The sequence below is a fragment of the Pseudophryne corroboree genome, chromosome 2 (genome assembly GCF_028390025.1).
Source record: "Pseudophryne corroboree isolate aPseCor3 chromosome 2, aPseCor3.hap2, whole genome shotgun sequence".
In the NCBI taxonomy this organism is placed as follows: Eukaryota; Metazoa; Chordata; class Amphibia; order Anura; family Myobatrachidae; genus Pseudophryne; species Pseudophryne corroboree.
In genome coordinates, this window is record NC_086445.1 from 515,084,951 (window position 1) to 516,238,383 (window position 1,153,433).

Sequence of the window (1,153,433 nt, forward strand, 5' to 3'; positions counted from 1 at the left end):
GTTGTCCACTCCCGGGATGAACACTGCTGACAGTGCTATCACATGATTCTCTGCCCAGCGAAGAATCCTTGCAGCTTCTGCCATTGCACTCCTGCTTCTTGTGCCGCCCTGTCTGTTCACATGGGCGACTGCCGTGATGTTGTCCGACTGGATCAACACCGGTTTTCCTTGAAGCAGAGGTTCTGCCTGGCTTAGAGCATTGTAGATTGCTCTTAGTTCCAGAATGTTTATGTGAAGAGACGTTTCCAGGCTCGTCCACACTCCCTGGAAGTTTCTTCCTTGTGTGACTGCTCCCCAGCCTCTCAGGCTGGCGTCCGTGGTCACCAGGATCCAATCCTGTATGCCGAATCTGCGGCCCTCCAATAGATGAGCACTCTGCAACCACCACAGAAGAGATACCCTTGTCCTTGGAGACAGTGTTATCCGCTGGTGCATCTGAAGATGCGACCCTGACCATTTGTCTAACAGATCCCTCTGGAAAATTCGTGCATGGAATCTGCCGAATGGAATTGCTTCGTAAGAAGCCACCATTTTTCCCAGGACTCTTGTGCATTGATGTACAGACACCTTTCCTGGTTTTAGGAGGTTCCTGACAAGCTCGGACAACTCCTTGGCTTTCTCCTCCGGGAGAAAAACCTTTTTCTGAACCGTGTCCAGAATCATCCCTAGGAACAGCAGACGAGTTGTCGGCATTAACTGGGATTTTGGAATATTCAGAATCCAGCCGTGCTGTTTTAGCACTTCTTGAGACAGTGCTAATCCCCTCTCTAGCTGTTCTCTGGACCTTGCCCTTATTAGGAGATCGTCCAAGTATGGGATAATTAATACGCCTTTTCTTCGAAGAAGAATCATCATCTCGGCCATTACCTTTGTAAAGACCCGAGGTGCCGTGGACAATCCGAACGGCAGCGTCTGAAACTGATAGTGACAGTTTTGTACAACGAACCTGAGGTATCCCTGGTGTGAGGGGTAAATTGGAACGTGGAGGTACGCATCCTTGATGTCCAAGGACACGATAAAGTCCCCTTCTTCCAGGTTCGCTATCACTGCTCTGAGTGACTCCATTTTGAACTTGAACTTCTTTATGTACAGGTTCAAGGACTTCAGATTTAGAATAGGTCTTACCGAGCCGTCCGGCTTCGGTACCACAAATAGAGTGGAATAATACCCCTTTCCCTGTTGTAGAAGAGGTACCTTGACTATCACCTGCTGAGAGTACAGCTTGTGAATGGCTTCCAAAACCGTCTCCCTTTCGGAGGGGGACGTTGGTAAAGCAGACTTCAGGAAACGGCGAGGCGGATCTGTCTCTAGTTCCAACCTGTACCCCTGAGATATTATCTGCAGGATCCAGGGATCTACCTGCGAGTGAGCCCACTGCGCGCTGAAATGCTTGAGACGACCGCCCACCGCCCCCGAGTCCGCTTGAGAAGCCCCAGCGTCATGCTGAGGCTTTTGTAGAAGCGGGGGAGGGCTTCTGTTCCTGGGAAGGAGCTGCCTGTTGGTGTCTCTTCCCCCTTCCTCTGCCTCGTGGCAGATATGAATATCCCTTTGCTCTCTTGTTTTTAAAGGAACGAAAGGACTGCGGTTGAAAAGTCGGTGTCTTTTTCTGTTGGGGAGTAGCTTGAGGTAAAAAGGTGGATTTCCCGGCTGTAGCCGTGGCCACCAAATCTGATAGACCGACTCCAAATAACTCCTCCCCTTTATACGGCAAAACTTCCATATGCCGTTTTGAGTCCGCATCGCCTGACCACTGTCGCGTCCATAAACTTCTTCTGGCCGAAATGGACATAGCACTTACCCGTGATGCCAGTGTGCAGATATCCCTCTGTGCATCACGCATATAAAGAAATGCATCCTTTATTTGCTCTAAAGACAGTAAAACATTGTCCCTATCCAGGGTATCAATATTTTCAATCAGGGACTCTGACCAAACTACTCCAGCACTGCACATCCAGGCTGACGCTATAGCTGGTCGTAGTATAACACCTGTATGTGTGTATATACTTTTTTGGATATTTTCCATCCTCCTATCTGTTGGATCTTTAAGTGCGGCCGTCTCAGGAGAGGGTAACGCCACTTGTTTAGATAAGCGTGTGAGCGCCTTATCCACCCTAGGAGGTGTTTCCCAGCGCGCCCTAACCTCTGACGGGAAAGGGTATAAAGCTAATAACTTCTTTGAAATTAGCATCTTTTTATCGGGGGCAACCCACGCTTCATCACATACATCATTTAGTTCTTCTGATTCAGGAAAAACTATAGGTAGTTTTTTCACACCCCACATAATACCCTGTTTAGTGGTACCAGTAGTATCAGCTAAATGTAACGCCTCCTTCATTGCCAAAATCATATAACGTGTGGCCCTACTGGAAAATACGGTTGATTCGTCACCGTCGCCACTGGAATCAGTGCCTGTGTCTGGGTCTGTGTCGACCGACTGAGGCAAAGGGCGTTTTACAGCCCCTGACGGTGTTTGAGGCGCCTGGACAGGCACTAACTGATTGTCCGGCCGTCTCATGTCGACAAACGACTGCTTTAGCGTGTTGACACTATCCCGTAATTCCATAAATAAAGGCATCCATTCTGGTGTCGACCCCCTAGGAGGTGACATCCCCATATTTGGCAATTGCTCCGCCTCCACACCAATATCGTCCTCATACATGTCGACACACACGTACCGACACACAGCAGACACACAGGGAATGCTCTTAACGAAGACAGGACCCCACTAGCCCTTTGGGGAGACAGAGGGAGAGTTTGCCAGCACACACCAAAAGCGCTATATATGACAGGGATAGCATTATAATAAGTGCTCCCTGTATAGCTGCTTTTATAATATAATTTTTGCCACTATTTTGCCCCCCCTCTCTTGTTTTACCCTGTTTCTGTAGTGCAGTGCAGGGGAGAGACCTGGGAGCCGTCCTGACCAGCGGAGCTGTGTAAGGAAAATGGCGCTGTGTGCTGAGGAGATAGGCCCCGCCCCTTTTCCGGCGGGCTCGTCTCCCGCTCTTTAGTGTATTCTGGCAGGGGTTAAATATCTCCATATAGCCCCGGAGGCTATATGTGAGGTATTTTTTTAGCCAAATAGGTTTTCATTTGCCTCCCAGGGCGCTCCCCTCCCAGCGCCCTGCACCCTCAGTGACTGCCGTGTGAAGTGTGCTGAGAGGAAAATGGCGCACAGCTGCAGTGCTGTGCGCTACCTTTAGAAGACTGAGGAGTCTTCTGCCGCCGATTCTGGACCTCTTCATGTTTCAGCATCTGCAAGGGGGCCGGCGGCGAGGCTCCGGTGACCATCCAGGCTGTACCTGTGATCGTCCCTCTGGAGCTGATGTCCAGTAGCCAAGAAGCCAATCCATCCTGCACGCAGGTGAGTTCACTTCTTCTCCCCTAAGTCCCTCGTTGCAGTGATCCTGTTGCCAGCAGGACTCACTGTAAAATAAAAAACCTAAGCTAAACTTTCTCTAAGCAGCTCTTTAGGAGAGCCACCTAGATTGCACCCTTCTCGGCCGGGCACAAAAATCTAACTGGCTTGGAGGAGGGTCATAGGGGGAGGAGCCAGTGCACACCACCTGATCGGAAAGCTTTACTTTTGTGCCCTGTCTCCTGCGGAGCCGCTATTCCCCATGGTCCTTTCAGGAACCCCAGCATCCACTAGGACGATAGAGAAATATATATAGGCTCAACAGCCTATTACACTTGTAGCATCTGGCAGCTGCAGCCACGCAGTAATCTGCCAGGTGGCCCACTCCCTCCCCCTTCCCTGTACTCCCTGTAGCGCTGTGTCTCAGCGGGGAGCTGGGAAGCTTATTGCAGGGAGGCGAAGGACCATAACCCCGAGCAGCAGAGATCGGCTGGCCGGAGTGCGGCGCTGCTAGGCAAGCTGCCCGAGTTTAATATTAATTCATTGTGAGAGCACCGCTGTTCTCTGTGCGGCGGGTCTCCGTCCCTCCTCCTCTCTGTACTCCCTGTGTTAGCGGTGAGCCGGGCCGCTCACTGCAGGGAGCGAAATACATGCAAAGTAGCGGAGGACGGTTGCCGGGCCGCTGTCGCTAGCCAAGCTGCGGCGGGTCTCCCCTCTGGGCGCTGCATCCTATACAGCTCTGACGGCGCCCTGGTCGTTTTAGACGGAGCGCCTCGGTTGGGAGAACAAAGCGGCAGACGGAGCGCTGGACGGAGCGGCTGGTGAACGGGCACATCTAACGGACCCCACACAGCGGGGCGGCCGCCTGCGCTGACCGCCCCGTTTTCCCCAGCATACCTTATGTAGGAGGTCTGCGACGGGCTTCTACGCTCAGAGCTCTCTGGTCGTAGCTGCGACGGGGCTTCTATGTGTAAGCTCCGTACAGCGGCTTGATCCTTTCTTCATGGCTGTGACGGGGCTTCTTTCTGTAAGCTCCGTCCAGCTCTTTGATCACTTTTTTATGGCTGTGACGGGGCTTCTTTATGTAAGTTCCGTCCAGCTGTTGCAGGCCAGTGGGCCTGTGGCTGTGAGGGTGCTCTTTGTGAGGACCGACACGCCATGCGCTGTGCTGCAGCGGCACTATCCCGGACCCATGTTTTTCAATAAACTGGGAAGGGATGTGCTATAATAAAAAGTAAAAAGGAAAAATTAATAAAAATCTTCCACAAAGTGTGGGAACTCCCACAAGCCGTTGTTAGTGCTTTGAGCACGGAAAAAACACTGAGGTCGTACACTGAGGTACTCTGGGATATGGAGGGGTGGAGAGTTCTAAATTTAAATATTCAGTGCCTTTGTTTCTGCTAAGCCGCCTATATCCATAAAAAACATTGAAGAGTACTCCAGTGACCCCTAGTGGATGAAAAAGAAAGTTACATTATATATATATATATATATATATATATATATATATATATATATATATATATATATATATATATAAAATAAAAAATAAGATTTTACTTACCGATAAATCTATTTCTCGGAGTCCGTAGTGGATGCTGGGGTTCCTGAAAGGACCATGGGGAATAGCGGCTCCGCAGGAGACAGGGCACAAAAAGTAAAGCTTTTCCAGATCAGGTGGTGTGCACTGGCTCCTCCCCCTATGACCCTCCTCCAGACTCCAGTTAGGTACTGTGCCCGGACGAGCGTACACAATAAGGGAGGATTTTGAATCCCGGGTAAGACTCATACCAGCCACACCAATCACACCGTACAACTTGTGATCTAAACCCAGTTAACAGTATGATAACAGCGGAGCCTCTGAAAGATGGCTTCCTTCAACAATAACCCGAATTAGTTAACAATAACTATGTACAATTATTGCAGATAATCCGCACTTGGGATGGGCGCCCAGCATCCACTACGGACTCCGAGAAATAGATTTATCGGTAAGTAAAATCTTATTTTCTCTATCGACCTAGTGGATGCTGGGGTTCCTGAAAAGGACCATGGGGATTATACCAAAGCTCCCAAACGGGCGGGAGAGTGCGGATGACTCTGCAGCACCGAATGAGAGAACTCCAGGTCCTCCTTAGCCAGAGTATCAAATTTGTAAAATTTTACAAACGTGTTCTCCCCTGACCACGTAGCTGCTCGGCAAAGTTGTAATGCCGAGACCCCTCGGGCAGCCGCCCAAGATGAGCCCACCTTCCTTGTGGAGTGGGCCTTTACAGATTTAGGCTGTGGCAGGCCTGCCACAGAATGTGCAAGTTGGATTGTGCTACAGATCCAACGAGCAATCGTCTGCTTAGACGCAGGAGCACCCATCTTGTTGGGTGCATACAATATAAACAACGAGTCAGATTTTCTGACTCCAGCTGTCCTTGCAATATATATTTTTAATGCTCTGACAACGTCCAGTAACTTGGAGTCCTCCAAGTCACTTGTAGCCGCAGGCACTACAATAGGCTGGTTCAGATGAAATGCTGACACCACCTTAGGGAGAAAATGCGGACGAGTCCGCAGTTCTGCCCTGTCCGAATGGAAAATCAGATATGGGCTTTTGTAAGATAAAGCTGCCAGTTCTGACACTCTCCTGGCCGAAGCCAGGGCTAGAAGCATGGTCACTTTCCATGTGAGATATTTCAAATCCACCTTCTTTAGTGGTTCAAACCAATGAGATTTTAGAAAGTTCAAAACCACATTGAGATCCCACGGTGCCACTGGAGGCACCACAGGAGGCTGTATATGTAGCACTCCCTTAACAAAGGTCTGGACTTCAGGGACTGAAGCCAATTCTTTTTGAAAGAAAATCGACAGGGCCGAAATTTGAACCTTAATAGATCCCAATTTGAGACCCATAGACAATCCTGATTGCAGGAAATGTAGGAATCGACCCAGTTGAAATTCCTCCGTCGGAGCACTCCGATCTTCGCACCACGCAACATATTTTCGCCAAATTCGGTGATAATGTTGCACGGTTACTTCCTTCCTTGCTTTAATCAAAGTAGGAATGACTTCTTCCGGCATGCCTTTTTCCTTTAGGATCCGGCGTTCAACCGCCATGCCGTCAAACGCAGCCGCGGTAAGTCTTGAAACAGACAGGGACCCTGCTGAAGCAAGTCCCTCCTTAGAGGTAGAGGCCACGGATCTTCCGTGATCATCTCTTGAAGTTCCGGGTACCAAGTCCTTCTTGGCCAATCCGGAACCACTAGTATCGTCCTTACGCCTCTTTGCCGTATAATTCTCAATACTTTTGGTATGAGAGGCAGAGGAGGAAACACATACACCGACTGGTACACCCAAGGCGTTACCAGCGCGTCCACAGCTATTGCCTGCGGATCTCTTGACCTGGCGCAATACCTGTCCAGTTTTTTGTTGAGGCGAGACGCCATCATGTCCACCATTGGTCTTTCCCAACGGGTTACCAGCAAGTGGAAGACTTCTGGATGAAGTCCCCACTCTCCCGGGTGAAGATCGTGTCTGCTGAGGAAGTCTGCTTCCCAGTTGTCCACTCCCGGGATGAACACTGCTGACAGTGCTATCACATGATTCTCTGCCCAGCGAAGAATCCTTGCAGCTTCTGCCATTGCACTCCTGCTTCTTGTGCCGCCCTGTCTGTTCACATGGGCGACTGCCGTGATGTTGTCCGACTGGATCAACACCGGTTTTCCCTGAAGCAGAGGTTCTGCCTGGCTTAGAGCATTGTATATTGCTCTTAGTTCCAGAATGTTTATGTGAAGAGACGTTTCCAGGCTCGTCCATACTCCCTGGAAGTTTCTTCCTTGTGTGACTGCTCCCCAGCCTCTCAGGCTGGCGTCCGTGGTCACCAGGATCCAATCCTGTATGCCGAATCTGCGGCCCTCCAATAGATGAGCACTCTGCAACCACCACAGAAGAGACACCCTTGTCCTTGGAGACAGGGTTATCCGCAGGTGCATCTGAAGATGCGACCCTGACCATTTGTCCAACAGATCCCTTTGGAAAATTCTTGCGTGGAATCTGCCGAATGGAATTGCTTCGTAAGAAGCCACCATTTTTCCCAGGACTCTTGTGCATTGATGTACAGACACCTTTCCTGGTTTTAGGAGGTTCCTGATAAGCTCGGATAACTCCTTGGCTTTTTTTCCTCCGGGAGAAAAACCTTTTTCTGAACCGTGTCCAGAATCATCCCTAGGAACAGCAGACGAGTTGTCGGCATTAACTGGGATTTTGGAATATTCAGAATCCACCCGTGCTGTTTTAGCACTTCTTGCGACAGTGCTAATCCCATCTCTAGCTGTTCTCTGGACCTTGCCCTTATTAGGAGATCGTCCAAGTATGGGATAATTAATATGCCTTTTCTTCGAAGAAGAATCATCATCTCGGCCATTACCTTTGTAAAGACCCGAGGTGCCGTGGACAATCCGAACGGCAGCGTCTGAAACTGATAGTGACAGTTTTGTACAACGAACCTGAGGTACCCCTGGTGTGAGGGGTAAATTGGAACGTGGAGATACGCATCCTTGATGTCCAAGGATACCATAAAGTCCCCCTCTTCCAGGTTCGCTATCACTGCTCTGAGTGACTTTAGAATAGGCCTTACCGAGCCATCCGGCTTCGGTACCACAAAAAGAGTGGAATAATACCCCTTCCCTTGTTGTAGAAGAGGTACCTTGACTATCACCTGCTGAGAGTACAGCTTGTGAATGGCTTCCAAAACCGTCTCCCTTTCGGAGGGGGACGTTGGTAAAGCAGACTTCAGGAAACGGCGAGGTGGATCTGTCTCTAATTCCAACCTGTACCCCTGAGATATTATCTGCAGGATCCAGGGATCTACCTGCGAGTGAGCCCACTGCGCGCTGTAATTTTTGAGACGACCACCCACCGTCCCCGAGTCCGCTTGAGAAGCCCCAGCGTCATGCTGAGGCTTTTGTAGAAGCCGGGGAAGGCTTCTGTTCCTGGGAAGGAGCTGCCTGTTGCTGTCTCTTCCCTCGACCTCTGCCTCGTGGCAGATATGAATAGCCCTTTGCTCTCTTATTTTTAAAGGAACGAAAGGGCTGCGGTTGAAAAGTCGGTGCCTTTTTCTGTTGGGGAGTGACTTGAGGTAGAAAGGTGGATTTCCCGGCTGTAGCCGTGGCCACCAAATCTGATAGACCGACTCCAAATAACTCCTCCCCTTTATACGGCAAAACTTCCATATGTCGTTTTGAATCCGCATCGCCTGTCCACTGTCGCGTCCATAAAGCTCTTCTGGCCGAAATGGACATAGCACTTACCCGTGATGCCAGTGTGCAGATATCTCTCTGTGCATCACGCATATAAAGAAATGCATCCTTTATTTGTTCTAACGACAGTAAAATATTGTCCCTGTCCAGGGTATCAATATTTTCAATCAGGGACTCTGACCAAACTACCCCAGCACTGCACATCCAGGCAGTCGCTATAGCTGGTCGTAGTATAACACCTGCATGTGTGTATATACTTTTTTGGATATTTTCCATCCTCCTATCTGATGGATCTTTAAGTGCGGCCGTCTCAGGAGAGGGTAACGCCACTTGTTTAGATAAGCGCGTTAGCGCCTTGTCCACCCTAGGAGGTGTTTCCCAGCGCTCCCTAACCTCTGGCGGGAAAGGGTATAATGCCAATAATTTCTTTGAAATTATCAGCTTTTTATCAGGGGCAACCCACGCTTCATTACACACGTCATTTAATTCTTCTGATTCAGGAAAAACTATAGGTAGTTTTTTCACACCCCACATAATACCCTGTTTAGTGGTACCTGTAGTATCAGCTAAATGTAACGCCTCCTTCATTGCCAAAATCATATAACGTGTGGCCCTACTGGAAAATACGGTTGATTCGTCACCGTCACCACTGGAGTCAGTGCCTGTGTCTGGGTCGACCGACTGAGGCAAAGGGCGTTTCACAGCCCCTGACGGTGTTTGAGTCGCCTGGACAGGCACTAATTGATTGTCCGGCCGTCTCATGTCGTCAAACGACTGCTTTAGCGTGTTGACACTATCCCGTAGTTCCATAAATAAAGGCATCCATTCTGGTGTCGACTCCCTAGGGGGTGACATCCTCATATTTGGCAATTGCTCCGCCTCCACACCAATATCGTCCTCATACATGTCGACACACACGTACCGACACACAGCAGACACACAGGGAATGCTCCTAACGAAGACAGGACCCACTAGCCCTTTGGGGAGACAGAGGGAGAGTTTGCCAGCACACACCAAAAGCGCTATATATAACAGGGATAGCCTTATAATAAGTGCTCCCTTATAGCTGCTTTATATATATCAAAATATCGCCATAAATTTGCCCCCCCTCTCTGTTTTACCCTGTTTCTGTAGTGCAGTGCAGGGGAGAGACCTGGGAGCCGTCCTGACCAGCGGAGCTGTGAGAGGAAATGGCGCCGTGTGCTGAGGAGATAGGCCCCGCCCCTTTTCCGGCGGGCTCGTCTCCCGCTATTTAGTGAATCCAGGCAGGGGTTAAATATCTCCATATAGCCTCTGGGGGCTATATGTGAGGTATTTTTAGCCTTTATATAGGTTACATTTGCCTCCCAGGGCGCCCCCCCCCAGCGCCCTGCACCCTCAGTGACTGCGTGTGAAGTGTGCTGAGAGGAAAATGGCGCACAGCTGCAGTGCTGTGCGCTACCTTTAGAAGACTGCAGGAGTCTTCAGCCGCCGATTCTGGACCTCTTCTGACTTCAGCATCTGCAAGGGGGCCGGCGGCGCGGCTCCGGTGACCATCCAGGCTGTACCTGTGATCGTCCCTCTGGAGCTGATGTCCAGTAGCCAAGAAGCCAATCCATCCTGCACGCAGGTGAGTTCACTTCTTCTCCCCTCAGTCCCTCGTTGCAGTGATCCTGTTGCCAGCAGGACTCACTGTAAAATAAAAAACCTAAGCTAAACATTTTCTAAGCAGCTCTTTAGGAGAGCCACCTAGATTGTATTCTCGGCGGCCAATCTAACTGGAGTCTGGAGGAGGGTCATAGGGGGAGGAGCCAGTGCACACCACCTGATCTGGAAAAGCTTTACTTTTTGTGCCCTGTCTCCTGCGGAGCCGCTATTCCCCATGGTCCTTTCAGGAACCCCAGCATCCACTAGGACGATAGAGAAATAATTGATCAAATGCTGCTAAGGAATCACATCTGGGTCTTAGAATAGGAATTTTTTCTTAACAAGCACTCCTTGTTTATCTATTGCAGGAGTGGGGAACCTGTGGACCTCCAGCTGTTGTTGAACTACACATACCAGCATGTCTCACTAAAGTTTTGCTATTTGGCCATGCTAAAACTGTTGCAGGGCATGCTGGTATGTGTAGTTCAACAACAGCTGGAGGGCCAAAGGTTCCCCATCCCTGATCTTTTGTATTGCCTTGGAGGTAGACTACCCCTGTAAATAAACTGCTGCTAAGAGAGTGTAGCGCCTGTCTAGGAAGACTTGTTAATTCCCAACTTTGTGTTCTTTGTAGAAGTTTCACGAAGGATTAATGCATTTGGTCATTTTAAATACATTCAGAAATATTTTGCCCGAGTCGATATCAGAGACAAATGGACTGATCTTCCTCCAATTTGATTTGAGCTAATAATTTATTGGGTTTTATTAGGTGCTAGAAGATACATATACCACATGGAATGGGCACCTTTTAAGGACGGGAAGGACAATTTGGATAGTACAGAGGGAGGAGAGCAGGTCAGGTTTAAGAAACCTGCTGGCAGTGACTGAAGTCATGGAGGTATTTGTTGAAATAACGGCTAGGAATACTGTACTGGGTTTGCAAGAGCAGATGACCCAATGCCGGTATTTACCAAAAAGTCAAGGCACATAGCCCCAAATCTGACCAGGATGACAGAGCTAGGTCCAGGAGTAATTTAGGTAAAGCCATCAGATTGCTGGGCGGAGGGCAAAACAATATCTCCCATGAGTTTGACTATCATATCCCAAGCACACAAGGAGTCAAGAGAGCTTTTCAGAATAGTATGTGACAGGGGTTTACATCCAGGATCCAACCAAAGGAGATCTCCAATGGTAAGGAGACAGAATGTGTTCAATGTCCACCCAAGGTTTAGTAGAGGTACACTTAAACCAATGTGAAACTTGCGCTAACAGACTAGCGAATTGATAATATTCTTAATTGGGTGCAGCTACACCACCCTGAACCTCAGCGCGAAACATATAGGCACGGGAAGTTCTAGCAGGTTTCCCCACCAAATAAAAGGAGGAGGAAAAATTTTTTTGAAAATCAGCCTTTAATAATTAAAACATACAAAAAGCAATAGGTCATAAATTAAGGAATGTTACAGCACTTCATCAGCATTGGATGTCAGCGACTATTGGTCTTGGAGCTTATGGTCTCTAACTTCTTAATACTGCAATATTTTGCAGCAAGTAAAAAAAAAAAAAACCCTGGCCAAGTTTCTATGTCTGTGTACACACTTAAGTAAATTACTTGCATGTGAGGTAGGAGCGATATTTCCCAACATGGGTCCAGGTATTGCAGTTAGTCCTGAGATTTACTTTGATTTATATACAGTCCACTATTTCTTAGTTCTGAGGGGGAGGGGGGGTGGAAGGATGATGAATATAAATGAGAGGGGAATAGATGACCAGAGAGACTTCATGGCTCTGTACTAAATCCTGTTGGATTTAAGGATTGCCATCGCCACAGATCCTCACCTGTGGAGAGATGCACACATTAATTACTAAAACTATGCACTTAGAGTGGTGTTGTGGTTTATAATTATTAAATACCCTGTTAGATGGCACCTCATAAATATGTACATTTTCTATGAGGTACTGTAGCTGTGAATGTAATGTAATTATTGAATTTTATTTCTTACTTTTGGAATGTTCTGGATAATAGCGTTAGAAAATACAGGTATGGAATCTTTCCAGTGAACACAGTTTTTAGATGGTTGGTGAAATCATGGGCCTTAATTCCCTTATTACCAAAATCCCATTTGTATGTAGGTTTAGTATTCAGCTTTCTAAAGGATAAAATATGAACAAGTGGGGTGAAATACCGTACTTACGGAAAGCTGATCAGGTAGATATAGGGCAGATTTAGCACTTTTAATGATGCCTCTAATCAGAACTGGGTTATTTCTTTTCAGACTCCACTTGTGTCACATAAATGTTAGTGCCTATGCAATAATCTCAGTTTAACCAAATTTACGACTACATGTGGCAACTCTAGGTCAGCGTAATTCAGTCATCAGAGACTTAGGGGTATCCGAATCCTGATTCGACCTATACAGTATTTTCCTAAATCTTTCGACAAGTCGATGAATTCGAAAAGCACGTGGATCGGCGGAATAGCTGCCGATCCACGTGCTTGTATCGAAAGCGGGGCCAAAACCGACAGGTTTTTGCCCCCTTTCCGACCATCTCAGTCAGACATCACAATTATGTCGGACTGAGATGCGGACCCGGGGGGGGGGGGGGAAGCCGCAGGGAGACGGGGGGACAGCCGGCGGGCATACAGAGAGATCAGCGCTGCAGCTGGATGTCACTCAGCCGCTACAGTAGCTCTGCAGCAGGACGTCACTCAGCCGCCCGACCTCACGGCAGCTTCCACCCGGCTCCAGCATGCTGGAGCCGGGTGGAAGCTGCCGTGAGGTCGGGCGGCAGAGTGACGTCCTGCTGCAGAGCTACTGTAGCGCTGATCTTCCCTGTATGCCTGCTGGCTGTCCCCCCGCGGCTCGCCCCCCTTTTCCTCCTCTGCGTCCCATCTAAATTTGACTTGAAAAAGTCGAATTAAGATGGGATTGAATAGGGGTTGTTAGATCCATTCCGACAAATACATGTCTGAATGGATCCGACTTTAATTGAATATACCCCTATATAGCAGAAGGCAACTGTATGGCACCATTACCAATACCAGGCTATCAGTGACGGAGTGAGAAGCTACTGTTCTAGTTTGCATCCTCTTAAATTTTGTCAAAATACAAGTCCCAAAGCACTTTCAGATAAAGTGCAGAGGTTGCTAGGAAATGCTGTCCCAATTCTCTCCACACCACCACTTACCCTATAAAATGGGCACATAATTGAACTGTCGGGTCGGGTCATGAAAGATGGTAACCCAACCAATACGTGATAGTGTCTACCCCCAATCTTAAACGGGATACGGTCGTTAGGTCGACACAACTTAGGTCGACCGTCATTAGGATGACCACTCAAGGTCGACAGGTCAAAAGGTCGACATGAGTTTTTCACTTTTTTTACTTTTTCATACTTTACGATCCACGTGGACTACAACTGGAAACGGTAACCTGTGCCGAGTGCAGCGAGGCACCTTGCCCGAAGCATGTCGAGCGAACACGGTGCACTAATTGGGGTTCCCCGTCACTTTACGAAGAAAACGACCCCAAAAAAGTCCAAAACTCATATCTACCTTTTCACCTGTCGCCCCAACGACCCATACCCTCTTAAACTGCCTTTTTAAACTTGCATGTTCGATCAATGAGATTCTGAAAACCTGATTTCTGATGAGACACCACTCTTAGATTGCAGTATGTAGCAGAGACTTCTCACTTACACATCCTCTCCAGGCTATATTCTGCCTTCCAGCCAAGTTCTGCTGCAGCCAGAGTGGGATCTGCATAGCATGTTGCAATGTCCCCCTCTCTCCGTGGTGCTATTTTATATGGAATCTTAAAATAGAAGGGGGAAAAGAAAAAAAAATATTAGCACAAAAAAAAAAAAAGTATTAGAACATTTTTTATTTATAAAAGTACTAGCTTTAATTTGATACTCTTACATTTTTGTCATTGGCTAATGGTACAAAATTAGTATAAAAGGAACAAAAAGAGGTTGGAGGAGCATTTCTTGCTAAAAAAGGTGCACTAGGCTGCAAAAACATAAAAAATTTAACACTGGTACCATCAGCTATAGAAGCTCCTTCCAGCATTTTAAAATCCTCCTCTCCACCCTAAACCTGCAGGGACTCCGTGGGTCAATCTAATTACCAGCAATGGGGGAGAGTTGCCGTTGCAGCCGCATGTAAATGCTGGCAACTCAGTTTGCCCCCCTCGTGTCTCACCCCAGACTTGTAGATTGGTTGCAGCCCCGTAGGGCTGCGTACATAGAAAAATCTGCTAGTCTGATGGTAACGTGACTACGGCATACGGCCACAATTTACTTGCAGGTCGAGCCATACAGGATAGCATAAACAACTAGAGAAGGTGGTACCTTGAGGATATCCAAAAATATATGATCACAACAAAACTGGCATCACCGGCTACCAAAATATTACACTTTTAAAATCTTAAAACTTTGTACACGTAGGACCAATTGACTGCCCAACCCAAAGACACCTGTCATTCTACCAGGTCAGTAAGCTTTGTGGGAAGTATATAACTTGCCATTGTAAGGAACCGTTTTCCCTTCCCCAAGGTAAGCAGCACCAATTGATCCATCTAGCACACTTGTCTGTTTAGAAGCAGGACATCCTCTTCTGTGGGCCTCATAGGAGGACCAGGAGATCATCTTTTTGTATAAACTCACTTTTAGATTGTAAGCTCGCAAGAGCAGGGACTTCTTTCCTTTTCTTACACTATCTTATACTCCATACTCCCTTTGATGGCACCTAACCCCGGGTTTTCTATACCTGTCCTATATTGTCTTGTACTGTAAGTGCTGTTTTCTTGTTTGCTCATCTGATTATGTACTGTATAATGGGCGCTGCGGATCCCTTGTGGTGCCATGTAAATAAAGGATAATAATGTCCTACTAACTGTAAATTGTGTTGATAATAAAGCAATGGCAGAAGATGGATAGGTGGTAAAACAAACTGGTCAAATCAAAACGGGCAGCATGAGCAGTTAGATGAAAACCCAAGGAAATGTTCTGCCAACAGATCAATGAATGCATCTTCAGTTTATACAAATGAACATAGGCGTTTAGGGACTTCGGATTCAAATGGGTGAAAATTAAAAAGAACCCCATCCTAGTACCAGAAAAACGCCAAACCAGCATCCAAAGCCACAAATACAGGCCAAGTTTTATCAATCAAGGTCACCATCTCAAATTTATGGCTCACGGATTCAAACCCTCCACAGGTTTTACAAGTTACTTTTCAGTAGCTTAAAGCAGCCACACCATGCCATACCATAAACGGGGCTAGGAAAGCCACCACTCAAATAAAATAGATATCAGGATAGTCTCATTTTTTCTATTCATACTAATCCTGAAGAGTTACAGCATTTGGGATAGTCAAGGCGGTGGCCTTACATAAGAGATGGAAGAACCCACCTTAGATGGATTTTTCCAAATTTTTCAGTGTTCCTTTTTAAAATGTAACTAGTCTGAAAAATCTGGCTTCCTGTGGAGTTTGAGTCACATTTCACAGAACAGAATTAAACTGTGAAGAGGGAAAAACAAAAGCAGTAACTTTTCTTCCTCCAACAAGCATGGTCAGGGTTTGGCGATACCTCACTAAATAAGGGATGTAACCCAGATTGGTTCTGCCAAATCAGCAAAGCCATCTAGCATTTGTGACAGTCAACTCAAGTGCGCAGGCTGTGCATAAAACAAAATTGTGTGTGATCGTTTAGAAAGGTATAAAAATGTATGTATTGTACAGATTAACTTTCTTATACATCAGATTTGCTTTTCCTTAATGCGATGTAAAACTAACCTTTTTACTAGAAGCTTTTTCCATTGCTGCCACCATCTGGAGTACAGAATATCCTACTCCAGTTCCCAGGTTATACACCTGCATGTTGAGGGCAATGTTAGTTTATAAAGAACGCTAAAATAAGGAGGAGATTTATGGTAGACTTACCGTTGTTAAATCTCTTTCTGCGAGGTACACTGGATTCCACAGGGAATAACATTGGGGGTGTAGAGTTGGATCTTGATCAGAGGCACCAACAGACTAAAGCTTTCACTGTTCCCAGGATGCACTGCACCGCCTCCTCTATAGCCCCACCTCCAGGCACTGGAGCTCAGTTTCGTTAAGCAGTCCAATGCAGTAGCAGGTAAATAGATGGTAGATGTTCGTCACATAGACCCACATTCTCACGACAGGAGAAGGGACCGGCAGCTAATGCCATACAAACCCAAAGAAGCTAAGTGCGTCAGGGTGGGCGCCCTGTGGAATCCAGTGTACCTCACAGAAAGAGATTTAACAATGGTAAGTCTACCATAAATCTCCTTTTCTGCAGCGGGGTACCCTGGTATTCCTTAGGGAATAACATTTGGGATGTCCTATAGCAGTTCCGGTTGCAGGCGCAAGAACCCGGCGTCCAAAGGAAGCATCCTGGGAAGCGGCAGTATCAAAGGCATAGAACATGATGAACGTGTTCACTGAGTACCACGTAGCCACCTTGCACAATTGTTCTGCGGACGCGCCACGGCGGGCCGCCCAAGAAGGTCCAACAGACCGAGTAGAATGGGTTTTAATAGCAGCAGGAGCTGGGAGCCCAGCCTGCACATAGGCTTGTGCAATCACCATTATAATCCATCTGGCCAAGGTCTGCTTATTAACAGGCCAGCCACGTTTGTAAAAAAAAAAAAAAAAAGAAGAAGAAGAAGGGAATCTGACCTCCTGATAGAGGCAGTCCTTTCCACATAAACACGGAGAGCCCGTACCACATCCAAAGATCTTTCTTTGGAGGACAAACCATAAGAGATGAAGGCCAGAACCACAATCTCCTGGTTAAGGTGAAAAGATGATACCACCTTAGGCAAATAACCTGGGCAAGTTCAAAGAACTGCTTGGTCACGGTGAAAAATCAGAAAGGGTGGACAACAGGACAAAGCGCCTAAGTCAGACACCCTCCTAGCAGAGGCAATAGAAATACGACCTTAAGCATAAGGCATTTAAGGTCCACAGACTCAAGAGGTTCAAATGGAGACTCTTGTAGGGCATTCAGAACAACCGACAGATCCCATGGAGCCACAGGAGGGACATAGGGAGATTGAATCCATAGAACACCATGAGGGAAAGTGTGAACGTCAGGAAGAGACGCAATTTTTCTCTGAAACCACACTGACATGGCAGATATATAAACCTTGAGAGAGGCCAGACGAAGGCCCAAATCTAGGCCTTGTTGTAGAAAAGCCAGAAGCCTGGAAGTTCTGAAAGTATATGCATTATAATTCTTAGCAGCACACCAGGTGAAGTAAGAATTCCAGACCCTATAATAAATCCGAGCCGAAGCTGGTTTACAGGCCTTCAGTTTGAATGACCGCCTCAGAGGATCCTTTTGCTCTTAGGAGTGAAGCTTCAAAGAGCCACGCAGTCAAAGCCAGTCTGGCCAGGTCCGGGTAGACACAAGGGCCCTGAACGAGGAGGTCTGGGCATTGAGGAAGTAGAAGAGGACGCTCTATCGAGAGACCCTGCAGGTCTGAGAACCAGGGCCATCTGGGCCACACTGGAGCAACTAGAAGTAGTATTCCTCCTTCTTGCTTGAACTTCCGTATTACCCTGGGCAGGAGTGACACTGGAGGGAACACGCATGGCAGTCGAAAGTTCCATGAAATTGCCAGTGCATCCACGAACGCTGCTTGAGGATCCCTTGTCCTTGCTCCGAAGACCAGAACCTTGCGATTGTGTGGAGACGCCATCAGGTCTACATCTGGTAGGCCCCACTTGTCCACTAGGAGTTGAAAGACTTCTGGATAAAAAGACTCCACTCTCCGGCGTGAACATCCTGACGACTGAGGAAGTCCGCTTCCCAGTTGAGGACTCCCAGAATGAACACTGCCGATATGGCTGGTAGATGGCATTCCACCCATTGGAGGATTTTTGACACTTTCATCATTGCCATGCGGCTTTGAGTGCCGCCTTGATGATTTACGGATGCTACCGTGGTGGCATTGTCTGACTGTACTTGAACAGGCCTGTTCTGTACCAGTGGTAGGGCCAGTGTCAACGCATTGAACACTGCCCGTAATTCCAGAATGTCTATCGGGAGGAGAGATTCCTCCCTGGTCCACCGACCCTGGAGAGAGTGTTGCTCCAACACCGCGCCCCAACCTCGCAGACTGGCATCCGTTGTTAGGAGGACCCAGAAGGGACGGCCCCTGCTCCACAGTTGGTCCTGTAGCCACCAGCTCAGTGACAGACAAACCTCCGGAGTCAAGGAGATCATGCAAGACCTGATCTAATGAGGCAGGCCGTCCCACTTGGAAAGTATTAACCTCTGCAGAGGGCGGGAATGAAATGGAGCGTACCCTTATGTCGAAAGCAGACACCATGAGGCCTAGTACTTGCATCGCCAAGTGTATCGACACTCTTGGGCGAGAGAGGAAGTATCCAATCCTGTCCTGAAGATTCAGGACCTTCTCTGGAGACAGAAACAGTCTTTGGTTGTGTGTGTCCAACTGCGCTCCCAGGTGCACCATGCTCCGAGCAGGGACCAGAGAGCACTTTTTCCAGTTAATGAGCCACCCGTGGGCTTGTAGGAATTGGACAGTCAGTTCCAGATGACTGAGGAGAACATCTTGGGAGTTCGCCAGGATCAGCAAGTTGTCCAGATATGGCAGGATCCTGGATTCCCCGACGACGCAGATGAGTCGTCATCATGGCCATTTCCTTGGAGAAGATCTGAGAGGCCGTGGTCAATCCAAATGGCAGGGCCTGGAATTGATAATGTAGGTTGCCAATAGCAAACCGCAGATATTGCTAATGCAACATGGCAATAGGAATATGCAGGTAAGCATCCTGTATGTCCAGGGATACCATATAGTCCATGGGTTCAATTGCCAGTACAATAGAGCGCAGAGTTTCCATATGGAATTTGGACACGCTCACAAACTTGTTCAATGATTTGAGGTTGAGGATAGGCCGGCAAGACCCATTTGGTTTTGGGACTAGAAACAGGGATGAATAGTAACCCCTGCCTCTCTGAGATAGGGGTACCGGCACTACCACTCCTGTTTCCAGGAGGGATGTACAACCAGGTGTAGAGCTTGCGCTTTCAATGGATCCGAAGGGATAACTGTTGAACAGAACTGGCGAGGGGAAGGGGGGGGGGGGGTGACTCTTGAAAGAGATCGCATACCCGTGAGAGACAACTTCCTGCACCCAGGCATCTGAAGTGGTCTTTAACAAGGCTTGGGCGAACTGCAGAAGGGGGGGGGGGGGGGGAGGCCCCGCCCCGTCATGCAGCAGGTTTGTCTTGTTTGAAAGCACGCCGACGGGCGGCCCAGGATTGTTTAGATTTAGGCTTAGTGGTTTTGGGAGCACGAACCTGTCACGGATACACTTGACCCTTTGCTTTCCCTGGAGGTCGAAAGGAACGAAAGGCGTCGATTTTAGCCTTCGGAGCAGAAGGATTAGTATTCGGGAGACAAGCAGTCTTGGCCGTAGCCAAGTCAGTTACGATCTTATTCAGATCCTCCCCAAATAGGATGTCTCACTTAAAAGGGAGCACCTCCAAGGTCTTTTTGGAGTCCAGGTCCACCTTCCAGGACCTCAACCACAAGTCGACGAGCCAGGATAGACGTAGTAGAAGCCTTGGCAGCCATTACTCCTGCGCAGAGGCCGCCTCCTGAATATAAATTGCAGACTGTGGTAATATAAGACCGATATTGTCTGGCAGTGACAGAAAAATCCTGAGGCAGCTCATCTTCAATTGCCTGAACCCAAGCTTCAATTCCTTTTGCAGCTCAAGAGGCTGCCATTGTGGGTCCATGTACAGCACTGGTAAGAGTGTAAATAGACTTCAGACAACCCTCCACATGCTTATCCATCGGTTCCTTCAGCAAGGTGACAGGCAGAGTCGAGGACACCACAAGACGGGCTACATGCGAGTCCACCGGCGGTGGAGTCTCCCATTTGCTACTCAACTCCGCAGGGATTGGGTAACGAGCTAGCATCTTTTTAGACAGGGAGACGCCCAGGATTCCTGACGTATGTCAATTAAATGGTCAAAGTGTGGTAAGACTACCTTAGCGACCGTCTGACGTTTGAATTTATCAGGTTTCTTAGACGTAGAAGCGGGTTCCGCGTCATCCTCCATTTGGAGAATCAGCTTAATAGCCTCCACTGGGTCTGGAACGTCAACCTGCGTTATAGAATCCTCATCAGAAGCAACTCTATCAGTGTCTGACGGATCAGTATATTCCCCATCTTCATCGGAAGAATTGTCCGAAATATTAGTGGATTGGGAGGAAGAAATGGCCTGCTTAGAGGACCCCTTAGCCCCTTTCGAGGGGTAGGTTGAGCAAGCAAAGATTGATATAATTTTTGCACCTGAGTAGATAGTGAATCCGCCCATGGCGGGTTCACCACAGGGACAATATGTGGCTGTAATGGCACAGGAGGGCCTACAGGGGGCGTGAGACGCATCACAAGTGTAGATAGCATATTTGAAAATGCTTCCCAGGGTGGTTCCTGAGCGGCCACAGGTGCTGCGGGCTGGTTGGGAGATGTACGACACAGAGGGCCTGAACCAGTGGCTAAAACTTCCCACTCAGGTAAATCCGTGGTGCAAGCACTGCATGATGCAGGAGCGTCCGTAGATTTCCCGCCCTGTGTAGCAGACATTATAAGGAATGTAGCCTTAGAGACTGACAGTACAATATAGCCAGACAAATATAATACCTGCAAATAACCCCCTGTGTTATGTGACAGTAAATACCGAGCACAGAGAGGATTTAAGCGGTGTGAGGTGACTGAAACACACAGTGAACAATACAACACAGTATATCCTGTGGAACAGTATATGGAATATGAGACCCTGACGCACTTAGCCCCCCCAGGGTACAGAATATAGTGATAGCAACATGTGTGATACACAGAATAGAAACCACACAACAGCTATAGGCACACACAGTCAAGTACAATGCAGAAATTATTACATATAACCAATAAAACTGCACTGGACTAGTAATACTACATAAAAAAATGTATGTATACAGATATAACAATGCACAGTAGATACTGGATGTATATCACAGAATACTTGTACTAAATATTCATATAGTAGTGCATTTGTTCTTAACCAACACTGTCTAAACGACATGTAGAATACTTAAGTGTCCTGTAAATGCACAGCGCTGATGAGGCAGGCGGCCTTACAGAGGAGACAGTGCCCAGCAGTCCCAGGATCAGCGCAGCTATGTGAAAATGGCACCCAAATGCTGACAGGGAGAGAGAGAAATGCAGCTGCAGGGCGGGAACACCTGCTGTAGAACCCTGGAGCTGGGGGAGGGGCCACAGGTCAGCACCTTATCCCCTCTGTTGGACATCACCACCGGGTACTATGGAGCCTATAACAAACGATTTTTGTAAATCTGACCTGTGCTCCCTGCCCTGGTGGATATAGTGGGGTCACAGCATGGCCACATTGTCTACGCCAGCGGCGCAGTCTGTCACCTAGGACCGCCACTAGATCGCGATTTACCGGCGGGTCCCACCTGGGGACCCTCTTACCGCCTCCCTGAAGTGCGACCACGCGATCCAGAAGAGCAGCAGCGGTGATAGGTGACTGATGACCGAAGCGCCTACGCTGTAAGTACCCGGCAACCAGGCCACGGGAGTATACAGTGCCGCTGAGGGATGTGATGGAGCCGCAGCACAGAATGTCAACATGACATACACTGCAACTAGCGTTTGTGCTGCGGCCCTAGAAGTCTTCTAGATAAGCTCTTTTCAGGGCTGCCTAGTGCAGCCTCCCCTGTTGGTGACCTGCACTGCAGGCACCAACTTACAAACGGAGCTCCAGTGCCTGGAGGCGGGGCTATAGAGGAGGCGGTGCAGTGCATCCTGGGAACAGTCAAAGCTTTAGCCTGTTGGTGCCTCGGATCAAGATCCAACTCTACATCCCCGATGTTATTCCCTGTGGAATACCAGTGTACCCTGCTGCAGAAATAAGAGGTTGATTAGCAGTTTATGAGAGGTCACAATGACTAAGACAAGGGAAATGATATGCAAAATGGCAGTTGCCATACTTACTTTACATCCATTGCTGGTCTGCAGTTTCTTGAGAGCGGCAATGTGACCTTTAGCAAGATCCACAATGTGAATGTAATCTCGAACACCTATAAAGCATATGTATACACAAGGATAATCCAGAAATCATTTGCGCCTTCCCGCTGTGCAGCCCATTCACCCTCCCCAGGTCATGGTTGGGTGCTCTCCCTAACCTGTTTTCCAAGTGCTCTGTGAGCGGCATGCTGTTATGGTTGTATTTGGCAATGTTATGCATCGTTAAAATGATCCCTGCGATACAACATCACTCTGTGACTATAGTGCAGGCCTGGCCAACCTGTGGCTCTCCAGATGTTGTGAAACTACACATCCCAGCATGCCTTGCCACAGTTTTAGCATTCTCTAATAGCAAAACTGTTGCAAAGCATGATGGGACTTGTAGTTTTACAACAGCTGGAGAGCCACAGGTTGGCCAGGCCTGGTGTAGAGAGTAGTAGTTTTTGATTCTTGAATGCGAATAAAGGAGAAACCTAATTAAAGTTATCGTCAATTAAAGCAAGTGTATGGTGACGTGAGAAAGTGGTGTGACATGTTGGAGAAAAACCTGCATGATGCAAATTGATTGGTACACCCATCGCTTGACACAGTTTTTATTAGGAGGTTTTCAATCATCCACCCTATAATCTGTCTCTTGCTCCAAGTGATTTTCACCAAGCTCAGAGTTCCTGGACAGGCAAGAAAATGTTTTTGGAATGGATGAGGAGTTGCAGTTAACAACTGGTTCATTGGAGGCAGCAGAGCACAAGGGCCCTCATTCCGAGTTGTTCGCTCGCTAGATGCTTTTAGCAGCATTGCACACGCTAACCCGCCGCCCTCATGGAGTGTATTTTAGCTTAGCAGAATTGCGAATGAAAGATTAGCAGATTTGCGAATAGAAATTTCTTAGCAGTTTCTGAGTAGCTCCAGACTTACTCAACCATTGCGATCAGTTCAGTCAGTTTCGTTCCTGGTTTGACGTCACAAACACACCCAGCGTTCGCCCAGACACACCCCCGTTTCTCCAGACACTCCTGCGTTTTTCTCAGAAACGCCAGCGTTTTTCGCACACGCCCAGAAAACGTCCAGTTTCCGCCCAGAAACACCAACTTCCTGTCAATCACAGTACGATCACCAGAACGATGAAAAATCCTCGTTATGCCGTGAGTAAAATACCTAACTTTTGAGTAAAATAACTAAGCGCATGCGCTCTGCGAACCTTGCGCATGCGCTGTAAGTGACTAATCGCAATATAGCGAAAATCGGCAAACGAGCGAACAACTCTGAATGACCACCAATAAGGGGCTTCTAGCTTGTGGTCAGATACGAAATGCTTAGATGACGGAGATGATTATGTGAAGAAATAAAGATACTCTGTTTAAAAAAACCATTAGGATGGTGGTAGTTCTATAGTACAGATTAGGCCCTATGGAAATATCAATGCCAGGAATAGTTAAAGAAATCTAGGGTCATACTGGAAAACACAGCTAACAATTAGTTCAGGAAGGGAAACTTTGTGGGTGGAGAAATATTACACACTGCAAGAAAATTAGATGCACGGGAGTGGATTAGTCTACACAGAGACAGCCCTTTTATGAATCAATCACTTTTCAATGTTCTGTTTAAGCTACATTTAGCAGAATTCCATGCTAGCTGAACAGAACGTAGATCAGGTGAAGGAGTAACATACCCATAGGCCATGCTATTTTTTCAGCAGGAACCAAGTTCCTGAACTTCTCATTAGATTAGAAATAATCAGGATCTCTGTTCTTAACCCTGTCCTGGGCAAAAATGTTTTTTTTCCATAATATAAGTTTTATTTTAAACTCCATTTTGAGTGCCTTCTTTACTAAAAACTATCCATCTATCACTTTAATAGCTCCACCCCCAGACCTGTAGTTCCTGAACCTATTTTCCAGAAAAATTAGTACTGCCCATAGGCAGATATACAGTCAAACAAAGATTACTATAGTGATGTAAATCCTGGAGGAAATAGGAAGTAATCACCACACCACGCCCTGCCAGACTGGGGGGAGGGAGGGAGGGGTTGTGAGGGTCACCCACAGCATGCCAGAACAGATCTTAGAGAGTGCCCAGGCTTAAATCCTAGGCTACGTGCTGCCTGTAGTATTGGCTAGGCAGAGCAAGTCCATTTACACCGAGTGTTCTCTGCCCCTTTGTGCACTTCAACTGCAGGCTCAACAGTCATCTGGGCTAGAACACAACTGATGGGTATGCCTGGAGATCTCATCATGAAACGCCAGTGATAAAGTTCCACCACTAAACAACTGCCCCATAGTTTGCACCCCATGTCTCACAGTGCTGTAAAACACATACTGTACTTTTATAGACTTTCCCATTTTGGATGCGAAGAAACAGTTGAAGCTCAGATGTGGGACATTGTGACCTAATCTTTAGTGATTAATGTCATACATATTCTGCTTACCATGTACTGTCCCAGTGTTACTACGATATACAATGTTAATGACCCTTTTTACAAAGTATTCTTTAATATTCTGTATAGCAGATGTGTGCGACTACAATATCAGATGTATCATTTGTATTAGAAAATGTCATAATTAAATGCATCAATAGCATTTTTTGCATGGAGTCAGACTACCAGGCCACGTCAAACCATTGTACTGTATTGTGTAAACAGCTACTGTAGATCTTGGTTACAAAAACAGAAGGTCCTGCTAGTCTGAATAGAAATTCCAGTCCGTGAGGTAGCCATCTGTCCCATGCCAGCTAAATACAGGTTATCTAAATTTAGCAACTTAATGTACTCACATAGCCAGGACATTATGTGTTTAGTGTATGCCATTTTAGATGCTCTGTTGATCTGTTCCCTCACGCTATGCACAGCTACATACGTGGATACTTACCAGTCCCATCCGGTGTATTATAGTCATTTCCAAATACATTTAAGTATTCCCGTCTTCCAACAGCTACCTGAAAACGGCATGCAAGAAAGTGTGTAGCATTATGCCAACATGCTTAGAGGAGAATAGAAAATGGGTGTTCTTAAACTTAGAATATTATTTTGTACAGTCCTTACATATAAAAGACAGTTAATGTATTCATTTGCGGTATACAACTAGTGCTAAGATCATGGTGAAACTCCCCAAATGGGTGTAGTAATTATATATTGGGTCCTAGTTTAAGATATACAGATAAAAACAACCAACAGACCTGAGACACATAGGGCATCAGGTTGTTTGGGGGTCCCTGGGGATCTTCTCCAATCCTCCCAGACACGTGAGATCCAACAGGGTTAAAGTACCTCAAAAGAATGGCATTCCACTCCTAGGAGAGAAAAAAAAATAATTTTTATATATTATATATACACACACACACGAACTGGTCCCAATAAAAAAAATAGTGGCCAGATTTTCTATTTCCCACCCCCTGACTACACAAATGTGATTGCCTACTAGGCAGCAGTCTACTCTGTGTGTGGTAATTAGACCTTCTCTTTATTGCACTCACCCCTTCAGCTTTGCATAGATCTTCAATCATCTCTTCAATGAAATACTTTGTTTTTCCATAGGGGTTTGTGCAGCCTCCAACTGGGTGCTTCTCATCTATAGGCAGGTACTTGGGGTCACCATACACTGTGGCAGAGCTGCTGAAAACTATCTTGTTTACCCCATGAGTTTTCATTATCTGCAGTTAGGACACAGAAATGTAAGAAGTTTGTTTTTGTCTGTAGAAAAGGTCCCCTCAAACCTGTCATTTAAAGGGGACTCATTATAGCAACACATAACATGGGAATTCACCATCACACCCTTGACTGCCATAGAAGCAAAGACTAATTGTCCTGACAAAACAGTTTTACTTCGATAGCTTTCAAATAACAGGTTATCCCAGCAAAACCAGTGTGTTCACAAACCTGGAAGAGCACCTTGGAACAGCATGGGACTAGCTGGGAGGTTGTGACTTATGGGGGTAATTTAGAACTGATCGCAGCAGCAAATTTGTTAGATAATAGGCAAATCCATGTGCACTGCAGGAAGGGGGGCAGAAATAACATGTGCAGAGACAGATAGATTTGGGTGGGTTATATTGTTTCTGTGCAGGGTAAATACTGTCCGCTTTATTTTTACAATGCAATTTAGATTTCAGTTTGAACACACCCCACCCAAATCTAACTGTCTCTGCACATGTTATATCTGTACCCCCCCCCCCCTGCAGTGCAACATGATTTTGCTTATTAGCTAACAAATTTGCTGCTGCGATCAGATCTGAATTAGGCCCTATGTCCAGTAGCACAGATGCTCAGTGTTGAAATCCCTGCAGCCTGAAGCATACGACTTATGTTCAGACATACAAACAGGATCATTCAGGTGTGGATACAAAACAGCTGTTGTACGCAGATCGGTCAATGTTCTTACTGCGCATGCATCTGACCTGCAGTGCACATGCAAAGCGAGTGAACTGTGATTGCGGTCACACCAAGGAATTCGCTTCAAAGTGAGTGACAGGAAGACCGCTATTGGGGGTTTTAACAGAGTGGTCGGGTAAACACAGATGTGTCATGTCCGCTCAGACGCATGCAAAAATGATCAGTTGTGATCTTACTTGCTACTGGAGAGCCCTCAGCATGCCAGGAGAGCAGCTCAGCCAGAGAGTTTTCAGAGGCACGCCAGACTCTCAGACATGACCAATTTGCAACGATGGTACAGAAGTACTAGCAATTATATGCCATCAGACGGAAATTATGCGATTGCAGTGGCGTGCCTATGCTCAGGTAAGCTTCTGCCCAAATTAACATAACTTCAACTGCATACGACAAAAGATAGCAACAGCAAGGACAACTGCACCTGAATGAGCCTCAGCGTGAGTACAAGTCCCCACAGTCTATGATCACTGGTCGATTAATTAAGAGACACATGCTGTACAGCAGTCCCATCTGAAAACAGCTCGACAATCAAAGGTCTCCGAGAAGCATTTTATAAAACTTCAATTTAATAAAAACAAAACAAAAACAAAAAAAACCACGCCACACACACACACACACACACACACACACACACCTCTTTACAAAAGAGTGCTTAAAAATGGTGCAAATTAGGGCGAGAGGAAACATACAGTTTTCCAATGAGATGCAAATGTCTGTTTAAATTACTTGCTTGCAAATTATTCTCTTCCACCAGACCCATCACCCTCATTAATTCAGTGCACTCACCTCCAGCAGCTGAATAGTACCAGTGAGGTTCACTTTGTAATACAGGAGTGGCTTCTGTACAGACTCTCCAACAGCTTTCAAGCCAGCAAAGTGCAGAACAGCCGAGAACTTGTGCTAGGTACAGGATGAAGGACACATCACAGAAAGTCAGGATTTCTATTATACAATAAATCCCCATATAAACACCAGGAGCCATAAATAACACAAGATAAGTTTCTTCAAATTAGTGATTGGATAAAACGCGATTTATGGTAAGAACTTACCATTGTTAAATCTTTCTACAAGGTACACTGGGCTCCACAGGGAATGACATTGGGGTGTAGAGTAGGATCTTGACCCGAGGCACCAACAGGCTAAAAGCTTTGACTGTTCCCAGAATGCATAGCGCCGCCTCCTCTATAAACCCCGCCTCCGTGCACAGGAGCTCAGTTTTTAGTTAACCAGTCCAATGCAGTAGCAGGTAAGAGACGACAACCGTTAGTAGCCACATACACAACATTCTCACGACAGGAGAAAGTGTCAGCGGCTAAATGCCATACCAACCCAAAGAAGCTAAGTGCGTCAGGGTGGGCGCCCTGTGGAGCCCAGTGTACCTCGCAGAAAGAGATTTAACAACGGTAAGTTCTTACCATAAATCTTGTTTTCTGCTGCGGGGTACACTGGGCTCCACAGGGAATGACATTGGGGATGTCCTAAAGCAGTTCCTCATGGGAGGGGACGCACTGTAGCGGGCACAAGAACCCGGCGTCCTGGGAGGCGGAAGTATCGAAAGCATAGAACCTTATGAACGTGTTCACCGAGGACCACGTAGCCGCCTTGCACAATTGTTCAAGGGTCGCACCACGGTGGGTCGCCCAAGAAGGTCCAACAGACCGAGTAGAATGGGCCTTGATGGTAGCAGGAGCTGAATGGCCAGCCTGTACATAAGCATGTGCAATCACCATTCTAATCCATCTGGCCAGGGTCTGCTTGTGAGCAGGCCAGCCATGTTTGTGAAAACCAAACAGTACAAAGAGAATCAGACTTCCGAAGGGATGCAGTTCTCTTCACATAGATACGGAGAGCCCGTACCACATCCAAAGACCGCTCTTTGGAAGACAAGCCAGGAGAGGCAAAGGCCGGAACCACGATCTTCTTAAGGTGGAAAGAAGACACCACCTTAGGTAAGTACCCGGGACGTGTTCCAAGAACCGCCCGGTCACAGTGAAAAATCAGATATGGGGACCTACAAGACAAGGCACCCAGATCAGACACCCATCTAGCAGAGGCAATAGCCAGCAGAAACAATACCTTAAGAGAAAGCCACTTAAGGTGTGCAGATTCAAGAGGCTAAAATGGAGACCCTTGCAACATCTCCAGAACCACCGACAAGTCCCAAGGAGCTCCAGGCGGGACATAAGGAGGTTGAATCCGCAATACACCCTGAGTGAACGTATGAACATCAGGTAAAGTCGCAATTTTTCTCTGAAACCAAACAGACAAGGCAGAAATATGAACCTTGATTGAGACCAGACGAAGGCCCAAGTCCAGGCCTTGTTGTAGAAAGGCCAAAAGTTGGCTGTACTAAACTTGTAAGCATCATGATTATTAGTGGCGCACCAAGCAAAGTAAGAAATCCAAACCCTATGATAATCAGAGCAGAAGCCGGTTTCCGGGCCTTCAACATGGTTTGAATGACCACCTCAGAAAATCCTCTGGCCCTCAGGACGGAAGCTTCAAGAGCCACACCGTCAAAGCCAACCGGGCTAAATCCTGATACACAAAGGGGCCCTGAACGAGGAGATCTGGGCGCTGTGGAAGTAGAAGGGAACGCTCTATCGAGAGACCCTGAAGGTCTGAGAACCAATGCTGTCTGGGCCACGTGAGAGCTATCAGAAGTAGGATTCCTCCTTCTTGCTTGAACTTCCTTATAACTTTGGGCAGGAGTGACACCGGAGGGAACACGTATGGCAGCTGAAAGTTCCATGGAATTGCCAGTGCGTCCACGAACGCTGCTTGAGGATCCCTTGTCCTTGCTCCGAAGACTGGAACCTTGTGATTGTGTCGACACGCCATCAGGTCCACATCTGGAAGGCCCCACCTGTCCACGAGTAGTTGAAACACTTCTGGATGGAGGCTCCACTCTCCGGCATTTACGTCCTGATGACTGAGGAAGTCCGCTTCACAGTTTAGGACCCCCGGAATGAATACTGCCGATATGGCTGGCAGATGGCGTTCCGCCCACTGAAGAATCCTTGATACTTCCCTCATTGCCATGCGGCTTCGAGTGCCGCCTTGATTATTGATGTACGCCACCGTGGTGGCGTTGTCCGACTGTACTTGAACAGGTCTGTTCTGTATTAAATGCTGGGCCAAGTTCAGCGAGTTGTACACCGCCCGCAGTTCCAGAATGTTTATTGGGAGGAGAGACTCCTCCCTGGTCCACCGACCCTGAAGGGAGTGTTGCTCCAACACAGCGCCCCAACCCCTCAGACTTGCATCAGTCATCAGAAGGACCCAGTTGGAGATCCAGAAGGGACGACCCCTGCTCAATCGATGGTCCTGCAGCCACCAACTTAGTGACAGACGGACCTCCGGAGACAAGGAGATCATTTGCGACCTGATCCGGTGAGGCAGACTGTCCCACCTGGCAAGAATCAGCTTCTGCAGAGGGCGGGAATGGAATTGAGCATACTCCACCATATCGAAAGCAGACACCATGAGACCTAGCACTTACATTCGGCAATGCATCAACACTTGCGGACGAGATAGGAAGCATCGAATCCTGTCCTGAAGCTTCAGGACTTTCTCCTGAGACAAGAACAACCGCTGGTTGTGAGTGTCCAACAACGCCCCCAGGTGCACCATGCTCTGAGCAGGGACCAGGGAAGATTTCTTCCAGTTGATGGCATGCAGAAACTGGATAGTCAGATCCAGATGGCGTAGGAGAATTTCTGGGGAATTCGCCAGGATCAACAAGTTGTCCAGATACGGCAGGATCCTGACCCCTTGATGGCGGAGCACAGCCGTCATTACCGCCATGACCTTGGTGAAGACCCGCGGAGCCGTGGTCAAACCAAAAGGTAACGCCCAAAATTGGTAATGGAGGTTGACAACCGCAAACATGAGGTACTGCTGATGCAACATAGCAATGGGAATATGCAGGTAAGCATCCTGTATATCCAGGGAGACCATAATATCCCCAGGTTCCAAGGCCAGAACAATAGAGCGAAGAGTTTCCATACGAAACTTGGAGACCCTCACAAATTTGTTCAAGGACTTTAGGTTGAGAATGGGCCGAGAGGACCCATTCGGTTTCGGGACTAGGAACAGCGGTGAATAGTACCCCTTGCCTCTCTGAGTCAAAGGCACCTGTACTACCACTCCTGTGTCCAGGAGGGACTGTACGACGGAATGAAGAGGGTTTGCCTTCACCTGATCCAAAGGGACGTCTGTCAGGCAAAATCGATGAGGGGGGGATACGCCGTACCCTCGAGTGACGACTTCCCATACCCAGGCATCTGAAGTGGTCAGACCAGGCCCGCAACCAGAGAATCCAGCGAGCCAAAATGGACGTAGTAGAAGCCTTGGCCGCCAGGATACCGGCATCAGAAGCCGCCTCCTTAATGTAATGAGAAGCTGTGACAATATACGACAGACATTGTCTAGCATGATCAGAAACGTTGGAAGGCAGCTCAGCTTCCAACTCCTGAGCTCATGCTTCAATAGCCTCTGCAGCCCAAGTCGCTGCAATGGTGGGCCGATGCACAGCACCAGCTAGGGTGTAAATCACCTTTAAACAACCCTCCACACGCTTATCAGTCGGTTATTTCAGAGACGTGACGGCCGTTACAGGCAGAGCTGAGGATACCACCAGCCGCGCCACCTGCGAATCCACTGGCGGGGGTGTCTCCCAATTTTTACTTAGCTCCGCCGTGAGGGGATAGCGAGCCAGCATCTTCTTGTGAGGCGTGAATTTCTTTCCTGGATTTTCCCAGGATTCCTGATGTATGTCATCTAAATGGTCAGAATGAGGTAAAACTTGTTTAACCACTTTCTGACGTTTAAATCTGTCCGGTTTCTTAGGGGCAGTATCAGGCTCTGGGTCATCAGTAATTTGAAGGATTAACCTGATAGCCTCCAACAAGTCAGGAACATCCACCTGTAAAACAGAATCCCCATCAGAATCAGTGTCTGTGGGGTCAGTATATACGCCATCCTCATCAGACGAGATGTCTGGGACGTTAGTGGATAGTGATGAAGTAATGGCCCGCTTAGAGGACCTCTTGGTCTTAGGCGGACGAGGGTGAGATTTCTGTTTAATCAATGATTGGTTCAATTGCTGTAACTGAGTGGACACAGTTGATCTGCCCATGGCGGATTACCCGCAGGGTCCATAAGCAGTTGTACCGGCACAGGAGGTCCCACAGGGGGAATAAGTCTAGTTACCAGCATATTCAATAACGTGGAGAAAGTAGCCCAAGGTGGATCTTCTTGAACCCCCGTTGCTACAGTCCCATTGGGGGTAAGGAACTCCCAGAACCTGAACCCTCTGCTGCTATATTTTCCTCAAATGTGTCTGCAGCATCACCACCATGCACTGTGGGATCAGCCCCAGCTCCATCGCCCCTTGTAGCTGACATATCTGAAAGCTCAATTCAAGGCAACACAGTACAATATCAGCAGCCAAACACCTGACAAGAACCCCCCATGTAGTGTATTAGCACAAACAGAGAGTTCCAGAGGTATATGGCGACTAAAAATCACAAAGAAAAATACACAATAAGTATATCTTGTGAAACACCTATATTAAATATAACCCTGACGCACTTAGCACCCTCAGGTTACAGAATATAGGGATAGCAATCTGAGTGAGATACACGAAATGGAGGTCACACAGCAGCTATATGCACACACACAGTCACATTGTACAATGCAGAAATTATAACATGCTATAAAAAAACTGGACTAGCAATACAGAGTAATAATAAGATTTTACTTACCGGTAAATCTATTTCTCGTAGTCTGTAGTGGATGCTGGGGACTCCGTAAGGACCATGGGGAATAGACGGGCTCCGCAGGAGACAGGGCACTTTTAAAAAGAATTAGGACTACTGGTGTGCACTGGCTCCTCCCTCTATGCCCCTCCTCCAGACCTCAGTTAAGGAAACTGTGCCCGGAAGAGCTGACAGTACAAGGAAAGGATTTTGGAATCCAGGGTAAGACTCATACCAGCCATACCAATCACACCGTATAACTCGTGATAAACTTACCCAGTTAACAGTATGAACAACAACAGAGCATCAGACAAACCTGATGCAACTATAACATAACCCTTATTTAAGCAATAACTATACACAAGTATTGCAGAAGAAGTCCGCACTTGGGACGGGCGCCCAGCATCCACTACGGACTACAAGAAATAGATTTACCGGTAAGTAAAATCTTATTTTCTCTAACGTCCTAGTGGATGCTGTGGACTCCGTAAGGACCATTGGGATTATACCAAAGCACCCAAATGGGCGGGAGAGTGCGGATGACTCTGCAGCACCGAATGAGCAAACTCAAGGTCCTCCTCAGCCAGGGTATCAAACTTGTAGAACTTTGCAAAGGTGTTTGAACCCGACCAAGTAGCTGCTCGGCAAAGCTGTAATGCAGAGACCCCTCGGGCAGCCGCCCAAGAAGAGCCCACCTTCCTTGTGGAATGGGCTTTTACCGATTTTGGATGCGGCAATCCAGCCGCAGAATGAGCCTGCTGAATCGTGTTACAGATCCAGCGAGCAATAGTTTGCTTTGAAGCAGGAGCACCCAGCTTGTTGGATGCATACAGGGTAAACAGCGAGTCAGTTTTCCTGACTCCAGCCGTTCTGGCTACATAAATCTTCAAAGCCCTGACTACATCTAGTAACTTGGAATCCTCCAAGTCACGAGTAGCCGCAGGCATCACAATAGGTTGGTTCAAATGAAAGGATGACACCACCTTCGGCAGAAATTGTGGACGAGTCCGTAACTCTGCCCTGTCCATATGGAAAACCAGATAGGGGCTTTTACATGACAAAGCCGCCAATTCTGACACACGCCTAGCCGAAGCTAAGGCCAATAGCATGACCACTTTCCACGTGAGATATTTTAACTCCACGGTCTTGAGTGGCTCAAACCAGTGAGATTTCAGGAAACTCAACACCACGTAAAGATCCCAAGGTGCCACTGGTGGCACAAAAGAGGGCTGAATATGCAGAACTCCCTTTACAAACGTCTGAACTTCAGGAAGAGAAGCCAGTTCCTTTTGAAAGAAAATGGATAGGGCCGAAATCTGGACCTTAATGAACCCTAATTTTAAGCCCATAGTCACTCCCGCCTGTAGGAAGTGAAGGAGACGGACCAGTTGGAATTCCTCTGTAGGGGCCTTCCTGGCCTCACACCAAGCAACATATTTTCGCCATATACGGTGATAATGTTTTGCTGTCACGTCCTTCCTAGCCTTTATCAGCGTAGGAATAACCTCATCCGGAATGCCTTTTTCCGCTAGGATCCGGCGTTCAACCGCCATGCCATCAAACGCAGCCGCGGTAAGTCTTGGAACAGACAGGGCCCCTGTTGCAACAGATCCTGTCTGAGAGGCAGAGGCCATGGGTCCTCTGTGAGCATTTCAAGCAGTTCCGGATACCAAGCCCTTCTTGGCCAATCCGGAACAATGAGTATTGTTCTCACTCCTCTTTTTCTTACGATTCTCAGCACCTTGTGTATGAGAGGAAGAGGAGGAAACACATAAACCGACTGGAACACCCACGGTGTCACTAGTGCGTCCACAGCTATCGCCTGAGTGTCTTTTGACCAGGCGCAATACCTTTGTAGCTTTTTGTTGAGGCGGGATGCCATCATGTCCACCTGTGGCAGTTCCCATCGATTTGTAATCTGTGTGAAGACTTCTTGATTAAGTCCCCACTCTCCCGGGTGGAGGTCGTGCCTGCTGAGGAGGAGATCTGCTTCCCAGTTGTCCACTCCCGGAATGAACACTGCTGACAGTGCTTGCACGTGATTCTCCGCCCAGCGAAGAATTCTGGTGGCTTCTGCCATTGCCACCCTGCTTCTTGTGCCGCCCTGGCGGTTTACATGAGCCACTGCGGTGATGTTGTCTTACTGAATCAGCACCGGTTGGTTGCGAAGCAGAGGCTCCGCTTGACTCAGGGCGTTGTATATGGCCCTTAGTTCCAGGATATTGATGTGCAGACAATTCTCTTGACTTGACCACAGCCCCTGGAAGTTTCTTCCCTGAGTGACTGCCCCCCACCCTCGGAGGCTTGCATCCATGGTCACCAGGACCCAGTCCTGTATGCCGAACCTGCGGCCCTCGAGAAGGTGAGCACTCTGCAGCCACCACAGAAGAGACACCCTGGCCCTGGGGGATAGGGTGATCAGCCGATGCATCTGAAGATGCGATCCGGACCACTTGTCCAACAGATCCCACTGAAAGGTCCTCGCATGGAACCTGCCGAAGGGAATGGCTTCGTATGATGCCACCATCTTTCCCAGGACTCGCGTGCATAGATGCACCGACACCTGTTTTGGTTTTAAGAGGTCTCTGACCAGAGTCACGAGCTCCTGGGCCTTTTCCTCCGGGAGAAACACCTTCTTCTGGTCTGTGTCCAGAATCATGCCCCGGAAGGGCAGACTCGTCGTAGGAATCAGCTGCGACTTTGGAATATTCAGAATCCAGCCGTGCTGTTGTAACACCTCCCGAGAGTGTGCTACGCTGATCAGCAACTGCTCTCTGGACCTCGCCTTTATGAGGAGATCGTCCAAGTATGGGATAATTGTAACTCCTTGCTTTCGCAGAAGCACCATCATTTCTGCCATTACCTTGGTAAATATTCTCGGTGCCGTGGACAGACCAAACGGCAACGTCTGGAATTGGTAATGACAGTCCTGTACCACAAATCTGAGGTACTCCTGATGAGGTAGATAAATGGGGACATGCAGGTAAGCATCCTTTATGTCCAGAGACACCATAAAATCCCCCTCTTCCAGGCTTGCAATGACCGCCCTGAGCGATTCCATCTTGAACTTGAACCTTTTCAGGTAAATGTTCAGGGATTTTAAATTCAATATGGGTCTGACCGAACCGTCCGGTTTCGGAACCACAAACATTGTGGAATAGTAACCCCTTCCCTGTTGAGGGAGGGGAACCTTTACCACCACCTGCTGGAGATATAATTTGTGAATTGCCGCTAACACTACTTCCCTTTCTATGGGGGAAGCTGGCAGGGCCGATTTGAGGTAACAGTGAGGGGGCATCACTTCGAATTCCAGCTTGTATCCCTGAGACACAATCTGTATAGCCCAGGGATCCACCCGTGAGCGAACCCACTGATGGCTGAAATTTCGGAGACGCGCCCCCACCGCTCCTGGCTCCACCCGTGGAGCCCCAGCGTCATGCGGTGGATTTAGTGGAAGCCGGGGAGGACTTCTGTTCCTGGGAACTAGCTGTATTGTGCAGCTTCTTTCCTCTACCCCTGCCTCTGGCAAGAAAGGACGCACCTCTGACTTTCTTGCCTCTTTGTGATCGAAAGGACTGCATTTGGTAATACGGTGCTTTCATAGGTTGTGAGGGAATATATGGCAAAAAATTTGACTTCCCAGCCGTAGCTGTGGAAACTAGGTCAGAGAGACCGTCCCCAAACAATTCCTCACCCTTATAAGGTAAAACCTCCATGTGCTTTTTGGAGTCGGCATCACCTGTCCATTGCAGAGTCCACAGGACCCTTCTGGCAGAAATTGACATTGCATTTATTCTAGAGCCCAGTAGGCAAATGTCTCTCTGGGCATCCCTCATGTATAGGAGAGCGTCTTTTATATGCCCCAGGGTCAGCAATATAGTATCCTTGTCCAAGGTATCAAGCTCCTCAGACAGAGTATCTGTCCACGCTGCTACAGCACTACACATCCAGGCCGACGCAATTGCCGGCCTTAGTAGCGTACCTGAATGTGTATAAACGGACTTCAGGATACCTTCCTGCTTTCTATCCGCAGGATCTTTTAGGGCGGCCGTATCCTGTGACGGCAGGGCTACCTTCTTAGATAAGCGTGTGAAAGCTTTGTCTACCCTAGGGGAGGATTCCCAGCGTAACCTGTCCGTTGGCTGGAAAGGATACGCCATAAGTAACCGTTTGGAAATCTGCATTTTCCTATCAGGAGAATCCCGAGCTTTTTCACATAACTCATTTAACTCATGTGAAGGGGGAAAAGTCACTTCTTGCCTTTTCTCCATAAACATATAACCCCTCTTGGGAGGGACAGGGTTTTCCTCTGAGATGTGCAATACATCCTTCATTGCTATAATCATGTAGCGGATGGCTTTAGCCATTTTAGGCTGCAACTTTGCATCATCGCCATCGACACTGGAGTCAGAATCCGTGTCGATATCTGTGTCAACAATTTGGGATAGTGGGCGCTTCTGAGACCCTGACGGCCTCTGCGCTATAGGATCAGGCATGGGTTGGGACCCCGACTGTCCCAAGGCATCAGCTTTAGCCAACCTTTTATGCAAGGAGTTTACATTATCATTTAACACCTTCCACATATCCATCCAATTAGGTGTCGGCGCCGTCGGCGGAGACACCACATTCATCTGCACCTGCTCTGCTTCCACATAGCCTTCCTCGTCAAACATGTCGACACAAGCGTACCGGCACACCACACACACAGGGGATGCTCTATTTGAAGATAGAACCCCCACAAGGCCTTTTGGAGAGACAGAGAGAGAGTATGCCAGCACACACCCCAGCGCTATATGACCCAGGAATTACATAGTAACTTAGTGTTTACCCAGTAGCTGCTGTATATACTGATATTGCGCTAAATTTATGTGCCCCCCCTCTCTTTTTACCCTCTTTCTACTGTGAGTCTGCAGGGGAGAGCCTGGGGAGCTTCCTCTCAGCGGAGCTGTGGAGAGAAAATGGCGCTGGTAAGTGCTGAGGAAGAAGCCCCGCCCCCTCAGTGGCGGGCTTCTGTCCCGCGATTTTGTGTAAAATAATGGCGGGGCTCATGCATATATACAGTGCCCAACTGTATATATGCCCTTTTATGCCAAGAGGTACTTAATTGCTGCCCAGGGCACCCCCCCCCTGCGCCCTGCAGTGACCAGAGTGTGTGGGTTGGATGTGGAAGCAATGGCGCACAGCTGCAGTGCTGTGCGCTACCTCATATGAAGACTGGAGTCTTCTGCCGCCGCTTTTGAAGTCTTCTTGCTTCACACGCCGGCTTCTGGCTCTGCGAGGGGGACGGCGGCGCGGCTCCGGGATCGGACGACCAAGGGTGCGTTCCTGTGTTCAATCCCTCTGGAGCTAACGGTGTCCAGTAGCCTAAGAAGCATGACCTATCCGCAGTTAGTAGGTCTGCTTCTCTCCCCTCATTCCCACGTAGCAGAGAGCCTGTTGCCAGCAGATCTCTCTGAAAATAAAAAATCCTAACAAAATACTTTCTTATTAGCAAGCTCAGGAGAGCTCACTAAAGTGCACCCAGCTCGGCCGGGCACAGATTCTAACTGAGGTCTGGAGGAGGGGCATAGAGGGAGGAGCCAGTGCACACCAGTAGTCCTAATTCTTTCTTAAAGTGCCCCGTCTCCTGCGGAGCCCGTCTATTCCCCATGGTCCTTACGGAGTCCCTAGCATCCACTAGGACGTTAGAGAAACTAAGTATAGCTATATACTCAATGGATATATCAATGCACAGTAAAGACTGGATGTATATCACAGGGTACTTGTACTAAATAACCCTGACTAAATGCACTGTTTCTTAACCAACACTGTCAGCAGACACGTAGAATACATAAGTGTCCTGTAAAATGCACAGCGCTGACATGCAGGCGGCTTTACAGAGGAGGATTTGCCCAAACAGTCCCAGGATCAGCTCAGCTTGTCCCAATGGTGCCCAAACGCTGACAGGGAATGAGGGAGAGAGAGATATGCAGCTCCAGGGCGGAAACATTTACTCTAAATGGCGCCCTGGGGGAGGGGCTACAGGTCAAAGCCTTATCCCCTAGCTGGACTTCAAAACCGGGTACTGTGGGCTTTATCATAAACGTTTTTTTTAGTAAAACCGACCTGCGCCCTTGCCCTGGTGGTCTAGTGGGGTCCCTGTACTACCACAGTGCCCACGCCAGCGCGCGCTGCCCGCCTCCAACCGGCCGCGCCGGATCGCGATTTCCAGCAGGTCCCGCCTGGGGGACCCACTTACCTCCTCCCTGAGCATGGCCACGCGATCCCGGAGAGCTGGGGTGGGGTGTGTGACTGACAGATGAAAACCGGAGCCTCCGCTGTAAGTACCCGGCAACCAGGGCGCGGGAGTATACAGCACCGCTGGGGGAGGTGATGGAGCTGCAGCAGGAGATGTCTGACTGACATCTAACACTCATAGTGTCTCTGCTGCAGCCCTTGAAGTCTTAATTTTTCAGTTAAAAAAGCTCTTCAGAGGGCTGCTGGAGCAGCCCACCTGTTTTATGCCTGCACTGCATGGCACCAACTACAAAACTGAGCTCCTGTGCATGGAGGCGGGGTTATAGAGGAAGCGGCGCTATGCATTCTGGGAACAGTCAAAGCTTTTAGCCTGTTGGTGCCTTGGATCAAGATCCTACACTACATCACAATGTCATTCCCTGTGGAGCCCAGTGTACCACGCAGCAGAAATTGCTTTAACTAAACATAAAAATAGCAGTACGTTATGGGTTGAGAACCACATATTAAAAACATAAAAAAATTTCATTTTTTTGTACTGAAGATTAACTTTGATTTGGTAATTTGTACCTTATCAAACAAGTTGTTCATTGCAGCTCGGTCCAGTAGATCCACCTCTTCAAACTCAATCTTCTTCCCTGCAACTTCCTGCACTCTGAGCAGGCTTTCTGGGAGACCGTTGGCCCCTTAAAACAACAAATGAGACGGATTACTAGAAAGGGAGAGGGGAGAGAGGGGGGGGGGGGGGGGAGAGAGAGGAGGATCACACTTTTTAAAGGGTAACAAAAAAGGCTAACTGCTATTTAAAAATGTAGTACATAATCTAACAGTGCATGGAATACAGTTTAATTTTCAATTGGCTTGGAATAGGATATTGTAATTTTTCAGCGTATAGCAGCCTTCAGTTCATGGATGGTTCTTAGTAGATGTTTGTAGACCTCAGCTATCAGATTGCCCTGTTGGCGGTGTAGAGGCCACTCAAAGCAGAGGAGGATTCTTTTCTGCCCAGTAACGAAAATTATGCTGGTTAATGTAGCCAGACAAATGAAAGTGAGCCTCGTCAAGACATTGCAGCGATAACACTAGAAAAGACCCACCAAGTGATGTGAAACTTCAGAAGTCAGCTACAAATGTGTATCACGAATGAAGGCTGCCATCCGGATGATACCAGATTCAAAACCAATTACAAAAAACTGTATTCCATTCACTTATATTATATACAAACATTCTGAATAGCATTTACCATGCCTTTTTTGTTACCCTTTAGAATCTGGGAGGTTTTTTTTTTTTTGCCTCACCCTGTATTATTTGGTTGCACGCAAGGCCCGACTCAGGTGACTGTTTACGCACAACTCTGATTCAGATTGGCACATGCGCAGGATCTGTACAGAGCATGTGCTGATCTCTGCCTGCGAGATAGCTTGCAGTCCCCCTTAAGCAGCAGCATGACTAACATGCTGCAGCGGAGCATGGGCAGAGACGGTCTTCGGACGCAGCACTCTGGTCTGTGATACCAGACGGCATCTTTTCTTCTTCAGACACCTCCTGCAGGATTAACATTTTCCCAAAGACGCAGCAGTGATACAAATGACATCTACCTCTGAAACAGGCCCATAGACCTCTCATTTTCTATGCTTGTTATCGGATTAGCACTAAATGTATTTTAGTCACACAGGTAGTAACTTTGTTGCCAATCTGACCACGTGGTTCTCCAGTGAATATTAAATTAGATTCAATTAAATTAAATTAGATCACTACTGAGCCAAATTTTGACTTGTTTTAAGGACATTACATCAAAGTTGGATCAGCCTGTAGTGTGTTTTTCCACTTTAGTTTTGAGGGTGACTCCAAATCCAGACCTCCATGGGTTAATAAATTTGATTTCCATTGATAATTTTTGTGTGATTTTGTGGTCAGCACATTCAACTATGTAAATGATTTTGTTGTCAGCACATTCAACTATGTAAAGAACAAAGTGTTTAATAAGAATATTTCATTCATTCAGATCTAAGATGTGTTATTTTAGTGTTCCCTTTATTTTTTTGAGCCGTGTATATTGACATAGTTGTAACATTAATTATAGGACAATGCACTCAATTTAAAAACTACAGAAATACTTGATTTGTTGTATTATATTGTGTGATATCCAGAAACATACGTATATAAAAAATGGCTATTCAACTGAAATGGTTATATTACTTTATGAACAAACATTCTTACCTCTTATGGCATTGTGAAAATTATCAATGACTACAGGCTGATATCCAGCTTCCAGCATTTCCAGCACACAATGGCTACCTATATAACCAGCGCCTCCTGTCACTAACACCTTCTCAGCCATTGTTCAACAGACCTGCAGGCAGGGAGGGAAAGCATTTTTTTCTTTTAACGATAGCTGAGCTGCACAGTCACTTCCTCAAGATGGTTGCAGTGTAACTTTAATTAGAAACATGAATCTACCCCTCAGCTTGATGATACAGAGCCATAAAGTGTACAATGGAAGCAGTGTTCCTGGGGTTAGTTGGCAAGAGGGAGGGGAAAAAAATAAGAATTTACTTACCGATAATTCTATTTCTCATAGTCCGTAGTGGATGCTGGGGACTCCGTAAGGACCATGGGGAATAGCGGCTCCGCAGGAGACTGGGCACATCTAAAGAAAGCTTTAGGACTATCTGGTGTGCACTGGCTCCTCCCCCTATGACCCTCCTCCAAGCCTCAGTTAGGATACTGTGCCCGGACGAGCGTACACAATAAGGAAGGATTTTGAATCCCGGGTAAGACTCATACCAGCCACACCAATCACACTGTACAACTTGTGATCTGAACCCAGTTAACAGCATGATAACAGAGGAGCCTCTAGAAAAGATGGCTCACTACAGCAATAACCCGATTTTTTTGGTAACAATAACTATGTACCAGTATTGCAGACAATCCGCACTTGGGATGGGCGCCCAGCATCCACTACGGACTACGAGAAATAGAATTATCGGTAAGTAAATTCTTATTTTCTCTAACGTCCTAAGTGGATGCTGGGGACTCCGTAAGGACCATGGGGATTATACCAAAGCTCCCAAACGGGCGGGAGAGTGCGGATGACTCTGCAGCACCAATTGAGAGAACTCCAGGTCCTCCTCAGCCAGGGTATCAATTTTGTAGAATTTTACAAACGTATTTGCTCCTGACCAAGTAGCTGCTCGGCAAAGTTGTAAAGCCGAGACCCCTCGGGCAGCCGCCCAAGATGAGCCCACCTTCCTTGTGGAGTGGGCATTTACAGATTTTTGGCTGTGGCAGGCCTGCCACAGAATGTGCAAGCTGAATTGTACTACAAATCCAACGAGCAATAGACTGCTTAGAAGCAGGAGCACCCAGCTTGTTGGGTGCATACAGGATAAACAGCGAGTCAGATTTTCTGACTCCAGCCGTCCTGGAAACATATATTTTCAGGGCCCTGACAACGTCTAGCAACTTGGAGTCCTCCAAGTCCCTAGTAGCCGCAGGCACCACAATAGGTTGGTTCAGGTGAAACGCTGAAACCACCTTAGGGAGAAACTGAGGACGAGTCCTCAATTCCGCCCTGTCCGAATGGAAAATCAGATAAGGGCTTTTACAGGATAAAGCCGCCAATTCTGACACGCGCCTGGCCCAGGCCAGGGCCAACAGCATGACCACTTTCCATGTGAGATATTTTAACTCCACAGATTTAAGTGGTTCAAACCAATGTGACTTTTGGAACCCAAAAAACTACATTGAGATCCCAAAGTGCCACTGGAGGCACAAAAGGAGGCTGTATATGCAGTACCCCTTTTACAAACGTCTGAACTTCAAGGACTGAAGCTAGTTCTTTTTGGAAGAAAATTGACAGGGCCGAAATTTGAACCTTAATGGACCCCAATTTCAGGCCCATAGACACTCCTGTTTGCAGGAAATGTAGGAATCGACCCAGTTGAATTTCCTCCGTCGGGCCTTACTGGCCTCGCACCACGCAACATATTTTCGCCAAATGCGGTGATAATGTTTTGCGGTTACATCCTTCCTGGCTTTGATCAGGATAGGGATGACTTCATCCGGAATGCCTTTTTTCCTTCAGGATCCGGCGTTCAACCGCCATGCCGTCAAACGCAGCCGCGGTAAGTCTTGGAACAGACAGGGTCCTTGTTGGAGCAGGTCCCTTCTTAGAGGTAGAGGCCAAGGATCCTCCGTGAGCATCTCTTGAAGTTCCGGTTACCAAGTCCTTCTTGGCCAATCCGGAGCCACGAATATAGTGCTTACTCCTCTCCATCTTATCAATCTCAGTACCTTGGGTATGAGAGGCAGAGGAGGGAACACATACACTGACTGGTACACCCACGGTGTTACCAGAGCGTCTACAGCTATTGCCTGAGGGTCCCTTGACCTGGCGCAATACCTGTCAAGTTTTTCCCAACGGTTTATAATCATGTGGAAGACTTCTGGGTGAAGTCCCCACTCTCCCGGGTGGAGGTCGTGCTGAGGAAGTCTGCTTCCCAGTTGTCCACTCCCGGAATGAATACTGCTGACAGTGCTATCACATGATTTTCCGCCCAGCGAAGAATCCTTGCAGCTTCTGCCATTTCCCTCCTGCTTCTTGTGCCACCCTGTCTGTTTACGTGGGTGACTGCCGTGATGTTGTCCGACTGGATCAACACCGGCTGACCTTGAAGCAGAGGTCTTGCTAAGCTTAGAGCATTGTAAATGTCCCTTAGCTTCAGGATATTTATGTGAAGTGATGTCTCCAGGCTTGACCATAAGCCCTGGATATTCCTTCCCTGTGTGACTGCTCCCCAGCCTCGCAGGCTGGCATCCGTGGTCACCAGGACCCAGTCCTGAATGCCGAATCTGCGGCCCTCTAGAAGATGAGCACTCTGCAACCACCACAGGAGGGACACCCTTGTCCTTGGTGACAGGGTTATCCGCTGATGCATCTGAAGATGCGACCCGGACCATTTGTCCAGCAGGTCCCACTGGAAAGTTCTTGCGTGGAATCTGCCGAATGGGATTGCTTCGTAGGAAGCCACCATTTTACCCAGAACCCTTGTGCATTGATGCACTGAGACTTGGCTCGGTTTTAGGAGGTTCCTGACTAGCTCGGATAACTCCCTGTCTTTCCCCTCCGGGAGAAACACCTTTTTCTGGACTGTGTCTGTCACGATCCGGGTATCTGGACGCCATTTCTTACCCATCAGATGCCTCCTAAGGCTGGCTCAGCGCTCCAGGACCGGATCCCATCTGTTATCCTAATGTTCACATTCCTGCATCCTCTCCTGTCTCTCTGAGACGCTGTCACAGTAACGCCTTATTACATCTGGCATGGCGTCTCCCGCGGCCTCCGCCGCCGTCCCTGAGCTTCTGCATGCAGAGTGTCAGAGTGGCGATTACGTCAGCCGCGGCCTCCGCTGTGTCCGCGTGGTTGGATGTGCACTTGTCAGCCTGGCGTCTCCTGTCTCCAGTGGCCGGCGCCGCCATTACTGTTTTCATTACCACATGGATTACAAACCAAACTTCCCTCCAAGTGTCTGCATGGGCGCAGCCATCTTGGATTCTGTCAGCTGATCATTTCCTCCAATCTGTTGTCAGTATTGTTAATCTGCATAATTGCCTAGCCAATCCCTTCCTTGCTGCAGGTATAAATACACTGTGCCTGAGCAAGGAAGGCGTCAGTGCTTTGGTTGTCAAACCTAGTTCCTGTTTGTCTCTCTCCTGTGATTGTCTTCCAGGTTCCAGCTCCTGTCTCAAGACTTCCACCATAGAGACCCGCACCAGCATTCCACCTGCGGTGTAGCCCGACTCTCCAATCCATTGTGGATTCATCTGTTTCCAGCTACAACATTACCTGCTTCCAGCTCAGCTTCCAGCAGAGTACAGCTTCCCTTAAAGGGCCGGTGTCCTTTCTACACTTTACCACTCTCCACCGGTATTATTATTTCTCCGCTCTCAAGTTCTACATTTCAGTTCATATTTCATCGCTCCCAAGTTCATTTATTATTTAACTGGTTCCAGCCAGTATCCACTCCGTGCTAACAACAGTCTGGTTCCAGCCAGTATCCACAGCAGCTGTTTTACCTTCAGCAACCCAGCTTTTCCTGGAACACCAGCTGGCACAATCCTGGGTTATCTCCATTGCTACAGTCGGGCCTGGTAAGGACTTTCCATCTAGAAGATCATAAGAACTATCTCACACTACCAGTGCCCTGTGGCTCCTGCCATCCTGTAGTACCCAGGAACTGTATTTATTATTTGCTGACTTTTACGTTTTCTTTTACTGCTGCTGTGTTGCGGAGTTGTCATAATAAACATCATTGACTTTTATCCAAGTTGTCGTGGTCACGCCTTCGGGCAGTTATTATTCATGTTACTTACATGTCCAGGGGTCTGATACAACCTCCCAGGTTCCGGTACATCTCAGCCCCTACAACTGAGGCTGCCTCCCCGTCAGCTCAGGCCCTCAGTTGTGACAGTGTCCAGGATCATCCCTAGGAACAGAAGACAAGTCGTCGGAACCAGCTGCGATTTTGGAATATTGAGAATCCAATCGTGCTGCCGCAACACTACCTGAGATAGTGCTACACCGACCTCCAACTGTTCCCTGGATCTTACCCTTCTCAGGGAATCGTCCAAGTAAGGGATAACTAAAATTCCCTTCCTTCGAAGGAATATCATCATTTCGGCCATTACCTTGGTAAAGACCCGGGGTGCCGTCCATACGGCAGCGTCTGAACTGATAGTGACAGTTCTGTACCATAAACCTGAGGTACCCTTGGTGAGAAGGGTACATTTTGACATGAAGGTAAGCATCCTTGATGTCCCGAGACATCATGTAGTCCCCTTCTTCCAGGTTCGCAATCACTGCTCTGAGTGACTCAATCTTGAATTTGAACCTCTGTATGTAAGTGTTCAAAGATTTTAGATTTAGAATCGGTCTCACCGAGCCATCCGGCTTCGGTACCACAACAGTGTGGAATAATACCCCGTTCCCTGTTGCAGGAGGGGTACCTTGATTATCACCTGCTGGGAATACAGCTTGTGAATGGCTTCCAAAACTGTCTCCCTGTCAGAAGGAGACATCGGTAAAGCCGACTTTAGGAAACGGCGAGGGGGAGACGTCTCGAATTCTAATTTGTACCCCTGAGATATCACCTGAAGGATCCAGGGGTCTACTTGCGAGTGAGCCCACTGCGCGCTGAAATTCATTGAGACGGGCCCCCCACCGTGCCTGATTCTGCTTGTAAAGCCCCAGCGTCATACTGAGGGCTTGGCAGAGGCGGGAGAGGGTTTCTGTTCCTGGGAACTGGCTGATTTCTGCAGCCTTTTTCCTCTCCCTCTGTCACGGGGCAGAAATGAGGAACATTTTGCCCGCTTGTCCACGAAAAGACTGCGCCTGATAATACGGCGTCTTCTCATGTTGAGAGGCGACCTGGGGTACAAACGTGGATTTCCCAGCTGTTGCCGTGGCCACCAGGTCTGAAAGACCGACCCCAAATAACTCCTCCCCTTATTAAGGCAATACTTCCAAATGCCGTTTGGAATACGCATCACCTGACCACTGTCGTGTCCATAACCCTCTACTGGTAGAAATGGACAACACACTTAGACTTGATGCCAGTCGGCAAATATTCCGCTGTGCATCACGCATATATAGAAATGCATCTTTTAAATGCTCTATAGGCAAAAATATACTGTCCCTATCTAGGGTATCAATATTTTCAGTCAGGGAATCCGACCACGCCAACCCAGCACTGCACATCCAGGCTGAGGCGATTGCTGGTCGCAGTATAACACCAGTATGTGTGTAAATACATTTTAGGATACCCTCCTGCTTTCTATCAGCAGGATCCTTAAGGGCGGCCATCTCAGGAGAGGGTAGAGCCCTTACAAGCGTGTTAGCGCTTTATCCACCCTAGGGGGTGTTTCCCAACGCACCCTAACCTCTGGCGGGAAAGGATATAATGCCAATAACATTTTAGAAATGATCAGTTGTTATCGGGGGAAAACCACGCATCATCACACACCTCATTTAATTTCTCAGATTCAGGAAAACTACAGGTAGTTTTTCCTCACCGAACATAATACCCCTTTTTGGTGGTACTCGTATTATCAGAAATGTGTAAAACATTTTTCATTGCCTCAATCATGTAACGTGTGGCCCTACTGGAAGTCACATTTGTCTCTTCACCGTCGACACTGGAGTCAGTATCCGTGTCGGCGTCTATATCTGCCATCTGAGGTAACGGGCGCTTTAGAGCCCCTGACGGCCTTTGAGACGTCTGGACAGGCACAAGCTGAGTAGCCGGCTGTCTCATGTCAACCACTGTCTTTTATACAGAGCTGACACTGTCACGTAATTCCTTCCAACAGTTCATCCACTCAGGTGTCGACCCCCTAGGGGGTGACATCACTATTACAGGCAATCTGCTCCGTCTCCACATCATTTTTCTCCTCATACATGTCGACACAAACGTACCGACATACAGCACACACACAGGGAATGCTCTGATAGAGGACAGGACCCCACTAGCCCTTTGGGGAGACAGAGGGAGAGTTTGCCAGCACACACCAGAGCGCTATATATATATATATATATATATATATATATACAGGGATAACCTTATATAAGTGTTTTCCCCCTTATAGCTGCTGTATTGTTTATACTGCGCCTAATTAGTGCCCCCCTCTCTTTTTTAACCCTTTCTGTAGTGTAGTGACTGCAGGGGAGAGCCAGGGAGCTTCCCTCCAACGGAGCTGTGAGGGAAAATGGCGCCAGTGTGCTGAGGAGATAAGGCCGCCGATAAGGGGGCGGAGCCTATCTCCCGTTTTTCTATGTATCCTGGCAGGGGTTAAATGCATCCATATAGCCCAGGAGCTATATGTGATGTATTTTTTTTGCCATATAAGGTATTTTTATTGCGTCTCAGGGCGCCCCCCCCCCAGCGCCCTGCACCCTCAGTGACCGGAGTGTGAAGTGTGCTGAGAGCAATGGCGCACAGCTGCGGTGCTGTGCGCTACCTTATTGAAGACAGGACGTCTTCTGCCGCCGATTTTCCGGACCTCTTCTGCTCTTCTGGCTCTGTAAGGGGGACGGCGGCGCGGCTCTGGGACCCATCCATGGCTGGGCCTGTGATCGTCCCTCTGGAGCTAATGTCCAGTAGCCTAAGAAGCCCAATCCACTCTGCACGCAGGTGAGTTCGCTTCTTCTCCCCTTAGTCCCTCGATGCAGTGAGCCTGTTGCCAGCAGGACTCACTGAAAATAAAAAACCTAATTTAAACTTTTACTCTAAGCAGCTCAGGAGAGCCACCTAGATTGCACCCTTCTCGTTCGGGCACAAAAATCTAACTGAGGCTTGGAGGAGGGTCATAGGGGGAGGAGCCAGTGCACACCAGCTAGTCTTAAAGCTTTTACTTTTGTGCCCAGTCTCCTGCGGAGCCGCTATTCCCCATGGTCCTTTCGGAGTTCCCAGCATCCACTAGGACGTCAGAGAAATAAGAATTTACTTACCGATAATTCTATTTCTCATAGTCCGTAGTGGATGCTGGGAACTCCGTAAGGACCATGGGGAATAGCGGCTCCGCAGGAGACTGGGCACAAAAGTAAAAGCTTTAGGACTACCTGGTGTGCACTGGCTCCTCCCCCTATGACCCTCCTCCAAGCCTCAGTTAGGATACTGTGCCCGGACGAGCGTACACAATAAGGAAGGATTTTGAATCCCGGGTAAGACTCATACCAGCCACACCAATCACACCGTACAACCTGTGATCTGAACCTAGTTAACAGCATGATAACAGAGGAGCCTCTGAAAGATGGCTCACAACAATAATAACCCGATTTTTGTAACAATAACTATGTACAAGTATTGCAGACAATCCGCACTTGGGATGGGCGCCCAGCATCCACTACGGACTATGAGAAATAGAATTATCGGTAAGTAAATTCTTATTTTCTCTGACGTCCTAGTGGATGCTGGGAACTCCGTAAGGACCATGGGGATTATACCAAAGCTCCCAAACGGGCGGGAGAGTGCGGATGACTCTGCAGCACCGAATGAGAGAACTCAAGGTCCTCCTCAGCCAGGGTATCAAATTTGTAGAATTTAGCAAACGTGTTTGCCCCTGACCAAGTAGCTGCTCGGCAAAGTTGTAAAGCCGAGACCCCTCGGGCAGCCGCCCAAGATGAGCCCACCTTCCTTGTGGAATGGGCTTTTACAGATTTTGGCTGTGGCAGGCCTGCCACAGAATGTGCAAGCTGAATTGTACTACAAATCCAACGAGCAATAGTCTGCTTAGAAGCAGGAGCACCCAGCTTGTTGGGTGCATACAGGATAAACAGCGAGTCAGATTTCCTGACTCCAGCCGTCCTGGAAACATATATTTTCAGTGCCCTGACTACGTCCAGCAACTTGGAGTCCTCCAAGTCCCTAGTAGCCGCAGGCACCACAATAGACTGGTTCAAGTGAAATGCTGAAACCACCTTAGGGAGAAATTGAGGACGAGTCCTCAATTCTGCCCTGTCCGTATGAAAAATTAGGTAAGGGCTTTTATAGGATAAAGCCGCCAATTCTGAGACACGCCTGGCTGAAGCCAGGGCTAACAACATTACCACTTTCCAAGTGAGATATTTTAAGTCCACAGTGGAGAGTGGTTCAAACCAATGTGATTTTAGGAACCCCAAAACTACATTGAGATCCCAAGGTGCCACTGGAGGCACAAAAGGAGGCTGTATATGCAGTACCCCCTTGACAAACGTCTGAACTTCAGGAACTGAAGCCAGTTCTTTCTGGAAGAAAATCGACAGGGCCAAAATTTGAACCTTAACGGACCCTAATTTTAGGCCCATAGACCGTCCTGTTTGCAGGAAATGTAGGAAACGACCCAGTTGAAATTCCTCTGTAGGGGCCTTCCTGGCCTCGCACCACGCAACACATTTACGCCAAATACGGTGATAATGCTGCACGGTTACATCCTTCCTGGCTTTGATCAGGGTAGGGATGACTTCATCCGGAATGCCTTTTTCCTTCAGGATCCGGCGTATAACCGCCATGCCGTCAAACGCAGCCGCGGTAAGTCTTGGAACAGACAGGGTCCCTGCTGAAGCAGGTCCTTTCTTAGAGGTAGAGGCCACGGGTCCTCTGTGAGCATCTCTTGAAGTTCCGGGTACCAAGTCCTTCTTGGCCAATCCGGAGCCACGAGTATAGTCCTTACTCCTCTCCTTCTTATGATCCTCAGTACCTTGGATATGAGAGGCAGAGGAGGGAACACATACACTGACTGGTACACCCACGGTGTTACCAGAGCGTCCACAGCTATTGCCTGAGGGTCCCTTGACCTGGCGCAATACCTGTCCAGTTTTTTGTTGAGGCGGGACGCCATCATGTCCACCTTTGGTTTTTCCCAACGGTTCACAATCATGTGGAAGACTTCTGGGTGAAGTCCCCACTCCCCCGGATGGAGGTCGTGTCTGCTGAGGAAGTCTGCTTCCCAGTTGTCCACTCCCGGAATGAACACTGCTGACAGTGCTATCACATGATTTTCCGCCCAGCGAAGAATCCTTGCAACTTCTGTCATTGCCCTCCTGCTTCTTGTGCCGCCCTGTCTGTTTACGTGGGCGACTGCCGTGATGTTGTCTGACTGGATCAGCACCGGCTGACCTTGAAGCAGAGGTCTTGCTAGGCTTAGAGCATTGTAGATGGCCCTTAGCTCCAGGATATTTATGTGAAGTGATGTCTCCAGGCTTGACCACAAGCCCTGGAAATTTCGTCCCTGTGTGACTGCTCCCCAGCCTCTCAGGCTGGCATCCGTGGTCACCAGGACCCAGTCCTGAATGCCGAATCTGCGGCCCTCTAGAAGATGAGCACTCTGCAACCACCACAGGAGAGACACCCTTGTCCTTGGTGACAAGATTATCCGCTGATGCATCTGAAGATGCGACCCGGACCATTTGTCTAGCAGATCCCACTGGAAGGTTCTTGCGTGGAATCTGCCGAATGGGATCGCTTCGTAAGAAGCCACCATCTTTCCCAGGACCCTTGTGCATTGATGCACTGAGACTTGGCCTGGTTTTAGGAGATTTCTGACTAGTTCGGATAACTCCCTGGCTTTCTCCTCCGGGAGAAACACCTTTTTCTGGACTGTGTCCAGGATCATCCCTAGGAATAGGAGTCGGGTAGTCGGGATCAGCTGAGATTTTGGAATATTGAGAATCCAACCGTGCTGGCGCAGCACTATCTGAGATAGTGCTACCCCGACTTCCAACTGTTCCCTGGATCTTGCCCTTATCAGGAGATCGTCCAAGTAAGGGATAACTAAAACTCCCTTCCTTCGAAGGAGTATCATCATTTCGGCCATTACCTTGGTAAAGACCCGGGGTGCCGTGGACAATCCAAACGGCAGCGTCTGAAACGGATAGTGACAGTTCTGTACCACAAACCTGAGGTACCCTTGGTGAGAAGGGTAAATTGGGACATGTAGGTAAGCATCTTTGATGTCCAGAGACACCATATAGTCCCCGTCTTCTAGGTTTGCAATCACTGCTCTGAGTGACTCCATCTTGAATTTGAACCTTTGTATGTAAGTGTTCAAGGATTTTAGGTTTAAAATTGGTCTCACCGAGCCGTCCGGCTTCGGTACCACAAATAGTGTGGAATAGTACCCCTTTCCCTGTTGTAGGAGGGGTACCTTGATTATCACCTGCTGGGAATACAGCTTGTGAATGGCTTCCAATACTGCCTCCCTGTCTGAGGGAGACGTCGGTAAAGCAGACTTTAGAAAACGGCGAGGGGGAGACGTCTCAAATTCCAATTTGTACCCCTGAGATACCACTTGAAGGATCCAGGGGTCCACTTGCGAGTGGGCCCACTGCGCACTGAACTTCTTGAGACGGGCCCCCACCGTGTCTGCTTGTAAAGCCCCAGCGTCATGCTGAGGACTTTGCGGAGGCAGGAGAGGGCTTTTGTTCCTGGGAACTGGCTGTTTGTTGCAGCCTTTTTCCTCTCCCTCTGCCACGGGGCAGAAATGAGGCGCCTTTTGCCCGCTTGCCCTTATGGGGCCGAAAGGACTGCGCCTGATAATACGGCGTCTTCTTAGGTTGAGAAGCTACCTGGGGTAAAAATGTGGATTTTCCAGCAGTTGCCGTGGCTACCAGGTCTGATAGACCTACCCCAAATAACTCCTCCCCCTTATAAGGCAATACTTCCATGTGCCTTTTAGAATCCGCATCACCTGACCACTGCCGCGTCCATAAACCTCTTCTAGCAGAAATGGACAGCGCGCTAACTCTTGATGCCAGTCGGCAAATATCCCTCTGTGCATCACGCATATATAGAAATGCATCCTTCAAATGCTCTATAGTCAGTAATATACTGTCCCTATCTAGGGTATCAATATTTTCAGTCAGGGAATCCGACCACGCCAGGCCCGCACTGCACATCCAGGCTGAGGCGATTGCTGGTCGCAGTATAACACCCGTGTGAGAGTATATACATTTTAGGATATTCTCCAGCTTTCTATCGGCAGGTTCCTTTAGGGCGGCCGTATCAGGAGAGGGTAGTGCTACCTGTTTTGACAAACGTGTGAGCGCTTTATCCACCCTAGGGGGTGTTTCCCAACGTGCCCTATCCTCTGGCGGGAAAGGGTACGATGCCAATAACCTTTTAGGAATTATCAGTTTTTTATCGGGGGAAACCCACGCCTCATCACACACTTCATTTAATTCCTCGGATACAGGAAAAACTACAGGCAGTTTTTTCTCACCAAACATAATACCCTTTTTAGTGGTACTTGTATTATCAGAGATATGCAATACATTTTTAATTGCTTCAATCATGTAACGTGTGGCCCTAGTGGAAGTCACGTTTGTCTCATCATCGTCGACACTGGAGTCAGTATCCGTGTCTGCCATTTGAGGTAACGGCCGTTTTAAAGCCCCTGATGGCGTTTGAGACCCTTGGACAGGCACAAGCTGAGTAGCCGGCTGTCTCATGTCGTCAACTGTCTGTCGCAACGAGCTGACACTGTCACGCAATTCCTTCCATAAGCTCATCCACTCAGGTGTCGACTCCCCAGGGGATGACAACTGTATAATAGGCAATTGCTCCGCCTCCATCTCATTTTCCTCCTCAAACATGTCGACACAATCGTACCGACACACCGCACACACACAGGGAATGCTCTGATAGAGGACAGGACCCCACTAGCCCTTTGGGGAGACAGAGGGAGACTATGCCAGCACACACCAGAGCGCTATATATAAACAGGAATACCACTATAAAATGTGCTTTTCCCTTTATAGCTGCTGTTAGTATCAAAACTGCGCCAAATTAGTGCCCCCCCTCTCTTTTTTACCCTTTTCTGTAGTGCAGGACTGCAGGGGAGAGTCAGGGAGACGTCCTTCCAGCGGAGCTGTGATGGAAAATGGCGCCTGTGTGCTGAGGAGATAGGCTCCGCCCCCTTCTCGGCGGCCTTTTCTCCCGCTTTTTTGTAAGTTCTGGCAGGGGTTAAAATACATCCATATAGCCCTGGGGGTTATATGTGGTGTATTTATGCCAGCCAAGGTGTTTTACATTGCTGCTCAGGGCGCCCCCCCCTAGCGCCCTGCATTCTCAGTGACCGGAGTGTGAAGTGTGCCTGAGTAACAATGGCGCACAGCTGCAGTGCTGTGCGCTACCTTGTTGAAGACTGATGTCTTCTGCCGCCGATTTTTCCGGACCTCTTCTTGTTTCTGGCTCTGTAAGGGGGCCGGCGGCGCGGCTCTGGGACCGAGCTCCGAGGCTGGGCCTGTGTTCGGTCCCTCTGGAGCTAATGGTGTCCAGTAGCCTAAGAAGCCCAATCCACTCTGCACGCAGGTGAGTTCGCTTCTTCTCCCCTTAGTCCCTCGATGCAGTGAGCCTGTTGCCAGCAGGTCTCACTGAAAATAAAAAACCTAAAACTAAAACTTTCACTAAGAAGCTCAGGAGAGCCCCTAGTGTGCACCCTTCTCGGCCGGGCACAAAAATCTAACTGAGGCTTGGAGGAGGGTCATAGGGGGAGGAGCCAGTGCACACCAGGTAGTCCTAAAGCTTTTACTTTTGTGCCCAGTCTCCTGCGGAGCCGCTATTCCCCATGGTCCTTACGGAGTTCCCAGCATCCACTAGGACGTCAGAGAAATTCTTATTTTCTCCGACGTCCTAGTGGATGCTGGGTACTCCGTAAGGACCATGGGGATTATACCAAAGCTCCCAAACGGGCGGGAGAGTGCGGATGACTCTGCAGCACCGCATGAGCAAACTCAAGGTCCTCCTCAGCCAGGGTATCAAACTTGTAGAATTTTGCAAACGTGTTTGACCCCGACCAGGTAGCAGCTCGGCAAAGTTGTAATGCCGAGACCCCTTGGGCAGCCGCCCAAGAAGAGCCCCCTTCCTCGTGGAATGGGCTTTTACTGATTTAGGATGCGGCAGTCCAGCCGCAGAATGTGCAAGGTGAATCGTGCTACAGATCCAGCGAGCAATAGTCTGCTTAGAAGCAGGAGCACCCAGCTTGTTGGGTGCATGCAGGATAAACAGCGAGTCAGTATTTCTGACTCTAGCCGTCCTGGAAACATAGATTTTCAGGGCCCGGACTACATCCAGCAACTTGGAGGCCTCCAAGTCCCGAGTAGCCGCAGGCACCACAATAGGTTGGTTCAATTAAACGCTGAAACCACCTTAGGGAGAAATTGGGGACGAATCCTCAATTCTGCCCTGTCCCTATAGAAGATCAGATAAGGGCTTTCACATGACAAAGCCGCCAATTCTGACACACGCCTAGCCGAAGCCAAATATATATATATATAACCACTTTCCACGTGAGATACTTCAACTCCACGTTCTGAAGTGGCTCAAAACAATGTGATTTTAGGAAATCCAACACTACGTTGAGATCCCAAGGTGCCACTGGAGGCACAAAAGGGGGCTGAATATGCAGCACTCCCTTAACAACGTCTGAACTTCAGGCAGCGTCTTTCCTAGCCTTTAACAGCTTAGGAATCACTTCATCTGGAACGCCCTTTTCCGTTAGGATCCGGCGTTCAACCGCCAAGCCTTCAAAACGCAGCCGCGGAGAAGTCTTGGAACAGACAGGGCCCCTGCAGTAACAGGTCCTGTCTGAGAGACAGAGGCCATGGGTCCTCCGAGATCATTTCTTGTAGTTCTGGGTACCAAGTTCTTCTTGGCCAATCCGGAACTACGAGTATAGTTCTTACTCCTCTCTTACTTACTATCCTCAGTACCTTGGGTATGAGAGGAAGAGGAGGGAACACATAAACCGACTGGTACACCCACGGTGTCACTAGTGCGTCCACAGCTATCGCCTGAGGGTCTCTTGACCTGGCGCAATACTTTTTTAGCTTTTTGTTGAGGTGGGACGCCATCATGTCCACCTGTGGCCGTTCCCAATGGTTCACAATCTGCGTGAAGACTTCTGGATGAAGTCCCCACTCTCCCGGGTGGAGGTCGTGCCTGCTGAGGAAGTCTGCTTCCTAGTTTTCCACACCCGGAATGAACACTGCTGACAGTGTTAGCACGTGATACTCCGCCCATCGGAGAATCCTTGTGGCTTCTGCCAACGCCATCCTGCTTCTTGTGCCGCCTTGTCGGTTTACATGGGCGACAGCCGTGATGTTGTCTGACTGAATCAGCACCGGCTGGCTTTGAAGCAGGGGTTCTGCTTGCCTTAGGGCCTTGTAAATGGCCCTTAGGTCCAGAATATTTATGGGGGTAATTCCAAGTTGATCGCAGCAGGATTTTTGATAGCAATTGGGCAAAACCATGTGCACTGCAGGGGGGGCAGATATAACATGTGCAGAGAGAGTTAGATTTGGGTGGGGTGTGTTCAATCTGCAATCTAATTTGCAGTGTAAAAATAAAGCAGCCAGTATTTACCCTGCACAGAAATAAAATAACCCACCCAAATATAACTCTCTCTGCAAATGTTATATCTGCCTCCCCTGCAGTGCACATGGTTTTGCCCAACTGCTAACAAAAATCCTGCTGCGATCAACTTGGAATTACCCCCTATGTGTAGGGAAGTCTCCTGACTCGACCATTGTCCTTGGTAGTTTCTTCCCTGAGTGACTGCTCCCCAACCTCGGAGGCTTGCATCCGTGGTCACCAGGACCCAGTCCTGAATGCCGAATCTGCGGCCCTCGAGAAGATGAGCACTCTGCAGCCACCACAGCAGAGACACCCTGGCCCTCGGGGACAGGGTGATCAACCGATGCATCTGAAGATGCGATCCTCACTTGTCTAACAGGTCCCACTGAAAGTTCCTTGCATGGAACCTGCCGAAGGGAATTGCTTCGAAAGAAGCTACCATCTTTTCCCAGGATTCGCGTGCAATGATGCACCGACACCTGTTTTGGTTGCAGGAGGTCTCTGACCAGAGATGACAACTCCTTGGCCTTCTCCTCCGGGAGAAACACCTTCTACTGTTCTGTGTCCAGAAACATGCCCAATATCAGCAGACGCGTCGTAGGAACCAGCTGCGACTTTGGGATATTCAGAATCCAGCCGTGCTGTTGTAGCACTTCCTGAGATAGTGCTACTCCGATCAACGACTGCTCCTTGGACCTCGCCTTTATAAGGAGATCGTCCAAGTACGGGATAATTATAACTCCCTTCTTTCGAAGGAGTATCATCATTTTGGCCATTACCTTGGAACACACCCTCGGTGCCGTAGACAAACCAAACGGCAACGTCTGGAATTGGTAATGGCAGTTCTGTACCACAACCTTGAGGTACTCCTGGTGAGGTGGCTAAATGGGGACATGTAGGTAAGCATCCATGATGTCCAGTGACACCATAATATCCCCCTCTTCCAGGCTTGCAATAACCGCCCTGAGCGATTCTATTTTGAACTTGAACTTTCTTATATAAGTGTTCAAGGATTTCAAATTTAGAATGGGTCTCACCGAACCGTCTGGTTTCGGTATCACAAACATTGTGGAATAGTAACCTCGTCCCTGTTGAAGGAGAGGAACTTTGATTATCACCTGCTGGAGGTACAGCTTGTGAATTGCCGCCAGTACTACCTCCCTTTCCTTGGGAGTAGCAGGCAAGGCTGATTTGAGGTAACGGCGAGGGGGAGACGTCTCGAACTCCAGCTTGTATCCCTGAGATACCTGTAGAACCCAGAGATCCACCTGTGAGCGAACCCACTGGTCGCTGAAGTTCCGGAGACGGGCCCCCACCGCACCTGGCTCCACCTGTGGAGCCCCAGCGTCATGCGGTGGACTTAGTGGAAGCAGGGGAGGATATTTGTTCCTGGGAACTGGCTGTCTGGTGCAGCTTTTTCCCTCTACCCCTGCCTCTGGGCAGAAAGGACGCGCCTCTGACCCGCTTGCCTTTCTGAGGCCGAAAGGACTGTACTTGATAATACGGTGCTTTCTTAGGCTGTGAGGGGACCTGAGGTAAAAAAGTCGACTTCCCAGCTGTTGCTGTGGACACGAGGTCCGAGAGACCGTCCCCAAACAATTCCTCACCCTTATAAGGCAAAACTTCCATGTGCCTTTTAGAATCAGCATCACCTGTCCACTGCCGAGTCCATAATACTCTCCTGGCAGAAATGGACATTGCATTAATTCTAGATGCCAGCCGGCAAATGTCCCTCTGTGCATCTCTCATATATAAGACTACGTCTTTAATATGCTCTATAGTTAGCAAAATAGTATCCCGTCAAGGGAATCAATGTTATCTGACAGGGAATCAGACCATGCTGCTGCAGCACTACACATCCATGCTGAAGCAATAGCAGGTCTCAATATAGTACCTGAGTGTGTATACACAGACTTCAGGATAGCCTCCTGCTTTCTATCTGCAGGCTCCTTTAAGGCGGCCGTATCCTGAGACGGCAGTGCCACCTTTTTTGATAAGCATGTGAGCGCTTTGTCCACCTTAGGGGATGTCTCCCAGCGTAACCTATCCGTTGGCGGGAAAGGGTACGCCATTAGTAACCGCTTAGAAATTACTAGTTTCTTATCTGGGGAACCCCACGCATCTTCACACAATTCGTTTAACTCATCAGATGGGGGAAAAGTCACTGGCTGCTTTTTCTCCCCAAACATAATACCCTTTTTTGTGGTAACCGGGTTAATGTCAGAAATGTGCAACACATTTTTCATTGCCGTAATCATACATCGGATGGCCCTAGTGGATTGTATATTTGTCTCATCGTCGTCGACACTGGAGTCAGACTCCGTGTCGACATCTGTGTCAGCCATCTGAGGTAGCAGGCGTTTTTGAGCCCCTGACGGCCTCTGAGATGCCTGGGCAGGCGCGGGCTGAGATGCCGGCTGTCCCAAAGCTGCGTCATCGAACCTTTTATGCAAGGAGTTGACACGGTCGGTTAATACCTTCCACATATCCATCCACTCAGGTGTCGGCCCCTCAGGGGGCGACATCACACTTATCGGCACCTGCTCCGCCTCCACGTAAGCGTCCTCATCAAACATGTCGACACAGCCGTACCGACACACCGCACACACACACAGGGAATGCTCTGACTGAGGACAGGACCCCACAAAGTCCTTTGGGGAGACAGAGAGAGAGTATGCCAGCACACACCACAGCGCTATATAATCAGGGATGTACACTAACACAAAGTGATTTTTCCCTATAGCTGCTTTACATATACAATTTGCGCCTAAATTTAGTGCCCCCCCTCTCTTTTTTACCCTTTGAGCCTGGAAACTGCAGGGGAGAGCCTGGGGAGCTGTCTTCCAGCGGAGCTGTGAAGAGGAAATGGCGCCAGTGTGCTGAGGGAGATAGCCCCGCCCCCTTCTCGGCGACTTCTCCCGCTTATTTATTTATATTATATATATATATATATATATATATATATATATATATATATTTTATTATGGCGGGGGATTTTGCAAATATATAGTTTATTGGACTATATTATGTGCTTTTTGCCATAGAAGGTACTCTAATTGCAGCCCAGGGCGCCCCCCCCCCCCCCCAGCGCCCTGCACCCATCAGTGACCGGAGTGTGTGGTGTGCATAGGGAGCAATGGCGCACAGCTGCAGTGCTGTGCGCTACCTTAATGAAGACCGAAGTCTTCAGCCGCCGATTTTCAGGATGTTCTTCTTGCTTCTGGCTCTGCAAGGGGGACGGCGGCTCGGCTCCGGGACCGGACGATCGTGGACGGGCCCAGTGTTCGATCCCTCTGGAGCTAATGGTGTCCAGTAGCCTTAGAAGCCCAAGCTAGCTGCAAGCAGGTAGGTTTGCTTCTCTCCCCTCAGTCCCTCGTAGCAGTGAGTCTGTTGCCAGCAGATCTCACTGAAAATAAAAAACCTAACAAATACTTTCTTTACTAGAAGCTCAGGAGAGCCCCTAGTGTGCAACCAGCTCGAGCCGGGCACAGATTCTAACTGAGGTCTGGAGGAGGGGCATAGAGGGAGGAGCCAGTGCACACCAGATAGTACCTAATCTTTCTTTTAGAGTGCCCAGTCTCCTGCAGAGCCCGTCTATTCCCCATGGTCCTTACGGAGTACCCAGCATCCACTAGGACGTCAGAGAAAGAAACACAAAATCTATACTGGGCGGTGCATGCTCCTTTCAAACAGGCAATTGTTATTCTCACGTACCTAAGATGGAGAAACTGGTCACATTGGCACATTTTTGGACTTCTGGGGCCCAACTCTTAGCCGCATGCACCTGCCTATGTTCACATAGTTGAGCGATTATTTGCAACAGGGCAAATGTGAAAAATCTTGAAATCTACTACCCATGCGTTACCCTGCATATACACACACACACACAGGTGCTGGGCGATCAGGACAAATAATAACAGAAAGGTGTTGGAAAAGTGATGGGTCATTCCTGGGCAGCAAGTGGGAAGTGGCTATAGTGCAGGCAAAAGTGGTCCCTGCAGTGGGTGTACTATGGGAGTGTGGCAGGCATATCAATGCAGGTGGCTGTGCCCACAGACATACAGCCGTAAGCATAAGAGGCCATGGTCCGATGGAGAAACAGCACCTGCAATAGAGCGGATGCAATTTCCGAAGGTGGCGTATAAGGGCGCACTACTCTGTATTACAGAGTGTGGGGCATCTAAGTCCTTGCATATTGGGCATAAACTCACAGATGGGATACCACTAATACATGCTGCAGCATTCGCTTTTGCATGCAACTCAGAATCAGAACCCTGGTGAAATTGTCCAAACTAGATTTTGGAACAGTACTTTATCTTTAATTGCACAAATAACCAACATCCAATTACCCTTTCACCTGCTGATGGGTAAATATGACAATGCTCCCACTACTGTGTCAAAGCTGGAAGAATTCCACATAATCTGCCATTAACCGGTCAATAGAATATAGTATATTACTATCTTACTCAGCAACATGATTACCAGCTTTCATAAAAACTTTGGTACACCTTTAACAGGTTACTTGGGAGATAAACTGAAAACCAACTAGATCTATGTGAGTGGTTAGAATTCCATGCCCGATTCAGACCTGATCACTGCAGTGCGTTTTCGCACAGCAGGCAATCATCAATAGACTGCGTATGCACCGCAACGAGCGCCAAACAACAACAACAGGCATCACCGAACTACGACAAGCTGGTGCGAAAATTCCAGCCTGGACTCATCGCACTGTAGGAGTAAGTCCTGGGCTGCGCACAGCCTGCACACACTGCTAAAAACCATTTGATGGCGAGTGAGGTGTGAACAGATTTGCAGCTGTCCACTGACTGAGGGATATTTGTAGCACGGCGTACACATGCGATCGCACACTTGCACCGGGCGAATTTACACTCCCCTTGTGCGGCGACTATCTGACTGCAGGATAGCAAAATTAGCAGCCCAGCGATCAGGTCGGAATTAGGCCCTTGGATACTTCTTCAGTGTATTACCTGCTTCTTCAACTTTACCAAGGTTATGCATGCTTTTCTTGTGCCAGACAAGTCTAATTTTACATGATACCAATAACATTTTTATTTATTTTTTGTGTATTATTAACAAATGGTAATATAATTGTGGAAAATTACACAACAACGATCTGGAACCCTGTTTACGTGGCCATTACACGAAGATCCTTACTAGCAATTATGCACAGACACGCAATACCTGTACAAATACAGTGATCTGGGTGTAGTCACACAAGTGGAAGAATTTACATAATGCTCTCACACAGGTATAATCTGCCCCACCTCAGACTTTCACAGTCTGAAGTAAAGTGTATTTTGCCTTTTGATTCTGAAAAAGGACTATAGAGAATTTATCGCTAGAGAAAGTTAAATATATGGGGTGGTCCTAGCATGAGTAAATGAGCACACAAGCCAACTCTCTCACTGTGAGAAGTGTGCTTTTTATGCAGCAGCTAAGAACATTAACCTGGGCTGAAGTTGACTGGTACTAACATTTCCCTTAAAAGGAACACTAATTATTATCATCAACACTAATTATTATTTATATTACAATTTACCATAGTTCAATCAAAATACTATGAACCCACAAATTACCTTGTTTATTGAGAAATGAAACTCTGTTTTTGCAGCCTGGACCTGTTAGAAAACTCCATCTGGGGCAGGGGCAGATTAGGAACAAAAAGCGTCCCTGGAAAAATTTGTACTAGTGGCCCCACATGGGCAGCACCAGAGGTGTAAGGTCTAGCCATGACAGCAGCACCCTCCCCCCAAGACTTTCCAGATAGTGGGCATGTCCAGCATCAAGGGGAAGTTAAAAGGAAATAAAATTAAATATTATGAACACATTATATGATACACCTTCACAATTTAGGAAACTATATCATTCTTTAGAAATATATATTTTCTTGTTTATTACACCAACCGTATCCCAATCACTATTCATTCAATCTTATATACAGAGGCGTCACCGGGTGTGGTGACACCCGGTGCGCGCCCCTGATCTCCTGCCGCGATCGCGGTAAAAAGGGGCGTGACCTTGTACTTAGGGGGCGTGGCTTCGTGGGGATCCCGGAATCGTCACTCTGGGGGCGTGTCCAGCATCTCCGGGGATGCTGGGCTTCCCCCAGAGCCAGTCTCCGTCCGCTGTCGGCTCCTCTTCTGTGACAGGAGCCGGGTGCTGTAGGAGACTTTCTCACTGCAGCACCCGGTTCCTGTCACTGCGGAGGAGCTGACATTTGGTGTCACCCTCCTCCAGGCGTCACACCCGGGTGCGGGCCGCACCCGCCTTGTGACGCCACTGCTTATATGTCCGCCAAGCAGACAGAGCATACACTAGATCATCTGCAATCACAGGCTAAGTGGCAAAGTCATTTTCATATATGCAAATTATTTTGCAACTTATTCATTAGGTCTATAGATAGGACCACATGTCCTCAAACAAAACAGGCCCCCCGCGGGTGCGTCGGCCCACCGGGAATCTTCCCTGTAGACCCTATGCCCAATCCGCATCTGCTAGTATCCACTGCAAACATCATGCCAGAAGTTCCCTCCAAAACCAACCATGGACAGAGCCATGACAGTTCCGATAGGCTGACCATCCAAAGACCAATCTGTTACATGGCATTAACAGCGGCTTTAGTCTAAAGGCCATAGTATTGCCAGAGACGGCTCCTTCACTAAGCAAGTGATAAAGGAGCGTCCATAGAATAAAGTCTTCACCAGGAAAGCCTCCCATCCATGTCACTACTCCAACAGGACTTCAATGGTAAATTGAACTGTTAAAATGATGCGATGTAGCCACAACAGATGTTAATTAACAGAACAAAAAAGACGTTATTAATAAACAGGTCCCTGAATTTATAGATCCCACTTACTCGATTCAGACTATGAGTGAAAAATATCTAGAGAAAGCAGATTTACCACTCTGAAACACTAAAGCTAGATTAATATAAATTAGTCCCATTGATTTAAATTATCACAAGTGTGTGTTTGCCATATTATATTGCAAGACTCCATCAGTCAATATGAAGTGATCATGACTGTCACTGGGAAATATCGAGTTCCTATAGGATTTGAACAGTCTTCCGTTCCACAAGTACTATACATACTGCCATTCCGGGAATACAATATAATCCCAGGACAGGGAAATGCTGTCCCTCCAGCCATTATAGCGCCGTCACCTTAAATACATCATCACTAGTTTATAGTATTAACAAACGCTAAGCGCTGCTGTATCTCTGCAATGCTGAACGCCCTGCTGCTCACCTATGTGCTGCTCTCCAGTATAATTAGACTGTCAGCTCCCAAACTCAGACCTGTGGTTGCCTCACAGCACTTCCTTCCCCAGTTTAAGTCAAGTGGGAAGGGAAGGATCCGATTGGTGGGTTATGCGGAGCTGGGCGTGGGGATAATGAATTATGAATGAGATAGGAGAGGCCAGCCAGCCAGAGCGAGTCCCGGACACGATGCGCCCCGCCCTCTGAGCGGCCGCCCCGCCTCCCATTCATTCTGCTGGCGCCGCTGCTACGTGGAGGTGACACGTTCCCTGACTGAGCGTCACGTGACAGGTGCCTGACAGAAGCATGTGACAGGTCCCGTGACAGGAGAGCTAGTTAGTGCAGTTTTGTTGTTGTCATGGCCGCTGCCGGCTCCCTCCTGCTGCTGCTGTGCCTGGCTGCCCCCCTGCCCGCCGGGGCCTCTACGAAATATGCCCCCAACTGGGAGTCCCTGGACGCGCGGCCCCTGCCGCCCTGGTTCGATGAAGCCAAGTTCGGCATCTTCCTGCACTGGGGCGTCTTCTCCGTGCCCTCGTTCGGCAGCGAGTGGTTCTGGTGGAACTGGCGGCATGAGCGCAACCCGCAGTACTTGCAGTTCATGAACAAGAGCTACCCGCCCGGCTTCACCTACGCCGACTTCGCCCCGCACTTCACCGCCGAATTCTTCGATCCGGACTCCTGGGCAGAGCTGTTTGAGGCAGCCGGGGCTCGGTGAGTTACAGGGACCGCTCCGGGAAGGGACCGAGGAGGCTGCGGGTGTGAGCCGGGGCTGTAGGATGGGTGTGCGGGGCAGAGGGGCACGCTGGGAAGGCCGGGTACGGTGCAGCGGGTATATGGCACACAGGCCCCGGCGGCCGTGCTGCGGTATGGCAGTGTATACGGGGCACGGCAGCGGCCAGTTCTGCTTCACTGCTGCTGTGTGTGACAGCCAGCGCCGTCCCGTGTCTCCAGCATCACATGAGCAGGTGCAGCCTGATGTGGTCTGAGCGGTTCTTCCCTTTGTCTCTCTCCCTCACACACCCCAAGCAGTTATGTAGTTACTGTATGAGGAAGTGATGGCAGCGAGACAGGAGAGCCCCTTACCTGCTTGTATCTCCCTGACTGCACTGCTAGACACTGGTGTGAAGGGTGGCAGAAATCCAGAGAGTGGTGGATTTTATATTTGTAAAGAATGCAATTTCTCTATCGTCCTTGTGGATGCTGGGGTTCCTGAAAGGACCATGGGGAATAGCGGCTCCGCAGGAGACAGGGCACAAAAAGTAAAGCTTTCCGATCAGGTGGTGTGCACTGGCTCCTCCCCCCATGACCCTCCTCCAGACTCCAGTTAGATTTTTGTGCCCGGCCGAGAAGGGTGCAATCTAGGTGGCTCTCCTAAAGAGCTGCTTAGAGAAAGTTTAGCTTAGGTTTTTTATTTTACAGTGAGTCCTGCTGGCAACAGGATCACTGCAACGAGGGACTTAGGGGAGAAGGAGTGAACTCACCTGCGTGCAGGATGGATTGGCTTCTTGGCTACTGGACATCAGCTCCAGAGGGACGATCACAGGTACAGCCTGGATGGTCACCGGAGCCGCGCCGCCGGCCCCCTTGCAGATGCTGAAGTAAGAAGAGGTCCAGAATCGGCGGCTGAAGACTCCTGCAGTCTTCTAAAGGTAGCGCACAGCACTGCAGCTGTGCGCCATTTTCCTCTCAGCACACTTCACACGGCAGTCACTGAGGGTGCAGGGCGCTGGGAGGGGGGCGCCCTGGGAGGCAAATGAAAACCTTTTTTGGCGAAAAATACCTCACATATAGCCCCCAGAGGCTATATGGAGATATTTAACCCCTGCCAAGATTCACTAAATAGCGGGAGACGAGCCCGCCGAAAAAGGGGCGGGGCCTATCTCCTCAGCACACAGCGCCATTTTCTCTCACAGAAAGCCTGGAGAGAAGGCTCCCAGGCTCTCCCCTGCACTGCACTACAGAAACAGGGTTAAAACAGAGAGGGGGGGCACTGATTTTGGCGATATTGAGATATATATAAAGATGCTATAAGGGAAAACACTTATATAAGGTTGTCCCTATATAATTATAGCGTTTTGGTGTGTGCTGGCAAACTCTCCCTCTGTCTCCCCAAAGGGCTAGTGTGGGTCCTGTCCTCTGTCAGAGCATTCCCGGTGTGTGTGCTGTGTGTCGGTACGTGTGTGTCGACATGTATGAGGACGATGTTGGTGAGGAGGCGGATAAATTGCCTGTAATGGTGATGTCACTCTCTAGGGAGTCGACACCGGAATGGATGGCTTATTTAGGGAATTACGTGAGAATGTCAACACGCTGCAAGGTCGGTTGACGACGTGAGACGGCCGACAAACTATTAGTACCGGTCCAGGCGTCTCAGAAACACCGTCAGGGGCGTTAAAAACGCCCATTTACCTCAGTCGGTCGACACAGACACGGACACTGAATCCAGTGTCGACGGTGAATAAACAAACGTATTTCTCATTAGGGCCACACGTTAAGGGCAATGAAGGAGGTGTTGCATATTTCTGATACTACAAGTACCACAAAAAAGGGTATTATGTGGGAGTGAAAAAACTACCTGTAGTTTTTCCTGAATCAGATAAAATAAAATGAAGTGTGTGATGATGCGTGGGGTTACCCCGATAGCAAATATTGGCGTTATACCCTTTCCCGCCAGAAATTAGGGCGCGTTGGGAAACACCCCTTAGGGTGATAAGGCGCTCACACGCTTATCAAGTGGCGTTACCGTCTCCAGATACGGCCGCCCTCAAGGAGCCAGCTGATAGGAAGCTGGAAAGATATCCTAAAAAGTATATACACACATACGGTGGTTATACTGCGACCAGCGATCGCCATCAGCCTGGAGATGCAGTGCTGGGTTGGCTTGGTCGGATTCCCTGACTGAAAATATTTTATTCATATAGAGCATTTAATAGGATGCATTCTATATATATGTACGTGAGATGCACAGAGGGATATTTGCTCTCTGGCATCAAGATAAGTACGTTGTCCATATCACCCAGAAGATGTCATGGACACGACAGTGGTCAGGTGATACAGATCCCATACGGCACATGGAAGTATTGCCGTATAAAGGGAAGGAGTTAGTTGGGGTCGGTCCATCGGACCTGGGGACCACGGCAACAGCTGGGAAATCCAACCTTTTTACCCCAAGTTACATCTCAGCTGAAAAAGACACCGTCTTTTCAGCCTCAATCCTTCCTTTCCCATGAGGGCATGCAGGCAAAAGGCCAGTCATATCTGCCCAGACATAGAGGTAAGGGAAGTAGACTGCAGCAGGCAGCCCCTTCCCAGGAAAAGAAGCCCTCCACCGCGTCTGCCAAGTCCTCAGCATGACGCTGGGGCCATGCAAGCGGACTCAAGGTGGGGGGGTAGTCTCAAGAGTCTCAGCGCGCAGTGGGATCACTCGCAGGTTGACCCCTAGATAGTACAAGTATTATCCCAGGGGTACAGATTGGAGAGTCGAGACATCTTCTCCTCGCAGGTTTCTGAAGTCTGCTTTACCAACGGCTCCCTCCGACAGGGAGGCAGCATTGGAAACAATTCACAAGCTGTATATCCAGCAGGTGATAAATCAAAGTACCCCTCCTACAACAAGGAAAAGGGTATTATTTTTCCACACTATATTGTGGTACTGACGCCAGACGGCTTGGTGAGACATAGTCTAAACTGAAATCTTTGAACACTTACATAAAAGGTTCAAATCGAGATGGAGTCACTCAGAGCAGTGATAGCGAACCGGAAAAAAGGGGACTATATGGTGTCCCTGGACATCAAGGATTACCTCCATGTCCAAATTTGCCCTTCTCAACAAGGGTACCTCTGGTTCGTGGTACAGAACTGTCAATATCAGTTTCAGACGATGCCGTTTGAATTATCCACGGCACCCCGGGCCTTTTACCAAGGTAATGGCCGAAAAGATGTTTCTTCAAAGAAAAAAGGCATCTAAATTATCCCTTACTTGGACGATATCCTGAAAAGGGCAAGTTCCAGAGAACAGTTGGAGGTCGGAAGAGCACTATCTAAAGTAGTTCTACGACAGCACGACTGGATTCTAAATATTCCAAGAATCGCAGCTGTTTTCCGACGATACGTCTGCTGTTCCTAGAAATGATTCTGGGCATAGTCCAGAAAAAGGTGTTCCTCCGGGAGGAAAAAGCCAAGGAGTTATTCGACCTAGTCAGAAACCTCCTAAAACCAGGCCAAGTATCAGTGCATCAATGCACAGGAGTCCTGGGAAAAATGGTGGCTTCTTACGAAGCGATTCCATTCGGCAGATCTCAGGGGATTTGCTGGACGAATGGTCCGGATCGCATTTTCAGATGCATCAGCGGATAATCCTGTCTCCAAGGACAAGGGTGTCTCTTCTGTGGGGGCTGCAGAGTGCTCATCTTTTAGAGGGCAGCACACTCAGCATTCAGGACTGTGTTCTGGGGACCACGGATACCAGCCTGAGAGGCTGGGGAGTAGTCACACAGGGAAAAAATTTCCAAGGAAGTGTGGTCAAGTCTGGAGACTTCTCTCCACATGAATATACTGGAGCTAAGGGCAATTTACAATGCTCTGAGCCTAGGAAGACTCCTGCTTCAAAGTCAACCGGTGCTGATCCAGTAGGACATCATCATGGCGGTCGCCCACGTTATCAGACGGGGCGACACAAGAAGCAGGAGGGCAATGACAGCAAGGATTCTTCGCTGGGCGGAAAATCATGTGATAACACTGTCAGCAGTGTTCATTCCGGGAGTGGGCAACTGGGAAGATTTCCTCAGCATAAATGAATTCCACCCGGAAAAGTGGAAACTTAATCTGGAAGTTTCCACATGATTGTAAACCGTTGGGAAAGACCAAAGGTGGTTATGATGGCGTCCCACCTGAAGCGCCAGGTCAAGAGACACTCAGGCAATAGCTGGGACGCTCTGGTAACACCGTCGGTGTACCAGTCGGTGTATGTGTTCCATCCTCTGCTTTTCATACCCAATGTATTGAAAATGATAGGAAGGAGAGGAGTAAGAACTATACTCGTGGCTCCGGTTTGGCCAAGAAGGACTTGGTTCCCGGAACTTCAAGAGATACTAAGAAGGGTCTTGATTCGGCAAGAACCGTGTCTGTTCCGGGACTTACCGCAGCTGCGTTGACGCCAAGGCGGGTGAACGCCGGATCCTAAGGGAAAGAGGCATTCCGGAAGAGGTCATCCCTACCCTGGTCAGAGCCAGGAAGGAGGTGACCGCACAACATTATCACCACTTAGGTGAAAATATGTGCCAGGGTGTGAGTCCAGGAAGGCTCCACGGAAGAATTTCAACTAGGTTAATTTCTACATTTCCTGCAAACAGGAGTGTCTATGGGTCTCAAATTGGGTCCATTAAGGTTCAAATTTCGGCCTGTTGATTTTCTTCCAGAAAGAAATTGGCTTCAGTTCCTGAAGTCCAGAAGTTGTTAAGGGAGTACTGCATATACAGCCCCTTTGATGTCTCCAGTGGCACTGGGCGATCTCAACGTAGTTTTGGGATTCCTAAAAAATCACATTGGTTTAAACAACTCAAATCTGTGGATTTGATATATCTCACATGGAAAATGACCATGCTGTTGGGCCTGGCCTCGGCCAGGCGAGTGTCAGAATTGGCGGCTTTATCTCACAAAGCCATATCTGATTGTCCATTCGGACAGAGCAAAGCTGCGGACTCGTCCCCAGTTTCTCCTTAAGGTGGTGTCAGCGTTTCACCTGAACCAGCTTATTGTGGTACCTGCGGCTACTAGGGACTTGGAGGACTCCAAGTTGCTGGATGTTATCAGGGCCCTGAAAATATAGTTTCCAGGTTGGCTGGAGTCAGGAAATCTGACTTGCTGTTTATCCTGTATGCACCCAACAATGCTGGGTGCTTCTGCTTCTAAGCAGTCGATTGCTCGTGGGATTGGTAGCACAATTCAACTTGCACATTCTGTGGCAGGCCTGCCACAGTCTAAATCTGTTAAGGCCCATTCCACAAGGAAGGTGGGCTCATCTTGGGCGGCTGCCCGAGGGGTCTCGGCATTACAACTTTGCCGAGCAGCTACGTGGTCGGGGGAGAACACGTTTGTAAAATTCTACAAATTTGATACCCTGGCAAAAGAGGACCTGGAGTTCTCTCATTCGGTGCTGCAGAGTCATCCGCACTCTCCCGCCCGTTTGGGAGCTTTGGTATAATCCCCATGGTCCTTTCAGGAACCCCAGCATCCACAAGGACGATAGAGAAAATAAGAATTTACTTACCGATAATTCTATTTCTCGGAGTCCGTAGTGGATGCTGGGCGCCCATCCCAAGTGCGGATTATCTGCAATACTTGTACATAGTTATTGCTAACTAAATCGGGTTATTGTTGTTGTGAGCCATCTTTTCAGAGGCTCCGCTGTTATCATACTGTTAACTGGGTTCAGATCACAGGTTGTACAGTGTGATTGGTGTGGCTGGTATGAGTCTTACCCGGGATTCAAAATTCCTCCCTTATTGTGTACGCTCGTCCGGGCACAGTACCTAACTGGAGTCTGGAGGAGGGTCATGGGGGGAGGAGCCAGTGCACACCACCTGATCGGAAAGCTTTACTTTTTGTGCCCTGTCTCCTGCGGAGCCGCTATTCCCCATGGTCCTTTCAGGAACCCCAGCATCCACTACGGACTCCGAGAAATAGAATTATCGGTAAGTAAATTCTTATTTTAAATACTTTCTATTCTTTTTCTTTAAAGTGCTATTTTAATTTTAAGGGTTTTTTTTTGTAGCCTGAGGCTTGATTATAATGACAATATGACTAATCCATCAATACGCTTACAAATATATTAATCTAAATATAAACCAAATACTTCTGAGTATGAATTATAAAGGCTTACCATACTATTCCTTTAAACCGAGACACTCTTGAATTACACAGGTTCTCTGGCTGCTTAAAACTAGGTGAAATGCAGGACTGAAATCAGCAAGCAACAGAACCTGCATAATTCATGAGTGTCCCGGTTTAAAGGGATAATATGGTAAATTTATAATATATTATAGTGTTCATTTTAGCACCCTGCCCCTGTCACAACTTGTGCAGTTCCTCTTTCCTGCCTGGGGTGTCACTCTCTGCTCTGGTGCTTCTATCACACGCTGCTCTGTAGCTCAATGCTGAGTGTGATAGAAGCACCAGAGCAGAGAGCGACACCCCAGGCAGGAGAGAGGAACTGCACAAGTTGTGACAAGTGCATGGTGCTACAATGAACACTACATAGATAGATATAGTACTGTGGAAAAAATGCTGCAAAGTAAGAATGCGTTCAAAAATAGAAATGTTTAAGCAAATCAATATTTGGTGTGATAGCCCTTTGCCTTCAAAACAGCATCAATTCTTCTAGGTACACTTGCACACAGTTTTTGAAGGAACCCAGTAGGGAGGTTGTTCCAAACATCTTGGCGAACTAACCACATATCTATGGATGTAGGCTTGCTCAAATCCTTCTGTCTCTTCATGTAATCCCAGACAGACTCAATGATGTTGAGATCAGGGCTCTGTGGTGCCATATGATCACTTCCAGAACTCATTGGCCCTCATTCCTAGTTGTTCGCTCGCTAGCTGCTTTTAGCAGCATTGCACATGCTAGGCCGCCGCCCTCTGGGAGTGTATCTTAGCTTAGCAGAATTGCGAACGAAAGATTAGCAGAACTGCTACTAAATAATTCTTTGCAGTTTCTGAGTAGCTCCGGACCTACTCACAGATTGCGGTCAGCTCAGTCCGTTTAGTTCCTGGTTTGACGTCACAAACACGCCCAGCCACTCCCCCGTTTCTCCAGACACTCCCGCGTTTTTCCCTGACACGCCTGCGTTTTTTAGCACACTCCCGGAAAACGCTCAGTTACCACCCAGAAACGCCCCTTTCCTGTCAATCAATCACCGATCAGCAGTGCGACTGAAATGCATCGCTCGAACACCAGCAAATCTACTAAGTTTTGTGTTAATTAACTTAGCGCATGCGCGCTGCGTACCATGCACATGCGCAGTTAGCAACAAATCGCAGCATAGCGAAAATCGGCAACGAGCTAACAACTCGGAATGACCCCCATTGTTCTTCTTTACACTGAAGATGGTTCTTAATGACATTGGCTGTATGTTTGGGGTTGTTCTGCTGCAGATTAAATTTGGAGCCAATCAGTTGCCTCCTTCATGGTATTGCATGATGTATAAGTACCTGCATGTGTGTGTGTGTGTTTTAATAGACTTATCAAGCAGTTCTCTAGTTTGCTTTTTAATCTAATAACATATTTGTGAGCGATACTTATTGCACTGTAACATGATGCAAACTGATAATGGCTTCAGCCGCAGCCAATTGCTTTACCACTTCCTTCTCTGAGTTTCCCAATCATTGTTTAGTTCCACCTTTCTAAAAACAGAACAAAGTCTTCTTGTTTATCTTACAGTGGACATTTTGTTTTCAAATGACTGTACACAACTTATTATTTTTTTGACCAGGTATGTAGTCTTAACCACAAAGCACCATGAAGGTTTCACTAACTGGGGTTCTCCTGTGTCCTGGAACTGGAATTCTGTGGACACTGGGCCGCATCGTGATCTGGTGGGAGATTTGGGAGAGGCGCTGAAAAAAAGGTTTGTTCAATTAACCTATTTCTTTCACTCCAGCATGATGATGTCCCAGTTGTTGGGATCAATATAAATATGTAGCTGGAGAACCCAACATAACCATATTCCAAACTAATGCTCTTAATGTTTTCTAGAAATCTGCGCTATGGATTATATCATTCATTGCTGGAGTGGTTTCATCCTCTTTATTTACTTGACAAACAAAATGAATTCAAAACACAATATTTTGTGTTCACAAAGACCATGCCGGAACTGTATGACCTAGTAACAAGGTAAATTTTGACCCAATGCTTCCTATTTGCTAATAAGACATCCTCTGTTATTGCTCATACTGACCAATCTACAGCTATTTATGTTAATATGACTGGCCACCCAAAATTGAAAAAGAACGGTGTACGGCCTTTGGACAGTACAGAGGAATACCTAAGTACTCAACATCACTATCCATTGTGGTATGTCCAAACATTGCTGCTTCTCTTCCCTACTGGCTTTTTATTGTGCAGAAACCAGCTGAAGTATGAAGTCCCTCTCTCTGCTCACTACTTAAACCCTTCTCCAAGCTGTTTATAAGTCATGGTAATTATGCTTTATGATTTGGACAATTGCAGATGGGAGTAACTTTTTTTTTATTTTTTGGGCAACTTTTTTTTTTTTTAAATGGTTTAAAATGACCTAAACATACAGTATACTTATACCCATTTTTTTAAATCTACCCCCAATTTAAGTTAAGAAATTAGTTTGCTGGAAAACACTTGCTTCATATCATTTTTTCTTTAAAAAAAATGCATATAACAGCCATTTGACCCAGTTTTAAGTACCCCAAATACTTTTGACCACAAATAAACTTCTATACTGTTATTCTATATTAGTTTACATTTTTTTTGAGGGGGAACAGGCAATTTTCCCCATTTTCGCCAATGCTTTGCACTGGTTTTGCCAGCAAAAGATATTGGGGGTAATTCAGACCTGATCGCTCGCTAGCAGTTTTTTGCAGCGCTGCGATCAGATAGTCGCCGCCTACAGGTGAGTGTATTTTAGCTGTACCAGTGTGCGAACGCCTATGCAGCTGAGCAGTACAAAAAGATCTTGTGCAGTCTCTGCACAGCCCAGGACTTAGCCGCTGCGATCACTTCAGCCTGTCTGGGACCGGAATTGACGTCGGACACCGGCCCTGCAAACGCTTGGACATGCCTGCATTTTTCCAACCACTCCCAGAAAACGGTCAGTTGACACCCACAAACACCTTCTTTCTGTCAATCTTTTTGCGATCTGCTGTGCAAATGGATTCTTCGTAAAACCCATCACACAGCAATGATCCGCTTTGTACCCGAGCGACGCGCCTGCACATTGCGGTGCATACGCATGCGCAGTTCTCACCTGATCGCAGCAAAAAAAGCTAGCGTGCGATCAGGTCTGAATTACCCCCATTGTGCAAATCCATTTTTCGCACATTTGCAATTGGATAGGTTTAAAAATAGAAGCACACATACTGGCAAAAAGCCACTTCGCAGCACCTTTCGCATAATATGTGTGAAAAGTTGATCCACTATAAATAACAGCGGTTTCATGGACAGTTGAATTCCCCCATACATGTGCATTCATACATTACTTTTTACGTGTCTGTATCCTAAAATATCAATTCAATTAACAGTATCACTTTGAATCCCAGGTCTTCTCTGTCTGTCTGTTGCACTGCCCAGTTGAGTGGCATTTATAAGGTCATACTTCTATTTTTAGGTACCAACCAGATTTAATTTGGTCTGATGGAGATTGGGAATCACCAGATACATACTGGAACTCTACAGAGTTCCTGGCCTGGCTCTACAATTCTAGCCCCATCAAGGTACAATGATTCTAATTTACATTTTGCTCATCTTTTTGTATGATAGGTTATAGTTTGTCAACCATCTGTGTTCCAAGAAAAAAATAAATATATATATATATATATAATATATATATATATAGAGAGAGAGAGATCACAGGGGCTCTGCGCTCACTATATTAACTAACAATAATAAATAGTGAAGTTTTAGTTCATGTATTGATCAATGCATTTAAGCCTGCAGCCCCTGACAAGGAACCCCACTATACTGCTGGTCCTACTCTATTGCTCAGAATAATTACTATAAAAATAGCTATCACATTAGTGTTAATATTTGGGAATGCTATCTGGTCTAAAGCTCACAGCAACTTTTCTTTTAAAGGTGAGACCGTTACCAACACATCTGTTGTAAAGCACCTTGAGAAACCGCTGACACAAGCTATAATAAATAAGTTGAAACAGGGTCCATGAGAAAATGTGATCACAAAAAGAGTAATTAAAAAATGAATCTATTAAACCAAAAGCAGGCTTAAGTGCATTGATCAATATATGAACTAAAACTCCACTATTATTATTATTAATATTATTATTCGTTAAAAAAGCTAGTGCAGAGCCCCTGTGATTTCTAACAATGTGGTCACAAACCATGTTGCACCCCCAATCTAGGAATGGTGAGTGCCGTGGATTGATTGATTGATTGATTGATTAGATAGATAGATGGATACAGAATATATAAAGCATAAGAGGGGTGCACGCAACAGATTTTCGAAAAGGTTTTAGTGTTTTCCTCAGCAAAAAGTCACGTACATACAATTCCATTGACTGACATTTCTGTCCTTATTTAGGAACAAAAACGTCTGTGGCATTGTATGTGACTTTTTGCTGGGAAAAAAAAAAACTTTGGGTACTGGACTGATGTGTTTGTATGTATGTATATATGTGTATATATTATTTATATATATATATATATATATATATATTGCATAAAAGAAGACCCCTCCTCCGCGCTAACGTACAATTTAAGATGCACCTCACCGATAGTCCCCTGCTGGTGGGGGCTGAAAATAGAAATACAGAAAATATTACCTCAGGTGCGCTAAAGACGCTTTGGATATATTATAAGGGGATGATCCATATGTGATTTGTATACCCTTTTACCAATAAGGTCACTCCAGATTACAAAGGGATTAAAAGCATTAATCCAATATCTGAATATTTATTCTCTGTATAAAAACAGAGGTAAAACATTTTTAAAGCAAATACAGAGAGTTTACATAGATTTCAATGTATAATAACATATAAATTCAGGTATTGGATTAATGCTTTTAATCATTTTATAATCTGGAGTGACCTTTTTGGTAAAAGGGTATACAAGTCACATAGGGATCATCCCCTTATAATATATCCAAAGCATCCTAACCCTTACCCTCCCCTGGTGGTTTCTAAACCTAACCCTAACCCCCCCTTCCCTCCCCGGCAGCCTAATCCTAACTCCCCCAGTTTGTGCATATACCGAACACCCCCCTTAGCTGGGTCAGTTGCTAATACTAAAATAACAACACTGATGAGCCTTAACTCTACAGAGACCAAAGAGCAAATTACCTATTTAAAATCCTTCTATATTGGCATAGATCCAGCAAACCATACATGATTCCCAATGGAAGGGGATGCAGTGCAGTTATGTGAAGAATGGTGGGACCACATAAGGCCCCAGAACAGAAACTGTTCAGAGTGAGATCGCTAACATGCTTGTCTGTTTTAGGACAAAGTTGTGGTGAATGACCGGTGGGGAAAAAATTGTTCTTGCTACCATGGAGGTTATTATAACTGTGCTGATAAATTTACCCCATCTACACTGCCAAACCACAAATGGGAGAAGTGTACTTCTGTAGACCATTATTCCTGGGGTTACAGACGCAACATGCAAGTCAACCAGATGATGGATGAAGGAAGCATAATTTCGGTCAGTGAAACTCCTTTCTAATGCTTTATTATGGTCTATGACCATATCCATATGATACCACTTTCAGACATACAACCCTGGAATTTTCCTGCCTGAGACCCATTTTCACACTACACCTGAAACCTGGGAAATTCCCGGGTCGAACCCTCACTGATATAAACCTGTTCTGCCCTGGCATTCTACAAGCCAGGACTGCCATGCTGCTCTCGTGTCACATTCACACACGTCACACTCAAACACACACATGCATTTCATATAAATACACGTCACATTCATACATGTCACACAACAGACAGCATCTCTGTTGCTAGGCTGCGCTCGCTGCTTCTACACATTGCAGCATGGACTGCCCAACTCAAGGCATCCCCAAACACCAATTGGAGACTTCTAGGTGCAACCTGGGAATTGATACTTTAGCCGAGTTGTCTACCCAGGACGAAAAATCCTGGTCAATAGCATGGGCACGTGTTCCCAGATTGGTGCCTTTCAGACATACACAAGACCCGGATAGTTTGTCTGACCCCCGGCAAAAACCAGAGAATCTTATTATGTCTTATAGGGATACAATTGGCTTCTATTATCTAGAAAGGGGAATGGTGTTCAAATATTAATTTGGGGTGGAATGTATTGAATTTGTGCTTGCGGCAGTACTGAATTTATCTCTACTTACAAGACACAGACTAAGACCAGTATCCAATTAGCTGCAGTAATTTACTGCAGCTAATGGATTAGGACGGGGCAATCTATTTATCCCTGATGCGCAGCATTTATCAGGGATTATGCAGCATCCCAAGCATAATCTGCGATATGCAGCCATCTGAGCCGCAAAAACACATGGGATCAGGAATTTATCCCAGATCTCATGTGTTATTGCCTGATCGCGTGTCCTTTTTCGGCCGATAAAAACGGCCTGTAATTGGATAGTGCTATGGTGGCCATCGGTCAAAAATTGGGCCACCTTTATTCACAGAAAAAGGATTGCACCCAGTAGGATACCGGCCGATGTGGGACATTTTCTAGGCAGTGTTTTTTTTGTTTAGTATTTTTGTTTTTTGTCCAAGCCGCTGATTCTCAGCTGGTTTTACCCCAAATTTTAAACTTGTACGGATATTAAAAGCAAAACACTGCTGGTTGGTTGTTGTGCTCTGTCCCATACAGGACACGGTGATAGATTGTACAGTGCCAGCACTGTTTAACCATTTGCCTGGCATGGTCGCATAAGATGCGACCATGCCTGCAAGTGCTTTATCTGACATGGTCGCACAGGATGCGACCAGTCAGATAGAGAGTGTTAGCAGCGGCAGGGAAGGGAAACTTCCCTCCGCTGCTGCCTCCCTGCACTCACCCCTATTGATTGCTCTGCTGCCGATCACTGCCAGAGTGTAAATTAACACACCCCCCCCCCCCCAGACCACCCCCTGTATACATGGAGGCTGTCCTGGCTTTCAAAATGAAATCCGTGATGTTTCCGATGGTCACGATGTTCTCGATTGATGTTTGGGGGGGTAGATATTTAGGGGGGGGGGACTTTTTCTTTCTTTTTTTTTCTTACTAAAATCATTTTGGATAGGGTTAAATTAATCTTCTTCACCTAATTCACTCATTTAAAAAAACAGACAATTTTGGAGCGGTTTTTGAGGAAAAAATCATCAGTTAAGTGGTTAATGTATTTATTCCTTCCCACTTAGTCTGCCATTAGATATTTCTACAATAATTTGTTTTGTAGAAGCTGGATGTGGTTTTAAGAATCATGTTCTAGTGGATTCTTGGGGCACACTTTCTGTGCGTTACTATTACAAATATCCTTTCATGTGGCCTTGTTTTCACCTGGTCGCTTATCTGGTAATAAATGATGATCTAACTTTCAGGCAGTTGAAATTAATTTTCAATTTCTATTGCATGCTTTATCTAGAGCAGGGGTCTCATCCTCAACCCAGAAGATTTCCCAACTTCTGTCTATGGAAACAGGTGAACCAGCAAAATAGAATAGAACTTACCTGTGCATTATTATACAAGTCCACAATCCATGACCTGGTTGTGGTACTTTAGGACTTGAGTTGAGAACCACTGATCTGTAATATTTGTTTATCGCTAGTGATAGGTCCAAACCTTTGCTGCTGTTTTTAATTCAGTATTTGTCTATGTCTTTGCTTGATGTGTAATGCAATATCCCTCAGGAACTGGTGCAGACTGTGAGTTATGGAGGAAACTATCTCTTGAATGTGGGACCCAGCAAGGATGGCTTGATCATGCCCATTTTTCAAGAAAGGCTTCGAAATGTTGGGAAGTGGATGAATATTAATGGAGAAGCAATTTATGCGACTAAACCTTGGAGGGTTCAAACAGAAAAAACTACAGTGGACATCTGGTAAGACGGCTTCAGATTAGATTATTATTAAAACAGGAGTCAGATGGAGGAACGTGCACCTAAACCAGAGATGTTGGCGCCAAGCCAGAGTTGTGCTCAAATCTATTTTGTGTAGTTGAGTGTGCGCATTTACAAGCGATTCAGAGGTATATGCATCTCTACTCATGGCTGCATGGGTGTAAGTGGGTGGCAATGGCGTTTGCATGTTAGTGAGGGCATATAGACTGAATCATGGGCTATGCAGGTTGTGTGTATGCCAAATTTAATCAGATTTCAGATGGTTCTTTTGCACCAAGGATAGGGCTGGTGCAAGTACAGACTGATAATAATGATGGCTGAGAAACCAAGCATACAGGTATATGGATGAATTCAACTTGGCATATGGGAGACTGCCCGTATTTCACTGGTTCCCAAACGTGGGCACTCACAGACCAGGTTTTAAAGCTATCCATGCTAAAGCACAGGTGACTTAATTAGTACCTCAATCAGTTTGATTATACCATCTGTGCTTAAGCAAGGATATCCTTAAAACCGTGACCGTTAGGGTGTCTTGAGGACTGCGTTTGTGAACTACTGCCGCATTTACTTCCATTCCTGCATTGAGTAAGAGTAAGTGCAGTCAGCTTGATTGATTGGCCTCGTAATTTAAAAAAAAAACAAACAAAAAAACCTCTGCTTTCTGGCTTGTTGCTGTAATTTTTTTATAGTTTACCAGCATTCCTTTCTTCTAACTAAAGTATCTAATTTTTCAGGTACACTGCCAAAGATCCCATTGTATATGGTATCTTCTTAAAATGGCCTGAAGGGAATATCCTTGGGATGGGTTCCCCAAAACCCTCCGCCTCTGCTAATGTGAGTATTCAATCTTTTACAAAGTGTATGCTGTGTGCTTTCTGGTATATGCAGCTGGACGCATCTACGCTTGCACAATTCATCAAGTAGTTACAGCTCTGTCCAGCTGGTTGCTTTTTTAGACCTCTATACCTGCAGTCCCTGTGGGGCATTTCAGTGCAACATGAAGATCCTTCAGCATGGTCTAGCACACAGGTTCTCAAACTCTGTCCTCAGGACCCCACACAGTGCATGTTTTGCAGGTCTCCTCACAAAATCACAAGTGAAATAATTAGCTCCACCTGCGGACCTTTTAAAATGTGTCAGTGAGTAATTAATACACCTGTGCACCTGCTGGGTTACCTGCAAAACATGCACTGTGTGGGGTCCTGAGGACCGAGTTTGAGAACCTATGGTCTAGCATATGCACTCACAAACTAATTTCTTTACTTGCGCCTCTACTAGCTGTGTAACTCACTGAGTAAAGCTACCGTAATTAACGGTAATGTCCGGCAGCACGTCATGCTGAATTACATTCTCTAGTGTGACTGCTTTTGGCTTCACTCTTTCATCATAAGTGTTTTCATTAGTTAAAACCATACTGTAGTTCCTACGGGTTCACTACGGCTGGCCGGCGGTCGGGCTCCCGGCGACCAGCATCCCGGCGCCGGGAGCCCGACCGCCGGCTTACCGACAGCTTGGCGAGCGCAAATGAGCCCCTTGCGGGCTCGCTGCGCTCGCCACGCTACGGGCACGGTGGCGCGCTACGCGCGCCACACTATTTTATTCTCCCTCTATGGGGGTCGTGGACCCCCACGAGGGAAAATAAGTGTCGGTATGCCGGCTGTCGGGCTCCCGGCGCCGGTATACTGAGCGCCGGGAGCCCGACCGCCGGCAAACAGAAGACCACCCGTTCCTACAAACATTGCCTGCTTAATTCTGAAACCTCCATCTGCTTTAAAACTTGATATCCCACCAGTTTAATATTCTGAAAACCACTAGTGATTTTAGTGGGCAAAAGTCCTTGTGTTTGTGCTGGTTTCTCTACATTGTTTTTTTTTTTCTCACACAAATGTGGACAGAGACCTCCCTCACACCACACTGAAAGGGACAGATAGGTAAGAAATGGAAAAGGAGGTTGGCACAGAGCGGAGTTTTGTGGGAATGGAACTGTACAAATTGCAGTAACTGTGACAGACATAAAAACATAGAATTTGTTGGCAGATCAGAATCACTTGGCCCATCTGGTATATCCATGTACATACACACACTTGGATCAAATTTGTTTTCAGATGTGTCAGTGCTAAGTGTGCTTAGGGGAGGAGTCTGCAATCCTGGCACAGAGCTACGTTTGGTGGACATGAGGGTATGAATCTTGATAGAAAAAAATAATAATATATATATATATATATATATATATGTTTCTCCTACGTCCTAGAGGATGCTGGGGACACTTCAAGAACCATGGGGTATAGACGGGATCCGCAGGAGACATGGGCACTTTAAGACTTTTAAAGGGGTGTGAACTGGCTCCTCCCTCTATGCCCCTCCTCCAGACTCCAGTTAGATTCTGTGCCCAGAGAGACTGGATGCACTCTGAGGAGCTCTCCTGAGTTTCTCTGAAAAAATACTTTTATTAGGTTTATTATTTTCAGGGAGAACTGCTGGCAACAGTCTCCCTGCTTCGTGGGACTGAGGGGAGAGAAGCAGACCTACTTCTGTGAGTTTCAAGGCTCTGCTTCTTTGGCTACAGGACACCATTAGCTCCTGAGGGTCTGAACGCAGGGTACGCCTAGATGCTCGTTTCCGGAACCCGCCGTCACCCCCCTTACAGAGCCAGAAGTCAGAAGACGGGTGAGTAGAAGAAGATCTGAAGACTTCAATGACGGCTTTGAGGTACCGCACAGCGGCCGCGCTGCGCGCCATGCTCCCACACATAGACGGCACTACAGGGTGCAGGGCGCGGGGGAGGGGGACGCCCTGGGCAGCATAAAAATCCTCACTATGGGCTGGCAATGTGGTTTTTAAGTGCCTAGGCACTAAATCCAAACCCCCGCCAGTATAAATATTTAAAAAAAAATAGCAGGGCTGAAGCGTGCCATTAAGGGGGCGGGGCTTAGCCCTCAACTCTCATCAGCGCCATTTTCTCTTCACAGAGCTGCAGAGACGCTGGTCCTTCCTCTACACTGCTGTACAAGTAACAGGGTGCAAAACAGTGGGGGGGCACAGTTATTTTGGTGCTGTATATGTAATTATAAAAGCGCTAACGGGTCAGGCTTTATATAATGGATTTCAGAACCGGGATAAGCGCTGGGTTGTGAGCTGGCAAACTCCCTCTGTGTTTCTCTGACAGGCTTTACTGTGGGTCTGTCACCTATATGCCCAGTGTGTTTGTGGGTGTCGGCACATGTGTGTCGGCATGTCTGAGGCTGGGTGCTCTTCCCAGGAGGAGACTGGATTAGGAAAAGAAACGGCTGTGGGAGTGACCCTGTCAGCACCGCCAGCTCCTGATTGGGTAAATGTTTTGAGTGCTTTGAATGCGAATGTGGCTTTGTTAAATAAGAGATTAGATAAATCTGAGTCTCAGAGCCAGGCATGGAAAAAATCCATGGAGGACGTGTTTTCACAAGTTCAGACCCCCTCGGGGTCACAAAAGCGTGCATTTACCCAGTTAGCAGATACGGATACCGACACGGACTCTGTCGACTATAGTGATGCCAGATTAAATCCAAAACTGGCTAAAAGCATTCAGTACATGATTGTGGCGATAAAAGACGTGTTACATATCACGGAGGACCCTGCTGTTCCTGATACAAGGGTCTGTATGTTTAAAGGAAAGAAACCCGAGGTAACGTTTCCTCCCTCTCATGAACTGAACGCTCTTTTTGAAAAGGTTTGGGAAAATCCTGACAAGAAGTTTCAGATTCCCAAGAGAATTCCGGTGGCATATCCGTTCCCCTCTGGGGATAGGGAAAAGTGGGAGTCACCACCCACTGTGGACAAAGCCCTATCACGGCTGTCCAAAAAGGTAGCGCTTCCGTTCCCTGACACGGCAGCCCTAAAGGAACCTGCGGATCGGAAGCAGGAAAATACATTGAAATCCATTTATGTCACTACGGGTACGCTGCTCAGACCCTGCCGTTGCATCGGCGTGGGTGAGTAGCGCTATTGAAAAATGGGCAGATAACTTGTCATCTGAGATAGATACCCTGGATAGGGATAGCATTCTTTTGACGCTGGGTTATATCGGGGACGCTACAGCCTACCTAAAGGAAGCTGCGAGGGATTTTGGCCTTTTGGGATCAAGGGCCAATGCCATGGCAGTCTCAGCTAGGAGAGCATTGTGGATTCATCAATGGAATGCTGATGCTGACTCTTAAGAAGGCGATGGAGTCTCTGCCATATAAAGGTGGTGTCTTGTTTGGTGACGGCCTCGCTGACCTGGTATCTACGGCTACCGCGGGTAAGTCATCCTTTTTACCTTATGTTCCTGCACAACAAAAGAAAACACACCACTCTCAGATGCAGTCCTTTCGGTCCAATAAATTTTAAAAAAAGGGCGAGGGTCTTCCTTCCTTGCTTCTAGAGGAAGAGGAAAGGGAGAGAGGTCACCGGCTGTGGCAGGTTCCCAAGAGCAGAAGTCCTCTCCGGCTTCTGCTAAATCCACCACATGGCGCTGGGGCTCCTCTACGGGAGTCCGCTCCGGTGGGGGCACGTCTCAAACTCTTCAGTCAGTTCTGGGCTCGTTCGGCCCTAGACCCATTGGTTTTGGAAATAGTGTCCCAGGGGTACAAGCTAGAGTTTCAAGACGTTCCCCCTCACCGATTTTTCAAATCGGCCTTACCAGCTTCTCCGGAGGACAGGGAGGTGGTATGCGAAGCAATACGGAAATTGTGTCAAAATCAAGTCATTGTCAGGGTTCCTTTGTCGCAACAGGGAGAAGGCTTCTATTCGAGCCTGTTCGTGGTCCCAAAGCCAGACGGCTCAGTCAGACCGATCCTGAACCTCAAATCCCTCAATTTCTACCTATGGAAATTCAAATTCAAGATGGAATCTCTCCGGGCAGTGATATCCAGTCTGGAGGAGGGGGATTTTATGGTGTCGGTATACATAAAGGATGCCTATTTGCATGTTCCCATTTCTCTGACGTCCTAGTGGATGCTGGGAACTCCGTAAGGACCATGGGGAAAAGACGGGCTCCGCAGGAGACTGGGCACTCTAAAAGAAAGATTAGGTACTATCTGGTGTGCACTGGCTCCTCCCTCTATGCCCCTCCTCCAGACCTCAGTTAGAATCTGTGCCCGGCCAGAGCTGGATGCACCTAGTGGGCTCTCCTGAGCTTGCTAGAAAGAAAGTATTTGTTAGGTTTTTTATTTTCAGTGAGATCTGCTGGCAACAGACTCACTGCTACGTGGGACTGAGGGGAGAGAAGCAAACCTACCTGCGTGCAGCTAGCTTGTGCTTCTTAGGCTACTGGACACCATTAGCTCCAGAGGGTTCGAACACAGGGCCTGACCTCGATCGTCCGTTCCCGGAGCCGCGCCGCCGTCCCCCTTGCAGAGCCAGAAGACAGAAGAAGGAGATAAAATCGGCGGCAGAAGACTCCGGTCTTCATTAAGGTAGCGCACAGCACTGCAGCTGTGCGCCATTGCTCCCACTGCACACCACACACTCCGGTCACTGTAGGGTGCAGGGCGCTGGGGGGGGCGCCCTGGGCAGCAATAAGTATACCTTTTGGCAATATATACACATAATACAGTCTGGAAAACTGTATATGTGTAAAACCCCCGCCATTTTTAGTCAGAAACAGGACAGAAGCCCGTCGCTGAGGGGGCAGGTCTTCTTCCTCAGCACACCAGCGCCATTTTCTCTTCACAGCTCCGCTGGAAGGAAGCTCCCCAGGCTCTCCCCGGCAGTATCCTGGTACACAAAGGGTTAAAAGAGAGGGGGGGGGGGACGACATAAATTTAGGCGCAAAATTTGTATATACAGCAGCTACTGGGTAAACACTGAGTTGTAGTGTAATCCTTGGGTTATATAGCGCTGGGGTGTGTGCTGGCATACTCTCTCTCTGTCTCTCCAAAGGGCCTTGTGGGGGAACTGTCCTCAAATAGAGCATCCCCTGTGTGTGTGGTGTGTCGGTACGCGTGTGTCGACATGTCTGAGGTAAAAGGCTCCTCTAAGGAGGTGATAGAGCGGATATGTGTGTGAGAGGGTGTCTCCGTCGACAACGCCGACACGTGTTTGGATATGTGTAAGTGCTAAGATTAATTTATTGCACAAAAGGTTAGGGAACAGACAGGAAATCTACCCATGTCTGTCCCTATGTCACAGAGACCTTCAGAGTCTCTCAATGCTCACTATCCATAATAACAAACACTGGTATCGACATGGAGTTTAACTCCACTGTCGACTACGATAATGCAAAGTTACAGCCAAGATGGCTATAAGGTATTCAATATATGATTATTGAAATAATAGATGATTTGCATATCACTGATGACTCATCTGTCCCTGACACGAGAGTACACATGTTTAAGGGGAAGAATGCTGAGGTAAATTTCCCTCCTCTCATGAGGAAAAAGAGCGGGAATCTCCAGACAAGAGACGGCAGCTTCCCACAAGAGAATTCTCAGGCTGTATCCTTTCCCCACTAGGGCCAGGATATGTTGAGAATCTTCCCCTGGGGTGTCCTGTTTGCACAGACTGTAGCACTTGCTATTCTCAGGGATCCTGCAGATAGCGTGCACATTCTAGTATACTACCCAGACCGGCGATTGTGTCGGCATGGGTTTATAGCGCTGTGGCAGCGTAGACAGGTACCTTATCAGCAGAGATGAGACCCTAGTATGCAATATAAATATATTAAAGATGCTGTCTTAAGTGATAGATATATAGTTATAAAGCATGCCCAAAGAGACATGAGTATACTGGGTCCTAGAGTCAAAGCTATGTCGATCTCTGCTTGACGTGTCCTGTAGAATATGCATTGGACAGATGATGCCGACTTAAGAGGCATATGGAAGGCTGAGGATTGTGCGGAGAAGGGTTCTCGGGCCTGGTCTCCACAGCTATAGCTGGTAATTCTGCTAGTTTGCCTTATATTCCTGCACAGCCTAAGAAAGCACGACATTATTAAATGCAGCCGGCGTCCTTTCTTGTCAGAGCCGGGCAGCTAGTTCCCAGGAACAGAAGTCCTCCCCGGCCCCTACAAAAATCCACCAATGTCGCTGCGGCTCCACAGGCGGAGCTAGGCCCAGTGGGGACACGCCTTCGTAAGTTCAGCCACAAGTGGGTTCACTCCCTGTTCGATCCCTGGGCATTAGATATTGTGTCTCAGGGATACAAGCTGGACTGTGAGAAGATGCCCCCTCACCGACGGCCCTGCGGGCTTCCCCCCAAGAGAGGGAGCCAGTGTTATCTGCAATTCACAAATTGTATCTTTAACAGGTGGTGGTCAAGGGTCCCCTCCTTCAACAAGATGGTGTTATTATTAGACCATGTTGTAATCCCGAAACCAGACGGTTCGGTCAGACCCATATTGAATTAAAAATCCCTGAACATATACCTGAGAAGGTTCAAGTTCAAGATGGAATCGCTAAGAGCGGTCAGTGCAAGCCTAAAAAGGGGGAGACTTTATTGTGAATCGGGACATAAGGGATGCATACCTTCAGGTCCCCATTTATCCACCTCATTAGGCGTACCTCAGAATTGCGGTACGGGATTGTCATTACCAATTTCAGATGTTGCCGTTTGGTCTCTCCACGGCCCCAGAGAATATTCACCGTGGTAATGGCGGATATGATTGTGCTCCTGCGGAAGCAAGGTGTCACTATTATCACGTACTTGGACGATCTCCTCATAAAAGCGAGATCAAGAGAGCAGTTGCTGAACAGCGTATCACTTTCTCTGGAAGTGTAACGGCAACACGGCTGGATTCTATATATTCCAAAGTCTCAGTTGGTTCCTACAGCTCATCTGCCTCTCCTAGGCACGATCCTAGACACAGACCAGAAAAGGGTCATCTCCCGATAGAGAGAGCTCAGGAGCTCATGACACTGGTCAGGAATCTATTAAAACCAAAACAGGTGTCAGTGCATCACTGCACTCGAGTCCTGGGAAGGATGCTGGCATCATACGAGGCCATCCCCTTAGGCAGGTTCCATGCGTGGACCTTCCAATGGGACTTACTGGACAAGTGGTCCGGATCACCTCTTCAGATGCATCGGTTAATCACCCTATCCCCCAGGGCCAGGGTGTCTCTCCTGTGGTGGCTGCAGAGTGCTCACCTTCTCGAGGGCCGCAGATTCGGCATTCAGGGCTGGATCCTGGTAACCACGGATGCAAGCCTCCGAGGGTGGGGGGCAGTTACACAGGGAAGAAATTTCCAAGGGCTGTGGTCAAGGCAGGAGACTTGCCTTCACATCAATATCCTGGAACTAAGGGCCATATACAACGCCCTAAGTCAAGCGGAGATCCTGCTTCGCGACCAACCGGTTCTGATCCAGTCAGACCGCAGGGGTTCATGTAAACCGCCAAGGCGGCACAAGGAGCAGGGTGGCGAGGGTAGAAGCCACCAGAATTCTTCGCTGGGCGGAGAATCAAGTAAGCGCACTGTCAGCAGTGTTCGTTCCGGGAGTGGACATCTGGGAAGCAGACTTCCTCAGCAGGCACAACCTCCACCCGGGAAAGTGGGGACTTCATCAGGAAGTCTTCACGTAGTTTGCAAATTGATGGGAACTGCTTAAGGTGGACTAGATGGCGTCCCACCTCATTAAAAAAATGATAAAAAAGGTTTTACGCCGGGTCAAGGGACCCTCAGGTGATAGCTGTGGTCGCACTAGTAACACCGTGGGTGTTCCAGTCGGTCTCTGTATTCCCTCCTCTTCCTCTCATACCCAAGGGCTGAGAATTGTAATAAAAGGAGGAGTGAAAACAATATTCTTTGCTCCGAATTGGCCAAGAAGGACTCGGTACCCGGAGCTGCAGGAAATGCTCTCAGAGGACTCAGGGCTTCTGCCTCTCAGACAGGACATGTTGCAACAGGGGACCTGTCTGTTCCAAAATTTACCGCGGCTGCATTTGACGGCATGGCGGTTGAACGCCGGATCCTAGCGGAAAAGGGCATTCCGGATGCAGTTATTCCTACGCTGATAAAGGCTAGGAAAGACGTGACGGCAAGACTTTTTCACTGTATATGGCGAAAATAGGTTGCTTGGTGTGAGGCCGGGAAGGCCTTACAGAGGAATTCCAGCGGGGTCGATTCCTGCACTTCCTACAGTCAGGAGTGACTATGGGCCTAAAATTAGGATCCATAAAGGTCAAGATTTCGGCCCTATACATTTTCTCTAAAAATGAACTGGCTTCACTGCCTGAAGTTCAGACGTTGTTCCGGGGGTGCTGCATATTCAGCCTCCTTTTGTGGCACCTTGGGATCTTAACGTTGTGTTGGATTTCCTGAAATCCCACTGGTTTGAGCCACTTAAGACCATGGAGCTAAAATATCTCACGTGGAAAGTGGTCATGCTATTGGCCTTAGCTTCGGCTAGGCGTGTGTCAGTATTGGCGGTTTTGTCATGTAAAAACCCTTATCTGATCTTCCATATGGACAGGGCAGAATTGAGGACTCGTCCCCAATTTCTTCCTAGGGTGGTATCATCGTTTCATTTGAACCAGCCTATTGTGGTGCCTGCGGCTACTAGGGACTTGGAGGATTCCAAGTTGCTGGACGTAGTCCGGGCTTTGAAAATTTATGTTTCCAGAAAGGCGGGAGTCAGAAAGTCTGACTCGCTGTTTATTCTGTATGCAGCCAACAAGGTTGGCGCTCCTGCTTCGAAGCAGACTATTGTTCGCTGGATCTATAGCACAATTCAGCTGGTTCACTCTGCGGCTGGATTGCCACATCCAAAATGGTGAAAGCCCATTCCACAAGGAAGGTGGGCTCTTCTTGGGCGGCTGCCCGAGGGGTCTCTGCTTTACAGCTTTGCCGAGCTGCTACTTGGTCGGGGTCAAACAAGTTTGCTAAGTTCTACAAGTTTGATACCCTGGCTGAGGAGGACCTTGAGTTTGCTCATGCGATGCTGCAGAGTCATCCGCACTCTCCCGCCCGTTTGGGAGCTTTGGTATAATCCCCATGGTCCTTACGGAGTTCCCAGCATCCACTAGGACGTCAGAGAAAATAAGAATTTACTCACCGGTAATTCTATTTCTCGTAGTCCGTAGTGGATGCTGGGCACCCGTCCCAAGTGCGGACTCTCTGCAATACATGTATATAGTTATTGCTTAACTAAAGGGTTATTGTTATGAGCCATCTGTTACTGAGGCTCAGTTGTTGTTCATACTGTTAACTGGGTATGGTTATCACAAGTTGTACGGTGTGATTGGTGTGGCTGGTATGAGTCTTACCCTGGATTCCAAATCCTTTCCTTGTTGTGTCAGCTCTTCCGGGCACAGTTTCCTTAACTGAGGTCTGGAGGAGGGGCATAGAGGGAGGAGCCAGTGCACACCAGATAGTACCTAATCTTTCTTTTAGAGTGCCCAGTCTCCTGCGGAGCCCGTCTTTTCCCCATGGTCCTTACGGAGTTCCCAGCATCCACTACGGACTACGAGAAATAGAATTACCGGTGAGTAAATTCTTATTTTTTCCTCCACATCAGGCTTACCTGAGATTTGCAGTGCAGGATTGCCATTATCAGTTTCAGACGTTGCCGTTTGGAAATGATGATTCTCCTGCGCAAGCAAGGAGTCACAATTATCCCGTACTTGGACGATCTCCTGATAAAAGCGAGGTCCAAGGAATAATTACTGCAGAACATTACGCTCTCCCTGACAATTCTGCAACAACATGGTTGGCTCCTAAACTTGCCAAAATTGCAGTTGGTTCCGACGACACGTCTGTCGTTCTTGGGTATGATTCTGGACACGGAATTACAGAGAGTTTTTCTTCCAGTGGAAAAGGCTCTAGAAATTCAGAACCTAGTCAAACAGATTCTGAAACCAACAAGAGTGTCTATTCATCAATGCACTCGGTTGCTGGGGAAGATTGTGGCGGCCTACGAGGCCATTAAGTTTGGCAGATTCCATGCCAGAGTGTTTCAGTGGGACCTGTTAGACAAGTGGTCCGGGTCCCATCTGCACATGCACCGACAGATAATCCTGTCTTCCAAGACCAGAATCTCACTCCTGTGGTGGCTGCACAGCTCTCACCTCCTAGAGGGACGCAGGTTCGGGATCCAGGACTGGATCCTGGTGACCACGGATGCGAGTCTCCGAGGCTGGGGTGCAGTCACACAGGGGGAAAATTTTCAGGGAAAATGGTCAAGCCAGGAAGTTTGTCTACACATAAATATTCTGGAATTAAGGGCCATTTACAAAGGCCTACAAGCGGAACATCTTCTTTGCGATCTGCCCATCCTGATTCAGTCGGACAACATAACAGCAGTGGCGTACATAAACCGCCAGGGTGGAACGAAGAGCAGAGCGGCAATGTCATAGGCCACAAAAGTTATCCGCTGGGCGGAAAGGCATGTAAGCGCTCTGTCAGTGGTCTTCATTCCAGGTGTGGACAACTGGGAAGCAGACTTCCTCAGCAGACACGATCTCCATCCAGGAGAGTGGGGTCTTCATCAAGAGGTCTTTGCAGAAGTGACAAGTCGTTGGGGAATTCCTCAAATAGACATGATGGCGTCTCGCCTCAACAAGAAACTTCAGAGATATTGTTCCAGGTCGAGGGACCCTCAAGCAATCGCAGTGGACGCCCCAGTGACACCGTGGGTATTTCAGTCGGTATATGTGTTCCCTCCGATTCCACTCATTCCAAAAGTGATAAAGATCATAAGAAGAACAAGGGTTCAGGCAATCCTCATTGTTCCAGACTGGCCAAGGTGGGCCTGGTATTCAGATCTTCAGGAATTGCTCGTAGGAGATCCCTGGCCTCTTCCTCTACGAGAGGATCTGTTACAGCAGGGGCCGTGCGTGTACCAAGATTTACCGCAGCTTCGTTTGACGGCTTGGAGGTTGAACGCCGGATCCTAGCCCGAAAGGGTATTCCCAGTGAAGTCATTCCCACACTTCTTCAGGCTAGAAAAGAAGTAACGGCGAAACATTATCACCGTATTTGGAGAAAATATGTGTCTTGGTGTGAATCCAAGAAGGCTCCTACGGAAGAATTTCAGCTGGGCCGTTTTCTCCATTTTCTGCAAGCAGGTGTGGATGCGGGCTTAAAATTAGGCTCAATTAAAGTACAAATTTCGGCCTTGTCAATTTTCTTTCAAAAAGAATTGGCCTCCCTTCCGGAAGTTCAGACTTTCGTGAAAGGTGTGCTGCACATCCAACCTCCCTTTGTGCCCCCGGTGGCACCATGGGATCTTAACGTGGTGTTGCAGTTCCTGCAATCTCATTGGTTTGAACCTCTACGTAAGGTAGAGTTGAAATTTGTCACTTGGAAAGTGATCATGCTGTTGGCCTCTGCAAGGTGGGTGTCTGAATTAGCGGCTTTGTCTCACAAGAGCCCCTATTTGATCTTCCATGAAGATAGAGCAGAGTTGAGAACTCGTCAGCAATTTCTGCCGAAAGTGGTGTCATCGTTTCACATGAACCAACCTATTGTGGTGCCAGTGGCTACTGACGCCTTAGCAGAATCAAAGTCTCTAGATGTGGTCAGAGCTTTGAAAGTTTATGTAGCCAGAACGGCTCAGATTAGGAAAACGGAGGCTCTGTTTGTCCTGTATGATCCCAACAAGATTGGGGCTCCTGCTTCCAAGCAGACTATTGCACGCTGGATCTGTAATACGATTCAGCAAGCTCATTCTACGGCTGGATTGCCATTACCGAAAGCAGTGAAGGCCCATTCTACCAGAAAGGTGGCCTCATCTTGGGCGGCTGCCAGGGGGGTCTCTGCATTACAGCTTTGCCGAGAAGCTACTTGGTCGGGTTCAAACACCTTTGCAAAGTTTTACAAGTTTGATACCCTGGCTAATGAGGACCTCTTGTTTGGTCAATCAGTGCTGCAGAGTCATCCACACTCTCCCGCTCGTTCTTGAGCTTTGGTATAAATCCCATGGTTCTTGAAGTGTCCCCAGCATCCTCTAGGACGTAGAAGAAAATAGGATTTTAATACCTACCGGTAAATCCTTTTCTCTTAGTCCGTAGAGGATGCTGGGCGCCCGTCCCGGTGCGTACTGTATCTGCAGTTATTGGTTATGGTTACACATGTGTTGTGTTGCATGTGTAGTCAGCCTGTTGCTGTTGTTATTCATGCCGTTGCATGCGTTGGGTTAAATGCCATGTTGTACGGCATGCTTGAGGTGTGAGCTCATATGTATCTCACCTTAGTTTAAATCAAAATAAATCCTTTTTCCTCGAAATGTCCATCTCCCTGGGCACAGTTCCTATAACTGGAGTCTGGAGGAGGGGCATAGAGGGAGGAGCCAGTTCGCACAAGTCTTAAAGTGCCCATGTCTCTTGCGGATCCCGTCTATACCCCATGGTTCTTGAAGTGTCCCCAGCATCCTCTACGGACTAAGAGAAAAGGATTTACCGGTAGGTATAAAAATCCTTATTTATATATATATATATATATATATATATATATATTTAAAAAATGAAGTATAAAAAGCGCCTAATAGTGTCGGTGAATCACTCTTCGTGAATATAAACGTGATGATAAAACAGACAAAGTATAACAACTTAGCTGCGGATATTTCTGGTAGATGACTCTTAGAAGCCGGACATGTAAAGGAGAGATAAATTTGACATAGTGTGTACTGTTTTAAAATTCCACATGTGTTTAAAAAACAGTTTAGGAACTGTGCTAATTCCAATTTTTGGTAAAAAACTAGATTAATTAAAACCAATAACAATTTAATAAACACACTCCTGCCATACATGCAGGTTACATATATAGACCATAAACAGTAAAAAAAGGCTTTAAGGACGTATATAGCAGCTCATTCAGTTATAAATGTAGGTATTAATCGTACAAGATTATGAAGTATAACAGGCTTATCTGTCCGCATATATAAATTTTGGGATAGAATTCATCCGTAAATGCAAGTATCAAACGTACAAGATAAAATATAAAAGCATGGCTTATCTGTTCACGGATGGGAAGTCAAAATGGGTGAGCATCCAGTCCCTGTCCCAACGCGTTTCGTCCTGAAGTGAGGACTTCTTCTATGTCAAATTTATCTCTCCTTTACATGTCCGGCTTCTAAGAGTCATCTACCAGAAATATCCGCAGCTAAGTTGTTATACTTTGTCTGTTTTATCATCACGTTTATATTCACGAAGAGTGATTCACCGACACTATTAGGCGCTTTTTATACTTCATTTTTTAAATATTTATCTTCATATTGTTTAAGAGCTGCCACTTACTTGTGAGGAGTGTTAGGTCTAACCAAAGAGTCAGTATTTTTCCTCTATCTTAAGGGGTCTTATTGAATTTACCTAGGCGCTATTCTCCATTGTTTTTTATATATATATATATATATATATATATATATATATATATATATATATATATATATATATATATATATATATATATAAGGCAGGAAAAAACGGCTGGCACTCAGAGACTTGCAAAAACGACTCAGACTAAGTGGTTAAATGCCAACGTTTCAGGGGATAACCCTTTTATCAAGGTCTTGATAAAAGGGTTATCCCCTGAAACGTTGGCATTTAACCACTTAGTCTGAGTCGTTTTTGCAAGTCTCTGAGTGCCAGCCGTTTTTTCCTGCCTTATACTGACTTCAGCTGGCAGGGCACCGGAGCAGCTTTCAGCCTTCAAGTACAGAGTGCCGAACACCACCTCTATTTATATATATATATATATATATATGTTGAAATTCAGCCCGGCACTCTGTTTGTAATGTAAGATCTGCCCCGGTGCCTCCAGTAACGGAATCAATAGTAAATTAAAGAAGGCTGCGGCACTCGAGGTCTTGTCAAAAAGTTAGTTATAATTGAAACCTCAAAATCAATACATCGTATTGATTTTGATGTTTCAATTATAACTAACTTTTTGACAAGACCTCGAGTGCCGCAGCCTTCTTTAATTTACTATATATATATATATATATATATATATATCTCTATCTATATATATATATATATATATATATATATATATATATCTATATATATATATATATATATATATATATATATATATCTATATATATCTATATATATCAGCTCTGTGTGGTGGCCTTGAGACTGATGTGGCTACTGTACTAGGGTTTTAAAGGTGGGCATAGGACATTGGTTTGTGTTAGGCTGTTGTGCACACAGGGTAGCATGAGGTGTGCATTGTATGTCATTAGGCATGAGGCTGTTATGTATGGCTCTAGTGGTATGGTTCTGTGTATCTTGGTCTCTGTAGTATACATAAGGCTGTTTTGCTGAATGTAGTGCTGCGTGTAGCATGCAGTGACTGGGAGATATGAAGTTGCTGTGCTGGACGTAGGTCTGCTTTTAGTGCTTTGTGTAGATATGGAGTTAGGAACAACTGCTAATGCACGCCGCCTCTCCTGCCTACTGATTACCTCCTCCCACTCCTACCTCCAAGATTTTGCACGTGCTGCTCCCTGTCTCTGGAATTCTCTACCTCTCCCCCCTCAGACTCTCCACCTCTATACAAAACTTCAAACGGCCTTTCAAGACACACTTCTTCATCAAACCCAGCCATCTCCTATCCTAAGCCCTCTGTGGCCCACGCTCACGTTCTACCCCATCTGTGTCACCCCTGTCTGTGTGCCCCTCCCTTTTAGAATGTAAGCTCTCACGAGCAGGACCCTCTTCCCTCATGTGCTTATCCTTCTCTTAATTACCTTATCTTCTTTTCTCTAACGTCCTAAGTGGATGCTGGGGACTCCGTAAGGACCATGGGGATAGCGGCTCCGCAGGAGACTGGGCACATCTAAAGAAAGCTTTAGGACTATCTGGTGTGCACTGGCTCCTCCCCCTATGACCCTCCTCCAAGCCTCAGTTAGATCTCTGTGCCCGAACGAGAAGGGTGCACACTAGGGGCTCTCCTGAGCTTCTTAGTGAAAGTTTTAGTTTAGGTTTTTTATTTTCAGTGAGACCTGCTGGCAACAGGCTCACTGCATCGAGGGACTAAGGGGAGAAGAAGCGAACTCACCTGCGTGCAGAGTGGATTGGGCTTCTTAGGCTACTGGACATTAGCTCCAGAGGGACGATCACAGGCCCAGCTTGGATGGGTCCCAGAGCCGCGCCGCCGGCCCCCTTACAGAGCCAGAAGGCAGAAGAGGTCCGGAAAATCGGCGGCAGAAGACGTTCTGTCTTCAACAAGGTAGCGCACAGCACTGCAGCTGTGCGCCATTGCTCTCAGCACACTTCACACTCCGGTCAGGGCGCTGGGGGGGGGGCGCCCTGAGACGCAATAAAAACACCTTGGATGGCAAAAAAAATGCATCACATATAGCTCCTGGGCTATATGGATGCATTTAACCCCTGCCAGAATACATAGAAAAACGGGAGATAAGGCCGCCGATAAGGGGGCGGAGCCTATCTCCTCAGCACACTGGCGCCATTTTCCCTCACAGCTCCGTTGGAGGGAAGCTCCCTGGCTCTCCCTTGCAGTCACTACACTACAGAAAGGGTTAAAAAAGAGAGGGGGGCACTAATTAGGCGCAGTATTAACTATACAGCAGCTATAAGGGGAAAAACACTTATATAAGGTTATCCCTGTATATATATAGCGCTCTGGTGAGTGCTGGCAAACTCTCCCTCTGTCTCCCCAAAGGGCTAGTGGGGTCCTGTCCTCTATCAGAGCATTCCCTGTGTGTGTGCTGTATGTCGGTACTTTTGTGTCGACATGTATGAGGAGAAAAGTAATGTGGAGACGGAGCAGATTGCCTGTAATAGTGATGTCACCCCCTAGGGGGTCGACACCTGAGTGGATGAACTGTTGGAAGAAATTACGTGACAGTGTCAGCTCTGTATAAAAGACAGTGGTTGACATGAGACAGCCGGCTACTCAGCTTGTGCCTGTCCAGACGTCTCATAGGCCGTCAGGGGCTCTAAAGCGCCCGTTACCTCAGATGGCAGATATAGACGCCGACACGGATACTGACTCCAGTGTCGACGGTGAAGAGACAAATGTGACTTCCAGTAGGGCCACACGTTACATGATTGAGGCAATGAAAAATGTTTTACACATTTCTGATAATACGAGTACCACCAAAAAGGGGTATTATGTTCGGTGAGGAAAAACTACCTGTAGTTTTCCTGAATCTGAGAAATTAAATGAGGTGTGTGATGATGCGTGGGTTTCCCCCGATAACAACTGATAATTTCTAAAATGTTATTGGCATTATATCCTTTCCCGCCAGAGGTTAGGGTGCGTTGGGAAACATCCCCTAGGGTGGATAAAGCGCTCACACGCTTGTAAGAACAAGGGCTCTACCCTCTCCTGAGATGGCCGCCCTTAAGGATCCTGCTGATAGAAAGCAGGAGGGTATCCTAAAAGGTATTTACACACATACTAGTGTTATACTGCGACCAGCAATCGCCTCAGCCTGGATGTGCAGTGCTGGGTTGGCGTGGTCGGATTCCCTGACTGAAAATATTGATACCCTAGATAGGGACAGTATATTTTTGCCTATAGAGCATTTAAAAGATGCATTTCTATATATGCGTGATGCACAGCGGAATATTTGCCGACTGGCATCAAGTCTAAGTGCGTTGTCCATTTCTACCAGTAGAGGGTTATGGACACGTCAGTGGTCAGGTGATGCGTATTCCAAACGGCATTTGGAAGTATTGCTTTATTAAGGGGAGGAGTTATTTGGGGTCGGTCTTTCAGACCTGGTGGCCACGGCAACAGCTGGGAAATCCACGTTTGTACCCCAGGTCGCCTCTCAACATGAGAAGACGCCGTATTATCAGGCGCAGTCTTTTCGTGGACAAGCGGGCAAAAGGTTCCTCATTTCTGCCCCGTGACAGAGGGAGAGGAAAAAGGCTGCAGAAATCAGCCAGTTCCCAGGAACAGAAACCCTCTCCCGCCTCTGCCAAGCCCTCAGTATACGCTGGGGCTTTACAAGCAGAATCAGGCACGGTGGGGGGCCCGTCTCAATGAATTTCAGCGCGCAGTGGGCTCACTCGCAAGTAGACCCCTGGATCCTTCAGGTGATATCTCAGGGGTACAAATTAGAATTCGAGACGTCTCCCCCTCGCCGTTTCCTAAAGTCGGCTTTACCGATGTCTCCTTCTGACAGGGAGACAGTTTTGGAAGCCATTCACAAGCTGTATTCCCAGCAGGTGATAATCAAGATACCCCTCCTGCAACAGGGAACGGGGTATTATTCCACACTGTTGTGGTACCGAAGCCGGACGGCTCGGTGAGACCGATTCTAAATCTAAAATCTTTGAACACTTACATACAGAGGTTCAAATTCAAGATTGAGTCACTCAGAGCAGTGATTGCGAACCTGGAAGAAGGGGACTACATGATGTCTCGGGACATCAAGGATGCTTACCTTCATGTCAAATTTTACCCTTCTCACCAAGGGTACCTCAGGTTTATGGTACAGAACTGTCACTATCAGTTTCAGACGCTGCCGTATGGATGGTCCACGGCACCCCGGGTCTTTACCAAGGTAATGGCCGAAATGATGATATTCCTTCGAAGGAAGGGAATTTTAGTTATCCCTTACTTGGACAATTCCCTGATAAGGGTAAGATCCAGGGAACAGTTGGAGGTCAGTGTAGCACTATCTCAGGTAGTGTTGCGGCAGCACGATTGGATTCTCAATATTCCAAAATCGCAGCTGGTTCCGACGACGTGTCTTCTGTTCCTAGGGATGATCCTGGACACAGTCCAGAAAAAGGTGTTTCTCCTGGAGGAGAAAGCCAGGGAGTTATCCGAGCTAGTCAGGAACCTCCTAAAACCGAGCCAAGTCTCAGTGCATCAATGCACAAGGGTTCTGGGTAAAATGGTGGCTTCCTACGAAGCAATCCCATTCGGCAGATTCCACGCAAGAACTTTCCAGTGGGACCTGCTGGACAAATGGTCCGGGTCGCATCTTCAGATGCATCAGCGGATAACCCTGTCACCAAGGACAAGGGTGTCCCTCCTGTGGTGGTTGCAGAGTGCTCATCTTCTAGAGGGCCGCAGATTAGGCATTCAGGACTGGGTCCTGGTGACCACGGATGCCAGCCTGCGAGGCTGGGGAGCAGTCACACAGGGAAGGAATATCCAGGGCTTATGGTCAAGCCTGGAGACATCACTTCACATAAATATCCTGAAGCTAAGGGACATTTACAATGCTCTAAGCTTAGCAAGACCTCTGCTTCAAGGTCAGCCGGTGTTGATCCAGTCGGACAACATCACGGCAGTCACCCACGTAAACAGACAGGGTGGCACAAGAAGCAGGAGGGCAATGGCAGAAGCTGCAAGGATTCTTCGCTGGGCGGAAAATCATGTGATAGCACTGTCAGCAGTATTCATTCCGGGAGTGGACAACTGGGAAGCAGACTTCCTCAGCACGACCTCCACCCGGGAGAGTGGGGACTTCACCCAGAAGTCTTCCACATGATTAAAAACTCGACAGGTATTGCGCCAGGTCCAGGGACCCTCAGGCAATAAGCTGTAGACGCTCTGGTAACACCGTGGGTGTACCAGTCAGGGTATGTGTTCCCTCCTCTGCCTCTCATACCCAAGGTACTGAGATTGATAAGATGGAGAGGAGTAAGCACTATATTCGTGGTTCCGGATTGGCCAAGAAGGACTTGGTAACCGGAACTTCAAGAGATGCTCACGGAGGATCCGTGGCCTCTACCTCTAAGAAGGGACCTGCTCCAGCAAGGACCCTGTCTGTTCCAAGACTTACCGCGGCTGCGTTTGACGGCAGGGCGGTTGAACGCCGGATTCTGAAGGAAAAAAGGCATTCCGGATGAAGTCATCCCTATCCTGATCAAAGCCAGGAAGGATGTAACCGCAAAAACATTATCACCGCAATTGGCGAAAATATGTTGCGTGGTGCGAGGCCAGTAAGGCCCGACGGAGGAAATTCAACTGGGTCGATTCCTACATTTCCTGCAAACAGGAGTGTCTATGGGCCTGAAATTGGGGTCCATTAAGGTTCAAATTTCGGCCCTGTCAATTTTCTTCCAAAAAGAACTAGCTTCAGTCCCTGAAGTTCAGACGTTTGTAAAAGGGGTACTGCATATACAGCCTCCTTTTGTGCCTCCAGTGGCACTTTGGGATCTCAATGTAGTTTTGGGTTCCAAAAGTCACATTGGTTTGAACCACTTAAATCTGTGGAGTTAAAATATCTCACAAGGAAAGTGGTCATGCTGTTGGCCCTGGCCTGGGCCAGGCGCGTGTCAGAATTGGCGGCTTTATCCTGAAAAAGCCCTTATCTGATTTTCCATTCGGACAGGGCGGAATTGAGGACTCGTCCTCAGTTTCTCCCTAAGGTGGTTTCAGCGTTTCACCTGAACCAACCTATTTGTGGTGCCTGCGGCTACTAGGGACTTGGAGGACTCCAAGTTGCTAGACGTTGTCAGGGCCCTGAAAATATATGTTTCCAGGACGGCTGGAGTCAGGAAATCTGACTCGCTGTTTATCCTGTATGCACCCAACAAGCTGGGTGCTCCTGCTTCTAAGCAGACTATTGCTCGTTGGATTTGTAGTACAATTCAGCTTGCACATTCTGTGGCAGGCCTGCCACAGCCAAAAATCTGTAAATGCCCACTCCACAAGGAAGGTGGGCTCATCTTGGGCGGCTGCCCGAGGGGTCTCGGCTTTACAACTTTGCCAAGCAGCTACTTGGTCAGGAGCAAATACGTTTGTAAAATTCTACAAAATTGATATCCTGGCTGAGGAGGACCTGGAGTTCTCTCATTTGGTGCTGCAGAGTCATCCGCACTCTCCCGCCCGTTTGGGAGCTTTGGTATAATCCCCATGGTCCTTACGGAGTCCCCAGCATCCACTTAGGACGTTAGAGAAAATAAGAATTTACTTACCGATAATTCTATTTCTCATAGTCCGTAGTGGATGCTGGGCGCCCATCCCAAGTGCGGATTGTCTGCAATACTTGTACATAGTTATTGTTACAAAAATCGGGTTATTATTGTTGTGAGCCATCTTTCAGAGGCTCCTCTGTTATCATGCTGTTAACTGGGTTCAGATCACAGGTTATACGGTGTGATTGGTGTGGCTGGTATGAGTCTTACCCGGGATTCAAAATCCTTCCTTATTGTGTACGCTCGTCCGGGCACAGTATCCTAACTGAGGCTTGGAGGAGGGTCATAGGGGAAGGAGCCAGTGCACACCAGATAGTCCTAAAGCTTTCTTTAGATGTGCCCAGTCTCCTGCGGAGCCGCTATCCCCATGGTCCTTACGGAGTCCCCAGCATCCACTACGGACTATGAGAAATAGAATTATCGGTAAGTAAATTCTTATTTTTTTAATACTTTCTTTGATGGCACCAAATCCCTCCGTTTTCTGCCACCCTGATAATTATTTTAGTGTCATCAGCTGACCCAGCTATGTTTATATACTCTGTATTGAATTGTAGGTCACTGTATTCTTGTATTGCTTATTTGTTTACATACTCTGTAATTGGGCGCTGCGGATCCCTTGTGGCGCCTTATAAATAAAGGATGATGATAATAATAGTAGTAGTAACTACAGGTTGCAGAAGCTAATGTCCTAATGCACTATTGTGTAGTGTTTGTATGTGATGGATGTTCCTCTAGGTATGAGGTGTATGTGATAGGTATGGATCAGCAATGAACACTACTTACTTTGTGCTCTGGCGCCTTCCTCCGTAAGGGGAACCCCTCAAAGATGAGCAGCATTGGAGATTAAGGCGGAACCCTAAGACTTGCAAACTGATAAATTGCTTTATTCCATATTGATGTTTCGGGGGCATGCTCCCCTTCTTCAGGTCGTGTGAGAATCTGACAGTGTCGGTCGTCTTTTCTGATGAAAATGCGTCTTAGTCGCAACACAGTGCAATTAGGGCGAACAAGGAGACTGTCTATATAGATATATATAAAATACACGTATGTGTTTGTTTATGGTTATGATAATATGTGTGTGCTACCACTGTGTCATATTTCCTCTGCTGTGGAGAGAGCTATATTGTGCCAAAACACTGCAAGTGGGAAATAATACAATTAAATCTTTCCGAACATTCTGCGTATGTTATTTAACCATTGTAACCTCCATCTGACCATCTCTGGCCATTATTACAATGACTAAATTTCTTCCTGCAGGTGACACTGTTGGGGCTCTCTGGGAAGTTGGCCTGGAAACTTGACCCAAAGGTAGGGCTCGTTGTTCAGCTGCCACCCATCCCTCCTGGAGGTTTCCCTGTGGAGTATGGCTGGACTCTGAAACTGGAAGGAGTAAATTAGCCATTCTAAAGAAGTCGAATGTGTTGAGCAGTAAACTGCTATCGGAATCCCACAATGATCAGCCTGTACAGCTTGATGTTGGACCTTTCATGCAATCAAGAACATTTTAAAGACACTATTAAAAAGTAAATCATTTGACTACATGTTTCTGTTGAGTAGGATGTTACTGTATGAGCTGACCTTCGACTGTTTCTACATGGAACAGAATCTGTGGTTTTGCACTATTAATATAAAATTCAGGGATTCTCAGATGATGGGGTTTTATAACCTGCTAGATGATTAAGGGAATTATGTTCTATGTATTTGTGCCTTCTGTCCCACATATGTTTGACAGTAACAATGTATCCACTTAGTATACATAGTCATAGTCCTTATAGCGGTGATTTTCAACCTTTTTTTAAATTGCGGCATGCTGAAAAAGTTGTAACAAATTTCTAAGGTGTACCAGCCGGCTGTGTGACCTATGCTGTTACGCCGCCTTGTCTCTGCACTGCCTGATCCACTCAGAAGAGCCCAGCGCTGTCCGGGCCTGAAGTTAACTGGCACTGCAGCCCTCGAGCTGGCGCTGTGTGCACTGGTGGGCATGGCTGTTTTTTCCAGCATACGTGAATATTGCTGTAAAGTGAGGTTATACTTCAGATACATTATTCTTCAAACCATTGCCTTGTTTAAGCACTTTGCCCATGACTGCATTGTTTAACCTTAAACTGTTATGCCTTTTATTATAGCTATAGTTTTTTGCAGTGAAAAGATTTGTTCACTGTGATTAAGCTTGTTGTGCCTGGATGGTTTGAGGGAGGTGGAGGGTGAGGTGTAATTATCAAAGACTTTGATTTATTTTATTAGCTGACCACTGAACAAATTCTTTAGTTGGTCACTATGTATTGTACTAAAAAGGGGTTCAAATATCTATTTTTTTAAAATTCAACGAATTCCTAATAAATGATTGTTTAAACACCCTTGGTATTGATTATTTCTATTGTAATAGAAAAAGGTGTTCATCGGTTTCTAATTTATTTATTTACTAACAACATACTGTGGGGTTTTTTTGGGGTTTTTTTTTTATACATGATGCATGTTAACAGAATTGTGAGGTAGCACATCCATATTCACCTTTCACTGACAATCATGCTGTTTTTCCTTGTGTTTATCCTTACCTGAAGATGGCATATGTTTTCCTTTCTTTGCCATACAAAGCGTACCCAGGTAGGGAACTGGTGTGAGGACTGGCCAGCGTCACCAGCACTTCCTATTTTTGCTGTACAGTATGTAGAGCAAGTTATCTGCCAGTGCTTCACCTACAATGGGGACTGCCTTTGGTAACAGAAAATCAAGAGTCCAAATGCATGAGGCCACCGTTAAATGTCAGGATGCACAGTGGCAGCTTGAGAAAAGTGGACATCTGAGAAGACAGTCATGTTTGTCCTTCGGGAGGGTAGCAAGCCTTCTGATTACTGCTGAATGTAGGGTGAAAATACATTTTCATTCACCTACCATAGTTACAGGGAAGCTGCACATGTGCACAAGAGCAGGTCTCCTGGTCACACGCGACCAACTGCACATACTGTACATCCCTGAGGCAGATTTTGGGGTAGATGCAATTTAAAGCGAGCTGCAGTCGTGATTTTTTTTCTGCCTAGGTAACCTGAGTCTGCTTGCACCTCCATAGGCTACCAGCAAAATCGTCCTCTAATCCAGATGGTTTGCGCTTTCATTAAATCTTTTTAATGAAAGGCTGGTAGTGGTGACATCTATGAAACCAAGTGTAAAGGGCCCCATACACTAGAGCGATAATGCCCGATTTCGGACCGATATATCGGATGAAATCGGGCATTTTTGAGGTGTTTCCGATCCGATGCGCGTTCCCGTGAGCATCGGATCGGATCCTCCAGATTGACCGTGCTGCACTAGCGATCAGGTCCGACCCCGCAGGCATGGCTGGGAACGCCCAAGATATATCATATGCAAAAGGACAGCATACGATGTATCTTGGGCGATCCTGCCGCCCGGGAGGCTAACGGGGTGATCGCCTGCGACATGACTGTCGGACATGTCGCATAAGTGTATGGGGCCCTTTAGAATGGAAGCGATCGGCAGCAGAGATTTTTACAGGCAAACATACACAATTAGTTTCATGTATGGAATTATGGACAACTTGCGCTCAGCTCTGCATCGGCCCCAAAGTGTACATAGGATTTTCATTATGCCACATCAGTTATATATTGCCCACAGCAATATACTATAGATAATGTGCTACTGTCTGTGAGCACCTTTTGGAGTAGTCAAAAAGTTAATGGTACAAATCCTACTTTGTGTATCTGCTGTCAAATATCCTGTATATGGGTATGGAACCTATGAGGGTGGCCAAAGATTTCCAAGATTGCACATGGATTGTGTTAAGGAGGACTCCCTAAGGTGTTTATTTAATTCTGAAAAATGGAAACTAAGTTTCAGGAGTGTGGCCCCATCAGTGGGTTCTGTCAATTAACTGTGATAAGTGCATGTTTGAATGGAATTCTAATGACCTACAGTATATAAGGAATTAATATAAATATTTTAATAAAGAAACCATGGGGTCGATTCTATTCGGCAACTTAAGAATAGCGCCGGGAATTAGCTCCCGACGCTATTCAATTCAGCTGCTAGTGACCAGCAATTGTCGGGAATTCTTCTCTCATCCCCGGGGGATGAGAGAAGAAACCCGACAAAAGTGCTGCCGCGCTGCCGGCGCGAGGCTGATTCTGTCGGGAATCAGCATCGCCGCGGGTAGTTAAGTCGGAGATTGCCCGTTCTCCCGACAAAACTACCTGTTAAGTCGGCGAGAACGGGACATCGCCGACTTAACTGGAGCTGAATTGAATAGCGTCCGGAGCTAATTCCCGGCGCTATTCTTAAGTTGCCGAATAGAATCGACCCCCATTTTGCATAGCATAGGGGGTCATTCTGACCCGCTCGCTGCTTTTTTTCGCAGCCGAGCAAACGGGTCCCCACTGCGCATGTGCCGGCGCCGGCCAGACGGCCGATAGCAGGGCTGCGATCGGCTCTGCCTGATTGACGGGGGGGGGGGGGGGGGGGGCGGAACGGTGGCGTTTGTCCGCCGTTTTGTGGGCGCGGTCCGGCCAACGCAGGCGTCGCACACAGCCGCTGCGGGCCGGGGAGCAACGAGTAGCTCCCGGCCAGCACGCTAAAGCTGCACTGGTCGGGAGCTACTCTTGAATTGCAAAGGCATTGCCGCTGTGTGATGCCTTTGCACCTCTGCAGGGGGGGGGGGGCGGCACTGACATGCGGGGCGGACTAGCCCTGTGCTGGGCGTCCCCCCGCATGTCAGTGTGAATGATCGTAGCTGTGCTACATGTAGCACAGCTACGATCATCTCAGAATGACCCCCATAGTTTCTGAGGTTGAAAAAAGACAATTCAACCTATATGTGGTCTCCTACGCTGTATTATATTTAGGACAAACTTTGTCTGTTGCTATTGTCGGCCTTTGTGTTAATCCTTATTCCTCTTTATTTTAAAAACTATAGTGCGTGACTACGCACCATAACCCTGTATATCCTTATCCATTAGGAATGTATCTAGCCCATTCTTAAAAGTGTTGACTGAATCCGCCATTACTACTCTCTCAGGCAGGGAATTCCAAACACGTATTGTCCTTTCTGTGAAAAAAACTTTTCACCTCTGTGTGTGAAATCTCTCCTCTAACTTAAGCTGGTGTCCACGTGTCCTCTGTGTTGATCTTACCAAAAACAGATACCCTGCAAGCTCTGTGTATTGTCCCCTTATATATTTGTAGATGTTGATCATGTCCCCTCTTAGTCTCCTCTATCCAGTGTAAACATGCCTAGTCTTGCAAGCCTTTCCTTGTATTCCAGCGTCTCCATCCCATTTAAGTAGTTTGGTCACCCGCCTCTGAACCTTTTCTAGTTCCAGGATATCCTTTTTGTAGTACAGGTTGAGTATCCCTTATCCAAAATGCTTGGGCCCAGAGGTATTTTGGATATCGGATTTTTCCGTATTTTGGAATAATTGCATACCATAATGAGATATCATGATAATGGGACCTAAATCTAAGCACAGAATGCATTTGTTACCTATACACCTTATACACACAGCCTGAAGGTAATTTTAGCCAATATTTTTTATAACTTTGTGCATTAAACAAAGTGTGTCTACATTGAGCCATCAAAAAACAAAGGTTTCACTCTCACTCAAAAAAGTCCGTATTTCGGAATATTTGGATATGGGATACTCAACCTGTATGGTACCCAAATTTGTGCACAGTATTCAAGATGTTGCCTCACTAGTGATTTATATAATGGGAGTATAACACTCTCATCCCTTGCATCAATTACCCTCTTTATACATGTTAATACCTTGTTAGCCTTTTTTGCTGCACTCCTACTTTGGGTACTGCTGCTTAGTTTGCTATCTATGTGAACACCAAAGTATTTTCCCAGTACAGAATCCCCTAATTTTATCCCATTTAGTATTTGGTGTTTTTTTTTGTTCTTGCTACCACAGTGCATTACCTTAAACTTGTCTGTATTGAAGCGCATTCTCCATTTTGCTGCCCATGCTTCCGGTTTAACTAAGTCGTTCTGGAGAGACTCAGCATCTCCCTCTGTATTTATAACCTTACACAATTTGGTATCGTCTGTGAAAATTGACACCATGCTCTCTAGACCTACTGCTAGATTGTTAATGAAAATGTTGAACAATAGTGATCCAAGTACAGACCCTTGTGGCACACCACTAAGTACTTCAGTCCAATTTGAAAAAGTTCCATTTACCACAACGCGCTGCTCCCTATTATCTAACCAATTACTGACCCAAGCGCATATTGTGCTCCCTAGCCCTATTTCTTGTAGCTTAAAAGTGAGTGTATGATCTCACTGTGACCAAAAACTGGACATTAAGGGGTCTATTTACTAAGCCTTGGGTGGAGATAAAGTCGCTGGAGATCAAGTACAAGCCAATCAGCTCCTCACTGACATGTCACAGGCTGTGTTTGAAAAATGACAGTTAAAGCACCAACCAATCGGCTTTTATCTCCAGCGACTTTACTTCCAGCTAAGGCTTAGTAAGTAGATCCCTAAAACACAGGGCCTAATTCAGACCTGATCGCAGCAGCAAATTTATCTCTTATGGGCAAAACCACCGTTATACCGTGCAGGGGGGGGGCAGATATAACATGTGCAGAGAGAGTTAGGTTTGGGTGGGGTGTGTTCAAACTGAAATCTAAATTGCAGTATAAAAATAAAGCAACTAGTATTTACCCTGCACAGAAACAATATAACCCACCCAAATCTAACTCTCTCTGTACATGTTATATCTGCCACCCCTGCAGTGCACATGGTTTTGCCCATTAGAGAAAGATTTTGCTGCGATCAGGTCTGAATTAAGGGCCCTACACATTGTCCGATCCACCGCCGAGCTGCCCTACGGCGGATACGCCCAACCCGGCGGGGTGGGAGTGAAGTTTCTTCACTCCCCCCCGTCACACGGCTCCATACAAGTGCAGGCAAATATGGACGAGATCGTCCATATTGGCCTGCATGCACAGCCGACGGGACACCAGCAATGAACGAGCGTGGGGCCGCGCATCGTTCATCGCAGGTGACTCCACACTCAAAGATATGAACAGCATCTCGTTCAATATTGAACGAGATCGTTCATATCTTTGACTCATATCGCCCATGGTGTAGGGCCTATTAGACCCACAGTTCTGTGCACACAATGTGAAATCAACTGTGGCCACCGCTGCATCAGCCCCTAACTATGTATAGATCAATGTTACTCACAATATACAACATTTCTAACAAACTTTGTTGCATAGTCAACTTTTCTTTTTTATGGTAATGTACATTTATTTCTCTGACGTCCTAGTGGATGCTGGGAACTCCGTAAGGACCATGGGGAATAGCGGCTCCGCAGGAGACTGGGCACAAAAGTAAAGCTTTAGGACTACCTGGTGTGCACTGGCTCCTCCCCCTATGACCCTCCTCCAAGCCTCAGTTAGATTTTTGTGCACACTAGGGGCTCTCCTGAGCTTCTTAGTGAAAGTTTAGTTTTAGGTTTTTTATTTTCAGTGAGACCTGCTGGCAACAGGCTCACTGCATCGAGGGACTAAGGGGAGAAGAAGCGAACCTGCCTGCTTGCAGCCAGCTTGGGCTTCTTGGCTACTGGACACCATTAGCTCCAGAGGGACCGAACACAGGCCCAGCCTCGGAGTCCGGTCCCAGAGCCGCGCCGCCGGCCCCCTTACAGAGCCAGAAGCAAGAAGAGGTCCAGAAAATCGGCGGCAGAAGACATCAGTCTTCACCAAGGTAGCGCACAGCACTGCAGCTGTGCGCCATTGCTCCTCATACACACCTCACACTGCAGTCACTGAGGGTGCAGGGCGCTGGGGGGGGGCGCCCTGAGCAGCAATAAAAACACCTTGGCTGGCAAACATACATCACATATAACCCCCAGGGCTATATGGATGTATTTTAACCCCTGCCAGAATTCATAAAAATGCGGGAGAAAAGTCCGCGAAAAAGGGGCGGAGCCTATCTCCTCAGCACACTGGCGCCATTTTCTCTCACAGCTCCGTTGGAGGGAAGCTCCCTGGCTCTCCCCTGCAGTTACTACACTACAGAAAGGGGTTAAAAAAGAGAGGGGAGCACTAATTAGGCGCAGTATTAATAAAACAGCAGCTATAAGGGGAAAAACACTTCTATAAGGCTATCCCTGTATATATATATATATATATATAGCGCTCTGGTGTGTGCTGGCATACTCGCCCTCTGTCTCCCCAAAGGGCTAGTGGGGTCCTGTCCTCTATCAGAGCATTCCCTGTGTGTGTGCTGTGTGTCGGTACGATTGTGTCGACATGTATGAGGAGGAAAATGGTGTGGAGGCAGAGCAATTGCCTGTAATGGAGATGTCACCCCCTAGGGAGTCGACACCTGAGTGGCTGAGCTTATGGAAGGAATTACGTGACAGTGTCAGCTCTTTACAAAAGTTTGATGACATGAGACAGCCGGCTACTCAGCCTGTGCCTGTCCAGGTGTCTCAAAAGCCATCAGGGGCTCTAAAACGCCCGTTACCTCAGATGGCAGATACAGACGCCGACACGGATACTGACTCCAGTGTCGACGATTAAGAGACGAATGTGACTTCCAGTAGGGCCACACGTTACATGATTGAGGCTATGGAAAATGTTTTACATATTTCTGATAATACCAGTACCACTAAAAAGGGTATTATGTTGGGTGAGAAAAAACTGCCTGTAGTTTTTCCTGCATCTGAGGAATTAAATGAAGTGTGTGATGATGCGTGGGTTTCCCCCGATAAAAACTGTTAATTCCTAAAAAGTTATTAGCATCATACCCCTTCCCGCCAGAGGATAGGGCACATTGGGAAACACCCCCTAGGGTGGATAAAGCGCTCAACTACCGTCCCCGGATACGGCCGCCCTTAAGGAACCTGCTGACAGAAAGCAGGAAAATATCCTAAAAATGTATATACACTCACACGGGTGTGATACTGCGACCAGCAATCGCCTCAGCCTGGATGTGCAGTGCTGGGGTGGCTTGGTCGGATTCCCTGACTGACAATATTGATACCCTAGATAGGGACAGTATATTACTGACTATAGAGCATTTAAAAGATGCATTTCTATATATGCGTGATGCACAGAGGGATATTTGCCGACTGGCATCAAGAGTAAGTGCGCTGTCCATTTCTGCCAGAAGAGGGTTATGGACAAGACAGTGGTCAGGTGATGCTGATTCCAAAAGGCATATGGAAGTATCGCCTTATAAAAGGGAGGAGTTATTTGGGGTAGGTCTAACAGACCTGGTGGCCACGGCAACGGCTGGGAAATCCACATTTTTACCCCAGGTAGCCTCTCAACATAAGAAGACGCCGTATTATCAGGCGCAGTCCTTTAGGCCCCATAAGGGCAAGCGGGCAAAAGACTCCTCATTTCTGCCCCGTGGCAGAGGGAGAGGAAAAAGGCTGCAGCAGAAGCCATTCACAAGCTGTATTCCCAGCAGGTGATAATCAAGGTACCCCTCCTACAACAGGGAAAGGGGTATTATTCCACGCTGTTTGTGATACCGAAGCCGGACGGCTCGGTGAGACTTATTTTAAATCTGAAATCCTTGAACACTTACATACAAAGGTTCAAATTCAAGATGGAGTCACTCAGAGCGGTGATTGCGAACCTGGAAGAAGGGGATTATATGGTGTCTCTGGACATCAAGGATGCTTATCTCCATGTCCCAATTTACCCTTCTCACCAAGGGTACCTCAGGTTTGTGGTACAGAACTGTCACTATCAGTTTCAGACGCTGCCGTTTGGTTTGTCCACGGCACCCCGGGTCTTTACCAAAGTAATGGCCGAAATGATGATACTCCTTCGAAGGAAGGGAGTTTTAGTTATCCCTTACTTGGACGATCTCCTGATAAGGGCAAGATCCAGGGAACAGTTGGTAGTCGGGGTAGCACTATCTCAAGTAGTGTAGCGGCAGCACGGTTGGATTCTCAATATTCCAAAATCGCAGCTGATCCCGACGACACGTCTTCTATTCCTAGGGATGATCCTGGACACAGTCCAGAAAAAGGTGTTTCTCCCGGAGGAGAAAGCCAGGGAGTTATCCGAACTAGTCAGAAACCTCCTAAAACCAGGCCAAGTGTCAGTGCATCAGTGCACAAGGGTCCTGGGAAAAATGGTGAATTCCATTCGGCAGATTCCACGCAAGAACTTTCCAGTGGGACCTGCTGGACAAATGGTCCGGATCGCATCTTCAGATGCATCAGCGGATAACCCTGTCACCAAAGACAAGGGTGTCTCTCCTGTGGTGGTTGCAGAGTGCTCATCTTCTAGAGGGCCGCAGATTCGGCATTCAGGACTGGGTCCTGGTGACCACGGATGCCAGCCTGCGAGGCTGGGGAGCAGTCACACAGGGAAGAAATTTCCAGGGCTTGTGGTCAAGCCTGGAGACATCACTTCACATAAATATGTTGGAGCTAAGGGCCATTTACAATGCCCTAAGCCAAGCAAGACCTCTGCTTCAAGGTCAGCCGGTGCTGATCCAGTCGGACAACATCACGGCAGTCGCCCACGTAAACAGACAGGGCGGCACAAGAAGCAGGAGGGCAATGGCAGAAGCTGCAAGGATTTTTCGCTGGGCGGAAAATCATGTGATAGCATTGTCAGCAGTGTTCATTCCGGGAGTGGACAACTGGGAAGCAGACTTCCTCAGCAGGCACGACCTCCACCCGGGAGAGTGGGGACTTCACCCAGAAGTCTTCCACATGATTGTAAACCGTTGGGAAAAACCAAAGGTGGACATGATGGCGTCCCGCCTAAACAAAAAATTGGACAGGTATTGCGCCAGGTCAAGGGACCCTCAGACAATAGCTGTGGACGCTCTGGTAACACCGTGGGTGTACCAGTCAGTGTATGTGTTCCCTCCTCTTTCTCTCATACCAAAAGTACTGAGAATAATAAGACGGAGGGCAGTAAGAACTATACTCGTGGCTCCGGATTGGCCAAGAAGGACTTGGTACCCGGAACTTCAAGAGATGCTCATGGAGGACCCGTGGCCTCTACCTCTAAGAAGGGACCTGCTCCAGCAAGGACCCTGTCTATTCCAAGACTTACCGCGGCTGCGTTTGACGGCAGGGCGGTTGAACGCCGGATCCTGAAGGAAAAAGGCATTCCGGATGAAGTCATCCCTACCCTGATCAAGCCAGGAAGGATGTAACCGCAAAGCATTATCACCGCATTTGGCGAAAATATGTTGCGTGGTGCGAGGCCAGTAAGGCCCCGATGGAGGAATTTCAACTAGGTCGATTCCTGCATTTCCTGTAAACAGGAGTGTCTATGGGCCTAAAATTAGGGTCCATTAAGGTTCAAATTTCGGCCCTGTCAATTTTCTTCCAGAAAGAACTAGCTTCAGTTCCTGAAGTTCAGACGTTTGTAAAAGGGGTACTGCATATACAGCCTCCTTTTGTGCCTCCAGTGGCACCTTGGGATCTCAATGTAGTTTTGGGGTTCCTAAAGTCACATTGGTTTGAACCACTTGAATCTGTGGAGTTAAAATATCTCACATGGAAAGTGGTCATGTTGTTGGCCCTGGCCTCGGCCAGGCGCGTGTCAGAATTGGCGGGCTTTATCCTGTAAAAGCCCTTATCTGATCTTCCATTCAGACACGGCGGAATTGAGGACTCGTCCTCATTTTCTCCCTAAGGTGGTTTCAGTGTTTCATCTGAACCAACCTATTGTGGTACCTGCGGCTACTAGTGACTTGGAGGACTCCAAGTTGTTGGACGTAGTCAGGGCCTTGAAAATATATGTTTCCAGGACGGCTGGAGTCAGAAAATCTGACTCGCTGTTTATCCTGTATGCACCCAACAAGCTGGGTGCTCCTGCTTCTATGCAGACTATTGCTCGTTGGATTTGTAGTACAATTCAGCTTGCACATTCTGTGGCAGGCCTGCCACAGCCAAAATCTGTAAAAGCCCATTCCACAAGGAAGGTGGGCTCATCTTGGGCGGCTGCCCGAGGGGTCTCGGCTTTACAACTTTGCCGAGCAGCTACTTGGTCAGGGGAAAACACGTTTGCTAAATTCTACAAATTTGATACCCTGGCTGAGGAGGACCTGGAGTTCTCTCATTCGGTGCTGCAGAGTCATCCGCACTCTCCCGCCCGTTTGGGAGCTTTGATATAATCCCCATGGTCCTTACGGAGTTCCCAGCATCCACTAGGACGTCAGAGAAAATAAGAATTTACTTACCGATAATTCTATTTCTCGTAGTCCGTAGTGGATGCTGGGCGCCCATCCCAAGTGCGGATTGTCTGCAATACTTGTACATAGTTATTGTTAACTAAATCGGGTTATTGTTGTGAGCCATCTGTTGAGAGGCTCCTCTGTTATCATGCTGTTAACTGGGTTCAGATCACAAGTTGTACGGTGTGATTGGTGTGGCTGGTATGAGTCTTACCCGGGATTCATAAATCCTTCCTTATTGTGTACGCTCGTCCGGGCACAGTATCCTAACTGAGGCTTGGAGGAGGGTCATAGGGGGAGGAGCCAGTGCACACCAGGTAGTCCTAAAGCTTTACTTTTGTGCCCAGTCTCCTGCGGAGCCGCTATTCCCCATGGTCCTTACGGAGTTCCCAGCATCCACTACGGACTACGAGAAATAGAATTATCGGTAAGTAAATTCTTATTTTAGGAGATTAAATTTTCCGATACTGAAAGTGATATGCAAACATAACTATAATTCACTAATCTATACAGACTATATCGGGGTTTTCCAACTTTGATCCTCAAGGCACACTAAGGCTAGGTACACATCAGACGATCCAGTATCATGGCTGAAGGGATGACCAATATAAGGGTACATTGGTTGCCCGTATGCACAGAAGGATATTGTACACAATTTATTGTTCAGTGGCCACATCCAGGAGCATGCCGTCGGCCACCAGATCATCATGCCTGATGTGCAGAACATCAGATGTAACGACCCCGATGTCTGAGGGCGGGAGTGGGCAATCAAAGGGTACACATCAGACAATGGGGGTCATTCTGACCTGATCGCTTGCTGCAGTTTATCGCCGCGGTCGGGTCGCAACTGGCACACACGTAGTTACGGCCCTGCTGGGGGGCGCCCATTGCATGGCAAGGCCACCCCTCATGCTGACCGCCGCTCACCCCTCCCCCCTTCAACAAGCAGAAATTGCGAACGCTTCGCAATTTCTGCTTGTTACCAGAAATAGAGGATGCACCCTCAGGAGCCCGCCGACATATTCCCGATTGTGTCGGCTGTGTGTGACGTTACGCAGCCATTGTGATCACGCCCCCGACACGCCTCTGTTCGTGCCACCCCCCGTTTGGCCGTGTCCGCCCCGCAACGCTCCGTCTCTGCACTGAAATCCGAGCGTCCCCCACCGCCACGCGACCGCCTCTGTCTGATTGACAGGCAGAGGCGATCACATTTCCTGCGCCCCCCCCCCCCCTCCCGCCCCCGAAAATGCAGGTGCATGCGCCAGCATCGTTTTCTCATCTTTTGGGGTCGGATCGCACACTGCAATCCAACCTGAATTAGGCCCATAGAGTGTAGAATATATACGTATGCCATCTCACTTATTTGAGACTAATACTAAAATCTACTATTCACATGACTATCTGAAATGCATATACATTAGCGATAAAAATTACCAATGAACAGCCAGAAATATATATAACCTATTGTAGTGTGAAAAATAATTTATATATTGTGGAACCATTCCATTAGATCAAACACAAGAATTTATATGTATGCTTCTTAGAGTGCCCTAGCCATTCATTGACCATTGCCCTGGATACTATAGACAGCCACATAAGGCTTCATACAGCTACAGGGAGGAGCAGTGGTGCAAGTATGCGGGTACGCTTGGGTATGGAGTACCCTTAAGAACTTGGCAGCAGGTACGCAGTACCACCTGCCACAAACTTTGCCATTACCACAATTATAATGTGTCACAAAGCAACAAGACCATGGTGCTTGGCAGCATGACGGCTCCTCCCACTGTGTCAGGGTTACTGGGAGTGCGACTGCGGCTGTATTTTCATGTTATAATGGAGGCATTACTATATATTTCTATTATACTGGAGGCATTACTATATATTTCTATTATACTGGAGGTATCACTATATATTTATATTATACTGGAGGCATTACTATATATTTCTATTATACTGGAGGCATAACTATATATTTCTATTATACTGGAGGCATTACTATATATTTCTATTATACTGGAGGTATCACTATATATTTATATTATACTGGGGGCATTACTATATATTTCTATTATACTGGAGGCATTACTATATATTTCTATTATACTGGAGGTATCACTATATATTTATATTATACTGGAGGTATCACTATATATTTCTATTATACTGGAGGCATTACTATATATTTATATTATACTGGGGGCATTACTATATATTTCTATTATACTGGAGGCATTACTATATATTTCTATTATACTGGAGGCATTACTATATATTTCTATTATACTGGAGGTATCACTATATATTTATATTATACTGGAGGCATTACTATATATTTCTATTATACTGGAGGCATTACTATATATTTCTATTATACTGGAGGTATCACTATATATTTCTATTATACTGGGGGCATTACTATATATTTCTATTATACTGGAGGCATTACTATATATTTCTATTATACTGGAGGTATCACTATATATTTATATTATACTGGAGGCATTACTATATATTTCTATTATACTGGAGGCATTACTATATATTTCTATTATACTGGAGGTATCACTATATATTTATATTATACTGGAGGTATCACTATATATTTCTATTATACTGGAGGCATTACTATATATTTCTATTATACTGGAGGCATTACTATATATTTCTATTATACTGGAGGCATTACTATATATTTCTATTATACTGGAGGTATCACTATATATTTCTATTATACTGGGGGCATTACTATATATTTCTATTATACTGGGGGCATTACTATATATTTCTATTATACTGGAGGTATCACTATATATTTATATTATACTGGAGGTATCACTATATATTTATATTATACTGGGGGCATTACTATATATTTCTATTATACTGGGGGCATTACTATATATTTCTATTATACTGGAGGCATTACTATATATTTCTATTATACTGGAGGTATCACTATATATTTATATTATACTGGAGGTATCACTATATATTTCTATTATACTGGAGGCATTACTATATATTTCTATTATACTGGAGGCATTACTATATATTTCTATTATACTGGAGGCATTACTATATATTTATATTATACTGGGGGCATTACTATATATTTCTATTATACTGGGGGCATTACTATATATTTCTATTATACTGGAGGTATCACTATATATTTATATTATACTGGGGGCATTACTATATATTTCTATTATACTGGGGGCATTACTATATATTTCTATTATACTGGGGGCATTACTATATATTTCTATTATACTGGAGGCATTACTATATATTTCTATTATACTGGAGGCATTACTATATATTTATATTATACTGGAGGCATTACTATATATTTCTATTATACTGGAGGTATCACTATATATTTATATTATACTGGGGGCATTACTATATATTTCTATTACACTGGAGGCATTACTATATATTTATATTATACTGGAGGTATCACTATATATTTATATTATACTGGGGGCATTACTATATATTTCTATTATACTGGAGGCATTACTATATATTTCTATTATACTGGAGGCATTACTATATATTTATATTATACTGGAGGCATTACTATATATTTATATTATACTGGAGGCATTACTATATATTTTTAGCCTTGCCTCCAGATTCCAAAAAAAAGGGGCTGCCGTGTGGTCACGCCGCTAGTGTCATGTAGCCACTCCCACTAGCAGCATGTGGCCACGCCCCCTCACAACACATGCCCATTTTTCGGCACTCAGAACCACTAAGAAAATATTTCTACTTGCACCACAGGGGAGGATTCTACATGCGCAGTTTCATAATCAGAGAACAATACCAAAAATGACCCACCAGGCATTCATGCAACTCCATAAAGTGTGATTTGCATAACAAATGGACTTAATGCCACACTGTATGTTTGTCATTCAAAACCATGCATACAGTATAAAGAAAGACAACTGATAATTTACTGATAACAGTGAGCTCTCCTCTGAATATACACATGTACTGTTACCTTTTGGAGCAACTATAGATGCTCCACTTATACTTATCAGCTGCAGTGCATTTGGAAATGTATGAAATCGATAGCTATTCCAATTACAGCCATAAGAGACTGGCTGATGATCTGCAATAATAACAGCTAATTAATAAAGGTTTCTACATGACCTTTAGTGACACAGGACCTTATTCAGGTTGGATCGCATAAGGGATCCAAAAAGCAGTTTCTCGATAGTCGGGAAACTGCGCATGCGTCTGGGGTTATGCAAAATGAGACACCAGTTACCTCAGCACAAAATCACTCAGTACATGCCCAGAAACCTGGTCACACCTACAGTATATGCACCATTGCCTGTTTCCTTCACACCCACTTGTGTCTGGGAAGACGAGTCTGTGTAGAGACATTGTAATAGGATGAGTATAGTACAGATGTGCTTGAGTACCTGCAAACACATGCAAACCGGCACACACTGTATATGTCTATAAAAGCCATATTGTTTGTGTTTGGTCGAGGGCAGATGAGGAAGATGATGTTGTTCTCCAGCACTAGCAAACTCATCTTTGGCTGATTGCAAACACTACTGAAATGAATAGGATAGGCGCTTTTCTTCTTGGTCATACATGGCTAACGTTTTGTGGGATGCAATCAAAAGGTCGACATTCACAATTTGAAAATAATGTCGAAACCACAATGTTGACAGTTATGATGTCAAGAATGTAGAAATGTCGAGAGGCACCATGTTGACATCCACAGAATGTCAACGTGTTCAAATGTGAAATCGCTACATTCTCAGAATGTCAACATTAGTGTTAGGCACTAGGAAGGGTTACAGTTAGAGAAAACTTGCTTGTCAGAGGTCCACGCCAGAACTGCTCCAAACATGACAGCCAAGATCCAGAAGCCACCCCCTTAAGAAGCAGCTGCCGATGGGACCAGGTAAGACCCCATCGGACCAACATTATGAATGTCGTCCTAGTATACCACACCTGTTTTGTGTACGTGTTTATGCAAAATACTTAAAGATTTTTTTTTTCCATTCTAGACCCCCACCCCCCTCTTTCCCCATCACCTTCGCATTGGCTGCTAGTGCACGCACAGCATGGGACCTGTGCATGCGCATTAACGCTGCAGCCGGGGTTATTGCTGTCGCATCGATTAGCGATGTAACCTCAATAACCTCCTTAGTTCACTTTAACTCTGAGCATTCCAGTTATCTCTTTAATGAATGGACATTAATATAAGAATGAAAAGTGCTCATGCAGCTACGTTATTTGATTAGGTATATTTTTAGTATATTGTTTTTAAACATGAACAAATTGCTTAAATGGGAATAATCAAATTTCATACCAGTTCAAGTTTGGAATAATGGTTACATTTAACTAAATATGTGCTCATTAAATAAAGTGGTTTGATTTTTTTCTTAGCAAAGTAATTGTTTTATATGTCGATTAATACACCCTTAACCATTTTATTGTGTTCATCCTGCCATTGCTTACTATCTATATAGTCATCAGTGTACTGTATATGTGTTTATATGGATGTCTGCATAATAACTGTTCTAAAGCAATTTATAAGTAATTGTACCATTGCCTTGTTTCACTCTGCAATTTCCAAGGTCACACTGAATTCACACAATTTTATTTTTGTAACAAAATTTATTATGCCAATTAATGAATTATAAAACACAATACCATTTACCAGTTATCACCATTAATTGTCAGCACCTGAGGAAGATGTTGCACCCTAAAAACGTACTGTAACCAAATTTTTCTGAATAAACCATGCTCATTGGGGAATTCTTCTTAACACAATATGTATGCAGGCTGTGAAATCTTAATGTGATAATACAGTGTATGTCAGAGGTTCCCAAACTGTGTGCCGTGGCTCCCTGGGGTGCCTCGGGACACTTGCAGGGGTGCCCTGGGTTGGTGGTCCAGGACCAATTCAAAATATTCATAGTCAATATAATAGGCAAAACCAGTGCTGGTGGCTGCCAGTCATTAAATATGTGGCCAAACAGAAGCAAATCCTGTCCCTCACCACACAACTGACCCATATAAACGCGATCTACTTAATGTAATATTTCTTTCTAAATTTCTCAATAAGAAATTTTTGGCCTAGGGGTGCCGTGAAAAAAATTCTGATACTCTAGGGCGCCGTGATTCAAAAAAATGTGGAAACCACTGGTCTATGTGAACCCAGGAGGCTTTCAGTCCCACACTATGAAATGGCAGTTTACTTGATGTCTGTCTATGCAGTTATAAGGTGTGTACAGGAGTTGGGTATGCGTGACCACTGGTCACGTAACTACCTCCCATGCACAGTGTTTGAATGACATATACCTATGAGGATGTACCGTATGAACTCAAAAACAATGGTCAGTATATTACTAAAGGAAATGTAAATATTTTAGCAGGAAAAGGCACTGATGTGAAACCTGTTATATATAAGAGGTGCCAGGACGTCTATCCAAAAGATGTAGCTTAGGGACGACAATTGTTTTTATTACCACTCAATGCAGAAGTTTTCTCTTTTTGTATGTAGCGGTACAGTGAGTCCTTAAATTCAGTAATCCATGCTTCGTTCTGGGTCTTAGCACTCTTATCCTATAGATTCATTATGGGGCAATGGATTCACTCACTCAGCAGTACTCAGAAAAGTCATCTTCAACATAATTTGATGGAAACCAACCAATCTGTAAAGATAAGGACAACATATAAACAACTTCACTATAAATGGAATAAAACAATAAACGATATTCAAGTTAGCAAGATAGCTAGGGGCAGAACCACCACTGAGGGCGTACGGTGGTAAAGGTACCCAAAATGGTTAGGGTACCTACTGTGACATTTATACTCCTCTCATTGAATTGTACTTTATTTTACTTGCTTTTGTAAATAGCAACACCCAGTCACGATTGGAAGGTCAGTGCAGTGTAGAGACAACATCACCATATGGCATGCCCCCTGTCATGAAGGCAGGAAGCCATGAAGAAGATCATAGGCAGAGACATCAGGAGGGGGGAGGGGTTTGCAACACCCCGCTGTATATTCCTATTGTGCAAACCACTGAAGTGGGGGCATGATCACGGCATAATGGAGAGGCATGGTCTCACCTTCTCCACACTCCCAGGCCCCTACAAAACCCTGGTCCCAGGTAATTTATACCTACTCCCATCTCACTGGGCTTTGCTGATGGGCCCCACAATTTCACATGGCAGCCCATGTGAAGCTACAGTGTAGTATTTGGTGGTTATTTTAATATAGACATATCGCCTACTTACTTATCGCCTACATACAGTACTAAGTGCATATGTACTTACAAATGCGATTAGTAACGCAAAAGGACAGCTCTCCTGATGGGTTTAGGAGCTGGAAGCCTTTCTGCGCATTTACACAGTAACGTGACATGTCAAAGGTGGCATTACCCACTGACTCCAAGCTCCGGAATACACTGCATTCTGAAGCTTGGTACATAGGGAAATGTGGTATAAAACCCCCGAAAACTTCAGTTTGTGAGACAGCCATTACATAGGATGACCACCCTTGTCTGATGGAGCATTGCCACTCTACACTGGAACACACAATTCAGTACTCATGGAAGCTGAGAAGCATGGCTTATCTACAAAGAGGTTCCTCTTTCCTATCAAGAAATGTGTACATACACTACTATATAAAATGAATACATTTAGGAGTCATCTTATGAGTAGTTACGGAGTCCCAGTTACACTTTTGATCTTTGACCCTTGAACAAACCACTTTTTAATGTCTCATTTATTCTTCTCCAGAGCCACTTTCCATCCTGTTGGTTACTCACTTCATCCCCTTTGCGTATCTCCCCCTTACCTTGCCATATACTTCTCCTTTCCACCAGCCCTGGTGTCCTTTCTTGCTCAGGATTCTGATGATGTCTCCTTCCTTCAAACTCAGTTCAGTTCTGTCTCTTGCACAGAAATCATAACGTGCTCGGGCTGAACCAAAATACTTCACCCTGTTGTCTGTCAGAGTACAATATAGAAAATGTATTTAATATTTAAATCAGCACATATAAGGTGCAGCTACTCTATAATCTTATTCTAACTTCAGTAACATACCCATAATGTTGATCATAATGGTGGCTTGGACATTTGAAGGAGAAATATCACATAACAGTAGGAACTATGGGGCCTTTTATCCTTATAGAAACTAGGGTAAAATTATAGCTGATGCCAATGCTCTAAATGGCAAGAATTTACTTTTAGGAAACTGTATGAATAATATTCATTATAACGTAATATTGGTAAATTACTTCCTCCTATCGACACCCAACCAGACATAAATAGGCTGTATTACATACAACACAACAAAAATGTTTTTTTTTTGTACAATTTTATATTAGATTGGAAACTAAATCCTGACCCAGGGCCATCTTAACGTATAGGCACACTGGGCAGCTGCCTAGAACCCAAGGATTGTAGGGGCCTTCGAGCAGGGTCAGGCTGGGCAGTGGATCCTGTACTCCCCCAGGCTGGTCCTCCAGGGCTTCTTGGGAGGCAAGTAGAGAATGTTGCCCAACCACTCTAATTGTGAATTACACACAATACAGCCAGGCAGCATTCTCTACCTGCCTCCTAGCCTGCAGCCAATCAGTGAAAGCATGTCAGCATGCTGATTGATAAATGCCTTGAGCTACCTTCCAAGCAGAGTGGTGACAGCCATTCACTGTATGAAAGCATGTGGAGAGACAGTGCGGGATCACAGGAGGGGTAAGTTATAATTTTTTATTTTATTTATTCCCGTGAATGGGTGTGTAGGGGCCCAGAACATTTCTGTGCCCATGGCCTACAATGCTGTTAAGACGTCCTTGCCCTGACCTATTAGTATTAGGAAACTTTACCAGGACCTGGGCAGCACCCCTCCCCCGAGGACTAATTAAACAATCGGTAGTTTCCAATAAGCTTAATTAGTCTGCAATTACCTTCTAAAATGGGGTCTTGTCATCCAGCGTCAGAAGCCAGTTCTTCTCCAGCAGGATGAGTATGTGAGGTGTGTATGAGTGTTTACAAGTGTGTATTAGTGTCTATGAGTGTGTGATTGACTGTGTGATTGACTGTGTGTGTGTGTGTGTGTGTGTGTGTGTGTGTGTGTGTGTGTGTGTGTGTGTGTGTGTGTGTGTGACAACCCCCTCCCCACGTGTAGTGTATTCCCCATCAAAGCCGGCCACTGGAAGAACTACATCTCCTAAGAGCCCTTGCAACCCCGAAGCCTCCCAACAATCCCCCTCTGAGTGGGAAGATGGAGGTGAGACCGCCAGGAGCAGTAGAAACCACCGGGGAGCTGAGAATCATTTTTTCTCTTACGTCCTAGAGGATGCTGGGGACTCCGTAAGGACCATGGGGTATAGACGGGCTCCGCAGGAGACATGGGCACTCTAAAGATTTTAGATGGGTGTGCACTGGTTCCTCCCTCTATGCCCCTCCTCCAGACCTCAGTTAGATCCTGTGCCCAGAGGTCACTGGGTACACTGCAGGGGAGCACTACTGAGTTTCTCTGAAAAAATACTTTTTGTTAGGTTTATATTTTCAGGGAGCACTGCTGGCAACAGGCTCCCTGCATCGTGGGACTGAGTGGAGAGAAGCAGACCTACTTAAATGATAGGCTCTGCTTCTTAGGCTACTGGACACCATTAGCTCCAGAGGGTCGGAACGCAGGTCTCACCCTCGCCGTTCGTCCCCGAGCCGCGCCGCCGTCCTCCTCACAGAGCCGGAAGATAGAAGCCGGGTGAGTATGAGAAGATAGAAGACTTCAAAGGCGGCAGAAGACTTCTGATCTTCTATGAGGTATTGCTCCCAACACACACACACACACACACACACACTGGCGGCACTGTATAGGTGCAGGGCGCAGGGGGGGGGGGGGGGGGGGAGGGGGCGCCCTGGGCAGCAATTATTAACCCTCTAGGGACACTGGCATAGATATATACTGCGGAGGCAGTATATTGCAAAAAACCCACGCCAGTATAAAGATTTGAGCGGGATCGAAGGCCACCGGTAAGGGGGCGGAGCTTGATTCCTCAGCACTAACCAGCTCCATTTTCTCCACAGCACGCTGCAGAGAAGCTGGCTCCCCGGACTCTCCCCTGCTGAACACAAGTACAGAGGGCAAAAAAGAGGGGGGGGGGGGCACATTTAATTGGCGCAGTGAGTATATTTATAAAGGCGCTGTACTGACTGGGATTTTATTCCAGTGTCCGGTGGCCAGAGGCGTAGCTAGGGTTTTCTGAGCCGAAAAATGGGCATGGCCACGCTCCAGAAGAGGTGTGACCACACTCCAGAAGGGGTGTGGCCACTGAAAATGGCCCACGGTGCCAGTTACATTGCCCCACAGTGCCACATACAATGCCCCACAGTGCCAGTTACATTGCCCCACAGTGCCGTATACATGCCCCACAGTGCCAGATACATTGCCCCACAGTGCCAGATACATTGCCCCACAGTGCCAGATACATGCCACACTCAGTGCCAGATACATGCCCCACAGTGCCAGTTACATTGCCCCACAGTGCCGGATACATGCCCCACAGTGCCGTATACATGCCCCACAGTGCAAGATACATTGCCCCACAGTGCCAGATACATTGCCCCACAGTGCCAGATACATTGCCCCACAGTGCCAGATACATGCACCACAGTGCCAGTAACATTGCCCCACAGTGCCAGATACATTGCCCCACAGTGCCAGATACATTGCCCCACAGTGCCAGATACATGCCCCACTCAGTGCCAGATACATGCCCCACTCAGTGCCAGATACATGCCCCACTCAGTGCCAGTTACATTGCCCCACAGTGCCAGTTACATTGCCCCACAGTGCCAATTACATTGCCCCACTGTGCCAGTTACATTGCCCCACTGTACCAGTTACATTGCCCCACAGTGCCAGATACATGCCCCACAGTGCCAGATACATGCCCCACAGTGCCAGTTACATGCCCCACAGTGCCAGGCCCCACTCAGTGCCAGTTACATGCCCCATTTGGTGCCAGATACATGCCCCACTGTGCCGCCGCCGACGACCCCCTCTCCCCCCCCCACTCACCGGCCGCCTTGTTGTTATGTGAGGGGAGGAGAGCGCAGCGCCTCTCCGTCCCCTCACCGCTCCAGGTCTCCGGCAGCTGTCTGGCGCCGGTTCGCTAGCCAATCAGAGCTCACGGACCGGCAGCCAATCAGGAGCCGGTCCGCAAGCTCTGATTCGCTAACGCCGGAGACCGGACACAGCAGCGCTGCTAGTGCTGGCAGCGGCGGTGAGGAAAGGGAGAGACGCTGCGCTCTCCTCCCCTCACATTTAGGGTTGACGGGGGCGAGTGGGGCATGATGCCCTGGCCGCCGCCGGCGCCCCCCTCTCCTGGGCCTGCCAAGGCGCCCAGGGCACGTGCCCCACTCGCCCTACCCTAGATACGCCTCTGCCGGTGGCGCTGGGTGTGTGCTGGCATACTCTCTCTCTCTGTCTCTCCAAAGGGCCTTATTGGGGGACTGTCTCTCTCTATATATATATATATATATATATATATCCCTGAGTGTGTGGGGGTGTCGGCACGTGTGTGTCAGCATGTCTGAAGCGGAAGGCTCATCTAAGGAGGAGGTGGAGCAGTTGATTGTGGTGTCTCCGTCGGCGACGCCGACACCTGATTGGCTGGATATGTGGAATGCTTTAAATGCAAATGTGTCTTTATTACATAAGAGAATGGACAAAGCAGAGTCCAGAGAAAAGGCAGGGAGTCAATCCATGGCTTTGGCTGTATCACAGTGCCCTCCAGGGTCTCAGAAACGTCCCCTGTCCCAAGTAGCAGACACTGATACCGACACGGATTCTGACTCCAGTGTCGACTACGATGATGCGAGGTTACACCCAAGGGTGGCCAAAAGTATTCAGTATATGATTATTGCAATAAAAGATGTTTTGCATATCACAAATGACCCCCTCTGTCCCTGACACGAGGGTATGCATGTTTAAGGAAAAGAAACCTGAGGTAACCTTTCCCCCATCTCATGAGCTGAACGCGTTATTTGAAAAGGCTTGGGAAACTCCAGACAAGAAACTGCAGATTCCCAAGAGAATTCTTATGGCGTATCCTTTCCCTGCACAGGACAGGTTATGGTGGGAATCCTCGCCCAGGGTGGACAAGGCTTTAACGCGCTTGTCCAAAAAAGTGGCGCTACCGTCTCCAGACACAGCAGCCCTCAAGGATCCTGCTGATCGCAGACAGGAAACTACCTTAAAATCAATTTATGCACATACGGGTGCCTTGCTCAGACCGGCTATAGCGTCGGCTTGGGTTTGTAGCGCTTTAGCAGCTTGGGCAGATACCTTGTCATCTGACATTGATACCCTAGATAGGGATAGCATTTTATTGACCTTAGGTCACATTAAAGACGCAGTCTTATATATGAGAGACGCTGGGCTGTTAGGTTCGAGAGCCAACGTCATGGCGATTTCTGCTAGGCGAGCCCTGTGGACCCGCCAATGGACGGGTGATGCTGACTCAAAGAGACATATGGAAGTTTTGACTAGGGTGAGGTTTTGTTTGGGGAAGGTCTCGCGGACCTGGTTTCCACAGCTACCGCGGGTAAATCTACTTTTTTACCTTATGTTCCCCCACAGCAAAAGAAAACTCCACAATATCAGATGCAGTCCTTTCGGTCGCATAAGTCCAGAAGAGGTCGGGGCTCTTCCTTCCTCGCCAGAGGTAAGGGTAGAGGGAAAAGAATGCCTGCTACGGCTAGTTCCCAGGAGCAGAAGTCCTCCCCGACTTCTACTAAATCCACTGCATGACGCTGGGGCTCCACTGAGGGAGTCCGCGCCGGTGGGGGCACGTCTTCGACTCTTCAGCCACGTCTGGGTTCAGTCAGACGTGGATCCTTGGGCGATGGAAATTGTATCCCAAGGCTACAAGCTGGAATTCGAAGACGTGCCTCCTCGCAGATTTTTCAAATCGGCTTTACCAGCTTCTCCCCCAGAATGGGAGATAGTTTTAAAGGCAATTCAAAAACTGTGTCAACAACAAGTGATTGTCAAGGTTCCCCTAGTTCAACAGGGGAAGGGGGACTATTCAACCCTGTTTGTGGTCCCGAAACCGGATGGCTCGGTCAGACTCATTCTAAATCTAAAATCCCTAAATCTGTACTTGAAAAAGTTCAAATACAAGATGGAATCGCTCCGGGCAGTTATCTCCAGCCTGGAAGGGGGGGATTTTATGGTGTCACTAGACATAAAGGATGCATACCTTCATGTCCCCATATATCCCCCTCATCAGGCATACCTGAGATTCGCTGTATAGGATTGTCATTACCAGTTTCAGACTTTACCGTTTGGGCTTTCCGCAGCCCCGAGGATTTTCACCAAGGTAATGGCGGAAATGATGGTGCTCCTGCGCAGGCAGGGAGTCACAATTATCCCGTACTTGGACGATCTCCTGATAAGAGCGAGATCGAGAGATCAATTGCAGAAAAGCGTGTCGCTCTCCCTGAGAGTGCTGCAGCAGCATGGCTGGATTCTAAATCTACCAAAGTCACAGTTGATTCCAACGACTCGGCTATCTTTCTTAGGCATGATTCTGGACATGGAACAAAAGAGAGTTTTTCTCCCGATGGAAAAAGCCCAGGAACTCCAGAACATGGTCAGAGACCTGTTAAAACAGAAAAAAGTGTCAGTCCATCAATGCACTCGAGTACTAGGAAAAATGGTGGCGACCTACGAGGCCATCCCCTTCGGCAGGTTCCATGCGAGGATGTTTCAGTGGGACCTTCTGGACAAGTGGTCGGGGTCCCATCTACAAATACATCAGAAAATAAGCCTGTTCCCCAGGGCCAGGGTGTCTCTCCTGTGGTGGCTGCAGAGTGCTCACCTTCTCGAGGGTCGCAGGTTCGGTATTCAAGACTGGGTTCTGGTGACCACGGACGCGAGCCTCTGAGGATGGGGAGCAGTCACACAAGGAAAAAAATTTCAGGGACTATGGTCAAGCCAGGAGGCTTGTCTACACATCAACGTACTGGAATTGAGGGCCATATACAACGGCCTACGACAAGCGGAGAATCTTCTTCGCGACCTACCGGTTCTGATTCAATCAGACAACGTCACAGTCGTGGCTCATGTAAACCGCCAAGGCGGGACAAGGAGCAGGGTGGCAATGGCGGAAGCCACCAGGATTCTTCGCTGGGCGGAAAATCACATAAGCGCTCTGTCAACAGTCTTCATTCCTGGAGTGGACAGCTGGGAAGCAGACTTCCTCAGCAGACACGATCTCCATCCAGGAGAGTGGGGACTTCATCAAGAAGTTTTTGCAGAGATAACAAGTCAGTGGGGACTTCCACAAATAGATATGATGGCGTCACGCCTCAACAAGAAGCTTCGGAGGTATTGTGCCAGGTCAAGGGCCCTCAGGCAGTAGCGGTGGATGCCCTGGTGACACCATGGGTGTTTCAGTCGGTCTATGTGTTCCCTCCTCTTCCACTCATCTCAAAAATACTGAGAATCATAAGACGAAAAAGAGTGCAGACAATACTCATTGTTCCGGATTGGCCTCGAAGGGCCTGGTATCCAGATCTTCAGGAAATGCTCACAGAAGATCCGTGGCCTCTTCTCCTCTCAGGGAAGACCTATTGCAGCAGGGGCCCTGCGTGTTCCAAGACTTACTGCGGTTACGTTTGACGGCATGGCGGTTGAACATCAAATCCTAGCGGGGAAAGGTATTCCGGAGGATGTCATCCCTACTCTGATTAAGGCTAGGAAGGAGGTGACGGCGAAAAATTATCACCGCATCTGTAGGAAGTATGTATCTTGGTGTGAAGCCAAGAAGGCTCCTACTGAAAATTTCCATCTGGGCCGTTTTCTCCACTTTCTTCAGACAGGAGTGGATATGGGCCTAAAGTTAGGCTCCATTAAGGTACAGATTTCGGCCCTATCAATTTTCTTTCAGAAGGAATTGGCTTCTCTCCCAGAAGTCCAGATTTTTGTAAAGGGAGTGCTGCACATCCAGCCTCCTTTTGTGCCCCCAGTGGCACCATGGGACCTTAACGTTGTGTTACAGTTCCTAAAATCTCACTGGTTTGAGCCTCTTCAAACGGTGGATTTAAAATTTCTCACTTGGAAGGTGGTCATGTTGTTGGCCTTGGCATCTGCACGGCGGGTTTCCGAATTGGCGGCTTTGATTCACAAGAGCCCCTATCTGATTTTCCATGTGGATAGAGCAGAATTAAGGACTCGTCCTCAATTTTTGCCTAAGGTGGTTTCATCTTTTCATATGAACCAACCTATCGTGGTGCCTGTGGCTACGGGTGACTTGGAGGATTCCAAGTCCCTTGATGTAGTCAGGGCCTTAAAAATGTATGTAGCCAGGACGGCTCGGGTTAGGAAAACAGAGGCACTGTTTGTCCTGTATGCAGCCAACAAGCTTGGCGCTCCTGCTTCTAAACAGACTATTGCTCGCTGGATCTGTAACACGATTCAGCAGGCTCATTCTACGGCTGATTGCCGTTACCAAACTCGGTAAAGGCCCATTCCACTAGGAAGGTGGGCTCTTCTTGGGCGGCTGCCCGAGGCGTCTCGGCATTACAGCTTTGCCAAACGGCGACTTGGTCGGGTTCAAACACTTTTGCTAAATTCTACAAGTTTGATACCTTGGCTGAGGAGGACCTCATGTTTGCTCAATCGGTGCTGTAGAGTCATCCGCACTCTCCCGCCCGGTCTGGAGCTTTGGTATAATCCCCATGGTCCTTACGGAGTCCCCAGCATCCTCTAGGACGTAAGAGAAAATAAGATTTTAAACCTACCGGTAAATCTTTTTCTCCTAGTCCGTAGAGGATGCTGGGCGCCCGTCCCAGTGCGGACAAAGTTCTGCAAGACTTGTATATAGTTATTGCTTACATAAGGTTTATATTACAGTTTTGATCAGTCTCGGGCTGATGCTGTTTTGTTTCCTACTGTTAACTGGTTCGTATGTTCCAAGTTGTACGGTGTGGATGGTGTGGGCTGGTATGTATCTTGCCCTTAGATTAACAAAAATCCTTTCCTCGTACTGTCCGTCTCCTCCGGGCACAGTTCTCTAACTGAGGTCTGGAGGATGGGCATAGAGGGAGGAGCCAGTACACACCCATCTAAAGTCTTTAGAGTGCCCATGTCTCCTGCGGAGACTGTCTATACCCCATGGTCCTTACGGAGTCCCCAGCATCCTCTACAGACTAGGAGACAAAGATTTACTGGTAGGTTTAAAATCTTATTTTTTCACATGCCAATGCATTTTTGCCACTGAAAACCCTGCGACTATTGCATCGTACACATTGCACCATGCAGTGCATACGCACGATACGATGTGTCGGCCAGCATATCGGCCAGGAACACATTTTTCTGATGTGTACCCGGCCTAACAGTCCAGGTTTTAAGGATATCCATACAGCTGACTCAGTTATTTTGATTTAACCATCTGTGCTCAAGCCTGGATATCACTAAAACCTGGACTGTTAGTGTGCCTTAAGGACTGAGGTTGGGAAACGCTGCTGTGGATGTTAGAAATTAGGTGATTTGTTCAAAATGCTCTGAATCGAGGAGGCAGAACAAGTCTTTGTAAAATAGATGATTGGTAGCGTCTAGTTTCCCTTTGTGGAGAGGACCTTTCCCATAAGCCCATGGGTCCATGTCACAAACTATTTGGAATAGTAACCTGTGGTGAGCGAAGCAGAGCGAGACACCGAGCTTGAAGCGTGGCGAGTGAAGTGAGGGTCCAATGGTGCATAGAAAAAAACAAAATAACCTCAAGCGAACGGAGAACAGAGAAAACATTTAGGTGCTATAAGGGCGGAAGTTATCTATTGCCCTCTCGCTATGTCACTTCCAGGTCCTGATCACGAAGGGAACATAGTACAACCTAGGTGATTGCAGATATCCTTGTCCTCAATTACAGAAGTCATCTGGCTAAGTACAAAATGGAGCATATATCTAGCATTATTTCCAACAAAGCAGCTCAATTTCTATCTCTTTGGCCCACCATGATGTATCCCACCCATGACCTCTGGGCTAGCAGACTACTTAATAACTGGAATTAGAAAGAACATGGGGTCTCCTTGTGTTTAGATTCAGCATATGGATTTTGTTACTATTAAAATGTAATCACATCCTCTCCCTATCTGTCTCTGCTGACTCTTAGCTAAGCTATTTCCTAATTTCTCTGTCATTTGCTGGTGCTACATAGAGATGAGCGGGTTCGGTTCCTCGGAATCCGAACCCCCCCGAACTTCAGCCTTTTTACACGGGTCCGAGGCAGACTCGGATCTTCCCGCCTTGCTCGGTTAACCCGAGCGCGCCCGAACGTCATCATCCCGCTGTCGGATTCTCGCGAGGCTCGGATTCTATCGCGAGACTCGGATTCTATATAAGGAGCCGCGCGTCGCCGCCATTTTCACACGTGCATTGAGATTGATAGGGAGAGGACGTGGCTAGCCTCCTCTCCGTTAGAATAGATAGAGACACTTGAGTTGATTTACTACTAACTTAGTAATTTTGGGGAGCATTAGGAGTACTCAGAGTGCAGAGTTTTGCTGATAGTTACTAGTGACCACCACCAGTTTTATTTATTATTTAATATAATCCGTTCTCTGCCTGAAAAAAAACGATACACAGTCACATACCATATCTGTGCTCAGCCTCAGTGTGCTGCATGATAATATCATCTATGTATATCTGACTGTGCTGAGTGCTCACTGCTCACACAGCTGAATTGTGGGGGAGACTGGGGTGCAGTTATAGCAGGAGTACAGTGCACACTTTTGCTGCCAGTGTGACTGACCAGTGACCACCAGTATATTGTCTGCCTGAAAAAGTTAAACACTCCTGTGGTGTTTTTTTTTTTAATTCTATAAACGCATTCTGCTGACAGTGTCCAGCAGGTCCGTCATTTATTATATTATATAAATATTTACCTGCAGTAGTGTTATATTTTTTTTGTTCATCTCTATCATCTTTATCATCTCTATATTAGCAGACGCAGTACGGTAGTCCACGGCTGTGACTACCTCTGTGTCGTCAGTGCTCGTCCATAATTGTATACCTACCTGTGGTGGGGGTTTTTTTTCTATCTTCTTCATACTAGTAGTTTAGGAGTCTGCTGACAGTGTCCAGCAGGTCCGTCATTATATTATATATACCTGCAGTAGTGATATATATATATTTTTTATATCATTATCATCTCTATACTAGCAGACGCAGTACGGTAGTCCACGGCTGTAGCTACCTCTGTGTCGTCAGTGCTCGTCCATAATTGTATACCTACCTGTGGTGGTTTTTTTTTTTCTATCTTCTTCATACTAGTAGTAGGAGTCTGCTGACAGTGTCCAGCAGGTCCGTCATTATATTATATATACCTGCAGTAGTGATATATATATATTTTTTATATAATTATCATCTCTATACTAGCAGACGCAGTACGGTAGTCCACGGCTGTAGCTACCTCTGTGTCGTCAGTCACTCGTCATCCATAAGTATACTAGTATCCATCCATCTCCATTGTTTACCTGAGGTGCCTTTTAGTTGTGCCTATTAAAATATGGAGAACAAAAATGTTGAGGTTCCAAAAATAGGGAAAGATCAAGATCCACTTCCACCTCGTGCTGAAGCTGCTGCCACTAGTCATGGCCGAGACAATGAAATTCCATCAACGTCGTCTGCCAAGGCCGATGCCCAATGTCATAGTACAGAGCATGTAAAATCCAAAACACAAAATATCAGTAAAAAAAGGACTCAAAAATCTAAAATAAAATCGTCGGAGGAGAAGCGTAAATTTGCCAATATGCCATTTACCACACGGAGTGGCAAGGAACGGCTGAGGCCCTGGCCTATGTTCATGGCTAGTGGTTCAGCTTCACATGAGGATGGAAGCACTCAGCCTCTCGCTAGAAAAATGAAAAGACTTAAGCTGGCAAAAGCACAGCAAAGAACTGTGCGTTCTTCGAAATCCCAAATCCACAAGGAGAGTCCAATTGTGTCGGTTGCGATGCCTGACCTTCCCAACACTGGACGTGAAGAGCATGCGCCTTCCACCATTTGCACGGCCCCTGCAAGTGCTGGAAGGAGCACCCGCAGTCCAGTTCCTGATAGTCAGATTGAAGATGTCAGTGTTGAAGTACACCAGGATGAGGAGGATATGGGTGTTGCTGGCGCTGGGGAGGAAATTGACCAGGAGGATTCTGATGGTGAGGTGGTTTGTTTAAGTCAGGCACCCGGGGAGACACCTGTTGTCCGTGGGAGGAATATGGCCGTTGACATGCCTGGTGAAAATACCAAAAAAATCAGCTCTTCGGTGTGGAAGTATTTCACCAGAAATGCGGACAACATTTGTCAAGCCGTGTGTTCCCTTTGTCAAGCTGTAATAAGTAGGGGTAAGGACGTTAACCACCTCGGAACATCCTCCCTTATACGTCACCTGCAGCGCATTCATAATAAGTCAGTGACAAGTTCAAAAACTTTGGCCGACAGCGGAAGCAGTCCACTGACCAGTAAATCCCTTCCTCTTGTAACCAAGCTCACGCAAACCACCCCACCAACTCCCTCAGTGTCAATTTCCTCCTTCCCCAGGAATGCCAATAGTCCTGCAGGCCATGTCACTGGCAATTCTGATGATTCCTCTCCTGCCTGGGATTCCTCCGATGCATCCTTGCGTGTAACGCCTACTGCTGCTGGCGCTGCTGTTGTTGCTGCTGGGAGTCGATGGTCATCCCAGAGGGGAAGTCGTAAGACCACTTTTACTACTTCCACCAAGCAATTGACTGTCCAACAGTCCTTTGCGAGGAAGATGAAATATCACAGCAGTCATCCTACTGCAAAGCGGATAACTGAGGCCTTGGCATCCTGGGTGGTGAGAAACGTGGTTCCGGTATCCATCATTACTGCAGAGCCAACTAGAGACTTGTTGGAGGTACTGTGTCCCCGGTACCAAATACCATCTAGGTTCCATTTCTCTAGGCAGGCGATACCGAAAATGTACACAGACCTCAGAAAAAGAGTCACCAGTGTCCTAAAAAATGCAGCTGTACCCAATGTCCACTTAACCACGGACATGTGGACAAGTGGAGCAGGGCAGGGTCAGGACTATATGACTGTGACAGCCCACTGGGTAGATGTATGGACTCCCGCCGCAAGAACAGCAGCGGCGGCACCAGTAGCAGCATCTCGCAAACGCCAACTCTTTCCTAGGCAGGCTACGCTTTGTATCACCGCTTTCCAGAATACGCACACAGCTGAAAACCTCTTACGGCAACTGAGGAAGATCATCGCGGAATGGCTTACCCCAATTGGACTCTCCTGTGGATTTGTGGCATCGGACAACGCCAGCAATATTGTGTGTGCATTAAATATGGGCAAATTCCAGCACGTCCCATGTTTTGCACATACCTTGAATTTGGTGGTGCAGAATTTTTTAAAAAACGACAGGGGCGTGCAAGAGATGCTGTCGGTGGCCAGAAGAATTGCGGGACACTTTCGGCGTACAGGCACCACGTACAGAAGACTGGAGCACCACCAAAAACTACTGAACCTGCCCTGCCATCATCTGAAGCAAGAAGTGGTAACGAGGTGGAATTCAACCCTCTATATGCTTCAGAGGTTGGAGGAGCAGCAAAAGGCCATTCAAGCCTATACAATTGAGCACGATATAGGAGGTGGAATGCACCTGTCTCAAGCGCAGTGGAGAATGATTTCAACGTTGTGCAAGGTTCTGATGCCCTTTGAACTTGCCACACGTGAAGTCAGTTCAGACACTGCCAGCCTGAGTCAGGTCATTCCCCTCATCAGGCTTTTGCAGAAGAAGCTGGAGACATTGAAGGAGGAGCTAACACGGAGCGATTCCGCTAGGCATGTGGGACTTGTGGATGGAGCCCTTAATTCGCTTAACAAGGATTCACGGGTGGTCAATCTGTTGAAATCAGAGCACTACATTTTGGCCACCATGCTCGATCCTAGATTTAAAGCCTACCTTGGATCTCTCTTTCCGGCAGACACAAGTCTGCTGGGGTTGAAAGACCTGCTGGTGAGAAAATTGTCAAGTCAAGCGGAACGCGACCTGTCAACATCTCCTCCTTCACATTCTCCCGCAACTGGGGGTGCGAGGAAAAGGCTCAGAATTCCGAGCCCACCCGCTGGCGGTGATGCAGGGCAGTCTGGAGCGACTGCTGATGCTGACATCTGGTCCGGACTGAAGGACCTGACAACGATTACGGACATGTCGTCTACTGTCACTGCATATGATTCTCTCAACATTGAAAGAATGGTGGAGGATTATATGAGTGACCGCATCCAAGTAGGCACGTCACACAGTCCGTACTTATACTGGCAGGAAAAAGAGGCAATTTGGAGGCCCTTGCACAAACTGGCTTTATTCTACCTAAGTTGCCCTCCCACAAGTGTGTACTCCGAAAGAGTGTTTAGTGCCGCCGCTCACCTTGTCAGCAATCGGCGTACGAGGTTACATCCAGAAAATGTGGAGAAGATGATGTTCATTAAAATTAATTATAATCAATTCCTCCGCGGAGACATTGACCAGCAGCAATTGCCTCCACAAAGTACACAGGGAGCTGAGATGGTGGATTCCAGTGGGGACGAATTGATAATCTGTGAGGAGGGGGATGTACACGGTGATATATCGGAGGATGATGATGAGGTGGACATCTTGCCTCTGTAGAGCCAGTTTGTGCAAGGAGAGATTAATTGCTTCTTTTTTGGGGGGGGTCCAAACCAACCCGTCATATCAGTCACAGTCGTGTGGCAGACCCTGTCACTGAAATGATGGGTTGGTTAAAGTGTGCATGTCCTGTTTATACAACATAAGGGTGGGTGGGAGGGCCCAAGGACAATTCCATCTTGCACCTCTTTTTTCTTTCATTTTTCTTTGCGTCATGTGCTGTTTGGGGAGTGTTTTTTGGAAGGGCCATCCTGCGTGACACTGCAGTGCCACTCCTAGATGGGCCAGGTGTTTGTGTCGGCCACTAGGGTCACTTATCTTAGTCACACAGCTACCTCATTGCGCCTCTTTTTTTTCTTCTTTGCGTCATGTGCTGTTTGGGGAGTATTTTTTGGAAGGGCCATCCGGCCTGACACTGCAGTGCCACTCCTAGATGGGCCAGGTGTTTGTGTCGGCCACTAGGGTCGCTTAGCTTACTCACACAGCTACCTCATTGCGCCTCTTTTTTTCTTTGCGTCATGTGCTGTTTGGGGGGTGTTTTTTGGAAGGGCCATCCTGCGTGACACTGCAGTGCCACTCCTAGATGGGCCAGGTGTTTGTGTCGGCCACTTGGGTCGCTGAGCTTAGTCATCCAGCGACCTCGGTGCAAATTTTAGGACTAAAAATAATATTGTGAGGTGTGAGGTGTTCAGAATAGACTGAAAATGATTGGAAATTATGGTTATTGAGGTTAATAATACTTTGGGATCAAAATGACCCCCAAATTCTATGATTTAAGCAGTTTTTTAGGGTTTTTTGAAAAAAAAACACCCAAATCCAAAACACACCCGAATCCGACAAAAAAAATTCGGTGAGGTTTTGCCAAAACGCGTTCGAACCCAAAACACGGCCACGGAACCGAACCCAAAACCAAAACACAAAACCCGAAAAATTTCCGGTGCACATCTCTAGTGCTACATGCAGAGGTGTAGCTAGGCTCCATGGTGCCCAAAGCAAGTGTATGTTTTGGCGCCCCTCTCCCCTGTACTGAATTGGGGGCTTAGTCAACATGTGGTGGCATGTTACATTTGAAAAGAAACAATATTTAAAAATCCAAAATTTGTGACAGTGCCGGTTCTAGACCTTGTGGAGCTCAGGGTGAAAGTTTCCTTTGGGTGCCCCCCAACAATACAGGGGAATGGCAGTATGGACGATGTAATGGTTATCATTACTGCCTCACAGCAATGAGGTCATGGGTTCGATTCCCACCATGGCCCAACTGTGTGGAGTTTGTATATTCTTCCCGTGCTTGCGTGGGTTTCCTCCGGGTACTCCTGTTTCCTCCCACAATACAAAAATATACTGATAGGTTAATTGGCTCCCAGCAAAATTAACCCTGTAACTTTCTGGATATTTCTGGCTGCACACGCTAATGAAATATGCTGCACACGCCAATGGTGGAAACATAAGTTATTAAATACTTTACCCCTATGAGGCTTTATAAATGTGGCTGCAACAATTTAAATACTGCACAGAAATTGCTCTGAGATTGGGGATGTTTTTGATGTCAGCATCTTGATATTGAACATCTTTTCGACATATATTGAGCTTTCCTCATATGTTGCACACATTCCTCTCTATCAATGTGATTTCCCTATACACCATAGACATGTTTTAGGTCACATCTTGATCACTACTAAAGTGTCTATTGCTCAATTTTTCAAAAACCTCTCTTTTCTCCCTTTCATAAGATTGTAGCCAAAAACCAATTTACTCATACTATTGAAATGGAGATGACAGGCATGTCATATTCCACTATTGCCTCTTCCCATATGATTAAGTGGTTAACTTGGCATGAGAATGTGACAGATGGTGCAAGAACATCCCACCTTCGGTTCTGCAGTACCAATATCTACAATTTTAATCTTCTTGAGCCTCCTGACACTACGGTTACCCATCCTTAGTTTTCCTGGTTAGGATCAAGTGGGTCCTTTTTCTGCTATGTTTCTATGACTACTATTCCTGTTTATGTGACTGTAATGTTTGTGTATTTGTATTTTTCTGATCCCCTAGTTCCAACCACCCCTTCCTCTTCATTGTTTCTGTATTTCTTCCTCCCTTTAGCTGTACACATTTCTTTAATAACAACTATTGCTGGAGAATTTAACTGATTACTTATTTTAATGCAGAATATCTTGCTCAATGCCTCCTTCGGTAGCAGACAAAAATCCAATAAAAATGATAAAAGAAAAGTGAGTGGTTGATAAGACAGCTCACCTGCAGATAATTTAATGCAAATTTCAAGATGTGGCTTTACAAGACATTTTCATAAAAATTAGCCCGACAAGAATGCCACGGAGCAGGATACCATAGTTGGGTTGCAACGCATAAACCAATCATCACACTTCGTAATTCACATTTGCAAGTCTCTGTGTTCAGTGATGCAAAGAGTACAGACAACAGAATAGCGAGCAGAGGATAGCGAACATGTTCTAGAAAAACGAGACGTGACGGATGCCAACCTAAAAAACTCAACAGCTCAAAATACTTGCTTACAACAGTCAAGGGTTCGTTTGGGGCGTTTTCCAGGTATGGTTTGGGTGCATTTATACCATTAGAAGCATTAGAAGACATGGTTGTGCTAATTGCTACTTAATGGCATTGAGTGATACTCTTCAATGCATTTTGCAGGATTCCTTTCCTGAAGTAAAGGATATCCTCCATAATGATAATGCCCCCATTCTTAGAACGCATGTGGTTGCCTTATTGTTTGATCAACTTGATATCAGGCATCCACTGGAAGAGATAAACAGTAATGAGCGAGAGGAGATGCAGGTATATACATTCGCTACATTAGAGAGAGTTGTAATTGAAGTGTGAGAGAAGAGGGTTGTGAGAACAGGAGGGTAGAGGGCTCTGCTCCAAGCAGCTCACAATCTAGGGGGTGGGGGGAGGCAGGTGACATGAGGTCTGAGCAAGTGAAAGGCAGCCTCATGGTAGGAAGTAAGCGAGGCAAAGACAACCAAGGTATGAGGTAGTGGGTTGGGAGAGTGGCCTTGAAACTAGGTTATGTGAAAGGGTACGCTTTGATGAATAGGTGAGTTTTCAGTGCCAGTTTGAAGCTTTGCAAAGTCGGAGAGAGTCTAATAGAGTGAGGAAGCTCATTCCAGTGAAGGAGGCAGCATCTTGTATAGGTACACGCCTATACAATCGTCAGGCTAATCACCTGATATTGGCTTATTGGCCCAATGACTGAATAGCAGTGACGTGCAGTCAGGGTATGCAGGGGAGGTCATACTACAGTCTACTCTGGAGTGTTGACTATAAAAATTAAAAGAATAATACAGAGAATATATTTTTAACTTATAAATATCATCTTTACATTATTCATAGTGTGTGTGTGTGTGTGTGTGTGTGTGTGTGTGTGTGTGTGTGTGTGTGTGTGTGTGTGTACTTGCCTACTCTACTGGAACCTGCGTGAGGTTCATGATTTTTTTGAGTAGTCCCCTGCACCCCCGGGAAGAGTGGGCACCCCTCCCACATCCCACCCACTTCCTACTGAAGAAGGCACAATAATATAGGTAATCCGCAGACATCGAGGAGGGGACAGAGCCTCGTTTCTATAGCAATCGTGTCATTTTGGCCCCATCCCTATGCAAATATGCGCTTACTGTGTCATTTTACTGCAAGGAGGCATGCTAATGATAAGATTAGCCTCACCCCACCCTCTCCCGCAGTTAAAACAAGGTAGGCATGTATGGCGTAAGCCAATAAATGGCTTAACATGCTCCTGCAAACGTTAAGATCAGGAGGTCGCATCTTATAAGCAGTTTAATATATAAACTGACTAACCTCCCAATCTCATAGAACAACATACACAAAGATCTATTTCTAGCTCAGTGTGTATGGAGGTCACACTGCTGAAGAAACGCTCTGAGGAACTGAGCAGTTATCTGATCTGCCAAGTGATTGGCATAGTACTGGGGTACCAACCAGTCAGATTCAAAGAGCCCCAAAATATCTGTAGTCAAGATAAAGAGCCGATATTATGCGCGCTGTAGGTGCGTGTGCAAAAATGGGGCACAGCCTAACTGGCACAAGGCCACACTACATTTTTGTGCACCTGCCTTCGGTATGACTTTTGTAGGAGCATGAACATGTGTCACACCAGTGGCGCACGCAGGGGGGGTTTCTGAGTACCCAGAAACCCCCCCTGTTAGGGCAAATTCTTGTTTTCAGAGACAGCTTTGTCTCTGTCTCAATACAAACCGAGATCGCGACCGCTACCGCGATCACAGCTACAGCGCGCCGTTAGTGTTGCCTGAACTCCCGGAAGCAGCCGCACGTGCAGCGCACAGGAGGATTAGGCATCGTCATGCACGGTGCGGCTGCTTCCGGAAGATGGAAGGAGGCCCGCATCAGAGACCCCACCAGCGGAGAGAACGGACCAGCAGCCACACAGAGAGCCCTCTCCAGCCGGCACACTCACCCCTCGGCGGCTGGCGTAGAGCGCGGACTGCAGTCAGTGACAGTGAGTCACTGTCACTCCTGCTGCAGAAATCCGCGCTGTGGATATTACAGGCTCCTCTGATGGGAGCCTTCACGGACGGTAGATGCTAGAATCAAGTGGGCTAAGGGACCTTTTCCGTAAGGGGGAGGAGTTACGACGCAAGGGGGGAGGAGCTAGGCCAGCGGGATAGTTCCTCTACTATCCACGCCACCAACTATTACCTTTAGTAATTAGGTGGTGAGCGAAGCGGAGCGGAGCGAGCCACCGTGCCCGAAGCGCAACCCTTCACGGACACTGCCTGTCAGACTCCGGCAGCTCTGAACACACACAGCAGCCCTCCCCCATGCTGGGAACAGGGGGAGGGACACAAGGCACAGTGCAGTAGCGTCTGAAGGAGGGTGAGCTGGCCTGTGATGATTGAGAAGGTATGCTCCCCCTGTACAATGCGTGTGTGTGTGTGTGTGTGTGTGTGTGTGTGTGTGTGTGTGTGTGTGTGTGTGTCAGTGTGCATCTGGTCCCTATACAGTGTATGTGTGTGTGTCAGTGTGCATCTGGTTCCTATACAGTGTGTGTGTGGGTGTCAGTGTGCATTTGGTCCCTATAGTGTGTGTGTGTGTGTGTGTGTGTGTGTGTGTGTGTGTGTGTGTCAGTGTGCATCTGGTCCCTATACAATGTGTGTGTGTGTCAGTCAGTGTGCATCTGGTCCCTATACAGTGTATGTGTGTGTGTGTGTGTCAGTGTGCATATGGTTCCTATACAGTGTGTGTGTGCGCATCTGGTCCCTATACAGTGTATGTGTGTGTGTCATACTGTACATTGATTTTTTTACACACACACACTGTATGTGTGTGTGTGTATATATCCAATCCATTTACTGGGCACACCTTATTTTAAAGACGCCATGTGCATGCTATACATGTGTGTGTGTGTGTGTGTGTGTGTGTGTGTGTGTGTGTGTGTGTGTGTGTGTGTGTGTGTGTGTATATATATATATATAAATATATATATGTGTGTATGTATGTATGTATGTATGTATGTATGTATGTATGTGTATATATATATATATATATATATATATATATATATATATACAGGTTGAGTATCCCTTATCCAAAATGCTTGGGACCAGAGGTATTTTGGATATGGGATTTTTCCATATTTTGGAATAATTGCATACCATAATGAGATATCATGGTGATGGGACCCAAGTCTAAGCACAGAATGCATTTATGTTTCATATGCACCTTATACACACAGCCTGAAGGTCATTTTAGCCAATATTTTTTATAACTTTGTGCATTATACAAAGTGTGTGTACATTCACACAATTCATTTATGTTTCATTTATACCTTATACAAACAGCCTGAAGGTCATTTAATACAATATTTTTAATAACTTTGAGTATTAAACAAAGTTTGTGTACATTGAGCCATCAAAAAACAAAGGTTTCACTATCTCACTCTCACTCCAAAAAGTCCGTATTTCGGAATATTCCGTATTTCGGAATATTTGGATATGGGATACTCAACCTGTATATATATGGTAAACAAATGGAGAGCTCACTTGTAAGTGGTTAAGAGCACAATCTTTACATAAAACATATGCTCACGTACATTCAGATTTAAAATGAGCAGCATGAATGGATCGCTGCAACTTAGCTGCTCCGGTTGTAAGGCAGACTTGTCTAAGTGTCTGCTCTGGTCTCGGCAGATGACGTCACAGCGTCCACGTCTAGGCCACGCCTAACGCATTTCGTCCAATGGGGGACTTCGTCAGGGGGAATGTACGTGAGCATATGTTTTAAGTAAAGATTGTGCTTTTTAACCACTTACAAGTGCGCTCCCCATTTGTTTACCAGTTGCGATACTCTGAGGGCTTGAAGGGATCAGAGCGACATTCTAAACTCTGGAGCCTGAAGGACTTTGTGCGCAAATACTTATTTGTGTGTGTATATATAGTCCATGCAAACAGCCCGGCACTCCGTGGTCCCCATGGGGGTATCGCTCTGGTGCCCTCCGCGGGGTATGGCGGCCCCAGTATACAGAGTGATGGAGGTCGGCGGCACTCAGAGACTTTCACATCCAGTTTTTAGTCAAACATAAAGTGCATTTATTCGGTCAACGTTTCGGGGGACGGACCCCCTTCCTCAGGACACTGCAAACTAGTGACAAAAACAGAAAATACAACTTAAATACCTTACCTATCCAGGATACCTCCGACTGTCCCCACGCCCACGCCGCCGAGAGAACGGGACCCGTGCTTCCGGCAACGCGTCTCCTGCACCAACCGGAAGTCGCGTCATCCAGCCACTCAGGCTCACTGGTGACGCGGGTGGCAGTCGGAGGCCCCGGTTACCATGGAGACGCGGCGCAGCGTGACGACGCTGCGTCGGTCCAAGTGACACATCTATAGAAACAACAATATCAAAGTGACAAGACTGACAATTAAGAGCATAAATGCAAAACACACATATGTGCAAAAAATATAATAAATGCATATTTAAAAATAAGTGTTAAAGTGCCTGTCAGTGCATTGTATATAGAAGCACACCTTGATAGTACGTGACAATTGTACCTGAACCTTATGCAAATCAATGCTATAAACAATATCAGTGTATAGGTGTGCATCTTAACAATAAAACCATCCCCGTACCCCTGGAGCTTTCCATCGGAGCTGGGACACTGCCCACCAGATCTCTACCTGCCCACAGTCATGCTAAAGGAGCTTCTTAATAATTTAACTATAAATCTAAAGTGCATTATAGTAGAACCATTAAGAAAAATTATTATTTACATCCAACCATCGGTTGGGAATATCGTGTATTTAAGGAATCTAAAGAAAGCATTGTAGGTGAAGCTGTTCATTAAGACCTCTCGGATGGATGGTATCTAATTTAAAAATCCACCGAGCTTCCAATCGGAGTAGTTGGGCTGCTCTATCACCACCACGGTGGGAAACCGGGATATGGTCCACAATTTTATATCTGATGGCTGCCACATTGTGACGCATCTGGGCGAAGTGGCGAGCCACCGGTTGCTCACTTTTGCCAGAGTTCAAGGCCGCCCTAATGGCCGACCTATGTTGGGCCATGCGCTCCTTGAACTGGCATTGGGTCTTGCCTACATAATATAGGCTGCAAGGACATATAAGTACATAAACTACATGGGATGAACTGCACGTTAAGGGCCACATGATGCTGATTTTTTTGCCAGTGTGAGGGTGTAAAATAAAATCACCGGTCAGCATATAGCTGCATGTAGTGCAGCCTAGACATTTAAAACAGCCAGCCTTGCGACTTAAAAAATGTGGGGCTGATGTGGCAGATTTAAAACGAGTTACGTCATTTTTGACCACCAGGTCCTTGATATTAGCACTGCGAGTATAGCAGGGCATTATGCTAGTGTGTTTAAGGGATGGTAAACTGGGGTCAGAACTGATCATGGGCCACATTTGCTTAACGCGTTTACTGGTCCTGGTGCTGTTCGTATTGTACTCGTTGACCCAGGTGATCTTATCACCTCTTGCTTTGGAACTAGCACCACCCAGGGCCTCACTTCTACTAAGGGCCATCACTTTATTGTGAGCTTGTTTCAGGATGTCTGGCGGATAGCCTCTCTGACGGAACTTGTCTGACATAAGCGCTATCTGGGTTTCAAAATCGTCAGGTTCACTGACTATTCTACGTACCCTGAGGAATTGAGAGTAAGGCAGTCCCCTCACCAGGGATCTAGGGTGAAAACTATCATACCGCAACAACGTGTTGCGGTCTGTAGGCTTGCTGTAAAGGGTGGTCTGAATCCTGCCTTCATGTATACTGATTTTAATATCAAGAAAGCAGATTTCGCTGACATGAGAGTTGAGGGTGAATTTAACAGGACTGTCTGACCTATTATGGTCCGCAATTACAGTGCCGAGTGCTTCAGGTTCACCTGTCCAGAACAGGAGTAAATCATCTATGTATCGCACATACAGTGGGATATGTTTTGAGATGAACGTGTGTTCAAAGAACAACTTACGCTCAATCTCCCACATATATGTGTTGGCCAGTGACGGGGCTACTGCTGACCCCATAGCACATCCTATCATCTGGATAAAAAAGCGACCTTTAAACAGAAAATAATTATGGGTTAACGTAAACTCCAACAGTGTGATAAATAAATCTATGTCTGGGCCTATGTATAGTGGGTTGCCAGTGATCAGAAACCTTACTGCAGCTAAGCCTGCTTGATGCGGAATGCAGGTATATAAGCTGGTTACGTCAAGAGTATTTAATGTAGTGCCACAGTCAACAGGGCCATAGTTGACCAATTTCTTCAGCAATGCATTAGAGTCCTTTAAGTGGGTGAAGGTACCCTGTATGCATGGCTGAAGATATCCATCTAAGTAAATGGCCAATGCCTCACACAATGAACCCCTGGCGGATATGATCGGCCGACCAGGGGGATGCTGTGCATCTTTATGCATTTTGGGAATGGCATAGAATATGGGAGTGACTGGGAACCTGCAGCATAGCTTTCTATATATTTCATTTGAAATAAGCCCTTCAGACATGGCTGAGCTTAAGATCCCATCAAGCTCAGATTTAAATTCACCAGTGGGGTCTGTTGGCAGTTCACCATAAGTCTCACTGTCGGCCAATAGGCGATCGCATTCCGCAATGTAGAATTCTGTGTCCAAGACGACAATGCCTCCGCCCTTATCTGCACCTCGCACAATTATGTCCTCTCTCTCATGTAGAGACTTCAAGGCCTGTCGTTCCTCTCTGGTGAGATTTTGGTGAAACCCCGGGACCGGCCCATCCTGTAGACTGTCCATCAAACGTGAGAAAGTCTTGATGGATGGGTTAGTGGATACTGGTTCAAATTTAGAGGTAGAGCCGAACTTCCTACTGTGCGTTTGTGTACTGGGCTTAGCTAACGGAGTAGTGGATTTATCAAAATGTTCACGAAGTTTAAGAGATCTATTAAACTTAAAGGTCTCGATCTTCCACTTGAATCTATCCGGGGGTTTGGTGGGGACATATGCCAAACCTTTGGCTAGAACCGCAGTTTCTGCCACAGATAGAGTTCTTGTAGATAGATTAAAAATTACGTCCGAGTCGTTCTCGGGGGGCGGCCGCCCCTTTTGCCGCCTCGACTGCCCGCCCCTGCGGGTGGGTGTTTTCTTCTGCCGGACGCCACTGCCCTGGTGATGGCCCCTAAAGGGGCCCCCTGGCTGGAGGAAGATGGTTGATCTGAGGCCATTGGGTCGTCTGTTTCACTTGCTGAAGTACTGCGCTGTGAATGGTAAGTCCGCTGTCTGCGAGGTCCTCTGCCCCTGTGGAGGGCAGGGGGCGCTGCCGTATTGGAAAGCCAAGTGTATACCCGGTGTGCTTCATAATCAGCTTGCACCTTTTTTAACTTATCCTTCTTAAATTTAATCAACTCCGTACGGTAGGTTTCAACCTGTGTTTTTAGCTTCTCCAGCCAATTGGTGGTCTTGTCTCCTGAGAGGGTATCTAGATGTTGTCCCTCAAATACTTTTAATTTGTCCCGTGTACTGGTGACTTCTCTGGTGGACTCCTCAATCACCAGGAGCATCAAGTCCATCGCACATTTATTAAGCACAGCAATCCATCTTTTGCAAAAAGCGGGGTTGTGTCGTCCAATGGTAGGAGCATTTTGTACCCGAAACCCCCTCGGAATCTGTTTATTTCTATAATAGTCAGATAGCGTGCGGCCATGGAACATGAAATCAATTTCCCGTTTCCTTAATTTATATAATTCGCGGAAAAGTTCCTCATTTGAAGTGCTGATGCTATCATCAAACGCCGATTCCTTCAGTAAAATGTGGTCAGCCTCTACATCCGAGAAGCTCAGAGTGTCGTACGTATCACACTGGAGAATATATGACATAGCATCTCCAGTGTCTGTGTCAGCGGCCGACATCTTTGTAGGGTGTAAACACACCGGCGGCAGGTAGTGTCAACGTGGCAGTGTAAACGCTTAGGGCTGGTGCATTAAAGTGCAAGTGCAGAAAAGTGCAAAACGTGCTTGTGTTTTAAAAAAACACAATTGGTGCCAATGAAAATCCCCACTGTGCAAGGAGAAAGCTGTAATCCTGCGTGACTGAAGTCAGTGAAATCGTTACAGGTGCCTTGACTGAGTGGAATCTCTGGTTTCACCCAGCTTTTTAAGAAGCTCCTTTAGCATGACTGTGGGCAGGTAGAGATCTGGTGGGCAGTGTCCCAGCTCCGATGGAAAGCTCCAGGGGTACGGGGATGGTTTTATTGTTAAGATGCACACCTATACACTGATATTGTTTATAGCATTGATTTGCATAAGGTTCAGGTACAATTGTCACGTACTATCAAGGTGTGCTTCTATATACAATGCACTGACAGGCACTTTAACACTTATTTTTAAATATGCATTTATTATATTTTTTGCACATATGTGTGTTTTGCATTTATGCTCTTAATTGTCAGTCTTGTCACTTTGATATTGTTGTTTCTATAGATGTGTCACTTGGACCGACGCAGCGTCGTCACGCTGCGCCGCGTCTCCATGGTAACCGGGGCCTCCGACTGCCACCCGCGTCACCAGTGAGCCTGAGTGGCTGGATGACGCGACTTCCGGTTGGTGCAGGAGACGCGTTGCCGGAAGCACGGGTCCCGTTCTCTCGGCGGCGTGGGCGTGGGGACAGTCGGAGGTATCCTGGATAGGTAAGGTATTTAAGTTGTATTTTCTGTTTTTGTCACTAGTTTGCAGTGTCCTGAGGAAGGGGGTCCGTCCCCCGAAACGTTGACCGAATAAATGCACTTTATGTTTGACTAAAAACTGGATGTGAAAGTCTCTGAGTGCCGCCGACCTCCATCACTCTGTATACTGGGGCCGCCATACCCCGCGGAGGGCACCAGAGCGATACCCCCATGGGGACCACGGAGTGCCGGGCTGTTTGCATGGACCATGTTTAGTGGAAAGCTGGGTGAAACCAGAGATTCCACTCAGTCAAGGCACCTGTAACGATTTCACTGACTTCAGTCACGCAGGATTACAGCTTTCTCCTTGCACAGTGGGGATTTTCATTGGCACCAATTGTGTTTTTTTAAAACACAAGCACGTTTTGCACTTTTCTGCACTTGCACTTTAATGCACCAGCCCTAAGCGTTTACACTGCCACGTTGACACTACCTGCCGCCGGTGTGTTTACACCCTACAAAGATGTCGGCCGCTGACACAGACACTGGAGATGCTATGTCATATATTCTCCAGTGTGATACGTACGACACTCTGAGCTTCTCGGATGTAGAGGCTGACCACATTTTACTGAAGGAATCGGCGTTTGATGATAGCATCAGCACTTCAAATGAGGAACTTTTCCGCGAATTATATAAATTAAGGAAACGGGAAATTGATTTCATGTTCCATGGCCGCACGCTATCTGACTATTATAGAAATAAACAGATTCCGAGGGGGTTTCGGGTACAAAATGCTCCTACCATTGGACGACACAACCCCGCTTTTTGCAAAAGATGGATTGCTGTGCTTAATAAATGTGCGATGGACTTGATGCTCCTGGTGATTGAGGAGTCCACCAGAGAAGTCACCAGTACACGGGACAAATTAAAAGTATTTGAGGGACAACATCTAGATACCCTCTCAGGAGACAAGACCACCAATTGGCTGGAGAAGCTAAAAACACAGGTTGAAACCTACCGTACGGAGTTGATTAAATTTAAGAAGGATAAGTTAAAAAAGGTGCAAGCTGATTATGAAGCACACCGGGTATACACTTGGCTTTCCAATACGGCAGCGCCCCCTGCCCTCCACAGGGGCAGAGGACCTCGCAGACAGCGGACTTACCATTCACAGCGCAGTACTTCAGCAAGTGAAACAGACGACCCAATGGCCTCAGATCAACCATCTTCCTCCAGCCAGGGGGCCCCTTTAGGGGCCATCACCAGGGCAGTGGCGTCCGGCAGAAGAAAACACCCACCCGCAGGGGCGGGCAGTCGAGGCGGCAAAAGGGGCGGCCGCCCCCCGAGAACGACTCGGACGTAATTTTTAATCTATCTACAAGAACTCTATCTGTGGCAGAAACTGCGGTTCTAGCCAAAGGTTTGGCATATGTCCCCACCAAACCCCCGGATAGATTCAAGTGGAAGATCGAGACCTTTAAGTTTAATAGATCTCTTAAACTTCGTGAACATTTTGATAAATCCACTACTCCGTTAGCTAAGCCCAGTACACAAACGCACAGTAGGAAGTTCGGCTCTACCTCTAAATTTGAACCAGTATCCACTAACCCATCCATCAAGACTTTCTCACGTTTGATGGACAGTCTACAGGATGGGCCGGTCCCGGGGTTTCACCAAAATCTCACCAGAGAGGAACGACAGGCCTTGAAGTCTCTACATGAGAGAGAGGACATAATTGTGCGAGGTGCAGATAAGGGCGGAGGCATTGTCGTCTTGGACACAGAATTCTACATTGCGGAATGCGATCGCCTATTGGCCGACAGTGAGACTTATGGTGAACTGCCAACAGACCCCACTGGTGAATTTAAATCTGAGCTTGATGGGATCTTAAGCTCAGCCATGTCTGAAGGGCTTATTTCAAATGAAATATATAGAAAGCTATGCTGCAGGTTCCCAGTCACTCCCATATTCTATGCCATTCCCAAAATGCATAAAGATGCACAGCATCCCCCTGGTCGGCCGATCATATCCGCCAGGGGTTCATTGTGTGAGGCATTGGCCATTTACTTAGATGGATATCTTCAGCCATGCATACAGGGTACCTTCACCCACTTAAAGGACTCTAATGCATTGCTGAAGAAATTGGTCAACTATGGCCCTGTTGACTGTGGCACTACATTAAATACTCTTGACGTAACCAGCTTATATACCTGCATTCCGCATCAAGCAGGCTTAGCTGCAGTAAGGTTTCTGATCACTGGCAACCCACTATACATAGGCCCAGACATAGATTTATTTATCACACTGTTGGAGTTTACGTTAACCCATAATTATTTTCTGTTTAAAGGTCGCTTTTTTATCCAGATGATAGGATGTGCTATGGGGTCAGCAGTAGCCCCGTCACTGGCCAACACATATATGTGGGAGATTGAGCGTAAGTTGTTCTTTGAACACACGTTCATCTCAAAACATATCCCACTGTATGTGCGATACATAGATGATTTACTCCTGTTCTGGACAGGTGAACCTGAAGCACTCGGCACTGTAATTGCGGACCATAATAGGTCAGACAGTCCTGTTAAATTCACCCTCAACTCTCATGTCAGCGAAATCTGCTTTCTTGATATTAAAATCAGTATACATGAAGGCAGGATTCAGACCACCCTTTACAGCAAGCCTACAGACCGCAACACGTTGTTGCGGTATGATAGTTTTCACCCTAGATCCCTGGTGAGGGGACTGCCTTACTCTCAATTCCTCAGGGTACGTAGAATAGTCAGTGAACCTGACGATTTTGAAACCCAGATAGCGCTTATGTCAGACAAGTTCCGTCAGAGAGGCTATCCGCCAGACATCCTGAAACAAGCTCACAATAAAGTGATGGCCCTTAGTAGAAGTGAGGCCCTGGGTGGTGCTAGTTCCAAAGCAAGAGGTGATAAGATCACCTGGGTCAACGAGTACAATACGAACAGCACCAGGACCAATAAACGCGTTAAGCAAATGTGGCCCATGATCAGTTCTGACCCCAGTTTACCATCCCTTAAACACACTAGCATAATGCCCTGCTATACTCGCAGTGCTAATATCAAGGACCTGGTGGTCAAAAATGACGTAACTCGTTTTAAATCTGCCACATCAGCCCCACATTTTTTAAGTCGCAAGGCTGGCTGTTTTAAATGTCTAGGCTGCACTACATGCAGCTATATGCTGACCGGTGATTTTATTTTACACCCTCACACTGGCAAAAAAATCAGCATCATGTGGCCCTTAACGTGCAGTTCATCCCATGTAGTTTATGTACTTATATGTCCTTGCAGCCTATATTATGTAGGCAAGACCCAATGCCAGTTCAAGGAGCGCATGGCCCAACATAGGTCGGCCATTAGGGCGGCCTTGAACTCTGGCAAAAGTGAGCAACCGGTGGCTCGCCACTTCGCCCAGATGCGTCACAATGTGGCAGCCATCAGATATAAAATTGTGGACCATATCCCGGTTTCCCACCGTGGTGGTGATAGAGCAGCCCAACTACTCCGATTGGAAGCTCGGTGGATTTTTAAATTAGATACCATCCATCCGAGAGGTCTTAATGAACAGCTTCACCTACAATGCTTTCTTTAGATTCCTTAAATACACGATATTCCCAACCGATGGTTGGATGTAAATAATAATTTTTCTTAATGGTTCTACTATAATGCACTTTAGATTTATAGTTAAATTATTAAGAAGCTCCTTTAGCATGACTGTGGGCAGGTAGAGATCTGGTGGGCAGTGTCCCAGCTCCGATGGAAAGCTCCAGGGGTACGGGGATGGTTTTATTGTTAAGATGCACACCTATACACTGATATTGTTTATAGCATTGATTTGCATAAGGTTCAGGTACAATTGTCACGTACTATCAAGGTGTGCTTCTATATACAATGCACTGACAGGCACTTTAACACTTATTTTTAAATATGCATTTATTATATTTTTTGCACATATGTGTGTTTTGCATTTATGCTCTTAATTGTCAGTCTTGTCACTTTGATATTGTTGTTTCTATAGATGTGTCACTTGGACCGACGCAGCGTCGTCACGCTGCGCCGCGTCTCCATGGTAACCGGGGCCTCCGACTGCCACCCGCGTCACCAGTGAGCCTGAGTGGCTGGATGACGCGACTTCCGGTTGGTGCAGGAGACGCGTTGCCGGAAGCACGGGTCCCGTTCTCTCGGCGGCGTGGGCGTGGGGACAGTCGGAGGTATCCTGGATAGGTAAGGTATTTAAGTTGTATTTTCTGTTTTTGTCACTAGTTTGCAGTGTCCTGAGGAAGGGGGTCCGTCCCCCGAAACGTTGACCGAATAAATGCACTTTATGTTTGACTAAAAACTGGATGTGAAAGTCTCTGAGTGCCGCCGACCTCCATCACTCTGTGTGTATATATATATATATATATATATATATATATATATATTGTCCATGAGGCAGCACTCCCATATGTAAATAAAAGCGCCGATGCCTTCCGATGGTGCCCGCCGGCCAGGAGCCCATATATAGCAAGTGGTGTCGTCGGCACTCAGGTAATGAAAAGTCTTTTCACTACCTGAGTGCCAACACTGCTTCCTATATATGTATATTTTAAATATATATTTAAAATACGGAAACCCCCCAAGTAAATCCTGCGTTTGCCACTGTGTCACACTCCCGGTTTTAGTCATACTGGGGGTGATGCAGTCGCCATGGCTTATTGTCATGCCAAGTTCCATTGTACTTCACCTGTGACTTTGTACATGTTTAGAACTATTTCCTGTGCAGTTAAAGTCATGGCCCAGCACCTGTATTACACTCTGAGTGGTGTTTTGATGCATTTGTGATGCAAATAGGAAGCCAGACAGATTTGTGGATTTTGATGGAAAGCTGATGGTGCACACAAACCAGCATCCTATTAAGGGGGTAATTCCGAGTTGATCGCAGCCAGCAACTTTTTGCTGGTGCTGCGATCAATAGTCCACGCCTATGGAGGAGTGTATTTTAGCTTAGCAGGACTGCGATCGCTTGTGCAGCCCTGCTATGCAAAAAAAAAAAATCAAGCAAAATTAGACTAGGCCTGGACATACTTACCCTGTGCGATGGATCCAGCGATGATGGGCCCGGCTTCGAAGTCACTCCTCCGCCCTCCGTTCTGCTGGACACGCCTGCGTTATACTCACCACTCCCCGAAATCGGCTCCAAACGCTCCGGATCCGCCCAGCCACGCCTCTGTCCTGTCAATCTTCTTTGCGGTCCGTCCTGCAACCGCTTTCTTCTTTAGACGCGACATAACCCGGCGACCTCTGTCGCCGGACAACATCGCGCACGCGCACAGCGGCCGTCGCGCATGCGCATTCCGCACCCGTTCGCGCCGCAGCGAAAAACTGCTGTGTGCGAACGAGTCGGAATGACCCCCTAAGTGACAAAAGGCCTATTTATCAAACCAAAATGCCCCATTACTCATATGGGGCTTATCAGTAAATACAGTTAAAAGGCTTTATCTTCTGCATTACTTTCAGTATCAGAGCACAACGCCATCCAGATACACTGCAAACAATGTAGTGGTGGTGTTATTTACCAAGATGGACTGATAGCTAATAGCTTTTTGATAAAGTTAGCTCAATCTTTCCTTTTGAAAGAACTCCTGAAGTGTGATGATGAATCCGTTTACATTGAATTAAAAAGTGTAAAGCTGGGGGAACATGGGTGAGCTAAGTAACACTGCCGGGACAGAATCTGCAGCAAATACTGATTTTAATCTGCTGGTGCTGTATGACACCTATAATTATAATTATAATTGACTTCTTAGGAATCTGATATTTCATGAGAACTCATACACCTGAACAGTCAGGTGAGACCGGCATGGGAGCTAAGTGGGTCACAGTAGACACTACTCTTTGTGATTATACATGCAAACCAGCTATTCAATTATATATATTTTTTCAGCCTCAGCAAAATGGTGCAACCAGTGTCTAGTGCAAGCAATAAGGAACAAAATAGTGAAACATATATTTCTCTAACGTCCTAGAGGATGCTGGGGTCCATTTAGTACCATGGGGTATAGACGGGTCCGCAGGAGCCTTCGGCACTTTAAGACTTTTTTACAGTGTGAACTGGCTCCTCCCTCTATGCCCCTCCTCCAGACCTCAGTTTAGAAAATGTGCCCGGTGAGACTGGACGCACACTAGTGGAGCTCTACAGAGTTCTACTGGAAAATACTTTATTAGGTTTTTTATTTTACAGGGAAGCTGCTGGCAACAGCTTCCCTGCTTCGTGGGACTTAGGGGAGGAAGTAGGAACCAACTTCTCATTAAGTTTCATGGCTCTGCTTCCGCTGACAGGACACCATTAGCTCCTGAGGGGTACTGAACATAGCCCAAGCATGGCTAGCGCTCACTCCCAAGGCACTGCCGCCACCCCCTAACACAGCCAGAAGTCAGAAGAGTGGCGAGTATGTCACCGGAGACCTACAAGAGAGGGGCCCTCTGGTCATCGTTGGCGGCAAAAAGGTACAGCGCAGCGGCGGGACACTGCGCGAGCATGCATCTCAAAACACAGCCCTTCACAACACAGGGTGCAGGGCGCGGAGGGGGGCGCCCTGAGCTGCATGGAGAATCCTTACTCTCACTGGCAAAATGGTAAATACTAGTGATGAGCAGGTTCGGTTCCTCGGAATCCGAACCCCCCCGAACTTCACCCATTTTACACGGTTCCGAGGCGGATTCGAATCTCCCCGCCTTGCTCGGTTAACCCGAGCGCGCCCGAACGTCATCATCCCGCTGTCGGATTCTCGCGAGATTCGTATTCTATATAAGGAGCCGCGCGTCGCCGCCATTTTCACTCGTGCTTTGGAGATGATAGGGAGAGGACGTGTGCAGCGTTCTCTCAGTTGTGTTCAGTGTGCTGCAAATATCTGTGCTCAGTGTGCTGCAAATATCTGTGCTCAGTGTGCTTGCAAATATCTGTGCTCAGTGTGCTGAAAATATCTACGTTCTCTGCCTGAAAAACGCTCCATATCTGTGCTGCATTGTAGTATATAGTAGGAGGACAGTGCAGAATTCTGCTGACCAGTGACCACCAGTATTATATCAGTACGGTACAGTAGTCCACTGCTCTACCTACCTCTGTGTCGTCAAGTATACTATCCATCCATACCTGTGGTGCATTTAAGTTTTGCGCAGTATATATAGTAGGAGGACAGTGCATCATTTTGCTGACCACCAGTATATAATATATAGCAGTATGGTACAGTAGGCCACTGCTCTACCTACCTCTGTGTCGTCAAGTATACTATCCATCCATACCTGTGGTGCATTTTAGTTGTTGTGCACAGTAGTAGGAGGACAGTGCATAATTTTGCTGACCACCAGTATATAATATATAGCAGTACGGTACAGTAGTCCACTGCTCTACCTACCTCTGTGTCGTCAAGTATACTATCCATCCATACCTGTGGTGCATTTTAGTTGTTGTGCGCAGTATATATAGTAGAAGGACAGTGCATAATTTTGCTGACCACCAGTATATAATATATAGCAGTACGGTACAGTAGTCCACTGCTCTACCTACCTCTGTGTCGTCAAGTATACTATCCATCCATACCTGTGGTGCATTTAAGTTTTGCGCAGTATATATAGTAGGAGGACAGTGCATAATTTTGCTGACCACCAGTATCTAATATATAGCAGTACGGTACAGTAGGCCATTGCTATTGATATATTACTGGCATATAATTCCACACATTAAAAAATGGAGAACAAAAATGTGAAGGGTAAAATAGGGAAAGATCAAGATCCACTTCCACCTCATGCTGAAGCTGCTGCCACTAGTCATAGCCGAGATGACGAAATGCCATCAACGTTGTCTGCCAAGGCCGATGCCCAATGTCATAGTAGAGAGCATGTAAAATCCAAAAAACCAAAGTTCAGTAAAATGACCCAAAAATCTAAATTAAAAGCGTCTGAGGAGAAGCGTAAACTTGCCAATATGCCATTTACAACACGGAGTGGCAAGGAACGGCTGAGACCCTGGCCTATGTTCATGGCTAGTGGTTCAGATTCACATGAGGATGGAAGCACTCATCCTCTCGCTAGAAAACTGCAGTGCCACTCCTAGATGGGCCAGGTGTTTGTGTCGGCCACTTGGGTCGCTTAGCTTAGTCACACAGCTACCTCATTGCACCTCTTTTTTTCTTTGCATCATGTGCTGTTTGGGGACTATTTTTTAAATCTGCCATCCTGTCTGACACTGCAGTGCCACTCCTAGATGGTCCAGGTGTTTGTGTCGGCCACTTGGGTCGCTTAGCTTAGTCACACAGAGACCTTGGTGCACCTCTTTTTTTCTTTGCATCATGTGCTGTTTGGGGACTATTTTTTGAAGTGCCATCCTGTCTGACACTGCAGTGCCACTCCTAGATGGGCCAGGTGTTTGTGTCGGCCACTTGGGTCGCTTAGCTTAGTCATCCAGTGACCTCGGTGCAAATTTTAGGACTAAAAATAATATTGTGAGGTGTTCAGAATAGACTGGAAATGAGTGGAAATTATGGTTATTGAGGTTAATAATACTATGGGATCAAAATGACCCCCAAATTCTATGATTTATGCTGTTTTTGAGGGTTTTTTGTAAAAAAAACACCCGAATCCAAAACACACCCGAATCCGACAAAAAATTTTCAGGGAGGTTTTGCCAAAACGCGTCCGAATCCAAAACCAAAACACAAAACCCGGAAAATGTCCGGTGCACATCACTAGTAAATACATGTATAGCCTCTGATTTACAAATCCCAGCCAGTAAAAAAATCATTGTTGCTGAGGCAGGATCGTGCCATTACAGGGGGTGGGGCTTCTCCTCAGACTTGCCAGACACTCACTCAGTGCCATTTTCTCCTGCAGATCACAGAGAGAAGCTGACAGACAGTGTTTCCTCCTCATAACAACTCTGAAACAAGTACCAGGGTGTTATAGAGGGGGGAGTGTTTATTACATAAGGTGAGCGTGCCTAGTATTGAAATAAAGCGCTAAAGGTTTTGTATAATAAATATACATATACAATTCTCTTCATATAGGGCGCAGTGTGTGAACGTGAACTGGCAAATCTCTCTGCGTTTCTCTGACAGATTTTAGTGTGGGTCTGTCACCGATAGCTCCCCTGTATGATTGTGGTGTGAAAGTGCACGTTTGTGACATGTCAGACAATGGAGAGAGTAATATGTCAAAGCTTTCTAGAAAATTCTCTGAGTCTGAACAACAGACAAAATACTGGAGAAAGTCAGTGGAGAATATACTATTTGCTGATCTCCAAGTCATCCACACGGGACCCCTCAAGTTCCCAAAAAAGGTCACTTGCGCAGATTATTTAAGGTGACACAGACACAGATTCCGACACAGGTGTCGACACTGGGGACTTGAGAGCGGTGGACCCCAAGTTAGCAAAAAGCATTCAATGTTTGATAATCGCTATTATGAAGGTATTAGAGATTACAGAAACAACACCTGAACCTGAGGAAAAGGCTTATTTTAATTTAAATAAGAAACCGGTGATAACTTTTCCTCCTTCAAAGGAATTGAATACATTCTTTGAAAAATCCTGGCCTAACCCAGAAAAGAAATTTCATAATCCTAGAAGAATACGTTTAGCGTACCCCTTTCCTGAAGAAGACAGGAAAAGATGGGAGTCACCCCCCATGGTAGACACCTCAGTTTCTAGTTTGTCTAAGAAAATCATTTTACCTGCCCCAGGGTCGGCTTCATTAAAGGAGCCTGCTGACCGTAAGTTAAAGACGACCTTAAAATCCCTTTATATGGCTACCGGAACGTTACTCAGGCCCACCATTGCTTGTGCATGGGTAGGTAACGCTATTGAAAAATGGTCAGACAACTTACTAGTCATAGGCGTGCGCAGCTAATTTTATTAGGGGGTGCACCCCCGGAGGGGCATGTCTAGCACCACCTTTTGGGCATATCAAGGACCGCCTTTCTAGCACTACCCATAGACATGTCTAGAACTATTTTACATTCTTGCAGTATAATCATATGGCTTGGTATAATTTCTCTCTAATAATAAAGTAGATATAATACACCCCAGAGAAAAATAATGAAATATAATGGTGCAACCACCAGGCAGTACTGACGGTCTGCTACGGCATAACCCTGAGTGCTAGCTGACGCTGTACCCTATTCACTGCTTGCACTTCCCCAATCTATCCCTGACCCAGTGGCGGAACTAGAGAGTGATGGGCCTAGGTCCAAAATTCACATTATGCCACACAGTATGAGCTGAAATTCCCATTACGCCACACAGTATGAGCAAAACTTCACATTACACCACACGGTATGAGCTGAAATTCATATTAAGCCACACAGTATGTGCTGAAAATCACATTACCCCACACAGTATGAGCCGAAATTCACATTACCCCACACAGTATGAGCCAAAATTCACATTACGCCACACAGTATGAGCCAAAATTCACATTACGCCACACAGTATGAGCCAAATTCACATTACACCACACGGTATGAGCCAAAATTCACATTACGCCACACAGTATGAGCCAAAATTCACATTACGCCACACAGTATGAGCCAAATTCACATTACACCACACGGTATGAGCCAAATTCACATTACCCCACACAGTATGAGCCAAATTCACATTACACCACACGGTATGAGCCAAATTCACATTACCCCACACAGTATGAGCCAAATTCACATTACGCCACACAGTATGAGCCAAATTCACATTACACCACACGGTATGAGCCAAATTCACATTACACCACACGGTATGAGCCAAATTCACATTACCCCACACAGTATGAGCCAAAATTCACATTACGCCACACAGTATGAGCCAAATTCACATTACACCACACGGTATGAGCCAAAATTCACATTACGCCACACAGTATGAGCCAAAATTCACATTACACCACACAGTATGAGCCAAATTCACATTACACCACACGGTATGAGCCAAAATTCACATTACCCCACACAGTATGAGCCAAATTCACATTACCCCACACAGTATGAGCCAAATTCACATTACCCCACACAGTATGAGCCAAATTCACATTACCCCACACAGTATGAGCCAAATTCACATTACACCACACGGTATGAGCCAAATTCACATTACACCACACAGTATGAGCCAAAATTCAGATTACCCCACACAGTATGAGCCAAAATTCACATTACACCACACAGTATGAGCCAAATTCACATTACCCCACACAGTATGAGCCAAATTCACATTACCCCACACAGTATGAGCCAAAATTCAGATTACCCCACACAGTATGAGCCAAAATTCAGATTACCCCACACAGTATGAGCCAAAATTCAGATTACCCCACACAGTATGAGCCAAAATTCAGATTACCCCACACAGTATGAGACGAAACTCACATTACGCCACACAGTATGAGCCAAAACTCACGTTATGTCACACAGTATGAGCCGGAATTCACATTATGCAAACACTATGCCACCAGCAGTGCCAGATACTGTACACATAATACCCCCGTAGTGCTCACTATTATTACAATAGTATAACACATCATTAATAATAAATATTTTGAGGGATACAAATAATCAATAGTAATAAAAAAAATCCAAATTTAACATATTAAACAGAGCTGTCTCAGTGACACACTGACAGATAGCGTGTCTTAAGGCCCATACACACTGGGCGATTTTGAGCTGAGAGTTGGACGGCTTTTCATAGCGTCCTGTTATTGATAGCCGTTCACCCCCGCTGACATCGCTGGGTGATTTTCAGCCCAGTGATCATCGCTGTGCATACACGCTGGGCAAAAATGCCCAGTGTGTGTATGCACCTTTACACTCTCTGCTGAGTGCTGAACTGTCTCAGGCTTGCTCAGCTTAGTTCTCCGCTCCGGTGGTGGATCCCTGACGACGGGGTATAGCCCCGAAACGCCGTAGGATGGATTAAACGGAGTCCTTTTGCATTACTACCTGTATAATATATATATATATATATATATATATATCTTCAGAAAAAAACAATGGCCGGCACCCCTAGGAGATGTTAATAATTAAACCACATCACAGCATGTCACCAATCACGTAGTACACATACACACACAGCATACATTGACACAGTAAACTCAATTAATAGTGTACATACACATAGATGACATACATACATCACACATAGCCACAGGCGTGCGCAGAGACTGACTGGCGGGTGCCGCTCCGGACTTCCCCCCACTCCACGGCATTATAGTGTTCTCTCACCTCCTCTGTCCTGGATATAGCCTGCTCACCTGGTCCGCTCACCTGGTCCGCCCAGGTGAGCAGTTTATATCCAGGACAGGGGAGGTGAGAGAACATTATAATGCCGTGGAGGGGGGGAAGTCCGGAGCGGCACCCGCCAGTCAGTCTCTGCGCACGCCTGTGCACATAGCAGTAGTACACAACATGCATACATACAGTAGACACACATAGTAGCATAGATATACACAGCATACACATCTGACACCATAGTATACATACTGTAGTGTACACACACATCTCTTTCACAAAAAAATAAAAGAGCCACTATAATTGCGAGAGCCTACCCGGCCAGCATCTTTAATCAGACGGCCACGTACCCATCCCCCACCGGACTCGCTGCTACCGCCGTCACCCACTGACAAGCATCTCATACCTACAGACAGGAGACGCTGCATCCGTCTAGGCCAGTCCAGCCCTATGAGAAGGAAAATGACTGAGGAGCAGCTCTCACTCACCCCCCTGCGTGCGCGTAGCCGCTGGAGGAGACTGGAGAGCGCGGGCGGGAGGCGGAGCTTAACATCAGTCACGCCATGTGCGGCTGGGCAGCCGTTCGAGACACCGCAATGATCCTCTATAAATATATTGTCAGCGGCGGCGGGCGGCGGGTGCAGCAACACAGTTTGACAGTGACAGACTGCAATGAGCAGCGCTGGCACTGCAGTGGCTCATCGCGATCATCGCAGGCGTGGAGTGTGGGGGGTGCCGGACATTAGGGGGTGCCTGTGCGCACCAGGCACCCCCCGTGCGCACGCCTATGTTACTAGCAAATATAGACACAGTTGATAACGATGATATGGTCTTAACTCTCGGTCACATAAAGGATTCTGCAGGATACTTGGTGGAAGCTATGAAGGATATTGGTTTATTAGTATCAAAATCCTCAGCTATGGCGATTTCAGCTCGCAGAGCACTGTGGATTCGCCAATGGAATGCAGATGCAAAATCAAAAATGAATATTGAAGCGCTCCCCTACAAGGGTGAGGTGCTATTTGGGGACCAGATGGATGCCATGATTTCAATGACTACCTCAGGTAAATCAGCATTTCTTCCTTATGCAGCGACACCTGCAAAGAAAGCATATAATTCGCATCTGATGCAGTCCTTTTGGCCCAACAAACACAAAAAAGCCAAAGGTACCCCCTTCTTCGCAGGAAGAGGGTGGGGAAGAGGTAGGAAACCTACAACAGCATCAGGATCGCAGGAGCAGAAGTCAGCCGCTGCTTCTGTTAAAACCACAGAATGACGCTGGGGCTCCCCTACGGGGGCAGGGCCGGTTCTTGCCCTTGTGGCGCCCCGGGCAAAAGTTAGGGGCGTGGCTTAATATGGGGTTGTGGTCAGTCACGCCCCCATTTGTAGCGCCGCTGAAAGGAAAAAAAAAAAGTATACTTACTATCCCCGCTCCTGATTCCAGACCCTGCAGACCGGCGCCGCTCTTCTCCTCGGATCTATGGGAGAGACGTCAGTCATGACGTCTCTCCCATAGCACAGCATAGGCACTAGAGGTCAATTATGACCCCTAGCGTCTGTGCCACAATGCTGTGCGGTGCGCGATGACGTCATCGCGCACCGCACACCAAAGGTCCTCTCCATGAAGGGAAACTAGACGCTTGGCGTCTGATTCCTTTCATAGCGGGGGAGGACCAGCGCCACGAAGGGAAACCAGACGCGTAGCGTCTGGTTCCCTTCTCACAGCGGGAGGGGGGGCACAGCTGGGGGACACTGCTGGGGCGCACACTGCACAGTGGCGGATCTTGCCATGGTGCGGCACCCTCCGGATGGCGCCGGCGCCCTCCGGAAGGCGGCGCCCCGGGCAAAAGTCCTGCTTGCCCGTGGCAAGATCCGCCACTGTACGGGGGTCTGCTCAGGTGGGGGGCGCGTCTAAAACTCTTCAGCCAGATGTGGGTACAATCAGATCTGGATCCTTGGATACTACAAATAGTATCCCAAGGTTACAAGTTAGAGTTTCAAGATCTCCCCCTATGCCGATTTTTCAAATCAGCCTTACCAGTTTCTGTTCAAGACAGAAGAAATATAACGGAAGCAATACAGAAATTATGTCAGGACGAGGTAATAACCTTAGTCCCTTGGCTACAACAGGAAAAAGGATTTTATTTAAGCCTGTTTGTGGTACCGAAGCCGGTAAACCTAAAATCGTTGTATCTTTACCTAAAAAGGTTCAAATTCAAGATAGAGTCCCTGAGGGGCGTGGCCTAGCTGGAGCTGTGGCAGGACGTGGGCTTGAGGAGCTCCTGCTTCTTAACTTCTCCTTCAGCCATAAATACCTGGGGTAGCTGGGAAATTCCCCCCTTACTGACAGCCTGCACCGATCTGGGACCCCAAGGCGTGGACTGCGGAGCCGGGAGGTCCTTAACTGGGCCTCTGCGGGTTGCGGCCCACGCCGGTTCCTGAATCCCCGGGCTCGATTTTCAAATCATCCCCGCCGCGGGCCCGCGACCAGCGGAGAAAACCCCTGGCCTTCCCCACGTTTATGCCGCTGACTACCGGGTCCTCTGGGCCCCGTGGACCGGTGCCTGCGGTCCGGACGTGTTCCCCCCAGCAACTTTGACGGGGAATCCGGGGGCCGGAGGCGGCAGCGGGAACCTGGAGGCGGGTGCGCGGCTGGCAGCTTCTCGGCTGCACCCGGCGCAGTGATCTCCGGAGCGGGAGCCGAAACATCAGCTGACTCCCTGTGCCCGGGCAACGGCGGAGAGGGACTAATTGGAGGACGGGGTGAGTTAGGCCCCTCATATATAAGAGGAGCCGGACCCCCCCTGAATTCCCCCCCCCCCCCTGCTCTTGGGTGGACGAGGAGAGAGAGGCCCCACAGACTATACGGTGGCCTTGTTGATAAACCTCAGGGCTAATTCCCCCGTACAGCAGCTCACAACGCTGAACCCCTCTCCTCTTTTCTTCTCCAGTGCAGCCCCCCCTGCGGAATACTCCTGTCTCCCACTATATTGCATTACTTACCACACTATAGCTGGTTGCTGGCCTGGAGGCTCCATCTAGTGTCCGCTTTGATATACTACGCTCTCCCTTGGAAGGAGGCTCTGCTCGCACATGATGGCTATGATTTGATCTGATTACTACTTCTCCCTCCACCGCCCCGGCCCGGGATATGCACTGATTGGTAACCCATTGTGTGGAACCCTCGCTCTCAACACTTGCAATTTTGACAGTTTCCCCAGCTCATCCTGACCTCTGTTATGCCTCCCAAGCGTCAGAAAGCCTCCAAATCTGTGTCGCCAATAACATTCTTTAAATCTTCCCCTCAACCTCCTAAAAAAATGGGAGATAAACCTCAGGTGAAGAAGGCTGACCCCCCGCCTCCCCCTCCTGCCTCTGACATATCTCCCCCGAGACAGCCCTCCCCATCCATGGAAGCTGTCAACGACTCTGATGCGTTAACAGTGGGTACAATGAAATTGCTCATGTCGCAATTTAAATCAGACATCGCGGCAGAGTTTCGCTCCACTCTCCAGGCATGTCAGTAATCCATCTACGAGATTGGAGATCGTACCAACCATCTGGAAACGAACATGGAGGAGGTGGTGGGGTCCCACAACCATCTATTGGACTCCCACATTAACCTAGAGGGTGAGGTGCACAGGCTTAGAGATAGGATCGTAGATCTCGAGGACAGATCTAGACGAAGCAATATTAAAATGCACGGGGTTCCTGAGGAGATATCTAACAGTAGCCTCCATGATTTCGCTGTTAACTTATTCGGAAAACTCCTACCGCAGGCCGCATCAGCTGATCTCCTTATTGATAGGATCCACAGACTTCCTAAGGCCAGAGCAGCCCCGGACCACGCTACAAGGGATGTTTTGATGAAAATGCACTATTTTCATATTAAAGAAGCAATCCTTAAAGCATCAAGACCATCATCAGATACTGCAAAGGCCCTTGGGGACCTGCAACTGTTTGGAGACCTGTCTCAAACTACCCTCCTCAAACGTCGCTCCTTTCAACCCATTACACTGGCCCTGAGGAAGGCCAATATTTCTTACCGCTGGGGATTTCCTGTCAAGCTTCTCATTGCACGCGAGGGTTCCATGATCGTGATTGACAACGTCGAAGAAGGAATGAAACTCCTGAGCTCCTGGAACATTACGAGTCCATCCGGGGGGGGGTCCCTCCCCTCAGCGTAAACTCCAGCAGGACTGGTCCACAGTGAAGTAGGAGTCAAGTCTAGGCGATGGCTGTCTCTTTATTTGTTGCATTTAAAGTATATATTGCTTTGATACATGCATTCCCTCCTTCTACCTTCGCTTGTCAATGTTTCCTCCATATTCCTATGTGTTCTGTTATATATGTTCTTAGAGAGGTTTAAATTCTAGAGGAGGGTGAGTGCGGCCAGGAACTACCTTTACGATAGACCGGTCAATTCAAAGTGTTATTTTTTTCTTCTTCTCCTTCTTGTTATTGTTACCTATTTAGGTGTATTACAACATGTAGATTTAGCGTTGCTGGGCTGTTGGCTTGGCTTCCCCCATGGGGCCCCCCTCCCTCCTCCGTAGTGCCATGGGTAATCCCCGGATGGTGTATTGGGGTTGGGGGGGGGGAGCTGAGTCGGGGGTTCACGCCTGTCCTTGGGCGGGGGTGGTGGATGGTTATCATGCCACTAACCCCCAACGGTTCTACACAGATGCCTGGACAAGGCGTCTGGTTTTGGTCTCAAAGGAGACTAGTTATGTTCTTTGCTGTTTTTTATTTCTTGCGTTTTGTTTTTGTTTTTTCTTCTGCTCCCCGTTTTGTAAGCCATTCTATGATACCTCTATTGTCGAGTATGTTTTGTTTACATCCTTTGATTCGCTTATGCTACGCAGTTCCTTTTCTTGACCCATGGTGAATGTTATCTCAATTAACGCTAAGGGGCTGAACTCTCCCCACAAGAGGAAACTAGCCCTTACTTACTTCGCTAAACAAAAGACGCATATTGCAGCCGTGCAGGAGACACACTTCCCAATTACTAATCCCCCGCGTTTATCTAACCCTAAATACCCCCAATGGTTTATGGTCAATGGCCCTGTTAAGAAGGCTGGGGTAGCTATTCTTATAGCCCATAATTGCCCGTTTGTGCTCTCGACCCAATACTCAGACCCAGACGGTAGATATCTAATACTGGTTGGCCATCTGGAAAAAGTTGAGGTAACCATTGCCTGCTGCTACGCGCCCAACGCCAAACAGATTCCTTTTTGTAGAAAGCTCTTTCAAGCCCTCCAGGAGAAGTCCAGGGGAGCTGTTTTGCTTCTGGGCGATTTTAATATAGCTCCGGATCCTAACATAGATAGATCCAACCCGCCTATACTTCCTCGTCCGCTAAAACCCTGCATGTCAGCCGGGGGCCCTTCAAAACCTTATTAGCTGAATACAACTGGTATGATGCCTGGCGAGTCAAACACCCCACGACACGAGATTACACCTTCTATTCGCATGTACATAGTTCATACTCCCGAATTGATCTGGCCATTGTAGATAGACCAACGTTAGCCTCTATACGCAAGATCACCATCTTACCAATGACTTGGTCGGATCACTCCCCTCTACTTCTGTGCTGGGATGTCTTCTCTTATAATGCTCCCCCGGGACCCTGGAGACTAGGTTCCCACCTCTTAAATAGACCTGAGGGTCTACAGGCTGTACAGACAGCTCTGGAGCTGTACTTATGCACTAATCAACCATCGGATACTTCCACGTTCACCCATTGGTGCGCGCTGAAAGCCGTGGTCCGAGGCTCAGCGATACAAATCGCGGCTAAATTGAAACGTGACTCACGCCAGCAACTCGCCTCGGCGGAGCAGGAGGTCGCCTCCCTGGAGAAGGCCCATAAGAAAGACCCCTCAAATAAAACCATTTTCTCTCAGCTCTTATCAGCCAGGGACAAAGTTAATTCCTTTGCGCTTGCTGAGGTCCACCGCAACATCCAGCGGCTTAATCAAACATATTACTCCCTAGGCAATAGAGCGGGTAGACTTCTTGCTCGCAAACTTCGTGGACGCAGAGCTCGGGAACGGATACAGGCAGTATATAATTCCAAAGGCACCAAGGTTATGGACCCCTCAGATATAGCCAACACGTTCGTGGACTACTATTGCCAACTATAAAATTTAAAAGATGACCCTGATACTCCTCAACCTGAGCCTCTGGAAATTTCTGAGTTCCTCCAGACTCTTCCTCTGCCATCTTTGTCGAAACAAGACACCGAACTCATTAACTCCCCATGGACCCTTGAGGAAGTAGAAACTGCCATTACCTCCCTTCCTCTTAATAAAGCCCCTGGCCCCGACGGTTATCCGTCTAACTTTTATAAGCAATTTAATAAACTGCTCGCCCCTACCTTATTAAATGTGTTTCATGAAGCCTCCACCAATTCTTATTTCCCGAAAGAAAAATGCTAGAATCCCAAATTGTAACAATTCAGAAACCCGGTAAATCACCCACTTCCGTCCAAAATTATCGCCCCATAGCTTTGCTTAACGTCGATGTTAAACTGTTTGCGAAACTAATAGCAAATAGACTTGATCCCCTTTTACCCGCCCTGATCGACCCAGATCAGGTTGGATTTGTAGTAGGTAGACAGGCTTCTGATAACACTAGGAGAGTGATCAATATCATCGAACACTGCCGACAGGCCGATCAACCTTTATTGCTCCTGTCACTTGATGCCGAAAAGGCATTCGACAGGCTCCATTGGAAATATATGCAGCACACGCTCCGTAGGTTTGGCATTAGAGGTCGCTTTCTCAGTTCTATACTAGCCTTATATTCCTGTCCATCGGCTAGAGTGTTCACAAATGGGTGCCACTCTGCGGGATTTGAAATTACTAATGGTACCCGTCAGGGATGTCCCTTATCCCCGTTAATATTCGCTCTTGCGATTGAACCATTAGCGGAATGTATTAGAAGAGATAATCTAATTTTGGGACCCCCTATAGGTGGGAAACAGCACAAGATAAGTCTCTTTGCGGATGACATTTTGCTATGTCTCTTGCAACCGAGATCTTCCTTACCCCGCCTACATGCTGTCCTTGACCGATATGCTAAAATGTCGTATTACAAGCTTAATACCGCTAAAACCGAAGCCCTCCCATTGAACATAAATACAGATGAGGTCCTCTCCTTGAAAACAAAGTATAAATACTCCTGGCAATCACTATCTCTTCGATACCTGGGAGTTCACCTCTCTAGGGAGGCAGATCTCCTGACATGTAGCTTCGGCCCACTTCTCGCAGCATTTAGAACACTTACCAAAGATTGGATGTTGCAGGATGTCTCCTGGCTTGGGCGCGTGGCGGCGGCAAAAATGCAGCTTCTACCGAAGCTAATGTACCTTTTTAGAACTATCCCTCGCCCCTTCCCGAAGAAAACTTGTAACGATTTCAATAAGATCCTCTCCAACTACATCTGGGGGGGGGGGGGGGGGGGGGGAACAAAAATAGCTAGATCCACCCTTTCAGCCCCAAAGGTCAAGGGAGGAGCAGCTTACCCTGATATACAAAACTACCACAAAGCGTGCATTTTGAGCCACATCAGAGATTGGGTCGACGCGGATATAGTGAAGCCATGGGTACTTGTCGAACAGACAACAGTGTCTCCATACTGCCTTGCAGATCTGTTGTGGCTCCCAATGTCTGCTATCCCTACGTCGGTTAATAAAAGTAAAGCGATCCAATGCACATTAAATGCCTGGCATACTCTCCTCTTACCCGAGGCTAAGCAATCTCTCCCCTTCCTCCAGCTTTCATTAAAAACGATAACTCTAATGATCCCTAACCTGTCCCTACTATCCTGGTCAGACCGGGGCCTACAGACCCTTCAGGATATTCATTGACAGGGTATGTTGGTCTCATTTACCCATCTACAAACGCATTTCCATATTCAGAAACAGGACTTCTATAAGTATCTCCAAATACGAAACTGGCTTTCCAGGCATCGCCCCAATCCCTCAGCTTCTGAATGTCTCCCCAAGATGCTCCCTCTCCTTGTCCGCACTAAACAGAGTCGGGGCAATGTCTCCAGATGGTATAATTACTTGATTTCGGAAATGACGACCCATACGTTTGGGTCCCAAGGTAGATGGGAGGCTGATCTGCCCAATGTTTTCACTGAAGAGATATGGTCGAGAATTTATCACTCATGTTTTAAAATTTCACGCTGTATAGGTCATTCAGAAATGTTTTTTAAACTAATCCACAGAGCATACCTCACCCCAGATCGGCTGCATAGGATATGGCCGGATGTCTCCCCCTACTGCTGGAGGGGCTGTGGACAAATTGGGAACATTATGCATGTGTTTTGGTCCTGCCCAATGTTACAACCTTTGTGGAAAGAAGTTTTTGTCTTGATCTCAGATGTGCTTGGATATACTGTCCCCTTAGATCCCCTCATAGCCCTATTTCACTACCCCCATCCGCACGTGGCTGTCTCAGATACGTACTTGCTGGGACACATTCTTATAGCTTCGAAAGCCTCCATAGCCCAATTCTGGAAATCAGCAAGGATACCTGACATTATAGCCATTAAAACTAAAATTCATAATCATCATGTTTTTGAAACGTCAGGTAAACTATACTCCCAGTCTGGCTTTCGTATCTTTGATAGCTGGTTGAAATGGGATGACTATGTCAGACGGAGTAACTCCCCCTGGGCTGGCATCCCACACCTTACTATTGATAATCTTACATCACCCCCCTTATACACATACATTTTAGCAGGAAATTAGTTTGACCACATAGACCTCATGTCAGGAGATCTCCTAATTCCCTATGTGTTCATGTGTTTCAATGAATATGATATACTTGACTATAATGTTTGCCATACAGATAGACATGTTGGCTTCCCCCCTCCCCCCCCCCCCCCCCCTCTTCTTTCTGCTCTATCTTTTTTTCTTTTTTTTTCTCTGCTTACATGTTTAACCAACTTCTTCACAGAAATTATGGCTAATGCTCCGTTGTTTGGTATTTGCGTGTTCTTTCATTGCAACTGTTATTCATAAACTTCAATAAAAACTATTGGGGAAAAAAAAAAAAAAAGATAGAGTCCCTGAAAGCAGTAATCTCCAGCTTGAAGGAGAAGGAATTTATGGTGTCGGTGGATATCAAGGATGCTTACTTGCATGTTCCCATTTACCCTCCACATCAAGCATACCTGAGATTTGCGTTTCAGGACTGCCACTACCAGTTCCAGACATTGCCATTCGGGCTCTCCACAGCACCAAGAGTATTCACCAAGGTGATGGCAGAGATGATGGTTCTCCTTCGCAAGAAAGGAGTCAACATAGATCCTTACCTGGACGATCTCCTGATAAAAGCGAGATCCAGGGAGAAGTTAGTGCAGAACATTGCACTATCCCTGATGTTGCTTCAACAGCATGGTTGGATCATAAACTTTCCAAAATCACAGTTGGAACCGACGATGAGATTATCATTTCTGGGAATGATACTGGACACCGAGGTACAGAAAGTATTTCTATCGGTGGAAAAGGCTCTGGAAATCCAGAAGATGGTCAAAAAAAATTGAAACCAGCACATGTGTCGATTCATCAGTGCATCCGCCTGCTGGGGAAGATGGTAGCAGCCTACGAGGCTCTACAGTATGGCCGATTCCATGCCAGGGTGTTCCAGTGGGATCTACTGGACAAGTGGTCCAGATCGCATCTACACATGCACCAGAGGATACTCCTGTTGACAAAATCCAGAATCTCGCTCCTGTGGTGGCTACGCAGTTCTCACCTCCTAGAGGGACGCAGGTTCGGGATTCAAGCCTGGATCCCAGTGACCACGGCTGCAAGTCTCCGAGGTTGGGGAGCAGTCACGCAAGGGTAAACCTTCCAAGGAAGATGGTCAAGTCAAGAAACACTACTTCACATAAACATTCTGGAGTTGAGAGCCGTTTACAACAGCCTTCTACAAGTGGCGCATCTTCTTCAAGATCGTCCCATACAGATCAAATCAGACAATGTAACAGCAGTGGCTTACATAAACCATCAGGGCGGAACGAAAAGCAGAGCGGCAATGGCAGAGGTGACAAAAATATTCCTCTGGGCAGAAAGACATGCAAGAGCTCTGTCAGCAGTCTTCATTTCGGGAGTGAACAACTGGGAAGCGGACTTCCTCAGCAGACACGATCTCCATCCAGGAGAATGGGGCCTCCACCAAAAAGTCTTTGCAGAGGTAGCAAGTCGTTGGGGCGTTCCTCAAGGAGACATGATGGCATCTCGTCTCAACAAGAAGCTTCAGAAATATTGTTCCAGGTTGAAAGACCCACAAGCAATAGCAATCGATGCACTGGTGATCCAGTGGGAGTTCCAGTCGATGTATGTGTTCCCTCCACTTCCACTAATACCAAAAATTCTCAAGATCATAAGAAGAGCAAAAGTTCGGGCGATCCTCATTGTCCCAGACTGGCCAAGGAGGGCTTGGTATCCAGATCTTCAGGAGTTACTGATAGAAGATCCTCGGCCTCTTCCTCTTCGCGAGGACCTGCTTCAGCAGGGGCCGTTTGTTTATCAATACTTACCGCGGCTATGTTTGACGGCATGGCTGTTGAGCGCCAGATCCTAGCCCAAAAGGGTATTCCCAACAAAGTCATTCCTACACTTATTCAGGAAAGGAGTAACATCTAGACATTACCATCGTATTTGGAGAAAATATGTATCTTGGTGTGAATCCAAGAATTCTCCAACGGTGGAGTTTCAATTAGGACGTCTTCTCCTATTTCTACAGGCTGGTGTGGATGCAGGCTTAAGATTGGGATCTATCAAGGTCCAAATTTCGGCCTTGTCCATTTTCTTTCAGAAACAGTTGGCTTCCCTTCCTGAGGTTCAAACGTTCGTGAAGGGGGTTCTGCACATCCAACCACCATTTGTGCCTCCTACGGCACCATGGGATCTTAACGTGATGTTGCAGTTCCTTCAATCAGATTGGTTTGAACCTCTGCAAGAGGTTGAGTTAAAGTTTCTTACTTGGAAAGTGGTCATGCTGATGGCCTTGGCATCGGCAAGGCGGGTGTCTGAGTTAGGGGCCTTGTCTCACAAGAGCCCTTATTTGATCTTTCATGAAGATAGGGCTGAACTAAGAACGCGTCAGCAATTTCTTCCAAAGGTTGTGTCTCCTTTCCATATGAACCAACCTATTGTGGTGCCAGTGGCTACTGACACCTCAGCTGTTTCAAAGTCCTTGGATGTGGTAAAAGCTTTGAAGACTTATGTCACGAGAACAGCTCGTATAAGGAAAACAGAAGCATTGTTTATCCTGTATGATCCCAACAAGATTGGGTGTCCTGCTTCTAAGCAGACGATTGCACGCTGGATCAGATGTACGATTCAGCATGCTCATTCCACGACAGGATTGCCGATACCAAGTTCGGTAAAGGCCCACTCTACGAGGAAAGTGGGTTCTTCCTGGGTGGCTGCCCGGGGTGTCTCGGCTTTACAGCTTTGCCAAACAGCTGCTACTTGGTCAGGGGCAAACACGTTTGCTAAGTTTCACAAGTTTAACACCTTGGCTGCTGACGACCTTAAATTTGGTCAGTCAGTTCTGCAGGAACATCCGCACTCTCCCGCCCGTACTGGGAGCTTTGGTACATCCCCATGGTACTAAATGGACCCCAGCATCCTCTAGGACATTAGAGAAAATAGGATTTAACATACCTACCGGTAAATCCTTTTCTCGTAGTCCGTAGAGGATGCTGGGCGCCTGCCCAGTGCTCCTTTTTTCCTGCATTATATTGGTTGAATGGTGTGAGCTGGTGTGAATCTCGCCACTAGCTTAAAGTAAATCCTTTTCTCAAAGTTTGTCCGTCTCCTTGGGCACAGTTCCTATACTGAGGTCTGGAGGAGGGGCACAGAGGGAGGAGCCAGTTCACACTGTAAAAAAAGTCTTAAAGTGCCAAAGGCTCCTGCGGACCCGTCTATACCCCATGGTATTAAATGGACCCCAGCATCCTCTACATACTACGAGAAAAGGATTTACCGTAGGTATATTAAAATCCTATTTTTCAAATGATGCTTGATTGCTCAACCACATCCTTGTGAATAAAAAGGGTCATGCACACTTCAGAAATCATTTATGTGTGTAGAAGGGGACTGGATCATGACGTTCATCTTTATTCAGAAGTCTGTTTCTATAACGCACTTTCTATAACAACACACCACAAAGGGTCTGATTTGTAAGGAATCACAGGGAAACGACTAATAAAATGCAAGCAGGAGCAGGAGTCTGTATCTGCGAGACCCCTGTGTTGCATCCAAGGACACAGTATTGAATCACCATTGCGACCAATGGTCGCAACGAAGCCGAAGCTTAATCAGAATGGCCATCAATCTGGTCAGCCAAGTACAGACTGTCCGCATCTGACAACGCATGCCCCTGGTCTTGGCACACCTACCAAACTGACCCGGTCACCGAACCCGAAATGCTGCATTGTGTCAATCATGCTGTGGCTAAGGGAGGGTCTGCAAGTGATACAGGGCCCGTTCTGCACATGCGCAGATCCCAAACCATCAGGTTTGCATACAAATCCGAATTAGGCCCATGTTCAATTAACTTTTCCAAGTAACCAAATATCGGATACTACAGAACGCCTTCTAGTGTTTGGTCCAGGAATGCACTCTATGGGAGGTATTCAATTGTTTGAAAAGTCAGTTGGGTGTCTGTTTTTTCCTATCTAATACACAGGAAAAAAGCAGACACCCAACCAACTTTTCAAACATTTTAATTCCCCCCTATGACTCTCTAAGCATGCCCTGGGATGCCTCTTGTATCTTGTCTGCTTCAGATTCCTTCCTCTGATCCAGCATGTGAAAGAAACTAAGGAGCTCATTCAGGTTGCATCGAAAACGCGATGGTACATTGGGGTAGATGTATTAACCTGGAAAAGGCATAAGGAAGTGATAAACCAGTGATAAATGCAAGGTGATAATCCACCATCCAATCAGCTCCTAACTGTTAATTTACATATGGAAGCTGATTGGCTGGTGTGTTTATCACCTTGCATTTATCACTGGTTTATCACTTCCTTATGCCTTCTCCAGATTAATACATCTGCCCCAGTATCTGCTATGAATGGTTGAGGGCAGGGTTGGACTGGCCCACCGGGGAACAGGGGAAACCACCGGTGGGCCCCACTGCCTGGCGGCCCCACCTCCTCTAGGGAATCAGGTTCCAGACTATGCACTTGATTTATACATTATACATATATTACCTTATATTGCACAGGACAATGGTGTATTCTCTACAGTGCATTTCTGTTATTAATCTGGTACATAATAATGTATGCACTAGCAGTCCATGCACTTTCAATGGCTAGCCAAGATTCTGATGTTTGGCCACATCCCTAAACATGGGCCCCTAAAAACGCATTCCCCCGGTGGGCCTTTAATGCCCCAGTCCGACACTGGTTGAGGGTGATCATCCAGTTTCAGTGTGACCTTAGCACAAAGCTGCTAAACCCTTGTAAAGATCTTGATTGGGCGTCTAAAGTCCTGGTATGTGCGCTTTGGGCGCCCAAACAACGGACTTTTACACATTTTTACTTGCACCTCTGGGGGCTGCAAGAAAAAAAATGTGATTGCTAATGGGCATCTGATTTGACCAACAATTGAATTGCTCTGATAGATGCCCATTCTTATAGACGCCCAGCAGGGGGCGCACAGAACATCTGAATCACCCTCAGCCTGTAAAAACACAAATAATTAACATAAAACCTGCCGTTACACTCTGAAACATGCTGACATGTTCCTCTCCCTTACTGTAACTATTTCCCAACAATGCTTGATGGTATTATAACGTAATAACTCAGTTATTATTACCTGTCTTTGTGTTTTCTTTCTTCTCTGGCTCTTTGAAAGGCAACTGTAGCGTTGTGTCCAAAAGTTTGAAGCAATCTTTTAATGGGTTAGATTGGTAAAATCCAACTAATTCCTGAAGAAACATGTTAAAGATTAGTCAAGTAACCATGCTGTAAACATCTGCCTCTTTATCACATCTGTGATGATCTGTATCACTATCTAATGTGTTCACGCCCATCTCCCATTTATACACTGTGCAGACGTTGTAGTTTCTGTATTGGAGCAGCATTCTCAGCACTTTGTATATGGAAACCTCACGGATGCCATGATGTGATGTAACATGGATTTCTAGGTCAGTTCTAGAGGTTATGTTAAATGCATGGGAGACTTGATTCAGGCCTTACAAGTAATACTAGTACTGTAAAGCCATGCAATATTCATCTGTATAATCATTGCTATATCATTGCTAATAAATATCATTTGCATTGGATTTGTTAATTTTTTAAACAGTAGAGACTAACGGAAATCTCAAGTGGACCCTTAAGGTTTCCAATTACAAATATAAATAAAAAAATACAGCATTACTGAAATGTATTCCTATGGGGGGGAAAATATGATAATTAGAAAAAAAAAAAAGTGCAGCTGTATATCTAGTATCTCCAAATACAAGAGAATTAAGGTCCATACACACGCTCTATGGAGGTAATTTCAAGTTGATCGCAGCAGGAAATTTTTTAGCAGTTGGGCAAAACCATGGGGGTCATTCCGAGTTGTTCGCTCGCAAGCTGCCTTTAGCAGCTTTGCACACGCTAAGCCGCCACCTACTGGGAGTGAATCTTAGCTTATCAAAATTGCGAACAAAAGATTAGCAAAATAGCGAATAGACACCTCTTAGCAGTTTCTGAGTAGCTCCACACTTACTCGGCATCTGCGATCAGTTCAGTCAGTGTCGTTCCTGGTTTGACGTCACAAACACACCCAGCGTTCGCCCAGACACTCCTCCGTTTCTCCAGCCACTCCCGCGTTTTTCCCAGAAACGGTAGCGTTTTTTCGCACACACCCATAAAACGGCCTGTTTCCGCCCAGAAACACCCACGTCCTGTCAATCACATTACGATCACCAGAACGAAGAAAAAAACTCGTAATGCCGTGAGTAAAATACCTAACTGCGTAACAAATTTACTTGGCGCAGTCGCACTGCGGACATTGCGCATGCGCATTAGCGACTAATCGCTCCATTGCGAGAAAAAAATACAGAGCGAACAACTCGGAATGACCCCCCCCCCCATGTGCACTGCAGGAAGGGCAGATATAACATGTGCAGAGAGAGTTAGATTTGGGTGTGGTGTGTTCAATCTGCAATCTAATTTGCAGTGTAAAAATAAAGCAGCCAGTATTTACCCTGCACAGAAACAAAATAACCCACCCAAATCTAACTCTTTCTGCACATGTTATATCTGCTCCACCTGCAGTGCACATGGTTTTGCCCAACTGCTAAAAAATTGCCTGCTGCGATCAACTTGGAATTACCCCCTATGAGCGACGTCGTCTAGTGGTTCCCCTCCCGGCCCGGGCGGTCGGGGGCCGCCCGTACACACTGAGCGATATGACAGTTCATAACGCTCAGTGACGTCACGCAGCCGCCGGCCGTGCATGCATCTCCTGGGCGAGAGTCCAGATAGAGCATCGACAGCAATGATCATTGCTGACCCGTGGGGCCGTGCATCGAACGTCGCTGGTGGCATACACACCTGCCGCGGTAATGAGCAACGTCGCTCAGGAAGAGGGAAAATGAGCGACATGGCTCATTTTCTCGACAAGTGTGTAAGGGCCTTTAGGCTGTGCCATTTTGGGGTAATTTTGTAAAAGTAATTCAGGAATATTTTTTGTGATTTGGACCTTTTTCATATTTAACAGTCTAATGCAATAAAATATATTTAATACAGTATTCCATTAAAAAAATCCCCTTTTTTTATTAGACTCCAATAGAAACAAGTTATTCCCAGCAAGCCGACAAAGCGTAACAATGAAAGCATTCTTCTGGTTAATAAAGGTATAGGGGATGATTCAAAGATGGAGACAGTCGCGCGGGCGTGTCCATCTGGTCTGCGCATGCAGTGCACGTGTGCGACCCTTCTCCTTACGCACCCTTCTGCAAGATGATTGATAGCGGCAGGGCGTTCGCGGGGCAGCATTGGGGGGAGGGGTTGCTGACCGGGGGCTTGCCATGACTGTTTTTAGAGGAGGCTGCATGATGTCACAGCTGCCAGGGGTCAACCTTAGTTTGATGTGTCCGTAATCTACAGACACATCAGGAGGCGGCCCATCACACATGCAGCGATCTGCATCCATCTCTGAATCAGGTCCATAGTCACTTATTAAAAAGATAATTAAGCCATTATTGGTGTTTTTTTCCATTCTGGAGATAATAGCATTATTTTATGTGGATTTTATAGGAGAAAAGAAGCATGCATTTGAAATAATGTACTTTGTTGTCATTCTGTTACTCTTGGCTCACGGAAGCGTTAAATGATGGCCTTTAAGGAAAGACTATCAAGATATGCAATTGTAATCTATGCCCCCATGGAAGCAGAGCTGCCCTGAATCGTTCTGCCTCCTATAGTGATGCAAGGGTTAAAGTTACCCCAAATGGGCCTTAGTAGCAAGCGGAATACAAGAAAACCAAAAGGAAATGTATATAGATTTCTAAAATGAGTCTTTCATATATATGAGCTATAAATATATTTCAACACTGACGGCCAGTGACTGTATTGACTGGTTGATCATGCATAACTAGTCCTATACCGACACTAGCTGTTAAACAGGCGTTCCAGACGTTTACTTACAGTAAGCCCTTTGAAGCCTTTCTTCTCTGTGAGTCTCCAGAGTCCATCCTGAGCAGTCACCTTCATATGTTTTATTTCCTGGTTAAACCTAAGCACATAAACTTCAATTTAATTACAGCATATTTCAAAACAACACCAAATAGTTACATGAGCACTGGGTTCTTTTAGACAACCCACTTTGAGGCCTCCTCCAATGTAAAAATGCAATGACCTCTGTATTTCATACCTTTAATCCCTAACCTCACAGCTCCTTCCCTCCACACCATCAAAATTGTTAATATGCACCGTGGAGATCCGGTCAGAATCCTGGCTGAAGGAATACTGGCAGTTGAAATACTGACGCCGGAATCCCGACACTACTCTGAATGCCGACACCGGCATCCTGAATAGGGTCCCAAACCTGGCACCGGTATCCTGACCTCGGGCAACCTGAATGAGCGTGTGTTGACCCATCTGAGAGGTAACTTTCGGGAGGTAAGGTTTAGGCTGTGGGGAGGAGAGATTAGGTGTAGTCTGCTGGGAGGAGAGATTAGGTTTAGGATGCTGGGAGGTGGGGGTTAGGTTTAGGCACCAATGGGCAGGGTTATAGTTAGGCTTCTGGTAGGTTTAGGCTGCTGGAAAGGAGGGTTAGCGTGTTAGAGGGCCATTGGGGGAAGGTAAGTATACTTACCTTCCTCTGTCAGCATTGTCAACATCGGGATGCCGTGGTCAGTATTCTGAGTGATGGCATCCCGAACGCCAGCTTATCGATGCCAACCCCTGTGATGTGTTTTCTTTTTTTGTTGTCTTTTCGTGTTTGTGTTACATCAAGGGTCACTGTGCCCTCTTTTCGAGGTACACACAGTCTGACAGCACCACAGACCGACATACCCAGCGACCACGTCACGAATTTTGGAAAGCATACACACTTACCAATTGGCCACACGATTATTTCTGGCTAGACATTACAAATGAGTGAAGGGTGGGCCCGGATGGGACCCATCCCGATCAGTTGTGATGTCAATGTTGCTAGTTCGTGTAGTTCAGCATATGGATCATCATTTATTCGTATGTACACACAAGCAGATGTGAGCAATATATCAGCACAGCAGATCTGATATACCTGTGAAATACATCGTTCACAGATAAATCGCGTGTACACACGAGCAGATGCACTAAAAGATATACTGTTTGTCGTATGCACGATTTATCACCTAGTGTGAACCCAGCACTACACTTGTATCACTATGACAATATTATTCAGTTACCCTCCTTTCCCACACCTACCCTGCCCTTTCCTTTCTTCTGTGACCCTTACGTTTCCCTATCATTAAGGGTGCGGTAAGAAAATCGAATAAAATGAAGAAATTAAGAGATAAAAGTCCAGTTAAGAGACGGCTCACACTATGTGCTGCAGAAACATTAAGTCTAAAGTCTTGGCAAGTGGCGACTAACAACAGTGTGAATCAATTGAAAGTGCAATTATGGTGAAGAAAGAGAATTGAAATATCACTTGAGGCTAATTGCAAATTCTCCAGAATCTTTCACTCTCTGTCTGACCAAGAAAGTCCCATCAGACCGATTGGATAATGACATCTCTGCTTCTTTTCTTTCCATTGGACCAGCATACCTGAAGAGAAAAGGAAGAGAGTGTTATGCTGGAAATCAGATAGAGCAATACAGCATTACCCTAAGGGGCATATCTACCATTAATTGTGAATTGGTCCCGATAATTATAATTTCTTATTGTTGCTCTTCACTGCAATAAGAAAGTAAGTAACGCCTGTATGTACCAATAATAACATTGATGGACAGGGGGAATCCCTCTCTTGAAAAATGTGGCGTAATGCTGCCCAGAGGCTACAATACCTAGCACCATCCAAAGATAGTGTTAGCTAATGTGCCAAGGTCCGGAAAAGCTCCACTTTCTGGGTCATGGTAAATTCAATAAATAAAAGGGGGTAAGGAGACCATGCAAGCGATTAAAAATGTGGGGGATATCTCTGATGGGATGTAAATGCCATTCTGACGGCTAGGGATGCCAGTGGTCAGAAGACTGGCGCCAGAATCCCAACACCACTCAGAATCCCGATACCGGAATCCCGGCAGTCAGCATCCCGATTGTAAGTATGCTGGGGAGGAGGTTAGGGTTAGGCACTAGGGGGTGGGTTAGGCTGCGGGAGGGAAGGGTTAGGGTTAGGCTGTGGGTGAGGAAGGTTAGGGGGAGGGTCAGCATACTTACTAAAAAGTGCCGGGATGCCGCTGTCGGTATTCTGACCGTCAGCATCCTGACTGTCAGGATCCCCTACCAAACCCTCTCCGATATCTTTTTTTCCCACAACAGTCTTTTAATACAAAGTGTTTTGTAAATATAAACTTCATTATCACTACATAAATACCATCTTGTTTGGTGACAATGTATGAACAGAACCAGACTGATAAATGAACCTGGTATCTCTGGAACAGACAACATTGCAGATATAGGGGCCAGTGACAGGGACTCCTAAGTTCCTACACTTAACTACTGGCAGCACGGTGGAGGAACAGAGCAGTATAGAAAAGGCTGCCCTGTACCAACCCTCTACAGGTGATTAAAGTGGCTACCAATCATGTTACCAAGGGAGTGCCAATGGCTATTAAATTTAAAACTGTACAGGTGACCTTGGCAATTAGTTAATAGCTAGTGCTGCTGTACAGATTCTGTATGATATCCCAGCTGTCGGGATCCTGGCGGTCAGGAGACCGATGCCGAGATCCCGACAGCTGGGATTCCGACAGCAAGCACAGCGTTGCCCCTCGTGGGCTCGCTGCGCTCTCCATGCTTTAAGCTCTGTGTTATATTGACCCTTGGGTGCTGGCGTGGACCACCACCTAAGTGGGGATTCCAGCTGGCAGTCTGTATCCTGACAGCGGGATCCCGACAGCCGGCAAAATTAATGCCTCCCACTTGTACAATGGACTTAGGAGGACAACTAGAGAAGAGTGTGCAAACAAAAGACAGTATTATTTACCCATTACAGCAGTTCAGGGCACCCTGACAGTGCAAGTTTTCCAGGTTTTTATCACAGAGGACATAGCAGCGTTTAGTAATGCTGTATGCTTGAAAAAAAAAATAGCAACAGACAGCTTCTGTTAAGTGCTGCCATTTGTGATTGGTTATGACCCAGAAGTCCTTCTGCACATGCATTAGATGACACCGAAGGGGACGCTAAGAGGTATCTGACTAGATCCTTCTCATTTGTTACAAGAAACCCATAGGCTTCTATTCGGCAACATCATCTATAGATAGTGCTGCCTGCCGGGTCCAGGCTCCAGAATGTATAGCATTCTGGAGCTTGGTGCATATGAAAAATGCAGCCAAACCTTTCGAAACCCAGGGCCATCTTTTCGTATGCGCTCAGTGGGAAGTTGCCCAAGGGTCCCAGAAGTATAAGGGCCCTAGGCTGATAGCTGAGGGTCCCCTCTTTCCAGGGGTACCAGATTTTTGAAAATCGTCCCTGGGAACCGGAGATATCTGACTTCAAACTAGTCATCCCCATCCGAGCCTATTAATTGCTTTTCCCCATCCAGATATCTTGGGTTCTGTCTGACAGTGTTTCTGAGGGTATACTCCAAAAGCTGGCACTCTCCCCTTTTGGTGGACACTGGCAGCTTGTATCTACTCTGCCCAGAACCAGAAATATAATATCAGCCGCCCAGTAGCCGATCCTGGCTTCAGCTCACATGACAGGTATGCAGTTTTATATTTTTGCCTGTGGATTGCTCTGGCTCCTGATCTCTGATCCCCAAGTCCCCAGTACCTCCATTGAAAGCTAAGAAATATATTTCCAGGAACTGGAGATATTTGCAGTCAAGCAAGTTGCCCTCCTACCAGAAAGTATGAATATAAAGCCTACTCCACTATCCACCCCTCCCCTGTGTATTCAACTCCCCCTACCACCCTGGAAGTCATGTACCGGGGCCCCTTCATTCAGCCCAATGCCCCCTTCTACAGTTTAGTGTTTTCTATCCCGCCCCATCTGTTCAGTAAAGGAGTAATTGGCAGAAATTACTGCTCCAGGTCCTACATGCTGAGCGGACGATAGAACACCCCCTACCGCCCGTGGGACATCAAAGCTGCCGCTGATAGCACCCCCCACCCCTACCACTGGAGGATAGGTAGGGGCCCCAGTGCATTTCTATGCCCAGGAGCCTACAAGGCATCCCGCCCACAATCACAAATTAAATCATTCAAACTACCTGTAGATCTTTAAAATGTGTCAGTCAGTAGTGAGTACATCTGTGCTTCAGCAAGGAGATTTGGAAAACATTAATTGTTAGGGTGCCTGAAGGTCTGGATTTGGGAAACACTGAGTTAGAGCATGGGGGCTGTATATACATTCCACATTTGGAGAAAGTCAATAAGGGGTTTTAGTGGTCTGCAGTTCATAAAAGCCAGTGCCACCAGAAATTAGGGTCTGCAAGTGGTTTCCATTGTACAGTAGTGGCTAGAACTCGTTATCTTTCATATATCAGTCACATTACAATCAGCTTTTCTATAGCCCCAGATTAATGAATGACATACATATATATTTCAACTGGGAACCTAAGAAAATGATTATAATATTCCCCTTAAACATTGTTGTTACTCACCAGGCAAATGTTGACAGGTCAGGCAATGATGTCTGTGTACAAAAACCTTTAATTAGGTAATATGATGGTACAGATGCCATTAGAATATATACAAGCTAACAAAAACAAAGAGAGATAGAAAAGGTATTCTGGTGCTCCTGGAAATTATTACTAATAGGTTTAGGGAGGAATTCACTCAGCGGTAATGTATTGCAGTTACTGCAGTTAACAGGGACTTATCCCGGATTCTATGGGGTATATGCAACTGCGGTCGAATTGTCGCAAATGTCGAAAAACGAGGCATTTTCGACACACAAAAAAAAATCAACAATGCAATACAGTACTTTTCGACAAAAAAACGTCCGTTTCAGATTCGACTTTTTGAAATTCGACAGTTGTCAAATTCGACATGTCTGCAATGGTAAAAATGCGGCTTTTCGACAAAAGTATATTCAATTGAAGAATGTCGATTCGACAACAGTGCTTTTCGACAGCCATTTCGTCAATTTCAGTCCGCCTCATTTTGGTGGCAGAATCTAATAAAAAAAATTAAAAACGTGTTTTTTGTTGTTGCTAATAGCATATCTATTTATATTAGAAGGGATTATCTACTTGGTTTGTCTATTAGGAGCCACAAGTATTATTTATATATTTTTTAAAAGAATATTTTTTTTTTACTGACTAAAATAATATGAAGAGATCAGAGCATGTTTTTCAGTGGGAAGGGGCGGGAATGGGTTAAAAAATCAAGAAAAAAAATGCGTGGGGTCCCCCCTCCTTAGCAAAAACAGTACACGCACGACGTGGCGCTCCCTGATTGGCTGAAGGGACCCTCTGTGACAGGAGTCTCGGGGGGTCTCGGCAGTCGGGGCAAGGGGTCCCATGTGTAAGCATGGGGCCCCTTTCAGTGCGTGTTCCGGCTTTTGCGGTTTGTTTTTTTGCCAAGTACGTGGATTACAAAAAAGAAGAGGACAGATCTACACTGGATTGTGTGAGTATAATTTTATTTTCAGGTACCCCATGGATTCTACATGGAGAAGTGGACAGAGTCGGCGTGTGAACATAGGTAAGTATGTGTGTGTCGGCGTGCATGTATGTTATAAAGTTTTACTTTCACGGTGTGTGTGTACTGTTTTTATTTGGGTATTTTTTTTGCAGTAGAACTACAGGTACCAGTGGGCCTGTTTTTCCCCCGCATGCTGGTACTTGTGTTTCTCCAAGTACTAGCTTGCGGGGGAGGCTAGCTGGGACTTGTAGTTCTGCTACGAAAAACAATATTCTTTTATTTGACACAAGGCTATCAGTCCCCCATCCACAGCCCTTGGATGGGGGGGGGGGGGGGCGGGACAGCATCGGGCTTCACCCCTGGCCCTTGGGTGGCTGGAGGGGGGGACCCCTTGATTTAAGGGGTCCCCACTCCTCCAGGGTACCCCGGCCAGGGGTGACTAGTTGGGGATTTAATGCCACGGCCGCAGGTACCAGTATAAAAGTGTCCCCCGGCTGTGGCATTATCTCTCCAGCTAGTGGAGCCCGGTGCTGGTGTTAAAAATACGGGGGACCCCTACGCTTTTTGTCCCCCGTATTTTTTGCACCAGGACCGGACGCAAAGCCCGGTGCTGATTGTAAAAATACGGGGGATCCCCTGTCAATTTTTTCCCCGTATTTTTACAACCAGGACCGGCTCAAAGAGCCCGAGGCAGGTTATGCTTAGGAGGGGGGACCCCACGCAATTTTTTTCTGGGTTTTTTAAACACTTTTGTGCCGTCCAAAAAGTCGAATCCAGGACGCACACTATCCATCAATTGGTCCGTTTTTCGACAGCGGGACTGTCAAATCGTTTTTTATTGAATATGTCGGATTCGGGTCCCGGCGGCAGGGTGTCTGACTGTCGAATTTTGTCGAATTAAAAAACGGTCGAATTCTAGCCGGAATTCGACCGCAATTGTATATACCCCTATGTGTTAACATCTGATATGAGGCTAAGTTATCGGGCAAGAAAAAAGGGCTGTAAATGAACAGCCCTGGGTGTTAAAGTCAGAGACTACCACCTTCTTTCACTCCAAGTAAATTCCCGGGTCTAATTGAATTCCCCCCTTAGTAATCTTATTCTGTTTACTAAGCTTTTCAGCTTTTCTGAGCTGGCACCTTCTCGCTAAGGTGACCTTCAGATGGCATTAGCTCACTCTGTCTATGGGAAAGTCCCGGACAGAGAGGGATTTTCAGATTCCTCTCTAGTAGTCTGGGGATATAAACATAAATGAATACATTTAAATCTTGGCCTGCTGTTCCACAAAGTAAAAAAATACAATGGAAAGATGACAATACTGAATGCTCACAGGTCCTCGCAATGCAGCAAAGTATGGTCTATAGCAGTGGTTCTCAAACTCGGTCCTCAGGACCCCACACGGTTCATGTTTTCCATGTCACCCAGAGGGTGCACTGTGTATGACCAACTGTCACATTTTAAAAATCTGCAGGTGACCTGCAAAACATGAACCGTGTGGGGTCCTGAGGACCAAGTTTGAGAACCTGTGGTCTACAGCTTGATCATGTGCCTTGCCCTGATGGATACTCTACTGTCCATCCAGTGTTGCAGCTTCCCTTTTGTAGCAGACTTCTCTCTCAGTAAATACACATAGGGGCCTATTTATCAAATAATATTTGTGGGATACCCGCAAATATTAAGGATCCCCCGAATGTACTTCGGGGGTTTACCCAGTTGACATCTACTGGAGAATGTTCGCAACAGTATAACACTATGTCTAGACCAGTGGTTCTCAAACTCGGCCCTCTGGACCCCACACGGTTCACGTTTTCCATGTCACCCAGCAGGTGCACTGTATATCACCAACTGTCACATTTTAAAAATCTACAGGTGACCTGCAAAACATGAACCTGAGGACCGAGTTTGAGAACTTTAAGGTCTAGACCAATGGTTCACACACTTGGTCCTCTGGACCCCACACAGGTCAGGTTTTCCAGGTGACCTGTAGATCTTTAAAATATGACAGTTGGTAACACACCTGTGCCCTGCTGGGTGACCTGGAACATGTGAACTGAGGACTGAGTCTGAGAACCACTGGTCAAGAGTGTCCCCCTACATAGTACTGAGAAACAGCTTCTGAGCCATTATGAGTTAGAATACATCACTTCTAACTAAGATGACAGTAATATGTAGAATGCCTTCCAACATAAGCTTCTAAAGTATATAGTCACTCAGGTCTAATACTCAGAAACCCATCAGCAACCATACAGTTACAACATGAGTCACACACAGTTTATTAATCAGCAGTATCTCCTTCCTGATCAACTAGTCCAAAAAATGTCAGGGGAACACTATGGAATGCTAGTTATTATAGCACCCTTCTGCTTCCACTTGTGATAATAACCCTTTACGATACTTATCAACAATTTAAATAATATTTCGCTAAATGTCTATATTTTATGTGTGGGATTATGCCATACTTTTAAACAAATATTGCTAAAAAAAATTGTAATACAAGGTATCGCCAGTAACGGATTTGAATTAATAACTAACTCCAGCTACTCCATTATATTCAGCCACTACTGTGGACCTCTCCTTGTTCTTTCAGATGTTTCAGATTTGATGGCATATAGTGGGTCATTCCGAGTTGATCGCACACTGCAACTTTTTGCAGCCCGTGTGATCAACTAGATGCGGCCTATGGGGGAGTGTATTTTTGCATAGCAAGGATGTGATCGCCCTGCTATGCTAAAAAAGTTTTGTGTAGAACAAGACCAGGGTAAGAGTTACTTACCCTGTGCGATGAATCCAGCATTGCAGGTCCCGGAATTGACGTCAGACATCCGCCCTCCAAACACCTGGATACGCCTGCATTCACCGCACCACTCCCACAAAATGGTCAGTTGACACCCACAAACGCCCTCTTCCTGTCAATCTCCTTGCGATCGGCTGTGCGAATGGATTCTTTGTTAAATCCATCGCTCAGCAACGATCTGATTTGTAGCCGTACGATGCGCGTGTGCATTGCGGTGCATACGCATGCACAGAAGTAACCTGTTCGCTGCGCTGCGACAAACGGCAGTGAGCAATCAACTCGGAATGACCCCCCTAGATGTATCTGCTTGTTTTTCTTTACTATACTTGTATTTGTCATAGTGGTGAGCACTTTTTGTCATAGTGGTGAGCACTCTTTGTCATAGTGGTGAGCACTTTTTGTCATAGTGGTGAGCACTCTTTGTCATAGTGGTGAGCACTTTTTGTCATAGTGGTGAGCACTCTTTGTCATAGTGGTGAGCACTCTTTGTCATAGTGGTTAGCACTGCTGCCACTGGAATTTAAACAAAAGAAAATGTAACTGGACTGTTCCCCTGGAGTAGGGCAGCATTCGCTGGGGCTACTGTATGAGCTCAGTGTCTGAGTTTTAACCCTCACTAATAAAAATCCTTTGCAAAAGAAAAAAAAAATCAAACAACGGGAAACGGCTCAGGGAGAATGATCACAGGGCTGCGGTACTGCATTCAAAACTGGGACTTTCCTGCTAAAAGTAGAACAGTTGGGATGTATGACATATGAATTACACATCCATACACATATATGCCTATTTGTCTAGTATACTTTCTGTTATAGCCCATTCTTTTTCCTGGAGAGTACAGACGAAACGGGTGGTATTCATGTGACCGCCGGTCTGCTGACCGACATTCACATGACCTACTCCACCATCCCGCCGGCTCAGTATCCCGATGGTCGGCATGCAACAGGGACTATTTCCACTCGTGGGTGTCCACGACACCCATAAAGTGGGAATAGAACCCGTGGCGACCGCAGGTTGCCACCGAGCCCGCAAGGGGCTTGCTGCACTCGCCCCTCCCCGCCGGGATCCCGGCGTCGGTAAGCTGACCGGCGGTCAGGAGACCGCCGGTCAGCCATACTACACCCGACGAAACACGTGGAAGAGCGGAATAAGTGTAATCCACACAGTGTTACAGTGACAGGAACATACTAATTATACACATGGTGCATAATGAAGTAGCATTATACATTTCACAGCCATGCAATGCAGAGTTCTCTTCACTTACATATATATAAGGCTTTACATGACTGCAAGGGAAGAATCCAATCTCATTTGTAGATGTGTTTCTTCCCTAAGAGAAAGAAAGATTTTGTCAATATTCACAAAGTTAGAACAGGTACAGGGAGAACTATAAGTGCCTTACCAATGTTACCATATATATATTTTTGTTTTAAACAAAACTTGAACTTGCTGCAGGGGATGTAGTTATGTGGCTGGCAGTTATACTGTGTGTGCATACAGTACATACAACCATTTATAGACTTTTGCATGTTGTAGATGCATGGAGAGGTGGAAGAGGGCAAGAAGGAGCAAAATAAAAGACACACAGGTCATGCCTCTTTTCATGTGCACAAGGATTCCTGCTATGGGACTTTGAAATGTTGGGAGGTATACAGATATGCCTTTGAGGAGGTGTACCCCTTGTGGGTGCTGGAGGGTTGGTGCAATGAGGTGTAATGATAAATGACTATCAGCAGAGCTATACTGTATAAATTATCTGCTTCTGATTTGCTGACTGATCCCTCCAACTGAAATAACTAGTGTCACGGCTGTAAGATATGAAGTCACTACATCTATTTGTATTACTTTGTATGTATTTACTTTCCAATTGTATTTGAATTTATGCTCGTATTTAATTTTTATATGGAATATGTAATTTTCCTTTTTTTTCTTTATTACAGTTTCATATTATGTACAAATAGGTTAATGTATTTACTACTAACACGGTCATTCCATATCCCTATACTATCTCTACGCTATTGTGGGGTGTAAGCGAGCACATCCGTTACTACTGGTGATGTACATCTGGCACAAATATTACTGATAGATTCTGACTCATCATATACAGGACATCCGGAAAGTATTCACAGCACTTCACTTTTTCCACATTTTGTTATGGTACAGCCTTATTCCAAAATGGAATTAATTAATTTTTTCCCTCAAATTATACACACAACACCCCATAATGACAACGTGAAAAAAAAGTTTTTTTGAGATTTTTGCAAATTTATTAAAAATAAAAGACGAAGAATTCACATGTACATAAGTATTAACAGCCTTTGCCATGAAGCTCAAAATTGAGCTCAGGTGCATCCTGTTTCCACTGATCATCCTTGAGACGCTCCTGTAGCATAACTGGAGTCCACCTGTGGTAAATCCAGTTGATTGGACATGATTTGGAAAGGCACACACCTGTCTATATAAGGTCCCACACTTGACAGTGCATGTTTGAGCACAAACCAAGCATGAAGTCAAAGGATTTGTCTGTAGACCTCAATCTGGGGAAGGGTACAGAAAAATATCTGCTGCTTTTAAGGTCCCAATGAGCACAGTGGTTATGCTGTAATGCCATGTAACTTTCCATATTGGCACTCAGCAAGTAGCAGCAGTAACCTGGAAACAGATGCAAGAACCACCAGGAGTGGAGGTACCAGGGACACGTGTGGCCACGTACTGGCAGGGAAGAGATGGTGAAGCAGTCCGGCAGGAAGGGGTGATACCATGTATGGGTTAAGCAGTGTAGTGACCTGGAGGAACAGGTGTCGGTGCTGGGGCTGCAGATGACGTGGGTGAGGAGTAGACAGATAACTGACTGGTGTTCTCTACCCCCAGACTAACGGTCAGCTGTGAGGGGACTGGTGAGCTCACATGTGCCAGTACTATAGTGTATAGTGCAGCATCATTATATCCTGCCCATTACAGATACACAGCATCTATAATGCTAGCTACACAAACACACACACACAGCTGCTCAGCATGACATAGCTCTGGCTCCCAGCAGCAGAACTTCCAGAAACCCGTCAGCTACTGTGTGAGCAGCGTCCGCCCCTCCCCTATAATTCGGCCCTGGTGTCCGTCATTTTGATTGGTTTTTAACTAGCACTGTATAAAATAATACAACACTTAGGGGTAAATTTACTAAGATGGTAGTTGTATTTAAAATGGGATGTTGCCCATAGCAACCAATCAGATTCAAGGTATTATCTTATAGAAGGTGCTAGATTAAGGAGAAGTAGAATCTGATTGGTTGCTATGGGCAACATCCTATCTTAAATAAAACTCTCATCTTAGTAAAGTTATCCCTTAGGGGTATATTCAATAACTGTCGGTAGCTGCCGTCTTGTCGGAAAGACGGCAACTTCTGACAGTTTTAGGTCGGAAGGGGTCCTGACCTATTCATTAGGGCCCCGTTTATTCAGACAAGTCGGAATGCTGTCGGAATGCACGCTGATCGGCGGCTTCACCCGCCGATCAGCGTGCATTGTCGAAAGCGGGGCCAAACCCGACTGGTTTTAGCCCCGTTTCCGACAATCTCAATCCGACTTTAAAAAAAGTCGGATTGAGATGAGGGATCTGACAGCAGGAGACGGTGGGAGCAGTGCTGCAGTGGGGAGAGCAGGAACCCAGCGGCAGCGTCCACCCAGCTCCAGCAAGCGAGGTCCCGCTTGCTGAAGCCAGGTGGATGCTGCCATGAGCCTCCACTGATGCAGCCGCTGCTCGCCCCGTCTCCTCCTCTCTGCCTCCCCTCCTTGTTGCTCTCCCGCTGCTGCCCCCACCGCCGCAGACATCTCTATCACAGCAGCCGCTGACCGCTCTACTCCCCCCCCCCAACCCACCCACCCAACCCGGCGCCACACCGCGGCCGCTGACAGCAGCGGCAGGACAAGACACCGGGAGCGTCCAAATCCAACAGTCGGATTTGGCCGCTCTTTGAACAGGGGTTGTCGGGTCCATTCCGACAACTGCATGTTGGAATGGACCCGACTCTTATTGAATATACCCCTTAATCTTGAGACCCTTAAGATAAAAATGTACAATGCATGTGAGAAGAATTGGATCAGACTTACCTCCCACCAGTTCTGTTCAGCTTCTGCTTTAGTCAGCTCTATGATTTCACCCTTTTGCATCTTTAGTGGTGGACCAAAGGCTATAGGTGGTGGAGGAATTCCTATGTAATCATGACAAGTCTCCATCTTTGTAAAACCTGAAAGAAATAAACTGACATAGTGATCATTGAAGCACACAGCCACACAGGCCAAGGTGGCAGCATCTGTGGGACGCAGACTTTTCTGATGGGAGGAGCTTGGCAGATCTGGGATACATGAAGTCATGAAACTCATGAAACAATGCATTCCTTGTTGCATTCCCTGTTGCTATTGGGGACATGGACAAGAAAAATTAAATATCCTCTGATAATGCAAAAACTAGGTGTTGGCCTATACATAATGGGAATATAATTGCTGTAATTAGATGCAGACTTGCACCTGGTCTGCCCTGCATTGCAACCCCTTTTAAACATGGCTGCTGCTTCTTACTTATGTAGCAGTTCTTAACACTTAAACCTCTTGCTAGCACCTACCCTGATGTTTAGAGTTAGGGAGTGCAGTTCAAGCTCCCCCCCCCCCCCCCCCTTCCCCACACACACACACACACACACACACACACACACACACACACACACACACACAAACACAAAACTCAGTGAAAGGGGTCTGAGCTAAGCAGTGCAACATATGGTGTGGGGGGGGGGGGGGGGGGGGGCTAAGCACTATGCACCAAAAGAAAAACCAATGTCACAGTTCTGCCATCAAAATGATCAATCATTGGTGGCAAACCATTGATGAACGATAGCCAATTATAAGCGCCAACTTTACAGGTCGTTCTATGCTACATAATACACATTAGCAGCCCTCCTATATGAAGTAAGACAGTGGTGGCAAATATGGACTATCATACAGAAGTCACAAAGCCTAAAAGATTGACTGGAAGACAACCCTAGACTTGGATATTGAATCTGAAGACCAAAGACTGAGAATCTCATTGAATAGTGAAATATTTATTCCAAATTGTTGCTCTTCTTAGTCACAAGATCGTGGTCTCAATTCTAAATAAAGTTTACAACTGTCTCTGAACTCATTCAAAGTTTGGAGGTCTCCAGGAAGTTGGAATTCTGGTAGATCCCGGACAATCTGGAACAGGGCATTGAGAGCCAGTTCCCAATAAGACTATATAGCACGTTACATAGTAATGGTTACCAGTGACTCCAATAAGTCATCCACTGTAGGATGCCTTTCATTCCTTACTTTTAACAGATACTTTACAATATAACTTCAGGGGCGGTTTGTAATGCCGCCAGAGTTCGGCGGCCGTGCCAGATGATGGCCGAAATCGTAAGTTTTTTTAAAGGCGCAATCACTTACAAGGCAAAACCATTTTGGCCAGCATCCCGCACAGGCGGCATTACATCTGGCCCAATGTGTTCACCAGCATGCATAACTAATAAATAACAGAAGGGTTAGAAAAGTCGGGTAGGAAATCAATAGGTGAAATAAAGATCAAGATAGGTGAAAAGAACAATGCATAGCATAGCCATTATCTGCAGAGGAGCTAGTTGACCTGGATGGGGGACTGCCATGTTTGCAGTACATACAATACTTCTAAGTGCATAGATAAACTAACAATGAAATAATGCTCATTAACAATGAAAAGGTCAGTAGTAGTAAATACAAGACAATAATCATTCAGGTTAGGAAGCACAGCCAATAATGGGCTTCTAAGTGATGCCCGACTTGGACATGTATAGGCACCCACCACCCACCACTTTAGGACTTTTAGGATAACCTTAATGCCACAAACAGTAAATGTGCAAGCTTGGAGCAGCATAAAATAATGTCCATGAGCACTACTGAGAAGAACACTGTCCATGAGAGAGTACTGTCCATGAGCACTGCTGAGAAGAACACTGTCCATGAGAGAGTACTGTCCATGAGCACTACTGAGAAGAACACTGTCCATGAGAGAGTACTGTCCATGAGCACTGCTGAGAAGAACACTGTCCATGAGAGAGTACATTCCATGCCACTGCTGAGAAGAACACTGTCCATGAGAGAGTATTGTCCATGAGCACTGCAAGACAGGTAAGCAGGGTTGGACTGGCCCATAGGGGTAAAGAGGAAAACACCAGTGGGCTCCACTACCTGAAGACCCACACACTCCTCTAGGGATCAGGTTTTAGACTGTACATTTAAATTATACAGTATACATATGTTACATAATACTGCACAGGACTATGGCGTATTCACTACAGTGCATTGCTGTTATTAATCTCATACATTATCATGCATGCATATATGTTTATAAGGGGGCTCAGATTATGTACTCTCTAGTTAGCCAACCCTCTATGCTTGATGGCCGCACCATTAAGCATGGACCTCTACTGCTGCACTCAACCGGTGGGCCCTTAATGCCCCAGTCTGACACTGCAGGTAAGTATCTTCCAATAAGTGGGGTAGTATTTCAACAGTGCATTGTTGAAAGTAATAAGTTAAACATGACTTTTTCTTTTGTTTTTTTACTTATTAACTACTTGCAGTAACTATTGAAAAAAACCTGTAGATGACTATATTATGGACATTCCACACCCTGTGAGCAGGATAACACAGGATCAGCTATTTACTTTTATTTTAAGCCACAAACAGAACCAAACAACATCTATCATATACCTGACTCAGGCCTTTTACTCTGCGGTCCACGACCTGGTTTCTGCAGAAAATAAAATATAATCAGCAAGGGCGTAGCTACCATAGGTGCAGGCAGTTCAGCTGCTATGGGGCCCAGAGCTGAGAGGGCCCACCTTCCCTGTCTAAGTTACATGTGTTATATAAATTTTTTGCCATTGGGTGGTACGTAGGGGTCCTTTCAAACTTTTTCCTTGGGGCCTGCAATATATCTAAGTATGCCCCTGGAGCTGCTCATTGTAGTGTGGTATAAAATGAATTGGAGGGCAATTTAATGTTATATAATATGAACCAGGGCTCTGTAATAAGGCACAATATGAACAGGGAGCACTATATATCATAATGTGAATTGGGGGTACTGTGCGGCATAATGTGTACTGGCAGCTCTGAAATGTGACATAGGGTGAACTTAAGCACTACTGCGATTCATAAAAGAAACTAGGGCACAACTATGGGGCATAACATTAAATTAGGCTCTAATATTGTTCAGAAAATGAACTAGGGCACTACTATAGGGCATAAAATGAACAACTGCTGCAGAGAAGTGTTTCTCTAGAAGCATTGGGATGGGGCCCCTTCAAAATGTTGCTATGGGGACCACAAAGTTCTGGCTACACCCCTGATAATCAGTCATTATTGCTGGTCTTCTTTAGGCATATTATCAGCACACTGTCTCTCTCCGCTAACCCTCTTCCCCTGCCCCGCTATCTGCTTCACTTTCATCACCCCAAACGCTCAATGGGGGTCATTCCGAGTTGATCGCTAGCTGCCGTTGTTCGCAGCGCAGCGATCAGGCTAAAAATCGTCACTTGTGCGCATGCGTATGGTGCGCAGTGCGCATGCATGACGTACTTTCACACAAAACTATGCAGTTTCACACAAGGTCTAGCGACGCTTTTCAGTCGCACTGCTGTTCGTTCAGTGATTGGCAGGAAGTGGGTGTTTCTGGGTGGTAACTAACCGTTTTCGGTGAGTGTGTGTAAAAACACAGGCGTGCCCGATAAAAACACAGGAGTGGCTGGGGAAACGGGGGAGTGGCTGGCCGAACGCAGGGCGTGTTTGTGACGTCAAAACAGGAACTAAACTGACTGAGGTGATCGCTACGGTAGCTAGGAGTAAGTCTTGAGCTACTCTGAAACTGCACAATCTTTTTTTGTAGCAATGCTGCGATCCTTTCGTTCGCACTTCTGCCAAGCTAAGATACACTCCCAGAGGGCGGCGGCCTAGCGTTTGCACTGCTGCTAAAAGCAGCTAGCGAGCGATCAACTCGGAATTACCCCCAATGTTCTATATCTTGTCAATTTGTACATTCTGGACATTACCAACATTTTCACCCAATCCCAATTCTTTTACCATCTTTTCTATTGTTATTTCCTCTACCCTGCTCATAACACTGCAATACTCCTTTATTTCCCATCTTACTCTTCTTATATTCCATATGTTGCCTTTTTTAACTCTTCACTTTTATGTACCTTTTTCATAGCAGTGGAGCCACTATCTGCAAATAGAATAAATAACAGATGAATTTACAAGTTCTGTCCAGTTACAGTATGTCATAACTATTCACTTCAAATCTTTCATTACTGTACCTGTATGTCAAAATGGACAAATAGTTTCAGAGCAAATTAAAATATAGGCAAAATATAGCAAACCTTTTAAAGACTGAGGAAGCATACAGGTTGCCCATAGCATCCAATCAGCATCTAGCTAGCGTTTATCAGGTACCCCTTTAGAAAATGATTGTTGGACATACAGTAGTTTCTATGGGTAATTTCTCCACTTGTCCACTCTTTAGTAGTTTTGATACTTCTCCCCCACATTATACTATCATCCCATAACTTGGTAAATCAATGGTAAGCTATAATAAAACATCATGGCTAATGCTGTGAAAGCTAACTGCCTGGAAAATGTGGAATGACAGACAATGGCCCTCATTCAGCATGAATCCCATTTGCAAAGATGCTCACAGCAGTACTTAGCAATGCGATCCTTAGCAATGCAAATGCAGTAGTAAATGCTATACACCTCCTTGCTTTATTTGCGATCGCAGCACTGGGACAGGAGTCGCAATCTGGGATCAAACATCGTGACCATCGGTCTTAATGGTTATCTGTGATGGCAAGCTAAGTTAGCTTACTCAGGGTTGCCGTTGCAGGGCAGCTTGCGAGGCCAAGGAAACTGTGTCTTGCCACGCAGTCCTTGGACTTGCCACTCCTGGAAAAAACGGGGACGACGCGCCCCCTTTTCTGGCAATGCCGGCTGCCCTTGCCACTAGCCCTCCACCAAACGCCCCTGCCTGTCAATCAGACAGAGGCCTTCTCAAATCTCAATACTGCGATGCGATCACAGGACCCGTACTGCACATTACATACCATCTACTACTTTACTACCTAATGGGACTGAAACACCTGCCAGACTCCTCACAGTGCCTTGCCCATTTTGTGTGTGTCTGATCTGTCTTCCAGAATTTGCTTCTCACCTTGCCTCCCACAGCACGGCACTCTCCCCAAGCATTCCTTGTGAGCAGGCACTCTGCAATTGCTACATCTGTAGCCCTGGAAGAATGTGCCCCTAAGATGCCAGACAAGAATGAGTCAGATTGGAACATGGACACAATGACCAAAAAGGAGCAGTCTGTCTGTGGCCAAATGTGCCAGAACTTTATACCTTAGCAGCATCTGACAGGCTTTGCATGTGGACGTATCTTCAAATGAATACATTTCAAAATTATGGCCATTTGCATAAGCATCTTCTGGGTAAATGTTTGAACTGCAAAGAAAACATAAGTGCTGTAATAAACAATACATTTTCCTACAAACATGACCATGATATTCTATATGTATAACATGCTGCGCTACATAATTTATATGTGACAGGTTGGAGTGTTGGCTAATACCGTGTGTATAATCCTTTATACTGTTCTGTCCTGTGGGATGAGGATGCCTGTATTCTATCTGTCACTTACATAGCCATTTCAAACTGTTCCATCCATTTCTTTTTCAGATCTCTTGTCTTGAAGAAAAGTTCATATCCCTGAAATCCAGACGTATCAATCAGAAAGAACATGTGTGACCACTAAAAGACAAAAGAATAAGCAGTAATTAAGTTTGGGTATAGGAGGGCATCTGCCACGGGGCACTATTGCAATTACAGGTGTATGCATGCACTTAGAGAAGGTCTGGGTTCCCACTGGTGTTGCATTATTGCACTAGGTAATATCTAATGGCATTATACAGTAAATAGCAAATACTGTATATTGAAATTTGGATTAGACGTCTTCTTGGCCTTTATCAGTACTTTCCCTCAAGGCTTACAGTAGTAGAGAAATAGGCACGGCTACCCTGTGATGTGAGCTCTACGTTTCTATAGTGACCTATTAATATACAGTAAATGTGTGGAGTCCATTTAGCTGAAACAAGCCGAGATTGTCAGTCCTCTAATATAGGGTTTAATGAAAAAAAAAAAAACAGGGCTGCAACAGTATAATGCTTTCTTTGTATGAAGGCTGAATAATGCTTTTACAAGTATAATTAGTGTAAAAGAGAGGATTTTTATTCATTTAGGAAAGTTTGGTTTATGGGCCCGATTCAGTAAAGATTGTAAATTCTGCTAAGTAGCAGAATCTGCAATCCTTTAGTTCGCATGCTGGGGGATGCCCATTTCAGGGCAAGGCCGCCCAGCATGCTGACCGCCACCCCCTCCTTCCCCTTGATCAAGCAGAAATTGCGATCGCACTGCAGTGCACTGACGTCACTTGGTGTATATTGAATGGTGGTCACTGATGTTTTCTGTATTATATTATGGTCAGTGGTCACTGTAATGTTCTCTGCTTTCTTTTGAGATTACTGGTGCTCTTTGTATTATATGGTGGCCCCTGTGATGTTCCCTGCATTATAATGAGGTTACTGATGCTCTCTATATTATATGGTGGTCCCTGTGATGTTCTCTGCATTATATGGTGGTCATATAGGTAGAGGGGATCTACTGGGAAGGGGGAGGGGCACTAAGCTGTATCTTTGTCCCAGGTGCCAGATAGCTTAGCTTCACCCCTGCCACTCTCTAGTCACTGCTCTGCCCCCTTGGCCCCCTACCCTGTGCCCTGTTTTGTCCCCATTCTGTCCCTCCCCCATATTTACTGTGCTCCTGTCGGCCCTGATCCTAGTCCTCCTCCTCCTCTCCTGCTAGGCTAGGGTCTCTGCCATCTCCCTAGCAGTAGGAGTAGCTCTCCTTGGAGAATTCTTATATAAATCTATAAAATGTGTATGTGTGTATATATCTGTGTATGGGTATCATTATTTAACTGCCACTCTTTGCTACATCCTTGTTTTTCTGATTTTCACATATGACAGGCAGTTGTAGGCATCTTGGGTATAGCAACAACAGCACGGCGCCGCTCCATACATCATCAAAGAGGGCCATATGGCACAGCACAATTTGTTTCCAGTGTTTCACATGCAGTATTTAATTTCTAGACTGTATACTCATACATGTATGTGTATGTAATGCACTATGGGGGCCATTTATTGGGGTTTTTAGACCAGATAATTATAACTTCTTATTGCTGTGGCAATAAGAAATTATGTACCATCAGTATGTATCAAGAATCACATGCAGAGTCAGGGGTACTCATAGGAGCCCGTCAACGCAAAGTGTAAAAGTAAAGTGATTGCATTAGTGATCTCTTCACTTTTAGTTTCTGGGGCTGACCATGCTACTGCACATGTGTGATCCACTGATCTTGTATGCATGAGTGATCCAACTGATCCCTCTCCTGGTACTTCTGTGGACTGTAGCCTATAGGCTAAAATGGTTTCCACAGTCTTCAGATGGTATTAACTTCTGGCATCTACTGCAAACCTGTATAGATACATTAGATTAGAGGGATACTTAATATTTGTGGGTACCCTCTCCTGCACTTTTGTTGTTGATATATATATATATATAGAGAGAGAGAGAGAGAGAGAGAGAGAGAGAGAGGAGAAGGTGACTAATAGTGTCTACGAATTTACATAACATTTCAGGGTCATTCCATATCAAGTGGACCAATTTTGAAGATTGTCCCCCCCACCCCACTTTGAGGGGTATAGGGTTTGTGAAGTAACATTTTCCCAAAGTTAGTATCACATAATCACATATATGCCAACCTTCATGTAAAATGTTATTCAAATTGGAGACGGTCAGGTGGGGATCCCTCAATGAACTTTCGGTTAAACTAAAGTTTATGGTCCCAATGGTGCTAGCCAACCCCATGGCAAAGGCAACCACATTGTAGTCACGCAACCACATGACACCCCCACAGCATTGGACACACCTCTTGAGGCAGCACACAATAGGCTACAATGTGTTAGTCCCTGAAGAAAAAATAACAATTTACTTACCGATAATTCTATTTCTCATAGTCCGTAGTGGATGCTGGGGACTCCGAAAGGACCATGGGGAATAGCGGCTCCGCAGGAGACTGGGCACAAAAGTAAAAAGCTTTAGGACTACCTGGTGTGCACTGGCTCCTCCCCCTATGACCCTCCTCCAAGCCTCAGTTAGGATACTGTGCCCGGACGAGCGTACACAATAAGGAAGGATTTTGAATCCCGGGTAAGACTCATACCAGCCACACCAATCACACCGTACAACTTGTGATCTGAACCCAGTTAACAGCATGATAACAGAAGGAGCCTCTGAAAAGATGGCTCACAACAACAATAACCCGATTTTTGTAACAATAACTATGTACAAGTAATGCAGACAATCCGCACTTGGGATGGGCGCCCAGCATCCACTACGGACTATGAGAAATAGAATTATCGGTAAGTAAATTCTTATTTTCTCTAACGTCCTAGTGGATGCTGGGGACTCCGAAAGGACCATGGGGATTATACCAAAGCTCCCAAACGGGCGGGAGAGTGCGGATGACTCTGCAGCACCGAATGAGAGAACTCCAGGTCCTCCTCAGCCAGGGTATCAAATTTGTAGAATTTAGCAAACGTGTTTGCCCCTGACCAAGTAGCTGCTCTGCAAAGTTGTAAAGCCGAGACCCCTCGGGCAGCCGCCCAAGATGAGCCCACTTTCCGTGTGGAATGGGCTTTTACAGATTTTGGCTGTGGCAGGCCCGCCACAGAATGTGCAAGCTGAATTGTACTACAAATCCAACGAGCAATCGTCTGCATAGAAGCAGGAGCACCCAGCTTGTTGGGTGCATACAGGATAAACAGCGAATCAGATTTTCTGACTCCAGCCGTCCTGGAAACATATATTTTCAGGGCCCTGACTACGTCCAGCAACTTGGAATCCTCCAAGTCCCTAGTAGCCGCAGGCACCACAATAGGCTGGTTTAAGTGAAAAGCTGAAATCACCTTAGGGAGAAACTGAGGACGAGTCCTCAATTCTGCCCTGTCCGTATGAAAAATTAGGTAAGGGCTTTTATAGGATAAAGCCGCCAATTCTGAGACACGCCTGGCTGAAGCCAGGGCTAACAGCATTACCACTTTCCATGTGAGATATTTTAAGTCCACAGTGGTGAGTGGTTCAAACCAATGTGATTTTAGGAATCCCAAAACTACATTGAGATCCCAAGGTGCCACTGGAGGCACAAAAGGAGGCTGTATATGCAGTACTCCCTTGACAAACGTCTGAACTTCAGGAACAGAAGCCAGTTCTTTTTGGAAGAATATTGACAGGGCCGAAATTTGAACCTTAATGGACCCTAATTTGAGGCCCATAGACAGTCCTGTTTGCAGGAAATGCAGGAAACGACCCAGTTGAAATTCCTCTGTAGGGGCCTTCCTGGCCTCGCACCACGCAACATATTTACGCCAAATACGGTGATAATGTTGTACGGTTACATCCTTCCTGGCTTTGATCAGGGTAGGGATGACTTCATCCGGAATGCCTTTTTCCTTCAGGATCCGGCGTTCAACCGCCATGCCGTCAAACGCAGCCGCGGTAAGTCTTGGAACAGACATGGTCCCTGCTGGAGCAGGTCCTTACTTAGAGGTAGAGGCCACGGGTCTTCCGTGAGCATCTCTTGAATTTCCGGGTACCAAGTCCTTCTTGGCCAATCCGGAGCCACGAGTATAGTCTTTACTCATCTCCTTCTTATGATTCTCAGTACTTTTGGTATGAGAGGAAGAGGAGGGAACACATACACTGACTGGTACACTCACGGTGTTACCAGAGCGTCCACAGCTATTGCCTGAGGGTCCCTTGACCTGGCGCAATATCTGTCCAGTTTTTTGTTGAGGCGGGACGCCATTATGTCCACCTTTGGTTTTTCCCAACGGTTCACAATCTTGTGGAAGACTTCTGGGTGAAGTCCCCACTCCCCCGGGTGAAGATCGTGTCTGCTGAGGAAGTCTGCTTCCCAGTTGTCCACTCCCGGAATGAACACTGCTGACAGTGCTATCACATGATTCTCCGCCCAGCGAAGAATCCTTGCCACTTCCATCATTGCCCTCCTGCTTCTTGTGCCGCCCTGTCTGTTTACGTGGGCGACTGCCGTGATGTTGTCCGACTGGATCAACACCGGCTGACCCTGAAGCAGAGGTCTTGCCTGACTTAGGGCATTGTAAATGGCCCTTAGTTCCAGGATATTTATGTGAAGTGACGTTTCCATGCTTGACCACAAGCCCTGGAAATATTTTCCCTGTGTGACTGCTCCCCAGCCTCTCAGGCTGGCATCCGTGGTCACCAGGACCCAATCCTGAATGCCGAATCTGCGGCCCTCTAGGAGATGAGCACTCTGTAACCACCACAGGAGAGACACCCTTGTCCTTGGAGACAGGGTTATCCGCTGATGCATTTGAAGATGCGATCCGGACCATTTGTCCAGCAGATCCCACTTAAAAGTTCTTGCATGGAATCTGCCGAATGGAATCGCTTCGTAAGAAGCCACCATCTTTCCCAGGACCCTTGTGCATTGATGTACTGACACTTGGCCTGGTCTTAGGAGGTTCCTGACTAGGTCGGATAACTCCTTGGCTTTCTCCTCCGGGAGAAACACCTTTTTCTGTACTGTGTCCAGAATCATCCCTAGGAACAGCAGACGTGTCGTCGGAATCAGCTGCGATTTTGGAATATTTAGAATCCATCCGTGCTGTCGTAGTACTACTTGAGATAGTGCTACTCCGACCTCTAACTGTTCTCTGGACCTTGCCCTTATCAGGAGATCGTCCAAGTAAGGGATAATTAAGACGCCTTTTCTTCGAAGAAGAATCATCATTTCGGCCATTACCTTGGTAAAGACCCGGGGTGCCGTGGACAATCCAAATGGCAGCATCTGAAACTGATAGTGACAGTTCTGTACCACAAACCTGAGGTACCCTTGGTGAGAAGGGCAATTTGGGACATGGAGGTAAGCATCCTTGATGTCCAGAGACACCATATAGTCCCCTTCTTCCAGGTTCGCTATCACTGCTCTGAGTGACTCCATCTTGAACTTGAACCTTTTTATGTAAGTGTTCAAGGATTTCAGATTTAAAATGGGTCTCACCGAGCTGTCCGGCTTCGGTACCACAAACAGCGTGGAATAATACCCCTTTCCCTGTTGTAGGAGGGGTACCTTGATTATCACCTGCTGGGAATACAGCTTGTGAATGGCTTCCAATACCGCCTCCCTGTCGGGGGGAGACGTTGGTAAAGCAGACTTCAGGAACCGGCGAGGGGGAGACGTCTCGAATTCCAGTTTGTACCCCTGAGATACTACCTGCAGGATCCAGGGGTCCACTTGCGAGTGAGCCCACTGCGCGCTGAAATTCTTGAGACGGGCCCCCACCGTGCCTGAGTCCGCTTGTAAGGCCCCAGCGTCATGCTGAGGACTTGGCAGAAGCGGGGGAGGGCTTCTGTTCGTGGGAAGAGGCTGTCTGCTGCAGTCTTTTTCCCCTTCCTCTGCCCCGGGGCAGATATGAGTGGCCTTTTGCCCGCTTGCCCTTATGGGGACGAAAGGACTGAGCCTGAAAAGACGGTATCTTTTTCTGCTGTGAGGTGACTTGGGGTAAAAAGGTGGATTTTCCAGCCGTTGCCGTGGCCACCAGGTCAGATAGACCGACCCCAAATAACTCCTCCCCTTTATACGGCAATACTTCCATATGCCGTTTGGAATCCGCATCCCCTGACCACTGTCGCGTCCATAATCCTCTTCTGGCAGAAATGGACATCGCACTTACTCTTGTTGCCAGAGTGCAAATATCCCTCTGTGCATCACGCATATATAGAAATGCATCCTTTAAATGCTCTATAGTCAATAATATATTGTCCCTGTCCAGGGTATCAATATTTTCAGTCAGGGAATCCGACCAAGCCACCCCAGCACTGCACATCCAGGCTGAGGCGATTGCTGGTCGCAGTATAATACCAGTATGTGTGTATATACTTTTAAGGATATTTTCCAGCTTCCTATCAGCTGGTTCCTTGAGGGCGGCCGTATCAGGGGACGGTAACGCCACTTGTTTTGATAAGCGTGTGAGCGCCTTATCTACGCTAGGGGGTGTTTCCCAACGCGCCCTAACCTCTGGCGGGAAAGGGTATAATGCCCATAACTTTTTAGAAATTAGCAGTTTTTTATCGGGGGAAACCCACGCTTCATCACACACCTCATTTAATTCATCTGATTCGGGAAAAACTACGGGTAGTTTTTTCACACCCCACATAATACCCTTTTTTGTGGTACTTGTAGTATCAGAAATGTTCAAAACCTCCTTCATTGCCGTGATCATGTAACGTGTGGCCCTACTGGAAAATACGTTTGTTTCCTCACCGTCGACACTGGAGTCAGTGTCCGTGTCTGTGTCTGTATCGACCTGAGGTAACGGGCGCTTTAGAGCCCCTGACGGTGTTTGAGACGCCTGTACAGGTATTAACTGATTTGCCGGCTGTCTCATGTCGTCAACAGTCTTTTGTAAAGTGCTGACACTATCACGTAATTCTTTCCATAAGACCATCCAGTCAGGTGTCGACTCCCTAGGAGGTGACATCACTAACACAGGCAATTGCTCCGCCTCCACACCATTTTCCTCCTCATACATGTCGACACAACGTACCGACACACAGCACACACACAGGGAATGCTCTGATAGAGGACAGGACCCCACTAGCCCTTTGGGGAGACAGAGGGAGAGTTTGCCAGCACACACCAGAGCGCTATATATATACAGGGATAACCTTATATAAGTGTTTTTCCCTAATATAGCTGCTGTATATATTTATATGCCAATTTAGTGCCCCCCCTCTCTTGTTTTACCCTGTTTCTGTAGTGCAGGACTGCAGGGGAGAGTCAGGGAGCCTTCCTCCAACGGAGCTGTGAGGAAAAAATGGCGCCAGTGTGCTGAGGAGATAGGCTCCGCCCCTTTTTCGGCGGCCTTTCTCCCGCTTTTTTATGTAAAAATTGGCAGGGGTTAAATACATCCATATAGCCCAGGAGCTATATGTGATGTATTTTTTTGCCAAAAAAGGTGTTTTTATTGCGTCTCAGGGCGCCCCCCCCCAGCGCCCTGCACCCTCAGTGACCGGAGTGTGAAGTGTGCTGAGAGCAATGGCGCACAGCTGCAGTGCTGTGCGCTACCTTATTGAAGACAGGACGTCTTCTGCCGCCGATTTTCCGGACCTCTTCCGTCTTCTGGCTCTGTAAGGGGGACGGCGGCGCGGCTCTGGGACCCATCCATGGCTGGGCCTGTGATCGTCCCTCTGGAGCTAATGTCCAGTAGCCTAAGAAGCCCAATCCACTCTGCACGCAGGTGAGTTCGCTTCTTCTCCCCTTAGTCCCTCGGTGCAGTGAGCCTGTTGCCAGCAGGTCTCACTGAAAATAAAAAACCCACTTTAAACTTTTACACTAAGCAGCTCAGGAGAGCCCCTTAGCCTGCACCCGTCTCGTTCGGGCACAAAAATCTAACTGAGGCTTGGAGGAGGGTCATAGGGGGAGGAGCCAGTGCACACCAGGTAGTCCTAAAGCTTTTTACTTTTGTGCCCAGTCTCCTGCGGAGCCGCTATTCCCCATGGTCCTTTCGGAGTCCCCAGCATCCACTAGGACGTTAGAGAAACTGAAAATATTGTTTACAAATAAATTTTGTGATCAATGGGACTAATTATGACCTTGGGGATAGAATAGTATTGGATAAAAACAAAATCTCACACCTGCTGGGACAGTACCATTACCTAACAACCACAAGCGGCTGCAAATGGGCCATTGGAGATATTTGAAGAGCGCTGTCTAGATGGGTCTATAATGTTCCTAATTAAATCCTTGATGTGCAGCTGCACCTATGACATCTACTTGGAGTTATTTGGTGAGCCAATAACGTTCCAAATAAAATCCTTTACTCTCTCCCTGCCTGCTTAAATCCCAGTGTGCCAGTATTGCCGGCTGATCCTTTTATTATTGATGTGCAGAGATGTAAAAGAATTATATTGTGCTTTAATCATTACTTTTGTTTTTATCCAATACTATATACAGATGTAGCCATGCTGATCATGGCTACATCTGAGGGAAACGTGCACTCTCGACACAGCTATGCGCACTTGTGCTTAGCGGTGCCGAGCTGCGGCATTTGCCGCTCCCATCCATGCAAATGGGGCACACACGTCTTAGACGTCCAGACATACGCGGTGCGGTCACGCCTAACAAGGCGTAATCGCAGTAAGATGTAGCCACGACGAGAATGGGTACATTTGTACAGTTGTAATCCCTGTTAGTGTCAGAAATGAATGCTATGGTGGTTATGACTGTCCCCCTCCCCACCTCCCCCTCCCTCCCATTCATCTCTTGCTCTCTTTTTTCACTCTCTCACCATTGACGTGTAGGTGCGTTTTCTCCGGCTGGGTAAATAGGTAAAAATTGCAGATTTGAGGCGACAGAAGGGATGACTGGGTTAGGCAAGGTTAGTGGGTGGGCGGGTGGTCTGGGCAAACTCTGCATAGTCTCTTAATGCCTAGAGGGACGGGCAGTCCTTCAGCCATGGGTCCCCGGAGGTTTCCTCCACAATGGGGTTTTTCCTCTCCTGAATGCTGTAGGATGACTCTTCATGAGTCATGAGGCTTCCGCCATCTTGTTCCTCTTATAGGACAAGTTTGTAAGATTACTGGACCAGTCTTAGGGGGTCATTCTGAGTTGTTCGCTCATTGCCGGTTTTCGCTATACTGCGATTAGTCGCTTACTGCGCATGCGCAAGGTTCACAGAGCGCATGCGCTTAGTTATTTTACACAAAAGTTAGATATTTCACTCACGGCCTAACGAGGATTTTTCATCGTTCTGGTGATCGTAGTGTGATTGACAGGAAGTGGGTGTTTCTGGGCGGAAACTGGCCGTTTTATGGGAGTGTGCGAAAAAACGCAGGCGTGTCAGGGAAAAACGCGGGAGTGTCTGAAAAAACGGGGGAGTGTCTGGGTGAACGCTGGGTGTGTTTGTGACGTCAAACCAGGAACGAAACTGACTGAACTGATCTCGAGCTACTCAGAAACTGCTAAGAAATTTCTATTCGCAATTCTGCTAATCTTTCGTTCGCAATTCTGCTAAGCTAAGATACACTCCCAGAGGGCGGCGGCTTAGCATGTGCAATGCTGCTAAAAGCAGCTAGCGAGCAAACAACTCGGAATGAGGGCCTTAGTCCGAAATATCCTATTTTATAATGCAGAGTAAATAATAATATTAATAATTACAAAATAATAATAATAATAATAATAATAATAATAATCATCATAAGAACAACAACAAAAACATGCTAAATTATACTTAAAATAAAAACAGACATTTCTTTTTTAAATATATTTTGTTTGAAGTTGTCTTTATTAATAAAATCTCTCAAAAGGTGAAGAAATTACACATATTTGGGGAGACAAATATATTAGGAGAGTTCAGAACCATGCATTGTAGGTGAGGTAGCCATGTTGAGTGCACTACATAGGTTACACTGTGTGATAAACAAAACATGGCAGTAAGACATACAAGGGTAAAATGAAAAGCAACTAACAGGATACCTAGTTCTGCAGCTTACACAGTAAGGAAAATGGTCGTACTCTGTAATTGCTTTTAGAAACTTTTTTCCTTAATAACAATTTTAAAGTTAGCTGAGGCAGTGGCGTAAGTTCGCCCCAGTCACCCGGAGGCATGATAAATGTTGGTGCCCCCCTACATACTGTATACACACACACCCTTCATATGTAGCTATCCGGCACTCGTGTTGAACAGTAGTAGCGTGCTCAGGTGCCTTTCCCAATAGTAATATAGATACACATATAAAGTGGACGGCACTCCAAGTGAGTCATCACAATAAAATAGACACCAGCATACCTTTATAGCACACCTACAGTACTCCCTCACCCAACAACGTGTCGCAATGTAGATGCTTTGGCACAGTGGTGTGCTGATATACAGTATATATATAAAAAAACACACAAATGCCTCTTTCACTTAAACACACACACAAACACCTCTTTCACTTAAACACACACACGCCTCTCACTTACACTCACACCTCTTACTTGTACACGCCTCCTTAGCTAAAAACACACACATGCCTTCTTCACTTAAACACACACACCTCCTTCGCTTAAACACACACAATCCTCACTTACACACACGCCTCTCACTTACACACACACCTCTCCCACACACGCCTCTCACTTACACAAACGCCTCTCACTTACACATGCTTCCTTCACTTAAACTCACACACACACCTCCTTCATTTAAACTCTCACACACACGCTTCCTTCACTTATACACATACACATACACCTACACACACACACATCTCCCTTACACGCACACACGCCTCTTTCATTAAAAAACACACACACACAAACAAAAACAAACACATGCTTTCTTCACTTACACACACGCCTCCTTCATTTAAACTCACACACAAACGCGTCCTTCACTTAAACACACAAACATTCCTCTTTCACTTACACACACAAACACACACACACACACACACGTATGTCTCTCACACACATACACACACACACACGCGTCTCCTTTACACGCATACACGCCTCTTTCACTTAAAAACACACACAAACAAAAACAAACACATGCTGCCTTCACTTACACACACACACACACACACACACACACACACACACACACACACACACACACACACACACACACACACACACACACAACTCACTTAAACATGTACACATAAAACACCCCTCCCCTTTCCAACTACACACACCCCCACAGTGAAGCTTGAGGCAAGTGCTGCCAGTGCCTACCTGCTGCTATCAGCCCAACGGAAGAACAGAGAGCATCACTTGGCCACCTCATCTGGAAGGGCCTGGCAGGAGCTGCGTTCTGGAGCTCCCCCTAGCTGTAGCCACAGCCAGCTCTCTGTATATACTAGGACAGGGGTGGCCAACCAGTCAGAGGCAAAGAGCCAGAAAAGATCTGTAGTCAAGGGCAAGAGTCAGTATCATGCGCGCACCCGTGCAAAAATGGTGTCGTGGCCTAGTTTTCACAAAGCCACACCCCATTTTGGGCACACACCTTTCGTTATGACGTTTGTAGGAGTATGACCTTGTGTCATAACTCCGTTTTTAGTCATGTTGTACAGTGCCAAATACATATAATGCCTCAGTACAGTGCCACATACATATAAAATTGTCAAAAAATGGGTGCCTCCACACTGCCAGAAACATATGTCCCCACAGTGCCACACACATATGTCCCCACAGTGCCAAATACATATATGCCCAAAAGTGCCAGATACATCCACGACCCCCCTGGAGGAAGAATAAAATAGCGTGGCGCGCGTAGCGAGCCCGCAAGGGGCTCATTTGCGCTCGCCACACTGTCGGTAAGCCGGCGGTCGGCCTCCCTGCGCCGGTATGCTGGTCGCCAGGAGCCCGACCGCCGGCATACCATAGTGAACCCCTTTCAACACCTTTTACATACAAATAGCATAATAATGATAAAAGTCCCACATATTCATCTAAATGGGATGTAGTTACCATCCCGGCGGTCAGCATATCGCCGCCGGGATCCCGGCCACTAGAATGCCGGCAGGGGGCCGAGGACTATTCCCACTTGTGGGTGATCACGACACCCATAGAGTGGGAATATAACCTGTGGTGAGCGCAGGAAGCCACTGAGCCAACAGCGTGGCGAACGCTGCGAGCCCGCAAGGGCTTCATTTCGCTCGCCCCCCCTGCCGACATTCTGGCGGCCGGGATGCCGACATCAGTAAGCTGACCGCCAATATCCCATCCGCCGGTCAACCATATCCAACACACATGAATGACTACTAGTGCCTTGTGTAGGATTTTCAAATATGTGTAGTTTATGTATACAAGGATTTAAAACCTTATAGGAACTGAGATCTAAGGTGTATTTCATGTAGTTAAAAAAAAATATTATTTTATGTCAGTAGTTTCCAAAACTGGGGTCAGTGACACCCTGGGGTGCTTTGGTAAAAGGAAGGGGGGGGGGGGGGGTGCCGTAGTTTGGTGGTCCAAGACCAATTCAGATTATTTATACTTAATTTAATTGACAAAACCAGTCCCTCACCACATAACTGAACCTAAGGATGAAATATTATAAACACAATTTACTTAATTTTATATTTTTTTCTGAATTTCTCAATAAGAAACTTTGGCCTAGGGGTGTCGTGACACAAAATCTGATACTCTAAGGCAGAGGTTCTCAAACTTGGTCCTCGTGGGCCCACACAGTGCATGTTTTGCAGGTCTCCTCACAGAATCGCAAGTGAAATAATTAGCTCTACCTGTGGACCTTTTAAAATGTGTCAGTGAGTAATTAATACACCTGTGCACCTGCTGCGTTACCTGCAAAACATGCACTGTGTGGGCCCACGAGGATCGAGTTTGAGAACCTCTGCTCTAGGGAGTCATGATTCAAAAAGTTTAGGAACCACTGGGCAGGACATTCAGCATGCGAAAGAAAGGATTGCAGCTTTTTACCAGAATCTGCAACCCAACCTGAATACCCCCCCAAGTCCCACCCAGCATTGTGATCGCAATCTATTTGCAGTTGCATCGCTGATTAGGGAATATCAGATGCCCCCTCCTGCATACGCAGCCGCACTGCCACCATTTCTTGATCTGAACAGCTGTGTGTGACATCACGTAGCCACCCCAAAAATGGTCTGGCCACCATTGAGGAGGACAAATGTTCAACGCTGCCCCCTGAGTGACTCCCAGCGCCGAGAAAGCTATTCTTTCAGAGAGGGGGTCTTTAGGAGGCACTGCCATTTTGCCACAACCCCTTCACCCGCTCTTGGCTGCCCTGGTTACAATCTGTTACACAAGCTCACAGTAATAGCAGGTTCTTCTGTCGCAAAAGGAAGTGTACATGCCAAAAGTGTTTTTTTTAGGTTTTTTTATTAAAGCAGGCAAACAGTAACACAAGAAGCAGATTCCCTTGTCCAAGAGCAGACAAATGTCTTATTTATACATTGTACCAGGCAGTGCTTAAAGCGGTCTTGGAGCAGTGGTGGAACTCATCTCTCCCCCCCCCCCCCCCCCCCCCATTTCCTCATTAAGCAGAGCCAGGACCAGTGCAAGGGATTAGGCACCCCACCAGTTGCAAAACAAAAAGGAGTGTGGTATCACAAGGATGGATGTGGTAACACAATAGTACCCCCAATTCTGATTACGCCTCACTGTAGAACAATCTTGGGAGGCAGGTCCCTCCTCTCCGGCCAGTGCCATCATTGATATTTGGGAAGATGACGCTGACCACTAGAGAACAAAGACTCTGGCACAGTGCCAGAGTCTTTGCTTTGTATGTGCGGTGCCATCTTCCCAAAGAGATCACGAGGAAGATGGCGCCACCGCCACTGGCTACAGCACAGGCATACTGGGGAGGGGTAGCAAACTGGGGCCCCTCCACCAATGTATGTCTTTCTGCATTTTTGGGGCGTTTTTATAACAACATGGCAACGAAACTGTAGTACAGAGATTTACAACCTTTTACAACTTGCAGCACACCCAACAAGATTTAAAGATTGCCAAGGCACACTCAAATATAATGGTGATGCATGGTGCAGTTACGTGTCCTAGGATGTCATGTCGCAGCTTCTCCATAGGTAACGCCTGAGCCACATCTGAGAAAGCCAGAAGAGCCCAACACTGCCCGGGCCCAAAATTAGAACTGGCTCTGCAACCACTAAACACACCAGTATTGATCATTTCAGGGCCTCAGTAGCGACAACACACTGACGGCCTGGCTCTGCTTCTATGGCGGCACACCTGAAGACTGCTCAGGGCACACTAGTGCTTGAAAAACACTGCACAAGGCTATGGGACAGTGGCTTTCAAACTTTCTTGAATCACGGCCCTGGACCATCAATCCAAGCCACCCCTGCAAGTGTCCCGAGGCATCCCAGGGTGCCTAGGCACACAGTTTGAGAACCTCTGCTATAGGAGTCACTAAGGCTTCTTTACAAAAGTGACATTTTGAAATGTCACATACCAACGTTTTCAAAAAATGCATCCAGTTTCTTGTGTAGGTGCATGGATTTGTGGGTCTAGGTAACTGTAATTGGATGTGAGAAGTTGGGCATTATGATAGGATAATTATTTTAAGGAGCTGCTGAGGCAGATTTAGGGAAACATTGGTCAAATCTATAACAGGTGCAGTGGGTGTGGTACAGGGACCCCTGGGCAAACATCCCCCTTCCCCCTTATAACTTGGCATACATGCAGAGCAACTCATACAGCTAAAACTTGCTATTGGTAGCATATACACTATACAACCAGCAGGTGTATGTACACTTTAGCTTAACCTGTACCCAAATACATCTATACCATCAAGTACTGTATGTATGCTAATTATTCTGTAAAACACCACTGAGTCTTTCTAGTTGTTCCTTTACCCTCGTCTTAACTGAAGTTCTGTGTTGCCAACTGCCATTATTCTTGTCTGCCATGTTATTTGTATGTTTTGTTGTTCTTTAGTGGTGCAAACCTTTAAATTCTTTAATAAAAATGACAAAAAAAATCACTGCGTTTTACCAATTTGTGTAACATTAAATTCACCCCTTAACATGAATCCTGGTATGTATGGTGTACTCACACATTCCCATTACTGTCTTATGTACAGCCATTTAACAATTGCTCAATTAAAAAAAATATACTCTTATTAAAGTTTTAAAAGAAAGTGGAAACAGCATTAGAAAAATACTTTCTTAAATAGTTATTGTATATTGTATGGCTTGATATATAAACATATATTTAAATAAACATATTCAACATACAATCAACTTACCTCAAATAATACATATTCTATCAATTAATAAATTAATACGTTATTAAAAATATATAAAATAATTAAGCTGAGGTACAGTATAATTAGAAAACAGCAACCTGATGGCAATGTAAATACCGGCAGTCATAGTGCATTGAAAGTAAAAGCTTAGAAATCTCAGGGGTCTATTTACTAATCCTTGGGTGGAGATAAAGTCGAGAGAGATTAATAGTACCAGCCAATCAGCTCACAACTGCCATGTCCCAGCCTGTGTTTGAAAAATGACAGGAGGCTACTCATACTGGGGCTGGTACTTTATCTCCATCCACGGCTTAGTAAATAGACACCTCAGTCTCTTAGCTCCTGCATGAAATACATACATTACTATTCACCCCATGGCCCAGGCAAGCCTCTTTTTCACTGCAGCAAACAGCTGGACGTTCTTACCCATTACTTGTTCCTGAAAAGGTCTTTTTATATCATCCTCACATTGGCTTTATTTTTTAGTTTGTGCTAAACTTGTTTTTGTTTAACCTCTAGCAGTTTACCACTTACCTTTGTACCATTTCAGATTATTATTCACTGGACTTGAATTGCTAACATTTTCTAAGTATATATTACTAAAGACCATACAGTTATACTATGTATGTTAATAAGCAACGCTTTTGGACTAAAACGTATTATTTTGTTGCAAAAAGTTTTTATTATAACACCATTTGAATATGACATTTACAATATTTATGAACATCTTGTGGTCCAGTATGAAAGCAACTGTGAAGTTACATCGTTACATATAATAGTTATGAATGTACAATCACTTACGAGTTTGTCAAAATGTTCTCAGCTGAGAATTAGATTGTTCTTACAATACAGTATGAAACCAACCTTGGCGGTAATTCAGAGTTGATCGCAGCAGCAAGTTTGTTAGCAGTCGGGCAATACCATGTGCACTGCAAGGGGGGGGGGCAGATATAACATGTGCAGAGAGAGTTAGATTTGGGTGGGTTATTTTGTTTCTGTGTAGGGTAAATAATGGCTGCTTCATTTTTACACTGCAATTTAGATTTCAGTTTGAACACACCCCACCTAAATCTATCTCTCTCTGCACATGTTATATCTGCCTCCCCTGCAGTGCACATGGTTTTGCCCAACTGCTAACAAAATTCCTGCTGCGATCAACTCAGAATTAGGCCCCATGAGTCCACACATTTATGTATGACAACTTACGAATGCAAGAATTGTTACAGGTTGTTCACAATTTAAAATTATACTGTCATTTATTCCATTGAGTCAAAATGGTGGACATTTTGTCATATGCCAGAATAACACCAATAAAACTCTTGTCAACAACCCCACATCCAATTTTAAAATAGTGAAGTGTGAGCGATGCGACAAGACCGAGGAACCAACCATGACCCAATAATGTAACAGTTCAGGATGCAATATTTATCGGAGGGTTCCCCAAAATTTCCCGAATATTGTACCATTACGTTTGTTTGACAGGATCATCAATTTTACATCGGATATCAAGATTCAAAGTCACGATGTAGCTCTACCAAATTTCGAAAACCTTGACTACACATTTTTCCATCTCCAATATGGCTTCAATCCAATCCATGTTGAAAACATGTAAAAGTTTATCTTGAAATAATTGTAACGTGGGAGGCGCTGCATCAATCCATGTCTGTACTATAGCCTTGTGTGCCACAGCGCTTATAATCAGCAAGAGCCTCTTACAGCCTCTCCCCACTCGCTGACCCTCAGGCAATATTCCAAATATCGCCCATATATCGGTGAATGGAACATAATTCACCAAATGTTCAAGGATGCCAGAATACCCTTAAAAGGGGGCAACTCCAAAAATAATGATATCAATCCGCCACAGGGCAGGGACAGCAAGGACAAAGTTATTGTTTAACAAGTTTTACATAACTTTTAAAAGTTTAGTGTGACTAATCTTGCAAGGCAGTATGTTACGATTTTTATTAACAGAGTAACCACTAAGATTATCTATTACACGCTTCAAAATAAGATCTTCCGGGGATGCGTGGCTTGGAAGCCGAACGGAGCATAAGCAACTTGCTGGGGCTCCTGCTGGGGATGCTGTTTTTAAGAACTTTGCGGCACCCTTCAAGTTTCATCCCACCTATCCTGCCTGACTTATCATAGGGGCACCCCTTGGAAGCGCGCAAGCACATCAAGAGTGGCATTCTGCTCTGCCTGGAGTGCTCCATCTACAGCGACCTCCCCACCCGCGTCTTCCCACCTGAGTCAGACGCTCCGACTAAAAGGCTTAGAGTTCTCACATGGATTGACCTCCAGCCAATCCATGTGGCAAATGAAATTCAATTTATCTTTAAACATGTCTAATGTAGGTATTGAACTTTGTATCCACATATGTAAAATTGATTTTCGGGCGGCCGAGAAGATAGCCAGAAGCAATCTCTTAACCTTTCTGGAGGCTTGAGTATTAGTTGTCAATAGGCCAAAAATTGAGCATTCAGGCGTGAGGGGGGCATAATTAAATAGATGATGAGAAGCAAAATTTCTATAGATTGTAAGCTTGCGAGCAGGGCCTTCCTACCTCTATGTCTGTCTGCTTTTACCCAGTTTTGTTCTATTACTGTTGCTCTAATTGTAAAGCGCAACGGAATATGCTGCACTATATAAGAAACTGTTAATAAATAATAAATAAATAAAATGCCAAACCGCTAACCAAAACCGTCTGATGGGCAAGCCCAAAAACAATGATAGAGGTTAGCAGTTTGCTGTCCACACTTAGGGCAAGAAGCACTGGCATTTCTATAATGGGTGCAGTGTGTGCGGTGCACACGGGCCCCTGAGTCCAGAGGGGGCCCCCACCACACACGCTGCACCCCTCCGGAGTCCAGTGCCGGTATCCGCATCGCTGTGAAAACATAGTGAAAATGGCTCAGCGGCCATTTTCACTGAGTTTTGCGCATGCGCAGTAGACAAATTTCAGGGAAAATGGCCGCCCTCTAGTGCTCAGACTCTACAGCGCTTCGGGCAGAGAGGAGAGGGCCCGAACGGAGGAGGCTGAACATGGGCCTCCTCCTCTCTTAAAGCGCCCCTGGCAAGAAAGGTCATCTAAGAGGCCCATTCAAAACCCCTGCGAGGGGAAATGTAAGAACGGTGAAAAATATTGAGGTACATCTCTGTGTATTTAGCAGCAGGGAATGTGGTGATAGAAATTTGCAGCATTTTTAACAGATCTTCTACAGTTATAGATGGAAAGTGCTTCAACCATTTAGCTATTCCAGTCTTTTTTTTTTTTCAAAAGTTTTTTATTGACCGGTGAGGTAACAATAGAACAAAATGAACAAAATGATACAGCATGCATTACATAACCATTGTAGCATAGACATTTAATAACAATAATTATAATTATACTCCATGTAAGCCCTAGGTAATACTAGTGTCGGAACAGTGGAGGAAATGAATCAATATCAAAAATTGGAAGAGATCTGGCTGGTATGTGGAAGCGGTATAGAGCCTTAAGCTCAAAAGGGGGCTACGGAGTCCAGGGTCTCTAGCAAGTACCACTTAGTGTCTTTGAAACATTTCCGTAGGGCTTCCTTTGTAACCTGGGGGAGGGTCTGGACATAAGGTAGCCAAATATGGAAGTATTTCTCGGTCAGTTTGTCTTTCTGTAAAGCGGTATTGGTCCAGTCTAGATGGAATAGATGAGAGATCCTAGGGTGTAATAGTGAGATGGGGATATGATCAGTGGAGATCCATTGTGAAAGGATCGTCTTTTTGGTAGCGGCCGCTAGTTTAATTAATAAAATACGTTGTCCCTTGGAGAGATCGGTGTTAGGTGGTTTCGGGAATATGCCCCAGAATGCCCACTTCTTAGTGATGGTAAACTGTAACTGTAAGTCGGTCGTGATATATGATTGGAGTGCCTGCCAAAGTGTACGTACCTTGGGGCATGACCACAGACAGTGTACAAGGTCTGCTTCTGGAGTAGTGCACTTGAAACAGTGAGATGAGGGGGCTGCTCCGATGAGGTATCGTAGCTTGGGAGTGACATATGCTCTATGTAGAATTTTCTGGTGCATTTCTGAGTATGAAACTGTTTTATCTAAGTAGGTGTTGGCCTCTAGAATCAGTTTCATGGTCAGATCTGGGAATTCCAGTTTCCATTTTAGGAGGCCCACTGAGCCGGATTCCACGTTTAATAGAGTGCGGGAGTGTGTATATATGAGCGCTGTGGGAAAATTGCCATTTGGGGTGAGTCGTAGTGTTTTGTCCAGGGTATGGGAGGTGTCTTGCCTAGATAGCAAAGATGTAACCTTTTGTACATAGCTACATGCTTGAAGAAAGGGAAAGAATGGGATTCGTAAGGATGGAAAAGTGCCATAATTTGGGAGTGTGTAAGTAGGGTCAGAGTTTCGGTATGCAGAAAATGATGAATATATTTTAGACCTCCTTCATACCAAGTCTGAAAAATGGGGGATGTAGTGTGAGGTTTGAAGTCTGGGTTACCCCAGAGAGGTAGGAACAGCGATATATATCGTGATATCTTTAGTCGTGAGCGAATCTGTCGCCAGGCAGCACAGGTAGAGGAGACAAGTATATTGTCTGCCACACAGTGTAGTATGGAAGTAGGGGTGGTGTGTAACAGAGACACTAAGGTCTGAGAGGGAGTAAAAGATTGTTCCAGGTGTGTGTTGGCATATATGTCTCGACCGCCAATCCAGTCTAAAGCGATCCTGTAGTTGGCTGCCAAGGCATAGGAGTGAAGGCACGGTAAATTTAAGCCTCCAAGAGAGCGAGGTTGGCGTAATTTGAATCATGAGAATCAAGGGTGCTTGTCCGCCCAAATAAATTTGGACAGTGCTTTGTCCAATTGAGCTAGCATGTGTTTGGGCGGTATCAGCGGGAGCATCTGTAATACGTAAAGGAAGCGGGGAAAGCTTATCATTTTATACAAGTGACTCCTGCCAGTATATGTGAGAGGAAGGTGGGTCCATCTGGCAAAATCTGTATATGTCCTAGCAAATAGTGGGGGGAAATTAAGTGAGTATAGCTTGGATGGGTGATCAGGGAATAAAATCCCTAAGTAAGTAATACAATTGTTTGTGGCCCAGTGAAATGGGAACGTGTCTCCCCAACCTGTTTTTATTGAGGGAAAGAAAGCCAAGGCTTCCGTTTTGGAGTGATTAATTTTAAATCCAGAGACTAGTTCAAATGAGTCTAGAATGTCAAGTAAGTGTGGTATGGCTTTTCGGGGGTTGCTAAAGTAAAGTAAAATGTCATCTGCAAATGCTGAGAATTTAATTTCATGATCAGCCAGTTTTATACCTTGCCATCTGTGTTCTCTATAGAAATGGCGAATGAGGGGGTCCAAGGCCAAGTTAAATAAGAGGGGGGATAAGGGGCATCCCTGTCTGGTACCTCGATGTAAGGAGAATAGTCTCGAGTTGTGACCATTTACCGTCAAAAAGGCCTGGGGTGTTTGGTAGATGATGTGAAATACCTTAATAAAAGCAGGACCAAAATTTTGAAGTCCAAGTAATCTGTCTATGTGGGCCCAAGATACTCGGTCAAAGGCTTTATCTGCGTCACAGCTCAATACCATATTGTCTTGCTCTAATGAATCATGTGTTTTATACATAGTTGCCAGCAGTGAGCGAACATTATGTACTGAGTGTCTATTATGCATGAATCCAGTCTGGGCAGGATGTAGCAGTTTGGGTAAAATCACTTGGAGACGGGTGGCAAGGATCTTTGTGAATATTTTAAAGTCCTGGTTTAGTAGTGAGATTGGCCGGTAGGATGAAACTAAAGTATGGTCTATATTAGGTTTAGGGAGGACTATGACTCGGGCCGTGTTAAAGCCTGTCGGGGCAGGGTGTCCCGTCAAGAGCGCATTATACAGTTGCCTAAGGTGTTCACTTAAATGTGGGAGAAGTAGCTTGTAATAGGCCGCCGACATACCGTCGGGACCTGGGGATTTCTCATTTGCTAGGGATTTGATAATCGATTCCAATTCCGCTGCAGTAACGGGGTTGGTAAGAAATTCTCTATCGCTCTCAGAAAGCGTGGGGAGATTAGCCTGTGTCAAAAAGTCCATGCCAGCCGTAGGGTGGTCGGGTGGTGCGGTGTATAATTTCTCAAAGAAAGTCAGAAAAGTGTCGCTAATCTGTTCCTGTGTTACTGAGGGGGGTCCACCTGTGTCTCTAATTGAGGAGATATGTTTTGGTGCTGTATGGGTTTTTACCATGTTTGCCAATAACTTCCCTAGGCGATTGCCCCAGCGAAAATATTTGTAAGATTGGAAGGAGAGGAATAGTTTGGCCTGTTCAGCACAGAGGGTATCGTGAATCAGTTTGGTATCCTTATATAATTTCCTGTGAGTCTCAGATGGGTCAGCCAACAGTTGGGAGTAGGCCGAAGCGACCTGGAGGGATGCCTCTGCCATCCTTTCTCGAAGTTGCCTCTTTCTGGTGGCAACATATGAAATAATCTGCCCTCTAAGAACGGGTTTAGAGGCCTGCCAGAAGAGATTTATGTCATTGATATGTGCTGCGTTATCATGTGTGCAATTGAGATATGATTGTGACATAAAGAGTTTTAAGTCCTCAGAATGGGCGATGTATTCAGGGAATCGCCAGACGTAGGAGTATTGTCGGGGTGTGGTTAACGTTATTGTCAGGGTGATGGGGGCATGGTCAGATATGAGAATACTAGCTATGGTGGAGTCTATTATTCTATGTATTGAAGAGGCAAAAAATTAGCCAGTAATCCAATCTGGAGAATATTTTGTGGGGGTGTGAGAAGAAGGAATATTCCCTAGAGTCAGGGTGGAGAAATCTCCATGGGTCCAAAAGTTGTAAAGAGTCCTGCATTAGGGACAGGGAGGGTGGCATGGATCTATTGCAGTTCAGCTGTCTGGGGCCACCGGATACATCTAGTAGCAGGTCCATTGCAATATTAAAGTCTCCCCCTACAATCAGAACTCCCTCCATCCAGTCCTGTAATTTAACAAAGATATCTGAGAAAAAGGAATCATTTGGTCCTGTAGGGGCATAAATACATGCTAGAGTGAAAAGCTCTCCTTCGACTTCCATCTTTAGAAACAAAAACCTGCCCTCAGGGTCCACCCAATCATCCTTAATCTTATAGTTCAAAGATCTACGAAATAGAAGAAGTACTCCCCTTGTTTTGGTAGTATAGGAAGCGCTTCTGAAGTCTTTAACCCAGGTATCTCTAAGTGTAGTGGGGTCATTGAGACGCCAGTGCGTCTCCTGCAGAAATACTATATCAGGATGGAATTTTTTGAGGTGTGTCAAAATCTTTTTCCTCTTGATTGGTGTGTTCAGACCCTCTACGTTCCACGAGACCAATTTAAGAGACGTCTTTGAGCCATCCGTGGAGGCCCCAGCGTCCCTAGGGGCTGGCATCATCCAATGCCCAGTCTAGTGGAACGCAGAAGGAGAAGCCACAAGCGAAAGTCCAATCCCCCATCCCAGCATGCAAGGGGAGGACAAGAATAACATGTCGGGCAAACTAACGGAGTTAGAGTGTACATACAGTAACTAAACAATGTAATGCAAAAGGAAAACGGTAGCCGGTGAAGCATAGGCCACCAGTCATAACATTTTTTAAATTTTTGAACCCAAGAAGACAGTAATAATAACCGTCCAACTGTAACAGAAACTCTAGTTTGATTAGAGAAAGGGGAGGGGAGAAAGGGTAATAGGAGAAATTGAATAAATTGAATAAATTGAATAAAGGAACCCCACCATGCCTGCATCTGCGGCAGGTGTGGAGAATTCCCATTTAACCCTGTGTGTAATAACCATATAGCAACAATCAACCATGTGTTATCCATTAGAAAAGAGGAAAAGATAAATAACATAGAAAGATACTTAAGTCTAGGAGAGTCAATCAGCATCGTCCATTCTAGAGTTAGACTGTGATGATGACAGAGACTTGAGAAAGTTCCGAGCAAAATCTGGTGTGTCGAAGAAATGAGGTTTGCCTGCGTGGAAGATTCTCAGTTTTGCCGGGTATAGGAGAGCAAATCTGATGTTTTTAGCATAGAGTTCCTTGCATACAGGGGAGAATTCCCGTCGCTGCGTCGAAACTTGAAAGGAAAAGTCCTGGAAAAGAAGAAGCTTGGATTCCTCATATCGTAGGTCAGAACGTTTGCGGTAGGCTTCCATGATCTTCACTTTGTCAAGGTAATTTAGTAGCTTAAAAATTACTGGTCTAGGACGTGACTGAGAGGATTGTGAAGACTGCCTGTCGGGGCCAATGCGGTGGGCTCGTTCTACCAGGTAGGAGGTGGGGGAGGGGGGCAGGTCAAGGGTTGTGGGGAGCCAGCGAGTAACCAAGTCCAGTAGATCTGCCTGTCTGACAGATTCTGGAAGACCAATCAGGCGTAAGTTGTTCCGGAGATTCCGGTTTTCTAAATCTTCGATCTTATCGGTCATGGCTACTACTGTGTTGTCGTGTGTTTGTTGTTGGGATTGAATCGTTTGATAATCATCTTCCAAGGTAGATATTCGGTCTTCGGCCTCAGCCAGGCGTTGAGTGTGTTGGGTCAGTTGAGCTGCTGCTGACGTAATTGCCTCCATTAGAGGTGCTAATTTTGCATCCAGTAAAGGTGATATGATGTCTGATATTTCTCTGGCCCGCTGTATTGAGGATGGACTAGCATGGATGTCAGCAGGTATCATGTCGTCAGTGACTCACCTGCCCGGAGAGGATGGAGACCCCAGTAGAATAGGGCTGAGTTCCCTCTCTTTGGCCGTTGATTTATTTTTGTTTTGAGAGTTCTTGTTCGCACGGAGCGTTTTGGCCACGTATTTTTCCATGGTGGGAGATCTGGTCCAATCGTGGTGTCACGCAAGGGGTACAATGAACACAGATGTATCGCTGGAGATTCTTGGGAGTATGTCAGGTAGGGTCTGGAGGAGTGGGCACGGGACCAGGGGAAAAAGCACTATGAGGATTATGTGTTGGTTTGTCCAAGCAGGATGCAGTTCAGGGAGGCACATGTACAGCAGGGGGTGGAGGAAAATAGGGGAGGAAGATCTGCTTGTGATAACAGCAAGGTGTGGGCCCAGGCAGCGACCAGCGCGGTACCCGGAAGACTCCCTGTTTTGTTTTTGTTTTGATTTTTGAATTTGGTCTGTTGGTGTGAATTGTTGCCTATGGAGTCACAACTGGAGGGTGACAGGTTGTCATTATCGCTGCCGGCATTAGCTTAGTGATGGTCCCGATCAGTGGAGTAGTGGGGATCGGGTCTGAGTCCTGTATGTCCTCTAGATTCAGGGATGGTTACAGGTAATTTTCAGTGTGCGGAAGGGAATTTGGGGGTGGGGATTTGCACCCCCCTTCCTCTTTGTTTGTTTGTCTGTGACCCCTCCCCCTTCCAGCACCTGATATATAATTATCTCCAGGTATGATTGAGCAGCTTCCAAATTGTTTGTCTGCTTGTGTGCATGAGGCATTGAATGGGAGCAGCATTTGGAAGGCATGCTGTTCCTTGTAGTGTCAATGGGAGATCCTGGGGGTGGCTCCCTGGTAAGTTAGCTCTCAGTCTGGAACTGTTTTAGTAATGGCCTTTATTATGAGGCGTACTGTGACAAATTACATGGCCCAATGTGGGCACTGCTATCAAGTAGTTAGGACTGCTGTATCAGAGAAGCCGTGAAGTGGCCAGCAGCTAAACATGTGTTTGCAAACATTTGTGACGAATTCTCTGAATTTTATTACCAGATAGATTCAGGGATGGTTACAGGTAATTTTCAGTGTGCGGAAGGGAATTTGGGGGTGGGGATTTGCACCCCCCTTCCTCTTTGTTTGTCTGTGACCCCTCCCCCTTCCAGCACCTGATATATAATTATCTCCAGGTATGATTGAGCAGCTTCCAAATTGTTTGTCTGCTTGTGTGCATGAGGCATTGAATGGGAGCAGCATTTGGAAGGCATGCTGTTCCTTGTAGTGCCAATGGGAGATCCTGGGGGTGGCTCCCTGGTAAGTTAGCTCTCAGTCTGGAACTGTTTTAGTAATGGCCTTTATTATGAGGCGTACTGTGACAAATTACATGGCCCAATGTGGGCACTGCTATCAAGTAGTTAGGACTGCTGTATCAGAGAAGCCGTGAAGTGGCCAGCAGCTAAACATGTGTTTGCAAACATTTGTGATGAATTCTCTGAATTTTATTACCAGATAGATTCAAGGATGGTTACAGGTAATTTTCAGTGTGCGGAAGGGAATTTGGGGGTGGGGATTTGCACCCCCCTTCCTCTTTGTTTGTTTGTCTGTGACCCCTCCCCCTTCCAGCACCTGATATATAATTATCTCCAGGTATGATTGAGCAGCTTCCAAATTGTTTGTCTGCTTGTGTGCATGAGGCATTGAATGGGAGCAGCATTTGGAAGGCATGCTGTTCCTTGCAGTGCCAATGGGAGATCCTGGGGGTGGCTCCCTGGTAAGTTAGCTCTCAGTCTGGAACTGTTTTAGTAATGGCCTTTATTATGAGGCGTACTGTGACAAATTACATGGCCCAATGTGGGCACTGCTATCAAGTAGTTAGGACTGCTGTATCAGAGAAGCCGTGAAGTGGCCAGCAGCTAAACATGTGTTTGCAAACATTTGTGACGAATTCTCTGAATTTTATTACCAGATAGATTCAGGGATAATTACAGGTAATTTTCAGTGTGCGGAAGGGAATTTGGGGGTGGGGATTTGCACCCCCCTTCCTCTTTGTTTGTTTGTCTGTGACCCCTCCCCCTTCCAGCACCTGATATATAATTATCTCCAGGTATGATTGAGCAGCTTCCAAATTGTTTGTCTGCTTGTGTGCATGAGGCATTGAATGGGAGCAGCATTTGGAAGGCATGCTGTTCCTTGTAGTGCCAATGGGAGATCCTGGGGGTGGCTCCCTGGTAAGTTAGCTCTCAGTCTGGAACTGTTTTAGTAATGGCCTTTATTATGAGGCGTACTGTGACAAATTACATGGCCCAATGTGGGCACTGATATCAAGTAGTTAGGACTGCTGTATCAGAGAAGCCGTGAAGTGGCCAGCAGCTAAACATGTGTTTGCAAACATTTGTGATGAATTCTCTGAATTTTATTACCAGATAGATTCAGGGATGGTTACAGGTAATTTTCAGTGTGCGGAAGGGAATTTGGGGGTGGGGATTTGCACCCCCCTTCCTCTTTGTTTGTTTGTCTGTGACCCCTCCCCCTTCCAGCACCTGATATATAATTATCTCCAGGTATGATTTAGCAGCTTCCAAATTGTTTGTCTGCTTGTGTGCATGAGGCATTGAATGGGAGCAGCATTTGGAAGGCATGCTGTTCCTTGTAGTGCCAATGGGAGATCCTGGGGGTGGCTCCCTGGTAAGTTAGCTCTCAGTCTGGAACTGTTTTAGTAATGGCCTTTATTATGAGGCGTACTGTGACAAATTACATGGCCCAATGTGGGCACTGCTATCAAGTAGTTAGGACTGCTGTATCAGAGAAGCCGTGAAGTGGCCAGCAGCTAAACATGTGTTTGCAAACATTTGTGACGAATTCTCTGAATTTTATTACCAGATAGATTCAGGGATGGTTACAGGTAATTTTCAGTGTGCGGAAGGGAATTTGGGGGTGGGGATTTGCACCCCCCTTCCTCTTTGTTTGTTTGTCTGTGACCCCTCCCCCTTCCAGCACCTGATATATAATTATCTCCAGGTATGATTTAGCAGCTTCCAAATTGTTTGTCTGCTTGTGTGCATGAGGCATTGAATGGGAGCAGCATTTGGAAGGCATGCTGTTCCTTGTAGTGCCAATGGGAGATCCTGGGGGTGGCTCCCTGGTAAGTTAGCTCTCAGTCTGGAACTGTTTTAGTAATGGCCTTTATTATGAGGCGTACTGTGACAAATTACATGGCCCAATGTGGGCACTGCTATCAAGTAGTTAGGACTGCTGTATCAGAGAAGCCGTGAAGTGGCCAGCAGCTAAACATGTGTTTGCAAACATTTGTGATGAATTCTCTGAATTTTATTACCAGATAGATTCAGGGATGGTTACAGGTAATTTTCAGTGTGCGGAAGGGAATTTGGGGGTGGGGATTTGCACCCCCCTTCCTCTTTGTTTGTTTGTCTGTGACCCCTCCCCCTTCCAGCACCTGATATATAATTATCTCCAGGTATGATTGAGCAGCTTCCAAATTGTTTGTCTGCTTGTGTGCATGAGGCATTGAATGGGAGCAGCATTTGGAAGGCATGCTGTTCCTTGTAGTGCCAATGGGAGATCCTGGGGGTGGCTCCCTGGTAAGTTAGCTCTCAGTCTGGAACTGTTTTAGTAATGGCCTTTATTATGAGGCATACTGTGACAAATTACATGGCCCAATGTGGGCACTGCTATCAAGTAGTTAGGACTGCTGTATCAGAGAAGCCGTGAAGTGGCCAGCAGCTAAACATGTGTTTGCAAACATTTGTGACGAATTCTCTGAATTTTATTACCAGATAGATTCAGGGATGGTTACAGGTAATTTTCAGTTTGCGGAAGGGAATTTGGGGGTGGGGATTTGCACCCCCCTTCCTCTTTGTTTGTTTGTCTGTGACCCCTCCCCCTTCCAGCACCTGATATATAATTATCTCCAGGTATGATTGAGCAGCTTCCAAATTGTTTGTCTGCTTGTGTGCATGAGGCATTGAATGGGAGCAGCATTTGGTAGGCATGCTGTTCCTTGTAGTGCCAATGGGAGATCCTGGGGGTGGCTCCCTGGTAAGTTAGCTCTCAGTCTGGAACTGTTTTAGTAATGGCCTTTATTATGAGGCGTACTGTGACAAATTACATGGCCCAATGTGGGCACTGATATCAAGTAGTTAGGACTGCTGTATCAGAGAAGCCGTGAAGTGGCCAGCAGCTAAACATGTGTTTGCAAACATTTGTGATGAATTCTCTGAATTTTATTACCAGATAGATTCAGGGATGGTTACAGGTAATTTTCAGTGTGCGGAAGGGAATTTGGGGGTGGGGATTTGCACCCCCCTTCCTCTTTGTTTGTTTGTCTGTGACCCCTCCCCCTTCCAGCACCTGATATATAATTATCTCCAGGTATGATTTAGCAGCTTCCAAATTGTTTGTCTGCTTGTGTGCATGAGGCATTGAATGGGAGCAGCATTTGGAAGGCATGCTGTTCCTTGTAGTGCCAATGGGAGATCCTGGGGGTGGCTCCCTGGTAAGTTAGCTCTCAGTCTGGAACTGTTTTAGTAATGGCCTTTATTATGAGGCGTACTGTGACAAATTACATGGCCCAATGTGGGCACTGCTATCAAGTAGTTAGGACTGCTGTATCAGAGAAGCCGTGAAGTGGCCAGCAGCTAAACATGTGTTTGCAAACATTTGTGACGAATTCTCTGAATTTTATTACCAGATAGATTCAGGGATGGTTACAGGTAATTTTCAGTGTGCGGAAGGGAATTTGGGGGTGGGGATTTGCACCCCCCTTCCTCTTTGTTTGTTTGTCTGTGACCCCTCCCCCTTCCAGCACCTGATATATAATTATCTCCAGGTATGATTTAGCAGCTTCCAAATTGTTTGTCTGCTTGTGTGCATGAGGCATTGAATGGGAGCAGCATTTGGAAGGCATGCTGTTCCTTGTAGTGCCAATGGGAGATCCTGGGGGTGGCTCCCTGGTAAGTTAGCTCTCAGTCTGGAACTGTTTTAGTAATGGCCTTTATTATGAGGCGTACTGTGACAAATTACATGGCCCAATGTGGGCACTGCTATCAAGTAGTTAGGACTGCTGTATCAGAGAAGCCGTGAAGTGGCCAGCAGCTAAACATGTGTTTGCAAACATTTGTGATGAATTCTCTGAATTTTATTACCAGATAGATTCAGGGATGGTTACAGGTAATTTTCAGTGTGCGGAAGGGAATTTGGGGGTGGGGATTTGCACCCCCCTTCCTCTTTGTTTGTTTGTCTGTGACCCCTCCCCCTTCCAGCACCTGATATATAATTATCTCCAGGTATGATTGAGCAGCTTCCAAATTGTTTGTCTGCTTGTGTGCATGAGGCATTGAATGGGAGCAGCATTTGGAAGGCATGCTGTTCCTTGTAGTGCCAATGGGAGATCCTGGGGGTGGCTCCCTGGTAAGTTAGCTCTCAGTCTGGAACTGTTTTAGTAATGGCCTTTATTATGAGGCATACTGTGACAAATTACATGGCCCAATGTGGGCACTGCTATCAAGTAGTTAGGACTGCTGTATCAGAGAAGCCGTGAAGTGGCCAGCAGCTAAACATGTGTTTGCAAACATTTGTGACGAATTCTCTGAATTTTATTACCAGATAGATTCAGGGATGGTTACAGGTAATTTTCAGTTTGCGGAAGGGAATTTGGGGGTGGGGATTTGCACCCCCCTTCCTCTTTGTTTGTTTGTCTGTGACCCCTCCCCCTTCCAGCACCTGATATATAATTATCTCCAGGTATGATTGAGCAGCTTCCAAATTGTTTGTCTGCTTGTGTGCATGAGGCATTGAATGGGAGCAGCATTTGGTAGGCATGCTGTTCCTTGTAGTGCCAATGGGAGATCCTGGGGGTGGCTCCCTGGTAAGTTAGCTCTCAGTCTGGAACTGTTTTAGTAATGGCCTTTATTATGAGGCGTACTGTGACAAATTACATGGCCCAATGTGGGCACTGATATCAAGTAGTTAGGACTGCTGTATCAGAGAAGCCGTGAAGTGGCCAGCAGCTAAACATGTGTTTGCAAACATTTGTGACGAATTCTCTGAATTTTATTACCAGATAGATTCAGGGATGGTTACAGGTAATTTTCAGTGTGCGGAAGGGAATTTGGGGGTGGGGATTTGCACCCCCCTTCCTCTTTGTTTGTTTGTCCTCTAAAGGGGCAAGAGGGTCCAGGCAGTGTATGCTTCCAGCCAGGGGAGTAGGGAATCGCGTCCTCTACGGTGGTGATGTGGGGTTCCGTTTCACGTATCTGTGTTGCGTTGAGGGGGGCTGTCTGCCCGTGGTAGGGGATCCAAGGGGCTGGCAAGTGAGCACAGTGGGGTGCTGTGAACGGCCAGGGATCCCTCAGGCAGCCGGGTCAGCGTTTTCCACGAGACCCAAAATGGCTGCCGTCATCTATTGCACACTGCTTGTGTGCATTCCGGTGGGTGCGGTGGGAGGGGGGGCAGCGAACCGGGGCCTATGCCACTTTGCTCCGGGGTATCTCCGGGACCCACTGGTGTGGTGGTAGGGTCACTGGTCCAGGCAGAGCTGTTGGTCTGGGCTATTCGGTATGCCCGGAGGGATAACTCTCAGAGGGAACGGCCGGATCGTTCCGTGTGCCCACCGGAAATAAGGGCCTAGTACTGAAAGCCGGTGGTGGGGATAGTGGGGCTTTCAGGCCAGGGCGGGTGGTCCGTAACTTATAATGTGGGTATTTTCAGGTCCCTGCAGTAGCAAGATATATGTAGTGAGGGATTTCCGGATAATAGTAGCTGTGGAGCTGGGTGTCAAATACTAGGTGTCCGTAGCCTTCCTGTGTCAGGCCCAGTGATTGGGGTATTGTGTATTAAGGGAGGAGATGACCTACCGGACTGTCAGAAGGCTGTATGGTGTCTAGCGCTGACACTTTCTCTCCAGGGCTCAGTATCTCACATCGGAGCCCCTGCAGGAAACCAAGGATGGCCACCGGATCGCACAGCTCCCCAACAGCCTCCAGACCCCTCCAGCTTGTCTCCCCTCACCATCCGGCCGCCCGCAGGTCGTGCAAGGCCGAGGTCTAGCTGTGTGGGTGAGGGCGCTCCAGTCCGGGCAGGAGAGGCGCAGCCGCTATGCGGTCGGAGGTCCGGTGAGGTCCCGGTCTCTGCAGGGAGGAGCAGGCCGCAGGCCGCAATCCGCGGGAGTCTCCCCGTCGCTCCCCGACCTCGCGATCCAACTCCGGTGGCAGCAAGGGGAGGCCGGGGGAGCAGGCACGGGCAGGCGGCCGCCGGAGGGATCGTCAGGAGGGCGCCAGGCGCCGCGCTAGCCGGCTGCGCGTGACTTCCGGTCCGGGCTCCGTCAGGGCTCGAGGTTTCGGCTTTGCTCCTCGCCTAGGCCGCAACCCGCACGGGCACACAGGGTGTCCGCCGGCTCCGCAGCTCCAGTCAGGGGTCAGCGCAGGCCTCTAGAGGTGGTAATGTACCCCCAAAGTCTCCAGGTAAGGACAGGAAAGAGGGGTTAAATCAGTGTTGGCCGGGAGCCACAGAGAGACACGTCCACCCTGGATAGTAGCTAGGCCACGCCCCCTAGCTATTCCAGTCTTAAGGGAAGAGTTCCACTGAGGTTCTAAGACATTTATAAGAAGAGGAAATGGCTCCTGATAACATATTATCTAGAGGCTTCTCCCAATCCCCCATCGGTATTAATTTGGAAACCTTGCTCACGTAGTGCTGAGCCTGAAGGAAGGCAAAGCCTTGCGGACCAATAAATGTGTACTTAGTCGCAGCAACCATATAGAAGAGTGGTTTGTGGGAATCAGGATTAATCAATTGGACTATATTACAAAGCCCCTCTGATTTCCACATAGAGAACGGATAGGTAGCCTAAAAGAAAGATTTAAAGACGCGCCACCCGTCAAGCACAGGTGCAATTTTAAAAATATTTAATAAATAAATAAATAAGAAAACATAAATAATATTACACAATTAAAACATTCACAATATCCACAAGACAACCCCCAGCTGGAAACATATACAGTATGATTAATAATCATAGAGATCAAGAAAGTCAGTTTGTTGATGAATGACTTAAATTATAAATAAAAAAATAAAAAACACAAGATTTTTCAACAGCTGTTGGTGAAAAAGCGCTTTTGATTTAAAAAAATTAAAAAATAAAATAAAAATGTATATATGATTTCAAATTTCCAATATCAGACAACACTGCACCTGTATTTGTAGAGGTATAGGTGGCTTCATACAGCGAACTCCTTTAGATAAGATATATTAAGCTAATTAGTCCAACCAGGGCACTGCTTGACGCGTTTCTCAGCATTATTGACGAGGCTGTTTCATCAGAAGTCAAGTTAAGCAGTGCCCTGGTTTAATGTATCCTGGACCCTGCACCGAAGGTTTACATCAGGCTTCCAGCGCAGCACACTGACAAGCCGGCTTCAGTGATTGTTGTCTTCAGCGGACACGAACGGCTACAAGCTCTAAGCGGCAGAAGCGGCAAGCTCAGTCACTTCAGCTCCACACAGCTGTCTGACAGCACGGCTCCATTCACAAAGAGGTATACAGAGATTTTTAACCCCAATACTGCCACATACCTAGATCCTCCATAAACGACAGGTGAGGGATAATATAATATATGGAACTTTTGAAGCATTACCTCATTTAACAGGACTTTTCTGCAAGTGCTTGTTGCACTTGGACTAATTAGCTTACTATATCTTATCTAAAGGAGTGCGCTGTATGAAGCCACCTATACCTCTACAAATACAGGTGCAATGTCGTCTGATATTGGAAATTTTTAATTATATATATATATACACAGAGAGAGAGAGAGAGAAAAGAACTAGTCGCACACATATTTGGTAAGGATCGGAGTACCAGCACATAATAGAATAAATGTAGTAGATAACGAGGAGCCCGCACATCCAGAAATACTGCTTCAAACAACTTTTTATAAAAATATCAGCAAAGAGAAGTTCACATAGCTCCACATAAAGTGCATAAATCCGGAATAAGGACAATCATCTCAGTATACAAGCCTGCCAGGGTGGTCAGAAATCAAGCCAAGTCCCGCAAATTCCAGTGAGCATCAGCATGGTGTCAGCAGCTGTTTCGGTGCCCTATGAGCACCTGGATGAAGGTCAAAAGGTCGACACGAGTTTTTTTTCAAAAATATATTTTTTAAAACTTTTTCATACTTAACGATCCACGTGGACTACGATTGGAACGGTAATCTGTGCCGAGCAAAGCAGTAGCGGAGCAAGGCACCTTGCCCGAAGCGAGGGGACACGGTGCACTAATTGGGATTCCCGGTCACTCTACGAAGAAAACGACACCAAAACAAACAAACCTCATGTCGACCTTTTGACCTGTCGACCTAGCACATGTCGACCTAGACACCCTGTCGACCTTCCAACCCTGTCGACCTAGTGACTGTCGACCTATAGTGGTCGACCTAAACATTGTCGACCTAGACACTGTCGATCTAATGATCCACATCCGTTATTTCAGATATGTTCAGGCCGCTAGCTAGTGCGTGCATATACACACCTGTGATTATTAGCATATCAATGGATTTTAGGCCTAATTCAGACCTGATCGCAAAAGGAAAATCTTTCTTTAATGGGCAAAACCTTGCTGCACAGCAGGTGTGGCAGATATAACATTTGCAGAGAGAGTTAGATTTGGGTGAGTTATATTGTTTCTGTGCAGGGTAAATACTGGCTGCTTTATTTTTACACTGAAATTTAGATTACAGTTTGAACACACCCCACTCAAATCTAATTCTCTCTGTACATGTTATATCTGCCCCACCTGCAGTGCACATGGTTTTGCCCATTAGAGGAAAAATTTGCTGTTGCGATCAGGTCTGAATTAGGCACTTTGTTAGCTGTGCGATGCGGCAGCACCAGGATAATCTGTCTCCCGCAGCAAGAGTGTTACAGGACACATCTGTAAGTGTGAGTCTGCAAATGCATTTTTTTGTAATGAAACAGACTTCCGCATGAATTATGCGCATACCTGAAGGTGGCCAAACATCAGAAAGATGAATCGCATGTGATCATCGCATAAGATTTCACTTGAACACCCCAGAAGCTCCCCGGCAGTCCTGGACTCACAATATCGTATACAAGTGCTCTAAAACTAGTACAAAACATTACTAAGAGTTCCGTGTGGTGTGATACGGAAGGCGGTCCATGGGGGTGACACCATGAGTTACCATACCAGGTGACACCAACCCTAGTGACGCCTCTGGGGGAAGCCACACAGATATCTGTAGTTATTTACTTTCTATCATTGAATAAGTGTGTATGTTTGTATACCTATATCTTTTTTGGCAAGTCACAGGCTGAATAACATGCTCTTATTGATGACTTTCTACCTTTTTACTGTCTTTGTCTCCAGAAGAATCATCGCGGATTTGATAATGTTGAAGTTTTACAAATTCTTTCAGGTCATATGTATCTCCTTTCCGCTTACATAGTACCAGTGCCCGGTCCAGAAGGAAGGCGTACCTGGGAGCACACAATATACATAAGTGAGACGCTTTCAGTGCTTTGTAATTGGGAAACAAAAGAGGGGAAAGGTGGGAGCTGGAATGAAGGCAAGAATGAGAAGTTGGTCTATGTGATAAATACAGATGTGTCCTCATGCACTTAGCACCTGAGCCACTCTGAGATGTAGCATGCCATGGCCAATATTTACTAAGAATTCGAGTTTGTCCGATTTGTGTTTTTTTTTCTAAGTCTCAATCTCGGCAGTGTCTGGTCTATTCGTAATGGTTTGAATGACAGCCTTCCGAAATACGAATGAATAGACCATCGGTCAAACGCGGCTGTTATTTCATAGAATACGGGCATTCACTATTCATTCGTATTTGGGTGTTAGTTTCTGAGTGCTCAAGTGCGGGTCTGGTTTTTTTTTTGAATCGTTAAAAAAAGCAGCAAAAAAATAGACCTGCTTTTTCCAGTCGAGTTTGGATAACCATGCACGGATCAGTGAGATCTGTGCATGGTTATCTATGAGAAAGGGTCTGTTTAGTGTAAAATCTGAAAAAAAAATTGCGTGGGGTCCCCCCCTCCTAATCATAACTTTGCGGTCAGCGGTGAGGTTACTTTCGGTCAACCGCTGACCGCCAAGTTCCCACCATTGGTTACAATGGAGCGCATAGGCGCTACATTGTATCACTGCTGTGTGCTGCCTCACAGACACTAGAGGAGCACACAGCCAATCAGGAGGGTGCCACGACGTGGCGCTCCCTGATTGGCTGAAGGAACCCACTTAGACAGGAGTCGGGGGGGGTCCTGGCATTCGGGGAAAGGGGTCCCATGTGAAAACATGGGATCCCTCTCAGTGAGTGGTCGGGTGTCCGTTTTTTTATTTTGCAAAGTACGTGGATTTTACAAAGAACAGAAGAGGACCGATCTACACTGGATTATGTGAGTATATTTTTTTCCACAGGTACCCTATGGATTCTACATGGAGAAGAGGACCGACCCTCGTGTGAACATAGGTAAGTATGTATGTATGTAGGTGTGCATGTATGTAATAAACTTATACTTTCAAGGTGTGTGTGTCCTGTTTTTATTGGGGTATTTTTTTAGTAGTAGTACTACAGGTACCAGCGGGCCCCTTTTTCCACTGCATGCTGGTACTTGTGGTTCTCCAAGTACCAGCTTGCGGGGGAGGCTTGCTGGGACTTGTAGTACTGCTACAAAAAACAATATTCACACTTTCACACTTGGCTATCAGCCCCCCATCCGCCGCCCTTGGATGGGGGGGACAGCCTCGGGCTTCACCCCAGGCCCTTGGGTGGCTGGAGGGGGGGACCCCTTGATTAAAGGGGTCCCCACTCCTCCAGGGTACCCCGGCCAGGGGTGACTAGTTGGGGTTTTAATGGCACGGCCGCAGGGACCGATATCAAAGTGTCCCCCGGCTGTGGCATTATCTCCCCAGCTAGTGAAGCCTGGTGCTGGTTTCAGAAATACGGGGGACCCCTACGCTTTTTGTCCCCCGTATTTTTGGAGCCAGGACCAGGCGCAGAGCCCGGTGCTGGTTGATTAAATATGGGGGAACCCCTGTCATTTTTTCCCCCATATTTTTTCAACCAGGACCGGCTCAAAGAGCCCGAGGCTGGTTATGATTAGGAGGGGGGACCCCACACAATTTTCTTCAGAATTTTAAATACTTTCATGAACTTTTTAAGGTACACAATGAAGCCCTGCACGGATCTCACAGATCCGGCCGGGTTTCCTTGTGTTTTTTCAGGCAGTGTTTTACTCATCACTCCCGTAAAACACTGCCTGATATTACGAATCACATCGACATCGGAAAAAAACGATTGTGCAAAACTCGGCAGCTTAGTGAATGACCGTATCAGGATTCAAAAAGTTGCAGTAAAATGCACCCGATACCATTCGAGTTCAAACACCCTTCAAAACGGTCAAAACACGAATATTAGTAAATAAACCCCCATGTTTCTCTTTAAATACTGCATCTTAATTGCATCGCAGACGTAGTGAAACACAAGTCAAAGTGTGCTAGAGATGCTGGGCTGCAACTTTATCTGCACAGTCACAGATGAAGCACAACAGAACTAGGTGTGAGATAAAGCTGCAGCCGCTGCATCGCAACACTTCTTATACAGATTCAGACTCAGGGGCATACAGATGTAGAAATGTCGCACATCAAATTGCTCTAGCTACTGTAGTTTTGCAACCTCAGTTTGTGTTATTTGTGTGAATATTATAATACACACATTTAGAGTGAAATAGACACTCAGTGGAGCAGAGTCACCTAGATCGGGCGCACTGAGAGCGACTGTTTGGTGTGACTGAAACCGCAGTGTATGAGGACACCAAAGAGATCAGCAGCCAATCCTTATTTTGGCAGATGTGTATATAAAGGATATTTTGTAAGATCTACAGATGTGTAATAATTCTAATTGATTTTCTATCTAGAAATTAAACATCAAGAACAGACTGACTGCACTTAGGTTCATTTCATGTAAATAACGTAACAAATCAATATCATTTCAATAACCTGATCGGTGTTGGTGTTGTAGGCTATATATATTTTTTATAATTATTATGGATAATACATAGGTAATCACATTTCAGAAACTGTACAACTGCAGTAATCTTGGCAGACAGGCCAAGATGAACTAGATGTGTGTGTTGTGGACTAGTTGCTCATTATATGACATTGTGGGTATCTTGTATAACGACTAATGTTAACATGCAGATCTTTATTTACCTGTCCAGCTTGGACTTCTTCTCAGCAACAACCAACTTCAGCTCACCATCAGTTTTTGGTCTGCCATACTGAGCAAGAGATTCAGACTAAGGGAAGAGACACAGACAGTATCAGGCCAATGAGAGTACCACGTAAGCAAAGACTGGAGACAGCACAGTACCAGTGAGATCACCTGGCACCCAGCCTGATGCAGCGTTAGACACACTATAAAACAAATGTTACTAATATAACAAGACACAAGAACTTGTTTATGTAGAGCCAGTGGCGGAACAAGCAAGCGGTGGGCCCAGGTGCGACAAAATGCTTTGGGCCCCCCCCCCCATCCAAGTCCACCCCGGGGGCAGTGCGCGCCGTAGACGCGCGCAAAAATACATAGTGGCGTGGCTTCGTGGGGAAGGGGTGTGGCCACAAAATAATACCAACACAGTAGTCTCCATTATTCAAATTACGCCGCACAGTAGCACCACTACACCAGGTAGAGACCCTTTTACACCTTACAGCGAACAGATTCCTCTTTTCACACATTACAGCAGACAGCGTGCCCTTTTTACACATAACGGCAGACAGCGTGCCCTTTTTACACATAACGGCAGACCGCGTGCCCTTGTTACACATTACGGCAGACAGCGTGCCCTTTTTACACATTACGGTAGACAGCGTGCCCTTGTTACACATTACGGCAGACAGCGTGCCCTTGTTACACATTACGGCAGACAGCGTGCCCTTTTTACACATTACGGTAGACAGCGTGCCCTTGTTACACATTACGGCAGACAGCGTGCCCTTGTTACACATTACGGCAGACAGCGTCCCCATTTTTACACATTACGGCAGGCAGATTCCTCCTTTTTACACATAGCAGCAGGCAGATTCCCCATTTTTACACATAGCGTCAGGCAGCCCCCCTTTTTTACACATTACGGCAGGCAGATTCCCCATTTTTACACATAGCGTCGGGCAGATTACCCCTTTTTACACATAACGGCAGACCGCGTGCCCTTGTTACACATTACGGCAGACAGCGTGCCCTTTTTACACATTACGGCAGACAGCGTGCCCTTGTTACACATTACGGCAGACAGCGTCCCCATTTTTACACATTACGGCAGGCAGATTCTCCTTTTTACACATAGTGGCAGGCAGTCCCCCATTTTTACACATTGCGTCGGGCAGATTACCCCTTTTTACACATAGCGGCAGGCAGTCCCCCATTTTTACACATTGCGGCAGGTAGTCCCCCCTTTTTACACATTGCGGCAGGCAGTCCCCCCTTTTTACACATTGCGGCAGGTAGTCCCCCCTTTTTACACAGTGCGGCAGGCAGTCCCCCCTTTTTACACATTGTGGCAGGTAGTCCCCCCTTTTTACACATTGCGGCAGGCAGTCCCCCCTTTTTACACAGTGCGGCAGGCAGTCCCCCCTTTTTACACAGTGCGGCAGGCAGTCCCCCCTTTTTACACATTGCGGCAGGCAGTCCCCCCTTTTTACACATTGCGGCAGGCAGTCCCCCCTTTTTACACATTGCGGCAGGTAGTCCCCCCTTTTTACACATTGCGGCAGGCAGTCCCCCCTTTTTACACAGTGCGGCAGGCAGTCCCCCCTTTTTACACATTGCGGCAGGTAGTCCCCCCTTTTTACACATTGCGGCAGGCAGGCACAAGAAAGAAAGAAGGAAAGAAAAAGAAAGAAAGAAAGAAAGAAAGAAAGAAAGAAAGAAAGAAAGAAAGAAAGAAAGAAAGAAGAATTATACTTACCCTCAGGCTCCTCGGTGCAGCTGCGTCAGACGACGATTCCCGGGCAGTAGAGAATGAGGAGGAGGGAGCCGGAGGACGGAGCCGCAGCAGCGCTTTGTTACTGGTGGAGGCGCTGCTGCTGCTGCCCCTCTGCTTCCCTATAGGCTGTTCTCGGAAGACAGCCTATAGGGAAGCAGAGGAGCAGCAGCAGCAGCGCCTCCACCAGTAACAAAGCGCTGCTACGGCTCCGTCCTCCGGCTCCCTCCTCCTTCCCCCGTCTGTACCGCTGCTCAGCTCCTATCTCCGGGCGGCTGTGCGCTGCGGGCAGCGGTTGCCTGCAGCGCACAGCGGCATGTAATGAGTCAGTTTGACTCATTACATGCTTGGGCCCCTGGACAGAGGCGGGCCCCAGTGCAGTGCACTGCCTGCACTGCCGGTAGTTCCGCCTCTGTGTAGAGCTGCATATATCGTGAGATATGTGTGATTCAACTTACTATGGCCCTCATTCCGAGTTGTTCGCTCGCAAGCTGCTTTTAGCAGCTTTGCACACGCTAAGCCGCCGCCTACTGGGAGTGAATCTTAGCTTATCAAAATTGCGAACGAAAGATTAGCAAAATTGCGAATACACACTTCTTAGCAGTTTCTGAGTAGCTCCACACTTACTCGGCATCTGCGATCAGTTCAGTCAGTTTCGTTCCTGGTTTGACGTCACAAACACACCCAGCGTTCGGCCAGACACTCCTCCGTTTCTCCAGCCACTCCCGCGTTTTTCCCAGAAACGGTAGCGTTTTTTCGCACACACCCATAAAACGGCCAGTTTCCGCCCAAAAACACCCACTTCCTGTCAATCACATTACGATCACCAGAACGAAGAAAAAACCTTGTAATGCCGTGAGTAAAATACCTAACTGCATAGCAAATTTACTTGGCGCAGTCGCACTGCGGACATTGCGACAAAAAAATAACGAGCGAACAACTCGGAATGACCCCCTATGATACATGCATCCACTTCATGAAGATACGTTTAAAACACACTAATTATTATTTATTCATTGTAAACACTAGCAAGACCCATGCGGATGATATTTAGCTCACACCTATGCATTATTCGGAAACATGCGCAGTACGGAAATATATATTTTCTACTGCAAATCACATATACAAATCTACAGGAGCCCCATATATGCAGCTAGTAGGTAAAAAGTAATAACATTCACATGAACATTTTTATCTTATACTGTTCTCAGATATCCTTACAGAAAACACAATTTTGTATTAATGACCATACGCACTGGTCGATCTGACTGAAAGATATGAACGATCTCGTTCATTAATGAATGAGATACCGTTCATATCTTTGAGTGTGGAGGCTCCAGCGATGAACGATGCGCGGCCCCGCGCTCGTTCATCGCTGGTGCCCCGTCGGCTGTGCATGCAGGCCAATATGGACGATCTCGTCCATTGCCTGCACTTCTATGGAGCCGGGTGATGGGGGAGTGAAGGAACTTCACTCCCACTGTCACTGCCCCCCTGCCGCCGGGTCGCCCTTTGGCCGTATCCGCCGTCGGGCAGCTCGGTGGCGGATCGTCAAATTTGTAGGGCCCTATACATGATGATGTCTATGTGGCACCCCTGGCTATCTTTTATGTCTTGTACAGCTCAAGAATTACCTTCCGTTTCCACACACTTAGGAGGCATATGTATCAATTATCTGATTTTAGACCCAATGATTGTCATCTTTATTGCAGCTATTTACAAGAAATTATGTACGGCCTAAATGTATAAAAAATCATATCAGGGACAAGGACTCTGAAAAGGAGCCCATACCCTGCAATGTGTTATGCCACCTACACATTTGCCGAGGTGCCCGATGGCCAATACAGCGGACGGACGACCCGGTGGTGGGGAAGGGGGAGAGGGGGGTTGTTGACAGGTGGAGTAACGTTTCTTCACCGCCTGACGTTACCCGGACCCATATCCCTGCATGCTAATATGGACGATATTGTCCATATTGGCTTGCAGGTATATATGAGCCGGAATCAACGATGAACGACCGCGGAGCCGCGCATAATTCATCATTGGTGCCTGCACACTGAAAGATATTAACAATTTCTCGTTCAATACTGAATGAGATTGTTCATATCGGCCACACACATCGGCAAGTGTGTAGGGCCCTTCAGAAGTGATCGCATGGCTACAGCAGATATGGAGATATCTGCTGGGTGTCTCCTTGTTACATTTAGGTGATACTAAACATATGCCGCAAATATTGAATGATAAAATAGGTCCCTTACTCTTTTCATCACCATAAAGTCGTACACATTTTACTCATAGCCCAAAAAGCAGTACTCATATCACAGACATACCAGATTTTCAATAGAAAGCTGAAAGCTGGTGATTTGCTTCAGTGTCTCATTATCCCTCTTCACTTCATTAACACACTGGGCCAGATCCTGTAAAGAAATAACATAGTATTTCATCAATAATGTGTTCAGAACTCTCACCCCTCACTCCTCTATTTGTTTACAAACTCATGCTGTATACAAAAACTTTTATGTGCCCACCTTCTTTATGTCTACACCCATCAGCCATAACATTAAAATCACTTGCCTAATATTGTGTAACTCCCCTTTGTGCTCCCATAACAGCTCTGACCCATCTAGGCATGAACTCCACAAGACCTCTGAAGGTGTCCTGGGCAGGGGCGTAGAGAGCCACGTGGGGTCCTGGTAATGAACTGGGGAGGTGGGTGTCCACACCCCCTTACAATAATACAACGTAAACATTTTATAATTGTGGGTGTCATCTTCCTGAAGATATCACTGGGATTATGGCGATTGCTTCAAGTATAGGTATACGGGCAGCAGACCGGGCCCCTCCAGCAGCCTGGGCCCGGGTAATTAGTACCCGCTCCTTCCCCCTCCTCGTGCCACTGATCCTGGGATATCTGGCACCAAGACATTAGCAGCAGATCATTTAAGTCCTGTAAGTGGCAAGGTGGAGCCTCCATGACATGAACTTGTTTTTCCAGCACATCCCAAAGCTGCTTGCTCAGATCAAGATTTGGGGAATTTGGAAACCAAGTCAAAACCTTAAACTTTTTTTTGTCATGTTCCTCAAACAATTCCTGAACAATTTTTACAATGTGGCAGCAGTGGCGGGCTGGGTCTGGGGGCAGAGAGCCATCTGCCCCCTGGGCCAGTACAATTCTAGTACTGCAGGCAAGCCACTGTAACTACTTCCAAACTGACTGTCCTTTCCGACAGCTAGAATGCTCCATGAAAGAAACTGTTAGCCTTGGGGCTCACCTTTTCCTCTAGGGATCTGGTTCCAGACTGTGTTCTTGAATTACATATTGTACATATGTTACCTTATACCGCACAGGACTATGGTGTATTTCCTACACTGCATTGCTGTTATTAATCTGGTACATTATCATTATGCACTAGTAGTATTTACTATATTCATTTTTTTATCAAGGGGCCCGGACCATGCACTCTCTAATGGTTAACCACGCCTCTGTGGCAGCTGGCCACAACCCTAAATCTGGGCCTCCCTGACACTGCATTCCCACGGTGGGCCCTTCATGCCCCTCTCTGACACTGCCAGCAGCCCCCACAAAACTATAGGTAATGTCTTGCGAGCCATTGCGAGACTATTATCTTGTGAGACTTTGTCCCTAGTAGAGTTAAGGCTGGGTCTGGCCTGGGACATGTGAAAAGAACTCGCCACGGCATTCTCTGAGTGCAGCGGAGATAGAGATATCGCTGATTCCTACAGTGAATACAGCTTTCTGGGGTTTTTAACATATTAATGTAAAAGTGCATGATAATGTTTTATATATATATATATATATATATATATATATTCAATTTAGTATAGAAGGCACTCACCAGACTTGTAATGAATATGCAAAAAATTGTTTATCAAATCTCACATCAGCAGCTTATTCATGGTTGGTCGACGTTTCGGTCCCAAACCGGACCTTTTTCCAGACCAGTGTATACAATCGTCAGAATCACAAACCAAATGACCCTCAGTGTGGAACTACAAGTACCCCCCCAGGGCCCGCCCGTTAATCCATCTACCAATTACTATCCAAGATGCTATATCAGACAGATTATATACTTGGTAAACACATATAGCTCATCTCACCTCTCATTGATGCAAATTAGCCTTTCTATATGCAACACATAAAAGTAGTATAGTTGCGCTCACCTCATTCACTGTTTGGAATCGATCAACAGGTGGAACGCACGCCGCCGGTGACCCGCATGAGACTTCCGCCATCTCTAATTACCATATTATCACTTCCGACTAAGTCGTTCAGCACTGGGTAACCAGTGGAACGCACGCCGCAGGTGACCCGCAAAGCGCTTCCGCATCTCATAGTAAATGTTGTCACTTCCGGATGTTCATGTGAATACCGTGGTGCAGCGTAAACACGCCACATATTACCAAATATAGCTTCAAGTATTAGTATAATTTACATAACGCTAAAAGTGAGTGGCTATAACTGTGTTTACAATAATGTATCACCCAATCAGATCTTTATAAATAAGGCCGCCCAAGCGGGTATCAGTAATTCCACACTGGTTTAGAACAGCATAATGGAAACTTGGTATCCAATACATATATAGACATACAAATAATATATTACTAAATAACATATTATTATTAAAAAATCCCTATTGTTGGACTGAATCACTGGATAGCCATGGTGGACAACCCTGTCATGAAAATAGTCCCTGAATAATCAGAGATCACAAGTTTAAAATTATTAGAACACAATGTCCAATATATTCAAAGAAAAATACTTAGATGATTCTGTTCATTCAGCCCTCTTGGTGACACAGTTCCCAGATAGTGTATCCAGTAGGCTTCTCTTTTTAGGAGTAGTAAACCTCTGTCTCCCCCCCGTGGGGGTGGCGGAATCCAGTCAATGATCATATGACGTAATGTGACAACTTGATGTTTCATCTGCATAAAATGAAGTGCCACTGGTTTATCTGTTTTGCCGCTGGTGAGTGCCAATTGTATTGAGGACCTGTGTTGGTTGATCCGTTCGCGGTATGTTCTCACAGTTTTCCCCACGTACATCTTCCCACATGGGCAGGTGAGATAATAGACTACATGGTCCATAAAGCATGTCAGGTGATGTCGTAACTGAACCTTTATCCCATATAATGGGTGGTTGAAGAATCGCCCAGTTATCATAGCTCTGCAGGTCATGCATTTCAAGCATTTCAAGCATCCTGGGTTTACATTCAACCAGGTCGTTCCAGTCGTCATCGTTGGTCGCATGGTCGGTCTCATCAGCATATCCTTCAGATTAGACCCTCTTTGTACACTCAGTAAAGGTGGTTTGCTGCCAACTTTCTTGAATTTGGGGTCAGTGCTGATCATGGACCAATTTTTCTTTATTGTTCTTTCCACAGTATGCAAACTGGTGTTACAACTAGTCTTAAATATTATGCGGTCACAATTCTTATTTCTGCTGCTGGTATTTTTCATATGTAATTGACGTGCTTTGACCAAACACTTTTCCACCACGGAGGCTGTATATCCACGTTCAATAAAACGTTGTCTGCACTCAAGCAGTTGTGTGTCAGCGTTGGTATCATTGGAGTTATTTCTTAATACCCGAAGAAATTGTGAAACAGGTAGATTGGATTTTAGCTTATCTGGGTGATGGCTGGAAGCCCATAAAAGAGTATTTCGGTCTGTGGGCTTGCGGTATAAAGTATAATCAAGTATTGATGGTGAGGACGGATCTTTATATATAGTGATGTCCAAAAAATTAATGGTAAACTCGCTAATTGTAGCAGTCAATCTAATTGGACTATTAAGAGCATTAAGGGTGTCCACCATGGTGTGAAAGGATTCGGCGGATCCCTGCCAAATGATAAAGAGATCATCGATGTATCTCTTATAGCATACAATATGCTCAGCATAATTCACCAAAATGTTTTCTTGTTCATATTTTGCCATGTACAGATTGGCGAACACCGGGGCCAAATTAGAACCCATAGCGGTGCCCGCCAACTGCACATAGTACTCATCCTGGTATTGAAAGTGATTACATGTAAGTACCAATCTAATCAGACTCAGAACAAACTCAATAGGGGGACCCTCATATGGCCCCTTGATAAGTGCTTCTCTTACAGCGGTTATCCCTTCTTCATGAGGGATGACGGTGTATAGTGATGTTACATCTAGAGTTGCTAAAAAGCAAGTGGATACATCATTAGTGATCCGAGTCAAAACCCCCAGGAGATCACCGGTGTCACAGATATAACTATCCATCATCTTCACACATGGTTGCAGAAAATGATCGACAAACCGTGCCAGCGGTTGTAGCAGCGATCCTTGTGCAGATATTATCGGTCTCCCTGGGGGTTTTACCAAGGATTTGTGCACCTTAGGGAGGGTGTAGATGATAGGACATATAGGGTGAGTCACCGATAGGTAGTCAAAAACATCATCATTAATCCATGCACATTGTAATGCCTGTGCCAGTAGGTTATCAACCTCCTTTTTGAATCTGGGAATGGGGTTGTAGGGAACTTGGATATAGGTGTTATTGTCAGACAGTTGTGTTTTAATTTCAAAGTCATAGTCAGCGAAGTCCTGAAGGACTACAGCTCCTCCCTTATCAGCATTCCTGGGTCTGGCCTGGGACATGTGAAAAGAACTCGCCACGGCATTCTCTGAGTGTAGCAGAGATAGAGATATCGCTGATTCCTACAGTGAATACAGCTTTCTGGGGTTTTTAACATATTAATGTAAAAGTGCATGATAATGTTTTTTATGTATATATATATATATATATATATAGTAATATATAACATGTATATTTATGTATGTATATACAAATGGTATACTATAGGCCCTCAGTTGAGCATCAGTTGCACATGACAATAACTGTGCAATGAGCGAGTATTGGACCACTGTGTCTGCATACACAATAAAACCAAAGACAGAGCGCACGCGCCGAGTCTGATTTTTTGTGATTGTACCTAAGTATAGTAGTGCTTGCATTTAGCAACGATAAAAAGGATTGGTGGAGGCGTGTCAGTGGGATAGGTCCGCAATTTCTGCGATGAGGGGCGTGTAGTAGGTGTGTCATGGGCGTTGCATTCGCAATATATGTGAAACAGATTGCAGAAATTGCAAGCGCTTCATTAGAATATAAAAAAAATAAGGTTACTAGCGCTGTCGCTAATACTTCAAACTTAATATAAAATGGACGGATAAGATATTATAATAAAGAGAACAAATTTATTCACACATAAAAATATATATAAAATCAATCCAATCAATATTAACTCATCTATACATGTCACCACACCGGATTTAAATTAGGACCTTATTAAATGGACCCTAACTCCACAAGTTTCAGTATTATGCAGTGGGATATTACCATACATGTAGGGGCAGTCCTTTACAGACTCTTTAATGCTGGTTACACACACACACAATTGTACACATGATGTAAAAGAAAACGTGATTCATCAGACCAGGCCACCTTCTTCCATTGCTTCATGTCCACTTCTGATGCTCACATGCCCATTGCAGGTGCTTTTGGTGGTGGAAAGGGGTCAGCATGGGCTCTCTGACTGGTCTGTGGCTATGCAGTCCCATACGTGTTCTGACACCTCTCTATCATAGCCAGTGGGAACTTTTCCAGCAAATTGTGCTACAGTAGCTCTTCTGTAGCCGGGTATGGGTAGTTGGGTCGACAGTCATTAGGTTGACCACTATTGGTTGCATGCATTAGGTCGGCAGGATCATTAGGTCCACATGTACTAGGTCGACAGGTCAAAACGTTGACATGAGTTTTTTTACTTTTTTGGGTGTCGTTTTCTTCGTAAAGTGACGGGGAACCCCAATTAGTGCACCCTTCGGGCAGGTTACCGTTCCCAGTCAGTGCCAGATTAAGGTCCAAATGGGCCTGGAGCTGAAATTAAGAAAGGCCTATTGTGTACCTTGGCAGGAGGCGTGACAAGCGCTACGGTGGGGGTGGTCTAAATAGGGGGTGTAGCCTGTACCATGGTTGTGGCTATCTCCATGGAGGTCATAGCTAGTGCCTACCTTCAACCACTTAACAGAGAAGCAGAGCAACAGACCCATACACACACATACATTCAGTTGGCGATTCTCCATGATTGACAGGACAGCTACACAAATTCAAATGACATACTTCTCCAACAGAGCCGGCCTTAGGTATAGGCAAACTAGGCAAATGCCTAGGGCATTTGGTATGCTTAGGGGCACCAGCAGCTTCTGCTGATTAAAATGATATGCAACATGCCTATATTCTGTGAGTGACTGAGGCTGTATCTGCATACGAAATGCTACGTTGCAGTGTATTCCTGGAAATCACTGTAATGTAGCATTTTGTATGCAGATACAGCCACAGTCGCAGAAAGAATATAGGCATGCTGCATATCATTTTAATCAGCTGAAGCTGCTTGTGCATCCTAGCCAAATAGTAATGCAAATAAGATGCATTTTCATAAACAAAAGGCGCCCGACGTTAGCAGAGCTGCCAGCTGAATCATGCCAGGCATCTCCTGCAGAACTAGAGGCGGTGCTAGGGGGCACCAGCCAAAATCTTGCCTAGGGCATCATATTGGTTAGGGCCGGCTCTGTTCTCCAAAATACCAAGATTTAAGTAACATAGAAACATAAAATTTGACGGCAGATATGAACCACTTGGTCCATCTAGTCTGACCCTTTTTTTTATCCTTTAGGCAATCTCAACCCTTTTTGAACCTTAATTCTTTGTAAGGATATTCATATGCCTATCCCAAGCATGTTTAAATTGCTCTACAGTCTTAGACTCTACCACCTCTGATGGGAGACTATTCCACTTATTCACTACCCTTTCTGTGAAATAATTTTTCCTTAAATTTCCCCTGAACCTCCCCCCCCTCCAGTCTCAGTGTATGTCCTTGAGTTCTAATACTTCTCTTCCTTTGAAGAATGTTTCCCTCCTGAACTTTAAGACCCTTGATATATTTGAAAGTTTCTATCATGTCCCCCCTTTCCCTTCTCTCCTCCAAACCATACATGTTAAGATCTTTTAGCCTTTCCGGGTAAGTTTTGTGATGTAGGCCATGCACCATTTTAGTTGCCCTTCTTTGTACACTCTCTAATGTATTTATATCCTTCTGGAGATATGGTCTCCAGAACTGGACACAGTATTCCAGATGGGGCCGTACCAATGACCTATACAGTGGCATTATCACTTCAAGTAGGTCTTAAGATATAGGGTAAGGCATTGGTACAAAGCAATTAAGTATTCATATAACAATTTCTTAACAGAGCAGTTTAAAAGGAAAACATTTTTAAACCGTGTAATCCGCGTGACTTTATGCTCACTTTGTGGAGAATCACCCCACTGGTTGTCAAAGTGAGAATTTTGAAGTGGGGGTATGTGAAATTAAATGGGAGTGCTGTGCGTGCGCCAAAAAAGGGGGCATGGCCACTGAAAAGGAGTGTGTCCTTAACAGTATATGCATTAGTGTGCCCCCTCCCCTCCTAGTCTGTATATGTACATCATTGTGTCCCCTCCTCGCCTAGCCTGTAGATGCATTAGTGTGGGAAGAATCTATATCCCCACCGCCTTAAGGATCCGGATGTGACATCAGGTAAGGGCGGAGGTTGTCTTATGCCGTTACAGCATTTTTATTTTTTCTCCAATCTAGGTTTGTTCTAAGTTATTTTCTGTTTTTTGTTGTTGTTTTTTTTTGGCTCAATTGTACCCAGTGTCGGACTGGGGCATAAAGGGCCCACCGGGGGTATGCTGTTGTACGGGCCTATGCTTAAGGGTGTGGCCAGGCTCCACTGGGGCGTGGCCTGCCACAGAAGAGGTTTGGATAACCATTACAGAGTAAAGGTTCTGTTACCCTTGGTAAATATATAATAAACCATATTCTTGTGAAGTATAATGTATAATTCAAGAGCACTAGGATAGAGTCTGGATCCTGATCCCTAGAGGAGGAGAAGGGCACACAGGCAGTGGGGCCCACCGGTGGTTTCCCCTGTTCCCCTATGGGCCAGTCCGACCCTGATTGTACCCTCACCACACTTTGGGCCTAGAGTCGTACTTTTACAGATTACTATTCCCAATAGATGGTGACGTTAATCCAGTGCAATATAGGAGGTGTCCTCTCGGCAAAGGGGATCAAGGGGAGACCGCCGGGATCCCACACACACACAATAGCCCGCCGGTATTTTTTTTTTTTAAACAGACTTATCTCCATCTCCAGATGGTGATAAATAGGTTTCTCCCTTCTGTATTTGAAGTGTCAGCACTACATTCCCATAGGAATGTATGTTGACATACAAACATAATGGGCTTGGTTCAGAGCTGAATCCAATATGTGTGTGTCTGTCTATGTATATCCTGTATAGGTGTATATATAGATCTCTCTCTCTCTCTCTCTCTCTCTCTCTATATATATATATATATATATATATATATACAGTGGTCAAAGTGGACATTTTTAAGTGGCGGTATTGAAAAGTGAAGGATGTAATTATGTGTGCGCCCCGCTCTGGAAAAGAGGGTGTGGCCACTCAAAAGAGGGCATGTCCATAAGTGTAGTTTACCATACCATATACCCCTTATATACATTACACACCACAATAGTAGGCCCCCTTATACTATCTAGTACTGGTGCCCCTTACACGTTATGTCACACAGAATGAGCCTAAATTCACATTATGCCACTCAGTATGAGCCAAAATTCCCACGGAATGAGCCAAAATTCACATTATGCCACACAGAATGAGCCAAAATTCACAATATGCCACAAAGTATGATCCAAAATTCACATTATGTCACACAGTATGAACCGACATTTACATTATGCCACACAGTATGATCCAAAATTCAGGGACAGAGAGAGTGACAGAGAGAGGGACAGGGAGAGTGACAGCAGGGGACAGGGAGAGGAGAGTGACAGTGGGCACTGGGAGAGTGACAGCAGTGACAGAGAGAGGGACAGAGAGTGGAACAGAGGGGCAGGGGGAGTGACAGCAGTGACAGAGCGACAGAGAGAGTGACAGCAGTGACAGAGAGAGTGACAGATGGACAGGGAGAGTGACAGCAGTGACAGAGTGACTGAGAGAGTGACAGAGGGACAGAGAGAGCGACAGCAGTGACAGGAAGAATGACAGAGGAACAGGGAGAGAGACAGGAGGGACGGGGAGAGAGACAGGAGGGACAGGGAGAGTGACAGAAGTGACAGGGAGAGTGACAGAGGGACAGAGAGCCGTGACAGCCGTGACAGAGAAAGTGACAGCAGTGAAAGGGAGATGGACAGAGACAGTCACAGGAGGGACAGAGTGACAGCAGTGACAGAGAAAATGACAGCAGTGACAGAGAGACCGCAGTGACGGGGAGAGTGACAGAGGGACAGAGAGAATGACAGCAGTGACAGGGTGAGTGACAGAGGGACAGAGAGAGTGACAGTAGTGACAGAGAAAGTGACAGCAGTGAGAGGGAGAGTGACAGAAGGACAAAGAGAGTGATAGCAGTGTCAGAGAATGACAGGGAGAGTGACAGAGGGACAGAGAGAGTGACAGCAGTGACAGTAGTGACAGAGAAAGTGACAGCATTGACAGGGAGAGTGACAGAAGGACAAAGAGAGTGATAGCAGTATCAGAGAGTAACAGGGAGAGTGACAGAAGGACAGAGAGAGTGACAGTAGTGACAGAGGGACAGAGAGAGTGACAGTAGTGACAGAGAAAGTGACAGCAGTGACAGGGAGAGTGACAGAAGGACAAAGAGAGTGATAGCAGTGTCAGAGAGTGACAGGGAGAGTGACAGAAGGACAGAGGGAGTGACAGCAGTGACAGAGAAAGTGACAGCAGTGACAGAGAGAATGATAGAGGGACAGAAAGCATGACAGAGGGACATAGGGAAGCAGGGTAACATTACCTAATGAGCAGCGGAGGTAGGGATGGGGCTGTTGTCGGCGGCAGTGCTGAGGCTGTAGTTGGCGGCGGTGAGGAGGCCATGGGTGGCGGCGGTGCGCAGAAGGCCGTGGGCGGCGGCATTGCAGGGGAAACCATGTGTGGCGGCAGTGTGAAGAGGAGGCCTTCGATGTAGCTCTGGTGAGGTCCCTTTGATTGCCATCATTTTATGGGAGGGCACAGTATTATTGGCTACTCCTCACCCCCATCACAGTGGCATGCGGCATCTCTCCCCCCTCCCCATATCAGAAACAATGGCATTTCTCTATTCTCTGCCCTCCCCCCACCTGTGCTACACTGAACACAGCAACCCCCCCCCCCTACGTGCACAAACAGTAACACCCTCGTATACTCTGCAGCCAGCTTCTCCCCACCTACAGAGCACCCACCGCCACTCCCTCCCTCTCTTCATCCCACCCTGTTGTGGCCAGTAATACACATGAACAGCAGACGAGCGTCCTGCTCCGGTGCCCATCACCCCGCTCAGCTGACAGACAGGGATTGCAGGAAGCCGGCCGAGAATGGAAAGCAGCAGCACACATACCCGTAGCCAGCCGTCAGGACTCCGCCCCCCGCAGCTGCCAGCCTGCCAGCCCAGTACTCTCTCCCTCTCCATCTCAGTTGCACCCTGCTACCACCCACACATGTTTGTAAATATCCCTCTAAATCTGGGGGGAGGAGCTGAGAGTAGCGGGTAGGACGGCTTCTTCACCCCTCACGTCACTCATCACAGCAGCAGCATCACTACGCTAATAGGCTGGGGGGAGGAAGCGCTTGAGAGGAGAAGGAAGAGTGGGTCCTCCTCACGATCCGGCCGCGAGTCCGGGACTTGAATGTACAGACTGGGGCACTGTGTGGCGATGGAGGCAGTGCTGGTGACGGCATACAATGAGTCAGTTTTGACTCAATGTAATGCCGGCGTTTATGGGCCCCTTCACTACAGCGGTCTGTGGACCTATTTTCAGTGGGGGGCCTGGAGCTGCAGCTCCATCCGCCCCATTGTTAATCCGGCCCTGTTCCCAGTTGTAGTCCACGTGGATCGTAAAGTATGAAAAAGTCCAAAAATTGAAGAAAAACACATGTCGACCTTTTGAACTGTTGACCTAGTACATGTCGACCTAATGACCATGTTGATCTAATGACCCTGTTGACCTAATGCATGTCGCCCAATAGTGGTCGACCTAATGACTGTCGACCTAAGTGGTGTCTACCTAATGACCGTATCCCGGCTAGCCTGCACATCCATGAGCCCTGGGTGCCCATGACTCTGTCCCCAATTGACTGATTGTCCTTCCTTGGACCACTTTTGGTAGGTGTCAACCACTGCATACCGGGAACACCCCACTAGACCTGCCGTTTTGGAGATTCTCTGCCCAGTCGTCTAACCATCATAGTGCCTGATTCAGAGATGTATGCAAATGCCGTTGCAGCTGTGATTTAGTATATAGTGGCTATGTCAAAATATGCAAATGTCACATCCCAATTTAATGGGCACAGTGACACCCCACCCCACTAATCTGTCATTCTACAGCAGGAGCCCGCAGCATGAGCACTGCATACTGTGCAGTAGAGCAGAGGGGGTAGTGGGAGAGCATTCTCCACTCCCTTCTCTTCCTCTGCTGATTTGATGAGCAATAAAGGAGGTCATTCCGAGTTGATCGCTAGCTGCCGTTGTTCGCAGTGCAGCGATCAAGCAAAAAAAAATCAGCACTTCTGCGCATGCGTATGGTACGCAGTGCGCACGAGCATCGTACTTTCACAAAAGCCATTGCAGTTTTACACAAGGTCTAGCGACGCTTTTCAGTCGCACTGCTGACCGCAGAGTAATTGACAGGAAGTGGGTGTTTCTGGGTGGTAACAGACCGTTTTCGGAGAGTGTAAGAAAAAACGCAGGCGTGCCAGATAAAAACGCAGGAGTGGCTGGGGAAACGGAGGCGTGGCTGGCCGAACGCAGGCATGTTTGTGACGTCAAAACAGGAACTAAACAGTCTGAAGTGATCGCAAGCTAGGAGTAAGTCTCGAGCTACTCTGAAACTGCACAGATTTCTTTTGTAGCAGCGCTGCGATCCTTTCGGTCGCAATTCTGCTAAGCTAAGATACACTCCCAGAGGGTGGCGGCTTAGCGTTTGCACTGCTGCTAAAAGCAGCTAGCAAGTGAACAACTCAGAATGAGGGCCAAAGCTAGATCTTTTTAGTAGCATCAGATTTGTAGCTACACACAGTGGAGCTGTTGATTGGCCAGAACATGAGTGGGTTAAATAGACACTATAGCAGTGTTCCAGACTGCGGCCCGTAGGGTCAGCTAGATACTATAGGCGCCATTCCTTGACTTTTTCAACAGGGGCAATGGTCACTTCTACAGCATTTCCTATGCCTGATCCACTGTCATAAAGAAAGCATAATGATGCACTAGAGAATCTAGCTAGTCACTGTATCTTGTGGAAGTGTTTCCAACTCTATGCAGGGCCGTTTCTAGACAATTTGGCTCCCAGTGCGAGATTTCAAAATGCGCCCCCCTTCCCCACCCCCCATTGCTATAAAAAAAAATTGCGTGCCCCCCCACATAGCGATAAAAAGAAAAAGCATGAGCGCACGCTCCCGACAAGGGTGTGTGGCCTGATTAAAATGGGCGTGGTCTCATTAAAGTGGGCGTGGCCTCATCTGATATCATCACGCCCACCACAGGGGGGGGAAATAAATATAAAAAAGTCCCCATTTTACACATTACAGCAGGCAAGTGTCCCCATTTTACAAAGAGTGGCAGGCAGGTATCCCCATTTTACACAGTGCGCAGGCAGGTATCCCCATTTTACACAGTACGGCAGGCAGATATCCCCATTTTACACAGTACGCAGGCAGGTGCCCCCATTTTACACAGTGCGGCAGGCAGATATCCCCATTTTACACAGTACGCAGGCAGGTGCCCCCATTTTACACAGTGCGGCAGGCAGATATCCCCATTTTCCACAGTACGCAGGCAGGTGCCCCCATTGTACACAGTGCGGCATGCAGATATCCCCATTTTACACAGTACGCAGGCAGGTGCCCCCATTTTACACAGTGCGGCAGGCAGATATCCCCATTTTACACAGTACGCAGGCAGGTGCCCCCATTTTACACAGTGCGGCAGGCAGATATCCCCATTTTACACAGTACGCAGGCAGGTGCCCCCATGTTACACAGTGCGGCAGGCAGGTGCCCCCATTTTACACAGTGCGGCAGGCAGGTGTCAAGTGGGGGGGAGGAAGGGGGAGAGCAGTGCTGTTTCTAGCGGCGGGCGAGCCGTGCAACCGCACGGGGCGCCCGCCGCGGCACTTTGTGTGTCCTTATCTCCTCTCCTCCCTCTTCCCGAGCGCTCCTGCTCGGGGGGCGGAGTTTTTCGTAATGACGCGTTTGCGCCGTGACGTCACAACGCAAACGCGTCATTCCGCAAAGCCCCGCCCCCCCAACAGGAGCGCTCGGGAAGAGGGAGGAGAGGAGATAAGCCTGGAAGGAGGAGGCGGCCGGCGCGAGGGACGTGAGGCGGCCGGACCCGAAGAGCGGGAACATGTAAGTAGTATCTCTATCTCTCTCTCTCCCCCTTCCCCCCCCCCACTTGACACCTGCCTGCCGCACTGTGTAAAATGGGGGCACCTGCCTGCCGCACTGTGTAAAATGGGGGCACCTGCCTGCGTACTGTGTAAAATGGGGATATCTGCCTGCCGCACTGTGTAAAATGGGGGCACCTGCCTGCGTACTGTGTAAAATGGGGATATCTGCCTGCCGCACTGTGTAAAATGGGGGCACCTGCCTGCGTACTGTGTAAAATGGGGATTTCTGCCTGCCGCACTGTGTAAAATGGGGGCACCTGCCTGCGTACTGTGTAAAATGGGGATATCTGCCTGCCGCACTGTGTAAATGGGGGCACCTGCATGCGTACTGTGTAAAATGGGGATATCTGCCTGGCGCACTGTGTAAAATGGGGGCACCTGCCTGCGTACTGTGTAAAATGGGGATATCTGCCTGCCGCACTGTGTAAAATGGGGGCACCTGCCTGCGTACTGTGTAAAATGGGGATATCTACCTGCCGCACTGTGTAAAATGGGGGCACCTGCCTGCGTACTGTGTAAAATGGGGATATCTGCCTGCCGTACTGTGTAAAATGGGGATACCTGCCTGCCGCACTGTGTAAAATGGGGATACCTGCCTGCCGCACTTTGTAAAATGGGGACACCTGCCTGCCGCGCTGTGTAAAATGGGGGCACGTGCCTGCCGCGCTGTGTAAAATGGGGACACCTGCCTGCCGCGCTGTGCAAAATGGGGACACCTGCCTGCCGCGCTGTGTAAAATGGGGACACCTGCCTGCCGCGCTGTGTAAAATGGGGACACCTGCCTGCCGCGCTGTGTAAAATGGGGACACCTGCCTGCCGCGCTGTGTAAAATGGGGGCATGTGTCTGCCGCGCTGTGTAAAATGGGGACACCTGCCTGCCGCGCTGTGTAAAATGGGGACACCTGCTGGGGACACCTGCCTGCCGCGCTGTGTAAAATGGGGACACCTGCCTGCCGCGCTGTGTAAAATGGGGACACTTGCCTGCTGTAATGTGTAAAATGGGGATATCTGCCTGGCGCACTGTGTAAAATGGGGGCACCTGCCTGCGTACTGTGTAAAATGGGGATATCTGCCTGCCGCACTGTGTAAAATGGGGGCACCTGCCTGCGTACTGTGTAAAATGGGGATATCTACCTGCCGCACTGTGTAAAATGGGGGCACCTGCCTGCGTACTGTGTAAAATGGGGATATCTGCCTGCCGTACTGTGTAAAATGGGGATACCTGCCTGCCGCACTGTGTAAAATGGGGATACCTGCCTGCCGCACTTTGTAAAATGGGGACACCTGCCTGCCGCGCTGTGTAAAATGGGGGCACGTGCCTGCCGCGCTGTGTAAAATGGGGACACCTGCCTGCCGCGCTGTGCAAAATGGGGACACCTGCCTGCCGCGCTGTGTAAAATGGGGACACCTGCCTGCCGCGCTGTGTAAAATGGGGACACCTGCCTGCCGCGCTGTGTAAAATGGGGACACCTGCCTGCCGCGCTGTGTAAAATGGGGACACCTGCCTGCCGCGCTGTGTAAAATGGGGGCATGTGTCTGCCGCGCTGTGTAAAATGGGGACACCTGCCTGCCGCGCTGTGTAAAATGGGGACACCTGCTGGGGACACCTGCCTGCCGCGCTGTGTAAAATGGGGACACCTGCCTGCCGCGCTGTGTAAAATGGGGACACTTGCCTGCTGTAATGTGTAAAATGGGGACTTTTTTATTTTTATTTTCCCCCCCCTGTGGTGGGCGTGATGATATCAGACGAGGCCACGCCCACTTTAATGAGACCACACCCATTTTAATCAGGCCACACACCCTTGTCGGGAGCGCGCATGCTTTTTCTTTTTATCGCTATGAGGGGGGGGGGGGGATGCAATTTTTTTATAGCAATGGGGGGGGGGGGGGCGCATTTTGAAATCTCGCACTGGGAGCCAAATTGTCTAGAAACGGCCCTGGGGGAGAGAGAGAGATAGAGATACTACTTACATCTTCCCGCTCTTCGGGTCCGGCCGCCTCACGTCGCTTGCGCCGGCCGCCTCCTCCTTCCAGGCTTATCTCCTCTCCTCCCTCTTCCCAAGCGCTCCTGCTCGGGGGGCGGGGCTTTGCGGAATGACGCGTTTGCATTGTGACATCACGGCGCAAACGCGTCATTCCGCGAAACTCCGCCCCCCGAGCAGGAGCGCTCGGGAAGAGGGAGGAGAGGAGATAAGGATACACAAAGTGCCACGGCGGGCGCCCCGTGCGGTTGCACGGCTCGCCCGCCGCTAGAAACGGCACTGACTCTATGGTAACATAAATCCAAATAATCCAGTCTCATTTTGGCTGCCTGGGGATTAGGAGATGATCTTGAACCACACATATAGGGGGAAAGTTGTTATTTTTTGGTTTAAATCTATTGTTAACTCATTTTGTATTACTGATTTTTAAGCCATTTTCAGGTTGGATATTTAACAGTATAAAAGCAATGGCACTGAATATTGGTTTATTGGCCTTATATTGTTGTTACCAAGGAACAGGACAATAAGGATGATGAAATATATGTTGATAATGGAGTATTGTTTACAGTTGTTGAATGTAGCTTATACCAAAATGCTGTAGATCTGGTGCTGCTATAATAATACATCCTTATGTGATCTCATATGGGTGCCATCATACAGCAGTGTAAATGTACACAGTATGCATCCTTTATATGCCATATACTTATATAGGTTCTATGTAGAAAGCATGCAAGCATGTCAGAGCCGGCCCTAATCAATATGATGCCCTAGGCAAGATTTTGGCTGGTGCCCCCTAGCACCACTGCTAGTGCCGCCTCTGACACTGCACCCCTTTCCCTTCACCCCCCCACACCCCAGTCATAGCAGTCCTCATTTTGGTGCTCCTACCACCTATTTTTTAAATAGGAACAGTGCGCACATTTGTCGCGCAGCTCAAAAAGGGGAGTGTTCTTTTGGGAAGAGGCATGGCCACACAATAGTACCCCAAATTTAAATTACGCCACACAGTAGTGCAACTTCATTCACATTATATCATGCAATAGTGTCCCTTCACGTTACATCAAACAGTGGCCCTCATTCCGAGTCGTTCGCTCGGTATTTTTCATCGCATCGCAGTGAAATTCCGCTTAGTGCGCATGCGCAATATTCGCACTGCGACTGCGCCAAGTATCTTTGCTATGAAGATAGTATTTTTACTCACGGCTTTTTCATCGCTCCGGCGATCGTAATGTGATTGACAGGAAATGGGTGTTACTGGGCGGAAACAGGCCGTTTTATGGGAGTGTGGCTGAAAACGCTACCGTTTCCGGAAAAAACGCAGGAGTGGCCGGAGAAACGGGGGAGTGGTTGGGCGAACGCTGGGTGTGTTTGTGACGTCAAACCAGGAACGACAAGCACTGAACTGATCGCACAGGCAGAGTAAGTCTGGAGCTACTCTAAAACTGCTAAGTAGTTTGTGAGCGCAATATTGCGAATACATCGGTCGCAATTTTAAGATGCTAAGATACACTCCCAGTAGGCGTAGGCTTAGCGTGTGTAACTCTGCTAAATTCGCCTTGCGACCGATCAACTCGGAATGAGGGCCCGTAGTACCACTTTAACATATATAAATTACTAATCACAGTAGTGCCCCTGATTCACATTACATCACACTGAATTGCTTCATATTCAGATTACACCACACCATATTGCGCTTTATTCACATTAGACCACACAGTAGTACATTTTTTATACATTACACCACACAGTAGAGCACCTTATACACATAATGCCACACATTAGTAATACCTTTATACACATATCACACAGTAATGCACCTCACACATATGACACACATTATTAAATGTCTTTATATACATAATGCACCTTACGCCAACCTTTATTAATGCCCTTATACACATAATGACACACATAATGCCCCTTACACATCTGTCGCACATTATTAATGCATTTATGCACATGACACACATAATGCCCCTTACACATATGCCGAACACTATTGCTCTACAAACCTACCCACACACGGCACTCACACAGCTGCTAACATTGTGACCTCTGTTTGGATACAGATGTGTCCTCATACAGCTTGCCTCAATATACCAATGCAGCTCCCATCCAGCTCTGCTAACGGCAGGCGTCTTTTTTGCAGAAAATGCATCTTATTTTCATTGCTATGTGACTAGAACACACAAGCAGCTACTGCTGATTAAAATGATATGCAGCATGCCTATATTCTGTGTGCGACTGTGACTGTATCTGCATATGGAATACTACGTTAGTGATTTTCAGGAATACACTATAACATAGCATTTCGTATGCAGATACAGCCGCAGTCACACACAGAATATAGGCATGCCGCATATCATTTTAATCAGCAGAATCTGCCTGTGCCCCTAGGCATTTGCCTATGCCTAGGGCTGGCTCTGAAGCTTGTCCTCAGATTTGCAGCAGGAGCAGTTTTAGGCCGCATATCATTTTAATCAGCAGAATCTGCCTGTGCCCCTAGGCATTTGCCTATGCCTAGGGCTGGCTCTGAAGCTTGTCCTCAGATTTGCAGCAGGAGCAGTTTTAGGCATGGGCAAGCCGGGCGGGTTCCTGGGGCGCTGCGGCCTGCGGGTGCGGCCACAATCTCCCCGCAGGTGCCTTGCCCACCCGCACCCCACATCCCACACACCGGCTGCAGCAGGTGCTGTGGGCTGTGTGGGCGCCCACTGCAGCAGACACCAATCAGACGCTAGAGGTCCTAATTGACCTCTAGTGTCAGTGCGGCGCTATGGAAGAGACGTCATGACGTCTCTCCCATAGATCCGAGGAGCGGGCGGCCAGAGACGGAGCAGCAGCAGCGGACGGGAAGCAGGAGCGGGGCTGCAAAGTATTATGTATTGGGGTTTTGTGTGTGTGTGTGTGTGTGTGTGTGTGTAAGCGGCGCTACTAGGGGGCATTACTGCAGGGGTCACATCTACTGGGGGCAAAAATACAGGGGGCACATCTACTGGGTGCACATCTACAGGGGGGACATCTTCTGGGATCATAACTACAGGGGGCATTACTACAGGGGGCAATGTTACGTGGAGGCATTACCACTGGGGGCACTACTAATAAGGGCATTGCATAGGGGGCACTTAATAAGTGCAATGTGTACAAGGTCTACCTGTCAGTGTGTATAAGGGGTTACCTGGTGCAATGTGTGTAAGGGGCTACCTGGCATAACGTGTTTAAGGGTCTCTGCTCTACTGTGGTGTAATGTGTGTAAGGGGTTCTAACATGGTATAAGGGGTACTACTGTGTGGTGTAATGTGACTGATGGGCACTACTGTGTGGTGTAATGTGACTGACGGACACTACTGTCGGTGTAATGTGAATCGGTACTATTCTGTAGCCATGCCCCTTCCCTATGAAGCCACGCCCCTATTTTTGACTTGCGCCTTTGGTGCGCACTAACCCTATTTTGCCTGGGCGTCTATTTTGGGGGCACTAAAATAAAACTTTCAGCCTGGGAGCCAAAAGGTCTAGACCCGCCCCGATTTGCATTGTGACCCTTACAGAAGAGTGCCTACTGGACAGCATATATAATGAAACATTCCCCATCTTACCCTCATTGCATCTAATGCCAGCTTCAGGTTCTCCTTCTCTGTTGGCTCCGCTGTGTGCTTAACCAGCTCCTAACAGGGAAAAGACAAAAATATTGATATAAGCGCTAATACTGTATATGCGCATAAAAATGTTGATCTGTTGCGAAGAGACTATGGGGGAAATTTACTAAGCTCCCGATTTTGACCGAGATGCCGTTTTTTCATCAAAGTGTCATCTCGGTAATTTACTAAACACTAATCACGGCAGAGATGAGGGCATTCGTAATTTTTTGCAAGTCCAAGTAAAAAATTACGAATGAATACACCATCGGTCAAAACGCGGCTGTTTAAGTATGAATCTCGGTCATTTACTAAGAAGTGCAAAGCAAAAAAAAAAAAAACACTGCCGTGAAAAATTACAACTCGTAAAAAAGTGCTAAAAAAAACAGACCTTTTTTTTTTATTCGTGATTGGATAGGCATGCACGGATCCATGAGATCCGTGCATGTATATCAGTGGGAAGGGGTGGGAAATTGCTTATTTTTTCAAAAAAAATTGCGTGGGGTCCCCCCTCCTAAGCATAACCAGCCTCGGGCTCTTTGAGCCGATCCTGGTTGCCGAAATATGGAAAAAAAATGACAGGGGTTCCCCCATATTTAAGCAACCAGCATCGGGCTCTGCGCCTGGTCCTGGTCCCAAAAATACGGGGGACAAAAAGAGTAGGGGTCCCCCGTATTTTTAAAACCAGCACCGGGCTCCAATAGCTGGACAGATAATGCCACAGCCGGGGGTCACTTTTATATAGTGCCCTGCGGCCGTGGCATCAAAAATCCAACTAGTCACTCCTGGCCGGGGTACCCTGGGGGAGTGGGGACCCCTTCAATCAAGGGGTCCCCCCCCCCCAGCCACCCAAGGGCCAGGGGTGAAGCCCGAGGCTGTCCCCCCCCATCCAATGGGCTGCGGATGGGGAGGCTGATAGCCTTTGTTGTAAAAGAAAATATATTGTTTTTAGTAGCAGTACTACAAGGCCCAGCAAGCCTCCCCCGCATGCTGGTACTTGGAGAACCACAAGTACCAGCATGCGACGGAAAAACGGGCCCGCTGGTACCTGTAGTACTACTACTAAAAAAATACCCAAAAAAAGACAAGACACACACACCGTGAAAGTATAATTTTATTACATACATACATACACACATACATACATACTTACCTTAAGTTCCCACGCAGGTCGGTCCTCTTCTCCAGTAGAATCCAAGGGGTACCTGTTGAAGAAATTATACTCACGAGATCCAGGGGTCCAGGCTCCTCGGGAAATCCAGGGGTAATCCACGTACTTGAAAAAAATAACAAAACGGTGTCCCGACCACGAACTGAAAGGGGACCCATGTTTGCACATGGGTCACCTTTCCACGAATGCCAGAAACCCACTTTGACTTCTGTCTAAGTGGGTTTCTTCAGCCAATCAGGGAGCGCCACGTTGTAGCACTCTCCTGATCAGCTGTGTGCTCCTGTCCTCACTGACAGGCAGCACACGGCAGTGTTACAATGTAGCGCCTATGCGCTCCATTGTAACCAATGCTGGGAACTTTCTGCTCAGCGGTGACGTCACTTTAGGTCAACCGCAGGGCAGAAAGTTCCCATCATTGGTTACAATGTAGCGCATAGGCGCTACATTGTAACACTGCCGTGTGCTGCCTGTCAGTGAGGACAGGAGCACACAGCTGATCAGGAGAGTGCTACAACGTGGCGCTCCCTGATTGGCTGAAGAAACCCACTTAGACAGAAGTCAAAGTGGGTTTCTGGCATTCGTGGAAAGGTGACCCATGTGCAAACATGGGTCCCCTTTCAGTTCGTGGTCGGGACACCGTTTTGTTATTTTTTTCAAGTACGTGGATTACCCCTGGATTTCCCGAGGAGCCTGGACCCCTGGATCTCGTGAGTATAATTTCTTCAACAGGTACCCCTTGGATTCTACTGGAGAAGAGGACCGACCTGCGTGGGAACTTAAGGTAAGTATGTATGTATGTATGTGTGTATGTATGTATGTAATAAAATTATACTTTCACGGTGTGTGTGTCTTGTCTTTTTTTGGGTATTTTTTTAGTAGTAGTACTACAGGTACCAGCGGGCCCGTTTTTCCGTCGCATGCTGGTACTTGTGGTTCTCCAAGTACCAGCATGCGGGGGAGGCTTGCTGGGCCTTGTAGTACTGCTACTAAAAACAATATATTTTCTTTTACAACAAAGGCTATCAGCCTCCCCATCCGCAGCCCATTGGATGGGGGGGGACAGCCTCGGGCTTCACCCCTGGCCCTTGGGTGGCTGGGGGGGGGGACCCCTTGATTGAAGGGGTCCCCACTCCCCCAGGGTACCCCGGCCAGGAGTGACTAGTTGGATTTTTGATGCCACGGCCGCAGGGCACTATATAAAAGTGACCCCCGGCTGTGGCATTATCTGTCCAGCTAGTGGAGCCCGGTGCTGGTTTTAAAAATACGGGGGACCCCTACTCTTTTTGTCCCCCGTATTTTTGGGACCAGGACCAGGCGCAGAGCCCGATGCTGGTTGCTTAAATATGGGGGTACTCCTGTCATTTTTCCCCCCATATTTCGGCAACCAGGATCGGCTCAAAGAGCCCGAGGCTGGTTATGCTTAGGAGGGGGGACCCCACGCAATTTTTTTTTTAAATTTTACAGTGTTTAATTAAAAAAAATAAAAAATAGAACCCCAGCACGGATCACACAGATCCGGCCGAGATTAATTGTAAAAAAGTCGGCAGTGTTTTGCTAATCACTGCCGTAAAAAACACAAAAAAAACACGAATGACATCGACATCGGAAGAAAAGAAAAACCCGAATACGACAGCTTAGTAAATCCATCGTAACAAATTCAAAAAGTTGCAGTTTTACACTTTCGATGTCATTCGTGATTGAACTTTGACCTGAAACGGGAAAATACGAATCTTAGTAAATTTACCCCTTTGTATCAGATCAACATTGTAACATTATGTGCATATATTAACTATTGTTCTATTTATTGAGACTTTAGGAGGGTACACACGGAGAGATCATTGCTTAAATTCTAAGCAATCTGACTAGATTGCTTAGAATTTAAGCATGGATCCTCTGTGTGTATGCCCCCCAGAGATAGTGATGCGCGGCGCTATCGCTGGTGCTAGATTGGCCTGCATGCAGGCCAATCTAGCAGGTGGCTCATTTCACCGCTGAGTGAAATGAGCGCCCCCCCTCGCTCAGCACACATCGCGCTGTGCTGAGCGGGGTGAGAGATGTGTGCTGAGCGGTCACTGATAGATCTCTCAGCACACATCTCTCCCCGTGTGTACGGGGCTTTAAAATGTCCCAATCTTGATACATTGTATTTCTTTCTAGAATTAAGGGCAGTATTCACAGCCAGATTTGGGGAGAGATATATACTGAGCGTGTGGGGGGAGACAGGATGGGGGGGGAAGGGGGGGCGCTCATTTCAATGAGCGACCTGCTAGATCGAGTCCAATCTAGCACCAGCGATAGAGATGCGTGTGGCTGCGCATCGAAATCGCTGTGGGGGTACACACGGAGGGATCACTGCTTAAAATCTAAGCAATCTAGTCAGATTGCTTAGATTTTAAGCAGCGATCACTCCGTGAGTACCCCCCTTTAGTTGTTTTATAATTTTATATTTCATTGCATAATCACCATGGGACTGTCTTTTTATTGACTGTTTGCAGCAAATAAAGTTTTATAGTTAGAGCAGATAATCTTACCTGCAACAACAGATGATATTTCAAAACCCGTTGCATTGGCACCATCAGCAGATCTCGCAGGGTGAAGCGTCCATTATTGGCTCTCTGGGAGCATTCCTGCAAAGCAATGTTATAGGATTTGTTCAAATTACAAATACTGTATTACTAACCAGGTGAGTATTAGTATACTGCAGTGTTCACACACAATTCTATAAAACTGCCCATATAATGTTAGTATTTTATCTCATATAGGGGGTAATTCAGACTGCATCACTGCAGCGGAAGCGATCGCAGTCTGAATTGCTTTGCGCAGGGTGCACTGCGCATGTGCAGCCAGTGAGATGCGAAAGCACCTCACTGGTGCGATCGCCTCTGCCTGATTGACAGGCAGAGGCGGTCACGGCGCGGGAGGGTGCGTGCCAATGGCGTTAGAACGCCGTTTGCAGGGCGCGTTCCGGACAATGGGGGCATGTCTGGACTGTTGGGGGCGGGGGGGTCACGGCGGCTGCGTGACATCACACGCAGCCGCTGCGTCCCGGGACAATGCGGTTGGCTTGCTGACAGCGCGCAGAAGCTGCGCTGACAGGGACTACTTGTCAGATACAAAAGCATCACCGCTGTGCGATGCTTTTGTACCTGTGCAGGGTTGGGGGGGTAGGGACTGACATGCGGGGCGGACTAGCCCTGTGCTTGGGCGTTCCCCCGCATGTCAGAAAAACTGATCGTAGATGTGCTAAGTTTAGCACATCTACGATCAGATCTGAATTACTCCCATAGATGTGCACATTGTAGGGATTGTTATTTCCTACCATCATTGGACTACCACTGTATTGGAGATTCCACATGCTGCATATAGCTACTACATTGAGAGCCCTACAATACACCAGGATAAGCTTTTTAGCAAAATAAACATTTCTGGATTTCCTGAAATTGGTGAATGCAGGTGTCACTGCTGGGATCCTCACTAATGCTGGTTATCTCTAGCTGGTTCTACATTTTTCAGATTTTTATATTACTTGTGTGAGTGTGGGGAATATTCATAATCACTTGATTTCTACAAAATGAATGTTTTCACCTACTTTTGAAGAAATTAGGTTTTGGGGCTATTCCTCATGAAGGTAACGCAGATGATATCACAGATATGTCCTGCTTACCTTTTACTCCTGATGTAGCCTGGTATCCCCATACACTAGTATGGGTACCTGATTCATCAAGTTCCAAAAATACATTATTTTCGGAGCATCACTGTGGGAGCATTTGCCATCTTCAGAAGGTATTTGCTCTCGCACCCCCATTGCTTGCCTATGGGAAGCAGTCCAGGCTTGCTTCTGGATCCCTTCTCCCCTGTCTAGCTCCTTCCGCCAGATGCTGGGGATTTGTGCGCCTGCATGAACCCTAGTTCACACTGGCACACTACCACTGCCGGGTCAGATTTGGCAGTGCTAACTTTCTCTGCTACGATAGTGGCAGTGAAAAGATTTGTGGAGACAGATGATATTTGGATCAATTGTTTCCGCACCGGGGCAATGTTGAATTGCACATGTGCGCGCTGCAAGTTAGAATGTTAATTATTGGGGAGTGATAAGGCAGAAAATAACCAATTGGCTCATTTAGTCTGCCCTAAACACATGCACACACTTACACACTATGGTTACATTTGTCTGGAGCCAATTAACCTACCAATATATTTTTGGATTGTGGGAGGAAATCCACACAAGCACAGGGAGACAGAGCCGTAACTAGGTGTGTGTCAGTGGTGCCTTGCCCACAGACTATATGCCTTGTGGGAGCACCATCTGGCAGCACTACCCACATGGCCGCCCGCCTCCAAACTCCTGCCACTGCAGCACAATGTGTAAACTGGGCTCTACCTGACATAATTTGTAAAAGGGGCTCTACCTGGCGTAATTTGTAGAAGGGGGCTCTACCTGGAATAATGTGTAATGGGCTCTACCTGAAGTAATGTTTAAAAGGGAGCTGTACCTGGTGTAATGTGTAAAAGGGGGCTCTACCTCGCGTAATGTGAAAAAGGGGCTCTACCTGGCGTAATGTATATAAGAGTCTCTGCTCTACTGTGGTGTAATGTGTGAAAGGAGGTTCTACCTGGTGTAATGTGTATAAGTGGCACTACTGTGTGGCATAATTTGAATAATGGAGATTACTGTGCAGCATAATATAAATTGGTATTATTTTGTGACCATGCCCCTTTCCCATGAGCTAATGCCTTTATATTTTTGAATTGCGTCTTCAGCGCACACTGTCCCTGTTTTACCTATAGTGGAAATGAGGGTACCAATTCTATTTCTGGCACAGGGCACCAAAATGTCTAGTGGCGGGGAGATTATACATACTCCACACAATTAGGGCCATAGTGGGAATCAAACCCACAACCTCAGTGCTGTGAGACAATAATGCTAACCATTATATCATCCATACTCCCCAACAGTGATGGGGATGTCAGAGGTCCATCAGATTGGAACTACAACACAATGTTAGCAATCTGCAGGAGAAACAAGAGGATTGAGAAAACAGGGGAAGGCACAATACTCTGATAATTAAAAACATCCCAGAGTAATTTTGATATGACACAACTGGAAAATGACATATAAAGATTCTCTGGCCCAGATATGCCAGCAAGGAATTATTGATAGTGCATATCCTCTGTCACTGGGCCAGGCAGCACAAGAGACGTTACAAAGCACATGCACTTCTACAGAACTAAGAACAAATTCCGAGACTCTAACCTGTTCCCTATTTGAAAATGTGCCAGGAAATCTTGCATAGATTACTCTCTCAAGTAGGTAGATAAAAAATTAATGATATTACCAAATTCTAATAGAGAATACTGTCAAATAAAGGTGCTACTTTGCCTTTTGTCTGTTAAATGGGTAGATACTATAGTTATCAACCGGCAACAGCCACTCCAGATAAGTCCCTATGCATTCCTTGATAATAAAACCTTCCCTTGTAAGCCCAGGAGCACCAAGTGGTCAACTGTGAACATAACATCACAATAGGACACTTGCCCCAATCAGCTCCAAAAGGACAGGATGACAATACCTCATCATTTCTGAGCTTTCCCTCTATTCTTGAATCAATCCCAGGACCTTGAACACTGGATCATAATTATGTTAATAATTATAACCACAAGTTTATCACCAGATATGTCTTCCTACAATCCTCCTAGTCCTAGTGAGTTCTAGTAATGCTCCTAACCTCTCTCTACCTCTCCAGTTTGGAGGGACTTCTTATTCAAATAACAGAAAGAAAAATCAACTGTTCCTTTTTTGCTTCCACAGTAAGATCTGGAGCAATTTTTGTATTTCTTATGTATCAGAGACTGCCATTACATTTGGAGAATGTACTGTATGGGAGTGTCATATTTTGTTTCCCAGTTAATACTGTTTTGTTATCTCTGGGTCAGTAAACCTATGTTTACTTGGTTAGCTATAATGTTTACTCTGTACTGGGGTGTGTAACCTCTAACAGGCTCTTTGTTAGTACATGTTGATCTGGAGGATACCTGTGGAGAACCACAACCATTGGTACTTTACTGTACACGCCTCTGTTAATAGGATCTTGGCTGTACCTGTATACAGTATGACCTGTTCATACCCCCCCAATAAAACAGTGCTATGGGCTAACACTTTTCATGCATATAGCATACCTATCCTCACAAACACCCCACATCCTCTGTTCCATACTGGGATCCATGGAGTCTCAGATGTGTTTCCAATTACCATATTTGCTCTTAGTGGTATTCCTCAATGGCTCTCCCATCCTCACATTTCAGAATTTCTGTAACGCTAAGGATTTAAATACTCTAGTAGCCAAAGTAAACTGCACTGATCAATGAAGCAGCTAAAATATCCTTATTCATTTTGTTAGTATTAATCCAAGAAACCCACTTCTTTCATATATATCCCTGAAATGGAATCTAAGAAATCCTCAGTTGCCTATCATCTGACTGAATAAAATCCTACATATGAGCGTGGTGTCTATCCTGATTGCCAACCACTTTACATTGATGTAGTACATCAGTACCCATTAGGCAGCTGCATAGGGTGCTGGGATCTGGGGAGCATCACTGAGGCTTCCTAGGATGTCTCTGATGTCTACATAATGCTGGCAGACTTAGCATTGTCTCCGGATCTTACAAGCCACCGCCCCTTGCCACTTGTTGATTTTCACCATGTGAAATACTGGTGCAGAAAGCTAGGGATGAGCAGATAATCCTGGGGATGAATATATTTTGTAAAGATTGATCTGCAAAGATTGATTTGCTAAAAAGTTGTGATTTTTGGATTAATCCTAGAGGCATGGTGTATCCATAGGATCAAGGATATTACGATGCTGATGACAATCTTCTTACTGTTCCCCAGCGTCTTTTCCACCACTGCGCATGTACAACTTTTTTTTAACAGCGCAAGCGCAAACTTTCCATAGCTCCCTAAATGCACATGCATGCAAATAAAATTGATTTAGGGGAAGGTCGATACTATTTTCATAATTATTTTCTGTAACATTGGGGCAGATGTATTAACCTGGAGAAGGCATAAGGAAGTGATAAACCAGTGATATGTGCAAAGTGATAAATGCACCAGCCAATCAGCTCCTAACTGTTAATTTAAATATTGGAGGTGATTGGCTGGTGCATTTATCACCTTGCACATATCATTGGTTTATCACTTCCTTATGCCTTCTCCAGGTTAATACATCTGCCGCACAGTGTTTTCTGGACTGACTTTTAAGAAGTGTGTCTTCCTGTGCATGTATGGGTTGAAAGGGGGTACAGATAGCAGGGCCGTAACTAGTTGTGTGCGGGTGGGGCACCGCACATAGCGCTGCAGGCTAGGGGGCGCTGTTGGCGGCACTTGTCAATTATCTGTTTTAATTACTTTCACTTGCAGCTTCCCCCCTTTTTGAAGCCCAGCAACTCCTGACTGCCCCTGTCTCCTACCCTGACCCCTTCTGTCGCTAATAACTATACAACATTCATGGACTCAAACTGAGATTTCTTTCTTATTCAGTCACACTGGGGCAGATGTATTAACCTGGAGAATTTCACTTCCTCTGATGAAACGACCAGTGCCTACGGTCGAGAAACGCGTTAGGTGAACGGCTTTGGAGTGACCTTTATATCCAAACCATCTCTTTATTGTCTCTACTGCCTGGAGACGATTGGACATCACCGTTAGCCTCAACCCGCCACGATTTATTCCATCCTACTTCATCATAAGCCTAAGGATCATCCAGCTGCGCTGTTGGAGAAGCACCCAGGCAGCGCAGCACAGAACGGCTTGTGGATTGGAGACGGCGGAGGTCCGGTGAACATCCGGCTGGACGGCTACTATATTAACTGCTACGGGATCATCCAGCTGTACTGTTGGAGAAGCACCCAGGCAGCGCAACACTAGACGGCTTGTGGATTGGAGACAGCGGAGGTCCGGCGAACATCCGGCTGGACGGCTACTACACTAACTGTTACGGGTGAGACAGGGCTTTATTCATCATTACGGTATCCCGTTAGATTAGCCACCCATACCAGCAGCCTCATGAGGCTAGGAGCTTTTTGAGCCATTTGGGATTTTATTTATATTAATTACTGTACTGCTACGGGACTTAATTCATTACTACGGTATACTGTTCATTAGCCGCCCACACCAGCGGCCTCACGAGGCTATGAGCCTTTTTCGGGACTTCATAATCAATACCAGTTAATGGGACGGGACTGATCTCTACCCACTGTCCCGACATTTAGCTTTCACACCAGCGGCCATATGAGGATAAGAGCCGCTGAGCCGTACAAGACTTTTTGATACATACCTAACGGTTAATTATTACCAGTTTGGATCGCTATTTATTGTTTTCTTTATCGTTGATTTAATTTCATGAAATCCAAATTGATAGGCAAAACATATATATATATTCTTTATGCAATCATTATACTGATCTTGGATGACCATTGTTTATGCATATTATATTAATTAGTAAACCAGGCTGGCCAGCCACTGTGGATTTTTTAGTTTATTTATTATTGTTATTTTAGAAACATTGTGATCTATTTGTGCATCCTAAGTGGTTACAGCATTACCTATTTCAGGAACGGCTTCATTTTATAGGTTGTTGATACATTTGTATCCATTATTGGCCTTCTGAAATAATAGCTGTATGTAAGAATGTTATCAGATGGTTGTGGATTTTAATATTATGTTATTTTAAATTTAATATATTATTTTTTCATATCCTATTGTGGTCACTTTAAGGATTATATTTTAGCCAATTCATTTAATTACTTGGCTATTAACCTGATTGAAATAAATATTTATTAAATTAATTTAGTATTGACTTTTCCTTCTGCGCACATTTTGGTTCGTTTTTCTTGTTAAAGGCATAAGGAAGTGATAAACCAATGATATGTGCAAGGTGATAAAGGCATCAGCCAATCAGATTCTAACTGTTAATTTACATATTGGAGCTGATTGGCTGGTGCCTTTATCGCCTTGCACATATCACTGGTTTATCACTTCCTTATGCCTTCTCCAGGTTAATACATCTGCCCCATTGTCCTTTATTACAATTCAAGATGATCACGTGCACGGGATTTGAACCCCTTGCCTGTGGCATTGCAGTCAGACACTCTTTTCATTGAGTCCAAATCCATTTTCTTGCAGTGTTCTATAAATGTGTGTGTATTATGTAAATATAATGTGGGAAGGGGCATCATAGCATGGCCTTTCACTGGGATCTTGTCATGCATCTTCCCCACAAGGCATGTGCCTTATGTCCCTATTGAAAAACCAGGGGGGGGGGGGGGGGGGGGAGGGTTGACACCAATTCTCTTTCTGCCACAGGGCACCACAAAGTCTAGTTACGGCTCTGACAGATATACACTACTTTACCAGTGTGACGCATCCTGGTAGTCTTCAAAATCTGCAAATAATATTAGTTTTACTGGCATACTGTCAGAGGGCCCTGCTAACAAGCTTACAGTATAGAGGGAGACAGAGGTTTGACATATTTGCATAAGGCAGAGTTTCCCAAACTTTTTTGAACCACGGCGCCCTAGAGAATCAGAATTTATTTCACAACACCCCTAGGCCAAAAGTTACTTATTGAGAAATTTTGAAAAAAATATTAAATGAAGTAAATTGTGTTTATGTGTCATCCTTAGGTTCAGTTACAGGGTGAGGGACAGCATTCACTTCTGTTTGTCCACATATTTTATGATTGGCAGCCACCAGCACTGGTTTTACCTATTATATTCACTATGCGTGATTTGAATTGGTCCTGGACCACCAATCCAAGGCACCCCTGCAAGTATCTCGAGGCACCCCAGGGTGCCCAGGCACACAGTTTGGAAACCACATGGCTAAGGGGACATTTTTTCATTGTTTTACTTGGTGTAACCTCTGAATTGTCATTTTTAAAGCTCAATCTAGACAAGGTTTTTTTCTGCCAAATATTTTCAATGACTCTGACTGAAGTTAGAATTCTGTTTCCATTGTTACCTCTAGCTTCATCCTGACACCTTCATGTTCCTGAGATGTCCTCTCCAATGTTTTACAGGCAGATTCCACCTGGCTACAATATGTGCCATAGATAATAAACCTGTTAAAAGGAATATCATGATACACATGATTTTGTCTCATTTTAAAGTATATTTGTCTTTATCAAGAAATTGTTTAAAAAATAAACAAAAAAGTTATGTCATTTACTACAGGTAGAGCATTGGTTACACAAAGGGATTAATTCAGACCTGATCGTAGCAGCAAATTTGTTAGTAGACGGGCAAAACCATGTTCACTGCAGGAAGGGGGGGGGGGGGGGGGGGGGTATATAACATTTGCAGAGAGAGTTAGATTTGGGTGGGTAATATTGTTTCTGTGCAGGGTAAATACTGGCTGCTTTATTTTTACTCTGCTATTTAGATTTCAGTTTTAACACACCCCTCCCAAATCTAACTCTCTCTGCACATGTTTTTTCTGCCCCCCCCCCCCCCTGCAGTGCATATGGTTTTGCCCATCTGCTAACAACTTTGCTGCTACGATCAGGTCTGAATTAGGCCCAATGTCCTGTCTTCCATATGGCTACAAAAAAGACTGTTAGATGCTATAAAAATATTCCTCATACAGTAGATAGTTGTATCCAATGAATACAGCAGGTGGTGTTATGTCATATCCAGGTACAATAAAACAGAAGGAAGACATAATTAAAAAGCAATGTATGGCAGGCATAATGTGCGGGGGATCTTACAAAGGTGTAATCTACATACCCTATGTGTTAAGGTAGAAAACATCTTAAGAAAATGTATTTAATTATAGGTATATTCCCTCACATTCACAATGGATTTATTTTTAGCAAACGCGTTAGATATCATCTAAATTGTATCTACGTGCTTCCTGTGATCTCATTACTGGTAGAAGCAGTAAGATTTGCCTTGATTTGGAAGGCAGGATGTCTAATTGGCAGAGATATGATGTGTAGGAAGCCTAGCAAGAAGGAAATAGGGGTTAGTGAAAGGGGGGTACTCAGAGATTGTTGAGTGAGTGTGGGTGCGTGCGTGCGTACGTACGAGTGTATGTGTGAGTATAAGTGTGATCTTACTTCTCCTTGTATTGGAGGAACACTTGATACAGGTTGTGGTTGTTCTTAGGTAAGCTGCAATTCTTCATTTCTGCCACAAAGGTTTCATGAAGAGCTCTCAGGTCCTGAAACAAAGAGTACTTACTGCTAAGTCAAACATCTAAATGAACATAGGTAGCAGCATTATTCTGTATGTGTATAGCACACAATACACAAGTAGTTCATATAAACATTCATGCCGACACCTCAATACACATATCAGAGGAGTATGTACACCCAAATCTAACTCTCTCTGCAAATGTTATATCTGCCACACCTGCAGTGCACATGGTTTTGCCCGACTGCTAAAAAATTCCTGCTGCGATCAACTCAGAATTACCCCCTAAATGTATATATCTCTGATTTTTTTTTTACCAGCTATATAATGGGGGTAATGTGCAGTCAGGGAGATTGCTGGACTATTCAGGGAGTCAGGGAGATTGCTACTGTTTCAGGGAGTCTCCTGCAGAATGAGGGAGGGTAGGCAACTATGAATCACATCCTTCCGGGGTGCGATGGCATAGTGAAAGTCCGCACTGCACATGTACAGACAGCCAAAACACGGTCATTTGTGATTACAGCAAATTTGCCACCACCTCTGAATACCCTCATTCCTGAGAACACAGTGCAGCCACAGTTGTGGTTGACTTGTGTGCGAGCCTATGAGTGTTATTCTAGATGCATTAGGAGTCAGACTCCTAGGATAATAGGAGATATGGCCAGGTTACACAGTACACACAGGTGATTATTGCACCAGGTGCATTCTGCAAACAACACTATCGCATGGAGTAAACTCAGCGGATGGAAAACTCTTCTAGATGCAGATGCCTGTACAAATAAGTATCCTGAGGACAAGTTGTAGCTGTAACCAAGCTATTATTTTCTTTTGGACAAAACATGGTTGCAGATGAGAAGAAGTTCTGCTCTGTGGAGAATCAATACATTTACATATAAAATTATACATGCAGGGACTTTTGCATGAACTGGGCAGAGTAACATGAACAATTATATTGCAGATTGCAGTTGATACAAAAATGACACTGCCTGGAAGCATGCATCCCAACATACCAGCCTAACTGAAGACAAACATTAACCTCTCTCCATATGACCAGCCACACTAGAATTTTACTGAGAGTATGCCGCCAATCGGTCCAGGAAATCAGGACTGTTGTAATAGATTTCACGTGTGAATAATGCACTTTTCTGGTCCTACAACAACACAATCTATTTGGTGCAATACTCCCTTTTTCTCTGCAGTGTTCAGACCAGGCAGCAGAAGCATCCCGGCGCTGAGTCCTAGCAACAGCGTGGCGCTCATAATGTAATGCAGACATGCTACACCTAAGGGTGTGTACACACGGTGAGATAAATCTGTGAGATTTTGACTATATAGTCAAAATCTTATGAAAAGTTAGTGCATATCTCATGGTGTTAGGCAGCTTGCGATACAGATTCAATCCCGATGCGCGCTCCCGTGGAGTCGGTATTGTAAGGCTAGATAGACTGTGCAGGCAAGTCAATCTAGACTATCTAGTGTACAATCTAGTACAAAGTATAGTCAAAATTGGCACTTAGTCAAAATCGTACATAGACAAAATCTCAAGCACAGATAGTCAAAATCTGTACAATCTGTGCTATCTGGGCTCTGGGGGAGTTCAAGGGAAATCGCATAGTCAAAATCGAACATAGCAGGGATCTCACCGTGTGTACACACCCTAAAGGCCCGTACACACTGGTCGATGTATCGGCCGTTCTCTTGAACGGCCGATACATCGCGGGACCGTCGGCCAGTGTGTACGGGCGATACGTCTGTGAACTCCGTCATTCACAGACGTATCGCGTCGGCCGCGCAGCACAGCCGACAGCCAATATATCTAACGATATATTGGCCCGTCGCTGATTGACAGGTGAACTGCGCGAGCGCCCGCCCGCCCAGTTAATGACGTCAGTCCCCCGACGGATCGGGCTGTGTGTATGCACAGCACACTGCCCGATCCGTACATAGATATATCTGCAGATCAATTGATCTGCAGATATATCTAATAGTGTGTACCCACCTTGAGAATAGAGCCAGGAGAAGACACAAGGAAGAATACCACCTTTCTTGGTAAATACATTATTTGGGGAGCATGAGTGTGGAAAGGACAGCAAATCACTATGAGGAACATACAGATGTAGGGGAAGTACACACTATAGCAGGCAAATACAGATGTGAGTGTCTGTGTGGGGAGAAGGGGGTCAGGAGCATAAAGTACACATAAATGAAATAAAACATACAGGGGGTGGGTAGGTTGAAGAGCTATGTAAAGCACTTTAAGAAAAATACAGACGAGGAGCACCACTTTGAAAAAAAGAAAAGAAAAACATAGGGCACTATAAAAATAAAACAGACAGGGGGCACTATAAACAGACAGGGGGCACTATAAAAATAAAACAGACAGGGGGCACTATAAACAAACAGGGGGCACTATAAAAATAAAACAGTGCCAGACAGGGGCACGCACAGTAAGAAAATACAGACAAGGCCACTACACTACTCTACACTATATTACACTATACTATACTATACTATACTATACATTACAGTACACTACACCCTTAGGGTAGGGGGGATGTAAAGTGCTCTACCTGGCGTACTGTGTAAAAGGGAACTCTACGTGGTGTACTGTGTAAAAGGGGACTCTACCTGGTGTACTGTGTAAAAGGGAGCTCTGCCTGCCGTAATGTGTAAAAGGGTACTCTACCTGCCATAATATGTAAAAGGGGGCACTACCTACCATACTGTGTAAAAAAGTGCTCTACCTATCGTACTGTGTAAAAGAGGACTCTACCTACCGTAATGTGTAAAAGGGGACTCTATCTGCTGTAATGTATAAAAGGGAGCTCTACTTGCCTTAATGTGTAACAGGGAGCTCTACCTGCAATACTGTGTAAAAGGGGACTCTACCTGCCGTAATGTGTAAAAGGGAGCTCTGCCTGACGTAATATGTAAAAGGGAGCTCTACCTTCCATAATGTGTAAAAGGGAGCTCTGCCTGCCATAATGTGTAAAAGGGGACTCTACCTGGCATAATGTGTCATAGGGGCTCTACCTGGAGTAATGTGTAAAATGGGGCTCTACCTGGCGGAATGTGTGACATGGGCTCTTCCTGGCGTAATGTGTGACAGTGGCTCTACTTCGCATAATGTGTGATGGGTTCTACCTGGTGTAATGCATGTAAGTGGTGCTACTGTGCAGCATAATTTGAATAATGGAGACTACAGCGTAATATGAATTGGTATTATTTTGTGGTCACGCCCCTTCCCCATGAAGCCATGCCCCTATATTTTTGGCATGCGCGCACTGGCCCTATTTTAAATAGTGTGTGTGTGTGGGGGGGGGGGAGGCAGCGATGCTGTATCTTGCACATAGCGCTAAAATGTCTAGTTATGGCACTGAATAAACTAGTGTAGTTCACGCAGAGACAACTGGTTTTTCCTAAGTCTAGTGAGCAGATATCACCATGCAGGATTAGTGCTTCAATTACAGCAGAACACAATGTTGTGTCCCCTCCTGCAAAAGTAAATCTTATTACGTGCAACTCAAAGTTCTGTGTAAGTACGCTGGTACATCAATATACATTCTATGCGTATCTTTATGCCGCCACAGTAAAGACATGGTGGTCATCATCATCATCTACAACATGAAGGGGGCTTCCATTGTATGCTTAACCTACACAGGGATGAATGACAACAGATCCACAGAGGGTAAGGTTCTGAGTAAATAGGAACACTACTGCAGGGCCTGTTTGACAATGAAGTTGTTGGTCACACTCCCCCTGAGGCAACTGGTTAGAGTCATGCATACAATTCATTACACTGGTTTGGAGGATAGACAGGGTATTTCAAGGCATTGAAGACACCTGTAGATTCATTAACAGGGATGTAGTCCATTTCCCGACAGTCGGGATCCTGACGGTCGAAATCACAACACCGGAATCCCGACAACAGTCAAAATGCAGGCAGTCGAAATCCCGACCACTGCCCAGTATTCCCACTAGGGTGGTGGTCCACACTACCACCCGAGGGGGAATATAATAGTGTGGGGAGCAAAGCTCGCCACCAAGCCCAAAGCGTAGCGAGCTCAGAGAGCCCGTGAGGGGACACGCTGCACTCAATGTCGGGATTTTGACTGTCGGGATTCCGGCATCGGTATTTCGACCGCCATGATTCTGATTGTCGGGAAATCCTACTGAACCCATTAACATGATCCATGGTTTTAATTGAAATCCAGAAATCAAGTTATAACACAATAAAAGTAAATATGTAATCACCAATATGTTCATGAAGATATCACTCATTTCTTTTTTACGAAGGAACATCTGAAGGGGCTTCATAAAGTACTGAAAGAGAGAACATGTCTATGTCAGTTTCATAACATATTTCAGCAATATAAAAGCACAATAAAATACCACACATCAAATTTATGCCACTTCCTCCACTGCTGTATATGTTACCTGGCAGATAGATCCCAGTGTATCAGTGTATTTCTCTTCTGTCTGGTACAGTTCCTGGAGGCAGCACCTCTTCATATCATCCATAGTCATTTTCTGTGGGTTCAGTGAAACGAAAGAGTAGATACTCTAGATCATATACACAATGAGCCGTGTAGTCCTTTCCCCCCAGGAATTTTGTCAACTGAAACTGTTAGCCATAGGGACTTGCATGACCCCACTATTGAACATCCTATGTACATCGAGCAGTCCTATGTAGCTGGTCTCTTATTTACCCCATCTTTTGTTGCAGGTTGCTCTTCACCCTTCATGAGTACTTCATAAATTTCATTGCCTTCCTCTTCATCCATATCAACACAATCATAGAGATCTTCATCTTCCTCTGCAGTGTCACTATCATAGATGAAAATAGTATATTCATCAAAAAAGTATATGGTGCCAATGTTTGTGACCATAATATTGTATATAACGGGTACAATCATTTCTGTAAATGGGCAAAGAGGTTTTGTAGGAACAGATCTCCTCTTCACTCCATATATAGAGTGCAGGCAATAGAGATCCAGTTTGAAGGCTATGGGGGAGATGTACTAAGCAGTGAAAAGAGTGGAGAAGTGATCCAGTGGAGAAGTTGCCAGTGGCAACCAATCAGCATTAAAGTAACATTTCTAATTTGCAATGCACACTATAAAATTATACAGAGCAGCTGATTGGTTGCCATGGGTAACTTCTCCACTGGCTCACTTCTCCACTCTTCACTGTTTAGTACATCTCCCCCTGTGCCTGCTTATATGCAGACTGGGATTTGTGAAAAAGTCACATAGGACCAGGGGTGGGGCACAGAGAAGCAAGTCCAGCACTCTACTTACTGTACACATAACTGTTTCAATGTTCTTACCCAATACAGTTCATTAACATTACTAATTAAGTAGGTACATGTTATAAACCTTAAACACATTTACAATGGGCTCAGTTTGAGCTGATTTCTTTCCAATACAATAAAATAATGGGCAAGGGAGTTACAAATATGGTGAACTTAGGCACTTGGGAAGCCAGGTAAGTGGTATCACAATAAAAGTATCCCACAGTGGAAAAAAATGTAACTCCAGACTTTAAAGCTTTGCTCGGTGTATGCATTCAGTACACAGTCAGGAGCTATCCATTTGACCAGTACAAGTGACATTCTGCACACTCCAGACTGTGTCCATATTCCTCAAACATTAATTTGGTACTCCGCCATCCATTCAATCCTGCCCCAAGCAAAGCCGGACTAAGGGGGGACCCAGTGCCACGGGCCATCCTAGCTGGAGCAGCACACTGCTGCACTGCGCAGTGTTAGAGAAACGCTCTGCGCTGCCTCTGTTATTGCACAGCAGACCCAGGCAACTACGACTTCTATACACCTGCCACAAGTTACAAGATCAGCTGCATGTTGCAACTGCTGGTCTCTCACTGCAGCACAGCAACGGTGCACCTACTGTTGCTGCAGTGATAGTGTCACCAGCAATATCCTAAGGGACCCACCAACACCTGTGACTGAAGCTCAGGCGATCCTCACACAGGTGACTGCTGTCCATTGCTGCAGTGAGTGATGGTACCCCTGCTGTATTATAGGCAGCTGAGTCTCTGGTCGTGCTGACAAGACTGGTGGGCCAGGAGGATTGAATGTGGCCCCCCATGTTTTACATGCCCCAGGCCCCCTGATGGCTTAATCTGGCCTTGGCCCCCAGCTCTCTGCACATTGTTCACAATTAGAGGGACATGTGTGGCATACTGGAATGTTAGCAGATATTGGAAAGTTCCAAAAGCCATTTAATTCTTATCAGTGAGTGGGGGAGTTTATGGCCCCAAAACCAGTTCTGGCAGACAATGCCACATGTAGGAGGTTACGACAGGAAGTGTAGGGGGTTTTTAGGACAAGGAAAAGACACAGGCTACAGTTCAGTGTGAGCTGAGGACTGATATGGAGGGCACAGGCTAGTGTCCAGGAGAAACACAGTCTGGGGACTGTGGAACAAGCATGGTACTCCACAGTCCCTGGCATTATGGAACAGCATGTAGGTGCTGCTAGGAAGAGCAAGAGATATCCAGATTTGCAGTGTGAGAGCAGCTACAGCATGAACAATCAGTGGAAGAAATAAATGGGATCTTCACCTTCAGGGGTACCCAAGAAGCAGGACAGGAGGTGTGAGTCTTCGGGAGAGGACTATCTGGGTGAGTGGTAGGAAACCACATTTGGTGAAAGGCCCCCAGTAACGTGTCCATGAGAGATCCCGTTTAGATAGAGCCCCTAGCGAATGGGGGAGAGCACACTGAAATGAATCTCAGTTTGCGGAAGCCGCACTACTGATTCCTAGAGACTGCGCTGGTATGTACTGTACTGTAATGCTGTCACATCATTGTTAATGCTGTTATTGCCAGTGAAGCAAATGAAAGGAGATGTAACCTGATATTACCGATATGAATATTGTGCTGGAGAGGAGAACAAGGAGTTAAATGTTATTGTCGTGATAACCCTGTCTGAACTGTGAATAAACTGCTTGCTTATGTGATGAGATGGCCTGGCATGCAATGCTTTTAAAATCATTGATGGATCTGTCCCTGCCCGGATATCACACATGTGTGGCATGAAGAATTATCTGTAGAGTGTAAGCTTTAACCAGCAGATATCTATCTACCCCCTGTCTCATTTCTGCAGCTTCTCTGTTAATCTCATATTTACCTTTTCTGCTTCTGTGTATGAATTGTTTCTTGTACTTGCTGTGCTGACTGTATAGGTGGGTACACACTAGGCAATGTGCTGTATAAGCAAAGACGTCTAGTGTTTCCCCTCCCGGGCCAATCGGCGGCCAAGCGTACACACTGACCGATATGATGTTCATATCGCTCAGTGATGTCACACAGAGACTGGGCCATGCAGGCAGCTCTTGGATGACAGTCCAAATTGAGCTTCCTGCACGGCCGACAGCGGGGGTTGTTAATGACCTGTGGGGCCACGCATCACTGGTCGGTGGCAGCATGCACACTTGCTGACAAAGGGAGCAACGTCGCTCAGGAAGGGTGAAAATTAGCGGCGTCGCTCAGGAAGGGTGAAAATTAGGGCCGTAGCTCAGGAAGGGTGAAAATTAGCGACGTCGCTCAGAAAGGGTGAAAATTAGCGACGTCGCTCAGAAAGGGTGAAAATTAGCGACGTCGCTCAGGAAGGGTGAAAATTAGTGACGTTGCTCATTTTCACGTCAAATGTGTATGAACCTTAAGAACTGTAGCACTTTATAAATAAACAATGATATAAATGTTGATGTGCACAAGTTGAGGATAACTGTTCAAGAGAACAGGACATGTATGTAACTGGCATGGACGGATTAAGGTGTTTGTGGGGGACCCAGGACAACTAACTTGTGGGGACCACCACCAGTATAATTATCAATAATATTATAATATATCCCAGCGATATTATAAAAAAATATCATGTGTAAATACTCCCAACACCATAAATGTGTTAAAATACTGTAGTGCTCCCCATTATGCCAGACAGCATCCCCAATTCACACACAACATTTTCACCTACTTATGTAGAAATCAAGTATCAGGGACATTTCTTACAAAGGTAATGCAGGAGATATTACGGATATGGGGACCATATATAATCAAGCTTTGAAGATACTACATTTTTGTAGCTTGATAGTGGGAACCTTCACCATCTTCATATGGTGTTTGTACCAGAATCCCTACTCCTTTCTCTGAGGAAGAGGTCCAGGTCTGTGAAGAGGGATCCTATAACATCCCTCCGCCCCTGTTTGTCTCCTTCTGTGGACACAGGGGGCCTAATTCAGATCTGATCGCAGCAGCAAATTTGTTAGCTAATGGGAAAAACCATGGTGGTCATTCCGAGTTGTTCGCTCATTGCCGATTTTCTCTATATTGCGATTAGTCGCTTACTGCGCATGCGCAAGGTTCGCAGAGCGCATGCGCTTAGTTATTTTACTCAAAAGTTAGGTATTTTACTCACGGCATAACGAGGATTTTTCACCGTTCTGGTGATCGGAGTGTGATTGACAGGAAGTGGGTGTTTCTGGGCGGAAACTGGCCGTTTTATGGGAGTATGCGAAAAAACTAGTGATGAGCGGGTTCGGTTCCTCGGAAACCGAACCCCCCCCGAACTTCACCCATTTTACACGGGTCCGAGGCATACTCGGATTCTCCCGTATGGCTCGGTTAACCCGAGCGCGCCCGAACGTCATCATCCCGCTGTCGGATTCTCGCGAGATTCGGATTCTATATAAGGAGCCGCGCTGCATTGGAAATGTTAGGGAGAGGACGTGGCTGGCATCCTCTCCGTTTATTAATGTTGCTGCAAATATTTGTGCTTATTGCTTAATTGTGGGGACTAGGGAGCAGCTGTATTATATAGGAGGAGTACAGTGCAGAGTTTTGCTGATCAGTGACCACCAGTTTTATCCGTTCTCTGCCTGAAAAACGCTCCATATCTGTGCTCAGTGTGCTGCATATATCTGTGCTCACACTGCTTTATTGTGGGGACTGGGGACCAGCAGTATTATATAGGAGGAGTACAGTGCAGAGTTTTGCTGACCAGTGACCACCAGTATTATACGTTGTCTGCCTGAAAAACGCTCCATATCTGTGCTCAGTGTGCTGCATATATCTGTGCTCACACTGCTTTATTGTGGGGACTGGGGACCAGCAGTATTATATAGGAGGAGTACAGTGCAGAGTTTTGCTGATCAGTGACCACCAGTATTATATGTTGTCTGCCATAAAAACGCTCCATATCTGTGCTCAGTGTGCTGCATATATCTGTGCTCACACTGCTTTATTGTGGGGACTGGGGACCAGCAGTATTATATAGGAGGAGTACAGTGCAGAGTTTTGCTGACAGTGTCCACCAGTATATATAGCAGTACGGTACGGAAGGCCACTGCTCTACCTACCTTTGTGTCGTCAAGTATACTATCCATCTAGATTCTATACCTGTGGTGCATTTTAGTTTTGCAGTTTGCTGACAGTGACCACCAGTATATATAGCAGTACGGTACGGAAGGCCACTGCTCTACCTACCTCTGTGTCATCAAGTATACTATCCATCTAGATTCTATACCTGTGGTGCATTTTAGTTTTGCAGTTTGCTGACAGTGACCACCAGTATATATAGCAGTACGGTACGGAAGGCCATTGCTCTACCTACCTCTGTGTCGTCAAGTATACTATCCATCTAGATTCTATACCTGTGGTGCATTTTAGTTTTGCAGTTTGCTGACAGTGACCACCAGTATATATAGCAGTACGGTACGGAAGGCCACTGCTCTACCTACCTCTGTGTCGTCAAGTATACTATCCATCTAGATTCTATACCTGTGGTGCATTTTAGTTTTGCAGTTTGCTGACAGTGACCACCAGTATATATAGCAGTACGTTATGGAAGGCCACTGCTCTACCTACCTCTGTGTCGTCAAGTATACTATCCATCTAGATTCTATACCTGTGGTGCATTTTAGTTTTGCAGTTTGCTGACAGTGACCACCAGTATATATAGCAGTACGGTACGGAAGGCCACTGCTCTACCTACCTCTGTGTCGTCAAGTATACTATCCATCTAGATTCTATACCTTTGGTGCATTTTAGTTTTGCAGTTTGCTGACAGTGACCACCAGTATATATAGCAGTACGGTACGGAAGGCCACTGCTCTACCTACCTCTGTGTCGTCAAGTATACTATCCATCTAGATTCTATACCTGTGGTGCATTTTAGTTTTGCAGTTTGCTGACAGTGACCACCAGTATATATAGCAGTACGGTACGGAAGGCCACTGCTCTACCTACCTCTGTGTCGTCAAGTATACTATCCATCTAGATTCTATACCTGTGGTGCATTTTAGTTTTGCAGTTTGCTGACAGTGACCACCAGTATATATAGCAGTATGGTACGGAAGGCCACTGCTCTACCTACCTCTGTGTCGTCAAGTATACTATCCATCCATACCTGTGGTGCATTTCAGTTGTGCGCAGTATATATAGTAGTAGGCCATTGCTATTGATACTGGCATATAATTCCACACATTAAAAAATGGAGAACAAAAATGTGGAGGTTAAAATAAGGAAAGATCAAGATCCACTTCCACCTCGTGCTGAAGCTGCTGCCACTAGTCATGGGCGAGACGATGAAATGCCATCAACGTCGTCTGCCAAGGCCGATGCCCAATGTCATAGTAGAGAGCATGTAAAATCCAAAAAACAAAAGTTCAGTTAAATGACCCAAAAATTAAAATGAAAAGCGTCTGATGAGAAGCGTAAACTTGCCAATATGCCATTTACGACACGGAGTGGCAAGGAACGGCTGAGGCCTTGGCCTATGCTCATGGCTAGTGGTTCAGATTCACATGAGGATGGAAGCACTCATCCTCTCGCTAGAAAACTGCAGTGCCACTCCTAGATGGGCCAGGTGTTTGTGTCGGCCACTTGGGTCGCTTAGCTTAGTCACACAGCTACCTCATTGCACCTCTTTTTTTTCTTTGCATCATGTGCTGTTTGGGGACTATTTTTTAAATCTGCCATCCTGTCTGACACTGCAGTGCCACTCCTAGATGGGCCAGGTGTTTGTGTCGGCCACTTGTGTCGCTTAGCTTAGTCACACAGCGACCTTGGTGCGTCTCTTTTTTTCTTTGCATCATGTGCTGTTTGGGGACTATTTTTCTGAAGTGCCATCCTGTCTGACACTGCAGTGCCACTCCTAGATGGGCCAGGTGTTTGTGTCGGCCACTTGTGTCGCTTAGCTTAGTCACATAGCGACCTTGGTGCGCCTCTTTTTTTCTTTGCATCATGTGCTGTTTGGGGACTATTTTTTTGAAGTGCCATCCTGTCTGACACTGCAGTGCCACTCCTAGATGGGCCAGGTGTTTGTGTCGCTTAGCTTAGCCATCCAGCGACCTTGGTGCAAATTTTAGGACTAAAAATAATATTGTGAGGTGTGAGGTGTTCAGAATAGACTGAAAATGAGTGGAAATTATGGTTATTGAGGTTAATAATACTATGGGATCAAAATGACCCCCAAATTCTATGATTTAAGCTGTTTTTGAGGGTTTTTTGTAAAAAAAAACACCCGAATCCAAAACACACCTGAATCCGACAAAAAAATTCAGGGAGGTTTTGGCAAAACGCGTCTGAATCCAAAACACGGCCGCGGAACCGAATCCAAAACCAAAACACAAAACCCGAAAAATTTCCGGTGCACATCTCTAGAAAAAAACGCTGGCGTTTCTGGGAAAAACGCGGGAGTGTCTGAAAAAATGGGGGAGTGTCTGGGCGAATGCTGGGTGTGTTTGTGACGTCAAACCAGGAACGAAACTGACTGAACTGATCGCAATGGCTGAGTAAGTCTGGAGCTACTCAGAAACTACTAAGAAATTTCTATTTGCAAATCTGCTAATCTTTCGTTTGCAATTCTGCTATGCTAAGATACACTCCCAGAGGGCGGCGGCCTAGCGTGTGCAATGCTGCTAAAAGCAGCTAGCGAGCGAACAACTCGGAATGAGGGCCCATGTGCTCTGCAGGTGTGGCAGATATAACGTGCAGAGAGAGTTAGATTTGGGTGGGTTATTTTGTTTCTGTGCAGGGTAAATACTGGCTGCATTATTTTTACACTGCAATTTAGATTTCAGTTTGAACACACCCCACCCAAATCTAACTCTCTCTGCACATGTTACATCTGGCCCCCCTGCAGTGCACATGGTTTTGTCCATTAGCTAACAAATTTTCTGAAGGCAATCAGATCCGAATTACGCCCAGGGCTTGTGCTGAGAAAGGAGAGGGTGGGGGGAGGGGGGTAAAGCAAGGTAAGATGCCTCCTCCTTCCCTGGTCAAACCCCCCCCCCCATCCACCGATCTGAACAGCTCCCCCTGTTGAGTGGACAGGCACTCTACGTGGACCCGCAATTATTAGCTGTTTTTAACATGTCTTTTTTTTCCTAGGGGATGTGAACACACCTCTTATTTGGGCCAGTAATGGGGTTCGGTGCTGCTCTCTACAACCCTGCGCATGCATACAAACCACAGTCAATGTAGGGGAAGAAGAAAAAACCCACAGACTTGCGCTTCTATGGACCCCATTGGCTGCAGCCCACAGAAGCACATTACGACTGGCAGGGGAACTTTTTGTGCAGCATGTGATTTGCAGATAGGGCTTCCATTGGCAAGCCACTGCAATCACTGGGGGCTCACTGGTGGTGGCAGATTTTTGCTTGGAAGGGTGGGTGGGTGAGGGGGGTTGTAGCCCTGCTGCCCCTAGGTAAGATCAGCCATTGTGTGGATCCCAGTTCACACAAGCGCACTAGCACTGCCGAGTCAGACTGTGCTAAGTTTCCCTGTTACAAAAGTAGCAGTGATAGGGAATGTGGGGACATCTCATCTTCAGAGCAATGCTGAATTACTAAAGTGTTTTAGTATACTTGCTGCATACTGTGGTGGGGGTGGCGGAGGAACACTTGCATCATTAAGCTCCCTCACGCTAAAGTGTCACGATTCATGCATATTTGAATAGGGGCGGGGCCTACATGATGCGCTTAACATAGAATAGAATCACTAAGCCCCACCCCCTACACATGTCATTGTTCTCTGCATTCTGACCACTTCACTAGGGGTATGTGGGGGACTACCCGAAAATCAGAGTCTCCCGCAGGATTTGGGAGAGTAGGCAAGTATGACTTGCAGTGCTTGATGAATAGACACCTAAGTAACCACAAACAGGCAGAAAATATTTAGTGGTTATGAGAGAACTAAAACTTTAACACAACTTCATTAACGTAACAACCTATCCCTTAATATACAGCCAGGTTTATCTCAGCAGCTGCACAACATGCTCCATTCTATGCTCTGCACTTCTCAAGACATTCATAACTTAGGGATCTGTTTATTACAATTAGAAAGCCCTTTCTCCAGTGCTTCAGTCAATTTCTAAAAGGTTGACTACAGTAGGTGTTCACCTAGTTAGTGCTGGCAGGGGATTACCGCAATTCATGGCATTATCCAAACTACTTTTATAGATGATAACGTATGGCTGCTGGCAGCACGAGACGACTGGCGAGAGAGAGAAAACCTTGCAGTGGTGTTGGGTTTTTGCCGGGGCTCATAAAGGATCCCCAGATTGGTAAATTATGGCGCAACTGAACTTGCACAAAAACCTGTGGCATAGATTTTAAGTTAGTGCCACATTTACATATATAGAAAATCCTTAATGTTTAAGACTTAATAGTGTCATTATCAGGATACACTGTAGGGTCAGATTTATCACAGGGCAAAAATCTCTTTTGTTGGGAGTTTCTACTGACGTATGACTTTTCTTCTTTTCGCCATATACATCTAAGGGTTACTGTCAGCGATAGCCCTGCCAGCAAGGGCGTAGCTACCATAGGTGCAGGGAGTGCAGCTGCTATGGGGCCCAGAGCTCAGAGGGGCCCGCCTTCCCTGTCACAGTTACATGTGTTATATTCATTTTCACCATTGGGTAGTACATTGGGACCCTTACAACTTTTGACTTTGGGCTTACAATCTATGTAGGTATTCCCCTGGGCCTGCTCATTGTATGTGGTATAAAATAAACTGGAGGGCATTATAATGTTACATAATATGAACTGGGGCACAGTAAGAAGTGGAGGCACTATAGTGTGGCATAATATGAACTGTGGACACTGTGTTGCTTAATGTGTACTGTCAACCCTTTCATTGTGACATATTGTAAACTAGGGTACTGCTGTGGGGCATAACATTAACTAAAGAACTGCTATGGTTCAGAAAATGAACTAGGGCACTATTATGAGGCACATTAACAACTGCTGCAAAGAAGCATCTTTCTAGAAGAATTGGGTTAGGGGCCCTTTCAAAATGTTGCTATGGGGCCCACAAAGTTCTGGCTACGCCCCTGTCTGCCAGCGTATGATTATCCAACTTTGTATGATGGAGCTTACTGAACAAATAATGCGGCAGTACTTGTACTGCCCCAATGCCTGCTCTGTTATCACTATTCCCACGAGCGGATTGGCTATAGGGCATATGTCTCTGGATCCTGTTTTGTGTGTTCTCGTGTGGCCCCACATCCACATGACAGGCAGTCCACCACACTCACTACAAGCACTGTCCCCATTCATTATGTTACTCCATCTCTGCAGTACAGCAACTCTGCCATCCAGTGATGCTGCCATGGCTACACGGTATGTTATACCTTTTGTGCTGCCCACAGGGCCGGTGCTAGGGTGTTCGGCACCCCCCTGCAAACTATAAATTTGCACCCTCCCATATTCAACAAAGGGTCAGCTCGCGCCTGTGGTGTGCGCCGGGAAAAGAGATGTGGTCTCACAAGTACGGGGCATGGCCACACAATAGTACCCCCATTTAAAATTACGCCACACAGTAGCACAATCTTATTCATCTTTTACGTAATGTCCCACCCGTAGTAGTAGCGTCCTTATATGTAATGCACCCCAGTAGTAGTAGCATCCTTATACATAATGCACACACAGTAGCTGAATGCCACTCAAATTACCTAGAAATAGGTTTTCGTTAAACTACAGCAAATACAGGTAGGTCCAGTTGTCTGCCTATCTGGATTGCTCATATCACCGTACTTGGATTCCACCAGTTTGGGCAGTCAAACCTGATGCACTTTCAGCCTGAACATTTCTTGCCTGTTGCTTACGTCTACATTTGTTTTTGTTACGCTAGTGGCAGGTTTATGTTATAGTAGCTACTTTAGCAAAACTACTGTTACAATACAATTAGAGGCTTTCTAACTTACTCAATCTGATCCGAGAGACCACTGTAGATGTCATCGTCTGTTTCTAAATCCTCTGTCGGGAATGGTCTGACAATAAAGTAAAGTCATAATGTTACATACCACATCATTACCACTATTAACATGCACCACCTCCAATGAAAACAAAGGGCGTGTCAAACCTTGTAAAAGGTAGAGAAGTGAACCAGTTTCACAAAGCAACTAATAAGCTTTTACCAATCATTTTCTAAAATGTAGTTTATAATATATATGATAGCTAGAAGCTGATTAGTTGCTACGGGTAACTTCTCCACTTGCCCACGCTTTAGATAACTTGATACATTTCCCCAAAAATCTTGATACTTACAAGAGGCCTTTATTTAGAGCTATAGGAGTCCAGGACAACATGGACAGGGTGTTGATAACCTGAAATGGAAGTAACAGACTGATGAATGCAGTGCAAATATCAAGTTGTAAATATGATTGCCAGTCAGTCCATGTGACAGACAGGAGACATGTTATCAGTCAGTCAGTGTAGCGGACAGGATATATGTTATTATCAGTCAGTGTGATAGACAGGAGACATTTATTATCAGTCAGTGTGACAGACAGGGTTTATGTTATTATCAATCAGTGTGACAGGCAGGAGACATATTATTATCAGTCAGTCAGTGTGATAGACAGGATATATGTTATTATCATTCCGTCAGTGTGACAGATAGGAGACATGTTTTTATCACTCACTCAGTCAGTGTGACAGACAGGAGACATGTTATTATCACTCAGTCAGTGTGATGGACAGCAGACATGTTATTATCATTCAATCAGTGTGACAGACAGGATATATGTTATTATCATTCCATCAGTGTGACAGACAGGAGACATGTTATTATCACTCAGTCAGTGTGACAGACAGGAGACATGTTATTATCACTCAGTCAGTATGACAGACAGGATATATGTTATTATCAGTTAGTATGACAGGCAGGAGACATGTCATTATCAGTCAGTCAGTGTGATAGACAGGATTGATGTTATTATCAATACGTCAGTATGACAGACACAGGACATATTATTATCAGTCAGTTTGACAGACAGGATGAATGTTATTATCACTCAGTTAGTGTGATGGTCAGGATATATGTTATTATCACTCAGTCATGGACAGGAGACATGTTGTTATCATCAGTCAGCATAAGCGGAAGGAGACATAAAGGGTTATATAATAAGGTTTGAGTTTTCTGAAGGGGTCGTGGCTGGGTGACCGGTGGTGGGGATCCTGGTGGTCAGCACACCAGCCCCGAGATCCCGGCCACAGAATGCCGGCAGGTAGGGGGGGGGGGCTTGGGGGGAGGGGGGCGAGCACAATAAAACCCCTCTATGGGTGTCGTGGAATAGTCCCTATTAGTAGGCATGCTGACTGTAGGATCCCGGCGTCCACATGGTGACCGCCAGTATCCCGAGTGCCGGTCACAAGAGCACAGTTCTTGCAGTCTCGGATGAAACAAGTCTGGTTTTGTTATTTAAATTATTTCTGATTTAAATTCGCAAACACATTAGTTGGAAAGTTGCTGCTTCTGACACTTGGACCATATTGCATAATCACAAAATTATCAGTCAGTAAGTATGATAGGCACTTAGGCAGGAGATATATTTTTAGCAGTCAGACTGTATGACAAGCAAGACACATACACTAGGGCCTGATTGTGAGGTAGGAAAGGAATAAGGCAAAAAAGAGAAAGTAACTGTGCACCTGGCAACCCATGTTGCAATGCAAGAGGTGCAAATACTGTTTATAAATACAAATGTTTCACAGCTTCATTTTCACAAAATTTTTTTGATGTGAGTTTGGACACACCTAACAAATCCAAATCTCTCTGTACATTTTACATCTGCCCCTCCTGCAGTACAGTATGGTTTTCCTCAGGTGCACATTTACTTGCTTTTTTTGCTTTACTCCCGGAGTCTCACCTCAGATTCAGGCTAATAAGCACAAATTTTCTATTGTTGCTCATTTGGGATCAGCACGAGATTCCGGCGGTTGGGATCCCGGTGGTCAGGAGACACCAAACGCCGGGAGCCCGACAGCTGGGATCCTGGAGACGAGTGCAGCGTGTCCCCTCGCGGGTTCGCTGCGCTCGCCACGCTTCAGGCCCGGTGGCGACCTTTGATCGTCACAGATTTCTATTCCCCTCTGGGTGGTGGCATGTACCACCACCCAAGAGGAGTAACCAGCCGGCGGTCAGGACTCCGACCGCCGGTATTTCAGCTGGTGTCGGGATTCTGGTGTCGGTATCCTGACCGCTGGGATCTTTACAGGCGTTCAGTTGACTGCCTCCCGCTCATTTGAATTAAGTATCTTGATTCAAAAACCAAGGTCTGATACTCACAAATCTGTTTTGTTAAGAGCACTTTTCATTACCCCATTTAATAGTCTACTATCCACAAAAAATGCATACACAAACGCAGGGGGTTTCCAGTTGCATGGAAACCTCTCTCTTAGCCAGCGGCTAAAATTACACAGTAGCAATAGTATATTATTTAGTTATCATTTATTAACAGTTTCTTACAGCACATTCCTTTGGGCTTTACAATTGGAAAGAGTGATAACATAAAACAAAACAATTGGAAAAAACTGTGAAAAAACAAAACTGGTTAATAACAGACAGTCATAGAGGTAGGAGCAGAGCCGGCCTTAGGCATAGGCAAACTAGGCAAATGCCTAGGGCATTTGGTATGCTTATGGGCACCAGCAGCTTCTGCTGATTAAAATTATATGTGGCATGCCTATATTCTGTGTGTGACTGTGGCTGTATCTGCATACGAAATGCTACAGTGCAGTGTATTTCTGGAAATCACTGTAATGTAGCATTTAGTATGCAGATACAGCCGCAGTCGCACACAGAATATAGGCATGCTGCATATCATTTTAATCAACAGAAGCTGCTTGTGCACCCTAGCCACATAGTAATGCAAATAAGATGCATTTTCATAAACAAAAGGTGCCCGACGTTAGCAGAGCAGCCAGCTGACTCATGCCAGGCATCTCCTGCAGAACTAGTGGCGGTAATAGGGGGCAAAAGCCAAAATCTTGCCTAGGGCATCATATTGGTTAGGGCCGGCTCTGGGTAGGAGGGCCCTGCTTGCAAGCTTACACTCTTTAGTGAAGTAGGCACAGATACGCAAGGATAAGTGCTATCTATTGCATAAAGGTCCACCAGATTGCAAAGGTTCTTGGTGGGCTGTATGATATTGTCACACAGCAATGTTGCCCTGGGGACATGACCACTTGTGTTTATTTTAGTTACATATGTTTGATACAACCTATACCAAGGGTTCCAAGCCACAGTTCTCAAGGCACACTAACAGTCCAGGTTTTAATTAAGTAGAGATGTGCACCGGAAATTTTTCGGGTTTTGTGTTTTGGTTTTGGATTCGGTTCCGCGGCCGTGTTTTGGATTTGGACGCGTTTTGGCAAAACCTCCCTGAAAATTTTTTGGCGGATTCGGGTGTGTTTTGGATTCGGGTGTTTTTTTCCAAAAACCCCTCAAAAACAGCTTAAATAATAGAATTTGGGGGTCATTTTGATCCTATAGTATTATTAACCTCAATAACCACAATTTCCACTCATTTCCAGTCTATTCTGAACACCTCACAATACTATTTTTAGTCCTAAAATTTGCACCGAGGTCGCTGGATGACTAAGCTAAGCGATCCAAGAGGGCGGCACAAACACCTGGCCCATCTAGGAGTGGCACTGCAGTGTCAGACAGGATGGCACTTAAAAAATTTGGCCCCAAACAGCACATGATGCAAAGAAAAGAGAAAAAGAGGTGCACTGTGGTCGCTGGACGGCTAAGCTAAGCGACACAAACACCTCAATATCACAGGAATTATTCGTTCTAATCAATGGTATTATTGGTCCAAATCACTGGAAGAAAATGACAAAATCACTGGAATTATTCGTTCTAATCAATGGTATTATTGGTCCAAATCACTGGAAGAAAATGACAAAATCACTGGAATTATTCGTTCTAATCAATGGTATTATTGGTCCAAATCACTGGAAGGAAATGACAAAATCACTGGAATTATTTGGCAAGATCACTGTAATTAATAATTATAAATCACTGATATTAATTGGTAAAATCTCGCTATCGCCTGCCTAGTGAAGTGGAACCTAGATGGGATTTTGTACCGGGGACACAATAACTTCATCAATTGTCTAAATCCCACTGCACTAATGGCGGAAAACGGGCACACGTCTAACAGCACACTGATTATACTGAGAACTGATTATACTGATCACTGATGATACTATGGAGAACTGACACTGAGCAGCGAGAACAACACTGGACTATTGTACTGTAGTATACTGGTCACCACAATGCAGCACTGACACTGAGCACAGATATTAAGCATTGATCAGGATACTAGAAGTGACACAGAGCTGCAAGATACAGCAATGGTCTACTGTACTGTACTATATGTATACTGCTGGTCACCAAAATGCTGCACTGTCCTACTATATACTGCTCACAATAATGCAGCACAGAGATAGTATACTTGACACAGCTGCAAGATACAGCAATGGTCTACTGTACTGTACTATATGTATACTGCTGGTCACCAAAATGCTGCACTGTCCTACTATATACTGCTCACAATAATGCAGCACAGAGATAGTATACTTGACACAGAGCTACAAGATAGAGCAATGGCCTACTGTACTGTACTATATGTATACTGCTGGTCACCAAAATGCTGCACTGTCCTACTATATACTGCTCACAATAATGCAGCACAGAGATAGTATACTTGACACAGAGCTGCAAGATAGAGCAATGGCCTACTGTACTGTACTATATGTATACTGCTGGTCACCCAAATGCTGCACTGTCCTACTATATACTGCTCACAATAATGCAGCACAGAGATAGTATACTTGACACAGAGCTGCAAGATACAGCAATGGCCTACTGTACTATATATGTATACTGCTGGTCACCAAAATGCCGCACTGTCCTACTATATACTGCTCACAATAATGCAGCACAGAGATAGTATACTTGACACAGAGCTGCAAGATACAGCAATGGCCTACTGTACTGTACTATATATGTATACTACTGGTCACCAAAAAGCTGCACTGTCCTACTATATACTGCTCACAATAATGCAGCACAGAGATAGTATACTTGACACAGAGCTGCAAGATACAGCAATGGCCTACTGTACTGTACTACTATAATTATATACTGGTGGTCCCCAGTCCCCACAATGCAGCACACTGAGCACAGATATTTGCAGCACACTGACCACAGATATGGAGCGTTTTCAGGCAGGGAACGTAGATATTTTCAGCACACTGAGCACAGATATTTGCAGCACACTGAGCACAGATATTTGCAGCACACTGAGCACAGATTACAGAGCTTATCAGGGAGAGAACGCAGCCACGTCCTCTCCGTTCAATCTCCAATGCACGAGTGAAAATGGCGGCGACGCGCAGCTCTTTATATAGAATACGATTCTCGCGAGAATCCGACAGCGGGATGATGACGTTCGGGCGCGTTCGGGTTAACCGAGCAAGGCGGGAAGATCCGAGGCTGCCTTGGAACCTTGTAAAATAGGTGAAGTTCGGGGGGGGTTCGGATCTCGGAGAACCGAACCCGCTCATCTCTAGTTTTAAGTATAGCCATACTTGAGCACAGGTGACTTAGGGGGTCATTCCGAGTTGATCGCTCGCTAGCTAGTTTTAGCAGCCGTGCAAACGCTATGCCGCCGCCCACTGGGGAGTGTATTTTAGCTTAGCAGGAGTGCGAACGCATGTGCAGCCGAGCTCTGCAAAAACAGTTTGTGCAGTTTCAGAGTAGCTCTGAACCTACTCAGCGCTTGCGAATACTTCAGCTTATTTGTGTCCGGATTTGACGTCATACACCCGCTCAGCCACACATGCATTTTTTTAGACACGCCTGCGTTTTTGCAAACACTCCCTGAAAACGGTCAGTTAACACCCTGAAACACCCCCTTCCTGTCAATCTTCTTGCGGCCGTCAGTGCGAAGAAAAACGTAGCTAGAACCTGAGCACAACCACAAAGGGCTTTGTACCCGTACGTCACGTGTGTGCATTGCGGGGCATACGCATGCGCATAAATGCTGGTTTTTCACCTAAGCGCTGCGAAAATCGTCAGCGAGAGATCAACTCGGAATGACCCCCTTAATTAGTATCTCCGTTATGTTAACTATCTGTGTTCAAGCATGCATATCACTAAGACTGTGGGGTCAATTTACTAAGATGGGAGTTCTATTTAAGATTGGATGTTGCCCATAGCAACCAATCAGATTCCAGGTATTAGCTTCTAGAAGGTGCTAGATAAATGAAAAGTAGAATCTGATTGGTTGCTATGGGCAACATCCCATTTTAAATAGAACTCCCATCTTAGTAAATTTACCCCCTAGACAGTAATGGTGCGTACACACTAGGTGATATCCACAGGCGTATCTATAATGGGTGCAGTGTGTGCAGTGAACACGGGCCCCTGAGTCCAGAGGGGGCCCCCACCACACAAGCTGTACCCATTTTTTGAATACTTACCCCTCTGGAGTCCCGCACCGACGTCAGCAGTGCTGTGGAATCACTGTGAAAATGGTGCAGCAGCCATTTTCGCAGTGTTCTGTGCAAGCACAGTAGAGAAATCACTGGGAAAATGCTCTGTGCCCAATTTTCCCGGTGATCTGCGCGGGCGTAGTAGAGTCTCAGCCCTCTAGGGTTCAGACTCTCCAGTGCTGCTGGCAGAGAGGTGGGAGCCCGAATGGAGGAGGCAGCACATGGGCCTCCTCTCTTAAGGTGCCAATAACGATATCGTGTACGATCCGGCCGATATTGGCTGGTTCAGAACTATATCTTCTAATGTGTACAGACGATATATCGCACCATGCGCACTCCAGCAGGTCGTCCGTGACATCACCCGTTGGACCTGCATGCAGGTCCAATGGGTAATATTGCAGACGAAGGCCATGCTGTTGTATGCAGCATGGCCGCCCTGTCGCATCGTTGCTCCACACATCGGAAAGTGTGTATGCTCTTGCGAATGTTGGGTCTCATCGCGGACGACATTGCATCGTCTGCGATTTCGTCCTAGTGTATACATACCCTTAGTGCGCCTTGAGTACTGAGGTTGGAAAACACTGGCCTATATACCATCTACGCCATTTATAGTAACAACTAGCTGTTCTACCCATTCTTTACATAGACGTTTCTGATTTTCACGGTTGGAAATGTAAATGAGTGTTAAAATTTGGTAAATCTATAGAGCTGTGAATTTGAGATGTCTTAATGTAAGTAAATATTAATCCATGGTTTTTGGCGTTACTCCAGGCTACCTATGTTAAATTTAATCTTCTTAACATATTGGGAAGTAAGAGAATTAGTGATGAGTCAGTGACAGAGTGAGTGAGGGCTTTCGGATTTTTGCAGTTTATTAAATTTTACACACTGGAGGTGCAATCCAAATTTTGATCCGATTGTCTGTTTGGGAGTTATCGTTCACGCAACGCAAGCCATGCAATGGTAATTATGTCACTATGTCAACCCCCTTTTCATCCCCTTAGGGGAGGTTTATCAGAATTCTAATTACGTAGTTTTCCTGTTTCCCACCTGAAGAATACCTATGTTAAATTTCAGCTTCCTAACATATCGGGAAATAAGACAATTAGTGATGAGTGAGTGAGGACTTTCGCACTTATAACCTGTATATAGATTAATATTGTATTTCATACACTAATATGTCCAGGGTCGGTATTAGGTTCTTTTACTGCTCCCCTGGAATCCTGCACTTGCTCCAGTGTTCTGTGGAGCTAGAGATTGTTGATCAAATTTGGAAACTCCATCTAGAAATCCTGCATTTGCCCCTGATACTGGTAATAGTATGGTAAGCCTAGGTCTCACGGTACCTGTACTAAGGGGTTTATGTACTAAGCCGTGGAGATAAAGTACCAGCCAATCAGTCCCTAACTGCCATTTTACAGGATGTGTTTGAAAAATGACAGGAGCTGATTGGCTGATACTTTATTTCTCTCCACTCTATCTCTCTCTCTCTAAGGCTTAGTTCACCCTAGTTATCTGTAGTTTAATAGTAGAAATGGTTCCAATTAGAGATGAGCGGGTTCGGTTTCTCTGAATCCGAACCCGCCAGAACTTCATGTTTTTTTTCACGGGTCCGAGCGACTCGGATCTTCCCGCCTTGCTCGGTTAACCCGAGCGCGCCCGAACGTCATCATGACGCTGTCGGATTCTCGCGAGGCTCGGATTCTATCGCGAGACTCGGATTCTATATAAGGAGCCGCGCGTCGCCGCCATTTTCACACGTGCATTGAGATTGATAGGGAGAGGACGTGGCTGGCGTCCTCTCCGTTTAGACACTTGATTTACTAATTTTGGGGAGCATTAGGAGTACTCAGTAGTGTACAGTGCAGAGTTTTGCTGATAGTGACCAGTGACCACCACTTTTATTTATAATCCGTTCTCTGCCTGAAAAAAGCGATACACAGCACACAGTGACTCAGTCACATACCATATCTGTGTGCACTGCTCAGGCTCAGGCCAGTGTGCTGCATCATCTATTATCTATATATAATATTATATATCTGTCTGACTGCTCAGCTCACACAGCTTATAATTGTGGGGGAGACTGGGGAGCACTACTGCAGTGCCAGTTATAGGTTATAGCAGGAGCCAGGAGTACATAATATATTATATAGTGAGTGACCACCAGACACACAGTGCAGTTTATTTAATATATCCGTTCTCTGCCTGAAAAAAGCGATACACACAGTGACTCAGTCAGTCACATACCATATCTGTGTGCACTGCTCAGGCTCAGGCCAGTGTGCTGCATCATCTATATATATTATATATCTGTCTGACTGCTCAGCTCACACAGCTTATAATTGTGGGGGAGACTGGGGAGCACTACTGCAGTGCCAGTTATAGGTTATAGCAGGAGCCAGGAGTACATAATATTATATTAAAATTAAACAGTGCACACTTTTGCTGCAGGAGTGCCACTGCCAGTGTGACTAGTGACCAGTGACCTGACCACCAGTATATAATATTAGTAGTATACTATCTCTTTATCAACCAGTCTATATTAGCAGCAGACACAGTACAGTGCGGTAGTTCACGGCTGTGGCTACCTCTGTGTCGGCACTCGGCAGCCCGTCCATAATTGTATATACCACCTAACCGTGGTTTTTTTTTCTTTCTTTATACATACATACTAGTTACGAGTATACTATCTCTTTATCAACCAGTCTATATATTAGCAGCAGACACAGTACAGTGCGGTAGTTCACGGCTGTGGCTACCTCTGTGTCGGCACTCGGCAGCCCGTCCATAATTGTATATACCACCTAACCGTGGTTTTTTTTTCTTTCTTTATACATACATACTAGTTACGAGTATACTATCTCTTTATCAACCAGTCTATATATTAGCAGCAGACACAGTACAGTGCGGTAGTTCACGGCTGTGGCTACCTCTGTGTCGGCACTCGGCAGCCCGTCCATAATTGTATATACCACCTAACCGTGGTTTTTTTTTCTTTCTTTATACATACATACTAGTTACGAGTATACTATCTCTTTATCAACCAGTCTATATTAGCAGCAGACACAGTACAGTGCGGTAGTTCACGGCTGTGGCTACCTCTGTGTCGGCACTCGGCAGCCCGTCCATAATTGTATATACCACCTAACCGTGGTTTTTTTTTCTTTCTTTATACATACATACTAGTTACGAGTATACTATCTCTTTATCAACCAGTCTATATATTAGCAGCAGACACAGTACAGTGCGGTAGTTCACGGCTGTGGCTACCTCTGTGTCGGCACTCGGCAGCCCGTCCATAATTGTATATACCACCTAACCGTGGTTTTTTTTTTTTCTTTATACATACATACTAGTTACGAGTATACTATCTCTTTATCAACCAGTCTATATATTAGCAGCAGACACAGTACAGTGCGGTAGTTCACGGCTGTGGCTACCTCTGTGTCGGCACTCGGCAGCCCGTCCATAATTGTATATACCACCTAACCGTGGTTTTTTTTTCTTTCTTTATACATACATACTAGTTACGAGTATACTATCTCTTTATCAACCAGTCTATATATTAGCAGCAGACACAGTACAGTGCGGTAGTTCACGGCTGTGGCTACCTCTGTGTCGGCACTCGGCAGCCCGTCCATAATTGTATATACCACCTAACCGTGGTTTTTTTTTCTTTCTTTATACATACATACTAGTTACGAGTATACTATCTCTTTATCAACCAGTCTATATTAGCAGCAGACACAGTACAGTGCGGTAGTTCACGGCTGTGGCTACCTCTGTGTCGGCACTCGGCAGCCCGTCCATAATTGTATATACCACCTAACCGTGGTTTTTTTTTCTTTCTTTATACATACATACTAGTTACGAGTATACTATCTCTTTATCAACCAGTCTATATATTAGCAGCAGACACAGTACAGTGCGGTAGTTCACGGCTGTGGCTACCTCTGTGTCGGCACTCGGCAGCCCGTCCATAATTGTATATACCACCTAACCGTGGTTTTTTTTTCTTTCTTTATACATACATACTAGTTACGAGTATACTATCTCTTTATCAACCAGTCTATATATTAGCAGCAGACACAGTACAGTGCGGTAGTTCACGGCTGTGGCTACCTCTGTGTCGGCACTCGGCAGCCCGTCCATAATTGTATATACCACCTAACCGTGGTTTTTTTTTCTTTCTTTATACATACATACTAGTTACGAGTATACTATCTCTTTATCAACCAGTCTATATATTAGCAGCAGACACAGTACAGTGCGGTAGTTCACGGCTGTGGCTACCTCTGTGTCGGCACTCGGCAGCCCGTCCATAATTGTATACTAGTATCCAATACATCCATCTCCATTGTTTACCTGAGGTGCCTTTTAGTTGTGCCTATTAAAATATGGAGAACAAAAATGTTGAGGTTCCAAAATTAGGGAAAGATCAAGATCCACTTCCACCTCGTGCTGAAGCTGCTGCCACTAGTCATGGCCGAGACGATGAAATGCCAGCAACGTCGTCTGCCAAGGCCGATGCCCAATGGCATAGTACAGAGCATGTCAAAACCAAAACACCAAATATCAGTAAAAAAAGGACTCCAAAACCTAAAAAAAAATTGTCGGAGGAGAAGCGTAAACTTGCCAATATGCCATTTACCACACGGAGTGGCAAGGAACGGCTGAGGCCCTGGCCTATGTTCATGGCTAGTGGTTCAGCTTCACATGAGGATGGAAGCACTCAGCCTCTCGCTAGAAAACTGAAAAGACTCAAGCTGGCAAAAGGCAAAGCACCGCAAAGAACTGTGCGTTCTTTGAAATCCCAAATCCACAAGGAGAGTCCAATTGTGTCGGTTGCGATGCCTGACCTTCCCAACACTGGACGTGAAGAGCATGCGCCTTCCACCATTTGCACGCCCCCTGCAAGTGCTGGAAGGAGCACCCGCAGTCCAGTTCCTGATAGTCAGATTGAAGATGTCAGTGTTGAAGTACACCAGGATGAGGAGGATATGGGTGTTGCTGGCGCTGGGGAGGAAATTGACCAGGAGGATTCTGATGGTGAGGTGGTTTGTTTAAGTCAGGCACCCGGGGAGACACCTGTTGTCCGTGGGAGGAATATGGCCGTTGACATGCCAGGTGAAAATACCAAAAAAATCAGCTCTTCGGTGTGGAGGTATTTCACCAGAAATGCGGACAACAGGTGTCAAGCCGTGTGTTCCCTTTGTCAAGCTGTAATAAGTAGGGGTAAGGACGTTAACCACCTCGGAACATCCTCCCTTATACGTCACCTGCAGCGCATTCATAATAAGTCAGTGACAAGTTCAAAAACTTTGGGTGACAGCGGAAGCAGTCCACTGACCAGTAAATCCCTTCCTCTTGTAACCAAGCTCACGCAAACCACCCCACCAACTCCCTCAGTGTCAATTTCCTCCTTCCCCAGGAATGCCAATAGTCCTGCAGGCCATGTCACTGGCAATTCTGACGAGTCCTCTCCTGCCTGGGATTCCTCCGATGCATCCTTGCGTGTAACGCCTACTGCTGCTGGCGCTGCTGTTGTTGCCGCTGGGAGTCGATGGTCATCCCAGAGGGGAAGTCGTAAGCCCACTTGTACTACTTCCAGTAAGCAACTGACTGTTCAACAGTCCTTTGCGAGGAAGATGAAATATCACAGCAGTCATCCTACTGCAAAGCGGATAACTGAGGCCTTGGCATCCTGGGTGGTGAGAAACGTGGTTCCGGTATCCATCATTACTGCAGAGCCAACTAGAGACTTGTTGGAGGTACTGTGTCCCCGGTACCAAATACCATCTAGGTTCCATTTCTCTAGGCAGGCGATACCGAAAATGTACACAGACCTCAGAAAAAGAGTCACCAGTGTCCTAAAAAATGCAGCTGTACCCAATGTCCACTTAACCACGGACATGTGGACAAGAGGAGCAGGGCAGGGTCAGGACTATATGACTGTGACAGCCCACTGGGTAGATGTATGGACTCCCGCCGCAAGAACAGCAGCGGCGGCACCAGTAGCAGCATCTCGCAAACGCCAACTCTTTCCTAGGCAGGCTACGCTTTGTATCACCGCTTTCCAGAATACGCACACAGCTGAAAACCTCTTACGGCAACTGAGGAAGATCATCGCGGAATGGCTTACCCCAATTGGACTCTCCTGTGGATTTGTGGCATCGGACAACGCCAGCAATATTGTGTGTGCATTAAATCTGGGCCAATTCCAGCACGTCCCATGTTTTGCACATACCTTGAATTTGGTGGTGCAGAATTTTTTAAAAAACGACAGGGGCGTGCAAGAGATGCTGTCGGTGGCCAGAAGAATTGCGGGACACTTTCGGCGTACAGGCACCACGTACAGAAAACTGGAGCACCACCAAAAACTACTGAACCTGCCCTGCCATCATCTGAAGCAAGAAGTGGTAACGAGGTGGAATTCAACCCTCTATATGCTTCAGAGGTTGGAGGAGCAGCAAAAGGCCATTCAAGCCTATACAATTGAGCACGATATAGTAGGTGGAATGCACCTGTCTCAAGTGCAGTGGAGAATGATTTCAACGTTGTGCAAGGTTCTGATGCCCTTTGAACTTGCCACACGTGAAGTCAGTTCAGACACTGCCAGCCTGAGTCAGGTCATTCCCCTCATCAGGCTTTTGCAGAAGAAGCTGGAGGCATTGAAGAAGGAGCTAAAAGGGAGCGATTCCGCTAGGCATGTGGGACTTGTGGATGCAGCCCTTAATTCGCTTAACAAGGATTCACGGGTGGTCAATCTGTTGAAATCAGAGCACTACATTTTGGCCACCGTGCTCGATCCTAGATTTAAAGCCTACCTTGGATCTCTCTTTCCGGCAGACACAGGTCTGCTGGGGTTGAAAGACCTGCTGGTGACAAAATTGTCAAGTCAAGCGGAACGCGACCTGTCAACATCTCCTCCTTCACATTCTCCCGCAACTGGGGGTGCGAGGAAAAGGCTCAGAATTCCGAGCCCACCCACTGGCGGTGATGCAGGGCAGTCTGGAGCGACTGCTGATGCTGACATCTGGTCCGGACTGAAGGACCTGACAACGATTACGGACATGTCGTCTACTGTCACTGCATATGATTCTCTCAACATTGATAGAATGGTGGAGGATTATATGAGTGACCGCATCCAAGTAGGCACGTCACACAGTCCGTACTTATACTGGCAGGAAAAAGAGGCAATTTGGAGGCCCTTGCACAAACTGGCTTTATTCTACCTAAGTTGCCCTCCCACAAGTGTGTACTCCGAAAGAGTGTTTAGTGCCGCCGCTCACCTTGTCAGCAATCGGCGTACGAGGTTACATCCAGAAAATGTGGAGAAGATGATGTTCATTAAAATGAATTATAATCAATTCCTCCGCGGAGACATTGACCAGCAGCAATTGCCTCCACAAAGTACACAGGGAGCTGAGATGGTGGATTCCAGTGGGGACGAATTGATAATCTGTGAGGAGGGGGATGTACACGGTGATATATCGGAGGGTGAAGATGAGGTGGACATCTTGCCTCTGTAGAGCCAGTTTGTGCAAGGAGAGATTAATTGCTTCTTTTTTGGGGGGGGGTCCAAACCAACCCGTCATATCAGTCACAGTCGTGTGGCAGACCCTGTCACTGAAATGATGGGTTGGTTAAAGTGTGCATGTCCTGTTTTGTTTATACAACATAAGGGTGGGTGGGAGGGCCCAAGGACAATTCCATCTTGCACCTCTTTTTTCTTTTCTTTTTCTTTGCATCATGTGCTGATTGGGGAGGGTTTTTTTGGAAGGGACATCCTGCGTGACACTGCAGTGCCACTCCTAGATGGGCCCGGTGTTTGTGTCGGCCACTAGGGTCGCTAATCTTACTCACACAGCTACCTCATTGCGCCTCTTTTTTTCTTTGCGTCATGTGCTGTTTGGGGAGGGTTTTTTGGAAGGGACATCCTGCGTGACACTGCAGTGCCACTCCTAGATGGGCCCGGTGTTTGTGTCGGCCACTAGGGTCGCTAATCTTACTCACACAGCTACCTCATTGCGCCTCTTTTTTTCTTTGCGTCATGTGCTGTTTGGGGAGGGTTTTTTGGAAGGGACATCCTGCGTGACACTGCAGTGCCACTCCTAGATGGGCCCGGTGTTTGTGTCGGCCACTAGGGTCGCTAATCTTACTCACACAGCTACCTCATTGCGCCTCTTTTTTTCTTTGCGTCATGTGCTGTTTGGGGAGGGTTTTTTGGAAGGGCCATCCTGCGTGACACTGCAGTGCCACTCCTAGATGGGCCCGGTGTTTGTGTCGGCCACTAGGGTCGCTAATCTTACTCACACAGCTACCTCATTGCGCCTCTTTTTTTCTTTGCGTCATGTGCTGTTTGGGGAGGGTTTTTTGGAAGGGACATCCTGCGTGACACTGCAGTGCCACTCCTAGATGGGCCCGGTGTTTGTGTCGGCCACTAGGGTCGCTAATCTTACTCACACAGTCAGCTACCTCATTGCGCCTCTTTTTTTCTTTGCGTCATGTGCTGTTTGGGGAGGGTTTTTTGGAAGGGACATCCTGCGTGACACTGCAGTGCCACTCCTAGATGGGCCCGGTGTTTGTGTCGGCCACTAGGGTCGCTAATCTTACTCACACAGCTACCTCATTGCGCCTCTTTTTTTCTTTGCGTCATGTGCTGTTTGGGGAGGGTTTTTTGGAAGGGACATCCTGCGTGACACTGCAGTGCCACTCCTAGATGGGCCCGGTGTTTGTGTCGGCCACTAGGGTCGCTAATCTTACTCACACAGTCAGCTACCTCATTGCGCCTCTTTTTTTCTTTGCGTCATGTGCTGTTTGGGGAGGGTTTTTTGGAAGGGACATCCTGCGTGACACTGCAGTGCCACTCCTAGATGGGCCCGGTGTTTGTGTCGGCCACTAGGGTCGCTAATCTTACTCACACAGCTATATCATTGCGCCTCTTTTTTTCTTTGCGTCATGTGCTGTTTGGGGAGGGTTTTTTGGAAGGGACATCCTGCGTGACACTGCAGTGCCACTCCTAGATGGGCCCGGTGTTTGTGTCGGCCACTAGGGTCGCTAATCTTACTCACACAGCTACCTCATTGCGCCTCTTTTTTTCTTTGCGTCATGTGCTGTTTGGGGAGGGTTTTTTGGAAGGGACATCCTGCGTGACACTGCAGTGCCACTCCTAGATGGGCCCGGTGTTTGTGTCGGCCACTAGGGTCGCTTATCTTACTCACACAGCGACCTCGGTGCAAATTTTAGGACTAAAAATAATATTGTGAGGTGTGAGGTATTCAGAATAGACTGAAAATGAGTGTAAATTATGGTTTTTGAGGTTAATAATACTTTGGGATCAAAATGACCCCCAAATTCTATGATTTAAGCTGTTTTTTAGTGTTTTTTGAAAAAAACACCCGAATCCAAAACACACCCGAATCCGACAAAAAAAAATCGGTGAGGTTTTGCCAAAACGCGTTCGAACCCAAAACACGGCCGCGGAACCGAACCCAAAACCAAAACACAAAACCCGAAAAATTTCAGGCGCTCATCTCTAGTTCCAATCAGAAGGCAGACAGGGGGATACTAGGCGTGAATGCTGGTGAGCTGCTTTCAGGCACAACAGAAGGGGGGAGTACTTACATGTACTAGCTGATGTCCCCGGTTTCAACCAGGTAGACCTTCGATATTTACGGTTTTCATTTCCTTCATCCCATCTTACCTTACCTTATATGCACACATTTTCCCAGTCTGCTGTCACTTCCCCTCCAAGCACCCTTGTTTGCAGTATGCTGTCACTCCCCTCCAAGTCCCAGCACCCCTGCTTCCAGTCTACTGTTCCCCCTCTTTCCAGGTGCAACACCCCATCTCCCAGTCTGCTATTCTTATCCCTCCTAGTCCCATCAACCGTTTCCAGTACCTGCACCTCAGCTCCCAATCTGTTGTCTCTTCCCCTCCCGTTTCCGGCACTCCTCTTTTCAGTCTGCCGTTACTTCCCTTACCAGTCTCAGCACCCCCTATTTGCAGTGTACTGTCACTACCCCTCCCAGTCCCAGCACCCCTGCTCCCAGTAGCAGCATCACTTCTCACCATCTGCTGTCCCATCTCCTCCCATTCCCGTTCCCCATCTCTCAGTCTGCCGTTCTTTTCTCCCCTAGTCCCAGCACCCCTGCTCCCAGTCTGCTGTTCCTCCCATTTCAAGTCCCAGCACACCTTCTCCCGGTCCAAGCACACATTCTCTCGGTCCCAGCACAACTTCTCCCGGTCCAAGCACACATTTTCCCGGTCCCAGCACACATTGTCCCAGTCTGTTGGAACATCCCCTCCCAATCTCAGCAGCCCTGTCCCCAATCCTTGCACTTCTGCTCCCAGTCTTCTGTTCCTCTCCTTATTGTGATGAAGATGATGCTATGGGTAGCCGCCACTTACTGCGTCTATACCCCGCCAGGACTTAGACTGCGTTCTGAAGAGAACACAGTTTAAGATCTTGAGCATGCACGCACCGGCGTACACGCGTGCGCACATGTGCAGAAATCACCAAATAGCGATTTCTGCACAATAGCAATCCATGCTGAATCAGGGTCAAAGTCCGAAAACGGCCATTTTTAGGGTTTCAGCTACATTTTTCCTTTAGCACATCCTACCCATCGTCCCTTAAAACACTTTGTTAGATTTAAAATGCACCTATATGGCAAAAAAATAATAATTCTTTTAACGCAACAAACACGGAAGATATAAAGAGTTCTATAATTCACCCTGAATCCATATTTGCCCCTTTTTTCAGGTATTTGTGTGGGAATCCTTTTTAAGCCAAAACCAATTCGATATCTTATTGGGCCTAAGAGATATTGAGGAATCAGTGGAAACACATTTTAGCCCTTTTCACTGCCTTAAGCAGGGCTGGATTAAGCCTACGGGGGCCCCGATGCACTTAAGATGGGGGGCCCTTCTGCTCTTATCAGTACTGGCCCCCTGACCTTGATGGAGTGGGCAAAAGATAAAAAAAAATATTTTGTGCAAAAGAGGAGGAACAAAAAACCCTGAGATGAAAATCTACTTAGGGTTAGGCTGCAGGGAGGGGTGGGTTAGGGTTAGTCACCACCGGGGAGGGGTAGGCTGTGGGGGAGGGAGGGTTAGGTTTATGCAGCGGACCGGTAAGGTCAGGCACCGCCAGGGAGGAATGGCTTGCGTGGAGGGTTATTGGGGCTCAGGGTAATCTATATAAGTATCTATACTAGAGATGTGCACTTGAAATTTTTCGGGTTTTGGTTTTGGGTTCGGTTCCGCGGCCGTGTTTTGGGTTCGACCGCGTTTTGGCAAAACCTCACCGAATTTTTTTTGTCGGATTCGGGTGTGTTTTGGATTCGGGTGTTTTTTTCAAAAAACACTAAAAAACAGCTTAAATCATAGAATTTGGGGGTCATTTTGATCCCAAAGTATTATTTTTCATATCAGTCTATTCTGAATACCTCACACCTCACAATATTATTTTTAGTCCTAAAATTTGCACCGAGGTCGCTGGATGACTAAGCTAAGCGACCCTAGTGGCCGACACAAACACCTGGCCCATCTAGGAGTGGCACTGCAGTGTCACGCAGGATGGCCCTTCCAAAAAACACTCCCCAAACAGCACATGACGCAAAGAAGAAAAAAAGAGGCGCAATGAGGTAGCTGTGTGAGTAAGATAAGCGACCCTAGTGGCCGACACAAACACCTGGCCCATCTAGGAGTGGCACTGCAGTGTCACGCAGGATGGCCCTTCCAAAAAACACTCCCCAAACAGCATATGACGCAAAGAAGAAAAAAAGAGGCGCAATGAGGTAGCTGTGTGAGTAAGATAAGCGACCCTAGTGGCCGACACAAACACCTGGCCCATCTAGGAGTGGCACTGCAGTGTCACGCAGGATGGCCCTTCCAAAAAACACTCCCCAAACAGCACATGACGCAAAGAAGAAAAAAAGAGGCGCAATGAGGTAGCTGTGTGAGTAAGATAAGCGACCCTAGTGGCCGACACAAACACCTGGCCCATCTAGGAGTGGCACTGCAGTGTCACGCAGGATGGCCCTTCCAAAAAACACTCCCCAAACAGCACATGACGCAAAGAAGAAAAAAAGAGGCGCAATGAGGTAGCTGTGTGAGTAAGATAAGCGACCCTAGTGGCCGACACAAACACCTGGCCCATCTAGGAGTGGCACTGCAGTGTCACGCAGGATGGCCCTTCCAAAAAACACTCCCCAAACAGCACATGACGCAAAGAAGAAAAAAAGAGGCGCAATGAGGTAGCTGTGTGAGTAAGATAAGCGACCCTAGTGGCCGACACAAACAGCTGGCCCATCTAGGAGTGGCACTGCAGTGTCACGCAGGATGGCCCTTCCAAAAAACACTCCCCAAACAGCACATGACGCAAAGAAGAAAAAAAGAGGCGCAATGAGGTAGCTGTGTGAGTAAGATAAGCGACCCTAGTGGCCGACACAAACACCTGGCACATCTAGGAGTGGCACTGCAGTGGCACGCAGGATGGCCCTTCCAAAAAACACTCCCCAAACAGCACATGACGCAAAGAAAAAAAGAGGCGCAATGAGGTAGCTGTGTGAGTAAGATAAGCGACCCTAGTGGCCGACACAAACACCTGGCCCATCTAGGAGTGGCACTGCAGTGTCACGCAGGATGGCCCTTCCAAAAAACACTCCCCAAACAGCACATGACGCAAAGAAGAAAAAAAGAGGCGCAATGAGGTAGCTGTGTGAGTAAGATAAGCGACCCTAGTGGCCGACACAAACACCTGGCCCATCTAGGAGTGGCACTGCACTGTCACGCAGGATGGCCCTTCCAAGAAACACTCCCCAAACAGCACATGACGCAAAGAAGAAAAAAAGAGGCGCAATGAGGTAGCTGTGTGAGTAAGATAAGCGACCCTAGTGGCCGACACAAACACCTGGCCCATCTAGGAGTGGCACTGCAGTGTCACGCAGGATGGCCCTTCCAAAAAACACTCCCCAAACAGCACATGACGCAAAGAAGAAAAAAAGAGGCGCAATGAGGTAGCTGTGTGAGTAAGATAAGCGACCCTAGTGGCCGACACAAACAGCTGGCCCATCTAGGAGTGGCACTGCAGTGTCACGCAGGATGGCCCTTCCAAAAAACACTCCCCAAACAGCACATGACGCAAAGAAGAAAAAAAGAGGCGCAATGAGGTAGCTGTGTGAGTAAGATAAGCGACCCTAGTGGCCGACACAAACACCTGGCCCATCTAGGAGTGGCACTGCAGTGGCATGCAGGATGGCCCTTCCAAAAAACACTCCCCAAACAGCACATGACGCAAAGAAAAAAAGAGGCGCAATGAGGTAGCTGTGTGAGTAAGATAAGCGACCCTAGTGGCCGACACAAACACCTGGCCCATCTAGGAGTGGCACTGCAGTGTCACGCAGGATGGCCCTTCCAAAAAACACTCCCCAAACAGCACATGACGCAAAGAAGAAAAAAAGAGGCGCAATGAGGTAGCTGTGTGAGTAAGATAAGCGACCCTAGTGGCCGACACAAACACCTGGCCCATCTAGGAGTGGCACTGCAGTGTCACGCAGGATGGCCCTTCCAAAAAACACTCCCCAAACAGCACATGACGCAAAGAAGAAAAAAAGAGGCGCAATGAGGTAGCTGTGTGAGTAAGATAAGCGACCCTAGTGGCCGACACAAACACCTGGCCCATCTAGGAGTGGCACTGCAGTGTCACGCAGGATGGCCCTTCCAAAAAACACTCCCCAAACAGCACATGACGCAAAGAAGAAAAAAAGAGGCGCAATGAGGTAGCTGTGTGAGTAAGATAAGCGACCCTAGTGGCCGACACAAACACCTGGCCCATCTAGGAGTGGCACTGCAGTGTCACGCAGGATGGCCCTTCCAAAAAACACTCCCCAAACAGCACATGACGCAAATAAAAATGAAAGAAAAAAGAGGTGCAAGATGGAATTGTCCTTGGGCCCTCCCACCCACCCTTATGTTGTATAAACAGGACATGCACACTTTAACCAACCCATCATTTCAGTGACAGGGTCTGCCACACGACTGTGACTGAAATGACGGGTTGGTTTGGACCCCCACCGAAAAAGAAGCAATTAATCTCTCCTTGCACAAACTGGCTCTACAGAGGCAAGATGTCCACCTCATCATCATCCTCCGATATATCACCGTGTACATCCCGCTCCTCACAGATTATCAATTCGTCCCCACTGGAATCCACCATCTCAGCTCCCTGTGTACTACTTTGTGGAGGCAATTGCTGCTGGTCAATGTCTCCACGGAGGAATTGATTATAATTCATTTTAATGAACATCATCTTCTCCACATTTTCTGGAAGTAACCTCGTACGCCGATTGCTGACAAGGTGAGCGGCGGCACTAAACACTCTTTCGGAGTACACACTTGTGGGAGGGCAACTTAGGTAGAATAAAGCCAGTTTGTGCAAGGGCCTCCAAATTGCCTCTTTTTCCTGCCAGTATAAGTACGGACTGTCTGACGTGCCTACTTGGATGCGGTCACTCATATAATCCTCCACCATTCTTTCAATGGGGAGAGAATCATATGCAGTGACAGTAGACGACATGTCCGTAATCGTTGTCAGGTCCTTCAGTCCGGACCAGATGTCAGCATCAGCAGTCGCTCCAGACTGCCCTGCATCACCGCCAGCGGGTGGGCTCGGAATTCTGAGCCTTTTCCTCGCACCCCCAGTTGCGGGAGAATGTGAAGGAGGAGATGTTGACAGGTCGCGTTCCGCTTGACTTGACAATTTTGTCACCAGCGGGTCTTTGAACCCCAGCAGACTTGTGTCTGCCGGAAAGAGAGATCCAAGGTAGGTTTTAAATCTAGGATCGAGCACGGTGGCCAAAATGTAGTGCTCTGATTTCAACAGATTGACCACCCGTGAATCCTTGTTAAGCGAATTAAGGGCTCCATCCACAAATCCCACATGCCTAGCGGAATCGCTCCCTTTTAGCTCCTCCTTCAATGTCTCCAGCTTCTTCTGCAAAAGCCTGATGAGGGGAATGACCTGACTCAGGCTGGCAGTGTCTGAACTGACTTCACGTGTGGCAAGTTCAAAGGGCATCAGAACCTTGCACAACGTTGAAATCATTCTCCACTGCGCTTGAGACAGGTACATTCCACCTCCTATATCGTGCTCAATTGTATAGGCTTGAATGGCCTTTTGCTGCTCCTCCAACCTCTGAAGCATATATAGGGTTGAATTCCACCTCGTTACCACTTCTTGCTTCAGATGATGGCAGGGCAGGTTCAGGCGTTTTTGGTGGTGCTCCAGTCTTCTGTACGTGGTGCCTGTCCTCCGAAAGTGTCCCGCAATTCTTCTGGCCACCGACAGCATCTCTTGCACGCCCTGTCGTTTTTTAAAAAATTCTGCACCACCAAATTCAAGGTATGTGCAAAACATGGGACGTGCTGGAATTTGCCCATATTTAATGCACACACAATATTGCTGGCGTTGTCCGATGCCACAAATCCACAGGAGAGTCCAATTGGGGTAAGCCATTCCGCGATGATCTTCCTCAGTTGCCGTAAGAGGTTTTCAGCTGTGTGCGTATTCTGGAAACCGGTGATACAAAGCGTAGCCTGCCTAGGAAAGAGTTGGCGTTTGCGAGATGCTGCTACTGGTGCCGCCGCTGCTGTTCTTGCGGCAGGCGTCCATACATCTACCCAGTGGGCTGTCACAGTCATATAGTCCTGACCCTGCCCTGCTCCACTTGTCCACATGTCCGTGGTTAAGTGGACATTGGGTACAACTGCATTTTTTAGGACACTGGTGAGTCTTTTTCTGACGTCCGTGTACATTCTCGGTATCGCCTGCCTAGAGAAGTGGAACCTAGATGGTATTTGGTAACGGGGGCACACTACCTCAAGAAATCGTCTAGTTCCCTGTGAACTAACGGCGGATACCGGACGCACGTCTAACACCAACATAGTTGTCAAGGCCTCAGTTATCCGCTTTGCAACAGGATGACTGCTCTGATATTTCATCTTCTTCGCAAAGGACTGTTGGACAGTCAATTGCTTGGTGGAACTAGTAAAAGTGGGCTTACGACTTCCCCTCTGGGATGACCATCGACTCCCAGCAGCAACAACAGCAGCGCCAGCAGCAGTAGGCGTTACACGCAAGGATGCATCGGAGGAATCCCAGGCAGGAGAGGACTCGTCAGAATTGCCAGTGACATGGCCTGCAGGACTATTGGCATTCCTGGGGAAGGAGGAAATTGACACTGAGGGAGTTGGTGGGGTGGTTTGCGTGAGCTTGGTTACAAGAGGAAGGGATTTACTGGTCAGTGGACTGCTTCCGCTGTCGCCCAAAGTTTTTGAACTTGTCACTGACTTATTATGAATGCGCTGCAGGTGACGTATAAGGGAGGATGTTCCGAGGTGGTTAACGTCCTTACCCCTACTTATTACAGCTTGACAAAGGCAACACACGGCTTGACAAATGTTGTCCGCATTTCTGTTGAAATACTTCCACACCGAAGAGCTGATTTTTTTGGTATTTTCACCAGGCATGTCAACGGCCCTATTCCTCCCACGGACAACAGGTGTCTCCCCGGGTGCCTGACTTAAACAAACCACCTCACCATCAGAATCCTCCTGGTCAATTTCCTCCCCAGCGCCAGCAACACCCATATCCTCCTCATCCTGGTGTACTTCAACACTGACATCTTCAATCTGACTATCAGGAACTGGACTGCGGGTGCTCCTTCCAGCACTTGCAGGGGGCGTGCAAATGGTGGAAGGCGCATGCTCTTCACGTCCAGTGTTGGGAAGGTCAGGCATCGCAAACGACACAATTGGACTCTCCTTGTGGATTTGGGATTTCGAAGAACGCACAGTTCTTTGCGGTGCTTTTGCCAGCTTGAGTCTTTTCATTTTTCTAGCGAGAGGCTGAGTGCTTCCATCCTCATGTGAAGCTGAACCACTAGCCATGAACATAGGCCAGGGCCTCAGCCGTTCCTTGCCACTCCGTGTGGTAAATGGCATATTGGCAAGTTTACGCTTCTCCTCCGACAATTTTATTTTAGATTTTGGAGTCCTTTTTTTACTGATATTTGGTGTTTTGGATTTTACATGCTCTGTACTATGACATTGGGCATCGGCCTTGGCAGACGACGTTGCTGGCATTTCATCGTCTCGGCCATGACTAGTGGCAGCAGCTTCAGCACGAGGTGGAAGTGGATCTTGATCTTTCCCTAATTTTGGAACCTCAACATTTTTGTTCTCCATATTTTAATAGGCACAACTAAAAGGCACCTCAGGTAAACAATGGAGATGGATGGATACTAGTATACTTATGGATGGACCAGCGACTGCCGACACAGAGGTAGCTACAGCCGTGGACTACCGTACTGTGTCTGCTGCTAATATAGACTGGATGATAATGAGATGAAATTAATATATATATATATATAATATCACTAGTACTGCAGCCGGACAGGTATATATATTTATTATGTAATGACTGATGACGGACCTGCTGGACACTGTCAGCTCAGCAGCACCGCAGACTGCTACAGTAAGCTACTATAGTAGTATGTATCAAGAAGAAAGAAAAAAAAAAAACACGGGTAGGTGGTATACAATTATGGATGGACCAGCGACTGCCGACACAGAGGTAGCTACAGCCGTGGACTACCGTACTGTGTCTGCTGCTAATACAGACTGGATGATAATGAGATGAAATTAATATATATATATATAATATCACTAGTACTGCAGCCGGACAGGTATATATATTTATTATGTAATGACTGATGACGGACCTGCTGGACACTGTCAGCTCAGCAGCACCGCAGACTGCTACAGTAAGCTACTATAGTAGTATGTATCAAGAAGAAAGAAAAAAAAAAAACACGGGTAGGTGGTATACAATTATGGATGGACCAGCGACTGCCGACACAGAGGTAGCTACAGCCGTGGACTACCGTACTGTGTCTGCTGCTAATATAGACTGGATGATAATGAGATGAAATTAATATATATATATATATATATATATAATATTCACTAGTACTGCAGCCGGACAGGTATATATATTTATTATGTAATGACTGATGACGGACCTGCTGGACACTGTCAGCTCAGCAGCACCGCAGACTGCTACAGTAAGCTACTATAGTAGTATGTATCAAGAAAAAAAAAAAAAAAACACGGGTAGGTGGTATACAATTATGGATGGACCAGCGACTGCCGACACAGAGGTAGCTACAGCCGTGGACTACCGTACTGTGTCTGCTGCTAATATAGACTGGATGATAATGAGATGAAATTAATATATATATATATATATAATATCACTAGTACTGCAGCCGGACAGGTATATATATTTATTATGTAATGACTGATGACGGACCTGCTGGACACTGTCAGCTCAGCAGCACCGCAGACTGCTACAGTAAGCTACTATAGTAGTATGTATCAAGAAGAAAAAAAAAAAAAAAACACAGGTAGGTGGTATACAATTATGGATGGACCAGCGACTGCCGACACAGAGGTAGCTACAGCCGTGGACTACCGTACTGTGTCTGCTGCTAATATAGACTGGATGATAATGAGATGAAATTTATATATATATATATATATATATATATATATATATATATATATAATATCACTAGTACTGCAGCCGGACAGGTATATATATTTATTATGTAATGACTGATGACGGACCTGCTGGACACTGTCAGCTCAGCAGCACCGCAGACTGCTACAGTAAGCTACTATAGTAGTATGTATCAAGAAGAAAGAAAAAAAAAAAACACGGGTAGGTGGTATACAATTATGGATGGACCAGCGACTGCCGACACAGAGGTAGCTACAGCCGTGGACTACCGTACTGTGTCTGCTGCTAATATAGACTGGATGATAATGAGATGAAATTAATATATATATATATATATATATATATATATATAATATCACTAGTACTGCAGCCGGACAGGTATATATATTTATTATGTAATGACTGATGACGGACCTGCTGGACACTGTCAGCTCAGCAGCACCGCAGACTGCTACAGTAAGCTACTATAGTAGTATGTATCAAGAAGAAAGAAAAAAAACACGGGTAGGTGGTATACAATTATGGATGGACCAGCGACTGCCGACACAGAGGTAGCTGCAGCCGTGGACTACCGTACTGTGTCTGCTGCTAATATAGACTGGATGATAATGAGATGAAATTAATATATATATATATATATATATATATATATATAATATCACTAGTACTGCAGCCGGACAGGTATATATATTTATTATGTAATGACTGATGACGGACCTGCTGGACACTGTCAGCTCAGCAGCACCGCAGACTGCTACAGTAAGCTACTATAGTAGTATGTATCAAGAAGAAAGAAAAGAAAAAAACACGGGTAGGTGGTATACAATTATGGATGGACCAGCGACTGCCGACACAGAGGTAGCTACAGCCGTGGACTACCGTACTGTGTCTGCTGCTAATATAGACTGGATGATAATGAGATGAAATTAATATATATATATATATATAATATCACTAGTACTGCAGCCGGACAGGTATATATATTTATTATGTAATGACTGATGACGAACCTGCTGGACACTGTCAGCTCAGCAGCACCGCAGACTGCTACAGTAAGCTACTATAGTAGTATGTATCAAGAAGAAAGAAAAAAAAAAAAACACGGGTAGGTGGTATACAATTATGGATGGACCAGCGACTGCCGACACAGAGGTAGCTACAGCCGTGGACTACCGTACTGTGTCTGCTGCTAATATAGACTGAATGATAATGAGATGAAATTAATATATATATATATATATAATATCACTAGTACTGCAGCCGGACAGGTATATATATTTATTATGTAATGACTGATGACGGACCTGCTGGACACTGTCAGCTCAGCAGCACCGCAGACTGCTACAGTAAGCTACTATAGTAGTATGTATCAAGAAGAAAGAAAAAAAAAAAACACGGGTAGGTGGTATACAATTATGGATGGACCAGCGACTGCCGACACAGAGGTAGCTACAGCCGTGGACTACCGTACTGTGTCTGCTGCTAATATAGACTGGATGATAATGAGATGAAATTAATATATATATATATATATAATATCACTAGTACTGCAGCCGGACAGGTATATATATTTATTATGTAATGACTGATGACGGACCTGCTGGACACTGTCAGCTCAGCAGCACCGCAGACTGCTACAGTAAGCTACTATAGTAGTATGTATAAAGAAGAAGAAAGAAAAAAAAAAAAACGGGTAGGTGGTATACAATATTATATATATATTATATACAATTATATATATATATATATATATATATATATATTAAACTGGTGGTGATTATTAAACTGGTGGTCAGGTCACTGGTCACACTATCAGCAACTTGCAAGTAGTACTCCTAAGCAGACAATCACATTATATATTATACTGGTGGTCAGTGTGGTCACAATGGCAGTGTGGCACTCTGGCAGCAAAAGTGTGCACTGTACGTTATATGTACTCCTGAGTCCTGCTCTCAGACTGTAACTGCTCCCCACTGTCAGTGTCTCCCCCACAAGTCAGATATACATTATACAGTCACACTATCTATCTATCTATCACTTCAGCAAGTAGTAGTACTCCTCCTAATGCTCCCCAAAATTACTACTGTGTCTCTCTCTACTCTAGTCTCACTCTCTTCTCTATAAACGGAGAGGACGCCAGCCACGTCCTCTCCCTATGAATCTCAATGCACGTGTGAAAATGGCGGCGATGCGCGGCTCCTTATATAGAATCCGAGTCTCGCGATAGAATCCGAGCCTCGCGAGAATCCGACAGCGGGATGATGACGTTCGGGCGCGCTCGGGTTAACCGAGCAAGGCGGGAAGATCCGAGTCGCTCGGACCCGTGTAAAAAAACATGAAGTTCGGGCGGGTTCGGTTTCCGAGGAACCGAACCCGCTCATCTCTAATCTATACCCTGCGGAGCGATAAGGTTAGGCCCAACCGGTGAGGGTTAGCATATTAGCATATATATATATGCTATATATACACATGTATAAATGTATCTAATATAATGTAATATATATTTGTTGTCGAAGTCGAAAATATTACACACACGTCAAGTGCAAACACCACACAGAGTGGCCTCTGTGCGGGCGCGTTCTCGCCATGCGTATGCATACACGCACGCTACGTACATTGGTTCACGAGCCTTGCGTATTGGTGCGTGGTATGAGTATATACGGTAGCATACGCATTCGCACAGAAAAGCTACAAAGACATATTCAATATTCAATTCATATAGTGCACAGTTTACACATAGTCTCCACACACATTGCCAGCAAGTTACATTTACTCAAAGGGTAGAACAATGGAGTTATTCAGCTTTACAGGATGTGAGGGGACAGAACAAGGTTAGGACTTAGTGTTTGGTATCCAGATGTGCAGTATTTTGAGATCTACATTCCGGTTTTTAAGTGCAGTTAATCGCATGTTTCTGCGCATAGATATGCGCAGAATTGTAATATTCACAAATACTGAAAATACTGTACTTAGGATATTCGGCGGGAACCCAGTGGTGAACACCTGCAAGCACACCTGGACCAAGCATCGCCCACTCATTCAAACCAACCTATGACCCCTCATGTACTGTAAATGACCTGCCCCTTGACCTATGGAAGAAGAGCTTACATGTATTGTATTTGGACCCATTTTATAAAAGAAAGGCTTCCTACCAGGCACCAGTCTATATCTGAAGGTCATCTTGCTAAGACTGACTGAGGCCTGGATCCGGGAGCGCTTGCGAACAAACGTATGTACTTTTGGTTGTAGCTCTTCTCTGTAATACTTTTGTATGTTTACTTGTATCTTTTGAATAAATATTGTTGATGCGTTGGACCACAACATAACATTTAACTACTGGTGTCGCATTCCATTCTTGTTTGGGGAATAAGGTGTACTCAGCCACACGTGTCGCTGCATTGTGCGCACAGTGTGTCGGCAAGTATACACAACGTGCATACACATCTTAGGGGTTATTGTTTATGTTTAGCGGCCTTAGCGGCCCGAACCACAGTGTGATTAGGTATTGCTTTTCCTTGTAAGTAAATCGAACTTTACAGTTGGGGGCTCATCCGTTTCACCTCATACTCGCGGACTTGCAGGGCCTAACAGACTTTGGTCTAACAACAAAGGGTGGAGGATGCGTCTAAAGTAATTTTGTTTTGTGTTAAACCACGTCTGTCCTGTATAGTCACAGAGGTGCTGGTGCGAACCACGGGACAGTAAGGAAAAGCTATTTTTTTTTGTGTTACTTTTGGTGCGAAAACGCGCACAAGCGTACTGATATTTTGCATATATTCTCACATATTGGGGGTCATTCCGAGTTGTTCGCTCGCAAGCTGCTTTTAGCAGCTTTGCACACGCTAAGCCGCCGCCTACTGGGAGTGAATCTTTGCTTCTTAAAATTGCGAACGAAAGATTCGCAATGTTGCGATAAGACATCTCTGTGCAGTTTCTGAGTAACTCGAGACTTACTCGGCATCTGCGATCAGTTCAGTGCTTGTCGTTCCTGGTTTGACGTCACAAACACACCCAGCGTTCGCCCAGACACTCCTCCGTTTCTCCAGCCACTCCCGCGTTTTTCCCAGAAACGGTAGCGTTTTTTCCCACACACCCATAAAACGGCCAGTTTCCGCCCAGAAACACCCACTTCCTGTCAATCACATTACGATCACCAGAACGAAGAAAAAACCGTGAGTAAAATTCCTAACTGCATAGCAAATTTACTTGGCGCAGTCGCAGTGCGGACATTGCGCATGCGCACTAAGCGGAAAATCTCTGCGATGCAAAGAAATTTACCGAGCGAACAACTCGGAATGACCCCCATTGTTGCCATAGGTTGTAATAGTCATTTTAGATCTGCATAGAATTGGATAAGTTATTTGTTAAACATCGGGTATATTTGTTTAAGTGGGTACTTGTAAAACACATACAAGTCTCTGTTCCGGCCTAAAGGTTTAGGCAGCACCCAACGGAAGTTATCCTCGTGGGTGACTTCCAGCGTGTGTGAGGGAACAAAGGTGTATCGTATAATAAGCAAAAGCAGTAGAAACACAAATTTGCTCCATTGCTTACATTGATTGATAGAAGTGTGGAATATTTAGTTGCGAACGCACGGTGTACACGTGGCACGGTAGAAAAGTACGTGAAGCGTGCGTACGAGAACGTGCACGTGTGCACGAATACGTGCATGGTTGCGTACTTACGCAAGGTGGGATAAAAGACTTATAGTTATGCATTAACAAGTAACTATCCGATTTTAGCCAGATTATTCGAGATCTTGTTATAAGTGTACTACCTCTGGGGCAAGCTATCAATCAAAGGGAGTGATTTTTTTTCTGTACAGAAAATCTAAAAGTGTGGGTTGTTGAAAAAGAAAGTGTGAGTGCATTGAACCCCAGGACAAAACCGGGATCCTGTCGAGGAGACACTGAGTAAGCAGAGGTTTAGTGGCGTGGAGGCTAGCGACCTTACTTATTGGTATATAGGCACGTAGTGTGTGTGTTTTGTAAAACATGCGGAGGAGCGTGATTTGATGTTACACTCCGACTGTGAAGCGCAGCTTGTGAATTCGACTCCCGTGATCGTAGGGCGTATAGATAACAAGTATCTATAAGCTGTACGATTGGACCGCACGGCTGTGTACGTGATCTGCGTAATTTTGCGCAATTGTGTCATCATATGCGCTGTGTTAGCATACGCAGACGTGATTTGTGTAAAGAGAAGGAATTTTCGCTGACTCTCTCAGGAAATATTCCTAGGTGGACATTCATTGGATAGGGTGATCGATAAGTTGTTTCTCACCCAACAAAATTCCAGTGGATAGAAACCAAACAAGAGCAGGCCTGTAACCTCCACTGAAAAAGGTGGGGTGTTGATTTCTTGCTGTTAATACTTCATACTTCCAGTACTGAGGGGTCTGGTAGGGATCCTCACTGGGTACGCGGCAGTCACTACAGAAGTAGACCGTGGTATTTCCAGCGGAGAAAGAGTTGGTGAAAGAACTCGGAGAACTTTCATAGTTTGCTTGGAATTGTCCATTTGGTGTTGTGAAAAAAGCCCAGAATGAGAGCCAAATGCACAACCGAGAGGCGTTCAGGAGCCAGGGTTCAGGCTGAGTAGCAGAGGCCAAGAGGGACCACTCGGTATATTATGTGTAGGAAATATGGTCCATACACAGAGGCTTTTTGTGATGAATGGGTACGAATGACTGTTGATGATGGGGCATCATTTCCTAGGGTTGGTAGTTTTGAACCAGAGGTGCTGCAGAATGTTAGAAATACGATATGTCTGATCAAATCCAAGAAACAAAGGATCAGACATAACAACTGTTTAAACATATGGCAACAAGAGGGAGAAATGCAAAGGGAACTTGATCGTATGGCAAAGTCCAAACCAGACAGGAATGTGAATGCGAGTGCACCACCACCGCCATATGTCGATGGAGAGAAGGCTGCTACAACCAATAGCATACCAGGAAATGATAAGAATGCACTTAGTAATTGTATTAACCCTAACTAGTGATGTGCACCGGAAATTTTTCGGGTTTTGTGTTTTGGTTTTGGATTCGGTTCCGCGGCCGTGTTTTGGATTCGGACGCGTTTTGGCAAAACCTCCCTGAAATTTTTTTGTCGGATTCGGGAGTGTTTTGGATTCGTTTTTTTTTTTAACAAAAAACCCTCAAAAACAGCTTAAATCATAGAATTTGGGGGTCATTTTGATCCCATAGTATTATTAACCTCAATAACCATAACTTCCACTCATTTCCAGTCTATTCTGAACACCTCACACCTCACAATATTATTTTTAGTCCTAAAATTTGCACCGAGGTCGCTGGATGACTAAGCTAAGCGACCCAAGTGGCCGACACAAACACCTGGCCCATCTAGGAGTGGCACTGCAGTGTCAGACAGGATGGCACTTTAAAAAATAGTCCCCAAACAGCACATGATGCAAAGAAAAAAAGAGGTGCACCAAGGTCGCTGGATGACTAAGCTAAGCGACCCAAGTGGCCGACACAAACACCTGGCCCATCTAGGAGTGGCACTGCAGTGTCAGACAGGATGGCCGATTTAAAAAATAGTCCCCAAACAGCACATGATGCAAAGAAAAAAAGAGGTGCACCAAGGTCGCTGGATGGCTAAGCTAAGCGACCCAAGTGGCCGACACAAACACCTGGCCCACCTAGGAGTGGCACTGCAGTTTTCTAGCGAGAAGATGAGTGCTTCCATCCTCATGTGAATCTGAACCACTAGCCATGAACATAGGCCAGGGCCTCAGCCGTTCCTTGCCACTCCGTGTCGTAAATGGCATATTGGCAAGTTTACGCTTCTCATCAGATGCTTTTAATTTTAATTTTTGGGTCATTTTACTGAACTTTTGTAGTATACTTGATGACACAGAGGTAGAGCAATGGACAACTGTACCGTACTGCTATATATATACTACAAACAGAAAAAAGTAACTTGTGGCCTTGCTGCAACTCAGTACCACCCCCAAGAGCACAACTCCTATTTTGTTCTATATATATACTGGTGGTCAGCAAAATTCTGCACTGTACTCCTACTATATAATACTGCGCACAACTAAAATGCAGCACAGGTATGGATGGATAGTATACTTGACGACACAGAGGTAGGTAGAGCAGTGGACTACTGTACCGTACTGCTATATATTATATACTGGTGGTCAGCAAAATTCTGCACTGTCCTCCTACTATATATACTGCGCACAACTAAAATGCACCACAGGTATGGATGGATAGTATACTTGATGACACAGAGGTAGGTAGAGAAGTGGCATACTGTACCGTACTGCTATATATTATATACTGGTGGTCAGCAAAATTCTGCACTGTCCTCCAATATATACTGCGCACAACTAAAATGCACCACAGGTATGGATGGATAGTATACTTGATGACACAGAGGTAGGTAGAGCAGTGGACTACTGTACCGTACTGCTATCTAATACTGGTGGTCACTGGTCAGCAAAATTATGCACTGTCCTGCTACTATATACTACAATGCAGCACAGATATGGAGCGTTTTTCAGGCAGAGAACGTAGATATTTTCAGCACACTGAGCACAGATATTTGCAGCACACTGAACACAGAAACTGAGAGAACGCTGCACGTCCTCTCCCTATCATCTCCAATGCACGAGTGAAAATGGTGGCAACCCGCGGCTCCTTATATAGAATACGAATCTCGCGAGAATCCGACATCGGGATGATGACGTTCGGGCGCGCTTGGGTTAACCGAGCAAGGCGGGAGGATCCGAGTCTGCCTCGGAACTGTGTAAAATGGGTGAAGTTCGGGGGGGTTCGGATTCCGAGGAACCGAACCCGCTCATCACTAACCCTAACCCATGCAAATTGCACCCTGTCCTAAATTCTCCCAAGGATTATGGTTCAGAGGAGGACGATGAGCCCTGCATGATCTCAGCCCTCTCTCGGGCAACCACAATACAGGAAACTCAGGTGGACACAGCCCAACCGGTAAGAACAGTGGCTGTGTCTTCCACTGGAGGGATGGGTGAGATCATAGCCACTGATAAGTATGGGACTGTTCATTATGCAGAGACAGTAGCTCCCCGCACTGAGACAAACAAGAGTGAAGTGGTTGGGCTAAACCCTGTCCGGGTAATAGCAGTTCCCAATGGGAGAACTGATAACCAGGGAGTAACCCCCATCAGGAATATTGCCATGTATTACCCATGGTCCAGGTCTAAACTGCGATCAATCATGTCAGAATTCCCCGATCCCAGGAAAGATTTAGCCAGATGGCAGAAGCTTATCAAAGACCTGGTCCCAGAACCCACAAATAAAGATTGGCGGACAGTGTTAATAGCGTGCCTACCCCCTAATATTGACCCCAAAAAATGTATAACAGACTGTAAGATAAAGACAGACAGTTCTCTGACTGATGAATACAATCTGGAGAATGTAAAACAGATTAACATACAACTAGGATTGTATTTTCCCACAGTTGTAAAGTGGAATAAGATTTTCACAATCAAACAGAAAGAAAATGAACTGGCATCCGAATATTTCCATAGAGCATTACAAGATTTGGCTAAATACACTGGGATAGAGGATATAAAGAATTATGCGAACCACAGGGAGGTGGCTGTCTTTTAATGGACGGGCTCAAAGAGGGATTGAAAGTCAGAGTACAGATTTCTTTGCCTAATTGGAGGGGGAATACGGTAGATGCCCTGAGAGAATCTACTATGGAACATGACCGGAATATCAGCAAGCACAAGGAATCGCAAGGGGAAAGGTTGATGGTGGTAAGTAAACAGGCACTTGAAGGGATGACCAACCAACCGAAACCACAGATCATTGAAAAACACTTTAGAGAAGGTCAATAAGATGTTATGTTTACTGCAAGGAGGGACACATTGCCAAAGAATGTAGGAACGCAGAGACACATAGTAAATATAGACCCCCTAGACAAGAACACGAGACACCAAACACATAGACGGGATCAGGAAACATATAGGAGAGAGTATGAGCAACACAGAGGGGAAACACGGAGGTACCCACCAAGGAAGGACTGGCAGGCCTCCGAAACCTCACAGATATCTCCCTCACACATAGTAGCTGCCAATGCCCTATGGGAAGGCCAACACCCACAATAGAGGTCAGGTCACACCTGTATTCTGCAGCCAGTGAAACTGACTGCTGACCTTGGAGATGAACCTGAAGTCATGGTCAATGTAGCTGGCACACCACAACCTTTCCTTCTGGATACAGGGGCGGCCAGATCCGTATTAAACTCTTCAACAGGTATAATGACCACAGGCAAAACGATTTTGGCAATGGGAGTAACAGGAAAAGTGCAGCAATACCCTTTGATTAAACCTGCAGAGATTACGATAGGGCCCTTGCATACCATACATTCTTTCTTGTTGGCTGCATCGGCTCTGACTAATCTACTTGGCAGAGATTTATTATGTAAAATGTGGTGTGTCATATATTGTACCCCTGAGGGTGTCTTTTTAGATATCCCTGAGAACCATGCTCAGGAAGTACAGGATATGTTGGACACCCCTCAAAGGCTAATGTTGCACTCTACCATTCTAGACACATGTCCATCGCAGGTAGAGGAAATGATCTCACAAATACCGGGTTCCTTATGGACAAAAGATGGACAGGACACTGGATTGATAGCAAATGTAGCCCCAGTAGTAGTGCAAATAAAAGATGGCAGGATAGCACCAAAAATCCCTCAGTACCCTCTAAAACAAGAGGTGGAATTAGGAGTATACCCTGTCATAGAACGGCTGCTACAGCAGGGCATCCTAGTCAGGACGTCCAGCACAGCCAATAGTCCCATCTTCCCTGTGAAAAAGAGTGGGGGAGGGGTTACAGGCTAGTGCAGGATTTAAGGGGAATAAACAAGATAGTCAACAGCCAATTCCCTGTAGTGCCCAATCCAGCTGTCATCCTCATGCAGATTCCCTCTACCTCTAAGTACTTCACTGTGATTGACCTCTGCTCTGCTTTCTTTTCTATTCCTCTTTACCCCGACAGTCAGTACCTTTTTGCTTTCACCTACAGGGAAGTACAGTACACCTGGACCCGTCTCCTCCAAGGTTTCATTGACAGCCCAAGTATTTTCTCCCAAGCCCTACATGACTGTTTGCAATCCTTTCAACCTGAGAATGGTCTAGGTTTCTAAGGATAAATTACAGTTGTGCCGGACTAGGGTTAAATACTTGGGACACTGCTTGATGCAAGGACAAAGACACCTGACCACAGACAGGATACAGGCCATCCGTGACATGACTGCCGCAGACTCAGCAACAAATTCGCACATTCCTAGGAATGTGTGGGTATTGTCGGAATTGGATTCCAGGGTTCTCTATTCTGGCACTGCCACTGCAAGAAATGGTCTCTTCAAGCAAACCAGAACGGGTCTCTCATACAGAGGAGTCTGAACTGGCATTTGAGAGACTAAAAGAGTGCTTGTCACAAGCACCAGCATTTTGGGATGCCAGATTATGAGAAACCTTTTGATCTATATGGTACCGAAAGTGCTGGGTGCGTGGCAGGAGTCCTAACAAAGAAACATGGTGATGCCAGCAGACCGGTAGCCTACTACAGTGCACAACTGGACACTGTAGCACTGTCTCTCCCCACTTACCTACGAAGTGCTGCAGCCATAGATTTGTTGGTAAGTAAGAGTGAAGACGTAGTGCTAGGCCACGACCTGACAATCCATACGCCTCATGCAGTATCAGCCTTGCTAAACTCCGCCCAAACCAGACATGTCTCATCCGCTCGGTTTACAAAATGGGAACTATCACTGATGGCCCCTGTAAACATCACCATAAAAAGGTATAGCACACTAAATCCTGCAACTTATTTGCTGAGTGTGCCTTGTCATGCACAAAGGGTGGAGGATGAGAACAATGGTGAAGGAGGATCTAGTACAGACACTGATACGCATGACTGCATGGAATACCTGAACCAGACCTTCACTGCGAGACCTGACATCAGTGACAACCCACTAGAAGATGTAGACTTTACCTTTTACACGGACGGTAGTTATCACAGACAGATGGACTCAGGAGACCTGTGCACCGGATACGCAGTTGTAGACGATGAAGGTATTATAGAAGCTGAACCCCTTGGTCCACCTCACTCAGCACAAGTCGCTGAGCTGGTAGCATTGATCAGAGCATGTGAGTTGGCAAAGGGTAAGTCAGCTAATATATACACGGACTCTAGATATGCTTTCGGAGCAGTGCATGATTTTGGGGCCCTGTGGCTCCTCAGAAATTTCATGACGGCGGCTGGCACACCTGTGGCGCATGCGTCACACATCAAAAGACTGCTGACGGCCATACAGGAACCTGACAGAGTGGCTGTTATCAAGTGTAAAGCACACACCTACAACCAAGACCCAATTTCACTTGGTAACAGCCGGGCGGATGAAGCTGCTAAATCAGCAGCAAGCACCACCATACAAAGTACCACCACACAACTGATGACATTCAACATGGTAAATACGCAACAGTTAATCGAAATGCAAAATTTGTGTTCCCTACAGGAAAAGGCGGTCTGGAAGGCGAAGGGATATGGTCAGGAGTCCTCAGGACTCTGGAGAGATTAACAAGGTAAGCAAGTGGCCCCCAGGGCATATCTCCCAAGCATAGCTGAGGTGGCACATGGTCTGACTCATCTGGGCAAGGAAGGTATGTGCAAATTGGTAAGAGCTTACTGAAGTGCACCAGGGTTCTCTTCTCAGGCAAGCAAGAAAGCAATGACATGTCTTACTTGCTTGAGGAAGAATATTGGAAAAACAATACCGATAAAGCCATCCCATATCCCTACTACAGACGGACCTTTCCAGGTAATACAAATCGACTTCATACAGCTACCACCCTGTAGAAATTTGAAGAATGTACTGGTATGCACTGATGTCTTCTTAAACTGGGTAGAGGCATTTCCTGCCACCACAAATACTGCTGTGTTTACTGCTAAGAAAATTGTACAGGAATTTGTTTGTAGATATGGTATCCCTAAGATTATTGAGAGTGATAGGGGTACCCATTTTACAGGTGAGGTCTTTCAGGTCATGTGCAAACTTATGGGTATTAATAGTAAGCTACATACTCCCTACCAGCCACAGGCCAGTGCGAAGGTGGAGAGAATGAATAGCACTGTTAAGAACAAGCTGAACAAAGTGATGGCTGAAACTGGACTGTTGTGGCCGGCGGCACTGCCACTAGTGTTGTACAGCATCAGAACCACTCCCAGGTCACCGCTTAACCTATCACCCTTTGAAATTCTTTTTGGACGACAGCCCCATGTAATGATAGATCCCCAGGATGATCTGAAATGCAATAATGAAATGACTGTGCAATATTTGGTTAAGATGAGCCAGCAACTGAGAAACCAGCAAAGGAATTTGAAACTGGTGATTCCTGACCTACCAAACAGTAATTGTCATGAAATTGAACCTGGGGACTATGTGATGATTCAAAATTTTCTACGCTCAGGTTGCTGAATAGACAGGTGGGAAGAACAGTATCAAGTTTTGTTGACCAGCACGACAGCACTGAAAGTTGCCGAGAGAGAGACTTGGGTCCACTCGTCCCACTGCAAGAAGGTTGCTAACCCGGAGAAAGCTTGTGAGAAAGAGAAAGGTGAAGAAAACCTGATATCACTGGAGAACCTGTTCTGGGAAAGCTGAAAGGCAAGACTGTTGAACTGCACCTGAGCGTGGTGAAAAGCAAATTCAAGGACTGTTATCTTAATTTTTTTCTCTCCAAACAACCCCCCCCCCCCCCTCTTCATTTTTTCTCCTCCCCTTTTTCCCTGCCGAAATGGATCCACATCAAGAGACTGTATTCCGGATTTTTCTTGTGATTCTATTTTTGATCAGGACAATTTGTTTTTGTGAGGGCCCCCGAGAAGTTGAGCAAGGATCTGGAATGGGTTCTGATGGAGAGGATGAATTTGTATGACCCCAGGATCAGTCCATCACTTTGGTCAAAGCTGGTAAGAGATCTGGTAGTCACAGAGCTCGGAGGCAATGTGAAGGGTTATTGTCTGATGAATACTGCATATGTAAGTACTGCGATAACAGAGTCGAAGATGGGTGCATCCAGAGATGTCAGTCAAACAATAATATCAATATTGGCAGACATCCTTTGAGTGACTATCACTCATTAGTGGGTACGGTCTTAAACCAAACAGAATGCTGGGTGTGCTCACAAGTACCTCAAGGACAGAGTAAATTGGGATTAGTGCCATACCCATTAACAGTAAATGAGGTACTTGAATTGCATAGGGGGAGACCGGTGGACAGAAAATACAATATATCTAGGCCCCCTAGCCTAAAGCTCCACCAGTACCGCGTAGATAGATCTCTACTGTGTTTCAACGTAACCAATTTCCGGAAACCAGGAAATTGGGAAGTGACTTGGAACAATCAGACAATGACCTTCTCACACAGAGCTGATAAAGAACCCATCAACTCTGAACTAGTACGTGGGATAGCCGCAAGTGGGAAGTACTTCCGATACAAGTATACACGTGGGATCAAAACCATTTGGGCTGGAAGAGTGTCACAGGGATATTGTGCGCACATCATCCAGCCAGATACTTGTGTCAAGCAGATGGAAAATCTGGGGACAGGTTTCTTTGTAAGGATTATTTGTGATATGATATTGATGCATTTTGTCCCCTATGTTCTCCCAGATGATGCTTATTTCATATGTGGAAGGAAGGCGTACAAGTGGCTTACTCCGAGCTCTGAAGGATTGTGTTACATAGGCAGAGTACTACCAGAAGTCATGACCATTGCACATGACAAAATGAAAGACATTCACCGCAGCGCTCCACCTCCTTATACTCACACCCACTACGAACACATTTTCAAGAGACACCTCATAGACAGGAGAGAGCTCGCAGCCTCTAATTTGATTCATGAATCCACCGGCAATCAGATTCTTCTTGCATTAGATATCACCCATACTGCCAAAGGAATTCTAAATTATAGGTACATCCATGCGCTAGCGAACTTGATAGATAATATCACTGAGATGTATGACAACACCTTCAGGTATACGGGTATGGAACTACAGGCCTACAAGAAGGAACTGGTCCAACACAGGATGGTCTTAAATTACATCACGGCTGTGACAGGTGGGTATTGTGTTACCTTAGCAACTCAATATGGTGTGAAGTGCTGCACGTATATTACGAACAGTACTGAGGACCCAACGTAGATCATTGATCAAAATATGGATGAGATCTTGCAGTTGAAATGGGAGTTTAGAAGGAGACACAATCTCACTATAGCGGCTGTGGGTAATGAATTGACTGGATGGGCCTCATAGTTGAACCCACTCAAATGGTTCTCTGGGTTAGGAAAGTGGGCACAAGGAATGGTTGCAAATGTGGGGAAGTTTCTCCTCTGTATCCTGGGTGTTGTCATAATTATCGGCCTGATATTTAGATGTGTTCGAATTCTGACGCAGCGAAAAAGGCATAATACAAATTTGATGAGTCTAAGGAGCGGGTGCGTTGTAAACGCGGCAGATCTGGTATACGATCCGACGATAGAGACAGTGCTGTGATAGGAATGTAAATGAATTTCATGGCCTGTTTCTTTCACCATCTCTTTGTGTTCTCTCCCTCTACCCAGCGAAAATCCACCAAAGCCGGACATCAGTGTGCAAAGACAAAGGTACATGTATGTATGCAACGTTCATTCAAATCAGACATCTTAGGCTATAGCACTGTCCCAGCATACTCTATAGGTTGAATGTCGTCCCACACCCAACCAGTGGTCCCTTGACCACCGAGTGCATATAGAGGATGTCTCGTCCTCCTCCCTGTCTTCCCCAACCATAGTCAATGTCTGATTTGCAAAATAAGTACATACGTGTGTATAGGTCACCTATTATGTGTTTTGAAATATTTTCTTTTGTTAGTAATTTATGACAGTTATTGTTTACTGTCAAAGGGTGGACTGTCGAAGTCGAAAATATTACACACACATCAAGTGCAAACACGACACAGAGTGGCCTCTGTGTGGGCACGTTCTCGCCGTGCGTACGCATGCACGCACGCTACGTACATTGGTTCATGAGCCTTGCGCATTGGCGCGTGGTATGAGTATATACGTAGCATACGCATTCACACAGAAAAGTTACAAAGACATATTTAATATTCAATTCATATAGTGCACAATTTACACATAGTCTCCACACACATTGCCAGCAAGTTGCATTTACTTACAGGATGTGAGGGGACAGGACAAGGTTAGGACTTAGTGTTTGGTATCCAGATGTGCAGTATTTTGAGATCTACTGTAAATACTGTACTCAGGATATTCGGTGGGAAACCAGTGGTGAACACCTGCAAGCACACCTGGACCAAGCATCGCCCACTCATTCAAACCAACCTATGACCCCCTCATGTACTGTAAATGACCTGCCCCTTGACCTATGGAAGTAGAGCTTACATTTCCTATTGTATTGTATTTGGACCCATTGTATAAAAGAAAGGCTTCCTGACCAGGCACCAGTCTATTCTCTGAAGGTCATCTTGCTAAGACTGACTGAGGCCTGGATCCGGGAGCGCTCGCGAACAAACGTATGTACTATTGGTTGTAGCTCTTCTCTGTAATACTTTTGTATCTTTACTTGTATCTTTTGAGTAAATATTGTTGATGCGTTGGACCACAACATATCATTTAACTACTGGTGTCGCATTCCATTCTTGTTTGGGGAATAAGGTATATTCAGCCACACATGTCGCTGCATTGTGCGCAAAGCGTGTCGGCGAGTATACACAACGTGCATACACATCTTAGGGGTTATTGTTTACGTTTAGCGGCCGCAGCGGCCCGAACCACAGTGTGATTAGATATTGCTTTTCCTTGTAAGTAAATCGAACTTTACAATGTGTATATTCATATACATGCATATATATTTATATATACATATATATATAATATACACATATAAATATATGTATATATATATGCATATATATGTACATACATATATACACACATATATGTACATACATATATACACACACACATATATATATATATGATCCAGTACCTACAGTAAAAATTAAATATAGCCAGCCTTACTTTTTTATTCTGCTGGCTCCATACACTCAGAGGGCTCCCTCCTCATCTTTCCTGCGCACCGAGCACCAGCCTGCATACAGCCAATGATGATGGCTGCTGCTTCTATACAGTGGCGTAAGTTCGTCACAGTTGCCCGGAGGCAAGTTCGTACCAGTTGCCCCCCCCCCCCCCCCCCCCCCTTATATTTAGGCTCTGGCCTTAAGGGTCGACTTTAGAAAAAAACCTGCTTAGTGGGTGATTACATCATGGAAGGAATATACTCCCCGAATTTAATGTTTCTAGGTCCAGGGGTTTGGACTGGGCATTGCTGGATCAGTGAGTCAGGACAATTGTTGTTAAATATCTATAGATATACACATGTAAATAATATTTCATGTATAAAACAAGCAGAGCCTCCATCACCTAAGCAGAACAGATTACATATGTTGCCTTTGGATAGTATCCAAAATTTTGTGGTAAATGTAATTATACCAAATACACAAGAGCAGATCTGAGATGAGCTATGTTGCGGGCAACATAAATAGACAAATCAAAAGCAAGACAGGTGAAGCAATATATTTAATTAAAGTTTCATGTACAAACCAATAAATTACCTGCGTCAAAAGGAAGACAATATCTTCAATGAAGGTATGGGTTCTGATCATGTACCTATATTAGACACAGTGACTACCTCTTTATGGGGTATAGGGTGAATTATTATCCCATAGGACCTATGCAACAGAGTGCAACTATTCTTTGGGCCTGATTCAGAGTTGCACGTAATTCCGTCTACATACGGATCTCATGATATTTAGCAGGCTGTGCATGCGTTGGAGCCTTCAGGTGCAGCTTAGAGCAATTCCAGACAACTGTATGCATCTCAATGGCATCTTCACTTGTGATTGAGTTGGTGTTACTTTGGCAGCAACCCGGAGTTCGTAGTTCATATGTAGGATAAGTGTTCCATTGGGATGTCATGGACATATTGATGGAATTACAGGCTACTCAAGGGTGAGCGTATGCAGAGACTTGTAACATTTCCTTCACCAAGGACAGGGCTGATGCAAATGCATGCTGAGGATGATGCCTATTGCAGCTGACTCAAGCAGAAATATATATTTATTTCACTTTGTGGTGGGCGGACAGTGATACATCATCACTGTGTTGCACACAACCAACCTAGCCTCAGGGAGATTGCAAAACTCTTCAGAGAGTCAGGGAGATCACCATTATTTCAGGGAGTCTACCGATGTTCAGGTAGAGTTGGTAAGGATTGGATACTGTATGGCAGTCACTGAGATGCAATGAGCCTGAATCAGAGCCGCAGCAATGTCACATCGTGGAGCAAAGTTCTGTTACTGCGCAAGCGAAAAAAACCTACATACTCCTATAGTGCACGCGTTACACAGAGTGTAAGCACAAAGGTTCTGTTGCACCATATCAGAAATGCTTTGGAAAGTGATGGGTATTCCTGGGCGGTGACAGAGAGATGGCACATCTTAGGGGTGTGTTACACAAGTGTCTTGGGTGTGTTGGTGTAAGCAGTTGCATTCACATACTCTCAACTCCTCATAAGAGATCATACTCGGATGGAGAAATATCACTTGTCACAGGGCTGGTGTTAGTTTTGATGGTGCGACTGATGGTGAGTCTAAACACACACCAACGGGTTCTTCAGCATCAACCAGCACTCACACAGCCCATAGAAACCGGATCGGATTGGGCTGCGCCAAAGGCAGGGAGTGGCTTCCTACAGGAAGCCAGCCCTCTAACAATCATAGCCTGGCCTGGCAGTCCCAGAGGGAGGAAACACCTCTCAGTGGGACTGCCTTGTGTGTCTGTGACTGACAATTATGATTTCAGTAGGAATTCACTGCCAGCCACAGTTAAGCCAGTGCAATGGTTTTACTGTCACTGATTGGGGTGGCAGATTTTACCTGGGAGGGAGGGAAGGGGATGGGGGGGGGGGGGTAAAATCAATCACTGATCCACTGTAATTAACCTAACAGGTTGGAGTCGTGGTGTGTTATTTTAAAATAGTGCTTTTAGTCACTGTGTTTTTAAGGTGTTTATGTCCTTTGATCATGCCTTCCAACTGTCCAGATTTTTGCAGGACAGTCCCGTTTTTTTGGGACTGTCCCTCGGAGGTGGTGGGGCAGTTGGGAAGACTCCTGTCACTCTGCCCTTAGCAGAGCAGCAGTGAATAGATGCTGTCCGCATGCGCACAACGTCTCTTCACAGGAGACCGAGGGACTGGGGCCATGCCAGCAGCTCACAGAGCGCTGGCCATGCCCCCACTGTGACGATAATGGGATGCGTGGCAGGTGGTCACGGCATTGCCATGAAGCCATGCCCCCTTTTACTGAGGTCATGCCTTCTTTTCGGGCGGTGAGGCTTCTCCGTGCATAACTGTCCCGCGTCTCAAGAATTCAAAGTTGGGAGGTATAGTATGCTATGATTATGATCCTTTGATTACTTTCTCTGATTCCAACTGTAGCTATTCCTATTTTTGTTAGTGTGGGACCAATCACCTCACTTAACATAAATGTTCATTTGCACTACATACTTATACAGTAGGTTTGTATGGTTTTATATCATACAACCTTAGAATTGTAATGTATATCTAATAAAAGTTGAATTTTAAACGTTCTTCCTTACGTGACATGACTTCTCTGCAAGATCAACGATTGACTACTACTGTCAATACTGTATAACTAATGTACAAACTCTTTATTATTTGTTCTGTCTTGTTTCAATAAAAACATACCTTGGCCTAACCTTAACCCTCCCACCTCGCAGCCTAACCCAAACCATCCCCCAAGTCGGACCCTAACACACCCCTACATACTTACAATCGGGATGCTGGCACTTGTAATGCCGGCAGTCGGCACTAAGGCGCAGGCATTGTGATCCATTTCGGGATCCCAGCATCAGTCTTCTGACCAGTGTGGGGATTCCGGGGTCCAGACACCCATTATAGTTTGCTACTGATTCACCCAACAACAAGTTCACTAACCAGAGCGCTCTTATCGAATGTGCTCCGCTCGCCTTCTAGTCCAGAGACTTAAACAGGCAATTGGAGTTCCCTGAGCTCTTATAGCCTGTCAGAATGAATTGCAGTGAAAGCATCAGAATACAGTGCTCCTGTTAAATATTCTGAAGAGGTTGAAATCCCCCCCCCCCCCCCCCCAGAGCAGTTGCATAGCAGAGCAGAGTTTATGGCAGGGTATCAGTCAATGTAATGGACAGCATTTGTTCAAATTGCTGTGTCCTAAAACTGCTGCAAAATACACTAAATGCAGCAGTGCTGCACTTGTCTTGTGAATGAAAGAGTGGCCTGGGGGCTCTCGTCCCACTACCTCTTTGAGGTAAATTTACGGAGGAGGTTTACGTAAAATTCATGGTTGTCAGGTTATATTAGGGCCTACTACTGGTGAATGTTCTCTGTGCAGAAGTGATGCTGCAAGACGGAGTTTCCCAGCAGCTGCTAAAATTATACGACTATAACAGGAAGTGAGTGAAACCCACATGGGAACTGAAACAACAGCATATTAAATAAAAGTGGGGCCAATGTAGTGTTTAACACAAGTCTGTTTTATGAACAGATCGTGCGCATGCTCTGGATAATAAGCATCTCTACAGGTGATAGCTATACACAGCTCAGTCGCATCTCTCCTTGAGGCTAACGGGTGTAACTGGGTGGTGAAAGGGGCATTCACATATATGTTATGTTTAGCAACAATGTGTCCACAGAATTGTTGGCTGTGTAAACTTGCATATTTTTAGGTGGAAGTGCACTTTGAAAATGATGATGGCTATCATGGGCGCCACAACCTTTCTGGTTGGGGGGGAGGGGGTGGGGGCAAGATATAATTTTATTGTGGTGCCCATAAATTGCTGAATGTCGGCCTCTCAAGGCAGCTAGACTTACCCGCCACACTATCTACCTGATGCCACTGTATAGGTCATTGGTACGGAATCATCTGGAATACTGTGTCCAGTTCTGGAGGCCATATCTCCAGAAGGCTATAAATAAATTAGAGACTGTGCAAAGAAGGGCAACTAGCATGGTGCATGGCCTACATCACAAAACTTACCCAGAAAGACTAAAACATCTCAATATGTATAGTTTGGAGCAGAGAAGATTAAGGGGGGGAATGATAAACTTTTTCAAATACACCAAGGGTTTTAATAAAGTACAGGAGGGAAACATTCTTCAAAGTAAGAGACATATTAGAACTTGAGGACATACACCGAAACTGGAAGGAGGTAGGTTCAGGGGAATTTTTAAGTAAAAATGACTTAACAGTAAGGGTAGTGGATAAGTGGAATAGCCTCCCATCAGAGCCTGAGGTGGTGGAGGCTAAGACTGTAGAGCAGGCATGTCCAAACTGTGGCCCTCCAGCTGTTGAGAAACTACACATCCCAGCATGCCCTGACACAGCTTTAGCATTCTCTGACAGCAAAACTGTGTCAGGGCATGCTGGGATATGTAGTTTCACAACAGCTGGAGGGCCGCAGTTTGGACATGCCTGCTGTAGAGCAATTGAAACATGCTTGGAATAGGTATATGAATAGCCTTTCAAAGACCTAAGGATTAAAAAGGGTTAAGATTACCTAAAGGATAAAAAAAAAGGTGCAGACTAGATGAGCCAAGTGGTTCTTATCTGCTGTCAAATTCTATGTTTCTATTACAGAGAAGGGAAACAGGGAAAGCGCAGCATATATCTTTGATATCTCCTGCCGAACGATTGTAATACTTTCAGGGGATATCACGGTTTTTCAGATGATTTCCCACAAAATGTGTATAATAAATATGCCCCCAAAACATAACTGTTACATATCAGTGACTTTGTGTAGAAGACAAAGGGGCTGATTGATCACCGGTTCTGCCCACTGTGGATGTGTGCTCTGTGGAGCGCACCAGTCGCACCACCCTAATTACGACTGTGGTTATGGCTGCACCGCTGCAGGGCTAGTAAAATCATATTCTATACTACTCTATTGTCATAATATGAGCTGCTGGCCAGGCCAGGGGAAATTGGGGTTTCTAGGCAACTGGAAACCCCCTAAGATTGCCTATGAATGGGATGGAGAGTGGCAATCGGAATATTTAAAAAGTTGCAGAATCATTTTTCCATGATCTACAATAACAACTACTCGGAATGCAGAACATTAATATCAGTCCAAATCAAGAGTAACAGAAAATACATGGAATAGCAATTTAGACCAAGGTGGGGAACAACAGTTATATACTCCTAGATGGTCTCTTCAGCATAAATAGTGTGTTAGTTTTCAATTTTGCATGTACGTGATCTTCCCAAGTCCTTGTACCGACCCACAGATGTTATTTTATGTTTTACAACCTCTGAAAGGGTGTGGTTCATAGGGTCGACAGTGTCTAGGTCGACCATGTTTGGGTCGCCCACTATTGATCGACAGTAACTAGGTCGACAGGGTCTCTAGGTCAACATGGTCTAGGTCGACAAGTCAAAAGGTCGGCATGAGTTTTTAATGTGTTTTTGGTGTTCTTTTCTCCGTACAGTGACCGGGAACCCCAATTAGTGCACCGCTTCACTCGTCATGCTAGGTTACTATTCCAATCGTAGTCCGCTTGGATCGTTAAGTATGAAAAGTTCAAAAAAAGAAAAAAAATGTGAAAACCTCATGTTGACCTTTTGACCTGTCAACCTAGAACTTGTCGACCTAGAGACCCTGTTGACCTTGACACCCTGTTGACCTACTTACTGTCGACCAATAGTGGTCGACCTAAACATTGTCGACCTAGAGACCGGATCCCCTCTGAAATATGTGTTGATGCTGCTAGCACTAAAGTAATGCAAATAATAAACTGACTTGCAAACATATACACAAATGTCTATCAAGTCTGGAGCATTCTGAAGTTCAGGAAAATAGAATGGAGTTATATAGGAGTTATATAGGAATGCTTATTAAGTACAAAACTGCAAGGAACCTTTGAGACATGTTAATGAATATGCTTCTAATAGTGCCTATGGGATTGAGCTCTAAAACATAAGGAGACCAATCATGTTTTGGAATACTTTGTTTCTCACCCTTAGGGCTCTATTTATTAACATTATTTTTACTAAAATAATGTGGAAAAAGGGTGCTTTCACACCCTTTTCACATTATTTTAGTATCACCTGACTGTATTAAAGGGCATTTGGAGCAGTTTTCATGAAAAACTGCTCCAAACCCTTTAATTCACTTTTTTTTTAGTAACCCACATCGCATTCCCCATACTTATAATGGGAAATGTGATGTGGCCAAATTTACGAGAGAAAAAAAAAGTGAAAAAATACCGCAGTGTGCCCTGTGATATTATCGCCAGCTCAGGCTGGCGAGTTCACAGGGCAGCACTGCGATGTGCACTCTTTTTCCCAGCTTTCTCTGCCCCTGGCAGAGAAAGCTGAGCGGGGACCCGGCAGAGTGATTAGCTATGTGTGTTCGATGGACACACATGCTGATCACAGTGTAAAAAACAAACAATAAAAAAAAACATACTCACCTGTCCTGGGCCGTTGCTCCGATGAGCGCTGCCGGGCGTCGGGTCCCCCATATGCTGCACTGGGACCCCGGTGCAGTAAAGTGATGCTGCAAAACGGCAGCACACTTTACAGCACTGGGGGTCACAATGCAGGAGAAGGACCCGGCGCCCGGTAGCCTCCTGAAGCAGTGTGGATCGGCTCCCTGGACAGGTGAGTATATTGATCTTCTGGGATGGGGTCCGTGGCATGCGGGGGTAGTCGCAACAGGGGGGTAACTGGGTGGCGGTGGTAGAGGCGGTGTCGGCTGGGGTGGCGCATGCGCAGCAGGACATCGGGGTATTTTTTATGAAAAATACCCAGATGATGCTGCGAAGAGGCATTGCAGGGACAGAACTTGACCGCAAGCTCTGTTATTGCATGCGATAATTGATACATCCCTGCGATGTAATCAATTATCGCAGTGCGAGTTTGGGCGATTTTATTACCTGTCATCCGCATCCTGGATGCGGATGGTGATAAATAGGCCCCTTAGGGTCTTGGCAAATTAGGTTGAATCAATTTAAGAGATAGCAAAGGCATATTCTACATTATGAAAATTGATGCAGATAATTTTCAGTGCAGCAATTTATCAAGCTTGGGAGCTTAGTTTTTAAAAGCTTAATAACAATAACTAACTCATCTGGAGATGTTGTTCGACCAGTGTTTCCCAAACCTGGGCCTCATGGGCCACTCACAGTCCAGTTACTAATGTCCATCCACAAGCATGGGTGGCTTAATGATTACCTCAGTCAGCTTGATTTACCCACCTGTGCTGAAGCAGAGATATCTCTAATGTCTGGACTAAGTGGGCCACGGGGACTGGGTTTGGTAAATCCTGGTATTCCCAACCTTACTCCTCAAGGCACACTAACAGTGCAGGTTTAGTGATATCCAGACTTCAGCTCAGATTACATCTTAATAACTGAGGTACTAATTGTCACCTGTGCTTAAGCATGGATATCACTAAAATCTGGACTGTTAATGTGTCTTGAGGGAGGTTGGGAATGCCTGCTCGAACCTATGGGCATAGTATGGCTGTAGAGGAGGGATATTCAACATATGGTCTACCAACTGTTGTAGAACTACACATCCCAGCATTCCCTGCCTCAGTTTTGCTATTAGGGCATGCTAAAATCATACCTCCCATCATGACCCTCTCCAGGAGGGACACAATGCCCTGCTGCTGGACTTCTCTCTTAATTTATGATTGCCATCACCTGTGCTGAACAGGTAATGGATAAGAAAGGTGTTTCACCACAGGTGATGGCAATCATAAATTAAGAGAGAAGTCCAGCAGTAGAGCATTCTGTCCCTCCTGGAGAGGGTCATGTTGGGAGGTATGGGTATGTAATATATTCCTATAAGTAGGCTTACCATAATATCCCTTTAAACCGGGACAATCATGCATTACAGGTTCCGTGGCTGATTAAAACCAGGAGAAATGCAGGCTAGAAGTCAGCCAACCACAGAACCTGTGTTATTCATCAGTGTCCCTGTTTAAAGGGGATCAGTATGATATCCCCGCTGTCAGGATCCCGACAGCTGGAATACCGGCGGTGAGCACAGTGTGTCTGCTCGCCACGCATCGGGCCCGGTGGTGACCTTTGGTCGCCCCACTAATCTAGTGTATTCCCCCAAGAGGGGATTCTGGGCGGCAGTCAGGATTTTGACCACTGGCATTTCACTGGGTGTTGGGATTCCGGCGTCGGTATCCTTACTGCTGGGATCCCGACAGCCGGCAAATTGACCGCATACTGTTTAAAGGGTTAGTATGGTAAGCTCATTGGAGAAGGACCCTCTTCCCTCCTGTTCTCAGGGGCCCTACACACTCGGCGATGCGCCGCCGAGGTGCCCGACGGCCGATACGGCCGACGAGCAACCCGGCGGCGGGGGGGCAGTGACGGGGGAAGTGAAGTTTCTTCACTCCCCCCGTCACCCGGCTGCATTGAAGTGCAGGCAAATATGGACGAGATCGTCCATATTGGCCTGCATGCACAGCCGACGGGAGATCAGCGATGAACGAGCGCGGGGCCGCGCATCGTTCATCGCTGGAGTCTCCACACTGAAAGATATGAACGAGTTCTCGTTCATTTATGAACGAGATCGTTCATATCTTTCAGAATATCGGCATGTGTGTAGGGCCTATCACAGTCCTCTTCTCTTGCACTTCAATTACAGCTCTCTACTACTCAGCGACCATCTATACCTGCATCTCTACATATCAGCTGTAGTGTGTACTGAGAACTGTGTTGCTGTTACCTGTGCTCTGTTTTAGTTTTTCAGTTACTGTAATGTAAAGTCCTGTGTACCCTGTATTGTTCTACTGTATACTGTATGTACGGCGCTGTGAACCACTTGTGGCGCCTTCAAAATAAAACGTAGCAATAAGCCTACCTACAAGAAATTATATGAAGGGTCTTTAAAGATCCCCTTAACTCTTAAATAACTCAGCTCTTGTTATTTCAACAAATTGGGGTAAGGAACAGCACACTGCGCACACTGAAAGTCTACATGGTGGCATTTATGGGTAATGTAATAATACATGTACAGTAACATTCATACCTTTCCGAAATCTCTGACATCAAATAGATCAAAAGCCTCAAACAGATCAGCTCTGCGCATCCCAAACTTTTCAGTGCATGTGGAAAGAAATGTTCGAATATTCTTCAAGCAAAGAAACTGAAAGAGGAGAGCAGAGTCAATAAAAGTAATGTCTCATAGTAGAAAGTGGAGAAGCAATCTATGCAAGCATACAAAGTATATTTTATAGGACCAGCTCTAGGGGAAATTACATAAGGCACTGGGTAATGTACACCTTTTACACCTGTTGACAGGGTTGATACACATATAGATGTACAGGGCAGGATGTATCATGCTTTACGTTTTGCATGCAATACATCCTGTAACCTATTACATGCATAGTGGTGTTTATTAACTCAGTCAGTATGCATGAATAATTGCGAGTATAAACGCAAATGACAGTTCTTCCGATGAGAGCTGGCTTTGCAATGTGAGGACTTCCTGGTTTATGACCCGGAAGTCCTACTGTGCATGTGCAGCCGTCGGCCATCTCGAATTTAAAAAATTACACTGAGGCGCCATTTTGGAAATTGGAACTGCTGCCAAACTCTGCAGAATGGCAGGCAGGGATTGGATCTTCTCGGATCCAGGCCTGCTGCTAACACGCGCACCTCCGCTCGGCGCTAATGGCCACATCTCTGCCATGTCCCTGCCGCTTATGCCCACTACCCATCCAGTGATGACAGCGAATCACGTTTGCCTCACTCATATGGGTTGAAAGCACGTCAAAGAGATAATACTATAGGTGCCACTTACAGTTCTTTTTTTAATGGTCTTTTACTGCCTACGGCTTGGCTCCTCTCTCACTTCCTCGCCTTTACCATTGGCAGTGTGAGGCACCACTCTTGGTGCTTACGAAATCAATGTTACATTGTAATGATTAAAATAGTATAAAGCATATGCTTCTGGCACAGAATATATGTCATAAGTGTCTTCTTTGTATTATTTTAATAATTGATGTTCTGCCTCTCCGGACTGCATGTCCCTGCGCCACCCACCTGTGCAATTCAAAACATTTAGGGTTTGATTCTGATTCACAAGTGAAGATGCAAAGCAGCAGCCAGATGTAATACCATATTTATTTATTTATTTATTTACAGTTTCTTATATAGCGCTTCAAATTCCGTTGCGCTTTACAATTAGAAACAACAGTGATAAAACAAAACTGGGTAATAACAAACAGTCATAGAGGTAATACGGCCCTGCTTGCAATCCTACAATCTATGTCATACCTCCTAACTGTCTTGATTTTCGTGAGACAGTCCAGTTTTTGTGTGACTGTCCCAGTGTCCCACCCACGGGGATGCAGTGTCCCTCGGTGGGGGGAGGCAGTTGGGAGGCTCCCTGTCACTTGCAGCTCTGTAGTGAATAGACGCTGCTTTGCAGCGAAGCCACACCCCTTTCACAGAGGCCACGTTCCCTATTTGGGGGCATTGTTTTTCGAGACAGCAGCTAGACGGACTGGGAGTGACTCAATAAGGTGCTGGTAGGTTGGCACAGGTACATTTTGACGGAGCCTATTTACCCCAGTCAGGAGCACAGGAACGGAGGACGAACCATCCCCTGGCCAATGTTCATCACTGACCTAATCTGGAGGATACAACATCTATACAATTGCTCTAGGAGGACTGTACAAACTGTAATGCATGAGGAGCTCGTCTTAAAGACTATGGAGCCTAATGTCCTCTAACGGCGATTCATCAACCTCCATTTGGACACACACTCCTACTCTGATTTGGGCATTTGGACTAACATCTCTGCCACAGGGGAATAATATTGGAACGGACTCCACAATTATTTACAGCTAGTTAATCATCCCTTTTTTAATATAGTTATATAGTAATATATAGCATGTATATGTATGTAAGTATATACAGTTGTGCTCATAAGTTTACATACCCTAGCAGAATTTGTGATTTTCTGCCCATTTGTCAGAGAATATGAATGATAACTCACAAACTTTTCTTTCACTCACGGTTAGTGGTTGGGTGAAGCCATTTATTGTCAAACAACTGTGTTTACTCTTTTTAAATCATAATGACAACAGAAACTACCCAAATGACCCTGATCAAAAGTTTACATAGCCCAGTTCTTTTTTCTTTTTCAACATTAAGTTTTTATTTATGGTATAGAAGCAAAACAAGAATACAGAAAAGACAAAAGAGACTAGAATAACAATGGGGCAAAAACAATATTATAGGGGGAGAGACAGGACATCCAAAAACAGTACATAGAACACAAAAATATACATAAATCATGAATTTTCTGCAGATAGAGGTCTGTCCGAGTCACAGAAGGCTCTGTATGGCGTGGGACGAAGGAGAGACCACCTTATTCTTGGAAATATATGTATGCCATGGGAGCCACTTCATAGTAGGGGAGGAGGGGGATGTAGAGTATGCAGCATCCCTGGTTTCCATCTCAAAATGCAAGTGGGTCTTAGAGATAACTTTTGCAAGGGGGGGGGGGGAGAAGGGGGATTTCCAGTTTTGAGCAATTGTAGCTCTGGCTGCAGTTAGAACGTGACCAAGGACATAGCGAGTTAACTTGGGGACAGTGTCTGGGTACCAGTGCAGCAATGCTAATGAAGGGTCTTGAGTCGGGCTAAGGTCAGTGATCGAGTGAATAAGGTTGTATACTTTATTCCAAAAGGAGCGCAGGGCAGGGCAATCCCAGAAAACATGTAAGAGTGTACCTTTATGGTGGCAGAGGCGCCAACAGAATTTAGAGGTGGTCGGACAGATCTTGTGTAGTTTAGAAAGGGTGAAATACAGTCTATGTAATAATTTAATGTGCATTTTGGTGTGATTAGTACATTTAGAAAGAGAGAAAGAATAAAGATGAATAGATTCCCACTGCTTAAGAGTGAAAGTACGATGGAGATCAGTTTCCCACTTAATTTGAGCAGCAGATTTAGTTGTGGCAATCGAAGGTGACAGCAAATTATACCAGTCAGAAATGGCTCCACCTGATGAAAGTTTAGTCAATCTATTCAGGACACTGTCAGTGGGGAGTTGGAAGACGTTAGGGCTAATGGTCATATCGTCTATCCAATGTTTAGATTGGTGATAATAGAGCCAGGCTGAAGGGTCGAGGTTATATTTAGCTTGTAGATCTGAAAACGACAGAAGGGAGGCTGGGGAGAAGATGTCAGTGAGAGATTCCATATCTAAACGTCTCCAGTAGGAGAAGTGGAGCTAAGGCAATACTTTATCCAATGCAGAGAAATGTTTCTAGTGGGCACCATAATGTTAAATGAAGGTGAAAGTCTAGAGTCCCAAATCGTCAGGACGTCGGATATGGAAGAGGGTGACAATGGATAGTGGGGGCGGAGTTGTCGGGGTAGCCACAGGAGATCGGTGAGGGGGAAGTCCCGGAATAAGGCACGTTCTAGATCCACCCATGGTTTAGAGTGGGAGGGGAGAGACAGGTCGGACAGTTGGGAAAGCATAGACGCCTCATGGTACCTGAGTAAATCAGGGAACATACCCCAGTTCTTAATACCGTGTTTTGCCCCCTTTAACATCAATTGATACACAGGAAAATGGAAAGTGATAGGCGCAAAACACATATAAAAGAGTCCTTACATCTGATATAGATGAATGTAAGAAAGTCCCCTTGTAATCCCTTTCTAGAGTGTTTGTAGGTGTCCTCTGTAACGTCCTCCAAAATGTAGTCTCTTATCTCAAGACAAAAAAGCAAATCATAGGGCAGACCAATTTGGAAAAGGACGGGACAACAAAATTTATTTCACAGAACACTCACAATAGGTAAAAGAATACAAGGCATATAACCACACACGTAGGTGGGTAAACATGGTGCTGGCAGCTGGAAAACGAATTACCCTCCCAAGAGGAAACACTGAAGAGTCCGGACTTCTACAGCGGATCAGAAGGGAAGAAGGTCATCCAAAGAAGACAGCTCCACTGCTCCACACCTGGTACCACTAGCTTGACGCGTTTCGGACGCTAAGGTCCTTCATCAGAAGCATAGTGGTAGTCTCTTAGAGGGGCATATTTATACCCCTAAATATCATGTACAATTAGCCACACAAATGTCTTATTTTGCCCGCCAAAAAACGCGGCGTTTCCAGCCGCGACCGGAAGTCGTCACCCCCGGAAGCGGAAGTGCGTGTGCGTTCCAGCGGTGAAGACAGGAAGTAGTTTTTGCATTCCATCTCCGGGAAATTAGGCGGAACTTGATGTAATCAAACAGAAGCTCTGTTATCTTGTCCTCCAATCATATCAAAGCAAAAAACGTCCATATGTTCATCATAAAAGAAAATAAAAGCAAACAAAAAAGGGATCAGGAGAATGTAGTTCCGAATAAAAACAATAGAACAATAGCAGCAAGAGACTTCATATTTTACAGCAGTAGTGGATTATAAACACATTTTTAAAAAAATATTTATAAAAAACACATTTATAAAAATTAATAAAAAACATTATAAAAAACATTATAAAAACCACTTCAACTCAAATTCACCATTGAGTCCTCCTGGAGTCAATGTTTTTAAAGTGTGGATCCACTTCATTTCTGCCTTTGCCAATCTTATATCATCATCTTTGTTTTTCCAAGATGGCAGAATAGCTTGTATTCCCCAGAAGGACTTAATTGCCCCTGGGTTAGAGTTATGGGCTTTCTTGAAGTGGGCTGATACCGTGTGAGTTTCAAGTCCCTTTTTAATGTTATAAGTGTGTTCAGCTAAACGAACTTTCAGGTTTCTACTGGTTTTACCAATATAAACCAGCCCACACTTACATTCTAACCCATACACGACATTTTTCGAACCAGTAGAAACCTGAAAGTTCACCATTGACTCCAGGAGGACTCAATGGTGAATTTGAGTTGAAGTGGTTTTTATAATGTTTTTTACAATGTTTTTTATTAATTTTTATAAATGTGTTTTTTATAAATATTTTTAAAAAAATGTGTTTATAATCCACTATTGCTGTAAAATATGAAGTCTCTTGCTGCTATTGTTCTATTGTTTTTATTCGGAACTACATTCTCCTGATCCCTTTTTTGTTTGCTTTTATTTTCTTTTATGATGAACATATGGACGTTTTTTGCTTTGATATGATTGGAGGACAAGATAACAGAGCTTCTGTTTGATTACATCAAGTTCCGCCTAATTTCCCGGAGATGGAACGCAAAAACTACTTCCTGTCTTCACCGCTGGAACACACACGCACTTCCGCTTCCGGGGGTGACGACTTCCGGTCGCGGCTGGAAAGTACGCCGCGTTTTTTGGCGGGCAAAATAAGACATTTGTGTGGCTAATTGTACATGATATTTAGGGGTATAAATATGCCCCTCTAAGAGACTACCACTATGCTTCTGATGAAGGACCTTAGCGTCCGAAACGCGTCAAGCTAGTGGTACCAGGTGTGGAGCAGTGGAGCTGTCTTCTTTGGATGACCTTCTTCCCTTCTGATCCGCTGTAGAAGTCCGGACTCTTCAGTGTTTCCTCTTGGGAGGGTAATTCGTTTTCCAGCTGCCAGCACTCTGTTTACCCACCTACGTGTGTGGTTATATGCCTTGTATTCTTTTACCTATTGTGAGTGTTCTGTGAAATAAATTTTGTTGTCCCGTCCTTTTCCAAATTGGTCTGCCCTATGATTTGCTTTTTTGTCTTAAGATAAGAGACTACATTTTGGAGGACGTTACAGAGGACACCTACAAACACTCTAGAAAGGGATTACAAGGGGACTTTCTTACATTCATCTATATCAGATGTAAGGACTCTTTTATATGTGTTTTGCGCCTATCACTTTCCATTTTCCTGTGTATCAATTATCTGTGGAATTTTTTGTGAAAGGTTCCAGTGTTAGTGGTTGGCTGCACACACAATATTGGCAGCGCATGGTGTTTAATTTATTTCCGCATTCCCTTTAACATCAATGACAGCTTGAAGTCTTTTGTGGTAGTTGTGGATGAGGCTCTTTATTTTCTCAGATGGTAAAGCTGCCCATTCTTCTTGGCAAAAAGCCTCCAGTTCCTGTAAATTCTTGGGCTGTCTTGCATGAACTGCACTTTTGAGATCTCCCCAGCGTGGCTCAATGATATTGAGATCAGGAGACTGAGATGGCCACTCCAGAACCTTCACTTTATTCTGCTATAGCCAATGACAGGTCGACTTGGCCTTGTGTTTTGGATCATTGTCATGTTGGAACGTCCAAGTACGTCCCATGCGCAGCTTCCGGGCTGATGAGTGCAAATTTTCATCCAGTATTTTCTGATAACATGCTGCATTCATCTTGCCATCAATTTTAACCAAGTTTCCAGTGCCTTTGTAGCTCACACATCCCCACAACATCAGCGATCCACCTTTGTGTTTCACAGTAGGAATGGTGTACCTTTCATCATAGGCCTTGTTGACTCCTCTCCAAATGTAACGTTTATGGTTGTGGCCAAAAAGTTACATTTTGGTCTCATCACTCCAAATGACTTTGTTCCAGAAGTTTTGAGGCTTGTCTCTGTGCTGTTTGGAGTATTGTAAGCGGGATGCTTTGTGGCATTTGTGTAGTAATGGCTTTCTTCTGGCGACCCGACCATGCATCCCATTTTTCTTCAAATGCCTCCTTATTGTGCATCTTGAAACAACCACACCACTTTTTTTTCAGAGTCCTGTATTTCAGCTAAAGTTATTTGTGGATTTTTCTTTGCATCCCGCACAATTTTCCTGGCAGTTGTGGCTGAAATTTTTGTTGGTCTACCTGACAGTGATTTGGTTTCCACAGAATCCCTCATTTTCCACTTCTTAATTAGAGTTTGAACACTGCTGATTGGCATTTTCAGTTGCTTAGGTATCTTTTTATATCCCTTTCCTGTTTTATACAGTTCAATTACCTTTTCCCGCAGATCCTTTGACAATTCTTTTGCTTTCCCCATGACTCAGAATCCAGACACGTCAGTGCAGCACTGGATAAAAGATGCAAGGGTCTTTCAGGAGTCCAGAAACTCACTGACCTTTTATACACAGACACTGATTACAAGCAAACAGATCACAGGTGAGGATGGTTACCCTTAGTAGCCATTCAAACCGTTTGTGTCAACTTGTGTGCACGTTATCAGGCCAAAATCTCCAGGGTATGTAAACTTTTGATCAGGGTCATTTGGGTAGTTTCTGTTGTCATTATGATTTAAAAAGAGTAAACACAGTTGTTTGACAATAAATGGCTTCACCCAACCACTAACCGTGAGTGAAAGAAAAGTTTGTGAGTTATCATTCATATTCTCTGACAAATGGGCAGAAAATCACAAATTCTGCTAGGGTATGTAAACTTATGAGCACAACTGTATATATATATATATATATATATATATATATATATATACAGTATATATATATATATATATATATATAGAGAGAGAGAGAGAGAGATCTATCTATCTATCTATCTATCTATCTATCTATCTATCTATCTATCTATCTATCTATCTATCTATCTATCTATCTATCTGAAATGTCCCTATATAAGTATGCGAGTATGCATATGGCTTCATGCATATAGTCATACCGCACATGAAGGGTAATTCTGAGTTGATCGCAGGGGGAATTTTGTTAGCAGTTGGGCAAAACCATGTGCACTGCAGGGGAGGCAGATATAACATGTGCAGAGAGAGTTAGATTTGGGTGGGTTATTTTGTTTCTGTGCAGGGTAAATACTTACTGCTTTATTTTTACACTGCAATTTAGATTGCAGATTGAACACACCACACCCAAATCTAACTCTCTCTGCACATGTTAAATTTGCCTCCCCTGCAGTGCACATGGTTTTGCCCAACTGCTAACAAAATTCTTGCTGCGATCAACTCGGAATTACCCCCATGGGGGGTAATTCCGAGTTGATCGCAGCAGCAAATTTGTTAGCAGATGGGCAAAACCATGTGCACTGCAGGGGACAGATATAACATTTACAGAGAAAGTTAGATTTGGGTGGGTTATATTGTTTCTGTGCAGAGTAAATACTGTCTGCTTTATTTTTACACTGCAATTTAGATTTCAGTTTGAACACACCCCACCCAAATATAACTCTCTGCACATGTTACATCTGTCCCCTCCTGCAGTGCACATGGGCCCTCATTCCGAGTTGATCGCTCGCAAGACGAATTTAGCAGAGTTGCTCACGCTAAGCCTACGCCTACTGGGAGTGTATCTTAGCTTCTTAAAATTGCGACCGATGTATTCGCAATATTGCGATTACAAACTACTTAGCAGTTTCAGAGTAGCTTCAGACTTACTCGGCATCTGCGATCAGTTCAGTGCTTGTCGTTCCTGGTTTGACGTCACAAACACACCCAGCGTTCGCCCAGACACTCCCCCGTTTCCCCGGCCACTCCTGCGTTTTTTCCGGAAACGGTAGCGTTTTTTCCCGCACGCCCATAAAACGGCCTGTTTCCGCCCAGTAACACCCATTTCCTGTCAATCACATTACGATCGCCGGAGCGATGAAAAAGCCGTGAGTAAAAATACTATCTCCATTGTAAAATTACTTGGCGCAGTCGCAGTGCGAATATTGCGCATGCGTACTAAGCGGAATTTCACTGCGATGCGATGAAAAATACCGAGCGAACGACTCGGAATGAGGGCCATGGTTTTGCCCATCTGCTAACAAATTTCTAAATTACCCCCATGGTTTTCTGAATTACCCCCAACTCTGAATTACCCCCAGGGTTTTCCATCCGCAGAGGTCCTCATTAGCCTCTCCACTTACACCAGCTGCATGCTAGATTTAAAAGATCTGTCAGCTACAAGCGGCAATCCGCTGTACTGTACGCGCACACCTCAAACTAGCATGACAATCCGGATACAGGCCCATGCCACTCCCACCAGATGGGTTATGTGCAGCCGTTACCGCTTAGAAACACCATTTCACAAACACAGAGATCATGTCACACATGGTAATCAGGCTGTTCTCAGACAAGGTGAGGCACGTGTGAACTCTGCAGTTGCTTTTTGCATGTGCAGTCTGCTGCTGCTGAGATGTTACCACAAGTAAACAACATGCATATCACAGGCTATTTTCAGCATGTGCACTGCCACAACCCATGCTATTCATTCAGAAAATGCTTATCGTGCCACTTGCGTTATAATTCTACAGTTCCCGACCTGGCGGAAAGTGCATAAAAAAGTAGGGAAAGCACCCTGTACCCAGTGGTGCAAGTAGAAATATTTTCTTAGTGGTACTGAGTGCCGAAAAATGGGCGTGGCCATGTGTTGTGAGGGGGCATGGCCACATGCTGCTAGTGGGAGTGGCTACTTGGCCACACAACAGCCCCACCCTTTTTTTATCTGGAGGCAAGGCTAAAAATATATAGAAATGCCTCCAGTATAATAGAAATATATAGTGATACCTCCAGTATAATAGAAATATATAGTAATGCCTCCAGTATAATATAAATATATAGTAATGCCTCCAGTATAATATAAATATATAGTGATACCTCCAGTATAATAGAAATATATAGAAATGCCTCCAGTATAATAGAAATATATAGTGATACCTCCAGTATAATAGAAATATATAGTAATGCCTCCAGTATAATAGAAATATATAGTAATGCCACCAGTATAATATAAATATATAGTGATACATCCAGTATAATAGAAATATATAGTAATGCCTCCAGTATAATAGAAATATATAGTAATGCCACCAGTATAATATAAATATATAGTGATACATCCAGTATAATAGAAATATATAGTAATGCCCCCAATTTAATAACAATATATAGTAATGCCTCCATTATACAGGAAAATACAGCCACTGTCGCACTCCCAGTAACCCTGACAAAGTGGGAGGAGCCGTCATGCTGCCAAGCACCATGGTCTTGTTGCTTTGTGGCACATTATAATTGTGGTAATGGCAAAGTGTGTGGCAGGTGGTACTGGGTACCCGCTGCTAAATTCTTATGGGTACTCCATACCCGAGCGTACCCGCATACTTGCACCGCTGCCTGTACCATAGAAAAGTGGCAAATAACACGGAATAACAATATAAAGGCAATTACCAGTCATAAGCATAGTATTACATGTCAAAGTGGGTAATTTTACTTTTATTTCTATTATCAGTGGAAATTTTTTAGTAAATAATTGTTAGTAATAATTTCACCAAATGATTGCCTTGTGAACAGGGGTGGGCAATAAGCAACGATCCAGCTGCGGGGGGACTACACATCCCAGAAAGCCCTGTCACAATTTTAGCATGCTCTAATGGCAAAATTGTGGCAGGACATGCTGGGGCGAGCAGTCCCACAATAGCTGCATCACCGCTTAATGCCTAACCCTACGCTACAGTATTTGGGGTACATAACATTTGTAAGCAATCTCCAAAAATATCTACAAGTTCAAAAACCACTTTCACATCAATACAACACCACAAAATACATGTCTCCCAAAATTAAACCCATTTGTGAGAATTTTACAGACAATTACCTGAAATACAACGGCATTCTTGGCCAAATTATGCTATTTATATGCATCCAAATACATTCTTACAATAAAATAAATATTTAATGCTAATTTTCACCAGCTCAAGGGCTGTGACCTAAAACCTGTGTTAATTTAACACAGATTTCCTAATTGAATAGCAAAAAGTAATTTTTTACCTGTGACGACCTGTGTTAACGGAACCCGTTGCTAACTAATCAACTTTTAAAAATGTTTTGACAAGTGTGTCTTCATATAGTATGCAAACTTACAGTACGATTAGACCATACATATTCCATGATGTATGTATGTTGTGATAATAGTTCACCTCCCACACACAGCTTTCCAATAGTGTTGATCCATATTTAATGCTAATTTAAATATGTAAATATGTAAATGTTATCATTATAAAAAAGGGTTTAAAGTAAAACATCAAATATTTGCTCAAAAAAGCATTTTTTTTTTGGTGTTTGTTTTTTTATACTTTGGACTTAAACACACTGGGAAGTTGTGGCTTGTTTAGTAAATAAACCCCTGTGTCACTAACTGTCATACATGGAGGAAGCAATGTTATGGTCTGAGGCTCCTTTGCTGGATCCCGAATCGGTGACTTGCACAAAGTCAACAAAATCCCGGCGCCTTTATTGCCCAGAAAAAAATCTAGCAGCTTTCCCAGGGGTAATTGGTTTATCTGAATAAATCTGCACACAATTTAAAATACTCTTTATCTACAAACAATAAAGGCACACACACTGAGGAAGCCGCCGAGGTTGGAAGGCGGGGAAACGCGTCTGTGTTCTTTCTCCCACTGACGGGATCGAGTGCTGCATACCTACTAGCCGGCCGGCTGATAATTGACCCATTGCTAACAGTGATCAGAGGAGGAGAAGTGTACGTATACTCCGGATAAGGCTGAGGCTACACAAACAGCCGGGAGGGACATCATCCGAAGTGAGTTGTTCCATGAACTCCAGACAAGGCTGAAAGTGAGAGCAATAGCCGGGAGGACGAATATTTGACCCTGCTGGGAGTCGTGACAGGTTTGCTCACTAAGTACCATCACGCTGTGACTTGGATTTGTGCATAAGAGCTCGGAATTATCCACAAACATATTGCATGGCCATGCAGGAATACATGTAACTATTGCATGTGACATTTAAATTGTTTGATAATGTTAGGGTCTCCTGCCCTGTGCTGCTACGTCGTCATGGCAACCGGGAGACAAGTGCTAGTGGAGTAACCTGAGCGCAGCTGATACTCCGGTTCGGGTCTTTTGCTGTGCAGTGGTTATAGGCTCTGTGCACGGCAGGGGATCCGGTGCTGGTTTTTGTGCTCACAGTCTGTGAGGTCTGAGTGGGGCGTGGACAGCACCTGCTTTATAAGGCCTCTTTTCAGGGTAAGCAGATGCTGCTGAATCTTTGTTGGTTAGTCAGTTCATGAAAGTTAGCCAGTACTGTGTAGCTTTGTATTTGTTTGTTGCTTACTGCAAATAGGCCTGGGGATTTGGTATTACACTCTGCCAATCCAGACCTAGCAGTAAGACTGGAGTCAGTCGTTTAGCTTGCTGGGGTTCTGTTACTACTCTGTGAACTTAGCAAGTTTGCGGCTGTATTCTAAGACTTGCCTGTCTAATCCTGTCTCACTGTGCTAGGTGTCAGGGGTCAGTTTAGTGGCAGTAAGCTAAAACCTGTGCACTGCAAGTGAGAATCAGGATTGTGGAGACTCTCCTTGTGTCTATCATTCCATCTCTGACCAAGGAGTTTACTGCCACACCCGTTGGTAACCCTTTAGGGTTTTGCTGTTGCCCTTAACAACAGCATTTCGGGTTCTCTACGTATTAAAACACAACATCTTGCTTTTTCCATCTGAGCAGTTGTAATACAAGGGAGATACCCAGTTCCTTAGCCTCTGGGCTTCTCTGTTCACTTTGTGTGTATTTTGTTACCCTATCACCTTCTGTGTACGTTATGTCATATTCCCCAGTTTGTCTGTGAGTCCATTTGTTTTGCATAACATATTCAGCAGCCTAATACTCCTGTTGAAATTTTGTGGGAATATGGAGCATACCCCTCAAAATACGTTGCAACAGGTGGTCGATCAGGTGCAGGTCCTGACTCGACAATTTAATGATTTGTCCATTAAAATGCACACCTCCCAGGCTGCTGGCGGAGCTCCCGCAGCAGCAGCACCTGCAGGGGTTAAGGAGCCGAAAGTAAATCTCCCGGATCGTTTTTCTGGAGATCGCTCGCAGTTCTTTTGTTTCAAGGAGAGCTGCAAGCTATACTTCCGGCTTAGGCCTCAGTCTTCTGGGTCGGAGATTCAGCGGGTGGGCATAGTGATTTCCTTGCTACAAGGAGACCCACAGGTCTGGGCATATGGGTTGCAGCCTGACTGTCCGTCGCTTAAAAGTGTTGATGCTTTTTTTACGGCACTGGGCATGTTGTATGATGACCCTGACAAGACGGCCTCAGCCGAGGCTCAGATTTCGATCCTTAAGCAAGGGCGAAGGCCAGTTGAGGTTTACTGTACGGAGTTTCGGAGGTTGGCCCATGATACCCAGTGGAATGACCCAGCCCTGAGACACCAGTACCGAAGAGGTCTTTCTAACCAGATAAAGGACCAACTGGTACAATATCCCTTGCCTGATAGCTTGGATCAGCTCATGCAGTTATCCATCCGGGTGGATAGACGACTGAGAGAGCGTAGGCTTGAAAGGGAGACTGAGATTTCCTTCCTTCCCAAGGGAACCTCAGACTCTGAGGAATTTTCTGAGGAGCCTATGCAGATTGGGGCTACCCGCCTCTCCTCGCGTGAGAAGACGCGGAGGAGACAGCAGGGGTTGTGTTTGTACTGTGGGAATAAAGGTCATGTGGTAGTATCATGCCCAGAAAAGCCGGAAAACTTCAGGGCCTGAGGGTGATGGGAAATATCCTGTCAGGCCAGAAGTCAGAATTTCCCAAGAAGACTTTTATCATTCCGGTGACCTTGAAGATCCTCGGTCAAACTGTCAAGACTGAGGTCTTTGTGGACAGTGGGGCCGACGGGGTTTTTATGGACCGCCAATTCGTCCTGAAACACTCTGTTCCCTTAGTACCCTTGGCATCGGAAATTGAGATTTGTGGGTTAAACGGGGAACCATTATCCCAAGGTAAAATTACCTCTTGCACTAGCCAGATTTCTTTGTTTATTGGAGCCACACACTCTGAAAAATTGTCCTTTTATGTGACTGTCTGTACTTTTGCCCCATTGGTGTTGGGGTTACCCTGGTTAAGGGCCCACAATCCTCAATTTGACTGGGTCTCTGGGGAGATTCTTAGTTGGGGTACTGATTGTTTCAGGAGTTGCTTGAGCCTTCCAGTCAGGCTCTCGCAGCTAAGTTTGCCAGGATTGCCAGGGTGTTATGCAGATTTTGCGGACGTGTTCTCCAAAAAAGTTGCAGAGGTACTACCTCCCCATCGCCCCTATGACTGTGCCATTGATTTGTTGCCAAATGCTAAGCTTCCCAAGAGCAGGTTGTACTCCCTGTCACGTCCTGAGACTCAGGCTATGGCAGAGTACATTCAGGAGAACTTGGCTAAGGGATTTATCAGACCTTCACAGTCTCCAGTTGGGTCGGGGTTCTTCTTCGTGGGTAAAAAGGACGGTTCGTTGCGACCCTGCATCGACTTCAGGGAATTGAACCGTATCACGATTAAAAACTCATACCCACTGCCTCTCATTTCGGTCTTGTTTGACCAGCTTCGTACTGCCACCATTTTTTCTAAGATTGACCTACGCGGTGCGTACAATCTAATCCGAATAAGAGAGGGGGATGAATGGAAGACTGCCTTTAATACCCACTCAGGGCATTATGAATATTTGGTGATGCCTTTTGGGCTCTGTAATGCCCCGGCAGTCTTCCAGGATTTCATGAATGATGTGCTCAGGGAATATTTGGATAGATTCTTAGTTGTATACTTAGATGACATCCTAATCTTCTCCCATTCCCTGGAGGAACATCGGAAGCATGTACGCTTAGTCCTCCAGAAACTCAGAGACCACCGGCTTGGGGCGAAGCTGGAGAAGTGCGAATTTGAAGTTCAGCAAATCGCATTTCTAGGATATATTATCTCCCCAGAAGGTTTCCAAATGGAGGGTTCCAAGGTACAGGCAGTCCTGGATTGGGTGCAGCCCACTAGTTTGAAGGCGCTTCAGCGTTTCCTGGGCTTTGCGAATTTTTATAGACGATTTATCGCTGGATTTTCGTCTATAGTGGCGCCCTTGGTGGCACTCACTAAGAAAGGGGCGGATGTTGCTCACTGGTCTTGTGAGGCTAAAGCGGCTTTTGCCCGTCTCAAAAGGGCATTTGTTTCGGCCAAGGTGCTGCGACACCCAGATCCAGAGCGTCCTTTTGTGGTGGAGGTGGATGCCTCTGAGATGGGTATTGGGGCAGTGCTTTCTCAGATGGGAGTGTCTGATAATCGCCTTCATCCCTGTGCTTACTTTTCCCGTAAATTTTCACCTGCCGAGATGAATTATGACGTGGGTAACCGGGAATTGTTGGCTATTAAGGATGCACTCGAGGAGTGGAGACACTGGCTTGAGGGGGCTAAGTTTGTGGTCTCAATTCTCACTGACCATAAGAATCTGGCATATTTAGAGTCAGCGAAGCGTCTCAATGCCAGGCAGGCACGATGGGCTTTGTTTTTTGCTCGCTTTAACTTTTTGATAACATATCGCCCTGGGTCAAAAAACATCAAGGCTGATGCGCTCTCGCGGAGTTTTGCTCCAATCCAGGAGACCACCGAGGAGCCGTTGCCCATTGTTTCCCCATCATGTATTAAAGTGGGCATTACCCAGGACCTCTTATCATTAGTCCTTAGAGCACAGGAGCAGGCTCCTCCAGACCTTCCGGTAGGTCTTTTGTTTGTGCCTCCTACGTTAAGACAGCGAGTGTTCCTGGAATTCCATGCCAAGAAGTCGGCAGGTCACCCGGGTATTGCCAGAACTCGGGAGTTGCTATCTAGGGCGGTGTGGTGGCCCTCGGTGGCTAAGGATGTGGATCAGTGGGTTCGGGCATGTGACATCTGTGCCCGAAATAAGACTCCTAGAGGGGTTCCTGTTGGCCCATTACATCCACTCTCTATCCCATCTAAGCCATGGACCCACATTTCAATGGATTTTGTGGTGGACTTGCCCAAATCCTCGGGGATGACAGCCATCTGGATTGTCGTTGACAGGTTTTCGAAGATGGCGCACTTCGTTCCACTGGTTGGGCTGCCATCAGCCAGACGCCTGTCTGAATTATTTATGCTGCATGTTGTGCGTCTCCACGGGTTGCCACTTGATGTGGTCTCTGACCGCGGATCCCAGTTTGTGGCCAAATTCTGGAGGGCATTTTGTTCCGATCTCCAGATTTCTGTCAGCTTGTCGTCAGGCTACCATCCGCAGTCTAATGGGCAGACTGAAAGGGTGAACCAGTCCTTGGAGCAGTTCCTCAGGTGTTATGTCTCCAAGTGTCAGACTGACTGGGTTGCTCATCTGTCCATGGCGGAGTTTGCCTATAACAACGCCGCTCACTCTGCTACAGGGATCTCTCCCTTCCTTTGTGTGTATGGGCATCATCCTAAGGCCAATTCTTTTGACCCCCTGGACTCCACGCCTTGTGGTTCCTCTGTGGTTTCGGTCCTTAGAGGTATTTGGCGGAAAGTGAAGAAAGCCCTTGTGTCTGTGTCATTAGTGACCAAAAGGGTTTTTGATAAGCGGAAAAGACCCTGCAGCTTCAAATTAGGAGACTTCGTCTGGTTGTCTACCAAGAATTTGAAGTTGAGACAGCCATCTCATAAGTTAGGGCCCCGGTTCATCGGCCCTTATAAGATCACCAGGGTTATCAATCCGGTGGCATTTCAGTTAGATCTGCCCCGTTCTTTGGGTATCAATAAAACATTTCATTGTTCCCTTTTAAAATGGGCGATTAGTAATCCTTCTTCCAGTGGAAGACCTTCCCCTCTTCTGATACGTGGCCAGAGGGAGTTTGTTGTTGAAAGGATTCTTGACTCCAAGGTGGTTCGGGGTCGGCTGTCATTTTTGGTGCACTGGAAGGGGTATGGCCCGGAGGAGCGGTCGTGGGTGCGCAGTTGTGATCTTCATGCCCCCAGACTGATACGCTCTTTCTTCTCGCAGTTCCCCGATAAACCCGGTGGTAGGGGTTCTTTGACCCCTCGTCAGAGAAAGGTACTGTTAGGGTCTCCTGCCCTGTGCTGCTACGTCGTCATGGCAACCGGGAGACAAGTGCTAGTGGAGTAACCTGAGCGCAGCTGATACTCCGGTTCGGGTCTTTTGCTGTGCAGTGGTTATAGGCTCTGTGCACGGCAGGGGATCCGGTGCTGGTTTTTGTGCTCACAGTCTGTGAGGTCTGAGTGGGGCGTGGACAGCACCTGCTTTATAAGGCCTCTTTTCAGGGTAAGCAGATGCTGCTGAATCTTTGTTGGTTAGTCAGTTCATGAAAGTTAGCCAGTACTGTGTAGCTTTGTATTTGTTTGTTGCTTACTGCAAATAGGCCTGGGGATTTGGTATTACACTCTGCCAATCCAGACCTAGCAGTAAGACTGGAGTCAGTCGTTTAGCTTGCTGGGGTTCTGTTACTACTCTGTGAACTTAGCAAGTTTGCGGCTGTATTCTAAGACTTGCCTGTCTAATCCTGTCTCACTGTGCTAGGTGTCAGGGGTCAGTTTAGTGGCAGTAAGCTAAAACCTGTGCACTGCAAGTGAGAATCAGGATTGTGGAGACTCTCCTTGTGTCTATCATTCCATCTCTGACCAAGGAGTTTACTGCCACACCCGTTGGTAACCCTTTAGGGTTTTGCTGTTGCCCTTAGCAACAGCATTTCGGGTTCTCTACGTATTAAAACACAACATCTTGCTTTTTCCATCTGAGCAGTTGTAATACAAGGGAGATACCCAGTTCCTTAGCCTCTGGGCTTCTCTGTTCACTTTGTGTGTATTTTGTTACCCTATCACCTTCTGTGTACGTTATGTCATATTCCCCAGTTTGTCTGTGAGTCCATTTGTTTTGCATAACAGATAACAAGACATTCAACTGCAGTATATAAATCACAGACAAATACCAAATATATAGGAAAGGGTCGCAGAAGTGCACTTCTAATTGGTTACATGGTATAAGTTCACTAGACAGCAAGTGTGTTACCAGTGGAGGTAATACAAAGTATCACCTGAAGTACATTTAATATAGATTTGATGGGAATATACATTGTGGTTTTTTAAGGTTATTTTTATAGTGATTCTTAAATATATGTAATTTATGCATACTGGCCGGTATGAATTTGTGTTTTAATATATAATCATCATATAATAAAATCTACGAACAGATTAAATTTGCGCTTCCTATTGTCTTTTTCTACTTGCACAAAGTGACTGGCACCCTGACACAAAAGGGCTACATGCAATACCATCTGGTCCAATCTCAGTGGTGCAAGTAGAAATATTTTCTTAGGGGTACGGAGTGTGCTGAAAAATAGGTGTGGTCATGTGTCATGAGGGGGCATGGCCACATAACACTAGGGGGAGTGGCTACATTACACTAGGCCACACAGCATAGTCCTTTTTCTTTGCACTTTGGAGGCAAAATCTAAGTGCCAGTGTGCAGTGGGTGGTACTGCTGCGTACCTGCTGCCAAATTCTTAAGGGTACTCTGTACCCGAGTATACCTGCATAAATGCACCACTGTCCAAGCCTATCCTGATGTTGGATAACCCTGTTTTTTAGTACTGGCCAACTGGACTATATAATTCTTCTAGATGGCAAATGCACATAATAACTTCTGTTCTTATTTTAATTCTCTATAAATTAATATTGAAAAGGTTAATTTAAAATACTTCAAGTATGATATAATTAAATGTGTTACATTTGTCATATATCTGTGCACCAAGATTTGCTGGGGACAGGCTTAGCTGCAATCACTGGCGTTTCTACAATGGGTGCGGTGCACACGGGCCCCTGAGTCCAGAGGGGGCCCCTAAGTCCAGAGGGGGCCCCCACTGCACACGCTGCACCCATTTTGTGAATACTCACCCCTTTGGAGTCCCGCGGCGACGTCCACGGCGGTGTTAAAACTCCGTAAAAATGGCACAGCGCCCATTTTCACGGAGTTCTGCGCATGCGCAGTAGAGAAATCTCAGGGAAAATGGCCGCCGCACCATTTCCCCAGGGATCTGCGCATGCGCAGTAGAGTCTGAGCGCTTTAGTGCTCAGACTCTCCCCACTGCCGGCAGAGAGGAGGGGGCCCGAACGGAGGAGGCTGCACCCGGGCCTCATCCTCTCTTAAAGCGCTGCTGGCTGCAATGAGTTCTTCATAAAAGTCATCCAGCTCTCATACTAACCCACTGCCCGATGCTCACTGTCTATGCCATCTGTGTCACTCATGTCTGTCTGTCCCTCCCCTTTAGACTGTAAGCTCTTAAGAGCAGGGCCCTCTTCCCTTATGTGCTTTGGCTTCTTTTACTTATACTATCATCCAGTGGCGTAACTAGAAATTTTTCTCCCCCAAGCCAAAAAATTCTTCAGCGCCCCCCCCCCCCCCTCCATGCCTCATAATTGGTAGCAAGAAAGGGCTAAATATGCGCGCGCCTTCGGCACGCGCCGCAAAAAGGGGCGTGGTTTCGTTGGAATGGGCGTGGTTTCTCATAAAGGGGCGTGGCATTGCAGGAAAAGACTACCTTATACCCCAGTTTTGCAACCTGCACGCCCAGACGTTAGCCACCACAGGAAAGAAAAATAATCCTGATTCATGCCCCTTACATTATTTGTCCTTTTTCCTCCTTATAGTAATGCCCAGTATACATTTTTCCACATACTGCAATGGCCCTTAGACATTATGCCACACACAATAATGCACATGACACAATATGCACACACCGTAATGCCCCAGACATATTATGCCACACACTGTAATGCCTGTGACACATTATGACAGGAATCGCAATGCCCGTTATACATTATGCTACACACTGCAATGCCCCTGATACATTATAGCACATACAATGCCTGTGACACATTATGACACACACCGCAATGTCCGTGATACATTATGCCACACACTGCAATGCCCGATACATTATAGCACATACAATGCCTGTGACACATTATGCCACACACTGCAATGACCTTGAGATATTATACCACAATGCCCGTGATATAGTATACCATACACCGTAATACCTGTGACACATACCGCAATGCCCTGCCCGTTATACCCTATGCCACACACCGCAATGCCCGTTATGTATTATGCCACACTGCAATGACCCTGAGACATTATACCACATATCACAATGCCCGCGATATAGTATACCATACACCGTAATGCCTGTGACACATTATGACACACACCGCAATGTCCGTGATACATTATGCCACACACCGTAATGCCCATTACACATTAAGTCCTACAGTAAGGCTTCTAATTACTTTTCAATCACCTGCTCGTTGTCAGGGGTTTCATGCACTGGGTGTCATGCTCGTTGCCAGGGGTTTCATGCTCTTGGTTCCATGCACGGTGCCAGGGGTTTTCATGCTCAGGGTGTCATGCTCGTTGCCAGGGGTTTCATGCACTGGGTGTCATGCTCGTTGCCAGGTGTTTCATGCACTGGGTGTCATGCTCGTTGTCAGGTGTTTCATGCACTGGGTGTCATGCTCGTTGCTAGGAGGTAGTCCTTGTTGCTAGGGCTGTGCTCCCAGTGCCACATATGTCCCCAGTGCCAGATATTCCCCCCCAGTGCCACATATGCCCCCAGTGCCAGATATGCCCCCAGTGCCATATATTCCCCCCCAGTGCCACATATGCCCCCAGTGCCGGATATTCCCCCCCAGTGCCACATATGCCCCCAGTGCTAGATATTCCCCCCCAGTGCCAGATATTCCCCCCCGTGCCATATATGCCCCCAGTGCCATATATTCCCCCCCAGTGCCAGATATGCCCCCAGTGCCAGATATCCCCCCCCAGTGCCATATATGCCCCCAGTGCCAGATATCCCCCCCCCAGTGCCAGATATTCCCCCAGTGCCAGATATTCCCCCCCAGTGCCATATATGCCCCCAGTGCCAGATATCCCCCCCCCAGTGCCAGATATTCCCCCAGTGCCAGATATTCCCCCCCAGTGCCATATATGCCCCCAGTGCCAGATATCCCCCCCCCAGTGCCAGATATTCCCCCCCAGTGCCAGATATCCCCCCCCCCTGCCATATATGCCCCAGTGCCAGATATTTCCCCCCCCCCAGTGCCAGATATTCCCTCAGTGCCAGATATTCCCCCCCAGTGCCATATATGCCCCCAGTGCCAGATATCCCCCCCCCAGTGCCAGATATTCCCCCAGTGCCAGATATTCCCCCCCAGTGCCATATATGCCCGCAGTGCCAGATATCCCCCCCCCCTGTGCCAGATATACCCCAGTGCCAGATAATTCCCCCCCCCAGTGCCATATATGCCCGCAGTGCCAGATATCCCCCCCCCCAGTGCCAGATATTCCCCCAGTGCCAGATATTCCCCCCCCCAGTGCCATATATGCCCCCAGTGCCAGATTCCCCCCCCCCCAGTGCCAGATATTCCCCCCCAGTGCCAGATAATGCCCGCCGCCGCTGCTGCCGCTTGTTGGAGGGACACGGAGGGCACAGCGTCTCCTGTGTCCCTCTTGCATCATCTCCGGCGGCCGCGGGTCTAATAGGGGGAAGTGCCGGTTCGTGAGCCAATTAGAGCTCACGGACGGCACTTCCCCCTATTAGACCCGCGGCCGCCGGAGATGATGCAGGAGGGACACAGGAGACGCACACGCTGTGCCCTCCGTGTCCCTCCAACAAGTGGCGGAGGGAAGGAGAAAGCAGACTGACATGCGGACGCTCGTCCGCATGTCAGTCTGCTGTAAATCAGTGGCGCCCCCTCGCCCCTCGCCCCCAAGCCACCGCGAGGACTGCGGGGGCAGTAGTTACGCCACTGCTATCATCTACTCCATACTTGGTTTCTGCCACCCTGCTGCTTATTTGAGTGCTATGACCACTGATGCAGCAATGTTTATATACCATATCCTGTACTTTACGTCAGTTTTCTTGTTTTGCTCATATGTTTATGTACTTTGTTGGGTGCTGTGTTGCTCCATATAAATAAAGGATAATAATAATAATAATCATCATCATCATCATCATCATCATCATCATCATCATTTGGTGGTAACATTTTCTCTGAAGATTTCTCTCTTTGACAAAATCACCCTCCTATTACTTAACGGCCCATACATTATACAGTACATTAATTAGCCCATTACCACACTACTCAGACATGAAGTCAGCAGTAACTAAGCAGGGGTGATGTTTTGCAAGGGTTGGGATCGCATGACCGGCGGCTGGGATCCCGGCGGTCAGCATCCTGCTAGAATGCCAGCAGGGAGCGTGCACAACAAAGACCCTTGCGGGCTCACTGCGCCCGCCACGCCATGGTTGTCGGGGACACCCACAAGTGGTAATAGTCCCTGTGTGTCGGCATTCCGAAGGTCAGCATTTCAAGCGGTCGGGATCCTGGCCACCATTTTGCACAAATCACTTTGGCATACTGTAGATCAAAGTTAAGTGACAGCGCAGAGCATAGTGACACTACAGAGTACATGAATGCCTGATGTGATGAAATAGGAGGCTAACTAAATAGGTGTGGTATGACTTGTCGACAGTCATCATGTCTACCTGGATGATATGTCAACATGATGAACTGTTGACAAACTGTCCCTGGTGGTCTACTGGCTTCTTACCTTCTCCCAGCGCCCTTGTGAGACATTTCTGCTGCAGCGTTCTAGGTTCATCCCCCACCCCGCAGCCTACATTGTGAACCTGTCGACAGTTTGAACCATATTGATGTACTAATGTTGTAATTGCATTGTTGACCTAATGAGGGTCGGCATGATTACTGTCGACCATTCAACCAGATATGACGTCCCACCATGGGTGTGCCTAGTTTCTCTCAAAACTTTGGTCAAGAGTAATTCTTATTACTTGTGTTCCCCAGAGCCCCAGACTCAAGTGACAGTATTGTACCACCAGTTCAATTACATTCCCTGATTAAATGTAAGAGCCCCCGGTAATGGACACACCTTTAGTATAACCCTGATTAAATGTAAGAGCCCCCGGTAATGGACACACCTTTAGTATAACCCTGATTAAATGTAAGAGCCCTCGGTAATGGATACACCTTTAAGTATAACCCTGACCAGTTCATTTTTTTTCATTCCTTCAGAACAATCACAAATACTAATAAGGGATAGTGGCAGAGTGATTAGCATTGCTGCTTTATAGCATTGGGTCATAGTTATTTCCCATCCAGGACACTAATTGCATGGCGTTTGCATGCTTGTGTCAGATTTTTCTCGGTGCTCCAATTTCCTTCCAGTCAACAACATACAGATAGGTTAATTCACTGCTGGCTAAAAGGGACCCCCATGAGTGTACGTTATTTAGATTGTAAGCTCCAACATACAGTAGAGAGGTGACATAAATAAGTTGTAGTAATCTTACACACCTTTCACACCAAACTTATAACCCGGGTCAATGCCAGGGCTACCCTGGTCCAGGCTTGGTGTGAAAGGGTATACCAGGTGGTGTTGTCCCCCGGGAGTCCAATCCTGGTAGCTACCAGGGCCGAGGCGGCACCAATTTGGGTATACTGCAGTGTGAATGGTGAGAGACAGATCTCTGGCGCTTGGAGATGATATCTCCAAGCACCAGTAAAGGGAAACCTGGCAATAACTCGAGTCCAGTCTGAGGGAGAGAGGAGGCAAGAGGAGAATTGAGCAGAGAACACAAAAAGGAAAAATATAAAGTAAGCATGTAACAATTTATGAGTAATAAATAGATTGTAGAACATGAACTAGCACCACAACACAAAGTTGAGAAACAACTGTATCTCTATCTATCTATCTATCTATCTATCTATCTATCTATCTATCTATCTATCTATCTATCTATCTATCTAGGAGGTGGCAAAAAGTAGGATAATGCAAGTAGACAAGGTATATTTGGCAAGCATTAGGAGGTCAGGTTGTAATTTCCACAAGTTCCAGAGACTCTTCTTTCAAGAAGGCTTTGTCATCTTCAGCCAAGGTAAAAGGCCTGATTCTGAAGTGGGTGTAAAGCAAAAAAGAACTAGTAACTATGGGGGTCATTCCGAGTTGATCGCACGGTAGTTGTTTTTTGCAGCCATGCGATCAGATAGTCGCTGCCTATGGGGGAGTGTATTTTAGCATAGCAAGTGTGCGATCACTTGTGCAGGGGAGCTGTGTAAAAAGTTTTGTGCAGTTTCTGAGTAGCTCTGAACTTACTCAGCCCTTGGGATCACTTCAGCCTGTCAGGTTCCAGAATTGACGTCAGACACCCGCACTGCAGATGCCTGGACACGCCTGCGTTTTCCACGGCACTCCCAGAAAACGGTCAGTTGCCACCCAGAAACGCCTTCTTGCTGTCAATCACCTTGCGATCGCCGCTGCGTTCGCTTTCCTTGTAAGGCCCCATGCTGCTCAGTGTTTCCCATCGCGCATGCACAGTTCAGACCCGATCGCACCGCTGCGAAAAACTACAGCGTACGATCGGGTTGGAATGACCCCCCTATGCACCTTAGAAAAAACATATTGCACTGCAGATGAGACAGATGTAACGTGCAGAGATATTAAATGTGAAAGGAGTGCATGCAAACTCAAATCTAAATTGCAGTGTAAAAATAAAGCTGTCCAGCATTTGTGGGCTACATGCAAAAGTAGCCAGTAGTTACCCTGAATGCAAAAATAAATAAATAAATAAAATGAAACATGACAGGAGCTGATTGGCTGGAGCAGTGGCGGAACTAGAGAGTGGTGCAACAATATGCATTGGGCCCCAACCACCATTCCAAATAGGAACAGCACACGCCACAGGGACATGGTCTGTTTGAGAAGGGACGTGGTCACACAATTGCACCCCCAATTCAAATTACGCAACACAGTAGTGCAACCTTATTCACATTACATCGAACTGTAGTACTCCTTATATACACAGTAGTGCTCCTTATATATGTTACACCACACGGTAGTGCTCCTTATGCACCTTACGTCACATGGTAGGGCTCCTTATGTACGTTATGCCACACACTAGTGCTCCTTATACACATTGTGCCACATGACAATGCTCCATATATATGTTACGCCACACAGTAGTACTCCTTATGCACTTTACGCCACATGGTAGTGTTGCTTATGCAAGTTACGCCAAACAATAAAGCCACGTATACACCTTACGCCATAGTAGTGCTCTGTTTAAGATGTGCAGACTCCCCATTATAAGATGTCTAGGTACTGCCTTCATCGCCGCTAGTTCCTCCTCTGTTGACAGCAGGTTTCTATGGTGGCCGCAGAGTTGTCAGATTTACCAAGCTCTAGAATGCGAAGCATTCTGGAGCTTAGCCACGATAAGTTACATCATCTCCAGATAGTGTAAGCCTATTGGCTACTTCTTCACAAATGTTTCTGGAGAGGGATCCAAAGGATGCCTCTCTGTCAGCCCCACACAACTCATGCTTCAGTTGATGGCCGCACCTGGGTATTAGCTGTGGGGAACCGAACCAGGAAGCAAAGTGATTGCGTTATGCCAAGATGGGTGTCACAACTGAGGGCCTGAGCTGACGGGAGGCAGCCTCAGTTGTAGGGGCTGAGATGTACCGGAACCTGGGAGGTTGTATCAGACCCCTGGACATGTAAGTAACATGAATAATAACTGCCCGAAGGCGTGACCACGACAACTTGGATAAAAGTCAATGATGTTTATTATGACAACTCCGCAACACAGCAGCAGTAAAAGAAAACGAAAAAGTCAGCAAAGAATAAAATAAGAATTTACTTACCGATAATTCTATTTCTCGGAGTCCGTAGTGGATGCTGGGGTTCCTGAAAGGACCATGGGGAATAGCGGCTCCGCAGGAGACAGGGCACAAAAAGTAAAGCTTTAGGATCAGGTGGTGTGCACTGGCTCCTCCCCCTATGACCCTCCTCCAAGCCTCAGTTAGGTACTGTGCCCGGACGAGCGTACACAATAAGGAAGGATTTATGAATCCCGGGTAAGACTCATACCAGCCACACCAATCACACCGTACAACCTGTGATCTGAACCCAGTTAACAGTATGATAACAGCGGAGCCTCTGAAAAGATGGCTCACAACAATAATAACCCGATTTTTGTAACTATGTACAAGTAATGCAGATAATCCACACTTGGGATGGGCGCCCAGCATCCACTACGGACTCCGAGAAATAGAATTATCGGTAAGTAAATTCTTATTTTCTCTATCGTCCTAGTGGATGCTGGGGTTCCTGAAAGGACCATGGGGAATATACCAAAGCTCCCAAACGGGCGGGAGAGTGCGGATGACTCTGCAGCACCGAATGAGAGAACTCCAGGTCCTCCTTAGCCAGGGTATAAAATTTGTAGGATTTTACAAACGTGTTTGCCCCTGACTAAATAGCCGCTCGGCAAAGTTGTAAAGCCGAGACCCCTCGGGCAGCCGCCCAAGATGAGCCCACCTTCCTTGTGGAATGGGCATTTACATATTTTGGCTGTGGCAGGCCTGCCACAGAATGTGCAAGCTGAATTGTATTACACATCCAACTAGCAAAAGTCTGCTTAAAAGCAAGAGCACCCAGTTTGTTGGGTGCATACAGGATAACAGCAAGTCAGTTTTCCTGACTCCAGCCGTCCTGGAACCTATATTTTCAGGGCCCTGACCACATCTAGCAACTTGGAGTCCTCCAAGTCCCTAGTAGGCGCAAGACACCACAATAAGCTGGTTCAGGTGAAACACTGACACCACCTTAGGGAGAGAACTGGGGACGAGTCCGCAGCTCTGCCCTGTCCGAATGGACAAACCGATATGGGCTTTTTTGAGAAAAAAAAACCACCAATTTGACACTCGCCTGGTCCAGGCCAGGTCCAAGAGCATGTTCACTTTTCATGTGAGATGCTTCAAATCCACAGATTTGACTGGTTTTAAACCAATGTGTTTTGAGGAATCCCAGAACTACGTTGAGATCCCACAGTGCCACTGGAGGCACAAAAGGGGGTTGTATATGCAATACTCCCTTGACAAACTTCTGGACTTCAGGAACTGAAGCCAATTCTTTCTGGAAGAAAAATCGACAGGGCCGAAATTTGAACCTTAATGGACCCCAATTTGAGGCCCATAGACACTCCTGTTTGCAGGAAATGCAGGAATCGACCGAGTTGAAATTTCTTCGTGGGGCCTTCCTGGCCTCACACCACGCAACATATTTTCGCCACATGTGGTGATAATGTTGTGCGGTCACCTCCTTTCTGGCTTTGACCAGGGTAGGAATGACCTCTTCCTGAATGCCTTTTCCCTTAGGATCCGGCGTTCCACCGCCATGCCGTCAAACGCAGCTGCGGTAAGTCTTGGAACAGACATGGTACTTGCTGAAACAAGTCCCTTCTTAGCGGCAGAGGCCATAAGTCCTCTGTGAGCATCTCTTGAAGTTCCGGGTACCAAGTCCTTCTTGGCCAATCCGGAGCCATGAGTATAGTTCTTACTCCTCTACGTCTTATAATTCTCAGTACCTTAGGTATGAAAAGCAGAGGATGGAACACATACACCGACTGGTACACCCACGGTGTTACCAGAACGTCCACAGCTATTGCCTGAGGGTCTCTTAACCTGGCGCAATACCTGTCCCGTTGTTTGTTCAGACAGGACGCCATCATGTCCACCTTTGGTAATTCCCAACGGTTTACAATCATGTGGAAAACTTCCCCATGAAGTTCCCACTCTGCCGGGTGGAGGTCGTGCCTACTGAGGAAGTCTGCTTCCCAGTTTCCATTCCCGGAATGAAACACTGCTGACAGTGCTATCACATGATTTTCCGCCCAGCGAAAAGTCCTTGCAGTTTTTGCCACTGCCCTCCTGCTTCTTGTGCCGCCCTGTCTATTTACGTGGGCGACTGCCGTGATGTTTTATCCCACTGGATCAATACCGGCTGACCTTGAAGCAGAGGTCTTGCTAAGCTTAGAGCATTATAAATTTACCCTTAGCTATATTTATGTGGAGAAAAGTCTCCAGACTTGATCACACTCCCTGGAAATTTTTTCCTTGTGTGACTGCTCCCCAGCCTCTCGGGCTGGCCTCCGTGGTCACCAAAATCCAAAACTGAATGTCGAATCTGCGGCCCTCTAGAAGATGAGCACTCTGTAACCACCACAGGAGAGACACCCTTGTCCTTGGATATAGGGTTATCCGCTGATGCATCTGAAGATGCGATCCGGACCATTTGTCCAGCAGATCCCACTGAAAAGTTCTTGCATGAAATCTGCCGACTGGAATTGCTTCGAAGGAAGTCACCATTTTTTTACCATGGCCCTTGTGCAATGATGCACTGATTTTAGGAGGTTCCTGACTAGCTCGGATAACTCCCTGGCTTTCTCTTCCGGGAGAAACACCTTTTTCTGGACTGTGTCCAGAATCATCCCTAAGCACAGGAGACTTGTTGTCGGGATCAGCTGCGATTTTGGAATATTTAGAATCCACCCCTGCTGTTGTAACAGTATCCGAGATAGTGCTACTCCGACCTCCAACTGTTCCCTGGACTTTGCCCTTCTCAGGAGATCGTCCAAGTAAGGGATAATTAAGACGCCTTTTCTTCGAAGAAGAACCATCCTTTCGGCCATTACCTTGGTAAAGACCCGGGGTGCCGTGGACAATCCAAACGGCAGCGTCTGAAACTGATAGTGACAGTTCTGTACCACGAACCTGAGGTACCCTTAGTGATAAGGGCAAATTTGGGACATGGAGGTAAGCATCCCTGATGTCTCGGGACACCATATAGTCCCCTTCTTCCCGGTTCGTTATCACTGCTCTGAGTGACTCCATCTTGATTTGAACCTTTGTAAGTGTTCAAATTTTTTTAGATTTAGAATAGGTCTCACCTAGCCTTCTGGCTTCAGTACCACAATATAGTGTGGAATAATACCCCTTTTCTTGTTGTAGGAGGGGTAATTTAATTATCACCTGCTGGGAATACAGCTCGTGAATTTTTTCCCATACTGCCTCCTTGTCGGAGGGAGACCTTGGTAAAGCAGACTTCAGGAGCCTGCGCAGGGGAAACGTCTCGACATTCCAATCTGTACCCCTGGGATACTACTTGTAGGATCCAGGGGTCCTGTACGGTCTCAGCGTCATGCTGAGAGCTTGTCTGAAGCGGTGGAACGCTTCTGTTCCTGGGAATGGGCTGCCTGCTGCAGTCTTCTTCCCTTTCCTCTATCCCTGGGCAGATATGACTCTTATAGGGACGAAAGGACTGAAGCTGAAAAGACGGTGTCTTTTTCTGCAGAGATGTGACTTAGGGTAAAAAACGGTGGATTTTCCAGCAGTTGCCGTGGCCACCAGGTCCGATGGACCGACCCCAAATAACTCCTCTTCCTTTATACGGCAATACACCTTTGTGCCGTTTGGAATCTGCATCACCTGACCACTGTCGTGTCCATAAACATCTTCTGGCAGATATGGACATCGCACTTACTCTTGATGCCAGAGTGCAAATATCCCTCTGTGCATCTCGCATATATAGAAATGCATCCTTTAAATGCTCTATAGTCAATAAAATACTGTCCCTGTCAAGGGTATCAATATTTTTAGTCAGGGAATCCGACCAAGCCACCCCAGCTCTGCACATCCAGGCTGAGGCGATCGCTGGTCGCAGTATAACACCAGTATGTGTGTATATACTTTTTATGATATTTTCCAGCCTCCTGTCAGCTGGCTCCTTGAGGACGGCCCTATCTATAGACGGTACCGCCACTTGTTCTGATAAGCGTGTGAGCGCCTTATCCACCCTAAGGGGTGTTTCCCAACGCGCCCTAACTTCTGGCGGGAAAGGGTATACCGCCCATATTTTCTATCGGGGGGAACCCACGCATCATCACACACTTCATTTAATTTATCTGATTCAGGAAAAACTACGGTAGTTTTTTCACATCCCACATAATACCCTCTTTTGTGGTACTTGTAGTATCAGAAATATGTAACACCTCCTTCATTGCCCTTAACGTGTGGCCCTAATAAGGAATACGTTTGTTTATTCACCGTCGACACTGGATTTAGTGTCCCTGTCTGTGTCTGTGTCGACCGACTAAAGTAAACGGGCGTTTTAAAAACCCCTGACGGTGTTTTTGAGACGTCTGGACCGGTACTAATTGTTTGTCGGCCGTCTCATGTCGTCAACCGACTTTGCCGCGTGTTGACATTATCACGTAATTCCCTAAATAAGCCATCCATTCCGGTGTCGACTCCCTAGAGAGTGACATCACCATTACAGGCAATTGCTCCGCCTCCTCACCAACATCGTCCTCATACATGTCGACACACACGTACCGACACACAGCACACACACAGGGAATGCTCTGATAGAGGACAGGACCCACTAGCCCTTTGGAGAGACAGAGGGAGAGTTTGCCAGCACACACCAAAACGCTATAATTATATAGGGACAACCTTATATAAGTGTTTTCCCTTATAGCATCTTTTTTATATATTTCTAACGCCAAATTAGTGCCCCCCCCCCTCTCTGTTTTAACCCTGTTTCTGTAGTGCAGTGCAGGGGAGAGCCTGGGAGCCTTCCCTCCAGCCTTTCTGTGAGGGAAAATGGCGCTGTGTGCTGAGGAGATAGGCCCCGCCCCATTTTCGGCGGCGTCGTCTCCCGCTCTTAACGGATTCTGGCAGGGGTTAAATATCTCCATATAGCCTCCGGAGGCTATATGTGAGGTATTTTTAGCCAAATTAGGTTTTCATTTGCCTCCCAGGGCGCCCCCCTCCCAGCGCCCTGCACCCTCAGTGACTGCCGTGTGAAGTGTGCTGAGAGGAAAATGGCGCACAGCTGCAGTGCTGTGCGCTACCTTTAGAAGACTGAGGAGTCTTCTGCCGCCGATTCTGGACCTCTTCTCGTTTCAGCATCTGCAAGGGGGCCGGCGGCGAGGCTCCGGTGACCATCCAGGCTGTACCTGTGATCGTCCCTCTGGAGCTAATGTCCAGTAGCCAAGAAGCCAATCCATCCTGCACGCAGGTGAGTTCACTTCTTCTCCCCTAAGTCCCTCGTTGCAGTGATCCTGTTGCCAGTAGGACTCACTGTAAAATAAAAAACCTAAGCTAAACTTTTCTAAGCAGCTCTTTAGGAGAGCCACCTAGATTGCACCCTTCTCGGCCGGGCACAAAAATCTAACTGAGGCTTGGAGGAGGGTCATAGGGGGAGGAGCCAGTGCACACCACCTGATCCTAAAGCTTTACTTTTCGTGCCCTGTCTCCTGCGGAGCCGCTATTCCCCATGGTCCTTTCAGGAACCCCAGCATCCACTAGGACGATAGAGAAATACAGTTCCTGGGTACTACAGGATGGCAGGAGCCACAGGGCACTGGTAGTGTGAGATAGTTCTTATGATCTTCTAGATGGAAAGTCCTTACCAGGCCCGACTGTAGCAATGGAGATAACCCAGGATTGTGCCAGCTGGTGTTCCAGGAAAAGCTGGGTTGCTGAAGATAAAACAGCTGCTGTGGATACTGGCTGGAACCAGACTGTTGTTAGCACGGAGTGGATACTGGCTGGAACCAGTTAAATAATAAATGAACTTGGGAGCGATGAAATATGAACTGAAATGTAGAACTTGAGAGCGGAGAAATAATAATACCGGTGGAGAGTGGTAAAGTGTAGAAAGGACACCGGCCCTTTAAGGGAAGCTGTACTCTGCTGGAAGCTGAGCTGGAAGCAGGTAATGTTGTAGCTGGAAACAGATGAATCCACAATGGATTGGAGAGTCAGGCTACACCGCAGGTGGAATGCTGGTGCGGGTCTCTATGGTGGAAGTCTTGAGACAGGAGCTGGAACCTGGAAGACAATCACAGGAGAGAGACAAACAGGAACTAGGTTTGACAACCAAAGCACTGACGCCTTCCTTGCTCAGGCACAGTGTATTTATACCTGCAGCAAGGAAGGGATTGGCTAGGCAATTATGCAGATTAACAATACTGACAACAGATTGGAGGAAATGATCAGCTGACAGAATCCAAGATGGCTGCGCCCATGCAGACACTTGGAGGGAAGTTTGGTTTGTAATCCATGTGGTAATGAAAACAGTAATGGCGGCGCCGGCCACTGGAGACAGGAGACGCCAGGCTGACAAGTGCACATCCAACCACGCGGACACAGCGGAGGCCGCGGCTGACGTAATCGCCACTCTGACACTCTGCATGCAGAAGCTCAGGGACGGCGGCGGAGGCCGCGGGAGACGCCATGCCAGATGTAATAAGGCGTTACTGTGACAGCGTCTCAGAGAGACAGGAGAGGATGCAGGAATGTGAACATTAGGATAACAGATGGGATCCGGTCCTGGAGCGCTGAGCCAGCCTTAGGAGGCATCTGATGGGTAAGAAATGGCGTCCAGATACCCGGATCGTGACAGCACCCCCCCCTTTAGGAGTGGCCCCAGGACACTTCTTTGGCTTTTGAGGAAACTTGGAATGGAATCTCCGGACCAAGGCAGGAGCATGGACATCAGAAGCATTGGTCCATGAACGTTCCTCAGGGCCATAACCCTTCCAGTCAATAAGATACTGTAGTTGACCGTAACGGTGACGTGAGTCCAGGATCTTGGCCACTTCATACTCAACGCCTCGTTGAGTTTGGACTTTCGGAGTTGGAGGAAGTGAGGAATGAAACCGATTCAAGATCAGCGGTTTCAACAGGGAAACATGGAATGTCCTGGGTATTTTTAAGAAGGGAGGCAACTGGAGTCTGTAAGCAACAGGATTGATGACTTGTTTAATCTTGAAAGGACCGATATAGCGAGGTGCAAACTTCATACTGGGAACTCTTAACCTCAAATTCTTCGTGGATAACCATACCCGATCACCCACCTTGAGAGCAGGAACTGCTCGACACTTCTTATCCGCAAACTTCTTGTACCTGAACGATGCCTTGAGCAGAGCTGATCGTACGCTCTTCCAGATATTGGCAAACTGATGCAAGGTGATATCCACTGCGGGAACAGAAGTTGCTGGAAGCGGTTGGAACTCAGGGACTTTAGGGTGGAATCCAAAGTTAGTGAAGAATGGTGTTGAAGCAGATGAAGAATGATACTGGTTGTTATGACAGAACTCGGCCCAGGGAAGTAATTGAACCCAGTCATCTTGAGAGGAGGACACATAGATGCGGAGGAAGGCCTCCAAGTCCTGATTCACCCTCTCGGTTTGACCATTGGTCTGAGGATGGTAAGCCGTGGAAAACTTTAGCTTGACTTGGAGGACTTGACATAAACTTCGCCAGAATTTGGCTGTGAATTGAACTCCTCGATCTGAGATAATTTCTTCAGGAAGACCGTGGAGTCGGAAGATCTCTTGTATGAATACTTGAGCCAACTTGGAAGCTGACGGAAGACCGGTGAGAGGAATGAAGTGTGCCATCTTGGTGAACCGGTCAACTACCACCCAGATGGTATTGAACTTGTTGCACATGGGTAAGTCTGTAATGAAATCCATCGACAAGTGGGTCCATGGTCGACGGGGAACGGATAGTGGAACCAGTTGCCCCGCAGGCGACTGGCGGGATACTTTATGTTGGGCACACTTTGGGCAAGACGCAATAAACTCCAAGACGTCCTGTTTCAGAGTTGGCCACCAATAGGACCTAGAGATAAACTCCAGGGTTTTTTGGATACCTGTATGTCCGGCAAAACGGGAAGCATGGGCCCAATGCATGAGCTTCTTCCTTAGCATCGGCTTCACAAAACTTTTCCCTGATGGGGGCGTAGAGTCCATCCCTACCGTGGAGAATGCCAACGGATTTATAATAGGATGCTTGTCTGAAGACTCTGACTCATTTTCTTGCTCCCATGAGCGGGAAAGGGCATCGGCCTTGCGATTCTGAGAGCCCGGACAGAACTGGAGTTTAAAGTCGAACCTGGAAAAGAAAAGTGCCCATCTGGCCTGACGAGGGTTGAGACATTGTGCGCCCTTCAGGTATAAAAGGTTCTTGTGGTCTGTAAGTATGGTGATTGAATGAGAAGCTCCCTCCAACAGATATCTCCACTCTTCTAGAGCGAGCTTGATGGCTAGCAACTCCTGGTCGCCAATGGCATAGTTGCGCTCAGCTGGGGAGAACTTCCGGGAGAAGAAACTGCAAGGGTGTAAATGGCCATCTTTAGCCCTCTGAGATAACACCGCTCCTACTCCAACGGAGGAGGCATCCACCTCTAAGATGAAAGGAGAGTCGATGTCAGGCTGTTTCAGAACAGGCGCAGAGATGAACCTTTGTTTTAAAAGATGAAATGCTTGCATGGCTTCTTCAGACCACTTGGACGAGTTAGCACCCTTCTTAGTGAAAGCAGTAATAGGCGCCACAATGGTGGAAAAGTCTCGTATAAACTTTCGGTAATAGTTGGCGAACCCTAAGAACCTCTGGACCCCTTTGAGGGTTAAGGGTACCGGCCAATTTTGGATTGCTTGTAGTTTCTCAGGATCCATCTCTAGTCCGGAACCGGACACAATGTACCCTAGAAACGGAATGGACTTGACTTCAAAGACGCATTTTTCTAATTTGCAATAGAGATGATTGACACGGAGACGGGACAGAACCTCTTTAACCCAAAAACGATGTTCCTCTAAATCGTTGGCAAAAAATGAGGATATCGTCTAGATAGACCACGACATGACGGTATAGAATGTCTCTGAAGATCTCATTGACAAAATGCTGGAAGACAGCTGGGGCATTGCTCAATCCGAAGGGCATGACGAGGTACTCATAATGTCCGTCACGGGTGTTAAAGGCGGTCTTCCACTCGTCACCCTCACGGATCCGGATGAGATTGTATGCACCTCGCAAGTCCAGCTTTGTAAAGATGGTAGCTCCGCTAACTCTGTCAAAGAGCTCAGTAATCAGGGGTAAAGGATAACGGTTCTTGATGGTAATGTCGTTCAAACCTCTGTAGTCGATGCACGGCCGCAGACCACCATCTTTCTTTTTTACAAAAAAGAAGCCTGCGCCGGCTGGAGAAGAAGAAGGTCGAATGAACCCCTTTGCTAGGTTCTCTTTAATATATTCCTCCATAGAATGCGTCTCAGGCAGAGACAACGGATAAGTTCGGCCTCGAGGTGGAACCTTCCCTGGAACGAGATCAATCGGACAGTCCCATTCTCTATGAGGAGGAAGGATATCAGCAGAAGCTTTACTGAACACATCCGTGAAATCTTGATATGGAGGAGGTGGAACATCAGACGACCTGGGGGAGGAAGAACAGACAGGCAATACTTTAAACAAACATGTCTCAGCACAGGAGGAACCCCATGCCAGGATTTGCGTAGTCGTCCAATCAATTGTAGGATTGTGAAGACGGAGCCATGGAAGGCCCAGGACCACAGGATGTGTGGCTCTTGGAATCACTAAAAAAGAAATAAGTTCGGAATGAAGAACTCCCACTCTCAGACGAACTGGTAGAGTCCTTAAAGAAATAACTGCATCAAAAATTTTGCTGCCATCCACGGCAGTTAAAGAAATGGACGAAGGAAGTCTCTCGGTGGGTAGGGACCACCGTTTAACATAGGCTTCGGTAATAAAGTTCCCAGCTGCTCCGGAATCAAGGAGGGCAATGACGTTCCGATAACGTTGAGCAACTTGAAGCGAGACTGGGAGATTACAATCTTGAGGAGATGGAGAGGAGATCATTACTCCTAGCCGGCCCTCTCCTTGGCGAGCTAGGATTTGGAGTTTCCCGGACGTTTGGGACAGGCATTAATGGTGTGAGACGGAGCTGCACAATAGAGACAGAGAAACTCGGAGAGACGTCTTCGGCGCTCAGCAGGAGTTAAACGGGAACGGCCAAGTTGCATGGGCTCATCTTTAGATGGTGACAGTTGACGAGGAGGAGGAGCAGAAGATTTTGGAGCAGATGATCTTCCACGCTCAGTTGCTCTCTCTCTGAAACGTAAATCAACTTTCGTGCAGAGTGAGATTAGCTCATCTAACTTAGAAGGTAAGTCTCTGGTAGCTAACTCATCTTTAATACGCTCAGATAAGCCATGCCAGAATGCAGCATACAGGGCCTCGTCGTTCCATGCCAGTTCGGATGCCAGGATCTGGAACTGTATCAGATATTGTCCTACAGTACGTGACCCCTGGCGTAAACGGAGAATCTCGGATGAAGCTGAGGTTACCCGGCCTGGCTCGTCGAAGATGCGCCTGAATGTTGACACGAAGGCAGTGTAGGAAGATAGCAGGGTGTCGGACCTCTCCCATAACGGTGATGCCCAATCAAGGGCTGAGCCACTGAGAAGAGAAATAATGTAGGCAATTTTTGTACGGTCACTGGGAAAATTGCCAGGTTGTAGCTCAAACTGAATCTCACACTGGTTGAGAAATCCCCTGCAGAATCTTGGAGATCCGTCAAATTTTGCTGGCGTTGGAAGATGAAGACGTGGAGCAGAAATGGGTAAGGTGGGTGGGGTTATAGCTGGAGTCACTGTGGTTGACGCACCAGACGCGCCTGATCCACGGAGAGTTGTCTGAATCCCATCCAGCCGAGTAGAGAGATCCTGGAGACAGCGGATGATGTGGCCCTGTGCAGCCTCCTGATGTTCTAGTCGGGCTGCCAGTTCTTGCATCGGCCTGGCCGCTTGATCCTGGTCTCCGGCTGGATTCATTAGGTCAGTGCTTATTGTCATAACTGAGGGCCTGAGCTGACGGGAGGCAGCCTCAGTTGTAGGGGCTGAGATGTACCGGAACCTGGGAGGTTGTATCAGACCCCTGGACATGTAAGTAACATGAATAATAACTGCCCGAAGGCGTGACCACGACAACTTGGATAAAAGTCAATGATGTTTATTATGACAACTCCGCAACACAGCAGCAGTAAAAGAAAACGAAAAAGTCAGCAAAGAATAAATACAGTTCCTGGGTACTACAGGATGGCAGGAGCCACAGGGCACTGGTAGTGTGAGATAGTTCTTATGATCTTCTAGATGGAAAGTCCTTACCAGGCCCGACTGTAGCAATGGAGATAACCCAGGATTGTGCCAGCTGGTGTTCCAGGAAAAGCTGGGTTGCTGAAGATAAAACAGCTGCTGTGGATACTGGCTGGAACCAGACTGTTGTTAGCACGGAGTGGATACTGGCTGGAACCAGTTAAATAATAAATGAACTTGGGAGCGATGAAATATGAACTGAAATGTAGAACTTGAGAGCGGAGAAATAATAATACCGGTGGAGAGTGGTAAAGTGTAGAAAGGACACCGGCCCTTTAAGGGAAGCTGTACTCTGCTGGAAGCTGAGCTGGAAGCAGGTAATGTTGTAGCTGGAAACAGATGAATCCACAATGGATTGGAGAGTCAGGCTACACCGCAGGTGGAATGCTGGTGCGGGTCTCTATGGTGGAAGTCTTGAGACAGGAGCTGGAACCTGGAAGACAATCACAGGAGAGAGACAAACAGGAACTAGGTTTGACAACCAAAGCACTGACGCCTTCCTTGCTCAGGCACAGTGTATTTATACCTGCAGCAAGGAAGGGATTGGCTAGGCAATTATGCAGATTAACAATACTGACAACAGATTGGAGGAAATGATCAGCTGACAGAATCCAAGATGGCTGCGCCCATGCAGACACTTGGAGGGAAGTTTGGTTTGTAATCCATGTGGTAATGAAAACAGTAATGGCGGCGCCGGCCACTGGAGACAGGAGACGCCAGGCTGACAAGTGCACATCCAACCACGCGGACACAGCGGAGGTCGCGGCTGACGTAATCGCCACTCTGACACTCTGCATGCAGAAGCTCAGGGACGGCGGCGGAGGCCGCGGGAGACGCCATGCCAGATGTAATAAGGCGTTACTGTGACAGCGTCTCAGAGAGACAGGAGAGGATGCAGGAATGTGAACATTAGGATAACAGATGGGATCCGGTCCTGGAGCGCTGAGCCAGCCTTAGGAGGCATCTGATGGGTAAGAAATGGCGTCCAGATACCCGGATCGTGACAGCGGGCTCTTATTGGAACCCATCTCGTGACAAAAGACAAATAGTAAATTTGTGTGAGTAGGTGGTATTGCTCTCAGTTTGTGTGGGCACTGCGCCTTTCCCTTTGGGCAACTAGGTGATGTCACTCGTGGAGGAGGCGCCAAGACCCTATGAGCAGCGCAGGGAGGGTTTAATAAGCTTTCTGCTCTGCGTCATCCTCCCCCTCTGGCTGGACCACAGCAGCAGCTGAGATCAGCTCGTGAGCTCATTCTGCTATCGGGACTGGCGGATCGCAGCGTGCCGGCGGGCGGCATGTAATGAGTCAATGTGACTCACTGTAATGCCTCTGGCTGTGGGCCCGTTAAGCGCGGCAGGAGGCCCCAGTGCATTGCATCGGCACTAGTTCCGCCACTGGACTGGAACATCATTTTTCATATGCAACGAGTTTTAAATAGCTAAAACTCATTGATAAAATGAGCACTTTGATTTTTTTTGGTTTTGCTCCCACCTCAGAATCAGGCTCAAAGTCCCAGTATTCTTGAAAAATTCTCAGTCTTGCCAGATATAGTTGGGAGAATTTCTGTTGAATTAATGATTTTTATGCATTGTATTTAACTTTTTTCATTTTGAAACAAATGGTAAGTGCCCTCCTCTTATTGGATTTATACACATGCACATTAGATGGGTTGAGATTTGCTCATGCGTAGTAGAGAAGTCTCTGGAAATAGTGCACGAATGGCTGAAACTAGTGGTGTGCGAGCGCAAGGCTCTGTAAATGCTGCAGACGTGCAGACTGTATCATGTAACAGCCCTCTGGAGCATCCGGGCAGTTCTGTTCTTACTGGCGCTGGTGGTCCTGCCCCTTTCTCATGACATCATGTGCTCAGAGGTCGTGGCCGGCACAGAGAGTTATTAAGCCCTCTGATAGAGCTGAGCGCAAGTGCCATATTCCTGGAGACCCATACATGTGCAGTAGACTCTGGCACAAAGCCAGGCTCTGCTGCGCTGCAAGAAAGGAGGGGACCTACACAGAGCATGCACACCAGCCTTCTCCTCTCTTAAATCACCCATGGTAGAGAGGTAGAGGAAGAAAGATGGGAAAGGGAGGGAACAGATGAGATGGTGAGAAGGGGGAATAGGGAGACAGAGCTTAGAGACGGAGGGGTGAAATACAGGGAGGGAAGTTGCACCCAAAAATGAGAGACGGGGTGGGTGGGGGGGACAGACAGAGATGTAGGTCAGGTAAAAAAATACTAGTATACACACACACACACACACACACACACACACACACACACACACACACACACACACACACACACACACACACACACACACACACACACACACACACACACACGTGATAGATATAGATAGATATGATTTCACAACAGTCTAAGGAGTCTATTTACTAAGCCTTGGTTGGAGATAAAGTGGACAGAGATAAAGTCCCAGACAATCAGCTCCTAACTGCCATGTCACAGGCTGTGTTTGAAAAATGACAGGAGCTGATTGGCTGGTACTTTATCTCTACCCACTTTATTTCCATCCAAGGCTTAGTAAATAGACCCTAAGTCTGAGTCATAACGCTTTTTGTTGGTGAGTGCAGTAAGTAGCCTCCCTGCAGTGCAATTCCAAATCCATCCCTTCCCTCCCACTCATGGAAAGTAAAGTTGGGTACACACTAGGCCAGTGTGCCGTGGCACACTAGTGTGCCCTGAGCAGTCTCCAGGTGTGCCGCCATAGAAGCACAGCCAGGCCCGTCAGTGTTTTGCCGCTACTGAGGCCCTGGAATGATCAATACTGGTGGGTTTAGCGGTTGCAGAGCTAGTACTATGGACCCGGGCAGTGTTGGGCTCTTCTGGCGTTCTCAGATGTGGCTCAGGTGTTACCTATGGAGAAGCTGCGACATGACATCCTAGGACATGCATCACCATTATATTTGAGTGTGCCTTGGCAATATTTAAATCTTCTTCAGTGTGCTGCGTGTTATAAAAGGTTGAAAATCTCTGTGCTACAGTGTCGTCACCATGTTGTTATAAAATGCCCCAAAACCGCCAAAAGACGTACATTGGTGGAGGGGCTTCTGGAGGGGCCCGGCATGGGCCCCAGTTTGCTACCCCTCCCCAGTATGCCTGTGCTGTAGCCAGTGGCAGTGGCACCATCATTTTGGTGATGTCTTCGGGAAGATGGTACTGCTTATAGAAAGCAAAGACTCTGGCACTGTGCCAGAGTCTTTGCTCTCTAGTGGCCAGCGTCATCTTCCCAAATATCACTGGAATGATGGCACTGGCCGGGGAGGAGGGAACCTGCCTCCTAAGATTGTTCTACCGTGAGGCGTAATCTAAATTGGGGGTACTATTGTGTGACCACACCCATCCTTATGACACCACACCTTTTTGTTTTGCACCTACGGGGGTGCTTATTGCCTTGCACTGATCCTGGCTCTGCTTAATGAGGAGGGGGGGGGGGGGGGGATGAGTCCCACCGCCACAGCAGGACCACTTTAAGCACTGCCAGGTACAATGTATAAATACAGACATTTTTCTGCACTTGAACAAGGGAAACTTTTAGTCTGAAACGTCTGCTTCTTCTGTTACTGTTAGCCTGCTTTAATAAAAAATAAATTAAAAAAACCCTATTGAGCAAGTTTTGGTGCAACAATTCACTGGCATGTAGACTTACTTTTGCGACAGAAGAACCTGCCATTGCTGTGAGCTTGTGTAACAGATTGTAACCAGGGCAGCCAAGAACGGGTGAAAGGGCGTGGCAAAATGGCAGGAGGAATGGCAGTGCCTCCTAAACACCCCCTCTCCGGAAGAATAGCTTTCTCTGCGCTGGGAGTTACTCAGGGGGCAGCATTGAACATTTGTCCTCCTCAAGGGTGGCCAGATCGTTTTTGGGGCGGCTGCGTGATGCCACACACAGCTGTTCCGATAAAGAAAATGGTGGCGGTGCAGCTGCATATGCAGGGGGCATCTGCTATTCCTGTTCAGCTATGCTGAAAATAGATTGCGATCACAATGCTGGGCGGGACTTGGGGGGGTATTCAGGTTGGGTTGCAGATTCTGGTAAAAAGCTGCAATCCTTTCTTTCGCATGCTGAATGTCCTGCCCAGTGGTTCCTAAACTTTTTTGAATCATGACTCCCTAGAGTATCAGAATTTGTGTCACGGCACCCCTAGGCCAAAGTTTCTTATTGAGAAATTCAGAAAAAATAAATAAAATTAAGTAAATTGTGTTTATAATACTTCATCCTTAGGTTCAGTTATGTGGTGAGGGTACAGCATTCGCCACGCTGCGGGCTTGCTGCGCTCGCCACAGGTTCTATTCCCACTCTATGGGTGTCATGGACACCCACGACTGGGAATAGTCCTCGACCCCCTGCCTGCATTCTGGTGGCCGGGATCCCAGCGGCGGTAAGCTGACCGCCGGCATGGTGACTACATTCCATTTAGATGACTATGTGGGAGTTTTCATTATTATCCTATTTGTATGTAAAAAGTGTTGAAAGGGGAGAGCGCTACTGTGCAGGTTCCATACTGTTCCTCCAGGGAGGTTTTGCTCCCTATACCAAGATGGCTGCTGACCTAAATACTGCACATAAGTGCAGCGCCATCTTGTCAATATCTTAGAGCATCACAGTGGGAGACAGTAGTTTTTCACTTAACTGCTCAGAGCAGAGCCGGCCCTAGGTATAGGCAAACTAGACAATTGCCTAGGGCATCTGGTATGCCTAGGGGCACAAGCAGCTTCTGCTGATTAAAATGATATGCAGCATGCCTATATTCTGTGTGTAGCATTTCGTATGCAAATACAGCCACAGTCGCACACAGTATATAGGCATGCTGCATATCATTTTAATCAGCAGAAGCTGCTTGTGCATCCTAGCCACATAGCAATGCAAATAGGATGCATTTTCATAAAAAATAGGCACCCGACGTTAGCAGAGCTGCCAGTTGACTCACGCCAGGAACTATACGTGTCATTATTTGTATAAGGGCATTAATAATGTGTAACATATGTGTAAGGGGCACTATGTATGTCATTATGTGTTTAAGGGCACTAATAATATGCGGCATATGTGTAAGGGACATTATGTGTGTAATGTGTATAAGGGCATTAACAATGTGCGGCATATGTGTAAGGGAAATTATATGTGTAATGTGTATAAGGGCATTAACAATGTGCGGCATATGTGTAAGGGAAATTATGTGTATAAGGGCATTAATAAGGGTTGGCATAATGTGTAAGGCGCATTATGTTTATAAGGACATTAATAATGTGTGTCATATGTTTAAGGGGCATTACTGTGTGGTATGTGTATAAATGCATTACCAATGTGTGGCATTATGTGTATAAGGTGCTCTACTGTGTGGCGTAACATAGAAAGGACACTACTGTGTGGTCTAATGTGAATAAAGAGCAATGTGGTGTGGTGTAATGTGAATAAGGAGCAATATGGTGTGGTGTAATGAGAATAAAGAGCAATATGGTGTGGTGTAATGTGAATAAGGAGCAATTCAGTATGATGTTATGTGAATGAGGGGCACTACTGTGAGGAGTAATGTATATAAGGTAAATTGGTACTACTGTGTGATGTTATGTGAATAAGGGACACTATCGTATGATAAATTGTGAATAAAGTTGCACTACTGTGAGGCATAATTAAAATTGGGGGTACTATTGTGTGGCCATGCCCCTTGCCAGCAAAAACACATACCTTTTTGGGCTGTGCGCCGAATGTCCACACTGTTCTTATTTAAATTACAGGGGGTAGGAAAAAAAAAAAGGACTGCTATGGGTGGGGGGTGATAGTGCTGGGAAAGGGGTGCAGGGTCAGAGGCGGAACTAGCGGTGGTGCTAGGGGGCACCAGCCAAAATCTTGCCTAGGGCATCATATTGGTTAGGGCCGGCTCTGGCTCAGAGACCTGAGTTATCAGAGATCCACAACACTTCCAGTGATCCTGCACTGCTATCTGTTGCATACATTCATCAGCTGGGGAGCCTAATGACACCCCTCTCGTCTCAACCTCGCTCAGTGAAAACCAGTGTGTAACAGTGATTATGTGGGATTCATATAAATATTTTATGCAATTCACAATATGAGCTTACCATCTTCGGAGTGTTGGAGAATTATTATACTTTTTTACTTGTTATTTTTTGATCAGATAATTATTATTTTTTTGTAAATTATTTCAAAATGCAACTGGACCCTCTTTTGTTATTTTCCCCTCAGCTCACTTTAAAATTGTTATAAAGGAAAAAAGTGTCTAAAAGCTATTACAGAGTACGACCATTTTCCTTACTGTGTAAGCTGCAGAACTAGGGGCAGTGGCGTCATGAGGCGGGTGCGGGGGGTGCGGCCCGCACCCTGGTGTCACCCTTCAAAGGGGTGATACCAAAAAGAGCTGCACACCCGCACCCTCATCCACTTCTACATCTGCAGCGGCACTCACACGCACCAAGCCCCCGCACGCCCGCCGACTTCACAAGCCTGCCTGTGCAGGACGACGAGGCCGGGTCCGTACTGCGGTCTGCGGCTGCCGCAAGCTCTGTACAGATGAAGGGTGCTGTACGTCACTACCCGTGACATCATCGCGCACACCGGCACCGCAGCCATTCTGGAAGGGAGAAAGGGAGGAGAGGCAGTGTGCAACATTACCGGAGGGGGAGGACCTGGCTGTACTGCTGTGAAGAGACTGCGGACCTCAGTGACTGCTACTTCCTTGGCTGGCTGTGAGCTATTTCAGCTGCCAGTGGGTGTGTTTTTGGTCTAATGTTACAATTTACAGTATACTGTTACAGTATAATCCAGTGTTATTTTTGTTTAAAAAATGTTTTTTGATTAAATTAACAAAATATGTATTTTATATATATATATATATATATATATATATATATATATATATATATATATTACATATTTTATTAAATTAGTCAAAAAAATGTTTTAAACAAAAATAACACTGGATTATACTGTAACAGTATACTGTAAATTGTAACATTAGACCAAAAACACACCCTCTGGCAGCTGGAACAGCTCATATATATATACATATATATATATATATATATATATATATATACACACACAAACAGTGTTTAAAGTGGGTCGGTACACACCGGTGTGGCATACCGCCACTTCAAGCACTGACTGAGACCATCGCCGCTGCAGTATTTCAAATTCAGCGCTACTGACCCGGTAGCCAATCAGGGGCGGCTGATTGGCTGCCGGTCTGTGGCAGATTTTATATAATGGCGGTAAATAGGCGGACAAGAACCGCGCCAAAGGACACCATCATTGCCCGCTGTCTCCTTCGCACCCACGCCCACAGCCTCCTGCTCAGCACCGCCGCCTCCCACAGCACAGCCTCCTCCGCACCGCTGCCTACAGCCTCCTCATCCGCCACCACCGCCGACCTCAGCCAACTCTGCACCGCTGCTGACCACAACCTCCTCCTCCACGACGCCAATCACAGCCTCCTCCACACCTCCACTGCTGATTAGGTAATTTTATACTGTTGCCTTTCTCTCTCCCTTCTGTATGTCGTTGCTGTCTCTCTCTCTGTCACTATCCCTGTCCCTATGTCCCTGCTGTCACTCTCCCTGTCCCTCTGTCACTCTCCCTGTCCCTCTGTCACTCGCCCTGTCCCTCTGTCACTCTCTCTGTCCCTGAACTGCGGCTCATACTGTGTGGCATAATGTGAATTTTGGCTCATTCCATGTGGCATAATGTAAATTTGGCTCATTCCATGTGAATTTTGGTTCATAATGTGTGGAAAAATGTGAATTTCGTCTCATTCCTTGTGAATTTTGGCTTATTCCATGTGGCATAATGTGAATTTTGGCTCATACTTCGCCTCAGGCAGGCGAAGCAAAATCCCACTAACCTTGCCTAACTCAGTCATCCCTTCTGTCGCCTCAAATCTGCTATTTTTACCTATTTATCTGGCCAGAGAAAAACGCACCTACACGTCAATGTGAGAGAGTGAAAAAATAGAGCAAGAGATGAATGGGAGTGAGGAGGGGTGGGGGTCGGGGGGACAACAGTCATAACCACCATAGCATTAATTTCTGACGCTAACAGGGATTACAACTGTACAAATGTAGCCATTCTCGTCATGGCTACATCTTACAGCGATTGCACCTTGTTAGGCACGACCGCAACGCATACGCCTGGACGTCTAAGACATGTGTGTGCCCCATTTGCATGGATGGGAGCTGCAAATGCAGCAGCTCGGCACGGCTAGGCACAGGCGCACATCGCTGCGCCGAGAGCAGAGCCGTAACTAGGTGTGTGTGGAGGGGGCACCGCACATAGCGCTGCAGGGCAGGGGGTGCTGTTGGCTGCACTTGTCAATTATCTGTTTTAATTGCTTTCACTTGCAGCTTCCTCCCTTTTTGAAGCCCAGCATCTCCTGATCGCCCCTGTCTCCTACCCTGACCCCTTCTGTCGCTTACAGCATTCATGAACTCAACTTGGGATTTCTTAGTTATTCAGTCACACTGTCCTTTATTACATTCCTTTATTACATTTCAAGATGCTGACATACTCGGGATTCTAACCCACTGCCTGTGGCACTGCAGTCAGACAATCTATTAATTGAGCTATCTGCCCTTGAATGTTGAATGCCCAGAAATGTTGAAAATTCTAAGGTATATTGAAATGTTTTATTTAATAAAGGCTATTCTAAAAATTCTAAGGTATATTGAAATGTTTTATTTAATAAAGGCTATTGTAGGGGGGCGTGGCCACGGCGGCAAGGGACTAGGCAGCAGGATCGAGGAGCTCCCTGGATATTGATCCTGTAACAATCCTGGGGCTCTTTTTGTGGTCTCCTCTGGACTCCTCTCCTGTCTGGCGGCACTGGGGAAGCGGCAGGCACCGTTGTTGATCCGTGCGAGTGCTCCCGGCTCGCGCCAGCTGCCGCCCGGACTCCGGGCCTAGGCCGCAATTCAGTCCCCGGCCTCAATTTTGGAGCTCCGCCGGGCGCGTGCCACAGCGGCCAGCGGCACCCCACTCCTGCACCCCCAAGGCTCCACACATAAATAATCCTGCTCCCCTGAAGGCTGGTGCAGGGAGGGAAGAAGGGGAAATCTGTGTGCTGGGCGGCCATTTTACTTGCAGCTCCCTGTGTCTCTCCTCACAGCAGGGTGCAGTGTGGGTGAAGATTGTACTGGGCTGGAGGATTAGAACTGGTCCCAGCTGCCCTGCCTTTTGCTTATGCTGTTGGAATACCATACACTGGATATATTTATTTATACCACTGGACTCCCCTGGTCCCCCTTCTCCCTTCAATATAACAGCTGGCTATCCCAGTGCCTGGCGTGCTGCTGATACTGTATTCACCACCCACTGCTATATTTCTTGACACTGAATATCGGGACTCTGAGTATTGCTGGGCCTTGATACGATGGTGAGGGGCGGCCAGAGTGCGGCCGCGGCTAAATTGAAGAAGTTTGCTCGACAGCCTGCAAACTTCTCTATGGGCCTACATTCCGCAAGTATAAGTCCAGGGAGCTTCCTCTCGTTTAGTGGTTCTGGACTTTGCTGAGAAGTGTTATAAACGTATAAACGCATAAAGGTTTTGGTATTGGGGTTGTTTTGATCTGTACGCCTAGTACAGTGTTGCCGTAGGCTTTGGGATCTCCAGGGCTAAAGTTTGGTTAGGGATATGGGTATGCCACAGTTCGGGGAGGTATATGGGGTGGGGGGATGTTTGGGGGCCGCTGTTGGCCTCTCAGCAGTTTTTCTGTTATATGTTTTGAATTTACAAAGCCTATATACTTGTTATTCAGAGGGTGTGGTGGGGTTGCACTGTTTTCTGGGGTTCGGCTCGGGGTCCGGGGCCTGCGGACGACATGATTACGTGAGCGGAGCGCCGGGTGGACGGGCGGTTGCTAGGAGTGTTGTGCCCCTGTTGATAACTTGGCCGACATGCCTCCCTTAAAAATCTTGGCGTGGAATGTCCGGGGCATCAACAACAAAGTTAAGCGATCCTTAGTATTTAAAATGATCAAGAAATATGGCCCGGATATCATTTGTCTAAGCGAAACCCACTTGGAGGGAAATAGGCTGTTGTCGCTCCGCAGGCCTTGGGTGGGGTGGGCGTATCATTCCTCGCACTCCTCTTATTCCCGAGGGGTGTCGGTAATGATAAAGAGGACTGTACAGTTTGAGATGATCAGGGTAAATACAGATCCACACGGTAGATACGTGTTCATAGAATGTAAACTGTTTTCACCTAATTTTTTCCTATTGTCTGTGTATGTTCCCCCCCCCGTTTTCATATGATGTCCTGCAAAAGGCCGCCTCATTTGTTGCCTCCTCCCCCCACACCCCTGTCATCTGCCTGGGGGACTTCAACACTGTGTTGGACGCCTCTTTGGACAGATGGAGGGTTCCTCGAGATCAAGGGGCGGGGGGCGGCTTAATTTCATCTAGATCTAAATTCGCAGATTTTCTAGATAGTATGCAGTGGGTAGGCCCCTGGAGGATTCGGAATCCTAATCTTCGGCAATACTCCTGTTATTCGGCTACACATGGCTCCTTTTCCAGAATCGACCTGGCCCTGGTCTCGCCTGAGCTTCTGCCTGGCGTGACGGATGTCCGTTACGAGGCACGGGGGGGTGTCCGATCATTCACCCCTGGTGCTGTCAATGGATGGGGACTGTCAGAGGGGACAGTCATATTGGCGGCTGCATCCATCTTGGCTGGCCCAGCTGGGCGATTGCCCGGATTTAGCGCCCACATGGGAGGGATTTTTTGCGGATAATGCGGGCGCGGCCCCGGTTGTTTGGGATGCATTCAAAGCGTATTTGCGAGGTACATTGATTGGCAAAATTGCTGCCTGCAAGGTGGCTCGCAGGGCGACGGAAAGACAGCTTGAGACTGAGTGTAGGGACCTGGAGACGCGATACCTGACTGAGGGTACCCCTGCGCTGAAGGCCCGCTGGCTGGTGGCTCAGGAGGCCTGGCTGGCTCACCTTTCAGGCAAAAATGCACGTTCCCTCTTGTTTAGGGCCACTAACATCTATATGCAGGCGGACAGACCAGGTAGTTTGCTGGCCCACTTAGTGCATTATGACCGACCTGGGACCACGATAGCTCAGCTGCTTGACTCCGACGGCTCCACGGTAGATAACACCCCTGACATCGCACAGATGTTCCTCCGTTACTTTAGGGAGGTATATGATAGTCGACTGACATGTTCCATGGAGGACTTAGACCTGTACCTGACAAATATACCCCTTTCTAAACTCTCCCCTGAGGCTAGGGACGCCTTGGACGCGCCTCTGACCCTGGAGGAGGTGACGTCGGCGGTGGAGGTGTCTCCTAGTGGTAAATCCCCGGGTAGTGACGGTATTCCCACGGAACTATATAAACAGTACATTGAGTTCTTTGGTCCTCAGCTGCTTGATACGTATGTTGATATGTTTGCCGCTAACAGCCTTCCTCCCTCAACGTCCGAGGCGATTCTCATAATGCTTCCAAAACCTGGTAAGGACCCCAAACTTTTGGAGTCCTACAGGCCGATCTCCCTTATTCCCACCGATGCCAAGATCCTGGCGAAAATTCTTGCGGTCCGGCTCAACCTAGTAATTGAATCTATAATTCATCCGGATCAAACCGGCTTCATGCCTGGGAAATCCACATCCATTAATCTGCGCAGGCTGTACACTATTTTGCAGGCTCCTCATGACTTCCCCTCGGACGCGGCTGTGGTCTCACTGGATTCGGCCAAGGCATTTGACAGCGTTGAGTGGTGGCCTTACCTGTGGGGAGTCATGAGGAACATGGGCTTTGGCCCAAACTTTATACAATGGATCAAATTGCTATACCAGAATCCACGCGCCAGGGTCCTGGTGAACGGCTACATTTCCTCCTCCTTCCCTTTGACACGGGGCACCAGACAGGGATGCCCCCTCTCTCCTGCCCTGTTTGCCATAGCCATAGAGCCCCTGGCTTGCTTGATCAGGTCGCACCCGGACATTGGGGGAATAGAACCGGGTCCCTGCACTGATAAAATAGCCCTTTATGCGGATGATTTGCTGTTATTCCTCCGAGACTACGCGGTGGATATGCCCACTGTGTTGCGGGTCATTGAGACCTTTGGTGGGTATTCGGGTCTCCGCATAAACTGGTCCAAATCATTTATTATGCCCATTATAGGCTCCCTCCCCCAGGTTCCGAAAATATCCATACCGCTGTGTTGGACAGTCCAGTTTAAGTACCTCGGGATCCTAATTACCAATGACCCATCAGACTTTGTGCCCTTAAACCTTGACCCTCTTGTACAGACAGTAGTGCGCAAATCGAGAGCTTGGTGTAAGCTTCCACTGACAATGACGGGCAGGGTCGGCCTCATTAAAATGGTAGTTTTGCCTAAACTATTGTATGTTCTCTTGCAGTCCCCTGTATACATCTTTCCAGCCTTCTTCAGGAAATTAAATAGTGTCCTGACGTCCTTGATATGGGCCAATAAAAGATCTAGAATAAAATTATCCACCCTTACCAGACAAAAAAGGGACGGTGGCTTGGCCTTGCCCCACTTCCAACTGTATTACTATGCTGCTCAGCTATCACATATCGGTATGAGGCTTCGAGGAGGGGAGGGGACTGGACTGGGTTGGGCGTTCCTTCGGTGCTATTACCCGGATCTTTCCCCGGCACAGGTCCTGGTGTGGGGAAACCCTTCTAGATTCTCACCTCCTATTGTCTTTCAGGCTATGAAGATATGGCTAGCATTGAAGGGCCTGCTTGGGTACGAGGGTATGGACCCGAATACTCCCCTATGGCACTCCACATTGCTTAGTGAACTGGGGTCTCTAGAGGGCATGGCTACATCTGTATTTAGTATTGGATAAAAACAAAAGTAATGATTAAAGCACAATATAATTCTCTTACATCTATGCACATTAATAAACATGGATCAGCCGGCAATACCGACACACTGGGATTTAGGCAGGCAGAGAGAGAAAGAGAAAGAGAGAGAGAGTAAAGGATTTAATTTGGTACATTATAGGTTCACCAAACAACTCCAAGGAGATGTCATGGGTGCAGCCGCACATGAAGGATTTAATTAGGAACATTATAGGCCCATCTAGACGGCTGTAGTATGTGATGCCGGCAGTCAGGCTCCCGGCGGCCAGCATACCGGCGCCGGAATCCCGACCGCCGGCATACTGACAGCTGGGTGAGCGCAAATGAGCCCCTTGCGGGTTTGCTGCGCTCGCCACACTGCGGACACGGTGGCACGCTACACTATCTATTCTCCCTCCAGGAGGGTCGTGGACCCCCAAGAGGGAGAAAAGCTGTCGGTATGCCGGCGGCCGGGATTCCGGTGCCGGTATGGTGGTCGTCGGGAGCCCGGCCGCTGACAACCTGAAGACCACCCCATCTAGACAGCACTCTTCAAATATCTCCAATAGCCCATTTGCAGCCGCTTGTAGTTGTTAGGTAATGGTACTGTCCCAGTAGGTGTGAGATTTTGTTTTTATCCAATACTATGCTATCCCCAAGGTCATAAGCCATATATTATAATAGTCATGCTAAAAGTTTGCCGACGTTTCGAACTAAGCTGCCCTAATATTTGTCCAGTCACTAACCTACCTACCACATGGGCGATCGCAAGGAGATTGACAGGAAGAAGGCATTTGTGGGTGTCAACTGACCGTTTTCAAGGAGTGTCTGGAAAAACGCTGGCGTGTCCATGCGTTTGCAGGGAGGGTTCCTGACGTCAATTTTTGGAACACTTTTTTGATGTGATCGCAGCGGCTGAGTAAGTCCTGGGCTGCACAGAGACTGCACAAAATCTGTTTGTACAGCTCTGCTACACATGCGTTCGCACACTTGCACAGCTAAAATACACTCCCCTGTAGGCGGTGACTATCTGATCGCAGCAGTGTAAAAATCGCTTGCTACCGATCAGGTCTGAATTAGGCCCCAAGACTGGTTGTTTCTGGTTTGAGGCCCTTGTTGTCTTTTACATGACTGACCTAAGGGAAATGTGATTTCACTTATTATTTAAAACTATTACATTCTGATAGAATATTTTTATTACTAGCATTTGCCCGCAGTTTTGCTCGCTTAGTGGCATCTAATATTGTGATGTATATTTTATATTGTACACATAGGGCCTGATTCAGGTTGGATGCGATAAAGGATCCAACAGCAAAAATTGCTAAGAGGATGCGGGCGCATCTACAGGGCCTGTTAATCAGGCAGAGATGATCACGGGGCAGGGGGCATCAACTCTCCGTTTCCATGGCGGAGATGGAGCATTGTAGGGGCATGGCTTAAAAACGGGGGCGTCGTCTGAAAAACGAGGGGCATGATCGGGGCGGCTGCAATCAGAAAAATGTCGGCGGGCCTCCTGCAGATGCAGTCAGGTGGTCCCATCTGTCAGATGGCCGACAGGGGGGTGGCGAGCGCAACAACAAAGCCCCTTGTGGGCTCGCTGCGCTTGCCACGCAGTGGGTTCGCCACAGGTTCTATTCCCACGCTATGGTTATCGTGGACACCCACGAGTGGGAATAGTCCCTTTTGGCCAGCATGCCAACTGGTAGGCTAGTCAGTGTTCGGGATGCTGGCGCTGGTATTGTGACTGGCGGTCGTCACATAACCACATCCCTTTTGGACTTGAGGAGCCTGCACACTGCACGCGCTGAGTGTCAAGCGTCTGGTTTTCCTTTATTGTTCCTCTCCCTGATGTCAGATTGAGATCATACATACCTCAGTCCTTTTCTAGGTCACTAAGCTATACAATAGTGAAAACCTGATATAAATTCATACAGTAGTTTTTGTGTGATGCCAGAACGTACAGACAAATAGACAGACTAAATTTCACTTTTTTTTTTTTTTTTTTGTCTCGATGGTCCATAAACAGCATAGATTTTTATTGTAGGGTTTCCCTAGTTATCTTTGGCTATGTAAGGCTTTGTATGAACCCAAGTGTCACTGTTGTTATGTTGTTTATTACTGGTACAGTGTATCAGTAATAACCTCAATTAAGGACAAAACGATTAAAGAATCGGAGTAAATCTGTGAAAATCACAAACACATTGTGATTGGTCTGATTCTGCATATGCTAAAGCGATATATCGGCCATGTGAACGGCTGATAGATCGCAAGCAGGTAATGGGGTGTGTATACCCGATATGTCTGTGAATGACGTCATTCACAGACACATTGCATCTGACTGTGTGTACGGGTGGTCTGCTGACCACCCGTACACTTGCTGTGAGGGACGACGTCACAACTGGGCGACAAGTTCAAATGCCCGCCCAGCTGGGTGACCTGACTGACACAGTAGGGGTAAATTTACTAAGATGGGAGTTCTATTTAAGATGGGATGTTGCCCATAGCAACCAATCAGATTCTACTTCTCATTTATCTAGCACCTTCTAGAAGATAATACTTGGAATCTGAGTCGTTGCTATGGGCAACATCCCATCTTAAATAGAACTCCCATCTTAGTAGATTTATCCCATTGAGTGGCCGATCGGTAAGTGTGTATACTTACCTGAATTGGCCACTCTGTCAGCATGATGGTCGGCTCCGCCGTCAAGTGTACCCAGCCTTGAAGTGCTGCCCCCACCAAACAAGGAGTGGATCTCACTAAAGCTTAGAATTGTCTGGAAACAGGAAATCTTTCAATAAAGAGGACTGCATGCAGCTGTACTTCTGCAGCTGCTAAGGTTTTCTCATTTCAAGTTTCATATCTTTATATAAGAAGTAAAGGATTCCCCAGGGTTGGACTAGTGGGGCCATTAAATTCCCGATAGGTCCCACTGCCTGCTAGGCCATCCATTACCTCAGGAGGGACGGGTCACTGTCAGGGGGTCCAAAAACTGAATCCTCATCTAGACTGCCCTGTGCAGCATTAGCCATTTATCCCAGAAGTCTGTGCCATGGCTGCACTGAAATGACGGCACTTCTGTACTATGCGTACTGTACATGGTTCTCACTGCTAGCTGGCGCCTGATAGGAGAAGTGAGAGCGCAGTCTGCAGAGACAGAAAACAGGACTCAGGAGTGGGCAAGTGGAAGCGTGCAGAGACTAAGTAACGTACCTAAGTGGTTTGGGATGGGAGAGGGGAATCACTACATTATAGAAAATATGTGGGGACCCAGATTATTGCTATTTAGACGTAAGGCAGCACTGATTATTGATATTACAATAATAATAATAATAATATTATTATTATTAATAATAATAATTAATAAAAATAATGTGGAATAGTCACACTCATCCAATTTTGGCCACATATAGCCAATTGCTACTCACGTGACTTCAACAGGCCCCTGTCATTGCATTCCCCTGTGGACCCTTCGCACCCCAGTCTGACACTGCTACTCACCATCTTGAAATATATACTGTATTTACAGAGGTAGCCATACTTATCTTTGCTGTGATGCAACATACTACAACACTGCTTGCCAGGCTGCGACTATTTGCATCCAACGATCGCTCCATGCCACATCGCAGTAAGATGAGCATGGCTACATCTGTCTATATATATTTCATTGTCCTAACAAAAAACTGTGTAAATGTTATACCTATTCAAAGAGTAACAGCAGGAAGTATGATGTATAAACTATCCGTAGTTTTTAAGGCAGTGTTTCTCAACTTTGGTTCTCAAGGCACACTAACAGTCCAGATTTTAGGACTATCCATGCTTATGCACAGATGGTTAAATAAAAATAACTGAGGTACTATGAGTAATTAAGTCACCTATGCTCAAGTTTGGCTATCCTTAAAACATGGACTGTAAAACTTGGGTATACACAAGACCATAGGTTCTCAAACTCGGTCCTCAGGACCCCACACAGTGCATGTTTTGCAGGTAACCCAGCAGGTGCACAGGTGTATTAAATGCTCACTGACACATTTTAAAAGGTCCACAGGTGGAGCTAATTATTTCACCTGTGATTCTGTGAGGAGACCTGCAAAACATGCACTGTGTGGGGTCCTGAGGACCGAGTTTGAGAACCTATGCACTAGACCACAGGTTCTCAAACTCGGTCCTCAGGACCCCACACAGTGCATGTTTTGCAGGTCCCCTCACAGAATCACAAGTGAAATAATTAGCTCCACCTGTGGACCTTTTAAAATGTGTCAGTGAGTAATTAATACACCTGTGCACCTGCTGGGTTATCTGCAAAACATGCACTGTGTGGGGTCCTGAGGACCGAGTTTGAGAACCTATGCACTAGACGATATAGTTTATAATGTGCCCAATTCCGATTTATCGTTCACGATATCGTCTAGTGTGCATGCACTATGTCGCTGACGATGCGTGCACCCGCACGTCCTCAGAGACATTGCCGTCAGACGTGCACGCATGGCCAAAGGCCGATATTGCCTGCGAGAGCCATGCTGGCCCCCGCATACGCTCCCCGCTGTCATTCATCGTTGCCGGCATCGGCAAGTCTGTATGCACTTGCCCATGGCAGCCCCGATGCCGCCGATATCGCTGGATACACACAACTTCTAGTGGAGGCATTCCCAACCACGGTCCTCAAGGCACACCAACAGTGCAGGTTTTAGTGATATCCAGGCTTCAGCACAGATGGTTAAATCAAAATAACTGAGCTACTAATTAAGTCACCTGTGCTGAAGCCTGGATATCACTAAAACCTGCACTGTTAGTGTGCCTTGACGACCGTGATTGGGGTTCACTACGATATGCCGGTGGTCGGGCTCCCGGCGACCAGCATACCGGCGCCGGGAGCCCGACCGCCGGCTTACCGACAGTGTGGCGAGCGCAAATGAGCCCCTTGCGGGCTCGCTGCGCTCGCCACGCTACGGGCATGGTGGCGCATTTTATTTTCCCTCCAGGGGGGTCGTGGACCCCTACGAGGGAGAATAAGTGTTGGTATGCCGCTGTCGGTATCCCGGCGCCGGTATCCCGTCAGTCGGCATACTGAAGACCACCCCCGTGATTGGGAATGCCTGTTCTAGTGTATACCCAGCTTTAGTGTGCCTTGAGAACCAAGGTTGAGAAACACAGGGCCTAATTCATATTTGTACGTAAATTATATGGTTAATGATTAAATACTGTATGATGGTTGCGGGTCTATGCAATAAAAAGACCTGTTGTGTGCATGTTCAGAACGAGACTTGTGATATTGCTTGCAGACCCGTCAGACACGCTGGGCCATTTGGGTGACGAAGAATGGGTGGCACCCGGCAACTTTTTTCAAAACAGGGGCATGTCGCCCCAGTTTTGAAGGCATGATAGGTCCAGGGTCTGCATTGTCGGACACAGACTTCCTGGATCCACGTGTCCAGATTCAACAGGCCAGCCTGAGTAAGCTTCAGCTGTGCATGCTCATTACTGCCTAAAAACATTGCAAATCTCGACCGTTGGCCACGATGGTGATCCGAGGCTGCTTCCTCAGACCCCTCCTGCTGCATTTGAATTCTAATTGGACAGAAATACACAGCTACGTCCCTGTGGCTGTGCAATTCCATCCAAACATGAATTAGGCGCGCTGTGTTAAGGGATGGAGCTGTACCATTGGCCAGCAGTGAAAGAATATGTCTGTCAGCAGATATGAAATAATGTAGCTCCCTAACATACCTTACAACATTACCATGTTTCGAATGACACAACGGGGGCCTGCTAAGTATTTCTGGATCCCCTTCCAATTACATAATCTGCCAGTTTCTTTTTATTTTCCATCTAGTATTTCAACAATAATACATGGTCTGAGTATATGCCTATATTTTAATGAAAACTTGCCTCAAAATTATGGCTACCATCACTGATGTTACCAAGTTTTTTCTTTAGTGAAGTGGTTCCCAAACGTGGTCCTCAAGGCACCCGGACAGTCCAGGTTTTAAGGTCACAGAGTATTTAATTAGTATCTGTCAGTTTGATTATACCATCTGTACACAAGCATGCATATGCCTAAAACTTGGACTGTTGGGGTGCCTTGAGGACAGAGTTTGGGAACCATTGCTCTGGTGCAGGGATGGGGAACCTTTGGTCCTCCAGCTGTTGTTGAACTACACATCCCAGCATGCCTTGTAATAGTTTTAGCATGGCCAAATAGGAAAACTGTAGCTGGGCATGCTGGGATGTGTAGTTCAACAACAGCTGGAGGGCCACAGGTTTCCCACCCCCGCTCTAGTACATTACTTTCATGTGTTTTGGATATAGTTTTTGTTATATAATGTATATATAAATGAAATCCTGTTTGCTCATTTGCAGTTTTTTGAAGCAGTCAATGAGTAACTATAGCCCTAATTTCAATATTTTGTTTTAATTTGAACTGGGTGCGAGAATATTTTATTTGTAGAGGAGTATTCATTTCACAAGAGTTATGCCAAGGAGGTTAATATCATATCCCTTTCAGACCGCCAGCTTGTAACCCGGCTTGCAGTCTGAAAGGTGCCAGGCTTCAACCCAGGTTGCTGTGAAGTGTGAACGGGTTGCCCGGTTGATGCGACCCATTTCCCATTTACACTGTATGGACGGGCGCTTCTTGGAGATTATCTGATCCCCAAGCGCCCCCTCCGCATGCATCACCGCTGCCATCACCAACCCGGCAATATGCCATGCTAGTCTGAAAGGAGTATCAATGTGCAGATTATTGCTTGTTTCATGCTCTGATAGTGATCCTCACATCATCCAAGCTTTCACACTGCAATGGCTGGCAGTACTCAATCTCCCAGCTCGCTTGGAACTGGAGGAGAACCATGTGACACACTTATCTATCGCACATCTTCCCTTTTGCAGGTAAATTAAGTCTTGGTGTGGCTGATGCAAATCATCCTTGTTAGCGATGTCTGTATGTATAAGTACTACTCCCTGGATAAGTCGTCACCAATAGTAATTACCAGTTGTTGTTGTAGAACATTTTGCAATGTGAAAACCACAACACTTTGAGCCTAAACCAAAACAAAGTAAAAATCTGATTACCATGAAGAGCTTGTTGTAGACTTTGTCAAAGTCGAAAAATATTGTTATACATATCCCTTGTACTAACCCCTCGTGCACCCAGTCCCCCGTGCGTGCACATATCCGCAAGTTGCGTAAGAGACGCTCCGGCGACTCGTGCGCATGATATGTGTATTTACGGCAGAGTTTGTGAGCGTGTAGCGTGCTATTAAAACATAGCATATTTAACCCAAATAGTGCATTTTGTAGATGTAGTTCCCCTAGACCATGACAGCGAGTAATATTAGTTTAAACAGTTCCTGGACAGAGAGATTCGTCTTTGCATGATAGGAAGGGTCAGATAAAGGTTGTAAGGTGATGTCTAGTATCCAGCTGTAGGGTATTTTTAGGGTAACATTCCGGTGTTAGTTAGGAAAAGATCGCTTGCTCCTGCGTATAGTTATGTACAGAAGTAGATTATGAACATTAACTGTATTTGATGTAAATTACACATGCGGCGGGAATCCAGAGGATACCTCCCACCAGAGCAGTTGGGGAAGGACATCGCCTACCTATTCAAATCCACCTATGACCTTTGCTGTAATGTAAAAGTGCATTCCTGTGTCCAATGGATAAAGGGATTACAGTATCCATTGTATTACTTTTGGAAGAATTGTATAAATAAAGCCTGCTGCAGCCTGGCCAGACACAAGACTCACAAAGTTATCTATCAGATGACCGGGGACCGGCCGGGTTGCGCAAGCTTATCCACTCACGTATGTACATTGACTGTAGCCATTTACTCTGTTATATTGTAGTGTATTATTTGTATTGTAAACCCCCTTTCAGCAATAATCCACTGTGGTGTCGGAACCCAGCAGTAAAATCACAATTGGTCTCTGTGTCCAATGAGATTACAGTGACCATTGTATTGTGTATGCATGTTGTGTATATAAGGATCATTGTTGCCTGGCCGGTCAGAAGACTCTTACGCTTTCTACCTGATAGCGGAGGACTGGGTCCAGGACGCGCTTGCGAACGATTCCCCACGTATGTATATTCTCTGTAGCCATTATTCTGTTTAGATTTCCTTGTTAGCCTGTAGTGTATAACTTGTATCTGTTTACCCCTTTTCTCTGAATAATCCACTGCGGTGTTAGAGCCCAGTGGTTTACCACAAACCGGTGTTGTGTTTTCACTTTCCTGCAAAGGGCTTTCATAGCGTATTAATCGGTATAAGGTGTATAAGCATTGTTAAGGTGTAAGCACTGCGGGTACTTCATACCGCCAGCGCTACTTAAGGTTTTAAAGGTATTACATTGTTGCAGTACTAGGCTGCTAAGGTTTAAAGTATAAGCATATCCTTACATTGTTTCATTACTTAAGGTTTACTGTATATCACTCTGTGTGCGTCCGTGCCGCGTGTACGTTGTACCCACGGCACGGCATCTGATACGCTAATAGCATATCAATACGGTACTCAGTACGCAAATAGCGTACTTAGTACGTAGCGTGAATCCGTGTGCGTACGTGCCGCGTGTGCGTCGCGCCCACGGCACAGCGTCTGATACGCTAAGTGCGTATCCATACGGTACTCAGTAAGCAAATAGCGTACTTAGTACGTAGTGTGTGTAATAGTGAGTCTAGCTGTATAGCTTTATGTTTTAAGATAATATTTGACATTATCAACTTAAGTTTTTTTTTTTTATATTATATTTGGCCAGCACGGATGGTGTAATGGTTAGTATTACTGTCTCACAGCGATGAGTTCATCAGTTTAATTTCCACCATGGCCCTAACTGTGAGCAGGTTGTATAATCTCCTCCCTTGCTTGCGTGGGTTTCCTCCCACATTCCAGAATACATACTTGTTGATTAATTGTTTCCCAAAAAAGTAACTCTAGTGTGAATGTGTGTGTACATGTGGTAGAGCAGGGGTGGGGAACCTTTTTTCTACCGAGGGCCATTTGGATATTTATAAAATCCTTCGGGGGCCATACAAAAATTCTCAACTTAAAAAATTACCCTGCCCCCCAGTAGGTCTGCACCTTAGAGGTACTGTGTGTGCACGCCGGAGGCGCGCGCGCCCAAAAAATGGGTGTGGCCAGTTAAAATGGGACGTGATACACATATGCCCCCAATAGTGCAGTGCCAGATCCACAATTGCCCCCACAGTGCCAGGTATACAGATGCCCCCACAGTGCCAGGTATACAGATGTCCCCACAGTGCCAGGTATACAAATGCCCCTCACAGTGCCAGGTATACAAATGCCCCTCACAGTGCCAGGTATACAGATGTCCCCACAGTGCCAGGTATACAGATGTCCCCACAGTGCCAGGTATACAGATGTCCCCACAGTGCCAGGTATACAGATGCCCCCCACAGTGCCAGGTATACAGATGTCCCCACAGTGCCAGGTATACAGATGTCCCCACAGTGCCAGGTATACAGATGCCCCCCACAGTGCCAGGTATATAGATGCGCCCCCCCCCCCCCCCCCTGTGCTGCTTATCGCTCCTTTCGGCAGAACACGGAGGAGAGCACGGCTATGTTGGGCGGCGGCGTGTAGGACTTGAAACCAGCCGCCGGTTCGAGAGCCAATCAGAGCTCGTGGACCGGCAGCCGCGGCTCCTGATTGGCTGCCGGTCCGCAAGCTCTGATTGGCTCACGAACCAGCAGCTGGTTTCAAGTCCTACACGCCGCCGCTCCCACCCGACAGCCGCACTTTCCTCTCTGTTCTGACAGCTGAGACACGCTGCCGCCGGACTGAGCGGCGGCGTGTCTCACTGAGAGAAGCGGGTGGGCCGGAGCAAACGGCTTTGCGGGCCTTATACGGCCCGCGGGCCGGAGGTTCCCCACCCCTGTGGTAGAGAATATAGACTGTAAGCTCCACTGGGGCAGGGGCTGATGTGAATGGCCGAATATTCTCTGTAAAGAGCTGTGGAATATGTGTGCGCTATATAAATAATTGGTAATAATAAAATTTCCTTTCATTCAAAATCAAGCATTTAGAAACCTGTGTGAGGCCAGGTGCGGTGGTGGAAGCAGCTATTCAGCAATGGTGCTGGTGCTACAGGGCTCTAAGCAGATCGGTGTGCAACTTTCACTATTAGGACAGATTGTACACCTCATCATACATATATCAGCAGGTGGCTTCTTGTTTTCTTGTTCAAGTGCAGAACATGTCCTGGGTTAGCATAACTAAATTGCTTCAGAACATCATGGCTAGCCACTGGTAACAATTCCCATTAGATGCATACCCTCCAACATGACCCGCCCCACTACGTACAAAATGCTCTGATTCTGGACTTCCCTCTTAATTTATTATTGCCATCACCTGTGAAGAAACAGCTTTCTTATCATTTAACTAGTTCAACACAGGTGATGGAAATCATAAATTAAGAGGGAAGTCCAGAAACAGAGCATTTTGTACGTAGGCGGGTCATGTTGGAGGGTCTGTAGATGTCCACGTGGATAGAGAAACGGATAGCACAGGGGTCCCATGTTCTGAACTTGAGCTAGTGTTCTTTACTTAAAATGAAAGCCAATTATTGTAATTGATGGGCAAACGTATTGTATTATAATGCACTTTTCCATCATGGAGCCTTGTGTGTGTTTATAATGTATTGTGAATACCTCCAATATTTCAAAAAGCACAATCGGGATACAAATAATGTCTTCCCATGATCTGGCAAAAAAACCCTTCTGGGGCCCACAGGTGTACAGTATTAGTCAGAGGCACAGAGAGATCAGAGCAGTCTCATTCAAACTGTATTCAGGATCCAGTTAGCAAACAAGAACAAAACAGACGTGACTTCCAGTTATTTGTGCTCATATTTCCTTATATTGCCACATACTGTTTGTAAACTAGTAATACACCATATACAGTTCAGCTAAAATAGGTAGTATTGGGAGTGATTCCTCTCCCCAGTCTAAGAATTTCAGCTCACTTTCTCTGTCAGGCTCTGTCTGTTAGTGACCTAATTTGCATGATAAGTAAGGTTTTAATAAGTGGCAGAAGTTCACACGGGAGTTCGGAGACAGGCACAGTGTAAATGACTGCGTGTGGTTCTAGGCACAAATATCATTGCCCTAGGCCAGAGATTTTCAACCCTTTACAACTCGCGGCACACTGAACAAGATCTAAATATTGCGAAGGCACACTCAAATATAATGGTGATGCATGGTACAGTTGCGTGTCCTAGGATGTCATGTCGCAGCTTCTCCATAGGTAATGCCTGAACCACATCTGAGAAAGCCAGAAGAGCCCAACACTGCCCATGCACAAAATTAGAACTGGTTATGCAACCACTAAACCCACCAGTATTGATCGTCCCAGGGCCTCAGTAGTGGCAAAACACTGACGTCCTGGCTCTGCTTCTATGGCGGCACACCTGGAGACTGCTCAGGGCACACTAGTGTGCCACAGCACAATGGTTGGAAAAACACTGCCCTAGGCTGTGGGCTCCTGTATTATGAAAGTACTTCCCATTCAACCCTCTCAGTGCTCCTCTGGCACGTGGCACCCTTCCACTGTCTCTAGGAGTTACGCAACTCGTAACTTGACAATTGTGAGCCCCATACAAAAGTTTTCCATGTGCCTCCATGTAGCACTAAAGGCTGAACAAATAAGACAAATGGGACAATGAACTATAGATTTTTGATCCATGTGTTTTGTCGGATTTGCGGACAAATTAGACAGGTTTTTGGTCCGTTTTCGACAACGTCAATCTGACTTTAAAAAAAGTCGGATTGACATTGTCGAAAACGGCTAAAACCTGTCGAATTTGGCCTCAAATGGAATACTGAATGTCGGATCCTTTCTGTTGGAAAAGATCCGACATCAATTGAATAGACCCCTAAAGAAGGGAAAATCACGGTGAGAAAGGGAACAGGGGGTAATTCAGAGTTGATCGCAGCATCAAATTTGTTAGCAGTTGGGTATAACCATGTGCACTGCAGGGGGGGGGGGCAGATATAACATTTGCAGAGAGTTAGATTTGGGTGGGTTATTTTGTTTCTGTGCAGGGTAAATACAGGCTGCTTTATTTTTACACTGCAATTTAGATTTCAGTTTGAACACACCCCAACCCAAATCTAACTCTCTCTGCAAATGTTATATCTGCCACACCTGCAGTGCAAATGGCTTTGCCCAACTGCTAACAAATTTGATGCTGCGATCAACTCGGAATTACCCCCAGAGTTTGTACATTTGGAAACTGCAGGAGGACAAAAGGTTACAAGATTTGCCAAGCTTTTATTACAATGAGTAGGACTGCAAAACATGTATTTCAGGAGTGTTTTAGTGCTCAAAACCTTTTTGAACTTAGGCTCTTGTGTTTTATATAAGAATCTTCTTCAGTTTAGTAAAGATCCCCTTTACTGACTTCTAGAAGGTGATCCAGACCTTTGCGTACGTCTGTGATCAAAAATAAGAATTTACTCACCGGTAATTCTATTTCTCGTAGTCCGTAGTGGATGCTGGGAACTCCGTAAGGACCATGGGGAATAGCGGGCTCCGAAGGAGACTGGGCACATCTAAGAAAGAATTAGGACTACCTGGTGTGCACTGGCTCCTCCCTCTATGCCCCTCCTCCAGACCTCAGTTAGGAAACTGTGCCCGGAAGAGCTGACACAATAAGGAAAGGATTTGGAATCCCGGGTAAGACTCATACCAGCCACACCAATCACACCGTACAACTCGTGATACTATACCCAGTTAACAGTATGAATAACAACTGAGCCTCTCAACAGATGGCTCCAAACAATAACCCTTTAGTTAAGCAATAACTATATACAGGTATTGCAGACAATCCGCACTTGGGATGGGCGCCCAGCATCCACTACGGACTACGAGAAATAGAATTACCGGTGAGTAAATTCTTATTTTCTCTGACGTCCTAGTGGATGCTGGGAACTCCGTAAGGACCATGGGGATTATACCAAAGCTCCCAAACGGGCGGGAGAGTGCGGATGAGTCTGCAGCACCGAATGAGCAAACTCAAGGTCCTCCTCAGCCAGGGTATCAAACTTGTAAAATTTTGCAAATGTGTTTGAACCCGACCAAGTAGCAGCTCGGCAAAGTTGTAAAGCCGAGACCCATCGGGCAGCCGCCCAAGAAGAGCCCACTTTTCTCGTGGAATGGGCTTTTACAGATTTAGGATGCGGCAGTCCAGCCGCAGAATGTGCAAGTTGAATCGTGCTACAGATCCAGCGAGCAATAGTCTGCTTTGAAGCAGGAGCACCCAGCTTGTTGGGTGCATACAGGATAAATAGCGAGTCAGTCTTCCTGACTCTAGCCATCCTGGAAACATAGATTTTCAGGGCCCGGACTACGTCCAGCAACTTGGAATCCTCCAAGTCCCTAGTAGCCGCAGGCACCACAATAGGTTGGTTCAAATGAAACGCTGATACCACCGTAGGCAGAAATTGGGGACGAGTCCTCAATTCCGCCCTATCCATATGGAAAATCAGATAAGGGCTTTTACAAGACAAAGCCGCCAATTCTGACACACGCCTGGCCGAAGCCAAGGCCAACAGCATGACCACTTTCCACGTGAGATATTTTAGCTCCACGGTTTTAAGTGGCTCAAACCAATGCTACTTTAGGAAATCCAACACCACGTTGAGATCCCAAGGTGCCACTCGAGGCACAAAAGGGGGCTGAATATGCTGCACTCCCTTAACAAAAGTCTGAACTTCAGGCAGTGAAGCCAGTTCTTTTTGGAAGAAAATCGACAGAGCCGAAATCTGGACCTTAATGGAACCCAATTCGAGGCCCATAGTCACCCCTGACTGTAGGAAGTGCAGAAAACGACCCAGCTGAAATTCCTCCGTTGGGGCCTTCCTGGCCTCACACCACGCAACATATTTTCGCCATATGCGGTGATAATGTATTGCGGTCACATCCTTCCTAGCTTTAATCAGCATAGGGATGACTTCCTCCGGAATGCCCTTTTCCTTCAGGATCCGGTATTCAACCGCCATGCCGTCAAACGCAGTCGCGGTAAGTCTTGGAACAGACAGGGCCCCTGCTGCCGCAGGTCCTGTCTGAGCGGCAGAGGCCATGGGTCCTCTGAGATAATTTCTTGAAGTTCTGGGTACCAAGCTCTTCTTGGCCAATCCGGAACAATGATTATAGTTCCTACTCTTCTCCTTCTTACTCTCCTCAGTACCTTGGGTATGAGAGGAAGAGGAGGGAACACATAAACCGACTGGTACACCCACGGTGTCACTAGAGCGTCCACAGCTATCGCCTGAGGGTCCCTTAACCTGGCGCAATATCTTTTTAGCATTTTATTGAGGCGGGAAGCCATCATGTCCACCTGTGGTCGTTCCCACCGGTGTACAACCAGCTTGAAGACTTCTGGATGAAGTCCCCACTCTCCCGGGTGGAGGTTGTGTCTGCTGAGGAAGTCTGCTTCCCAGTTTTCCACTCCCGGAATGAACACTGCTGACAGTGCTATCACGTGATTCTCCGCCCATCGAAGAATCCTTGTGGCTTCTGCCATTGCCATCCTGCTTCTTGTGCCGCCCTGTCGATTTACATGGGCGACAGCTGTGATGTTGTCTGACTGAATCAGCACCGGTTGTTTTTGAAGCAGGGATTCTGTTTTACTCAGGGCATTGTAAATGACCCGTAGTTCCAGAATATTTATATGCAAGGAAGTTTTTGTCCTTGGACGTTTTCTTCCCTGAGTGACTGCCCCCCACCCTTGGAGGCTTGCATTCGTGGTCACCAGGACCCAGTCCTGTATGCCGAATCTGCGGCCTTCACGAAGATGAGCACTCTGCAGCCACCACAGCAGAGACACCCTGGCCCTTGGTGACAGGGTGATCCACCGATGCATCTGAAGATGCGATTCGGACCACTTGTCCAATAGATCCCACTGGAAGATCCTCGCATGGAACCTGCCAAAGGGAAACGCTTCGTAAGAGCTACCATCTTTCCCAGGATTCGCGTGCAGTGATGCACCGACACCTGTTTTGGTTGCAGGAGGTCCCTGACCAGAGATGATAATTCCTGGGCCTTCTCCTCCGGGAGAAAAACCTTCTTCTGTTGTCCAGAATCATATCCAGGAACAGCAGACGCGTCGCGGGAATCAGCTGCGACTTTGGGATATTCAGGATCCAGCCGTGCTGATGCAGCACTTCAGGAGATAGTGCTACGCTGACTAGCAACTGCTCCTTGGACCTCGCCTTTATCAGGAGATCGTCCAAGTACGGGATAATTATAACTCCCTTCTTTCTAAGGAGTATCATCATTTTGGCCATTACCTTGGTAAATACCCTCGGTGCCGTGGACAGACCAAACGGCAACGTCTGGCATTGGTAATGATTATCACCTGCTGTAAGTACAGCTTGTGAATAGCGTCCAGTACTACCTCCCATTCTTTGGGAGCAGCCGGCAAGGCAGATTTGAGGTAACGGCGAGGGGGAGTGGCCTCTAACTCCAGCTTGTATCCCTGAGATACCACTTGTAGAACCCAGGGATCTACCTGTGAGCGAACCCACTGGTCGCTGAAGTTCCGGAGACGCGCCCCCACCGCACCTGGCTCCGCCTGTGGAGCCCCAGCGTCATGCGGTGGACTTTAGAGGAAGCGGGGGAGAATTTTGGTTCCAGGGAACTGGCTGTCTGGTGCAGCTTTTTCCCCCTTCCCCTGCCTCTGGGCAGAAAGGAAGCGCCTCTGACCCGCTTGCCTTTTTGTGGCCGAAAGGACTGTACTTTTGGGGAGACAGAGAGAGAGTATGCCAGCACACACCAGAGCGCTATATAATGCAGGGATTCACACTACACACAGTGATTTTCCCCCTATAGCTGCTATAAATATACAGTTTTCGCCTATATTTAGTGCCCCCCCTCTCTTTTTCACCCTATTGAGCCTGGAAACTGCAGGGGAGAGCCTGGGGAGCGTACCTCCAGCGGAGCTGTGAGAGGAAATGGCGCCAGTGTGCTTAGGGAGATAGCCCCGCCCCCTTCTCAACGGACTTCTCACGCTTTTTTAAAGATATTTTTGGCAGGGGATTTTACACATATAATGTCTTACTGACTATATTATGTGTTTTATGCCAATATAAGGTACTCTTATTGCAGGCCAGGGCGCCCCCCCCCCCCCCCCCCCCAGCGCCCTGCACCCATCAGTGACCGGAGTGTGTGGTGTGCATGGGGGGCAATGGCGCACAGCTGCAGTGCTGTGAGCTACATTAATGAAGACCGGAGTCTTCAGCCGCCGATTTCCTTGACGCAGCTCTGGGACCGGACGACCGAGGACTGGGCCTGTGTTCGATCCCTCTGGAGCTAATGGTGTCCAGTAGCCTAAGAAGCCCAAGCTAGCTGCAAGCAGGTAGGTTCGCTTCTCTCCCCTCAGTCCCACGTAGCAGTGAGTCTGTTGCCAGCAGATCTCACTGAAAATAAAAAACCTAAATATGTACTTTCTTTTCTAGGAGCTCAGGAGAGCCCCTAGTGTGCAACCAGCTCGGCCGGGCACAGAATTCTAACTGAGGTCTGGAGGAGGGGCATAGAGGGAGGAGCCAGTGCACACCAGGTAGTCCTAATTCTTTCTTAGATGTGCCCAGTCTCCTTCGGAGCCCGCTATTCCCCATGGTCCTTACGGAGTTTCCAGCATCCACTAGGACGTCAGAGAAATTTATTTAAGAGTATAAATAAGCCCATTGCAGTGAGAAATACAATGAGAACTAGTGAGAAGCCACTGAGCAGGAATTTTTAGCATGTGTACTTATAAATGTGATGTTAAAATAATACCAAGGCACTCAAAATGATTGCTTCTCATCTTAAATAAACTCCATGTATACTTAGAGTAAGGGGAATTTGCCAGCATTATTTCCTCATTGTTTCAGGAAATACTACATAAACTTCTGGCAACCTGTCACATCACAAACTACAGGCAAAGGTCACAATCTTAATCTAGGTGAACACTGCAATAATTGATCTGAAAAGACCATTTTCTGATCTGATAATTGCAGTGTTTGTACGCAATGCACAGGTCTGATTACTGTTTAGAACCCCGTCAGATCTGCCTGTTGCACATTTAAAAACATCACCTTTGATGATGTTTAAGATAGAAATTGATGAGATAGGAACAGATGATTCAGTAGTTGTCTACACTGGACATCAGATGTTATCTAGACTGTTTCAATGATCAGAAAATGGTGGATTGCGACTAAAACCTCTCTCTTTCATCCACTAGGGGACACTGGAGTTCCACTTAGACATTAGGGGTGTGAAGTCTGCGAACCGGAGGTGTGGCACAATCTTAAAAATTTGCATTGTCTGCACAGCCGGCTCCTCCCCCTTCACACCCCTCATGCCTCAGTTTTGAAAATTGTGCTAGAGGTGAAGCACGTAGGAGCAGATAGCTCCTGACTAAATTCAAATTTTCTTCAAAGACGGGCTGCGTCAACCTATGAAAAGGGGGACAAAGCTTGTATATATGTGAGAGACAATGATCCCTACTGAAGGGATCGGCATCTCTCCTCTGGAGATCCTCTTTTGCTTCAAACCGTGAGTACTGGTTGTAACAGGGCCAGTAATATACTCTCCCGGCAGTATATTGTACACTTAAGTACAGGCCGTTTATTCTGACCCCTAATAACTTAACAGAGGGCAGAGAGCAGAAGCGCCAGCTATACGGGTGGCTTAGATAGCGCCGCTGTCAGAAGGCATGCAGGGGAGAGTCGGGTCGCGCTGCTGGAGCATAACTCTTGTACAGCGCACCCGGGTTTCGTGTGAGCACTGCGGGTCGCACTGCTAAGTCGGACACTTTTACAGCGCGCCCGGGTCCCGCGGGAGATCGAGACACAGAGAGCCGGAGGATCGGCGGGTCGCGCTGCGGAGTCAGACAGTACCCAGGTCCCGCGTGACAACACGGCTCAGCCGAGGGGGCATACAAACGGCTCGGTTGTAGTACAGAGAGCCGGACGATAGAAGCAGGTCAATGTTTAATAGGAAAGGGGACACAGGAGGTACAAAATCTCAGTGTAGTGTATGCAGACAGGGCGCAGGCATTCTAATGAAGTCCATTAAATTTTTTTACAGCGGCCATTTTAAGATAACAGTATAGGTGCCAAAGCTGAGGGGCAGGGAGAGCCCTCCCCTCTTAGACCTTATCATATGAGGGAAGTTTAGTTAGGCTCCCCCTGCTGGTAAAAAAGATAGCATAAATAATTGAGGATCTCCTGAAGGAATAACTTATTACTTATATTTTCAAGGGACTTCTATTCAAAGATCCTGAGGAAAATTCTGGGAGTACGTGGACAACCCTATCATCGTAGCTGATTGACAGCTGGGCTTGTGAGGGCTGCTAACCGGCTGATGTTTGATATTTTATTTATTAATTAATTCATTTTTTTATTTTTTATTTACCTCTCGGAATCAGAAGAGTTATTACAGCCGGTTCCAAACACTTCACTCCCGTCATATACTACAAACTTTCTTTTCCTGAATAAAGGGTGAAAGTTGTGTTTAAATTGTCAATAAAAGGGCTAATCATGTCTAAGGCAGCAACCAAGACATCAAAAGCCTATTACGTGTGTACGAAATGTAATAAGAAAAGCACGAGGATGGGCAGTTCGGGGGTGTGCGACTCCTGCGTAGACAAGGGCGCACAACCAGGGAACAGTGCTCCATCACGGTCACAGAATATCCAAAGAGTTGGCGGAATCACGCAAGCAACAATCAGAGTGGGCTGCGGGATTCTCAAAGACAATGGAGGAATTTCTCATCAGATTAACGCCACCCGCACAACCAGACAAAATTGTGCGCAAGGCAGTTAAAAGACCCCTTCCTGTTGTTCAGGTAACGGAGGAAGAGGAGGGTCTCCTTATGGATACGGAGGAAGGTGAATTAATTGAACCTAACCTGGATGCTGATTCCACAGAAGAGGATTCAGCGATCTCAGGTATTGATTCTTTAATTAAGGCAGTTAAGGAGATACTGGATTTTAACAATGTTTCCCATTCCTAAGTCTCTCCAAAATCAAATGGAGGAGGCATGGAAACAACCTGATAAACGCTTCCAATTCCCAAAGAGGTTTCAGGTAACGTATCCTTTACCTAAGGGGGTAATAGATAAATGGGAAAATCCACCGGTAGTGGAGGCTTCCCTAGGTAGGTTGTCAAAAAAGACTATTTTACCAATACCTAATGTAACGACTTTAAAGGAGGTTTCAGATCGTAAAGTTGACACAGCTTTAAAGTCGATTTTTGTAGCAGCAGGTGCAGCACAGAGACCTACACTCTCTGTGCTTGGGTGAACAAGGCCATGGGAGCATGGGCCAGTCGTATTATACAAGCTATTGAAGAGGAAAATAGCTTGGAAGAGATTACTTATCTGGCGGAACACATTCGAGAATCAGCTTCATATTTATGTCAGGCATCTAAGGATGCCAGTAGAATTGCATCGCGCATCTCCGCATCGGCCATATCAGCAAAGAGAATTTTATGGCTTGGAGAATGGCAAGGAGATTCTGACACTAAAAAGGCAATGGAAGCTATTCCCTTTACGGGTGACACGCTTTTCGGTCCAGAATTGGACAAGTGGATTTCCCAAGCTACAGCTGGAAAGTCCACATTCCTGCCTACTCCTTATACACACTCCACAGGTTAAGAGAGGTTATTCGGGACCATCGTTTAATTCTTTCAGATCTCAGTCCTTTCGAGGCCGAGAAAGAGGTTTTGGTGGACCGGCACGTGGGGGCAGAGGTAGAGGCCGCTCACAAGCAACGACCAGAAAGCAGGATAAACCTGCTGAAAAAACCGGGGCATGACGGTCTCCCAGCTCACCTAGGGTCTCCCCTGGTGGGCTCAACGACTGGAGAGGTTTAAGGACACATGGGCCAACACCTCTCCAGAGAATTGGATAAACAATATAATCTCCCAAGGGTACAGGATGGATTTTCAAGAGAGACCTCACAGTCAATTTTTTACAACAGGGTTACCTCGGTGCCCTATCAATGCAAAAGCTTTACTTTCAGCAATTCAAAAATTGCTACAGTCAGAGGTCATTGTTCCAGTTCCTACCCCTCAGAGAGGAACGGGATTTTATTCCAGTTTTTTTTTTTTGTCGTGCCACAGCCAGACGGGAACAGTCAGACCGATTCTACATTTAAAAGTTTAAACCAATTTCTAAGAATTTATAGATTCAAGATGGAATCAATACAGTCGGTCATTGCAGGTCTAGAACACAAGGAGTTCATGATATCCATGGACATAAAAGATGCGTACCTGCATATCCCAATTTGGTCCCCACACCAAGCTTACCTACGGTTTGCATTGGTGTAAGATCATTATCAATTCAGAGCTCTACCGTTCGGTCTATCTTCAGCCCCACGGATCTTCACAAAGATCATGGCGGTAATGGTGGCAGATTTGAAATTAAGGGGAGTCACTATATTACCTTACCTAGACGATCTCCTCATCAAAGCCTCTTTTCAGGAGAAGCTGATAAAGCATGCTCACACATCTCACCAATGTCTGATCCAACACGGATGGTTAGTGAACTTCAAGAAATCCAACCTCATTCCAACGCAAAGGATTCAGTTCCTAGGTCTTATATTGGACACGGTGAAATTGAGAATTTTACTACCAGAGTCCAAGATTCAGGACATACGGAAGTTGGTGACTCAGGTACTAGGGACACCGACGGTGTCTCTCCATCTCTGTGTACAACTTTTAGGAAAGATGGTAGCGTCGTTCGAGGCTCTCCAGTACGGAAGACTTCATTCCCGACCATTTCAGATGAACCTCATTGCTCAAGGAGCAGGTTCGCATTGGCTACTTCATCGGAGAATCAGACTTCAACCACAAGTACATATCTCCCTCACATGGTGGTTGATGCACAAGAATCTCGCAGCAGGAAAGAGATTCGGTATTTGGGACTGGAGGATTCTGACAACGGACGCCAGTTTCAGAGGATGGGGTGCCGTCCTGGAAGACCATCAATTCCAGGGAAGGTGGACGCCTCAAGAGAGCAGATTACCCATAAACATTCTGTAACGAAGAGCTGTTTACAACGCACTTCTCTTGGCCGAAGACCTGGTCATAGGTCAGTATGTACGGATACAGTCAGACAATGTCACGACGACGGCTTACAAAAACCGTCAAGGGGGAACGAAGAGCAAGATGGCGTTGAAAGAATCAACAAAGATCCTGTTGTGGGCGGACAGGCGAAACATCATACTCTCGGCAATATTCATTCCAGGAGTAGAAAACTGGAAGGCAGATTGTCTCAGTCGATAAGACATGCATCCGGGAGAGTGGTGTCTTCATCCGCGGATTTTCAAGATGGTAGTGAGGAGATGGGGCCTTCCTCAAATCGACCTCATGGCGTCGAGGCAGAACCACCAGCTGTCCAGATATGTATCCAGGACAAGAGATGCTGCAGCAGAAGGAGTACATGCTTTGACACTTCCTTGGGATTACGAAAGGGTATACATCTTTCCACCCTTCCCTCTCATACCAAGGATACTGAAACGGTTAAAACGAGAACGAGTGTGGGCGATTCTAATCGCACCCGATTGGACACGCAGGAGTTGGTACTCGGACCTGCAGGGATTACTGTCAGAAGACCCATGGAGGTTACCTCAGAGAGAGGACCTACTATCTCAAGGACCGTTTCTTCACCCAGATCTGAACAGACTGCGTTTGACGGCGTGGCTGTTGAAACCTGGATCTTGAGAAACAGAGGAATACCAAGATTGGCTATTCCTACAATGATTGCGGCTAGAAAGCCGGTTACAGCGGGACATTACTACTGAATTTGGAAGAAATATATAGACTGGTGTCAGGAACAGGGATGGGACTCGAAATCCTTCCACTTATCCAGACTTTTACTGTTCCTTCAAGCAAGGCCTGACAATAAGCTTGCGATTGGGATCTCTGAAGGTTCAGGTGTCGGCTCATTCCATTCTTTTTCAACAACGGTTGGCACCCTTGTCAGAGGTTCAAACTTTTTTGCAAGGGGTGTTAAGAATACAACCCCCCTTTTCGTACCCCCACGGAACCTTGGGACCTGCATTTGGTGTTAGATTTTTTAAAACTCACCTTTGTTTGAACCGTTACTATGGACAAAACTAAAATATCTTTCTTGGAAGGTAACGTTGTTGCTAACCTTAGCTTTGGCTAGACGGGTCTCTGAGTTGGGAGCCTTGTCGTGTAAAAGTCCCTTTTTGATTTCTCATGAGGATCGGGCGGAACTCCGTACAAGAGCAGATTTCCTTCCTAAGGTTGTTTCGGGTTTTCATGTAAACCAACCAATTGTGGTCCCATCTTTCCAGAGTCTAGCAGATGGGAATATGTCATTGGAAGTGGTACGAGCTTTAAGGGTGTACCTACAAGTTACATCGTCCTTTCGGAAGTCAGATCATTTGTTCGTACTTTATGATGTGCCAAAGAAGGGTTGGCCGGCTTCTAAGCAGTCCCTGTCTAGATGGATTAGTCTTGCCATTAGACAAACGTATATTTCCAGTGGTAAACAGGTTCCATTGCGGACAAGTGCGCATACCACTAGATCAGTGGGTGCGTCCTGGGCGGCTGCCAGAGGGGTTTCCGCTACTCAACTTTGCAGAGCGGCGACGTGGTCCTCAGCCCACACGTTCGCAAAATTTTATAAGTTCGATACCTTTGCGTCTGAAGATTTTCACTTCGGACGTTTGGTTTTGCAGGCAACAGACAGCACTCCCTCCCTGGGGGATAACTTTGGGACGTCCCCTAATGTCTAAGTGGAACTCCAGTGTCCCCTAGTGGATGAAAGAGAAAAGAGGATTTTGGTACTTACCGACAAATCCATTTCTCTGAATCCTCTAGGGGACACTGGACGCCCGCCTCGGTGCGGTCAATCATGCTGTGTTTATAGTTCTTGTTCATACAGTTCGTACAAACAGCGTTGGTTTTCGTTTAAAACTGTTCTTGGATGCTGTTTAGCAGGTTGCACGGTTCGGTTCCTCGCCATAGGCTCTCATACGTGTCCTCGTCTCTCAGTCAAATTTTCAAAACTGAGGCATGAGGGGCGTGAAGGGGGAGGAGCCGGCTGTGCAGACAATGCAATTTTTTAAGATTGTGCCACACCTCCGGTTCGCAGACTTCACACCCCTAATGTCTAAGTGGAACTCCAGTGTCCCCTAGAGGATTCAGAGAAATGGATTTATCGGTAAGTACCAAAATCCTCTTTTCAGGAGTGTATCTAGCTTAAGACTGGTGTGTGCATCCAGCTCTCATTAGCTGTGACTCCTGCTCACCAGCTACTCTGTACTGTACACCTCCTCCTTGGGCTCTTTGGCCTTTGACTGCACTCCATCTTTCAGTAGTTCTAAACCTATTAGTTGCGGCCACTCTAATGGACCTCTTGCACCCCATTACCCATACAGGCTGTGTTATTTATGTACTGTATTGTACGGTTATACCACGCACTGTCATGTTGTTTCCCCTCTGTATGACACTATGGGCCACGTGTGATGCCCTATAAAGGCTAATAATACTGACTGAAATGTACCTGACAGTGCCAGGCCAGCTGCTGCCCTCTCAGTGTCCACAAGTATACATGTAGCCCAGGGAAGAGGAAGGCCGGCTGAGTGATCAGTCTCCAAATAAAGTGCTTGCAGTGTTACATTATGCTGTTTAATATTTACGTCTAAAATAAATACACTCATCTGCAAGGTTAAGATTTACTTTGTAAAGTGACCCAGAACAGTGTAGGATTAATAACCACTGGTAATACAGTGAGAAGAGTTAGATTTGGTACATAGCAAATCATTGCCTGCGGAGCATTTTTATATGAACACAACTTCTACACAGGTGCAACACCTGAGACCGTTACATAGATCATTTAACCTTAACTGAGCCCATGATTAAAGGTGGCTGGCCTAACTACACCCCTCCAATAGACCTCTCATATGTAAAACAATAATTGCATTTTTTGCTGAATATGACATTTTAGTGTTTTGTCTGAGTCGGATATAAAAATAAGATTTTACTCACCGGTAAATCTATTTCTCGTAGTCCGTAGTGGATGCTGGGAACTCCGTAAGGACCATGGGGAATAGCGGCTCCGCAGGAGACTGGGCACAACTAAAGAAAGCTTTAGGACTACCTGGTGTGCACTGGCTCCTCCCACTATGACCCTCCTCCAGACCTCAGTTAGGATACTGTGCCCGGAAGAGCTGACACAATAAGGAAGGATTTTGAATCCCGGGTAAGACTCATACCAGCCACACCAATCACACCATATAACTCGTGATATTATACCCAGTTAACAGTATGAAATATAACTGAGCCTCACTAACAGATGGCTCATAACAATAACCCTTTAGTTAGGCAATAACTATATACAAGTATTGCAGACAATCCGCACTTGGGATGGGCGCCCAGCATCCACTACGGACTACGAGAAATAGATTTACCGGTGAGTAAAATCTTATTTTCTCTGACGTCCTAGTGGATGCTGGGAACTCCGTAAGGACCATGGGGATTATACCAAAGCTCCCAAACGGGCGGGAGAGTGCGGATGACTCTGCAGCACCGAATGAGCAAACTCAAGGTCCTCCTCAGCCAGGGTATCAAACTTGTAGATTTTTGCAAAAATGTTTGAACCCGACCAAGTAACAGCTCGGCAAAGTTGTAAAGCCGAGACCCCTCGGGCAGCCGCCCAAGAAGAGCCCACTTTCCTCGTGGAATGGGCTTTTACAGATTTAGGGAGCGGCAGTCCAGCCGCAGAATGTGCAAGTTGAATCGTGCTACAGATCCAGCGAGCAATAGTCTGCTTAGAAGCAGGAGCACCCAGCTTGTTGGGTGCATACAGGATAAATAGCGAGTCAGTTTTCCTGACTCCAGCCGTCCTGGAAACATATATTTTCAGGGCCCTGACTACGTCCAGTAACTTGGAGTCCTCCAAGACCCACGTAGCCGCAGGCACCACAATAGGTTGGTTCACATGAAAAGCTGATACCACCTTAGGAAGGAATTGGGAACGAGTCCTCAATTTCGCCCTATCCATATGAAAATCAGATAAGGGCTTTTGCATGACAAAACCGCCAATTCTGATACGCGCCTGGCCGACGCCAAGGCCAACCGCATGACCACTTTCCATGTGAGGTATTTTAACTCTACGGATTTAAGTGGCTCAACCCAATGCGACTTCAGGAAATCCAACACCACGTTGAGATCCCACGGTGCCACTAGAGGCACAAACGGGGGCTGAATATGCAGCACTCCCTTAACAAAAGTCTGAACTTCAGGCAGTGAAGCCAGTTCTTTTTGGAAGAAAATGTACAGAGCCGAAATCTGGACCTTAACGTAACCCAATTTTAGGCCCGTAGTCACTCCTGACTGTAGGAAGTGCAGAAATCGACCCAGTTGAAATTCCTCCGTTGGGGCCTTCCTGGCCTCACACCAAGCAACATATTTTTGCCATATGCGGTGATAATATTTTGCGATCACATCTTTCCTAGCCTTAATCAGCGTAGGAATGACTTCCTCCGGAATGCCTTTTTCCTTTAGGATCCGGTGTTCAACCGCCATGCCGTCAAACACAGTCGTGGTAAGTCTTGGAACAGGCAGGGCCCCTGCTGTAGCAGGTCCTGTCTGAGCGGCAGAGGCCATAGGTCCTCTGAGATCATTTCTTGAAGTTCTGGGTACCAAGCTCTTCTTGGCCAATCCAGAACCACGAGTATAGTTCTTACTCCTCTCCTTCTTAGTATTCGCCATATCTTGGGTATGAGAGGCAAAGGAAGGAACACATACACCAACTGGTACACCCACGGTGTTACCAGAGCATCCACAGCTATCGCCTGAGGGTCCCTTGACCTGGCGCAATATCTTTTTAGCTTTATGTTGAGGCGGGACGCCATCACGTCCACCTGTGGCCTTTCCCAATGGTGTACAATAATTTTGAAGACTTCTGGATGAAGTCCCCACTCTCCCGGGTGGAGGTCGTGCCTGCTGAGAAAGTCTGCTTCCCAGTTGTCCACTCCGGGGATGAACACTGCTGACAGTGCTAACACATGATTTTCCGCCCATCAGAAAATCCTTGTGGCTTCTGCCATCACCATCCTGCTTCTTGTGCCGCCCTGCTGGTTTACATGGGCAACCGCCGTGATGTTGTCTGACTGGATCAGCACCGGCTGGTGTTGAAGCAGGGGTCTAGCCTGACTTAGGGCATTGTGAATGGCCCTTAGTCCCAGAATATTTATGTGTAGGGAAGTCTCCTGACTTGACCATAGTCCTTGGAAGTTTCTTCCCTGTGTGACTGCCCCCCAGCCTCGAAGGCTGGCATCTGTGGTCACCAGGACCCAGTCCTGTATGCCGAATCTGCGGCCCTCTAGAAGATGAGCACTCTGCAGCCACCACAACAGCGACACCCTGGCCCTTGGAGACAGGGTTATCAGCCGATGCATCTGAAGATGCAACCCGGACCACTTGTCCAACAGATCCCACTGGGAGATCCTTGCATGGAACCTACCGAATGGAATTTTTTCGTAAGAAGCTACCATCTTTCCCAGGACTCGCGTGCATTGATGCACCGACACCTGTATTTGTATTAGGAGGTCTCTGACTAGAGATGACAACTCCTTGGCCTTCTCCTCCGGGAGAAACCCTTTTTCCTGTTCTGTGTCCAGAACCATACCCAGGAACAGTAGACACGTCGTAGGAACCAGCTGCGACTTTGGACTATTCAGAATCCAGCCGTGCTGTTGTAGCACTTCCCGAGATAGTGCTACTCCGACGAACAACTGCTCCCTGGACCTCACCTTTATAAGGAGATCGTCCAAGTACGGGATAATTATAACTCCCTTTTTTTCCGAAGGAGTATCATCATTTCGGCCATTACCTTGGTAAATACCCTCGGTGCCGGGGACAGACCAACGGCAACGTCTGGAATTGGTAATGACAGTCCTGTACCACAATTTTGAGGTACTCTTGGTGAGGAGGGTAAATGGGGACATGCAGGTAAGCATCCTTGATGTCCAGTGATACCATGTAATCCCCTTCGTCCAGGCTTGCAATAACCGCCCTGAGCGATTCCATTTTGAACTTGAACCTTCGTATATAAGTGTTCAAGGATTTCAATTTTAGAATGGGTCTCACCGAACCGTCTGGTTTCGGTACCACAAACATTGTGGAATAGTAACCCCGGCCTTGTTGAAGGAGGGGTACCGTGATTATCACCTGCTGGAAGTACAGCTTGTGAATTGCCGCCAGTACTACCTCTCCTCGAGGGCAGTAGGCAAGGCTGATTTGAGTTAACGGCGAGGGGGAGTCACCCTGAAACTCCAGCTTGTATCCCTGTGATACTACTTGCAGAACCCAGGGAACCACCTGTGAGCGAGCCCACTGGTCGCTGAAGTTCCCGAGACGCGCCCCCACCGCACCTGGCTCCACCTGTGGAGCCCCAGCGTCATGCGGTGGACTCAGAGGAAGCGGGGGAAGATTTTTGATCCTGGGAACTGGCTGTCTGGTACAGCTTTTCCCCTCTTCCCTTGTCTCTGTGCAGAGAGGAAGCGCCTTTAACCCGCTTGCTTTTCTGAAGCCGAAAGGACTGTACCTTATAATACGGTGCTTTCTTAGGCTGTGAGGAAACTTGAGGTAAATTTTTTCCTTCCCAGCTGTTGCTGTGGATACGAGGTCCCAGATACCATCCCCAAACAATTCCTCATCCTTATAAGGCAGAATCTCATGTGCCTTTTAAAGTCAGCATCTCCTGTCCACTGCCGGGTCCCTAATACCCTCCTGGCAGAATGGACATTGCATTAATTCTGGAGGCCTGCCGGCAAATATCCCTCTGTGCATCCCTCATATATAAGACGACATCTTTAATATGCTCTATGTCTATGGTTAGCAAATAGTATCCCTGTCCTGACAGGGTAATAGACCACGCTGCAGCAGCACTATCCATGCTGAGGCAATTGCAGGTCTCAGTATAGTACCTGAGTGTGTATATACAGACTTCAGGATAGCCTCCTGCTTTTTATCAGCAGGCTCCTTCAAAGTGGCCGTATCCTAAGACGGCAGTGCCACCTTTTTTGACAAACGTGTGAGCGCCTTATCCACCCTAGGGGATATCTCCCAACGTGACCTGTCCTCTGGCGGGAAAGGGTACGCCATCAGAAACTTTATAGAAATTACCAGTTTCTTATCGGGGGAACCCACGCTTCTTCACACACTTCATTCACTCATCTGATGGGGGAACAAAACACTGTCTGCTTTTTCTCCCCAAACATAAAACCCCTTTTTTTGTGGTACCTGGGTTAATGTCAGAAATGTGTAACACATTTTTCATTGCCGAGATCATGCAACGGATGTTCCTAGTGGATTGTGTATATGTCTCAACCTCGTCGACACTGGAGTCAGACTCCGTGTCGACATCTGTGTCTGCCATCTGAGGTAGCGGGCGTTTTTGAGCCCCTGATGGCCTTTGAGACGCCTGGGCAGGCGCGGGCTGAGAAGCCGGCTGTCCCACAGCTGTTACGTCATCCAGCCTTTTATGTAAGGAGTTGACACTGTCGGTTAATACCTTCCACCTATCCATCCACTCTGGTGTCGGGCCCACAGGGGGCGACATCACATTTATCGGCATCTGCTCCGCCTCCACATAAGCCTCCTCATCAACCATGTCGACACAGCCGTACCGACACACCGCACACATACAGGGAATGCTCTGACTGAGGACAGGACCCCACAAAGTCTTTTGGGGAGACAGAGAGAGAGAGTATGCTAGCACACACCAGAGCGCTATATAATGCAGGGATTCACACTACCCACAGTGATTTTTCCCTTATAGCTGCTATAATACACATATTTGCGCCTAAATTTAGTGCCCCCCCCTCTCTTTTTTAACCCTTTGAGCCTAAAAACTACAGGGGAGAGCCTGGGGAGCTGTCTTCCAGCTGCACTGTGAAGAGAAAATGGCGCCATTGTGCTGAGGGAGATAGCCCCGCCCCTTTTTCTGCGGACTTTCTCCCGCTTTTTTATGGATCCTGGCAGGGGTATTTTACACATATATAGCCTCTAGGACTATATATTGTGTTATTTTGCCAGACAAGGTGTTAATATTGCTGCTCAGGGCGCCCCCCCCCCAGCGCCCTGCACCCATCAGTGACCGGAGTGTGAGGTGTGCATGAGGAGCAATGGCGCACAGCTGCAGTGCTGTGCGCTACCTTGTTGAAGACCGAAGTCTTCTGCCGCCGATTTTCCGGACCATCTTCATGCTTCTGGCTCTGTAAGGGGGACGGCGGCGCGGCTCCGGGACCGAACGATCGAGGTCGGGTCCTGTGTTCGATCCCTCTGGAGCTAATGGTGTCCAGTAGCCTAAGAAGCCCAAACTATCTCCAGTCAGGTAGGTTCGCTTCTTCTCCCCTTAGTCCCTCGTAGCAGTGAGTCTGTTGCCAGCAGATCTCACTGAAAATAAAAAACCTAAAATAAACTTTCTTTTTCTAGGAGCTCAGGAGAGCCCCTAGTGTGCATCCAGCTCAGCCGGGCACAAGATTCTAACTGAGGTCTGGAGGAGGGTCATAGTGGGAGGAGCCAGTGCACACCAGGTAGTCCTAAAGCTTTCTTTAGTTGTGCCCAGTCTCCTGCGGAGCCGCTAATCCCCCTGGTCCTTACGGAGTTCCCAGCATCCACTAGGACGTCAGAGAAAAGTATTGTTTTTAGCCCTTTTTACACCATAATGTAAACTTTAGTGAATTTACCTGTAGAAAATGGAACACTCACACGCTACAGACTGTACCTGTCCTCGCTTCACAAGGACACACAAAAGAGGATGTTTCTCCACTGACAGAAACAAAGAACTTACACTGTCATAAATAGGAACTGACTTGTGAATCACTCATTCAGTAGTCAAAAAGCCTCAGATAAGTTTGATCATCATGAATAGTCATTGATAGGCACCAGCCCTTGCTGCTCATTAGAAGGCAGGCAGATATTCCAGTGTGTGAATAAGCCACAGGGGATATTACACGGACACAAGTCTTTGCTCTCTCTGGCAGGTCAGTGCTGCTGGAATTTCAACATTCACCGTTTACACAGAGACTGGTGTTGTGTACATGGGGTCATCTATGTACATTACTATTTGTGCACTGACTACATAGAAATAAAGTATGGAACATAGATGTTGGTGCAGTAAAATATATGTGCACTCACTATATACAAATATAATATGGAAACAGATGTTGTGGCAGTAAAATGCATTGTATATGCACTGACTACTGTATATAGATAGATTGTAAGCTTGCGAGCAGGGCCTTCCTACCTCTATGACTGTTATCACCCAGTTTGTTATTGTTATTTCAAATTGTAAAGCGCAACGGAATTTGCTGCGCTATATAAGAAACTGTTAATAAATAAATAAATAAATAAATATATACAAATGTAACATGGAAGCATAGATGTTGTGGCAGTAATATATATTGTACTTACAAATTTACCCGCACATTGTAAAAATCATAAACTTATAGCTAGATAAATATGGAATTAGTGCGTGTGGCACCAAGCACTCTTCGGCTGTACCTGCGACATCTGCGGGCGGACATTGATTTCACTCAAGTTGACTATATGAGGCATCAGGTTATTGAGCAGCTGGCAGAGCAGGACTCCATCCCGTAGTGCTTGAGCCAGGTCACACACCTGTGCTGTGTCCCATGTCACACGATGATTAGGAGGAAGCACGCGACAGTCAATCAGCCACCGGGCACAGTGCCTCCACAACTCCATCTCTACCTCTATGCCCAAAAAGGTGGGGTGGGGCAGAAAAACACAAAAAGTACCCAGTGCCCTTAACAGAGATGAGAAAGATGGTGAGAGGAGACAGAAATGGGAACCTTGCGATTGCTGAGACGTGTTCTTACAGACAGACTCGTACTGTATGTCACTGAAGAGTTACTTCCGGAGTCTAATGAGGAAGAAACCTGCTTTACTTCCTCTTCTGCAACCGTCACACTGAAAGAGTGTGTGTTTGTGTAGCATGCTTATGTATAATAAAGTATGTAGACTGGTATGTGAAGAATTCTGGATGTACATGCATTTTTGTGACCAGGAACACTAATATCTATCGGGTATAATAAAAGCAAGATATTCATTTACTGCAACAGCCACAGTAGTTATAAATTTTGAAGATATAAGAATCAGGGGTTTGGCTGTGGCTTAACTAGTCATTAACTTAGTATCACTATGCAAAAGTGCAACCACAAACATAAAAGGCACCCTTTAATCTCTGTGACTGTATGCAAATGTATTTGGTGTATCAAAGTGCAGACATAACTTAGCAAAATGCTTCAAATGCTAAACTTGCTCATTATACCATAAGGCATGGGTCTTCAACCTGCGGCCCTCCAGCTGCTGTGGAACTGCACATCCCAGCATGCCCTGCCACAGTTTTGCCATTAAGGCATGCTAAAACGGAGGCAGGGCATATTGGGATGTGTAGTTCCACAGCAGCTGGAGGGCCACAGGTTTAAGACCCATGCCATAAGGCCTTCATATGGAGTATGGAGAAAGAAACCACTGACGTGAGGTCAATCTCGGCAGCATATACACAATCATTAACCACATACTGACCTTCAGAATGGAGGTTTGGATAAGAAGACAAAATGAAAAAGCCAAATGATATGGAGGAAAGAAAGCTGAGTTTTCTAGGAGAGGCAACACACTGTTCAATGAGGATGAATCTTTATTCTCAACGATATCAGGAGTAAAAAGCTTATATAACAAATGAGAATATTTGTTATGCTACTAGATTGTAAAACAAGAAATACGTGACCAAAGTTTAGGATTCAGTGTAGAACGTTGAGAAGTTTTCACATAAACTTCCATATTTTGCCTTTGTCATTCCTAGAACAGAAGACAAATGACACAAAGTATACCTCATTTTGTTACTGCAAGCAATTTTAATACAAAATGTGTTGTTGTTTGTTTTAACAGTTCATTGGTACAGCATCAACTTCTGTTGCAAACTAACTGAGAAAATCACACAGCAGCCTGGTTAGAACCGGACGTAATGACAGGTAACAGGAGAGATCCATCCGAGTCCTAACACCTCCGCCCCACAAGTTCAGTCTGTCGGGGGGAGAACCAGCATACAAATGTAAGGAAGGAATTGTGCTCCCATTTTATTGATGCACAACTGTGTCTACAATGAATATGTCACATAATTCCTAAGTGGAATGATCATTAAATAATAAATAAGAAAATCCTATGCAGATAAATAAAACATATGTAGTTTACAATTAGAAAATCAGATGAATCTGGGATGTGTGCAAAATGGTTGTGGCGAAGCATAGGCTGCACCAAGATTTGGAATTTAATGTCACGCATGTTGCTGCTCTCAAACATCACACAATTATTTGTCCATTTTTAATGGCAGTTGCTAAAAGAGACTTGATATAGTTATTGTATGGTCTAAGCAGAATGTGCAAGTGCTGTCAATTTAGAAAGACTAAATCTTGTGTCAGTATCTGATCCCTCTGCAATTTAATAAAGTATTGTCATATACAAAACAGGGGATTTCCCTATTAAAGTGTAGTAGTGTTTCCCTAGGATATGAACCCTAAAAAAAAGGGTCCCATACCCTGCAGTCAGAATATTAGCGGTTTACTCTCCTGTTTTACACTCCAACTTTCTACCAGTGTCCCTGAATCTTCCCAGGAATTCACACAAGGCTTTGTATCTACAGAAATATTCACATGGAAGTAGTAACGTACAAAACCAAAAGAAACAGATAAGGCAGGTATAAACATTTTTGTCGTTTACATGTATAGACTATAGAAATTTCTCCACCTAGAGAATTAGTGTACATCCAGATGTACAGTACATGATAGAAAATGTCATGGTCTGCCCAGATTGTGGGCTATTTGCTCTTGTGCCGGACATTTGCGTAGTTTAGGACTATCTCTTTGTGCCTGGCGTTTTAGGAGTGCTGGCAGTTTTCTTGGACATGGTAGGGATTTTGGAAGGTTTTGACAGTCCTCTGCGGGATGGTCCCCCAGCAGCGCTACTCTCTGAGGTGTCTGAACAAGCTGACTGTGTCTCTAGAAGGTCAAAGTCAGAGGCGTCACTTCCCCGGCGGCTGCTGGCACGGCTTCCGGTGCGGCTCCCGGCACGACTGCCACTTTTTTTGGGATCTGGAATAGAAAACCGAGGGGGGTCAGATATCAAAGATGCTAAACAGTAATTCTTTATGGCTTTTGACTAGTGCACCATAGAGGCCTAAATGTCAAGTGTTTACAAAATATTCTCTACTTCACTCAATTACTGATATAACTATAAAACTTCCAATGTCTATAAGACTGCATAGGAGACCACAAATAGGTTGAACTCGATGGACAATTGTCTTTTTTCAACCTTAGTTACTATGTTACTATGTATATTATTGTGCCTGCACTTTACTTCAAATCCACTGGAGATCATTTACTAAACACTAACTACGATATTCAATTTCCCGCACCGATTGCGGGTGTTAAAGTTTTGCCGGGGGGGCTATCTAATTAGCCCTGATAAGCCGGCGCGTGCCATGGCTTATCAGGGATTTTGTTTCACCTGCCTCTGGCAGGCGAAGCAAAATCCCCTATAACAGCCCCGTTTTCATCCGAAAACTGAGCTATTTCACCCGAAAACACATAGGTTTCACTGAACCTGTGTGTTTACGGGTGTAACTGCAACTTTTACCAGCCGAGCTAATCAAATAGCCTGACCGCAGCACCTGAAGACACATCAAGGGTTTTTACTCCCGATGTCTCTTCGGGCAAAATTGAATATCCCTCTTAATCAGATTTGGTTCCTCTGTGGCTCTCAATTCACACAAGACCACATAGATTCATGCCAAAGTAGTGAGAAGTTGGGCAGAGTGATGGTTTGCTTAGAGAGTCTTCAGCACCTAGTTTTGTAGAGCAGTGTAAAAATTTAATCTATATTGTAATAGGAAGATATATATTTACATCAAGACTGGTTATATTGCAGGAAAATCAGGATTTTGGTACTTACCGATAAATCCCTTTCTCCGATTCCACAGGGGCCACTGGAGCATAGTTACAATGGGGAAATAGTAGGCAGTAATTGGGAGCTGGCACTTTAAAATTCTCACACTGTGGCTAGCTCCTCCCCTACTATCTCCCCTCCAAGCCAGTCTACGTAAAACTGTGCCCGATGAGAGATGGAATAAACAAACCTTAAGGTAGAGGAGGTTAATGACGCCCTGTAAACCAGGATAACCCAAACTAAACCTGGAACAGAACCTGACAAAAACCAGGCTAGCCTGAACTCAACAAGCAGTCATATGGTGATCTGCAAACCGTTAAGCAAAAAACAAGGAGGAACAGCGCTGGGCGGGCGTCCAGTGGCCCCTGTGGAATCGGAGAAAGGGATTTATCGGTAAGTACCAAAATCCTGATTTCTCCTTCATCCACTAGGGGCCACTGGAGCGTAGTTACAATGGGTACGTCCCAGAGCTCCCAAAAACGGGTGGGAGAGCGCTGAGAGTCCTGTAAAAACTGCTCGGCCAAACTGTGATGCAGAGGCCGCAAAAGTGTCAAACTTGTAGAATTTGACAAAACGAATGTCGGTTCGACCAAGTAGCCGCCCGACAAAGTATTCATGGATACCCCACGGGCAGCCGCCCACGAAGGTCTTACAACGCGCGTAAAGTGCGCTGAAATGGAAAACGGAGGCTCCCTAGCAACCGCCAAGAAGACTGTCTGATGGTCAGATGTATCCAACGGCCCAGCGTATGTTGGGACCCCGGCTATTTAGCACGGGAGCATCGTACAGAACAAAGAAGAAAAACACTTAATCGAATAGCCTAAGACCTCTGTAGAGAGAGTCGGCGAGCCCTGACAACATTCAAAGAGGACCGAAAAACACTAGTGTCAGATTTATATGAAAAATGGACATCCCCTCTGGAAGAAACGACCGCTGAGGCCGAAGCTCAGCCAGGGGAGTTGCCAATAGAGTACTCCCTGAAAAAGAGGCCGAACTTACGGCCGCTAGGCTAATCTCTTTTGGAAGAAAACCGAAAAAGGCAGAGACCTAAAATTCCGGTCAGTGTGGTTTGAAGCGCAGCGGAGCAAAACCTCCCAGAGAAACCAAAGATGACGGCTGAATGGTAACTGAAAGAAGGGGAAAAAAACCCTTTTATCCTTATGTCCCATAAAGTTTTCCAAAAGTGGCAAAAGCGAGAAAGAGGTAACAGACTTCTGAACTCGGGGCCCAGTAGGCCTAACCGAACTAGGGAACTCCTCCCTTCTGAGGTCTCGTGAATAGTCACACGGTTAAACGAAACCAGTGTAAGATTGAACAAAGAAAAAGGAGCCTGTTGAAGTAGACAGTCCAGTCTAGGTAGGAGCCAAGGCTCCTCTACTGACAACAGGTGTATCTGTATCTTCAAGTCATGCGTGGCCCAACCAGCGCCACCGAGAGGACTAGCACGCATAATCCCCTCCTGTGTTACTGAACATGAGGTAGAAATAGAAAAGGAGGCAGGATAGAATAACCAGAAACTCCCAGGAGCCCTGAGGGCATCCTCGGCTACTGCCGCCAGAGCTCACGTCCGAGAGTAATAAAGGGTTAAAGAGTCAGGCAGAACGCCCTGAGGTCGATCCGAAATCTCCGCCCACAGCGGACCAGCTGACAAAACTCCGGGGAATGTTCCCTCACCCGGGAGTCTGACCTGGTGGCTTGACCTGGAAAGAAGATTGTTGTCCCCCGCTCAGAGAGGAATGGAGGCGACCACTGATTGCGTCGCAACTTGACTGAAGGAATAGAGTACATGGTGCCGAGGAAGGAAAAATCCTCTGACGGACCGTGTTGAGAAACGTCTACGAGAAGCCGAAATTGGATCTGTGTCGAACCAGAAGCTCCTGGATCCTCCGGATATTCAGTAGCCACCTAATGTACAGAGTGGGATAGTAGCAGTAGATTGTCCCATTAGGGAACCAACGTCACCCACTGCCCTTGAAAAAGAGTTGTGATCTTCCTGAACCCTGTGGGAGCGGAAGAGAGACCGAAAGGAAAGGACTGACAGTGAAAATGAGAATCCTGTAATGCGAATCTGAGAAAATCCCGTCCAACGGAAATCAGTAAACAGGCATCTCTGAAGACAAGGGACACGTAAAACTCCCTTTCTTGTTCAAACTAGCAATCACAGACTAAAAGGATTCTAAGGCCAGAATACGCCTGTCCGAGCCAACTGGCTTCGGAACGTGAAAAGAAAACAAAGGCCTGAGAACTGTCCCGCTTCAAATGATATGTGAAAAACAGGGATCAACACCCTTTGCGGTTAGAAGCCTATGGAGCGCAGCCTGCAGTATGACTCTCTTGTCATCGTAAATCGGCCGACCCATGCCGAGGGACTCCTGAGACGGTTGTACTCCAAAATCTAGTTTGTAACCGCCCAAGCCTTCTCCCACCGACCTGCGCCTACCCTGGGACCCCTCCAGGTGGTAGGAAAGTCTGACCTGTAGTGGGTGTATAGGATGACCTAAAATCAGACTGGACCGAGGATGTTGAACCTCTGCTTCAGCTTTTTACCCTGAGAACCCCTGGCGACGGAGATATCGCCCGTGTGGAGTCGAAAGCTTGAAAGGGCACGGAAAAATCTAAAGGAAAGACCAGTAAAGGTCTGTCTTGGAGCTGGGGCAGTAGTAGGAGAAAGCAAAGAGGACTTACCTCCAATGGTTCAAGAAATCCTGCAGAAAGTTCCTTCCCCAGAACCATCTGCCCCGTAGGATTTCATGTTCACCTGTCACTGTCGCAGCCCCAGAGGCCGTCGGGTTAAGACAGCCCAAGCGAAGATGCAGGGTCCGAGTCTGCAGATGTGGAGACCTCCAAAGAACATAAAGCAGAATCGTGATTCTGACCTGTACCAAAGTATCAATTGATCCTGATGCGAAGCATCCTGTAACCTAGAGGGCAATTGTTCTCCAACCTACTTGCTCCGGACACGGTAGAACCGCGCTGCCGTATATGTCGATGGATCCCTGAGCAAGGTTGCTTCAGGAAAACGGCAGCTTGATGGACCGGCGATACATCGAGGGGTATACCCTAGAGAGGTTCTGATACCATCTCCTGCCGTCTGCGGGGAAAGGATAGGAAAACAAACATTGTTTGATACCTGATATTGTGTATTCGGGTGTCTGTCGGCCGCCTACCGGAGCCTGCCCAGCTCATCCGAAACTGGACCAGTCGCTGTCATTTCGTCATTGGCGTGGAACCCCGATGGACTTGACGTGTCCGCCTCCTTTACCTGCAGTATCAGACGAACTGCTGTATAATGCATCTGGATATTCTGAGACACTGGTTCAGATCCACAGAAAACAGACATCATCAGTAATGTAACCTGGAATGTTAGCAAGGTTCCTTTAGAAACCTGGAGAGGTGAAATGACGTATAAGGTCTCTGGTTAACAGTGACATTACCTGCATAATCTGAGCTGTTCAAACAGGAGTGTCCTGCAGGTGTGTGGAGGGCTAAGCAGATGGCTCCACCCCATACTTCACACCTAAGAGGGAATTCTTTGACTATCCCAGGTGAGACAAACGAAAGGAGAAAAGGTGGGTTAAATAAACACAGCCCTATGTAAGGTCTGCACTATAATGTGTAGTGACCGACACGACTCAAATAAACTTTCTGGAGCAGCGGAGACCTGAACCAGTAGCGCTGCGCTGTGGGACAGGAGTCTTAGCCCTAGGCTATAGGAGCTCCCCTTAAAGTTTCAGATACCCGCTATTAGCGTACTGAGCCGCTGCGCTATTTGTCTGATGCCACACACATTCCCCAAATTACAAATAGCATTAGTAACTAGTGACACCAAGGAATAATAAAGGGAAGGCAACACCCCGCCCTGTATGTAGTGTACCGCTAATTTAGGTGCACCAGATGTTTTCGGAGGTTCCGCTGGCTTTTCAAAATGGTGACCAGCCTGTGAGAAAAGATGGGGGAAAATGTTATGTGGCAAGGTGGGGTATTCTGTTATTAGAAAAACATTGCGGAAATGTTTGTTTTATCCCCTATATATGGTATTGTATGGATATATCTTTATACACACCCACTTAAATATATATATATATATATATATATATATATATACACAAACATAACTATATATGTATATATACACACACACCACAGTGAACCCAACCGTGTAGATAAACACTGTCTATGTGAGCCTAATAGGGTAGATAAATACTGTGTATATGTAGGGTAAAGAAATACTGCACAGTAGATTTTTAATTATTAATGAGCTGAGCCCCAGCTCCTGTAATAGAGCAGGTTCCCTGATCTACATGTAGGAAATGCCTGGCAGAGGACTCTACTGCAGGGAGGAATGTAGCTATATTTGAGCAGCACAAAGCATGGAGAAGCTAAAAACCCCAGAGACAGGGTCTGTTGCCTAGAGACACTGAGCTTGGGAGCCCGCTGAGTAAAGCGGGTTATAAGCCTTTACTCCCCCCTCCTACCTGCAAAGAAATCCTCCCTGCACAGCCAGGAGAGGAAATGAGCCTTCAGCGGGAGACTGTGGAGCGGCATGCTGCAGCGGCGCGGGGAGCGGAGAGAGCCCGCCGTACAGAGTGGGAGTTAGCTCTGCCCCCCCAGCTTCGGCGCCCAATTTTAATCCGCTGCCAATGTATCCCCCGGCTGCCTTGCTGCGGCCGGGGAGCGGGTAAATGTAACCCCCGGCCGCCTGTATGCTGCGGCCGGGGAGTGGGTAAATGTAACCCCCGGCCGCCTGTATGCTGCGGCCGGGGAGCGGATCCATTGTAAATGTAACCCCCCGGCCGCCTGTATGCTGCGGCCGGGGAGCGGTGTGTAACCTGTAACCCCCCGTCCGCCTGTATGCTGCGGCCGGGGAGCGGAGAGTCTGAGCCCGCCGGACGGAGCGGGAGTTAGCTCCGCCCCCCTGTTCCGGCGCCACTTTTAAATGTAAAAACCCGCTATGTATTACCCGGCTACTTGTATGCTGCGGCCGGGTAGTGTAAATGTATCACCCGGCTGCCTGTCTGCTGCAGCCGGGGATTGAAGAGCGCTGAGCCCGCTTACAGAGCGGGCTGAAGCTCCGTCCCCACATAATGGCGCCAAATTCGAATTAGTAAGTGCGCCCTCTCCTCTCCTGATGCACTGCAACCTTATAAGGGGGTTGGAGGTTAGGCTGGCTCAGGACACAACGCAGTAAAGACCACATCTAAAGAGTCTCACTCTGCACATGTAAAATTACACATCAGTCTGGAGGGGGGGGGGGAGATTGTACTCACCACTGTCCTGATGTAGACCGATCGGCCCCGACACGCGCCGCACGCAGCGGTGTCCGGCCCCTTTTGGTACTCACCGCTGCCGTGATCTTCTGCTGGTGGAGCGGCCCCGACACGCGCCGCAAGCAGCGGTGTCCGGCCAACTCAGGAGAGCTCAGTGTCTCCCTCAGCCGGGGCCCATCCCGAGCCGCACGCAGCTGCGATGGGACCCCGCCGGCAGCCTCCCGCGGTGCAGACTGGCAGTGGCAGAGCTGCCAGTCTGTGTGTGAAAGAAAAAATAAAATAATAAAGAAAAAAGAAAAATTTCTTCAGCTAAACCCAAGTGAACCAGCTCACATCGGGCACTAACTAAGACTGGCTTGGAGGGGAGATAGTAGGGGAGGAGCTAGCCACAGTGTGAGAATTTTAAAGTGCCAGCTCCCAATTACTGCCTACTATTTCCCCATTGTAACTACGCTCCAGTGGCCCCTAGTGAATGAAGGAGAAAATATGGTTGTATCAATGGAAAAATGTTTTCCAGTATTTAGAACTTACGTATGAGCCAACCAAAAATGTAGATTGGTATTAGATGCCCTACAACGATTTTAAAATAACAGATTTTTATATTTTTTGTTTGCATTATTCTGTGGATGAATACCTTTATTGCCGTCTCCCAGCTATATCTGTCAACACTTATGGCTATTTTCGACCATATCTGATAAAATAAACGACTTGGCATGCCTCCACGTTATAGGATAACTCCTGCTGGATTCCTTAACTGAAATACAGATTTCTCCAGCAGCGTCCACAGGTTATCCACAGGATAACAATGGGACATGATGAAGCGACAGCGGATTTGCACCAATCGGTCAAAGCTTTTCGGCCTCCCAGCATGCAACAGGCCCGTCCATATATCCCCGCCTCCTTGCTCAGGAAAATCCGTTTGTTTGGTGCAGCAGGAGCCGGACCATGGTCAGAGGGCTTCTGGTTTTTAGCAGCCCTAAGCTATTTTATTTTTATAGTCTTACTATTTTTTCTTGAGTGATCTTTCTAAACAGCGTCTGCCGGGTCGCGACAACACTTACCCGCGAGTACAGTGCTGTTTAGGTAGGCGTCTGTGTTGGATATACTAGCAGGTCCAGCAGACGTTACCAGGTTGTGGCCGGAGCACGGGGAGAAGGTAAGGCATCGGTTCCGCTTAGCAGGGGAATACGGACACAGCCGCACTGTTTTGGGAGGAGACTACCAATAAGTCGCTGACGTGGCTGCCACCTCGGGTGCACCAGCACTAGGCCTTAGGGATCAGAGGCTCCAGGAATAGTATGAGGCCGCGATCCCTAGGGTTGATGTCAGCAGTGGGGAATCAGACACTCTCCTGGTTGCCTCTCCACCCGGTTCATGACCAGTTTCCTCCGAGTCTCCCCCCATGAACTGTTTCCCGCTTCAGTCTCAGACGCTGTACACAAAGGGGACCCAGTCGCAGCATAGGCGGCTGTGTGATGCGTGCGTCGGTGTTCACTGTGCGTCTGTGTTCACTATAGGTTCATGGAGCGGCATTGTACACTAGTAGCGTTTTGATCCACTCAGCGTTCTCTAACGTATTGATCGGTCCTGGAAGCGAGGAGAATCTCCCTGTATCCCACTCTACTGAGTACGGGTAATACAGCAATAAGTCTCTATCTACCCTTTTGAGTACGAACAGTAAGATAAGTGCCTATTGCATATGAGTCTGTACATATTTACTGTTGTTTCTTTCGCAATGCATCTGAATACGTTAGATCTGTTTAAACATGATGCAGTAATATGTTCTCCTACATACTTAAAATTGAGTTGTAGCTGATGATATGCTCATATTGCTTATTATACTAATGTAAAACATGTGACTGACTGCTAGTGTGATTGCTGACTTTACTATATTTCTCTCAGTTTGTTTTATTTCGATCCTCATTGCTGGTGTATGGGTAGGGTCGGATTGTACGTCACTTTAAGAAATTTAAAGTGATTACAGTCACAAATTGTGTAGTATACTGTGGAAGTGTTGATTATTTATCATGTCTAAGAGAAGAAAAGGTGAGGAAGGTACACTCACGGCAACACCAACACTCATATCATGTTTTACTTGCAGAGCTGTGTTATCCTCTCAGGATCTGGTTCAGGATGGTTTGTGTGCAAATTGTTTTAGCTTTCCCCAGGGGTTATTGAAAAATACAAGGCAGATTCAGGTGCAGATGGATCCACCTTGGGCTATGTTTGCACAGACTTAATCCAGTATAGCTGAATGGATAATTCCTCCAATCCTGTACCAGGGATAGGTTATACTATTACCCTTACATGCAGCTCCCCACCTATGGTGTATCACTTCCAGCAGGAGCCTCTCAAAAGAAACACGCTGATAAGATGGTGGTAAGTAAATCTTCACCCTCACAGGCTACACATGATTCAGAAGGGGATTCATCTGAAGATGAAAGCTCAATAAATTCTACTTCGGCATACGAAGAGGAGGAGGAAGGTCTCAGCTCAGTGGATATAGCCGAGTTCATTAAAGCAATGAAAGCCATTCTATCCTTAGAGGTTTCAGCAGAGCCTGTGTTAAAAACCAAGGCACCTGTGTTTAAACGCCCCAAAACAGTTAAGACTGAGTTTCCAGGGTCAGATCAGCTGACGGAAATTATGGAAGAGGCTTGGGCTACGCCCAATAAGAAATTTAGAATTCCTAAGAAATGGAATTCCAATTATCCTCTTCCAGCTGGGGATTGTTTAAAAAGGGAGGTGGCTCCTAAAGTAGATACGCATGTAATTCGATTAGTGCAAAAATTTACATTACCTTTCCCTTCAACATCATTAAATGATGTCACGGATAGGAAAGTGGATGATTTTCTAAAAAAACATTTTTTTCCCTGTCTGGGGCAGTCATTGGTGCAGTGAATGTAAAATGGACTGTAAGTCTTTCAGAGTTTCAGGGTCTTGGCACTCCTTCAGGCAGGAATGGATAAAGGTTTGAAGGTGGCTTGAGAGTGCAAGTGTCGGCATTGACTATATGGTTCCAAAAGAAAATTGCCAATTTACAGGATGTGCGTACTTTTTTTCCAGGGAATGCTGCGCATTCAACCTCCTTTTGTTCCTCCTACAGTGCCTTGGGACTTAAGTCTAGTCCTGAAAGCCCTTCATGTTGCCCCGTTTGAACCACTTAATAAAGTGGATCTTAAATGGTTGACAGCTAAAGTTCTCTTTCTACTGGCTATGGCGTCAGCTAGAAGAATATCAGATTTAGGGGCATTATTAGGTCATTCCCCATTTCTGATTTTTTATCCAGATAAAGCAGTTCTCAGAACTAGATCTGGGTATCTTCCGAAGGTTGTGTCTAAATTCCACCTTAATTAAGAAATTGTAGTCCCAGCTTTCCAGGTACCGAGTCTTTCTGCGGGAGATTCATCGCTGGACGTGGTCCGTGCATTAAGGATCTACGTGGATCATACCAGTGCCATCAGAAAGACAGATTCTCTCTTCATTCTCTACGGATTTCACAAGAGAGGATGGCCTGCTAATAAGCAGACAGTGGAAAGATGGCTTCAGATGACGATTTCAGAAGCATATTCTCAGGCTGATCTCCCTGTTCCGGCTAATGTCTCTGCTCACTCTACTCGTAAGGTAGGTCCATCATGGGCAGCACAACGTGGTGCTTCAGCAGAACAGATATTTAAGGTGGCCACATGGTCTTCCATTAACACATTCATTAGACATTATGCCTTGGATAACTTTGCCTCTCATGACGTTGAATTCGGGCGAAGGATTCTCCTGTCCAACCAGGAGCGTCCCCACCACTAAATTGCTTTGGGAAATCCCATTGTTATCCTGTGGACCCTGCTGGAGAAATATACGTTATGGTAAGAACTTACCATTGATAACGGTATTTCTCCTAAGTCCACAGGATTCACAGGGATCCCACCCTGACGCACCTGATTTGAGGATCCTTTTACTCACTAACCTCTTCCTTCTTGTACGGAAGGGTGTGCATGTGTGTTCTTATCGCCTGATTAGGGCTATCTATGATGCTCCTGTCTTGAGCTTTGGAATACAACGGATTTGCCTGAGCCAGGAGGCGTTGCATGCTGGAAGGCCGGAAAAGCTTTGACCGTTTGGTGCAAATCCGCTGTCGCTTCATCATATCCCATTGTTATCCTGTGGACTTAGGAGAAATACCGTTAGATACGGTAAGTTCTTACCATAACATATATTTTTCTTGTGCTGTCCTATTAAATAATGGGTGGGGATATGTAAGAGGGAAGAGTATGAACTTTATATTTCAAAATACCAACATCTTGACATATACCCAAGAGTCCAGTTTCCCCCATAGGATGATAAAGAAATCTATAAGGGAGCGGAGAGGACGCATTTTTAATAGATGTGTAAATGGAAAGTGTGGCCACTTCTAATCTGGTTCTCGGAGCAGATGCAAGCTGGGGGAGCTCCTCAATCCCACCCAGGGGAGCCCAGCTTTTTCCATCAGGCTGGCCTTGGGACAGTCCGCAACCAGTGCTTGGTCCTCAGGACGATGGAGCCTGTCCGCCTCACCTCAGATGTTGTGGTTGGTTGCACCCTCGCTGCCATGCCGGGTTTTCCCAAGCATCACATGCCTGGGGCCCTCATTTACTGCTGCTGATGGGGCCCAGCGGAAACAGAGGATCTTCAGGATGGGGACCGTGCCGGGACCAGCGCCAGTCTGTGCACTGCCGGTCTCTCCGATGAAGCGGAGCAATCAGGGAAGCACTGAAACCTGGCTGCAGCTGCCATTTTGTGTCCACGTGGGGACTGCTCGTGTCAGCTGAAGGTAGTCCATGTAGTTCACCATCCAGCTGCCTGCTGCTTCCCCAGGGACCCTCTGCCTCTTCGCAACCACGCTGCAGTTCTGCTGCTAAGAGCGGAGACCACCAGTGCAGTTGAGCTGCCGACTAGCCATCTTGGGCAGGGAGGTGACCACCTTGATAAAGATTATATTTAAGTTGAAACGCGTTGGTGTGGCATCTGAGAACTCAAGGAAAAAAATAAGATTTTACTTACCGATAAATCTATTTCTCGTAGTCCGTAGTGGATGCTGGGACTCCGTAAGGACCATGGGGAACAGCGGCTCCGAAGGAGACAGGGCACAAGAATAAAAGCTTTAGGATCAGGTGGTGTGCACTGGCTCCTCCCCCCATGACCCTCCTCCAAGCCTCAGTTAGGATACTGTGCCCGGACGAGCGTACATAATAAGGAAGGATATTGAATCCCGGGTAAGACTCATACCAGCCACACCAATCACACCGTACAACTTGTGATCTGAACCCAGTTAACAGTATGATAACAACGAAGGAGCCTCTGAAAAGATGGCTCACAACAACAATAACCCAATTTAGTTAACAATAACTATGTACAAGTATTGCAGACAATCCGCACTTGGGATGGGCGCCCAGCATCCACTACGGACTACGAGAAATAGATTTATCGGTAAGTAAAATCTTATTTTCTCTGACGTCCTAGTGGATGCTGGGACTCCGTAAGGACCATGGGGATTATACCAAAGCTCCCAAACGGGCGGGAGAGTGCGGATGACTCTGCAGCACCGAATGAGAGAACTCCAGGTCCTCCTCAGCCAGGGTATCAAATTTGTAGAATGTAGCAAACGTGTTTGCCCCTGACCAAGTAGCTGCTCGGCAAAGTTGTAAAGCCGAGACCCCTCGGGCAGCCGCCCAAGATGAGCCCACTTTCCTTGTGGAATGGGCTTTCACAGATTTTGGCTGTGGCAGGCCTGCCACAGAATGTGCAAGCTGAATTGTACTACAAATCCAACGAGCAATAGTCTGCTTAGAAGCAGGAGCACCCAGTAGACTTTGGTAGAGCAGACTTCAGGAACCGGCGAGGGGGAAACGCCTCGAATTCCAGTTTGTACCCCTGCGATACCACCTGTAGAATCCAGGGGTCCACTTGCGAGTGAGCCCACTGCGCGTTGAAATTCTTGAGACGGGCCCCCACCATGTTGTAAATGTCATGCTGAAGACTTGGCAGAAGCAGGGGAGGGCTTCTGCTCCTGGGAAGCGGCTGCATGGTGCAGTCTTTTTTTCCCTTCCTCTGCCCCGGGGCAGGAAGGAATGGCCTTTAGCTCGCTTGTACTTATGGGAACGAAAGGACTGAGTTTGAAAAGACGGTGTCTTTTTCTGCTGATGTGAAGTGACCTGGGGTAAAAAGGTGGATTTTCCAGCCGTTGCCGTGGCCACCAGGTCCGATAGACCAGCCCCAAATAACTCCTCCCCTTTATACGGCAATACTTCCATATGTCGTTTGGAATCCGCATCGCCTGACCACTGTCGCGTCCATAACGCTCTTCTGGCAGAAATGGACATAGCACTTACTCTTGATGCCAGGGTGCAAATATCCCTCTGTGCATCACGCATATATAGTAATGCATCCTTCAAATGCTCTATAGTTAACAGTATATTGTCCCTATCCAGGGTATCAATATTTTCAGTCAGGGAATCCGACCACGCGACGCCAGCACTGCACATCCAGGCTGAAGCGATTGCTGGTCGCAGTATAACACCAGTATGTGTGTATATACTTTTAAGAATATTTTCCAGCCTTCTATCTGCTGGTTCTTTGAGGGTGGCCGTATCAGGAGACGGTAACGCTACTTGTTTAGATAAACGTGTGAGCGCCTTATCTACCCTAGGGGGTGTTTCCCAACGTGTCCTAACCTCTAACGGGAAAGGATATAGTGCCAATAATTTTTTAGAAATTAGCAGTTTTTTGTCGGGGGAAACCCACGCTTTATCACACACCTCATTTAACTCATCTGACTCAGGGAAAACTATTGGTAGTTTTTTTTACACCCCACATAATACCCTTCTTTGTGGTACTTGTAGTGTCAGAAATGTTCAATGCTTCCTTCATTGCCGTGATCATGTAACGTGTGGCCCTACTGGACATTACGTTTGTCTCCTCACCGTCGACACTAGACTCAGTATCTGTGTCTGGATCTGTGTCGGCCCACTGAGGTAACGGGCGTTTTAGGGCCCCTGACGGTGTCTGAGACGCCTGGACAGGCACTAATTGATTTGCCGGCTGTCTCATGTCATCAACCGTTCTTTGCAAAGTGCTGACATTATCACTTAATTCTTTAAATACGATCATCCAGTCAGGTGTCGACTCCCTAGGGGGTGACATCACTAACCCAGGCAATTGCTCCGCCTCCACATCATTTTCCTCCTCATACATGTCGACACACACGTACCGACACACAGCACACACACCGGGAATGCTCTGATAGAGGACAGGACCCCAAGAGCCCTTTGGAGAGACAGAGGGAGAGTCTGCCAGCACACACCAAGCGCTATATATATATATATATATATACAGGGATAACCTTATATAAGTGTTATTCCCTTATATAGTTTTTAGCTGCCAATAGTGCCCCCCCTTCTCTTTTTTACCCTGATTCAGTAGCAAGTCTGCAGGGGAGAGTCAGGGAGCCGTCCTTCCAGCGGAGCTGTGAGGGAAAATGGCGCTTGTGTGCTGAGGAGATAGGCTCCGCCCCTTCACGACGTCCTTATCTCCCGCTTTTTCTGTAAAAAATGGCAGGGGATAAAATACATCCATATAGCCCCAGAGCTATATGTGATGTATTCTTTAGCCAATCTAAGGTATATCATGTTATATTGCGTCTCAGGGCGCTCCCCCCCAGCGCCCTGCACCCTCAGTGACCGAAGTGTGAAGTGTGCGGAGAGCAATGGCGCACAGCTGCGGTGCTGTGCGCTACCTTAGTCTGAAGACAGGATCGTCTTCTGCCGCCGATTTCACCGGACCTCTTCGCTCTTCTGGCTCTGTAAGGGGGCCGGCGGCGCGGCTCCGGGACCCATCCAGGCTGAACCTGTAATCGTCCCTCTGGAGCTAATGTCCAGTAGCCTAAGAAACCCGATCCACTCTGCACGCAGGTGAGTCCGTTTCTTCTCCCCTTAGTCCCACGATGCAGTGAGCCTGTTGCCAGCAGGACTCACTGAAAATAAAAAACCTAAAATATACTTTTATTCTAAGCAGCTCAGGAGAGCCATCTAGCCTGCACCCTTCTCGTTCGGGCACAAAAATCTAACTGAGGCTTGGAGGAGGGTCATGGGGGGAGGGAGCCAGTGCACACCACCTGATCCTAAAGCTTTTATTCTTGTGCCCTGTCTCCTGCGGAGCCGCTGTTCCCCATGGTCCTTACGGAGTCCCAGCATCCACTAGGACGTCAGAGAAATAAGAATTTACTCACCGGTAATTCTATTTCTCGTAGTCCGTAGTGGATGCTGGGTACTCCGTAAGGACCATGGGGAATAGACGGGCTCCGCAGGAGACTGGGCACTCTAAAAGAAAGATTAGGTCCTATCTGGTGTGCACTGGCTCCTCCTTCTATGCCCCTCCTCCAGACCTCAGTTAGGGAAACTGTGCCCGGAAGAGCTGACACTACAAGGAAAGGATTTGGAATCCAGGGCAAGACTCATACCAGCCACACCAATCACACCGTACAACTCGTGATAACTATACCCAGTTAACAGTATGAATAACAACTGAGCCTCACTGAACAGATGGCTCATAACAATAACCCTTTAGTTAAGCAATAACTATATACAAGTATTGCAGACAATCCGCACTTGGGACGGGCTCCCAGCATCCACTACGGACTACGAGAAATAGAATTACCGGTGAGTAAATTCTTATTTTCTCTGACGTCCTAGTGGATGCTGGGTACTCCGTAAGGACCATGGGGATTTATACCAAAGCTCCCAAACGGGCGGGAGAGTGCGGATGACTCTGCAGCAACGAATGAGCAAACTCAAGGTCCTCCTCAGCCAGGGTATCAAACTTGTAGAATTTTGCAAACGTGTTTGATCCCGACCAGGTAGCAGCTCGGCAAAGTTGTAAAGCCGAGACCCCTCGGGCAGCCGCCCAAGAAAAGCCCACCTTCCTTGTGGAATGGGCTTTGACTGATTTAGGATGCGGCAGTCCAGCCGCAGAATGTGCAAGTTGAATCGTGCAACAGATCCAGCGAGCAATAGTCTGCTTAGAAGCAGGAGCACCCAGCTTGTTGGGTGCATGCAGGATAAACAACAAGTCAGTTTTTCTGACTCTAGCCGTCCTGGAAACATAGATTCTCAGGGCCCGGACTACGTCCAGCAACTTGGAAGCCTCCAAGTCCCGAGTAGCCGAAGGCACCACAATAGGTTGGTTCAAATGAAACGCTGATACCACCTTAGGGAGAAATTGGCGACGAGTCCTCAATTCTGCCCTGTCCATATGGAAGATCAGATAGGGGCTTTTACATGACAAAGCCGCCAATTCTGACACATGCCTAGCCGAAGCCAAGGCCAAAAGCATGACCACTTTCCACGTGAGATATTTCAACTCCACGGTCTGAAGCGGCTCAAACCAATGTGATTTTAGGAAATCCAACACAACGTTGAGATCCCAAGGTGCCACTGGGAGCACAAAAGGGGGCTGAATATGCAGCACACCCTTAACAAACGTCTGAACTTCAGGCAGTGAAGCCAGTTCTTTCTGAAAGAAAATAGACAAGGCCGAAATCTGGACTTTAATGGATCCCAATTTTAGGCCCATAGTCACTCCTGACTGTAGGAAGTGCAGAAATCGACCCAGCTGAAATTCTTCTGTTGGGGCCTTCATAGCCTCACACCAAGCAACATATTTTCGCCATATGCGGTGATAATGTTTTGCTGTCACATCCTTCCTAGCTTTTATCAGCGTAGGAATGACTTCAACCGGAATGCCCTTTTCCATCAGGATCCGGGGTTCAACCGCCATGCCGTCAAACGCAGCCGCGGTAAGTCTTGGAACAGACAGGGCCCCTGCTGTAGCAGGTCCTGTCTGAGAGGCAGAGGTCCTCTGAGATCATTTCTTGCAGTTCCGGGTACCAAGTCCTTCTTGGCCAATCCGGAACGACGAGAATAGTTCTTACTCCTCTCTTTCTTATTATCCTCAGTACCTTTGGTATGAGAGGAAGAGGAGGGAACACATAAACCGACTGGTACACTCATGGTGTCACTAGAGCGTCCACAGCTATCGCCTGAGGGTCCCTTGACCTGGCGCAATATCTTTTTAGCTTTTTGTTGAGGCGGGACGCCATCATGTCCACCTGTGGCCTTTCCCAACGATTTACAATCAGCTGGAAGACTTCTGGATGAAGTCCCCACTCTCCCGGGTGGAGGTCGTGCCTGCTGAGGAAGTCTGCTTCCCAGTTGTCCACTCCCGGAATAAACACTGCTGACAGTGCTATCACGTGATTTTCCGCCCATCGGAGAATCCTTGTGGCTTCTGCCATCGCCATCCTGCTTCTTGTGCCGCCCTGTCGGTTTACATGGGCGACCGCCGTGATGTTGTCTGACTGAATCAGCACCGGCTGGTTTTGAAGCAGGGGGTCTTGCCTGACTTAGGGCATTGTAAATGGCCCTTAGTTCCAGAATATTTATGTGTAGGGAAGCTTCCTGACTCGACCATTGTCCTTGGAAGTTTCTTCCCTGAGTGACTGCCCCCCAACCTCGGAGGCTTGCATCCGTGGTCACCAGGACCCAGTCCTGTATGCCGAATCTGCGGCCCTCGAGTAGATGAGCACTCTGCAGCCACCACAGCAGAGACACCCTGGCCCTCGGGGCAAGGGTGATCAGCCGATGCATCTGAAGATGCGATCCGGACCACTTGTCTAACAGATCCCACTGAAAGATCCGTGCATGGAATCTGCCGAATGGAATTGCCTCGTAAGAAGCTACCATCTTTCCCAGGACTCGCGTGCAGTGATGCACCGACACCTGTTTTGGTTTTAGGAGGTCTCTGACCAGAGATGACAACTCCTTGGCCTTCTCCTCCGGGAGAAACACCTTCTTCTGTTCTGTGTCCAGAATCATACCCAGGAACAGCAGACGCGTCGTAGGAACCAGCTGCGACTTCGGGATATTCAGAATCCAGCCGTGCTGTTGTAGCACTTCCTGAGATAGTGCTACTCCGACCAACAACTGCTCCCTGGACCTCGCCTTTATAAGGAGATCGTCCAAGTACGGGATAATTATAACTCCCTTCTTTCGAAGGAGTATCATCATTTCGGCCATTACTTTGGTAAATACCCTCGGTGCCGTGGACAGACCAAACGGCAACGTCTGGAATTGGTAATGGCAGTCCTGTACCACAAAACGGAGGTACACCTGGTGAGGTGGGTAAATGGGGACATGTAGGTAAGCATCCTTGATGTCCAGTGATACCATGTAATCCCCCTCTTCCAGGCTTGCAATAACCGCCCTGAGCGATTCCATTTTGAACTTGAACTTCCTTATATAAGTGTTCAAGGATTTCAAATTTAGAATGGGTCTCACCGAACCGTCTGGTTTCGGTACCACAAACATTGTGGAATAGTTACCCCGTCCCTGTTGAAGGAGGGGAACTTTTATTATCACCTGCTGGAGGTACAGCTTGTGAATTGCCGCCAGTACTACCTCCCTGTCCTGGGGAGTAGCTGGCAAGGCTGATTTGAGGTAATGGCGAGGGGGAGACGTCTCGAATTCCAGCTTGTATCCCTGAGATACCACTTGTAGAACCCAGAGATCCACCCGTGAGCGAACCCACTGGTCGCTGAAATTCCGGAGACGGGCCCCCACCGCACCTGGCTCCACCAGTGGAGCCCCAGCGTCATGCGGTGGACTTAGTGGAAGCAGGGGAGGATTTTTGTTCTTGGGAACTGGCTGTATGGTGCAGCTTTTTCCCTCTACCCCTGCCTCTGGGCAGAAAGGACGCGCCTTTAACCCGCTTGCCTTTCTGGGGCCGAAAGGACTGTACCTGATAATACGGTGCTTTCTTAGGGAACCTGAGGTAAAAATGTAGACTTCCCAGCTGTTGCTGTGGAAACGAGGTCCGAGAGACCATCCCCAAACAATTCCTCACCCTTGTAAGGCAAAACCTCCACGTGCCTTTTAGAATCCGCATCACCTGTCCACTGCCGAGTCCATAATACTCTCCTGGCAGAAATGGACATTGCATTAATTCTAGATGCCAGCCGGCAAATATCCCTCTGTGCATCTCTCATATATAAGATGACGTCTTTAATATGCTCTATGGTTAGCAAAATCGTATCCCTGTCGAGGGTATCAATATTTTCCGACAGGGTATCGGACCAAGCTGCTGCAGCACTACACATCCAAGCTGAAGCAATTGCAGGTCTCAGTATAGTACCTGAGTGTGTATATACAGACTTCAGGATAGCCTCCTGCTTTCTATCCGCAGGCTCCTTTAAGGCGGCCGTATCCTGAGACGGCAGTGCCACCTTTTTTGACAAGCGTGTGAGCGCCTTATCCACCCTCGGGGATGTCTCCCAACGTAACCTGTCCTCTGGCGGGAAAGGGTACGCCATCAGTAACTTTTTAGAAATCACTAGTTTCTTATCGGGGGAAGCCCACGCTTCTTCACACACTTCATTCAACTCATCTGATGGGGGAAAAACCACTGGTTGCTTTTTCTCCCCAAACATAATACCCTTTTTAGTGGTACCTGGGTTAATGTCAGAAATGTGCAACACATTTTTCATTGCCGTAATCATGCAACGGATGGCCCTAGTGGAATGTACATTAGTCTCGTCCTCGTCGACACTGGAGTCAGACTCTGTGTCGACATCTGTGTCTGCCATCTGAGGTAGCGGGCGTTTTTGAGCCCCTGATGGCCTTTGAGACGCCTGGGCAGGCACTGGCTGAGAAGCCGGCTGTCCCACAGCTGTTATGTCATCGAACCTTTTATGCAAAGAGTTGACACTGTCGTGTAAAACCTTCCACATATCCATCCACTCTGGTGTCGACCCCGCAGGGGGTGACATCACATTTATCGGCACCTGCTCCGCCTCCACATAAGCCTCCTCATCAAACATGTCGACACAGCCGTACAGACACACTGCACACACAAAGGGAATGCTGTGACTGAGGACAGGACCCCACAAAGTCCTTTGGGGAGACAGAGAGAGAGTATGCCAGCACACACCACAGCGCTATATAATCAGGGATTTACACTAACACAAAGTGATTTTTCCCTATAGCTGCTTTACATACACAGTTTGCGCCTAAATTTAGTGCCCCCCCTCTCTTTTTTACCCTTTGAGCCTGGAAACTGCAGGGGAGAGCCTGGGGAGCTGTCTTCCAGCGGAGCTGTGAAGAGGAAATGGCGCCAGTATGCTGAGGGAGATAGCCCCGCCCCCTTATCGTCGGACTTCTCCCGCTCTTATAGTAATATTATGGCAGGGGATTTTTGCACATATATAGTTTTTTAGACTATATTATGTGCTGTTTGCCAATGTAAGGTACTCTAATTGCAGCCCAGGGCGCGCCCCCGCCCCCCCCCCCAGCGCCCTGCACCCATCAGTGACCGGAGTATGTGGTGTGCATAGGGAGCAATGGCGCACAGCTGCAGTGCTGTGCGCTACCTTAATGAAGACCGGAGTCTTCAGCCGCCGATTTCCAGGATGTTCTTCTTGCTTCTGGCTCTGCAATGGGGACGGCGGCGTGGCTCCGGGACCGGACGACTGAGGCTGGGCCTGTGTTCGATCCCTCTGGAGCTAATGGTGTCCAGTAGCCTAGAAGCCCAAGCTAGCTGCAAGCAGGTAGGTTCGCTTCTCTCCCCTAAGTCCCTCGTAGCAATGAGTCTGTTGCCAGCAGATCTCACTGAAAATAAAAAACCTAACAAATACTTTCTTTACTAGAAGCTTAGGAGAGCCCCTAGTGTGCAACCAGCTCGAGCCGGGCACAGATTCTAACTGAGGTCTGGAGGAGGGGCATAGAGGGAGGAGCCAGTGCACACCAGATAGGTCCTAATCTTTCTTTTAGAGTGCCCAGTCTCCTGCGGAGCCCGTCTATTCCCCATGGTCCTTACGGAGTACCCAGCATCCACTAGGACGTCAGAGAAATTTGTACCAGTTATCCACAACCTAATTGTGAGATACCCTGGGACTTTTTTCTTTCTCCCATGTGGTTTGCTATTTACACCTGCTTAATTGATATGGATGTGTGTTAGACAAAGGAAATTGTTATTATTTTTTTTAAATTCTTCTTACGTTTTTATAGAATACATTTTTATTTATAACCTTTACCAACCCCCTCATTTGCGCTTAATACCAAGCACCAGAAAGATTACGTAGAGGACAAACGAGGTGACAAAGAAACCTTTACACAAACAGAATGCTCATATACAAGTAAGTGAGCACTCATTTATGTGGAATAATCTGTGACTGGATGGGTGACTCATGGTTTATAGAATCACCAAAAAAATATACCTTGACAGGTGTTTATTGCTTGTATGAATGTGAGCAGCATTCATCATATGAACACAAGGGTGACCCTATATGAATTAGAGATCCACAACCCATTTGTTGGAGGAACTTTTTTTTACCTTCTAGTGGATTGGACCTTATTGGAAAAGGATACTGACATATAAACTGTCACCTACCTTCTTTGTTTTTCTCTTTCATGAGCACAACAAGGAACAATATCAACACAGTCAATGCTTTCAAGATTGTTGGACTCTGTTTTTGATGAAAATATCTGTAGACTGAACTGTATGAGCCCAACTAAGGGTTTTGTCCAAATTATTACCATATGTTGTAATCTTTAGGTGTGTGTGGTGATGCATCTTGGGTGTTACCCATTGTAGCAGCTCTCGAGTGCGCAGAGGTTTACCCTTACTACTATTGGAGCATATGTGCCTGGTTTACTACAACTCATTATTAGTCTGTGTTTGCACCTGTCCTATAATAGGTGCAAAAGGAAATGCCTGCTAACAGATGTCTATTGACTCAAGTGCTGGCATATGCGTATGTTGGCTTTCTGAGAATGCGTGGAAGATACACCACATAAACAGGCATTTGCTCAGCTCTACATTAGCCCTTGGTTTTTAGCTGTCGCATGTGGTGCTCCAAATCATAATTGCCCATAAAAGGGCTGTCATGCAGCACCCACCACTGTACGTGTATGCATATACTCACCGGGTCGGCCTGATTTGGCACCAGATGGTGTGGCTGAAGACACATCTCCTGTGAGGGATGACCGGCTTGTGTGGATAGCGGCCTTCTTCATTTTGCTGCTTTGTGCTGGTGTTACCTTAAAAATGCCCGTCAATAATGATTTACACCAAGCTTAACCAACATAATATTAAATAGGAATGTGACCCATTTTTTTCTACATTTTTATTTATTTTACTCTGCTGCCGTTTGGGGGAATTAAAGCATCTTTATTTCTGACTTTAAACAAATGTGCAGGGGAATATAGCTGACATTCTCTACAACAGACATTAAGGCCCATATTTATTAAACTTTGGAGAGTGATAAAGTACCAACCAATCAGCTCCTGTAATTTTTCAAACACAGACTGTAACAAGGCAGTTAGGAGCTGATTGGCTGGTACTTTATCACCGCGCAATTTATCATTCTCCAAGGCTTGATAAATCTGGGCCTAAAAGACAAGATTACCTGCATAGGCTGAACACAGTTAAGGAATCGCTAAATCTAAAATGAAAGCTGGACACACAAGCAGTGATAATAGCAACATGATCATTGTTTGTATTGTGCTCAGCCAAAGCTCCAGATCTCTTTCAGTATCATTCTTTTTGCCCTATTTGTTCCGTCTGGTCACCAGGCATGTTTGAATATGGATGCCCTCGTCCTCTGAATACATTTTCTAACATTGCCCGGAAATCCTACTGGTTTTGATTGGGTCATTATAGAAAGCAACCCTACTGGGCCACATGCCCAATAACAAATGCACAATTGCAGTGCATGTGACCAGCCTTAATGCTCTAGAAAAGCTGCTACATTTAAACATTGTATTTCACCCAGAAGGCAGCAGAAAAATAAATAAAATAAAATGGGTGTAGGTCTTTTAAATTAATACGCTTGTAACAAAAAATGGGTAACTCTCATCTTGAGGTCTAATTAATAAAGGCTTTGCGCTTATTATCTGACCTCCTAATGAACTCCCCAAAAGCATTAATTATAGGTAAATCTTAATTCTATAGTGGTGTGTTCATAATCCAAAATGATATCAAACAGAAAATGTACGTATTTGATTTTGCAGTTTAGCAGATGGAGAATTGTGCTCTATCAATATTTACAACATAAAAGCCAAAAGTTCTGTTAGATGAATATACTGCATACAGGTTACAGTACACGGGCCCAAAGAGCATGCATGGAGTCTGAGGATTTAGAGAATACGCTTTGTATTTTGATAAACACCAAACTGTGAGAATTAAGATTCAAGAAGTGTAGAAACAGTGTAATTAAACCTCATGCATCCATGTCCAGAAGAAACCATGATCATTTTAGTAAAGATAAACATGTATTTTAGTTTTCTAACCAGTATCAGCATGCCTTCAAACCTCACATATTAAAAGAGAAGCAATCATAAAAAGGGAAAAATCAAGCTATTTGCAGCATGATACACAGGGAGAGCTTTTTATCCAATTACAGGGCAATCATTAGGTTAGATTTTGGGAAAGCTGATGATGAAGCAAAGTGTTAGCAGGAAAATGGCTAATGGAAGGGAAAGGAGTTGAGTCTCCATGTCTGGAGGGACCATACTCTACCTCAAACGATGGGATCTCGATGTCTGAGAATTCAAGACCCCTAGAGGGCGTGCCAGCCTTGCTGTTTACAAGCCAGGGCTTCTCGTAACAGCGATAGGGCTGCTGTGGAGTCTGCGAGAGGGGCAAGGGCACACAGGGAAGGTTTGGGGAAATGAGTGAAGATGAAGAAGGGAGATGGTTGGCACAAGGAAATAAAATACAGAAAAAACAATGTCCAAACAAAGAAAGCAATCTGAATAACAGTGGACTGGAGCAGAGACCCATCTCACATACATGGAAAGGGAGCTAGGATATTTGGCCATACGTGGAATTAGGTTACATAAAAGGCCTACTACTGCAGTCTCAGAAGGAGATGCTGATTTAGGAACATACATTTATTCTAGGAATCTCACAATGCTTGTGTCCTGTATTCGATAAGAAGCCTGTACCATATGTGACTTTCACCCTCCAGACCCATCTACCGTGTAATCATGTACACAAGGCATATTACTTCAGTTATCTAGTCTACTACCAATCAGTCTCTGCATTTACTTCTTTCCTCAATGCAGTTATTGCTGGAGGCTCATATATCTCTCTTATGTTTCATTCATGATTTCAGCAACTGATATTTTAAAAGACATGTTTAAGGGTGATGTAGTTGGCATTCTGACGGTCAAGACGCCTGCGGTCTGAAGACTGGTGCTGGAATCCGGACACCGCTCAGAATCCCAACATCTGACAAAACTGACAATCAAACGTAAGTATGGGGGGAAGGGTTAGGATGCGGGAAGGTTATGGTTAGGCACTACTGGGAGGGTTAGGGTCAGGCTGCAGGAGGGGAGAGTTAGGGTTAGTCTGAGGGACGGGAAGGTTAGGCTGTGGTTACGGTGGGATGGGGGAGGGTAAGGAGAAGGGTTAACAGACTTACTAAAATGTGTGATGATTCTGACCATCGGTATTCTGACTGCTGGCATCCTGACTGTCGGGATCCCGTACCCAACTTGTTTAAAGCGCAGTACTGTATTTACATTATATATCTGTAACTTATGTACATCTGTCCTCACTTCTCTAGTATCCTTCAATAATTCTTTCAAATTTCTGAATGACGCAGTGATGGTTCACACATCATCTTTAGAAGTCCTTCTCTCATTTTCTAGAGTTAATTCCTCTGCAACCACCGAGATACCAGCAACTTCATACAAATTAATTCAACTCCAGGATACCCCAATATTACACCTGAACCTGTGCTCATCTCTTAGCCTGTACTAGGTATTTATATTTTTCACTCCCATACTCCAAGCGCATCTAAGGGATATTACTTCTGAGACATAGTATAAAGTATTTGCCAGTCCTTTATAAGGCAAAGCACATATAGTTAGTGCCACGGTACGAGATGAATTATATACACATATGAAATTCCAGCACTGTGCAAAGTATCAGCTGCAGAAGGAAGTAAGTATGCTGCTCTTCACATCTCATCTTACACCCCGTCACACACATGCTATTTTCCATACCCAATGCACACACAGGTCTTACCTTGGAACCGCTGGCAGGAGTGGCGGGTGAGGATGGGACGGATGTACAGCTATGGTTACTCTGGCTGGCACTAGAACTGGACCTTGTGGGAGAGGCAGTCCTGGAAGACGGTTTTGACCTTCGCCCTCGTGACCTGAAAGGGGTCATTCCCTGGGAAACCCCCTCTGGCAGTATAAATTTCTCTCGCAGCTCTAGATTTGTCCTTCCCCTTGCTGTTTAAAATATAAATGTGCACAGTCAATATTTCCTGTATCGCTGTTTCCTACACATGACACACAAGGTTTATTGTAAGCAGCACACAAAGTAAGTTTAGCTCAGCAGAACACCAAGTTAATAGATTGTAGCCAGCAAACAAGTTAATGAGAATTGTAACAGAAGTCACAAACATATTTATGTGAGAAAAACAAAAGCGTTGCAGCGGTTCAACAAAAACCCAAATAATCATCAGCAAATGTAGATATATTAGGGATTAAAATCTAGGGATAAGGTGGCTTTCCCATGCTTCTGTCACTTATCTCCTGAATGGCAACATCCATGCCCACAAATATAGTAACTACAACATATGGGCAGGTGAAGCTTAAGAATAGGTTGCTGTAGATCAAGAATGTGAATAAGTACAGAAAAAACCCGTACATCTGATGATGTCTACCCCCTAACGTGCAGACCAAACAGTCTATGTGGTGGCAACCCCTAAGTGCTGTTATAGATTTGCCTGCACTTACAGCAAAGTATACACTACCTGTGTGTATGGTACTATATAGCAGTGCGCTCACAAATTACAGGTGAAAAAGGTGAAATTGCATTCTCATACAAATGGATATGTTATTACTGGGAAACGTATTTTAGTATGGGAAAATAAAATAAAAACCATTTACTTTTGATTAGGTAAAGTATGTTTCTCTCAAGACACAAATATATGTGTACGATATATACAAAGTGCAGGGCAGTGTTACAGGAAAGGATTCTAGGCAAGATGTCACAGTGCCATCTGTTCATATTGGAAAGGTTTTGCTGGTTATAAGGATAAGCACTTCTACAAAGCAAGAGCCATTACCGAAACCTATGGAAGAGACGGAATCGATTCTCTTTAATTTACTCCCTGGATGGTGAACTAAGGAGAATAAAAGAGGTGCATAGGGAAGAAAGGGATAAAATGTAAGGCATGCAAAACGTACAGCTAAGTCCAGCCAATGACAATACTTATTGTACACCAAGATATGCATGTGAATTGGGTGAATTACATGGAACACAAGCCCCACCAAGCTGTATCATGCAGGATTCATGTTATGAAGGTAATAGCCGAAAACCACCAGACCCCTGCATCAACCAATGACAGCATGCACTACCACATGTAAGGAAGTAAGATACAGACACAATGAACACAACATTTACTCAACCCAGCACTGGGCTAATGTCCATACAGAAGACTGGAGCGTCTGTATTTCACCATTGGGAGTCAGGACATGTGCTTACCTATTTACAGGGAGGTGCATCTATAGGTCGTAAAGGACCAAAAGCGCTGCTACATGCTGCTGTTGTCTTTGGTTTGTTGCCTTGTGAAGCAATGTGCTATACTGTTTATTACTTATGCCTACCTTTCATCTCCAGCAACGCTCCCCTTTGAAAAAGCTGCTATCTGACTGCAGCGAAACGAGTCAGGTGTACAGGGACCCACGCCAGGATTCTAATTGGGGACCGAACCATCCCCTACGGCAGGGGTGGGGAACCTCCGGCCCGCGGGCCGCATAAGGCCAGCGAAGCCGTTTGCTCTGGCCCACCCGCTTCTCTGTGAGACACGCCGCCCTCAGTCAGGCGGCAGCGTGTCTCAGCTGTCTGAACAGGGACTCAGGAGGAGAGCGCGGCTGTCGGGTGGGAGCGGCGGCGTGTAGAACTTGAAACCAGCCGCCGGCTCGTGAGCCAATCAGAGCTCGCGGACCGGCAGCCAATCAGGAGCCGCGGCTGCCGGTCCGCAAGCTCTGATTGGCTCTCGAACCGGTGGCTGGTTTCAAGTCCTACACGCCGCCGCCCAACATAGTCGCGCTCTCCTCCGTGTCCCGCCGAAAGAAGCAGCGGTAAGCAGCACAGGTGGGGGGGGGGCGCATCTGTATACCTGGCACTGTGAGGGGCTTTTGTATACCTGGCACTGTGGGGGGCATCTGTATACCTGGCACTGTGGGGGGCATCTGTATACCTGGCACTGTGAGGGGCATTTGTATACCTGGCACTGTGAGGGGCATTTGTATACCTGGCACTGTGGGGGGCATTTGTATACCTGGCACTGTGGGGGGCATCTGTATACCTGGCACTGTGGGGGGCATCTGTATACCTGGCACTGTGGGGGGCATCTGTATACCTGGCACTGTGGGGGGCATCTGTATACCTGGCACTGTGGGGACATCTGTATACCTGGCACTGTGGGGACATCTTTATACCTGGCACTGTGGGGGCATCTGTATACCTGGCACTGTGGGGGCATTTGTATACCTGGCACTTTGGGGGGCATTTGTATACCTGGCACTATGGGGGCATCTGTATACCTGGCACTGTGAGGGGCATTTGTATACCTGGCACTGTGAGGGGCATTTGTATACCTGGCACTGTGGGGGCATTTGTATACCTGGCACTGTGGGGGCATCTGTATACCTGGCACTGTGAGGGGCCTTTGTATACCTGGCACTGTGGGGGCATTTGTATACCTGGCACTGTGGGGGCAATTGTGGATCTGGCACTGCACTATTGGGGGCATATGTGTATCACGTCCCATTTTAACTGGCCACACCCATTTTTTGAAACGGACTTCCTGTATTGAAAGCTTTCTCAATATTCCTGGCGGTTTGGGTAACCCTTGTTTTATTTATTGTACTAACTGTACTTTTTAACCTATTGGTGCACGCATTAGGGTATATTTACCCCTATATTTTAGTGTATTAATTCATATTATTAAATTATGAATCACCAAATACATCAATATTATTGTTACATATTAATTTTAGCGCAGCCTCCATTTTGTTTTATATTTGTTTATCTTTATGGGAGTGACTTCCTGTATTTACCTAAGGCCGCTGCTCGACATAGCATCTCATACCTTAGCGCCTGAGTACCTTTGGTTAACCATTCTTTTTACACAACGCTCCCCTGTCAGCCTACTGATTTGTCATATACAATTTACTTGCATCTCCATTCAGTTTATGATTTCATCTGCTACTGGCCGTGATTACATTTTTGTCTTTTGTTGGTGACTATTTAAAATACCAGAATAAGGGAGTCCTACCATAGTGATCCATCTCTTGTAGCTGCAAAGCATGCATTGCCAGCTTCTGTGATTTTATCATGTGGTCTCTGCAGTTTTAATCTTATATCAGACAGACCAACTCTTCCACCCCCAACGTCTTCTCAGACACCACCTCATGCTGAATTACAGTACATCAGAAGAGAATAGGCCAGGTTCCCGCTGCTGTAGCTAAGGTGGCCTTTTCAAGTCTCTAGTACAATGTTAACCACTAAATTGACAATTTTTTCTCTCCAAAAAATAGTCAGAAAATGTAATTTCTTTTTAATGATTGCATTAGGGTGAGAATAAACAAAAAAAAAAAAAATATTTGTAAGGTAGCATTTTTTTTGGAACATCACCATCGGGACAATGGCAACCTTGATTTCCTCAGCGGCTGAGCAGTCACCGGGTACACACTAGGGGCTAAGGAGGGGAGAGTAATTAAGATTTGCCAGGCAGCTGCTCCTCTCTACAGCCACAGGTCCTGGTGTGCTGACTGATCAGTGATTGACAGCAAGGCAGACACTGGGGGAGGGTACAGGGATGCAAAGGGACCGGGAGGTCCCTCTGTAATTAACTACTGCTAGAAGAATATCTTCCAGCAGCCGGCCACTCTGTGTTTCTGACTGGTCGCATTGTTGTGACCAGGTCAGATAACACACAGCCTGGTGTGTTTGCAAATGATCCATCCACGCCAGGCAAGTGGTTAACACATCCACCAAAGGTTGGTCAGTCATGTCACAAGGGCCAGTCACTGAACATGCTAAGCAAACTCCTCTTTGGTTGCGGAGCATGATTGTGACTTCTACAACTCATGGTGAACCTGTAGTCAGATCTCTTGAATAAACTTCAGCTGTTGGGCTTTAATTTCCTTGTAAAGCTCGTTACACATATGTTCATTAGCTCTTCCAAGCGGCCCATGATATTTATCCTTATTCCATTGCCCAATACCGCCACAGGATACCAAATAGGTTCTTAACACATTGTAAAATTCTCCATCTGATCCCTTTGTCCTAATGTCAGCTCACCTTGGAAGTGTGTCTCTATTAGTCATCTGTTCAGTGTGTCAAGTACAGTATGCAAAATCAATGCATGTTACTTCAACTGGAAGAGGCTGTTTAGCACTTTGTGCCCACTATTGTACAGAAATTGGTTAATTCCTTTCACATTAAGCAGAAGCACTGGCGTATTAATAATGGTTACAAAGTGTGCGATGCACATGGGCCCCTGGGTACAAGCGACCCGCACACCCTGCTCCCATTTAATTATACTTACTCCTCTATTAGCCTGATTCTGGCTACAGAGCTGCAGAAATCACTGGGCAAATGGACATTTTCCGGTGATTTGCATATGTGTTACAGACATGTCCCTGGGAACGCGGCTGCAACGGTGGAGAAGAGGGGACCTGATCGGAGCATGCACATGGGCCCCCCCTTCTCTATTAAAGCGCCTCTGAGTAGACGATTGTACAATTCTGTCATCTAAATGTGTTTTGGTTTCCCACTGTTACCATTTATTTTCCAGCTACCCACTTGGTATATTGACCCAGATTTATCAAGCCTCGGAAAGTGATAAATTGCATGGTGATAAAATACCAACCAATCATTTCCTAACTTCCATGTTACAGGCTGTTTTTGAAAAATGACCGTTAGGAGCCGATTGGTTGGTAGTTTATCACTGTGCAATTATCATTCTCCAAGGCTTGATAAATTTGGGCCTTGTACATTTTGGAGGTGTCTTTAGGGTGTGACCCATACTTCAAATGTACAATTTCTCATTGGCTGGGCCTTACCATTAAAACCGCCTCACTTTTCAGTTATAAAGTAAGATACAGGAGCCAGAGATTTAAATCTAGGAATTAGCAGGATCTTTTAACAAACCAGGCAAAAAGCTTCTATATTGAAATCAATAGAGAAATGAATCCCAAATGTTAGACGTCAGTAGCTCTTTTTTTTGTTGTAATGTTTACTGCCCATTGTCTCCTAAGATTTGTTGTGCCCTGGCCTTGGTGGAAAAAGTTTACCAAGTAGTCATGCATTATTTGCATACATGAAATAAATAAATAAATAAATAAATAAATAGGAGATATTGCTCATCAAGTTTGATTTGGAATGTTTTCCCAAGTGCTTTTGGTGATTTTCGTCTTGTACAGACACAAGATCACTCCAAGGAAAGTCTGGATTTTTTTTTCCTTGGAAAACTTGAAAGGCTAAAAATATTGTTGCAATTAGTCTCACCGAGGGTTTTTGAATTGCACTTTTTTTTTTTTTTTAAATAACATCTAGTTTTGGGATGCAGTTAAAATGCTATCTGTCACGATCCCAGTGTTCAGGATACAGGCGCCGAAGTCCCGACAGCTGACATCCCGGTGCACCATGGCTATTCCCACTCGTGGGTGCCCACGACACTCATAAAGTGGGACTCTTAGCGCTCGCCCTGCTGCTGCCATTCTGGTGGGCAGGATATTGACAGCCGGCATCCCGCCTGCCGGGATAACGTATGTAACCCCTATTTCTTATTATTTCAGTTTTTGCACTATTAGCTTTTGCTTGCAGGATCATTAGTTAAAGAAAACCATTAAGTTCCATCAAGATCCAATTCCTACACTCATCCTGCCTCCCAGTGGTGACAAAAAGGCACTTCAACCAGCTGCACTGTCATTAAGAACTTTCCATGTAACGGGATACGGTCTTTAAGTCGACACTCATTAGGTTGACACTCATTAGGTCGACATTGCCATTAGGTCGACATGAGTTTTTCACAATGTTTTTAAAATTTTTGGTGTTTTCATACTTAACGATCCACGTGGACTACGATTGGAACGGTAACCTGTGCCGAGCGCAGCGGTAGCAGAGTGAGGTTCCCTGCCACTTTACGCAGAAAACGACACCAAAAACAGAAAAAGAGGATTTTGGTACTTACCGATAAATCCATTTCTCTCAATCCTCTAGAGGACACTGGAGCATTCTTAGACAGTAGGGGTGTGAAGCTTGCAACCGGAGGTGTGGCACAATCTAAAATTAGCATTGTCTCTCCCTCAGTTTGGAAAATTTGACTGAGAGAATAGGACATGACACTATAGCACATGGTGAGGAACCGAACCGTAGAACCTACCAAACAGCATCCAAGAAACTCCTAACAGAATAACTAATGCTGTTTGCCCGAATAGTTTGAACAAGAACAATGAACACAGCAGGTTTGACAGCACCGAGGCGGGCGTCCAGTGTCCCCTAGAGGATTCAGAGAAATGGATTTATCGGTAAGTACCAAAATCCTCTTTTCTCTTTCATCCACTAGGGGACACTGGAGCATTCTTAGACAGTAGGGGACGTCCCAAAGTTATCCCCCAGGGAGGGAGTGCCGTCAGTGGCCTGCAAAACTCAACGTCCGAACTTAGAGTATCCGGACGCAAAGGTATCAAACTTGTAATATTTTGCGAACGCGTGGGCTGAGGACCACGTTGCCGCTCTGCAAAGATGAGTAACGGAAGTACCTCTGGCAGCCCATGAGGCACCCACTGATCGGGTGGTAAGAGCCCCCGTCTGAACTGGAACCTGTTTGCCACAGGAAACATAAGCTTGCCGAATGGCATGTCTAATCCATCTAGCCAAAGACTGCTTAGAGGCTGGCCAACCCTTCTTAGGCCCATCATAAAGAACAAACAAATAATCCTACCTTCTGAATGACGACGTAACTTGTACGTATACCTGTATCTGCGAGAGCCTGGAAAGACGGGACCCCAATCGTCTGGTTTACATGAAACCCGGAAACAACCTTAGGAAGGAAATCTGCTCTTGTCCAGAGTTCTGCCCTATCCTCATGAAAAAAAAATTAAAAAGGACTTTTACATGATAAGGCACCCAACTCAGAAACCCGCCTGTCCAAAGCCAAGGCAATCAATAACGTGACCTTCTAAGAGATATTTCAGGTCTGTTTCTGCTAACGGCTCAAAAGTTGGTGATCTCAAAACTTCCCACACCAAATTTAAGTCCCATGGTGCAGTAGGAGGACGAAAAGGGGTTTGTATCCTCAAAACCCCCTGTAAAAGGGTTTGAACCTCTGGCAAGGATGCTAACCCCTGTTGAAATAGGATGGAGACAGCCGAAATTTGAATCTTCAGAGATCCCAGCCTCAGTCCTACCTAGACCGCCTGAAGGAAGAGTAGAATCCTGGATAAGTGGAAGTTCGTCGAATTTCACCCACGTTCTTGACGCTAGTCCATATACCTCTTCCAAATCCTGTAGTAGTGCATGGCTGTGACCGGCCTCCTAGCGGCAATCATCGTAGAAATGGCCGTACTTGGTATCCCTCTGATTCTTAAGATCCGGGATTCAATAGCCACGCCGTTAAACGCAGCCTGTTCAGGTCTGGGTGATGGAATGGTCCCTGAGATAGCAGGTCCTCTCGCTGAGGTAACCGCCAAGGATCTTCCGCTAGTAACCCTCGCAGGTCTGAGTACCAACTTCTGCGGGGCCTTGGTGCGATTAGAATCGCCCACACGCGTTCTCGTTTCAACCTCTTCAGAACCCTGGGTATGAGTGCGACAGGTGGGAAGATGTAAACCTTCGTGTAATACCAAGGAAGTGTTAATGTGTCCACTCCTTCCGCAGCTGGATCTCGTGTCCTGGACACATCTGGGCAGCTGATGGTTTGGCCGAGACGCCATGTTGAAAATCCGTGGATGTAGGCTCCACTCTCCTGGATGCATGTCCTGGCGACTGAGATAATCTGCTTCTCAGTTCTCCACACCTGGAATGAACACTGCCGAGAGTATGATGTTTCGCCTTTCTGCCCACAAGATCTTTGTGGCTTCTTGCAACGGCATCCTGCTCTTTGTTCCTCCTTGACGGTTTATGTAAGCTGTCGTTGTAACATTGTACAACTGTATGTTTAAGTGCTGACCCATGACTAGGTCTACGGCTACGAGAAGCGCGTTGTAAACCGCTCTTAGCCCGAAAATGTCTATGGGTAGTCTTGCTCTCCTGTAACGTCCACCTGTCCTGAAACTGACGTTCCTCCAGGACAGCACCCCAGCCTCTGAAACTGGCATCCGTTGTTAGGATTCTCCAATCCCAAATGCCGAATCTCTTGCCTGCTGCGAGATTCCTGTGCAACGACCACCAAATTAAGGAGGTTCGTATGCGCGGTGGAAGTCGGATTCTTCGATATAGAAGCCAATGCGAACCTGCTCCCTGAGCGATGAGGTTCAATTGGAATGGTCGGGAATGAAGTCTACCGTACTGAAAAGCTTCGAACGAAGCCCCCCTCTTTCCGAGAAGTTGCACCCAGAGGTGTAGAGTAACCATTTGTGTCCTCAGTACCTGAGCCACTAATCTCTGTAGGTCATGGACCTTGTTTTCTGGTAGGAATACTCTCAATTGTACCGTGTGCAAGATGAGACCGAGGAATGGAATCCGTTGAGTCAGCATGAGGTTGGATTTCTGGAAACACACAATCTACCCATGTCGAATGAGGAATTGATAGGATGTCCGAACATCCTTAATCAACTGTTCCTGAGATGATGCCTTGATCAGTAGACAGTTTAGATAAGGTATAATCGTAATCCTCAAAAGTCTCAAACCTGCAACCATGATTGCCCTGAACTTTGTAAGGATTCTCGGGGCTGATGGCAGGCCGAACAGCAAGGCCCTGAACTGGTAGTGATCCGTCACCAGTGCGAACCTTAAGTAAGCCTGGTGAGGAGTCCAGATAGGGATAAGCAGATATAAATGGTAATGTGTGGGTTTTGAACCCAGGGTGGGGAACTGCAAGTCAGTAGCCCTATTCATTAGGCTATGCCTGCTGTAACTATATCCTTTATGGCCATGGATACCATGAACTCGCCTTGTTCTAAGCCTGCAATGACCAACTGGATTGATTACATCTTGAATTTGTAGACCCTTAGAAACTGGTTTAAAACTTTTAAATTGAGTATCAGTCTGACCGTCCCGTCTGGCTTTGGCACGACAAAAAGATTGTAATAGAAAACCCGTTCCTCTCTAAGAGGTGGGAACTGGAATAATGACCTCTGACTTTAGCAATTTTTGAATTGTTGTCAGTAGTGCTCTCGCTTTCTGAGGGCACCGAAGCATCGGTTATCCAAAGTTCTGGTGAGGCTTTGGCCCAGATGTCCAGACGTGCGCCCACCAAGGGGGACCCTAGGTGAGCTGGTGACCCGTCATGTCACGGTTTTGTCAGCAGGTTTATCCTGCTTTCTGGCTGCTGCCTGTGAGCGGCCTCTACCTCTTCCTCGGGCTCGAAAAGACTGCGATCTAAATGATTTGAACGCTGGTCCCGAATAACCTCTCCCAACCTGTGGAGCGGTTCTTGTATAAGGAGTAGGTAGAAAGGTGGATTTTCCTGCTGTAGCCTGCAAAATCCACTTGTCCAGCTCTGAACCGAAAAGTATCTCCCCTCCAAAGGGGATGGATACTACCTCTTGGTGTCAGAGTCTCCTTGCCATCCTTTGAACCATAAAAGCCGTCTAGTGCTAATATATTTTGAGTCTTGACCTAAGTATGAAGCAGATTCTCAAATCTGTTCCGCTAGTTGGGTAATCTCTTCTAAGCTATTTTCCTTTTCAATAGCCTGTACAATACATCCAGACCATGCTCCCATGGCCTTGTTGACCCAAGCACAGACGATCGCCAGTCTCTGTGCTGCACCTTTTACATTAGATATTGGTAAGATTGTCTTCTTCGACAACCTTCCTAGGGAAGCATATACTTAACCACTGCTGAACGCGGCTTTTAGAATTCGAATAATTCGAAATCTTCTGGCTCCTCTACTTCTTCTACCTTAAAGTTTAGGAACTCTTTGACTGCGTCAATTAAAGAATCCAAACCCGAGATTGCCGTGTCCTCTTCCGGAAACTCGGCGTCCAGGTTAGATTCAATTAACTCACCTTCTGTAGCAATGAGAAGACCCTCTTCCTCCTTTCCGGTATAATAGGAAGAGGTCTTTTAACTGCCTTGCGCACAGTCGTCTCTGTTTGTGCAGGCGGCATTAACTTGATGATAAATTCCTCCATCGTCTTGGAGAATCCCGCAGCCCATTCTGATTGCTGCTTGCGTGATTCTGCCATCACCTTGAAAATTGTATTTGCAAGTTTGTCTTTGACCTAGCCAGATCACTGCTCCCAGGTGGAGCGTCCTTGTTTAAGCAGGAGACGCACACCCGAGAGCTGCCAACCCAAGTGCTCTTACAAACATAACAGGTGTTGGTGGTCTTACTCCATCGTCCTGCTTTAGACATGCTGTGTAAACCCCCTATCAGGGTACTTCACGGCGCTTTCACCCTTTAAACTAGGAAGAGAAAGGCTGTGAGAGATGACGGAAGCAAAGGTATCAGATTCGGCTGGAATTACTGTTCCCCTCCTTATATAGAAAAAGGAGCAGGATAAAAATATATAAAGTTAAAAAATAAAAATAAAATAAAAAACCACCAGCTGACAAGCAACCCTCACACCACAACTTTAACTCAGCTACGATGGTAGAGTTTTGGTCCGCTTGCTTCCTTGTATTTTCAGCAGGATCTTTAGAATAGAAGTCCCTTGAAAATATAAACAATAAGGCAGAATTATTTTGTTCAGGAGATCCTCACATTTCTAATTATATAATTTTACCAGCAGAGGGAGCTATTTCCCTAAACATCCCTCTCTGTTTTATATGAGGGGGAGGGTTTATCCCTTCCCCTTTGATGGTGCCAGTTAGGGATTAATAAAATGGCCGACATGGACACATTTTTACTATGTGTTCCCACTTAACCATTACAGATTCTTCTCTAAAGCAGCGTTTGTTATTCATCTGCCCTCACTATGAATTAAAAACACTATGGGGGGCGCACTGATCCTACTCGCAGGCTGCTGAAGGATCCCCCCCCAGCCGCGCGGAAATAACTTGTGTGGGGTCGGCTGGCGCGCGCGCTCCGGGACCGCTTCTATGTCCCGCAGCGGCGCTATGAATGTCTCCCCACACGCGGCTGCAGGATCCCCCCAGCCGCGCGGAAACAACAGTAGTGTGGCTGGCTGGCGCGCGCCCTCCGGGATCGCTTCTCCTTACGTCCCACAGCGGCGTTATGAGTGTCTCCCCGCACGCGGCTGAAGGATCCCCCCAGCCGCGCGGAAACAACAGCAGTGTGGCTGGCTGGCGCGCGCTTCGGGACCGCTTCCCGCAGCGGCGCCATTAAGGTCTTCCCTCACGAGGTTTAATGCTCTGCTGTGGGCGGACTGCGCTCTTCCCCCCCCCCGGCGCGCTGTACACCCTGGTGACCGCTTTGTAGCTGACAGGGGCTATCTGACAGGGGAATTAGAATGTTTTCCCTCACGTGGCTGAATGCTCTGCTGTGGGTGGACTGCTCTCTCTGCCCCCCGGCGCACTGTACACCCCGGTGACCGCTTTTCTAGCCGACAGGGAATATCTGACAGGGGAAAAAGAATAAAAATAAGAAACCTAGCATGACCCCTATTGTAAAAACCAGTACTCACTGTGAGTTGAACTGAGCAGAGGATCTCCTGTGGAGAGATGCAGGTCCCTTCAAAAGGGATCTTTGTCTCTCCAATATAAGTATGCCTTGTCTCCCTTTTATTAGGTGGACGCAGCACACTGTATTAGATTTTTAGTCAGGAGCCACGTTCTGTACCTCCAGCACAATTTTTCAAACTGAGGGAGGAGGGATGTGAAGGGGGAGGAGCCGGCTGTGCAGACAATGCTAATTTTAGATTGTGCCACACCTCCGGTTGCAAGCTTCACACCCCTGCTGTCTAAGAATGCTCCAGTGTCCCCTAGTGGATGAAAGAGAAAAAAAAAAAACACAAAAACTCATGTCGACATTTTGACCTGTCGGACTAAAGCCCATGTCGACCTTCAGTGGTCGACTTAACGAGTGTCGACCAAAGTTGGGTCGACCCAACGACCCATACCCCCAAGTAACTGTGAATTATACTTTGAAGGATACTGTGAATCTGAATAAAACAAAGGTTTCAACATTTTGCAGTTTTCTTTAATACTATTTTAGGCTGGGTGAGTATCAAAGCTTACAAAATATTTATTTTCTTATTCACAATGTAAGTAAATTATACACTAGAACATTATTTAGTATCCCTAATATACTCACATCAAAATAATGAAATTACTTTAGCAAATCTTTATACATATATTTGTAAGACTTGTATTTTACCTCTTCTCATTTCGTTGTGATTCATGTAACAAAGGTCATTGGAAACATTTATGTTTTAAACTGCAGAATCGCTAATAAAAATATCTTGAAAACAAATGAATAAAACCTATATAATAATAGGATATAGGAGTCTGAAAAAACCACAACTATGTAGTTGTCAATGCAGAACTCTAATCTGTTTTGTCAATCAGGAAAGTCTTACCTCGGCAAGGATCGTTCTTCACCAAAAATTCATCAAGAGCCATCCAGCCTCCACCAACACGGACCATTACTGTGCTTCGTAGGATGCGTACCAAACGCAACTGCTGAGAGTCACCAAACTGTGAAAGCCATACCACTGGTTACTGAAAGCAGAGCCTGATGAACCGAAGCACATTAAGCCACCCATATACCATAATAATTATCAGATCAGAAGAGCAAGCCTCAAACCCTGAGTCACCAATTATAGCATCGAACATAAGGTTTCAGTCACAAGAAGCTTGTTAAACTCGATTAATCTGGCAGGACGAACAAGATGCATCCACAATTCCCAAAACCTGATTATATGGTTAGTTATGGTAATGAATATTAGTATTCCCACATTGACACTACATTGGAAAAATAAATCAGACCCTAGATTATGGCAAAGTGACATCTGGTTGCATGCTCATGCAGCGGTCAGGTTGCTGGGATCCTGTAGAGTCACAGCGGAATATAATTTGCTATAGCTGACTCATGCACAGAGGAAGTGATATGAATGAGCCATCAATCAATTAAATACTTGACTCAGTTTAAGACTGACCACAAACAAACCAGTCAATTTTATTAGTTATTAAAGGGACAATTCACAAGAAGATCCCAATCAGCCCTCCGCTGCACTGACTACCATGAATGGAATGTTCTCATCCGAAACACCTTTACAGAATTAAGACAACTGTTCAGTCTGACATGCAGATTCTTTCATTCCGAATGGAGCATGAAAGTGTAGCTTTGTGGGTTTGATCTTTAAGTAAGAGAATGGTCTGTACACAGCACATACACAGCATAGTGACTGTATGCGTTTCAGCTTATCACAGCAATAAGAAAAGAGTAATTTAGTATGCAAGCATGTGATTATCTCAGAAGCAATAGGTAGCGTCAGAAGGCACTGTACCTGGTTCCCTAGGAAGAACTACACGAAAGCACAAGGAAAAAGAGAGAACACACTTTAGTTGAACAAAAACAGCAATTGCACAAAACACAGGATACTATATTAGTGTCACAGACATAAAAGAATTGCACCAGCTGAATTGGTAAAAGGTCAAAATTTACTTGAATCTCTATTCACTTTCGCTTTCTGTGTCACAACAACAGATTCAAATAAATTGTATTCTCCTGAATTGTGAACGTTTCATTGCTGTTCTTACCAAAAAGACTACTGAAGAACTATTTTCAGAGACATTTAAGATTTTACTCACCCTGTATTTATTCTCTCCAATCTGCTCCACCTGGAACCTTTTTGCACACTTGCACTGTGCCACTTGCCTGGTGACCTTCAAAGGGAAAAGTCACAGATATCAACCTTGGATCCCAAAGTCTACAGGATTGTGATGGTGTCATTGTAAAAGGGAGATACTGCATTACCTCATCCTCAATCTTATCTGCATCAGTGGTTGGCCGATAGGCATCTTTGTTGGGATGAAGGGCAGCTACGAACTCATAATAATCTATGTACCCATCACCATCCTGGTCAAAGATATCAGCTACAGCTGTCATTTCAAGTTTCGTAGTTGGAAATTCTATGGATGACATGTTATAGTGTTAATAATCGAATGGCGAAGGAGTTTGTGATGACAATTTTGATAAGCTTTAAAAAAATATTTATCATGTAAGACTTACTGGATGCTAATATCCCATCAATGAACTCTTGTCTGGTAATTTTCCCATCTTGGTCTTTATCTATCCTTCGGAAGAAATCCATAACCCGAGACTTCTTGTGATTCATCCAACGCATGTACTTCTTCCTCCAGATGTCAAAGTCAAAGTTGGCGAACTCTTTTAGCTGCAAAACAAACCCATATATAATCTACTAATATTATCACATCATGGCAAGAATCTTTATGTATGCTAGTGGGGTAAAGGAAAAGGGACAGTCACAGCTCTACATCCTTTAACCCATACCTCCTCCAACCTATCTAGAGCATCATTGAGCTTCCGTTGTCTCTCCAGAGCTAGCAGCCAGACTTGCTGCCAACGTGCAGACAGCTGATTGATCCTTGGATTCTTGGTCTCTGACTGAGAAGGAAGCTGAAAAACAGGTGGAGTGGTCTGCACCATTGGTTTCCCTGCAAGGACAGTGATCCGCATTATTAGTTGATCTCTGTATTCAACAGAAACCTATATAAAAACATAGTCATTTTTATAGACTAGAATAGCATTAGTACTATTAACATACAGAAAAACAAAGACGTTCACAGAAAAATTTCAAAACAGAAACATTTTTTTTTTTTTTTTTTTTTAAATACCTGGCTAACTTAGTGCTGACCATACCTTTCAGAACTTGAATTAAAACAGAGGAATGGGTTGCAGGGAAGGAGCTTTTTTTTTTTTTTAAAGTTTATCTAATAAGTGCTGGCTCCTCAAACCTCACTAACCACCATGGTCTAGAACAGTGATGGCTAACCTTGACACTCCAGCTGTCGTTTAACTACACATCCCAGCATGCCCTGCATCAGTTTTAGCAACAGCTGGAGTGTCAAGGTTAGCCATCATTGGTCTAGAAGAGTCCTCCAGATGGATGAAGGAGGAAATAGGATTTTAATACCTACCGTTAAATCCTTTTCTCGTAGTCCATAAGGGATATTGGGGACACATCAGTACAATGGGTATAGACAAGGTCCTACGGAGCCAGTGCACTTTAAATTTCTTCAACTGGGTGACCCCTTCCCCCCACAGGCAGTTATAGGTAAAACAGTGCCGAAAGAGAAAGGACATACTCGAGAGAAGGATCATTAGCAACAAAAAACAGTGGTGAGATTTATACACCAGCACACCAACAACACGAACAAGACCAGCAACGGCTGGCAACAAAAACAGCAACAGCTGAACAGGGAACCACTAATAGACAACCTGAAGAAAAGTCATCGCACAGAGGCAGGCGTCCAATATTCCTTATGGACTACGAGAAAGGGATTTACCGATAGGTATTAAAATTAAGGGATATTGGGGACCCATTAGTACAATGGGGATGTCCCAAAGCTTCCAGAACGGGCGGGAACCTGCAGAGACTGCTGTAGTACCGCTTGCCCAAACTGGGTATCCTATTAGGCCGGGGTATCAAACCCGTAGAACTTCACAACAGTGTTCTTCCCCAACCAGGAAGACTCCACTGATCTTGTAGAGTGGGCCTTCAGAGATTGTGTAACAGGCAAGGCTGTCGACATATAGGCTTGTCGGATAGTGAGCCGAAGCAAACAAGCAATGGACTGCTTGGAAGCAGGGCAACCTTTTTTCTGCGCATCATACAGCACGAACAAGGAATCCGACTTTCTGATTCAAGCCGTTCTCTTGACATAGATCTTTAAGGCTCTCACAGCATCCATTGCTTCTGAAGGAGCAGAAACACCAGAACTGGAAGGAATTACAATAGGTTGATTCAAATGGAATGCGGAGATGACCTTCGGCAGGAACTGACCAAGGGGGTAATTCCAAGTTGATCGCAGCAGGACTTTTGTTAGCAGTTGGGCAAAACCATGTGCACTTCAGGGGAGGCAGATATAACATGTGCAGAAAGAGTTAGATTTGGGTGGGTTATTTTGTTTCTGTGCAGGGTAAATACTGGCTGCTTTATTTTTACACTGCAATTTAGATTGCAGATTGAACACACCCCACCCAAATCTAACTCTCTCTACACATGTTAAATCTGCCTCCCCTGCAGTGCACATGGTTTTGCCTAACTGCTAAAAAAATATCCTGTTGCGATCAACTTGGAATTACCCCCCAAATACTGACTTTTACATGATAAAGCACCCAATTCTGAGACACGTCTAGCAGAAGCCAGGGCCAGTGACATCACCGCCTTCCACGTGAGGTACTTGTCTTCTACCGTCATCAGCAGTTCAAACCAGGAAGACTGTAGAAAATTCAACACCACATTCAAATCCCAAGGTGTCGTGGGTGGCACAAACGGAGGTTGTATGTGAAGCATCCCTTGCAAGAAGGTTTGAACTTCTGGCAACACTGCCAATTTCTTCTGGAAGAAAATTGAGAGGACTGAAATCTGGACTTTAATGGAACCCAGACGTAAGCCCTTATCCACACCAGCCTGCAGGAAATGAATGAAACGTCCCAAGTGGAACTCCGCAGGCAGATACGAGCGTTCCTCGCACCAAGAGACATATCTTCTCCAGATATGATGATAGTGTTTTGACATCACATGTTTCCTGGCCTGAAGCATGGTAGCAATGACCTTCTTGGAAGGGCCCTAGTTAGCAAGGATGTTCCGCTCAACCTCCATGCAGTCAAACGAAGCCGCCGTAAGTCCAGGTAGACGAACGGTCCCTGCTGAAGAAGATCCCTTCTTAGTGGCAAAGGCCAAGGGTCTTCTACGGACATGCCCAGAAGATCCGCGTACCAAGTTCTCCGGGGCCAATTCCGGGAGGGATGAACGGGATTGGAGGAAACAGGTAGACCAGCCAAGGCGACGTTAGTGCATCCACTGCGCTCCCTGGTTCGTGAGCAATAGTAGTGTCGATTTGAGGGCAACCCCACCTGTCGATGAGGCGTTGGAACACCTGAAGGTGTAGTCCCCACCCCCTGGGTGGAAATCGTGACGACTCAGGAAGTCTGCTTCCCAGTTGTCCACTCCCGGAATGAAGATTGCGGACAGTGCTCTTGCATTTCTTTCTGCCCACCTCTCGCCTCCAGGCCCTGCGTTTTGTCCCTCCTTGTCGACTGATGTACGCCAATGCCGTGGCGTTGTCAGACTGAACCTGGATTGCCTGATCCCTGAGTAGAGGAGAGGCCTGAATCAGAGCATTGTAGATAGCCCGAAGTTCCAGATTGTTGATCGGAAGTAGGGCTTCTTGGGCAGACCACTTGCCCTGGAACTGAGGCCCCTTGGGAGACAGCACCCCATCCTCTCAGACTCGCATCCGTTGTGAGGAAGATCCAACCCTGAATCCCAAAGCTTCGGCCTTCCAGTAGACTGGATGACTGCAGCCACCACAGGAGTAAACTCATGGCCCGAGGCGACAGTTGAATCATCCGGTGCATCTAAAGATGTGAACCAGACCACTTGCTCAGGACATCCAACTGAAATGTTCTGGCGTGGAATCTTCCATACTGGACTGCTTCGTAGAGGCCACCATCTTCCCCAACAATTGTATGCAAAGATGGATGGATATTCGAGCAGGTCGGAGAACCATGCGGACCATTTCCTGGAGTGTTCTCGCTTTTTCCTCTGGGAGGAACACTTTTTGCGCCACAGTATCCAAGAGCAATCCCAGGAACAGGAGCCGCTGAGATGGCTCCAGGTGGGACTTCTGTAAATTGAGGATCCACCCATGGTGTGACAGAAACTGGATAGTGCGATCTATATGGAGCAATAGAAGCTCCCTGGATTCTGCCTTTATCAGGAGATTGTCCAGATAAGGGACAATTTTGACCCCCTGGACTCGGAGCTGGAACATCATCTCTGCCATCAATTTTGTGAACACCCGCAGGGCCGTAGAGAGGCCGAAGGGTAACGCCTGGAACGGATATTGATTGTTCAGCAGGGCAAACCTCAGATAAGCCTGATGAGGAGGCCGAATTGGGATATGAAGATAGGCGTCATTGATATCCAGGGAAAACAGGAATTCCCGTTCCTCCAGGCCTGCAATCACTGCTCGTAAAGATTCCATCTTGAACTTGAAAACCTTCAGGTAAGGGTTCAAGGACTTCAGATTCCCCCCCCTTAACTCCCACGGTGCAGGTATGCGGTTGCCCAAACTCTCTGGAGCTGCAGAGACGTGCATTCCCTCCAGTGGCCACTTTTTTCTACACTGCCTGTTGGGGGGGTCATAGAGGGGAGGAGCCACCAAACCCGGTTGAAGAAATTTAAAGTGCACTGGCTTCTTTGGACCCCGTCTATACCCATCGTACTAATGTGTCCCCAATATCCCTTATGGATGCTAGAGAAACGTGCATAAATATTTTTAAATGAAACAAAAGACACTTCACTTGGCATCTTCTAATACACTCGTCAAGACACTAGAGAGTTTGGTGTAACCCTTCCAGAGAATGTTTTCCGAATGTCCTGAGAACTTCCCCTGACATGTGAATATGTGTTATGCACTGTGCAGTGGTCTTCAGCATGCCCTGGCTCCTGCACTCCGCTACAATATTAAGTACAACATTATTTCACACTGTGCTGGTCAAGTAGGGGACAGCAAAGACCACAATTCAGCAATATCTGAGGAGCATATACCCTGCAGAGCCACTCACTGTTACGAGTCTTGTCATGGAATGAGGCATGGTTGGGATCTGTTGTCTTCCTCTTGTATGTCTTCGTCACTCTATCAACATCTGGTTGCTTTTGAGTCATTTCCTCCATGAACATCTGCAATTAGAGTATTAGGCATGTGAGCAAGTCAGTAATCAGCCCTTCGCATTTCAGTGACACTTATTCTTTCATCATAAAGATTTGTATCTACGCGCTGTGCTCTCCTAAAGGTATGCATGTTCATTATCAACACAATTGTTTGCACAGTTTTCGGTAATGTTATGCTATAAGATGAGGTTAGATCATTTGCTCCCTGGCTGATATGTAGTTGACAGTGTGAATAAACACACTCAAGTGAATACACTTTCATACAATACAATTCACCTACAAAGCTCAGAGGTGTACAAGTGTGTACTAAGACCAGCCCGCCAAATCTCACCTGATGCTCAGAGATCAGAGCCTTAACCTGGTCAATGTTTTGCGGCATTGGCTCCTGATCCCTTTGGATTAATGTGGTCTCTGCCCATTGGATCCAAGATAGCAATTCATCCAGCAGGTCAGAATTGGCCAAAAGTTCAGAAAGGGCAGCCTGCAACCTTTGTTGATGTTGGTTCCCCCAAGTCAGTACCTTAACACAAAGCAAGAGTTAGTAAACACAAAGTATTTGTCATCTGCACACTGCATTTTGTATGACTTATGAACAGTAACATTTCTGATACCTCCTCAAACCGAGCTCGTATGATAGTGATCCAGTGCTTGACAGTGGTGATACAGTCTGGATGGCACACAGTCAGAATCCCTTCTCCCATGCTGACTGCAGTGTTAACATCTACTAGTTTCTCTTCCACCTTCTTCATAAACTCCTAGAGAAGTAAACCATATAATTTGTTTAAAGCGTAGCCAGAAGCGTTATGCTTTTTCAAACAGCAGATATGCAATAGACCAAATGCTGGATTAATCTCATATAGCTTGGAAGCACTATTCTCCCACCTTATGAACATCTATGAGTGACTGCAAAGCCTCTGCATCATCAGGAAGTGCCCCTCGAAAGCGCAGGGTCTGTTCTGCCTCAGAGAGCCACTCCAGCAGCATATGGACAGTGCTACGGAACTCCTCAGCCTAAAACGTAATGGATGGATAGAAATGGTATATATAAATATGTTACAATTGCCATACAAATGTACAATCTATGTAATGCATATCTGTAAAATTTCTCAGTGAATTCCAGCATAAGATTTATTCTTCTCTTCTAAACTGTTACAATGATCACCTGTTTCAGAGCTTGCTCTAAGCGGGTCTGTTTGGACACAGATAGTTTGCAAACAGTGTCCCATCTTGTGCCAAGTTCTTGAAGTTGAACCTTCACCCATGTGGTATCCTCCCTACTACTTTCCAGGAGCTCCCGGGCAGAACGTTTTAGAGCTTGAACGCTACTGGTCCTCTTTCCAAGCTCCTTCTGGAAGACCTAGGTAAAGCAAATGAGAGTCTTTAGACTTCAAAAGGTATCTACTATGAAACACTACAGATATTTCCAGAAGTGACGACATACCGTATATAATAAATTTAAAAAAATCTAAGGATATTAAAATCATCACTGAATCACATGTACTGTCTTGGGAATAATCACATACTTACTTTATGAGCATCCATAAGGTTCATCACAAGATCTAAGTCTCCATGCACAGGTTGATCCTCTGCCAACTGAGGTTCCACCTTGTACAGCCAATCAACCAGCGCCTGCAGAGCATCCATAAACTGACCAGAGAAAAGCAAAGCCTCCTCCAGCTTGTGCTGCCTACAAAGAAAACACAGTACAAGCTTTAAACTCTAGCTTCTTCCTATAACTTCATATATATCTATTGCCGCAGACATGTACTACACATGCTATATAACATAACAATAACATACTTTTTTTTAGTAAAAAATGGATTTTTGTTTACTTACCGTAAAATCTCTTTCTCCGATTCCATCTGGGGGATGCTGCGTACTTACTGATGGGTTAGAGTGTGTGGGATGAGAGTTTGGCACAGAACCTATGGAAACTAACTCCTCCCCCCTCTAACCCCTCCCATCTCCAGCCTACCAGCAGATTACCTCAGTTAACGTTTAGCAAAGCCGGAAGAGGCAGAACAGAACATACCCAGTAAACCATACAAAAATATGGGAGGGATCGCAGCGTCCCCCAGATGTAATCAGAGAAAGAGATTTTACGGTAAGTAAACAAAAATCCCTTTTTCTCTTTCATCCATCTGGGGGACGCTGCGTACTTACTGATGGGATTTCCCAAAGCAAGCTAATTAGAGGAGGGAGACACAGACGGCATGGCAGTCTGCAAAAATTTGACGACCAACAGAGGAAGTCTCCAATCCAAAAGCATAAAAACGGTAGAAACTTCGAGAAGGTAGACACGGAAGACCAGGTCGCCGCTCGACAGATACACCACCGTGAACAGCCCAAGAGGCTCCAACAACTCTAGTCGAGTGAGCCCTCAAGGAATCAGTAAGAGGCAACGCCCAAGAAACATCAGCCTGCCTAATAGCAGAAGTAACACAGCGCGCCACCGCGTTCTTAGAGGCCGGCCAGCCACTCCTGGGTGCAGCAAACAAAAACCAACAAGGTAATGTGGAAGGCACGAATGATAACCAATAAGGCCTAGAGCTGACCCGCCCCGCACGAAACCGTGACGGCACAGGAAGCACAATGGCCTAAAGAGGAAAAACAGATACAATTTGTGGTTGGTAGGTAAAGCCACCCTAACTGCATAAACCAAAGACACCGTAAGAGACAAGAAACCGCAACTCACGAATCCAGAGACCGGAAAGGTAAAACAGGAGCCCTTCCGGAAAATAAATTCTAGAGCAGAATCCAGGCTCTTAAGATAATAAGACAAAGCAGTTCTGACAACTATGTTGTAGAAAAGACAAGAGTCGGAAAAGACTAAGAACTCCAGGTGAGTGACCGTTACAAAATGACAACAAATGTTCTGAGCGCTGTGATTGGTTAGTGAGTCGGAAACATAGTAGGTCTTGATGACACTGTTCTCCACAATCACGCCGTCACAGTCAGACGAGATAAAATCCTGGTGATGACGCAAAGGTTGAAAGTGGAGAGCCGACCGAATAGGTACCCTATAAGGAGCCCTGGCCACCCCGGCCTGAAGCATTGCAGAGTAGAGTCAACGGGCAAATCCGGACCGGATTAGGATGAGCGAAAAAAACAGTGGTCAAATGCAGTGAAGTACTCACTAGATTTTGCCAGAGGCAGCAAAAATATGCCAGATGAAAGTGACAAGGAGCTGACACGGCGTCCACGATTGCCACAAGGGGATCCCCGGAGCGATCACAGTACCAAGTATACCTTGAGGTCTACGTCTGCTAGTCACAGAGTTACACTAAATCCAGAAATACTCATTGATTTCACATACTTCAAAGAAACAGCCTGACAACTAGCAAGTCCACTTCCCAGTTGCCCAGTCTGGAAACCGGAGATGATCAATATTGCAGAAACCCAAAATTCCGCCCTCTGCATATGTTAGATACTGTTCCGATGGCTCTCCAGCTACACGTGCCACAGCACAAGGTGATATAGGCCACAGTGGAAAGACCCTGTAGAAAACATTGATCTGGAGTCAATGCGTTGTGAATTGCCCGTAGATCGGAAGTGACATTTCCAATTTGGACTTCAGTGTCATAGAAAACGCTAGAGTTTAAACCAAAAACCGTAACGACAGACGTCTGACCGTGGTTATGACCCACCACGACGAGACAGAATGAAGTCCCATGGGTCAGACTTGGAATGTGTAGTCCAATGAAAATATACATATAGACCAATGAAAATATTTTCGTATGTGAAAGGAAAGACTGAACTGATTAAGTAAACTCAATCCTGCCCAGGATTAAAACCCTAGAATCCGAGAATGAAGAAAACCGGCAGGAGACCGGGAGAATGGAGCAACCTGTAAAGTCCCCACTGTCCTGCAGAAGCAGTGTATGCCATGGAGTACTGACCCCTGTGGAAACTGCAGGAAAAAATAAGATTTTACTCACCGGTAAATCTATTTCTCGTAGTCCGTAGTGGATGCTGGGAACTCCGTAAGGACCATGGGGAATAGCGGCTCCGCAGGAGACTGGGCACAACTAAAGAAAGCTTTAGGACTACCTGGTGTGCACTGGCTCCTCCCACTATGACCCTCCTCCAGACCTCAGTTAGGATACTGAGCCCGGAAGAGCTGACACAATAAGGAAAGGATTTTGAATCCCGGGTAGGACTCATACCAGCCACACCAATCACACCGTATAACTCGTGATACTATACCCAGTTAACAGTATGAATATGTAACTGAGCCTCTCAACAGATGGCTCAACAATAACCCTTTAGATAGGCAATAACTATATACAAGTATTGCAGACAATCCGCACTTGGGATGGGCGCCCAGCATCCACTACGGACTACGAGAAATAGATTTACCGGTGAGTAAAATCTTATTTTCTCTGACGTCCTAGTGGATGCTGGGAACTCCGTAAGGACCATGGGGATTATACCAAAGCTCCCAAACGGGCGGGAGAGTGCGGATGACTCTGCAGCACCGAATAAGAGAACTCAAGGTCCTCCTCAGCCAGGGTATCAATTTTGTAGAATTTTGCAAACGTGTTTGACCCTGACCAAGTAGCAGCTCGGCAAAGTTGTAAAGCCGAGACCCCTCGGGCAGCCGCCCAAGAAGAGCCCCCTTCCTTGTGGAATGGGCTTTTACATATTTAGGATGCGGCAGTTCAGCCGCAGAATGCACAAGCTGAATTGTGCTACAAATCCAGCAAGCAATAGTCTGCTTAGAAGCAGGAGCACCCAGCTTGTTGGGTGCATACAGGATAAATAGCGAGTCAGTTTTCCTGACTCCAGCCGTCCTGGAAACATAAATTTTCAAGGCCCTGACTACGTCAAGTAACTTGGAATCCTCCAAGTCCCTAGTAGCCACAGGCACCACAATAGGTTGGTTCAAGTGAAAAGCTGATAACACCTTAGGGAGAAACTGGGGACGAGTCCTCAATTCTGCCCTATCCATATGGAAAATCAGATAAGGGCTTTTACATGACAAAGCCGCCAATTTTGACACACGCCTGGCCGAAGCCAAGGCCAAAAGCATGACCACTTTCCTCGTGAGATATTTTAGATCCGCGGTTTTAAGTGGCTCGAACCAATGTGACTTTAGGAAACTCAACACCACGTTGATATCCCAAGGTGCCACTGGAGACACAAAAAGAGGCTGAATATGCAGCACTCCCTTAACAAAAGTCTGACTTCAGGCAGTGAAGCCAGTTCTTTTTGGAAGAAAATGTACAGAGCCGAAATCTGGACCTTAATGGAAGCCAATTTTAGGCCCATAGTCACTCCTGACTGTAGGAAGTGCAGAAATCGACCCAGTTGAAATTCTTCTGTTGGGGCCTTCCTGGCCTCACACCAAGCAACATATTTTCGCCATATGCGGTGATAATGTTTTGCGGTCACATCTTTCCTAGCCTTAATCAGCGTAGGAATGACTTCCTCCGGAATGCCTTTTTCCTATAGGATCTGGTGTTCAACCGCCATGCCGTCAGCCGCGGTAAGTCTTGGAACAGACAGGGCCCCTGCTGCAGCAGGTCCTGTCTGAGCGGCAGAGGCCATGGGTCCTCTGAGATCATTTCTTGAAGTTCTGGGTACCAAGCTCTTCTTGGCCAATCCGGAACCACGAGTATAGTTCTTACTCCTCTCCTTCTTATTATTTTCAGTACCTTGGGTATGAGAGGCAGAGGAGGGAACATATACACCGACTGGTACACCCACGGTGTTTCCAGAGCGTCCACAGCTATCGCCTGAAGGTCCCTTGACCTGGCGCAATATCTTTTTAGCTTTTTGTTGAGGCGGGACGCCATCATGTCCACCTGTGGCCTTTCCCAATGGTGTACAATCCTTTGGAAGACTTCTGGATGAAGTCCCCACTCTCCCGGGTGGAGGTCGTGTCTGCTGAGAAAATCTGCTTCCCAGTTGTCCACTCCGGGAATGAACACTGCTGACAGTGCTAACACATGATTTTCCGTCCATCGGAGAATCCTTGTGGCTTCTGCCATCGCCTTCCTGCTTCTTGTGCCGCCCTGTTGGTTTACATGGGCGACAGCCGTGATGTTGTCTGACTGAATCAGTACCGGCTGGTTTCGAAGCAGGGGACTTGCTTGACTTAGGGCATTGTAAATGGCCCTCAGTTCCAGAATGTTTATGTGTAGGGAAATCTCCTGATTTGACCATAGTCCCTGGAAGTTTTTTCCCTGTGTGACTGTCCCCCAGCCTCGAAGGCTGGCATCCGTGGTCACCAGAACCCAGTCCTGTATGCCGAATCTGCGGCCCTCTCGAAGATGAGCACCCTGCAGTCACCACGGCAGAGATACCCTGGTCCTTGGAGACAGGGTTATCAGCCGATGCATCTGAAGATGCGATCCGGACCACTTGTCCAACAGGTCCCACTGAAAAGCTCTTGCATGGAACCTGCCGAATGGCATTGCTTCGTAGGAAGCTACCATTTTTCCCAGGACTCGCGTGCAGTGATGCACCGACACCTGTTTTGGTTTCAGGAGGCCTCTGACTAGAGATGACAGCTCCTCGGCTTTCTCCTCCGGGAGAAACACTGTTTTCTGGTCTGTGCCCAGAACCATCCCCAGGAACAGTAGACGTGTCGTAGGAACCAGCTGTGCTGTTGTAGCACTTCCCGAGATAGTGCTACCCCGACCAATAACTGCTCCTTGGACCTCGCCTTTATCAGGAGATCGTTCAAGTACGGGATAATTAAATACTCCCTTTTTTCGAAGGAGTATCATCATTTCGGCCATTACCTTGGTAAATACTCTCGGTGCCGTGGACAGACCGAACGGCAACGTCTGGAATTGGTAATGATAAACCTGTACCACAAAACTGAGGTACTCCTGGTGAGGATGGTAAATGGGGACATGCAGGTAAGCATCCTTGATGCTCAGACATACCATGTAATCTCCCTCGTCCAGGCTTGCAATAACCGCCCTGAGCGATTTCATTTTTAACTTGAACCTTCGTATATAAGTGTTCAAGGATTTCAATGTTAGAATGGGTTACACCGAACCGTCTGGTTTCGGTACCACAACATTGTGGAATAGTAACCCCGGCCTTGTTGAAGGAGGGGTACCTTGATTTTCACCTGCTGGAAGTACAGCTTGCTGATTTGAGGTAACGGCGAGAGGGAGTCACCTCGAACTCCAGCTTGTATCCCTGTTATACTACATGCAGAACCCAGGGATCCACCTGTGAGCGAGCCCACTGGACGTTGAAGTTCTCGAGACGCGCCCCCACCGCACCTGGCTACACCTGTGGAGCCCCCGCGTCATGCGGTGGACTCAGAGGAAGCGGGGGAAGAATTTTGATCCTGGGAACTGGCTGACTGGTGCAGCTTTTTCCCTCTTCCCTTGTCTCTGTGCAGAAAGGAAGCGCCTTTGACCCGCTTGCTTTTCTGAAGCCGAAAGGACTGTACCTGATAATACAGTGCTTTCTTAGGCTGTGAGGAAACCTGAGGTAAAATTTTTTCTTCCCAGCTGTTGCTGTGGATACGAGGTCCCAGAGACCATCCCCAAACAATTCCTCACCCCTATAAGGGAGAATCTATGTGCCTTTTAAAGTCAGCATCACCTGTCCAGTGCCGGGTCTCTAATACCCTCCTGGCAGAATGGACATTGCATTAATTCTGGATGCCAGCCGGCAAAATATCCCTCTGTGCATCCCTCATATATAAGACGACGTCTTTAATATACTCTTATGTTAGCAAAATAGTATCCCTGTCTGACAGGGTCACAGACCACGCTGCAGCAGCACTATCCATGCTGAGGCAATTGCAGGTCTCAGTCTAGTACCTGAGTGTGTAAATACAGACTTCAGGATAGCCTCCTGCTTTTTATCAACAGGTACCTTCAAAGTGGCCGTATCCTAAGACGGCAGTGCCACCTTTTTTGACAAACGTGTGAGCGCCTTATCCACCCTAGGGGATATCTCCCAGCGTAACCTATCCTCTGGCGGGAAAGGGTACGCCATCCGTAACTTTTTAGAAATTACCAGTTTCTTATCGGGGGATCCCACGCTTTTTCACACACTTCATTCACTCATCTGATGGGGGAACAAAACACTGCCTGCTTTTTCTCCCCAAACATAAAACCCTTTTTTAGTGGTACTTGGGTTAATGTCAGAAATGTGTAACACATTTTTTATTGCCGGGATCATGCAACGGATGTTCCTAGTGGATTGTGTATATGTCTCAACCTCGTCGACACTGGAGTCAGACTCCGTGCCGACATCTGTGTCTGCCATCTGAGGGAGCGGGCGTATTTGAGCCCCTGATGGCCTTTGAGACGCCTGGGCAGGCGCGGGCTGAGAAGCCGGCTGTCCCACAGCTGTTACGTCATCCAGCCTTTTATGTAAGGAGTTGACACTGTCGGTTAATACCTTCCACCTATCCATCCACTCTGGTGTCGGCCCCACAGGGGGCGACATCACATTTATCGGCATCTGCTCCGCCTCCACATAAGCCTCCTTATCAAACATGTCGACACAGCCGTACCGACACACCGCACACACACAGGGAATGCTCTGACTGAGGACAGGACCCCACAAAGCCCTTTGGGGAGACAGAGAGAGAGTATGCCAGCACACACCAGGATAGGAATAATAAATATTTTACTGAATTTCTTGGTTTCCACCTCTTCCTTCACGTTGAGAGAATGTTGATTAGAAGTTTGACTCCACACTTGATGCAAAGGTCTATATTTCCAGGGACATGTGCCTGTCTCTAGTACACACTGTAGTCGGTTCAGTTTCAGTGTCTCATAAATAGACACAGCATCTCTTTATCATTTCGCTAAAGAAGTCACTGACCTGATGAAGGTTCCACTAATAATCAGTGGATGCATCCATTATGGGAGAGCCTACGATGACTGCCCTTACTATCGTACAGTATGTGACCTTAACAGTCACCGCAGATTGATAACGGTGAGGCGGTTATTATATTTAGTATTCATTCTCACAAGAATATTCCTACGCCCTACCCTGGCTAATGCATTAATCTTTTAACTGGTTGCAGATTGCAGAATGCATGTTGTCCATTCGGGTGTCACCTGATCCTTTTCAAATTGTCCATTGACCGTTTTGGTCTCTGAAGCTCTAGTCCCTGTCTACTTAAGGTTGCATCTTTTCCCTGGCTATGACACCCTTATATTTGTTTTGGTTGCGAATCGTGAAATTCTGCTTCCAGATTAAAGCATTTAATTTGCAGATTTGCAGGCAGGAGCAAATAACTCTATCAGTAAAATGTCTACCTGCGATATACCAGGTTGTGGGTTCTCATCCGGAGTATAATAGCTAAAACGTGTATTTTTAAAGTATGTCAGGAAAATATGTATTCTTTTGTTTGGCATTTGTCCGTCTAGAACACGGACTTCCGATGTGTCCTCGGCAGGGATCACGGAGTCGGACAGTCTGGTTCCCAGTAGGTGGGACCAACTTTCTCAGAATCCTCGGGTCCGTTAGAGGTACTGAATTGTATCACAAACATATATTCGGAATCTTGGGAACACGTACAAAGCGGGATTCTTTAGTATTCCCCTTATTTACATTTTATCCAAAAGACAGACTCTAATCATTGCGATTTCTTCACTATCCACCACACCATTGCTGCCACCGTGGGTCAGTTGTTGTAAAAAAATAAAAAATAAAGGGGGGCTCTGTCTCATGCACTTACGCATCTACAGCAGACCTTGGCCCTGGATTTCTTCCTTCGCAGAGGTTGGTATTCAGGGATTTTCTTTTTCGATCCCAGATATCTCGAACGATGACGGAGTGCAGGATTTACTGACCAAAAATAAGAATTTACTTACCGATAATTCTATTTCTCGTAGTCCGTAGTGGATGCTGGGGACTCCGTAAGGACCATGGGGGATAGTGGCTCCGCAGGAGACAGGGCACAAAAGTAAAAGCTTTAGGATCAGGTGGTGTGCACTGGCTCCTCCCCCTATGACCCTCCTCCAAGCCTCAGTTAGGATACTGTGCCCGGACGAGCGTACACAATAAGGAAGGATTTTGAATCCCGGGTAAGACTCATACCAGCCACACCAATCACACTGTACAACCTGTGATCTGAACCCAGTTAACAGCATGATAACAGCGGAGCCTCTGAAAAGATGGCTCACAACAATAATAACCCGATTTTTGTAACAATAACTATGTACAAGTATTGCAGACAATCCGCACTTGGGATGGGCGCCCAGCATCCACTACGGACTACGAGAAATAAAATTATCGGTAAGTAAATTCTTATTTTCTCTGACGTCCTAAGTGGATGCTGGGGACTCCGTAAGGACCATGGGGATTATACCAAAGCTCCCAAACGGGCAGGAGAGTGCGGATGACTCTGCAGCACCGAATGAGAGAACTCCAGGTCCTCCTCAGCCAGGGTATCAAATTTGTAGAATTTTGCAAACGTGTTTGCCCCTGACAAAGTAGCAGCTCGGCAAAGTTGTAAAGCCGAGACCCCTCGGGCAGCCGCCCAAGATGAGCCCACCTTCCTTGTGGAATGGGCATTTACATATTTTGGCTGTGGCAGGCCTGCCACAGAATGTGCAAGCTGAATTGTACTACACATCCAACTAGCAATCGTCTGCTTAGAAGCAAGAGCACCCAGTTTGTTGGGTGCATACAGGATAACAGCAAGTCAGTTTTCCTGACTCCAGTCGTCCTGGAAACCTATATTTTCAGGGCCCTGACAACATCTAGCAACTTGGAGTCCTCCAAGTCCCTAGTAGCCGCAGGTACCACAATAAGCTGGTTCAGGTGAAACGCTGACACCACCTTAGGGAGAAACTGGGGACGAGTCCGCAGCTCTGCCCTGTCCGAATGGACAATCAGATATGGGCTTTTGTGAGACAAAGCCGCCAATTCTGACACTCACCTGGCCGAGGCCAGGGCCAACAGCATGGTCACTTTCCATGTGAGATATTTCAAATCCACAGATTTGAGCGGTTTAAACCAATGTGATTTGAGGAATCCCAGAACTACGTTGAGATCCCACAGTGCCACTGGAGGCACAAAAGGGGGTTGTATATGCAGTACTCCCTTGACAAACTTCTGGACTTCAGGAACTGAAGCCAATTCTTTCTGGAAGAAAATCGACAGGGCCGAAATTTGAACCTTAATGGACCCCAATTTGAGGCCCATAGACACTCCTGTTTGCAGGAAATGCAGGAATCGACCGAGTTGAAATTCCTCCGTGGGGGCCTTCCTGGCCTCACACCATGCAACATATTTTCGCCAAATGCGGTGATAATGTTGTGCGGTCACCTCCTTCCTGGCTCTGACCAGGGTAGGGATGACCTCTTCCGGAATGCCTTTTCCCTTAGGATCCGGCGTTCAACCGCCATGCCGTCAAACGCAGCCGCGGTAAGTCTTGGAACAGACATGATCCTTGCTGAAGCAAGTCCCTTCTTAGTATCTCTTGAAGTTCCGGGTACCAAGTCCTTCTTGGCCAATCCGGAGCCACGAGTATAGTTCTTACTCCTCTCCGTCTTATAATTCTCAGTACCTTGGGTATGAGAGGCAGAGGAGGGAACACATACACCGACTGGTACACCCACGGTGTTACCAGAGCGTCCCAGCTATTGCCTGAGGGTCTCTTGACCTGGCGCAATACCTGTCCAGTTTTTTGTTCAGACGGGACGCCATCATGTCCACCTTTGGTCTTTCCCAACGGTTCACAATCATGTGGAAGACTTCCAGATGAAGTCCCCACTCTCCCGGGTGGAGGTCGTGCCTGCTGAGGAAGTCTGCTTCCCAGTTGTCCACTCCCGGAATGAACACCGCTGACAGTGTTATCACATGATTTTTCGCCCAGCGAAGAATCCTTGCTGCCATTGCCCTCCTGCTTCTTGTGCCGCCCTGTCTGTTTACATGGGCGACTGCCGTGATGTTGTCCGACTGGATCAGCACCGGTTGACTTTGAAGCAGAGGTCTTCCTAGGCTCAGAGCATTGTAAATTGCCCTTAGCTCCAGTATATTTATGTGGAGAGAAGTCTCCAGACTTGACCACACTCCTAGGAAATTTCTTCCCTGTGTGACTGCTCCCCAGCCTCTCAGGCTGGCATCCGTGGTCACCAGGACCCAGTCCTGAATGCCGAATCTGCTGCCCTCTAGTAGATGAGCACTCTGCAGCCACCACAGAAGAGACACCCTTGTCCTTGGAGACAGGATTATCCGCTGATGCATCTGAAGATGCGATCCGGACCATTCGTCCAGCAGATCCCACTGAAAAATTCTTGCGTGAAATCTGCCGAATGGAATCGCTTCGTAAGAAGCCACCATTTTTCCCAGGACTCTTGTGCATTGATGCACTGACACTTGGCCTGGTTTTAGGAGGTTTCTGACTAGCTCGGATAACTCCCTGGCTTTCTCCTCCGGGAGAAACACCTTTTTCTGGACTGTGTCCAGAATCATCCCTAGGAACAGCAGACGTGTCGTCGGAATCAGCTGCGATTTTGGAATATTTAGAATCCACCCGTGCTGTCGTAGAACTACTTGAGATAGTGCTACTCCAACCTCCAACTGTTCTCTGGACCTTGCCCTTATCAGATCGTCCAAGTAAGGGATAATTAAGACGCCTTTTCTTTGAAGAAGAATCATCATTTCGGCCATTACCTTGGTAAAGACCCGGGGTGCCGTGGACAATCCAAACGGCAGCGTCTGAAACTGATAGTGACAGTTCTGTACCACGAACCTGAGGTACCCTTGGTGAGAAGGGCAAATTGGGACATGGAGGTAAGCATCCTTGATGTCCAGGGACACCATATAGTCCCCTTCTTCCTGGTTCGCTATCACTGCTCTGAGTGACTCCATCTTGATTTGAACCTTTGTATGTAAGCGTTCAAAGATTTCAGATTTAGAATAGGTCTCACCGAGCCGTCTGGCTTCAGTACCACAAATAGTGTGGAATAATACCCCTTTCCTTGTTGTAGGAGGGGTACTTTGATTATCACCTGCTGGGAATACAGCTTGTGAATTGTTTCCAATACTGCCTCCCTGTCGGAGGGAGACGTTGGTAAAGCAGACTTCAGGAACCTGCGAGGGGGAGACGTCTCGAATTTCCAATCTGTACCCCTGGGATACTACTTGTAGGATCCAGGGGTCCACTTGCGAGTGAGCCCACTGCGCGCTGAAACTCTTGAGACGACCCCCCACCGCACCTGAGTCCGCTTGTACGGCCCCAGCGTCATGCTGAGGACTTGGCAGAAGCGGTAGAGGGCTTCTGTTCCTGGGAAGGGGCTGCCTGCTGCAGTCTTCTTCCCTTTCCTCTACCCCTGGGCAGATATGACTGGCCTTTTGCCCGCTTGCCCTTATGGGGACGAAAGGACTGAGGCTGAAAAGACGGTGTCTTTTTCTGCTGAGATGTGACTTGGGGTAAAAAAGGTGGATTTCCAGCTGTTGCCGTGGCCACCAGGTCCGATGGACCGACCCCAAATAACTCCTCCCCTTTATACGGCAATACTTCCATGTGCCGTTTGGAATCTGCATCACCTGACCACTGTCGTGTCCATAAACATCTTCTGGCAGACATGGACATCGCACTTACTCTTGATGCCAGAGTGCAAATATCCCTCTGTGCATCTCGCATATATAGAAATGCATCCTTTAAATGCTCTATAGTCAATAAAATACTGTCCCTGTCACGGGTATCAATATTTTCAGTCAGGGAATCCGACCAAGCCACCCCAGCGCTGCACATCCAGGCTGAGGCGATCGCTGGTCGCAGTATAACACCAGTATGTGTGTATATACTTTTTAGGATATTTTCCAGCCTCCTATCAGCTGGCTCCTTGAGGGCGGCCGTATCTGGAGACGGTAACGCCACTTGTTTTGATAAGCGTGAGCGCCTTATCCACCCTAGGGGGTGTTTCCCAACGCGCCCTAACTTCTGGCGGGAAAGGGTATAACGCCAATAATTTTCTATCGGGGGAAACCCACGCATCATCACACACTTCATTTAATTTATCTGATTCAGGAAAAACTACAGGTAGTTTTTTCACACCCCACATAATACCCTTTTTTGTGGTACTTGTAGTATCAGAAATATGTAACACCTCCTTCATTGCCCTTAACATGTAACGTGTGGCCCTAATGGAAAATACGTTTGTTTCTTCACCGTCGACACTGGAGTCAGTGTCCGTGTCTGTGTCGACCGACTGAGGTAATGGGCGTTTTAAAGCCCCTGACGGTGTTTGAGACGCCTGGACAGGTACTAATTGGTTTGCCGGCCGTCTCATGTCGTCAACCGACCTTGCAGCGTGTTGACATTATCACGTAATTCCCTAAATAAGCCATCCATTCCGGTGTCGACTCCCTAGAGAGTGACATCACCATTACAGGCAATTTCTCCGCCTCCTCACCAACATCGTCCTCATACATGTCGACACACACGTACCGACACACAGCACACACACAGGGAATGCTCTGATAGAGGACAGGACCCCACTAGCCCTTTGGGGAGACAGAGGGAGAGTTTGCCAGCACACACCAAAACGCTATAATTATACAGGGACAACCTTATATAAGTGTTTTCACTTATAGCATCTTAATATATTATAATATCGCCACATAAAATGCCCCCCCTCTCTGTTTTAACCCTGTTTCTGTAGTGCAGTGCAGGGGAGAGCCTGGGAGCCTTCCTAGCAGCGGAGCTGTGTAGGAAAATGGCGCTGTGTGCTGAGGAGAATAGGCCCCGCCCCCTTTTCGGCGGGCTTCTCCCGTTTTTCTGACAACCTGGCAGGGGTTAAATACATCCATATAGCCCCAGAGGCTATATGTGATGTATTTTTAGCCAGCATAGGTACTTTCATTGCTGCCCAGGGCGCCCCCCCCAGCGCCCTGCACCTTCAGTGACCGTTGGTGTGAAGTGTGCTGAGAGCAATGGCGCACAGCTGCCGTGCTGTGCGCTACCTTAAGAAGACTGGGAAGTCTTCAGCCGCCGATTTCTGGACCTCTTCTCTCTTCAGCATCTGCAAGGGGGTCGGCGGCGCGGCTCCGGTGACCCATCCAGGCTGTACCTGTGATAGTCCCCCTGGAGCTAGTGTCCAGTAGCCTAAGAAGCCAATCCATCCTGCACGCAGGTGAGTTCACTTCTTCTCCCCTAAGTCCCTCGTTGCAGTGAGCCTGTTGCCAGCAGGACTCACTGAAAATAAAAAACCTAACAAAACGTTTACTCTAAGCAGCTCTTTAGGAGAGCCACCTAGATTGCACCCTTCTCGGCCGGGCACAAAAACCTAACTGAGGCTTGGAGGAGGGTCATAGGGGGAGGAGCCAGTGCACACCACCTGATCCTAAAGCTTTTACTTTTGTGCCCTGTCTCCTGCGGAGCCGCTATCCCCCATGGTCCTTACGGAGTCCCCAGCATCCACTTAGGACGTCAGAGAAATAGACTTTTCTCTGACGTCCTAGTGGATGCTGGGAACTCCGTAAGGACCATGGGGAATAGCGGCTCCGCAGGAGACTGGGCACAACTAAAGAAAGCTTTAGGACTACCTGGTGTGCACTGGCTCCTCCCACTATGACCCTCCTCCAGACCTCAGTTAGAATCTTGTGCCCGGCTGAGCTGGATGCACACTAGGGGCTCTCCTGAGCTCCTAGAGAGAAAGTATATTTTAGGTTTTTTATTTTACAGTGAGATCTGCTGGCAACAGACTCACTGCAGCGAGGGACTAAGGGGAGAAGAAGCGAACCTACCTAACTGGTGGTAGCTTGGGCTTCTTAGGCTACTGGACACCATTAGCTCCAGAGGGATCGACCGCATGGAACCGGCCATTGATGTTCGGTCCCGGAGCCGCGCCGCCGGCCCCCTTACAGAGCCAGAAGCAAGAAGTGTTCCGGAAAATCGGCGGCAGAAGACTTCTGTCTTCACCAAGGTAGCGCACAGCACTGCAGCTGTGCGCCATTGCTCCTCATGCACACCTCACACTCCGGTCACTGATGGGTGCAGGGCGCTGGGGGGGGGGGGCGCCCTGAGCAGCAATATAAACACCTTGCCTGGCAAAATCATCACAATATATAGCCCCAGGGGTTATATATGTGATAAATACCCCTGCCAGAATCCATAAAAAAGTGGGAGAAAAGTCTGCGAAAAAGGGGCGGAGCCATCTCCCTCAGCACACTGGCGCCATTTTCTCTTCACAGTGCAGCTGGAAGACAGCTCCCCAGGCTCTCCCCTGTAGTTTTCAGGCTCAAAGGGTTAAAAAGAGAGGGGGGGCACTAAATTTAGGCGCAATATTGTTTATACAAGCAGCTATTGGGGAAAATTCACTAGATGAGCGGATTCGGTTTTACTCGGTTCTCAAAACCGAATCTTATTGGCTATCCAAAACACGTGACATCCGTGAGCCAATAAGATGTCGTTTTGAGAACCGAGTAAAACAGAGTAAAACCGAATCCGCTCATCTCTAGTTATAGTGTTAATCCCTACATTATATAGCGCTCTGCATCAAGTGTGGAGTCAGAATTCTAATCAACATTCTCTCAACGTGAAGGAAGAGGTGGAAACCAAGAAATTCAGTAAAATATTTCTTATTCCTATCCTGAAGGAACCTCCCTGACAGGATCTATCTCACCATTGTTTTTAGGTGAAGCCTCAAATGTGGACAGAATCAAGAACAAAAGAGAGGGAGATGCAGGACTCCGCCAATTGGCGCTATAGTCCGAGTACGCAATGATCCTACCTAAGGAAGTCATGTTAGACAGACACCAGGCAGTGTAAAACTAAAACCTGCCTCAGAAGCGACCATAACCATTGAGATTATAACCACTTGGACATAAGGATTGGCCTCTGAAGTAACTGAGCTATAGTGTCTGTCAAGGACCTGGCTCACTGCACAGTATGAGCTGATTAAGGAGCTGCGAGCGGTGTCCAGCCATTTTGCAAGTCATAAGTACGTTGAGTACAAGAAATAGAAATAGTCCCACATATTATTAAAATTTTTAACCCAGACTAATGGCTAAGTAGTAAACAGAGTACCAGACCCATTACACTAACATAGTGTAAGGAAAGGTAGATTCTGACAATACCGGTATTCGTAGACCAGTCCTGGAACCCCAATAAAATCCATGCAAGTACAGGGAATAAATACAACTTCACACAGTCCGGGCATACACTGAACTGGAGGGGGGCAGGTTCAGGGGGAATTGAAGGAATTTTTTTTTTCTTTTACATAAAGAGTAGTGAATAAGTGGAATAGCTTCCCAACAGAGGTGGTAGAGGCTAAGACTGTAGAGCAATCTAAACCTGCTTGGTATATGCATACGTTTCTATGTAAACAAACTCATGGCCTCAGAGCTGTGAGGCAGCAATGCTAACCACTACACCCTCCGTATTATTCTGGATTGGGGTGTCTCTGGGCCACGGAGACATAGACTGATTCCTGTAACCCCCCGGCAGCTCCGCAACAGGTGTCCTGGAGCATTGGGTACCTGGGTCCATGCTACCTTTAGGAAGTCTGGAGCCACATTGGGAACATGTAATTAAATGTATATGGGAATCAAAGCTGTGTACTCTATCTTACCAATACACCGCATTATCCCCAAAGCTATTGGAGCTTCTGTGTAGTAAACTACTGAGCCTGTCTTTCCTTTAGACGATTTGCTGGTTTACTGACCATGGAATAAATAATGCCAAAGTACACTATGCCTTACTACTCCTCTTCTGTAAACAGGTAAAAAACTGTTGTCTCTGTTAGAATAACACAACACTAGTTAAGAAATGATCTCCACCTGTGTAATAAACAGGGTGAGATAAATAACAACCTTATGACAGTGAAATTACTGATACACAGGTAGACAAGAAATTAAATTGGGTGATGCAAATTTCTGATTTAACCCAAAACACTTGTATTTTCTGATCTCCGCCTGTATAATAACAGGGTGAGTTAGGTCACTGTCAGATATTTTCCTCAGCCTGTTGTGCAATGTTCCCTGGTCAGATAGCGCTGATAAAAAGGGAGTGAGTTGTAAAATGGCACCCGCTGGTCGAGTCCGCCCCCACAGACAGTGATGGGTGGAACAGTAAATGCTATGCGGGAATATGGCATCTGCAAATCAGAGCCGTCCCCACAGAATGAGGTGAGCGGACATCAATAACCAGCTGAGAGGGAGCGCAAGGCGGGAAAGTGCTTATTTCCCCCTCTGGCTCCCTCGGGAAGCGGGAAGGACTCACATCCCCTTTAGACCCGCTCCGCCTGAATAAGAGCCCGCTGCCTCACCTTCCTGTCTAAACAGGTTGTGGCTGTCCTACCTGAGAAGTGCCTCCTCGGAGCTCTGCCCGGCAAGAAGAAAGCCCCAGTGACCTCAGTATGGTGGCTTCCCAGAGGCTATGCAGAGTGGGAAAAATTCTTTATCTAGCTAACCCCACTCTAACTATACTTGTCACCTGTACACAGGGACTAAGTATGGAACAAAACTGAAAAGAAATCAAAAGAAACCTAGCTAAAACCTATAGGCAAAAAAACTGTGCCTGTACTCCTCAGGCACAAAACTTGTCAAAGACGAAAAATATTGCAGTACACACATCACGTACAAACAACACACAGATGGCCTCCGCGCGTGTACTTGTTCTGCTGTGCGTGCACATATTCGCAATTTGCGTATGGTCACTCCCGCGGTCGTGCGTATCAGCGCGTGGTATGGGTATTTACGGTAGAGTTTGTGAACGCATGGAGAGCTATCAAAACATATTACATATTTAATCCAAATAGTGCACAATGTACACATAGTCCCCCTGCACCACACCAGAAAGTAACAACAGTTTAAATGATTCCAGAACAAAGGGATTCACCTTAACAGGATAAGAGGGGACAGACTAAGGTTATAAGGTGGTGTTTGGTATCCAGCTGTAGGGTATTTTAAGGGTAACATTCCGGTGTTGGTCTGCGGAAGATCGCATGTTCCTGCGGATAGTTATGTGCAGAAGCAGAATATAGATATAAACTGTATTTACTGTATATTATGTATGCGGCGGGAATCCAGAGGAGACCACCCACAAGAGCAGTTGGGAAAGACATTGCCAACCTTTTCAAATCGACCTATGACCTCTCCTGTACTGTAAAAGTGCATTCCTGTGTCCAATGGACAAAGGGATTACAGTATCCATTGTATTGCTTTTGGAAGAATTGTATAAATAAAGCCTGCTGCAGCCTGACCAGACACAAGACTCACAAAGTTATCTATCAGATGACCGGGGACCGGCCTGGTTGCACAAGCTTGTCCACTCACGTATGTACATTGACTGTAGCCATTTACTCTGTTATATTGTAGTGTATTATTTGTATTGTAAACCCCCTTTCAGCAATAATCCACTGTGGTGTCGGAACCCAGCGGTAAAATCACAATTGGTGTCTTGTCCTCATTGCCCTGCTAAGGTTTAAAGTGTTTTATCATTGCATTACATTACTGCTAAGGTTTAAAGTGTTTTATCATTGCATTGCATTACTGTAAAGGGTTAAAGTGTATCTCTGGGTGTGTGCGCGCTGTGTGTACTTTGTACCCCCAGCGCAGCATTTGTACGCAAAGTCCGTACAGTGATACGGGACTCCGTACGCAAACAGTGTATAAAGTACGTAGCGTGTGTACTAAGTTTAGCGGCCGCAGCGGCTCCATGGTAAAGTGTATTCTAAGTGTGTATAAGGTATAGCTTTCTTTCCTGTAAGATAATCGACATTATCAATTGGGGGCTCTCCGGTTTTCCACATACTTACTACCTAACAGGTCACAGCAGACGTAATCTATCAGCAAAGGGTGGGAAGTTATCCTACGTATCCTTTTCTTGGTCGATGGATGCACTGAAAACCCTACTTAATTGCTAATTAGATGGCATCTGCTCTGTATGGTTTGTAGAGATGCTGGTAGAACTCGTAAGGTACACAGGAAAAAAGCTATTTAAAATCTGTGAATTTTTTTTTGGCGCAAAAAAAGCGTACACAGCACCCATACTCTTTGCATACTCTCTCACATTGTTGCAAAACAAGGTTCAAATAAGTCATATTGTGTTTGATTCAGACTGGATTGCTTATCTGTTAAGTAGGGTTAAAAGTACATTTAAAAGTTGCTGCATAGCATTGATATAGTTTTTATGTTTAACTCAGGCCTAACATAACTTCAGGGGCTTGTATGATGTGTGATTTCTTTGTGACAAAGAAAGCCGCATGGTCTGTCCTCCATTTTGGACTAACCACATTGCCTGTCCACCATTTTGTGTAACCCTCATGGATGTGGAAGGGGGAGGAGTAGCGGCCATTTTGGGAAGTCATTTTTCTGAATGGCTGATTTTCACTGCCCACAATAATCATCTCTCCTTGGTCACATCAATCACCATTTATGAGTTACCAATGCATTTATTTAACCCATGCCATAGTCAATTACAAATAGTTTCAGATGGGCCTAGTGAAAGTTAATAGTAAGATGAATACTTGATGTAAGAATTACACACAGATATAAACAAAGTTTTTTTTTCTTTACCTCTAGGATTTAGTTAGAATCTGCATGCTATAAGATAGCCATTGAAATGCAAATTAACCTGTGTAACTGCTTTTCTTAGCAGTGAAACCCCCCCCCCACTTTTACAGGCAGACAAAAGCACATAGCTTTGATATGCAAATTAGAAGCACTGAATGGGTTAATGAGTCTCATAGGAGAGCAGGGAATGGTACATATATAATATTATTATAATTATGTGTATATTTATATCAGTGTATGTTCTGCAAGATAGCTATCCAATCTGTATCATACCATTTGAATTATTGATTATTGCTAGAATCATTTAAACTTATGTGAAAACCGGAGATATTTGGTGCTATATAGTTAAAATAAGATTTTACTTACCGGTAAATCTATTTCTCGTAGTCCGTAGTGGATGCTGGGGACTCCGTAAGGACCATGGGAAAGACGGGCTCCGCAGGAGACATGGGCACTTTAAGAAAGAATTTAGGTTCTGGTGTGCACTGGCTCCTCCCTCTATGCCCCTCCTCCAGACCTCAGCTAGAGAAACTGTGCCCAGAAGAGCTGACAGTACAAGGAAAGGATTTTGGTAATCCAGGGCAAGATTCATACCAGCCACACCAATCACACCGTATAACATGTGAAAACAACCAGTTAACAGCATGACAAACAACAGAACATCAGGTCAAACCCTGATGCAACCATAACATAACCCTTATTGAAGCAATAACTATATACAAGCATTGCAGAAGAAGTCCGCACTTGGGACGGGCGCCCAGCATCCACTACGGACTACGAGAAATAGATTTACCGGTAAGTAAAATCTTATTTTCTCTAACGTCCTAGTGGAAGCTGGGGACTCCGTAAGGACCATGGGGATTATACCAAAGCTCCCAAACGGGTGGGAGAGTGCGGATGACTCTGCAGCACCGATTGAGCAAACACAAGGTCCTCCTCAGCCAGGGTATCAAACTTGTAGAACTCTGCAAAAGTGTTTGAACCTGACCAAGTAGCCGCTCGGCAAAGTTGTAATGCCGAGACCCCTCGGGCAGCCGCCCAAGAAGAGCCCACCTTCCTAGTGGAATGGGCCTTAACTGATTTTGGCAGCGGCAATCCAGCCGCAGAATGAGCCTGCTGAATCGTGTTACAGATCCAGCGAGCAATAGTTTGCTTTGAAGCAGGAGCACCAAGCTTGTTGGATGCATACAGGATAAACAACGACTCTGTTTTCCTGACCCTAGCCGTTCTGGCTACATAAAAAGCCCTGACCACATCCAGCAACTCGGAATCCTCCAAGTCAGTAGTAGCCACAGGCACCACAATAGGTTGGTTTATATGAAAAGATGAAACCACTTTCGGCAGAAATTGTGGCAATTCTGCTCTATCCACATGGAAAACAAGATAGGGGCTTTTATGTGACAAAGCCGCCAACTCTGACACACGCCTAGCCGAAGCCAAGGCTAATAGCATGACCACCTTCCACGTGAGATATTTCAACTCCACCGTTTTGAGTGGTTCAAACCAGTGGGATTTCAGGAAACTCAACACCACGTTAAGATCCCAAGGTGCCACTGGAGGCACAAAAGGGGGCTGGATATGCAGCACTCCCTTTACAAACGTCTGAACTTCAGGTAGAGAAGTCAACTCCTTTTGAAAGAAAATGGATAGGGCCGAAATCTGGACCTTAATGGACCCCAATTTTAGGCCCAAAGTCACTCCTGACTGTAGGAAGTGAAGGAAACGGCCCAGCTGGAATTCCTCCGTAGGGGCATTCCTGGCCTCACACCAAGCAACATATTTTCGCCATATACGGTGATAATGTTGAGCTGTCACGTCTTTCCTAGCCTTGACCTCCTCCGGAATGCCTTTCTCCGCTAGGATCCGGCGTTCAACCGCCATGCCGTCAAACGCAGCCGCGGTAAGTCTTGGAACAGACAGGGCCCCTGTTGCAACAAGTCCTGTCTTAGAGGAAGAGGCCACGGGTCCTCTGTGAGCATTTCTTGCAGATCTGGATACCAAGTCCTTCGTGGCCAATCTGGAACAATGAGTATCGTTCTCACTCCTCTTTTTCTTATTATTCTCAGCACCTTGGGTATGAGAGGAAGAGGAGGAAATACATAGACCGACTGGGACACCCACGGTGTCGCCAGGGCGTCTACAGCTATCGCCTGAGGGTCTCTTGACCTGGCGCAATACCTCTGTAGTTTTTTGTTGAGGCGGGATGCCATCATGTCAGAGAGAAGGGGTCACCAATACCCAATTGCCCACAAGAATCAGATCGTGTCCTCACAGCAGCCGATTACAGCATTTGCCAGCAACTGCTTATCTCCAACGAGACTGCACCATCATTTTCCTGTATCATACTGGGAACACCAGACATCCTGCCCTGTTGAGCACTATTCCATCTGTGCTGGGGGTAGAGAACGGTGTATTGGTGCATCCACACTGTGCTGGAGGGTGGAGAGCGGTTCCCTTCTTGCGCCGCAGACGGATTGCGCCATTGACGAATCCCGCCGCTGACGGATGTCTCACCCGTGCACAGGGTGATATAGAGCGGCCTCACACAAACATCTGCAGTGCAGCGAGGAAAAGTCGACGTAGACTGTGAGTAACAGTTAATATACAACTCCTATTTCTGCACCGTTCATACATCTAGTGGATTTGGAAGTTGATGAACTTTTTCCAGCTGGAATTGAACTTACAAAATTTGAGGACACTCATATGCACGGCCGTGTTAGAATCTTTGTGCTTCTATTGTGGGCGAGTATTCAAACAAAGATAAAATCAAATAGAGAATTATCTCATATTCAAGGTTATTGTGACTGCCTTCTAAGTGCTTATAATTAGCCTATACCATTGCTTATTCTAGAGGTTTCAGAAACCTCAGCTTCATATGATTGTTATGCTGTGGTCTTATATATTTGAAAGTGTTATATGTTTTTAGTTTGTTCAATAAATTGTTTTATTTATTTATTTTTGTGTTCATCATTGGCATTGAGCGCCTACCTGGTAATTCTTTACATTTGCTTTGTTGTTTGAGGAGGCTGGCTACCTCCTCACCAGGTGGCAGCTAATCCCAGGGTGCACACATACACAGTTCTGCTCAGCGCCATCATAACCTTTTTTTCCTTTGGCGGGATGCCATCATGTCCACCTGTGGCAGCACCCACCGACTTGCAGTCTGTGCGAAGACTTCCTGATGAAGTCCCCACTCTCCCGGGTGGAGGTCGTGTCTGCTGAGGAAGTCTGCTTCCAGTTGTCCACTCCCGGGATGAACACTGCTGACAGTGCGCTTACGTGATTTTCCGCCCAGAGAATAATTCTGGTGGCTTCCGCCATCGCTACCCTGCTCCTTGTGCCGCCTTGTCGGTTTATATGAGCCACTGCGGTGATGGTGTCTGACTGAGAACCGGTTGGTCGCGAAGCAGGGTCTCCGCTTGACGTAGGGCGTTGTATACGGCCCTTAGTTCCAGAATGTTGATGTGAAGGCAAGTCTCCTGACTTGACCACAGACCTTGGAAATTTCTTCCCTGTGTGACTGCTCCCCACCCTCGGAGGCTTGCATCCGTGGTCACCAGGACCCAGTCCTGAATGCCGAATCTGCGGCCCTCGAGAAGGTGAGCACTCTGCAGCCACCACAGGAGAGACACCCTGGCCCTGGGGGATAGGGTGATTAACCGATGCATCTGTAGATGTGATCCGGACCACTTGTCCAGTAAGTCCCATTGAAAGGTCCTCGCATGGAACCTGCCGAAGGGAATGGCCTCGTATGATGCCACCATCCTACCCAGGACTGGAGTGCAGTGATGCACTGACACCTGTTTTGGTTTTAATAGGTTCCTGACCAGTGTCATGAGCTCCTGAGCTCTCTCTATCGGGAGATAAACCCTTTACTGGTCTGTGTCTAGAATCATGCCTAGGAAAGGCAGACGAGCCGTAGGAACCAACTGCGACTTTGGAATATTTAGAATCCAGCCTTGTTGCCGTTACACTTCCAGAGAAAGTGCTACGCTGAACAGCAACTGCTCTCTTGATCCCGCTTTTATGAGGAGATCGTCCAAGTATGGGATAATTGCGACCCCTTGCTTCCGCAGGAGTACCATCATTTCCGCCATTACCTTGGTAAATATTCTCGGTGCCGTTGAGAGACCAAACGGCAACGTCTGAAATTGGTAATGACAATCCTGTACCACAAATATGAGGTACGCCTGATGAGGTGGATAAATGGGGACATGAAGGTATGCATCCTTTATGTCCAGAGACACCATAAAATCCCCCCCTTCCAGGCTTACGACGACCGCTCTCAGCGATTCCATCTTGAACTTGAACCTTTTCAGGTATATGTTCAGGGATTTTAAATTCAATATCGGTCTGACCGAACCGTCCGGTTTCGGGACTACAACATGGTCGAATAATAACCCCCTCCTTGTTGAAGGAGGGGAACCTTGACCACCACCTGTTGAAGATACAATTTGTGAATTGCTGTTAACACTATTTCCCTCTCGTGGGGGGAAGCCGGCAGGGCCGTCGGTGTGGGGGCATCTCCTCGAAGTCCAGCTTGTACCCCTGAGACATAATATCTATTGCCCAGGGATCCAACAGGGAGTGAACCCACTTGTGGCTGAAATTTCGAAGACGTGCCCCCACCGGGCCTAGCTCCGCCTGTGGAGCCCCAGCGACATGCAGTGGATTTTGTAGAGGCCGGGGAGGACTTCTGTTCCTGGGAACTAGCTGTGTGGTGCAGCTTCTTTCCTCTGCCCCTGCCTCTGGCAAGAAAGGACGCACCTCGGACTTTCTTGTTTCTTTGTGATCGAAAGGACTGCATTTGATAATGTCGTGCTTTCCTAGTCTGTGCTGGAATATAAGGCAAAAGATCCGAATTACCAGCTATAGCTGTGGAGACCAGGTCCGAGATCCCTTCTCCACACAATCCTCAGCCTTGTAAGGTAAACCTTCCATATGCCTCTTAACTCGGCATCACCTGTCCATTGCATGTTCCACAGGACACGTCAAGCAGAAATCGACATAGCGTTGACTCTAGAACCCAGTAGACTAATGTCTCTTTGGGCATGTTTTATATATATATCTAAGACAGCATCTTTTATATATATATATATATATATATATATATATATATCTATCTGCATACCCTCCAACTGTACCTTTTTAATAGGTACAGTACCTTTTTTTCATGGTCTGTACCGATTTTTGGCTCTCCAAACTTCCATTGAAAGTATAGGAAAAGGGGCGTGGCCACGTCCCCTTTACCAGCGACCACGCCCCTTTTTCAGATTTGTACCGATTTTTCTGTGTAAAATGGGGGTCATTCCGAGTTGTTCGCTCGCAAGCTGCTTTTAGCAGCTTTGCACACGCTAAGCCGCCGCCTTCTGGGAGTGAATCTTAGCTTATCAGAATTGCGAACGAAAGATTAGCAGAATTGCGAATAGACACTTCTTAGCAGTTTCTGAGTAGCTCCAGACTTACTCGGCATCTGCGATCAGTTCAGTCAGTTTCGTTCCTGGTTTGACGTCACAAACACACCCAGCGTTCGCCCAGACACTCCTCCGTTTCTCCAGCCACTCCCGCGTTTTTCCCAGAAACGGTAGCGTTTTTTCGCACACACCCATAAAACAGCCAGTTTCCGCCCAGAAACACCCACTTCCTGTCAATCACATTACGATCACCAGAACGAAGAAAAAACCTTGTAATGCCGTGAGTAAAATACCTAACTGCATAGCAAATTTACTTGGCGCAGTCGCACTGCGGACATTGCGCATGCGCATTAGCGACTAATCGCTCCGTTGCGAGAAAAAAATAACGAGCGAACAACTCGGAATGACCCCCAATGTTGGAGGGTATGCATACATATACATATATATATACTAGGGTCTCAATCTCTGCTGATAAGGTATCTGTCCACGCTGCTACAGCGCTATAAACCCATGCCGACACAATCGCCGGTCTGAGTAGTGTACCAGAATGTGTGTAAATGGACTTCAAAGTACTTTTACTGCATGCTATCTGCAGGATCCCTGAGGATAGCTGTTAAGTCAGCGCTACCTTTTGGGCAAACGTGACACCCTAGGGGAAGATTCCCATCGTATCCTGGCCCTAGTAGGGAAAGGATACTCCCTGAGAATTCTTTGTGGGAAACTGCAGTCTCTTGTCTGGAGATTCTCGCTCTTTTTCTTCATGAGGGAAATTTACCTCAGCTTTCTTCCCCTTAAACATGTGTACCCTTGTGTCAGGGACAGATGAGTCATCAGTGATATGCAAAACATTTTTTATTACAATAATCATATATTGAATACTTTCCTGCCATTTTGGCTGTAACTTTGCATTATCGTAGTCGACACTGGAGTCAGACTCCGTGTCGATATCAGTGTCTATTATTTTGGATAGTGAGCATTGAGAGACTCTGAAGGTCTCTGCGACATAGGGACAGACATGGGTAGATTCCCTGTATGTTCTCTAATCTTTTGTGCAATAAACTTACCTTAGCACTTAATTTCACATATCCAAACAGGTGTCGGCGTTGTCGACGGAGACACCACTCACACACACATTTGCTCCATCTCCTCCTTAGGGGAGCCTTTTACCTCAGACATGTCGACACACACGTACCGACACACCACACACTCAGGGAATGCTCATCTGAAGACAATTCCCCCACAAGGCCCTTTGGAGAGACAGAGAGAGAGTATGCCAGCACACACCCCAGCGCTATAAACCCAGGAATAACACAGTAACTTAATGTTAACCCAGTAGCTGCTGTTTATATAGATTTATGCGCCTAATTATGTGCCCCCCCTCTCTTTTTACCCTCTTCTACCGTGTATCTGCAGGGGAGAGCCTGGGGAGCTTCCTCTCAGTGGAGCTGTGGAGAAAAAATGGCGCAGGTGAGTGCTGAGGAAGAAGCCCCGCCCCCTCGACGGCGGGCTTCTGTCCCGCTTAAATATAAATTTTCTTGGCGGGGGCTCATACATATATACAGTGCCCAACTGTATATATGTGTACTTTTGCCAAACGAGGTCCATATGCTGCCCAGGGCGCCCCCCCCTGCGCCCTGCACCCTTACAGTGACTGGAGTATGTGAGGTGTGTGGGAGCAATGGCACACAGCTGTGCGTTACCTCAGTGAAGAACGGAGTCTTCTGCCGCCGATTTCGAAGTCTTCTTGCTTCTCATACTCACCCGGCTTCTGTCTTCCGGCTCTGCGAGGGGGACGGCGGCGCGGCTTTGGGATCGGACGACGAGGGTGAGATCCTGTGTACGATCCCTCTGGAGCTAATGGTGTCCAGTAGCCTAAGAAGCAGGACCTAGCTTCAGAGAGTAGGGCTGCTTCTCTCCCCTCTGTCCCACGATGCAGAGAGTCTGTTGCCAGCAGAGCTCCCTGAAAATAAAAAACCTAACAAAATACTTTCTCACAGCAAGCTCAGGAGAGCTCACTGAACAGCACCCAGCTCGTCCGGGCACAGTCTCAAACTGAGGTCTGGAGGAGGGACATAGAGGGAGGAGCCAGAGCACACCAGAATCTAAATTCTTTTTTAAAGTGCCCATGTCTCCTGCGGAGCCCGTCTATCCCCTTGGTCCTTACGGAGTCCCCAGCATCCACTAGGACGTTAGAGAAAGTGCATTCCTGTGTCCAATGGACAAAGGGATTACAGTATCCATTGTATTGCTTTTGGAAGAATTGTATAAATAAAGCCTGCTGCAGCCTGGCCAGACACAAGACTCACAAAGTTATCTATCAGATGACCGGGGACCGGCCGGGTTGCGCAAGCTTGTCCACTCACGTATGTACATTGACTGTAGCCATTTACTCTGTTATATTGTAGAGTATTATTTGTATTGTAAACCCCCTTTCAGCAATAATCCACTGTGGTGTTGGAACCCAGCGGTAAAATCACAATTGGTGTCGTGTCCTCATTGCCCTGCTAAGGTTTAAAGTGTTTTATCATTGCATTGCATTACTGTGAAGGTTTAAAGTGTTTTATCATTGCATTACATTACTGCTAAGGTTTAAAGTGTTTTATCATTGCATTGCATTACTGTAAAGGGTTAAAGTGTATCTCTGGGTGTGCGCGCGCTGTGTACTTTGTACACCCAGCGCGGCGTTTGTACGCAAAGTCCGTACAGTGATACGGGACTCCGTACGCAAACAGTGTATAAAGTACGTAGCGTGTGTACTAAGTTTAGCGGCCGCAGCGGCTCCATGGTAAAGTGTATTCTAAGTGTGTATAAGGTATAGCTTTCTTTCCTGTAAGATAATCGACATTATCAAACTAAAACTGAGGTAATCTGCTGGTAGGCTGGAGATGGGAGGGGTTAGAGGGGGGAGGAGTTAGTTTTTATAGGTTCTGTGCCAAACTCCAATCCCACACACTCTAACTCATCAGTAAGTACGCAGCGTCCCCCAGATGGATGAAAGAGAAATTAAACTTATTGGTGCATATGTTTTGTAGAGAGATATTCAGGCATGCTAGAGTGCATAGATATCCCAATCACATACATTTCCAAAGGTTACAAATACAACTACTACATGGAAGTAACTAAAGAGGCGTGCAGCAAATCTTAGCAGAGCTGATATAAACAAAGAATGAAAATAACCTTTCCACTGATTTTCCACACACTGTGTCCCATTTATCCCTCACTTCTCCAAGAAGGTGATCGAGTTTCTGTACATCATCACTCAACAAGGCCTTTTCTTTTAATGCACGCCCTGTCCTGACAGTTGTGTCATAAACAGGCTGTTTACTTCCTAATGTTTTCTGGAATTCCTGTGGTGTGAGAGAAAAAATAAGAATTTACTTACCGATAATTCTATTTCTCATAGTCCGTAGTGGATGCTGGGAACTCCGTAAGGACCATGGGGAATAGCGGCTCCGCAGGAGACTGGGCACAAATAGAAAGCTTTAGTACTACCTGGTGTGCACTGGCTCCTCCCCCTATGACCCTCCTCCAAGCCTCAGTTAGGATACTGTGCCCGGACGAGCGTACACAATAAGGAAGGATTTTGAATCCCGGGTAAGACTCATACCAGCCACACCAATCACACCGTATAACTTGTGATCTGAACCCAGTTAACAGTATGATAAACAGAGGAGCCTCTAGAAAAGATGGCTCACTACAACAATAACCCGATTTAGTTAACAATAACTATGTACAAGTATTGCAGACAATCCGCACTTGGGATGGGCGCCCAGCATCCACTACGGACTATGAGAAATAGAATTATCGGTAAGTAAATTCTTATTTTCTCTGACGTCCTAGTGGATGCTGGGAACTCCGTAAGGACCATGGGGATTATACCAAAGCTCCCAAACGGGCGGGAGAGTGCGGATGACTCTGCAGCACCGAATGAGAGAACTCCAGGTCCTCCTCAGCCAGGGTATCAAATTTGTAGAATTTAGCAAACGTGTTTGCCCCTGACCAAGTAGCTGCTCGGCAAAGTTGTAACGCCGAGACCCCTCGGGCGGCCGCCCAAGATGAGCCCACTTTCCGTGTGGAATGGGCTTTTACAGATTTTGGATGTGGCAGGCCTGCCACAGAATGTGCAAGCTGAATTGTACTACAAATCCAACGAGCAATAGTCTGCTTAGAAGCAGGAGCACCCAGCTTGTTGGGTGCATACAGGATAAACAGCGAGTCAGATTTTCTGACTCCAGCCGTCCTGGAAACGTATATTTTCAGGGCCCTGACTACGTCCAGCAACTTGGAGTCCTCCAAGTCCCTAGTAGCCGCAGGTACCACAATAGGCTGGTTCAGGTGAAACGCTGAAACCACCTTAGGGAGAAATTGAGGGCGAGTCCTCAATTCTGCCCTATCCGTATGAAAAATTAGGTAAGGGCTTTTATATGATAAAGCAGCCAATTCTGACACGCGCCTGGCTGAAGCCAGGGCCAATAGCATTACCACTTTCCATGTGAGATATTTTAAGTCCACAGTGGTGAGTGGTTCAAACCAATGTGATTTTAGGAACCCCAAAACCACATTGAGATCCCAAGGTGCCACTGGAGGCACAAAAGGAGGCTGTATATGCAGCACCCCTTTGACAAACGTCTGAACTTCAGGAACTGAAGCCAGTTCTTTTTGGAAGAAGATCGACAGGGCCGAAATTTGAACCTTAATGGACCCTAATTTTAGGCTCATAGACAGTCCTGTTTGCAGGAAATGCAGGAAACGACCCAGTTGAAATTCCTCTGTAGGGGCCTTCCTGGCCTCGCACCACGCAACATATTTACGCCAAATACGGTGATAATGCTGCACGGTTACATCCTTCCTGGCTTTGATCAGGGTAGGGATGACTTCATCCGGAATGCCTTTTTCCTTCAGGATCCGGCGTTCAACCGCCATGCCGTCAAACGCAGCCGCGGTAAGTCTTAGAACAGACAGGGTCCCTGCTGGAGCAGGTCCCTTCGTAGAGGTAGAGGCCACGGGTCCTCCGTGAGCATCTCTTGAAGTTCCGGGTACCAAGTCCTTCTTGGCCAATCCGGAGCCACGAATATAGTCCTTACTCCTCTCCTTCTTATGATTCTCAGTACCTTGGGTATGAGAGGCAGAGGAGGGAACACATACACTGACTGGTACACCCACGGTGTTACCAGAGCGTCCACAGCTATTGCCTGAGGGTCCCGTGACCTGGCGCTATACCTGTCTAGTTTTTTGTTGAGGCGTGACGCCATCATGTCCACCTTTGGTTTTTCCCAACGGTTCACAATCATGTGGAAGACTTCTGGGTGAAGTCCCCACTCTCCCGGGTGGAGGTCGTGCCTGCTGAGGAAGTCTGCTTCCCAGTTGTCCACTCCCGGAATGAACACTGCTGACAGTGCTATCACATGATTTTCCGCCCAGCGAAGAATCCTTGCAACTTCTGCCATTGCCCTCCTGCTTCTTGTGCCGCCCTGTCTGTTTACGTGGGCGACTGCCGTGATGTTGTCTGACTGAATCAGCACCGGCTGACCTTGAAGCAGAGGTCGTGCTAGGCTTAGAGCATTGTAGATGGCCCTTAGCTCCAGGATATTTATGTGAAGTGATGTCTCCAGGCTTGACCACAAGCCCTGGAAATTTCTTCCTTGTGTGACTGCTCCCCAGCCTCTCAGGCTGGCATCCGTGGTCACCAGGACCCAGTCCTGAATGCCGAATCTGCGGCCCTCTAGAAGATGAGCACTCTGCAACCACCACAGAAGAGACACCCTTGTCCTTGGGGACAGGGTTATCCGCTGATGCATCTGAAGATGCGATCCGGACCATTTGTCCAGCAGATCCCACTGGAACGTTCTTGCGTGGAATCTGCCGAATGGAATCGCTTCGTAGGAAGCTACCATCTTTCCCAAGACTCTTGTGCATTGATGCACTGAGACTTGCCCTGGTTTCAGGAGGTTTCTGACCAGTTCGGATAACTCCCTGGCTTTCTCCTCCGGAAGGAACACCTTTTTCTGGACTGTGTCCAGAATCATCCCTAGGAACAGAAGACGTGTTGTCGGAATCAGCTGCGATTTTGGGATATTTAGAATCCAGCCGTGCTGCCGTAGCACTACTTGAGATAGGGCTAATCCGACTACTAACTGTTCTCTGGATCTTGCTCTTATCAGGAGATCGTCCAAGTAAGGGATAATTAAAACGCCTTTTCTTCGAAGAAGAATCATCATTTCGGCCATTACCTTGGTAAAGACCCGAGGTGCCGTGGATAATCCAAACGGCAGCGTCTGAAACTGATAGTGACAGTTTTGTACCACAAACCTGAGGTACCCTTGATGAGAAGGGTAAATGGGGACATGGAGGTAGGCATCTTTGATGTCCAGAGACACCATATAGTCCCCCTCTTCCAGGTTCGCGATCACTGCCCTGAGTGACTCCATCTTGAATTTGAACCTCTGTATGTAAGTGTTCAAAGACTTCAGATTTAAAATTGGTCTCACCGAGCCGTCCGGCTTCGGTACCACAAACAGCGTGGAATAATACCCCTTTCCCTTGTTGCAGGAGGGGTACCTTGATTATCACCTGCTGGGAATACAGCTTGTGAACTGCCTCCAATACTGACTCCCTGTCGGAGGGAGACGTTGGTAAAGCAGACTTCAGGAACCGGCGAGGGGGAGACGTCTCGAACTCCAATTTGTACCCCTGAGATACTACTTGCAGGATCCAGGGGTCCACTTGCGAGTGAGCCCACTGCGCGCTGAAATTCTTGAGACGGGCCCCCACCGTGCCCGAGTCCGCTTGTAAGGCCCCAGCGTCATGCTGAGGACTTGGCAGAAGCGGGGGAGGGCTTTTGTTCCTGGGAAGTGGCTGTCTGTTGCAGTCTTTTTCCCCTTCCTCTGCCCCGGGGCAGAAAAGAGGAACCTTTTGCCCGCTTGCCCTTATGGGGACGAAAGGACTGAGCCGGATAAGACGGCGTCTTTTTATGTTGAGAGGCTACCTGGGGTAAAAATGTGGATTTCCCAGCAGTTGCCGTGGCCACCAGGTCCGATAGACCGACCCCAAATAACTCCTCCCCTTTATAAGGCAATATTTCCATATGCCGTTTAGAGTCCGCATCACCTGACCACTGTCGCGTCCATAATCTTCTTCTGGCAGAAATGGACAGCGCACTCACTCTCGAAGCCAGAGTGGAAATATCCCTCTGTGCATCTCGCATATATAGAAATGCATCTTTTAAATGCTCTATAGTCAACAATATACTGTCCCTATCCAGGGTATCAATATTTTCAGTCAGGGAATCCGACCAAGCCACCCCAGCGCTGCACATCCAGGCTGAGGCGATTGCTGGTCGCAGTATAACACCAGTATGTGTGTATATACTTTTAAGGATATTCTCCAGTTTTCTGTCACCTGGTTCCTTGAGGGCGGCCGTATCAGGAGACGGTAACGCCACTTGTTTTGATAAGCGTGTGAGCGCTTTATCCACTCTAGGGGGTGTTTCCCAACGCGCCCTAACCTCTGGCTGGAAAGGGTATAATGCCAATAACTTTTTAGAAATTATCAGTTTTTTATCGGGGGAAACCCACGCTTCATCACACACCTCATTTAATTCGTCTGATTCAGGAAAAACTACAGGTAGTTTTTTCACACCCCACATAATACCCTTTTTAGTGGTACTTGCAGTATCAGAAATGTTTAACACCTCTCTCATTGCCGTGATCATGTAACGTGTGGCCCTACTGGAAGTCACGTTTGTCTCCTCACCGTCGACACTGGAGTCAGTATCCGTGTCGACGTCAGTATCCACCACCTGAGGTAACGGCCTTTTTAGAGACCCTGATGGTTTTTGAGACGCCTGGACAGGGACTAGCTGATTAGTCGGCTGTCTCATGTCATCAACCGTCTTTTGTAAGGAGCTGACACTGTCACGTAAATCCTTCCATAAAGCCATCCACTCAGGTGTCGACTCCTTAGGGGGTGACATCTCTATTATAGGCAATTGCCCCGCCTCCACATAATTTTCCTCCTCATACATGTCGACACAAACGTACCGACACACAGCACACGCACAGGGAATGCTCTGATAGAGGACAGGACCCCACTAGCCCTTTGGGGAGACAGAGGGAGAGTATGCCAGCACACACCAGAGCGCTATATATAGATATAGGGACAACCTTATATAAGTGTTTCTCCCTTATAGCTGCTGTATTGTTAATAACCCGCCAATTAGTGCCCCCCTCTCTTTTTTTACCCTGTTTCTGTAGTGCAGGACTGCAGGGGAGAGTCAGGGAGACGTCCTTCCAGCGGAGCTGTGAGGGAAAATGGCGCCTGTGTGCTGAGGAGATAGGCTCCGCCCCCTTCTCGGCGGCCTTTCTCCCGCTTTTTGTGAAAATCTGGCAGGGGTTAAAATTCATCCATATAGCCCAGGAGCTATATGTGATGTATTTTTATCCAGCCAAGGTGTTTCTATTGCTGCTCAGGGCGCCCCCCCTAGCGCCCTGCGCCCTCAGTGACCGGAGTGTGAAGTGTGCTGAGAAGCAATGGCGCACAGCTGCAGTGCTGTGCGCTACCTTGTGGAAGACAGGATGTCTTCTGCCGCCGATTTGCCGGACTCTTCTTGCTTCTGGCTCTGTAAGGGGGCCGGCGGCGCGGCTCCGGGACCGAGCTCCAAAGCTGGGCCTGTGAGCGGTCCCTCTGGAGCTAATGGTGTCCAGTAGCCAAGAAGCCCAATCCACTCTGCACGCAGGTGAGTTCGCTTCTTCTCCCCTTAGTCCCTCGATGCAGTAAGCCTGTTGCCAGCAGGTCTCACTGAAAATAAAAAACCTAAACTAAAACTTTCACTAAGAAGCTCAGGAGAGCCCCTAGTGTGCACCCTTCTCGTTCGGGCACAAAAATCTAACTGAGGCTTGGAGGAGGGTCATAGGGGGAGGAGCCAGTGCACACCAGGTAGTACTAAAGCTTTCTATTTGTGCCCAGTCTCCTGCGGAGCCGCTATTCCCCATGGTCCTTACGGAGTTCCCAGCATCCACTAGGACGTCGTGTAAGCGGGTTGCAGGCGTAAACCCCTAAACTTGACTTAAGAGAACCAAAAAGACAAAAATGAGGTGAAAACATACTCTTAAAGCCTCCGATGCTACATTCTCCCATGTCCATGTAGACACGAAAGGAAACAGGTGACTGCAAAATTCACATGAAGCTTGAGACAGAAATGTATAAACCATACAGGGTAACTAACCTTGTGCTTAGTAAGCTGTAATTTGATCTTGTCTGGATCATTAGAGATTTCCAGTTCTGAATCCAGATGATTCTCTGCCTCTTCCAGCCAATCAACCAACTTCTTCCAGGCTTCATGAAACTAAAACATAAAGAGAAAGCTTACATGTAAAATATAAAGGAAAACAGATGTATTATAAATTATGTATCTGCTGAAATACAGAATGTGTGAAATTAGCTGTACCCTCGTGCTGACAGTTCAGCGTAATACTACAAACACAAACAGCAATGTAACTCGTCCTTATTTGTACTCAGCATGTACCTGTTTTGCTCTTTTTCTGGCATCATCCAAGAAGCGCCCCCTCTCCACTGATCGTTGAACCACCTTTTCCCAACGGGACTGGACGCTAAGCAGAAGATTCTTTATTAGGACAACGTCCTGCTTCTGGCTGAGAAACTTCAGCTGGTTCCCGGTTTTATCCAACTCAATAATTTGCTCACGATGAACATTAACCTCATTCACAAAAACCTAAGACAACATGAACAAATTGAAATAAATTTAGTACAGCCATGAACTGTAAATAAAACCAGTTTATTAAAGACACCATCGAGGACACAACCTTGTGCTCGTCAATCTGGAAGAGAACCGTGTCCAGAATAAGACTGGGTGGAGATGCAATGTTCAGGCTTTGCTCAGCCTGGGTCAGCCAGTTGATGAAGTCTTGCAATGAATTCTGGAAGTCTGTGGCTAAATTGAGAGCTTCTTCCAATTTCCCCTGTTGAGAAAATTATTCACAAAATCAAAACTACAGACTTACCAGATGATTTAACTCATAGGACTTGAGCTAGGGCAATTTAACTGTAATTACACCACTATTTATCATGCAACAAATGTAAACTCATTAATATAAGTATGATCTAACATGAACTTAGTTATGAGAAAGGGTTAAAAAACAAAAACAAAAGTAAAATAGACTGTCCAGTCTACCAGAAATTGTCAGGCCACAGCTCATGTCACATATTTACCTTCCTCTCTTCCACTTTGTTGCAAATGTTTTGCCACTTCCTCTTCAGAAGAGCTACATTCTGCTCAGTTACAGAGCCAGTAGCATCATCTCGGCTCAAAAGCATTAGGTTTCCCTTGTCCAGAAGCTGTTTATAAAGCTCCTCATTTGCTTTGACCTCAGCATACAATTCCTTTACAATATAAGCAATCATGTTAGAAACAGGGATGCACAAAGCTCAAAGTTAAATTAAATCATTTTCTCTCATCAGCATAAACTGGAGAAGAACAGAAAATAATTCCAATGGCTTCACATTAACATGACATACATATTATTATAAAATGCATTAAAACACTAAAAACAGTTTTGTTTTTTTTCTATGATTCCATCTGGAAAACACTGTAACATGGGTTGCTTAAGGGAACCATAGGAGCTGTTATTGGGCTAATACACCATTTAAAGGAGGTAGCTTCTCCCCTCTGCAACCTGTGGTCAGCAGTGCAACTTTAAAAGTAGCCCTAAACCAAGGGTAAACAACCTAGGGGATATTAAATTCTGAAAATCTTTTGTGAGGGAAAAAAAGGTATTTTGCTGTGATTTTAAGTTTTTTTTCTCCAATCAATTTAATTATAGCCCATTTTTTTCTCTCCTGAAAAATTACCAGTTTTTGGGCAAAAAAAACATAGGATCTGGGATAAGTTCCTGGACCTGTGTGTTTTCACGGCTGTGATTGCAAAAATGGGGCATTTTAGGGATTTGTTTACTCCTGCCTTAAGCAGATAAAAAATATCCCTGATTAATGCCGGCATCATGGAAAACTGAATATCCCTGGTGTGCGTGCATGCGAATAAGCCATAGTAAATTACCACGGCTAATTGATATCCCCCTTGGGGTTACTTACAAACCAGCAAGGAACAAAAAACTTAAGGGTAAGAGTGGGAACACAGTGTCCCCCAATATGGGATGAGAGGAAAGAATACTGGACCACAGGACAATCTAAAGCCAAATTAGAGCCACTATAATCTCTGTTTACGTTGAGACTGGATTTATTTGACAATGCGAAGCAACGCAGGCAACAGGGGAAAAAACCCAAAAACATACCCCATGCTGAACGTCCAGGTAACAGTCATGGTGTCCACCACAAAAGCACTTGGATAACTGGCTCGGGAACAAAATCGAGGAACCATGCAGTTGTGGCGAGAGACCATAAAGTCCACCTCTGGCAGACCCCACCAGTGGCGGATTTAGCAGGGGGCGATTATGGCGAACACCCCCCTACACATACCGGCACCGGGATGGAGGCCGGGTCCCGCCGCGGTGTTGGGAACGGGGTGGAGAGCGGTGCAGCGCGGCGGGGGAAGGGGAGAGAGAGAGAGCGTCCTGACGCGCATACAGCGGCCTCTGTTCTGACCACGCCCCTCCTTCCTGTACGCGCGTCAGGACGCTCTCTCTCCCCGTCCCCCGCCGCGCTGCACCGCTCTCCACCCCGTTCCCAATACCGCGGCGGGACCCGGCCTCCATCCGACTCCTCATGCTGCTGGCTGCTGCCAAAATATGAGTAGGTGTCACTGTCAGTGTATGCCATGTCTTCTCCCCTCCAAGCTAAAGTAAGTGTGTGTGTGTGTGCGTCCTCCTGTGTGTGTGCCCTCTGTGTTCCATGTCTCCCCCCTCCGCTCCAAGCTAAAGTGCCTGTGTTCCATGTAGCGTATATGTCCCTGCATTATTTTGGCTCATTCAGTGTGCTGTAATGTGAATTTCGGCTCATACGTTGTGCTATGATGTGAATTTCGGCTCATTCAGTGTGCTATAATGTGAATTTTGGCTCATTCTGCGTGCTATAATGTGAATTTCGGCTCATTCAGTGTGCTATAATGTGAATTTCGGCTCATTCAGTGTGCTATAACGTGAATTTTGGCTCATTCTGCGTGCTATAACGTGAATTTTGGCTCATTCTGCGTGCTATAACATGAATTTCGGCTCATTCTGCGTGCTATAATGTGAATTTCGGCTCATTCTGCGTGCTATAATGTGCATTTCGGCTCATTCTGCGTGCTATAATGTGCATTTCGGCTCATTCTGCGTGCTATGATGTGCATTTCGACTCATTCTGCGTGCTATGATGTGAATTTCGGCTCATTCTGCGCGCTATAACGTGAATTTTGGCTCATTCAGTGTGCTATAATGTGAATTTCGGCTCATTCTGCGTGCTATAATGTGAATTTCGGCTCATTCAGTGTGCTATAATGTGAATTTCGGCTCATTCAGTGTGCTATAATGTGAATTTCAGCTCATACAGTGTGCTATAATGTGAATTTCAGCTCATTCAGTGTGCTACAATGTGAATTTCGGCTCATTCAGTGTGCTATAATGTGCACTTCGGCTCATTCTGCGTGCTATAATGTGCATTTCGGCTCATTCTGCGTGCTATGATGTGAATTTCGGCTCATTCTGCGTGCTATGATGTGAATTTCGGCTCATTCTGCGTGCTAGAACGAGAATTTTGCCTCATTCTGCGTGCTATAACGTGAATTTTGGCTCATTCAGTGTGCTATAATGTGAATTTCGGCTCATTCAGTGTGCTATAATGTGAATTTCAGCTCATACAGTGTGCTATAATGTGAATTTCAGCTCATAGTGTGCTATAATGTGAATTTCAGCTCATTCAGAGTGCTACAATGTGAATTTCGGCTCATTCAGTGTGCTATAATGTGCACTTCGGCTCATTCTGCGTGCTATAATGTGCATTTCGGCTCATTCTGCGTGCTATGATGTGAATTTCGGCTCATTCTGCGTGCTATAACGTGAATTTTGGCTCATTCTGCGTGCTATAACGTGAATTTTGGCTCATTCAGTGTGCTATAATGTGAATTTCGGCTCATTCAGTGTGCTATAATGTGAATTTCAGCTCATACAGTGTGCTATAATGTGAATTTCAGCTCATACAGTGTGCTATAATGTGAATTTCAGCTCATTCAGTGTGCTACAATGTGAATTTCGGCTCATTCAGTGTGCTATAATGTGCACTTCGGCTCATTCTGCGTGCTATAATGTGCATTTCGGCTCATTCTGCGTGCTATGATGTGAATTTCGGCTCATTCTGCGTGCTATAACGTGAATTTTGGCTCATTCTGCGTGCTATAACGTGAATTTTGGCTCATTCAGTGTGCTATAATGTGAATTTCGGCTCATTCTGCGTGCTATAATGTGCATTTCGGCTCATTCTGCGTGCTATGATGTGAATTTCGGCTCATTCTGCGTGCTATAACGTGAATTTTGGCTCATTCTGCGTGCTATAACGTGAATTTTGGCTCATTCAGTGTGCTATAATGTGAATTTCGGCTCATTCTGCGTGCTATAATGTGAATTTCGGCTCATTCAGTGTGCTATAATGTGAATTTCGGCTCATTCAGTGTGCTATAATGTGAATTTCAGCTCATTCAGTGTGCTATAATGTGAATTTTAGCTCATACAGTGTGCTATAATGTGAATTTCAGCTCATTCAGTGTGCTACAATGTGAATTTCGGCTCATTCAGTGTGCTATAATGTGAATTTCGGATCATACTGTGTGCTACAATGTGAATTTCAGCTCATACAGTGTGCTATAATGTGAATTTCGGCTCATTCTGTGTGCTGTAGAAACAGAATTTGTCGGCAGATAAGAACCACTTGGCCCATCTAGTCTGCCCCTTTTTTTTTTTACATTATTTTTTATCTCTAACCTTATCTGATCCTTATTTCTTTGTAAGAATATCCTTATGTCTATCCCATGCATGTTTAAATTGCCCTACTGTCTTAGCCTCTACCACCCCTGATGGAAGGAATGGCGATTTGCCAGTCTGTATCACCAGTGCGCAGGGTTCTCTCCACTAACTGGCAACATTTTATTAGTAATGGCAACAATAGGAAATTTAGAAGCGAACGGGAAGGGCATTACTAAGTGGGAGGGGCTATGATTAGGTGGAGGAGTCATAATTCTTAAACCGCCCCCCCCCCCTAAAAGTTAAGTCTACATCCGCCACTGAACCCCACTGCCAACTGGGTTAAGACCTCTGGATGAAAAGACCACTCCCCTGTGTCACGATCCGGGTATCTGGACGCCATTTCTTACCTATCAGATGCCTCCTAAGGCTGGCTCAGCGCTCCAGGACCGGATCCCATCTGTTATCCTGATGTGCACATTCCCGCATCCTCTCCTGCCTCTCTGGACGCAGTCACAGTAACGCCTTATACATCTGGCATGGCGTCTCCCGCGGCCTCCGCCGCCGTCCCTGAGCTTCTGCATTCAGAGTGGCGATTACGTCAGCCGCGGCCTCCGCTGTGTCCGCGTGGTCGGATGTGCATCTGTCAGCCTGGCGTCTCCTGTCTCCGGCGCCGCCATTACTGTTTTCCAGACCACATGGATTACAATCCAAACTTCCCTCCAAGTGTCTGCATGGGCGCAGCCATCTTGGATTCTGTCAGCTGATCATTCCTACCAATCCGTTGTCAGTATTATTAATTTGCATAATTGCCTAGCCAATGCCTTCCTTGCTGCAGGTATAAATAGGTTGTGCCTGAGCAAGGAAGGCGTCAGTGCTTTGGTTGTCAAACCTAGTTCCAGTTTGTCTCTCTTCTGTGAATGTCTTCCAGGTTCCAGCTCCTGTCTCCAGACTTCTGCTATAGAGACCCGCACCAGCATTCCATCTGCGGTGTAGCCTGACTCTCCGATCCTTTCTGGACTCACCTGTTCCCAGCTACAACATCACCTGCTTCCAGCTCAGCTTCCAGCAGTGTACAGCTTCTCTTAAAGGGCCGGTGTCCTTTCTGCAGTTTACCACTCTCCACCGGTATTATTATTTCTCCGCTCTCAAATTCTACATTTCATCTACATTGCATCGCTCTCAAGCTTTATTTATTATTTAACTGGTTCCAGCCAGTATCCACTCCGTGCCAACACCTGTCTGGTTCTAACCAGTACCCACAGCAGCATTTTATCTACAGCAGTCCAGCTTTCCCTGGAACACCAGCTGGTACGACCCTGGGCTTTCCTCATTGCTACAGTTGAGCCTGGTAAGGACTTTCCAACTTGCAGATAATAAGAACTGTCTCATACCACCAGAGCTCTGTGGCCCCTGCCATCCTGTAGTACCCAGGAACTGTATTAATATTTCTCTGCTGATTTTTATGTTACTTTTTACTGCTACTGTGATGCATGGAGTTGGTCATAAATAAATATCATTGACTTTTACTCAAGTTGTCGTGGTCACGCCTTCGGGCGGTTTCTCTTCATGTTACTTACATGTCCAGGGGTCTGATACAACCTCCCAGGTTCCGGTACATCTCAGCCCCTACAACTGAGGCTGCCTTCCGTCAGCTCAGGCCCTCAGTTGTGACACCCAGGCAGGAATGCATTCCTGCTGAAAAAGTCTGCCTTCCAAGTGTCCACTGCTGGTATGAACATGGCTAATATTGCTGGCATAAACAGCTACACCCAACTGAGCTGCTTCAATCCACTGTGGGTGCTCCTCTGATGGTTGACATAGGGCACTGCCGTGGTACTGTGACTGGTACAGACTATGTAACCCACGAGAAATGACTGGGATACTGTCAGTGCAAGGTAAATGGCTTGGAGCTCCAAAATGTTAATGGGAGACCAAAGGCACTGCAGGCAAAAGTGCATGGTCACCACCTCCTAACTAGAAGGCCGGCATTAGTGGTCATAATGACCCAGGACAGAGTGGCCAAAGACCTGCCCCTGCTGAGATTCTCTGGAATCAATCACCACGTGTGCACAAACAAAGGCTGAACAGCTGAGACTCCAGGAGATCGTTGAAACTTGACCAACCCTGCAGAATCTCCCACTGGCATACAGGATGACCTCGAAGGTTGAGACCATCTTCCTCAAAAATTGCGTGCATAACAGGACCGTTGAATGCTCCAAGGCCAGAACTCTGAACCAATGCCTGAAAGGAATAGATCTTGTCTGGTGGAAGGAACACTCACTGAAGGCTGGTATCAAAGTTCAAGCTCAGAAACAGCAATGTACAAGATAGGACTTCCTGAAGTTCAGGTCCCACCCACACTCCTGCAATTACTGAACCTTTCGGTTTAAAAAAAAAGCATAGTCCATCTTCATAAGGAGGTAGTCCAAGTAGGGTGCAATCGTTATAAAATGGATGCCATCAATGCCATAATCTTCGTAAAAACTCAAGCTGTGGTCAGACTGAATGGCTGAGCCTGAAAGTGAAAGTGGGGTTCCCCCATAGCGAATCTGAAGAGCACATACAAGATGGGGACGTGGTAGAATTCATTCTTGATTTCTATGGAGGCCACCAACCTCAAGGATTCTAACCAAAACTGATAGGCCTACAGACTGGTGACGAAGGCCTTGAGGTTGAAAATGGGTCGAAACAACAAAAAATAAATTTGAGTAAAACCCTCAAATACGTTGATCTGCTGGAGCTGGAACAATCACACCGCATGACAGAAAAAAAAATGCATCTTATATCATCCTTTTTTTTCCCCCTTCTCTCTTCCACCCCACTGTGTGCTTTTCCTGTAATGTTTACCTCCACTGATTGCACACCTTGCCATTGTGACCTACATACAGGGTACATCATAATAATATTAATACTACTACTACTACTACACAAGTGTGAGTTTTCCCATATATGCACTGGGCCCTTGTATGGCTCACCTCCCACAGTGTACCATCGTAGTGCGCCCAACATGGCTGCCTCATCTAGTACACTTGTGGATGGGATGAGAAACACACGTACTTGGTGGTTTTGTTGGGACCCTACTCTGAACTTTAGGACTCTGCAATCTCCCTATTTTGTGTGATCTCCTCTAGGGGTAGACTATTCCACCCAGGGTAATCCTACGCAGTGCGCCGAAGATGGCGACAGCACCTGTTACCTTGTGAGGATGGAATACAAAACCATTGGAAGTTATTACCCAAAATGCAGACACCAATCCTGCATTATGCTGTTTGTGTGCTCAAGGTTTTCTTTTATGTCTATGTGGCTTGTCTATTGCTGCTTTGCTTAAATATTCTGTATTATGTGCATTGTTTTTGATGTCTGTAAAGCACCTTGAGTCCTGCTGGAGAAAGAGCGCTATATAAATAAAATTATTATTATCATTATTATTATCCCTTGGACAAGCAGATGAGAAAAATCTTGTCGATGGGGAATTTTGAGTTTGAAGACATAGGGGTATATGCAATTGCGGTCAAATTCCCGAAAATGTCGAAAAACGGGACATTTTCGCCCAATAAAAAATTTCGACAATGCAATTCAGTACTTTTCGCCAAAAAAACGGACTTTCCAAATTCGACTTTTTGAAATTCGACATTTGTCAAATTCGACATTTCTGCAATGGTACAAATGCGGCAAGTCGACAAAAGTATATTCAATTGAAGATTGTAAATTCGACAACAGTGCTTTTAGACAGTAAATTCGTCATTTTCAATCCGCCACACTTTGCTGGCGGAATCTAATAAAAAATTTAAAAAACATGTTTTTTTTTGTGTTTTTTTAATTGGTAATAGCATATCTATTTATATTAGAAGGGATTAGGTACTTGGTTTGTCTATTTTGGAGGCACAAGTATTATTTACATATTTTTAAAAATATTTTTTTTTTTTTTTAATGGAATGGTAAAAATCTGAAGAAAAAAAAATGCGTGGGGTCACCCCTCCCTAAGCATAACCAGCCTCGGGCTCTACGAGCCGGTCCTGGTTCTAAAAATCCGGGGGAAAAACTGACATGGGATCCCCCGTATTTTTAAAACCAGCACCGGGCTCTGCGCCTGGTGCAAAAAATACTGGGGACAAAAAGCGTAGGGGTCCCCCGTATTTTTTACACTAGCATCGGGCTCCACTAGCTGGGTAGATAATGCCACAGCCGGGGGTCACTTTTATACAGCGCCCTGCGGCCGTGGCATTAAATACGCAACTAGTCACCCCTGGCCGGGGTACCCTGGAGGAGTGGGGACCCCTTCAATCAAGGGGTCCCCCCCTCCAGCCACCCAAGGGCCAGGGGTGAAGCCCGAGGCTGTCCCCCCCATCCAAGGGCTGCGGATGGGGGGCTGATAGCCTTTGGAAAAATGAAAGAATATTGTTTTTTCCAGTAGTACTACAAGTCCCAGCAAGCCTCCCCCGCAAGCTGGTACTTGGAGAACCACATGTACCAGCATGCGGGAGAAAAATGGGCCCGCTGGTACCTGTAGTTCTACTGGAAAAAAAATACCCAAATAAAAACAGGACACGCACACCGTGAGAGTAAAACTTTATTTCACACATGTCGACACACACATACTTACCTATGTTCACACGCCGACCTCTGTCCACTTGTCCAAGTAGAATCCACGGTGTACCTGAAAATAAAATTATACTCACCTGATCCAGTGTCCTGTGGTCTTTTATTATAATCCACGTACTTGGAAGAAAAAAAAAACGAACACCCGGACCAGGCGGACTGAAAGGGGTCCCATGTTTACACATGGGACCCCTTTCCCCGAATGCAGAGACCCCACGTGACTCCTGTCACAGAAAGGTCCCTTCAGCCAATCAGGAAGCGCCACTTCGTGGCACTCTCCTGATTGGCTGTATGCGCGTCTGAGCTGGCAGACAGCGCAGCGCACAGCTACCTCCATTAGTTTCAATGGTGGGAACTGTGCGGTCAGCGGTGGGGTTACCCGCAGTCAGTCGCTGACCGCGGGTGACCTCACCGCTGACCGCAAAGTTCCCACCATTGAAAGTAATGGAGGGGGCTGTGCAATGCGCGTCTGAGCTTAGACGCGCAGAGCCAATCAGGTGAGTGCCACGAAGTGGCGCTTCCTGATTGGCTGAAGGGACCTTTCTGTGACAGGAGTCACGGGGGGTCTCTGCATTCGGGGAAAGGGGTCCCATGTGTAAACATGGGACCGCTTTCAGTCCGCCTGGTCCGGGTGTTAATTTTTTTGTGTGTGCCAAGAACGTGGATTATAATAAAAGACCACAGGACACTGGATCAGGTGAGTATAATTTTATTCACAGGTACCCCGGATCGTCGGCGACATTGGAGACGTGGCAGTTGGCGGGTCAACATAGGTAAGTATGTGTGTGTCGGCATGTATGAAATAAACTTTTACTTTCACGGTGTCTGTGTCCTGTTTTTATTTGGGTATTTTTTCCCCAGTAGAACTACAGGTACCAGCGGGCCCGTTTTTCTCCCGCATGCTGGTACTTGTGGTTCTCCAAGTACCAGCTTGCGGGGGAGGCTTGCTGGGACTTGTAGTACTACTGGAAAAAACAATATTCTTTCATTTTTCCAAAGGCTATCAGCCCCCCATCCGCAGCCCTTGGATGGGGGGGGACAGCCTCGGGCTTCACCCCTGGCCCTTGGGTGGCTGGAGGGGGGGACCCCTTGATTGAAGGGGTCCCCACTCCTCCAGGGTACCCCGGCCAGGGGTGACTAGTTGCGTATTTAATGCCACGGCCGCAGGGCGCTGTATAAAAGTGACCCCCGGCTGTGGCATTATCTACCCAGCTAGTGGAGCCCGATGCTGGTGTAAAAAATACGGGGGACCCCTACTCTTTTTGTCCCCCGTATTTTTTGCACCAGCACCAGGCGCAGAGCCCAGTGCTGGTTTTAAAAATACGGGGGATCCCCTGTCAGTTTTTCCCCGGGATTTTTAGAACCAGGACCGGCTCGAAGAGCCCGAGGCTGGTTATTCTTAGGAGGGGGGACCCACGCAATTTTTTTCCGGTTTTTTTTACAGTTTTTAAAAAAAATTTTAAAATCTAATCAAAATCAGTCAAATCGGCCATTTTTCGACAGCGGGACTGTCGAATCCGTTTTTTATTGAATATGTTGAATTCCGGCACCCACCTGCCGGAATTCGACGGTCGAATTGTGTCGAATTAAAAAATGGGCGAAAAATTGCCGCGATTCGCCGGCAATTGCATATAGCCCATAACCTTGTTTGGGTGGAGTGATGACATTTCTGCAAGTCCTGGTAACGCAGTAGACCTACTCGAAGGGCTCTATTTCAGCAATAGTATTGATGTTGTCCTGAATATTTTTGGAATTAAATGTCCTGGGTGGAGAGTGGGCGGAGTATTAGCCAGTTGCAGGACTGACTGGACGAGATCCCGCTTTCCCTGCAGTTTTTGGCAAAAAGGATTTTTCTTCATATAATGCCATTCTAAAATGGCGTTATATAAATAAGGCTTTTCCACATTTTCTAACATTTTTTCATGCTTGCTGAAAAGCATAAACCAGTGGTTCTCAAACTTTGTGCCCTGGCACCCTGGGGTGCCTTGGGACACTTGCAGAGGTGCCTTGGATTAGTGGTCCATGACCAATTCAAATTATTTATAGTCAATGTAATAGGCAAAACCAGTGCTGGTGGCTGCCAATCATACAATATGTGGACAAACAGAAGCAAATCTTGTCCCTCACCACACATTGGAACCTAAGGATGACATATAAACACTATTTACTTAATGTAATTTTTCATTCTACATTTCTCAATAAGAAACTTTTGGCCTAGGGGTGCCGTAAAAAAATAAATAAAAAAAATCTGATACTCTAGGGCGCTGGGATTCAAAAAGGTTTGGGAACCTCTGGCGGCATAAACAATAAAGTGCTGTAGAGCACAATGGCTTGTGATACTGTGGGAGCTAGGTTTACCGGAGAATATAATCGCTTTATATTCTCTGTTAACCGCCCGCAGAATAGAGTAAATACTTGAATAATTTGGAAACTCTTGTTTCCGCATTATTTAAGTAGAAATGTTAATGCTGAATATAGCCACAAGTACAAAGAAACCTTAGCCAATAATCTCCATGGAATGAACCTAAGCAAGCTCCCCAACAGGGGCAGTCAGAGACCTCACTACCCTCTGGAGGACTTCTACATGTGCAAGGACAATAATAGATGCAGTAGTGGACCACCAACTTAACCAATTGAGCCATAGACCTGCCCAAAGCCTGAGCCCACACAGACTCCACCATGACAGGTATTGCCCTTCCAAGAATTGAGGCGTTACCGGACCTCATGTTATAGTCTGCGCATAGGGCCCCTGAGTCTAACTGTCCAAAAGGCAATCTGACATTACATTGGGCGCAAGTTCAAAACACAGCCACTCCACCCCCTTAAAACAAAGTTCACTTTCCTGGCGATATCGTTGCAGTGTCGGGGCAGCACTGACTTTAGAGCCACCACATCTCCACATGTGTGCTCAGTTACCATGGGGTAAGAGGTAATCCTTTTAACAAGTGCCCTGACTACTAAAAAATGTATAATTAGTTTGACACATGATTTATCAACTTGTAAAAAGTGCAGACCTTCAGGAGTACAGAAGATTATCACAAATGTAATGTCCCTACCATGTGTGCCTGCAGCTGCTCTCTGGCGGTCTCTGGAAGTCCACCTGTGGGTTTAGCAGCTGATAGTTGGCTTTCTATTCTGCTCTGCCACTGGATAAAATCTTCCATTTCCCCCGTGAAGCCTTGAGCCTATACAGAGAATCAGGACAACAGAAGGAAAGTATTCTATTATGGTGCAATCACAATTAGTGATATGATTTTATAAAACATTACTTTTATTATTGTACTATTAAAAAATAGGAATTTAATACCTACCGGTAATTCCTTTTCTCGTAGTAGATAGTGGATACTGGGGAATAGTAGATTACCATGGGTTATAGATCGGGTCCACTGGAGCCTGGCACTTTAAGAAATCAATAGTGTGTGCTGGCTCCTCCCCTCTATGCCCCTCCTAGCAGACTCAGTTTAGGAAACTGTGCCCGAGGAGACAGACATACTTTGAGAGAAGGATATAAACACATAAAGCGGTGAGGTAACAAACCAACACAAAAAGCAGAGCTAACCACAACAGAGGAAAGCAACGCTAACTATAGAAGGATAGCAACGATAACCAAACATGGAACAGGGAAAGCAACAGCAAACCCAACCAAGAACACTTACAACCAGGTTAGCAGGAAACGAAGCACTGAGGCGGGCGCCCAGTATCCACTACGGACTACGAGAAAAGGAATTACCGGTAGGTATTAAATTCCTATTTTCTCTAACATCCTAGTGGATACTGGGGAATAGTAGATTACCATGGGGACGTCCCAAAGTTCCCAGAATGGGTGGGAGAGTGCTTAGACCCCTGCAGAACCGCCTGGCCAAACTGAAGGTCATCTTTGGCCAAGGTGTCGAACCCATAGAACTTAACGAACGTGTTCGAACCAGACCACGTAGCTGCCCGGCACAACTGTAAGGCCGAGACACGCCGGGCAGCCGCCCGGGAATAACCCACCGACCTTGTGGAGTGGGCCTGAATAGAACTCGGCAGCTGCACAGCTTCCGAAGTATAGGCTTGTTGGATAGTCAATTTGAGCAATGGACTGCTTGGCGGCAGGACGACCAATTTTTGTAGCATCATAAAAGGACGAAAAGCGAGTCAGACTTCCTGTGGCAAGCAGTCCTTTTGATGTAAATCCTCAAAGCCCTCACTACGTCCAGGGACTTTGGAGCAACGGAATTGTCGGATAATACTGGAACCACAATTGGTTGATTTAACATGAAAGGCCGAAACCACCTTCAGCAAAAACTGTGGGTGAGTTCTGAGCTCCGCCCTATCGTCATGAAATATCAAGTATGGGCTCTTACATGATAAAGCCCCCAATTCAGACACATGTCGAGCAGAAGCCAAGGCCAGTAACATAACAGTCTTCCACGGTAGGTATTTTAAGTTCACCCTATGTAAGTGTTCAAACCAATACGACTGGAGAAAGGTCAAGACCAGACTGAGGTCCCACGGAACCGTGGGAGGAACAAAGGGTGGTTGAGTGTGCAAAACCCCCTTAAGAAAGGCCTGTACTTCAGGAAGTACCGCCAGTTGTTTCTGGAAGAAGATAGAGAGAGACGAAATCTGAACTGTGATGGAGCCTAAACGTAGGCCCTTATCCACTCCTGCTTGCAGGAACAGTAGAAAACGACCCAGACGAAATTCCACAGGGGAACATTTTCTACCCTCACACCAAGAAACATATTTCTTCCAAATACGGTGGTAATGTTTGGAAGTGAACACCTTACGGGCCTGGATCGTAGTGGAAACCACCTTGGATGGAAGACCCTTCCAGGTTAAAATCTCCCTCTCAACTTCTAGGCCGACAAACGTAGCCGCTGAAAGTCTGGATAGACAAATGGTCCTTGTTGAAGAAGGTCCTTGAGAAGCGGCAGAGGCCAGGGTTCCTCCAGCGACAGGAGGTCCGCATACCAGGCCCATCGAGGCCAATCCGGGGCAATGAGAATTGCCTGAACTCTTTCCTTTTTTAGTCTTGTTGAGACAAGAAGCCATCAGGTCTATCTGTGGACAACCCCACCGGTGAACAAGTTGTTGAAACACCTGAGGATGGAGGCCCCATTCCCCTGGATGGATGTCGTGCCTGCTTAGGAAGTCCGCTTCCCAATTGTCCACTCCTGGAATGTAAACGGCTGAGATGGCCTTTGCGTTGGCTTCCGCCCAGAGGAGTATTCTTGACACCTCTCGCATTGCAGCCCTGCTTCTTGTTACTCCCTGTCGGTTGATATACGCTACTGCCGTGGCGTTGTCCGACTGCACCTGAATGGCCTGATTCCGAAGGAGGTATGAGGCCTGTATTAGAGCATTGTAAAGTGCTCTGAGTTCCAGGATAGACAAACAACACAATGCATAGAATACCACTGAACCAGCGCTGTATGTGGGTCGGTTTAATTGATTTTCTCCTGCTGTCTCTTTCTCTCACGGAGTATTAGTTCAAGTTTGAACCGAAAAAGAGAAATGAAGGGACAGAAAATAGTGTAAAACCTTCTTTTTAAAAACACTTATTTAATAACAACAAAAACATCCAGTGCCTATCTAATCGGAACAGTATCAAAGCATTCACAATTGGGATAGAATCCTGGCAAGGAATGGACAATGGCTAATTACCAGATTCAGGCAAGGGATTTCCTCTGGTTCTAGTCTGCCTCTCTGGATCGGCGATGTTATTCACCACGTCCTTCTCCTCACAGGGTCATCCACTTAGGGCACCGATGTGTTCAGACCCTGCCTGGGTCTTTCTCAAGGTAAGCTCCGTTAGTGAATGCCTTCACAGTCTCACAATCCAGTTTAAAAAACCCTTCCCTATTGGCCCCGGCACAGCTGGTCTCTATACATACATTGTCCTAATTGTCCATGACGCTCGCATGCCAGGTCCGATCATATAAATATCACCATGGAGACTCCAATCGCCTTGTTCCCCTTAATATCCACGTATATCGCCGCCATCCAATTGCCTCATACTAGCGCTGTGCGGCAGCCCGGTCACATGATCCATGTGTTTGCGTCATAGACATTCCTCTAGTTACCCCGGCAAAGTCTCTCTTGTACAGGTCCGATCAAATCACATAACGGTTGCATAGGACGTAATGCACTTCCTTAGTTAACGGACTCCATGACTTCCGGTTATACGGGATCGTTTATTTAGATACACATATCTTCAGTTTCTCAACCTCCAATTATTTCATTAAGGTGCTGGTGCTCTGTGTATATATATATATATATATATATATATATATATATAGGAACCAGTACTCCCTCCAAGATCAAATAATGGATGATTTTTTATTTTCGGCGTATAAAGGTGCATTATTCTAAAATAGAAACAATATATATTAAAAACAAGAATATGAAAAAAAGACAAGTCAGACATAAAGGCAATCTAATCAATTCTATAAGAACCATTTAACCTCAAAAGTCCACGTTTAACCCTCCAGGTTGGAGGGTCCCCATATCGTATATGGTCCCCATTTCAGCCTTGGCTAATTGGGCAGATAAATCTCTCCTGCGCCAATGGCCTCGTATCCATTGTAGACCTACGAACCGTCTGATAGCCATGGTGGAGCAACCATGTACCTTCCCGAAATGGTCGGGAAGTGCATGGGTTTCTAAACCCTTTCTGAAGTTCCTGAGGTTCTCCCCAAGCCTCACTTTCAACAGCCTCGAAGCACGTCCTATATAGACCAGATTACATTCACACTCTACCGCATAAACCACGCTTTTTGTGGCACATGTGATGAAGTCCCTTATTGCAAAGGTCTTGCCATTTATTATTATTTCACTAGTTTTGTTCTGGTCTTTCATTTTGACTTCTCTACATGCAATGCAGGACATACATCAGTAGAAACCCTTGTATTTAATTCCTGAGGGGTCCTTTATCAGTGTGCAGGCACTCTTGACTAGGCGACTGCCTAGGTTAGGTGCCTTCCTATAGATACACACAGGTCTGGTGGGCAGTTCTGATCCTTTTATTGGGTCTTTCTTTAATACATCCCAACGTCGAGTCGTAACTTTTTCAATGGACTTGTATTGGTTATTAAATGTGGTCACAAATGCCCACCCGAAATCTGCTTGTCTCCCATCATTTATTTTGGAATTATTATCTTTAGTTTCCAATAGGGTTCTTCTCTCTATACTTTCAGTTTTTCAGCTGCCTTTTTAATCACTGCATTATCATATCCACATTCTGCAAACTTTGCCTGCATCTCTTTTGCCTGTCTGGTATATTTCATTCTTGGAGCAATTTCTTTTTACTCTCTTTAATTATCCTGCAGGGATTAATTGAAGCCAGTTGGGATGATGGCAGCTAGAGGCATCGATATAGCTTAAGGAATCAGTGTTCTTCGTATAGGTTTTAGTCTTTAGTTGATTATTTTCTACATATATTGTAATGTCCAGAAAATTAAGTTTCCCAACTACTTGTAAAAGTAAACTCAATATATAATTTATTGTCATTCAGATATAGAAAAAAATTGTTGAGGGATTCCTCATCCCCCCGCCAAAAATAACAAGACATTGTCTATATACAGGGACCAGGACACCAGGCTCGCCCCGAATTGATGGTCACTCCAAAACGTACTCATCCTCCCACCTTCCAATGAATACACTGGCATAACTTGGGGCGAATCTGGTGCCCATCGCAGTCCTGTTTTTTTGTATATAGAAATCGCCCTTGAATGCAAAATAATTATTTTGTAATATGAACATGACCGCTTCTACGATGAACCTTTGAAGCCCTTTCTCCAATCCACCAGTTCTCAAGGTTCTGCCCCAGTTCCATCTCGATGATCTATAATGGTGTAAAGCGACCGAACGTCAGCTGTCACCATAATTAGATCATTATCCCATTTAATATTACTTATCAATCTTAAAGCATCTGTTGTATCTTTGAAATGTGATTTGTTAAGCAATACCAGAGGCTGCAGGTGGTGATCGATGAATTGGGACAGATTGGCTGTCACTGAATCAATTCCTGATACTATAGGTCTCCTCGGTGGATCACCAAACTTTTGTGGATCTTGGGGAGGACATACAGTACCAGGACGAGAGGTTCTGGATTAATTAAGAACTTTCGTTCATTTTCATCTAGTACATCACACACCTCATATTTTGCTATGAAATTTTGTAATTTCTTCAAAGTATCTATTGTCGGAAATAACCGTAATTTTCAATATGTGGTACGAGCTCCCAATTGGCGCAAAATCTCAGCCTCGTAGGATGTCGAATCCATCAAACCCCCCCCCCCCCTTTATCGGCGGGTTTGATGGTGATCTCCATATTATCTTGTAACTCTTTATAGCTCCAGGATGTTGATTGGAAGAGCAGATTCCTGAAACGACCATGTCCCCTGGGACTGCACCCCTTGAGTCACAGCCCCCCAACCCCAGAGGCTGGCATCCGTTGTAAACGGCGTCCACGACTGAGTGTTGAAACTCCGACCCTCCACCAGATGGGAGACTTGTAGCCACCATTGCAGGGATATCCGTGCTTTCGGTGACAGGGTTATATGCTGATGCATGTGTAGGTGAGATCCCGACCATTTGTCCAACAAATCCAGTTGAAATGGTTGCGCATGGAACCTGCTGTACTGGATCGCCTTGTAGGAGGCCACCATCTTGCCTAGCAAGCGAATCCAAAGATGAATTGAGACCACGCGAGGTTTCAGCACCAACCGGACCATAGATTGAATAGTCAAAGCCTTGTCCATTGGAAGGTAAATCTTCTGAGACACCGTGATCCAGGATCATCCCCAGGAACTGAATTCTCTGAGATGGTTCCAAGTGAGATTTCTGGAAGTTGAGTACCCAGCCGTGATCCGTAAGCAAACGAGTAGTCAGGTCGATACTGTCCAGCAGCTGTTCCCTGGACAGCTGTTCCCTGGACACTGCCTTTATCAAGAGATCGTCCAGATACGGGATTATATTGACACCCATCAAGCGCAATTGTAGCATCATTTCCGCCATGACCTTTGGGAATACCCTTGAGAGACCAAAGTGTAAGGCCTGAAACTGGAAATGCTGGTCCAGTATCGTGAACCTGAGGAACGCTTGGTGAGGGGGCCAAATTGGAATATGCAGGCATGCGTCTGTGATATCCAGGGACACCAGAAACTCCCCATCCTCCAGATTCGCTAACACTGCTCTTAGAGATTCGGTCGTACAGAGCCGTCCGGCTTCGGAACAACAAAGAGACTGGAGTAAAAACCCTTTGTGTGCAGCTGAGGAGGTACTGGAACAATAACTCCCGTAGAAAGCAGCTTTTGCACTGTCTCCTGTAAGGAAACCCGTGCTACAGGTGGGGCTGGTAAGCATGACCTGAAGAATCTGAGAGGAGGGAGTTCCTGGAATTCCAGCTGGTATTCTTGGGATATGAGGTCCCTCACCCAAGGATCCCAGCAGGACTCTGCCCATATGTGGCCGAAGTGTTGAAGGCGAGCACCAACCTGAGAGTCGCCTTGCTGCTGGGGCCAACTGTCACGCGGAGGGCTTCGTGGAAGAGGATCCGGAGGTCTGGTCCACAGGTCCAGCAGCCGCTGGTTTACAGGACTTACTGCGAGTTCCTCTAACAGCATTGGAGGCACCTCTGGCTTTGCCTCTGAAGGACTGCAGGGAGGGCCCAGGATAGGGGCGTCTAGCAGGTAGCGGTGCAGATGGCAGATCCGTAGATTTACCTGCAGTTGCATGAGATATCTACTTGTTCAGTTCTTCTCCAAACAAGACATCACCTGTAAAAGGAAGGTTCTCAACCCCTTTTTTAGAATCAGCATCTGCTGACCATTGTCGCAGCCACTGGGCTCTACGATACTAAATTCCTTAACAGCCTCGCTCATAAAGTTTGCAGGATCTTGGATGTGTTGTAGTAATGTAACTATCTCTTCCTGAGGTAGTGTAAGCATCCCCTTCAGAACCTCATCAGACAATTTTACCATGGCTCTAGAAATCCAGCCGCATACTATGGTAGGGTGTTGAGTTACACCTGCTGCAGTGTAAACTGATTTAAGAGTGGTTTCAATCTTGCGATCAGCTGGGTCTTTAAGGGAAACAGCCCCAGGTACAGGTAAAAATAAGATTTTACTCACCGGTAAATCTATTTCTCGTAGTCCGTAGTGGATGCTGGGGACTCCGTAAGGACCATGGGGAATAGACGGGCTCCGCAGGAGACTGGGCACTCTAAGAAAGATTTAGTACTACTGGTGTGCACTGGCTCCTCCCTCTATGCCCCTCCTCCAGACCTCAGTTAAGGAAACTGTGCCCGGAAGAGTTGACATTACAAGGAAAGGATTTTGGAATCCAGGGTAAGACTCATACCAGTCACACCAATCACACCGTACAACTTGTGATAACATACCCAGTTAACAGTATGAACAACAATCAAGCATCACTCAACGGATGCCACATAACATAACCCTTTATTAAGCAATAACTATATACACGTATTGCAGAAAGTCCGCACTTGGGACGGGCGCCCAGCATCCACTACGGACTACGAGAAATAGATTTACCGGTGAGTAAAATCTTATTTTCTCTAACGTCCTAGTGGATGCTGGGGACTCCGTAAGGACCATGGGGATTATACCAAAGCTCCCAAACGGGCGGGAGAGTGCGGATGACTCTGCAGCACCGAATGGGCAAACACAAGGTCCTCCTCAGCCAGGGTATCAAACTTGTAGAATTTTGCAAAGGTGTTTGAACCTGACCAAGTGGCTGCTCGGCAAAGCTGTAATGCCGAGACCCCTCGGGCAGCCGCCCAAGAGCCCACTTTCCTTGTGGAATGGGCTTTTACTGATTTTGGATGCGGCAATCCCGCCGCAGAATGAGCCTGCTGAATCGTGTTACAGATCCAGCGAGCAATGGTTTGCTTTGAAGCAGGAGCACCCAGCTTGTTGGATGCATACAGGATAAACAGCAAGTCAGTTTTCCTGACTCCAGCCGTTCTGTTCACATAAATCTTCAAAGCCCTGACTACATCAAGCAACTTGGAATCCTCCAAGTCACGAGTAGCCGCAGGCACCACAATAGGTTGGTTCAAATGAAAAGATGACACCACCTTCGGCAGAAATTGTGGACGAGTCCGTAATTCTGCCCTGTCCATATGAAAAACCAGATAGGGGCTTTTACATGACAAAGCTGCCAATTCTGACACACGCCTAGCCGAAGCCAAGGCCAATAGCATTACCACTTTCCACGTGAGATACTTTAGCTCCACGGTTTTAAGTGGCTGAAACCAGTGGGATTTCAGGAAACCCAACACCACGTTGAGATCCCAAGGTGCCACTGGTGGCACAAAAGGGGGCTGAATATGCAGCACTCCCTTAACAAATGTCTGAACCTCAGGAAGAGAAGCCAGTTCTTTCTGAAAGAAAATGGATAGGGCTGAAATCTGGACCTTTATGGACCCCAATTTCAAGCCCATAGTCACTCCTGACTGTAGGAAGTGCAGGAACCGGCCCAGCTGGAATTCCTCTGTTGGGGCCTTCCTGGCCTCACACCAAGCAACATATTTTCGCCATATACGGTGATAATGTTTTGCTGTCACGATCTTCCTAGCCTTTATCAGCGTAGGAATGACTTCATCCGGAATGACTTTTTCCGCTAGGATCCGGCGTTCAACCGCCATGCCGTCAAACGCAACCGCGGTAAGTCTTGGAACAGACAGGGCCCCTGTTGCAACAGGTCCTGTCTGAGAGGCAGAGGCCATGGGTCCTCTGTGAGCATTTCTTTCAGTTCCGGGTACCAAGTCCTTCTTGGCCAATCTGGAACAATGAGTATTGTTCTCACTCCTCTTTTTCTTACGATTCTCAGTACCTTGGGTATGAGAGGAAGAGGAGGAAATACATAGACCGACTGGAACACCCACGGTGTCACTAGTGCGTCCACAGCTATCGCCTGAGGGTCCCTTGACCTGGCGCAATACCTTTTTAGCTTTTTGTTGAGGCGGGATGCCATCATGTCCACCTGTGGCAGTTCCCATCGATCTGTAATCTGCGTGAAGACTTCTTGATGAAGTCCCCACTCTCCCGGGTGGAGGTCGTGTCTGCTGAGGAAGTCTGCTTCCCAGTTGTCCACTCCCGGAATGAACACTGCTGACAGTGCTTGTACGTGATTCTCCGCCCAACGAAGAATCCTGGTGGCTTCCGCCATCGCCACCCTGCTTCTTGTGCCGTCCTGGCGGTTTACATGAGCCACTGCGGTGATGTTGTCTGACTGAATCAGCACCGGTTGGTTGCGAAGCAGAGGCTCCGCTTGACTCAGGGCGTTGTATATGGCCCTTAGTTCCAGTATATTGATGTGCAGACAAGCCTCCTGACTTGACCACAACCCTTGGAAGTTTCTTCCCTGAGTGACTGCCCCCCATCCTCGGAGGCTTGTATCCGTGGTCACCAGGACCCAGTCCTGTATGCCGAACCTGCGGCCCTCGAGAAGGTGAGCACTCTGCAGCCACCACAGAAGAGACACCCTGGTCCTGGGGGATAGGGTGATCAGCCAATGCATCTGAAGATGCGATCCGGACCACTTGTCCAACAGATCCCACTGAAAGATCCTCGCATGGAACCTGCCGAAGGGAATGGCCTCGTATGACGCCACCATCTTTCCCAGGACTCGCGTGCAGTGATGCACCGACACCTGTTTTGGTTTTAAGAGGTTTCTGACTAGATTCACAAGCTCCTGAGCCTTCTCCGCCGGGAGAAACACCCTTTTCTGATCTGTGTCTAGAATCATGCCCAGAAAGGGCTGACGCGTCGTAGGAATCAGCTGCGACTTTGGGATATTCAGAATCCAGCCGTGCTGCTGCAACACTACCTGAGAGTGTGCTACGCTGATCAGCAACTGCTCTCTGGACCTCGCCTTTATGAGGAGATCGTCCAAGTATGGGATAATTGTGACTCCTTGCTTTCGAAGGAGCACCATCATTTCCGCCATTACCTTGGTAAATATTCTCGGTGCCGTGGATAGGCCAAACGGCAACGTCTGGAATTGGTAATGACAGTCCTGTACCACAAACCTGAGGTACTCCTGATGAGGTGGATAAATGGGGACATGCAAGTAAGCGTCCTTGATGTCCAGAGACACCATAAAATCCCCCTCTTCCAGGCTTGCAATGACCGCTCTGAGCGATTCCATTTTGAACTTGAATGTCTTCAGATAAATGTTCAGGGATTTTTAATTCAAAATGGGTCTGACCGAACCGTCCGGTTTCGGTACCACAAACATTGTGGAATAGTAACCCCTTCCCTGTTGAAGGAGGGGAACCTTTACCACCACCTGCTGGAGATATAACTTGTGAATTGCCGCTAACACTACCTCCCTTTCCATGGGGGAAGCTGGCAGGGCCGATTTTAGGTAACGGTGAGGGGGCATCATTTTGAATTCCAGCTTGTATCCCTGAGACACAATCTGTAAGGCCCAGGGATCCACCTGTGAGCGAACCCACTGGTGGCTGAAATTTCGGAGACGCGCCCCCACCGCTCCCGGCTCCACCTGTGGAGCCCCAGCGTCATGCGGTGGATTTAGTGGAAGCCGGGGTGACTTCTGTTCCTGGGAACTAGCTGTATGGTGCAGCTTCTTTCCTCTACCCCTGCCTCTGGCAAGAAAGGATGCACCTCTGACTTTCTTGCTTTTTTGTGATCGAAAGGACTGCATTTGGTAATACGGTGCTTTCTTTGGTTGTGAGGGAATATATGGCAAAAAATTTGACTTCCCAGCCGTAGCTGTGGAAACTAGGTCCGAGAGACCGTCCCCAAACAATTCCTCACCCTTATAAGGTAAAACCTCCATGTGCTTTTTTGAATCGGCATCACCTGTCCACTGCCGAGTCCACAGGACCCTTCTGGCAGAAATCGACATTGCATTTATTCTTGAGCCCAGTAGGCAAATGTCCCTCTGGGCATCCCTCATATATAGGACAGCGTCTTTTATATGCCCCAGGGTCAGTAAAATAGGGATTTTTGTTTACTTACCGTAAAATCTCTTTCTCTGATTCCATCTGGGGGACGCTGCGCACTTACTGATGGGTTAGAGGTGTGTGGTTGTGGAGTTTGGCACAGAACTATTAAAACCTGACTCCTCCCCCTCTAACCCCTCCCATCTCCTTCCTGTCTAGCCAGCACCTCAGTTAACGTTTAGCCAAGCCCAAGGAGATGGACCGAAAAAAATTAACTGGTTAAACCAGATAAACATATGGGAGGGATCGCAGCGTCCCCCAGATGGAATCAGAGAAAGAGATTTTACGGTAAGTAAACAAAAATCCCTATTTCTCTTTCATCCATCTGGGGGACGCTGCGCACTTACTGATGGGACTTCCCAAAGCAAGCTAAGTAGAGGAGGGAGACTCAGACGGCATAGCAGTCTGCAAAATCTGACGCCTAACAGAGGCAGTCTCCAAGGTAAAAGCATGAAAACGGTAGAACTTCGTGAAGGTATGTACGGACGACCCGGTTGCAGCTCTACACATCTGCTGACAGATAAATCACCGCGAACAGCCCAAGAGGCTCCAACAGCTCGAGACAATGAGCGCTCAATGAATCAGGAACAGGCAATGTCGAAGAAACATAAGCCTGCCGAATAGCGCCATTAACCCTGCGCGCCACCGTGTCCTTAGAAGCCGGTCAGCCATGCTTGGCGCATCAATCAAAAACCAACAAGGTATCCGTACTACAAATAGACTCTGTACAGGACAAATAAATGCAGAAGGCTCTAACAACATCCAATAGCGCTAAGTGACAATCTCTTCCCGAAGACTCTGGGAAAAACGCTGGAAGTACTTTGTCCTGATTCATATGGAAAGCCGACCCAACATTTGTCAAGAAGGAAGGCTTCTTACGGAAGACCACTCGATTGTCGTGAAAAACCAACAATGGTGGTCTGCAAGAAAATGCCTGGCCGAAGCAATGGCCGAGAGAAAAAAAAAAACAAACAAAAATCACTTTCAGAGTAAGAAAGGGTAACCCAACAGATCCTAGTGGTTCAAACGAAGGCTTCTGGAGAGCCTGAAGAACCAGATTTAAATCCCAGGGTGGAACCGGAGGAACAAAATGACGTTGATTCCTGATAACACCTTAAAGGAGTGCTTGGACCTCCGGAATAAGAGCCAATATTATTTTTTATTTAATTTAATTTATTTTATTTATTCTTTTTTTTTTTTTTTTTTTTTAAAGTATCGATAATGCCAAAACTTGTCCCGTAAGGTTAGACAACTAAGTCCTTTAGTCAGACCATCCTGATAGAAAAACAACAGACGAGGCAAACGAAAGAGGTGCGGTGACAGCCCACGTCTTTCACACCAAGCAATGCAGATACACCATACTCTGTTATCAATACGAGAGGTGACTGTGTTGGATTCAAGAACCAAGCCATCAAAGCCAGATGGTTTAAATTGTGGTGTGACAAAGACCATGTAAACGTAGATCGTACATCAGAGGTAGACAGAACGGGTCCTCGGTCACTCTGCTGCGGAGAAGAGTACCACTGATGACGAGGCCAGTATTGTGTTACAAGAAGGACCGAGAGACCTTCTCTCCGGAGGTGTTGAAGTAAACGCAGTATCAAGGGAAATGGCAGAAACAGATATCCCAGTCGAAATTGCCATGGAGCTGTCAAGGCATCTATTAGCGTTGCTTGAGGATCCAGAGTTTGGGAGCCGTACCAAAGAAGCTTTCGGTTGAGACGAAATGCCATGAGGTCGACGTCGGGAGTTCCCCACAGAGATACTAGGGCCAGAAAGACTTCTTGATGAAGGTCCCATGCTCCCAAATGTATCGTGCGACGGCTTAAGAACTCTGTTTCCCAGTTGTCCAATCCTGGAATGTGAAGTGCGGAGATGGTTAAAATCCACCTTTTCGCCCACTGGAGAATATGGGCGACCTTCTTCATGTCGTTCCACCCTGTTTGTTTATGTAAGCCATCGGCCTGGCGTGGTCTGAGCGTATGCGTATCTGGATGACCCTGGACGCTGGTTTGTACCTGAATTAGAGCATACCGAAGTGTTCTCAACTCGAGAATGTTGATCAGTAAGTTCGATTCTTGACCTTTTTAGAGTCTCTGGAAGTGCTGAGATTGAAGTCACGCCCCACCCAACCTATGAGGCTGGCGTCCTTGGCGATCGTCATCCGAGACCAAACAGTGAACGGTGCCCACCTTGATTAGAGTGCGACTGTGAAGCCACCAATGGAGAGACTGTCAAGTCTGAACAAACAGCCGGCATAATTGCAAGTCCAGATGTGGACCCGTTTGATTCCAAGAACCCAGAATCTGAGTCTGAAGGGGCCCCAGCATGGAATCTGGCATATAGTACTGCTTCGAAGGTCGCCACTATCCTGCCCAACCATGCATACATCTGAGAACCGAGAACCTCGGTAACAGCAACAGGGAGCGGACTGTGGTGCAGATCCTTGAGTTGTCCTGAGGTAGAAAAACTCTGACTTTTTGTGTCGAACAGGAAACCTAGAAAAACTATCTCCTGAGAGGGGATGAAGGAAGATTTCCAGAAATTCACAATCCCTCCGAAAGATTGTAGAGTGTCCATGTTGTGTTGGAGGTGTTGTTGAAGAAGTTCCTGTGACGGAACTTTTGGGAACTAATCATCCAGGTAAGGAATAATGTTGACCCCCTGACATCCGAGGATCGTCACTACGTGACCCAATATTTTGTAAATACTTGAGGGGCGGTGGAAGGACCGAAAGGAACAACTTGACACTGGAAATGTCAAGGCTCTAGTGCGAACCTCAACAGATGTTGAGGACCCGACCAATTGGAACATGGAGGTACGCGTCGATAGATCAGAAATACTCCTCCAGGTCCAGGCGGCGAAGATTGGACGCATCGATTCCGTCTTGAATTTCTGGATGGAGAGATTCAGGCATTTTAGATTTCAAATGGGTCGAAACTAACCACACGGTTGTTTATGAGAAAAAGACTAGGGTAAAAAAACCCTGACCGCGTTGAAGTTTGGGAACTGAAAGAATTACTCCATGCCTTAAATTTTATTTTATTTTTTAAATAAATAAATAAATAAATAAGTGGATGAAAAAGCGGGCTGGTACAGGTTCCTCGAGATCTAAAATGTAAGCCCCGGGTTATGACCCCCATCACCCACCGATCCGGTTGTGACAGGAGCCACATTTGTTTGTACTGTAGTCCACCACCAAGGATCCCTCCGGAGACCTCCCCGCATCATGCTGCAGGCTTGTTGGTAAGCTTGACTGCCCGCCTGCGGGGTGCATGTAAATACAATAGTATACTAAATAAACCCTGGGGGCACATTGGATTCGAACCTACGACCTGCTGTATGCAGTGCAGAGTGAATTTCCTCTGGGCTATGAGAGCCACTGCTGAACGGCTACCATGTTCATAAGTTCCGGATCAAAAAGGAATTCTCCTTCAACTGAACGGCACTCAATCTCTGTTTTGACTCAGAGTCAGCGTCACAAATATGAAGCCAGAGTGAACGCCTCGTTGTATCCGCTAGAGCAGATACACGCGGCCATAGCAAGGCCGAGTTCAACAAGGCCTCATCAGCATAAGTGAGAGCCTCAGAAATTTGTTCAGCTAGCCGAATAGCCTCCAATGAGTCGTCAAACTGCATGCCAAATACCACTTAAGCTAGCCCTTAATGGCCCAGGCGCCAGCGAGGACTCGATGCAGAGAAGTACCTGTTAAGGTAAAAATAGATTTAAGAAACGCCTCAGTCGTCCTATCCATTGGATCTTTCAATGTCATTGATTGTACCACAGGGATTACTGTAGCCTTCACCAAATGAGAATTAGGAGCATCCGCCTACGGAGCAGTTTCCCAGAATTTTGAATCCTCTTTTGCAAAAGGATATAGAAATCTTAATTTCAATGTTTTTTGAAAGAACCTGAAAGCGTGAACTTGGCTTAAGCCAAGAGTCTTTTAAAGGTTTGCAAAATGTGTATACGAGTCTGAGAAATATAAATCAGCTATAGTAGCGGCCATGTTCCTGGCCCACATAGAGAAAGACTGATCTGTAGATCCATTAGACTGCACTACACGGTATCACGGAGACTGTGCCATTTGTCTTAAGGTACCCTGACAATCAATATAAATAAAAGGGTTATGCAGAGTACCGAAATCAGAAAGACACCTAACCATAGATCTGGCTCAAGGGGGGTCTGGCTGACTCCCCTGGAGCTGTGTCCAACCCAGAGTGACACAAGTCAGCCATGGCATCTGCCCTGTGTCTTGCCCACATTGGCAAATAGTGATCTGTGGAGCTACCCGTTTGCTCCGCAACTGGCGTCCCTGAACTACAGATGGTACCTGGGTCCGTGCTACCTTTTGAGAGTATGGAACCCCATAGGTAACATATAAAGGGAACTACTGAACCTGTCTTCTCTTTGCAGGTTTGACAGGTTTACTGGCTATGGTGTAAATCCACAGTAAATACACAAATGAACAACTATAACTGCAGCCCATAGTGGAATTGAACCTAGGACCTCTGGGTTGGCAGTGTAACATATACTATTTAATTCCCGCCTGTAAACCTCTCAGATAGGCTGTGCGAAAATTCTGACAGTTTGTGTGAAAAGGTTGATGCAGAGTACTGATCTAACCCAGAACATATAAATATATCTATATCGTCTAATCCCCGCCTGTATACTTAACAGGGTGAGATGGGCCGTGTTGAAAATTCCCTATCCCTGCTTAGGATGCTGTGCAGCTTCATTAAGAAAGTGTGTGTGTGTGTGGGTGTTAAAACGGCAGCTGCTGTTAGAGTCTGCCACCTTGTTGCTAGCGGAGCAGTACGGCAGCCAGAGCGGTAACAGCAGTGGCGGGAAGCAAGAGACCGCCAATTGTTGTAGATCCCCTTCAGTTAAAGGACCCGTTGCGCTCTTCAATAATGGGACAGCCGCGGCTAGCGGCTCACCCGCTCCCCTACCACTATGGTCCCGCTGCTGTTTGTGTAACACAGACAGCAAGCGGCATAAAGCAGTGGTGAGAGCTCTGACCTTCCGCTCGAGGACTATGAACCTCCGCTCAGTGGCGCTTGGAAGCCGCTAGCAAACACCCAGGCTGTACTGTGAGGGGGAGGGTAATAGCGGGGACAATAGAAAACGCTGCCAGAGCAGGTTACTTGTCCTACCTGAATTAGAAGCCTCCTCAGAGTTGATCTGGTAAAGGAAAGTCCCAGAGGCCGCTGGCATGGTGACTGTTCCAGAGGCAGGGTGAGTGAGGACTGTATCTATCTATCTAACCTCACTCACAACATGCTTGTCACCTGTGAACAGGGACTAAGCATATTAGAAAAACAAAAACAAACAAGAGCAAATAAAACCTAACTAAAAACTAAGACCAAGAAAAACTGTGCCTGTCCTCCAAGGCACAAAACTAAAACTGAGGTGCTGGCTAGACAGGAAGGAGATGGGAGGGGTTAGAGGGGGGAGGAGTCAGGTTTTAATAGTTCTGTGCCAAACTCCACAACCACACACCTCTAACCCATCAGTAAGTGCGCAGCGTCCCCCAGATGGATGAAAGAGAAATAGTATCCTTGTCCAAGGTATCCAGTTCCTCAGACAGAGTATCTGTCCATGCTGCTACAGCACTACACATCCAGGCCGACGCAATTGCCGGCCTCAGTATGGTACCGGAATGTGTATAAACAGACTTCAGAATACCTTCCTGCTTCCTATCCGCAGGATCCTTTAGGGAGGCCGTATCCTGTGACGGTAGGGCCACCTTCTTAGATAAGCGCGTCAGAGCCTCGTCTACCCTAGGGGAGGACTCCCAGCGCAACCTGTCCGTTGGCGGGAAAGGGTACGCCATAAGTAACCTTTTGGAAATCAGCACTTTCTTATCAGGAGAATCCCACGCTTTTTCACATAACTCATTTAACTCATGTGAAGGGGGAAAAGTCACCTCTTGCTTTTTCTCCCCAAACATATAAACCCTCGTGTCAGGGACAGGGTTTACCTCTGATATGTGCAATACATCCTTCATTGCTATAATCATGTAGCGGATGGCTTTAGCCATTTTAGGCTGCAATTTTGCATCATCGCCATCGATACTGGAGTCAGAATCCGTGTCGATATCTGTGTCAACAATTTGGGATAGTGGGCGCTTCTGAGACCCTGACGGCCTCTGCGCTGTAGGATCAGGCATGGGCTGATACCCCGACTGTCCCAAGGCTTCAGCTTTATCCAACCTTTTATGCAAGGAGTTTAGATTATCATTTAACCCCTTCCACATATCCATCCAATCAGGTGTCGGCGCCGTCGTCGGAGACACCTCATCCATCTGCACCTGCTCTGCCTCCACATAGCCCTCCTCGTCAAACATGTCGACACACACGTACCGACACACCACACACACAGGGGATGCTCTATATGAAGACAGGACCCCCACCAGGCCTTTTGGAGAGACAGAGAGAGAGTATGCCAGCACACCCCAGCGCTATATAACCCAGGAATTACACAGTAACTTAGTGTTTACCCAGTAGCTGATGTATATATGATTAATGCGCCTAAATTTATGTGCCCCCCCCTCTCTTTTTACCCTCTTTCTACCTTGAGACTGCAGGGGAGAGCCTGAGGAGCTTCCTCTCAGCGGAGCTGTGGAGAGAAAATGGCGCTGGTGAGTGCTGAGGAAGAAGCCCCGCCCCCTCAGCGGCGGGCTTCTGTCCCGCTTTCTGTGTAAAAATAATGGCGGGGGCTCATACATATATACAGTGCCCAGCTGTATATATGTTACTTTTGCCAAGAGGTATCATAATTGCTGCCCAGGGCGCCCTCCACCTGCGCCCTCACCCTACAGTGACCGGAGTGTGTGGGTAGTGTGGGAGCAATGGCGCACAGCTGCAGTGCTGTGCGCTACCTCATATGAAGACAGGAGTCTTCTGCCGCCGATTTTGATGTCTTCTTGCTTCACCCGCCGGCTTCTGTCTTCTGGCTCTGCGAGGGGGACGGCGGTGCGGCTCCGGGAACGGACGACCAAGGTTAAGATCCTGTGTTCGAACCCTCTGGAGCTAATGGTGTCCAGTAGCCTAAGAAGCGCAACCTAGCCGCAGTTAGTAGGTTTGCTTCTCTCCCCTCAGTCCCACGTAGCAGAGAGTCTGTTGCCAGCAGAAGCTCTCTGAAAATAAAAAAAACCTAACTAAAATACTTTCTTATTAGCAAGCTCAGGAGAGCTCACTAAAATGCACCCAGCTCTGTCCGGGCACAGATTCTAACTGAGGTCTGGAGGAGGGGCATAGAGGGAGGAGCCAGTGCACACCAGTAGTACTAAATCTTTCTTAGAGTGCCCAGTCTCCTGCGGAGCCCGTCTATTCCCCATGGTCCTTACGGAGTCCCCAGCATCCACTAGGACGTTAGAGAAACAATCTTACATGACAGCCTGGACACAGAGGTATCCACTGTTGGTGGGATTTCCCAGATTTTTCTATCCTCTGCAGGGAAAGGAAATTAATTTAGCACCCGTTTAGGGGTAATAAATTTCTTGTCAGGATTTATCCATGCTGCCTTAGCCAGGGAATCTAATTCTTTAGAAACCGAGTAGGTTGCAGAGGACTTTGGTTTCACTTTAAAAAACAAATCCTCTGTCTGTTCTTCCTCCTTATCTGGGATATTGAGCACCTCCCTAAATAGCATAAATGAGGGCCTCAACACCTTGGGACAGGGAATTATCCTCACCCACCTCAGCACCTCCTTCATCAAACTTTGCTAGTTCAGAATCAGAGTCAGATTGCAATAATTGTGGGAGAGTGCGTTTATGAGAGAACAACAGGGGGGGTTGAGGAGCCTGCCTGTGGTCGGCAGCAACTAACATAAACGTGTACATAGTTTGTTTCAGGGTCTGTCTTTCTTATTTAGCCGTGGCTAACTCTGAATACTGGTAATCATAGTTTTATATGATTCAACCCACTCAGGTTCCTGCAAATTACTACCCTGTGAAGGTAGTGAGCATAGGGTACACATTAGGGACCCCTGTGAGGTAGGTGTAACTCTAGCCTTGCATAAAGTACACACAGACTTATTTGCAGACATGCTTGAGAAGAAAACACCCAGATTAGTATGAAACACAGTGCAGTATTAGTGAAATAGCACACTTATGCCAGACCCCCTGAATGGAGTGACACAGAGAGGATTGGGACCAGCACACCACACCACAGACCGAGTAGCGCCCCGCTGGGCGTCAATTATGTGTAAATTTCCACACAGCGGTTTAACCACTGACTATGTGCTCCCCCCTTCACTATAACCCTCTGGTACCAGTTACAATGGTGATTCAGTGGGTCCTGTGGAGGAGCAGTCTCCGCAGGCAGCCTGTCAAATCAGCAGCAGCAGCAGCAGGAAATGGCGCCGTTTAGCCTCTGGTCCCGATCTCCGGGAAGCGCCGCCCCCATAATGGCGCGCGGTCCCTGCAGTTTATTTATACTGGCTTACTCCATTATTTGTGTAAAAATAGGATTTTAAATACCTACCGGTAAATCCTTTTCTCGTAGTCCTTAAGGGATATTGGGAACAGACTTAGTACGATGGGGTATAGATGGGTCCAAAGGAGCCAGTGCACTTTAAATTTCTTCAACTGGGTGTGCTGGCTCCTCCCCTCTATGCCCCCTCCCACAGGCAGTTATAGGTAAAACAGTGCCCGAAGGAGAAAGGACATACTTGAGAGAAGGAAACATGACTGTGTGGTGAAATTTTCATACCAACACACCATAACATAACCTGACCAGCAATGGTTGGCAACAGGAAAACAGCAACAGCTAAACAGGAAACACAGAACAGATAACCTGCAAGAAGTCACCGCACAGAGGCGGGCTACGAGAAAAGGATTTACCAGTAGGTATTTAAAATCCAATTTTCTCTAGCATCCATAAGGGATATTGGGGACAGAATTAGTATGATGGGGATGTCCCAAAGCTTCCAGAATGGGCGGGAACGTGCGGAGACTGTAGCACCGCCTGTCCAAACTGGGTATCCTCTTTGGCCAGGGTATCAAATTTGTAGAAATTCACAAAAGTGTTCTTCCCCGACCAGGTATCCGCTCGGCATAGTTGCAAGGCCGAGGCTCCCCGGGTAGCCAACCAGGAAGAGCCCACTGACCTTGTAGAGTGGGCCTTCAGAGACTGAGGAACAGGTAAGGCTGCAAACACATAGGCCTGTTGGATAGTAAGCTTAATCCAACGAGCAATGATCTGCTTTGAAGCAGGACAACCCTTTTTCTGCGCATCATAAAGCACGAATAAGGAATCCGTCTTTCTGACCCGAGCTGTGTGCCTGACATAGATCTTCAAAGCACGCACAACATACAAAGGCTCCGGAGGAGCCAAAGCGTCAGAACAGGACGGAACCACAATAGGTTGATTCAGGTGGAATGCGGAGTCAACCTTCGGCAGGAACTGCTGTCTATTCCGGAGCTCCGCTCTGTCCTCGTAAAAGACCAAGTAGGGACTTTTACACGATAAGGCCCCCAATTCTGAGATGCGTCTAACAGAAGGGCCAATAGCATCACTGTCTTCCATGTGAGATACTTCTCTTCTACCGTCATCAAAGGCTCCAACCAGGAGGACTGTAGAAATGTCAACACTACATCCAAAGCCCAGGGTGCTGTAGGCGGCACAAAGGGGGGTTGTATGTGGAGTACCCCTTGCAAGAAGATCTGAACTTCTGGCAACAGTCAATTTTTTTCTGAAAGAAAACTGAGAGAGCTGAAATCTGGACCTTAACGGAACCCAGACGTAAGCCCTTATCCACACCAGCCTGCAGGAAACGTCCCAAGTGAAACTCCGCAGGCGGATACGTGCGTCCCTCGCACCAAGAGACATATCTCCTCCAGATATAATGGTAATGTTTAGACGTCACAGGTTTTCTGGCTTGCATCATAGTGGCAATGACCTTTTTGGAAAGCCCTTTGTGAGCTAGGATATTTCGCTCAACTTCCATGCCATAAAACGAAGCCGCTGTAAGTCCGGGTAGACGAACGGTTCCTGCTGGAGAAGATCCTTTCTTAGCGGCAGAAGCCAAGGGTCTTCTATGGACATGTCCAGAAGAGTTGCGTAACAATCAGGCGTGATCAGGATTGCTTGGTCCGATCCATTGGAGCACCCTTGGGATCAACGGAATCGGAGGGAATAGGTAGACCTTAAGGCCAAGGAGACGTCAGTGCATCCACTGCACTCGCCTGAGGGTTCCTGGTTCGCGAACAGTAGCAGCGAAGCTTCTTGTTGAGGCGAGACGCCATCATGCCGATCTGCGGGTATCCCCACCTGTCGACAATCTGTTGAAACACCTGAGGATGTAATCCCCACTCCCCGGGGTGGAGGTCGTGGCGACTCAGGAAGTCCGCTTCACAGTTTTTCACTCCTGGAATGAAAACTGCGTACAGCGCTCTTGCATTTCTTTCTGCCCAGAGAAAAAAGTACTTTTGACACTTCTCGCATGCAGGCCCTGCTTTTTGTCCCTCCCTGTCGATTGATGTATGGCACTGCCGTGGTGTGGTCCGACTGAACCTGGAATGCCTTATCCCTGAGTAGAGGGGAGGCCTGAATCAGAGCATTGTAGACAGCCCGAAGTTCCAGAATATTGAGTGGAAGTAGGGCCTCTTGGGCAGACAACCTGCCCTGGAACTGCGCCCCCTGGGAGACAGCTCCCCATCCATCGTGAGGAAGATCCAATCCTGAATCCCGAAACGTCGACCTTCCAGCAGGTTGGAAGACTGTAACCACCACAGGAGGGAAATCCTGGCCTGGGGTGGCAGCTGAATCATCCGGTGCATCTGAAGATGTGAACCGGACCACTTGTTCAGGATGTCCAATTGGCATGGAACCTGCCGAACTGTATCGCCTCGTACGAGGCTACCATTTTTCCCAACACTTTTATGCAAAGATTAATGGAAACTCGAGCAGGTCAGAGAACTATGCGAACCATCTCTTGAAGTGTTCTCACCTTGTCCTCTGGGAGGAACACTCGCTGAGCTACAGTATCCAGTATCATACCCAGAAACAGGAGCCTTTGAGATGGTTCCAGTTGAGACTTCTGTAGATTGAGGATCCACCCATGGTGAGACAGAAGTTCGACAGTGCGATCTATATGGAGCAGTAGAAGCTCCCTGGAACTTGCTTTTATCAGGAGATCGTCCAGGTAAGGGACAATGTTGACCCCCTGGACTGTGAGCTGGAACGTCATTTCTGCCATCACCTTCGTGAACACTCTCGGAGATGTAGACAGGTTGAAGGGCAACGCTTGAAACTGGTAGTGATCGTTCAGTAGGGCGAATCACAGATATTCCCGATGAGGCCAAATCGGGATAGGTAGGCTTCCTTGATATCCAGGGACACGAGGAATTCTTGTTGTTCCAGGCCTGCGATCACAGCTCTCAAAGATTCCATCTTGAATTTGAAAACCTTCAGATAAGGATTCAAGGACTTCAGATTCAAAATGGGTCTCACAGACCCGTCTGGTTTTGGCACTACAAACAGACTAGAGTAGTAACCTTGTCCATGCTGTAGCAGGTACTGGAACAATGACCTGGGACTGGACCAACTTGTCGATGGCCAGTAGTAGCGTAACACGCATATTTTCCAAAACTGGCAAGCCTGATTTGAAAAAAACTGTTGGGGAGGAGCACCGTCAAACTCCAACTTGTAACCCTGAGGAATCAAGGTCCCTTAGCCAGGCATCTTGGCAGGAACCGTCTCAGATGTGGCTGTAGTGACGTAACCGAGCTCCCACCACGAGGTCCCCTCAGGGTGGGTGGGCACCGTCATGCCGAAGTCTTTGTGGAAGCTGAACTGGTGCTCTGTTCCTGAGAGCCGGCAACGTCTGTTTTTTTAGGCTTACCTCTGGAGCCTCTAGCTTTATTGGAGGCACCCCGGGCCCTAGATCGAAATCTGGAGGACTGAAAGGACTGAGTAGACGGTCCCGGGTAGGTACGCCTAGCAGGCGGAGCACCTGAAGGGAGAAACGTGGATTTACCAGCAGTAGCTTTAGAGATCGATGCGTCCAATTCACCTCCAAAGAGCCATTCACCTGTGAAGGGAGGAGATTCCACATTATGTTTGGAATCAGCGTCTGCAATCCATTGACGCAACCATATGGCCCTGCGTGCAGACACAGCCATAGCAGTGGTTCTGGCATTTATATTGCCAATCTCTTTAAGGGAGTCACAGAGGACTCTCGCCGTGTCCTGAATGTGTTTCAGGAAAGTTACAGTAGTAACCAAGGTCATATCACCCGAAAGACCCTCCTAAATCTGAGTAGCCCACGTATGAATGGCATGTGTCATCCAGCAACCAGCAATGAGCGGCCTTTGAGCTACACCTGCAGCAGTGTAAATAGATTTTAGCGTGGTCTCTATTTTCCTATCCCCCGGGTCCTTTACCGTAAAAGAGCCCGGAGCAGGAAGCACCACCTTGTTAGAAAGGAGAGAGACAGAGACGTCTACTGCTGGAAATTCTTCCCAGAATTTCCTGCCTTCAGGGGCAAATGGGAAGGCATTTAAAAAACCTTTTGGACACCTGATATTTTTCCAGGCTAATCTAAATAAATCATCCAACTCTCTGGAATCAGGAAAGGTGACAGTCAGTTTGTCTTGTGGAAGGAAAAATGACTGGTGATTAGTAGCGTCCTCCAGGGAGCTTTAACACATCCCGTATAGCCAATATGAGGGGTTCTATACCCTGTGTAGGGGTGCAATCCCCACTAAGTGGATCCCCATCATCCCCATCCACCTGTACATCATCATCAGAATCTGATAGGATTGCAGGTAAAGCATGTTTTTGTGCACCTGTAGACAGCGGGGAATGGGAAGCATCAGCCTTAGCAGTCAGGTTAGCCACTGCTTGTTCCAGTTCTTGTGTTTTATTGGCATTGGCAGTGAGCTGAGATGACCTATTTGACATCATAGTTTTTATAGCTGCCAGCCAAGAAGGCTCTGGACTCTGTTGCCCAAACAGCATACCGAAACAAACAAAAGTTTTAAATGAAAATGAAGAAAAAAAAAAAATTTTTTAAACCTACCGGTAAATTTTTTTCTCGTAGTCCGTAGAGGATGCTGGGGACTCCGTAAGGACCATGGGGATAGACGGACTCCGCAGGAGACATGGGCACTTTAAGAAAGTCTTTGACTCTGGGTGTGCACTGGCTCCTCCCTCTATGCCCCTCCTCCAGACCTCAGTTAGAGAAACTGTGCACAGAGGAGACGGACAGTACGAGGAAAGGATTTTTGTTAATCCAAGGGCAAGATTCATACCAGCCACACCAATCACACCGTATAACTTGTGATAAACTAACCAGTTAACAGTATGAAAAAACAACATAGCATCAGTCGGAGACCGATGAAAACTATAACATAACCCTTATGTAAGCAAAACTATATACAAGTCTTGCAGAAGTAGTCCGCACTTGGGACGGGCGCGCAGCATCCTCTACGAACTACGAGAAAAAGATTTACCGGTAGGTTTAAAATCTTATTTTCTCTAACGTCCTAGAGGATGCTGGGGACTCCGTAAGGACCATGGGGATTATACCAAAGCTCCCAAACGGACGGGAGAGTGCGGATGACTCTGCAGCACCGATTGAGCAAACAGGAGGTCCTCCTCAGCCAGGGTATCAAACTTATAGAACTTTGCAAAGGTGTTTGACCCCGACCAAGTAGCAGCTCGGCACAGCTGTAGTGCCGAGACCCCTCGGGCAGTCGCCCAAGACGAACCCACCTTCCTAGTGGAATGGGCCTTAACCGATTTCGGTAACGGCAATCCTGCCATAGAGTGCGCCTGCTGAATCGTGTTACAGATCCAGCGAGCAATAGTCTGCTTTGAAGCAGGGCCGCCAACCTTGTTGGCTGCATACAGGACAAACAGTGCTTCTGTTTTTCTGATCCTAGCCGTTCTGGCCACGTAAATTTTCAAGCCCTGACCACAACAAGGGACTCGAAATCCTCCAAGTCACGTGTAGCCACAGGCACGACAATAGGTTGGTTCATATGAAAGGATGAGACCACCTTAGGTAGGAATTGAGGACGGGTCCGCAATTCCGCTCTATCCATATGGAAAACCAGATAGGGGCTTTCATGTGATAAAGCCGCCAATTCCGAAACTCGCCTAGCCGAAGCCAAGGCTAACAACATGACCACCTTCCAAGTGAGATATTTCAACTCCACTGTTTTAAGTGGTTCAAACCAATGTGACTTAAGGAAACTTAACACCACGTTAAGGTCCCAAGGCGCCACCGGAGGCACAAATGGAGGCTGAATATGTAGTACTCCCTTCACAAAAGTCTGTACTTCAGGTAAAGAGGCCAATTCCTTTTGAAAGAAAATGGATAAAGCCGAAATCTGAACTTTAATGGAGCCTAATTTTAGGCCCAAATCCACTCCAGTTTGTAGGAAGTGAAAAAAACGGCCTAGATGGAATTCTTCCGTAGGAGCATTCCTGGCCTCACACCAAGAAACATATTTTCACCATATACAGTGATAATGTTTAGCTGTCACATCCGTCCTAGCCTTTATTAGCGTAGGAATAACCTCATCCGGAATACCTTTTTCCGCTAGGATCCGGCATTCAACCGCCATGCCGTCAAACGCAGCCGCGGTAAGTCTTGGAACAGACAGGGACCTTGTTTTAACAGGTCCTGCCTTAGAGGAAGAGGCCACGGATCTTCTGTGAGCATTTCCTGCAGATCCGGATACCAGGTCCTTCGTGGCCAATCCAGAACAATGAGTATTGTTCTCACTCCTCTTTTTCTTATTATCCTCAACACCTTGGGTATGAGAGGAAGAGGAGGAAAAACATAGACCGACTGGAACACCCACGGTGTCACTAGGGCGTCCACAGCTACCGCCTGAGGGTCTCTTGACCTGGCCCAATACCTCTGTAGCTTTTTGTTGAGATGGGACGCCATCATGTGTATTTGGGGCAGTCCCCACCGACTTGCAATCTGCTCGTAGACTTCCTGATGAAGTCCCCACTCTCCCGGATGCAGGTCGTGTCTGCTGAGGAAGTCTGCTTCCCAGTTGTCTACTCCCGGAATGAACACTGCTGACAGAGCGCTTACATGATTTTCCGCCCAGCGAAGAATTCTGGTGGCTTCCGCCATTGCCACTTTGCTCCTTGTGCCGCCTTGGCGGTTTACATGAGCTACTGCGGTGACGTTGTCTGACTGGATCAGAACTGGTCGATCGCGAAGTAAGATCTCCGCTTGACATAGGGCGTTGTATGTGGCCCTTAGTTCCAGGATGTTGATGTGAAGACAAGTCTCTTGACTTGACCAAAGGCCTTGGAAATTTCTTCCCTGTGTGACTGCTCCCCAACCTCGGAGGCTCGCGTCCGTGGTCACCAGGATCCAGTCCTGAATGCCGAACCTGCGGTCCTCTAGAAGGTGAGCACTTTTCAGCCACCACAGGAGAGATACTCTGGCCCTGGGGGACAGGGTGATCCGCTGATGCATTTGCAGATGTGACCCGGACCATTTGTCCAATAGGTCCCATTGGAAGGTCCTTGCATGGAATCTGCCGTAGGGAATGGCTTCGTATGTCGCCACCATTTTTCCCAGGACTTGAGTGCAATGACGTATTGACACTTGTTTTGGCTTCAACAGGTTCATGACTAGAGTCATGAGTTCCTGCGCTTTTTCTGTCGGAAGAAAAACCCTCTTCTGGTCTGTGTCCAGAATCATGCCCAAGAAGGGCAGACGAGTTGTAGGATTCAGCTGGGACTTTGGAATATTGATAATCCAGCCGTGTCGCTGTAACACATTCAGTGAAAGTGATACGCTGTTCAGCAACTTCTCCCGTGAACTCGCTTTTATGAGGAGATCGTCCAAGTACGGGATGATTGTGACACCCTGCTTGCGCAGGAGCACCATCATTTCCGCCATTACCTTGGTGAAAATTCTCGGGGCCGTGGAAAGCCCAAACGGCAACGTCTGAAATTGGTAATGACAATCCTGTACCGCAAATCTCAGGTACGCCTGATGAGGAGGATATATGGGAACATGCAGGTATGCATCCTTTATGTACAGAGATACCATAAAATCTCCCCCTTCCAGGCTGGCGATGACCGCTCTGAGCGATTCCATCTTGAACTTGAACCGTTTTAAGTAAAGGTTCAGGGATTTTAAATTCAAAATGGGTCTGACCGAACTGTCCGGTTTCGGGACCACAAACAGAGTTGAGTAGTACCCCTTCCCTCTTTGAAGCAGGGGAACCTCTACCACCACTTGTTGAAGACACAATTTGCGAATCGCATGTAACACTATCTCCCTTTCCAGGGGGAAAGTCGGTAGGGCCGATTTGAAAAACCGGCGAGGAGGCACCTCTTCGAATTCCAGCTTGTAGCCCTGGGAAACAATTTCTATTGCCCAGGGATCCACCTGTGAGTGAACCCAGATGTGGCTGAACAGTCGAAGACGTGCCCCCACTGGAGCGGACTCCCTCAGGGGAGCCCCAGCGTCATGTGTGGATTTTGCAGAGGCCGGGGAGGACTTCTGTTCCTGGGAACTAGCTGTGTTGTGCAGCTTTTTCCCTCTGCCCTTACCTCTGGCAAGAAAGGACGATCCACGTACTCTCTTGCTTTTATTGGAACGAAAGGACTGCATTTGATAATGAGGCGCTTTCTTAGATTGTGAGGGAATATATGGCAAAAAATTTGATTTACCTGCCGTAGCCGTGGAGACGAGGTCCGAGAGGCCCTCTCCAAACAATTTCTCACCCTTGTAAGGCAACAACTCCATATGTCTCTTGGAGTCGGCATCACCTGACCACTGCCGGGTCCATAAGACACGCCTAGCAGAAATAGACATAGCGTTTATCCTGGAACCCAGTAAACTAATGTCTCTTTGAGCATCCCTCATATATAAGACAGCATCTTTTATATGCCCCAGGGTCATTAAAATGGTATCCTTATCAAGGGTCTCAATATCCGCTGATACGGAATCTGTCCATGCTGCTACAGCACTACAAACCCAGGCCGACGCAATAGCCGGTCTGAGTAACGTACCAGAATGTGAGTAAATGGACTTCAAGGTAACCTCCTGCTTGCGGTCAGCAGGATCCTTGAGGGTAGCCGTATCTTGGGATGGCAGCGCTATCTTTTTTGATAAGCGCGTCAAAGCTTTGTCTACCCTAGGGGAGGATTCCCACCGTATTCTGTCCTGCGACGGGAAAGGATACGCTATTAGAATCCTTTTGGGAATCTGCAGTTTTTTGTCTGGAGTTTCCCACGCTTTTTCGCATAATTCGTTCAGCTCATGTGAGGAGGGAAAGGTGACCTCAGGTTTCTTCCCCTTATACAGGTGTACCCTCGTGTCAGGGACAGGGGGTTCCTCAGTGATATGCAAAACATCTTTTATTGCGATAATCATATATCGAATACATTTAGCCACCTTTGGCTGTAATTTTGCATCATCGTACTGGAGTCTGAATCCGTGTCGGTATCTGTGTCAACTATTTGGGATAGTGGGCGCTTCTGAGACCCCGAAGGTCCAGGCGACATTGGGACAGGCATGGGTTGACTCCCTGACTGTACCTCAGCTTCAGCTTTGTCTAATCTTTTGTGCAATAAATTAACATTAGCACTTAAAACATTCCACATATCCATCCAGTCAGGTGTCGGCACTGCCGACGGAGACCTAACATTCATACACTCCCCCTCCTCCTTAGGTGAGCCTTCAATCTCAGACATGTCGACACACGCGTACCGACACACCACACACACACACACACACACACACACACACACACACACAGGGAAGGTCTTTTCTGAAGACAGGTTCCCCACCAGGCCCTTTGGAGAGACAGAGAGTATGCCAGCACACACCCCAGCGCTATATGACCCAGGAAAAAACACAGTATGTTTACCCAGTAGCGCTTTTGTTATGTATATGCACCAATTATGTGCCCCCCCTCTACTTTAAAACCCTTCTTTCACCGTGTGTTAAGCAGGGGAGAGTCCGGGGAGCTTCCTCTCAGCGGTGCTGTGGAGAAAAAATAAGAATTTACTTACCGATAATTCTATTTCTCGGAGTCCGTAGTGGATGCTGGGGTTCCTGAAAGGACCATGGGGAATAGCGGCTCCGCAGGAGACAGGGCACAAAAGTAAAGCTTTTACAGGTCAGGTGGTGTGTACTGGCTCCTCCCCCTATGACCCTCCTCCAGACTCCAGTTAGGTACTGTGCCCGGACGAGCGTACACAATAAGGGAGGATTTTGAATCCCGGGTAAGACTCATACCAGCCACACCAATCACACCGTACAACTTGTGATCTAAACCCAGTTAACAGTATGATAACAGAGGAGCCTCTGAAAGATGGCTTCCTAAACAATAACCCGAATTAGTTAACAATAACTATGTACAAGTATTGCAGATAATCCGCACTTGGGATGGGCGCCCAGCATCCACTACGGACTCCGAGAAATAGAATTATCGGTAAGTAAATTCTTATTTTCTCTATCGTCCTAAGTGGATGCTGGGGTTCCTGAAAGGACCATGGGGATTATACCAAAGCTCCCAAACGGGCGGGAGAGTGCGGATGACTCTGCAGCACCGAATGAGAGAACTCCAGGTCCTCCTTTGCCAGGGTATCAAATTTGTAAAAATTTACAAACGTGTTCTCCCCTGACCACGTAGCTGCTCGGCAGAGTAGTAATGCCGAGACCCCTCGGGCAGCCGCCCAAGATGAGCCCACCTTCCTTGCGGAATGGGCCTTAACAGATTTAGGCTGTGGCAGGCCTGCCACAGAATGTACAAGTTGAATTTTGTTACAAATCCAACGAGCAATCGACTGCTTAGAAGCAGGTGCACCCAACTTGTTGGGTGCATACAGTATAAACAGCGAGTCAGATTTTCTGACTCCAGCCGTCCTTTAAATGTATATTTTTAAGGCTCTGACAACGTCCAACAACTTGGAGTCCTTCAAGTCGTCTGTAGCCGCAGGCACTACAATAGGCTGGTTCAGGTGAAACGCTGATACCACCTTAGGGAGAAAATGCGGACGCGTCCGCAGCTCTGCCCTATGTCGAATGGAAAATTAAATAAGGGCTTTTATAAAACAAAGCCGCCAGTTCAGATACTCTCCCGGCCGAAGCCAGGGCCAGTAACATAGTCACTTTCCATGTGAGATATTTCAAATCCACCTTCTTTAGTGGTTCAAACCAATTTGATTTGAGGAAATCTAAAACTACATTTAGATCCCACGGTGCCACCTTAGGCACCACAGGAGGCTGTATATGCAGTACTCCTGTGATAAAAATCTGGACCTCAGGGACTGAGGCCAATTCTTTTTGGAAGAATATTGATAGGGCCGAAATTTGAACCTTAATAGATCCCAATTTGAGACCCATAGACAATCCTGATTGCAGGAAATGTAGGAAAACGACCCAGTTGAAATTCCTCCATCGGAGCACTCCGCTGCTCGCACCACGCAACATATTTTCGCCAAATACGGCGATAAAGCTTCGCGGTGACTTCCTTCCTTGCCTTTATCAAGGTAGGAATGACTTCTTCTGGAATGCCTTTTCCTTTTAGGATCTGGCATTCAAACGCCATGCCGTCAAACGCAGCCGCGGTAAGTCTTGAAAAAGACAAGTACCCTGCTGAAGCAGGTCCCTTCTCAGAAGTAGAGGCCACGGATCGTCCGTGACCATCTCTTGAAGTTCCGGGTACCAAGTCCTTCTTGGCCAATCCGGAGCCACTAGTCTTACTCCACTTTGCCGTATAATCCTCAATACCTTTGGTATGAGAGGCAGAGGAGGAAACACATATACCGACTGGTACACCCAAGGTGTTACCAGCGCGTCCACAGCTATTGCCTGCGGATCTCTTGACCTGGCGCAATACCTGTCCAGTGTTTTGTTGAGGCGAGACGCCATCATGTCCACCATTGGTTTTACCCAACGGTTTAATAGCATGTGGAAAACTTCTGGATGAAGTCTCCACTCTCCCGGGTGAAGGTCGTGTCTGCTGATGAAGTCTGCTTCCCAGTTGTCCACGCCCGGGATGAATACTGCTGACAGTGCTATCACGTGATTCTCCGCCCAGCGAAGGATCCTGGCAGCTTCTGCCATTGCCCTCCTGCTTCTTGTGCCGCCCTGTCTGTTTACATGGGCGACTGCCGTGATGTTGTCCGACTGGATCAACACCGGTCTTCCTTGAAGCAGAGGTTCCGCCTGGCTTAGAGCATTGTAGATTGCTCTTAGTTCCAGAATGCTTATGTGAAGAGACTTTTTCAGGCTCGACCACACTCCCTGGAAATTTCTTCCCTGTGTGACTGCTCCCCAGCCTCTCTGGCTGGCACCCGTGGTCACCAGGATCCAATCCTGCATGCCGAATCTGCGGCCCTCCAATAGATGAGCCTCCTGCAACCACCACAGAAAGGATACCCTTGTCCTCGGCGACAGGGTTATCCGCAGGTGCATCTGAAGATGCGACCCTGACCATTTGTCCAACAGATCCCTTTGCATGGAATCTGCCGAAAGGGATTGCTTCGTAAGAAGCTACCATTTTTTCCCAGGACTCTTGTGCATTGATGTACAGACACCTTTCCTGGTTTTAGGAGGTTCCTGACCAGGTCAGATAACTCCTTGGCTTTTTCTTCGGGAAGAAAAACCTTTTCTGAACTGTGTCCAGAATCATCCCCAGGAACAGCAGACGAGTTGTCGGCATTAATTGGGATTTTGGAATATTCAGAATCCATCCGTGCTGCTTTAGCACCTCTTGAGATAGTGCTAAACCCATCTCTAGCTGTTCTCTGGACCTTGCCCTTATTAGGAGATCGTCCAAGTATGGGATAATTAATACGCCTTTTCTTCGAAGAAGAAATATTATCTCGGCCATTACCTTTGTAAAGACCCGAGGTGCCGTGGACAAACCAAACGGCAGCGTCTGAAACTGATAGTGACAGTTTTGTACAACGAACCTGAGGTACCCCTGGTGTGAGGGGTAATTGGAACGTGGAGATACGCATCCTTGATGTCCAAGGATACCATAAAGTCCCCTTCTTCCAGGTTCGCTTATCACTGCTCTGAGTGACTCCATCTTGAACTTGAACTTCTTTATGTACAGGTTCAAGGACTTCAGATTTAGAATAGGCCTTACCGAGCCATCCGGCTTCGGTACCACAAAAAGAGTGGAATAATACCCCTTCCCTTGTTGTAGAAGAGGTACCTTGACTATCACCTGCTGAGAATACAGCTTGTGAATGGCTTCCAAAACCGTCTCCCTTTCTGAGGGGGACGTTGGTAAAGCAGACTTCAGGAAACGGCGAGGTGGCTCTGTCTCTAATTTCAACCTGTACCCCTGAGATATTATCTGCAGGATCCAGGGATTTACCTGCGAGTGAGCCCACTGCGCGCTGTAATTCTTGAGACGACCGCCTACCTCCCCCGAGTCCGCTTGCGAAGCCCCAGCGTCATGCTGAGGCTTTTGTAGAAGCCGGGGAGGGCTTCTGTTCCTGGGAAGGAGCTGCCTGTTGCTGTCTCTTCCCTCGTCCTCTGCCTCGTGGCAGATATGAATAGCCCTTTGCTCTCTTATTTTTAAAGGAACGAAAAGGCTGCGGTTGAAAGGTCGGTGCCTTTTTCTGTTGGGGAGTGACTTGAGGTAGAAAGGTGGATTTCCCGGCCGTAGCCGTGGCCACCAAATCCGATAGACCGACCCCAAATAACTCCTCTACGCATCGCCTGTCCACTGTCGTGTCCATAAAGCTCTTCTGGCCGAAATGGACATAGCACTTACCCGTGATGCCAGTGTGCAGATATCTCTCTGTGCATCACGCATATAAAGAAATGCATCCTTTATTTGTTCTAACGACAGTAAAATATTGTCCCTGTCCAGGGTATCAATATTTTCGATCAGGGACTCTGACCAAACTACCCCAGCACTGCACATCCAGGCAGTCGCAATAGCTGGTCGTAGTATAACACCTGCATGTGTGTATATACCTTTTTGGATATTTTCCATCCTCCTATCTGATGGATCTTTAAGTGCGGCCGTCTCAGGAGAGGGTAACGCCACTTGTTTTGATAAGCGTGTTAGCGCTTTGTCCACCCTAGGAGGTGTTTCCCAGCGCTCCCTAACCTCTGGCGGGAAAGGGTATAAAGCCAATAACTTCTTTGAAATTAGCAGTTTTTTATCGGGGCACCCCACGCTTCATCACACACGTCATTTAATTCTTCTGATTCGGTAAAAACTACTGGTAGTTTTTTCACACCCCACATAATACCCTGTTTAGTGGTACCTGTAGTATCAGCTAAATGTAACATCTCCTTTATTGCCAAAATCATATAACGTGTGGCCCTTTTGGAAAATACGGTTGATTCGTCACCTTCACTACCGGAATCAGTGCCTGTGTCTGGGTCTGTGTCGACCGACTGAGGCAAGGGGCGTTTTACAGCCCCTGACGGTGTTTGAGGCGCCTGGACAGGCACTAAGTGAGTGTCCGGCCGCCTCATGTCGGCAAACGACTGCTTAAGCGAGTTGACGCTATCCCGTAATTCCACAAATAAGGCATCCATTCTGGTGTCGACCCCCTAGAAGGTGACATCCTCATATTTGGCAATTGCTCCGCCTCCACACCAATAACGTCCTCATACATGTCGACACACACGTACCGACACACAGCAGACACACAGGGAATGCTCTATACGAAGACAGGACCCACTAGCCCTTTGGGGAGACAGAGGGAGAGTCTGCCAGCACACACCAAAAAGCGCTATATATGACAGGGATAGCCTTATGATTAAGTGCTCCCTTATAGCTGCTTTTATATTAATATATTGCCATTTATTTTGCCCCCCCTCTCTGTTATACCCTGTTTCTGTAGTGCAGTGCAGGGGAGAGACCTGGGAGCCTTCCTGACCAGCGGAGCTGTGACAGAAAATGGCGCCGTGTGCTGAGGAGATAGGCCCCGCCCCTTTTCCGGCGGGCTCGTCTCCCGCTATTTAGTACATTTAGGCAGGGGTAAATATCTCCATATAGCCTCTGGGGCTATATGTGAGGTATTTTTAGCCTTTTTAAAGGTTTACATTTGCCTCCCAGGGCGCCCCCCCCCAGCGCCCTGCACCCTCAGTGACTGCCGTGTGAAGTGTGCTGAGAGGAAAATGGCGCACAGCTGCAGTGCTGTGCGCTACCTTAAGAAGACTGCAGGAGTCTTCAGCCGCCGATTCTGGACCTCTTCTTGCTTCAGCATCTGTGAGGGGGCCGGCGGCGTGGCTCCGGTGACCATCCAGGCTGTACCTGTGATCGTCCCTCTGGAGCTTCATGTCCAGTAGCCAAGAAGCCAATCCATCCTGCACGCAGGTGAGTTCACTTCTTCTCCCCTCTGTCCCTCGTTGCAGTGATCCTGTTGCCAGCAGGAATCACTGTAAAATAAAAAACCTAAGCTAAACTCTCTAAGCAGCTCTTTATGAGAGCCACCTAGAATTGCACCCTTCTCGGCCGGGCACAAAAATCTAACTGAAGTCTGGAGGAGGGTCATAGGGGGAGGAGCCAGTACACACCACCTGACCTGTAAAAGCTTTACTTTTGTGCCCTGTCTCCTGCGGAGCCGCTATTCCCCATGGTCCTTTCAGGAACCCCAGCATCCACTTAGGACGATAGAGAAATGGCGCTGGTGAGTGCTGAGGGAGAAGCCCCGCCCCCTCGGCGGCGGGCTTCTGTCCCGCTCAAATTTCTTAAAAACATGGCAGGGGCTCTTTATATACATGTACAGTGCCCAGCTGTACATGTATATATATACATATGCCACAGGAGAGGTTTATATTGCAGCCCAGGGCGCCCCCCCCCTGCGTCCTGCACCCTTACAGTGACCGAGGTGTGTGAGGTGAATGGGAGCAATGGCGCGCAGCTGCAGTGCTGTGCGTTACCTCTATGAAGATCAAGGTGTCTTCTGCCGCCTCTGATGTCTTTTCCTCAATACTCACCCGGCTTCTATCTTCTGGCTCTGCGAGGAGGACGGCGGCGCGGCTCTGGGACGGACGGCTAGGGTGAGACCTGCGTACCGATCCCTTTGGAGCTAATGGTGTCCAGTAGCCTAAGAAACAGAGCCCTGAAACTCAGAGAAGTGGGTCTGTTTCTCTCTCCTCAGTCCCTCGATGAGTCTGTTGCCAGCAGGCTCCCTGAACATAAAAAACCTAACTAAAATGCTTTCTTTACAGGACACTCAAGAGAGCTCCTGAAATGCACCCAGTCTCCACTGGGCACAGTATCAAACTGAGGTCTGGAGGAGGGGCATAGAGGGAGGAGCCAGTGCACACCCAGAGTCAAAGTCTTTTTTAAAGTGCCCATGTCTCCTGCGGAGCCCGTCTATCCCCATGGTCCTTACGGAGTCCCCAGCATCCTCTAGGACGTTAGAGAAACTCTGGAGCTGCAGAGTGTGCATCCTCTCCTGAAGGCACTTTTTTCTAAACTGCCTGTGGGAGGGGGCATAGAGGGGAGGAGCCAGCACACCCAGTTGAAGAAATGTAAAGTGCACTGGCTCCTTTGGACCTGTCTATACCCAATCGTACTAAATCTGTCCCCAATATCCCTTATGGATGCTAGAGAAAAGAGAGTGCGCAACCCCCTTTTACCATGCTGCCAGTGTGGATACTCAGTGGGCACTGCGGCCCGTAGATGGGTGATCACTGTCCCTTCATGCCGCCATTTGCACCGGGGACCCGCTAACCGGGACCCCGGTGTAACACTCACCGCACCTTTCTGCCATCTGTTAGGGGTGGCGGCATGCTGCCGGCGTGGGCTCATACCTGAGGGGTATGAGAAACATCACCTTAGGAGCTCAGCGTTCTGTCAGCGGGGATGCGAACCTATTAACTCTAAGGAAGGTTTTTCAGTCCGCCCACTAAGTCCCACGACGCAGGCAGACTGGTTGCCAGCCAGTGCTGCCTGAAAATAATAAACTAAAAGAAATTTCTGAAGAAAACTATCTGGAGAGCAACAGAATGAAACCGGCTCCTTGGGCACATTTTCTAAACGGAGTCTGCTAGGAGGGGCATAGAGGGGAGGAGCTAGCACACATTATTGATTTCTTAAAGTGCCAGGCTCTAGTGGACCCGATCTATACCCCATGGTAATCTACTATTCCCCAGTATCCACTAGGACGTTAGAGAAAATCATTAATAACAACATTTTGTGATGTACAGTAATTGTCTCTATAGATACAAGTGTCTGTTGAAAAATCCTTGAGCAGAACGCAAATGTCTCTTGGATCACATCATTCTATAGTGTGTAATATGAATGCACAGAAAACAGAACCACACATTTTTACTGTCTAAATTCTTTTTACTACAAACCTGCTGAAGAGCCATATCCAACTGCTGCTCTCTCTCCTCTGTTTTCTGTAGTATAGACTGCCACAACTTGTTCATGGTTTCCAGTCGTGTTCTCAGGCTGTTGGCGTCATCTCCAGCACTCGACTCCAGCAGCTCATTCCCAGCCTTCTTCACGGTTTGGACAGTGCTCTCATGGGCAAGAACATCATTCTTTAAAACCTGAAATTAGGGGTGAAGAAGTAACAATGGAAAAAGATCTGCCAATGAAAGGAATGCGCAAAACACGGTATGAATACTCAGGCACATGAAAACATGAGTATAAGGTCAAGGAAATAACAAACTGTCTAGGGTGTACAAAACAACTACAAAAACACCACTTTGTCCTATATAATAAAACAACAGTATGTAATTAAAGAACTATAAACACTATGTTGCTCATTAATACAGTAACATACATGCTTTAAGAAACATTGTAAACCTTACACAGACAGACTTACATGGTGCTTAGCAAGTTCCACCTCAATGAACTTAGGATCTCCACTGATGGGTTTCTGAGCATCCAGCATATCCTCTGTGTGTGTCAGCCAGGACATCACTTCTGCTAGTGCATGCTGGAACTGGCCAAGAGCTAGAAGAGCAGCTTCTAATTTGTGCTGTTGAGCAAAGAGAAACACACTGTTATGATATTCAGATACAAAGAGGCTACGTGTAGGATTCCCATAATTTTCAAACGAAAAAACTTGTGATAAAAAAACATTCCAGTAACTGCTCTCTTTATAGGGCTCTATAAAGTAAAAAAAAAAATCTACTAGAAACCATTCCAATTTGTCATGTTGAAGTTGTGGGAAAACAGGCACTATGATTTGCTTGAAACATTAGGAGACTAATTTGAGAAAAATAGGACACAAGAAAGTCCCAATGAAGTGTGTAGTTTGCTCACCTGTCTGCGTGTAATCTTCTCTCCAAGATTCTCCCACAAATGTTTCAACTCGGTGATTGGTCCCTGAATGATGTCCCGATCTGTGTCATCGATGGCTTTCTTCAACATCAGTTCTCCTTGGTGGCTTAACTTCTCCATTTCAATTTGCTGTTGGTAAACCTCCACCTTAAACTCCTATTGATAACAGAACATAATATTGAAGTAATATGACCAGGAAACATTCTGTTTCTATTGCAGTACAAGTTATTCCCAAAAATGTTACCTTCATCTCATTGAGCTGGTCTTTCACTGTATTGAGATCGGTTCCAACCGGAGGCATATCGCACAGTTTAATAACAGCATTATCCAGCCAGTCAAACATTGCCTAGAAGAGAGAGCAAGAAAGTCTAGTGCCACTGGTTTATTGGCAAGGCAACCTTCATTACACATTATACAAATTCATCCATAGCTGTGTTGGATGGGATGTAGTAATGTGACCGGCGGTCAGGAGACCAACGGTCACATAACCTCCCCCTACATCCCGCCCCCTCACAATCCCGACGGTCGGCACGCCGACCAACCAGGTCTATTCCCACTTGTGGGTGTCCACGACACCCATAGAGTAGGAATATAAAGGGCTTAATGCACTCGCCACCCCCGCCGGGTTTCCGCTGCCGGGATCCCGGCGTCACGCATACCACACCCGTGTTAGATAACAGATTAGATGGGGGTGATACACGATACCAGCAATAGCTAACAAGTCTCCTGAGCTAGATCCCTCTTCAGCCACCTGCATCATGCTTCTGATTATTGTCATATGTATAACTGAATAGTGATATAATGCAGCAGCAATACATTTAGCTATGCCTCTAAGCTAAGTATTGACAATCATCGGCTTATGAGGAAATATTTTACCGTGTTACTTTAAGTATCAATTATTAAACTAAAGATAATGGGCCTAATTTAGACCTGATCGCTCACTAGCAGTTTTTTGCAGCGCAGCAATTAGATAGTCGTCACCTACAGGGGAGTGTATTTTAGCTGTGCAGGTGTGCGAAGGCATGTGCAGACGAGCGGTACAAAAAGATCATTTGCAGTTTCTGAGTAGCTCAGGACTTACTCAGCAGCTGCGATCACTTCAGCCTGTCCGGGACCGGAACGGACGTTAGACACCCGCCCTGCAAACACCTGGACATGCCAGCGTTTTTCCAACCACTTCCAGAAAACGGTCAGTTGCCACCCACAAACGCCCTCTTCCTGTCAATCTCCTTGCGATCGGCTATGTGAATGGATTCTTCGTAAAACCCATCGCACAGCAGCAATCCGCTTTGAACCCGAGCGACACGCCTGCGCATTGTGGTCCATACGCATGCGCAGTTCTGACCTATTTGCAGCGCAGCGAAAAAAGCTAGAGTGTGATCAGGTCTGAATTACCCCCAATGTGACTGCAACAGTCTTATGTCTCTGATGTCCAATACAAAGAAACGCACCCTGAGTGTTGCATTGTTTTTTGCACGTTATTTGCGCCTAAGTTCGGGAACCAATGAGCTGTAATCTGGACATTTCCAGATAAAGCATCCAGTAGGGACTGTTGTAGTGATCTACCTGCAAGGTGTCCTGATACTGCACCGCATTGGACATCGCATCTCTCAATTTCTCCAAACGTTCTGTCCAGGTTTTTTTCAGGTTTTCCCAAGTGGCATTCATCTATGGAAACGAAGAGTTCAATATACAGCTAAATAAACAGACACTGCATATTAAGTGAAACATGATGGAAAAGTCCTAAAGGTACAGCAAATGTGAAACAATGTGATAAATGGTGTAATGTAACAAATCAGATGCTTACCTACATTTGTTAAACTGCATTGAAAGCCCTAATTTCATAGACTAATATGAACAATACTAAATTTTTCTTTGCAACTGGCATATTCCACCTCCTTCCAAAGAACATATTACCCAGAGTAAGTCATCTTCTTGTACAGCATTAGTTGGAATGCCTTTCCTGGGATCCTTACTTGGCTGTACACTTGACATTTATTCTAACTCAGCTGTACATCTAAGAGCTGTTAGCAGTTTACATGTGAGTAAGCTCAATGAGCCTAAATCAAACTCGTACAGCGGCGATGCTTTTGTACCTGAGGAGTAGCTCCCTACCAGTGCAGCTCCTGCGTGCTGGCAGGGAGCTACTCATCGCTCTCCGGGTCGCAGCGGCTGCGTGCCGCGGCCCGCGCCCTGCATGGTCTAGGCACGCCTGCGCTGCCCGGACCGCGCCTCCAAAACGCCGGCCACCCGTCCCCTCCCGCTCAGCGAACGCCTCTGCCTGTCATTCAGGCAGAGGCGATCGCAGGGCTGAGATGGCCATCGGCTGTCTGGCTTGTGCAGTTCAGACCTGATCGGTTGCTGTGCGCACAGCAGCGATCAGGTCTGAATTAGGCCCAATGTGTCAGCAACTGCTATAAAGTTGATGACTTTTGTATGAAAATTTACATAAAAGCATCAGTCTTCACTCTTTATGAAATAAATGTATTTTCACAGTGCTGCAAGACAACAGCTAACTTTTATTATCAGCATTTAGTAATTCTCTATAACCTACGTAGCTTGAGCCAGGCTAATTGGGAGCAGTAAAAGATGTCACCAAGTGTGAAGCTGTGAAAGTCTTATGTAAGAGACCCAGTGGACATCTGCACAGATTGATTTCAGGCCAATATTACAGCACAAGAAAAACATTGAAGCAGGAGTCCAGCTGTATAGTAAAACATCAAGAGTTTCACTAAAGGGACCACAATACTTCAGAGGGTCATTACTGTAGAGCCTTGACGAACATGTATTCTAATAAAAGACTCTGCAAAATCCACAAATTAACTGAAGTGGTCATAAGACTAAAAGCCTAATGTTCCCATAGAATAGAGCATCTGGAGTAGAGAAAGGGATGCGCCACAGATATTGGAGCATATCTATCAATTCATATTTGTGGGATATTCCCAGAAAACGGGGTTCCCGCAAATATTAAGTAGCCCCGAATGTATCCATGGGAGGCCGCAGCAGCTATAGTAGATATCTGCTGCAGTCTCCCATTTTCACTTGCAAATGCAGGTTTCCATCAGGGTTTGTGTATTGCAGGATTTACCAAGCTCTGGAATGCGAAGCCCAGATAGCTAGCGCTATCTTTAGATGGCAGTAGCGGAATGTAGTTGGCATTCCAACAGTGAAGATACTGGGACCGGAATCCTGACAGTCAGCATCCCAAATGCAAGTATAAGGGGGAGGGTTGGGGTTAGGCTGCGGAGGGAGAGGGGGGGGGGGGGGGGGGGGGTTGTTTAGGGATAGGCACTAGGGGAATGTTATGGTTAGGCTGCGGGAGGGGATGATAAGAGTTATGCTGCAAGAAGGGGAGGGTTAAGCTGTGGTAGGGGAGGATTAGGGTTAAACTGTGCTGTAGAGGAGGATTAGGGTTAGGCTGCGGGAGGGGAGGGCAAGGGTTAGGTAAGGGTTACCATTCTTACTAAAATGTGCCGGGATGCAGACTGACGGGACTCTGGCATCAGTATTCTGACTGCCGGCATCTTCACTGTTGGGATTCCATACCCCACCCAGCATTAGCCATTGTAGCCTATAGGCTACTCTTCACAGAATTACTGGGAGAGTGATATCCCCAGAAATGGCCACCTTTGCATGCATGCTCAGCAGACAACACATGCGCAGTTGTGCCGAGGGGTACCAAAGAAGGGATGCGACCGCATTAGCAATCACATTCCTTGTTACAAACTGCAGGGAAGGACGCCTTTCGGAGCACCTGCAAGCAACTTTTAATACATTCATATATAAATCTATCTATATCTATCTCTATCCATCCACACAGAAGTACGTACGTAACACTCTCTACATATACAAAGACATGCATCAAGCGCTACTTACAATAAGATCCTCCTGTGGCCTCAATGTATTAACTGTGCAGGTGTTATAACTGTTTTACCTTTCAAAAATGTTGCACATAGCAACATTCACAAAGCCCCATATCTTATTAAAATAGCATTTCCTGCATAGGCTATGTTCTATTTCATTCAGTTTCAAATCGTTGTCAAAATGACACCTCCATTTTGTCAAAAACATTTCCACAAAGTCACATAATAATAATAATAATCATAATAATAATAATAGGAGCGATATATGGGAATGGAAGATTAGGACACGCTACAATAGAGAATAGAAGGTGACTGTCATTGAGGAACGAAAAACAGTAGACTGGAGCCTAAACAACAATATACAGAAACAAGAAAGTAGAGGATGCCAAATGACCATGAAAAAATACCTCATCGATGCTTTTCTTCACTTCTGGTTTTTCAGTTTCTCCACATGCAAATATGAGGTCTGCGCCGAGGATCCGGATGAACTCCAGTTCTTCATGGAGCCCATCTGTCTCCTCTTTAATAGTCTAAAAAAACAAAAACATAATAAAAGTATATTAAAACAATGTTTTGCAACTTTTTTACACGATGGAGAACAGAAAGAAGCATGCTGGAAGTTGCTTACATCTGCAGCCTCAATCTGCTGTTTAATCATGGATGGATCAATTCCAGGACTTTCCAGATCATGAACAATCTCATGTGTGTCTTTAATGGTTGTCAATAATGAACCCATATCCAACCAAAACTTCTCTGCCAGTTCAAGAACATCCAGGTACTTCATTTCACGTTCATCTGCCCTGGCTTTGATATCCTCCCAGAAGAACAATAGTTTGTCCAGTATATCCTGAATGGCTGAAACAGGTGTAAAGATAAAAAAGTTACTGGTACAAACAGCATATCTTTCAGAATACACAAATTAACTCAGTAAGTTATATCCTAACGCAATAAGATGCCCTGATGATTTGTATGAAGTGTTAATTATTGGTAGGAAAATAGGTGTTTTACATGAGATACAATAAATACGTCCTGGTGCAATAGAACTTTCCACTACCTCCAATCATTACGTCTAGACTACTGCAATGCCCTCTACCTGGGTCTCCTAGCAAAATAATTGCATCACTTGCAGCTTGTACAAAATGCAGCTGCCAGACTATTAACCATCCAGCCCTGTGCCAGCCACATAACACTCACTTTCTACTTCCTTCACTGGCTGTCTGTAAAATGGCAAATCTATTGCAAGAATGGTTTACGGACTTTCAAAGCCCTAACATGACCAGGGACCAAGGTAATTGAAGCAGCTTCTAATTCCTTACTGCCCTGCTCGCTTACTGCGATCTGTAGATGAAGGGCTATTAGCAGTTTACTCATGCATATCACTGTTGTCCCCTTTAGTTCCTAAAAAATGCAACCCAACTGCTAACGTCTCTTTCTGTTTAGCTTATTTTGTATTTTGTGCTGTAAACGCAAATGTCTTGTGAAATTGAAGACCCAAACATATGACCTCTACTGGCAGCTGAAGATACATTAGAGGTAGAGCCAGAGTGATAGAACTGTATATTTTGGTGGACTTCAGTCAGTGACCCAGAGCCTGTCAAGGAGGTATTGTCATACTGCCTAGGGCTGCACCACACTCAGAGTCCAGCAGAGGCTCAATCACTGTAATGCAACCAAACATTCCCGTGTCTGAATTGTGCCTAGTGTGAGTTCCCAAAAACACAGCTACCTGTACCTAACCCATGCCTTTGCTCTGCACCCGATGTAGGCTCCAGTCCCCACTGTGACTACAAATACCATCCCGTCAGTGGGAGAAGGTAGACACTTACATAGGTGCCTCTAGATTCCCCCACCCCCTTCCCTAGGCACACCCAACCAGGTTTGTAGACAGCAAGGAGACTGCAGGAGTGGTAATAATAACCGCTTTGGGAAACTCTTAATATATAACTACCGAAACACCTGTCCTGTTGGGTACTTAATAAAAATGTAAAAAAACGGAGTTCCCTGCAGGTGGGGATATAGAAGAGGGAGTGGTTTAAGCAGTTTACACTTATTTCGAGTTCCAAACTCCTGATGTTCGCTTTATTTCCCCATGGCACCAATGTCATGAAAAAGGATGAATGAGAATTGAGATTTAGCATATGTATTTCAAAATATTCTTAGGTATCCAAAGAACTCTGATACCGAAGGCAAGATATATAGATAAATACTATATATATATATATCTATATATATCTATATATAAGGACAGAATACTTTTTGTTTCTATAAACCAGACTAATGTTTCTACCATAGCAACCAACCTACATGAAACAACCCCAAACCTTAGTCACCATGGCTACTGTTTTTTTTATATGGCCAACTGTAATACACACAAATGACAACAGGTGCTTATTTGACGATAGAAATAGTTTGCCAACCTTTGGCTGCAGGATCCATGTCTATTCCCTGTGAGCGACTGATTAGCTCCTCTCCACGATGTTTAAGAGCTTCAAAGGAGGGCTGCAATTTCTCAAGTTCCATAAGTGTGTTCTTGTTCTCACTGATGCAATCACGAATCTTCTCCACTTCTGCAGGTATCAGAGGAGGCATGTGTAGGCGGGATGCCATGCTTTCTAGAGTCTCCAACATGGGGACTACCTTGTCATGGAACTGGGAGAGAGGAAGTATGGGAATGAGGTTACAGATATGCATGACATACAAGACACAGAAAAAACAGGGCATAAACAGTCAGAGACAAAGTGGCGGTTAAAAACTAATCAAGCATTATGACACTTACCTCCGCAATCTGTAATGCAGAATAGTCAAGCCGACAGGGACATGTTACCATGGCAGCACAACAGAAAGTTAACACATTCCACAAGGAAAGGGAGGTGACGTGACGTGAGATGAGAGGAGAGATGGGGGGTTAGTGCAGCATGAACCACAACAACTCAACAATGCAAACACAATAACACATATGCAAACACAACAACACATGAGCAAACCATGGAACAAGCAAATGTCTTGATATAAAACAAGAGGGGTATGTAGTCTATAGATGCAGATTTCTGCATAAGGTACATGGCATAGGTACATGGCAAGAGGGAAAATGGAAATTTAGGGGGTCAGTCATTAAGTTTCAACCTAACCATGACTTGCAAGACAAACTTGGTTTTATGAAATATAAGTATCAGCACTTTGTATACATAAGACTACAGTTCAATAATATTGAGGAAGCCTTAATTTGAACTCATGTTTGGCTAGTGTAAAGATGTTAAAACAAGGTAATTATATGCAGTACAACTTGTTACCCCAGCTTCCTCATTGCTTGGCAGAAGGACACAGACAGTGAGTAATATTTCACCACTAGGAGGCAGGGCACTGAAAAAAGCACATACTGTACTTCATCCTAGCCACTATATTCCTTTGCTTCTCCTCACAATTATCCCAGCATGTGGACAGGAAATGGATCAGAGAAAATCAGCAAACATGGAAAAGTATCTAATGGTAAAAATCACTTTTTGCCTTCATGGGTAGAAGAACACAATCGATGGGAAGTGCCAAGGTCACACTCAACTAGGAATGTCAGAGACTGTACAGCCACCTCATAAAGGTTTATGCCAAAAGCAACCATAACAAAGGCACTTCCAGTCCTTCATAAGACCTTTGTAAAGGAGTCAGTACAACAAAACTCCCGAGACAGACACACCCACAGACCACACACCAAAGAGTGCTGCTGGTTGATATGAATGCCAGAGACAGCCTTAGGTTGGAATGAGGGAACTGCACAAAGATGTTTGTTAAAATATTCAAAGCTCCGAGAGATAAAATTGTGAGAGATTAAGTAGTAACCAATCAGCTCCTGTCATTTTTCAAACACAGCCTGTAAATTGTAAGGTAGAAGTTGATTGCCTAGTACTTTCTCTCGGAGCTTTGATAAATACCCCCCTTAAAATTGAACACAGGTGGAAGGAAAACAGGATTTTAATGACGTACCAGTAAATCCTTTTCTCATAATCCACAAGGGATATGGGGGAGACTTAGTACGATGGGGTATAGACGGGGTCCAAAGGAGCCGGTGCACTTTAAATTTCTTCATTGGATGTGCTGGCTCCTCCCCGCTATGCCCCCTCCTACAGTCAGTTATAGGTAAAACAGTGCCCGAAGGAGAAAGGACATATACATGAGAGAAGGAACATGACAACAAAGAGTGGTGAGATTTAACACCAGCACACCACAAACATATAACAACCAGCAACGGCTGGTAACAATAACAGCAACAGCTGAACAGGTAACCACATAACAGAGAACCTGCAGCAAAGTCAACGCACTGAGGCGGGCTCCCAGTATACCTTATGGACTACGAGAAAAGGATTTACCGGTAGGTAATTAAAATCCTATTTCTAGCATCCATAAGGGATATTGGGGAGACTTAGTGGGTCATTCCGACCCGTTCGCACGTAGCGGTTCTTCGCTGCGGTGAGAACAGGTCTGGAATGCGCGTGCGACGTTGCACGGCGACTTACAACGACGCTTACAGAGAAGAAAGCAGTCGCAGCAGTGCCCGCAAAGAAGATGGACAGCAAGAGGGCACTCCAGGGCGTCAACCTACCATTTGCTGCCGTTTTCGGGGAGTGGTAAGCAAAACGCAGGCATGTCCAGGCAAACGGAAGGCGGAGGAGTGACATCAAAGCCGGGCCCATCATCGCTGGATCCATCGCACAGGGTAAGTAGGTCTAGGGCTGCTCTTGTTTTGAGTGAAACTTTTTTAGCATAGTAGGGCTGCACAAGCGATCGCAGCCCTGCTATGCTAAAATACACTCCCCCATAGGTGGAGATTAGTTGATCGCACCAGCAGCAAAAAGTTGCTTGGTGCGATCAACTCGGGATGACCCCCTTAGTACGATGGGGACATCCCGAAGCTTCCAGAACGGGCGGGAATGTGCAGAGACTTCTGCAGCACTGCCTGCCCAAACTGGGTATCCTCTTTGGCCAGGGTATCAAACTTGTAGAACTTCACAAAGGTGTTCTTCCCCAACCAGGTAGCAGCTCGGCATAGTTGCAATGCCGAGACTCCTCGGGAAGCCGCCCAGGAAGAGACCACAGATCTTGTATAGTAAGCCTAAGCCAACAAGCAATAGACTGCTTCGAAGCAGGACAACCCTTTTTCTGCGCATAGAGCGCAAACAAGGAATCGGTCTTTCTGATCCGAGCCGTCCGCTTGACATACAGTAGATCTTTAAGGTTCGCACCGCATCTAATGCCTTTGGAGGAGCAGAAGAGTCAAAACTGGACGGAACCACAATAGATTGATTCAGGTGAAACGCAGAGACAACCTTCGGCAGGAACTGCTGCCTAGTCCTGAGCTCCGCTCTGTCCTCGTAAAAGACCAAGTATGACCTTGTACACGATAAGGCCCCCAATTCTGAGACACGCCTAGCAGAAGCCAAGGCCAGTAACATCACGGTCTTCCACGTGAGGTACTTGTCTTCTACCGTCATCATAGGCTCAAACCAGGAGGACTGTAGAAATTCCAACTCCACAATCAAATCTCAGGGCGCCGTAGGCGGCACAAAAGGAGGTTTTATGTGGAGTATCACTTTCAAGAAGTTTGAACTTCTGTCAACACTGCCAATTTCTTTTGGAAGAAAATGGAGAGAGCTAAAATCTGGACCTTAATGGAACCCAGACACAAGCCCATATCCACACCAGACTGCAGGAAACGTAAGAAATGTCCCAAGTGGAACTCTGCAGGTGGATACTTGCGTTCCTCGCACCCAGAGACATATCTTCTCCAAATATGATAGTGTTTTGACGTCACAGGTTTCCTGGCCTGAACCATGGTAGCAATAACCTTTTTGGAAAGGCCTATATGAGTTAGGATGTTTCGCTCAACCTCCATGCCATCAAACGAAGTCGCCGTAAGTCCGGGTAGACGAAAAGGTCCTTGTTGAAGATGATCTCTTCTAAGTGGTAGAGGGCAAGGGTCTTCGACGGACATGTCCAGAAGATCCGCGTACCATGCCCTCCTAAGCCAATCGAGGGCAATCAGAATTGCCTGGACTCCTTGATTTCTGATTCGCTTGAGCACCTTTGGGAGCAACGGAATCGGAGGAAACAGGTAGACCAGCCGGTAAGGCCAAGGCGATGTCAGTGCATCCACTGCCCTCGCCTGAGGGTCCCTGGTTCGTGAGCAATACCAGTGAAGCTTCTTGTTGAGATGATAAGACATCATGTCTATCAGTGGCAGCTCCACCGTGGATGATCTGTTGGAACACCTGTTGATGGAGACCCCACTCCCCCGGGTGTAGATCGTGACGACTCAGGAAGTCTGCTTCCCAGTTGTCTACTCCCGGAATGAAGATTGCGGACATTGCTCTTGCATTTCTTTTTGTCCAGAGGAGTATCCTTGACACTTCTCGCATGCAGGCTCTGCTTTTCGTACCCCCTTGCCGATAGATGTACGCCACTGCTGTGGCATTGTCCGACTGTACTTGGATCGCATGATCCTTGAGCAGAAAAGAGTCCTGAAGCAGAGCATTGTAGATCGCCCAAAGTTCAAGAATGTTGATCGGAAGGAGGCTGTCGCGGGCTGATCACCTTCCCTGGAATTGCGCCCCTTGGATGAAAGCTCCCCATCCTCGTAGACTCGCATCCGTCGTGTGGAGGGTCCACTCCTGAATCCCGAAACTCCGGCCCTCCAGTAGATTGGAGGACTGCAGCCACCACAGGAGGGAAATCCTGGCCTGAAGTGACAGCCGAATCATCCGGTGCATCTGTAGATGTGATTTGGACCACTTGCTCAGGAGATCCAACTGAAATGTTCTGGCATGGAACCTCCCATATTGGATCGCCTCGTGTGAGGCGACCATCTTTCCCAACAATCTTATGCAAAGATGGATAGACACTCGAGTAGATCGGAGCACCATGTGGACCATCTCCTGAAGTGTTCTCGCCTTGTCCTCCGGTTGGAACACCTTCTGGGCCACAGTATCCAGCAACATCCCTAGGAACAGGAGCCGCTGAGTTGGCTCCAGGTGGGACTTCTGTAAGTTGAGGATCCACCCATGGTGTGACAGAAGGTGGATAGTGCGGTCGATATGGAGCAATAAAAGCTCCCTGGATCTTGCTTTTATCAGAAGATCGCCCAGGTAAGGGACAACATTGACCTCCTGGATCCGGAGCTGGAACATCATCTCCGCCATCACCTTCGTGAATACCCTCGGAGCTGTGGACATGCCGAAGGGCAGTGCCTGGAATCGGTAGTGATCGTCCAGCAGGGCAAACCTCAGGTGCGCCTGATGAGGTGGCCAAATCAGAATATGGAGGTAGGCGTCCTTGATTTCCAAGGAAACCATGAATTCCTGGTCTTCCAGGCCCGCAATCACTGCTCGCAAGGATTCCATTTTGAACTTGAACACCTTTAAGTAAGGATTCAAGGACTTCAGATTCAAAATGGGTCTTACCGAACTGTCTGGCTTCGGTACCACAAACAGGTTTGAGTAGTAACCCTCATTGTGGTATTGGTACTGGAACAATGACATGGGACTGGACCAACTTTTGGATGGCCCGTCGTAACGTAACCTGCGTATCCTCCAAAGCTGGTAAGCTTGATTTGAAAAATCGTTGGGGAGGAGCACCATCGAACTCCAGCTTGTAGCCCTGAGAAATGAGATCCTTGACCCAGGTATCCTGACAGGAAACCTCCCAGATGCGGCTGAAGTGACGCCGTCAGGCTCCCACCTCGAGATCCACTCGGGGTGGGTGGTCACCGTCATGCTGAGGCCTCAGTAGAAGCAGATCTGGTGGACTGTTCCTGAGAATCGGAGTTTGCAGGCATTCTTGTCTTACCTCTGGTGCCTCTAGCCGCATTGGAGGCACCTCTGGCCCTAGATTTAAATCTGTTAGACCGAAAGGACTGAATAGACGGCCCCGGGTAGGAGCGTCTCGCCGGCGGGGCCCCAGAGGAAATCCATGTATCCAACTCAATCCCAAAGAGCCATTCCCCAGAGAAGGGGAGGGATTCTACACTGCGCTTGGATTCTGCGTCCGCTATCCACTGATGCAACCACAAGGCCATGAGCGCCGACACTGCAATGGCAGAAGTCCTAGCATTAATATTCCCCATTTCCTTCAGCGAATCACACAGAACGCTTGTAGTGTCCTGAATGTGCCTTTAGGAGGGTCACCGTAGTGACCAGAGGCATATCCCCGGAGAGACCCTCCTGAATTTAAGTGGCCCACGAATGAATAGCATGGGTCATCCAGCAGCCCGCTATGACTGGCCTTTTCGATACACCTGCTGCCAAGTAAATAGATTTAGTGTAGCCTCTATTTTTCTGTTCCCAGGATCCTTTATAGCAAAGGAGCCCGGGGCAGGCAGCACCGCCTTTTTGGACAGTCGAGAGACTGATACATCAAACCCCCGGGGGTTCTTCCCAAAATTTCCTACCTTCAGGAGCAAATGGGAAAGTGCGCAAAAACTTTTTTGACACTTGGAATTTTTTGTCTGGATGTTTCCAGGCCAACTTGAAAAGGTCATCTAACTCTGCAGAATCAGGGAAAGTGACATTAGGCTTGTTTTGTGTAAAGAAAAATGACTGCTGTGACGCAGTGTCCTCTAGAGGGAGCTTTAACACGTCCCATATAGCCAAAATGAGGGGTTCAATACCCTGAGCAGACTTAGAATCCCACTAACGGGATCCAAGTCCTCTCCATCCTCCTGTATTTCCTCATCTGAATCAGAGAGTAGAGCAGGCAAACCACGCTTCTGTGGTGCTGCATGAGAGAGGGGGGTGGGGGCTGTGTAACATCTGCCCTAGCAGCTAAGTCTGCAACAGCCTGTTGTAGTAGCTGAGTTTTCTGTACATTAGCAGTGAGCTGGGATGACATATCAGGCATCATTGTTTTAAGAGACCCTAGCCAGGAGGGCTCTGGACCCTCTCCCCCTGACCCTTCACTGATTTCTGAAGATTGGCTGCATTGTTCACAAGAAACAGAATCAGATGATACTGGAAAGAATCTAGTGTGACATACAACTTGTGATTACCCATGTTTCACAGTAAGCACAAGAACATATACCCACACACAGACAGTAATACTTTTCAAGCCTGCCCATACTGTATATGAGAGTAGACACAGAGAGAGAGAGAGAGAAAGAGAGAAAAAGAGAGAGAGAGAGAGAGAGAGAGACCAGCACACCCCTAGCTACACAGTCCCAGTGAGGCTGACAGCTAGTTATATCACAGTAACAATAATAATTTCTGTCCTGTAGAGGACCCAGATAATGTACAAAAGTGTCTCTCCCCCTTTGCTACACCCTGTACCAGTTTTCCAGCGTGTCTTGTGAGGCAGGAAGCGCTGTGTGCAGTCTGTGGCTGCATTAAGCAGAGGAAGGTGCCAAAATGCCTCTGGTCCCGCTCTGAGGTAGCTCCGCCCCCTCCAATGGCGCCAGAGCTACAGTGATTTTTTTATACTGGCAAAGTCTCCTGTCTGCTTAAAAACATCACACAAGTGCTAGTTCAAGCTATCTGATGCCAGTCTACATGGGGGGCTCTATCGGGTCCCCCCCAGGAAAGTCCTGTATGCCGCGCCCGCGTTCAGCCGCACCTTGAACTGGGGGACCCCCTAGCGGGGCCACCAGTTTGTACTCACCACAGTCGTCACCTTCAGGCATATGTTAGGGGTGTGCGGCTGAAAAACAACCCCTCAGGACGGTGGTTCTGCAGCGGGTAAGCAGCTCTGCACCTCGCAAGGCCAGTGACCGTCATCCCCCCTAACTCCCACGGTGCAGGTATGCTGTTGCCCAAACAGCATACAGAAAATAACAAACGTTTAAAAGAAATTGAAGAAAACTCTCTGGAGCTCAGAGATGTGCATACTTTCCTGAGGGCTCTTTTTTCTAAACTGCCTGTGGGAGAGGGCATAGAGGGGAGGAGCCAGCACACCCAGTGAAGAAATTTAAAGTGCACTGGCTCCTTTGGACCCAGTCTATACCCATCGTACTAAGTCTTCCCCAATATCCCTTATGGATGCTAGAGAAAATAAGAATTTACTTACCGATAATTCTATTTCTCATAGTCCGTAGTGGATGCTGGGGACTCCGTAAGGACCATGGGGAATAGCGGCTCCGCAGGAGACTGGGCACATCTAAAGAAAGCTTTAGGACTAACTGGTGTGCACTGGCTCCTCCCCCTATGACCCTCCTCCAAGCCTCAGTTAGGATACTGTGCCCGGACGAGCGTACACAATAAGGAAGGATTTTGAATCCCGGGTAAGACTCATACCAGCCACACCAATCACACCGTATAACCTGTGATCTGAACCCAGTTAACAGCATGATAACAGAGGAGCCTCTGAAAGATGGCTCACAACAATAATAACCCGATTTTTGTAACAATAACTATGTACAAGTATTGCAGACAATCCGCACTTGGGATGGGCGCCCAGCATCCACTACGGACTATGGGGTATATGCAATAGCGGGCGAATTCGCGGCAATTATCGCCGTTTTTTCAATTCGACCAAATTCGCCAGGTGAATTCCGGAAGGTGGCTTCCGGAATTCACCATATGCAATGAAAAACGGATTCGCCAGAGTCGCGGGCGAAAATCGGCCGATTTGGCGGATTTTGCCGCGATTTTAAAAAACGGGAAAAAACGGGGAAAACCCCGAAAAAAAAATGGCGTGGGGTCCCCCCTCCAAAGCATAACCAGCCTCGGGCTCATCGAGCTGGTCCTGGTTCTAAAAATGCAGGGGAAAAATCGGCCAGGGATCCCCCGTATTTTTAAAACCAGCACCGGGCTCTGCGCCTGATGCTGGTGCCAAAAATACGGGGGACAAAAAGAGTAGGGGTCCCCCGTATTTTTAACACCAGCATCGGGCTCCACTAGCTGGACAGATAATGCCACAGCCGGGGGTCACTTTTATGCCGTGCCCTGCGGCCGTGGCATCAAATATCCAACTAGTCACCCCTGGCCGGGGTACCCTGGGGGAGTGGGGACCCCTTCAATCAAGGGGTCCCCCCCCCCCAGCCACCCAAGGGCCAGGGGTGAAGCCCGAGGCTGTCCCCCCCCATCCAATGGGCTGCGGATGGGGGGGCTGATAGCCTTTGTGATAAAAAAAAAGATATTGTTTTTTCCATTAGTACTACAAGTCCCAGCAAGCCTCCCCCGCAAGCTGGTACTTGGAGAACCACAAGTACCAGCATGCGGAAGAAGAACGGGCCCGCTGGTACCTGTAGTACTACTGGAAAAAAAATACCCAAATAAAAACAGGACACACACACCGTCGACAGTAAAACTTTATTTCACACTACCGACACACACATACTTACCTATGTTCACACGCCGACATCGGTCCTCTTCTCCCTGTAGAATCCACGGATACCTGAAAAGCAAAGTTCAATATACTCACCTTAACCAGGGTCCAGAGATAAATCCACGTACTTGGCAAAAAAATAAAACGCATTTACCCGCACCAAAAACGGACTGAAAGGGGTCCCATGCTGACACATGGGACACCTTTCCACGAATAAGACCTGTCAGTGACAGCTGTCACTGACAGGTCTCTAAGCCAATCAGGAAGCGCAACTTCGTTGCGCTCACCTGATTGGCTGATCGCTGTGACAGCGCATCGCACAGCTCCCTCCATTATATTCAATGGTGGGAACTTAGCGGCTAGCGGTGAGGTCACCCGCCGGTCAGCCGCTGACCGGCGGGTGACCTCACCGCTAGCCGCTAAGTTCCCACCATTGAAAGTAATGGAGCGGCTTTGCGAGGCGCTGTCAGAGTACAGACGGCGTCCAACCAATCAGGTGAGCGCCACGGCAGTAGCGCTTCCTGATTGGCTGAAGGGACATCAGTGACAGGAGTCACGTGATGTCCCGGCATTTGGGAGAAAGGAGTGTAATGTGAAAACATTGGACCCCTTTCTAGTCCGGTATGGCTCGGTGATCGTTTTTTTTTTTTACAAAGTACGTGGATTTACCTCTGGACCTGGACCTCTGGACGCTGGAAGGTGAGTATAATTTTTTGACAGGTACCCTCGGATCGTCGGTGATCGTTGCAGTCGGCGTGTCAACACAGGTAAGTATGTGTGTGTCGGTGTATGAAATAAAGTTTTACTGTCGACGGTGTGTGTGTCCTGTTTTTATTTGGGTATTTTTTTTCCAGTAGTACTACAGGTACCAGCGGGCCCGTTCTTCTCCCGCATGCTGGTACTTGTGGTTCTCCAAGTACCAGCTTGCGGGGGAGGCTTGCTGGGACTTGTAGTACTAATGGAAAAAACAATATCTTTTTTTTATCACAAAGGCTATCAGCCCCCCCATCCGCAGCCCATTGGATGGGGGGGGACAGCCTCGGGCTTCACCCCTGGCCCTTGGGTGGCTGGGGGGGGGGGGGGGCCCTTGATTGAAGGGGTCCCCACTCCCCCAGGGTACCCCGGCCAGGGGTGACTAGTTGGATATTTAATGCCACGGCCGCAGGGCACGGCATAAAAGTGACCCCCGGCTGTGGCATTATCTGTCCAGCTAGTGGAGCCCGATGCTGGTGTTAAAAATACGGGGGACCCCTACTCGTTTTGTCCCCCGTATTTTTGGCACCAGCATCAGGCGCAGAGCCCGGTGCTGGTTTTAAAAATACGGGGGATCCCCTGTCAATTTTTCCCCCGCATTTTTAGAACCAGGACCAGCTCAATGAGCCCGAGGCTGGTTATGCTTTGGAGGGGGGACCCCACGCCATTTTTTTTCCTGATTTTACCGTTCCAGCAATAAAAAAAAAAAAAAAAAAAAAAAAAATATTTTAAAAAATATATAAATAATATTTGTGCCTCCCCCCCCCAAAAAAAAGTACCTAATCCCTTCTAATATAAATAGATCTGCTATTCCAAAAAAAAAAAAACACAAAAAAAAACATGTTTAAATTTTTTTTATTTGTTTTCACCCTCCAAAGTGTGGCGGATTGAAAATCGCGAATTTGCTGTCTAAAAGCACTGCAGGCGAATTTCCAAACTTGAATTGAATATGCTGGAGGCGAATTGCAGCATCTGTACCATTGCAGAAAAGGCGAATGCGGAAAAAGGCGAATTGAGAAAAGGCGAATTTTGACGGTCCGTTTTTTTGCGAAAAAGTACTGCACTGCATAGGCGAATTGATTTTTTGAGGCGAAAACGTTCCGGAATTCGCCTTTTTTTGAAATTCGCCCGCTATTGCATATACCCCTATGAGAAATAGAATTATCGGTAAGTAAATTCTTATTTTCTCTAACGTCCTAAGTGGATGCTGGGGACTCCGTAAGGACCATGGGGATTATACCAAAGCTCCCAAACGGGCGGGAGAGTGCGGATGACTCTGCAGCACCAAATGAGAGAACTCCAGGTCCTCCTCAGCCAGGATATCAATTTTGTAGAATTTTACAAACGTATTTGCTCCTGACCAAGTAGCTGCTCGGCAAAGTTGTAAAGCCGAGACCCCTCGGGCAGCCGCCCAAGATGAGCCCACCTTCCTTGTGGAGTGGGCATTTACAGATTTTTGGCTGTGGCAGGCCTGCCACAGAATGTGCAAGCTGAATTGTACTACAAATCCAACGAGCAATAGTCTGCTTAGAAGCAGGAGCACCCAGCTTGTTGGGTGCACACAGGATAAACAGCGAGTCAGATTTCCTGACTCCAGCCGTCCTGGAAACATATATTTTCAGGGCACTGACAACGTCTAGCAACTTGGAGGCCTCCAAGTCCCTAGTAGCCGCAGGCACCACCAATAGGTTGGTTCAGGTGAGACGCTGAAACCACCTTGGGGAGAAACTGAGGACGAGTCCTCAATTCCGCCCTGTCCGAATGGAAAATCAGATAAGGGCTTTTTCAGGATAAAGCCGCCAATTCTGACACGCGCCTGGCCCAGGCCAGGGCCAACAGCATGACCACTTTTCATGTGAGATATTTTAACTCCACAGATTTAAGTGGTTCAAACCAATGTGACTTTTGGAACCCAAAACTACATTGAGATCCCAAAGTGCCACTGGAGGCACAAAAGGAGGCTGTATATGCAGTACCCCTTTTACAAACGTCTGAACTTCAGGGACTGAAGCTAGTTCTTTTTGGAAGAAAATTGACAGGGCCGAAATTTGAACCTTAATGGACCCCAATTTCAGGCCCATAGATACTCCTGTTTGCAGGAAATGTAGGAATCGACCCAGTTGAATTTCCTCCGTCGGGCCTTACTGGCCTCGCACCACGCAACATATTTTCGCCAATTGCGGTGATAATGTTTTTGCGGTTACATCCTTCCTGGCTTTGATCAGGATAGGGATGACTTCATCCGGAATGCCTTTTTTCCTTCAGGATCCGGCGTTCAACCGCCATGCCGTCAAACGCAGCCGCGGTAAGTCTTGGAACAGACAGGGTCCTTGCTGGAGCAGGTCCCTTCTTAGAGGTAGAGGCCACGGATCCTCCGTGAGCATCTCTTGAAGTTCCGGTTACCAAGTCCTTCTTGGCCAATCCGGAGCCACGAATATAGTGCTTTCTCCTCTCCATCTTATCAATCTCAGTACCTTGGGTATGAGAGGCAGAGGAGGGAACACATACACTGACTGGTACACCCACGGTGTTACCAGAGCGTCTACAACTATTGCCTGAGGGTCTCTTGACCTGGCGCAATACCTGTCGAGTTTTTTAATCATGTGGACGACTTCTGGGTGAAGTCCCCACTCTCCCGGGTGGTCTCCCGGGTGGAGGTCGTGCTGAGGAAGTCTGCTTCCCAGTTGTCCACTCCCGGAATGAATACTGTTGACAGTGCTATCACATGATTTTCCGCCCAGCGAAGAATCCCTGCAGCTTCTGCCATTGCCCTCCTGTTTCTTGTGCCACCCTGTCTGTTTACGTGGGTGACTGCCATGATGTTGTCCGATTGGATCAACACCGGCTGACCTTGAAGCAGAGGTCTTGCTAAGCTTAGAGCATTGTAAATGGCCCTTAGCTTCAGGATATTTATGTGAAGTGATGTATCCAGGCTTGACCCTAAGCCCTGGATATTCCTTCCCTGTGTGACTGCTCCCCAGCCTCGCAGGCTGGCATCCGTGGTCACCAGGACCCAGTCCTGAATGCCGAATCTGCGGCCCTCTAGAAGATGAGCACTCTGCAACCACCACAGGATGGATACCCTTGTCCTTGGTGACAGGGTTATCCGCTGATGCATCTGAAAATGCGACCCGGACCATTTGTCCAGTAGGTTCCACTGGAAAGTTCTTGCGTGGAATCTAACGAATGGGATTGCTTCGTAGGAAGCCACCATTTTTACCCAGAACCCTTGTGTATTGATGCACTGAGACTTGGTTCGGTTTTAGGAGGTTCCTGACTAGCTCGGATAACTCCCTGGCTTTCTCTTCCGGGAGAAACACCTTTTTTCTGGACTGTGTCCAGGAACATCCCTAGGAAACAGAAGACAAGTCGTCGGAACCAGCTGCGATTTTGGAATATTGAGAATCCAATCGTGCTGCCGCAACACTACCTGAGATAGTGCTACACCGACTTCCAACTGTTCCCTGGATCTTACCCTTATCAGGGAATCGTCCAAGTAAGGGATAACTAAAATTTCCTTCCTTCGAAGGGATATCATTTCGGCCATTACCTTGGTAAAGACCCGGGGTGCCGTGGACCATCCCTACGGCAGCGTCTGAACTGATAGTGACAGTTCTGTACCATAACCTGAGGTACCCTTGGTGAGAAGGGTAAATTTTGACATGAAGGTAAGCATCCTTGATGTCCCGAGACATCATGTAGTCCCCTTCTTCCAGGTTCGCAATCACTGCTCTGAGTGACTCAATCTTGAATTTGAACCTCTGTATGTAAGTGTTCAAAGATTTTAGATTTAGAATCGGTCTCACCGAGCCGTCTGGCTTCGGTACCACAATAGTGTGGAATAATACCCCGTTCCCTGTTGCAGGAGGGGTACCTTGATTATCACCTGCTGGGAATACAGCTTGTGAATGGCTTCCAAAACTGCCTCCCTGTCAGAGGGAGACGTCGGTAAAGCCGACTTTTGGAAACGGCGAGGGGGAGACGTCTCGAATTTCAATATGTACCCTTGAGATATTACCTGAAGGATCCAGGGGTCTACTTGTGAGTGAGCCCACTGAAATTCATTGAGAACGGGCCCCCACCGTGCCTGAGCTTGTAAGGCCCTAGCGTCATACTGAGGGCTTTGCAGAGGCGGGAAAGGATTTTTGTTCCTGGGAACTGGGTAATCTCTTCAGCCTTTTTCCTCTCCCTCTGTCACGAGCAGAAAAGAGGAACCTTTTGTCCGCTTGCCAACAAAGGACTGCGCCTGATAATACGGCGTCTTATTTTGAGAGGCGACCTGGGGTACAAACGTGGATTTCCCAGTTGTTGCCGTGGCCACCAGGTCTAAAAGACCGACCCCAAATGTCCCCTTTCAAAGGCAATACTTCCAAATGCCGTTTGGAATCCGCATCACCTGACCATTTTACTGGTAGAATTGGACAACGCACTTATACTTGATGCCAGTCGGCAAATATTCCGCTGTGCATCACGCATATATAGAAATGCATCTTTTAAATGCTCTATAGGCAATAATATACTATCCTTATCTAGGATATCAATATTTCCAGTCAGGGAATCCGACCATGCCAACCCAGCACTGCACCTCCAGGCTGAGGCGATTGCTGGTCGCAGTATAACACCAGTATGTGTGTGAATACATTTTTGGATACCCTCCTGCTTTCTATCAGCAGGATCCTTAAGGGCGGCCATCTCATGAGAGGGTAGAGCCCTTGTTCTTACAAGCGTGTGAGCGCCTTATCCCCCCTAGGGGGTGTTTCCCAACGCACCCTAACCTCTGGCGGGAAAGGGTATACAGCCAATACTTTTTAAGAAATTATCAATTGTTATCGGGGGGAAACCCACGCATCATCACACACCTCATTTTATTTCTCAGATTCAGGAAAACTACAGGTAGTTTTTCCCTCACCGAACATAATACCCCTTTTTGGTGGTACTCGTATTATCAGAAATGTATAAAACATTTTCCATTGTCTCAATCATGTAACGTGTGGCCCTACTGGAAATCACGGTTGTCTCTTCACCGTCGACACAGTAGTCAGTATCCGTGTCGGCGTCTGTATCTGCCATCTGAGGTAACGGGCGCTTTAGAGCCCCTGACGGCCTATGAGACGTCTGGACAGGCACAAGCTGAGTAGCCGGCTGTCTCATGTCAACCACTGTTTTTTTTTTTGTTTTTTTATACAGAGCTGACACTGTCACGTAATTTTCAACAGTACATCCACTCAGGTGTCGACCCCCTAGGTGGTGACATCACTGTTACAGACACTCTGCTCCGTCTCCACATAATTTTTCTCCTCATACATGTCGACACAAACGTACCGACACACAGCACACACACAGGGAATGCTCTGATAGAGGACAGGACCCCACTAGCCCTTTGGGGAGACAGAGGGAGAGTATGCCAGCACACACCAGAGCGCTATATATATATATACAGGGATAACCTTATATAAGTGTTTTTCCCCTTATAGCTGCTGTATGTTTTAATACTGCGCCTAATTAGTGCCCCCCTCTCTTTTTTTTTACCCTTTCTGTAGTGTAGTGACTGCAGGGAAGAGCCAGGGAGCTTCCCTCCAACTGAGCTGTGAGGGAAAATGGCGCCAGTGTGCTGAGGAGATAGGCTCCGCCCCCTTTTCGGCGGCCTTATCACCCGTTTTTCTGTATATTCTGGCAGGGGTTAAATGCATCCATATAGCCCAGGAGCTATATGTGATGTATTTTTTGCCATGTAAGGTATTTTTATCATGTTTTATTGCGTCTCAGGGCGCCCCCCCCAGCGCCCTGCACCCTCAGTGACCGGAGTATGAAGTGTGCTGAGAGCAATGGCGCACAGCTGCAGTGCTGTGCGCTACCTTATTGAAGACAGGAACGTCTTCTGCCGCCGATTTTTCCGGACCTCTTCGCTCTTCTGGCTCTGTAAGGGGGCCGGCGGCGCGGCTCCGGGACCCATCCAGGCTGGGCCTGTGATCGTCCCTCTGGAGCTAATGTCCAGTAGCCAAGAAGCCCAATCCACTCTGCACGCAGGTGAGTTCGCTTCTTCTCCCCTTAGTCCCTCGATGCAGTGAGCCTGTTGCCAGCAGGTCTCACTGAAAATAACAAACCTAAACTAAAACTTTCACTAAGAAGCTCAGGAGAGCCCCTAGTGTGCACCCTTCTCGTCGGGCACAGAAATCTAACTGAGGCTTGGAGGAGGGTCATAGGGGGAGGAGCCAGTGCACACCAGTTAGTCCTAAAGCTTTCTTTAGATGTGCCCAGTCTCCTGCGGAGCCGCTATTCCCCATGGTCCTTACGGAGTCCCCAGCATCCACTTAGGACGTTAGAGAAATCATGGATGATAAGAGATTGGAGTTAAAACTCTGATCTGATGACCCGCAGTAGGGCAGATGACAGCATGCCCACCAGCCCTTATGTGATGTAATGGAAAGCATTTCTGTACTCTGGCATATCTGGGAGTGCAAAAGAGGAAGAAACTATTCAGAAGGAGCTCGATATAAAAAGAAAAAGTCATCCAATATACCTGAATGACTATGGTGAATAGCAGGGGTCAGACATGGTGTGCAACCAGGAGTCAGCAAAGAGGAAACGGGCACCAACCGCTTCCATGTCCCTAGGTTCTATCCAATGGTTGGGAGAATGTATCACTTCTCAACAAGCTTTATAGCTCTCCAGTCTAGGAGCCCAGGGGCTGGAGTACTACTTCTTTAGGTGATGGCCATGGAGAAAAAGGAGCTCTTTGGACAACCAAATAACTTTTTGGGTTTATTCTGCGTAAGGAAGGAACTCTTCTGACCTATGAAACATTGAGAAGCACGAGTACGGGCTTGTGATCTTTGGGAAGGCTGGGTAGATCACCCTGGTAGCTTAGGATTCTCCTGATTTGGTTAGGGACAAAAGATGGAGTGTGGAACTCTGCTATAAGACTGGGCTGATGGTGTCCCTCTAATAGCATAAACCTAAATAAGTGCAAATAAATGAGAAGGGAAATTGGTGTGCTTTAGGGAGGAGGGGCCCTCTTGCTACTGGTATAACATAACCCACTGGCTGTAAGTTTACTGCTACAGGATAAATCAGTGTTTCCCAACTACGGTCCTCAAGGCACACTAACAGTCCTGGTTTTAGTGATATCCAGGCTTGAACACAGGTGACTTCCTTAGTATCCTCATTTATTTTGATTTAACCATCTGTGCTGAAGCCTGGATATCACTAAAACTTGCACTGTAGATGTGCCTTGAGGACCGTGGTTGGGAATGCCTGGGATAAATGGTTGATCTGTATACTAGAAAACAACAACCACCATATAAATCTGCATACAATAGGTCCTGCTAAGGCTGTAAGCAAAATGTTTTCCACAAGCCATGCAGAGCCTGTGCTACGGACATGTGGACTGCTCTTCTATGCCAAAGGAGAACAAATAAAGTAGCAGCAGAAACTGAGGGCATATACCTGAGATGCCTGTGCTAGTGCATCATCCAGTGCCATTGCCATCTTTCGCACATCCTCTTTAATTCTCAGATACAACTCTTCTGCTTTTTTGTACTTCTCCTGCACAGCTGCCCCTTCTTCAGGATTCAGATCACACAGGTGTGGCCCAATCTTCAGCAGTTTGTCAATGTGAGGTTTGTGCTCAGACACGGATTCCCTTATTTCCTGCAATTTTAGCAAAGCAGTTAGCGTGAAATATTTGGTTCACTCTGGTAAGAGAACAAACTTCATATGTGGAAAGTTACAGTGGGTCAGCACTGAATGGGACCTGCAATGTAGGAGATATGACTGGCGTAATTGCTGCCCTGTGCCTTGGGAAATCAAACAAAACTATTAAATGTCTTATAAATAGCTTGTACAGCATGAAGACTGATGGGTAGAAAATGAGTCTGCAAGGTGTATAACTTACCCTTATTTCTTCTTGTTGCTGTCGGAGCATCTCATGATCAACAGCAGGAGGTGGCAGCTGGGAAATCATGGTCTGCATTTCATCAATCCAAGGATTTAATTCTTCATAAGTTTCCCAGAACTGCCCCACAAGCACATGGGCACGCTCCAGGCGTGCAGACCGCTCGGAGTTTAGGTGGCTCACATCATCATACTGCTGCAGCAGAAGCTTTGTTTTCTCCTGCAAGAAAACGCAGACACTTGCCTCAATAAATCCAGCAATCACAGTTATTAAGCAGAAGGTCACTTTGTAATATCACACTTACTTGTAAAGTGGCTTTCTGTTCATCCCCACATGTACCTAGGATCTCTTCATGGGTGCCAACCAGTTCATCAATAGAATCCTTGTGGCGGATAATATCTACAGAGAATGCCTGCGCAGTAACAATACTGGATTAATCATCTGAGGTACTAGAACATGTTGTGTACATTGGAAAGTGCAGCTATGCATCATCGTACGAAAGGAAAGTCACTGAGCTCTGGTTACATTATAGCACATTTTATCTACAGCACAAGTTTACAGGTTAATAAGAAGTACAAGAGCATAAATTACCAGCTCAGACAAAAAGCAGACTTGTTATTTAAGCTGCATTGTCATTAAATTTGTCGACTGGACTTAAAAAAAACCCCTCAAAATGCCTTATACTGACAATATAAAACATTTTCATTTATATCACGACTGAAGAGAATAGATCAGCAGAACTGTACATTTTACCGTAAACGTTTCACATGCACATCGATAGTTAAGCAGTAGTAATACCTTTTGCACCTGGAGCTGGGCTGTGGTCTGATCCTGCTCCAAACAGATCGGCCCCAGTGCCAAAAGTTTTCTCCTGGTCTCAGTCACCCAGGCTAACTCTGCGTCAGCAGCTTGCTCATACTGCCAGGAAAGGAGCAAAGACGAAGTAGGACAATGAAGCACACACATTGCGGACACGTTGAACAGTGACAGCTTGTAGCTGGATTAAACAGTGGCAAACACACAAATCACGGTTTCCATATGCTTTTAAAAAGGGTTGTTCACCTTCAGATGACTCCATGGATGTGTTAATTTGTGCATCAGCCTGCTGAATTTAGTAAATACCATGTTCTATCTTTATACCAGCTATACAGAGTTGTACATTGCTGTTGCCCTTTGAAGTGATAAAATATTGGTCCACATACTAGATAAAATTATATGCAGAAAGCAGACTTGGATGGTATCCAAGCACAAAGCAAATGAAACAACCCTAGATTATGAAAAGACATGGGATGGAATTGCAGAGGAAGAAGTCAAAGCAAAACACAATAATTTGAAACAACATGCAGGTGGCTAAACTAAGGAAATATCCTACAACTTTCTGAAGGTGAACAATCATGTTATATGTTTAATCTATACACAGCCAAGTAAGCCATTTTGTTGGCTGAACCAATAATTTTAACTGTTTAGGAACGAGCACATTATACCTTCAAAATGGTAGACAACACAGACATTAAGCATGCAAAAGCTGCACATACAATACTGAAAAAACTAGGCGAGCTGTGGCCAAACATGACCACAGGCCAGTGCCCATCAGACACATAAGGGATTCTTAAGCACTTAATAGATACATAATAAAGATATAGCAAATAGAACTTGAACACATACAGTGACATACACTGAAACTTAGCCTGCAGAAATGTAAAATAAAAAGCAATTAAATATGAAGCAGAAAACTGCAAAGCCATGTATATCACCCCTGGGCTAAGCTGGATTTAACTGACCAGTAGTGCTGGATACTTTATTACATGACTAGCTACCTGCGCGTTAAAATGATGGAACAACATAACAGTAATGTCAGCACCGGTAGCTTTAAAGTGGCCGAACAGCGCAACACTTGAATTGCTCTGTCGGCACCATCTAGTAGCCGTAGGCATGCAAAACACTTGAATTTCCCCCATAGAGGTGAGGAGCAGTGTTTGCCTTTTATTTTATAGGACTGACTCACTTGTGTTTGATACCGAAGTTTTATTATCCAAACACATTGCAAGGTTTACATTCTACATAAAGTCTATATCATAAACTGTAAAAGATATGAAGCTAGTCTCGTGTTCACATTATTACTACATTATTATCAGACTTAACTGTATGATATATTTTTTTGCTCTTTTTCTGTGTCTTAAAAAGACACAGTTATTTTTGAAGATTGAAACTTTAATCATTAATGCTGTCAAGGGTAGGATTATTTTTAAAACATACAATTGCTAAATGGATAGCACGGGGGGATCGTCAATAAAAAAAAAAATATCACGAAAACCCCCAATTTTTTGTGGCTAATTGGTTACCCCCCCTAAGTATTGTAACAGTAATGTGCATATACATCCTTGAAAAGAAAATGGAGGAAGTCAAAGCTATGGCATAGTTTAAGACAAGCGAGGTGACATCACCCATACACACCAGAAGACTTGAAACATGTGAAAGATGAACCAACTAAAAAATTAGGAATATGAACGATTTCCCTTGAACTCCCTGACAAACGAGATTGAGTGTACACACTGAGCGATTTTACAATCGATCTGCTCTGCTGGGATTGAGGGGACTGAGCTGCATGCATGGACGACTGACGACCCGCTTCAAATGACCACGGGATGACCACGGGTGCGCACATCGTTCGCTGTGTACATACTAGACCATTTGAACAATAGATTGTTCAAAACCGTTGTTATAGCTCAAACTGATGTAAAAAAATATTCTAGTGTGTATGGGCCTCAATACGTATCATAGGAATTGAGACCTTGTATCTAGAATCCCTTCATCCTGACAGTTTTGAAAACCAGAAAGAAACAAATGAATTACTGTTTTGTGATTGGGCCATATACACACAGATATTATCATTGAGCACCTCTACTACAGTCACCATAAGGAGATCATCTACACAATTTCGTGAGCATTGTGTGATAAAACAGAGGCCATTTTTCAATATACATAAGTATATTTTATGAATGGCTTTCCAAACAACAAGTCAAGAGCTGGATAATAGACCTCACACCTCCTCTACATTGTTATGATGGGGAGACAAAGTTATACAGACGCTAAATGCAGTTGTACCAGAATAAATGTTAAATCAGGCCAAGAAAACTTCAAGAAGATATTTGAAATTACGATTTTAAATCTATTTTACCTACTTGCTAAAATGAACAAGAACAGGCTTATCACAAATGGTAAACTTATCTAAGGGGGTGTATACATTTTCAGGGCACATGACAGGGTGGGCTAAGTAGCCATCCAATCAAATGCTACCAACACCCGAGGCCACGCCCTGTTCAAATTTCTTCTGCAAAAGTAAATTGTTCTGTGGATCTTATTAGCACTGGGAGGACACTACAGATATGGAAAGAAGGAAGTTGGAAATGACAGGACAGTTTGCAGTATAAAAAAACCCCACAACATAAACCTCCCCAAATTTCTTTATACATACTGTTCTCAGGTAAAAGTAAATCATTTACAGAGAGCAGGGAGTTAGATGATGTACTGTAAGTCTCCTAATGTTTCATTACCTGTTGTGATCTTTGAATGGCAGCATCTATCTGATCCACCCTGTGTCCGATGGTGGCACTGACTGATCTATACTGCTCATTTGCTTCTGAGACAAGTTTATCTAGACCCTCTCGAGCCCTCCAGGGTACCAGCTCCAGCAGGGCACTGCCCACCTCGTTTATAGTGTCGAGAACAATACGATATTCCATGGCCTCCTTTTTTAGTTCCTGGAATAAAATAAATAAAAGTTTGTCAAACAATTGTTGTTAGGTATGTATTACATGGGTTATCAACTAGCCACATTGGGGCAGATGTATTAACCTGGAGAAGGCATAAGGAAGTGATAAACCAGTGATCTGTGCAAGGTGATAAACACACCAGCCAATCAGCTCCAATATGTAAATTAACAGTTAGGAGATGATTGGCTGCTGCCTTTATCACCTTGCATTTATCACTGGTTTATCACTTTCTTATGCCTCCTCCAGGTTAATACATCTGCCCCATTATTTCAAGTATATAGTTATAATTTTAATTAATGGTTTCTCACCTTTTGCCGCTGCTGGAATTGCGGAATTTGATCTCCAGCACGAGACTGCTTGCTTGACTGAGCCAGTTCCTCCTCTACCCGTCCCAGCCAACTAGTCAGCTCATCGTGAGTAGTCTGGAACTTGCTGGCCAGCTGCAGGGCTTGCTCCAGGGTTCGCAGAGCTTTCCCACTGGATGCTGTAATTTCAGAGTAACGGGTCTTGATGCCATCCAACTTCTCCTGGATCAGCAGCACCTCCTCTCCTATAGTTTGAAAGCAATAGATTGTAATTTTGCAAGCAGGGCCTTCCTACCTCTATGCCTGTCTGTTTTTACCCAGTTTTGTTCTATTACTGTTTTTCTAATTGTAAAGCGCAACAGAATATGCTGCGCTATATAAGAAACTGTTAATAAATAAATAAATATAAATCACAACAGCACTAATATTAACACATCAATGCACAGTTTTATTGTCAGACGAATGTATGTTAAATCGCAAAGTGAGAATGTACATTACCTGTCGTCTGCTTTAGCAGAGCCTGACCATTTTTAACAGCCTGATCCACATGTCTCTTTCTGTTGATAATTTCTTCACTTAGGGTCTGCGTGATATAAAAAAGTTCATTAGACCAGGACATCAAGGTAGAAAGACAACAGGTCTTTACTTTCCTGGTAAACATAGGAACTTGGCACAGACAGCTAAGTGACAAGGGGAGATGTACTTAGCAGTGAAGAGTGGAGAAGAGAGCCAACGGAGAAGTTGCCCATGGCAACCAATCAGCACGGAAGTAACTTTTATAATTTGCATATTATAAAGTGACACAGGGCAGCTGATTGGTTGCCATGGGCAACTTCTCCACTCTTTTCACTGCTTAGTACATCTCCGCCTAAACCAATATAAGAAGTTAGTCTGTATAAAGATTTTACTCAAGTTTTCATATACTAGTGTCACTTGTTTTTATGTTATGATGTTGATTAGAGGTGATTAGGTAATGATAAGACAAGGACTAGCAGCTGGCGCAGTGTGATGGTAGGGGCCAGATGCTGGTGCAGTGTGACACCAGGGGCCCGCAGCTGACGCAGTGTGACACCAGCGGCCTGTAGCTAGTGCTGTGTGACGGTAGGGTCCAACAGCTGGCGTGGTGTGAAGGCAGTTGTAAGCAGTTCAGCAGCAAATACTCATCAATACCTTCACATGAAAGTAGCATAAGTGGATAGGAAGTTAATGGAAATTAGCATGTGCAGTGAAGGTAATGTTGAACAGTTGGCACTATGTGAATGTAGTGACTATTTGATGGTATGTTAAGCTGCTGGCACAGTGTGAAGGTTGAGGGCAGTAGCCAAACAGTAGAAGCTGATATTTTCCTTCAAAAACAAAATTTATACACATTTCCATGGTGAAATCACGCTCCAAGTCCAGCATACACAGTGGAATGAACTGACCAGTCTCCGATCTATTCTTAGAGTATAAATTCCACCGCAAAATGGAATATTCAACTTCAGACCTTGCACCTCTTGTCAAATGGTCTGTTCCTCTGTCAAACTTGAAGCAGATAAAACTATGCAGTGATTTAGCTCATCTACAGTATGAAGGTAGTGGTGAGCAGCTGGCATTGTGTGGAAGTAGTGGAGAGTAGCAGGCAATGTGTAAAGGTAACTACGCAGATGGTAACTGTGTAAAAGTAGTAGCAATTATGATTAAAATTAGTTGAATCTAAAATATAAATAATAGGCTAACAGTGCTTTTATAAAGAGGGATGGAGTCACTATACCGGCTGTCGGGAACCCGGCGATCAGGAGATCGAAGCCAGAATCCTGACAGCCGGTGAAATACCAGCACACGGATTCCCACCAATCGCTTGATATTCGTGGAAATAGGAACTGTGGCGAGCGAAGTGAGCCACCGGGCCCGATGTGTGGTGAGCGCAGCGAGCCCACAAGGCAGACAGGATGCCGCTGTCGGTATAGTGACGGCCGGCATCCCGTCTGCCAGGATATCATATGTATCCCTCTAAAGATATAGGGGGCATTGTATGGTAAATATTTATTTGGATCTTTCTGCAGAAAAGAGTCATGAGTAATTAACAAAGGTGTAAGAAGTTTCAGGGAATTATGAAATAAACAGGGCAGAGTATTTATTGAAACTGAAAGGTTAGCATACAAAGTAGAAATAAAGACAGCCATTGCCATATATCCTGGATGTTAAAAAAAGAGAAAATAGTTGGTTTTCTTTTTACCACAATGAGAATCATGGTACAATGCAGCCATAGATTAATAATGTCACATGCACTGTAAAAATCTATAACCCCCCCCCCGCCATTTAGGTCACTGGAAAAGCATGCCCTTTCTTATATTCTAAGTGGAGCTTACAGTAATTGGCAGAACCACAACTACCCATGGTTCTCTTATCTGCTTTCCTGAGACTAAATGGTGGACCATAGAAATGTGCACAAGTGCTGTAACCCACAGCAGCCAATCTTCCAATCTTTACTAACAAGGATTTAAATGGTTCCTACCAGTTGCAGCACTTTTGTACATACAGTATTTACCTTTTTGTGCAATAATTTCCCTACATATCCCCCCACCCACTATTGGCAACGAGGAGGACATGTCAAAAACACCACATTGAAAAACTTGCTTAAATAAATGTAGGAAATACAGAATGTTCTATAGAAAAATAAAAACCTCAAAACATAAGCCTATATATCAGTGTAAAAAGCCTGTGTTAGTTGTCAACATAGAATTTCTGTGTGATCTTCTATCATATGTTAAGCGCTTGCCAGTGACTATTCCATTAGTAACAGACTCGAGAGTGCCAGTTTACTAGCAGCATACGAGATTGTCAATATGGTTATACACTAATGGATTACTGTGTAGCTGATGGCACTGATTACTGCTGGTATCTTCTAGGTGACTGTGCAGCTGCATTAGGACTAATTATCCTAACAAGTGGGTCAGCACTGGCACCAAAAAGATTTTTACAGTGCAACTGGTAAGAGCAAAGCCTCCTAGAACGATGTAATCGTATAGTTCCAAAAAATCTCAGGTCAGAAGGCTCTCCTCCAGACCAGTTACAGCTTGTAAGAACCATGAAATGGGCACACTCACACTCCGTACTAGTGTAGGCAAGTGAACCAACTTATGATAATAATTAACCTAAAAGATATTTAAGAATGTGCAATAATTGAAATGATATGGAAAATGATATAAAACAAGATAAATGACAACAAAATAAAGAATGAATGTAAATGTGGGTACCATTTGGTTTGAGTGCTGCATCTGCAGGATGTCCAACTTGTAATCCTTCACAGAGACAGAGCTTAGTTTATCCTCTACTTCCGCCAGCCAGTTCAGGACTTCCACTTCGTCCTCCCCGAACAGCCTGGCATTGCTCAAAGCTTGCCCCAGCAAAGCACCTTTTCTGCTGCACAGATCCTGCACCTCACTGTACCGAGCATGCAAGAAATCTAGTCTCTGTGACAGCCTATCACGCTCGGCTCTACAGCAGAGGGCAGAAAGACAGTCTACTAGCCTGCTGACTTCATGCACATCAGTCCCATGGACTGTAACGTCATCCTCTAGACTCTGGAAATAACCCAGAAGAAACACACCAAAAGGACAGGAAAATAAAAACAAAACACAAGTAAACAAAATTAATAAAAATGAAACAAAAAATGAAATGACATAAATAAACAAATGATATAAAATGTAAAATTGTAAATGAAAAAGAACAGGTGTAAAACAAATGCTGTTACAGGTAACATACAAATAAAAACACACATAAAATAAAGATCTGCATAATGTCACCAACATTACTGCCTAGAATCCTACTGCATATCCAAATGCTGACCTCCCCACTAGTCGTACCTTGTGGCGTAAGATCTGCTGCTGAATTTTTACTGTTTGAGTTCCAATTGGCTCTGAATTTGACAATTTTTTCTCTGTGGCTGACAGCCAGTCAAATATGGGATCAGTTGTCTCATGAAACTGTTTTGCTAATACCAATATGTCATCAAGTTGTTTCTGCCTGTGCAAAGGAGACCACAGAATCATAATTTCATGTAAGAAAGAAGTAAGCTATATACCATCTCATATCCATATTTACCTAAAAGCATCGAAATCATAAGTGTACAGCATAATAAACTCTTTTGCCATCTCTAGGGCCTCTTTGTACTGTCATGGAGAGGCCAACACAGTCTGAATTAAAGTGCCAAGAGACTGCACATGGAAGGCAGACAGGAGGACGTATGTCAGTATACCGACATCGGCATCACGCCATCCGTAATCCCGGCAGAGCGCGCATTGAGTCCGCTTGCCACACTTAGGGCCCAAAACGCTAAGTGAATGAAAAGAAGAAAAATCTAAACTAGCTATTCACAAGTACTGCTCATACGGCATGCAATTTCTCTAGCCATCTTTTCTATGTCCGGAAATGTAGCGCGTCATTCAAAATATAAGTTCGCTAACAGGTCTCACTTCAGTGAGAGGAAGGATGGAATGTCCATTTCGGTTGAACCACCTTCTGAACAATCGTCTAAATCAGGCCTGGCCAACCTGTGGCTCTCCAGTTGTTGTGAAACTACAAGTCCCAGCATGCTCTGCCACAGTTTTGCTACTAGGGAATGCTAAAACTGTGGCAGAGCATGCTGGGATGTGTAGTTTGACAACAGCTGGAGAGCCACAGGAGGGCCAGACCTGACCTAAATAAATGTCAAAAGGGGAAATAGTTAAAGGCTAGGATGCGTGAGGAAATAGGAATCCAACTATTAAAGTTACAATATAACATGAAGATTGGGTTGCTCAGGAGATTCTACCCGATGACCATATTTACATATGCTAAGACTGTCTTCCAAAAATTGTTACTCTTTCTACATTCCCAAAAATAGTGGTGGAGATTAGCATTGTCTCATTTACAACTCAAGCAAGAACCTGACTCGGGTACAAAATGTTTCTCGAGAGGGAAATATATAGGCCCTATTAAGTTATTTGACATGTACCATCTCTAGAAGTTTGTAGATATTTCAAGGTTTTATCATGACACTTCAGAGTGGAATCTACATCTCCAAAATATTATCATTACAATGAATAATTCTGCAGTGGAATTTCACTTATTAATAGGACATATGATGAACAATGTTCTGCATTACAAAAATTGAGACATCCCTCAGACAAAGAGCAATCGCCATATTATTGCCCAGTATTTTTTTTTTCAAGATATATTTTGTTTAATTCATTTGAAATAATTAGCACTATATGCTGGCTTCACCTTCCGCCTAGAAGTAGAGCCCACAGTAGCACAAATGCAGCCAACACATAACACAGAGAAATGGATATGAAAATACACTTATATTGCAAATTACTTCTGTCTATATGTTTTATTAAACATTACAGAGTCTACATAAACTGAGTACATCTTCCCCTGAATCAATCATTGCATCATTCACAGTCTTCACATGATGTGATGTGTTGTCCCAACACAAAAAATATAAGATTCTAAGCTCACCTTAACTGTGCCTTCTGCAACAAAGATGACCAATTCCCCTTAAGGGTCTCTAGTTGGCGGCTTATTTTTTCTCCATCTGCCGGATCAGCTCCCTCTGCTATTCTTGCCCCTTCTACCTGAATCATGTCCACAGTAGCTCTACGATCATCCAGGAGAAGCTGCAGGAGCTAGAAGTGGCAGTGTGAAATGAGATGTTTCTGTACCAGTGAATAATAAGATGGCCGTCCAATCCTAAATAAAAGGCTAAACGCTGCTCCTCACCTCTACGGGTGGGAATTCAAGTGTTTCGCGTATCGGCGGCCACTAAATGATGCCCCACAGAGCTTCAAGTGTTGCCCTATTTGGGCATGCACAGCCGCCGGCACTGATATTACTGCTGTTATGTCATTTTGACGTAAATTGCAGATTATAAGTACTAAAGAACAAGACATATGATGTTGAAGTTAGCTACCACACCAAATACACATGCATACTATACTGGCAAACATGGATATTTGTTAGACACAAATGAACCTCTTACAACCCGCCACAATATGGTAATGTCAGACCTCATATATTAAGTATGCACCCCACTGTAGTGTTAGCTGGGGTGGGGGATGGTGTTTAAGTGCAGGCACCCCTGGGGACGGTTGGGGTCAAGCTGCAGGAAGAAGGGGGGGGGGGGGGAAATTAGGCACCACCGGGGTGGGTTAGGATTAGGTTGCGGGTAGGGGGTTTCAGGCTGCGGGAAGGGAGGACCTACAGTTGGGGGGTATTGGGGGAGGGTAAGTATACTTACCCTACCCCCGTCGGGATTCTCTCCATCAGGATGCCCCAGTCGGTATTCTGACTGCCGGCATCCTGAATGAAGATCACACATATCACACCCCAGCAGCTGTAAGTTTCTTAGTGTGCCACTAACATTGAATCTGACCTGACACTTTCAGCTGTAAGGTATCTGTAGTGACAGGATCCAAATAATCTGGCTGCTGATCCTTTGAACACCAGCAATAACTGTGAATGCAGTCTGCTGAATGGAAAAGTGCAAAGCATTTAGCATTCACAGTCAGAGTGGAGAAAGTCAGGAATCCTATCGACATCACAAGTAATGTGAGAAAAGAAAATTAGAAAAGAAAAGCACCTCTTCCTTGCCTCCTATTCCCAAGTATAACAGCCACATCGATAAATTACACACCAGTCACAACATAAACTGAATCAGACCCTGTAGTTGGTGTACAATGTAGAGAGGATATGCACCAATACACTGTACAATTATATATATCACATCGGTACTCTTACTAGCATAGTTGGAGAAACAGAGGTAATCAGTAGAAATAAGCTATTTTTGGTGCACATATTTGAGGTTGCATTAGCTGGATGAAAGTTGCTATGGGACAAAAAATCTTTTTTATTCTGCCCATTTCTTTATAGCAGTTTTTGCTGTATGAACTCAAACGCCATATTTGGCTATGTACCTTTTGCTCCTGGATTTGAGCCTTCACCACCTTGTACTCTGCGGATGGTGGTTTTTGGTTGGCAATCAGGTCTTCTGTGTCGGTAAGCCAGCTGAGCAATGGTTCCAAAGCATCCTGGAATTTCCCACAATGCAGCAGAGCTTCCTGTAGCTGCGTAACCCGCTCTGCCACCTGTGTAGCAAACATTGTCTTATTACGCACTGTAAGAAAGCACTCTCAGGTGACAAGGCACTGGGGGGAAGGGACTAGCAGCATTCAAACATAAATGTGATTTAACAGCCGGCTTAGAGAAACAGTTCCAAGCTGTACAAGTCAGATGGTCTCATCTCTAACACCCACACACTGTCTATCTCACTGGAAATTAAATCTAAATCCTCCCACCACATCTCTGTGCAATATAAGGTGTAAATTCTACTTCTCCAAAGATAAGCTAACAAAATTCAGAAATACTGCATGCTGATTGCGCTTTTCTGTCCTTCTCCTGCTCACGCATATACAGGGGTTCAAAAACACACCATACACCCTCACCTTCTTGTTTAGTGTGTTCCATTTGGTGTTTAATTCCTCGGTGTCATGTTCTAGACCATGCACATCACAATTTTTGTCTGCACTCTGTATCAGCCCCTGACCAAGACCATTTACTTGCTGCAACTTCACCTGTAAAGAGTCTACCTGCTCTTTTTGGAAAACCTGGAGAGGAAGACAAAAGAACAAGTCATGTGACCACAACAGGAAATGTATTTTTTAATTTTTACCAAAGCTCCCACAATTTTGCACATTTTTATTTTCCTCACAGGTAAACATAAATGCCAGTTCTAACCATATATAAAGGATTTCAAGTAACACTTTACATACATTACTAAACCTATTGTGTCTCTCACTTTACTAGAACATGTCACACTGGCCATCATGTTATAAGAAACCAACTCTGCTTGCTCTTCACACCTGGCAGGTAATAGCAGTGTTCTCCCCAGGCTTTGCTTTTTGTGCAGTACGTCCAGCAAAAATCCCCTCCCACCCAGCACCAGCACTCATCCAGCGCTGTCACCTCCAGGCTGAATGGAGCTGCTCCATTGTGTCCCTGTTTCCCAAATGGATGGTCAGCTATTGCCGGCACATAATGTATGCAACTGGTGCCTCTGCAGTGCATAGTGTGTATGGATGGAGAGGATGGAAGATGGCGCTGTGACATCAGCACTGTGCGACTTATTGGCTGTGCAACAGTGCAACTCACAGCTTGGACCCACCCCGCCAGAACGAGAGCACTGGCCATCTTGACCCACACTGTTGGGTGGCCCCTGTTGGAAGAATTCCAGCTGTCACCTCCACCTAGACATCCCTTGAGACACTCCCGTACCGGCTTGTTGCTCAGCAAAAAAAACTTTCTTGGGAGAACACTGTAAAAAAAACACTAACTCCTCCTGTACTTGTCACTACTGCCAAGCAGAAAACACACATATTCTGTCAAAGGGAATTAAATTATCCTATCCAAATTTATATTTTAGGGAAGTTCTTGCAGTAAACTTGAGCTCTGATTGAATTATGGCTGATCAGTGCCTTGCATGTACAGTCCACAGCTGTATATAAGACACTAGAAAAGGAAATCAAATCTTATCGCGGGGATGAAGCTCTTGAGTTAAGTACCCAGAGTAATTCAATTGCTCACATGTTGAAACTGTGACTAGTGGATTTCTGCTTGCACCCTCCCAAGATACGAGCAGAAATCTTCTTTTAACTATTGTCTAGATCACAGCATGGGATGTAGTTAAAATGCAGCCGATCGGGATCCCGGCGGTCAAAATACAGACGCCAGAATCTTGATGGTTGGCATAATGCCGGCATTAAAATACAGACGCCTGGAATCCTGAACGTTCTTTTAGTACAGGGATGGGGAACCTTCAGTCCTCCTGCTGTTGTTGAACTACACATCCCAGCATGACCTGCAACAGTTTTAGCATGGCCAAATAGCTAAATTGTAGCAAGACATGCTGGTATGTGTAGTTCAACAACATCTGGAGGGCCGAGGGTTCCCCATCCCTGTTTTAGCAGGATGCGCTCGCGTCCTGCCGTGGTGAGTGGAAGGTTAGGTTTAGGCAGTAGAAGGGGGTTTATTGTGCAGGGAAGGGGGTTAGGGACCAAGTGGGTAGGGTTAGGTTTAGGTAGCGGGGAAGGGAGGGTTAGGGTTACTCACCAGCAGGGGGGGGAGTTAGGTTTAGGTAGCGGGGAAGGGAGGGTTAGGGTTACTCACCAGCGGGGAGGTTGAGATAGCGGGGAAGGGAGGGTTAGGCACCCAGAAGGGAGGATTAGGGTACTTTCTGGGGAGCTGTCGGGATTCTGATAGATGGGATGCTGTTGTTGGTATTCTAACCGCTGGCATCCCGTCCATCGGTATATCATACTGATTCCCACAGCATCACTCCCGGCACTTAATCCAGGAGATGTAGGCTATTCAACTAACCCTGGTCATTAGTCGTGGTATGGTTCATCTACCAGGTTAAGTGCCAGGCGTGATACAGTCAACTGAATAGCTCCAGGCACTTAACCTGGGAGCAACATCCCCGCAATGAGAAATGACTTACACCCGCCTAGGACTCAAATGTAACTGGATCAGGTATGAAAGGGGTGACATTAAAAACTCAGCCAGCATAACAAATTAGCAGCCTATTGGGGCTGAAGCATAGATAATACAACAGTTATTATTTATTTACCAGTTATTTATATAGCGCACACATATTCCACAGCACTTTACATAGAGAATATTTGGCCATTCACATCACTCCCTGCCCCAGTGGAGCTTACAATCTATATTCCCTACCACATGTACACACAGATACATTCGTACTAGAGTTCATTTTGTTTGAAGACAATTAACCTACCAGTATATTTTTGGATTGTGGGAGGAAACCGGGGTGCCCGGAGGAAACCCATGCAAGTACGGGGAGACTATACAAACTCCGCACAGTTAGGGCCATAGTGGGAAATGAACCCATGACCGCAGCGCTGTGAGGCAGTAATGCCAACCATTACACCAACATCTGAAGAAATTGCTAAAGAAATGTGGCATCATGGGACAGAAGTAAAACAATGTCCACCCACCAAAAACAGAATGCTAGAGGTTTTAAATGAACCCCACTGACAAAACTACACAAACCGTAATAGCATGGAATTAATGTAAATACTATATGTGTATAGTGTACAAGCACCTCTCTAGCTTTCCCTTTCAATACATACTAGCATGCATGCACTGAAAATGCAGCATCATATGTAAATTCTGTAGATGCACTACATTTGAAAAGGATTTTATTTCCCAAAAAATTATTTTAATCTCTGTTTTTTGACTAGAGCTATAACCCGTTAACTGCAACTGCAATCTTTCACTGAAGGATGGATGACATCATTTCAGGGGATTGTTTTGAGTCATAAAAACAGGGTCAGGTCACATACGACAGCCAAACTGACATCAGAGAGGGAAAGAACAGGAAACACGTTTCCAAAACAGAAATGATGAACAGCAAGACCAGTGACCTGTGCGCTCAGGGAGACAGGCATTGTGCTTCTGGGAGAAAATCATTTGGAACTTGATTTTTTTTTGCAGGTTATCTTACTCATAGACAACACCATTTTTCTATTGCACAATTATTTAAAACTAAGCAACCATTAATATTCTTGCTATGCATGCTTATTGTAAACCTAATCATATGACTTGTGCATAGCATGCATTACTTATTGGGCATCATTTTCATGAGAGCAAAAACAAATAATAAAGAGATTGCTTTGAGGTAGCAAAATAATGAGCAATAATATTTTAGATCAGTCGATTAAATTGCTGTTCTGAAAGTATGCGGACCTGTTCACTGCCTGAAAATCGGTCTACATCCTTTGGACTGTAACCTGTCCAAACCTCACTACCACCACTGTTCAGCAGGCAGTGAATGGAGATTATCTCCATACATCTTGCTGTATTGGGCCACTGATCCTCCCAGCACCCATCTCCGCTACCCTACCCTGCAGTCTATGGCCAACTTAAGGCTGCACTTGTACATTCCTAGCCAACAATGATTCATACTTGCCTACCTGACCCTCTCCATGAGGGAGAAAATGCTCTGTTCCTGGACTTTCCTGGTAATGTATGATTGCCATCACCTGTGGTGAGCTAGTTAATTGATAAGAAAGGTGTTTCACCACAGGTGATGGCAATCATACATTACCAGGAAGGTCCAGGAACAGAGCATTTTCTCCCTCATGGAGAGGGTCAGGTAGGCAAGTATGCAATGATTCACATTACTTTGACTAATCATTTTAGACTATGGTCTAGGCCAGGTGTAGCCAACCCTGGTCCTCGAGAGCTACCAACAGTTAACGTTTTGCAGGTCTCCTCACAGAATCACAAGTGAAGTGATTAGCTCCACCTGTGGATCTTTTAAAATATGTCAGTGAGTAATGACTGCACCTGTGCACCTGCCAGGTGACCTGGAAAACGTGAACTGTTAGTAGCTCTGGAAGACCAGGGTTGGCTACCACTGGTCTAGGCAATACTCCTATAATTTAAAGTAAGTTTTGTAATACCAAATAAGTCTGAAAACTAATACTTTTTGTGTCTGAACTACAGCAAGGGTGATCTTAATCTGTTTTTAATACTATACTACACAAACATAGATAAAAGATACACAATATAATCCTATCGCAGTTGCCTTATATGGTACAGGTTGAGTATCCCTTATCCAAAGCGCTTGGGACCAGAGGTATTTTGGATATGGGATTTTTCCGTATTTTGGAATAATTGCATCCCATAATGAGATATCATGGTGATGGGGCCTAAATCTAAGCACAGAATGCATTTATGTTTTATATGCACCTTATACACACAGCCTGAAGGTAATTTTAGCCAATATTTTTTATAACTTTGTGCATTAAACAAAGTGTGCGTACATTCACACAATTCATTTATGTTTCATATACACCTTATATGCACAGTCTGAAGGTCATTTAATACAATATTTTTAATAACTGTGTGTATTAAACAGAGTTTGTGTACATTGAGCCATCAGAAAACAAAAGTTTCACTATCTCACTCTCGCTCAAAAAAGTCCGTATTTCGGAATATTCCGTATTTAGGATATTTGGATATGGGATACTCAACCTGTAATATTATACACAATATGGGAGACTGGCACTTAACGTCAAAGTCAGGATACGTTTTTCCATTCATACAAGTGTTGTACCCTGCAGAATACTTGAGAGTGCCCTAGTGGGTGCAATGAATAACTCTAAGCAGTCTGTTAGTGCAGGAAATTAAACATGTACCAAGCAAGTGGGAGCGCAGGGCTCAGTGTAGGGCCGGCAGAAAAACACACTGATCAATGACATACTGAATAAGCCAATGTATATTACAATGTATTATAGTGATACTGAAAAAAAAAAAAAAGGCCAAACAATTGAGTCAGGAAAGACTACATGTTTTTTCTCTTCCAAGTTAAAACTTCATTGAGCTTGGGCTATTTACATAAAATCTTATTTCATATCTGAAAACTTTGTTCCATGTCACTAAAAAATATTTACAAAGACAAAAACAAAACTGACATACTGTATACTGTACTTTGAGAGAAAAAAATTGAACATGTATTAAAGCTAAAAGTCAGAATACTTTGCCAATTAAATGTCTAAATAATATTTAATCCCCTTTCTGCAATGAGCTCCTTGCTTCTCTGGAAGCAACGGGCTTAAAGTCCTCCCGTAAAGCAGACTAATTAAACATGAATTGATTTAATCCGAACACAAATACATATTAATATGTGAGCGGGCCCTGCACATTAGTAGTCTAGCATTTGATACAAATGTGTTTCACTGGGGGGGAAATAAGCAGCAGGACTCAAATGACCATTTTAGGTCTAGGAAATCACAGCTATGCAATGAAACACTGAGCAGGAGCAGCAGTGAAATAACTTACTTAGACATCACTGTACATATGAAGCCCTGACTCTAGCTGGATTGCCAGGCATATATAGGGGTATATGCAATTCACGGTGAATCGCGGCAATTTTTCGCCGTTTTTTAATTCGACTTAATTCGACAGGTGAATTCCGGAAGGTGGCTGCCGGAATTCACCATATTCAATGAAAAACGGATTCGCCAGAACCGCGGGCGAAAATCGTCCGATTTGGCGGATTTTGCCGCGATTTTAAAAAACGGGAAAAACCCGAAAAAAAAAATGGCGTGGGGTCCCCCCTCCAAAGCATAACCAGCCTCGGGCTCTTCGAGCTGGTCCTGGTTCTAAAAATGCGGGGAAAAATTGGGCAGGGATCCCCCGTATTTTTAAAACCAGCACCGGGCTCTGCGCCTGGTGCTGGTCCCAAAAATACGGGGGACAAAAAGAGTAGGGGTCCCCCGTATTTTTAACACCAGCATCGGGCTCCACTAGCTGGACAGATAATGCCACAGCCGGGGGTCACTTTTATGCCGTGCCCTGCGGCCGTGGCATTAACTACCCAACTAGTCACCCCTGGCCGGGGTACCCTGGGGGAGTGGGGACCCCTACAATCAAGGGGTCCCCCCCCCCCAGCCACCCAAGGGCCAGGGGTGAAGCCCGAGGCTGTCCCCCCCATCCAATGGGCTGCGGATGGGGGGGCTGATAGCCTTTTGTGATAATAAAAAGATATTGTTTTTTCCAGTAGTACTACAAGTCCCAGCAAGCCTCCCCCGCAAGCTGGTACTTGGAGAACCACAAGTACCAGCATGCGGGAGAAAAACGGGCCCGCTGGTACCTGTAGTACTACTGGAAAAAAAATACCCAAATAAAAACAGGACACACACACCGTGATAGTAAAACTTTATTACACACTACCGACACACACATACTTACCTATGTTGACACGCCGACTGCCACGGTCCCGACGATCCGAGGGTACCTGTGAAAAAATTATACTCACCTTCCAGCGTCCAGAGGTACATCCACGTCCAGAGATAATCCACGAACTTGTTAAAAAAACAAACCGAACACCCGCTCCATAGCGGACTGAAAGGGGTCCCATGCTGACACATCAGACCCCTTTCTCCCGAATGCCGGGACATCACGTGACTCCTGTCACTGAAGTCCCTTCAGCCAATCAGGAAGCGCTACTTCCGTGGCGCTCACCTGATTGGCTGTGCGCTGTCTGTGCTGTGACAGCGCATCGCAAAGCCGCTCCATTCGTTTCAATGGTGGAAACTTAGCGGCTAGCGGGGGGGGTTACCTGCGGTCAGCCGCTGACCGGCGGGTGACCTCACCGCTAGCCGCTAAGTTCCCACCATTGAATATAATGGAGCGGCTTTGCGATGCGCTGTCACAGCACAGACAGCGCACAGCCAATCAGGTGAGCGCAACGAAGTTGCGCTTCCTGATTGGCTTTAGAGACCTTTCTGTGACAGCTGTCACTGACAGGTCTCATTCGTGGAAAGGGGTCTCATGTGTCAGCATGGGACCCCTTTCAGTCCGGTGGTCGGGTATTTGCGATTTGTTATTTTGCCAAGTACGTGGATGTATCTCTGGACCATGGCTGAGGTGAGTATATTGAACTTTTCTTTTCAGGTATCCGTGGATTCTACTTGGAGAAGAGGACCGATGTCGGCGTGTGAACATAGGTAAGTATGTGTGTGTCGGCAGTGTGTAATAAAGTTTTACTGTCACGGTGTGTGTGTCCTGTTTTTATTTGGGTATTTTTTCCCCAGTAGTACTACAGATACCAGCGGGCCCGTTTTTCTCCCGCATGCTGGTACTTGTGGTTCTCCAAGTACCAGCTTGCGGGGGAGGCTTGCTGGGACTTGTAGTACTGCTGAAAAAAACAATATATTTTCATGATCACAAAAGGCTATCAGCCCCCCCATCCGCAGCCCATTGGATGGGGGGGGACAGCCTCGGGCTTCACCCCTGGCCCTTGGGTGGCTGGGGGGGGGGGGGGACCCCTTGATTGAAGGGGTCCCCACTCCCCCAGGGTACCCCGGCCAGGGGTGACTAGTTGGATATTTAATGCCACGGCCGCAGGGCACGGCATAAAAGTGACCCCCGGCTGTGGCATTATCTGTCCAGCTAGTGGAGCCCGATGCTGGTGTTAAAAATACGGGGGACCCCTACTCTTTTTGTCCCCCGTATTTTTGGCACCAGCACCAGGCGCAGAGCCCGGTGCTGGTTTTAAAAATACGGGGGATCCCCTGTCAATTTTCCCCCCGCATTTTTAGAACCAGGACCAGCTCGAAGAGCCCGAGGCTGGTTATGCTTTGGAGGGGGGACCCCACGCCATTTTTTTTTAGGATTTTACCGTTCCAGCAATAAAAAAAAAAAAAAAAAATTTAAAAAATATATAAATAATATTTGTGCCTCCAAAAAAAAAAAAAAAAAAGTACCTAATCCCTTCTAATATAAATAGATATGCTATTCCTAAAAAAAAAAACACCAAAAAAAACATGTTTAAAATTTTTTTTATTGTTTTCACCCTCCAAAGTGTGGCGGATTGAAAATGACGAATTTGCTGTCTAAAAGCACTGCTGTCGAATTTCCAAACTTGAATTGAATATGCTTTGGTCGAATTGCAGCACTTGTATCATTGCAGAAAAGTCGAATTTGCAAAAATTCGAATTTCAAAAAGTCGAATTTTGAAAGTCCGTTTTTTGGTCGGAAAGCACTGAATTGCATAGGCGAATTTTTTTTTTGGGCGAAAATGACCCGAAATTCGACAATTTCGGGAATTCGACCGCAATTGCATATACCCCATAGATTGCTTATGATGCACAGGAAAGAATTAGATTATGTTTTTCTGTGACAGGTAGTCTTCTTTATGTAGCACCAAAAAATGATAACCGATTCTCACCATAGCTTGTGTAATAACTGTTTAAAGGACACATATTTAGTGACCATAGAACTAGCCAACCACATACACTACATAATTGTTTAAAGCTATAATACCGTAGAGAGAGAAGAAAAAAAACAAAAAAACCCAACTAAAATGGCCCCTCTCCATAACCGAAGCTCTTAGCTGCTTTACGCTGCCTCTGTTTCTTTCACAGCCATGGCTGAAATCCATGAGGTTTATGGGTCAATTAAAGTGTATCCAGAGTAGGCGTAACCGAGATCTAATAGTAACAAGCATACCAATTACTGCTAGATGACCCTCACCTTGGATCTACTAGTGCTGCCTTCCAGGGGAGCTCAACTTCAAGTATCCCCTGCACACATACAGACAGGAAACTTACCATAATAAGTCAAATCTAGTTTATTGATCAATTGGCTGTACACTTTTGTATGTATGTAACTAGTGCTGCAGTGAGTTTTGCTTAGTGCTTCTTGCCCCATTTGACTATACCCGGCAAGTGTCAGCACAGTTGAATACGTCTCAATGGGAAATGCAATTGTAAATGCAATCAGATAAAAGGTATAGGCGAGAACTTCCTTTTTGTAAAACAAAAGCACAGATTACACGCATTTGTTAATGCATGCAACCTGTAATGTTGTTTATGACTGTTTTTATTTTCACTTTCACAATTAGAATAACGAAACACATAATAAACAGCAGTGTGTATGTACCCTAACATATTTACTGGATGCAACCTTATGATCAAATCTTACTTTTACATGATTCTTGCAGCTTATTTCTTTCTACCGGTAAATATTCAAATGGTAATTATACAAGTGTAATCATAAATGTAAAAAGATTGCTGTTATTTGCATCTTATTTCCACTAATGATAGGATTCTGCGGGGCAATATATATTTGAAGCAGATATACTTTATAAAGTAAGGCAGGATGCATAGAAGGGAGGTCAGTGTATGAATAGGAACATACACAGTCGACTAGTGCCATTGGGGGTCATTCCGAGTTCGCTCGCTAGCAGTTTTTAGCAGTCGTGCAAACGCTAAGCCGCCGCCCTCTGGGAGTGTATTTTAGCTTAGCAGAAGTGCGACCGAAAGGATCGCAGAGCGGCTACAAAAAAAATTGTGCAGTTTTAGAGTACCTCCAGATCTACTCAGCGCTTGCGATCACTTCAGACCATTCAGTTCCGGATTTGACGTCACAAACACGCCCAGCGTTCGGTCAGCCACGCCTGCGTTTTTTTAAGCATTCCCTGAAAACGGTCAGTTGACACCCAGAAACGCCTCCTTCCTGTCAATCACTCTGCGGCGGCCATTGTGACTGAAAAGCTTTGCTAGACCTTGTGTAAAAATACATCGCCCATTGTGAAAGTACGTCGCGCATGCGCAGAAGTGCTGGTTTTTTACTTAATTCGCAGCGAACATTTTCAGCTAGCGTTCAACTCGGAATGACCTCCATAGTTAGTGGCAAGGTGTGGCTATGCATGTCACAGCAGTCACTCCGTATCACAATTCTAATGCTTGCAAGGATAAATCTGCCATGTTGGTGGTCGCAATGTGCTGGTGAAATAGTCAGAACCTCACAGCCATCAGCCCAAATTGAAAACTACCCAACAGCATATATTTTAGCTGTATTCTTACTGTTTATTAATTGGGTCTCAATGTGAGGGAAGAACTTAGTTATGAGAAATTAGTTCATATTACAGTCTCTGAGCACTACACGGTAAGGAACTAGAACTTTGAGGGAAAATAACTATCATTTTAGACTTCAATATAACTGTGTATTAAGGGCCTAATTCAGATCTGATCTGATCAATTTAGATTTCAGTTTGAACACACCCCACCCAAATCTCATGCACATGGTACAGAGACAATTAGCCAAGGTATCTTACCGCAGCTATTTGGATTCCTGCCTATGTGTTTTCTCGTGCAAAAGGGTCATTTTTTACACTAAAATAAAACAAACTATACTTGTATAACCAGATAATGAACATGGCGGGGGCAAGGCGGGGCGGGGCGGGAGGGGGGGGGGGGGGGGCGGCGGGGGAATAATCACCAAAAAACAACCACCTTTTTTTGGCTAGAAAAATTACTTTGTCTTATAGGATACCCCCCTAATTTAATAACCCAAAGAAAATTTGCTTTGTTATTGTATTTAATTATTAAGATCCCTATGTGGAGAGATTTCTACACCATTCTGCTCCTACAGATTCTCCCAGCAGCAGCTTTTTCCATACTTGATGTGCTGGAGCTCACCGCCTACATCAAGCTATGAAAAGCACTGTGCACTAGTGATCTATAATTAACCATTGGGTGAACAGGCGATGTGCTAATCAGGAATGCAGTCATCTCTAAAGTTATGCAAGCACAGGGTCTCATCCTAATCTCACCCATACACTTGATCCAAAGTGTTTTGTTTCATAATAATAATAATAATATAATAACAACAACAACAACAACAACAACAACAACGGGCTTATATGAACACTGTGCATTAGGCATTGCATACATTATATCAAGTATAAACTTGTTTGAGGACTGAAATGCAATTAGCCCTACAATAATTTCAATAAAGTTATAGGAATTTGTGAAAATTATATAGATGTACATGCGATTTTTAAAGACAGATTTGGTACCTCTTGATCTTGCACAGGTTCCTCACTAGTACCAGAGGACAATATGCAGTGGGCATCCACAATGTGTGTTGTACAGGTGGTATCCTCAGAAATGTCACTAGCAGTCTGTAAAGCCAAACAAGCCTCTACTTGCTTCTCTGATAGCAGACTATTGTCAGTTGTGTTTACAGACAGAGAGCAGCTGTCACTCACAGCTGAAAACTGAACACGTGCACTGAGCTCTTCTGATGCATGCTCAAATTCAGTGTCGTCCTGAGAAGCGTGTAATAAAACTTGTGGTCCTATCACTGCAGGAAACTCTGACTGTCCTTCCTTAATATGCCTTAAAGATATGACGTCTTTACAGTGGTTTTCAGCTGACTGTAGTATATTGTGAGCATTTAATTCCAATTCAACGGTCAGGGAGACAGGAACGTTTTCAAATAATGAGATATCTTCTGAATCAGTTTCGAGGGGCACCTGAAAGTCACTGCAGGAAAAACTAAATTGCTGCACAGTTACTGGGGAAACTACTTCCCTAGCCACTAGAACAGGATGTTCTCCTACATTTTCACCTGGACTGAGACAATGTTGTTCACAAGCCAAGTTGTAAGTAGTTAACGACCAAGGAATGCCAACTTGCAACAATGGCTGCTCTGAGTCATTAGATTCAAAGCTCAGATTATTAACTTCAATCAGTGTATCAGAGTTTTCTTCTACTGTACTTTCTGCAACTGCCTCATGGGATTCCAGGGATGATGAGTGATCTACAATATTGTCCACCTCGGATATATTTGCGTCATGAGGTGTACAACACATGCCTTCTTCACGTGACGATTTATCCTGTTTAAGAGATGCCAGTATAAGGTCTATGGGCCCACTGGGCAAATCCTCCAAGATAGGCTCCAAGGGGAAAACAGCTGCCTCTGCAACCAGGATTTCAGAATTACCTTGTGAACAGGTGGATACGTCATCTTCAACAATGGACTGGCATACAGCATCACTGATTGTAACTGTTCCTGTATGGTCAGCATTTTGTACTACATGAGGCGGTGATGCATTTATATCTAACATCTGAAGCATGTTAGACTTGATGTTTCTCTCTGTAATACCACTGTCAACAACTGAGGTTAAGTCAAATAGGCTGTGCTTCATACAGTTTTCGCTAATCATTTCATCATTATTTTTTCCATTTATTTCATAAGCATCATCCTGTAATTCTTGCAGTTCACCTGCTGATGTGGAATTCTGCAGACTGTGCATAAAAGTTTCATCTGGAAGGTTATTGGACCCCTCAGTGCTGAAGACTGCCAACTCTCCCCCATCAGAAACCTCATCACAGGAGTCTGCTGAAATAATATCAAGGCTCTGAAAAGATGCTTCACAAGTCCAAGATTCATCTGGCTGCTCTGAACTTCCCAAACATGAGTCCCTCTCTATGTCACATACAGGCGAGTGAGACTCTGAGTGCTGAACACAGATGCTTTCTTTTGCTTCCTCCATCTCTCCTTGAACAAATTCAGGTGTGTCATATTCGCCTATTACATTTGGTTGATTTAAAGGTTCTGTTTTTAGCACACCTTCATGGTGACTTATAGCATTATTATTACTATATAACAAACAAACAGGAGTTGATTCTTCCACCTGAGGTACAGGAAGTTCTGGTAAATTCAAACAAGTATCTGTCTCATGAACAAGTGCATCTGCAGAGGTTGCCGCTTTGTCTGAATTGCTTACAGAACATAGATATGTTTCCGTTACTGAGCATGTATTTATGACACTCTGTTCACTGGGTGCGCTTGTGATTGGCATTACTTTATCAGTTACAGTGGAAGTCACATCATTAGGATATTCTACATTTGATTGGTCATCCATAGCTCTCACTGCTGGGCTCAGTATCTGATCGGTTGACAGGTCTGTACAGTTACCTTCAACAGACTGACAAATGTGGTCTTGTACTTTGTCTAGTTCTGAAGTTTTACTGTTCTCATTTAGAGTTTTACATAAAACAGCAGGGACACCTTGTGATACAGTCTCATAGTCCATTTTGTGTTCCTCCAGCTCTTGGACAGTCTCCTGAAGCTCAGTAGACTGATCTGCTTCTACACCCAGACATTGTTCCTCCAGTTCCAGGAACAACTGGTCAGAGTCTGTGTCTGAATCACTATAGCTGCCCAGTTTATCACAGTACCTTCTTGTGATTCTTCCTGCACTAACAGCTGAGTAGCAGCTGTATTCCTGATTTGACTCATCTTTAGATATAAACCAGTGGCTAGTTTCTGAAATCATATTATCACCAGGAAAGGAAATGAATGAGCTTAAATTGCTAGTAGAATCTGCTTTATCTGGAGACCCTTTATCAGTAATAATGCAGTTTATTTCCTTTATTTTACATGACAGCATGTGTTCATCACGCTCTGTCACCACAGCAGGGCAAGCGCTACCAGATTCCAGGTCTTCCCACTCCTCTTCTGCTTCCATTAGTATCTTCCGCTCGTCCTCCTCAAACTTTAGCTCTGATTCAGTCTTCTGTTTTAAATTTGGCACAATAAGGACATTTAACGATTCATCTAACACTTCATCACTTAAACACGGAGATAAGGGCAAAGTCTCAATCACACATTCCTCATAAACCATTTCAGCAGCTTTATGGTGTGCATCACTTAGACTTCCCTTGATAAAACTCTTGAGTGCCCTTGGCCATGTGGCACTAGGAAAATTGTGCCCAGGTTTTGAATAAGCGCACAGACTGGATGTATTTTCTTGCACTAGCAAAGGATCTTGCTCATACTCACTGTCATTGTAATAATCAAAACTCTGAACGTGCTGGCATTGAGAGTCTACTTTATGCTCCAAGCTCGGATTCCCTGAAACCACAGAGGAGAGTGCAGGGGTCCTACTATGTCCTGAGATGGAAGATATGGACCCACTTTGATCACATGAAGAGTGCTTTGAGCTGTCAGGTAAGAGCTGACTGAACTCTGTATTGTCATGCAGGGAATGATTTGAGGTACCTGTCTCTGAAACCTCACTTAGAGACGCCTCTATACGGTCTGCAAAGTCTGGGAAGTTTGGTGGCATAAAAGCCTTCCAGGACCTTCGGTTGACATTTTCTTTGCGGTCAGGATTTGGTCTGCGGCGAGGTGGCACTGGAGCGGATTTTAGTGTGTCATTGCTTAACTTGAGGGCATCAAATATAACACGTTCATCTAGCTTTTTTGTTTCCGGAGCCTTGGCATCAAAGGGATTAGAGGTGCCAAGGGTGCCATTGCTTGATAAAGTGCTTATTTCCACTCGGTCAATGGTACTTTTTGAGGGCTGATTAAGTTTACATCCCTGGTCAATCTGCTCATTAATCCTCATAGTGTCATAGATAGACCTCTGGGGGACATAACAATCTTCAATGTAACCATCCTCCTCGTCACCTTTCCCCAGGCATGCTGGATTCTGGCGCAAACAGTCTGGGCGGCTGAGCGGCTTCCCCATCTTTTGCACCCAGTCTTTACAAAAGCACTGCAGTTGAATTTGTATCCATAAAAGTATCCAGAAACAGGCTTTTGTAATCCTTCACGTTTAGCATTTTCATTTGTTATCAGATACTACTGGTACAAGGTCATGTTCAGCAGACCATATGAAATTGCTGATGATCCCAAGAAGAAACAGAGGCGTGGGGAGGAGCAGCTGATGAATTATATCCAGACAGTTCTTATCAGAAGTGAATAAAAGAAGTGCAGATTATGTGGCTCTCCAATGCTAATCCTTGTCAATAGATGTGATGAAGGAGCAGTTCATCAGTCTCCCGTGTGGGTGCTGCATCCTGCCTCTCTCTCCCAGGACTGGTCCAGCTGCAGAGAGCCCACTGACGGGGGTGTTATTATTTGAAATGAGCCTGTGAGCGGATATTCCTGGAAGTTCACAGACAGGAAGTTCTTTAATGGGGCAGCAGAGTCCGCAGCTTCCTGTGAGAGGCACATCATGGCATTGTGTATGTCCAGCAGGCACAGCAGCAGTACTCTCACACAGCAGCCCGCAGCACAAGTGCACAGCAGCACACCTCTAGCACACACATCACTGGTGGGAATATTACACGTGTTCTCTCAGACTCTTTGTGCATAGCACAGTGATGATGGTGATGAGATGTCTGTACCCCGAGTCTGTGCACAGAGGCAGAGCGCAGCTCCCCAGCCCCGGCTCTCGCCGCTGTAGCAGCGCTTTGTCTGTGCTGTTCCTGCGGACCAGGCGCCCCCCTTTCTCCCTGTTACACAGCTACAGCCGCTGGGAAGAGAGAGAGAAAAAAAACTTCTGCGAACAAAGAGGCTGATCCGCGGCTGCGCCTAAACCGGCACCGGCGGCCACCGAGATGCTGCTGGATCGTGCGGGGTCGGGATCCTGCTCTTCTCATGTCACTCAGATCCCGGTAACGGCGACTCTCCGATTCTTCCCCCAGCATCCACGCACCAAGCTGCGAGAAGAAAGTCTGCTGGAGTCGTGCTGGAGAGAACCACCTCCCGGGCTGGGCGCCGCCTCCACCACCGGGTACCGCCTACGGGACTGGCACCGCCTCAGCTAACGGGTATATCGCCGCCTCTGGCTGGCACGACCGTAGTAGTATTTGTTCTCTCATCGATACGTCCAGCAGGCAGGCGCAGCACAGGCGGCAGCAGGTGCCAGATGTGTGTGTGCCCGGGGGCAGTGCCAGCTCCTGTATGTGCAGCCTAGCACCGGCTGCCTAATACTCCGCGGGTCACAGTTTATCTCATGGAGATAGAAGTTGCTCCTGACACTTTCCAAAAAAGGATCCACAGTGCGGTGTGCGGGAGGGGCACGGGGAGCAGGCACACATGTATGGGAAGATGCCACTAGAATAAAACACGTGTCCCGTGGCAGAGCCTAGCACTGGCAGGGAGTGAGGGGAGAGCACGGGGCAGCAGATCTGCTACATGCGCCTGGAATGTATGGAATTCTAAAGGAGCCCACACACCGACACTGCACACAGGGAGACTTTTCAAATGAGAGGTGTGCTGCAGAGCATATGAAAGGGCCTGCAGCACAGAGAGGCGCTACAGAAGGGCAAACCTGGCAACACTCACATAACACACATGATTAACCTCTCCTGTCCAGAAGCTACAGGCTACTCAGTCACAAGTGGAAGGAAGACCAAAACGTGTACACTCTGCACGTAGTTGCGTACACTTCACTTTGCAGCATGCACAGTGCAAAAATATGCACGATACGCTCTGCAAACGGACTTGTGTTCATCTGTGCATCACCCCGCCTCACCATGCTGACAAATCACCTGCCATGCCAAGAATGTGAAAATTGTAAACTTAACAGGCAAAGGATCCCTCACGACTACACCCATGCGGCATGCACATCTTCCCTTATAACGTAGTGGGTTAATGATCATATCATCTCCTTAAGCCAGACATGTCCAAACGGCGGCCCTCCAGCTGTTGTGAAACTACATATCCCAGCATGCCCTGACACAGTTTTGCTGTCAGAGAATGCTAAAGCTGTGTCAGGGCATGCTGGGATGTGTAGTTTCTCAACAGTAGGAGGGCTGAAGTTTGGACATGCCTGCCTTAAGCGAACATATGGACTAGGATGCTGAAAATACAATGCAAAGCTACTTCTGATGCCTTTATGCTTCCAACACCTATTTATGTAACACTGTTACTTTCTATTGTAGGCTAGGTGTCAACAGGCTGAACTCAATTTATCACAGATATAATTTAATACCATATAACTTCCACTTATATGAATGCTACATACAGTATAAACTTCCATATTTTCCACATAAAACCACAAAAAAAAGATGTCACTGGAGCAGCCTCACACAACACCACAAATTCACCATATTTTAAATTCTAACATTTCATCCAAATAGACCAGATTTGTTGATATGGCATATACCTTTCCATCAGATATGGGCATGAATGTGACCAGATAACAGAAGTGTATGCATTTAGTAACTCACCCACATAGTTCTTACCAGACAATGCATGTTTAGCAGCAAAGGTTCTAGTTCCTACCATATAAACTCATCTGGAAAATTATAGTCTATTTTCCATTACGGGAGAGATGGCATTTGTATACTTATATTCTTTCCGTTTCGCTGAGTCTATTGGGGGCCACTAGAATCACTGTGTATAGAGTACCATGTAGGAGCCTGGGCACTTTCAAAGAAACCGTCAGAAGTACAAGTTCTGAAAGTGCCCAGCTCCTAAACCACACATTGCACCCAGTGTTTTCAGTGTCCCACAATTGGTTGAAAGATAGTTAAAATAAATATATAAATTAAATAGAGAAAATAAATACAAATTAAATATAAAATATATAACTACACAGCACCAAAATAGAAAATATTCAGTACAGAAGCAGTAGTTCTACCAAAATATTGCTGCAACCTGACAATAACTTATCCACTCGCCACCCTACCTGAGCTAGCTAATAATTAATCAGCCATCTTGTCGTATGGACTGTGGGTTCTCTATGGACTATCTGGTGAAGTGGAAATCTAGGGAATATTAATGCAAACACTATAGATGACAAGTAGCCTTGGCCAGTCTTGGTTAAATAAAGTATAGTTTATATATATAATAGATCTTGCGGGGAGTTCCTCAATATAACAAACATCACGTCTATGATCAACGCAATGGAATGCACCTGACCCCATTGGCACTCCTAAGCACACACAGAGGAGTACTGCAAATGAAAACGAGGTTTGCAAATATACAATGTGTGTTATACTAAAATATTCAACGCTATAACTAACCCAACATGTTCAGAGTAATTGTGAGTGTGGCGTGGCCACATGTAATGATTCATATTTTATTGTCAGTGTTCTTTACTTCTCCCTAAATTCCTGGGATAACTTGGCTAGGTCTCACCATCAGTATTTCTGTGCAGTGTCTGTCATGGACCACATGGCAAGTTATAAACAGCTCTTGCACAGCTGCCCTGCTCTTCATAACGTCTAACTCCCTGCCAGCTGTATGGAGCTGGGTGGGTCAGGAATCCACATTGATACAAAAGCACAAACACACACCCAGACACACAACCTTCTTCCTCTATACACTGACACCAAGCCAGCTATTTATATTTATCATCTACAAGCTTCATGTAACAATTTTGACTCTTAAACAAGGGAGTATATTGTTAACCCTGCTTTAAAATAAGAATTTAGTAGACATCACACTTTGTATCTTTAACAATGCACATGTTGTTTGTTAGTTACATAGCACACAATGAAAAAAACAAGAAAAACTGGTGTCTGCCATATTAATTGTTCATTCAATGTGTAATGGCGCATTATATAAACACTTTAGAGTAGTGCCACCCAGTGGCCAAACCATACACTACCTTTTGAAAAACAGTGGAGGACTGTGTTTCTAATGAACATATAGAGAATTACAATTTCTCTAACGTCCTAAGTGGATGCTGGGGACTCCGTAAGGACCATGGGGAATAGCGGCTCCGCAGGAGACTGGGCACAAAAGTAAAAGCTTTAGAACTACCTGGTGTGCACTGGCTCCTCCCCCTATGACCCTCCTCCAAGCCTCAGTTAGATTTTTGTGCCCGAACGAGAAGGGTGCACACTAGGTGGCTCTCCTGAGCTGCTTAGTGAAAAGTTTAGTTTTAGGTTTTTTATTTTCAGTGAGACCTGCTGGCAACAGGCTCACTGCATCGAGGGACTAAGGGGAGAAGAAGCGAACTCACCTGCGTGCAGAGTGGATTGGGCTTCTTAGGCTACTGGACATTAGCTCCAGAGGGACGATTACAGGCCCAGCCATGGATGGGTCCCAGAGCCGCGCCGCCGGCCCCCTTACAGAGCCAGAAGAGGTCCGGAAAATCGGCGGCAGAAGACGTCCTGTCTTCAACAAGGTAGCGCACAGCACTGCAGCTGTGCGCCATTGCTCTCAGCACACTTCACACTCCGGTCACTGAGGGTGCAGGGCGCTGGGGGGGGGCGCCCTGAGACGCAATAAAAACACCTTGGATGGCAAAAAATGCATCACATATAGCTCCTGGGCTATATGGATGAATTTAACCCCTGCCAGAATACATAGAAAAACGGGAGATAAGGCCGCCGAGAAGGGGGCGGAGCATATCTCCTCAGCACACTGGCGCCATTTTCCCTCACAGCTCCGTTGGAGGGAAGCTCCCTGGCTCTCCCCTGCAGTCACTACACTACAGAAAGGGTTAAAAAAGAGAAGGGGGGCACTAATTACGCGCAGTATTAAAGATACAGCAGCTATAAGGGGAAAAACACTTATATAAGGTTATCCCTGTATATATATAGCGCTCTGGTGTGTGCTGGCAAACTCTCCCTCTGTCTCCCCAAAGGGCTAGTGGGGTCCTGTCCTCTATCAGAGCATTCCCTGTGTGTGTGCTGTATGTCGGTACGTTTGTGTCGACATGTATGAGGAGAAAAATGATGTGGAGACGGAGCAGATTGCCTGTAATAGTGATGTCACCCCCTAGGGGGTCGACACCTGAGTGGATGAACTGTTGGAAGGAATTACGTAACAGTGTCAGCTCTGTATAAAAGACAGTGGTTGACATGAGACAGCCGGCTACTCAGCTTGTGCCTGTCCAGACGTCTCATAGGCCGTCAGGGGCTCTAAAGCGCCCGTTACCTCAGATGGCAGATATAGACGCCGACACGGATACTGACTCCAGTGTCGACGGTGAAGAGACAAATGTGACTTCCAGTAGGGCCACACGTTACATGATTGAGGCAATGAAAAATGTTTTACACATTTCTGATAATACGAGTACCACCAAAAAGGTGTATTATGTTCGGTGAGGAAAAACTACCTGTAGTTTTCCTGAATCTGAGAAATTAAATGAGGTGTGTGATGATGCGTGGTTTTCCCCTGATAACAACTGATAATTTCTAAAATGTTATTGGCATTATATCCTTTCCCGCCAGAGGTTAGGGTGCGTTGGGAAACACCCCCTAGGGTGGATAAAGCGCTCACACGCTTGTAAGAACAAGGGCTCTACCCTCTCCTGAGATGGCCGCCCTTAAGGATCCTGCTGATAGAAAGCAGGAGGGCATCCTAAAAAGTATTTACACACATACTGGTGTTATACTGCGACCAGCAATCGCCTCAGCCTGGATGTGCAGTGCTGGGTTGGCGTGGTCGGATTCCCTGACTGAAAATATTGATACTCTAGATAGGGACAGTATATTATTGCCTATAGAGCATTTAAAAGATGCATTCCTATATATGCGTGATGCACAGCGGAATATTTGCCGACTGGCATCAAGTCTAAGTGCGTTGTCCATTTCTACCAGTAGAGGGTTATGGACACGACAGTGGTCAGGTGATGCGGATTCCAAACGGCATTTGGAAGTATTGCCTTATTAAGGGGAGGAGTTATTTGGGGTCGGTCTTTCAGACCTGGTGGCCACGGCAACAGCTGGAAAATCCACGTTTGTACCCCAGGTCGCCTCTCAACATGAGAAGACGCCGTATTATCAGGCGCAGTCTTTTCGTGGGCAAGCGGGCAAAAGGTTCCTCATTTCTGCCCCGTGACAGAGGGAGAGGAAAAAGGCTGCAGAAATCAGCCAGATCCCAGGAACAGAAACCCTCTCCCGCCTCTGCCAAGCCCTCAGTATGACGCTGGGGCTTTACAAGCAGAATCAGGCACGGTGGGGGCCCGTCTCAATGAATTTCAGCGCGCAGTGGGCTCACTCGCAAGTAGACCCCTGGATCCTTCAGGTGATATCTCAGGGGTACAAATTGGAATTCGAGACGTCTCCCCCTCGCCGTTTCCTAAAGTCGGCTTTACAGATGTCTCCTTCTGACAGGGAGACAGTTTTGGAAGCCATTCACAAGCTGTATTCCCAGCAGGTGATAATCAAGGTACCCCTCCTGCAACAGGGAACGGGGTATTATTCCACACTGTTGTGGTACCGAAGCCGGACGGCTCGGTGAGACCGATTCTAAATCTAAAATCTTTGAACACTTACATACAGAGGTTCAAATTCAAGATTGAGTCACTCAGAGCAGTGATTGCGAACCTGGAAGAAGAGGACTACATGATGTCTCGGTACATCAAGGATACTTACCTTCATGTCCCAATTTACCCTTCTCACCAAGGGTACCTCAGGTTTATGGTACAGAACTGTCACTATCAGTTTCAGACGCTGCCGTAGGGATGGTCCACGGCACCCCGGGTCTTTACCAAGGTAATGGCCGAAATGATGATACTCCTTCGAAGGAAGGGAATTTTAGTTATCCCTTACTTGGACGATTCCCTGATAAGGGTAAGATCCAGGGAACAGTTGGAGGTCGGTGTAGCACTATCTCAGGTAGTGTTGCGGCAGCACGATTGGATTCTCAATATTCCAAAATCGCAGCTGATTCCGACGACTCGTCTTCTGTTCTTAGCGATGATCCTGGACACAGTTCAGAAAAAGGTGTTTCTCCCGGAGGAGAAAGTCAGGGAGTTATCCGAGCTAGTCGGGAAACTCCTATAACCGAGCCAAGTCTCAGTACATCAATGAGATGGTTCTGGAAAAAATGGTGGCTTCCTATGAAGCAATCCCATGCGGCAGATTCCACGCAAGAACTTTCCAGTGGGACCTGCTGGACAAATGGTCTGGGTCGCATCTTCAGATGCATCAGCGGATAACCCTGTCACCAAGCACAAGGGTGTCTCTCCTGTGGTGGTTGCAGAGTGCTCATCTTCTAGAGGGTCGCACATTCAGGACTGGGTCCTGGTGACCACGGATGCCAGCCTACGAGGCTGGGGAGCAGTCACACAGGGAAGGAATTTCCAGAGCTTATGGTCAAGCCTGGAGACATCACTTCACATAAATATCCTGAAGCTAAGGGCCATTTACAATGCTCTAAGCTCAGCAAGACCTCTGCTTCAAGGTCACCCGGAGTTGATCCATTCGGACAACATCACGGCAGTCACCCACGTAAACAGACAGGGTGACACAAGAAGCAGAAGGGCAATGGCAGAAGCTGCAAGGATTCTTCGCTGGGCGGAAAATCATGTGATAGCACTGTCAGCAGTATTCATTCCGGGAGTGGACAACTGGGAAGCAGACTTCCTCAGCAGACACGACCTCCAACCGGGAGAGTGGGGACTTCACTCAGAAGTCTTCCACATGTTTATAAAACTCGACAAGTATTGCGCCAGGTCAAGGGACCCTCAGGCAATAGCTGTAGACGCTCTGGTAACACAGTGGGTGTACCAGTCAGTGTATGTGTTCCCTCCTCTGCCTCTCATAACCAAGGTACTGAGAATTATAAGATGGAGAGGAGTAAGCACTATATTCGTGGCTCCGGATTGGCCAAGAAGGACTTGGTAACCGGAACTTCAAGAGATGCTGACGGAGGATCCGTGGCCCCTACCTCTAAGAAGGGACCTGCTCCAGCAAGGACCCTGTCTGTTCCAAGACTTACCGCGGCTGCGTTTAACGGCAGGGCGGTTGAACGCCGGATCCTGAAGGAAAAAGGCATTCCGGATGAAGTCATCCCTATCCTGATCAAAGCCAGGAAAGATATAACCGCAAAACATTATCACCGCATTTGGCGAAAATATGTTGCGTGGTGCGAGGCCAGTAAGGCCCCGACGGAGGAATTTTCAACTAGGTCGATTCCTACATTTCCTGCAAACAGGAGTGTCTATGGGCCTGAAATGGGGGTCCATTAAGGTTCAAATTTCGGCCCTGTCAATTTTCTTCCAAAAAGAACTAGCTTCAGTCCCTGAAGTTCAGACGTTTGTGAAAGGGGTACTGTATATACAGCCTCCTTTTGTGCCTCCAGTGGCACCTTGGGATCTAAATGTAGTTTTTGGGTTCCAAAAGTCACATTGGTTTGAACCACTTAAATATGTGGAGTTAAAATATCTCACATGGAAAGTGGTCAAGCTGTTGGCCCTGGCCTGGGCCAGGTGCGTGTCAGAATTGGCGGCTTTATCCTGTAAAAGCCCTCATCTGATTTTCCATTCGGACAGGGCGGAATTGAGGACTTGTCCTCAGTTTCTCCCTAAGGTGATTTTCAGCGTTTCACCTGAATCAACCTATTGTGGTGCCTGCGGCTACTAGGGACTTGGAGGACTCCAAGTTGCTAGACGTTGTCAGAGCCCTGGAAATGTAGGTTTCCAGGACGGCTGGAGTCAGAAAATCTGACTCGTTGTTTATTCTGTATGCACCCAACAAGCTGGGTGCTCCTACTGCTAAGCAGACTATTGCTCGTTGGATTTGTAGTACAATTCAGTTTGCACATTCTGTGGCAGGCCTGCCACAGCCAAAATCTGTAAAAGCCCATTCCACAAGGAAGGTGGGCTCATCTTGGGCGGCTGCCCGAGGGGTCTCGGCTTTACAACTTTGCCGAGCAGCTACTTGGTCAGGAGCAAATACGTTTGTAAAATTCTACAAATTTGATACCCTGGCTGAGGAGGACCGGGAGTTCTCTCATTTGGTGCTGCAGAGTCATCCGCACTCTCCCGCCCGTTTGGGAGCTTTGGTATAATCCCCATGGTCCTTACGGAGTCCCCAGCATCCACTTAGGACGTTAGAGAAAATAAGAATTTACTTACCGATAATTCTATTTCTCGTAGTCCGTAGTGGATGCTGGGCGCCCATCCCAAGTGCGGATTGTCTGCAATACTGGTACATAGTTATTGTTACCAAAAAATCGGGTTATTGCTGTAGTGAGCCATCTTTTCTAGAGGCTCCTCTGTTATCATGCTGTTAACTGGGTTTAGATCACAAGTTATATGGTGTGATTGGTGTGGCTGGTATGAGTCTTACCCGGGATTCAAAATCCTTCCTTATTGTGTACGCTCGTCCGGGCACAGTATCCTAACTGAGGCTTGGAGGAGGGTCATAGGGGGAGGAGCCAGTGCACACCAGGTAGTTCTAAAGCTTTACTTTTGTGCCCAGTCTCCTGCGGAGCCGCTATTCCCCATGGTCCTTACGGAGTCCCCAGCATCCACTACGGACTACGAGAAATAGAATTATCGGTAAGTAAATTCTTATTTAAATTGTGTTCCCGTATATTCCGAATAGTCATGTACAGTCAAAGAGATATATGTCAAATGTAGGCACTATTGTGAGATTTCTGTGCATGGCAACCATAACTATAAATGTTCCAGTAAAGGACTGAGTCACTCAGTGAGTCAGAAATACAAGCTTAGAACCATAAAGCTCTAGATAAGAAAATAAAACGGGAAAAGCTGAACACCACCATATGGCGATCTATCATTCTAAGATTTTATCCCATGTACACAATATTTTGGATGGAAAACGGTTTACAAAAGAGACAACTGTGCTGAAAACTCAGCAATGATTTAAAAGCATCTTTCATTCACATTCACTTGAGTCTTCTCATTTGTATTAGGTCTCCCAACCTAGAATTATTGACCATGTGCAGAAAGAAAGAGGCTGGGTCAAATTCAATTTCATTCACTAATTGAACAACTTCCTCTGTGTCTCTGAGAAACTGGAGCTGAATCCAAGCTGGATCCAGAGTGCGCTAGGAGACAGCCCGTGTATCTAGGAGACCCATTGGCATTGCATGAATCAGAAGGCACTGTTTTCCCTAAATAAACAGCTAAGAGTGCACCCTCAAAGGATGCATGTCTCTTTCTAATATACAGTATTACACTTAAACCAGACTGGAAAAATAAATCTAACATATGACCATAAAGAACAACACTGTTTTGAAAAAGAAGCTAATGAAAATTGTATAGTAGATCAGCAGTGGACAAAATAAAGTAAGGAGGGGTGGTGGGTGTGATCTTAGCTGCAACATGACATACTGCTTGAAAGGGGAATAACTGAATTATATGCAGGAACAGCTCATATAGGCTCTGGGGTACATTCATCGCTTGGGTACACCCTGCTGCTGCCAACTTCCTCCTGCCAATCTCAAGTATATTGCGATGCAACCGTGGGTTTCAATCCTTGTTAAAGATAAAGGAAAGATGGGCATCCACTGACATCATTATGCATTATTCAATTATTCACAAAATTACGATTGAACAAATAATTTTTTCTTTAGTTGGTTACAAGGCTGCTGAGATTTATCCAGCGTTGTGATAAATATGAGAGAAGGCTGTCATACTGTTTAGTCTACCCAGGTAATTAAATTCAGCCTATTACAATTAAAACAGATACCAGCATAAAATGGAAGATTGCTTATTTATTCTTCAGCAGCCATATACCGATCAGCCCTTACATTAAAACCATACCTCCCAACTGTACTAATTTTGTCAGGACAGTTCCATTTGTCGGACACTGTGCCTTCTGCGGGCTGCACCTTCCCGCAGTGGCGGGGGGAGTTGGGAGGTCCCCTCACTCGCAGCTCTACTTAGCAGAGCTGCAGTTAACAGATGCTGTGCGCAATTTCCATGGTGCCACGTGCCTGAGCTGGATCACAATGCCCCCTAATTTCAGGAGCGCGCCCTCTGCATACCGATTTCCCTCTCTTTGCTGAAAGATAGTTAGGAGGTATGTTAAAACCACTGACAGGTGAATAACATTGATTATCTCGTTACAATGGCACATGTCAAGGATATATTAGGCTATATTAGGCAGCAAGTGAACAGTCGGATCTTGAAGTTGATGTGTTAGAGACAGGAAAAATATGCAAGCGTAAGGATCTGAGCGGCTTTGACAAAGGCCAAATTATGATGGCTAGATGACTGGTTCAGGGCAATTCCAAAACGGCAAGTCGTGTGGGGTGTTCCTGGTACGCAGTATTAGTACCCACCAAAAGTGGTCCAAAGAGGAAATGGTGAATCAGTGATAGGGTCATGGGTGCTCAAGGCTCACTAATGTGCGTGAGGAGCGAAGGCTGGTCCGATGATGCCACATAAGAGCTACTGTACCACAAATTGCTGAAAAAGTTAATGCTGGCTGTGATAGGTGTCAGAGCACACCAAGCACAACTGCAATTTGGTCAGAGTGTCTTTGCTGACCCCTGTCCACTGCCAACAGCAACTACAATGTGTCAGAAGTTGACGTGGAGTACCGGAAGATGGTGACCTGGTCTTATGAATTACGTTTTCTTTTATATCATCTGCACAACCAGATGCATGTGCGGCATTTATGCACTAGAATGCACTTTGGGAAGAAGGCAAGCTGGTGGTGGCAGTGTGATGCTCTGGGCAATATTGTGCTGGGAATCTAGGGTCCTGACATTCATGTGAATTTTACTTTGACACATGCCACCTACATAAACATTGCTGCAGGCCAAGTACGCCACTTCATGGCAATGGTAATCCCTGATGCTCTTTAATCAGGATAATGCGCCCTGCGACACTACAAACACTGTTCAGGAATGGTTTGAGAGACATGACAGAGTACAAGGTGTTGACTAGTCCTCCAAATTCCTCAGATCCCAATCTGGTTGAGCTTCTGTGGGATGTGCTGGAAAAAGAAGTCCGAGCCATGGAGGCACTGCCTTACAACTTATAGAGCATAAAGCATCTGCTGCTAACGTCTTGGTGCCAGATACACCAGGACACCTTTACAGATTTTGTGGAGTCCATGCCTCGATGGGTCAGAGCTGTTTTGGTGGCACAAGGGGGACCTACACAATATCAGGCAAGTGGTTTTAATGTTATGGCTGATGGGGGTATATGCAGTCTCTAACATGATGACATAATTAAGTAAAACAGATCAATGTATTAAGACTCCCAAGACATAAAGTGTATGATAATGCTCCGCCGTAATATTACTTCTTTACAAACACTGCTCATGGCTGCTTTCCAAAAGATGTTAGGGAGTACAAGCGATCTCTCTCTATATGTTTGTTTATTGTGTGTGTGTGTGTGGGGGGGGGGGGGGGGTGTTTGTGGGGGGGGGGGGGGCGGTCTGTCAGGGGAAGGGACACTATAACTTCCTCCAACAAAGTAGTCACAACTTCCCATCACCATGTAAACACGTATAGCCATGGAAATTCATCCAAACAGCTCTGGTCTCCAGGCCTAGTCTCTGGCACAGCTTGACTTGTGTGCTGTTCATGAGAAATCACATTCTCTTCCTGCTATTGTCTCCACTTCCCATGAGCTCAGACACCACCCTCCCTAACTTCCAAAACCCAAGCACCAGGCCCTGAACTGGTAAGCACTACTTAACCCTGCGCTACAAAGCACACAAAGCGTGACCTCAGCGTTTCTACGGACTGAACTTTAAAGGGCTTAAATAAAAATGTTCATACATCATTAGCAAACACATGTTTTTAATGGCAAAAGTTTTATTCATGACATCAAAACTCAAAATATGATTTTAAGTAGTCACCACCACTTCCACTCCTAGCATGTACAATGCACAAGTCCTCACTAAATATATAAAATAAATATATTGAAGTACAAAATGCAGAATGGAGTGGGGGTGCATAAATTTCCCTTAGCAGTATTAGCTGTATGCCTTCGGGCACCTCAGAAGTAAAGCTGAATGGATTATATATGCATGATTAGTATGCTGCTGGTATATTATAAGACCCTAAAACTGTATTGTATGCATTATTAGTTCGTATAACCGATCACACTAAGCAACAAAAGGTAAGAGAAAGAAGCAAACATTTGTCCGCTGGGCTAATCACTAGGTCTAGATATACTATACAGTGAGACAAGCTTTTGATAAAAGCAATGTTATTTTTGCAGACAGTAGCGAGACCGCTTTATCTGCTAGCTGGCAATCTACATATGCTCCTTAGATCACTTGAATCCCTTCAGGACCAGTAGCACTTTCTATGTCCAAGAACACATTACAGCAGGGGTGGGCAATTATATCAGCTGGGGGGCCGCTTAACACTTCCAGCGAATATTCGAGGGCCACACACAAAATACTCAAAAAGAGATCCCTTTTTACACATTACGGCAGACAGCGTGCCCTTTTTACACATTACGGCAGACAGCGTCCCCCTTTTTACACATTACGACAGACAGCGTCCCCTTTTTACACATTACGACAGACAGCACCCCCATTTTTATAATTACGGCAGACAGCATCCCCTTTTTACACATTACGGCAGACAGCGCCCCCGTTTTTATACATTACGGCAGACAGCGTCCCCGTTTTTATACATTACGGCAGACAGTGCCCCCGTTTTTACACATTACGGCAGACAGCGCCCCCGTTTTTACACATTACGGCAGACAGCATCCCCTTTTTACACATTACGGCAGACAGCGCCCCCGTTTTTATACATTACGGCAGACAGCGCCCCCGTTTTTACACATTACGGCAGACAGCGCCCCCGTTTTTATACATTACGGCAGACAGCGCCCCCGTTTTTATAATTACGGCAGACAGCGCCCCCGTTTTTACACATTACGGCAGACAGCGCCCCCGTTTTTACACATTACGACAGACAGCGCCCCCGTTTTTATAATTACGGCAGACAGCGCCCCCGTTTTTATACATTACGGCAGACAGCGCCCCCGTTTTTATAATTACGGCAGACAGCGCCCCCGTTTTTACACATTACGGCAGACAGGGCCCCCGTTTTTACACATTACGGCAGACAGTCCCTACCCCCCTTTCCCCACCCTCCCCTAAACCTATATAGCAGTCCTTACCCTCCCCCTCCCCTAAACCCATATAACCGTTTTTAACTCCCCTCCCCTGAACTTATATGGCAGCTTTAGCTTTATCCAGGACAGGGGGTTTACCTATTTGTCAGTGGCAGACGATCCCCGCTGTCTGATGGTCCGCGCTGCTGCTGCCGCCGCCGCTTCTCCTCACTGGCCGCCGCTTCTTCTCCCCGCTGGCCGCCGTTTCTTCTCCCCACTGGCCTCCGCAGTGCTCCCCACTGGCCGCTTCTGCTCCGAGTCCCACTCTGCAGTGCCCGCCCAGCGCCGCCCCCCGTGACGCCCAGCGCCGCCCAGCGCATGATAGAGGAAATCCCGGTCAGCTGACCCTGTGACGTGACCGGGATTTCCTCAGCGGCGCCGCGTCTGAGAGCAGTGCAATGACAAGCGGCCTGTCGGGCCTCTTGTCATTGCACTCTGGTGGGGCACAGCGGGCCAGGCAGGATCGGTCCGCGGGCCGCATCCGGCCCGCCTGTTGCCCACCCCTACATTACAGCATAGTTGCCTACCCTCCCTCATTCTGCAGGAGACTCCCTGAAATAGTAGCAATCTCCCTGACTCCCTGAATAGTCCAGCAACTCCCTGATTGCACCTTAGCCCCATTATGTAGCTATTACATTCTTGGGGGGAAAAATAAATCAGAGATAAAAACATTAAAATGGGATCATCGGTGCCATTTCCCTGCAATGGTTATAAGGCAGAAAGATCCCTATCGCTACATGCATTTTAAACAAGGTTTCTTGTGGCCACTTACAGTATATGGAACCTCTTGTAAAGCACAATACACAAACAAATCCTGCATATCAGAGTCTTTTCTTCAACAAATAGATATTACTAAGTTTGGGGCTCATGTACATTTGGATGTAAGTCATTCTCATGACACGACTCTCCGATGTAGCAGTACGCGTCCGCGCTTTTAGTTGTTACTTTCACAATCTCCCTGAAATCCTTTTTTCAAAAGTAGGCAAGTATGCATTACACTTAATAGTTTTTCTTTGTCTCTGTAACTGAGAATTTTTGTGTACATTACTGGGGAGTTGATGTATCAAGAAGTGAAAATAGTGGGGAACTGGACCAGTGGAGAAGTTGTCCATGGCAACCCATCAGCGTTGAGGTAGCATTTATTAAATACATTTTCTAAAATGATAGGTCGATGCGGATTTGTTGCTACTTCTCCAGTGGTCTATGTCTCCATTAATTTCTCTAATTGACACATCAATCCCCAAATGTCTAATTTTATTTTCCCAGGAAAGCTGGGGCTATTTCTTGCCGGTATAATAAAATATTTTATATATATATATATATATATATATATATGTTTTTTTTTGTTTGGAATACAGCAGTTATGATACACTGCGACAGCACTGTTTTGTCCTGATGATGGGACCATAATAGGTCAGGAGATAAGCCGTTGACTTATGACAAGCTGCGCATTGTAATATTTCTTTATGGATTACAACTTTGTCAACCAATAAAAGTCTTTTAAAAAGCTTTCCTGGAGTGACGTGCACATTGCAAGTATTGCAATAGGGAAGTATCTGGATTTAGCATGAGCACACAGATATTTGCAACTCCTTTGCATGAGAGTGCCGGATTTTATGGATACACACATTTTATATATATATATATATATATATATATATATATATATATATATTTCTGCTGCGGGGTACACTGGGCTCCACAAGTCTGGACAATAGGGGTGTAGAGTAGGATCTTGATCCGAGGCACCAACAGACTCAGAGCTTTGACTGTTCCCAGAATGCACAGCGCCGCCTCCTATATCACCCCGCCTCCCAGCACAGGTGCTGCAGTAAGCAGGCACTTAACAGAGGGGCTGCTCCAAGCAGCCCTGAGAAAAGCTTTTTATGAGGTAAAAAGTGAAGACATCAAGGGCAGCACCGGTGGTAAATGTCTTGTGACATTCTCTGCTGCAGCTCCAGCTCTCCCCAGCGGCGCTGTACACTCCCGAGCCCTGGTTGCCGGGTACCTACAGCGGAGGCTCCGGTTTTCTTCATGTTAGGCACACATGGCTGGGGCTCTCCAGGATCGCGTGGCCGTGCTTCGGGAGGTGGTAAGTGGGTCCCGCTCGCGGGACCCGGTCTTTATCGCGATCCGGCGCGGTCAGTGGGAGGCGGGCCGCGCGCGCTGGCGGTGGACACAGGCGATCCCACTAGATCACCAGGGCATGGGCGCAGGTCGGGTTTTCTCTCTAAACCACTTCTTATATCGCCCACAGCACCCGGTGGTTTTGCCAGCAAGGGGGATAAGGCTTAGACCTGAAACCCCTCCCCCAGCCCCAGGGCGCCATTTCCCGCAAATGTTCCCGCTCTGGAGCTGCATATCTGTCTTTTCCGCACTCCCAGTCAGTGTCTGCGGCACCATTATTCCTCAGCTCACTGTTTCTGGGACTGCTTGGGCAAATCCTCCTATGTAAAGCCGCCTGGTTGTCAGCGCTGTGCCTTTACATGACACTTAAGTATTCTACCTGCCTTTTTAGTCAGTGATCGTTAAGAAAGAGTGCACTTAGTCAGGGTTTCCTAGTACAATTACCCTGTGATATACATCCAGTTCTTACTGTGTACTGTTATATCTACTGTTACATAGCTGTGTAAGCTAGTCCAGTGCAGTATTATTGTCAGTAAAATAACCTCTGCATTGTACAAACTGTGACCTTCTGTGTGTGCATTTGATAGCTGAGTGTTGTCCATTTTGTGTCTTTCACTCAGCTTGCTATCCCTATATTCTATAACCTGAGGGGGCTTGGTGCGTCAGGTGTTATCTAATATAGGATTTTCACAAAGATATACTGTATTACGTATTTTTCTCTGTGATTTGGTCACCATATCTCTCCTTTATCTCTGCTAGTGCTGACTACAATACGCAGGCGTTTGGGATATTGTGCTGCTGTTAATTGTACTGTGTTACCTCATACTGCAAGTTATATCATGTCTGCTTCTGAGGGTAACGGTTCTGGGGCGGAACACACTGCTGGTGTTGCTGAAGCCACAGGCACATATGAGGAGATTATAGCAGCTGTGGGCTCTGGTTCTGGGGGCTCCTTGCCCCCCAGTGGGACTGTGGCAACGGGGGCACATACTGACCCAACGTGGGCCGCTTTTTCCACGCTTCTGCATACGCTAGTTCATAAACTAACACCCCCTATGGGACCCCCAATGCCGGTACAACCGTATGTGGTCCCTGCAGCTAACCCGCCGTGGGCGAATGATTTATCTGCTCAATTGAAGAAGTTGAACCAGTCCTTGACTACTAAAAAGTCTGACCAACGCTCGCCTAAATCCAAGAGGTCCTCTAAGCGAGCGCTCGTCTCCTCACAATCCACTGCTGTCACTGACACCTCGTCTGATGAGGACGGCACTTACACTGACCCCACAGGTTCTGACTCAGATACGGCTGATGGGGAGGGTAGTTCACATGTGGATGTTCCTGACCTTGTGGAGGCTATTAAGTTAATTCTGCAGATTACGGATGATCCGGAGCCATCCGTGCCTCCTAAGAAACCAGATAGGTTCAAGCATCAGAAGGTGGTTAAACAGGTTTTACCTCACTCTGATCACCTAGTGGATATACGTCAGGAACCCTGGGAAAATCCGGGTACGAAGTTTGTGCCTCAAAAGAAGATGCTGGCTCGCTATCCCCTCGCGCCAGAGCTGTCTAAGAATTGGGAAACACCTCCTCCAGTGGACTCACATGTGGCTAGGATGGTGGTTTCCTCAGCTCTACCTGTCACTACCGTCACGTCTCTGAAAGGGCCTACGGATAAATGTGTGGAGGGTTCAATAATAAAAATTAATTTACTGCGCTTATTGGATAAAGAAGCTGCTTTCTTAAAGAATAGTATTTGTAATATTAAATGGAAAGCGCTATGTAAGCTATATGATTGTATGTGGGCATATGGGTTAATGCAATGTTATTTAAAAAATGAGGTACCTGTAAAAAAGATTTTTGGTTAATAAGAAATGTTTTCACTCCTTTGAGTGAGTATGTTAAGGAGTAGCCAGCAACACTACGTTTTAATAGTCCTGGCTTGCAGGTAATTGCCCTATCTTTCCCTGTGCTTTGATGTTCCTGAGCCGCTGCGGCTCTGATGTTTCTTGCTGTGCGGCAGCCGGCAGGGCTGGCGGCGCTTCGAGTCCCGCTGCGTCCAGCGGGGCTGTGCGCTGCTGTAGTCTCTCTCCTGGCTCCAGGTGCAGCCGTTGTTAGCTGCTCGTGTTACGGACGATGATAAGGCCGTGCTGTGGGCTTCCTCCTTGTTTAAAAACGACTCTCCAACGCGTTTCATGCAATTAAATGCACTTTTTCGAGGAGTGGAAATGAACGCCCTTATGCCCACATACAATCATATAGCTTACATAGCGCTTTCCATTTAATATTACAAATGTGTGGAGGGTTGTCTAAAAGCGATTTACACCCTCACGGGTGCTGCACAAAGGCCTACTATTGCAGCTTCATGGGCTGCTGAGGCTACTGAAGCATGGGACTTGGAGTTAGAAGCTGAAATCTCCTCTGACCATGCTAGACAATGCTTGACATATATTGTCACAGCTTCTCGATATATTAAAGAGGCGGCTTCTGATGCTGGTATCCTGGCAGCCAAGGTTTCTACTACGTCAGTCCTGGCTCGCCGGATATTGTGGCTGAGATCCTGGTCTGTGGATCTGGACTCTAGAAAAACCCTGGAAGTACTCCCTTTCAAGGGAGATATTCTGTTTGGGGAGGACTTAAATAAGATAGTGGCTGACTTGGCTACTGCCAAAACTGCCTGTCTACCCAATACCGCTCCTTCTGTGTCGAAGGCTAAAGGTACGTTCTTTTGCCCCTTTCGTCCTTCAGGTAAAGCAAAAGGTCAGGCGTACCTTAAGCAGGCCTGCACTTCCAAACCTGGTAAGCCGAAGCCCAAAAGAGCATGGGCTGCCGATCAGCCAGCAGCCAATACCGATAAGTCTGCCGCATGACGGGGCGGGCCTCCCCCTGGGGGATCCCAGGGTGGGGGGCCGGCTTCTAGGGTATACCCAGGAATGGTTGAAGACCACTTCAGATGCTTGGGTACGGGAAGTCGTCACTCGAGGTTACGCCACTGCCTTCAAAAAAAACGGACAAAGGCAAAAACTATACACTCGGTGGTACAGACCCTACTGGATACAGGAGTCGTAGTACAGGTGCCTCTTGCTCAGAGGGGCCGGGGGTACTATTCTCCGCTGTTTCTAGTCCCGAAACCGAATGGGTCCTCTCGGTCCATTCTCAACCTCAAGGCATTGAACAGGTTTGTGAAGATTTCCAAGTTCCGTATGGAAACCCTTCGCTCTATAGTTCTGGCCTTGGAACCTGGGGACTACATGGTCTCCCTGGACATGCACGATGCTTACCTGAATATTCCTATAGCAGTGTCACATCAACAATACCCGAGGTTTGCTATTGGCAACATCCATTACCAGTTTCGGGCGTTACCTTTTGGTTTAACAACGGCTCCGCGAGTCTTTACCAAAGTTATGGCGGTGATGACGGTGGTACTCCGCCGTCAAGGGGTCAGGATACTGCCGTATATGGACGACTTGTTAATCCTGGTAAATTCCCCAGATCTTCTCCTGTGTCATCTGGATATGACGGTCCGGTTTCTACAAGCCCATGGGTGGCTCATCAACTGGAAGAAATCCTCCCTGGTCCCTGCTCAGAGCATGGTGCACCTGGGAGCGCTGTTCGACACTCACAACCAGAGGTTGTTCTTGTCTCAGGAGAAAGTCCTGAAGCTTCAGGACAGGATTCGTTGCTTCCTTTCTCGTCCGCAAGTGTCGATACATTCGGCAATGCAGGTGCTGGGCCTCATGGTGTCAGCATTCGACATGGTGGAGTATGCTCAATTCCATTCTCGCCCCCTCAAGAAGTTGATTCTAGCCAAGTGGGACGGCCTGCCTCACTGGATCAGGTCTCAAATGATCTCATTGACTCCGGAGGTCTGTCTGTTGCTGCTCAGGTGGCTCCAGGACCAACAATAGTGCAGGGGCCGTCCCTTCTGGATATCCAACTGTTCGGAAGTTCAAGCAAGAAAAAGGAAATTTGCTTCTCATAGCTCCGGCGTGGCCCAGACGGCACTGGATCTCAGACCTGCAAGGCCTGTCGTCAGAGCGTCCACTTCTACTTCCACAACGCCCAGACCTCCTCGTTCAGGGCCCTTGTGTCTACCAGGACCTAGCCCGGCTATCTTTGACGGCGTGGCTCTTGAAGCTTCCGTCTTGAGGGCTAAGGGTTTTTCTGAAGAGGTCATTAAAACTATGTTGCGGGCCTGGAAACCGGCTTCTGCTCGGATTTACCATAGGGTCTGGCATTCATACTTTGTTTGGTGCGCATCTAACAATTATGATGCTTCCAAGTTTAGTGCAGCCAAACCTTTGGCTTTTCTGCAGCAGGGCCTAGATTTAGGCCTGCGTCTGGCCTCCCTCAAGGTTCATATTTCTGCCTTGTCGGTGTGGTTTCAGATAAAAATTGCGACCTTACCTGATGTGCATACCTTTACTCAGGGTGTGTTGCGTATCCAACCTCCCTATGTCCCGCCTGTGGCTCCTTGGGACTTGTCGGTGGTTTTGGAGGTGTTGCAGGAGCCTCCATTCAAACCTCTTGGCTCAGCTGACCTTAAGTGGCTTTCCCTTAAGGTGGTGTTCTTGCTGGCTATTGCCTCTGCTAGAAGAGTGTCGGATCTGGGTGCCTTGTCTTCTAGTTCCCCATATCTGATTTTTCACCGTGACCGGGCAGTTCTTAGGACTCAGAAAAAATGTTTGAGTCTCACAATGGCGCATATCACTATGAATAAAGTACTTTCCTCATATATTTCTTTTGATAGTATTTTCACGTATCAGCGGATGTTGAGATTCTCAGTCATAGACCATAGGGATATCCACTTGAAATTTCCAGCTTAGGTCTTAATAATATTATATGATTATACCAGCATATCACCACAATATAGTGGTACAGGATCACAGATTCAGGATTTCACTTCATCCACTTGACATTTCCCATTTGTGTTTCAATCTGATGACGGAGTGTGAATAAAGTTCTCCGAAACGTTGTAATCTTCTGCCCAACGCGTTTCGTCTATATCGACTTCTTCAGGGGTGTTTTCTAAATAACAGCTCTCTGTTTATATTGGAATAACTGTAGTATTCAAAAGGTATGAAGTTTTAATTGAACCGAAGTTGTACCAAGTTGAAAAAACTTGAAGAAAATTATTCCCAGAATATGATAGCGTTTATTGGGATTCCTTATTATAGGCCACCTAATGAATTATATTCTTCTCCAGCATGTAGATATATATTTCATTCATTTTTCTTGGCTCATTGGGTTGGCATTTCCTCAGTTTTTCAAAGTATCAGTGAAGTCCAACAAAAGGGATCCACTTGTAAACTTAGGATAAAAATATCCCTTTAATTTTCCAGCAGTTGTCCTATAGGTCTGCCTGCATAGGTATCCAATATTGAAGAAGTCGATATAGACGAAACGCGTTGGGCAGAAGATTACAACGTTTCGGAGAACTTTATTCACACTCCGTCATCAGATTGAAACACAAATGGGAAATGTCAAGTGGATGAAGTGAAATCCTGAATCTGTGATCCTGTACCACTATATTGTGGTGATATGCTGGTATAATCATATAATATTATTAAGACCTAAGCTGGAAATTTCAAGTGGATATCCCTATGGTCTATGACTGAGAATCTCAACATCCGCTGATACGTGAAAATACTATCAAAAGAAATATATGAGGAAAGTACTTTATTCATAGTGATATGCGCCATTGTGAGACTCAAACATTTTTTCTGAACTGATTGTTGTGGTTTAATTGTGAAGTACCATTTGTTTTCTCCTGGGCTGCAATTCACGGTATAGCGCATTTAAGATCAATATATTCTTTTTTTTTAGTTCTTAGGACTCGTCCCGGATATTTACCTAAGGTGGTTTCTTCGTTCCACCTTAATCAGGAGATTGTGGTTCCAGCCTTTGTCTCTCCTGATTTGTCTCACAAAGAGAGGTCTTTGGATGTGGTACGGGCTCTCCGTATCGATGTGAAGAGAACTGCTTCTATTCGAAAATCTGATTCTCTCTTTGTTTTTAATAACTTTGTGCATTAAACAAAGTTTGTGTACATTCACACAATTCATTTATGTTTCATATATACCTTATACACACAGCCTGAAGGTCATTTAATACAATATTTTTAATAAATTTGTGTATTGAACAAAGTTTGTGTACATTGAGCCATCAGGAATCAAAGGTTTCACTATCTCACTATCACTCAAAAATTTCCGTATTTTGGAATATTTGGATATGGGATACTCAACCTGTATATATATATTACACACACACACACACACACACACACACACACACACACATATTATATATATATATATATATAAATGTCTTAAAATTGCGCACAGACCACCAGCAGCAGTTTGGAAAGAGACCCTTTTAGTGGGCCCCCAAAAGATAATTTATGCAGACATCGTATGCGAAAATCCACACCTTGGAGAGTCGTTTTATTTAAACATATATGAAAATTAAAAAGAAATAATTGAAGGCAGTACACTGAGCGCTTTTGGTGATCTGTTTGTGTGTGTATATATATATATATATATATATATCCACACACACACACACACATATATATATATATATATATATATATATATATACACATACATACATACATACATACATACATATACATTTGGCTCTAATATTTGCATCACATTTTATATAACCTAAATACATATTGTGTACCCCGCACCCAGGATGGCTAGCCTGGTCATTTTTTGACAGTAGTTTCTGCAGTCTTACTAATTCACTGAGTAATATACCTGTGTAATGCACATAAAAAATAAAAATATATGTATTTTACATAATTCTATTTTTCTTTTCTATAACATACTGAACCTGTTTCTGGATGCACAGTGCTGTCTAACAGGCTGCTATTTCCTGCCTCAGACATAAATGTGCAGTACAGACAGCAGCATGTAAAGGGTTAATGATTGCCAAATTGAGAGCAAAAATGTGTTTTATTGTGCTAAAAAATAATTGTTATGGTAGACTTACCATTGATAACTCTATTTCTCCTAAGTCCACAGGATAACATTGGGATATGAGGTAGCGACAGCGGATTGGCACCAAACGATCAAAGCTTTCAGCCTCCCAGAATGCACCGGGCCTGTCCCTATATCCCCGCCTCCTGGCTCAGGCAATTCAGTTGCTTTCCAAAGCTCAAGGTAGGAGCATCATAGAGAGCCCTAATCAGGCGAGAAGAACACACATGAACACCCTTCTGTACAAGAAGGAAGAGGTTAATGAGTGAAAGGATACTCAAATCAGGTGCATCAGGGTGGGATCCCTGTGGACTTAGGAGAAATACAGTTATCAACGGTAAGTCTACCATAACGATTATTTCTCCTGCAGGGTCCACAGGTTATCCACAGGATAACATTGGGATGTCCCAAAGCAATTTAGTGGTGGGGACACTCCTGATTGGACAGGAGAATCCTTCTCTCGAATTTAGCGTCCTGAGAGGCAAAGGTATCAAAGGCATAATGGCTAATAAATGTGTTAATGGAAGACCATGTGGCTGCCTTACATATCTGTTATGCTGAAGCACCATGTTGTGCTGCCAATGACAGACCGACCTTAAGAGTAGAGTGAGCAGAGATATTAGCTGGAACAGGGAGATAAGCTTGAGAATATGCTTCTGAAATAGTCATTCAAAGCTACCTCGCTAGTGTCTGCTGGTCAGCAGGCCATCCTCTCTTGTGAAATCCGTAGAGAACGAAGAGAGTGTCTGTTTTTCTGATGGCACTGGTACGAACCACATAGATCCTTAAAGCACAGACTACGTCCAAGGATGCATCGCCCGCAGAAAGGTCCGGCCCTTGGAAGGCCGGGACTACAATTTCTTTGTTAAGGTGGAATTTAGGAAGATACCCAGATTTGGTTCTGAGAACCATTCTTTCTGGATAAAAAAAAATCAGAAAAGGAGGGCGACATAACAATGCCCCTAAATCTGAAACTCTTCTAGCTGAAGCAATAGCCAGTAGAAAAAGAACTTTAGCTGTCAACCATTTAAAATCCACTTGTTTTAGTGGTTCAAATGGGGCAACTTGAAGGGCCTTTAGGACAAAAGTTAAGTCCTAAGGCACTGTAGGAGGAACAAAAGGAGGTTGAATGTGCAGCATTCCCTGGAAAAAAGTGCGCACATCCTGTAGGTTAGCAATTTTCTTTTGGAACCATACAGTCAATGCTGGCACTTGCACTGTGAAGGAAGCCACCATTAGACCTTTGTCAATTCCTAACTGAAGGAATGCTAGGACTCTGGAAACTCTGAAAGACCTAGGATTAAATTTCCGGTCACTGCACCACTGAATATAGGCTTGCCATATTCGGTGATAAATGCGAGCTGAGGAAGGTATCCTTGCTCTGAGCATTGTTTGAATTACCTGTTGTGAGAATCCTCTTGCTTTCAGGATGGAAGTCTCAAGAGCCACGCCTTCAAAGACAGTCGATCCAGGTGCTTGTGATAGCAAGGCCCTAAGACAGTAGATTTGGACATTGAGGGAGTAGGAATGGAGCATCCATCAACAACCTCTGCAGATCTGTGTACCAATGTCTACTGGGCCAAGCTGGAGCTATTAGTATCACGGCGCTCCTTCCTTGTTTTGCCTTTCCCATCACCCTGAGTAACAGGGCGATTGGTGGAAACACATAGGCCAGATGAAAGTCCCATCTCTCTGACAGGGCATCCACAAAGATCGCTTTGGGATCCTTTGTTCTTGAACTGTATGCAGGAACTTTGTTGTTCTGATGGGACGCCATGAGATCTGTCTCCGGTAACCCCCATTTGTCTACCAGAATCTAGAAGACCTCGGGGTGTAAAGCCCATTCCTTTGCATGAATGGCGTGTCGACTGAGAAAATCCGCTTCCCAGTTTAGGACTCCCGGAATGAACACTGCGGACAAGGCTGGATGATGAAGTTCTGCCCACTTTAACGTGTGACTTACCTCCTTCATTGCATTTTGGCTGCGAGTTCCTCCCTCATGGTTGAGGTACGCTACTGCCATTGCACTGTCCCAGTGGATTTGGACTGGTTTCCCCTGAAGGATGTCCTCTGCCTGGATAAGTGCCATATATATGGCCCAAAGATCCAATATATTTATTGGCAGGTAACTCTCTTCCTTGATCCACTGCTCCTGGAAGCAACTCCTTCCTGACACCGCTCCCCAGCCCTGAAGGCTGGCAGGCGTTGTCAGAATTTCCCAAACTGATATTCAAAATGGTCTCCCTTTGTCCTGATGGGATGTCTGCAACCACCAGGCTAATGACCTCCTAACTTCCAGAGGAAGGACCATAGTCTGTGTTTTTATTGTCTGATGAAAACCATTCCACTTGGAAAGGATCTGACGTTGCAAAGGCCTCAAGTGGAAATGAGTATACTCCTCCATGTTGAATGTCGACACCATCAACCCAATCACACGCATTGCTGCATTAATGGATACCCTTTGACTGTGTAGCAGCTCCTGAATCCTTGACTGAATTTTGGATATTTTGTTCAGAGGTAAAATTACTTTTTGAAGACTCGAATCCAACACAGCCCCAAAGTGAGTCATCCATTGTGACGGAACCAGGGATGACTTTGCCCAATTTATGAGCCAACCGTGTCTCTGCAAACAAGCTATTGTCTGCCGCAGATGAAACTGAAGCAATTCCTGAGATTGTGCCAGGATTAATAAATCGTTGAGGTATGGAAAAATCCTTATCCCCTGCTGGCGGAGATAAGATCTGGATTTTGGTACTTACCGATAAATCCCTTTCTCCGATTCCACAGGGGCCACTGGAGCGCAGTTACAATGGGGAAATAGTAGGCAGTAATTGGAAGCTGGCACTTTAAAATTCTAACACTGTGGCTAGCTCCTCCCCTACTATGTCCCCCCCCCTCCAAGCCAGTCTATGTAAAACTGTGCCCGAGGAGAGCTGGAATAAACAAACTTTAAGGTAGAGGAGGTTAACGCCGTCATGTAAACCAGGATAACACAAACCAAACCTGGAACATAACCTAACAAAAAAGGTTAACCTGAACCAAACAAGCAGTCACAGTGATCTGCAAACCGTTAAGCAAAAAAGGAGGAAACAGCGCTGGGTGGGCGTCCAGTGGCCCCTGTGGAATCGGAGAAAGGGATTTATCGGTGAAAAACCAAAATCCTGATTTCTCCTTCATCCACTAGGGGCCACTGGAGCACAGTTACAATGGGGACGTCCCAGAGCTCCCAAAACGGGTGGGAGAGCGCTGAGAGTCCTGTAAAACCGCTCGGCCAAACTGCGATGCAGAGGCCGCAAAAGTATCAAACTTGTAGAATTTGACAAACGTATGTCGGCCCGACCAAGTAGCCGCCCGACATAAAGTAGTCATGGAGACCCCACGGGCAGCCGCCCACGAAGGTCCCACAGAGCGCGTAGAGTGCGCTGAAATTGAAGATGGAGGTTCCCGAGAAGCTGCCAAATAAGCTTGTCTGATGGTCAGTCGAATCCATCGAGACAAAGTCTGCTTAGAAGCCGGCCAACCACGGCGAGCAGCATCGTAGAGAACAAATAAGGAATCTGACTTCCGAATAGCTGAAGTCCTATCCACATAGATCTTGAGCGTTCTGACAACGTCCAATGATCTCGAATCTGGAGAGTCCACCGAGAGTGCCGGAACCACAAGCGGCTGATTGATGTGAAAATCAGACACCACCTTAGGTAGAAAAGACATACGAGTACGAAGCTGAGCCCTATCCGCATGAAACACCAGGTAAGGAGACCTACAAGAGAGAGCCCCAAGCTCCGACACCCGTCTAGCTGAAGCCAGCGCCAGGAGAATAACCACCTTCCAGGTGAGATATTTTATCTCCACTGATTCCAGGGGCTCAAACAATGAAGACTGCAGAAAAGAGAGGACCAGACTGAGGTCCCATGGCGCTATCGGAGGGCGGAAGGGAGGCTGTATTCAAAGAACCCCCTGAAAGAAAGTCTGAACTTCCGGCAGCAAGGCTAACTTTTTCTGGAAGAAAACCGAAAGAGCAGAGACCTGCACCTTTAGTGAACCCAGTCTTAGGCCTGCCGAAAAACCTGCCTGCAAAAAACGGAGAAGGTGGGCTAAGCGAAACACGGAAGGAGAAAATTCTCAACGTTCACACCAGGCTACATAAGCCTTCCAAATGCGGTAGTAGTGAGAAGATGTGACTGACTTTCTAGCCCGAAGCATAGTAGGTATAACCGTACGAGGAATCCCCTTCCTTTCAAGATGGCTTTCTCAACAGCCACGCCGTCAAACGTAGCCTGCGTAAGTCTGGATAAAGAAAAGGACCCTGTTGCAGAAGATCCTCTCGTAGTGGCAGGGGCCAAGGCTCGGCTACTGACAACAGGTGTAGGGTGGAGTACCAAACCCTGCGTGGCCAATCCGGAGCCACCAGGAGGACCAGAGCGTTTTCTCTCTTGATGCGCTGCAGAACCCGCGGCAACAGCGGGAAAGGAGGAAAGAGGTAAACGAAACGGAAATTCCATGGAGCCGTGAGGGCATCTACGCCCGCCGCCGCCCGAGAGTAATAAAGAGGTAACTGATGGTTCAGGCGGGACGCCATGAGGACGATCTGTGATTTTCCCCACCGGCGGACCAGTTGCCAAAACACCTGGGGATGTAGTGACCACTCTCCCAGGTGCATGTCCTGTCGGCTTAGATAATCGGCTTCCCAATTGTCCACTCCTGGAATGAATATCGCCGTGAAGGACAGAGCATACTTCTCCGCCCAGAGAAGGACGTTGGTGACCTCCCTCATCGCTGCACGGCTGCGAGTGCCACCCTGACGGTTGATGTACGCCACCGTCGTGGCATTGTCGGACTGAACTCTGACCGCTCGACCGCGTAGTAGGTGATGTGCCTGAAGCAGAGCATTGTACACCGCCCTTAGTTCGAGAATGTTTATGGGGAGAGCGGATTCGTGGATTGACCAGCGCCCCTGAAACCGATGTTCCAGGGTCACTGCCCCCCAGCCTCGCAGACTGGCATCCGTGGTGAGGAGAGTCTAATCCCATACACCGAACCGCCTCCCTTCCAACAGATGTGTCGACTGGAGCCACCAGAGAAGCGACGACCGTGCCTTTGGAGATAGCGTCACCCTTTGATGAAGGAATCGATGAGATCCTGACCACTGATGTAGAAGACACAGCTGAAACGTTTGAGAGTGGAAGCGACCGTACGGAAGAGCTTCGAACGCTGCTACCATCTTTTCCAGAAGGCGAATGCACAGATACAGACACCCGACGGTGTCGAAGAACCGACCTTACCAGTGTCTGCAGAGACAGGATCTTGTCCTGAGGGAGGAAAACCTTCTGATGGACCGTGTCGAGAATCATCCCCGAAAACAACAGCCGTTGTGAGGGGCATAAGTGAGACTTCGGGAAATTCAGGATCCACCCGTGTCGAATCAGAAGGTCCTGCGTCATCCGGATATTCTGAAGCAACAGTTCTGCCGAGCTTGCCTTTATTAGCAGATCGTCCAGATAGAAACAATCGTCACACCCTGCTTCCGGAGTAGGGCCATCATGACCGCCATGACCTTTGTGAACACTCTGGGAGCAGAAGAGAGACCGAAAGGAAGGGCCTGGGCCTGGAACTGGAAATGAGCGTCCCGTATCGCGAACCAAAGAAAAGCCTGATGAGGAGGCCAAATGGGAACATGTAAGTATGCATCCTTGATGTCTAAGAACGCCAGAAACTCGTTTTTTTCCAACCCTGCAATAACAGACTGGAGGGACTCCATCTTGAACTTGAATACTCTCAAATACGGATTGAGATCCTTCAAGTTCAGGATTGGCCTAACCGAGCCGTCCGGCTTCGGTACGAGAAACAGGCTTGAGTAATAGCCCTGTTTCCGATGATGAGAGGGAACAGGAATCACCACCCTTGCGGATAGAAGCTTCTGGACCGCTGCCTGTAAGGCAACTCCTCGGTTGTCGGAAACTGGCAAACCCGTGGTAAAAAAAATAAGAATTTACTCACCGGTAATTCTATTTCTCATAGTCCGTAGTGGATGCTGGGGACTCCGTAAGGACCATGGGGATTAGCGGCTCCGCAGGAGACTGGGCACAACTATAAAGAAAGCTTTTAGACTACTGGTGTACACTGGCTCCTCCCACTAAGACCCTCCTCCAGACTTCAGTTAGGATACTGTGCCCGGAAGAGCTGACACAATAAGGAAGGATTTTGAATCCCGGGTAAGACTCATACCAGCCACACCAATCACACCGTATAACTCGTGGTACAATACCCAGTTAACAGTATGATAACAACTGAGCCTCTCAACAGATGGCTCAACAATAACCCTTTAGTTAAGCAATAACTATATACAAGTATTGCAGACAATCCGCACTTGGGATGGGCGCCCAGCATCCACTACGGACTATGAGAAATAGAATTACCGGTGAGTAAATTCTTATTTTCTCTAACGTCCTAAGTGGATGCTGGGGACTCCGTAAGGACCATGGGGATTATACCAAAGCTCCCAAACGGGCGGGAGAGTGCGGATGACTCTGCAGCACCGAATGAGCAAACTCAAGGTCCTCCTCAGCCAGGGTGTCAAACTTGTAGAATTTAGCAAACGTGTTTGACCCCAACCAAGTAGCTGCTCGGCAAAGTTGAAGAGCCGAGACCCCTCGGGCAGCCGCCCAAGAAGAGCCCACCTTCCTCGTGGAATGGGCTTTTACTGATTTAGGATGCGGCAGTCCAGCCGCAGAATGTGCAAGCTGAATCGTACTACAGATCCAGCGAGCAATAGTCTGCTTTGAAGCAGGTGCACCCAACTTGTTGGGCGCATACAGGATAAAGAGCGAGTCAGTCTTTCTGACTCCAGCTGTCCTGGAAACATAGATTTTTAGGGCCCTGACTACATCCAACAACTTGGAAGCCTCCAAGTCATTTGTAGCCGCAGGCACCACGATAGGTTGGTTCAGATGAAAAGCTGATACCACTTTGGGGAGAAACTGGGGACGAGTCCTCAATTCTGCCCTATCCATATGGAAAATCAGATAAGGGCTTTTACATGACAAAGCCGCCAATTCTGATACACGCCTGGCCGAAGCCAAGGCCAACAACATGACCACTTTCCACGTGAGATATTTCAAATCCACGGTTTTCAGTGGCTCAAACCAATGTGACTTTAGGAAATCCAACACCACGTTGAGATCCCAAGGTGCCACTGGAGGCACAAAAGGGGGCTGAATATGCAGCACTCCCATAACAAAAGTCTGAACTTCAGGTAGTGAAGCCAGTTCTCTCTGGAAGAAAATTGATAGAGCCGAAATCTGGACCTTAATGGAACCCAATTTAAGGCCCATAGTCACCCCTGACTGTAGGAAGTGCAGGAAACGGCCCAGCTGAAATTCCTACGTTGGGGCCTTCCTGGCCTCACACCACGCAACATATTTTCGCCATATGCGGTGATAATGGTTTGCGGTTACTTCTTTCCTAGCTTTAATCAGCGTAGGAATTACTTCCTCCGGAATGCCCTTTTCCTTCAGGATCCGGTGTTCAACCGCCATGCCGTCAAACGCAGCCGCGGTAAGTCTTGGAACAGACAGGGCCCCTGCTACAGCAGGTCTTGTCTGAGCGGTAGAGGCCATGGGTCCTCTGACATCATTTCTTGAAGTTCCGGGTACCAAGCTCTTCTTGGCCAATCCGGAACAATGAGTATAGTTCTTACTCCTCTTCTCCTTATTATCCTCAGTACCTTTGGTATGAGAGGAAGAGGAGGGAACACATAAACCGATCGGTACACCCACGGTGTTACTAGAGCGTCCACAGCTATCGCCTGCGGGTCTCTCGACCTGGCGCAATATTTTTCTAGCTTTTTGTTTAGGCGGGACGCCATCATGTCCACCTGTGGCTTTTTCCACCGGTTTACAATCATTTGAAAGACTTCTGGATGAAGTCCCCACTCTCCCGGGTGGAGGTCGTGCCTGCTGAGGAAGTCTGCTTCCTAGTTATCCACTCCCGGAATGAACACTTCTGACAGTGCTAACACGTGATTTTCCGCCCATCGGAGAATCCTTGTGGCTTCTGCCATTGCCGTCCTGCTTCTCGTGCCGCCCTGTCGATTTACATGGGCGACCGCCGTGATGTTGTCTGACTGGATCAGTACCGGCTGGTTTTGAAGCAGGGGTTTTGCCTGACTTAGGGGGCATTGTAAATGGCCCTCAGTTCCAGAATATTTATGCGCAGGGAAGTCTCCTGACTTGACCATAGTCCTTGGAAGTTTCTTCCCTGTGTGACTGCTCCCCAGCCTCGAAGGCTGGCATCCGTGGTCACCAGGACCCAGTCCTGTATGCCGAATCTGCGGCCCTCTTGAAGATGAGCACTCTGCAGCCACCACAGCAGAGACACCCTTGTCCTCGGAGACAGGGTTATCAGACGATGCATCTGAAGATGCGATCCGGACCACTTGTCCAACAGGTCCCACTGAAAGGTTCTTGCATGAAACCTGACGAATGGAATCGCTGCGTAGGAAGCTACCATTTTTCCCAGGATCCGCATGCAGTGATGCACCGACACCTGTTTTGGCTTTAGGAGGCCTCTGACTAGAGATGACAGCTCCTTGGCCTTCTCCTCCGGGAGAAACACTTTTCTCTGTTCTGTGTCCAGAACCATCCCTAGGAACAGCAGACGTGTCGTAGGGACCAGCTGTGACTTTGGAATGTTTAGAATCCAGCCGTGCTGTTGTAGCACTTCCCGAGATAGTGCTACCCCTACCAACAACTGCTCTCTGGACCTCGCCTTTATCAGGAGATCGTCCAAGTACGGGATAATTAAAACTCCCTTCTTTCGAAGGAGTATCATCATTTCGGCCATTACCTTGGTAAAGACCCTCAGAGCCGTGGATAGACCGAACGGCAATGTCTGGAATTGGTAATGACAATCTTGTACCACAAATCTGAGGTACTCCTGGTGAGGATGGTAAATGGGGACATGTAGGTAAGCATCCTTGATGTCCAGTGATACCATGTAATCCCCCTCGTCCAGGCTTGCAATAACCGCCCTGAGCGATTCCATCTTGAACTTGAAATTTTTTATATATGTGTTCAAGGATTTCAAATTTAAAATGGGTCTCACCGAACCGTCCGGTTTCGGTACCACAAACATTGTGGAATAGTAACCCCTTCCTTGTTGAAGTAGGGGCACCTTTACTATCACTTGTTGTGAATACAGCTTGTGAATTGCCTGTAACACTGCCTCCCTGCCTGAGGGAGTGGTTGGCAAGGCAGATTTGAGGAAACGGCGGGGGGGAGACGTCTCGAATTCCAGCTTGTACCCCTGAGATACTACTTGAAGGATCCAGGGATCCACCCGTGAGCGAGCCCACTGATTGCTGAAGTTTTTGAGACGGGCCCCCACCGTACCTGGCTCCGCCTGTGAAGCCCCAGCGTCATGCTGTGGACTTAGAAGAAGCGGGGGAGGACTTTTGCTCCTGGGAACTGGCTGTATGCTGCAGCTTCTTTCCCCTACCTCTGCCTCTGGGCAGAAAGGACGCGCCTTTAACCCGCTTGCCCCTATTGGGCCGAAAGGACTGTACCTGATAATACGGAGCTTTCTTTGGTTGTGAGGGAACATGGGGTAAAAATGCTGACTTCCCAGCTGTTGCTGTGGAAACGAGGTCCGAGAGACCATCCCCGAATAACTCCTCACCCTTGTAAGGCAGAACTTCCATGTGTCGTTTGGAATCTGCATCTTCTGTCCACTGCCGAGTCCATAACCCTTCTCCTGGCAGAAATGGACATTGCACTAATTTTGGATGCCAGCCGGCAAATATCCCTCTGTGCATCCCTCATGTATAAAAGTGCGTCTTTTATATGCTCTACGTTTAGCAATATAGTGTCCCTGTCTAGGGTATCTATATTTTCTGACAGGGAATCTGACCACGCAGCAGCAGCACTGCACATCCAGGCTGAAGCAATAGCCGGTCTCAGTATAACACCTGTGTGTGTATATATAGATTTCAGGATAGCCTCCAGCTTTCTATCAGCAGATTCCTTCAGGGCGGCCGTGTCCGGAGACGGTAGTGCCACCTTCTTTGACAAGCGTGTGAGCGCTTTATCCACCCTAGGGGATGTTTCCCAGCGTGACCTATCCTCTGGCGGGAAAGGGTACGCCATTAGTAACCTCTTAGAAATTACCAGCTTTTTATCAGGGGAAGCCCACGCTTCTTCACACACTTCATTTAACTCTTCAGATAGAGGAAAAGCTACTGGTAGTTTTTTCTCTCCAAACATTATACCCTTTTTTGTGGTACCGGGGGTAACATCAGAAATGTGCAACACATTTTTCATTGCCTCAATCATGTAACGTGTGGCCCTACTGGAAGTTACATTAGTCTCATCGTCGTCGACACTGGAGTCAGTATCCGTGTCGACATCTGTGTCAGCCATCTGAGGTAGCGGGCGTTTTAGAGCCCCTGATGGCTTTTGAGACGCCTGGGCAGGCACAGGCTGAGAAGCCGGCTGTCCCACAATAGGTATGTCGTCAAACCTTTTATGCAAGGAGTCGACACTGTTGCGTAAGTCCTTCCACAGCACCATCCACTCAGGTGTCGACCCCGCAGGGGGTGACATCACGTTTACAGGCATTTGCTCCGCCTCCACATAAGCCTCCTCTTCAAACATGTCGACACAGCCGTACCGACACACCGCAAACACACAGGGAATGCTCTGACAGAGGACAGGACCCCACAAAGCCCTTTGGGGAGACAGAGAGAGAGTATGCCAGCACACACCAGAGCGCTATATAACACAGGGATCTCACTATCAATGAGTGTTTTCCCTTATAGCTGCTTTTTTATATATATCATATATATATATATATATTATCTATACTGCGCCTAAATTTTGTGCCCCCCCCTCTCTTTTTTACCCTTCTGTAGTGTTCAGACTGCAGGGGAGAGCCAGGGAGCTTCCTTCCAGCGGAACTGTGAGGGAAAAATGGCGCCAGTGTGCTGAGGGAGAAGCCCCGCCCCCTTTTCGGCAGACTTTCTCCCGCTTTTTCTGGAATACTGGCAGGGGTAATTTTACATCTATATAGCCTCTAGGACTATATATGATGTATATTTGCCAGCCAAGGTGTCATATATTGCCCTCAGGGCGCCCCCCCCCAGCGCCCTGCACCCATCAGTGACCGGAGTGTGAGGTGTACATGAGGAGCAATGGCGCACAGCTGCAGTGCTGTGCGCTACCTTGGTGAAGACCGAAGTCTTCTGCCGCCGATTTTCCGGACCTCTTCGTTGCTTCTGGCTCTGTAAGGGGGACGGCGGTGCGGCTCCGGGAACGAACACCAAGGTCGGGTCCTGCGGTCGATCCCTCTGGAGCTAATGGTGTCCAGTAGCCTAAGAAGCCCAAACTACCACCTGTTAGGTAGGTTCGCTTCTTCTCCCCTTAGTCCCTCGCTGCAGTGAGTCTGTTGCCAGCAGATCTCACTGTAAAATAAAAAACCTAAATATACTTTCTTTCTAGGTGCTCAGGAGAGCCCCTAGTGTGCATCCAGCTCAGCCGGGCACAAGAATCTAACTGAAGTCTGGAGGAGGGTCTTAGTGGGAGGAACCAGTGCACACCAGTAGTCTAAAAGCTTTCTTTATAGTTGTGCCCAGTCTCCTGCGGAGCCGCTAATCCCCATGGTCCTTACGGAGTCCCCAGCATCCACTTAGGACGTTAGAGAAACGCTGGGGAGGTTGTTCCTGAAAATCGAGCTTGTAACCGCAAGTGATTAGATCCCGGACCCAAGCGTCTGGACAGGACTGTACCCAGACCTCCTTGAAATCCCACAGACGAGCTCCCAGCCTGTGATCTCCCAGGTGGGAGGGAAGCCCGTCATGCGGTGGTAGTGGTAGAGTACTTAACCTCTGACTGGGCTGAGGCTGCGGATCCTCTACCTCTGCCGCTGCCTCTACCTCTATGGCCACGGAAGGTAGAAGCTCCTCCCCTGGCCTGGCCTCGAAACCTGGAAGGGGCACGAAAGGATCGAAAAGAGGGACCCCTATATGGCCTGCGAGTGGCTGGAGCAGCAGAAGGAAGATAAGTCGACTTACCACCGGTGGCCTGAGAGATCCAGGCATCCAGATCCTTACCAAACAGAACCTCACCCGTAAAGGGCAATGCTTCTGCTGCCCTTTTGGATTCCGTATCCGCTTGCCACTGCCGCAGCCAGAGAGCTCTGCGGGCCGCAATTGCTAAAGCGGAAATTCTAGCTCCGAGAATACATATGTCTTTGGACGCTTCGCAAAGATAAAGGGCTGATTCACGGATGTGTTCCGCCAACTGTATCAATTGATCCGCCGGCAATTCGTCACGAATTCCAGAGGACAAGTGCTCCGCCCAAGCTTCGATCGCTTTATTGACCCAACAACCTACCTGCGCCGGGCGATGTAATACCCCCGCCGCCGAGTAAATAGTCTTCAAGGTAGATTCCAGCTTCCTATCCGACGCCTCCTTAAGCGAAGTCGCTCCCGGAACCGGTAGGACAGTCTTTTTGGACAGATGAGACACCGAAGGATCCACAATCGGAGAGGTCTCATAACGTTTCGTGCTATCTGCGGGAAAAGGATAGGAAGACAACAGTTTTCTTGATACCTGATATTTTGCGTCTGGATGTTTCCAGGCTGCCGTTATGAGCGCATCCAGCTCCTCCGAAACTGGAAAGGTCACCGGCAAGCATTGGTTGGTGCCAAACCTTGAAGGACGTAAGGTGTCCTGCTCCGTCTCTTCCACCTGTAATACTGAGCGAATAGCAGTAATAGAAGCCTCTATACCCTGAGCTACTGGTTCAGAGTCCCCGTACACCTGATCGTCATCAGTATCCTGTATATCTATATCCTCCTGTACATCTAACCCCGCCTCATCTAATTGAGGCATATCATCGTCAAAGTCCTGCACCACAGAGGCTAGCAATCTCTTTTTAGAAGCCTGTTGAGGAGGGCTAAAGGACGGGGTCTGGGAAGGGATTATAGCCCTAGAGAGCCCTTCTACTGACTTTGCCAATGAGACAGCCCATGCAGGTTCTGGCTCCGGTACCGGGACAAGCTGTCGGAACCGGGCCGCCTCTCTATCTTCCCGAGAGGCCTTCAGTTCCCCAGTCAGCAGAGACATAACCTCTGTGAGTTGTGTCGTCCATGCAGGGGCGCTCTGGGGTTCTGAGGAGGGCTGAGCAGATGGCTCTGACTCCTCACATAAAACATGACCACTGCCCCCCTGTCTTTGTGTTGCCTTGGAGCCTTTACTGGCCATGGCAGCACCTAACACCTGTGACCCTTCCCCACAGGAAAACAGCAATAGGCAGAAGGGGAGGGAGGGGGGAGAGTAGGGAAAAATGCAGCCACAGCAGCCCGAGCTCTCCTGCACGATACTGTGCAGTGACAGGCTGTAAGGATGATATAGGTGCCCCCCAGTCCCACTGTAATAGGCTCACTGTGATCCGTGGCTTCCTCCGTCCCGCGCTGCAGCAAAGGAAATGGTCGCTGATTCCGGCGGCGCAGAGCGGGACTAAGCTCCGCCCCCTCCGCAAAGGCGCCAAATTTGAAACTGCTTTGCGCCTTTTTGCAGGATCCCTGTAGTGGCTCTGTGAGCCGCGCTGAGCGGGGATCCGAGAGGGGAGGGGGGCGGGCGACAAGCCAGAGATCTCTGTACTGTTTTAAATAAATAAATAAATGTTTAAAGAAAAAAAACGTGGAGAGCCGGGGGGAAGAGCGGGGGGAGGAGGGCAGAGAAGCACTCACTCACTGCTATTGATTAGTTGGGGATTGAGTGGAACTCAAACCCAGGGAGACTTCAGAGACTCTCTCCATTAGGTGCAGTGTGTGGTGGAGTGGCCCCTACACGCAGCGGTGTCCGGCCACGTATACTTAAGAAAAAAAAAAATCTTCAGAGAAGACCCAAGTGAACCAGCTCCCTTGGGCACAAATTAAAGACTGGCTTGGAGGGGGGACATAGTAGGGGAGGAGCTAGCCACAGTGTTAGAATTTTAAAGTGCCAGCTCCCAATTACTGCCTACTATTTCCCCATTGTAACTGTGCTCCAGTGGCCCCTAGTGGATGAAGGAGAAATGCCATTACTACCATAATTATGGTGAACACTCTGGGAGCTGTGGCCAGTCCAAATGGTAGTGCCTGAAAGTGAAAATGTTGCTGGAGGATAGCAAATCTGAGATAGCGCTGATGGGACAGTGATATAGGAACATGAAGGTAAGCATCCTGGATATCCAGGGATACCATAAAATCCTCCGGCTCCATGGCTAAAATAATGGAACGTAAAGTCTCCATATGAAATCAAGGCACCCAAATGTACTTGTTCAGCACTTTGAAATTCAATATTGGCCGGAACGACCCATTTGGCTTCTGGACTAGAAGCAGGTTGGAATAAAAACCTTGTCCTCGTTGTGCAGGAGGAACTGGAATTATCACTCCTGACAGCACCAACTTCTGAACTGCCTCTTGCAAAGCCCTGGCCTTCGTTTCCACTGAAGACGGCTGGTACAAAAAAAACTTTGAGGAGGGTGATTCTTGAAAGCAAACACATAACCGTGAGATACCGCTTCTTGCACCCAGGCATCTATTGTAGACTGCTGCCAGATCTGTGCAAACTGCCTGCCACCCTGGGGTCCCCCAGGTGGAGGCCCGCACCATCAGGCTAATGGTTTATCTTCTGATTTGGAAACCGACCCTCTGGTAGCCCAATGCTTTTTAGTCTTACCAGACTTGTCAGATTGAGACTGCTTGCCATTTCCTGTTGCTTTTCCTTGAGTCCGAAAGGGCCGAAAAGCTGGAAATCTAGGTTTGGATTTATGTATGGAAGGAAACTTCACTTTCTTGGAGTCTGCTTCTGACTCCAAAATACTGTTTAAATCTTTACCAAAAAGAATATCTCCAATAAAAGGCAAAGACTCCAGAACCTTCTTAGATTCTGAGTCAGCTTTCCACGTATGTAGTCAAACCGCTCTGCAAGCTGCTACTGCTGAAGCCTGTGAGGCAATTGTACCATATCCATAGCTACTTCTTCCATAAAAATCGCTGCCTGTTTGAGATGTGCAATATGGGATTTTTGCTCTCTAGATGCCATTGAAAGGTCATCCTCCAATGCATCAGCCCAGGCTGCCACTGCTTTTGCCTTCCAAGCCGAAGCCATGGCTGGTCTTATGATTGCCCAAGACAAGGAGAAAATTATTTTAAGAAAACTATCTATTTTACTATCTGTGACATCATTTAATGATGTTGAAGGCAGAGGTAATACAGATTTTCGCACCAATCGGATGACATGCGTATCTACTTTGGGAGCCACCTCCCTTTTTAAACAGTCCCCAGCCGGAAGAGGATAATGTGAATTCCATTTCCTTGGAATTCTAAACTTCTTACTGGGTGTAACCCAAGACTCTTACATAATTTCTGTCAGCTGTTCTGACCCAAAAAACTCAGTCCTAACTATTCTGGGACATTTAAACACAGGTGCCTTATATTTTAACAAAGGTTCTGCTGCCTCCTCTAAGGATAGAATGGCTTTCATGGCAAAAAAAAGAAGAAAATAAATATTACAGCGCACAGGAATTTATACTTTTTATAGTTTATTTAAAACATGTATATATATCACACAGTTAATAAGCAACCACCAGCCGGTATTACGGTTGTACATTAAAACAATTAAATCAATTGAATCTCACTGGCTATAAACTTGAAAATATATAATTCTTGTTTATATAAAAGTGTTCCCAATGTCCTATTTAGTGAGCCCGTTAACACTGTATCCAATTAATATTCAATTAATCCAATTAATATCCGTTCTTCTCTCACAGATCAAAAGGATGGCAGCATCCATTCTTAGTTGTAAATATAGGAGTATCAATGAATTTAGCAGTTTATTAGTAACAATGTATTCAAGTCTTGTAAACAAGTCTTCCCAGCTTAGGACCAAAAGACACATTGTCCAGTTGTTAAAAGTTCAGTTGACACAAGTTATTTAGAAGGAAGAAATTGGCAACATCAGTTCTTAACTGTGAGTGTATAGACACCAAAAAGGTCTGGCAACTTGTTAGTCTTGATTTATCCAATTAGTGTCAATTACATCCACACCAGCTGCTTTAAAAGTTTATGCTGTGGATACAAGACACAATTTGCAGCACATATTTTTATGGCTGTGATTATATGGTCTCAGCAAACAATAAATAGTCCATTCAGTGAATAGTTAAATCTGGCCAGATATTTTTAGAAGTAGGTGTATGTAGTCTCACCATTATCTTTGCCTGGTTCTGCTGTATATGATCCCCTCGGCCGCTGGCGCATTAGCCTTGTATTGCAGTCATCTCTGGAGGACCCCCAGGTTAAACCGTTTCAGCACACATACACAGAACAGTATTAAATGGATTCCGGTCTGGTGGTGCAAAAGTATGAGATGTTGGTTTGACGCGTTTCCCCGCCTCCTTTTGGAATCAGTGGCTTCCTCTTTCATAGCACTAATTAGCTCAGGAATGTTCACTAAGCTGAGGCCTTTCTACTCGTCTCTGTATGCAGACCTGGAGTGCGATGAGTCCTCATCCTCCGACGTGTCCGGATCTGAAACGTGTAGACTGTGAAGATGTTGTTTCATGTCTATGTGATTTACTTAAGACCGGCCTTTCAGCCTGTTTCTGTTGAGAGGCTGCTGATTCCTGTACTGGATGCGATAACCCCCAGGTGGAATGTTGCATGTAAGGGTTAATAGGGTAACCTATCCCTGGTATAGGTGCTGGCATTATCCGCTCAGCTATATTGGATAATGTCTGTGCAAAAGTAGCCCATGGGGGTTCAACCTGAACCTGTGCCTGCCTCGGATTATTCAAGAGGCTTAGGCGAATGCTAAAACAATTTGCACATAATCCATATTGAACCAGATCCTGAGAGGTTAACCCAGCTTTGCAAGACAAACATGACATGAGTGTTGGTACTGCTATGGAGAGTGTATCCTCCTCACCCTTGCCTCTCTTAGACATGATAAATAAATCACACACCTTTACAGTGTTAACTACACAAATTGTGACTGCAATCACTTTAAAATTTATTAAAGTGACAAACAATCCGATCCCTCCCTGCTTTGCACCAGCATTGAGGATCGGAATACACAGAAACTGACAGAAAATAGTAAAGTCAGCAATCACACTAGCAATCAGTCACAGGTTTTACATTAGTATAATAAGCAATATGAGCACATAATAATCTACAGATACATTTCAAGTATGTAGGAGAAACATATTACCGCATTACCTTACATAGGAGTTTAAATGTATTCAGTCGCACAGCAAAAGAAAACAGCAGCAATAGTTTACAGACTCATATGCATCAGGCACTTATCCAACTATTTGTACCAAAGGTAGATAGAGACTTAGTGCTATGTCACCCGGCTCAGGAGAGTGGGATACACGGAGACTTCACGCCGCTTCCAGGATCAATCAATACGTTAGTGAAAGCTGAGTGGATCCAGATGCTATTAGTGTACACAATTGCCCTGTGAACCTACAGTGAACACCGACGCACCAGTCATACAGCTGCCTATGCTTCGCCTGGGTCCTTTTAGATACACAGCGTCTCAGACGGGAGCGGGAACTCAGTTCATGGCGGGAAACTGGTCATGAACTGGGGGGAGAGGCGACCAAGGGAGCGTCTTACTCCCCACTGCTGACATCAACCCTAGGGATCGCAGCCTCATACTACTCCCGGAGCCTATGATCACAGAGGCCTAGCGCTGGTGCAGCCGAGGTGGCAGCTGCATCAGCAACTGTTCGGTAGTCTCCATCCTGAAACAGAGCGGCTGTGTCTCGCGTTTCCCCTACTAAGCGAAACCGATGACTTACCTTCTCCCCGTGCTCTGGCCACAGCCTGGTAACGTCTCCTGGACTTGCTAGTACATCCTACACAGACGCCCACGGAAATAGCACTGTACACGTGGGTAAGCGTTGTCGCAACCCGGCGGGGAGTTGTTGGAGCGACTCTTTTTAAGTTAGGTTTAAGGCGCTTTTTAGAGAGATCGCTCAAAAAATATAGTAAGACTATAAAAATAAAATAAAAAAGCTTATGGCTGCTAAAAACCAGCAGCACATTGACCATGGTCCGGCTCCTGCCGCACCAAACAAAAAACTGAATTGCTTGAGCTAGGAGGCAGGGATATAGGGACGGGCCCGTTGCATTCTGGGAGGCCGGATGCTTTGATCGTTTGGTGCCAATCCGCTGTCGCTACCTCATATCCCAATGTTATCCTGTGGATAACTTGTGATCCCTGCAGGAGAAATAATTATAATTAGCATTAAGAAAATAATGTTGAGGTTAAACTACATAAATTGGATTAATATTAGAAAACACCTGATGGCAAGAATTTGTTTTTGTCATTGGATAAGAGTCTGCAAGTCAGTGTGGAGGTTTACAAATATGCTTATTTGCAAATTATGTACGCCTCACTCTAACCTCCTCTACATGCCTCTGCGAATGCTAGAATATCGGGCTCCAAAATTATTATTTTTTTCCTCAACTAACATTCAGCCCTGACACCAAAACCTCAACTTTGCTTGGAGACTGGAAGGTTTATGTACTTCACATTATATGCAGAACATTTTCCCAGATTATTAATTGAATAAAGTTGAATTTGCATGGGTTGCAGAAATGAATCATCTTGTGTTAGAGTAGCATAGTGGTCTTTAGGAATGAACCTTATTGCCTGCCTACACTACCTCTTGCAGGCTCTCACAGCCAGGTTGCCTGGGTATGGGTCGTTGGATAGACACAACTTAGGTCGACAGTCATTAGGTCGACCATGGAAGGTCGACATGCATTAGGTCGACAGGGACAATAGGTTGACATGGTCATTAGGTCAACATGTACTAGGTCGACAGGTCAAAAGGTCGACATGAGGTTTTTTGGTGTCGTTTTCTCCGTAAAGTGAAGGGGAACCCAAATTAGTGTACCGTGTCCCCTCGCATGGCGAGCGAACTTCGGGCAAGGTGCCTCACTTCGCTGGCACAGATTTCAGTTCCAATCGTAGTCCACGTGGATCATTAAGGATCAAAAATGAAGATTTAAAAAAAAAAAACACCTCACGTCGACCTTTCGACCTAGTACATGTCGACCTAATGAGTGTCGACCTAACGACCGTAAGCCAGGGTGCCCTATGTTCCTGTAAATTGTGTGGGGAAAAAAAAAAAAATTAAGCCCAGTTATAGCTTGGTTTGCTAAATAGCCAGCTTCAGAATTAGAGGCCGCCTACTGCAATATTTTATACCTGACACCAACTGTTGATGTCTTGCTAGTGTGAACTAAAAGGCATGGTTATTACTTTTAATGTATATCAATAAAATTTACAAAATTTTTAAAAACAAAGAGTGCCCCAGCAAATACAGTTTGCTCCTCTGTTCTTATTATTCATATAATATTCTAACTCTTAGGAGCACCGCCAACTTTGTTATTATCCACGGAAAATTTGCTTTTCTGGTATATACATGTTATGTTGGTTAAACACATTTGTTCAATATATGATTTGAGTAATATCTGAAGAAAAATTCTGTGCGGACTCCACACAGCATCTACTAGGTATGTGCTATTGTATCCAGCCACAATAAAGCAGTACTCAGAGTTTCAATTTCTAAATCATCTGGGTCATTTCTGCTTGGCTACCTGTTGGAGGGGTTGGATAAGCATTCTGATTAAGTTTCTCTAAACTGCCAGATGATTGGTGGCCAGCCACTGCCAGCGCTAGAGCCCCCTTCTTATCAACAGCTTAATAACATTTGGTATTTCATAATTATGGATAAAATCTCAGCATATTTAAGTAACAAGTCTCACAAATATAGCCAGATCTGGCGCAACTGGCTCATTTCTATTAAATCATTACTGGGTTTCTCAGTATGTGTTATCCTATCTTAGCACACTCCAGTGTTTTTCTACCCTCCACCAAGTAGTGTCACATAGTCCCAGTTTCAGCCTCAATTCTCCTTCATCCCCCAACAGTATTACTTACATACTTTATTTTCAGTTTATATTTCCTTGCCTTCAGTTCTAATGAACTGTCTTGTTGTAGACCTGTTAACAAGTTTATTAATTTGCTAGCTTTATAGCCTATGGCAACAATTATGTTGTATTATTATATTGTTTATGAAAAGGCATTTAAAAAAAAAAAAAAACAGTTTACTGACCACAGGACAGCAAATATGTTGAGAAATTAGGATAAGATTACAAAATATACAAGCAAAAATTATTTTATGTAAAGTCTGAGAACTAACACAAGTTTGTACCTTAAAATCTTCCAACTGCTGCTTTATAACATCAACTTCAGTTCCAACGACCTCTTGCAAAGCGCTACTGCCCTCTGCTGCCATAAACTTGTACTTCAGCTCCTTTAGCTTCATATTGAAATCCTCCACTCTTCCCAGTGTGGCCTCCAATTGCTCTTGTCGATTCTTTCCTCGTTCAGTAAGCTTAACACACTGCTTATTTAATGTCCCAAGTTCCCGCATTAATCCTATGAGGTCAGGGCCTCCCTCATTCTCTAACATATCTCTGCATTTCTTTTCAGAACACTCCACATCTGATTTTAAACCTTGGAGAGTCTCCAGAAACTTTTGGACAACTTCACTTTGGGATTTGAGACTGTCTACATCCCGCCCCACTGGACCCATGTTATCAAGTTCATCATCCAGATCAGCCAAACTAGAAAATATCTCTTTAACATCAGAATGAAACTGACCAATTCCTTGAAGTTTTTGTTCCATATTCAAACAGCATTCATTAACTTCCTGTTTAACAGTCTCAAAGTTATGTTGTACATCTTCTGCCTGCTGTAGGAGACTTGAGACATTAGAGCCTTCAGGGGCATCTTCTGTTAAGCCTTGAATCAGGTTTTTCAAGTATTGTACTTGTGTGTCCAAGTTTTGGAGCATGCTCTGCTGGGACCTCAAGTTTTCTAAATTCTTACTGCTGCACGCTTGAGGACCAAGGGCCGTGTAGATCTCCAGGTGGTGTTTTGCGCCTTCCAGTTTCTTATCAATGTTTCTAAAACTATCATTGAGATCCTTTAGCCTCAAAGACATCTCTTCAATGGACTCAGTTTTGGCATGGAGTTGTTCTGTTATGCTGTCCATCCTCTGATTGAGTTGGGCTTTCTTTTCTAGAATCTCTTGATCATCAACTTCAGCTGCTGCAACCAGAAGGTCTGCAGTGCTGTTCATCATCTCCAATAGAGAACGTTTCTTATCTATTTCGCTCTGCAAGACCTTTCCTCTGAGAAGCTGAGCCTCAAGCTGCTCTGAGTCGAGAGTAACCTCCATTTCCTTCAGTTGGGTCTCACAATCTTCCAAGCAAGGAAGCAGACCTTCCACATGTCTTGTGAACTTCTGAGCTTTATTCAAACAGTCTTTCATTTTGCCATGTCTTTCTGATGTCTTCTTCCCAAGCTCCTCCCAGTTTGATTTTAGATTCACTAGTTGACCCTGTAGTGCCGTTTTCTCTTCCCCAGGCTGTAAAGACATGAGCAGAGACTCGCCCTCAGAAACAATCATTTCGTAAGACCCACTGTTTTGGTTCACTTTCTTCTGGAATTCCTCCTGCTCCTGAAGTAGAGATTGTAATTTCTCCAATTTGCATGATATTGGGGGACTTTTTGACTGTTGCATTTGTTTTTCATCCAACCAGTTTCTTAACTCATCAAACATCTGCTGAAATTGCTGGGAACTGGCAAGTGCTGTCTGCAGCCGATTCACACGATCCGCTGCAAAATTACATATTCAAGGTTAACTTATAGATTTGTTCACAAATAATGATTTACACCTGCTTCTCTCTCCATCCCTATTATTTCAGGGGCCGAATGTACTGCCGCCAGAGTTTGCTGGAGGTGCGGGGTGCTGACAGAACTACAGACGGTTTTTTATTATAGGGCAAAACCATGCCTTGTAAATGATTGCAGCTATAAAAAAAAATTAGAATTTACTCACCGGTAATTCTATTTCTCGTAGTCCGTAGTGGATGCTGGGAACTCCGTAAGGACCATGGGGAATAGGCGGGCTCCGCAGGAGACTGGGCACTCTTTAAAGAAAGATTAGGTACTATATCTGGTGTGCACTGGCTTCTCCCTCTATGCCCCTCCTCCAGACCTCAGTTAGGGAAACTGTGCCCGGAAGAGCTGACATTACTAGGAAAGGATTTGGAATCCAGGGTAAGACTCATACCAGCCACACCAATCACACTGTACAACTCGTGATAACCATACCCAGTTAACAGTATGAACAACAACTGAGCCTCAGTAACATATGGCTCATAACAATAACCCTTTAGTTAAGCAATAACTATATACAAGTATTGCAGAGAGTCCGCACTTGGGACGGGCGCCCAGCATCCACTACGGACTACGAGAAATAGAATTACCGGTGAGTAAATTCTTATTTTCTCTGACGTCCTAGTGGATGCTGGGAACTCCGTAAGGACCATGGGGATTATACCAAAGCTCCCAAACGGGCGGGAGAGTGCGGATGACTCTGCAGCACCGAATGAGCAAAGGCAAGGTCCTCCTCAGCCAGGGTATCAAACTTGTAGAACTTAGCAAATGTGTTTGAACCCGACCAAGTAGCAGCTCGGCAAAGCTGTAAAGCCGAGACCCCTCGGGCAGCCGCCCAAGAAGAGCCCACCTTCCTTGTGGAATGGGCTTTTACTGATTTAGGATGCGGCAATCCTGCCGCAGAATGAGCTTGCTGAATCGTGTTACAGATCCAGCACGCAATAGTTTGCTTTGAAGCAGGAGCACCCAGCTTATTGGGCGCATGCAGGATAAACAGCGAGTCAGTCTTCCTGACTCCAGCCGTCCTGGCTACATAGATTTTCAAAGCCCTGACTGCATCTAGTAACTTGGAGTCCTCCAAGTCCCTAGTAGCCGCAGGCACCACAATAGGTTGGTTCAAATGAAACGCTGATACCACCTTAGGGAGAAATTGGGGACGAGTCCTCAATTCTGCCCTGTCCATATGGAAGATCAGATAAGGGCTTTTACACGACAAAGCCGCCAATTCTGACACACGCCTAGCCGAAGCTAAGGCCAATAGCTTGACCACTTTCCACGTGAGATATTTTAGCTCCACGGTCTTAAGTGGCTCAAACCAGTGGGATTTCAGGAAATCCAACACAATGTTAAGATCCCAAGGTGCCACTGGAGGCACAAAAGGGGGCTGAATATGCAGCACTCCCTTAACAAACGTCTGAACTTCAGGCAGTGAAGCCAGTTCTTTTTGAAAGAAAATAGATAGGGCCGAAATCTGGACCTTTATGGATCCTAATTTTAGGCCCATAGTCACTCCTGACTGTAGGAAGTGCAGGAATCGACCAAGCTGGAATTCCTCTGTAGGGGCCTTCCTGGCCTCACACAAAGCAACATATTTTCGCCATATACGGTGATAATGTTGTGCTGTCACGTCTTTCCTAGCCTTTATCAGCGCAGGAATCACTTCATCTGGAATGCCCTTTTCCGTTAGGATCCGGCGTTCAACCGCCATGCCGTCAAACGCAGCCGCGGTAAGTCTTGGAACAGACAGGGCCCCTGCTGTAACAGGTCCTGTCTGAGAGGCAGAGGCCATGGGTCCTCTGAGATCATCTCTTGTAGTTCTGGGTACCAAGTTCTTCTTGGCCAATCCGGAACGATGAGTATAGTTCTTACTCCTCTCTTTCTTACAATCCTCAGTACCTTGGGTATGAGAGGAAGAGGAGGGAACACATAAACCGACTGGTACACCCACGGTGTCACTAGTGCGTCCACAGCTATCGCCTGAGGGTCTCTTGACCTGGCGCAATATTTTTTTAGCTTTTTGTTGAGGCGGGACGCCATCATGTCTACCTGTGGCCGTTCCCAACGATTTACAATCAGCGTGAAGACTTCTGGATGAAGTCCCCACTCTCCCGGGTGGAGGTCGTGCCTGCTGAGGAAGTCTGCTTCCCAGTTGTCCACTCCCGGAATGAACACTGCTGACAGTGCTAGCACGTGATTCTCCGCCCATCGAAGAATCCTTGTGGCTTCTGCCATCGCCATCCTGCTTCTTGTGCCGCCCTGTCGGTTTACATGGGCAACCGCCGTGATGTTGTCTGACTGAATCAGCACCGGTTGGTTTTGAAGCAGGGGTTCTGCTTGACTCAGGGCGTTGTAAATGGCCCTTAGTTCCAGAATATTTCTGTGAAGGGAAGTCTCCTGACTTGACCACTGTCCTTGGAAGTTCCTTCCCTGAGTGACTGCCCCCCAACCTCGGAGGCTTGCATCCGTGGTCACCAGGACCCAGTCCTGTATGCCGAATCTGCGGCCCTCGAGAAGATGAGCACTCTGCAGCCACCACAGCAGAGACACCCTGGCCCTCGGGGACAGGGTGATCAGACGATGCATCTGAAGATGCGATCCGGACCACTTGTCTAACAGATCCCACTGAAAGATCCTTGCATGGAACCTGCCGAAGGGAATTTCTTCGTAAGAAGCTACCATCTTTCCCAGGACTCGCGTGCATTGATGCACCGACACCTGTTTTGGTTTCAGGAGGCCCCTGACCAGAGATGACAATTCCTGGGCCTTCTCCACCGGGAGAACACCTTCTTCTGTTCTGTGTCCAGAATCATGCCCAAGAACAGCAGACGCGTCGCAGGAATCAGCTGCGACTTTGGGATATTCAGAATCCAGCCGTGCTGTTGCAGCACTTCCCGAGATAGTGCTACGTTGACTAACAACTGCTCCTTGGACCTCGCCTTTATAAGGAGATCGTCCAAGTACGGGATAATTATAACTCCCTTCTTCCGAAGGAGTATCATCATTTCGGCCATTACTTTGGTAAATACCCTCGGTGCCGTGGACAGACCAAACGGCAACGTCTGGAATTGGTAATGACAGTCCTGTACCACAAACCTGAGGTACTCCTGGTGAGGTGGGTAAATGGGGACATGCAGATAAGCGTCCTTGATGTCCAGCGACACCATAAAATCCCCCTCTTCCAGGCTTGCAATAACCGCCCTGAGCGATTCCATTTTGAACTTGAACTTCCTTACATAAGTGTTCAAGGATTTTAAATTTAGAATGGGTCTCACCGAACCGTCTGGTTTCGGTACCACAAACATTGTGGAATAGTAACCCCGTCCCTGTTGAAGGAGGGGAACCTTGATATCACCTGCTGAAGGTACAGCTTGTGAATAGCCGCCAGCACTACCTCCCTTTCCTGGGAGCCGCTGGCAAGGCTGATTTGAGGTAACGGCGAGGGGGAGTCGCCTCGAACTCCAGCATGTATCCCTGAGATACCACTTGTAGAACCCAGAGATCCACCTGTGAGCGAACCCACTGGTCGCTGAAGTTCCGGAGACGCGCCCCCACCGCACCTGGCTCCACCTGTGGAGCCCCAGCGTCATGCGGTGGACTTAGTGGAAGCAGGGGAGGATTTTTGTTCCTGGGAACTGGCTGTCTGGTGCAGCTTTTTTCCTCTACCCCTGCCTCTGGGCAGAAAGGATGGGCCTCTGACCCGCTTGCCTTTCTGAGGCCGAAAGGACTGTACTTGATAATACGGTGCTTTCTTAGGCTGTGAGGGAACCTGAGGTAAAAAAGTCGACTTCCCAGCTGTTGCTGTGGATACGAGGTCCGAGAGACCGTCCCCAAACAATTCCTCACCCTTATAAGGCAAAACCTCCATGTGCCTTTTAGAATCAGCATCACCTGTCCACTGCCGAGTCCATAATACTCTCCTGGCAGAAATGGACATTGCATTAATTCTAGATGCCAGCCGGCAAATGTCCCTCTGTGCATCCCTCATATACAAGACGACGTCCTTTATATGCTCTATGGTTAGCAAAATAGCATCCCTGTCGAGGGTATCATCCATGCTGAAGCAATAGCAGGTCTCAGTATAGTACCCGAGTGTGTATATACAGACTTCAGGATAGCCTCCTGCTTTCTATCTGCAGGCTCCTTTAGGGCGGCCGTATCCTGAGACGGCAGTGCCACCCTTTTAGATAATCGTGTGAGCGCCTTGACCACCCTAGGGGATGTCTCCCAGCGTAACCTATCCGTCGTTGGCGGGAAAGGGTACGCCATCAGTAACCTCTTAGAAATCACTAGTTTCTTATCAGGGGAACACCACGCTTCTTCACACAATTCATTTAATTCATCAGATGGGGGAAAAGTCACTGGCTGCTTTTTCTCCCCAAACATAATACCCTTTTTAGTGGTAACCGGGTTAATGTCAGAAATGTGCAACACATTTTTCATTGCCGTAATCATGCATCGGATGGCCCTTGTGGACTGTACATTTGTCTCATCCTCGTCTACACTGGAGTCAGACTCCATGTCGACATCTGTGTCTGCCATCTGAGCTAGCGGGCGTTTTTGAGCCCCTGATGGCCTCTGAGAAGCCTGGGCAGGCGCGGGCTGAGATGCCGGCTGTCCCAAGGCTGTTACGTCATCGAACCTTTTATGTAAAGAGTTGACACTGTCGGTTAATACCTTCCACATATCCATCCACTCCGGTGTCGGCCCCGTAGGGGGCGACATCACACTTATCGGCTCCTGCTCCGCCTCCACGTAGCCCTCCTCATCAAACATGTCGACACACCGCACACACACAGGGAATGCTCTGACTGAGGACAGGACCCCACAAAGGGAGACAGAGAGAGAGTATGCCAGCACACACCACAGCGCTATATAACACAGGGATTTTCACTATACTGAGTGATTTTTCCCGAATAGCTGCTTATTAACACAAATTGCGCCTAAATTTATGTCCCCCCCCCCTCTCTTTTTTACCCTTGTTGTACTGGATACTGCAGGGGAGAGCCTGGGGAGCGTCCTTTCAGCGGAGCTGTGAAGAGAAAATGGCGCTGGCTGTGCTGAGGAAGATAGCCCCGCCCCCTCAGCGGCGGGCTTCTCCCGCTTTTTATAAGGTTAATGGCGGGGGTTTTTGCACATATACAGTGTTATACACTGTATTATGTGCTATTTGTGCCAAAAAGGTAAACTAATTGCTGCCCAGGGCGCCCCCCCCCCCCCAGCGCCCTGCACCCAACAGTGACCGGAGTGTGTGGTGTGCTATGGGAGCAATGGCGCACAGCTGCAGTGCTGTATGCTACCTTAATGAAGACAGGAGTCTTCAGCCGCCGTTTTTCATCTTTATCTTCCGTCTTCTGGCTCTGCAAGGGGGACGGCGGTGCGGCTCCGGGAACGGACGATCGAGGTCGGGCCCTGTGTTCGATCCCTGTGGAGCTAATGGTGTCCAGTAGCCTTAGAAGCACAAGCTAGCTGCAAGCAGGTAGGTTTGCTTCTCTCCCCTCAGTCCCTCGTAGCAGTGAGTCTGTTGTCAGCAGATCTCACTGAAAATAAAAAACCTAACAAATACTTTCTTTTCTAGTGAGCTCAGGAGAGCCCACTAGGTGCATCGAGCTCTGGCCGGGCACAGATTCTAACTGAGGTCTGGAGGAGGGGCATAGAGGGAGGAGCCAGTGCACACCAGATATAGTACCTAATCTTTCTTTTAAGAGTGCCCAGTCTCCTGCGGAGCCCGTCTATTCCCCATGGTCCTTACGGAGTTCCCAGCATCCACTAGGACGTCAGAGAAAACAAAAAAACAAAACCCTCCAAGTTCGCCAGCAACCCCCACCTCCCGCCCTATATATGTGACTTCCAAGTTAAAGATAAAGAAAGCTTAACCAGACATACTTATAATTTGAAAAATAATATTTACCAGCCAAATCTTCCATCCCTTTAAGAGGAAGAGCCACAGTGTCAAGTCGTTTTTGAAGCTCATCCTTGAGGTATGGTTCTGCCACAATTGCGGACAATTCATTGCATAGAATCTGTGCTTCTGTAACCTCATGAGCAAGACTCTCCAGGTCTGAGCGAATCCCGCTAGTTTCTTGCAGCTGCTGCTTTACAGCATCGGGTTGAGTGCTAACTGCTGGCTGTGCACCTAGCTTCTTGCCTGTCTGCTTTATCTTCTCTGTTAGTGCTTGTAAGACCTCTTGGTAATGAATGCTCTTTACAGCAGCCTGGTCGATGTAGTCCGCTCTGGAATTGAGACGGTTGGTCAACTCTGTCCATTTTTGGCTTATTTCGTGGAACTCCTCCTCCACCTGGCTGGTAGATGGAGACTCATCCCCAGGTCCTGTTAGGATACCATAGGCTGCATGCTTCAGCTCTTCATACTGGACTTTACGCGCTTCAAATTCCTTTAGCATGAACTGGAACAGAAATAACAGCAGTATTTGTACAAAGTGACAGATTAGAATACACAAAATCAAGACACAACAGAGCAGAGAACATTAATCAAAACACCTATCCACAAGAGGATAATAGGAGTGTGCTTACAACTAAGCCATTCTATTACCAAAGCAGATGACAAACAGCTCATTGTCACAATTATTCATTTCTATTTTTATTTACCAATTCTATACAATTCTGAATTACCAATAAAATATGCATTTTATGAACCCTAACACTATATACTGCTTTACAGAAAGATAAGCAGCACTGGAATCTATTTCTCTAATGCAACAGTCATTTTATCACGCACAGATGGGCCTTTTATGATAAATGAACTCTAACTTCGATATCTGTGTTATTACTGTTACACAGAAAGCAAGTCACAATATTGCACTTTAATAAATTACATTAGTGCCCTTGACTGAGGGCCTGATACAGATTTGTATGTAAATGCATTCGCTGTAGTGATTTTTCAGCCTACAGACCTGTAAAGTAATGCAGGTGAAGCAGCAATCCACAAAAGAATAGACATGCCCACCGAAGCCATGGCAAAGTCCATAGCAACTGCTTACATATACACAGCATTGACACAAAAACTAGGAATATAGGGGCAGATTTATTAAGCCTTGAAAAGTGATAAATTGCATGGTGATAAAGAACCAACCAATCAGCTTCTGTCATTTTTCAAACCCAGCCTGGAACATGGCAGTTAGGAGCTGATTGGCTGGTACTTTATCACCGTGCAATATATCACTTTTCAAGACTAGGGATGGGGTCTATTTACTAAGCCTTGGATGGAGATAAAGTGGACAGAGATAAAGTACCAGCAAATCAGCTCCTAACTGCCATGTTACAGGCTATGTTTGAAAAATGACAGTTAGGAACTGATTGGCTGATACTTTATCTCCATCCACTTTATCTCTCTCAAAGGCTTAGTAAATGTACTAATGGGTCTACTGCCCTCATAGAGTGAGTCAAAGGTCACGCAGACTGATACCATGTTTCTCTACGTACATGATAGTAACTGTAGACAGAAACACTCAGAAAATGGTTGCGACTAGTTAGTGTTTTCTCCTTCATCCACTAGGGGCCACTGGAGTGCAGTAACAATGGGAGAAATAGTAGGCAGTAACTGGGAGCTGGCACTTTAAATTTATAACCATGTGACTAGCTCCTCCCCTACTATGTCCCCCCTCCAAGCCAGTCTTATTTTAGTGCCCAAGGGAGCTGGTTCACTTGGGTCTTCTCTGAAGAATTTTTATTTATTTATTTTTATTCTTTCTTGCACTCACAGACTGGCAGCTCTGCCACTGCCAGTCTGTACCGCGGGAGGCTGCCGGCGGGGTCCCATCGCAGCTGCGTGCGGCTCGGGATGGGCCCCGGCTGAAGGAGACACTGAGCTCTCCGAAGCTGGCCGGACACCGCTGCGTGCGGCGCGTGTCGGGGCCGCTCCGTCGGCAGAAGATTCCGGCAGCATGGCAGAGGTGAGTATCAGTGGCCGGACACCGCTGCGTGCGGCGCGTGTCGGGGTTACTCCATCAGAACGGTGACTACAAACATCCCCCCTGCTCCACGCTCCCTCCGTACCCGGCTCACATTGCTAGCACGGGTATACCAGTACTGCCCTAGTGATCAGGGCTCTGGAGTGCCATGCTCGGGGTCCTTGGTTCAAACCCCCCTCCACTCAGACACAGAGAGGCGCCTTTTTAGTTTCCAACTCGGTGCCATTACGAGGGGGGCGGAGCTTAATACCGCTCTGCTCAGCGAGCTCAGCACCCCCTGCTCCCCGGCCGCGGCCCGCATGGCCGGCGGGGGATGCGGGGCACTCCCCGCTACGTTTGCGCTGGAGCTTGAAGAGTTTACACAGGACAGGGGGCGGAGCTTAGTCCCGCTCTACTCTGCTCCCTGGCCCCTGCTCACATTGCCGGCGGGGGATGAAGGGCTCCCCCCTGCTGCGGTACACAAGCGCCTGTGCAGGTTTGAATTTAATCCCGCTGTGGGATCTCAGCGCCCAGCAGCCGCGGCAGCCAGCGCTAATGCAATTTTTGAATTGGGCGCCACAACGGGGGGGGGAGGGGCGGAGCTTACACCTAGCGGCTCTCTATTCTGGAGTCTCGGCGCGCGCGCGGCGGCCGGAAGCAGGAGTTTGTAGTGCGGTGCCCATTTCCTAATGGTAGCGGAGATGGTCTCCCGCAGACCCGCGTTCAGGTCCCATCAGATGCAGTGCCCTGCTCCGTATTGCGGCCACTAGGGGTCCTAGGTTCAGCCCCCAGCCTGCCAGACTGCATGTGTGCTCTCAGAGTGGGGGAGAAAAATGAAGCTTCCCACTCGGTTATATAAATACTGTGCTGCATATGGCCTAGTGTGCTAACTCAAATCACCCAGCACACAGAGCACACATCCCGGGTTCAGGTCCCTCAGATGTCCTATATGTATAATATTTTCTCTGCTAGCGCTCTTAGTTTAGAAACAGGCGCCATAGCGGGGAGAGGCGGGGCTTAAACCCGGCGTCAGCTCTGTTTTCAAGTGCTAAATTGATTTTAGCTAGTGCTGTTACTCCCAACACTAGAGGCTCCTCCTTGCCACATAGTACAGCGGGGTGTACAAGGGACATGTTTTACTATTTTAGTAGTGCACATTCAGGACAGGTGCTGCCCTACCTTTTCCTTCTTGTGAGCTGCGGCCAGTATGTAGGGACAACACCTGGATTCATGTCCAGTTCTGGACCACAGGCGATACTTATTTTGTAATTTGGGGACTGTGTGGGACATTAGACAGTAAAACGTGCCTGACACTGCACGATATAGGGCAGGGATTACAGGTGGCTATGCTCTTTTACCCCCCCCCCCCATTCTGTCTGTTTTTCTACCTCAAAGCAGCACGAAAGTTTTTCACAGATCAGACAGGTTATAAGACATTCACCCAGTACAGTCAGAGAATTCCTGTTAGGTGAGGATGGTGAGGCAGCGCCATCTGCTCAGACCTCATCGCACCTGCGGAACACTCCTGTTTGCACAGTTCAGTTTACACAGGTATTGTCGTTGTTAACCAGAGACACTCTCCGTATTTTCTCCTCCCCAGGTTTCGGGAAAAGAGGTTGCTAACCTCAATGTTTCATGACTCTGCTGATGAGATGCCTCTATTGGTGCACGTGTACTGCCAGTGCATGAGGCAAGACTGGACGCTTCACGTCCCCCGGAGGTTTAGCACCGATCGAAATCTGACAGCGACTTTTCCAGTTTCTGATGAGCTGGATGTGCTCCTGATGGCCTGGAAACAACCATATGCAAGATTCAGGTATCAAAAAAATGTTGGTCTTCCTATCATTTCCACGCAGATAGCAGGAAGCAATGTGAGACCCCTCTCGGTGTCTCGCCTGTCCAAGAAGCTGCCGGTTCTTGGCGTAACCTCGCTGAAGGAGCCATCTCATTGAAATATGCGGTCGCAAGGTCTCTACTTTACCCTGCACAGGTAGTTTGTTGGGGTACAGTCGTCCTCAGGGCTACAGTACGGTTTGCATTAAGGATCAACTGATACCTTTGGCAGATCGTATTGGCGAATCGGCTTTATATCTTTGTGAGGTCTCCAAGGACGTCTGTGTCCTCGGAGCCGGAATTTCCGCTTTGGCTTTCTTGGCCAGCGGAGCTCTCTGGCTGCGACGACGGCAGGTGGAGACTGAATCCTAGGGGGCAGCAGAGGCGTTGCCCTTTACTGGCCTCTTTGGAAAAGATCTTAACGCCGGGATTTCTCCAGCCACTGGGGTCAAGTCCGCTTATCTTCCCACTGCTGCTCCAGCACCTCGACGGTCCTATTCTTTCCTTTCGGCTTTTTGTGCTCCTTCCAGGTTTCGAGGCCGTGCAAGGGTAGCTGCCTCTGTGACACTTGGACTAATGGTAGAGGCCGAGGCAGTGGTTCAACAACCTCACCCAACCTGATGGTAAGTCCTCCACCACACCCACCACATGATGGGCCTTCCTCCCACCTGGGGGATCCCAGGGTGGGAATCTTGTCTGTGGGGGTTCAGGGGGGTCTAGGTCCAATCCTGCCCAGATGCTTGGGTCGGGGATCTCATCACTTGCGGTTGCATGCTAGATTTTCGAATCCAACCGCCTCAGTGTTTATTCACCTTCAGACGTCAGAAGGGTCGTCCTGCAGGCGGCGTTCCAGAGGCTTCTATCTGCAGGGGTGCTGATCCCTGTTGCCTCACATCCTCGCAAAGGGGGCTATTACTCAGGCCTTTTTCGCGTACCAAAGCCGGAAGGCTCGGCCAGGCTTGTTTAGTCCTTACAGGTTCTCATTTCATTTTTGAGGAGTCCTTTCAGGCTGTTATTGCCAGTTTGGAGCAAACTGAGTTTATGGCGTCTTTAGACGTCAAAGATGTCTACTTACATGTTCCTATTTGACGTCCTCATCATGTTTTTCTCCGGTTCGTGTTACCGGATGCTCATTTCCACTTTTAAGCCCTTCCGTTCGGTCTCTCTCTTCTGCTCCCACAGTGTTCACAGCGGGCAGGATGGCCCTGCTTCAAAGGCAGGGGGGGACGATAGTCCCTTATCTGGAAAATCTACTGCTGCAGACCTGTTGCTTCGGAATATCCGGATAACCCATGATCTTCTGATTCGGCTTGAGTGGATCCTGAGCTTCCCGAAGTCTCACTTATGCCCCTCGCACAGATATCTGTTCTTGGGGATGGTTCTTGTCACGGTTTGTCAGGGTTTTTTCCTCCTCAGAACAAGATCCTCTCTCTTCGGACAAGTGTGGCGATGACAGAGGTCTCCAACGTCCCCATCTGGGCAGTGGTAAACGCTCTGACTTTGTCTGCAATCTTCATTCCAGGGTTGGACGATTGGAAATCCGATTCTCTCTTACACCCAGGGGAGTGGACACTCAATCCCGAGGTGTTTCGTCAGATGGTCCGCTGATGGGGGTGACCTCAGGTCGACCCGCCTGATCCTTCACCTGCCTCTTTACTACTCTCGTACGAGAGTCCTGGCGGCAGTGGCCGTGGATGCCCTCACGGCTCCTTGGACCTTTTGGTTCGTTTCTATTTCCTACCTTCGTGTTGCTACCTCGGGTTCTAAAGCCGCATACAGGGAAGCTATGCTCTAGTCCTCCTGGTGGCTCCGGTCTGGCCGCACAGGACTTGGTACTCCGCCCTGTGCCTGTTGTCAGTAGAGGAACCTTAGCTCCTGCCTCTATGGGACGATCTGCTTCAGATGGGTCCTTTTCTTTATTCAGCCTTGCGCAGGCTTCGGTTGACGACGTGGCTGTTAAGTAGGCCATCTGAGAAGAAAAGGGTTTCCTTGTACAGTTATACCTACTATGATCCGAACTCGGATGTCAGTCAGATCGTCTCACCTTTTTCCACATTTGGAAATTTTAGGTGGCCTGGTGTCACCAATGAGGGTTTTCTCCTTCAGTTTTTCATTTAGCCACCTTTCTTCGTTTTCTCCGGTGGTCTTCTCGGCAGGGCTTCGACTAGGTTCAGTTGAGGTTCAGGTCACTGATCTTTCAGTTTTTCTTACAAGGGAAATTAGTCTGGCTGCCAGGAGTTCAGACCTTCTTGCAGGGAGTTCTCTGAAGGCAGCCTTCCTTTCGTCTGCCCAACACCACCAGGGGACCTCAACCTGGTCCTCTCCTTTCTGCAGTCTCCGTTATTTGAGCCTCTGGGGTCGGTGGAGATTAAATATCTCACCTGGATGGGGGTCTTTCTCCTGGCTCTGGCTTCGGCCAGACGGGTGTCGGAGCTTGGGATTTTCTCTCTCTCTCTCTTGTCGGCCTCCTTACCTGAGATTCCATGAGGTTTCGGCTGAGCTTCATACTCCAATGTCGTTTCTCCCGCAGGTGGTATCCGCTATTCACATAAATCTGCCACTTGTGGTTCCAGCCCTCTCGGCGGATTCACCGTTTTCGAGATCTTGGGATGATGTAGCGCTCCGACTCTAGGTCGATAAGAAATCAGGCCTCCGAATAGCCTAATTCCTATTTGTTCTGTACGGTGCTCCCGTCCTGGATGGCCGGTTTCCAAGCAGACGTTGGCCCGGTGGCTACGTCTGGCTATCAGACCAGCTGCTCTGACAGTTTCTCGAGAGCCTCCGTCTTTCATTTTGGCGCACTCTAAGCGCTCTGTGGGAACCTTCGTGGGCGGCCGCCCACGGGGTTTCTATGGCTACTTTATGTTGCGTTGCCACTTGGTCGGGCCGACATGCGTTTGTCAAGTGGTTTGACTGGTTTGCGGCCTCTGCGTCACAGTTTGGCCAGGCGGTTTTGCAGGACTCTCAGCGCTTCCCTCCCGTCTTGGGAGCTCTGGGACGTCCCCATTGTTACTGCACTCCAGTGGCCCCTAGTGGATGAAGGAGAAATCAGGATTTTGGTACTTACCGATAAATCCCTTTCTCCGATTCCACAGGGGCCACTGGACGCCCACTCTGCGCTGTTTTCCTCCTGCTTTACTTATCGGTTTGCATATCACTGTGTGACTGCGCGTTTTGTTCAGGTTACCTTTTTCACTATGTTTATGGGTTTCCTAGATCTTATCCTGTTTTACATGGCTTAGCGAACCTCCTCTACTTTTTCGTTGGTCTTTTCCAGCTCTCCTCGGGCACAGTTTTGACTAGACTGGCTTGGAGGGGGGACATAGTAGGGGAGGAGCTAGTCACATGGTTATAAATTTAAAGTGCCAGCTCCCAGTTACTGCCTACTATTTCCCCCATTGTTACTGCACTCCAGTGGCCCCTGTGGAATCGGAGAAAGGGATTTATCGGTAAGTACCAAAATCCTGATTTTTGCCGCCACTCCCCATTACCTCCCCTTAGCGGTCTCGGACTGTCAATCCCTCCGAGAATAAATCCTCACTGCCAGTTGCATCGCAATAGTCTTCAAATAATCGCTTAGTTGTGTGAACATCAGCAATGCATACAAATCGGAATAAGGCCCCGAGTTACTAGGTGCATTTAGCTACTCCCTGTGAATGAGCAATGCCTTCCACAGTGGTCTTTTCTCTCAAGAATGGTCTTTTCAAAACCAGGTTGGTTTTGCCTTGTAAATGATTGTGCTTTAAAAATACAGGCAAACTCGCACAAAATTCCTGCACCTCCGGCAATTCGGGGGCTATTACATTTAGCCCATATCACTAAATGATTCTCATTCAAAAAGAAATGACTATGCATCATGACTGTTTTAAGGCACATACAGATAATTTACATCTACCTCATCCCTCCTTACCTCTTCCTTCTATATTACCTCACGTGCCCCAGAATCCAATTTAATTTGCTTGCCATTATACAAAAATTCCTCAAAAAGCCACTACTTCATAAATCTCAACTCAAAATAATCTCTATGACCCTCTTAGATCTCTCTTACTTCTGGCAACTACCCCTCATTCTTTCAGAGAAGACTTCTCCTGTCCCTCTAGTCACAGAATTCAGTACCATGCCCGATCAGACCGTTCCAAAGACTACAAATTTTTAAGCACTCTCTGAAAACCCATGTATTTAGTTAGAGTTAACCCTACTCCCACCTATACTACCCATACTGATGTACCCCTGCATCTTTCTCAATTTTCTCTCTGACCCACACTCTCTTCACATGTTTCAGCTGTCTTCTTCCAGTTATGGAAGCTCTCTCAGGAGCAGAGTACCATTTGTCTGCATACCAGCATTTATTTTGTCTACGTAATATTCCAGTTTAATGTATGTCCACTGTGCTGTGGAGCACTGCGGCACCTTACAAACCAACAATGATATCATACGAATAGTTTTCTTACCTGAACCTGCTGCTTCTGTGCATTCAGCATGTTAGGATCAATTGAGAGAGGCCCCAGAACACTCATCATCAGCTCTTTCTCGGTCAGCCATGGACGTAGCTGTGAGCAAGCGACTTGGAAAGTAGATAATTGATTAGCAGACTCCTCAAGCTTTTGCTGGCGTTCTGAGGTCATTTGATTGGCTCGGTCCCATTGTTGGTCTGAATGACAATGTAGAGACACAGTTACTTGTGCACAACTGGCAGAAATTAATCACATTGTCCAAGAAATCTCATTCTTTTCTAAGTGTTAAGAACAGACTACAAATTTCTTTTAATAACAATAACCATAGGCTGTATAAAAAATTATCAATAACTTAGTGTGAACCTGGCTTTACTCTACAGTATATTGTGTGTTTTATTGTTCTAGCCATGCATCACTAATTTCCTTCATCCGAGACCAGTGAATATTGGCAGCACACATTAGAAGGATGGAATGACATATCGTTCAGCCCTTTATTTACACTCTATTGGGTCCCTAGTGATATCTTCTGTCGGCTGATCGAATGATGTTGCTAATAACCCGCGGGAGTGCACACTGCCGCGGGTGGGGGTTGGGGGGGGTAAGTGTGGGTGTGCCTCTGGTGGGGGAGGGGTGGGTGCGGAAATGCCGGAGGGGCGGATGCGCGGGTCAGGACGGAAATGGATACAGCAGCACGTGGTCAGGCAGGGAGCGCGACCTCTGCGTCTTAGGTGCGTCTGTTTGTCATCAACGATATTTAGTGCTCACCACTCACCCGAAAGTTAAGGGATCATGCCCTGCATCCAGCCACCCAGATCTGTGACTCTATGACTCTGACTCCGCCCAGAATTGTGACTCCGCCCTGGGTTAGGAAATGAGTCACAGATCTGGGCAAATATATAGGAGACAGTTTGCTGCAACCAACATCGGCAATATTAAATATACTCAATGCCAGAAATGTTCAACTATGAGACCCATACACAGCTGAGTATCAGCAGTCATAAGCAACATGGCAGCAACTGTCTTCTTACACAATTCTTCTTCACTCGTTATACTGTACCGCTGGAAGCAATTATACACGCAGGCAAATATGTTCCAACTACTACAATGTTACACAGTTTAGATTTCCACATTGCAGTTTCACATTAGTACTTACTAAGATTTTCCAGCATTTGCTTCCAGTTCTCAGCCTCAGGAGAGTTAGGATGCTTCTCCAGCAAATCTTTCAATGCAGCCTTCAACTTTTCCACTTTTTCAGAACTCTGCTCTAGTTCAGATATGAACTCCTGAAAGACAAACAACAGGGACATCAAAAGTGTGTCAGCCAACTGACAGTATGCCAGCAAAGCTGACTGCCTACAACTGTACATCAGACATGATACAACTCCCAACTAGTAGATTCTGGCAGACTTTTCCTTACCATACAAAGCATTTAAGCATTGTAAAATAAACATAGTTTATTCTATGTTACAAAAGTTTAGAATTTATCCTTCTGAACTTCTATATTTTGTGTCAAAATCTGTTATCTTTCTCTCCCTTTCCAGACAAAAACTTGATTAACTTCTTTGCAGCATTATTTTATCAGAAGTTTGGGTTCGCATTGTATGTCGAGGTGACCTATTTGTGGGCTGGTAGGAAGCGGTTTTCCGACTGCCCTCCCATACCAAAGAAGATCTGATCCTGCGCTAAGTAGGCATTGGCTGATTTCCACTATAGCAGAGGAGTCTCTTTTTTTAGTGTGATCCAGACAAAACTGTCTAGAACTGGTGCTGGCTCAGGAATTTTTGGAGCAAAGTATTGCTTATAAGGGAATGTGCCAAGTGGATATGATATGCCTAAAAAATGCTTATTGGATAAATGTGCAAACATATAGAGTTTATACGCTGAAGTCATGGGATAGCAATATGTAATAGTAATGGTAGGTGGTGCCACAGTACTGCGATGTCTCGGAAATGGCCAGACCTGCATCAGTTGTAATCTGAAATCTTGTGAACTCCAAGTAGGCTGCTCATGACAAGGCAACGTGAATTATCAGAGTTGGAATGGGTGCCCGACGGAAGGGGCATTCCATTTCTGAAGTTGTGCGGACATTCAACATTCCTCAATAAACATGTGTACCAGGAATATCTCATGGAAAGCATTACCACCCACAGTGGACAGCGTAGTAGCCGACTACAGGTGCTTAATGATCATGACCAGCGGTGTCTGGCCAGAATTATCTGTGTTAACAGACAAGCAACACTAGCTCAAATCACATCCACATTCAATGCAGAAGGTACCAGGTGCATATCCAGCAGGTGAGTGCAGTGGGTTTTTTTTTTAGCTTTCATGAGATATGGGAGCAGAAGACACACTACGACACCTCACTTGTGCTCATGTCACCTCACTTGTGCTCGTGTCATATGGCGGGGTCCAATGAGTCACAGTTCCAGTTGTTTTGGGCTGATGGTAGGGTTTGGGTGTGGCTCAGATCCCATGAGGCCATAGACCCTAGTTGTCAACATGGCACCGTGTAGGTTGGTGGTGGTTCCATAATGGTGTGGAGTGTGCTCAAGTGGCATGGATTGGGTCAGTTGGACCGTCTGAACACGTCATTGACCAATAACTGCTATGTTGCAGTGCTTGGTGACTATTTGCAGCCCTTCACGGACTTCATGCAACCCCTCAATGATGGAATATTACAGCAGGATAACGCACTACGTCATTGGTACCAAGTTGTCCAGAATTGGTTCAAGGAGCATTCTGGAGTGTTCCGACTAATAGAATGGCCACCATGTTCGCTCAACATGAACCATTTTGAGCAATTATGGGACATGGTGGAAATAGGGATTTTTGTTTACTTACCGTAAAATCTCTTTCTCTGACTCCATCTGGGGAAGACGCTGTGCCGTTACTTGTGAGTTAGAGTGTGTGGGTAGTGGAGTTTGGCACAGAATCTATAGAAAAAAACAATTCCTCCCCCCTCTAAACCCTCCCATCTCCAGCTTGACTAGCCAGTAACTCAGTTAACGTTTAGCCAAGCCAAGAGAGACAGAACATAACCACTAAACCAGACAAATATACGGGAGGGATCGCAGCGTCCCCCAGATGGAATCAGAGAAAGAGATTTTATGGTAAATAAACAAAAATACCTATTACTCTTTCATCCATCTGGAGGACGCTGTGCCGTTACTTGTGGGGTTTACCAAAGCAAACTAATGAGAGGAGGGAGACGTAGACTGCAGAGCCGTCTGTAAAATCTGACGCCCAACAGAGGCAGTCTCTGAACCAAACGTATGAAAACGGTAGAACTTTGTGAAGGTATGCACGGACGACCAAGTCGCCGTTCTACACAACTGCTCGACAGAAACACCCCCGCGAACAGCCCAAGAGGCCCCAACAGCCCTAGTCGAATGAGCTCGTATTGGAGCAGGAACAGTAACATTAGAAGAAACGTATGCCTGTCGAATGGCCGAAGTCACCCAACGAGCCACCGAGTTCTTAACAACGTATCCGTACGACGAATGGATTCAGTATGAGACAAGTAAATGCGTAAGGCCCTAACCACATCCAATAAGGCCAAATGGCTCCCCCCCCCCCCCCCGGAGGAAGCCGGAGTAAACGCTGGGAGGACAATGTCCTGATCAAGGTGGAAAGCCGAAACGAAAGGAAAAGAAGGTTTTGTACGCAAAACCACGCAGTCATCATGAAATACCAACAAAGGCGGTCTGCAAGACAGCGCCGCAAACTCCGAAACCCGTCTGGCTGAGGCAATGGCCAAAAGGAAAACAACCTTGAGTGTTAGAAATCATAGTTCCACAGATTCCAAAGGTTCAAACAGAGATTTTTGAAGAGCCGTAAGGACCAAATTTAAGTCCCAGGGAGGAACCGGGGAAACAAAGGGTGGTTGAATTCGAATGACACCCTGTAGAAAGGTCTCTCTGGAATGAGAGACAATCTTCTTTGAAAAAGGACTGATAAGGCAGAAACCTGGCTTTTTAGCGAGGAAAGTCACAAACCTTTAGTGAGGCCATCCTAAAGAAATGACAATAGACGAGGCACCCTAAATAGGCCCGGTGTCAATCCGCGTTTTTCGCACCAAGCAATGTAAATGCACCACACCCTGTGATAAATTCCAGAAATTACCGGCTTCCTGGCCTGAATCATCATCTGTACGACGGGCCGAGATAATCCTTTAGCTCTTACAATGCTGGATTCAAGAACCATGCCGTCAAAGCCAGCCGATTTAAATCTGGGTGGTTACATGGTCCTTGAAGGAGGTTGGTTGTAGAGGGAGACGATAAGGCTCCCCGACGACCATGCGCAGAAGAGTGTACCACTGATGACGCGGCCAATCTGTAGCTATCAGAATGACCGGCAGACCTTCTCGACGGATGCGTTGAAGTAAACGTGGAATCAACGGGATTGGAATCAACGGGATTGTCTGTATTGACAATCGGAACAACTGTAAGTTGATGTGTGGACCCATCCAGGACCAACAGCAAAGAATCTGAGCCTGAAGGGGTCGGGCATGAAATCTTGTGTATGGAACTGCCTCAAAGGTTGCCACCATCTCGCATAACACCTGCATGCTTCTGAGAACGGAAACCTTCGGTAATTGTAAGAGTGTTCGAATTCTGGACTGTAAATCCTGGATCTTGTCCTGAGGAAGAAACACTCTCTGATTCCTGGTGTTGAATAAGAGTCCCAGAAATATCATCTTCTGGGAAGGAAGTAGTGACGATTTTGGAAAATTTATTATCCATCCAAATGACTGAAGGGTGTTTATCGTGAGTTGCAAGTGCTGGTGAAGAATCGACTCCGATGGAAACTTGATTAGGAGATCGTCCAAGTAAGGAGTAATGTTGACTCCTTGACATCTTAGAACTGCCACGATATGTCCCATGATCTTTGTAAACACTCAAGGGGCCGTGGAGTGCCCGAATGGAAGAGCTTCAAATGAAAATGTGACAGGCCGACTGCAAATCTTAAAAGACATTGGTGACCTGTCCTCTATGTCTATGGAAGCCAAATATTCCTCCGGCTCCATGGCCGTGATAATTGAACGGATGGATTCCATCTTGAATCTCTAGACAGAGAGATACGGATTTAGGCATTTGAGATTTAAAATGGGACGAAACGAACTGTCCTGACCTTTCTGCTGGTCGGGAACTGGAAGAATTACACCATTGTGCAAAAGGGTGGCCGTTGCTTGAAGAAGAGCTCGATGTCTGGAGGAATTGCTCGGGAGAGGAGTGACGAAAAAACGATGTGGGACTGGTTCCTTGAGATCCAAGATATATACTCTGGGTATGACCCCCGTCACCCACCGATCGGGCTTCGACAGGAGCCATACATCCTTGAAATGTAGTAACCGAACCCCGACCACCATTGATCCCTCCGAAGACCCTGAGGCGTCTACCCCCAGTAGTATCCGAAATAATCTTTTTTAGTTCCGATCGAAGGGCACAGCTGTTAGGGTCTGTTTTGAATCAAAGACAGCATTCCAGACCCGAAGCCAAAGAGACCGTCTTGCTGTGACGGCCATGGAAGAGACACGCGACTGTAACGCAGCAGAGTCCAATAATGCTTCTCCAACATATGAGAGTCTCCAAAATTTGTTCTGCCAATTGAATAGCTTCTGACGGATCGTCAGATTACATACCAGACACCACTTGTGCGAGCCAGTCATCCGCGGCCTTAAGAACCCAAGCGCCAGCAAGAATTGGACACAAAGAAACACCTGATAGAGTAAACGTAGATTTAAGGATTGCCTTAATCTTCCTGTCTGTAGCATCTTTCAAAGTCACAGACTGTACGGAGGGAATAACCGTAGCCTTCGCCAAGTGTGTAATGGGGCCGCCTCCCAAAATTTTGTATCTTCCTCCAAGAAGGGATACAGAAATCTCAACTTTTTAGGGGCTTGAAAACGAGAGTCCGGCTTAAGCCAGGGTTCCTTCAGGATATCTGCAAAGTGTGAATAAGAGGATTTTGGTACTTACCGATAAATCCATTTCTCTGAATCCTCTAGGGGACACTGGAGTCCTATACAGTAGGGGTGTGAAGCCTGCAACCGGAGGTGTGGCACAATCTAAAATTAGCATTGTCTGCACAGCCGGCTCCTCCCTTCACATCCCTCCTCCCTCAGTTTGAAAAATTTGACTGAGAGAATAGGACATGACACTATAGCACCTGGCGAGGAACCGAACCGTACAACATATCAAAAACAGCGGCCAAGAACTCTTAACCGAATAACTAACGCTGTTTGCACGAACTGTTTAAAACAAGAACTTTGAACACAGCAGGTTGACAGCACTGAGGCGGGCGTCCAGTGTCCCCTAGAGGATTCAGAGAAATGGATTTATCGGTAAGTACCAAAATCCTCTTTTCTCTTTCATCCACTAGGGGACACTGGAGTCCTATACAGTAGGGGACGTCCCAAAGTTTTCCCCCAGGGAGGGAGTGCTGTCGGTGGCCTGCAAAACTAAACGTCCGAACTTAGATTCTCCAGACGCAAAAGTATCAAACTTGTAAAATCTTGCGAACGTGTGGGCTGAAGACCATGTCGCCGCTCTGCAAAGTTGAGTAGTGGAAGCACCTCTGGCAGCCGCCCACGAGGCACCCACTGATCGGGTAGTATGAGCACCCGTCTGAACTGGAACCTGTTTGCCACAGGATATATAAGCTTGCCGAATGGCAAGTCTAATCCATCTAGACAGAGTCTGCTTAGATGCCGGCCAACCCTTCTTTGGCCCATCATAAAGAAGAAACAAATGGTCCGATTTTCTGAAAGACGACGTAACCTGTACGTATACCCGTAAAGCTCGGACAACATCCAATGACACGTCCTCATCTGTGAGACCCTGGAAAGATGGGACCACTATTGGCTGGTTTACGTGAAAACCCGAAACCACCTTCGGAAGGAAGTCTGCTCTTGTACGGAGTTCCGCCCTATCCTCATCAAAAACTAAGAAAGGACTCTTACAGGATAAGGCTCCCAACTCAGAAACTCGCCTAGCCGAAGCCAAGGCAAGTAATAACGTGACCTTCCAAGAGAGATATTTCAGGTCTGTTCTTGTCAACGGCTCAAAAGTCGGTGACTTCAAATATTCTAACACCAAATTTAAGTCCCATGGAGGACGAAAAGGGGGTTGAATCCTCAGAACCCCCTGTAAAAAGGTTTTAATCTCTGGCAAGGATGCTAGCCGCTGTTGAAAAAGGATTGAGAGAGCCGAAATCTGAACCTTCAGAGAGCCCAGTCTGAGTCCTCCCTCAAGACTGGCCTGAAGGAAAAGTAGAAGTCGAGATAAATGGAAGTTCGTTGAATTCCATCCCCGTTCCTGACACCAAGCCATGTACCGTCTCCAAATCCTGTAGTAGTGCCTGGCTGTGACCGGCTTCCTAGCGGCAATCATTGTAGGAATGGCCGTTCGTGGAATCCCTCTGTTTCTTAAGATCCGGGTTTCAATAGCCACGCCGTCAAACGCAGCCTGTTCAGATCGGGGTGTAGGAACGGTCCCTGAGATAGCAGGTCCTCTCTCTGAGGTAACCTCCAAGGATCTTCCGCAAGTAACCCCCGCAGGTCGGAGTACCAACTCCTGCGGGGCCAATCTGGTGCGATTAGAATGGCCCACACTCGTACCCGTTTTACCCTTTTTAGAACCCTGGGTATGAGTGGGAATGGTGGAAATATGTAAACCCTCCTGTAACACCAAGGAAGTGTTAATGCGTCCACTCACTCCTTATGCTGCTGGATCTCGAGTCCTTGGCACATATCTGGGCAGCTGATGGTTTTGTCGAGACGCCATTAGGTCCACCTGAGGCAGACCCCATCTTCTCACAATCATGTTGAAAATACGTGGATGAAGGCACCACTCTCCCGGATGCATGTCCTGGCGACTGAGGTAATCTGCTTCCCAGTTCTCCACACCTGGGATGAACACTGCCGAGAGAATGATGTCTCGTCTTTCTGCCCACAACAAGATCTTTGTGGCTTCCTTTAACGCCATCCTGCTCTTTGTTCCTCCTTGACGGTTTATGTAAGCCGTCGTCGTGACATTGTCTGACTGAATCCTGATGTGTTGTTTCATGACTAGGTCTTCTGCTAAGAGAAGTGCATTGTAAACTGCTCTTAGTTCGAGGATATTTATGGGTAGTTTGCTCTCCTGTAGCGTCCACCGTCCTTGAAACTGATGGTCCTCTAGGACGGCTCCCCAACCTCTGAGACTGGCGTCCGTCGTCAGGATTCTCCAATCCCAAATGCCGCATTTCTTGCCGGCTGCAAGGTTCTTGTGTAACGACCACCATATCAAGGAGACCCGTACTTGTGGTTGAAGTCGGATTCTCCGATGGAGCAGCCAGTGCGAGCCTGCTCCCTGAACAATGAGGTTTATTTGGAATGGTCGGGAATGAAGTCTGCCGTACTGGAGAGCTTCGAATGACGCCACCATCTTCCCGAGAAGTTGCACACAGAGGTGCAGAGAAACGGTTTGCGTCCTCAGTACCTGAGCCACTAATCTCTATAGGTCCTGGACCTTGTTCTCTGGTAAGAACAGACGTAATAGGACCGTGTCCAAGATGAGACCGAGGAATTGAATCCGTTGAGTCGGTATGAGGTTGAACTTTTGGAAATTGACAATCCATCCATGTTGAATTAGAAATTGATGGGATGTCCGAACATCCTTGAGCAGTCGATTCTGAGATGGAGCCTTGATCAGTAAATCATCCAGATAAGGTATAATCGTGACCCCCAACAGTCTCAGTCCTGCAACCATGATCGCCATGATCTTTGTGAAAATTCTTGGGGCTGATGCTAGACCGAACGGCAAGGCCCGGAATTGGTAGTGATCCGCCACCAGTGCGAACCTTAAGTAAGCCTGGTGAGGAGTCCAGATTGGAATATGCAGATATGCATCTTTTATGTCCATGGATACCATGAACTCGCCCTGTTCTAAGCCTGCAATGACCGATTGGATTGATTCCATCTTGAATTTGTAGACTCTTAAAAATTGGTTGAAAACTTTTAAATTGAGTATTGGTCTGACCGTCCCGTCAGGCTTTGGCACGACAAAAAGATTGGAATAGAACCCCGTTCCTCTCTGAGAAGCGGGAAGCGGAATAACAACCTCTGCCTGTAGCAATTTTAGAATTGCTGCCCGTAGTGCCCTCGCCTTTTGAGGGCACTGAGGCAATCCTGTTGTAAAAAACTGACTGTGAGGCCTCTGTTGAAATTCCAGTTTGTATCCCTGTGAGATTAAGTTGTTCACCCAAAGTTCTGGTGAGGTTTTGGCCCAGATGTCCTGAAAACCTTCCAGTCGGCCGCCCACCAAGGGGGACCCCAGGTGAGCTGGGAGGCCGTCATGCCACGGTCTTGTCAGCAGGCTTATCCTGCTTTCTGGTTGCTGCCTGTGAGCGGCCTCTACCTCTGCCCCCACGTGCTTGTGTACCGAAACCCCTTCCTCGGGCTCGAAAGGACTGTGATCTAAATGAAGTAAACGCTGGTCCCGAATAACCTCTCCTAGATTGTGGAGCGGTTCTCGTATAAGGAGTAGGCAGAAAAGTGGACTTCCCTGCTGTAGCCTGCGAAATCCACTTGTCCAATTCTGGTCCTAACAGCATTTCACCCCCAAAGGGGATGGATTCTACCGCTTTCTTTGTGTCAGAGTCTCCTTGCCATTCTCTGAGCCATAAAATCCTTCTAGCCGAAATGGCCGATGCAGATATGCGCGACGCTATTCTGCTAATATCCTTAGAAGCTTGACACAAGTATGAAGCAGATTCTCGAATGTGTTCCGCCAGTTGGGTTATCTCTTCTAAGCTATTTTCCTCCTCAATAGCTTGTACAACACGCCCGGACCATGCACCCATGGCCTTGTTGACCCAAGCACAGACGATCGCAGGTCGCTGCGCTCCACCAGCTGCTACAAAAATTGACTTTAACGCAGTGTCAACTTTACGGTCTGACGCATCCTTTAAAGTAGTTACGTTCGGAATTGGTAAGATTGTCTTCTTTGACAACCTCCCTAGGGAAGCATCCACTACCGGTGGAGTCTCCCACTTGTCCATTACACCCTTAGGTAGGGGATAAGTTACCTGAAACCGTTTTGGAAATTGAAAGCGTTTGTCAGGTTGTTTCCAAGCCTCCTCCATCTGAGATTGGAGGGATTTAGGAATGGGAAACACTGCTGAACGCGGCTTTTGGGATTCGAACAAATCGAAATCTTCCGGCTCCCGTATTTCCTCGTCCTTAAAGCTTAGGATCTCCTTTACCGCGTCAATTAAGGAGTCCAGACCTGAAATTGCCGAGTCCTCTTCTGGAAAATCGGCGTCTAGGTTAGGTTCAATTAACTCACCTTCCTCCCTATCAAGAAGAAAACCGTCATCCTCCTCTGATTCTGGTATAATAGGAAGAGTTCTTTTAACAGATTTGCGCACACTCGTCTCTGCGTGTGCGGGCGGCGTTAACTTGATGAGAAATTCCTCCATCGTCTTTGAGAATCCCGCAGCCCATTCCGATTGCTGTTTGCGCGATTCTGCCATCTCCTTGGAGATTCTATTAGCAAGGTTGTCTTCCCATGCCTTGGCCAGAGCACTGCTCCCAGGTGGAGCGTCCTTGTCTAAGCAGGAGTCGCACACCCCGGAGCTGCCAACCCGCGTGCTCTTCTTGTTACATTTCGTACAAACATAACAGGTCTTGGAGGTCTTGGTTGCCTTAGACATGTTGTTTTTAAACCCCTTACCAGGGTAACCCGCCGAAGAGAAAGACTGGGAGAAGACGGAAGCGAAGGTATTGGATCCGGCTGGAATTACCTGTCTGTTATATAAAACGATCAGGTCAAAATATTTTTACATAAAAAGATTAAATAAAAATTTAAAAATAAATAAATAAAACACCAGCGGACTCGCAACCCTCACACCCCAACTGTTAAATCAGCTACGATGTTAGAGTTGGTATCCGCTTGCTTCCGTGTATTTTCGTCAGGATCTTTGAAACAGAATTCCTTTGAAAATATAATCAGAAATTGGTTTTCAGGAGATCCTCCGAGATAATATATATTAGTGATTAGAAGCAACTAATAGCTCCCCCCTGCTGTTATAAATATATATATATATATATATATATATATATATATATATATATATATATAGCAACGGAATGAGCTGGCACTCGTGGAGACTTAATTAAACAGGCAAACTACAGTTTGATGCCAACGTTTCAGGGTATGACCCCTTTTATCAATGTCTTGATAAAAGGGGTCATACCCTGAAACGTTGGCATCAAACTGTAGTTTGCCTGTTTAATTAAGTCTCCACGAGTGCCAGCTCATTCCGTTGCTATATACGGATTCCAGAGGGCAGGGCACCGGAGCATTTTTGACTTACATTGTGCAACTCGAGTGCCGAACCTCTCTTTGCTATATATATATATATATATATATATATATATATTTTACCAGTAGGGGGAGCTATGAGTATAAAGAATCTCTACTCTGAATACTATGATACATTTCACCAGCAGGGGGTACTAGATAGTGAAGTGAGATTTTGGCGCCCTTGAGTATTAAAATGGGCGCCACTGAGGGAAAGATTCACCTTATGCGCTATGCTAAGCAGCGCTGTGTCCCCCACTGGTATCTCTTACCGGAGGTCCGTTATACAGGTCCCCGCTGCCGCTGGCTGTGCGTTCCGCTCTGTGCGCTCCCCTGCCCGTCTCCCCCTGCCCACGGCTGAGGGAGTCTTCTCAGCTGTGCGGCAGAGATCTTTGTCTCTGTCGTGTCTTTCCCCGCCGGCTGGCGCGCGCCGGGACCGCTCTGATCGGGTCCCGTAGCGGCGCCTCTCCGTGACCACGGACCATCTGCGCAGCTGCTAGGGGAGACTGTCTTGTGAGCCTTGCGCTGTCTCCCTGCTGTTGGCTGCGCCTTGCTGCTGTTCTTGCCGGCTTGATGGAGCGGTTTCTTTTTTCTATCTAAGCCACTCATTTCTAAAGGGAAATGATACATAAAAAAAAAAAATAATAATAAAAATCTAACACTACTTGGGCTCTTGTAAAAGTTATACTCACTTGCCCAAGTCGATGAGGATCTCCTGTGAAGAGATGCAGGTCCCTTCAATAGGGATCTTTGTCTCTTACAATATTAAGTAGCCTTGTCTCCCTTTTATTAGGTGGACGCAGCACACTTTAAAGTTTTAGTCAGGAGCTCAGTGCTCCCACGTGCTGTACCTCCAGCACAATTTTTCAAACTGAGGGAGGAGGGGTGTGAAGGGGGAGGAGCCGGCTGTGCAGACAATGCTAATTTTAGATTGTGCCACACCTCCGGTTGCAGGCTTCACACCCCTACTGTATAGGACTCCAGTGTCCCCTAGTGGATGAAAGAGAAAAGAGGGATAAACAGCAATCTGTCTTTTCTGTCTTTTGAAAAAGGTAGTTGAAGTCTCCGCCACCTTCGTCTCTTAAAGGTTAAGAGTCTGACGAATAGCCTGAGCTCGTAGATAGCTCCTCTTCTTCCCAAAGTGAAGTGTCTACCCATTCTGGGTCTACATCATCTTCCTCCAAGGAAGGGGCCAGAGGACCGGACTCCTCCCCCGGAAAGGTTATGGCAGGTAACAGATGTGTCCGTTTTGTAGCAGCCGAACCACTTGAAGAGTTTACAAATTTATTCAAGGAGTTAAGTCAGAGAAATTTTTGCCCATATTTTTCGCCCACAATGGTTCTTCGGGAGCCTGAGTGGGAGCCGCACTTGAATGGTATTGAAGTAACTCGGAAATGGCATCGACCATGTGTTTTGCCCACGGAGGCATAGACTGATCTACAGAACCTCCCTGCTGGTCCGCTACTGGTGTACCAGAGCACGTTGTACAGAGAGTACCTACGTCCGTGCTACCTTTTGAAAGTTTGGAACCACATTGTGCACAGGCAAAATAAACAACCGAAGCAGTCTTCCCTTTAGTAGATTTGTCCAGCTTAGTGGCCATATTCCTATCACAAATAGGTGAATAATAAGTAATAAAAGGTCTCCCAGAACTTAAATTGTTCCCAAATGCCTTTAGAATCACAATAAATTGAGTTCTAGTAGTGAAGCCTCCACTTACAATAAGTGCAACCCCAAATTATAGGTCTTACTATACAGAACAATACAAGCCACTAATATACTTGCTGTTTTGCTGATGCCTGTCTGAACCGAGCAGAGTGAAAAGTTTAAATGTGTAGTTTAAATGTGTGTGTGTGCATGTGCTGCGCAGCGTCCCCCGCCAGCTGAAGATGGCGCCCGGAGCACAGACTCATCCACAGAGGCTGGACGGAAGTGCGCGCGGGTGTACCTAGGCGGGAAGTGTCTCCTTCCTGTCAGCGTCACCGCCGCGCCTAGTCCTGCCCCTCCGCTAACGGACCCCCGCTGTCAGACCGTGGCGCCAACACACCGAGTGTCCGGCGCCAGCTGGAAGACCAGAATAAATCACCCCCTCCACACTCGCTCCCCACAGTAAAAAGAGAAGCAGTGTTTCTGTAGCCATCTCCGGAGAAGAGGAGGCGGGATGGGGGTTGGACGGACACACAAGCTGAGAGAAGCGCGCCCAGCACAGTTCCACACACATCTAAAAGAATAAAACATATACACATCTAGAACAGTCCAATGCTGTCAAAGACAGATTGTGACTGTTCTGTACCTTAGTGGCGCCTCATCCAGTCTACAGAGAAATACAGAGCCCCAGTGATGAAATATGGTGACCATTCTAGAGGCAGCTGAGAGTGGGAAATTAACTAACTAACTAACCCCACTCCAATAGTACCTATCACCGGTGTACAGGGACTAGGTACCCCAGAACCGAAGAAAACAATAAAAACCTAACTAAAAACTATAGGACAAAAATAAGAATTTACTCACCGGTAATTCTATTTCTCGTAGTCCGTAGTGGATGCTGGGAACTCCGTAAGGACCATGGGGAATAGCGGGCTCCGAAGGAGGCTGGGCACTCTAGAAAGATCTTAGACTACCTGGTGTGCACTGGCTCCTCCCACTATGACCCTCCTCCAAGCCTCAGTTAGGTACTGTGCCCGGACGAGCGTACACAATAAGGAAGGATTTTGAATCCCGGGTAAGACTCATACCAGCCACACCAATCACACCGTACAACTCGTGATATGAAACACAGTTAACAGTATGAAACAATAGAGCCTCTCAACAGATGGCTCAACAATAACCCGATTTAGTTAACAATAACTATGTACAAGTATTGCAGATAAACCGCACTTGGGATGGGCGCCCAGCATCCACTACGGACTACGAGAAATAGAATTACCGGTGAGTAAATTCTTATCTTCTCTAACGTCCTAGTGGATGCTGGGAACTCCGTAAGGACCATGGGGATTATACCAAAGCTCCCAAACGGGCGGGAGAGTGCGGATGACTCTGCAGCACTGAATGAGAGAACTCCAGGTCCTCCTCAGCCAGGGTATCAAATTTGTAGAATTTTGCAAACGTGTTTGCCCCTGACCAAGTAGCTGCTCGGCAAAGTTGTAAAGCCGAGACCTCTCGGGCAGCCGCCCAAGATGAGCCCACCTTCCTTGTGGAATGGGCATTGACAGATTTTGGCTGTGGCAGGCCTGCCACAGTATGTGCAAGCTGAATTGTACTACAAATCCAACGAGCAATAGTCTGCTTAGAAGCAGGAGCACCCAGCTTGTTAGGTGCATATAGGATAAACAGCGAGTCAGATTTTCTGACTCCAGCCGTTCTGGAAACATATATTTTCAGTGCCCTGACAACGTCTAGCAACTTGGAGTCCTCCAAGTCCCTAGTAGCCTAGGCACCACAATAGGCTGGTTCAGGTGAAACGCTGACACCACCTTTGGGAGAAACTGGGGACGAGTCCTCAATTCTGCCCTATCCATATGGAAAATCAAATAAGGGCTTTTACAAGACAAAGCCGCCAACTTTGATACTCGCCTGGCAGAAGCCAAGGCCAATAACATAACCACCTTCCACGTGAGATATTTCAGATCCACGGTTTTTAGTGGTTCAAACCAATGTGATTTTAAGAAACTCAACACCACGTTGAGATCCCAAGGTGCCACAGGAGGCACAAACGGGGGCTGACTCTGCAGCACTCCTTTTATAAATGTCTGAACTTCAGGTACTGAAGCTAGTTCTTTTTGAAAGAAAATCGACAGAGCCGAGATCTGTACCTTAATGGAACCCAATTTAAGGCCCATAGTCACTCCTGCTTGCAGGAAATGCAGAAATCGACCTAGTTGAAATTCCTCTGTTGGGGCCCTTTCGGCCTCACACCATGCAACATATTTTCGCCATATGCGGTGATAATGAGTTGCTGTAACCTCTTTCCTGGCTTTAGTAAGCGTAGGAATGACTTCCTCCGGAATGCCCTTTTCCTTCAGGATCCGGCGTTCAACCGCCATGCCGACAAACGCAGCCGCGGTAAGTCTTGGAACAGACAGGGCCCCTGCTGCCGCAGGTCCTGTCTGAGTGGCAGAGGCCATGGGTCCTCTGATATAAATTCTTGAAGTTCTGGGTACCAAGCTCTTCTTGGCCATCCACGAGTATCGTTCTTACTCCTCGCCTTCTTATTATTCTCAGTACCTTTGGTATGAGAGGCAGAGGGGAGAACACATAAACCGACTGGTACACCCACGGTGTTACCAGAGCGTCCATAGCTATCGCCTGAGGGTCCCTTGACCCGGTGCAATATCTTTTATAGCTTTTTGTTGTGGCGGGACGCCATCATGTCCACCTGTGGCCTTTCCCAATGGTGTACAATCCTATTGGAAGACTTCTGGAGGAAGTCCCCATTCTCCCGGGTGGAGGTCGTGTCTGTTGAGAAGATCTGCTTCCCAGTTGTCCACTCCGGGAATGAACACTGCTGACAGTGCTAACACATGATTTTCCGCCTATCGGAGAATCCTTGTGGCTTCTGCCATCGCCATCCTGCTTCTTGTGCCGCCCTGTTGGTTTACATGGGCGACTGCCGTGATGTTGTCTGATTGGATCAGTACCGGCTGGTTTTGAAGCAGAGCATTGTAAATGGCCCTCAGGTACAGAATATTTATGTGTAGGGAAATAACCTGACTTGACCAAAGTCCCTGGAAATTTCTTCCCTGTGTGACTGCCTCCCAGCCTCAAAGGCTGGAATCCATGGTCACTAGGACCTAGTCCTGTATGCCGAACCTGCGGCCCTCTTGAAGATGGGCACTCTGCAGCCACCACAGTAGAGATACCCTGGTCCTTGGAGACAGGGTTATCAGCCTATGCATCGGAAGATGCGATCCGGACCACTTGTCCAACAGGTCCCTCTGAAAAGTTCTTGTATGGAACCTGCCTAATGGGATTGCTTCGTAGGAAGCTACCATTTTTCCCAGGACTCGCGTGCAATGATGCACCGCTACCTATTTTGGCTTCGGGAGGTCTCTGACTAGAGATGACAACTCCTTGGCTTTCTCCTCCGGGAGAAACACTATTTCTGGTTTATGTCCAGAACCATCCCCAGGAACAGTAGACGTGTCATAGGAACCAGCTGTGACTTTGGACTGTTTAGAATCCAACCATGCTGTTGTAGCACTTTCCAAAATAGTGCTACCCCGACTACCAACTGCTCCTTGGACCTCGCCCTTATAACGAGATTGTCCAAGTACGGGATAATTACAACTCCCTTTTTTTGAAGGAGTATCAACATTTCGGCCATTACCTTGATAAAACACCCTCGGTGCCATGTACAGTCCAAACGGCAGTGTCTGGACTTGGTAATGGTAATCCTGTACCACAAATCTGAGGTACTCCTGGCGAGGATGGTAAATGGGGACATGCAGGTAAGCATCCTTGATGTCCCAGGATACCATGTAATCCCCCTCGTCCAGGCTTGGAATAACCGCCCTGAGCGATTCCATCTTGAACTTGAATTTTTGTGTTCAAGGATTTTAAATATAAAATGGGTCACACCGAACCATGCGGTTTCGGTACCCCAACCCGTGTGGAATAGTAACCCCGTCCTTGTTGAAGTAGGGGCACCTTGAGTATTACCTGCTGGGAATACCGCTTATTAATTGCCTCTAGCACAGCCTCCCTGCCTGAGGGAGTTGTCAGCAAGGCATATTTTAGGAAATGGCTGGGGGGAGACATCTCGAATTCCAGCTTGTACCCCTGAAATACTACTTGAAAGAAACAGGGATCCACCTGTGAGTGAGCCCACTAATTGCTGAAATTTTTGAGACGGCCCCCCACCGTACCTGGCTACACCTGTGGAGCACCCGCGTCATGCTGTGGCCTCACAGGAGGCGGGGGAAGAATCTTGATTCTGGGAACAGCCTGACTGGTGCAGCTTTTTTCCCTCTACCCTTGTCTCTGTACAGAAAGGAAGCGCCATTTGACCGGCTTGCTTTTCTGAAGCCGAAAGGACTGTACCTTTGTCTGTGAGGAAACCTGAGGTAAAATTATTTCTTCCCAGCAGTTGCTGTGGATATGAGGTCCCAGAGACCATCCCCAAATAATTCCTCACCCTTATAAGGCTCTCTATGCGCTTTTTAAGTCAGCATCACCTGTCCAGTGACAGGTCTCTAATACCCTCCTGACAGAATGGACATTACATTTATTTTGGATGCCAGTCGGCAAAATATCCCTCTGTGCATCCCCCATATATAAGACGACGTCTTTAATATGTTTTTATGTTTGCCAACTAGTAACCCTGTTTGACAGGGTCACCGACCACGCTGCAGCAGCACTATCTGCAGGTCTCAGTCTAGTACCTGAGTGTGTAAATACAGACTTCAGGATAGCCTCCTGTTTTTTATCAACAGGTACCTATTAAAGTGGCCGTATCCTAAGACGGCAGTGCCACCTTTTTTGACAAACGTGTGAGCGCCTTATCCACCCTAGGGGATATCTCCCAGCGTAACTTATCCACCTGGCGGGAAAGGGTACGCCATCAGTAACTTTTTATAAATTACCAGTTTCTTAACGGGGGAACCCACGCTTTCACACACTTCATTTATTCATCTGATGGGGGAACAAAACACTGCCTGTTTTTTCTCCCCAAACCTAAAACCCATTTTTAGAGGTGCTTGGGTTAAAGTCAGAAATGTATAACACATTTTTTATTGCCGGGATCACGTCACGGATGTTCCTAGTGGATTGTGTATATGTCTCCACCTTGTCGACACTGGAGTCAGACTCCGTGTCAACATCTGTGTCTGCCATCTGAGAGAGCGGGCGTTTTTGAGCCCCTGATGGCCTTTGAGACGCCTGGGCAGGCGCGGGCTGCGAAGCCGGCTGTCCCACAGCTGTTACGTCATCCACCCTTTTATGTAAGGAGTTGACACTGTCGGTTAATACCTTTCACCTATCCATCCACTCTGGTGTCGGCCCCACAGGGGGCGACATCACATATATCGGCCTCTGTTCTGTCACCATATAAGCCTCCTCATTCAACATGTCGACACAGCCGTACCGACACACCGCAGACACACAGGGAATGCTCTAAACGAGGACAGGACCCACAAAAGCCCTTTGGGGGGACAGAGTAAGAGTATGCCAGCACACACCAGAGCGCTATATATATACAGGGACTAACTGAGTTATGTCCCTAATAGCTTTTATATAATATACTGTATACAGTGCCAATTTTAATGCCCCCCCTCTCTTTTCCCTCTTACTGTACTGTAGAATTGCAGGGAAGAGCCAGGGAGCTTCCCTCCAGCCGAGCTGTGAGGGAAAAATGGCGCCAGTGTGCTGAGGAGATAGGCTCCGCCCCTTTTTCGCGGCCTATTCTCCCATTTTTTATGGAATTCTGGCAGGGGTATTTACCTCATATATAGCCCCTGGGGCCATATATTGAGGTATTTTAGCCAGCCAAGGTGTTTTTATTGCTGCCTCAGGGCGCCCCCCCCAGCGCCCTGCACCCTCAGTGACCGGAGTGTGAAGTGTGTGAGAGGAGCAATGGCGCACAGCTGCAGTGCTGTGCGCTACCTTGGTGAAGACAGAGTCTTCATGCCGCCGATTTTCCGGACCATCTTCTTGCTTCTGGCTCTGTAAGGGGGACGGCGGCGCGGCTCCGGGACCGAACATCAAGGCTGGGCCTGCGGTCGATCCCTCTGGAGCTAATGGTGTCCAGTAGCCTAAGAGCCCAATCCGGCTGCAAGCAGGCGAGTTCGCTTCTTCTCCCCTTAGTCCCTCACTGCAGTGAGCCTGTTGCCAGCAGGTCTCACTGAAAATAACAAATTCTAAGACTATAACTTTCTAAGAGCTCAGGAGAGCCCCTAGTGTGCATCCAACCTCGGCCGGGCACGAAATCTAACAGAGGCTTGGAGGAGGGTCATAGTGGGAGGAGCCAGTGCACACCAGGTAGTCTAAGATCTTTCTAGAGTGCCCAGCCTCCTTCGGAGCCCGCTATTCCCCATGGTCCTTACGGAGTTCCCAGCATCCACTAGGACGTTAGAGAAAAACTGTGTCTGTACTCCACAGGCACAAAACAAAAACGGAGTTACTGGCTAGTCAGGCTGGAATTGGGAGGGATTAGAGGGGGGAGGAGTTGGTTTTTTTTCTATAGGTTCTGTGCCAAACTCCACTACCCACACACTCTAACCCACAAGTAACGGCACAGCGTCCCCCAGATGGATGAAAGAGAAAGGTCCATTCGCACCCAAGATCCTGTACCTACAAATGAAAGCTATCCAGATGGCATGGGTCAATATCAATGTCATCTGTTCACTTGTGGAATCGATGCCTCGGCAAGTGCTGCACTTTGCTGGGCTAGAGGGGGTCCTACATGACACTAGGCACCTATCCCATGACTTTTGGCACGTCATTGTATACGTTTTTACATCTGATCTGCCCTTGCATGTTCTGATGCAAATGCAATGCTAGCAGGATAGGGACCTATAGGGTATTTTGTTATTAACTGTACATTTTATTTTACTTTTCTTTAGTAAATTGTCCACAGAAATACTGAGAATGCCTAAATAATCACAGCTTTCCTCTCCACTCCACGACCCACTGTAATGGGGTAAAACCAGCAAGTCTCTTCCACAGACATCCATTTGGGATTAACTATAGAGATTAGCCAATGTAGCTAGTTTTTTACATTTATGAGATCTAGCCATTATAGTACATCCTGCTGTAACAAAATTGTATTATATATTTAATTTATTAACTTCATTCAGAATAAACAAGACTGGCACAACAATTAATTGACTTACGTACTGTGCAATTATGTGTCACGTGTAAACAATATTAAAACTGATAAATCCTCCGATGTTTAAAATGGGGAAAATTAGAGAACTGATCTAAACCACAGTTGCAAAAAAAGTCTGCAATCACTCAAAATTATTAGATGTTCCTTTGATGTTTGGGACTTACCTTGTTCTGCTCTGCCTGGGCTCTAACTATTTCACTCTTTGTTGGAGACACATTGACAGCAGATATAACTTTTTCTTTAGACTCCAGCCACGTCAACATCTGGTTTGTTTCTTGCTGAACTTTTTGCCTATTCTCCAACATACTAGACAACTGCTCCTCACGGCTCTTCAGCACCAGTCCGAGGTCCTCATACTTCTGGCTAATCTCAGAAACATCGCACTGGATGCCAGTCAAATCTAGTAAAACACAATAATGTGTGTGTTGAGTAAACAATTTTGCGAAAGATAAATAATGTCACAAGGTGTATTAAGACAAAGCAGCACATGGACACACTCACCTTGACAGGTATGATATCCATTAATGTTCCCTACTGTGCTCCCTGAGGTCATCAGAACAGAACCTGAACAGTCCAAGAATGCAAAACAGTGTCATCACAAGCACACAAGGATTACAAGTAAAGATGAAAAGGTGCATTGCCAAAAACAATAAACTTAACCCGAAATACCCTATATCTAGCTCATTGCTGTTAAATTCTTTTCTTGTAGGACATTTTGGGCACTGAAATTACTACAGGCTAAAAAAAGCTGGGAAACGTAATATTTACTGTTGAAAAGTTCAAACTCCTACCCATCTATACCCCAATTGACTAACAAAGCCCCAAACGACAGGCCAGGAGAACAGAACATGTGGAGGAGGAGAAAAAAGGGATTTTTGTACTTAAGTTAAATCCTTTTCTCATAATGCATTAGGAGAAACTGGACAACCACCCTTTTTACAGTCTGTGTTTATACGGGGCCTGATTCTCATTTGTACTTTTTGCACAGCCGTTGGGAATCAATCATGCTGCGGCTATGGTGAAGGCTTTGCGCAATATCGCAGGATCTGTTCTACACATGCACAGACCCCCAACAATTGGAATTGGATGCAAACCATCAGGTTTCAAATTTAATTCAGGCTCATGGTTTCTTTCTCTTTTATCACTGTTTGCTAACATTGTTCATCCATTTTGGGACCAGGCAATCATCATGGGAACATCCCAAAGATGACCCTAAGAGGGGGTACACTTATATGTTCTGGCGTAAAGCCAGGGTCACAATGTCCTGAGTCAGGTCATATAAGAGAACACTGAATGTCTAAAAAAAAAAGGTTTGGTACTAAGGTTAATAATAACAGGCCCTGTCATCATTGTAGATGAGAAAAAGACCTACAAGAAAGGCACTCTATATGAAACTTCCCTAGTGGAAGAGACAGATAACATTAAGGCAGTCTTGCACGTAAAGAAACCCAAACACCACCAAATCCAGAGGTCTACAAGAAGGGTGCTGCAAAGCTATCCAGCTGGAAATCTCAAGCAGGGATTGGGGGGATGTATGGAGGTTGCACATGCAAGAAAATCTGCACATCTGGTAAAGTAACAAACTTGGTTGAGGCAGTAAACTTCATTATCCATTCCAACTGCGATAAGACCATGACAAGGTTATGCACCATCTTAGCCAGGTCACTTGGACAAGCTTGCATGTATGGTAATGAAGCAGAGGGTCTAAAGGACACAATTTCAGCAGAAACCCCTGCCAGCAACAGAAGGTGCTGGGCATTTGCTTCATATGTTGCACAAAAAAACCCCATCTGCACTTCGTAGGCCACTTCCAATATGGGACAGGAAAATATATTACGCAGGGTTCGGCACGTGCGACCGGCAATACAGACGCCGGCATCCCGATCTTTAAAATCCCGACAGGGAAGAGGTAAGTATGCTATCCCTTGCCACAGCCTAACCTTCACTCTTAGTGCCTAACCATAACCTCTCCCCGGTGGTGACTAGACCTAACTCCCCCCTCCCCCTGCAATTTAACCCTACCTCCCCCCTCCCCCCCCAAGCCCTTCGCTCCAGTGTGGGCACACACACTTACATGCACGCACTCACCTTTTCGCAGCTGACTTTCTGATGCAGTTATCTCCATAATTCTGTTCTCAAGCTCAGATCCCTTCTGTGCAATTGCTTCCACTTGTGGACCCTTTGTTATCCATTCTTTTAAGACACTCTGAGATGCAGAAACAACAACAAAACAGAACCAATTAGCTTTACATCACTAGCAGAACACAGAGACTTCAGTTCAGGGGCTTCATAATATTGTATTCACAAATGTGACTCAAACCAAGGACATTTATTTTTATAAATTATTTTTTTGTGTTCTTTCAAATACACTATATAATCCAGTCACTGATCCCAGCCAAGAGGCACCCAGAGAAAGGGAAGGGAAGTTGGCAGCTGCAGATTATAGTGAAGATGAATGCTAATTTAGCAGCTATAGATCCTTAGCAGCTATTGTTTGATGATCACCAGGTAAGTTCACCCTGCACTACGGGATTTTTGATGATTTACCGTTGAAACCTTTTCTCTGAAGCAGGCTGGGCGACACTGGAACGATGGAGATTAAAGGATTGGGCTGGAGTTGGCACTTAACTAAACTGTAGCTTTAAAACGTAAGCTCCTCCCCCTGTTATCACATAATGCCAGTAATATTTTAAAGAGTCTGGTAAGCCAGTGAAACTGTTAGAACAATAAAACAAGCCAGCAGAACGCCACACGACTCAGCGTGAGGAGGGAACGCTGTGTCCCCCAGCCTGCTTAAGAGGAAATGGTTCAGTGCTAAGTGACCAAAACCCCTCTTTTCTCTGGCAGCAAGGCTCAGGGACACTGGACTATGGGACTTTCCACACCACCCCCAGGGGAGGGAACGCTCAGGCTGCCTAACTGGAAAACTGTAGACCAAAATGGGCAAGCCAGAGGGAAAAACATGAAAACAGTAAAAATTATCAAACGTGTGGACAGAGGACCAGGTAGCTGCACAACAGACCTGTTCCGCCAAAGCCTTGTGTTGTGCTGACCAGAAGGTCGCCACCACCCTAGTGGAATGCGCTGACATCCTGTCTGCTGCTGGTCATCCCGCACTAGAATAGCCACGAGTGATGACCGATCAGATCCAATGGGCAATGGTTTGCTTTGTCTAAGTAAGTCCGCAGAGCAAACCCGCCATTACTGGCATGAATTTTGTGAAAACGCACGGAGCCATGGCTATACCAAATGGTAGGGTCTAGAACTGACAGTGATCGGATCAGACTACAAAACGAAGAAGAATTATGACCTGTCCAAATTGGAAAGTGAAGATACACTGCCCTGATGTCCAGTGAGGCCAAAAAGTCACTGGCCTCCATGCTGTGGATCACTGATCGGAGAGATTCCATTCAAAAATCATCCACCCACAACCTGGTATTCAAGGCGTAAAGATCGTCAGGAATAAGCAGTTGGCGCAAAACCCCAGTTTCCGTTCCAACGGTGGTACTGGAGCAATGACGTAGTCTGAGAGGAGAGAACTACTAGCGTGGTCCAATGCTCTTCTCTGCATTCCGGGGAAAAGAGATGGCGAAAAACTGCTGTGATGGTGTACCCCTGAGGTCACTCTCTGTAAATGATGTCCAGCACCCAGGCGCCTGAAGACACCTTCACCCTACGTTCTATGAACTGGAGTAACGCCTTCCGACTGGTGACTGGACTGGGTGGCGAAAAGACCCTGATCAGACACTAGGCTTCATTGGAGCCTTGATCCCCAGGCGCCAGTTGGCACCAGAAATTCTGCCTTTAAAAGCCAAACTCCTGCTTGGAAAGAAGCTGCCTCTAGCAGACTGACATCTAGTGGTCGCTCCATCCTGAATAAAGGAGTGCAAAGCTTGGAAAAGCGGATCCCACTGTTTAGGGGCAGCAACAGAAAGAAAGGTGCATTTCCCACCGGTATCCTGAGCAATAATATTATCCAGTTATCTCCCAAAGAGAACGTCTCCACCAAACGAAAGAGATTCCATGGAACGTTATAATTCTGAATCCACATTCCAAGCACGGAGACAATGGGACATCAGAGTCGAGATGGCTGTAGCTAAAAATCCTGGAAGCCACTTGAGCACCATCTTGGACGGCCTCACTCACATATTCAGCAGCATCGCCAATTCCAGTAGGAAATTCCTGAATAAATTACTGTGAAGCCCACAACGAGTTTGTTTGACTCGTCTCCATAGCTCGAGCCACTCATGCCGAGGATAGTAAAGGTCGGCTAACGACCCAGAGCTTATAAAAATGGCCTTGAGACAACCTTCCAATTTTTTATCTAGTGGATCATTAAAAGGACGCCAAGCCCTGAACAAGAAAAGCCATGTGTGTTGCTAAACACGCAACTGCAGCATCACCTTTAGGAGGCAATTCCCACTTGGACACACGAGCCGCTAAAAGTGGATAACAAATTTGTGAGGAACCGATAACTTTTTATCCGGAGCCTTCCAGGCCTCCTCGATGAGACTGGAGAGATCCCAAGAAGAAGGGAAGGTTATGACTGTCCCACGCTGATGCTTGAATGGACACACAGCCTCCGCTTGGGAATCCATGCTTGAATGGACACACAGCTTCTGGTGCACAGCAGCAATGAGGTTTTTTTACATTGTGACTCGAGGAAGACTAATTACTCACCTTCCAGGATGCCAGTCTCCGCAAGTCCACCCTCCTTCTCCTCCAAATCTTCTGAGTCATGGAAGCAGTAAATGCTTATACACCTCGCGTATCTGAGGATCCTCAAAAAGGCATTCCAAATAAGCGGAAGCTTTTTCAAACCCCAATGCCATATGCACCATAGTACGAAGCCAGGGTGTATCAGACACCGATTGAGGAGTCGTAGGGTCAGGAACAGACACAGAACCATGCATCTAAGAAACAGGCAAAGCAGCAACCCTAGTCTGATCCTCTTGCTGACACGCTACAAGCTTCACTAAGTCAGAGACAGACTGATTTAGTACCCACGCCACCTCAGCAGGGTACCTGACAATCCGAGCACAATGCCTAAGAGTCCACCTGCCCACATGGCAATTTAATATTATACTGGGCACAAGTGAAAAACCAAGCCATAGTAATGCTTCTTGCGGTGATGGGTTTGGCTTTGTCTGTCATAGTTCCCACACGGCCTCGCTATGTATAGTGAATGCAGGCAGAACATATTCCCAGATACAGGAAATTAATACACTGGTGACTGAACAACTGCACAATTCCCCAGAACAACAGTGGCAATAATAGACAATAAAAAATAAAGATACTTAGCCTTCCTGAGAGGCAAACAGCTGCAGAGGAGAGGAGCTGAGAAGAGAACTGCACCAACCGATAATCCCAGCCTGCAGGGACCAAAAGAGATCAGGAGTTCACCTTCCTTACAGTCCTATGCAGGGATTTAGTATGATATCCCGATGGACAGGATGCCAGCGGTCAGAATCCTGACAGTGGCATCCCCGGATATCAGAATCCAGACAGCCCCCCAAGAAAGTTAACTTACCCTCCCCTGCCCTATACCCTAACCCTCCCTTGTGGGTGCCAGACCCTAACCCTCCCCAGTGGTGCCTAACCCTAACCTTCCCGGGTGTACCTAACCCTAACCCTCCCTTCCCCGCTGCCTAAACCTAACCCTCCCCACTTGGGGCCTAACCCTAACCTCCCCTTGTAAGTGCCTAACCCCTCTCCCCGATACCTAACCATACCCTTCCTGTCCCTGCACCCTACCCCCCTTCTAATGCCTAAACCTAATCTCCTATCCCTCACAGCAGGATGCGAGCGCGCCCCACTGAAAGAACATTCGGGATTCTGGGAGTCGGTATTTTGACGCTAGGCTTATGTCGTTGTTCGAGATTCCGACATCAGTATTTCGACCGCCTTGATCCCGTCCGGTGGCATTTTAACTGCATCCCCTATGCAGCAGCCAGAACACTACCACTGCTGCAGCTATGTCCAGGGGAGGCCAGCAGCTTCATGCAGCTACTGCACTAACAGTGTGCACTGCTACAAGCAGTGCAGACCCCTGTCTAAAAATAAACATAAACTTACCAAAAGAGCGAGAATAAAGCTAAGCTACAACAAGGACTGCAGAGCAGTCCCTCCAAACATGTCCTACTCTGAAGGCACCAAAAGTAGACTGGCATTATGGGGTTGCAGTGGGGGAGGAGCTTATGTTTTAAAGCAACAGTTTAGTTAAGTGCCAACTCCAGCCCCCAACCTACAATGCCCATGGTCCAGTGTAGGCCAGTCTTTCTGCCAGAGAAAACACAGTTTTCCATTGGGAGAAGGAGTGCACATTGTGCACTATTTCCCTTCTAATAAGCTGTACCCAAGTTGGGGAAACCCTCTTTCACGACTTAACTGACATGTATGTTTTCCAAAAATTACTCAGATTTTTTTTATAATGAATGAATTAAGTTAAGAACATCTATTGAAAAATGTTTTCTTCAGAAAATCTGTAACAGTAATATCGGTCTATAGGAGCATCGAGACATCACAACTTTGCATTTACCCAGTGGTCGCACATCTCAGCAGCCACCAGGTGAGGAGTGCAGCTGGGTTGCATGGCATGCACTGGGGGAGTGTACATGGATGCTGAGTGGCTTGGAGATAACCTTCCATCAGCCGCCCACTGGGTGTTTCTGACTGGTCATAGAAACATAGAAACATAGAATTTGTCGGCAGATAAGAACCACTTGGCCCATCTAGTCTGCCCCTTATTTTTTTTAATTTTTTTTATATTATTTTTTAACACTAACCTTATTTGATCCTTATTTCTTTGTAAGGATATCCTTATGTCTATCCCATGCATGTTTAAATTGCTCTACTGTCTTAGCCTCTACCACCTCTGATGGGAGGCTATTCCAGTTGTCCACTACCCTTTCTGTGAAATAATTTTTCCGCAAATTTCCCCTGAACCTCCCCCCCTCCAGTCTCAGTGCATGTCCTCGTGTCCTATCGCTTCTCTTCATTTGGAGAATGTTTCCCTCCTGGACTTTGTTAAAACCCTTCATATATTTGAAAGTTTCTATCATGTCCCCCCTTTCCCTTCTCTGCTCCAAACTATACATATTGAGATTTCTTAGTCTTTCTGGGTATGTTTTGTGATGTAGGCCATGCACCATTTTAGTTGCCCTCCTTTGTACAGTTTCTAATGTATTAATATCCTTTTGAAGATATGGCCTCCAGAACTGAATACAGTATTCTAGATGAGGCCGTACCAATGACCTATACAGTGGCATTATTACTTCTTTCTTTCTGCTGCTGATTCCCCTCCCAATGCAGCCAAGCATCTGACTAGCCTTCCTCATTGCCTTGTTACATTGCTTACCTGCTTTTAAGTCATCTGAAATAGTGACTCCTAGATCCCTTTCCTCCTCAGTAGTTTCCAGTATAGTGCCATTAATACTGTATTTAGCTTTAGGATTTTTGAGACCCAAGTGCATGATTTTGCATTTTTTGTCATTAAACTGTAATTGCCAGACTCTTGACCATTCCTCTAGTCTACCTAGATCCTCAATCATTTGTTTTACCCCACCTGGTGTGTCTACCCTGTTGCATACCTTTGTGTCATCTGCAAAAAGGCATACTTTCCCTTTAATGCCATTTGCAATGTCACCAATAAAGATATTAAAAAGCACTGGTCCAAGTACAGATCCCTGGGGTACTCCACTGGTAACATTTCCCTCCTGTGAATGCACTCCATTTACCACAACTCTCTGTTTTCTATCCTTCAACCAAGATCTTATCCATTCAATAATCCTAATATCCAATCCCAAACTTTCAAGTTTATTTAGCAATCTGCGATGTGGAACTGTGTCAAAAGCCTTACTAAAGTCTAGATAAGCTATATCCATGGCTCCACCTTTATCCATCACTTTAGTCACACAATCAAAAAAGTCAATAAGATTTGTTTGACATGATCTCCCCCCAGTGAATCCATGCTGTTTGGGATCCAGTAAATTGCCGGATTTGAGATAATCTACAACTCTTTCTTTTAAGAGTGTTTCCATCAATTTCCCTACTACTGATGTAAGACTCACTGGTCTGTAGTTGTTTGCCTCTTCCTTGCTTCCACTTTTGTGCAGTGGGACTACGTTTGCTCTTTTCCAGTCCCCTGGAATTTCTCCTGTAGCTAATGACTGGTTGAATAATTCTGTCAATGGTGCTACCAGCACCTCTTTAAGTTCTTTTAATATCCTTGGATGTATCCCATCTGGCCCCATAGATTTGTCCACTTTCAGCTTTGAGAGTTCTGTTAGGACCTTCTCCTCTGTAAATGTACTTGTTTCATTTTCCTGAATATCCCTGCAACTTAACTGTGGCCCCTTCCCCTCTCTTTCAGTAGTAAATACTGAGCAAAAATAATCATTAAGATGATCTGCTATTAAATTGTCTCCTTCAACAAGACTCCCAGTGTCCGTCTTTAGTTTTATAATTCCGCCTTTTGTTTTTCTCTTTTCGCTTATATACCTAAAAAAAGTTTTGCCTCCTTTACCCACTGACTGGGCCATTTTCTCCTCAGCTTGTGCCTTTGCACATCTGATTACCTTCTTTGTCTCCTTCTGTCTGACAAGATATATCTTTTTGTCTTCATTTGTGACCATATATGGGAAAGACCAGCCTGGCGTGGTTACATCTGATGCAACCCTGCCAGGCAAGTGGTTAAAAGGTGGTGATTGCTAGATATAGTCTTAAACAGTATGGGGAACACTGGACAATGGGATATTCAACAGCCGCCCCCAGGGAAGGGAGTGCTCAAGCAGAATGACTGAAGAACCTTACGCCCAAAGTGGGCGTAACCGGATGCAAAAACATGAACACGGTAAAAACTACCCAAAATGTGGACAGAGGACTAAAGGGCCCTACACACTTGCCGATGTGTGTGGGCATTATGAACGATCTAGTTCAGTAATTTATGATAAATCATTCATATCACTCAGTGTGTATGCACCAACGATGAGTGTCCCCACGGTCGTTCATCGTTGGTTTTCCCTCGGTTTGCAAAGCAAGCCAATTAGGACAATGGTCATTAACCGTTGAAATCGACAATCCCCCAAATCGGAAACATCGGCAAGTGTGTAGGGCCCTTAAGACTAGCTTGTCAGAACTGATCAGGTAAAAAACCCACGCCCAGGAGGTTGCCACCACCCTAATGCCAACACCATCTCCGGAGTTGGTTGCCCGCACTAGAATAGGCTTTAGAGATGATGGAGCGGATCCAAAGCAGTAGTCTGCTTTGATGCAGGCCAACCACGTTTTTGAGTGTCATAAAGCACCAGGAATGAATCGGTGCAGCGGACGGAGGACGTCCTATCCAAATAAAACTGCAAGGCCAGGACGACATCCAACAAAGCCAGATCGTCCCAGTCATCAGAAGTCGCCGACCGAGGAAACACCGGAAAGACTACCTTCGTCTGGAACATAGGGACTGTCCGGGAAAATTGCACTATCATGGAAAAGGCGGCCTGCAAGACAAAGCACCCAACTTGGAGACACACCGAGCAGGTGCAACAGCCATAAGAAAAAGAGAATTATGGTAGACTTACCATGGTTAACTCTCTTTCTGCAAGGTACATTGGGTTCCACAGGGAAACATTGGGGTGTAGAGTGGATCTTGATCCAGAGGCACCAACAGGTTAAAGCTTTAGGCTGTCTCAGGATACATTGGGGCCTCCTCTATAACCCCGCCTCCAGGCACTGTGAGCTCAGTTTTGTTAACCAGTCCAATGTAGGAACAGGCAAGAGAGAAAGCAGAAGTAAGTCACATAGAAACACATTCTCACCACAGGAGAAGGGTCCAGCGGCTAATGCCATAAAAACCGATAGAAGCTAGGTGCGTCAGGGTGGGCGCCCTGTGGAACCCAATGTACCTCGCAGAAAGAGAGTTAACCACGGTAAGTCTACCATAACTCTCCTTTTCTGCGGCAGGGTACATTGTGTTCCACAGGGAAACATTGCGGATGTCCTAAAGCAGTTCCTCAAGGGAGGGGACGCGCCCTAGCGGGCATGAGATCTCGGCGTCCAAAGGAAGCATCCTGGGAGGCGGAAGTATCAAAGGCATAGAACCGAATGAAAGTTTTCACTGAAGACCATGTAGCCGCCTTGCACAATTGTTCTGTGGACGCACCACGGCGGGCCGCCCAAGAAGATCCAACAGACCAAGTAGAATGGGCTTTAAGGAGCTGGGAGACCAGCCTGTGCATAAGCTTGTGCAATCACCATTCTTATCGATCGGCCAGCCACGTTTGTGGAAACCAAACAGGACAAAAAGAGTATCTGACCTCCTGATAGAGGCAGTCCTCTGAATATATATACGGAGAGCACGTACCACATCCAAAGACCGCTCTTTGGAGGACAAATCAGAAGCGATAAAGGCCAGAACCACAATCTCTTGGTTAAGGTGAAAAGATGAAACCACATTAGGCAAATAACCTGGGCGAGTTCTAAGAACTGCTCGGTCACAATGAAATATCAGAAAGGGTGGACGACAGGACAATGCGCCTAAGTCCAACACCCTTCTAGCAGAGGCAATAGCCAGTAAAAACAAGACCTTGGCCGTGAGCCATTTAAGGTCCACCATCTCAAGAGGTTCAAATGAAGACTCTTGCAGGGCATTCAGGACAACAGACAGATCCCATGTAGCCACAGGAGGGACATAGGGAGGCTGAATCCGTAAGACACCTTGAGTGACTGTATGAATAGCAGGTATAGATGCAATTTTTCTCTGAATCCATACCGACCAGGAAGATGAGGGAGGCCAGACGAAGTCCTAAGTCCAGGCCTCTTTGCAGAAAAGCCAGAATTCTGAAAGTTCTGAATCTGTATGCATCATAATTCTTATCAGCACACCAGGTTAAGTAAGAATTACAAACCCTGTAATAAATCCAGGCAGATGCCGGTTTGAGGTCTTTCAACATAGTTTGGATGCCCTCAGGATTGATCCTTCACAAACCTTCCCGTCAAAGCCAGTCTGGCCAGGACCGGATAAATACAAGGGCCCTGTACGAGGAGGACTGGGCGCTGAGGAAGTAAAAAAGGACGCTACGACCTTTTAGTACTCTACCATGTCGAATACCGACATCATCAGGCCAAGTACTTGCATCACCGAGTGTATCGACACTCTGGGGCGACGTAGGAAGCATCTTATACTGTCCTTAAGCCTCAGGACTTTTTCTGGAGACAGAAACAGTCGCTGACTGTGTGTGTCCAGATGCACCATGCTCTGAGCTGGGACCAGCGAGAATTTCTTCCAATAGATGACTGAGGAGGACACCGTGGGAGTTTGCCAGAATCAGCAAGTCGTCCAGATACGGCAGGATCATGACTCCCTAGCAGAGTCGGCCCTAACCAATATGATGCCCTAGGCAAGATTTTGGCTGGTGCCCCCTAGCACCACCTCTAGTTCCACATATGACCCTGCATCCCTTTTCCAGCACCATCACCCCTCACCCATAGCAGTCCTTATTTTGTTGCTCCTACCCCATATATTTTAAAAAGGAACACATTCGGCACACAGCCCAAAAAAGGGTGTGTTTTTGCTGGCAAGGGACACACAATAGTACCCCCAATTCAAATTACGCCACACAGTATTGCAACTTTATTCACATTTTATAATGCGATATTGTCTCTTATTCATGTTACATCACACAGTAGCACCACTTTACCTTATATATGTTACTCCTCACAGTAGTGCCCCTTATTCACATTACATAACACTGAATTGCTCCTTATTTACATTACACCATACCATATTGCGCTTTATTCACATTAGACCACACAATAGTGCCCCTTATTCACATTACATCACTGAATTGCTCTTTATTCACATTAGACCACACAGTAGTGCCCTTTCTATACGTAACTCCACACAGTAGAGCACTTTTACACATAATGCCACATATTAGTAATGCCTTTATACACATAATACCACACAGTAATGCCCCTTACACATGACACACATTATTAATGCCCTTATACACATGATGTCCCTTACATATACGTTGCACATTATTGTGCAATGTTCCTTATATACATAATGACACACAATGCCCCTTACACATTTGCTGCACATTATTAATGCATTTATACACATGACACGCATAATGCTCCTTACACATATGCTGAACACTATTGCACAACCACAGCACTCACACAGTCGCTAACACTGTGACCTCCGCCTCTGCTTGGATACAGATGTGTCCTCATAAATCTTGCCTCAATGCGCCATGCAGAAGGAGATGCCTGATGTGAGTCAGCTGGCAGCACTGCTAATGTCAGGCGCCTTTTTTTTATGAAAATGCATCTTATTTGCATTGGTATGTGGCACAAGCAGCTTCTGCTGATTAAAATGATATGCAGCATGCCTATATTCTGTGTGTGATTGTGGCTGTATCTGCATACAAACTGTTACACACAGAATATAGGCATGCCGCATATCATTTTAATCAGCAGAAGCTATTAGTGCCCCATGGCATAGCAAATGCCCTAGGCATTTGCCTAGTTTGCCTATGCCTAGGGCCGGCTCTGCTCCCTGGCGACGGAGATGGGACATCATTACGGCCATGACCTTGGTGAAGATCAAAGGAGCCGTAGCCAGTCCAAATGGTAGGGCCTGGAACTGATGTTGCCAATAGCAAACCGCTGATACTGCTGATGAGACATGGCAATAGGTATATGGAGGTACGCATCCTGTATATCCAGGGATACCATATAGTTTCCGGGTTCCATCGCCAGTACAAGTGAGCGCAGTGTTTCCATACGGAACTTGGACACTCTCACAAACTTGTTCAATGATTTGAGGTTGAGTATGGGCCGGAAAGACCCATTGGGTTTCGGAACTAGAAACAGTGTCGAGTAGTAACCTCTGCCTCTCTGGGACAGAGGAACCGGCACTACCACTCCTGTATTCAGAGCAGATGATCGGAAATCAGCCACCAAAGGAGAGACTGACTAGTACTAGTGGGCAGAACAAGAAGCTGAGAAGAGAGGGCCTCAATGCACTCTGTCCAATTCCGCAGAATTTCCACTGGAATTCCCGCAAATGGAATCTGGCAAACTGAATGGTCTCAAAGGTGGAGACAATCGTGCCCAACAGCTTCATGCACAATAAAATCAACGGCGAGGTACCGATAGCACCTTCCTGAGCAAAGCCTGGAGGGCTCGTGCCTTGGACTCTGGCAAGAAAATCTGCTACAGAGAGGTGCCGAAGTCCACCCATAGGCACAGCAGACACTGACAAGGTACCAGGTGGCACTTTTCAAAATTCAGGATCCACACATGATTCTGAACCAGATTAACAATAGAAAGAAGATCACCATTACTCACATATATGGGGTCAAATAAAAAAATATTTCAGACATTGAGCAGAGAAACGAGATGCACCTCATTATTGTACTTTACAAGTGACACAATTACCTGGATTTCTTGAAGCCTGTTCTGAATCTCCAGTGATCCAAGAGAGGCTTCTGCTGATGGGACACTCTCTTCATTGTCTTTCAACCACTTCCTCATAGTGCCAACCTGCTTACGGAAATCTTCTAAATCCTTCTGGCATGACAAAGCTTCCCATTCTCTGAGATAGAAAACAAGACAGGTTAAAATGAAAAGAAAGCGACTGAAACAATGAACATGCTACCAGCCTTTATAACGGTACCTCTCTCTCGCTGCGTCCTGAAGATCCTGAAAATCTTTCTTCAGCATATGTACCCTCTGTAAGTGCTGGGATGAGTCCAGAAGCACAGGGCAGGTGCTTAGCTCCTTGGCTAGCTGTTCCAGAGTAACCAGCTGGTCTTGCTGTTGCTTTATCTCTATATTCAACTCCTAACATATAGATAATGTTAGATATTTTCTGCACAAACATATCCATTCAGTACTATACCCAAATAACTGAACTGAAACATGGTGAATATAATGCTTTGGCTGTGTACATTTATTACACAATGACCATACTTCCAGTTACTTAATAGTAGTACTAGTCAAAGGCAATATTTTGTTTTACATTCCGCATAATACAAACTATACTGAAAACATTTTGGGCAGTTTTGGTTTACAATACATAAGTCAAAATTATTAATCATCACATAGGGTATGATTCAGATGTGGTTGGAGTGGTTATCGCAGTATGTTAATGCAACGGGAGGAGTCTATTACTAGAAGATGCCTCATGATGCAGTAGTGATCCGACCTGTGTCCTCGGACGCAGCACTGGACCACATCAACACCATTGGGCAGCTTGCGTCACCCATGGGGACGCACAGGCTGCCCATCTCAAAGGCAAGGAAATCTCTGTCCAACGATAGAGGTCCATGGCCTCTTCCCTCCCCCTAAACGGTGGCGACTTGCATTACGGTTTCACAAACAGAAGCCATCAATGCCCCCTCCCCGCCCACATAATTGCATCTGATTGTCAATTACTGACAATCTGATGCCGGACTGCGCACTATGTTGCAGTACCTAGTACCCGCTCGCGCACGTTCAGATTGTGTCCTGCGCATGCGCAAAGTACCAAACATCAGTACTTTGTGTCATACGCCGCAACACCGACCGGACCTGAATGAGGTCCATAATACATTAATCATTAAAATAAAGTCATTAAAAATGTGAAGAAACAGACCTGAATTTGTTCAGAATACTGAGCAATGTCTTTGTCTGGTTGGTTTCCTGAGGCCAGCAATTGGGATGTTGCTGCTTTGAAATCCTCTAGCGCCTCTGAAATCTGCTCGTATCTTTCCACTTTTGGGAGGACCTCTTTCAGAGCGGTCTCTTGTAGAATCTGCTGCTGACAGACTTTGTTAAACCACGCAGTGACTTCAGAGAGCTTGTTCTGGAGGGCAGCAGCTGCAGCACTGTCTGCAGTCTCCATGAATTTCACTACCATTTCTCCAGTGGCATCCAGGCTTCCCCTCCGACTTCCAATGTCTTGCTTTAGTTTCTGTAAAATACGACCAAGAGCTAAGTCAGCCATGAGAGTCTGTCTTACTACTAGGAACAAATTATCACACTGTAGAAGCAAAGGACGTTTTATTTCGCCATCCCATCACCATGGTGGTGCCACAAAAATAAACGTCTCAGGTGAAACAGAGGTAACGTGCCCTCATAGGGCTGCTTTATTCGCTTCCATGTCTCTTCATGCTGGCCATGTGAGGAAAAACATGGCAAAACGTAATAAGATATAACTGCAGCATAACTTGCAGAAGGTGGTAAAGCAAAGTGCTAGCTGTTCATAATAACTTGTTTTCTATAAAGTAATGTATTAAATGTAGACTGTAGCTACACTGAGGCAGGACAATTATCCAATATTTGTGTGCTATAAAATTAAGCAGTAATTACAGCAGTAATTCATAATTTATAGAACCATTTATAGACAGTACATAATGTATTTATAATAGCTATGGTTGGTGATTGTATGTTAGATACAGATGTAGCCACAGTCCGCGCACACGCGACTACTTGTGGGTGCGACTCGTTTGCCGCGACTAGCATGCACATACGAATAGTCACACCTGCGATACAATGGAGATGCATTGTGCGAACATGAGTGCGACTATTCGCACACGGACAGCGGCTGCCACCATGCGTGCGTATGCATCGCAGCAACAATGAACATTTCTACATCTGTATGTGTGCGAATGTTAAGTGTATGCATGAATATATATATATATATATATATATAGCCATTTACTGCTATTAAATCTGTCACCCGTCTGTCTGCCCCTCTCCTTTAGAATTTATGTATTTATTAACAGTTCTTATATAGCGCAGCATATTCCGTTGTGCTTTACAATTAGAACAGCAGTAATAGAAGAGAACTGGGTAAAAACAGACAGACATAGATGTTGCAAGCAGGGCCCTACTATCTATACGGTGTAAGCTCTCAAGAGTACAGCAGTCTCCCCTCATGTGTTTTTCCTTCTCTTACTTAGAATACCTTCTACTCCATACAACAGCACCTAGCCCACAGCTTCTGCCACCCTGGTGCTTATTTCGGGTCTGGGACTCAGGGTCAACACCAATTACGTCGACACACCTTAGGTCGACATGAGATTTTAAATGTTTTTTTGGTGTCGTTTTCTCCGTAATGTGACCGGGAGCCCCAATTAGTGCACCGTGTCCGCTCGTCATGCTTCGGGCACGGTGCCTCGCTCCGCTACCATTGCGCTCAGCACAGGTTACCATTCCCAATTGTAGTCCACGTGGATCTTAAAAGCATGAAAAAGTTAAAAAAATTAAGGAAAAAAAAGTGAAAAACTCATGACGACCTAAGGTGTGTCGACCTAAGTGGCGTCAACCTTATTGGTGTCGACCTGGAGTTCGGATACCCTTATTTCAGTGTCATGTCGCCTGATGCAGCACTGTTTATATAAATACCTTGTATCTGACCTACAATACATCGACTTGTACTGTAAGTCACTGTATTTCTTGTTTTATTCATTTGTTTATGTACTTTGTTAGGCACTGCGCAACACATGTGGCGCCATATAAACAATAAGAATAATTGTGAAATCATAATAAAGTAATTGCAGTTTGGATTTTCCACTTTGGATAGATTTGTATATCTCTTTACAGTCTCTTTGCCATGTATTTTTTAGATTTAAGCATGACTGTGAGGCTAGTCCCTAGGCTGGGACAAAAAGGATATTTACGCTCTTACCTGTTAAATCCTTTTCTTGAAATCCATAGGGGACACAGGCTATAATACTGGGTATAGGTGGCTGAGCTGGAGTCTGGGCACTAAATAGTTACATTTCTCTTCCCAGCAGCCCAGGCTCCCTCTTGCCTATACCCTGCAACCAGCCCAGAGGTCCAGCTAAGTTAACTAGCCCAAGGCAAAGAGTGAGAGGAAGGAGAAGGAAGACCGGCACACAGTTGAAAAGACAACACAGAGTGGAAGTGAAAAGGTGAACCGGTAAAAGTGTAAAAACCCTGCAAGCCCGATGCGGTAAGGAAGGGCGCCCTGGGTCCCTTATGAATTCCAAGAAAAGGAATTAACAGTAAGAACATAAATCTCCTTTTCTCTGGTCATCCATAGGGTACACAGGCTATAACACTGACCCAAAGCTGTCTCCTAAGGGAGGAGACGCTCCTGAGCTGCACTGAGAACCTATCGCCCAAATGCCACATCCATGAAGGCGAAGGTGTCAAAGGAATAGAATTTGATGAAGAAATGGGCAGAGGACCACAAAGCTGTTTTTCAAAGCTGCTCCGCAACGGCGCCACGTCTAGTTGCCCAAGAAGTTCCCACTGACTGGGTGGAATGAGCTCACACTATGGCAGGGGCAGGAAGATCCACCAGAATAAACCTGGTGGACAGTCACACAACCATCTGGCCAAAGTCTGCTTAGTGGCTAGCCAGCCCCGTTTGTTAAGGTCATACAGGACAAAGAAGGAATCTGTTTTACGGGTGCCTGCACGACATCCAAGGAGGCTGCTCCAGGGAAAATAACCGCATCGTGTCCGAAGGACAGGCTTGTCTGAGTGAAAAAATAAGAAAAGGTGAGCAACTATACAATAAGCTCAAGTCAGACACTCTACAGTCTGATACAATGGTGAGGAGGAAGACAGTCTTCCATGTAAGCCAGCGAATGTCTGAGGTGTCCAAAGGCTCAAAGGGAGATGACTGGAGAACTTGAAGAACAAAAGATTTCCATGGAGCCATCAGAGGCACAATTGGAGGTTGCAAATGGAGGACAACTTGTACAAAAGTCCGTATATCAGGTAATAGAAAAATCTGCAGCTGGAAGAGAGCAGCAAGGGTTGAAACCCAAAATTTTAATGACCAAAGGTGGAGGTACAAATTCAGACCCTACTGCAAAAAAGACTGGACTCGCAAAAGATGGAAAGATCGGGGGTTGAAGCCTTGAGCCAAACACCAGCCAAAGTATGTTGTCCAAACCGGGTGATTAATCTTGGCAGAAGGCGGCTTCCAGGCATTAAGCATGGTACGAATGATAGACTGTGAGAACACTTTAGCTCTAAGGACAGATGTCGCAAGAGCAACCCTGTCAAAAAGCAATGTGCCAGATCCAGATGGAAGCACGGGCCCTGAGGCAGAAGTTCTGTCGTTAGAAGACAACGCAGCGGAGAGTCAACTAAAAATCCTAGAAGATATCACCATTACATCCCTTATTGGCGATTCCTGTGGTAGAGTCTTCAAATAAAATTGACTGGTGCGATTTCTCCAGGATATAGTAACATGTAGGGAAACATGAAAACAAAAGAACCAATGTGTAGTAAATTTCTCATATACGTCAGATAAATCTAGATTATTCTTTTTCAAGAAGGCTAGTGGTGGTTTTAGGCGTACCCCACTCACACTTTGATCAAAAATTCTAAGCCCATCAAGGTTTCTTTTTCCAATGCCAAGGCCTGATTCACTTGAACTACACCTGGCAAGTAAGTATGATCTATAGTAAATTGATGGAGCGTACCCTCCATCAATTTACTATAGATCATACTTACTTGCCAGGTGTAGTTCAAGTGAATCAGGCCTTTGTTTTCATGTTTCCCTACATGTTACTATATCCTGGAGAAATCGCACCAGTCAATTTTATTTGAAGACTCTACCACAGGAATCGCCAATAAGGGATGTAATGGTGATATCTTTACTTTAACTGGTTCTCAATTTACTATAGCGCTGTTGGTATAAACACAGATCTCAAATTTTTTGGTATTGTGAACTGTATTTGAGATGTGGCGACATCTCCTGAGATTTGTTATATCATTAGCTGCTTGGCGCCTGTCCTGGGACACCCCCAAAAAAATCTTTGCTCCATTTTAAAAATCCTAGAAGACTCGCGTACCAAGCCCTGTGTGCCAAACTGGATCCACTAAGATCACTGTGCCTCACTCCAACTTAATTTTGCGGAGGACCCACTGAATCATTGAGATCGGAAGGAAGATGTATATAAAAGGGAAGGTCCATTGTACATCTGAGGCATCCAACAGGGGAGCCCCCGGGACCCTGGTGCGAAAGCAGCATCTCAGCAGTTTGAGGTTGTGCCAAGATGCCATCATGTCAATGTATGGCAAGCCCAGCGGAGAACCAGGAGTTGAATTTTTTTTAGAAAGTCTGCCTCCCAATTTTGGACCCCTGCGATGTAGGCTGCCTACAGAGCTGGAAGAGGACGTTCTGCCCACTGAAGAATACAACTCACCTCCTTCATGGTGTCACGACTGCAAGTGCCGACCCTGATGGCTTATGTAAGCGACGGCTGTCTGACTGCACTTTGACCAGTCTGTCATGCTGGAGATAGGGCTGTGCCAGGCGAAGAGCTCTGAACACTGCTCAGAGCTCTGGAATATTGATGTGTTACTGGCTCTCCTGAGCCAACCATCGACCTTGAAAAGTCTGATGAACAGTCACCGCATCCGACTTCCAAAGACTTGCGTCGGATGTGAGCAGGAACCTGTCCTGGATCCAAAAGGGGCAAACTTGTCCAAGTGGGACTGGAGGAGCCACCACAAGAGGGAGTGACAGACCTTTTGAGAGAGACCGATCGTCTATGACTAGAGATGCAGATGGGACTTGTCCACCTGGCCAGAATCTCCAGTTGTAATGGACGTGACTGAAACTGGGCATACTCCACCATGTCAAAGGTGAACACTAGAGAACCCAGAACCTGCATGCAAGAGTGGATCGAGACACGACATTGTCCTAAAAATTTTCAAAATTGCTCTGTAATGACCGAAGCTTGTCAAAGGGGAGAAATATTTAATAAATACCATTTAACAGATACAACCACTCTCTTTCTCTTTATTAAATTGACCTAATCTTGATTGTTAAGACCGCCCACCCTTAACGGACATTATTAACACAATAAAAGATTTAAAAGGGCTGAGACAAATCGTTAATCTCAATATATTAACAATTTTTGTGTGCAGGTATTTTTTGCTCCTCTTGTATCTCAAAGCGAAGGAATACTCGCTGGACTATGGAATCCAGTAAAGGTACCAAATGTAGCATTTCCTGAGACAAAATCAAGGTGGATTTTCTTCAATTAACAATCCACCCATGAGCCTGGAGCAGGTCGCCCAGTGAGATGAACGTGCTCCTGCAGCATGTCCCCTGACTGGGCCAGCAGAAGCATGTCGCCCAGATAGGGCAGAATTCTGACCCCCTTGCATTGGAGATGTGCTGCAACAACATTTGTGAAAATACAAAGAGTTGTGGAAAGTCCAAATGGCAAAGATTTAAATTGGAAGTGTTCCTTCCGAACTGCAAACCGGAAGCGCTGGAAACCTGGATATCCAGTGAGGACATGAAGCCCCTGGTTCCAGATCCAGAATGATGGAGCGCAGAGAGTCCATGTGGAACTGCGGAACCCGAAGGTATCTGTTGAGCGACTTCAGGCCGAGTATGGTTTGAAAGGAGCCATCCGGCTTCTGAACTAGGAAGAGGTGGCATAGAAGCCTGTGTCTCTTTGGGATGGGAGAACTGGGATGAGGACCTTGGAGGCCAGAAGGGAGCGGATGGACTCCCACAGAGCTCCTGCTTTTCCTGGGTCTACTAAAAGGTCTGTAGAAAAAAAAACTTGGGCTGGAGGACGCTACCAAGAGATTAGTGCTTAGCCATGGGAAACCACACCTCTTACCCAGGCATCCACTGTGGTCTCAATCTATGTCTCAGAGAAAAGCAGAATCTGGCCTCCCACACTGGGGTCCGCAGAGTGGAGGCCTGCTATGTAAAGCAGCAAGTTTGTCGGTCGGCATGTGAGCAGAGCGTCTGGTGGACTAGGCCTGCTTTTATCTGGACTTTGAGCTCTTGGCGGAAGAACCCTAGAACCTAAAGCAAAACTGACATTTCGCCTTATCTGAAAAAGTACGACAAAAGGAGCAAATATAAGTTTGTAACCTTGGTGTTGCCACAGAAGGAAGCAAAGCAGTCTTGAATGCAGCTACTGTAGCCACAATCTTCTCCAATTCTGGGCCAAAAAGAATCGCCACAAAAAAAGCAGAGCTTCCAGAGCCTTCTTAGAGTCTGCTCTGCAGCGGCTCTCCTGGCTGCCACAGCAGAAGCCTACACCTTAGAGGTTAGAATGCCCGCATCAATAGCCACCTTGCCTAGATAGGAACCGGCATCCCTGGATATGTTCCAACCAAAGACAACAATTCTGTTCTGTTAACTCCAGAATCCGCCCAGGTCCCGATGGCCTTAACCACCCAAGCGGATGCAAGGGTTGAGTGTGAAATAGTTCCAGCATTACAGAAAACTGCTTTAAAAAAGTTCTCCAGCCTCCTGTCCATCAGATCCTTAAGGGAGGCCATGTTAGGGATAAGAAGGGAAGTGGAAGTAACTAGTTGGACGATGTGAGCATCTATCAGAGGGGGTAACTCCCAATTTGGTCCTATCCGCAGCAGGTAGCTTAGAGACTTGGAAGCACTTGTTAGGGTGAGGCCATGACCACAAGTTGAGCAAAAGAAGGAAACTCAGATTCCACTTTCTTCTGACATTTAAATACTGGGGCATCTGACTTGGATGTCTGAATAGAGTTTTTGATCGTAAGTGCAAACCTAATAGCCTTGATCAGGGCCTCAACATCCACCTGTGATAGGGATTCATCCAGAATAGAGGAGATCTCAACATCCCTGGTAATGGAGACATTATCCTCGTGATCCAAGGAAACCTCCAAGTCACAACCCAAAAGGGGCATAGAGCTCTCGCATCTGGTAGGTTTGCACTTGGATGGGTGGTCCTTGCCTAGCATCTGTTGAAGTAATGGCAACACTTGCGCCTCACCCTGCACTGACTGAGTGAAGGACTGCATCCATGGGGGTTCTGCAGCAGCAGGCTTACATTAGTACTCTATAACACTTTATTGTTTGTTTTTTATATATGTAACAATTTTCACACATTTATTCTTCACGTAACACTAACACATGCAGTATCTGCTCTTATCTATCCAACTTTCTCTCACACTTCACTTTCCACACTAGTGGTGATGCCTTGGAGTGGTTTGGCTGGGCTATTTTTGTGGGTGTCCCATACCCTAGACTTTAACCCATAGGGGGGTTTTCAATTAGCCGCGATAACGGACCTTTCCAGCAAATTGCGGTTACACCCTATTCAGTTAGCTGGGAAAATTTATCAGTGATAATTTTTTCGCACATTTCACTTCACCTACTCTAAGCAGGCGAAAAGTTGGGAAAAATCCCTATTTTAAAGTAAAAAATGTTTGGATTTGGTTCAGAACTCCTGGGACACCCCCCTTAATGGCTAATTAGGCATGTTGACGTTTTTAATCATTTTTAATTGCCCTATAATGACTTGTCAGTTTTGAGGTGAAAAAGTGTAAAGTGATGGAATTTGGGGTTCAAGCTACGGGACAGGTATATTGGGGTGCTTTATGAGTGGGACGGTTTTTTTAGGCTTGCAGGTGGGAGTAATCGGTCTGTTTCCACTTTCTTTTTTTAAAGTACCCTAAAATGACCCAAATACATAGTTATACCCATTTTCATGTACCCCGAATTTAACGAGAGCATTTATTTTGCACTAAAAAACTTGCTTTCTAGCATTCTTTTGCATTTAAAAAAAAAATACATATAACAGCAATTTCACACAATTTATTTAAGTCCCCAAAAACTCTTAAATGTGATCTCTAATACACTTCTCTTCTGTTATCCTATGTTAAGCTGGGTGTAGTATGGTATGCCGGTGGCCGGGCTCCCGGCGACCAGCATACCGGCGCCGGCATACCGACAACTGGGCGGGCGCAATTGAGCCCCTTGCGGGCATGCGCCCCACGCTATCTATTCTCCCTCCAGGGGGGTCGTGGACCCCCAAGAGGAAGAAAAGGTGTTGGTAAGCTAGGTGTCGGGATTCCCGCGCCGGTATACTGTGCACCGGGATCCCAACAGCCTGCAAACGGAAGACCACCCATTAAGCTTGGCATTTTTTGGGGTACAGGCTGATTTCCTAATTTTCACCATTTCTCACTGCAAGAATTTTCGCGGGAAACCCGTTTGGAATTGCAGAAGTTGATAAACGTGAGCGCACATATCCACAAAAAGCCGTTTTCACAGCAATTTTCAGCCGTCTGCCACAAAAATATTTGCGCAAAAAATTAGCAGATAATTTAATGCCCCCCTTAGAATGTTAGGGACTTACCCTACTATGAAGTGGTGGGTAAGATTGTAATTTTGGCCAAGATTATGCAAAAAGCCTCATATTGCAAAATGTTATTGATATTCCAATTAATAATGTTTGAATAATGCACCTGCATTTGTTCTCTTTGTGTGTGGCACTACAGGTCTCAGCAAGTTAGCATCTTTCATTACTTGCAGTTAGGGTGTGCAGTCTAGGGCCCCTTCACTATATAATCGGCGCGTCACCTTGAGCAGGTAGAACACCGGCAAACTGAAAGGTACACTTAACATTCAGTGCAGTGAAATAAATTGGCAAATGGTGCTCAACAAACCGAACTCCAACAGGGGAGGAGGAACTGAATGTATAACATGAGAAGTGTTAGGTACACAGGGAGGCAAGGAGCCCACACTTCTCTCTGAAGAAGTGCTGTGGCAGGCAGTGCATAAAAATAAGAATTTACTTACCGATAATTCTATTTCTCATAGTCCGTAGTGGATGCTGGGGACGCCGAAAGGACCATGGGGAATAGCGGCTCCGCAGGAGACTGGGCACAAAGTAAAAGCTTTAGGACTAGCTGGTGTGCACTGGCTCCTCCCCCTATGACCCTCCTCCAAGCCTCAGTTAGGATACTGTGCCCGGACGAGCGTACACAATAAGGAAGGATTTTGAATCCCGGGTAAGACTCATTACCAGCCACACCAATCACACCGTACAACTTGTGATCTGAACCCAGTTAACAGCATGATAACAGAAGGAGCCTCTGAAAAGATGGCTCACAACAACAATAACCCGATTTTTGTAACAATAACTATGTACAAGTAATGCAGACAATCCGCACTTGGGATGGGCGCCCAGCATCCACTACGGACTATGAGAAATAGAATTATCGGTAAGTAAATTCTTATTTTCTCGTAAGTCCTAGTGGATGCTGGGGACTCCGAAAGGACCATGGGGATTATACCAAAGCTCCCAAACGGGCGGGAGAGTGCGGATGACTCTGCAGCACCGAATGAGAGAACTCCAGGTCCTCCTCAGCCAGGGTATCAAATTTGTAGAATTTAGCAAACGTGTTTGCCCCTGACCAAGTAGCTGCTCGGCAAAGTTGTAAAGCCGAGACCCCTCGGGCAGCCGCCCAAGATGAGCCCACTTTCCGTGTGGAATGGGCTTTTACAGATTTTGGCTGTGGCAGGCCTGCCACAGAATGTGCAAGCTGAATTGTACTGCAAATCCAACGAGCAATCGTCTGCTTAGAAACAGGAGCACCCAGCTTGTTGGGTGCATACAGGATAAACAGCGAGTCAGATTTTCTGACTCCAGCCGTCCTGGAAACATATTTTCAGGGCCCTGACTACGTCCAGCAACTTGGAATCCTCCAAGTCCCTAGTAGCCGCAGGCACCACAAATAGGTTGGTTTAAGTGAAATGCTGAAAACACCTTAGGGAGAAATTGAGGACGAGTCCTCAATTCCGCCCTGTCCGAATGGAAAATCAGATAAGGGCTTTTACAGGATAAAGCCGCCAATTCTGACACGCGCCTGGCCCAGGCCAGGGCCAACAGCATGACCACTTTCCATGTGAGATATTTTAACTCCACAGATTTAAGTGGTTCAAACCAATGTGACTTTTGGAATCCAAAAAAAAAAACTACATTGAGATCCCAAGTGCCACTGGAGGCACAAAAGGAGGCTGTATATGCAGTACCCCTTTTACAAACGTCTGAACTTCAGGGACTGAAGCTAGTTCTTTTTGGAAGAAAATTGACAGGGCCGAAATTTGAACCTTAATGGACCCCAATTTCAGGCCCATAGACACTCCTGTTTGCAGGAAATGTAGGAATCGACCCAGTCGAATTTCCACCGTCGGGCCTTACTGGCCTCGCACCACGCAACATATTTTCGCCAATTGCGGTGATAATGTTTTTGCGGTTACATCCTTCCTGGCTTTGATCAGGATAGGGATGACTTCATCCGGAATGCCCTTTTTCCTTCAGGATCCGGCGTTCAACCGCCATGCCGTCAAACGCAGCTGCGGTAAGTCTTGGAACAGACAGGGTCCTTGCTGGAGCAGGTACCTTCTTAGAGGTAGAGGCCACGGATCCTCCGTGAGCATCTCTTGAAGTTCCGGTTACCAAGTCCTTCTTGGCCAATCCGGAGCCACGAATATAGTGCTTACTCCTCACCATCTTATCAATCTCAGTACCTTGGGTATGAGAGGCAGAGGAGGAAACACATACCCTGACTGGTACACCCACGGTGTTACCAGAGCGTCTACAGCTATTGCCTGAGGGTCCCTGGACCTGGCGCAATACCTGTCGAGTTTTTCCCAACGGTTTATAATCCTGTGGAAGACTTCTGGGTGAAGTCCCCACTCTCCCCGGGTGGAGGTCGTGCTGAGGAAGTCTGCTTCCCAGTTGTCCACTCCAGGAATGAATACTGCTGACAGTGCTATCCCATGATTTTCCGCCCAGCGAAGAATCCTTGCAGCTTCTGTCATTGCCCTTCTGCTTCTTGTGCCACCCTGTCTGTTTACGTGGGTGACTGCCGTGATGTTGTCCGACTGGATCAACACCGGCTGTCCTTGAAGCAAAGGTCTTGCTAAGCTTAGAGCATTGTAAATGTCCCTCAGCTTCAGGATATTTATGTGAAGTGATGTCTCCAGGCTTGACCATAAGTCCTGGATATTCCTTCCCTGTGTGACTGCTCCCCAGCCTCGCAGGCTGGCATCCGTGGTTACCAGGACCCAGTCCTGAATGCCGAATCTGCGGCCCTCTAGAAGATGAGCACTCTGCAACCACCACAGGAGGGACACCCTTGTCCTTGGTGACAGGGTTATCCGCTGATGCATCTGAAGATGCGACCCGGACCATTTGTCCAGCAGGTCCCACTGGAAAGTTCTTGCGTGGAATCTGCCAAATGGGATTGCTTCGTAGGAAGCCCCCATTTTACCCAGAACCCTTGTGCATTGATGCACTGAGACTTGGCTCGGTTTGAGGAGGTTCCTGACTAGCTCGGATAACTCCCTGGCTTTCTCCTCCGGGAGAAACACCTTTTTCTGGACTGTGTCCAGGATCATCCCTAGGAACAGAAGACACGTCGACGGAACCAGCTGCGATTTTGGAATATTGAGAATCCAATCGTGCTGCCGCAACACTATCTGAGATAGTGCTACACCGACCTCCAACTGTTCCCTGGATCTTACCCTTATCAGGGAATCGTCCAAGTAAGGGATAACTAAAATTCCCTTCCTTCGAAGGAACATCATCATTTCGGCCATTACCTTGGTAAAGACCCGGGATGCCGTGGACCATCCCTACGGCAGCGTCTGAACTGATAGTGACAGTTCTGTACCATAAACCTGAGGTACCCTTGGTGAGAAGGGTAAATTTTGACATGAAGGTAAGCATCCTTGATGTCCCGAGACATCATGTAGTCCCCTTCTTCCAGGTTCGCAATCACTGCTCTGAGTGACTCAATCTTGAATTTGAACCTCTGTATGTAAGTGTTCAAAGATTTTAGATTTTAGAATCGGTCTCACCGAGCCGTCTGGCTTCGGTACCACAATAGTGTGGAATAATACCCCGTTCCCTGTTGCAGGAGGGGTACCTTGATTATCACCTGCTGGGAATACAGCTTGTGAATGGCTTCCAAAACTGCCTCCCTGTCCGAGGGAGACGTCGGTAAAGTCGACTTTTGGAAACGGCGAGGGGGAGACGTCTCGAATTCCAATATGTACCCTTGAGATATTACCTGAAGGATCCAGGGGTCTACTTGCGAGTGAGCCCACTGCGCACTGAAATTCATTGAGAACGGGCCCCCACCGTGCCTGAGCTTGTAAAGCCCTAGCGTCATACTGAGGGCTTGGCAGAGGCTGGAAAGGGTTTCTGTTCCTGGGAACTGGCTGATCTCTGCAGCCTTTTTCCTCTCCCTCTGTCACGAGCAGAAAAGAGGAACCTTTTGTCCGCTTGCCAACAAAGGACTGCGCCTGATAATACGGCGTCTTATTTTGAGAGGCAACCTGGGGTACAAACGTGGACTTCCCAGCTGTTGCCGTGGCCACCAGGTCTAAAAGACCGACCCCAAATGTCCCCTTTCAAAGGCAATACTTCCAAATGACGTTTGGAATCCGCATCACCTGACCATTTTACTGGTAGAATTGGACAACGCACTTATACTTGATGCCAGTCGGCAATTATTCCGCTGTGCATCATGCATATATAGAAATGCATCTTTTAAATGCTCTATAGGCAATAATATACTATCCTTATCTAGGATATCAATATTTCCAGTCAGGGAATCCGACCATGCCAACCCAGCACTGCACCTCCAGGCTGAGGCGATAGCTGGTCGCAGTATAACACCAGTATGTGTGTAAATACCTTTTTTTGGATACCCTCCTGCTTTCTATCAGCAGGATCCTTAAGGGCGGCCATCTCATGAGAGGGTAGAGCCCTTGTTCTTACAAGCGTGTGAGCGCCTTATCCCCCCTAGGGGGTGTTTCCCAATGCATCCTAACCTCTGGCGGGAAAGGGTATGCAGCCAATACTTTTTAAGAAATTATTAATTGTTATCGGGGGGAAACCCACGCATCATCACACATTTTATTTCTCAGATTCAGGAAAACTACAGGTAGCTTTTCCCTCACCGAACATAATACCCCTTTTTTGGTGGTACTCGTATTATCAGAAATGTATAAAACATTTTCCATTGTCTCAATCATGTAACGTGTGGCCCTACTGGAAATCACGGTTGTCTCTTCACCGTCGACACAGGAGTCAGTATCCGTGTCGGCGTCTGTATCTGCCATCTGCCTGACGGCCTATGAGACGTCTGGACAGGCACAAGCTGAGTAGCCGGCTGTCTCATGTCAACCACTGTTTTTTTTTATATAGAGCTGACACTGTCACGTAATTTTCAACAGTACATCCACTCAGGTGTCGACCCCCTAGGGGGTGACATCACTGTTACAGACACTCTGCTCCGCCTCCACATCATTTTCCTCCTCATACATGTCGACACACACGTACCGACACCCAGCACACACACAGGGAATGCTCTGATAGAGGACAGGACCCACTTAGCCCTTTGGGGAGACAGAGGGAGAGTTTGCCAGCACACACCAGAGCGCTATATATGTATAGGGACAACCTTACAATAAGTGTCTATCCCTTATAGCTGCTTATATCTGTTATTTTGCCAAATAAGTGCCCCCCTCTCTTTTTTACCCTGTTTCTGTAGTTGCAGGATGCAGGGGAGATTCTGGGAGCCTTCCTACCAGCGGAGCTGTGTGGGAAAAATGGCGCTGTGTGCTGAGGAGATAGGCCCCGCCCCCTTCACGGCGGGCTCTTCTCCCGCTTTTTACTGGAAAACTGGCAGGGGTTAAATACATCCATATAGCCCAGGAGCTATATGTGATGTATTTTTCGCCAACTAAGGTAAATTCATTGCTTCCCAGGACGCCCCCCCCCAGCGTCCTGCACCCTCAGTGACCGGAGTGTGAAGTGTGCTGAGAGCAATGGCGCACAGCTGCAGTGCTGTGCGCTACCTTATGAAGACAGGAAAGTCTTCTGCCGCCGATTTATGGACCTCTTCTTGCTTCAGCATCTGTAAGGGGGCCGGCGGCGCGGCTCCGGGACCCATCCATGGCTGGGCCTGTGATCGTCCCTCTGGAGCTAATGTCCAGTAGCCTAAGAAACCCAATCCACTCTGCACGCAGGTGAGTTCGTTTCTCTCCCCTAAGTCCCTCGATGCAGTGAGCCTGTTGCCAGCAGGTCTCACTGAAAATAAAAAACCTATTTAAACTTTTACTCTAAGCAGCTCAGGAGAGCCACCTAGATTGCACCCTTCTCGTTCGGGCACAAAATCTAACTGAGGCTTGGAGGAGGGTCATAGGGGGAGGAGCCAGTGCACACCAGCTAGTCCTAAAGCTTTTACTTTGTGCCCAGTCTCCTGCGGAGCCGCTATTCCCCATGGTCCTTTCGGAGTCCCCAGCATCCACTAGGACGTTAGAGAAATAGCTGTTCAGTATTTCTATGAGGGAGGAGAGAAAGGAGAAGTGAGCCCCATGGTGGTATGGCTTCTAGAGGGAATGCGCCAAGGGATGGGGGAGGGGCTAACCTGACTCCTCCTTCTGGCATGAACCCCAGGGCAATGGCTGCCAGTATTAGTAGTACCTTGTTGCCTAGAAGCTGCACTAGTGGTCTAATGGGGGTGCGGAGACAACTTGGGCCCCCACTGCCGGTAGTCTCCCTCACTGGCGGTATGCAGCTCCTGTGGTGTGCACTGTGGAGCCCGGCCAAGGTCACTGACCCAGTCGCCAGTACTGTGGGACGGCTAGCACAGGGGCTCAGTGGAGCATCAGTGAGAGCATCTTAAAGGAAGCGGACTTACTGCCTGATCAGTAGTCAAAAAACAGAAATTAAAATAAGAAATTAAAATTGAGGCTGCTTAAAAGCAACCCCTGGAAACAGAGTCCTGCTCCTTACATACACCAACCGAAACTGGACTTCTGGTCTGGGGGTGGGGTATATTGGAGAGGGAGCCTGGGCTGCTGGAAAGAGAAACTATTTGGTGCGCATAGTCCAGATCAACCTCCTTTACCCAGTGTTATAGCCTGTGTCCCCTATGGATGACCAAAGAAATATAAAGTATGGATTTGTCATAGAGGGAGAACTAGACATATTTTGTGCTTACACACACAGTTGTATTGTGTGGTTAATACAAATTTGGAGATCTCATTCCTATGCATGTAATAAAGTTGAAGGATACAACAAATAAATAAAGAGATCTTTCTGAGGCGCTGCAAAATGGAGCAGCAGAAGACAGTACAAATAGGTCACCAACCTACAAAGACATTATGTAACAGAAAAATACATCCCACTTTCTATCCCACTTTTTCAAGTAAGCATACACGTAAGGATTCATTACCGTATCTTCACGGCATCACTTTTGGGTGACCCCATAAGACGTCATATCTCTTTTCTGGGTCCATCTTCATCACCTAGTTTCCCCTTTACACAGTGGAAAGAACTGTAGTGTCCATACAGGATTACACTATTGTATTTTGTTTCTCTGTTTTTGATGCATATCATGACATCACTGTGAGGATCGTTTAAAACAAGGGGACATTTGGAGCGCAGAAAGTGAGACTGTAAAGTTGATTGACAAGATCTGTTAGAATCTGTCACAGACAAAGAAACTAGGGATTGCCTTACCATATTCTGAGCAAGGGCCTCCTGAATGGATGAAGAGGACATTGATGCCTTTTTTTGTCCCTCTAGAGACTTCTCCACTCCATCTAGCCATTGCATGAGGTTTTCCAGGCCTTCTTGAACACTTTGGGACTGAGCTACTGATTTCTGCAGTAAATCTGAGTGAGCAGACATCTGGCTGGAGAGACTTTGGAAGCGACTCTCTATGGAATCTATAAATAAATACTTAGTCTTATGCACAAACACTGAAAATAGTTAAAATATACTGGCAAACTCAATATACAGTGTAAAACAAATTATGCTCAAAGGAAATTTTGTGAGCTGTCCTCACCAGTTGTTGCCTGGATATTCCTGCAGTCTGCCAATGGATCGCCTTGGATTTCCAATAGACTGCGGAGAGCCTTATGAACTTTTTCCATTTGTATTTGGTGCTCCGCAATATCGCACTGCATGCTCTGCAAAACATCAAGGTATTTATGCTAGTGATAAATACAGAATCCCACCCTCACCACCACTCTTTCAATTTAATGTGATGGTACAATGACCTGAATAACATTGCTATGAAATATAGTTACCTCTGCCTGCTTTAGCTGGGCCTGCAAAGCTACAGGATCAGATGGTACTGGTTCTGAAAGTATCTTTTGCACAGAACGCTCTGTGTTCTGCAGCCAGGCTAAGGCAGCATCAGAGCCCTCCTGGAACTGCTGATACCGGTTCAACAGAGAATTTAAATGAGTTCCAAGCTTGGAGCACTGAAATAAACCATACAGAGAACACAAGGAGCATGGTAAATGGATTTAATGGGAAAAGAAAATCTATTCATAATTAGGGGTTATTTTTGTTTTTTTATCCCTATAGCTATTCAATAAAACATATGGGCATAAGCCATTTTGCAATGTCTCATAAATCTCTGCATCGAAAAAGTGGGAATTATAATGGGAGATATTTAAAATAAGGTTCAATAACACAAAATGTATTTATTGTAGGCTTATTTTCATGTACTAGTTTTAATTTGACAATTTATACAATAACACAGCAAAAACAAAATGAGAGAAAGTTCTACTTAATGGCCCCCAAACATCAGTAGCCCTGAGTCGACAATCCGCCGGCACTGCCACCCGGATCCGCCGATCGGCGTCCAACAATGATCAGCGATCCATCGGGAAAATGAAACATGTTAAAAATGCCCAATTTGCCGATCCCAACCATTTTTGGTCAGAACTAGGGAATCAGGATTTTAAAACATGTTTAAACATTGCAGTAATCTATTGCTGATGTATGGGGGCCATAAGATGACAATTTGTACTGTACATAAGAAACACTGCTGGCACAGGTAACGAAGCTCCGAATGATCACAAACAGCTGTGTCTGGTTACCTTGGAATGCAAGGCACTGTATCTTTTTGAAGCATCTTCAAGTTTATTTTTCACTAGAGCTCCCGCAACTCCCACCTCCAAATCGTCGCTGCCTTTTTCAGCAGCTGCTTTCTCTGCATCGATCACCTTCTGGCCGGCAATAGTAATATAACGCAGATCTCCTTTGTGAGAGATCACATCTTCAGAAAAGTCTGTTTGCCGCTGCAGCAAATTAGACAAAGCTTCACAGTCTGCTTTCTCCTTCTGTATGTTCTCTAAGTCTTCTTCACTCTGGTGGAGCCAGCTCTCAAACTCACTATGGTCATGAATGAAGTTCTGCAGGTCATCATGCAGGCCTTGTGCTTGCTTAAGCTGCACCTGTGCCTGTGACAGAGAGGCAGCATACTCTTCTTTCAACCGTGCCAGCTGGTTCTGCAACCGTTCTCTCTCTTCAGGGGATAGTGTGCTGCCATGTTTATCCAAGAAATTTTGTGCTGACTGTATAGTCAAGATGAAATTCTGCTGTTGGGCTAACATATCTTGATGCTGTGCCTGCAAAAGAAGCAATACTGGAATTAAAGGAAGACCAAAGTTTTATACAAAGTCTGGTAAAGAGAATGGCAGTTCCTAATCAAATAGGCATTGACCCCCATTTTCTGTTTAACAAACCTGCATAGTTTTTCGAAACAGGACAGGGTAGAGATGGGTGGTAAATTATAAGAATAATGTCTCTGCACAGAGTAGAGGACCTTTCAGATGCACTGTTCTATTAATTTCTCTGCACACTGCTAAACATGGTGTGTAGAGTGTGCTGTGAGGAGTTGGCACATTAAACTAAACTTGTGTGTGTCTAAACCGTCTCCTACAGAGCCAATACGAATCAGTCTAAACTCAATAAAGCCCACAGGAGTGCCTATAATAAATAAACACTCAAACCTGAGAGTGAATAAACACACAGCGTAAAATAAAAGGGTTGGAGTACATTATCCCCCAGATGGACTAAGTGAAATGGAACTGATCAGAAGAAAATAGCATTCACCCTGAAAACTGCTGCACTTTAGAATGGACACCAGAGTTCAAGCCAGGAGTGTTGACAAATGTGGCAGGATAGCCAAAACTTCATTATCTGACAGAAAGACCCCATCTAGCATCAAAGTGGATACCAAGAATTTGAGACACTGTAATAGGGCCAAGTGAGATTTGGGGCAATTTTTGATGCATTCAATTGCCTCTTGAATTGGAGAAGTGCAGCAGACATTTGCTTTTATCAGCATATCACAGGGGTAAGATATTGCAGTCACCCCTTTCGACAGCAAAAACACCACCATCACTGCAATAACCATAACCTGACAGCCAGATTTCACCATCCCAGAAGCATGGCTTCCAGACTTTAGCTGATTCCGGTCCTCAGGTGTGTGCATTGGGCAGCAGCCATCTGGGTCTGGACAGCCCTGAGGCAATTTTATCACGAAATTCATACTAGAACAGTGGTTCCCAAACTCTGTTCTCATGGAGCACTAACGTCCAGGTTTTAATTATATCCATGGCTCAGCACAGATGGTTAAATAATATTGACTGAGGTACTAATTAAGTCACCTGTGGCCAAGCATGGATATACTTAAAAACTTGGACTGTTAGTGATCCTTGAGAACCAAGATTGGGAACCTCTGTACTAGAGAATGAAATAAACAGACAGACCAAACACACTGCAGATCAAAATCAAAACAATTATAGTGAAGTCGAAAATTAACTACTCTCTACATGAAATTTCACCATTAGCAAACAAAACTGCATGGCGATTAAAATAGAAAGAGAGACAAACAGAACGAGAGAGAGAAAAAGAGAAAGAAAAAAAGATTCACTCGATTAGACTTAAAGAAAGGGTCAGGTTCCCAGTACCAAGCTAATGGTACGATGGTGCTCGAAAAAATACAGAAGAGCACCAGCAGACAGCAGGTTACATGAAAAAAACACAACCAGCACAGTAACAAACAACGGCATAAGACCATACAAGAAAGCTCTTCTGTGTCAGCAGAGGAAAGGACTGCCACAGTACTAAAGGCTCTTCCTGTCAAGAAAGATACCAGACAGCCTTCCCTGAGAAAAACGCCTTCCCTTCTATGCACAGCAAAGCTTGGAGTCCAGCTCTACCCAGCACTTTGCTGTTATGGAATGTCTGGCAACAGCAGGTGTCAGAGGCAACAAAAGGTACCCCCACTGACTGTTGATCCCTGGTGCCTACAATCCAGCTTGCAAAACACTGCATTAGGGAGGGGACCACTGCAAGCCCTGCCTCAATCTCAGTGAGAGGTGGGGCTGAACTACAGTTCCTGCCATGTGTTCCAAAAGCCTTGCTATGGACATCATGGCTAGCAGCCATCACCTTTGAGCACCCAGTCCCAAAGATAGTGAAGATTGGGAAACCCCTCAACAGGAACCGGAGATCATGGGCGGATAAGACACTGAGAGCATTCGTGTCTGCCCTCCTCCAGCAGATACCACCGACCCCCCCCCCCCCCCCCCAGGAGCACCACAAGCAAATTGCATAAGAAGAAAAATAAAATGATAAAAGAACCCACAAAACTGCTCCTGCAGCTAGACGATGTTACTGCCCACTCCAAGTCCCTTACAGTTAAAATATAACTGGGGTAAGCATTACACATTTAGTATTTTACATGCATGCAATTAAATACTTTTACCACACTACAGGAATGCAAACATGTACCGTCCCTCACCTTTTTTTTCTCATAGAGATCATTGATGATGTTGGCAGCATCTTCTGTAGAAAGACATCCATCTGACAAACTTAGGCTCCGAGAATTCTTTCCGTCAGTAACGCTGCCTTTCTGCAGGCTGCTTTTACTAGGCACTGTAGGGAGCACCTGACACAGGAGAGTCTCAATCTTGCCCAGGTTTTCTTTCAGCTCCTCTGCCGTTTTAGACTGCATATAACATCAGAAAGAGATATGAGATACTACCGTGGCTTAAACTTGAAAACATGAAAATAAAAAATAGGATGCTATAAGTAAATAAATAAAAATCATATTTAATGAACAATATATTCCGACAATTTATGAATTTGGACTCAATGGGCGGTATTCAATTCTTTTCACCCCCTTCCACACTCGTTCTGTTTCTGCTGACGGGGCGTGGTATAATCCTTTCTGCTCACTACCTCTACGGTAGCAAGGGCACCCAACCCGTTACGCAACTAAACCTGATTACTATGGGCGCGATATGTGCAATGACATCAACTGAATGGGTCACAGCTCAAGTTGGGAGACCACTTAAGCAAAACTGCCATTAAGTATGGTATGTAAGGATGTGAAGGTGCACAGGTAAATAACCCTGACAGAAGGGATACAGGTTGCTGTATTAGTATATATTGCTTATCATTTTACATTAAATTTATTTAATAAATCATTTTTTTTCCCATTCATTTAAGGAAATTATCACATTCATTTTATACTTAGTGTCATTTTGTATTAGTTGGTTAAATAACAAAAAACACTTTTTATTGGTGTCTACGCACCATGTTTTTTTTTTAAACTGTAAAGAAGTTGGAAACTTCAAGTCTTCCAACCAAACACTACTCTTTAGGGACATGGTTTCAACAGCCACGCATAAAAGCCAACTGTACTAATCCGTGATGTAAAATGGTCTCTGAGTTAACAGGTCCGATCTTTAATAAAGATGCCACAACAGACTACAGACACCCTGAGAATGTCCATGTACCATGACTGCCTTGGCCAGTCTGGTGCCACCAACTTCACAAGAACCTTGTTCCTGGCTTTCCTTTTTGAGGATACATAAATTATCACCACCACAGGAAACAGGATTATAATATGCAATATTCCATGGGACTGTCATGGCATTTACAAGCATACACTGAAGATACTTGGTCCTTGAGCGAAAGAGCTTCTTATTCTGGCTAAATTAGCATGTCATCATAACTATATCTAGCTGACCCATCTCTACAAAATCTGTTAGAGATGTTCTAATGGGGTACATAAGGTAATCGGTCTCCCAGTTTTCTATTCTTGGAATTAATATTTCCATTATTGTGTAACATTCTGTGCTACAAGGTGCATAATTCTGCTGGTTTACTTCATTGCAAGGGAGCTTCTTGAGTCTCCCTGAGGGTTGATGTACTCCACTGCGGTAGCATTACATGAATGAATCAGTCAACAGAAGGTGTTCCTAAATTACGGCATTTAAAACCACGCAATACTAGAATATTTATTTCTGTGCTTTGCTTCTGTTGAGAACCACAGACCCTGGAACACAGAGCAAAGGAAGAATGTTCACCAGCCCTGGAGGCAGACACTGTCACAATGTATCATAACACAAATAGCAAAGGAAAAGGGTATGGGTCATTAGGTCGACCACACTTACATCGAAAGTCATTAGGTCGACCACTATTGGTCGACATGGTCATTAAATTGACTTGAACAATGTTGACATGGAAAAAGGTTGACATGAGGTTGTTGTTTTTACTTTTTGGGGCGTCGTTTTCTTCGTAAAGTGATGGGGAATCCCATTTAGTGCACCATGTCCCCTCACATGGCTCACTTCGCTCGCCATTCTTTGGGCAGGGTGCCTCACTCCGCTACCGCAGAGCTCGACACAGGTTACTATTCCCAACTGTAGTCTACGTGGATCGTAAACTATGAAAAAGTTCAAAAAATGAAAAGAAATGTGAAAAACGCATGTAGACCTTTTTCCATGTCGACCTAGTGACCATGTCGACCAATAGTGGTCGCCCTAATGACTGTCGACCTAAGTGTTGTCGACCTAATGACCTATCCCAAGGAAAAGCCCCTATTGAGATTAGGTATATAGATGGTGTTCTGTTCATTTGGAGGGGTGACAAAGTGTTGTTAGAGCAGTTCTGCACCCACCTTAACTACAATGACAGAATATAGAACTTGCATTCCAGGAGGTCAATTTCTTAAATATGACTGTATATACAGAGAATAAACATCTCTTCACATACAATATTAAACCCACCGATCACAACTGGATAAGAAATAATCCTAAAGATCAATTCCAAAGACTTAGATTAAACTATTTGGATAAAAATGTCTTTGGTAATCAAGCTAAAATCATGGGAGGGCAGTTTATTGATAAAAGTTTTAATCTAATAGTGGTACAGAACAAGAATATCGGAGAAGGCAACCTCCCACTTCCATCGCAGACAGGTGGGTAGAAACTTTGACAGGCACTAGGCTTCTCAAACATCTTGGACCCTGTGTGCCTACTTGACCAGGTGGATCTACTTCACTGTATCGAGCTCTGGTCAGGAAATGGTCTAGTTTGTGAGTGCTGCTCTCTGTTTGCTGTGCCGCCCTGTAATTATGGACCCTTGGGCTGTCAGTACGGACACCAGGACAGAAGTACTCTTACAGCCTGTGGCCAACGCATTTTGTCCAACTATGACCCAAAGAGAATGCTCCCCTCGAAGGGGAGAGACTTAAGGGAATGCCCCCTTTTTCTTATGCTTAAAAGGCCCTGCTGCCTCAGCTGGAAAATACAAATCCAAGTAGTCCAAAGACTGATGGACTGTCGTAATCAGAACCTCTGTCCCCTGACCAAAAGAAGGTTCTAAACTCTCCTAAGGAGGACATTTTTCCAGAAGCTTACCCTCCTCATCTTCCAATGACCTCCAAGGGAATCTGATGGTGGTTAGTGGGGGAAATTATATTTCATGGTCCCTCAAAGAACCAATTCAATTATGAAAAGACCTATGCAAACCCTAAAGAAGAGCTTTCCATGGACTGAACCCAAGCAGGCCCACCAACAAGGGCCAAGAGAGACTCCGAAACCCTCATAGAAATCCTGCATATGTAATGGGATAGGCAAGTGGAGAAGACACCCTAAACTTCACCCTCCTGCTGGTGAGGCAGCTCAGCCATGGACCTGCCCAATGCCTGAGCCCATGCTGGCTCTACCATGACAGGTATTGTGTCCCCCAGAACTGGTACATCAAGTGACTTGGACAAAAGATTTGTGTGTGAATCTTAAAGGATTTAAGGATGAATTTAAGAAAAACGATTCATCGCCTTCTCTTCACTGTGTATTGCCGTTGTATGCTAACGTACTGGTCTTGCACACAAATTATTAAATGAGTTACCTTTTTGGTCTCCTCTAAAACAGCTGTGCTTACTGCAGACTCTAGTTGTCTCTCTGCATCCCCTGTTTTCTGAAGCACTGAATGATATTGTTCCTTTGCCTTCTGGAGCTTTCTCTTAATGGAGTCCAACTCTTCGGGGGTCATTTTACTCTTGTTTTCCTCAAGGAAGTTCTCTGTGGCTTTGATAGCATTGGCATACTGGTTTCCTCGAGCTTGTACATCCTTCTGCAGTTCCTTGCAATGACACAAAAGAAGCTGTTCAACTACACTTTATTCCAAGCAACAAACTCTATTGACTAAAATACTAAATCCTCTAGTGTTGCCATAGTAAACACAGTGAGGGAGATGTAGCAAACTTTGGAGCGAGCTAAAGTGGAGAAATTGCCTAAAGCAACCATTCATTGTCTGTAATTTAACTAGCATAGTCTTTGAAATGACAGACACTTTCTCTATCCCTAAGGCTTGATACATCTTGCACAGTATAACATAATTACTAGTATAACAGTTACATAGAGTTGAGGAACCATGCAGACTCAAAGAGTACCTGCAAGCTCTTGTGCTGGTCCTGAAGAGTGGAGAGGTCCTGTGTGCCAATGCCGGCCTGGTGATCACACACAGCTTTTTCTGACAGTTCAGCCCAAGAACTTAGATCATCTAGTCCCTGGGCATAAACCGCTTGCTGCTCCTGAAGTGTCTAAAAGAAAAATGAAAATTAAGTGTGCAATAGTACCTAGTATAACCAACACTAACATACAGAGGTGGAGGCACAACATCACAGATGCCAGATTTTCACTTGATACATTACAATTAAACTAGGCCTGATTATGGGTTTTCGTTTGCATCTATAAAGTATTAAACTTTAAACAGAGTAGGCTTTTTAGTTGTTACAACGGACAGTTATCTGGAATCTGTATGGTTCAGTGCCTACGCCTCCATCCTGAAATGTTCCTGTCTAACATGTGAGCACGATGTGTCCCTTTCTCAGAAGACATTCTCTAGTTAAAGATATCTGCATGTGCACTTATTTTTGCTATCAAAGTGGACACCAGTGCAAGGCTCAATACTTCAGCCTGGGTGAGAAATCCTTCACTGTTAGGGGAGACAAACCTAGAAAAGCAAAGCAAACAAGTGGTTAAATACAAACACACAAACGAAAGTTACAGAGAAAGTTAACACAACTCAAAAAGATTGCAAACTCTGGAAGCAATGGCCTCTGTGCCCTCACCTGAGACAAGTGAAAACTATACTTGATTTTTGTGTCAACCCAATGTCTTATATTTAGATATGTACAGGATTGTTTTCTGACACATTTAAAATACAAATGCATGTTCGTAGTAATCAATACTCCTCAGTAACTCTCAAGGTTATACTGGAATTGAGAAATGTATCATAAACCTCAGGAGAGAATAGCAGGCAAAGATAATCAGAATCAGCTTTACTGGCCGGGTATACTTGCGTATACCAGAAATTTGTCTTCGGTTTGCTATACAACAGCCAAATAGGTAACAGATAAGCAGGTGGGGGAAGGGGGGGCAAGTGAAGTCATACATATAGGTATACTATAGGGTTGGATTCTAAGTCACACCTAGGTCCGAATCTAGCAAGGGTTAGCACACTAAGCATGCGCTGTAGAGTTATTGCGCATCTATGAGTATCTCCGGGAAATTAAGATATGGATGGACCTCAGACTTTTCATCCAAAAAATGGGCGCTTCCAGGTATCAACTGGCCGTATGTACAGAAGGGGACTGTCAATGTGTGAGTGCCGATGGGAAGCCTATTTCAGTCATGTCTCTTGCGCCTAGCAATGGGTAGGTGTAATAGTGCATACACACGGAGAGATTTTGACTATAGGTGCATACACACGGAGAGATTTTGGCTATGAGAGATTTTGACTAACTTTTCCCTTGAACTGGCAGTAGGAGATTTTGACTAACTTTACCAGAGATTTTGTCTAACTATGCAAGAGATTTTGGCTATGGGAGATTTTGGCTATGGGAGATTTTGACTATCTCATTTAAATAAGGGGATGAGTGTCATATATAGGACGATTTTACAGGGTGGCTGGTATTTAAATAGCTGAAAGTTAAAAAAAAAATTTGCGTGGGGTCCCCCCTCCTATGTAAAACCAGCCTCGGGCTCTTTGAGCCAGTCCTGGTTGTTAAAATACAGAGGAAAAAATGAGTAGGGTTCCCCCATATTTAGACAACCAGCACCGGGCTCTGCGTCCGGTCCTGGTTTAAAAAATACGGGGGACAAAAGACATAGGGGTCCCCCGTATTTTCCAAACCAGCACCGGGCTCCACTAGCCAGGGAGATAATGCCACAGCCGGGGGACACTTTTATATTGGTCCCTGCGGCCGTGCCATTACCCCCCCAACTAGTCACCCCTGGCCGGGGTACACTGGAGGAGTGAGGACCCCTTAAATCAAGGAGTCCCCCCCTCCAGCCACCCAAGGGCCAGGGGTGAAGCCCGAGGCTGTCCCCCCCATCCGTGGCCCGGTGGATGGGAGGCTGATAGCCTTTCAATAGTAATATTGTTCTTTACAGGAGGCCTACAGGTCCCAGCAAGCCTGCCCCAGCATGTTGGCACTTGGAGAACCACAAATGCCAGCATGCCCGGACATAAAGGGCCCGCTGGCACCTGTAGTCCACCTGTAAAGAAAATATTAAAAAAAAAACACAACACATTCTTTTAAAAATCCTTTATTAAACTGGGTCTTCACCTGGGGGCGGCGGCCTTTAAGCTCTTTTGCATGGCCGCCGCCTTCCCAGGACTTCCAGCATCTTCACCTGGTGGGCGGCGGCTGCTAAGCTCTTTTGCATAGCCGCCGCCCATCCAGGACTTCCACGGCGTCTTCAGGAGCTCTTCTCCGCTCCTCCTCCGCCGTCGGACTGACAGCCGCTGCCTCGCGCTGACTTATATAAGTCAGCGGGAGGGGGCGGGGCGATGACGCGGCGAGCCGTGATTGGCTCGCGGCGGCCATCTTGAATTTCAAAAATGACGCTGAGGCGCCATTTTTGAAACTGGTACCGCTCCGCTGCCAAACTCTGCAATAGAAAGGTAAATTTCCCCCGCCCGCACCGCTGCCGCAACCCGCCGCCGCCCGCACCACCGCCGCCCACACCGCCACCGCCGCAACCCGCCGTCGCCCACACCGCCACCGCAACCCGCCCGCACCGCCGCCACAACCCGCACCACCGCCGCCTGCACATCGCTATCGCTGGGAAAAATCGCTGGCCTCTTAAAGTGTTAGCGATTTTGACTAACTTTTGCAGCGACATAGCCAAAATTGACTTGCCTGCACTGACTATTTTTCCCAGCGATAGCGACCTAGCGGGGACGCGCATCGCTATCGCTGGCTGTGTACACACGGAGCGATCTGCACTAACTTTCTGAGCGATTTTGACTATATAGTCAAAATCGCTCAGTTATATCGCTCCGTGTGTATGCACCTTATGTGAGATTTTGACTAACTTTTCCCTTGAACTGGCAGTAGGAGATTTTGACTAACTTTACCAGAGATTTTGTCTAACTATGCAAGAGATTTTGGCTATGGGAGATTTTGACTATCTCATTTAAATAAGGGGATGAGTGTCATATATAGGACGATTTTACAGGGTGGCTGGTATTTAAATAGCTAAAAGTTAAAAAAATAATTTGCGTGGGGTCCCCCCTCCTATGTAAAACCAGCCTCGGGCTCTTTGAGCCAGTCCTGGTTGTTAAAATACAGAGGAAAAAATGAGTAGGGTTCCCCCATATTTAGACAACCAGCACCGGGCTCTGCGTCCGGTCCTGGTTTAAAAAATACGGGGGACAAAAGACATAGGGGTCCCCCGTATTTTCCAAACCAGCACCGGGCTCCACTAGCCAGGGAGATAATGCCACAGCCGGGGGACACTTTTATATTGGTCCCTGCGGCCGTGCCATTACCCCCCCAACAAGTCACCCCTGGCCGGGGTACACTGGAGGAGTGAGGACCCCTTAAATCAAGGGGTCCCCCCCTCCAGCCACCCAAGGGCCAGGGGTGAAGCCCGAGGCTGTCCCCCCCATCCGTGGGCGGTGGATGGGAGGCTGATAGCCTTTCAATAGTAATATTGTTCTTTACAGGTGGCCTACAGGTCCCAGCAAGCCTGCCCCAGCATGCTGGCACTTGGAGAACCACAAGTGCCAGCATGCCCGGACATAAAGGGCCCGCTGGCACCTGTAGTCCACCTGTAAAGAAAATATTGGGGAAAAAACACGACACATTCTTTAAAAAATCCTTTATTAAACTGGGTCTTCACCTGGGGGCGGCGGCCTTTAAGCTCTTTTGCATGGTCGCCGCCTTCCCAGGGCTTCCGGCGTCTTCACCTGGGGGGGCGCCACCTCCCCAGGGCTTCTGGGGTCTTGCTCCGGCGTCTTCACCTGGTGGGCGGCGGCTGCTAAGCTCTTTTGCATAGCCGCCGCCCATCCAGGACTTCCACGACGTCTTCACCTGGGAGGCGGCGGCCTTTAAGCTCTTTTGCATGGCCGCCGCCTTCCCAGGACTTCCAGCATCTTCACCTGGTGGGCGGCGGCTGCTAAGCTCTTTTGCATAGCCGCCGCCCATCCAGGACTTCCACGGCATCTTCAGTCTTCAGGAGCTCTTCTCCGCTCCTCCTCCGCCGTCGGACTGAAAGCCGCTGCCTCGCGCTGACTTATATAAGTCAGCGGGAGGGGGCGGGGCGATGACGCGGCGAGCCGTGATTGGCTCGCGGCGGCCATCTTGAATTTCAAAAATGACACTGAGGCGCCATTTTTGAAACTGGTACCGCTCCGCTGCCAAACTCTGCAAGATAAAGGTAAATTTCCCCCGCCCGCACCGCTGCCGCAACCCGCCCGCACCGCCGCCGCCCGCACCGCCGCCGCAACCCGCCGTCGCCCACACCGCCACCCGCCGCCGCCGCCCGCACCGCCGCCACAACCCGCCGCCGCCCGCACCACCGCCGCCTGCAACATCGCTATCGCTGGGAAAAATCGCTGGCCTCTTAAAGTATTAGCGATTTTGACTAACTTTTGCAGTGACATAGCCAAAATTGACTTGCCTGCACTGACTATTTTTCCCAGCGATAGCGACCTAGCGGGGACGCGCATCGCTATCGCTGCCTGTATACACACGGAGCGATCTGCACTAACTTTCTGAGCGATTTTGACTATATAGTCAAAATCGCTCAGTTATATCGCTCCGTGTGTATGCACCTTAAGTCCTGATGCTAGTAATGCTATGCTAGCTGACGGGAAAAGTGGGGCAGTGCAATGCGTACGCATTAAGATGTACATATAGTCATAGTAGCATTCCATTTGCAATCTATTAGCAATTCCGACCTGCGTGCAACTCAGAATCAGACCCTTTATCTGTATGAGACCAGTCTTTAATCATATTACTGTATATAGTATATTAACAAGTGCCTACATAATTAGTGGGACTGCTAAAAATAAATACATTTTTAAAAAAAATCAAATATAGTTCTTCCTTTAGTGTTATTTAATGTCTGTGAAACGGTTCTGGGAAATCTGCCATTACTTAAGGTTAGAAGCTAAAGCATGGTTCCATTATCCAAGCCTCCACTGCATTAGTAAGGAGGTTGAGGATTTCAGGATAGTAAGCATGCCATCTGACCTGGACTTCCATGCTGTATTTCGCCCTTTGCTGGTGTAATTGCAGGACCTCATTTCCTGCTACCAATCTTTCTGAAAGCTGCCGAAAAGACCTCTGCAGCTCATTCAGAAGACGAAGTAGTACACGGCTTTGTTGTGGTGTCAAATTTTGAGCTTGCTCAGAAATAAAGAACTGAATTTCAAAGGCAATGTTCTCCAGCTCTAGCCTGGTGTCTGCCACAGGCTGCCTCAGACTCTGCAAAATGACAGTGCTGAATGTGAGAAAATGTAATCCCATAGTACACAGCCTATATCCTCCTTTAAGTGAGACTATTACACAACCAATATAGGTAATATGACAACACTCTGCTTTTTTACAATGTAAAACAATTATTGTTTCTCACACTTTAGCAGGCTACACTAGCTTTACTGGGAGGGGAGTCTTCAGGTTGCCGAATGTCGGGATCCCGGCGCACAGTATACCGGCACCAGAATCCCGACAGATATTCCCCAAGCGGGAGTCCACGACCCCCCCTGGAGGGAGAATAAATAGCGTAGCGAGCCACCGTGCCCGCAGCGTGGCGAGCGCAGCGAGCCCACAAGGTGCTCATTTGCGCTCGCCACGCTGTCGGTATGCCGGCGGTTGGGCTCCCGGCGCCGGTATGCTGGTCGCCGGGAGCCCGGCCGCCGGCATACCATACTACACCCTACTGGGAGATAGGAGTGGTTATGTAAGGGAAATTACCTCTATGAGGTCAACCTCACTGTGCAATGCTAAGTCATTTGTCATCCGACAGTCAAGTGAGTCCGAGGTGTCCTTCACCCAATGCAGAATAGATTGAAGTTTCTTTTCCAGCTCTTTGTGATGTGCAAATACATTTTCCTGTAGATAGAGCAACAGTATTTCACAAATCACATAGAAAATAGGATTTTGGTACCTACCGGTAAATCCTTTTCTCTTAGTCCGTAGAGGATGCTGGGGACTCCAAAAGGACCATGGGGTATAGACGGATCCGCAGGAGCCTGGGCACACTATAAAGACTTAAACTGGGTGTGAACTGGCTCCTCCCTCCATGCCCCTCCTCCAGACCCCATCCAGAAAACTGTGCCCAGGAGAGATGGACATTTCGAGGAAAGATATTATTGTTATAAACACGGTGAGTGTCCTACCAGCTCACACCTCAAACACACCGTAGAACGTGGCATTCAGTAGAATACCAGCCCACAGCATGAACAAAACACAGCCATATGTTGAGAGAATATGCAACACAAACCGTGTGTCCACATAAGCAAAAATAAGACCCCGCATGCCATGGCATGAAAAAACAGTAGCAACCGCCTGACAGAGAAGACACACCTCCAGGGTGTAACTAAAAACACTAACTGCAGACACCGTACGCACTGGGACGGGCGCCCAGCATCCTCTACGGACTAAGAGAAAAGGATTTACCGGTAGGTACCAAAATCCTATTTTCTCATACGTCCTAGAGGATGCTGGGGACTTCAAAAGGACCATGGGGTTTATACCAAAGCTCCAAAACGGGCGGGAGAGTGCGGACGACTCTGCAGCACTGAATGAGCAAACAAAAAGGTCCCCAACAATCATGGTATCAAACTCGTAGAGCATAGCAAAAGCGTTTGATCCCGACCAATAATCCGCTCGGCAAAGTTGAACCGCCTAGACTCCTCGGGCATCCGTCCAAAAAGAGCCCATCTTTCCATTAGAATGGGCTTCCACCGACTTCGGTCACGGCAATCCAACCATCGAACAACATGCCAAATCGTATCACATATTCAGCGTGTAACAGACAGCATACTGCAGTCGCCTCAAGCATGTTGGGAGCATACGAGAGAAACAGAGTCTCTATTTCTCCAAACTGAGCCAAATTGGCAACCTAAATATTCAAATCCCCGGTAACACCGAAAGACTTTGAATCAGCTAATGCCGAAGGAACCACCGGCATCAAAAATAGACTGTTTTCTGCGAAACCCAGAAACCACTCTTTGGTAGAATTACAATCCGAGTCCTCTCTGTCTACCTGGAAGATCAAACAAGGCTCTTGTGAGACAAACCCACCACGTCTGACACCCACCTTACGGACGCCAAAGCCAATAGCATGACCACTTTCCAAGAAAGAATTTTTTTTTTTTACTTTTTTTTTTAGAAAATAATAAGGCCATACTGCCCCGAAATGGAGCCTAACTGTAGGCCTGCATATCCACAATGGCTTGAAAGTATGGATAAGAACGACCTAACAGAAAGTCTTCCGTAGGAACCATCCTGGATTCACACCAAGACACAGAAATACGCCAACCACGGCGGAAAGGCTTTGCCGTTACTTCTGTCCTAGCCTGAAACATTGAGGAAACGGCTTCACTGAGAACATCCTTCCGGCTTAGAATATGGCATTCAACTGCCACGCCGTCAGACGCAGTAAGTCTTGATACACGCCCTGATCTAGTTGTAACAGTTCCTCACGTAAAGGAAGAGGGCAGGAAACTCCCATGAGCAAATCATGAAAAACTGGATAGCAAAACCTCCTTGGCTAAATCAGATCCGAGAGGATCGCCTGAACCTATGTTCTTCTTACGTTTATCACCTTCCGAAAAAATTAAATAGGAGAGGTCACATAGACCGACTAAAAACACCCACGGTGTCACGAGGGTGTCCGTTGACCTGAAACAATATCCCTGAGGCCTCTCGTTGAAGCGAGACACCAACATAACCAATTGCGACCCTCCACAATAGTTGTCACGTCTGTGAAAACTTCTCGACGATGACTGAATTTTTCCCCGGATGGAGATCGCGTCAGCAGAGGAAATCTATTTCTCCTTCGCCAACCACCGGAACGAAAACTACCAGACTTTTTGCCCCACGGCAAAACTGTGCATCTTCTGCCATTGCCGCTTTGCTCCTTGTTCCGTCATAGCGGCTTACTCACGCCATTGCTGATAAGTGGTCTGGCAGAACTAACATGGGCCGAACACGAAGAATACGTTCGCCGAAAATATCTTTTAAATCAAGAAAGCTTATTGCAGACAAGCTTTCCAACTTAACCTTAACCTCTGGAAATACGTCCCTTGCAAGGCCTGCTCCCCAGCCTCGGAGATCCCTATGCACGGATACCAGGATCTAACCTTGGATCCCGAACCTTCATCCCTCTAGAAGGAGAGAACCGAGCAGACACCACAGGAGTGATGTCCTGGCCTTTAGGCTTATATTCCGGTGCATGTGCAGGTGAAACGCGGACCACAATTTCAACTGGCCCCTTGAAAGCCACTCTGGCAGTAGACGTGCTCACCAAAACAGGCCTCGTAGGCCGCACCCATCTGTTTTAGTAACAGAACATATTGATGAAGTGTCCCAGCAAAGCTGATCCAACTATGTATCCTCAGACCTCTTTCCACAGGAAAAAACCCTGAACATTAACCGGGCAGTATCTACTCTGAAACCCACCTCCGACAACTGTGTCGGTGGGAACAACAGCCAATCCCTGTGTCGAAGAACAGTCAGAGAGAAACAACGATTTGCACCTTTATACAACCGGACAATGTCCTGAACCTGACGCACCTCTGTATGACGTAGCGTACTACCTCCCCAACCAGAGGGGAACGGCAAGATCCATTAGAAAAAACAGTAAGGGGAACAACCGTAACTCAGAATGCTCCCCCTTTTGATTCTATAAATAACTCACAAGTCTTACTCCATTCCTGGACTAACTGAAATTATTAGACTAGCGCTCACCGGAGTGGGAACTAGCCAGATAGACTCAGCGACAAGTGGTGGATGTGTTGGAAACAGAAAACGACATCCACTTCTGCGAACCTACCAAGGCTGCAGAACTCTTACCTTCCAACCTTCCACTGTCTGCACAGAAAAGGAAAAAAGAACGGTATCGAACCGGTTAAAACGACTGCATCCCACAAAAGAATGCATCACCAACCGTTGTGAAGGAGGCTAACTCACGAAGGTAGACTTACCAGGTGTATCCGCCAAGAGTGACTGAACAGAGGGCTCACCAAACAGCTGTATACCTCCCCCGAGTATCTCTCGGAGACAACCTCAGCATTTTCCCGGCTACACCTCCTGCTGTCACGTGGCAGCCTGCTGCAATGTTATAAGTAGAATCAACATAAGCAAGCTTACCCACTCTGGGTAGGGTAATTCTATCGGATGCCTACCCGAATACAACCCTCCCTCATGTGCATGCAATGCAAATAAGGCCAAAGTATAGAAATAAAATATCACTTAGCTTCCTGTGTATGATCCTTTGCGACCGGGCTCTGCGTCGACCAGGAGTTGACTGCCGTAATGTTCTCTCCGCGTCGGGAAGAGAATAATATTCGGACTCCTTGAGAGGATCGAAAACCAACTCGTCACGGCCAATCTAGAGCTTGATCAACAGAGCGATCAGCACATGAGAAGAATACCATTATCTTAGCATTCATGGATATACATAATGTAATACACAATAAAACACATATATCCTAACCATGCATATATAAATATATATCTACATATATATACATATAGATATAACCTATACGCAAGTGGATTGTCCAGTATGACCATGTACTGACGTGTCCCCGATGTGGATCTACCAGGAACGTTATGGTCGACGGAAACTGAGTAAATGTCGACAGCAAGTAGTAAGCGGGCAAAAAATAATAATAATCTTAGAACCCAGAGGGGTCTGAGGGAAGTATACATATACAATTTCAATAACACTCCCCCCACATATACCTATAAATATAATACATATATATATATATATATATATACCAATACAGGTACAAGGCAATAACAGCCTGTTAATTTTTCTACCCTGGAAATACCGTTGATGCCGACAGGGCATCCACCAACAACTGTATCTCCCCTAGCGCGTTGACTTGTTTTCAAGCACACAAAACCAACCTGCTAATACTTAATTTTTTTGAATCAAGTACCGCCAAGCGTCGACGAAGCAGACAGTTATCCCCGCAGCAGCTTGTGACAAAGCCTTAACACCTGTCGACATATGTCGACTAACCGATAGTGGGTAAAACACAGGGAAACGGTGACTTTATGTATCACAACAAGGATTATGCGTCCATTATTAAACATAATGCTATATGACACCCATATAGCATTAAACACTCTGTGCCCCCCCTCCTTCTTACTATACAGTAAATCCTGGTGGGGACCTGAGGAAAATGGCGCTGACTCCTCTGTGAGGGCTAAGCTCCGCCCCCTCCCGGCGCGCTTAAGCCCGCTCAATTAAATAAATATAAATATATAACCCTCTAAAAACTAGCTGGGGACCCTATATACAGGGGGTAACACCCTGTATAACTTACATTTTGTCCCAACGCAGCCCAGGGCGCCCCTCCTGCGCCCTGCACCCACGGAAGCCGTTGGTGTGTGGGAGCTATGGACCGCAGCGTGCACACTGCGGTCTCCCGGCGGGGCGAAGACACCCGGTGTCCGGGTATGTTCCCCCGCCCGGGATCCTTTTATCAATGCCGCCCAGGGCGCTCCCCCCCAGCGCCCTGCACCCTGGAGGCTGACGGGGAGCGGGAGCAGAGAGCGCAGCGCTACCGCTGCCTCTCCCTCCCGTTCGCGGCGCACTGGCGGGGCGGGCGCCGAAGCATGTCCCCCCCGTCAGTGATTAAATTTTTTAAATATTGCCCAGGGCGCACCCCCCCAGCGCCCTGCACCCTGCAGGCCCGGTGGAGTGCGGGAGCCGGGAGTGCAGCGCTACCGCTGCTGATCCCTCCTGTTCACGGCGCACTGGCGGGGTGGGCACCAAAGTATTTCCTCCCGCCAGTGATATTACTGATTTTATTATATGCTGCCCAGGGCGCTCCCCCCCCAGCGCCCTGCACCCTGCAGGTGATGGAAAGCGCGGGAGCCAGGAGCGCAGCGCTACCGCTGTCTCTCCCCCTGCGACACGCTGGCGGGGTAAACATACGCTGTGCCCAGGCACCGTAATATGTCCCCCGCCAGCATTATAGACCATCAGCAACATGCCCCCAGGATGCTCCCCCCCCAGCGCCCTGCACCCTGCCAGAGACGTTGGTGTGTGGGAGCATGGAGCGCAGCCCTACTGCTGCTGTTACCTCCGTTACTGAAGTCTTCTGCCGTCACTGAAGTCTTCTTTTCTTCCAATACTCACCCGGCTTCTTTCTTCTGGCTTTTGTGAGGGGATTGACGGCGTGGCTCCGGGAACAAGCAGCTAGGCGCACCAAGTGATCGAACCCTCTGGAGCTAATGGTGTCCAGTAGCCTAAGAAGCAGAGCCTATCACTTAAGTAGGTCTGCTTCTCTCCCCTCACTCCCACGATGCAGGGAGCCTGTAGCCAGCAGGTCTGCCTGAAAATAAAAAACCTAAAAATAAAGTCTTTAGAGAAACTCAGGAGAGCTCCCCTAGTGTGTGGCCCATCACTCCTGGGCACAAAGTCTAACTGGGGTCTGGAGGAGGGGCATGGAGGGAGGAGCCAGTTCACACCCAGTTTAAGTCTTTATAGTGTGCCCAGGCTCCTGCGGATCCGTCTATACCCCATGGTCCTTTTGGAGTCCCCAGCATCCTCTAGGACGTATGAGAAAATAAAATAAGATTTTAAACCTACCGGTAAATCTTTTTCTCCTAGTCCGTAGAGGATGCTAGGTACTCCGTAAGGACCATGGGGTATAGATGGGCTCCGCAGGAGACATGGGCACTATAAAGAACTTTAGAATGGGTGTGCACTGGCTCCTCCCTCTATGTCCCTCCTCCAGACCTCAGTTAAAGAACTGTGCCCAGAGGAGACGGACAGTACGATGAAAAGATTTTGTTAATCCAAGGGCAAGATTCATACCAGCCCACACTATCCACACCGTTTAACATGGAATATACGCAACCAGTTAACAGTATGCAACAAAACAGTATCAGGCAAAGACTGATTACAACTGAAACATAACCCTTATGTAAGCAATAACTATATACAAGCCTTGCAGAAAGTAGTCCGCACTGGGACGGGCGCCCAGCATCCTCTACGGACTAGGAGAAAAAGATTTACCGGTAGGTTTAAAATCTTATTTTCTCTGACGTCCTAGAGGATGCTGGGGACTCCGTAAGGACCATGGGGTTTATACCAAAGCTCCAGACCGGGCGGGAGAGTGCGGATGACTCTGCAGCACTGACTGAGCAAACGCAAGGTCCTCATCAGCCAGGGTATCAAACGTATAGAACTTTGCAAAAGTGTTTGAACCCGACCAGGTAGCTGCTCGGCAAAGCTGTAAAGCCGAGAAGCCTCGGGCAGCCGCCCAAGAGGAGCCCACCTTCCTAGTGGAATGGGCCTTTACCGAATTTGGTAGAATGAGCCTGCTGAATCGTGTTAGAGATCCAGCGAGCAATAGTCTGCTTCGAAGCAGGAGCGCCAACTTTGTTGGCCGCATACAGGACAAACAGTGCCTCTGTTTTCCTAACCCGAGCCGTCCTGGCTACATAGATTTTTAAGGCCCTGACTACATCCAGGGACTTGGAGTCCTCCAAGTCACCCGTAGCCACAGGCACCACAATAGGTTGGTTCATATGAAACGATGAAACCCCCTTGGGCAAAAATTGAGGACGAGTCCTCAACTCCGCTCTATCCATATGGAAAATCAGATAGGGGCTCTTGTGAGACAAGGCCGCCAATTCGGACACCCGCCTCGCAGATGCCAAGGCCACCAACATGACCACCTTCCAAGTGAGAAACTTTAATTCAACCGTCTGAAGCGGTTCATACCAGTGAGAGTTTAGGAACCGTAATACCACGTTAAGGTCCCATGGTGCCACTGGGGGCACAAAAGGAGGCTGGATGTGCAGCACTCCCTTTACAAAAGTCTGGACTTCCGGGAGAGAAGCCAATTCCTTCTGAAAGAATATAGATAAGGCCGAAATCTGTACCTTAATGGATCCTAACTTCAGGCCCATATCCACTCCTGTCTGTAGAAAGTGGAGAAAACGGCCCAGATGGAAATCCTCCGTAGGAGCATGACTCCTTCCGGAATACCTTTCCCAGCTAGGATTCGGTGTTCAACCGCCATGCCGTCAAACGTAACACGCAGGGCCCCTGCTGTAACAGGTTCTCCTGGAGAGGAAGAGGCCACGGATCTTCTGTGAGCATTTCCTGAAGATCTGAGTACCAGGCCCTTCGAGGCCAATCTGGAACAATGAGTATTGTCCGCACTCTTTTTCGTCTTATGATTCTCAATATGTTTGAGATGAGAGGAAGAGGAGGGAACACATAGACCGACTGAAACACCCATGGTATCACCAGGGCGTCCACCGCTACTGCCTGAGGGTCCCTTGACCTGGCACAATACCTCCGAAGCTTCTTGTTGAGGCGTGACGCCATCATGTCTATTTGAGGAATTCCCCAAAGACTTGTTATCTCTGCAAAAACTTCTTGATGAAGTCCCCACTCTCCTGGATGGAGATCGTGCCTGCTGAGGAAGTCTGCTTCCCAGTTGTCCACTCCTGGAATGAAGACTGCTGACAGAGCGCATACGTGATTTTCCGCCCAGTGAAGAATCCTGGTGGCTTCCGCCATTGCCACTCTGCTCCTTGTCCCGCCTTGGCGGTTTACATGAGCCACTGCTGTGACGTTGTCTGATTGAACCAGAACCGGTAGGTCGCGAAGAAGATTCTCCGCTTGTCGTAGGCCGTTGTATATGGCCCTCAATTCCAGTACGTTGATGTGCAGACAAGCCTCCTGGCTTGACCATAGTCCCTGAAAATTTCTTCCTTGTGTGACTGCTCCCCATCCTCTGAGGCTCGCGTCCGTGGTCATCAGAACCCAGTCTTGAAAGCCGAACCTGCGACCCTCTAGAAGGTGAGCACTCTGCAGCCACCACAGGAGAGACACCCTGGCCCTGGGGGACAGGCTTATATTCTGATGTATTTGTAGATGGGACCCGGACCACTTGTCCAGAAGGTCCCACTGAAATGTCCTCGCATGAAACCTGCCGAAAGGGATGGCCGCGTAGGCTGCCACCATTTTCCCCAGAACTCGAGTGCATTGATGAACAGACACTCTTTTTGGTTTTAGCAGGTCTCTGACCAAGTTCTGGAGGTCCTGGGCTTTTTCCATTGGGAGAAAAACCCACTTCCGTTCCGTGTCCAGAATCATGCCTAGGAATGATAGTCGAGTCGTTGGAATCAACTGTGACTTTGGCAGATTTAGAATCCAACCGTGCTGTTGTAGCACTCTCAGGGAGAGCGATACGCTCTGCAGCAATTGTTCTCTCGATCTCGCTTTTATCAGATCGTCCAAGTACGGGATAATTGTGACTCCCTGCCTGCGCACGAGTACCATCACCTCCGCCATTACCTTGGTGATAATTCTCGGGGCCGTGGAAAGCCCAAACGGCAACGTCTGAAACTGGTAATGACAGACCTGTACAGCAATCTCAGGTACTCCTGATGAGGAGGATGTACGGGGACATGAAGGTATGCATCCTTTATGTCTAGTGACACCATAAAATCCCCCCCTTCCAGACTGGAGATCACTGCCCGGAGCGATTCCATCTTGAATTTGAACTTTTTAAAGTACAGGTTTAGGTATTTTAGATTTAAAATGGGTCTGAACGAGCCATCCGGCTTCGGGACCACGAACACGGTCGAATAGTACCCTTTCCCTGTTGGACTAGGGGAACCTTGATAATCCCCTGCTGTTGACACAGCTTCTGAATCGCAGCTAACACTACTTCCCTCTCTGGGGGAGAAGGTGGCAAGGCCGACTTGAAAAATCGGCGAGAGGGCTCCTCTTCGAATTCCAGTTTGTAGCCTTGGGATACAATTTCCATCGCCCAAGGATCCACGTCTGACCGAACCCAGACCTGGCTGAAGAGTCGAAGATGTGCCCCCACCGGCGCGGACTCCCTCAGTGGAGCCCCAGCGTCATGCGGTGGATTTAGCAGAAGCCGGGGAGGACTTCTGTTACTGGGAACTAGCCGAAGCAGGCATTCTTTTCCCTCTACCCTTACCTCTGGCGAGGAAGGATGAGCCCCGACCTCTTCTGGACTTATGCGACCGAAAGGACTGCATCTGATATTGCGGAGTTTTCTTTCGCTGCGGGGGAACAAAAGTCAAAAAGGTAGATTTACCCGCGGCAGCTGTTGAAACCAGGTCCGCAAGACCTTCCCCGAATAAAACCTCACCCTTGTAAGGTAAAACCTCCATATGCTTCTTTGAGTCGGCTTCACCCGTCCATTGGCTGGTCCACAGGGCACGCCTAGCAGAAATCGCCATGGCGTTGGCTCTCGAACCTAGCAGCCCAACGTCTCTTTGAGCGTCTCTCATATATAAGACTGCGTCTTTAATATGACCTAACGTCAATAAAATGGTATCCCTATCCAGGGTATCAAAGTCAGCTGACAAGGTATCTGTCCAAGCTGCAACTGCACTACATACCCATGCCGATGCTATTGCCGGTCTGAGTAAAGCACCCGTATGCGTATAAATAGATTTTAAGGTAGTTTCCTGTCTGCGATCAGCAGGATCCTTGAGGGCTGCCGTGTCAGGAGACGGTAGCGCCACCTTCTTGGACAAGCGCGTAAAATCCTTGTCTACCCTGGGCGAGGATTCCCACCGTACCCTGCCCTGTGCAGGGAAAGGATACGCCATAAGAATCCTCTTGGGAATCTGCAGTTTTTGTCTGGAGTTTCCCTAGCTTTTTCAAATAACTCGTTCAGCTCATGAGATGGGGGAAAGGTTACCTCAGGTTTCCTTTCCTTATACATGCGCTCCCTCGTGTCAGGGACAGGGGGGTCATCTGTGATATGCAACACATCTTTTATTGCAATGATCATATAATGAATACTTTTGGCCACCCTTGGGTGTAACCTTGCATCATCGTAGTCGACACTGGAGTCAGAATCCGTGTCGGTATCAGTGTCTGCTATTTGGGATAGAGAACGTTTTTGAGACCCTGAAGGGCCCTGTGACTCAGTCAAAGCCATGGATTGACTCCCTGCTTTTTCCCTGGACTCTGCTTTGTCCATCCTCTTATGTAATAAGGTCACATTTGCATTTAAAACATTCCACATGTCCAACCAACCAATCAGGAGTCGGCGTTGCCGACGGATACATCACAATCATCTGCTCCACCTCTTCCTTAGATGAGCCTTCCGCTTCAGACATGTCGACACACTCGTACCGACACCCCCACAGGGATATATTTATATGGAGACAGTTCCCCACTAAGGTCCTTTGGAGAGACAGAGAGAGAGTATGCCAGCACACACCCAGCGCCAACTGACACTGGAAACAAATTCCCAGATAATATAGCGCTTTTTTATATATAATGATCTGTGTAATACACTCACTGCGCCTTACAAGTGCCCCCCCCTCCTCTTTTTAGCCCTGTGTCACCGTGTTCAGCAGGGTAGAGTCCGGGGAGCCAGCTTCTCTGCAGTACACTGTGGAGAAAATGGCGCTGGTTAGTGTTGTGGGACCAAACTCCGCCCCCTCCAGCGGCGGGCTTCGGTCCCGCTCAATTTTGTATAACTGGCTGGGGATTTTTAGAACTACTGCCTCCGCAGCCTATATATACTTATATGCCAGTCCTAGAGGTTTATATTGCTGCCCAGGGGGCCCCCCCTGCGCCCTGCACCCATCAGTGCCTGCTCGTGTGTGTTGTGTGTGGGAGCAATGGCGCGCAGCGTTACCTCAGGGAAGAGCTGAAGTCTTCTGCCGCCTTTGAAGTCTACTTTCTTCTTATACTCACCCGGCTTCTATCTTCCGGCTCTGTGAGGAGGACGGCGGCGCGGCTCTGGGACGAACGGCGAGGGGAGACCTGCGTTCCGACTCCCTCTGGAGCTAATGGTGTCCAGTAGCCTAAGAAGCAGAGCCTATCACTTAAGTAGGTCTGCTTCTCTCTCCTCAGTCCCACGATGCAGGGAGCCTGTTGCCAGCAGTGCTCCCTGAAAATAAAAAACCTAACAAAATTCTTTTTTCACAGAAACTCAGGAGAGCTCCCTGTAATGCACCCAGTCTCCTCTGGGAACAGGAATCAACTGAGGTCTGGAGGAGGGGCATAGAGGGAGGAGCCAGTGCACACTTATTCTAAAATGCTTTATAGTGCCCATGTCTCCTGCGGAGCCCGTCTATACCCCATGGTCCTTACGGAGTCCCCAGCATCCTCTAGGACGTAAGAGAAACACGATTCAAAAATCAGAAAAGTTTGATAACTTTTATGGAAATATGGCAGTATTGTCTCAAGCTCCTTGGCTGGCAAGCATACTAACCTTTTCCAGCTCAAGCACAGAGTGGAGCTGAGCGACGCGAGATTCAGAAATATCTCTGACTGAATTAAAAGACTTCTCCAAGTTCTTTGCGTCTTTCTGCAAAGCCCTGAGCAGCTGTGTTGGCACATGTGGTGGCTGTTCAGAAACAATCTGTTTCACAAAGTCCAGCTCCTGGGCCACAGGGAACTCCAAATTTCTCAGCTCTTGATTCAGTACCTGCAGAAAGCAGAATATTGCATTTGGACTGACAATGAAGTGGATGTAATTTCCTATAGTCTACTCTCTTCATTTGATTTAGAATACAATACAGCAGTGTTAATTTTTACGAAAAGTGTGACTAAAAGTATTAGTCGGCGACAGTTAATTTCAGGACTAAAATTAGACTTAAATGAAAACCGAGATCCAATGACTAAATTTGAACTAAAACAAAGCAAAAAAAAAAGTGACTTTGACTAAATTTAAAATCCTCATCAAAGTACATTGGAATCAACACTTGAATTAGGGTTTTAAATGAAATTATGGGGTATATGCAATTCCGGGCGAATTGCGGCAATTTTTCGCCCGTTTTTATATTCAACACAATTCGACCGTCGAATTCAGGCCGGCGGGTGCCGGAATTCGACATATTCAATAAAAAACGGATTCGACAGTCCCGCTGTCGAAAAACGGACCAATTGACGGATTTTGACGGTAAAAAACCCGGAAAAAAATTGCGTCATTTTCCCCCCCGTATTTTGGCAACCAGGACCGGCTCAAAGAGCCCGAGGCTGGTTATGCTTAGGAGGGGGGACCCCACGCAATTTTTTTTCGGGTTTTTAGCCCATTGCATAAAGTCCAGTTTTTCGACATTTTCGGGAATTCGACCGCAATTGCATATACCCCATATCTGTTCTAGATATTTGCATAAAGTAAATATGACCTGCTGTGAAGGAAATAGGATTATGTATTGCACTTATTTGTTCTAACAAACTTAAGGCATTAATTTGTGTATGATATACTGGAGCACTATGGTAAGTCAGACTCAGTATGTAACACATTCTCAGTCTACTGTGCCTAGATTACGAAACACATACAGATGGAGCCAGCGTTATCTCCCCCTGCCTATTATTTATTTACGGTCAATTATTTATGTAGCGTACACATATTCCGCAGCGTTTTACAGAGAGTATTTGGCCATTCACATCAGTCCCTGCCCCAGTGGAGCTTACAATCTATGTTCCCTACCACATGTACACCAGACACATTCACGCTAGGGTTAATTTTTGTTGGGAGCCAATTAACCTACCAGTATGTTTTGGGATTTTGGGAGGAAACCGGAGTACCCGGAAGAAATCCACGCAAGCACAGGGAGAATATACAAACTCCACACAGTTAGGGCCATGGTGGGGATCGAACTCATGACCTCAGTGCTGTGAGGCAGTAATGCTAACCATTACACCGTCCGTGCTGCAGGCGTGCACTCCCAGCGTGACTAGGTGTTCTGTCCGCTTAGTCACGCCGGGAGTGCATGAGCCGCTTCCCATTCAGAGTGTCTCTATTTGGGCGCGCGGACGGAGACGCTCTCCATTAAAGTGAATGGGGAGCGTCTGCATCTGGGCGCTTGCTACGGTCCAGACGGAGACGCTCACAGTGAACCAAGAGATTGTGGTCCCGGCCTTCATCTCTTCTGGTTTGTCCTCCAAAGCGCGGTCTTTGGTTGTGGTACAGGCTCTCCGTATATACGTGGAGAGGACTGCCTCTATCAGGAGGTCAGATTCCCTTTTTGAACTTTTTAGTTTTCACAAACGTGGCTGGCCTGTGAATAAGCAAACCTTGGCCAGATGGATTAGAATGGTGATTGCATAAGCTTATGCACAGGCTGGACAGTCAGCTCCTGCTGCAATTAACGCCCATTCTACACGGTCTGTTGGACCCTCTTGGGCGGCCCGCTGTGGCACGTCCGCAGAACAATTGTGCAAGACGGCTACGTGGTCCTCAGTGAACACATTCATTGGGTTCTATGCCTTAGATACTTCCGCCTCCCAGGATGCTTTCTTTGGACGCCGGGATCTCATACCCGCTAAGGCGCGTCCCCTCCCTTGAGGAACTGCTTTAGGACATCCCCAATGTATTCCCTGTGGAACACAGTGTACCCCGCTGCAGAAAACAAGATTTATGGTTATAACTTACCGTTGTTAAATCTCTTTCTGCGAGGCACACTGGATTCCACAGGGTGCCCGTCCTGACGCACCTAGCTTCTATGGGTTTGTATGGCATTAGCTGCTGGTCCCTTCTCTTGTCGTAAGAATGTAGTTCTATGTGACTAATATCTGCCTTCTCTTTACCTGCTACTGCATTGGACTGGTTAACAAAACTGAGTTCACAGTGCCTAGAGGCGGGGTTATAGAGGAGGCCCCAATGCATCCTGGGACAGCTAAAGCTTTAACCTGTTTAACCAGTGTACCTCGCAGACAGAGATTTAACAATGGCAAGTCTACCATAAATCTCTTTATCTCACATATGATTAAGCCTAAAAGGGGATTTATATCTACCTCTACACGTATCAGATATCATGCACTCAAAATGGTGTGCCTCTTGAATGTGGACATAGTGCACTATGTACTGTTGTTTTTTTCTATTTTTCTGAGGTACCTGACTAAAATGGATCCTGCAATAAACCTCCCACCATACTGCTATCTCTTTTGGATGGACTAAGTATTTACCTAAGGACAATCATTCCATTATTATTTTAGGACACATTTTATTATACCTGTAATACTGGTAACTGTTTAAAACGGGATGACTACAATTAGATGAGTACAGGACAGATTTGGGTCCAGCACACATGACGCAGCTCATCAATAACATTAGATCTAATGGAGCAGCATGACTGCAGCTCTCAGGGTACTGTGCCTGCTAAAACCTGTGGCTACCTAGGTAAGTCTCAATTCCTCATCCAGATATACCGAATTTAACTGGCCTCATGAAAAAAAGAATAGACTGTCTTTTGAAAAGACAACCTCCCACTTTGTATGCCACTTAAGCATGCATTCATAATGTCTACGGTGGCTAAAACTGTCAAAACTTTTGGCCATGAAGCCCTTAAAAGATGGTGTGTCTGGGTGAGGAATTGTGACTCACCCAGATTCCATATGTACCTCCCATCTTAAGAACCTCATTTGGTCATTTGGCTATCTAACAGGCAGATTTCTCTCCTGTGATGGTGGATGAACATAATTTATCTCACGGTAGGGAGCACTTGAAAGTTAATCTTAAAGGAATGAGCAATCAAGGGCCAAACAGTGGAGGCTTATTTGAACCATAAGAGGTAATCCCTAATCACTTCCTGCAGCAAGAATAGCATGACATTCAAGTGCTGAATCCATTCTTTTTATCCAGTGCCTGCTTCCCACAGGCTCAGCAATTGCGCCCACTACTGCTAAAGAACTAATTGCACACATCAATCACTGGTAGATTCAACATGAATACATTCTAAGCTCCACATTGCATTTCACACACAGAAAATATAGTTAACTGAAAAAAATGTAATTCACTGTGCCTAATCATAATGCATGCCAATTTATGCAACTGAGTTACAAGTATATTTTGCCTGATGTAATAAAAAATAATGTCCTCATTTTGAAAAACATACCGCTACAAAATATGCAATTTTAAGATTTACACTGTCAATACAATTTAGTAAAATACTTTTTCACCTGTGCATGAAAAAATAAATCCAGAAAATATGACACGCAGGGGGTATTTAAGGACTGGAGCTGAAAACCACTGCTTTAAGATATAGTTATTACAATATGAAGAATCATTAAAAATGTATACCTCTGCCTGTCTCAGATTCTCCTGTGCATCTTGAAGGCCTGGTAAGACAGGCTGTAGGGGACCCAGTCTCACTTCAATATCGCGAAGCATTGACAGGAAGCACACAAGATTCTCTTCATGTTCAAGGCAAGATTGTTTACTCCATGCATCCTGACAATATTAAACAAGAGTATACGATATAGGTAAACCCTCTGTCACGGCTGAAAAACCTCAAATTTGGTGAACTCATGTAGGTGAACGTTAAATGTAATGAGAGGTTATTTGTTACCATATTAATCTGTAGGTTAGCTGAAAATCTTTCCTTGATAGTTTACTAATCAACAAACTCCTACAAATATTTTTGCAAAAAGATCTATTGCTTGTTTTTCTTTTCAATTGTAAAATATTATTTTTATAGAAACACTCCCATTCCTGTGAAATTATCTACATCTCTAGAAGATCACCATTAATATTCTGTTCCTATTTCCCCACAATACTCACAAAGCAGCGAGATGTATCTAAATTAGGCTGTGTAAGCGATATAACATTGCGATGTAGGATATGACCTGCTGGAACGCGCATCGATTCCTTTATTGAGCGTACACACTATACAATATTGCAACAAACCGGCCGATATTAGCCAGATGGTATGCGATATTGCATAGTGTGTACGCACCCTTACACTCAGTGGCCACTTTATAAGATACATAAATATAAATGCATATATTTAATTAGACAATTATGTGGTAGCAATTAAACAAATGAAAGCATGTACACATGGTCAAGAGGTCCAGTTGTTGTTCATACCAAAAACCAGAATAGGAAAAACTTTGGCCATGGAATGATTGTTGTTGCCAGAAGAGGGTTATATTCAAACACAATAACAGTCTTCAGCAGGGACGGAATGGGAACTGAAAGTGTCCCTGGAAAAATCTGCAGAAGTTGCCTCACATAGGCAGCACCAGAGGTACACCGTGTAACCATGGCAGGAGCATCACACCTCACGTCAACAAACATAACAGGCCCCACATCGGCCCACCGGGGGGGGGGGGGGGGGGGGGGGGGGGGGGGGGGCTCTGCATGGCTTCAACACCCCCACCGACCTCCCGTAGCACTGTGGGGTTCTAGCAGTGCTCCCTGGTATTAACCTGGTATTTTTTTTCTCTGTCTTTCTAGGCCCATTTATCATTAATTATTTTGACTTATTCCCCGAAAGACAAAGATTTTCGGGGGACACCCGCAACTATTTAAGTGTCACCTAAATCTGAAGTAGGAACCACAGCAGATATCTGCTATTCCTCCATTTCCAACAGAAGCCACAAACCCATAGAAACCTATCGGGGATGCAATGCTGTAAGATTTACCAAGCACCAGAGTGCAAAGCATTCCAGAGTTTGGCTAATGCCATCTGAAGAGTCCGGTCCTACAGGAATTGGGACTGGAAAGTGGAGGAGTTGGGACTGGAAAGGGGAGGAGTCAGGATTAATTGTTAAATCACCCACCTAACAGAAAAGTCTAGATCCGCCCCTGACCCAGGTATTATTGCCAACCATGTGCATACCTTTATGGCCACAGGCTACACCATCTTCTAATTTCTACTACCAGCAGGATAACAAGCACTTTTCATCTCAAGCTGGTTCAGTGTTTGCAATGCCATCCACAGTCACAAGATGTCAGTCTAATAGAGCACTGCTTGGATGTGGTGGAACAGGAAATTCACATGAAACCATCATATCAACATGGACCAGAATCTTTATGGAATGTTTCCAGCACCCTGCTAAATCCATCCATTAAGAATTCAGGTAATTCTGAGGGAAAGGGGGTTCTAACTAGTACTAGAAAGATGTACATAGTCAATGGCCACCGAGTGTACATTGCAATGGGTCAACTCTTTGTCCATATTCTATAAAAGAAACATTAGAAAGATAACTATATTTTGTGCGTTTGTGAATGAGCTCTGGTCAATAATGAGATAGCCCCATGGGGTATAGACGGGTCCACTAGAAGCCTTGGGCACTTTAAGAAATCAATAGTGTGCACTGGCTCCTCCCTCTATGCCCCTCCTACCAGACTCAGTCTAGAAACTGTGCCCGAGGAGACGGACATACCTTGAGAGGATTTAACAGAACAGTGGTGAGATTCGAACCAGCACACACCAAAAAAAGAGGAAAGCCATGCTAACCAAACTTGAACAGGAACAGCAACAGCTGAACCAACAACAATACTTAACGAAGTGACAGTGCAGTAAACACGAAGCACTGGGCGGGCATCCAGTATCTTCTACGGACTACGAGAAAAGGATTTACCGGTACGTTATTAAAATCCTATTTTCTCTTACGTCCTAGAAGATACTGGGGTCCATATTAGTATCATGGGGATGTACCAAAGCTCCCAAACAGGGTGGTAGAGTGCTGAGGCACCTGCAGAATTGATTGCCCAAACTGAAGGTCCTCAGAGGCCAAAGTATCGAACTTGTAGAACTTAGCAAACGTGTTCGAACCTGACCAAGTAGCCGATTGGCAGAGCTGTAAAGCCGAGACACCCCGGGCAGCCGCCCAGGAAAAACCCACCGACCTAGTAGAGTGGGCCTGTATTTGGGGAACCGGCAATCTTGCCGTAGAATAAGCATGCTGGATAGTAAGCCTGATCCAGCCAGCAATAGACTGCTTTGAAGCAGGACACCCAATTATCTTGGGATCAAAGAGAACAAACAGTGAGTCAGACTTTCTGTGACGAGCTATCCACTTCACATAGATCTTTAAAGCCCTCACAACATCCAAGGACTTTGAGGAAGCAGAGGTGTCAGTAAGCACCAGAACCACAATAGGATGGTTGATATGAAACACAGACACCACCTTAGGAAGAAATTTCTGACGCGTTCTGAGTTCAGCTCTATATTCATGAAAAATCAAATAGGGGCTTTTGTGAGGCAATGCCCCCAGTTCCGACACACGCCTTGCTGAAGCTAAGGCCAACAGTGTAAGTCTAGATAGACGAACAGCCCCTGTTGTAGAAGGTCCTCGCGAAGAGGTAGAGGCCACGGGTCCTCTAGGAGCATCTCCAGTAGATCCGCGCCCTTCTTGGCCAGTCCGGAGCAATGAGAATTGCTTGAACCTTTTCCCTTTTTATTCTTTTGAGAAATCTTGGAATCAATGGAAGAGGTGGAAACACGTAAACCATCTGGTAGAACTATGGAGTCACCAGAGCGTCCACCGCCATTTCTTGTGGGTCCCTTGACCTGGAACAATAACTCTTGAGCTTCTTGTTGAGACGAGAGGCTATCATGTCTATTTGTGGAATTTCCCACCGGAGTGTCAAGGACTCAAACACCTGCGGGTGAAGGCCCCACTCTCCTGGGTGGAGGTCGTATCTGCTGAGGAAGTCCGCCTCCCAGTTGTCTACTCCCAGAATGAAGATTGCCGACAGCGCCACCGCGTGTCTTTCTGCCCAGAGGAGAATCCTTGTTACCTCTGACATTGCTACTTTGCTCTTCGTTCTGCCTTGTCGGTTGTGTAGAAGGGCGTTGTATATGGCCCTTAGCTCCAGAACGTTGATCGGAAGAATGGCTTCCTGACTTGACCATTTTCCTTGGAACTGTTTCCCCTGGGTGACTGCCACAACCTCTGAGGCTTGCGTCTGTGGTTAGCAGAATCCAATTTTGAATCCCGAACCTTCGACCCTCGATCAGGTGATAAGTCTGAAGCCACCACAGAAGAGAAATGCTGGCCTTTGGTGACAGACGTATCCTCTGGTGCATGTGAAGATGCGATCCGGACCATTTGTCCAACAGATCCAGCTGGAAGGGCCTTGAATGAAACCTTCCGTACTGTAAGAGGCTACCATTTTCCCCAGAAGGCGAATGCATAGATGCACAGATATCCGGGCTGGTTTTAGAACCTCCCGCACCATCACTTGGATTACCAATGCCTTATCCAATGGAAGGAATACCTTCTGCTCCTCCGTATCCAGTATCATCCCCAGGAAAGGAAGCCTCAGTGTTGGTTCCAGGTTGGATTTTGGTAGGTTCAGAATCCACCCGTGATCCTGGAGTAGTCAGGTTGAGAGGGCAATGCTGTCCAACAACCTCTCCCTGGATGGTGCTTTTATCAGCAGGTCGTCCAGGTGCGGTATTATGTTCACTCCTTGCTTGCGGACGAGAAACATCATCTCTGCCATTACCTTGGTGAAAACCCTCGGTGGAACTGGTAGTGACAGTCCTGTAGTGCAAACCGTAGATAAGTCTGGTGAGGCGGCCAAATCGGGATTTGAAGGTACGCATCCTTCATGTTTAGAGACACCAGATATTCCCCCTCCTCCAGACCTGAGTTCACCGCTCTCAGAGACTCCATCTTGAACTTGAACACCCTTAAGAAGGGGTTCAGTGACTTAAGGTTTAAAATGGGCCTTACTGAACCGTCCGGTTTCAGTACCACAAACAGGTTGGAGTAATAACCTTTGTTTTGAAGTTGAAGTGGAACTGGAACAATGACCTGAGTTTGTACCAGTTTCTGAATTGCTGCCTGCAAAGTCATACCTGCTTCTGGAGAAGCTGGTGAGCCTGATTTGAAGAATCTGGGAAGTGGGAGTTCCTGAAACTCCAGTCTGTATCGCTGGGCGATAAGGTTTTTGACCCAGGGATCCTGGCATGATGTTGCCCAAACGTGACTGAAATAACGTAACTGGGCTCCCACCTGCCTGTCTTCCAGGCAGTGCGGTCCACCGTCATGCTGAAGGCTTTGAGGAAGCAGAACCGGAGGTCTGTTCCTGAGAACCTGCAGCTGCTGGTTTTCTGGGTTTACCTCTATTGCCTTTAAAGGCTGTTAGAAGAACATTGGATTTGTCTTTAAATTTCGCTGTCCGAAAGGACTGCAGAGTTGGAGCAGAGTAGGTTTTCCTACCTGGGTGTGCTGCGGCAAGAAGGTATGTAGACTTACCCGCCGTAGCCTTTGATATCCATGTGTCCAGTTCATCTCCAAAAAGGGCCTCACCTGTGATGGTAGGCCTTCCACGCCTTTCCTGGAATACGCATTCACAGTCCACTGGCGTAGCCATAAGCCCCTGCTGACACTGCCATGGCAGTGATGCGTGCGTTGAGCAAACCAATATCCTTTATGGCCTCCACCATAAAGTTAGCAGAGTCCTGAATATGCTGTAGGAGTAAAATGATCTTCCCCCTGGGTAAGGAATCTAATCCGTCAATTATATTACCTGACCATTTAGCAATGGCCCTAGTGATCCATGCACAAGCAATAGTGGGTCTCCGGGCCACCCCAGCAGCAATGTATAAGGATTTGAGAGCGGTCTCAGTCTTGCGGTCAGCCGTGTCCTTTAAGGATGCTGCCCCAGGCACAGGTAAGACTATCTTACGTGACAACATAGATACCGATGCGTCCACAATCGGCGGGTTTTCCCATTTCTTTCTATCCTCCAGGGGAAAGGGAAAGGATGTAATTAACCTTTTAGGGATCTGAAATTTCTTGTCAGGATTAGCCCAAGTTTCCCCAAACAGGGCATTCAATTCCTTTGATGCTGGAAAAGTAGCTGAGGATTTCTTTTTTACATTAAAATAAGATTACTCCTCTACCGCCGCCACCTTGTCAGGAATGTGCAGGACATCCCTAATAGCTTCTATCAGGGCCTGTATTCCTTGTGACAGGACCACATCTCCCCCACTCGCATCCACTTCACCCTCCTCTGTGTTTGACGTATCATCATCAGTATCAGCCTGCATGAGCTGGGCCAGAGTACGCTTTTGTGGGCAAATGGCAGGGGTCTGAGACGCTGGTATGGGAACTGAATCGCTATTCATGAGGTCATCCATAGACTGTCTTAAGTATTGTGTCTCTTTCTCATTATGGGCTAAATTTAGTAGAAATATTAGATATCATCCCCTTAATGGAATCTAACCATGGGGGTTCTGACCCACACTAGCCTAAGAATGTGTACTATTCTGGGTACATGGTAGCGAGTCTCCCGGGGAGGACAGACACTCTGCAGTGCAAGAAACACAGTCCCTGGACATAGCAACAGGAAGGGACACACACACACACCCACCCACACACAGAAGGTGAAAACACAGTGTAATCCACACAGAGCCCGCAGGGAGACACAGAAATTGTGGTTTGCTTAACAGAGGGTTAGAACCCTTGTGAAGCTATTTGCCAGTTTAGGTATTTATTGGTAGCTCAGCGTGCCCCCCACAGCGGGACACACTCACCGCATGTCCTCCTGAGCCCCGGAGCGCAGCCTGCATGTCAGTGCTGTGTTCCTACCCCTGTGCCGCCATTACCGCCGGCGACCCGCTACCGGGACGCCAGCGTTCTACTCACCACTCTTCTTTCTTCTGGCTCTGTTAGGGGTGGCCGCATGCTGTGGGAGGGTATGCTCGCCGTGGTGGGGCTTGCGAATGACTCCCTCAGGAGCTCAGTGTCCTATCAGCGGAGAAACGGGACCATTAACTCTTTAGGAAGTTGGGCCGTTTTCCCCCCTAAGTCCCACGAAGTAGGCATGCTGGAGACATCCAGCAGTGCCTGTAAAATAACAAACAGAATATAAATGCAGAAAACTCTTCAGGAGCTTCCCTAAGGGTGACCGGCTCATCCGGGCACATTTTCTAAACTGAGTCTGGTAGGAGGGGCATAGAGGGAGGAGCCAGTGCACACTATTGATTTCTTAAAGTACCCAAGGCTCCTAGTGGACCCGTCTATACCCCATGGTACTAATGTGGACCGCAGTATCCTCTTGGACATAAGAGAAAACGGATTTATCACATTGTCTTCACTTAGGGGTACAAGCAAATATGGCACAATATGTTGCAAAATTGTACATTGTAGCTGGATTTTCTGTTAGCCATAATGCAGCCCATTACATAAGACACAAAGGGGTATATTCAATTGAAGTCGAAAGCTGCCGTCTGTTGGAAAGAAGGCAGTTTTTGACTTTTTTAGGTCGGAAGGTGTTCCGACCTATTCAATATACCCCAAAATTATCCGACAAGTCGGGAAATTCGACTTGTCGGAAAGCACGTGGATCGGCGGAATAGCTGCCAATTCGCGTGCTTCTGTCGGAAGCAGGGCCAAACCCGACAGGTTTTGGCCCCCTTTCCGACCATATCAATCCAACTTTAAAAAAAATCGGATTGAGGTGAGGGACATGAGGGAGCTAAGAGGAGGAGAAGGGGAGGGGGAGAGCCGCGGGGAGACGAGGGAGAGCAGCGGGGAGACGAGGGAGAGCAGCGGCTACAGCAGTGTGGCAGGAAGCGGGTACCTCGCTTGCTGGAGCCGGGTGGACGCTGCTGTGAGTGGCGGCTGTGACACATCCCCCTGCTATGCTGAAGTCGGCTTGAGACGCCCATTGAATAGCCCTTGTCGGATCCATGTCGGAATTGATCCGACTTCAATTGAATATACCCCATAATGTATCACTGCTAATAACTTAGAACCCAGGACCAACAGAGAAACTCAACAACTAGTTATCTTAGAGGAGTTGCATGTGTTAAACTGACATACTGTAGTAGATAAAATATATATACATTTTCTGAGAATATTTTTGTTTATTGATAATCAACTTTAAGTTAGTAATGATTTACACATGAAAATCATTATAGAACAGCTCTTCTAAGAGAAGTCAAATAAATGAAAAAAAAACAAGTTCATTACAGGAATTATGTTCTGTGGTTGGTGTCATTTATAACTTATTTTAATTTCTATATGGGCTAGGGCACACTGCAGTAACTCATTTTTAAAGACACTAGCTACATTTACTGCATATATGTGTATAATAAATAACTTTACCTTCGGTGTGTCCTCCGTCACTATTCTGGATGTGAGAACTGTTCCTCTGACACATTTATCATCTTCTCCTATTATTGTGGGAATGTAGTCTGGAAAAGGGAAGTGCAGGTCTGGGCTGACACCAGAATTCTTTTTACTTAGACCTGCTTCACTCACTAAAGACAATGCGCAATCTTGGAGGCTGCTGTCATCTTTGGACTCAATTTCTCTATGTTGAACGACACTATGCCACGTCTTTTCCTTTTTTTCCCCCACAGCTTTATCTAAAGTCACACTGTCTATTAGGTCAGATTTCATTACAAATGCTGTTTTAGAACGATCAAGAACATCAGTACTGGTTACACTGCTCAGGTGCTGCGAATTCCCATTGCTGTTGGTTTTCTTTTCATTTTGGGAAACAAATTTGACAGACATAGGGTCCTGCGAGTCTTCAGCGTGGAGTATGCTTAAGCACTGCGAGTGACTGGTGTGTGAAGTATTTTTGTTTTCTGGGGAGCATTTGGTTTTCTGAATGTCAGCATCAGGCAAGATTTGTTTTACTTTCTCGTCTGTAAATGTTCTACAACCAAGTGCATTATCTTTCTCTTGTAGTTTTATATTCTGAGTGGAAAGCTCTCTTGCTCTATCACTAGTATTAATACACCGATTTACTTCTAAAATAGATTTTTCTACATCTAAATGTGTATCACGAAAAGCAGATTTAACAGTTGAAGAGCTACTTTCTGCACTGAAAAATACACAATCATCAGTTCCTGCTTTTACACCAGATGTTGTGTCCTGAAAAAAGGATTCCTGGAGATGTTGTTGATATGACCGATGTTTTTTAGCATGGTTTACATCCTTCATGGATGATTCTGCCATGACACTTGAGGACCCCAACTTTGCTTTTGATTCAAATTTACACACTACATCCTGAATGACAGATTTTCTAGTAGTAGTATTACTACACACCACTGTAGAACCATTCATATCTGCACTTTGTTCATTCATCTTCACAATATTTTTTCCCAACAATAACGGAGAAACAATGTCACCAATAGATTCTTTCTTAAAATCCATCTGTGGCACATTATCATCTTCTGGAATATGTGATGGCCGGCTATCTAGATCTTTTCTATTACCTGATGGTACTTTAAAATTGTCCATATCTGTAACAAGACCTCTAGATAAGAACAGAGCACCATCGCCCTGAACCTCAGCTGGAATCAAGTTAACATTAACACTCTCTTGGTTTTCTCCCAGACCACTACTGCTTGTGTTGTCACCAGAAACACAGGAGCTCTTGTCTTGTGCATGCCAGTTTCCGTAAGACATTATTGTGGGGTTCAAATCTAACTGGACTTCTACTGATGCACTAGGGACATCACAAGTCATCTTTGCTAGTAAATCAAGCTGTACATATCTCTGTCCTGTCAAAACATCGATTTTGCATTTCTTTAACAGGTCAGTATATGGAACAACATTGTTTTCTTGTCTGGTACCAAACTGAATGGAGGAATCTGTACCATGGAAAGGAGGGGGAGAGCTTCTGTCTAAGCTTTTTGATAAGCCTGTATCCCTTCCCGATGACTGAAAGAGACCTGACTGATGCAGGCACTCAAACTCTGAGAGCTCCTCAAACAGATCTTGATCAATAAGTCCATGTTTAAGTGAATCAATGACGGAAAACCTCATTCCTGATAAATGATGGATGATTCCACCATCTTGAATTTGTTTATTCAAAAGGATTACAGCATCAGGTCTGCTAATAATGCCTAGTCTAACAGCCTGTACTATAGACAATAGTTTTTTAGATTTTGGATCTGTGATTCCACTAGATTCTAGCTGTAGGCGAATTAGTTTCTCTTTAGTCTTGTTGTCAGTACTTTTTCCTTTAGAAGCTTTCTCCAGCTTAGTAAGTTCATCTTTGTAAGACGGAATAACCAAGTTCAAGCTAGAAGCCAATGTGACAGATACCTTCTTGCCTCTACTCACATCACATATACCTCCAGCAATCACTTGAACTTCTAAAATGCTTCTGGCAACTTCTTCATCCATAAGCCCTGCTTTCCTTGCATCTTCCACAGAATAAACCCTCTTGTTTTGCACATCCACAATACCAGTAATTGACTTGTCAGAGGCGAAGACCTTCTTCAAGAGTGTTTCATCCATCAGTCCTTCCTCTATCACGTCCTGAATGCTTAGCGCTTCACATGTCTGAGAGTCAAAGAATCCAGAAAACAGTCCAAGTCTCTCCATAAGTCTTAAAGCAGTGTGGCTGGAAATTGCGCCAAGACTCACAGCCTCATTTAGCAAAAGCTTTTGACTGAAATTTGCATCAACAATACCTCCGTTTATGAGCTGTTCAGACAGCATAGATAAAGTATCCTCTTCCTCCATGTCAGGGCTATATTCATTAACAGTTACCATATCTTTAAAAAAAACAGGCAAACTTCCCAACTCTTTTGTTTTCTGGACATTGCTTGTTGTGTCAGGACTTTTTATCATCCCAAGCTCAGATGTCACTACTGGATGCTCTACACTCTCATGTGACATTCTCTTTACTGTTGTAATATCTAAATTTGTTTTGTTGGATTCAGAAGATATTTCAGATTGAGGTTGTGCTATTTTTAGTATTTCTAGTGGAACATCCTTCTCATTTGGTATAACTTTGGCTAATGATAACAATTGTGTCTGGTTGAGAGCTTTCTTAACAGTGGGCATTGGTGACATTGTCTCAAGATCACCAATCCTGCTGGTGGATAAAAGAGGAAGAGCAGGATGAATGGCGTCACTTACACTAGGTCCTGTGTCAAGTGTCATTTGTTTATGTTCCAAGGATTTATCATCAGAGGCATTGAGCTTCAATGCTTGTTGATTTAGGCTTTGGAATGAATTCTTAAGTGCTAAAGGCATTGCCTCATGTGTTTTATGCTGATCTGGACCAGAAGACAGAATATTGCTTCTTGGAAGCAGACTATGGCTTGTTTGTGGCTCAAACACTGTGTCTGAAATTATGTCTGCAGAAGATGCCAAAAGTTCAATGTTTATGTTCGTCTCAAGATCATGACGATTTTTATTGGCAATGTCTTTCATATCCAGACAGTCCCCACTGGAAATGTTTTTGTGCTCCATGAGGAATAAATCTGTCACTTGGTTTTCACTGCCATCAATAAGCAGAAGTCTCTGACCGTTATGAACGTTTATGTAGCTGAACTGCATAAAATAAGACATCAGTTTTCCATTGCCTTCTGATTGTGAATTCATGTACATTTTCAAAACACTGCTGTCAAATGAATGTAAGCTGCTAGCTGAAGATACAGAGACAGGATGGACTCCATGTTCTTGGGTGCGTTCTGCTACCATATTGCACGCTATATCAGGAATCCCGGTAGACTGCAACATTTTGGCACCACTTTCATCTAAGATTCCACATTGTATGGCTCGATCCCAAAACATAACTTCTCTGCTCTTTGTTACATACAGGCCTTGAAAATAGTGCCTGTTGGCAAGGGCTTTCGCAGCCAACTCAGTAGAAACAATACCTTCCTGAAGGGCAACTGTTACTGGAACCACTTCACCTGATTCTGGCCAGAGAAAACCACTGAAAGAAGCAAGAGATTCCAATAAAAGGAGGGCAAGTTTTGGAGCCACAAGACGGCGTTTTACAGCTTCATCCAATGTAACTCTTTGTCCAGTTGCAACATCCACAATGCCATTATCTTGCAATTGTCTGGTTAGCAAAGCACAAGCCATATCCTTATCCATCAAATGGTATGTCACTGCTTCATCTACACTCAGTCTATGTCCAGTTTTGGGATCTGCAATACCTCCAGCAAATAACTGAGCTTCCAACAGTCTAACTGCTATTTGCCTATCGATAAGTCCTTCTTCCACTGCCTTGAAGATGCTGACATTTTTTCCTGACTTCAAACACACCATACCACCTGCTAACTGTTTGACTGGAAGAAGCCTCAGTCCAGTAGATTCGTGAATTATGCAGCTCTCCATAATTTCAGTTAAACTCACAAGTTTTGCTGTGTTTGGATCAATAACCTTTTCACAAGATGTATCCAACTTTTTCATCAGACCACTGCTGAGTAACACTTCCCGAGAAGGTGCATCTAAATCAGTAATTTCACCAGTGGGTGTTAGCCTAAACACACCTGATGCCAAGTAGATATTTAATATTTTCAGTCCAACGCTTTCACTGATTTTCCCTGCTCTGATTGCTGTAATGAGCGACAAAATCCTTTGCTTTCCAATGTTATCTTTGTCTAGCAAATCCTTAGCATTACTCAAATCTTGAAGAAGCTGGAATAATCTCAGATCGATGATGTTCCTCTCAACAGCATCTTCTAAGGTCAGTTTTTCATCTGTTTCTGGAATAACCAATCCAGATAAGACAACCTGGGCTTCCAGGAGCATGAAACCAGTATCTCGATCAATAAGTCCTTTCTGCACAGCACAGAAGATGGGAAATATCTCCATGGACCTCAGGTCTATAACTCCAGCAACAGCATGACTCTCCTAAAAAATGAGAAAGTCTGTATTAGGACACACGTCTATTCGTTAAGAATAATAGCTACAGTAAGGGGAACCCCTCCCCCCAAGGGTTAAATACAAATTACTAGCAATACAAAACAAAAACGTCACCAAGCTATAATAAAACAGAACAGAAATGATAGCAAGCACCATAACCAGCAGTTTGCAAAGCTGCAGCAGGATAGATTTTGTACAAAACATTTTAGAAAATTGGTGTAAAAAGAGCTGCATAGTAAAATTTATAGAAAATAAAAGTGGGGGGAAAAAATCTACTTTAATTTTTTTTTAGTCGTAAGATATCATTTCACCACAAGATTACTAGATATGATCATTGTTCAATCTGTCTTGGAGACCATGCAAATCTCATGTGGGCCTACAATATTACTTACAAGCTAGATAACAAGAATTCTACTGGATTGAAAATGTCGGTGCTATACAAACAGAGGGAAGTGCAGAAATCAGCAATCAGAACTAAATATGCCGAAGAGGGAAAAAAACATAAAGATGTTTACTTACCGGAAGTCAGGAGAGTGCCATGGAAACGCAAGAGACAAGAGAACCTTAAGAGAAGATGTATAACACACAGGAAAAGCTTTGGTGTTAGCGTCCAGCATGCCAGCATTGTTTGCAACACGGAACCCCACGTGCGGGGAACTTCCACTTGTTTTTATTGTTTACGCAGAGGTTTATATATAGCCTCTGCATGGTTAGTTGAACTCATAAGCAGGGATGCTAGTTAATCGTTTTTAAGACAAAAACAGGACACATCGTGCTCAGTACATATAATACACTTCCACATCGTTAATTGTACTTCACTGTTTAAAGAAGTTTGTTAATAGCAAAAGAGAAATGGTTACATTAGAAAAAAACACTTGTAGTTCCGAGGCTTCTTGAGACATTCACGTGCATATATTAAACACAATAAAAACAGCACAAACATGACAAACATGGTTAGGATGTGTGATAACACAATATCCACAAAGAAGCACAAAAAAGTAATGTCTTATCTAGTAAGCTTCTAGCGTGTGAGGAGAGAGAGTTACAAGATTCATACTTTATTTACAAGACTGCTCCCAATGTGACACATGTCACAAATATGCACGTTTAGTATGTGTACCAAAGGATTCATGAGGTTTAAGAAAATCTAGTCAAACTTCTTGCACACAAATAAAATATGCCCATCCTATCAGACCAGGGGTGCTCAACATGCGGCTCTCCAGCTGTTGTGGAATTACATGTCCTGCTACAGTCTTGCTATTAGGAAATGCTATAACTGTGGCAGGGCATGCTGGGATGTGCAGTTCCACAACAGCTGGAGGCCCATAAGTTTTGCACTGCTGTACTAGACTTTTTAAATAATGCTCTTTAGAAGAGTCAATTTAGAAAACCATTCAGTTGTACTTGAAGCAAAAGACCATCAGCAGGGACAAGCTGAATCTCTGTTGTGGACTAAATCTCTTGCCCACATAAACATGTACAATGCACCTCTCCCTCCTCTCAGGACACGTGAAGATACATAAAACAGACCACACGGTGTTAAACAGATGAAAAATGTACCAACAAAATATGAACTGCCTTATAATGAAATACACACAAATGTATATACAGTATGATATCTGTACAGAGATGACTCCTATAGTATACCTTTTGCTCAGCTTTCCATGCAAGCTCAGTATGGAGCTCCTGTATCTGGTTATCAGACTCCTCACAGAGGTGATTATATGTTCCCTTCAGCTCCTGGATCTGGGCAGTGATCTCTGCCCTCTCCTCAGGTGACATCCTATTTGCACAGACAGAATACAGGTTAAACAGCTAACTCTACAGAGGACACAAGATATCCCCACACGGGATGCAGTTAAACAGCCAGCAGTCGGGATCCATGCGGTCAGGATACCGATGCCGGAATCTGACTGCTGACAATGCCGCCAGCCAGAATCCAGGCTCACAGGGGCAATTTCCACTCGTGAGTGTCTACGACGCCCATTTAATAGGAATAGAACCTGTGGCGAGCGCAGTGAGCCCGCAAGGGGACTTTTTGCGCTTGCCCCACTGCTGGCATACTGATGGCCAGGATGCCATTGTCCGGATACGGACAGCCGGCATCCCGACCATCGGTATTACATACTGATCTCCCATACACAGGCCATCAGAACTCACTTATCACTGTTTTTGGCCAGGAAGATCTGCATGGACTTCACAGCTTCAGAAATGTGCTCTTTTTTTGATAAAAGCTCCTCACTTAGTGCCTGTTAAAGAAAGAAAGAAAGAAAGAATGACAAACATCACTACATATATAATGCAGTATTGTCACATCATTCACGGATGCTGACTCAAACAAGACAACTGTAAAATCTAGAAAAGCAGGAGATTGGATACCAATGTTCCTTAACAAGCATATTTTGTCATAGATCACTGTAGGTTTAATACAATGAAAAGGAAGGAAAAAAACATAAACTCAATTCGCATATTAAACACCTATTCGCACATGTAAGCACATACTTGGAAGCACATTCATTTTCAAGGACATACAAATTATTTAAACGTATTTGAAGTGCTTCTTCTACTTTTGGACACCCTCCTTACTGCCATCCATAATGAGAACAACAGTGCGGATGGTGTAATGGTCAGCATTACCGCCTCACAGCACTGAGGTCATGGGTTTGATTCCCACCATAGCCCTAACTGTGTGGAGTTTGTATATTCTCCCCGTCCTTGTGTGGGTTTCCTCCAGGTACTCTGGTTTCCTCCCACCTTCCAAAAAATATACTGGTAGGTTAATTGGCTCCTGACAAAAATTAACCCTAGTGTTTAAGTGTGTGTGTAAACGGGAAGACTAGATGGGCCAAATGGTTTTTATCTGCCGTCCAGTTCTATGTTTCTATTACAATAACTAGCAGTAACCCTGATGCAAAAAGCTCTCCAACAGGCCACAAGTCTATTCAGAAGTAAACTATAGGGATGTGTCACTGTGCTGTATGTGAACAGACCCTGCAGTGTGATTTCTGAACAGTTGGATCTCCTCAAAATCCTCTGCCGACAGGAGGATTGTAATGAACAAAAACATGTAGTTGCCTAAAGTAGCTGCTTTCATCCACTTAGCAAAAAATAACATCTTATGAAGAAGCTTTCAACAATGCTTTGTTCTGTTCTTTACTATCTTTCATTGATCTGGTGCAACAAGAGCTCTGCAGCACACTTCATAGGGATCTTTACCCTTTCACAAAGAAAACTTCACAAATGATGATCAAAGTTTTTTTATTTACAAGCCAGTTTAACAGCTTTCTTTCTTTGGCCCACTAGGGGGCACAGGAGACACTGGGTATACTTTGAGAGGAGAGAGTCTGGGCACCAAAGAGATACAAATCTTTTGCCAGCAACCCCAGGCTCCCTTCTCCACTATACTGGCAAGCTATTTTCAGTTTGTTGCCGACAGTAGCAGCCACCATTTTGTGGGGAGCTGCTATTAAGGGCCCCCTGGTCACTTTGCTTTTATTTATTTTAATATTTCACTGAGCAGCCTGTGAAAGGTGTCCTACAGGACGCCCTCACAGCTGCTCCAACACCAGCGAGGGGGGTGGTGACTTTCGCTGCAGGACTCCTGAGGGGGATAGCACACCCCGCAAAGGGGATAGGTACACATCCTCGCAGCTATTCACCGCAAGTGCAGAAGACTACCACCGGTGTAGGTGTAGTGTTGGCCCAGTGCTCTCCTCCGCACACTGGACCACCAGGGCAACATGGTACTTAGCGGTGATTGCCACAGTACCTGGAGGCTGGTGCAAACTGTTAGCCCATCCCCCACACATGAGCGCACTTGCAACACTGTTGTCTAAATGCCTCAGGCAAACTATTCCTCTATCTCTCCTCCTACTGTAGAACACTGGGCAGCCATTTTAAGCACATTGCTGCCACAGCGGAGAGAGAGAGAGAGAAAAAGAGAAAGAGAAACTGTCCATACCTTGCTCCTAGTGGTATGGTTGTATTGTAAACTTGATTCCAGATTATCAGATGGATTATTGAGCATTTTCCCCCCCCATTTATTCTGTGCATTGAGTGTTGTCTGTGTGCAAGTGACTTTCTGCTGATATCCCTGTGTGTGTATTGCTGAATATCAGTCACACTGGGAGCACCCCTCGGGTCTGTGCTTATCAGCTTGGGCTTTCAGTACTCTGAAGTTATATATCTATATTGTATAAAATATACAGTATATATAGTTTTTCTATAGATGGCCCATATATTTGGTATATGGGTGCACCTACCACTCGTGAACTTCCTTAAGGTACACACCATTGCATCAGCTTTTGTGTGTTGTAGGACATGCTTGGATTGCATGTGTCTTCCAAGAACAGAGCTCCCAAGGACCCAGACAACTATAGCCTTTATGTCCGTTGCTTCAATGCTACACTGCGGAAGACCTCTTCAGCTGCGCCATCCAGTCAAGAACCAGCTTGGGCTTCGATGTTCAACACCAGTAAAGTCTCAGTTAGTAGACCGGCTTGCAGCTCCCACTGCTAGTGTAGTGGCGTGCATGCCCACAGTTAACGGCCCACCGGCTGCTCAGATGTCCATGGTGGAGCCTCCGTGGATGCAGTCGTGTGCACAGTCTATGCAGGGATTGGCTCTGCTGCTGGACAGGGATAGGACGTCCAAACACAGGCACTCCAGGTGATAGAGGGATACACCCTTATCTGCAGGCAAAATTGGATTCAGACCTTTCTTCAACCATGAAGCTAATGTCGAAGTCACCTCTCATGTAGACTCTTCCTCAGTGCTGGAGTAATCTACATCCCTGGCTGATGTAGAGGCATTAGTCAAAGCAGTTAAATCTGTTCTTCTGATTGAGGATTCCGAGCAGACTCCTAGGTCCAAGGCCCCAGTATTCAAGCGCCACAAAAAGAAAAAAAAAGACTTCTGCACAGCTAGAGGACCACCAGGAGGTGGCATGGGCTTAGAAAACTTAGCATTTTCAGTTATGCAAATGCATGATTTCCTTTTATCCGCTATCAGCTAAGGATTGGGCCAAGTGGGAGACCCCTCCTCCTGTTGTCCAAACTGCCCGGCTGGTTAGGTCTTTCTTCCTCCTTATTCTGGATAATTCTTCCCTTAAGGATCCCTTGGACCGGAAAATGAATAACTTCCTTAAAATTACTTTTCTCTATCGTCCTAGTGGATGCTGGGGTTCCTGAAAGGACCATGGGGAATAGCGGCTCCACAGGAGACAGGGCACAAAAAGTAAAGCTTTAGGATCAGGTGGTGTGCACTGGCTCCTCCCCCTATGACCCTCCTCCAAGCCTCAGTTAGATTTTTGTGCCCGGCCGAGAAGGGTGCAATCTAGGTGGCTCTCCTAAAGAGCTGCTTAGAAAAGTTTAGCTTAGGTTTTTTATTTTACAGTGAGTCCTGCTGGCAACAGGATCACTGCAACGAGGGACTTAGGGGAGAAGAAGTGAACTCACCTGCGTGCAGGATGGATTGGCTTCTTTGGCTACTGGACATTAGCTCCAGAGGGACGATCACAGGTACAGCCTGGATGGTCACCGGAGCCTCGCCGCCGGCCCCCTTGCAGATGCTGAAACGAGAAGAGGTCCAGAATCGGCGGCAGAAGACTCCTCAGTCTTCTTAAGGTAGCGCACAGCACTGCAGCTGTGCGCCATTTCCTCTCAGCACACTTCACACGGCAGTCACTGAGGGTGCAGGGCGCTGGGAGGGGGGCGCCCTGGGAGGCAAATGAAAACCTTTTTTGGCTAAAAATACCTCACATATAGCCTCCGGGGGCTATATGGAGATATTTAACCCCTGCCAGAATCCATTAAAGAGCGGGAGACGAGCCCGCCGAAAAAGGGGCGGGGCCTATCTCCTCAGCACACAGCGCCATTTTCCCTCACAGAAAGGCTGGAGGGAAGGCTCCCAGGCTCTCCCCTGCACTGCACTACAGAAACAGGGTTAAAACAGAGAGGGGGGGCATTAATTTGGCGTTAGAAATATATAAAAGATGCTATAAGGGAAAACACTTATATAAGGTTGTCCCTATATAATTATAGCGTTTTTGGTGTGTGCTGGCAAACTCTCCCTCTGTCTCTCCAAAGGGCTAGTGGGTCCTGTCCTCTATCAGAGCATTCCCTGTGTGTGTGCTGTGTGTCGGTACGTGTGTGTCGACATGTATGAGGACGATGTTGGTGAGGAGGCGGAGCAATTGCCTGTAATGGTGATGTCACTCTCTAGGGAGTCGACACCGGATATGGATGGCTTATTTAGGGAATTACGTGATAATGTCAACACGCTGCAAGGTCGGTTGACGACATGAGACGGCCGACAAACAATTAGTACCGGTCCAGACGTCTCAGAAACACCGTCAGGGGTTTTAAAACGCCCGTTTACTTTAGTCGGTCGACACAGACACTGAATCCAGTGTCGACGGTGAATAAACAAACGTATTCCTTATTAGGGCCACACGTTAAGGGCAATGAAGGAGGTGTTACATATTTCTGATACTACAAGTACCACAAAAGAGGGTAGATGTGGGATGTGAAAAAACTACCGTCGTTTTTCCTGAATCAGATAAATTAAATGAAGTGTGTGATGATGCGTGGGTTCCCCCCGATAGAAAATTATGGGCGGTATACCCTTTCCCGCCAGAAGTTAGGGCGCGTTGGGAAACACCCCTTAGGGTGGATAAGGCGCTCACACGCTTATCAAAACAAGTGGCGGTACCGTCTATAGATAGGGCCGTCCTCAAGGAGCCAGCTGACAGGAGGCTGGAAAATATCATAAAAAGTATATACACACATACTGGTGTTATACTGCGACCAGCGATCGCCTCAGCCTGGATGTGCAGAGCTGGGGTGGCTTGGTCGGATTCCCTGACTAAAAATATTGATACCCTTGACAGGGACAGTATTTTATTGACTATAGAGCATTTAAAGGATGCATTTTCTATATATGCGAGATGCACAGAGGGATATTTGCACTCTGGCATCAAGAGTAAGTGCGATGTCCATATCTGCCAGAAGATGTTTATGGACACGACAGTGGTCAGGTGATGCAGATTCCAAACGGCACAAAGGTGTATTGCCGTATAAAGGAAGAGGAGTTATTTGGGGTCGGTCCATCGGACCTGGTGGCCACGGCAACTGCTGGAAAATCCACCGTTTTTACCCTAAGTCACATCTCTGCAGAAAAAGACACCGTCTTTTCAGCCTCAGTCCTTTCGTCCCTATAAGAGTCATATCTGCCCAGGGATAGAGGAAAGGGAAGAAGACTGCAGCAGGCAGCCCATTCCCAGGAACAGAAGCGTTCCACCGCTTCTGCCAAGCTCTCAGCATGACGCTGGGACCGTACAGGACCCCTGGATCCTACATGTAGTATCCCAGGGGTACAGATTGGAATGTCGAGACGTTTCCCCTTCGCAGGCTCCTGAAGTCTGGTTTACCAAGGTCTCCCTCCGACAAGGAGGCAGTATGGGAAACAATTCACAAGCTGTATTCCCAGCAGGTGATAATCAAATTACCCCTCCTACAACAAGAAAAGGGGTATTATTCCACATTATATTGTGGTACTGAAGCCAGAAGGCTAGGTGAGACCTATTCTAAATCTAAAAAAATTTGAACACTTACAAAGGTTCAAATCAAGATGGAGTCACTCAGAGCAGTGATAACGAACCAGGAAGAAGGGGACTATATAGTGTCCCGAGACATCAGGGATGCTTACCTCCATGTCCAAAATTTGCCCTTCTCACTAAGGGTACCTCAGGTTCGTGGTACAGAACTGTCACTATCAGTTTCAGACGCTGCCGTTTGGATTGTCCACGGCACCCCGGGTCTTTACCAAGGTAATGGCCGAAATGATGATTCTTCTTCGAAGAAAAGGCGTCTTAATTATCCCTTACTTGGACGATCTCCTGATAAGGGCAAAGTCCAGGGAACAGTTGGAGGTCGGAGTAGCACTATCTCGGATACTGCTACAACAGCACGGGTGGATTCTAAATACTCCAAAATCGCAGCTGATCCCGACGACAAGTCTGCTGTGCCTAGGGATGATTCTGGACACAGTCCAGAAAAAGGTGTTTCTCCCGGAAGAGAAAGCCAGGGAGTTATCCGAGCTAGTCAGGAACCTCCTAAAATCAGTGCATCATTGCACAAGGGTCCTGGTAAAGATGGTGACTTCCTACGAAGCAATTCCATTCGGCAGATTTCACGCAAGAATTTTTCAGTGGGATCTGCTGGACAAATGGTCCGGATCGCATCTTCAGATGCATCAGCGGATAACCCTATATCCAAGGACAAGGGTGTCTCTCCTGTGGTGGTTACAGAGTGCTCATCTTCTAGAGGGCCGCAGATTCGGCATTCAGGATTGGATGCTGGTGACCACGGAGGCCAGCCCGAGAGGCTGGGGAGCAGTCACACAAGGAAAAAATTTCCAGGGAGTGTGATCAAGTCTGGAGACTTTTCTCCACATAAATATACTGGAGCTAAGGGTAAATTTATAATACTCTAAGCTTAGCAAGACCTCTGCTTCAAGGTCAGCCGGTATTGATCCAGTGGGAAAAACATCACGGCAGTCGCCCACGTAAATAGACAGGGCGACACAAGAAGCAGGAGGGCAATGGCAAAAACTGCAAGGACTTTTCGCTGGGCGGAAAATCATGTGATAGCACTGTCAGCAGTGTTTCATTCCGGGAATGGAAACTGGGAAGCAGACTTCCTCAGCAGGCACGACCTCCACCCGGCAGAGTGGAAACTTCATCGGGAAGTTTTCCACATGATTGTAAACCGTTGGGAAATACCAAAGGTGGACATGATGGCGTCCCGTCTGAACAAAAAACGGGACAGGTATTGCGCCAGGTTAAGAGACCCTCAGGCAATAGCTGTGGACGTTCTGGTAACACCATGGATGTACCAGTCGGTGTATGTGTTCCATCCTCTGCTTCTCATACCTAAGGTACTGAGACTTATAAGACGTAGAGGAGTAAGAACTATACTCATGGCTCCGGATTGGCCAAGAAGGACTTGGTACCCGGAACTTCAAGAGATGCTCACAGAGGACTTATGGCCTCTGCCGCTAAGAAGGGACTTGTTTCAGCAAGTACCATGTCTGTTCCAAGACTTACCGCAGCTGCGTTTGACGGCATGGCGGTGGAACGCCGGATCCTAAGGGAAAAAGGCATTCCAGAAGAGGTCATTCCTACCCTGGTCAAAGCCAGAAAGGAGGTGACCGCACAACATTATCACCACATGTGGCAAAAATATGTTGCGTGGTGTGAGGCCAGAAAGGCCCCACGAAGAAATTTCAACTCGGTCGATTCCTGCATTTCCTGCAAACAGGAGTGTCTATGGGCCTCAAATTGGGGTCCATTAAGGTTCAAATTTCGGCCCTGTCGATTTTCTTCCAGAAAGAAGTGGCTTCAGTTCCTGAAGTCCAGAAGTTTGTCAAGGGAGTATTGCATATACAACCCCCTTTTGTGCCTCCAGTGGCACTGTGGGATCTCAACGTAGTTCTGGGATTCCTCAAATCACATTGGTTTAAAACCAGTCAAATCTGTGGATTTGAAGCATCTCACATAAAAAGTGACCATGCTCTTGGCCCTGGCCTGGACCAGGCGAGTGTCAAATTGGTGGTTTTTTTCTCAAAAAAGCCCATATCTGGTTGTCCATTTGGACAGGGCAGAGCTGCGGACTCGTCCCCAGTTCTCTCCCTAAGGTGGTGTCAGTGTTTCACCTGAACCAGCTTATTTTGGTGCCTTGCGCCTACTAGGGACTTGGAGGACTCCAGGTTGCTAGATGTTGTCAGGGCCCTGTAAATATAGGTTCCAGGACGGCTGGAGTCAGGAAAACTGACTTGCTGTTATCCTGTATGCACCCAACAAACTGGGTGCTCTTGCTTCTAAGCAGACTATTGCTAGTTGGATGTGTAATACAATTCAGCTTGCACATTCTGTGGCAGGCCTGCCACAGCCAAAATATGTAAATGCCCATTCCACAAGGAAGGTGGGCTTATCTTGGGCGGCTGCCCGAGGGGTCTCGGCTTTACAACTTTGCCGAGCGGCTATTTAGTCAGGGGCAAACACGTTGGTAAAATCCTACAAATTTGATACCCTGGCTAAGGAGGACCTGGAGTTCTCTCATTCGGTGCTGCAGAGTCATCCGCACTCTCGTGCCCGTTTGGGAGCTTTGGTATTATCCCCATGGTCCTTTCAGGAACCCCAGCATCCACTAGGACGATAGAGAAAATAAGAATTTACTTACCGATAATTCTATTTCTCGGAGTCCGTAGTGGATGCTGGGCGCCCATCCCAAGTGCGGATTATCTGCAATACTTGTACATAGTTACAAAAATCGGGTTATTATTGTCGTGAGCCATCTTTTCAGAGGCTCCGCTGTTATCATACTGTTAACTGGGTTCAGATCACAGGTTGTACAGTGTGATTGGTGTGGCTGGTATGAGTCTTACCCGGGATTCAAAATCCTTCCTTATTGTGTACGCTCGTCCGGGCACAGTATCCATTCTGAGGCTTGGAGGAGGGTCATAGGGGGAGGAGCCAGTGCACACCACCTGATCCTAAAGCTTTACTTTTTGTGCCCTGTCTCCTGCGGAGCCGCTATTCCCCATGGTCCTTTCAGGAACCCCAGCATCCACTACGGACTCCGAGAAATAGAATTATCGGTAAGTAAATTCTTATTATTCCAATGTGGGTGCTGTTGCGCACCCAGCCCTTGTATTGGCCTGGGTAAAAGGCTGTCGGCCGTTGGGCTAAGAAACTGGAGGATAGTCTCAGCTCCGGTACCAGCACAAAGGAGTTGTTTCGTTGTAGCCGTTGACTCAGGGGTCTTAACCTCCTCTAAGATGTTAGCGTCTTTGGTGGCGGACAGAAGGGCCCTCTGGCTGCACTCCTGGCAGGATAAAACGAACTCTAACAAAACCTTAGAGGCACTCTCCTATTCAGGGGATATCCTCTTTGGCCAGATGTTAAGACAAGATAGTCGCCACATTGGCAGCATCCAAGACATCCTTCCTCACCTCTGCAGCGCCTCCCAGAGAAAGAACGTCTAATTTTCGTTCCTTTTATCCACAGGGGAAAGCCAGACGTTAGGAGTCTTCTATGTTTCAGGGTGCTTCCTCAAAGGGATCTAAGCCCCATGGTAAGCAACCCTGGGCTACTAGACAACCATGATGGGGTGGGCCTCTACCTAGGGGACCCCAGTGTGGGAAGCCAGCTTTTTTTATTTTTGTTCAGGTTTGGATGGGGACCACGAAGGACGCTTGGGTTAGAGGCGTAGGGGTAAATTTACTAAGGTGGGAGGTTTTTTTTAGAACTGATGATGTTGCCTATGGCAACCAATCAGCTTCTATTTATTATCTTCTAGATGCAGCTAGATAAATGTTAAGTAGAATCTGATTAGTTGCTATAAGCAACATCACCAATTCTAAAAAAAACTCCCACTTTAGTAAATTTACCCCATAGTCTCTCAGGTATATGCTCTGACTTTTTGGAAGTGTCTTCTGACGTGGTTCTTATCCACCGGATTGCCAGAAAATCCAGGAGAAGCAGAAGCTCTCAGGGAGTTAGTTCACCCCCTTCTGGCCTCCAAGATTTGTACACCAACCTCTTCCTAGTTCAAAAGCCGGATGGTTCATTCCGATCTATCCTCAATCTGGCGATGAACAAATAATTGCGGATTCCCAGATTTCACATGAGTCTCTTCATTATCCTGGCCATGGAACAGGGGGATTTTTAGGCATCACTAGACATCCAGGATGCATATTTACACATCCTCATCTGAGCCAGCCATCAGCGCTTCCTCAGATTTGTGATTCGTTCCGATCATTACCGGTTGGACTGTCCACAGTAACTTGGGTGTTCACCAAGGTCATGGTGGTCATAGCAGCCAACATGTGTTGCAGGGGGGGGTCAAAATCCTTCTCTATATGATACATGGATGACCACCTACTCCTTGCCCAGTCGGTGGAGGGTATATTACGAATCATAATCAGCTAACGATGGAACTTCTACAGTCACATGGATGGTAGAAAAGCTGGCGCAAGTTTTCTGCTAACACCTTCTCAGATGATGTTGCACCTACACTTCAACAAGTCTTCCTCCCATAGGACAAGATTCAGACCCTGCAAGCAAAGGTTCCCATGTCTCCCTGTCTTTCTTCGGCGGAGGGAGGGGTGTCTTGTCAGCAGACGTTCCAGGGCCCATGGACAGATCAGAAGAGCAAGCTACTAAGCAACATCCTGGAACTCAGAGAGGTAACAGGGCTCTTTGCTTAGCTCATGGGTGTCCGGTTAAGGTGCAGTTAGACAATGCGACAGCTGTTGCCTACATAAACCACAAGAGTGCCACCAGCAGCCATGATGCCATGAAGGAAGTCAGCCGCATCCTTCACTGGGCAGGATGATATCTTCTGGCTCTCTCAGTGGTGTTCAATTTTGGCGTTCAGAATTGGGAGGCGGACATCCTAAGCTGGAACTATGTACATTTAGGTGGGTTGGCTCTGCATTCTTTCAGTTACTGGTCAGCTACTGGGGACTGCCAAACATAGATATGATGGCGTCCAGGCACAACCATCAACTACCAAGGTATTCTTCACATAACGGGGATCCAGAGTTTTCCTAGTGGACGCTCTGGTGGTGCAGAGGACGTTTACAATCATCTATGTCTTACCTCCGGTTTTGATGATCCAGTGTGTGCTTCGGAAGTTCGGAAGAGGGTAGCACGATGAACCTGGTGGCTTTAGATTGGTTGCGGTGGGTGTGGTACGCTGATCTTCTGGTCTCTCCATCAACACTCCTCTGCATCTGAGTCAGCGACCAGATCTACTGTCTCAGGGCCCGTGCTTTCATCCGGATCTGGCCCATCTTGCTTTGACAGGGTGGCTCTCGAGACTTCGGTCTTGAGAGCGAAAGGGTTTTTACAGGTGGGTCATTCAAACCATGCTCATTGGAAAAAGCAGCCTTTGGCTAAGATTTATCACGTTTGGCTGACGTACACGCCAGAGGTTTAAACCCCAGGTCATTCATACGCTCTCTAATCCATTTCTTTCTACAGGCGGGTCTGGATTTGAGCCTCAGACTCTCGTCCTTGAAGGTACAGGTCTCGCCCAGTCTGTCCTTTTTTAACAACAAATTGCTCTCTTACTGGACGTATAAACCTGTTTTCAGGGTGTCCTGCATGTCCAACCACTGCTTGTCCCTCCAGCTGTTCCATGGAGCACCTACTTCGTTCTAAGGACTCTCCAGTAAGCCTTTGAACCCATGGATACTGTGGACATTCGTTGGCTGACGTGGAATAGTGTTCATGCTTGCCATGGCGCAACAACAGAAAAAAATTAAGAGACAACTTAACCAGCACTTCTTTGTTGGTTCACTGTTCACTTAGTTCTCCTTCGGACTCTGCTGACCTGACACTGGGCATGGTGGACAGCTATTGATGAAGTATTAGAAAATTTGCATCCTGCTGTTTACCAGTGGTAAAAAGAACATCTGTAGGGGCATCCCTTGCGCTCAAAAACAAACAATTAACGGAGACGGCTAAATGAGAACTAAGTGACCAGTGAACCAAGGGTGAAGGATACCTTTAGAAGTGTACAACTGACAAGCTGCTTCTGCGTACGGGACAGTTTAAAAAAAAAAATTTTTGTTCCATGCTTGCCATGGCGTCCGACTTGAGTGCCTTATCTTGGAGCTCTTACTTTCTGATTTTCCATACCGATCGGGCGGTCCTTAGAACTTGCTTCGGATACTTACCCAAGGTGGGGTCTCAGTTTCACATTAACCAGGAAATAGTGATACCATCTTTCAATGCTCTGAACACTTCCCCGGAAGAGGATTCTCTTGATGTGGTGAGGGCTCTCTGAACTTACGTGGACTGAACCAGGGTTGTCCGCAAGTCGGATTCTCTATTTGTCCTCTATGATGTTCACAAGCAGGGCTAGCTAGCTTAACTACCCACCATGCCTGTCCCTGCCGTGGTGACTGCTCATTACACCGGATTAGTAGGGTTTTACAGGGCAGCTCAGCGTGGTGCCTTTGCAGAACAACTTTGTAAAGCGGCCATGTGGTCTTCTGTCCTCACTTTTTTATTTTATGCATTGACACCTTTGCGCCTTCACACTGGACATCCCAGTGTTACATGTGCCTCCTTAGTGGATGAAAGAAAAGAGGATTTATGTTCTTACCTAGTTAAGTCCTTTTCTTCAAGCCCATAGGGTGCACAGGAAACCCATTCTGACACACATGGGTTGAGGAGGGTTAGTTCCTAGGGTACCGATTCTCTGAACGTTTCTCCTGTGCCGGTCATCCCTCTCCTCCTCCTTGCTCCTGCCGTGGGCTTGCTAACTTAACTGGGTGGCCAGTAGCTAGGGGTGGGGTATAGTGGAGAAGGAGTTTGGGGCTGCTGGGAAAAAAATAGTAACTATTTGGTGCCCAGACTCTATCTTCTCCAGGCTATACACAGTGTTCCTTGTGCCCCTTATGGACTCAAGGAAAAGGATTTAACGATGTAAGAACATAAATCCTCTTTTTCTGAACATATCTTTATATTTTAGGCATAGTGGAACAGAGCAGAAAGGAATAACATGTTCTACAGAATTCTATGCATATACCCAATTACATATGGCTTTATACCAAGAGAATTACATGGAATTAGTCAGTGTCATCTATTAACTAGCTACCTTTTTTTCAGAGATGGACTTCCTCAGATCAGCACGGTCCCCACCACGTGAAGACACCACCTGAGAATGATCGGACACCCACATGGAGAGTCGCTTCAACTCATCCATGTGCTTTTCCTTCTCCTCCTCGAGAACCTTCTGCAAAGATGCAAGCAAAAACATAAAAAAATAAAATATGGAGTGCAAATGAGAAATAAACGCATTTTTACATTTATCTGATTCCATTGGGGAACAGAGTACCCTGGGAATATAGAGGACTTCCTTATCACTATTCTGCTGGATACTCAGTTATTTTTCTAATCAAAAGAAAAAAAATCTAATCCAGAGAAAAAAAAAATATTAAAAGAAGGAGATATAAAATCTCTCTTAATTTTTTATTTTTTTTTAACTTTGGTATGCTTAAAAACACCAGACCTAGAGCATAAAAGGGAGCGTGTGCAATGTTTCCCAGTGGATTGGCTTTTTTTTTTTTTACAAATTGTAACTTCCTTTATCAACCGATTGGGAGACACTGGGTTCTGGGGATGTCCTGAAGCTGCTCCATTGAGGGTTGTGTTGTAGTGCACACAGGTGCAGATTTGCCTATTAATCCACAAGAATTAAAGTGGCAGTTTTTCAAAAGGCAAAGCCAACCTAGTTTTGCCTTGCAAAAAACTGCCATTTTGAATATATTGGATAAATAGACAAAATCTGCGCCTGTCTGCAACTCACAAGTTATTACATTTACCACAAGGTCTCTTACTTCAACTTCCAGACCTCAAGCATATTAGAAGTTGCTCTGATTACTTCTATAGAGGTTTGTTAACAGAGGTCGAGGTTAGACTAGGTCTCAACTAAGCACCATCTGCTACATATACAGATATATCCTCATACATTTTGCTGCAGTCACTCCAAGCAGTCCCTCTTGGCACGACGGGTCATGTGAGAATCGTCTAGCAGTGGGTGTCTTTTTTGCAACGCAATGCGACTAGAACGCACGAGGATACTGTGATTAGTTTGATATATGACACTTGTATTTATGTATGCAACTGAATCTGCAGCTTTTTACAATACAAGTTCTGTTCTTCTCCGTATAGACTCAGTTGCACACAATATATGTGTAAAATATCAAATTACTCAGCACTGTGTCATAGTTGCATTGCGTTGCGACTAAGATGAATTTCCGGCAAAAAAGACGCCTTAACTCGTGGCAGGCATCTCACGCTGCATGATGCATTGAGGCTAGATATATGAGGATACATCTGTATGCACAGTTAAGGATGATCTAAAATTTGCAATCCGCATTATCCATACGCTCCGGTTTGGTATAGTGGTGGCCTTTGACAATTGCGCTATAGGGGTATGACTGTATTTGAATTACCCCAATTATCCAAATCCTCTTTTGGTGACAGATAAATTATCTGCCATCTGCATGTAACCTTGTCAAAATAGGAGTATTGCTAAAGTCTGATTCTTCTGCAACTTATCGCTCACAGGAGGTGCACTCAGTTCAGATTCTGATGAGAAAAAATGTAGCTCTAAGGTGGGAATTCAATTACGACACTGATGAAATGTGCTGTTCCAAACCAGAGTTGTGAAGAAATAACCTGCAATTTTAGCTATACCGTAAATTGGGGGATAAGAGCGCAGCCTGGCATCATACTATGCCAAACTGAAATCCACTGTAAGGAATAGGAAACTCGGATCAGATTTTGCACCACTTTGGCCAAGAATTGTGTCCAAACCGGTTCCTCTTGTAGCTCTGGGACTTAGGCAGTCCAGCACGGTAAGGAAAAGTAGCAATTAAATAAATATTTATATATGTGTGTGCGTGTGTGGTGAGGCGGCACTCAGACGTCTAAATAAATGGCACTAAGGATCCCCTTTGGTGAGTCAAGGTTTCAGAGTCCTTTACTTCAACTCTTTCGTCAGGATAAATAAAATGAATGAATTACTGTAGTCATTCATATTAAGTATGTTAGGCTCCAGTAGCAGCCAAATACCTAGCAGGTTGTTTGGCACCTCAAAAAAACAAAAAGTGAGTGTCCAGTAGAATGGGGACATGGTAGACAATGAAGGTAACACTTTACTATATTTTACGGTACCAAAGTCTATATCCTCAGGGTTCAGTGTCTCCCAGTGGGATGAGAGAGAAAACATTTCAGATGTTGGCAGCGAAAGTAGATTTTTCCTCCACATACAAGTTTGTTTAGAAATTACGAAGCCATTGAAATGATTTACATATGCCATAGTGATCACTTAAAGTCATAATAATGCTGTATTTGTTAGCTATATCAGACTCACATAAAAGTAAAAGGATACCCGCAAAGCCACTATCAGTTTTGCCTAGCCTGTTTTCAGGACACGGGTGATGTCTTCTAGATAGGACATTAGTAAAAAAAATGTGATACAAAGTTTTATTATTTTCTGGGTGGAGAGGGGTCCCTTAATACCACTTTAGGTTTTCACATGCTAGAACAACGTACAGTATAAAGCATCAGAAACATACCGTTTGTACATTCTATACATTACCGTTTGTTATTCTCAAAAATATCCTCAATCTAAATGGCATTACCACTGGGTCAATGCCAGGTCACACTTCAGTGCAACGGTCATATGGACAAGATCATAATTGTAGGTGTTATCCTGGGTATCCGTTCACATGGTCGACCATGTTATGGTCGACAGTCATTAGGTCGACCACTATTGGTCGACACTGACATGGTCGACACATGAAAATGGTCGACACATGAAAGGTCGACACCTGAAAAGGTCGACATGAGTTTTTTAACTTTTTTTTCTTTTGGGGAACTTTTCCATACTTTACGATCCACGTGGACTACGATTGGAACGGTAATCTGTGCCGAGCGAAGCGGTAGCGGAGCGAAGGCACCATGCCCGAAGCATGGCGAGCGAAGCGAGCCATGCGAGGGGACGCGGTGCACTAATTGGGGTTCCCAGTCACTTTACGCAAAAAACGACACCAAGAAAAGTTAGAAAAACTCATGTCGACCTTTTCATGTGTCGACCTTTCATGTGTCGACCATGTGTCCATGTCAATGTCGACCAATAGTGGTCGACCTAATGACTGTCGACCATAACATGGTCGACCATTCATACCGGAACCGTTATCCTGGAACAGAATACAGACCATGGCACTCTACAAAGATTTACCTCCTCTTCCTCAAGTCTCCGCAGTGAGTCGCTGATGTACTTGACATGCTGAGTAGTCAGAGTGACCAGAGCAGTGTAGCGAGTGCGGAGATCCATAAACTGAATAGAAATGAGAAGAATGAGGACTTGTTGTGGGCAAGTATCTCATATGAAAAGATATAATCTGCAGTTGCTTACCTCCTGCGTTATGACATCAGAGGAAGACAGCATTCGTCTGCGTTTCATTGGGGACTTCTGCTGTGATTCTACAAAAGCCTTGTACGTCATCAGCTGTAGTTCATAATCCTGTGTTAAAAGAAAACATTTCAGCAGAGCTGGAGATACGTCACTATATGCAATCCTAGACAGACTATGTATATTAGGTCATATATTACTTAAACTTAAACATCCAGAGCAGCAGAGATAGAAACTTTATGTAGAAATTGTCAGATTGCGTTCTATGTTACTAACCTTCACAGACACAGAGTACTGCTGGGACAGAGTCTGACATTCATCCAGACGAGACTGATTCCGCTCTATTTCAGCCACCAGTGCCTTAGAAATAAGAATCATTTATTATATCAGTGTACAGTGCTCAATAAATTGACTAAATAAAAGGTAGTAATCAGGACCGAAGGATGAATGTTGGTAACTGGCCAGTAGAGATAATTGTTACACAGACAGGTTTTCATATTCAACTTACAGTGGACCCTCCCAAAAATCTGAAGCCACTAATATAAAGAACTTAAAAGGCATTGTAGCATGACATAAGGCCCATATGAGCTGCTGCATACATTCTACCAATGTCTAGATCCCAACAGAAAGGAGTCTGGCTGATGGCGGTAGAAAACAGGCTTTGGGTTATTGTTCAAAAATATCCCATAAACGCTCAGTAGGATTCAGATCTAGTTACTAAGAAGGCCATGATATATGGATAACATCAGTGTCATTTTCAAACATGTTATGTGAATTGGGTGACAGTGATCCTGGAAAATAAACTTCCCATCAGGAAAGAACTGCTAAAACATCAGGTGAAGATGATAACTATGTAACTTTAAGAAGCGATTAGCAATAACCCTTATATCTAATGGAATGACTGCACCAAAAGCAGGTAAAGATAATAATGTACCGACAACATTGCAGTACCACCATAAGCCTCTTTACAGTTGTGCGAACTTGCACTTTCAGCTATTGCATTTCATAAGAGAATGTAAAACCTGCACTTGAACATTTGTCAAGGACATGGGGGGTCATTCTGAGTTGATCGCTAGCTGCATTCATTCGCTGTGCAGCGATGAGGCAAAAAAACAGCACTTCTGCGCATGCGTATGCGGCGGCGCAATGCGCACGAGCGACGTACTTTTACAACGGCCGATGTAGTTTCACACAGGGTCTAGCGAAGCTTTTCAGTCGCACTGCTGACCGCACAGTGATTGACATGAAGTGGGCGTTTCTGGGTGTCAACTGACCGTTTTCAGGGAGTGTTCATAAAAACGCAGGCGTGCCAGGAAAAACGAAGGCGTGGCTGGGCGAACGCGGGCGTGTTTATGATGTCAAAACAGGAACTGAATAGTCTGAAGTGATCGCAAACGCTGAGCAGATTTTGAGCTACTCAGAAACTACAAAAATATTTTGTAGTCGCTCTGCGATCCTTTCGTTCGCACTTCTGCTAAGCAAAAAAACACTCCCAGTGGGCGGCGGCATAGTGTTTGCACTGCTGCAAAAAACTGCTAGCGAGCGATCAACTCGGAATGACCCCCATGGTGAAGGAGGATACATGTGATCATAGCACCTTCCCCCACTGCTCAACTATTCTATTGTCTGATCACTGAACTTGCAATTTGAACAGTCAGGTGTGGGAAGGCTCAGGTTTATGCACTGCAGCCTGGCTATGACATCCTGCTTTGTGTCAATTCCGTTCAGCAGTTTTTACTAAATTGGCTGATCATACGAAGTGTTTAAATTTGTAGTTAAATGATTTTCAGCTGCTCGCCAGTGTTACCATTAATAAATTATCAAATTAATAAATGTATATAATAAATTTGGAGTATGTGATTTAACCCACTGTTGCCCATTGCAGATTAAGTTTTGCCTTTGAAGTTCTGTGCTCTCACAACCTCAAATAGCCCATAAAGCAAGTTAAAATGGGAGGAATGAGGACTTGTTGTGGGCAGGTGGTCACTGAAGCACTTTTATGCATTATGCATCCTCATGATATCAGGATGTCATTTGTTTAATTTGCACATGAGCTACACTTGTACAGAAGCCCTTGCTTTTAATATGCTTGGTGTCCTTCATTCAACCATGTGTTTCTCTCTACCTGTATCTCTGTGGTACATAACATAATGGAGGTAAGGATGACTCAAGCTGTCAAACACTTTCTGTCCTATCTGCAAGATGAAGTGTGAAGTGTAAGCATCCCTCCATTTACCGTTTGCTGATTCAGCTGCTCAGACAAGACTCTCCTGTCTTCGGACTGTCCAGGTTTCATCATCTCCTGCTGTGATTTTGTTGCCTCTATCCACTGGATCAAGCTGTCGTGACGCTCCCTGTAACTTTTCAGCACTTCTCGGACTGTAGCCAATTCTAATTGCCTGAGTAAACAGAAAAAAAATTAATAAATGGGACCACTTGTCATTTCAAATGAAGTAGGAAAACGGAAGCATAAAGAAAATGGATGTGGATCATCAAATCGACAGTGCCTAGGTCGACAATGTTTAGGTCGACCACTACAGGTCGACAGTCACTAGGTCGACAGGTTCTAAAGGTCGACAGGGTTTCTAGGTCGACATGTGCTATGTCGACAGGTCAACATGAGTTTTTCGTGTTTTTTTTGGTGTCGTTTTCTCCGTACAGTGACCGGGAAGCCCAATTGGTGCACCCTGTTCGCTCGCCATGCTTCGTGCAAGGTGCCTCGCTTCGCTCAGCACAGATTACCGTTCCAATCGTAGTCCACGTGGATCGTTAAGTATGAAAAAGTTCAAAAAAAGAAACATTTTTTAAAAAACTCATGTCAACCTAGCACATGTCAACCTTCAGTCCCTGTCGACCTAGTGACTGTCGACCTATAGTGGTCGACCTAAACATTGTCGACCTAGACAGTGTCGATCTTCAGACCGGATCCCAAAGAAAATACCGTGATTCAAGCTGGTTGTTTACGCCACTCCACCGCTCCCGAAGCTTTTCTGTTCTGTCTTGATAATGATCTACATCAAGACTGCGTTCTTGGGTTTTCTGATTTAGACGTTCCCTTGCTTCTTTTGATTTGGCAAGCTCCTCTTCCAGTGCAGAAATGACATTATCTTTGTCTATTGCCTCCATCTGCCATTGCTGAAAAAGCAACAAGTTAATGTTAGTTACAACATTTCAAAGAGGATGCTCTAAATTATAGGGACAGATCTCCCCTACCTGTAGCAAGTTTTGCTGACCCTGAATCGCAGCCAGATCTGCAGGGATTGTATCCTCCTGACTTAGCCGGGTTTCAAATCCTTTCACCAGAATTTCTGCTCCCTGCAGACTGCGAATAACCACATCTACTGTCTTCAGTCTAGAAATGTGTATAGAAATGGACAAATAATTGACATAACTTTTAACCAGGGTCCAGTTCAATTCATATAATACTTAAAAATTAATTTAAACTATATAACTTACAAAAGCCCATTTACACATTTTTGCATTATGTTTCATATATAGAGCTGGAAAAATAAGAATTTACTTACCGATAATTCTATTTCTCGGAGTCCGTAGTGGATGCTGGGGTTCCTGAAAGGACCATGGGGAATAGCGGCTCCGCAGGAGACAGTGCACAAAAGTAAAGCTTTCCGATCAGGTGGTGTGCACTGGCTCCTCCCCCTATGACCCTCCTCCAAGCCAGTTAGGTACTGTGCCCGGACGAGCGTACACAATAAGGGAGGAATTTTGAATCCCGGGTAAGACTCATACCAGCCACACCAATCACACAGTACAACTTGTGATCTAAACCCAGTTAACAGTATGATAACAGCGGAGCCTCTGAAAAGATGGCTCACAACAATAATAACCCGATTTTTGTAACTATGTACAAGTATTGCAGATAATCCGCACTTGGGATGGGCGCCCAGCATCCACTACGGACTCCGAGAAATAGAATTATCGGTAAGTAAATTCTTATTTTCTCTATCGTCCTAGTGGATGCTGGGGTTCCTGAAAGGACCATGGGGATTATACCAAAGCTCCCAAACGGGCGGGAGAGTGCGGATGACTCTGCAGCACCGAATGAGAGAACTCCAGGTCCTCCTTAGCCAGGATATCAAATTTGTAGAATTTAGCAAACGTGTTTGCCCCTGACCAAGTAGCTGCTCGGCAAAGTTGTAAAGCCGAGACCCCTCGGGCAGCCGCCCAAGATGAGCCCACCTTCCTTGTGGAATGGGCATTTACATATTTTGGCTGTGGCAGGCCTGCCACAGAATGTGCAAGCTGAATTGTATTACACATCCAACTAGCAATAGTCTGCTTAGAAGCAAGAGCACCCAGTTTGTTGGGTGCATACAGGATAACAGCAAGTCAGTTTTCCTGACTCCAGCCGTCCTGGAACATATTTTCAGGGCCCTGACAACATCTAGCAACTTGGAGTCCTCCAAGTCCCTAGTAGGTGCAAGGCACCACAATAAGCTGGTTCAGGTGAAACACTGACACCACCTTAGGGAGAGAACTGGGGACGAGTCCGCAGCTCTGCCCTGTCCGAATGGACAAACAGATATGGGCTTTTTTGAGAAAAAACCACCAATTTGACACTCGCCTGGTCCAGGCCAGGGCCAAGAGCACGGTCACTTTTCATGTGAGATGCTTCAAATCCACAGATTTGACTGGTTTTAAACCAATGTGATTTGAGGAATCCCAGAACTACGTTGAGATCCCACAGTGCCACTGGAGGCACAAAAGGGGGTTGTATATGCAATACTCCCTTGACAAACTTCTGGACTTCAGGAACTGAAGCCAATTCTTTCTGGAAGAAAATCGACAGGGCCGAAATTTGAACCTTAAGGGACCCCAATTTGAGGCCCATAGACACTCCTGTTTGCAGGAAATGCAGGAAACGACGAGTTGAAATTTCTTTGTGGGGCCTTCCTGGCCTCACACCACGCAACATATTTTCGCCACATGTGGTGATAATGTTGTGCGGTCACCTCCTTTCTGGCTTTGACCAGGGTAGGAATGACCTCTTCCGGAATGCCTTTTTCCCTTAGGATCCGGCTTTCCACCGCCATGCCGACAAACGCAGCTGCGGTAAGTCTTGGAACAGACATGGTACTTGCTGAAGCAAGTCCCTTCTTAGCGGCAGAGGCCATAAGACCTCTGTAAGCATCTCTTGAAGTTCCGGGTACCAAGTCCTTCTTGGCCAATCCGGAGCCATGAGTATAGTTCTTACTCCTCTACGTCTTATAATTCTCAGCACCTTAGGTATGAGAAGCAGAGGAGGGAACACATACACCGACTGGTACACCCACGGTGTTACCAGAACGTCCACAGCTATTGCCTGAGGGTCTCTTGACCTGGCGCAATACCTGTCCCGTTTTTTGTTCAGACGGGACGCCATCATGTCCACCTTTGGTATTTCCCAACGGTTTACAATCATGTGGAAAAAACTTCCCGATGAAGTTTCCACTCTCCCGGGTGGAGGTCGTGCCTGCTGAGGAAGTCTGCTTCCCAGTTTCCATTCCCGGGATGAAAAACTGCTGACAGTGCTATCACATGATTTTCCGCCCAGCGAAAAGTCCTTGCAGTTTTTGCCATTGCCCTCCTGCTTCTTGTGTCGCCCTGTCTGTTTACGTGGGCGACTGCCGTGATGTTTTTCCCACTGGATCAATACCGGCTGACCTTGAAGCAGAGGTCTTGCTAAGCTTAGAGCATTATAAATTTACCCTTAGCTCCAGTATATTTAAGTGGAGAAAAGTCTCCAGACTTGATCACACTCCCTGGAAATTTTTTCCTTGTGTGACTGCTCCCCAGCCTCTCGGGCTGGGCTCCGTGGTCACCAGCATCCAATCCTGAATGCCGAATCTGCGGCCCTCTAGAAGATGAGCATTCTATAACCACCACAGGAGAGACACCCTTGTCCTTGGATATAGGGTTATCCGCTGATGCATCTGAAGATGTGATCCGGACCATTTGTCCAGCAGATCCCACTGAAAAGTTCTTGCGTGAAATCTGCCGAATGGAATTGCTTCGTAGGAAGCCACCATTTTTACCAGGACCCTTGTGCAATGCTGCACTGTTTTTAGGAGGTTCCTGACTAGCTCGGATAACTCCCTGGCTTTCTCTTCCGGGAGAAACACCTTTTTCTGGACTGTGTCCAGAATCATCCCTAGGCACAGCAGACGTGTCGTCGGGATCAGCTGCGATTTTGGAATATTTAGAATCCACCCGTGCTGTTGTAGCAGTATCCGAGATAGTGCTACTCCGAGCTCCAACTGTTCCCTGGACTATGCCCTTATCAGGAGATCGTCCAAGTAAGGGATAATTAAGACGCCTTTTCTTCGAAGAAGAATCATCATTTCGGCCATTACCTTGGTAAAGACCCGGGGTGCCGTGGACAATCCAAACGGCAGCGTCTGAAACTGATAGTGACAGTTCTGCACCACGAACCTGAGGTACCCTTAGTGAGAAGGACAAATTTGGGACATAGAGGTAAGCATCCCTGATGTCCCGGGACACTATATAGTCCCCTTCTTCCTGGTTCGTTATCACTGCTCTGAGTGACTCCATCTTGATTTGAACCTTTGTAAGTGTTCAAAAAAATTTTTTAGAATAAATCTCACCTAGCCTTCTGGCTTCAGTACCACAATATAGTGTGGAATAATACCCCTTTTCTTGTAGTAGGAGGGGTAATTTAATTATCACCTGCTGGGAATACAGCTTGTGAATTTTTTCCCATACTGCCTCCTTGTCGGAGGGAGACCTTGGTAAAGCAGACTTCAGGAGCCTGCGAAGGGGAAACGTCTCGACATTCCAATCTGTACCCCTGGGATACTACTTGTAGGATCCAGGGGTCCTGTACGGTCTCAGCGCCATGCTGAGAACTTGTCAGAAGCGGTGGAACGCTTCTGTTCCTGGGAATGGGCTGCCTGCTGCAGTCTTCTTCCCTTTCCTCTATCCCTGGGCAGATATGATCTTATAGGGACGAAAGGACTGAGGCTGAAAAGACGGTGTCTTTTTCTGCAGAGATGTGACTTAGGGTAAAAAACGGTGGATTTTCCAGCAGTTGCCGTGGCCACCAGGTCCGATGGACCGACCCCAAATAACTCCTCTTCCTTTATACGGCAATACACCTTTGTGCCGTTTGGAATCTGCATCACCTGACCACTGTCGTGTCCATAACATCTTCTGGCAGTTATGGACATCGCATTTACTCATGATGCCAGAGTGCAAATATCCCTCTGTGCATCTCGCATATATAGAAATGCATCCTTTAAATGCTCTATAGTCAATAAAATACTGTCCCTGTCAAGGGTATCAATATTTTTAGTCAGGGAATCCGACCAAGCCACCCCAGCTCTGCACATCCAGGCTGAGGCGATCGCTGGTCGCAGTATAACACCAGTATGTGTGTATATACTTTTTATGATATTTTCCAGCCTCCTGTCAGCTGGTCCTTGAGGACGGCCCTATCTATAGACGGTACCGCCACTTGTTTTGATAAGCGTGTGAGCGCCTTATCCACCCTAAGGGGTGTTTCCCAACGCGCCCTAACTTCTGGCGGGAAAGGGTATACCGCCCATAATTTTCTATCGGGGGGAACCCACGCATCATCACACACTTTATTTAATTTATCTGATTCAGGAAAAACTATGGTAGTTTTTTCACATCCCACATAATACCCTCTTTTGTGGTACTTGTAGTATCAGAAATATGTAACACCTCCTTCATTGCCTTTAACGTGTGGCCCTAATAAGGAATACGTTTGTTTATTCACCGTCGACACTGGATTCAGTGTCCCTGTCTGTGTCGACCGACTAAAGTAAACGGGCGTTTTAAAACCCCTGACGGTGTTTTTGAGACGTCTGGACCGGTACTAATTGTTTGTCGGCCGTCTCATGTCGTCAACCGACCTTGCAGCGTGTTGACATTATCACGTAATTCCCTAAATAAGCCATCCATTCCGGTGTCGACTCCCTAGAGAGTGACATCACCATTACAGGCAATTGCTCCGCCTCCTCACCAACATCGTCCTCCTACATGTCGACACACACGTACCGACACACAGCACACACACAGGGAATGCTCTGATAGAGGACAGGACCCACTAGCCCTTTGGAGAGACAGAGGGAGAGTTTGCCAGCACACACCAAAAACGCTATAATTATATAGGGACAACCTTATATAAGTGTTTTCCCTTATAGCATCTTTTTTATATATTTCTAACGCCAAATTAGTGCCCCCCCTCTCTGTTTTAACCCTGTTTCTGTAGTGCAGTGCAGGGGAGAGCCTGGGAGCCTTCCCTCCAGCCTTTCTGTGAGGGAAAATGGCGCTGTGTGCTGAGGAGATAGGCCCCGCCCCTTTTTCGGCGGCCTCGTCTCCCGCTCTTAACGGATTCTGGCAGGGGTTAAATATCTCCATATAGCCTCCGGAGGCTATATGTGAGGTATTTTTAGCCAAAATAGGTATTCATTTGCCTCCCAGGGCGCCCCCCTCCCAGCGCCCTGCACCCTCAGTGACTGCCGTGTGAAGTGTGCTGAGAGGAAAATGGCGCACAGCTGCAGTGCTGTGCGCTACCTTTAGAAGACTGAGGAGTCTTCTGCCGCCGATTCTGGACCTCTTCTTACTTCAGCATCTGCAAGGGGGCCGGCGGCAAGGCTCCGGTGACCATCCAGGCTGTACCTGTGATCGTCCCTCTGGAGCTGGTGTCCAGTAGCCAAGAAGCCAATCCATCCTGCACGCAGGTGAGTTCACTTCTTCTCCCCTAAGTCCCTCGTTGCAGTGATCCTGTTGCCAGCAGGACTCACTGTAAAATAAAAAACCTAAGCTAAACTTTTCTAAGCAGCTCTTTAGGAGAGCCACCTTGATTGCACCCTTCTCGGCCGGGCACAAAAATCTAACTGGCTTGGAGGAGGGTCATAGGGGGAGGAGCCAGTGCACACCACCTGATCGGAAAGCTTTACTTTTGTGCCCTGTCTCCTGCGGAGCCGCTATTCCCCATGGTCCTTTCAGGAACCCCAGCATCCACTAGGACGATAGAGAAATCATTTAAATTAACCACATTTAAATTGTGTTGGACTGAGTGTATGGAGCAGAAGCTGCAAAGTCTACAGCTAATAGGCCCTACACACTGGCCGACATCAGTCAAAGATATGAACGTTCATATCTTTGAGTGTGGAGGCTCCAGCGATGCGCGGCCCCGCACTCGTTCATCGCTGGTCCCCCGCCGGCTGTACATGCAGGCCAATATGGACGAGATCGTCCATATTTGCCTGCACGTCTACGGAGCCAGGTGACGGGGGGAGTGAAGAAACTTCACTCCCTCCATCACTGCCCCTCCGCCGCCGGGTCGCCCGTCGGCCGTATCCGCCGTCAGGCAGCTCGGCGGTGGATCGGCCAATGTGTAGGGCCCTTCAGAGTAGACGAGGTCTTGCACTACCACCAATAACAAGGTAGTAGTACTGCTTTAAAATAAACACTGAACTCTTGAGAAGAATCGTGGAATTGCCTGACTGTCTGACAGCCATATCAACCATATTTCTAAGCCCATAAGAAAAAAAATGAGTCTTTAAAATTGTGTCGGCCTTGTTTCAAGCGCCACCACTTTCAGACAGACATAGGTAACCTGCCGGATTACTTCCCTAATAGATATTATTGTCCTTTTATTTCAACAAAATTCTCATGCTGTTGAAGATTCTAAGGGGCGTCTGACACCAAACCAATCAGATAAGAAATATATTTCTGCAGCCACTTGCCAAATCACAGCAGATTGGAAGAGGCCTATCGCTCCATCCTTCCAGGTAACTTTTCCCAGGATTTGTCACATTTGTAGAATGGAATTTTTGTCTAGCATCTTTAATAACACCTCCCTTGTCTTCTCTAAATATGGGACCCCAGGATTACACATTATAACATTCACTCACTCATCACTTGAGGCACTTTAACTATATGCCTGTTATATCGCCTCATACCTCTCTTTCATTTTTGAGAAACCACTTGGATTCTTCCTTGGCATTGCCACCTTCTCTTCCCTACCACTTCTCTTGCCGCCGCCCCCCCCCCCCCCCCTTCCTTATACAGATTGCTACTTCACTAATCCCCTTTTCCTACTAAAACAGGAACAATGTCACATAACAGGATGATATCCTACATGTATTGCTAGCTCATTTTATCCTTGTAATCTTAACTTTATCTGCTATAATTATGAGGCAGAAGCTTTTATAAATTGCTACTTAATTGCATATTTTAGGTGCAAATTTAAACAAAACTCACATGTAAGGTGGGTACACATTGAGCAATGTTAATGGAGGGCGGAACAATCACTGCTCAGTCCTTCATTAGCATTCATGTTGTCGTTAGCGATATTGTCAATTGTATGTGCAGTACATCAATCCTGACGTTGCTAGAGAACGCGGCCACCAGCACACTGCCCGATATGTAACGATGTGAGCGATATATAGGTCCGATACATCGGATCGGACAACACATCGCTTAGTGTGAACCCTGCGTAAGTGTAAGTCATGTGAGTGCCACTTTCAATTTACACCTGAAACCCGGTAAGTGGCTAACAGAGGCCAACAGCCAAGCATCTGTATACATAGTCACTTTCACAGACACGCCCGCAACACTGCCATAACATGCCACATGATGGAGCATCTTTATACACTAAGACACCTCCTGTCACAGCCCAGAATGCCCTCTACATTTTCAATAAACTTCTCCCTGCGTGCGCCTGAAATTACAACTGCGACTCTGCACATACAATAAGGATGCATGCGCTTAGCAAAAATCACTCCACTACGTCTGACATCGGCAGTGTGTCCACCTCTGAATCAGGCCCTAAGAGATTAAGGGGTACATTTACTAAGCAGTGATAAGAGCGGAGAGGTGAGCCAGTGGAGATATTTCCCCATCAACCAATCAGGAGCTCTGTTTCATTTTATAGTATGCAAATTATAGATGTTACTTCAGTGCTGATTGGTTGATGTGGCAAATTCTCCACTGGCTCACTTCTCCGCTCTTATCACTGCTTAGTAAATGTACCCCTAAAGTAGAGAGAGAGAGACTAAAGGAGAGCGAGTGAAATAAACTAAAGGAGAAAGCATCTATGGAAGAAAGAGACCGAATGCATGCAAAAGAAACTAAATGAGAAAGCTACCACACTAGAGGAAGAGAGACATGCTAGGGAAGAGGCATAGATTATAGGATAGACAAAGGCAGACAGACAAAAGGGATGAGACAGACTCAATGACAAAGTAACTACAGGATAGAGAGAGAGATTGAGAGACTCAAGGAGAAAGTGATTACAAGGAAGGGAGACAGTCCCATATAGGGAAGAGAGGCAGAGACAGACAAGCTAAAGGAAAGAGACTGACTACAGAATTTAAGGGCAGAGGAAAGCACTAAAGTGAAAAAATAATAGGTTCAGATATTAAAAGAAAGTGACAAGATACCGAGAGAGAAAGAGACTAAGAGGAGAGAAAGACACAACAATTGAGAAAAGGAGATTTTTGGATGCTTACAGATGAATCCTTTTCTCTGAATCAAGCTGGGGGCACATGACCATGGGATTGCTGGTGGGGCCATAGGAGCTGGCACATAAATGAAAAAAACCATCACTTTAAGCTTAAGCTCCTCCCCTTTGCAATGCCCAACAGGCCAGTGCATCCTGAAAAGAGCCTGGAATGCTCAAAGATGGCGGAACGGACATCAACCTAAAGGGTTTCATCTATCTACCCAATCCTGGATGATGGTTTTAGGAAACCAGTCATTTTCCCTGTTCAAAAATGGCGGAGCTGACATCAGCCAAAGGGATCGATTTATTCACTTTACAAATGCCTGGATTTACATGTGGAAAGAATAAGAGAAGTGTTACAGGGTATAATTAACCAAACGAACGGCAAGAATAAGTTCAGCCAGACTGACAGTACCAGCGTTGTAAGATAAATCGTACAACTTCCGGCAATGCTGGAACGCACGGGACATCACTTCCGGTCGCGGCTGGAACGCAAACCGCGACACTTCCGGGATAGAATTTCCGGTAACCGCGGAGTTTGTCACAACAGGTGGAAATATTTGTAATTATTTATAGGGGTATAAATACACCTCTAGGAAGAGGTAGCCTCCATCCAAAACTTGAGAAAGGTCAAAGCTACATGACCGAAATGCGTTGTTCTTGGACGGAGGAATCGGGTGGCGAGGACCAGTGAAGCAAGCTAAAGGACTGATACGCTGTATAAACCTTCTGCGGTGGTGCCTAGGCTATTTACAGCCTTGGACCCATGTTGCTTCTTTAAGCTAGCCCACCGCAATCCCACTATATGGTGAGAGATATACATCTATTGCACAGTCACTTTAACTGGTCCAGTTTCACCCATGCACTTTATGTATGCAGATGTCAGTGAGTTTATGAGTTTTAATAAATATGTTTTTTAACCAATCATTTTGTTATAATTTCCGCATTGGTTCACATATCCCCTATTTGAATGAAGGGATACATCTTTAAAACTGAGCGCCAGTGCAAGCTACACTATTGCAACTTTATTTGAATTTTGGGGAATTTATGTGTTTTTCCTTTTTGTGTAGAAGCAAGGCTGCTTTGTGTTATTTGCTGCGCAATATTGTTGTGGTACACCCATCATTTCATTTGGAATGAGAATCAGTAACCCAGTGAAACTGTTGGAACAACAATAAAACAGAACAGGGAAACAACAGTCCAGACAAAACAGTGCACAACTGACAGCGTGAGGGAGGGAACACAGTGTCCCCCTGCCTGAGTTAGAGAAAAGGATTCACAATGAAGTCACTTAAAATTTCCTTTACTCCTTCATCAAGGCTGGGGGACACTGGACCATGGGACATTCAAAAGCCACCCCCAGGTGAGTGAATGTTCTGGCTGCCAGACCAGAGAACTGTATGCCCAAAGTTGGTGTCGCTGGTGGCAAAAAGATGAAAACTAAAAAAAGACTAGTAAACGCGGGGACCATGTAGCTGCCGGCAGACCTGTTCTGTGGAAGCCCGTGCCACACTGCCTAGGAAGTTGCCACTTCCCTAGTAGAATGCACCGGCACCAGGCCCGGTGCTGGCCTCCCGGCATCAGAATGGGCCTGAGTGATGACTCAATGGATCCACGTGCAATGGTCTCCTTAGTAGCATGCCAACCACGTTTCTGAGCATCGTAGAGAACAAGCAGAGAATCTGTGCAACGGACGTATGAAGATTTCACAATGTAGATCTGCAGGGCCAGTTCGTCCCAGTCCCGGGAAGTTATCGATACAGAAAAAAACGGAAGGACAATATCCTGGTTCAGGTGGATGGATGTATCAACTTTTAGTTGGAACGAAGGAACCATACGTAGAACTGCCCTATCATCAAGAAAACTAAGGAATGGTGGACAAAGCACCCAACTCCGAAACCCACCGAGCTGATGCAATGGCCATGAGGAAAACCAACTTCCAAGCAACAGCCTTAAGTTCCACTGAACCTTCTAGACTCAAAATGAGTCTCCCTTGAGAGCTGAGAGGACCAGATTAAGATCCCATAGGGCCACCGGTCGGCCAAAACAGTGGTTAAACCCAGAACAAACCTTGTTAAAAGGTCCAAACCTCTAGAAGAAGGCGCAGACGCCGCTGGAAATAAATTGACATGGCCGAAATCTGTAAAACTGTAAACCCGCCTCCAAACCACCCTGAAGGAAGGCCAAGAATCTAGTAAGGTAAAACCTGGAAGTATGAATCTCACCAGTTTTCGCACCACAAGAAGTAGATCTTACAGACCCAGTTGTAAGTGCACAACAATACCGGTTTCTGGCCCACAACATAGTACAGACCGTCAAAGGAGAAAAACACGTAACCTTGGCACTGCAGCAGCAGAGCTGGCTTTGGTGGAAGATGCTACTCAGGACCGACCAACAACTTGAAAACATTGGTGTACCAGGACCTGTGCAGCCAGTCCGGAGACAATAGGATTACTGTTGCCCATTGATCCTTGATCCGCTAGAGCACCCGAGGCAACATTGGAATCAGGAGAAACAGATATGCCAGATGTAAGTCCCAGGGAACCATAAGGGGATCCACCGCAAAAGCCATTGGGTCACTGGACCTTGCACAAAACTGTGGAACCTTAAAGTTGTGGTGAGAAGCCATGATGTCTACCTCCGGAAGACCACACTTTCGAACAAACTGTTGGAAGACCTCCTGAGTGACCACATCACCTGGAGAAATGTGGTTCTGCTTAGGAAATCCACCTCCAAAATTTTCCACTCCAGTATGAATACCGCCAAGAGTGATCGAACAAAAGCCTTTACCAAGGAAAAAATTTGGGCTGCCTCACAATTGCCTCCACGATCATGGTACCACCCTGATGATTTACATATGCCAACACTGTGACATTGTCTGACTAAATGCGTACCGGGCTGCCAGGACAGATTGGGCTCCCAAGAGAGACCGTAAAATGGCTAGGAACTTGAGCGCATTGATTGGAAGAGCTGCCTCCGACCGTGACCAAAGGCCTTGTAGATTTACTTTCACGGCACAAAAGAGGAGACTCATCTATGGCTACAATGATACAATACAGAGTGACCAAGGATCGTCCCTGGATCAGATGATCAGAAACCAGCCACCAATGGAGAGAATGACTAGTGCTGGCGGACAGAAAAAGAAGCTTAGATGAGAGTGACTCTGTGCAACCCATCCAATTCTGGACAATCTTCCATTGGAATTCCCATGAGTGGAACCAGGCATACTGAATGGTCTTGACAATAGAGAGCCTTGTGCCCAATAACTTAATGCACAGCAAGATTGATGGATGAGGCATCAACAGTACTGTTGTGACCAAGTTCTGGAGGGTCTGAGCATTGGACTCTGGCATGAATACTTGGCTGTAGAGAAGTGTCGAAGACCACACCAAGGAACAGTAGACAATGAGAAGGTATCAGATGAGACTTCTCGAAAATAGGATTTTGGTACTTACCAGGTAAATCCTTTTCTTTGAATCCATAGGGGGCACTGGAGTACTCTTGGGATATGGACGGCCTCCATAGGAACAGGGCACTGAATATTTAAATTTAGAACACTCCACCCCTCCATATCCCAGAGTACCTCAGTGTTTATTACTGAGCCGAACAGGAGCTATAGAGAGGTTGACAATGGAGTATTACATATAACATAACGGACAACAATGAAGTTGACACATAACGTTACTGACAACTAAACAGTTGACACCATAACCAGCACTTGATAATTTGAACCAGTTGGTGAGAGTGTGTTACCATAAGATCCCCTGAACTTACCACAAACCAGGTAAAACTGCTCTGGGTGGGCGTCCAGTGCCCCCTATGGATCCAAAGAAAAGGATTTACCTGGTAAGTACCAAAATCCTATTTTCTTTTTCATCCACTACGGGTCACTGGAGTACTCTTGGGACGTACCAAAGCTTCCCCCGTGGGCGGGAGAGCTGTTTGGCACCTGTAACACTAGGCAGCCAAAGCTAGATGCTGATGCCGCAAACGTATCAAACTTGTAAAAGCGCACAAACGTGTGCACTGAAGACCATGTAGCCGCACGGCAAAGCTGCGTCGTAGAAGCTCCACGACCAGCTGCCCATGAAGATCCCACAGAACGTGTGGAATGAGCTGTTACTGATGTAGGCGGCTGTAACCTAGCATGAAGGTAAGCCTGACGTATGGTCAGTTTTATCCATCTGGATAAGGTCTGCTTAGAAGTGGCCAACCCATCTTGGCAGCATCATAGAGAACAAACAACGTATCCGTCTTACAAACTGTAGACGTTCGGGATACATAAACGCGTAATGCGCGTACCACATCCAGAGTTCCAGAATGTGCTGTTAACACAGGAACTACTATTGGTTGATTGATGTGAAAAGATGACACTACCTTTAGTAAGAAAGCGGGATTCGTCCAAAGTTCCGCTCTGTCATCATGAAACACCAAATACGGTGGCTTGCATGACAAATCTGAAACACGCCTTGCCGAAGCTAAGGCTAGAAGAAAAATTGTTTTCCAAGTGAGAAACTTTATATCCACTTGCTGTAAGGGATTAAAATATGAAGACTGTAAGAAATCTAAAACCAGATTCAAGTCCCATGGCGCTGTAGGTGGAATGAATGGAGGCTGTACTCTGAGAACACCTTGCAGAAAAGTGTGTACCGACGGCAATAGAGCCAATCGTCTTTGAAAATAAATTGACAACGCAGATACCTGCACCTTTAGTGTAGATAAACGCAGTCCTCCATCTAACCCCGTCTGTAGAAATAACAAAAACCGGGATAACTTGAAAGATGATGTCGGAAACTTCCGAGCTTCACACCAACCTATATAGGCACGCCAAATTCTGTAATAATGAGCTGCCGTAACTGGCTTCCTAGCGCGTAACATGGTTGGTATAACCGATTCTGGAATGCCCTCACTTCTTAAAAGTGCGGTCTCAAAAGCCACCCCGTCAAACGCAGCCGCGCTAAATCGGGGTAAAGGAACAGACCCTGTTGTAACAAGTCCGGATGTAGTGGGAGCGGCCAAGGATTGTCTGCGAGTAGTCCGTGGAGATCAGAGAACCAAGCTCTCCGAGGCCAATGAGGTGCCACTAGTATGACAGACTCTCTTTTGATCCGTTTTAGCACCAGAGGGAGCAGCGGAAAAGGTGGAAACAGATACACTAGGCTGTACGGCCAAGCGATTGTGAGAGCATCCACCGCCACTGCCTTTGGATCTCTCGTTCTGGACACATACTGGAGCGTTTGGTGATTGTGGCGAGACGCCATCAGGTCCACTTGAGGGTAACCCCACCTCTGAACCAACATGTGAAACACTTCTGGATTTAATGCCCATTCTCCTGGATGAAAATCCCGACAGCTGAGATAATCCGCCTCCCAGTTGTCCACTCCCGGAATGAACACTGCCGACAATATCACCTAGTGGTATTCTGCCCAATTGAGGATTCGAGCTACTTCCCGCATTGCCATGCGGCTTCTCGTTCCTCCTTGTTTGTTGATGTATGCGACTGCCGTCGCGTTGTCTGACTGCACTTGGACAGTCTGACGGCGAAGCATGTGTACTGCTTGTCGTAGTGCATTGTAAATTGCGCGGAGTTCCAGGACATTTATAGACAGCAATCTTTCGTGATCCGCCCAGAGACCCTGGAGCTGACAATTTTGAACTACAGCTCCCCAACCTCTGAGAGTCGCGTCCGTCGTTAGAATTATCCAATTCCAGCCGCCGAACAGTTTCCCTGCGGTTAAATTGTGTACCTTGAGCCACCAGAGTAGAGACAACCTTGCCCTTGGCGACAACCTCACCCTGTGGTGAATCTGCAGATGCGAGCCCGACAACTGTGCGAGCACATCCAGTTGAAATGGACGTGAGTGAAATCTTATGAACTGAAGCGCTTCGAAAGCCGCCACCATTGTTCCTAAGAGGCGAATGCACAAATGTACCGAGACTGTGCGTGGCTTGAGCACTAATTGTACCAGATGGCGAATAATCTGTACTTTCTGTTGTGGTAGGTAAATTCTTTGATTGACCGTATCGAGCATCATACCTAGGAATTGAAGGATTTGAGACGGAATTAGATGTGATTTCTTGAAGTTGACAATCCAACCGTGGTGAACCAGTACATTGTACGTTAGCAGCGCATGTTGGAGAAGCATCTGTTGAGACGGGGCTTTGATGAGCAGATCGTCCAAGTACGGAACTATTGTCACTCCCAGGGATCTGAGATGAGCTATCATCACAGACATCACTTTGGTGAATACCCGAGGCGCTGACGAAAGGCCAAACGGTAGAGCCTGAAACTGGTAATGGTTCTGGCGTATTGCAAACCGCAAGAACCTCTGATGAGGTTGCCAAATCGGAATGTGTAAGTACGCATCCTTGAGATCTAGCGCAATCATGAATTCCTTTGGCTCTAAACCTGCAATTACTGAGCGCAGAGATTCCATCTTGAATCTGTAGTAAGTTACGTACCGATCGAGACCCTTTAAGTTCAATATTGGCCTGACTGAGCCATCCGGCTTCGGTACCACAAACAGACTGGAATAATAACCCTGACCCTGTTGGTGTACAGGGACCGGAATCAAAACTGCTGAATCCAGTAGGGACTGAATGGCAATTTGCAGAACCGCCCTCTTGTCGTCCGAGAGAGGTAGGCCTGTCTTGAAAAACCGCAGTGGCGGAAGACAGTCGAACTCTATTTTGTAACCTCTTAACACTAAATTGCGGATCCATCCATCCGCGGATGTCTGGAACCACGCCAAATGGAACGTCTGAAGGCGTGCTCCCACTATCGGAGAACCGAGATGGGCTGGTAGCCCGTCATGCCACTGGCTTGTCGGTGACCTTAGCGTCCTGACGACTTGTGTTGGTTTGTTGGAAACCACGTCCTCGACCCCGTCTACCAGGCGTGGCTGTTCCTCTGCCACGTCCGCGAAAGGACTGAGGTCTAAAGGATTTGAACGCAGGTCCAGAGTATCTCCGTCTTGGTACCGGTGGAGGCAATGGTAAGAAAACAGACTTTCCTCCCGTGGCCTCAGATATCCATTTGTCCAATTCAGGACCAAACAACTTCTCGCCACCGTAAGGTAACGCCTCTATACTTCTTTTGACCTCTGCCTCCGCTTGCCAAGAACGCAGCCAGACAGCTCGTCGTACTGTAACCAGTGACGATGAAATGCGAGAAGTGAGCTGACAGACGTCAGTAGAAGCTGTACAGAGATACTCCGCAGCCTCACACATTTGATCAGTGAGAAGTATAAGGTGTTCGTCATGTAGGGCAGACTTGAGTTCTGTTATCCATACTATGAGCGCCATAGTGACCCAGATGCCAACCAAGCCAGGTCTCAGCAGCACTCCTGCTGCTATATACATGGACTTTAGCATAGTTTCTATTTTGCGATCTGAAGGGTCTTTAAGCGTAGTAGCAGTTGGCACTGGTATGGTTAATTTATTTGTAAGTTTCGACACTGACGAATCAACCGTTGCTGGATTCTCCCATGAACATGTCACAGAGTCTGGAAACGGGTAACTAGACTTAAATCTGCGAGGTATAGAAAACCGTTTATCTGCATTCTGTCGTGTTTCTACTAACATCTTATTAAGAGACTCCGAAACAGGAAAACACATTGGAGTTCTCTGTCGTTTAGTAAATACGACTTCATCATTTGTCAGAGGCTCCTCAGTTTCTGTAAACTTCAGAGACTGACGCACCGCTCTGATGAGATTATCAATGCCTGAGCTGTTAAAATCCTCACTATCTGACTCCACTTCGCCCTCCTCACCCTCATCTTGTGCCGTGAGGTCTGGCATGGAATCGTCAGAATGCAACATAGCAGAAACTGGTAAATCATAAGACATATGAAATTTATCCCGTCTACCCAAATTGGATTTGGACCTTTCGCAAGGCTGAGACGCCTCCGGTAGTTCTGGCGGTCTCACCCTAGACTCAGATCTTGCCGCTTCCCGCTCTTGTCGAGCGGCGGTCAATTCTAATTGCAACCCAGCCAGTACATTGGCTAGCATTTCCCATGGAGGGTCTGGGGAGGAAACTGGCTTTAAAACCGGAGCAGAAATTGTATTCGTAACTGAATCCACAAAACATACTGTACATGTGGTAGATCCATCCGGTAACACACTGCTACAGACCTTGCAGTGATGCTTTTTAATTTTTGCTGGTGCCTTACTCATTATGGAGACAGACAATACAATACACAAAAAACAGACAATTGCACGACTCAGTAAAATAGTACTAAGGTGTCTCTCTATATATATATATATATATATATATATATCTGGCCAAGTGCAGTACACGTGGCCAGTACTATGAAATGTGATCCCAAATTCCCACTAACACCCCTGCGCCTCCGGTGGAGTAGAGATGTACTACTGGAACGTTCTGGAATCACAACAGGAAGACGCAGGAAGCATGGTTAAAATGGCTGCCATGCTTAAACTTATAGTCACAGTACAGGTTATAATCTTTTAAACTGATATATAACTGAAAATCCTGTGTAAATCATCCCTGCAGCCTAGCATACTGCTGTTGCTGCTGCTTGTCCCCCCTCGTGCCGCTGATTGTACCCCCTCGTGCAGCTGCTTGCAGCCTGTAATGCCCCCCCCCCCTCCCCTGTATGCTCCGTTGCGGAGGCAGTATGCGGGGCGGGCAGCGTTAGTGTGGGGCGGCCAGCGGGAGCCGGGAAGCGGGACGCGCTGGAAACAGACAGCGGGAGGTGGGGAGCGCGGTCCTTTGAAGCGCTCTGAGCAGCGGCGGCGGCCGGAGCAGCGGCGGCGGGCGGGCTGTATAGTGATCCAAGCGGCCAGTATGGTGCGCCAGCGTAGCTATTAAAGAAAACATTGTCCCCACACAGCGGGACAGCAGCGTGAGCTGACCGCCCTGACCAACATACCTGGACTCCTGTGGTGAGGCTCCAACGGGGCTTCTCTGTAAGCACCGGCCAGCCTTTCTGCAGGATGTCTGTCTGGCTGTGAGGGTGCTCTTTTATTGAGGACCGACACGCCAAAACTGCTTGTAGCAGTTTGCACTATCCCTGACCCTGGCCTTTTGGAAGGGGGAAAGGGATGTGTATGAAAAAAGAAAAAATATTAACAAAAAAAAATAATTGTGGACTAAGCCACAGAACCTGTTGCTACTTGAGCACAGAAAAAACACTGAGGTACTCTGGGATATGGAGGGGTGGAGTGTTCTAAATTTAAATATTCAGTGCCCTGTTCCTATGGAGGCCGTCCATATCCCAAGAGTACTCCAGTGACCCCTAGTGGATGAAAAAGAAATTAAGGATCCAGCCGTGATCCTGAAGTACCTGTACAGTACAATCCAGGTGCACATATGCAACTGTGAAGCTGAATAGGTCTTCACGAGCAGATCGTCCAAACAAGGTATAACTGCAATGCTTTAATTTCGCACCAGGCTCGCCATCACCGCCATGATCTTGGAGATAAAGCACAGGGCCATAGCTGTACAAAATGGCAAGGCCTGGAACGGATAGTGAGCCAATCTGAGTGTAAACTGGAGGAAAGAGTGATAAAAATTAAGATAATTTTTCTGCGCACTCCAGGAGCTGCAGCCTGCGACTGTGTAACTGGTGTGTCACCACACACACCGAATGAAAACTCCAAATAAACCAAAATGAACACAACCACAAACAGCACTCACTGTGAACAGAATTAAAAGTCACCATACATGATCAGGACCAATGTTCATACAATGTGAAGCAGTACTTGGATATATAAACCACTTTGACTGATGTAGTGATAACGGACTCCTCGTGATGACTCGAAGTCCTGATCCCACGTGGTTCAACCTCCCAATTCAGGAAAGGAATTAGAGAAACAGGAGCACAAATATTGTAGTGAAGTCTGAAAATAATAATTTTCCCTTATTCCGCCCCCGTGGTGAACCCGAATGGGTGTGTCCGTCACCCTATTATCTTTATGATACGGAGGATGCGTGCCCTACTCACAACTGAGAGGGGTCGATCTTTCCAAAAAAGGTTTCTTTTCTCAAATTCCGCTTCAGACAGGTGTTAATATCTCTTACAGGGCCACCACAGTGATGTGTGTCTGAGGTTGTGGTTCTAGAGCATACCCAACTTACTGCTAGTAGGGCTGTTTACATCCCATAAAGGTATCTTTACATCAATACTGAGAAAGTTGACAGATATTGGGCGTACCCAACTTACTACTTTCATGTGATGTCTTTCACATAAAGGTATCTTTTCACCGTCAATCTTCCTCTTTTTTATCTTCTCTCCTCACTTAAAATCCCAAAAGTTTTTATTTTTTGGGGGTAATGTGTTTATCAAGAGAGGGAAAAAGGAAGAAAGGGACGTCTGAATAACCAAAGTACTCCTCCAGAGCTTTTATTAAAAAAACACAACAAAATAAATATTAAAAAAAATATAAAAAATATACTAAAAAGCTATGTGTACTCTTAATCATGAATTTAGCACTGATGTAATAAAAAAATCCGTAACTTGTTGGGATTAGTTGTCCAGACTGTCCCCCTCAAGGTCGTAATCCCGGGTGCAAATTCAGAGGTCATGTACTTCCCAAAGCTTCCACAGCACTCTCCACCAACGAGTTTTAACAATTACGTCTTCCTCAGGGTGACCTGCCTGATGGACCGAAGTGACTCCATACGGAACCTGGGAAACAGGTTCAGCTTCTGAAAGTTGAGGATGGGATGGAAGGAACTGTCGGGCTTTGCACCAAGAAGAGATTTGAGTAAAAGCATGTTCCGTCCTAGAGAGGAGGGACTGGGATAATCACTCCTGCTCTCAGGAGGATACTGATGAAAGACTGGGGGGCGGTAGCCTTGCAGACGTCGACTGGCAGACTGGTTGAAAAAAAAAACCTGTACTTGTGGACGCTGCTGAAAGTATACTCTGGATACAATACTTGACACCCAGGAGTCGAACGTAGTCTCCAGGGGATCAGTACTAAATCCCGCTGGACGGGATCCCGGCGGTCGAAATACCGACGCCGGAATCCCGACCACACAATCCCGACAGGGGTGGCGAGCGGAACGCGGCCCCTTATGGGCTCGCTTCGCTCGCTACGTTCGGCACACTATTATATTCTCCCTCTATGGGTGTCATGGACACCCACGGAGGGAGAATATGTCGGGATTGTGCTGGTCGGGATTCCGGCGTCGGTATTTCGACCGCCGGGATCCCGTCCATCGGTATCTTGACCGTTTTCCGTCTCCAGCCAGACACCGACGAACTGCAGAAGCCGCCCTCCCAACTTGGAAGAGACCAGGTGGGGACTCGGACCGTCATGCAGAAGGTTTGTCGGTGGCAACCAGACCAAGTCTGTCAGCTCTTGGAATTGGTGTTCTTGGTCGAGAAGCCCTGAATTCTTGTGGAGGCTCGTCTTCTCGCTTTGCCCTGTGGTCGAAAGGAACGAAAGGAAGGCTGCTTGGCTTTTGGTGCCACAGAGGAGAGAAAAAAACATCTTAAAGGCTGCAACTGTAGCCACAATTTTATCCAATTCAGGACCGAAGAGAACATTTCTGGAAAAGGGAAGGACTCAAGGGCCTTCTTAGAATCATTATTGGCTCGCCAAGAGCAAAGCCATAAGGCTTGCCTAGCTGCCACGGAGGTAGCCCAGATCTTAGAGGCACAGGTGCCGGCATCAAGAGCCACCTCGTCCAAATACATGCTAGCCTCCCTGATGTTATCCACGATGGATAGCAAGTCTGAACGACGAGCCCCTGACCGAAGATGTTCGTCTAAGGAGTCTACCCAGCAGCCAATGGCTTTGGACACCCAAACCGAAGCAAAGGCTGGACAAATAGCTGCAACAGCGATGGTGAAAACTGACTTGAGGAATTGCTACAGTTTTTGGTCAGTGGGATCCTTGAACGACATCACTAGGGAGGGTGGTTGATTTTACCAACCGAGCAATATGAGCGTCCACTGGTGGAGTCATCTCCCACTTCTCCCTGTCCCCATCAAAATAGCGGGTAGAATGAGGTGATGCATCTGGATACCAAGAAGTTTTTGCTAGTGTGCAACCAAGCTTCCTGAAAGAGGTCGCCAAGTTAAGAAGAAGGTGGAAAAATCGATGGATCCTTCTTCTCCCTTTTAATCAGGGTCACCTCTGAAGTAGACTGCGAATCAGCATCTTTAATCTGTAAGAACGATCTAACTGCCTCAATCAGGTTCTCCACTCTGACCTGGGTCATGAGGTCCTCCGGTCCAGATGATGTATTGATGTCTGGGACTAAGCATCCTCCTCTGCGGAATCCTCTGACTGGGAGTCATCTGTCTCCCGTCTAGGGTTCTTGCACATGGCTGTAGAACCTAGGGCCTGTTGTAGAGAACTTGAATGTACGGACTAGGATAGGCCCTGTACCCAAGCTGTTCTAAAAGAGATTGCTATGGGTCAGATTGCTGTGGGGTGCCCTGAATAGGGAGCTGTAGCTGACCTTCAGGCACGCTGACAAGTGGCACATGAAGTCTAGAAGCCGCTAGCTGAGAAGCCAGCTCCTGCATGGCCAGGGACTGGGATACCACCCAGTATGGATCCTGTGGGGCCAACACCACCGAGCGACACCACCTGGGGCATATGCAGAGCAACGATCACAGAGGCCCATGTGATCCTGTGCTAAACAGGAAAACGTTTCCCTGCAGGCTAAACACATGTAGGCATGCAGCCCAGGAACAGTCCTTTCCTTTTGGGATACCTTGAAAGATACTTTTGAGGCCATTTGAATATCTGCTCAGACAGCATCAATACACACAACTGTAGTAAAAGAACTGTGTGGTTTATAAGGGCATGAGCACTGCACTAAAATACTATGAATAAAAGAATAAGTGGTCCAGGTACTGTAGCTGTGAGCCAAACACAGCACCAACTACTGTTAAAAGAAACAGCAGGCACACAGAACTATAACAAAGGCTATACTATACTATACTATACTATACTATAAAGCAATAGAGTGTAAAACCTAGAGACCAATAATAAGAATTTACTTACCGATAATTCTATTTCTCGTAGTCCGTAGTGGATGCTGGGGACTCCGTAAGGACCATGGGGAATAGCGGCTCCGCAGGAGACAGGGCACAAAAGTAAAAGCTTTAGGATCAGGTGGTGTGCACTGGCTCCTCCCCCTATGACCCTCCTCCAAGCCTCAGTTAGGATACTGTGCCCGGACGAGCGTACACAATAAGGAAGGATTTTGAATCCCGGGTAAGACTCATACCAGCCACACCAATCACACTGTACAACCTGTGATCTGAACCCAGTTAACAGCATGATAACAGCGGAGCCTCTGAAAAGATGGCTCACAACAATAATAACCCGATTTTTGTAACAATAACTATGTACAAGTATTGCAGACAATCCGCACTTGGGATGGGCGCCCAGCATCCACTACGGACTACGAGAAATAGAATTATCGGTAAGTAAATTCTTATTTTCTCTGACGTCCTAAGTGGATGCTGGGGACTCCATAAGGACCATGGGGATTATACCAAAGCTCCCAAACGGGCGGGAGAGTGCGGATGACTCTGCAGCACCGAATGAGAGAACTCCAGGTCCTCCTCAGCCAGGGTATCAAATTTGTAGAATTTTGCAAACGTGTTTGCCCCTGACCAAGTAGCAGCTCGGCAAAGTTGTAAAGCCGAGACCCCTCGGGCAGCCACCCAAGATGAGCCCACCTTTCTTGTGGAATAGGCATTTACATATTTTGGCTGTGGCAGGCCTGCCACAGAATGTGCAAGCTGAATTGTACTACACATCCAACTAGCAATCGTCTGCTTAGAAGCAAGAGCACCCAGTTTGTTGGGTGCATACAGGATAACAGCAAGTCAGTTTTCCTGACTCCAGCCGTCCTGGAAACCTATATTTTCAGGGCCCTGACAACATCTAGCAACTTGGAGTCCTCCAAGTCCCTAGTAGCCGCAGGTACCACAATAAGCTGGTTCAGTTGAAACGCTGACACCACCTTAGGGAGAAACTGGGGACGAGTCCGCAGCTCTGCCCTGTCCGAATGGACAATCAGATATGGGCTTTTGTGAGACAAAGCCGCCAATTCTGACACTCGCCTGGCCGAGGCCAGGGCCAACAGCATGGTCACTTTCCATGTGAGATATTTCAAATCCACAGATTTGAGCGGTTTAAACCAATGTGATTTGAGGAATCCCAGAACTACGTTGAGATCCCACAGTGCCACTGGAGGCACAAAAGGGGGTTGTATATGCAGTACTCCCTTGACAAACTTCTGGACTTCAGGAACTGAAGCCAATTCTTTCTGGAAGAAAATCGACAGGGCCGAAATTTGAACCTTAATGGACCCCAATTTGAGGCCCATAGACACTCCTGTTTGTAGGAAATGCAGGAATCGACCGAGTTAAAATTCCTCCGTGGGGGCCTTCTTGGCCTCACACCATGCAACATATTTTCGCCAAATGCGGTGATAATGTTGTGCGGTCACCTCCTTCCTGGCTCTGACCAGGGTAGGGATGACCTCTTCCGGAATGCCTTTTTCCCTTAGGATCCGGCGTTCAACCGCCATGCCGTCAAACGCAGCCGCGGTAAGTCTTGGAACAGACATGATCCTTGCTGAAGCAAGTCCCTTCTTAGTATCTCTTGAAGTTCCGGGTACCAAGTCCTTCTTGGCCAATCCGGAGCCACGAGTATAGTTCTTACTCCTCTCCGTCTTATAATTCTCAGTACCTTGGGTATGAGAGGCAGAGGAGGGAACACATACACCGACTGGTACACCCACGGTGTTACCAGAGCGTCCCAGCTATTGCCTGAGGGTCTCTTGACCTGGCGCAATACCTGTCCAGTTTTTTGTTCAGACGGGACGCCATCATGTCCACCTTTGGTCTTTCCCAACGGTTCACAATCATGTGGAAGACTTCCAGATGAAGTCCCCACTCTCCCGGGTGGAGGTCGTGCCTGCTGAGGAAGTCTGCTTCCCAGTTGTCCACTCCCGGAATGAACACCGCTGACAGTGTTATCACATGATTTTTCGCCCCGCGAAGAATCCTTACTGCCATTTCCCTCCTGCTTCTTGTGCCGCCCTGTCTGTTTACGTGGGCGACTGCCGTGATGTTGTCCGACTGGATCAGCACCGGTTGACTTTGAAGCAGAGGTCTTCCTAGGCTCAGAGCATTGTAAATTGCCCTTAGCTCCAGTATATTTATGTGGAGAGAAGTCTCCAGACTTGACCACACTCCTTGGAAATTTCTTCCCTGTGTGACTGCTCCCCAGCCTCTCAGGCTGGCATCCGTGGTCACCAGGACCCAGTCCTGAATGCCGAATCTGCTGCCCTCTAGTAGATGAGCACTCTGCAGCCACCACAGAAGAGACACCCTTGTCCTTGGAGACAGGATTATCCGCTGATGCATCTGAAGATGCGATCCGGACCATTCGTCCAGCAGATCCCACTGAAAAATTCTTGCGTGAAATCTGCCGAATGGAATCGCTTTGTAAGAAGCCACCATTTTTCCCAGGACTCTTGTGCATTGATGCACTGACACTTGGCCTGGTTTTAGGAGGTTTCTGACTAGCTCGGATAACTCCCTGGCTTTCTCCTCCGGGAGAAACACCTTTTTCTGGACTGTGTCCAGAATCATCCCTAGGAACAGCAGACGTGTCGTCGGAATCAGCTGCGATTTTGGAATATTAAGAATCCACCCGTGCTGTCGTAGAACTACTTGAGATAGTGCTACTCTGACCTCCAACTGTTCTCTGGACCTTGCCCTTATCAGGAGATCGTCCAAGTAAGGGATAATTAAGACGCCTTTTCTTTGAAGAAGAATCATCATTTCGGCCATTACCTTGGTAAAGACCCGGGGTGCCGTGGACAATCCAAACGGCAGCGTCTGAAACTGATAGTGACAGTTCTGTACCACGAACCTGAGGTACCCCTGGTGAGAAGGGCAAATTGGGACATGGAGGTAAGCATCCTTGATGTCCAGGGACACCATATAGTCCCCTTCTTCCTGGTTCGCTATCACTGCTCTGAGTGACTCCATCTTGATTTGAACCTTTGTATGTAAGTGTTCAAAGATTTCAGATTTAGAATAGGTCTCACAGAGCCGTCTGGCTTCAGTACCACAAATAGTGTGGAATAATACCCCTTTCCTTGTCGTAGGAGGGGTACTTTGATTATCACCTGCTGGGAATACAGCTTGTGAATTGTTTTCAATACTGCCTCCCTGTCGGAGGGAGACGTTGGTAAAGCAGACTTCAGGAACCTGCGAGGGGGAGACGTCTCGAATTTCCAATCTGTACCCCTGGGATACTACTTGTAGGATCCAGGGGTCCACTTGCGAGTGAGCCCACTGCGTGCTGAAACTCTTGAGACGACCCCCCACCGCACCTGAGTCCGCTTGTACGGCCCCAGCGTCATGCTGAGGACTTGGCAGAAGCGGTGGAGGGCTTCTGTTCCTGGGAAGGGGCTGCCTGCTGCAGTCTTCTTCCCTTTCCTCTACCCCTGGGCAGATATGACTGGCCTTTTGCCCGCTTGCCCTTATGGGGACGAAAGGACTGAGGCTGAAAAGACAGTGTCTTTTTCTGCTGAGATGTGACTTGGGGTAAAAAAGGTGAATTTTCCAGCTGTTGCCGTGGCCACCAGGTCCGATGGACCGACCCCAAATAACTCCTCCCCTTTATACGGCAATACTTCCATATGCCGTTTGGAATCTGCATCACCTGACCACTGTCGTGTCCATAAACATCTTCTGGCAGACATGGACATCGCACTTACTCTTGATGCCAGAGTGCAAATATCCCTCTGTGCATCTCGCATATATAGAAATGCATCCTTTAAATGCTCTATAGTCAATAAAATACTGTCCCTATCAAGGGTATCAATATTTTCAGTCAGGGAATCCGACCAAGCCACCCCAGCGCTGCACATCCAGGCTGAGGCGATCGCTGGTCGCAGTATAACACCAGTATGTGTGTATATACTTTTTTGGATATTTTCCAGCCTCCTATCAGCTGGCTCCTTGAGGGCGGCCGTATCTGGAGACGGTAACGCCACTTGTTTTGATAAGCGTGTGAGCGCCTTATCCACCCCTAGGGGGTGTTTCCCAACGCGCCCTAACTTCTGGAGGGAAAGGGTATAACGCCAATAATTTTCTATCGGGGGAAACCCACGCATCATCACACACTTCATTTAATTTATCTGATTCAGGAAAAACTACAGGTAGTTTTTTCACACCCCACATAATACCCTTTTTTGTGGTACTTGTAGTATCAGAAATATGTAACACCTCCTTCATTGCCCTTAACATGTAACGTGTGGCCCTAATGGAAAATACGTTTGTTTCTTCACCGTCGACACTGGAGTCAGTGTCCGTGTCTGTGTCGACCGACTGAGGTAATGAGCGTTTTAAAGCCCCTGACGGTGTTTGAGACGCCTGGACAGGTACTAATTGGTTTGCCGGCCGTCTCATGTCGTCAACCGACCTTGCAGCGTGTTGACATTATCACGTAATTCCCTAAATAAGCCATCCATTCCGGTGTCGACTCCCTAGAGAGTGACATCACCATTACAGGCAATTGCTCCGCCTCCTCACCAACATCGTCCTCATACATGTCGACACACACGTACCGACACACAGCACACACACAGGGAATGCTCTGATAGAGGACAGGACCCCACTAGCCCTTTGGGGAGACAGAGGGAGAGTTTGCCAGCACACACCAAAACGCTATAATTATACAGGGACAACCTTATATAAGTGTTTTCCCTTATAGCATCTTAATATATAATAATATCGCCACATAAAATGCCCCCCCTCTCTGTTTTAACCCTGTTTCTGTAGTGCAGTGCAGGGGAGAGCCTGGGAGCCTTCCTAGCAGCAGAGCTGTGTAGGAAAATGGCGCTGTGTGCTGAGGAGAATAGGCCCCGCCCCCTTTTCGGCGGGCTTCTTCTCCCGTTTTTCTGACAACCTGGCAGGGGTTAAATACATCCATATAGCCCCAGAGGCTATATGTGATGTATTTTTAGCCAGAATAGGTACTTTCATTGCTGCCCAGGGCGCTCCCCCCAGCGCCCTGCACCCTCAGTGACCGTTGGTGTGAAGTGTGCTGAGAGCAATGGCGCACAGCTGCAGTGCTGTGCGCTACCTCATGAAGACTGAGAAGTCTTCAGCCGCCGGTTTCTGGACCTCTTCTCTCTTCGGCATCTGCAAGGGGGTCGGCGGCGCGGCTCCGGTGACCCATCCAGGCTGTACCTGTGATCGTCCCTCTGGAGCTAGTGTCCAGTAGCCTAAGAAGCCAATCCATCCTGCACGCAGGTGAGTTCACTTCTTCTCCCCTAAGTCCCTCGTTGCAGTGAGCCTGTTGCCAGCAGGACTCCCTGAAAATAAAAAACCTAACAAAACTTTTACTCTAAGCAGCTCTTTAGGAGAGCCACCTAGATTGCACCCTTCTCGGCCGGGCACAAAAACCTAACTGAGGCTTGGAGGAGGGTCATAGGGGGAGGAGCCAGTGCACACCACCTGATCCTAAAGCTTTTACTTTTGTGCCCTGTCTCCTGCGGAGCCGCTATTCCCCATGGTCCTTACGGAGTCCCCAGCATCCACTTAGGACGTCAGAGAAAAATGTAAGATACTCTTAACACAATAAGATCAGTAAAACTAAGCAGTTAAACTAACAATACCAGCAACAGTCGGTAAGAAAAAAGTGACCAAAGTGGGAGGAGAGAGGAGCGGGGAACCCAGGTCAGGATTAAGCCACGGGAGTGGGGGTGGAGCTACAGGGAAAGAACCACACCCGCTTGGAACCCCAGGGACCTGCACAGAAAGATCCCTGTCTGCAGCCTTTAAAGTATGTCCCTGATGTTCTATCAGTGGCTCAGAGAGAACTAAGCAATGCTGCCAGGGCCACCGGTCCAGTGTGCCCCAGCCTTGATGACAGAGAAAGAGCCAGCTAGCGAGATAGTATAAAGAAGATAGTGACTACAGGAGAGAGAGACCAAAAAATAAGAATTTACTTACCGATAATTCTATTTCTCGTAGTCCGTAGTGGATGCTGGGGACTCCGTCAGGACCATGGGGTTTAGCGGCTCCGCAGGAGACAGGGCACAATAATAAAAGCTTTAGGATCAGGTGGTGTGCACTGGCTCCTCCCCCTATGACCCTCCTCCAAGCCTCAGTTAGGATACTGTGCCCGGACGAGCGTGCATAATAAGGAAGGATATTGAATCCCGGGTAAGACTCATACCAGCCACACCAATCACACCGTACAACCTGTGATCTGAACCCAGTTAACAGTATGATAACAACGAAGGAGCCTCTGAAAAGATGGCTCACAACAAGAATAACCCGATTTTTGTAACAATAACTATGTACAAGTATTGCAGACAATCCGCACTTGGGATGGGCGCCCAGCATCCACTACGGACTACGAGAAATAGAATTATCGGTAAGTAAATTCTTATTTTCTCTAACGTCCTAAGTGGATGCTGGGGACTCCGTCAGGACCATGGGGATTATACCAAAGCTCCCAAACGGGCGGGAGAGTGCGGATGACTCTGCAGCACCGAATGAGAGAACTCCAGGTCCTCCTCAGTCAGGGTGTGCCCCTGACCAAGTAGCAGCTCGGCAAAGTTGTAAAGCCGAGACCCCTCGGGCAGCCGCCCAAGATGAGCCCACTTCCTTGTGGAATGGGCTTTTACTGATTTTGGCTGTGGCAAGCCTGCCACAGAATGTGCAAGCTGAATTGTACTACAAATCCAGCGAGCAATCGTCTGCTTAGAAGCAGGAACACCCATCTTGTTGGGTGCATACAGGCTAAACAGCGAGTCAGATTTTCTGACTCCAGTCGTCCTGGAAACATATATTTTCAGGGCCCTGACAACGTCAAGTAACTTGGAGTCCTCCAAGTCCCTAGTAGCCGCAGGTACCACAATAGGTTGGTTCATGTGAAAAACAGAAAACACCTTAAGGAGAAATTGAGGACGAGTCCTCAATTCTGCCCTGTCAGAATGAAAAGTTAAGTAAGGGCTTTTATATGATAAAGCCGCCCATTCTGACACACGCCTGGCTGAAGCCAGGGCTAATAGAATCTTCACCTTCCATGTGAAATATTTTAATTCCACAGTGGTGAGTGGATCAAACCAATGTGACTTTAGGAAACTCAAAACAACATTGAGATCCCAAGGTGCCACTGGGGGCACAAAAGGAGGCTGTATATGCAGTACCCCTTTTACAAACGTCTGAACTTCAGGCACTGAAGCCAGTTCTTTCTGGAAGAAATTCGACAGGGTCGAAATTTGAACCTTAATGGACCCTAATTTTAGGCCCATAGACAGTCCTGTTTTCAGGAAATGTAGGAACGACCCAGTTGGAATTCCTCTGTAGGGACCTTCTTGGCCTCACACCACGCAACATATTTTCGCCAAATGCGGTGAAAATGTTTTGCGGTTACATCCTTTCTGGCTTCGACCAGGGTAGGGATGACTTCATCTGGAATGCCCTTTCAGGATCCGGCGTTCAACTGCCATGCCGTCAAACGCAGCCGCGGTAAGTCTTGGAACAGACAAGGCCCCTGCTGGAGCAGGTCCTTTCTTAAAGGTAGAGGCCACGGTTCTTCCGTGAGCATCTCTTGAAGTTCCGGGTACCAAGTCCTTCTTGACCCATCCGAAACCACGAGTATCGTTCTTACTCATCTCCTTCTTATGATTCTCAGTACTTTTGGTATGAGATGCATAGGAGGGAACACATACCCTGACTGGTACACCCACAGTGTTACCAGAGCGTCCACCACTATTGCCTGAGGGTCCCTTGACCTGGCGCAATATTTGTCTAGTTTTTTGTTCAGGCGGGACGCCAACATGTCCACCTTTGGTTTTTCCCAACGGTTTACAATCATGTGGAAGACTTCCCGCTGAAGTCCCCACTCTCCCGGGTGGAGGTTATGCCTGCTGAGGAAATCTGCTTCCCAGTTTTCCACTCCCGGAATTAACACTGCTGAGAGTGTTATCACATGATTTTTCGCCCAGCGAAGAATCCTTGCAGTTTCTGCCATTTCCCTCCTGCTTCATGTGCCGCCCTGTCTGTTTACGTGGGCGACTGCCGTGATGTTGTCCCACTGGATCAATACCGGCTGACCTTGAAGCAGAGGTCTTGCTAAGCTTAGAGCCTTGTAAATTGCCCTTAGCTCCAGTATATTTATGTGGAGAGAAGTCTCCAGACTTGATCACACTCCCTGGAAATTTTTTCCTTGTGTGACTGCTCCCCAGCCACTCAGGCTGGCATCCGTGGTCACCAGGACCCAGTCCTGAATGTCGAATCTGCGGCCCTTTCATAGATGAGCACTCTGCAGCCACCGCAGAAGAAAACACCCTTGTCCTTGGAGACAGGGTTATCCGCTGATGCATCTGAAGATGCGATCCGGACCATTTTCCCAGCAGATTCCACTGAAAAGTTCTTGCGTGAAATCTACCGAATGGGATCGCTTTGTACGAAACCACCATTTTTCACAGGACCCTTGTGCAATGATGCACTGATACTTTTCCTGGTTTTAGGAGGTTCCTGACTAGCTCGGATAACTCCCTGGCCTTCTTCTCCGGGAGAAAACATCCTTTTCTGGACTGTGTCCAGAATCATTCCTAGGAACATTAGACGTGTCGTCGGAAAAAGCTGCGATTTTGGAATATTTAGAATCCACTCGTGCTGTCGTAGAACTACTTGAGATAGTGCTACTCCGACCGCCAACTGTTCTCTGGACCTTGCCCTTATCAGGAAAGCGTCCATATTTCTTTTAGGAAGAATCATCATTTCGGCCATTACCATGGTAAAGACCCGGGGTGCCGTGGACAATCCAAACGGCAGCGTCTGAACTGATAGTGACAGTTCTGTACCACGATCCTGAGATACCCTTGGTGAGAAGGGCAAAATTTGGACATGTAGGTAAGCGTCCCTGATATCCAGTGACACCATATCGTCCTGGTTCGCTATCACTGCTCTGAGTGACTCCATCTTGATTTGAACCCTTGTATGTAATTGTTCAAATCTTTTAGATCTCACCGAGCCGTTTGGCTTCAGTACCACAATATAGTGTGGAATAATACCCCTTCCCTTGTTGTAGGAGGGGTACTTTGATTATCACCTGCTGGGAATACAGCCTGTGAATTTTTTTCCCAATACTGCCTCCCTGTCGGAGGGAGACGTTGGTAAAGCAGACTACAGGAACTTGTGAGGGGAAGACGTCTCGAATTTCCAATGTACACCTGGGATACTACGTGTAGGATCCAGGAGTCCACTTGCGAGTGAGCCCACTGCGTGCTGAAACTCTTGAGATGACCCCCCACCGCACCTGAGTCCGCTTGTATGGCCCCAGCGTCATGCTGCGGACTTGGCAGAAGCTGTGGAGGACTTCTGTTCCTGGGAATGGGCTGCCTGCTGCAGTCTTCTTCCCTTTCCTCTAACCCTGGGCAGATATGACTGGCCTTTTGCCCGCCTGCCTTTATGGGTACGAAAGTACTGAGACTGAAAAGACTGTGTCCTTTTTTGCTGAGATGTGACTTGGGGTAACAAAAGTGGATTTTCCAGCTGTTGCCATGGCCACCAGGTCCGATGGACCGCCCCTTTATACGGCAATACTTCCATGTGCCGTCTGGAATCTGCATCACCTGACCACTGTCATGTCTATAAACATCGTCTGGCAGATATGGACATCACATCTACTCTTGATGCCAGAATGCGCATCTCGCATATATAGAAATGCATCCTTAAAATGCTCTATAGTCAATAAAATATTGTTCCTGTCAAGGGTATCAATATTTTCAGTCAGGAAATCCGACCAAGCCCCCCCAGCGCTGCACATCCAGGCTGAGGCGATTGCTGGTCGTAGTATAACACCAGTATGTGTGTATATACTTTTTAGGATATTTTTCAGCTTCCTATCAGCTGGCTCTTTGAGGGCGGCCGTATCTGGAGACGGTAACGCCACTTGTTTTTATAAGCGTGTGAGCGCCTTATCCACTCTAAGGTGTGTTTCCCAACTCGCCCTCACTTCTGGCGGGAAAGGGTATACCTCCAATAATTTTCTATCGGAGGAAACCCACGTATCATCACACACTTTAATTTATCTGATTCAGGAAAAAACTACAAGTAGATTATTCCCACCCTACATAATACCCTTATTTGTGGTACTTGTAGTATCAGAAATATGTAACACCTCCTTCATTGCCCTTAACATGTAACGTGTGGCCCTAAAGGAAAATACGTTTGTTTCTTCACCGTCGACACTGAAGTCAGTGTCCGTGTCTGTGTCTGTGTCGACCAACTGAGGTAAATGGGCGTTTTTACAAGCCCCTGACGGTGTCTGAGACGCCTGGACAGGTACTAATTTGTTTGCCGGCCGTCTCATGTCGTCAACCGACCTTGCATCGTGTTGACATTATCACGTAATTCCTAAATAAGCCATCCATTCCGGTGTCGACTCCCTAGAGAGTGACATCACCAATACAGGCAATTTGCTCCGCCTCCTCACCAACATCGTCCTCCTACATGTCGACACACACGTACCGACACACAGCACACACACAGGGAATGCTCTAATAGAGGACAGGACCCCACTAGCCCTTTGGGGAGACAGAGGGAGAGTTTGCCAGCACACACCAAAAACGCTATAATTTATACAGGGACAACCCCTTATACAAGTGTTTTCCCTTATAGCATTTTCACATATGTAATCATATCGCCAAATAAGTGCCCCCCCTCTCTGTTTTAACCCTGTTTCTGTAGTGCAGTGCAGGGGAGAGCCTGGGAGCCTTCCTCACAGCAGAGCTGAGCAGGAAAATGGCGCCGTGTGCTGAGGAGAATAGGCCCCGCCCCCTAAAACGGCGGGCTCTTCTCCCGGAGTTTGTGAGATCTGGCAGGGGTTAAATACATCCATATAGCCTCAAGGGCTATATGTGATGTATTTTAGCCATAAAAAAGGTATAATACATTGCTGCCCAGGGCGCCCCCCCCCAGCGCCCTGCACCCTCAGTGACCGCTGGTATGAAGTGTGCTGACAACAATGGCGCACAGCTGCAGTGCTGTGCGCTACCTTATGAAGACTGAAAGTCTTCTGCCGCCTGTTTCTGGACCTCTGGACCTCTTCAACTTCGGCATCTGCAAGGGGGGTCGGCGGCACGGCTCCGGGACGAACCCCAGGGTGAGACCTGTGTTCCGACTCCCTCTGGAGCTAATGGTGTCCAGTAGCCTAAGAAGCAAATCCATCCTGCACGCAGGTGAGTTTACTTCTCTCCCCTAAGTCCCTCGTAGCAGTGAGCCTGTTGCCAGCAGGACTCACTGAAAATAAAAAACCTAACTTAAACTTTTATTCTAAGCAGCTCAGGAGAGCCACCTAGATTGCACCCTTCTCGGCCGGGCACAAAGATCTAACTGAGGCTTGGAGGAGGGTCATAGGGGGAGGAGCCAGTGCACACCACCTGATCCTAAAGCTTTTATTATTGTGCCCTGTCTCCTGCGGAGCCGCTAAACCCCATGGTCCTGACGGAGTCCCCAGCATCCACTTAGGACGTTAGAGAAAGTAGGGATACACTAAAGTTGTGAGAGACAGAGATAGCAAGAGAGACTAAAGTTTAAAGTGACTAATTGAGAGAGCCAGAGAAACAGTAAAGGAATGGCAGAGAGACAGACACACTAAAAGAAGAGACAGGTAGAGAGCTATAAAGAGTACACACTCTAGTGTAGAGAGAGAGATACCCAATAAAGGAGGTGAGAGAGAGAGAGAGATTAATGGGGAGATGTACTAAGCAGTGATAAAAGTGGAGAAGTGAGCCAGTGGAGAAGTTGCCCATGACAACCAATCAGCATTGACGTAATATATAGAATTTGCATACCATAAAAGTATACAGAGCAGCTGATTGGTTGCCATAGGCAACTTCTCCACTGGCTCACTTCTACACTTTTATCACTGCTTAGTACATGTTCCCCTAAGACACAAAAAGGGGACAGAAGGTGAGATATAAATAAGAGAAATGTACACAGCTGGTGGACTAGGACAGGGAGAGTGAGAGGATGTATAGGAAGTATGTATGTACAGCAAACGTTTCTTTCCATTTGGATACATTTAATACAATGGTAAATACAGTAAAATCCTCTCTGTAGAGATACCTCTATTACTGTATGTCATGACAACCGAGTGATACAGTGCACTCACTTTTCCAAGAAGACAGAGGACAAGCCATAGACCTGGTCCATCTTCCCTACTATAAGATCAAGCTGAGAGCGAACATTGGGGGTACTGGAGCCAGATGGAGACATATGCAGGAAATGGTCACAGCGTTCAGATACCAAAGACAATTCAGATTTTATTCTCTTCAGCTCGTCCTGCATCCTCTATGGGACAATATGAAAGGGAGAAAATCAGTGAAAATACCCAGCAAGAGCCAGGAAACTACAAGTTGAACTTTGCTGACCTCCTGCTCGGATATCCGTACAGCATTTTCAAGTACAGCGTCTCCATCACTGCCTGAAGGACTCTGCAATCTCCTCACCAGTCGCTGTTCACAGTCCTCCAGGTATAGACGTATATTTTGGAGCTCTGATAAATAGGTCTGTGCCACAGACTCATCTTTATCTTCTACAAAGATGAAGATGAAAAGCATGAATCACTACATGCACATTTCTTTCTGCAGTCAAGCATAAACACTCCAGTTACAGGATGCATGAAAGAGTGATGTGGTACCTTCGTTGGCTTTCTAAATTGCTGTACCATTTATTCTGAAGTCTGAGATGGAAACAACATATTCATTTCCATGTCAGCCCTCAGTAAACAAAACTACTGCCCAAGGAGATAATACAAGACTACCATACATTGCTAATACTGTCCAGACATGAGGGTATAAAATGTTGAATTGGTACTTTATTAAAGAATTAACATAATATTGCACTATAAAAGTAGTCTTTGATTAAACTCTGGGATCTAATCTACAGCAATATAGCCCTGAACAGATAAGAGTAGTAGTATTTGATAAGCCCATCCCACACTGATGAACTTCCTGATTCTTGGAAGCATTTATTGTTCACCCTTGAAGATCAGGGAGTATGACCAACCATTAAGATAACATAAGCACATTTAGGCGAGGGTATTCATGACTACATAATATTCTTCACTACATAGAGCACAACACTATTTTTCTTTTAACCCATCTATTAACACGAGTACAATAAATAGGTAAACCTTTCAGATCGTGTATTTAATGAATTTCAGTGCTCCTAGAACAGTAATGGTAGTATTCTTTTCTTTCTGTAATAATCTTTGCAAATTGATTTTACTGAGCAGTTTAAGTAGTAATAAAACTACCCATGAGATAATCATAGGTCAGTGTGTTACATAACACAATCCTTTAAAATGTGGAAAATAACTCCAGCATGAGTTTAGGAACTCTTCTAATGCACTCACCGGCCTCTATCAGGTCCACTAGCTTTCGGCACTGCTCTTTACAAGCCTCCACCTCTTGCTCCATGTTGAGGCGATCAGTTGGTGAGAATATTTGCGAGTCTTTGCTTTCATCTAGGAAATCATCCAGGTGTGACTGAAGACTGGAGAGGGTTTGCAGACGCTCCACCAATGGCAGAACCTTAAGCTAAGAGCAGAGATGAACTAGTTATAAAACGAGATTTATGATAAGAACTTACCGTTATTAAATTTCTTTCTGCGAGGTACACTGGGCTCCACGGGGAATGACATTGGGGTGTAGGGTAGGATCTTGATCCGAGGCACCAACAGGCTAAAAGCTTTGACTGTTCCCAGAATGCATAGCGCCGCCTCCTCTATAACCCCACCTCCAAGCTCCGTTTTTGGTAATGAGTCCAATGCAGCAGCAGGTAAAAGAGACGACAACCATTCTCACGACAGGAGAAAGTGTCAGTGGCTAATGCCATACCAACCCAAAGAAGCTAAGTGCGTCAGGGTGGGTGTCCTGTGGAGCCCAGTGTACCTCGCAGAAAGAGATTTAACAACGGTAAGTTCTTACCATAAATCTCGTTTTCTGCTGCAGGGTACACTGGGCTCCACAGGGAATGACATTGGGGATGTCCTAAAGCAGTTCCTCTTGGGAGGGGATGCACTGTAGCGGGCACAAGAACCCGGCGTCCAAAGGAAGCATCCTGGGAGGCGGAAGTATCAAAGGCATAGAACATTATGAACGTGTTCACTGAGGACTACGTAGCCGCCTTGCACAATTGTTCAATGGTCGCACCACGGCGGGCCACCCAAGAAGGTCCCGCAATCTGAGTAGAATGGGCCTTGATGGTAGCAGGAGCTGGAAGGCCAGCCTGTACATAAGCATGTGCAATCACCATTCTAATCCATCTAGCCAGGGTCTGCTTTTGAGCAGACCAGCCACATTTGTGAATACCAAACAGTACAAAGAGAGAATCAGACTTCCGAAGGGATGCAGTTCTCTTCACGTAGATATAGAGAGCCCGTACCACATCCAAAGACCGCTCTTTGGAAGACAAGCCAGGAGACGCAAAGGCCGGAACCACGATCTCCTGATTAAGGTGGAAAGAAGACACCACCTTAGGTAAGTACCCGGGACGTGTTCTAAGAACCGCCCGGTCACTGTGAAATATCAGATATGGGGACCTACAAGACAAGGCACCCAGATCCGACACCCGTCTAGTAGAGGCAATAGCCAGCAGGAACAATACCTTAAGGGAAAGCCACTTTAAGTCTGCAGATTCAAGAGGCTGCAAGAACCCTTGCAATGCCTCCAGAACCACAGACAAGTCCCAAGGAGCCACAGGCGGGACATAAGGAGGTTGAATCCGCAACACACCCTGAGTGAACGTATGAACATCAGGTAAGGTCGCAATTTTTCTATGGAACCAAACCGAGAAGGCAGAAATATGTACCTTGATGGAAGCCAGACGAAGGCCCAAGTCCAGGCCCTATTGTAGAAAGGTCAAAAGTTTGGCCGTACTAAACTTGTAAGCGTCATGATTGTTAGAGGCGCACCAAGCGAAGTAAGCATTCCAGACCCTATGATAAATCCGAGCTGAAGCTGATTTCCGGGCCTTCAACATGGTTTGAATGACCGCCTCAGAAAATCCTCTGGCCCTCAAGACGGAAGCTTCAAGTGCCACGCCGTCAAAGCCGACCGGGCTAAATCCTGATATACACAGGGGCCCTGAACGAGGAGACCTGGGCGCTGTGGAAGAAGAAGGGGAGGCTCTATCGAGAGACCCTGAAGGTCTGAGAACTAATGCCGTCTGGGCCATGCGGGAGCGATCAGAAGTAGGATTCCTCCTTCTTGCTTGCACTTCCTTATTACTCTGGGCAGAAGTGACACCGGAGGGAACACGTATGGCAGCCGGAAGTTCCATGGAATTGCCAGTGCGTCCACGAACGCTGCTTGAGGATCCTTTGTCCTTGCTCCGAAGACCGGAACCTTGTGATTGTGTCGAGATGCCATCAGGTCCACATCTGGAAGGCCCCACCTGTCCACGAGGAGTTGAAACACTTCTGGATGGAGGCTCCACTCTCCGGCGTGTACGTCCTGACGACTGAGAAAGTCCGCTTCCCAGTTTAGGACCACCGGAATGAATACTGCCGATATGGCTGGCAGATGGCGTTCCGCCCACGGAAGAATCCATGATACTTCCCTTATTGCCATGCGGCTTCAAGTGCCGCCTTGATGATTGATGTATGCCCCCATGGTGGCGTTGTCCGACTGTACTTGAACAGGTCTGTTCTGTATTAAATGCTGGGCCAAGTTCAGCGAGTTGAACACAGCCCGCAATTCCAGAATATTTATTGGGAGGAGGAGAGACTTCTCCCTGGTCCACCGACCCTGAAGAGAGTGTTGCTCAAACACCGCGCCCCAACCTCTCAGACTGGCATCCGCCATCAGAAGGATCCAGTTGGAGATCCAGAAGGGACGACCCCTGCTCAATCGATGGTCCAGCAGCCACCAAGCTCAGTGACAGACGGACCTCCGGAGACAAGGAGATCATTTGCGACCTGATCCGGTGAGGCCGTCCCACCTGGCAAGAATGAGTTTCTGCAGAGGGCGGGAATGGAATTGGGCGTACTACACCATGTCGAAAGCCGACACCATGAGACCTAGCACTTGCATTGCCGAATGTATCGACACTTGCAGACAAGATAGGAAGCATCGAATCCTGTCCTAAAGCTTCAGGACTTTCTCCTGAGACAAGAACATCCGCTGGCTGTGAGTGTCCAACAATGCCACCAAGTGCACCATGCTCTGGGCAGAGACCAAGGAAGATTTCTTCCAGTTGATGAGCCACCCGTGGGCATGCAGAAACCGGATAGTCAGATCCAGATGGCGTAAGAGAATTTCTGGGAAATTTGCCAGGATCAACAAGTCATCCAGATACGGCAGGATCCTGACCCCTTGGCGGCGGAGTACAGCCGTCATTACCACCATGACCTTGGTGAAGACTCGCGGAGCCGTGGTCAAACCAAAAGGTAACGCCCGAAATTGGTAATGGAGGTTGCCAACCGCAAACCTCAGGTACTGCTGATGTGACATTGCAATGAGAATATGCAGGTAAGCATCCTGTATATCCAGGGAGACCATATAATCCCCAGGTTCCAAGGCCAGAACAATAGAGCGAAGAGTTTCCATACGAAACTTGGAGACCCTCACAAATTTGTTCAAGGACTTGAGGTTGAGAATGGGCAGAGGACCCATTCGGTTTCGGGACTAGGAACAGCGGTGAATAGTACCTCCTGCCCCTCTAAGCCAGAGGCACCTGTACTACCACTCCTGTGTCCCGGAGGGACTGTACCATAGAATGAAGAGTTTTTGCCTTCACCTGATCCGAGGGGACGTCTGTCAGGCAAAATCGATGAGGGGGGCGATTTATGAAGGATGCGATGTAACCTCAAGTGACGACTTCCCGTACCCAGGCATCTGAAGTGGTCTTCAACCATTCCTGGGTAAACCCTAGAAGTCGGCCCCCCCACCCTGGGATCCTCCAGAGGGAGGCCCGCCCCGTCATGCAGCAGGCTTGTCAGTTTTGGAAGCAGGCTGACGGGCAGCCCAGGCCCGTTTAGGTTTGGGCTTATTGGGTTTGGAAGTGCAAGCCTGTTTCGGCTACGCCTGACCCTTTGCTTTCCCTGAAGAGCGAAAGGAAGTACTCTTAGCCTTCGGTACCGAAGGAGAAGTACTAGGTAGACATGCTGTTTTAGCAGAAGCTAAGTCAACCACTATCTTGTTGAGGTCTTCTCCGAAAAGAATGTCTCCCTTAAAAGGGAGCACCTCCAGGGTTTTCTTAGAGTCCAGATCCACAGACCAGGATCGCAACCAGAGAATTCGGCGAGCCAAAGTGGACGTAGTAGAAGCCTTGGCCGCCAGAATACCGGCATCAGAAGCCGCCTCTTTAATGTAATGAGAAGCTGTGCCAATATATGACAAACATTGTCTGGCATGATCAGAAACGTTGGAAGGCAGCTCAGCTTACAACTCCTGAGCCCACGCTTCAATAGCCTCTGCAGCCCAAGTCGCTGCAATGGTGGGCCGATGTGCAGCACCAGCTAGGGTATAAATCGCCTTTAAATAACCCTCCACGCGCTTATCCGTCGGTTCTTTCAGAGACGTGACGGTAGTTACAGGCAGAGCTGAGGATACCACCAGCCGCGCCACCTACGAATCCACTGGCGGGGGTGTCTCCCAATTTTTACTTAGCTCCGCCGCGAGGGGATAGCGAGCCAGCATCTTCTTGTGAGGCGTGAATTTCTTTCCTGGATTTTCCCAGGATTCCTGACGTATGTCAACTAAATGGTCAGCGTGAGGTAAAACTTGTTTAACCACTTTCTGACGTTTAAATCTGTCCAGTTTCTTAGGGGCGGTATCAGGCTCTGGGTCATCAGTAATTTGAAGAATTAACCTGATAGCCTCCAACACGTCAGGTACATCCACCTGTGAAACAGATTCCCCATCAGAAGCATCAAAATCAGTGTCTGTGGGGTCAGTATATGTATCAGTACGTTAGTGGATTGTGAGGAAGTAATGGCCCGCTTAGAGGACCCCTTGGTCTTAGGCGGACGAGGGTGAGATTTCTGTTTAGTCAGTAATTGGTTCAATTGCTGTAACTGAGTGGACAGTTGATCTGCCCATGGCGGATTAACCGCAGGGACCATAAGCGGTTGTACCAGTACAGGAGGTCCCAGAGGGGGCGTAAGTCTAGTTACCAGCGTATTCAATAACGTGGAGAAAGTAGCCCAAGGTGGATCATTTTGAACCCCCGTTGCTATGGTCCTACTGGGGGGCAATGAACCCCCAGAACCTGAACCCTCAGCTGATATATTCTCCTCAAACGTGTGTGCAGCGTCACCACCACGCACTGTGGGATCAGCCCCAGCTCCGTCGCCCCTTGTAACTGACATATCTGAAAGCTCAATTCAAGGCAACACAGTACAATATCAGCAGCACAACACCTGACAAGAACCCCCTGAGTAGTGTATTAGCACGGAGAGTTCCAGAGGTATATGGTGACTAAAAATAACAGAGATAAATACACAATAAGTATATCTTGTGAAACACCTATATTAATAATAACCCTGACGCACATAGACCCCTCAGGTTACAGAATATAGGGATAGCAAAATGAGTGAGATACACCAAATTGAGGTCACACAGCAGCTATATGCACACACATATAGTGACATTGTACAATGCAGAAATTATGACATGCAATAAAACTGCATTGGACTAGCAATACATAGTAATACTAAGTATAGCTATACACTTAATAGATATATCAATGCACAGTAAAGACTGGATGTATATCATAGGGTACTTGTTCTAAATAACCCTGACTAAATGCAATTTTCTTAACTAACACGGTCAGCAGACATGTAGAATACTTAAGTGTCCTGTAAAATACACAGCGCTGACATGCAGGCAGCTTTACAGAGGAGGATTTGCCCAAACAGTCCCAGGATCAGCTCAGCTTGTCCTAATGGCGCCCAAACGCCGACAGGGAGTGAGGGAGAGAGAGATATGCAGCTCCAGGGCGGGAACATTTACTCTAAATGGCGCCCTGGGGCTGGGGGAGGGGCTACAGGTCAAAGCCTTATCCCCTTGCTGGACTTCACCACCGGGTACTGCGGGCTTTATAGCAAACGGTTTTCAGTAAAACCGACCTGTGCTCTTGCCCTGGTGGTCTAGTGGGGTCCCTATACTGCCACAGTGTCCACGCCAGCGTGCGCGGCCCGCCTCTCACCGGCCGCTCCGGATTGCAATTTCCAGCCTGGGGGACCCTCTTACCTCCTCCCTGAGTGCGGCCACGCGATCCTGGAGAGCTGCGGTGGGGTGTGTTTCTGACAGATGAAAACCGGAGCCTCCGCTGTAAGTACCCGGCTACCAGGGAGCGGGAGTATACAGCGCCACTGGGGGAGGTGATGGAGTCCTTGAAGTCTTCATTTTTCACTTAAAAAAGCTCTTCTGAGGGCTGCTGGAGTAGCCCACCTGTTGTATGCCTGCACTGCATGGCACCAACTAAAAAACTGAGCTCCTGTGCACGGAGGCGGGGTTATAGAGGAGGCAGCGCTATGCATTCTGGGAACAGTCAAAGCTTTTAGCCTGTTGGTGCCTCGGATCAAGATCCTACTCTACACCGCAATGTCATTCCCTGTGAAGCCTAGAGTACCCCGCAGCAGAAAAACATTTAATTAATGGAAGATTAAAACACTTTTAATCTTCACAGTCAACTTACCTTGTCCATGTTCCAGCTCTGGACTAAGTCTATGTCTTTGCGTAGATAATGCCAAGAAATCAAACTCTTTGTATTTACATGTAACTGATGCCAAAGAGCCATCACTTTCTGATACAGCTGTTCCACCCTGCAAAGATTAGGAGTTCAATAATTAAATGAACATAATAATTGTAAGTAGTGACCAACACAACAGTAGACCTTCTAATTACCTGCCAGCCATATCAATTGCTTCCTTATTGGGTGGAGGGATGAGGAAGCATACAGAGGGTACCATGGCCTCATTTCCAGTAGTGCTAATCACCTTCCATTTTGTCCTTTGAGAGTTATCTTCAAGTACACATTCTTCATTTCTACCGATTGTAATCTGATGAGCAGAACAAGAGCTGTATTATACCTGCAAACATGCATGTACTGTACTGGCTTTTCTAGAGCAAATTATTCTCAAAGGTAATCTTGCCTCTATCTGCCGGTAATCGCATACAGCTCTGACAGGCAGTGTGCCACTTAGAGGATGGTCTGGGTTCCTTGGCTTTAGCTGGACAATGTTCTTTGATCTCCCCACCAGGCTGGCAACCTTACTCCTAGATTGGATGAGCTGCTCCTTCTCGTCCTAGAGAAAGATAAATACGGCCTTATAGGGTGACATTTCCAAATGAACAAAACAAAAAATAAGATTTTACTCACCGGTAAATCTATTTCTCGTAGTCCGTAGTGGATGCTGGGAACTCCGTAAGGACCATGGGGAATAGACGGGCTCCGCAGGAGACTGGGCACTCTATAAGAAAGATTTGGTACTATCTGGTGTGCACTGGCTCCTCCCTCTATGCCCCTCCTCCAGACCTCAGTTAGGATACTGTGCCCGGAAGAGCTGACACAATAAGGAAGGATTTTGAATCCCGGGTAAGACTCATACCAGCACCACCAATCACACCGTATAACTCGTGATACTATACCCAGTTAACAGTATGAATAACAACTGAGCCTCTCAACAGATGGCTCAACAATAACCCTTTAGTTAGGCAATAACTATATACAAGTATTGCAGACAATCCGCACTTGGGATGGGCGCCCAGCATCCACTATGGACTACGAGAAATAGATTTACCGGTGAGTAAAATCTTATTTTCTCTGACGTCCTAGTGGATGCTGGGAACTCCGTAAGGACCATGGGGATTATACCAAAGCTCCCAAACGGGCGGGAGAGTGCGGATGACTCTGCAGCACCGAATGAGAGAACTCAAGGTCCTCCTCAGCCAGGGTATCAAATTTGTAGAAGTTAGCAAACGTGTTTGCCCCTGACCAAGTTGCAGCTCGGCAAAGTTGTAAAGCCGAGACCCCTCGGGCAGCTGCCCAAGATGAGCCCCCTTCCTCGTGGAATGGGCTTTCACCGATTTAGGATGCGGCAATCCAGCCGCAGAATGCTCCAGCTGAATTGTGCTACAAATTCAGCGAGCAATAGTCTGCTTAGATCAGGAGCACCTATTTTGTTGGGTGCCTACAGGATAAGAAGCGAGTCAGTTTTCCTGACTCCAGCCGTCCTGGAAATATAATTTTTTAAGGCCCTGACTACGTCCAGTAACTTGGAATCTTCCAAGTCCCTAGTAGCCGCAGGCACTACAATAGGTTGGTTCAAGTGAAAAGCTGATACCACCTTAGGGAGAAACTGGGGACGAGTCCTCAATTCTGCCCGATCCATATGGAAAATCAGATACGGGCTTTTACATGACAAAGCCGCCAATTCTGACACACGCCTGGCCGAAGCCAAGGCCAATAACATGACCTCTTTCCACGTGAGATATTTCAGATCCACAGTTTTAAGTGGCTCAAATCAATGTGATTTCAGGAAACTCAACACCACGTTGAGATCCACAGGAGGCACAAAAGGGGGCTGAATATGTAGCACTCCCTTTACAAAAGTCTGAACTTCAGGCAGTGAAGCCAGTTCTTTCTGGAAGAAAATCGACAGAGCCGAAATCTGGACCTTAATGGAACCCAATTTTAGGCCCATAGTCACTCCCGACTGTAGGAAGTGCAGAAAACGACCCAGCTGAAATTCCTCTGTTGGGGCCTTCCTGGCCTCACACCACGCAACATATTTTCGCCAAATACGGTGATAATGGTTTGCGGTTACTTCTTTCCTGGCTTTTATCAGCGTAGGAATGACTTCCTCCGGAATGCCCTTTTGCTTTAGGATCCGGAAATCAACCGCCATGCTGTCCAACGCAGCCGCGGTAAGTCTTGGAACAGACAGGGCCCCTGCTGTATCAGATCCTGTCTGAGCGGTAGAGGCCATGGGTCCTCTGATAACATTTCTTGAAGTTCCGGGTACCAAGCTCTTCTTGGCCAATCCGGAACCACGAGTATCGTTCTTACTCCTCGCCTTCTTATTATTCTCAGTACCTTTGGTATGAGAGGCAGAGGAGGGAACACATAAACCGACTGGTACACCCACGGTGTCACTAGAGCGTCCACAGCTATCGCCTGAGGGTCCCTTGACCTGGCGCAATATCTCTTTAGCTTTTTGTTGAGGCGGGATGCCATCATGTCCACCTGTGGCCTTTCCCAACGGTTTACCAACAGGAGGAAGACTTCTGGATGAAGTCCCCACTCTCCCGAGTGTAAGGTCGTGTCTGCTGAGGAAGTCTGCTTCCCAGTTGTCCACTCCCGGAATGAACACTGCTGACAGTGCTAAGACGTGATTTCCCGCCCATCGGAGAATCCTTGTGGCTTCTGCCATCGCCATCCTGCTTCTTGTGCCGCCCTGTCTGTTTACATGGGCGACTGCCGTGATGTTGTCTGATTGGATCAGTACCGGCTGGTTTTGAAGCAGAGGCCTTGCCAGACTTAGGGCATTGTAAATGGCCCTCAGTTCCAGAATATTTATGTGTAGGGACGACTCCTGACTTGACCAAAGTCCTTGGAAGTTTCTTCCCTGTGTGACTGCCCCCCAGCCTCGAAGGCTGGCATCCGTGGTTACCAGGACCCAGTCCTGTATGCCGAATCTGCGGCCCTCTTGAAGATGAGCACTCTGCAGCCACCACAGTAGAGATACCCTGGTCCTTGGAGACAGGGTTATCAGCCGATGCATCTGAAGATGCGATCCCGACCACTTGTTCAAGAGGTCCCAGTAAAAGGTTCTTGTATGGAACCTGCCGAATGGAATATTTCTTCGTAAGAAGCTACCATTTTTCCCAGGACTCGTGTGCAGTGATGCACCGATACCTGTTTTGGTTTCAGGAGGTCTCTGACTAGAGAGATGACAGCTCCTTGGCTTTCTCCTGCAGGAGAAACACTTTTTTATGTTCTGTGTCCAGAACCATCCCCAGGAACAGTAGGCGTGTGGTAGGAACCAGCTGTGACTTTGGAATAGAATCCATCCGTGCTGTTGTAGCACTTCCCGAGATAGTGCTACTACGACCAACAACTGCTCCTTGGACCTCGCCTTTATAAGGAGATCGTCCAAGTACGGGATAATTAAAACTCCCTTTTTTCGAAGGAGTATCATCATTTCTGCCATTACCTTGGTAAAGACCCTCGGTGCCGTGGACAGTCCAAACGGCAGTGTTTGGAATTGGTAATGGCAATCCTGTACCACAAATCTGAGGTACTCCTGATGAGGATGGTAAATGGGGACATGTAGGTGGGTGAGCATCCTTGATGTCCAGGGATACCATGTAATCCCCCTCCTCCAGGCTTGCAATAACCGCCCTGAGCGATTCCATCTTGAACTTGAATTTTTTAATGTATGTGTTCAAGGATTTCAAATTTAAAATGGGTCTCACCGAACCGTCCGGTTTCGGTACCACAACCAGTGTGGAATAGTAACCCCGTCCTTGTTGAAGTAGGGGCACCTTGACTATCACCTGCTGGGAATACAGCTTGTGAATTGCCTCTAGCACAGCCTCCCTGCCTGAGGGAGTTGTCGGCAAGGCAGATTTGAGGAAACGGCGGGGGGGAGACGCCTCGAATTCCAGCTTGTAACCCTGAGATACTACTTGAAGGATCCAGGGATCCACCTGTGAGCGAGCCCACTGATCGCTGAAATTTTTGAGGCGGCCCCCCACCGTACCTGGCTACGCCTGTGGAGCCCCCGCGTCATGTGGTGGACTCAGAGGAAGCGGGGGAAGAATTTTGATTCTGGGAACTGGCTGACTGGTGCAGCTTTTTCCCTCTTCCCTCGTCTCTGTGCAGAAAGGAAGCGCCTTTGACCCGCTTGCTTTTCTGAAGCCGAAAGGACTGTACCTGATAATACAGTGCTTTTCTTAGGCTGTGAGGAAACCTGAGGTAAAAAAATTTCATCCCAGCTGTTGCTGTGGATACGAGGTCCCAGAGACCATCCCCAAACAATTCCTCACGCTTATAAGGCTCTATGTGCCTTTTAAAGTCAGCATCACCTGTCCAGTGTCGGGTCTCTAATACCCTCCTGACAGAATGGACATTGCAATAATACTGGATGCCAGCCGGCAAAATATCCCTCTGTGCATCCCTCATATATAAGACGACGTCTTATGTTCGCAAAATAGTATCCCTGTTTGAAAGGGTTACAGACCACGCTGCAGCAGCACTATCTGCAGGTCTCAGTCTAGTACCTGAGTGTGTAATTACAGACTTCAGGATAGCCTCCTGCTATTTATCAGCAGGTACCTTCAAAGTGGCCGTATCCTAAGACGGCAGTGCCACCTTTTTTGACAAACGTGTGAGCGCCTTATCCACCCTAGGGGATATCTCCCAGCATAACTTATCCTCTGGCGGGAAAGGGTACGCCATCAGTAACTTTTTAGAAATTACCAGTTTCTTATCGGGGGAACCCACGCTTTTTAACACTTCATTCACTCATTTGATGGGGGAACAAAACACTGCCTGCTTTTTCTCCCCACACATAAAACCCTTTTTTGTTTTTAGTGGTACTTGGGTTAATGTCAGAAATGTGTAACACATTTTTTATTGCCGGGATCATGTAACGGATGTTCCTAGTGGATTGTGTATATGTCTCAACCTCGTCGACACTGTAGTCAGACTCCGTGTCGACATCTGTGTCTGCCATCTGAGGGAGCGGGCGTTTTTAAGCCCCTGATGGCCTTTGAGACGCCTGGGCAGGCGCGGGCTGAGAAGCCGGCTGTCCCATAGCTGTTACGTCATCCAGCCTTTTATGTAAGGAGTTGACACTGTCGATTAATACCTTCCACCTATCCATCCACTCTGGTGTCGGCCCACAGGGGGCGACATCTCATTTATCGGCATCTGCTCCGCCTCCACATAAGCCTCCTCATCAAACATGTCGACACAGCCGTACCGACACACCGCACACACACAGGGAATGCTCTGACTGAGGACAGGACCCCACACAGCCCTTTGGGGAGACAGAGAGAGAGTATGCCAGCACACACCGGAGCGCTATATAATGTAGGGATAAACACTATCACTGAGTGAATTTTCCCCAATAGCTGCTTGTATAAACAATATTGCGCCTAAATTTAGTGCCCCCCCTCTCTTTTTAACCCTTTGAGCCTGAAAACTACAGGGGAGAGCCTGGGGAGCTGTCTTCCAGCTACACTGTGAAGAGAAAATGGCGCCGGTGTGCTGAGGAAGATGGCTCCGCCCCTTTTTCGGCTGACTTTTCTCCCGCTTTTTTCTGTATTCTGGCAGGGGTAATTACCACATATATAGCCTCTGGGGCTATATATTGTGGCTATTTTGCCAGCCAAGGTGTTTTTATTGCTGCTCAGGGCGCCCCCCCCCAGCGCCCTGCACCCTCAGTGACCGGAGTGTGAAGTGTGTATGAGGAGCAATGGCGCACAGCTGCAGTGCTGTGCGCTACCTTGGTGAAGACTGAAGTCTTCTGCCGCCGATTTTCCGGACTATCTTCATGCTTCTGGCTCTGTAAGGGGGACGGCGGCGCGGCTCCGGGAACGAACACCAAGGACGGGTCCTGCGGTCGATCCCTCTGGAGCTAATGGTGTCCAGTAGCCTAAGAAGCCCAAGCTAGCTGCAAGCAGGTAGGTTCGCTTCTTCTCCCCTTAGTCCCTCGATGCAGTGAGCCTGTTGCCAGCAGGTCTCACTGTAAAATAAAAAACCTAATTTAAACTTTCTTTCTAGAAGCTCAGGAGAGCCCCTAGTGTGCATCCAGCTCGGGCCGGGCACAGAAATCTAACTGAGGTCTGGAGGAGGGGCATAGAGGGAGGAGCCAGTGCACACCAGATAGTACCAAATCTTTCTTATAGAGTGCCCAGTCTCCTGCGGAGCCCGTCTATTCCCCATGGTCCTTACGGAGTTCCCAGCATCCACTAGGACGTCAGAGAAACAAAGATTACTGGCAGACAAACAATAAAAGCGTGAGTGATTTCCTCGCACCATGGAATCCTGCAACATGTCCTCCAATCGGATCACACTAGTATTCCGGTCACAGGAATATTTCCTCTTGATTGATTCCTGAAGATTTTTCAAATAGACCTCCGATTCCCGTATATCACTGAAGAACTGATGGGGGAAAATGGGTGATCAGCTTTAAAAACAACAAACATGCTAAATTAATATGAAAAGGATAATAAATGTACCTGGAAATAGGAAGTATTTTCCTTTAAATGTTGCTCCACGCAAAGACATAACTGTTGTACCCACTGCCATTGGGAAAGAACTGCAGCACTATATGCCTAGAAATGAAACAATAAACCATAAAGATCACAGCAAACACAGTTTTTTTTTTAAATGTGTTCAGTTCTGTTTTCATGACGGCACCCTGAACCAATGAAAGGTGTTTTGTTCAACACAAAGAAAGTGCTTAGGAAAGTTAATTATAGGTAAAATTTACCAACCCTGTCAAACACAAATCACTGTAAGGCCAGACTATAAACTCTGAGGTACAATCCCTCATCTGCAGAAGGCAAGTGAGCACTGGCCAGTGCATTTGTTTGTTGAGACCAGTGAATGTAAAGTGTTTGTTGATTTTTGGACAAGCCCAGATCTTTACATAATATCCTTAATTAGTACATCAGGAGGGGTTGCTCTCCCTAGAACACCCATCATTATCTTATCACAGGATGCTTTGAATGCTGTAACCGATACTAAGCAGGCAATACAAGCCTACCATGGATGGAAGCCCGACTGGACAGGAGAAAAAAAACCTGTTTTAAACATTGTCAGTGTCAAAATTAGAACACATCACCCATTCTAGCAGACTGAACTGTTAGGGTGGGACTAGCATTCCATTCTCAAAGCTCCCTATTACACCTCCTTATGTCACTGGTGGTACAATCAAGAAAATTGTGGGTAGTAAGGAAAATACAAAGAAATTATTCGTCAAAAATGCACATCCACTTCAACATCAGCTAATATTATGGTGGATTGTGGAATCTGCAGTGTTTGGTGTTTCTTAAAATACACTACTGTATATGACGGGTGTAGTATGGTATGCCAGCGGCGGGGATCCTGGTGGCCAGCATACCGACACCGGAATCCCAACCGCCGACAAACCGACAGGTGGGCGAGCGCAAATGACCCCCTTGTGGGTACGGTGGCGCACTACGCTATCTATTCTCCCTCCTCGGGGGTTCATGGACCCCCAAGAGGGAGAAAAGGTGTCGGTATGCCGGGTGTCGGGAATCCGGCGCCGGTTTACTGTGCGCCGGGATCCCAACAGCTGGCAAACTGAAGACCACCCATATATGACATGTAGCTGTAACACACATATAAAGCATGGGGAAAATAAGAATTTACTTACTGATAATTCTATTTCTCGTAGTCCGTAGTGGATGCTGGGGACTCCGTAAGGACCATGGGGAATAGCGGCTCCGCAGGAGACTGGGCACAAAAGTAAAGCTTTAGAACTACCTGGTGTGCACTGGCTCCTCCCCCTATGACCCTCCTCCAAGCCTCAGTTAGGATACTGTGCCCGGACGAGCGTACACAATAAGGAAGGATTTTGAATCCCGGGTAAGACTCATACCAGCCACACCAATCACACCGTACAACTCGTGATCTAAACCCAGTTAACAGCATGATAACAGAGGAGCCTCTAGAAAAGATGGCTCACTACAGCAATAACCCGATTTTTTGGTAACAATAACTATGTACCAGTATTGCAGACAATCCGCACTTGGGATGGGCGCCCAGCATCCACTACGGACTACGAGAAATAGAATTATCGGTAAGTAAATTCTTATTTTCTCTAACGTCCTAAGTGGATGCTGGGGACTCCGTAAGGACCATGGGGATTATACCAAAGCTCCCAAACGGGCGGGAGAGTGCGGATGACTCTGCAGCACCAAATGAGAGAACTCCAGGTCCTCCTCAGCCAGGGTATCAATTTTGTAGAATTTGCTCCTGACCAAGTAGCTGCTCGGCAAAGTTGTAAAGCCGAGACCCCTCGGGCAGCCGCCCAAGATGAGCCCATCTTACTTGTGGAGTGGGCATTTACAGATTTTTGGCTGTGGCAGGTCTGCCACAGAATGTGCAAGCTGAATTGTACTACAAATCCAACGAGCAATAGTCTGCTTAGAAGCAGGAGCACCCAGCTTGTTGGGTGCATACAGGATAAACAGCGAGTCAGATTTTCTGACTCCAGCCGTCCTGGAAACATATATTTTCAGGGCCCTGACAACGTCTAGCAACTTGGAGTCCTCCAAGTCCCTAGTAGCCGCAGGCACCACAATAGGTTGGTTCAGGTGAAACGCTGAAACCACCTTAGGGAGAAACTGAGGACGAGTCCTCAATTCCGCCCTGTCCGAATGGAAAATCAGATAAGGGCTTTTACAGGATAAAGCCGCCAATTCTGACACGCGCCTGGCCCAGGCCAGGGCCAACAGCATGACCACTTTCCATGTGAGATATTTTAACTCCACAGACTTAAGTGGTTCAAACCAATGTGACTTTTGGAACCCAAAAACTACATTGAGATCCCAAGGTGCCACTGGAGGCACAAAAGGAGGCTGTATATGCAGTACCCCTTTTACAACGTCTGAACTTCAGGGACTGAAGCTAGTTCTTTTTGGAAGAAAATTGACAGGGCCGAAATTTGAACCTTAATGGACCCCAATTTCAGGCCCATAGACACTCCTGTTTGCAGGAAATGTAGGAATCGACCCAGTTGAATTTCCTCCGTCGGGCCTTACTGGCCTCGCACCACGCAACATATTTTCGCCAAATGCGGTGATAATGTTTTGCGGTTACATCCTTCCTGGCTTTGATCAGGATAGGGATGACTTCATCCGGAATGCCTTTTTTTTTTTTCCTTCAGGATCCGGCGTTCAACCGCCATGCCGTCAAACGCAGCCGCGGTAAGTCTTGGAACAGACAGGGTCTTTGCTGGAGCAGGTCCCTTCTTAGAGGTAGAGGCCACGGATCCTCCGTGAGCATCTCTTGAAGTTCCGGTTACCAAGTCCTTCTTGGCCAATCCGGAGCCACGAATATAGTGCTTACTCCTCTCCATCTTATCAATCTCAGTACCTTGGGTATGAGAGGCAGATGAGGGAACACATACACTGACTGGTACACCCACGGTGTTACCAGAGCGTCTACAGCTATTGCCTGAGGGTCCCTTGACCTGGCGCAATACCTGTCGAGTTTTTCCCAACGGTTTATAATCATGTGGAAGACTTCTGGGTGAAGTCCCCACTCTCCCGGGTGGAGGTCGTGTCTGCTGAGGAAGTCTGCTTCCCAGTTGTCCACTCCCGGAATTGCTGACAGTGCTATCACATGATTTTCCGCCCAGCGAAAAATCCTTGCAGCTTCTGCCATTGCCCTCCTGCTTCTTGTGCCACCCTGTCTGTTTACGTGGGTGACTGCCGTGATGTTGTCCGACTGGATCAACACCGGCTGACCTTGAAGCAGAGGTCTTGCTAAGCTTAGAGCATTGTAAATGGCCCTTAGCTTCAGGATATTTATGTGAAGTGATGTCTCCAGGCTTGACCATAAGCCCTGGAAATTCCTTCCCTGTGTGACTGCTCCCCAGCCTCGCAGGCTGGCATCCGTGGTCACCAGGACCCAGTCCTGAATGCCGAATCTGCGGCCCTCTTGAAGATGAGCACTCTGCAACCAACACAGGAGGGACACCCTTGTTCTTGGTGACAGGGTTATCCGCTGATGCATCTGAAGATGCGACCCGGACCATTTTTCCAGCAGGTCCCACTGGAAAGTTCTTGCGTGGAATCTGCCGAATGGGATTGCTTCGTAGGAAGCCACCATTTTACCCAGAACCCTTGTGCATTGATGCACTGAGACTTGGCTCGGTTTTAGGAGGTTCCTGACTAGCTCGGATAACTCCCTGGCTTTCTCCTCCGGGAGAAACACCTTTTTCTGGACTGTGTCCAGGATCATCCCTAGGAACAGAAGACGAGTCGTCGGAACCAGCTGCGATTTTGGAATATTGAGAATCCAATCGTGCTGCCGCAACACTACCTGAGATAGTGCTACACCGACCTCCAACTGTTCCCTGGATCTTACCCTTATCAGGGAATCGTCCAAGTAAGGGATAACTAAAATTCCCTTCCTTTGAAGGAATATCATCATTTCGGCCATTACCTTGGTAAAGACCCGGGGTGCCGTGGACCATCCATACGGCAGCGTCTGAACTGATAGTGACAGATCTGTACCATAAACCTGAGGTACCCTTGGTGAGAAGGGTAAATTTGGACATGAAGGTAAGCATCCTTGATGTCCCGAGACATCATGTAGTCCCCTTCTTCCAGGTTCGCAATCACTGCTCTGAGTGACTCAATCTTGAATTTGAACCTCTGTATGTAAGTGTTCAAAGATTTTAGATTTAGAATCGGTCTCACCGAGCCGTCCGGCTTCGGTACCACAACAGTGTGGAATAATACCCCGTTCCCTGTTGCAGGAGGGGTACCTTGATTATCACCTCCTGGGAATACAGCTTGTGAATGGCTTCCAAAACTGTCTCCCTGTCAGAAGGAGACATCGGTAAAGCCGACTTTAGGAAACGGCGAGGGGGAGACGTCTCGAATTCCAATTTGTACCCCTGAGATATCACCTGAAGGATCCAGGGGTCTACTTGCGAGTGAGCCCACTGCGCGCTGAAATTCATTGAGACGGGCCCCCCACCGTGCCTGATTCTGCTTGTAAAGCCCCAGCGTCATACTGAGGGCTTGGCAGAGGCGGGAGAGGGTTTCTGTTTATGGGAACTGGCTGATTTCTGCAGCCTTTTTCCTCTCCCTCTGTCACGGGGCAGAAATGAGGAACCTTTTGCCCGCTTGTCCACGAAAAGACTGCGCCTGATAATACGGCGTCTTCTCATGTTGAGAGGCGACCTGGGGTACAAACGTGGATTTCCCAGCTGTTGCCGTGGCCACCAGGTCTGAAAGACCGACCCCAAATAACTCCTCCCCTTAATAAGGCAATACTTTCAAATGCCGTTTGAAATCCGCATCACCTGACCACTGTCGTGTCCATAACCCTCTACTGGTAGAAATGGACAACACACTTAGACTTGATGCCAGTCGGCAAATATTCCGCTGTGCATCACGCATATATAGAAATGCATCTTTTAAATGCTCTATAGGCAAAAATATACTGTCCCTATCTAGGGTATCAATATTTTCAGTCAGGGAATCCGACCACGCCAACCCAGCACTGCACATCCAGGCTGAGGCGATTGCTGGTCGCAGTATAACACCAGTATGTGTGTAAATACATTTTAGGATACCCTCCTGCTTTCTATCAGCAGGATCCTTAAGGGCGGCCATCTCAGGAGAGGGTAGAGCCCTTACAAGCGTGTGAGCGCTTTATCCACCCTAGGGGGTGTTTCCCAACGCACCCTAACCTCTGGCGGGAAAGGATATAATGCCAATAACATTTTAGAAATTATCAGTTGTTATCGGGGGAAACCCACGCATCATCACACACCTCATTTAATTTCTCAGATTCAGGAAAACTACAGGTAGTTTTTCCTCACCGAACATAATACCCCTTTTTGGTGGTACTCGTATTATCAGAAATGTGTAAAACATTTTTCATTGCCTCCATCATGTAACGTGTGGCCCTACTGGAAGTCACATTTGTCTCTTCACCGTCGACACTGGAGTCAGTATCCGTGTCGGCGTCTATATCTGCCATCTGAGGTAACGGGCGCTTTAGAGCCCCTGACGGCCTATGAGACGTCTGGACAGGCACAAGCTGAGTAGCCGGCTGTCTCATGTCAACCACTGTCTTTTATACAGAGCTGACACTGTCACGTAATTCCTTCCAACAGTTCATCCACTCAGGTATCGACCCCCTAGGGGGTGACATCACTATTACAGGCAATCTGCTCCGTCTCCACATCATTTTTCTCCTCATACATGTCGACACAAACGTACCGACATACAGCACACACACAGGGAATGCTCTGATAGAGGACAGGACCCCACTAGCCCTTTGGGGAGACAGAGGGAGAGTTTGCCAGCACACACCAGAGCGCTATATATATACAGGGATAACCTTATATAAGTGTTTTTCCCCTTATAGCTGCTGTATCTTTAATACTGCGCGTAAATAGTGCCCCCCCTCTCTTTTTTTAACCCTTTCTGTAGTGTAGTGACTGCATGGGAGAGCCAGGGAGCTTCCCTCCAACGGAGCTGCGAGGGAAAATGGCGCCAGTGTGCTGAGGAGATAGGCTCCGCCCCCTTATCGGCGGCCTTATCTCCCGTTTTTTTATGTATTCTGGCAGGGGTTAAATGCATCCATATAGCCCAGGAGCTATATGTGATGCATTTTTTGCAATCCAAGGTGTTTTTATTGCGTCTCAGGGCGCCCCCCCCCAGCGCCCTGCACCCTCAGTGACCGGAGTGTGAAGTGTGCCGAGAGCAATGGCGCACAGCTGCAGTGCTGTGCGCTACCTTGTTGAAGACAGGACGTCTTCTGCCGCCGATTTTCCGGACCTCTTCTGTCTTCTGGCTCTGTAAGGGGGCCGGCGGCGCGGCTCTGGGACCCATCCATGGCTGGGCCTGTGATCGTCCCTCTGGAGCTAATGTCCAGTAGCCTAAGAAGCCCAATCCACTCTGCACGCAGGTGAGTTCGCTTCTTCTCCCCTTAGTCCCTCGATGCAGTGAGCCTGTTGCCAGCAGGTCTCACTGAAAATAAAAAACCTAAAACTAAACTTTTCACTAAGCAGCTCAGGAGAGCCACCTAGTGTGCACCCTTCTCGTTCGGGCACAAAAATCTAACGGAGGCTTGGAGGAGGGTCATAGGGGGAGGAGCCAGTGCACACCAGGTAGTTCTAAAGCTTTACTTTTGTGCCCAGTCTCCTGCGGAGCCGCTATTCCCCATGGTCCTTACGGAGTCCCCAGCATCCACTTAGGACGTTAGAGAAATTTTAAAATATAAGGAGGATAGCAGCACTTTACAGCAATTCAACAGCAGCACTTTACAGCAAATCACAGCAGCAGAAAAAACAGTTAAACAGCAAGTAATGTGCATAACCATGTCTAGAGACTACACCATTCTTTTAATTTCACACCCCAGCTGTTTGACTCTCCAGTGTCCCCTAGTGGATGACAGAGAAATACAGGAACACAGAAAATGGATCACAGGTGAATGGCTCTCATGCAGACAAATACCTCCACGGTCTGTTTTGCTGGGTGATTTTCCAGCGACAGCAGCTCAGCCGTTTCCTGTAAGAACTGGATCACATCATGCTTCTGCTCCAGCTCTTGTGTCAGTTCCTGGGGAAGGCGCAAATATTACTTTACTATTAGTCTTCTGCACTTTTGTGTCATCAGTTAACTGCAAGACAATCTTTATAATTATCTCCTACAGCAAGCCCCGAGATGGACATGCACAATGAATGTAGCTCCCACTGAAAGGGGAACAGACAGAAATGGATTTGGGGTCAAGAGAAAATGTGGCTGGGGTAGAGGAAGGGCAAGAGAAAGTAAAATACACTAGTAATAAGCTGAGATAGTAAACTCATGTCACAGTTATGTATCAGTTGTATTGAAATTAGAAGGTCTGTTCTTCTGATCTACACTTACCAAAAAGTAATCCTTCTTCACCTCCATGTTGGAATTTCCATCGCTCCAGTCATATGCCAGCTCCTCCTCCTCCTTCTCATTCAGCCAGATAATCTGTGCTGTGGCTCTAGACACAAACTCATGGAGGCTCTCCAAATGACGTAAACGGAAGTTAGAGGTTTCCTACAGAACAATAACATGATTATATTCATTTACACTTGCTGATTTAATACCACATGCTTATATAGTCAGATGGTTGCACGTTCCATTACAGTCTTACCCTCAGTTTGCAGTACTGCATTTCAAGCTTGTTTAAAGTTTCTCTATAGCTGCTGCGAAAATTTGGAGACATTTTAACCTGTCAGAAGAGTAAAGGGAGGAACATGCATCAGGAGAATGTATGGCAGCCAACTGTAAAATTATTTGTCTTTAACAATGTAACCATACAACTAATTGCACTTTTAGCTAGAAAAAATAAATCTATCATGAGAGATGCCCTTATAAATACATGTAAAGCAAATCCTAAAGTCCCATATAATTAAGCACTGTTGGACAAACACCTCATAGCTTCTAGCTTCTCGCAAACTTGTGGCAAGCTCCTCCACGCTGGAGTGGACCTGCCGCTGATTTTCCAGCTGAGTCTCCACACTAGGAAGGTCACTGCCCCACTCTGCTCGCTCCAGTTTCAACTAAAATTCAAAAGAAGTAAGTACAATTGTAAGAAGCCTTCTTGAACTTGCACTGATGTAACTGACACAGCAATACCTTTCAGTTTATCTACAGGCCAATAACTAACCTGCATTTCTTCTACCCAGGCAAGGAGCTCATACACAAATCTGAGGCTGCCCTCATCTTCGGATGATGACAATGAAAGTAGCTCTGATCGACTCATCGGTTTTCTAAACCATGAAGTGGAAGAAGTGGGTGAAGTGTGAAAGTTCTGTTGTTGAGATGTGTTCACAGACAAGGAAGTATGTAGGTCTGTGTTGAGAAAGTTCCCTTTTCTGTAAAGGTTGGAATATTCCAGCCTGAGTGTGAGAAGTTCATCCTGAATCCGTAGAACTCTAAACAACAAAAGAAGTCACTTAGAAATAATTTCAAGAGCAGAGCAAAGGCTACACAACACTCACGAAAGACGGCATCAATCAAATACATAAAACCAACCTTCTAATTAATGGCCTTCTCTAAAGGGTCACTTAGATGACTTTGAAGTACTAGGCCTGCAGTGTGGTTACAGAACTCCTAACATTTACATAGTCCAGGTATAGTAAGCTCACCAGTGCTTATGGCTGCTCCCCCTGCTCGTCATAGGGGCATATACAATTAGGTGCAGGGTTTACTGCGCAGGGAAAAGCTCCAGGTTTAACACCCCAAGCTATTCAATTATTCTCCATTTTCCCTGTGCGGTAAACCCTGTAGTAACATGCAGAAACCCTTAAAATGCTGGAATCTACGGGTTTACCTACACATTAAATCCTAGGGGGGTGCATTTTAATGTGTAGATGCAGGTACAATAAGAAGTGATCGTTGAGCCCAGTGTCAGCAAGTGGTGTACATCGTATCTACAGATCTTTAAAATTAAGAATGCAGCAAGTCATAATCCAAGCAAACAGGAAATGTAAGCACTGGTAAGACAATTATGAAGAATATATCAGATGACATTTTTAGTGCAGCCTAACACCATAGCAGTATGTTTTTTTACAAGCCAATTATAATTTCTTGGGTTCTAAGAGCACATGGATGTTCAGCCAAACCAATGTTCATCATCTCTGTGATCACTAGAACCAACAGACCAAATAATGTCACTATACCTGATGGCCAGTTCTTCCACCTGGAAGTACTTCTCATCTCTCAGGATCTGAACATCTGCCTGTAGCTGGCAGAGGAGACTTTCACTCTCCTGCAGAAACTGCAGCACCTCAACCTCTTGCCGAGTTCTCTGCCCACATTCAATGTTAGCAGCATCCTGAAAGACACACATCTATGTGAAAGGAAAATATACCAATGGCAGATTTTTAAAAGACTGACTCCGACATGGATCAAAACCTCAGGTTTGATAGCTTCCAAAGTGAAAACAATAAACCTTTAGGAACCACACCAATACAACTTTCAGACAGAGTTTTTGACCCGGCAATTTGCAGGGTCGAGCCGGGTCCTTTACGGTACGAAAGGGTCAACCTGGGTCGAAAATCCCAGGACTACGACCCAGCTTTTGTTCCGGGTGGAAGTCCCAGGTTTTGCGACCCGGGTTTACTCTTTCACACAGAAGGTGGTCCAAGGTTTACCCGGCAAATTACCAGTTCCAAATACTTGACCTGGCAATTTGTTCTTCTGTGTGAAGGGGGGTACAGGCTGGGACCGGAAAACAAAAATGTGCTTCAAGTGCTGGGTAAAAGCAGTTTTCCACCACTTTCTGTCTGAGAGTGGTATAATTGTCTTAAACACGACACATTTAGACCAGTATCCAATTGCCAGCGATAATTCACCACCAATAAACAGGCTACAATATTCCAATAGAATTATCGGGCTATCTAATTATAACCCAATTTTATCGTGCAGTTAATGACCCGTTTTCGGACAATAACACATGGAGTCCAGGAGAAGTTCCTGAACCCATGCGTTATCACACAAAAACAGATCTCTGAGGGCTGCTTATCGTGCATTCTGCTTCCCGTACCTGCCTAATTCTAGGTAAGTGCCGGCGGCCAGGGGCTAATAGGATTACCCCCGGGGAAATCCATTAACTACGGTAATTCACATTGGTTCATTGAATATCCCCCTTATTGAGACACTGCAATGAGCCTTGGAATACATATGTATTGTGTATTTGTTACAATTGTTATTGAACTCTTATTTACATTAAGTGTATTTTTTTTTATTTAACACTAAAAGAAAAATGAAAATACAATGTTAATTCTATGCTGGCTAAAGCATCTGTTTCATAGGTTGTATCAAGCACAGTTATACATATTTTTTGTTTATAAGGAGAGAAAATAAGAACATAAGAAGTGGTGTCCTTGATATTATAGTAAATCATTCAAACACAGTAATTAAAGTATGCTCTACATAACTTCAAGCTATAAAGATAACATGTATCGGCAATATCTTAATAACCTACAATATGCATAACTCAAACAACAACCTTTATAGGACAGTTTTCTTCACCTTATCACTTTCTAGAATCAAAACAAGCACTTATCCTAATGCACACAGCACATGGGGGAATACATCCAAATTCTCGGTAGACAGGATGCCAGCTGTCACTATACTGACAGCGGCATCCTGTCTGCCGGGATACTGGCAGCTAGGCAGCGAGACCCCGTGCGGGCTTGCTGCGCTTATCACGCATCGGGTTCGATGTTCTATTCCCACGCAGTTGGTGGCATGGACCAACCGAGTGGGAAATATGTGCGAGTGTTGCACATATTCCTGAGGGTCGGCATATAACCGGGTGTCGGGATTCCAGCGTCGGTCTCCTGTACACTGGGATCCCGACAGCCGGTAAATGGACTTCATCCCACCAACAGAATTACCAGCACACAGTACAACCACTGAAGGTTACTTACAGACTGCAGTGTATTCCTTGCTAGCGTTAGCTTCTCTTCGCAGCTCAGACAGCCATTCTGTATCCTGTTTGCAATGTGCAATAGCAGATCGAGCCTGTAAGGAAAAAGAGAATGCATCCATTATACCATAAATGATCAGACAAAAAATTTCCAAGAAGACCTGAGAAAAACCCACCTCTCCACAGCTGGACGCAGAACTTTCTCCCTCTCTAGCATGGAAAGTATAAGCTTCCCCCACTGTTCCTCCACATCATTTGGGTGAAAAGACGGTGGGAGTTTGATGCGACCAAATTCAATCCAGACCTGATATAGAAAAGTTACACAGAACTGATATTAAAGACAATTCCATCCTGGGCTTGAGAGGAAGACACAATTGAGCAAACACAGGTAAAACATAAGACATAAGCACAGCAAAGCCAAAAAAGAGTGTGTGTCAGTGGATGTTGAAGAAGAGCATGAAATGTAATGCATCAACTTCTAAACTTTAGGCTCAAAGGGAGGGAATCAGTGAAAGTAAACAAAAAAATAGCATCACCCACACAATCAAAAACAGGGTCTCCCAGCTTGCAAAAAAAACACAATTTAAAACCTGCTTCTAAAACAACAATAAAAGCAGTGGCGTAACTAACACCCCGGCAGCCACTGTGGAGGCTTGGAGGCGCAAGGCTGCGGAGATTGACATGCGGATTAGCCGTCCGCATGTCAATCTGCGAAATGGCCCTCCTAAAATGACCTCCGCCATGGAGGAGACATGCTGGAGGTCATAATTGACCTCTTGCGTCTAAATGCCGGGAAGTGCTGGGACCCGTGGGAGCGCATGGCGCTGGCCGCGACCACGGCAGCCTTATTTCCTGCCACCCTGGTAGCGAGCATGAAAACCCCTTGGCAATGAGCATTACACACCCCTAGCAACAAGCATTACCCCCCGGAAAGACGCATGACATCCACCTCATGAAATCCCTGGCAACAGGCACTATAACCTAGCAACTAGCATGACATCCAGTGCATGAAACCCCTGGCAACAAGCATTACTCCCTTGCAGCGAGCTTTGACACCCTGCGAATGAAACCCCTGGGATCGAGCAGGACACCCTGAGCATGAAAACCCCTGGCACCATGCATGGAACCAAGAGCATGAAACCCCTGGCAACAAGAATTACTCCCTGGCAACGAGCTTTGACACCCTGCAAATGAAACCCCTGGGATCGAGCAGGACACCCTGAGCATGAAAACCCCTGGCACCATGCATGGAACCAAGAGCATGAAACCCCTGGCAACGACCAGGTAATTTAAAAGTAATTAGAAGCCTTACTGTAGGGCTTAATGTGTAATGTACATTGCGGTGTATGGCATAATGTATAACGGGCACTGCGGTGTCATAATGTGTCACAGGCATGACTGTGTGGTATACTGTATAACGGGAATTGTACGTGGTATAATGTCTCAGGGGCATTGCAGTGTGTGGCATAATATATAACGGGCATTGCGGTGTGTGGCATAATGTGTCAGGAGCATTACGGTGTGGCATATTGTGTAATAGGCATTATGATGTGTGGCATAATGTCTAAGGGCCATTGCAGTGTGAGGCATAATGTGTACTGGGCATTACTATAAGGAGGAAAAAGGACATATAATGTAAGGGGCATGAATCAGGATTATTTTTTTCCTGTGGTGGCCAATATCTGGGCGTGCAGTATAAGGTAGTCTTGTCCTGCAATGCCACGCCCCTTTCAGTGAAGACACACCCATTTTAGAGAGGCCATGCCCCCTTTTTGTGACACGCACACGCGCAAATTCGTCACTTTCCTAGTGGCAATTATGGGGGGGGGGGGGGGGAGTTTGGGGGGCCAGAGACTTTTTGGGCTTGGGGGGAAATTCTAGTTACGCCACTGAATGAAAGCATACATTTCATATACATCTGTAAGCTATTCATCACTTGCCAGGTACCTCTGCTACCAGACTGTTTGTAATGCTAATCAATGAGCATATCAACGTTGGGTCACATTTATTAATGTTACATTGTTAAACAAAGAGCAATAGCAGAAAGCAGCTGCAGAACTCTCATAAATACTTTCCAAAACAGAGCTTCCAAATAAAAAAAAGTTGCAAGTTGCTCAACAAAAAGTTTCACGCTCAGTTTGAAAATGTCAAATTCAAATATGTGACCCAAATGTTGGTGGTCTCATTGGGTAGTTAGGACCATTCTAAAAGCCAAAGCATCTTCAATATTGTAAAAAGCTTAAACATGTACCTGTAAATGTATGCAACAAAGGGGCTAATGCAGAGTTGCGCTTACCCCTGTAGGTGAAGCTGATTCTGCAATTTCTCGCGCTGTGTGTGCTCGGAAGCCATGTGCTCCCTAGTATAGGTAGTGTTGTATGCAGCATATAAACTTCCGGCTGAAGAGACGTAACTAGGCTATAACTGGGTGCTACTCGATGGCAAAGGTCAATGAGGGCACATACTGCACATGAAACTATGGGCTATGCAGAATAGTTAGTGTAAATAAGCCTCTTTTTCAGGAGAGTGCTTTACACTTATAGGCCCTACACACTGGGCGATATTACGCAAAGATATGAACGATCTCGCTCATTAATGAATGAGATACCGTTCATATCTTTGAGTGTGGAGGCACCAGCGATGAACGATGCGCGGCCCCGCGCTCGTTCATCGCTGGTGCCCCTTCGGCTGTGCATGCAGGCCTATATGGACGATCTCGTCCATATTTGCCTGCACTTCTATGGAACCGGGTGACGGGGGGAGTGAAGACACTTCACTCCCCCGGGACTGCCCCCCTGCTGCCGGGTCGCCCGTATCTGCCATCGGGCAGCTCGGCGGCGGATCGGTCAATGTGTAGGGCCCTTATGTTTAGCCTGCTGCAAAAGTGCTTACTGTGGAGATAATGCTGAGTGAGTGGAGATCCTGTTTCCTGATTTTTGGACTTATACAAATGTGTCCTTATACATCTAGCCTCAATACGCCATACAGCGCGAGATGCCTTGTGTGAGTGAGCCGCAAGGTCGCATGCAACTCTGCTATTCTCTGCTAACAATGCTTGACTCATTAAATGTTGTCAGCTGTGGGCCCTTAATAGCGGCTGGCCCTGGTGCAATGCACCGCCTCCAGTTCCGCCTACGCTCAATACACCATGCAGTACGAGATGCCTGGCGTGAGTGAGCCACCAGGTCCCTTGCAACTCTGCTAACGTTGGGCATCTTATTTTGGCGAAAATGCAACTTCATCGCAACGCAATGCAACTAGAACGTATAAGGAGACTGTGCTGATTAATTTCACATATGACACTTGTATATTGTGTGTGAGTCTATACGATGCAGACAAGAACATGTATTGGAAAAAAACTGCTTCTGCTACACTGTAGCACTTCCTATACAGATTCAGAGACTCAGCTGCACAAAGTTATACAAGTGTCATATCAAACTAATCACAGTATCCTGGTGCGTACTAGTCGCATTGCATTGCAACTAAGACACATTTTTGGCAAAAAAGATGCCTGACACTAGAAGATTTTCACGCGACCTGGCATGCCAAGAGGGTCTGTTTGGTGTGACTGCGGCAAAGATGTATGAGACCATATCTGTACATTATAAGAGACTGATACTAGACAAAAAGACACACTGACTGAGATCAAATTTGCAACAGAGATGAAGTGGAAAAAATATGTATTTTTTAAACTGAATATAACACCTAACATCAAAGACAAAAGTTGGTCTTGCGTTATTCAACTGGAATATACATTTATATACCTGAAACATCTGATACAATTTCTGTATTTGGGCTTTTTCTTGTTCTTTTGCTGGGATTTCAGTTTCTTTTACATGTACATATTGATTATAAAGTGCCTAGAAGAGAAAAACACTTATAAATGTGTATTGGGCATATAAGCATTCCCTCTATTGTACAATAGGCATTCTCAATCATTGTACCTTTAACTCCACAGGGTTTTGTGGAAATGATTTGTCAGACATCAGAAGTACATGCTGACGAATCCACTGCATAAGGGACATTACTCTTTCCTGGTACTCCAGCCAGCGGGAATCCACTTCCTGCAGGAAGAACCCAGAATAAGGGGGTCAGCATATCTCAGTGACCCCTGACACAGCTGCAATTGTACTGAACAAAACTTACAGTGGCACTGATCCCATCTCCTCCTTCTGGGACTTTGGGGAAGGCATCATATATAGAAGACACATATGTGATCACAGACTTTTCATCAGGAGAATCCACATCCACATCTGGGAGGGGCAGTCAAACAAACACCTAAGTAAAGCAGCTACTTCATAAAAATATTTAGATTGTAAAGGAGCTGCCAATAAAATTGTACAAACCTTCAGCATCTAATAACCTGGTGACACCCAGATTCTCGGCTATTTCAAACGCTTGCTCTAGGTTTTCCCGATTACTCTGAATTTCCACCTTCTGCATGTCTACCAGATCAGGTCTGCAGATAGGATCACGGTAATTTAGAATCCCTCTTTGTGATTTACACCGTGTTATAACACTAGTAAAATATCAATATTTACCTACCTGTACCGGTGTATAAGGGCATTAAACATCTTGCCATCGCTCCAGCAAGAAGAGAAGTTGGTGCATTTAACCCCGATGTATCCAGCTGTCACCTTCTGCGTCCATAGGAGCAGCTTCTCTTTGGCAGACATATCTCCAGATTCCCCACTGACATAAATATCTGAGATCTGCAGACAGAAAGAGGACAATCTTTATCACGTCTAACATTGCTTTATGAATGCAGTGTGAGGCGAGGCGAGCAAAGCGTGAAGTTTCACACTAGATGCATGCTCTGCATACTGTATCTGCTCAGTGTTCCCAATAAGCAGAGGCTGCATGAAACCTGATTTGCTATTACCTTCACAAACACATTTGGAACTGAATTCAGCAATCAATTCTGATGAACGAACAACAGCCCTCTTACAATATGCTGCTTGGGAACATTTATTAGAAACAAGGCAATATATGCAGTCCACGTAGGATAAGACTAACAGTAGGGGCTCTGACTCTAGTATTCCACCTGCTGTGACTGTGATAAAGGGAAACTGCAGTATTCTAAGGAAGGGAAGTCAGGTGCCCAGGGTTGTGTGGAAGTACATCTCTTACTGTTTTAGCCTTTTCTGGAAAGGACAATCCAAGGTTAGTTTCTTCACAAGTGCTGCTCCAAGTGCCAAAAGCATTTTCTAGGCCTCTTTCCCTAATCGGCAGCAGTACTGCTCGGCTATTACCAGCTCGATCAAATGCCACCATGGTGCTGACCGATCCCTGCTTGCCGTCTGCTGGGTTTTCCACTATGCGAGCGATGACTGTGGTCCCTGCTGGTGGAGATTCTGGAGTAGTTATAGGATTCAGCAGCTGAGCTCTATGCACCATGCCATGCAATGTCTCTCTCACCTGGAGCACTCTTCCTTCCTCTGCAGGAATACAGTCGGTGCTTCCAGGATCTTCAATTGCTGCACATGTATTACTAGGCATATCCTCTATCTTCACTCTTTCATCCTTGCTTGGTAAAGATTTATCCTGTTCTGCTTCATTATCTTTTTTCGTCCTCCTTAAATGCCTTTTTTTCTTTGCAGAACGCGGTTCCTTCCCTCTCCCTGGTCTTGTCTCCTTGGGCTTCCGCACACAGCTGACAGAATTCCCCATGTCTCCAGTGCATTTATGCAGCACACACGACACAGACATGCAGAAGAGAAAAGGATCCACACCTCAAAGCAGCGCCTTCCCCTTGCAATTTAGACAGGTCACCAGGGAAGGACCACACATCCTTCCTTCTCTTCCAAGCAATTGATGCTTGCCTCAGACAGACATCTTACAGACCGAGACATCTCCCTGCATCTCTCTGCAGTGCTCAGATCACAGGCACCTTACACCAAACCTTCAGCTCATTGGATGCAGAAATCTCTGTATTAGTGAGGTTTGGTAACTCCACCCAGCATGGGTGGGGGAGAGAGTGCTCAGGAGGGAGGGGGAGCATACACAACTGTGCAATAAAAGAAGCCAGAGAAGCTAAGTGCAGATTATACAAAGGAAATAATATGCACTTCCTATAAATTCAATTCTGAAGTGACCAATCATATTCCTAGTGATTAATTAGGCATATAATCAATAACACATATATTATACAGCTTGCCAATTCATATTTAAAAGGTAATCACGCAGTTGTGTTGACTTTCTTTGTACATATGGCTCAAGAAAATGCATCAAGTTACAAAATGTATATTCTCCCTGTATTTGCGTGGGTTTCCTCCGGGTACTCCGGTTTCCTCCCACAATCCCAAAAATATACTGGCAGGTTAATTGGCTCCCAACAAAAATTAACCCTAGCGTGAATGTGTCTGTGTGTACATGTGATAGGGAATATAGACAGTAAGCTCCACTGGGGCAGGGACTGATGTGAATAGGGAAATATTCTCTGTAAAGCGCTGCGGAATATGTGCGCGCTATATAAATAACTGGTAATAAACAAAATGCATTAAAATTTAATGTCACTTTTTACTTATTTCTTTACTTAAAATTGTGTTACATCAGTTACATGTTGTGCATATTTACACCAAATCAAATGTTTATCTACATTAGAGTTCTCCCACAAATGGGATCTCAACAAATGCCTATGGGCCTAATTCAGAGTTTATTGCAGCAGCAAATTTGTTGTTAGCAGTTGGGCAAAACAATGTGCACTGCAAGGGGGGCAGATGTAACATGTGCAGAGAGAGTTAAGGGCCCCATACACTTATACGACATGGCGTTCCCCAACCGCGGAGGCTGGCATCCGTTGTCAACAGAGTCCAAGACTGGGTTCTGAAACTCCAATTCTCCACAAGGTGAAAGACTTGTAGTCACCACAACAGAGAGATCCATGCTTGTAGCCACCACAACAGGGAGATCCGTGCTTTCGGCGATGGAGATATACTCTGGTGCATGTGCAGGTAAGACTCTGACCACTTGTCCGGTAAATCCAGCTGGAACGGATGGGCATGGAATCTGCAGTACTGGATTGCCTCATAGGAGGCCACCATCTTGCCTAGTAGGCAGATGCAAAGGTGTACTGAGAACTTGCGGGGTCTGAGCACAGATCGGACCATAGCCTGAATTATCAAGGCCTTGGCCATAAGGAGGAATACTTTCTGAGACACCGCATCCAGTATCACTCCCAGGAACTGAAATCTCTGTGATGGTTCCAAGACTTTTGTAAATTTAGGATCCACCCATGGTCCGTAAGAAGACAAGTAGTCAAGTTGATGCTGTTCAACAGACTCTCCTTGGACACCACCTTTATTAGGAGCTCATCCAGGTAGGTACTATGTTGACTCACATCATGCGGAGTTGGAGCATCATCTCTGCTATTACATTTGTGAATACCCTCGGAGCCGTGGAGAGACCAAAGGGTAAGGCCTGAAACTGGAAATGGTGGTCCAGTATAGTGAATCTGAGATTAGCCTGATGAGGGGGACATATCAGGATGTGTAGATATGCATCCTTGATATCGAGAGAAAATAGGATTTTAATACCTACTGGTAAATCCTTTTCTCTTAGTCCGTAGAGGATGCTGGGGATGCTTCAAGAACCATTGGGTATAGATGGGATCCGCAGGAGACATGGGCACCTTAAGACTTTAAAAGGGGTGTGAACTGGCTCCTCCCTCTATGCCCCTCCTCCAGACTCCAGTTATAGGAACTGTGCCCAGAGAGACGGACATTTCGAGGAAAAGGATTTATTTAATTTTTAAACTAAGGTGAGATACATACCAGCTCACACCTCCAACACGCCGTACAACATGGCATTCAACAACAACGCATGCAACGGCATGACTAACATCAGCCACAGACTGACTGAACTCAACACAACATGTGTGTTACCATAACCAATAACTGCAGATACAACCCGCACTGGGACGGGCGCCCAGCATCCTCTACGGACTAAGAGAAAAGGATTTACCGGTAGGTATTAAAATCCTATTTTCTCATACGTGCTAGAGGATGCTTGAGATGCTTCAAGAACCATGGGGTTTATACCAAAGCTCTAGAACGGGCGGAAGAGTGCGGATGACTCTGCAGCACTGATTGACCAAACAAGAGGTCCTCCTCAGCCAGGGTATCAAACTTGTAAAACTTCGCAAAGGTGTTTGATCCCGACCAAGTAGCAGCTCGGCAAAGCTGTAATGCCGAGAATCCTCGGGCAGCCGTCCAGGATGAGCCCACGATTTCGGTAACGGCAACCCCGCCATAGAATGAGCCTGCTTAATCGTATTACAGATCCAGCGTGCAATAGTCTGCTTGGATGCAGGAGCCCCAATCTTGTTGGGAGCCCACAGGACAAACAGAGCCTCTGTTTTCCTAATCTGAGCCGTTCTGGCGACATAGATTTTCAAAGCTCTGACCACATCGAAAGACTTTGATTGCGCCAAGGCGTCAGTGGCCACTGGCACCACAAACGTGAAACGATGAAACCTCTTTTAGCAGAAATTGCTGACGAGTTCTCAACTCCGCTCTATCTGCATGGAAGATTAAATAGGGGCTTTTGTGAGACAAAGCCGCCAATTCAGACACCCGCCTTGCGGATGCCAAGGCCAACAGCATGACTTTTCCAAGTAAGGAATTTCAACTCAACCTTACGTAAAGGTTCAAACCAATGAGATTGCAGGCACTGCAACACCACATTAAGATCCCATGGTGCCACTGGGGGCACAAAGGGAGGTTGGATGTGCAGCACGCCTTTCACGAAGGTCTGAACTTCTGGAAGGGAGGCCAATTCTTTCTGAAAGAAAATTGATAAGGCCGAAATTTGTACTTTAATGGAGCCTAACTTTAGGCCCGCATCCACACCTACTTGCAAAAAATGGAACAAACGCCCCAGCTGAAATTCTTCCGTAGGAGCCTTCTTGGATTCACACCAAGACACATATTTTCTCCAAATACGGTGGTAATGCCTCGCCGTTACTTATTTTCTAGCCTGAAGTAGTGTGGGAATGACTTCACTGGGAATACCCTTTCGGGCTAGGATTTGGCGTTCAACCACCATGCCGTCAAACGCAGCCACGGTAAGTCTTGATACACGCACGGTCCTTGCTGTAACAGGTCCTCTCGTAGAGGAAGAGGCCAGGGATCTTCTATGAGTAATTCTTGAAGATCTGGATACCAGGCTCTCCTTGGCCAGTCTGGAACAATGAGTATCGCCTGAACCCTTGTTCTTCTTATGATCTTTATCACCTTCGGAATGAGTGGAAGTGGAGGGTACACATAGACCGACTGAAACACCCACGGTGTCACCAGGGCGTCCACCGATATTGCTTGAACAATATCTCTGAAGCCATCATGTCTATTTGAGGAATTCCCCAACGCCTTGTCACTTCTGCAAAGACCTCTTGATGAAGACCCCACTCTCCTGGATGGAGATCGTGTCTGCTGAGGAAGTCTTCCCAGTTGTCCGTTGTAAATGGCCCTTAATTCCAAAATGTTTATGTGCGGAAATTTTTCCCCAGTGTGACTGCTCCCCAGCCTCGGAGACTTGCATCCGTGGTCACCAGGATCCAATCCTGAATCCCGAACCTGCGTCCCTCTAGGAGGTGAGAACTGTGCAGCCACCACAGGAGAGAGATTCTGGTCCTGGAAGATAGGATTATTTTCCGGTGCATGTGCAGGTGAGACCTGGACCACTTGTCCAACAGGTCCCACTGAAAAACCCTGGCATGGTACCTGCCAAACTGAATGGCCTCGTAGGCCGCCACCATCTTCCCCAGCAACCGAGTGCATTGAAGAATTGACACTCTTGCCGGTTTCAGAATCTGTTTTACCATGTTCTGTATTTCCAGAGCCTTTTCCACTGGAAGAAAAACTCTCTGTAATTCTATATCCAGAATCATACCCAAGAACGACAGCCGCGTTGTCGGGACCAACTGCGACTTTGGCAAGTTTAGGAGCCAACCATGGTGGTCATTTCGAGTTGTTCGCTCTGTAATTTTCTTTGCATCGCAGCGATTTTCCGCTAACTGCGCATGCGCAATGTTCGCACTGCGACTGCGCCAAGTAAATTTGCTATGCAGTTAGGTATTTTACTCACGGCATTACGTGTTTTTTTCTTCGTTCTGGTGATCGTAATGTGATTGACAGGAAGTGGGTGTTTCTGGGCGGAAACAGGCCGTTTTATGGGAGTGTTTGAAAAAACCCTACCGTTTCTGGGAAAAACGCGGGAGTGGCTGGAGAAACAGAGGAGTGTCTGGGCGAACGCTGGGTGTGTTTGTGACGTCAAACCAGGAACAACAAGCACTGAACTGATCGCACTGGAAGAGTAAGTCTCGAGCTACTCAGAAACTGCACAGAGAAGTCTTTTCGCAATATTGCGAATCTTTAGTTCGCAATTTTGCTAAGCTAATATTCACTCCCAATAGGCGGCGGCTTAGCGTGTGCAAAGCTGCTAAAAGCAGCTTGCGAGCGAACAACTCGGAATGAGGGCCCATGTTGTTGCAGAATTGTCAGGGAGAGCGTAACGTTTCTCAGTAATCTCTCCTTGGATCTCGCCTTTATCAGGAGATCGTCCAAGTAAGGGATAATTGTGATTCCCTGCTTGCGCAGGAGAACCATCATTTCCGCCATAACCTTGGTGAAAATCCTCGGAGCCGTGGACAGACCAAACGGAAACGTCTGAAATTGGTAATGACAATCCTGAACAGCAAACCTCAGAAAAGCCTGATGTGGAGGATATATGGGGACGTGTAAGTAGGCATCCTTTATGTCGACCGACACCATAAAATCCCCCTCCTCCAGACTGGAGATCACCGCTCGGAGAGATTCCATCTTGAATTTGAATTTTTTCAGACAGAAATTGAGGGCTTTTAGGTTCAGAATCGGTCTGACTGAGCCATCCGTATTCGGGACCATGAACAGGCTCGAATAAAAGCCTTCCCCCTGTTGTGACGGGGGTACCGTGACAATGACTTGATTTTGACACAGCTTTAGTATTGCAGCGCATACTACCTCCCTTTCTGGAAGAGAAGCTGGCAAGGCCGATTTGAAAAATCGGTGAAAAGGAACGTCTTGAAACTCCAATTTGCACCCTTGGGCTACTATTTCTAATACCCAATGATCCAGGGCCGAGCGAACCCAGACCTGACTGAAGAGTTGGAGACGTGCCCCCACCGGTGCGGACTCCCGCAGAGGAGTCCCAGCGTCATGCTGTGGATTTGGTAGAAGCTGGGGAGGACTTCTGCTCTTGGGAACTTGCCACAGCCTGTGACCTTTTACCCTTTCCTCTTCCTCTCGTAGCAAGGAAGGAAGACCCTCGTCCTTTTTTATATTTATTGGGCCGAAAGGACTGCATCTGATAGTGGGGCGTTTTCTTTGTTGTGCAGGGACATAAGGTAGAAACGATGACTTACCCGCGGTAGCCGTAGATACCAGGTCAGCGAGGCCGTAACCAAACAAGACACTACCGTTAAAACGCAGAGACTCCATAGTTTCTTAGAGTCAGCATCAGCATTCCATTGATGAATCCACAATGCCCTCCTAGCCGAGACTGCCATGGCATTGGCCCTTGATCCCAAAAGGCCAATATCCCTCGCAGCTTCCTTGAGATAGGCTGCAGCGTCCCTGATATGACCCAGTGTCAAAAGAGCGCTATCCCTGTCCAGGGAATCTATCTCAGATGACAAGTTATCTGCCCACTTTTCAATAGCGCTACTCACCCATGCCGATGCAACAGCAGGCCTAAGTAGCGTACCTGTAGTGACATAAATGGATTTTAGTGTATTTTCCTGCTTACGATCCGCAGGATCCTTTAGGGCTGCTGTGTCAGGAGACGGAAGCGCGACCTTTTTGGACAGACGCGATAGAGCTTTGTCCACCGTGGGGGTAGACTCCCACTTTTCCCTGTCCCCCGAGGGGAACGGATATACCACCGGAATTCTCTTGGGAACCTGTAACTTCTTGTCAGGATTTTCCCAAGCTTTTTCAAAAAGAGCGTTCAGTTCATGAGAGGGAGGAAACGTCACCTCAGGTTTCTTTCCCTTAAACATACAGACCCTAGTATCAGGAACAGCAGGGTCTTCCGTTATACGTAATACGTCTTTTATCGCCACAATCATGTACCGAATGCTCTCAGCCAGTTTAGGATTCAATCTGGCATCACTATAGTTCGACACTGGAATCAGAGTCCGTGTCGGTATCTGCATCCGCTATCTGGCTAAATGAACGCTTCTGTGACCCCGAGGGGGAGTGAACTTGTGATAATGCATCCTCCATGGATTTTCCCCATGTCTGGTTCTGAGACTCAGATTTATCTAATCTCTTATTCAATCGAGCCACATTTGCATTCAAAACACTCAAAACATTTACCCAATCAGCCGTCGGCGATGCCGACACGGTCACTCCCACAGTCTTTTCTGTCCCCACTCCAGCCTCCTCCTGGGAAGAGCACTCAGCCTCAGACATGTCGACACACGCGTACCGACACCCACAACCACACTGGGGCTATAGGGGACAGACCCACAGCAAAGCCTGTTAGAGAAACACAGAGGGAGTTTTGGCAGCTCACAACCCAGCGCCTATCCCGGTACTGAAACTATTAAAATAATGCCTCAGACCTGGTAGCACTTTTTTTTACTAATAAAACAGCACCAAATCACTGTGCCCCCCCCCCCCCCGTTTTGCACCCTGTTACTTGTACAGCAGTATAGGAGGCCAGGACCAGCGTACCTGCAGCTACGTGAAGAGAAAATGGCGCCGATTAGAGCTGTGAGGGTTAAGCCACACTCGCTTAATGGCGCGCTTCAGCCCCGCTATTTTTCCAATCTTTATACTGGCGGGGGTCTGGTTTTAGTGCCCAGGCACTGTAAGCCTCTTTTGCCAGTCTAATTATTGAGGTTTCATGCTGCCCAGGGCGCCCCCCTCTGCGCCCTGCACCCTTTAGTGCCGCTGTGTGTGTGGGAGCATGGCGCGCAGCACGGCCACTGCGCGGTACCTCAAAGCAGTCACTGAAGTCTTCTGGTCTTCTTCTACTCAGCCGTCTTCTGACTTCTGGCTCTGCAAGGGGGGTGACGGCGCGGCTCCGGGAAGGAGCATCTAGGCGTACCTAGCGATCAGACCCTCTGGAGCTAATGGTGTCCAGTAGCCTAAGAAGCAGAGCCTTGAAACTCACAGAAGTAGGTCTGCTTCTCTCCCCTCAGTCCCACGATGCAGGGAGCCTGTTGCCAGCAGGTCTCCCTGAAAATAATAAACCTAACAAAGTATTTTTCTGAGAAACTCTGGAGAGCTCCTCAGTATGCATCCAGTCTCACTGAGCACAGAATCTAACTGGAGTCTGGAGGAGGGGCATAGAGGGAGGAACCAGTTCACACCCCTTTTAAAAGTCTTAAAGTGCACGTCTCTTGCAGATCCCGTCTATACCCCATGATTCTTGAAGCATCCCCAGCATCTTCTAGGACGTATGAGAAACCAGGAATTCCCCTTCCTCCAGACCAGAGACCACTGCTCTTAGGGATTCCATCTTGAACTTGAACACCCGTAGGTACAGGTTCAGATATTTGAGGTTCAAGATCTGCCGCACCGAACCATCTGGTTTCGGTACCACAAATAGGCTTGAATAAAATCCCCTGTTGTGCAACAGAGGAGGGACTGGAACAATAACCTTCGTTTGAAGAAGTTTTTGAATGGTGTCCTGCAAGGTAACTCTTGCTACAGGTGACCTGGGATACGAGGTCCTTCACCCAAGGGTCCTGGCAGGATTCCGTCCACACATGAGCGAAGTATTGTAGTCGAGCACCCACCTGAAAGTTCCCCTGCAGCTGGGGCCAACTATCACGCGGAGGTTTTAGTGGATGAGGATCCAGAGGCATGGTCCAGAGAGCCAGCAGCCGCTAGTTTATGGGATTTATCTCTATATCCTCTAGCTGCATTTGAGGCCCCTCTGGCTCTGATTCTAAATCTGGCCACACAAAAGGACTGTAGAGAGCACTGGATAGGGATGTCTAGCCAAAGGTACAGCAGACGGCAGATAGGTAGACTTACCCGCCGTTGCTTGAGAAATCCACAGGGGATGCCTTGTTCTTCCTCAAACAAGGCATTCTCTGTAAAAGGAAGATTTTCCACTCCCTTCTTGGAATCAGCATTCGCTGTCCATTGTCGCAGCCACAGAGCTCTGCTGGGCGAACTGTAGAAGTCGGCCACACACCCTGGGGTTTCCTAGGGGGAGACCTGTCCCGCCATACAGCAGGCTTGTCATGTCTTGAAGCAGGCTGATGGGTTGCCCAGGATTGTTTCACCTTGGGCTTGGTGATTTTGGGAGCACGAGATTGTCTCGGTATGACTGACCTTTTTCTTTCCCTTGAGGCCAAAAGGAACAAAAAGTGGTACCTTTTGCCTTCTGTGCAGAAGTATTATTATTGGGGAGGAAAGCCGTCTTAGCAGCCGCCAATTCAGACACAATCTTATTTAGGTCTTCCCCAACAGAATGTCCCCAGTAAAGGGTATTACCTCCAAAGACTTTTTGGAGTCCAGGTCCACTTTCCACGACCTCAGCCACAATATGCTACAAGCCAGGACAGACGTTGTTGACGCCTTGGCTGCTCTTATTTCCAACTCAGAGGACGCCTCCTGAATGTAAGAGGAGGCGGTGGTAATGTAAGGTATTGTCTGGCATTGTCAGAAACATCCTCGGGCAACTCTTCCTCTAACGTCTGAACCCTAGCTTGATTACCTTTCGCCGCCCAAGATGCGGCAATAGTGGGTCTATGAACAGACCCTGTAAGGGAGTATATAGATTTCAGGTATACCTCCACATGCTTATCTGTCGGTTCCTTCAGCGAGGTGACAGTGATGACAGGTAGAGTGGATGACACCACGAGGCGGGTGACATGAGAATCCACCGAGGTGGAGTCTCCCATTTACACAACTCTGCAGGGAGAGGATAGCAAGCCAAAGCCCGATTTGGCAAAAGGAATTTCTTCCCTGGATTAGACCAGAGTTCCCACCTGATGTCCACGAGATGGTCAGAATGGGGTAATACAGTTTTTACAACCTTCTGCTATTTAATCTTATCAATTTTCTTTGCCACAGTAGTGGAATCCTCATCATCAGTGGTTTGTAGGATATGCTCAAGAGCAACCACTAAGGCAGGGACATCATTTTGCAAGGGAGAATCCTCATCAGTAACACAGCATTCAGTGTCTGACAGGACACTGCCCCTCATCTTCTGATGAAAAAATCAGAGAGGTTTATAGATTGAGAGAAGAAAGCAGCCCGCTTAGAGGACCCAGGGACACGAGAGTGACCTGGGGTAGATTTTTGTCTCACCAAGGACTGATTTAGTTTCTGCAGTCGGTAGACAGATTATCCGCCCAAGGTGGATTAGCCATAGGGACAAATTGTGGCGTAGCGGCGCAGGTGGTCCCATAGGGGGCGCAAGTCGTTCCACCAGAGTACCCAGTAGGTTGGTGAATGCAGCCCAGGGTGGCTCCTTGTGTAGATGCAGGAGCTGCGGACTGACTGGGAGGTGCATGACAAGTAGTACACAGACCATCATATAACACTTCCCCCTCTGGTAAATCCTTGGAGCATGCTCTGCATGACGCAGGAGCTTCCACTGATTTACCGCACTTTCTGTTAGACATTATGAGAAAAATGCAACAACAGGGCTTTTTAGTACGATAAAGCCAGACAAAAAACAATACCTACAGTATTATGTGACTGTAACACAGTAAAATATATGTATTTGATAAATACTGTGTAATACTATATTATACGACCCAAACGCACGTAGCCCAGGGTACAGAATATAGTGACAGTTATATCTGGGAAACACAGAGTGAAACCACACAGCAGATACAGGCACACAGTCACAGGCAATGCAGAAATTATCACAATAATGCTGCACTGTATAATATATATATATATATATATATATATATATATACATCACAGCGTGGTCAGTGACAGGACGACATATCGGAATACTCGTACATTATATTCTGTAAACAGTACACTTTTTTTCAACTAGCACTGTCTACATCAAGACATGTAGGATACTCAAGTGAATGTAAAGACACGGCTCTGTATACAGGCAGCTTTACATGGGAGACCTTGCCCTGTAATCCCAGAGACCAGCTGCTGCTGCCATGCTGTAAGATGGTGCCCAGTGTCTCTGTGAGGGAGTGAGGGAAAGAGTGAGGCAGCTCCAGGGCGGGAAATCTGCAAGGAGATGGTGCCCTGGGCCAGGGGAGGGGCTACAGGCAAGGGCTGGCTCCCCTATGCTGGACTTCCACCCCAGGTACTAGCGAGCCTTATTAAACGGGGCGTTAGTACAACCAACCTGTGCTCTGAATGCCCTGGTGGTCTAGTGGGGTCCCTGCCCAGTGATGGAGTCCATGCCAGCGCCCCAACCCTTCTCCCTAGGTCGCGAACGGAACGCGATTTAATGGCGGGTCCCGCCTGGGGGACCCTCTTACCTCCTCCCCGTAGCAGCCAAGTGAACCAGAAGAGCAGTTTGCGACTGACTTCTCCGCCGCAAGTACCCGGAGACCAGGCCGCGGGAGTATGCGATGCCGCTTGGGAGGTGATGGAGCTGCAGCGCTGAATTGTCACTCTGACATACAGCGCTGACAGCCCAGCCAGAAATGAAGAAATCTTCTTTCAGAAAAGCTTTTCAGGGCTGCCCAGTGCAGCCCTCCTGTTAGGTGACCTGCTGCTGCAGGCACCAATTCGAAACTCAGCTCTCAATGCCTGGAGGCGGGGTTATAGAGGAGACCCCAATGCATCCTGGGACAGCTAAATCTTTAGCCTGTTGGTGCCTCTGGATCAAGACCCACTCTACACCCCCAATGTTTTCCCTGTGGAAACCAATGTAACCTGCTGCAGAAATGTGTAGTTAGGTTAGTAACGTAGCATATGCAAGCAGTGCATCTCTTCAATGCATTATGGTGCATTTCCCATGGTCTGACTTAAGAGTCATACATTTGGCTGCTCCAACCCTACATGGCAAGTAAGGTGCTTTAGCATTTACACCAGCTCATTATTCCCCTACCCCGTTCCACCTCTACATGTTGACAGGCGCAGTAAGTACATTTGTCTCAGTCTACATACAGACTGTGTTTTCACTGCAAACGTACAATTAGAGAAAATCTCTGTACTGAGCTAACGGATAATTATAAACAAGCCTGTCTGTGTGTTATCTATATTATACATACCATGCATCCAGATTACTACCTACTTTTTTTTACTAACAATGTTAGTTTCCATTCTATTGACAACCCAATACACCAAGCCTTATTCTGTACCCTATCCTTCCAAAAATGTGGTTCCTGGTTGTCACCTTATGCCTACCATTATGCCATATAGGATAAGCAATCACCACATCTACTGGCAGCAAAATGAGGTAGACCAACGGGGCTAATATACCATCACCTATCAACTGTTATTAAGCGTTTTCAATAATCAGATGACTTTAATTTACGGTCTTATGTATGTCCACCATGATACATAAAACACACAATTCTGCCTGATGGTATAAAAACTTAATGTAATACATAGACTGAAGGCAGAATAATCAATACATTTAGTAGTAAATACATTAATCTACAATCAAAAAGTATGTGGACATCAGAACAGCACACCCCATAAGTGCTTGTTGAATCTCTCAAACCAAAACCATAAGCATTAATATGAAGTTGGTCCCACCTTTGCTGCTATAACAGCCCTCCCTCTTCTGGAAAGGCTTTCCCCTAGGTATTGGAACATGGATGCGGGGATTCGCATACATTCAGCTACAAGAACAGTGAGTTCAGACACCGATGTTGAGTGATAAGGTCTGGCTCACAAACTGTATTCCATTTTATCCCAAAGGTATAGATGAGGCTGAGGTCAGGGCGCTGTGTAGGCCAGTCAAGTTCTTCACACCAAAAAGTATTTGTAGGGTCTTGCTTTGTGCACAAAGACATTATCATACTGAAATGATCAAGCACCTCCCCCAAAAACTGTTGACACAAAGCGGAAAGCACATAGTTCTCTAAAATGTCATTGTATGCTGTTCCCTTCACAGACTATTTCTCCTGAACCAAAAGTGTTCTCATGGCATCCTCCAAACCCAGATTGTACCTTTAGATTGCCAGATAGCACAGTGTAGTTCATCATTGCAGGTAACATGTTTCCAGTGCTCCATAGTCTAATGGTAATGTGCTTTACAAAACTTCAGCTGTTTGATATTACAAATTATGACCTGAGACTGCTTGGCCATGGAAACCACCCATGAAATTCCTGACAAACACTTCTTGTGCCAACATTGCATTCTGTGAGTACATATGGCCTACTACATGGCAGCTAAGCGGTTGTTGGTACTAGACTTTACTAATTATAAATAACAGCATTAAAGGTTACTGGTGCAGAAATTTGAGTGATATGTTGAAAAGCTGCCATTTTATGACAGGGCCACATTGAAAGTCGTTGGTCTCTTCAGAACGCACCATTATGCTATTAATGTCTGACTATGAAGCCTGCATAGTTTTTGACTTGATTGTATCCATTGGTTAGCAAAGCAACTGGTTTGGCTTAAATGGGCAAACACAATAAGCAGGTGCAATGTTCACACATCATATACAGAGATCAGCCATGACAACCACTGATGGGTGAAGTGGTAGGGTATATCAGGCAATAAGCAAACACTCAGTTCTTGAAGTTGATGTGTTGGAAGCAGGAAAATTGGGTAAGAGTAAGGATCTGAGCAACTCTGACAAGAGCCAAATTGTGATGGCTAGATGGCTGGTTCTGAGCATCTCCAAAATGGCAGATCTTGTGGTGTGGTCCAAGGAATAAGTTGTCCAAGCCAGGACAAACTGTGAACCAGCAACAGGGTCCAGGGCTCGCTGATGTGTGAGGGGCATGAAAGCTAGCCTTAAGAGTTACTGTAGCACAAATTGCTGAAAAAGTTAATGCTAGCTATGATAGAAAGGTGGCAGAGCACACAGTGCATCATAGCTTGCTGCATGTGGGGATGGCTATCCACAGACTGAACAGAGTGCCTATGTTAACCCCTGTCCACCACCAAAACCACCTACACACTTGAGCATCAGAACTGGACCATTAAGCAATGGAAGAAGGTGGCCTGGTCTGACGAATCACATTTTCTTTTACAACCTTTTGGATGACCAAGTGCATGTGCGTCATTTACCTGGAGCAGAAATGACACCAGGATGACTATGGGAAGAAGACAAGCTGTCTGAGACAGTGTGATGCTCTGGGCAATCTTAGGTCCTGGGATTCATGTGGATGTTACGAACCACCTACCTAAACATTCTTGCAGACAGCATTAGCAGGATAATGCACCTCGCCACACTGCAAAAATTGATAAGGAATGGTTTAAGGAACATGAAAAATTTCAAGGTGCTGACTTGGCCTCCAAATTGCCCACATCTCAATTTGATCAAGAATCTGTGGGAAAAACAAGTACGAGCCATGGGTGCCCCATCTCACAACTTACAGGACTTTAAAGATCTGTAGCTAACAACTTAGTGCCAGATACCACAAGACACCTCCAGAGGTCTTGTGGAGCCCATGCCTCGACAAGTCAAAGCTGCTTTGAGGGGGACATACACAATATTAGCCAAGTGCTTTTAATGTTATGGCTGATAGGTGTATATGTTTGGTGTGCTTTCTAGAGAAGTCAGCTACTAAAAAGTTGAATCATTTGAACGGCTCAAATAAATAAAAAGGCTGTGATAAAACAGATCTGGGTTAAATCATTCATTTGCGAATAATACAGAATGTAAATAAAGCACTTGCAAGATATTTTAAAAATGTCTTGTATGCAGTATTAGCACTTCTGCTGTCTGGCCATATAAAAGCCTGTTTTTCAGTGCCATAAGATAAACAGGAGAAGCAGCATCCTCACAATGACCTTACAACATACTAGCCCAAACAATAATAGACAAATCAGTCCACCATCATGACATGATGTAAAACTATCGGGGGTTTATTTACTAAAAGGCCTATTTTCATTAATCAATGTTGGGTTTTACAGGGGTTGAAACACACCGTTACTAACTGATGATAAATTATTTATTTCATATTAAATTGCTAATGTTAGTAAAAGTGTGTTTTAGCTCTGGAAGCAGAACATTGATTTAAATCGATTTCCATCTATTTAAAATCTATGGGGAAAAAACTGTATGTCCTTCCTTCACTCACTTACAGGTTAGCCCCCAAACATTCCATTGGCAGGCCCCCACTTTCCATTTATTCATTTTTGCCAGCACTGAGCATATTTCAAAAGATAAGACTACCGATACATATAGATGTGCAAGACTTTTACCTGAAAGTGAAGGATTATGGTCCATATCAGTCCAAGGGTCAGCTTTGGGTTGCCATCAGTGATATCATCATTTCGTATATTCACCAATTTCACCTACAAATGAATTACAAATTTCTCATGGTATTCTCATCCAATCATCACGTAACTGTTCATACATCATGAAAGGAACGTTTCATCCTATCAGATACTCCAATGCTTTACCTGACGTTGCTTGAGGAAATCCAGAGCAATCTGCACATTTTGCAGGCGGTGGAAACGCATCCTGCCCTTCTCTCTGGGCTGAAAAGCAAGGAGGTTATTCCAATGAAACTTGAAAAATATGGTAAGTAGAAAGTTAGTGTAATGGTATGGAAACCAGAAAGTCAGAATAATTACTAGAATAAGTTAGAGGGGGAAAAAAGGTAAAGTTCTGCAGAAAAGTTGGAAAGTGGTGAAATAGAAGTTACAAAATAAAGTGATAACAATGAGAAAAGTAAAGAATGGTTAGAATGAAAGAAACACAAGAGGGGTGAGATGGAGTCTTAAGTGGACATGGGATAGTAGATGCTGAAAAGGGTTTATTGAGAGGTTAGAAATAAGTGGATATGATTGTAAATAGGCAGAGAAGAGACTGGTGAGAAGAAATATAAATAAGTGGAGTGTGGAGGTTAGGAGAAGCCTCGTACCCTTGACGTTTCCTGCAGTACAAGGCAGTAAGCCATTGCATCTCACCCCATGCAGTGACTGAGGGAAGGAGGTGACGTGCATAAGCACGTGTACATGATTACAGAATTCCCCTCATGCTCATGCTAATATCACAGCACACATCCCTTCATCCTCCCACACTGTGCCCACAGGCAGATAACCCAGTGCTGGGTTCTTTCCCCACACTGGATAATCTGACCGAGTGACAGCTCTAGTGACATACAGCATCGTCAGGGTTGTCCTCTGACTCCTCTCTCATCAACAGGCGGCGGGATGGCATACGGGAAAGTCGCAGGCCCCTAGGAGCCTCAGGGTCTTTGTTCTAATGGACATGGCAATGAGACTGTGAGGAAAAAGGAGCATATCTATAGAAGTGCACAAAGAAAAATCAAGGAGCAAATACTTACTAGTCTGACACCAGACAGAACCTCCAAAAGGGAAATGAGATTGTGTCCATCCCGCAGATCTTCATACAAATCATTAATGTGTTTGCGAACCTATTTACAGCATGATATAAAAACAATTAGAGCTGGTAGTAAAAGTGACCACAGATTGCACAACAGTGCAACAAACATGGAGGAAAGGAGGAACGACTGCCCAATTATTTCAGTGCCTCCTTACACTGCAAGATGTATGGAGGCGGACTCCATGCGCTGCTTGGAGTGTGATGAATGATGGTCTGGAGCAGTGGTAGCCAACCCTGGTCCTCAAGAGCTACCAACAGTTCACATTTTCCAGCTCACCTGGCAGATGCACAGGTGCAGTCATTACTCACTGTCACATTTTAAAAGATTCACAGGTGGAGCTAATCACTTAACTTATGATTCTGTGAGGAGACCTGGAAAACGTGCACTGTTGGTAGCTCTCGAGGACCAGGGTTGGCTACACCTGGTCTGGAGGATCGCAAAGGTTCGATATCAAAACCAAACAATCCTGACAGCTTTGCAGAAGTAGGATTATCAATCAGGCTCAAACAGTGAACAATACGTTCAGAAAAGCTGTTTCATCAGCTGATCTGAACGATCATCATTCAGTGTATGGCCAGCTTAAGATAAAAAGGGTGAGCATAGGTTAATTAAAGAAGAGGGACAGATTGTGCAAGTTAATAAATGGGATATCAATATGTATAGTATTATTAAAGCCGGGTATGCACTAGGCAATTAATAGCACTATATGTCGTTCCAATGCAGATCTAAACGATTTATCAGCCACATCCCTCAGTGTGTACCTGCGAATGAGCGCTCTCGCGGGGCTTTCCCTGGGTCATCCTGTCAGGCATGCTGCATGCCCAATGAGACGATCCAGGGAACGACGGCATGGATTGTAAATGCATCACCCCGTCATGCACAGTATTGTGCAGTGTGTACCGATGGCACAAAGTATTGTGCCATCGCATCATGCAGCCACTGGCTACACACAACGTTTAGTGTTTACCCAGCATAAGAACAGAACTAAAATGAACAAGTAATAAGCAAAGGAATCAATAAATAAGAATTTACTTACCGATAATTCTATTTCTCATAGTCCGTAGTGGATGCTGGGGACTCCGTAAGGACCATGGGGAATAGCGGCTCCGCAGGAGACTGGGCACATCTAAAGAAAGCTTTAGGACTAACTGGTGTGCACTGGCTCCTCCCCCTATGACCCTCCTCCAAGCCTCAGTTAGGATACTGTGCCCGGACGAGCGTACACAATAAGGAAGGATTTTGAATCCCGGGTAAGACTCATACCAGCCACACCAATCACACCGTATAACTTGTGATCTGAACCCAGTTAACAGTATGATAACAGAGGAGCCTCTGAAAAGATGGCTCCCAACAATAATAACCCGATTTTTGTAACAATAACTATGTACAAGTATTGCAGACAATCCGCACTTGGGATGGGCGCCCAGCATCCACTACGGACTATGAGAAATAGAATTATCGGTAAGTAAATTCTTATTTTCTCTAACGTCCTAAGTGGATGCTGGGGACTCCGTAAGGACCATGGGGATTATACCAAAGCTCCCAAACGGGCGGGAGAGTGCGGATGACTCTGCAGCACCGAATGAGAGAACTCCAGGTCCTCCTCAGCCAGGGTATCAAATTTGTTGAATTTTTCAAACGTGTTTGCCCCTGACCAAGTAGCTGCTCGGCAAAGTTGTAAAGCCGAGACCCCTCGGGCAGCCGCCCAAGATGAGCCCACTTTCCTTGTGGAACGGGCTTTTACAGATTTTAGCTGTGGCAGTCCTGCCACAGAATGTGCAAGCTGAATTGTACTACAAATCCAACGAGCAATAGTCTGCTTAGAAGCAGGAGCACCCAGCTTGTTGGGTGCATACAGGATAAACAGCGAGTCAGATTTCCTGACTCCAGCCGTCCTGGAAACATATTTTCAGGACCCTGACAACATCCAGCAACTTGGATTCCTCCAAGTCCCTAGTAGCCGCAGGCACCACAATAGGTTGGTTCAGGTGAAAACGCTGGAACCACCTTAGGGAGAAACTGAGGACGAGTCCTCAATTCCGCCCTGTCCGAATGGAAAATCAGATAAGGGCTTTTACAGGATAAAGCCGCCAATTTTGAAACGCGCCTGGCCCAGGCCAGGGCCAACAGCATGACCACTTTCCATGTGAGATATTTTAACTCCACAGATTTAAGTGGTTCAAACCAATGTGACTTTTGGAACCCAAACTATATTGAGATCCCAAATTGCCACTGGAGGCACAAAAGGAGGCTGTATATGCAGTACCCCTTTTACAAACGTCTAAACTTCAGGGACTGAAGCTAGTTCTTTTTTGGAAGAAAATTGACAGGGCCGAAATCTGAACCTTAATGGACCCCAATTTCAGGCCCATAGACACTCCTGTTTGCAGGAAATGTTGGAATCGACCCAGTTGAATTTCCTCCGTCGGGCCTTACTGGCCTCGCACTACGCAACATATTTTCGCCAATTGCGGTGATAATGTTTTTGCGGTTACATCCTTCCTGGCTTTGATCAGGATAGGGATGACTTCATCCGGAAAGCCTTTTTTCCTTCAGGATCCGGCGTTCAACCGCCATGCCGTCAAACGCAGCCGCGGTAAGTCTTGGAACAGACAGGGTCCTTGCTGGAGCAGGTCCCTTCTTAGAGGTAGAGGCCACGGATCCTCCGTGAGCATCTCTTGAAGTTCCGGTTACCAAGTCCTTCTTGGCCAATCCGGAGCCACGAATATAGTGCTTTCTCCTCTCCATCTTATCAATCTCAGTACCTTGGGTATGAGAGGCAGAGGAGGGAACACATACACTGACTGGTACACCCACGGTGTTACCAGAGCGTCTACAACTATTGCCTGAGGGTCTCTTGACCTGGCGCAATACCTGTCGAGTTTTTTAATCATGTGGACGACTTCTGGGTGAAGTCCCCACTCTCCCGGGTGGAGGTCGTGCTGAGGAAGTCTGCTTCCCAGTTGTCCACTCCCGGAATGAATACTGTTGACAGTGCTATCACATGATTTTCCGCCCAGCGAAGAATCCCTGCAGCTTCTGCCATTGCCCTCCTGCTTCTTGTGCCACCCTGTCTGTTTACGTGGGTGACTGCCATGATGTTGTCCGACTGGATCAACACCGGCTGACCTTGAAGCAAAGGTCTTGCTAAGCTTAGAGCATTGTAAATGGCCCTTAGCTTCAGGATATTTATGTGAAGTGATGTATCCAGGCTTGACCCTAAGCCCTGGATATTCCTTCCCTGTGTGACTGCTCCCCAGCCTCGCAGGCTGGCATCCGTGGTCACCAGGACCTAGTCCTGAATGCCGAATCTGCGGCCCTCTAGAAGATGAGCACTCTGCAACCACCACAGGATGGATACCCTTTGTCCTTGGCGACAGGGTTATCCGCTGATGCATCTGAAAATGCGACCCGGACCATTTGTCCAGTAGGTTCCACTGGAAAGTTCTTGCGTGGAATCTAACGAATGGGATTGCTTCGTAGGAAGCCACCATTTTTACCCAGAACCCTTGTGCATTGATGCACTGAGACTTGGTTCGGTTTTAGGAGGTTCCTGACTAGCTCGGATAACTCCCTGGCTTTCTCTTCCGGGAGAAACACCCTTTTTTCTGGACTGTGTCCAGGAACATCCCTAGGAAACAGAAGACAAGTCGTCGGAACCAGCTGCGATTTTGGAATATTGAGAATCCAATCGTGCTGCCGCAACACTACCTGAGATAGTGCTACACCGACTTCCAACTGTTCCCTGGATCTTACCCTTATCAGGGAATCGTCCAAGTAAGGGATAACTAAAATTTCCTTCCTTCGAAGGGATATCATTTCGGCCATTACCTTGGTAAAGACCCGGGGTGCCGTGGACCATCCCTACGGCAGCGTCTGAACTGATAGTGACAGTTCTGTACCATAACCTGAGGTACCCTTGGTGAGAAGGGTAAATTTTGACATGAAGGTAAGCATCCTTGATGTCCCGAGACATCATGTAGTCCCCTTCTTCCAGGTTCGCAATCACTGCTCTGAGTGACTCAATCTTGAATTTGAACCTCTGTATGTAAGTGTTCAAAGATTTTAGATTTTAGATTTAGAATCGGTCTCACCGAGCCGTCTGGCTTCGGTACCACAATAGTGTGGAATAATACCCCGTTCCCTGTTGCAGGAGGGGTACCTTGATTATCACCTGCTGGGAATACAGCTTGTGAATGGCTTCCAAAACTGCCTCCCTGTCAGAGGGAGACGTCGGTAAAGCCGACTTTTGGAAACGGCGAGGGGGAGACGTCTCGAATTTCAATATGTACCCTTGAGATATTACCTGAAGGATCCAGGGGTCTACTTGCGAGTGAGCCCACTGCGCACTGAAATTCATTGAGAACGGGCCCCCACCGTGCCTGAGCTTGTAAGGCCCTAGCGTCATACTGAGGGATTTGCAGAGGCGGGAAAGGGTTTCTGTTCCTGGGAACTGGGTAATCTCTTCAGCCTTTTTCCTCTCCCTCTGTCACGAGCAGAAAAGAGGAACCTTTTGTCCGCTTGCCAACAAAGGACTGCGCCTGATAATACGGCGTCTTATTTTGAGAGGCGACCTGGGGTACAAACGTGGATTTCCCAGTTGTTGCCGTGGCCACCAGGTCTAAAAGACCGACCCCAAATGTCCCCTTTCAAAGGCAATACTTCCAAATGCCGTTTGGAATCCGCATCACCTGACCATTTTACTGGTAGAATTGGACAACGCACTTATACTTGATGCCAGTCGGCAAATATTCCGCTGTGCATCATGCATATATAGAAATGCATCTTTTAAATGCTCTATAGGCAATAATATACTATCCTTATCTAGGATATCAATATTTCCAGTCAGGGAATCCGACCATGCCAACCCAGCACTGCACCTCCAGGCTGAGGCGATTGCTGGTCGCAGTATAACACCAGTATGTGTGTGAATACATTTTTGGATACCCTCCTGCTTTCTATCAGCAGGATCCTTAAGGGCGGCCATCTCATGAGAGGGTAGAGCCCTTGTTCTTACAAGCGTGTGAGCGCCTTATCCCCCCTAGGGGGTGTTTCCCAACGCACCCTAACCTCTGGCGGGAAAGGGTATACAGCCAATACTTTTTAAGAAATTATCAATTGTTATCGGGGGGAAACCCACGCATCATCACACACCTCATTTTATTTCTCAGATTCAGGAAAACTACAGGTAGTTTTTCCCTCACCGAACATAATACCCCTTTTTGGTGGTACTCGTATTATCAGAAATGTATAAAACATTTTCCATTGTCTCAATCATGTAACGTGTGGCCCTACTGGAAATCACGGTTGTCTCTTCACCGTCGACACAGGAGTCAGTATCCGTGTCGGCGTCTGTATCTGCCATCTGAGGTAACGGGCGCTTTAGAGCCCCTGACGGCCTATGAGACGTCTGGACAGGCACAAGCTGAGTAGCCGGCTGTCTCATGTCAACCACTGTTTTTTTTATACAGAGCTGACACTGTCACGTAATTTTCAACAGTACATCCACTCAGGTGTCGACCCCCTAGGTGGTGACATCACTGTTACAGACACTCTGCTCCGTCTCCACATCATTTTTCTCCTCATACATGTCGACACAAACGTACCGACACACAGCACACACACAGGGAATGCTCTGATAGAGGACAGGACCCCACTAGCCCTTTGGGGAGACAGAGGGAGAGTATGCCAGCACACACCAGAGCGCTATATATATATATATATATAGGGATAACCTTATATAAGTGTTTTTCCCCTTATAGCTGCTGTATGTTTTAATACTGCGCCTAATTAGTGCCCCCCTCTCTTATTTTACCCCTTTCTGTAGTGTAGTGACTGCAGGGAAGAGCCAGGGAGCTTCCCTCCAACTGAGCTGTGAGGGAAAATGGCGCCAGTGTGCTGAGGAGATAGGCTCCGCCCCCTTTTCGGCGGCCTTATCTCCCGTTTTTCTGTATATTCTGGCAGGGGTTAAATGCATCCATATAGCCCAGGAGCTATATGTGATGTATTTTTTGCCATGTAAGGTATTTTTATCATGTTTTATGTCTCAGGGCGCCCCCCCCAGCGCCCTGCACCCTCAGTGACCGGAGTATGAAGTGTGCTGAGAGCAATGGCGCACAGCTGCAGTGCTGTGCGCTACCTTATTGAAGACAGGAACGTCTTCTGCCGCCGATTTGCTGGGACCTCTTCGCTCTTCTGGCTCTGTAAGGGGGCCGGCGGCGCGGCTCCGGGACCCATCCAGGCTGGGCCTGTGATTGTTCCCTCTGGAGCTAATGTCCAGTAGCCAAGAAGCCCAATCCACTCTGCACGCAGGTGAGTTCGCTTCTTCTCCCCTTGGTCCCTCGATGCAGTGAGCCTGTTGCCAGCAGGTCTCACTGAAAATAACAAACCTAAACTAAAACTTTCACTAAGAAGCTCAGGAGAGCCCCTAGTGTGCACCCTTCTCGTCGGGCACAGAAATCTAACTGAGGCTTGGAGGAGGGTCATAGGGGGAGGAGCCAGTGCACACCAGTTAGTCCTAAAGCTTTCTTTAGATGTGCCCAGTCTCCTGCGGAGCCGCTATTCCCCATGGTCCTTACGGAGTCCCCAGCATCCACTTAGGACGTTAGAGAAATAGAAGTTCTAGCACAGATAAAGAATGCAAAAATGAGAAAAGGCCACAGAATGAAACTTAAACACTGACATGAGTAGACATGATACTACAGTAAAATAAAGGTACAATGAAACATACAGACATGTCCTCCCTCATCATTTGCGCTATGCATACGCACGTATGTATGCATCACGGCAGGGACTACACGCACCCAAGTGCGAATAGTCACAACCGCGATCACACAATGCATTTCCTATGGATCGCCGGTGCAAATATTCGCACGTGACCATAGGCGGGAATTCTAATCATGAGTGCAATGTGGCTGAGCATATCTGTATGCCATATATAAACTATTACTACAGATTTGTGTTACCTTGATAAGATGTTTGTTGACCCATTTCGTGAATGTTTTCTTCTGCACTCTGTCTCGCTCATCTGAAGAAAGGAATGAGAAAAGAAAAATGAAGAAATAAAAAAAAAAAGTTACCCAAAAATAAAAAACTTTTGCATGCAGACAGGTGTCCATGACCTCTCACCCTGGAGGGAGTCTCTCCCACCCTCCGCAGGAAAGAGATTATCATAATCCAGAAAACAGCCTTGTGCAGTCCATTCTCTGCCAGGATTACCAAGCAGTCACAATAATCCAAAGTCACAGTTTGTGGTTAGGATGCAAATAAGAGATGTGCAGTACCAAGTGGGGACTTGGAGGGAGTGTATGACAAGATTCAACACTGTTACACAGGCACCCTTCATTAGCAGGATGAGACCTCGCACCATCATCATGTCACATGCACACCTAAATACATCCTGAGGATGTGAACACAGCAAACGGATTATTGCTAAATATACTGAGGTCTAATCATGAAGGGGGAAGTGAAAAAAAAAGGCAGTTTTCGCCGCAAAAAGAATACACCCATCCCCAAGTCTTCAGGAGTCATACTGACCCATGCAACACATCAGGCACACCAAGTGGGAACTGGACAGTCCCTGTCCCCCGATATGCTTCATGACAGACTTTCGATGCACCTTGCTTTCGTCTAGGGGGACAGTCACCACATCATCCAGCAGCAGCAACTCTTCTATGCCAAGCTCCTCCCACATCCTGAACGGAGCACCCACGTGAGTTATTGATATAGGGTGCAGAAAGGGCACTCCTAGCCAGGAGGATAGGTGTTCTCCTTATGCGAGTTGTCTTTTCCAAGTCAGGAAGCTGTTCCAGCTTGCAGCCACCTGAACTCCACATCAGCTTCAGGTATGCACCCGCCTCTTCTCCATCTGAGACATACTCAGTAAGCCCACCTCAGCCCTCCCCTCACCTCTGCATAAGTTCAGACCCAGAAAAAGCCTCCAGTACAGTGAGGGGATAGGAATAAGCACTGACACTTCTCCATAGAGAGGTGTGGGGGGAGGGAGGGCAAACGCATGCTGATATATAATGATCCTGTGTCCAGCTTATCACAAGCTGAAATTCCGGGCAAGGACACATTCAGTGTCACACATCCCATCTGTCAACACATTGCTGTATAACTCTCTTTATGTAAGTAATAACACAACCTTAGCGTACATATCTAGCCATAATATAATGTATTAATCCTGTACATGTAGCTATGATCCTCTCACCCCCAGCAAAATCAGCCATGCTGCATCATTTCATCAATCTGACAAAATTCAGAAGGCTAGATATATAGCTATGACAGGACCTAACAAAACCAGTTTGGCTTTACAACATAACACTGGACATTGCCCTTCAACTGCAAGCTACAACACATTTCTGCTGGGAAACATTTTAAGGTAATGGTTTACAATTATAGTTAGCTTTTGAGCATTAGTAGTCAGAACCACAAGAAAATGTGCATAGAAACGCCAGACCATATGGGGCCGCTAAGATAATGGGGGTCATTCCGAGTTGATCGTAGCTGTGCTAAATTTAGCACCGCTACGATCATCTTCCCTGACATGTGGGGGGACGCCCAGCACGGGGCCAGTCTGCCCCGCATGTCAGTCCGGCCCCCCCGCAGAAGTGCAAAGGCATCGCACAGCGGCGATGCCTTTGCACTTCAAGAATAGCTCCCGGCCAGCGCAGATTTAGCGTGCTGGCCGGGAGCTACTCATCGTTCCCCGGCCCGCAGTGTCTGCGTGTGACATCACGCAGCCGCTGCGGCCCACCCCCCGTTCGGCCCAGCCACGCCCGCGTTGGGCCGGACTGCACCCACGAAACGACGGCCAAACGCCGTCGTCCTGCCCCCTCCCGCCCAGCGATCGCCTCTGCCTGTCAATCAGCCTTGTATCTACCATGTGTGTCGACAATTGTCATGTCGACCTTTTGACCCTGTCAACCTGCTGAACTGTCTACATTTTACAAATCGACCTTTTGACCCTGTGGACCTGATGCATGTCTACCATTAGTGGTAGACCTATTGACTGTAGAGCTTTTTAGTGTAGATACAGCATGAAGGCTGGTACAATTCTCATGACATTTGTGGTTTCTATCACATCATAACGTGGTTGCCCTGCTCCAATAAAAAAGATAAAGACAGGAGAAACTTTAGACTTTAAATAATCACTAGAGACAACGATAACACTTCACCTATTTTGCCCAAGCAAGTGAAGCGATGGCAACGAATGTGTTGGCTCATTTACGGAGACTGTGCAAATTCTAACATATTATATAAAAATTTCACTTGGTTTTAAGAAAATTGATAAACTGCAACATCCAACATAATTTTAGAGATGCTGTGCAATGGTGTAGTCATTTTCCAGCTAACGTGGGCACTAGGGGCACTGTGCAGTTAATGTTTATGGATGATTATCCAACTAACAGGAGCAACACAGCACCTGCTCATGTTATTAGGTAATGCTTGTGAAGAAAACGTTTGTGTTTACAGTTAAAATACCCTGTAATATTTTACATTGCCTGAACAGAAAATTATTGTCAATCTGAAAGCCAAAGATTAAGGCCAAGCAGATGTGTGTAGCTCATCCTGACATCTGTCATGATGAAAGAAGTGCAATCACTGACAAGACAATATTATGTAACATTCCAACACTAAAGTGTGTAAACAACATAAGGAAACAAAACAAATAAAAGTAAAAAAGAAGACTAGTGGTCTAGAAAAACCAAAACAAAGATCAGACTGGCAGCACTCGTTGCAGTCCTATCCTTCCCAAGTAGTGTACCGAAAGGGAGGGAACGTCATGACATCCTGAACAGGCCCACCTCTCTTCTGCCTCCCAAACTGCCCGGAAACTTTTATAGTATCTATTGTAAATCAACATGTTTAGAATGGGATTATTCCCACAAGTTATACATGAAGCTATCAAACTGGACAGCATTTAGAAGTTATCAGAAACATAACAAATGAAGCAAAATCCAATAGAAAATATATTTTCTTTTTCAGATTTTGCTCCCCATTTGTCCTTAATAGCGGTACACTTTTCATAAAGGAAGAGAACAGGTCTGGCTGTGTGTAAATAAGAATACTGCAGAGCTCTCTGCTGGTTGTACAGTGGAAAGGCAAGGTATCCTGAGGTCTGTACAGTGAGCAATAGGAGGTCACCGAAAGGAGAAACAGGTCCTCCCACTCAGCAATGTCATCCTTTCTACCTCATTCACCTCTATGCAAGTGGTTCCTAAAAGGTTTTATACTGTAGCACAAGTGCGGACACCCTTATATTACTTACACATGATACAACTTCAAAATAAATGGAATAAATAAAATCTAAGTAATAAAACTAGTGCAATGTAAAGTTGGGTGAACTTTTAAATTTTCTTTACAGAATCAGATCATGTTTATTGCATGATGGAGATATATTTTAATCCCATTCCATAACATCTTCTCTTGGGAAACGTATAGCATGACACAGTAGGACACTCTCACTGGCACATTTGTTTTTGCTCATAAAAACGCATGTCACATACTTGACAAATGTGTTTTTACTAGTGTTAAAAACAGAAGGCACATAATGTTAATGGATATTCGAGATTATAGACGACACCACTATTTCTCGCTCTTATATACCATGTCTGGCACAACGGCGATAGAATGCAGGACAGAAAGGGGAGCCTTTCAGAAAATGTATTTAGTATTAAGACAGGAAAAGGTCTCATTATAGCTAGTAGTAGCTAAGTGTTTATAAGGGAAGCTACTGCGCTGAAGAGATCCCTCTTATCACACAGAGACACCTTGTGTTGCTGTGTATATGTCATAGCACGTGACTGAGAATACCAAGGAAGCCCTAACACAAAGATACAAGACACAGAGACAAATAAATAAAAATAGAAACAACAATGTGAGTTGCATATCAAAAGTTTACAAAGACGAACCGTTTCTTCTGATCAGCGCGCTAACATAATTTCAGCTCGCTATTCCCAGGGGTGCAGAGCTGAAATTAGCGAAAAAAGTGACCATTTTTGGAGGCCAATGGGACTTTTTGTGTTGCAACCATTAGTTTAGTCAGGTTTACTCAATATACACAGCTAAACCTGACCTATATGGGCGCAATACTAAAGATCAATTTAATATCGTCCCGCAATCTCCCATCACTTTAGACGGGAGGTCGGGTGCGATGTAACACTTCAATACTGCGGGGGGGAGTGACAATTTCAGGGAGCACATGCGCACAGAAACACCAGAGGCCTAGCAAACACACACAGACCAGGTATTTGTGCATGTACATGTACTAAGTAGAGGGCCAGAGAGAGCGCACACACACACGCAAACATCACAGGACCAGAGACAGCATGCACACACCTGAAAGCCATAGAGAACGTACTCACACACACATTTTACAAACCCCGTGTGTTTCCTCTCTCTCTGGACCGCAGGGTTGCTTGAAAGTGCACCCTGCCCACTGGCCCGCTGGCAAGGGGAAGCCACACCAGCCCGCTGGCAGGGGGGGCCGCACCTACCCTCCAGTCCACAGGAAGGGGGGGGGGGAGCCGCACCTGCTCTCTCTAGCTCTGACCCATAGGGAGGAGCATCTTCTCTATCACTGACCCACAAGGAGACAAATTTGTTCTCTCGCTATCCCTCCGGCCCATAGGGAGGCGCATCTGTTCTAAGTTTTGAGGATGACACAAGTATTAATTTTTACAAAGTCTGCCTCAGTTTTTATGATGCCAGTTTGCAGATACTCCAGAATGATGAACTTAATCCAAAAAACAACATTTCCACTGCAGTTCAGCCCTGCAACAAAAAGGACCAGCGGACATCATGTCAGCGATTCTCTCTTTAACACAGGTAAGAGTATTGACAAGGACAAGGCTGGAAATCACTCTACCATGCTGACTGAGTTAGAATAACAGACTGTAGGCTTTACAAGGAGGGTGGTGCTTGAAATTATTGTTCTTTCTCTGTTAACCATGGTTACCTGCAAGGAAACGTGCAATCATTGCTTTGCACAAAAAGAGCTTCACATTCAAGGATATTACTGCTAGTAATATTGCACCTAAATCAACCATTTATCGGATCATCAAGTTCTTCAAAGAGAGAGGTTCAATCGCGAGGAAGGCTTTAGGGCGCCCAAGAACATCCAGCAAGTGCCAGGTCCATCTCCTAAAGTTGATTCAGCTGCGAGATCGGGAATACCACCAGTGGAGAGCTTACTCAGGCATGGCAGTACGCAGTTTTGAGTGCAAAGACTTTTGGTGGCCGGCCTGGTGTCAAGAAAGGCAGCAAAAAAAGCCACTTCTCGCCAGGAAAAACATCAGGGGCAAACTAATATTCTGCAAAAGGTACAGGGATTGGACTGCTGTGGACTGGGGTAAAGTTATTTTCTCTGATGAATCCCCTTTCAGATTGTTTGCGGCATCTGGAAAAACGCTTGTCCGAAGAAGAAAGGGGAGCCCTACCATCAGTCCTGTGTCATGCCAACATTAAAAGCATCCTGAGACCATGTGTGGGGTTGTTTCTCAGCCAAGGGAGTTGGCTCACTCACAATTTTTTCTAAGAACACAGCCATGAATAAAGGAATGGTACCAAAACATCCTCCAAGAGCAACTTCTCCCAACCATCCAAGAACAGTTTGGTGATGAACAATGCCTTTTCCAGCATGATGGAGCACCTTGCCATAAGGCAAAAGTGATAACTAAGTGACTAGTGGAACAAAACATAAAAATTTTGGGTCCATGGCCAGGAAACTCCCCAGAACTCAAACCCATTGAGAACTTGTGGTGAATCCTCAAAAGGCGTGCGGAAAAACAAAAACCCACAAATTCTGACAAACTCCAAGCATTGATTAGGCAAAAATGGGCAGCCATCAATCAGTATGTGGCCCAGAAGTTGATTGAGGGCATGCCGGGGCGAATTGCAGAAATCTTGAAAAAGAAGGGTCAACACTGCAAATATTGACTCTTTGCATAAATTTAATTTTCTAATAAAAGCCTTTGACACTTATGAAATGCTTGTAATTTTACTTCAGTATACCATAGCAACATCTGACAAAAAGGTCTAAAAACATTGAAGCAGCAAATTTTATGAAAACCAATACTTGTGTCATCCTCAAAACTTTTGGCCATGGTTGCAGAGGGTCAGAAAAAGAGAGTGGGCACTATGTGACTGGCAGAGTCAACAGAAATATGACAATGTTGGATATGGACAGTATACAAACACCAAAGGACCAAATAGTGAGTTATTAGTATTATTACAAGCATTAATTTATAGGTTACCACAAAGTTCTTTACCGCATACAGAGCCATGATAAAAACAGAAGACTTTGGGGTGTAATTGTCTTGCTAGGGGCTAACCAATTAGCCCCAATAAGCAGGCTGGGGCCACGCTTACCAGGGATTTTGTTTCACCTGTCTTAGGCAGGTGAAACCAAATCACCCAAAGGAGCCCTGTTTTACTGTAGCCGGCGAAAACAGACAGATTTCACTGACCCTGTGTGTTTTAGGGAGAATTTTTCATTTTTTTTTTATTTATTTTTTTAAGTCGGATGAACATAATAGATTAGCCCCAAAATAATACTGTAGAAACATCAGGGGGTGCACATCACAAAAACTTCAGTTTTTTGCTCCCAGTGTGTCTTTGCAGCTAGATGGATACCTCCCCATAAAAAAAACCCCAAAGATTTTAAAAAAAATTACAGTTAATCAACATACCAATATATCATACACCTGTCTTTTTCGTAACATATAGCTCGGGCATCACCATGTAGTGTCTGTTATAGGGTGGAATTCAAATGCTATATCACGCCCAATCTCCTGTCTAAAATGATCCCCGTTATCATGCATATCGCTGCCATAGTAATCAGGTTTAGCCGTGTAAAGGGTTGGGTGCCTCGCTACTCCAAGGGCAGCAAGCTGAAATAATGATACCATGCCCCTGAGGGCAGAAACAGAACGGGTGTAGAAAGGGGTGAAAAGAATTGAATCCCGACCATAAAGTCACAAGTTAAACACATCAATGCATGGCGTAGTCCTCAAGTCTTTTGACCGAAGCTAGCTTCTGAGTGGCTAACAACAGTTGCATGCAATTTCAGCAACTGTATCCAGGGTACCTGTGCACAATACTTATGTTGCATTAGTGATACAAATTTTGTATAAAAGTGTGTTGAGGGACACATTGCACGGCTTAGTCACATAGGGGTATATTCAATTAGTGCAAAATTTTCCGACAGTCGGAAAATCGGCACTAATTCAACCTCAATATTCAATAGGGGGTGGTTTCACTCATTTTTGCCCATGCCTTTTCATTTTGTCGAATCATCATGGGTGAAAATGGACCCAAAAACTGTCGAAAATGCCTGAAAATTCGACAAAGCACATGGATCAGTGGCAAATTCTACGATCATTGTGGTTTTCGCCCTTGCGGATTTTTCGACCAGACGAAAAATTCGACCTATAAAAAGGAGTAGAGTGCGTTTTTTTCGATGGTCAAAAAAACAGCACTAATTGTATACCCCCATAGTCTGTGGTGCACCAAACAGGGAGCAATTTGAGAATAGATGTATGTGGACACATCTACCAGACCTATAGGGGAAGATAATAGCTTACATTCTAAGTGGGAGAGGCAAATTTGGTGGTACTTAGAAACACAGAGCAGGTAAGGCAATACTGGGTGAGTAGTGATCACACAGTGGTCCGGTAGGCTTGAGTGAACAAACGACCTTTGAAAAAGTATTTAAAAGTGGGAGGTTATGAGAGCATTTAATGGAGACAGGAAAAAGTATTCCATAAATTAGGATCAACACATGATAAGTCTTGGAAATAGATGCGAGAGATGGTAATTAAAAGGTAGGAGAAGCGGTGTTCACCCGAAGTCGGTGTTATGCTGGCCATACATCAGGAAGATATCGTTCCAACCAGCCAACTAGTTGGCTGGTTGGAACGATAATCTGGCAGTGTGTGGGAGCAAACGATTATCAGTCGTTTGCTCCCACACGCTAAAAAACAACCAGAAACGGTCGGTCCAACTAGTTGGGAAAATTAAACTTGTTTGATTTTCCCAACTAATCGTTCAGGTGTAGGGGGAACTGTCCCCCCAACTGAACTACAAGTAGGCGGACACTGGCCAGCAGTGTCCGCCTACTTCTGTCACGAGTCTACAACCCAGGATCCCCGGCAGTGGCAGCACTGTGGAGCAGGAGCCAGGAGGAGGTTCAGGGGCAGCTGTGGCAGTTCATCACTGCTGCCGAGCTGCCCCTGTCACAACTGACCCCAGGCAGTGGTAGCGGAGCTGGAGGAGGACCAGGGGCAGCTACAGCAGCACATCACTGTTGCCGGGCTGCCGCTGTCACAGGACACCCAGCAGTGGCACCCCTCCCGCGATCCCCCGTAAACGCGGCACCCCCCACACCCCACCCATGATCGCTGCACCCCTGCACGCCACCCCCGATCACTGGCTCCCCAACTGCGGTCGCAACACCCCCGCACCCCACCCATGATCGCGGCACCCCCCCGCAGCTTACCCGCGATCGCGGCACCCCCCGCATATCACCCGCGATCGCGGCACCCTCCGCATATCACCCGCGATCGCGGCACCCCCCGCATATCACCCGCGATCGCGGCACCTCTGCTCCCCTCCCTTCCCCTCCTGCAGTCACTGCCCCCCCAACATCGCGGCACCCTTTCCCCGCCACCACCACCAGGGCCAGCTCCAGCCAGCGGTGACAGCAGCGGAGGAGACCGGCGGCAGCCAGCGGTGACAGCAGCGGAGGAGCCCGGCGGCAGCCAGCGGTGACAGCAGCGGAGGAGCCCGGCGGACAGCAGCGGAGGAGGCCGGCGGACAGCAGCGGAGGAGCCCGGCGGCGGTAAGCAGCACTACTGGGGGCATAACTGTATCTGGCACTGGGAACTTAACTGTATCTGGCACTGGGAACATATCTGTATCTGGCACTGGGAACATATCTGTATCTGGCACTGGGAACATATCTGTATCTGGCACTGGGGGCATATCTGTATCTGGCACTGGAGGCATATCTGTATCTGGCACTAAGGGCATATCTGGCACTGGGAACATATCTGTATCTGGCACTGGGGGCATATCTGTATCTGGGGGCATATCTGTATCTGGCACTGGGGTCATAGTTGGCACTGGGTCATATCTGTATCTGGCACTGGGGGCATATCTGTATCATCACTGCTACCGGGCTGCCGTAGTCACAGGACACCCAGAAGTGGCACCCTCCCGCGATCCCTGCAACCCACACATTATCACGGCACCCCCGCATCTCACCCGCGATCGCGGCACCTCTGCACCCCACCTGCAGTCACTTCCCCCGAGATTGCAACTCACCTGCACCCTACTGGCAATCGCGGCACCCCTTTCCCGCCACCAGGGCCAGCTCCAGCCAGCAGTGCCAGCAGCGGAGTAGTCCGGCGGCAGCCAGCGGTGACAGCAGCGGAGGAGCCCGGCGGCAGTGAGCAGCACTACTGGGGGCATATCTGTATCTGGCATTGGGGGCATATCTGTATCTGGCACTAGGGGCATATCTGTATCTTGCACTATGGGGGCATTTGTGTATCTGGCACTATGGGGGCATTTGTGTATCTGGCACTATGGGGGCATTTGTGTATCTGGCACTATGGGGGCATTTGTGTATCTGGCACTGTGGGGACTGATGTGAATCGGCGAATATTCTCTGTAAAGCGCTGCGGAATATGTGTGCGCTACATAAATAACTGGTAATAAATAAATAAATAATAAGATTTTACTCACCGGTAAATCTATTTCTCGTAGTCCGTAGTGGATGCTGGGGACTCCGTAAGGACCATGGGGAATAGACGGGCTCCGCAGGAGACTGGGCACTCTAAGAAAGATTTAGTACTACTGGTGTGCACTGGCTCCTCCCTCTATGCCCCTCCTCCAGACCTCAGTTAAGGCAACTGTGCCCGGAAGAGCTGACATTATGAGGAAAGGATTTTGGAATCCAGGGTAAGACTCATACCAGCCACACCAATCACACCGTATAACTTGTGATAAACTTACCCAGTCAACAGTATGAACCACAACAGAGCATCAACAATGGATGCCCACATAACATAACCCTTTATTAAGCAATAACTATGTACACGTATTGCAGAAAGTCCGCACTTGGGACGGGCGCCCAGCATCCACTACGGACTACGAGAAATAGATTTACCGGTGAGTAAAATCTTATTTTCTTTAACGTCCTAGTGGATGCTGGGGACTCCGTAAGGACCATGGGGATTATACCAAAGCTCCCAAACGGGCGGGAGAGTGCGGATGACTCTGCAGCACCGAATGGGCAAACACAAGGTCCTCCTCAGCCAGGGTATCAAACTTGTAGAACTTAGCAAATGTGTTTGTACCCGACCAAGTAGCTGCTCGGCAAAGCTGTAATGCCGAGACCCCTCGGGCAGCCGCCCAAGAAGAGCCCACTTTCCTTGTGGAATGGGCTTTCACTGATTTTGGATGCGGCAAACCAGCCGCAGAATGAGCCTGCTGAATCGTGCTACAGATCCAGCGAGCAATGGTTTGCTTTGAAGCAGGAGCACCCAGCTTGTTGGATGCATACAGGATAAACAGCGAGTCAGTCTTCCTGACTCCAACCGTCCTGGCTACATAGATCTTCAAAGCCCTGACAACATCAAGCAACTTGGAATCCTTCAAGTCACGAGTAGCCGCAGGCACCACAATAGGTTGGTTCAAATGAAAAGATGACACCACCTTCGGCAGAAATTGCGGACGAGTCCGTAATTCTGCCCTGTCCATATGGAAAACCAGACAGGGGCTTTTACATGACAAAGCCGCCAATTCTGACACACGCCTAGCCGAAGCTAAGGCCAATAGCATGACCACCTTCCACGTGAGATACTTTAGCTCCACGGTCTTAAGTGGCTCAAACCAGTGGGATTTCAGGAAACCCAACACCACGTTGAGATCCCAAGGTGCCACTGGTGGCACAAAAGGGGGCTGAATATGCAGCACTCCCTTAACAAACGTCTGAACTTCAGGAAGAGAAGCCAGTTCCTTTTTAAATAAAATGGATAGGGCCGAAATCTGGACCTTTATGGACCCCAACTTCAGGCCCATAGTCACTCCAGACTGTAGGAAGTGCAGGAACCGGCCCAGCTGGAATTCCTCTGTAGGGGCCTTCCTGGCCTCACACCAGGCAACATATTTTCGCCATATACGGTGATAGTGTCTTGCTGTCACGTCCTTCCTAGCCTTTATCAGCGTAGGAATAACTTCCTCCGGAATGCCTTTTTCTGCTAGGATCCTGCGTTCAACCGCCATGCCGTCAAACGCAGCCGCGGTAAGTCTTGGAACAGACAGGGCCCCTGTTGCAACAGGTCCTGTCTGAGAGGCAGAGGCCATGGGTCCTCTGTGAGCATTTCTAGCAGTTCCGGGTACCAAGTCCTTCTTGGCCAATCCGGAACAATGAGTATTGTTCTCACTCCTCTTTTTCTTACGATTCTCAGCACCTTGGGTATGAGAGGAAGAGGAGGAAACACATAGACCGACTGGAACACCCACGGTGTTACCAGTGCGTCCACAACTATCACTTGAGGGTCTCTTGACCTGGCGCAATACCTTTGTAGCTTTTTGTTGAGACGGGACGCTATCATGTCTACCTGTGGCAGTTCCCATCGATTTGTAATCTGAGTGAAGACTTCGTGATGAAGTCCCCACTCTCCCGGGTGGAGGTCGTGCCTGCTGAGGAAGTCTGCTTCCCAGTTGTCCACTCCCGGAATGAACACTGCTGACAGTGCTTGCACGTGATTCTCCGCCCAACGAAGAATCCTGGTGGCTTCCACCATCGCCACTCTGCTTCTTGTGCCGCCCTGGCGGTTTACATGAGCCACTGCGGTGATGTTGTCTGACTGAATCAGCACCGGTTGGTTGCGAAGCAGAGGCTCCGCTTGACTCAGGGCGTTGTATATGGCCCTTAGTTCCAGGATAATTATGTGCAGACAAGCCTCCTGACTTGACCACAACCCTTGGAAGTTTCTTCCCTGAGTGACAGCCCCCCACCCTCGGAGGCTCGCATTCGTGGTCACCAGGACCCAGTCCTGTATGCCGAACCTGCGGCCCTCAAGAAGGTGAGCACTCTGTAGCCACCACAGAAGAGACACCCTGGCCCTCGGGGACAGGGTGATCAGCCGATGCATCTGAAGATGCGATCCGGACCACTTGTCCAACAGATCCCACTGAAAGATCATCGCATGGAACCTGCCGAAGGGAATGGCTTCGTATGATGCCACCATCATTCCCAGGACTCGCGTGCAGCGATGCACCGACACCTGTTTCGGTTTTAAGAGGTCTCTGACTAGAGTCACGAGCTCTTGAGCCTTCTCCGCCGGGAGAAACACCTTCTTCTGGTCCGTGTCCAGAATCATGCCCAGAAAAGGCAGACGCGTTGTAGGAATCAGCTGCGACTTTGGGATATTCAGAATCCAGCCGTGCTGTTGCAACACTTCCTGAGAGTGTGCTACGCTGATCAGCAACTGCTCTCTGGACCTCGCCTTTATGAGGAGATCGTCCAAGTATGGGATAATTGTGACTCCTTGCTTTCGAAGGAGCACCATCATTTCTGCCATTACCTTGGTAAATATTCTCGGTGCCGTGGAGAGCCCAAACGGCAACGTCTGGAATTGGTAATGACAGTCCTGTACCACAAATCTGAGGTACTCCTGATGAGGTGGATAAATGGGGACATGCAAGTAAGCATCCTTGATGTCCAGAGATACCATAAAATCCCCCTCTTCCAGGCTTGCAATGACCGCTCTGAGCGATTCCATTTTGAACTTGAATCTTTTCAGATAAATGTTCAGGGACTTTAAATTCAATATGGGTCTGACGGAACCGTCCGATTTCGGTACCACAAACATTTTGGAATAGTATCCTCTTCCTTGTTGAAGGAGGGGAACCTTTACCACCACCTGCTGGAGATATAACTTGTGAATTGCCGCTAACACTACTTCCCGTTCCATGGGGGAAGCTGGCAGGGCCGATTTGAGGTAACGGTGAGGGGGCATCACTTCAAATTCCAGCTTGTATCCCTGAGACACAATCTGTATAGCCCAGGGATCCACCTGTGAGCGAACCCACTGGTGGCTGAAATTTCGGAGACGCGCCCCCACCGCTCCTGTGGAGCCCCAGCGTCATGCGGTGGATTTAGTGGAAGCCAGGGAGGACTTCTGTTCCTGGGAACTAGCTGTATGGTGCAGCTTCTTTCCTCTACCCCTGCCTCTGGCAAGAAAGGATGCACCTCTGACCTTCTTGCTTCTTTGTGATCGAAAGGACTGCATTTGGTAATACGGTGCTTTCTTAGGCTGTGAGGGAATATATGGCAAAAAATTTGACTTCCCAGCCGTAGCTGTGGAAACTAGGTCCGAGAGGCTGTCCCCAAACAATTCCTCACCCTTGTAAGGTAAAACCTCCATGTGCTTTTTGGAGTCGGCATCACCTGTCCATTGCCGAGTCCACAGGACCCTTCTGGCAGAAATTGACATTGCATTTATTCTAGAGCCCAGTAGGCAAATGTCCCTCTGGGCATCCCTCATATATAGGACAGCGTCTTTTATATGCCCCAGGGTCAGTAAAATGGTATCCTTGTCTAAGGTATCCATTTCCTCAGACAGATTATCTGTCCATGCTGCTACAGCACTACACATCCAGGCCGACGCAATTGCCGGCCTCAGTAGAGTACCTGAATGTGTATAAACAGACTTCAGGATACTTTCCTGCTTCCTATCTGCAGGATCCTTTAGGGCGGCCGTATCCTGTGACGGCAGGGCCACCTTCTTAGATAAGCGTGTCAGAGCTTTATCTACCCTAGGGGAGGATTCCCTGCGCACCCTGTCCGTTGTCGGGAAAGGGTACGCCATAAGTAACCTTTTGGAAATCAGCACTTTCCTATCGGGGGAATCCCACGCTTTTTCACATAATTCATTTAACTCATGTGAAGGGGGAAAAGTCACCTCTTGCTTTTTCTCCCCATGCATATAAACCCTCTTGTCAGGGACAGGGTTTACCTCTGATATGTGCAAAACATCCTTCATTGCTATAATCATGTAGCGGATGGCTTTAGCCATTTTAGGCTGCAATTTTGCATCATCACCATCGACACTGGAGTCAGAATCCGTGTCGATATCTGTGTCAACAATTTTGGATAGTGGGCGCTACTGAGACCCTGACGGCCTTTGCGCTGTAGGATCAGGCATGGGCTGAGACCCCGACTGTCCCAAGGCATCAGCTTTATCCAACCTTTTATGCAAGGAGTTTGCATGATCATTTAAAACCTTCCACATATCCATCCAATCAGGTGTCGGCACCGTCGGCGGAGACACGTCATTCATCTGCACTTGCTCTGCCTCCACATAGCCCTCTTCGTCGAACATGTTGACACACGCATACCGACACACCACACACACAGGGGATGCTCTATATGAGGACAGGACCCCCACAAGGCCTTTTGGAGAGACAGAGAGAGAGTATGCCAGCACACACCCCAGCGCTATATGACCCAGGAATATCACAGTAACTTAGTGTTTACCCAGTAGCTGCTGTATATATGATTAATGCGCTAAATTTATGTGCCCCCCCTCTCTTTTTACCCTTTCTACCGTGAGTCTGCAGGGGAGAGCCTGGGGAGCTTCCTCTCAGCGGAGCTGTGGAGAGAACATGGCGCTGGTGAGTGCAGAGGAAGAAGGCCCCGCCCCCTCAGCGGCGGGCTTCTGTCCCGCGATTTTGTGTGAAATTAATAGCGGGGGCTCATGCATATAACAGTGTCCAACTGTATATATGCTGCTTTTCCCAGGAGGTACTTAATTGCTGCCCAGGGCGCCCCCCCCCCCCCTGCGTCCTGCACCCTACAGTGACCGGAGTGTGTGGGTTAGTGTGGGCGCAATGGCGCACAGCTGCAGTGATGTGCGCTACCTCATATGAAGACAGGAGTCTTCTGCTGCCGATTTTGACGTCTTCTTGCTTCAAACCGCCGGCTTCTGTCTTCTGGCTCTGCGAGGGGGACGGCGGCGCGGCTCCGGGAATGGACGACCAAGGTTAGGTTCCTGTGGTTCGATCCCTCTGGAGCTAATGGTATCCAGTAGCCTAAGAAGCGCAACCTAGCCGCAGTTAGTAGGTTTGCTTCTCTCCCCTCAGTCCCACGTAGCAGAGAGTCTGTTGCCAGCAGAAACTCTCTGAAAATAAAAAAACCTAACTAAAATACTTTCTTATTAGCAAGCTCAGGAGAGCTCACTAAAATGCACCCAGCTCTGTCCGGGCACAGATTCTAACTGAGGTCTGGAGGAGGGGCATAGAGGGAGGAGCCAGTGCACACCAGTAGTACTAAATCTTTCTTAAGATTGCCCAGTCTCCTGCGGAGCCCATCTATTCCCCATGGTCCTTACGGAGTCCCCAGCATCCACTAGGACGTTAGAGAAAAATATGTGTATCTGGCACTATACTAGGGGGTTAGGTGTATCTGGCAATATACTGGGGACATGGGCCCTCATTCCGAGTTGATCGCTCGCTAGCTGCTTTTAGCAGCCGTGCACACGCTAAGCCGCCGCCCTCTGGGAGTGTATCTTAGCTTAGCAGAAGTGCGACCGAAAGGATCGCAGTTCTGCTGCAAAAAAATTTCAAGCAGTTTCTAAGTAGCTGCAGACCTACTCCTAGCTTGCGATCACTTCAGACTGTTTGGTTCCAGTTTTGACGTCACAAACACGCCCTGCGTTCGTCCAGCCGTTTTACCCGGCATGCCTGCGTTTGCATCCGACACGCCGGCGTTTTTCAGCACACTCCCTGAAAACGGTCAGTTACCTCCCAGAAACACCCCTTTCCTGTCAATCACTCAGCGACCAGCAGTGCGACTGAAAAGCACCGCTAGACATCGTTTGTTGTGAAAGTACGCCACGCGTGCACATTGCGTACCATACGCAGAAATGCTGATTTTTTTTGCCTGAACGCTGCGCTGCGAACAACGGCAGCTAGCGATCAACTCGGAATGACCACCATTATATGGACATTGGGCCTGATTCAGACCTGATCGCTGCTGTGCGTTTTCGCACAGTGGATGATTATCGATAGATGGCGTATGCACTGCAATGCTCACGCATGTCACCAAACAACAACAGGCATAGCCGAATAGAAATCAGCATCTTTTTTTATTGCTAGGCGTACGCAGTTTGACAGGAAGCCGGCATTTGGGGGGTGGCAACTGTCCATTTTCTGGGAGTGTCCGGAAAAATGCAGGCGTTCCCAAGCGTTTTCAGGGAGGGTGTGTGATGTCAGCTCTGGCCTGATCAGCCTAATGGTGAATGAATTGTGAACCCCAACAGCAGCTCAGTCTTCCCTTCCCACACCCACCTCATCCTGACTTTTGTGCCCTAACATCACCCACCACCTGAAGTACTGTAGGCAGGCACTGTCCGCCTACTTCGGTGACATCACAAGTTGGACAGAAGTTGGCAGGTTGGTTGGTCTGATGAAAAGTTGGTTAGATGTGTGGTGCACTGATGAAAAGTTGGTTAGATGTGTGGAGCACTGATGAAAAGTTGGTTAGATGTGTGGAGCACTGTTTTTGTTGGACAGACAAGTTGGATGGTTGGAAGTATGGAGTGTTAGAGAAAAGTTGGTCTGATGTTGGTCTGATGTATGGCTAGCATAGGAAGTACTGTGCAAACGTTTCATGCAGGTGTGATAAAAAACACTTCAATGTAACAATGCTTTCAACAAAAGTGTTAATAGTTTATTTTTCTCAATAACAAAATACAAAGTGAGCTAACAGGGAGGCGTCTGATAATGACCCAAATATACAACCAATATCATTAAGAACTATCTTCAGTGTAGTGAAGAAGAACAAGGAGCCCTAGAATTGATGATCTGGCCCCACAGAGGCCTGATCTCAACATCATTGAGTCTGTCTGGGATTAAATGAAGAGACAGAAGGATTGGAGCAAGCCTACATCCATAGATCTGTGGTTAGTTCGCCAAGATGTTTGGAACAACCTCCCTGCCAAGTTCATTCAAAAACGGTGTGCAAGTGTACCTAGAAGAATTGATGCTGTTCTGAAGGCAAAGGGTGGTCATACCAAATAATGATTTGATTTAGATTTTTCTTAGATTTAGATTTTTCTTAGGTACATTAACTTTGCATTTTGTCAATTGATAAACTATTAAAACTTCTATTTTTGAAAGCACTCTTACTTTGCAGCATTTTTTTCACACCAGCCTAAAACTTTTGCACACTACTGTAGGTGGGTAAGGAGAGGGTAATAGCTTTGTAGGAATGGGTAAGTAGTTTAAATTGCATTCTAAAAATGAAGCCAGTGTAGGCAGAAAATAAAGGTCAGCAGATTTAAGGACAAACTGAAGAGAGAGGCAGGTGAGATAATGTTGCTGCAGCCAAAGCAGGAAATTAGGCAATGGACCAGTGTTTTGACGGGTCTAATTCTATTGATGTCCAGAGACGGAAAGACAGAAGTTGGGAAGGGACTGGATGGGGGTGGTATGGCTGACCGGCGGTCAGCAGACCGACGCCAGGATCCCGGCAGCATACCAACGTCAGGATCCCAGCAGGGAGGGGCGCTCGCCACGCTGCTGTCGCTACGGGTTCTATTCCCACTCTATGGGTGTTGCGGATACCCACGAGTGGAAATAGTCCCTGTTGGTCGACATGCTGACAGTCGGGATAGTGAGGGGGCGGGATGTTGGTGGAGGTCATGTGACCGTAACCACCCGACTGGATATGGGGAGTGAATTGGAGTGCATATGTATGGCAGAGGGATGAATAGAAAGCTCACACAGATGCTGAAGGGAGAAAGCAAATACCAGAAGGATGCATAGGGAGAGAGTGCACATAAATAGCAAGAGGCCATAGAGAGTGTAAACAGGTGAACGTAAGGAAGAGCAAATACAAATATTGGAGGGTCACAGAAGAAATGCAGAATGGCTGTAGGATCATAGAGGAACAACCAATCATGTAGCAAAAGAGTAACCAAAATGTGTCCCTCCAACTGCTGTGGAACTACACATCCCAGCATAAACTGCCATAGTTTTGGCACGCCCTATAGTAAAGCTGTGGAAAGGCATGCTGGAATGTGTAGTTGTACAGCAGACGGAGGGCCGCATGTTGACTTCCCATGATGTAGAATATCACACTTACATACATCTTGAAAATATTTTTTACATGAGGAATTAAACCTTTTAATTTGAAAGAGATTAATACTAATAATAGTGTAGTGCGGTGGTTATCAAACTGGGTGCCTAGGCACCCTGGGGTACCATGGGGAACGTGCAAGGGTGCCCTGGTTTGGTGGTCCAGGACCAATTACAAAATTATTTATGGTGAATGTAATAGGTAAACTCAGTGCTTATGGATGACATATAAACACAATTTACTTAATTGAATATTTTTTTTCTGAATGTCTCAATAAGAAACCTTTGGCTTAGGGGTGCCGTGAAAAAAATTCTGATACTCTAGGGCGCCGTGGCTCAAAAAAGTTTGAGAACCACTGGTGTAGTGTATATTATAGTGTATATTATCATCTTGTATACCTTAGTTTTAACTCACTAAAGCTTCCAGTCTTCTAATATAATATGTAGAAGCACAGATAAAAGAGCAAAAAGGAAAATTAAAGGCATGTAAGAAATTGGTAACAGTATCACCTTCGGACTCAATAAAAGTACATACAGATGTGTCCTCATACATATTGGCTAAATACGGCACACATCAGGAGACGCCTGGAGTGAGAGAGCGGACAGGTCCCGTGCAACTCTGTTAGCATTGTGCCGCTTTTTTTTTGCCGAAAATGCATCTTATTCGCATTGCTATGCGCATAAGACACACAAGCAGACTGATTAAAATGATATGCGGCATGTCTATATTCTCTGTGTGACCGCGTCCGTACAGTATCTATATACAACATGCTTAATTGGGCATTACGGATGGTGTAATGGTTAGCATTACTGCCTTCCAGCACTGAGGTCATGGGTGTGGAGTTTGTATATTCTCCTCGTACTTGTCTGGCTTTCTTCCGTGTACTCCAGTTTCCTCCCACAATCCAAAAATATACTGGTAAGTTAATAGAATTCCAACAAAGCTAACCCTTGCATGAATGTGTGTGCGTGTACATGTAGGGAATATAGATTGTAAGCTCCACTGAGGCAGGGACTGATGTGAATGGCCAAATATTCTCTGTAAAGCGCTGCGGAATGTGTGCGCGCTATATAAGTAACTGGTAATAAATAATAAAATAAGAATTTACTTACCGATAATTCTATTTCTCATAGTCCGTAGTGGATGCTGGGGACTCCGTCAGGACCATGGGGAGAATAGCGGCTCCGCAGGAGACAGGGCACATCTAAAGAAAGCTTTTAGGATCACATGGTGTGTACTGGCTCCTCCCCCTATGACCCTCCTCCAAGCCTCAGTTAGGTACTGTGCCCGGACGAGCGTACACAATAAGGAAGGATCTTGAATCCCGGGTAAGACTCATACCAGCCACACCAATCACACTGTACAACTTGTGATCTGAACCCAGTTAACAGTATGATAACAAACGAAGTAGCCTCTGAAAAGATGGCTCACAACAATAATAATAACCCGATTTTTGTAACAATAACTATGTACAAGTATTGCAGACAATCCGCACTTGGGATGGGCGCCCAGCATCCACTACGGACTATGAGAAATAGAATTATCGGTAAGTAAATTCTTATTTTCTCTAACGTCCTAGTGGATGCTGGGGACTCCGTCAGGACCATGGGGATTATACCAAAGCTCCCAAACGGGCGGGAGAGTGCGGATGACTCTGCAGCACCGAATGAGAGAACTCCAGGTCCTCCTTAGCCAGAGTATCAAATTTGTAAAATTTTACAAACGTGTTCTCCCCTGACCACGTAGCTGCTCGGCAAAGTTGTAATGCCGAGACCCCTCGGGCAGCCGCCCAAGATGAGCCCACCTTCCTTGTGGAGTGGGCCTTTACAGATTTAGGCTGTGGCAGGCCTGCCACAGAATGTGCAAGTTGGATTGTGCTACAGATCCAACGCGCAATCGTCTGCTTAGACGCAGGAGCACCCATCTTGTTGGGTGCATACAATATAAACAACGAGTCAGATTTTCTGACTCCAGCTGTCCTTGAAATATATATTTTTAATGCTCTGACAACGTCCAGTAACTTGGAGTCCTCCAAGTCGCTAGTAGCCGCAGGCACCACAATAGGCTGGTTCAAGTGAAAAGCCGAAACCACCTTAGGGAGAAAATGAGGACGTGTCCGCAGTTCTGCCCTGTCCGAATGGAAAATCAGATATGGGCTTTTGTACGATAAAGCCGCCAACTCTGAAACTCTCCTGGCTGAAGCCAGGGCCAGTAGCATGGTTACTTTCCATGTAAGATACTTCAAATCTACAGATTTGAGAGGCTCAAACCAATGAGATTTGAGAAAATCCAAAACTACGTTTAGATCCCACGGTGCCACTGGGGGCACAATCGGGGGCTGTATATGTAGTACACCCTTGACAAAAGTTTGTACTTCAGGCACTGAAGCCAATTCCTTCTGGAAGAAGATTGATAAGGCCGAAATTTGAACTTTAATAGACCCCAATTTGAGGCCCATAGACAATCCTGCCTGCAGGAAATGTAAGAATCGACTCAATTGAAATTCTTCCGTTGGGGCCTTCTTGGCTTCACACCACGCAACATATTTTCTCCAAATGCGGTGATAATGTTGTGCGGTCACTTCCTTCCTAGCCTTAATCAAGGTAGGAATAACTTCCTCTGGAATGCCCTTTTCTTTTAGAATCCGGCGTTCAACCGCCATGCCGTCAAACGCAGTCGCGGTAAGTCTTGGAACATACAAGGTCCCTGCTGAAGCAGATCCCTTCTTAGAGGTAGAGGCCACGGATCCTCCGTGAGCATCTCTTGAAGTTCCGGATACCAAGTTCTTCTTGGCCAATCCGGAGCCACTAGTATTGTTCTTACTCCCCTTTTCCGAATAATTCTCAGTACCTTTGGTATGAGAGGCAGAGGAGGAAACACATACACTGACTGGTACACCCATGGTGTTACCAGAGCGTCCACAGCTATTGCCTGAGGGTCTCTTGACCTGGCGCAATATCTGTCCAGTTTTTTGTTGAGGCGAGACGCCATCATATCCACCTTTGGTTTTTCCCAACGGTTCACAATCATGTGGAAAACTTCCGGATGAAGTCCCCACTCTCCCGGGTGAAGGTCGTGTCTGCTGAGGAAGTCTGCTTCCCAGTTGTCCACTCCCGGGATGAACACTGCTGACAGTGCTATGACATGATTTTCCGCCCAGCGAAGAATCCTTGCAGCTTCTGTCATTGCTCTTCTGCTTCTCGTGCCGCCTTGTCTGTTTACGTGGGCGACTGCCGTGATGTTGTCCGACTGGATCAACACCGGCTGACCCTGAAGCAGCGGTTTTGCCAAGCTTAGAGCATTGTATATCGCTCTTAGCTCCAGTATATTTATGTGAAGAGACGTCTCCAGGTCTGACCATACACCCTGGAAGTTTCTTCCCTGTGTGACTGCTCCCCAGCCCCGTAGGCTGGCATCCGTAGTCACCAGGACCCAGTCCTGTATGCCGAACCTGCGGCCCTCTAACAGATGGGCACTCTGCAACCACCACAGGAGAGACAACCTTGTTCTTGGTGACAGTGTTATCCGCTGATGCATGTGCAGATGCGATCCGGACCATTTGTCCAGCAGATCCCACTGAAATGTTCGTGCATGGAATCTGCCGAATGGAATTGCTTCGTAAGAAGCCACCATCTTTCCCAGGACTCTTGTGCATTGATGTACTGACACAGTTCCTGGTTTTAGGAGGTTCCTGACCAGTTCGGATAACTCCCTTGCTTTCTCCTCCGGAAGAAACACCTTTTTCTGAACCGTGTCCAGAATCATTCCCAGGAACAGCAGACGTGTTGTCGGGGTCAATTGAGATTTTGGAAGATTCAGAATCCACCCGTGTTGCTGAAGCACTACTTGGGTTAGTGCTACACCGACTTCCAGCTGTTCTCTGGACTTTGCCCTTATCAGGAGATCGTCCAAGTAAGGGATAATTAATACGCCTTTTCTTCGTAGAAGAACCATCATTTCGGTCATTACCTTGGTAAAGACCCGAGGGGCCGTGGACAAACCAAACGGCAGCGTTTGAAACTGATAATGACAGTCTTGTATCACGAACCTGAGATACCCTTGGTGTGAGGGGTAAATTGGGACATGCAGATAAGCATCTTTTATGTCCAGGGACACCATGAAGTCCCCTTCTTCCAGATTCGCTATCACTGCTCTGAGTGACTCCATCTTGAACTTGAATTTCTGTATGTACAGGTTCAAGGATTTCAGATTTAGAATAGGTCTTACCGAACCGTCCGGCTTCGGTACCACAAATAGTGTGGAATAATACCCCTTTCCCTGTTGTAGGAGGGGTACCTTGACTATCACCTGCTGAGAATACAGCTTGTGAATGGCTTCCAATACCGTCGTCCTTTCTGAGGGAGACGTTGGTAAAGCAGACTTTAGGAACCGGCGAGGGGGAGACCTTTCGAACTCCAACATGTAACCCTGAGATACTATCTGCAGGATCCACGGGTCCACCTGTGAGCGAGCCCACTGATTGCTGAAAATCTTTAGTCGACCCCCCACCGCTCCTGAGTCCGCTTGTAAAGCCCCAGCGTCATGCTGATGGCTTTGTAGAACCCGGGGCGGGCTTCTGGTCCTGGGCAGGGGCTGCTTGCTGCCCTCTCTTACCCTTTCCTCTGCCTCGCGGCAGATAAGACTGTCCTTTTGCTCGCTTGTTTTTATAGGAGCGAAAGGACTGCGGCTGAAAAGACGGTGTCTTTTTCTGTTGGGAGGGGGTCTGAGGTAAAAAAGTGGATTTGCCGGCAGTTGCCGTGGCCACCAGATCCGATAGACCGACCCCAAATAATTCCTCTCCTTTATATGGCAATACTTCCATATGCCTTTTGGAATCCGCATCACCTGACCACTGTCGCGTCCATAAACTTCTTCTGGCAGATATGGACATCGCACTTACTCTTGATGCTAGAGTACAAATATCCCTCTGAGCATCTCGCATATAAAGAAACGCATCCTTTAATTGCTCTAGAGTCAATAAAATACTGTCCCTATCCAGGGTATCAATATTTTCAGTCAGGGAATCCAACCACACTACCCCAGCACTGCACATCCAGGCTGAGGCTATTGCCGGTCGCAGTATAACACCAGTATGAGTGTATATACTTTTCAGGTTAGTTTCCAGCCTCCTATCCGCTGGATCCTTGAGGGCGGCCGTATCAGGAGACGGCAACGCCACTTGCTTTGATAAACGTGTGAGCGCCTTATCCACCCTAGGGGGTGTTTCCCAGCGCGTCCTAACCTCTGGTGGGAAAGGTTATAATGCCAATAACTTCTTAGAAATTAGCAGTTTTCTATCTGGGTTAACCCACGCTTCATCACACACGTCATTCAATTCCTCTGATTCTGGAAAAGCTACAGGTAGTTTTTTCACCCCCCACATAATACCCCTTTTTGAGGTACCAGCAGTATCAGAGATCTGCAAAGCCTCCTTCATTGCCGTGATCATATAACGTGTGGCCCTGTTGGAAAATACGTTTGTTTCTTCACCGTCGACACTAGATTCATCTGTGTCGGTACCCGTGTCGACTGACTGAGGTAAGGGACGTTTTACAGCCCCTGACGGTGTCTGAGACGCCTGAGCCGGTACTGACTGGTTTTCCGGCCGTCTCATTTCGTCTACTGACTTTTGTAATGTACTAACATTATCACGTAATTCCATAACTAAAGCCATCCATTCCGGTGTCGACTCCCTAGGGGGTGACATCACCATTACCGGCAATTGCTCTGCCTCCACACCAACATCGTCCTCATACATGTCGACACACACGTACCGACACACAGCAGCCACACAGGGAATGCTCTAATCGAAGACAGGACCCCCTTAGCCCTTTGGGGAGACAGAGGGAGAGTTTGCCAGCACACACCAAAAGCGCTATAAATGTATATAAACAACCCTAAAAGGTGTTGTTTTTGTTATAAGCGCTTTTAATATATAAATATCGCCAATTTATGCCCCCCTTCTCTTTGTTACCCTGTTTCTGTAGTGCAGTGCAGGGGAGAGTCCTGGGAGCCTTCCTCACAGCGGAGCTGAGCAGGAAAATGGCGCTGAGTGCTGAGGAGAATAAGCTCCGCCCCCTTTACGGCGGGCTTTTCTCCCGGGTTTTGAGAAATCTGGCCTGGGTTAAATACATACATATAGCCTTAATGGCTATATGTGATGTATTCTTTGCCACTAAAGGTATTTAATATTGCTGCCCAGGGCGCCCCCAGCAGCGCCCTGCACCCTCCGTGACTGGTCAGTGAGAAGTGTGTAGCAACAATGGCGCACAGCTGCCGTGCTGTGCGCTACCTTCATGAAGACTGAAGAGTCTTCTGCCGCCTGTTTCCGGACCTCCGATCTTCAGCATCTGTAAGGGGGGTCGGCGGCGCGGCTCCGGGACGAACCCCAGGATGACCTGTGTTCCGACTCCCTCTGAAGCTATGTCCAGTAGCCTAAGACTCCAATCCATCCTGCACGCAGGTGAGTTGAAAATCTCTCCCCTAAGTCCCTCGATGCAGTGAGCCTGTTGCCAGCAGGACTCACTGAGATTTAAAACCTAAAAAAACTTTTTCTAAGCAGCTCTTTAGGAGAGCCACCTAGATTGCACCCTGCTCGGACGGGCACAAAAACCTTACTGAGGCTTGGAGGAGGGTCATAGGGGGAGGAGCCAGTACACACCATGTGATCCTAAAAGCTTTCTTTAGATGTGCCCTGTCTCCTGCGGAGCCGCTATTCCCCCCATGGTCCTGACGGAGTCCCCAGCATCCACTAGGACGTTAGAGAAATAAAATTTCTATGCAAAAACTGTAGCATAGCATTTTGTATGCAGATACAGCCGCGGTCACACACAGCATATAGGCATGCCACATATCATTTTTATCAGCAAAAGCGTATTGTGTGTCCTATTTCGCTTCGTGAATAAGATGCATTTTAATGGAAACAGTAGGTACGAAAATACTCAGCGCAACCAAGCCACACCTTGGCATGGCGTGACTAGAAGAGCTTTTTAAAGTGCACGGATACTAGATGTATGTTGACATATCTATAACAGAAACAAAAAGCACAGTATCCTGCAATGTTGGAGATGCACAATGTAATGAAGCAGATAATAATAATAATAATCATCACTTTATTTTTTAAAGTTATGCACATACACAGTATATTAACAATTGTTTTTGCATTATTTTGGAACCAATATGCCCCAAATTTTAATGAAATACAATTTGGAGTATACCTAGGTAAGTGCAGAGCATGCATGTTATTGTTATTTAAATGGTGTGATCACATGTCTCAGACACAAATGGTTGAGTTCCGCGGATTAAAGATTAAAGCATGTGTGTGTGTCTGTGTGTGTGTGTGTTATAATATATCTCTCAAATACATTAAAATGGTATCAAACTGTAAGGCATAATGAGACTAACGAAAATGAGACGCCAAAATAAAAAGCATCGATAGGTATCAGTGGACACAAATTATGTTTCTACAGCATTAAAAGTTGTAAGCAAACTATGTTAAAACTTAACACAAAAAGTGACTATACCTGGGGAGCCCAGGCTAATAAGAGAGTAGAAAGTCTGCTAGACACAATCCATGTGAGAACAGTTTCTCAGAATACTGGTACTTTATGCTTGCCCACAGCTACACTAGCAGCAATTTGCACCCATCACCTGATCGCATTATATAATGCTGTGTAATTAGATAGTTTTTGTTAGCCTTTGCTAATGAAAACGTTTCCACTTACACGCATTGTAATAATGATACATAAGCATGGACAGAACAATATAAAGAAACAAACAAGAGAGGCCACGTGGTAAGCAACATGCATGCTAAACAAATATACATATATGCAGAATAAGTTTTAGGAGACCTGTCTACAGTTAGATGGAAGTGCAGAAACCTCCACAATGAATATTGTAATAGGAAATGGTCCTGAAAAATGTACACATACCTTTAAGGTTGTTTAGGTCCTGAAGAAACTTCCTGTAGTTTGTGATACTCATGGCCACCTCTCAGAGGTATGCTCTGGACATTCAGTGACCAACCTGTATCTCTGTCACCCAAAGGTAAATGATCCGTGTACAGTCAGCCAAGCTCCAACCCCCACTGTTAAGCAAACACACAGCCACACTGCATCGGGAGGTCATACAACTTACACAAAAGAATTCAGCAAAGTTCTGGATGTAAATCAACCTTTAAACAGATTTACAACAGCCTAGGATACCTCTAACTCACACGTACTGTAAGGTATGATCATAACATACACAAGGAAGTGATTCCATTTACAGTCTGAACTTTACTCTAACAAGGCAAATAATTACATCTAGCCGCAGAGCTACAGTATTAAGCACAAGACCAGAAACATTCCAAATACCCTGCAGTTCTGACCACCAGATCATCCACCTTGTGCACACTTCCTGACTACAACACACAGTGCTGACAGCATCCCAGTATTAAGTATTCAAGGACCAGATGAAATGAAGGGAGCAGTAAAGGGTCTGCACATGTCATAGATAAATGCAAGGGGGGGGGGCTGCTGTATTGGGTTTCTTCACCTGCTCCCAGACAGCTGGCAGACTCAGGAGGGAGATGGTAACATAGAAAGCAGACAAGGGGATTACAGCTGAGGATCATATGCACTATCATTCTATGAAAATAAAAATTATAGCCCTCAAATAGGGAATTGTCAAACTAATCAGTGCCATAAAGAACCTTATTCCAAGAGTAGTTTTGTCGTCCACTAATGGTACAAGGCCCAGCTCAGTGTTTGCCAGAAAGGTAAATGCAGCTTAATCATTGATCAGCTGCCTGTGGTGAACATGCTTTTCCTCTTGAATGTCTGTCCTGCCATTATTAAAAGTAGTGCATCAATCCCAATCCTGTTTTCAAGGCTTGAAGAGAAAATGTTATCCTTTCTATGACATAATGTTATCTCCCTACAACACAAGTTGGGGATGAATTTCAGATGCTGATGTGCCCTTTAGACGCAGAAATCTAAACGCACTACGCACCTCAATGATGTTGGGACAGTATGACTGAAATGAGGCGCAGTGCAATGGCCGTGAGGGGAAGCAGTGGCCAACCTGCTCTGGCCTGGTGGGAAATTAGAATGAAATAGAGAACATTACACATGAGAGAGGCCTTGTTACCTCACTTATTGAACCACCCTTGTATGTACAAGCCTACACTACATACTGGGAAACCAGAATTACACACAAAGATAAAATGGTCATACACAATGGAACAGTAGAATCCCAGTTAGATGGTGCAATATAATTTTACAGCGCATTACACTTTATTCCCAACATTCATCCCTATGTCCTTCCTCATCCACCATCTTTTATATAGTATCCAGTCTCTAGGTCCACAATACTTAGGTTGACACTGTCTAGGTCGACCACTATTGGTTGACAGTAAGTAGGTCTACATGGTTTCTAGGTCGACAGGGACTCTAGGTTGACATGACAAAAGATCGACATGAGATTTTCCACAATTTTTTATTTTTTTAAATTTTCATACTTTACAATCCACGTGGACTACAATTGGAAACAGTAACCTGTGCCAAGCGCAGTAGTAGTGGAGCGAGGCACCTTGCCCGAAACATGGCGAGCGAAGCAAGCCATGCTAGGGGACACTGTGCGCTAATTGGGGATCCTGGTCACTATACGGAGAAAACGACACCCAAAAAAATGCAAAAACTCGTGTCGACCTAGTACATGTCGACCTACTTACTGTCGACCAATAGTGGTCGACCTAGACACTGTCGACCTAAGTGTGGTCGACCTTGCATACCACACCCCTTTCATACAGTAGAAGCAAAAAACATTATATGATGGGTATATTCTCTTAAATATAATTCATTACAAAAAAAAAAAAAAAACAACAACAATAAGCACAAATAATTGTCATTTTTGTAGATGATTCTTTATTCTCAGTTACTGCCGACTCTGGAAGCAAACTTTGTACAAAAAGAAGAAAATAAAAGTTTGCATAGTTTAAGTGTGAAATCTTATCATTTTATTTGATCATTTGCTACCCCACAGACGGGTGTAGTATGGTATGCCGGTGGCCGGGCTCCCGGCGACCAGCATACCGGCGCCAGGAGCACCGACCGCCGGCATACCGACAGCGTGGCGAGCGCAAATGAGCCCCTTGCGGGCTCACTGCGCTCGCCACACTGCGGGCACGGTGGCACGCTACGCTATTTATGCTCCCTCCAGGGGGGTCGTGGACCCCCACGAGGGAGAAAATCTGTCAGTATGCCGGCTGTCGGGATTCCGGCACCGGTATACTGTGCGCCGGGATCCCGACAGTCGGCAACCTGAAGACCACCCCCACAGACAGTTGTTCTGAACTATCGAAATGTATAGTTCAGCCAGCTGAATAAAAATAACCTTTATTAATATATGGGTTGTCATGGGACGATCAGAGTGTGGAAGATTTCAGCCAGATCTGATCGAGACGAGATCAAATGAAAACAACTGAATGTCAGGCGCAGACATTCAGTGATCAGGCCAAATGACCAGACAGCAGTATTATGTGGCCATGTCAAGTCAGCGTAAGTAACCCAGACATTTCACATGGTGACACTTCAGATGTTGACACTGTGAACCTGTCAACAGTTTGAACCATGTTGATGTCGACCTTATGAACACTGACATGGTTAATGACGATCTGACCGGATACATTTTTCACATAATTATGATATAAAATGTCAGGGTTTTTTGTTTTTTTTTGCTGTTTGGGTTTAATTCCACATTAAAGAAACTCCATGTATAAGACATTAAATGTATATAAAACTTACATACCAAAATGGAAAACAAAAAATAATTAAACCCTGATATGATTTCCATCAGCATCAATCGAGTGGCAGCCAAAAATAAGATTTTACTTACCGGTAAATCTATTTCTCGTAGTCCGTAAGGACCATGGGGAATAGACGGGCTCCGCAGGAGACATGGGCTCTTTAAGAAAGAATTTGGATACTGGTGTGCACTGGCTCCTCCCTCTATGCCCCTCCTTCAGACCTCAGTTAGAGAAACTGTGCCCGGAAGAGCTGACAGTACAAGGAAAGGATTTTGGAATCCAGGGCAAGACTCATACCAGCCACACCAATCACACCGTATCACTTGTGATAACCTTACCCAGTCAACAGTATGAACAACAACAGAGCATCAGATCAACGCTGATGCAACTATAATATAACCCTAATTGAAGCAATAACTATATACAAGCATTGCAGAAAAGTCCGTACTTGGGACGGGCGCCCAGCATCCACTACGGACTACGAGAAATAGATTTACCGGTAAGTAAAATCTCATTTTCTCTAACGTCCTTAGTGGATGCTGGGAACTCCGTAAGGACCATGGGGATTATACCAAAGCTCCCAAACGGGCGGGAGAGTGCGGATGACTCTGCAGCACCGAATGAGCAAACACAAGGTCCTCCTCAGCCAGGGTATCAAACTTGTAGAACTTTGCAAAGGTGTTTGAACCTGACCAAGTAGCCGCCCGGCAAAGCTGTAATGCCGAGACCCCTCGGGCAGCCGCCCAAGAATAGCCCATCTTCCTTGTGGAATGGGCCTTAACTGATTTAGGCAGCGGTAATCCAGCCGCAGAATGAGCCTGCTGAATCGTGTTACAGATCCAGCGAGCAATAGTTTGCTTTGAAGCAGGCGCCCCAAGCTTGTTGGAAGCATACAGGATAAACAAAGATTCTGTTTTCCTGACCCTAGCCGTTCTGGCTACATAAACCTTCAAAGCCCTGACCACATCCAGTAACTCGGAATCCTCCAAGTCATTAGTAGCCACAGGCACCACAATAGGTTGGTTTATATGAAAGGATGAAACCACTTTTGGCAGAAATTGTGGGCGGGTCCGCAATTCTGCTCTATCCGCATGGAAAACCAGATAAGGGCTTTGATGTGACAAAGCCGCCAATTCTGACACACGCCTAGCCGAAGCCAAGGCTAGTAGCATGACCACCTTCCAGGTGAGATATTTCAATTCCACCGTCTTGAGTGGTTCAAACCAGTGTGATTTCAGGAAACTCAACACCACGTTAAGATTCCAAGGTGCCACTGGAGGCACAAAAGGGGGCTGAATTTAAAGCACTCCCTTTACAAACGTCTGAACTTCAGGCAGAGAAGCCAGTTCTTTTTTAAAGAAAATGGATAGGGACGAAATCTGGACCTTAATGGAACCCAATTTTAGGCCCAAAGTCACTCCCGACTGTAGGAAGTGAAGGAAACGGCCCAGCTGGAATTCCTCCGTAGGGGCATTCCTGGCCTCACACCAAGCAACATATTTTCGCCATATACGGTGATAATGTTGAGCCGTCACGTCCTTCCTAGCCTTTATCAGCGTAGGAATGACCTCATCCGGAATGCCTTTTTCTGCTAGGATCCGGCGTTCAACCGCCATGCCGTCAAACGCAGCCGCGGTAAGTCTTGGAACAGACAGGGCCCCTGTTGCAACAAGTCCTGTCTTAGAGGCAGAGGCCACGGGTCCTCTGTGAGCATTTCTTGCAGATCTGGATACCAAGTCCTTCTTGGCCAATCCGGAACAATGATTATTGTTCTCACTCCTCTTTTTCTTATGATTCTCAGCACCTTGGGTATGAGAGGAAGAGGAGGAAATACATAGACCGACTGGAACACCCACGGCGTCACCAGTGCGTCCACAGCTATCGCCTGAGGGTCTCTTGACCTGGCGCAATACTTCTGTAGCTTTTTGTTGAGGCGGGATGCCATCATGTCAACCTGTGGCAGCTCCCACCGACTTGCAACCTGCGCGAAGACTTCTTGATGAAGTCCCCATTCTCCCGGGTGGAGGTCGTGCCTGCTGAGGAAGTCTGCTTCCCAGTTGTCCACTCCCGGAATGAACACTGCTGACAGTGCGCTTACGTGATTCTCCGCCCAGCGAAGAATTCTGGTGGCTTCTACCATCGCCACCCTGCTCCTTGTGCCGCCTTGGCGGTTTACATGAGCCACTGCGGTGATGTTGTCTGACTGAATCAGAACCGGGTGGTCGCGAAGTAGGGACTCCGCTTGGCGTAGGGCGTTGTATATGGCCCTTAGTTCCAGGATGTTGATGTGGAGGCAAGTCTCCTGACTTGACCACAGACCTTGGAAATTTCTTCCCTGTGTGACTGCCCCCCACCCTCGGAGGCTTGCATCCGTGGTCACCAGGACCCAGTCCTGAATGCCGAATCTGCGGCCCTCGAGGAGGTGAGCACTCTGCAGCCACCACAGGAGAGACACCCTGGCCCTGGGGGATAGGGTGATTAACCGATGCATCTGAAGATATGATCCGGACCATTTGTCCAGTAGATCCCATTGAAAGGTCCTCGCATGGAACCTGCCGAAGGGAATGGCCTCGTATGATGCCACCATCTTTCCCAGGACTCGCGTGCAGTGATGCACCGACACCTGTTTTGGTTTCAATAGGTTTCTGACCAGTGTCATGAGCTCTTGAGCCTTCTCCACCGGGAGATAAACCCTCTTCTGGCCTGTGTCCAGAATCATGCCCAGGAAGGGCAGACGAGTCGTAGGAATCAACTGCGACTTTGGAATATTTAGAATCCAGCCGTGTTGTCGTAACACTTCCAGAGAACGTGCTACGCTGATCAGCAACTGCTCTCTGGACCTCGCCTTTATGAGGAGATCGTCCAAGTATGGGATAATTGTGATCCCTTGCTTCCGCAGGAGTACCATCATTTCTGCCATTACCTTGGTAAATATTCTCGGTGCTGTGGAGAGACCAAACGGCAACGTCTGAAATTGGTAATGGCAATCCTGTACCACAAATCTGAGGTACGCCTGATGAGGTGGATAAATGGGGACATGAAGGTATGCATCCTTTATGTCCAGAGACACCATAAAATCCCCCCCTTCCAGGCTTGCGATTCCATCTTGAACTTGAACCTTTTCAGGTATATGTTCAGGGATTTTAAATTCAATATGGGTCTGACCGAACCGTCCGGTTTCGGTACCACAAACATGGTCGAATAATAACCCTTTCCTCGTTGAAGGAGGGGAACCTTGACCACCACCTGTTGAAGATACAATTTGTGAATTGCAGCTAACACTACTTCCCTCTCTAAGGGGGAAGCTGGCAGGGCCGATCTGAGGTATCGGTGAGGGGGCATCTCTTCGAATTCCAGCTTGTATCCCTGAGACACAATATCTATTGCCCAGGGATCCACCTGTGAGTGAACCCACTTGTGGCTGAAATTTCTGAGACGCGCCCCCACCGGGCCTGGTTCTGCCTGTGGAGCCCCAGCGTCATGCGGTGGATTTAGTGGAAGCCGGGGAGGACTTCTGTTCCTGGGAACTAGCTGTGTTGTGCAGCTTCCTTCCTCTGCCCCTGCCTCTGGCAAGAAAGGACGCACCTCGGACTTTCTTGCCTTTTTGTGATCGAAAGGACTGCATTTGGTAATACGGTGCTTTCTTAGGCTGTGAGGAAACATATGGCAAAAAATTTGACTTTACAGCAGTAGCTGTGGAGACCAGGTCCGAGAGACCCTCCCCAAACAGTTCCTCACCCTTGTAAGGTAAAACCTGCATGTGCCTTTTTGAGTCGGCATCACCTGTCCATTGCCGAGTCCACAGGACCCTTCTGGCAGAAATCGACATTGCATTTATTCTAGAGCCCAGTAGGCTAATGTCTCTTTGAGCATCTCTCATATATAGTACAGCGTCTTTTATATGCTCCAGGGTCATTAATATAGTATCCTTGTCTAAGGTATCAAGTTCCTCAGATAAGGTATCCGTCCATGCTGCTACAGCACTACACACCCAGGCCGACGCAATTGCCGGCCTTAGTAAGGTACCTGAATGTGTATAAATGGACTTCAGGGTACCCTCTTGCTTTCTATTCGCAGCATCTTTTAGGGTGGCCGTATCCTGTGACGGAAGGCTACCCTTTCGGATAAGCGTGTTAAAGCTCTGTCCACCCTAGGGGAAGATTCCCAGCGTAACCTGTCCGTTGGCGGGAAGGGATACGCCATAAGCATCCGTTTGGAAATCTGCAGTTTTTTATCTGGAGATTCCCAAGCCTTTTCACACAACTCATTTAGCTCGTGTGAAGGGGGAAAGGTCACCACCTGCCTTTTTTCCCCATACATATGAACCCTCTTGTCAGGGACTGGGGTTTCCTCTGTGATGTGCAACACATCCTTAATTGCTATAATCATATAACGGATGGATTTAGCCAATTTAGGCTGTAACTTTGCATCATCGTAATCGACACTGGATTCAGAATCCATGTCGGTATCTGTGTCAACAATTTGGGATAGTGGGCGCTTCTGAGACCCTGACGGCCTCTGCGACATAGGATCAGGCATGGGCTGAGACCCTGACTGTCCTAAGGTTTCAGCTTTATCCAACCTTTTATGTAAGGAATTAACATTATCATTTAAAACCTTCCACATATCCATCCAATCAGGTGTCGGCGCCGTCAGCGGAGACACCACATTAATTTGCTCCCGCTCTGTTTCCACATAGCCTTCCTCGTCAAACATGTCGACACAAGCGTACCGACACACCACACACACAGGGGATGCTCTTTTTGAAGACAGTTCCCCCACAAGGCCCTTTGGAGAGACAGAGAGAGAGTATGCCAGCACACACCCCGGCGCTATATAACCCAGGAATCACACAGTAACTTAGTGTTAACCCAGTAGCCGCTGTAATAATGATTTTTGCGCCTAATTATGTGCCCCCCCTCTCTTTTGTACCCTCTTCTACCGTGTATCTGCAGGGGAGAGCCTGGGGAGCTTCCTCTCAGCGGAGCTGTGGAGAAAAAAATGGCGCTGGTGAGTGCTGAGGAAGAAGCCCCGCCCCCTCAGTGGCGGGCTTCTGTCCCGCGTTTATGAACAATATTATGGTGGGGGCTCATACATATATACAGTGCCCAACTGTATATATGTCAAACTTTTGCCAAGAGGTCCTAATTGCTGCCCAGGGCGCCCCCTCCCCTGCGCCCTGCACCCTTACAGTGACCGGAGTATGTGGGTGTAGTGTGGGAGCAATGGCGCACAGCTGCAGTGCTGTGCGCTACCTCAGTGAAGACTGAAGTCTTCTGCCGCCGATTTCGAAGTCTTCTTGCTTCTTTCACCCGGCTTCTGTCTTCCGGCTCTGCGAGGGGGGCGGCGGCGCGGCTCCGGGATCAGACGACGAGGGTGAGATCCTGTGTACGATCCCTCTGGAGCTAATGGTGTCCAGTAGCCTAAGAAGCAGGACCTAGCTTCAGAGAGTAGGGCTGCTTCTCTCCCCTCAGTCCCACGATGCAGGGAGTCTGTTGCCAGCAGAGCTCCCTGAAAATAAAAAAACCTAACAAAATACTTTCTTACAGCAAGCTCAGGAGAGCTCACTGAACAGCACCCAGCTCGTCCGGGCACAGATTCAAACTGAGGTCTGGAGGAGGGTCATAGAGGGAGGAGCCAGAGCACACCAGAATCCAAATTCTTTCTTAAAGTGCCCATGTCTCCTGCGGAGCCCGTCTATTCCCCATGGTCCTTACGGAGTCCCCAGCATCCACTAGGACGCTAGAGAAATGAAAATACCGCAAAGTAGTGTAATAGGCCCTACACACTTGCCGATGTGTGCGGCCGACATGAACAATCTAATTCAGTAATGGATGAGAAATTGTACATAGCTTTCAGTGTGTAGGCACCAACGATTAACGATGCGCGACCCCGAGGTCGTTCACCGTTGGTGCCGGCTCGTTTATGCCTGCAAGCCATTGTGGACAATATCGTCTACATTAGCATGCAGGGCTATGGGGCCGGGTGACGTCAAGCATTAAAGAAATTTCTCTCCCCCCGTCACCCCACCCATGTCGGGTCGGCCACCTCGGCGACAACTCGTCAGGTGTGTAGGGCCCATAAGTAACATCTATATATAGGATGGAAAGATTCAGTTATGCACAAGCTTCGGTTGGAGACTAGTGGGATGTTACGGTATTACTGTATTATTTGGAAACAGGAGCACATCACACGCGATAATCAGATCAATGCCCTGGATCAATCACTCCAATAAGGACGTAAAACAGTTCTAGAAACTCCGGGTATGAAAGGTCAATGTCATACTGCACTTTATGAAGAACCTATTTCTTACGCTGAAAACATCTTCCAGGGTAGTTACTAGGGAGGTGCGGAATGTAAAATGTGCCACTGTACAGTATGTAAGGTTGATGGGAGTGCCAGCTCAGATGTGAGCGAGGAGTGGTTCACAGTAACAATAACAGTCAGAGCTGCTCTGAACCACTTCTTACTCAGATCATCACGGTGTTACTGGTTGCTGAAATACAGGAGGCACTAGTCAGCGTCCACCTGACATTTATAGGAATTACCTAAAACCCCCACTGTGCGTCAGGTGGCTGGTTCTTCCCCGGCATCAGCCTTGTTCTACGTGCAAGGAATCGGAAATCTGTTTATTATCATTCTTCTCCATCTCCATCCCTCTCCCTTTGGGGGGAATTCAATTTCAGGTGAAGGGTGCAATTTGCCGTCGCATCAGTGTTTAAACGCTGGCAATGGCAACCCATATCGCACCTTTCACCAAGCCAACTGATGTGCAATTCACACAAAAAAGCTCACTGCCCTATGGGGTAACTAACACTGTTGTTAATGATCCTGTTGCCGTAAAGTGCACCGGGTACAACGCAAATGACAATTGACCATTTGCGCCCAAACAATGGAAAACAGACAAAGGTCGTTATGACAAATTGATTAAATACGCTTGATTTAACAAATTTATCCGAAAAAACCTTTCTGTCCATTTTCCAGCGTTTGTGAGCAAATGGTTGATTGTCATTTGCTACCATACATTACCAGATTCTTGTAAAATAAACATGTGAAGACTTGTCTAGTGTGTGTGGAAGCCACTATGAATCTTGTAGCAACATTCAGTTAAGAGTGAGTGGGGTGAAGTGCTGTTGCAACAATTTAGAACGGGCAGTACGGATGGTGTAATGGTTAGCATTACTGCCTTACAGCACTAAAGTCATGGGTTCGATTTCCACCATGGCCCTAACTGTGTGGAGTTTGTATATTCTCCCCGTACTTGCATGGGTTTCCTCCGGGTACTCCGGTTTCCTCCCACAATCCAAAATATACTGGTAGGTTAATTAGGTTAATCCGAACAAAATTAACCCTAGCGTGAATGTGTGTGTGTACATGTTATAGAGAATATAGATTGTAAACTCCACTGGGCAGGGATTGATGTGAATGGGCAAATATTCTCTGTAAAGCGCTGCGGAATATGTGTGCGCTATATAAGTAACTGACAACAATAATAATAATAATAATAATAATAATAATAACTGCCTGCAAAGGACGCTAAACTCACCCCCTTCATAGCCCAACCTACGAGTCTGGCAGCACCATAAGTATGGCATATAACCGCACTTACAGTACACGGCGTGCCTAATTGAACTGACCCCACGGTGTGAACCATTATTCCCCCCCCCCCCCCCCCCCCCCCCCCGAGTACCACTACCTTTTCTCTGACGTCCTAGTGGATGCTGGGTGCTCCGTAAGGACCATGGGGGTATAGACGGGCTCCGCAGGAGACTGGGCACTCTTAAAAGAAAGATTAGGTACTATTTCTGGTGTGCACTGGCTCCTCCCTCTATGCCCCTCCTCCAGACCTCAGTTAGTATCTGTGCCCGGCCAGAGCTGGATGCACCCTAGGGGCTCTCCTGAGCTTCCTAGAAAAGAAAGTATTTGTTAGATTTTTTTATTTTCAGTGAGATCTGCTGGCAACAGACTCACTGCTACGTGGGGCTGAGGGGAGAGAAGCGAACCTACCTGCTTGCAGCTAGCTTGGGCTTCTAAGGCTACTGGACACCATTAGCTCCAGAGGGATCGAACACAGGCCCAGTCCTCGGTCGTCCGGTCCCGGAGCCGCGCCGCCGTCCCCCTTGCAGAGCCAGAAGAACGAAGAGAAGTTGAAAATCGGCGGCTGAAGACTCCGGTCTTCATTAAGGTAGCGCACAGCACTGCAGCTGTGCGCCATTGCTCCCTTAGCACACCACACACTCCAGTCACTGATGGGTGCAGGGCGCTGGGGGGGGGCTCCCTGGGCAGCAATTAGATTACCTTACTTGGTGAAAAGCACATAATACAGTCTGATAAACTGTATATGTGCATTAACCCCCGCCATTAAAGTACATAAAAGGACAGAAGCCCGCCGCTGAGGGGGCCGGGCCTTCTTCCTCAGCACACCGGCGCCATTTTCTCTTCACAGCTCAGCTGGAAGGAAGCACTCCAGGCTCTCCCCTGCAGTATCCTGGTACACAAAGGGTAAAAAAGAGAGGGGGGGCACATAAATTTAGGCGCAAAACTGTGTATATAAGCTGCTATAGGGGAAAAATCACTCAGTATAGTGTACATCCCTGTATTATATAGCGCTGTGGTGTTTGCTGGCATACTCTCTCTCTGTCTCTCCAAAGGGCCTGGTGGGGGAACTGTCTTCAAATAGAGCATCCCCTGTGTGTGTGGTGTGTCGGTACGCGTGTGTCGACATGTCTGAGGTAAAAGGCTCCTCTAAGGAGGTGATAGAGCGGATATGTGTGTGGGAGGGTGTCTCCGTCGACAACGCCGACACCTGTTTGGATATGTGTAAGTGCTGAGGTAAAATTATTGCACAAAAGGTTAGGGAACAGAAAGGAAATCTACCCTGGTCTGTCCCTATGTCACAGAGTCCTTCAGAGTCTCTCTATGTTCACTATCCAAAATAACAAAGTATCGACACGGAGTTTAACTCCACTGTCGACTACGATAATGCAAAGTTACAGCCAAAAGGGCTAAAAGATATTCAATATATGATTATTGGAATAAAAGATGATTTGCATATCACTGATGACTCATCTGTCCCTGACACGAGAGTACACATGTTAAGGGGAAGAATGCTGAGGTAAATTTCCCTCCTCTCATGAGGAAAAAGAGCGGGAATCTCCAGACAAGAGACGGCAGCTTCCCACAAGAGAATTCTCCGGCTGTATCCTTTCCCCACTAGGGCCAGGATGTGTTGAGAATCTTCCCCTTGGGTGTCCTGTTTGCACTAGCTATTCTCAGGGATCCTGCAGATAGTGTGCACATTCTAGTATACTACCCAGACCGGCGATTGTGTCGGCATGGGTTTATAGCGCTGTGGCAGCGTGGACAGGTACCTTATCAGCAGAGATTGAGACCCAAGTATGCATATAAATATTTTAAGATGCTGTCTTAAGTGATAGATATATAATTATAAAGCATGCCCAAAGGGACATGAGTATACTGGGTCCTAGAGACAAAAGCTATGTCGATTTCTGCTTGACGTGTCCTGTAGAATATACATTGGACAGATGATGCCGACTTAAGAGGCATATGGAAGGCTGAGGATTGTGTGGAGAAAGGTTCTCGGGCCTGGTCTCCACAGCCATAGCTGGTAATTCTGATATTTTGCCTTATATTCCTGCACAGCCTAGGAAAGCACGACATTATTAAATGCAGCTTTTCGAGTAAAGAAACAAGAAAGTCTGAGGTGCGTCCTTTCTTGTCAGAGCCGGGGGCAGAGGAAAGAAGCTGTACAACACAGCTAGTCCCCAGGAACAGAAGTCCTCCCCGGCCTCTACAAAAATCCACCGCATGTCGCTGGGGCTCCACAGGCGGAGCTAGGCCCGGTGGGGACACGCCTTCGTAAGTTCAGCCACAAGTGGGTTCACTCCCTGTTAGATCCCTGGGCAATAGAAATTGTATCGCAGGGATACAGGCTGGACTGTGAGAAGATGCCCCCTCACCGAGGACCCGGCGGGCTTCCCCCCAAGAGAGGGAGCCAGTGTTAACTGCAATTCGTAAATTGTATCTTCAACAGGTGGTGGTCAAGGGTCCCCTCCTTCAACAAGAGGGTGTTATTATTCGACCATGTTATAATCCCGAAACCAGACGGTTCGGTTAGACCCATATTGTATTAAAATCCCTGAACATATACCTGAAAAGGTTCAGGTTCAAGATGGAATCGCTAAGAGCGGTCATTGCAAGCCTGAAATGAATCGGGACATAAGGGATGTATACCTTCGTGTCCCCATTTATCCACCTCATCAGGCGTACCTCAGAATTGCGGTACGGGATTGTCATTACCAATTTCACCAAGGTAATGGCGGATATGAGGGTGCTCCTGCGGAAGCAAGGTGTCACTATTATCACATACTTGGATGATCTCCTCATAAAAGCGAGATCAAGAGAGCAGTTGCTGGACAGCGTATCACCTTCTCTGGAAGTGAAACGGCAACACGACTGGATTCTATATATTCCGAAGTCACAGTTGGTTCCTACAGCTCATCTGCCTCGCCTAGGCATGATCCTAGACACAGACCAGAAGAGGGTTTATCTCCCGATAGAGAGAGCTCAGGAGCTCATGACACTGGTCAGGAATCCATTGAAAACCAAAACAGGTGTCAGTGCATCACTGCACTCGAGTCCTGGGAAGGATGATGGCATCGTACGAGGCCATCCCCTTCGGCTGGTTCCATGCAAGGACAATGGAACTTACTGGACAAGTGGTCCGGATCACATCTTCAGATGCATCGGTTAATCACCCTATCCCCCAGAGCCAGGGTGTCTCTCCTGTGGTGGCTGCGGAGTGCTCACCTTCTCGAGGGCCGCAGATTCGGCATTCAGGACTGGGTCCTGGTGACCACGGATGCAAGCCTCCGAGGGTGGGGGGCAGTTACACAGGGAAGAAAATTCCAAGGTTTGTGGTCAAGCCAACAGACTTGCCTTCACATCAATATCCTGGAACTAAGGGCCATATACAACGCCCTAAGTCAAGCGGAGTTCCTGCTTCGCGACCAACCGGTTCTGATCCAGTCAGACCGCAGGGGCTCATGTAAACCGCCAGGGCGGCACAAGGAGCAGGGTGGCGAGGGTAGAAGCCACCAGAATTCTTCGCTGGGCGGAGAATCAAGTAAGCGCACTGTCAGCAGTGTTCATTCCGGGAGTGGACACGACCTCCACCCGGGAAAGTGGTGACTTCATCAGGAAGTCTTCACGCAGTTTTGCAAATTGATGGAAACTGCCTCAGGTGGACTACATGGCGTCCCACCTCAATAAAAAGATAAAAAAGGTTTTACGCTGGGTCAAGGGACTCTCAGGCGATAGCTGTGGTCGCACTAGTAACACCGTGGGTGTTCCAGTCGGTCTATATATTCCCTCCTCTTCCTCTCAGACCCAAGGGCTGAGAATTGTAATAAACGGAGGAGTGTGAACAATGTTCTTTGCTCCGGATTGGCCAAGAAGGACTCGGTACCCGGAACTGCAAGAAATGCTCTCATAGGACCCATGGCCTCTGCCTCTCAGTTAGGACATGTTGCAACAGGGGCCCTGTCTGTTCCAAGACTTACCGCGGCTGCGTTGGACGGCATGGCGGTTGAACGCCGGATCCTAGCGGAAAAGGGCATTCCGGATGCAGTTATTCCTACGCTGATAAAGGCTAGGAAAGACGTGACAGCAAGACTTTTTCACTGTATATGGCGAAAATAGGTTGCTTGGTGTGTGGCCGGGAAGGCCCTACAGAGGAATTCCAGGGGGGTCGATTCCTGCACTTCCTACAGTCAGGAGTGACTATGGGCCTAAAATTAGGATCCATAAAGGCCAAGATTTCGGCCCTATCCCTTTTTCTCTCAAAAAGAACTGGCTTCACTGCCTGAAGTTCGGACGTTGTTACAGGGGTGCTGCATATTCAGCCCCTTTTGTGCCTCCAGTGGCACCTTGGGATCTTAACGTGTGTTGGATTCCTAAAATACCACTGGTTTGAGCCACTTAAGACCGTGGAGCTAAAATATCTCACGTGGAAAGTGGTCATGCTTTTGGCCTTAGCTTGGACTAGGCGTGTGTCAGAATTGGCGGCTTTGTCATGTGAAAGCCCATATCTGATCTTCCATACGGAAAGGGCAGAATGGAGGACTCGTCCCCAATTTCTCCCTAAGGTGGTATCATCGTTTCATTTGAACCAACCTATTGTGGTGCCTGCGGCTACTAGGGACTTGGAGGATTCCAAGTTGCTGGACGTAGTCCGGGCCCTGAAACTTAATGTTTCCAGGACGGCTAGAATCAGAAAAACTGACTCGCTATTTATCCTGCATGCACCCAACAAGCTGGGTGCTCCTGCTTCAAAGCAGACTATTGCTCGCTGGATCTGTAGCACGATTCAGCTTGCACATTCTGCGGCTGGACTGCCGCATCCTAAATTAGTAAAAGCCCATTCCACGAGGAAGGTGGGCTCTTCTTGGGCGGCTGCCCGAGGGGTCTCGGCTTTACAACTTTGCCGAGCTGCTACTTGGTCGGGTTCAAACACTTTTGCAAAATTCTACAAGTTTGATACCCTGGCTGAGGAGGACCTTGAGTTTGCTCATTCGGTGCTGCAGAGTCATCCGCACTCTCCCGCCCGTTTGGGAGCTTTGGTATAATCCCCATGGTCCTTACGGAGTACCCAGCATCCACTAGGACGTCAGAGAAAATAAGAATTTACTCACCGGTAATTCTATTTCTCGTAGTCCGTAGTGGATGCTGGCAGCCCGTCCTAAGTGCGGACTCTCTGCAATACATGTATATAGTTATTGCTTAACTAAAGGGTTATTGTATGACCCATCTGTTGAGAGAGGCTCAGTTATTGTTCATACTGTTAACTGGGTATAGTTATCACGAGTTGTACGGTGTGATTGGTGTGGCTGGTATGAGTCTTACCCTGGATTCCAAATCCTTTCCTAGTAATGTCAGCTCTTCCGGGCACAGTTTCCCTAACTGAGGTCTGGAGGAGGGGCATAGAGGGAGGAGCCAGTGCACACCAGATATAGTACCTAATCTTTCTTTTAAGAGTGCCCAGTCTCCTGCGGAGCCCGTCTATACCCCCATGGTCCTTACGGAGTACCCAGCATCCACTACGGACTACGAGAAATAGAATTACCGGTGAGTAAATTCTTATTTTTTAATAGAAAACAAACACTTGTTTTACTTACAAGCATTTGCAGAAGTTTTAAAATCTCAGCTATCACTTATTGGGATGTGATGTGATTATGGTGGCCAATCCCGGGATCGGCATCGGCGGGATCCCGGGATTTAGGCCCAAAAATGGCCGGGATTCAATCCTGGGATTGGAAGCTCGAATCCCGGGGATTGAGGGATCAGCGTTGAGCGTCCACAGGACACTCAGACGCTGCCCGGCTTCCTCTATCCGGGTCCCCAGCGCAGCGTGAGAGGTCACGCTGCGCTGTCAGCGGTTCCCAGCTGCGATCAACGGATGTTCCCCTCCCGCCCGCCCCCAGTATATGGTGAGTTATATGTGCGGGGCGGGCGGGGCGGGGCGAGGGGGCGGCCACCTAGATAAAAGCCAATCCCGGGAATCCCGGGATTGGCCATTTTTCAATCCCGATACCCGGGATTGAAAAAATGGCCTGGGATTGGCTTCCCTAGATGTGATGATGTCTCTCAAACTCTGTGCCAATTACATAGAATTGTAATAAAGGAAATGCTTTGTCAATGTTTCTCTAAATTTTTAAGCAACATACAAATTGGTAAAGGAGGAGAAAATGCTGTAGCATTCATTTATGCTCACTAATCCGATTATTGATTGAAGTCACTGACTTTGGATGTGAGACAATGTTACAAAAGTACCACAATATACAGCCTATGTGAATAGTTTTGCAGTGACAGGGTGAGGTTAGAGTATCAGCATACACAGAGCAGAAAACAGAACAAACAGCAGTATATATACATGGCCTATCTAGCAGCAGCTGGTGAGAACACATAACCATTCAATTATGTGCATAATTGCTACACAGATTGTATGAAGTGAACCAAAGCGTAAACTGCACCAGGGCTGTATGTCAGCAATCTGCTGCCCACTACTGCAACAGAGTTTCAATCCTCTCCTGCACAGTATCAAAATATTTCTACTTCGGCTTATAACACTCTTTTTGGACAATAATAAATTTACCAAGAAGCAGACTGAAATACGGAGAACATGGAAGCTAAATCAGAGAATCCAAACCAGGAGCAGTAAGTGTCTCCATGCTTCCCACACGTGGCTCTTAGGATTTGGGCAGTTCAGAGTACAATGGCTCAGCTGTAATTGAGATATTACACTGGTGTCAGTCACATGTGAGAGATGGCGACAGTCAGCATCAAGGACAGCAGTTGCAGATTACCAGACAAACCACATGCGATTGCTGGACACTAACATTGGTTTAATCATATTATAAAGCAATACACTGCAATGTGAGTTGATAGTAGCTGTGCTAAATTTAGCACAGCTATGATCATTCACACTGACATGCGGGGGAAACGCCCAGCACAGGGCTAGTCCACCCCGCATGTCAGTGACGCCGCCCCCTGCAGAAGTGCAAAGGAATCGCACAGCGGCGATGCCTTTGCACTTCAAGAGTAGCTCCCGACCAGCGCAGCTTTAGCGTGCTGGCCGGGAGCTACTCCTCGCTCCCCGGCCCGCAGCGGCTGCGTATGATGTCACAAAGGCGATGCGGGCCGCTCCCCGCATGATCCGGCCACGCCTGCGTTGGCCGAACCGCGCCCACGAAATGGCAGCCAAACACCGTCGCTCTGCCCCGTCCCGCCCAGCGACCGCCTCTGCCTGTCAATCAGGCAGAGGCAATCGCAGCCCAACTACGGCCTTCGGCCGTCTGGCATGCGCCGGTGCACAACGGCGTCGGCGCATGTGCAGTGTGTACCCGTTCGCTCGGCTGCGATAAAAAGCAGCTAGCGAACAGGTCAAAATGACCCGTAGTCGTTGATGACAGATGAGAACCATTTAACCCATCTAGTCTGCCCCTTTATTATCCTGCAGGTGATCTAAATGTATTATTTATTTCTACAGCATATAAGCATATGGATTCCATTGCTCCCCACTATAATGTTGTGCTCACCATCATTGTTTTGTGTATGGTACAACTTAATGCTACTGACTAAACATTAAACACTTAATTTAATCTGGATTTAATATCTTTCAGGATTAAAGCAAACTTTATGTATGCTTATCCCTCAAGGATATCTCATGAGAAGTACATTTAATGAGCAACACAATGAGGACAGTAATATTTCCTATTGGATTTTAAATTGCGATCAGCTACAATAAAGCATAGCAGCTAAAAAGAAACAGGATGTAGTTGGAATCCCGACGGTCAAAATACCGAAGCTGGAATCCGGGCCGGGCCGCCAGAATACTGGCAGTGCAGCCACAGCTATTACCACTCCTGGGGCTTCGTTTTGCTCGCCCCTCTGCCAGCATTCTGACGGTCGGGATTCCAGCGTCAGTATTTTGACTGTCAGGATTCCGTACCCAACCCAAATGTACTTTCAAATGAAGACTTCAAATTAACAAAATCCAATGTAGGAAAAAAACTAAAATCACAGGATGTAAATAGCTATAATTTCCTCAAATATACAGATTTGGAGGATATCCTTAAAATATCGCAGGATCCTAAAAAATATTAATACAGCATCTAGGTCAGCCCTGGACAACATGTGGCTCACCAGCTGTTATGAAACTACAAGTCCCAGCATGCCCTGTCACAGCTTTGCTATTAAGAAATGCAAAAACTGTGGCAGGGCATGCTGGGATGTGTAGTTTTACAGCAGCTGGAAAGCCACAGGTTGGCTAGGCCTGTTTTACAGTAGATGTAACTTGTCCACCTTTTGTTGTGAATAGAACAATGTAAATTTAGAATTTACTTTAACAAAACAGCGATGGAACCCCGATTGCTTCCAAATAAAAGCTCTGACTTTATTCCTTGTTTTTTGTTTTTTTAAAGCATTTTGTAAAGCTCATTACTCTGCTGTATTGCTTACCTGCTAAGTAACAGCTGCTACCTAGACAATTAGCATTCAGCATACATGTCCTGACAACTGACTGCCAGAATGGGTCAGCAGGCACAACAACGGGGTCACAGATGACCAAACATAGGCCCTCATTCCGAGTTGTTCGCTCGCAAGACGATTTTAGCAGAGTTACACACGCTAAGCCGCCGCCTACTGGGAGTGAATCTTAGCTTCTTAAAATTGCGAACGATGTATTCGCAATATTGCGATTACAAACTACTTAGCAGTTTCAGAGTAGCTTCAGACTTACTCGGCATCTGCGATCAGTTCACTGCTTGGCGTTCCTGGTTTGACGTCATAAACACACCCAGCGTTCGCCCAGACACTCCTCCGTTTCTCCAGCCACTCCCGCGTTTTTTCCGGAAACGGTAGCGTTTTTATCCACACGCCCATAAAACGCCGTGTTTCCGCCCAGTAACACCCATTTCCTGTCAATCACACTACGATCGCCGGTGCGAAGAAAAAGCCGTGAGTAAAAAAACTATCTTCATAGCAAAATTACTTGGCGCAGTCGCAGTGCGAACATTGCGCATGCGCACTAAGCGGAAAAACGCTGCGATGCGAAGAAAATTACCGAGCGAACGACTCGGAATGAGGGCCATAATGCATGTTTTCTGCTTCATGCCATTGACATTGAACTCAGTGTAACATAATACAAAGTATTGCAACAATTAATAACACTACTAAATCTGCAGAATTCACAGAAATGTCACAACTTGAAAAATGTCTGTACTATCCTATTTATGTTAAAACATGTCCTTAAGGGTGGAAACATTTTTATTATACCACATCATGACCTAAAACAGAAGTGTGCCTATTACACAGCGATACTGCGTGCTGATAATGAAGAAAAAATTCCAGCTCTCCTCAAACGATTTCTAAAATCACACCTAAGGGTATAGTTACTACAGTGCGGGTTTTTAGAAGTGGAGAAGCTGAAAATGGCAGCCAACTAGATTATATTTATCATTTATCCAGCACCTTTGGTTACTATGGGAAACATTTCCACTTCTAAAAACCAGCTCTTTATTAAAAACCCCAAACAGGATCTTAAGACCTACTGTTCCACGATCTCTATGTACCCCATCTGTGTCACCCCCATCTGTCTACCCCTCCCCTTAGAATGTAAGCTCTCACGAGTAGGACCTTCTTCCCTCATGTGCTTATCCTTTTCTTACTTTAATAATCCTCAACTGCCCAAATCACGCAATTTTTTTGGCCACCTTGGAACTTGTATCTGTAGTTTACTGGCGTAGTTATGCTTAGTCACCCTGTACTTGTCCTATATTGTCTTCAACTGTAAGTCACTGTTTTCCTGTTTTGATTATGTGCATATGTACTCTGTAATTGGGCGCTGCGGAACCCTTGTGGGCCATATAAATAAAGGATAATAATTATATATATATAGAAAAGGGTTGGAACGGCGGCACTCAGGAAAATAAAACGCAGACACAGCCACTTGTATAAGTCAACGTTTCAAAGCTGGTGCTTTTTCGTCAGGACATTGCCCTGACGAAAAAGCACCAGCTTTGAAACGTTGGCTTATACAAGTGGCTGTGTCTGCGTTTTATTTTCCTGAGTGCCGCCGTTCCAACCCTTTTCTACATAGCAGTGCCATCTGCATTAACGGAAGGCAACGGGGACAGTATTCACAAGTAACAGTGAGTGCCGGACTTTCTGCATAATATATATATATACATACACACACACACGCACAGATATATATACACACACACACACAATGACAAACTGGCCAGATTAACCCACATCTATATGAGGCATTATGACTACTCTGAGAATACAAGAAATGATTCTATGTAATAAGGGCAGTGGAATTTCCACAAAATGAGACATTTCAGGATTTTAGTAATTATTCAGTATTGTGAGAATAAAGCTGTCAATACAACTATCAGACATTGCACAGAGAAAGCACAGGGAAGATGTATAAATATGAACTAATCAATATTTAACAAAATTATCTAATACTGTGTTACAAGTATAATATAAAAAAAATGGTGGTATAGCGGGGGGTAGCGTTATTAAAAAAAAAACACTGATGATATAAGCAAAAAGGCATTAAATTAAAAGGGGGATATTACAAGTGGGACCACTGTATATAATGAAATGTCCAAGACAAACTAAGATTCCTCAATAGAGAACTTCAACAGATATTCATGTGGAGAAAATGGATTTCCTATGAATTTCTGACATCCTGTTTTGCAAGAAGCTGGAAGTCCCATTACTTTAGGCTATATAAGGACACAAAAAGGGAGTTGCCAAAACAAAACTGAAATTACGTTTAATACTAAACATATTTATAAACCATATAATATTCATATTGTATTTCCCTTTCAATACAGAAATGTATCCAGCAATCCAGCAAATATTTCCTTGCCTTTTTATGACATACAGTTGTTTCAAGAATTTCATAACAAAAGGGTTAAATCAAATTGACCAGATACCATAAATTCCAGTTAAGGGAGAGACTAACAGCTGGGAATCCCATAACCAGTTGTTGGGAGACCCATAACCAGCTGTTCTACCAGTAAAACCAGTCCCCCTAACAATCCATATCAATAAGACTAGTCACTACACAGAGACATCAAAGTTCAACCCGGCTCCTAGAATTGTACCAAAGTGTAAATAGGACCACTCCCAAGCATTTCTGTAAAATTCATTACACTACAATACACCCCTTCACAGAAACAGATGAGTGTACATATTAAATTGCATTCATTTCTAACAAAAACCCGGCAAGTCCAAGCTGTCCGGGTGGTTAAGCTGACATTATTTCAGTATCATTTCCAAGGAGATGGCTTCTAAGCAGCACATTTCTTTCAAATAATACACAGTCCACGTTACGCAGAGAACGCAACTTGAACAAGAGGATTAAAGGCTTATTTTTAAATATGTAAAACAAAGAAACATAATGCAACATGAAAATACCATCATAAGTAAAAATATTATAAATATAATGGGAAAGACAGAATGAAATCATAAACTGACCAGTTTAAATTAGAACTAGCCTAGTCATATAGCAGTAACTGAAGCGGAGTAATTGAGCCCAATATGGCCACAGCAGAAAACACAAATGCTGTACATGGTGGTACTTTTGTGGCTTTTATAAACTATTATTGCATCGTATATTTGTGTAGATTATTTCCCATTTTACTTGGTCGCTAAAGCTGGGTACACACTAGATGATTTTTTGGACAATTTGTCGTTCAGCGACAGATCTTAATGATAAATTGTCCACACTATTGCATGCTCTTGCAAGTCATTCGTTGTGTGTTTTGGTTGGCCCTAAATGCTGGTCAATCCGAGGATGTAATTAACGATGTTTAGCACATTGCACAGTGTGTACGCACTATGGGGGTAATTCAGAGTTGATCGCAGCAGCAAATTTGTTAGCAGTTGGGCAAAACCATGGGGGTCATTCCGAGTTGATCGCTCGCTGCCGATTAGGTTAAAAAAATGGCAAAACTGCGTAATGCGTCGCAATGCGCACGCGCGTCGTATGGGTACACCGAGCATCATTGCTGTGCAATGTTTCTAACGAAGAATCCATTCGCACAGGCGATCGCAAGGAGATTCACAGGAAGAGGGCGTTTGTGGGTGTCAACTGACCATTTTCTGGGAGCGGTAGGAAAAACGCAGGCGTGTCCAGGCGGGACCTCCGTCGCTAAAATCATCACACAGGATAAGTAACTACAGGGCTGGTCTTCTTTTGCACAAAATGTGTTTGTGCCGCTCGGCTGCACAGGCGTTCGCACACTTGCAAAGCGAAGATACACTCCCCCGTGGGCGGCGACTATGCGTTTGCACGGCTGCTAAAAGTAGCTAGCGAGCGAACAACTCGGAATGAGGGCCAATGTGCACTGCAGGTGTGGCAGATGTAACATTTGCAGAGAGAGTTAGATTTGGGTGGGTTATTTTGTTTCTGTGCAGGGTAAATACTGGCTGCTTTATTTTTACACTGCAATTTAGATTTCAGTTGAACACACCCCACCCAAATCTAACTCTCTCTGCACATGTTACATCTGCCACCCTTCCCTGCAGTGCACATGGTTTTGCCCAACTGCTAACAAGTTTGCAGCTGCGATCAACTCTGAATTAGCCCCTATGGGCATTACTCAAAGATATACGCAGCAAAATCTGCGTCCATCTCCGCACATGCTGGGGACTGCCTAGTACAGGGCAAGGCCGCCCAGCGTGTGTGGCGCCACCTCACGATGCACTCAAAATGTAATTGTGGACGCATCTAATTAAGGTTGACCCCCCCGCAGTACAGCCTGGTGCCTGCGTCTCAGTTCCGGCAGCCATTCTGAGTAACAATGGGGTGACTCTGCTGGTCGATTATGGGAGGTTCTGCACCCACTACAGCATGTTTGTACGTGAGGACACCAGTGGGCATCTCCGTAGATTTCCAGGTGGCTACTGCATTAGCACATCTTGGCACAGTGGCCGCATAAAAAAAACCTGCAGATGATACACAGTGCAAGCTATTTTTTTTGTTGAAAAGACACTTTCACACAGTACTGCAGATATATCCATTGGGAATAAGATGGGATAATCCCACAAATCCATTATGTTAAAGGAGTCTAGTTTGCCAGGGACCCCTGTATGACCTATATTGTTTTTCCACCAAAATCCCGGGTCTGACTCAGGCATTTTTCCCGGTTACACTCGCCAATGTCCCCATTTCCACCGCACTGTATTCACGCAATCTGTAGCTTGTGTGTGCCCAGCTCTCCCAACAAGGACCAGTATGTAAACAAGCCTCTCCCAGCCTGTCCTCTGGTCCCTGGCAATGACATCAGCAGCCAGCGCCTAGGAGGGACCAATCAGCTGTTTTTGGAAAGTCCCAGGTAGAAAATACCGGGTGGTCTTCACTTTGCCGGCGGTTGGGCTCCCGGCAACCAGCATACCGGCGCCGGAATCCACCCCCCCCCCCCGGAGGGAGAATAAATAGATAGCGCGCCACCGTGCACACAGCGTGGCGAGCGCAGCAAGACAGAAAGAGGCTCATTTGTGCTCGCTCAGCTTGTCAGTATGCCAGCGAGCGGTCAGGATTCCGGCGCCGGTATAGGATTCCGGCGCCGGTATGCTGGTCGCCGGGAGCCCGACCACCGGCATAACATACTACACCCGAAAATACCAGGTAAGAGCTGTTTCCACTGCAGGTCACCCAGGAAAGACCCGTTAAAAAGCCCGCTTGTTACCACGGTACAAATTCCATGTCACTAACATTCATATACTTACCCTAATATATCCTAAAGTAAAGAGAATAAAGTGGTCAGTTGTTACAATGGATACACACAGGTCAGACCGCAAAAACAGACAAAAGTCAAGTAAGAAAACAACGCAAACCAGGACAACTGTAGGAGTCCAATGTCCTGGGATATTGCAGTTCAGATATGACACAGCCAGTTGCTTCCATCCCGCCATAAAAGTGCAAAGGCAGAGAAAACGTATTGATGTACACGCAGTTCAAAATTGAAAACCTGCTTAAAGACTTTTGAGGGAGAATTCAATTGTTATTTAGGGCAACCATAAGTAATGGGCACTTAACAGAGCTATTCAGCTATTTTGCCCTCAACCTATCCTTTTTACCCATCTACCTCCGCACTACTGGCCATTTACTTTCCTCTGCCAATAATCACGCGTGACATCTCTTCCCAACTGATTATCTCATCCCACTCTTTTCTCCAGGATTTTGCTCCCAACCTCTGGAACTCTGTACCTCTCCTTATCAGACTCTCCACTTCTCTGCAAAGATTCTCTTAAGCCCTACTACTTTACTAAAGCTTATCAGGTCTCATCCAAAGGACCCCAGTCCTTATCTGACCCCCAACCTTATAGATTGTAAGCTCTTATGGGCAGAGCCCTCTTCCTTTCCTCTCCTCTGCTATTATTTCTCCCATGCTTAGTGTAGACCTGAGGCCACTGGCCTAACTGTAATGGATGCACACGGGTCCCTGGGTCCAGGGCGGCCCACACCCTGCACTCATTTAACTATACTGACCACTTTGTCGGCCCTGTGCTGTCTGCAGAGCTTCGGCAACCACTGGAAAATTGGGCGCCACGGCCATTTTCCAGAGATTCGCACATGCGCAATAGAGATGTCCCCAGTTACTTAGTAACAGACCAAATATGGGAAAATGAGGCAACAGAAGATGTCTATTATTTTCTTCCTGATCTTCTGGTACTTAGGTGCTGCTCATGTACCAATCACTGACTACATGTGGTATGTAGCTGCCATCTACTTTGCACCAATAGGAGAATATTGCCTTCTCTAGTGTTTTCTTAGTCAGTCTACCTACATATACAATAACACAACTTATCAGGAATGTCTAATCTTAAAAGATAGAATCGGGTGCAATTATATATTCACAACAATTGTCTTTTTTTTTATATAAGATATATTAGCAGCTCCTATTTGATTATCTGGAAATCAGTAAAGTGATCAAAGGAAATTTTGTGTTACTTAACTAATAAATGAGTATCAGCAAGGAGCGCTCTAGATTAAAAATAGAATAACATTTAATAACATTCAAAATAATTTCTTTAAAAATATCAAATGCTTTCAGAATAGCAATATTAAACCACAAGCAGTTGCCGTAAACATAGGGTTAATACCCTTATTATCGATATGACTGAATTGAGTCCAGAAAAAAAAATGTTTTTTATAACAGTCAATCATAAGCAATCCTGGATATAAACACACAGATGCAAAGTTGTTACTGATGATAAACGGGTACACTATGCTACTACCCCTGATTTACACACAGTTCCCACCCATAGGACTTGATTTGGTCGTCCGCATTCAGTGTCGTCCACGGAGTCAAAGGGTTACGGCATCAGGGAGCTTAATTCACAGAGGCGCTTACAAGCCGCCGATCACTGCTGATGTCCGGCTCTCGCAATAACTGTCCACCGTGCGGCCTGGGACTCAGGTGGCTGTTGTATAATAATACCGTCCAAGATTGGTAAGAGGTTTCTATGGGGGAGGGCGTACCCAGGATTTTGTGAATTGCCCAGGATGTCCAGTTGTATTATAGCGGCTCCTGCTTGTGTCGGCTCACTCTCTACATGTTTCTCCGCTATTCCAGAGCCAGCGGTTTCCTCAGTAGAAGTGTCAATTTCTATTTTTAATCTAGAGCTCTCCTTGCGGTTACTTATTTATTAATTAAGTAACACAAAATATACAATAACAATGTATCACTACACTGACTTAAAAAGAATAACTTACCTGGATATATTACAATACTGAGCAACCACTGTGCTTTTGTGCTGGACATTCATTGTGATATTAAAATCGTGAACTATATCATTGTTATTATATTGTCACCTTGGGACAAAGTACAGTCATTATCATGTCAAACTGATACTATATTGATAGTAGATAATACCAGAACACTTACATTTATATTGTTCATTGTTTGGTTCCGATCAATTTCCTGATCTTTGATGACCAGGCAATCTTGATCCGCATTGTCTCTGTCACTTTAATAGCAGTAATAGGAATTACTTTATTTTATTACAAACCTGTATATGCATTTTTTTTTTCAGCATTCAAGATCGTATTGATGTTTTCAAGTTTTCAAGAAGTACCTGAGTACGTGTGTGTTTTGGATAGGTTTCTTTTGAGATCACATTCTTTTACTATATGTTGTATTAAATGTTAAGCTTTATACAGAAGATCTGTTTTATTAGGTGAGTGTCCCAACCAAGACAGTACTTTTCTTTCTCGCTTTCACTTTGAATTCATTGTTACTATGTCAGTATATGCACAACTGTGTGTATCATAATGATTTGCACTATGTACGTATTTGCTGTAAGACACTATGGGGTATATGCAATTGCGGTCGAATTCCCGCAAATGTCGAAAAATGGGGCATTTTTAACACAAAAAAATATTCGACCATGCAATACAGTACTTTTCGACAAAAAAAACTGCCGTTTCAGATTCGACTTTTTGCAATTCGACATTTACTCAAATTCGACATGTCTGCAATGGTAAAAATGCGGCTTTTCGACAAAAGTATATTCAATTGAAGAATGTCGATTCGACAACAGTGCTTTTTTCGACAGTCATTTCGTCAGTTTCAGTCCGCCTCATTTTGCTGGCGGAATCTAATAAAAAAATTTAAAAACATGTTTTTTTGGTGGGGTTTTTTATTGCTAATAGCATATCTATTTATATTAGAAGGGATTATGTACTTGGTTTGTCTATTAGGAGCCACAAGTATTATTTTTATATTTTTTAAAAGAATATAATTTTTTTTTACTGACTAAAATAATATGGAGAGATCAGAGCATGTTTTTCAGTGGGAAGGGGTGGGAATGGGTTAAAAATCCTGAAAAAAAATGCGTGGGGTCCCCCCCTCCTAAGCATAACCAGCCTTGGGCTCTTTGAGCCGGTCCTGGTTGTAAAAATACAGGGGGGAAAATGACAGGGGATCCCCTGTATTTTCACAACCAGCACCAGGCTCTGCGTCCAGTCCTGGTGCAAAAAATACGGGAGACAAAAGACGTAGGGGTCCCCCGTATTTTTAACACCAGCACCAGGCTCCACTAGTCAGAGAGATAATGCCACAGCCGGGGGACACTTTTATATCGGTCCCTGCGGCCGTGGCATTAAATCACTAACTAGTCACCCCTGGCCGGGGTACCCTGGAGGAGTGGGGACCCATTAAATCAAGGGGTCCCCCCCCCTCCAGCCACCCAAGGGCCAGGGGTGAAACCGAGGCTGTACCCCCATCCAAGGGCTGCGGATGGGGGGCTGATAGCCAAGTGACAAAAATAAAGAATATTGTTTTTTTGTAGCAGAACTACAAGTCCCAGCAAGCCTCCCCCGCAAGCTGGTACTTGGAGAACCACAAGTACCAGCATGCAGGGGAAAACAGGCCCGCTGGTACCTGTAGTTCTACTGCAAAAAAAATACCCAAATAAAAACAGTACACGCACACCGTGAAAGTAAAACTTTATTACATACATGCACGCCAACACACACATACTTACCTATGTTCACACGCCGACTCTGTCCACTTCTCCAAGTAGAATCCACGGGGTACCTGAAAATAAAATTATACTCACCATAATCCAGTGTAGCTTCTGTCCTCTTCTTTTTTGTAATCCACATACTTTGCAAAAAAACAAACCGGAAAACCCGATCCACGCACTGAAAGGGGTCCCATGCTTACACATGGGACCCCTTTCCCCGACTGCTGAGACCCCCCCCCCCCGTGACGCCTGTCACAGAGGGTCCCTTGAGCCAATCAGGGAGCGCCACGTCGTGGCACTCTCCTGATTGGCTGTGCGCGTCTGAGCTGTCAAACGGCGCATAGCACTATGCCGCTCCATTATCTTCAATGGTGGGAACTTTGCGGTCAGCGGTGAGGTTACTCGCGACGTGGCGCTTCCTGATTGGCTCAAGGGACCCTCTGTGACAGGAGTCACGGGGGGTCTCAGCAGTCGGGGAAAGGGGTCCCATGTGTAAACGTGGGACCCCTTTCAGTGCGTGGATCGGGTTTTCCGGTTTGTTTTTTTTGCAAAGTACGTGGATTACAAAAAAGAAGAGGACAGAAGCTACACTGGATTATGGTGAGTATAATTTTATTTTCAGGTACCCCGTGGATTCTACTTGGAGAAGTGGACAGAGTCGGCGTGTGAACATAGGTAAGTATGTGTGTGTCGGCGTGCATGTATGTAATAAAGTTTTACTTTCACGGTGTGCGTGTACTGTTTTTATTTGGGTATTTTTTTTGCAATAGAACTACAGGTACCAGCGGGCCCGTTTTTCCCCCGCATGCTGGTACTTGTGGTTCTCCAAGTACCAGCTTGCAGGGGAGGCTTGCTGGGACATGTAGTTCTGCTACAAAAACCAATATTCTTTATTTTTGTCACTTGGCTATCAGCCCCCCATCCGCAGCCCTTGGATGAGGGGGGACAGCCTCGGGCTTCACCCCTGGCCCTTGGGTGGCTGGAGGGGGGGACCCCTTGATTTAAGGGGTCCCCACTCCTCCAGGGTACCCCGGCCAGGGGTGACTAGTTAGTGATTTAATGCCACGGCCGCAGGGACAGATATAAAAGTGTCCCCCGGCTGTAGCATTATCTCTCTGACTAGTGGAGCCGGTGCTGGTGTTAAAAATACGGGGGACCCCTACGTCTTTTGTCCCCCGTATTTTTTGCACCAGGACCGGACGCAGAGCCCGGTGCTGGTTGTGAAAATACGGGGGATCCCCTGTCATTTTTCCCCCCGTATTTTTACAACCAGGACCGGCTCAAAGAGCCCGAGGCTGGTTATGCTTAGGAGGGGGGACCCCACGCATTTTTTTTCAGGATTTTTTACTCAGTTTTGTGACGTCCATGAAGTCGAATCCAGGACGCACACTATCGTCAATTGGTCCGTTTTTCGACAGCGGGACTGTCGAATCCGTTTTTTATTGAATATGTCAAATTCGGGTCCCGGCAGGAGGGTGTCTGACTGTCGAATTTAAAAACGGTCGAATTCTGCAATTGCATATACCCCTATAGCCCTTTGTGAGGCATAGCGAAAGGTTAATAATAATAATAAGATGATGCCTCCCCATAACCAAGCCCATAGTAATAAACGTCACTTTGACAATATTACTACTGTAAACCTCTGATTGATGAATTTTCTTGTATGAACACATTTTTTGAGGTAGAACTGTGGTGCTTACCCCTATGTATAGGAAAGGGACATTTTGGAAAAAATCCTGTTATTGATAACATGCAGAATAATCAGAGAAAATATCAGTACACTGTGCCGATTAATATAAGGGTGCTTACCCAATGGTGCTAGGAAAACTACAGTAACACCGAATGTCAAATACACTCACATCAGTGACTGCATTGCAGCTGGGGAGTAGGGAGAGAGGGCGGGGACTTATTTAATGGCGGATATAAATTGCAGCAAAGGGCACCGTAGTGTAAGGGCAGTAGGGATAGCAAAGCACACATAAACATGAACATATAGATGGCAGATAGAAAAATGAAGGGGAGTGGGAAGGGCTTGATTGTGAGACCTTCCAATCTAATCTTTCAAAGGTGCCACAAATATTCACCTCACACAAAGATTAATTATTTTATTCGGCTATTTTAAACAATACAACAGCAATTCTACAAATATGATATGAATAAAAATAAAGGACATATAATAACTGCTACAGTAAACCCATACATTCACAGCATGCTGATATGGAAACAGTTTTTACTGTATATTAGTCTTCACGATAGGTGGTATTAGCAGGGCGCTGCGATTTTTAAAGAGCAAAATGCGTCCTGCCCATTTAGCGGCACCCTACTAAAACAGCCTTCCAGTTTGCCATGCTGCCACCGCGTGAATAGATGCCGTGCACATGTGCACGCCATCTACTCACATTAAAAGGGAGAGCTTGGGGGAAGACCATCAACTCCGTAAGTGCCAAGCACAACCCCATTAATGATGCAAAAGGCTCAACGCGCCCCCACAACGCCCCAAAAAATAGCGCTGTGAAAGCATAGAATAAAACGTAATGACCCCATGACCTTTCAGCCTCAAGACATGATCGCTGAAACGTGCATTCTGTTTTTTTTTTTTTTTTTTTACTGCAGTCCACTGCTTCTAGTTATGCATCCAATTAGCACTGATTCCGTCTCCTAGTAACATCAGATCCCTGCTAGTGCTACACAGGCATCTGATTTCTGTATTCCAGTTTGACCAGTCACTGACAGCAGTGTCCTAAGATAACCATTATTGCCCCTGCCCCACATTACGGGGCTATGACTGATCAGATAGATACAGGAAGGAAGTGTCTGGAACACACCTGGTGTACCCTCTCAGCGTCTATCCTGGGGGGAGACACACCTTTGCTGGTTTACCACACCTTCCAAATCAGACGCCTCTAAGCTTTAAGAAGCAGGGCTTTCTACTTCTTTTGTATATTGATACATCATTGTGCACCGTGTCAAGAGTCACATACCACCCATGCTCCCTGAATACCACATTGATTTACAGTATGTGCCACTCTCTCCCCCCCCCCCCCCCAAATAATTTTATTATAGAACTGTACACATGAGAAATTATGTGGCACTTTTTTTTCTCTTTTCTTTTTTTTAAATATAAATGAATTCAATACAAACAACATTACTGATTTTTTTTATTTCAAACTCTACTTAAACTAACATTATTCAGAATTAAATCAGTTTTTAATGCTACAACGTACAGAACAATGACTCCTTTCCTGGCCGTGTCATTTACACAGTGCAGTGACAATGCTGCTACATCCTTGCCAACCACTACAGCTGTTGTCACAACTGTAAATAAAACACATTTTGCAAGTCTGGCCAATGCAACACACCCTTGTCTGTGTTATATACCTTAGCTGTACCTCACATTAGGCTTTCCTCATACTAAAACCATTCCTTAAACTTGGCACTCTACTGTGCTGTTGCAACTTTATGGCAACAAAAGACAGTAAGGGCATTTATTAGAAAAAAGGTGGCGGTTCATACATGTAAATACATAATTCTGACAGAAAGTTCAGTGTGGTATTTTGCAAATTTACAATCATGCAACTATTGTTTAAGAAATGTGTCCCCATAACTCACAAAGCTAAACCTTCAGGTCATACCTACCTATATTACAACGCCAGATGCAAAAGAAATGCATGTTTTTAAAATGACAAATACACGAAACCTACTTGCAAGGCACATTCACAAATATGTGCTTCAAAAATGGGTAAAATGCAGGAAAACTAATGCGACTCTTTGGGGCAATTTCAATTGTTTTCGGAAACCCGTAAGTAATAGGCATCCAATGAAAGCTATTCAACTGTTTTTCCATGGGCACTCATTATTTCTGCTGGCACGCTACTGAGGTGGCGAGGTCCACAAATAGTCAGGCTTTTGGGTACCCAAACTGCCTTTTTGGCAGAGCGCCCAATACCGAGAACGGGGTCCAGCCGCTTTATGGGTCTAAATGTGGTTCATTTGGGCACGTCAAGCCAATGACACTTGCAGAACAATTGTTTATACATACCCTATAGTACTGGTACTAGCAGTGGGTATTAAGTTAACATGTTCCAAAACTTTAATCACCACTCATAACATATAGACAGGAAAGAGCTTATAGATTGTAACATTGTGAGCAGGGTTCTCTTACCTCCGTCTCTGTTTTGTTTTTTACTATTTGTTCCCAATTGTAAGGCACGATGGAATATTCTGGCACTGTATAAATAACTTCAGAAATAAAGCGCCCAAAAACTATTCATCCTATTATGAAAGGTTTTCTGGCAGTAGCGGCTGACAAGTGCATTCACCAAAAAAGTTCACCTATGGAAATGACCCCCAAAACTTCTGTACTTGGGGCACATTTATTCAAGCAATTTGTATTGTGGTTCCTCTGGCTGCTCCAGCCCTAGCATAGGGATAACTACATAAGAATCACACGAACAAATCAAAGGAAGCTGTCAAACATGGGGACAGGGTAATGACATTGGGATCCGGTCTGAAGGTTGACAATGTTTAGGTCGACAGGGTTTGAAGGTCGACATGAGTTTTTCATTTATTTATTTTTTTTTAAACTTTTTCATATTTAACGATCCACGCGGACTACGATTGGGAATAGTAACCTGGGTCGAGCGCAGCGGTAGCGGAGCGAGGCCCCTTGCCCAAAGTTCGCCATGCGAGGGGAATCTGTGCACTAATTCAGCTTCCCAGTAACTGTACGGAGAAAACGACACCCAAAAAACATGAAAAACTCATGTCAACCTTTTGACATGTCGACCTAGAACATGTTGACCTAGAAACCCTGTCGACATAGTGGTCGACCTAAACATTGTTGACCTAGACACTGTCGATCTAATGATCCTCACCCGATGACATTTGCCCTACAAGCCAACAAAGTAGTTTGCTCCTACATTCTTTATGTCAATATATTACAATATAAACTGTGATATGATTACATACGTACCTGTAGACAATTTTTCCCTACCATATCAGCAGATTTATTTATAATGTTACATAACTGGAAGCCATTTATTCCTGTTACCTTCAATTTACACAGCTAGCTGATTCATTGTACTCATGTCTATATTATTCCTCTGGAATGTCCACCGTTTGTTATAAGCTAAAGCACTATATACAAAAAGACAACAGCTAAGAAATGGCTACTGTTACTGCCAAGGCTACTCCTTTCTGCTGTTCCCTTTATTGTTACATCCTGATTTATCCTGTTATTGTTAGTTACATAGTAGGTATATATCATATCGTATACTCCGAAGAAGGCTGTAATCTCCTCTCTTGTGATCACCATATTACGTCAATTTACTTTCCCTTCTCCTTGTTAACCACAAGAACCATCGTTTAGCCCTTTAGACCAACAATTAATTGTTTAGGTACTTTTTCTTCTTCCGAAGAATGCATGGCTGACATTTGTTAGCTCCAAAACTATACTAATATGTATATCCTACTACTTTTGTCTCAACATTATTGAATCCTGACTTCCTGCCATGTCTACACTTACTAGCTGCTTATTTGCTGTACAGCCACACATATGCTTTGCTAAGATAACTGTACAGTGAAAAACAAATTTATTCATTACAGATAAAATAGAACAGAACTAATGGTGCCCATACACTTGTGAGATAATCGGTGCTATCCTTCGATTTCGACAGCATCTGTGAGAGAAATCGAAGGATTGTATGCACATTTTAGTACCTTTCGAAGCGATGCGCGGGCACGTCGGTCGAATCTCACGTCTCAAGATAGTATGTGCTGCACTTAATATTTATCGAATCGCAGCGCGATCGCATGTGTTTTTAAAAACACATGCTATATGTCGCACTGTGAAGTGCGATGGGCCCCCGCCCGGCGGTGACGTGCCCATCACGTGATTGCCATGCGACCTATCGCATGATCGCATGGTAATCACTTTGGCAGTTCAGGTGCGATTTCATCGCACCTGAACTGCCGGTGCGATGCCCCGCGATGTCGCGTTGCGGGGCATCGCACAAGTGTATGGGCACCATAACTTTCATATATTCAACTTTTACATTTCCAAAGATCCATATAATGTGGATATTAAAGTCATTACTGCCCTGTACCAATACAAATATGATATAAATTATTCATCATTAACACTCTTTATTGTTCCATTCATCCGGACTGATGTAAACGCTAATAATATGTTGATGTTATACACCGTAGTATGCCTGTTCACACACGGAATCTATGCTATACCCAAAAATTGTCTCCTATATGTGGCCTTGTAAATGTTATACAATGATTGTTCCATTCCTGTCACACCCTACACAACTACTATTATTCATGTCACTGTTACACCCATGTTGTATCTTATGCCTTTTAGAGCCCAAGACTATCCTTTACCAATATCAATGTTACGCCCATGGCTGTGTACATCACTGTTACACCCAGAAGTCTTAACACAAGACACACTACCACCCTTCAGTCTCTTTTAAGTATTGGTCTGCCTCTCAGAGGTGATAGCTGTGGAGCAGTGTCACCGCCTGACAGTTACTCAAAGCTTTATCCTGCCTCATACCACATGTATGACATATTGCAGGTGCGGCATGTGAGATCCAAACATAAAGTAGCCACTTTCACGCTTTCCATATAAGTGTCTCACCTATAAGAAGGTAAAACGGAGGACAGGGGTCATTATCATACTCCAACAACAGACTGACTCCTGGAAATAGAAGAAAAGTGCTGCTGGCTCTCTTACACAACACAGAGAGAAATTCCTGCATGAAACAAGCTCACTCCTCCATTGTTATTAATAATAGTATGGGCAGTGTCCCCTTCCTGGCTGGAGTTACACCCAGGCTCTGTCCCTGAGACTTATCTCCATCCACTATGTGGACTCCACATTACAGTCACCCTCAGCCTGCCCCTTATTACTCCTGTTGGACTGTCATAGAGGGTCAGGCACAATATGTAAACATCCAGGACCCTCTCTGAGGGTAAGGCACATTGCACACACATCTGTTACTGTCTCTGAGGGTCAGGCACATTGCACACACATCTAGGACTGTCTCTGAGAGTCTGGCACATTGCACACACATCCATGACTGTCTCTGAGGGTCAGGCACAATTTACACACATCCAGGACTGTCTCCGAGGGTCAGGAACATTGCACACACATCCAACACTCTCTCTGAGGGTCAGGAACATTGCACACACATCCAGGACTGTCTCTGAGGGTCAGGCACAATGCATACACATCCAGGACTCTCTCTGAGGGTCAGGAACATTGCACACACATCCAGGACTGTCTCTGAGGGTCTGGCACATTGCACACACATCTAGGACCGTCTCTGAGGGTCTGGCACATTGCACACACATCTAGGACTGTCTCTGAGGGTCTGGCACATTGAACACACATCTAGGACTGTCTCTGAGGGTCTGGCACATTGAACACACATCTAGGACTATCTTTGAGGGTCAGGCACATTGCACACACGTCTAGGACTGTCTCTGAGGGTCAGGCACATTGCACACACATCTAGGACTGTCTCTGAGGGTAAGGCACATTGCACACACATCTAGGACTATCTTTGAGGGTCAGGCACATTGCACACACGTCTAGGACTGCCTCTGAGGGTCAGGCACATTGCACACACGTCTAGGACTGTCTCTGAGGGTCAGGCACATTGCACACACGTCTAGGACTGTCTCTGAGGGTCAGGCACATTGCACACACGTCTAGGACTGTCTCTGAGGGTCAGGCACATTGCACACACGTCTAGGACTGTCTCTGAGGGTCAGGCACATTGCACACACATCTAGGACATTGCACACATATCCAGGACTGTCTCTGAGGGTCAGGCACAATGAACACACATCCTGGACTGTCTTTGAGGGTCAGGACTGTCTCTCTCTCTGCGTGTCAGGCAATACACTGTACACATGCTACTGTAGTGACTGTCTCTTGCCCCCTAGGACAGACCCTCCCTGTATTACCAGGCTATCCCCCTACTAAGCACTGGGTACCACATGTCACCCCATGGCCAGGACAGAGGTATCATTGAGGTAAGAAAGTTCCTGGAGGACACAGCATCAGCCGGCCCAAGCCCTGGTATAGCCGCACACTGCCGGTACCTTTATATCTCTCCAGCACTCCCTCATACGCCCGCACGAACTCATGCTCCTGATAGCGATCCACCGGGAGCTGGCCCGGGATATACCCGGACATGTCGACCGATCTACCCGCTATGTGCCCGGTAACCACCGGTCAGTCCGGTGCCTGTAGAAGCGACTTCCGGCTCCTGTCTCCGCCCCGTGAGCATAGAGATCGGGGACACCCAGCCGAGCTATCGGGTACTACACCTGGGAGTGCGCAGCCTGGGCGGACACGCTGCAGCCTCAGCCCAGGAAAACTGCGATTACACGGAGCAGGGAGGAGGCCATCTAGCGGCAGCTGGCGGCATTGCAGCAGGACAGGACGCGGCGACGGGCTCCGGCAGTGGCAGCAGAGTTCCCGGGGACGGGAGAGACGGCTCAGCAGCTGCCTCATCACCAAGCCCCCGCTGCTCCGTCCTCCCACTCCTCAGCGTTACACCCTGCTGTATACTGAGCGCAGACAGGTAATGACAGCATACTGGTAGTAACATATCTCTGCGTGCGAATACACAACTCGCCGGCACTGGCACAATTAGCCAAAGCGGATTTCTTCCATTCCATACAGACACCATGCAAACCCTTATGTCGGTGAGCAGATAGACCTAAACAACCCAGAGTGCTGCTGTTCCCCCATTCCTAGAATAAGAGCTCCCATTACATTCTAGCAGCAGCATGTTGTATTCTGCTTTGTTTACATTCTTTCCGGTATCTCTACATGCAATCATAATACACATGTCATAGACCACATGCAAGAAAGTAGCCCTCTAGCTAGTACATCAATAACCATGCTGGAGTGGTTCTCAAGAGGCTGCTACCACTGTGCAAACAGAAAGCTTAGTAATTAAAGTGGCAGTGTGTATACTCATACAATTCTCCTTTATTAGATAGGCCAAGCTTCTCACTTATAAATAATCATTGCAATCACCTAGAGGCCATTACAAAGATTTTGTGTACAAACACCATAGTTTTCCTGTGTCAGATTTGAATACCTCATACCATTGTAAAGAAATGAACCTATAAATGTATTTTAAAATACTTTCCCAAATAGAGATGATACTTGCTGACATTTCAGTGACCCCGATGAACAGATCCTTGTTAAAATGGATACACGTGAATTAAACACAATGAAGCATGGACTGCTACTGTAGGCGACACCTATGCATTGCTGTATTGCAGCCATTAGTGTCATTATTGTGGCAGGTTTATGGCTTATTTGGTAACCCAGTATGCAAATATTTCCATCCAGATACATTTATCATTCATTTTAGCCCTAAATTCATCTTAAATCTTTTCCTATTGCTTTTTCTCCTTCATGTCTTTTGTGTCATGTGCACTAGTAACGTGTAATGACATTTTCTCTTTGCATCTGGGTGGATGAGAGAACATGAAAGCTTCAGTTTAATATTATAGGCTCTGTCTATATGGGGATTTTCAGTGACCTGATTAGATCTCATAAGAAAATACAGCAAGATATGATTTTCATGAGATTAGTTCCCGCCCAGGAAAATTATGTTAAACAGGCATTTTCTGCACAGAATCTCCTAACATCTCTTTGAATCAACAATTAATCCTGTCCCATTACAATCGAGAGATGAGGATAATCTGCTAAAGCTCACAGAAGGATAAAGTGCAACATCATTCATGTAGCCTGTCTCCAACGAAGAGTGAGCAGAGCTGTACAGTCAAAGCAAAAAAGCCTGTAGATATCTTGAATATTTTTTCTTTATAATGTGTGAATAAAAGATCACTCCTCCTTTGTGGATTCTCTGAGAGGTTTAATAATAATTCCAGTTATGGATGTTGTACTATTCTAAGTGCAACCTGGTCTCAAATATTGCTTAGCTATGGTCTGGCATTTAGAGGGTCTTCCAATGCCTTGTGTGTGCCTGCTACTGCTCAGTTCTCTCCCTCTGAAAGTCACTTTAGATACTGATCTCAGAGAATACTAATATAAAATTGTCTCTTTCTCAATAACATTCAATAATGGGAACTAACTCTCAGATATATATAGCAGATTTGCCACTAAATGTCTACTTGAATAATGAGTTGTTGAACCCCCAACCAATCTAACCCTTAGTAGGTTCATCTACTAGGGTATCTGGCTAATGGTTCAACAGTCAATAGGTCATCCTCATATGGTTGACATGTATAAAAGGTCGACAGGTTCAAATGGTCAACACAAAATCTTTTTATTTGAAATTTTTCTACTTTTTCATGTTATTCCATCCATAATTTCTTTTGGTTTGCTATTTATCAGCATCAGGGACGGGCTGGGACTTTATAATGGCCCTGGCATTGCAGTGTCCGTACGTGCGACAAGGGTGAGTGGCCTCGAGACACGCCCCTGGCAGCTGAGCAGAGCGGTGGGAGGCTGTGCTGTTCACCCATCCCTGACCTCTGTGTGGCTGGACCAGACCATCGGCCCTCCTGGCATTTCCCAGATGGCCAGTCCAGCCCTAATAAGTATTCTCTTGTCAGATCAGTGACTCTGGTAAGAGCGCGTCTTGGCAAGAGTAATTAGTAGCGTGATAGCTTACAATATAACTTTATTTCTGGGTTCAGGCCTGGCTTCACTACTATATATGTATGGCTATTGTTACTCTCTACTACATATGTATGGCATGCTTGTGCAACCATACAGTAGACTGGGGGAAAGGGGATGCAGGTAATATCCAGAAGGATGGGATCCCGGCTGTTGATATAACAACGGCGGAATCCCATGGGACGCCATAAGTCCGGTGTCTAAATCCCGACAGAGGTCGGGATCCCGGCATCAAAATACCTACAGCAGGAATCCTGATCGTTGTTCCAGCGGAACGCACTGGCGTCCTGCCACGCACGGGGGAAGGGGAGGTTAAGTTTAGGAATTAGAAAGAGGGTTACAGTTAAGGTGCAGGGACGGGAAGGGTATAGTTACATACCGGGGAGGGATGGTTAGGTTTAGGCACTTAAAAGGGGAGGTTAGGGTTAGGAACCAAGTGAGGAAGGTTAGGTTTAGGCAGCGGGGAAGGGAGGGTCAGGGTTAGGCACCCACAAGGGAGGGTTAGGGTATGGGGCAAGGGAGGATTAGGGTACTTTCTAGGGGGCTGTCGGGATTCTGATGGTTGCGATGCCGCTGTCGGTATTCTGACCGCCAGCATCCCATCCATCAGGATATCATACGGAATCCAGGGAAAGGATTACAAAGGATGTATGAAACAGAAAAAAAACAAAAATCTAGATTCTTTTGGAGTTCATTTCATATTGAAGATTTGCCTACTTCTCGTACCTCTCCCAAGTACAATTATATGGAAATAAAATAGTTTCTGTTTCTGATTTTATTGCATTATTACTTTAAAGAAACATGTTTATTGTTTTATTTATAGAATATGACAGGTTCATTGTCTTGAACATATCACAAGTATTTTAAAGCAGTGTCCTAATAAGTGTCACAACCCATGGCCCCTTGATCTGATTACCACAAAACCCACTGACAGGCTTGATGTATATAGTTATAACAAAAATATTGGTGTCTGACAGGTCTGCTATTATTTTTCTACCTTTACAGTACATTCCCTCCCCCACCCCTCGTACAGTTACTTTCTAAAAAAACCCAAAAAAAGTAAACCCCAGTGGTGCTGAATCCAATAGAATATGGGCATAAAGCCCAGAGTGTTTAATCCACTGTTGGCATCAGCCTGATGCTCGTCGCTGCATTTAAAGCAATTTCCTCAGAGCCAAGTATTGATAAATCCCTAGGTTTCTTTTGCCTTTCCTCCTTGAGTAGTACAGAGTACTTTCTTTAATTCCCATACTTTTATATATGTGAATTATTTTCCTTCTTTCAGTTTATTTTGCTCATCATTAAGTGTTGTGTTGTACCAATAGTTCCTATTTTATATGTATCTTTTCCACTTTGTTTGAGAATAATACTTTTATGTAAATAAAGTATATTCTTTTTAATACTGTATATCAATATTTTCAGTTGGGGGGGGGGGGGGGGTTCTATGAAAAAAGGTATCAGTACTACTCTAACCTGCTGGAGATCCTGTGGTTAGTGTTAGGTTAATGTTTCCCCAGCCTAGGAATGGACGCGTTGGGTATGTGTGACCGACGGTCACAATACCAACGGCAGGATTCTGGCTGTTGGATGGCTGGTGGGGGAGGGCAAGTGGAACGAAGCCCATTGCGGGCTCACAGCACTTGCCACAGGTTCTATTCCCACTCTATGGGTGTTGTGGACACCCAAGAGTGGGAATAGTCCCTGATGGTCATCATGCTGACCGGCGGGATTTTCAGACGCTGAAATCCCAGCGTTGGTATTGTGAGACCGCCGGTCAAATAAAAATATCCCGAATGGACCAGCCTTGTAATACAGATACTTTTTGTGTGACTGTACACAAGAGTATGGAGTATGGGCACCTTTTATTTCCAGAAACAGGAAGTTCTACCATCATCACTGGTGTATTTTAACCCTCCTGTCTGGAACTTGTATCACCAGATTTCTCTATTCGCTTATAAAACATAACGATAACAATATATATTCTGTCAATTCAAGCCCCCCTGATATTTTAATTGTTGTCTTTGATCTAGATTTGTATTTTCAAATCACTGTACTTAGATTGCATTTTATGACGTTATGTAATTAAACAATAAAAATGATTCTGATGAGAATGCTTCATTTTTTAAATATGTAAACTGTGAAAGAAAATAAAAGAAAGTTCAGAGCAGTTCATTCATTGACCCATGTCAGTGTTTATACCAGTTTTAGGCACTAAACTTTCCATACAGTGTACATTTAACCCCCTTCTCTCAAACTACGTATCCGCATATACATTACAACTACAGGTGATGAGTCCCATTCGTTGTCCACAGCAAAAGACTCACTGTCACGCCTGAGGGTTGGGTTTGGCTTGGGCAGGCGTTTGTGGTGGAGCTGACTCGGGGAGTGTAAGTGAAACGTGGAGGCTTTAACCAGGTTTTGCGCATGGAACTTAGAATTAGGCAGGTACTGAGGATATACACTTAGAAGAATCATTGGTGTTCTAGCAGTGATAAGCCCGAAGACAGATGTGATGGCGATAATTTAAACTGGAACTTTGGATTGCTGTTGATTCTGTAAGAATTGGATGAAACCAGATTGGTGACTGGAATGAAACTGTAATGTTGGCCGGAGTGGTGACTGTAATGCTTGCCGGAATGGACTGACATGCTGACCAGGCTGGATCCAGAATGATGACACTGGAAAGTACTTGAGAGATGCAGATGTAATTGCAGATATACTTGGAACTTTAAAATCACCAGACTGGAACTGGATCAGAGCAAACACAAAGTATGTAGGAGCTCAGCACAGAACTGTTACTTCCTAAGAAGAGACTGTTGTACTGACAATTTGATGTCATCAGTAAGTCACCTTTTATAGCCCAGAGTGCTCAAAGATTGGATGCTGGGATCAGCTGGGTGGAAGGAGCTCCAGGATTGGACAATAAGGGATCAGCTGATAAAATGGCAGCGCCCAGGTCCGGTTTTGGGGCAAACTCTGGATTAGGCCCAAATACCAGGAAGCAGACATCATGGAGGACAATGCTGAGACAGCGGGCAGCAGGCACAGTGCGGTCACGCTAACAGAGACTGCGGCAGCTACTGGAAACTTCACCTTAGAAACACGCCAACACACCCCTGCGGGAGTGATGTGTGGAAGCAGAGTGACTGGACCTCTACCCCAACCAGGACAGACATCGCAACTGTAAGACATTTTTAGTGCTCCGGAATGTGACACTCAGTAGGAAAAAAAATACTCTGGCGGTGATTTGGGGAGGAAGGCGCACAGCACAAATGTCATTGCACCTGTGAATTCTGTTGTCATGAGTCCTGCACTACAGAATAAAAGGGAGGATGTATTATACAGGCATATAACGTGCTGGTATTTCTCTTCCTGCTTTGCCTGTTTACCGAGGCGAAGCAGGAAGCAATAGCGAGAAAATGTATGAACATCTTGTTTGCCAGAGTGGGGGAGTGAAAACTCCTGCTCCGGTGATCCCTGTCAGCCTCCACAACGCATCAGCCTAGTGGTGACGCACTATTCCCCCCCCCCCCCCCCAGCCTGCTCACTGGGCATCCGCGAGATCTCGCTACTATCACGAGACCTCACATGCAGCCAGCAGCCACCACAGCCAGGGACAACGCTGTCCCTGCTGTGGTGAATGGGCAACAACACCGTTCATACATTGCACAGCATATTGGCATGCTACCTTGTAGATCGCAGAGCCGATATAGACTGGTACATATCTCCCCTGTCATGTACCGCACACCGTGCACTGATACCACTTAGTCCCCATAACGACTCCTCATACATCTCGCCCTTAATGCCTGGTGATCAGCCTTCATTAATTTAAGAGCACCCATGTTTGAAACAGTGGAGTCCCCTCTTACAGATAGTGTGGCCACCTACTAGTTTTTGTTTAATGATCTATTTGTAACCGTGACGAGTATTGTGCAGACGGAGACTGTGTAAGGGTGTGTATTGCGTGACTGGCAGTCAGGTGCTGCATTAAACATCTGCTGAAAGTACTTTGCAGAAGGAACTGGGCAAAGATGTGTTTGCAACCATCATGCATGTTAGCCGGACAATATTGGTATTAAAAATGTGCCATGCTTATTTTCTTTGAAAGGGGGGGAAAGGGGTCCAACAAAATATTAAGACTCTGGATATGTTATTGACAGTACAGATGTGTCCTCATACATCTTGCCCCAATACACCAGCAACGAGAGATACGAGGTGTGAGTGAGCTGACAACTCTGCTAATGTCGAGCACCTTATTTGCTGAAAATGCATCTTATTCACATTGCTATGCAAATAAGACACACAAACTGATTAAAATTATATGCAGCATGCCTATATTCTGTATTTGCATATGAAATGGTACGTTGTAGTTTTTTGTAGAATACTGTAGCGTAGCATTTTGTATGCAGATACAGCTGCTGTCACACACAAATATAGGCATGCCACATATCATTCTAGTCAGCATAAGCGGCTTATGTGCATCTTCATATCATTTTGCGAATAATGTGTATTTTAATACACCTTTTAAAGGTCGCACAAAAAGATGCTAGGCGCTACCAAGTCACACCACGGCATGTCGTGACTAGAAGGGCTGTTTAATGTGCCAAGGAGGCTAGATGTATGTGAACACATCAGTATTTCATTTTGAGTACCTGACTCGCTCAACTGATTTAACAGCATATTCTGTTAATCAGTACATACAGTTTGGTCATGCATTAAAATGGCATAGCATAAAACTCATTAGGTAGATATTGAGCAATGTACTTTGGTCATCAGAACAGAGGGAAATAAAATCATACATATATGGGGCTCTCTCTACTCAGAACACTCTAGAATTAGGCAAAATCCTCTTGGGAAATGGGTCCACAGAAGATAAAAGATTGTCAATTATTGCCTCTGAAAATGACAGAAATATACTTACCCATCTTTATTATTTTACATATGCCTTATTGTACGCCTCAAATGTTGTCCAAATTAATAGCCTTTTGAAATTGGAATGCAGCCTGCTGGAGGGTGTCCGTATGGTAGATAAATCGTACATAGATAGTCAATAGGTCGATATGAATTTAGGTTGACACATGGTTTTTCATTATATTTAGGGTTAGGATTAGGCACTTGGGGAGGGTTACGGTTAGGCTGCTGGAGGGGACATTTAGGGTTAAGCTTTTGGTGGAGGGTTAGGTTCCAGGGAGACAGTTAGGATTAGGGTTTAAAAAAAAAAAAGTGTCAACATTTTGAACCGGCAACCTAAGTCAATGTCAACCATTGAACTGTAGATCTATGGACCCTGTTGAAGTATTGACTGACTGTCTAAAGGTATCTACTGTTTATCCTTTAATCAATACCCTTTCTGGAGTTGTTTCTTTGTGAAGGATGAGACTGTAATGCAGAGGCGGATTGGCCATAGGGTTTACAGGGAAGATCCCCGGTGGGCCGATGCACCTGTGGGGCCTGTTTTGTTTGAGGACACATGGTCCTATTTATAGTCATAATGAATAAACTGCAAAATAATTTGCATATATGAAAATTTCTTTGCCACTTAGCCTGTGATTGCAGATGATCTAGTGCAGGGGTGTCCAACCTTTTACCTTCCCTGGGCCACATTAGAAGATGAAAATTTGGTTTGGGCCGCACATAAAATAAAACAACAGTAACGATACCTGATCATCCAAAAAAACCATAGAAAACATAGTTAACATATTAAACTTACTTGTAGCTGTGCCCCTGTAGCTGCATCCCTTGTAGTTGTGCCCCTGTAGCTGCGCCCCTTGTAGCTGTGCCACTATAGCTGCGCCCCTTGTAGTTGTGCCCCTGTAGCTGCGCCCCTTGTACTGTGCCCCTTGTAGTTGTACCCCTTGTAGTTGTGCCCCTGTAGCTGCGCTCCTTGTACTGTGCCCCTAGTAGCTGTGCCCCTGTAGCTGCGTCCCTTGTAGTTGTGCCCCTGTAGCTGCGCCCCTTGTAGCTGTGCCACTATAGCTGCGCCCCTTGTAGTTGTGTCCCTGTAGCTGCCCCCTTGTACTGTGCCCCTTGTAGCTGCCCCCTTGTACTGTGCCCCTTGTAGTTGTGCCCCTGTAGCTGTGCCCCTTGTACTGTGCCCCTTGTAGTTGTGCCCCTGTAGCTGTGCCCCTTATAGTTGTGCCCATGTAGCTGCCCCCTTGTACTGTGCCCCTTGTAGCTGCCCCCTTGTACTGTGCCCCTTGTAGCTGCCCCCTTGTACTGCGCCCCTTGTAGTTGTGCCCCTGTAGCTGCCCCCTTGTACTGTGCCCCTTGTAGTTGTGGCCCTGTAGCTGCCCCCTTGTACTGTGCCCCATGTAGCTGCCCCTTGTACTGTGCCCCTTGTAGTTGTGGCCCTGTAGCTGCCCCCTTGTACTGTGCCCCTTGTAGCTGCCCCCTTGTACTGCGCCCCTTGTAGTTGTGCCCCTGTAGCTGCCCCCTTGTACTGTACCCCTTGTAGCTGCCCCCTTGTACTGTGCCCCTTGTAGCTGCCCCCTTGTACTGTGCCCCTTGTAGTTGTGCCCCTGTAGCTGTGCCCCTTGTACTGTGCCCCTTGTAGTTGTGCCCCTTGTACTGCGCCCCTTGTAGTTGTGCCCCTGTAGCTGCCCCCTTGTACTGTACCCCTTGTAGCTGCCCCCTTGTACTGTGCCCCTTGTAGCTGCCCCCTTGTACTGTGCCCCTTGTAGTTGTGCCCCTGTAGCTGTGCCCCTTGTACTGTGCCCCTTCTAGTTGTGCCCCTTGTAGTTGTGGCCCTGTAGCTGCCCCTTTGTACTGTGCCCCTTGTAGTTGTGCCCCTGTAGCTGTGCCCCTTGTACTGTGCCCCTTGTAGTTGTGACCCTGTAGCTGCCCCCTTGTACTGTGCCCCTTGAAGTTGTGGCCCTGTAGCTGCACCCTTGTACTGTGCCCCTTGTAGCTGCCCCCTTGTACTGTGCCCCTTGTAGTTGTGGCCCTGTAGCTGCCCCCTTGTACAGTGCCCCTTGTAGCTGCCCCCTTGTACTGTGCCCCTTGTAGTTGTGGCCCTGTAGCTGCCCCTTGTACTGTGCCCCTTGTAGCTGCCCCCTTGTACTGTGCCCCTTGTAGTTGTGGCCCTGTAGCTGCCCCCTTGTACTGTGCCCCTTGTAGCTGCGCCCTTGTACTGTGCCCCTTGTAGCTGCCCCCTTGTACTGTGCCCCTTGTAGTTGTGGCCCTGTAGCTGCCCCTTTGTACTGTGCCCCTTGTAGCTGCCCCCTTGTACTGTGCCCCTTGTAGCTGTGCCCCTGTAGCTGTGCCCATTGTACTGTGCCCCTTCTAGTTGTGCCCCTTGTAGTTGTGGCCCTGTAGCTGCCCCCTTGTACTGTGCCCCTTGTAGTTGTGCCCCTGTAGCTGTGCCCCTTGTACTGTGCCCCTTCTAGTTGTGCCCCTTGTAGTTGTGGCCCTGTAGCTGCCCCCTTGTACTGTGCCCCTTGTAGTTGTGCCCCTGTAGCTGTGCCCCTTGTACTGTGCCCCTTGTAGTTGTGCCCCTTGTAGTTGTGGCCCTGTAGCTGTCCCCTTGTAGTTGTGGCCCTGTAGCTGCCCCCTTGTACTGTGCCCCTTGTAGTTGTGGCCCTGTAGCTGCCCCCTTGTACTGTGCCCCTTGTAGCTGCCCCCTTGTACTGTGCCCCTTGTAGTTGTGGCCCTGTAGCTGCCCCCTTGTACTGTGCCCCTTGTAGCTGCCCCCTTGTACTGTGCCCCTTGTAGTTGTGGCCCTGTAGCTGCCCCCTTGTACTGTGCCCCTTGTAGCTGCGCCCTTGTACTGTGCCCCTTGTAGCTGTAAAAAAACACACACACACGCACAGACACATACTTACCGCTCCTGCAGCGCTGCCTCCGTCTCCGTCCGCCGCTCCACGTGTTCTTGTACAACCAACTTCTCCGCTGGGCTCCTCTACTCTCGCGCTGCTCAGTCACGTGTGCCGCTATGCAGCGGAGGAGGGCTACACTATGACTGACAGCGGAGAGGGCGTGAGCTGGTGCTGGTCCCAGCAGCAGCAATCCAATCAGGATGTGCTGACAGCCTGCTGGGGCCGGCTCAGCCTCACATGTGGTGTCCGTACTCAAAAAAAAAAAAACCTCTGCTGCAGCGCTGCTCCTGGGCCGCATTACTAGCCGACTTGGGCCGCATGCGGCCCGCGGGCCGCGGGTTGGACAAGCCTGATCTAGTGTATGCTCTGTCTGCCTGCTTGGGTGACATATAAGATTGAGTGAATAGTGATTGGGATACGGTTGGTGTAATAAGCAAGAAAATATATATTTCTAAAGAATGATATAGGGGGTAATTCCAAGTTGATCGCAGCAGGAAATTTTTTAGCAGTTGGGCAAAACCATGTGCACTGCAGGGGGGGGGGGGGGGGGGGGGCAGATATAACATTTGCAGAGAGAGTTAGATTTGGGTGGGTTATTTTGTTTCTGTGCAGGGTAAATAATGGCTGCTTTATTTTTACACTGCAATTTAGATTGCAGATTGAACTCACCACACCCAAATCTAACTCTCTCTGCACATGTTATATCTGCCTCCCCTGCAGTGCACATGGTTTTGCCCAACTGCTAAAAAAATTCCTGCTGCGATCAACTTGGAATTACCCCCATAGTTTCCTAAATTCTGAAGGTGTATCATATAATGTGCTCATAATATGTCATTTTATTTCCTTTTAACTTCCCCCTTGATGCTGGACATCCCCACTATCTGGAAAGTCTTGGGGGGGGAGGGTGCTGCTGCCATGGCCCATGGCTAGACCTTACACCTCTGGTGTTGCCCATGTGTGGCCACTAGTATAAATTTTTCCAGGGCCGTTTTTTGTTCCCAATCCGCCCCTGCTGTAATGGCTAGGAAACAAACAATAAATCATAAAATACACAGGTAAGAAATCCCCATCATGTGATTGTATTAAGGAAAATAGGTTTGACTTAACTACATTTCGTAAGTATAAAGTTCCATATATGTTTTGGACAATCCACATGAACATCCTTCCCCCCCATCCTCCCGCTCCTGGGTGCTACAGAAGTGTAGAGCAATGTCGGCTATAGACTCTGATAAACAGGTGTCTTCACATCTTCGTATATGGTGCTAATTACTTCTGGCTGTAGAAATCATCAAGCTATACAGAGGATGATAGTCATCTTTTAGATAATTCAGTTTATTCCACTTTGTTATCCTTTTAATTAATTCACATTTGCGATTTAATAAAAGTTTGCACATTCTTTTTATGATTCTTATGTGTTCTCTATCAAACACTGTCTAAAATCACGGTTATATATTTTAGATTTAATTAAGAGCATTGTGTGTTATTTCATTCTGTCTTTACTTATTTATTTTCAAAGTAGTGTTGCATCTTTTTCATGTTAACCTGGTAGCACACACAGTTTCACTTATTTTAATATCTATTTGATATGTCCTATTAAAGGTTTATCCTGCCGTGTCTACCAATATTGTATTAAATAGCTGTATTTGAGATGCTGTGCTTTATGCAGTCTCTAATGTCACTAGAATTTCCAATATCTCCAAAGAGATATTTTCATCTGGGGTTATACAAAATCATAATGGGCCATGAGTGCCAGTCAGCTGTGTGACCACTTTCGGCCAGTGGTGCAAGTAGAAGAAATGTCTTATAGGTACTGTGTGCGTGGGCCGTAAAATGGGTGTGGCCAAATGCCACATGGGGCTTGGCCAATGAAAATGGGGGTGTGATACACATATGGTGGGCCAAATACACTTATGGCACTAATAGTGCCAGATACACATATGCCCCCACAGTGCCAGATACTCCCCCATGGTGCCAGATGCACAAATGCCCCCCGTAGTGCCATATATGCCCCCACAGTGCCAGATACACATTGCCCAAGAGTGTCAGATACACACATGCCCCCATAGTGCCAGATATGCCCCCACAGTGCCAGATATGCCCCCACAGTGCCAGATACACATATGCCCCCACAGTGCCAGATATGCCCCCACAGTGCAGATACACATGCCCCCACAGTGCAGATACACATGCTCCCACAGTGCCAGATATGCCCCCACAGTGCAACTCACCATTGTTGCTGCTGCCTGGGGCTGGCACTATCTTCTGCTGTGGGGAGAGGAGAGCGCAGCACGTGCTCCTCCTGTCCCTCTCCTGCCCTCAGTCCGGTCTCCTGAACTGGCGCCAGTTCGCGAGCCAATCAGGGCTGGCGGTCCGGCAGCAGCTGCTCCTGATTGGCTGTCGGTCTGCGAGCTCTGGCTCACGAATCGGCTCAGTGCACGCCGCCGCCGCTGCCGGACTCAGGGGACTTGCAGGCAGGAGAGGAGAGGCGCATGCTGCGCTCTCCTCTCTCCAACACCCAGTGTCTGCAAGGTGGCGGTACGGCGTACCTGCTGGGACCTGGGATTTTCTTACATGTACGCCGTATCGGCCCATACTGCCATACTTGCAGCACTGCTTTCGGCTAAAAATAGACATGGAGACTAATAAAAGTACAGTTATATCCAATAGTATTGTCTAAGCAATTTCTGAACTTACAGAGGTACTGGGTACCCTTGATTTCTCTAACGTCCTAAGTGGATGCTGGGGACTCCGTAAGGACCATGGGGAATAGCGGCTCCGCAGGAGACTGGGCACATCTAAAGAAAGCTTTAGGACTATCTGGTGTGCACTGGCTCCTCCCCCTATGACCCTCCTCCAAGCCTCAGTTAGATCTTTGTGCCCGAACGAGAAGGGTGCACACTAGGGGCTCTCCTGAGCTTCTTAGTGAAAGTTTTAGTTTAGGTTTTTTATTTTCAGTGAGACCTGCTGGCAACAGGCTCACTGCATCGAGGGACTAAGGGGAGAAGAAGCGAACTCACCTGCGTGCAGAGTGGATTGGGCTTCTTAGGCTACTGGACATTAGCTCCAGAGGGACGATCACAGGCCCAGCTTGGATGGGTCCCAGAGCCGCGCCGCCGGCCCCCTTACAGAGCCAGAAGGCAGAAGAGGTCCGGAAAATCGGCGGCAGAAGACGTCCTGTCTTCAACAAGGTAGCGCACAGCACTGCAGCTGTGCGCCATTGCTCTCAGCACACTTCACACTCCGGTCACTGAGGGTGCAGGGCGCTGGGGGGGGGGCGCCCTGAGACGCAATAAAAACACCTTGGATGGCAAAAAAATGCATCACATATAGCTCCTGGGCTATATGGATGCATTTAACCCCTGCCAGAATACATAGAAAAATGGGAGATAAGGCCGCCGATAAGGGGGCGGAGCCTATCTCCTCAGCACACTGGCGCCATTTTCCCTCACAGCTCCGTTGGAGGGAAGCTCCCTGGCTCTCCCCTGCAGTCACTACACTACAGAAAGGGTTAAAAAAGAGAGGGGGGCACTAATTAGGCGCAGTATTAACTATACAGCAGCTATAAGGGGAAAAACACTTATATAAGGTTATCCCTGTATATATATAGCGCTCTGGTGTGTGCTGGCAAACTCTCCCTCTGTCTCCCCAAAGGGCTAGTGGGGTCCTGTCCTCTATCAGAGCATTCCCTGTGTGTGTGCTGTATGTCGGTACTTTTGTGTCGACATGTATGAGGAGAAAAATGATGTGGAGACGGAGCAGATTGCCTGTAATAGTGATGTCACCCCCTAGGGGGTCGACACCTGAGTGGATGAACTGTTGGAAGAAATTACGTGACAGTGTCAGCTCTGTATAAAAGACAGTGGTTGACATGAGACAGCCGGCTACTCAGCTTGTGCCTGTCCAGACGTCTCATAGGCCGTCAGGGGCTCTAAAGCGCCCGTTACCTCAGATGGCAGATATAGACGCCGACACGGATACTGACTCCAGTGTCGACGGTGAAGAGACAAATGTGACTTCCAGTAGGGCCACACGTTACATGATTGAGGCAATTAAAAATGTTTTACACATTTCTGATAATACGAGTACCACCAAAAAGGGGTATTATGTTCGGTGAGGAAAAACTACCTGTAGTTTTCCTGAATCTGAGAAATTAAATGAGGTGTGTGATGATGCGTGGGTTTCCCCCGATAACAACTGATAATTTCTAAAATGTTATTGGCATTATATCCTTTCCCGCCAGAGGTTAGGGTGCGTTGGGAAACACCCCCTAGGGTGGATAAAGCGCTCACACGCTTGTAAGGGCTCTACCCTCTCCTGAGATGGCCGCCCTTAAGGATCCTGCTGATAGAAAGCAGGAGGGTATCCTAAAATGTATTTACACACATACTGGTGTTATACTGCGACCAGCAATCGCCTCAGCCTGGATGTGCAGTGCTGGGTTGGCGTGGTCGGATTCCCTGACTGAAAATATTGATACCCTAGATAGGGACAGTATATTTTTGCCTATAGAGCATTTAAAAGATGCATTTCTATATATGCGTGATGCACAGCGGAATATTTGCCGACTGGCATCAAGTCTAAGTGTGTTGTCCATTTCTACCAGTAGAGGGTTATGGACACGACAGTGGTCAGGTGATGCGTATTCCAAACGGCATTTGGAAGTATTGCCTTATTAAGGGGAGGAGTTATTTGGGGTCGGTCTTTCAGACCTGGTGGCCACGGCAACAGCTGGGAAATCCACGTTTGTACCCCAGGTCGCCTCTCAACATGAGAAGACGCCGTATTATCAGGCGCAGTCTTTTCGTGGACAAGCGGGCAAAAGGTTCCTCATTTCTGCCCCGTGACAGAGGGAGAGGAAAAAGGCTGCAAAAATCAGCCAGTTCCCAGGAACAGAAACCCTCTCCCGCCTCTGCCAAGCCCTCAGTATACGCTGGGGCTTTACAAGCAGAATCAGGCACGGTGGGGGGCCCGTCTCAATGAATTTCAGCGCGCAGTGGGCTCACTCGCAAGTAGACCCCTGGATCCTTCAGGTGATATCTCAGGGGTACAAATTAGAATTCGAGACGTCTCCCCCTCGCCGTTTCCTAAAGTCGGCTTTACCGATGTCTCCTTCTGACAGGGAGACAGTTTTGGAAGCCATTCACAAGCTGTATTCCCAGCAGGTGATAATCAAGATACCCCTCCTGCAACAGGGAACGGGGTATTATTCCACACTGTTGTGGTACCGAAGCCGGACGGCTCGGTGAGACCGATTCTAAATCTAAAATCTTTGAACACTTACATACAGAGGTTCAAATTCAAGATTGAGTCACTCAGAGCAGTGATTGCGAACCTGGAAGAAGGGGACTACATGATGTCTCGGGACATCAAGGATGCTTACCTTCATGTCAAAATTTACCCTTCTCACCAAGGGTACCTCAGGTTTATGGTACAGAACTGTCACTATCAGTTCAGACGCTGCCGTATGGATGGTCCACGGCACCCCGGGTCTTTACCAAGGTAATGGCCGAAATGATGATATTCCTTCGAAGGAAGGGAATTTTAGTTATCCCTTACTTGGACAATTCCCTGATAAGGGTAAGATCCAGGGAACAGTTGGAGGTCGGTGTAGCACTATCTCAGGTAGTGTTGCGGCAGCACGATTGGATTCTCAATATTCCAAAATCGCAGCTGGTTCCGACGACTTGTCTTCTGTTCCTAGGGATGATCCTGGACACAGTCCAGAAAAAGGTGTTTCTCCCGGAGGAGAAAGCCAGGGAGTTATCCGAGCTAGTCAGGAACCTCCTAAAACCGAGCCAAGTCTCAGTGCATCAATGCACAAGGGTTCTGGATAAAATGGTGGCTTCCTACGAAGCAATCCCATTCGGCAGATTCCACGCAAGAACTTTCCAGTGGGACCTGCTGGACAAATGGTCCGGGTCGCATCTTCAGATGCATCAGCGGATAACCCTGTCACCAAGGACAAGGGTGTCCCTCCTGTGGTGGTTGCAGAGTGCTCATCTTCTAGAGGGCCGCAGATTCGGCATTCAGGACTGGGTCCTGGTGACCACGGATGCCAGCCTGCGAGGCTGGGGAGCAGTCACACAGGGAAGGAATATCCAGGGCTTATGGTCAAGCCTGGAGACATCACTTCACATAAATATCCTGAAGCTAAGGGACATTTACAATGCTCTAAGCTTAGCAAGACCTCTGCTTCAAGGTCAGCCGGTGTTGATCCAGTCGGACAACATCACGGCAGTCACCCACGTAAACAGACAGGGTGGCACAAGAAGCAGGAGGGCAATGGCAGAAGCTGCAAGGATTCTTCGCTGGGCGGAAAATCATGTGATAGCACTGTCAGCAGTATTCATTCCGGGAGTGGACAACTGGGAAGCAGACTTCCTCAGCACGACCTCCACCCGGGAGAGTGGGGACTTCACCCAGAAGTCTTCCACATGATTATAAACCGTTGGGAAAAACTCGACAGGTATTGCGCCAGGTCCAGGGACCCTCAGGCAATAGCTGTAGACGCTCTGGTAACACCGTGGGTGTACCAGTCAGGGTATGTGTTCCCTCCTCTGCCTCTCATACCCAAGGTACTGAGATTGATAAGATGGAGAGGAGTAAGCACTATATTCGTGGCTCCGGATTGGCCAAGAAGGACTTGGTAACCGGAACTTCAAGAGATGCTCACGGAGGATCCGTGGCCTCTACCTCTAAGAAGGGACCTGCTCCAGCAAGGACCCTGTCTGTTCCAAGACTTATCGCGGCTGCGTTTGACGGCATGGCGGTTGAACGCCGGATCCTGAAGGAAAAAAGGCATTCCGGATGAAGTCATCCCTATCCTGATCAAAGCCAGGAAGGATGTAACCGCAAAAACATTATCACCGCAATTGGCGAAAATATGTTGCGTGGTGCGAGGCCAGTAAGGCCCGACGGAGGAAATTCAACTGGGTCGATTCCTACATTTCCTGCAAACAGGAGTGTCTATGGGCCTGAAATTGGGGTCCATTAAGGTTCAAATTTCGGCCCTGTCAATTTTCTTCCAAAAAGAACTAGCTTCAGTCCCTGAAGTTCAGACGTTTGTAAAAGGGGTACTGCATATACAGCCTCCTTTTGTGCCTCCAGTGGCACTTTGGGATCTCAATGTAGTTTTGGGTTCCAAAAGTCACATTGGTTTGAACCACTTAAATTTGTGGAGTTAAAATATCTCACATGGAAAGTGGTCATGCTGTTGGCCCTGGCCTGGGCCAGGCGCGTGTCAGAATTGGCGGCTTTATCCTGAAAAAGCCCTTATCTGATTTTCCATTCGGACAGGGCGGAATTGAGGACTCGTCCTCAGTTTCTCCCTAAGGTGGTTTCAGCGTTTCACCTGAACCAACCTATTTGTGGTGCCTGCGGCTATTAGGGACTTGGAGGACTCCAAGTTGCTAGACGTTGTCAGGGCCCTGAAAATATATGTTTCCAGGACGGCTGGAGTCAGAAAATCTGACTCGCTGTTTATCCTGTATGCACCCAACAAGCTGGGTGCTCCTGCTTCTAAGCAGACTATTGCTCGTTGGATTTGTAGTACAATTCAGCTTGCACATTCTGTGGCAGGCCTGCCACAGCCAAAAATCTGTAAATGCCCACTCCACAAGGAAGGTGGGCTCATCTTGGGCGGCTGCCCGAGGGGTCTCGGCTTTACAACTTTGCCGAGCAGCTACTTGGTCAGGAGCAAATACGTTTGTAAAATTCTACAAAATTGATATCCTGGCTGAGGAGGACCTGGAGTTCTCTCATTTGGTGCTGCAGAGTCATCCGCACTCTCCCGCCCGTTTGGGAGCTTTGGTATAATCCCCATGGTCCTTACGGAGTCCCCAGCATCCACTTAGGACGTTAGAGAAAATAAGAATTTACTTACCGATAATTCTATTTCTCGTAGTCCGTAGTGGATGCTGGGCTCCCATCCCAAGTGCGGATTGTCTGCAATACTGGTACATAGTTATTGTTACCAAAAAATCGGGTTATTGCTGTAGTGAGCCATCTTTTCTAGAGGCTCCTCTGTTATCATGCTGTTAACTGGGTTCAGATCACAAGTTGTACGGTGTGATTGGTGTGGCTGGTATGAGTCTTACCCGGGATTCAAAATCCTTCCTTATTGTGTACGCTCGTCCGGGCACAGTATCCTAACTGAGGCTTGGAGGAGGGTCATAGGGGGAGGAGCCAGTGCACACCAGATAGTCCTAAAGCTTTCTTTAGATGTGCCCAGTCTCCTGCGGAGCCGCTATTCCCCATGGTCCTTACGGAGTCCCCAGCATCCACTACGGACTACGAGAAATAGAATTATCGGTAAGTAAATTCTTATTTTAACTTATGATATTGCCTTCGGTACACCAGCTAGGCTGAGTGGGTAAGAAAAGCTACACAGAAGCTACTATTCTACAAGGAATGATACTGTAACTATATCTATGCTGATGTGTCCAATATTATTACTAGGGAGAATGGAGGGTGAATTTAAGCTTGCCAACTTGCCACAAAATTTTGTTAACCACTTACCTGCATGGGAGGCGACCACAGCAGATTGACTTTCTCCGTCGCATCCCATGTGACTGACCTGTCCAGCTCTGTCCCCCGGTGACATAAATATAACTAACTTCCTGCTGTCCTTTGGCCTTATGGACTTGATGTAATAGTCTCTTACTGCTGCCATCACTGCCAATTTTGCACCCCAGAAGGCCGTGCAGATGGCATTCTGGATCAGTGCAAAGAGGAAACTTTAAGGGGGCGTGGCCTAATAATGGGTGATATGGCTCTGCACACTTAGAAAAAAATAGTAGTTTAAGTGCCTCCCTGACTACACTGCAGCCCAGAGCGCAGCTCCTCATCCCAGCACATGTTGCTGTAAGTGCTGCTGCCAGGTAAGGGGGATGATGACTTGGGCCTCCACTGGGCCCATGGCCGGATTAAGGCATGGGCGAAAGGGGCGGTCATCCCGAGGCCCCCACACACATGGGGCCCCCACACGCCGTCGGTCCACTGAAAGCAGCATCTGAAAACATACTGCATACAGAGCGTATGTATTCAGAAGCAGTGTAGTACATGGGAGGAGCAGCAGCGTGGCACAGGCTGTGAAGGAGGACCCAGCAGTGGCTGGGACTCGGAAGCAGCGGCACGGGCGGCACCGTCAGTGAAGGAGGCCCTCCCATTAGCCCCACAGTGAGGACCCGGCAGTGACTGGTACTCAGGAACAGCGCATGCAGTGAGGAATGAGCCTCGCGGTAGGACCCCCACAGTGTAGGCTGACGCTGCCAGGAGAGCTCCACTAGAAGACCTGGAGAGTGCCTTGATAGTGCCGAGAGGAGCCGCTGGTGACACTGCTGTGGGTGAGAACCCTGGTTAAGTGTGTGTGTGTGTGTGTGTATGTATCTGTCTGTCTGTGTCTCTGTCTATGTCTGTATGTCTTGTACATTTTTTGGGTGAGGGCCCCCACAACTTTGTTGTCCTGGGGCCCCCACAATCCTTAATCCGGCCCTGACTGGGCCCTTTCATCAGGCCTGGGCCCGGGTAAATAGTACCTGTTCCCCTCCAACCTCTCTGCACCACTGCCTTCTGGAAGCATTGCAGCCCGGCCTGGCAGTCCCAGAGGGAGAAAATACCTGATCCTGGGACTGCCTGTCATGTATGTGACTAATAGGTATTATTTCCAATAGGATGTCACTACCAGTCATAGTGAAGCCTGCAGCTGCCTCAATGAGGTGACGGATTTTACTGGGGGGGCTGCAGTCCTGCCGCCCATATGTAAAATCTGCCACTGTTTAGCAGTAATGTGGATATACAGCCATATTCACAGTTATGCATATAACAGACTCTCAGTATGGTGCAGCGCTTGATCATAGTATACAGACCACTACGCTGGTGACTGTATGAAGGTAGCGTTTCAGGATACAACTGGAGATAATTGGTGTTGAATGCAGTATATAGCAGTGAAAGTGAGACGCGTACGTATCACACTGTGGCACTCTTACACAATGATAAGATGACACTGCGAGACCAAATGGCAGCCATCTTGATAAAGGACTTGATGCTTCCCTGAAGCAGCGTCATGGTGACTGCAGAGGAGCACTCTCCAGGTATCCACTATTTTTACTACAGATGTACACTCACTATGATTTGCTGCCGTGTGATTTCTGTGAAAGTCACAAAACAAGTACAACATTCTCCACGGATCATTTACACTTATGGTGTGTACACATGGTGAGATTTTTTTCTTTCAAGAAAAGTTTGCAAATCGCAAGGTGTTATGCCACTTGCGATCCCGATGCGCGGTCTCGCCAGGTCGGTATCGCAAGAAAAGATAGACTGTGCAGGCAAGTCAATCCTTGCTAGATCGGTGTACAATCTAGTTCATCTCACATGTCAATTCAGGGCCAGCTCCAGGCATGTTCGAATAGACCGGCCGCGCGGGACGCCACCCTTAATGGGCGCCGCACGCTGCCGCTGCCATATTCCTGCCTGGAGCCAACCTTCAGTGTCCCGGCCCCGGCCGCTTGTGTGCGCACTATGCAGCGCGCTGTGCGGCGTCAGACGCCGGCAGCGCGCATAGCGCGCATACACTACAGGAGTTTTGATCCGTCCGCCTGCGCCCACAGCAGGACTCCCCCTCCCGGCTCACAGCACCGCAGGGAGCTGTAAGTGACCTGTAAGTTGTGACCTGTAAGTGAATATCTGGCACTGATATCTGGGGGTCACAGCTGCACTGTGAGGGCATTTATGTTTCTGGCACTGTGGGGGCATATCTGCACTGTGAGGGCATTTATGTTTCTGGCACTGTGGGGGCATATCTGCACTGTGAGGGTATTTATGTTTCTGGCACTGTGGGGGCATATCTGCACTGTGGGGGCATTTATGTTTCTGGCACTGGGGGCATTTATGTATCTGCCACTGTGGGGGCATATCTGCACTGTGGGGGCATTTATGTATCTGGCACTGTGGGGGCATATCTGCACTGTGGGGGCATTTATGTTTTGTGGTACTGGGGGCATTTATGTATCTGACACTGTGGGGGCATATCTGCACTGTGGGAGCTTTTATGTTTCTGGCACTGGGGGCATTTATGTATCTGGCACTGTGGGGGCATTTATGTATCTGGCACTGTGGGGTCATTGATGTATTTGGCACTGTGGGGGCACTTATGTATCTGGCACTGTGGGGGCATATCTGCACTGTGGGGGCATTTATGTATCTGGCACTGTGGGGTCATTGATGTATCTGGCACTGTGGGGGCACTTATGTATCTGGCACTGTGGGGGCACTTATGTATCTGGCACTGTGGGGTCATTGATGTATCTGGCACTGTGGGGGCACTTATGTATCTGGCACTGTGGGGTCATTTATGTATCTGGCACTGTGGGGGCACTTATGTATCTGGCATTGTGGGGGCATTTATGTATCTGGCACTGTGGAGGCATATCTGCACTGTGTGGCCATTTATGTATCTGGCACTGCTGGGGGGCATGTCACGTGTAGCTGGCACTGCTGGGGGGCATGTCACGTGTAGCTGGCACTGCAGGGGGGCATGTCACGTGTAGCTGGCACTGCTGGGGGGCAAATCATGTAGTGTTCCCACTAGGTGTCTGTGGCTAGGCAATGTGTCTCAGTGCTCTGCCTGGCGCAAAGTGTCTAGGAGGTTCTATCTGGTGCAATGTGTATTAGCTGCACTACTGTGTGGTGTAATGCGAATTGCCACTATTATGTGGTCGTGCACCTTCTCCACGAAGCAACGCCCCTAAATTTTTGCTGCACGCCTTTGGCGCGCACTGTCCATGCTTCTGCATGTTGGTGGAGGAGCACCAAGCATTACAGTATGTACATCATTTTGCACTCCTAACTCAAAAATGTGCCCTCCTTGTGATCAGCACCCTGCCCTAAAACGTGAACACTATCATGTGTAGCTGGCACTGCTGTGGGGGCATATTGTGTGTAGCTGGCACTGCTGCGGGGCATGTCATGTGTAGCTGGCACTGCTGCGAGGCATGTCATGTGTAGCTGGCACTGCTGGGGGGCATATCATGTCTATCTGGCACTGCACATTCTGTGTATCTGGCACTATACTGGAGACATTGTGTGTAAGGAACCCTACTGTGGCTGTTATGTGTAAGGCTGCTAATTGTGTGCGTAGAGGGGGTGTGAAAATATATTTATTTATAGTTTGATAATATGACGTTACGAGGCCACGCCCACGTTCCCAGAGGCCACGCCCACTTTCCCCGAAGCGCGTGCACATAGGGTTTGGGGGCGATTTTACATTTTCTCGCTCAGGGTGCTAGTAGGCCTGGAGCCGGCCCTGTGTCAATTACATCTCACATAAGCCAAAATCTCACATAAGCCAAAATCGTAAGCACACATAGTCCATATCTCAAGAAAAGTTACTCACAATCGGTGGTAATAGGCTCCGGGGAGTTCAGGGGAAATCGCAAGTGAAAATCGGGCATAGCAAGGATCTCACCGTATGTACACACCATTAGGGAGTTAAGCAATTCCATACACACTCATTCATTTATTTATTTCTTTTAAAAAAAATTTAATAAAAGATAGAAAGTGCCCTTGCTGAACTTTGCCTATGTGAGAATGTCCCATCACACCCCAGTTCTGCCTCATTCGTCATAAATGTACATGTGATCGAAAATACACCTTTTTTTTTCACATCTATTTAGCAATGACAAGATCACGGAGAGCTAGCAGCTGTGGGGCTGCCTATTCAGATATAAATAAATCTGCAGTGAAGCCCTGCTGGGAAATTGTATTTTGGACATTAAAAATAAAGCTAGTGAAAAGCTTACTTTATTGTCACTTTTACAGAGCATTAGGACTGTGTTCTCAAAGCCTCTCTGCAGCACAGCGTAATGTCTACTTAATGAACACAACCTCATTGTATTTTACCAAGCAATAACTCTTTTGGATGCTGCAGGCAACATTTAAATTGACACAAAGCAAATGCTGGTCAGAAAGTGCCTTGTGTTATTTTTTGGACTAACAATATTAAAGTGCAATTAATAGGCTTTTAGAATGCTTACATCAACACCCATGTATTAGAAGGCTTATTAACCAGAGCAGAGATGACAGCATATAAAGCCAGTCCTACTTCCAGTTACAATATCTCACCTGCATGAGGGGGCAGTTGGCAGCAGTAGCCACTGCAAGACAAGTATATTCATTGAGTCAGAGGCCAAGTGTGCACCACATGCCCTGTACCCATTATGGTTACAGCGGTTGTTTGCATGTTATATATGGATCTTATATTGCAAACTACAGAAAAACTCTTTACATGATGCATCTGATAAGTGGGACTAGCTGGACAATAACACGTAGGACTGTAAGTAACAGAGACATGGGGGTAAATTTACTAAGATGGGAGTTCTATTTAAGATTCTACTTCTCATTTATCTAGCACCTTCTAGAAGATAATACCTGGAACCTGATTGGTTGCTATGGGCAACATCCCATATTAAAAAGAACTCCCATCTTAGTAAATTTACCCCATGGTCTGTGAATAGTTAGAACCTGCATTATGCTTTGTATTTTGTGAGATATTTGATTGAGCTCAATTCAGGGGTATAAAATAAATTATAATACTTTTGGGCCTTCAACATTTCATGCTGGACGAACTGTACAGTATAGTTGCCCACTTATTTAGCCACACCATGTTATTGACACGTTACAGAGGTAAGGCTATTCGGTGTTTCCACTCCAATATCTCCATCTCCTTGTGCACCTGTATGTCATTTCTGTATTTCTCTCAACACCCCCCCATAGATTCCCATTTCATGATCACTCTTCCATTGTCTCGCACGTCTCCCTAAAGTTAAACGCCGGTCTTTGGCTTTCTTGGTTTTATTCCTAGTGTAAATTCTATTATTTTATCAAATAAGTCACTAAAGTAAAACTATACTGCGTAAATTAAAAGACCCTTTTCTGAGCTCAGAAGGGTTTTTAGGACCAGGAAACAGCAGAGCATTGAGGAACAATAAGCCATAGCACTCTTTGGTTGCGGTGTAGTGTATCCTTGCATTAACATCAGCTCCTGAGGATGGAATAATCATGTCCACATAAAGCACTCGGCGGCGGGCACATGCACAAATAAAGTCATACCTTTTTGTCAGTCATTAACGACTGCATAATTCTTAGGTGTTTCCAGGATTTGTAGAATGTCTTTTAGGAGAAAACACATTACTAAAAGGGGAATTACATTAAGTGCAAAGGATCAAAGAGATAAGGAAGGAGGTTCCTGCGCCAATCACCTTACAACGTAATTAGGTAATGGGCGACACAAACAGTGATGAAAATGTATTCACATGTTCCATCTTGCTGTTGTCCTACACATAGTATAACACAGAAAGATTACACTTCAATTTCTTACTTAATCCCATGACTCTATAAAGTAACAAGAGTGAAGCACTAACACACACAATGCAGAAACCATTACCTCCCAAGCTGCTTTTAGGATGAAAATCCTATATGTGTAGATGGTATATACTGTAGAGTATTCTCTCTCTAAAGCTTATATTACAGGAAATAGTTACAGTAAGTGTAAAATAGTCCACTTTGTTTACCTTATCTTACCTTACCTATAATCCTATTAACGATACATTGGATGTCACTGCAAGTAATGCGTCATTTTCCTTTGGATGCTGCGTAGTAATTCATGTGATGAATGAAGATACTTTCTAGGTAACTAATGAGTTCAAGGCAATCGCAGCAGAAACACAATCAGCCCTATGTAATGACGTATGCAAAACAAGGGCAGCAGATTAGGACCTAATACCTGTAAATCATAAACAAACCTTAAAAATCATAATGGCTCTATCTGATGAGTTATCCCCATATACCAATTATTTTTACAGTATGGGAACTAAGTACGCATTTTAATCTACTAGAATGTTCATAGGTGACTTCAAAGCTTAGAAATACAGTAGAACAATGATGAAACGAATAGTAATATTTCATACACGATCTACATGAACCAAAAATAAAATTATATATTTCTCTAACGTCCTAGTGGATGCTGGGAACTCCGTAAGGACCATGGGGAATAGCGGGCTCCGAAGGAGGCTGGGCACTCTAGAAAGATCTTAGACTACCTGGTGTGCACTGGCTCCTCCCACTATGACCCTCCTCCAAGCCTCAGTTAGATTTCGTGCCCGGCCGAGGTTGGATGCACACTAGGGGCTCTCCTGAGCTCTTAGAAAGTTATAGTCTTAGAATTTGTTATTTTCAGTGAGACCTGCTGTCAACAGGCTCACTGCAGCGAGGGACTAAGGGGAGAAGAAGCGAACTCGCCTGCTTGCAGCCGGATTGGGCTTCTTAGGCTACTGGACACCATTAGCTCCAGAGGGATCGACCGCAGGCCCAGCCTTGATGTTCGGTCCCGGAGCCGCGCCGCCGTCCCCCTTACAGAGCCAGGAAAATCGGCGGCATGAAGACATCCTGTCTTCACCAAGGTAGCGCACAGCACTGCAGCTGTGCGCCATTGCTCCTCATACACACTTCACACTCCGGTCACTGAGGGTGCAGGGCGCTGGGGGGGGGCGCCCTGAGGCAGCAATAAAAACACCTTGGCTGGCTAAAATACCTCAATATATAGCCCCTGGGGCTATATATGAGGTAAATACCCCTGCCAGAATCCCATAGAAAGCGGGAGAATAGGCCGCGAAAAAGGGGCGGAGCCTATCTCCTCAGCATACTGGCGCCATTTTTCCCTCACAGCTCGGCTGGAAGGAAGCTCCCTGGCTCTTCCCTGCAATTCTACAGTACAGTAAGAGGGAAAAGAGAGGGGGGGCATTAAAATTGGCACTGTATACAGTATATTATATAAAAAGCAGCTATTAGGGACATAACTCAGTTAGTCCCTGTATATATATATAGCGCTCTGGTGTGTGCTGGCATACTCTTACTCTGTCCCCCCAAAGGGCTTTTGTGGGTCCTGTCCTCTATTTGAGCATTCCCTGTGTGTGTGGAGTGTGTCGGTACGGCTGTGTCGACATGTTTGAGGAGGATAATGATGTGGAGGGGGAGCAGATGCCTTTAGCAGGGATGTCACCCCCTGGGGGTCAGACACCTGAGTGGATGGTATTATGGCAGGAAATGAGTGCACGTATAGACTCCTTACATAAAAAATTTGACGACATGCCGACTGTGGGACAGCCGAGTCTTCAGCTCGTGCCTGTCCAGGTGTCTCAAAAGTCATCAGGGACTCTGAAACGCCCGTTATCTCAGGTGGCACAAGTAGATGTCGACACGGATACTGACACCAGTGTCGACGACGATGAGTCAAATTTAATGCCCGTTAAGTCCATTCACTGCATGATTGAGGCAATGAAAGAGGTGTTAAATATTTCTGATTTACATCCAGGTACCACAAAAAAGGGTATTATGTTTGGGGAGAAAAAACTACCTGTAGTTTTTCCCCCGTCAGATGAATTAAACGAAGTGTGTGAAGAAGCGTGGGCTTCCCCTGATAAGAAATTGGTAATTCCTAAGAAGCTACTAATGGCGTTCCCTTTCCCGCCAGAGGATAGGTTACGTTGGGAAACACCTCCGAGGGTGGATAAAGCGCTCACACGTTTGTCTAAAAAGGTGGCACTACCGTCCCAGGATACGGCCGCCCTTAAGGAACCAGCTGATAGAAAGCAGGAGGCGATCCTGAAGTCTGTATATACACACTCAGGCATTATACTCAGACCAGCTATTGCGTCAGCATGGATGTGCAGTGCTGCCGCTGCGTGGTCAGATAAACTGTCAGAAAATATTGACACGTTAGACAGAGACACGATCCTGCTAACAATTGACCATATAAAAGACTCAGTCTTATACATGAGAGATGCACAGAGGGAAATCTGCCGGCTGGCATCTAAAATAAGTGCATTATCTATCTCTGCTAGGAGATGCTTATGGACTCGCCAGTGGACTGGAGATGCAGATTCCAAAAGGCACATGGAAGTCTTGCCTTATAAGGGGGAGGAATTATTTGGGGATGGTCTCTCCGACCTAGTTTCCACAGCAACGTCTGGGAAGTCAGCATTTTTACCCCATGTCCCCTCACAGCCTAAGAAGGCGCCATTTTATCAGGTTCAGTCCTTTCGGTCCCAGAAAAACAAGCGGGGAAAAGGAGGGTCTTTTCTGTCAAGAGGCAGAGGCAGGGGAAAAAGGCTGCAGCAAACAGCAGGTTCCCAGGAACAAAAGTCCTCCCCCGCTTCCTCTTCCAAGTCCGCCGCATGACGGTGGGGCTTCACAGGCGGAGCCAGGTACGGTGGGGGCCCGCCTCAGGAATTTCAGCGATCAGTGGGCCTGCTCACAGGTGGATCCCTGGATCCTTCAAATAGTATCTCAGGGATACAGGCTGGAATTCGAGGCGACTCCACCCCGCCGTTTCCTAAAATCCGCCTTGCCGATTGCTCCCTCAGACAGGGAGGCGGTGCTAGCAGCGATTCACAAGCTGTATTCCCAGCAGGTGATAATCAAGGTACCCCTACTTCAACAAGGCCTGGGTTACTATTCCACACTATTTGTGGTGCCGAAACCGGACGGTTCGGTGAGACCCATTTTAAATTTGAAATCCTTGAACACATACATAAAAAAATTCAAGTTCAAGATGGAATCGCTCAGGGCGGTTATTGCAAGCCTGGACGAGGGGGATTACATGGTATCCCTGGACATCAAGGATGCTTACCTGCATGTCCCCATTTACAATTCTCCCCAGGAGTACCTCAGATTTGTGGTACAGGAATGCCATTACCAATTCCAGACGCTGCCGTTTGGACTCTCCACGGCACCGAGGGTATTTACCAAGGTTATGGCGGAAATGATGATACTCCTTCGAAAAAAGGGAGTTTTAATTATCCCATACTTGGACGATCTCCTAATAAAGGCACGATCCAAGGAACAGTTGTTAGTGGGAGTAGCACTATCTTAGGAAGTGCTGAGCCAGCACGGCTGGATTCTGAATATCCCAAAGTCACAGCTGGTCCCCACGACACGTCTAATGTTCCTGGGAATGATTCTGGACACGGCCCAGAAAAAAGTGTTTCTCCCGGAGGAGAAAGCCAGGGAGTTGTCTTCTCTAGTCAGAGACCTCCTAAAACCAAAACAGGTATCGGTGCATCACTGCACGCGGGTCCTGGGAAAGATGGTAGCTTCTTACGAAGCAATTCCATTCGGCAGGTTCCATGCCAGGATTTTTCAGTGGGACCTGTTGGACAAGTGGTCCGGATCGCATCTTCAGATGCATCGTTTAATAACCCTGTCTCCACGAACCAGGGTGTCTCTTCTGTGGTGGCTGCACAGTGCTCATCTTCTGGAGGGCCGCAGATTCGGCATACAGGACTGGGTCCTGGTGACCACGGATGCCAGCCTACGAGGCTGGGGGGCAGTCACAAAGGGAAGAAATTTCCAAGGACTATGGTCAAGTCAGGAGACTGCCCTTCACATAAATATTCTGGAACTAAGGGCCATTTACAATGCCCTAAGTCAAGCAAAATCCCTGCTCCTACACCAGCCGGTGCTGATCCAGTCAGACAACATCACGGCAGTCGCCCATGTGAATCGACAGGGCGGCACAAGAAGCAGGACGGCGATGGCAGAAGCCACAAAAATTCTCCGATGGGCGGAGAATCATGTACTAGCACTGTCAGCAGTGATCATCCCGGGAGTGGACAACTGGGAAGCAGACTTTCTCAGCAGGCACGACCTCCACCCGGGAGAGTGGGGACTTCATCCAGAAGTCTTCCAAATGATTGTAAATCAATGGGGTCGTCCACAGGTGGACATGATGGCGTCCCGCCTAAACAAAAAACTAGAGAAGTATTGCGCCAGGTCAAGGGACCCTCAGGCGATAGCTGTGGACGCTCTAATGACACCGTGGGTGTACCGGTCAGTTTGTGTTCCCTCCTCTACCTCTCATACCAAAGGTATTGAGAATAATAAGAAAGCGAGGAGTAAACACAATTCTCGTGGTTCCGGATTGGCCGAGAAGAGCGTGGTACCCGGAACTTCAAGAGATGATCTCAGAGGACCCGTGGTCTCTGCCGCTCAGACAGGACCTGCTGCAGCAGGGCCCTGTCTGTTCCAAGACTTACCGCGGCTGCGTTTGACGGCATGGCGGTTGAACGCCGGATCCTGAAGGAAAAGGGCATTCCGGAGGAAGTCATTCCTACGCTTATTAAAGCCAGGAAAGATGTTACGGCAAAGCATTATCACCGCATATGGCGGAAATATGTTGCATGGTGCGAGGCCAAAAAGGCCCCAACAGAGGAATTTCAACTAGGTCGATTTCTGCATTTCCTGCAAGCAGGACTGAATATGGGCCTAAAACTGGGCTCCATTAAGGTACAGATCTCGGCTCTGTCGATTTTCTTTCAAAAAGAACTAGCTTCAGTACCTGAAGTTCAGACATTTGTGAAAGGAGTGCTGCATATTCAGCCCCCATTTGTGCCTCCTGTGGCACCTTGGGATCTCAACGTGATGTTGAGTTTCTTAAAATCACATTGGTTTGAGCCACTAAAAACCGTGGATCTGAAATATCTCACGTGGAAAGTGGTCATGTTAGTGGCCTTGGCTTCAGCCAGGCGAGTGTCAGAGTTGGCGGCTTTATCATGTAAAAGCCCTTATCTGATTTTCCATATGGATAGGGCAGAATTGAGGACTCGTCCCCAGTTTCTCCCTAAGGTGGTGTCAGCGTTTCACCTGAACCAGCCTATTGTGGTGCCTGCGGCTACTAAGGATTTGGAGGACTCCAAGTTGCTAGACGTTGTCAGGGCCCTGAAAATATATGTTTCCAGGACGGCTGGAGTCAGAAAATCTGACTCGCTGTTTATCCTGTATGCACCCAACAAGCTGGGTGCTCCTGCTTCTAAGCAGACTATTGCTCGTTGGATTTGTAGTACAATTCAGCTTGCACATACTGTGGCAGGCCTGCCACAGCCAAAATCTGTCAATGCCCATTCCACAAGGAAGGTGGGCTCATCTTGGGCGGCTGCCCGAGGGGTCTCGGCTTTACAACTTTGCCGAGCAGCTACTTGGTCAGGGGCAAACACGTTTGCAAAATTCTACAAATTTGATACCCTGGCTGAGGAGGACCTGGAGTTCTCTCATTCGGTGCTGCAGAGTCATCCGCACTCTCCCGCCCGTTTGGGAGCTTTGGTATAATCCCCATGGTCCTTACGGAGTTCCCAGCATCCACTAGGACGTTAGAGAAAATAAGAATTTACTCACCGGTAATTCTGTTTCTCGTAGTCCGTAGTGGATGCTGGGCGCCCATCCCAAGTGCGGTTTATCTGCAATACTTGTACATAGTTATTGTTAACTAAATCGGGTTATTTTTGAGCCATCTGTTGAGAGGCTCTATTGTTTCATACTGTTAACTGTGTTTCATATCACGAGTTGTACGGTGTGATTGGTGTGGCTGGTATGAGTCTTACCCGGGATTCAAAATCCTTCCTTATTGTGTACGCTCGTCCGGGCACAGTACCTAACTGAGGCTTGGAGGAGGGTCATAGTGGGAGGAGCCAGTGCACACCAGGTAGTCTAAGATCTTTCTAGAGTGCCCAGCCTCCTTCGGAGCCCTCTATTCCCCATGGTCCTTACGGAGTTCCCAGCATCCACTACGGACTACGAGAAACAGAATTACCGGTGAGTAAATTCTTATTTATGTAGTGTTACTAATATTTGATGGTGTATTCACACATACAAAAAAAAACTATTACAATATGAAAAAAAAAGAAATCAATATATAGATAAATTCACGGCTCGTCTTCCCTCCTAAAGAAATTTCTAGGTGACTGGAGGTACCCGCCAGGGGAGTGGTATATAACTGAGACAGTTAAAAGACAGTCATTAGGTCAACACCATATGGTCGACAGGGTCAAAAGTCAGACAGTCAAAAGGTTGACACACATTTTTTAATTCCTCTAATTTTTGTTATTTTGTGTGTTTAAACATTTTTGTGCCCAAAATTTGTTGAAATTCATTAGCTCGCCACAAGGTTACTAAAGGTAATAGTTTGTGACATGGATAGTAAATGAAAAAAAAAGTTGTAAAAGCATGAAAAAAAACTAAAAACCATGTGTTCACCCTATCGACCTTTTGACTGTCTAACGTTTGACCCTGTCGACCATATGGTGTCGACCTAGTGACTGTCTATCTTTTAACTATCAGTCTCCTACCCACGAGGGATGCCCCTTGTCTTCCCTTTTGTTTAATTTATCTCTGGATCCTTTGCTTCTTGTTTTACAGGATTGACACTGTTTCCAGGGCATTTGGTTAGGGGTAGAGTTGCCACCTCATCTCTTTAATTCTGGACAAATATTAATTACACAGGTTCTGTGGCTGATTAAAACCAGGTGAAATGGAGTCTTGAAGTCAGCCAGCCACACAACCTGTGTAATTAATACAGTATGTGTCCAGAATTAAAGGGATGAGGTGGCAACCCTAGGTAGGGGCCATTGACATCATTTGCTGATTATTTATACTTTTTATGTACCGTTGCAAGAAAAAGTATGTGAACCCTTTGGAATTTCCTGGGTTTGTGCGTAACTTGGTCATAAAATGTGTTCTGATCTTCATCTAAGTCACAACAATAGACAAACACAGTCTGCTGAAGCTAATACCACACAAACAATTATATGTTCTCATGTTTTTATTGAACACACCATGTAAACATTCACAGTGCAGGGTGGATAAAGTATGTGAACCCCTAGGCTAATGACTTCTCCAAGAGCTAATTTGAGTCAGGAGTCAGCCAACCTGGAGTCCAATCAATGAGATGAGATTGGAGGTGTTGGTTAAAGCTGCCCTGTCCTATAAAAAACACACACACCAGCTTTGAGTTTGCAATTCTCAAGAAGCATTGCCTGATGTGAACCATGCCTCGCAGAAAAGAGCTCTCAGAAGACCTACGATTAGGAATTGTTGACTTGCGTAACGCTGGAAAGGGTTACAAAAATATCTCTAAAAGCCTTGATGTTCATCAGCCCACGGTAAGACAAATTGTCTATAAATGGAGAAAGTTCAGCACTGTTGCTACTCTCCCTAGGAGTGGGCGTCCTGTAAAGATGACTGCAAGAGCACAGTGCAGAATACTCAATGAGGTGAAGAAGAATCCAAGAGTGTCAGCTAAAGACTTACAGAAATCTCTGGCACATGCTAACATCTCTGTTGACGAATCTACCATACGTAAAACACTGAACAAGAATGCAGTTCATGGGAGGATACCACGGAGGAAGCCACTGCTGTCCAAAAAAACATTGCTGCACGTTTGAAGTTTGCAAAAGAGCACCTGAATGTTCCACAGCACTACTGGCAAAATATTCTGTGGACAGATGAAACCAAAGTTGAGTTGTTTGGAAGAAACACACAACACTATGTGTGGAGAGAAAAAGGCACAGCACACCAACATCAAAACCTCATCCCAACTGTGAAGTATGGTGGAGGGGGCATCATGGTTTTGGGCTGCTTTGCTGCCTCAGGGCCTGGACAGATTGCTATCATCGACAGAAAAATGAATTCCCAAGTTTATCAAGACATTTTGCAGAAGAACTTAAGGACATCTGTCCACCAATTGAAGCTCAACAGTAGATGGGTGATGCAACAGACAAAGACCCAAAGCACAGAAGTAGACCAACAACAGAATGGCTTCAACAGAAGAAAATACGCCTTCTGGAGTGACCCAGTAAGAGTCCTTTCCTCAACCCGATTGAGATGCTGTGGCATGACCTCAAGAGAGCGATTCACACCAGACAACCCAAGAATATTGCTGAACTGAAACAGTTTTGTAAAGAGGAATGGTCCAAAATTTCCCCCTGACCATTGTGCAGGTCTGATATGCAACTATAGGAAACATTTGGTTGAGGTTATTGCTGCCAAAGGAGGGTCAACCAGTTATTAAATCCAAGGGTTCACATACTTTGTCCACCCTGTACTGTGAATGTTTACATGGTGTGTTCAATAAAAACATGAGAACATATAATTGTTTGTGTGGTATTAGTTTCAGCAGACTGTGTTTGTCTATTGTTAGACTTAGATGAAGATCAGAACACATTTTATGACCAATTTATGCACAAATCCAGGAAATTCCAAAGGGTTCACATACTTTTTCTTGCAACTGTATCTAACATAATGCATCCCACTTATTATGGAAAATGTGGAAACATCTTAATTTTAATTACTATCTGGTTTTAGTGTAAATATTGATGTCTGTGGCCTGATACCGTATATACTCGAGTATAAGCCGACTTTTTCAGCACTTTTTTTTGTGCTGAAAAAGCCACCTCGGCTTATACTCGAGTCAGTGACAGGCAGAGGCAGAGCAGTGTGAAGGAGGGACACGGAGCGCACAGCGCGCGGCTCTCCTGTGTCCCTCCTGCATCTCCGGCGGCAGCAGCGGCGGTTCTATTACAGGAAGTACCCGTTCGTGACCTCTGATCACGAACCGGCACTTCCTTTAATAGACCCGCCGCGGCCGCCGAAGATGCAGGAGGGACACAGGAGAGGCGCGTGCTGTGCGCTTCGTGTCCCTCCAGAAGACAGCGCGGGATCGACGGAGGGGTAAGTAACAACACTGTGGGGCATACCTGGCACTTGGGGAGGGAACGTATCTGGCATCATGAGGGGGCGTATCTGGCAGCACTGTGGGGGCATATCTGGCAGCACTGTGGGGGCATATCTGGCAGCACTGTGGGGGCATATCTGGCAGCACTGTGGGGGCATAACTGGCAGCACTGTGGGGGCATATCTGGCAGCACTGTGGGGGCATATCTGGCAGCACTGTGGGGGCATATCTGGCAGCACTGGCAGCACTGTGGGGGCATATCTGGCAGCACTGTGGGGGCATAACTGGCAGCACTGTGGGGGCATATCTGGCAGCACTGTGGGGGCATATCTGGCAGCACTGTGGGGGCATATCTGGCAGCACTGTGGGGGCATATCTGGCAGCACTGTGGGGGCATATCTGGCAGCACTGTGGGGGCATAACTGGCAGCACTGTGGGGGCATATCTGGCAGCACTGTGGGGGCATATCTGGCAGCACTGTGGGGGCATATCTGGCAGCACTGTGGGGGCATATCTGGCAGCACTGTGGGGGCATATCTGGCAGCACTGTGGGGGCATATCTGGCAGCACTGGGGGCATATCTGGCAGCACTGTGGGGGCATAACTGGCAGCACTGTGGGGGCATAACTGGCAGCACTGTGGGGGCATATCTGGCAGCACTGTGGGGGCATATCTGGCAGCACTGTGGGGGCATATCTGGCAGCACTGTGGGGGCATATCTGGCACTATGAGGGCATATCTGGCACTGAGGGCTGTGTACGGCTAGAGCTGCATTTCCCACCCTAGGCTTATACTCGAGTCAATAAGTTTTCCCAGGTTTTTGTGGTAGAATTAGGTGCCTCGGCTTATATTCGGGTCGACTTATACTCGAGTATATACGGTACTTGGGTAGGTCCCTGGAACATACCCAATATGTGGGATTTATGTGCCTAAATGTATTTCTGATTTATATGATAAAGTCTACAATATTATAAAGTTGTTTAGGAATTTTGCAGTGTCTCCCTCCTTCCTTTTTTGGAATAGTAAATTTAATTGAGGTGATCACCTTCCTTAAAATCCTATATTCATTGCAAATGCTCCTCATAATTGTATCCCCTTCTGAGCTATAACAAAACAAAATAATATTATAATATAAAGCAGATGATGAGATGATAAACAAAAAATCTATAATAAGAAGAAAAAAGATAAATTGCTTAACAAATACTGAAAATGACTTGATGTTATTTAGGTCAGTAGATAATAGGAATTCATATATTTAACAAATTTAGGGGTAGATGTATGAACGTGCATTATGGGAGGAAGTGGTATCCGCGCACGTTATGTGCACCGATACCGCTTCCCTCCCAAGTATTAATATGGCGGAATGTGCCCAGTGACAGAGGTGCACCCCTGTCGTTAGCGCTGCTGCTATCTTTTACATGGCAGGCCGATGTGCAAGCTAATGTCAGAACGGTCAGTTGCACTGACCATTTCGACACCTGCAGCTAGTGATTTTGACAGCTGCAGGTGTAGATGTCCTATTTCTACACCGGGGACAGCGCTGTCCCTGGCTGTGACGGGTCCAGGCTCTGGGCTGCATGTAAGATCTCGTGTGAGTAGTGAGATTTTGCGCATGCACACTGCAGCTGGCCGGGCAGGGCAACTCAGCACTAAGCTGTTGCGCTATTTGCTCTGGTAGGGATCGCTGGAAGGGGTAGTCTTAAACCCACCCCCCCAAACCCCCACCTCTTCTTCAGCAAACAAGATGTTCTTACATATTGGCCCTCATTCCGAGTTGTTCGCTCGCAAGCTGCTTTTAGCAGCTTTGCACATGCTAAGCCGCCGCCTACTGGGAGTGAATCTTAGCTTATCAAAATTGCGAACGAAAGATTAGCAAAATTGCGAATAGACACCTCTTAGCAGTTTCTGAGTAGCTCCAGACTTACTCGGCATCTGCGATCAGTTCAGTCAGTTTCGTTCCTGGTTTGACGTCACAAACACTCCCAGCGTTCGGCCAGACACTCCTCCGTTTCTCCAGCCACTCCCGCGTTTTTCCCAGAAACGGTAGCGTTTTTTCGCGCACACCCATAAAACGGCCAGTTTCCGCCCAGAAACACCCACTTCCTGTCAATCACATTACGATCACCAGAACAAAGAAAAAACCTTGTAACACCGTGAGTAAAATACCTAACTGCATAGCAAATTTACTTGGCGCAATCGCACTGCGGACATTGCGCATTAGCGACTAATCGCTCCGTTGCGAGAAAAATATAACGAACGAACAACTCGGAATGACCCCCATTGTCGGTGTTCCTTCCTGCTCACCTCGGTAATGAGGAAGAGATAGCGGGACGATCCATGCCGCTATAATACATCTCCCCCATTGTCAGTGTCTAAATATTTATGAACCTAATTGTATATGGTACATTAGGATCAAATATGGTCCCTATATTTGCAAATGTATTCATGCATTGTTTGTAGCAGTTTAACATATTTCCCCAATATGGTCTACACACCCTGTATTGTAATGGTGTGTACACACAGCGAGATATTTTCTTGCAATTTTGACTATATAGTCGAAATCGTAAGAAAAGTTAGTGCAGATCGCAAGGTGAAAGTCACCTTGCGATCCCGATGCGATGACTATGCGCAGTCCCACGCGGTCGGCATCGCAATCATAGATAGACTGTGTAGGCAAGTCAATTTTGACTATCTCGTAGAAAAGATAATCAAAATTGACACTTAGCCAAAATCGCACATAGGGGGTAATTCTGAGTTGATCGCAGCAGGAATTTTGTTAGCAGTTGGGCAATACCATGTGCACTGCAGGGGCGGCAGATATAACATGTGCAGAGAGAGTTAGATTTGGGTGGGTTATTTTGTTTCTGTGCAGGGTAAATACTGGCTGCTTTATTTTTACACTGCAATTTAGATTGCAGATTGAACACACCACACCCAAATCTATCTCTCTCTGCACATGTTATATCTGCCTCCCCTGCAGTGCACATGGTTTTGCCCAAGTGCTAACAAAATTCCTGCTACGATCAACTCCGAATTACCCCCATAGTCCATATCGCAAGCACACTCATTATGTGCTTGCGATACTGACTAATGGGCCCTACAAACTGGGTGACCCGCCGCCGAGCTGCCCGACCGCCGTTATGGCCGATGGACGACCTGGCGGCGGGGGGGAGGTAACGGGGAGAGAAGTTTCTTCACTCCCCCTGTCACCCGTCTCCATAGCAGTGCATGCAAATATGGACGAGATCGTCCATATTGGACTGCATGCACAAGCGACGGGGCACCAACGATGAACAAGCGCGGGGCCACGCATCGTTCATCGTTGCTGCCTCCACACTGAACGATATGAACGAGAATGTTCATATCATTTTGTTCTATCGGCCAGTGTGTAGGGCCCTTTAGTCCCTGTCGCGTAGTGAGAATCGGGGTTAGCCCGAATGTCACCATGTGTACACACCTTAAGACATACTGTACATCGATAGATGGCGTATTCTTGATTTTGCTAACTACAGAAGAGAGCTGTATTAATTAGACTGAAGTATTGTATAACTTAGAAACTGCCGTTAAGTTGACTTATTATGTTCAAGCAAACAAATTTAACTTTCTGGATTTTAGAATATTTAGAAAGAAAACACAATTGTCAGCTGCCGTGTTCCAAAAGCCAACTGATAGAAATACTATTTTGCACGCATCAAGTCACCATACAGAGCATTTGAAAATCAGTCTCCCAATAGCTCAGTTCCTTCAAGTACTTAGGAACAATTCTAAACCATATTTGGCAGCACTTCAACTTGAATAAATAAAAATAAAATTCTGCCAGAGGGGATATTTGGATAAAATAATATTTTTCTGTCTGGGTAAAGCTGGAAAAAGTTTCATGCTACACACCTGTTAAAACAAAAATTAATAAAATGAATGAGCGTATCATCTTAATGATGACATGAAACAGCCATACCACCAGAATAACAAAGGCAGTTAAAAATAATTAGCACATCGTAGCTTCAACTCCCACATTACCATGAGGCTAAGGGGGAAATGTACTAACTACTAAGCCTATGAAAGTGATAAAGTGTAGAGATATAAAGCACCAGCCAATCAGACTTTGCCAAAAAATATCTAAAAAAAAAGCCAGTACAGTTCTGGAATAGCATTCTTCAGACAGAAGAAACGAAGATCAACCTGTACCAGAATTATGGGTAGAAAAATGTATTTAAAAACGTTGGAATCGATCATTATCCAAAGCATACCGCATCATCTGTAAAACGGTGGAGGCAGTGCGATGGAATAGGCATGCATGGCTTCCAATGGCACTGGTTCCATGGCATTTATTGATGATGTGACAGAAGCAGTCAGATGAATTCTGAAGTGTATAGGGATATACTGTCTTCTCAGATTCAGCCAAATTTAGCAAAGTTGCTTGGCGCTTTACAATACAGATGGACAATGACTAAAAAACGCACTGCAGAAACAACCCAGAAGTTTTTTAAGGCAAAGAAGAGGAATATTCTGCCATGGCTGAGTCAGTCACCTGATCTCAACCCCATCAAGCATGCATTTCACACAATACTAAAGGCAGGAAGACCCATAAACAACTGAAGACAGCTGCAGTAAAGGCCTGCCAAAGCAAAACATAGGAGTAAACCCATCATTTGGTGATGTCCATGGATTCCAGACTTCATGCAGTCATTGCCTGCAAGGGTTGGGTTTGTGTGACCGAGCGAGGGGGGCAAGCACAATGAAGCCCCTTGCCAGCTCACTGCGTTCGCCACGCAGCGGGCTCGCCACAGGTTCTATTCCCACTCTATGGGTGTCGTGGACAACCACGAGTGGGAATAGTCCCAGTTGGTCTGCATGCCGACCGCCGAGATATTCAGGGTTCAGGATCCTGGCATCAGTATTATGACCGGGTCACACAACCACATCCAGCATGCAAAGGGTTATTAACAAAGTATTAAAAATTAACATTTTATTTATTATTGTGTTAATATGTCCAATTACATTTGAGCTTCTGAAAATAGGGGACTGTGTATAAAAATTGTTGCAATTCCTAAACATTTCATACAATATTTTTGTTCAACCCTTATGGGCCCTACACACTTGTCGACCCGCCGCCGAGCTGGCCAGCGGGCAACCTGGCGGCGGGGGGAGTGAAGTTTCTTCACTCCCCCCGTCACCCGGCTCCATAGCAGTGCATGCTAATATGGACGAGATTGTCCATATTTGCATGCATGCATAAGCGACCTGGCACCAACGATGAACGAGCGCGGGCACGCGCATAGTTCATCGTTGGTGCCTCCACACTGAACAATATGAACGAGTTCTCATTCAGTAATGAACGAGAACGTTCATATCGTTCAGTGTATCTGCCAGTGTGTACGGCCCATTTGAATAAAAGCTGAAAGTCTGCACTTCTGTTGCATCGCCATTGTTTAATTTTCTAATCCATTGTGGATCCAAAATTATGAAAAGTGTGTCAGTGTCCAAATATATATGCTCTTAACTGTATATACACATCTAAATGATTCTAATAGGAAATCAATTGGTGGCATTTTGATTTGTTCTTGATGGCAAGGAGATCTTTCCTTTCTGTCTCTGGGCCTAATTCAGAACTGATCGTAGAATTTAGTACATCTACGATCAGTCGCACAGACATGCGGGGGGACGCCCAGCACAGGGCTAGTCCGCCCCGCATGCCAGGCCTTACCCCCCTGAACAAGTACACAGCGGCGATGCCAGGTAGTAGCTCCCTATCAGCGCAGCTCCTGTGCGCTGGCAGGGAACTACTCGTCGCTGTGAAGGTCGCAATGGCTGTGTGTGATGTCACGCAGCTGCTGCGGCCCGCCCCCGCACAGTCCGGGCACGCCTGCGTTGCCCGGACTGCGCCCCTAAAACGTCGGCCAAACGCCCTCCTCCCACCCAGTGACCACCGGCGCATGCGCAGTGCAGACCTGATCGGCTGCTGTGCGAAAACGCACAGCACCGATCAGGTCTGAATTAGGCCCTCTATACCATCATCATGAGAGCATACGTTAATGGATGCTAGCAAAGAATCCAGTGGAATATTGTCTAGGGAATTAATCTTAGCTATAAAGTCACTAATGCCCCTGAGGTAAGTAGGAACAACTGAAGAAAGTCAGAGAAAAATTGTACTACAGGCTGTAACAATGATTTGGGAGTTAAAATGACTGACCTTACCTACGTGAATAAATATAGAGAGAGAGAGAGAGAGAGAGAGAGAGAGAGAGAGAGAAAAAAGCAGTGGAATTGTGTTTGAAGGCATGTATGTCCTGTAAGTTTAAAAACCCTGGAAAAGGTCTGTTTCTGAAAATCAGTCTTAATTAGAGAAGGCTGATTCATGGGAGTAATAAAATCTTGTCAGGCTGGACAGGAAGTTGCTGTGAGCAAGCTGCTGGCTTGCAGAGAGACACCATTACTGCCTGAAGTGAGTGCTGTGTTAAACTGCTATTTGGTGAGTTGGACAGTAGGTCCTTCTCGCACATAGGGGGTCATTCCGAGTTGATTGCTCGCTAGCTGTTTTTAGCAGCCGTGCAAACGCTAAACCGCCGCCCTCTGGGAGTGTATCTTCGCTTAGCAGAAATGCGGACGAAAGCATCGCAGAATGGCTACAAAAAAATGTTGTGCAGTTTCAGAGAAGCTTCAGATCTACTCATCGCTTGCGATCACTTCAGACCATTCAGTTCCGGATTTGACGTCAAAAACACGCCCTGCGTTCGTAGAGCCATGTCTGTGTTTCCAGGCACGCCTGCGTTTTTTCGAATACTCCCTGAAAACGGTCAGTGAACACCCAGAAATGCCCCCTTCATGTCAATCACTCTGCGGCGGCCATTGCGACTGAAAAGCTTCGCTAGACCTTGTGTGAAATTACATAGCCGTTGTGAAAGTACGTTGCGCGTGTGCACTGCGCCGCATGCGCAGAAGTGCCGTTTTTTTACTTAATCACAGCGCAGCGAACATTTTCAGCTAGCGATCAACTCGGAATTACCCCCATAGAGAGAAAACCTGGTGCATAGTTAGGGCCCAGACAGGCTAGGATTTATGTTTTGTTTTACTTTTGCTACAAATTAAAATAGCTGAGTATATTTGCACCAAACACCCTGGACTGGTGTGTCACTACAGGTTGAGTATCCCATATCCAAATATCCGAAATACGAAATATTCCGAAATACGGACTTTTTTGAGCGAGACTGAGATAGTGAAACTTTGTTTTCTGATGGCTCAATGTACACAAACTTTGTTTAATACACACAGTTATTAAAAATAATGTATTAAATGACCTTCAGACTGTGTATATAAGGTGTGTATGAAACATAAATGAATTGTGTGAATGTAGACACACTTTGTTTAATGCACAAAGCTATAAAAAATATTGGCTAAAATTACCTTCAGGCTGTGTGTATAAGGTGCATATAAAACATAAATGCATTCTGTGCTTAAATTTAGGTCCCATTGCCATGATATCTCATTATGGTATGCAATTATTCCAAAATACGGAAAAATCCGATATCCAAAATACCTCTGGTCCCAAGCATTTTGGATAAGGGATACTCAACCTGTATTTGGGCTGCTGTAAGAAAATGCATCCTTCGTCCCCAATAGACGGCATCCTTATCCCAATCTGCCCACTATAAATATATATAGCAGACAGAGGTACTCCAAGTTTTTAGTGCAAAAAATTGTATTCAAAGGTGTCACAAAAACATCAACCAAAGTTTCGGGGCTCGTAGTCCCTTTGGACACACCTTGATAAGTTGATGTTTTTGCAACGTCTTTGAATGCAATTTTTTGCACAAAAGACCCGGAGTGCCACTGTCTGCTTTCTACATTAGTACTTCATTACAGAAGGCACCTAACAAGTATTACCAGGAGTGGCGGAGTACCTATAATGCTATATATACCAATCAGCCATAACATTAAAACCACCTGCCTAATATTGTGTATTTCCCCCTCATGCTGCCAAAGTAACTCTGACAGGCCTGAGGTGTGGATTTCACAAGACCACTGAAAGTGTCCGGGGGTACCTGGCAACAAGACTTTAGTAGCAGATCCTTTAAAGGGGCATACACACGGAGCAATATGAGCTAACAATATGGACTATATAGTCTACATCGTCAGATAAACTAGTGCGTATCGTTCTGTGTGCATAGAACCAAGGATGAACAATGCGCTCTCCCGCGAATCGTCATCGTTGATAAAAATAGACTGTGCATGCACATACAATTTTGGCTAGAACATGACTAGAATATACATAATCAAAATCGTTCATAGTCAGTATTGTTGGTTCTGGACTCCAGAGAAGTTCAAGGGAAACCGTTAAGCCAAAATTGTTCATAGCCAGAATCGCAACATGTGTATGCCCCTTAAATCCAGTAAATTGCAAGCTGTGGCCTCAATGGCTCAGACTTCTCTTTCCAGCATGTCCCGCAGATGCTCAATCAGATTGAGTTCTGGGGAATTTGGAGGCCAAGTCAATACCTTGAACTCTTTGTCATGTTCCTCAAACAATTCTTGAACAATGGGCCTAATTCCTGATTGCTGCTGTGCGTTTTCTCACAGCAGCCGATCAGGTGTGAACTGCGCATGCGCCGGTGCATGCCAGACAACTGACGGCCATCTCAGCCCTGCGATCGCCTCTGCCTGATTGACAGGCAGAGGCAGTCGCTGGGCGGGAGGGTGCAGGCCAGCGGCGTTTGGCCGCCGTTTTAGGGGCGCGGTCTGGGCAACGCAGGCGTGCCCGGACCATGCGGGGGGCGGGCCACAGCGGCTATGTGACGTCACATGCAGCCGCTGTGACCCGCACAGCAACGAGTAGCTCCCTGTCAGCATGCAGGAGCTGCCCTGGTAGGGAGCTACTCGTCAAGTACAAAAGCATCGCCGCTGTGCGATGCTTTTGTACTTGTGTGGCAGGGCAGAGCCAGAAATGCGGGGTGGACTAGCCTTGTGCTGGGCGTCCCCCCGCATGTCAGGGAAGCTGATCGTAGATGTGCTAAATTTAGCACATCTACGATCAGGTCTGAATTAGGCCCAATGTTTGCAGTGTGGCAGGGAGCAGTCTTCTGCTGAAAGAGGCCACAGCCATCAGGGAATACCATGAATGAGTTTACTTAATTGTAACAATATTTAGGTAGGTGGTACGTTTCTAAGTTACATCCACATGAATGGCGGAATCCAATGTTTCCCAGCAGAACATTGCACAGAGAATCACACTGTCTCCACCAGCTTGCCTTCTTCCCATAGTGCATTCTGATGCCAGCTCTTCAACAGACAAATGACATGTACACATCTAGCCGTCCACATGATGTACAGATGTTTCCCGTTACAGCCTTGCTGCATACAGCAGCGTGCTATAGCGAGACTGCCATGCGAATGCAAAGCGTCATTCTGTGTCCGTTTGCATCGCACGTGGCTCCCATTGAAGTGAATGGCATAGCGGGGGTCCCCATACATTAATTATAGCTAGACAGAGGAAAAGGAGGTGGGGTCTAAGCAGAAGCATTGCTACACTGCACTGTACATCAATGTATGCAGCATGGGAGGGGGCTGGTTGCCAGCCTACAAGGAAAGACTGACTCAGGGAGGGGGCAATGTCTGCATGGATGTATGTATGTATGTGTATAAATATGTGACTATGTATGTGTACATATGTATGACTAGATACAGTACACATATGTACAGTATATAGCATGGACGTGAGGTAAATGGCTCAGGGGGCACTGGCTAGTACCAGAGCCAGATTTACACACAATATATGAGACAAAGAGTTCATGTGTGATTTATACACAGGTGCAGCAGTATATACTGCTGGAAATTTGATGAGTTTTGATCAGGGATGTGCAGATAAGGTAGGCAGGGGATGCACTGACTCACCTGTCATAGACTTTTACTCCAGAATTTTGACTATAAAAATGATTAGAATAATACAAATTTGTATTTTTGTAATTTTGTATTTTTCATATACTTTATATAGTCAAATCTCTGGCATACACGTCAGTATGACAGGAAAGGCTCTGCCTCACCTCGCCATACGTCACTGGTGTATAGGTGTGTGTCTCTATACGTATGTGCGTATAGGTGCCTGACTAGATATATGTGATTGTACGCATGTTTGTAACTATATATGTACAGGTTGAGTATCCCATATCCAAATATCCGAAATACGGAATATTCCGAAATACGGACTTTTTTGAGCGAGAGTGAGATAGTGAAACTTTTGTTTTCTGATGGCTCAATGTACACAAACTTTCTTTAATACACACAGTTATTAAAAATATTGTATTAAATGACCTTCTGACTGTGTATATAAGTTGTATATGAAACATAAATTAATTGTGTGAATATAGACACACTTTGTTTAATGCACAAAGTTATAAAAAATATTGGCTAAAATTACCTTCAGGCTGTGTGTATAAGGTGCATATAAAACATAAATGCATTCTGTGCTTAGATTTAGGTCCCATTGCCATGATATCTCATTATGGTATGCAATTATTCCAAAATACGGAAAAATCCCATATCCAAAATACCTCTGGTCCCAAGCATTTTGGATAAGGGATACTCAACCTGTATGTATATGACTGACTGTACATATATATACAGACCGAAATTGTCCGGCACTCATCCCAATATTATCAACTTGCCCAGGTGCCGCTCCAGAGTAAGCATGTATCCTGAAAGTAGTAGATGGCACTCCGGGACTGTTACAAGACATCTCTTGATAAAAGAGCTTGTCTCTGAAACGGGTGTGGTATGTAAGGTAGACCGTAAGTAGATTGACAATGTTTGGGTCGACCACCATTGGTCGACAATAAGTAGGTCAACAGGGTTTTAAGGTCGACAAGGTATTTAGGTCGACATGGTCTAGGTCGACAGGTCAAAATGTCGACATGAGTTTTTTTGGGTTTTTTTTTTTTTTTTGGGGGGGGGGGGGGGTTTCTCCGTACAATGACCGGGAACCCCAATTAGTGCACCATGTCCCCTTGCATGGCTCGCCATGCTTCGGGCAAGGTCGTTAAGTAGGAAAAAGTTAAAAAAAGAAAAAAAACTGTGAAAACCTCATGTCGACCTTTTGACCTGTTGACCTATAACAGGTTGACCTAAAGACCATGTCGACCTAGAAATCCTGTCGACCTACTTACTGTCGACCAATAGCGGTCGACCTTAACATTGTCGACCTACTTACTGTCGACCTAAAGACCGGATCCCCTCTGAAACATTGACAACACCTTTCAGCTGTGCCTACGTTATTTACTTTGTGTAACGGTCCCGGAGTGGCATCTACATATATATATATATATATATATATATATATATATATATATGGTATGCATATGACTATCGACCTGATCACACGCTAACTTTTTTTGCAGCGCTGCGATCAGGTCAAAACTCTGCAAAACTGCGCATGCGTATGCACCGCAATGCACAGCCGTGTTGTACGGGTACAAAGCGGATCGGTGCTGGGCGATGAATTTAACGAAGAATCCATTCGCATAGCCGATCACAAGAAAATCGACAGGAAGAGGGCATTTATGGGTGTCAACTGACCGTTTTCAGGGAGTGGTTGGAAAAACGCAGGCATGTCCAAGCGTTTGCAGGGCGGATGTCTGACGTCAATTCTGGGACCGGACAGGCTGAAGTGATCGCAGCGGCTAAGTAAGTCCAGAGCTACTCAGAAACCGCACAAAACTTTTAGTACCGCTTGGCTGCACATGTGATCACACACTTGCAAAGCGAAAATACACTCCCCCATAGGCGGCGACTATCTGATCGCAGTGCTGCAAAAAATAGCTAGCGAGCGATCAACTCTGAATGACCCCCTATGTATGTACATATGTACAAATACCACTCAACCATCCCGATATTGGCCGGACAACCCTGCTTTTCAGACACTGCCCCACCCAAGGGTTGCAGAGTCCAGCAGGGAGCAAAGGTAGGGAGGGAACGCTACTTTAGGCAGGAGCAGCCTAGCAGCTGGGAAAGCAATGTACATGTCCCCTGCACAACATTAAATGGGGATGTGAAGTGTGACCACGCCCCCTTTTATATATGCACTGAAGGCTTGCACAGAAGCCTGTTACTCGCATTCCAAATGTTGGTATTTAGGGCCCCCAGTATTAAGTGCCTAAGCACCCCAACAGCCTTAATCCAGCTCTGTGCAGCCCCATATGCAACAAGCTATGATGCACTGTGTGTTCTGACACCTTTCTATCATAGCCAGCATGGACTTTTTTTTAGCAACTTCTGCTACAGGAGCTCTTCTGTGGAGTTGGACCAGACAGGCTAGCCTTCACTACTGATATCCATCAATGAGCCTTGGGTGGCCATGGCCTGCCATCCGTTCACCAGTTGTTCCAATTTTGGTGTCTACTAACCACTGCTTACTGGAACACTCCCACAAGATCTCCCATGTTGCAGATGCTCTGACCATGTTCAAAAAAAGGGGGGATGGTTCCCGTATAGTACCAGAGCCAAAAGAAAAAAGAAAGACTATATATCTTTTCTGGGGCACACTTGTAAATAAGATGAAATGATGAGTTTCATTAAAATATAACTTTTATTGTCAACCTTCATAAAATATTGACTATAGGCAAAGGGAGGGGGGGGGGAGTGAGGAAAGGCACTGATAGTTACAGATAATGATTGAAAGGCTATAGTCTAAATAAATAAAAAAAATGTTATCTAAATGAATCACTGAGAAAATAACAAAAACAAATTGGCATGTTGGTTCTGTGAGCAAAATTATATGGGTGTCTCCAAGTGATTAATATGGTAGAAACCATATATATAGGTATGAAAATTTTTCTCCCTGTAATTGTAATAATTAAATAGGTAGTGAAAGTATCACTGGAAGAAAATTATCAATAAATAACAAATGACCAAATGGTGGGTTGTGCCTGGCTCAGCACCGATTTCTGAATGTATCTTAAAGAGGAAAAGAGGGAGGAAAGGTTTCTTGGTCCTGTGTCCTGTGTTTGGATAAAAATACCTGCAGTACCCGGTATTCCCTGGTGGTCTCCCAACCAGGTACTGACCTGGCCCACAGTGCTTGGCTTCCAAGATCAGACGAGGTTGGGCATACTCAGTATGGTCTGACCGCAGGTAGATATATCCCACACCTGATGACACCAGGAACTTTGTGTACTCGGTTCTGTGAGAGTTTCATAGAGTTTTCTTGTAGAGGCCCATAGTCCTGATGATGATGTGATGAGCACTCTTGAATCTTGGAAAAAAGTGGTGTCAAATGTACTCCAATATTCTCCCACACCTGAAGGATAGCGTGAAGTCCGCCAGATCAAATCAAGGTTTCGAGGACGAAATATTACAGTGCCACCTTTTGGTAAAGGGAGTCTTAAAACTCAATGATGATGGCTGCAAGTCCTGTTTTTTGCAGAAACTGTCACGGATTCTGATGTCAAAAATAATGATATATGTCCCAAAATGATTTGATGGGGTCCCCCAGGTTGGTGGAAGTACTGAGGCTTTTAAAGGTGTGGCCCTGTTGTATATGAAATGAGCAAAAACTGAAAGGTGATAGAAAGCGAGTAGGAGAAAAAAATGGAAGAACAAGGGGGATCAGGTACAGTAACCCACCACTTCTGCTGTTTTATCATCTGCCTCGGCATCGAATGAGAAAATGAGAGGGTGGTGTGGAACGACACTGATGCCGAAGAAAGTTAGAAGAACACTTCTGCTGTTCTGTTTTATAACTATAATGGTGCCCTGTTGCCAGATTGCATTGCAGAGTCACCAAGATTGTTTAACAGAATGAGAGGGTGTTCCAGAAATGGGTTTGCCTTAGAAAATATATAGTAGTTACTTCAAATGGATATAATTAAATGCTGAATAAGTATGTTAGCAAAATACTACAATATTACATTCAGGTAGATCATGGGTGCAACCCATTTCAGATGCGTAGTGTGTCCCAAAAAAGTCCCCTATGTGTGAAAAAAAGATACATGAGGAATATATATATATAATATAGTAATTATAATAATGATGACCGGACCCTCCTGCTGCTAGAATGTTATTATTTCCCTGGCTTGTTAACCTGATTGTCAGAAAAGGCCGTGGATGCTTATAATGGATGCTAGTATATTCTGATTATCTTTGTGATCTGCAGCAAACAAATAACAAATTGTCCGTGATACTTGTAAATAAGGTCAGTTTCAAAAACAAAGCCAGGGACCTACTGTTACGTAGGAGAATGAAATACCCTTGTTGGTAGCTGATCGCAGCTTCAGGGAGTCCGTGGGGAAGGGGTGAGCCAGGCGTGGAGACGCCGGTGTCCGCGGTCCGCCGACCGGAAGTTCGGAACACCGGACCGGAAGTGACGTACGTTTCGCTCTACGAAACTTGTTCACTGGATGCATCCAGCTACCAACAAGGGTATTTCATTGGAAGCCAAGCACTGTGGGCCAGGTCAGTACCTGGTTGGGAGACCACCAGGGAATACCGGGTACTGCAGGTATTTTTATCCAAACACAGGACACAGGACCAAGAAACCTTTCCTCCCTCTTTTCCCCTTTAAGATACATTCAGAAATCGGTGCTGAGCCAGGCACAACCCACCATTTGGTCATTTGTTATTTATTGATAATTTTCTTCCAGTGATACTTTCACTACCTATTTAATTATTACAATTACAGGGAGAAAAATTTTCATACCTATATATATGGTTTCTACCATATTAATCACTTGGAGACACCCATATAATTTTACTCACAGAACCAACATGCCAATTTGTTTTTGTTATTTTCTCAGTGATTCATTTAGATAACAACATTTTTTTAATTTATTTAGACTATAGCCTTTCAATCATTATCTGTAACTATCAGTGCCTTTCCTCACTTCCCCCCCCCCCCCCCCCCCTCCCTTTGCCTATAGTCAATATTTTATGAAGGTTGACAATAAAAGTTATATTTTAATGAAACTCATCATATCATCTTATTTACAAGTGTGCCCCAGAAAAGATATATAGTCTTTCTTTTTTCTTTTGGCTCCGGTACTATACGGGAACCATCCCCCCTTTTTTTGTGTATCAGTTTACTGAACTATCTCTGGGAGCACCACCAACCTAGCGCCTAATATTAATTTTTTGTTTGTATATTAAAGGCCAGATGTTGGTTCACATATTAGAGCCTTTGCTCTAACAACATCATTTTATAACATCTATTACCCATATTGAGTGATCTTGTGCAGACTCTATCATATTCTTTTTTCTGTGCTCTGACCATGTTGTCTAGTAATCACAATTTGGCCCTTATCAAAGCTCAGATCCTTACGCTTGCCCAATTGACCTACTTCCAACACATCAACTTCAGGAACTTTTCACTTGCTGTCTAATATATCCCGTCCCTTGACAGGTGCCATTGTAAATAAGCTAATCAGGCTGCTTAGATATAGCTAATAATAATAATAATAATGATGATGATGATTATGATGATAAAGAGCCTAATGTTGAGATTTATGAATCATGTATTATACAAGACTGTACTGGATCTTAATCAATATTTGTTTCATAAGCAAACTATTACTAGTATAGATAAAGCATGCATTGTTCACCATAAATTATAGTAGGCCATTGTATTACAAAGAAGGAATAGCTAGGTCACGGTGTCCTTTAGAGCGTGGACAATTCAGTTAGCTGTTGCTGTAAGGGAAAGTGATTATTGCTGCAGTATATTGTGAAATGATCTCTCCTCCACTACTTGAATTGCAGGATAAGGATTACTCTGTCACGTTTTGCACACAGATCTGGTGGAGTCGGCAGAGAAGAGTATACTGAACACAGAACAAAGGAAAGAAATGCCAGTAGAGAATCCCCCTCATTCACGGAAATACGAGATGAGAGCTCTGTAACCATGGCAACTAGAAGAATGGCTGCTCAGACCTTTGTGTTTCCATGGAAACAAATAATGCAAATTCAGCCTTCCATCAGCATCTACTTGCTCTGTATACCAGATACATAGTGCGTGCTACCAGCCCTTCTTACCATGTTTAGCATTTAGTTTAACCTGGTTCCAGAACACTAAATTCAGTTAAATGCACCTCTCAGAAAAGGGTGGGGTGTACAAATTACACATGAGTTAAGGAATGTGAATTACCTATTGTGTATACATGTGTTATTAATACAATAAACTTGCTCATGTCAAATCTCTGTGTTTAGATGTATATTCATAAGCACAAGCCACCACAAGTAACTTGAATTAAACTCATAAACAAAGCCCTCTACACACCATTCCCAGCCAATATATTGTGTCATCCTTTTGTTCTCTAGAGTTGCATGTGATTCTCTGGCAGGATAGCAAAAACTTGTAATAACTTATTACCTGACAAGATTATTTATAAACAGCCTGTCCCAATAAATGGGAGGGTTCATGCGTCACCCAAAGGAGCAGTCTAACTATATTATAATTTTAGTGGCAGTCACTGGCTGTTTAGAATACCTGATCCAGGAAAATGTATAAGATATATTAATGTACAGCAGCTCCTTCCTGCTTTGCTGAGATATTGTTTCTTACAGCTAGTAAAACTAGTTTGAAAGGCCTGTTCAAATGTTATTGCAGTTAGGTGTCACTTTCAATGATTAAAAATATTAACTTATTAATGAGAAGTCCTTTTAAAGTTAGAGGGCCGCCCTATCCAGCCACCGAAGTGTATCAAGCTGCCTATAACTAAGTTGATTAAGGAGGCCTATTTATCAAAGTGCCTGGCATCTTATACACGTGGAAACAAGTTCCACATATTTGCACATTTTTATATGTCATACCTATCTATAAAGTTGTTATCACAAGAGAGATGGATATCTCCTGCACTCATTCTGCTCCTTCCTATAGGGAGAGAGTCCAAAATTGAGAAGAGATGCATTTGGATCACCCTGCCTACACTAGCCCTCACAGTGCATTTGGGCAATATCACTGCCAGGTCATTTTAAATGTCTGTGGCTGTCAGCCAATCAGAGCTCACGGACCGGCTCTTGATTGGCTACCGGCCCATGAGCTTTGATTGGCTCACAAGCCGGCGCTATATTTCAAATGGCCGCCGGAGACATGGACTCAGTGAAGGGAGGCTCAGAAGAGACACGCGGTCGCTCGCTCCCCCTCAGCATCAGAGACGGGAATCGGCGGCAGTGGCACTGGCAGCAGGAGGGTAAGCACCACTGGGGGAATATGTATCTAGCACCACTGGGGGCATTTGTATCTGGCACCACTGTGGCACTGGGGGCATTTGTATCTTGCACCACTGGGGGCATTTGTATCTTGCACCACTGGGGGCATTTGTATTCTGGCACCACTGGGGGCATTTGTATTCTGGCACCACTGGGGGCATTTGTATTCTGGCACCACTGGGGTCATGTGTATCTGGCACCACTGGGGTCATGTGTATCTGGCACCGCTGGGGCAGTTGTGTATCTGGCACCATAGTGGCATTTAAGTATTTGGCACCGCTGGGGTCATTTGTGGATCTGATGTGAATTTAGGCTCATTCTATGTGCTATAATGTAAATTTCGGCTAATTTTGAGTGCTATAATGTGAATTTCGGCTCATTCTGTGTGCTATAATGTGAATTTTAGCTCATACCGTGTGGTATAATGTGATTTTCATCTCATTCTGTGTGCTATAATGCGAATTTCGGCTCATACAGCATGCTATAATGTGAATTTCGGCTCATTTTGTGTGCTATAATGTGAATTTCGGCTCATTTTGTGGGCTATAATGTGAATTTTGGCTCATTTTGTGTGCTTTTATGTGAATTTCGGCTCATTTTGTGTGCTTTTATGTGAATTTCGGCTCATTTTGTGTGCTATAATGTGAATTTCGGCTCATTCTGTGTGCTATGCAGGAATGGTGATTCGCCAGTCTGTATCACCAGTGCGCAGGGTTCTCTTTACTAACCGGCAACATTTTATTAGTAATGGCAACAATAGGAAATTTTAGAAGTGAACGGGAAGGGCATCTCTAAGTGGGAGGAGCTATAATTAGGGGGAGGAGTCATAATTCTTAAACCGCCCCCCCCCCTAAAAGTTAAGTCTAGATTAGAGATGAGCGCCGGAAATTTTTCGGGTTTTGTGTTTTGGTTTTGGGTTCGGTTCCGCGGCCGTGTTTTGGGTTCGACCGCGTTTTGGCAAAACCTCACCGAATTTTTTTTGTCGGATTCGGGTGTGTTTTGGATTCGGGTGTTTTTTTAAAAAAACCCTAAAAAACAGCTTAAATCATAGAATTTGGGGGTAATTTTGATCCCAAAGTATTATTAACCTCAAAAAACATAATTTACACTCATTTTCAGCCTATTCTGAACACATCACACCTCACAATATTATTTTTAGTCCTAAAATTTGCACCGAGGTCGCTGTGTGAGTAAGATAAGCGACCCTAGTGGCCGACACAAACACCGGGCCCATCTAGGAGTGGCACTGCAGTGTCACGCAGGATGGCCCTTCCAAAAAACCCTCCCCAAACAGCACATGACGCAAAGAAAAAAAGAGGCGCAATGAGGTAGCTGACTGTGTGAGTAAGATTAGCGACCCTAGTGGCCGACACAAACACCGGGCACATCTAGGAGTGGCACTGCAGTGTCACGCAGGATGTCCCTTCCAAAAAACCCTCCCCAAACAGCACATGACGCAAAGAAAAAAAGAGGCGCAATGAGGTAGCTGTGTGAGTAAGATTAGCGACCCTAGTGGCCGACACAAACACCGGGCCCATCTAGGAGTGGCACTGCAGTGTCACGCAGGATGTCCCTTCCAAAAAACCCTCCCCAATCAGCACATGATGCAAAGAAAAAGAAAAGAAAAAAGAGGTGCAAGATGGAATTATCCTTGGGCCCTCCCACCCACCCTTATGTTGTATAAACAAAACAGGACATGCACACTTTAACCAACCCATCATTTCAGTGACAGGGTCTGCCACACGACTGTGACTGATATGACGGGTTGGTTTGGACCCCCCCCAAAAAAGAAGCAATTAATCTCTCCTTGCACAAACTGGCTCTACAGAGGCAAGATGTCCACCTCATCTTCACCCTCCGATATATCACCGTGTACATCCCCCTCCTCACAGATTATCAATTCGTCCCCACTGGAATCCACCATCTCAGCTCCCTGTGTACTTTGTGGAGGCAATTGCTGCTGGTCAATGTCTCCGCGGAGGAATTGATTATAATTCATTTTAATGAACATCATCTTCTCCACATTTTCTGGATGTAACCTCGTACGCCGATTGCTGACAAGGTGAGCGGCGGCACTAAACACTCTTTCGGAGTACACACTTGTGGGAGGGCAACTTAGGTAGAATAAAGCCAGTTTGTGCAAGGGCCTCCAAATTGCCTCTTTTTCCTGCCAGTATAAGTACGGACTGTGTGACGTGCCTACTTGGATGCGGTCACTCATATAATCCTCCACCATTCTATCAATGTTGAGAGAATCATATGCAGTGACAGTAGACGACATGTCCGTAATCGTTGTCAGGTCCTTCAGTCCGGACCAGATGTCAGCATCAGCAGTCGCTCCAGACTGCCCTGCATCACCGCCAGCGGGTGGGCTCGGAATTCTGAGCCTTTTCCTCGCACCCCCAGTTGCGGGAGAATGTGAAGGAGGAGATGTTGACAGGTCGCGTTCCGCTTGACTTGACAATTTTGTCACCAGCAGGTCTTTCAACCCCAGCAGACCTGTGTCTGCCGGAAAGAGAGATCCAAGGTAGGCTTTAAATCTAGGATCGAGCACGGTGGCCAAAATGTAGTGCTCTGATTTCAACAGATTGACCACCCGTGAATCCTTGTTAAGCGAATTAAGGGCTGCATCCACAAGTCCCACATGCCTAGCGGAATCGCTCCGTGTTAGCTCCTTCTTCAATGCCTCCAGCTTCTTCTGCAAAAGCCTGATGAGGGGAATGACCTGACTCAGGCTGGCAGTGTCTGAACTGACTTCACGTGTGGCAAGTTCAAAGGGCATCAGAACCTTGCACAACGTTGAAATCATTCTCCACTGCACTTGAGACAGGTGCATTCCATCTCCTATATCGTGCTCAATTGTATAGGCTTGAATGGCCTTTTGCTGCTCCTCCAACCTCTGAAGCATATAGAGGGTTGAATTCCACCTCGTTACCACTTCTTGCTTCAGATGATGGCAGGGCAGGTTCAGTAGTTTTTGGTGGTGCTCCAGTCTTCTGTACGTGGTGCCTGTACGCCGAAAGTGTCCCGCAATTTTTCTGGCCACCGACAGCATCTCTTGCACGCCCCTGTCGTTTTTTAAAAAATTCTGCACCACCAAATTCAAGGTATGTGCAAAACATGGGACGTGCTGGAATTTGCCCATATTTAATGCACACACAATATTGCTGGCGTTGTCCGATGCCACAAATCCACAGGAGAGTCCAATTGGGGTAAGCCATTCCGCGATGATCTTCCTCAGTTGCCATAAGAGGTTTTCAGCTGTGTGCGTATTCTGGAAAGCGGTGATACAAAGCGTAGCCTGCCTAGGAAAGAGTTGGCGTTTGCGAGATGCTGCTACTGGTGCCGCCGCTGCTGTTCTTGCGGCGGGAGTCCATACATCTACCCAGTGGGCTGTCACAGTCATATAGTCCTGACCCTGCCCTGCTCCACTTGTCCACATGTCCGTGGTTAAGTGGACATTGGGTACAACTGCATTTTTTAGGACACTGGTGAGTCTTTTTCTGACGTCCGTGTACATTCTCGGTATCGCCTGCCTAGAGAAGTGGAACCTAGATGGTATTTGGTAACGGGGGCACACTGCCTCAATAAATTGTCTAGTTCCCTGTGAACTAACGGCGGATACCGGACGCACGTCTAACACCAACATAGTTGTCAAGGACTCAGTTATCCGCTTTGCAGTAGGATGACTGCTGTGATATTTCATCTTCCTCGCAAAGGACTGTTGAACAGTCAATTGCTTACTGGAAGTAGTACAAGTGGGCTTACGACTTCCCCTCTGGGATGACCATCGACTCCCAGCGGCAACAACAGCAGCGCCAGCAGCAGTAGGCGTTACACGCAAGGATGCATCGGAGGAATCCCAGGCAGGAGAGGACTCGTCAGACTTGCCAGTGACATGGCCTGCAGGACTATTGGCATTCCTGGGGAAGGAGGAAATTGACACTGAGGGAGTTGGTGGGGTGGTTTGCGTGAGCTTGGTTACAAGAGGAAGGGATTTACTGGTCAGTGGACTGCTTCCGCTGTCACCCAAAGTTTTTGAACTTGTCACTGACTTATTATGAATGCGCTGCAGGTGACGTATAAGGGAGGATGTTCCGAGGTGGTTAACGTCCTTACCCCTACTTATTACAGCTTGACAAAGGGAACACACGGCTTGACACCTGTTGTCCGCATTTCTGGTGAAATACCTCCACACCGAAGAGCTGATTTTTTTGGTATTTTCACCTGGCATGTCAACGGCCATATTCCTCCCACGGACAACAGGTGTCTCCCCGGGTGCCTGACTTAAACAAACCACCTCACCATCAGAATCCTCCTGGTCAATTTCCTCCCCAGCGCCAGCAACACCCATATCCTCCTCATCCTGGTGTACTTCAACACTGACATCTTCAATCTGACTATCAGGAACTGGACTGCGGGTGCTCCTTCCAGCACTTGCAGGGGGCATGCAAATAGTGGAAGGCGCATGCTCTTCACGTCCAGTGTTGGGAAGGTCAGGCATCGCAAACGACACAATTGGACTCTCCTTGTGGATTTGGGATTTCAAAGAACGCACAGTTCTTTGCGGTGCTTTTGCCAGCTTGAGTCTTTTCAGTTTTCTAGCGAGAGGCTGAGTGCTTCCATCCTCATGTGAAGCTGAACCACTAGCCATGAACATAGGCCAGGGCCTCAGCCGTTCCTTGCCACTCCGTGTGGTAAATGGCATATTGGCAAGTTTACGCTTCTCCTCCGACAATTTTATTTTAGGTTTTGGAGTCCTTTTTTTTCTGATATTTGGTGTTTTGGATTTGACATGCTCTGTACTATGACATTGGGCATCGGCCTTGGCAGACGACGTTGCTGGCATTTCATCGTCTCGGCCATGACTAGTGGCAGCAGCTTCAGCACGAGGTGGAAGTGGATCTTGATCTTTCCCTAATTTTGGAACCTCAACTTTTTTGTTCTCCATATTTTATAGGCAGAACTAAAAGGCACCTCAGGTAAACAATGGAGATGGATGGATTGGATACTAGTATACAATTATGGACGGACTGCCACGGTTAGGTGGTATAAAAAAACCACGGTTAGGTGGTATATATTATAATAATAATACAATTATGGATGGACGGACTGCCTGCCGACTGCCGACACAGAGGTAGCCACAGCCGTGAACTACCGCACTGTACACTGGTTGATAAAGAGATAGTAGTATACTCGTAACAACTAGTATGACACTATGACGACGGTATAAAGAATGAAAAAAAAACCACGGTTAGGTGGTATATATTATAATAATAATACAATTATGGATGGACGGACTGCCTGCCGACTGCCGACACAGAGGTAGCCACAGCCGTGAACTACCGCACTGTACACTGGTTGATAAAGAGATAGTAGTATACTCGTAACAACTAGTATGACACTATGACGACGGTATAAAGAATGCAAAAAAAACCACAGTTAGGTGGTATATATTATAATAATAATACAATTATGGATGGACGGACTGCCTGCCGACTGCCGACACAGAGGTAGCCACAGCCGTGAACTACCGCACTGTACACTGGTTGATAAAGAGATAGTAGTATACTCGTAACAACTAGTATGACACTATGACGGTATAAAGAATGAAAAAAAAACCACGGTTAGGTGGTATATATTATAATAATAATACAATTATGGATGGACGGACTGCCTGCCGACTGCCGACACAGAGGTAGCCACAGCCGTGAACTACCGCACTGTACACTGGTTGATAAAGAGATAGTAGTATACTCGTAACAATTAGGATGACACTATGACGGTATAAAGAATGAAAAAAAAACCACGGTTAGGTGGTAGGTATATAATAATAAATAATACAATTCTGGTCGGACGGACTGCCTGCCGTGTGCCGACACAGAGGTAGCCACAGCCGTGAACTACCGCACTGTACACTGGTTGATAAAGAGATAGTAGTATACTCGTAACAATTAGGATGACACTATGACGGTATAAAGAATGAAAAAAAAACCACGGTTAGGTGGTAGGTATATAATAATAAATAATACAATTCTGGTCGGACGGACTGCCTGCCGTGTGCCGACACAGAGGTAGCCACAGCCGTGAACTACCGCACTGTACACTGGTTGATAAAGAGATAGTAGTATACTCGTAACAATTAGGATGACACTATGACGGTATAAAGAATGAAAAAAAAACCACGGTTAGGTGGTAGGTATATAATAATAAATAATACAATTCTGGTCGGACGGACTGCCTGCCGTGTGCCGACACAGAGGTAGCCACAGCCGTGAACTACCGCACTGTACTGTGTCTGCTGCTAATATAGACTGGTTGATATTTAAAGAGATATTAGTAGTATACAACAATACTATACTGGTGGTCAGGCACTGGTCACCACTCCTGCAGCAAAAGTGTGCACTGTTAATTAATATAATTGTACTCCTGGCTCCTGCTAACAACCTGCAGTGCTCCCCAGTCTCCCCCACAATTAATTATAAGCTTTTAATTTATACATTGATGACTGTGCAGCACACTGGGCTGAGCTGAGTGCACACAGACTGAGTCACACTGTGTGACTGACTGTGCTGTGTATCGTTTTTTTTTTCAGGCAGAGAACGGATATAGCAGAGAGAAGTGAACGGATATATTATATTAAATAAAAGTTAACTAGCAACTGCACTGGTCACTGACTGTGGTAAACTAACTCTGTCTGCGACTCTGCACAATCTCTCTCTATCTAATCTATCTATCTCTATTCTAATGGAGAGGACGCCAGACACGTCCTCTCCCTATCAATCTCAATGCACGAGTGAAAATGGCGGCGACGCGCGGCTCCTTATATAGAATCCGAGTCTCGCGATAGAATCCGAGCCTCGCGAGAATCCGACAGCGTCATGATGACGTTCGGGCGCGCTCGGGTTAACCGAGCAAGGCGGGAAGATCCGAGTCGCTCGGACCCGTGGAAAAAAAAGTGAAGTTCGTGCGGGTTCGGATTCAAAGAAACCGAACCCGCTCATCTCTAGTCTAGATCCGCCACTGCCAGGACAGAACCCGACACTGTAAACTTTAGCCACTACTATTAACGGCTAAAGTATAGATGTTAAACTTCATTGTGACAGCTAATTTTTGTAGCAGCTGGCCCAATAACAGAGAAAATCACAAGAACTTTGCAATTATTGTTAAATACACCCTTAAGAAAGCAATTCAATTCAATGCGTACGACCCAATGTGCCATTCTGGAATGGCGGATCACATCCATCCACAATGTAAGTTTGCCTCGCGCCACATAGAAGTGTGCTGGAAAACTTGCAATGTCCGGGATAACCAGAGCCAGCCCTAGGCAGTAAAAGCAAATGCCTGGGGGCATCTATAAAACCTAGGGGCACCAGCGCAGGCTGGACATCTAAAGTCTAATTAACAATTTCAGGGTGCAGCTTATCGCAGTCATTGCAGCTTTATTGCACCGGCCACTGCTGATGCAATAAAGTTTTTTTGTTCATTGCGACGCAGTGTCATTACGAGAGGCAGGTTCACTGAGACAGAGCAGAGGAGCCGCAGTGTCGGGCAGCTAGAAGACAGCGGTGGGCGGCCTGAAGACTTTAAAGAATATAAGTGTGGACTGGGGCCGGAGACTGCAGGGATTCAGGGGGAGATGTACTAAGCTTTGAAAGAGTGGAGAAGTGAGCCAGTGGAGAAGTTGCCTATGGCAATCAATCAGCATTGAAGTAACATTTACAATTTGCATACTATAAAATTATACAGAGCAGCTGATTGGTTGCCACGGCAACTTCTCCATTGGCTCACTTCTCAACTCTTTTCACTGCTTAGTACATCTCCCCCTCAGTCATGTTGTTTGAGGTATTATATATATTAGCATGCACTATTTTAACAACGTTCTGGAGTTGGAGAGACATTGACGGGATGGGGGGGGGGGGGGGGGGGGGGGTTATAGGCCCTACACACATGCCGATTTTTTGAAAGATATGAACGATCTCGTTCATAAATGAGCGAGAACTCGTTCATATCTTTCAGTGTGGAGGCTCCAGCGATGAACGATGCGCGGCCCCGCGCTCGTTCATCGCTGGTCCCCCGTCGGCTGTGCATGCAGGCCAATATGGACGATCTCGTCCATATTTGCCTGCACTTCAATGGAGCCGCGTGACGGGGGGAGTGAAGAAACTTCACTCCCCCCGTCACTGCCCCCCCGCCGCCGGGTCGCTCGTCGGCCGTATCCGCCGTCGGGCAGCTCGGCGGCGGATCGTCATGTATGTAGTGCCCATAACATGGGAGCAGGGCCGGTGCAAGGGTTCTTGGCACCCTAGGCAAAACTTCAGCCACCATTCCCCTACACCCCCCCCATCCCCCCCCCCCCAAAAAAAAAAACATTGGCCACCACAGGAATAAATAACAATAAACATTTGCCCCTTTCAGGAAAAAAAGAAAAAAACACTTTGGCCTCCACAGGGTAAATAAAACACACATTGAGGCAGACACACACACACACACACTCACAATGACACTCATACTGAGGCAGAGGCACACACACACTCATACTGAGGCAGAGGCACACACTCATACTGAGGCACACACACATACTGAGGCAGAGGCACACACACTCATACTGAGGCAGCGGCACATACACACTCATACTGAGGCACACACTCATACTGAGACACACACACTGACATTCATACTGAGGCAGATGCACACACACTCATACTGAGGCACACACACACTGACACTCATACTGAGGCAGATGCACACACACACACTCATACTGAGGCACACACTGACACTCATACTGAGGCAGACACACACACACACACATACTGAGACACACACACACTGACACTCATACTGAGACACAAACACTGAATCGCATACTGAGACACAGACACACACACTGATACTGAGACACACACTGATACTGAGACACACACTGATACTGAGACACACACACACACACACACACACTGACACTCATACTGAGACAGAGGCACACACACACTGATACTGAGACACACACACTGATACTGAGACACACACAAACACACAGTGACACTCATACTGAGGCAGAGGCACACACACAATGATACTGAAACACACACACACTGGTACTGAGACACACTCTGACACTCATACTAAGATACACACAAACACACACTGACACTCATACTGAGGCAGAGGCACACACACACTGATACTGACACACACACACACACACACACACACACACACACACACACACACACTGGTACTGAGACACACACACACACACTGGTACTGAGACACACTCTGACACTCATACTAAGATACACACAAACACACACTGACACTCATACTGAGGCAGAGGCACACACACACTGATACTGAGACACACACAAACACACACTGACACTCATACTGACAAACACACACTGATACGGACACACACACACACTGACACTCATACTGAGACACACACACTGATACTGAGACACACACAAACACACACACACTGACACTCATACTGAGGCAGAGGCACACACACACAATGATACTGAGACACACACAAACACGCACCGACACTCATACTGAGAAACACACACTGATACGGGGACACACACACACACACACACACACTGACACTCTGGGACAGAGGCACACACACACTCATATATTGGAGGCACACACCCACTACCACAGTAGTTACCTCCAGCTCCAGCTCTGATCACAGGAGCCAGTCTCCCAAAGAGCAGGCAGGCCAGGCAGAGCCACAGACAGACCGCGGGGAGAACTGGCAAAGTCGGGGGCGTGGCCTAATCACGGACATGTGGCCACGCCCCCCTTAAAAAACACACACACACACACACATACACAAAGCAGCAGTCTATGGAGCCGGCTCCGGCCGGCAGAGAAGGGACACGGTGACGGGACCGGCCGAGGGGGAAACCACCTCTCTGCTGCCGCTGCATATCTTCTGCAGAGAGGCGGTGAATTAAACAAAATCAGTGGTGGATCCCGGGACACTGGGTAGGGTACAGTGGCCTGGAATGGCCAAAAAGCATCAGTTTCCTATCACTTGTACCCCTTTCACATCGCACAAATAACCCGGTACCGACACGGCATATTGCCGTGTCGAACCGGGTCAGTGTGCGATGTGAAAGCACACTGGCCGATTTAGCGGGTCGCCTGACCCGGTAAATCAACCCGGTAAAAAAGAAGGGTTTTACCCGGGTTGATTACCGGGTCAGGTGCGGTGTGAATGGGAGCCGTGTCGATGCGACACGGTTCCCATTCACAAGATAGGGAGAGGCGGCGCTGGAGATGAGCTCATCTCCCGACGCCGCCTCCACCCCCGCCCCTGCTGCTGCTGCGCGCTCCTTTGTTATGGCAACCGACCCGGTATATTGCCGGGTCGGAAAGCCAGCAGCGGAGTGCAAATGCCGGATCCCACCCGGTAAGTACACATTTGTCTTACCGGGTAGGATCTGGCATTTGCAGTCTGAATGCAGCATTGGTTTATCATTAGCAGCGTTGCAGGACTACCCCCGCAGCGCTGCTACTAGTAGTGTGTCCATGCCGCCGGGTGTCCTGCTGCTGCTGCTGTATTGCATGTGGGCTACAGGGAGGGGGACCAGGGCTGCTGGCAGCCTCAGCGTGCCGCCTCCTGAGTTCCCTGCGCTCATAGGCAGCTGCCTAAAGCTGCCTAGTGGAAGCGCCGGCTCTGCATGGGAGGAGAGCACAGCACCACAAGGCCACGCTTCTCTTTTTATGTGCATGCGTACCTTTGGGGGCACCAGACAAAATCCTGCCTAGGGCACCAAATTGGTCAGCACCGGCCCTGGGCATAACATAATTGGCCTATTTATGGACAGCTGAGCATTGCAGCTTTGTATGCAAATGCTGGACTCCTTCCTGTGTAACCACGGACTTGTTATGCTAGGACGAGCATTAGTGTGGAAGCCGCGACCTCCCTCCCGCCCGCTGGAACTAGGACTTTATACCACTCACCTACACCTAATTCACACTGCTTCTGTGTGACGGCTGAGACACAAATTGCTGAGATAAAACCTTTTAAAAGTGGGAGGTAGTAGCATATAGCAGGCTGCAGAAACTCATGAACACCACACTCTATTAAGTCCATCTTAATATCTGATTGTTGTTAATACCCATATTATGGCTTTTCAATTAACTTGGAGCCAGTGATCAATTCAAGTAGGAGAGAATATTTGATGTTTCTCAACACCTGTTGGATATTTTATTGACTTTTATTGATTTTTTGTTTGAATACTATATATTGAATATTAAAAATTAAATGATTTTAAGCGCTTTCTAATTAAGTAATTTTACCTGTATTATTGCTAATTTCTATTGCTATATAACGTGGCCGGCTAAAGTCACCCTTGGGAGCTGCTATTGAAAGGTTATCACTAATGTGGAAGTTTGATTTTTAATTAAGTAATTTAAGGGGTACATTTACTAAGCAGTGATAAGAGTGGAGAAGTGAGCCTGTGGAGAAGTGCCCATGGCAACCAATCAGCACTGAAGTAACATCTATAATTTGTATACAATAAAATGATACAGAGCTGCTGATTGGTTGATGGGGAAATATCTCCACTGGCTCACTTCTCCGCTCTTATCACTGCTTAGTAAATGTTCCCCTAAGTGTATATCTTTTGCGCCCTAATTTTTTCTATATTTGTTTGCAAGGAGTTGTATGCAATTATGTTTCCACTGTTGAAATGTGTGCCTCACCTACAATTTGCGCATGCACATTACTTGCACCAGCATTTTTAGTTACATGTACTTAAAACGTGCAATCCATTGCACTGGTGGAACAGGGGCAGAAGCAAGTTAAGCATACTTCTTTGAAATGCTGTTTTGAGTTAAACATATCTTTGAAATAAGTTACCAGGTCTGCATCTACCATGCATGCAGTTTCTAATTGGTTCTGATTATGAAGGACATATGTTGTATAAAGGTGCAATCTGACAGGCATAACTAATGGGCCCTACACACTGGCTGATCCGCCGACGAGCTGCCCGACGGCGGATACGGCCGATGAGCGACCCGGCGGCGGGGGGCAGTGACGGGGGGAGTGAAGTTTCTTCACTCCCCCCGTCACGCGGCTCCATTGAAGTGCAGGCAAATATGGACGAGATCGTCCATATTGGCCTGCATGCACAGCCGACGGGGGACCAGCGATGAACGAGCGCGGGGCCGCGCATCGTTCAGCGCTGGAGCCTCCACACTGAAAGATATGAATGAGTTCTCGTTCATTTATGAACGAGATCGTTCATATCTTTCAAACAAATCGGCATGTGTGTAGGGCCTATTACACTGTAAGATCAGACTGAAGTTCCGGATCATATTTCAATTAATGGTCATCTTCATTCAACACTTTCTGAGCAACTGGAAATTTACTCACCTGCCACTCTGACTACTGCTCTCTCTGCAGGGTCCAAAACTGAGTCTTTGCTCTGCCTCTTTTTCTGTTCATGTCGAGGCAAATTCCAAGGGAGTGTGTCACCTGGAGGACAGGGGGACAGACTGCCAGATCTCTCACTGCGACAGGACCTCTCGCTCCGGTATGACCTCTCGCTGAGCGTTTCTTCATCTGAAGAGGACATGTCTCCTTGGAGGTAGAGAAGTTACCCTGGGGATAGAGATTATCTCTTAAACATGACTTTTTATTCCTCTGATTTCTATAGAGTCATAACATATGCCATACTACATTTTCTGACAGAACTCTGTCCGATGCCATAATCACATGGAGAAACATTGACAGGTGCTGGCATGCAGGCCATGGTTTTAAGTGCCAGTGTAGGTTCAGTATTTGTATATGGAATAATACATAGATATGGTGGTTTATGTCACCTAGAAATGACATCCCAACACTTGGTATTATCTGTGCTAAATACATGTATGTTAAACTCATGAGAACGCTAAATGGACTAGGGAGACATTTTATTGTATTAAAGGGAGGGTATAATGAACATAATACTGCATATAGCACAAATTAATAATTAGTAAGAACATACAATATTGCTTTCCTATCCCTATATGTGATATTTTGACCACATGATGGTACCATTATAGCTTAAACCAGAGGTTCCCAAACTGTGTGCCGTGGCTCCCTGGGGTGCCTCGGGACACTTGCAGGGGTGCCATGGGTTAGTGGTCCAGGACCAATTCAAATTATTCATGGTCAACATACTAGGCAAAATCAGTGCTGGTGGCTGCCAGTCATAAAATATGTAGCCAAACAGAAGCAAATCTTGTCCCTCACCACACAACTGACCCTAAGGATGACATATAAACACAATCTACTTAATGTAATATTTCTTTTTAAATTTCTCAATAAGACATTTTTGGCCTAGGAGTGCTGTGAAAAAAATTCTGATATTCTAGGGCGCCGTGATTCAAAAAAGTTTGGAAACCACTGGCTTAAACAAAAGATTCACTGTTGTCTCAGTGCAGCAAGAAATCTTGTAATACCCACTCTTTAAATTCAAGCCTGGAGAGAAATACTGAAAACATATAACCCAATAACAGAATAACCCCTACTGATTAAGAGGTTATATAGTTTGAAATAACCCTATGTCATATGTTTCAGAATCATATTAGCTTACTTGATAAATGTCTTTAAAATTATATTTACAGTGATTTAATAATTTAGGTTATAAATGTACACAATTGTAATTTTGTTGCGCACATGTCCTCAGTGGAAGCAATCTGGTTGACAAATGAATAGCAATAACTTGTATAATTTGGTCACTTATATGTGTAGCAAAAATGGGGGTAATGCCAAGTTGATCGCAGCAGGACATTTTTTAGCAGTTGGGCAAAACCATGTGCACTGCAGGGGAGGCAGATATAACATGTGCAGAGAGAGTTACATTTGGGTGGGTTATTTTGTTTCTGTGCAGGGTAAATACTGGCTGCTTTATTTTTACACTGCAATTTAGATTGCAGATTGAACACACCACAACCAAATCTAACTCTCTCTGCACATGTTATATCTGCCTCCCCTGCAGTGCCCAACTGCTAACCAAATTCCTGCTGCGATCAACTTGGAATTACCCCCAATGTCTGATCTGTCAGTTAGGAGCAGGACTGCAGTGTGTGTCCAGCATTTCATGGACACCATACCTCAATAATAGACCCTTACTAACTCATACCTCCCAACATGATCCTCTCCAGGAGGGACAGAATGCTCTGCTCCTGGACTTCCCTCTTAATTTATGATTACCATCACCTGTGCTGAAATACCTTTCTTATCCATTATCCTGTTCAAAACAGGTGCCAGCAATCATACATTAAGAGAAAAGTCCAGAAGCAGAGCATTGTGTCCCTCCTGGAAAGGGTCATGTTGGGAGGTATGCTAACTGTAAACATATAACTTTGTCATAGCAATGTGTACCATTAACTTGCTTAAAAGCAATCTATATATATATCTATATATATATCTATATATATATATATATATATATATATATATATATAAAAATGGATGTGTGTATGTGTGTATGTTCCAGCATAACTCTGGAATGCCTGGAGCAATTTACACCAAACTTGGTACACATATCACTTACAATCTGGAAAAAGATAATGTGGGAGTAAGACACCCCTGGCACCCCTAGGGGTGGGGGTGGGAAGGGGCTGACATGTAAAAATCCATAGTGTTTGGGGTCACGGAGATGAATAGTGACACTTCCGATGCCGCGTAAGTTCAAGTTCAGCCCCCATCAGCATGGGGGGTGAGAAGGAGTAAAAAAATAAAATGTCCAAAATGTCCGACAGTAGAGTCAAATCCATAGTTTTCAGGGTCGCTAAGCTGATCGCATTTTGAAAATTTATATGTTCCTTAGACTGTCCGTTAACATATAGGCTATGTATCTTCACGCTAATTCTTTTAGGGGTTGGGTAGTGAACTTAAACTTGAAGATGGATGCAATGAAAATAGTCTTATTGCATTAAGAATTCCACGTGGGCGAAGCCACGTGCAAAAAGCTATAGTATATAAAACTTCTAAAAAAGATCTATATAATAATGTGTACATTTAAAAAATAAAACACAAAACAATTAAAAACATTACAATGTAAACATGAGATTAGATACAAAACCATATATTAATAGCAGAAGGACAACTTTTATGAGTGACATATTTCTATGATGCTTTTGTCTGGGCGGGGTTATATACATCATATAGCAAATTAAAGGTCTTGGTCCGTAGATTTGCTGAAAAATATTGGCATTGTAATTGGTTGCTTCGTTTCGGAGTTATGTGGCAAAATGTCCGCCTGCCGTTTGCAAAGCATCACCATTGTACTCTGAAAAATTTGACAGTTTGTGAACTATCCCTGTGCAATTGCTGGGTGACCTGGAACATGTGACCTGCTAGGTTCTGTGGAAACTGTGACAGTTATTTGCAGCCACCCACTAAGCAGTTAGTTTTTAAAATTTGACTCCTGCCCTAAGGGGGAAAAAAGGGGGAAAATGTTCCACCCAGCAAACCTTTGCCGGGGTGAAACCGGGCACATCAGCTAGTAAACTATAAATAAAGTTCACACACTTCCAACTAATTAATTCCCTTATACTTTGCAGGTGTTTCATCTATGCAGATAACTTTGCACTTTACAAATATGCAATCGGACCTTAACAAGTTATGCATGGTGTTATTTTAAAAACCTGTGTAGATTTGAAAGTGATGAATGATTAAAGCACATTTGCAGCTCTATACTCACTCTCAGCCATTATTAACTGGTAGCTGCCAAGATGATCAGGCAGTACTATATGGTATATAATAAAACAATGTGTTATGCAAATGGTTAAGAGAGTTTTAAAAACAAAACAAAAAAGAATAACAGAATAACAGAACAGATTGTTTTTTTTTTTTGTTCCAAGTCATAGACTTTCCACAAAATATGGTAACATAAAGTTAGCAATATTTTCCTAATTTTAATAAAAATAAATAAATCCTTTTCTGGTTTCTCACTGCTTATCACAAATATTTTATTTTATTTATTGATTTATTAAATGTCAATTTTAATAAACGTTTCCTACTTTCACTTTTAAATGATGACAATTCATTTTTATCAATATTTTCTGCTGTCTCAGTTACACTTACTGTACCTGCCACTCCTTGACAGTAATAGGCTAATTTAGAGGTGGACGCTAATGGCACAGCAGCTGCATCTTTGTACCAGTCGCTGTGTGAAATTATGCAAAAGACGCCCAATGCAGGGTTTTATGGTCCGATCCTGCGGTCGAAGACACAGTATTGATAAATTGCATGAACACTGTGTATCAGAGTGACCCTCAGCTTACTCAGGATGTGCGGCAAAATCACGCTACCGGGACCAGTGAAGCTGCGTCCAAGAACGTAGCCATAGGCTCCAGCACACCGAGAGAATAGGGCCAATACGCCCCTGTGTTCTACAACGATCCCTGTCACCACTCCAAATGCCAGCAGTATGTCAATCATGCTGCGGCTATTGAGGCAATGCAAGCGACATCGCAGGACCTGATATGCACATGCGCAGTGCGGTTTCTATGAATGCGCACATCAAAAAACATTGGATATTTATGAAAATATTGAATTTACATGAATCTCTGAATCGGCCTTAATATTTGTGCTGCCTCTACTTAGTCTATTACTTATCATGCATACTGTTTTTAGTCAGATTAGTGTGACGGGGGGAGTAGGGAGTTATATATGCGTTTTAAGTTTTAACAGAGGAGGAGGCCTGTGTGCAGACTCCGGGTGGGCTCCCTCCTCTTTACAGCGCAGTAGAATCTGCCATTGAGCGTCTGCCATGCTCTGGAGACTAAAACCCTACTGCGCCTGTGCAGCGGCCATTTTGATAGTCTTTTTCTTTACAGTGCCTGCAGCTCTGACGCGGGACTCCAGAAAGGTAAGTAAAAAACATGGTGCAGTGTGGCCCCTCCCCCCTGGACCCAGGGACCTGTGTCCACCGCACACACTGCACCTATTACAGAAACACCAATGCCTCTGCAGGCTGAATGCAAAGGTTTGTTTTAATGAATAACAAAGTAAGAAAGTTATTGTACAAAAGCCCAGACTGGTATCTTTTCCCACTTTCTACACAAAGAGAAAGAACGCAGGTACACTATTCAAACATCACTAATTCAAATTGTAAGAACTTTTTCAATTTAAATGTAGAAATTTAATAGAGTTTTTTTTGCATAATCTTGCCCAAAGTTAAGGGCTTACCCTCCACATCCAGGCAACCTCATCATTGGGTAAGTCCCTATCATTCTAGGGGTTCAAGTCTGGGGTGTGTGGCACTAAAAGTCTCAGCAAGGTTGCACCTCTCATTACATGTAGTTAGGGTGTGCAGTCTAGGTAGGGCCATCCCTCTATACAAAGTTTATACATGTTGCTTAGTTGGCTATATTAAATGGAACTTTAAACTAGTGTTCCATGTTGGGAATATCCAGTTCTTTCCCAACTCAAGAGATCAAAGATGTCCCAGCATCATAGGACAGAACTATCCTGGGTCAGTGGCAAACGCAGGATTTCTAGAGGGGGGTTTCCAAATGCAATCTCCATATATTCCACTCTGCGGAACATTATAGATGATCTATAGCAGTGGTTCTCAACCGTGGTGCTCAAGTACCCCCTATAGTTCATGTTTTCCATGTCTCCTCACAGGACTGCAAGTGAAATAATTAGCTCCACCTGTGTCTTTTAAAATGTGTCAGTGAGTAATAAATACACCTGTTCAACTGCTAGGTGACCTGGAAACCATGAACTGTTGGGGGTACTTGAGGACCGAGGTTGAGAACCACTGATCTATAGTATAGGCTGTAAGAAACATACTTAAATTATATAAATAATATAAGTGGTCTGGAAAAGGTTAAACATACTATAATAAAGGCACAAACATTATGGAACTAGTACCTCACTTTCTAAGCACACATTCTCCCACCTCATGGTAAGGCTCCTGTCTCTTCTTTCTGGTAGCTACTCTTTGGTCCAGTGCACTGAATGAGGGCTCATAACCACACAAACAGCACACTTTGTAGAAAAAGCTGCTACTGGGTATGTGCAGCAGCTCTGCATGATGCGGCGGCAGCTCTAGTAATCCTATTCTATACCATTGCTATTGTTGTCATAGTTTGCCACTTGCCAAGGGGAGGGGGGTTTCTGAGCAACCAGAAACCCCCCTGCGTGTGCCTATGTGGGTATACACAATGCTGTGGGCAGGAGATGTAACTCCAATCAGGTGTCACATTCTTTCCCTTCTGGACTTTAAGTTAACTTCCCTGACCTGCTCACCATGCCCAGAATTGGTGCAGTAAGGTTAGAGGCCCCAGGATATGCTTGCAGGAAGGAATAGGTGACAATTGCTTATATAAAAAAAAAAGTTTTAATAATAGTGTCCAAAACCAGGAAACTGCTTGTAATAATGTATGAGATATTTACAGCAAAAGGTACAAATATAACCGTTTCCAAAATATCTCCTAATCAGTTTAAGGCTATGAATGAAATAAAATGGGTTGAATTCCTTTGTTGATAGTATATTAGATATTAGTTTTTTAAGAGCAACAAAAAGATGTATGCAGACATTCTGCAACTGGGACCTCCCTGATTGGTTAGCTACAGCTGGGAATATACTGTGCTGCTGGTGTGATGCCACGCTGAGTGCTAAATCATAGTGGCTGCAATTACATTGGGAATTTTGTTTTCCATCCTTTCCCTGCAGATGTAATATATGGATTTCCTGGGAAATGGTGGTAAACGTAAGGCCCCTAGTATGTATTGTTTCTCATCAATAGCCTATGTGATAACAGGGCTTGGTAACAGGACTGAGCTGAGAATGTACAGCCCTAATGCATGGGGATTGCAGTATTAAAGGATTGTGTAATGTGATAAAGACATGAATGCTAGTACTGTCTATAACAACAGAACTCTCCATACTGGACAAGAAATGGTGGGAAAATGCAGAGTGACAGCACCATGCATGTTAATGTATATATACATGTTACATATGCTAGGTGCAATGTGGCTGGACATGCTACATGTATGACCTTGAGTGGTGGCAGAACCCTGCATTTTGCAGGGTGAGTTTACAGTTGTAGCGACAATGCACAATATATTAATGCATAATGTATAATCTGTAGATCTGTATGTACATAATGTATAATCTGTAGAGATATATAGATGTTACACAATGACAGATACTGTAATCACTTGTATAGGGGAACTTCATTGGATGTTATGTTAAGACACTTCACACACAGTAGCATGATATTGCATATTACATGCAGTACCAAACTTCATAGTGATAAAACGTGGCACAATTAGATTTCCTAGTGGGAATATATTACACATACAATATTCTTTCCATGATAAGAAATGCAATGATACAAACAAGATCAAATGACTACATTTTTTACAATATATATTAAAAAGACAAGGTAAGTTTAATGGTGCCAGACTGTATGACACAAAACATGGAACCTACATAATGGTTGGATCACATATTTTATGACAAAATCTACATTTTACGTGGATAAAAGAAGTCGCAAGAAGGGATTAGGGTGGTTTAGGTGGGTATAATGTGACTCATCCTGCTACATGTAAGAGAGACTCCCAGTGGCACATGATAGGCATGGTAGCTGCAGTTTTACATCACACGTCTTCCATGATAACATAAGAACTGCACAATAGTTGATAACAGGAACCATGGCTAGGGAACCCTTTATGATATATTGTAACAAACCCCCATTATATGCCCTGGTGATAGCATGTTACAGTGACAATGTGACTACCTCCCCCAATAGAAGGAGGGAACTGAAAGACTATGGGGGTTTTGTAAATCTTAAGTGAAATTACCGAAGAAAATGCACATCCAAGCGAGAAGGGACAGTTACATCCACTGCTGGTCAGACAGAGCAGCGTCTCCGGCAGAGAGACCGCCAAGCACAGTGTCACGGCCAAAGAGACAGCAGGCAGGAAAGAATATGGCATCCAGAGGAACCCTTACAAGCATAAGACAGGTGGAGAGAGAGTCACATCCATAGCTAGCCGGATGGAAATGATGACATCCAAATATAAAGCCAGTGCCCAGAGATGGCAGCAGGGTGAGGGGGCTCACTTGCAGCAGGAGCAAACTGACTCAAAGGACAGCTATCCAGAAAGACAGGCAGATAGCTGGATGGGAAGAGTAGGTCACATTCACACCGACAGAAGCTGTGTCGTCTGGAAAGAGGGATCAACCCAGAGACATACATCCAGACAGAGATTGCACAGATACATCCAGAAATAGGAGTCTTCCAGGTATTTAAATCATACACTTCCTCCGGATAGAAAGGACAGGCAGGGATGGAGAGATAGCGACCTCCCCACTCCAGTGCCGGTTTGTGCTCCCAATGGGGAGGAGCTGCTGTACAAAGAGCCTCACCCAGATCTGCAGCTGCCGGGGCTCCTACTACTACTCTACTATAGATCTATCTATAGTGAGATTATGATACAGGTGTGCTGCTTACACTACTATCACCGGCACTCGTGTGTCACACAGATCATTCATTGTACCGTAGCAGCAGCAGTCCTTCCACAGAGGATGCCTGTGTGCGTGTAGCGGATGGGGAGGACCAGCCGCGCTACAGAATCTTCCCCATCTATTGTAATCACGCTACACTGCACATACCTGCTTACTTATCTGGTGCTCACCTACCAAGCCAATGTATACAGTATATACTGGATGTCTTGGTACATTCATATGAAACACCCTGTATTTAGTTTATGACATGCATTTGTTATTGACACAAGTATTAGACATCTGGAATAAACAGTGATTTAAGGAGTACTGAATAACTGATTCATTTTTTTAAATTTTTTTTGTATTATCATTTATTATTTATAGGAATAAAATAGATTTGGTTTATGGCACATTTAATAAAATGATTTGTTGCAGCAGGCTTGTATATTACATTTATGGTGATTAGGAATCTGATTCTGCAGTTATGGTCAAGACACACTGATACATATACAATATGTTTTCATAGACATCTGGCAGAGGGAGTCATCCAATCTGTACAGATAAAGCAGTCACACATACCATCCTGCATTTTGCAGAGTGTGTTGGGTGAATTTCAATTTCATGCATTTTATGTTATACCTGATACAGAAGAAAACAAACATGGATGGGCCTTCCATGTCTGCTAAATGGTACAATAATTGCACCATGCTGTCACAATAGGGTAATGTAGTCAGCTGCTGCACCTGTGGTTGTTAAGCCCTTGGGTAATTCTTTGCTTTGGTTGGACACTAAACACACAATGTAGCTACTGGGCATCAATACTGTAAACTCTGTTCTGAAATAATAACCAGCTTCATAGTAACTGGGCTTACCATACTATCTATTTAAACCGGAACATTCACAGGTTCTATGGCTGATTAAAACCAGGTGAAATTCAGGCATGGATTAAGCCAGCCACAGAACCTGTGTAATTCATGAGTACCCCAGTTTAAATGGGTGGTCTTCAGGTTATCGGCGGCCGGGCTCCCGACGATGACCATACCGGCGCCGGAATCCCAACAGCCGGCATACTGAAAGATTTTCTCCCTTTTGGGGGTCCACGACCCCCCTGGAGGGAGACTAGATAGCGTGGCATGTGTAGCGCGCCACTATGCCTGCAGCATGGCAAGCGCAGTGAGCCCGCAAGGGGCTTATTTGCACTCACCAAGCTGTCCGTATGCCGGCAGTTGGGATTCCGGCCCCGGTATGCTGGTCGCCGGGAGCCCGACCACTGGCATCATACTACTACACCCGTTTAAACAGATAGTATGATAACCCTAATAGTAACATCCAAAGCCAGCTTCATGTATAGAGGTTTCGCTACTTCTGTATTAGGCAAAGAAATGAAAACTGCCCGTATGTATTTGACCTGACCAGTGCATAACCAGATGTGTCCAATGAGTAATCACAGTGAAGCTAAATTGCATAGATTTGGCTGTTCAGCAGTCAGGCTGAACGGGATACGGGCATTAGGTCGACATGGCCACTAGGTCAATATGTACTAGGTCGACATGGAAAAAGGTCGACATGAGTTTTTTTTTTTAAATAAGTTTTTGAACTTATTCCACATGGACTACGATTGGGAATAGTAACCTGTGCCAAGCGCAGCGCAGTGAGCCACCTTGCCTGAAGCATGGAGAGGGGACACAGTGCATTAAGAAAACTACACCACAAAAAGTAAAAAAACTCATGTTGACCTTTTCCATGTCGACCTACTGAACATGTCAACCTAATGCATGTCGACCAATAGTGGTCGACTAAAGGCTGTCGACCTAAGTTTGGTCGACCTAATGACCCATATCCGGCTGAACAATGCAATCAAGAAATCCATGCCCAGCAGTCACCTGTTGACCATAAAATACAGAAATCTCTAGCACCCCTAGGGGGGCAGACAGCAGCACAGAGTATATCAGGAGACAGCATAACTCCGGAATTGTTGGGGCAATGTACTCAAAACTTGCTACACATATGCCTTACAATCTGGGAGCAAACACTGTGGGGGTAACACACCACTAGCACCCCTAGGGGTGAGGCAGCAGCACACACTATATCAGGACATGCATGAAATGTCAGTGATGACAGGGCTGCATGTGACAGGGCCAGTGACATGATGTGAGGAGGGGAATGCAGGTAGCACAAACCCACACACTGAGAGTTATATAGTGGAAGTAGCAAGGTCCCCCAGCAGTACAGAGTACATCAGGAGATACATAATGTGCTGCACTATATAAGAAACTGAGAAAAAAAATTCACAGGGGCACTGACATGATGTGAGGAGGGGAATGGAGGCAGCAGGAATCCACAGACAGTTGTATAGTGGGAAGAGCAGGGTCCCTTGGGGGACCAAAAAGAGGTCCGGCCACTACACAAAGTGCGTCAGGGAAGTAAGATATGCCTATATACTAGATCTCCAACCAACATAAATTAACAAACTATCATTCTAATTTACCATCCTCATCTCGTAGCGAAGTACGGGTATTCAGCTATCTACAATGTTATTTATACTGTGTGTTTAATATTTACATTTTTTTTTGTAAAAACAGACATTATTAAAATCAGGGGCAACGCCGGGTACTCCAGCTATTATATACTAAATCATCTGTCACAGTAGCAATATTCTGAGCATATTGGAAGTCTCGCAACAGAACATTTATAGATGGAGTTTAAGATCATACATGTTAACATTCAACAATATGCTATGTCGGCATGCCCTCTTATGGAGTCTATGTAAGCCATTAGCAAAACCAAATGCTCCGCCTACATACAGTACAGCGCAGGCACAAGGTCATCATGCAATTAGTGATATGCCGGCCAGATTCTTATATCTAAGTTTCCTTTTGATGCTTGATCCAAATAATGTATCACTAACAATGACATTACTGTGAAGTGAAGGAGAGATGATTAGGATGGTCACCTGTAACACACATGCAATGTTTCTGTGACATGGAAAAACAATGGAAGAAATGTTATGGAGTCACCTTCATTGTTGTCCTAGTTGATAGGATAACCAGAAGAGTAGCTTTGGGTGGAGTGTCATGAGATGAAATGAAAACCAAAAAGTTATGTGCCCTCCAGGTTCCGTTCTCAGCAGTCCATCTGTCAGTACAATGGTGCCACGTGGTGACACAGGGCACAGCCACGCTCACTGTACACTCAACCTCTTTCCAACACGTCCAGCAGGTGTGAACAAGTTGAGTGGATGTCATTACCTATTCCCTGTGAATGTCACCTTGCGGGCCCGCCTTACAGTTTTATATACACTGGTATTGAATAATACATTTCTAGTGCGCCACAAAAAAGACAACTCTTATTTCTTCTCCTCTTTATACGCTCATGGGTTACATGAAAAAAAGGAAGAAAAAAGAAAGACTCTGTGTTGGGGCACTCATAACTTGAAAAATTAATAGACGATAAAATGTAACTCTTATCTGGAATCGTATAAAAATGAGTGTGACAAACAATGAACTAAATAAGAATAAACAGTAAATACTGCGTAGGTGAAAATTAATATAGTGTACTTTGGTGGGAGTGGCCTATATGTTTATACACCAAATTTTATTTGAATGGCTTTATACTCCCGTTGTGGTATCCCGTGTGGTGGTCTTTATGCTGGTAACTCCTTAATTCCTATATGTTATAATTAATAAAAATATATTCTATAAAGTGTTTTGTTGCCTTGTGAGGTGTTTGTTCACCATCTGTTTTTATATTTAGCAGAGGTGTCATTATAGGCTTTTTAATTCAGCAGATTATTCAAAAACTAATATTCTGCTAAAGATAATACATCAAAACAGAATTTATAGTAGAGGTAATATTTGTCACTGCGTTTGGCCTATAATAATTATAGAGAATCACAGATAGAGTAAATATACCAGAGTTCAATGCCCATATGTTCTAGGGCTGCTCATGTAAATTTATCACCCCCTAGTTCTTACAAATATAAGAATTAAACTATTCAATAGCTATAAGTAAAGAAATAGAGGGAGAAAAGGAGCTCTTCCTTCTGCTGTTCAGCAGATGTGTTTACTGCACCTGGTATTCCTTGGTAGTCTCCCAAACAAGTACTAACCAGGACTACCAAAGATTTGCTTCCAAGATCAGACGGGATTAGGCATATCCTGTGGAGTATGGCAGTAAACTGCTGAATGAGAGAGTACTGGTTCCTTAAGAGGGAAAGTGTACTTCTGCTGCCCAGGGAAACCCACACACTTGTTTGTCTCTACTGTAGAGAGACAAGCCTGGATGAGAGAGCACACATGCACAGATGTGCGAGAATAGTGCAGGATGAGAATGTGGTAGGAATTGGGTATCTTTTTGGATTCCAATTCTGCACAAAAATAGGACAGAAATGAGAAGATTATCAGCAAATCAATGCTGTCTAGGCAAAGTGCAGACTTGGAAATGAGAAAAGTCAGAAATTCAAAATAAATAGGTATATAATTTCCAAAAGGGTACATAGTTATAGGTATAATTTCAGTGTAGTCGCACTACGCCCCAGATAATGTATTGGATATATTCCATATGTTTTGCTGTCAGTACGACACTCAGCAGACTGAAATTTATTCACAAATGCTCTAGTTATACCAGTTGATATACGTATGTGGCTCTCTAGTTTTGGAAAAGGCATATGGGTTAACACTTATTCACATTGTAAAACAGTGCACATGACACTATCAGAGATTTTACCAAGGCCAGCTGCTGACTGATCACAAACACAGATAATTATGAAAAGATATATGTATATCTCCACAAGGAAAAAGATATATCCTGTATTACCATCCGTGTTAACTCCAAGGGTCACCATATAATCCAAATGTAAATGCTGATCACAATTTGCAGAGGATTTAAACAGAAAAATCTTCTATTAGTGTAGTGAAATAATCACAGAATCTAGTATTGCCCACAGGGCTACCAAAAAAAGCATGTTCCTTCCTTAAAGGAAGCATATTGATCTCACTCTGTCTTTGTTAAAAATTATACATGTTGCCAGTACATAAGAAATGGTCAGGTAAGTTTAAATTAATAATTATTGTTCATCCCAAATGGGCGCTTATGTAACCGGAATACCACAAGTGAGATATGGGCTGCGCGCTGCCCTATACCTCCACCAGACGGACCGTTTCACCTATTGTAGGCTTGTTCACTGGTGCGCCACAAAAAAGACAACTCATTTCTTCTCCTCTTTAAATGCTCATGGGTTACACAGGTTCTGTGGCTGATTAAACCAGGTGAAATGCAGACTTGAGGTCAGCCAGCCACAGAACCTGTATAATTTGTGAGTTTCCTGGTTTAATGGGATAGTATAGTTAGTCTCTCTCTCTCTCTCTCTCTCTCTCTATATATATATATATACACACACACACACACACACACACACACACACACACACACACACACACACACACACACACACACACACACAACGGAAAATTAATTCAGCCTCTTAGATGAATAGCTTTATTTCCTTATAAAATATAAGCAGTGATTTAGTCTAGAAATTCCTGTCACTTATATTTTCCCTTTACCTATATATTGAGGCACTCTGTACAACATTGCCTTATACTTCATTTTCTACACTAGTCTCATTTTTTTTAAACTATAAAATCATTTATATCCAGTTGTAATTGATGTAGAAAATATATATGTAAGATAGCTGTAACTTTGTAGCTTTGCTGCTGGTTACTGTGACATCACACCTAGCATGTGACATCACAATGCTTCTTCCTGTAACATTCTATCTACATCTGCTGAAGTTTCCAGTTTCCATGCAGGAAGACAGGTAGGAGGAGGTGAGTACTACATAGCAGGGTATGATGGAGAGGGGTAAGGAAGACAGAGTGCAGTATAGTCAGTTGAAAGGCAAGACAAGATAGACAGAACAGGGAATACAGGTACAAGGACACATAAATAGGCAAAGCGCAGGAAGGAACAACATATTTAGGAATAAAAATTTAGCGTTACAGGAATAAAAAGGACAGTATGGATGATAAGCACACATACAGGGGATGCAGATAACCTGGGTCTCTATGAGGCAGGATCGTGGATTTGGGATGAAAAAGTTAATAAAATAGATAAATGGGATATTGATAACTTTGAAAGTATCTTGTTTGGCTTAAGGAAAATTGGGAAACTGGTTGACTCATGGACATTTTATTGTACTTAAACTAGTACTATGCTTAATGATAGTCTTTTGTGTTTTTTAGATCATCTGGCAAAGAGATTTGCAGAGTGTTGGGTGACCGGCAAAGAGATCTGCAAAGTGTCAGTTGAATACGACGGGAGGGGTCGCAGAGGTAGCAACGACTGGAGTATAACATGCAGGAGGTAAGTTACCAAACTCTCTCTGCACATGTTACATCTGCCCCAACTGCAGTGCACATGGTTTTGTCCATTAGAGAACAAATTTGCTGCTGCAATCAGGTCTGGATTAGGCCCAGTGTGTGATACTAACATGGTCCTAGCACTAGGGAAGATAAAACTTAGAGCAGATAACTTGGGTCTCTATGAGAAAGAATCTTAGGTTTTGGATAAAATGTCAATAAAATAGATAAATTGCAAAATGTAGTAGTATAATTATACACATAGTATGTCTGACCAGGAAAATTTGGTTATTTATATCATCATTTGGCAAAGTTCTGGCAAAGAGATTTGCAGAGTGTCGGGTGACCGGCAAAGAGATCTGCAAAGTGTCAGTTGAAGACGACGGGAGGGGTCGCAGAGGAATTAGTGACTGGAGATAGCATGCAGGAGGTAAGTTACCATACTTGTGTAATTGTGTGGGTAGTGGGGGGTATTGAGAGCACAGTACAAAACATAGGGTCTATGGTGGGGGAGAGCGGACAATACAAAACATGCTGAAGGGGGTATAGCACATACAGATGGTGTGGGGGCACAATACAAAAACATAGAAATTGTGGTGTACTCTATAGGACATATAGAGGAAGGATATACACTTTTGGGGGTTGCGAGATGTAGAACATACTGTAATACAGAAAAACAGGAAGGGTGGGGAGAGCATGATACAGAACATACAGATCGGGGGAAGAACAATACAGATCGGGGGAGATAGTGAAATGGCTGACATTTACAGTATATAAATGAACTGGGGGAAGGTGTACAAAGCCTGGGAGAGTGATAAAGTGGAGAGAGATAAACTAACAACCAATCAGCTCCTAGTTGTCATTTTTCAAACGCAGCCTGTAACATGGCAGTTAGGAGCTGATTGGCTGGTACTTTACCTCTCTCCACTTTATCACTCTACAGGGCTTAATACATCTCCCCCATAGAATAGCCAAATGATGAAATGGTACTGAATGGTATAAATGATGTGAATTGGAGCTGTAACAAGTGACTGTTTCCCTATCTTTACATATAATAAAGGTGACATAGTCCTTTCCCTAGAGTCCTTCTCCTTACCTCTCAGGGAGCCTGATTCAGATGCGGACACAGAGCTGCTGTTGCACCAAGTGGCTCAATGCTTTTTCACTATGCATTCGTGTAAGCTGCACTGTGCACAAAATGAAATGAAGCTCACATAGAGGATCCCATCGCAAATGATTGACAGGAAGTCAGCGTTTGAGGTGGTAACTTGGGTGGCTAACTTTATACAAGTGTCAGGTCCATTCAAACGCTGTTCCATGTGCGTGCATAAATTACCCACTGCGACCTGTGTTGCTGCTGGAGAGCCCCCTGTGTCTAGGAGACTTGCTCAGCCTACGACTGCTCAGACTCACGATGCAATTGTGAACGGCAAGATTGCAGCAGCGATTGATTCAACAACCACAACTGAATCAGGCCCACAATTACACCATTATATTTTACTATTTTATCACATTTAACAACTTAGGTGCGAGTTTGTCTTACAACAGCCGCACTTTCCGGTAGCCCCATAGGCTGAATCTGGCCACGAAGGAAGGGTGTGAGTTTGGATGCTGTTGAAACGTTGCAGCAATGGTAACTCGTACCTAATTGGATTGACCCCTAAATGTTAGCAATTTATAGCTTTTATTATTAACTGGTCAAGGTACCCACTAATTACTATAAGAGAGAACTTATCCCCCCAATGTGTGTACTGTATAAAAACAATGGGCCCTTTGGGATAATTGTCCTTATTTTAGGCATTTTCCATGTCCTCAAAAGTTAGAGTAACATATTTACATAGAGAGATTTTACTCTCTACACAACCACACCACTGTTTGCAGTTTGTCTCTCTGCTTGTTCATCCACTAACAATGATTTTTCATCTCTTCCTCTTCGTCTACACGCAGTGGGTGATCCCTGAATAGCTGCCCTGGGAGGAGAGCTGCGGACACATGCTTCAAATGTTGGGACATATACATTACCTATTAGGAGATGCGGTAAAGATGCCGGCTGTCCGGTTTACGGCAGTCAGAATACTGACACTGGGATCCCGACACTCTTCAGAATCCCGACGTTGGAACTCCGAATGGGCAAGGATACCGACGCCCATATCCCCACGATCATAGGTTTAGGGGTGTTAGGTTTAGGCATCAGGCAAGGGGGGGGGTTAGGCTGCGGGGGAGGGAGGGTTAAGTTTACGCGTCAGGCGGAGGGGTTATATTTACACATCAGGCGGGTGTTAGGGTTAGGATGCAGGTGGGGGGAGGTTAGGGTTAGGCTGCGGATAGGGTGGGTTAGGCACTCTCCGGGGTGGTTAGGCTGCGTGGGAGGGAGGGTTAGGTTTAGGCATCAGGCGGGAGGGTTAGGTTTAGGTGTTAGGCTTAGGGGTTTAGTATAGGCTGTGGGTGGGGGGAGCTTAGGGTTAGGCACCCCTGGGGGTGGTTAGGCTGTGTGGGAGGGAGGGTTAGGTTTAGGCGGGGGGGATTAGGTTTAGGCGTCAGACGGGGGGTTAAGTTTAGGCTGTGGGTGGGGGAGATTAGGGTTAGGCTGTGGGTAGGGTGGGTTAGGCACCCCTGGGGGTGGTTAGGCTGCGGGGAGGGAGGGTTAGGTTTAGGCAACAGGCGCTGGGTTAGGTTTAGGCTGCATATGGGGGGAAGTTAGTGTCAGGCTGGGGGTAGGGTGGGTTAGGGTTAGGCACCCCCGGGAGTAGTTAGGCTGCGAGTGAGGGAGGGTTAGGTTTAGGCAGCAGGGACGGATGGGGGGGGGGGGGGGGTGGTTAGGCTGTGGAAGAGGGAGGGTTAGGTTTAGGCAGTAGGGACAGAGGTTAGGATTAGGCACCTCCGCTGGTTAGGCACAAAGGGGGGAGGTTAGGGTTAGACTGCGGACAGGCAGGGTTAGGGGGGTGGGGAGGGTTAGGCATCAGACGGAGGGGTTAGGGTTAGGCTACGGGTGGGGGGAGGATAGGGTTAGGCTGCTGGTAGGGTGGGTTAGGGACCCCTGGGGGTGGTTAGGCTGCAGGGGAGGGAGGGTTAGGTTTAGGCATCAGGTGGGGAGATTAGGTTTAGGCGTCAGGTGGGGTGTTAGATTTAGGCTGTGGGTGTGGGGAGGTTAGAGTAAGGCAGCAGGTAGGGTTGGTTATGGTTAAGCACCCCTGAGGGTGGTTAGGCTGCAGGGAAGGGAGGGTTAGGTTTATGCATCAGGCGGGGGGTTAGGTTTAGGCATCAGGCGGGGGTTAGGATTAGGCTGCGGGTGGGGGTGGATAAGGTTAGGCTGCGGGTGGGGGGAAGTTAGGGTTAGGCTGTGGGTAGGGTGGGTTAGGCACCCCCAGGAGTGGTTAGGCTGCGCGGAAGGGAGGGTTAGGTTTAGGCAGCAGGGATGGAGGTTAGGATTAGGCACCTCCGCAGGAGGGTTAGGGACAAAGGGGGGAGGTTAGCGTTAGACTGCGGACAGGCAGGGTTAGGGGGAGGGGAGAACACCCCTTACTCACCCCTGTCGATCTTTTCTGTACTGGGATCCCGGCATTGGTATGGCAACCACCGGGATACCATGCGCTGGTATGGCATACTGACCCCTCTATTAGTACACCTCTTAATGCCCAGAGGGAAGGGCAATCCTGAGGCCATGGTTCCCCAGAGGCTTCCCCCCAAGGGGTTTTTCCTCTACTGAGTGCTAAAGGATGACTCTGTGAATCCAGAGGTGTAGCTTTTATGCCATAATGAGTACCAATCTCATGCCCGCCCCTGTAATGTATAAGAAGTAAAATAATTGCTAATGCGATCACTTTACTTCTGGGTTTAGACCCCGGCTGCGCTAGTTCACATGTGCAATCGTCAGACTGCATATGTGAGAGCAGACAGTAATGCAGAGGGATCCCAAGGATCCTTCTCCTGGGAATTATTGCATAATGTAGCCCACAGGCTACAAAAGCCATTTAGAAATGGCATTAGCTGCCGGGCCAAGCTCAGAAATGCTTTGCATTCTGGAGCTTGGTGAGTTTCACAGTTTACCATCTGCCGTAGAAACTTTTGGCGGCTGCTTTTGTGTTCAAAATGGGAGGAACGCAATAGATATCTCAAATATCTATTGCAGTCCCCAATACATTCATTCAGGGGCTGGTTAATATTTGTGGGCAGCCCCCAAAACTGTTTTTGGAGATGTCTTGCAAATATTATTTATTAAATATTCCACTTAATAAACTTTTTATATTTTAACATAAACTAAAAAATGTTTTATGTATTCATTGACTGAGTCTCCCGTCTTTACTGAATGCTAATTTCACAGGGTCCGCAAATTATTACTGATATGACTGTTACTCTACTGTCCTGCTGGTGCTCCTGGCCTGCTGTATAGCAGCCAGACGTATATTTTATATACAGCACTCTTGGGGAGATGTATCAAGCCTGGAGAAAGATAAAGTGCAGATGTCCAAACCACCCAATCATCTTCTGTCACTTATCTAGCACAGTACATTAAATGATACCTGTAGTTAGAAGCTTCATTTGCTTTGGGCAAATACTCAACTTTATCTCTCTCCACAGCTTGATACATCTCCTGGAAAATATCATGTCTTCCTTTCACTTAATTAAGAAATTAAATTAATTAATTGTCTTGGAAACAGCTTAAGAAATTCACAGTATAAGATAATGTTATAACGGCTTGTCAATACCTCCTGGTACATTTACATTGATTTATCATTCACATTTCTTCCATGCCAGACAGGGGCGGATTGGGGACGTAAAGTGGCCCTGGAAATATATGAAAAGTGGCCTCATGTAGGTTGGAGTAAGTCAGCTATAAGCGGGGCCCAACACAAATTGGGCTTAAGCAAATTGTTAGCATTACCCACAGTGGTAGTAAGCAAGTCTAATGCAGCATGGTAGGCAGTCACAGCACCAGCAGTAGGAACGTGTCACTGGAGGTAGAGATCACACCGGTGGGTGAGGCATTACACTGGTAGGCAGTCACAGCATCAACAGGAGGATTGTGTCAAAGGAGGTGGAGATCACACCAGTAGGTGAGGCATTGCACTGGTAGTCAGTCACAGCACCAGCAGTAGGATCGTGTCACAGGAGGTGGAGATCACACCGGTGGGTGAGGCATTGCACTGGTAGGCAGTCACATCACCTGCAAGAGTATCATGTCACATGAGGTGAAGATCATACCAGTAGCTGAGGCATTGTACTAGTAGGCTGTCACAGCACCAACAGGAGGATCGTGTCAAAGGAGGTGGAGATCACACCAGTAGGTGAGGCATTGCACTGGTAGGCAGTCACAGCACCAACAGTAGGATCGTGTCACAGGAGATGGAGATCACACCAGTAGGTGAGGCATTGCACTGGTAGGCAGTCACAGCACCAGCAGGAGGATCGTGTCACAGGAGATGGAGATCACACCAGTAGGTGAGGCATTGCACTGGTAGGCAGTCACAGCACCAGCAGGAGGATCGTGTCACAGGAGATAGAGATCACACTAGTAGGTGGGGCATTGCACTGGTAGGCAGTCACAGCACCAGCAGGAGGATCGTGTCACAGGAGATGGAGATCACACCAGTAGGTGAGGCATTTCACTGGTAGGCAGTCACAGTACCTATGGTAGCTACACCCCTATATATAACTAGTGATGAGCGGGTTCGGATCCTCGGGATCCAAACCCGCCCGAACTTCACCTTTTTTTCACGGGTCTGAGCAACTCGGATCCTCCCGAATTGCTCGGTTAACCCGAGCGCGCCCGAACGTCATCATCCCGCGGTCGGATTCTCGCGAGATTCTTATTCTATATAAGGAGCCGCGCGTCGCCGCCATTTTTCACTCGTGCATTGGAGATGATCGTGAGAGGATGTGGCTGGCGTCCTCTCAGTTTCTATGTTCAGTGGGCTGCAAATTGTGCTGCAAATATCTGTGCTCAGTGTGCTGCAAATATCTATGCTCAGTGTGCTGCAAGTGCAAATATCTACGTTCTCTGCCTGAAAAACGCTCCATATCTGACTGTGCTCAGTGTGCTGCAAATATCTGCGCTCAATGTGCTAATTGCTTTATTGTGGGGACTGGGGACCAGCAGTATTATATAGTAGGAGGACAGTGCAGAGTTTTGCTGACCAGTGACCACCAGTATTAAACGTTCTCTGCCTGAAAAACGCTCCATATCTGTGCTGCATTGTAGTATATAGTAGGAGGACAGTGCAGAATTTTGCTGACCATCAGTATAACTATATAGCAGTACGGTACAGTAGGCCACTGCTCTACCTACCTCTGTGTCGTCAAGTATACTATCCATCCATGCCTTTGGTGCATTTCAGTTTTGCACAGTTTGCTGACCACCAGTATATAATATATAGCAGTACGGTACAGTAGGCCACTGCTCTACCTACCTCTGTGTCGTCAAGTATACTATCCATCCATACCTGTGGTGCATTTCAGTTTTGCACAGTTTGCTGACCACCAGTATATACTATATAGCAGTACGGTACAGTAGTCCACTGCTCTACCTACCTCTGTGTCGTCAAGTATACTATCCATCCATACCTGTGGTGCATTTCAGTTTTGCACAGTTTGCTGACCACCAGTATATACTATATAGCAGTACGGTACAGAAGGCCACTGCTCTACCTACCTCTGTGTCGTCAAGTATACTATCCATCCATACCTGTGGTGCATTTCAGTTTTGCACAGTTAGCTGACCACCAGTATATACTATATAGCAGTACGGTACAGTAGGCCACTGCTCTACCTACCTCTGTGTCGTCAAGTATACTATCCATCCATACCTGTGGTGCATTTCAGTTTTGCACAGTTTGCTGACCACCAGTATATACTATATAGCAGTACGGTACAGTAGGCCACTGCTCTACCTACCTCTGTGTCGTCAAGTATACTATCCATCCATACCTGTGGTGCATTTCAGTTTTGCACAGTTTGCTGACCACCAGTATATACTATATAGCAGTACGGTACAGAAGGCCACTGCTCTACCTACCTCTGTGTCGTCAAGTATACTATCCATCCATACCTGTGGTGCATTTCAGTTTTGCACAGTTAGCTGACCACCAGTATATACTATATAGCAGTACGGTACAGTAGGCCACTGCTCTACCTACCTCTGTGTCGTCAAGTATACTATCCATCCATACCTGTGGTGCATTTCAGTTTTGCACAGTTTGCTGACCACCAGTATATACTATATAGCAGTACGGTACAGTAGGCCACTGCTCTACCTACCTCTGTGTCGTCAAGTATACTATCCATCCATACCTGTGGTGCATTTCAGTTTTGCACAGTTTGCTGACCACCAGTATATACTATATAGCAGTACGGTACAGTAGGCCACTGCTCTACCTACCTCTGTGTCGTAAAGTATACTATCCATCCATACCTGTGGTGCATTTCAGTTTTGCACAGTTTGCTGACCACCAGTATATACTATATAGCAGTACGGTACAGTAGGCCACTGCTCTACCTACCTCTGTGTCGTCAAGTATACTATCCATCCATACCTGTGGTGCATTTCAGTTTTGCACAGTTTGCTGACCACCAGTATATACTATATAGCAGTACGGTACAGTAGGCCACTGCTCTACCTACCTCTGTGTCGTAAAGTATACTATCCATCCATACCTGTGGTGCATTTCAGTTTTGCACAGTTTGCTGACCACCAGTATATACTATATAGTAGTACGGTACAGTAGGCCACTGCTCTACCTACCTCTGTGTCGTCAAGTATACTATTCATCCATACCTGTGGTGCATTTCAGTTTTGCACAGTTTGCTAACCACCAGTATATAATATATAGCAGTACGGTACAGTAGGCCACTGCTCTACCTACCTCTGTGTCGTCAAGTATACTATCCATCCATACCTGTGGTGCATTTCAGTTTTGCACAGTTTGCTGACCACCAGTATATACTATATAGCACTACGGTACAGTAGGCCACTGCTCTACCTACCTCTGTGTCGTCAAGTATACTATCCATCCATACCTGTGGTGCATTTCAGTTTTGCACAGTTTGCTTACCACCAGTATATACTATGTAGCAGTATGGTACAGTAGGCCACTGCTGTACCTACCTCTGTGTCGTCAAGTATACTATCCATCCATACCTCTGGTGCATTTCAGTTTTGCACAGTTTGCTGACCACCAGTATATACTATATAGCAGTACGGGACAGTAGGCCACTGCTCTACCTACCTCTGTGTCGTCAAGTATACTATCCATCCATACCTGTGGTGCATTTCAGTTTTGCACAGTTTGCTAACCACCAGTATATACTATATAGCAGTACGGTACAGTAGGCCACTGCTCTACCTACCCCTGTGTTGTCAAGTATACTATCCATCCATGCCTGTGGTGCATTTCAGTTTTGCACAGTTTGCTGACCACCAGTATATAATATATAGCAGTACGGTACAGTAGGCCACTGCTCTACCTACCTCTGTGTCGTCAAGTATACTATCCATCCATACCTGTGGTGCATTTCAGTTTTGCACAGTTTGCTGACCACCGGTATATACTATATAGCAGTACGGTACAGTAGGCCACTGCTCTACCTACCTCTGTGTCGTCAAGTATACTATCCATCCATACCTCTGGTGCATTTCAGTTTTGCACAGTTTGCTGACCACCAGTATATACTATATAGCAGTACGGTACAGTAGGCCACTGCTCTACCTACCTCTGTGTCGTCAAGTATACTATCCATCCATACCTGTGGTGCATTTCAGTTTTGCACAGTTAGCTGACCACCAGTATATACTATATAGCAGTACGGTACAGAAGGCCACTGCTCTACCTACCTCTGTGTCGTCAAGTATACTATCCATCCATACCTGTGGTGCATTTCAGTTTTGACAGTTTGCTGACCACCAGTATATACTATATAGCAGTACGGTACAGTAGGCCACTGCTCTACCTACCTCTGTGTCGTCAAGTATACTATCCACCCATACCTGTGGTGCATTTCAGTTTTGCACAGTTTGCTGACCACCAGTATATACTATATAGAAGTACGGTACAGTAGGCCACTGCTCTACCTACCTCTGTGTCGTCAAGTATACTATCCATCCATACCTGTGGTGCATTTCAGTTTTGCACAGTTTGCTGACCACCAGTATATACTATATAGCAGTACGGTACAGTAGGCCACTGCTCTACCTACCTCTGTGTCGTCAAGTATACTATCCATCCATACCTGTGGTGCATTTCAGTTTTGCACAATTTGCTGACCACCAGTATATACTATATAGCAGTACGGTACAGTAGGCCACTGCTCTACCTACCTCTGTGTCGTCAAGTATACTATCCATCCATACCTGTGGTGCATTTCAGTTTTGCACAGTTTGCTGACCACCAGCATATACTATATAGCAGTACGGTACAGTAGGCCACTGCTCTACCTACCTCTGTGTCGTCAAGTATACTATCCATCCATACCTGTGGTGCATTTCAGTTTTGCACAGTTTGCTGACCACCAGTATATACTATATAGCAGTACGGTACAGTAGGCCACTGCTCTACCTACCTCTGTGTCGTCAAGTATACTATCCATCCATACCTCTGGTGCATTTCAGTTTTGCACAGTTTGCTGACCACCAGTATATACTATATAGCAGTACGGTACAGTAGGCCACTGCTCTACCTACCTCTGTGTCGTCAAGTATACTATCCATCCATACCTGTGGTGCATTTCAGTTTTGCACAGTTTGCTGACCACCAGTATATACTATATAGCAGTACGGTACAGTAGGCCACTGCTCTACCTACCTCTGTGTCGTCAAGTATACTATCCATCCATGCCTGTGGTGCATTTCAGTTTTGCATAGTTTGCTGACCACCAGTATATAATATATAGCAGTACGGTACAGTAGGCCACTGCTCTACCTACCTCTGTGTCATCAAGTATACTATCCATCCATACCTATGGTGCATTTCAGTTTTGCACAGTTTGCTGACCACCAGTATATTCTATATAGCAGTATGGTACAGTAGGCCACTGCTCTACCTACCTCTGTGTCATCAAGTATACTATCCATCCATACCTGTGGTGCATTTCAGTTTTGCACAGTTTGCTGACCACCAGTATATACTATATAGCAGTACGGTACAGTAGGCCACTGCTCTACCTACCTCTGTGTCGTCAAGTATACTATCCATCCATACCTGTGGTGCATTTCAGTTTTGCACAGTTTGCTGACCATCAGTATATACTATATAGCAGTACGGTACAGTAGGCCACTGCTCTACCTACCTCTGTGTCGTCAAGTATACTATCCATCCATATCTGTGGTGCATTTCAGTTTGCACAGTTTGCTGACCACCAGTATATAATATATAGCAGTACGGTACAGTAGGCCACTGCTCTACCTAACTCTGTGTCGTCAAGTATACTATCCATCCATACCTGTGGTGCATTTCAGTTTTGCACAGTTTGCTGACCACCAGTATATACTATATAGCAGTACGGTACAGTAGGCCACTGCTCTACCTACCTCTGTGTCGTCAAGTATACTATCCATCCATACCTGTGGTGCATTTCAGTTGTGCGCAGTATATATAGTAGTAGGCCATTGCTATTGATATATTACTGGCATATAATTCCACACATTCAAAAATGGAGAACAAAAATGTGGAGGGTAAAATAGGGAAAGATCAAGATCCACTTCCACCTCGTGCTGAAGCTGCTGCCACTAGTCATGGCCGAGACGATGAAATGCCATCAACGTCGTCTGCCAAGGCCGATGCCCAATGTTATAGTAGAGAGCATGTAAAATCCAAAAAAATAAAGCTCAGTAAAATAACCCAAAAATCTGAATCAAAATCGTCTGAGGAGAAGCGTAAACTTGCCAATGTGCCATTTACGACACGGAGTGGCAAGGAACGGCTGAGGCCCTGGCTTATGTTCATGGCTAGTGGTTCAGCTTCACCTGAGGATGGAAGCACTCATCCTCCTGCTAGAAAACTTAAAAGAGTTAAGATGGCAAAAGCACAGCAAAGAACTGTGCGTTCTTCTAAATCACAAATCCCTAAGGAGAGTCCAATTGTGTCGATTGCGATGCCTGATCTTCCCAACACTGGACGGGAAGAGGTTGCGCCTTTCACCATTTGCACGCCCCCTGTAAGTGCTGGAAGGAGCACCCGCAGTCCAGTTCCTGATAGTCAAATTGAAGATGTCACTGTTGAAGTACACCAGGATGAGGATATGGGTGTTGCTGGCGCTGGGGAGGAAATTGACAAGGAGGATTCTGATGGTGAGGTGGTTTGTTTAAGTCAGGCACCCAGGGAGACACCTGTTGTCCGTGGGACGAATATGGCCATTGACATGCCTGGTCAAAATACAAAAAAAATCACCTCTTCAGTGTGGAATTATTTCAACACAAATGCGGACAACAGGTGTCAAGCCATGTGTTGCCTTTGTCAAGCTGTAATAAGTAGGGGTAAGGACGTTAACCACCTACGAACATCCTCCCTTATACGTCACCTGGACCGCATTCATCAGAAGTCAGTGACAAGTTCAAAAACTTTGGATGACAGCGGAAGCAGTCCACTGACCACTAAATCCCTTCCTCTTGTAACCAAGCTCCTGCAAACCACACCACCAACTCCCTCAGTGTCAATTTCCTCCTTACACAGGAAAGCCAATAGTCCTGCAGGCCATGTCACTGTCAAGTCTGACGAGTCCTCTCCTGCCTGGGATTCCTCCGATGCATCCTTGAGTGTAACACCTACTGCTGCTGGCGCTGCTGTTGTTGCTGCTGGGAGTCGATCGTCATCCCAGAGGGGAAGTCGGAAGACCACTTGAACTACTTCCAGTAAGCAATTGACTGTCCAACAGTCCTTTGCGAGGAAGATGAAATATCACAGCAGTCATCCTGCTGCAAAGCGGATAACTCAGGCCTTGGCAGCCTGGGCGGTGAGAAATGTGTTTCCGGTATCCACCGTTAATTCACAGGGAACTAGAGACTTGATTGAGGTACTGTGTCCCCGGTACCAAATACCATCTAGGTTCCATTTCTCTAGGCAGGCGATACCGAAAATGTACACAGACGTCAGAAAAAGAGTCACCAGTGTCCTAAAAAATGCAGTTGTACCCAATGTCCACTTAACCACGGACATGTGGACAAGTGGAGCAGAGCAGACTCAGGACTATATGACTGTGACAGTCCACTGGGTAGATGTATTGCCTCCCGCAGCAAGAACAGCAGCGGCGGCACCAGTAGCAGCATCTCGCAAACGCCAACTCGTTCCTAGGCAGGCTACGCTTTGTATCACCGCTTTCCATAAGAGGCACACAGCTGACAACCTCTTACGGAAACTGAGGAACATCATTGCAGAATGGCTTACCCCAATTGGACTCTCCTGGGGATTTATGACATCGGACAACGCCACCAATATTGTGCGTGCATTACATCTGGGCAAATTCCAGCACGTCCCATGTTTTGCACATACATTGAATTTGGTGGTGCAGAATTATTTAAAAAACGACAGGGGCGTGCAAGAGATGCTGTCGGTGGCCCGAAGAATTGCGGGCCACTTTCGGCATTCAGCCACCGCGTGCCGAAGACTGGAGCACCAGCAAACAGTCCTGAACCTGCCCTGCCATCATCTGAAGCAAGAGGTGGTAACAAGGTGGAATTCAACCCTCTATATGCTTCAGAGGATGGAGGAGAAGCAAAAGGCCATTCAAGCCTATACATCTGCCCACGATATAGGCAAAGGAGGGGGAATGCACCTGACTTAAGCGCAGTGGAGAATGATTTCAACGTTGTGCAAGGTTCTGCAACCCTTTGAACTTGCCACACGTGAAGTCAGTTCAGACACTGCCAGCCTGAGTCAGGTCATTCCCCTCATCAGGCTTTTGCAGAAGAAGCTGGAGACATTGAAGGAGGAGCTAAAACAGAGCGATTACGCTAGGCATGTGGGACTTGTGGATGGAGCCCTTAATTCGCTTAACCAGGATTCACGGGTGGTCAATCTGTTGAAATCAGAGCACTATATTTTGGCCACCGTGCTCGATCCTAGATTTAAAACCTACGTTGTATCTCTCTTTCCGGCAGACACAAGTCTGCAGAGGTTCAAAGACCTGCTGGTGAAAATGTCAGAAAATTGTCAAGTCAAGCGGAACGCGACCCGTCAACAGCTCCTCCTTCACATTCTCCCGCAACTGGGGGTGCGAGGAAAAGGCTAAGAATTCCGAGCCCACCAGCTGGCGGTGATGCAGGGCAGTCTGGAGCGAGTGCTGACATCTGGTCCGGACTGAAGGACTTGCCAACGATTACTGACATGTCTTCTACTGTCACTGCATATGATTCTGTCACCATTGAAAGAATGGTGGAGGATTATATGAGTGACCGCATCCAAGTAGGCTCGTCAGACAGTCCGTACATATACTGGCAGGAAAAAGAGGCAATTTGGAGGCCCTTGCACAAACTGGCTTTATTTTACCTAAGTTGCCCCCCTCCAGTGTGTACTCCGAAAGAGTGTTTAGTGCAGCCGCTCACCTTGTCAGCAATCGGCGTACGAGGTTACTTCCAGAAAATGTGGAGAAGATGATGTTCATCAAAATGAATTATAATCAATTCCTGCATGGAGACATTCACCAGCAATTGCCTCCCGAAAGTACACAGGGATGTTGATGACACTGAGATGGTGGATTCCAGTGGGGACGAATTAATAATCTGTGAGAAGGGGGATGTACACAGTGAAAGGGGTGAGGAATCGGACGATGAGGAGGAGGTGGACATCTTGCCTCTGTAGAGCCAGTTTGTGCAAGGAGAGATTGATTGCTTCTTTTTTGGTGGGGGCCCAAACCAACCAGTCATTTCAGTCAGTTGTGTGGCAGACCCTGTCGCTGAAATGATGGGTTTGTTAAAGTGTGCATGTCCTGTTTATACAACATAAGGGTGGGTGGGAGGGCCCAAGGACAATTCCATCTTGCACCTCTTTTTTCTTTCATTTTTCTTTGCATCATGTGCTGTTTGGGGACTATTTTTTTGAAGTGCCATCCTGCCTGACACTGCAGTGCCACTCCTAGATGGGCCAGGTGTTTGTGTCGGCCACTTGTGTCGCTTAGCTTAGCCATCCAGCGACCTTAGTGCACCTCTTTTTTTCTTTGCATCATGTGCTGTTTGGGGACTGATTTTTTAAATCTGCCATCATGTCTGACACTGCAGTGCCACTCCTAGATGGGCCAGGTGTTTGTGTCGGCCACTTGGGTCGCTTAGCTTAGCCATCCAGCGACCTTGGTGCACCTCTTTTTTTCTTTGCATCATGTGCTGTTTGGGGACTATTTTTTAAATTTACCATCCTGTCTGACACTGCAGTGCCACTCCTAGATGGGCCAGGTGTTTGTGTCGGCCACATGGGTCGCTTAGCTTAGTCACACAGCTACCTCATTGCGCCTCTTTTTTTCTTTGCATCATGTGCTGTTTGGGGACTATTTTTTTGAAGTGCCATCCTGTCTGACACTGCAGTGCCACTCCTAGATGGGCCAGGTGTTTGTGTCGGCCACTTGGGTCGCTTAGCTTAGTCATCCAGCGACCTCGGTGCAAATTTTAGGACTAAAAATAATATTGTGAGGTGTGAGGTGTTCAGAATAGACTGAAAATGAGTGGAAATTATGGTTATTGAGGTTAATAATACTATGGGATCAAAATGACCCCCAAATTCTATGATTTAAGCTGTTTTTGAGGGGTTTTTGTAAAAAAGCACCCGAATCCAAAACACACCCGAATCCGACAAAAAAATTTCAGGGAGGTTTTGCTAAAACGCGTCCGAATCCAAAACACGGCCTCAGTACCGAATCCCAAACCAAAACACAAAACCCGAAAAATTTCCGGTGCACATCACTATATATAACACATGTAACTGTGACAGGGAAGGTGGCCTCTCTCAGCTCTGGGCCCCATAGTAGCTGGCGTGTAATTTACAGTGTACGATAGCTCTGCTCACTATGGCCTGGCCCCCATTGCACTACAGTAGGCCCACATGTAGATACTTAAGACCTATTTGGAGGAATTAATTTGTTTTAGTGGTGCCCTGCAGTTGACAGAGCAATTCAATTGTTGCTCTGTTTGGGCATTATTTATGCTTGCCCCTCATGAGGGATCGAGCAGAAATGTGCGAAAAGCTAGGCTTTGAGCACAGTTTCCCTGTCACGTCCAATACTTAAGTCAGGTTAAGCCATTTTGCGCAGCTAAACCCGGTACTTTTGGGTGCAATTAGTGCGAAAAACAATGGGCGCCCGCCACTGGAACAAATAATTGCATATCACCCCGTCTAAAGAGACAGACAATATGCAGTTATAGGTGCCCATAAAACAATTGAATTCCTCCCTTTGAGTTTATATGGTAATCTTAGCATAACCAGCTTGCAGATATTTCAGATCTGATAGCCATTTGATCCTCCTAATAGCCCAATTACTTATTTGTATGCACTGAGATAATTAGAAGGGTCACCCATATTTATATGTGAAAGTTTGTCATGTTGGTATACCTTTGCTGCTGCCCAGTTGTGAACATCCATCCTATTTTCTCTTACGTCCTAGAGGATGGTGGAGTCCAATTTAGTACCATGGGGTATAGACGGGTCCCCTGGGAGCCACTGGCACTTTAAGAGTTTAATAGTGTGGGCTGGCTCCAACCTCCACGCCCCTCCCACCAGACCCAGTTTAGAAAATGTGCCCGGAGGAGCCGGTCACAGCTAGGGGAGCTCCTAGGAGTTTTTCTAGTTTTGTTGTTTTCAAGAGCTAGTTAGGTACAGGAAGGCTGCTGGCAACAGCCTCCCTGCTTCGTGGGACTTAGGGGGGGAAATAGGAACCAACTTCCTGAAGAGTTAATGGTTTTCTACTCCGCTAACAGGACACTGAGCTCCTGAGGATGCTGATCGCAAGCCCACGAGGCGACCGCTCACTCCCGCAGCACGGCCTCCACCCCCTAACAGAGCCAAAAGAAAGAAGAATGGGGAGTACAGCGCCGGCATCCCGGTTAGCGGGTCGCCGGCGGGTATGGCGGCACAAGAGTGTGAGCGCAGCTCTGACAGGCTGTACTCCGGGAAGGCTCAGCAACACACTGTGTAGGCGCTTTGAGGGGCGTCCTGAGCCAGCGCGGATACACCCTACACTGATCACGCAGCTAACAGGGGCTAATCCCGCTGTTAGCACAAAGAAACTTTAGGTCTGTATAAACAATTAGTGCGGAAGCCGCGCGCCATTACAAGGGGCGGGGCTTCCTCTCAGAGCAGATCCAGCACTCACCAGAGCCATTTTCTCCCTGCAGATCATAGGAAGGGAGCGCTGCCCTCCACATAACTCCAGCTATACCTCTGCGGTATCAGGGTGTCATAGACAGGGCGGGGAGTGTGATAGTAGTACTAATTAACCTATTAAGGTTAGTTAGTCAGCGCTGGGCTTTTATCATAATAACTGCCTACAGGGGCGCTGTGTGGCTGGCTCCTTATACTCTGTGACTTTCTGAAGGTGCTCTGGGGAAACTGTGTCTGACATTTTCCTGTGTGTGTGTATAAAGGCCAGTACTGACGGGAGAGATGTGTGCTGAGAGATCTTAACACAGACTACTCAGCACACATCTCTCAGATTGCTTAGATTTTAAGCACGGATCTCTCCGTGTGTACCCCCCTTAAGTGTATATCCACATTACCATGTCTAAGGACTCTGTGTCCTGTGCTGCAGAGTGTTTATCTTCTCCTGAGGAGTCTATTCCATGTACTCAGGACTGCAATATACTGTCTCAGCCGTCTGAATCCGAACCCCCATGGGTGGATTCTTTAAGGGGAATGATATCCCAGATTGCAACTAGGATGTCACATACTGAGAAAGAGATGCCGTTTTTGAGAAAATCTGTAGAGGGTTTGAAGTATTCAGCTCCCACTACTTCGTCTAAACCTCCACCTACACACCTGCAAAAACGTACACTTGCCCAGATAATGCAAGCTGACACTGATACCGACTCTGATACAGGGGACGGTGATGGGGATATGCAGGGGGGAGATACATCCCTTGCTAAAGGGGTGCAACTGATGATTGAAGCCATTAGGGATGTTTTGCTTATATCTGAGAAGGTACCTGAACAGGAAGAGGAATCTTATTTTACAGTAAATAAGAAATCCTCGCTTACCTTCCCTGCTTCTAAGGCGTTAAGCTCCTTGTTTGAAAAATCCTGGGAAAACCCAGAGAAAAAATTCCAGATCCCTAAAAGAATTCTCATTGCTTTACCTTTACCTGAAGAGGATAGAAAGAAGAGGGAAAACCCACCTACAGTAGACGCTTCTGTATCTAGGTTGTCTAAAAAGGTGGTTTTTACCTGTCCCTGGTTCAACCGCCTTAAAGGAGCCGGCTGACCACAAGATTGAGACTACGCTCAAATCAGTATACACTGCTACAGGCGTGGCTTTAAGGCCCACTACTGCTTGTGCGTGGATTTCTAAAGCCATAGTAAAGTGGTCAGGCACATTACTAGAGGAATTAGATACTATCGCTAGCAGTGACATTGATTTGTTTTTACGTCACATACAGGATTCTGCAGGTTTCATGATGGAGGCCATGAAAGACATTGGCCTGCTTAATGCAAGGGCTTCTTCCATGGCAGTATCGTCACGCAGAGGACTCTGGCTACGCCAAAAGTCTGCGGACGCAGAATCCAAGAAAAGTGTGGAGAACCTGCCCTTCACAGGTCAGGCACTATTTGGGGTCGAATTGGATGCATGGATTTCCACAGCGACTGCGGCTAAGTCGACATTTCTTCCCGGCTAGGAAAATCTTACCCTACGCCTGCACTGCAGTCCTTTTGGATAGCAAAATTTTAAAAATCCAACCCCCTTCCCCCCCCACCTTCTTTAGCGGAGGTTGGGGAAAATCCAGAAAACCTGCACCAACAGATTCCCAGGAACAGAAACCAGGTTCTGCTTCCTCCAAATCTTCAGCATGACGGTGGACCTCCCAGCCTGGAGATCGGGCAGGTGGGAGTGAGACTAAAAGATTTCAGTCACGTCTGGGCGTCATCGTGCCTAGACCCCTGGGTGACAGACATTATTGCACAGGGCTACAGACACAGGGCTATAGACATTGTTGCACAGGGCTACAGACTGTTCAGGAACTCCCACCTCACAGATTCTTCAAATCAGGCTTACCAGTTTCGCTGACAGAAGTGCTATCCTGCAGGAAGCAATTCAAAAATTGGTACGAACAAATGTCATTGTTCCAGTTCCACCTCACCTAAAAACCAAGGGTTATTACTCAAGCCTGTTTGTGGTACCAAAACCGGACAGTTCGGTAAGGCCTATATTGAACCTGAAGTTATTGAACCCCTACTTGAGGGTTTTCCAATTCAAGATGGAGTCTCTGAGGGCGGTTATCTCAGGTCTGGATGAGGGGAAATTCCTAGTATCCCTGGATATCAAGGATGCATACCTTCACATTCCGATCTGGCTGCCTCACCAGGCTTATCTACGGTTTGCACTACAGGATTGTCACTATCAGTTCCAGACATTGCCATTTGTCCTCTCCACAGCACCGAGGGTGTTCACCAAGGTCAGGGCGGAGATGATGCTCCTCCTCCGAAAACAGGGAGTGAACATAACTCCATATCTGGATGATCTGCTGATAAAGGCATCTTCCAAAGAGAGGCTGTTGCAGAGTATTACACTTTCAATTCAACTGCTCCGGGATCATGGGTGGATCCTGAACCTTCCAAAGTCACATTTGGAACTGACACAGAGTCTGTCCTTCCTGGGGATGATGCTCGACACGGAAGTGCAGAGGGTGTTTCTACCACTGGAGAAAGCGTTGGTGATCCAATCAATGGTCCGCGATGTTTTTAAGCCAGCCCGATTATCGGTTCATCAGTGCATTCTCCTTCTGGGAAAGATGGTAGCCTCCTACGAGGTTCTACAGTATGGAAGATTCCATGCAAGGTTCTTCCAGCTGGATCTCCTGGACAAGTGGTCGGAATCACATCTTCACATGCACCAGCGGATACGCCTGTCGCCGAAAGCCAGAATTTCGCTCCTCTGGTGGCTGCAAACTTCTCACCTACTCGAGGGCCGCAGGTTCGGGATTCAGAATTGGATTCTTCTAACCACGGATGCAAGTCTCAGAGGTTGGGGAGCAGGGGGTAAACTTCCAAGGAAAGTGGTCAAGTCAGGAATTTGTCCTTCCAATAAACATTCTGGAACTAAGGGCCATATACAACGGCCTTCTACAGGCGGCGAATCTTCTACAAGATTGAGCCATTCTGGTTCAGTCAGACAACGTCACAGTGCAGTCCTACATAAACAGGCAGGGCGGAACGAAGTGCAGAGCTGCGATGTCAGAGGTAACAAAAATCCTCCTCTGGGCAGAAAGACACGCGCTGGCGCTGTCGGCAATCTTCATTCCGGGAGTGGACAACTGACTTCCTCAGCAGACACGATCTCCATCCAGGAGAATGGGGCCTCCACCCAGAGGTATTCACAGAGGTAACAAGCCGATGGGGTGTACCTCAGATAGACTTGATGGCCTCTCGCCTCAACAAGAAGCTTCGGAGGTACTGTTTCAGGTCACGAGACCCACAAGCAGTGGCGGTGGACACACTGGAAACTCCGTGGATGTTCCAGTCAGTGTATGTGTTCCCTCCACTTCCACTCATCCCAAGGATTCTCAAACTACTAAAAAGAACAAGTGTTCCGGCAATCCTCATTGCTCCGGACTGGCCAAGAAGGGCTTGCTACGCTGATCTTCTGGCATTACTGCTGGAGGATCCGAGGCCTCTTCCTCTTCACGAAAACCTTCTACTACAGGGGCTGTTCACCTATCAAGACTTACTGCGGCTACGTTTGATGGCATGGAGGTTGAACGCCAGATCTTAGCTCAGAAGGGCATTCCGAACAAGGTCATTCCTACTCTGATCCAAGCTAGGAAGGGGGTAACGTCTAAGCATTACCATCAAATTTGGAAAAAGTATGTGTCTTGGTGTGAATCCAGGAAGTTTCCTACGGTGGAGTTTCAACTGGGACGTTTTCTCCTCTTTCTGCAAGCTGGTGTGGAGGTTGGCCTACGCTTGGGCTCCATCAAGGTCCAGATTTCAGCCTTGTCCATTTTCTTCCATAAACAATTGGCTGCTCCCCCAGAGGTTCAGACATTCTTGAAAGGAGTTCTGCACATCCAACCGCCTTTTGTGCCTCCTACGGCACCTTGGGATCTTAATGTGGTGCTCCAGTTCCTACAATCGGATTGGTTCGAACCTTTACAGGAGGTGGACATAAAGTTTCTTATTTGGAAAGCAGTCACACTGTTGGCATTGGCATCTGCAAGACGTGTGTCTGAATTAGGGGCATTGTCGCACAAGAGCCCCTATTTGATTTTCCATGAAGATAGAGCTGAACTCAGAACGCGTCAGCAATTTCTTCCAAAGGTTGTGTCGGCTTTTCATATCAACCAACCCATTGTGGTGCCAGTGGCTACTGACACCTCGAATACCTCAAAGTCCTTGGATGTTGTGCGGGCTTTGAAGATATATGTGAAGAGGACTGCTCGTCACAGGAAGTTGGACGCGCTATTTGTCCTTTATGATCCCAACAAGATTCGGTGTCCTGCTTCTATGTAGACAATTTCTCGCTGGATCAGGCTTACTATCCAGCATGCTTATTCTACGGCAGGTTTGACATGTCCAAGATCTGTTCAGGCCCACTCTAACCATAAAGTGGGTTCTTCCTGGGCGGCTTCCCGGGGTGTCTCGGCTGTTCAGCTTTGCCAAGCGGATACTTATGCCTCTGAGGACCTAAAGTTTGGTCAATCAGTTCTGCAGGAACCTCAGCACTCTCCCTTCCGTACTGGGAGCTTTGGTACATCCCCATGGTACTAAATTGGACCCCAGCATCCTCTAGGACGTAAGAGAAAATAGGATTTTAATTACATACCGGTAAATCCTTTTCTCGTAGTCCGTAAAGGATGCTGGGCGCCCGCCCAGTGCTTTGTATTCCTGCATTGTTACTTGGTTAAGTTTGTTGGTTCAGCCATTTCTGAAACGTTCCAAGTTGGTTAGCTTGGCTTTCCTTTTTGTTATGTGTGAGCTGGTGTGAATCTTGCCACTATCTGTGTATTTCCTTCTATTGGGGTGTGTCCGTCTCCTCGGGCACAGTTTCTAAACTGGGTCTGGTGGGAGGGGCATGGAGGGAGGAGCCAGTCCACACTATTAAACTCTTAAAGTGCCAGTGGCTCCCAGGGAACCCGTCTATACCCCATGGTACTAAATTGGACCCCAGCATCCTCTACAGACTACGAGAAAAGGATTTACCGGTAGGTAATTAAAATCCTATTTCCCAGTACTCTGCCTGCAAGTGGTGGGATGTAAACCGTACCTGTGTCCACCTACCACCTCAGGAAAAAATGATTTTTTTCACAAAAATCCCATCAATTCACTCAAATGTGGACTTTCCAACCCACCATACTTTTTCATATTTACTCTGATCATCCATAACATTACAACCACCTGCTTAATATTGTATGGGTTCCCCTTTTGCTGGCAAAACAGCTCTAACCCATTCAGACCTCTATAGGCATCCTTTGTTATCTGTTACTAAGACTTTTGCAGGAGATCCTTTAAGTCCTATAAAATGCGAGGTTAGGCCTCCATGGTCGGACATCTTTTTCCAGCACATCACACAGTTGCTCGATAAGATAGAGATCTGTGGCATTTGGAGGGCCCAGTCAACAAGTTGTACTCGGTCATGTTTCCCAAACCATTCCTGAACATTTTTTTGCAGTGTGGCAGAGAGCATAATCCTGCTGAAAGAGGCCATTGCCATAAGGGAATACCGTTGCCACGAAGGGGTGCACTTGATCTGTAATAATGCTTAGGTAGGTGGTACGTGTGAAAGGCCAAAGATTTACAAGCAGAACATTGCCCAAGGCTCCACACTGCTTCACTGCCTTCACACTGCCTCAGATGGCTTACCTTCTTTATCCCATTGTCCAGTATGGTGCCATCTCTTCCCCGGGTAAAAGACGCATGCACCCGGCCGTCCACATGATGTAAAACAAAACGTGAATCATTAGACCAGACCACCTTCTTCCATTGCTCTGTAGCCAGTTTTGAGGCTCTTATGCCCATTAAAATTGTTTTTGATGGTGGACAGGGATCAGAAAGGGCACTTTTACCGGTCTTCAGCTACACAGCCCCATAAGCAGTAATCTGCAATGCACTCAGTGTTCTGGTACCTTTTTATTATAACCAGCATTATCTTTTTCAGTAATTTGTGCTGATCAGTGTATAACACTACATATAATACACCTATCCTATCCACAGCATGGGGTTTAGGATAGAGCCCTGTGGAACACCCCATGGCAGTGGCACAGGCAGCGATGTGTATTCCTGAAGATATTCTCTATAACCAGCCCATGAGAAAATAATATGAACCAACCAAGGACTGATTAAATTCCCTAAAGTATCATATGCTGCAGTGACTTGGGAGAATTAATATTAAACAATCGCCCCTGAAAGTCTTTCAGACATTAGGGGGTAAATTTACTAAGATGGGAGTTCTATTTAAGATGGGATGTTGCCCATAGCAACCAATCAGATTCTACTTCTCATTTATCTAGCACCTTCTAGAAGATAATACCTGTAATCTGATTGGTTGCTATGGGCAACATCCCATCTTAAATAGAACTCCCATCTTAGTAAATTTGCCCCTAGGAGTGTATTTGAGTAAATTGAGCAGTATTTGATCTGAGTTATACTGTAAGTCATGAATCACACTCTCAGTGCCTTGTTTGCCTTCTGTATGTCCTGTGCAATTTATACACAGTGCTATTTACTAAAAGCCAAGCCACATTATTTAAACTGCCATGACCATCACAATTTTTACAGGATGATAAAAAAACCCCTGTGTATTTAACTATAAGTTAAGAAATCAATGCAGAGAAGTAACTCCATGCATAGCAAGTGATCCAAATCCTTGTCATGTATCGGTATAATGCAAATGTCTCTCAAGTACACTCAGAGCCCCTGGTGGACTTTCATTTGTGAAAACTTGAATTTCTTTAAAAAAGGATATTTATGGTAAGCACTTACCTTTATTAAATCTCTTTCTGCGAGGTACACTGAGTTCCACAGGGATAACATCGGGGTGTAGGGTAGGATCTTGATCGGGGATGTCCTAAAGCAGTTCCTCATGGGAGGGGACGCACTGTAGCGGGCACAAGAACAAGGCGTCCAAAGGAAGCATCCTGGGAGGCGGAAGTATCGAAGGCATAGAACCTTATGAACGTGTTCACTGAGGGCCATGTAGCCGCCTTGCACAATTGTTCAAGGGTCGCACCATGGCGGGCCACCAAAGAAGGTCCAACCTACCGAGTAGAATGGGCTTTGATGGTAGCAGGAGCTGGAAGACCAGCCTGTACATAAGCTTGTGCAATCACCATTCTAATCCATCTGGCCAGGGTATGCTTATTCGCAGGCCAGCCACGTTTGTGAAACTCAAAAAGTACAAAGAGAGAATCAGACTTCCTAACGGAGGCTGTCCTCTTCACATAGATACGGAGAGCCCGTACCACATCCAAAGATCATTCTTTGGAGGACACATCAGGAGAGATAAAGGTTGGAACCACAATCTCTTGATTAAGGTGGAAAGAAGACACCACCTTAGGTAGATAACCAGGGCGTGTCTGAAGAATCGCCCGGTGAAAAATCAGATAAGGCACACAAATCTGAAACCCGTCTAGCAGAGGCAATAGCCAGCAGAAACAAAACCTTAAGGAGTAAGCCACTTAAGGTCCGCAGACTCAAGAGGTTCAAATGGAGACTCTTGCAAGGCCTCCAGAACCACCGACAAATCCCAAGGGGCCACAGGCGGGACATAGGGAAGTTGAATCCGTAACACACCCTGAGTGAATGTATGAACATCAGGCAGAGTCGCAATTTTTATCTGAAACCATACCGACAAGGCAGAAATATGAACCTTGATGGAGGCCAGACGAAGGCCTAGGTACAGGCGCCGTTGCAGGAAGGCCAAAAGTTTGGCCATACTAAACTTGTAAACATCATGATTGTTAGACGAGCAAGCAAAGTAAGAATTCCAGACCCTATGATAAATCCGAGCGGAGCCGGTTTATGGGCCTTCAACACGGTTTGAATGACCGCCTCAGAAAATCCTTTGGCCCTCAGAACTGAAGCTTCAAGAGCCACGCCATCAAAGCCAGTCGAGCCAAATCCTGGTATACACATGGGCCCTGAAAGAGGAGGTCTGGGCGTTGCGGAAGTAGAAGAGACCCTGTAGGTCTGAGAACCAATGCCGTCTGGGCCACGCTGGAGCGATCAGAAGTAGGATACCTCCTTCTTGCTTGAATTTCCTTATTACCCTGGGCAGAAGTGACACCGGAGGGAACACGTACGGCAGACGAAAGTTCCATGGAATTCCAGTGCGTCCATGAACGCTGCTTGAGGATCCCTTGTCCTTGCTCCGAAGACCGGAACCTTGTGATTGTGTCGAGATGCCATCAGGTCTACATCTGGTAGGCCCCACTTGTCCACTAGGAGTTGAAATACTTCTGGATGGATGCTCCACTCCCCAGCATGTACGTCCTGATGACTGAGGAAGTCGGCTTCCCAGTTGGGGACCCCCAGAATGAACACTGCCGATATGGCCGGCAGAAGGCGTTCCGCCAACTGAAGAATCCTGGACACTTCCATCATTGACATGCGGCTTTGAGTGCCACCTTGATGATTTATGTATGCCACCGTAGTTGCGTTGTCCGACTGTACTTGAACAGGCCTGTTCTGTATGAGCTGCTGGGCCAGGTTTAGAGCATTGAATACTGCCCGCAACTCCTGAATGTTTATCGGGAGGAGAGACTCCTCCCTGGTCCATCGACCCTGAAGAGAGTGTTGCTCCAACACCCCACCCCAACCCCGCAGACTGGCATCAGTCGTCAGAAGGACCCAGTTGGAGATCCAGAAGGGACGACCCCTGCTCATTCAATGGTCCTGTAGCCACCAGCTCAGTGACAGCCGAACTTCTGGAGACAAGGAGATCATGTGAGACCTGATCCGGTGAGGCAGGCTGTCCCACTTGGCAAGAATCAGCTTCTGCAGAGGGTGGGAATGAAATTGAGCGTATTCTACCATGTCGAAAGCCTACACCATGAGGCCTAGTACTTGCGTCGCCGAGTGTATCAACAATCGCGGGCGAAAGAGGAAGCATCTAATTCTGCCCTAAAGGTTCAGGACCTTCTTTTGAGACAAGAACAACTGCTGATGGTGAGTGTCCAACAATGCCCCCAGGTGCACCATGCTCTGAGCAGGGACCAGGGAAGATTTCTTCCAGTTGATGAGCCACCCGTGGGCTTGCAGAAACTGGACCGTCAGATCCAGATGACGGAGGAGAATTTCTGGGGAATCAGCCAGGATCAGCAAGTCGTCCAGATACGGTAGGATCCTGACACCCTGACAGCGGAGTAGGGCCGTCATTACCGCCATGACCTTTGTGAATACTCGCGGAGCCATGGTCAATCCAAAAGGTAAGGCCCGAAATTGATAATGGAGGTTGCCAATAGCAAACCGCAGGTATTGCTGATGCGACGTGGCAATAGGAATATGGAGGTAAGCATCCTGTATGTCCAGGGAGACCATATAGTCCCCGGGCTCCAAAGCCAGAACAATAGAGCAAAGAGTTTCCATACGAAACTTGGAGACCCTCACAAATTTGTTCAATGACTTGAGATTGAGAATGGGCCGGGAGGAACTATTCGGTTTCGGGACTAGGAACAGCGGTGAATAGTACCCCTTGCCTCTCTGAGCCAGAGGCACCGGCACTACAACTCCTGTGCCCAAGAGGGACTGTACCACCAAATGAAGAGGTTTTGCCTTCACCTGATCCGAAGGGATGTTTGTCAGGCAAAATTGATGAGGGGGATGATTCTTGAAGAATATGGCGTAACCGTGAGTGACGACTTCCCTTACCCAGGCGTCGGAAGTGGTCTTCAACCATACCTGGGTAAACCTTAGAAGTCGGCCTCCGACCCTGGGATCCCCCAGGGGGAGGCCCGCCCCGTCATGCAGTAGGCTCGTCTGATTTGGAAGCAGGCTGATGGGGCAGCCCAATCACGTTTAGGTTTGGGCTTAGTGATTTTGGAAGTGCGAGCCTGTTTCGGGTAAGCCTTTGCTTTACCTGGAGGTCGAAAGGAACGAAAAAAAATACTCTTAACCTTCGGGACCAAAGAAGCAGTACTAGGTAGACATGCCATCTTAACTGAAGCTAAGTCAGCAACAATCTTGTTGAGATCCTCACCAAAAAGGATGTTCCCCTTAAAAGGGAGCACCTCCAGGGTTTTCTTAGAGTCCAGATTCACAGACCAGGACCATAACCAGAGACTCCGGTGAGCCAGAATGGACGTAGCAAAGGCTTTGGCCGCCAGAACACCGGCATCAGAAGCCGCCTCCTTAATGTAATGAGAAGCTGTGACAATATATGAAAGACATTGTCTAGCATTATCAGAAACATTGGACAGCAACTCTGCTTCCAGCCCATGCTTCAATAGCTTCTGCAGCCCAAGTAGCCGCAATAGTGGGCCGATGCACAGCTCCCGCAAGGGTATAAATAGCCTTTAAGCAACCCTCCACACGCTTATCCGTCAGTTCCTTCAGAGAGGTGACGGTAGTTACAGCAGAGCAGAGGACACCACCAGCCGCGCTACTTGCGAATCCTCCGGCGGTGGCGTTTCCCAATTTTTGCTTAACTCCGCAGCGAGGGGATAGCGAGCCAGCATCTTCCTGTGAGGTGTGAATTTTTTTCCTGGGTTTACCCAGGATTCCTGACGTATGTCAACTAAGTGGTCAGAATGAGGTAAAACTAATTTAGTAACCTTCTGATGTTTGAATCTGTCAGGTTTCTTAAAGGGACCGACAGGTTCTGGGTCATCATCAATTTGAAGAATCAGCCTGATAGCCTCTAATAGGTCAGTAACATCTACCTGTGAAACAGATTCCCCATCAGAAGCGTCTGGATCAGTGTCTGAAGGGTCAGTATACACGCCATCCTCATCAGACGAAGTGTCTGAAACATGGGTGGAGTGTTAGGACGTAATGGCCCACTTAGAGGAACCCTTGGTCTTAGGTGGGGGAGGGTTAGGTTTCTGTTTGTTCAAAGAGTGATTCAATTGCTGTAGCTGAGTGGACAGGAAATCTGCCCATGGCGGATTAACCGCAGGGACAATATGTGGCTGTACCGGCACGTGAGGTCCCATAGGGGGCGTAAGTCTAGTTACCAGCGTATTTAGTAAAGTAGAGAAAGTAGCCCAAGGCAGGTCGTTATGTGCCCCCATTGCTACAGACCTACTGGGGGGTAGGGAACCCCCAGAACCTGAACCCTCCGCTGCTATGTTTTCCTCTAATGCAGGCTTTATCAACCAGTGTGCCGTGGCACACTAGTGTGCCGCGACCAGTTGCAAGGTGTGCCGCGGAGCCAGAACAGCTTCCTGCACCTTCAGAGTGAACTGTTGGCCCGGGCTCTTCTTAGAGGATTAGTTGTGCTCCGGCTGCGACCTATGCCTTGAAGACGCAGTGTTATGATATCATTGGTCACGGCCGCCACATCTCACCACCCAGCCAGCCCACCCGCCTGCATACACATCTTCCAGTTCCTGCCTGCATACACAGCTTTCCTTGCCCACCCAGATCCACATCTGCCCATTGCTCAGTATTCGCAGCACTCCACTATGAACAACCCCCCACCACTGAGGGACAGGAAGGAGGACAGCTGACCGGTAGGGGCTAATATTTGTTATTTTAGTTCTCCTGTGGGGAACAATAGGATTTATGTGGCGAGAATAAGGATTTATGGGTGAAGCAATGTGAATAATTCATGTGGGGAGCAATAGGATTTATGTGGGGAGAAATGTGATTGGTTTATGTGTGAGCAACATGATTTTGTGGGGAGCAATGTAATTGATTTACGTGGGGAGCAATAGTATTTATGTGTTGAGCAACATGATTTATGTGTGGAGCAATGTGATGATTTTTCTGTGTAGGCCAATGTATGTGTGGATTTTTTTTTACTGTGAGGGCCAATGTGTGTGTGTTTTTTTTTTTTCTGTGGGGAACTTATGGTGTGCCTTGGCATTTTTAAAATATTGTTCAGTGTGCCGTAAGTAAAAAAAAAAGGTTGAAAATCACTGCTCTAATGTGTCTGTGACATCACCATGTATTGCGGGATCAGCCACAGAACCGTTGCCGCTGGAAGCTGACATAATATGAGAGCATGAACCACGGGCAACACAGTACAATATCAGCAGTATAATACCTGACTAAGAACCACCTGCACAGTGTTATAGCACAAACAGAGGATTCAAGATTTTAAACCTACCGGTAAATCTTTTTCTCCTAGTCCGTAGAGGATGCTGGGGACTCCGTAAGGACCATGGGGTATAGACGGGCTCCGCAGGAGACATGGGCACTATAAAGAACTTTAGATGGGTGTGCACTGGCTCCTCCCTCTATGCCCCTCCTCCAGACCTCAGTTAGAGAAACTGTGCCCAGAGGAGACGGACACCACGAGGAAAGGATTTTTGTTAATCTAAGAGCAAGATTCATACCAGCCCACACCATCCACACCGTATAACCTGGAATATACGCAACCAGTTAACAGTATGAACAAAACAGCATCAGCCAAAGACTGATTGTAACTGTAACATAACCCTTATGTAAGCAATAACTATATACAAGCCTTGCAGAAATATGTCCGCACTGGGACGGGCGCCCAGCATCCTCTACGGACTAGGAGAAAAAGATTTACCGGTAGGTTTAAAATCTTATTTTCTCTTACGTCCTAGAGGAAGCTGGGGACTCCGTAAGGACCATGGGGATTATACCAAAGCTCCAGACCGGGCGGGAGAGTGCGGACGACTCTGCAGCACCGATTGAGCAAACATGAGGTCCTCCTCAGCCAAGGTATCAAACTTGTAGAATTTAGCAAAAGTGTTTGAACCCGACCAAGTCGCCGCTCGGCAAAGCTGTAATGCCGAGACGCCTCGGGCAGCCGCCCAAGAAGAGCCCACCTTCCTAGTGGAATGGGCCTTAACCGAATTTGGTAACGGCAATCCAGCCGTAGAATGAGCCTGCTGAATCGTGTTACAGATCCAGCGAGCAATAGTCTGCTTAGAAGCAGGAGCGCCAACCTTGTTGGCTGCATACAGGACAAACAGTGCCTCTGTTTTCCTAACCCGAGCCGTCCTGGCTACATAAATTTTTAAGGCCCTGACTACATCAAGGGACTTGGAATCCTCCAAGTCATTCGTAGCCACAGGCACCACAATAGGTTGGTTCATATGAAACAATGAAACCACCTTAGGCAAAAATTGAGGACGAGTCCTTAATTCTGCTCGATCCACATGGAAAATCAGATATGGGCTTTTGTGAGACAAAGCTGCCAATTCAGACACCCGCCTTGCAGATGCCAAGGCCAACAACATGACCACCTTCCAAGTGAGACATTTCAATTCAACCGTTTGAAGAGGCTCAAACCAGTGAGATTTTAGGAACTGTAACACCACGTTAAGGTCCCAAAGTGCCACTGGAGGTACAAAATGAGGCTGTATGTGCAGCACTCCCTTTACAAAAGTCTGGACTTCTGGGAGAGAAGCCAATTCCTTCTGAAAGAAAATTGACAGGGCCGAAATCTGTACCTTAATGGAGCCTAATTTTAGGCCCATATGCACTCCTGTCTGTAGAAAGTGGAGAAAACGGCCCAGATGGAAAACTTCCGCAGGAGCATTCTTGGATTCACACCAAGATACATACTTTCTCCAGATACGGTGATAATGTTTCGCCGTCACCTCCTTTCTAGCCTTTATCAGAGTATGGATGACTTCTTCCGGAATGCCTTTCCCAGCTAGGATTCGGTGTTCAACCGCCATGCCGTCAAACGTAACCGCGGTAAGTCTTGGAACACGCAGGGCCCCTGTTGCAACAGGTCCTCTCTGAGAGGAAGAGGCCACGGATCTTCTGTGAGCATCTCCTGAAGATCTGAATACCAGGCCCTTCGAGGCCAATCTGGAACAATGAGTATTGTCTGCACTCTTTTTCGTCTTATGATTCTCAATATCTTTGAGATGAGTGGAAGAGGAGGGAACACATAGACCGACTGAAACACCCACGGTGTCACCAGGGCGTCCACTGCTACTGCCTGAGGGTCCCTTGACCTGGCACAATACCTCCGAAGCTTCTTGTTGAGGTGTGACGCCATCATGTCTATTTGAAGAAGTCCCCAATGACTTGTTATCTCTGCAAAAACTTCTTGATGAAGTCCCCACTCTCCTGGATGGAGATCGTGTCTGCTGAGGAAGTCTGCTTCCCAGTTGTCCACTCCCGGAATGAAGACTGCTGCCAAAGCGCTTATGTGATTTTCCGCCCAGCGCAGAATCCTGGTGGCTTCCGCCATTGCCACTCTGCTCCTTGTTCCGCCTTGGCGGTTTACATGAGCCACGGCTGTGACGTTGTCTGATTGAATCAGAACTGGTAGGTTTCGAAGAAGATTCTCCGCTTGACGTAGGCCGTTGTATATGGCCCTCAATTCCAGTACGTTGATGTGTAGACAAGCCTCCTGGCTTGACCATATCCCCTGAAAGTTTCTTCCTTGTGTGACTGCTCCCCATCCTCGGGGGCTCTCGTCCGTGGTTACCGGAACCCGGTCTTGAATGCCGAACCTGCGACCCTCTAGAAGGTGAGCACACTGCAGCCACCACAGGAGAGACACCCTGGCCCTGGGGGACAGGCTTATTTTCTGATGAATTTGAAGATGGGACCCGGACCACTTGTCCAGAAGGTCCCACTGAAACGTCCTTGCATGAAACCTGCTGAAGGGGATGGCCTCTTAGGTCGCCACCATTTTTCCCAGTACTCGAGTGCACTGATGGACTGACACTCTTTTCGGTTTTAACAGGTCTCTGACCATGTTCTGGAGTTCCTGGGCTTTTTCCATTGGGAGAAAAACCCTCTTTTGTTCCGTGTCCAGAATCATGCCTAAGAAAGATAGCCGAGTTGTTGGAACCAACTGTGACTTTGGTAGATTCAGAATCCAGCCATGTTGCTGCAGCACTCTCAGGGGGAGCGCCACGCTTTTCAGCAACTGATCTCTCGATCTCGCCTTTATCAGGAGATCGTCCAAGTACGGGATAATTGTGACTCCCTGCCGGCGCTGTGGAAACCAGGTCCGCGAGACCCTCCCCAAATAAATCCTCACCTTTGTAAGGTAAAATTTCCATATGCTTCTTTGAGTCGGCATCACCCGTCCATTGGCGGGTCCACAAGGCTCGCCTAGCAGAAATCGCCTCTCTGAACGTCTCTCATATATAAGACTGCGTCTTTAATGTGACCTAAGGTCAATAAAATGGTATCCCTATCCAGGGTATCAATGTCAGCTGACAAAGTATCCATCCAAGCCGCAACAGTGCTACAAACCCAAGCCGACGCTATTGCCGGTCTGAGCAAGGCACCCGTATGTGTATAAATTGATTTTAAGGTAGTTTCCTGTCTGCGATCAGCAGGATCCTTGAGGGCTGCCGTGTCTGGAGACGGTAGCGCCACCTTTTTGGACAAGCGCGTTAACGCCTTGTCCACCCTGGGTGAGGATTCCCACCGTAACCTGTCCTGCACAGGGAAAGGATACGCCATAAGAATTCTTTTGGGAATCTGCAGTTTCTTGTCTGGAGTTTCCAAGCCTTTTCAAATAACGCGTTCAGCTCATGAGATGGGGGAAAGGTTACCTCAGGTTTCTTTTCCTTAAACATGTGTACCCTCTTGTCAGGGACAGAGGGGTCATCTGTGATATGTAAAACATCCTTTATTGCAATAATCATATAATGAATACTTTTGGCCACCCTTGGGTGTAACCTCGCATCATCGTAGTCGACACTGGAGTCAGAATCCGTGTCGGTATCAGTGTCTGCTACTTGGGACAGGGGACGTTTCTGAGACCCTGAAGGGCCCTGTGACACAGTCAAAGCCATGGATTGACTCCCTGTTCTATCCCTGGACTCTGCTTTGTCCAACCTCTGATGTAATAAAGACACATTTGCATTTAAAACTTTCAGCATATCCAACCAATCAGGTGTCGGCATTGCCGACGGAGACACCACAATCATCTGCTCCACCTCCTCCTTAGTTGAGCCTTCCGCTTCAGACATGCCGACACACGCGTACCGACCCCCCCCCCCACACTCAGGGATATATCTATATGGAGACAGTTCCCCAATAAGTCCCTTTGGAGAGACAGAGAGAGAGTATGCCAGCACACACCCAGCGCCAACTGACACTGGAAACAAAATTCCCAGACAAAACAGCGCTTTTACATAAATATATACATATACACTCACTGCGCCAATTAAAAGTGCCCCCCCCCCTCTTTTTTGCCCTCTGTCACCGTGATCAGCAGGGGAGAGTCCGGGGAGCCAGCTTCTCTGCAGTGTGCTGTGGAGAAAATGGCGCTGGTTAGTGCTGGAGGATCAAGCTCCACCCCCTCAGCGGCGGGCTTCGGTCCAGCTCAAATTTCCAATACTGGCGGGGGATTATATAATATACTGCCTCCGCAGCCTATATATATGTTAGCCAGTCCCTAGAGGTTTATTATTGCTACCCAGGGCGCCCCCCCCTGCGCCCTGCACCCTTCAGTGCCCGCTGTGTGTGTTGTGTGTGGGAGCAATGGCGCGCAGCAATACCGCTGCGCGTTACCGCTGTGCGTTACCTCAGAGAAGATCTGAAGTCTTCTTCTGCTTTTGAAGTCTTCTTTCTTCTTATACTCACCTGGCTTCTATCTTCCGGCTCTGTGAGGAGGATGGCGGCACGGCTCTGGGACGAACGGCGAGGGTGAGACCTGCGTTCCGACCCTCTGGAGCTAATGGTGTCCAGTAGCCTAAGAAGCAGAGCCTATCATTTAAGTAGGTCTGCTTCTCTCCCCTCAGTCCCACGATGCAGGAAGCCTGTTGCCAGCAGTGCTCCCTGAAAATAAAAAACCTAACAAAATTATTTTTCAGAGAAACTCAGGAGAGCTCCCCTGTAGTGCACCCAGTCTCCTCTGGGCACAGGATCTAACTGAGGTCTGGAGGAGGGTCAAAGAGGGAGAAGCCAGTGCACACCCATCTAAAGTTCTTTATAGTGCCCATGTCTCCTGCAGAGCCCGTCTATACCCCATGATCTTTACGGAGTCCCCAGCATCCTCTAGGACGTAAGAGAAATACACAGTAAGTATATCCTGTGAAATACCTATATCAAATAATAACCCTGACGCACTTAGCCCCCCTCAGGGTACAGAATATAGGGATAGCAATCTGAGCGAGATACACAAAGTAGAAATCACACAGCAGCTTTATGCACACATAGTCACATGTATAATGCAGAAATTATGACAAACAATAAAACTGCACTGGACTAGCAATACTAAGTAAAGCTATAGAGACTTAGATATATCAATGCACAGTAAAGTCTGGATGTATATCACAGGGTACTTGTACTACATAACCCTGAAGTAATGCACTGTTTCTTTACTAACACTGTCAGCAGACATGTAGAATACTTAAGTGTCCTGTAAAATGCACAGCGCTGATAATGCAGGCGGCTTTACAGAGGAGACTTTGCCCATGCAGTCCCAGAATCAGCTCAGCATGTGTAATGGTGCCCAAACGCTGACAGGGAGTGAGGGAGATGCAGCTCCAGGGCAGGAACATTTACTCTAAATGGTGCCCTGGGGCTGGGGGAGGGGCAACAGGTCAGAGCCTTATCCCCTTGCTGGACTTCACCACCGGGTACTGTGGGCCATAATAAAACGGTTTATGTAGAAAACCGACCTGTGCCCTTGCCCTGGTGGTCCAGTGGGGTCCCTGTACCAACACAGTGTCTACGCCAGCCACCTAATTGCCACGCCGGATTGTGATTTACAGCGGGTCCCGCCTGGGGTACCTTCTTACTTCCTCCCTAGATGCGGCCACACGATCCCGGAGAACTGCGGTGAGTGTGTGTGCCTGACCTGAAGAACCGGAGCCCCCTGCTGTAAGTACCCAGCAACCAGGGAGTGGGAGTATACAGCGCCGCCAGGGGAGGTGATGGACCTGCAGCAGGAGAAGTCAGAATGACATCTAGCACTAAGAGTGCCTCTGGTGCAACCCTTGAAGTCTTCTATCTTCTTCTAAAAAGCTCTTTTCAGGGCTGCTCCTGTTAGCTGCCTGCACTGCAGGCACCAACTTAAAAACTGAGCTCCTGTGCACGAAGGCGGGGTTATAGAGGAGGCGGCGCTGAGCATCTTGGGAACAGTCAAAGCTTTTAGCCTGTTGGTGCCTCGGATCCAGATCCTACTCTACACCCCGATGTTATCCCTGTGGAGCCCAGTGTACTCCGCTGCAGAAAACATTATTTAAACGGCCATGGTGACCTGCATGCCCTTTCATCATTCAAATTGTTGTAGTCTGTAGACCAGCATTCAGAGCAGAGAGGACTAGAAACAAAACAGGAACATATTAGGAATAGCTTCATAGGTGCATTTTTCTATAAATGAATCAATGACTGGAGACTTGGGCCCTCATTCTGAGTTGTTCGCTCGCTAGCTGCTTTTGGCAGCCGTGCAAACGCTAAGCCGCCGCCTTCTGGGAGTGTATCTTAGCTTAGCAGAAGTGCGAACGAAAGGATCGCAGAGCGGCTACAAAATATTTTTGAGCATTTTCAGAGTAGCTTCAGACCTACTCAGCGCTTGCGAACACTTCAGACCATTCAGTTCCTGTTTTGACGTCACAAACACTCCCTGCGTTTGGCCAGCCACGCCTGCGTTTTTCCGGGCATGCCTGCGTTTTTACGAACACTCCCTGAAAACGGTCAGTTGACACCCAGAAACACCCCCTTCCTGTCAATCACTCTGCGGCCAGCAGTGCAACTGAAAAGCTTCGCTAGACCTTGTTTAAAAAACCATCGGCTGTTGTGAAAGTACGTCGCGCATGTGCATTGCGCCGCATACGCATGCGCAGAAGTGCTGCTTTTTTGCCTAATCGCTGCGCTGCGAACGAAAACAGCTAGCGAACAACTCGGAATGACCACCTTGGACTAAACAGTTAGTGATTGGGCTGGGTGTTTCCTTAAGGGATTAGTCCTACTCGTTTCTTCAGTACCAGACAGTATATCTGCTTTACTGGGAGCATAAAAAAAAAGCCAAGTACAAAGATATGTGAGACACATGGAATGATTAACTGGACACCGCCTGGATTCATGGTGTCTCAGGTAAAATAAAAAAAGACCATCTATCAGCATAATCTGCTACAGCAGGGAGTGGTATGGTCTTTCCATTGGTCAGTGCAGAACTGATGTTTTTTTAATAATTTCTCAGGTTACTTACTGTAGAAACAGAATTTGACGGCACATAAGAACCACTTGCCAAATGTGGTCTGCTCTAATCACATGTATACACACACACTAGGATTAATTTTTGTATTACGGGGGGAAACATTTACAAACTCCACAAAGCTAGGGCTGTGGTAGTAGTCGTACCTACAACCTCAGTGCTTTGAGCCAGTAATACTAACCATTACACAATCCCCGCTTTGTACAATTCTCTCACTCTTACCAGCATCTCCAATCAGTAATACTATTTGATGTCTGTACTGCTTTCATTTTTGTGCTTACTGTACAATGTACAGTATGTATTCCGTTTTTTGCTTTAATAAAAACAATACGTTTCCAAACCTCTCAGTTCACTATAGTAGAATATATAACAAAGGGGGTCATTCCGAGTTGTTCGCTCAGTAAATTTTTTCGCATCGCAGCGATTTTCCGCTTAGTGCGCATGCGCAATGTCCGCAGTGCGACTGCGCCAAGTAAATTTGCTATGCAGTTAGGAATTTTACTCACGGTTTTTTCCTCGTTCTGGTGATCGTAATGTGATTGACAGGAAGTGGGTGTTTCTGGGCGGAAACTGGACGTTTTATGGGTGTGTGAGAAAAAACGCTACCGTTTCTGGGAAAAATGCGGGAGTGGCTGGAGAAACGGAGGAGTGTCTGGGCGAACGCTGGGTGTGTTTGTGACGTCAAACCAGGAACGACAAGCACTAAACTGATCGCAGATGCCGAGTAAGTTTGAAGCTACTCAGAAACTGCACAGAGATGTCTTTTCGCTATATTGCGAATCTTTCGTTCGCAATTTTAAGAAGCTAAGATTCACTCCCAGTAGGCGGCGGCTTAGCGTGTGTAAAGCTGCTAAAAGCAGCTTGCGAGCGAACAACTCGGAATGAGGGCCAAAATAGTGAAATGAATGATAAAAAAAATCCTACTGTGGAAGAGTAATGCCTGGCACCCTACATTAATGTGATCTGTTAGCAGCGCCAGTTGTCTTGTAGTCCTAATTCTGTGACATCTACCAATACAAAGGTTTCCTCAAATCAGTGTGCAGTTTCAGAGCTTGCAAACAGTCACACATTGAATGCAGTTTGTGTTTTCGGCATCCAAACCACAGGATAATGAACCCTGAGGTTTGGATCTGAAATCCTCATACAATGTTTCAGAATTCGCAAAACTTAATTTTAACCTGCTGCATAGTAAATGTGCTTCCTAGTCTCATTAGGTCTCTTCCACTACAGTCTCCAATACATGTTGAATGGAAGTAGATCAAATAAGGTTAGAGATAAAAATAATATTAAAAAAAAAAAAAAAAAAGGGGGCAGACTAGATGGGCCAAGTGGTTCTTATCTGCCGACAAATTCTATGTTTCTATGTTTCTACTCAGGCATGCGTCAATTGAATGCTTTTTTTTCTAGGTTGGTTTTGTTTTGACATGTAGAAGCTGACAGATGTGCAATAAAATCCAACACATGACTCCACGTTAGTTTGACAATTTATCCTTTACAAAGTTACTATTCAGTAGTATTCTCCTGTTGTGCAGTATAATTAGATTTCTCATGCTCTCGAGCCATGTCATCTCCCCCCAAAAAAGTGCAAAGGTTTATTTTACCTCTAGTTACATTTATTTGCACACATATATTCCAATGAACATAGAGCCTGATTCACACTTGTACACTGATGCTGCCGCAGCTGCGAATGTGTGCTCAGATACTGTGCAGAAATATGCCGCAGCTGCTGGATTTGTATTAAGTTGCCCATTGGCAGCTTTGTCAGTCCAAGCAGCTGCGTATAAAGACAAAGCATCACTCAGTGGATTATCAGGCATCTGAGTAAAGCAGTATGGCCGCAGGAAGTGGGACATCGGAGTCACTGTTACTGCTTTCAGAATCGCAGGCATACCCTGAAGGTAGATGCTAGATCCAAGTGGCCTAAAGGACCTTTTACGCCAGGGGGAGGAGCCACAACACAAGGGTGAGGAGCTAGGCCAGCGGGATAGTTCCTCTACTATCCATGCCACCAACTATTACCTTTAGTAATCAGGTGGCGAGCGAAGCGTGCCACAGAGCCCGAAGCGTGGCAAGCAAAGCAAGCCCGTGAGGGTACCTTTCGGGTACCCTGTTCGGCCGTAGTTCCTTCCCCTGGTGACGTGTCTCCTCCCCTAGTGACGTCAGACGGTCCCTTCTCCCACTCCGATTTAGAACTAACCATACCCTGAAGGCAGTTGTGACACGCCAGTGTTTCTGCTGCCACTCTGTTACCTCCCCCAGACAGTTCCTGACTGCCAATCACTTTGCAAATAAACCGCCATTGCAAGACAATCACCCCACATGCTCAGTGCGGCTCATGGGCAGTTGCCCCATATAATTGCTCAACTTCATCAGTTTGTGTACAAGTCTGAATCAGGCTCTATACAGTATTTCATGTAGCATTACTATACTAACCATACAGCATCCACTGATGTTACCGTTTTGTGTGTCAGTGTATTATATTGTACATCCATTTTCCCCCCTCTTCCAGAGGCTACTGTGGCATATCATTTATTTTTTAGCCAGCTGGTGTTTTAATATACATTTTTACAGCAGTTGTCATTTTTTTTTATTTTTTATTCTTTATTTTTCATTTTGCAAGTTGAAACAGTTTCCATATATTGCAGCATATATGTCCAAAAATAAAACTTAAGACAGTAGTCTCATAGCATGGTGACTATAATTACAAAGATGTCAACAAAAAAGAAAAGAAGAAAAAATAAGATTTCACTCACCGGTAAATCTATTTCTCGTAGTCCGTAGTGGATGCTGGGAACTCCGTAAGGACCATGGGGAATAGCGGCTCTGCAGGAGACTGGGCACAACTAAAGAAAGCTTTAGGTCACCTGGTGTGCACTGGCTCCTCCCACTATGACCCTCCTCCAAGCCTCAGTTAGGACACTGTGCCCGGACGAGCTGACATAATAAGGAAGGATTTTGAATCCCGGGTAAGACTCATACCAGCCACACCAATCACACCGTATAACTCGTGATACTATACCCAGTTAACAGTATGAATATAACTGAGCCTCTCAACAGATGGCTCAACAATAACCCTTTAGTTAGGCAATAACTATATACAAGTATTGCAGACAATCAGCACTTGGGATGGGCGCCCAGCATCCACTACGGACTACGAGAAATAGATTTACCGGTGAGTAAAATCTTATTTTCTCTGACGTCCTAGTGGATGCTGGGAACTCCGTAAGGACCATGGGGATTATACCAAAGCTCCCAAACGGGCGGGAGAGTGCGGATGACTCTGCAGCACCGAATGAGAGAACTCCAGGTCCTCCTCAGCCAGGGTATCAATTTTGTAGAATTTAGCCAACGTGTTTGCCCCTGACCAAGTTGCAGCTCGGCAAAGTTGGAAAGCCGAGACCCCTCGGGCAGCTGCCCAAGATGAGCCCACCTTCCTTGTGGAATGGGCTTTTACAGATTTTGGCTGCGGTAGTCCAGCCGCAGAATGCGCCAGCTGAATTGTGCTACAAATCCAGCGAGCAATAGTCTGCTTAGAAGCAGGAGCACCCAGTTTGCTGGGTGCATACAGGATAAACAGCGCGTCAGTTCTCCTGACTCTAGCCGTCCTGGAAACATAATTTTTCAAGGCCCTGACTACGTCCAGTAACTTGGAATCCTCCAAGTCCCTAGTAGCCGCAGGCACTACAATAGGTTGGTTCAAGTGAAAAGCTGATATCACCTTAGGGAGAAACTGGGGACGAGTCCTCAATTCTGCCCTATCCATATGGAAAATCAGATAAGGACTTTTATATGACAAAGCCGCCAATTCTGACACACGCCTGGCCGAAGCCAAGGCCAATAACATGACCACTTTCCGCGTGAGATATTTTAGATCCACGGTTTTTAGTGGCTCACACCAATGTGATTTTAAGAAACTCAACACCACGTTGAGAACCCAAGGTGCCACTGGAGGCACAACCGGGGGCTGAATATGCAGCACTCCTTTTACAATGTCTGAACTTCAGGTACTGAAGCTAGTTCTTTCTGGAAGAAAATCGACAGAGCCGAGATCTGTACCTTAATGGAGCCTAATTTTAGGCCCATAGACACTCCTGCTTGTAGGAAATGCAGAAATCGACCTAGTTGAAATTCCTCTGTTGGGGCCTTTTTTGGCCTCACACCAAGCAACATATTTTCGCCATATGCGGTGATAATGTTTTGCAGTTACATCTTTCCTGGCTTGAATCAGCGTAGGAATGACTTCCTCCGGAATGCCATTTTCCTTTAGGATCCGGCGTTCAACCGCCATGCCGTCAAAACGTAGCCGCGGTAAGTCTTGGAACAGACAGGGCCCCTGCTGCCGCAGGTCCTGTCTGAGCGGCAGAGGCCATGGGTCCTCTGATATAATTTCTTGAAGTTCTGGGTACCAAGCTCTTCTTGGCCAATCCGGAACCACGAGTATCGTTCTTACTCCTCGCCTTCCTATTATTCTCAGTACCTTTTGTATGAGAGGCAGAGGGGGGAACACATAAACTGACTGGTACACCCACGGTGTTACCAGAGCGTCCACAGCTATCGCCTGAGGGTCCTTTGACCTGGCGCAATATCTTTTATAGCTTTTTGTTGAGGCGGGACGCCATCATGTCCACCTGTGGCCTTTCCCAATGGTGTACAATCCTTTGGAAGACTTCTGGATGAAATCCCCACTCTCCCGGGTGGAGGTCGTGTCTGCTGAGAAGATCTGCTTCCCAGTCGTCCACTCCGGGAATGAACACTACTGACAGTGTTAACACATGATTTTCCGCCCATCGGAGAATCCTTGTGGCTTCTGCCATCGCCATCCTGCTTCTTGTGCCGCCCCGTTGGTTTACATGGGCGACTGCCGTGATGTTGTCTGATTGGATCAGTACCGGCTGGTTTTGAAGCAGAGGCCTTGCCTGACTCAGGGCATTGTAAATGGCCCTCAGTTCCAGAATATTTATGTGTAGGGAAGTCACCTGACTTGACCAAAGTCCCTGGAAGTTTTTTCCCTGTGTGACTGCCCCCCAGCCTCAAAGGCTGGCATCCATGGTCACTAGGACCTAGTCCTGAATGCCGAACCTGCGGCCCTCTTGAAGATGGGCACTCTGCAGCCACCACAGTAGAGATACCCTGGTCCTTGAAGACAGGGTTATCAGCCGATGCATCTGAAGCTGTGATCCGGACCACTTGTCCAACAGGTCCCACTGAAAAGTTCTTGCATGGAACCTGCTGAATGGGATTGCTTCGTAGGAAGCTACCATTTTTTCCCAGGACTCGCGTGCAATGATGCACCAATACCTGTTTTGGCTTCAGGAGGTCTCTGACTAGAGATGACAGCTCCTTGGCTTTCTCCTCCGGGAGAAACACTTATTTCTGTTCTGTGTCCAGAACCATCCCCAGGAACAGTAGACGTGTCGTAGGAACCAGCTGTGACTTTGGACTGTTTAGAGTCCAACCGTGCTGTTGTAACACTTTTCAAAATAGTGCTACCCCGACTAGCAACTGCTCCTTGGACCTTGCCCTTATAAGGAGATTGTCAAGTACGGGATAATTAAAACTCCCTTTTTTCGAAGGAGTATCATCATTTCGGCCATTATCTTGGTAAACACCCTCGGTGCCATGTACAGTCCAAACGGCAGTGTCTGGACTTGGTAATGGTAATCCTGTACCACAAATCTGAGGTACTCCTGGCGAGGATGGTAAATGGGGACATGCAGGTAAGCATCCTTGATGTCCCAGGATCCCATGTAATCCCCCTCGTCCAGGCTTGCAATAACCGCCCTGAGCGATTCCATCTTGAACTTGAATTTTTTTATGTATGTGTTCAAGGATTTTAAATATAAAATGGGTCACACCGAACCATGCGGTTTCGGTACCCCAAACCGTGTGGAATAGTAACCCCGTCCTTGTTGAAGTAGGGGCACCTTGAGTATTACCTGCTGGGAATACAGCTCATTAATTGCCTCTAGCGCAGCCTCCCTGCCTGAGGGAGTTGTCGGCAAGGCATATTTGAGGAAACGGCGGGGGGGAGACATCTCGAATTCCAGCTTGTACCCCTGAAATACTACTTGAATGAAACAGGGATCCACCTGTGAGCGAGCCCACTGATCGCTGAAATTTTTGAGACGGCCCCCCACCGTACCTGGCTACACCTGTGGAGCCCCCGCGTCATGCTGTGGACTCAGAGGAAGCGAGAGAAGAATTTTGATTCTGGGAACAGGCTGACTGGTGCAGCTTTTTCCCTCTTCCCATGTCTCTGTACAGAAAGGAAGCGCCTTTGACCCGCTTGCTTTTCTGAAGCCGAAAGGACTGTACCTGATAATACAGTGCTTTCTTAGTCTGTGAGGAAACCTGAGGTAATGGATACGAGGTCCCAGAGACCATCCCCAAATAATTCCTCACCCTTATAAGGCAGAGTCTCTATGCGCCTTTTAAAGTCAGCATCACCTGTCCAGTGACAGGTCTCTAATACCCTCCTGACAGAATGGACATTACATTCATTTTGGATGCCAGCCGGCAAAATATCCCTCTGTGCATCCCTCATATATAAGACGACGTCTTTAATATGTTCTCATGTTTGACAGGGTCACCGACCACGCTGCAGCAGCACGATCTGCAGGTCTCAGTCTAGTACCTGAGTGTGTAAATACAGACTTCAGGATAGCCTCCTGCTTTTTATCAGCAGGTACCTTCAAAGTGGCCGTATCCTAAGACGGCAGTGCCACCTTTTTTGACAACCGTGTGAGCGCCTTATCCACCCTAGGGGATATCTCCCAGCGTAACTTATCCTCTGGCGGGAAAGGGTACGCCATCCGTAACTTTTTAGAAATTACCAGTTTCTTATCGGGGGGAACCCACGCTTTTCACACACTTCATTCATTCATCTGATGGGGGAACAAAACACTGCCTGCTTTTTCTCCCCAAACATAAAACCCTTTTTTAGTGGTACTTGGGTTAATGTCAGAAATGTGTAACACATTTTTTATTGCCGGGATCAAGTCACGGATGTTCCTAGTGGATTGTGTATATGTCTCAACCTTGTCGACACTGGAGTCAGACTCCGTGTCGACATCTGTGTCTGCCATCTGAGTGAGCGGGCGTTTTTGAGCCCCTGATGGCCTTTGAGACGCCTGGGCAGGCGCGGACTGAGAAGCCGGCTGTCCCACAGCTGTTACGTCATCCACCCTTTTATGTAAGGAGTTGACACTGTCGGTTAATACCTTTCACCTAACCATCCACTCTGGTGTCGGCCCCAAAGGGGGCGACATCACATTTATCGGCATCTGCTCCGTCACCATATAAGCCTCCTCATTAAACATGTCGACACAGCTGTACCGACACACCGCACACACACAGGGAATGCTCTGACTGAGGACAGGACCCCACAAAGCCCTTTGGGGAGACAGAGAGAGAGTATGCCAGCACACACCAGAGCGCTATATAATGTGGGGATTAACACTATAACTGAGTGAAATTTCCCCAATAGCTGCTTGTATATATAATATTGCGCCTAAATTTAGTGCCCCCCCTCTCTTTTTAACCCTTTGAGCCTGAAAACTACAGGGGAGAGCCTGGGGAGCTTTCTTCCAGCTGCACTGTGAAGAGAAAATGGCGCCAGTGTGTCTGAGGGAGATAGCTCCGCCCCTTTTTCGCAGACTTTTCTCCCGCTTTTTTCTGGATTATGGCAGGGGTATTTACCACATATATAGCCTCTGGGGCTATATATTGTGGTATTTTTGCCAGCCAAGGTGTTTTTATTGCTGCTCAGGGCGCCCCCCCCCAAGCGCCCTGCACCCTCAGTGACCGGAGTGTGAAGTGTGTATGAGGAGCAATGGCGCACAGCTGCAGTGCTGTGCGCTACCTTGGTGAAGACTGATGTCTTCTGCCGCCGATTTTCCGGACCTCTTCTTGCTTCTGGCTCTGTAAGGGGGGCGGCGGCGCGGCTCCGGGACCGAACACCAAGGCTGGGCCTGCGGTCGATCCCTCTGGAGCTAATGGTGTCCAGTAGCCTAAGAAGCCCAAGCTGGCTGCAAGCAGGCAGGTTCGCTTCTTCTCCCCTTAGTCCCTCGCTGCAGTGAGCCTGTTGCCAGCAGGTCTCACTGAAAATAAAAAACCTAATTCTATACTTTCTTTCTAGAAGCTCAGGAGAGCCCCTAGTGTGCATCCAACCTCGGCCGGGCACAAAATCTAACTGAGGCTTGGAGGAGGGTCATAGTGGGAGGAGCCAGTGCACACCAGGTGACCTAAAGCTTTCTTTAGTTGTGCCCAGTCTCCTGCGGAGCCGCTATTCCCCATGGTCCTTACGGAGTTCCCAGCATCCACTAGGACGTCAGAGAAAAGGGATTAACAGATACATATATGACATCCTACACTGTACATCATGCAACAGAAGACATAATATTTGGAATAAAGAGCACCTCGTAACAATATCACTCATTAACATAGTAACCATACAATATTTGAGGTAGCAAACATTTAGAAACAATTACAAATTAAAAGGGGGAGGACAAGGGGAAGAAAGGGAAAAAAGGGGGGGGGAGTGGAATAGGTCACATATGTAGATCATCCAGAAACCAGAGAGGAGGTATCAGTACGTTCCATCCTCAGTGTGTATTCCGGGGTGCATAATCAGCACAGGTCTTAGTGGTCTTGAATTCTATCCAGTGAAGCCAAGTGGCTATATAGTCGGAGTATTTATCTAAGGCGGCAGAGTAAACATCTTCCATATGCATATAGAAATCAATGCGTTGGAACCACTCCCATATTGTCGGCGGGTTAACGGACCGCCAATGTACTGGGAGTACAGCTCTTGCCGCGTTATTTAAGTGTTTAAGGAGGGACTTCTTGTAGTGAGACAGGGGGACATGTGAGTGTGAGAGAAGCCAAAAATCCGGGCCTGTTGGCACTGGGCCCCCCAGAATTTCTGCTGATAGTTTAATAATTGTGTTCCAAAAGGGGGTAATAGACGTACAGTCCCACCAAATATGGATCAACGTACCAGTACCCCTACCACATCACCAGCATAGGGGAGAAACTGAAGGGTAAAATTTATGAAGAAGAGACGGGCACCTGTACCATCTCGTCAATAATTTGTATTGTGTTTCCACAACTTCCAGGCTAGTGGAGCATTGTGCCATAGCCTTGCAATGTGTATCCCAATGGATCTTGATTCCCCGATGTAGTAAGTCTTTATCCCAAGCATCACAGAAAGAAGGGACAGCAGGGAAGCAGCCCCGCAGAAGGATTTTGTAAATACCCGACACTACATGTGATGGGGCCATCTCCTGATTGCACATGGATTCAAAGGGAGTAAGAACCTTATAAAGGTCTATCGCTCCTTTCTGCGAGGTAATGAAATGGCGTACTTGGAGGTAGAACCAGTAGTCCTTAGCAGGTATATCGCCCGCTGCCTGTATCTCAGAGAATGTTTTGAGTTTGCCATGTGCAAACAGGTGTACTACCCTAGTCACACCCGCCCTCTCCCATCTAGAAGCAATCGCATTGGACCCTCCTGGGGGGAACAGCGGGTTATCGAAAATAGGCATTAGGGATGTCTGTCTAGGCGAGACTCCCATCTTATAACGAAATGTCCGCCATAAAGCTAAAGTGGGCCCCACAGTGGGATGGAATGAGTGGCTGAATTTAGGAGACCAGGGCACTGCTTGTAAATTAAGATTAGTGGAAGAAGCCAACAGATCAGAGGTTCTCAAACTCGGTCCTCGGGGGCCCACACAGTGCATGTTTTGCAGGTCTCCTCACAGAATCACAAGTGAAATAATTAGCTCCACCTGTGGACCTTTTAAAATGTGTCAGTGAGTAATTAATACACCTGTGCACCTGCTGGGTTACCTGCAAAACATGCACTGTGTGGGCCCCCGAGGACCGAGTTTGAGAACCTCTGCTCCAGATCAACCCACTGCTTCCTATATGGACTGGGGCGGGACCAATCGACAATCCTACGCAGTAGTGTGGCATGATAGTATGTAAAAATCATAGGCAGTTGTTGTCCGCCTTGAGATTTCAGTCTAGATAAATGGCTATGCTTGAACCTAGGTTTCCGCCCACCCCAAATGAAGTGGCTTATCGCCTTGTGTGCTTCAGCTAAGAATTTAGGGGAGTGTTTCAAAGGGATGGTTTGAAAGAGATATAACAGCAGTGGCGGATCCAGGGGGGGGGCACTCGGGCCCGTGCCCCCCCTGTCATTTCTGGCCTCCGTCCCCCTTCTCCCCCTGCGCTCCCCCGGCGTTTTTTTCTTCCTTAATGCAGCGGGGGCATCTCCTGGGGGCAAACTGCGGGGGACATTACTACTGGGGGGCATCAACAAGGGGCATTACTACTGGGGGGCAAACTACTGGGGGCATTATAACTGTGGGGCATCTACTGAGGGCATCACTACTGAGGGGTCATCTATTGGGGGTAGCTACTGGGGGACATTTTTACTGGGGGCATTACTACAGGGGGGTCATCTATTGGGGCAAACTCGTAGGGGGCATTATTACTGGGGGGTCATCTATTGGGGGCAGCTACTGGGGCATTATTACTGGGGGGCATCTACTGGGGGCATTACTACTGGGGGGTCATCTATTGGGGGCAGCTACTGGGGGACATTTTTACTGGGGGGCATCTACTGGGGGCATTATTACTGGAGGGCATCTACTGGGGGCATTACTACTGGGAGGTCATCTATTGGGGGCAAACTTATAAGGGGCATTACTACTGGGGGCAAACTACTGGAGGACATTATTACTGGGGGGTATCTACTGGGGGCAAACTGCTGGGGGACATTATTACTGGGTGGCATCTACTGGGGGCAAACTACTGGGGGACTATTACTGGGGGCCAACTACAAAGGTGCCAACTACTGGCGGCGTAACTACAGGGGCATTACTACTGGCGGCTTAACTACAGGGGCATTACTACTTGGGGGCCAAACTACAGGGGCCAAACTACTGGGGGATAACTACAGGGGCCAAACTACTGGGGGCATTACTACTGAAGGCTAAGCTACAAGGGGGCATAACTACAGGGATTAAACTACAATGGGGCAAACTACAGGGGGGCATTACTACTGGTGGCTAAACTACTGGGGGCATTACCACTGGGAGGCTAAACTAAAGGGGGCAGGGGTAAACTACTGGGGTCATGACTGCAGGGGAATTATCACTGGGGGCATAATGACTGGGGGCATTACTACAGGCAACATTACTACTGGGGGCAATACGGGCATTGCAAAAGGGGCACCACTACTTGGGGGTCTATATAAGGTGCTCTACCAGTACAGTGGACATTGCATAATGAGCGCTACAACTGTGGGCATTGTATAAGAAGCGCCACCTCACATGCACCGAAGCCGCACGCAAATGTACTTGCCCCTTCCATGGTGCCCCCCCTATCATTTTCTTCTGGATCCGCCCCTGTATAACAGCCTAGGTAGAATGTTCATCTTTACTATATTTATACGGCCTAGCCATGAAAACCTCTGCGTGAGCCAGTACGCCATCTCCTGACGCAGTGTGCGGAGAAGAGGGGTGTGGTTAATAACAACTATAGCATTGAGCGTCGAGGGGATTTGAATCCCTAGATATGTAATATGGGATTTCTGCCATGTAAATTGAAATGACTGCGCCAAAAGAGAGGCCGTAGCAGGTGGGAGCGTGATATTCATTGCCGTAGACTTAGAATAATTAATTTTAAAATTTGATAGGTTTCTGAATCGCGTGAATTCCTTCATAAGGCTGGGTAGAGAAATTAAGGGGTTCGTTATGACCGCCAATAAGTCGTCTGCGAAGAGGGCCAAGCGGTGTTCAATCTTGCCCACCTGCAGGCCCGCAATGTTAGGGTTGCATCTGATCGCACGGGCCAGAGCCTCTATACATAGGACAAAAATTAGAGGTGACAGTGGGCAGCCCTGGCACGTGCCATTGGATATCGGTATTGGTTCAGAAAGAACGCCATTCACCCTAACCCGAGCAGATGGAGCTCTATACAATGAGAGAATCCTCTGCAAGAAAATATCTCCTAGACCCAGGCGTCTGAACACAGCCTCCATAAAGTCCCAGTCCACCCGATCAAAGGCCTTTTCTGCATCTGTGGAGAGGAGCATAAAAGGGGCATCAGTTGCCTGTGCGTGCGCTATCAGATCAATGACTCTGATAGTATTATCCCTTGCCTCTCTGCCCATAACAAAGCCGACCTGGTCAGGGTGTATTATATCTGGTAATAATGGCCTAAGGCGATTAGCCATGAGTTTTGCAAATAATTTGATATCTACATTCAGCAGCGATATCGGCCTATAGCTGGAAGGGAGTGTCGGATCTTTAGAGTCTTTCGGAATGACAGTAATATGGGCACTCAGGGACTGGCCCGACAGAGGGACCGCTGATGATATGGCATTGCAGGCCTGCAGGAGAAGGGGGCTAAGCCTATCCTGAAAGGCCTTATAATATGTGACCGGGAAACTATCCGGTCCTGGGCTTTTACCATTGGGGGAAGACTTTAGGGCGGCTAGCAGTTCTTCCTCAGTGAAAGGATCATCTAGGGCCTGTGTAACGCCTGCTGGGAGAGTCGGAAAAGTAATTTCGTCTAAAAATACCTGTATGTCGTGTTTGTGATCTATGCGTGCAGACGATGTACGTGTGGAGGTCAGATTATACAAAGCCGAGTAATAAGTATGAAAAATCCCAGCTATTTCTGTATCAGAGGCACGGGACAACCCGTCAGTGTCTGTGAGTTTAGATATATACGTTAAAGATCTCTGAGCTCTAAGAGCACGTGCCAGAAGTTTACCGGGTCTGTTTCCCCATCTATGGTACTTATGGCGACATTTACGAAATGCCCTGCGGGTATCATCGCTGAGCAAGGTATTAAGAGCTTGTCTCGCCGTTTGGAGTTCAGCAAAAGTGTCGGACGCTAATGTGGATTTATGTGCCAATTCTAATTTTTTTATTTTCTCTAGCAGGGCGTTTCTACACTCAGCCTTTTGTTTTTTCAGGTGTGTGCCCAGTTGTATGCACTTACCCCTTATCACACACTTATGCGCCTCCCACAATGTTACCGGAGAGACATCACCAGTTGCATTTAAAGAAATGTAATCCTTTATTGCCTTCTCAATCTGGGCTCGATAAACAGGGTCCCGAAGGAGTTGTTCATTGAACCACCAGCGCCAGTGCCTAGGAGGTGGATGCCGGAGAGAAAGTGTGAGCGTGATTGGGGCGTGGTCGGATAGTGCAATTTGGCCGATGGTAGCATCAGTCAATAGATCTAGATGGGCATGGCTCACGCAGAGGTAATCTATTCGGGAGTAGGAGTTATGTGGGGATGAGTAAAAGGTAAAATCCCTATCTGATGGGTGTAGAAGACGCCAAGCGTCAACCAGTTGAAAATCGTGTAAGACAGCTCTAAACCGTCTGGATTCTCTAAGAGTAGTCCTTGGAGACCCAGAAGAGGAATCCAAACGGGGTTCAAGGACCCAGTTAAGATCCCCTCCCACCACCAAAGTACCCACCAGGTTTTGCTCAACCTGCTCCAGGGAATCCCTGAGAAACCGGGTTTGGCCCTGGTTAGGAAGGTAAGGATTAACAAAAGTGAATGTCTGATGGGCTATGGTAGCTCTGACCAGAATCCCTCTCCCATCACCTATTAGCATTTCTGAAACATCCGTCAGTCTCAGATGCTTGGCAAAAAGAATGGCGACACCTCTAGCCTTCGCTCCGGAGTAATCGTTAAAGTAACCATTTAGAAAGTGGCAAGAGCGGAGACCCGGAGAGGCCCCCCTCTTGAAATGTGTTTCTTGTAAGAAAACAACCTCCGCCCCATCAGTATACAAGGTGTGTAGTAGACCTGACCTCTTTTCAGGGATATTTAAACCTTTCACATTGTAAGAAACAATTTTTAAGCTAGCCATAATGGAAGGAATGTAGGAACTGACTGACTGAACGATATATCATAGCTATAGCTCCAACATATTTTAGCACCAAGAATAACCTGAAGTTGGCGGTGGTATGGGAGGGAAGGGGTGGGTGGGGAAACACATGAGGAAAGAAAGGAGGACACAGGTAACTTAACGTAGAGAAAGGAAAAAAAAAAAAAACAAAGACATGTAAAACAACATAGTGTAGCACTCTGCATTGAAAGCCATGGGTAATAACTAAGCATCCCATGGTCTAAGAAATGTACAGCAGAGAAGGGGGTCCAAAGGGTGATAACGGGTGCAACAATTTTATAATACTTGATTAAATGGGTAGTTTAGAGGGATACGTCATGGTCAGGGAGGAGATGAGCGAAGAAAAGGAAAACAACCGCCATCTCCTTCCCCGCCACTCAGTCCATGCAACACACACAAAACTTCCCAGGCAAAGTACGAGTATAACCTCTATCATTAAGAGAGCAATAAGCATTCCCAGAGCAGTATAAGCCCGTATATTGGCCCTCATTCCGAGTTGTTCGCTCGGTAATTTTCTTCGCATCGCAGCGATTTTCCGCTAATTGCGCATGCGCAATGTTCGCACTGCGACTGCGCCAAGTAAATTTGCAAAGAAGTTTGGTATTTTACTCACGGCATTACGAGGTTTTTTCTTCGTTCTGGTGTTCGGAGTGTGATTGACAGGAAGTGGGTGTTTCTGGGCGGAAACTGGCCGTTTTATGGGAGTGTGTGAAAAAACGCTGCCGTTTCTGGGAAAAACGCGGGAGTGGCTGAAGAAACGGGGGAGTGTCTGGGCAAACGCTGGGTGTGTTTGTGACGTCAAACCAGGAACGACAAGCACTGAACTGATCGCACTGGAAGAGTAAGTCTCGAGCTACTCAGAAACTGCACAGAAAAATCTTTTCGCAATATTGCGAATACTTCGTTCGCAATTCTGCTAAGCTAAGATACACTCCCAGAGGGCGGCGGCTTAGCGTGTGTACTGCTGCGAAAAGCGGCTAGCGAGCGAACAACTCGGAATGAGGGCCATTGAACGAACAATAAGAAAATCAATGTGAGCTTTCAGTAATAAAATGCAAGAAAAAAAAAAGGTTATCACAAATTAGAGTGACAAATGCAGTCACGAGGTTTCAGAGACATCATCAGCCCTGCCGGCTCGATTGCGTCGTCTGGAGTTGCCCACCTTTTTCCAAGGCTCCCTGCGGGGGAGTGATGTAGTGGGAAGTTGCAGGGGGTCCGTCCAATTTGGCAGTGTTATGAACGGTAGTCCCAGTGCAGAGCAGAACGATGGGACGTCTTCATATTCCTCAAGAACATAACGTGTCCCGTCGCGGGTCACTTGGACACTTAAAGGAAATCCCCAGCGGAACCTGATATCCTTCTTCCGAAGAGCTTCCGTGAGGGGGTGGAGAAGACGCCTCTGCTGTAGGGTTGCCCATGAAAGGTCCTGAAAAATCTGTATGTGATGGCCATTAAAGTCTATAGTCGGGGCCTGTCTGGACTTCTGTAGGATAGTCTCTTTCACCTGAAAATAATGCAGACGGCAGATGACGTCTCTAGGCCTTTCCGTGGGCGCTCCTTTTGGTCGGAGTGCCCGATGCGCTCTGTCGAACATTATTTGGGAGCTGAGGTCGGCACCAAGGCCGTTGAAGATTGTAGATAACGCCGCAGCCAGGCCCTGAGGCGGTACATCTTCCGGTAGACCTTTGACCCTCAGGTTATTCCGCCAACCCGTTATCTATATCATCCAATCTATGTCTCATTTCAGTGGTGGTACGTGAGTATCGGGATACAAGATCATGCAGGTCAGCGAGCTTAGAATCCGTTTCATCCCTGTGATCTTCTAGGTCAACCACTCTATTCGCTACTTGTGTGAGATCAGACTGAATGGTGGAGAGACTTGCCTGTAAAGAATCGTGAATCCGTTTCTCCATGCTGGATAAGTCCTGCTGAATGTCTTGGCGAGTCGGAAGAGAGCGTAGCTGTATAAGGACTGCCGCCATGTCGGCTGAATCTTTACTAGCAGACCTAGATTGGCGTTTTTTTTGGGAAGAAGTCGGGGCCCCATTATCCTCCATGAGGTTCGATGTCAAGGATTCAGAGAGGGGCGTAGGGGCAATGGGGTCGGGCACGGGAGTGCCAAATAAAGTACGGAAGGCTGCAGCTTGTGAGGTTGCGGATTTAGCTTTGGATGGGTTGCCAGAGCGGCACCGTCTTGTCATTTGTCTGAGTGGAGAGAACAGAATCCAGAACAGTGCCCCGTGGAAGGAAATATCAGGACATATCCCAGTAAGTATTGCAACACGTTATCCCCTCTGCGCGGCCTGGTCACATTATAGCAGAATATACATCAGGCAGGCACCGGTGGGCGCCGGGGTCAGCGGCATGACAGTATATAGAGGAAGGTTGACTATGTCCTCTAGCTGAATGTCATACAACCCAGGTAAGCAGGCTATGTTGGTGTCGGTGACCGCCAGAAAGACGGCCGCCGCGGAGCAGCGCAGTCGGCCTAAGCCTCCCCCTGATTCCGCAGCACACTCTCACTAACGCAGGAGAGCAGGGTGAGAGATTGGGGTGTAGATGCAGGGGGACGGAGGGCACAAGGGAGGGTGAAAAAAGGCTTTTTATATGAGTGTAGGCAAAAGCCTTGGAGAGGTGCAGCCTCTTCAGTTGTCAGCTAAGCCACGTCTCAGACTTTCCTATAATGAGGGGGCACCACTGTGATCCTGTAACAGCAGATCACTTACCCCCTATTGGAGATGAAGCCCTTAAGTACGTTGCAGCAGTCCCCTAGCCTCCACTGTGTGTCTTGGTCCAGGCGCTGGCTAAAAGCTTACTCCAAAATGGCCGCTGGGCTACCCGCGGCCCGTCAACCTCCGGCGGCCCCGGACACCCGCAATAGCCGGCGGCGGCTGGAGACGTTCCCCCAGCAGGTCCTGCGGTAAGTAGGGCTCCAGAGGGCAGGGGGAGAGGTACTCTATGCTTTCCCGCGGTCCCGGAAGTGCGCGTCGGCCCGGGGGAGAAATCCAGTTCCCGGTCTGGCGGCTGTCTGTAGGCCGCAACCCGCGGGAGCTCCACGAGCTGCTCCCCGATTCCGCGGCGACTACAGTGCACACCAGAGGGGTCAGGTCAGCCAGGGGGGCCCTATGATAAGAGAAGGGTATGCAGGAGCAGGTTTTTGGAGGGTTTACAAGCCCCGTATCTCCGGAGCTCTCTGGATGTGCTGCTGTCTCCCTCAGCAGCCAGGCCACGCCCCAGCAGTTGTCATTTTATATTAGAATTCACCCCATTTGAAGATAATCATAATCACGCTGTAGACTATAGTATCGATGTAGTTTTACATTTCATCCTATATCATTTTGGCAGTATATGTTTCTCAGAAAGTCAACATCTGTGAACGGATTTTCTTTTTGTTTAGCAGCCATACATTAAATATAGACTTAAGCTGGGTACACGCTATAAAATAATCTGTCCAATCTTTCTGATTAGAATGAAAATCTTTTAAAGTATGGGAGCAAATGACAATTGACCATTTATCCTCAAAAGCAAGAAAAAGAGCAAATAATGGTTATTCGGATAAATTAATTAAATCAAATGGATTTAACGCCCATTTTTGTCATTTTTCCTGTGTTTGGGAGCAAATTAGCAACTGTCATTTCTTTCCATAAATTACCAGATATTCGTTCCAACCTGAAAGATTGGACAGATAAGCTGGATGCACACTATAAGATTAAAGCATAAAATAAGAATTTACTCACCGGTAATTCTATTTCTCGTAGTCCGTAGTGGATGCTGGGTACTCTGTAAGGACCATGGGGTATAGACGGGCTCCGCAGGAGACTGGGCACTCTTAAAAGAAAGATTAGGTACTATATCTGGTGTGCACTGGCTCCTCCCTCTATGCCCCTCCTCCAGACCTCAGTTAGGGAAACTGTGCCCGGAAGAGCTGACATTACTAGGAAAGGATTTGGAATCCAGGGTAAGACTCATACCAACCACACCAATCACACCGTACAACTCGTGATAACTATACCCAGTTAACAGTATGAACAATAACTGAGCCTCTCTCAACAGATGGCTCATACAATAACCCTTTAGTTAAGCAATAACTATATACATGTATTGCAGAGAGTCCGCACTTGGGACGGGCTCCCAGCATCCACTACGGACTACGAGAAATAGAATTACCGGTGAGTAAATTCTTATTTTCTCTGACGTCCTAGTGGATGCTGGGTACTCCGTAAGGGGTGGTCTTCTGTTTGCCGGCGGTCGGGCTCCCGGCGCTCAGTATACCGGCGCCGGGAGCCCGACCGCCGGCTTACCGACACTTATTTTCCCTCGTGGGGGTCCACGACCCCCATAGAGGGAGAATAAAATAGTGTGGCGCGCGTAGCGCGCCACCGTGCCCGTAGCGTGGCGAGCGCAGCGAGCCCGCAAGGGGCTCATTTGCGCTCGCCAAGCTGTCGGTAAGCCGGCGGTCGGGCTCCCGGCGCCGGGATGCTGGTCGCCGGGAGCCCGACCGCCGGCCACCCGTAGTGAACCCCTCCGTAAGGACCATGGGGATTATACCAAAGCTCCCAAACGGGCGGGAGAGTGCGGATGACTCTGCAGCACCGAATGAGCAAACTCAAGGTCCTCCTCAGCCAGGGTATCAAACTTGTAGAATTTTGCAAAAGTGTTTGAACACGACCAAGTAGCAGCTCGGCAAAGTTGTAAAGCCGAGACCCCTCGTGCAGCCGCCCAAGAAGAGCCCACCTTCCTCGTGGAATGGGCTTTTACTAATTTAGGATGCGGCAGTCCAGCCGCAGAATGTGCAAGCTGAATCGTGCTACAGATCCAGCGAGCAATAGTCTGCTTTGAAGCAGGAGCACCCAGCTTGTTGGGTGCATGCATGATAAGTAGCGAGTCAGTTTTTCTGACTCTAGCCGTCCTGGAAACATAAAGTTTCAGGGCCCGGACTACGTCCAGCAACTTGGAATCCTCCAAGTCCCTAGTAGCCGCAGACACCACAATAGGTTGGTTCAAATGAAACGATGATACCACCTTAGGGAAAAATTGGGGACGAGTCCTCCATTCTGCCCTTTCCATATGGAAGATCAGATATGGGCTTTTACATGACAAAGCCGCCAATTCTGACACACGCCTAGTCCAAGCTAAGGCCAAAAGCATGACCACTTTCCACGTGAGATATTTTAGCTCCACGGTCTTAAGTGGCTCAAACCAGTGGGATTTTAGGAATCCAACACACGTTAAGATCCCAAGGTGCCACTGGAGGCACAAAAGGGGCTGAATATGCAGCACCCCTGTAACAACGTCCGAACTTCAGGCAGTGAAGCCAGTTCTTTTTGAGAGAAAAAGGGATAGGGCCGAAATCTTGGCCTTTATGGATCCTAATTTTAGGCCCATAGTCACTCCTGACTGTAGGAAGTGCAGGAATCGACCCCCCTGGAATTCCTCTGTAGGGCCTTCCCGGCCACACACCAAGCCACCTATTTTCGCCATATACAGTGAAAAAGTCTTGGTGTCACGTCTTTCCTAGCCTTTATCAGCATAGGAATAACTGCATCCGGAACGCCCTTTTCCGCTAGGATCCGGCGTTCAACCACCATGCCGTCCAACACAGCCGCGGTAAGTCTTGGATCAGACAGGGTCCCTGTTGCAACATGTCCTGACTGAGAAGGCAGAGGCCATGGGTCCTCTGAGAGCATTTCTTGCAGTTCCGGGTACCGAGTCCTTCTTGGCCAATCCGGAGCAAAGAATATTGTTCACACTCCTCTGTTTATTACAATTCTCAGCCCTTGGGTCTGAGAGGAAGAGGAGGGAATATATAGACCGACTGGAACACCCACGGTGTTACTAGTGCGACCACAGCTATCGCCTGAGAGTCCCTTGACCCAGCGTAAAACCTTTTTTATCTTTTTATTGAGGTGGGACGCCATGTAGTCCACCTGAGGCAGTTTCCATCAATTTGCAAAACTGCGTGAAGACTTCCTGATGAAGTCACCACTTTCCTGGGTAGAGGTCGTGTCCACTCCCGGAACGAACACTGCTGACAGTGCGCTTACTTGATTCTCCGCCCAGCAAAGAATTCTGGTGGCTTCTACCCTCGTCACCCTGCTCCTTGTGCCGCCCTGGCGTTTACATGAGCCCCTGCGGTCTGACTGGATCAGAACCGGCTGGTCGCGAAGCAGGAACTCCGCTTGACTTAGGGCGTTGTATATGGCCCTTAGTTCCAGGATATTGATGTGAAGGCAAGTCTGTTGGCTTGACCACAAACCTTGGAATTTTCTTCCCTGTGTAACTGCCCCCCACCCTCGGAGGCTTGCATCCGTGGTCACCAGCACCCAGTCCTGAATGCCGAATCTGCGGCCCTCGAGAAGGTGAGCACTCCGCAGCCACCACAGGAGAGACACCCTGGCCCTGGGGGATAGGGTGATTAACCGATGCATCTGAAGATGTGATCCGGACCACTTGTCCAGTAAGTTCCATTGTCCTTGTCTGGAACCAGCCGAAGGGGATGGCCTCGTATGATGCCATCATCCTTCCCAGGACTCGAATGCAGTGATGCACTGACACCTGTTTTGGTTTCAATGGATTCCTGACCAGTGTCATGAGCTCCTGAGCTCTCTCTATTGGGAGATAAACCCTCTTCTGGTCTGTGTCTAGGATCATGCCTAAGCGAGGCAGATGAGCTGTAGGAATCAACTGAGACTTCGGAATATATAGAATCCAGTCGTGTTGCCGTTTCACTTCCAGAGAAGGTGATATGCTGTCCAGCAACTGCTCTCTTGATCTCGCTTTTATGAGATCATCCAAGTATGTGATAATAGTGACACATTGCTTCCGCAGGAGCACCATCATATCCGCCATTACCTTGGTGAAATTGGTAATGACAATCCCGTACCGCAATTCTGAGGTACGCCTGATGAGGTGGATAAATGGGGACACAAAGGTATGCATCCCTTATGTCCCGATTCATTTCAGGCTTGCAATGACCGCTCTTAGCGATTCCATCTTGAACCTGAACCTTTTCAGTTATATGTTCAGGGATTTTAATACAATATGGGTCTAACCGAACCGTCTGGTTTCGGGATTATAAAATGGTCGAATAAGAACACCCTCTTGTTGAAGGAGGGGACCCTTGACCACCACCTGTTGAAGATACAATTTACGAATTGCAGTTAACACTGGCTCCCTCTCTTGGGGGGAAGCCCGCCGGGTCCTCGGTGAGGGGGCATCTTCTCACAGTCCAGCCTGTATCCCTGCGATACAATTTCTATTGCCCAGGGATCTAACAGGGAGTGAGTGAACCCACTTGTGGCTGAACTTACGAAGGCGTGTCCCCACCGGGCCTAGCTCCGCCTGTGGAGCCCCAGCGACATGCGGTGGATTTTTGTAGAGGCCGGGAAGGACTTCTGTTCCTGGGGACTAGCTGTGTTGTACAGCTTCTTTCCTCTGCCCCCGGCTCTGACAAGAAAGGACGCACCTCAGACTTTCTTGTTTCTTTATTCGAAAAGCTGCTTTTTATAATGTCGTGCTTTCCTAGGCTGTCCAGTAATATAAGGCAAAATATCAGAATTACCAGCTATAGCTGTGGAGACCAGGCCCGAGAACCTTTCTCCACACAATCCTCAGCCTACCATATGCCTCTTAAGTCGGCATCATCTGTCCAATGTATATTCTACAGGACACGTCAAGCAGAAATCGACATAGCTTTTGTCTCTAGGACCCAGTATACTCATGTCCCTTTGGGCATGCTTTATAATTATATATCTATCACTTAAGACAGCATCTTAAAATATTTATATGCATACTAGGGTCTCAATCTCTGCTGATAAGGTACCTGTCCACGCTGCCACAGCGCTATAAACCCATGCCGACACAATCGCCGGTCTGGGTAGTATACTAGAATGTGCACACTATCTGCAGGATCCCTGAGAATAGCTAGTGCAAACAGGACACCCAAGGGGAAGATTCTCAACACATCCTGGCCCTAGTGGGGAAAGGATACAGCCTGAGAATTCTCTTGTGGGAAGCTGCCGTCTCTTGTCTGGAGATTCCCGCTCTTTTTCCTCATGAGAGGAGGGAAATTTACCTCAGCATTCTTCCCCTTAACATGTGTACTCTCGTGTCAGGGACAGATGAGTCATCAGTGATATGCAAATCATCTTTTATTCCAATAATCATATATTGAATATCTTTAGCCCTCTTGGCTGTAACTTTGCATTATCGTAGTCGACAGTGGAGTTAAACTCCGTGTCGATACTTTGTTATTTTGGATAGTGAACATAGAGAGACTCTGAAGGACTCTGTGACATAGGGACAGACCAGGGTAGATTTCCTTTCTGTTCCCTAACCTTTTGTGCAATAATTTTACCTCAGCACTTACACATATCCAAACAGGTGTCGGCGTTGTCGACGGAGACACCCTCCCACACACATATCCACTCTATCACCTCCTTAGAGGAGCCTTTTACCTCAGACATGTCAACACACGCGTACCGACACACCACACACACAGGGGATGCTCTATTTGAAGACAGTTCCCCCACCAGGCCCTTTGGAGAGAGTATGCCAGCACACACCACAGCGCTATATAATACAGGGATGTACACTATACTGAGTGATTTTTCCCCTATAGCAGCTTATATACACAGTTTTGCGCCTAAATTTATGTGCCCCCCTCTCTTTTTTACCCTTTGTGTACCAGGATACTGCAGGGGAGAGCCTGGGGAGCTTCCTTCCAGCTGAGCTGTGAAGAGAAAATGGCGCCGGTGTGCTGAGGAAGAAGGCCCGGCCCCCTCAGCGGCGGGCTTCTGTCCTTTTATGTACTTTAATGGCGGGGGTTAATGCACATATACAGTTTGGACTGTATTATGTGCTTTTCGCCAAGTAAGGTAATCTAATTGCTGCCCAGGGCGCCCCCCCCCAGCGCCCTGCACCCATCAGTGACCGGAGTGTGTGGTGTGCTAAGGGAGCAATGGCGCACAGCTGCAGTGTTGTGCGCTACCTTAATGAAGACCGGAGTCTTCAGCCGCCGATTTTCAACTTCTCTTCGTTCTTCTGGCTCTGCAAGGGGGACGGCGGCGCGGCTCCGGGACCGGACGACCGAGGACTGGGCCTGTGTTCGATCCCTCTGGAGCTAATGGTGTCCAGTAGCCTTAGAAGCCCAAGCTAGCTGCAAGCAGGTAGGTTCGCTTCTCTCCCCTCAGTCCCACGTAGCAGTGAGTCTGTTGCCAGCAGATCTCACTGAAAATAAAAAACCTAACAAATACTTTCTTTTCTAGGAAGCTCAGGAGAGCCCCTAGGGTGCATCCAGCTCTGGCCGGGCACAGATACTAACTGAGGTCTGGAGGAGGGGCATAGAGGGAGGACCCAGTGCACACAAGATATAGTACCTAATCTTTCTTTTAAGAGTGCCCAGTCTCCTGCGGAGCCCGTCTATACCCCATGGTCCTTACGGAGTACCCAGCATCCACTAGGACGTCAGAGAAATGCATAGAATTTGAAGGCAGATAATAATCACTTGCCAATCTAGTGTGCTCCTTTTTTTTTTAACCTTTGGTAATCTCAAACCCTATTTGATTCTTATTTCTTTGTAAGGATATCCTTATGCCTATCCCAAGCATGTTGAAATTAATCTACTGTCTTTGCCGCTACAACCTCTGACAGGAGGCTATGCCATTTTTCTTTCCGTACAATAATTATTTATCATATTTCCCCTGTACCTACCCCCCTCCAGTTTTAATGCATGCTCTTCAGTTCTAATACTTCTCTTCCTTTGAAGAATGTCTCCCTCCTGTACCTTGTTAAAACCCTTGAATGTTTGAAACTTTCAATCATGTTCCCCCTTTCCCTTCTCCAAACTATACATATTTAGATTTTTTTAGGGGGGGGGGGGAATTCAATTAGCCCCGATAAATTTTCAGGAGAGAGAAAAAATAAATAAATGAATAAATAAAATTAAATAAAGGGTTTTATTGCGATTTTGCTTCAGCCAATTCAATTAACTCCGTTCTTTTCTCCCAAAAAAGTATCTATTTTCAGGCAAAACACACAAATCCAGACCTAAGTGTTTTTGTGGGCACAATCACAAAAATGGGGCTGATTATCAGGGATTTTTTTTCACCCACCTCAGGCAGGTTAAAAAAAAAAAAAAATTGGCAGATCAATGCTGGCTTTGGGGCTAATTGGATAGACCATGGGGGATCAATTAGCCGCAGTAAATTACCGTAGCTAATTGAATCCCCCCCCCCCACACACACACACCTTAGTCTTTCCGGGTAAGTTTTGTGTGTATAGGCCCATGCACCATTTTAGTTACCCTGTCATGTCTCTAATATATGTATATCCTTCTGGAGATATGGCCTCCAGAACTGGACACAGTATTCTAGATTAGCTCATACCAGTAACTTATACAGTAGCATTATTACTTCTTTTTGCTGCTTATTCCTCTCCGCATGCAAATAAGCATTTGACTAGACTTCCTCATTGCTTTGTTACATTGCTTACCTGCCTTTAAGTCACCTGAAATAGTGACTTCTAGATCCCTTTCCTCCTCGGTAGTTTCCAGTATAGTGCCATTAATACTATATTTAGCCTTTGCATTTTTAAGACCTAAGTGCACGATTTAGCATTTTTTGGCATTAAATTGTAATTGCCACACTCTTGAACAATCCTCTAATCTACCTGGGTCATCAATCATTAGTTTTACCCCTCCTGGTTTGTCTAACCTGTTACATACCTTTGTGTCATCTGCAAAAAGGTATTCTTTCCCTTCAGTACCATTTGCAATGTCACCAACAAAGTTATTAAAGAGCACTGGTCCGGGGGCGTGGCCACGGCAGCACAGGAGTAGGAAGCAGATCCCGGGAGCTCCCTGGATTAAACATCCTCCTGTAATATCCTGGCCCCTTTGGTGTGCCTGAATACCCTGCTTTTCTTCCCTACGCTGCAGGGCACCGGCAGGCGATTTCCCCGCTCTCCCCGGGGTCTGTACGGCCGAGGAGACATACTTCCGGATTTGCGGCCTATACCTCCTCCGGATCCCCGGCCTCAATTTTGGAGATTCCCGGCCCCACTGCTCTGGACTGCTGCTTCCAGTCATAGAGGGAACACTCTCACTTAAAGGCTGACTGATATGTAACTGGTGAGTGACTTTTACCTCCTGGGATCAAATTACACTTTGACTTCAGTTGCTGTCTTATTTTACATACTAAATAACTGCATCGCTCCTGCTCTCACCTATATTCTGGGACGCTGCCAGTACTTTCTTTTACATTTGCCTACTACTTTGGAGACCAGCTGCGGATGTGTTTCTGCTTATTACAACCCTAAAATTCACTCATTGCTGAAGTCTCCTTCTACGCTTTTGACCTGAGATTATACCGGAGTGTCTGTTACTACCTATTGTCCGTCATGGTTCGGGACGGCCAGCGCACGGCTGCGGCGAAGCTGGAGAAATTTGCCAGACAACCTAACCCACTAAACCAACGGGCCTCGCAGGCCGCTTCGCAGGGGGCCTCTCCGTCCCACTCCTACTCCTCATCTGCAACAGCTGCTGAATCCCCTAACACACCCGCAGCTCCATCTCTTCAACAAGTGCTGGAGGCAATAGCTGGATCGGAACAGCGTCTTTCAGATAAGATGGAGAAAGTGCAGTGTGATCTCTCACTGCTTCGGCAGGACGTCCAGCGCATACGAAAGAGAGTGGGAGAGGCAGAAACCCGTGTCTCGAATCTGGAGGATATGTGCGGTCCTATGAAACAATCTATTTCCACGGTAACCCAGCAAGTAACATCCCTTCAATCCAAATTACTAGACATGGAGGGTCGGCTGCATAGAAATAATGTGCGATTTGTGGGCCTGCCGGAGAAGGAGGAGAGCTCCCAGCCTGAGGTCTTCCTGGAGTCATGGCTTAGGGAACTGTACGGCGCTGAATCCTTCACGGCACAGTTTACGGTGGAGCGTGCACACCGGATACCATCTCGTCCTCTACCTCCTGGCGCCCCTCCGCGCACCTTCATCGCCAAATTTCTGCATTATAAGGACCGTGACTCGGCCCTCCGGTTGGGACGCACAAAAGGCCCCCTTACCAGAAACGGGGTTACCGTGTCTGCTTTTCCTGATTTTGCCGCGGAAGTCCAGAAGGATCGAGCCCAGTTTATGCCTATCAAGAGGCGCCTCAGAGACCTGAACGTCTCCTACTCTATGCTATTCCCCTCCCGACTCCGGGTGGTAGCGGACGGGGAAACCAAATTCTTCAATTCCCCTAGAGAGGCGGCCCAATGGCTGGACAGATATGCTCCGGGAGCGCGCCAGATGGCCCCGGATTGAGGCCCTGCACTGTCTAATGATCGGTTGGGACCACCAGAGGCATCTACCCATTGTCCAGGGAGCCCCCCCTTGGCGTTGGTGGCTCAGGACTTTTCTTTTCTTTCTCTTGATCGCTTGACTTTGGTTAAGGGTTTTGTTTAGTATTTAGCCCTTGAGAGATAGAAACGATAGTTTGGGATTTAAGTATGCCGAAGTTAGGGGTGGTATACGGGGAGGGGGGAGAGTTCAGCGAACAGCTTGTTGCTGTGCCTTACACAAGTTTTTTTCTTTCTATAGTTTGTTATTTTTCTCATGCTTAAATTTGTTTTGGAGTACATTCATTTTGATGTGGGAAGTATGTCTGATGCATTGGATACTGTCGATTAAGAATCAGGGATTGAGTAGTATAGCACTGTTATTACCCTCACTAACAATTTCCAGGAATATTCGCTGGACTGTATCTTTAGGTTACTACATAGAATATTACCAGATCTATGGCTAATTTGAAATTTCTGACATGGAATGTTCGAGGTTTAAATAATAAGATAAAGCGTTCCTTAGTATTAACTACACTTCGGAAATATGGTCCGGATGTTGCATGTCTCTGCGAGACTCACTTGGAGGGGAATAGGTTACTGTCACTTAGAAGACCCTGGGTGGGCTGGGCCTATCACGCTTCTCACTCCTCTTCCTCCAGGGGTGTGTCAATCCTGATAAAGAAATCGGTCCAATTTGAGCTGGTATCGGTCAAGACTGACAAATACGGTCGATTTGTGTTCCTTGAATGTAGACTAAGTTCCCAACCCTACTACATACTGGCGGTTTATATCCCCCCCCCATTCTCGTACGATGTACTACAGCAAGCCGCTTCATTCATAGCCTCCTCTCCGGACACCCCGGTAATCTGCTTGGGTGACTTTAACAATGTCATGAATTTAGCTTTAGACAGGTGGCGCTCTCCGCAGGCTGCTGGGGTCCGCTCTAGTCCTACTAAATTTGCTGATTTTCTGAATAATTTGCAGTGGGTGGATGTGTGGAGAGCTCGGCACCCTACGACTAGACAGTTTTCATGCTTCTCTGGCACGCATGGTTCGTTCTCCAGGATCGATCTGACCCTACTCTCCCCCGTTCTTCTCCCTAGGGTGGTTGACGTCCAATACGAGGCCCGGGGTATATCTGATCACTCCCCTATGGTGTTGACTCTCGCTATGGTGAGCCAGAGGGGTCAATCTTATTGGAAACTGCATCCTTCCTGGCTGCTGCAAATAGGTGACTGCTCTGACCAGGTGACTCAGTGGGAGGGATACTTTACTGACAATGTAGGCTCGGCCCCCGGAACAGTGGTTTGGGATTCATTTAAGGCATTCCTAAGGGGAACGTATATTAGACGTATTTCTGCCCTCAAAATGTCCTGCAGAGAGAGAGAGCGAGCCCTTGAGAGTGATGCCAGGGATTTGGAATCTAGATACTTGGTGGATGGCACCCCTGCGCTGAAGGTACGCTGGCTGGCGGCCCAGTCGGCATGGGTGGCTCATCTGTCTGATAAAAACTCGCGCTCGCTTCTATTTCAGGCTACTAATATTTACATGCAGGGCGATAGGCCAGGTGGCCTGTTGGCTCGATTGGTGCACAGTGACCGCCCAGGTTCTACAATTGCTCAGATGACCGGTAGCGATGGCGCCCTTGTGAACACCACGCCGGAAATTGCGCAGCTATTCCGCTCCTACTATGCTGAGGTCTACAGTTCACAACTGGTAGACTCGACATCAGACCTCTCCGCTTATTTAAGTAATATTCCCCTACCCACACTCCCCCCGGAGGCCTCTGAGATGCTGGAGGCACCATTAACTCTGGAAGAGGTAACGGCGGCTATTGGCTGGTCTCCCAGCGGCAAGGCACCGGGCTATGACGGCATCCCCTCAGAAGTATACAAGACCCACATTGATTTCTTCGGTCCTAGGCTTCACGCCCTGTATTCTGATATTTTTGTTAATGATCAACTTCCCCCCTCTATGGCGGAGGCGATTATTATAGTGATCCCGAAGCCCGGAAAAGACCCTAGATCCCCAGAATCCTATAGACCGATATCATTGATTCCCACTGACGCTAAGATCCTGGCAAAGATTTTAGCAGTTCGACTCAACACCGTAATTACTTCCATTATCCACTCCGACCAGACCGGCTTTATGCCAGGGATGTCCACTTCTATTAACCTACGTAGATTATATACCATCTTACAAATCCCATATGACTTCCCCTCTGACTCGGTAGTGGTCTCACTGGATGCCGCCAAGGCATTTGACAGTATCGAGTGGTCCTATCTATGGGAGGTCATAACAGCTATGGGTTTCGGGCCTAATTTTATAAAATGGATTAAATTGCTTTATCAGCACCCGACTGCCAGGATCTCAGTGAATGGCTATATCTCTCCCTCGTTCCGCCTGTTTCGCGGGACCAGGCAGGGATGTCCTCTGTCCCCAACCTTGTTTGCCCTGGCCATCGAACCCTTGGCCTGTCTAATAAGGTCCCACCCAGGCGTGGTGGGCATTCATACCGGCCCTCGTGAGGATAGGATTGCCCTTTACGCTGACGACATGCTGTTGTTTCTGCAGGATTACACCAGGTCTATGCCTACAGTGTTGCAATTGATTGAGGAGTTCGGTGTATATTCAGGCCTTCATATTAACTGGTCTAAGTCCTCTATTATGCCTGTGATTGCCCCCCCCCCCTGCTGCTCCTAAAATCTCCCTACCGCTATGTTGGACGGCGAAATTTAAATATCTTGGGATTCAGGTAACCAATGACCCCTCTGACTTTACACCTTTGAACCTTGATCCGATCATGCAACAAATTACTCGTAAATCCAAGACTTGGTGTAAGCTTCCATTGACTGTATCTGGCAGGGTCAGCCTCGTAAAAATGATACTACCTAAGATTCTATATGTGGTTCTGCAATCCCCTGTATATATTCATCCATCCTTCTTTAGAAAATTGAATAGTGTCCTGTCTTCTTTAATATGGGCTAGCAAACGTCCTAGAATACAACTGAACACTCTCACCAGGCTGCGCAGCGACGGAGGTCTGGCCTTGCCAAACTTTCAGATGTACTACTATGCCGCTCAGCTGTCTCATATTAGTGCATGGGTGCAGGATACTGGCGTCACTTCTCTACACTGGGTATTTGTCCGATGCTACTTCCCCGACTTATCCCCCCTGCAGGTGTTGCTGAGTGGGAGCTTGGCCCGGTTCCTCCCTCCTCTTATATACCAAGCCATGAAGGTGTGGCAGGCACTAAAAATTCTTTTGAAATTTGATGGATTGGACCCGGACACCCCCCTCTGGTATTCTAAATGGCTCCCTGAACTGTATGCGCTCGAGGGGAGGGAAGTTTGGGCCCCTAAATCAGTGATTTCCATAAATCACCTTTATACGGATAATACGCTCAAATCCTTCCAACAACTAAAAGATGAGTTTAATTTGCCTAACTCCTATTTTTTTAGATACCTCCAGCTCAGACATGCCTTGCAGTCCCAATTCGCCAATTCCCCCCCTAAAATTATACCATTTCCCATTAAGACCTTTGCAAGTATGCTGGGTCGAGTTAAGATGATTTCCCATGCTTATGGTTATCTACTCGCCAAACTCCATATAGATCCTTTGACACGTCTCCGTGTCAAATGGGAGCAGGATCTGGGCCCCATAGATGAAGAGAACTGGGCCCTTGCTTTGGAAACTCCGTGCACGGTTACCAAATCCATCAGGTATCAACAGATACAATACTTCCTTTTGCATAGAATATATATGACCCCGGCCAGACTGGCCAAATTCGGGACGGGTCGTGTGGGTGACTGCCCTAAGTGTGGGATGACTGCAGGTACTTTTTGGCACCTCATTTGGGATTGTCCGGTGTTGCGGGCTTTCTGGGCGGGGGTCGGATCGATTCTGGGGAACACAGGGGTGGACGAGGCCATGCTTACTCCGCAATTTTGCATCCTGGAAATGGGTAGCTCTGACTTTGTGTCTGGTCCAGAGGGCCTATATGCTCGCAACATATGTGCAATGGCGAAGGTGAGCATTGCGAGGCTATGGATGGCCCCTAAGGGCCCTACACTCCCCGCTCTTAAGGCACTAATAAACGACACTGTTTTTAAGGAACGATACATTTATATGAAACACAATGCCTCCGCTAAATTTGAAAGAATTTGGTCTCCATGGCTGGAATCCATATACTCCGTCCCAGACCCTACAACTTAATGGTGATAGGGTTACTAACAGGTCCTGGATTTGCCAAGTTATGATCTTCTAGGGCCATAGGCTTCCCTCTCACCCAATGGGTTGTGAATGAGAGAGTGGCTCTGTGCCCATCTGGACAGGGTAGGATTTAGAGTGCTAGTATCCCCCAATGCGTCCTCTTCCCCATAATGTTTTTTGTCTCTTTGTTTTTTTAATTTTTTTTATTTCTGGGGTTCTCTGTGTTTGGTTTCTGATTGTTTTCTTCTCTTTTAAAGGGTTTTACTCGGACGGATTGTCCGTAAGAGTTATATTTGAGGGGGGGGGGGAAACAAAACAAAGTATAATGTGATTTCATGAATACTAGAGTGTACGGATAATGCAAAATAATGGTATATATAACTGTACATTCCTATGCGCCTATGAGCAAATGACATAGTTTGAAAATAAGTCGAAAGTGAATGCTGTTCCCCGATGAGGACATGTCATTACGTGTTTAATGTGTTCCTGTTATGCAATGTCTGTATGCAAACTACTCTCCTTCGAAATAAAAATACTTTATTTAAAAAAAAAAAAAAAGCGCACTGGTCCAAGTACAGATCCCCCTGTTTCAGTTTGCAGTATAGTACGCTATTTACTATCTAGCTATGGTCTTTCAATCATTTACATACAAAAAAAACAACACCAGTACAAGGGACTTGTCGGCATTTTTTCTTATTTAGGGGTCTATTCATGTAGAAAACGAAAACATAATTGCTACTTATCACTATACATCGCATCTCTTCGATGCGATGTATAGCTGTTATAAGTAGCAATTCATGTATACTCACCCTTCCGACGATGCGCTGCGGTGTCTGGGTCTCCTGCGGTGAGGTCATCTCCAGCGGTCCCTCCTGCGATGCGCGGAGTCCAGCGACGATCCCTTTGCGCATGCGCAGCTCAGTGACCTCCCGGCAGGCCGCAGTGGTTGCTGGGAGGTCGGGGGGCGGAGCCAGCACGAGGTGCCGAGCAGCGATCAGGGAAGCATTGAGCTTCCCTGATGTCTCCGCACCACAGTTCAGGTTACGCCGTCCTGAGATGGCGAACCTGAACTCCATGGAGAAGCGGAAAGCAGAGCTTTCCGCACCTTCATGAATTGCACTCACCATACAAAGGTATGGTGATGCGATTCAGGCACAGAGCGGGGGTACCGCTGGAGAAGTCAGAGACTTCTCCATGGTAACCGGCTCTGTGAATTGCGGTAAGCAGAGAAAAGCCCTGTTTAACGCAAAACAGGGCTTTTCACTGCTGCATGAATAGACCCCTTAGTGTAACAGCACACAGGGAGGTAACGCCATCATGATGGGTTTTGCCTGTGTCCCCTTATCCTAGTTACCGGACCTAAACTTATTTAAAAGCTATTAATTTAAATTGCAAAATCATAAAAGTTATATTTTAATTGAAGTGCATCACCAAGAGCAACCACTTTTTCTCTTTCTTTTCCTTATCACGTAACTCGTTTGCTAGTGATAGTACCCTCTACACAAAAAAAAGTGCTGAATACATGGACTAAATGACAGATCTTAACAAAAGAACATTAAAAAAAGCATAATTGCCAGGTGAAGAAGGTCACTCTTCTTTGGTTGTTCTCCAGCCAGTAGCACACTATTTAATTTTACACATCTGCATATACTACAGATTATGTTCCAAATAATCTGACAATAAGCAGAGAGATTTGTGGAAGGTATTTTAATTTTATACAGTGGGAAATTGGTTGCCTTGAAATAAGAATGTAGCTGTAATCATGAAAAGATATTTATATAAATTTCATGATATTAAGGGGTATTGACATCTTTACTGAAATCTGGGGCCTTGTATTTTCCTTCTTTCTCCAACTTTTCCATCTGCGCCCTAATGGTGTTCAAACGTTCCAACTGAAAAAAACAAACAAACCCCATATTAATGATTACTGTATACTGGGTCAAGCCATGATGTACAGAACAACTGCAAGAATTAGTGGCCTTCCACAAACCACAAAATAAAACAAAACACCACACATCTACATTTTATATCAAAGAAAATCAAACATAAGTAATGTTAATATATTTTGTTTTGAATTCTTAAACAATTAAGAGGATACCTTGCTTTGTAACTTCTGATTTGTTAGCTATAATAAGAACTGGGTGACAATGATATTGCTATGTATACGTTTTGTTTTGCTTATTCCCATTTGTACACATTGAGGAAGCAAAGAAATCCCATTGAATTTATTTGCTTCGTCAATGTGTACAGATGTCCCCTCAAAAAATGTAAAACTGAGAGGTAATGAGCATTACTCAATAGCTAGGTGGTATCTCGGTGACATTTATTTATTTATTAACAGTTTCTTATATAGCGAAGCTTATTGGTCTGATGTGGCCTCTGTGTATGGTACTAACTCACCATTTTGTTTCTGTGCATACACTCAAGAAAGTCTTCATACTCCAGTTTACACTCCTTCTGTGCCCGGATGGTGCCAATGCCATTGGCGCACTCTACCCATTCTTTTTCAAATGTGTGGCAACGTGAAGAAAAACCGTAAGGCTGTGTAGAAGACTGCAGGAGCATCCATTTGTCTATATTGATCCCCAGTTTGCTTTGAAGATCAATAAATGGCATGGCTGTGGGTCAAGAGAATAAGGAAAAGCGATTAGTAGTATTGTACTATACAATGTACAGTGTAAATAAAACATCAGAAATATATCCTGGAAAATGTGACATTTCACCTATGACCACATCCTCAATGATCATCGATCGGTTGAGAGATGGAGATTATCATGAGAGAGCAAAAAAGTACACAAAGCCAATTGGGATTGGACAAAGTAATCATAGGAACCATTCCTTTTACTTGTTTTTCCCAAATATGTTCTGAATATTGATTCTTTATGCGTACTGAACATATCTCACAAAAACTATTAAATCAGCACAGAAAACATACTCCGAATAAGAAAACAGGAACCTGGACAAAGGAGTAGGGACTGCCATATAATAATGGGAATAAGCAAAACAAAACGTATACATAATAATAATAATAATTTTATTTATATAGCGCTCTTTCTCCAATAGGACTCAAGGCGCTTAACAGATACATAGCATAAATAAGAATTTACTCACCGGTAATTCTGTTTCTCGTAGTCCGTAGTGGATGCTGGGAACTCCGTAAGGACCATGGGGAATAGCGGGCTCCGAAGGAGGCTGGGCACTCTAGAAAGATCTTAGACTACCTGGTGTGCACTGGCTCCTCCCCCTATGACCCTCCTCCAAGCCTCAGTTAGGTACTGTGCCCGGACGAGCGTACACAATAAGGAAGGATTTTGAATCCCGGGTAAGACTCATACCAGCCACACCAATCACACCGTACAACTCGTGATATGAAACACAGTTAACAGTATGAAACAATAGAGCCTCTCAACAGATGGCTCAACAATAACCCGATTTAGTTAACAATAACTATGTACAAGTAATGCAGATAAACCGCACTTGGGATGGGCGCCCAGCATCCACTACGGACTACGAGAAACAGAATTACCGGTGAGTAAATTCTTATTTTCTCTAACGTCCTAGTGGATGCTGGGAACTCCGTAAGGACCATGGGGATTATACCAAAGCTCCCAAACGGGCGGGAGAGTGCGGATGACTCTGCAGCACCGAATGAGAGAACTCCAGGTCCTCCTCAGCCAGGGTATCAAATTTGTAGAATTTTGCAAACGTGTTTGCCCCTGACCAAGTAGCTGCTCGGCAAAGTTGTAAAGCCGAGACCCCTCAGGCAGCCGCCCAAGATGAGCCCACCTTCCTTGTGGAATGGGCATTGACAGATTTTGGCTGTGGCAGGCCTGCCACAGTATGTGCAAGCTGAATTGTACTACAAATCCAACGAGCAATAGTCTGCTTAGAAGCAGGAGCACCCAGCTTGTTGGGTGCATACAGGATAAACAGCGAGTCAGATTTTCTGACTCCAGCCGTCCTGGAAACATATATTTTCAGGGCCCTGACAACGTCTAGCAACTTGGAGTCCTCCAAATCCTTAGTAGCCGCAGGCACCACAATAGGCTGGTTCAGGTGAAACGCTGACACCACCTTAGGGAGAAACTGGGGACGAGTCCTCAATTCTGCCCTATCCATATGGAAAATCAGATAAGGGCTTTTACATGATAAAGCCGCCAATTCTGACACTCGCCTGGCTGAAGCCAAGGCCAATAACATGACCACTTTCCACGTGAGATATTTTAGATCCACGGTTTTTAGTGGCTCAAACCAATGTGATTTTAAGAAACTCAACATCACGTTGAGATCCCAAGGTGCCACAGGAGGCACAAATGGGGGCTGAATATGCAGCACTCCTTTCACAAATGTCTGAACTTCAGGTACTGAAGCTAGTTCTTTTTGAAAGAAAATCGACAGAGCCGAGATCTGTACCTTAATGGAGCCCAGTTTTAGGCCCATATTCACTCCTGCTTGCAGGAAATGCAGAAATCGACCTAGTTGAAATTCCTCTGTTGGGGCCTTTTTGGCCTCGCACCATGCAACATATTTCCGCCATATGCGGTGATAATGCTTTGCCGTAACATCTTTCCTGGCTTTAATAAGCGTAGGAATGACTTCCTCCGGAATGCCCTTTTCCTTCAGGATCCGGCGTTCAACCGCCATGCCGTCAAACGCAGCCGCGGTAAGTCTTGGAACAGACAGGGGCCCTGCTGCAGCAGGTCCTGTCTGAGCGGCAGAGACCACGGGTCCTCTGAGATCATCTCTTGAAGTTCCGGGTACCACGCTCTTCTCGGCCAATCCGGAACCACGAGAATTGTGTTTACTCCTCGCTTTCTTATTATTCTCAATACCTTTGGTATGAGAGGTAGAGGAGGGAACACATAAACTGACCGGTACACCCACGGTGTCACTAGAGCGTCCACAGCTATCGCCTGAGGGTCTCTTGACCTGGCGCAATACTTCTCTAGTTTTTTGTTTAGGTGGGACGCCATCATGTCCACCTGTGGACGACCCCAATGATTTACAATCATTTGGAAGACTTCTGGATGAAGTCCCCACTCTCCCGGGTGGAGGTCGTGCCTGCTGAGAAAGTCTGCTTCCCAGTTGTCCACTCCCGGGATGAACACTGCTGACAGTGCTAGTACATGATTCTCCGCCCATCTGAGAATTTTTGTGGCTTCTGCCATCGCCGTCCTGCTTCTTGTGCCGCCCTGTCGATTCACATGGGCGACTGCCGTGATGTTGTCTGACTGGATCAGCACCGGCTGGTGTAGGAGCAGGGATTTTGCTTGACTTAGGGCATTGTAAATGGCCCTTAGTTCCAGAATATTTATGTGAAGGGCAGTCTCCTGACTTGACCATAGTCCTTGGAAATTTCTTCCCTTTGTGACTGCCCCCCAGCCTCGTAGGCTGGCATCCGTGGTCACCAGGACCCAGTCCTGTATGCCGAATCTGCGGCCCTCCAGAAGATGAGCACTGTGCAGCCACCACAGAAGAGACACCCTGGTTCGTGGAGACAGGGTTATTAAACGATGCATCTGAAGATGCGATCCGGACCACTTGTCCAACAGGTCCCACTGAAAAATCCTGGCATGGAACCTGCCGAATGGAATTGCTTCGTAAGAAGCTACCATCTTTCCCAGGACCCGCGTGCAGTGATGCACCGATACCTGTTTTGGTTTTAGGAGGTCTCTGACTAGAGAAGACAACTCCCTGGCTTTCTCCTCCGGGAGAAACACTTTTTTCTGGGCCGTGTCCAGAATCATTCCCAGGAACATTAGACGTGTCGTGGGGACCAGCTGTGACTTTGGGATATTCAGAATCCAGCCGTGCTGGCTCAGCACTTCCTGAGATAGTGCTACTCCCACTAACAACTGTTCCTTGGATCGTGCCTTTATTAGGAGATCGTCCAAGTATGGGATAATTAAAACTCCCTTTTTTCGAAGGAGTATCATCATTTCCGCCATAACCTTGGTAAATACCCTTGGTGCCGTGGAGAGTCCAAACGGCAGCGTCTGGAATTGGTAATGGCAGTCCTGTACCACAAATCTGAGGTACTCCTGGTGAGAATTGTAAATGGGGACATGCAGGTAAGCATCCTTGATGTCCAGGGATACCATGTAATCCCCCTCGTCCAGGCTTGCAATAACCGCCCTGAGCGATTCCATCTTGAACTTGAATTTTTTTATGTATGTGTTCAAGGATTTCAAATTTAAAATGGGTCTCACCGAACCGTCCGGTTTCGGCACCACAAATAGTGTGGAATAGTAACCCCGGCCTTGTTGAAGTAGGGGTACCTTGATTATCACCTGCTGGGAATACAGCTTGTGAATCGCTGCTAGCACCGCCTCCCTGTCTGAGGGAGCAATCGGCAAGGCGGATTTTAGGAAACGGCGGGGTGGAGTCGCCTCGAATTCCAGCCTGTATCCCTGAGATACTATTTGAAGGATCCAGGGATCCACCTGTGAGCGGGCCCACTGATCGCTGAAATTCCTGAGGCGGCCCCTTACCGTACCTGGCTCCGCCTGTGAAGCCCCACCGTCATGCGGCGGACTTGGAAGAGGAAGCGGGGGAGGACTTTTGTTCCTGGGAACCTGCTGTTTGCTGCAGCCTTTTTCCCCTGCCTCTTGACAGAAAAGACCCTCCTTTTCCCCGCTTGTTTTTCTGGGACCGAAAGGACTGAACCTGATAAAATGGCGCCTTCTTAGGCTGTGAGGGGACATGGGGTAAAAATGCTGACTTCCCAGACGTTGCTGTGGAAACTAGGTCGGAGAGACCATCCCCAAATAATTCCTCCCCCTTATAAGGCAAGACTTCCATGTGCCTTTTGGAATCTGCATCTCCAGTCCACTGGCGAGTCCATAAGCATCTCCTAGCAGAGATAGATAATGCACTTATTTTAGATGCCAGCCGGCAGATTTCCCTCTGTGCATCTCTCATGTATAAGACGGAGTCTTTTATATGGTCAATTGTTAGCAGGATCGTGTCTCTGTCTAACGTGTCAATATTTTCTGACAGTTTATCTGACCACGCAGCGGCAGCACTGCACATCCATGCTGACGCAATAGCTGGTCTGAGTATAATGCCTGAGTGTGTATATACAGACTTCAGGATCGCCTCCTGCTTTCTATCAGCAGGTTCCTTAAGGGCGGCCGTATCCTGGGACGGTAGTGCCACCTTTTTAGACAAACGTGTGAGCGCTTTATCCACCCTCGGGTGTGTTTCCCAACGTAACCTATCCTCTGGCGGGAAAGGGAACGCCATTAGTAGCTTCTTAGGAATTACCAATTTCTTATCAGGGGAAGCCCACGCTTCTTCACACACTTCATTTCATTCATCTGACGGGGGAAAAAATAAGATTTTACTTACCGATAAATCTATTTCTCGTAGTCCGTAGTGGATGCTGGGACTCCGTAAGGACCATGGGGATATAGCGGCTCCGCAGGAGACAGGGCACAAAATAAAAGCTTAAGGATCAGGTGGTGTGCACTGGCTCCTCCCCCTATGACCCTCCTCCAAGCCTCAGTTAGGATACTGTGCCCGGACGAGCGTACATAATAAGGAAGGATATTGAATCCCGGGTAAGACTCATACCAGCCACACCAATCACACCGTACAACTTGTGATCTGAACCCAGTTAACAGTATGATAAACGCAAAGGAGCCTCTGAAAAGATGGCTCACAACAATAATAACCCGAATTTTTGTAACAATAACTATATACAAGTATTGCAGACAATCCGCACTAGGGATGGGCGCCCAGCATCCACTACGGACTACGAGAAATAGATTTATCGGTAAGTAAAATCTTATTTTCTCTGACGTCCTAGTGGATGCTGGGACTCCGTAAGGACCATGGGGATTATACCAAAGCTCCCAAACGGGCGGGAGAGTGCGGATGACTCTGCAGCACCGAATGAGAGAACTCCAGGTCCTCCTCAGCCAGGGTATCAAATTTGTAGAATTTAGCAAACGTGTTTGCCCCTGACCAAGTAGCTGCTCGGCAAAGTTGTAAAGCCGAGACCCCTCGGGCAGCCGCCCAAGATGAGCCCACCTTCCTTGTGGAATGGGCTTTTACTGATTTTGGCTGTGGCAATCCTGCCACAGAATGTGCAAGCTGAATTGTACTACAAATCCAACGAGCAATCGTCTGCTTAGAAGCAGGAGCACCCAGCTTGTTTGGTGCATACAGGATAAACAGCGAGTCAGATTTTCTGACTCCAGCCGTCCTGGAAACATATATTTTCAAGGCCCTGACAACGTCAAGCAACTTAGAGTCCTCTAAGTCCCTGGTAGCCGCAGGTACCACAATAGGTTGGTTCATGTGAAATGCAGAAACCACCTTAGGTAGAAATTGAGGACGAGTCCTCAATTCCGCCCTGTCAGAATGAAATATCAAGTAAGGGCTTTTATATGATAAAGCCGCCAATTCTGACACGCGCCTGGCTGAAGCCAAGGCTAACAGCATCGACACCTTCCATGTGAGATATTTTAAGTCCACAGTGGAAAGTGGTTCAAACCAATGTGACTTTAGAAAACTCAACACCACATTGAGATCCCAAGGTGCCACTGGAGGCACAAAAGGAGGCTGTATGTGCAGCACCCCTTTTACAAATGTCTGAACTTCAGGTACTGAAGCCAGTTCTTTCTGGAAGAAAATCGACAGGGCCGAAATTTGAACCTTAATGGACCCTAATTTTAGGCCCACAGACAGTCCTGTTTGCAGGAAATGAAGGAAACGACCCAGTTGAAATTCCTCTGTAGGGGCCTTCTTGGCCTCACACCACGCAACATATTTACGCCAAATGCGGTGATAATGTTTTGCGGTTACGTCCTTCCTGGCTTTGACCAGAGTAGGGATGACTTCTTCTGGAATGCCTTTTTCCCTCAGGATCCGGCGTTCAACCGCCATGCCGTCAAACGCAGCCGCGGTAAGTCTTGGAACAGACAAGGCCCCTGCAGTAGCAGGTCCTTTCTTAGAGGTAGAGGCCACGGTTCGTCCGTGAGCATCTCTTGAAGTTCCGGGTACCAAGTCCGTCTTGGCCAATCCGGAACCACGAGTATAGTTCTTACTCCTCTCCTTCTTATGATTCTCAGTACTTTTGGTATGAGAGGCAGAGGAGGGAACACATACACTGACTGGTACACCCACGGCGTTACCAGAGCGTCCACTGCTATTGCCTGAGGGTCCCTTGACCTGGCGCAATATCTGTCCAGTTTTTTGTTTAGACGTGACGCCATCATGTCCACCTTTGGTTTTTCCCAACGGTTTACAATCAGGTGGAAGACTTCTGGGTGAAGTCCCCACTCTCCCGGGTGAAGGTCGTGTCTGCTGAGGAAGTCTGCTTCCCAGTTGTCCACTCCCGGAATGAATACTGCTGACAGTGCTATCACATGATTTTCCGCCCAGCGAAGAATCCTTGCAGCTTCTGCCATTGCCCTCCTGCTTCTCGTGCCGCCCTGTCTGTTTACGTGGGCGACTGACGTGATGTTGTCCGATTGGATCAACACCGCCTGACCCTGAAGCAGAGGTTTTGCTTGACTTAGGGCATTGTAAATGGCCCTTAGTTCCAGAATGTTTATATGAAGAGACGTTTCCAAGCTTGACCACAGGCCCTGGAAATTCCTTCCCTGTGTGACTGCTCCCCAGCCTCTCAGGCTGGCATCCGTGGTTACCAGGATCCAATCCTGAATGCCAAATCTGCGGCCCTCTAGTAGATGAGCACTCTGCAGCCACCACAGGAGAGACACCCTTGTCCTTGGCGACAGGGTTATCCGCTGATGCATCTGCAGATGCGATCCGGACCATTTGTCCAGTAGATCCCACTGAAATGTTCTTGCATGGAATCTTCCAAATGGAATCGCTTCGTAAGAAGCCACCATTTTCCCCAGGACCCTCGTGCACTGATGCACTGAGACCTGTCCTGGTTTTAGGAGGTTCCTGACTAGCTCGGATAACTCCCTGGCCTTCTCCTCCGGGAGAAACACCTTCTTCTGGACTGTGTCCAGAATCATTCCTAGGAACAGTAGACGTGTCGTTGGAATCAGCTGCGATTTTGGAATATTTAGAATCCACCCGTGCTGACGTAACACTACCTGAGATAGTGCTACTCCGACTTCTAACTGTTCCCTGGATCTTGCCCTTATCAGGAGATCGTCCAAGTAAGGGATAATTGAAATGCCTTTTCTTCGTAGAAGAATCATCATTTCGGCCATTACCTTGGTAAAGACCCGAGGTGCCGTGGACAATCCAAACGGCAGCGTCTGAAACTGATAATGACAGTTTAGTACTACAAACCTGAGGTACCCTTGGTGAGAAGGGTATATCGGGACGTGGAGATAAGCATCTTTGATGTCCAGAGACACCATATAGTCCCCTTCTTCCAGGTTCGCTATCACTGCTCTGAGTGACTCCATCTTGAATTTGAACCTTTTTATGTAAGTGTTCAAGGATTTCAGATTTAAAATTGGTCTCACCGAGCCGTCTGGCTTCGGTACCACAAACAGCGTGGAATAATACCCTTTTCCTTGTTGCAGGAGGGGTACCTTGATTATCACCTGCTGGGAATACAGCTTGTGAATGGCTTCTAGAACTGCCTCCCTGTCGGAGGGAGACTTTGGTAAAGCAGACTTCAGGAAACGATGAGGGGGAAACGCCTCGAATTCCAGTTTGTACCCCTGCGATACTACCTGTAGAATCCAGGGATCCACTTGCGAGTGAGCCCACTGCGCGTTGAAATTTTTGAGACGGGCCCCCACCATATCTGAGTCTGCTTGTAAAGCCCCAGCGTCATGCTGAAGACTTGGCAGAAGCAGGGGAGGGCTTCTGCTCTTGGGAAGCGGCTGCATGGTGCAGTCTTTTTCCTCTTCCTCTGCCCCGGGGCAGAAAGGAGTGGCCTTTTGCTCGCTTGTACTTATGGGAACGAAAGGACTGAGATTGAAAAGACGGTGTCTTTTTCTGCTGATGTGGAGTGACCTGGGGTAAAAAGGTGGATTTTCCAGCCGTTGCCGTGGCCACCAGGTCCGATAGACCAGCCCCAAATAACTCCTCCCCTTTATACGGCAATACTTCCATGTGCCGTTTGGAATCCGCATCCCCTGACCACTGTCGCGTCCACAACGCTCTTCTGGCAGAGATGGACATAGCACTTACTCTTGATGCCAGGGTGCAAATATCCCTCTGTGCATCACGCATATATAATAATGCATCCTTTAAATGTTCTATAGTTAACAAAATATTGTCCCTATCCAGGGTATCAATATTCTCAGTCAGGGAATCCGACCATGCGACTCCAGCACTGCACATCCAGGCTGAGGCGATTGCTGGTCGCAGTATAACACCAGTATGTGTGTATATACTTTTTAGGATATTTTCCAGCCTTCTATCAGCTGGTTCTTTGAGGGTAGCCGTATCAGGAGACGGTAACGCTACTTGTTTAGATAAACGTGTGAGCGCCTTATCTACCCTAGGGGGTGTTTCCCAATGCGCCCTAACCTCTGGCGGGAAAGGATATAATGCTAATAATTTTTTAGAAATTAGCTGTTTTTTATCGGGAGAAACCCACGCTTTTTCACACACCTCATTTATTTCCTCTGACTCAGGAAAAAATATTGGTAGTTTTTTCTCACCCCACATAATACCCTTCTTTGTGGTACTTGTAGTGTCAGAAAGGTTCAATGCCTCTTTCATTGCCGTGATCATGTAACGTGTGGCCCTACTGGACATTACGTTTGTCTCGTCACCGTCGACACTAGACTCAGTATCTGTGTCAGGGTCTGTGTCGACCCACTGAGGTAACGGGCGTTTTAGCGCCCCTGACGGTGTCTGAGACGCCTGGACAGGCACTAACTGATTTGCCGGCTGTCTCATGTCGTCAACAGTTTTTTGCAAATTGCTGACATTATCACTTAATTGTTTAAATACAATCATCCAGTCAGGTGTCGACTCCCTAGGGGGTGACATCACCAACGCAGGCAACTGCTCCGCCTCCACATAATTTTCCTCCTCATACATGTCGACACACGCGTACCGACACACAGCACACACACACCGGGAATGCTCTGATAGAGGACAGGACCCCACTTAGCCCTTTGGAGAGACAGAGGGAGAGTCTGCCAGCACACACCCAGCGCTATATATATATACAGGGATAACCTTATATAAGTGTTATTCCCTTATAGCTGCTGTTAATTATTGTTATTTGCTGCCAACAATGCCCCCCCTTCTCTTTTTTACCCTGATTCTGAAGCAGGACTGCAGGGGAGAGTCAGGGAGCCGTCCTTCCAGCGGAGCTGTGAGGGAAAATGGCGCTTGTGTGCTGAGGAGATAGGCTCCGCCCCTTCACGACGTCCTTATCTCCCGCTTTTTTGTGTAAAATGGCAGGGGATTAAAATACATCCATATAGCCCAGGAGCTATATGTGATGTATTCTGTTTTGCCACCTAAGGTATTCTGTTATATTGCGTCTCAGGGCGCTCCCCCCCCAGCGCCCTGCACCCTCAGTGACCGGAGTGTGAAGTGTGCTGAGAGCAATGGCGCACAGCTGCGGTGCTGTGCGCTACCTTAGTCTGAAGACAGGATGTCTTCTGCCGCCGATTTCACCGGACCTCTTCGTCTCTTCTGGCTCTGTAAGGGGGACGGCGGCGCGGCTCCGGTGACCCATCCAGGCTGAACCTGTGATCGTCCCTCTGGAGCTAGTGTCCAGTAGCCTAAGAAACCCGATCCACTCTGCACTCAGGTGAGTCCGTTTCTTCTCCCCTTAGTCCCACGATGCAGTGAGCCTGTTGCCAGCAGGACTCACTGAAAATAAAAAAACCTAACTAAACTTTTATTCTAAGCGGCTCAGGAGAGCCACCTAGATTGCACCCTTCTCGGCCGGGCACAACAATCTAACTGAGGCTTGGAGGAGGGTCATAGGGGGAGGAGCCAGTGCACACCACCTGATCCTTAAGCTTTTATTTTGTGCCCTGTCTCCTGCGGAGCCGCTATATCCCCATGGTCCTTACGGAGTCCCAGCATCCACTAGGACGTCAGAGAAACTACAGGTAGTTTTTTCTCCCCAAACATAATACCCTTTTTTGTGGTACCTGGATGTAAATCAGAAATATTTAACACCTCTTTCATTGCCTCAATCATGCAGTGAATGGCCTTACCGGGCATTAAATTTGACTCATCGTCGTCGACACTTGTGTCAGTATCCGTGTCGACATGTACTTGTGCCACCTGAGATAACGGGCGTTTCAGAGCCCCTGATGACTTTTGAGACACCTGGACAGGCACGAGCTGAAGACTCGGCTGTCCCACAGTCGGCATGTCGTCAAATTTTTTATGTAAGGAGTCTATACGTGCACTAATTTCCTGCCATAATACCATCCACTCAGGTGTCTGACCCCCAGGGGGTGACATCCCTGCTAAAGGCATCTGCTCCCCCTCCTTATCCTCCTCAAACATGTCGACACAGCCGTACCGACACACTCCACACACACAGGGAATGCTCAAATAGAGGACAGGACCCACAAAAGCCCTTTGGGGGGACAGAGTAAGAGTATGCCAGCACACACCAGAGCGCTATATATATATATATATATATATATACAGGGACTAACTGAGTTATGTCCCTAATAGCTGCTTTTTATATAATATACTGTATACAGTGCCAATTTTAATGCCCCCCCTCTCTTTTCCCTCTTACTGTACTGTAGAATTGCAGGGAAGAGTCAGGGAGCTTCCTTCCAGCCGAGCTGTGAGGGAAAAATGGCGCCAGTGTGCTGAGGAGATAGGCTCCGCCCCTTTTTCGCGGCCTATTCTCCCGCTTTTTATGGGATTCTGGCAGGGGTATTTACCTCATATACAGCCCCAGGGGCTATATATTGAGGTATTTTAGCCATCCAAGGTGTTTTTATTGCTGCCTCAGGGCGCCCCCCCCAGCGCCCTGCACCCTCAGTGACCGGAGTGTGAAGTGTGTATGAGGAGCAATGGCGCACAGCTGCAGTGCTGTGCGCTACCTTGGTGAAGACAGGATGTCTTCATGCCGCCGATTTTCCGGACCATTTTCTTGCTTCTGGCTCTGTAAGGGGGACGGCGGCGCGGCTCCGGGACCGAACATCAAGGCTGGGCCTGCGGTCGATCCCTCTGGAGCTAATGGTGTCCAGTAGCCTAAGAAGCCCAATCCGGCTGCAAGCAGGCAAGTTCGCTTCTTCTCCCCTTAGTCCCTCGCTGCAGTGAGCCTGTTGCCAGCAGGTCTCACTGAAAATAACAAATTCTAAGACTATAACTTTCTAAGAGCTCAGGAGAGCCCCTAGTGTGCATCCAACCTCGGCCGGGCACGAAATCTAACTGAGGCTTGGAGGAGGGTCATAGTGGGAGGAGCCAGTGCACACCAGGTAGTCTAAGATCTTTCTAGAGTGCCCAGCCTCCTTCGGAGCCCGCTATTCCCCATGGTCCTTACGGAGTTCCCAGCATCCACTAGGACGTTAGAGAAATATAGTACAGAAAATAATGAAGTACAGAACAAATTTATATAAAATACAGAAGCATGAAGATACTAAAAGGGACATTATGGAAATGCTTGAGTAAAAAGGAAAGTCTTGAGTCTACTTTTGAAGGATTCTATAGTTGGGGCCTCTCGCACTGTGCGGGGAAGGGAGTTCCATAGAGTCGGAGCCGCATGACTAAAAGCTCGACCCCCAGATGAATTATGGGAGATTCTAGGTACTGCTAAATGTCCTTCATCTACAGATCGCAGTAATCGAGTGGGGAAGTATGGGGTCAGTAGCTGCTTCAGGTACCTTGGGCCCTGGTTATGTAGTGCTTTGAAACTCAGTAAGCCAATCTTGAAGATGATTCGCCATCGTACAGGCAGCCAGTGAAGGGAGTAGAGGATGGGTGTTATGTGGCTAGAACGGGGCTGGTTGGTTAACAGCCTGGCAGCTGTGTTTTGCACCAGCTGTAAGCGGTGCAATTCTTTTGCTGGGAGACCAAGGTAGAGGGCATTACAGTAGTCTAATCGAGATGATACAAATGCGTGGATGACTTTTGGCAGATCATCTGAGGGAATTAAGTGCTTGATTCTGGCTATGTTCCTCAGGTGAAAGAATGAGGATTTGATTGTGGCTGATATCTGATGTTTAAGTGTCAATGCACCATCCAGGACAACGCCAAGATTCCGCACATGATCAGTGGTTTGTAATTCCGAATCCCCGAGTGTATGTCCAGTTGGATGGCTATGCTGCAGTCTTGTCCTTTGATGTTGCGGTCCTATCATAAGGACCTCTGTTTTATCCGGGTTCAGTCGCAGCCAACTGGCGCTCATCCACTCCTGGAGTTCAGCTAGACAGCCATTTAGGGTTGCTATTGGGTTATCAGTGCCCAGAGCGAAGGACAAGTACAGTTGTGTATCATCTGCATAGCAGTGGTAGACCAGCCCATGGCACCTGATTATTTCACCCAGCGGGGGCATGTATACTGCAAAAAGCATGGGGGATAGTATAGAACCTTGTGGGATACCACATGGCAATGGCACTGGTGGTGATGAGTATAATCAAGACGATACTCTCTGTGACCTGCCTGTGAGAAATGATTTGAACCAATTTAGGACTGTGCCATCCAATCCACAAAAATGTATCAGACGCTCAGAGTACCATAGCCATACCATTGTCACCCAATACAAATAACTAACCTACTGTAAATATAGGTACAGTGCCTTGCTATATTCACCCCCCTTGGCTTTTTACCTATTTTGTTACATTACAATCTATAATTTATTTATTTTATTTTTAATCTGAATTTTATGTGATGGATATGCACAAAAGAGTCTAAGTTGGTGAAGTGAAATGAGGAAAATGTATAAATAAAAATTTGAATAATGGCATGTGCATATGTATTCACCCCCTTTGCTATGAAGCCCTTCAGAAGTTCTGGTGCAACCAATTACCTTCAGAAGTCACATAATTAGTGAAATGAAGTCCACCTGTGTGCAATCTAAGTGTCACATGATCTGTCAGTATAAACACACCTTTTCAGACAGGCCCCAGAGGCTGCAACACTGCCAAGTAAGAGGCATCACACCATGAAGACCAAGGAGCTCTCCAAACAAGTCAGGGTTGGGTTATAGAAAATAAATAAATAAATAAATAAAAAATCCAAATCTTTGTCGATCCCCCAGAGCACCATCAAATCCATCTTCAAATGGAAAGAACATGGTACCACAACAAACCTGCCAACAGAGGGCCGACCACCAAGATTCACAGACCAGGCAAGAAGGGCATTAATCAATCAAAGAGGCAGCACAGAGACCAAAGGTAACCCTGAAGGAGCTGCAGAGTTCCACAGCAGAGACTGGTGTATCTGCGCATGTGACCACAATAAGCCGTACACTGGATAGAGCTGGGCTTCATGGAAGAGTGGCCAGAAAAAAAAACATTACTTAGTGCTGAAAATAAGAAGGCACTTTTTGAGTTTACCAATATGGATGACTGCCCAACACGTATGGAGGAAGGTGCTCTGGTCAGATGAGACTAAAATTTTACTTTTTGGCCACCAAGGAAAACACTGTCTGGCGCAAACCCAACACATCCCATCACCCCAAGAACACCATCCTCACAGTGAAACATGGTGGTGGCAGCATCATGCTATGGGGATGTTTTTCAGCAGCAGGGACTGGGAAACTGTTTCGAGTCGAGGGAAAGATGGACGGTGCTAAATACAGGGATATTCTTGAGCAAAACCTGTTTCAGTCTGCCTGTGATTTGCAACTGGAACGGAGGTTCACCTTCCAGCAGGACAATGACCCGAAGCATACTGCTAAAGCAACACTCGAGTGGTCTAAGGGGAAACATTTGTGTTGGAATGGCCTAGTCAAAGCCCAGATCTCAATCCAATTGAGAATCTGTAGTCAGACTTGAATATTGATGTTCACAAGCAGAAACCATCCAACATGAAGGAGCTGGAACAGTTTTGCCTTGAGGAATGGGCAAAAATCTCAGTGGCAAGCTCATAGAGACTTATCCAAAGCGACTTGCAGCTGTAATTGCCGCAAAAGGTGGCTCTACAACGTTGTATCCATGTTCTGTGAATGAAATTATTAAAACAATCCATTTCAATTCCAGGTTGTGGGGCAACAAAAACATGAAAAATACAAAGGGGGGGTGAGTCCAACATCATTTTGATGTTGGACTGAGATGGTCGAAAAGGGGGCCAAAACCTGTCGGATTTGGCCCCGTTTTCGACATTAACATGTGGAACGGCAGCCCGATCAACGTGCTTTTCGACATGTCGAATTTATTGACTTGTCGAAAAATTTTGCTAAATATTGAATATGTCGAATCAGGATTCGACCAAAAAAAGTCAAAAACTGCCGTCTTTTCGACAGACGGCAGTTTTCGACTTCAACTGAATATACCCCATAAAGTGCAGGTACATGAAGGCGTTTTGTTAACCCATGGAAGGTTAATTCCACTCAGGAGAAGTGGTTGGTGTAGTGCATAAGAATGCATATATCCGAGGACATCCTGTGACCATGAAACTCAAGTCACATGGTACTTAGACCCATTTACCCTACCCAACGCTGCCAATTCACTGGCCAGTCATGCTAGGATTCTCCTGTAGCTGTGGTCCAGCTCAGCAAGTGCGCCGCTATCTTGCCTAAGGTCAACTGAATAGTTTCAGCAATCCACAGCGTTCCTATGCTGCACATGAATTCTGCATCCAATCACCTGCTAGAGCTCCTTATTTGAACTGCTCCCTGCCACCTGTACTCTGCCAGTGTCCTAGGACTCCTGGTGCCTTCTGGCAGAAGCGGTTTCCAGTTCCTGAGCTCCAGCCTCTGTATCAGTTATCTTCAGTGTCCACCTGAGTGCTCTCATTCTTGTGGATTCAGCCTGCATTAGCACTCACCATTCTGCTTCTATCAACACCAATGTACTGTATAACTACTAATACCGGTGCTTCTTTCAGTCTTCCTCCAAAGTCTCCTGCATGCAGTCTTCTCACTATGGGGGTCATTCAGAGTTGATCGCTAGCTGCCGTTGTTTGCTGCGTAGCGATCATTTAAAAAAACAAGAAAAACTATGCATGCGTATGGGCCGCAATGCGCACGCGCAGCATATGGGTACTAAGAGTATCGTTGGTTTGCACTGCTTCTAGCGACGATTCCATTCGCACAGCCGATCGCAAGGAGATTGACAGGAAGTGGGAGTTTATGGGTGTCAACTGACCGTTTCCTGGGTGTGGAAAAACGCAGGCGTGTGTAGGCGTTTGCAGGACAGGTATCTGATGTCAATTCCGGGACCTTCGTCGCAGCAATCATCGCACAGAATAAGTAACCACAGGGCTGGTCTTGTTTTGCACAAAATGTTTTTGTATCGCTCGGCTGCACAGGCGTTCGCACTCTTGCAAAGCGAAAATACACTCCCCCGTGGTCAGCGACTACGCGTTTGCACGGCTGCTAAATGTAGCTAGCTAGCGATCAACTCGGAATGAGGGCCATATACCATATGTGTCCTGAGTTGCTACTGACTGTCCAAGTTTCTACAGCTGCTATCGCAGATACACTTCAAAAGGGGGAATTCAATTATCCCACATAGCTAGCAGTATCGGGATTATTTTTCACCTGCCCAGGGGCAGGAGAAAAAGGTAATCCCAAATAACCGACCCATTTTCACGGCCACGAAAACGGGATGTAGTTTTGTGACCGGCGGTCAGGGGACCGCCGGTCACAAAACCTCCCCCAACAGGTACTATTCCCAACCGGTACGTCCACAGTGTCGTCAGCGCACCCACTGCCACAGCCTGCGGATCCCTTGTTCTGGAACAGTAACGGCATAGCTTCTTGTTGAGTCGAGAAGCCATCAGATCTATCTGTGGACAGCCCCACCGGTGAATTAACTGTTGGAACACCTGGGGATGTAGGCACCATTCCCCCGGATGGAGGTCGTGCCTGCTCAGGAAGTCTGCTTCCCAGTTGTCCACTCCTGGAATGAATATGGCTGAGATGGCCCATGCATTGGCCTCCGCCCAGAGGACGATTTTTGACACCGCTGCATCGCCACTCTGCTTCTTGTTCCCCCTTGCCGGTTTACGTACGCCACCGCCGTGGCGTTGTCCGATTGAACATGGATAGCCCGATCCATCAGAAGATGGGAGGCATGTAGAAGAGCATTATAAACTGCCCTGAGTTCCAGGATGTTTATCGGTAAAGCCGATTCCTGAACTGACCATAACCCCTGGAACGGTGCCCCTTGGGTCACCACACCCCAACCCCAGAGGCTGGCATCCATTGTCAGCAGAGTCCACAAGTGGATATTGAAACTTCTGCCCTCTACCAAGTGAGGAATCTAAAGCCACCACAACAGAAAAATCTGGGCTTTTGGAGATAGGATCACTTCCAGATGCATGTGCAGGTGAGAACCCAACCACTTGTTCAGCAGATCCAATTGAAATGGCCGGGCATGAAAATTGCCATATTGGATCGCCTTGTAAGCAGCCACCATCTTGCCCAGTAATCTGATGCAAAGATGTGCAGACACCTTGTGAGAACGGAGTACCGAGTGGACCATAACCTGGGTAGTCAAGGCCTTGTCCATTGGGAGAAACACCTTCTGCGATACCGTATCCAGTATCATTACCAGGAACTGAAGACATTGGGTCGGTTCCAGGTGAGATTTCTGGAAATACAGGATCCACCCATGATCCGTGAGTAGGCGAGTAGTTAGATCGATGCCGTGCAGCAGACACTCCCTGGACACAGCCTTTATCAAGAGATCGTCCAAATAGACGAATATGTTCACTCCCATCATGCGCAGCAGCATCATCTCCGCCATGACCTTGGTGAAGACCCTCGGAGCTGTGGATAAGCCGAAGGGTAAGGCCTGAAACTGGAAATGGTCATCCAAGATGGCGAACCTGAGGTAAGCCTGATGAGGGGGCCACGTGGGAATGTGTAGGTAAGCATCCTTGACAACTAGAGACACCAAGAACTCCCCCTCCTCCAGAGCGGACACCACTGCCCGCAGGGATTCCATTTTGAACTTGAACACCTGCAGATACGGGTTTAGAGATTTCAGGTTCAAGATGGGGCGTACCGAACAGTCTGGTTTGGGAACAACAAAAAGACTGGAGTAAACACCCCAGTTGCGTAGCGGGGGAGGTACAGAAACCACCACCCCTGTCTGCAAAAGTTTTTGAATAGTTTCTTGCAAGGTCACTTTTGCTGCGGGTAAAGCTGGTAAGCCCGACTTGAAAAACCTGTGGTGAGGGAGTGCTTGAAATTCCAGCCGGTATCCGTGGGAAATTAGGTCCCTCAGCCAAGGATACCGGCAGGACTCCACCCACACATGGGTGGAGTGTTGCAGGCGAGCACCTACCCGAAAGACGCCTTCCCTCTGGGGCCAACCGTCACGCGGAATACCCACGTACCTCATACCCCTGGACGACCACATCAGAGGCCCCCTGCTCTGAATTTGTGGGTATTATTACATTTCATCCCTACAAAGATACAGCAAGAGCAGCATCAGATCTGTTACTCTTGTCTTCATACTGCAGAGTATAAAAACACAAGACACCGCGATACACATATTACTTACCAACCTCAAGATACATATCCATCACTGTAGGATGCACAATAACAAAGGTGGATATATAGTGACGATTAGATCAAACTGTACGGAAATAAATTTCCTATAAGATGGTCTCATTTCTCACTGTAAGAAGGTGATTGGGGACACTGTACATGTAAAACATACTAGATTTAATACCTCCACCATAGTTTCTTAATTTGCATGATCTCAAGAAATTTTAAATCAATAAATTCTCATTTCGCTTTACATTAGCTATCATACTTTCCTGCAACATAGACAGGGCACTTTCCAACATTTCCTATATATAAAACATAAAATGTACCCATAAACGCCAAATAAAATACACAAGGAACATATTTAACTTCTCCATTTCTAACATAGATTACAAAACACAAACGTCTGCTTATACCACCAAACAAAGGAGAAAAACAATATGTAAATTCCTAAAATAAAAGAAAAACGTAAGTGGAGAAGGGATTACACTGTAAAAGTTGCCCAAGTTCTTAAAAATAAGATTTTACTTACCGATAAATCTATTTCTCGTAGTCCGTAGTGGATGCTGGGGACTCCGTCAGGACCATGGGGGATTAGCGGCTCCGCAGGAGACAGGGCACAAAAATAAAGCTTTAGGATCAGGTGGTGTGCACTGGCTCCTCCCCCTATGACCCTCCTCCAAGCCTCAGTTAGGATACTGTGCCCGGACGAGCGTACACAATAAGGAAGGATTTTGAATCCCGGGTAAGACTCATACCAGCCACACCAATCACACCGTACAACTTGTGATCTGAACCCAGTTAACAGTATGACAAACGTAGGAGCCTCTGAACAGACGGCTCACAACAATAACAACCCGATTTTTTTTTTTTGTAACAATAACTATGTACAAGTATTGCAGACAATCCGCACTTGGGATAGGCGCCCAGCATCCACTACGGACTACGAGAAATAGATTTATCGGTAAGTAAAATCTTATTTTCTCTGACGTCCTAGTGGATGCTGGGGACTCCGTCAGGACCATGGGGATTATACCAAAGCTCCCAAACGGGCGGGAGAGTGCGGATGACTCTGCAGCACCGAATGAGAGAACTCCAGGTCCTCTTTAGCCAGGGTATCAAATTTGTAGAATTTTACAAACGTGTTCTCCCCCGACCACGTAGCTGCTCGGCAGAGTTGTAATGCCGAGACCCCTCGGGCAGCCGCCCAGGATGAGCCCACCTTCCTTGTGGAATGGGCCTTGACAGATTTAGGCTGTGGCAGGCCTGCCACAGAATGTGCAAGTTGAATTGTGCTACAAATCCAACGAGCAATCGTCTGCTTAGAAGCAGGAGCACCCAGCTTGTTGGGTGCATACAGTATAAACAGCGAGTCAGATTTTCTGACTCCAGCCGTCCTTGAAATATATATTTTCAATGCCCTGACAACGTCCAGCAACTTGGAATCCTCCAAATCGCTAGTAGCCGCAGGCACCACAATAGGCTGGTTCAGGTGAAACGCTGACACCACCTTAGGCAGAAACTGAGGACGCGTCCGCAGTTCTGCCCTGTCCGAATGGAAAATCAGATATGGGCTTTTATACGATAAAGCCGCCAATTCTGACACTCTCCTGGCTGAAGCCAGGGCCAGTAGCATGGTTACTTCCAAAACTACATTAAGGTCCCACGGAGCCACTGGGGGCACTATATGTAGTACTCCTTTTACAAAAGTCTGGACTTCAGGAACTGAAGCCAATTCTTTCTGGAAGAAAATCGACAGGGCCGAAATTTGAACCTTAATGGACCCCAATTTGAGGCCCATAGACAATCCTGTTTGCAGGAAATGTAGGAATCGACCCAATTGAAATTCCTCCGTGGGGGCCTTCCTGGCCTCACACCACGCAACATATTTTCTCCAAATGCGGTGATAATGTTGTGCAGTCACCTCCTTCCTGGCTTTTACCAGTGTAGGAATGACCTCTTCCGGAATGCCTTTTTCCCTTAGAATTCGGCGTTCAAACGCCATGCCGTCGAACGCAGCCGCGGTGAGTCTTGGAATAGACACGGTCCCTGCTGAAGCAGGTCCCGTCTTAGAGGTAGAGGCCACGGATCTTCCGTGAGCATCTCCTGAAGTTCCGGGTACCAAGTTCTTCTTGGCCAATCCGGAGCCACGAGTATCGTTCTTACTCCCCTTTGCCGTATAATTCTCAGTACTTTTGGTATGAGAGGCAGAGGAGGAACACATACACTGACTGGAACACCCACGGTGTTACCAGAGCGTCCACAGCTATTGCCTGAGGGTCTCTTGACCTGGCGCAATACCTGTCCAGTTTTTTGTTGAGGCGAGACGCCATCATATCCACCTTTGGTTTTTCCCAACGGTTCACAATCATGTGGAAGACTTCTGGATGAAGTCCCCACTCTCCCGGGTGTAGATCGTGTCTGCTGAGGAAGTCTGCTTCCCAGTTGTCCACTCCCGGAATGAACACTGCTGACAGTGCTATCACATGATCTTCCGCCCAGCGAAGAATCCTTGCAGCTTCTGCCATTGCTCTCCTGCTTCTTGTGCCGCCCTGTCTGTTTACGTGGGCGACTGCCGTGATGTTGTCCGACTGGATCAACACCGGCTGACCCTGAAGCAGGGGTTTTGCCAGACTTAGAGCATTGTAAATCGCTCTTGGCTCCAGTATATTTATGTGAAGAGACATCTCCAGGCTTGACCATACTCCCTGGAAGTTTCTTCCCTGTGTGACCGCTCCCCAGCCTCTCAGACTGGCATCCGTGGTCACCAGGACCCAGTCCTGTATGCCGAATCTGCGGCCCTCTAACAGATGAGCACTCTGCAACCACCACAGAAGAGACACCCTTGTCCGTGGCGATAAGGTTATCCGCTAATGCATCTGCAGATGCGATCCGGACCATTTGTCCAGCAGATCCCACTGAAAAGTTCTTGCGTGAAATCTGCCGAATGGAATCGCTTCGTAAGAAGCCACCATTTTTCCCAGGACCCTTGTGCAATGATGCACTGACACTTTTCCTGGTTTTAGGAGGTTCCTGACTAGCTCGGATAACTCCCTGGCTTTCTTCTCCGGGAGAAACACCTTTTTCTGAACTGTGTCCAGAATCATCCCTAGGAACAGCAGACGTGTCGTCGGAAACAGCTGCGGTTTTGGAATATTTAGAATCCACCCGTGCTGTCGTAGAACTACTTGAGATAGTGCTACTCCGACCTCCAACTGTTCTCTGGACCTTGCCCTTATCAGGAGATCGTCCATTTTCTTTGAAGAAGAATCATCATTTCGGCCATTACCTTGGTAAGGACCCGGGGTGCCGTGGACAATCCAACCGGCAGCGTCTGAAACTGATAGTGACAGTTCTGTACCACGAACCTGAGGTACCCTTGGTGAGAAGGGCAAATTGGGACATGGAGGTAAGCATCTGTCCCGGGACACCATATAGTCCCCTTTTTCCTGGTTCGCTATCACTGCTCTGAGTGACTCCATCTTGATTTGAACCTTTGTATGTAAGTGTTCAAATATTTCAGATTTAGAATAGGTCTCACCGAGCCGTCTGGCTTCAGTACCACAATATAGTGTGGAATAATACCACTTTCCTTGTTGTAGGAGGGGTACTTTGATTATCACCTGCTGGGAATACAGCTTGTGAATTGTTTCCACTACTGCCTCCCTGTCGGAGGGAGACGTTGGTAAAGCAGACTTCAGGAACCTGCGAGGGGGAGACGTCTCGAATTTCCAATCTGTACCCCTGGGATACTACTTGTAGGATCCAGGGGTCCACTTGCGAGTGAGCCCACTGCGTGCTGAAACTCTTGAGACGACCCCCCACCGCACCTGAGTCCGCTTGTACGGCCCCAGCGTCATGCTGAGGACTTGGCAGAAGCGGTGGAGGGCTTCTGTTCCTGGGAATGGGCTGCCTGCTGCAGTCTTCTTCCCTTTCCTCTATCCCATGGCAGATATGACTGGCCTTTTGCCCGCTTGCCCTTATGGGGACGAAAGGACTGAGGCTGAAAAGACGTTGTCTTTTTCTCCTTTATACGGCAATACTTCCATGTGCCGTTTGGAATCTGCATCACCTGACCACTGTCGTGTCCATAAACAACTTCTGGCAGATATGGACATCGCACTTACTCTTGATGCCAGAGTGCAAATATCCCTCTGTGCATCTCGCATATATAGAAATGCATCCTTTAAATGCTCTATAGTCAATAAAATACTGTCCCTGTCAAGGGTATCAATATTTTCAGTCAGGGAATCCGACCAAGCCACCCCAGCGCTGCACATCCAGGCTGAGGCGATCGCTGGTCGCAGTATAACACCAGTATGTGTGTATATACTTTTTAGGATATTTTCCAGCCTCCTATCAGCTGGCTCCTTGAGGGCGGCCCTATCTGGAGACGGTACCGCCACTTGTTTTGATAAGCGTGTGAGCGCCTTATCCACCCTAAGGGGTGTTTCCCAACGCGCCCTAACTTCTGGCGGGAAAGGGTATACCGCCAATAATTTTCTATCGGGGGAAACCCACGCATCATCACACACTTCATTTAATTTATCTGATTCAGGAAAAACTACAGGTAGTTTTTTCACACTCCACAAAATACCCTTTTTTGTGGTACTTGTAGTATCAGAAATATGTAACACCTCCTTCATTGCCCTTAACAAGTAACGTGTGGCCCTAAAAGAAAAATACATTTGTTTCTTCACCGTCGACACTGGAGTCAGTGTCCGTGTCTGTGTCGACCGACTGAGGTAAAAAGACGTTTTAACGCCCCTGACGGTGTTTGAGACGCCTGGACAGGTACTAATTGGTTTGCCGGCCGTCTCATGTCGTCAACCGACCTTGCAGCGTGTTGACATTATCACGTAATTCCTTAAATAAGCCATCCATTCCGGTGTCGACTCCCTAGAGAGTGACATCACCATTACAGGCAATTGCTCCGCCTCCTCACCAACATCGTCCTCATACATGTCGACACACACGTACCGACACACAGCACACACACAGGGAATGCTCTGATAGAGGACAGGACCCCACTAGCCCTTTGGAGAGACAGAGGGAGAGTTTGCCAGCACACACCAAAACGCTATAATTATACAGGGACAACCTTTATATAAGTGTTTTTCCCTTATAGCATCTTAATATATATAATCATATCGCCAAATAAGTGCCCCCCCTCTCTGTTTTAACCCTGTTTCTGTAGTGCAGTGCAGGGGAGAGCCTGGGAGCCTTCCCACCAGCATTTCTGTGAGGGAAAATGGCGCTGTGTGCTGAGGAGAATAGGCCCCGCCCCCTTTTCGGCGGGCTTCTTCTCCCGTTTTTCTGAGACCTGGCAGGGGTTAAATACATCCATATAGCCCCAGGGGCTATATGTGATGTATCTTTTAGCCAGTATAGGTATTTCATTGCTGCCCAGGGCACCCCCCACAGCGCCCTGCACCCTCAGTGACCGCTGGTGTGAAGTGTGTGACAACAATGGCGCACAGCTGCAGTGCTGTGCGCTACCTCATGAAGACTGAAAAGTCTTCTGCCGCCGGTTTCTGGACCTCTTCACTTTTCGGCATCTGCAAGGGGGTCGGCGGCGCGGCTACGGGACTGGACTCCATGGCTGGGCCTGTGTTCGATCCCTCTGGAGTTAATGGTGTCCAGTAGCCTAAGAAGCCAATCCATCCTGCACGCAGGTGAGTTCACTTCTTCTCCCCTAAGTCCCTCGTTGCAGTGAGCCTGTTGCCAGCAGGACTCACTGTAAAATAAAAAACCTAAAAACTTTTTCTAAGCAGCTCTTTAGGAGAGCCACCTAGATTGCACCCTGCTCGGACGGGCACAAAAACCTAACTGAGGCTTGGAGGAGGGTCATAGGGGAAGGAGCCAGTGCACACCACCTGATCCTAAAGCTTTATTTTTGTGCCCTGTCTCCTGCGGAGCCGCTAATCCCCCATGGTCCTGACGGAGTCCCCAGCATCCACTAGGACGTCAGAGAAAATAAGATGTATCTTCTCCTTAGTGTTAATATAATGATTTTGATTGACCGTAGCAAAAACGAATAAATTATCCCATTCACAGTTACAGCAACTTTGGGCTGCACCCACTCTGTGGAATGCCCACGCACAGCAAGCCTTTAATCCAATATCCAAATCTTCAAGCGTTCCCAAAAAAAACTTACCTCTTCAGACAAACTTATCAAATTCCACAACCAACCACATAACCTATTCTACCCAATGACATACTCTCCATACAGTCCATACGGGTGGTCTTCAGTATGCAGACTGATGTGATCCCGGCGCACAGTATTCCGGCGCCGGGATCCCGACAGCCGGCATACCGACACTTATTCTCCCTCGTGGGGGTCCACGACCCCCCTGGAGGGAGAATAAAATAGTGTGGCGCGCGTAGCGCGCCACCGTCATTTGCGCTAGCCACACTGTCTGTAAGCCGGCGGTCGGGCTCCCGGCGACGGTATGCTGGTCGCCGGGAGCCCGACCGCCGGCATATCGTAGTGAACCCGTCCATACAAAACATTACGCATTTTCTCTTTCTGCACTCACACATCCCACTGACCCCAGGCCAATATTCCTGTGTGACTGGATCATACAGCCCACCAAAAAAACCACTGCAATCTGGCTGGACCAATATGCAGTATGTAGCACTTACCCTTGTGTATCAATGCCTATTCCTCTATAGATTGTAAGCTTGGGAGATGGGCACGCTTACCTCCTTGTCTGTTATTACCCAGTTTTGTTTTATTTGTTTTAGTCCCAAACGTAAAGTGCAATGACAAAGGCTGGCTCTAATGTTAATAAATGATAATAATAAGATTTTAAACCTACCGGTAAATCTTTTTCTCCTAGTCCGTAGAGGATGCTGGGGACTCCGTAAGGACCATGGGGTATAGACGGGCTCCGCAGGAGACATGGGCACTATAAAGAACTTTAGAATGGGTGTGCACTGGCTCCTCCCTCTATGCCCCTCCTCCAGACCTCAGAGAAACTGTGCCCAGAGGAGAAGGACAATACGAGGAAAGGATTTTGTTAATCTAAGGGCAAGATTCATACCAGCCCACACCGTATAACCTGGAATATACGCAACCAGTTAACAGTATGAACAAAAAACAGTAACAGCCAACGACTGATCTCAACTGTAACATAACCCTTATGTAAGCAATAACTATATAGAAGCCTTGCAGATTTTGTCCGCACTGGGACGGGCGCCCAGCATTCTCTACGGACTAGGAGAAAAAGATTTACCGGTAGGTTTAAAATCTTATTTTCGCTTACGTCCTAGAGGATGCTGGGGACTCTGTAAGGACCATGGGCTTTATACCAAAGCTCCAGACCGGGCGGGAGAGTGCGGACGACTCTGCAGCACCGACTGCGCAAACGCAAGGTCCTCATCAGCCAGGGTATCAAACTTATAGAACTTTGCAAAAAAGTGTTTGAACCTGACCAGGTAGCTGCTCGGCAAAGCTGTAAAGCCGAGATGCCTCAGGCAGCCGCCCAAGAAGAGGCCACCTTCCTAGTGGAATGGGCCTTTACGGAATTTGGTAACGGCAATCCTGCCGTAGAATGAGCCTGCTGAATAGTGTTACAGATCCAGCGAGCAATAGTCTGCTTCGAAGCAGGAGCGCCAACTTTGTTGGCTGCATACAGGACAAACAGTGCTTCTGTTTTCCTAACTCGAGCAATCCTGGCTACATAGATTTTTAAGGTCCTGACTACATCCAGGGACTTGGAATCCTCCAAGTCACTCATAGCCACAGGCACCACAATAGGTTGGTTCGTATGAAATGAAGAAACCACCTTAGGCAAAAATTGAGGACGAGTCCTCAACTCCGCTCTATCCACATGGAAGGTCAAATAGGGGCTCTTGTGAGACAAGGCCGCCAATTCGGACACCCGGCTTGCAGATGCCAAGGCCAACAACATGACCACCTTCCGAGTGAGAAATTTGAGTTCAAACCAGTGAGAATTCAGGAACCGTAACACCACGTTAAGGTCCCAAGGTGCCACTGGGGGCACAAAAGGAGGCTGGATGTGCAGTACTCCCTTTACAAAAGTCTGGACTTCTGGGAGAGAAGCCAATTCCTTCTGAATGAAAATAGACAGGGCCGAAATCTGTACCTTAATGGAGCCTAATTTTAGGCCCATATCCACTCCTGTCTGTAGAAAGTGGAGAAAACGGCCCAGATGGAAATCTTCCGTAGGAGCATTCTTGGCTTCTCACCAAGAAACATACTTCCTCCAGATACGGTGATAATGTTTTGCAGTCACCTCCTTCCTAGCCTTTATCAGAGTAGGGATGACTTCCTCCGGAATACCTTTCCCAGCTAGGATTCGGCGTTCAACCGCCATGCCGTCAAACGTAACCGCGGTAAGTCTTGGAACACGCAGGGCCCCTGTTGTAACAGGTCCTCCCTGAAAGGAAGAGGCCATGGATCTTCTGTGAGCATCTCCTGAAGATCTGAATACCAGGCCCTTCGAGGCCAATCTGGAACAATGAGTATTGTTTTCACCCTTCTTTGTCTTAGGATTCTCAATATTTTTGAGATGAGAGGAAGAGGGGGGAACACATAGACCGACTAAAACACCCAAGGTGTCACCAGGGCGTCCACTGCTACTGCCTGAGGATCCCTTGACCTGGCACAATACCTCCGAAGCTTCTTGTTGAGGCGTGACGCCATCATGTCTATGTGAGGAATTCCCCAAAGACTTGTTATCTCTGTAAAAACTTCTTGATGAAGTCCCCACTCTCCTGGATGGAGATCGTGTCTGCTGAGAAAGTCTGCATCCCAGTTGTCCACTCCCGGAATGAAGACCGCTGACAGAGCGCTTACGTGATTTTCCGCCCAGCGAAGAATCCTGGTGGCTTCCGCCATTGCCACTCTGCTCCTTGTCCCACCTTGGCGGTTTACATGAGCCACGGCTGTGACGTCTGATTGAATCAGAACCGGTAAGTCGCGAAGATCTTCCGCTTGTCGTAGGCCGTTGTATATGGCCCTCAATTCCAGTACGTTGATGTGTAGACAAGCCTCCTGGCTTGACCATAGCCCCTGAAAATGTCTTCCTTGTGTGACTGCCCCCCATCCTCGCGTCCGTGGTCACCAGAACCCAGTCCAGAATGCCGAACCTGCGACCCTCTAAAAGGTGAGCACTTTGCAGCCACCACAGGAGAGACACCCTGGCCCGGGGGGACAGGCTTATCTTCTGATGTATTAGTAGATGGGACCCGGACCACTTGTCCAGGAGGTCCCACTGAAACGTCCTTGCATGAAACCTGCCGAAGGGGATGGCCTCGTAGGCTGCCACCATTTTCCCCAGAACTCGAGTGCATTGATGAACAGACACTTTTTTTGGTTTTAGCAAGTCTCTGACCATGTTCTGGAGGTCCTGGGCTTTTTCAATCGGGAGAAAAATAAGAATTTAAACCTACCGGTAAATCTTTTTCTCGTAGTCCGTAGAGTATGTTGGGGACTCCGTAAGGACCATGGGGATAGACGGGCTCCGCAGGAGACATGGGCACTTTAAGAAAGACTTTAGATCTGTTGTGCACTGGCTCCTCCCTCTATGCCCCTCCTCCAGACCTCAGTTAGAGAAACTGTGCCCAGAGGAGACGGACAGTACGAGGAAAGGATTTTTGTTAATCCAAGGGCAAGATTCATACCAGCCACACCAATCACACCGTATAACTTGTGATATACTATCCAGTTAACAGTATGAAAACGACATAGCATCAGTCCAAGACCGATGAGACTATAACATAACCCTTATTTAAGCAATAACTATATACAAGTCTTGCAGAAGTAGTCCGCACTTGGGACGGGCGCCCAGCATCCTCTACGGACTACGAGAAAAATATTTACCGGTAGGTTTAAAATCTTATTTTCTCTTACGTCCTAGAGGATGCTGGGGACTCCGTAAGGACCATGGGGATTATACCAAAGCTCCCAAACGGGCGGGAGAGTGCGGATGACTCTGCAGCACCGATTGAGCAAACAGGAGGTCCTCCTCAGCCAGGGTATCAAACTTATAGAACTTTGCAAAGGAGTTTGAACCCGACCAAGTAGTAGCTCGGCACAGCTGTAGCGCCGAGACCCCTCTGGCAGCCGCCTAAGAAGAGCCCACCTTCCTAGTGGAATGGGCCTCGACCGATTTAGGTAACGGCAATCCTGCCGTAGAATGCGCCTGCTGAATCGAGTTACAGATCCAGAGAGCAATATTCTACTTTGAAGCAGGGGCACCAATCTTGTTGGTTGCATACATGACAAACAGTGCTTACGTTTTTCTGACTGTAGCCGATCTGGCCACATAAATTTTCAAAGCCCCGACCACATCAAGGGACTCGGGATCCTCCAAGTCACGCGTAGCCACAGGCACCACAATAGTTCATATGAAAGGATGAAACCACTTTTGGCAGGAATTGAGGACGGGTCCGCAATTCCGCTCTATCCATATGGAAAACCAGATAGGGTCTTTTATGTGATAAAGCCGCTAATTCCGACACTCGCCTAGCCGAAGCCAAGGCTAATAACATGACCACCTTCCAAGTGAGATTTTTCAACTCCACCGTTTTAAAGTGGTTCAAACCAGTGTGACTTAATGAAACTTACCACCACGTTAAGGTCCCAAGGCGTCACCGGAAGTACAAAAGGAGGCTGAATATGCAGTACTCCCTTCACAAAAGTTTGTACTTTAGGGAGAGAGGCCAATTGCTTTTGAAAGAAAATGGATAAGGCCGAAATCTGAACCTTAATAGATCCTAATTTTAGTCCGAAATTCACTCCAGTTTGCAGGAAGTGAAGGAAACGGCCCAGATGGAATTCTTCCGTAGGAGCATTCCTGGCCTCACACCAAGAAACATATTTTCGCCATATACGGTGATAATGTTTAGATGTCATGTCCTTCCTCGCCTTTATTAGCGTAGGAATGACCTCATCCGGAATACCCTTATCCGCTAGGATTCGGCTTTCAATCGCCATGCCGTCCAACGCAGCCGCGGTAAGTCTTGGAACAGACAGGGCCCCTGTTGCAACCGGTCCTGTCTTAGAGGAAGAGGCTACGGATCTTCTGTGAGCATTTCCTGCAGATCCGGATACCAGGTCATTCGTGGCCAATCTGGAACAATGAGCATTGTTCTCATTCCTCTCCCTCCTACCATTCTCAACACCTTGGGTATGAGAGTTAGAGGGGGAAATACATAGACCGACTGGAACACCCACGGTGTCACTAGGGCATCTACGGCTACTGCCTGAGGGTCTCTTGACCTGGTGCAATACCTCTGTAGCTTCTCGTTGAGGCGGGACGCCATCATGTCTATCTGTGGCAGTTCCCACTGACTTGCAATCTGTGCAAAGGCTTCCTAAAGAAGTCCTCTCTGGGATGCCGGTCGTGTTTGCTGAGGAAGTCTGCTTCTCAGTTATCCACTCCCGGAATGAATTGCTGAAAATGCGCTTACATGATTTTCCGCCCAGCGGAGAATCCTGGTGGCTTCTGCCATTTCCTCTCTGCTCTTTGTGCCGCCTTGGCGGTTTACATGAGCCACTGCGGTGATGTTGTCTGACTGGATCAGAACCTGTAGGTCGCGAAGCAATGTTTCCGCTTGCCGAAGGGCGTTGTATATGGCCCTCAGCTCCAGGATGTTGATTTGAATACAAGTTTTATTGACTTGACCCAAACACCTTGGAAGTTTCTTCCCTGTGTGACTGCTCCCCCACCTCGGAGGCTCGCGTCCGTGACTACCAGAATCCAGTCCTGGATGGCGAACCTGCGACCCTGCAGAAGGTGAGCACTCTGCAGCCACCATAGGAGAGACACCCTGGCCCTAGGGGACAGGGTGATTAACTGATGCATCTGTAGATGTGATCCGGACCACTTGTTTCGTAGATCCCATTGGAAAGTCCTCGCATGGAACCTGCCGAAGGGAATGGCCCCGTAAGATGCCACCATCTTTCCCAGGATCCGAGTGCAGTGATGCACTGACACCCGTTTTGGCTTTAATAGGTGTTTTACCAGAGTCATTAGTTCCTGGGCCTTCTCTATCGGAAGATAAACCCATTTCTGGTCCGTATTCAGAATCATACCCAAGAAGGGCAGACGAGTCATAGGAACCAACTGTGACTTCGGTATATTGAGAATCCAGCCGAGTTGCTGTGACACCTTCAGCGAAAGTGACACGCTGTTCAACAACTGCTCTTTTGATCTCGCCCTTATTAGGAGATCGTCCAAGTATGGGATAATTGTGACTCCTTGCTTGCGTAGGAGCACCATCATTTCCGCCAATTACCCTGAAATTGGTAATGACAATACTGTACAGTAATTCTCAGGTACGCCTGAAGGGGTGGATAAATGGGAACATGAAGGTATGCAGCCTTTATGTCTAGATACAACATAAAATTCCCCCCTTCCAGGCTGGCGATGATCGCTCTGAGCGATTCCACCTTGAATTTGAACTTTTCAAGTATAGGTTCAGAGATTTTAATTTTAAAATAGGTCTGACCGAACCGTCCGGTTTCGGGACTACAGCCAAGGTTGAGTAATATCCCCTTCCTTGTTGAAGGAGGGGAACCTTGAGCACCACCTGTTGGAGGTACAATGTGTGAATTGTATTTGATATTATCTCCCTTTCTGGGGGAGAGGCCGGTAGGGCCGATAAGGAAAACCGGCGAGGAGGCACCTCTTCGAATTCCAGCTTGTAACCCTGAGAAACAATTTCTATTGCCCAGGGATCCACCTGTGAGTGAACTCAGATGTGGCTGAAGAGTCGAAGACGTGCTCCCACTGGGGCGGACTCCCTTAGCGGAGCCCCAGCGTCATGCGGTGGATTTAGTAGAGGCCGGGGAGGACTTCTGTTCCTGGGAACTAGCTGTGCCCTGCGCCCTTACCTCTGGTAAGAAAGGACGCTCCTCGTACTTTCTTGTTTTTCTGCAACCGAAAAGACTGCATTTGATAATGTCGTGCTTTCTTAAGCTGTGAGGGAATATAAGGCAAAAGATCAGATTTACCAGCTATAGCTGTGGAGACCAGGTCCGAGAGCCCTTCTCCACACAATTCCTCACCCTTGTAAGGTAAAACCTCCATATGCCTCTTTTAGTCGGCATGACCTGTCCATTGCATGTTCCACAGGACACGTCTAGCAGAAATCGACATAGCGTTGACTCTAGAACCCAGTAGACCAATGTCTCTTTGAGCATGTCTTATATATAAGACAGCATCTTTTATATATCCTAGGGTCAATAACATGGTATCATTATCTAGGGTTTAAATCTCCGCTGATAAGGTATCTGTCCACGTTGCTACAGCGCTATAAACCCCTGCCGACACAATCGCCGGTCTGAGTAGTGTACCCGAATGTGTGTAAATGGACTTCAAAGTACTTTTCTGCATGCTATCTGCAGGAGCCCTGAGGGTAGCTGTATCTTGGTATGTCAGCGCTACCTTTTGGGTAAACGTGTCAACGCCTTGTCCACCCTAGGGGAGGATTCCCATCGTATCCTGACCCTAGCATGGAAAAGATACGCCCTGAGAATTCTTTTGGGAAACTGCAGTTTTTTGTCTGGAGATTCCCGCTCTTTTTCACACAATTCATTTGGTTCATGAGAGGGGGGAAATGTTATCTCAGCTTTCTTCCCCTTAAACATGTGTACCCTCGTGTCAGGGACAGATGGGTCATCAGTGATATGCAAAACATCTTTTATTACAATAATCATATATTGAATACTTTTCTGCCAGTTTTGGCTGTAACTTTGCATCATCGTAGTCGACACTGGAGTCAGACTCCGTGACGGTATCAGTGTCTATTATTCTGGATAGTGGGCGTTTTGAGACTCTGAAGGTCCCTGTGACATAGGGACAGACATGGGTAGATTCCCTGTCTGTTCTCTAATCTTTTGTGCAATAAATTTACCTCAGCACTTAATTCCACATATCCAGTCAGGTGTCGGCGTTGTCGACGGAGACACCACACACACACACACATTTGCTCCATCTCCTCCCTAGAAGAGCCTTTTACCTCAGACATGTCGACACACACGTACCGACACACCACACACTCAGGGAATCCTCTTATCTGAAGACAGTTCCCCCACAAGGCCCTTTGGAGAGACAGAGAGTATGCCAGCACACACCCAGCGCTAATACCCCAGGAAAAACACACAATGTGTTCACCCAGTAGCGCTGTAATACTATTATTTGCTGCCAATTTTGTGCCCCCCCCCTCTTCTCTGAAGCCCCCTTTCTCCGTGGATAAGCAGGGGAGAGTCTGGGGAGCTTCCTCTCAGCTGTGCTGTGGAGAAAATGGCGCTGGTGAGTGCTGAGGGAGAAGCCCCGCCCCCTCGGCGGCGGGCTTCTGTCCCGCTTAAATATAATAAAAACTGGCGGGGGCTCTTTATATATACAGTGCCTAGCTGTATATATATATATATATATATATATATCTCTCTTTTGCCAGAAAATAAGAATTTACTTACCGATAATTCTATTTCTCATAGTCCGTAGTGGATGCTGGGGACTCCGTAAGGACCATGGGGAATAGCGGCTCCGCAGGAGACTGGGCACATCTAAAGAAAGCTTTAGGACTATCTGGTGTGCACTGGCTCCTCCCCCTATGACCCTCCTCCAAGCCTCAGTTAGGATACTGTGCCCGGACGAGCGTACACAATAAGGAAGGATTTTGAATCCCGGGTAAGACTCATACCAGCCACACCAATCACACCGTATAACCTGTGATCTGAACCCAGTTAACAGCATGATAACAGAGGAGCCTCTGAAAGATGGCTCACAACAATAATAACCCGATTTTTGTAACAATAACTATGTACAAGTATTGAAGACAATCCGCACTTGGGATGGGCGCCCAGCATCCACTACGGACTATGAGAAATAGAATTATCGGTAAGTAAATTCTTATTTTCTCTAACGTCCTAAGTGGATGCTGGGGACTCCGTAAGGAGCATGGGGATTATACCAAAGCTCCCAAACGGGCGGGAGAGTGCGGATGACTCTGCAGCACCATATGAGAGAACTCCAGGTCCTCCTCAGCCAGGATATCAATTTTGTATAATTTTACAAACGCATTTGCTCCTGACCAAGTAGCTGCTCGGCAAAGTTGTAAAGCCGAGACCCCTCGGGCAGCCGCCCAAGATGAGCCCACCTTCCTTGTGGAGTGGGCATTTACAGATTTTTGGCTGTGGCAGGCCTGCCACAGAATGTGCAAGCTGAATTGTACTACAAATCCAACGAGCAATAGTCTGCTTAGAAGCAGGAGCACCCAGCTTGTTGGGTGCATACAGGATAAACAGCGAGTCAGATTTCCTGACTCCAGCCCTCCTGGAAACATATATTTTCAGGGCCCTGACAACGTCTAGCAACTTGGAGTCCTCCAAGTCCCTAGTAGCCGCAGGCACCACAAATAGGTTGGTTCAGGTGAAACGCTGAAACCACCTTAGGGAGAAACTGAGGACGAGTCCTCAATTCCGCCCTGTCCGAATGGAACATCAGATAAGGGCTTTTTCAGGATAAAGCCGCCAATTCTGACACGCGCCAGGCCCAGGCCAGGGCCAACAGCATGACCACTTTCCATGTGAGATATTTTAACTCCACATATTTAAGTGGTTCAAACCAATGTGACTTTTGGAACCCAAAACTACATTGAGATCCCAAAGTGCCACTGGAGGCACAAAAGGAGGCTGTATATGCAGTACCCCTTTTACAAACGTCTGAACTTCAGGGACTGAAGCTAGTTCTTTTTGGAAGAAAATTGACAGGGCCGAAATTTGAACCTTAATGGACCCCAATTTCAGGCCCATAGACACTCCTGTTTGCAGGAAATGTAGGAATCGACCCAGTTGAATTTCCACCGTCGGGCCTTACTGGCCTCGCACCACGCAAAATATTTTCGCCAATTGCGGTGATAATGTTTTTGCGGTTACATCCTTCCTGGCTTTGATCAGGATAGGGATGACTTCATCCGGAATGCCTTTTTTCCTTCAGGATCCGGCGTTCAACCGCCATGCCGTCAAACGCAGCCGCGGTAAGTCTTGGAACAGACAGGGTCCTTGCTGGAGCAGGTCCCTTCTTAGAGGTAGAGGCCACGGATCCTCCGTGAGCATCTCTTGAAGTTCCGGTTACCAAATCCTTCTTGGCCAATCCGGAGCCACGAATATAGTGCTTACTCCTCTCCATCTTATCAATCTCAGTACCTTGGGTATGAGAGGCAGAGGAGGGAACACATACCCTGACTGGTACACCCACGGTGTTACCAGAGCGTCTACAGCTATTGCTATTGCCTGGACCTGGCGCAATACCTGTCGAGTTTTTCCCAACGGTTTATAATCATGTGGAAGACTTCTGGGTGAAGTCCCCACTCTCCCGGGTGGAGGTCGTGCTGAGGAAGTCTGCTTCCCAGTTGTCCACTCCCGGAATGAATACTGCTGACAGTGCTATCACATGATTTTCCGCCCAGCGAAGAATCCTTGCAGCTTCTGCCATTGCCCTCCTGCTTCTTGTGCCACCCTGTCTGTTTACGTGGGTGACTGCCGTGATGTTGTCCGACTGGATCAACACCGGCTGACCTTGAAGCAGAGGTCTTGCTAAGCTTAGAGCATTGTAAATGTCCCTTAGCTTCAGGATATTTATGTGAAGTGATGTCTCCAGGCTTGACCATAAGTCCTGGATATTCCTTCCCTGTGTGACTGCTCCCCAGCCTCGCAGGCTGGCATCCGTGGTTACCAGGACCCAGTCCTGAATGCCGAATCTGCGGCCCTCTAGAAGATGAGCACTCTGCAACCACCACAGGAGGGACACCCTTGTCCTTGGTGACAGGGTTATCCGCTGATGCATCTGAAGATGCGACCCGGACCATTTGTCCAGCAGGTCCCACTGGAAAGTTCTTGCGTGGAATCTGCCGAATGGGATTGCTTCGTAGGAAGCCACCATTTTACCCAGAACCCTTGTGCATTGATGCACTGAGACTTGGCTCGGTTTTAGGAGGTTCCTGACTAGCTCGGATAACTCCCTGGCTTTCTCCTCCGGGAGAAACACCTTTTTCTGGACTGTGTCCAGGATCATCCCTAGGAACAGAAGACAAGTCATCGGAACCAGCTGCGATTTTGGAATATTGAGAATCCAACCGTGCTGCAGCAACACTACCTGAGATAGTGCTACACCGACCTCCAACTGTTCCCTGGATCTTACCCTTATCAGGGAATCGTCCAAGTAAGGGATAACTAAAATTCCCTTCCTTTGAAGGAATATCATCATTTCGGCCATTACCTTGGTAAAGACCCGGGGTGCCGTGGACCATCCATACGGCAGCGTCTGAACTGATAGTGACAGTTCTGTACCATAAACCTGAGGTACCCTTGGTGAGAAGGGTAAATTTTGACATGAAGGTAAGCATCCTTGATGTCCCGAGACATCATGTAGTCCCCTTCTTCCAGGTTCGCAATCACTGCTCTGAGTGACTCAATCTTGAATTTGAACCTCTGTATGTAAGTGTTCAAAGATTTTAGATTTAGAATCGGTCTCACCGAGCCGTCCGGCTTCGGTACCACAACAGTGTGGAATAATACCCCGTTCCCTGTTGCAGGAGGGGTATCTTGATTATCACCTGCTGGGAATACAGCTTGTGAATGGCTTCCAAAACTGTCTCCCTGTCAGAAGGAGACATCGGTAAAGCCGACTTTAGGAAACGGCGAGGGGGAGACGTCTCGAATTCTAATTTGTACCCCTGAGATATCACCTGAAGGATCCAGGGGTCTACTTGCGAGTGAGCCCACTGCGCGCTGAAATTCATTGAGACGGGCCCCCCACCGTGCCTGATTCTGCTTGTAAAGCCCCAGCGTATACTGAGGGCTTGGCAGAGGCGGGAGAGGGTTTCTGTTCCTGGGAACTGGCTGATTTCTGCAGCCTTTTTCCTCTCCCTCTGTCACGGGGCAGAAATGAGGAACCTTTTGCCCGCTTATCCACGAAAAGACTGCGCCTGATAATACGGCGTCTTCTCATGTTGAGAGGCGACCTGGGGTACAAACGTGGATTTCCCAGCTGTTGCCGTGGCCACCAGGTCTGAAAGACCGACCCCAAATAACTCCTCCCCTTAATAAGGCAATACTTCCAAATGCCGTTTGGAATACGCATCACCTGACCACTGACGTGTCCATAACCCTCTACTGGTAGAAATGGACAACGCACTTAGACTTGATGCCAGTCGGCAAATATTCCGCTGTGCATCACGAATATATAGAAATGCATCTTTCAAATGCTCTATAGGCAAAAATATACTGTCCCTATCTAGGGTATCAATATTTTCAGTCAGGGAATCAGACCACGCCAACCCAGCACTGCACATCCAGGCTGAGGCGATTGCTGGTCGCAGTATAACACCAGTATGTGTGTAAATACATTTTAGGATACCCTCCTGCTTTCTATCAGCAGGATCCTTAAGGGCGGCCATCTCAGGAGAGGATAGAGCCCTTACAAGCGTGTGAGCGCTTTATCCACCCTAGGGGGTGTTTCCCAACGCACCCTAACCTCTGGCGGGAAAGGATATAATGCCAATAACATTTTAGAAATTATCAGTTGTTATCGGGGGAAACCCACGCATCATCACACACCTCATTTAATTTCTCAGATTCAGGAAAACTACAGGTAGTTTTTCCTCACCGAACATAATACCCCTTTTTGGTGGTACTCGTATTATCAGAAATGTGTAAAACATTTTTCATTGCCTCAATCATGTAACGTGTGGCCCTACTGGAAGTCACATTTGTCTCTTCACGGTCGACACTGGAGTCAGTATCCGTGTCGGCGTCTATATCTGCCATCTGAGGTAACGGGCGCTTTAGAGCCCCTGACGGCCTATGAGACGTCTGGACAGGCACAAGCTGAGTAGCCGGCTGTCTCATGTCAACCACTGTCTTTTATACAGAGCTGACACTGTCACGTAATTTCTTCCAACAGTTCATCCACTCAGGTGTCGACCCCCTAGGGGGTGACATCACTATTACAGGCAATCTGCTCCGTCTCCACATCATTTTTCTCCTCATACATGTCGACACAAAAGTACCGACATACAGCACACACACAGGGAATGCTCTGATAGAGGACAGGACCCCACTAGCCCTTTGGGGAGACAGAGGGAGAGTTTGCCAGCACACACCAGAGCGCTATATATATATATATATATATATATATATATATATATATATATATATATATACACACAGGGATAACCTTATATAAGTGTTTTTCCCCTTATAGCTGCTGTATAGTTAATACTGCGCCTAATTTGTGCCCCCCTCTCTTTTTTAACCCTTTCTGTAGTGTAGTGACTGCAGAGGAGAGCCAGGGAGCTTCCCTCCAACGGAGCTGTGAGGGAAATGGCGCCAGTGTGCTGAGGAGATAAGGCCGCCGATAAGGGGGCGGAGCCTATCTCCCGTTTTTTTATGTATTTTGGCAGGGGTTAAATGCATCCATATAGCCCAGGAGCTATATGTGATGCATTTTTTGCCATCCAAGGTGTTTATTATTGTGTCTCAGGGCGCCCCCCTCAGCGCCCTGCACCCTCAGTGACCGGAGTGTGAAGTGTGCTGAGAGCAATGGCGCACAGCTGCAGTGCTGTGCGCTACCTTGTTGAAGACAGGACGTCTTCTGCCGCCGATTTTCCGGACCTCTTCTGCCTTCTGGCTCTGTAAGGGGGCCGGCGGCGCGGCTCTGGGACCCATCAAGCTGGGCCTGTGATCGTCCCTCTGGAGCTAATGTCCAGTAGCCTAAGAAGCCCAATCCACTCTGCACGCAGGTGAGTTCGCTTCTTCTCCCCTTAGTCCCTCGATGCAGTGAGCCTGTTGCCAGCAGGTCTCACTGAAAATAAAAAACCTAAACTAAAACTTTCACTAAGAAGCTCAGGAGAGCCCCTAGTGTGCACCCTTCTCGTTCGGGCACAGAGATCTAACTGAGGCTTGGAGGAGGGTCATAGGGGGAGGAGCCAGTGCACACCAGATAGTCCTAAAGCTTTCTTTAGATGTGCCCAGTCTCCTGCGGAGCCGCTATTCCCCATGGTCCTTACGGAGTCCCCAGCATCCACTTAGGACGTTAGAGAATGAGGTTTATATTGCTGCCCAGGGCGCCCCCCCTGCGCCCTGCACCCTTACAGTGACTGCTGTGTGTGAGGTGTGTGGGAGCAATGGCGCACAGCTGCACTGCTGTGCGTTACCTCAGTGAAGATCATGAAGTCTTCTGCAGCCTCTGAAGTCTTCTTTTCTTCTCATACTCACCCGGCTTCTATCTTCCGGCTCTGTGAGGAGGACGGCGGCGCGGCTCCTGGATGAACTCCAGGGTGAGACCTGTGTTCCGACTCCCTCTGGAGCTAATGGTGTCCAGTAGCCTAAGAAACAGAGCCTTGAAACTCAGAGAAGTAGGTCTGCTTCTCTCTCCTCAGTCCCTCGATTCAGGGAGTCTGTTGCCAGCAGTGCTCCCTGAAAATAAAAAACCTAACAAAATTCTTTATCAGAGAAACTCAGGAGAGCTCCCCTGTAGTGCACCCAATCTCCTCTGGGCACAGGATCTAACTGAGGTCTGGAGGAGCCAGTGCACACCCATTCTAAAGTTCTTTATAGTGCCCATGTCTCCTGCGGAGCCCGTCTATACTCCATGGTCCTTACGGAGTCCCCAGCATCCTCTAGCACGTAAGAGAAAAATAAATTTAGCCAGCATTAATTTAATTCCAAAAAAGGACGTGGTTAAGAGGTAAGTTTAAAGAATACAATGAACTTGTGCTCAGGTAAAAGGAATGTTCCAGTTACTACTCTCAGCAGTGAGACCAGCTGTTGCCATCATAAATGATAGGTTTTAAGTATATAAGGTAAATTAACCAGCAAGACCACTAGAGGTCAGTATTACCAGCAGAGTATTGGATTCATTTCAAGGTGGATTACACTTTTACTAACATTAGCAAAATGAGTCCACACTTTTTCACAGGTATCAATATCAAGCTCCTCTGCCAGATTGTCTTCCTATGCAAACATCTAAAGGCCCATACACACTAGAATAGGGGTGTCAAACTCGCGGCCCCTACCGCATCATTTTGCGGACAGGGGTCCTTTTGCGGCCCATTGGCAGATTGGGACAGGGCAGAACTGCATCCCCGGCGGTCTGCCTCCATCCACTTACGGCTGCCTGCACAGCCCAACGGCACCCATGCGGAGGAGTAAAGCAGCCAGCAGGGAGCTGGAGAGTCCTGACAGATAGCAGCAGCCCTGACAGCCAAAGCCTTTAAAACCGCAGCCCTTACAGCTGGAGACCTGACCCCTGAAGCAGCATGCCCACGAATGAGCATCTTGCTAATGTAAGTATCTGGGGCATGCTGCACAGGGGGATGGGGGTGTAATGGGGGCATTATGTGTATCAGTCACTATACTGAGGAACATTATGTGTAACTGGCACTATATTGGGAGACATGTGTAACTGCCACTATACTGGAGACGTTATGATTAACTGGGACAATACTGGGGGCATTAGTTGTATCTGCCACTATAATGGGGGCATTGTGTGTAACTGGCACTATAGTGGGGGCATAAAAATTAGTGATGAGCGGGTTCGGTTCCTCGGAAACCGAACCCCTCCAAACTTCACCCATTTTACATGGGTCCGAGGCATACTCGGATTCTCCCGTATGGCTCGGTTAATCCGAGCGCGCCCGAACGTCATCATCCCGCTGTCTGATTCTCGCGAGATTCGGATTCTATATAAGAAGTTGCGCGTCGCCGCCATTTTCACTCATGCATTGGAAATGTTAGGGAGAGGACATGGCTGGCGTCCTCTCCGTTTGTGCTTATTGCTTAATTGTGGGGACTGGGGAGCAGCTGTATTATATAGGAGGAGTACAGTGCAGAGTTTTGCTGATCAGTGACCACCAGTTTTATCCGTTCTCTGCCTGAAAAACGCTCCATATCTGTGCTCAGTGTGCTGCATATATCTGTGCTCACACTGCTTTATTGTGGGGACTGGGGACCAGCAGTATTATATAGGAGGAGTACAGTGCAGAGTTTTGCTGACCAGTGACCACCAGTATACGTTGTCTGCCTGAAAAAACGCTCCATATCTGTGCTCAGTGTGCTGCATATATCTGTGCTCACACTGCTTTATTGTGGGTACTGGGGACCACCAGTATATTATATAGGAGTACAGTGCAGAGTTTTGCTGACCAGTGACCACCAGTATATATAGCAGTACGGTACGGAAGGCCACTGCTCTACCTACCTCTGTGTCGTCAAGTATACTATCCATCTAGATTCTATACCTGTGGTGCATTTTAGTTTTGCAGTTTGCCGACAGTGACCACCAGTATATATAGCAGTACGGTACGGAAGGCCACTGCTATACCTACCTCTGTGTCATCAAGTATACTATCCATCTAGATTCTATACCTGTGGTGCATTTTAGTTTTGCAGTTTGCTGACAGTGACCACCAGTATATATAGCAGTACGGTACGGAAGGCCACTGCTCTACCTACCTCTGTGTCGTCAAGTATACTATCCATCCATACCTGTGGTGCATTTCAGTTGTGCGCAGTATATATAGTAGGCCATTGCTATTGATACTGGCATATAATTCCACACATTAAAAAATGGAGAACAAAAATGTGGAGGTTAAAATAGGGAAAGATCAAGATCCACTTCCACCTCGTGCTGAAGCTGCTGCCACTAGTCATGGCCGAGACGATGAAATGCCATCAACGTCGTCTGCCAAGGCCAATGCCCAATGTCATAGTAGAGCGCATGTAAAATCCAAAAAACAAAAGTTCAGTAAAATGACCCAAAAATCAAAATTGAAAGCGTCTGATGTGAAGCGTAAACTTGCCAATATGCCATTTACGACACGGAGTGGCAAGGAACGGCTGAGGCCCTTGCCTATTTTCATGGCTAGTGGTTCAGCTTCACATGAGGATGGAAGCACTCATCCTCTCGCTAGAAAACTGCAGTGCCACTCCTAGATGGGCCAGGTGTTTGTGTCGGCCACTTGGGTCGCTTAGCTTAGTCACACAGCTACCTCATTGCGCCTCTTTTTATCTTTGCATCATGTGCTGTTAGGGACTATTTTTTTGAAGTGCCATCTTGTCTGACACTGCAGTGCCACTCCTAGATGGGCCAGGTGTTTGTGTCGGCCACTTGTGTCGCTTAGCTTAGCCATCCAACGACCTCGGTGCAAATTTTAGGACTAAAAATAATATTGTGAGGTGTTCAGAATAGACTGAAAATTAGTGTAAATTATGGTTATTGAGGTTAATAGTACTATGGGATCAAAATGACCCCCAAATTCTATGATTTAAGCTGTTTTTGAGGGTTTTTTTGTAAAAAACACCCGAATCCAAAACACACCCGAATCCGACAAAAAATTTTCAGGGAGGTTTTGGCAAAACGAGTCCGAATCCAAAACACGGCCGCGGAACCGAATCCAAAACCAAAACACAAAACCCAAAAAATTTCCGGTGCACATCTCTAATAAAAATATGAGTTCAGTATGTAATACAGACAGCGGCATCCCGGCCACCACTATGCCGGCAACGGGGCGAGCGATAGAAAGACCCTTGCAGCTTGCTGCGCTTACCACATGGCAGCCATGGTTGTATTAACCAAATCCCCCTTTGGACCGTGATCTTTACCAGGACTTCCTGAACCAGCCTCTGAAAGGAGAAAGTCAGCTTGCTGTGGACCGATCTTTTCCACCAATAACCTGGAGTCAAGCATGACATCAATGCCGCACAGAATTGAGGACTTGCCATACATCCACTAGGCCTGCATACTACCGAAAGTAGTAAGCCAAGTACACAGTAGCCAATGCGTGTACCTCGCGATATGGGCTGCGGCGTGAACCCGTCAGGGTGAGGGCTTCTGCAAGTGCATACACACTTGCCAATGACGGCGGGGAGAGCGCAACGGCGGGGGGAGTCCTCCCTCATCTGAACTGCTCAGACGAGGGAGGGGGTCGTTAACGATGCACGGCAGCGCACATTGTTAACGATGTTGAGTGTACACACTAGACGAGATAGTAATCGATGTCGCTCCGGATGGCCCTTCTGAGCGATATCTTTTACTTTCACGTCTAATATGTATGGGGCTTTATTCTCTTGCAGACATTATTGCAGTTCATCTCAGGCTCAACTGGAAACAATACAAGGTCCATTCAATTCCACCAGTCCATTGACATTATCATCAGAGGCAATAAAAGGAACAGGAAAATACCAGGACTTGAACATATTTATGCTACCATTTGATCACTGTCATGGGTGAGATACCAGTTGCTATATGAAATTGTTTTTTATTTATATTAAATATTTTATTATTGTTTTTATCCCAGTTTTATGCAATTTATTATACTTGATTGAAACCTATAATTAGTGCTACTTCATACGTTGTGTATTTTTTCCCCCCATTGAAGCCATATACAAACACACAACAAGCCTATGAGGGAAAACTTGGAAGAATAATAATAAGATTTTACTTACCGATAAATCTATTTCTCGTAGTCCGTAGTGGATGCTGGGACTCCGTAAGGACCATGGGGATATAGCCGCAGGAGACAGGGCACAAAATAAAAGCTTAAGGATCAGGTGGTGTGCACTGGCTCCTCCCCCTATGACCCTCCTCCAAGCCTCAGTTAGGATACTGTGCCCGGACGAGCGTACATAATAAGGAAGGATATTGAATCCCGGGTAAGACTCATACCAGCCACACCAATCACACCGTACAACTTGTGATCTGAACCCAGTTAACAGTATGATAAACGCAAAGGAGCCTCTGAAAAGATGGCTCACAACAATAATAACCCGAATTTTTGTAACAATAACTATATACAAGTATTGCAGACAATCCGCACTAGGGATGGGCGCCCAGCATCCACTACGGACTACGAGAAATAGATTTATCGGTAAGTAAAATCTTATTTTCTCTGACGTCCTAGTGGATGCTGGGACTCCGTAAGGACCATGGGGATTATACCAAAGCTCCCAAACGGGCGGGAGAGTGCGGATGACTCTGCAGCACCGAATGAGAGAACTCCAGGTCCTCCTCAGCCAGGGTATCAAATTTGTAGAATTTAGCAAACGTGTTAGCCCCTGACCAAGTAGCTGCTCGGCAAAGTTGTAAAGCCGAGACCCCTCGGGCAGCCGCCCAAGATGAGCCCACCTTCCTTGTGGAATGGGCTTTTACTGATTTTGGCTGTGGCAATCCTGCCACAGAATGTGCAAGCTGAATTGTACTACAAATCCAACGAGCAATCGTCTGCTTAGAAGCAGGAGCACCCAGCTTGTTGGGTGCATACAGGATAAACAGCGAGTCAGATTTTCTGACTCCAGCCGTCCTGGAAACATATATTTTCAAGGCCCTGACAACGTCAAGCAACTTAGAGTCCTCTAAGTCCCTGGTAGCCGCAGGTACCACAATAGGTTGGTTCATGTGAAATGCAGAAACCACCTTAGGTAGAAATTGAGGACGAGTCCTCAATTCCGCCCTGTCAGAATGAAATATCAAGTAAGGGCTTTTATATGATAAAGCCGCCAATTCTGACACACGCCTGGCTGAAGCCAAGGCTAACAGCATCGACACCTTCCATGTGAGATATTTTAAGTCCACAGTGGAAAGTGGTTCAAACCAATGTGACTTTAGAAAACTCAACACCACATTGAGATCCCAAGGTGCCACTGGAGGCACAAAAGAAGGCTGTATGTGCAGCACCCCTTTTACAAATGTCTGAACTTCAGGTACTGAAGCCGGTTCTTTCTGGAAGAAAATCGACAGGGCCGAAATTTTAACTTTAATGGACCCTAATTTTAGGCCCATAGACAGTCCTGTTTGCAGGAAATGAAGGAAACGACCCAGTTGAAATTCCTCTGTAGGGGCCTTCTTGGCCTCACACCACGCAACATATTTACGCCAAATGCGGTGATAATGTTTTGCGGTTACGTCCTTCCTGGCTTTGACCAGAGTAGGGATGACTTCTTCTGGAATGCCTTTTTCCCTCAGGATTCGGCGTTCAACCGCCATGCCGTCAAACGCAGCCGCGGTAAGTCTTGGAACAGACAAGGCCCCTGCAGTAGCAGGTCCTTTCTTAGAGGTAGAGGCCACGGTTCGTCCGTGAGCATCTCTTGAAGTTCCGGGTACCAAGTCCGTCTTGGCCAATCCGGAACCACGAGTATAGTTCTTACTCCTCTCCTTCTTATGATTCTCAGTACTTTTGGTATGAGAGGCAGAGGAGGGAACACATACACTGACTGGTACACCCACGGCGTTACCAGAGCGTCCACTGCTATTGCCTGAGGGTCCCTTGACCTGGCGCAATATCTGTCCAGTTTTTTGTTTAGACGTGACGCCATCATGTCCACCTTTGGTTTTTCCCAACGGTTTACAATCAGGTGGAAGACTTCTGGGTGAAGTCCCCACTCTCCCGGGTGAAGGTCGTGTCTGCTGAGGAAGTCTGCTTCCCAGTTGTCCACTCCCGGAATGAATACTGCTGACAGTGCTATCACATGATTTTCCGCCCAGCGAAGAATCCTTGCAGCTTCTGCCATTGCCCTCCTGCTTCTCGTGCCGCCCTGTCTGTTTACGTGGGCGACTGACGTGATGTTGTCCGATTGGATCAACACCGCCTGACCCTGAAGCAGAGGTTTTGCTTGACTTAGGGCATTGTAAATGGCCCTTAGTTCCAGAATGTTTATATGAAGAGACGTTTCCAAGCTTGACCACAGGCCCTGGAAATTCCTTCCCTGTGTGACTGCTCCCCAGCCTCTCAGGCTGGCATCCGTGGTTACCAGGATCCAATCCTGAATGCCAAATCTGCGGCCCTCTAGTAGATGAGCACTCTGCAGCCACCACAGGAGAGACACCCTTGTCCTTGGCGACAGGGTTATCCGCTGATGCATCTGCAGATGCGATCCGGACCATTTGTCCAGTAGATCCCACTGAAATGTTCTTGCATGGAATCTTCCGAATGGAATCGCTTCGTAAGAAGCCACCATTTTCCCCAGGACCCTCGTGCACTGATGCACTGAGACCTGTCCTGGTTTTAGGAGGTTCCTGACTAGCTCGGATAACTCCCTGGCCTTCTCCTCCGGGAGAAACACCTTCTTCTGGACTGTGTCCAGAATCATTCCTAGGAACAGTAGACGTGTCGTTGGAATCAGCTGCGATTTTGGAATATTTAGAATCCACCCGTGCTGACGTAACACTACCTGAGATAGTGCTACTCCGACTTCTAACTGTTCCCTGGATCTTGCCCTTATCAGGAGATCGTCCAAGTAAGGGATAATTGAAATGCCTTTTCTTCGTAGAAGAATCATCATTTCGGCCATTACCTTGGTAAAGACCCGAGGTGCCGTGGACAATCCAAACGGCAGCGTCTGAAACTGATAATGACAGTTTAGTACTACAAACCTGAGGTACCCTTGGTGAGAAGGGTATATCGGGACGTGGAGATAAGCATCTTTGATGTCCAGAGACACCATATAGTCCCCTTCTTCCAGGTTCGCTATCACTGCTCTGAGTGACTCCATCTTGAATTTGAACCTTTTTATGTAAGTGTTCAAGGATTTCAGATTTAAAATTGGTCTCACCGAGCCGTCTGGCTTCGGTACCACAAACAGCGTGGAATAATACCCTTTTCCTTGTTGCAGGAGGGGTACCTTGATTATCACCTGCTGGGAATACAGCTTGTGAATGGCTTCTAGAACTGCCTCCCTGTCGGAGGGAGACTTTGGTAAAGCAGACTTCAGGAAACGATGAGGGGGAAACGCCTCGAATTCCAGTTTGTACCCCTGCGATACTACCTGTAGAATCCAGGGATCCACTTGCGAGTGAGCCCACTGCGCGTTGAAATTTTTGAGACGGGCCCCCACCATATCTGAGTCTGCTTGTAAAGCCCCAGCGTCATGCTGAAGACTTGGCAGAAGCAGGGGAGGGCTTCTGCTCTTGGGAAGCGGCTGCATGGTGCAGTCTTTTTCCTCTTCCTCTGCCCCGGGGCAGAAAGGAGTGGCCTTTTGCTCGCTTGTACTTATGGGAACGAAAGGACTGAGATTGAAAAGACGGTGTCTTTTTCTGCTGATGTGGAGTGACCTGGGGTAAAAAGGTGGATTTTCCAGCCGTTGCCGTGGCCACCAGGTCCGATAGACCAGCCCCAAATAACTCCTCCCCTTTATACGGCAATACTTCCATGTGCCGTTTGGAATCCGCATCCCCTGACCACTGTCGCGTCCACAACGCTCTTCTGGCAGAGATGGACATAGCACTTACTCTTGATGCCAGGGTGCAAATATCCCTCTGTGCATCACGCATATATAATAATGCATCCTTTAAATGTTCTATAGTTAACAAAATATTGTCCCTATCCAGGGTATCAATATTCTCAGTCAGGGAATCCGACCATGCGACTCCAGCACTGCACATCCAGGCTGAGGCGATTGCTGGTCGCAGTATAACACCAGTATGTGTGTATATACTTTTTAGGATATTTTCCAGCCTTCTATCAGCTGGTTCTTTGAGGGTAGCCGTATCAGGAGACGGTAACGCTACTTGTTTAGATAAACGTGTGAGCGCCTTATCTACCCTAGGGGGTGTTTCCCAATGCGCCCTAACCTCTGGCGGGAAAGGATATAATGCTAATAATTTTTTAGAAATTAGCTGTTTTTTATCGGGAGAAACCCACGCTTTTTCACACACCTCATTTATTTCCTCTGACTCAGGAAAAAATATTGGTAGTTTTTTCTCACCCCACATAATACCCTTCTTTGTGGTACTTGTAGTGTCAGAAAGGTTCAATGCCTCTTTCATTGCCGTGATCATGTAACGTGTGGCCCTACTGGACATTACGTTTGTCTCGTCACCGTCGACACTAGACTCAGTATCTGTGTCAGGGTCTGTGTCGACCCACTGAGGTAACGGGCGTTTTAGCGCCCCTGACGGTGTCTGAGACGCCTGGACAGGCACTAACTGATTTGCCGGCTGTCTCATGTCATCAACAGTTTTTTGCAAATTGCTGACATTATCACTTAATTGTTTAAATACAATCATCCAGTCAGGTGTCGACTCCCTAGGGGGTGACATCACCAACGCAGGCAACTGCTCCACCTCCACATAATTTTCCTCCTCATACATGTCGACACACGCGTACCGACACACAGCACACACACACCGGGAATGCTCTGATAGAGGACAGGACCCCACTTAGCCCTTTGGAGAGACAGAGGGAGAGTCTGCCAGCACACACCCAGCGCTATATATATATACAGGGATAACCTTATATAAGTGTTATTCCCTTATAGCTGCTGTTAATTATTGTTATTTGCTGCCAACAATGCCCCCCCTTCTCTTTTTTACCCTGATTCTGAAGCAGGACTGCAGGGGAGAGTCAGGGAGCCGTCCTTCCAGCGGAGCTGTGAGGGAAAATGGCGCTTGTGTGCTGAGGAGATAGGCTCCGCCCCTTCACGACGTCCTTATCTCCCGCTTTTTTATGTAAAATGGCAGGGGATTAAAATACATCCATATAGCCCAGGAGCTATATGTGATGTATTCTGTTTTGCCACCTAAGGTATTCTGTTATATTGCGTCTCAGGGCGCTCCCCCCCCAGCGCCCTGCACCCTCAGTGACCGGAGTGTGAAGTGTGCTGAGAGCAATGGCGCACAGCTGCGGTGCTGTGCGCTACCTTAGTCTGAAGACAGGATGTCTTCTGCCGCCGATTTCACCGGACCTCTTCGTCTCTTCTGGCTCTGTAAGGGGGACGGCGGCGCGGCTCCGGTGACCCATCCAGGCTGAACCTGTGATCGTCCCTCTGGAGCTAGTGTCCAGTAGCCTAAGAAACCCGATCCACTCTGCACTCAGGTGAGTCCGTTTCTTCTCCCCTTAGTCCCACGATGCAGTGAGCCTGTTGCCAGCAGGACTCACTGAAAATAAAAAAACCTAACTAAACTTTTATTCTAAGCAGCTCAGGAGAGCCACCTAGATTGCACCCTTCTCGGCCGGGCACAAAAATCTAACTGAGGCTTGGAGGAGGGTCATAGGGGGAGGAGCCAGTGCACACCACCTGATCCTTAAGCTTTTATTTTGTGCCCTGTCTCCTGCGGCTATATCCCCATGGTCCTTACGGAGTCCCAGCATCCACTAGGACGTCAGAGAAAATAAAATTAGCAGGGATGAGCAACAAGCAGCACTCCTGCCTTTAATGTTAATCCCTATTTGGTCCTCTTTATTCTGATGGTAGTGAGCGCTGTGCATGCACACAATCTACCTAGCCAGTCACTTTACAGTATTGTGCATTTACACAATTAGCATAACTGGGCAAAACGTCCATAATTAGTCAAACACAGGTGGAACTCATGAGGCAACATTTCCCCACAAAAGTAATATGTGGTACCTGTGTGAGATGTGTGTCACTGCCTTGCAATTTGGTGAAGATCAATTGTAGTATGTACTATTTCAAGGGGAACCACCAATCTTCTGAATGATTGGCAGGTTTGCATTAGTTAAAAAATGCCAGTTTCTATGAACCCAAGTTACCAGTACCCATGGTGAACAGGATCAGGGGATGCACCTAGTACGAGTAATGCACACGAGCACTATGCAGTCATAATTACTGCAATGTTTTTTTATTTTTCTGCCACAGCAGGAAAGTGTTACTGAATTCCTACTGCTGATTTATGATACCATCCACCTTCTGCCTCTGACCAGCTGGCATTTCAGCTTGAAGACACAAGATGGCTCCTCTAAGTAGTGCTCCAAATATTAACCAGCATACACAATGCACATAGGAGTATTAAAGGTGCTGGTAATCTCTTATGCAGGAAAAAGGACTCTCTCCTGTTCTTTTAATCTGAAGAAAATAAGGGCAGAAAATGTAAAGTGAAACCATACAAATTTACAGATTACTTTACTATGGCACATTTATTTAATTACACACCAGGGGCCAGATTCAATTACTTGCAGTGTGCTGTGTGGGTAAAGCTCCGGGTTTAACGCCTAGAGCTATAAAAATGTTTGACAACTTGCTAGCTTGTTAAAACCACAGGAAATTAACATGAACACATAGGGGCTGATTCAATAATAAGAATTTACTTACCGATAATTCTATTTCTCGTAGTCCGTAGTGGATGCTGGGAACTCCGTAAGGACCATGGGGAATAGCGGCTCAGCAGGAGACAGGGCACATCTAAAAGAAAGCTTTAGGATCACCTGGTGTGCACTGGCTCCTCCCCCTATGACCCTCCTCCAAGCCTCAGTTAGGATACTGTGCCCGGACGAGTGTACACAATAAGGAAGGATTTTGAATCCCGGGTAAGACTCATACCAGCCACACCAATCACACTGTACAACTTGTGATCTGAACCCAGTTAACAGCATGATAATAGAGAAACCTCTATAAAAGATGGCTCACTACAACAATAACCCGAATTTTTTGGTAACAATAATTATGTACCAGTATTGCAGACAATCCGCACTTGGGATGGGCGCCCAGCATCCACTACGGACTACGAGAAATAGAATTATCGGTAAGTAAATTCTTATTTTCTCTGACGTCCTAGTGGATGCTGGGAACTCCGTAAGGACCATGGGGATTATACCAAAGCTCCCAAACGGGCGGGAGAGTGCGGATGACTCTGCAGCACCGAATGAGAGAACTCCAGGTCCTCCTCAGCCAGGGTATCAAATTTGTAGAAGTTTACAAACGTATTTGCTCCTGACGAAGTAACTGCTCGGCAAAGTTGTAAAGCCGAGACCCCTCGGGCAGCTGCCCAAGATGAGCCCACCTTCCTTGTGGAGTGGGCATTTTAAGATTTTTGGCTGTGGCAGGCCTGCCACAGAACGTGCAAGCTGAATTGTACTACAAATCCAACGAGCAATCGTCTGCTTAGAAGCAGGAGCACCCAGTTTGTTGGGTGCATACAGGATAAACAGCGAGTCAGATTTTCTGACTCCAGCCGTCCTGGAAACATATATTTTCAGGGCCCTGACCACGTCAAGCAACTTGGAATCCTCCAAGTCCTTAGTAGCCGCAGGTACCACAATAGGTTGCTTCATGTGGAATGCAGAAACCACCTTAGGTAGAAATTGAGGACAAGTCCTCAATTCTGCCCTGTCAGAATGAAATATTAAATAAGGGCTTTTATATGATAAAGCCGCCAGTTCTGACACACGCCTGGCTGAAGCCAGGGCTAACAGCATCGTCACCTTCCATGTGAGATATTTTAAGTCCACAGTGGTGAGTAGTTCAAACCAATGTGACTTTAGGAAACTCAACACAACATTGAGATCCCAAGGTGCCACTGGAGGCACAAAAGGAGGCTGTATATGCAGTACCCCTTTTACAAATGTCTGAACTTCAGGCACTGAAGCCAGTTCCTTTTGGAAGAAAATCGACAGGGCCGAAATTTGAACCTTAATGGGCCCTAATCTTAGGCCCATAGACAGTCCTGTTTGCAGGAAATGGAGGAAACGACCCAGTTGAAATTCCTCTGTAGGGGCCTTCTTGGCCTCCCACCACGCAACATATTTTCGCCAAATGCGGTGATAATGTTTTGCGGTTACGTCCTTCCTGGCCTTGACCAGGGTAGGGATGACTTCATCTGGAATGCCTTTTTCCTTCAGGATCCGGCGTTCAACCGCCAAGCCGTCAAACGCAGCCGCGGTAAGTCTTGGAACAGACAAGGCCCCTGCTGGAGCAGGTCCTTTCTTAGAGGTAGAGGCCACGGTTCGTCCGTGAGCATCTCTTGAAGTTCCGGATACCAAGTCCTTCTTGGCCAATCCGGAACCACGAGTATAGTTCTTACTCCTCTCCTTCTTATGATTCTCAGTACTTTTGGTATGAGAGGCAGAGGAGGGAACACATACACTGACTGGTACACCCACGGTGTTACCAGAGCGTCCACCGCTATTGCCTGAGGGTCCCCTGACCTGGCGCAATATCTGTCTAGTTTTTTGTTTAGACGGGACGCCATTATGTCCACCTTTGGTTTTTCCCAACGGTTTACAATCAGGTGGAAGACTTCTGGGTGAAGTCCCCACTCTCCCGGGTGAAGGTCGTGTCTGCTGAGGAAGTCTGCTTCCCAGTTGTCCACTCCCGGAATGAACACTGCTGACAGTGCTATCACATGATTTTCCGCCCAGCGAAGAATCCTTGCAGCTTCTGCCATTGCCCCCCTGCTTCCCGTGCCGCCCTGTCTGTTTACGTGGGCGACTGACGTGATGTTGTCCGATTGGATCAATACCGCCTGACCCTGAAGCAGGGGTTTCGCTTGACTTAGGGCATTGTAAATGGCCCTTAGTTCCAGAATGTTTATATGAAGAGATGTCTCCAGGCTTGACCATAAGCCCTGGAAATTCCTTCCCTGTGTGACTGCTCCCCAGCCTCGCAGGCTGGCATCCGTGGCCACCAGGACCCAGTCCCGAATGCCGAATCTGCGGCCCTCTAGAAGATGAGCACTCTGCAACCACCACAGGAGGGATACCCTTGTCCCCGGTGACAGGGTTATCCGCTGAAGCATCTGAAGATGCGACCCGGACCATTTGTCCAGTAGGTTCCACTGGAAAGTCTTGCGTGGAATCTGCCGAATGGGATTGCTTCGTAGGAAGCCACCATTTTTACCCAGAACCCTTGTGCATTGATGCACTGAGACTTGGTTCGGTTTTAGGAGGTTCCTGACTAGCTCGGATAACTCCCTGGCTTTCTCCTCCGGGAGAAACACCTTCTTTCTGGACTGTGTCCCGGATCATCCCTAGGAACAGAAGACAAGACGTCGGAACCAGCTGCGATTTTGGAATATTGAGAATCCAATCGTGCTGCCGCAACACTACCCGATATAGTGTTACACCGATCTCCAACTGTTCCCTGGATCTTACCCTTATCAGGGAATCGTCCAAGTAACGGATAACTAAAATTCCCTTCCTTCGAAGGAATATCATCATTACGGTCATTACTTCAGTAAAGACCCGGGGTGCCGTGGACCATCCCTACGGCAGCGTCCGAACTGATAGTGACAGTTCTGTACCATAACCTGAAATACCCTTGGTGAGAAGGGTAAATTTTGACCTGAAGGTAAGCATCCTTGATGTCCCGAGACATCATGTAGTCCCCTTCTTCCAGGTTTGCAATCACTGCTCTGAGTGACTCAATTTTGAATTTGAACCTCTGTATGCAAGTGTTCAAAGATTTTAGATTTTAAAATCGGTCTCCCCGAGCCGTCTGGCTTCGGTACCACAATAGTGTGGAATAATACCCCGTTCCCTGTTGCAGGAGGGGTACCTTGATTATCACCTGCTGGGAATACAGCTTGTGAATGGTTTCCAAACTTGCCTCCCTGTCAGCGGGAGACGTCGGTAAAACAGACCTTTGGAAACGGCGAGGGGGATACGTCTCGAATTCCAATTTGTACCCCTGAAATATTACCAGAAGGATCCAGGGGTCTACTTGCGAGTGAGCCCACTGCGCACTGAAATTCATTGAGAACGGGACCCCACCGTGCCTGAACTTGTAAAGCCCTAGCGTCATACTGAGGGCTTGGCAGAGGCGGAAAATAAGAATTTACTTACCGATAATTCTATTTCTCGGAGTCCGTAGTGGATGCTGGGGTTCCTGAAAGGACCATGGGGAATAGCGGCTCCGCAGGAGACAGGGCACAAAAGTAAAGCTTTTACAGGTCAGGTGGTGTGTACTGGCTCCTCCCCCTATGACCCTCCTCCAGACTCCAGTTAGGTACTGTGCCCGGACGAGCGTACACAATAAGGGAGGATTTTGAATCCCGGGTAAGACTCATACCAGCCACACCAATCACACCGTACAACTTGTGATCTAAACCCAGTTAACAGTATGATAACAGAGGAGCCTCTGAAAGATGGCTTCCTAAACAATAACCCGAATTAGTTAACAATAACTATGTACAAGTATTGCAGATAATCCGCACTTGGGATGGGCGCCCAGCATCCACTACGGACTCCGAGAAATAGAATTATCGGTAAGTAAATTCTTATTTTCTCTATCGTCCTAAGTGGATGCTGGGGTTCCTGAAAGGACCATGGGGATTATACCAAAGCTCCCAAACGGGCGGGAGAGTGCGGATGACTCTGCAGCACCGAATGAGAGAACTCCAGGTCCTCCTTTGCCAGGGTATCAAATTTGTAAAAATTTACAAACGTGTTCTCCCCTGACCACGTAGCTGCTCGGCAGAGTAGTAATGCCGAGACCCCTCGGGCAGCCGCCCAAGATGAGCCCACCTTCCTTGCGGAATGGGCCTTAACAGATTTAGGCTGTGGCAGGCCTGCCACAGAATGTACAAGTTGAATTTTGTTACAAATCCAACGAGCAATCGACTGCTTAGAAGCAGGTGCACCCAACTTGTTGGGTGCATACAGTATAAACAGCGAGTCAGATTTTCTGACTCCAGCCGTCCTTTAAATGTATATTTTTAAGGCTCTGACAACGTCCAACAACTTGGAGTCCTTCAAGTCGTCTGTAGCCGCAGGCACTACAATAGGCTGGTTCAGGTGAAACGCTGATACCACCTTAGGGAGAAAATGCGGACGCGTCCGCAGCTCTGCCCTATGTCGAATGGAAAATTAAATAAGGGCTTTTATAAAACAAAGCCGCCAGTTCAGATACTCTCCCGGCCGAAGCCAGGGCCAGTAACATAGTCACTTTCCATGTGAGATATTTCAAATCCACCTTCTTTAGTGGTTCAAACCAATTTGATTTGAGGAAATCTAAAACTACATTTAGATCCCACGGTGCCACCTTAGGCACCACAGGAGGCTGTATATGCAGTACTCCTTTGATAAAAATCTGGACCTCAGGGACTGAGGCCAATTCTTTTTGGAAGAATATTGATAGGGCCGAAATTTGAACCTTAATAGATCCCAATTTGAGACCCATAGACAATCCTGATTGCAGGAAATGTAGGAAAACGACCCAGTTGAAATTCCTCCATCGGAGCACTCCGCTGCTCGCACCACGCAACATTTTCGCCAAATACGGCGATAATGCTTCGCGGTGACTTCCTTCCTTGCCTTTATCAAGGTAGGAATGACTTCTTCTGGAATGCCTTTTCCTTTTAGGATCTGGCATTCAAACGCCATGCCGTCAAACGCAGCCGCGGTAAGTCTTGAAAAAGACAAGTACCCTGCTGAAGCAGGTCCCTTCTCAGAAGTAGAGGCCACGGATCGTCCGTGACCATCTCTTGAAGTTCCGGGTACCAAGTCCTTCTTGGCCAATCCGGAGCCACTAGTCTTACTCCACTTTGCCGTATAATCCTCAATACCTTTGGTATGAGAGGCAGAGGAGGAAACACATATACCGACTGGTACACCCAAGGTGTTACCAGCGCGTCCACAGCTATTGCCTGCGGATCTCTTGACCTGGCGCAATACCTGTCCAGTGTTTTGTTGAGGCGAGACGCCATCATGTCCACCATTGGTTTTACCCAACGGTTTAATAGCATGTGGAAAACTTCTGGATGAAGTCTCCACTCTCCCGGGTGAAGGTCGTGTCTGCTGAGGAAGTCTGCTTCCCAGTTGTCCACGCCCGGGATGAATACTGCTGACAGTGCTATCACGTGATTCTCCGCCCAGCGAAGGATCCTGGCAGCTTCTGCCATTGCCCTCCTGCTTCTTGTGCCGCCCTGTCTGTTTACATGGGCGACTGCCGTGATGTTGTCCGACTGGATCAACACCGGTCTTCCTTGAAGCAGAGGTTCCGCCTGGCTTAGAGCATTGTAGATTGCTCTTAGTTCCAGAATGCTTATGTGAAGAGACTTTTTCAGGCTCGACCACACTCCCTGGAAATTTCTTCCCTGTGTGACTGCTCCCCAGCCTCTCTGGCTGGCACCCGTGGTCACCAGGATCCAATCCTGCATGCCGAATCTGCGGCCCTCCAATAGATGAGCCTCCTGCAACCACCACAGAAGGGATACCCTTGTCCTCGGCGACAGGGTTATCCGCAGGTGCATCTGAAGATGCGACCCTGACCATTTGTCCAACAGATCCCTTTGCATGGAATCTGCCGAAAGGGATTGCTTCGTAAGAAGCTACCATTTTTTCCCAGGACTCTTGTGCATTGATGTACAGACACCTTTCCTGGTTTTAGGAGGTTCCTGACCAGGTCAGATAACTCCTTGGCTTTTTCTTCGGGAAGAAAAACCTTTTCTGAACTGTGTCCAGAATCATCCCCAGGAACAGCAGACGAGTTGTCGGCATTAATTGGGATTTTGGAATATTCAGAATCCATCCGTGCTGCTTTAGCACCTCTTGAGATAGTGCTAAACCCATCTCTAGCTGTTCTCTGGACCTTGCCCTTATTAGGAGATCGTCCAAGTATGGGATAATTAATACGCCTTTTCTTCGAAGAAGAAGAAATATTATCTCGGCCATTACCTTTGTAAAGACCCGAGGTGCCGTGGACAAACCAAACGGCAGCGTCTGAAACTGATAGTGACAGTTTTGTACAACGAACCTGAGGTACCCCTGGTGTGAGGGGTAATTGGAACGTGGAGATACGCATCCTTGATGTCCAAGGATACCATAAAGTCCCCTTCTTCCAGGTTCGCTATCACTGCTCTGAGTGACTCCATCTTGAACTTGAACTTCTTTATGTACAGGTTCAAGGACTTCAGATTTAGAATAGGCCTTACCGAGCCATCCGGCTTCGGTACCACAAAAAGAGTGGAATAATACCCCTTCCCTTGTTGTAGAAGAGGTACCTTGACTATCACCTGCTGAGAATACAGCTTGTGAATGGCTTCCAAAACCGTCTCCCTTTCTGAGGGGGACGTTGGTAAAGCAGACTTCAGGAAACGGCGAGGTGGCTCTGTCTCTAATTTCAACCTGTACCCCTGAGATATTATCTGCAGGATCCAGGGATTTACCTGCGAGTGAGCCCACTGCGCGCTGTAATTCTTGAGACGACCGCCTACCGCCCCCGAGTCCGCTTGCGAAGCCCCAGCGTCATGCTGAGGCTTTTGTAGAAGCCGGGGAGGGCTTCTGTTCCTGGGAAGGAGCTGCCTGTTGCTGTCTCTTCCCTCGTCCTCTGCCTCGTGGCAGATATGAATAGCCCTTTGCTCTCTTATTTTTAAAGGAACGAAAAGGCTGCGGTTGAAAGGTCGGTGCCTTTTTCTGTTGGGGAGTGACTTGAGGTAGAAAGGTGGATTTCCCGGCCGTAGCCGTGGCCACCAAATCCGATAGACCGACCCCAAATAACTCCTCTACGCATCGCCTGTCCACTGTCGTGTCCATAAAGCTCTTCTGGCCGAAATGGACATAGCACTTACCCGTGATACCAGTGTGCAGATATCTCTCTGTGCATCACGCATATAAAGAAATGCATCCTTTATTTGTTCTAACGACAGTAAAATATTGTCCCTGTCCAGGGTATCAATATTTTCGATCAGGGACTCTGACCAAACTACCCCAGCACTGCACATCCAGGCAGTCGCAATAGCTGGTCGTAGTATAACACCTGCATGTGTGTATATACCTTTTTGGATATTTTCCATCCTCCTATCTGATGGATCTTTAAGTGCGGCCGTCTCAGGAGAGGGTAACGCCACTTGTTTTGATAAGCGTGTTAGCGCTTTGTCCACCCTAGGAGGTGTTTCCCAGCGCTCCCTAACCTCTGGCGGGAAAGGGTATAAAGCCAATAACTTCTTTGAAATTAGCAGTTTTTTATCGGGGCACCCCACGCTTCATCACACACGTCATTTAATTCTTCTGATTCGGTAAAAACTACTGGTAGTTTTTTTCACACCCCACATAATACCCTGTTTAGTGGTACCTGTAGTATCAGCTAAATGTAACATCTCCTTTATTGCCAAAATCATATAACGTGTGGCCCTTTTGGAAAATACGGTTGATTCGTCACCTTCACTACCGGAATCAGTGCCTGTGTCTGGGTCTGTGTCGACCGACTGAGGCAAGGGGCGTTTTACAGCCCCTGACGGTGTTTGAGGCGCCTGGACAGGCACTAAGTGAGTGTCCGGCCGCCTCATGTCGGCAAACGACTGCTTAAGCGAGTTGACGCTATCCCGTAATTCCACAAATAAAGGCATCCATTCTGGTGTCGACCCCCTAGAAGGTGACATCCTCATATTTGGCAATTGCTCCGCCTCCACACCAATAACGTCCTCATACATGTCGACACACACGTACCGACACACAGCAGACACACAGGGAATGCTCTATACGAAGACAGGACCCACTAGCCCTTTGGGGAGACAGAGGGAGAGTCTGCCAGCACACACCAAAAAGCGCTATATATGACAGGGATAGCCTTATGATTAAGTGCTCCCTTATAGCTGCTTTTATATTAATATATTGCCATTTATTTTTCCCCCCCTCTCTGTTATACCCTGTTTCTGTAGTGCAGTGCAGGGGAGAGACCTGGGAGCCTTCCTGACCAGCGGAGCTGTGACAGAAAATGGCGCCGTGTGCTGAGGAGATAGGCCCCGCCCCTTTTCCGGCGGGCTCGTCTCCCGCTATTTAGTACATTTAGGCAGGGGTAAATATCTCCATATAGCCTCTGGGGCTATATGTGAGGTATTTTTAGCCTTTTTAAAGGTTTACATTTGCCTCCCAGGGCGCCCCCCCCCAGCGCCCTGCACCCTCAGTGACTGCCGTGTGAAGTGTGCTGAGAGGAAAATGGCGCACAGCTGCAGTGCTGTGCGCTACCTTAAGAAGACTGCAGGAGTCTTCAGCCGCCGATTCTGGACCTCTTCTTGCTTCAGCATCTGTGAGGGGGCCGGCGGCGTGGCTCCGGTGACCATCCAGGCTGTACCTGTGATCGTCCCTCTGGAGCTTCATGTCCAGTAGCCAAGAAGCCAATCCATCCTGCACGCAGGTGAGTTCACTTCTTCTCCCCTCTGTCCCTCGTTGCAGTGATCCTGTTGCCAGCAGGAATCACTGTAAAATAAAAAACCTAAGCTAAACTCTCTAAGCAGCTCTTTATGAGAGCCACCTAGAATTGCACCCTTCTCGGCCGGGCACAAAAATCTAACTGGAGTCTGGAGGAGGGTCATAGGGGGAGGAGCCAGTACACACCACCTGACCTGTAAAAGCTTTACTTTTGTGCCCTGTCTCCTGCGGAGCCGCTATTCCCCATGGTCCTTTCAGGAACCCCAGCATCCACTTAGGACGATAGAGAAAAGAGTTTCTGTTCCTTGGAACTGGCTGATCTATGCAGCCATTTTCCTCTCCCTCTGTCACGAGCAGAAAAGAGGAACCCTTTTGTCCGCTTGCCAACCAGGCCTGCGCCTGATAATACGGCGTCTTATTTTGAGAGGCGACCTGGGGTACATCCCCTCTTTTAAGGCAATACTTCCAAATGCCGTTTGGAATCCGCATCACCTGACCACTTTACTGGTATAATTGGACAACGCACTTATACTTGATGCCAGTCGGCAAATATTCCGCTGTGCATCATGCATATATAGAAATGCATCTTTTAATTGCTCTATAGGCAATAATATACTGTCCTTATCTAGGATATCATATTTCCAGTCAGGGAATCCGACCACGCCAACCCAGCACTGCACATCCAGGCTGAGGCGATTGCTGGTCGCAGTATAACACCAGTATGTGTGTAAATACATTTTAGGATACCCTCCTGCTTTCTATCAGCAGGATCCTTAAGGGCGGCCATCTCCAGAGAGGGTAGAGCCCTTGTACAAGCGTGTGAGCGCCTTATCCCCCCTAGGTGGTGTTTCCCAACGCACCCTAACCTCTGGCGGGAAAAGGTATACTGCCAATAACTTTTTAGAAATTATCAATTGTTATCGGGGGGAAACCCACGCATCATCACACACCTCATTTTATTTCTCAGATTCAGGAAAACTACAGGAAGTTTTTCCTCACCAAACATAATACCCCTTTTTTTTGGTGGTATTTATATTATCAGAAGAGTGTAAACTTTTTCCATTGCCTCAATCATGCAATGTGTGGCCCTATTGGAAATCACGGTTGTCTCTTCACCGTCGACACAGGAGTCAGTATCCGTGTCGGCGTCTGTATCTGAGGTAACGGGCGCTTTAGAGCCCCTGTATGAGACGTCTGGACATGCACAAGCTGAGTAGCCGGCTGTCTCATGTCAACCACTGTCTTTTATACAAAGCTGACACTGTCACGCAATTTCAACAGTACATCCACTCAGGTGTCGACCCCCCAGGGGGTGACAACACTATTACAGACACTCTACTCCGTCTCCTCATCATTTTTCTCCTCATACATGTCGACACAAACGTACCGACACACAGCACACACACACAGGGAATGCTCTGATAGAGGACAGGACCCCACTAGCCCTTTGGGGAGACAGAGGGAGAGTTTGCCAGCACACACCAGAGCGCTATATATATACAGGGATAACCTTATATAAGTGTTTTTCCCTTTATAGCTGCTGTATTGTTTATACTGCGCCTAATTTGTGCCCCCCTCTCTTTTTTAACCCCTTTCTGTAGTGTAGTGACTGCAGGGGAGAGCCAGGGAGCTTCCCTCCAACTGAGCTGTGAGGGAAAATGGCGCCAGTGTGCTGAGGAGATAGGCTCCGCCCCTTTCTCGGCGTCCTTATCATCCGTTTTCTTGTATGTTTTGGCAGGGGTTAAATGCATCCATATAGCCCAGGAGTTATATGTGATGCATTTATTTTAGCCATAAAAGGTTTTCTATCGATTTATTGCGTCTCAGGGCGCTGCCCCCCCAGCGCCCTGCACCCTCAGTGACCGGAGTGTGAAGTGTGCTGAGAGCAATGGCGCACAGCTGCGGTGCTGTGCGCCTACCTTTATCTGAAGACAGGAAAGTCTTCTGCCGCCGATTTTTCCGGACCTCTTCGCTCTTCTGGCTCTGTAAGGGGGCCGGCGGCGCGGCTCCGGTGACCCATCCAGGCTGAACCTGTGATCGTCCCTCTGGAGCTAATGTCCAGTAGCCTAAGAAGCCCAATCCACTCTGCACGCAGGTGAGTTCGCTTCTTCTCCCCTTAGTCCCTCGATGCAGTGAGCCTGTTGCCAGCAGGTCTCACTGAAAATAATAAACCTAAACTAAAACTTTCACAAAGAGCTCAGGAGAGCCCCTAGTGTGCACCCTTCTCGTCGGGCACAGAAAATCTAACTGAGGCTTGGAGGAGGGTCATAGGGGGAGGAGCCAGTGCACACCAGGTGATCCTAAAGCTTTCTTTAGATGTGCCCTGTCTCCTGCGGAGCCGCTATTCCCCATGGTCCTTACGGAGTTCCCAGCATCCACTAGGACGTCAGAGAAATTTTTTTTTGTGGCCACCACTAAATGGTTCCCAACAGCAACAATTCAATTGTACTGCCGTTCGGGCACCCAGCAGCCGCGGTGGACACATTTTTCTCTCGCAGAATCTACCATTTGGACGCCCAAAGCAGGAGTTTATAGGGGCTAAATTCAGTTTGTTTGGGTGCAACATACGCGATATGCATGTGTGCCCAAACAATTGAATTGTGACAATCGTTTGGGCATCTAAACAGTCTCGTTTAGACAGGATTTTGAAATGACTAAAAACACTTGAATCAGCCCCATATATTCAACATTAAGTGCAGGAATCTATGGGTTTCCCTGTACATCAAGAGGGTGCATTTAACACAGATGATTCCTTGCAGCTCCTGAGACTGTGAGGGAAAATCTCCATTAAACGCACCTCTGGGGCGTAACACTCAGAGTAACAAGCCTTAATTAAATAGTTCAGGACTGACACAATTAATTGAATCTGCTCCATAGCAAACCAATAAACTATTACGTGATAAGATGAAGGAACAAGGAGTCATTTCAGAACAGCTTCATACTTGGGAGCTCCAATTCCTCAGGTTGCAACACATACCTACAACAATTGTTATATTAGAAAAGCTGATTAAACAGGACCTAGAACTTTGCTGGTTTGAAAAAAACACACACACACACACACACACACACACACACACACACACACACACAGTATATAAAAAAAAACAAAAAAACTTTCCTCACACTCGTCAATGTGACACAATTATTATTTTCTTTTAAGGCTGCAGACTCACTCTGCATCTCCAAAAACCTTAAAGACATGATTCTGGGGGGGGGGGGGGGGAAATAATAAGAATTTACTTACCGATAATTCTATTTCTCGTAGTCCGTAGTGGATGCTGGGGACTCCGTCAGGACCATGGGGAATAGTGGGCTCCGCAGGAGACAGGGCACATCTAAAAAGCTTTTTAGGTCACATGGTGTGTACTGGCTCCTCCCCCTATGACCCTCCTCCAAGCCTCAGTTAGGTACTGTGCCCGGACGAGCGTACACAATAAGGAAGGATCTTGAATCCCGGGTAAGACTCATACCAGCCACACCAATCACACCGTACAACTTGTGATCTGAACCCAGTTAACAGTATGATAACAAAACGAAGTAGCCTCTGAAAAAATGGCTCACAACAATAGTAATAACCCGATTTTTGTAACAATAACTATGTACAAGCATTGCAGACAATCCGCACTTGGGATGGGCGCCCAGCATCCACTACGGACTACGAGAAATAGAGAAAATAAGAATTTACTTACCGATAATTCTATTTCTCGTAGTCCGTAGTGGATGCTGGGGACTCCGTCAGGACCATGGGGAATAGCGGGCTCCGCAGGAGACAGGGCACATCTAAAAAGCTTTTTAGGTCACATGGTGTGTACTGGCTCCTCCCCCTATGACCCTCCTCCAAGCCTCAGTTAGGTACTGTGCCCGGACGAGCGTACACAATAAGGAAGGATCTTGAATCCCGGGTAAGACTCATACCAGCCACACCAATCACACCGTACAACTTGTGATCTGAACCCAGTTAACAGTATGATAACAAAACGAAGTAGCCTCTGAAAAAATGGCTCACAACAATAGTAATAACCCGATTTTTGTAACAATAACTATGTACAAGCATTGCAGACAATCCGCACTTGGGATGGGCGCCCAGCATCCACTACGGACTACGAGAAATAGAATTATCGGTAAGTAAATTCTTATTTTCTCTAACGTCCTAGTGGATGCTGGGGACTCCGTCAGGACCATGGGGATTATACCAAAGCTCCCAAACGGGCGGGAGAGTGCGGATGACTCTGCAGCACCGAATGAGAGAACTCCAGGTCCTCTTTAGCCAGAGTATCAAATTTGTAAAATTTTACAAACGTGTTCTCCCCTGACCACGTAGCTGCTCGGCAAAGTTATAATGCCGAGACTCCTCGGGCAGCCGCCCAGGATGAGGCCACCTTCCTTGTGGAATGGGCATCTACATATTTCGGCTGTGGCAGGCCTGCCACAGAATGTGCAAGCTGAATTGTACTACAAATCTAGCGTGCAATAGACTGCTTAGAAGCAGGAGCACCCAGCTTGTTGGGTGCATACAATATAAACAGCAAGTCAGACTTTCTGACTCCAGCCGTCCTAACTATATATATATATATATATATATATATATATATATATATATATATATATATATATATATATATATTTTTAGGGCCCTGACAACGTCTAGTAACTTGGAGTCCTCCAAGTCCCCAGTAGCCGCAGGCACCACAATAGGTTGTTTCAGGTGACAACGCTGACACCCCTTTAGGAAGAAACTGGAGACGAGTCCCAGTTCTGCCCTGTTCAAATGGAAAATTCTAATATGGGCTTTTGTAAAACAAAACCGCCCATTCTTTTTGACAATCGCCTGGCCGAGGCCAGGACTAACAACATGGTCACTTTCCATGTGAGATATTGGTCAACAGCATGGTCACTTTCCATGTGAGATATTTCAAATCCACAGATTTGAGCGGTTCAAACCAATATGATTTTAAGGAATCCCAACACTATGTTGAGATCTCACGGTGCCCCTAGAGGCACAAAAGAACTGTATATGGAATACACCCTTTACAATCTGGACTTCAGGAACTGAAGTCAATTTTTTCTGGAAGAAAATCTACAGGGCCGAAATTTAAATCTTAATGAACCCCAATTTGAGGCTCAAAACACTCCTGTTTTCAGGAAGTGCAGAATCGACCTAGTTGAATTTCCTTCGTGGAGCCTTCCTGGCCTTACCCACGCAACATATTTTCACCACATGTGGTGATGACGTTGTGCGGTCACCTCCTTCCTGGCTTTGACCAAGGTAGGTATGACCTCTTATGGAATGCCTTTTTCCCTTCAGAATCCGGTATTCAACCGCCATGCCGTCAAACGCAGCCGCGGTAATTCTTGGAAAAGACATGGTACTTGCTGAAGCAAGTCCCTTCTTAGCTCCCCAGGCCCTTAGTCCTCTGTGAGCATCTCTTGAAGCTCCGGGTACCAAGTCCCTCTTGGCCCATCCGGAGCCACTAGTATAGTTCATACTCCTCTATGTCTTATAATTCTCAATACCTTGGTTATGAGAAACAGAGGAGGGAACCCATACACTGACTGGTACACCCACGGTGTTACCAGAACATCCACAGCTATCGCCTGAAGGTCTCATGACCTGGCGGAATACCTGTCCCGTTTTTCGGGCGGGACGCTATCATGTCCACCTTTGGTCTTTGCCAACGGTCCACAATCATGCTGAAAAACTTCCCTATGAAGTTTCCACTCTCCCGGGTGGAGGTCATGCCTGCTGAGGAAGTCTGCTTCCCAGTCGTCCACTCCCGGAAAGAACACTGCTGACAGTGCTATCACATGATTTTCCGCCTAGCGAAAAATCCTTGCAGTTTTGTCACTGCCCTCCTGCTTCTTGTGCCGCCCTTTCTGTTTACGTGGGCGACTGCCGTGTTATCCCACTGGATCAATACCGGCTGACCTTGAAGCAGAGGTCTTGCTAAGTTTAGAGCCTTATAAATTTGCTCTAAGCTTATTTATGCAGAGAGAATTCTCCAGACTTAATCACACTTCCCTGGAAATTTTTTTTTTTTTCCCTGTGTGACTGTTCTCCAGCCTCTCAGGCTGGCCTCCGTGGTCACCGGCATCCAATCCTGAATGCCAAATCTGCGGCCCTCTAGAAGATGAGCACTCTGTAATCACCACAGGAGAGACACCCTTGTCCTTGGATATAGGGTTATCCGCTGATGCATCTGAGGATGCGATCCGGACCATTTGTCCAGCAGATCCCACCGAAGAGTTCTTGCGGGAAATCTGCCGAATGGAATTGCTTCGTAATAAGCCACCATTTTTACCAGGACTCTTGTGCAATGATGCACTGACACTTTTCCTGGTTTTAGGAGGATCCCGATTAGCTCGGATAACTCCCTGGCTTTCTCCACTGGGAGAAACACGTTTTTCTGGACTGTGTCCAGAATCATCCCTATGAACAGTAGACGTGTCATCGGAAAAAGCTGCGATTTTGGAATATTTAGAATCCACTCGTGCTGACGTAGAACTACTTAAGATAGTGCTACTCCGACCTCCAACTGTTCTCTGGACCTTGCCCTTATCAGGAAAGCGTCCATGTTTCCTTTTAAGAAAAATCATCATTCCGGCCATTACCTTGGTAAAGACCCGGGGCGCCGTGGACAACCCAAACGGCAGCGTCTGAACTGATAGTGACAGTTCTGTACCAGGAACCTGAAGTACCCTTGGTGAGAAGGGCAAATTTGGACCTGTAGGTAAGCGTCCCTGATATCCAGTGACACCATATCGTCCCCTTCTTCCTGGTTCGCTATCACTGCTCTGAGTGACTCCATCTTGATTTGAACGCTTGTATGTAAGTGTTCAAATATTTCAGATCTCACCGAGCCGGTTGGCTTCAGTACCACAATATAGTGTGGAATACTACCCCCTTCCATGTTGTAAGAGGGGTACTTTGATTATCACCTGCTGGGAATACAGCCTGTGAATTGTGTGAGGGGGAGATGTCTCGAATTTCCAATGTACACCTGGGATACTACATGTAGGATCCCGGAGTTCCCTTGCGAGTGAGCCCCCTGCGTACTGAAACTCTTGAGATGACCCCCTACCGCACCTGAGTCCGCTTGTACGGCCCCAGCGTTATGCTGCGGACTTGGCAGAAGCTGTGAGGGGCTTCTGTTCCTGGGAATGGGCTGCTTGCTGCAGTCTTCTTCCCTTTCCTCTACCCCTGGGCAGATATGACTGGCCTTTGCCCGCCTGCCCCTATGGGGACGAAAGGACTGAGACTGAAAAGACTGTGTCCTTTTTTGCCGATATGTGATTCGGGGTAACAAAAAGTGGATTTTTCAGCTGTTGCCATGGCCACCAGGTCCGATGGACCGCCCCTTTATACGGCAATACTTCCACATGCCGTCTGGAATCTGCCTCACCTGACCACTGTCGTGTCTTCGTCTGGCAGATATGTAAATCACATTTACTCTTGATGCCAGAATGCAAATATCCCTCTGCGCATCACGCATATATAGAAATGCATCCTTAAAATGCTCTATAGTCAATAAAATCTTGTCCCTGTCAAGGGTATCAAAATTTTCAGTCAGGAAATCCGACTAAGCCCCCTCAGCGCTGCACATCCAGGCTGAGGCGATTGCTGGTCGTAGTATAACACCAGTATGTGTGTATATACTGTCATGATATTTTTCAGCTTCCTATCAGCTGGCTTCTTGAGGGCGGCCGTATCTAGAGACGGTAACGCCATGTTTTTATAAGCGTGTGAGCGCCTTATCCACCCTAAGGTGTGTTTCCCAACTTGCCCTTACTTCTGGCGGGAAAGGGTATACCGCCCATAACTTTCTATCGGAGGAACCCCACGTATCATCACACACTTCATTTAATTTATCTGATTCAGGCAAAACTACAAGTAGTTTATTCACACCCTACAAAATACCCTTATTTGTGGTACTTGTAGTATCAGAAATATGTAACAGCTCCTTCATTGCCCTTAACATGTAACTCGTGGCCCTAAAGGAAAATTACGTATGTTTTTTCACCGTCGACACTGGGGTCAGTGTCCATGTCTGTGTCTGTCGACCGACTGAGGTAAATGGGCGTTTTTACAAGCCCCTGAGGGTGTCTGAGACGCCTGGACCGGTACTAATTTGTCCGCCGGCCATCTCATGTCGTCAACCGTCTTGCAGCGTGTTGACATTATCACGTAATTCCATAAGTAGACCATCCATTCCGGTGTCGACTCCCTAGAGAGTGACATCAACATTACAGGCAATTTGCTCCGCCTCCTCACCAACATTTTCCTCATACATGTCGACACACACGTACCGACATACAGCACACACACAGGGAATGCTCTGATAGAGGACAGGACCCACTAGCCCTTTGGGGAGACAGAGGGAGAGTTTGCCAGCACACACCAAAAGCGCTATAATGTATATAACAACCCTAGAAGGTGTTGTTTCTATATATGCGCTCTTAATATATCATTATATCGCCAATTTATGCCCCCCTTCTCTTTTAACCCTGTTTCTGTAGTGCAGTGCAGGGGAGAGTGGGAGCCTTCCTCACCAGCGGAGCTGATCAGGAAAATGGCGCTGAGTGCTGAGGAGAATAAGCTCCGCCCCATTTTCGGCGGGCTTTTCCTCCCGGTTTTTTAATAACTGGCCTGGGTTAAAATACATACATATAGCCTTAATGGCTATATGTGATGTATTTATTCGCCAAATAGGTATTTATATTGCTGCCCAGGGCGCCCCCAGCAGCGCCCTGCACCCTCCGTGACCGTGTCAGTGAGCCGTGTGACAACAATGGCGCACAGCTGCAGTGCTGTGCGCTACCTCTCTGAAGACTGTGAAGTCTTCTGCCGCCTGTTTCCGGACCTCCGTTCCGCCGTCTTTCTTCAGCGTCTGTAAGGGGGATCGGCGGCGCGGCTCCGGGACGAACCCCAGGCTGACCTGTGTTCCGACTCCCTCTGGAGCTCAGTGTCCAGTAGCCTAAGACTTCAATCCTCCTGCACGCAGGTGAGTTGCCAGTCTCTCCCCTAAGTCCCTCGTTGCAGTGATCCTGTCGCCAGCAGGAATCACTGATTAGAAACCTAAAAAAAAACTTTACTAAATAGCTCCTTAAGAGAGCCATCCAGTTTGCACCCTTCTCGGACGGGCACAAAAACCTAACTGAGGCTTGGAGGAGGGTCATAGGGGGAGGAGCCAGTACACACCATGTGACCTAAAAAGCTTTTTAGATGTGCCCTGTCTCCTGCGGAGCCCGCTATTCCCCATGGTCCTGACGGAGTCCCCAGCATCCACTAGGACGTTAGAGAAAATACAATACTTGATTAAGACAACCCAGGGTATACCGCAGTTCAGAAAAACTGTGCACCTTGCCAATACTACCCCTTTTTTTTCTTTCTTGCACTCTTGAGTATACTGCAGGTCACACAGGTACTCCTGACTCTCCCACAGCCCACTGTTAGCCCTATGCTGATAACGCTAATAAGTGCAGTGAAAACGCTGCCAGTATTTTGGGGGAAATTGTAAAATAAATAAATAAATACACAAACAAACACCGTGTCCCAGTTATCAGCCCTGATTCCTGCCGTGTCCCCTGGGCCATGAAGGACAGCTTATCACATGCAGAGGCTGCTGGGACACATCCCGCATATCAGAGGCACAGGTAGCCGCACTCCGGTGTGTACAGGAGAATGTATCAAGGTTTAAATTCATACTCGTTAGTAATATCCAGGACGTTATATCCTCACCTGCAGGGTTACGGACGTCCTCTGCTACTCCAACTCTTCACGACACTAGTAGCCGTAAAGGAAAGCCTCTAGCACGTTGAGGAAACTGTCGCCATATTTGCTATTGGCACAAGTAGTGTATACAGCGCGCATATTTACGAAAACTCACGCTATGTCTCAAAATATGAGCTCCAAATTCATGACTTTAAACAGCATGCAAATCATTATTAAAGCAATCAATTCGAATACGATTAGCCAAAAACACAAATGATTTCCAATTGATTCTATGTATTTATTTTACGTATAGCGCCCCCTACCCATAGGAAGAACGTTGTGCTGTTAAACTCCTATACAGTAGATAAGGATGATGTGCTACCGTGTAACTGTAAGGTATACTTGCCAACTTTTGATAAAGCATTTCAGGGAGATTGTGAAAGTAACACCTATCAGCGCGGGCGTGTCCTGCTATATCTGTGATGCGTGTCATAAAAATGACATATCTAAATGTAAATGAGCCCCAGTGTTAGTAAGAGCTACTTGTCGAAGAAAAGACAATGACATTTCTCAAGATCTGTTTGTGTATTGCATTTTACAAGAGGTTCCATATACTGTAAGTGGCCACGAGAAACCTTATTTAAAATGCATGTAGCCATAGGGACCACTGTACCTTATAACCAATGTAAAGAAATGGTACTGATGATTCACTTTGAATGTATGTTTCTTTGGTTTCTCTTTCCCCCCAAGAATGTAACAGCTGCATAATGGCGATAAAGTGTAATCAGGGAGATTGATGGACTATTGAGGGAGTCGGGAGATTGCTACTATTTCAGGGAGTCTCCTGCAGAATGCAGGAGGGTAGGCAACTATGGTGTAAGGTATACACAGAAGAAATTAGCAAAGCTGTCATTTGTGGATCTAATTTACAAAACTCATTGAGGCCTGACAGATATACAGCTAAAAATGTAAATTTGCACCTGCACACGCCGTGTTGCGATACAGGTGATAGAAATGTTTTTTTATTTTATTTTTGCATGCAGGGACAATGCGGCCTGATTTCACCTGTAACATACATTACTGGACAGATTTATTTTTGCTCAAAAAAACAGGATACCATTCTCACAGAAATTATGTTTGATACATGATTGCCCTCATAGGCGTGCGCAGCTAATTTTATTAAGGGGTGCACCGCAGGAAGGGGCGTGTCTAGCACCAACTTTTGGGCGTGTCTAGCATCGCCCAGGGACATGTCTTGCGCTAGTTTACACTCTCTCAGTAAAATCACATGGCTTGATATAATTTCTCCCTAGTTCCTAATAATAAAGTAGATATAATACACCCCAGAGAAATAAAATGAAACATAATGGTGTGACCACCGGCCAGTACTGACTGTCCGCTACAGCATAACCCTAAGAACTTGCTGCCGCTGCACCCTATCGCAGCTTACACTTCCCCAATCTATCCCTGACCCAGCTGCGGAACTAGAGAGTGGTAGGCCTTGGTGCATAAGCATTCCCCTCCCTCCACCCCACCCCTTGCACCCACCAGCACCTACAGCCTGATTTTGAGTAGGCCAAATTTTGGAATTTTAATATAACACAACTAAAGTTTAAAATTTACACATGTGCCATCAAAGCCACATTTGCCTCTTTCTATGCCATCAGACTCCTCCGCAGGACACCAGCATTTGTCACACATGTCCCCGCTGTGAATACTTTCTGGATGCACTGTATGAGCCACATTCACATTACGCCACACAATATGAGCTGAATTCACATTATGCCACACAGTATGAGCTGAATTCACATTACGCCACACAGTATGAGCTGAAATTCACATTATACCACACAGGATGAGCTGAATTCACATTATGCCACACAGTATGAGCCAAATTCACATTATACAACATAGTATGAGCCAAATTCACATTATGCCACACAGAAAAGAATGAGATCTAAAAAAAAATTAGATCTGTGGGTGCACTCATGAAAAGAAAATGAAGAAGAAAAAAGATAAATATTTTAGCGGATCCAAGCATTTAGTAGGTTCCTGAGTGCACCTATAGACAATGGGCCTAGGGGCTAATTCACACCTGATCTCTGCTGTGCATTTTTCGCACAGCGGGTGATCAGGTCTGAACTGCGCATGCATATGCACCGCAATGCGCAGCGCGCAATGGACCGCAGTAACGTGAATCACTGGGCAGCAACGGGATAGTGCGAAAATTGTGAATGCACTGGCGATCCCAAGGAGATTGACAGGAAGAGGGCATTTGTGGGTGGCAACTGACCATTTTCAAGGAGTGTTCGGAAAAACGCAGGAGGGACCAGGCGTTTGGAGGGAGGGTTTCTGACGTGGCGTGGCTTGAGACATGGACGTTGCATCGTCACCTGCCGGGATCAGAGCTGGTTGAGAAGCAGGCTTCAACATCGCTGCAGAGCGGCTAAGTGATTATGCCATCCATGCTGGTGTTTTTAAACCTTGATGTATGTGAGCCTATGATTCAAGTAAAAAGTTTATACTTTTAATCATTTACGAGTGCGCTCTCCATTTATCCTTCAGTTTCTATTATACTCCCTTGGCATGGAGTGGATTGAAGCGACACTGGGATGATTTTGAAAGATATCCCAAGGACTTGTTGCGCAAAGACTGAGTATTGTATCACAAAATAAATATATATATGTAACCCATCTTTTCTTTTTCTTTTTTTTTTTATGAGCGCACCTACAGATCTCATTTTTATTTGTTTTTTGTTGGGTAACTAACATGGATGTACTGTATATATACAGTTGTGCTCATAAGTTTACATACCCTAGCAGAATTTGTGATTTTCTGGCCATTTGTCAGAGAATATAAATGATAACTCACAAACTTTTCTTTCACTCGTGGTTAGAGGTTGGGTGAAGCCATTCATTGTCAAACAACTGTGTTTACTCTTTTTAAATCATAATGACAACAGAAACTACCCAAATGACCCTGATCAAAAGTTTACATACCCTGGAGATTTTGGCCTGATAACATGCACACAAGTTGACACAAACGGGTTTGAATGGCTACTAAAGGTAACCATCCTCACCTGTGATCTGTTTGCTTGTAATCAGTGTGTGTGTATAAAAGGTCAGTGAGTTTCTGGACTCCTGAAAGACCCTTGCATCTTTCATCCAGTGCTGCACTGACGTGTCTGGATTCTGAGTCATGGGGAAAGCAAAAGAATTGTCAAAGGATCTGCGGGAAAAGGTATTGAACTGTATAAAACAGGAAAGGGATATAAAAAGATATCCAAGCAATTGAGAATGCCAATCAGCAGTGTTCAAACTCTAATTAAGAAGTGGAAAATGAGGTATTCTGTGGAAACCAAATCACGGTCAGGTAAACCAACCAGACTCCAGCAGGTGAAAAAAACACCCCAATAACTCAGGCGTTATAGGGTCCTGTGACCCTGTTAATACATGTATCAGCATATAGGGCGAGATGTATTAAGCAGTGATAAAAGTGGAGAAGTGAGCCAGTGGAGAGGTTGCCCATGGCAACCAATCAACTGCTCTGTATACTTTTATAGTATGCAAATTATAAATGTTAAGGCAACGCTGATTCGTTGTTATGGGCAACTTCTGGCTCACTTCTCCACTTTTACCACTGCTTAGTACATCACCCCGTCCAGGGCCGGTTCTAGCCCTTTTGGCGCCCCGGGTGGAAAATAGGGGCAAGGCTTCATACAGGGGGCGTGGTCAGTTACGCCCCCTGTAGAGTTCTGCCCCATTTGTGCCCCCTGTAGGAGTAGCGCCGCTTACACACAAAAAATAAAAATAATACTTACTATCCCCGCTCCTGATTCCCGACCGCTGCAGACCTCCGCCGGCGCCGCTCCTCTCCTCGGATCTATGGGACAGATAGACACTAGAGGTCAATTATGACCCCTAGCGTCTGTGTCAGTCCCACAATGCTGTGCGGTGCGCGATGATGTCATAGCATCTAGTTCCCTTCACAGCGGGGGACACAGCGGACACAGCGGGGGGCACAGTAGAGGATCTTGCCATGGTGCGGCGCCCTGAAGGCGGCGCCCGGGCAAAAGTCCTGCTTGCCCGTGGCAAGATCCGCTACTGACCCCGTCTGTGCGTTAATGCCCGTTAACAAGGTACTTTAACGGGCGTTAGCTAGGCTACCAGGAGAAGTGTGGAGTCTAATTGAACTGAATAGCCTCACTACCTTCCATTAATTACCCACAGTAAAGTATCACGGGTAATTGAATTACCCCCTGTGATTCTATTTCATTCCTGTCACCTGTATTAGCTTTTCTCACTGCAACCTTAGGTCGCAATTATTCTGTTAAATATATTCATGGTGACATCAGTCTAAAGGGCCCATACACTGCTGCGGCATGTCCATCTGGTATGTCGCAGGCGATCGCTGGCGATCACCCTGGCAGTCTCCCGGGCGGCAGGATCGCCTAAGATACATCGTATGCTGTCCTTTTGCATACAATATATCTTAGGCGATCCCAGCCATGCCTGCGGGGTCCGACATATCACGAGTGCAGCACTTTCAATCTGGAGGATCCGATCCGATGCTCACGGGGTTGCGCATCGTATCGGATACACAGCCAAAATGCCCGATTTCACACAATATATCGTCCCGAATGCCCTAATTGGGCTGAAATCGGGCATAATCGTTCTAATGTATGGGGCCCTTTACATCCACACTTGTCCTTCCAGCTTTTGTCAGTCACACAATTCAGATCAACAATCACAACTGGTGTCCATGTAGGCAAATACATGGAGATGTACTAAGTCTTGAAAAGCAATACGTTTCACGGTGATAAAGTACCAGCCAATTAGCTATTAACTGTCATTTTACAGGCTGGGTATGAAAAATGGCAGTTAGGAGCTGGTTGGTACTTTCTCACCGTGAAATGGATCACTTCTCAAGGCTTAGTACATCGGGCCTGACACAAAAACATTTACTCCTCGAGTAAGTCAATGCTCACTCAAAATGGGCTCTGCAACTAAGACACCGCAGGTGTGATTCCTGTGTACAGGATTACAGTCGGAGTCTGATATATGCCCCAAAAATGGTCCCGACAAGCCCGCATTTTTACGCCCACTCCCTGTTACCTCCCATAAAACAATTGCTTCCTATCAATCACTTTGCGAGCTTAATAGCAAATCAATTACTGTGCATGCACATTGTGAGAGTAGCACATACACAGTTTACTGAAAATCGCTTAATTGCATAAACATCAGCATAGGATACAACTCTGAATCAGGCCCTATGTCATTCAGCAGGATGTCACAGAATTCAAAGATACTGCTGATCTCTTCAACTGCAGTACACTTAGAATGTTACTGATCACTGAGCATTGGGATGCGGCCAAAGTACCATCAGTCAGGGTCCCAACAGTCAGAAGACTGACAGCAGAATTCCGATGGACAGAATCCTGAAAGATCAAACCAATAAGTAATGGGATTAGGGTTAGAATTAGGCACTAGGGAGAAGGTTAGTGTTAGGCTGTGGGGGAGGTTAGGGCTAGGCTGGTGGGGGGTGCAGTTAGGGTTAGACTGCGGGAGGGGCAGGTTGGGGTTATGGTGCAGGAGTGGTGGGATAGGGGTAGGGTTAAAATACTTAGTGGGAATTGTCCGTCTGGATTTCTGTCCATCTGGATTTCACTATTGGTCTTCTGCCAGGATTTCGCACCCGACCCAGTGCTTTTAGAACTTTAGATGAATCTGTTACACCTGCAATATGAGCTCCAGACAGATGTCTGCTGCCATGAAAGACAAAGTAATAGCTGAAGTCAATTTTCAGACCACAATTAGAGTAATTGCCCCAGTGTAGAAAGCCATCCAGTGGGTGTCAGCCATGGTAGCTGTCCGGAAAAAGGATGTGTCTTTGTGCAATTTTTTTTAACTCTTTTTATACAGGTAGATGGCAAGTAAGTACAAAGCACATACAACAAAGAGAATATATCAAAATCATATATTACAGAGTCGCATCTAGGCAAGAGTGGGTTACGGTCGTTAGGTCGACACAACTTAGGTAGACACTAATTAGGTCGACCACTGAAGGTCAACAATGCCGTTAGATTGACATGCATTAGGTCAACATGGCCGTTAGGTCGACATGTACTAGGTCAACATGAGTTTTTCACATTTTTTTAATTTTTTGGATTTTTTCATACTTAGCGATCCGTGTGGACTATGATTGCCCGAAGTATGGCGAGCGAAGCGAGCCATGCGAGGTGACACGGTGCACTAATTTGGGTTCCCCGTCACTTTCCAGACACCAAAAACCTCATGCGACCTTTTGACCTGTCGACCTAGTACATATCGACCTAACACCCATGTCGACATAAGCATGTCGACCTAATGGCAATGTTGACCTTCAGTGGTCGACCTAATGAGTGTCGACCTAAGTTACGTCGACCCAATGACCCATACCCGCAATAGTATATAACTGTACGTGTAACAATAAAGCTGCGGTATGTTCCAAAGAGCCTCTGAAACTATAATATGCTGTATATAAAGATAGATCGTTAAATGACATCACATTACTTTGTTTTCATATTGTTTTTATAAATCCAGATGTGATAACCAGCAACATCTGACTAATACAACAATGAACATAAAATAAGAAAAAAAACGGGGGCCAGATGTAATGAGGCCCGAGTACGGTGGCTGTGCAGGATGCCGGCCAAACTCAGACTTTTTTTTAAAGGCGCAAACACTTACAATGCATGGTTTTGCCTTGTAAGTGATTGCCCCTTTAAAGAAACATCCGAGTTCGGCCAGCATCTCGAACAGCCACCGAACTAGGGCCTCATTACATCCAGCCCTGGGTTAGGAGGAAAAAAGAAGAAGAAGGAGTGGGGGAAGAAGGGGGGGGGGGGAGGAGTACCAGGTTGTGCACATTGGGGGGTCATTCCGAGTTGTTCGCTCGTTATTTTTTTCTCGCAACGGAGCGATTAGTCGCTAATGCGCATGCGCAATGTCCGCACTGCGACTGCGCCCAGTAAATTTGCTATGCAGTTTGGAGTTTTACTCACGGCATTACGAGGTTTTTTCTTTGTTCTGGTGATCGGAGTGTGATTGACAGGAAGTGGGTGTTTCTGGGCGGAAACTGGCCGTTTTATGGGAGTGTGCGAAAAAACGCTACCGTTTCTGGGAAAAACGCGGGAGTGGCTGGAGAAACGGAGGAGTGTCTGGGCGAACGCTGGGTGTGTTTGTGACGTCAAACCAGGAACGACAAGCACTGAACTGATCGCAGATGCCGAGTAAGTCTGGAGCTACTCAGAAACTGCTAAGAAGTGTCTATTTGCAATTCTGCTAATCTTTCGTTCGCAATTTTGATATGCTAAGATTCACTCCCAGTAGGCGGCGGCTTAGCGTGTGCAAAGCTGCTAAAAGCAGCTTGCGAGCGAACAACTCGGAATGACCCCCATTATTTTAACCCCATGCATCTAAATAAAGAAAGACTCTGTGAGACCACATCACCCAATGCCAGAATCTTCATTGCTTTACATGCCAAATGTGAATTCTGGCAAATCACCCATGACAGAGAACTGCATGCTGACTACATTTATGACACAAGGGGAGAGCTATGCATTCCACAGGATGCCTTATGGCATTTGTACTGGAAGTAAGGTTATCAACAGTGCATGGTGCACCACTTTGAAGTCTGCCCTTGTAAAATCATTGTGGATGAGAGGAACATGACCAACAGGCTATCCAACAGATGCTATTCCCCATGGATAAGCTCAACCTCCAGCGTTCTCTTCTCATGACTCCAGTGAGGTAACTGCTCTGCTTTGTGAGCTACTGCATTTGCACTCTGGGGGTAATTCCAAGTTGATCGCAGCAGGAATTTTGTTAGCAGTTGGGCAAAACCATGTGCACTGCAGGGGAGGCAGATATAACATGTGTAGAGAGAGTAAGATTTGGGTGGGTTATTTTGTTTCTGTGCAGGGTAAATACTGGATGATTTATTTTTACACTGCAATTTAGATTGCAGAGTGAACACACCACACCCAAATCTAACTCTCTCTGCACATGTTATATCTGCCCCCCCCTGCAGTGCACATGGTTTTGCCCAACTGCTAACAAAGGGGGTAATTCCAAGTTGATCGCAGCAGGAATTTTGTTAGCAGTTGGGCAAAACCATGGCCCTCATTCCGAGTTGTTCGCTCGTTGACGATTTTCTCTATATTGTGATTAGTCGCTTACTGTGCATGGGGGGTCATTCCGAGTTGTTTGCTCGGTAAAAATCTTCTCATCGCAGCGATTTTCCGCTTAATGCGCATGCGCAATGTCCGCACTGCGACTGCGCCAAGTAAATTTGCTATGCAGTTAGCATTTTTACTCACGGCTTTTTCATCGTTCTGGCGATCGTAATGTGATTGACAGGAAATGGGTGTTACTGGGCGGAAACAGGCCGTTTTATGGGCGTGTGGGAAAAAACGCTACAGTTTCCGGAAAAAACGCGGGAGTGGCCGGAGAAACGGAGGAGTGTCTGGGCGAACGCTGGGTGTGTTTGTGACGTAAAACCAGGAACGACAAGCACTGAAATGATCGCAGATGCCGAGTAAGTCTGGAGCTACTCAGAAACTGCTACGAGGTGTGTAATCGCAATATTGCGATTACATCGTTCGCTATTTTAAGATGCTAAGATTCACTCCCAGTAGGCGGCGGCTTAGCATGAGCAAATCTGCTAAAATCCGCTTGCGAGCGAACAACTCGGAATGACCCCCATGGTTCGCAGAGCGCATGCGCTTAGTTATTTTACTCAAAAGTTAGGTATTTTACTCACGGCATAACAAGGATTTTTCTTCGTTCTGGTGATCGGAGTGTGATTGACAGGAAGTGGGTGTTTCTGGGCGGAAACTGACCGCTTTATGGGTGTGTGTGAAAAAACGCTGCCGTTTCTGGGAAAAACGCGGGAGTGGCTGGAGAAACGGGGGAGTGTCTGGGCGAACGCTGGGTGTGTTTGTGACGTCAAACCAGGAGCGAAACTGACTGAACTGATCGCAGTGGCAGAGTAAGTGTTGAGCTACTGCTAAGAAATTTCTATTCACAATTTTGAGAATCTTTAGTTCGCAATTCAGCTAAGCTAAGATTCACTCCCAATAGGCGGCGGCTTAGCGTGTGCAATGCTGCTAAAAGCAGCTTGTGAGCGAACAACTCGGAGTGAGGGCCATGGTTTTGCCCAACTGCTAACAAAATTCCTGCTGCGATCAACTTGGAATTACTAGTGATGAGCGGGTTCGGTTTCTCGGAAACCGAACCCCCCCGAACTTCACGCTTTTTACACGGGTCCGAGGCAGACTCGGATCTTCCCGCCTTGCTCGGTTAACCCGAGCGCGCCCGAACGTCATCATCCCGCTGTCGGATTCTCGCGAGGCTCGGATTCTATCGCGAGACTCGGATTCTATATAAGGAGCCGCGCGTCGCCGCCATTTTCACACGTGCATTGAGATTGATAGGGAGAGGACGTGGCTGGCGTCCTCTCCGTTTAGAGTAGACTAGAGAGTAGTAGAGAGTGACACTTGATTTACTAATTTTGGGGAGCATATTAGGAGTACTACTTGCTGATAGTGTGACCAGTGACCACCAGTTTAATTAATCCGTTCTCTGCCTGAAAAAAAACGATACACAGTGTGACACAGTCACATACCATATCTGTGCTCAGCCTCAGTGTGCCCTCAGTGTGCTGCATCATCTATGTAATACTGTATATCTGACTGTGCTGAGTGCTCACTGCTCACACAGCTTAATTGTGGGGGAGACTGGGGAGCAGTTATAGCAGGAGTACATATTTTTAACAGTGCACACTTTTGCTGCCAGAGTGCCACTGCCAGTGCCAGTGTGACTGACCAGTGACCACTGACCACCAGTATATTGTGATTGTCTGCCTGAAAAAGTTAAACACTCATCGTGTGGTGTTTTTTTTTATTCTATAAACGCATTCTGCTGACAGTGTCCAGCAGGTCCGTCATTATATAATATATACCTGTCCGGCTGCAGTAGTGATATATATATATTTTTTATATCATTATCATCCAGTCTATATTAGCACTGCAGCAGACGCAGTACGGTAGTCCACGGCTGTAGCTACCTCTGTGTCGGCAATCGCTCGTCCATCCATAATTGTATACCACCTACCCGTGGTGTTTTTTTTTTTTTCTATCTTCTTGATACTAGTAGCTTACTTTAGGAGTCTGCAGTGCTGAGCTGACAGTGTCCAGCAGGTCCGTCATTATATAATATATACCTGTCCGGCTGCAGTAGTGATATATATATATTTTATATCTCATTATCATCCAGTCTATATTAGCAGCAGACGCAGTACGGTAGTCCACGGCTGTAGATACCTCTGTGTCGGCAGTCGCTCGTCCATCCATAATTGTATACCACCTACCTGTGGTGTTTTTTTTTTTTCTATCTTCTTGATACTACTAGTAGCTTACTTTAGGAGTCTGCAGTGCTGAGCTGACAGTGTCCAGCAGGTCCGTCATTATATAATATATACCTGTCCGGCTGCAGTAGTGATATATATATATATTTTTTATATCATTATCATCCAGTCTATATTAGCAGCAGACGCAGTACGGTAGTCCACGGCTGTAGCTACCTCTGTGTCGGCAGTCGCTCGTCCATCCATAATTGTATACCACCTACCCGTGGTGTTTTTTTCTTTTTTCTATCTTCTTGATACCAGTAGCTTACTTTAGGAGTCTGCAGTGCTGAGCTGACAGTGTCCAGCAGGTCCGTCATTATATAATATATACCTGTACGGCTGCAGTAGTGATATATATATATATATTTTATATCATTATCATCCGGTCTATATTAGCAGCAGACGCAGTGCGGTAGTCCACGGCTGTAGCTACCTCTGTGTCGGCAGTCGCTCGTCCATCCATAATTGTATACCACCTACCCGTGGTGTTTTTTTCTTTTTTCTATCTTCTTGATACTAGTAGCTTACTTTAGGAGTCTGCAGTGCTGAGCTGACAGTGTCCAGCAGGTCCGTCATTATATAATATATACCTGTCCGGCTGCAGTAGTGATATATATATATTTTTTTTATATCATTATCATCCAGTCTATATTAGCAGCAGACGCAGTACGGTAGTCCACGGCTGTAGCTACCTCTGTGTCGGCAGTCGCTCGTCAATCCATAAGTATACTAGTATCCATCCATCTCCATTGTTTACCTGAGGTGCCTTTTAGTTGTGCCTATTAAAATATGGAGAACAAAAATGTTGAGGTTCCAAAAATAGGGAAAGATCAAGATCGACTTCCACCTCGTGCTGAAGCTGCTGCCACTAGTCATGGCCGAGACGATGAAATGCCAGCAACGTCGTCTGCCAAGGCCGATGCCCAATGTCATAGTACAGAGCATGTAAAATCCAAAACACCAAATATCAGTAAAAAAAGGACTAAAAAATCTAAAATAAAATCGTCGGAGGAGAAGCGTAAACTTGCCAATATGCCATTTACCACACGGAGTGGCAAGGAACGGCTGAGGCCCTGGCCTATGTTCATGGCTAGTGGTTCAGCTTCACATGAGGATGGAAGCACTCAGCCTCTCGCTAGAAAAATGAAAAGACTCAAGCTGGCAAAAGCACAGCAAAGAACTGTGCGTTCTTCGAAATCACAAATCCACAAGGAGAGTCCAATTGTGTCGTTTGCGATGCCTGACCTTCCCAACACTGGACGTGAAGAGCATGCGCCTTCCACCATTTGCACGCCCCCTGCAAGTGCTGGAAGGAGCACCCGCAGTCCAGTTCCTGATAGTCAGATTGAAGATGTCAGTGTTGAAGTACACCAGGATGAGGAGGATATGGGAGTTGCTGGCGCTGGGGAGGAAATTGACCAGGAGGATTCTGATGGTGAGGTGGTTTGTTTAAGTCAGGCACCCGGGGAGACACCTGTTGTCCGTGGGAGGAATAGGGCCATTGACATGCCTGGTGAAAATACCAAAAAAAATCAGCTCTTCGGTGTGGAAGTATTTCAACAGAAATGCGGACAACATTTGTCAAGCCGTGTGTTGCCTTTGTCAAGCTGTAATAAGTAGGGGTAAGGACGTTAACCACCTCGGAACATCCTCCCTTATACGTCACCTGCAGCGCATTCATCATAAGTCAGTGACAAGTTCAAAAACTTTGGGCGACAGCGGAAGCAGTCCACTGACCAGTAAATCCCTTCCTCTTGTAACCAAGCTCACGCAAACCACCCCACCAACTCCCTCAGTGTCAATTTCCTCCTTCCCCAGGAATGCCAATAGTCCTGCAGGCCATGTCACTGGCAATTCTGACGAGTCCTCTCCTGCCTGGGATTCCTCCGATGCATCCTTGCGTGTAACGCCTACTGCTGCTGGCGCTGCTGTTGTTGCTGCTGGGAGTCGATGGTCATCCCAGAGGGGAAGTCATACTCGTAAGACCACTTTTACTACTTCCACCAAGCAATTGACTGTCCAACAGTCCTTTGCGAGGAAGATGAAATATCACAGCAGTCATCCTGCTGCAAAGCGGATAACTGAGGCCTTGGCAGCCTGGGCGGTGAGAAACGTGGTTCCGGTATCCATCATTACTGCAGAGGCAACTAGAGACTTGTTGGAGGTACTGTGTCCCCGGTACCAAATACCATCTAGGTTCCATTTCTCTAGGCAGGCGATACCGAAAATGTACACAGACCTCAGAAAAAGACTCACCAGTGTCCTAAAAAATGCAGTTGTACCCAATGTCCACTTAACCACGGACATGTGGACAAGTCGAGCAGGGCAGGCTCAGGACTATATGACTGTGACAGCCCACTGGGTAGATGTATGGACTCCCGCCGCAAGAACAGCAGCGGCGGCACCAGTAGCAGCATCTCGCAAACGCCAACTCTTTCCTAGGCAGGCTACGCTTTGTATCACCGCTTTCCAGAATACGCACACAGCTAAAAACCTCTTACGGCAACTGAGGAAGATCATCGCAGAATGGCTTACCCCAATTGGACTCTCCTGTGGATTTGTGGCATCGGACAACGCCAGCAATATTGTGTGTGCATTAAATATGGGCAAATTCCAGCACGTCCCATGTTTTGCACATACCTTGAATTTGGTGGTGCAGAATTATTTAAAAAACGAGAGGGGCGTGCAAGAGATGCTGTCGGTGGCCAGAAGAATTGCGGGACACTTTCGGCGTACAGGCACCACGTACAGAAGACTGGAGCACCACCAAAAACGCCTGAACCTGCCCTGCCATCATCTGAAGCAAGAAGTGGTAACGAGGTGGAATTCAACCCTCTATATGCTTCAGAGGTTGGAGGAGCAGCAAAAGGCCATTCAAGCCTATACAACTGAGCACGATATAGGAGGTGGAATGCACCTGTCTCAAGCGCAGTGGAGAATGATTTCAACGTTGTGCAAGGTTCTGCAACCCTTTGAACTTGCCACACGTGAAGTCAGTTCAGACACTGCCAGCCTGAGTCAGGTCATTCCCCTCATCAGGCTTTTGCAGAAGAAGCTGGAGACATTGAAGAAGGAGCTAACACAGAGCGATTCCGCTAGGCATGTGGGACTTGTGGATGGAGCCCTTAATTCGCTTAACAAGGATTCACGGGTGGTCAATCTGTTGAAATCAGAGCACTACATTTTAGCCACCGTGCTCGATCCTAGATTTAAAACCTACCTTGGATCTCTCTTTCCGGCAGACACAAGTCTGCTGGGGTTCAAAGAACTGCTGGTGACAAAATTGTCAAGTCAAGCGGAACGCGACCTGTCAACATCTCCTCCTTCACATTCTCCCGCAACTGGGGGTGCGAGGAAAAGGCTCAGAATTCCGAGCCCACCCGCTGGCGGTGATGCAGGGCAGTCTGGAGCGACTGCTGATGCTGACATCTGGTCCGGACTGAAGGACCTGACAACGATTACGGACATGTCGTCTACTGTCACTGCATATGATTCTCTCCCCATTGAAAGAATGGTGGAGGATTATATGAGTGACCGCATCCAAGTAGGCACGTCAGACAGTCCGTACTTATACTGGCAGGAAAAAGAGGCAATTTGGAGGCCCTTGCACAAACTGGCTTTATTCTACCTAAGTTGCCCTCCCACAAGTGTGTACTCCGAAAGAGTGTTTAGTGCCGCCGCTCACCTTGTCAGCAATCGGCGTACGAGGTTACATCCAGAAAATGTGGAGAAGATGATGTTCATTAAAATGAATTATAATCAATTCCTCCGTGGAGACATTGACCAGCAGCAATTGCCTCCACAAAGTACACAGGGAGCTGAGATGGTGGATTCCAGTGGGGACGAATTGATAATCTGTGAGGAGGGGGATGTACACGGTGATATATCGGAGGATGATGATGAGGTGGACATCTTGCCTCTGTAGAGCCAGTTTGTGCAAGGAGAGATTAATTGCTTCTTTTTTGGTGGGGGTCCAAACCAACCCGTCATTTCAGTCACAGTCGTGTGGCAGACCCTGTCACTGAAATGATGGGTTGGTTAAAGTGTGCATGTCCTGTTTATACAACATAAGGGTGGGTGGGAGGGCCCAAGGACAATTCCATCTTGCACCTCTTTTTTCTTTCATTTTTCTTTGCGTCATGTGCTGTTTGGGGAGTGTTTTTTGGAAGGGCCATCCTGCGTGACACTGCAGTGCCACTCCTAGATGTGCCAGGTGTTTGTGTCGGCCACTAGGGTCGCTTAGCTTACTCACACAGCTACCTCATTGCGCCTCTTTTTTTCTTTGCGTCATGTGCTGTTTGGGGAGTGTTTTTTGGAAGGGCCATCCTGCGTGGCACTGCAGTGCCACTCCTAGATGGGCCAGGTGTTTGTGTCGGCCACTAGGGTCGCTTAGCTTACTCACACAGGTACCTCATTGCGCCTCTTTTTTTCTTTGCGTCATGTGCTGTTTGGGGAGTGTTTTTTGGAAGGGCCATCCTGCGTGACACTGCAGTGCCACTCCTAGATGGGCCAGGTGTTTGTGTCGGCCACTAGGGTCGCTTAGCTTACTCACACAGCTACCTCATTGCGCCTCTTTTTTTCTTTGCGTCATGTGCTGTTTGGGGAGTGTTTTTTGGAAGGGCCATCCTGCGTGACACTGCAGTGCCACTCCTAGATGGGCCAGGTGTTTGTGTCGGCCACTAGGGTCGCTTATCTTACTCACACAGCTACCTCATTGCGCCTCTTTTTTTCTTTGCGTCATGTGCTGTTTGGGGAGTGTTTTTTGGAAGGGCCATCCTGCGTGACACTGCAGTGCCACTCCTAGATGGGCCAGGTGTTTGTGTCGGCCACTAGGGTCGCTTAGCTTACTCACACAGCTACCTCATTGTGCCTCTTTTTTTCTTTGCGTCATGTGCTGTTTGGGGAGTGTTTTTTGGAAGGGCCATCCTGCGTGACACTGCAGTGCCACTCCTAGATGGGCCAGGTGTTTGTGTCGGCCACTAGGGTCGCTTAGCTTACTCACACAGCTACCTCATTGCGCCTCTTTTTTTCTTTGCGTCATGTGCTGTTTGGGGAGTGTTTTTTGGAAGGGCCATCCTGCGTGACACTGCAGTGCCACTCCTAGATGGGCCAGGTGTTTGTGTCGCCACTAGGGTCGCTTAGCTTACTCACACAGCTACCTCATTGCGCCTCTTTTTTTCTTTGTGTCATGTGCTGTTTGGGGAGTGTTTTTTGGAAGGGCCATCCTGCGTGACACTGCAGTGCCACTCCTAGATGGGCCAGGTGTTTGTGTCGGCCACTTGGGTCACTTAGCTTAGCCATCCAGCGACCTCGGTGCAAATTTTAGGGCTAAAAATAATATTGAGAGGTGTGAGGTGTTCAGAATAGACTGAAAATGAGTGGAAATTATGGTTATTGAGGTTAATAATACTTTGGGATCAAAATGACCCCCAAATTCTATGATTTAAGCTGTTTTTTAGGGTTTTTTGAAAAAAACACCCGAATTCAAAACACACCCGAATCCGACAAAAAAAATTCGGTGAGGTTTTGCCAAAACGCGTTCGAACCCAAAACACGGCCGCGGAACCGAACCCAAAACCAAAACACAAAACCCGAAAAATTTCCGGTGCTCATCACTAGGAATTACCCCCTAAATTCCTGCTGCAATTAACTTGGAATTACCCCCCCTGTGTGATGTTGGGATGCACACCATATTTCTGCTATCTCTCTTTTTAATGTGAATCTTCCAGTCCTGATATCTGCGGATGCCTCTCAGCATGGTCTGGGTGCTGTCTGTATCCAGAGTAAAAAGCCTGCTGTTTTTGCCTCTCGAGCCCTTATGAAAACGGAGTCAAGTTATGTTCAAATTGAGAAGAAGCTATTGGCACTGGTGTTTGCCTGCAAGCAGTTCCTTCCATCTATGGACGATCTGTCATTGTTTAGACTGATCACAATCCTTTCCAAGCCAGAATTCAACACTGTTTGAAAAATGATTCAGTTTTATTCATATTACTACCAGGGCCATCTTAACAGCAGTGTAGGCCCCTGGGCAAAGCAATTCACTGGGGCCTCTACCCTCCCTCCAGCGGGAGATGTCCCGCAGGCGGTAGGGTGTGTTCTATCTTCAGCTCAGCGTGTAGGACCTGGAGCAGTAATTTCTCCTAATTACTCCTTTACTGCACAGATAATGGGAGATGGGGCGGGAGGGAGAACACTAAACTGTAGAAGGGGGCATTGGGTTGAATGAAGGGGCCCCGGTACATGACTTCCAGGGTTGTGGGGGTGTTTAATATGTAGAGGAGGGGTGGATAGTGGAGTGGGCTTAATATTCATAATTTTCTGATGGGAGGGCAGCTTACTTGATTGCAGATATCTTCATTTCCTGTTAACAGATTTCTTAGCTTTCAATGGATGAAAAAGCTAGAGAGTCCCACCTTTCAGGAGGTACTGGGAACTTGGGGGTCAGAGTTCAGGAGCCAGAGTAATCTACTGATAAATATGTAAAACTACATACCAGACATGTGGAGCTGGAGCAGGGACCAGCTGCTGGAAGGCGGATATCTCTGGTTCTGGACATAGTAGAGACAAGCTGTCAGTGTCCACCAAAAGGAGGAGAGTCCAAGCTTTTGGAGTATACCCTCAGAAAAAAACTCTAAGTAAGACAGAACCTGAGATATCTGGCTGGGAAGAGCAATTAACAGGCTTGGATGGGAACCATTGCTTTGAAGTTGGATATCTCCTGTTCCCCAGGGTTGATTTTTACAAATCTGGTACCTCTGGAAAAAGGGGGCCATCAGTTATCACCCTAGGGCCCTTATACTCCGGGGGCCATTGAGCAACTGCCCATTGAGCCCATACAAAAAAATTTCCCTGATTAATCCTGATTCTGAGAAAGATTCCAAGAGATGTACTTTCCTCTCTCGCAGAGCGTGTCTTCTCCAGACATACTTGCACACCAATTGTGGTAAGTGATTGCACCACTTGAGTCCCTTATATCCTGGGCAGACTGTGCGTATTCAAACTCCTGAAGAATTTAACAGGATAGGTACAGTGCAAGGGTGTGCTAGCAAACCCAATGGTATGTTGTGGAAGCTGATGACACAATGGTGGGATGTACTAAGCATTGCTTCCACGATGCGGTACATCCCGCAACTTACCACATCTATACTATCGTATGTGTACTTACATATGCGATTAGTATTGCAAACAAGCTGTCCTTTGCACTTACAGGTTTCTGCACTTACAGGTTTCGGCCCTGGGAGTCCCTCTGCACTGACACGTCTTCTTTATCACCAGGCCTTTTAGAGACTCTAAGCCCAATCCCAGAATCCAGAATTTTGATACATAGTGCTATATACACTTGTATTTATTCATGCATATATTTGTATTTGTTTCATGTGCATACTGTCACTACAGTCACCAGTGTTTCATTGTTCCAATACATACACATGTTGTGTATTGCTAGGGTGTGTGTGTTAGCAGAAGTGAGTTTACACCAACCAATTACCTGCACAAGAAGTGCTGGGGGCGGACATGTTGGTTATGCAGACTAGTCATAGCTGGCATTTGCTCCATACAAGTCATAGATGCAAGCACGCCATCCATGCGTAAGGATCGCATGATGGATGAGCATGGCTACATCTGTATGTAGGAGGGACAGCAGCAGACATATCCAATACCTGCTGTGATCCCTCCATTAGTGCTGGCAGCTGCATCCCCCATCGGTTTTTATGGGGAATGTGATACTGGCAGACTTACCAATTTCCGGAATGTGAAGAGCTCCCAAAAGTAACCCCCACAGCTATATAGATGGCGGTAGTCCATTGTAGTCTGCGGGCTACATTTCACAATTGCAGCCAGCAGAGGGTTCTTCCAGAACCCTCCCTGTAAGTTACCGATGTGTGGACCTTGCATGTGCAGAAGCCCTGGAAGCCATCACAACACAGTGCAGGGATGGGCTCCTATCGGAGCTCCTGGTCCAGAGACAGATTAAGGGGGGGCCCAGGGGGTACATTACTCGTCAGCGGCCCCGCCACCCTTCCTCCTGCAGCAGCTGTCCTGTGGGGGGTGAAGCAGTTACCGGGCACAGTTCCAGCAGTGTCCTCGACTCCAGCCTCACACTACCGTGCAGCGCCATGGTGTTACATTGGCGTCGACACTCTGATTCTCCTGCCGCCGGCCTCTTCTTACACCTTAAGCTTGATAGGATTTGGAGCGGTAAGTGACCAGAGAGCCCAGTGCCCTCCTGCTCCCCATCCCCCTGTGTGTGGCCCAATGTACCCCCTGCCTTGTGTGTGGCACCCTCTACCCCCCTCACCTTGGTGTGGGGCTCCCTGTGCCCCCTGTTTGTGTGTATGACACCTTGTGCCCTCCTGTCACCCCCCCCCCAACCCCCTGTGTGTGGTCCCTCTACACCCTGTCTTATGTGTGTGTGGCACCATCTACCTACCACCCCTCATGTTGTTGTGTGATCCCCTGTGCCCGCTGCCTGTGTGTGTGTCACCCTGTGCCCACACTCCTGTGTGTATAACATTCTGTGCTCCCCCGTGTGTGGTGCATTGTGTCCCCTGCCCCTGTGTTTGTGACACCCTGTGCCCCCATCACCCTATATTTGATACACTTTGCACCCCCTGCACCTCTGTGTGTGGGGCCTCCAGTGCCCCCTATCCCCCCAGCCCCCAGTGTTTAACATCCTGTGCCCGCTGCCTTTATGTGTGTAACCCTGTGCCCCCCTTCCCCTGTATGTATGACATCCTGTACCCCTTGTCTGGCGCATTGTGCCTCCCCTGCCCCTGTGTGTGTGAGACTCCCTGTGCCCTTCTGAGAGAGACTGAAAACCCACCCCATGCAAGTACAAAAACTTTGCCAGACAGCGGACAGCTGCAAATCCGTTCGCATCTCACTCACCAATGTTTTTTCCAGTGTGTGCAGTCTGTGCGTAGCCCAGGACACACTCCTACAGTGCGATAGAAACAGGCTGATCGGGGCTGGAGCTGACGTCACACACCCTCCCAGAAAATGCTTGGGAATGCCTGCGTTTTTCCTGACACTCCCAGAAAACGTCCAGTTACCACCCACAAATGTCCTCTTCCTGTCAGTCACCTTGCGTACTGCTGGTGATCACGCCCCCGACTTTGCCGGGATCCGTTTCTGTCTCTGGTACCCTGCCTGCTCCTTCTGCGTCTGTCTCCTGGAGGAGGTAATTACACAGAGGCACTCCAAAGACCCTTTCAAAGTGCAAGTATATTAAAGCATCATTTATACAGCCAGCGTCAGCTGTATCTATTATGCGATAGATAGATAGATAGATAGATAGATAGATAGATAGATAGATAGATAGATAGAAATTTTTATTTTAGTCCATGGAGCCCCCCTGCTCTTTAGTGCCCCTGGCCTACCAGATCCTTAATCCAGCTCTGCCCTGTCCCTGTGGGTTTTCATTGATACATGCCGCCGATGTGATCGCATTCTGCAATGTGATCTCTTGGGCACTAATATCATGCCCAGATGGCGTTGCAAATGTGGTCTATGATAAATGGGCCCCTTGGTAGCTTCCAGATGTGTTTGTTATGTAAAGAACAGCTGAGATTGTGTGCTTTGGGTATAATAGTGTTCATTCATTTACCTTCATTTTCATATTTTTTTTAACATTTTGTGTCACGTATGTGGATGACATTCTTCAGTATGTCACAGCAGAAAAAAACAGACAAAGGTCCCATTGAAGGGAAAAGGGAATCTTCAGGTCCCATTTTGCCAAAGCTAGGGGGGTGGCTTTAATCCCCAACCCCTGGAGCGAACAGGTTCCTTGTGGAGCAAGTGTCTTTGAGCTTCTCTCCACCTCAATTCTTGGGGTTGTCCCTCTCTTCCCGGGGTTGGTCGTAGCTTCCCCCTGGGGAATGGATTCTTCAGCTCTCTCCAAAACAAGAGAGCCGTAGTAGATTAGTTGAGAGGGCAGACCAGGGGCATAGCGATGGCGGTGCTGGTGGAGCTCATGCTCCAGGTACCTACCTCCAGCAAGGGCGCCGCAGTCCTGCCAGTAGCATGATAGTGACAATGTGTTGTGGGAGTCCGTGGGATGGATGCTCCCCAGCACAATAAAGTTTTTTGTTTGTTTTTTGGGCACAGCGCGCAACGTCATGACATCCATGCACTGTGACTAATGAACAGGAGGAGCCACCGCTGCAGTGACGAGCAGTTGAGCTCTGACTGCTGAAAATCCGGGACCAGGGCAGGAAAGGTAAGTATGGCTGCTGGAGAGACAAAGGGAAGGGGGAGGAGGAAGCCAATGAAGAGATGCAGGGGGGTGGGGGGCACCCATGTGGAACCAAAACACAGGGGGGGCAGCCATGGGGGAGACACAGGGTGGGAGCCAGCCATGTGGAGACCAGACATTGGGAGGGGCAGCCATGGGGAGACACAGGGGGGGAGACAGCCATGTGGAGACCAGACACAGGGGGGGCAGCCATGGGGAGACACAGGGGGTGAGGTAGCCATGGGGAGACACAGGGGGGGAGGCAGCCATGGGGATACATAGGGGTGGTGGGAGGCAGCCATGGGGAGACATGGGGGGTGGGTGGGAGGAAGCCGTGGGAAGACACATGGGGGAGGCAGCCATGTGGAAACACAGGGGGGAGGCAGCTATGGGAAGACATGGGGGGAGGCAGCCATGGGGAGACATGGGGGGAGGCAGCCATGGGGAGACACGGGGGGAGGCAGCCATGGGGAGACACGGGGGGATGCAGCCATGGGGAGACACAGGGGGGATGCAGCCATGGGGAGACACGGGGGGGATGCATCCATGGGGAGACACAAGGGGAGGCAGCCATGGGGAGAAGCAGCCATGGGGAGACACATGGGGGAGGCAGCCATGAGGAGACAAGGTACAGTAGGGTAGGCAGCCATGGTAAGACAAGGGGGAGGCAGCCATGGGGAGACACAGGAGGGGAGGCAACCATTGAGAGACACGGGGGAGGCAGCGATGGAGAGATACGGTGGAGGCAGCAGCCATGGAGAGACACGGGGGAGGTAGTCATGGAGAGACACGGGGGAGTCAGCCATGGAGAGACATGGGGGTGGCAGCCATGGAGAGACACGGGGGAGGTAGTCATGGAGAGACACGGGGGAGTCAGTCATGGAGAGACATGGGGGTGGCAGCCATGGAGAGACACGGGGGTGGCAGCCATGGAGAGACACGGGGGTGGCAGCCATGGAGAGACACAGGGGTGGCAGCCATGGAGAGACACGTGGGTGGCAGCCATGGAGAGACACGAGGGTGGCAGCCATAGAGGAAGACAGGAGAGGCTGAGAGAGACACAGAGTGAGGAGGAAGCTGAGACACAGGGTGAGGGGAAGGCTAAGAGTGACACAGTGAGACTGAGAGAGACACAGTGAGGCTGAGAGAGACACAAGGTGAGGGGTAAGCTAAGAGACAAGGCTGAAGTGACAGAGGGCAGGTGGCTGGAAAGACACAGGGGGCAGGAGGCTGGGGAGACTAGGCTGGAGTGAAAGGGCAGGAGGCTGGATAGACAGGTGGAAAGAGTAACGTAGCAGGAGGCTGGAAAAACAGGAGGTTTTAAGTGACATGTGGCAGAAGGTGACACAGGGGGCATGATGTTTGAACATCTGTTGTATGAGGATGACATTGGTTATATTCCTACAAAAAGAGGCATCTTCCGGACCATGGGATCTCTACATGAATAGTGGATACCAACTAAAGACACTGTCTGCTCAGGGAGGATACATTTCTTTAGAGGTTCCCTGTTGCAGAGAAACCACCATATAGGTAAGGTGTCTTTTTATTTAGTACACACAAAGCTGTGGATGTTATAAACTTTTTTTTTTTTAATTAGTGGAATTACTAGAGTGGGTTGGCATATCTAGCCCTCCATGCCCCAGTTCGATACTGACCGTAATATTTTTGTTCCCCTTTAATTTAACCCCACATGCACACTTTTGGGGGGGGGTGCCTTGGGGAGAGCGGGGGGGATGGGTGTGTGTGTGTGCCATAGCACGCACGTGCCCCGGGTGCCATGGCTACACGCTACACCTTTGCATAAGGGTCTACACTGACAATGCTAAATTCCTATGTCGTATAAACAACCCTTATGAAGCTAAGAACACTGTACGCTGTTTACTTAAGAAATACCGTAATGGTACGCTATTTGCGTAACGATCGCTCAGCCGTAGGCGAGACGCTCAAGCGTCACGTTCGCTCACGGCCCAGCGATCACAGGACACGTTATTGGTTATGTCTAGGGGAAAGATTCGCTATGGCGTAGCATACACTCGAGACCACGAGGAGGTCACCAGCGATGCAGACGCTCACAACACTATACCTTGATATTAAACCTTATACCGACGAAACACACAGAATACCTTTAATGTGAGTACAGGGTGTAAATGCAACTTTGTGTAGCCTGACTACCTACAAAGCTGTTTGAGCGTCACCGACGCTCAAGTGAACACTTAACACTATAGTAAATACACAGATACTGTTTTAGGGTTCCAAAGCCTATTATCTGTATTATATCTAGTATACTTGTAAAAGAGTAACACAGTACAAATGATACACTACAATATAACAAAGACTTCCTAACCAAACACCTAACTAAGGGATAAACTACAATACTATCCTGGCCTAACACAATACAATACAATACTATAAAGTTTAGTCTAGGGGAGTTACGAGAGAGAAGAGAAAATAGAGAGAGAGAAATAGACACAGAGGGAGAGAGAGGAATTGGCTCACAGAAAGACAATGATTACGGAGAGAACTTACGCACAAAGGGTATGATCGCCTGCGCCTCGATATCCAGCTCCCGATTATCAGCAGATAACCGTTGATGAGAGAGTGAGAGCTGGATGTGGTCGGCCTGCCTATTTATGCCCCACACACAATGCAATCTCCTGGTCCTACAATCCTTCAGTTTATTGGACACAGGAATTCGGCCCTGTACTGTAACCAAAGGTCATAGGTTGATTCATACAGGTGGGCTGTGCTGAGTTTAAACGGCTCAGGTGGGTGGGAAACTGGGTTTCCCGCCGCATACCTGAGTATGGGTAAATAATAGAAATGGACATAAACTTCTTATGTTCATAACTATTCGCACGAGCGATTAATACGCTCCAAACCAACACCGGAATATTGCTAATTAAATACTCTTCCGATGGGTACCAAATACTGCTGTATGACTCCTGTTAGACCCTTCGTACAATACAAAGAGGGATTCCTCCGCTCAGGGACATTCTATCTAAACCAAACTTACAGAAACTATTGAGGGGAACATGATCTATAAACGACATTAATTGTGAACTTTTGTAACGAATGAGTCGCACGCTACGATCACATAAACTCTACCGTAAATGCGCATACTGCGCGTGCGAGTGCACGCTATTGCGGGTATGCGCTTCCACGGGAGAGCGTACGCATGCGCAGCACGGACCAGTGTGCGGTGCAAATATGGCAGTGTGCATTGAGACATTTTTCTGACTTCGACAGTCCACCCTTTGGCAGTCAATAATAACTGCCACAAAATATTTAAGGAGAAAAATGTAAGTCAGGGGTTAATTGATTTCCATGGTGGGGAAAGGAGGAAGAATGGAGTAGGTGTGAAGAGAGTATGACCTAGTGAGAAAGCAGGAGCATGTGTGTATGAGTCCATGTTTGGGGGGGTCATGTATCATCGTGCCGTACGTGTGGTAAATCAAGCTTCGAGGTATTGCGAAGTATACATTTGAATTCCTTCTTATCCTGTGGTACAGGTCTGTGGATGGGCTGTCAAACTCTACCGAGCTCATTTCGGCTGTGGTTGTAACACAATGGGGATGCACATTTTAGTTGATGATACATGAATTGGGGGGGGTATGTGGTTGCTGCTATCTGTGCCTGTATTCCCTATCGACTATGTGTGTTATTACCTGAGGGTTGCAGAGATGAAGATAAAGAACACTTACGAAAAATGCAATGATATTCTATGTCAGGTTAATGTACGTTCGTCGATTGAGGTCTTGATTGGTGTCGTTTGATTGCAGTCTTCTTCTTTGTGCTTTTGCTCATAAATCGTGAGTAAAGCAAACAACGTCCATGGATTTACAAAAAATGTTGGGCTAGCGTGATTTTAAAGTTCCTAGGGAAACTGGGGTACCCATGGCATTGTCCATAAAATCTTGTATATCAGGTCGTCTGCTCTTCTTCTTTCCATCTTTCCGTTGTCGGCCCCTTGGCTCATCAGGTCCTTCGTCTACGTGGGTCTTTGTACCTCGGAGGAAAACATAGAAATGGGTGAAAGACGGACCGTATACTCATTACATCATTACGTCATGGTTTCTAGCATTGGGTCATAAATCAAATCCAGGTTAATTACAGTTTCCTCACTCCTCAAGCTCATCACTTTCGTACTTTGTTTGCACCTCATTAAAGCCTGCCCGCATCTAAATATCAATCCAATAGATATAACGACACCCAAAATACATAGGAGAAACTTTCCAACATCCATTATGACTCCTTGAGCCCAGTCTCCTAAACCGGAGAACCAATTTCGCGGGTTCAACCATGACACCCAACCAGTCAGCTCATTACCTACAGCAGCAAGGGTGAGATTGTGTTTCCGACGAAATTCCCACTTTAATTGCAGAATATCGTCCATCTTTTGGTCTATGACCTCTACCGGATCCTCGGTGTTATTTGTGATATACGTGCAACACTTTATACCGTACTGTGTTGCCAATGTAACACAATATCCGCCTGTTACTGCTGTAAGGTAATTAAGAACCATCCTATGCTGAACTAGTTCTGTTTTGTAAGCTTGAAGTTCTCTTCCAGTGTATCTAAACGTGTCATCATACATTTCAGTGATATTATCTAACAAATTGGCGAGTGCGGAAATGTATTTATAATTCATCACTCCTCGAGCGGTACGAGTGAAATCTAACGCTACCAGAACCTGAATCCCGGTGGATTCATGGATAAGATCAGAGGCCGGATGCTCTAACCTTTCTGACAGTTGTCTTTTAACTCGGTGTTCGTAGTGAGTGTGAGTATAAGGAGCTTGGGCACCACGGTGTATGTCTTTCATTTTGTCATGTGTTACAGTCATCACTTCAGGCAATACTTTTCCAATATAACACAATCCTTCAGAGTTTGGGGCAAGCCACTTGTACGCCTTTCTCCCGCATATGAAATATGCATCATCGGGGAGAACATAAGGGACGGAGAAGGACATGACCATGTTACAAACCTTCCAGGTGAAATCTCCTGACCCTAATTCTTCCATCTGTCTAATACACGTATCAGTCTGTATGATATGTGCACAGTATCCTGGTGATACCTCTCCCACTTTAGTAATTCTATTTCCTAAGGTATACCTATACCGGAAAGATTTTCCTCTACTGGCTATGTGGCGTACAAGCTCTGTATCTGTAGGCATTCTATCTGCTCTGTGTGAAAAGGTCATGGTAAGGTTGCTCCATGACACTTCCCAATTTCCCGGTTTTCTGGGATTGGAGATGTTAAAACATAAGAGGGACCTATCCACATGGTATTGGTGGAGCTTCAAACTAGGAGGGCTGGAGATGTTAAACCTCCGGTCCACCGGTCTCCCACCACTTAGCTCAAGTACTTCCCCTAACGTTAAAGGAAATGGTACTAGCCCTGATTTGCTGTGACCCTGAGGTACTTGAGAGCATACCCAACAATCTGTTTGGTTCAACACGTTACCCACTAGAGAGTGATAGTCACTCAATGGATGCCGGTCCATATGGATATTAAAACTAGATTGGCATTTCTTTATGCATCCATCTTCAACCAGATTATCACAGAGCCTACAGATACAATTTTCCTCAGCTAACAATCCATCACAATTTCTTCTATCGGATCGTTTTCTGATACTCGCCTTTGCTTGTTGGATTGGTTGATCTTGGAAAACTACGCCTCCATCATCATAATCGGAACCCATTCCAGAACCTCTCTCGACCTCTATGGTACTCTCGCCGGAACAGACTGCTCTGGTCAACATCATGGTTAACATCAAAATCCGGATCACAGTCTCTTTGGGCAAGTCCATCTTTGAGGAGGAAATGGAGAAGAATGAGAAAGGGGAAAAAGAAATATCAAGGGAGAAGGGATGGGAAGTGGAGAAAAACAATAAAAGGGAGAAGGGAGTCGACAACTGCTTTCGATCTTCAAGGCTCAGGTGCCGCCTCAGTCCTCCTGGAACAGACACTCCAGTGATACAACCTCTACCGTCTGTTCCTTATCACGGGACTTCTCTGGGTCAGCAACCTTCTTGCAGTGGGATGAATGGACCCAAGTCTCTCTCTCAGCAACCTTCAATGCTGTGGTGCTAGTCAATAAGACCTGGTATGGTCCTTCCCATCTATCAATAAGACAACCTGAGCGTAGAAAATTTCGTATCATTACATAATCCCCAGGTTCAATGTCATGACAATTACTATCTGGTAAATCAGGAATCACCAACTTCAGATTATCATTTTGACTCCTCAACTGCTTACTCATGTTAATCAAGTACTTTACAGTTACTTCATTGTTACATTTCAAATCATCCTGAGGGTTAATCATGACATGCGGTTGTCGACCAAACAGAATTTCAAAAGGAGACAGATTAAGAGGGGACCTGGGAGTGGTTCTGATGCTATATAAAACAATGGGTAAAGCTTCTGGCCATGTCAATCCTGTCTCTGCCATTACTTTACTCAATTTATTTTTAATAGTGCTGTTCACTCTTTCGACCTTCGCACTCGCCTGTGGACGGTACGGAGTGTGCAGCTTACTATCAATTCCCATCAACTTACACATTCCTTGAAAGACATCACCTGCAAAATGGGTACCCCTATCACTTTCAATTATTCTAGGGATACCATATCTACATACAAATTCCTGCACAATTTTCTTAGCTGTAAACATGGCGGTATTTGTAGCTGCTGGAAAAGCTTCGACCCAATTCGAGAAAACATCTATACAAACAAGTACATACTTTAAGTTTCTACATGGGGGCAATTGGATGAAGTCAATTTGTATTACTTGGAAAGGGCCGCCGGCAGGTGGGATATGGGAGGGTTCTGTAGGTATTGCCTTTCCAATATTCTTTCTCAGACAGGTAAGGCATGACATTGCTCTTTTACCAGCATGAGAGGAGAATCCTGGGGCGCACCAGTATGCTCTTACCAATTTGCACATCCCCTCCTTGCCTAGATGAGTCAGCCCGTGAGCTGCTTCAGCCAGACATGGAAGGTATGCCCTGGGGGCCACTGGTTTACCATGTCCATCCGTCCAGAGCCCTGAGGGCTCCTGGCCATATCCCTTTGCCTTCCAGACTGCTCTCTCTTGAGTGGAACACAAATTCTGCATCTCACACAACTTCTGTGTGTTGATGGTATTAAATACCATCAACTGTGTGGTGTCTGTCCGTATGGGGGTAGCAGCTGCAAGCTTTGCAGCTTCGTCTGCTCGGCTGTTACCAAGGGATACTGGGTCTTGGCTATACGTATGTGCTTTACATTTGATAACAGCCACTCTGTCGGGTTCTTGTATCGCTGTTAGAAGCCTTTTTATATACGCTGCATGCGCTATCGGTGTGCCAGCTGCCGTCATGAAATTTCTGAGCCGCCATAGGGCTCCGAAATCATGGACTACCCCGAACGCGTATCTAGAATCGGTGTAGATATTGGCAGACTTACCCTTAGCCAATTCACATGCTCTGGTTAGGGCGACCAGTTCAGCAACCTGGGCTGAGTGAGGTGGGCCTAGCGGTTCCGCTTCTATGGTGTCTTGGTCATCTACGACTGCGTATCCAGTACACAAGTCTCCCGAGTCTGACTGTCTGTGACAACTACCGTCCGTGTAGAACGTGAGTTCTGCATCTTCTAGTGGATTGTCACTGATGTCAGGCCTTGCGGTAAAATTTTGGGTCAAATATTCCATACAATCATGTGCATCTTCCTTTGCATTAAATCCTCCTTCCCCATCACTCTCACCTCCCACCCTTTGTGCCTGTCCAGGCACACCTGGGAGAAATGTTGCAGGGTTTAATGCGCTGCATCTCCTTATGGTGATGTTTACTGGGGCCATTAATGCCAATTCCCATCTCGTAAACCTTGCTGATGAGACATGTCTGGTTTGGGCAGAATTTAATAAGGCAGATACTGCATGTGGTGTATGGATTGTGAGGTTGTGGCCTAGCACGACATCTTCGCTTTTCGTCACTAGCAATGCTATCGCCGCAACGCTACGCAAGCATGTGGGGAGGGACCGCGCTACCGTATCTAGCTGAGCGCTGTAGTATGCAACTGGCCTGCTGGCGTCACCGTGTTTTTGTGTTAGTACACCTGCTGCGCACCCAGCACTTTCTGTTCCGTATAGTTCAAAGGGTTTCCCATAGTCTGGCATACCTAGTGCAGGTGCCTGTGTTAGACACTGTTTGAGTCTCTCAAATGCCGTTTCAGATTCGTCTGTATGCGAAATCCGATCAGGTTTGTTTGAGGAGACCATTTCCTGCAGAGGTAGTGCCAATATGGAAAACCCTGGGATCCAATTACGGCAATACCCACACATTCCTAAAAACGTTCTGATCTGTTGCTGGGTTTGTGGTAGTGTCATGTCTCTAATGGCTTGGATTCTATCCGCGGTCAGGTGTCTCAGTCCTTGTGTTAGACAGTGTCCCAAGTATTTTACCTTAGCTTGGCATAATTGCAACTTGTCTTTGGAGACCTTGTGACCTGTGTCTGTATACTTACGGACATCAACTTATCACTTTGCGACTCCCTGTGCCTAGTGATGTTTTTGTCGTGATCAACAGCAGCCTCTCTCAAAGTGGACACTGACAGACCTCGCCAGCATGG

General features: G+C 46.7%; 5 protein-coding genes, 1 long non-coding RNA gene and 2 pseudogenes across 24 annotated transcripts; 2 read left to right on the forward strand and 6 right to left on the reverse strand.

The window, feature by feature from the left end:
- Positions 1 to 11,623: 11,623 nt before the first annotated feature.
- On the reverse strand, positions 11,624 to 63,144 carry GALE (UDP-galactose-4-epimerase). Its single transcript, XM_063954103.1, has 11 exons — positions 62,868 to 63,144; positions 40,931 to 41,063; positions 39,281 to 39,396; positions 27,501 to 27,614; positions 25,802 to 25,978; positions 25,505 to 25,618; positions 25,198 to 25,264; positions 22,301 to 22,386; positions 16,031 to 16,108; positions 13,931 to 14,045; positions 11,624 to 12,069 (listed from the first exon to the last, which is right to left on the reverse strand). The coding sequence occupies exons 2-11, from the start codon at positions 41,049 to 41,051 to the stop codon at positions 12,011 to 12,013; spliced, it is 1,047 nt and encodes a 348-aa protein (XP_063810173.1). The 5' UTR covers positions 41,052 to 41,063; positions 62,868 to 63,144; the 3' UTR covers positions 11,624 to 12,010.
- On the forward strand, positions 63,062 to 100,830 carry FUCA1 (alpha-L-fucosidase 1). The gene is made up of 8 exons (XM_063954102.1): positions 63,062 to 63,589; positions 71,371 to 71,505; positions 71,634 to 71,771; positions 73,237 to 73,342; positions 75,084 to 75,284; positions 77,462 to 77,652; positions 78,405 to 78,504; positions 99,733 to 100,830. Exons 1-8 carry the CDS (start codon positions 63,237 to 63,239, stop codon positions 99,871 to 99,873), a joined length of 1,365 nt encoding a protein of 454 aa, XP_063810172.1. The 5' UTR covers positions 63,062 to 63,236; the 3' UTR covers positions 99,874 to 100,830.
- A 15,476-nt stretch (positions 100,831 to 116,306) lies between these two features.
- VAV1 (vav guanine nucleotide exchange factor 1) lies at positions 116,307 to 409,218 on the reverse strand. The gene is made up of 27 exons (XM_063954104.1): positions 408,582 to 409,218; positions 328,674 to 328,790; positions 278,647 to 278,705; positions 278,304 to 278,369; positions 267,781 to 267,898; positions 267,509 to 267,601; positions 267,326 to 267,394; positions 262,996 to 263,099; positions 261,900 to 261,999; positions 254,410 to 254,505; positions 250,669 to 250,737; positions 231,882 to 231,968; positions 227,783 to 227,868; positions 224,910 to 225,042; positions 190,603 to 190,712; positions 190,305 to 190,406; positions 190,117 to 190,208; positions 189,110 to 189,135; positions 187,623 to 187,662; positions 184,968 to 185,104; positions 182,126 to 182,191; positions 177,086 to 177,117; positions 173,967 to 174,083; positions 172,475 to 172,562; positions 169,650 to 169,761; positions 118,499 to 118,650; positions 116,307 to 117,348 (listed from the first exon to the last, which is right to left on the reverse strand). The coding sequence occupies exons 1-27, from the start codon at positions 408,783 to 408,785 to the stop codon at positions 117,295 to 117,297; spliced, it is 2,529 nt and encodes an 842-aa protein (XP_063810174.1). The 5' UTR covers positions 408,786 to 409,218; the 3' UTR covers positions 116,307 to 117,294.
- Positions 409,219 to 409,937: 719 nt separating this feature from the next.
- Positions 409,938 to 973,939, reverse strand: MACF1 (microtubule actin crosslinking factor 1). 19 transcript variants are annotated; one of them, XM_063954105.1, is made up of 101 exons: positions 973,720 to 973,938; positions 848,030 to 848,091; positions 841,005 to 841,094; positions 840,821 to 840,919; positions 840,115 to 840,192; positions 839,914 to 840,006; positions 824,146 to 824,312; positions 823,947 to 824,059; positions 823,747 to 823,853; positions 823,545 to 823,664; positions 823,365 to 823,460; positions 819,777 to 819,904; positions 819,602 to 819,695; positions 817,847 to 818,001; positions 816,832 to 817,099; positions 816,596 to 816,724; positions 816,316 to 816,393; positions 816,057 to 816,218; positions 815,643 to 815,747; positions 808,650 to 808,745; positions 808,447 to 808,572; positions 802,553 to 802,705; positions 802,305 to 802,459; positions 802,096 to 802,222; positions 795,806 to 795,989; positions 794,820 to 794,983; positions 794,561 to 794,739; positions 761,119 to 761,257; positions 760,847 to 761,040; positions 760,142 to 760,304; positions 758,182 to 758,265; positions 757,909 to 758,016; positions 757,732 to 757,830; positions 754,579 to 754,716; positions 742,067 to 742,155; positions 741,554 to 741,689; positions 735,386 to 739,894; positions 727,614 to 727,763; positions 723,798 to 724,013; positions 712,291 to 712,428; positions 711,568 to 711,801; positions 706,471 to 706,620; positions 705,927 to 706,160; positions 702,529 to 702,735; positions 699,815 to 700,345; positions 699,014 to 699,190; positions 698,770 to 698,893; positions 698,442 to 698,650; positions 682,764 to 683,081; positions 681,804 to 681,970; positions 681,566 to 681,722; positions 670,211 to 670,328; positions 668,624 to 668,686; positions 668,287 to 668,522; positions 649,107 to 649,236; positions 647,951 to 648,150; positions 639,668 to 640,163; positions 632,225 to 633,696; positions 574,366 to 574,527; positions 573,838 to 574,008; positions 572,384 to 572,550; positions 570,748 to 570,907; positions 570,139 to 570,465; positions 567,398 to 567,482; positions 566,903 to 567,144; positions 566,376 to 566,582; positions 563,620 to 563,739; positions 563,126 to 563,233; positions 562,822 to 563,040; positions 562,374 to 562,577; positions 545,294 to 545,525; positions 543,505 to 543,731; positions 543,284 to 543,406; positions 540,580 to 540,681; positions 539,258 to 539,359; positions 538,996 to 539,169; positions 538,553 to 538,708; positions 538,077 to 538,274; positions 501,862 to 501,990; positions 490,527 to 490,697; positions 490,121 to 490,276; positions 489,823 to 490,029; positions 489,523 to 489,642; positions 483,477 to 483,646; positions 455,950 to 456,109; positions 455,585 to 455,779; positions 455,305 to 455,433; positions 455,034 to 455,177; positions 454,754 to 454,942; positions 454,317 to 454,431; positions 450,012 to 450,175; positions 449,730 to 449,892; positions 449,475 to 449,629; positions 449,309 to 449,383; positions 449,005 to 449,022; positions 448,075 to 448,192; positions 436,479 to 436,535; positions 435,425 to 435,636; positions 433,910 to 434,020; positions 432,315 to 432,429; positions 409,938 to 411,190 (listed from the first exon to the last, which is right to left on the reverse strand). In XM_063954105.1, exons 1-101 carry the CDS (start codon positions 973,919 to 973,921, stop codon positions 410,955 to 410,957), a joined length of 21,711 nt encoding a protein of 7,236 aa, XP_063810175.1. In that variant the 5' UTR covers positions 973,922 to 973,938; the 3' UTR covers positions 409,938 to 410,954. The 19 variants fall into 19 exon arrangements, with proteins under 19 accessions (XP_063810175.1, XP_063810182.1, XP_063810185.1 ...); XM_063954112.1 differs by lacking the exon at positions 973,720 to 973,938 and adding an exon at positions 910,202 to 910,381; XM_063954115.1 differs by lacking the exon at positions 973,720 to 973,938 and adding an exon at positions 874,155 to 874,232.
- Positions 910,391 to 960,307, forward strand: LOC135032827 (uncharacterized). Its single transcript, XR_010228310.1, has 2 exons — positions 910,391 to 910,686; positions 959,874 to 960,307. It is a non-coding gene; the product is annotated as an uncharacterized LOC135032827 (long non-coding RNA).
- On the reverse strand, positions 957,139 to 957,256 carry LOC135051939 (5S ribosomal RNA; annotated as a pseudogene).
- An 11,922-nt stretch (positions 973,940 to 985,861) lies between the features above and the next one.
- On the reverse strand, positions 985,862 to 985,980 carry LOC135052179 (5S ribosomal RNA; annotated as a pseudogene).
- A 69,753-nt stretch (positions 985,981 to 1,055,733) lies between these two features.
- On the reverse strand, positions 1,055,734 to 1,124,286 carry NDUFS5 (NADH:ubiquinone oxidoreductase subunit S5). Its single transcript, XM_063957172.1, has 3 exons — positions 1,124,178 to 1,124,286; positions 1,056,442 to 1,056,659; positions 1,055,734 to 1,055,933 (listed from the first exon to the last, which is right to left on the reverse strand). The coding sequence occupies exons 2-3, from the start codon at positions 1,056,655 to 1,056,657 to the stop codon at positions 1,055,835 to 1,055,837; spliced, it is 315 nt and encodes a 104-aa protein (XP_063813242.1). The 5' UTR covers positions 1,056,658 to 1,056,659; positions 1,124,178 to 1,124,286; the 3' UTR covers positions 1,055,734 to 1,055,834.
- Positions 1,124,287 to 1,153,433: the final 29,147 nt, after the last annotated feature.

Coding starts and splice junctions, on each gene's coding strand:
- GALE (XM_063954103.1), bottom strand. CDS start 41,051: ATGGCTGAGAAGGTGTTAGTGACAGGAGGCGCTGGTTATATAGGTAGC. Junction 25,979..27,500: donor GTACTATTCAGCTGCTGGAG/GTGAGTGCACTG, acceptor TCCTAACTGCAG/ATAATGAAAACTCATGGGGT. Junction 14,046..16,030: donor AAAAAGCTTCTAGTAAAAAG/GTTAGTTTTACA, acceptor TTCTATTTTAAG/ATTCCATATAAAATAGCACC.
- FUCA1 (XM_063954102.1), top strand. CDS start 63,237: ATGGCCGCTGCCGGCTCCCTCCTGCTGCTGCTGTGCCTGGCTGCCCCC. Junction 71,506..71,633: donor GGAGAGGCGCTGAAAAAAAG/GTTTGTTCAATT, acceptor AATGTTTTCTAG/AAATCTGCGCTATGGATTAT. Junction 78,505..99,732: donor AACCCTCCGCCTCTGCTAAT/GTGAGTATTCAA, acceptor TTCTTCCTGCAG/GTGACACTGTTGGGGCTCTC.
- VAV1 (XM_063954104.1), bottom strand. CDS start 408,785: ATGGAGTTGTGGAGGCACTGTGCCCGGTGGCTGATTGACTGTCGCGTG. Junction 278,706..328,673: donor ATGTCAGAGATTTCGGAAAG/GTATGAATGTTA, acceptor CTTCCATTTCAG/GTTATCAACACCCTGTCCAT. Junction 187,663..189,109: donor GCTCCACTGCTATGAAAAAG/GTACATAAAAGT, acceptor TATTTTCTGCAG/AAACCAGGTCGTGGACCGCA.
- MACF1 (XM_063954105.1), bottom strand. CDS start 973,921: ATGTCCTCTTCAGATGAAGAAACGCTCAGCGAGAGGTCATACCGGAGC. Junction 699,191..699,814: donor ACAGTGCCTTGCATTCCAAG/GTAACCAGACAC, acceptor GGTTTATTTCAG/TGCTCCAAGCTTGGAACTCA. Junction 574,009..574,365: donor GGAACACACTAAACAAGAAG/GTGAGGGTGTAT, acceptor TTTGCTACACAG/GTGGCAGAGCGGGTTACGCA.
- NDUFS5 (XM_063957172.1), bottom strand. CDS start 1,056,657: ATGCCATTTATTGATCTTCAAAGCAAACTGGGGATCAATATAGACAAA. Junction 1,055,934..1,056,441: donor GTATGCACAGAAACAAAATG/GTGAGTTAGTAC, acceptor TGTTTTTTTCAG/TTGGAACGTTTGAACACCAT.